We start from the raw sequence: 1,153,433 nt of genomic DNA on the forward strand, positions 1-1,153,433 counted from the left end.
GGAGAGCTCCCCAGCAGGAAGGAAAAGCACCCCCCTGAGCATCAAGTTTGATAGAGATCCCCGGGATTCTTCCTCAGCCACCGTAGGTGTCCTCATAGGTGTCCTCACCTTTCTCATAGGTGTCCTCACCTACATGCAGGAGTATGGCCAAGATTTCCCAACCTAGGGAGCCCAGGTTCAGGTCATCACCCTGGCCCTAGAGGGAGCAGCTGTGAGGTGGATGGTGACCCTCCATAATGCAAACGCTCCGGAGCTCTGGAAATTTGATCATTTCATGATGGCCCTCTGGCTGAGGTTTGAGGACCCTTTAGCTGACCACAAGGCCAGAATATCTGAGCTGAGCTGAGGGATTGGGAGGGGGGATTAGAGATAGCTGGGGTTTTGTAGCCAAAATAAAATACTTTCTCTTGGGAACCAAGGACATTTTCACAACTGTCCCGAGGAAGGAGGAGTGATGTCACTAGGCAACCAGACAGCATCTTGATTGGACCATGTGACTCAGAGATCACATTAAGAACATGAGACAAGGCCGCCAGCCAGTGGCTGAATACACCGAAGAGTTCCGAGACCTGACCTGTTGCATGGACTGGCCGGAGGACATCCTGATGAGCTGCTTCAAGGATGGGCTAAATGCCAACCTCTACCACACCTGCATTGCCCATGGGGCACCGAATGGTCTTCATGACTGGTACGTCCTGGGGGAAGAGGCCAAAATCAACCAAGCGAGGAATCAGTACTGGTCCAGCAGTGTCTGGAAAAGATCACCACCTGAGAGGAAGCAAGAGCCCTACAAACCACAAGCAGAACTCCACACTCAACCACCTGTTTCAAGTGTGGAAAAGAAGGCCACCGGGCTGCCGAATGACAATAAAAGACACTGATCAAGAAAAGTGATCACTTGCTTGCAGGAAACTCGGCCAAGTCTACCCCATGCATCAAAGACACTGCCCTGAAAAGCAGCAAGGTCAGAGAATTCTGCCCATTCCCAAAATCCAGAGAGGGAACTCCAACCCCATCCAAGGAAGGCCCCAGCCAATCTGACAGTGATCTGGTGGATGACCCCTTGGTAAGTGGGCCGATCAAACCCCTAGAACCCTGGTGACGAACCTATGGCACGCATGGCAGGGGTGGCACACAGAGCCCTCTCTGTGGGCAAGCGCACTGTTGCCCCGCACAGTCTGCCATGGGGTGGGTGTCGGCAAGCCACAAGCTTTTTCATCCCTTCGCTGCAGTTCCCTATTGGGTGATCCCACTACTGGATGGCCCCACCCCTTCCCCCCTCCCAGTCACCCCAAAGGAGTCTTTGAGGGCTGAACGCCAAGAGGCACGGATTTCCTCCACCTTCTGCATTCCCACCCCGTGCTGAAGTGAACCAAATGGGCCAGTGTCTCCCTCCCTGCTAAGTGGACCCGCCGAACTCACTTGCAAACTCCGCCAAGCCCAGCTCTAAATGTTCAGTTCGCACGTTCCTCCCAGCCAGCGCCAGCACCATGGCAGCAATGGGGAAGGTGAACCCCCTGCCTGCTCCGCTCTCACCAGCCAGAGGTGGGGCTCTGCACCGCTGCCTCCCAGTCAGAGCACCACATTTGTTCGCTTGCTGGTTGCCTCCAAGGAGGGAGTTGTCCTCAGGCTGCCTGGGACCCTGCTGTGGGGGGAGAGGGGAAGAGGGATGTGTGTCTCCGCAACAGGATCCAGGTTGGAGATGCCTTATTTTGTGTGGATCTCTAACACTTGGCTTTGCCTGCCAGCCTTCACTCCCCCTCTACAGCCCAAGTGGTTGGATTCACATGACACATGAAGCTGGGCAGGAGAGCACGGATAGATGGAGGGAGGGAGGGAGTGTTGCATGTTGAAAATACCTAACTATATGTACATATTTAAAGTCATGTAAGGGTTAATCATCTATACATCAATTGTCCCACCCACTGACTCCTTACCATTTGACTCCTCCTACTGTGTATATATTCTGATGTCCTGCACAGTTCCCTTGCCTTGCCTGATGATCTCCTGCAATAGAAACAAAGAAATAAATACTGTTTATGTTCTCATGACTTGCATCCTGATTATTGGGCTTATATAAAAGAAATAAAAGAATCAGGGAGGGAGGGAGGGGGATACAAAGAGAGAGACACACCCAGAGAGAGACAGAGAGGGAGGAAAAGAGAGAGGGAGGGAGGGAAAGAGAAAGAGAAAGACAGATAGATGGGGAAAGAGAGAGATAGAGACAAGAGAGAAAGAGAGGGAGGGAGGGAAAGAGAGAGGGAGGGAGGGAAAGAGAGGGGGAGGGAAAGAGCGGGGAGGGAAAGAGAGAGAGAGAGAAAGAGAGGGGGGAAAGAGAGAGAGGAAGGGAAAGAGAAATTATATTACAAAAGTTTTTCTTTTTTATTGTTGCTAAATGTAATATTTCAAAAGCAGAAAAGTGTGTTTATCACTTTTTTTAAAGAACAATTAGCTAAACTCTGCCTTGTTTATTATTATTTTAGGTAGTAAAACCTCATTATTCAGATTAAATTGCCCTGTTGGCACTTTGCGATAAATAAGTGGGTTTTGGATTACAGTTTGGGCACTCGGTCTGTAAAAGGTTCGCTATCACTGCCCTAGAACTTGCTTTCCCTTAGGAGCCCCTTGCCCCTAGAACTGCTAATCCCCAGTTTGGGGAGAAGAGTAAAATTAAGAGCCCTGCTAGACTCTGGGTGCACCAGGTGCTTGGTCAGCCCAACTCTAGTGGGGAAACTGGGTGTCCGCTTGAAAAAATTAAAGAACCCGATCACATTTTGCCAACTTGATGGGTTGGTCGCAGGCAGAGTCCCAGCTACATTTGCCACTGAGCCACTAGAACTCACCATGGGGAGCCACAGTGAGACTCTAATCTTTATAGTGGCAGCCAGCAGCAGGGTGGTGGCAAAAGGAGGAAGCAACTGCCCCTCTGAAAGACGAGCTGTCAGGTGTGCCTCCTTTTAGTACTCAAGAAAGAAAAACCCTGACTCCATTTTCATAGAGAAAGGTATTTTTACTGAGTATGAACTGAATGCAACCAAAAAAAAGCAAGGTCTGAGGCAATAGGCGCGAAAATCACATATAGAAAGCATTCTTAAAACCATCCCCCCAATCATCCAGTCAGGATTATCCAATCCACATCCCCTCTAGGGGTCATGTGGGGTGCAGCTTCCGATGGTGCCATCCTCCTGGTATGCCATGACGGTGACCTTGAGTGGTTATCAGCGCTCTTCCCAGCTTCAGAAAAAACACTGAGGAATACTTTCTCCCCTGTTCTCCACTTGCTCACTTCCCCCCTCCCAGACATTCAAACAGCTCCCCCCTTTCCCCATTACAATGGCAGCCGAGCAAGCAAGCAATAAAAAGGCAGAAGCTGAAATTTGGCCCTCCTGCAGAAGAGACATTATTCCTACAAGAAAAACAGAATAAGGGAAAATAGATAATTACATAACCAGGAACATGAGTACAGCTCCAAGATTAAGGTTTATCAGGATATTTGGAATAAAATAATTGCAGCTGCTTCGGAGCACTAACATCTCTCTTATTTACCCATTTAGACTGAGCTAAAGGGAAATGTTTCCAGGCCACCAAGTACTGCACCTTACCGCGATTTTTCCTCAAATCCAATATTTCTTTGACCTCAAAATGCTGTTCCCCTTCAATGAGTATAGGGACAGGAGGAGGTTCTTCATCAGGACGCAAAGGGGACAAACGCTCTGGTTTCAGCAAACTGACATGAAACAACGGATGAATCCTTCGCAAGGTTTTAGGCAACTCTAATGTACCGTAACTGGGTTAATTATGCGTACGATAGGGAAAGGACCCACGTATTTGGGCCCAGGTTTTTTCAACTTTTGGGTAGTTTGCAAGTATTTGGTGGAAAGGAAAACCTTATCTCCTACTTTATAATCCCTACCCTGAAGTCTTTTCTTATCAGCTTGGACTTTATGAGTTTGGTGAGCCTCGTCCAGGGTCTTACGTGTTACCGACCAAGTACCACGTAGCTGTTCAATCCTTTCAGCCAAAGAAAGTATCTGTGGGTTTTCCTGAGGTAACTCCGGGATGGGCACAAAGTCTTGGCTGGAGGCTACCTTAAAGGGGGTAAACACAGTACTGCTGTGTATAGAGTTATTATAGGCAACCTGTGCAAGTGGCAACAAGTCCGCCCAGTTATCTTGCTGATAATTTATGCAACATCTAAGGTATTGTTCCAACACCGAGTTAGTTCTTTCACAAGCCCCATTGGTTTGAGGGTGGTGGGCGGAGCTTAATCCCTGGGCAGAGCCTAACAACGCCAGGAACTCCTTCCAAAAATGGGAGGTGAACTGGACCCCTCTGTCTGAGATTATTCACTCTGGAGCCCTGTGTAGTCTGTACACACGGTGGACAAAAATTTAGCCAGAGTTTTACCCAAAGGGACATGGGATAAAATACACTTGTTTAGAAAACAAATCAGTAGCCACCCAAATGACTGTATTCCCTCCACTTTTGGGCAACTCAACAATAAAATCCATGGAGATTTCCTTCCATGGGACTCCCAGCCCGGCTACACTCTGAAGCAGCCCAGGTGGTTTCCCAGGAGGTCTCTTTGCTGAAGCACATACAGTATGAGGCAGCTTGCCACATAGGCTTCTATGTCTTTCTTCAGCGCTGGCCACCAGAATTGCCGTTTAACTAAATGTAATGTCTTCACAAAGCCAAAATGCCCAGTGATTTTAGTATCATGGGCGTATTGCAATACTGTCCCCCTCAGGCTGGTGGGGACATACAGTTTGGCTCCCACCCAGGCGAGACCTTCCCGAAGTGTACACTCATTGGAGTGGGCTAAAAATCACTTGCCAGTTTTTAGTGCTTCTTTCAACTGCTTGCTCAAGTCTCCGGACAAGGTTAGATCTACTTTTGCCTGGGCTCTGGTAACCACTGGTGCCCCCAGCTGTTTTGAGGGTATAACCAGACGGATTATTTCCTCTTGAACACTATTGTATTGAGGCAGTCTCGAGAGGGCATCTGCCATAAAGTTCTTCCCTCCAGGGAGCACAGGGAGAAATTAAATTGGTTAAAGTGTTGGGCCCAACAGACTTGCTTAGGTGACAGTTTTCATGGTGTTTTTAAAGCCTCTAAGTTTTTGTGATCAGTCCACACTTCAAAGGGGTGTTTCGCCCCTTCCAGGAAAAGACTCCACGTTAACAGTGCCCAATGAACAGCAAAAGCCTCCTTCTCCCATATGGCCCATCTCTTCTCGGTCTCAGATAATTTCCGAGAGGTATAGGTGCAGGGTTGCAAATTCCCCTTGGCATTTGCTTGGAGTAACACCGCCCCAATGGCCACATTGCTGGTATCAGCCTGAACAACAAATGGGGCTTTCATGTTTAAGGACCAGTTCAGCAGCAAACAGTCATTTCAGTTTCTCAAAAGCCACCTGACAGTCCATAGTCCACTCAAGAGGCCGGGAGGGTTTCGGCCTCGCCTCTCCTTTTGTTTTCAGAAGGTTAGTAATCGGTAAGGCAATTTTTGCAAATGAGGGGATGAACTGTCGATAGAAATTAGCAAAACCCAGGAAACTTTGTAGTTGTTTGCGGGTGCGTGGGGGAGCCACCAGGCTGACACGAGCGGTCGTGAGGCATCCCCCGAGAATACAGGGACCAAGCTGAAGTGTTCAGTGAAGAGGGCTAGGATGAACTTCCACCCATCAACCCACAGACTGCACCACTGAAATCCTCTCCAGGGCTAAATTGCCAAAATCGAAACTGTATTCCATGACCACTAGGGAGCTGGAGGGACTAGGCACTTTTATAGACAAAAACTTGGCTTGGGGTTTCGTCCAGCTGACCAGACCCAAAGTGGCTGCCCCAGTTCTGTTCCAGGAGAAGAAAGATGGGTCTCTTCTCTTATGTGGTCTGAATGCAATGTGCGTGGACAATCAATATTCCCTCCCACTCATTAAGGACATGCTGATCCGTTTAGCTAAAGGGAATTTAAAAAAAAAAAATTGGACTTGCGCAAAGCCTGTTACAGGGTAAGGATTAAAGAAGGGGATGAGTGGAAACCATGTTCAACTGCCTATTTGGATGCTTCCAATTTAACATGCTCCCTTTTGAACTGCAAGGGGCCCCTGCTGTGTTCATGCAACTAATAAATGAGGTACTTCTTGAGCATCTTTACAAGGGGTTTTTGGTGTACTTGGTGACACAGAGACAAAAGTAGAGAATGTGAAACTTGTCCATGTGGTCCTAAACAAACTCCGAGCCGCAAAGCTCTACACCAAATTGTCCAAATCCAAATTTCACAAAGAGAAAATAGACTATTTAGGCTACCGCATCTCCAACAAGGGAGTAGAAATGGAACCAGATAAGGTTTGGGCAGTAACTGAGTGGCCCCGCCATGCACAAGAAGACAACTACAAATCTTCCTTGGCTTTGCTAATTTCTATAGGCAATTCATCCCAGCTTTTGCCCAAATCATGCTCCCCATCATTAACCTACTAAAAACCAGAGGAGGAGACAAATCAAAACCAAACTAGCCCTTGAACTGGACCATGGAATGCCAGGTGGCATTCAAGAAATTAAAGAGGCTTTTTTCCCACTGAGCTGGTGCTAAAACACCCGGACCCGGAAAAACTTTTTGTCATCCAAGCAGATGCTACGATGTGGTTGACAGGGCTGTCCTACTCCAGGAAAATGAACAGGGCCAATTACAGCCCTGTGCACATATCTCAAAAAAATTGACAGAGCAGTGATGGGCAGTGTGGGAAAAAGAGGCCTATGCAGTCTCTTGGGCTCTCCTGTCATAGCCCTGTTGGAGACTGAGTCTTCTGAGGAGGATGAGACAGAGTTAGGGCCAGTGGTGAAATCCTCTGTGGATTGCCACCGGTTCGTTGCCCGCGCATGCGCAGTGCACACCAAACATGCATTTTGCATGGAAAAATGAGGCTTAACAAGGTAAATAGAACAGCGAGGGGGAACAGCTGTGCCGCACGATTTAGATTAGCTAGAAAGTAGGATTTCCTGCTTTCTGGCAAATATAAATCATGCAGCACAGCTGATCATAGGAAATACCGGTTCAAACTGGTAGCTTTTTTTACTACCGGTTCACCCGAACCGGTAGCACTTCACCACTGGCTAGGGCCAAATGGAGGAACAACCAGAGGAGGAGGAGGAGGCAGTCCTGGGTCCCTTGTGCCCTTTCCGTGATGTCCCACTGCCTGGAAGCGGTGCGGGTTTGGATGGGGAGGAACAGGCTTAGACTCAACCCTTCCAAGACTGAGTGGCTGTGGATGCCGGCATCCCGGGATCTGGAGGTTCCATCCTTAATGATCGGAGGTGAAATCCTTGCTCCCTCCGACAGGGTCCGCAACTTGGGTGTCCTCCTGGATTCTCGGCTGTCTTTAGATGACCATCTGACGGCCGTAACCAGGGGGGCCTTCGCACAGGTCCGTCTTGTGCGCCAGTTGCGTCCGTTCCTAGACCGGGATGCCCTCGCCACGGTCACTCACGCCCTTGTTACCTCTAGGTTGGACTACTGTAACACCCTCTACATGGGGCTGCCCTTGGGATGTGTCCGGAGGCTTCAGCTAGTCCAAAATGCAGCCGCGCGGGTAGTTACGGGGGTGTCTAGTTACTCCCGTGTAACACCTCTCCTGCATGAGCTGCACTGGCTACCGGTGGCACTCCGGATACGTTTCAAGGTGCTGGTGCTCACCTATAAAGCCCTTCATGGCTTAGGCCCGGGGTACTTGCAGGACCATTTCCAGCCGTTCTCCCATCGTCCTGTGCGCTCTCACAGAGTCGGCCTCCTCAGGGTGCCGTCGGCCAAACAATGTCGGCTGACGACCCCCAGGGGGAGGGCGTTCTCTGTGGGAGCCCCGACCCTCTGGAATGGATTGCCCACTGAGCTCAGGACAGCCCCCGACCTTCTTTCCTTCCGTCGCGAGCTGAAGACGTGGCTCTTCCGCCAATTAAACTGATCCGTTTGGGGGTACACTGGTATAATTTTAAATCGTTTTTAATTGGGTTACTGATTTTAATTTGATATTGTATTGTGATTTGTATTGAAGTTGTCATTTTGTAAGCCGCCTTGAGTCCCTAGGGAGAAAGGCGGCATATAAATCGCAATAAATAAATAAATAAAATAAATAAATAAAGGGTTGCCAGCAAAGGAGAGGGGGTGCAGGAGGACCAAGTGAGGGGGGAGGACAGGGCAGGTAGTGGAGTAGAGGAGCTATGGAGCTCCAGCAATGAGCACTTGCCTCCCCCCAATCCCCGAGGACAAAGAATGGAGAGGAGGCAGGATCAGCACAGGGCAATCCAACAATTCAGAAGGAGGGCACCCCACCCCTCTTCACAAGGCTCACCTGGGTAATGAGATTTAAAGAGACACTATTGGGAACGGCATTCGTCAGAAACAAGCATTGTTTTTTCTAGTCTCATGTGATGTTACTGACGTCTGGATATTTGATGTGTTTTGTCTTGTTTGCCTTGTTTGCTGGCCTGGCTATGTGCGAGGTCACAGTGACACAATTATACTCCGGGTGCTGCTGCAGTCCCAGGGAACTCTTCCTGTGACAAGGACTCTCTGAAACCAAACTCTCAGAACTGTGCTGCTCCTCTGGACTAATAGCAGCCAGGAACTATTGGAGGTGTATGTTTAGAGGTTGGCTCCTGGTCTTTCAGGAAATGGTGGGACTTTTGGGGGAAAGTTGGAACAATAAAGGGGAGTTAAGTCTTCATTCTGGCTGTGTTGTTTCCGTGCCTAGCCCTGGGTTATCACATTTCCTCATTTGGCGTCACTTCCTAGAGGGGAGTAGAATTCTATTCCAGGTGTGGACTGACCATAAAAATCTGGAAGCCCTAAAAACCCTGAGGAAATTATCTCCCAAGCAAGTGCAATGGGTTCAATACTTTCAATGATTGAATTTCACCATCCAATACATACCAGGAGGGAAAAAAATCCTGCCAGATGCTTTGTCAAGGCTGCCACAATACAATAGCAGCAAACCATTAATAGTTAAACCTTTGCTCTCAACAACCCAACTAGCCTCAAGGGTGATCACTAGAACACAAGTGAAAGGGGATGATCCTCCAGACAATGCCACTACCTAGGCTTTTAAGCAGGCATTAGTTGACGATGAGTGGTTCTTGAACCACAAGGATTCCTGCTCCATGAAAGGTGGCTTACTCTGGATGGTGGGTAAACTGTATGTTCCTGAGAACAGAGACTTAAAGTTATACAGACCTGCCATGACTCAAAAACGGCAGGACACTTTGGGTTCATAAAAACACTACACTTAGTAAAAAGGCAGTTCTGGTAGCCATCCCTAAAAATGGACATTGAAAGCTATGTTGCCAGCTGCCGTATTTGTGCAACAGCAGAAAGACAACAAGGAAAAATACCTGGAGAGAGATTTCCATGGATTTTATCATAGAATTGCCCAAAAGCATGGGAAATACTCTCATTTGGATAGTGATGGACCTGTTCTCAAAAGAGGTCCATTTCATCCCATGTCAGAAAATTCCTATGGTCAAAACCTTAGCCAAAATGTTTCTGCACCATATCTACCATTTGCATGGTGCCCCACAGAGGATAATTTCAGACTGTGGGGTCCAATTCACCTCAACATTCTGGAGGCCATTCTTAACCCTCCTGGGGACTGATCAGAGGCTGAGTTCTAGTCATCATCCCCAAATGAATGGTGGATTGGAATGAGCAAACTCATTCTGGAACAATACCTAAGATGCTTCATAAACTATCAGCAAGGTGACTAGACCAATCTCCTGTCCTTTTCAGAGGTTGCTTACAACAATGCAATCCACTCCAGCACAGGTTTCACCCTTTTCTGTGTGGCTACTGGTCAAGACTTTAACCCCATGCTAGAACTAGCAGCCGAAGAACCCACCATAGCATCCCTAAAAGAGTGGATAGAACAATTACAAAACACATGGCCAGTAGTAAGAAAAGCATTAGTGGAGGTGAGAGCAGCTTACAAAGTGCAGGCAAACAAAAAGCAGATAGAGCCAAAACTTTTTAAATTTGGAGATAGGGTTTATTTGTCTACTCAGTTTTTACAGTCCTTACAGCCTCAAAAAAACTAGAACCAAAATTTATAGGTCCGTTCACAATCACACGCATTATAAACCCAGTTACAGTAGAGCTCCAGCTACCAAAAACACTAAAACAAGTACACCTGGTGTTCCATTGTAGCCTTTTGAAACCAGAAATAACCTCCCCTGTTAGACCTAAGATGGCTACACCATCACAGCCCATTATGGTTGAGGGTGAACAACATTTTGAAATTAAAGAGATACTTGACTCAAGGAAATATCATGGGACAACCCAGTACCTACTGATCTGGAAAAACCTTCCCTCGTCTGAAAACGAGTGGGTGCATAAAAAGCACATTAAAGCTCCTAAATTGCTAAAATGTTTCCATACCCAATACCCTGATAAACCTAACTAATCATTTGTATTTTCTTCCTTCCCCTCCTTTCTTGTCTCTTCCAGGTGGAGTTCTCTTTCTCCTAAGTGGGCAGCATGTCAGGTCCCCATAGATCCCTATTAGAATGCTGCCATTCTTGCGGGGAGGGCCTGATGTCAGTTTACAACCTTTCCTTGTATCTGGACTTTCTTTTACTTTGATGTATCTTCCTGGGAATGGGAGGGGGGAAGGAATAGCCTGGGGCCATCTGTTTTGTCTCAGCTCTGAGGGAATGAGCAAATAACAGCTTCTTATCACCTTCTCACAACAACCTTGCACCTGTGGATTGGCTCTCCTTTGGACTGGATGGAGGGGAGGGGTTTCTACAACTTTTAACCTAATGGTTTTGAGTGGGAATTTCAGATCCTGTCTTGCTTTTCTTGCTATCATTATCTCCCAATAAAAGTTTCTTTTGAAATGATGCTAGTTTCAAGAGTTCTGCTTTCTTGAAGAGAAAGGAGAGGCAAGTCCTTACACATACAGTGCAACCTATAACTAGAAAATATTGCTGACTCTTCAACAAGGATGTTTACTTCTATCGAGAGTTTATTGTTAATATATTTATATGACTATTTAAAATATTAACATTTCTGTCATTAAATTGGCAACCACAAAAAAATATCTTTTAGAGTCATTTTAAGCAGAGTTAAGGCAAGTAACTTTAATTACTTTAATTACATTAAAAGAGAAATCACCAGTTAATGAAATTTGGAAAGAGAGAAAAATAAAAAATTCAATTCCAAATAGCAAACTGTTAACATATATACCACAAGTAATTTTAATTGTTATTGACTGAATCTATCTATACAGTCCATGTGTCAGGGTTCCAAGTAATAGACCCATAGCAAGCAAAACTCGGAGGCAGATGGATTCCTCAAAGAATAGCTTTATTGGATATATCATATTGGCAAAGATCTGGTGAAAACTGACTCTGAAGGTTCCTGTGATTTTCACCTAATTAAAAGTAAAAGTTTTCCTTCAACCCCAAACAATCAGTCACATGGTCCAATCAAGACTCTGTCTGGATGTCTGGTGACCTCACTCCTCTTTCCTTGGGCCATGTGTGAGAATGTCCTTGGTTCCCAAAGAGAAAGTATTTTATTTTGGCTATAAAACCACAGCTATCTCTAATCCCCCCTCCCTATCCCTCAGTTCCAGGGTAGCAACACTGAAGCTTCAAGCTGGCTTCAGTCAGGTCAGCTTCAGGGTTGACAGGCTGCCCCCCCCCCCAGTTGAAGAGAATTTCCTGCAAGACAAAAATATACAGGGAGAAGTTAGTCAAGGCTCAGCCCACACACCCTCTTCCTCCCCCAGGAGGTCTCTTAGGTTTCTGGGGGAACTTGTCATTAAACTGTTTGACTAACCTATCTGCCTTCACATCCCAGCTCTTGACTCATGTGGCCTCAGAAAGTGGGCACCCCTTCCACTGCACAAGGTACTGCAATCTGCCTCTATGCAATTTTGAATACAGAATCTTCTTTACATCATAATGCATCTTCCCCTGCATCACTCTTGGTTTTGGGGCTGCTCGGTCTGATCAGGGAGCCTACCACCAGCTTTAGCAAACTTCTGTGAAAGACCAGATGCACTTTCCTTAGCAGGCGAGGGAAGCTAAGCTGATGTCAGCATTCCAGAAAAACCTCCAACCCCAAGTAAAAACTCTGAAGCAAGCATTTTTCAAAGTTCTGTTTACTAGAATAGGTAAACTGACACATCTGGGAAAACCCGGATCTGAAAGGTCCAGATTTTCCCTCAGTAAATCAAAACTCCCCAAACCACCCCCTCACTCCTCAGTCGATCACATGCACCAATCACCATCCATCCCATCTCAAGACAGCACTCTGACCATTCCTTCTCCAGATTCAGGATCGGCCTGACCTTGACCAACAGGAAGAATGCTATTATGTCTAAAGACAACCCCTCTACTAAATCCTACTTTTCCACACATGAGAAGGTGGCAGCATGGAAGTTTCTGGTCTAATATGACATCCAAAGCTGACAGGCATCCCCCCCCCCCGCAGAAAAAAAACACACCCTGAAAAATAAAGCAGACAAAACACAAAAGATGGGGTTAATGCCTTGTACATAACCTTTTAACCCCCTCTCCCCCCTCCAGGAGTTCCCTTTGGCTTCTCAGGGAATTGATAATGAAATTGCTTTACTAGAGTATCAGCATTCACATTCCAACTTTTCACTCAAGTAGCTTCAGACAACGGGTACCCTTTCTATTATACCAAATACTGTAACTGACCCCTGTATAGTCTAGAGCCGTGATGGCGAATCTATGGCAAGCGTGTTACAGGTGGCATGCGTAGCCATATAGGTGGACACATGAGCTCAGCTCCAGCGTGCATGTGTGCGCTGGTCAGCTGATTTTTGGGTCTTCTGGGCCCACCAAAAGTAGGGAAGGCCCGTTTTTTTCTCTCCCCAGGCTCCAGAGACTTTCTAAGAGTCTGGGGAGGGCGAAAACGGCCTCCCCCACCCCCCGGAGGCCCTCTGGAGGCCGAAAATGGCCTGTTTGCCAATTTCCAGTAGGCGCATAGAATTATGGGTGTGGGCACGCGCGCACACCCCCTCCCCCCGTTCCTGGCACGCGATGGCAAAAAGGTTAGCCATCACTGGTCTAGAGTCAAGGATCTTCTTAATTTCATAATGAGTCTCCCCTTGTACTACCAAAGGGGGGAGAGCAGCTGGTGAGGGCCTTAAGTTAGATCTTATTGCTGGTTTCAATAAGCTACTGTGAAAAACTGGGTGCACTTTCCCTAATATGCGAGGGAGGCTAAATTGGATAGTCACTGGTTAATCACTTTCACTATAGGGAAGGGACCTATGAATTTGGGTCCAAATTGCTTGTTAGGTAACCTCAATCTTAGATATTTGGTCAACAAATACACCTTATCTCCTATTCGGAAAGGTGGTTGGAGGGATCAGCATTTGTCTGCCTGGGCCTTATATTTCTCCACTGCTTCAGCTAAAGCTTTCTTAGTATTCTCCCAACCCTTTTGCAATGAGGTTATCCCAGGGGTGAAATGCTCCTGGTTCGGACCGACTCGGGCAAGTAGGTAGCGATGGCGGTGGGCAGTTTGGAGAACCGGTAGCAAAAATCCCTGCCCCTGCCCCCCATGCCCAGCTGAGCCGCGCAATCATCAGAGCCTTTTTTTTCTTTTAAATGGCTCTGACAAGCTTTGAGGATCCCAGCTGAGTTGCCTGCTAATCAGGCAACTCAGCTTGGATTACCAGAGGCATGTAAAAGAAAAAAACTTTTTTCCTTTTAAATGGCTCTGACGATCCAAGCTCTGATGACCCCAGATGAGTTGCCTGCTAATTGGTAGCAAAAATCCCTCCCCTCCCCCCCTCAGCTTGCTTACCTTAGCTGCTGGTTGCAACCCCTTGCTGTAATCCCTGCAATCCATTGCATCAGCAAGCAACTGAATTTCCCTGCCTGCAATCAAGCAGGCAGGGAGTTATGGACTTCAATTCCCAGAATTCCTCAGCCAGCAAAGCAAAGCTGGCTGAGAAATTCTGGGAGTTGAAGTCTACAAGTCTTAAAGTTGCCAAGGTTGGAAACCCCTGTTCTATTGGGTAAGTTTTTTTCCCCTTTGGGAGCTTTAAAAAAATAGTTAATTGCGGGCTTTTTTAGTTGTTCTTTTTTTAGACCTAGCCATTTAAAGTTTAGGAAGTTTTAAATTTAGCTGCTTTTATATAAAAATAAAAATAAATTAAAATAAAATAATATTTGTGCAGCTTTCTGAGTTTTAGTGTGTTTCCGTAGTGTTTCACTCTAACTACACAAACACACAAAATCTCACAAAGCTGTATGTGGAATTTTGTGTGTGTAAAGTGTGAAAGTTGGTTTTTTGGGCTTTTTGTGGCTGTGTGAGGTTCCTGCTTGTTGCAGGGGCCATTTTGGGTCTAGCACGGCTGCTTTTATATTGTGGGTGAGCCAGTTGTGTTGTGCTGTGTTTTGTAGGTTAAAAAAGGGCAAATAAGTGACATTAACTTGGCCATGCCCACCCAGGCACTTTACCACCAAACCCCACCCACTAATTAAGCCACGCCTACAGAACCGGTAGCAAAAATATTTAGATTTCACCCCTGGGTTATCCATTCCATTAAGGACATGAATGTGGATGGCTCTCTAGGCAACTCAGGCATTGGCACAAAATTAATGCCTGTAGTTATTTGAAAAGGAGTCAACCCTGTACTACTGTGTATTGCATTATTATAAGCAACTTCTGCGAATGGTAATAACTCTGCCCAGTTCTCTTGTTGATAATTTACATAACATCTAATGTATTGTTCCACTATTGCGTTCAATTTTTCAGCAGATCCGTTAGTAGATGGGTGGAAAGCTGAGCTAAGCCCCTGGGACGACAGCTCTGCTGTCAACTTGTCTTCAGGGAGGTTGGAACCATGGCACGTTTGCGCTCTAGTGCATGCTTAGACTGCTGGTTGGGTTTCAGAGATCATGGCGTGAACTACCTCTTCCCGTCAGCTGTCAAACTGGGGCTTCCTTGATAGAGCATCAGCTAATAGGTCCCCCCCCCCCGGAATGTATTTCAGGTTGAAGTTAAAGCATTTGAAATACTGAGCCCAGCAAACCTGCTTGGGGGAAAGCTTCCAAGGGGTCTTCAGTGCCTCAAGGTTTCTGTGGTCAGTCCACACTTCGAAAGGCTCCTTAACCCCCTCTAGGAAGTGTCTCCAGGATAGGAGAGCCATCGCACTGCAAAAGCCTCCTTCTCCCATACCGCTCATCTGTATTCAGTGTCTGTTAATTTTTTCAATACATAAGCATATGACATTAGTTCATTTTGAGTGTTTCTTTGCAGTAGAATAGCTGCTACTGCCACGTCACTAGCGTCAGCTTGGACTGTAAATGGTTTATTAGGGTCAGGGTGCTGGAGGATTGGCTCAACCGCGAAGAGGTGTTTTAATTGTTCAAAGGATTTTTGACAATCCATTGTCCAAGCTAGGGGTTGGCTACGTTTTGGCTTGGTCGGAGACAGACTGGTTTTTAGTAGTTCTGTCAAGGGAGTGCAACTTCCACATAGGAAGGGATGAATTGTCGGTAAAAATTTGCAAATCCCAGGAAGCTTTGAAGTTGCTTATGTGTTCATGGGGGTTGCCAATCTAGCACCGCCTTCACCTTCCCCGGGTCCATTTCAATTCCCTGATTCAACACCCGGTAGCCCAGGTAGTCCAAGGACTCCTTATGGAACTCGCATTTTGACAGCTTTGCATAAAGTTTGGCTGCTAGGAATTTTTTCAGCACTTGCCTGACTAGTTTGACATGCTCTTCCATATTTTCACTGAATATAAGAATGTCGTTCAGGTAAACAAGGACCCCCTTATACAGATGCTCATGCAGAACTTCATTGATCAGTTGCATGAAGACCGTGGGGGGCCCTTGAAGTCCGAAAGGCATGATCCGGAATTGGAAACTGCCCAGGGGGCAGTTAAAAGCAGTCTTCCATTTGTCTCCATTCTTTATGCAAACCCAGTAAGTAGGCTTCCCTTAGATCTAGTTTGGTGAAAATCTTGCCTTTTGACAAGTGGTTCAGCAAGTCTTTCATTAGTGGTAGGGGGTAGGTATTTTGTATGCAAATGTAGTTAATGCCCCTTAAGTCAACACATAATCTCAAGCCCCATCTTTCTTCTCTTTAAACAATACAGAGGTGGCCACCCTGGATTTCACTGGCTCGATGAACCCTCTGTCTAAGGTGGGGTCAATTTACTTCCTCAGCTTGGTCATTTCAGCAGGTGTCCTGGAGTACATCCTTGGCTTTGGTAACTTGGCTCCTGGTTCTAGTTCAATGGCACAATCTGTGGGTCGTTGAAGAGGGAGGATGTTACACTCCTCCTTGCTAAATGCTTCTGTATATACCTTAGGAATCTGGAGTTTGCCTGAGGCCTGTCTGAAACAGTGGCTGCTGTTTCTGGTGGCTGGGCCTTATGGGTTGGCAGTTTCTTGGGGGAAGGGACAGGAGGCAGTGTCCCAAGGCCAATTATGATTTTACGGTATCCATCTTCCCATGTAATGGTGGGGACCCATTTGTCCAGCCAAGTAAGGCCCAATATGACCAATTCTGACATCTTTGGCATTATTATGAAACATATACGTTCATGGTGTCTTCCAATTTCTAATCTAACCAATTCAGTGATTTGGGTGGCTGGGATTCCTCCAATTAATGTTCCATCCACCTGTTTAAACTTAATTGGGCGCTTTAAGGCTCGTGTTTTTATCCCTAATTGTTCAACAATTGGAAGTCCAATTAAACATCTGGTGCAGCTGTATCTATTATTGCTGGCACTTCTCCTTGCTCTCCCATTTCTGGCACCACCAGTCTCACTTTAATTGAAAAGTGGGGGATGGGTGAACTCACCATCGGGTCGTCTTCTCTGTTAGCCTCATCGGGAGGGGCTTCTTTGGCCGGAGGTTTCTAGCTCTCTTCGGTGGGGAGGGGAACATCTATGGCTTGTTTGGCAAATCGACTGGTATCTGGGGTCTTCCTTGGAGCCCTTTTGCCTCAGGCAGCTGTGGCCAGGTGTTGTTGTGGAACTGGTGCAGGGGCCAGGCGCTCAGAAGCTCAATGTCCTGTTTGTCCTCACTGATAGCATTTAATCACTCCTGCCAGTTGACAGGGGGGGGAGACTTCAGCAGGCTTTGAAAGTTTCTAGATGGTCCCTTCTAGAGGAGGCTTCTCTGCTGGGGCTTTGCGGTGGGGGTGAATTTTGCTGTCCAGTGCTATGGACATAGTATACCAGTCGTGCAGTCGCTCAGGCACCCATTGGACTCCACAAGCTGTCCTGACTTCCTGATCCATAGCTTCTTTAAAATAGTGTAGGAGTATGCACTCCAGCCAATGCCCCAGGTTCCCTGCAACCTGTCTAAAATCCCATACAAAGTCTTTTATGCATTGATTACCTTGCTTCATCACCTTTATTATGGCTTCATTTTCATTGATTCAGTCTGGGTCTTCAAATCTGGCCTGGTGCAGCGCAACAAACCCATCAGTATCATTCAGTTCAGCAGCTCCCTCATTGTGTAGCTGGGCTATCCATTCAGAAGCCTCCCCTTCATTATTTCCATCAGAAATAGCTGATACTAAGTCTCAATCTGCTTCATATTGGTCTCCATACTGATATATATGAGCCCAGACCCTGATGAGGAAGTAAGCCAGTTTGGCAGGTGTACCATCAAATGATGCTCTGAAGCGGGGTGGTGTTTGCCTCATGGATGGATTGGGCCCGGAGGCAGGTGGCTGAGTTGGAACCAGAGCTGCTGCTGGTTGCTGGATGGCAGCCTGCTGAGGGAGAGGGGCTGGCGGCTGAACTGCTTGTTGGGCTGCGGGGGGGGGGGGACTCCAGCCGGTTGCTGGATTAGACCCCCTGTGGTGCTGGTATTGTTGGGGCATATTGGGGGCATGGGGAATCCTGGAAAATTGGAGCAGATGTTGCTGGAGGCCACTGGCACTGGATACACCCCTGGCCGGGATAAAATCCCCAGCCTGGGTGGGATACATTCAGCAGGAGATAGCACAAAGGTAGGCTGGCGAGGGGAGCCAGCAAAGGGGTTTGGCATTCCCAATGCTGGCTGCATCTGATGTCTCCCAGCTACTGGATGGCCATGCTGCACTGAGCCGCTTCTCCTGTCATCTCTGGCTGGGGAGAATGGTGCCTGCGCCCCGCTAATTCTTCCGCCATTTTCTGGAGTGGGGAAGGTGAACGTAGGTTGTGCTAAGCTCCAGCTCACTTGAGGAGTTTGAGAGGGGAGTGCATAACTTCCCACTTCCATACATTCAAACCAGAGCCCGGTTAACGATTGGCTTCGAGACGGAGGCCACAGGTTCCAGTCCCGGGAATCTCCGGATCTCAAAGCTGTCTCCCCTCTGCACTCTGGCTCATGGGGTGACTTCATTGGGCTGGGAGCAGCATGATATCCAGGTGGTCTCTCCACTGGTCCTCTTTCTGGAGTTGGATCAGACTGGCAACTTTTCCAGGAATCAGTCTCCTTGGGTCGAGCGTCCAGCCTTTGCGTTGCCTCTGCAGCTTCAATGGCTCACACCATTCCTCAGAGGGAGCGTATAGGGTCTCACAGAATCCTTCAGTATTCGTCCCAATGGCCCCCTCTGCAATCTCCTCTTTCCCCTCCATCTTCACTGAGTCTTCGCACCATCCGAGGTTTAGGTCAATGCTGGGGCTCAATACCCCAGACAGCATCCTTTCAGGGTGCCATTAGGTTTTTTAGGGGATTCAGGTTAATGTCAGCATTCCAGAAACAATCCCTCTCCAATTAAAAACTCTGAAGCAAGCATTTCTCAAAATTCTTTTTAATTGAGTAGGTATACTGGCACATCTGGGAAAACCCAAATCTGAGAATTCCGGGTTTTCCCTCAGTAAATCAAAACCCCCAAAACCATCCCCTCAATCATCAGTCAATCACATGCTCCAATCACCATTCGTCCTATCTTGAGACAGCACTCCAACTACTTCTTCTCCAGATGCAGGATTGTCCTGACCTTGACCAAAAGGAAGAATGCTATTTTGTCTAAAACCAATCCCTCTATGAAAATCCCTCCTCCTACTTTCCCACCCAGGAGAAGGTGGCAGCATGGAAGCTTCTGGCCTAATATGACTTCCAAAGCTGACAATACTGAGAGGCAGTGGGCCATCTGCAAAAGCAGGCTTGCGTGGTTTGATGGGCTCTTCTCACCTGGAGGCAATTCGTAGACGGCAGTAAGATTCCATTTGAAGTGTGGACAGACCACAAGAACCTGGAGGTGTTAAAGACCCCGAGGAAGCTATCTCCTACGCAGGTCCAAAGGGTTCAGTATTTTAACCACTTCAATTTCACTCTTCGCTACTTGCCAGGTTGGAAGAATTTGTCAGCCAATGCCCTCTCTCACATGTCCCAGTACAGAACTACCCAAGAGGAGGTAATTAACTTCATTATCCCATCCAGGCAGCTCGCAACACCAATATTTGTGAGCAGGGTGGATAAAAATCAATGATTTTTTTAAAAAAAATCAAAAAAATCAGATTTTTTAAAATTTAAATCGGATTTTTTTGATTTTTATTGAATTTATTTTAATAAAAAACTTTTGGGGTAAAAATCTATCGTAAGATAGTTTTCTATTTAAGATACATAAATAATTTAGTTTATTCAGCATGAAATGGAGCTTAGTTATGTAGCATGAGGCTGTATATTCTGCAACACTGGGACTATCGGTGAGTCAACAGTAGGTCAAAGGAGTAGCAGAGAGGACAGTTGCTCTTTAAAAATTATGATTTAAATCGAGTTGATTTAAATCAAGCCTTTTTACTAGTGATTTAAATCATGATTTAAATTGTGATTTAAATCAACTCGATTTAAATCAAATCCACCCTGTTTGTGAGGCAGCAGAAAACAGTCTCCCCACAGCCAACTGGGGACTCGGTGATGCAACCGCTCAAAGATGCCTTGGGGATGGATGAGTGGTTCCAGAGACATTAAAGATGATTTGTTGATAAAGGAGGGCTTGACATGGAAGGGAGTAAAGTGTAAGTCCCAGCCAGCCAGAGAACCTTGGTCCTGCAGGGGAGCCACAATGCAAAATCTGCAGGGCATTTTGGCTTTGTGAAGACCCTTCACCTGGTAAAGAAACAGTTCTGGTGGCCAAAGATGAAAAAGGACATAGAAGCTTATGTGGCCAGTTATCCTGTGTATGCCTCCATGAAACACCTACCTTGGAAGCTTCCCGGCTTGCTACAGTCAGTAGCCAACCAGCTAACCTGTGGTAGAAGATATCGTGGAGTTGCTTGAGAGTGCTGAGAACACAGTAAATTGGACTGTCATCGACCTGTTCTTGAAGTAAGCACACTTTGTGACATGTCCAAATATTTCTTCCACCCAGGCCCTAGCCAAGATGTTTGTGCAGCATATATACAGACTACATGGGGTCCCAAAGAATAGTATCTCAGAGAGGGGGGTGCAATTCACTGCAAAATTTTGGCGGGAATTTTAAAAAAATGATAGGATTCTCCCAGGACTTCACTGCCTATCATCCGAATACCAGTGGAACTTCTGAATGCAGCAACTCATTAGTAAAGCAATACATGTGCTGTTATGTAAACTATCAGCAGACTAATTGGGCCAAGCTCCTGCCTTTCTCAGAGGTGGCATACAGTATAACATAGCAGCACAGGTTTTACCCCTTTCAAAGTGGCCACAGGGACTGAGTTCATGCCCATACCAGAGCTCCCACAGAAAGCTCCATCTTCAGTGTCATTAGCCGACTGGATAGCTTTAAAAGCTATGTGGCCCACCATGTGCAAAGCGTTAAATAAAGCTAGGCAAAGCCAAAAAGGCAAGCAGATTAGAAAAGCCCCCCCCCCCAAAGGGAATTTAGAATGGGGTATAAAATGTATTTGTCCACCAAGTATCTAAGCCTGAGGCAGCCCTGTAAAAACTTAATTCCCAAATACATAGGGCCTTTCCAAATCATACAGATCGTGAATCCAGTGATGGTGGAGCTGAAATTGCCAAGAAGCCTCAGGTGAGTTCATCTGGTATTTCATTGCAGTCTTTTAAAACCCTTTCAGGGCTCTAGCTTAAGAACAATCAAAGAACCACCTATTCCTCCCATCCTAGTTAAGGGAGAGGAGCACTATGAGATCAAAAAGATTCTCAACTCCAGATATCACAAGGGAAAATTACAATATGTAGTACTGTGGAAAGGCTACCCGTTAGCAAATGCTGAATGGGTGGCTGCTCCAGATGTTAGGGTAGTGAGGTTAGTTAAGAAGTTTCACACTAGATACCCTCAATGGCCCAATAAGGAATGTGGCAGTAGTTGGGTTGTAAGTAATAATGTGTAGGTATGTTTATTATTGTTTCAGGTCTACCCTTCTTCCGGGGGTGGGGGCAGCATGTCAAGACTTATTCGCACTTTCACCTACATTCTGCTTCGCTCGCAGCTTGAGAAAGGGAGCGGGTGGAAGGGAGTGCAAGGGTGGGGGCAATGGCATCAAAATATCGTTGGTTCCCATGAGACATTGCTCCCACCTCAAGGACAGCCCAAGCAGATGTCCAGTATTACCAGCTGGTTCCCATAACAAAATGAACAGAAGTCATTAGTGGACATAATGGAATGTGGGTGGCCCATGGGGAAAGGGGGAATGAATTATGCTCACTTTTGTGTGGGAAGCCCAGAGCTGGTTTCACTTCTTCTCTGCCAATGTGGTTTATTCAGTAAAGTTTTATACTCTTGGTAACTTTTTCCGGATTCGCCAATTAGACAGTTGACGCCAGGGCTGATACATTCTGACTAATGGTGGAGATCGACCTAGCAGGTTCTGCAATAGCCCCAACCATGGATAGTGGAGACCCCTCCTTGAAAAAAGAAGAGAAGCCTCGAAGCAAGAGGGACAGGACCTTAGCCCATGGCACCGCTCAACTGGTTGCTTCAAATGTGGGAAAGAAGGGCACAGAGTAGCCAACTGGTTTTTTTTGAAAAAAAATATTTTTATTTTTAAATAAACATACATAAAAACATCTTCAATTACACACAGTGTGTCGGTTGGTTACAAGTCTTTTGTGCGTCTTTACCATATTCATAGCTTACAGTTTACCTAAATTCTTATATTATCAATCTAATATATATCTATGTATTATTGTTCTCATTAATCATTTATTTGACTATAGCTATTCTTCCCTCATTTTGTACAAAATATTCTAAGATTTAAGTTAATTTATATTATAACATTCATCTCATCATCCTAAATCAATCCAATAATAATACATCTTTATATTATATTTTATATAGTTTTACAATTCTTATATTATAAAAATTTCTATCATATTTCATTTCCATATTTTTTTATCTAACCATTGATAAAATAAATCCCATATAATATTGTTGATCTTCTTGTTCTCTAATTTCAAATGTCAATTTACTCATTTCAGCACATTCCATTATTTTCTTAATAATTTCATCTTGCATTAGTATTTTCTCATTTTTCCAATTTTTAGCAAATACAATTCTAGCCGCTGTTAATACATTCACAAACAGATATCTCAATTCTCTATTATATATTTCAGGTACAATCCCCAATAAAAAAATCTCTGGTTTAAAATCTATGTGTTTTTTTTATCATTTTTTCCAACCATGTGTGGATTTTAGTCCAGTATCTTTTGGCTTCTGTACACATCCACCACATATGGTAATATGAACCCGGTATCTGATGACATTTCCAACATTTTTCAGATTTATTCTTGAACTTTCTGGCTATTCTCGTCAGGGGTAAATGCCACCTGTAAAACATCGCATACAAATTTTCTTTATATGCAGTTGACATTGTCATTTTATAATTTTTGCCATTTCTCTAAGTCAATCCCGCGTCCAAAATTTTCCCCCCAAGCAATCATTGTTTCTTTAACTTGTTCTTCTTCCAATTTAACCTCCAATAAATATCCATATAATTTTTTAATTAAGTTTTCATCAGTACCTGTTAAAATTTTATCTAAATTAGTCAAATTACCATAAAAACCTTCTGTCTTAAAATCTTTATCATATCTAGAATGTATTTGCAGGTAGGAAAACCAATTCATCTTTATACCTTGTTCTTCTAATTCTTGCATAGATTTAAGTTTACCCTTTTCTTTCAATAATTCACTATATCTAACAATTTGTTCCTTTCTAAATGTTATAGTATTTCTTAACATTATCCATTCCTTGATCCATATCAAATTTGTCGCTTAATAGTATAATTCCCAATTAGGCAAGCCAAATCCTCCTCTTATTCTAGCATCTTGTAACAATTTTAATTTTATCCTCGCTTTTTTTTCCTACCAAATATATTTCAACACTATTTTATTTAAATCTTCAAAATAATCTTTCCCCAATCTAATTGGAATTGTCTGGAAAAATATAGAATTCTAGATAGTATATTCATCTTTGAATGTACTACATCTTGCTGTCCATATACAAGTGTACATATACTTGCTGTCAAGTATATCCCCAAGTACTTAACCTTATTTGTGACCTGTATCTTCAATACTTCCGCCAGTTCTTCTTTTTGTTTTATTAACATATTTTTTGTCAAAATCTTCGTTTTGTCTTTATTTATTTTCAAACCTGCTACTTTTCCATATTCTCTTCTTTTTTCTTTTTTTTTTTTTTTTTTTTTTTTTTTTTAAAACTGCAGGTCATTGTTAAAATCAAATTAAATATCAACGATAATAGTAAGTGCACAATAAATCACGAAGAATTATACTACAGTAATTTATATTCAAACATTGAAGAATAAATTCTTATTTAAGAGATCGTTAAAAATTAGAATACTATGGTTTTATTTTAAGATAAATCCAAATTTTGGATGTGGTTCAAGCTGATACATAGAATTATAATTTTAAAAATGATTTTCCATTTGAATTAACTTCTGTGTCAGATTTATGAAGGGGATACTCTTAACAAGCCTTCCCAAAATGGTTTGATCAAATAGCAGATTTAATTCTGGCAAGATAGTGCCTGATATAAACCAGATTTAGACCAACAAACTGCGTTGTGTATGATTTTTGGAAGCAACTGATTTCTAATTTTTCTATTCTGGGCCAATAACCCTGTACTTAACCCTGTATAACCCTCCCACTATATTTTTTTTTTATATTGTCATCTTAGTATTTCATTAATGTACCAGATGAAATCAGTAGTGGAAAATGGAGTAAGTGAGGAGTATACAGTATATGCTTCTGGTTTACTTGCATTTCTGGAAGAATATGGTTCAGAAAAAGGAAGCGGATTAGTTCATATCCAAAATTATATAATGTTCAAATACATTTTAATTACAGTGGCAATTCAACTTTGTTGGATTCTCTGTAGAAGAAAATACTAATTACTTCATTGATGCTTACAACCTTCCACCAGCAAATATAGATGAAGATCATTCAAAAATACAGAAACAGCTAACTTCTCCAGGTAACTGGATTAAATAGTATTGATTTACAAATCTTCACCTTTAAATGGCTTCTGTAATTTTAAGGTGATATATATATATAAATTTATAAAACTGTTATACATATAATTAAAAGTAATGAGTCCAGCTGAGCTTTGCTTGATAAATAGAACAAGCATGATATTTAATCTGTTGATTTAGAATGTGTTCATTTGCTCTTCAATGGCTTATACTTTCATACAGTTTTCCTAATCTTTATTTTAATGTTCATAATTTCTAATGCAAAAACTCTTATTTAAATTCAGACTGTGAAGATAATAGCTTGAAATATTGCCAAAACTGTATAGAAAAAGGTAAGCAGTTATTTTCATTAATTCGTTACATTAAGGCTCATTAAAATTTATTATAAAGCATATTTCAAGATATTAAGTGCAATGGGGACCATAAACTATAACTCATAAATCAAATGCAAGGGAATCCAGGGGCACCGAGAGGTCAAAGATACTTGCTATTTTTGGTTAACCACAGAAGAACTTTTGACTACGTTGCTTTCCCTGCCCGTTTTAATTAACAGCCCTTAATGCATTTTTTTGCATTTATGTAGTTTTGTAACCTTTTAGATCTGGAATCTATCTGAGGAAATTGTGTGTTCCACTAGTATACAGATGGCTTTTCTTTTTTTTTTTTTTTTTTTTATTGAAAAAGTTTTCAAATACAAATTTTTCCCCCTTTTTCCCCCCCCCTCCCCCCCCCTCCCTAACCCCCCCCTCCCCACCCTTCCCCCCCTGTGACTTCTTCGTAACAAAAAAAAAAACCCTAATTCATAACAGATTACTTACTCCCTCCTCAAAATACTGACCTTTACTTACTAAAAGTATTATAAATCCCCCTTTATCCATACATCTCAGAAAAGAAGAAGAGAAAAAAACAAAACAAAAAACAAACACATTATACTATAACTATTATAAAATAACTTCTAATTTAGCATAATAGTGTTTTATATCTATACATTATTGCAACAATTCAAAACCACCTTCCACTTTAAAACTATACGATAAGTCCTACTTTAATAACATTTCAAAGCGGGCTCCCCATAAAATCTAATTTAACATTTATTCCACTCTATCCATTTCCTCCACTCCCCTAAATGTATCACTTAAAAATCCCTTTTCTTAAACTAATCAATCTGTAGCTAGCTTATTCACCCACTGTCTTACAAATTTACCATACACAACAATTCTTGATATCTTTAATTCACTGCCCACACTACTTAAAAATATATATATATATATATTCCATTATATCTAAATAAAAAAAGAAAAGACAATAACTTTAAATTTATAGTCCATATAATATCTTCTTGAAGTCTTTCCACTGGATTGTTAGAACCAACATCCATAATAGGGTAACATAGCTTGCTGATGCAACAGTTTATTCAAGGTCTCCAATCATTTCTGCCCCCATCAGTAGTAAACATCTTCTTATATATATAAAAGTAAAAACAACCACCCGAGTGACATTATAATTATATTCCATATAATAATAATTGTGGGTTTCATCAGGATTATTAATTTCCATCATCGTATTGGGTAACAACCCGATCTTCTGCATGTCCCAATGTGATTCTCTTGCCTTATAATTCAAAATAATTATAATATATTTATCAACACAAAAAGAAGTTTCAAAGTAGATAATTCAAAACCATCAATTTGAGGCTCTTTCCATGTCCCAAAATTACGGCAATGCAGAGATCTGCCACTATCCTCAGGATGATATTGACCAATGTGTCGCCTCCTCTATGTTTTCACATAATCATTCATATTTTAAAATCACTGGCTTCACTGTTGCTTGGGTTAGAAATTTCTATTTTTGCACAACCTATTTCTTTTTTGTTTTCTTTTTGTGGGTTTGACTTCCATCCTAATTTTTTGTGTCTCGCGTTTCTTTTTTATCCCTTGTATATCCTCTAATTGGTTTCCATGCTTGTCCTTGCCTTGATAAGTCATCACATTAAAATCAGATGGCACTTCTCTCGAATTTGTAGATAATCCAGCTGGATTATCCATATTCTCTTATCTTGTCTCTCAATTTAATTGCTGTTTCTAATGGATCTTCAAGAATAAAAACCAGGTCATCTGCAAATGCTTGCAATTTGTATTCTTCCTTTTGAATTTTCATTCCTTTTATATCTTTTTCTTCTCTAATATTTCTGTTTAGCACTTCTAATGTTAACACAAACAACAGAGGTGACAGTGGACAACCTTGTCTCGTTCCTTTTTTTTATTTCAATAGACTCTGTCAATTCTCCATTTATCATTACTTTTGCTGTTTGTTTGTGACTTCTATGGCTTCTATGGCTTGAATAAATTTTCTACCAAAGCCCATCTGCTCCAGCTCTAATAACATAAATCGCCAATTCACATTATCGAAGGCTTTCTGTGCATCTAGAAATATCAAAGCCATTGAAGTCTCCCATCATGCAAATATTATCATAGTCCAATTCAATTATTTTCGTATGTAATTTTCTATAAAATTCTTCTTGATTATCATTTGGAGCGTATATTGCTATTAGAAGTATTTTCATATTATTGTCTGTTATTTCCACTATCAAAATTCTTCCATCATCATCTGAATAAATTTGCTCCGCTGGGGTTGTGTCTCTAATATATAAAACAACACCTCTTTTCTTACATTGTGGCAATGAAGTAAATGTTTTCCCTAATTTTGGCTATATCAATATTTGTTCATGCTGCTTTTTAATGTGTACTTCTTGTAAACAGATTATATCAAACTTTAATTTCTCTAATTTATGAAATGTCTTTCTTCTTTTAATAGCTAAGTTAAGTCCATTTATGTTTATTGTAATCAATTTTTTCTCTTCCATATTTATATTTTATAAGAAGGATTTATTGCTCTAGTAGATCTCGGTTCACGTTGTTCTCTATATTCCATGTTGCCACCCACTGCGCCGCCTTCTTTTTCAGTTGTTGCAAGGCATTCCTTGTATAGTTCAATCAATGTATCTTCTCTTGGTCTCCTCTTCTTTCTCTCTAAAGTATTCTGCACAGAATAATTCTGCTTTGTCAATTGAATCTATTCTATATTTTTGTTGTTGCCAGGTAAACGCAAGGCCTTTTGGTATCAGCCATCTGTAATTCACATCTTTCTTAAGTAATATTTTGGTCAGAAAATGATATTCTCTTCTCATCTCCCTCACTCTTCTCGGTATTTGTTTCAGAACCACAATTTCCTTGTCTTTATATTTCAATGTTTTCTGTCTTGTAATCTGCAGTATTTGTGTTTTAATTGATTTCTTAGTAAATCTTATGTGGACTTCTCTTGGTAGCTTGTTTCTCATTGCATATCTTGTAAAAATACCTTGTCTATGTCATCTATCATTTTTTCTTTAGTAGTTTCTAGTGCTTCTGCTAAAATTTCTATCATTTTTTTCTGCCAAGTTTTCTCCCTTTTCTTCTCCTATATTTTGAAATCTGAGGTAAAATAGAGCCTTGGTGGTGCAGCGGACGAAGTGCTGTTATGTAGCAGTTAGCTGCCAGCTGCCTGCAATTACTGCAAGTTCAATTCTCACCAGGCTCAAGGTTGACTCATCCTTCCATCCTTCCGAGGTAGGTAAATTGAGGACCTGGATTGTGGGGGCAATAAGCTGACTTTGTAGAAACACCGCTTATGGGGGGCCAAAAGCCCTAATAAGCAGGTATATACAAAAGAATGAAGGCTATTGCTATAAGTGCATTGTAAGCCGCCCTGAGTCTTCGGAGGAAGGCGGTATATAAATTGAACTAATAAATAAAAAAAATTCTGATCTGTCCATCTTCCTTCCCAATATTCCACTCTTATCTCGTTCAACCTCATCCAATCCACTGTCAATATCTCTGATTTTTTTTGTCCCTTTGTTCTTCCTTTTCTTCAATTTTTTGGAGTCTATCCTCATATTTCTCCATCATTTGATGTATGTTCTCCACTTTTTCATCTGTTTTTTCTGTTCTTTGTTCAATTTTTTCTGTTCTTTGTTCAATTTTTTCTGTTCTTTGTTCAATATTTTCTGTTCTCTGTTCAATATTATTTACTCTTGATTGCATTTTTTGAATTCCTTGCCAAATCATCTGCAACTTCACTTCCTTTTCCTTCTCTCATTCCTTCTCCTTTTCCTGTTGCAACATTGTCTGTATTGATCGTTGTCCTCCAGATGGTGAAGAGGAAGGAATCGATGTAAAAGAACCTATAGCTGTTGCCTTTCTACTCATTTCTGTGTAGTGGTTGAAAAAAAATTCAAACAAATAAAAAAACCTTCAGGTTCTTCTATACCTTAATCCACTTATATGGAGGACAGATATTGTCCCAAGTAACAAGCAGAAAAAGGAAAAGGAAAAGGAAAAGGAAAAGGAAAAGGAAAAGGAAAAGGAAAGAAAAGGAAAAGAAAAGAAAAGAAAAGAAAAGAAAAGAAAAGAAAAGAAAAGAAAAGAAAAAAGTTCTTCAGGCTCTTGTATGCCTTAATCCAATTAAGTAGAGAGATATTGACCAAATTAACAATCTCCAATCAAAAAAAGAAAAAAGCCAAGAATTAAACTGAAAATTATGCAAGATGTTCGTGAAAGGGGTGGTCTTAAACTTCCAAACCTGAGATTATATTATGAAGCTGCAGTGTTTACACAAGCAAGTGATTGGTTTGGAAGGACAAAGACTGGAATATTGAATATAGAAAGCCACAATCTTGAATTTGGTTGGCATGCATATTTATTTTATGAAAACAAGGTGGACAAAGTATTTAATAGCCATATACTTAGAAGCTCCTTGATGAGAGTATGGAAGAAGCACCGATTCAAATGGGATTACAAAATACCGTTGTGGTTGGATCTTGGTCACATTATACAGAATATAAATATAAAGTCACTCGGGGGGGGGTTATATAAAGAAGTACTTTTTAATGATGGGGGCAGATGGCAACTAAAGACATTGAACACAGTTGGAAGAAAGGATTAATTTAACTTGGTTACAGTATAATCAACTTCAATTGAGATGGAGAGAAGATCAAAAAACCGGTTTAATGTTGCATGAAGAAGAATTGGTTAGACAGATAAAAGAGAAAGGCTCAATGCATATTAAGAGGATTTATAATGTTTTGTTAGAAAGAGATTCAGAAAATGAATTGGTTAAAGATTGTACGATAAAATGGATGCAAAATTTTGGAGAACCAGTTATGATGGAAACATGGGAAAAAATATGGGTTCAGAATGTTAAGTTTACACAGTCGCAGAATTTAAGGGAAAATTTTTATAAAATGTTTTATAGGTGGCATTTAGATCCTAAGAAATTGTCATGTATGTATCCTAATGTTCAACCAAAATGTTGGAGATGTGACTGCTTAGATGCTACATATTATCATATATGGTGGACCTACAAGAAAGTAAAGGCTTTTTGGATAAAAATTTGGTGGGTTATGTAAAATGTTTTAAAGAAAAAAAATCAATTTTCTCCTCATTTGTTTTTACTGGGTATAGTTAAGGGTTTTTCAGTGGGTGAAACAAAATTGATATTGTATATGGTGACAGCAGCCAGGTTACTGATTGGTCAATATTGGAAAAGGGTTGATATGCCTACAATTCAAGAATGGACTTTGAAGATGGCCAGTTTTGCAGAAATGGCAAAGATATCAGCATACTTAAAAGACCGGACTCAAGAGACTTATGCATGGGAGTGGAAGAATTGGATAGATTATGTGCAGAATAAATACCAAACCAGGAAGTACCAGATAGCTTTTAGCTAAATGTTGTGTAGAAATGTATAGTATATGGGGGCAAAATAGTTTATTGTTATGTAGAAATTTATAGTGCACAGGGAGGAGAATAGAGGGGTGGTAAAGTATGATATAATACAATGTGGATGGATTTCACCTTGGGGAAGTCATGGGGAGGGAGGGTTTTGGGGGGGGTTAGGGAGGGATGGGGGGGAAATGGGGGAAAAATTGATGTTTGTAAAACTTTTTCAATAAAAAAAAAGAAAGAAAGAAAAAAGCCAAAAAAGAAAAGGGGAAAAAGACAATAGGAAAATATCTATGTGTGTATAAAAAGTTAAAAATCCTCTAAAAGGCCACAGTCCAGCTAAGAATAAGAATAATTGAATAATGGGGAGGTGGAGAAGTAACACCAATAAAAGTAAAAACAAAACAAACAAACAAAAAAAAACGAACTTTCTGTCTGGAAGGAAGATCCACCACTGTATAATAACCAAAACTCTTTTGTTAAATTTCAAATAATTATTTACAGCTCTCTTTCCAGAGTCACTGCAATCTTCTTCTTTTCAATCTCAGATTCTTGCCACTGATAGTTTCTCAGAAGAGCACCTGAATAAACAATCATGTAAACAGTCTTTGATGCTCTTCCCACTATCTTATCTATAAATAGGCTCAGAGTCCTTGGAATGTAACACAGTAACACAGTAGTTACTTTCTTAAACCAGAGGGGGGGGGGGGGAGAAACAATATTTCCAGTCCACTAGATGGCAGTGTTACTTATTACCTCCACTTTCCCTTCCCTTCTTATATTCAATACACCATAAAACAAAAAGAGATAGAAAAAAGTAAACAAAAAGTAGAACAAAAGAACATTTGTACAAAAAGACACCAAGAATTTAGTAGTTAAGTAGATAAAATGGAAATCTCCAGTCCAATCCAAATTAAAAAATAAAAGCATCCATAAACATCCACAAGTAAAAATATGTTAAAAAATAGGGAGAGCTACCTTAGACTCAGGCTTAATTCCACCACTTAACCTCTTCTGTCTTCAATTTTAATTTTCTTTTAACCTCAGTGTGTTCTCTCAGATAATATATTTAAAAATTATCTCACCAAGCCGACACACTTTCTTCCGACTTCCGTTTTGGAGCTGTCCCAACTTCAGCAGCTTCAATGGCTGCCTCTTCACTGCCGGAAAAAAGGGCTTCTCCTGGACTTTGTGGTGTCCCTGGGATCAGCAGGGTGTGCCCTCCACTATCACCGTCTCTACAGGACGGTGAGGTCCAAAACAGACCGTCCAGTGGTGAAGATATCAATGGCGATCTTGGAGCTTCAAGATTGCCCGCCGTACCATCGCGATGCCAGCAACTCCCCTCCCAGAGCAGCCAACTGTTGAACACTATGTCTGACACAAAAACCAGCCTCTGGTCCCACAAAGAAGGTGGGGAAAGTGCCGGCAAGAACTCAGGAAGCAGCCTTAAAAGGAGTAGAGGTTATTGAGTTCACCCCACTTCAGCTGACTTGTGCATGCTAATGTGGGCACCTGTTCTTCCTTCCAGTGTCATTTCTTCTTGGGCTGTAGGTCTGCCCACCCTTTCAAAAAGAACCTTCCCAGTGGTGGGTTGCCTCCGGTTCGGACCGGTTTGCAAGAACCGGTAGTAAAACTGGTGGGAGGCCCTGCCCACTGACCCGGATGTTGTCATCAGCAATCTGCGCATGTGCAGAAGCTTCTGTGCATGCGCAGAAGCAAGGCGCGCGCATTCGCTTTGCTCATGCACGCAATCTACTTACCTTTACCGGTAGTAACGGTAAGTAGAACCCACCCCTGAATCTTCTCCCATATAGTTTCACCTTTTTTATTTTTCAAGGAATTTCTTAGGCCTCACTTGAATTCCTGAATACACTGGTGTTTTGTCAAGGAAGGCACCAACGTGTAATTGAATAATTCAAGAATTTAACCTGGTCTGAGGATGTAATGATAACTTCTTTCATGTACTTGTCCCTGCTTGTCCTACAGAAGAATATCCCATGCAAATAACATGACACAGTACATCTTGCCTACTTGGACACCATTTTATGTACTCCATGAGCTATTTCTAAGTGTTGTAGCTGCTAGGCAAGCATTTTCTTGCAATGCTTACAAATTCCAAATATTAAAAAGGTTGTGTAAAATTTTCAATAATTCAGTTTCCCCTTCTAATGTAAGTGAAGAAAAGAACTATAGAACTATCCAGCTGTCTTCTGCAAGACTAGTAAATCTCTGTTCAAAAGTAGCCCATCTGACAGGCCACTGATTGAAAGAAGAAATAAAGAGACTACTGAGTCCTTTTGAAATTAATATACTGAAATAAGCACTGATATCTCTTCTTGTAATGCCTCTTTATTATAAATATGTAATATTTCAATTTAATTTGAGCAGCATATATTGACGTTTTTAAAAAGGTGAGTTTTATTTCCAATAAGTTAAAATGTAACTTATTTCATTCAAGTGGTAGCATATCATGAAGCTCCATATAAAATACTTCGAAACAGCAATCCTATACTCATCAGTAAATTTCATAGGGATTATTTCTGAAAGGACACGGATAGGATTGTACAGCATTCCGATTTGGCTCCATCTATTTACCGTAATACTTCATGAGGAACGTAGTTTTTTGAGTCTCAAAATGTAATCGACCCGTTTTCATAGACGCTAGGAAAAACAGAGATCGCTCAAGCTACCGTATATACCCCAGGACGAACTATTTCTTTTCGACTTCTTTCTGCCTTCCGTTCGGAAAACAGGAAAGCCTGCAAGTTCATTGGCGGAGAATACTGCCAATCTGAATTAATTATCCGTTGGAATAATATTAAGAGGCGGGGAGAAAGGAGTTTGAACGCTAACGGTTTCATTTTCTTCTTAATTGGCTCTTTACTGGGATAAGGGGGTGGGACGTGGTCTGAGAATGGTAGTTCTCAGTAAATGACAAATAGAGGAAAGCTGGGCGTTTGTTTATTGGCAGAAGCTTGAGTAGAGTTGGGGGAAAGTCCTTCTTTCTTGGAAGGACTGTTTAGAACACCAAACGTCCATCTCGACTCTCATTTGGTGAGACTCTGGCAACGCATGTGCAAATGGAGGCCAGCCTGACGTGTGCGGTATGTCTGTCGCTCTTCGAGGATCCGGTCACGCTGCCCGTCTGCTCTCACAACTTCTGCCGCCATTGCGTCGTCGAGTATCTCAGTCAAGCTGCAAGCGTCGCATTGCCCTCTTCCTCTTCCTCGAGGCCCTCTTCTCGAAGCCGTGACTCGCTCCAGCAGAGCCCTCGGGCTCCCGGCCGCCCATCACGGGACGGAGGCTCGATTATTCTGTCATGCCCGCTGTGCCGCAAACTCTGCTCGCTTCCTTCCGATCGCGGGGCCTCTGCATTACCTGTCAACACCACGCTAGCCGAGGTGGTGAAACTGTTCAGGGCTGCTAGCCCGGCGACGAAACCTAGCCTGGAAGCGATAGCGGAGGTGGACTCGTCAGCTCTCGTCCCTCAACTGGCTGCCCTGGGCGGGATCTGCAAGAAACACCCGGGGCGACTTTTGCAGCTTTACTGCCGGATGTGCCGCTCTGGAGGCTGCGGGCAATGCGTATCAGAAGACCATCGCGGCGTCTTCCATTCAGTCAACCTCATCGACACGGTGTATCAGGAGGAAAAAGTACGCGCTTATCTGTGGAGTGGAGGGAAGGGAAGGGAGCGACCCTGGAAAAGTGACGTGGGCCTCCCAAGAGAGACTAACATATACGCAGTTGTAGGAGTGTCTATGATGCTTTCCAGAAGTGTTAAAAAGGCCTCTCTTAAGGCCCAACCCATTTGAAGACAATCAGATACAAGGAAAACTAATAAAAGAGAATAGAGTTCTCTGTGATCCTAGGACACACTTCACACATAAATCAATACAAGCTGTTGAGAAGTAGATGAAACTTTTACAAACACAAATCCAATACTATAAGAAAACATTCTAGAATAAGAAGATAGGGTTTTGTAGCAAATTTTTTTAGTACTACAGGTATCCTCCACTTAGAACCATTTGTTTAACAACTGTTCAAAGTTACAGTGGCACTGAAATAAATGATTTATGACTGATCCTTGCCCTTAACCATTGCAGTGGTCACATGATCAAAATTAGGACACTGGCAACGGGCATGTATGTATGATGGTTGCAGTATCCTGTGATTGTGTTATCAACCTCTGCTGGCTTCCAAAAAATCTGGGGAGGAAGCTAGATTCACTTAACTACTGCAATGATTTGCTTAATAACTATGGCAAAAGAGGTCATAAAATGAGGCACAATTCACTTAACTGCCTTAGCAGCAGAAATTTTGGTCCCAATTGTGGTCGTAAGTCAAAGACTATATGTAATCTGTTCACAGTTTGATTTAGTGTATTAGAATGTAATATGTACATAATTACATAAATGGTGTATATAAAATATATACAGCAAAATGCTTGTGCAAATATAGCAGTAACTTAATTTGAGATAATCCAGCTATTCAATCATCATAGTTAAATTTTATACAAAGATAGGAATACCTAAAAGGTATGGACCAGCAGATCTTAAGCATGGATGGATGGGTAGGTAGATGGGTAGATAGATAACATTGAGAGCATGATAGATCCATATATTTATTTTATTTATTGGAATTTGTCAAATAAATGAGAAGAATAAGAATAAAAATATAATGACAGGGACGATAGGCATGTTAGTGCACTTATGCACGCCCCCTCTACTGACCGCTTAATATAAGGATATTACTTTTCAGGTAAATTGTTTAGTTGCTCCTAGAAGTGTGTGACATTTATCACTGCTGATGAATTACTGGTGTGCAGTGGAAGAGCAAAAACTAAGCAGCAAACTATCAAACTGGGAAGTGTAAAATTTAAACAAAATTCTCTGCATATATCATTTACTAATGTAAATACTAATAAGTCTTGTTTGATTGCCATCTTGGCCATTGTTTTTGTTATGTATTTTAGCCCATCTTTCTATTATACTAAATAGAAAGATACTACTAATAATGATACTATACTACGTATCATTTGCAGCACTAAAAATGCATAGTATAAGAAAAGCGCTGGTTTGGTGAAGTGGTTAAGGTATGGTATACATACTAGCTCTGCCTTAGGCTCGAAGCTAGCTGCATGGCCTTGAGCAAGTTACTCTTTCTCAGCCTTAGCAATCGAGCAATGGCAAACCACATTTGAACCACATTTCCAAGAAAGCTTCATGGACTTACTGACTGAAAGGCACCAAATAAATAAGCAAAAGAAAATTGGAATAAAATGTAAATAACGAGTTTATTAATTTGCGCTCTCCCCTTTTTCTTATTAGTTTTTCTTATTAGAACTTATTAGTTCTTATTTACTTTTACCAAACCTGTTGATCTCAGTGGAATATAAATCTGATTGAGGACCTTAATTAAAATTGTAACTTGTAAGCCAAATTCTAAGAAAAAAACAGTAAAATTAATAAAATTAGGAAATGGACTCCTATTTCTGAATATATTTTTGGAAATCTAAACCAGGCATCTTTCTATATGAATCTTTCTATATTAGCTAAACAACATAATACTAACATTAAAACTGGAAAACATTTTTGCTGATATTTTTTTAGTTTAAGCAAAATTATTCAAAATGTTTGAAAATTAGAAATGATGTTTAAATAAAGTATTGTGCATCTCAAATTTGTTTAACTTTTTAAACTACTTTTTTTACAGCTAGCCTTCTTTAGTAACCTGAAGAAAATAAGAGAATTGCAATTGAAAATGATGAATGAAATCTCAGTATCTCCAAAGGATGAAAAGGTAAACTGAATTAACAAGTTGAGAATCAACTGAGAAAAATATTTTACTAAATGAATTATGTTTGTACATATATACAGTGAAAATACTATTTTTTCTCAATTCTGTTCTAAGCATAAATGGTATACAGATAGTCCTCGACTTACAATGGTTCATTTAGTGACCTTTCAGAGTTACAATGTCACTGAAAAAAGTGACTTATGACCATTTTTCACATGATACTGATAAACTTTTTGATCCTTTTGTTTCTGTTGGAATTGAAAACAGTCAGAAGCTTTTCTGAATATATGTGTTTTTCCTTTCCTTTTAAAAAAATATGACATAGATTGGGAGGTTTTCTTTTAAAAGAAATAAAAGCTGCTTCCCATGTTAGTTTTTTTCTAATATAGCCAATAATAATCTAATACTGAAACATAACTAATTAACTATTGTTAATTAATTAAATGCACTAAGCAATAGTTAAAACTATTGCTTAGCACATTGTAAGCCGCCCTGAGTCTCCGGAGAAGGGCGGCATATAAATCAAATTAAAAAATTTAAAAAAATTACTTTTTTTTTCAAGTATGCAAACACTTTTTGGTTGGGATTAAAATTCCAGGAAAAGTAACCCAAACTAACTTTTCCAGACTTTGAATTGAAATAACTGGAAAACCTCTATCAGTGATCTTATTTATTGGTAATTCAGAAAGGTGGGCACAGTAATGTTTGAACAAACTAAAATGGGTGTAAAAACATAGTAACTTCAATAGAGTGCTTACAGCATTTAATTTTGGTCATAGTTGCAACCTAGTGACAGAATAAAGTAGGAAAACCTCTCAAAACCTCTGAAGGATCTGAAATGTTCCAGCTTTTGGCACATTTTGCATATTTTAGTTAGGTAGAGGTGAGTGCTGAGAGCCTTGCATAGAATTAAAGCACATGATTTACCTTTTAAAAATCTGGCATAGCCCTTTTGAATAGTGATAGTGGAGTAGGGGATAATGTTCAAATTAAAACATCTTAAATATCTGCAAATTTATGTTTATAGTTTATAAACTATAGTTTATCAGTTGGTCTCTTGTGATCCTCTTCTCCTAGGCTGGTTTCAAAAAGAAATTGCAATCCCAAAGTCAAAATAGATTGCCCACCTCAGACATGCAGACTTAACATTTTTGGGGTTTGTTTTTTTTAAGTCAGTTGCCAGAAGTCAGCACTGACTTAAAAGCATCACATGCATATATGTGCGCGCGTAAACTCACACACACACAATTCTAGTGCTTTGAACTGCTTTCTGGTATTTTGACTTCTGCATGGATAGGAGCATTTCAGTGCTCATACATTTTGTTTTTGTCACTGTTACTGTAGGCCCTAATGCAGAATGAAGAGGAATTGATTAAAATTGAATTTGAAAAACTCTATAATGCTTTGGAAACCAGAAAGAAGGAGTTGCTTAAAAACCTTGAAAGCCAGAAGAAAAGAAAAGAGAAAGAGCATCTTATATGGAAGAATATGAAAGAAGCTCACCGAAAAACAATTGAAAATATTCTGATTGACTGTGAAAACCTTTTAGATGAATGTGATCCACAGCATTTCTTAGAGGTAAACACAGTTAGTTTTGGATTTGCTATAAAGTGATTTGTTTTTTGTCCATATTGTTTAAAACAGTAATTAATGTATTTTAAATATGATTTTGGGTGTGTGCTAAACAGTAGCTAAATTATTTTATATTTTCTACTTGGATGTACACGGGGGCAATCCCAATAAAAGTGTCTTTTATTTTCTGCATGCATGCTCAGACAATTTCAGTAGATTATCTAAGCAGTTGAGCCATAATCTTTCAAGATGCCAACTCAGTGTTTAGTGGATTCAGAGGTGTCTTCATAAAGCACAACTAAATATGTATTCTGAGAGAAATGGGGGGCATTCAGAAGGATGTGTTCTATATGTACATGACTTCTACTACTGCAAGACAGACTGACATTGATTATTCATCTTGAAACATCTCCTTTCCTTTCAAGATGCACCAAGACAAATTCCTTGTGTGTCCAATCACACTTGGCCAATAAAAAATTCTGTTCTATTCTATTCTAAGATATCCAAACAGACTAATTTTATTAAAATCGGTGTAGAAAACAATGCATAGAATATTAGACTTATCAAACAATAAAATATAGCTAATAAAACAAAGCAAAACTAAATATCAAAAAATTGATTCCAAATAAATCTTAATGGAAAGTAAGAAATGAGTTAAACTGAAAAGCAACATAAAATGACACAGAATGAAAATAATTTTCCATGATTTAAAAGGTCCAAACTAATTTTTTAGCTCTGAATCAAATGTGCAACATAGTTTCTGTTAGTTGGAGGAGTGATTGGGCATTGAATACTCAGACATGCAGACTTACATGACAGTATACAGACTTTTGGATGGTAGAATTACCATATTTTCCGGTGTATAAAACGACTGGGCGTATAAGACGACCCCCGAATTTTCCTGTTAAAATATAGGGTTTGGGCTATACTCGCTGTATAAGACTACCCCTCTTCCAACGCACACCAAATAAAAATTAAAAAACATCAACTGGCTCACCCACAATGTAAAAGCAGCTGTGCTAGACCCAAAATGGCCCCTGCAACAAGCAGGAACCTCACACAGCCACAAAAAGCTCAAAAAAAAAAAACAACTTTCACACTTTACACACACACAACACAACACAACTGGCTCACCCACAATGTAAAAGCAGCTGTGCTAGACCCAAAATGGCCCCTGCAACAAGCAGGAACCTCACACAGCCACAAAAAGCCCAAAAAAACAACTTTCACACTTTACACACACAGCACAACACAACTGGCTCATCCACAATGTAAAAGCAGCTGTGCTAGACCCAAAATGGCTCCTGCAACAAGCAGGAACCTCACACAGCCACAAAAAGCCCCAAAAAACAACTTTCACACTTTACACACACACACAACACAACACAACTGGCTCACCCACAATGTAAAAGCAGCTGTGCTAGACCCAAAATGGCCCCTGCAACAAGCAGGAACCTCACACAGCCACAAAAAGCCCCAAAAAACAACTTTCACACTTTACACAAACAAAATTCCATATACAGCTTTGTGAGATTTTGTGTGTTTGTGTAGTTAGAGTGAAACACTACAAAAACACACTAAATCTCAGAAAGCTGCACAAATATTATATTATTTATTTTTATTTTTATTTTTATATGAAAGCTAAATTTAAAACTTCCTAAACTTTAAATGGCTAGGTCTAAAAAAGAACAACTAAAAAAAACCCCAATTAACTATTTTTTTTAAAGATCCCAAAGGGGAAAAAAACTTACCTAATAGAACAGGGGTCTCCAATCTTGGCAACTTTAAGACTTGTAGACTTCAACTCCCAGAATAACTCAGCCAGCTTTGTTTTTCTGGCTGAGGAATTCTGGGAGTTGAAGTCCACAACTCCCTGCCTGCTTGATTGCAGGCAGGGAGTTGCTTGCTGATGGAATGGATTCAGGCAAGCAAAGCAAGGCAAGCGTTGCGACTAGCAGCTAAGGTAAGCAAGCTGGAGGGGGAAAACTCTTTTCCTTCTACATGGCTCTGGCGATCCCAGCTGAGTTGCCTGATTAGCAGATCATCAGAGCTTGGATCACCACAGCCATGTGAAAGGAAAAAAGTTTTTCCTTCTACATGGCTCTGGCGATCCCAGCTGAGTTGCCTGATTAGCAGGCAACTCAACTGGGATCGTCAGAGCTTGGATCGCAAGAGCCATTTAAGGCTCGTCAGAGTCTTTTGGGCTGGTCTGCCTGGTTACAGGAGAACGACACCCGGCGTATAAGATGACCCCCGACTTTTGAGAAGATTTTCATGTGTTAAAAAGTTGTCTTATACGCCGGAAAATACGGTAGAAACAAAATATTTGAGATTTCATTGAATAGATTCCCAAAATGCCTTCATTTCAAGCAGTATATCAGATGTTCAGTTTTTTTCTTGATTTTACATGTTGAAACAATCAGTATAGTCTATACTATTGGTTAATTATCTAATTTCTGAAAAATATTGTGATAATATGGTGGGTTGTAATGAACTTAATTTTCATTTTTCTTAATTCACAGGTTGCATGCAATTTGAACCAAAGGTAAGTTAAAGTTGATTAAGCTCGTTAGTTAATTGTAAAATCTTGAAAATATTTTTAAGTGTGAAAGGTACTTTATGCATAAAGCTAATTGTATGTAATTACTTTCAATAGAAGAAAATGATTTTGTTGCTTTTTTAAAAAATCACCAGATACTTTACTATTTAATTTTCCTTATCAGATTTTTATGTGCTGATTTGTGTAAAAATTTCTGACTATATTAAGTGAAACATCTAAGGAAAATTATGCTTATCGAGTTCAAGTAGAACAGTGATAAGTTCAATATTGGAACTTACTGTTTTGAGGCAAGTAAAAGTGTAACCTTTTGTCTTAAGTATATTTTCATAGACAAATATTAAGGGATTTTGAATTTTTATTCTGAAAAAAGTCACATAATAAGCTTCCTTAACTGGTCAAATTCTGATTATGATTTATGTTCTTAAGTCAAGAAATCTTTCTTACGGGAAATGTTAATATTAGCTACATAGTTAATCAATATGGTTTAAAATTAGATTGGTACAGTTACCAATCAGGTAGACAAATCCCTGTTCACAATGTAAAAAATAAGTAATTTTATGAATTTTTTTTGATGATCACAAACCTACTTAGTTCTTATCTTCTTTCAATAATTTCTCCTCATTTGGTTGTCTGGGTTTTATTTTTCCTATTCCTTGAGCTATTTGTAAATTCCAGGATTTTTTTATTAGTTTTCGACCAATGTTTTTTTCTGACAGTAACTCCATAAAAATCAAGTTGTTTTTCACTTAGTTATTTTATTTCATTTAGATCAGTTGTGCTTGACACAAATAAGTTTCTTTAATTAAATGTTTCATTTGTATTGTGTTCTACATTTATAGATGTTTTTTATATACTACTGCTCATTTTTTTTAAAAAATCAGCAAGAGGGAATCCCATATAATTATATTTTTATTATTGTACAGAATGAAGACTCAACTTGAGCTGATGCAGATGGCATCTGGTCATGAAGATCAGACAGAATGCAAACAAATACAGCTAGATATCAAATCTATAGTTAAGGATATTTCAGCCTTGACTATCACTGAAGTTAGTTTGGATATTCCAAAAGGTAGGATGATACAGCTGTTGAAATGATTCATACTTATTTTAAAAGCTTTTCTTTATATAAATAGGGAACTTTTTCCTTTGTAGTTATGTTTCATTTGCTCCACTAATTGTAAACATGGAAGTTATGGCTAAAACTATTTCACTGTATTTAATATAGTCTATATAAAATACATTTAATATAGTCATCAGTATATAAGACAATGCACTTTTCTCTCTTACCTTTCATCTTAAAAGCTGACATTCCTTCAGGAAATAGTGAACTTTCTACATCTGCAAGTCCTGAAAATAAATGGGAAGATAAAATTGAACAAGATAAGTTCCATGTAAGTTACCATATGTAGTAGATGGTAATAGATGTTTCAGTTGGACTATCAAAACATTTTTTAATTTAAATATCTTTTTTTAGCCAGTGCCAGGAAAAGATGTTTTGGAAAATGGTAAGAATATTCCAACTCAGTATATGTCATTGTCAGCAACTACTAAATTTCAAAACATGAGTCATGAGGTAAGATTACATGTTTAGTCTTAATGCCTTTAGCACATTTGTTTATTTGTGTCAGAAGCATCACAATTAAAATAAGCATACTATACAACATAACATTTAAAATATAAAAGATTAAAATATGTACAAATTAAACAAATCTCACCTAGAAACTAGCAATACTAATTATGTTCTGTCGTGCTGCCATGAACTTCTCAAGTGTACACTGATCAGGACAAAAAGGGCAGGTATACATATGTGTTATTCTCTACATGTCACCCAGAGTTGCAAAAGTCAGAAAGCACCCGATAGCCCCATTTATTCAGCGGGTCTCTGGATCTTGTTCCCATGGACATTCTATTCAACAATTTCCATACTTTCCAGCTTTCATCAGACCCAGCTCCTCCATTGGTTCCATCCAGATTGGTTTTTTGTTGCTTTCCATAAGTCCATTCCGCTTTCAAATTCTTCGAAGTCTTTTGTTGACCTAAGAAAGTTTTTTCTGGATTTTACTCTCTCATGAACTGGTTGTAGGACATAGAGAGGGTGTTGTCTAGATATAGAAGATTTAAGCCTCTCTCTGTATGCTGCTGCTTCTCTGCAAACAGTAGGCGGGTCAGTGTTGGCTAGATCTTATCTAGAGGGTAGTTTTCAGGCATCAGGTAATAATTCTGCTAGCTTTATTCAGAGCAACATCTACTTTCCCAATGTGTGCTGATTTATACCAAGTAACAAAGAACCAGAGGTATTGTCTTAAGGAACCTTGGTAGATAGAGCTCATTAATTTCCTAAGGATGTTGTTTCATCCACTGACCTTCAGTTTAGTATTGGTTCAGTGCTGCTTATATGATAGGGCCCTATCTAGAGTGACCCCTAAATATACAGGGCTGTAGCAATTCTCCAATAACTTCCTATTCCATATAATATGCAGCTTCCTAGCAGCCTACTTATTTCCAAGATGGAAGGCACATATCTGAGTTTTTGCTGGATTTGGTCTTAACTGGTTATCACAATAGTATTGATCCAGCTCTACCAGGGTTTCAGTTAAACGGTGTTCAATCCCCTCAAATGTTTCTCCCTGTACAGCCATTGCCTGATCATTAGCATATAATTGTTAGTACTTTCAGGGAGTGGTTGATCATTTGTATAAATATTAAAAAGAATTGGAGCCAATACACTATCTTATGGTAAGCTGTTTCTTTGGTTCCTCCATCTACTTCGCCTTTCCCCTGGAACTCCACAAAAAATATACAGTTGTCAAGCAGATTCCTGATGATATTTATATTTAAAATCTTTAGTCATATCATGAACTTTTTCCTTCAGCTTCCTAAGATTGATGGTATCATATGTAGCTGTGAGATCTATGAATGTAACATTGCCTTTTTGGAATCCATCTTTGATATAGCGGGTTAAATTCAGGATATGAGTGATGCAACTTTTTTTAGGGCAAAATCCAGCCTGCTGTGGTATGAGAAAGTATTCTACAGCTACAGTAAGGCGATTTTGTATCATTCTTTCAAAGATTTTGTAGGTATGGCACGAGAGAAGTTGGACTGTAGTTCTTAGGGTTATTGGCCTCTTTCCCTAGTTTTAAAACTGCTACAACTGTAACCTTTTGCCAGACACTAGGAATCTTATATTGTTCCAAGCATTCAATTAAACATTTCTAGTAGCCACTGTTTTGCTTTTGGCCCCAATTGCTCTATCTGTTCAATAAGGATGTCATCCAAACTAGCAGCTTTCTCTTAGTTCTTCCATAATAAAGGGGGACAATAAGTTAGTCGTTTCATCTTCTTCATTTCTATTGATCTTGATCTTCTGTTTTGGTGGCCTTTAATCTGGGTTGCCGTTCTTAAGAAGCCGACTGGCTATTCTGTCTGCAATCATGTTGGCATAATCTCTAGAGCAATTTGGGTCATTATTCAGGCGGCTCAACAATCTCCAAACTTTATGGCTACTTATGTGTATGTCCAGTTCCTCTATTGTTTTAATCCAGCTTCAGCTATAGAAGTAATTAACTGTTGGCCTGCATTCACTGTGTCCTCTGCCATAGAATCCACTTCAAAAAGAGAGAGATACTTCTGTGGTTTTTCGTTTGGAAACGAAAGGATGTTTGGAAGGATGGAAGGCTGCCTCAACCTTGATGGGACTTGAACTGTTGGCAGTCGGCTGTCAGCAGAATTAGCCTGCAATACTGCATTCTAACCACTGCACCACCATGGCTCTTTGGTTTGGTTTAGGTATTAATTGAATAACAGCACTGTCCAACAGTCTTTGAAATTTAGGCCAGTTGGCTTTTTTAAAGTTAAAGTTATACCTACATCTAAAGGGGATACTGTGAAGTTGAACTACAGCAGTAAACTGACACATAATTTGGCCAGTGCTGAGGATTTGGAATAGGTGGGCAAACTACTTTAACACATTGTTGGATTATACGATCACTCACAAATATCAAATCTGGGTTATATCTTCTGTGCCACTGTTAAATGAAGCTGGTAATTAGTTGTCAGGTAAAAGAGTCAGGTTATTCAAATCCACCCAGTGTATTACAGCCTCCCTGTTTCTTTCATCTTTTATACGAAGTACGTATACTGCCAATATTACTTGGATCGCATTTTTGGGGGAAAAAATTATGATTCACCCTATAATATAACCTTATTTTTCCTACTGTGCTATTTCTGGATATTTATTTAGTAATATCTAACTAAATTTAAGTACCGTAACATGTAACTTACTTAGTAATATAAAGAATCCATCAAGTCAGTTTTGACTCCTGTTGACTATGTGGGTACTCCATGTAGTTTTGGGGGGCAATAACACAAAATTGGTTTGGCATTGTTACCTTTCAGAATATTTTTTTCAACTTAGGATATAACCTACAGTAGAGATTTGGGATTTCCTGGTTTATTAACAATGTTCAGCATTGTTCATCTTTTTTAAGATCACCCAAAGTTGGTTCAGTCAGGTCTGCTACATTTTAGATAAATCTAAAATGCTGGTAGGAAATAATTATAAAACCAGCTAATCATTTTGGGAAATTTGCAATAAGTATGGTATCCTCTTCTATTTTAGGAGCTGCGTTATATACATTACATGAAACGTGAAGTACATTCAGATGAATTACATGCAGAGAATTTACATGAAAGAAATACATTGCCAAAATTTTGGTTTTCAAAAAAGGTAATTTCAGGAAATGGCTTGTTTTGCCTAGATGTTGAAACACATAATCAGAAGAAACAAAATTCGCAAATACTACGACGACAAAGCACCGATAAATGTAGTTTATCTAATTCCCTTGGTTTTACATTCAAAACACAACCCCCAAACTTCAATTTTTATAGCTCAAATACTAGTTGTAATGTATTAGACCCAAAAGGCACTCAAAATGACACCAAGAAAACTAACTTGTTGGAAAATACCAATAGATATCTTAAGACAGAAAAACCTTTGCCAACTCCTGTAGAAATGTATCCTTCTAAAACCCTGTTCTCATTTACTGCATGCCCAAATGTATCTGAGACAGCTATACAACCAAAAAAGACTTTAAAACCAGTCTCAACAGAAGTTATGGAGTATTTTTCAAATTTTGGTGCCAACTTGAAAGTGTCATCTACTTCATCTTTACAAAAACAAAAGTTAGTGTTGTCCACTTCCTTTCTGGAAAATCCTAAAAGCAAAGTTTGCAACCTGAGAAATATAAATGGGAAAATCTCTTCATCCTTCTCTACAAAAATTGCTGCTACTACTACTATTAGTACTAACACAGCCATCAATTTTAATCCAAATGTTACTGGAAAACATTTTTCCTCAGATTTATCTTCTGAAAGTAATTATTTTGAGACATCTAAACAGAACATTTCAAAGCAGTCACCAATACCTAGAAGTTTATTTTCAAATAATTGTACTTGGACAGGAAATACTCCATATATATATTGTGTCAAAAAAGCTTCCAGAAATAATTATGAGACTTTGATTTCTCCAGCAATGTCTTTCAATAAAACTCAATATGCTTATAATAAATCAGAAGTTAACTCAAAAGCTAAAATTTTATTTGAAAAAAAACCTGTTTCATCCAGAAAAAATGGACCTGTGTATCAAAAACAAAAGGCAATATGTCATTCGTCATTATTCTGCATGGGCACATGTCTAAAATCTCAAAATGATAATATTGTTTCTCAGCAAAATTTAGTCTGTGATTTATATGCAAGCAGCACTTCAGTTTCCACTGATCATAATGAAAATAATTTTTTAGAAAGTCATCCATTAGCTGTCCAAGAATATAGATCTCCTTCAATACTTAATGAAACAAATTGCACAGCAAATTCAGATCCTGATGTTGAAGATGTAAATTAAGTGTCCACTGCTAGTGACCAAAGCACTCTATCAGAATATTTTTCTGTTTCTGAAGATATAACAACCCAGCTGGAAACTGAACATGTGTAAACAGAATGAAGCAGTTTACCAAGTATAAAAATACATATTAATTATAAAATTATAAAAATATATTAATTATAAAAATTAACATATTAATTTTCCTTCAGAGGAACATGATCAAATTAAATTTCTTTCCTGATGTTTTAGTAGAATCAGATACAATATTTTGAAGCATAGTGCCAGCATTTTTTTCTTATTACATGTAGAATATTAGCATTCTCATTCATAATAATCATTTGGGCAAATAGTTACAAGAATTTTTACTTATATATTTTGTAAAACTTATATAAAACACTAGGTCTGGTTTTGAATATGAATTCATCTTCAAAAAATCAATTATTTATAAAAGCAATAATGAACATTTTTCTTGTGAGTTGGCTTGAGTCATTTTTTTGTTTCTAGAGCTTGTGGCGTAATGTTACTTTCCTTGTGATTAAAGTCCAAGGTAAATCAACATTAAACCTCATGTCCATTTCCAGTACAGGAAATCATGTTTCATAGTAATGGATTGAACTTTCAAAGCCACTTACAATAGCATTTACATTTGTTTCCCATTCCAAGAAACCATGGTCTCTAAAGCTGGAATATATGCATATAATGTAAAACAATATAACACTTTAATTTTTATTTTGTATCTGTTTCTACCATAGAAAGATCTTCCTTTAATAATTATTTAATAATTCTCTATTTAATAATTATGTATTTAGATTTTTTATTTATCTGCAAATATAGCTTCCTAATACAATATGGGAACTTTTTTTTTTTTTAATATATGCCGCCCTTCTCCGGAGACTCAGGGCGGCTTACAATGCGTTAAGCAATAGCCTTCATACTTTTGTATATTTTATACAAAGTCAGCTTATTGCCCCCACAACCCGGGTCCTCATTTTACCCACCTTAGAAAGGATGGAAGGCTGAGTCGACCTTGAGCCTGGTGAGAATTGAACTCGCAGTAATTGCAGGCAGCTGGATGTTAAATGCTACTTAGTAGAAGGCATTAGCCTCCTACACTACTCAGGCTCCTTGTTAATAGAATTCTGCTAAAATCTGTTGTAATTAATAATCTATCTTGGACAGCTGCAGAAATAATATACCCAGAACATGAGATAATAGTTCAATTAATTTAGAAGATAAGGTACTAAAATAAATTGCTTTATATACAGTATCCCATAATGTATTCCCTATGTCATGTTGACCACATTAATACCATATGGAAAAAGTACTTAATTTTACAAAATAAATTCTAAAACTTGAATATCACTAGTATATTCTATAATTTTTAAAAAATGCATGTCTTTCAGGAACAAATGTACCCTTTTATCAAGGCATTAATTGTAAACAATAAGATTGTAAATTCTGTTTTCTCCCTCCATGTTTTTGTATCTTTGGCACTGATCTCCCAAATTGGTTACAGGGCAACATTCTGAAATTTTCTTTTCAATCAGCTAATTTTGATACAATTGGCTACATTACAGTATTTAAAACATCCCAAACATACAAACCATTCCTCGTTTTGAGGCCCTTGCTTATTTTGATTCTGTTACGTGTGATCTTTTATGTATTAATTTGCACTGAAGAGAGTTAAGAATTGCTTCCAAATAAACCTGTTTTAAGACTGTACTGCTAAGAGACATAGCTGGTATTCCACTTGTCTCTCTTGTGTATTCATTCTAGCTCAGAGGCCGTTCTTTGAAAATTACACTGCTTAATCATATTTAATTCTTTTGTAAGGGTCAATGAATACATTACCTGCTCTTTTCCTCAAACTGCATCCTTAGAAGTCATATTCTGGAGTAATCGGCGTGTCATAAGAAACAGTTAGTAGGTAGTAATAATGGGTAGAGCAGGATGATGCTAAATAAAGCTGACATTCTTATGTGCCCATAATTTTGTTTGTTGTTTGCTATAGCACCAAACTGACATTGGTTGATCTTTAAAAAAGTAACGTAATTTGGATCTGTTTGGTATTAAGATGGAAGACAGCCAAAATATTCCAGAGCTGTATACTGGGAAGGAAAAGCATACTTATTTTCATATAAGTGCTAAGAGAGAAGGAAAAACGTATATGTCCATGTAGTCACAAGGAGTCAAACTTGACTTGAAGGACTAAAAATCCTTCTGAGACTGCATTTTTTCTTTTATGTGTTACAATGATTAAGCAAGTATTTTAAGGAATAATGTTCCAGCCTGTTATGCAATTGAACCCAGTATTTTTCAGCGTGATGTTTTTTCAGATATTTTTGCACTGTATAGTATTTAGTAAATTTAGTATTCCACGTTGTTCTCTAAAATTGAAAATCAAAAACATATTTTCAAAACTCAGTTGATTCCACAGGATTTAGAAATCCAGTGTACTATGGTAACTTTAAAACTAAAAAGAGCCAAAAATGGGAAGAGGGGACAATATAGATTATCCAAAAATCAATTACTAAGCTTATTCCTTCCTATAGATTCATTGAAGTACAGTGCAACATGATTTTGTATTTGGAAACGAAGCGGCTGGACAAAAGACAGAAGCATTTTTATTTTCAAACCATTTCACAGTTGACATCCAGAAGAACAAAGTAAGCAGAATGCAAAAGCAACAGAAATGGGTGGGAACTTTGCTGTTGGTCCTCCTCACGCAAGAAGGTGGGCAGCACTTAACTGAATGAATAATAAAATGTACAGATACAGTTGGCTAGATCTTATATTCCTTTCTGTCACAATACTCTTATTCAATGATGTACAGTTTATTTTTATGCTACCTTTTAGTTCCTTCAACAGTTAATTAGATTTACAAAAACAACAGTTACAAATAAAAATCAGTAAATAAACACTGGTAGATGATCAAAAAGTCACATTTACTACACTCTTCCAAGCAAAAATTTTAGTCATCCTGATCCCAATGCCCAAAAAACAACCCAAGTTTTTAAGTGCCTTTCTAAAAAGCCAAAAGGTTTGGGGCAACCATTCATTGAGGGGGGGGGGAGGAGATCATTCCAAAGGGCAGGCACCACAACTAAAGGTACACCTCGTAGGTCCCTTCAGATTATTGTGTTTCCTTGTAGGACATGTGGGCAGGCAGATAATATTGAAGAAAGGCAATCCTGTTAATAGCCTATCCACGGTAGACCTTTACAGGTAATAACATTCTGAATTGTATCTGGAAGTTTGTAAGAAGGCAGTGTAGGTGGTTAGTGGGGTTTATAGGTGTACTGAAGTATGCTAAACATATCCATGCCACTGCATCATGGACTATTTAAGACTTCAAGGTAGTCTTCAAGAGTAACCTCACATGAAGTATATTTCAATAGTGTAACTGAGAGGTAATAAGACGTGTGACAGAAAGCTGGGATTCCTGGTCTAAGAATGGACATAATTGGGCAAGATGAAATTGGGCAAAGATCATCTGGTTGTAGGTGCTATCTGCTCTTTGAAAAGAAACTGAATCCAGGAGAAGACACCACATTGCACACTGGATTTGAGCAGGATAATGTAACACCATTCATATCCAAAAATATTCACCAATCCCTGCTATCCTGATATACACGTGAAATAATTTTTGCCTACTACGGGTGATGTCCACTGATAATCCCAATTGAAAACAACCAGCTTTATTTTTGTTAAAGTTCTTTCATCCTTATTCATCAGTACAAAATCCATCAATTTATGCCTCAAAGGCAAACAAATACCTTTATACATTATAGTTTCATTTGAAATCTATAAATGAATAAATTACATTTGGCTTACCACTTGTGAGACTGACAGAATACCCTGTAATTATTTGTTGCCTTGTCATTCCTGATAAGAATTCAGATGATGTTATGAGGCACCACTGTAGTATGCTGCTTTTAAATTCCTGAACATATATTACACACTACGTCAAAAACAATTTCTATATAACCAATTTTTTTTGCAAGTACAGTCCAAAGTCTGTCCCTTCTAATTGTGGAAATGGGAATGTAGAAAAGATTTTGTATCCAAAATATACTTTCAAATCAACTATAAAGTACGGTACTTGAAAGAAAGATGGAAAGATTAAAAACATTTAAGTGGTCTTTATGGTGTATAGAAGGAAACCTATGAATGTTTCTGAGGTACAAGAATTTAGCAAGGAAAGAAAGAATAGGATAGAGAGACTTTTACCTGCCTATAGAAAACATTTGGAAGCTGTTGTTTTCACGGTAACAGAATGAAGATGCTGAAAGATAATAGTTAATAGTTCACTTTCTTAATTAAACAACTGTATACAAATATCCTCCATTTAGATTTGCAGAAATATATTTGTTTACCTTTGTATTGTGCACAACGTGTCAATTTTATTGAATCATACAGCTGGATCAGGATATCTAAACTTTCGCATGCCTATATCAATAATGCCTACGGTATATTGTTTTAAAATGATTAGCATATTGGAATTTACCAGATTGTCTCGAACTAGATAAATCTAAGTGTGGGTCCAGTAAATGTGGATCCACACCAGGGGTGAAATGCTCCCGGTTCGGACCGGATCGCCTGATCCGGTAGTGATGGTGGGTGGTTCAGAGAACCGGTAGCAAAAATCCCTGCCCCCACCACCACCATGCCCAGCTGAGCTGCACAATCATCAGAGGCTTTTTTTTTTAACTTTTAAAAGCATTTTTTCTACAACCTCTTCCGACAAAAAAAATGCTTTAAAAGTAAAAAAAAAAAAAGCCTCTGATGATTGCGGCTCAGCTGGGATCGTCAGAGGCTTTTCAAAGTATTTTTTTTCTGCAACCTCTTGGTCGAAGAGGTGGTAAAAAAAATGCTTTGAAAAGTCTCTGACGATCCCAGCTGAGTTGCCTGATCGGCAGAGGCTTTTCAAAGCATTAGAAAAAATGCTTTAAAAAGTTAAAAAAAAAAAAGTTGGCCATGCCCACCCAGTCACATTACCCCCCACCAAGCCACGTCCACAGTACCGGTAGTAACAAATGTTACATTTCACCCCTGATCCACACTATTTTAAAGACCAAAGAGACAAAGTGCTGTTTTAAATCCAGTGATATATTATTTTTCATACCTGATTGCAAAGTCTCTCAGCAGTGTAAAAATTTCTTTTTCATTAAAAAAAAAATATCCTCACAATGTTAAATTCTCATGTACTTTTAAACTCAGCAATTACATTCATTATAGAATTAGGAACATGAGATCTCCCTGTTTAATTTGAGCTCCAAATGGAAAATTTCTGAAGGCAAAGAAATGGCACCATCATGAGTATTAATAAATTGACTGGCATACACGTGGGGCTTACATCAGTGGTGGGTTCCTCCTGGTTCAGCCGGGCCGGTAGCGGTGATGATATGACGTCACCAAACCGGTTCTGCCCCCCCGCCCCCTTCTTACCTTTTCTTTGGCCCCACCCCCAATCTATTGCTGCCTCCTGAGTCCCAGATGATGGCTAGAGGGAAAAAAAACTTTCAAAGGGCCGCCCTACAGCTGATCAATGTTAAAAGAAAACAAATGAGTAGACCGGTGCCTGCAAAAATAAATGGGTAGACCCAGTGGTGGGATTCTACTTAGGTAGAACTGGTTGTTAAGTAGTTAAGCAGTTCGGAGAACCAGTTGTTAAAAGAAATCTTTTGTTTTTTTCCACTTTACAGGGTTAATCCTGTAAGGATTAATTACAACATTTGGTGTTGTTTCCTAGCCTAATCTTTATTACAGAAACTGCCTCTCCAGCAGTATGCCTAGACTTACTGTCACTTCCGGTTCCGGAGGCTATTTTTTTGCTTGACTTTCTTAAAGGGGAAGGGTTGTTTTAAGCTTTTTACACCGCTGTTGGGAGGAAATACTTCCCTGTTGGAGTTCTTCCAGCCAGGGTGCAATCTTCAGCACTTTGAAGAAATAATTGAATCCTTTTATGAATATGGACTACTCAGAGGGCTGAAAAAGTTATTTTTGACTGGTCCTCGCACTTTTGACCAGTCCTTGAACTTACGACTGTCCTCACATTTTACATTTTTTGCCCTATTTTATACCATGTTGAAGAGAAGCAGTAGTGAAATGAGTGACATGGTTGTTAAGAATGCTGCACAGGCATAAATGTGAGGATGGTCATAAGTGTGAGGACCAGTCAAAAGTGCGAGGGCCTGTCAGAAATGACTTTTTTCAGCCCTCTGAGTAGTCCCTATACACATAGCCATGGCCACCTGGTCACATGACCAGCTAGCCACGCCCACCCAGTCACATGACCTCCAAGCCACGTCCACAAAATAAGCCATGCCCACAGAACCGGTAATAAAAAATTTTAGAACCCACCCCTGGCTTACATGTTGTTATAATTAGTCATAATCAAAAAGAAAATTAACTATAAACTATAACTATAACTAACTACAACTATATCATATACTGAAATGATGAAAAATTAGGGTTATGCCACATTCTTAGCTCCAAAAATAAATCTCACTATATCTGTCTGTCCATCCATCCATCTCTAGATTAAAATTTTACTACTCTTTTTCCTAATGTTTTGAATGTCCCAAAAGTGCTTTTTCAGGAGGCAACTGGACTTGCTTGTTTTTTCTTTGAAGACATTTCACTTCTCAACCAAGAAGCTCTGACTGGATGGTGGGGAATGGAAGGATTTATATTCCTTGCAGAGTTGGTCATCTGCATCCTTTTAGAAGGTCTTTGAAGCACTTGGAGGCTTATCTGTGCTAATGATTCCTGTAGTCTGCAATTTTTTTCTGGAAATCTGTTCATTCTTCCACACCAGGGTGTTCATCCCAAATTGCATAGCTAAAAGCAATGGTGGGATTCAAATAATTTAACAACCAGTTCTCTGCCCTAATGACCATTTTGTATTTGTGTGTGTGTATGTTTGTGTTCCCCCACCCCGCACAACATGCATTGCAAATCCAGGAGCTCAGAAAAAGTTCCCAGAGAATATACAGTGCAGCAGACCCTCATGGGGGTCCCAGGAGACCCTGCATGGATGCCCTCCAAGTGCCCCGCTCACCCAGCATGCCCAGGTCCTCCTCGCTTGGCCTCATCTTGACTCTCTGGCTGATACCCACCACTGGCTGCACCACGTCAATGCAGGTAGCTGACTGGCGCGGACCTCAGCTCCTGTCTTCCATAGCTGGCCAGGGCCAGCCCATCTGGAAGGGCGCCACAGGTGGGGCATGGGGGAACGCTCCGGAGAACATGAGCTTGACCACCCAGTACACGGTGTGCATCTTCCACAAGTACCTGAGTGAGAAAGCCCAAAGCCACTACCTTGAGACCATGGACAAGGGGGCGCTGTGCTCCATGTTACACTCTTTGTACACCAAGGCGCGCTCCAAGAGCAGGCAGCACTACTCGAGTCATCGCTCATCAATATCCACAGCTCGCTCAACTGTTACCTCAACAAACCTCCTTATTGCCACACCCGCGACTTCACCAAGGATCCAGAACTGTGCACCGCTAACCTGACTGGCCGCCATCATCCAGAAGCTGGAGGAGCAGGGCGCTGAGTTGGTGGTGCAAAAGCAAGCCATTACGTGCACTGATCTTCAGAAGCTCTACACCTGCAAAGTGTTCAGCACGCAAAGCTCCTTCGGGCTCCTGAACAATGTTTGCTTTGAGACGTGCATGTACTCTTGCACACGGGGCTGTGAGAACCAGCATGAGCTGGAGGAGGACTCCTTCAGATTGGCCATGGACAAGGACAGGTGCAAGTTTGTCTACTTTAAGGCCCTGGGGCCATATCATAAGTCACACTCATCATCTTGGAGCAAAAAGCGTGCCAAGAGCAGCAACGAGGAGAATTTGCCACACATGTACGAAACCAGCATGGAGTTCTGCCCTTACGCCAGTTTTGTGTAATATGTGGGGAAGCGTAACTCGTTCTGTAAGGCCTTTTTTGTGAATGCATGGGATGGGGGATTAGTAATAGCAAAAATAGAACTGCTTGATTATCCTTTTGGAATTACAGTCTAGTATTATGTAGATCAGTTCAGGAGTTTTCGGAGGGTGGAAAATGCTGGCCCCTGAGAATGGTTTCATTATTGCTCCATAAGAACATTATATTCTATCTTTATTATATATATATAAAGTAGGAAGCCTCCATCATGGTAAATACTATTAGTGTCTTCCCCAACAAAAAATAACATGGTGGCATAGTTGTTAGAATGCAGTTTTGCAGGCTAACTCTGCATTCCCACTGCCAGGGGTTCTATCCTGACTGACTCAAGGTGACTCAGCCTTCCATCCTGCCAAGGTCCGTAAAATGAGAACTCAGATTGTTGGGGGCAATATGCTGACATTTGTAAACCATTTAGAATGGGCTGTGAGGCACTGTGAAACTGTATATAAGTCTAAGTGCTATTGCTATTCAAGGCATTAACATGCTTCCTTGAAAATGTGAAAACGAGGGGATTGAGGGGTTTTCTAACAAAATTTTTAGTCAAATTTTTAAGGGGTCCTAGGGAGGGGGAGGGTCAGATTGGAATTCAGGCTGTGGGTATGGGGGATAACCCACAAGGGGGAGGGTCGGGTCTGGCAGTGAAGCGTGGCATGGGGGATGGGGGACCCGGGATCGAGGGGGGGGGTTAGAGCTTGTCCGGATAGTTTTTTGAACATCAGTACTGTAGGTGGGAGGGGTAGATATGGCGGGAGCAGGGGGCCATATCGTGTTAGGGGAGTGCGCACTCGCTGTCTACGAGCGGTGGCGTGCTCCGGCCCCCAAGGCTCTACTCGCTCCTCAGGTTGCATAGACCCTCAGGACCCAGGCCTTCGGCTGATGCTGTGCAATGCCAGGTCCGTAGTAAATAAAGCCCCCCTCATCTGTGATCTTGTGCAGGAGGGGGGTGCGGACCTGGCAGGTATTACGGAGACCTGGTTGGGCCAGGAGGGGGGGTTCCCCTCGTTGAAATGTGCCCGCCAGGTTTCCAAGCATTCCATCAGCCGAGGTCACAGGGGAGGGGCGGGGGGGGTAGCGGTTATCATTAAAGAAGGTCTGAGACCGAGGGAGGCCACTGTTCCTCAGACGGCCGGCTGTGAATCCCTTTTTGTGAAATGGGGTCATGGGGTTCAGATGGGTTTGCTGATCACGTACCTGGCTCCCTGCCACGTGGCAACAGCCCTGCCCGAGCTACTCAACATCATCACCGCGGTGGCGGTTGATACCCCTAAGCTTATGGTCATGGGGGATTTCAACCTGCCGTCCATGGGTGAGACGTCAGAGATGGCTCGGGAGTTCATGGCTTCCATGACAGCTATGGACCTGACCCAGTTAATTCATGGCCCTAGCCACACAGGGGGAAACACGCTGGATCTGGTTTTTGTCTCTGGACAGTGGTTGAGGGATCTTGATATAGGGGATATAGTTACTGAACCCTTGTCATGGTCAGATCACTCTCTCCTTCGTCTCGACTTTCGAACCGCTGCACCCCGCCGCAGGGAGGCGGAGCCGGTCAGATGGTTCCGCCCCAGGCGCCTGATGGAACCTGACAGATTCCAGACGGAGCTTGGGCCATTTCCTGAGGTTCTGGCACACGCCTCGACTGGAGACCTGGTGGCCGCCTGGGATAGGGCGGGTGCTGGTGCTCTGGATCGGGTCGTGCCTTTGCGGCCTCTGACCCGGCGCCGATCTCAATTGGCTCCTTGGTTTACCGAGGAGCTGAGGGAGTTGAAGCGCCGGAAAAGACGCCTAGAGAGTAGTTGGAGGGCCAGTCTTCTTGAATCTGACCGGACACTAGTAAGATCCCACATTAGGAATTACTTAGTGGCGATAAAAGCAGCGAAATGTAGTTATTTTGCTGCTCTTATTGCGTCATCAGATAATCGCCCGGCCGCCCTCTTTAGGGTGACCCACTCCCTGCTCCACCAGGAAGCGCGGGAGGACCCCTTGGAGGGTAGAGCCGAGGATTTTGTTCAGTATCTGTATGACAAAATCACTCAGATTTGGGAAGATTTGGACTCCGACTGGGTAGTCTCAGGGGGAGAGACAGGGGCAGGTCTTGAGAATGTTATCTGGGATGAGTTTGATCCTGTGACCCCTGAGGACGTGGACAGGATTCTGGGTAGACTGAACGCGACCACTTGTTTATTGGACCCGTGTCCTTCCTGGTTAGTACTGCTTCCCGGGAAGTGACACGAGGCTGGCTCCAGGGGATTATAAATGCTTCGCTGAGTGAGGGTGACTTTCCCGCCGCCTTGAAAGAGGCGGTGGTGAGGCCTCTCCTCAAGAAGCCTTCCCTGGACCCGGCAATGTTGGTAAATTATCGTCCGGTCTCCAATCTTCGCTTTGTTGCGAAGGTTGTTGAGAGTGTGGTCGCGCAACAGCTCCCCCAGCACCTGGATGAAACGACGTATCTGGATCCGTTCCAGTCGGGCTTCAGGCCCGGGTACAGCACGGAAACGGCATTGGTCGCGTTGGTTGATGATCTCTGGAGGGCTCGGGACAGGGGGTGCTCCTCTGTCCTGGTCCTGTTAGATCTCTCAGCGGCTTTTGATACCATCGACCATGGTATCATGCTGCACCGGTTGGAAGAGTTGGGGGTGGGAGGCACTGTGTTGCGGTGGTTCTCCTCCTTTCTCTCTGACCGGTCGCAGTCTGTGTTGACAGGGGGACAGAGGTCGACCCCGAGGCCCCTCATATGTGGGGTGCCGCAAGGGTCGGTCCTCTCGCCTCTCCTGTTCAACATTTATGTGAAGCCGCTGGGCGAGATCATCCGTGGTTTCGGGGTGGAGTACCATCAGTACGCTGACGACACTCAGCTGTACATCTCCACCCCGGATCACCCCAACGATGCCCTTGAAGTGATGTCCCAGTGCCTGGAGGCCGTACAGATCTGGATGGGGAGGAACAGGCTCAGGCTCAACCCATCCAAGACTGAGTGGCTGTGGTTTCCGATGTCCCGATATAGTCAGTTGACGCCATCACTGACTATTGGGGGCGAATCATTGGCCCCCACGGAGAGGGCTCGCAACTTGGGCGTCCTCCTGGATTCACGGCTGTCTTTAGAAGAGCACTTGACGGCCGTGACCGGGAGGATTTTTCATCAGGTTCGCCTGATACGCCAGTTGCGTCCCTTTCTGGATCGGGACTCTTTACGCACGGTCACTCATGCCCTTGTCACCTCCCGCCTGGACTATTGCAACGCTCTCTACATGGGGCTCCCCTTGAGGAGCACCCAGAGGCTCCAACTGGCGCAGAGTGCGGCCGCGCGGGTGGTAATGGGAGCGACATGGCGTTCCCATGTAACACCTCTCCTGCGCGAGCTGCACTGGCTCCCGGTGGTCTTCCGGGTGCGCTTCAAGGTTTTGGTTACCACCTTTAAAGTGCTCCATGGCTTAGGACCCGGGTACTTGCGGGACCGCCTACTACCACCAATAGCCTCCCACCGGCCGGTACGCTCCCATAGAGAGGGGCTCCTCCGGGTGCCGTCAGCCAAACAATGCCGACTGGCGGCCCCCAGGGGGAGAGCCTTCTCTGTGGGGGCACCTACTATCTGGAACGAGCTCCCCCCAGAGATACGGAGGATCCCGGATCTGCGCACCTTCCGCCGCGCCTTAAAGACCTTACTATTTCACCAGGTCGGCCTGGCCTAATTTTCCCCCTCTTTTATAAAAGATTTTTAAAATTTTAAATATCTTTTAGTATTTATATATTCAATTTTAAATTGGTTTTAAAAGTTTGGGGTTTTAAATTTGTCAGGGCCAAAATTATTTAATTTGATTTTATTCTATTTTTTAAATTTTGTATTGCATGTGTTTTTATTGTTTGGCTGTGCACCGCCCTGAGTCCTTCGGGAGTAGGGCGGTATAAAAATCTAATAAATAAATAAAATAAATAAATAAAAAATAAAAAAAAATCTAAACTACATGAAGATGCATTTTTGCTAGAAGCCAAAAGATATTGGGATAAAATGTAAGCAATATAACGAGAGTCTGGAAGGAAGAGCTTATAAAGAAAAGTTAGAGATACTATGTCAAGACTGATCCGCTTTTGAAACTTTTATCGCTATTCAACTTGCTAAAGAACTGTGGGGAGGGAAGGGTAAGAAAGAATGCAGATGCTCCAGGGATAGACCATGAGACCCAAGAACCCACCAAGGTCACTGATGCAGGTGTCTGACAAGTGAACTGTTCTCAAAATAAAAGGACAATTCATAATTGGACATTATGACCCGATCCAAAGGGTGAGCGGAGAAAACAGAGCAGCCACTGGTGTGAGAGGAAGGAGCTGCAGCCAGGATCTCCCTCCTTGAAGGAGCTGTGGCAGGATAAAATGGGAAAGGCTGTGAAGGCATTCGTTCTGATCCCACTGGGGGTTGCTGTGACCCAAGGATCAAAGTTGGAAGCCAAAAAACGTGGATTAGGAAGAGCTGGTAGATGAAGTACCTGACCGTATCCTGCAGCTGAGGGAGAGGTTTGTTAGGATGGAGGTGCAAGGTGTGGTGTACCTGGTAGCCCTGGGACCAGGAGCGGGAGCTGGCCAAGCCCAAGCCTCCACAAAACCCTCACTGTCACAGCCCCAACTCACAACATTGGGGTTTGTGGCTCAGACTGCGAGTCCCCCCAAAAAACCATCCCTCCCCAGATAGCCCTGAGAAAACCCCAAGTGCCTCAGGGTATCACAGGACTCCAGGCACAAGTGATCCTATAGGTGGTGAGGTGCCGCTGGGTTACATGCTGGTTACAACCAAAACCCCCATCTCTTGAAAGCCACATTCGACAGGAGGCCAGAGAAGTTAGTCTACTTCCTGAGCCAAGTGTGGAGCCACATGGACTGGTAAAGGACTGCCTATCCAGATGATGTCACATGCATGAATGCCATCACTGCGAGCCTGAAGTGGAAGGCTGCAGACTGGGTGGTGTTCCTCCACAATGAAGGAGCTCTTGAGTTGGGGAATGTTGATGTCTTCATGGAGGTGCTTTGGACCCAATTCAGGGACCACTCACAGACCCACTGAGCAGAAGCAGAGATTTGGACCATAAGACAGGGAACCAGGTCAGTGGCTGAATACATTTGAAAGTTCTGAGGCCTGGTGGGGAACCTGAGAGGCTAGCCAGAGCAATTGCTGGTCTACCAATTTCAAAGTAGGCTGAATCAGGAGCTGTACCAAAACTGCCTGCCCCAAGGAATCCTGGATGAGCTCCACGCATCGTACCAACTGGTGACTACAAGTAGAGTTAGACCTGATGGAGTACAAGCATCATGCTGGGCTCGAGAACTGACTAAGGAGGAGCCAAGGGGATGCTCACTGAGACGGAGAATCCCGGTAACCCTGCCTTGACTTCGAGGGAGACCCACGGCGCCCAGCAGGAGCCAGTTTCCAGTGTGGGAAGGAGGGCCATCGGGCCGTGACTTGCCTAGTGCCACAGACGGTGGCAGCCCAGAAAGCCGCTAGCCAACCAAAGGCCAAGAAAGTGCCAAAGAAGGTGAAGGAGAAGATGCAGATGGCACATCAGATCATGGAGGTCTCTCCCCAGTCCAGCAAATGGGAGGAAACTCTGATCCCCAGCAAATCCAGCCTGGTCTTCTAATGAAAGAGACCCAATAGTAAGTAGAGCCATCACCCCTTTCACTGACTAAGTGGAGATTGTCGTGCCCCACTCAGGAACCCAGGGAGGTTTCACTGCCCTAATAGAGTTGGGCTGCACCCACTGTTTGATCAGCTTACAGACAGTTAAAATGTTGGGAATAATAGTAAGGAGATTGAGACAGCCTATGAAGTTTGAGCAAACTGATGGCTCAATCACAGGGGGGAGGTGATGCCTGCCACATGCCTGACAGAGCCAGTGAGCATGAGAGCAGGAAGCCACAAAGAGACTATCTGATTCAAAGTGGCCCCATAAAGGCAGAGACCATAATACTGGGATTCTCATGGTTGAAGAAATAAAACTCAGTGATGGATTGGGGAAGGGACCAGTGGCACTTAAAGGAGGGAATGAAAAAACTAAAGCTAGTAGGAAAGATGCACAGAACAGGCCAGGCGTGGCTGAGAAAGGAAAAGAGGACTGAGCCAATGAACACCCTAGCAGAACCTGAACCAGGAAAGCTATCCATCCCAAGACAGTACAGGGACCACACAGAAGTGTTCAGTGAGAAGGAGTCCGATATACTCCCTCCCCATCATCCCATGGACTGTGCGATTGAGATATTACTGGGGGCAAAGCTGCCTAAGCCAAAGATGTACTAATAATAGCCTTTATTATCATTGTACATCATGTATACAAAGAAATTGATTTAGCCTCTACTGGTGCAATCCATAACAGAAAATACAAGACAATACAATTCCCAATTTATACAAGTAATTGGGGAAAGAAAAAAACTAGTCATACATTTCCATATGTACGTGGAATGATTGTGATTGTATTTAGGAGTCTGACAGCCCATGGGTAGAAGCTGTTTTTAAACTGTTTGTCCGGCTGGCTATATGTCAATGTCTTCTGCCTGATGGTAAAAGTGAAAAAAGACACTGGCCAGAGTGTGAATCATCCCTAAGTATCTTCCTTACTCTGCTGAAACAGCGAGACCTGGTGATGTCATCCAGTGGTGTTAGAGGGCAACCAATGGTTTTTTGTGCCAAATTGATTACTCTCTGTAGTGTCTTCTGTCCACAGCTGTTAAACCAGTGTACTATACTGTTATACAGTATGGGAGGACACTTTCTATTGTGGACCGATAGAAAGAAGTAATCAGCTGTTATTCCACCTGATTTTTCTGCAGGACTCTAAGGAAATGAAGTTTCTGTTGAGCCTTACTATCCACCAGGGATGTGTTGTTTTTCCAGGTGAGATCTTGACTAATGAGCACTCCCAAGAATTTAAAAGAGGAAACCCTCTCCAGATGGCCCCCGTGATATACAATGGGGCAGGTTCCTCTCTGTGCTTCCAGGAATCCAGTACCATCGCCTTTGTCTTGCTAGTATATAGATGTAAATACTAAAGATGTACATGATGACCCTGAGGGAGATGGAGGAGCTGTGGAGTTTCATGGATAAGAATCTGGCTATAGGATTCATTTAGCTGGTGAAATCTTGAATAACAGCCCCCATACTTTTCAAAGAGAAGAAGGATGGGTCCATGAGACCGTACATGGATTTCTGTGGGATTAATGATGTTTGCATCAAGAATATGTACCCTTATGAAGGACATGTTGGGGTACCTGTCCAAAGGGAAGGAATTTATCAAACAATTTGAGGGAAGCATATTACCGAATAAGAATTAAAGAAGGAGATGAGTGGAAAACAGCGTTCAATTGCCCCTTGGGATGCTACCAATTCCAAGTGTTGTCTTTTGGACTGCAGGGGGGCCCATCCATGTTCATGAAACTGATAAACGAGGTGCTGCACAAGCATTTGTACCTGGAGGACATCCTTATCCCGAAACAATGAAGGAGCATGTGAAGTTAGTGCGTGAGGTGCTCCTAGACTCTAAACTCTATGCTAAGCTATCAAAATGTGATTTTCATAAGACTACCCTGGACTATTTGGGGTACTGAATATTAAGCAAGGTGGTAGAGATGGACCCTGGGAAGGTGAAAGCAATATTGGAGTGGGAGGTTCCCCCGGATTAGAAAACAGCTGCAAAGTTCCTTGGGCTTTGCCAATTTCTATAGACAGTTCATTCCATCATTCGCCCAGATCGCTCTACCAATCACAGAGCTGCTAAAGACCGGAGGAGAGGGAATGAAGCCTAAGCCTCTGAACTAGACTATGGAATACCAAATGGCTTTTGAGAAACTCAAGTGGTTGTTTGTGGCAGAGCCAGTGCTTAAACATCTGAACCCAGATGAACCATTTGTCATCCAAGCCGATGCCAGTGATGTGGCAGTGGAGACTATCCTACTTCAAAGGAACACTGAAGGGAAGCTGCAGCCCTGTCCCTACACATCCCGTAAGATCACCAATACAGAATGGTGGCAGTGTGGGAAAGGAAACTTGTGCTGTTCAATGGGCACTATTAACAGTGAGGCAGTTTTTGCAAGGTAGTAAGAGCCAGTTTGAAATATGGACAGACCACAAGAATGTGGAGTCCTTGAGGACACTGAGAAAGCTGTCTCCAAAACAAGTACGATCAGCTTAGTACTTCAACTGATTCAATTTCATGCTTAAGTACTTGCTGGGGAGGGGGATTTCTTGGCAGATGCACTCTCCCAGACGCCCCAGTACAAGAACACCCAGGAAGAGGTAGTCAACTCTATCATCCCCTCCAAGTAATTAGTATCCCAAACCTCTGAGTAGTATTGATCACAAACCGCTCCCCCATGACCCTACGAAGGGTTGGCGTGACAAGTAAGGGAAGCCCTACAGGAATATGAGTGGTTCAAAGCCTGTTTGAGAACTCAAGTCTTATAGTGGAGTCATGATGTGAAACCGGTTGGTCACTTCAACTTTGTACAAACCTGGCTAGGAGGCAGTTCTGGTGGCCCAAGATGTGAAAGGACATAGAGAGCTATGTGGTGAGCTACCCGGTGTGTGCGTCCATGAAGCAAATGCCAGGAAAGATCCCTGATTTACTGCAGTCGATGGCTAACCTTAGCAGGCTTTGGGAAGAGATCACCATGGATTTCATCATGGAGTTGCCAGAGAGTCGAGGGGCACTGTGATTTGGATAGTAGTCTACTTGTTCTCGAAGTAGGCTCATTTCATCGTGTGCTCTAAACTCCCCTCAGCCCAGAGACTAGCCAAGTTCATGCAACATATCTACTGGCTGTGTGGAGTCCCGAGGCAGATCATTTCAGATCAGGGGGCACAATTCACAAAAGTCTGGCAGGAGTTTTTGAAGCTGATAGGTTCCTCCCAGGGGCTTTGTTCAGTGTTCCATCCAAGCATTAATGGATGGCAGAACAGGCCAATGTGATGGTGGAGCAATATTTATGTTGTATGTAAACTATCAGCAAAAGAACTGGGTGGAACTTTTGCTGTATGCAGAGGTGGCCTGCAACAACTCAGTTCATAGCAGCACTGGATTTACCCCATTCAAAGTGAATACATGGATGGAGTTTGTACCCGTGCCTGAATTCCCAAGCAAGCCCCCCTCCTCAGTAAAACCGACAGTAGATGAACACCCTAAGAGAAGCCTGGGGAAATGTGCTGAAAGCTTTAGGGAAAGCAGGGGAATCGCAAAAGAAACAGGCAGATCGGAGGAGGGCTCCACAAAAGGAGTTTAGGATTGGGGATAAAGTATATTTATCCACAAAGTACTGAAATTTAGCAACTCTGAAGGAAACTGGGCCCTAAGTACATAGTTTTCCCAGTGGTGCGCATCATAAACCCAGTCACAATGGAGGTAAAATTGCCAAAAATGCTTGGGAAAGTCTACCTGGTGTTCCACTGAACTTTGGAACCCACAGCTCCAATTTAAGACAAGCAGAAAGCAAGCCTCCAGCCCCCATTTCTGTGAAAGGGAAGGAACTCCAGAATGAAGAACTACCATGTTTCCCTGAAAATAAGACCTGGTCTTATTTTCTTTTGGGCCTCAAAGTAAGCACCAGGTCTTATTTTGGGGGGATGTCTTAACCGCTTACCTTAGGACCACCGCAGCCAGGCTTCCTACGCCCTGACATCTGTCACGCCGCTGCTTGACTTCTGCGGCCACTTGTGGCCAGACACTGTATGGCTCATCATGCCAATGCCCTCACACACAGCAGGAGGCACAATTGCACCATTGTGCACATGAGCAGCAGCACTGTTGCGATGTGCCATGTGGGGTCCTGCCACAATCAGCAGGACCAGTGCAACGTACTATGTGGGGTCCTGCTGTAAGCAGCGGCATTGGCGTGACCAGCCTTGCAGCATCCTGCCATGAGTGATGGCACCAGTGTAATACAGCCTCCTGCTGTGAGCAGTGGTACCAGCGTGATGAGCCATACAGCCTGCCATGAGCAATAGAACCAGCACGATGGCATCCATCCACAAGAGACTGCAGAAGAAGTCAGGAAGTGGCGCAACAGATGTCGGGATGTGAGAGGCCAGGATCTGGCAGTCCTAAGGTAAGCAGGTGCAGAGCGCATGGGGCAGCTCCATCCCCCCACCCCTACCCTAGCTTGGTTTTTATGCACGCACCTCGCCCCACCTTGTACAACCAGATGGTGGGTGGGGCTTAACTAGGGCTTATTTTGGGGGATAGGGCTTATATTTAGTGCAGGCATGAAAATCAGGCTAGGACTTGTTTTTTGGGTAGGTTGTATTTTCGGGGAAACATGGTATGAAAAAGGGAATATCTTTCAGAATTTAGGCACCATTTTTTAACTGGTTGTTTACATTGCTTTTTAACAGCTATCTACCAGCATACATTATAAAAATGTTTGTCCATAATTCCAATGCCTGTAATACTGTAAGGACCAGTTTCTCCCCCTCTTCCAAGAAAGTACAAACTCTTGAGAACTTTGTATTTCAAAAGGAACCTTTTATTGAAAGGGATGAGAGCAAGTCAAAACTCAAAGCAGGCTCTGGGGTCCCTCAGGGCATGCAGTTCAGGATAAAGGAAATTAGGAACCCTGTCCCCACCTTCCCATGTGGATTCTGACCAATCCGCCGGTGTAAAGATGAATTGTACCATCCTCTCTGAGAAACAGCTACAAAGAGCTTCTCAGAGTCATTTTTACAATCCACTCGTTTTCCCCTTCCCCTTTCATTTCCCAAGGTGTGAGAATTCTCCAGGCATTCCTGGCGCCAGGCAACGGTTATAAATCAGGTTAACATTTATACAAAGAGGACCAGGCAAGAAATTGGATACTTAGGACACATAGGAAAAGAACTAAATGTGACAACTCCAAATCCCCCACCTTCTTCCACGAAGAATGGCAGATACACGGATCTGATAAATACAGCAATTCCATACCATAACATTTCCCCCATCCTATGAGGGAAAGAAAAAATGTGGAGGAGGAAAATGTGTTCCTTAGATAGTATATGAACAAGAAAATAATTTGTTTTGCCAGGAAGCCAGGAAAAGTAATAGAGTGAGAATTTATAGAGGACAAAGTCAGTCCCTTAAAAAAAAGCAAACTACATTGTGGCTGATTAGCATAAAATCAGACTATTTCTAACTTCACTGGCCAGATTAGACATAACCAGTTTTTTAAAAATAAAAGGAATCTATTTTTAATAATGTCTTGAGTCATATCATACTCTAAGACAAAAAACAAATCAATTGTAGCTTAGCATGCTATAAACCCAAAAGTTACTTAATGGTTACTTGTCTCATAAGAACTCCTGTAACTGAATTGATTGAACAAGCTTACCGTGGTAAGTATGCAGGCAACACAGATGTAATATAGTTTATTAAATAACATACTAGGAAGCCTGGAATACTCCTGCCATCACCTTCTGGAGCACCTGTCTCTTGGCCAATCAAAGGGGACGATGAAGAAAAAAAGATTGAAGACTTTCCAGCTCTGGAAATTCTGTTCCCAAAATAGTCTCAAGCTAAGTGCCTCTTTGCTTCACACATACTTTCCTGTTCACTTCCCTGGGTTGTGCCAATTTCCCTTTCTTCATTTGATTTAACAGTCCATTAAATATTACACACTTTTGGGGAATCCCTATTGCACTTGCTCTTTTGTTTTATCTTGGATTGAAACTTCCTTTCATTTAGCAGCAATGTTTCTGTCATCAAGGTACAGCTATTGAATGGCTTTTATTCCTTCAAAGTAGAGGTAGTCCTCGACTTACAACAATTCATTTAGTGACTGTTCAAAGTTACAACGGCTTTGCAAAAAGTGACTTATGACCATTTTTCACATGATCATTGCATCATCCCCATGGTCATGTGATCAAAGTTCAGACGCTTGGCAATTGATTCATATTTAGGATGGTTGCAGTGTCCCAGGGCCATGTGACTACCTTTTGTAACTTTCTGACAAGCAAAGTTAATGGGAAAGCCAAATTCACTTAACAACCATGTTACTAGACAACAGCAGTGGTTCACTTAACAACTGGTTGTAAAAAGGGACAAAATTCATTTAACAAATGTCTCACATAACAATAGAAATTTTGGGCTCAATTGTGGTCGTAAATCGAGGATTACCTGTTAATAACCTGAAATAGTTTGTTGGTCCTTTGATGAAAACTCATGATTTAATGAAGTAGGAAAAAATATAACTTTTATCATTGTCAGCACATTTAATGGCATTAGATTCATTGAACTATATTTTAAAAAATAACTAGATTGTACACACATACTGTTTTTAAATTTTAACAAGATGCAAAAGAGTAGGAGTAAAACACAATAGAATGAAAATATATATATACACTGTTGATTGTGTTAATATATTAAAATTGCTCTCAGACCCATGCTTAACTTATTTTTGAATGCAAACAATACATAGATATCAAAATCTCTAAAACAATAGATTACAAAGTTACCCAGCAATGTTTATATTTCTGCTTAATATATCTGCTAAAAATGGAAAAACAAAAACATAGAAATAATATGTGCAAGTAATTGTTTCATAGGAGATGTGGGCATGTAATTAATCTATAATCTACCTTGTGCATTATGTACATTACATGCATATTTTCTTCTGTGACAAACTTGTGCACTCTTTTATAACTCAGTAGTTCTCCACCAACTGTCAAATAAAAAAGTTTAAAAAGATGTTACAGATGGAGGAGATGGGCTTTGGGAAAATATTTCTTCAGGCAATTGAAGCTATATACACAAAACAAAAGGCTAAGGTAATGATAAATGGAGAATTGTCTGAATATATTGAAATAGAGAAAGGCATTAGACAAGGATGCCCAATGTCCCCATTATTGTTTATATTAACATTGGAAGTGCTAAACAGAAATATTAGAGAAGAAAAGGAGATAAAAGGTATGAAAATTTGGAAAGAGGAATATAAACTACAAGCTTTTGCAGATGATTTGGTTTTTATCATGGAAGAACCCTTAACATCTATAAATAAATTGCTAGAAAAAATTGGAGAGTTCGGAGAAGTGGCTGGTCTAAAAATTAATAAAGAAAAGACAAAGATAATGAGGGATAATGATAATTGAGGGAGATTTCAAATATACAGGTTACGAATAAGGTAAAATATTTGGGGATACAGCTGACAGCAAGGTGTAGTTCTCTTAAGGAAAATAATTATAATAAGGTTAAATGACAGATAGGACAAGATTTGGAAAAATGGCGAAACTTGCAACTATCTTTAATTGGGAGAATTGCAACTATTAAGATGAACATTTTGCCTAGAATGTTGTATTTGTTTCAGACAATTCCGATAAAGTTGGATAAGGATTCTTTTACAAATTTGAATAAAATGATATTGAAATACATTTGGCAAGGAAAAAGGCAAGAATAAAAATTAAGTTGTTACAAGATGCTAAAGTGAGAGGTGGCTTTGGTTCACCTAACTTTGAATTATGTTATCAAGCAGCTAGTTTAATGTGGATCAAAGAATGGGTAACACTGAAAATTACTAGACTTTTGAATTTGGAGGGACATGATTTGTTGATGGGGTGGCATGCCTTTTTATGGTACAAATGAACTAAAATACAGGGGTATTTTAGAAGACATCAGATACGTGAAGCATTGCTTTTGAATTGGGAGAGGATTAAAAAATATCATTATTTGAAGATTCCAGTCTGGGTATCTACAATTGAAGCTTTTTCATATCCAGTGATATTCAAAAGGGAACAAATTTATTTATTTATTTTATTATATTTCTATACCGCCCTTCTCCTGCGGGACTCAGGGCAGTGTACAGCCAGAATAAAACATAGCATATAAAATTTAAAAACATTTAAAAAAACAATTAAATAATTGTGGCCCGAATTTAAAACAACCCAATTAAAACCGAATTCGATTAAAAAACTGAGAGGATGGGATCAAGCCAGCCCAGCTAGATGGAACAAGTGTGTCTTCAGGGCCCAACGAAAAGTCCGGAGGTCTGATATCGTGCGTATCTCAGGGGGCAGGTCATTCCAGAGGGCAGGTGCTACCACAGAGAAGGCTCTCTCCCTGGGGGTCGCCAGCCGGCACTGCCTGGCCAATGGCACCCTGAGGAGGCCTTCTCTGTGCGAGCGAACCGGTCGGTGGGAGGCAATTGGCGGCAGAAGGCGGTCTCGCAAATACCCCGGCCCTAAGCCATGGAGCGCTTTAAAGGTGGTCACCAACACCTTGAAGCGCACCCGGAAGACCACAGGAAGCCAGTGCAGCTCGCGCAGGAGAGGTGTTATATGTGAGCGCCCCGTCGCTCCCATAATCCCCCGTGCGGCCGCATTCTGGACCAACTGCAGCCTCCGGGTGCACCCCAAGGGGAGCCCCATGTAGAGAGCATTGCAGTAGTCCAGGCGGGAAGTGACGAGTGCTTGAGTGACCGTGCGTAGGGAGTCCCGATCCAGAAAGGGACGCAACTGGTGTATCAGGCGAACCTGATAAAAAGCCCCCCTGGCCACGGCCGTCATATGCTCTTCTAAAGACAGCCGTGTGTCCAGAAGGACGCCTAAATTGTGAGCCCTCTCCGTGGGGGCCAGTGATTCGCCCCCAATAGCCAGCGATGGCACCAGCTGGCTATATTGGGATGCCGGAAGCCACAGCCACTCGGTCTTGGAAGGGTTGAGTCGGAGTCTGTTTCTCCCCATCCAGGCCCGCACGGCCTCCAGGCACTGGGACATCACTTCAAGGGCATCGTTGGGATGGCCTGGGGTGGAGATGTACAGCTGGGTGTCGTCAGCGTACTGATGGAACTCCACCCCAAAGCCACGGATGATCTCACCCAGCGGCTTTACATAAATGTTGAACAGAAGGGGCGAGAGGACCGACCCTTGTGGCACCCCACAAGCAAGGTGCCTTGGGGTCGACCGCTGCCCCCCTGTCAACACAGATTGTGACTGGTTGGAGAGGTAGGAGGAGAACCACCACAGAACGGTGTCCCCCACCCCCAGCCCCTTCAACCGGTGCAACATGATACCATGGTCGATGGTATCAAAAGCCACTGAGAGATCTAAAGGACCAGGATAGAGGAGCAACCCGTATCCCGAGCCCTCCAGAAATCATCCACCAACGCGACCAATGCCGTTTCCGTGCTGTGCCCAGGCCGGAAGCCGGACTGGAGCGGGTCAAGATAGACAGCTTCATCCAGATACTGAGGAAGCTGCCGCGCCACCACACTCTCAACAACCTTCACAACGAAGCGAAGGTTGGAGACTGGACGATAGTTAGCCAAAACAGCCGGATCCAGAGAGGGCTTCTTGAGGAGGGGCCTCACCACCGCTTCTTTCAAAGCGGCCAGCAGGGCACCCTCACTCAGAGAGGCGTTAACAATCCTCTGGAGCCAGCCTCGTGTAACCTCCCGGGAAGCCAGTACCAACCAGGAGGGACACGGGTGCAATAAACATGTGGTCGCGTTCAGCCGTCCCAGGATCCTGTCCACGTCCTCGGGAACCACAGGATCAAACTCCTCCCAGATAACATTCTCAAGACCTGCCTCAGTCATCCCGTCTGGACTGACCCAGTCAGAGGCCAGGCCTTCCCGAATCTGAGCGATCTTGTCATGCAGATACTGCATAAAGTCCTCAGCTCGACCCTGCAAGGGATCATCCCATGCTTCCAGATGGAGGAGGGAGCGGGTCACCCTAAACAGGGCGGCTGGGTGATTATCTGATGACGCGATAAGAGCAGCAAAATAGCTAGATTTCGCCGCTTTTATTGCCACTAGGTAGGTCTTAATATGAGACCTCACCAGTGTTCGGTCGGATTCAGAGCAGCTGGTCCTCCAACTACTCTCCAGGTGTCTTTTCCGGTGCTTCATCTCCCTCAGCTCCTCGGAGAACCAAGGAGCTATGTGAGTTCGGTGCCGGATCAGAGGCCGCAAAGCGTAACCACTTTTCCGCTCATTACATCGGCAGATAACCGCCCAGCCGCCTTGTTTAGGGTGACCCGCTCCCTCCTATATCAGGGAGCGCGGGAAGACCCCTTGCAAGGGCAGGCTGAGGATTTTGCACAGTATCTGCACGATAAAATTGCTCAGATTCGGGAAGGCTTGGACTCTGACTGGGTAGATCCCGGCGGGGTGACTGAGGCTGGTCTTGAGAATGTTACCTGGGATGAGTTCGACCCTGTGACTCCTGAGGACGTGGACAGGATCCTGGGGAGGTTAAACGCAACCACATGTTTATTGGACCCGTGCCCCTCCTGGCTGGTACTGGCCACCCAGGAGGTAACACGAGGCTGGCTCCAGAGGATCATAAATGCTTCTCTGAGAGAGGGTTTCTTGCCTCCCGCCTTGAAAGAGGCGGTGGTGAGGCCCCTCCTCAAGAAGCCTTCTCTGGACCCGGCCGTTTTGGCAAACTATCGTCCGGTCTCCAACCTTCGCTTTGTTGCGAAGGTTGTGGAGAGTGTGGTTGCGCGACAGCTCCCACAGTTCCTGGATGAAACCGTCTATCTAGATCCGTGCCAGTCCGGCTTCAGGCCTGGGTACAGCACGGAGACGGCATTGGTCGCATTGGTGGATGATCTCTGGAGGGCTCGGGACAGGGGTTGTTCCTCTGTTCTGGTCCTGTTAGACCTCTCAGCGGCTTTTGATACCATCGACCATGGTATCATGCTGCACCGGCTGGAGGGACTGGGGGTGGGAGGCACCGTGTTGCGGTGGTTCTCCTCCTATCTCTCTGACCGGTTGCAGTCTGTGTTGGCAGGGGGGCAGAGGTCGACCTCGAGGCGCCTTGCTTGCGGGGTGCCGCAAGGGTCGGTCCTCTCGCTGCTCCTGTTCAACATTTATGTGAAGCCGCTGGGTGAGATCATCCGTGGTTTTGGGGTGCGATGCCATCTGTACGCTGATGACACTCAGCTGTACATTTCCACCCCAGACCACCCCAATGATGCCCTCGAAGTGATGTCCCAGTGTCTGGAGGCCGTGCGGGTCTGGATGGGGAGGAACAGGCTTCGGCTCAACCCTTCCAAGACCGAGTGGCTGTGGATGCCGGCGTCCCGGTATAGCCAGCTGGTGCCATCACTGGCTATTGGGGGCGAGTCTTTGACCCCCACAGAGGGGGCTCGCAACTTGGGCGTCCTCCTGGACACACGGCTGTCTTTAGAAGAGCATATGACGGCCGTGGCCAAGGGGGCTTTTTATCAGGTTCGCCTGATACGCCAGTTGCGCCCCTTTCTGGATCGGGACTCCTTGTGCACAGTCACTCATGCCTTGGTTACGTCACGCCTGGACTACTGTAACGCTCTCTACATGGGGCTCCCCCTGAGGAGCACCCGGAGGCTCCAGCTGGTGCAGAATGCGGCCGCGCGGGTGATTATGGGAGCGACGTGGCGCTCCCACGTAACACCTCTCCTGCGCGAGCTGCATTGGCTCCCGGTGGTCTTCCGGGTGCGCTTTAAGGTGTTGGTTCTCATCTTTAAAGCGCTCCATGGCTTAGGGCCAGGGTATTTGCGAGACCGCCTGCTGCTACCGATAACCTCCCACCGGCCAATACGCTCTCACAGACAGGGCCTCCTTGGGGTGCCGTCGGTCAGGGAATGTCGGCTGGCGGCCCCCAGGGGGCGAGCCTTCTCTGTGGGGGCACCCGCCCTGTGGAATGAGCTGCCTCCTGGAATACGATTGATCCCGGACCTCCGGACCTTCCGTAAAGCCCTGAAGACGTTTTTATTCCATCAAGCCGGCCTAGCCTAAATGGTTTTTAATTGGGATTTTAAATTTTATGGATTTGGGGTTTTAAATTTGGGTAGCCAATGATTTAATTCTTTTAATTATCTTAACTTTTGCATTTGTATGTTTTTTAATTTTGGCTGTTCACCGCCCTGAGTCCCTTCTGGGAGAAGGGCGGTATACAAATTAAATTAATAAATAATAATAATAAAAATAAAAAGGCACGACACGGTCCAAAGCCCCGGCAGCCGCACTGTCCCAGGCGGCCACTAGGTCTTCAGCCGAGTCATGAGCCAGAGTCTCAGGAAATGGCCCAAGCTCCATCTGGAACCTATCAGGATCCATCAGGCGCCTGGGGCAGAACCACCTGGTCGGTTCCGCCTCCCTGCAGTGGGGTGCAGCTGTTAGAAAGTCTAGTCGAAGGAGCGAGTGGTCAGACCATGACAAGGGTTCAATGACTATATCCCCTGTATCAAAACCACTCGACCACTGACCAGAGACAAAAACTAAGTCCAGAGTGTGTCCACCCGTGTGAGTAGGGTCATGAATTAACTGAGTAAGGTCCATGGCCATCATGGAAGCCATGAACTCTCGAGCTACCTCAGACGTTTCACCGATAGATGGCAGGTTAAAATCTCCCATGACTAAAAGTCTGGGGGTATCAACCGCCACCTCGGCTATGACGTTGAGCAGCTCGGGCAGGGCCGTTGCCACGTGGCAGGGAGCCAGGTACGTGATCAACAAGCCCATCTGTACTCCACGGCCCCACTTCACAAAAAGGGACTCACATCCGGCTATCTGTGGAACAGTGGTCTCCCTCGGATCAAGACCTTCCTTTATAATAACCGCCACCCCCCCCGCCCCTGCCCTGAGCTCTCGGCTGATGGAATGCACAGAAGCCTGATGGGCACATATCTACGAGGGGGACACCCCCCTCCTGGCCCAGCCAGGTCTCCGTGATACCTGCCAGGTCCACTCCCCCCTCCTGAATAAGATCACAGATAGATATATTGTTAGATATAGTGAATTATTGGATGAAAAGGGTGAACTTAAATTAAAGCAAGATTTAGAAGATCAGGGATTTAAGATGGATTGGTTTTCATATATGCAAATATTTTCTAGATATCGAGAAGATCTCAAACAAGAAGGTTTTTGTAATGCTTTGACTACCTTAGATAAGATACTGATGGGCTCTGATTACCATGTAATTAAAAAGTTATATGGACACTTGCTAGAGGCAAAATTGGAAGAAGAACAAGTTAAAGAGACAATGATAGCATGGGGGAAAAATTTTGCTTATAGAATTGATTTAGAGAAATGGCAAAAATTGTGGTCACATAATTATAAAATGACAAAGTCTACAGCATATAAAGAGAATTTGTATAAGATGTTTTACAGGTGGCATTTACCCCCGACGAGGATAGACAGATTGTTCAAGAACAAATTGGAGAAGTTCTGGAAGTGCCATCAGACCCCAGGATCCTATTACCATATGTGGTGGACATGCGTAGAAGCAAGGAGATTTTGGATTAAGATACATACATGGTTGGAAAAAATGACAAAGAGACATATTGACCTTAAACCAGAGATATTTTTATTAGGGATCTTACCAGAGACATTTAATAAAGAACTACAATATTTGATTGTGAATATATTAACAGCGGCTAGAATTGTATTTGCAAAAAACTGGAAAGGAGAGAAGATGATTACTGATGAAGAAATTATTAGGAAAATGTTGGACTGTGCTGAAATGAGTAGATTGACATTTGAAATAAGAGAACAGGAAGATAAACAATATTATTTGATATGGGAACTATTTTATCAATGGATAGATAATAAAGCATGGAGATGAAATATATATGAAATGAAATTTGGATAAAATTGTTAAGCACTTGTTTTTTTTTCTGATAGAGGTAAGAATATCTGTCATATAATGAGAGTTTGAAAATTTTGAGAGCACAAAATGATTTTCACCGATCGAAATACTGTCTGTAAGCGTTTGGAAAGTTGATGTTTTTATGTTGTTTTTGTTTAAAAAATAAAAAACTTTTTGGAAAAAAAAGTTTAAAAAGTCATCTGCTTGAATTTTGTTTTTTTAATTTTAACCTTTGCTATCCTATCCTTCAGCCAAAGAATACCTTATATCTATTCAATAAAAAAGTCAATCCCTGCTTTACGTGCTTAGAGTCTAAAATGCATATCAACAAATAAGAACAGAATGAAGAGGAAGATGAAAAATTAAAGAAGCCTAATTAAATTTAAAAATTAATTTTACATAATAACCATTGCAAGAAAAAGATAAGGACCTTGCCTTTCAATAGCCTTATGGAATAATCTTGCTTCCCATGTCATCTCCCTTGGCTGCAGGCTGATTAAATGATCTATTTTTAACACATTTTTCACAGCAACCCATCTAGCTGGAACCAGGTGACTTTGGTAATACAAGTTTAGAATTATTAAAAGCAACTCATCTAATTCAAGAATATAGTAATGTTCTCTCAGATCCTCCTGTCTGTTACAAATTCAGTTTGTTCTTTGAAGACCAAGGTTCTATTAAAGTAGGTAGGATAAGAAATATTTTATTTTTTCTTTACAATGTGTTCTGTTTGATTGTTAATGTATCTCATTATATTTTCCTTGCTCCCCTTTATTAAGGAAAATCTGCCTTAATAAATCTGCCAGTCTAACTAACAAATTTGCTACTGCACATGTGTAAGATGGCAGTCCTCCGGAGTATCGGCTGAGGGAGGATGGTGAGGGTTTTTCGACTATTAGGGGTGGGAGGCCGATTTTCATCTTCTGCCCCCCCCCATTCCGGTCTGCTGAGACCGTGGCAAGTTGGATGAGCCACCCCTGATAGGGGACAGGCTCCTGGATGGCCCTGAGACACCGCTGAGGGATTGCATCACCTGGGCGCCACTGGGAGGGCGGCGGCAGTCTCTGCGATGGCGCTCAGGCCGCAGAGAGTTTGCGGCCGGGTTAGCGCTCCCCTGTCAGCGTGGATTCCGCTCCTGGCCATTTTGGAACTCCTCAGCACGCTGTCGGCTTGTAGAAACGTCAGGCACCTTGAGGGGACAAAGGTGGCAGATGGCGGCAATACCGGCGGCGGGCGAGGGTGGAGCTCCGTATCGTTTGGCAGCTGGCTCTAGCTGAAGGCTGAAGGGGATGCTTTCCTGGATGGGACTGTATTGGGTTTCTGTAACCCCCCAAGCAACTTGTGGCCTTGGAAGATCTGGGCAAAATTGCCCTGAGAGGACAGGACATGACTGCAGGGTGAGTGGGCCCAGAGAAGAACTGGGGGTGATGAAAATGGGCCAGAGGGGGATTGGCAATTTTCCATTCCTGTCTCCTCCTTGGAATCCCTCCTCACCCCTTTTTTATGGCCTCCCTTGACTGCTGCCCTGACCTGCTTTGGCCAGACCATTCTTGCCAGCCTCAGCTGTTTTGGGACCTTATTATCACCCTCCCTATTTGTGTTGCCACCTGATCTACTTCCCTCTGGTACTGTGTCTGTTACATCTTGGCCTCCTTCCATCGCCTTTTATCAGCCTCAGCATTGCGGAGAGGATCAGTGGGCTATGGGCTTTGGTGTTGAAAGTCTTGGACAATTTCTGCTGCCTTATTCCGGAAGGATGAACCATGACTCCGCTGGCGGCTCTTCTGCCACCTAGTCGCCGTGAGAGGGCGGTTGCGGCTAATTTCCTCCGGACTAAATCATTGCAGCCGCTTGTTGACTTTCCATCGTGGTGAGAGAGCGGTGGATTTCCCAGTTGCCCTGTGCTCAGCTGTATTACATCTACTCCTCCCGGCATTACCAGCTCCGGCACCCATAGTCGCCCTTAACCACCTCCCATGTTTGTGAACTGGCCTATACCTCGGCAGACCTCCTCTCTCTGCGAGACTCCCCCCTCTCACAGGTGTGGCCCTCTACTCTATCGAGGGCCTACCTTTATGATAGGCTTTGGAACCCCGAGAGGTGGCATGTCGCAAAAAGGGGATTGAGGGGTTTTTTGGGGAAATTTTTAGACAGATTTTTAAGGGGTTCGGGGGGGTTGTGTGGGTTTGGGGGATAACCCACGAGGGGAAGGGTCTGGCCCGGCTGCTAATTGGGCCACGGGGGGTGCGGATTCTGGGGGTAAGGGGGGTATCAGAGTTCACTCTACTGAGGGCTTTTCTATCAATACGCTGAGTGGGAGGGGCAGATACGGCGGGAGCAGGGGGCCATATCACGTGATAGGGGTGCGCACTCGCTATCTTCAAGCGGTGGCACGCACCGGTCCCCATAGCCCTTCTCGTTCCCCAGGTTGCACAGACTCTCAGGGTGCGAGCCTTCGGCTGTTGTTGTGCAATGCCAGGTCTGTGGTAAATAAAGCCCCCCTCATTTGCGATCTTATTCAGGAGGGGGGAGCGGACCTGGCAGGTATTACAGAGACCTGGTTGGGCCAGGAGGGGGGAGTTCCCCTCGTATATATGTGCGCACCAGGCTTCCGGGCATTCCACCAGCCGAGAGCTCAGGGCTGGGGCGGGGTGGTGGTGGTGGCGGTTATTATAAAGGAAGGTCTTGAACCGAGGGAGACCACTGTTCCACAGATAGCCGGATGCGAGTCCCTTCTTGTGAAGTCGGGCCGTGGAGTGCAGATGGGTCTGTTGATCACATACCTGGCTCCCTGCCACGTGGCAACAACCCTGCCTGAGCTGCTTAACATCATAGCCGAGGTGGCGGTTGATACCCCCAGACTTTTGGTCATGGGGGATTTCAACCTGCCATCCATCGGTGAAACGTCTGAGGTGGCTCGGGAGTTCATGGCTTCCATGACGGCCATGGACCTGACTCAGTTAATTCAGGGCCCTACTCACACGGGCGGGCACACTCTGGACTTAGTTTTTATCTCTGGTCAGTGGTTGAGTGGCCTTGATATATGGGATATAGTCATCGAATCCTTGTCATGGTCTGACCACTCGCTCCTTCGACTTGACTTTCTAACTGCTACACCCCGCTGCAGGGAGGCGGGACCGACTAGGTGGTTCCTTCCCAGGCGCCTGATGGATCCTGATAGGTTCCAGATGGAGCTTGGGCCATTTCCTGAGACTCTGGCTCATGACTCAGCTGAAGACCTGGTGGCCGCCTGGGACAGTGCGGCCGCTGGGGCTTTGGACCACATCGTGCCTTTGCAGCCTCTGACCCGGCACCAAACTCACCTAGCTCCTTGGTTCTCCGAGGAGCTGAGGGAGATGAAGCGCCGGAAAAGACGCCTGGAGAGCAGTTGGGGGACCAGCCGTTCCGAATCTGACCGAACACTGATGAAATCTCATATTGAGGGGTCCTCTATTACATCATGACTCTTGTCTGTGGGAGAACTTTTTCAATCTACGGCCCCGTGGGGTTCCGCCGTGAGAGGGCGGGCTGGAGGTCGCCCCCATTGGAGGAGATAATTTAGGACCCTCCTGCTGTTGTGGGAGGACAGTTGAGATACCAACAGCACATCGATGAACAATTGGCTGTGTTACATCTTTTGTGAAATCCCCTGTCTGAGCTTTGGGCCTCCATCGCTGCATTTTGGAGATGTATACGACTGCAGATCTTCTTGCGCTGCGAGATTCCCCCTTCTCGCAGATGTGGCCCTCCTCACTATCGAGGGGCGGGGGGGTATCATTAAAGAAGGTCTGAGACCGAGGGAGGCCACTGTTCCTCAGACGGTCGGCTGTGAATCCCTTTTTGTGAAATGGGGTCCTGGGGTTCAGATGGGTTTGCTGATCACGTACCTGGCTCCCTGCCACGTGGCAACAGCCCTGCCCGAGCTACTCAACGTCATCGCCGCAGTGGTGGTTGATACCCCTAAGCTTATGGTCATGGGGGATTTCAACCTGCCGTCCGTGGGTGAGACGTCAGAGATGGCTCGGGAGTTCACGGCTTCCATGACAGCTATGGACCTGACCCAGTTAATTCATGGCCCTACCCACACAGGGGGAAACACGCTGGATCTGGTTTTTGTCTCTGGACAGTGGTTGAGGGATCTTGATATAGGGGATATAGTTACTGAACCCTTGTCATGGTCAGATCACTCTCTCTTTCGTCTCGATTTTCGAACCGCTGCACCCCGCCGCAGGGAGGCGGAGCCGGTCAGATGGTTCCGCCCCAGGCGCCTGATGGAACCTGACAGATTCCAGACGGAGCTTGGGCCATTTCCTGAGGTTCTGGCACACACCTCGACTGGAGACCTGGTGGCCGCCTGGGATAGGGCGGCTGCTGGTGCTCTGGATCGGGTCGTGCCTTTGCGGCCTCTGACCCGGCGCCAATCTCAATTGGCTCCTTGGTTTACCGAGGAGCTGAGGGAGTTGAAGCACCGGAAAAGACGCCTAGACAGTAGTTGGAGGGCCAGTCTTCTTGAATCTGACCGGACACTAGTAAGATCCCACATTAGGAATTACTTAGTGGCGATAAAAGCAGCAAAATGTAGTTATTTTGCTGCTCTTATTGCGTCATCAGATAATCGCCCGGCCGCCCTCTTTAGGGTGACCCACTCCCTGCTCCACCAGGAAGCGCGGGAGGACCCCTTGGAGGGTAGAGCCGAGGATTTTGTTCAGTATCTGTATGACAAAATCACTCAGATTCGGGAAGATTTGGACTCCGATTGGGTAGTCTCAGGGGGAGAGACAGGGGCAGGTCTTGAGAATGTTATCTGGGATGAGTTTGATCCTGTGACCCCTGGGGACGTGGACAGGATTCTGGGTAGACTGAACGTGACCACTTGTTTATTGGACCCGTGTCCTTCCTGGTTAGTACTGGCTTCCCGGGAAGTGACACGAGGCTGGCTCCAGGGGATTATAAACGCTTCGCTGAGTGAGGGTGACTTTCCGCCGCCTTGAAAGAGGCGGTGGTGAGGCCTCTCCTCAAGAAGCCTTCCCTGGACCCGGCAATGTTGGTAAATTATCGTCCGGTCTCCAACCTTCGCTTTGTTGCGAAGGTTGTTGAGAGTGTGGTCGCGCAACAGCTCCCCCAGCACCTGGATGAAACGATGTATCTGGATCCGTTCCAGTCGGGCTTCAGGCCCGGGTACAGCATGGAAACGGCATTGGTCGCGTTGGTTGATGATCTCTGGAGGGCTCGGGACAGGGGGTGCTCCTCTGTCCTGGTCCTGTTAGATCTCTCAGCGGCTTTTGATACCATCGACCATGGTATCATGCTGCACCGGTTGGAAGAGTTGGGGGTGGGAGGCACTGTGTTGCGGTGGTTCTCCTCCTTTCTCTCTGACCGGTCGCAGTCTGTGTTGACAGGGGGACAGAGGTCGACCCCGAGGCCCCTCATATGTGGGGTGCCGCAAGGGTCGGTCCTCTCGCCTCTCCTGTTCAACATTTATGTGAAGCCGCTGGGTGAGATCATCCGTGGTTTCGGGGTGGAGTACCATCAGTACGCTGACGACACCCAGCTGTACATCTCCACCCCGGATCACCCCAACGATGCCCTTGAAGTGATGTCCCGGTGCCTGGAGGCCGTACGGATCTGGATGGGGAGGAACAGGCTCAGGCTCAACCCATCCAAGACCGAGTGGCTGTGGTTTCCGACGTCCCGATATAGTCAGTTGATGCCATCACTGACTATTGGGGGCGAATCATTGGCCCCCATGGAGAGGGCTCGCAACTTGGGCGTCCTCCTGGATTCACGGCTGTCTTTAGAAGAGCACTTGACGGCCGTGACCGGGAGGATTTTTCATCAGGTTCGCCTGATTCGCCAGTTGCGTCCCTTTCTGGATCGGGACTCGTTACGCACAGTCACTCATGCCCTTGTCACCTCCCGCCTGGACTATTGCAACGCTCTCTACATGGGGCTCCCCTTGAGGAGCACCCGGAGGCTCCAGCTGGCGCAGAGTGCGGCCGCGCGGGTGGTTATGGGAGCGACATGGCATTCCCATGTAACACCTCTCCTGCGCGAGCTGCACTGGCTCCCGGTGGTCTTCTGGGTGCACTTCAAGGTTTTGGTTACCACCTTTAAAGCGCTCCATGGCTTAGGACCCGGGTACTTGCGGGACCGCCTACTACCACCAATAGCCTCCCACTGGCCGGTACGCTCCCATAGAGAGGGGCTCCTCCGGGTGCCGTCAGCCAAACAATGCCGACTGGCGGCCCCCAGGGGGAGAACCTTCTCTGTGGGGGCACCTACTATCTGGAACGAGCTCCCCCCAGAGATACGGAGGATCCCGAATCTGCGCACCTTCCGCCGCGCCTTAAAGACCTTACTATTTCACCAGGCCGGCCTGGCCTAAATTTCCCCCTCTTTTATAAAAGGTTTTTAAAATTTTAAATATCTTTTAGTATTTATATATTCAATTTTAAATTGGTTTTAAAAGTTTGGGGTTTTAAATTTGTCAGGGCCAAAATTATTTAATTTGATTTTATTCTATTTTTAAATTTTGTATTGTATGTGTTTTTATTGTTTGGCTGTGCACCGCCCTGAGTCCTTCGGGAGTAGGGCGGTATAGAAATCTAATAAAATGAAATGAAATGAAAATGATCTATATATTTTTTTGACACCCAAGGATGGCTGCATAGCACTGCAGGAAAGCAGAGAGAAATGGGCCAGAGATAAGCTCAGTGGTAAAGGTCCCCTTATAGGAATAGAAGGGAATGATGAGATTCACCCCATAACATGGCTTTTTGGCAAATGGACATTTTGAAATTGATCATGTCCATCAAAGTAGCAATTTTATAAGAATATCCATGACTTGTTTTTGAAATTCCAAATGTGCTCCCCAGCTTGTAAAGTTTAAGATTTTTGACTATCCCTGAGGGTCATATATAAGCAGTTTGAATAATATGGAGTGGGAAAAGACAACTTGTCAGGTATGCCTCCTTTCAACACTCAAGAAAGAAAAACCCCAACTCCATTTTCATAGAGAAAGGTATGAACTGAATGCAACAAAGAAAAGCAAGGTCTGAGGCAATAGGTGCGAAAATCACATATAGAAAGCATCCTTAAAACCCTCCCCCCAATTGTCCAGTCAGGATTATCCAATCCACATCCTCCCAAGGGGTCATATGGAGTGCAGCTTCCGATGGCTCCATCCTTCTGGTATGCCACGACAGTTGACCTTGAGTGGTTATCAGCGCACCTCCCAGCTGCAGAGAAACACTGAGGAAAACTTTCTCCCATTTACTCCACCAGCTCACTTCCCCGCCCCCCAGACATCCAGATAGCTCTCCCCTCCCCCCGTTACAATGGCAGCCGAGCAAGCAAGCAAGCAATATAAAGGTGGAGGCTGACACAACTGTTGTTTTTAAGTTCATCCTGATATGGAAATTGTCATATGTTAAAGCATTCCATATAATGCATTCCTGGGTACTACTGGAAAAAGTAGACAATATACAGTAATTGCTCTACACCAGGAGTGTCAAACTCAATTTCATTGAGGGCTGCATCAGGGTTGTGTTTGACCCTAGGGGGTGGGGAGGCGTGGCCATGGTGGGTGCAGCCAGCTCAACGTCACTCATGCCAGGGGTGCCTGTGGTGGCCCGAGCGCTCTGCCAGCTAAAACCTAGCTTGGGAGGGCCACATGCCACCCTCCCGAGCTCTGTTTTTGCTGGCATAGGATTGCAGGAGGCTATCGTAGCTGAAAAGGAGGTCAGGAGAGCATGCAGCTGACCTCCGTTTTTGCTGGAAGAGGCACTGCAGGCCAGTCCTTTGCTGTTTCCAGGGTGGCCCCTTGGGCCAGATCTAAGCAACTTGCAGGCCGAATCCAGCCTGCGGGCTTTGAGTTTGACACCCCTGCTTGACTCCTATCCTTAACAAAACAGCAATGTGCTACACACATTTACCCTTGCCAGATGTCCACTATTTGAGCGGACAGTCCGCTTTTTTCACATTATGTTCACTATTTTTTTTCACAAAATAGTGGACATTTTTTTTATTCAAAAGCTTTATGATGAAATGGTACGTAATCTAAAGCTGTACAGTCTAAGAGAATAAGGATAGGAGAATCACATTTTGTTTTGTTTTTTCATAAGTTAGAATGAGACAAAGATCGAATATCCATTGAACTCGATTCTCCGAAAAAAATAATGATGAGATTAAAATAAAAATATATTATAAAATTATGTACAGTTCACATTTTTAAAATGTATTGTAGCTTGTGTCGACTGACCTAAAATGGCGTCGAGTGATGAGAGTGACAGCAGCAAGATTTCGAATTCTTTAAAACAAAAGAGAGGAGTGTGCAAATACACCAAAGACTGGGAAGCTACTTTTGCATGGATTACCAACAACGAAACTGACAGAACAAATACAACAGCCTACTGTAAATTGTGTCAGAAATCGTTCACAATTGAATATAATGGTATAAAAGCTGTCACACAGCATGCAAGCACAAAAAATCATTTAGATAAGGAGAAAATAGCTTCCAGCAACAAGCGAATCAATTAGTTTTTCATTGTTAAAAACTCCTCTTTCAGTGAGAAAGTGACTGTAGCTGAAATGGCTGAAACTTACCATGGGATCAAACACCATATTTCTTTCCTGGCTCAAGATTGCAGTATTAAGTTAATGAAGCAAATTTTTGATGATTCAGAAATTGTAAAAAAGATGTCTTGTCGAAGAACCAAATCATCAGGTATTGTCAATGAGGTTTTGTATCCTTTTTCTATTGAGTTGGTTCTCAATGATCTTAAAACTGTAATTCCATTTTCTCTCTCCACTGATGCATCAAACAAGGGAAATCGCAAAATGTATCCCGTTGTTGCACAATATTTTACTTGTGAAGAAGGACTGTGTGTGAAAATTTTAGACTTTTATGAGGATTCTTTCGAAGATTCTACATCAATAAAAAATCAGCTGTGTCGAATTCTTAGTGATAGCGAATTGGAAATAAATAATGTTTCAGCTTACTCAGCAGATAATGCATTGGTCAATTATGGAGTAAACAAATCTGTTTACCAAAAATTATTGCTGGAAAATGACAATATTGTAGCTGCTCATTGCAATAATCACATTTTACACAACAGCACAAAAAATGCATTAAAGCAGTTATCTTTTGATATCGAAAATGTAGTGCTGAAGGTTTTTGCCGAATTTTTGAATTCTGCGAAGAAACGAGAAGAGTTGAAATCATTTTTTGAGTTTTGCGAATCAGAATTCCATGAAGTTTTGTGCCATGTTCCAACACGTTGGTTAAGTTTGTTTAAAGCGGTCGAAAGACTTCTTTTAAACTGGATACCTCTAAAATCGTATTTTATTTCTCTTGGATCTGATGAGTGCCATAAGGTTATCTGGAACCTTATTTCGGATCAGGAAAATGAACTCACAAAGGACGATGAACCAACAATTTCAGAATTGTATTTATATTTCATGCACTTCTTCATGTCAATAATGCAAGACGCCCTACTGAAGCTGGAAAGCAAGAAAATTCTTGCATGTGATCTTCACATTATCATGTGTAAGCTGCGTGATTCTTTGCAAAAAACATACAATGAGCAGTTTTTTGGAATGAAAGTTTTATTTGCCTTACGTAAAAAACATTTGCCTGAGAATGCCGTGCAAAAGTTCAAGAAAGAAGCCATCAATGTGTATCAAAGAGCCATTGCGTACCTAGAAAAGTGGTATAATTTCACAGATTCAGTATATGAGACGCTGTTTCAATCTAATTGATCGCAATAATCCTCCAACTTTAGAAGAAATGACGAACATCTGGTTATTATCACCATGGCGAGAAGAACTTCCACCCAACACTCTCTTCGATGAAATTTCTGCCTTAGAAGAAGTTTATGTTCATCTGCAGGGCGATTCATCCCTTGATAAGTGGATGTACTTTTTCAAGAAAGAGCCAGCTCCGAGTTTACTGAAACTGTTCCAGTATTGTGCATCAATTCCAGTATCAAATGCAAAAGTTGAACGAATTTTCAGTGTCATGGGAAATTTGTGGACTGACGAACGTAACCGACTGCTTGTACCATCAGTTCGAAGTAAACTTTGTATATTTTTTAATATTTCTCAACGTTGTACTGAAATTAAAGAATTATTCCTTAAACACAAAGAATTGATCAAAGCTGCGCAGTCAAATAAAAAATACACACGACAGCAAAGTAAAATGTAATTTAATATTTTACATATTATTATATTTGATGTTTTGAATTTTAAATAAAGTTTTGAAGTGATTATTTTAATACGTGTTAAAATGTTTGTAAGAAAATATATAATTTAATTGTAATTTTTTTTTATTTTTTTACTACTTAAACCCCCCCCCCGCTTGTCCGCTATTTTTTGGAAGCAGACCTGGCAACCCTAAACACATTTCCTTTTGCTATGTTCATTTTACAGACATTGGGTAGGTTGCAAGGAGGAGAACTAGCAACTTAATCACTTCAAAGGAAAATCTAATATGGAATGTTTTTATGCAACATGCTATAGTATATATGATTCAGTAAGGTGTTTCAGTAAAGTGTCTTCATGGACCCAAGTATAAAGTTAGATTTTCTGATCTGGTTATATTGTTTAAAAACTCTTGAAGATGAGATCTCATTGAAATGCTAGAATGTATGGTATTTACTTACAAAAAGCTGTGATCAACAAAAAATCCAAAAGAGTCACCCTATGATCTTAACACTATTTAGCTATGACAGATTTCCATAGTATCACTTTCACCCCTTGGCCAGGACATTCTTTGGATTTAAAAAAATCTCATTTCTCAAATTAGTTTGTGCTTTTGAACCTAATATCTAAGTCCTGCTGCATTTTGCTTTTTAAGTATCAGGGATATGGGATCATTAAAGAAATACATTCTGATTCCATACATCTTCAGATTTTCATTGAAATCCACTAATGTTACCTTCCACATAATGTACATCCCATATAAAACATTGTCTAACATCATAAATTGCTCATTGCCCAGCTCGTTGTGAAGTCTTCAATGAAACCCATTCAGAAGAATGAAATTTATCTCATAAAAAGACAGATAAACAGATTAGTTAAGTGGGTTCTGCACTTTATAAATATATTTTCCTTTTTAAATGTATTTTTGTATTAGATTTTGTATTAATGTAATTTGATTTACTTGTTTAATATTGTATAATTCTTAATAAAAAGAGATATTATTTGTAGATAGTGCAAGCTTGATGTGCTACAATTGTATTATTTCTTAATATTAAGGCCTCAAATCTGCATCCACATATTAATGGATTTGTAAACCCTTTTGAACTGAATAGAAATTTCTTCTGAATATAAAATGCCATTAGTCACTTAAGTGATGTTAAAGCATTCTGTATATTTACTTTTGATTATCTTCTTCTCTTTTGGAAGCAATTTCAATTTCAAATTCAAATAGCTCAAATTAATTAAGAATATATAGCAATCTGGAGGAAGTGGATTATCTGGACTCTTGCAGTCAGGTTTCAGACCAGATTATAGTACAAAGGCAGCACTAATTACATTTGTCAGTGACTTTTGGTGGCCTCAGGCTTGGGGTGGTACATTCATTCTGGTCATTCTGGATCTCTCAGTAGCTTTTGATACCATCAAATGTAATATCCTTCTGGACTAGTTTAGGGGATTAGGAGTGGAGGGTGTGATTTTACAATGGTTTTCCACTTTCCTTTGATGCCAGTTCCATTAGTGTTGTCTTTTGTAATATATTGGCATATTTTAAAGTAATGTTAGCTGCCCCAGTCATTATGTTGAGATGGGCAGCAGTGTAAATCTTTTAAATAAATAGAATGAAATAAATATATGTTATATTTCAATTTCTCCAAACTGGGCATCTCCAAATATTCAGATGTAAACTTTCAAATAGGTGATTTCTCTAATTAAAATCCAATAGAAAAAGGGGGACAACTTCCTGCTAATATAATTTGTTTTCCTATTTCCAATCCCCTTTTAGCATTACTTTTCAATAGCATTCTCAACTGAAATAATATTTTTTTGAGTGCATATTTACTATCAACACAAATTATGGAGCTGAAATCCTCTGGCAGTTCTGCACGAAGCTGAAATTCTTTGATAGGCAGATCTCTTGGTCAACCAAGAAGTTTGCATAACAACTGCAACTGGCAGTAATAGGATTGTGGTTACTGAGTGAAGCAATCATGTGGGCATCTTGTTTAACAATCAGTTTGCTCAGTGACTGAGATTTCAATCCCAATTGTGGTCATAACTCGCTTCCACCCTAAAGGACGAATTAGTTTATCAGTTATTTTTATTACCTTTTTTTGCATCTTTGCTGATTAATAAAAAGAACTGAAGATTTAGAAATCATAGAAAATGGGGTGAGGTATAGAATGAAGAGGTGTTTGGTTGCATTTTAAGAGATAGTGATAAATTGTTAGTATTGAATATACTTTTTGGGTATGAAGGGGAAAGTTTATTTTTTTCCCTTTTTTCCCTTTTATGGGGGGCGGGGTTGTTCTGCACTTTATAAATATATTTTCTTTTTAAAAATATATTTTTGTATTAGGTTTTATATTTGTTTTAGTTGTTTATTGTAATTTGTTTACTTGTTTAATATAATCTTTAATTAAAAAATATGCTAAAAAGAGAGGAAAATGCAAAAGGAATAAATACGTTAAAAATGCATTTTTCTAAAATAAATTCCAATATGGGATTTTTTTCTCAGGTATATAAGACTAGAGATTCAGAAATTAAAATGAAGTCATATGGTGTACATTAGTGTTAAAGAAGAGATACAGCCAGGGGTGAAATTCAAAATGTTTCCCTACCGGTTCTGTGGTCATGGCTTGGTGGGCGTGGCAGGTGAAGGATACTGCAAAATCTCCATTCCCACCCCACTCTGGGGCCAGCCAGAGGTGGTATTTGTCGGTTCTCTGAACTACTCAAAATTTCCGCTACCGGTTCTCCAAAACCTGTCAGAACCTGCTGGATTTCACCCCTACATACATGTCAGGGTAAATGTCTAATCCTCCCAGGCAGGGGCTGGCACCTCCCCATATCCCATCATACCCCCTTACCTCAGACTCCTCCCCTGGTGTATAAAAGAGTCCTACACGTGGGCATCCAGTTGTTCCAGAAGTGTACCTGCAAAGGCAAGACAGAGGTCAGTGACCTTTTATCCTGAATGGGCCTAGGACCACTCCAGGCCTAAAATAAAGAATTGATGAAGAGATTCCACTGTCTCCTGTGAGTTATTGGGTTAGATCCATCCATCATTAACAAGTTGGTAGCAGAGGATGGTTACCCATAACTCTAAATAATGACCGAACAAGCTGCTTACTCTGATAAGAAGAGCAGAGTAAACACCAGGGCATTTACCAAGAGGATGGCTGCTCAACTGACACCCAAAGGTGCTATGCCAAGAGCCACCCCAGCTGAAAGTGGACAGGACATCGAGCCGGACCCACTCATCCGCAATGAGATACCACAAGAGGAAGCAGATGACCACGACAGAGAAGAGCCAGAAGAGGAAAACGAACTAAGAATTGCCCTACTGAAAGTGATGGAAGCGACCATCAGCAATGGAGAGCTCATCGCGAAACTCCAAGGCCTCCTAGAAAACCATGGAGCAGCGATGAGCACCCAGGAACGAATCCAAGAAGCCGCCAGTCCGGTAAGGGAAAGGGATTCCCTCGCAGAGGTACCGGACATAGATGGGCTCAGTTTCACGCCAATTTCCCAGTGGCCATCTTGGAATGGCCAGCAACCAATAGAAGGCCAGGGTTTGAATTTAATGGCGGGAACCAGCCAAGGCCCTGAAACGAACGAGGGGCACCCCGAAAACAGCTATGGGGAACAGACCCAATGCAACAGGAGCTCGCCTACCAAGCTCGAAATAGAAAAAGCCATGGAGACCCTAGCGGCAGTGTTCGGCCCCGCATTCAGGCCTCCCACACCAGCCGCAGGCTGCAGGAAGGCCTCCAGCGACCAGGGAGATCCCAGGCTGCCACTGAAGCCACAACACTGGCCCTGCCAACCACCAGAAGAGGGACACACCTACATGACGGACACGGGGCATCGACTGCCTACGGACAGACCTCGCGGCAGGATTCAAACCCGCCACCCTTTCTACTGCCGGAACGGGACCTGAGGGAAGAAAATCAACCCAGCTACTTACCAACGCTGCGACATCCGCCAGGCCTTCCTGCACCTCCAAGGACCAGCGCTCACCGATCCGGACCAGCCGTCCCTGCCGCCGTCGCCGCCAAGCCGCCGATCTTCGGGAGTCCTCGGTTAACGACCGCGAAGCCTCCGTAGCCCCCATCGATGTCCGCCGGGGATCCAGCCACCCAGCAGCAATCCACGATGCCCAGCGAGGAACCCAGGCAAGCCAGGGGTGAGTCCAGCACCCACCTGGCCGGCCTAGGCCTGGGCCTAGGAGCCACGACTGCAAGCTCCTCACCCAATGACTTCCAGAGACAAATGAGCCTCGCGCATGCCCAGTTTTCACCTACAGAGAGAGAGAGGAAAGAAACAAAGAGACACATCAGTACAGAGTGGGAAGAAACATAGATACACATCAGTACAGAATAACAGCATGCATACCCGTGCCTTATTGTGAGTTCCCTCACTTACAAAACCATGGACAGCTACCCTCAGTAAGTAACCATTCTAACAATTCTGGGGCTTTACCTGTTAACTTTCCCAAACTACAAATAGACGAAAAAATCTAGAGTGGAGTCAGCAGCTGCAGATAATATTTATGAAAAAAAACTTACTTTTCCTAATCTCAGACCCACCCCAGAAACCTTGGACTTTTGAAATTGACTGTAACCACCACAGGGTTTTTTGTATTCTGTTAACCAGTATTTCTCCCACTATGTACCCAAGCATAGGGAATCACATGATGGTGCATGAAGTGATGCAAAAACTTTATAACCTTTTTTACAGCAGAAGTAGAGCAACCACAACCAGAATTTCCAGAGAATTCCATTCTGCCAGACTTAGACCAGGGGTCCCCATGAGTGAACACCTGTTAAAACTTAACGCAACCAGGGCTGAATTAATGCATAGGGGTGAAGCAATCACTGAGGAGAGTATGATGAGTATAGTCATAAACTCTTTAGACAATAGCTGGGACAACTTTGTGATGCAGCTGGACAGCCTCAATCTGGAACAGTTAACATTAAACACACTCACTAACCGCCTCATTGCAGAGGATAATCTAAGGAGGGACTGCCATATATCAAGAAGGGACCCCAGGCCTACCAAAAGAGTTGAGTTCCACGACAGGGGAAAGATTACCCCAGAATGTTTTTCCTGTGGGTCCAGGAACCACTTAAGGAGAGATTGCCCCAGAGGCGATAGGGACAGGGGGTATAGAGAGAGACGGTCACCAGACTGCAGACATTTCAGGGAACAGGGACGTGGGTGGTCACCCAACCCTAGAAAAAACAATGAACGCAGGGATGCTTCCAGGGATAGCAACCCAGGGGCCATGTACGGCTTCAGGCATGGTAAAGCGGGCCCCAAGTAAGGGACAAATGAGAACATGTGGCTTCTGGACTCAGGAGCCACCAACCACACAACACACAACCCCAATCTATTCACCTCCCTCGTAGAGACAGACTTCAAGATCAGAATGGCTAACCAGAGCACAGCCAAGGTCATAGGGAGAGGGAATGTACATATACCAGGGATTGGAAAAATAGAGGGGGTACTGTACGTACCAGAGATACCCCACAATGTCTTAGCCATTGCAAAGCTCACAACAGACACAGACACAGAGGTAAGGAAGGCAGGGTACAATTACTCAACCAAGGAAAAAGGGTTGGCAAGGTAAACCACACATGATGGACTACCATACTTTACACCCAGTGAGAGCAGCAAGGGAAGTATAAACTCAAGCATCACTCATGAGCAGGAGGGAAACACCAAAACAAGAGGGGGACTCCAGAGGGAAACAAACACTGTGTCACCAGGCAAAAACAAGGTATCCATGGGAAAACCCATCCACGACAATTGTGCCCACCTCCTTCACAGAAGACTAGGACATATCAGCTTCCCGGTTGTAGAAAAAATGCTTGAATGTACCGAGGGTTTGAAAGTAAAAAAACTGCAAAAATTATTTGGAGTGTTCAGTGTGTAAATCTTCGAAAATTAAGGTCAAAGCGAAGCCCAAAAGGTCAGAGCGCACAACTGACTCCCCATTTCAGCTAGTACACATGGATTTAGTGGGACCACTGAGGCCTTCCATTGGACATAGAAAAAGGTTTTTCCTAACCATAGTAGACGACTACAGCAGGTATGGCTATGTATACTCACTCAAACATAAGAATGAGACATTCCAAAGGTTCAAAGACTTTTATAAAAGGGTGGAACTGCAACATGGGGCGAAAATCAAACAGATAATGACTGACCGGGGTACTGAATTCATGGCCAAGAACTTTGCAAAATGGTTAAGGGAGAGGGGCATATTACATTTTAGCTCCAGCCCTTTTTCCCCATTTTAGAATGGGGTCTTAAAACGAAAGAACGGCGTACTCCAAACGATGATGAGGTGTGTACTGGAGGACGCTGGAATGAACCAATCATTCTGGTCAGAGGCATTGCACTATTCTAACATTCTCACTATTCTATTACACGCTGAACAGGTTGTGGTCAAGCTCAATCAATAAAACCCCATATGAACTAATGTACAAAAGAAAACCCAACCTAGCCCACCTACACATATTTGGTGTCCCAGCTGACGTCCACATTCCCCAACAGCTAAGGAAGAAAGGAGAAAAGGTGTCAAAAAGGCTAAGGTTCGTGGGCTATGAGCCTGGGACAAAGGGTTTCAGATTTGTGGACAGCAATAACAAATTCATTGTATCCAGGTCTGCGGAATTCCATGAGCATTCGAATTGGTCAAGGCTCCATTGCAATGACATTTTCCTTGGCAGAGATATGCGCCCACATAACCAAAGCGACAAAGAACTGACCACCGGAGGACCAGAGGAAACTGAACCAAACAGGCCCAAACACCAAGAACTGAGAGCCGAGGAATGGAAAGAAGGACACCCCACACTGAACCTAGATAGCCTCACCGAAAAGGAAGCTGAATGCCTGCATGAAGCAGATACGCCTCCTGACAGACCAACTAGATCCAGTAGGAACAAATTACCAAAGAGACTAGAGGACTATGTCATGTCCATACACACAGAGCATCTCACACCCAGTTCCTACGAAGAGATACTCGGCTTCCCCCAGGAAGAGAGAAAAAAGTGGAGACAAGCCATGGGAAAGGAGATGGAGAGCCTCCGGAACCTAAAGGTATACTCACCAGCTCAAGTTCCTGAGAACAAAAAGCCAATTGGGACCAAGTGGGTGTTCAAGGTCAAGACACTCGAAGACAACAAAGCACTCTACAAAGCAAGGTTGGTCGCACAAGGCTTCGCCCAAAGGTACCCGGAAGACTACACGGACACCTACTCCCCCACAATCAGGGCTGAGAGTGTCAAGAGCACCCTAGTAATTGCCACCATCCTGGGGCTGGAAGTATTCCAATTCGACGTGCAAACCGCATATCTACACGCAGAATTGGATAAGGAAATCTATGTTAAGGCCCCACCAGGATACAACGAAGGGAAGGACAACACATGGCTTCTGAACAAAAGTTTATATGGACTCAAACAGTCTGGCAAGAGGTGGTACAACTGTCTAGCCAAAGCTCTCAACACCATGGGCTTCAAAGCCACCTCTGCAGACAAATGTTTTTTCACAAAGAGAGAGGGAGGAGCATTCGAAGTTGTCCTTGTGTATGTGGACGATATATTGTACATAGGGAAGCAAAGGACCAAATGCGATAAATTTGCCACCAAATTAGGAAATCACTTCTCTCTGAAATTGCTAGGGAAGATAGACAAGTACCTAGGTGGCAAGTAATTAAGACTGATAAAGGCTTCCGGATCTCACAAAGAGAGAAAATCATGGAAATGTTATCCAAATGCAACATGTCAGAGGCAAAACCCTGCGAGACACCCATGCAACCGGACTTCATAAGGAGCATGTACAATGAAGCTGAACCCTTCGTTGACAACAATGTTGTTGTCTTGGTAGTGCAGTGGTTTAAAGCACCCTGTTATTAACACAGCTGCCTGCAATTACTGCAGGCATATAAATCAAATTTAAAAAAAATGTTGAAAGACATTTACAGGCATAGCCAGTTTCATGCATTAATTCACTTATGTAGTGTCTGATATCATAAATTAAGATTTTATTAAGTCATTTTTATGGCAAGAGTGTTAACACAATTTAAACTACAGATGTAAAAGGTTGTTTAGAATAATAATGCATACAAGGCTAATATTATTTCCTTCTTTTGTTTTCCAAAAAGACATGTTGGTAAAGAAGCATAAAGGATTAATTATTTTCTAATACCAGAACTATAGATAGTTCTAATTGTGTCACATTTTAAAATTCTTTAATAGTAAATAAAAATATGGTTATCAGCAAGAATATGGTAATACATTGTAATCAGCAGCAATTCAAGTTTTCTTGAATGTTTAAATTTGAAACATATAGAAGTTGTTCGTTCTTCTAGGCTCAAGTCTATTATGCTGAAATCCCAGATAGTGGCAGTTCACTGAAACATGAGTTCAGTTGCCAAATATAGATGAGAAGGACAGGAATTACATAGTCAGAGAAGACAGATGTAACTCCAGGGCCATGATTATCTCAACACTTACCATGGACCAAGCTTTCTTGAATGAATAGTTAAAGCAGCTCAAACTTCCTATTTTCTTAGAAAAAAGGCTGAAGAGTTCTTATTATCCTATATGAAATTCTTCACTATTTGTCCTGAAGATTTGAAGGGTTTGTATGATCTATTTTGATTCTTCATTGAATATATTTCTTTATATTTATTTAATATTAAGCATTGAGAAATATTATTTCATATTTTGCATTTTTAAAAGCTCCTACTGATTAGTATCATTCTTTTTAATAAATTTATTTTATTGTTAAAGACTTTTATTAATGGAATACTTATACTTTTATCTATTTCATTCCTCTTTCTTAATTATCCCCAAAAATAGTTTACCCAAGTATTTACTTGTGCTCAGAATATTTATTTTCCGCCTTATTTTCATGGGATATCAAATATTCTCTTAACATATCTGAAGTTATGTAGAATTCATGGTTTCTCTCAGGATATTGTCTGAGGTTTCTTTGACAGATAAGTATTTCTGCCAAAATATTGGTTGCAGATTTACTAATATTAGAAAAATTGAGAAAAAAAAGTCTGTAGTGTCTCTCTCTCTCTCTCTCTCTCTCTCTCTCTCTCTCTGTGTGTGTGTGTGTGTGTGTGTGTGTGTGTGAGAGAGAGAGAGAGAGAGAGAGAGAGATGGTAAAACAATATATTGAACAGCTTGTGTGTATATTCAATACATTGTTTTACCATCATTATTAAATTTCTTTGTAATATGAGAAAAGCATTGATAAATATGCTGGTGTCTAATCAGAGAGGTCTAGAAATAACTCATAGACTAGTTCTAATTATGATCATGTCTGCTATTTGAGAGGGTTCAAGTGTTATTTTAAGTAGATTAGCTATCATTTAAATAAGCAGAGTTCTGGCAAAAGAAATCTAGATTCCCTGTATTGCAGTTCTCTGTATCCTGGCTCCTCCCCAGTTCAGCAAAAATACAGTGGATAGACAGAGGGTTTTGAATTCAAAACAGATTTAAAGGTATTGGATTGATACTAAATTACTAAATTATAACACAAAAACTGCTAGCCAGACCTTAAAAGTAATGGAACAATTGTAGCCTTTGAATGGTAAATACCCCTCCATTCCTTCATTATTAAAAATTATCTAGTTTCTATTTACGGATTTCAATGGTTGCAAGATGTGCAACTATTGAAGCACCTGTGAATAAATTGACAAGGGTGACTTTGAACTCAGCCTCTTTCACTGGAATTATTGAATGAACTATTTAAAAATAGCTTAAGAGATACTTTTGCCTGTTACCTTTTACTAAGCAATAGATTTCTACAGAGATGCAAAGGGATTTCTGTGAGATTGAAGCACACTTAACGCATACACACTTCCCCTCCCCTCCTGTATTTTCTGCTTTGTTGGAAGGAACAGATATTCATAAAGAGAATGTTCATTGATTACATACAGTAGACTTTCTCAGATTTAAGTTATTTGTCACAGTGATGACAAAATAATGTTTGCAAAATATTAACCAAGGGGTATCATAAAGTCTAAAAAATGCACAAAATTAGTAAGGAAAAAAATTATAATCTATATACTACTAAAATACTAGTGTCTGTTTGATACTTTGTAAACTTCAATTGGGCAAAATGCTGAATCCTAGGACAAAACTTTGTCAACAAAGGTACCTCAAACAGATTATCTTTCAGAATGCCAGGACCCATTAGTCCCAAGTTGCTTCAGCCCCGCTACACTACTGCTGTTCAACATTGCCATAGTCAGGCATAATCATGTGATCTGTATTTTCTAACATTCCCTGACAGCTTTCCACAACTCAACAGGGAACCTGGAAGGAACTGATATGATTGCCAAAATTCCTTACCACTTTCCCACTAGCAAAGTCTTTGATTGTGAAAAACTTGGAAGGACAAAGTAAATGAAAAAATGATGCACTCTCTGCCAGTCCCTCGGTTTCAATGTTCAATGTGAAACAGACAAAGCTTTTGCTTTCTTCCACAGTTAATAATTGCAATAATTGGAGAGCTAGTTCTTTGCTTTCACTTCTAGCGGAAAAAGTCTCGCACTGCCCAAAAGGGAGGGAAAAAGGGAACATGCTCACATTTTCATTCTAATCAAAACTTGCTAACTTGCTTTTTGATTTTCAAAATTGCTTTTTGATTTTCATTTCAGGGTTGCCCCACACAGTTTTCTTTTCTGACATGATTTGGTCCCTTTACAGACCATCTCACATTTCTCTTGGACTCCTCAACTGTCTCCTGCAGACATTTCCTGATCCTCTTCAACCCTATCACCATAGATATTCTTGGTCCACTGCTCATTGGCTACCACTCCATCTTGTTCTCTCCTGCTTGTTCAATCACTCCTCTCTTTATCAGTATCTCATGTAGCCCATTTCTCTTGTCTATTTTCTTTACTATTATAAATATATGTACCAGATTACAGGTGCTCAAAAGAATCAGGATTTTTCCAACTGTCTATATGCCTTGAGCCTTGCATTTGATTCCTACACCACCCAAAAAAATATCCTTGGTCCTTACAATGTTGAGAAGAACAGATTAATTTTTTTGCAACATACAGTAGCAACTCATCCTTCTATTTATTCTCTTTTATTAGTGAAACCTGGGAGAAATAGCCTTTGTATAGATCAAAATATTTTAATTTTCCCAGCATACAACTTTAACCGTCCTTTCAGTATCTATACAAAAAATCTGCCACCTGATGACATTTGTCAAATTGATGTTGTATTTTAAACCTGTAAGATTGAACAGTTAAGTACCATCTAGTTATCTCCAATTGGTATTTTTCAATTTTTATAACCATACAAGAAATTTTCTCTAGCAATATAAGGCAGAGATGTCAAACTCAAGGACCCTGGAAAAAACGAGGGCCCGCCCTGGGCATTCCCCCTGGATGCATGCACAGGAGGCAGCGAGTGCGGGAGGGCTGGCGGTGGCTGGCAGGAGCTTCAGCTCATTGACCCTTTGGCCAGTCATTGGCCGGCAATGAAGGCCAACTGGATGTGAGCCAGGGTGTCTAATAAGCCACGCTTGGCCAGCCCTGCCTGCACCGCACTTGTGTACTTCGGTGCTCCGCAGCCAGGCGACACACATCATCACCTGCCTCGCCTCACCTTGCAGCAGCAGCAGCCCTGTCCAGCAGGAGCCCCACCAGCCCTCCACTCTCCTCCAGCCCGGGAAGCCCATGAGCTCGGAGGGGAAGGGGGCCAGGGCTGGGCTGGGCTGCAGGGTCCCAGTGCCCTGGGAACTCAAGGACTAGGAGGCAATGGCATTTTCTATGAGAAAAGGGGCAGGAGAAGGAAGGAGGAGAAGGAGAAAAAGGCACTGGCCAGATACAACAGTTGCAGGGAGCTGCCACTGTTCACACAATGGAGGCATCGCAGCAGGATATAGTGGCAACTATATCATATTTGTCCTAGTACTTCAATATTTGCCCTCGTGTACTAGTACTTGTTTGTTCCCCAAACTTTGAGTATATATAGGCATTTAAGCTCTTTATGGCTGACCCTGGGTATGCTTCCTATATCTCCTACTTTATACCTGAGTTTTTCTTCCTTTCCATCACACCCTACCTCATTGTATGATTGGTTGTCTTGGGTTTATGCTTGGGATTAGGTCCTAAAGATCCTAAGGATTGGTCACCTTCCCCCCTCAATTTTAATTTAAAGTCCTTCTGATAAATTGAGCCAGTCATTTTCCAAATACATTCTTCCCAGTTCTTGTAAGCTGCAGCCCATCCCCTGTCAGAAGCCCTTCATGTAGGTAATGCAGACTCTTAAACCAGTGGTTCATTTCTAAAATTCTTTGTTCCCTCATTGGATTATTGATCTTTCATTGGAAGTACAGATGAAAACACCACTTGTGCTCCTAACTCGTTAACTTCTTGCCTAGCTGCTCGTAATTTCTCAATATTGTTTTCAGGTTTATTGTCATCATTTATCCCTATGTGAAGGAGAAGAAAGGGCTAGTAATCTGTGGGCTTGATTATTTTGGTAAAGTTCTCAGCCACATCTTTGATTTTTTTCTCCAAGAAGACAACGTATCTCCCTATATTTAATGTCCAGTCTATGGATGGATGGTTCTTTCCCCCTAAAATTGAATCCCCTATCACCAATACTTGCCTTTTTTTCCTAGGGAAATCTGAGCTAATTTTTTTCTTTCACGGGAGAACTTGATGATGCCTCTTTTCTAGGGACACTTGATGATGCTTCTTTTCTAGATGTCTGCATCCTTTTTTGCAGGGGAAGGCTATGAAAGTGAAGGCTCAAAAGGGGCTGGACTAGACAGCAGGGGCATTGTTCTTGGTTGCTGTTTTCTTCTATGAGTGACATGTTTCCATCAGCCTTCCTCTAAATGTCAGCATTCCGAGTAATGCATCCAAAGAAATCAGAATCCCAAGGCAGGAATGTTCCTCAGAGAACATGTTTATTGGATACATCATATCAGCACAGCCAGTGAAAACCAACCCTAAAAGTTTCCCATGGTTATCATATAATTAAAAGAGAAAAAGTTTTCCTCCCCAGGTGTCACAGGTCACATTGTCCAATCAAAGCAGGTGGCAGACTCCCTTGATCACTTCAGCTCCTTCTCCAACTGTCACCTGTTGGGATGACCTTGGTTCCCATGGAAGAGCTCTTTGTTTTGTCTACGAGATGGTCTAGCTATTGTGTGGCAACTATGAAGTATTACAAGATGGTTTCAGCCAGGTTCAATTCAGAGTCAGATCTCCCCTCTTAATAATAATAATAACTTTATTGTCATTGTACGTGTATACACAATATACCCATACAACGGAATTCACTTAACACCCAGAGACCAGGTCCAACACACATAACAATCCCCAAACACACTCCCACTCACCACAATTCTCCACCCCTAAACCACCCAAACATCCACACAACAGACCAAGTAATACTGTCCAACAACTCACCGATGGTGGCCCTTTAGTTCATTGTTGAGTGCAATTATAGTTCTGGGATAAAAACTATTCAGAAAATGTGTGGTCCACGTTTTAATTGTTCTGTATCTTCTGCCAGAAGGCAACAGTCCAAAAAGATTGTAAGCAGGATGGGAAGATGTTATGCAACTTTCTCAAACAGTGAGATTCGAAGATGTCATCCAGGGCTGGTAACTGGAGTCCAATGATATTCTGGGCAGTTTTAATGATTCTCTGTAGAGCTTTTTTGTCCACTACAGAGCTGCTCCCATACCATGCAAGAATGCTGTATGTCAGGACCAGGGGTGGGTTCTAAATTTTTTTACTACCGGTTCTGTGGGCGTGGCTTATTTTGTGGGCATGGCTTGGAGGTCATGTGACTGGGTGGGCATGGCTATGTGTATAGGGACTACTCAGAGGGCTGAAAAAAGTTATTTCTGACAGGTCCTCGCACTTTTGACTGGTCCTCACACTTATGACCATCCTCACATTTATGCCCATGCAGCATTCTTAACAACCATGTCACTCATTTCACAACTGCTTCTCTTCACCATGGTGACAAGATAGGGCAAAAAACGTAAAATGTGAGGACTGGTCAAAAGTGCGAGGACCAGTCAAAACTAACTTTTTCAGCCCTCTGAGTAGTCCATATGCATAAAAGGATACAGCAATAGAGAGGGATGAAGGAAGGAGAAGAGAGATGGAAGAAGGAAGGAGAGAGAGGGAAGGAAAAGAAGGGAGGAAGGAAGGGAAGGGAAATTAGAGTAGGAGTGAGGGTAAGAGAGAGAGGAAGAGAGGAGGAGAAGGAGAAAGGAAGAGGAAGTAGGGAGGAAAAGAAGAGGAGGGGAAGAGAAAGTAAGAAGGAAAGAAAAGAGAGGTGGTAGGTTTGAGAAGAAAGATTGCTGTACAATAAAAAAGATGAAAGGGAAGAAAGGCAACCCCAAACAAATATAAAGATATTAAGATAAAGAATGAATTGTTAAACTTTAAAGAATAAAAGAGAACAAATGAATAAATAGCAATAATTAGAAACACACATACAAACATACAATGTATTTTCTTTGAACAGAGTATTTGACCGGTTCACAAATTTAAACAGTGTTTAGTCATTTCAATTAAATTTACGATTTCTATATTTCCTTTTTGCCGGATTTATTCCTCATCTATTTTTTTATAAAACCAAGATTACCCTTCATCCTCATCTCTAATCTTAATCAAATTCAATTTTTCCCTTCTATTCTATATTATACCCCTTCTCATTGTCATCTATTTTTATATCCATCCTCACATTGGTTAATTATGTATTTATGTAATACAGTTGTTTAATACAAATTCAACATTTTAATATAAATCAATTAGTTATATAACTATCTTTTTTGTATATTAATCAATATGAACATGAATATTCCAATTATTTCAATGCAATCCAATTTCTTACAAATCAATTAATTATATTTACCAATAATAATAAACCAAATAATTTCCCCCATATATTCCTCCAAACCACAACTTAACCATTTCTGCTTTCAACACAGTATACAATTAATAGTATCTCAATTATTACAATTCCCTAGTTAAATAGAGCTTTTTTTCTTTTGTGTTTTAAAATCTTGAACTCTCCTCTTTTGCCCTAAATTTCCCATTGTTTGCACCTACCTTTTTTGGTGAAGAAAAAGAAATCTCATTCTGCCTCATTTTGTCACATTGCAGCAAAGAGCCTGCTTTACTTTCAGTTTCATTTTTTCAGCATAGCTAGGAGGAAAAAAATCTGCTCCAGCACTCTTTGCAGCTAGCAACAGAGCCCTGCGCAAAACAGCTGAGAGCAAATCAGCCGAGAGTCGGGAGGCTGATCTAATCAACTTGTGCTAATTAACCTATGCTGAAGCTGAAAGGGGCTGTTTTTTCTTGCTGTTTGCTTGCAAGGAGATAACTGCTGCGAGGCACAGGCCAAAGGGTGGGGGCCACCCTCCTTGCCACTTAGCCCCCCTGTTGCCCCCTTTTGCCTCTAGTGCCCCCTGCCACCCCTCTTACTGCCCCCTAAGGCATCCCACCGCCCCCTGAGTGGTACTGCCCCTGGGGGGGCGATATCACCCACTTTGGCAACCACTGGCTCAACTACTTAACTACTTAACAACCAGTTCTACCAAAGTAGAATCCCACCACTGGGACCCATTTATTTTTGCAGGCACCAGTCTACTCATTTGTGTTTTTTTTTACACTGATCAGCTGTAGACCGGCCCTTTGAAGCCCCGCGGCAAGAGTTTAAATAGTTTTGAATAGAGGCTCGGCTTCCGGTTGGTGCCGTCATCGCCGCCAGACGGTCTTTGAAGACCGCCAGCCCCGCCGCCCGTAAAGAGCCGCCTCCACAGCTGAGAGGTGGCTCAAAAAACTCTGTTTCTTTGAGGAAACGTGAGGAGAGCCGGCGAGAGCAGGTAGAGCCCCTGTGAAGTCCCCAGAGTGTCTTTTTTGCCTCTGGGGAGGAAGCAGGATGAGGCTCCCTATTCAGCTCGCCGAGGCTCCGGACGCCAGGGGAACTCTGCATGTAGCAGAGCCAGACAATGTGACCAACGTAATCAGCGAAAGTCAAAAGATTTATTAAAAATAAACAGGGTGAAATCTGGATCCGGAACTCAAAACTGCAAGTATTATTTATGTGATGGAATTTGAGAATGGAGAAAGAGAAGAGTGAAAGTTTAAAATGGTGTCTGGCTTTAGCGGCTTGAAAAAAGCTGAAAGCGAAAGTGGATTTGCCTGGCTGTCTTAGTACGCTACAAAGTATCGAAAGTAACAGTACTGTCTAGAAGAGAAGCGAAAAGTTTTTTTTCCCAAAGTGTCTTTATCCTTCTCCCTTAGGGACTTGCTTAATTCTGAGAGGATTTTGTGGTAAAGGGAGAGAAGACTTCCTTTTTAAAAAGAGTTTGTCTACGTGGCAGAATGGCTTCAAAGCCAGACAACAAAGCTGTAGGGGGGGGATTCCCCCACTCAGTCACAAGAGCAGTTTTTAAGTTTGCAGATTCAGAGCCAGAGACAGGAGATTGATTTTAAAGACTTGAAGGAATTTATTATTCTGGCTCTGATGAAACAAGATGCGGTTATGGACCAGAAATTTGAAAAATTTCAACAGGAAATTAAGGAGGTGGTTCAAGAAAAGTATGATAAGATGAAGCGAGATATTTTGACAGTTTTGACTGGCTTCTCAGAAGTAATTGTCCAGATTGATAAAAAAGTGGAAGAAATTAGTTTAGAAGTAGAGTCTAAAATGAAGGAAGCTGATTATAAGATTTACAGTGTGGATAATAAAATGCAAAGGATTGAAAATGAAGTGACAATGATGCAATTTAAATTTATGGAGTTTGCTGTAAGACTGAGGGGGATAAAGGAAAACAATAGAGATTTGAGAAGGATTTGTGCTGATGCTTTGGCTGTGATGCTAAAGGTTAGCCCTGAAGAGGTTTTGTCCAAAATTGACAAGATTTACAGAATGAATTCTTGGGTGGCAAGGCAAAGGCAATTGCCCAGAGATGTGGTGATATTCTTCATAGATAGAAGAATAAAAAATGACATCTTGCAAAAGTCTTTTGTTTCTACTCTACAAGTGGATGGAAGGGAGATTGCGATTTATAAAGAGCTGCCGCCCAAGATGCTAAAAGACAGAAAGGATTTTGGATTTTTGGTGACTGAACTAAAGAAACATCAAATTCCATTTAGATGGGATGCTCCAATTGGCATAATATTGAGATATCAAGGAGAAAAATATTGATTAAATATTGTTGAAAAAGCGGAAGAATTTTATCTTAACGTTTTTAAAATTAGCCTAACATCTCCATGTACATCTTCAGTGTTAGGAATACAGGAGGGTGATAAAGAAAAACAAATTGAGCAAGAGATTGAAGTCCAGTGGAAGCAGATGGAGATGGAGCCAATGGAAATACAAGGAACCACTAGGGGCTTTTTGGATGAGCCGTTCCCGGATCTTCCTTTAAAGGTTATAGGTGGACCACCTAAAAATACAAGAGAAGTGGCTTTGGATCTTGATCTGATGTCCTACAAAGTTAAAGACCAGCGCATAACTCGATCAGCCTATAAACAAATTCCAGAAAAACAACAACAGCAGAGGTCTAAGCCAGCACAAGGCAAGAAAAGAAGCAGGTTCCACAAAACTAGAAAATTTTAGATCAATATCTCTCTTGAATATGGATTATAAAATTTTTGCAAAATTACTAGCCAACAGATTAATGCCAGTTATTCAAGAACTGATTCATGATTAAGCAGGACTTATAGAAGACAGATATATAAAGACAATGTGAGGCAAATTATAGATTTATTGGACTATCTTGAGAAGAATAAACAGATCCCTGCAGTGCTGGTGTTTTAGGACGTGGAGAAGGCCTGTAATTGAGTGAATTGGAGCTTTCTATTATAGATTTTAAAAAAGATGGATTATCTGTACGTTGAAGGGAATAGCCATGAGGCAAGAGGATTATGGAACAAGGGCATTTGCAGTTGATCTGGTTGTTACCCTAACATTGTTGATGGAATTAATAATCTAGATGAAAGACTTTATAGAAGATATCATACGAAATATAAATATAAAGTCACTCGGGGGGTTTTTATATACAGAAGTATTCTTCAATGATGGGGGCAGATGGCAACTAAAGACACTAAATACGCTGTTGGAAGAAGGATTTGATGTGACTGTTTAGATGCTATAAATTATTATATATGGTGGACCTGCGGGAAAGTGGGTGAAACAAAATTGATATGGTATATGGTGATAGGCTAGGTTACTGATTGTTTAATACTGGAAAAGGGATGTTATGTTTATTATTGAAGAATGGATTTTGAAGGTGGCCAGTGTCGCAGAAATGGTGAAGATGTCAGCATACATAAAAGACCGGACCCAAGAGATCTATGTATGAGAGTGGAAGAAATGGATAGATTATGTGCAGAATAAATATTAAACTAGGAAGTACCAGATAACTTTTAGTTGAATGTTGTGTAGAAATGTATAGCACAGGGGATAGAATATTAGAATGTCAGGAAGAAATGTATACTACACAAGGGGTAGAGTAGATGGGTGGTAAAGTATTATATAATATGATTTGGATTTGGATTTCATCCTGGGGAAGCCATGGGGGGAGGGGAGGGTAAGGGAGGGCTAGGGAGGGAAAGGGGGGGGAGGGGGAAAATCTGTATTTGTAAAACTTTTTCAATAATAAAAAAAAGAGTTTAAACAGTTTTTTTCCCTCTAGCCATCAGCTGGGACTCAGGAGGCAGCAATAGATTGGGGGTGGGCTGGGTAAGTGAACAGCAACCGGGCCGGGAACTGGTTTGGGGGCGTGGGCAGCCAATCTTATTACCGGTTCTCCAAACTATTAAAATTTTTTACTACTGGTTCTTGCAAACCAGTGCGAACTGGGAGCAACCCACCACTGGTCAGGACACTCTCAATGGTGCTGCGATAAGAGGACAGAAGTAGATGCTGAGATAGATTTATCTTCTTGAGCATTCTCAGGAAGTACAGCCTCTTCTGTGCCTTCTTCACAAGCATGTTAGCATTCATAGTTCATGAGAGGTCCTCCGAGATATAAATGTCCAGAAATTTAAAACTACTCACCCTCTCCACCTCCTCACCATTTATATACAATGGTAGATGTACATCTCTCTTCCTCCTGAAGTCAATTATAATTTTTTTAGTTTTTGTGGTGTTAAGTGTGATTATTTTCATTACACCACAATGTCTACCCCTGGAGATACGGAGGATCCCGGATCTATGCACCTTCCGCCACGCTCTTAAAACCTTTTTATTCTATCAGGCTGGCCTGGCCTAATTTTTCCCTTTTTTCCTTTTAAAATACAAATTTTAAATTGGTTTTAATTTATTGGGGTGTTTTAAATCGGTCTTCAGCCAAATTATTTAATTCGGTTTTATTCTGTTTTAATTTTTGTACTAATGTGTTTTTATCTTGTGGCTGTTCACCGCCCTGAGTCCTTCGGGAGTAGGGTGGTATATAAATCAAATAAAACAAACAAACAAACAAAACAAACAAACAATGTCAGCCCTTGTACTTCCTTCCTGTAAGCAGACTCATTGTTCTTATTAATGAGCCCCACCACTGTTGTGTAATCCGCAAATTTAATAATTGTGTTGGTGTTATATAATGGGGTGCAGTCATGTGTGTACAAGAAATAAAGGAAAGGGCTTAGCACACAACCCTGGGGGGCTCCTGTGCTTAGTATCAGAGTAGAGGAATGGTGAGATCCCATCCTTACTGACTGCGGCCTACCTGTCAGAAAATCCCTTATCCACAAACAAATCCTCTTATACCCAAATTGGACATTTTAAAAAACAACCTGTTGGGTAAAATGGTGTTAAAGGCAGAGCTATAATCCACAAATAACAGCCTCACATATGTTCCCTGTTGTTCCAAGTGATTCAATACAATATGGACAACAAGAGACATAGCATTGTCAGTTGATCTATTACCCCTATATGCAAATTGGTATGGGTCCAAAGTATTATTATTACATGTATTTATATGCCGCCATTCTCCCAAAGGACTCAGGGTGGCGAACACAAGTTAAGAAACAAGTACAATAAAATCATAATTTAATCCAAATAATTAATTAGTAGTAAATAATAAAGCCCAGAATCAGTCTCAGCCTATTTGTTTGAAAAGCCAAGTCTTCAAGTCCCGACGGAAGGAGCGGAGATCAGGAGCCGTCCGGAGCTCAGTAGGTAATTCATTCCAGAGGGTGGGAGCACCCACAGAGAACGCCCTACCCCTGGGCACAGCAAGGTGACATTAGCTCGCCGTTGGAACCCTGAGGAGAGAGGCCCTATGTGAGCGAACAGGACGGTGAGATGCAGGCAGGAGAAGGTCATGCAAATATCCCAGACCTAAGTCATGAAGGGCCTTATAGGTGAGGACTAGCACCTTGAAGCGGACCCAGAGAACCACTGGTAACCAGTGCAGCTCATGCAGGAGGGGTGTTATATGGGAGTAACGAGGGGCTCCCATAACAACCCGTGCAGCTGCATTCTGGATCAGCTGGAGTCTCCGGGTGCATCTCAGGGGCAGGCCCATGTAGAGGGAATTGCAGTAATCCAAGCGGGAAGTAACCAGGGCATGAGTGACTGTGCGAAGGTCATCTCGGTCCAGGAAAGGGCGCAACTGGCACACCAGGTGAACCTGTGCAAAGGCCCCCCTGGTCATGGCCATTAGATGGTCTTCTAGGGATAGCGGAGCATCCAGGAGGACACCCAAGTTGCGAACCCTATCAACGGGTGCAGGTTTTTCCCCATCTATCAAAAGTGATGGAGCCTCTGAAACCCGAGATGTCGGCATCCACAGCCACTCAGTCTTAGAGGGATTGAGTTTGAGTCTGTTTCTGCCCATCCAGGCTTGTACCTCCTCCAGGCAACGGGACATCATGGAAAGGGCATCTCTGGGGTGGTCTGGGGTGGTCTGGGGTGGAGATGTATAATTGGGTATCATCAGCATATTGATGATATCTCACCCCAAAGCCATGAATGATCTCACCCAGTGGCTTCATATAGATGTTAAAGAGCAGAGGGGAGAGAACCGACCCCTGAGGCACCCCACAATTAAGGGGCCTCGGGGTGGATTTCTGCCCTCCCACCCATACAAACTGAAAGCGACCCAAGAGGTAGGAGGAAAACCACCATAAGACAGTGCCTCCCACCCCTAACCCCATAAGTCGCTGCAGTAGGATACCATGGTTGATGGTATCAAAAACCGCTGAGAGGTCAAGTAGGACCAGGATGGAGGAACAACCCCCATCCCAAGCCAGAGCCAGAGATCCCCCATCCCGAGCCAGAGCCAGAGATCAGAGCCAGAGCCAGAGCCAGAGATTCACCAGAGCAACCAATGCCGTTTCCATGCTATGACCGTGTCGGAAGCCTGATTGGTACAGGTCAAGGTATTCCGTTTCCTCCAGGAATTGTGGGAGCTGTTGAGCCACTACAGTCTCAACAACCTTCGCGATGAAACAAAGGTTGGAGATGGGACGATAGTTATTAAGTGAGTCTGGATCCAGGGAAGGCTTCTTGAGGAGAGGTCGAACCACCGGCTCCTTAAGAGAGGTGGGGAAGTTCCCCTCTCTCAACGAAGCATTGACAATTGCCTGGATCCAGTCTCTAGTCACCTCTCTGGCAGCCAAAACCAACCAGGAGGGATAAGGGTCCAATAAGCAAGTGGAGGAACTAAGTTTGCCCACAATCCTGTCCACTTACTTGACAGAAACAGGGTCAAACTCAATCCAGATATTATTCTCAAGACCCACCCTAGTCTCCCGATTGGATTCTGCCCAGTCAGAGTCCAATCCGATCCAGAACTGAGCGATTTTATCATGCAGAAACTGTACAAAATCCTCAGCTCTGCCCTGCAAAGGGTCTTCCCTCGCTCCCTGATTGAGGAGGGAACGGGTCACACGAAACAGGGCCGCTGGGCGGTTTTCTGCAGATGCAATGAGGGCGGCAAAGTAGTGACTTTTCGCCACTTCCATCGCCACTAGATAAGACCTAATATGGGTTCTTAACTGTGTTCAGTCAGATTCAGATCGGGAGGACCTCCAACTCTCCTCTAAGCGTCTTTTCCGACGTTTCATTTCCCGGAGCTCCATGGAAAACCAAGGAGCAATCCGGGATCTGCGTCGGGTTAGAGGCCGCAAAGGTGCGATTCTGTCCAAGGCGTTGGTAGCCACCCATTCCCAGGATGCCACCAGAGCCTCAGCTGAATCGCAGGATTAAAAGGTGGGGAATGTCCCAAGCTCCTTCAAGAACCTTTCTGGGTCCATCAGGCGCCTAGGGCAGAACTATTTTATGGGTCCCATCTCCCAGCGGCAGGGGTTGGCAGATTGAAAGTCTAGTCTAAGGAGGGAATGGTCAGTCCATGACAGGGGAGTGATGGAAAGTTCCCCCTTACTATGACAATTTATCCACTGCCCAGAAAGAAAAACCAGGTCGAGTGTGTGTCCTCCCCTATGAGTTGGGCCCTGAATAACCTGAGTCAGGTCCATGGCTGCCATGAGGCCATGAACTCCCGGACTGTCTCAGATGACTCACCAATCGAAGGCAGATTAAAATCTCCCACAACTAAAAGGCTGGGGAGTTCAAGTGCCACCTCAGACAAGACATCGAGCAGTGCGGGCAGGGCTGTAGCAACACAGCTGGGAGATAGACATGTGACCAACAAGCCCGACTGAACTCCAGGGTCCCACTTCAATAGAAGAGACTCACACCCACCTATCTGAGGGACAGTGACCTCCCTAGGACTCAGACTTTCTCTAACAACTACTGCCACCCCCCCGCCCCTTCCCTGGTGTCGCGGCTGGTGCAGGACACGAAAGCCTGAGGGGCATAAATCAGAGAGAGGGATTCCCCCCTCTTGCCCCAATCAGGTCTCCGTGATACAGGCCAGGTCCGCACCCTCCTCATCAATAAGATCTCGTATGAGGAGAGCCTTATTCATCACGGACCTGGCATTCACATATATCAGACTGAAACCAGGGTCCTTCACTCTCATATCCCCAGGAAAGCAGGGTGAGCAGGAGGTATGGGAGCAAGTCACCATCCGAATGCATCTGGTGTGATGCTCCCCACCCCTACTTCGATTTCTTCTGCCCCTTCCCACCATCACAGGTATAGCTTGTCCCACCCTCCTCTGAGCATCTCCTACGACTCCCAACCTCCCCAACCCGCTGGGACTGTCAAAATGGCATGGCTGCTGATCCTTAAGAGACCCCCCCAGTCTCATTTTTATTATTAAAAACCACCCTCCTCCCGGATCCCCTTAAAATTGGATCTAAAAATCTATTTAAAAAACCCCAGAGTTTCCGTTTTTTAGTGTACCACCTCTTGGGGTTCCAAAACCCATCATCAAGGGCAGCCTTCAATAGTTGAGAGGGCCAAATCTGCGAGAGGGGGGAGTCTCGCAGTGCAAGGAGCTCCGCAGTTGAATACATTAAAGAATAGTAATGAGCTAAGAGTGATGAAGGATCATTTTCTATTAAAGGGTGTTAGAGATGGTAAAAACAGGTAGATTAAATAAGGGAGGAAAAGATGTTAAAGAGAAGACAATATGCTAAAAACATCAGGACATCATTGTCCTATCATGACAATGGTAAGTCTTGTGATTATAATAAGTCTATTCAATGGTGGGGAAAAAAGTCTCAAAGGCCGTCCTTTCAAGGTGACCCAAACCAGAGTCATAAGGTCAAATGAGAGATGGTCCATCCCACCATAGTCCAAGACTCTCGGTGTCTGTGCCTCCTCCTGTTCTCACACCAGCGATAGCCGAGGCTTAGTTCAGAAAAAAGCAAGGTGTAGTCATAGGATGGAATAAATGATTGAATAGTTGAATAATCCGGGTAACCCAGGGAGGACAAGATGGTCAAATAATGGTCAAATAAGGCTGCAGATCAATCAAAAGTTGTAAATTTATGCTAAGTGGCCCTATTAGGCCTAAGCCTAATAAGGGGGGGGGAGCAGTTAAGAGAGAGACCAACCGTCATCCCCAACTGACAATTCTCAGTTCCTTCCCCATAAGCTTGATCTTCAGGCCATTCAGCCTATTAAGCCCCTTCCATGCTTCAGAAAAAAGGGGGGGAGTGTCCAGATCCCTCAAAACTGAGGGATCCTAATGTTTGTAATGCTGCCCTCTTCTCCACCAACAACGGGGGCGTCTTTGCAGCCAAGCCTCCAGGTACTGCCACCATCCTCTAACCTCCTCCCCGAAAGTCAGCTGTTTCTCGGGCTCCATCCATGGCTCTATCGAGCCGGCAACACCTCGGCTCGCTGGGAGGGGGTCAAAGATGGTTAACTGACCCCTGACACCCCTGAAAATGTCGAACATCGCCTCCCTAAGCTCGGGGTTCACTGCGGAGCCGCCATTTTGGTTTGCTGCCCAAGTAGATGGAAGACTAGCCTTAATATACAGTAGTTCAACACCAGCCTCTCAAAACATTTCATGACAACAGATGTTAAAGCTACTGGTCTATAATCATTAAGAGATACCACTACTGTCTGCTTAGGGACTAGCACTATAATAGATGTCTTCAGGCAGGTAGGGATAGAGCACTGCGACAGGGATAGATTGAAAATATCCGTGAACACTCCAGCTAGCTCTGTAGCGCAGACCCTGACAACTCGTCCTAGAATTCCATCAGGCCCAGCAGACTTCCGGATAGTAACATTCTGAAAAGTGCGTCTTACATCAGAGATCTGCAGTAGAAGTGGTTGTCTATTGATGGTAGATGTTAATGGTGCACTATCAGTGGTAAATGTTGGAATGATGGTCGTTCTTGTGTCCACCTCAAAGTGGCTGAATAATTGATTTAGCTGCTCAGCCAAAGAGTCACTACTGCTAGACAAACTATTTTTATTGCTTTGTCCTGTGATTTGTCACAGACCTTGCCATATCCAACCAGAGTCTGAGTTCCCAAAAAGATGTTCAATCCTCCGTCTGTATGTAGCTTTAGCATCCTTGATTTAGCTCTTGCCTCGCTATACTGTAGCACATCACCAGAATGGAAAGCAGCATTTCTTGCTCTTAATAAAAGACACACTTCTCTATTTATCCAGGGCTTGTTGTTAGAGAACACCCGTACTTGTCTGGTGGTAGTGACAACATCAATGCAGCTTTTAATATAAAACAGTACCGTAGAAGTGTACGTGTCAATATTGTCTTCCTCAAATAGTGCCCAATCAGTGCTCCCAAAGCAATCTTGAAGTTGCTCCAATGCACTGCTGGCCACGCTTGTATTAACTCAGGAGAAGTTTATTATTTATTTATTTATTTATTTATTTATTTATTTATTTATTTATTTATTTATTAGTTCAATTTATATGCCGCCCTTCTCCGAAGACTCAGGCCGGCTTACAATGCACTTATAGCAATAGCCTTCATTCTTTTGTATATACCTGCTTATTAGGGCTTTTGGCCCCCCATAAGCGGTGTTTCTACAAAGTCAGCTTATTGCCCCCACAATCCAGGTCCTCAATTTACCTACCTCGGAAGGATGGAAGGCTGAGTCAACCTTGAGCCTGGTGAGATTTGAACTTGCAGTAATTGCAGGCAGCTGGCAGCTAAGTGCTACATAACAGCACTTAGTCCGCTGCACCACCAAGGCCCTTATTTCCAAGTTCCTGGAAAGACAAACATAAACATTATTAGTTCTCGCTTAACCACCCCTCCCTTCCTCCAGCGGTTCATTGGTTTTTTGTGGATATGTCATGGAATTTGTTAACCACTCTGCTCTCACACCTGTGCTCTTCACCCAGGTAGCTTCTGAGAGTGGGTAGCCTTTCCACTGCACTAAATACTGTAGTTTCCCTTTATATAATCTAGAGTCTAAAATTATTTTTACCTTGTAATGGGTCTCTCCCTGCACCATGATGGGTATCAGGGCTGCACAGCCTACAATCTCAGCTGGGATCAGTTTCAACAGACTGCTATGAAAGACTGGATGCACTTTCCTTAATAGGCAGGAAAGTTTCAGCTCCACTGTAACCGGATTAATGATTTTTACAATGGGAAATGGCCCTAGCAATTTTGGTCCTAGCTTCTTACAGGGTAGTTTCAATCATAATTATTTGGTGGACAAGTAAACCTTGTCCCCTACTTGGAACAGAAGTTGTGGGGACTAATGCTTATTGGCCTGGGCTTTCGGGGATTCTGCGGTTTTGTGAAGGGCCTGTTTCATGTTCTCCCCGGCTTTCCTCAAGGAGTCCATCCATTCGGTTAGAGTAACTGAGGAGGGTGGCTCCCAGGGAAACTCAGGCATGGAGACAAACTCCATCCCTGTGGTGATTTGGAACAGGGTGAATCCTATGCTGTTGGGCACTGAATTATTGTATGCCACCACAGTGAAAGTTAGTAGGTCTGCCCAATTAGTTTGCTGGTAGTTGACATAACACCTTAAGTATTGTTCTATCATCGCGTTAGTTTGTTCTGCCACTCCATTGGTACTTGGATGAAAAGTTGAACTGAGCCCCTGGGAGGATCCAATTGACTCAATGAACTCCCTCCAGAATTTGGCAGTAAATTGAACCCCGTGACCTGAGATGATACTCCAGGGCACCCCATGCAGCCAGTAAATGTATTTTAGGAATAACTTGGCTAGCTTATGGGCTGACAAGAGACCAGAACAGGCTATGAAATGGACTTGCTTAGAGAAAAGGTCAATCACAGTCCAAATGACTGTGTTTCCCCCACTCTTCAGAAGCTCTATTATGAAATCCATGGCAATTTCTTCCCATGGACAGGATGGGTCAACAACTTGTTGGAGGAACCCAGGAGGCTTTCTGGGTCATTTTTTAATTGCAGCATAAGTTGCACAACTTAGTTTTCAATGTCCCTTTTCATCCTCGGCCACCAGAATTGCATCCTTGCCAGATGCAGAGTTTTCAGAAACCCAAAATGTCCCACTTGCTTCACATTGTTTATTTTCTCGAGCACTAGAATGTGGAGGGTGTTAGGACATACAGTTTTGAACCCTTCCATGCTAGCCCCTCCCCAGAGGTTTGTATCCCCTGTTGTCCCTGTACCAAGGGTTGGATGGCAGTTCAGCTTTGAGTTTCTGAATTAGATCCCCCCCTTCTATGGCTTGCCGCCTTTGCACCTGCTGCCCGCTTGTGTCTCTCTCTGGGGTGGAGGAATCATGGCATGGACTACCTCCTCACATTTGCTGTTGTATTGTGGCATCTGTGATCCTGAGTGCATTGGCCAAAAGGTTTTTTCCTCCTGGGATGTACTTCAATGTGAAGTTAGAATGGTTGAAGTATTGGACCCACTGGACTTCCTTAGGCAACAGTTTCCATGGAGTCCCAAGCGCCTCCAGATTTTTATGGTCAGTATATATTTCAAATGGCATTTTGGCTCCTTTAAGGAAATGGCGCTATGTAAGCAGTGCCTACTGGGCTGAGTATGCTTCCTTCTCCCACACTGCCCACCTTCTTTCAGTCTCAGTGAGCTTGTGGGAGGTGTATGCATAGAGCTGCAAGTCCCCCTCCACATTTTTTTAGGAGGACCGCAGGCACTGCCATGTTGCTGGCATCTGCCTGGATGATGAATAGCCGCTTTGGGTCCTGGTACTTGAGAATCGGCTCTTCAGCAAAGGGTCTTTTGAGGGTCTCAAAAGCTGCTTGGCATTTGAGTGTCCATTGTAGGGGCTGGCTTGGTTGGGGTTTCACCCCTCCCCCTCCTGTTTTTAGTAGTTTGATGTTTGGGAGGGTGATCTCAGCAAAAAAGGGAAGAAACTGCCAGTAGAAGTTTGCAAACCCAAGAAAGCTTTGGAGTTGCTTGTGGGTTTGAGGAGGTTGCCACTCCAGGACAGGCCTGACTTTCCCTGGGTCCATATCAACACCCTCACTGGACACTTGGTATCCTAGATAGTCTAGGCTGGTCTTGTGGAATTTGCATTTGGACAGTTTGGCATACAGGTTTGCCGCTAGCAGCTTCTTGAGCACCTGGCAAACCAATTTAATATGCTCTTCCATGGTCTTTGTTAAGGAATTTGCAGAGCAACCCTTGAGTAGCAGGGGTGTGCACATGAAAGTGATTGAGAGTAGTTACGAAATAACACAGCCAATACACAGATACACTGAGTTGTGTTTACTTTCAGGAAATAGTAATAAGGCACAGTCCAATAAAAAGTCCAGGTCATACATGTATAAAGCAGTAGATAGTAAAACAATAGTCCAGGGATAATCCAATAACGAAGTCTTCTTACCAGTCGTTGTAGTCATACACAATAATCAGTCCTCTGTATTTGCAAACAGTAGCAAAACACAGCAGAGCAGTAACGATCAGCAAAGAGAAACAAACCATGTTTCTAGCTCCCTCTTAAGAACATTGGCTACAGAGCTAACCAATCAGGACACGGTATGATGCAATACAGCAATACAGCAGTATCTTAAAGCTATAATGATGGTTTATATATTGCCAACCCAACAAGTTAGGTAAAATCATTTCCTAACAGTCTCAGTAAAGATGAGAATGTCATCTAAGTATACAAGGACTCCCTTGTACAGGTGCTCATGTAGTACTTCATTGATCAATTGCATGAACATGGCAGTGGCTCCCTGGAGGCCAAAAGATATCACCTTGAATTGAAAGCTTCCTAGCAGACAGTTGAATGTGATTTTCCAGTCACCCCCCCCCCTTTAATCTGCACCTGGTAGTATGCCTCATGCAGATCTAATTTGGTAAAAAATTTTCTTTTTGCTAGGTGGGCCAGCATGCCCTTTATTCGGAGGAGTTGGTACATATTTTCCATGCATATGGCATTAATCTCTCTAAAGTCTATGGACAATCTCATCATTCCATCTTTCTTTTCTTTAAACTATACTAGCATGGCTACTTATGACTTCGTTGGCTGTATGAACCTTCTTGCCAGGTTCTTATCAATGTATTCCCTTAGTTCCTTCATTTCTCTAGGGGTCATAGAGTATAGTTTTGGGTTGGATAGTTTGGCACCGGGCAGGATCTCAATTGCGCAGTCAATAGGGTAGTGCATTGCATTCTGACTTGCTGAAAACCTCCTTTAGGTCCCAGTATTGGGATTTGGGATATAGCCTTATTGGTTCAATAAGGAGTGTGGTGGGGACTCCCTCTATCAATGATCTGTCAATCTGCTCAAACCTCATGGGTTGGGGTAACTTTTTAGCTCTGATGCCCAGTTTCAGAACTGTCTGCAAACTGGTTAGGCAGTGGGTGCAGCCTGAATCTATTAAGGCATCCACAGCCCCTGGGCCCTGGATTTTGGCACTATGGGTCTCATGGAGAGGGTGAAGGGGTGGATGGCCTCACTTACCATCAGGTCATCCTCAGCCTCCTTTTTGCTGTTGTAGGGAGCAGACTGCTGGATGTCTTGGGCCAAAGTTCTCCCTCCCTCAGGAGGGGGAGGAGAGACTTCAATGGCTTGGAGAGCAAGCTTCCCCTTCTCTCTCACCTTTCATTGGAGCTTCTTCAACTTGGTGGCATCTGGTGGTTTTCCCCTCAGCTGGGGGGCTGAGGCTACACACTCGAGTGCTCGATGCCCTTGCTAGCCACAATGGAAGCACTTGATGGGCAGTCCCGAGGCTCCACTGGAGGGGTCTGTGGCTTGTCCAGAAGTTGATTGCTTGCCAAGTTGGCACTTCTCCTGGCTGGCCTTCGGTTTTTGCTCTGCGGCACCACACTTCTTGTACCGCTTAAGTTCGAGGTCCATTGCCGCCGTCATCCAATGCCACTCATGGATCTGATCAGGGACTCCTCTGTAGATGCACACATGAAGTAGCTCATGATCCAGGCCCTCCTTAAAGAAGTAGACCAGTAGTCTCTCCGGCCACTGCCACAGCTTGCTAAACACTCTCCAAAATTCCTGGACATACTCCTTGGTGGGTCTGTCCTCTGCTTGAGCTCTCAGATTTCTATTTTGGCCTGTAGGGCCTGGGAATCATCTTCAAACCTAGCCCTCAATTCTTGAAGGAAGATTCTGATGTTTCCCAGCTCTGGTGCACCCTCGACATAGAGCTGGGCACCCACTCTGTTGCCTCCCCCTCCAGATTTGCAGTCACTGTCTGAACCATCACCTGGTTGCTTGGGTAGTCTGGTGCGTGGTCATCCAGGTGAGCCTGCACTTGATTTAGAAAGAATGCAAGCTTCTCTGGGTCTCTGTTGAACATTGCCTTCATTGGGGGAGGGGCTGCTAGCCAAGGAGAAGGAGGTTGTGGTGATACCCAAACTGGAGGCCATTGCCCCAGGAACCAGCCAGCTCTGGGGTAGTACGGCCATGGTGGGGGTCCCTGCCACCCCAGAGGGTTGTGTGGGTGGCCAGGTAAGCTTACCACCTGTCAGTGGCTCAGAAGATTTCATTGCAGGGTCTGGTGGCTCAGCAGACTGATAGCATTGTGATTAACACCAGCTGTCTGCAATTACTGTAAGTTCGAATCTCACCAGGCTCAAGGTTGACTCAGCCTTCCATCCTTTCTAAGGTAGGTTAAATGAGGACCCAGTTTGTGGGGGCAATAAGCTGACTTTGTATAAATATACAAAAGTATGAAGGGTATTGCTTAAAGCATTGTAAGCCGCCCTGAGTCTCTGGAGAAGGGCGGCATATAAATCAAATTAAAAAAAAAATTGCAGCCCCGGGCTTGACCTTGCTGACAGCACCAGAGGCGGGCTAGCCGACCAGGCTGCCGCAGCTGGACTTCAGCCATGGCAGGGTGGAAATGATAGGGTGGGCCAGCTAAGGATCACTCTGGGCGGTTAGAACTGACACACCTGTCTCATTCCCTTGATGCTCATCTGGTTGAACCTCTCCCACAGGTTCTCTACCGTCTGGCCAGGGAGGGCCATCAGGTATCACCATTCCCCTGATTCATCCAACTCGATGGGTCTCCTTGCCCTCCAGCATGGAGTGAGAGCAATCAAGTCCTGTGTGGATGTCAACAGGAATCCCACTCCAAATCCCTAGGCTGAGGCCTTGTGTCTGAGGTCCTCCTCGGCTCAGTACAGGTCTCTGGTGCCTCCTTCTGGACCTTCAGCTGGATCCCCTCTGAGAGTGCAGCCTCCTCAAGCGGGATCGTGGTTTGTTGGCTCTCAGTAGAGACCGGACTGGCACTGTTGGGCCCCTCTCGCTCCTTCACCATCTTCTTGGTCTTCCCTGATTCTTCTCTGCCCCCTTGAAAGCTGGGCAGCTGGGGCTCAGGACCCTGGAGAGTGGCTCCAGATTGAGCTATTTCCCCCTCATCCTCCCCCTCATATTATGTGGCAATTATAAAGCAGTACAAGATGGCTTCAGCCAGGTTCAATTCAGAGTTGACACTAAGGTTTATGTACAGGGTCATTTTTTTTAGAAGTTGTTTGTTTCATTATTATATTCAATTTGGATATAGTCTTCTTGTTTAAATTGGAGTTTCTCATTTTGTAGGTTGAGTTTTAGAATTGCTAGAGTTTCCTCTAGACCAGGGCTGTCAAACTCCTGGCCTGCAGGCCGGATGCATTACATGCTGACCACACCCACACTCAGTTTAGTGAAAGGGAAAAAAGTCCTGATATGTCATGTGACAATGCCATGACATGAGTTTGACACCCTTGCTCTAGACCCTTTACTTTCTCTTCCAGTACAGATAGTCCTTGACTAATGACCACAATTGAGCCCAAAATTTATGTTGTTAAGTGAGACATTTGTTAAGTGAGTTTTGCCCCATTTTACGACCTTTCTAGCCACAGTTGTTAAGTGTACCATTGTGGTTGTTAAGTTAGTAACACAGTTGTTAAGTGAATCTGGCTTCCCCATTGATTTTGCTGATCAAAAATTTGCAAAAGCTGTTCACATGACCCCAGGACATTGCAACCATCATAAATAATGAATGCCAAGATCCAAATTTTGATCACATGACCATAGGGGTACTGCAATGGTCCTAAGTGTTAAAAATGGTCATAAGTCACTTTTATTCAGTCCTGTTGTAACTTTGGTCACTTAATGAACTGTTGTAAGTCGAGGACTACCTGCAATTCATTTAGTTTACATTTGGTACATGTGTAATTTGGGTCTTGTATGGATATAAGTATATACATGACAACAGTGTAGTCTCTTTTTTCATGACTATGTTTCTTTTTGCTAGCTCATTTAAGGATTAAAATTTGTAAAGGTTATAAATGTTCAAAATGTAAAAGATTTAATCACAGATTTAGAAGAAAATCTAATTTAAAAATTTTAAATTCTAAAAGTTCATTAAAAAAATATAACAATATGTAAAATATGCATTTTGTTATACACTTCTTTTTGCAGGAAGTCTCTGGCTGCTTTCTAGGATACAAAGATAAAATTCCAGTTCTTTCTGAGAAAAATTTTCATTTTTTGTTCCAGCATGCAGGACAGAAGTTGTGAGCAGCCTATCCCTCTCTCTGTAATTATGAAAGAGCCTCATCCTTTTGAGAAAAGCACTTATGTTGGAAACTATGAAAACAATTCTGAGGATTCATCATGTTATGAACTCTTTTATGATTCCCTGTCAGATATACAAGATGGGGACTTTTCACATGAACTATCTGCCTTTCTCAGTGAAGATGAGATAAACAAAAGCCTTGAACTTGCTCATCAATCCATTAATTCTGTTGAAGAAGAAGCTAAGCAAGAGTATACTTACTTTAACACTTCTCCAGACTCACCAGAAAATGCCTCTTCTGGGCAAGCCAAAGCACATGACAGTTATCCTTCCAAGAGAAATTGCTCAAGGCCTTCATCTCAAACTCCCATAGAGCAGCAGGATCAGAATGCATATCCTCAAGGAAAAAATGGTATTTTAGATGTTACTGGTAAACAAGCAAGTGCTTTTCCCCTACTGCCTGCAAGACCCAGCTTTATCCGAACTCTCAAAAATGCTGAAAGGTTTAGTTTAAATGGTCAAAAGGTGAGCCCTAAATCTAAATCAGTTTTGACCAATAATGTCCCCTTCAAGAATAAGCTATGTGATAAAGCTGCCACTTTGATTGAAGAACTGTCTGCTATTTTTCATGAAGCAGCCAATATGAGAGTTGAGAGTCCAAATAGAAACTCTTCGTCTCCAGATAGTGGATATCTTTCTCCTAAGAGCAAGCAATTAGCTTTGTTAAATTCTTTAAAGAATTCAGTACTTGAAACAAGTTTAGAAATCACACCAAAAAATGAGATCCCAGAAGTCACTCAGGTTAAAGAATGTGTGCGCCAAAGAAAAGAAGACTCTCAAATTGGTGAGACTGTCTCTCAAAATGAAGTTGCAAAAGAAAGTCTGAATCAATTATCTCCCCCTCGATTTATCCAGAAACTCAGAAGTCAAGAAATTCTTGAAGGAAGCAAGGTTCTACTTCAGTGCAGGGTGGCTGGAAACCCAGTACCTCAGATCAGGTAAGTTTTGAGTATTCATCTTAGAGTAAGTATTCATTGATATACCTTTTGTATGATCTTCTACTTCCTTTCACTTGACACTTTCCATCTGGCACATCTATCAGTGGATCAGTAAGAAAAAAAGCACATACACTCAACAGTTTCATATTCCATTCTGTCAGTTAGCTTAAATTCAGTTTTGCCTCCTGGGAGAAAGGAAAAAGTATCCACCTGTGTTGTTGTTGTTGTTGTTGTTGTTGTTGTTGTTGTTGTTGTTGTTGTTGTTAAAGTGGTTTCCTAGTGAACTAATTAAAAAAAAGATTCAGCATTTCAACAACCCATGATAGGAAAACAGACAACCTAGTAATTCAGGATGAAATGGCTGTGGAGTATTGTGACTATTGCCTGGAGGAGATGGGGTGTTTCTACCACAGCACCCAATAGCCAATTGGAGCAGATTCATTTGCATATGATGAATATGTTGAGCAGACAGACCACAGGGTACTGTTTATTTTGGCAGAGCGAAGAACCTATTTTGGATATGGAGCAAGACAGTATAAACTTTGCAATGGATGGGTGACAGTTTGAGAGTGCCATTGTTATTCCAGTTTTCATGAAATGGTGAAAAGACTGTGCTTGTAATGAGGCAAGCAGGATGGCAGATGAGCTTACCTGAACCTTAATGCAATTACAGTATACTGTTGTTGGAAGAAATCAGGCTTGCTTACCCAGCTAGGGGAGCAAAAGTTGTCACAATCAAATGAAGCTGCAAAGCCAGTTGCTGAAAGGGAGGTCTTTATTTGGGGTTCAGACAGATTAACAGAGTTGGAAGGGACCTTATAGGTCATCTAGTCCAACCCTCCCCCCCCTGCCCTGCTCAAGCAGGAGACCTACACTATTTCTCACAAATGGCAGTCCAGTCTTTTCTTGAAAGTCTCAAGTGATGAAGCTCCCACAACTTCCGAAAGCAAGCTGTTCCATGGGTTGATTGTTCTCTCTGTCAGAAAGTTCCTCCTCATTTCTAGGTTGAATCTTTCCTTGATCAGTTTCCATCCATTATTCCTTGTCTGGCCTTCAGGTGCTTTGGAAAACAGCTTGACCCCTCCTCTCTGTGGCAGCCCCTCAAGTATTGGAAGATGGTTATCATGTCTTCCCTGGTCCTTTTCTTCACTAGATTAGCCATGCCCAGTTCGTGCAACCATTCTTCATATGTTTTAGCCTCCAGGACTTTATAAAGTGGTATTAACACCTCACTTGAACTTGATTGCATCCCTCTGTTAATGCAGTTTAAGATTGCATTGGCTTTTTTGTCTGCCACTGCACACTGCTGGCTCATATTTAACTGGTTGTCCACTAAGACTCCAAGCTCCCTCTCACAGTCACTGCTATTAAGCCTGGTTTCCCCCAGTTTATATGTGTGCTTTTGGTTTTTCTTACCTAAGTGTAGGACTTTACTTTTCTCTACACTGAATTTCATTTTGTTATAGGGCCCAGTGTTCAAGTCTGTCAAGATCCATCTGGATTTTGAGCCTATCTTCTAGGGTGTTAGCCAGGGGTGAAATCCAGCAGGTTCTGGAGCAGAAATTTTGAGCAGTTTGGAGAACCGATAGCATAAATTTTGAGTAGTTCGGAGAACCAGCAAATACCACCACTGGCTAGCCCCAGAGTGGGGAGGGAATATGTTAGATCAGGTGCAGGGGAAGAAGATGCGACCAGCGTTGCTCCATTCAGCACTTTATTTCATACAGAATAAGACTGGCGGCTGCGCTGCCGGAGCTCTCCTTTTAAGTGCTCCGGCAAGTCGCACCGCCCAGAGACAGCATTTCGAATTTCCCGCTGGTGGATTAGCCAATCCCCAGCGAATGTCCTTATAAGGACATAACACCCCTCCCCTCCTAGCTTGTAGTCTGTCCATCACAGTTAATGAATGTTACGTAGTCGCGCAGGTACGCGGGATGTCTGATGGCTCTATTTGACCTGCGCAGTCCCATTTGAGCTTCGCCGCCTACCAGAGCAGGCGGAGCTCCTGTTTCCTCCAGTTCCCGCCTTGGAACCAACCGGGGGTCGGCCGTCGAGTGTGCGGGCCCTGTCCCAGCATCTCTGGATGGGTCTCACACTTCATCTTGCTGGTGACGCTGGTCTTCTCCCTGTCCTGGGTGTCGGGTGCCTCGTGGCTGGCCATTGCCACTGGTCGGTGGGGAGTGGCTGAAACCCGATAAGACCCTGGTTTTTCCTCTTGGCTTGGTGGCTTGCGAGGTGGAGGGGTCTGGTTGGGTTCCCGGCTCCCGTTGCTGTTGTTGTTGTTGTGTTTGTTGTTGTTGTTGTTGTTGCTGTTGTTGTTGCTGTTGTTGTTGCTGGTCATCTCCACCGGGGGGTCATCCTTCCCCCTTGCAGGGCTGTCACAGGCCCCCTCGCCGGGGTGGTGGAGGCCTCCCTCGCCTGGGTGATGGTGACTGCCTTCGCCGAGGTGTTGTTGGTCTGCCTCAACCCAGTGGCAGAGGTCTCCCTCGCCGGGGTGGCGCAGGTCAACCTCGCTGGAGCGTTTCAAGCCTCCCCTCTCCTGATGTCCCCGGTCTACTGCCGTGTGGTGGTGGAGGTCTCCCTCGCCAGGGTGGCATAGGCTGGTCTCGCCGGGGGGTTGCAGGTCTCCCTTCTGTGGTCGTCCCCAGTCTACTCCCTTGTAGCGGAGAAGGTCTCCCTTCCCGGGCGGGTGAATGCTGGCCTCGCTGGGGTGTTGCGGTTCTTCCCCCTCAGGATGTCGCTGGTCTACCCAGTGGAATGCCGATGGCCCGCTTCGCCAGGGTGGTGTAGGCCTACCTCGTCAGGGTGTTGTAGGCCTACCTCGTCGGGGTGTTGCAGGTCTATCTCGACAGGGTGTTGCAGGCCTACCTCGTCGGGGTGTTGCAGGCCTACCTCGTCGGGGTGTTGCAGGCCTACCTCGTCGGGTTGGTTCCGTCCTACTTCCCTCCACCTTTTCTGGAGCTGGTCGATGTGACGTCTACAGACCTTTCTGTCTTCCAGCTCCACTCTGTAGGACTTCGGGCCAGTTATGCTCTCTAACTTCCCCTTCAGCCATTTCGGAGACCATGGAAATTCAATGCAAATACCAGGTCTCCTATGGTGAAGGCGCAAAGCAGGCGGCTGGCGTTTGGTGGCACCTCTGAGTTGTACTGGGGGTGCAGTCGATCCAGAAGTGAACTCAGCCTTCTGCCCATCAACAGCTCCGCTGGGCTCTTGTGAGTGGTGGCATGTGGCATGATGTGCTGGGTGAGGAGGAACTGGTCTATTCTCTCTTGCCAGTCAGCCGTGCCCATCTTGGTGAGTGCTTCCTTGGTGAGCTTCACCATTCTTTCCGCCTGCCCATTACCAGCCAGTCTGTAGGGTGCTGTCAGGGCATGACGCATGCTCAGGCCTGCCAGGAATGTTTCCATGGGCTTGGACGTAAGCTGGGGCCCATTGTTGGAAACTAGCACATCCAGTAGCCCATGGGTTGCGAAAAGCCTCCGGAGCGCCCTGGTTTTTGCTTCCGTTGTGGTTGTTGCCATGGGAACTACCTCCAGACATTGAGAATGCATCCACAACTATCAGGAGATACTTTCCTTGCATCGGACCCGCGAAGTCAATATGGATTCTTGACCAGGGGTTGCTGGGCATCTCCCACTCCGACGGCTGGGCATGGGGAGGCGCAGGTCATACCTCCTGGCACGGGTTGCATCTGGAGACCCATTCTTCGATGTCTTTATCCAGGGTTGGCCACCAGACGTAACTTCGTGCCAGCCCCTTCATCCTTACTATGCCCGGGTGCCCGTTGTGGAGGGTTTCCAGTGTCTTCCATTGCAGGGCACTGGGTATCACCACTCTGTCAACCCAGAGGAGGCAGCCCTTCATAGTGGATAGCTCTTGCTGCTTCCTGGTGAATGGGCTGAAGATTTCTGCTGTCTTTCCCATGGGCCAGCCCTGCAGAACCCATGATGTCACTTATTTGAGGGTTTTGTCCTTCTGGGTATGGGCTGCCATGTCCGCGGAGGTTATTGGGCAGGCTTGGTCGTGGTCTATGTGGAAGAGCCCGAGTGTGGGGGCTGGGTCTTCCACCGGCTCTTTGGAAGGGCATCTGCTCAGGGCATCCGCGTTTCCTATGGTTTTGCTGGGTCTATGGATCAGTCTGTATGAGTACCCGGCTAGGAAAATAGCCCATCGCGTCATCCTGGGGGACATGTAAGTTGGTGTCGGTTTATCCCCCACAAGTAGACCTAGCAGCGGCTTGTGATCTGTGATGATGATGAACCTCCTGCCATATAGATATTCGTGGAAGGGTTTGATGCCCGTGACGAAGGCCAAGGCTTCCTTGTCCAGCTGGCTGTAATTGCGTTCAGCGCTGGACATTGTTTTAGAAAAATAAGCGATGGGTGCTTCTGTGCCATTTGGAAGTTCGTGGCTGAGCATCGCACCGACTCCGTAGGGTGAGGTGTCGCAAGTCAACATCAGGGGAAGCGTCTCGTGGTATTGGATGAGCACGCTGTCTGAAGAGAGCAGTCCTTTGATGGCTTTGAATGCTGCTTCCTCTTCCTCCTCCCATTTCCAGGGCGCTGCTTTCCCCAATAGGCGATGGAGTGGCTCAGCAGTCGTGGTTTTCTGCTTTAGGAAAACACTATAAAAATTCAGTAATCCTAAGAAAGCCTGAAGCTCTGCTTTGTTTTTGGGGCTTGGAACTTCATGAATGGCTTTGACCTTGTTTTTGGTGGGGTGGATGCCCGTGCCATCAATGAGATAGCCCAGGAACTCGACCTCCTGGACTTCAATGATGCACTTATCTCTCCTGACTCTTAAACCCTTTGCCTTGAACCGCTGCAGGACAAGCCTGAGTCACTCAATTAGTTGGGTTTTAGAGTGCCCGGAGATTAAGACATCATCAAAGTAGGTCACCACCCTTGGAATGCCTTGGAGAAGGCGTTCCATCATAGATTGGAAGATGCCTGGGGCTGCGCTGACTCCGAATTGGAGGCGGTTGCATTTAAATGCGCCCCTATGGGTGACAATTGTTTGAGCCTCTGCTGTTTTTTCATCCACTGGCAGTTGCTGGTAAGCCTGGGCCAGGTCCAGTTTCGTGAATATTGACCCACTCCCAAGTGAATGCAGCAGATGTTGCACCACTGGAACTGGGTATGCGCTCTGCTGTAATGCCTTATTAATTGAACATTTATAGTCAGTGTAGATGCGCACAGATCCATCATGCTTCATTGGGGTCACAATGGGGGTCTCCCATGTTGCATGATCAATTGGTTCCAAAATGCCCTGGGCAATTAATTTGTCCAGTTGGGCATCTACTTTGGAACGTAAGACGAATGGAACCCTGCGAGGCTTGAGCCTAATTGGTGTAATTGACTTATCTAAATTGAAGGAAATGGGTTTCCCCAAATATTTACCCAGCTTACCATCGAAGACTTCCTTGAACTCTTCGATGAGTTTATCGAGTTCGTCCTGATGGATTTGGTGAATCCCTCCAATTGAGAGCCCTAATAGCTTGAACCACTCCACTCCCAAAAAGTTCGGGCGGCTGTGCTCGATGATGGTGATGGGGAGGTTGCCATGGAAGTTGTGATAGGTGACCAGGAGTGAGGTTCTTCCAAGGACTCCAATTGGGTTTCCCCCGAAATCAATCAGTCTTGACTGTAGGGGTTTCAGGTCCTTTTTACTGAAGCCCGGTTTTAAACGCTTCAGCTGATGCCAGTCCATGATGGAGTAGATTGATCCCAAATCTACTTCCATGGAGCATTGTGTCCCTTCCACGTGCACCGTCACGTGGTACTTGGTGGCGCTGTTGTCGTCGGTATAGGCAATGATGGTCTGACTGTCCCGCTCCTGGGAAACTCTTCTTCCCCGCGTCTGGGTTGAAAAGAGGACAGTCTAGATGACCTCTGGTTATCTTTGTGATTTTTGCGATTCCGGTGCTTGGGTGGTTCTGGGGCTGGATCTGCAGCTCTGCAGGGTTCAGCGATGTGACCCCTTTTCAGGCAACGTCTGCAGGTCACATCTCTCCACTGGCAATTGGCCCTCGCGTGGTCTCCTCTGCAGCTGCCACAGCGCTCCCCCAGTTGCCATTTTGAACGGTTTCCCGCCTTGGGGGCCTGGAGACCTTGTAGATGGCCATTTCCTCTTTGGACTCAGATCCAGTGGTGGAGTCGTCGGTGGAGCTTTGGGAAGCTTTTTGGATTTTATGGACTGCTTTGGCTTTCATCATTGCGGCCGCCGCTTTCTCTGAGGTTTCCGCAGCCGTGGCTTCTTCAACAACGTTCTTGAGTGTAATTCTTTTTCTGCTCAAGAACTTCTTCTGGAGTGCCATGTCCCTCATTCCAAACACGATGCGGTCTCTGAGGGCATTCTCCACATTGTTGAATTCGCAGTTGGCTGCGATTTGGCACAGGGCTGCCACAAACTCCTTGATGGACTCTCCTTCCAGCTGGTTCCTCTGCTGGAAGGTGAAGCGGTTGGCGATCAGGGTTCCAGTCGGGGCATAGTGCTCTTGTAGCACCTCTTGGAGGTCAATCCACGACATCTCCTCGATGTCTCTTGTGGCCACGAGGTCGATGGCCATTTCCAGGACTTCAGAGCCGCAGTGGGCCAGGAAAAGGGCTCACTTGCGGTCATCTGTGAGACCTTGAAAGTTATTACCCCTCAGGAATTGTCGGAACCGGATCATGTACGATCTCCATTTCTCCTTTCCGGGGTTGAAGGCGGCAAGTGAGACTAGCGGGGCTTGCGGCATTGCCATGCTTCTCGGTGGCTTCTGTTCAGTGACTTCAGCTCAGATGTTTCTTGTTGGTGTGCCATGAGGTTCGTCGCTGTGGTTCTTTGTGTCCTTCGTCGCCAGTGTTAGATCAGGCGCAGGGAAAGAAGACGCGACCAGAGTTGGTCCATTCAGCACTTTATTTCGTACAGAATAAGACTGGCGGCTGCTCTCCTTTTAAGCGCTCCGGCAAGTTGCACCACCCAGAGACAGCATTTCAAATTTCCCACCGGTGGATTAGCCAATCCCCAGCGGATGTCCTTATAAGGACATAACAGAATGAAGATTTTGCAATATCCTTCCCCTGCCATGCCCACCAAGCCACACCATGCCCACCAAGCCACACCCACAGAACCGGTAGTAAAAAAAAAAAAATGGATTTCACCACTGGTGTTAGCTATTCCTGCCAGCTTAGTATCATGTGCAAATTTGGTGAGTTCCCCTTCTATTTCCTCATCTAAGTCATTTATGAAGATATTGAAGAGTACTGGGCCTAATATGGAACCTTGTGGCACCTCACTGCTTACTTCCCTCTATGTAAATGTAGACCCATTAAAGACTACTCATTGAGTACGATTTGTCAGCCAGTTGCGAATCCATTTGATGGTGAAGCTATCTATCCCACTTTTTCTAGCTTACGAAGAAGTAGGTTGTGGTCTACTTTATCGAATGCCTTGCTGAAGTCTAAGTATATTATATTGACAGTATTTCATTGGTCCACTAATTTAGTCACTATGTTGAAGAATGAAATAAGATTGGTTTGGCATGATCTGTTTTTAACAGATAACTGCAAGTTATTACTTTACTCATTTCTAGGTGTTGGCAGATCTGCTTTTTTATTATCTTTTCCAGTATCTTCCCCGGTATTGATGTCAGGCTGATTGGTCTGTAGTTTCCTGGGTCTGTTTTTTCTTCCTTTTTTGAAGATGGGAACCACATCAGCTCTTTTCCAGTCCTCTGGTAGTTCCCTGGTGTTTCAGGATTTTTGAAAGATGTGGTGCAGTGGTTCTGAGATGACATCTGCCAGCTCCTTTAGAATTCTGGGATGTAATCCATCAGGTCCTAGTGATTTGTATTCATCAAGATCAGACAGGTGTTCTCTTACTATTTTTTTTGCTTATTTTAACTTTTATTTCCAGTCTGTTTTTTACAGTTATGTTTCTGGTAGGTTAGGCTATAGTTTCTTTTTGCATGAAGACAGATGAAAAGAATGAGTTAAGCAGCTCTGCTTTCTCTCTGTTGCCTGTTACTTCCTTGCCATCTTCTCTCTTTAGTGGACTGACTGTTTCCTTGATTTTTTTCTTGTTATTTATATGTTGGAAGAAACTTTTTTGTTATCTTTGACTTTTGTTGCAAGTCTTTGTTCATTCTGAGCCTTTGCTTTCCTGACTTCGTCTTTACAGATTCTGGCTGTATGCTGATATCCTGCCTTAGTTATGTGTCCTGCTTTCCATTTTTTGTACTTGTCCTTTTTGTCTTTCAATTTGTCAAATAGATCTTTGTGCAGCCATGCTGGTTCCTTCTTGGATTTCTTGTTTTTCTTTCTCATTGGTATTGTGCTGGTCTGGGCTTTTATGATCATATTTTTCAGAGTTTCCCAAGATTCTTGAGTTGTTTTCCCCTTTAGGATTTTCATCCAAGGAATCTTTCCCAAGTTCTCTCTGAGCTTATTAAAATCAGCTCTTTTAAAATCTAAGACTCTGGTATCATTTTGTTCTACTCTTTGTGTTATGTTGAATTCTAGTATGACATGGTCACTCTCACCCAAGGTTCCTGCAGTTTAAACTCCCTCTATCACTTCTTCTCTGTTTGTAAGTATTAAGTCCAGTATGGCTGTCCCTCTAGTTCCCTCCTCTACCTTTTTGGACAACAAAGTTGTCAGCTAGGTTGGTCAGGAACCTATTTGATTTTTCACTTAGTGCAGAATTAGTTTTCCAATTGATATCAGGGTAATTTAAGTCCCCCATTACTATTGTAGTGTGTTTCCTACATATGTTTGTTATTTGGTTGGCAAAAAGAATATCTATTTTTTCCTGCTTGATTGGATGGCCTATAGTATACACCTATGGCCATGTCATTCTTTTTGTCTTTTATGTTGACCCATATGCATTCTAGGAGGTTTTCGTCTTTGGTTTCATGCAATTCTATAGCAATATAGTGGTCCTTTTCATACAGTGCAACTCCACCTCCTCTTTTATGGGGTCTGGGTTTTTTGAAGAGTTTGTATCCTTCTATCAGTATGTTCCAGTTGTGGATTTCGTCCCACCAAGTTTCTGTTATTCCAACTATATCATATCTACCTTCATGTATTAATAGTTCAAGTTCACCCTGTTTTTTCCCCAGACTTTGTGCATTTGTATATAGGCACTTGAGGTCTTTATGCCTGGGTATGCTTTCTATTTCTCCTATTTGGTATTTGAGTTTGTCTTTCTTCCCATCCCTCCTTACTTCATTATTTGCCTTGCTTTCTAGGGGTTTTTGCTTGGAATTAGGTCCTGAAGATCCTAAAGACTGGTCACCCTTCCCCCTTAATTTTAGTTTAAAGCCCACCTGATAAGTTGAGCCAGTCATTTTCCAAAAACATTCTTCCCAGTCTGTGAAGTGCAACCAATCCCTTGCCAAAAGCCCATCTTGGAGGTAGTACAGACCATGATCCAGGAATCCAAAAAATTTTTTGGCAACACCAACCCTTTAGCTAGTGGTTCACTTCTAGAATTCTTGCCAGATGCTGTCCTTTCGTTGGCAGTACAGATGAAAAAACTACTTGTGCACCTAAGTCCTTGACTTTCTTCCCTAGCTGCTCATAATCATTCAGTATTGTTTTCAAGTCCTTTTTTGTGTCATTCGTCCCTACATGTAGTAGTAGAAAGGGGTAATAGTCTTTTGGTTTTATTATTTTGGTTAGGTTCTCAAGCCACATATTTGATTTTAGCTCCAGAGAGACAACATACCTCTCTGGATTGACTGTCTGGTCTACAGACAGCAGGTTCTCTTCCCTTGAGAATTGAATCTCCTATCACCAACACTCGCCTTTTTTTCCTAAGGAGGTTTGTGCTGTTTTTCTATCTATCACATTTGGTGGTGCTACTTTTTTAGGGACATTTGATGGTGCTTCTTCTCTATGTGTCTGCATGTTTTCTTCTAGTGAGAGTCCATGATATCGATTGCTTAGCACCAGTGGGGCTGCTTCAGAGTGGGTTGGTTTGGACAGGGGTTTTATACTAGGTTTGTGTTTTTTTTCTATGAGTGACATGTTTCCATCTGTCTTTATTGTCTAAGGGGTCAACTCTTTTAGAAGTTGTTTGGTCATTATTATGTTCAATTTGGGCATATTCTTTTTGCAAGATTTGGGGTTTCTCATTTTGTAGGTCGAGCTTCAGAGTGGTTAGAGTTTCCTCTAGACCCTTTACTTTTTCTTCTAGTAACTTGATTAAATTACGTTTGGTACATATGTAGTTTGTGTATTCTATGGTTCAGAAATGATACAGGCAGCAATGCTCGTTACTTGGACAGCTGACAAAGTAACCTGATGAGTCCATGGATTTTTATATAATTATAGAGCTTTGAAATATTTTGGGTTGTAAAATGTTTCTTGAATGTGTGTGTGAAAATGTGTCAGATTGTTGCTATCTTTTGTATTGTGGCTAAGGTATTATTCCCTGTCTTTGAAGGCAGATGGGAATATAAATTTAAAAGAGTCTTTTATCTTTCTGTTTTAATCTGCTTTGTAAAAGACTGTGGCTATCAGAAGTTTGTTTGTGGATTTGGATAGTCAGTTTCCTGAATGAAAACAAAGTATTCATTGCCGCTAGAGGTATGAATAATGTCTGCGGCTGTTTAGTCCTACTGCTGATAGAGAGGGACCAGACATGAATTGTTTCTTATTTTAGGAAAGTTTTCCTCTTTGATAAAGACATCTTTCTATTGTTAATTTTTTGAAGGGTAAATTCTTTGGGGAGGGAGTGCCTTCTTACACTGTATTTACCAGACAGGAAGAAAATCCGGACACTTGGCTACATTACCATATTTTAAGTTGGGTTGTCAAACTCAAGGCCCACAGGCTGAATCCAGCCTGCGGGATACTTAGATCTGGCCTTGGAAACACGAAGGACCAGCCTGTGGTGCCTCTGCCAGAAAAAACAGAGTTCAGGAGGGCTGCCTGTGGCTCCGTTTTTGCTGGCAGAGGGTTGCAGGAGGCCGTTGCAGCCAAAAACGGAGCTCAGGAGCCTGTTATCACTGGCAGAGCGCCCGGGCCACCTGCCCACCTCTCACTGCCTGCCTGAGGCCAAACACAACTCTGATGCAGCCATCAATAAAATCGAGTTTGACACCCCTGTTTTAAGAGAATCTAAAATAACCCTTTCATTTTAAATCTAAATTTGATAAATAAAGAGGATTCTTTTCAGATGCATCTAGTGTTGTTATAGGATATTTGATATAGTCCATTTATCTGAATTATCTGTGTTAACAGGAATACAATGCCAAAATCATCTTCTCCTCTGATTGTGTGTGTATACACACACACACACACACACACACACACACATACACACACAGGCTGACAGAGAGAAAGTGTGTGTGAGTGATAGGGTCAGTATCTCATTTATTCTGAATATTTCTTAAACACTGGCACAAAATAAATCAATGGTTTGTTACCCATCACCCTTTCTAGCTAATCTCTTTTACCATTTCAGGTCTTTCTTGATGTTTGGTTTTAATTAACTTTAAGCTAGAAGTTCTGATTCAAGAAGCATTGCTTTATTGAAAGGATCCACAGGCATTGATGCATTGCCAAATATTATTAGGTGTAATGCCATTTCTTCTGCAACAATAAGCAACAAGTGGCACTGCTTGGGTGACTGTGAACCTTTTTCTCTTGTCACTAATTTTATCTGACTTACTATTTTACCCTAGAATGTCTTTTGTTACGATGGACAGCTTTTAAAATCGCAGAAAATTGCACAAAGAAAATCTTCCCATATAATAACACCGATTGTTTTTTTTAAAAAAGTTTTTTATTATTTTTTTAAAACATAAACGTAAAACACATTTTTTCAAAACAAAGCTTTTGATCCGGTCACAAATTAATACAAATCACTAACAAATCTTAATTTTCAATTAACACAACTTAATATTTTACTCAGTTATTTCCCTCAATTTTATCTATTTAACTATGCCATTATCCCCAAAAACCCATTACTTAAATCTTAAATCCTAATCAATTATAATTCCATTTTTCTCTTTCATTTGCTTAGATGGATATATTTTAACAATATAAATCATCACAATTATTATAAACATTCATAAAGTAATTAGTTCCAACATAATCATTTTATTTTTACTAATGAACTCAACATTTATAGTCTTTATTTCTGTTATTAAACCTAACTTATTCATTTCATTTTAACTATTAATCTCAACGTAGTCCTCCTTATTTGGCTATCCCACCTCATTTTATTTTGCTATAAAACCCAAAATCTTTATCTTCATCTTTATTGTTAAACCAATCATTTTTATTTCTTGGCTGTTAAACACAGCATAACCATTTTATTTTTGGCTGTTAAACACAGCATACTCATTTTTGTTTTATGGCCGTTACACAGCATAACCATTTTTGTTTGGCTGTTGAGACACAGCATGCTCATTTTGTTTTTTGGCCGTAACACAGCATATCCTTTTATGTTTTGGCTGTTACACAGCATATCCATTTTGTTTGGCTGTTAAACACAGCATAGTCATTTTTGTTTTCTGGCTGTTATACAGCTTATCTATTTTTATTTTTTGGCTGTTAAACACAGCATAATCATAGTTGGTTTAACTATCCCTACTTAATCCTTTCTTTGTTGTTTCCATCCATCTATACATTGCTTATTTTCAGTTAATCATATTTATCCTTATCCTTTTTCATAACAATTTAACATTGAGACATGGTTCTTGCTTAAAATATACCTTTAAATATATTTATAAATTCCTTTTAACATTTTAAATTAACCATATTTATCTTTATCCTTTTTCATACCAATTTAACATTAACACATAATTCTTGCTTCAAACATACCTTTAGATATGTTTATAAATTCCTTTTAACATTCTTAATTTCTGTAAAAACCTCCTTTTTATTACTACAATCCACCTGTACATTGTTTTATTTTTAATCACATTGTTTCAATCTTCTTTTTTCTTTTTCCAGTTGTGTTTATCTTATTTCTTCATCTCCTCACCTGCAAACATATATTTCCTTCCATTTTCAAAGTTTTCAATTTTGTCCTCCATAAATCATATTATATCTTTTTGTTATTTTTATTCCGGATATAATATATCAAATTTTCTCTTGGGCCTGCGCTTATTCCTTCTTTTATTCCTGCGCCAATTTTTTAAGTTATTATTGTTTCAACTATAGGAGTTCCATTATAATTTCCTTTTCTTTTCACAATAATCAAGCTGCCTGCAGACAGGGAAAAAAAACCTCCTCCACAAGATCCCACGACTTTTATCTGTAGGACTCAAAATTTCCCATAGCAGAAAAGAGTTACAAAGTTCCTTTTTGAACCAGATGGTGTCCCTCTACAATCCACATTTTCCATTAGCCATATGAGTATCCATTTTGTGCTATTATGTAACAATCCAATTTATTTCTTCTTTTTTTAATTTTAAAAGTATCCAATCTTCTTTTTTTAAAATCCAATTCAAATTTTAAAATATCCAGTCTTTGTCCCATATCTCAATATTTAATTCCTTTAGTTCTATTCAAAGCTTAGTTGTTTATTGGGTCTTTGTTTCTTTAAGGTAACATTTTAAACTTTCAGCCCCTTTGTTATTCAGCCGCTATTTTATAGCTAGGGGTCTTATTTATTTATTTATTTATTTAAATTTCTATACCGCCCTACTCCCGAAGAATTCAGGGCAGTGAACAGCCACAGGATAAAACACATAAATACAAAATTTAAAATAGAATAAAAACGAATTAAATAATTTGGCTGAACAAATTTAAAATACCCCATAATTTAAAAACAAATTAAAATTTACATTTAAAAAGGGGAGAAGATTTAGGCTAGGCCAGCTTGATGAAATAAAAAAGTCTTAAGCGCACGACGGAAGGTGCGCAGATCCGGGATCCTCTGTATCTCCGGGTGGAGCTCGTTCCATATCGTAGGTGCCCCCACAGAGAAGGCTCTCCCCCTAGGGGCCGCCAGTCGACATTGTTTGACCGACGGCACCCGGAGGATCCCCTCTCTATGGGAGCGTACTGGCCGGTGGGAGGCTATTGGTGGTAGCAGGCAGGCCCATAGATAACCAGGTCCTAAGCCATGGAGCGCTTTAAAGGTGATAACCAGAACCTTGAAGCGCACTCAGAAGACCACCGGGAGCCAGTGCAGCTCGCGCAGGAGAGGTGTTACATGGGAACTCCACGTTGCTCCCATAACCACCCGCGCGGCCGCACTCTGTGCCAGTTGGAGCCTCTGAGTGCACCTCAAGGGGAGCCCCATGTAGAGAGTGTTACAATAGTCCAGACGAGAGGTGACGAGGGCATCAGTGACTGTGTGTAGAGAGTCCCGATCTAGAAAGGGACGCAACTGGTGGATCAGGCGAACCTGATGAAAAATCCTCCTGGTCACGGCCGTCAAGTGCTCTTCTAAAGACAGCCGTGAATCCAGGAGGACGCCCAAGTTGCGAGCCCTTTCCGTGGGGGCCAATGATTCGCCCACAATAGTCAGCGATGGCACCAGTTGACTATATCGGGATGTCAGAAACCACAGCCACTCGGTCTTGGATGGGTTGAGCCTGAACCTGTTTCTCCCCATCTAGATCCGTACGGCCTCCAGGCACCGGGACATCACTTCAAGGGCATCGTTGAGGTGGTCCGGGGTAGAGATGTACAGCTGGGTGTCGTCAGCGTACTGATGGTACTTCACCCCGAAACCACGGATGATCTCGCCCAGCGGCTTTACATAAATGTTGAACAAAAGGGGCAAGAGGACCGATTCCTGCAGCACCCCACATATGAGCGGCCTCGGGGTCGACTTCTGCCCCCCTGTCAACACAGACTGTGACCAGTCAGAGAGAAAGGAGGAGAACCACCGTAGTACGGTGCCTCCCACCTCCAACTCTTCCAACCGGTGCAGCATGATACCATGGTTGATGGTATCAAAAGCTGCTGAGAGATCTAACAGGACCAGGACAGAGGAGCAACCCTGTCCCGAGCCCTCCAGAGATCATCAACCAACGCGACCAATGCCATTTTCGTGCTGTACCCAGGCCTGAAACCCGACTGGAACGGATCCAGATACAACGTTTCATCCAGGTACTGGGGAAGCTGTCGTGCAATCACACTCTCAACAATCTTCGCCACAAAGCGAAGGTTGGAGACTGCACGATAATTAGCCAACACTCCCGGGTCCAGGGAGAGGTTCTTGAGAAGAGGCCTCACCACCGCCTCCTTCAAGGCGGCGGGGAAGGCACCCTCACCCAATGAAGCATTTATAATCCCCTGGAGCCAGCCTCGCGTCACCTCCTGGGAAGCCAGCACTAACCAGGAGGGACACGGGTCCAACAAACATGTGGTCGTGTTCAATCTACCCAGAATCCTGTCCACGTCATCTGGGGTCACAGAATCAAACTCATCCCAGATAACATTCTCAAGACCTGCCTCTGTCACCCTCGCTGGACCTACCCAGTCGGAGTCCAGACCTTCCTGAATCTGAGTGATTTTGTCATGCAGATACTGAACAAAATCCTCAGCTCTTCCCTCCAAGGGGTCCTCCCGCACTTCCTGGTGGAGCAGGGAGCAGATCACCCTAAACAGGGTGGCCGGGCAATTATCTGATGATACAATAAGAGCAGCAAAATGAGTACATTTTGCTGCTTTTATCGCCACTAGGTAATTCTTAATATGCGATCTTACCAGTGTCCGGTCCGATTCAGAAAGACTAGCCCTCCAACTACAATCTAGGCATCTTTTCTGGCACTTCATCTCCCTCAGCTCCTCAGTGAACCGAGGAGCCAGGTGAGATTGGCGCCGGATCAGAGGCTGCAAAGGCATGACTCGATCCAGAGCTCCAGCGGCTGTCAGGCGGCCACTAGGTCTCCAGTCGAGGCGTGAGGCCAGATCCTCGGGGATTGGCCTAAGCTCCATCTGGAACCTATCAGGTTCCATCAGGCGCCTGGGGCGGTACCATCTTATCAGTTCCACCTCCCTGCGGCGGGGTACCGTGATTCGAAGGTCAAGGCAAAGGAGAGAGTGATCCGACCATGACAAGGGCTCGATGACTATGTCCCCTAACTCGAGATCACTCAACCACTGTCCAGAGACAAAAACCAAGTCCAGTGTGTTTCCCCCTGTGTGCGTAGGGCCATGAATTAGCTGGGTCAGGTCCATGGCCGTCATGGAAGCCATGAATTCCTGAGCCACCTCAGATGCCTCACCTATGGATGGCAGGTTAAAATCCCCCATGACCATAAGTCTGGGGGTATCAACCGCCACCATGGGGATAACGTTGAGTAGCTTGGGCAGGGCTGCAGCCATGTGGCAGGGAGCCAAGTACGTGATCAGCAAACCCATCTGAACCCCATGGCCCCACTTCACAAGGAGGGACTCACAGCCATCCGTCTGAGGGACAGTGGTCTCCCTCAGCCTAAGGCCTTCTCTAATAATAACCGCTACTCCCCCACCCCTCCCCTGTGGCCTTGGCTGATGGAATGCGTGGAAGCCTGGTGGGCACATTTCTACCAGAGGGACCCTTCCCTCCGGGCCCAACCAGGTCTCCGTAATACCCGCCAGGTCCGCTCCCCCCTCCTGAACAAGATCACAAATGAGTGGGGCTTTATTTACTACAGACCTGGCGTTGCAGAACATCAGTCGAAGGCCCAGGCCCTGAGGGTCTGTGCAACCTGGAAAACGAGTGGAGCTTTGGGGGCCGGAGTGCCTTACTGCTCAAAGACAGTGGGTGCGTGCTCCCTTAACATGATATAGCCCCCTGCTCCCACCATATCTACCCCTCCCACTCACAGTCCCAATGGTGAAAACACAGTCTGGACAAGCTCGACCCCCCCCCCATTACCCCCAGATCCCCCCCACCCCCCACCACGCATCATGGCCAGGCCCAACCCCAAACCCACAACCCTAGTTCCCATCCAACCCCCCTCTCCCTTCCCCAGACCCCTTAAAAAATTAAACAAAGACAATTTTAAAAAACCCCACAACCCCCTCTTTGCGGCATGCCACCTCTCGGGGTTCCAAAGCCCGTCATCGAGGTAGGCCCGCGATAGAGTGGAGGGCCAAGCCTGCGAGAGGGGGGAGTCTCGCAGACCAAGAAGCTCCGCTGCTGAGTACATCTTGACCATAACGGGTAAACACGACCATATCCTAAGGGTCCATAGAAAAGGGACCAGGGGAGAAGACAAAGAAATGGGGGGTCTCAAAGACATGTTCACAGGACCAAGTCCACTGTCCCCTCACAACAGGGGACAAAGTCTGGATCCAAGATGACCACAATCCAAGGGGGGGGCAATAGATCCCACCGCCCTCTCACAGTGGTTAGGTCAGCTGGTCAGCCCCCTCTTGTGGTGAGATGGCAGCAATGAACCGATGCAAACAGACAGATAGATGTTAATTTTGCTCTAGGCATTGTTCTAGCCTGGGTTGATTGTCACTCATCTGGCTTCAAAGAGCTCCGTTTCTATTCATTTTCCTCCAGCACATTTCTTGCCTGGTTGTCCCAGCTTCGTGGCAACCGCCATGGCTGCCGCCCCCCACCGCCGACTCACAGAGGGCTCCCTTTGATCTCCAAGGAACTTGCCTGTTACTCTTGGTCGTCCGAGGTGCCTCTCCTTTTCCCTCGTCCCTGCAGGATGGTTCCGTTCTGAAGACCCATTGGCGACAGTTCGACAGCTGGGGTTTTCGCGGGGCTCATCAGAGCCCGCTATTTCCTCAACTGTCTTACCGCAATGCCAAACCGGAAGTCTCAATAACACTGATTGTTGAATTACATTGCAACTTGTAATTCTATTTGAAAAAAGGAAATTCACTGTTATCGTATGAGGTGGCAAAACAGCCAACTTTAGTTAATCTGTGGGGGTGGGAGGACTAAATGGAATCAAACCTGGTTAGTATTTGAAAGTCCACCAAGAAATCCCACAGCTATAGGCTGAATTGGGAAATTGAGAAAATATTCTGGATAAAACCATTTCTCCCTGTTGTCATCCAAATCAGGCTTAAATCCAGGGATACTTTACATAAATTGGTGCCAATAATTAGTAATTCATATAAAAACATCAGGTTCTTATCCAATGAAGTTAATCCTCTATAATATCTAGTATATTATAGAGGATTAACTTCATTGGATAAGAATCTGATGTTGAGAAAGATTGAAGATAAAAGGACAAGGACATGGCAGAGGACGAGATGATTAGATAGTGTCATTGACACAATGAACATGAATTAGAGCAAACTCCAGGGGATAGTGGAGGACAGAGGGGACTGTTGTGCTAGGGTCCATGGGGTTGTGAAGATTCAGACACAACTTAGTAACTGAACAACAAGGGGGTTAACTGGATATAACATTTAATTTATTCTTTTATATTTTTCCTTTTACAGCTCACTCCATTTTGAAGTAAAAAACTTTTAAAAAATGAATAAAAAATGGTTACTTATTCATCTTCAGTCATAGAGCATTTATAAAACAGTATATTACTCTGCCAAGTTTTTAAAAGTTCTCTTTCACTTTAAGGAGTGCTCATTTATTCCCATTCTCTATTTGAATCTATAAGAGGACTAATGTACTCTATTTCTCCAGTTGTTTAGAGGAAAATTATATATGCTATGCCTATTTGCCCCATTCTAATTTGTTAAAATTCTTCAAATATAGCAAACTGCTGACAAAAATAATTTCCTCTCGTTCGTGTGTCTATGTGTGTACATACACTTATATACAGGTAGTCCTCAACTTACAACAGTTCATTTAGTGATCATTCAAAGTTGCAACGGCCCTGAAAAAAGTGACTTATGACCATTTTTCACATTTACAACCATTGTGGCATCCCCATAGTCACGTAATCTAAATTCAGGTGCTTGGCAACAGACTCATATTTATGACAGTTGCAGTGATGCAGGGTCAGGTACTGACAAGCAAAGTTAATGGGGAAACCTGATTCACTTAACATGTTACTAACTTAACAACTGAAATGATTAATTTAACAACTGTGGCAAGGAAGGTCGTAAAATGGGGCAAAACTCACTTAACAAATGTTTCACTTAGTAACAGAAATATTATTTATTTATTTATTTATTTTTGCGATTTATATGCCGCCATTCTCCCGAAGGACTTAGGGCAGCTTACAACAACAATTAATAATACAAATCACAAAATAATAAAAGTTAAAAAAGTTTAAAAAAGTTAAAAAACCCTTAAAAACCATATTTAAAATTATTACAGTTTGTGCAACCCCTAGCAGATCAAGTTATTTGACAGAAGAGCCACATCTTCAGTTCGCGGCGAAAGGAGAGGAGGTCCGGGGCTATCCTGAGCTCGGTGGGCAAATCATTCCAGAGGGTTGGCGCTCCGACAGAGAATGCTCTCCCCCTGGGGGCCGCCAGTCAACATTGTTTGGCCGACGGCACCCTGAGGAGGCCTGCTCTGTGGGAGCGCACGGGACGGTGGGAGAAAGGCAGAAGATGGTCCTGCAAGTACCCCAGGCCTAAGCCATGAAGGACCCGGAGAGCAACCGGCAGCCAGTGCAGCTCGCGCAGGAGAGGTGTTGTATGGGAGTAACAAGGAACTCCCATAACTACCAGCGCGGCCTCATTCTGGACCAGCTGGAGCCTCCGGATGCATCCCAAGGGCAGCCCCATGTAGAGGGCGTTGCAGTAATCCAACCGAGAAGTAACAAGGGCATGACCATGGCGAGGGCATCTCGGTCTAGGAAAGGGCGCAACTGGCGCACAAGATGTACTTGTGCGAAGGCCCCCCTAGTTATGGCCATCAGATGGTCATCCATGGACAGCCGAGAATCCAGGAGGACACCCAGATTGCGAACCCTAGCGGAGGGGGGGTAAGAGTCTCCCCCCCATCACTTGTTCTGTCCCCGTACCATGCACACACTCAACCAGCCAGCCGAGGGTTAAATAAACTCTTCAAACACTCAACGTCAGTGATAAGGAACTTGGCAGCAACTCCGTGGCTGCCTGCCAAGAACTTTTACTCCGATAACACAGACAAAAATACACACAGTTTGAATAGTCCAGTTTGTAATTAAATCCACAGCAAATAGGTGTTGTGTCCGAAGGTGCAAAGTGCCTCGCCAGAGATTAGCTTTGTCCGTCACAGAGTCCGAATGGCCACCACACTCCCTTTTATAGCCTGTGGGGTGTGGTCCAGTGACTCAGATTAATCTATGGCATGCCTCCTTTTCTGCTGTGCCCGCTTGTCTCTCTGACGCTGGCGTGGGTCCAACCACAATGTTTCTTCGTCACTATCTGACGGCTCGGAAACACTTGGCTCCTGGCCAATCCCTTCTCCTTCGGGAGACACCTGAGGCATTGCCAGAGAGGAGGGTCCTGGAGAGGGAGGCCTAGCCGTCTCCTCTCCTTCATGTTCGGAGCCTTCTTCCTCCGATAAGATAGGTTCGGAGGACGGAGCCACAACATCACTAAAGAAGGTACCTCTAGATCCTGAGATGCTGGCATCCACAGCCACTCAGTCTTGGATGGGTTGAGTTTGAATCTGTTCCTACCCATCCAAGCCCGCACCGCCTCCAGGCAATGGGACATCATGGAAAGGGCATCCCTAGGGTGATCCGCGGTGGAGATATAAAGCTGGGTATCATCTGCATATTGGTGATACCTCACCCCAAAACCACAAATGATCTCACCCAGTGGCTTCATATAGATATTAAAGAGCAGGGGGGAGAGAACCGATCCCTGAGGCACTCCACAAGTGAGGGATCTCTGGGAGGATCTCTGTCCCCCCCACCGATACAAACTGCAAGCGGCCCGAGAGATAGGAGGAGAACCACTGCAGAACAGTGCCTCCTATCCCCAACCTCCCGAGTCGCTGCAGTAGGATACCATGGTCGATGGTATCAAAAGCCGCTGAGAGGTCAAGAAGGACCAGGATGGAGGAAGAACCCCCATCACGGGCCTGCCAGAGATCATTCACTAGGGCGACCAATGCCGTTTCCGTGCTGTGACCGCGCCTGAAACCAGATTGGTAAGGATCCAGGTAGTCAGTTTCCTCCAGGAATTGAGGGAATTGCTGTGCCACCACAGACTCGACAACCTTCGCTAAAAAGCGGAGGTTGGAGACTGGATGGTAGTTATTAAGGGAGCCAGGGTCCAGGTTGGGCTTCTTGAGGAGGAGGCGAACCACCGCCTCTTTGAATGCAGCAGGGAAGACCCCCTCCCTCAGCGAAGTGTTGACAACAGCCTGGATCCAGTCTCCGGTCACCTCCCTGGCTGCTGAAACAAGCCAGGAGGGACACGGGTCCAATAAACACGTGGAGGTCCCCAGCTGACCCAAAATCCTGTCCACTTCATCCAACGAAACAGATGTCCCCGCCAAGACAAGCCCCAGTCTCCTCAGTGGATTCTGCCCAGTCAGAGTCCAGCCCGGTTCAGATCTGAGCGATTTTATCTTGCAGAAACTGTGCAAAATCCTCAGCTCAGCCCTGCAAGGGGTCCTCCCTCGCTCCAAGATTAAGGACGGAGTGGGTCACCCTAAACAGGGCAGCTGGGCGGTTTTCTGCAGATGCAATGAGAGCGGCGAAGTACTGCCGTTTCGCTGCTTCCATTGTCACAAGATAAGACCTAATATGGGTTCTTAGCTGTGTCCAGTCAGATTCCGATTGGGAGGACCTCCAACCACCCTCCAGGCATCTTTTCCGATTTTGGGCAATTTTGGGCTCAGTTGAGGACTACCTGTATCTACGCATAGAAATTGTTACAAATATAATACCAATATTTTAGTTTGTTTATGCCTCTATTTTTGTAAGGATTTCCGTCAATTTAACTGTAAAAAGTTGAGTTTCTACAATATGGTAGCCTATAATGTAATTGTGTTGTACAAACCCACAAAATTGGCTAATTTAGGAAAACATGGTTAAGCATGCTTAAGTATAAACATTTGGGTTTTTTGCAATTTCTTAGTTTCTCTCATTGGTTGTGAGAAAAAACATTTGTAGTTAAAATTATTCCATAGATATTAACTATTAATCTACTAGAGCCGTGATGGTGAACCTATGGCACGCGTACCAGAGGTGGCACGCAGTGCCCTCTCTGTGGGCACGTGAGCCGTCGCCCAGTTCAGCTCTGCTGCACATGTGTGTCCGCCTCCCACCAGCCAGCTGGTCTTCGGGTCTCTGCTGCGCACGCGTGGGGGGCGGGGCATGTGCGGGGGGTGCACACATGCGTGGGGGGCACGCCGCATGTGGGGAGTACGCACACATTTGCGGGGGGATGGGGCACATGCACAGGGGCCACAGGGGCATTGTATTTTGGGGGTTTTGGGCACTCGGTCCAGAAAAGGTTAGCCCATCACTGCACTAGAGATTATACTTTATCTCTTCCTCACAAACAATTGTAATGGAAATAGTGTTTAAACATGCATCCCATATATGAACCTACACAATATATAATTAATGTATTGGTCCTTGCCAAGCATGGGAAGTTGAAAAAAAAAAGAATCTAAATGTCTTGGTACTAAAAGTGTCCTAACTCTTTAATTCAGCAAAATAGGTTTGAATTGGTTATTGTGAGCGTAAACATAGGTACCATGTGTGACTTAGTAACAATGAAGATAATGCCTTCTGAAGCTAAACATTTTGGTTTCATTTTCATATCAAATGTATTCCTTAAATGAGTGTGAAGTCAACAGAGCTGTCAATCATCCTTTGGTAGACTTTATTTTTAAATTTATAGTATTTAGTTTCACATACAGGCATTCTTACCATTCTTATTCTCCTCCTTTTTACCTTAATTATATATAAGTCATCATTTTCAATCATGCCTTCCCAATGTGTTTTTTCAGAGCTATAAAAATTCAGGCAGCCACTAGTGGACATAAGAAGAGATACACCCCCCCTCCCTTTGGTACCACTTCTTCATCCCAACTTGTACTTCTGCTTCACCTTCTGACTTGCTTCTTGACAATACCCCATGGTTTATCCATTGGTTCTGATTTGCTGTTTGACTTTACCACTCTTTTTCCCATGGCTCCTGCTTCACTAAAATCTGCTAAACATAGTTCAGACCTGATTTACATCAACCAGGGTTGCCATATTGTGTTAAGTCATAATATGATTTGTTTGGGTTTTGTTTAGCAAACTGTGCAAATGAGGTGTAGGGTTTTTTTGAGGATTCCTAACATATTTTGTGATGTATATTCAAGCCTATATCCCATTACAACATGGACTTTACAAAAAAGAGTAAAAACAAACCAGTAATTTGTGAAAAAACTTAATCTCTGAATTAGAATAGAATAGAACTAGAAGGGACCTTGGAGGTCTTCTAGTCCAGCCCTCTGCTCAAAAGCAGGAGAACCTATACTATTTCAGATAAGTGACTGTCTAGTCTCTTCTTAAAAACCTCTTATGATGGAGCGCCCACGATTTCTGAAGGCAAATTGTTCCACTGGTTAATTGTCCTCACTGTTAGGAAGTTTCTCCTTAATTCCAGGTTGCTTCTCTCTTTGATTAATTATCAACCTTTGTTTCTTGTCCTGTCCTCTGGTGCTTTGGAGAATAATTTGACCCCCTCTTCTTTGTGGCATTTCCTCAAATACTGGAATACTGCTATCACGTCACCATTAATTCTTCTTTTCTTTAGACTAGCCTGGGTGTCAGCAACCCACAGTTCCAGAGCTGCATGTGGCTCTTTGACCCCTCTGCTGTGGCTCCCTGCTGACTTGGTCGCACAACCTTCTCTCCGCCCCAAGAAGGCACGAGCCTCTCTGCAGAACCGTGTGGCTGAAGCACACCTAACATTTTCTCCACACTGCCCGTGACTGGCTGCTTTTTGTGATTCTGTGTCCTTCACGAGCAGCTCAGCACCACTTGTGATCCCCTTCATGTCAATTCAGGAAGGAGGGGAATGGGGAGGAGTAGCCGCCACCGCCAGATGCAGGGAAGGAAGAGCTCTGGCTCTCTTGTACAGAGCAGACAGCTACACACCTGAGCGCACAGTGGCGGTTGCGGGAGGAGGAGTCGTGGTCACTGCCACCGCCATGATCCCGACCCAGGAGAATATCCCGCTTGTGCGTGTGCGCACAGAGAGAGAGGGGAGAGAGAGAAAAGGAGAGAAAGAGAGAGAAAGAGAGAGAAAGAGAGAGAGAATGAGGAAACGATGGAGGGAGAGAATGAAAAAAGAGGAAAGAAATAAACAAATGACAGAGGGGGAGAGGGAGAGAGAAATGAGAGAGAGCTGGAGGGAGAGAATGAGAGAGGGAAAGAGAGGGAAACAAATGAGAGAAGGGGGAAAGAAAGAAAGAGAGAGAAAAACAGAAATGAGAGGGAGAGAAAGAGAAAGAGAGAGGGAGAGGGAGGGAGGGAGATGGAGAGGGACCTATTTCCCTACCCAGGTGTGGCTGGGGGGGGTCATGTGACTGGGTGGGAGTGACAGTGAGTTGACCATGCCTACTCAGTGTTTTCTTTTCTGTGGGAAACGGGTCCAAATGGCTCTTTGAGTGTTTAAGGTTGCAGACCCCTGGACTAGCCAAACCCAAAACCTGCAGCCGTTCTTCATATGTTTTGGTCTCCAGGCCTTTGATCATCTTAATTGCTCTTCTCTGAACTTTTTCCAAGGTCTCAACATCTTTTTTGTATTATTGTGACCAAAATTTGTTGCAGTTTTACAGGTGTGGTCTTACTAGGGTTTTATAAAGTGGCACTAATATTTCACGTGATCTTGATTCTATGCCTCTGTTTATACAGCCCAGGATTGCATTAGCTTTTTTGGCTGCTGCTGCACACTGCTGGCTCATATTCAAGTGATCATCTACTAGGACTCCAAAGTTCCTCTCACTGTTACTATGAGGTCTCACCTAATCTGTACTTATACCGTTGATTTTTCCTGTCTAAATGTAAAACTTTGCTTTTCTCCACATTAAAATTCATGTTGTTGGATAGGGCCCATTGTTCAAGTTTGTCAAGATCTTTTTGGATCCTGAGCTTGTCTTCTGGGGTGTTGGCTATTTCTGCCAGTTTAGTGTCATCTGCAAATCTGATGAGTTCCCCTTCTATTCCTTCATCTCATTCATTAACGAAGATATTGAAGCATACTGGGCCTAAAACAGAACCTTGTGGTACCCCACTGCTTACTTCCCTCTATATAGACGTAGACCCATTAAGGACTATTCATTGAGTACGGTTTGTCAGTCAGTTACAAATCCATCTGATGGTGACACTATCTATCCCACTTTTTTCTAGCTTATCAAGAAGTAGGTTGTGGTCTACTTTTTTTTTTTTAATTTTTATTGAAAATTATTTTAAAAATACAAAAGAAAAATATAGCAATATGGATAGAATTGCAGAGAGTAACATAATACATATAGAGTTTAGAACATCAGCTTTCACCTGATAATAGCACAAACCTCCATTAAGACAAAATCATCAAAATAGAAGGATATCTCCTGGATATCAGGAGAGAGAATTCCCAACTACCATACAATATTCCTATAAATATTTACCCACAATCGTATTGAGATTATTATTTTACATTCTTCTTAAGGTTTCTTTCTTGCAGCCAAGCATACCACTGGTCCCAACTCATATACATCCCCGATTCTTGTCTATCTCATAAGAGACCGGTAAGTTTGTCTGCCTCTGCACAGCCCATGATCTTTGCAATTAACATAGCCGCCGATGGTATATTTTTGGATTTCCATTCTTAAGCGAACACGATCCTGGCTGCAATGATGATGTGGAGAACAAGATACCAATTAAATTTATTTAAATTATCTGGTTTCATGCCTAATAAAAACGTTTCCGGGTTCAATTTTATCCTACACCCTATGATTTCAAAAATCAATTTTTGGATTCTATCCCAATATTCTCTTGCTCGGGGACAGGTCCACCAAGTATGAAAATAAGTTCCCATAGCAGCCTTGCATTTCCAACAAACTGGGGAGGTTCCCGGGAACATCTTCGATAATCTAGCCGGAGGGAGGTGCCATCTATACAGCATTTTATATGTATTTTCCTTATAGGGAATTGACATTGTTAATTTTAGAGTTCCTTTGGGATTAATGTAATATACGCTTCGGACCAGGAGGGTGGCATTTGACCAAAGGCCAGAACCTCATTGAACAATTTGGTCAAAAATTCCCCCAAGGTCTCAAGGCGGGCCATATATATTTCTACTGGGAGACCATCCTTACCTGGGGTCTTCCCCCCCTTTTGTTCCCCTAATACTAACTCTACTTCCTTCAAGGTAATCTCTACATTCAATATTTCTTTCATTGGGAGTGGGACTTTTCGGGGGTCAGCTCTAGCCAAATACTCTCTAATCTCCTGGTCTTGTTCATCTCCAGCAGTATATAAGGCGGCAAAATATTATTTTCCCTCTCCCTTCCTTATCCGAGACACATCTTCCAGTTTGGTCCCTCAAACAAACTATCCTATTTCTCTCCTGTTGCTTCTTCAGTCTATAGGTAAGCCATTTTCCCACTTTATTTGCATGTTCAAAGTGCCTTTGTTTTGCCCATCTAATTTTAGTAGCCAATTCTTCCTGATCTAATAAATTTAACTGGTGCTGCGCTATTTTCTTCTCCTCTGCTAATTTTAGGTCCCCTGGGTCAGCCTGCAATTTAGCTTCCACTTTCTCCAATTCACACACCAATTTACTCCATTTCAATCTCTGACCCTTCTCTTTTTCAATTATATGGGATGCTACTAATCCCCTGATCACTGCCTTCGCCGTGCCCCAGATAATCTGGGAACTAGTATTTTCCTTCCTATTGACTCTAAAGAAAAAATCCATCTCCTTCTTTAGCTTTTGAAGTAAATCTTTATCTTTTAATACCCCTGCATCCATCTTCCATCTCTTTATTCTGCGAGTTCCCCTCCATAATATCTTCAACGGGCTATGGTCCGCCCAGTCATTGACATCTATTTCCACATCCAACACCTGATCACATAACCCTGCAATCATCCAGGCCATATCCAATCTGGACCAGGAATGATGTCTGGAGAGAAATAAGTACCCTGCTTCTTACCCGGGTTTCTGTCCCTCCATACGTCTCTCAACCCAATTATCTCTCTAATTTGTTTACAAATTTTTGGCAAGAGCTTCCTCCTCTTTTTCCCGGCTTTGCCTCTCTCTGGTATATAATCCCAATTTGAATCTACTACCTCATTAAAGTCCCTGAGCAGACAGATATTGGCATAGTTTAACTCTAATAACTTATGATATAATTCCCCATAAAAGTTTACTTGGTTTCCATTTGGGGCATAGATTCCAACCAACAAACATTTCCTTTGGTCCATTGTTACCTCTACCATCAGGACCCTACCCTTTTTTCCTGCATAAATTAATTTCGATTCTAAGTGTCCTTTTACATATATCACCACTCCCTTCTTTTTCTGATCTGCCAAGGTAACATACAGATTTCCCAATCTTTTATTCTCCAGTATCGCTTTCTGGTTTTCCTTTACATGAACCTCCTGTAAGCATATCACATCATAGTTTGCTTTGGCCAACCCGTTGAACACTCTCTTTCTCTTACATGGGTTATTTAAACCATTAATATTGGCTGAAAATAAAGATATCCCCACTTCTCCCTTTACCATCTTCCTTACTACTTCCTTATTACTTGCCCTCTGTTTTCTTTCTAGTCTGTCGGGTTTCCCTTGGGGCAAGGGAAACCTTCCTCCAGCTCCTCCTCTCTCTATCTTTCTCCCCTTCACATCTGCTCGTTCCTTGGATTCTTCATCCTCCTGTGGGTCTTCTGGACTTTCACTCTCTGATTCCCCCTCGGCTTCCAAGTCATTCACCTTAAAATTAAGCTCATAAAAGTCTCGTGCATCTCTCAAGTTCTCAATTTTGATCCTCTTATCTCGCCAGGTTATCAATAATCCTTCCGGTATCAGCCATCTATATAGAATTGCATTTTTCCTTAATTGCATTGTCAGAAATTGGTATCTACGCTGCTGTTCTCTAATTTTCCTAGGGATTTGCTTTAGGATCCTAATTTGTTGTCCTTTATATGATATCAGCTGATCCCTTACTTTCCTATAAACCTCCTCCTGTATGTCCTTCTTACAAAATCAAATGTGAATTTCTTGTGGTAAGTTATGGCGTTTTACATATCCCATAAATAGCCTATAAGCCTCATCAATATCTTTCATTATTAACTCCTTATCTTTTTCCAAGATTTCAGTTAAAATATCTCCAACTACTTCTCTCACACATTCTTCTTTATCTTGTACCACGTTCTGCATTCTTAGAAAAGAGGAGGAGCGTTCCATCTGTAAGAAAATTATTACTTCTTCCATAGCCCTCGTGATTGCGGCTTGCTCATGCTCCAAACCCGCCAAGCGTCTTTCATATCCTTTGATACGAACTTCCACTTCATGGAGTCTCCCCTCTTGTTTAACCATTGCCTCTCGCACTTCTATCAGTTGCTCTTTTAGTACTTTAATGTCTCCCTGCACCGCTCCCATTTCACTTCTCAAGTTCATCGTTAAATCCTCAAAATTCTTCATCATTACCTCTTGCATTATCTGCATCATTCCCTGTAGATTCTGTAGCAAGGGGGACTTTCCCAATATATTTGCATCTTCTGTAGATTTAGATGACATTGAGAGCGATAGCACCGGCGATGATGCCGAAGGGGGCAACAATACTTTCTTGCCCCCTTTAGTAGCAGTTGTAGTTGGAGCAATGGACAGTGCTCTAAAAGTAGCAGTGGTCTACTTTGTTGAATGCCTTGCTGAAGTCTAAGTTCACAGTAAAGTCTATGTTCACAGTATTTTGCTGGTCTACTAATTTAGTCACTATGTTGAAGAATGAAATAAGATTGGTTTGGCATGATTTGTTTTTAACAAACCTGTGCTGACTGCTAGTTATTACTTTATTCATTTCTAGGTGTTGGCAGATCTGTTTTTTTATTATCTTTTCAAGTATCTTCCCCAGTATTGACGTTAAACTGATTGGTTTATAGTTTCCTGGGTATGTTTTTTTCCTTTCTTGAAGATGGGATTTTCCAGGGCTTTTCTTCTCCTATAATCTTATCCAATAATTGTTAAATATTTGACCTATCAAGTGACAAAATTGGGAAATTTTCTGGTTTTGAATTTACAACTTCTTAAAGTATGTTAAGGCATTCATAGGAGAAAATTCTTATTTTTTATAACTTCATCATCCTACAATAACTCCTCAAACTTTACATACAGATTTATGAACAATATTTGTTGAAGATATACAACATTGCATCTGTCAGGGTTCCAAGTAACATACCCATAGCAAAGAAAACTCTGAGGCAGGTAGACTCCTCAAAGAATAAGTTTATTGGATATGTCATAGTGGCACAGGCTGGTGAAAACCGACTCTAACCATTGCCATGGTTTTCACCTAATTAAAAGTAGAAGTTTGTCACTTTCCCAAAACAACCAGTCACATGGTCCAATCAGGATACAGTCCAGTTGCTAGATGACCTCAGTCCCCTCCTTTCAAACACCTGCAGGAATGTCCTTGGTTCCCAAGAGAAAGTATTTTGTTTTGACTATAATACCCCAACTATCTCTACTCCCCCTTCCCTATCCCTCAGCTCCAGTGTGTCAGCACTGAAGTCTAAAACTGGCCTCACTCAGGCCAGCTTCAGGGCTGACAGCATCTGGGATTAGTAATTTATTTCTAAATATATAATTTCTCAGTTTTAGTTAGTTGCCTTTCCCTTTGGTCATCTTCTCAGGGTTTCATCATATGATGCAAAAGAAAAGAAACAAGAAAAGAAAAGAAAAAACTGTTTATACCTACATTATAGCCATATCTAAAATATATCTGCTAATTATTGCTTTTATTCTATTGTATAAAAAATATGTGTGCTAATATTCCCCCTATTTCTTATTTCTACCTCTATTCTGGCTTCTAGTCAGGCCATCATTGCTGATCCTAGTGTTGATACACATGTTTATATTAAGATATAGTCCTTTATTATTTAATTATTCAATGTTTCAATGCATCATTCTAGTGCCAATTACCATATTATTTAAACATACTTAATAATATCATCTTTCGACCTCTAATCTAGCTATTGGAAAATCTAGCTATTACTTCATATAAGAGTGTGTATTCTTATTTCTACCTCTATTCTAGTTTTTAATCAGGCCATCATTATACTAAAAAAAAAAAAAGGTGGAAAAAATATTTTCTTTCTATCCATCATCTCTTGCCCATTTTGATACTTCAATTCTTATTCACTATTTGACGTGCCTGCCATACTCCTCTCTTGGATCCTTATTTCTATCTACATCTGTGTCTTCACTATTCAGTCTAAACATTTCATCTCAATCCTCCTATGTTGCCCGGTCTCCAGAGTATCCACCCAGGCCCCTATCTCCCATTTATGCCATGCAATAGGTTCTTTATCTCCCTGTAATTCTTTGTCATAGTGTCCTTAATGCTTTGGAACATCAACCCCATTTCTTTTGAGATTTCACTTATTTCCACCTGCTGGAGCATCTTGTCTTATTTTAGTAAGTCCCACTTTTACTCAATAGCCCAGATACAATATATTCAAGCCTAATGTTGCTCCTCAGGAGGTACAATACTCATAATTCTTTATATTCCAAGCTTATTCAATCAGTTCCATTTAAATAGTCCAGGAAGTTTTCCAAACATCAAAAGTCACTTTGCTTTACTTAAGAGTCTTCTTTATTCCCACAGTTGAGTCTCCAGTAATCATAAAGTAGATAATTATAGAACAGTAAGTATCACCACAGTCCTTCAGATGGGTCTTGTTTATTTCTCTTATCACAAACTTTCCCAGGCTTGTAGGGGTATGGTTCCATTCATCAATAGATGGTGCCCTCAGCTTAGGTTTCAGCATTGCTTCCAATGTAACAAGTTATTTAATCCAATTTTAATTCAATTTGTAGAAGCAAAGTCAGTTATTCAAGTAGATAGTTCCAGCATTTTAAAATGCCTTTCCAAAACAATGCCTACCCAGTTTGAAAGTCCAATTTTCTATGTTTTAAAAGTCTTTAGTTTTTCTCCCCTTAGTTCCTTTCTTTTGGGTCTAGAGTTTTTCTCTGTATAATTGTTCACAGCTTCAACAAACATTCAAAGAATCTCTTTTCCTGGATTTTCTTTTCTTTTTTTCTTTTCAAAGTTAGGGTCTAAATAAAAAAAGGAATCTTCTAACCCAGCTCCAGTCACTATGCATCTACACCACTCGTGCACTTTCTTTGTTGCCTCGGCTGTCCCAGCTTCATGGCAGCCATGATGGCTGCCTCTTCTCCTCATCGTGGATAAGAGGGAAGAAGTCCTGAGTCAAGCAGAAGAGTTGCAGGGCCCAGCAACCTACAGAACAGCCCTGTTTTCTTACCATCCCTACAGGGTGGCTTTAGCTCCTTTTGGAGCCCTCCAATGGGGAGAATTCAGCGCAGGAGCGCAGAGACCCACTCCTAAAAGCAATAACTAGTGGAAAGATTAGAGGTTGAAAGATGGCATTACTATGTAAGCTTAAATAATATTGTGATTGGCATTAACATGGAACATCGAAATATTGAATAACTACTTCAAAATAAACATGTGTATTAACATTAGGATTTCATAAATTTGATTAATGTAACAAATAATATTAATATTATTATTGCTACTTTTCCCAAATGAATGTTATCCAGATGCCAATAAAATAAAATAAAATAAGATATATCTGCTGTTTTCCTTTCACTAAGAAGGGATTGATGAAAATATCAGCTGTGTCTCGATGTTGTTCACTTTGCCTTAAAGAGCTTAATTGGGACCCATTATGAATAAACAACAGCAGCTTTACTATATGACTACCATATTTCCCTGAAAATAACACTTTTCTTTTGAACCCCGAAATAAGGGCTTGGCCTGCACACTCACAGCCGAGAGTCTGGCAGAGAGAAGCTACCTTCACATGCCGCCATCAAGCCCCTCCCCTCCTGTGGTGTGTGTGTATAGAACGTGAGCAGCTCGAAGGCACCAAGCCTATCCCCACCCCCCACTCACATGTCACCCAGGCCTCACCACATTGATGTGTGGGTGAAGCTGGTGAGTACCAAGTCCTTGAGGAGCTTGTAGCCATGCCGCTGGCACCCACCACCAGCATCCGCATGGAAGCCACAGCCTGGGCCAGCTCTCCCTGCAGAGTCCAGCTCCAGCCATCATCATAGAGTGGGAAGCACATTCCCAGAGTGGCCACTGCCCTGGCTGAGGTTTGGAAGCTGCAGAGGCAGAGTTTGGGGGAGAGAAAGAAAGACTTCTGTTGCTTCTGCTTTTGGCTGCATGCAAGGAAAGCAGCAGAAGCAGCAGAAGTCTTTCTTTCTCTCCCCCAAACTCTGCGTCTGCGGCTTCCAAACCCCAGTGGCCACTCTGGGAGTGTGCTTCCCACTCTATGGTGATGTTGCCAGAGACCTCCCCTTCCCCCCTGCTCCTCTCCATTCCAATCGCCCCATGATCCCCCCACCTGAGCACTGACTGACCGGAGCACAATGTGACCAGTGGTGCAATGTGAGTGCCCCAGGTCTGGTCCTCTTTTATGCTAACACCCAGAAACTTAAAACTGGCCACTTGCTCCACTCTGTCTCCATTGATAAGCAAGGGCTGGATGTCTGATCTGTTCCTTCTATAGTCCACTATAAGCTCTTGGTCTTATTGGTGTTAAGGACCAAATTATTATCTCCACATCACAAAAGCAACAGGTCCACCTCATCTCGATAGGCAGACTCCTCCTCCCCACCCCCCAGAGATGAGTCCCACCACTGTTGTATCATCTGCAAATTTAGTAATAGTATTACTAGTGTGAGTGGGAATGCAGTCATGCACATAAAGAGTAGAGAGTAAGGGACTCAACATGCAACTCTGTGGTGTACCAGTGTTAAGAATAAGGGCTGAAGAGATATGATTACTTAATCTGACCCTCTGAGAGTGACCAGACAGGAAATCCATAATCCAAAGGCAGATTGAATAAGAAAGTCCAAGATCCAGAAGTTTAGACTCTAGTCTATGTGGAAGTATTGTGTTAAATGCAGAGCTAAAATCTACAGAAAGTATCCTCACATAGCCCCCCACCCCACCCCCACTGTTCCAAATGAGTCAGAGCAGTGTAAAGAGTGATGGCTATCTGGAGATCTATTTCTTCTGTATGCAAACTGGTGTTTACCAAATGTATGCAGAAGACCAGAAATGATGTGCCGGCAGACCAATTTCTCAAAGCACTTCATGATGATAGGAGTTAGTGCCACTGGTCTGTAATCATTGAGGTTATTAATAGGGAACTTCTTTGGCAGTGGAACAATGGTGGAAGCCTTCAAACAAGAGGGAGTAGTAGACTGGGATAAAGACGGATTGAAGATCCTGGTAAAGACTCCAGCCAACTGATCAACACAGTCTTTAAGCACTTGGCCAGAGATACTGTCAAGACTGGCAGCCTTTCTAGGGTTCACAGCCCTCAGAATCAGAGGTGGGATTCACTTACCTTCCCTACCGGTTCGCAAATGTGACCACCTCTGTGCATGTGTACAGCCTTCCATGCATGATCTTTGCTTGCGCATTACACCCAGGCGGGTGGGCAGAACCTCCCAAAGTCGCCACTACTGGTTCACCCAAACCAGACAGAACTGGCTGAATCCCACCTCTGCTCAGATTGCTCCTCACCTCCTGTTCCTCCAGGATGAGGTGGGGGCTACAATGGGCTGGTGGCTGTATTTTAGCTGTCTCTGATGTCTCCACTTCAAAGTGAGCAAAGAAATGATTCAGTTCCTCTGCCAACAAAGCATTCCTCTCAGCAGGGATGACATTGGTCAGTTGATGGTTGGTAATTTGTTGAATCCCTCACCACACCTGTCATGTTATTACTATAAAAATTATCCTCAACCTTCCTCTTATAATCAGTCTTGGCCTTTCAAATACCTTTCTTCAGACTAGCTCTGGCAACACTGTATCTTGCCCCATCACCACACCTAAAGACCTTGGTGTTGCAACAATAGTAACTTTGGGACTGGGTCATAAGTACTTTGGGGGAGATCGTAACTTTGAATCGTTGCTAAAGTGAACTGTCATGCAGGACTACCTACATGCATATAAAGTGCTAGTTCAGGTTTCTGTTGTGACATTGAAATATGCAAAAGTTGGAATTCTGTAGATATTTCATACATTCTAGCATTTTCAGCCAGTGTATCCAGTTATGAAAGATGCTGGGAGTTTTAGTGCAGTAGCATTAGGAAAACTATATGTTCTCTGTCCCTAACATTACTCTGGCAGAGAGTAGAAATTTAGTGGTAGGGATATGAAGAAAATAATCTTACTTTTCTTTAGAAATAAATATCAGTTGTTGGTAACAGAATATTTCAACTGCATCATTACACAGACTTGAAATAAAATGTAGTTTATGCTGATTATAATATAATAAATACTATTATAATTTTTAAAGTGACTTGAAAATGCTACTGATAAGAATTTTCTACAGTAAACAAAAACTGTTCAGTCTCACCAGATTCTTGTTTTGACATAGGGTCCTCCTAATACAATAATATAATATGTAAATCATATCTATGCAGTATATAATAGTCTTCTAGGTCAGGTTGGATAAGTATTCTGGGATATCTGAGACACTACCCAGGGGGAGGCAAATAGGGCAATGATATTACTGCTGATGAAAAGTAAAGTATTGAAATATTAATACCCTGGAAAAAGAAGTTAAAATGTGTAACACAGGAATTGTCTGACAGTGAATAGAGTATCTGAGCAACAACAAAAAATCATTATCTGTTCATAAGTGGCACTTTGAAGTTTATTCTGACAGCTGAGCTGGTCACACCATCACCAAACTGTCCCTGAAATTTGAAACAATTTTATAAGCAGCATTCTCCAATTTAGGATGAAAAGCTGCTGTTGTTAGCAATCTGTTTACAAATCACTTTGGTTACTAGCCAATTAAATCAGGCCATCATTTAGAATACTTTTTAAAACTGATTTCATTGCATTCTGATTGGAATATGCTGGGAATATAATAACCTGTTCAATTCAATGTCATTTCTGGAAATTTCAGAAAGTAAAAATTAGGATCTAAAAATTTCTAACTAGGATGTTCCTTAGGGAGAACTATTATTGCAAACAAACTTGCTTTATCTATGTTTGTGGGTCAGACTAGCATAAAATCTCTTAGGTTCTCCTGCTTGAGCAGAGGGCTGGACTAGAAGACCTCCAAGGTCCCTTCCAGCTCTATTCAAAAGATGTTGGTGATCATCTTTAAAGTCCTTCGTGGCCTTTATGGTGTTAGAAGAAATATCCTTCTGGGTTCAGCTCCAAGTGTGGAAAAAGACACTGGAAACATGGAGACTGCTTGGAAAGATGGTTTAATGGTGGACAGGATCACATGGTTTGGGTTCCTGAACAGAAAAGGGCCGAGATGCAGCGAGTCCCTGGGTTTTATGCCCTCTCTGGCTTTGAACTTCCTGGGCCACGAAAGACTATCCTGATTGGTTGTCGGACTCCCAGGGGGTGGGGGTCTTAGCTAGCCTTGCTGGCTGATGTAATCTTCCCAGGTGCCATGTGGTGAGTTTTTGTTGCTAGATGGGTCCTATTGTATTGCAGATGATGGTCCATTGACAAAGGGTAGGGGGGCAGGAAGATGGGAGCTGCTTTGTCTTTAAAACATGCTTCTCCATTTCTCATACAGGGAAACATAATATTCTGCCTTTTTAATATTTCCTAAAATATTTCATTCTTCTAGGAAAGGGGTGGGTGCTAACTTCCTACAATCCCTAATTTTATTTTATTTTTCAAAACGTGAGTTTTAAAACATGTTCTTGGCAAAAGATTAAAATTGATCAGGTCAGGGAGGCTTGATGGGTGCTTTTAATTGTTCTGATGCAAAGGGGAAGGCATTGATAGAGGCAACAGAAAAGGATTCCTTCTGTGGCTCCCAAAAGGAGAGCTTTCAACCATGAAGGTCTAGCAGCCAGGGCAAAAATTCTGAAAAGAAATTTACAATATCCAATTTCTATACCAATTAATTTCAGATGTCAGATATCACTTTCTGTGAGCTTCCAGTCAGGTTTCAAGTAAGCACATGTCCCAAAATTTTTTACAGCCATGGTTTTTCTTTAAATTATAAATTCCTTTAAATTATAAATTATAGGCTGCCCATTTCATGGGTTGGTTACTGAACCTGCCCTAGCTCTTACTTTAGTGCATCCAGGATTTGTGAGTCCAAATTGAGGTTAGCCAGTGTACAATCCAGGCTTTTTTTTTCTTTTTTAGTATTTTAGTATTTTTTTTTTTTAATTACACACAATGAGCCCTGGGACTTTTACTCTTGAGACCACCACTGCAACATATCTTTCTTTTTTAAAATAAAGTTTATTTTATTTATTTATTTATTATTAATTTTACTTCTATACCGCCCTTCTCCCAAAGGACTCAGGGCAGTGTACAGCCTGATTAAAAGCACAAAGACAGACAAAATTTAAAATAATTAAAATTATTAAATGATAGGCTCAATTTAAAACCCCAAATTTAAAATCCCATTTTTAAAAACCCAATTAAAATCTTTACCTTGATAGCCCAGCCTGGTGGAACAACAAGGTTTTGAGGGCACAGCGAAATATACAGAGATCAGAGATTTTACGAATTTCTGGGGGCAGCTCATTCCAAATACAATACTTTACATATATACATACAAGGTTATTGCAATTAACGTACACAAATCTGCGCCTATACCACTAATACAATCCATTTCATTTCCCTCTCTTTTCTTTCACCCAATTATACCATAAATTCCAACATTTGTAATAATCAGAATCTTTTTGGTTCCTAAGTAGTTTCATTAACTGGTCTGCCTCTGCACATTCTGTAATTTTCCAAATCAATTTATTTTCTGTGGGTATTAATTCATTTTTCCATTCTTGCGCGTATAGTATCCTAGCTGCAGTAGTGATGTGGAGGATCAAATACCATTTTTCCTTAGTTATTTTGTCTGGTTTCATTCCTAATAAAAAAATCTCTGGTTTCAGCTCTATATTATATCCTGTAATTTCCACCATCCAGTTCCGAACCTTAGACCAATATTTGCCTGCTTTGGGGCATGTCCACCATTGGTGGTAGCACATCCCACAACCATTCCCACACTTCCAGCATGCCAGAGAAACTCCCGGGAACATTTTTGCGATTCTTGCCGGGGGGATATGCCAGCGATAGACCATTTTATAAATATTTTCCTTGTAGGGGGTTGACAAAGTAAGTTTCATATTCCTATTCCATATCTCATCCCATTTATCCAGATTTGGAGAAAATCTGAGGTTCTTCCCCCAGGCAATCATAGTGTCCTTGATCACCTCCTCGCCAATCCATTGTGATACTAAAAACTGGTAGCACCTTGAAAGTAATTTCTTTTCAATTCCCAATAAGATTTTATCTAACTCCTGTAGTGATCTATATATTCCCTCCTTTCTTTGGTCCCTTCTGACTCTCAATTGTATTTGGGCATACGCCCACCAGTCTACCTTTTTGCCCTGTTTTGTAAGCTCCTCTTGGGTCTTCAATTCCCCTTGAGGGTCAAGCAAATCCTGATAAGTCAATGATATTTCCTTATTATATAGTGTCACATGTGTTACTGCCTCTAATGGGGCAAAGCAAATCGGAATCATTGAATAACGCCTGTTCCTAACTCTTTCTCAAGATTCTAATAATATTCTCCGAAGGTAGTGTCTCTTAAACTGTCCACATTTCTTGCCCCTCTCCCTCCATAGAAAATGGTGCCAACCTTGACACAAATCATAACCCTCCAATGTAAGAGTCCCTTCCTATTTAAAAGCATCCAGTCTCTGATCCAAGTTAAATTAGCCGCTTGGTAGTAAAACTCCCATTTTGGTAGACCAAATCCCCCTCTACATGGAGCCTCTTGGAGCATTTTAAGTTTTATCCAGGGCTACTTCTTCTGCCACACAAATTTCCTCACATAACTATCTAGCAGTTTAAAAAAAACACTATCCAGTTTTGGGGGGGCAGTCTGAAATAAGTAGTTCCATTTTGGAAGTATGTGGGTTTTAATCGTAGCTATCCTACCAAGTCAGGAGAGTTGCAGGTGTTCCCACTTTTCTAGGTCTGTCTTTGTTTGGGATAACAACTTTGTGTAATTATCTGCCATAATGGACGTATTTTTAGAAGACATCCAAATACCCAAATATTTTATTCTTTTAGTCACTTGAAGGCCCAATTCTCTCTCCAATTCATTCCAACGATTTCATGTCATATTCTTTATTATAATCTTCGTCTTGTCTTTGTTGATTCAGAGACCTGCAACTCTACCATACTTCTCTATCTCCTGAAGCAACATATCTTTCTTTACTGGGCAACTGGGAAGCATCGTTTGTGAGTCATGGTCAGGGCTTGGGTTTTGGATATCACTTTTCTGCTATCTCTTCAAGTAAGGGGATTGCCTAAGGGGGATTGCCCCCTCCCCCATGGAATTAGCAAGGAGATATGACTCTTTGGGCTTTTAGTGCCGCAGAGCAAAAATCAACCTAGGAGAAGCTTTGTGTGGAGGTAAGTGAAGGGAATAGTTTAAGTCTAATTCTGAATGGTGTGTCTCTCTGTGTGTGCATGTGTATGCAGCTACTTTTACAATACAGGCAATACAGACATTTTGGACATATTTCTCCTCCCCACCAGACAGGTGTACATAACTTGCTTGTGCCAGCCACTCTCAAATACAAACCTTACATGAATACATTAGACTGATTACTATATAAATGAGACAAGAAAAAAAACCTTACAATGAATTTCCACCGTTCCCCCCCCCCAGTCCTTCCAGCTGCCTTCTGGGGATTGAAAAGAGTCTTTTGGTCTTTACTTGTCCATCTCAGGGTCATTTCTTTCATGTCTCCTGGGTGGCGTGCTTGGTGGTAAGGTTGGTCAGTCAGGCTTGGGAAGGGCTGCTCCACTCTGGTTGCTGTGATGACTTTCAGTGAAGACTGGATTCAAACCCAATTCCTGGCTCAAACAGATGGAAGGTCTCCTCTGGAGGCAGCATCTGGATCCATGTGCTCTGCTTCCACAGGTTGCAGAGTCCTTTGTGCAGAGCTGAAAGACATTAGAACAGAGTCCCCTCCCCCCTTTTGTGGGTAATCTTCCCAGGAAAGGCATTGTAACAGGATTAGAGATGGGAGGGGGGGTAGATAGCTTGCAGGCAGAGTTTGAAAAGAAACAACACAACAGTATTGCAGTTACTAAACAGATAATGCAGTTTCAACAAAATGGAGACACAACAGATAAAAAAAAACTGGATTCACATGCTTCAGGAAAGAGATGAACAGGTAAACCCATTTAAACACATACAGTAAATGCAAGACTGATTTTTTTTCTTGTAAATGAACTTAAAACGTTTCCTTATAAACTTGAGTTGTTACTTTAAGATACAGAGAGGGAAGGAGAAAAAAAATAGAAATAAAATGAAAAGTTCTCTTTACTCTGTTCTTGTTGGCCAGACAAACACAGGGCAAAGGCTCTTTCTTTTCTCTCTCTCTCTCTCTCCCCCATTTTTCATTGCTTCAACCTTTTTTTTTTCTAACAATTTCAAATTCTTGTCTCTAGGGATCAGATACATTTTACAGTTACAATTACCTCGAGGACGCACAAAGACTTAGACATACACACATAAAAACAAGGAGGACAAAGAGAGTGTTAGGGAATGGGGTTGAGGGGTACCCCGGACCATGAACCAGCTCATGAGTAAACACACTGAGACTGAAATAATTCTGACAGAGGCGTCTTCTGTAAAAATATAATTTACTGACTTCCGGTTTGCTTTGCCTCTGGTGAAAGACGGTCCCTTTTTAAGGACCGCCAGCCCCGCCGTTTGTACAGCCGCTTCGATCCTGAGAAGCGGCTTGAAAACTCCAGAATCTGAAGGATTTGAAGGAGAGAGTGAGCAAGGCGCAGGTCAAGCCCCTGTGAGCCCCCAGAAGTTTGCTACTGGGGAGGAAACAGGCGCGGCTCCCTTTCAACTTGCGGAGACTCCGGACGGCGTGGGATGACTCTGCATGCTGCAGAGCAAGCCGGCTGCAGCAAACATCCAAATTGATTGAAATTAACTCTATTAATCAGTGGAAAAAACAACCTGAACCTTTAAACCAAGAAACTGCAAATATTATTTTTTTCTGTGACTTTCTGATCTAAGCAAAAATTAGAGCGAGTGAAGCGGCTTGAAAATGGTGCCCGGCTCCAGCGTTAACAAGCTGAGAGTGAGAGTGGTCTAGCTATTCTAACAAGTTACAAAGTTGTAACAAGCAAACAGGAGAAGAGGGAGAAAAAAAATCCTTTTTTAAAATAAGCCTGAGCTTGCTTCAGTTCAATTCTATTTCCAATTTGACTAAAACTGGGGGACTTTTTTAGAGGACTTTGTGGTGCTGGAAAAGGAAAAAGGATTTCCTTTTTCAGAAAATCTAATCTACGTGGCAGAATGGCTTCTAAAAAACAGGAAGGCAAGGCAGCAGGGGGGGATCCCCCCCCCACAAGTCTGAACAGCAGTTTCCTTCTGCTCAGCAGAGTCAGAAAAAAGATTTTGATTTTGAAAGTTTAAAAGAATTTATTACTCAGGCTTTGGATGATAATTTTCAAAAATCTCAACAGGAAATGGATGATAAATTCCAAAAATCTCAACAGGAAATCAAGCAGGAAATTATTGAAATGAAAAAGTTGGTGAAAGAGAATTATGGCAAGGTGACTGATAAATTATCAAATGTGGTGTCTGGCTTGTCAGAAATTATTATTAAAGTGGACTCTAAATTGGAAGAATTTAAATCAGAAGTGAATGTCAAAATAAAGGATATTGATTTCAAAATTTCTGATGTGGATAATAAAATGCAGAGAGTTGAAAACGAAATTACGATGATGCAATTCTGGTCTATGGAATTTGCTATAAGACTTAGAGGTATTAAGGAGAATGACCGACAAGACTTGAGACAGGTTTGTGCTAATGCTTTGGCTGTGTTGTTAAAAATTAATTCTGAAGAGATTTTTTACAAAATAGACAAAATTTACAGAGTGAACTCGTGGGTGGCCAGACAAAGACAACTGCCTAGAGATGTGGTGATATATTTCACAGATAGAAGAATGAGAAATGACATCTTGCAAAAATCTTTTCTTTCTTCTGTGCAAGTGGAGGGAACTCAAATTGGAATTTATAAAGAACTGCCGCCAAAGATGCTGAAAGATAGAAAAGATTTTGGTTTCTTAGTAAATGAATTAAAAAAATCAGAGGTTCCATTTCGGTGGGATGCCCCAACTGATATAATTTTGAAGTACAAAGGAGAAAGATATCGATTGAATACTGTTGAAAAGGCGGAACATTTTTATTACACTGTTTTTAATGAGAGATCACTATCCCCACGTACATCTACTGTGTTGGAGATAAAGGAGAGTGATAAGGAGAAGCAACCTCAGCCAGAGTTGGAAGGGCAGCCTAAGCAGGTTGAATCAGAGCTAGTGGAAGTGCAGGGCGCTGTAGGAGGTTTTCTGGAGGAGCCCCTGTTAGAATCTTCTCCAATTTTGACTACAAGAGATGTGGCCTTGGACCTAGCTCGTATGGCTGAAGCCAAAGACCAGCGCATAACTCGCACAGTTTCTAAACAACTCAAAGAAAAACAATTACAAGAAAGAGCTAAGGTACAACAATACAAAAAAGGAGTCAAGAGTACTACACAACAAAGTGAAGCCATGGGGGAAGCAAAGCCGAAGGTCTCGGAAGATATCTGGCAATTCTGCTCGTCGCTTCAAAAAGGCATACATAACGGTTAAGTTTTTATCTTGGAATGTGAATGGATTGAACTCACCACAGAAAAGGAAGAAGATATTTACATATTTGAGACAATTTAATAATGATATAATTTGTCTACAAGAAACTCATGTCAGAACACAAGATCAAAAATATTTGATAAATTCAAAATTAGGTACACATTTTACAGCTTCCAACTTGGAAAAAAAGAATGGTGTGGTTATTTATATAAATAAAAGACTATCAGCTAAAATTATAGAAGCAGATGAAGCTGGTAGGTTTGTAGCAATTGAACTGTACACTGTATATGGCCAAATTCTTGTGATTGGAATTTATGCTCCTAACCAACAACAGGATCATTTTTATAAAATTTTGCATACTAAAATATTGCACTGGGATTATAGATCTATTTTGATTATGGGAGACTGGAATGGAGTGATTGATTCCAAATTAGATAAAAAGAGTCTGGCGAAGTCAAGGATTAGACTACCACAAACTTTTTTTGATATGAAAGAAGATTTGGAATTAAAAGATGTGTGGAGAATACATAACTCAAAAGACTTGGACTATACTTTTTTCTCTGATAGACATAGATCTTTTTCTAGGATTGATTTTATTTTATTATCAAATGATTTACTTGTTAAAACAAAAAGAACTAAGATCTTTACAAGAACTCTATCTGATCATAGTCCAGTATGGATAGAAATCGAGACTGAAAAGACTGAGAGAAGATCGTGGAGATTAAATGAAAATTTGTTCAGATATGAAAAAAATATAATAGAACTTAAAAAGCAGATGAAAGAATTTTTTGAAATGAATTTGAATAAGGGTACCCCTATTGAAATTGTGTGGGATGCGAGTAAAGCGTATATGAGAGGGGTACTCATTCATATGAACTCTAAACACAAATTGAACAGACAAAAGAAAAGATCTGAAATCGAAGTAGAAATAAAGAAAAAAGAACAGTTACTTATTAAAAATCCAACAGATGAAAGAATACGTAGTGCTATAAAACTTTTGAAAGATCAATTCCAAATGCTTATGGCGGAACAAGCTGCAACAAATTTACAATATGCAAAGCATAATACATTTTGTAATGCCAATAAACCGGGCAGATGGTTGGCCTATACATTAAGGAAGAAGCAGAGTATGCGGACTATTGATAGTATTGATATTGGAGGGAAAGAAATTTCTCAACAAAAATTAATTAAAGAAGTTTTTGTAGATTATTATACTAAATTATACGCTAAAGATGATATACAGAATGGACTTATAGAAAAATATTTAGAAAATAAAAGAGTTACAAAAATTATTAACCAACAAAAGGAAAGAATGAACCATCCTATAACAGTTGAGGAGATAATTGCAGCAATTAAACAACTGAAAACAGCTAAAGCTCCTGGAACGGATGGCTTGGCTGCAGTGTATTATAAAACTTTGCAAGCAGAAATGGTGGAACAACTCAGAGACTTATTTTGTAACATACAACAAGGGGGTAAAATAACCCCATCATGGAAAACAGCTTATATTTCTTTGATACCAAAAGAGCAAGCAGGTCCTAAAAAAACGGAGAACTATAGACCAATATCTCTTCTGAATAATGACTATAAAATTTATGCAAAAGTACTAGCCAACAGGTTGATGCCAGTAATTCAAGAGGTGATTCATGATGATCAAGCGGGATTTATAGAGGGCAGATATATGAAGGACAATGTGAGGCAAGTTATAGATTTATTGGAATATCTTGAGAAGAATCAACAGATCCCTGCAGTGCTGGTCTTCTTGGATGCGGAGAAGGCCTTTGATAGAGTGGATTGGAATTTTCTATTAAAGACTTTAAAAAAGATGGATTTTGGGGATCAATTTATACAGGCGGTTTCAGCAATTTACCAAGAGCAAAAGGCACAGATCATTATTAATGGAAGTTTGACAACAGACTTTAATATTGAAAAAGGAACAAGACAAGGTTGTCCGTTATCCCCATTGTTATTTATTTTAACACTAGAAGTCTTATTGAATACAATACGGGATTCGAATATCTTGAAAGGTATAGTGATAAGGCAAGAGGATTACAGAATAAGGGCATTTGCAGATGATCTGGTTGTTACCCTAACACAGCCGATGGAATCAATAATCCAGATGAAAGACATTATAAAAGACTATGGTATAGTATCAGGATTTAGATTGAACCAGAAAAAAACTAAGATGATAGTTAAAAATATGACACAAGATCGAAAACACGAACTTGAAAGGAGGGCAGGTTTTGAGATTGTACCGAAGGTTAAATATCTAGGAGTTCAAGTTGCAGAATCAAATATGAAACTGTTTCAAAATAATTATGAGGTGTTGTGGTGAGATGTATAGAAAGATATGGAGACTTGGAAAAAACTGCAGCTGTCTTTACTTGGAAGAATAGCAGCAGTTAAGATGAACATTTTGCCAAGATTTCTTTTTTTGTTTCAAATGATTCCGGTGCTTAAAAGTGATAAACAACTGAAAGAATGGCAAAGCGGAGTGAATAAGTTTGTCTGGAACGAGAAAAAACCGAGAGTGAAATTGAAAATTATGCAAGATGTTCCAGAAAGGGGAGGTCTTAAACTTCCAAACCTACAATTATATTATGAAGCAGCAGCTTTGACTCAAGCAAGCGATTGGTTTGGAAGGAAAAAGACTGGAATGTTCAATATAGAAAGTTTTGATCTTGAATTTGGATGGCATGCTTACTTATTTTATGAAAACAAAGTGGATAAAGTATTCAAAAGCCATATACTTAGAGATTCTTTGATGAGAGTTTGGAAGAAGCACCGATCCAAATGGGATTACAAAATACCGCTATGGCTGGATCTTGGTCATATTATGTGGAATACAAATATAATGTCACTCAGGGGGGGGGTTTATATAAAGAGGTTCTTTTTACAGATGCGGGCAGATGGCAACTGAAGACATTAGAGACACTGTTGGACAAAGGGATTAATCTAACTTGGTTACAGTATAATCAACTTCAATTGAGATGGAAAGAGGACCAAAAAATTGGTATTATGTTGCATGAGGAAGAATTGGTTAGACATATAAAAGAGAAAGGTCCGATGCATATTAAAAGATTATATAATGTTTTGTTGGAAAGGGACTCAGAAACTGAATTGGTTAAAGATTGTATGATTAAGTGGGCACAAAATTTTGCAGAACCAGTGATGCTGGAAACATGGGAAAAAATATGGGTTCAGAATGTTAAATTTACACAATCGCAGAATTTGAGGGAAAATTTTTATAAAATGTTTTATAGATGGCATTTAGATCCCAAGAAATTGTCGTGTATGTACCCTAATGTTCAGCCAAAATGTTGGAGGTGTGATTGTTTAGATGCTACATATTACCATGTTTGGTGGACTTGTAAGAAAGTTAAGGTTTTTTGGATAAAAATTTGGTGGGTCATGCAGAATGTTTTGAAGAAAAAAATTCAATTTTCTCCACAATTGTTTTTACTGGGTATAGTTAAGGGTTTTACATTGGGTGAAACAAAGTTGATATTGTATATGATAACAGCAGCGAGATTATTGATAGGTAAATACTGGGAAAATGAAGCTTTGCCCACTATCGAGGAATGAACTTTGAAGATGGCCAGCTTTGCAGAGATGGCAAAGATTTCAGCATATCTAAAAGATCGCTCACAAGAGACTTATGAATGGGAGTGGAAAAAGTGGATAGATTATGTGCAGAACAAATATCAAATTAGGAAGTATCAAATAGCTTTTCATTGAAAGTATTATATAAAAATAGAAATGTATGAAATTTGGTGAAGATGAAAAATTATAAGGGGGTTTGAAGGGTTCAGGTTTTATAAAAGGGGATTTTGATGGGATTATATTCTGTGGAAGTCGGGGGGAGGGCTACGGGGGGTTTGGGAGGGTTAGGGTGGGGAGTATGGGGTGGGTTGGGGGGAAAAATGGGGTGAAAATGTAATTGTAAAACTTTTGCAATAAAAAAAATATATAATTTACTTTAAAACATTTAAAAAGCATTATGTCTTTAAGAAAGCACATTAAAAACAAAGTCTTATCTGGGTATGTGAAGCAAGGCTATCTCCCTAGATCCCTCTCCACAATACCAAAACAGTTCACAAGAGAATAAAGCTAGCATGAAGGTAAGCAGCTTCGGCATTGATACATCATCAAGGCAATCCAAGTGGGGGCAGCACAAACTTCACAGCTAAAAGTCACCTGAAGTAAAAACAGTTCAAAAAGCAAACATTGCTTGAAGCTTGTGGGAGGAAAAAGGTCCAGCAACAGCAGTCCCGATGATAGCTTGCGTGCTACAAAACAGCAAAAGGCAAGCATCCATGGGAGTTTCTCTGCAATGGCATCTGGAGTCCTTATCTGCATTCTTCTCCCATCTGCAGCGTTGCACTAAGCTTCCTGCAGGAGCTGTGCATTTAGGCCTAAACCAGGAGTCTAGGCTGGAATAGCAAGCGAAAAGGTCCTTGCTTATATGGGGAGTTAACCTGCAATTAACTAGGGCGGGGAAGGCTTGCAGGTAATTACAAACAGGAGATGGCTTGATTGAAACCATACTGTTTGTGAGTAGGCAAGTAGCCACAGCAATCCTGGAAACACTCGTGACAATCCCCTTCTCTGCAGCTATTTGACTCGTTAACAAACATACATTCTACATTGGGTACATGTACACATCAATGGTAAGTACATTCACATAGCCATCAACATTTTACCCAGAAGATAGAGGTGTTGGTCACGGGGCAGCGGTTTGGTAAACACGTCCGCTACCTGTTCCTTGGTTTCACAATACACAGTCTTAATGAAACCTGTTTTCACCAATTGCCTCACATGTTTGTTTTGTATATCAATATGGTGCGATCTCTGGCCTACAGCATCGGCTTCCGATATGTTAATGGCAGCCATGTTGTCCTCATAGACTTTTATAGGTTGCATGGGCTGCCTCCATAAACTTACCAGAAGATCGTCAAACCAAACTAGGTTATTGGAAGCTTTGGACAAACTCACATACTCAGCTTCCGCTGTGGAGGTTGCAATTAGCTCCTGCTTCCCAGAGTACCAATACACGGGGCTACTATTTAGGTATACAATGTACCCCGAGGTACTTTTTCTAGATCTAACATCCCCTGCCCAATCGGCATCCGAAAAACAACTCAATCTTAATTCTCTAGTTGCTTCTGGTTCCAATAAAAACGAATAGTTCACAGTACCCTTTAAGTATCTCAGGAGTCGTTTAATTCCGCTCCAATGGTACTGTGTGGGATGTTCAGAATGTCTAGAAAACACATTTACACTTAGACTGATGTCCGGTCTAGTCCAACTTGCAATGTACAACAACGACCCAATCACGGACTTGTAAAGGGTCTTATCCTCAAACTCCGTGCTCTCAGTGTACATATTCTTAAGGAAGTCTGTTGCCATAGGGGTATTGCATGGCTTCGCCTCTACCATGCTACACTTTTTAAGCAATTTCTGAATCTTATCTTCCTGAGAGAGCTGAAACCCCTTCTCGGTTTTTAGGAATTGCACCCCTAAAAATTTGCTAATGTGACCTAATGGTTTTAAGGTGAAACTCTTACTTAGGTCCTCAGAGAACTTCTTATGCCTGTTCTCTGATCTGCAAATATATAGGATGTCATCAACGCACAACAGTACCATTTCCCTAATGCCCTGATCTTCCTTGACAAAAACACACTCGTCAGCCGACGATGGTAAAAAGCCCATCTCTCTCAGGCTTTTAGTGAGACACTCGTACCATCGCTTACCAGATTGTTTTAAGCCATATAGGCTCTTGTTCAACAACCACACATCATCTTCCTGATGGCTTACTCCCTGAGGAATCCTCACGTACAGCTCTTTGTCGAACTGGGCATGCAGGTACGCGGTCTGAATGTCGAACTGATAGACATGTTCGCCTCACATGGTAGCGATAGAGAGAACTGTTCTCACGCTCTCAGGGCGCACCATGGGCGAGAAGGTGTCCTCATAATCATCAGGGAATCTCTGCGAGAATCCCTGCACTACTAGTCTCGCTTTATAGACAAAGCCCCCACCTTCAATGGGCTTTTGCTTGAAAAGCCACCTGGTGCCGATCACCCTCTTGTCCTTAAGCAATCTTGTTGGCATGAATACATCCAGCCTTTTCAGGCTGTCTAGTTCTGTATCCATGGCGGCCAGCCACTTCTGTCGTTCATGGTCAGGTAAGGCCAACACATCCTCATATCTCTGAGGGGTGGCCAAAACCTGGTCGACTGAGGTAACAAAGTCGTCGTACCTCTTAGGCCTATTGCCTCTAGTAACCCTAACTGATCTGCGTTTAGGAGTGTCACTCACATCAGAGTCATCTGATGAGTCATCTACCTCGTGACTATCACTATGCGCCTCAGAAGCTGGGTGCCTATCCTTCCTGGCTACCCCCATCTTACGCTTCAATACCCCTTTCAAGGGTGCCTGGGATACACGCTTCCAGAACCAGTTGTATCCCTATCCTTGGGTAGGTTTTCCGATACATCCTCCGCTCGTCTATGACAACTACGGGAAGGGTTCTGAGTAAGAATCTCATTGGCATGGATCTTACTCCAGTTGGCTCCTTCGTGAAAGGTGGCAGACCTTGATATCATCAGTTTTCCGTTAGGGTAGGCAAACCTAAATGCCTTGGAACCCTGCTCGTAACCAACGAATCTCAGTTTAACAGAGATCCGGTCTCCCTTTCTCCTGAGCTCCTTCGGGACATGAACATCGGCCATCACTCCGAAAACGTGGAGGTGTGCCAAGCTAGGCTTATGGCCGTATAGCACCTCGTATGGAGTCTTCTGCACCATGCTAGACCACACCTGGTTCAAGGTGTAATTCGCGTATCTAACTGCTTCTACCCAATATGCGAAGTTTAATCCGGAATCCTTTAGGGCGCACCGCATCATAGTTTGTAACATGCCATTGCGTCGTTCTACGATGCCATTTTGAAACGCAGAGTAAGGCGCGGTGCGTAAGTGGACTATGCCCTTACTCCTCAACCAGCTAGAGAATTGCCTGGAATTAAATTCAGTCCCCCTGTCAGTTAAGATCTTCTTAACTCTGACCTGGTGCTGGTTCTGGACTAAGTTACAAAATTCCTTAAACTTAGTCAACGTTTCACTCTTGGACATTAGGGGAAAAACGAATCCAAATCTGCTATGGTCATCTACTATGGTAAGAAAGTACCATCTCTTACCCACGGAAGGTGCGAATGGACCCACCAAATCCATGTGGACAAGCTGAAACGGGTGTTCAGAGTACCTCTGAGACCTCTTGGGCGCAGATTTCACCTTCAACTTTGCACTCCTACAAATTGAACAGTCTAGAAATGTGTTACAATCATTGATCTTGGTTCCCCTTGAGTGTTTGGTTACCTTTTTCACTATAGGAAAACTCACATGACCTAACCTGCGATGCATCAAGTGAGCACATTCATTGTGCAACGGCTCTCCTATAGAAATTGCATTAGCATTTTCAGGTTCCCTACTATCTGACTCTAAATTAAAATTTAAAAACTTTTTATTAACTTTACATTTGTCTTTACAAGGCTTCCTCTGGTGAAAGTCTTGATCCTCATCACCTAGTTCTAACTGTGATTCATTGTTACTACCAAATGAGATAGTATAATTGCTATCACTGCAGGTCTCAGCATTCGTATTGGGGGAATAATAAGGCAAGCCACCTATCTTCAAAACCTCCCCAATCACACATTTGTTGTTTTTGATCACAGCTGTTCCTCCTGAGAACAGAATCTCCATTCTAGGGTTCTCACATATCCTCATTAGGCTTAGCAAATTATGGTCTATCTCAGGTACGTACAATGCTCCATGAATCTCTCCTATCCCAGGAATATGAACATCTCCAATGCCAACAACATTCACCTTTTTACCGTTTGCAACTTTGACCATGGATTGATGCCTTCTCATATTAACAAACAACCTTCGGTCACTGACAACATGGTTACTGGCTCCACTGTCCATTAACCATAGTTGCTCTCACTGTTCCCTTGTAAGCTCTGACTCAGTAGTTTCCACTATACCTACAGAGCTATCATTAAACCTGGGATTGTTCCCTTTGTTGCCTTCATTCGGCTTTTTACCCCTTCTGTGGTTAGGAACATCTACACTTGGCTTTCTACCAGGAGGTAAGGTACCTTTGAGCATGCCCTAGCATTCACATTATGTGGGCAATCCCTTCTATAATGTTCTCTTGAACCACAATTGAAGCATTCTCCGATAGTATATGCTCTATCTGAACTATTGGACCTTCTTAAAGGTTTTTCCTTTTTGTGAAAAGCCGCCCTGCATTTTCGCAGGTTATCTTCTGCAATCAATCTGCCAGATAACACTTCTAAAGATAAGTTATTACAACTAACATTATCCAGTTGCGATATAAAATTATCCCAGCTAGGGTCAAGGGAATTGAGTATAACAGTAATGAGGGTTTGTTCAGACACTGTTTCCCCCCTCAACATCAATTCATGCCTTAACCTGTTTAACTCACATAAGTGTTCATTAATATCTACTCCCACCTTCAACCTTGCGGAATAGAACTCCCTATAAACTCTGTTTGTAACATGGGAGCTTTTTGAATAAAATAGCTTATGCAGTTTCACCCAAACTTCTGTTACGGTCAGGTTACTAGGTATACTGGGATATAGTGCAGGGTCAATGGACATCAATAAAATGCAAAAGGCCTTATGATGTAAAAGATCAACTTCTAAGGACCATGGTCTAGGTGGGGGTTTTAACAACAACGATAAAACATTCTCTTTCATTAAAATTACTTGAATACTCTTAACCCATTCCTTAAAATTTCCTCCACCCACACTTAAACTTTTAAAATTAGGAGGAAGGACCTGTACATTATTAAACATGGAAACAGACATTAGTTGATGTTCAAAATGTGGTCCGTCCTGGAACGGGCAATAAGGCATTGGAATGGAAGCACACAGCACAGTGTCTTCCATCAGGCATTCTGACAATCGTTCCTCCCCAATGGGAGGGATTAAAACTTCAGGTTGTGCGGATGTAAAGCTCATCCTGGTTTGATCACAAAAGCTCGAGGGTCCTCTCTGGTGCATATCTCTAGGAATTTTTGGACGCGCTCCCAAATTCCTATCTTCAGTTGAGGCAGCTTCCGGAACTGTCCTGGATGTCGATGTCATCACAGATGGATATATTCCACTCGTGGCGTGCGCTGAATTAGTCGCAGACATCAGGGGTACTTTGGTACGTGTAGCTACTATTTGTTGAGCCGATGGCACCTGCAAACCATCGCCTAAAATGGTTGCCAAAGTTTCTATCACACTTGCAACCTTACGCTCAACATGAGAGTCTCTTAAATTTTTAGCAGAAGTCATTGATGTCATCAAGGGAGCTAAAGTCTTTATGGCCTGATCTATGATGGCTTCAACAGCAGGTGGCGCAATATCAACTTGGCCATGCTGGTTTAACAAAGAAGCAGGAACATTCGAATCAGGCAGTCTGTTATCCCCCATTCCCCACTTATGGTCTGAGATAGGGGTTTTAGGAAAAGATTGAAAGTCTCTTACCGATCCGGTGTTTTCTAGGACTTCGATCTTCTTTCCTTTGATGGCTGGATTCTTTAATAATCCGCTAGAATCAGCAGTCGGGTTCTGACTTACTGTGGGCAAACCTAAAAACTGGAGGATTGCCTTCCTAAACTCATCATCCACCTCTGTATTTGTTTTCAAGACCTGAAGTGGCGTTCTTCCAGTCTCTACGTCTTTAGGTGATGATGGTTTACTCACTATCTTAGGCCCTTCAGAAGTTAAGGCCTCTGCTCCAAAACTTACAGCTCCACTATTCTCTAAATCAATTAGAGTTTGGGGTTTTTCAGCCAAAACATTTTTGGCCTGAGCCCCAGACAGTCCAGTTTGTGACTTCATACTTTTTGCTGCTGCTGCTGCCCCAATCAACATCTGTTCAACTGCAGACATTCCAGTCTAGTGCGTTACCGCATGAGCGTAGGTTCGTTAAACCATCCTCTGCTACCAACTGTTATGAAATGGGGTTGAGGGGTACCCCGGACCGTGAACCAGCTCATGAGTAAACACACTGAGACTGAAATAATTCTGACAGAGGCGTCTTGGGTAAAAATATAATTTACTTTAAAACATTTAAAAAGCACTATGTCTTTAAGAAAGCACATTAAAAACAAAGTCTTATCTGGGTATGTGAAGCAAGGCTATCTCCCTAGATCCCTCTCCACAATACCAAAACAGTTCACAAGAGAATAAAGCTAGCATGAAGGTAAGCAGCTTCGGCGTTGATACATCATCAAGGCAATCCAAGTGGGGGCAGCACAAACTTCACAGCTAAAAGTCACCTGAAGTAAAAACAGTTCAAAAAGCAAACATTGCTTGAAGCTTGTGGGAGGAAAAAGGTCCAGCAACAGCAGTCCCGATGATAGCTTGCGTGCTACAAAACAGCAAAAGGCAAGCATCCATGGGAGTTTCTCTGCAACGGCGTCTGGAGTCCTTATCTGCATTCTTCTCCCATCTGCAGCGTTGCACTAAGCTTCCTGCAGGAGCTGTGCATTTAGGCCTAAACCAGGAGTCTAGCCCCGAGTAGCAAGCGAAAAGATCCTTGCTTATATGGGGAGTTAACCTGCAATTAACTAGGGCGGGGAAGGCTTGCAGGTAATTACAAACAGGAGATGGCTTGATTGAAACCATACTGTTTGTGAGTAGGCAAATAGCCACAGCAATCCTGGAAACACTCGTGACAGAGAGAAAAACAGAACTCTGAGATTTACACACACATTGATCATTCCCACCATAAATCTCAGTTGAATTAGGGAAGGCACAAATCTTAACAAAAATACCATGTGATTGCATAGAAGACAGAAAAAGAGACAAACAAACAAAACAAACAAAACCCCCAACATTTCTATTTATATATTTCCCTTTTCTTTTAAGTACCTTTATGTAGCCAAATTTGTCTCTCGGTGTTATCTCTTAGCATAGCCCATTTCCTGCACAATTTCTGAGCTTTCCTTTTGCTCATGCCAGGTAACACTGGCATCCACCTGGTGTCCCAGGCCACAATCAACATTTCCAGGGGATTTTCCCTCACCTTCGAGCTACAGCTTCCCATGATCCTTGAAATATAAGATTCACTTTGGCTCAGCCAGGTCAACCTCCTTTGTTTCAGAAAAAAAAGTTCTGAGAAGGACACAGATTCCCTTTTATGGAATCTGCCTGGGTTTGCAGATCAAAAAGGGATCCCGGAGGGCCTCACTGCCCCTACAGCTAGTACCAGTACCTCCCCATGCAATACACATACACTGGGCTGCTTTCCTTGGAATACTGTGGACTCCCTTTACTACTTTTAATACCCCTTTCACTTTTGCTTGGCTTTTGCTCGGCTTCCGTTCCTTTTAAACACAAAGTTCCACATTTGGCGACCCCCCCTTGCTTTCTCTATCCTACCAGTCACAGCTCGGTGGAGCTAGCAGTAGGCAGAGGTGCGGCTAGAGGTCACTCAAAGAGGTGAAATCAGACTGTTTTCCAGATGGAATCCCACACACACACTTTGTCCTTCCCTAACAGAAGGTCCTGGCAAAAACCCCATGCTCTCCAGATTGTTGGTCTTTCTGCGGTCAGGAAATGCACAGAGGAAGCAAGATCCAGCTGTGATTGGGAAAAGGGCCCTTACACACATACATGCAGGCATTCACACATTTCCCATGTTTTTCCATGCTTTAAAATTTAAATTTAGAGGTACTCACATTCTTTCCGAGCAGCCTTTGAGCTCAACACTCAAAACCCCTTTAAAACCTAGTTCCGAATGGCCAAGGTCCATGAAAACATGCCCACAGACTCAATGGGTCTGCTGCTAGCAAGGGAGGCTTACCTGGGCCAGGTCCATTGGTTAGGTTAGCTTGGAGTCCCATCTGTGGGGGCCAAATTGTTAGAAGAAATATCCTTCTGGGTTCAGCTCCTGGAAACATGGAGACTGCTTGGAAAGATGGTTTAATGGTGGATAGGATCACATGGTTTGAGTTCCTGAACAGAGAAGGGCCAAGATGCATCGAGTCCCTGGGTTTTATGTCCTCTCTGGCTTTGAACTTCCTGGGGCTCCGAAAAAGTATCCTGATTGGTTGTCAGACTCCCAGGGGGTGGGGGTCTTAGCTAGCCTTGCTGGCTGATGTAATCTTCCCAGGTGCCATGTGGTGAGTTTTTGTTGCTAGATGGGTCCTATTGTGTTGCAGATGATGATCCATTGACAAAGAGTGTGGGGGCAGGAAGGTGGGAGCTGCTTTGTCTTTAAAACATGCTTTTTCATTTCTCATACAGGGAAACATAATATTCTGCCTTTTTAATATTTCCTAAAATGTTTCATTTTTCTAGGAAAGGGGTGGGTGCTAACTTCCTACAATGGCATGGGTCCAAGTTACTTGAGAGACCATCTCACCCCACTGGGATTGGCCCATACTACTCTTGCCAGCAGAGGAGGCATGCTGCAGGTCCCAGCAGCCAGAGTATTTTGACTGGCAGGATCTAGGAGGAGGACCTTCTCTGCTCTTGCTCTTGTCGTCTGGAATATCTTGGCCCCCGATGTGAGGTTGGGCCCCTCCTATCTTTTCATAAAGGCCTAAAGATGTGGCTGTGCCAGTCATCTTGGGGGCCCAGTGGAGGAACTACATAATGGAGCTGGTTGATAAAAAACAGATCCCATCTCCCACACGTACATATACACTCCATCTGCACCCTCCCCATGAGTTTTTGGTTTTAAGGTTTGATTTTAACATTTTATGTTTTAACTAAGACGTAACTGTAAGCCGCCCAGAGTTACCCTATGGTAAGATGGACAGCCAAAAATTTAAATCAATCAATCAATAAATCTGCAGCATGCTCCTTCTGCCAGAGTGAGTGGGGCAAGAATGTTTATTTATTTATTTATATCTCACCCTTATTATTTTTAGAAATGACTCAAGGCAGGGAATGTATCCAATATACTTTCCTCTTCCTATTTGCCCCACAACAATAATCCTGTGAAGTGGGTTGGGCTGAGAGTGATTGGCCCGAAGCTGAATTTCAGGGCTTGAATTCAGACCTCCACTTTCTAGCCTGGTGTCTCAACTACTAGTCCAAATTGATTTTTAGGTAGCCATTAAGCACTTTAAAGCTGATAACCAGCACCTTAAATTGGACCCAGAAACAAACCACCAGCCAGTATAGCTTGAATTGGTAGCAAGATTTTATGCTTTGGTTTTGATTTACCTTCCTCACATCCAGTCCCAATAGCTCAAGAAATGCAAATGATAACAGAAAGAAATGACTTTTATAACATTTGTGACAATCTTTGTGTTCATAATTTATCCATTAAAATCCTCTCATGGTAATCTCCTTGACTGAGAAATAATCAAAGGGATGTGCCCTTTTATCAATCCTTTTTAAAAATAGGGAAAACACTTAAGAACATTAGATGTATCATTAATACAGTCTGTCACAATAGCAGATGTGAAATGTTTCTTTTTATTTTCCCCCTCAAGAAGTAACATTAATTGGATATATATTTTTAGGAAAAACTGCTGTACTCTGTAGTGCAGGGAATAGATAGCAATCCCCATTTGTTCTTACGTGCTTTTATTTCACATGTACTTAAAATGTGAGCACTTTTTCTGACTGCAACTGATTATTTTGTTATATCAGAAAAGGTAAGATTTCTCCCTTTTAAAATGTACAGTATAGCATATGTGTTTTTTACAAAGTTATTCTAGAATTTATTTCTATTAAAAATTCTGGAACTATAAAATAAATTATATTTAATGAGATCAGATTCTACTGAATACAGATTATATATAACGATTTGTAATACACTGTCAAAAAAGAGAGGAAGCAGAGAACAGGAGAAGTGAGCAGAGTAGCCAACAGGAGGATGTTCTGATAAACATAAAACTATAATAAAATATCAATTTTTGCTAAAAAATAAAAATAAGAGAAATTAAAAAATCTCACACCCCTCCTTTTAAATTTTAACGATCACCATGTGTCAAAATTTGATTTTTCTCCATCTTCTGCAAAAAGTCCACAAAGGGTTTCCAATTATAAATGGTTTCTTCAGTTGTTTTTCTCTCATAAGAGCTGTTTATTTGGCCATAGTTGCCAGTTCTGTCATCTTTATTATCCATTCCTCGATTGTGGGTATTGTAGAATCTTTCTAATGCTGTGTGTATAAAGTCATGCTGCTGATAATCATATGTAACAATAAGACACCATGTGATTTTTCCATAAATCCATACAAAAAAGGTTCATCTAAATTTTAAACAATTTTTTAAATTTTTTAAAAATTACATTACTAATTTCAGGAGGGGAAAACCATCCTGATATACATCAGATTTTTAAAAACTGTAAACTGAAAATAGGTAGATTTTGTATGCAAGGAGCAATTTAAGGTCAGAAATCAAAAGCATAAGAACGGGGGTCCCTTCACTGCGGCCCATTCGTCGCAGTACAGTTCACATTGGGCTTTTGGGTGTAGAGGACAGTTCGAAGCCAGACAATTGGTGCAGGGGCTCGGGGGCTTTGGGAGTAGAACGGGGGCTGAACTGTAATGCGAACTGTACTGTGACAAATAGGCTGTGGCGAAGGGACTGGGACGGAGGGGCCATTGCCCAAAGTGCCAAGGCGTAATAACACAGAGGCGAAACCCTGGTGGAGAAACAGGCAGCACCAAGAGTTCGAGCCGAAAAGTCCCATTCCGTAAGAATGGTGGGTGATTAGTGCTAAGGGATTGTGTAGTCAGTCACAATCTGACATCAGCCCCCCCCTTTTTTCTTGTATAATAGTCAATGAAACCCGCTTCCCAAAAGTAAGGAGAAAGCTCCCTCTTGCTAAGAGCCGACTCACATCCTCCCACTAATAGGAAATCGACCAGAGCAGTTTTTGCAATAAGCCAAAGCACCTGTGAATGGAAAACCTGTATCCATTCATAAAAGCAGAACACTTTGTGAATGGAAACTAGGTAGCTGGACAGTTCCATTCATTTATTTATTTATTTATTTATTTATTTATTTATTTATTTATTTATTTATTTTATTCAATTTGTATATCGCCCTTCTCCTAGTGGACTCAGGGTGGTGCACAGCCAGAACTAAAACACATACCAATACAAAATTTAAAATTATTAAAAGAATTACATAACTTTGGCCCAAATTTAAAACAATTCAAATTAAAACCCATTGACAATTTAAAAGCTAAAAATCTAAAAAAGACTAAAGACAAACAAGTGCTACAGCCAGCATAGAGTGATGAAACCTAGTAGATTAAGCATATAAAGACAACGCCACTCAAATTTGCATCGCCCCACCCAACCTCAAGGATAGGGCATGACCTCCCAGCCACAATGGAAACCAAGCCACCACAATAATATAATAATCAAAGACACACACTTGAAATGTATTGCCCAACAAGCCCTGAAATCACAATCACAGCCCCAAAACAATATAACATCCACTCACCAGACCAGGTTTTCAGTTGTCCCAGAACCAATTGCTATGTCATTTCACTTTTGATTCCTAAATAAATGGAGACCACCTTTCCAATTGCGGCTTGCCTTCAAATTCATTGCCTCCTGCATCTTTCTCCCAGCTTGGAACCAGACCAAATTTTACTTCCAACAATTTGGCACCCCAGATTGGACTCCAATCTAACGTGACCAATGACCTGGCCCGGGTAAGCCTCCACCTTGTCGGCAGCAGACTCCTTGTGTCTGTGGGTGGATTTCCCAGATCTTGCCTGTTTGGAGCAAGGGTAATAAAGGAAGTTTTGAGTCTTGTGCTCAACAGCTGCTTGGAAAGGAGATGAGTACCTCTAATTTTTTCATTTTAAAGCCCAGGAGAGCAAGGGAAATGCGTGAGAGTGAACGAGAGGATCCTTCTTCCAGCCACAGCTGGATCATGCTCCCCCATGCCTTTTGTAGCTGCCCCCAGGCAGTTCACTAGTCCCAAAGGACTGTGACCAACAGACTCTGGAAAGCAAGGGGATTTGGATCTGGATCAAATCATTCACTGGATAATCACTACTACAGCCCAAGTGGAAAGGACCCTTCCAGATCCTCTTGACAACCAAGGCAACTGTAAAGATAGCTGAGAGGGACACTTGGATCCATTGAACTCATGTCAAGCCAGCCGTCCTCAATCACAGCGCTGAGCTAACCCTGACACTGAAAGTCCCACCCATAAGATTGAAGAAAGACCCATAACAGACAAGTGGACACTAAAGGGTCTTTTTAATGACCAAGATGATGGGGAAGACTGTGGGGGGAGGCTGGAAATTTGTTCCGACATCTGACTTGCCTTGTGTTTCACCTAACTGATGGGTTTATTGAAACAAATTTATTCCCTGACAAGGAAAATATTGGAGAATACCTAGTGTGGGAGGTACTGAACTACAGATTTTTCTCTGAAGGGAGGAAGGTGTCAGGGTTCCAAGTAACACCCCCAATCAAGTAAGACTCTGAGGCAGGCATTCCCTCAAAGTTCCATTTTATTAGAGATGTCATATTGGCACATCTGGGAAAACCTGAATCTGAAAGCTCCCGGGTTTTCCCCACCCAAAGGAAAGTCAAAGACCCTTCCCCTGCACCCACATGTCCATCACATGGTCCAATCAATCCACCGTCCCAACTGGAGATGTTTTCTAGTCATGCCTCTCCAGCTTCAAGCTGAACATCCTCGACTCCCAGAGAAAAGAATGTTGTTGTGACTATATCTCTCTACCCACTCCATGGAACCCCCCTCCCATTTTTCCACAGCAGGTCTGTGCACTAAAACTGGCAGCCCTGAAGATCCAAAGGGAAAGATGGCCTCAAGGGCTGACAGACTGCCCCTCCCTTCAACTGAAGAGCATGTCCTGAAATGAGAGGAGCATAGGAGGTTAATTCAGTCAGTCCCTTACCACCTCTTCCCACCCCCCAGGGGACCCCTTGGCTTATTAGGGAATTTATCATGGAATTGCTTTACTAGTCTATCTTCTTTCACATCCCAACTCTTAACCCAGGTAGCTTCGGACAAAGGGTATCCTTTCCAATGGACCAAATATTGTAATTGACCCCTATGTAATCTAGAATCTAAAATCCTCTTAAATTCATAATGGGTTTCCCCTTGCACCACTATCGGCTTGGGTGCTAGTCAGGGCTGTGGTCTCAATCTTGAACTAAATGCAGACTTTAGCAAGCTGCTATGAAAGACTGGATGCACTTTCCCTAATACGCATGGGAGGTTAAGATGAACTGTTACGGGGTTAATTACTTTCACTATCGGAAAGGGTCCTAAGTACTTAGGTCCTAGCTTTTTGCTGGGCAATTTCAATTTTATGTATTTGGTTGACAAGTAAACTCGATCTCCCATACAAAAGGGGGGCTGGAGAGATCAGTGTTTGTCGGCTTTTTATTTTAATGCTTCTAATGCTTCTGCTAGTGCTTTCTTGGTGTTTTCCTATTTTTAATGACTCCATCCATTCAGCTAGAATCATGGAGGAGGGCGGCTCTCTCAGCAGCTTGGGCATGGGAACGAAATCCATGTCACTGGTGACCTGAAAGGGGGTCAATCCGGTGCTGCTATGCATGGCGTTATTGTAAGCCACTTCTGCAAAAGGCAGCAGGTCTGCCCAGCTTTCTTGCTGGTAATCCACATAACATCTTATGTAATGCTCTACCATGACGTTTGTTTGTTCTGCGGCTCCATTCGTACTCAGATAAAAAGCCGAGCTAAGCCCCTGAATCGATCTGATGGATTTTAGGAATTCTCTCCAGAATTTAGCGGTGAATTGGACGCCTCTGTCTGAGATCACCTGGCAGGGCACTCTGTGCAGCCGGTAGATCTGTTTGATGAACATCTTAGCCAATTTCTTGGCTGAGAGTAACCCCGAGAAGGCAGTGAAGTAGGTTTGTTTGGAAAATAAGTCAATCACAGTCCAGATGACTGTATTTCCCCCACTCTCTGGGAGTTTGACTATAAAGTCCATAGTGATCTCCTCCCAGGGTTGGCTCGGGTTAGCCACTTGTTGGAGAAGTCCAGGAGGTTTTCCTGGCCTCATCTTCATAGTGGCACAAGTGGCACAACTCTTTACATAGTCCTCCACATCGGCTTTCATCTTCGGCCACCAGAACTGCTTTCCAGCCAGGTGGAGGGTTTTTAAGAATCCGAAGTCTTCCGGTTGGTGCCACCGTCATCGTTAGATGGTCACTTCAAGACCGCCAGCCCCACTGCCTGTAAAGAGCCGCCTCTACAGCTGAGAGGCGGCTTGAAAAACTCCACGATCCAGAGGAATCGGGAGGAGAGCCGGCGAGACAAGGTAGAGCCCCCTACGAAGTCCCCAGACTGCCTTTTTTGCTTCTGGGGAGGAAGCAGGGTGAGGCTCCCTATCCAGCTCGCCGAGGCTCCGGACTCCGGGGACAACTCTGCTTTTAGCAGAGCCAGACGTCGCGACCAACATAACGAGCGAAAGCCAAGAGAATCTCCAAAAATAAACAGGGTGGAATCTGGACTTGAAATTCAAACTGCAAGTATTTTTATTAGCCCTGTGAATGAATTTAACAACTGAGAAAAAGTAAAAGTTTGTTAAAATGGCGTCCGGCTTTAGCAATAAGGAAAGCTGAAAGTGAAAGTGGATTTGCCTGAGTGTTTAATGCGTTACAAAGTAACAAAAAATAACAGCGCTGGCCAGAAGAAAAGGGAAAAGTTTTTTTAAAGTGATTTGATCCGTTCCCTCTCCCTTGAGACTTGACTAAAGCTGGGGAAATTTCTGAAAGGATTCTGTGGTGAAAAGGGAGGGAGGACCTCCTTCTTAGAAAGAGTTAGACTGCATGGAAGAATGGCTTCAAAGCAGACAAAGCCAGCCAAAGCTGTAGGGGGGGGGGGTTTCCCCCACTCATAAGCCACAAGAGCAGCCTTTAAGTTTGCAGACACAGAGCCAAGCACAGGAGATTGGTTTTAAAGATTTGAAGGAATTTATTGCTATGGCTCTGAGGGATCAAAATGAAGTTTTGGACCAGAAATTTGAAAAATCTCAACAGGAATTTAAGGAGGTGGTTCAAGAAAAGTATGACAAGATGAAACGGGACATACTGACAGTTGTGATTGGCTTGTCAGAAGTAGTTGTCCAGATTGATAAAAAAGTGGAAGAACTTAGTTCAGAAGTAGAATCAAAAATGAAGGATGCTGATCATAAAATTTCTAATCTTGATAATAAAACGCAAAGGATTGAAAATGAAGTGACAATGATGCAATTCAGATTTATGGAGTTTGCTGTAAGACTTAGAGGAATAAAATAAAACAATAGAGAGGACTTGAGAAGGGTTTGTGCTGATGCCCTTGCTGTGATGTTAAAGGTTGACCCTGAGGAGATTTTGTGCAAGATTGGCAAGGTCTATAGAGTGAATTCTTGGGTGGCAAGGCAAAGGCAATTGCCCAGAGATGTGGTGATCTACTTTACAGATAGAAGAATAAGAAATGATATCTTACAAAAGTCTTTTGTTTCTACTATTCAAGTGGATGGAAGGGAGATTGGGATCTACAAAGAGTTGCTGCCTAAGATGCTAAGAGATAGAAAAGATTTTGGATTTTTGGTGACTGAATTAAAGAAACAACAAATTCCATTTAGATGGGATGCTCCAGTTGGCATAATATTGAGGTATCAAGGAGAGAGATATCAATTAAATACTGTGGAAAAAGCAGAAGAATTTTACTTTAATGTTTTTAAAGCTGGCACAACATCTCCACGCACATCCTCAGTGTTACATATAGAGGAGGGTGAGAAAGAGAAGCAATTTGAACAAGAGCTTGAAGAGCAGCGGAAACAGATGGAGGTGGAGGCAATGGAAACTCAAGGAGCAACAGGGGTTTTTTTAGATGAACAGCTGCTGGATCTTCCCTTAGAGCCTATAGGTGAACCACCTAAAAATACAAGAGAAGTGGCAGTGAAGCTTGACCTGATGTTGCACAATGCTAAAGATCAGCGTATAACTCGAGCAACTTACAAACAAATTCTAGAGAAACAACAACAGCAGAGATCTAAGCCACCACAAGACAAACAGGGAGTCAATGGTAAAGCACAAAAATCCGAAGCCATGGGGGGAGCTAAGCCGAAGACTACTAGTTTGGAACAGAAACTTCAGCAAATGCTCTTAACGCTTCAGGAGACCACAAATGACAATTAAGTTTTTATCTTGGAATGTGAACGGACTGAACTCACCACAGAAAAGAAGGAAGATATTTCACTATTTGAGACAATTTAATAATGATGTTATTTGTTTACAAGAAACTCATATTAGAACATAAAATCAAAAATATTTGATAAATCCTAGATTAGGAGCACAGTTTATAGCCTCAAATATGGAGAAAAAGAATGGTGTAGTGATTTATATAAATAAAAGATTGCCAGCAAAAATTTTAGAAGCAGATGACTGTGGAAAATATATAGCAATAGAACTTTTTACAGATAATGGTCCAATTTGGTGATTGGATTTTTTGCTCCTAATCAGCAACAAGAAAATTTTTATAAAATATTGTATTCTAAAATATTACAATGGGACTATAGATCTATCCTACTTATGGGAGATTGGAATAGAGTAATAGATTCTAAAAAAGATAAAAAGAGCTTGGCAAAGTCATGTGTTAAATTACCACAGATTTTTTTTGATATGAAAGAAGATTTGGAACTGAAAGATATATGGAGAGTGCATAACCCAAAAGAATTGGACTTTACTTTTTTTTCAGATAGACATAGATCCTTCTCTAGGATCGATTTTATTTTACTTACGGCTGACTTACTTTTAAAAACAAAGAAAACAAAGATATTTCCGAGGACTTTATCTGACCATTGCCCGGTATGGGTAGAAATAGAAACGGGAAAGAATAAGAGAAGATCATGGAGAGTAAATGAAAACTTGTTTAGATATGAAAAGAATGTAAATGAACTTAAAAAACAAATGAAGGAATTTTTTGAAATGAACTTGAACAAGGGTACCCCTATTGAAATTGTTTGGGATGCGAGCAAGGCGTATATGTGGGGGGTACTGATTTATATGAATTCTAAACATAAATCAAATCGACAAAGAAAAAGATTAGAACTGGAAGGGGAGATAAAGAAAAAAGAGCAGTTGCTTATAAAAAACCCAACAGATGAAAAATTACAAGGTATTATAAAACTTTTGAAAGATCAATTTCAAATGCTTACAGCGGAACAAGCAGCAACTAATTTACAATTTGCGAAACATAATACATTTTGCAACGCCAATAAACCAGGCAGGTGGTTGGCTTACATACTGAGGAAGCAGCAGAGTACTCGGACTATTGGTAGTATTGAGTATGGAGGGAAGGAAGTGTTGCAACAAAGATTAATTAAAGAAGCCTTCTTAGATTATTATACTAAACTATATGCTAAAGATGATATACAGAATGAACTTATAAATAAATATCTAGAAGAAAAGAGAGTTATAAAAATTTCTAGTGATCAAAAGGAAAGAACGAGTCTACCAATAACAGCTGAGGAGATTATTGTTGCTATTAAACAACTGAAAACAGCTAAAGCTCCAGGAACGATTGAACATCTTAAAGACTTATTTTGTAGCATACAACAAGGGGGTAAAATACCCCCTTCATGGAGAGCAGCTTTTGTTTCTTTGATACCGAAAGAGGAAGCAGGTTCTACAAAACTGGAAAATTTTAGACCAATATCTCTCCTGAATACGGATTATAAAATTTTTGCAAAAGTATTAGCCAACAGATTAATGCCAGTTATTCAAGAGGTGATTCATCATGATCAAGCAGGATTTATGGAAGGCAGATATATGAAGGATAATGTGAGGCAAATTATAGATTTATTGGAATATCTTGAGAAGAATAAGCAGATCTCTGCAGTGCTGGTGTTTCTGGATGCGGAAAAGGCCTTTGATCGAGTGAATTGGAACTTTCTATTAAAGACTTTAAGAAAGATGGACTTTGGGGATCAGTTCATGCAGGCGGTTTCAGCAATTTATCAAGAGCAAACAGCACAAATTATCATTAATGGAAGTTTAACTACAAATTTCAGTATAGAAAAAGGCACAAGACAAGGTTGTCCATTATCCCCGTTGTTGTTTATTCTAACTCTAGAAGTCTTGTTGAACACAATACGAGACTTGAGCACGTTGAAGGGAATAGTTATAAGGCAAGAGGATTACAGAACAAGGGCATTTGCAGATGACCTGGTTGTTACCCTAACATGGCCGATGGAATCAATAATTCAGATGAAAGACATTATAGAAGAATATGGTATGGTATCAGGACTCAGACTGAATCAGAAAAAAACCAAGATGATAGTTAAAAATATGACAGTTGATCAAAAGAAGGAACTGGAAAGGAAGGCAGGCTTTGAAATAGTACCAAAGGTGAAATATCTAGAAGTTCAAGTTGCAGATTCAAATATAAAACTGTTCCAAAATAATTATGAGGTGCTGTGGCAAAAGGTACAAAAGGATATGGAAACCTGGAAAAAACTGCAGCTGTCTCTACTTGGAAGAATAGCAGCAGTTAAAATGAATGTTCTACCTAGATTTTTATTTTTGTTTCAAATGATTCCGGTGCTTAAAAGTGATAAACAGTTGACAGAATGGCAAAAAGGAGTGAATAAGTTTGTCTGGAATGAGAAAAAGCCAAGAGTGAAACTGAAAATTATGCAAGATGTTCGTGAAAGGGGTGGTCTTAAACTTCCAAACCTGCGACTGTATTATGAAGCAGCAGCGTTGACACAAGCAAGTGACTGGTTTGGAAGGACAAAGACTGGAATATTGAATATAGAGAGTTATGACCTTGAATTTGGTTGGCATGCATATTTATTCTATGAAAACAAGGTGGATAAAGTATTCAACAGCCATATGCTTAGAAACTCCTTGATGAGAGTATGGAAGAAGCACCGGCTCAAATGGGATTATAAAATAGCGTTGTGGTTGGATCTTGGTCACATTATATGGAATATAAATATAAAACTCGGGGGGGGGGGTTATATAAAGAAGTACTTTTTTGTGATGGGGGCAGATGGCAACTAAAGACATTAAACACACTGTTGGAAGAAGGGATTAATTTAAGTTGGTTACAGTATAATCAACTTCAACTGAGATGGAGAGAAGATCAAAAAATTGGATTAATGTTGCATGAAGAAGAATTGGTTAGACAGATAAAAGAGAAAGCCCCAATGCATATTAAGAGGGTTTATAATGTTTTGTTAGAAAGAGACTCAGAAAATGAATTGGTTAAAGATTGTATGATAAAATGGGCGCAAAATTTTGCAGAACCAGTTATGATGGAAACGTGGGAAAAAATATGGGTTCAGAATGTTAAATTTACACAGTCACAGAATTTGAGGGAAAATTTCTATAAAATGTTTTATAGGTGGCATCTAGATCCTAAGAAATTGTTGTGTATGTATCCTAATGTTCAACCAAAATGTTGGAGATGTGACTGCTTAGATGCTACATATTATCATATATGGTGGACCTGCAAGAAAGTAAAGGCTTTCTGGATAAAAATTTGGTGGGTTATGCAAAATGTTTTGAAGAAAAAAATCCAATTTTCTCCTCAATTGTTTTTACTGGGTATAGTTAAGGGCTTTTCAGTGGGTGAAACAAAATTGATATTGTATATGGTGACAGCAGCTAGGTTACTGATTGGTCAATATTGGAAAAGGGATGTTGTGCCTACAATTCAAGAATGGACTTTGAAAGTGGCCAGTTTTGCAGAAATGGCGAAGATATCAGCATACTTAAAAGACCGGACTCAAGAGACTTATGCATGGGAGTGGAAGAAATGGATAGATTATGTGCAGAATAAATACCGAACTAGGAAGTACCAGATAGCTTTTAGCTGAATGTTGTGTAGAAATGTATAGTATATAGGAGGTAAAATAGCTTAATGTTATGTAGAAATGTATAGTACACAGGGGGGAGAATAGAAGGGTGGTCAAGTATGATGTAATATAATGTGGACGGATTTCTTCACCTTGGGGAAGTCATGGGAGGAGGGGAGGGTTAGGGAGGGCTAGGGAGGGAAAGGGGGGGGGGAAATGGGAAAATTTGTATCTGTAAAACTTTTTCAATAAAAAAAAAAGAATCCGAAGTGACCGCCCAGTCAGAAGTCGTGGCTGCTTTGCAAAATTTGCAGCCTCAAAATGGTGGGGAGATATAATTTGGATCCCTTCCAAGCTACCCCCTCTCTCATAGTGTCCCAGTTCTCATTAAGTGTCCCATAGTTCTTATAGTGTCCCAGTTCTCATTAAGCCATTAGTCGGCTGGCAGTGCAGTCTTTAATGCCGCTGTCAGTCCACCCCCCCCCCCGGTGGGGTCATTTTGGTGTTTGGCTTGGTCCCCTGGTGGTGACTTGCACTGCTTGTTGTGAGGGGAAGATGATAGCATGGACTACTTGTTCTCTCCAACTATTGAATTGTGATTTTCTTGATAGTGTGCCAGCTAGTAGGTTTTTCCCTCCAGGGATGTATTTTAGCTCAGTTAAACCACCAGAAATACTGTGCCCAGTGGACTTGTTTGGGGGAGAGTCACACAAATTTCCTCACATAACTATCTAGCAGTTTAAAAAAACCACTATCCAGTCTCGCGGGGGCAGTCTGAAATAAATAATTCCATTTCGGAAGTACGTGAGTTTTAATCGTAGCTATCCTACCAAGTAAGGAGAGTTGCAGGTGCTCCCACTTTTCTAGGTCTGTCTTTGTTTGGGATAACAACTTTGTGTAATTATCTGCCATAATAGATGTGTTTTTGGAAGACATCCAAATACCCAAATATTTTATTCTTTTAGTCACTTGAAGGCCCAATTCTCTCTCCAATTCATTCCAATGGTTTCATGTCATATTCTTTATTATAATATTCATCTTGTCTTTGTTGATTCGGAGACCTGCAACTCTACCATACTTCTCTATCTCCTGAAGCAAGTTTTTACCTGATTCTAATGGATCCTCTACAATAAAAACCAAATCATCCGCGAATGCCTGAGTTTTATATTCTTCAGATCTCACCTTCAGCCCCTTTATTCCCTGATTCTTCCTAATTTCCCGTAGAAGAGGTTCTAGTGTGAATATAAATAGAAGTGGGGACAGTGGTCATCCTTGTCTTGTGCCTTTTCCAATTTCAATCCTACCCGTTTCTTCCCCATTAATTAAAGCTCTAGCTATTTGAGTTGAGTAAATCGATCTTATCGCCCGTATATAATTGTCTCCAAATTCCATCTTATCTAACAAGGCAAACATAAATTTCCACCTAACCCTATCGAAGGCCTTCTGAGCATCTAAAAAAATAAATGCTACTTCCTTATCCGAAAACGTCTCATAGTACTCCATTGCATCTATTATTGTCCTCACATTATCCCTTATTTGTCTATGTGGCAAGAAGCCATTCCAGTCTCTATGTATGTAGTGGTTTAAAAAAATTTTCATTCTCCCTGCTAAAATTGAAGTGAAGATCTTATAATCAGTATTCAAAAGGGATATAGGCCTGTAATTGTGGATCAGTGATGAATCTGTTTCTGCCTTGGGAATCAAGGAAATATATGCCTCTGTCCAGGAATTTGGGATCCGACCCTCCACGATGATTCCATTAAAGACTTCGGTCATATATTGTCCCACTATATCAAGAGTTTCCTTATAGAATTCCATAGGAATCCCATCTGTCCCCGGAGTTTTCCCTAATTTCTGCCTCCCAATTGCCTCTTCCACCTCCTTCTCTGAAATTTCCCTGTTAAGTATTTGTCTTACCTCTTCCGGCACTTTTGGAAGATCCAGCCCCTCTATATATTTCTCCATCTCTTGTTCTGACCCTTCCTCTCTCTTGTATAAATCCATAAAGAACTTCTGTATGATTCCCTTCATACCTTCCCCGTCAGTTACCCATCTTCCATTCACATCCTTCAAACCACCTACTTTACTTCTTTCCCTTAACCAAGCTGTGGTATTTAGGGGAAAACAGATTTCAATGCTAAGGCAAGTTCCAAGATGGGTTAGGGAAATCAGGAGGAATTACCAGCCTTTAACACTACAACTGAGGAAGAATGGGATTATGTATAGGTGGTTATTGCCGGAAGGTCTCATGTTTACGTGGAACGATAGGAAAGTGAAAATAGAAAACCACCGGGATGCTCAGGATTTTTATGAACACAATTTTAAATCTACACAACTAGAGCTGGAACTAGAAAGGGAGAAGGGGAGTAGAAGTTCAGAGGAATTACAGGAAGAAAATAGTGTGGGAAACCAAGAAGAAAGGAAGAAGGAGGGGAAATTAGAGGAAAAAGGAGAGGGAGGCAGAGAGATGGTGTTACGAGAAACCCGGCAAACCAAGAAAAAAGTATTAGGAAAATAGGACTAATAGGAGGAGGGGAAGAAAGGTGGTGGTGGGGGAAGAGGTGCGACTCATTTCTTTGAACGTTAATGGTTTAAATATTCCCTCTAAAAGAAGGAAAATACTAAATAACTTAGCGAAATTTAATTATGATATTACTTGCCTTCAAGAAACTCATATTAAAAAAAATCATGAGAAACTTCTGTTGTGTTCAAGACTTGGGAAGATGTATCATTAATTGGCAGATAAGAGGAAACGGGGGGGTATATGTGAAGGATCACTTAAATTCTAAAGAAATTTTTAAAGATGAAGAGGGAAGACTATTGTTAATAGAACTAGAAATAAGACAACTGAAATGTCTATTGGTTACCATTTATGCTCCAAATGGAAATCAGAAGTCTTTTTATGAACGTATATATAAAAAACTGATTGAATTAAAATATGACCATGTTTGCCTGATTGGGGACTTTAATGTTATATTGGACAGTAATTTGGACTATTCACCGGGTACTAAACTGCCGGGGGGGAGAGAAAAAATATACAGGAGGGGGTTGCCAAAGGAAGGAATCATGATGGGAGAAGAATTAGGCCTTTGGGACATATGGAGAGAGCGACACCCAGAGATAAGACAATATACATTTTACTCTTACAGGCATAAGTCATGGTCGTGGATCAACATGGCCTGGATGACACTACAATTAGAGGAATATGTTTCCGAGATAGAGATTGGGGTTAATGATTGGGCTGATCACAGCCCCTTGCTTGTAACATGGAGAGGCCAACAGAAAAGGAAAAGATGGAAGATGGATGTGAGGGTGCTGAAGGATGAGGAAGTTGTGACCTGGATTAAGAGAGAAACAGAATATTTCTTTAAAGAGAATAAGAAAGAGGACTTCCGGTTGGCGCCACAGGGACACAGATGGGAAATGGTGAGCTCCGCAGAGCTTCGCCAAAACCCCATCTGCTAAGCTGCTGCCGACAGGTCTGCGGACCTCCCCTGTCTTGAAGGGACAGGGTGACAAGAAGGGACCCCTTGGGTGGCCGAGAGGAACGGGCAGGTTCCTCGGGGCCGGAGGCTTTCCCTTCATGTTGGCGGCAGTGGAACGACAGCCATGGCGGCTGTCCTGATCCTGTGGCAGCTGGGAACAAGGATCATGCTGGAGGAGAGGAGGAGAAGTGGAGAAGAATAGAGAGCAAACGTCTCGAAGCCAGGTGAGTGACACCAACCCAGGCAAAACAACACACATATTTGGACTTTAAAAAATAAGACCCCAAACTTCAAATAGCGGCTACAGAGCTGTGGGGCTTGAAGATTTAAAAAAAAAAGAAAAAAAATGGAATGAGGACCCAAAATAGTCTTTGTTTTATTAAATTTGACTTAGAAGAATTGACTTTTAACAACCCAGTAAATTGACTTTGCTTTTATTTGGAACGGTTTGGAGAAATGTCTCTTTGGGAATTTATACCTTTGAAAGTTAACGAAGCTAATGAAGATAGACAGACGGATGGCTACAAAATTGCCATGGAGTCTGCAGTGACTAAGCAGGAAAGTGGATTGAAGATACTTTTCTTTCTGTTTGAAAAAGGAACATTTTAAATGGCTTTTTACTTTGGATTGCCTTGAAATTTACATTAGATTTATGGACTTTGGAGGTTTCTATTCTGTCCCAGATGATTTTAAGAAGAAAGAAGGAATATTTTGGACATTAGACAATGGAAATTAACAAGCCTTGGGAAAAAAAATTAGGTGTGGCGCAGGAAAAAAAGACAGGAAGTTGATGCACTACACATGGAACAGACATTATAAAAGCATTAAAGGAACATACAAAATTTTTTAATTTGAATGGATGAACTTTGAAATGGAACAATTATGGACAGATAGAAAAAGGAAGAAAAGGAGGAAATAAAATAATAAATTTTAAATGTAACTGAATTGAAATGTAAAGATTAAAAGCCTAAAAGTATATATGATTTTTGGTTAAAAACAGAAAAGCTTTTTGAGTAATAAAAATAGAAAATAAGAGATGGCAATTAAAATAGAGGATGATATACAGGTGGTTAAAAACAATAAAGAAGAGTATATATTATTGTGAGACAATTTTAAGGAAAATTTACTGCTTGATGTAATATGCTTTAATTTTAACTGGTAAACAAATGTTAATTTGATGAGTATGATGGACTAAGGTTTTATTGAACAAACTATCAAAAACACAGATATTAGCAATAAATTGTGATTTAATTTAATATATACTGGAAATGATGATTATTATGAAATATATTGAGAATTAATTTGAAAGATTGTGTTGGAAGCTGACATAAAATAGATAATTATATGTTAAGGGGAAGTTAAAATAAGAGGGATGGATACCAACTAGATAAGAGTTTGAGACTCGGAGGAGGAGATTATATTGAAATTAGCCAAAAAAAGTTGGTGTTCTGGAGAAAAATATGTTGGGAACTAGCCAAACAGAATATGTTGAATAATAGCCAAATAACAGAGGGAGGTATGGAAGAAAATATGCTGGAAATTAGACTAAACAAAACATATTTTTGTGATAAATCTGTGTAACATGAAAAGAGTAATAGATGACAAGGGAGATAAAATCAAAGATAAATTGATAAAGTTTAAGATATTAAGAATTAAGGAAAAGGTCAAGAGACTAAGAATTAGATAGAACTTTGCTTTATAAAGTGTAATAAGAATGGAGTGGTATAGAATTTGAAATCAAGATTTGTGGTGATAAAATTGCAAGGTAAATAATTAGAACAAGAGGTTAGAATATTGTTAAAAAAATTCTTTTTTGATACTGATGGAAAAAGATATAAGGTGAAGAAGAACAAGATATGATTAAGATTGATTAATAGAAATAAAAATGAGTGAATTAATTTGAAATTAAAATTGTATTGATATAATAGATTTGTTTAGATGATGATGTTAGAATTTATATTAAAACTTGTTCTTATAGGTTTCGAACTTTTACTGTAGAGCTTTGACTAAAATTTTTTTCTATTGATTTTGAATTTTAAAGGATATAATGGGAAATTGTGAATGGAGCCTTTTTAAAATGTAAGCAATTGTACCTATTCATGACCGGATCGAGACTTCACTCTCGAAAGAGATGTATTTTAAGTGTTATGTTGGAAAAAAATATATATATTTTGGGAAAAAAAAAAAAGAAAGAGGATATGAGCCTGCAAAATAATTGGGATACTTATAAGGCGTTAATTAGGGGATGGGTAATAAAATATACAATAAGGAAGCGAAGACTGGAAAGGAAGGAACGATCAAATTTAATGGATGGTTTAGGACAGGTGGAAAAGGGATTACGAAACAAACCAATGGATCAGGCATTATTAGAGGAAAAAAATTCAATTCACCATAAAATAAATTTAATGGACCAAGAAGAAGTAGCTGAAAAAAGCAGGTGGGCCAAACAAGGTTATTTTGAAAACGCTAACAAGCCAGGAAGATGGCTATCCTATAGAATTAAAAAGTGATCAGTCCAAACCTTGAAAGGCACATTGCTTCCTTCCAGGAAGTGTCTCCAGGAGAAGAGAGCCCAGCGGACTGTGTAAACCTCCCTCGCCCATATTGCCCACCGTCTCTCAGTGTTGGTGACTTTTTTGGATACATATGTGCAAGGCAAGAACCAACCCTGTGGGTCCTTTTGCAGAAGCACTGCTGCCACTGCCACATCACTGGCATTGGCTTGGACAATGAACTGTCTTTCAGGGTCGATGTGCTGGAGAATTGGCTCCTTGGCAAAGAGCTGCCTCAATTTCTTGAATAACTTTTGACAATCCAGCGACCAGGCCAGCAGCTGAGTCGGGCGCAGTCTTGTAGGAGGCAGCCCTGTTTTCAGCAGCTCTGTTAGGGGCAGGGCCACTTCTGTGAATGCTAGAATGAATTGCCTGTAGAAGTTTGCAAACCCCAGGAAGCTCTGGAGTTGCTTGCAGGTGCGTGGGGGTTGCCAGTCTAGCATCACTTTCACTTTCCCTGGATCCATCTTGATTCCCACACTTGACACTTGGTAGCCCAGGTAGTCTAGGGAGGTCTCATGGAATTCACATTTAGAAAACTTCGCATAGAGTTTTTTCAGTACTTGCCACACTAATTTAATGTGTTCTTCCAGTATCTCACTGAATATGAGAATGTCGTCCAGATAAACTTCGTTAATTAGTTGCATGAAGACTGCGGGGGCTCCCTGGAGCCCAAATGGCATGACCTTAAATTGGAAACTGCCAAGTGGGCAGTTGAAGGCTGTTTTCCATTTGTCCCCCTTTTTAATCTGTATCCGATAGTAGGCTTCTCGTAGGTCCAGCTTGGTGAACACCTTGCCCTTTGCTAGATGGCTTATCATGTCCTTCATTAAGGGGAGGGGGAGGGGTTCTCCATGCAAATGGCATTAATTCTGTGACAATCAATGCAAAGTCTCATCCCCCCAATCTTTTTTTCTCCTTGAACAGCACAGGGGCCACCACTTTGGATTTGGCGGGCTGAATGAAACCCCTAGCTAAATTGGCATCGATGTATTCCCTCAATTCAGCATTTTTGGCTTTGGCAACTTGGCTCCCAGTACAAACTCAATAGCACCCACTCCATGGAACCCCCCTCCCATTTTTCCACAGCAGGCCTGTGCACTAAATGTGGTAGCCCTGAAGATCCAAAGGGAAAGATGGCCTCAAGGGCTGAGAGGCTGCCCCCCACTCAACTGAAGAGCATGTCCTGAAATGAGAGGAGCATAGAAGGTTAATTCAGTCAGTCCCTAACCACCTTCCCCCTGCCTCATAGGGGTGGCTGCACCCCTATCCAGAATTCCACTAAGCTCAGGGACTTCCACTTAACAACCATCATTCCACCATTTTTGAAGATGATTTTACCACTGATTTTCCACCACTGATTTTAAAGATTTTCCACCACTGATTTTAAAGATTTTCCACCACTGATTTTAAAGATGAAACTGATTTTAAAGATGAAACTATGTTTGTGGTACACACACCAATTGTAACCAGTACAGCCATGTGTTTCAAGATAGAGGGCTATATTGTCCCTAGGGTACTAGATTGCTAGAACTAACATGGCTTTATCCTGCAATCACACAGATACCATTCCCTTTGCCTATAACTATGTTAAACTCCCTCTAGGCTGGTTCATACTCTGCAGTGCGAAAGCTTATTGTTACCTCCCTGCTAACTCCACCGGAGGTCCTTGCACCCCAATGTGACTAACAATCCTCATGCCCTCCTTACAGAGATGACAGAGAAGAGATATCTAATTTCTGACATCTGATTGCAACTCCCAAACTGTCCTGCTTACTAAGATAGAATGGTCACCATGGCATTGACAGTGTCATTAGTTGGCATTCCAGCACTTTCTGTGTGCAATTCTAGGAACATCAACAATTTGGCATGTGCTCTTGCCAAAAGTCTCAATTTGATCTCCCAAGCCCAGCCTAGATGCTCTGAACAGACAACTGAGACAAGTCAGGGAAGCTGCACTTGAAAGGGCAGCCATTGATTACCTATTGCTGAGGCTCAAACATGGCTGTGAAAAATTATGTAACGTGCTGTTTTAACCTAACCAAAAACTCACAACTCGTAGAGAGTGACATTAGTCACCAAAAACATTGCCGGTTGCAGCCTATTCATAGGCAAAGCACTGCTGGCTACAGCCAGCACAGAGAGATTAAGCCTAGTAGATTAAGCATATAAAATCAATGCCACTCAAATTTGCATCCCACTCCTGACTTCAAGGACACAGCCACAATGGAAACCGCAATTAGAATAACCAAAGATGCACACTTGAAACCTATTGCACAACAAGCCCAGAAATCTCAATCACACAGCCCCCAAAACAATATAAAGGTCCATCCATTCACCAGACCAGGTTGTCAGCAGTCCCAGAACCAACTGCTATGTCACTTCGTTTCGAATTCCTAAATAAATGGAGACTTCCTTTCCAATTGCAACTTACCTCCAAATTCATTGCTTCCTGTGTTTTTCTCCCCGCTTGGAATCGGCTTGGATTTTACTTCCAACAATTGCTTTGTTAAATACTTTTTCTCATTTGGAAATGCAAAATCAAGAGTGAAATTCTGATTGTCAGCCTAATGTTATAAAATTTATCATGCATTTGTTATATCTGGGAGCCATGCAGATTTAATAAGAAGACTTTAAAGAGAAAGTTCTCTGTTAAGCTGCCTGTAAATTCTTTATCTCAAAATGGTCCCTTCTTCCAGACCATTCTTTCTCTGTACCAATCCAAAACACATTTTAAAACCAAGTTGTGGGCAATATTATTTAAAATGGCCTGCTGAGGGTTAGCAAGTAGAATGGAATATGAAACAGCTTGATTTTTATTCTTAATAATTATATATTACCAACAAAAGCCAAATCTATTTTGATTATCAAGGACTTTTGTGTGTCACTTTTATGTAGTATTTAGTTCTCTTTTAACCATTCAGCATGCTTTTATCTCTTAAGGCAAACTGCTTTTATGATGGTTTTGTTAAAGTGAAAAAGTGCTTTCTTGTTTCTTTCAAATTCCATTTTATTAATAACATACTTTAACTAGAAATTGTGCTTTGCATCCACAAATAGTCTGATAGGTCATAATGCTTAGGTCAATTTTACTTTTCATGGTGTACAGATTTCTCTGCTGTTTGAGAAACTATATCCTGAACTGGGAACATATTTTTGAAATTGAACTAAAAGCTCTGAAAAATGAATATCAGAGACAACATTTGCATTTGAATATTCCTTGCCTTCAGGGAACTTGCTCTTTTCCCATCCATGCCAGCCTGCATCTTCTTTCTTCACTGTCCCTAGAAGACAGCTATGATCCCTAGGGATCCCCAAAATTGGCTGGGATATCGGTGCTCTTCTGGAGCTCCAGAATCCACACCGTATTGCCCAATGCCAGCCACGCTCTCTCCCTGCCACAAGCATCGCCTTCCCAACGGTAGTTGGAAGAGTGGCTGTGGCTGACTTGGGATGGAAACGCGGAAAAACGCACAGCAAAGCAACTGGGTTTTCCTCTCTGACTTCTGCTAGCAGAGAGAAGGAAGAGGCAGAGGTGGCAGTGGCATCAGCAGCAGAAGGCAAGGGGCTGATTGCAGCCGGTGTGGTTACCCGGTGGGCTCCCTTCGTGTGGCCCACTTCAGCGCCGCCAAACACACACACAAGGAGGCCTCCCTGGAGAGGCTTCAGAAGCTGAGGCTTTTTTTTCCCCCTCCTGCAGCCACCTCGATGGCTTTGCAACGCGGAGGACGCCACCTCCCGAGGTTTGGGGAGGGAAGTGGGGTGCATTAAAGAAAGGTAAAAGAGAAGCGGGGTGGGGGTGGGTGGCAAGCTGGCCATGGGGATACTGGGAAGGCAGCATGGAAAGCAGGCAAGCATGGCAGGGCTATGGGCTGCAGGGAAGGGAGTAGGGGAGGCAGGCTGGGACGGGGGGGCAGGGGCAGTTAGGTAGGCTGCAACTCACAGGCTTACCTGGCAGGCAGATCAGGGCCGCTCAGTTGAGGCACTCTCAGCCTCCCTTGGACCGGATCACTAACTCACAAGGAATACACTCGACCAGAAATCGGAGTATCTTGGTTTAATCAGTGACAACAGCTCTTGACAGAGACCGGAATGCAAAGCAAACAAAGACGCGGCTGCTGGGAACCGAATGTAGGGTTCTTTTATAGGGCCATTTCTAAGTGCTGACAGCTGTGAAGATTCAAACTTCCCGCAGCCTCAATCCAGGCGCGCAGTGGTGACGACATCCACGCTGACCCTTGGTGGAGCTGTGTGCTTGCCGATCATTCCACTATTCCCACGCGACCCCTGTAAACACCCATGCACCATAAACTCCTAGCCGTTAGACCTAACCCCATCACCACCACCCAGTGAACCACATCCTCCCCCCGGCAGGTATGTTATCCATGGCTCAGCGTTCGAGGTCATGGTGTCGAGTGCTTCTTGACGCTCGACAGGTGCAGTGCTTCAAGTATAAGTGAGGAGTCACTGGGTGGAGGGGGGTGGGGCGAGTGAGCATCGGGCGGCCAGGGCAAGCGAGCGGGGACCGGTTCAGGGGCGTGGCCAGCCAGCGATTACTAGCAGTTCGGCGAACCAGCCCAAATTACCACTACCGGGCCTCCCGAACTGGTGCGAACTGGTAGCAACCACCACTGATCTTATTTCTTCAGGGACTTTAGGCAATCTGGCCTCTTCTAGATATTGTTCTCTGATAGTTCCTCTTGGTCATACAGATTTTCATAGTACTTCTGGATTATTATTTTTTTGCTGTCATTTTGATGTTGTAGAATATCTTTCTTGTCTATCAAGCTTTGTATCTGTTTTTTTTTTCTTTTTTTAGTTTATTTGCCAACCATCTTCCTGGTTTATTAGCATTTTCGAAAAAGTTTTGTTTTATACTCTTAATTTTATGTGCTAGTTCTTTTTTTTCTGAGTAGGCTCAGTTTGTGTTTTATTATTTCCATTTGATTTTTGAGCTTCTTTTCTTGTGATTTTTTCTGCAATTCCAGTTCTAATCTGTTGTACTCTCCCTCCAGTATTTTTTGATGTTGCTTCCTTTTTTTTATTTTTTCTTCCTATGTAAGAAATAACTAGTCCTCGGAAGTATGCCTTTGCTGTCCCGTACATTTTGTAATGAGGTCTCTTCCTTTCTATTTTCTTTGAAGAAGAATGTCATTTCTTTTCTATTGTTTGTATGAATTTCTTGTCTTTTAATATGGATTGATTCAACATCCATCTCACTTTTTTCTTATATCCTTTCCATTTAATCCTGACTGAGTTGTGGTCTGTCCATATATTTGGTTCTATTTCTATTTCCTGTACATTTGTACTGGTGTCATCCATGCCATATCTATCCTTGACCAGGATTGATGGCTATTTGAGTAGTATGTATATTGGTTTTTTGCTGGATTTCTTTCTCTTCATATATCTTGAATGTTCATTTCCTCCATCAGTTTAAAGAAAGACTTTGGTAGGGTTTTCCTTGCCTTTTTATTTATTTTACTGCTTCTGTAATCTAGCTTTACATTTGTGATTGCATTAAAGTCTCCTATTAGAAAAATGTTTTCATAGTCCAGTTCTGCAATTTTCTCCTGGAGTTTCCCATAAAAATCTTCTTGTTTGTTGTTTGGTGCATATATTACTGTCAAGAGTACCTATTTGTGGTTTATTGTTACTTCCACCATTAATATTCTCCTATTCTTTTCTTATTAAGTATTTTCTGGAAGCTATTACATCCATTCTGACTGGCCTTTAACTGATTTCAGATGCTTTGAATTCTCCATAAAAAGAGATTATCCATATTTTACATTGACTTCTACACACATACTTTTATAAGATTCCCACTCCTTCTATCTATATATTAAATATTTGATGAAGATGTGTGTAATGGTTAATAATAATACTGTAATGGTTAATAATAATAATAATAATAATACCATTTGCCTGCAAGCAAAAACTTGTGGGACCATAAAATAGATAAAGTAATAGAAAATGAAATAAAGTGCTCTAAGACTTTAGAATTCAAACAGACAGGCACCTGCTGCATAACACGTCAGACTTGTCAATTAGAAAGGCAAACTGTGATGTGCAGTACCTGGAATCAGCAGAATAGAAGAAAAAGAATTGGAGAGGTTAACAATGTCAGGGCATTTATTAATCCCATGTTTGGCTCTGGGACTAATTACCCTGGTTTAATTAGAGGAGATGAATCGAGGCTTCTCCTTGTTTGCAATATTCCGAAAAAGAAATGCGAAGAAAGGTTTCTAATAAAACTCATTTATTTGTTATAAAGAAAATAAAACACCTCACTAACTAAGAAAAGTTAATTGTTACATTTTGGCAAGCGAGATCTCCTGCCGGTCCAGCCGGACCTCTGGCAAGAGAACAAAGGAAAGAGTGTGTGAAGGAATGTGGGTGGATACGGAAACACGTAGCTTACTGATAAGAAGTTGGCAAGCTACGGAGAGTCTGACAGTCCAGAAATGATGAGCTCAGCTGGTAAATAAAATAACGCAGTGACATTCCCCTTCTTTGCCAGTTGAGCGAATATCAGTACATCATCAAATAAGGCACATCTTCTCACGCAGATACTCGTGTTGAGCTGCTGGAAGTGGTTTGTTGAGCATATCAGCAATTTGATCATGTGTAGATACATATTGCATTTTGACAAAACCTTTTTTCACTAAATGCTTTACGTTTTGATAACGAATGTCAATGTGTCTGGACCTAGAACCTGTGAAATGTGATTCAGAAATATAAACCACCGATTCATTGTCTTCCATCACGGTGATCGGTCGGATCGGGTGTGTCCAGATATCTGTGACTAAAGCATCAATTACATGCATCTGAAACACAAGCATATTCAGCTTCAGTAGATGAACAAGAAACAAAATTCTGTTTACGTACTTGCCAATAAACAGGACATCCATTTAAGAACATCATATAACCTGAAGTACTTTTACGTGATTTCTTATCACTTGCCCAATCAGAATCTGCATAACAACATAATTCTGCATAATCAGTATGTGTTGGTTCTAACAATAACTTCAAATGTTTAGTGTATTTTAGGTATCTCTATAATTTCTTAATACATGTCCAATGAAACTGTTTTGCCTTACCTACGTGTCGTGATAAGAGATTAACACTAAGTGCAATGTCGGGTCTGGTCCAACTACTAATGTACAATAGTGACCCAATGACTGAACGATAAAGTGTTTGATCCTCGAACTCAGGACTTGCTTCTTGTGTCAAGTTGTGAAAATCTGTTTGCATGGGTGTCTTTGTTGTGTTAGCATCCTTCATGTTGCAATGATGCAAAACTTGTTCAATTTTATCTTCTTGTGAAAAACTAAACCCCTTCTGTGTTTTTTCAATCTGAACACCTAAATAAGTGCTAATGTGACCTAATGATTTCAATGTGAAGTATCTCTGCAAAGCTTTGGCAAAAATTTCACTCATTTGCTTATTTGGACCAATATAAACAATATCATCAACATAAACAAGAACTATCTCATATGCATTGTTAGATCTTTTTGTGAACACGCACTCATCAGTTTCAGACTTAATAAAGCCCATTGAATTTAGTTTGTCAGTAAGACATAAATACCACATAAAAACCAGACTGTTTCAGACCATAAAGACTTTTGTTTAGGAACCAGGTATCCCCTTCTTGCTGTCAGAATCCTGGAGGACTTCTCACGTAGATCTCTTCATCTAGGTCTGCATGTACATAAGCTGTGTCAACATCAAACTGGAAAACTTCTAAACCAAGGCTATTTGCAGTTGCTAAAGCAATTTTTAGACTCTCAGTTCGGACTGTCGGTGAGTAGGTATTTGTGTAGTCCTCAGGATAACGTTGAGCGAAACCCTGAGCTACAAGTTTGGCTTTGTACAATGACTCACCATTTGGTTTCTTTTTGATTCTGTAGACCCATCGAGTGCCAATGACCTTTTTGTTTGCTGGAGGTTTTGCAGGTGTAAATACTTTAAGTTTCTTTAGACTGTCCATTTCAACCTGCATTGCTTCATACCATTTGTCTTGCTCTGAATCAGGGAGCTGCTTGATTTGTGTGAAATTATCAGGTGGAAGTGTAACATTGCAAATCAAAGGCAAGGTGCTTTTATCAGTTGCCAAGAATATTGTTATGGAGGGATTCCTTTTGTGGCTCTCTTGGAACGTCTCGGAACAACTGTCCTGTCTTCTTCTGCTTCGTCCTCATCCTCACTTTCGTTGCTAGCGTCAGCATCCGCGGCTTGCAAAGATGGAACATTGGGTTGAGAAGAATCAGTGGAATCTTGGTCATCAATCTGCGTGGCATCAGCAGTATCATCTCTGGGAAAATAAACTCCAGGATCATTGGAATGAATCCTGGACCAGTCAATATGTTCTTCAAAATTAGCAGATTGGGAAATCACAATTGCATGTTTAGAGTCAATAAATTTGCTCCATTTTGAATTATCATCAATACCCATAAATCTCAGTCTCTTTGCTGTTGGACCTCCTTTTCTTCTTTGAGCTAAGGGAATGTTCACCATAGCATATGAACCAAAAATATGGATGTTTTTAAGATCAGGCTTGTAGCCATACAACATGAAGAGAGGAGTCTGATTTGTTACACTGCTCCAAGTACGGTTTACAATGTAATTTGCATACTTGATAGCTTCACCCCAGTATATCTTACCAAGGTTGGTGTCTTCTAGGAGACAACGCATCATGGTTTGCAGGACCCCTTGTCTTCGTTCTACGACTCCATTGTGAGCCAGTGTGTAAGGGGCCGAAGTCTGATGAATAATTCCATTCTTACGCATCCAGTCCTGGAAACGCTGAGACATGAACTCGGCACCACGATCACTCTGGATTCTGGCGATGCGAACTTGGTGTTGGGTAGAAACAAGGGTTGCAAAGTCTTTAAAGATCTGAAAAGTCTCTGATTTTTCTTTCATAGGATATACATACCCATATCTAGAGTAATTATCAACAATTGTTAGAAAATATTTTCTACCACCAAATGATGGCGGGAATGGACCAACTATGTCAATGTGAACCAAATCAAAAATGCGTGTTGACAGGTGTGTAGCGCGTTTGGGAATGGCTGCTGCTTTGGATTTGGCCTTTTTGCAGACAGCACAATCCAAAAACACCTTACACCCCTTTAGATCCAAACCTTTTGCGAACTCCGGCATCTTCCTAAGAACACGGAAACTGGCATGCCCCAATCTTCTATGCCATTTGTGGATACACCTGGAATGCAAAGGTTTACCTGTTAGTGAATTCTCAACATTAACATTTTTATGCGGAACCTCAGGCTTGCTCTGAGCAACCTGTTTACCAATTCTATTTTTGTTGGCTTTAGGAGCCTTAGGAATAGCAACAGGATCTCTCACTGGAGCATCTCTCTCTGGGCCTGTGCCTTCCCTTTTTGGAGTTTGTATACTTGCCTGTGTTTGCGGTTTAGGCTTTGGCTTTAAGTAATAAACACCACCAATTAATATGGTTTCAGCAACAATATCTCCATCTTCAACTATGTAATTTGCTTTTTCAAGGTGGTGAACTTGGAACTTTAACATTCTAGACAAGTGACACTGACTAAGCAAATTACTGGTTGCTGTTGGTATGTAATAAACATCAGGAATTAATGCATCGAGCTCTTCAACATAAACAGTTCCTTTTCCTTTGACCTGACAAGGATGATTTGAAAAAGAATAAAGTTCACATAGTTCTGGTTCAGGCTCGTGCATCTCTGTAAAAAGTTCCTTTCTGTAGGTAACATACAATGCTGCACCACTGTCCAAAGTCCACAGGAGTCGTCTGTCGTACTCTGGTTGAGGTTGTGGATCGTTGGTTAAAGCCAATGTGGCAAGTGGAGTTTGTGGATCACGCCGGGGACCACGACGACCTTGTCTACCGCCTCTGCCTCTGCCTCTGGAATCTGTTCCTCTGGGCTGGTATGTGACGGGAGCTGGAACTCGTTGGGGACAATCCCGGGTGGCATGTCCCACACGATTGCAGGTGTTGCATCTTGGCATCCTTGGAGCGTAGGTCCTTCCTCGGAAGGGGCGCCTAGCTGGAGCTCTTGATGCGGGTGGTCCTCTCAAATGTGGTGTGGCCAACATGAATGCTTCTTCTTCAATTAAAAGCCTACAGACATTGTCCACTGTGCATTGAGCAATTGGGACTTGGTTAATTTTTGTAACAGCATCTTTCCATTCATAGTTCAAAGAGTTAATAATGATGCTGATCATTTGAATATCTTCAATGTTATGGCCTCTTTCTCTCAATTCTGTTCTCAGTCCTTTCAGTTTGGTCAAATGTCCTCCAATTTGTTCACCGGGTTTCAATCTCGAACCGTGGAGTTCAGACATTTTTAGTTTTGACTCACCAGTTAGTGGAGAGACAGAAAATGCCTGGTAAGGAGCCTGCACTTGGTATGCTGGCTGTGCTGGCAGAAATGCCTGTGGTATTTGCTGTGCCTGTTGTGGACCTAAAAATGGTCTTGGTTGTGCCATTGGAGGTGGGCCAGGAGGTGGCCCTCTTTGCACTTGTGGCTGGGGCACATATGCAGGCATTTGTAGCTGCTGTGGCTGATGCACTGGAATCTGCTGTATTCCAGTTGCCATTTGTGCTTGATCTGCAATATTGGCATGACCTGCTGGAGATGCAGTCATTTGCCTTTGCTTCATTAAGTTTAATTGTGTTCCATCTAAAAGGACACCAACACCACCAGGGGGTGTTTGATTCGGGCCTGTGGAAACACTTGTGGCATTTCAGCTTCCTGTAGTAAATTACTTTCACCAGCAGATGGTGCTGCACCTTTAGCTTCGGGCAGCCCAGTTACAAGAAATGATTGCGTGGCAGGTTTATATGTAACTTGATCAGGGAGACTTTCATGTGACGTATGCAGTGCTCTTTGCCTTAATTGGCCTGACACAGAATCCACCAGGGGGAGTGTCTTTGGCTCCAGAGAAGAAGGCAATATGGCGCTTTTTGAAAATCTTAAGTTATCTCCCTTATCTTGCTCGAGCATAGATATAGCCATTTTTGCCTGGGATAGCTGCCGTTCATAGAGTTTTATACGGTCACGATAGGCTTTCATAGCCAGCTCATCCAGGGTGAGCTTAGAGCTTCGAGGAGAATAATGAATTGTTTCTCTCTCTGCGTGGGAGTAATTTTTCTCAGCAGTTTGCTTTGGCCTTGCATCGAGCGTTACAAATTCAGAAGGTTCTGGGGAGACAGGTTGAGAGCTGGCATAATCAGAAGGGGGAGTTACTGACCTCAGTCGTAGTGCTTCTCCTTCAAAAACAGCTTCTGTCTTATCTCCCTCCATTTCTGTTCCCACGGCTTTTTCTTGTTCCAGGCGTGTGGCTGTAGTAAGGGGCTGGAAATCTGAAAATCTCCTGTCTGCCACCTCTTCGTTGGAAAGATCAATCAAATCATTTACGAAGAGTGGTCTTAGTTTCATTTTGCCTTTTTTCTTCTGTTTCGGCATCTCAGCAATATAATTAGCGTACCTCAGTAGCTAAAAACTAACTGTCTATGCGCTCTTATCAGAAATAACAAAACAAGGAAAAAGCCATAAATCAAACCGTCCGAGAGCTACCAGATGTCAGGGCATTTATTAATCCCATGTTTGGCTCTGGGACTAATTACCCTGGTTTAATTAGAGGAGATGAATCGAGGCTTATTCCTTGTTGCAATATTCTGAAAAAGAAACGCGAAGGAAAGTTTGTAATAAAACTCATTTATTTGTTATAAAGAAAATAAAACACCTCACTAACTAAGAAAAGTTAATTGTTACATTTTGGCAAGCGAGATCTCCTGCCGGTCCAGCTGGACCTCTGGCAAGAGAACAAAGGAAAGAGTGTGTGAAGGAATGTGGGTGGATACGGAAACACGTAGCTTACTGATAAGAAGTTGGCAAGCTACGGAGAGTCTGACAGTCCAGAAATGATGAGCTCAGCTGGTAAATAAAATAACGCAGTGACAAACAAAACACAAAGTGCTGCAAATAGAAGTAGAAGATGTGGCTAAAGAAAGCAAAGAAAGCACTTAGGGAAGAAGTGATTTTGAAGTCCAGAGACAAAACGGTAACATATAAAGACAAATAATTGATAATTCTGAAACAACTACCCAGACGGCTATGGGAACTACGGCAAAATTATCATTTCTTAACTGCTCAACTAAGAAAACACAAAGTGCTATACAGGTGGGTATTACCGGAAGGGTTACAATTTACGTGGGCAGATAAAAAAGTGAGAATTGACAACCTGAGAGATGCCAGAAATTTTCTTATCAGATATATGAACCCCTTAGAATCGGATGTGGGAGAAGAGTCAGAGAGCAAGAGCGGGGAAGAATTATTAGAGGAAGAAGAGAGAGGGGAACCAGAATAGCTAGGCAGGAGAAAGGAAGGAAGAGGACAGACGCAAACACAGGCAGAGATAGGAGTTGAGGTACTGAGCCAGAGAGAAACAAGACAAACAAAAAAGAAACTCCAAGTAGAAGGCAAATAAGGGCAACAGAAGGGAGAAGGAATGGGAGAGGAAATTCGTCTATTGTCAGTTAACATCAATGGGCTGAATAGCCCAAATAAGAGAAAAAAGATTTTTAATAAATTAATAAAAGCACGTCTGAATATAATATGCCTTCAAGAAGTACATGTGAAAAGGGATCATCTTTATTTATTGAATTATACCAAATTGGGTCAATTATATATATCTTTAGCGGAAACTAAAAAAAAGAGGAGTAGCAATTTATGTCCAAAGGCATATAAACTCGAAATTAATTTTTGCAGATGAAGAAGGGAGACTTCTAATGATTGAAGTAGAAATTTGCTCTAAAAAATGCTTACTGGTTTGTATTTATGCACCCAATGGGAATCAGAAAGACTTTTTCCAGAATCTCTATAGTAAATTGGTAGAATATGACTATTCGCACATTTGTGTAGTGGGGGACTTTAACGCCATAGATGATAAAGGTAAAGATTATATATCTGGAAACAGGAAACAGGAGGGGAAAAGAGCTCTGTAATGAAAAGATTGACTACTATTTGCCATCAAATACAAGAGGAATTTGAACTCAAAGACATTTGGAGGGAAAAACATCCAGAAGATAGACAGTACACATACTTCTCCACCAGGCACTCATCTTGGTCGCGGATAGATGCGGCTTGGATGTCAGGGGAATTGCGGCAGGGAACACAGAAAGCAGAGATAGGTGTCAATGAGTGGGCAGACCATAATCCACTCTGGATATCATGGGGAGGGTTGAAAACAAGGCCTAGGTGGAGAATGGACATGAGGGTCCTCAAAGATGAACAATTTTTAATTTATGTAAAGAAGGAGATGGGTTTTTTCTTCCAGGAAAATAATAATGAAGATGCAAATTTCTTAAATGTATGGGAAACAGCTAAAGCAGTTTTTCAGGGTTTAGTGATAAATTATACAGCTGGGAAACGGAAGAAGGAGAAGGCTAAACGAGACAAATTATTAGAAGACCTGACAAGAAGTGAGGCTGCGTTGCAACAGGACCCAAACAATAGAGAACTTAATATGAATTTGAAATTAGTGCGACACCAAATTAACTTACTAGATCAAGAGATTTAGAAAAAAAAATTAGGTGGATGAAACAACGACAATTTGAAAATGCAAATAAACAGGGAAGGTGGCTCACATACCAATTAAAAAAAGAAAAGGAAAGGAGTAGAATTCACAACTTGAGAGATAGAAATGGTGATTGGATCACAGGGGAAGAAGGGAAGAAAAGAATAGCGCAGGAATTTTATACCGACTTATATAGAAAAGAAGAGAAACCTGAGCAGGAAATAAGGAAATACCTAGAAGAATCTGACTTACCCAAAATATCGGATATGTCTAGGGAAATACTGGACAGGGAGATAACGGAAGGAGAAATTGAAAGGGTTATGGGAAAACAAAAAACAGGAAAGACTCCCGGTATGGATGGTTTCCTGATAGAATATTATAAGGCACTTTGGGAAGTCTTAAGCCCTTATATGACAGATCTATTTAATGGGGTAATCCGGGAGGGAAAGATCCCGAATTCCTGGTCAGAAGCATTAATAACTCTCTTGCTGAAGGATAGTAGTGATTTATCCCTAATCCAGAATTATAGACCTATTTCGCTCCTTAACACAGACTACAAACTGTTTGCAGCAGTATTAGCAGAGAGGCTAAAAGGTTTCCTAAGTCAATTTATACATGAAGATCAAAATGGTTTCTTACCCTATAGGCAGATTAGAGACAATGTGAGAATAATCATGAATGTTTTGGAACATTATGAAACCCACATTGATAAACAATTGGCTTTGGTTTTTGTGGATGCGCAAAAAGCCTTTGACCGAGTGAGCTGGAGTTTTTTAGTGGGCTTATTACAACATATACAATTTGGGGAAAGGTTTATCCGGGCAATTTGAACAATTTATTTGAAGCAGTCTGCCAAAATCTTAATTAATGGAGATGTATCTGAACAAATCTGCATCAAGAAAGGAACTAGACAGGGGTGCCTGCTTTCTCCGTTGTTATTCATCTTAACATTAGAATCTTTATTGAGGGAAATTAGGCACAACTCGGGGATAAAAAGATTGCATAGTAAGAACCAACAATATAAGGTACAAGCATATGCCGATGACCTAGTACCGTGATGGCGAACCTATGGCACGCAGAGCCATATTAGTGGGCACGCGAGCTCAGCTCTGGGGCGCATGCGCATGCCGGACAGCTGATTTTTGGGTCTTCTGGGCCCACCAGAAGTAGGGAAACAAGCTGTTTCCTGCCTCTGGAGGGCCTGGTGGGGGGTGGGGAAGGCCCGTTTTTCTTTCTTACCTGATTCCAGATCCTTTCTATGGATCTGAGAAGGGCAAAAACAGCCTTTCCCACTCCCTCGGAGGCCCTACGGAGGCTGAAAGGGCCCATTTCCCAACTCCCGGTGGGACAGGAAGTGACGTTTTTTCCTATCCCCAGCCTCCAGAGACTCCTAGAGAGGCTCCTAGAGATTCCTAGAGAGGGTCCTAGAGACTCCTAGAGAGGTTCTGGAGGCTGGGGACAGCAAAAAAATCACTTCCTGTCCCACCGAGAGTTGGGAAATGGGCCCTTTCAGCCTCCGTAGGGCCTCCAAGGGAGTGGGAAAGGCTGTTTTCGACCTTCCCAAATGCATAGAAAGGATCTAGAATCAGTTAAGAAAGAAAAATGGGCCTATCAGGCCATTATGTGCCAGGAGCGGGGGTGGGTGGGGTTGCGTGCGCATGCACGTGGCCATGTGCATGCACGACCCTCCCTCCTCCCCCCCTCTCCTGGCACGAGATGGCAAAAAGGTTAGCCATCACTGACCTAGTATTTATATTGGAAGATCCTATCCTATCGGGCCTGAATTTGATCTATGAGTTAGAAAAATATGGAAATGTAGCAGGCTTAAAAATAAAGAAGGAAAAAACTAAGGTCATCATTAAAAATTTGACAACAAAGCAGGGGAAGGAATTAGTAGCAAATTTGGGATTTCAAATTGTCAATAAATTACGATATCTAGGTATTATATTAACAGCCAAATACTCAACAATCAAAGAAGATAATTACTTGAAATTATTTCAACGAACAGAACAGGACTTAGAGAAATGGAAGAACCTTCAGACGTCTCTATTAGGTAGGATCACAATTATAAAATCCTATATCCTCCCAAAATGGACATATTTATTTTATACAGCACCAGCTAGATTAGACAACAATTTCTTTAAAAAGCTAAATCAATGTATCCTTAAATTTATCTGGCAAAATAAAAAGCACAGAATTAAACTTAAAATGCTTCAAGAGATGAAAGAAAGAGGGGGATTCGGTTTACCAAAATGGGAATATTATTATCAGGCTGCAAATTTAGTTTGGATAAGGGAATGGATCCTGCTGAGAAGAAGACGGTTGTTGATTCTGGAAGGTACGGGATTACAACAGGGTTGGCACTATTTTCTTTGGCAAGATAAAGTTAAAAAATATATGAGCTTTGCAGGTCATTATGTAAGGAACATCTTAATTGAAACATGGAGAAAAATCAAGGGTAAATTCTATTCCTTGACTCCATCTTGGTTGGTCCCACTAGAAGCTATAACATATAGCTCGCTTTACAATAAAGAAAAACACCTATTTTACCGGGAGCTGTTGGATGCCCAAGGCCGTTTAAAAACAAGAACTGAGTTAGACCTTCAGGGAATAGAATTGGACTGGTGGTCTTATGCCCAGATCAGCTCTAAACATAAGAAAGACAAGGAACAAGGTGGCATAGATATGACCCAGCAAGAAATAGACAATATTATATTAGGAAAGGAGGAAAGAATGTTATTCAAGATTTATAAACTCTTAATAAATTACTGGATAGGGGATGAGATTGTTAAAGATTCAATGATTGCCTGGGGGAGAAATATTGGTTACTCAATTGAGTTGGCAAAATGGGAAGAAATATGGATGAAACAATTGAAACTCCTGATGGCAACCACTTACAAAGAAAACTTGTATAAGATGGTGTGTAGATGGCATCTCCCTCCTGCCTGACTATCCAAAATGTTTCCAGGACTCTCCACAAACTGTTGGAAATGTGGGGAGATAGGTACTTATTTTCATGTATGGTGGACCTGCCCCAAGGTAATTGAGTTTTGGAGAGTTATACAGGGATGGATATTAGAAATTACTGGATATAAATTACAATTGAAACCAGAATACTATCTATTAAATATCAGGCCAGATAAGATAGGCACGAATAAATGGTGTTTGATTGTATAAATCACAACTGCAGCAAGAATATGTTTTGCTCAATATTGGAAGGGGAAAGACCTACCAACTGAAGATTTGATTTTGGAAAAAAATATTGAATATGCGGAAGCTGACAGGTTAACAAAAATTTTGAGAGATCAAAAGGATTCCGCATATTTTCAATGCTGGGACCAATGGTATACTTGGTTGAATAATAGAATAAAAAGAAGATAAGATTAGTGTAGATTTTATATCTTATTTGTATATTTTGACTGAAGTTAATATATTGTGTAAAGCTCCCGTCGCGATCTGTATGTGAATAAATACTTTGTTTGTAAAGAAATAAATAAAAAGAAAAAGAAAAGAAAGCAAAGATAGTACCTCAGTGGTGGGTTGCCCCCGGTTCGCACCGGTTCTATAGAACTGGTAGTAAAACCAGCAGGAGGCCCTGCCCACTGACCCCGATGTCACCAAAATGCTTCAGCGCATGCTTCTGCTTCGCTCACGCATGCTCACGGCCCCGTTGTGAACCGGTAGTAAAGGTAAGTAGAACCCACCCCTGTACTACCCATAGTACATACAATAATAGTAATACTACCTTGGGTACAACATTTGAACATCATTGGCACTGACAAGTTCATCATCAGTCAATTGCAAAAGGCAGCTTTACTTGGAACAACTTACATCCTTTGACAATACCTCTAATACCATATTATATATCAACAGCTGCCTATCCCAAATCCTTGGGAAGGACTTGATAGAAATAGCAATAGTACTTACATTATGCTAACCCATGATGAAAACTGGCTGCAATCTTACAGTGTACTGATCCTTAAACTATTATTTAGGTCCTTTCTATCTATTAATCAAAAACCAAATAAACCTCACTGTAGTTCAGAGTGATGTATTCCATACTTGGAACAAAAATAGCTATCTTCTTCAACCTAAGAAGCAAATTAATTCTATGTAAGCTTCTCAAATCATTACAATCATAATATTTAAAATTAATTTCCTATTCAGTTTTAATATGCAGCTGTTTCTTTTTTAAGTCCCTTATTTGGTTTAAATGGGTATTAAACAATAAAGTACCAAGAGAAATAAAATTAAAGCAGAAAACAAATATGCAAATGAATTTCCTAGGAAAAGCAGCATTTGTGGGACCGGATGAAGTGTAAGGACATGCCTCTCCTCAAGATAGCAGGACTCTTGAAACAATCAGCATTTGAAAAGAAACTTGTCAACTTCTAACTGAACCTGGGCGCAACCATCTCTCTGTTCCTCAGTTGCCACACAGGGGAAGGGGGGAGGAGTGGGAAGGAGGTTGGAATGCATTACTAGACACAACAAAGAGCTTTCTCATGAGAACCGAGGTCATCTCCACTGGCAACAGATAAGGTTGGGAAAGGAGTGCCTGAAGAGCCCGCCAAGTAACTTAATTGGCCAACATGACCTGTGACACTTGGGGATGGGGTTATTTCCTAGTTTAATTATACTGAAATCACAGGAAAGATTTAGATTTGGCTTTCCATTGAAGCTGTGCTGATATGATGTACTCATTAAAGAAGACCTTTCAGAAGGAGCCAAGTCTCAGGGTTCTGATATGCTTGAGTTCATTAATTGGAGCCAGAAGTTGACAGAACTTTTATTGGGAGATAGTGAGAGCAAGAAGAATGGGCAGGATCTGAAGTTCCCACTCAAAACCACTAGGTTAAAAGTTGTAGAAACATTTCCCCTCTGTCCAGTCCACAGAATTAGAAGGAGCCATTATGCTACTGAGTCCAATCTCCTATTCAGCACAGGAATCCTTACATATGCCATCCAGCCTCCGATGAATCAGTTCAGTGAAAAACTCACCCATTTCTTTAGTGATAGGTTTTATTGTCAAGCTCTTTATACCTACTGTATATGAAATTTGTCATAACCTTCTGTTAAAATGTTTTCCTGTAAATTAATTCCATTGTTCCTTATTTTATGTTATCCCCTTTAGGTAATTGAAAAGTGCTGTCATATGTATTTTCCTTCCTCTCTCTAAACATACATGCCATACATATGGCAGTGAAAATTAATTGAAATTGGGAAAGGCATGTCTAACATTGTGAACAAGACAAACCTGCAAATATTTATTCAGTGGTGTCAGTCTATGTTCAGCTGAGCTTATTTCCTAGCCTAGTTTTCTCAAGGACCCTCAAGACAGCTGGGACTACAAATACTAAATTGATAGAATTATAAATCACAAAATTGTTGTTCTAATATATCTGGAGAGCATCAGGTTGAAAAGGGCTGTTCTAAGCCAATGCTTTTATGTTGCAGACTTAGATCTACTGGACTTGTTTTAAAGAAGTAATCCTTTAGATACAACTTAAAATATTTTTTACAAAACAAGTTACCTCAATTGATTTTTCATTAAGATTGCTGGTCAGGTAATTATTCTCAACTTTACCCTTCCTCTTTTGATCTTATCACCAAGTCTATATTGACTATATTGTCAACCATTGCTACTGGCATCATTCTTACTGAAACTAAGGAGCCTTCCTATCATGTCAAGCTGGAAATCCCTAGGAGAGATTAAAGCAGTAAAATCAAGGGTGAAATACTACCGGTTCGCTCTGATTTGGGCGAACCAGTAGTGATAAAAACTACCAGTTCGGGTGAACTGGTAGTAAAAAATACTTTAAAAAGGTTTTTAAAAGGTTCCGACGATTGTGCAGCACAGCTACGCTGCACAATTGTCAGAACCTTTTTTTTTTACTTTTTTAAAGCATTTTTTACTACCTATTCGCCGGAACCGGTAGTAAAAAAAATGTTTTAAAAAAGGAAAAAAGGTTCCGACAATTGCACGGCACAGCTGATTGTCAATCAGCTGTGCCTTGCGATCCTCGGAACCTTTTTTTTAAAAAAAGCATTTTTTTACTACTGGTTCTGGCGAATAGGTAGTAAAAATATGCTTTAAAAAAGGTTTCAACAATCACAGCTGGGCAACGTGATCATCGAAACCTTTTTTTTTCTTTTTTAAAGCATTTTTTTACTACCGGTTCTGGCAAATAGGTAGTAAAAAAATGCTTTAAAGAAGTAAAAAAAAAGGTTCTGATGATCGTGTGGCACAGTTGTGATCATCGGAACCTTTTTTTAACTTTTTTTTATTTTAAAAAACATTTTATTTCATAGTCAGCATACATCATATACACTTAAAGAAAAAATCAATCATATATATATATATAATTTCCCTCCCTCCCTTCCCCCCTCCTATCCCAACCCCCACCCCCCTCCCCGGACTTCCCAGAACAAATACAGGATAAAAACATTTAACAAACCTTAATAAAAGACCCTACAAACTAACTACCTATAGATTTATCTATCACTTGTACTTTAACTCTCCTTGTTCAAAACAAAATATAACTTTTCTTGCTTAAAGGTAGTTAATCCCAACTTGTTCCTCCACAGAATAACATTAATGTAAAACAAAATATACAATTTAAAGCCCTTGAAAATATATTGAGGAATCTATAACCTTAAATTTAACATCCAAAAGAAAGTTTCTTTTTTAATCCATTACTTGAAGTAATTTTAGATATAATCCATCCAATCATAACCATACAATCATAAATACATTTTTTTTCAAAACCAAACAAATAATATCCTTAATAAAAAATTAATCATGTCTTGAATACCAATACAATCACCTCCACAGAATAACATTAATGTATATAACCTTAAATTTAACATAATCCATCTAATCATAAGTAAAAAAATTTCAAAACCATACAGATCATATCCTTAATAAAAATTAATCATGTCTTGAATACCAATACAATTATAAAAAATCACATTTATATAACAGTTGAAACATCCAGTCATAAGTAAAAAAATTTTTTTCAAAACCAAACAAATCATATCCTTAATTAAAAAAAACTTAAATACCAATACAATCATTCACCATGTTATCCTGCCTAACAAAGAGGAATAAAATTCTTCCACTTCCATTTCCCCCTGGTTTTTTTCCGAGCCTTCTTCTTCCGCTTTATTCCACCATCTTTTATTTTTACAAGCTTTTGTGTATTCAACTGTAATTTTATCTTCCAATCCAGTGCAGCTCGCAACATAATTCCTTTTAAGAAACACACCTCTTTAATTAGGATTAAAAGTCCATTTTTATAAAGAAATTGTAATGTTCCATTTCTAATCCTTCTTGATATCTTGAAAATCCAAGCTTCTCCTGGCACTTTTCCTCTCATCTGCATCAAAACCTCTGGATAGATCTCTCTCCATATCTCCGGATTAACCTCCTTCAAGCCCATCAGCTTATTCATAATTTGGGAAACATCCTTTCCATGTTCCTCAGGCACTTTTACTTGAATTACTTCTTCTTCCCCCTTTTTCAGCATTGCAACTTTATTATCAATTTGAGTAATAAACTTCTCAAAGATCTCATCCAGTCTTTCCGTAAATGATTTTTGCCATGCTTCCAAAAAATCCACTGTCAGTGTTTGTACACTTGCTGAATTATGTGCTGAGAAACCTCCATTCTCTTCAAAAAATCTTTGCCTCTGCCATCTTTTCTTATGCTGCAAACTTAAATTCCCACTTCATTCAGCAAAGCTTCAAAGTACTGACAGCTATAACGACCTTAACAAGCACAAACAAGCTTTAACAATCAACTTTCTTCTTAGACTTCCGTTCTCTATCAGCGCCATTTTGGATCTCTTTAAAACTTTCACTCAAATCTGAAAGTACTCATTATTCATCAGAGTTAAAGGAAAGAAAAATACTTGCGAGAAGCTCTCCTGTTTTGTTCTGCCTGCGTAAAAATCGATCCTTGAAATCACTTGTTTCGCAGGGATGGTCACGGCGCCTTGTTCCGTCAGAGATGGAATCCCGAGTCTGGAGCTGCTTTCCAGGTGTTTGGGGAGCCCTCACCCTCTGCACCTCCAAGATTAATCCTGGAGGTTTTGGGGGGCTATACCCTATACACCTGAGCACTCACCTCCCCCTCTTTGCCCGAGGGGGAAGTTCCAGCTGCCAAAATGGCTGATTTACGCTGTTTTGGTGGTTTTACAGATCCTGGGGTTAGGAGCTCACAAAGGAGCTGCAGCGGCGCCGGCAGTGCCAGCAGAAGTCCCCCTTTTTTTTTAACTTTTTTAAAGCATTTTTTTACTACCTATTCACCTGAACCGGTAGTAAAAACAATGCTTTTAAAAAGTAAAAAAAAAAGTTGGCCATGCCCACACAGTCATATGAACCCCCCCCCACCAAGCCATGCCCACCAAGCCATGCCCACAGAACCGGTAGCAACAAATTTTACATTTCACCACTGAGTAAAATCAATATTGGCATCTGATGAAATGTGCTGTTCCCATTTTATGAGAAAAAAAACAGAATTATAACTGTTATCAAAATCTGGTATGTTACAAAAGATTTCCAAGTGTAAACCTAATATTTATTTGAATAATTTAAACATATATATTGACAAAAAAGGAATATTCAAGTTTATTTTGGCAGTATGATCAACAGAAATGGATTTTTCCCCAGAATGGAATTGGCATTATATCTGGGCTTTTAAAGTTAGTTGCTTTTCAGTTCTTAAAAGTTACAGGCTCCTTAAGACAGTTTGGAATGTTTATGTACATCATGAAATTTATGAAATGTAAATCTAACAGAATTTGTACTGGAAAGTGGTTCTCTATCCTTGAATCCCTCTGAGTTTTTTTTATAATTCTGACAGTGTTGTCCCCATCCACTCCCAATCAGAAACACACTGGTTTTTTTCAGGACGTTACTGTCTAATTTCTGATTAAAACCACCCAATTACTTATTTTGATTACTTTGATATTAAAGAAAAATTTATCACACTGCCCATTTTCAACATGCCAAGAATTATTTTATGGTTCATGATACTTTTTAAAAATGTAGGTTTAATGTGTCATGTATCACTTGTAGTTTACTATTCAAGTATGTAATATGGAAGACACTATACATACAGGATGTACAAAATAGCCAATATGCAAAACATTATTATAAGTTGAAATTAGTCAATATTTCAAGAAGCAATTTATTACCTTCCAACCAACTTATTAAATTATTTGGGGGTACTTTAGATGCTTATGTGTAATAAATAGGAATAAATACAATTTTGCAGGTGAGTAAAATAGAATTTGAAATAAATGATAAATAAATAAATAAATAAATAAATTTTAAAAATGAACACTAAGACAACATACATATAAAACTATTTATCCCCTCCAATTATAAAATATTTTTAAAAAAATAAACGAGAAATGATCTTATGATAGTGTCCACCTTGAGTATCGGTATTTCTAAGACAACCAGAAAGTTTCCTTGCACTAACCAAATCATATAGCATTATCAGTGGTCGTTTGTGGAATTTTTAGACTAGGAGAAGCAAAGAGAAGCAAGCATTAAATTTAAATTCTCCCTGCAGGCAATCAATTCAGACATTGGCTAAAATCTGGCTATCCCTCCCCTTCAGTCTGGTGTTTGTAATTCAGAAAAGAGATTGTTAAAAAGTAGAATTAGAATTTAAAAAGAGAGAGAAAAAGGAGTTCCAAAAAACAGTATGGTATGATAATGGTTTTTGAATGGAAATCAATATGGCAGGTGTGAAAATGGGATGCCCCGTTTGCTGCCATCTCCCCACCGCCCACCCCACCCTCCACCACCACCACTACCATCCCCAGCCTTTTCAATCTGGAGCTCAGCAACAGCAACAATGGGGGGTATGAAAATGAGAAGCCCCAATCACCGCCGGAGCTCTGTGCCCACCCCTCACTTGCCTGCCCACCCTATTCTCCCTGCCATCCACTGTGAGTTGTCCCCATGGCAAGTTGGCCATATGGAGTTGTCGGCTGCAACTCAGCAGTGATGAGTCGGCAAAAGCAACTTGGCAGTAGCTGGCTGTGCCAAGTTGTCTCATTCTGTATTGGGAGACTAGTGAACTTCCTCGTGCAGTTTGTTAGCCACTATAAGAACAGACTGCTGGACTAGATGGACCAGGGACTGATCCAGCAGGACACTACATATATTCTTGTTGTTCACATAAAAACAAGCTCAAATCCACCCTTTAGATATTATTATGAACATTTTCCCTCCAAAATTTCTGCACCAAAATCCTATGGTTAATTTCAATTGCCCTTGCAATGTTGCCTAACTGGCATTTTAAAAACTGGAAATACCAGAAGCAAATATAAAAAGGAAAGATGATTTATCCCAAAAATGGTGAAAGAAGCAATTGGTGAAATCCTTCACAACTATTTAAACACCAATATGAACTTGTTATATATAGAACATGATTCATGAATGCAGGAGGCCCATTTTAGTTGAAGCATGAATTGAAATCTCTGTGCACACCCAGTACCCTCCACCAGGTAATCTATAGGGAAGATTTCCCTTTGCTAACCTATTTTGCAGGATCTCTGCTACACATAGATTATCTTTTTAAAAATATATATTTTCACTAAACTCATCAAAATTTAAAATACAAATGAAAATATAAATCGTGGGAAAATAGAGGAGGGAAAGTAGGAAAGAAAGTGTACAGTAAAAGAGAAAAAAGGGGGGGAAATGACTTCCGACTCATTTAGCACAGTAGAATAAATAATTTACAGGCTTAACTTTTTACTTTTACATACTTAATATGCACTAGCCATTTCTATAGCAACAAACTTATCTAATCAGCAAAACCCAAAGTCAACTTTTCATATTTTTTTCCATCTCAAGTACAAAATCTAGAAGTAGCTTCCAAGTAGAAACAAAGTTGGATGTGTTCTTTTCTTTGATTAAATCAATTAATTTGGCCATCTCTACTAGTTCCATAAATTTTTCCAGCCATTTACCCATTGTGGGAATTAAAGTATCTTTCCATGTTTGTGCATAAAGCATTCTTGTTTCTGTCAACACATATAACAGCAAAGTTCTAGTTATTTTTCAAGTTCTTTAATCATTAAGCCTAAAACGAAAATCTCTAGTTTAATTTTTATTAATCATTTTAAGAATCTCCTGTACTAAAATACGAATCTTACCCAGGTATTCCTTTGCTTTAGTACAAGTAAACCAAAGATGGTAAAAAGTTTCTTATTTACATTTACATTTCTAACTTATATTCGAAATATTTTTGTATATCTTTGACAATTTATTGAGTGTTAAATACCAATGAGACATCATTTTATAAACATTTTCTGTTAGATTATAATTTAATATAAATTTTAAACCCTTCATTCACATGTTTTCCATTTCCCAAGCATTATATTATACCTGAGGGCAGTGGTGGGATTCAGCCAGTTTGCACCTATTCAGGAGAACTGTTTGTTAACTTTCTGAGCAGTTCGGAGAATCGGTTGTTGGAAGAAATCTTCCAACAGCCTTTTGTTTTTTTCCACTTTACAAGGCTACTGTCAGGAAGGCAGGCAGGAAACATTCTGGTGTTGTTTCTAGCCTAATCCTTATCTTTATTGCCCTGCTTACTCTTATTACATTGGAGTACATTATTACAGTGGTCCCCAACCTTTTTATCGCCGCGGACCAATCAGCCTTTGATAATTTTACCGTGGCCCGCTGAGCGCGCGCAGGGGTGGGGGCTTTGGGCCACACGTGCGTACCTGCGCGGGGCTCTCTTCCCTGGAGCCTTTGCGCACGGCCCAGGAGCTTTTGCGCACGGCCCAGGAGCTTTTGCGCACGGCCCAGGAGCCTTTGCGCTGCAGCGTTCATGTCCCCCGGCCGCTGTGCGGCCCGGTGCCAGGTACTCCACGGCCCGGCACCGGTCCGCGGACCGGGGGTTGGGGACCACTGCATTATTACACTGCCTTATTACATTGTAACAGCTAATGGTTCTTGGCAGTAGCCCAGACTTTCTGTCACTTCTCCTGAGTTTTTTTTTTCCTTTGCTGGTATTAGGGGCTTGCCTTTCTTAAAGAGGAAGGGGTGTTTTAAGCTTTTTACACTGCTTTAGCGGTTCCTGGCACTGTCCTTTTGGGGTGTACTTCCAAGAGGAAGGATGCAAGCTTGGCACTCTGATTTTTTTACTGCCTTTCTGGGGGCATGTGATCTTTCCTTAAATCTGGATGATTTCCTTAGGATATCTTGTGAGGTGAGTGAGACCAGCTGGTATCTTTAAGGGGTGCAAATGGATCTAAGGATTGCTTCTCCTGGTGGGAAAGGGTGCTTTGTCAGTTCACTGAGCACAGCAGTCTCTTGTCTAGGGTATTCTTCAGTCATCCAGGTCATGGTTGTCCCAAAGGTGCTTTTTTCAAGAGACATTTAGACTTTCTTGGTTTCCAGAAAGTCCAGGTGCCTCTTGAAAAAGCACCTTTGGGACAGGAGTCTCTTGCATTGCTTCAGAATGGGCAAAGGACATGATTGCTCACTGATAGTAAGTGGATCCTCCTTCCAATTTGGTTTAGTTTTCTCTCATGATAGTAAGGCTTAGTAACGTGACATCAATTGAAGTTAGCACCCACCTCTCTCCTAGAAGAATGAAATATTTTGAGAAATATTTAAAAGAAAGAATATATTTCTATGGATGAGAAATGGAGAAACAAGTTTTCTTAGACGGAAAAAGCAGCCACCACCTTCCTTACTAACCCACAGCAGATGTCAGCACTTAAGAGATAAAGAGATAGATAGCTCTATTCATAGGCAAAAATTCCCTGCAGCAAGGTCTGAACAAAGGCAGAATGGGATTAGCCCTCACTCAAAATTCAAAACAGGAGGAAGGACATTAAGACACAATAGGAATTTCCCAAAACCCTTTCAGGACATAAACCTCTTCATTACATCATCTTAGAGAGTCCATGTGGTTCTGCTTCATCAATAAACCATCTTTCCAATTAGCCTCCATGTTTCCAGTGTCTTTCTCCCAGCTTGGAACTGAACCAAATGGATATTTCTTCCAACACATGCTTGAAGTTTATTTAGATATCTGTGGCATGTACTAATCTTATTGTGATCCTGACAAGCTTGGGAGGGCAGAGACTTGAACCTGGGTCCCCTATATACTTTAATTTGTCTCTTTAGCTTGGCATTTTGTAGCCCAAGTATGCCCACCCACTTTCTGCAGAGCTTAAATGACCTCTCTGCTAAAGGGTTTCACTTTATGAGCAAGAGTTGGCTGCTGATAGTTATTGTTGCATTTTAGCTATTTTAATTCCTCAAGGTGCTCTGGCACCCTGCCTGATTTGTAACTCTGGGTTGCAGGTATTGCTGATGAAAAGGAAGGTATTCAGACAGAATGGTTTAGGTTTCCATGATGGCTATGACTGTCATTGATCTTCAGTGTGTATTACCCCATTTCTAATCTAATGATTGGTATTTAGGGCAGCTTTTTGTAAGGAAAGAAGCTTTTTGTATTTTTGTACAGGTAATCCTTGACTTACAATACAATGACTTCCAGAAAGTCCAGTTGCCTCTTGAAAAAGCACCTTTGGGACAGGAGTCTCTTGCATTGCTTTGGAGTGGCCAAGGCACATGATAGTAAGATTTAAAAAATAGGAGGTAGGGGTGTGGATCCTCCAATTAGTTTTAGTTTTCTCTCATGATGATAATAAGTTTCTGAAAGATGCCCTAATTAATTCATGAGCCATGATCCAAACTTCAAAGGAAATATAGTCATTTATTAGGAGCAACATTCCGGCAATACTCGGATGCAGTTAGGACTGATCCTACGTAGATTTACGTTCCCCTATGACCCTGTCTCTCCCCTCCTCTCTGGCCATGTCATAAATCACATTCTCCAATTAACCACTTTGGCTGGCTGTGAAACCTAACACCCTCCTTCTGATTGCAGTCAGAAAGAATGTATGGAATTCACTTCAGTTCTCCCTCCCTCCTGCTCATGGCAACTTGAAAGCTTTGCAAGTTGATATTAGTAACATGACACCAGATTTGAAGTTTATCTGTGTCATGTACTAATTTTATTGTGATCCTGACAAGCTTGGGAGGCTTGAACCTGGGTCCCCTATATAATTTGTTAATTTGTTTCTTTAGCTTGGCATTTTGTAATCCAAATATGCCCACCCATTTTCTGGAGAGCTTAAATGACCTATCTGCTAAAGGGTTTCACTTTATGAGCAAGAGTTGATTGCTGATAGTTACCATTGCATTTTAACTATTTTAATTCCTCAAGGTGCTCTGGCACCCTGCCTGATTTGTAACTCCAGCTTGCAGATATTTCTAATCTAATGATTGGTATTTAGGGCAGCTTTTTGTAAGCAAAGAAGCTTTTTGTATTTTTGTACAGGTAATCCTTGATTTACAACAGTTCATTTAGTGACCATTCAAAGTTACAATGGCACCGAAAAAAGTGACCTATGACTATTTTTCACACTTATGATCATCCCCACAATCATGAGAAGCTGGGCGAGGCGAAGCACCCCTCGACGTGAGTGACATCGAGTTGGCCACGCCCATGCAGTCACATGACCACCCAGCCACGTCTACCCAGCCGGTCATTAGGGCAGAGAACCGGTTGTTAACTTATTTGAATCCCACCACTGCCTGAGGGACGCAATGGTTCAGCAGTTAAAGACGTTGAGCTTGTCAGCTGGAAAGCTGACAGCCCGGGTTCAAGACCCAAGTGCTGGGTCTTGATGGGGTGAGCTCTCATTATTTGCCCCAGTTCCTGCCTACCTAGAGTTTGAAAGCATACAAATGTGAGTAGACAAATAGGTGCTACTTTGGTGGGAAGGTAACAGAGTTCTGTGTGCCTTGGTGTACACTGGCTGGCTTCCTCAGCTAAGAAATGGTGATGATCACCACCCCCTAGAGTAGACATGACTGGACAGGGGAAACCTTTCTATTACACCCAAAATTCTTTGCCCGTTGAATCATGCAATGCTTCACATTCTCCAAATTCAATTTCAATAACAATTTATAAACTTTACCAATAATATATTCATGATTACCACCAGATATAGATTATCTTGTACTTCTACTTTTATTAGAATTCCTACATAATTGTTCAGTTTTCCTTACCAACCTTTTATCTAGATACCCACAACAAACACATTACCAATGAAATTTGCCATTAAGAAGGTGAAACTATATCTGATTTGTGGGAAGAAAAATAATATGTAAGTAGAGACATAATACCATATAGCAATTTCAAACATCCATGCATTCTCTCAATATGAATATGAGTATTCTATACAATTCCCTTCAAAACACTAAGAAACCATTGTGTACATATCCTATATAATTGGAAGCTCCAATCTGCTACTATGTAAATGTATTTGATTCATTGGAGATAGCTCCTTTGTGGTACTTATATACTACCATTATCAGATCATATTCTACATTATTCCTAAAATATTACATTTCTCCTAAAATCCATCATTTTTCATCTCAAGACAAAAAGTTAAGATTAGGTTTTGAAAAATATTGTAGAATCGGTGAGTTAAATCATGTAAATTCTAAAGAGGAAATTATTTAAAACTATATTTACTTTTCCTTGTAGCAGAAAACAAAACTGTGCTTATGAAACCCATCATTCCAGATGAAAAAAATTGTCAACAAAACACCACATTTTTGCCTTTTTAGCCCTGATCCTTTTTAAGGAAAGAAAAATGAGACAAAGTTTATTTCTGATTTAGAAATACTCGTTAATTCAGTACTTAAATATATTAAACATGAAGACAAAAGGCAGCAATTTTAACAACATTTTGCATATCTGTATAATGATTAAATATTCCATGGACATTCCCAAGCAGAAATTTAAAAACTGTATAGCTTCCATTGGACTTCAAACTTTCAGAAATCAAAGAACTGAAACAAGCTGTCTCTGCATATTTAATATAATAACCACCAACAACAACAAAACCCCAAAGTTGTTATCTATGGAGTCCTTGGTGCTCTTTGAGCTTGACTGGTTGTCTGCAGACATTTCGTTACTATTTGGGTAATGAAACATCTGCAAGAAAACAACCAGGCTCAGAGAGCAACAAGGACTCCATAATTCAACTCCAAACTACATATATTTTGCATCTCTATTCATCTCTACTGAAAAGAAACTCCCAGAAGATTAAGTTGAGTTATACTTCCAGAAGAGCTATATCAGTGATGGCTAACCTCTTCCGGACCGAGTGCCCAAAGCGCGGACATGTGCATGTGAATGCGCATGTGCGCGCCTGAACCCCCCAAATGCAATGCGTGTGCAGGCCCCCACATGCACCCTGCCCCCCGCACATGTGCAGCAGAGACCGAAAGACCAGCTGGCCGGCAGGAGGTGTGTGTGCATGCACAGCAGAGCTGAACTGGGGCAACAGCTCATGTGCCATCAGAGAGGGCACTGCGTGCCACCTCTGGCATGCATGCCATTGGTTCGCCATCATGGTGCTATATAATTGGAGCTTGCATTCATTGTAAAATCACTCATCAGATTTTTATGAGTAAACTGTAAGATTTTTTGTTTGTTTGTTTGTTTCAGAAATGCAGATTTCAATTGTTTGACATATATGGGCACTCTTAGGTCTGTGTATAAGTCAAAAAAGGGAAAGAGAAATACCACTTTTCATTAGAAACATGTGGAATAGTTAACAAAACCAACAACATTCTTCCATTCATTTACGGGCACCATAGCCTTCAGGGAGATGTAGGTAGAATAATCAAGAGTAATATTGAACAAGAACCTTCATTACATTGATGCTTTGAAACATCATAATGACATGTAAATAAATTCATACTTGCTTAATTAAGGGAGATTTTCATAAAGCTATGATAGCATTCCCCGATTATCCATGGTTATCTTAAACCTAAGCAAAATTAACCTCTAAATTGGGGGATACAATGCATTAAACCTTCAAATACGCATAGAGTCTGTGTCACGAGTGTTTTCAGGATTGCTGTGGCTACTTGATCAGTCACAAACAGTATGGTTTCAATCAAGCCATCTCCTGTTTGCAATTACCTGCAAGCCTTCCCTGCCCTAGTTAATTGCAGGTTAACTCCCCATATAAGCAAGGACCTTTTCGCTTGCTACTCGGGCCTAAACACTATTTAGGCCTAGATTCAGAGCTCCTGCTGGAAGCTGGATGCAGAGCTCAGTGCAACGTTACAGAAGGGAGGAGAACACAGATAAGGACTCCAGATGCTGTTGCAGAGATACTCCTACGGATGCTTGCCTTTTGCTGTTTTGAAGCACGCAAGCCATCATCAGAACTGCTGCTGCTGGACATTCTTCCTCCCACAAGCTTCAAGCTACGTTTGCTGATTGAAATTGTTTTTTCTTCAGGTGACTTTTTTAGCTGTGAAGTTTATGCTGCCGCCCTTCTACTACCTCAATGATGTATCGACACCGAAGCTGCTTATTGTCATGTTAACCTTTTTCTCTTGTGAACTGTTTTGGTATTGTGGAGAGGAATCTAGGGAGATAGCCTGGCTTCACATAACCAAGATAAGACTTTGTTACTAATGTGCTTTTTTAAAGACATAGTGCTTTTTAAATGTTTTAAAGTAAATTATATTTTTACACAAGATGCCTCTGTCAGATTTATTTCAGTCCTAGTGTGTTTGCTCATGAGCTGGTTCACGGTCCGGGGTACCCCTCAACCCCACTTCCTTACAGTCTGTGCTAGCAGAGTTAACTGGGTAAAGGGGTCCTGGTCAACCTTCTGCAGAAGTTCATCTAATAACATGTTGACGTCACTGATGGGGCATGACTGGGCCTTTCATTAAATATTTCATTAAATATTGGGGGTTCAGTGGGAGGTTAAGAATTAAAAGCAGAACACAAGACCTCTAGTGTTAAATTTTTCTAATCCTTACTCTTAATTATTTCAACTTCCTGAAGAAAGCCTGGAAATAAATCAGAATCTTTAACTACAAAACATGTGCTCTAATGTTGAGAGAGTTTGCAGAATATTATATGCTTGAATTAAAAAAAGAAATTTAGTGTAAACTTAAGCATATTTATTAAGAACTTTATGGTTTCATGACAATCCCAGTAACTTCCTGTCAGATTATGCAGCACCCGATATGTCATGGTTTCTTGCTGATTTCTTGGGAAACAAAAGAAATCAGAAACATCAACATTTCAGGCAGGTTTAACATATTGCAATGATAAATATAAAAAAAAAAATATCCCGACTCTTTGTATTATGTTAATTGCTGCATCTAACAAAAAATACAGTTTTAAAGAAAAGTGTAATGATTCTTGGATTTAACAACTTTGCCTGCCTATCCCAGCCATAGTGAGAGATTGTAGCCATGTTTTCTTGTTTGTTTGTTTGTTTGTTTTGTTTGGATTGTTTTCTTAATAATGTAGACAAATATAAAGCATTAATTTGTGATAAAATTTATTTTAACACTCTTTTTGTTATTTTAGATACAATTTTGATGGTTGTTTCTCATGCTTGGTTTTTTCCTATTCTAACATTTTAATTTAAGAGAATCTGGAAACATTCTTTTAAAACTTTGGACTCTCTAGCCATACTGTATTGGTAGTGCAATAGGCATTATCCCTTTTATTTTAAACATATATCTCAGGTTAGACTGCTTTGGTTTTAGTCTGCAAGTTTTCCTAATCTACAATACACAAGGGAGGATGTGGTGAAATGAGCACTTCTCCCAACCCCCTTTAATCTAATGGATCAGATCAGTGGTGGGTTGTTCCTGGTTCACACCAGTTCGCAAGAACCGGTAGTAAAAATTTGTAGCAGTTCGGAGAACTGGTAATAACATGGGCTGGCCACGCCCCCAAACCGGTCCCTGGCCCGGTTGCCGCTCACTTACCCTGCCCACCTCATCAGAGGCTTTTTTTTTTTTTTTACTTTTAAAAGCATTTTTTCTACAACCTATTCGGCCGAAAAAATGCTTTTAAAAATAATTTTAAAAAAAGCCTCTGATGATCACGTGGCTCAGCTGGGATCGTCAGAGGCTTTTAAAAGCATTTTTTCTACAACCTCTTCAGCCGAAGAGGTTGTAGGAAAAAAAATGCCTTTAAAATCCTCTGACGATCAGGCGGCCGAAGAGGTTGCAGGAAAAAAAATGCCTTTAAAAGCCTCTGGTGATCCCAGCTGAGCCGCGTGATCATCAGAACGCACATATTTATTATAGACTTGTAGCAGATACAAAGTTGCTGCAAGTTCTTCTGAGGGAACAGATAAAACAGAGGTCAATCCGGTAGAGGTAGGAAGACAGAAAAGTCAATGAAAAACACAACAAATGACCAAAAGATTTAGTAGCCTGGCAAACACAACTTGTGAGCCAGTCTGTACATTGCTGTGTTTCTTGCCCATATCCTTGGAGTTTGAGTTTCCATAAGGGCTTTGCTCATAAGGGAAACCCACTGTAAGAAACTGCCTCAGCTGGTCCCTCAGAAAAGCAAGACTCTCAATCCATTTAGTTGGACCAAAAGAACTTTTACTGAGAGAGAAGTGAGTGCAGGAGAACAAGACAAAATCTGAAAAATCCACACAAGCAAACAGCATTTTTCCTGAAGCCCAACCCCCCTAGCCAGTCCACTGGCAGCTAATGTGATACTGAAAGGTTGTTTTAAGAATCTCTGAGCTGCGAGAAGTTAACAGTTCACCGTCAGGGCATGATGTCCTTGGAATCAGGCTGAAACCAGCTGGGAGAGAGCTCACTCTGTCTCTGAAGATGCTCTCCCTCCCTAATTCCCCAAGCAGTTACAACAAAAACAAAAAGCAAGCTAAAAATGCCAGCAAGCCTCCTCCCCCCCCCAACTTCCAACAGAATGGCAGGACACAATGGTGAATCTGACACCCACTCCCACATTTGCCAATTCCATAGCCAGGTACTACTCTATGATTCTGAAATTAATAACCATCACACTTGCCTTGAATAGATGGAAAAAGAGTTTGCTCAACCAGTTCAGAACATGAACTGCTTGAGCGGGGGGTTAGACTAGATGACCTATAAAGTCCCTTCCAACTCTGTTAATCTGTAAGTATCTGTAAGTAATGATTTTAAAAGATCTGGCCTCTGATAGCTAGACCAATCCATAACTACAAAATATATCACAAAATCAGTGACATACCTGACATATTAAATAAAACTAATTTAATTCAATGGATGTCTGTCCTTGTAAGTTACAACAAATGGTTAAATGAAGGTCACACCAAGAATCAACTGAATTTTGAAAAAGGAATTCACTCCAGCAAAATGAGTGAAATGAATAGTAAAAGTAATGAAAATGAAAGGAAACTGAAATGAAGGAATGATCGAGGAAGTATTTTAGAGATTTACTATATATAGGAATGGTATGCTATATTGAAGAGTGGACTTGAAATGAATGCTACAAATGTTAGGATCCAAGAAAAAATGATGAAATTATAAATATTGTAAACATGTTTTTAAAAATTAAGTTTGCTGATATAGATAGTCTAACTGGAAAAATATTAAAATATCATTATAGTATGCTTGTGGTAAGGTTTGCTCATCAAATTTAAAGTAGGTCGAAATGGACAGAGCAGAGTACTATTTAAGATTTCAAAATATAGAAGAAGAGAAGGGAAAGAACTTGGCAGAAGTGATGGTAGAAATACTGGCGGAAGTGGTGGAGGAACCCAAGGAAAAGATATTAAATGTGATTGATGAGATATACAGAGTGCATACTCGATATGCAATGAGAAATAAACTGCCAAGAGAGATGCATGTAAGATTTACCAGAAAAGCAATAAAAACAGAAATATTACAGGTAGCAAGAAGTACTCCAATAAAATATAAAGACAAAGAGATTGTGGTGCTGAAACAGATACCCAGAAGAGTGCGAGATCTGAGGAAAGAATATCAATTTCTGACAAAACTCTTAATCCAAAACAGAGTAAATTTCAGATGATAATACCAAAAGGAATATTGGTTTATTGGCAAGCCCAAAGACATAGACTGGACTTGATAGAGAAAGCAGAATTATTTTATGACCAATATTTGGGGTCCCAAGAAGAACGAAGATTGGGAGAGGAAAAAGAAACTAAAGTCCAAGATGAAGTGGTGAAAGAAAAAAAAGATCAAAAAAGAGAGATGACAAAAGAACAAGAAGAAAAGACAATAGGAGAGGGGGCAAGGTCAAAAGAGTCCAAGGATCAAAGAGAAATAAGAACGACAAGATCAGCAAAAACTAGTAACAAGTAAAATATGGAAGATGAAACCAAAGCAATATCAATAAATGTTAATGGTTTGAATTCAGTGATAAAAAGGAAAAGAACTTTTAATAAATTGGGGAAATTAAAAATGGACATTGTATGCCTACAAGTAACAATGAACTATAAACAAATATTGTTGGTGGCGATATATGCACCAAATGATAAACAAGAAGAATTCTATGGAAAATTGAACAGGAAAATAACAGAATTTGAATTTGACAATATTTGCATAATGGGAGACTTTAACGCGATAAGGGAAGTAGATTGGGACTATAAGATGACAAAAGCTAATAAGTGTCAGGTTAAATGTCTAACCCATTCATATCACATCCCCTCATAGTACTGCAAGGGTTAACACAACCACATATCCCACCACCCCACCTTACATCTGATTCCTCACCCTGGGTATAAGAGGTCCCACCATGAGGCCATCCAGCAGTTCCAGATGTGTATCTGCAAGAGAAGGACAAAAGGCCAGTTACTATTAGAGGAATGGGCCTAGGAACAATCCAGGCCTGCAATAAAAGAATTCCTTGAAGACATTATTCTGTCTCGTGAGTTATTGGGTTAGATCCATTACTTTATCAAATGGTAACAGAGAATGGTTACCCATAACTCTGAATAATGACTGAATCTACCATTTATTCTGAAAAGAAGAACAGAATAAACACAAGGACTCTCACTAGACAAATGGCTGCGCAACTATCTCCCTCTGGAGCCATTCCGAAGACCACCTCAGCTGGGAGAGAGCAGATGGATGATCCATGCACCCCATCCAGGGCTGAGCCACGCAGCGGAGATGAAGAGAATAGTACCAGAACCACCCCACTCAGAAACAATGACCTCAAGGCGGCTGTATTGAAAATCATGGAGCTACCCATCACAGACGAAGACCTCATCGCGAACCTCCAGAGACTGCTAAAGAACCATGGAGCAGCGAATGAAGAGAAGGAACTGACCTGCGAGGGCACAGATCCGGTAAGGGAAACACCACCCCAACTGGACAAGCTAGAGATAACAGAATCTGTTTTTGCTCCTTTTTCCCGGTGGCCATCTTGGAATGGCCAGCAACCAATGGGAAGCCTGGATTCAAATCCGTTGGCGCGAACCTGCCCAAGCCCTAAAATAAATAAAGACTTATCCAAAAACAATGATAGAAATGAAAATCAAAAATCCAGGAGCTCACCTACTGAGCTTGAGATTGAAGCAGCCTTCAGCTCCGCTTTTAAACCTCCCATGGCAAGCACAAACCACGAGGAAGCCCCTGGAACCTGAAGGGACATCAGAGTGACCACCGAAACACCGACCCTGCCACTTCCCAGAAAAGTGACACACTTCCGCGATGAACACAGAACATCAACCGCCTACGGACTGACCCCACGGCAGGACTCGAACTCACCACCCCTCCAACTATCGGCATGAGACCCGAGGGAAGAAAACCAAGCCAGCTACTTACCTGCTCTACGACCTCCTCCGGGCTCCTCTGTTCACCCAGGAACCAGCATCCGTGGATCAGGAGCTGCCGCTGCCGCCGCCGCTGCCGCCGCCGCTGCCACCGCTGCTGAGCTGCCGGACTTTGGAAGTCCTGGACCAATGACCGCAATGCCCCCACGCCTTCCACCGATGTTCACTGGGGATCCAGCCGTCCAGCAACAGATTCCAATGCCCAGCGTGGAGTCCAGATATGCCAGGGGTGAGTCCAACCTCCCCCTGGCAGGCCTAGGCCTAGGCCTAGGAGCCGCGGCCACGAACTTCTCACCCGACGACTTCCAGTGCAAAATGAGCTTCGCGCATGCCCAGTCTTCACCTGCAGGGAGAGAAGAAAAAAAGTGACTAGCAGTTTTTTTTAAAATAAGCTCAAGCATCCCATTACCTTGTTGTGAATTCACATCCAGGACCATGGACAGCTGCCTCCAGTAAGTAATGACTCAAATAATTCTGGAATATTACCTGTTAACTTTCCTAAACTACAAGTAGATGGGAGAAATCTTTTAGAATGGAGTCAGCAACTGCAAATAATATTTATGAAAGAAAACATACTTTTTCTAATTTCAAAACCACCCCAGAAACCTTGGACATTTAAAATTGACTGTATCCACCACAGAGCTTTTTGTATATTGTTAACCAGCATCTCACCCACTATGTACCCAAGTATAGGTGATCACATGACGGTACACAAGGTCATGCAAAAACTTTATAGCCTATTTTACAGTAGAAGTAGAGCCACCACTGCAAAGATATCCAGGGATTTTCACTCTGCCAGGCTCAGGCCAAGGGTTCTCATGAGCGAGCACCTGTGGAAGCTAAATGCTACCAGGGCTGAATTGATGCAGAGAGGGGAAGCAATCACCGAGGAGAGTATGATGAGCATAGTCATAAACTCATTAGACAATAGCTGGGACAACTTTGTGACACAACTGGACAGTCTCAGTCTAGAACACTTATCTTTAGACATACTCACCAACCGCTTAATTGCAGAAGATAACCTAAGAAGGGACCGTCATCTATCTAGGAGAGATCCTAGGCCCACCAAGAGGATTGAATTCCAGGATAGGGCAAAAGGTACTCCAGAATGTTTTTCTTGCGGTTCCAAGAACCATTTAAAAAGGGATTGCCCCAGAAACAATAGGGACAGGGGATACAATGATCACAGAGGGAGGCAATCACCAGACCGCAGGCCCTTTAGGGAACGAGGGTGTGGGTGGTCTCCCAACCCCAAGCGAAACAGTGAGCGTAGGGACAGTTCCAGGGACAGTAAACCAGGGTCCATGTATGGGTTCAGATATGGGAAGCCAAACTCCAAACAGAAAATAAGCGAGAACATGTGGCTCTTAGATTCAGGGGCCACTAACCACACCACACATAACTCAAATTTATTCATTTCCCTCATAGAGACAGATTTTGAGATCAGAGTGGCCAACCAGAGCATTGCCAAGGTAATAGGAAAGGGAAGTGTGCATATCCCAGGAATAGGGGAAATAGAGGGGGTGTTATATGTACCAGAAATACCCTATAACGTGCTAGCTACCACAAAACTCACAACAGACACAAACACTGAAATAATGTTCAAAGAAGGCAGAGTATACTTATCCAATCAAGGGAAAAAGGTTGGGAAGGTAACCATACATGACAGTCTACTTTATTTTACACCTAACGAGAATAACGAAGGGAGTGTAAACATAAGCACTGTCAATGAGAAAAGGGGAAACACAGAAACAGGAGGGATACACCAGGGGGAAACCAATTGCATGTCACCAGGTAAAAACACGGTATCTATGGGAAAGCCCATCCATGATAATTGTGCCCACCTTCTCCATAGAAGGCTAGGGCATATCAGTTTCCCAGTTGTTAAGAAAATGTTGGAATGTACCGAGGGTTTAAAAGTAAAAGATTGTGAGAATTATTTAGAGTGTTCCGTTTGTAAATGTTCAAAAATTAAGGTCAAAGCGAGGCCTAAGAAATCAGAGCGAACTACTGACTCTACCTTTCAACTAGTACACATGGACCTAGTGGTACCATTGAGCCATCCATTAGGCATAGAAAAAGATTTTTCCTAACCATTGTGGATGATTAAAGTAGAAATGGTTATATATATTCACTCAGACATAAAAATGAAACATTCCAAAAATTCAAAGAATTCTATAAAAGAACGGAACTACAACATGGCACCAAAATTAAGCAGATAATGACTGACCGAGGTATAGAATTCATGGCCAGAGACTTTACAAAATGGTTAAGGGAAAGGGGAATATTGCACTTCACTTCTTCACCTTTTCCCCCCTTTCAAAATGGAGTCGTAGAACATAAAAACGGCATGCTCCAAACAATAGTGAGATGTGTCCTAAAAGACGCAGGGATGAGCCAATCATTCTGGTCAGAGGCACTGCATTACTCCAACTATACACTGAACAGATTGTGGTCAAGTTCAATTAATAAAACCCCATATGAGATAATGTATAAGAGAAAACCTAACCTAGCTCACCTGCATATATTTGGTGTCCCAGCAGACGTTCATATCCCCAGACAATTAAGAAAGAAAGGAGAAAAGATATCCAAAAGACTAAGATTCATGGGGTATGAATCAGGAACAAAGGGTTTCAGGTTCGTGGATTGCAACAACAAGTTCATTGTGTCCAGATCTGCAGACTTTCATGAACATTCAAATTGGTCAAGGCTTCATTCCAACGACATTTTTCTTGGCCAGGATACACACTCACATAAACAAAGGGATGAGGAACCAATCACTGAAAAAGCAAAATAAACCATAACACACAGGTCAAAAAACCACAAACTAAGGGCCAAGGAATGGAAGGAAGGACACCCCACTTTGAACTTAGATAGCCTCACTAACAAAGAAGCCGAGCACCTGCATGAAACAGACACACCTCCTGACAGACCAGTCAGAGTGAATAGAAACAAAATACCAAAGAGACTTGAGGATTATGTCATGTCTATACATACAGGCAATATCACACCCAGTTCCTATGAAGAGATACTCGACCTTCCCCAGAAAGAGAAAGAAAAATGGAAACAAGCCATGGAAAGGGAAATGGAGAGTCTTAGGGACCTGTGAGTATACTCACCAGCCCAAGCACCAGAGAACAAAAAACCAATAGGGACCAAGTGGGTGTTCAAGGTCAAGACACTAGAAAACAATAAAGTATTGTACAAAGCGAGGCTAGTCACACAAGGCTTCACCCAGAAGTACCCAGAGGACTACACAGACACCTACTCTCCCATGGTCAGGGCTGAGAGTGTCAAGAGTGCCCTAGTAATAGCCACCATCCTGGGACTAGAAGTATTTCAATTCGATGTGCAAACTGCATATCTTCATGCAGAATTGGATAAGGAAATTTACATCAAGGCCCCACCAGGATACAACGAAGGAAAAAACAACAAGTGGCTTCTAAATAAACGTTTATTTGGAATTAAGCAGTCAGGCAAAAGGTGGTACAATTGTTTAGCCAAAGCCCTCAACTCTATAGGCTTCACCGCCACTTCAGCGGATAAATGCTTCTTCATAAAGCGAGAAAAAGAATCATTTGAAGGCATCCTTGTCTATGTGGACGATATATTATACATAGGGAAACAAAAAACCAAATGTGACAGGTTTGCCGCTGAATTAGGGAGTCATTTCTCATTAAAATCACTAGGGAAAATAGACAAATACTTAGGGGTCCAAGTAACCAAAACTGGCAAAGGCTTCCGACTCTCGCAAAAAGAAAAAAATCACAGAGCTATTATCAAAATGTAATATGTCAGAGGCAAAACCCAGCGAGACCCCCATGCAACCAGATTTTCTAAAAAATATGTATAAGGAAGCTGAACCCTTCATCGACAACAAACTGTACAGGTCTACCATAGGGTCACTACTGTACATAGTTAATTGGACAAGGCCAGACATTGCTTTAGCTGTCAACCTACTATGTAGACATGTGAGTAAGCCAACAATTCTACACTGGGATGCCATCAAAAGGTTACTCAGGTACCTAAAATACAGTATTGATGCCCACTTATGCCTTGAACCAGACCTGTCCATGAAACCAAAGTTAACCTGTTATGCAGACACTGACTGGGCGGGAGATATCAAAAGTAGGAAAAGCATTTCTGGGTACATACTTTTCCTCAACAATAGCCCTATACATTGGTACACAGGGAAACAAAAACTAGTAGCCACCTCTACCACCGAGACAGAATTCGTCTGTTTATCCAAAGCTGCAAATAACCTAATATGGTTTGATGACATACCCAATAATTATCCATGAAGATAATAAAGCAGCCATAGAAATATCAAAGGCCGATGCCATGGGACAGAGATCAAGGCACATCGACATTAAGTGTAAACATGTTAGACAATTCTTGGAGATTGGTTTTATTAAGGCCATACACTGTGACACTGAGGAGCAAACTGCAGATATACTTACCAAACCTTTACCTCACAAACAACATGCGTACCTCACATCAAAAATATGTGTCTATATGTAAATCATGTAATCTTGTGCATGTAATGTGTGTATGTAAATATCATGTACCGGCCATCAGTTAGACATTTAGAGGGGTTTTTGTCAGGTTAAATGTCTAACCCATTTATATCACATCCCTCATAGTACTGCAAGGGTTAACACAACCACATATCCCATCACCCCACCTTACCTCTGACTCCTCCCCCTCAGTATAAGAGGTCCCACCACGAGGCCATCCAGCAGTTCCAGATGTGTATCTGCAAGAGAAGGACAAAAGGTCAGTTACTATTAGAGGAATGGGCCTAGGAACAATCCAGGCCTGCAATAAAAGAATTCCTTGAAGACATTACTCTGTCTCGTGAGTCATTGGGTTAGATCCATCACTATATCAATAAGAAACCTAGAAAAACACTCCCAAAGTCCTTTCTCACAATGGTAGATGAAATAGGCGTTAAAGATGTTTGGAGAGAAAGACATTTGAAAGAAAAGCAGTATACTTTTTATTCAAATAGGCACAAGTCATGATCCAGAATAGATATAATGTGGATGTCAATTGATTTATTAGCAAATGTACAAGATATAAGCATTGAAACAAGTATTTGGGCGGACCATAATCCGATTATAATTATATGGAAGGGACAAAGAAAGAGATTAAGATGGACATTGGATCAAACAATATTAAATGAAAAAGAGTTTCAACAATCTGTAGAGAAAGAATTGGGTTTCTTTTTTAAGGAAAACAGAAAGGAAGACACCTCATTTGCAAAATGTGTGGGATACAGTTAAAGCATATATTCAAGGGTTGGCAATGACCTATTTGGGAAAAAGAAATAAAAAGAAAAGACAGAAAAAATTGGAAGAAGAATACAAAGAACTGGAGATGGAATTACAAAAAAATATGCAAAGCAAGAGGACTAAAAACCAAATGGATTTGAAAAAACATGAAATGAACTTAATTGAAAAAGAAGACTTGGCTTATCAAATAAAGATGTCTAAACAAAACTTTTTTGAAAATGCTAATAAGACAGGTAGATGGCTGACATATAAAATGAGAAAGGAGAAGGAGAAAAAACTAATTAATCTACTAATAGATGAGGGAGGACAGATATGTTACCGAAATGAGGGGGGGGGAAGTGGTACAGAAATATTATAAGAGACTTTATGAACAAGAGACAGTATCAGAAGAGAAGATTATACAATATTTAGAAAAGTCTAATTTACCAAAAATACCAGAAGAATATAAAGAGGCTTTAGAGGGAAGAATAACGATGATGGAATTGATAGAAAGCATCAAAAGACAGAAGAATGGTAAAACACCAGGTCCAGATGGATTACCAGCAGAATTGTATAAAACTTTCTAGGATGTGCTTAGTAATATGATGCTAGAAGTGTTGATCTTTTAGTAAATGCAAAAATACCTGATTCGTGGATGGAGGCATGTATTACTCTTATACCGAAGGAGGATGCAGATTTACAACAAACTAAAAACTATAGACCGATCTCTTTGCTAAATGCGGATTATAAAATATTTGCATCAATAATGGTGAATAGACTGAAGAGATTGTTAAATGATTTTGTACATGTAGATCAAAATGGCTTTCTACCAAAAAGACAAATTAGAGATAACATGAGAATGATTCTGAATATACTATGAAGCACACCCAGAAAAACAAATGACATTGATGTTTTTAGATGTGCAAAAAGCTTTTGATAATGTGAATTGGAAATTTATGACAAAACAATTACAGATTATGGAATTTGGGGAGATATTTATAAAGATGATTGAGACAATCTATAACAAACAATTTGCAAAAATAATAATAAATGGAGATATGACGGAGAAAGTAAATATTATGAAAGGAACAAGGCAAGGATGTCCTCTATCACCATTGTTATTTGTGCTGACATTAGAGGTGTTAAATAGAAATATAAGACAAAATGAGGAGATAAAAGGGACAAAAATAAAAAAAATAGTATAAATTACAAGCATTTGCTGATGATTTAGTGTTTATTCTAGAGGAGCCGTTAGAAGTAGCATCCAAACTGATAGAACAAATAGAGGAGTATGGAGAAGTGGTAGGATTGAAAATTAATAAAGATAAAACAAAGATATTGGTGAAAAACATCACAGAGAAACAGAAAAGATAATTAATGGAGAAATTAGACATTCAGATTACTAAAAAAGTAAGATATTTGGGAATGCAATTAACAGCAAACTGTGCAATGATCAAAGAAGATAATTATTATAAATTGAAAGGCCAAATCGAAACAGATTTGGGAAAATGGGGAAAATTGCAACTTTCATTAATGGGAAGAATAGCAGTAATTAAAATGAACATATTACCTAGACTGCTGTTCTTATTTCAGACAATACCAATGAAATTGGAAAAGAAATATTTTGAAAATTTGAATAAAATAACATTGAAATTTATATGGCAGGGGGAAAAAGCAAGAATTAATATGAAAATGTTACAAGATGCAAGACTAAGAGGAGGATTTGGATTACCAAACTGGGAACTATATTATCAAGCAGCAGCATTATCTTGGATAAAAGAATGGATTGTGTTGAGAAATACAAGACTATTAACTTTAGAGGGGCATGATCTATAACTAGGTTGGCACACTTTTTTATGGTATGGGAAGAACAAGATGCATAGCTATTTTCAAAGGCACTATGTAAGAAATGCATTATTACTAGTATGGGAAAAAATTAGAGAGAAACATTATTTGAAAATACCAACATGGCTTTCAACAATGGAAGCATTTGTACATCCAAATCTTATTAAGATGAGAAATATTATAAGATATAAAGACATGTTATCAGCAACAGGGGAATTGAAAACGAAACAAGAATTAGATGAACAAGGGATTTAAATGGAGTGGTATACTCAGCTGCAAATACAATCGAGATATGAAAAAGATATAAAGCTATATGGTTTTTACTTGGAAATGACAGTATTGGATGAGATACTGACAGAAACTGAGGAAAAAATGATTAGTAAATTGTATAGTTATTTACTTGAAGTGAAGTTAGAAGAAGAACAAGTCAAAGAAACAATGATAGTATGGGCAAAATATTTTGGATATACGATTGAGTTAGATAAATGGCAGCAATTATGGGAAAGAAATTATAAATTAACAATGGCCACACCATATAAAGAGAACCTATATAAAATGTTTTATAGATGGCACATGCCACCAGAAAGGTTGGCAAAAATATTTAAAGATAAATCAGCTAAATGTTGGAAATGTCATCAGATGCCAGGATCATATTATCATATATGATGGACATGTCCAGAAGCGAGAATCTATTGGGCAAAGATTAGAATATGGCTAGAGAAAATGACAGAGCAACATATTGACTTAAAAATAGAATTGTTCCTGTTGGGTATTCTTTCAGAGAAGTATAGTAAAGAACACATATATTTGATAATACATGTAATAATGGCAGCGAGAATTGTATTTGCACAAAATTGGAAAGCAGAAAAAATTCCTACAAAGGGAGAGGTAATTAAGAAAATATTGGAATGTGCAGAAATGAATAGGTTGACATTGGCAATTAAAGGGAAAGAAGAGTCGGAGTATTATAACATATGGGGAAAATTTTATCAATGGATAGAAAATGAGTATAGACAATAAACATGGTAAAGATAAGAACTTTGGGATGATTAAGTTGTAGTATATTAAAATTAAATGAAAAAGGAAAGACAAATGTATATATTAAGAAATGATAAATTATGAAGAATGAGGGCACAAAAATGTTATATCCAGATGACACATGGATTGATTAATAAAGTACAGGAATGTAAGAAGAGATAATTATAAAGTAAAAAAGGAATTTGAAATGAAGATGTACATGAATAGAAATCGGGGCTGCTCGAATATCATCTCAGATTGAATTGAAAAAGGAAACAACAAGGGAGGGGAGAGGAGTAAAGAGGGGGAGGGAGGAGAGTTGGGAGGTGAGAAGAGAAGAGAAGAAAAAAGAACGGGAAAAGGAGGGGAAGAAAGAAGGGGAAAAGAGGAGGAGAGAGGGTAAGAAAGGGAGGAAGAAGAGAGGAGAGGGGAAAGAGAAGAGGAAGGAGAAAAGGGAAGGAGAGGAGGAATGAGGAAAGTAGAAAGAAACAGAAGAGGAGAGAGAAGGGAAGAAAAGGAAAGGTTGAATTAAAATAATGGAAGGAGATGGTAGAAGAGCAGACCCGAACAACTAATTAGCAAATGGAAGTTAAAGAATAAGATGAATGAATAATGATTAATGATGGACAAAAGACTGTACATTTGAATATGTTGATAAAAAATAAAAATAAAAAACTTTTATACAATTTTTTTTTAAAGTAGGTAAAAATTTTTTAAAGTTGATGAGGTCCATATTCTGGGTATTTCAATCTTAGCTTTGGGAGATAGAGGAATAGCTATCATGGTAAACCACAGTCAGCACCTTTAAAAGAACATTAACTTCATATACTTACTTTTCTAATCACTTTTGTAATTTTTTGTTAATTGCTTTCCAACTATTAGGAAGTTTTAGCCCTACAGGTTTTACAGATTTGATGTTTCCTTTAATCCTTAGTGAAAAAAATAATAATTATAAGTTGAAGAATTAAAAAAAGTTTTTTAAAAAACAGCAAAAGAGTGATTTTAGAAATTACAAATGGACAAAGACTTTACACTACCTGACTGTGGTTTCATCCCAAAACCCCCAAAATTTTAACCTAAGACTGTCTACTATTGACTTCACCCCATTCCTAAGAGGTCTGTAAGGGGCATGCATAAGAGCACTAGCATGCCTACCATCCCTGTCCTAATGTTTCCTCTATTTGTATCTATTTTATGTGTCCAATTTTATTTATACTTATTACCTAATACGTTCTTGATAAATAAAATGAAATAAAATAAAATAAGAGTCCAGATAAATTGAAATAAGATTTTTGAATTAATTATAAAGCTCCTTCCTGTAAGAAAATGCTTTTGTTTTGAATTTTTAAAACAAAAAACAAAAGATTTTTTTTAAATGGACACTAGAGGAAACCAAATATTATAATTAAAAGAATACTCAATTTACAATTACAAAATGAAGCAAAAAATCTTTTAACATTTGACATGTTGAAAATTTTTAGAATGATGGATCCAGGAATTAATTTAAAGAGTCTAAAACAAGTTAAAGAAGAGCACATTTTCTCTGACAAGACTGAGATTGAGTTGAAAGTGGATCTAAAAATGTCAGGCTACAAGAATTACAGGGAAAAAGATGTTATACTGAACATATAAAAGAAACAAGCTGATGCATTAATAATTAAAAGAGATATACAAATAACAAATCAAGACAGTGCCGTGGATAATCTTCTTAATTAGATTTACAAAAGAGATGTTAAAATTTTGAACAATTTTGTGAGAGAGATCCAAGAAAAAATAAAAATAAATCTAGTTCTAATACATTATTTGATGGAATTAAAAATTAAGATAATTAGAAGTAAAAGGAAAGAATATAAAGCATTTAATCAAGGTTAAAACTCCTTAATAGAATTTTGTTGATCAGAACTGAAATGATCAGGCTTTATGGATTTGTTTACCCATAAGAGATGGTATATGAGAAGAGCTCATTTGTTTGTACTTTGTATTTTATATACTTTATATTTGTACTATATATTTGTATTTTATTTTTTTCTGTGTCTATTTTTCCTTTTTTCTTTCTGCATTTTTTTTCTTTTTATTCTATTTTTCCTCAGTTTGTATTAGTGTTTTTTATTCTAATTCTAATTTCACCTCTGAATTACCTGGATTTACTAGCTTAGTTAGTAGCACTTCTTCTAATCAGGCAACTTGCACAGTCTATCCTGATGAACTTCATTTTCTCAGTTTTCTTTTGCTTTCTATTCTTTGCTTTAACATAAAAATGAGGAGAAATTTTAAGTGGAAGGAACACATTAGAAAAACATGTGAGTTGCTTAATTTGTGGTTCAGTAGACGTATTTCAACAAGTTGGCCATAAACACTAGCTGTGTATTAGAAACTGTGTGAATCTTGTAGTTCAGGGCTGTCAAATTCCTGGCCCATGGGCCGGATGCGTCATGCGCTGGCCACGCCCACACCCAGTTTAGCAAAGGGAGAAAAAATCCTGATACATCACGTGATGCTGCCGTGACGATCTGAGTTTGACACCCCTGTTGTAGTTGATTAGGATTTTTTGAACCCAGAAAAAAAAACATATAAAATGCATATATGAAAGGTAAACACAGCCATTGTGGTTAGTTTCTGTTACAGATCATTGGAACAAATCAAATATATGCATTGAGTAAACCATGAATTAACTTGTTGTAGAAAACATAGTCACTAATTTTATAAAACACTATCACATATATCAATATTAAATGTTTGCCTAAACTAAAAGGAACATATTCCAATCCCCTAATTATTTTAGATGCACTATATAGTCTTTTATACTTAAAATACTACATTTTTAACCTCAATTTTTAAATGTCTGATTTGAGAAGTAAATCTTAACAACTAACAATTATATATGTAGTCATCAAAGGATAAAGGTGTGAATAACTCTTGATATTTTGGGTCAACTTTCAACAGTGTAGTTTTGGATTAAATTCTAAAGACTCCAACAGGTAAGGTCAGTGATAAGGGTTGAGAGAGAGAATGATATCTTTAAAATGACTGGTTGTCTACTATGATAGTTTACCCCTAATCCCTGATACTGATTGAGGTTATGACTCTTCAAATTAAGTTTAATTGCTAGACAAAATATAAAGAAAATATCATTTATTCCAGCAGGCTGCAGCCCACATGTATCGCTTTAAACTTTGAAGTACTCCCAAACAATGCTCTTGAAATTCAGCAACAAAATGGCTTAATTTGGAGGATGCCATTTCATGTTGGAAAAACAATTAAAGAAAGGTGCAGAAATTTGTACATGGGCCTGTAGGAAGTGAATCATTGCCATTTTCATCTTTAAGGAAAACCTTTGTCTTAAACAATGTAAGAAATGAATCAATATTTCTTAGACTGTTCTGTTCTTTTTGTTTTTGGAGGACCTCTTACAGATTATCGACAGCTTGTTGGAAACAAGTCAGAACCCCCAGTCCAAAAAATGTTGCTCACACCTGGTTTATAGTTTAACTACTATAATATCAGCATTACTTACAGAATTATACTTTAGACATAAAAACTTTTTAGTAAGAATTTCTTAATATATACCATATATACCATATTTTTCGCACTATGAGATGCTCTGGACTATAAGATGCACATTAGCTTTAGAGGAGGAAAACAAGAAAAAAAATTGTGCCTCTGTCTCCCAGCATCCATCTGGTATTCATCTGGCTAGTGTCCTTGCAGCAAACAGCAAACAGCCTGGTCAGCTTCAACACGTTATCGCAGTCCCAGAATGTGGCTTGTCAGGGCTCCACTCCGTTGTACCCACCACCGCTCAACTGAGCTGAGCTGCTGCCGCTGGCAGGCAATACTGGAGCCTTTCCTGCTTAGCAGCTGATTGGCGGTTGGATCTGCCTCCCAGAATACCACTGATCTGCTGTTCTAGGCAGCAGGGATCACCACCACTGCCACTGCCTATCACCACCGCCATTCACCACCATGTGTTTGCTGCCACCCATTCGCAGCTGCCTGTTCACCGCTGATTGCTGCCGCCCGTTCACTACTGCTGTTCGCCACTGCTGCCCATTCGCTGCTGCCAATTGGTGGCGATAGGCAGCGGTGAACGGGTGACATCAATCAGTGGCAGTGATAGGTGGCAGCAGTGAACAGGTGGCGGTGGTGAATGGGCAGCAGCAAATGGGCAGCAATAAGCGCTGGTGATCCCCACTGCCTAGAACAGCTGATTGGAAGTATTCTGGGAGGCCGATCCAACTGCCAATCAGCTGCTTGGCAGTGAAGGCTCTAGCGTTCTCCAGCAGGGTGGCAACCGCCACTGCCGTACCAACCCCCCTCCCCCCTCCGCAATATTCGTTCTATAAGACGTACAGACATTTCCACCCACTTTTTTGGGGGGGGGAGGAAGTGTGTCTTATAGTGCGAAAAATACGGTACATAGATTTGCAAAGGTGTCTTTGTATCTTTTTCACTGTAGCTATATTTGTAGAAGCAATCTGAAAAAAAATTCAAGCACCACTTATATTTGGCTGGTATATATGATTAGCCAATCTGAAAGAACAGTACTTCAGATATTAGTTTAGACTTTCTTAATGCTTTTGTGTTACAGAAGTTAATTCATTTTTTAAAAAAGGCAAGGTAAATTACTCAGTTCAAGTAATTTCACATGACATTAAAGTTTGTTCTTCAACAAATGTTTCTGACATTTTTATAGCGTTGCCAAGTAGATCCGTTTCTGATTTATTTAGGTCTAAAAGAATTGTCATATAAGAAATTGGCATTGGGTTACATAGTACAACAAAGGTTATATTATATAAAAAAAGGTTATATTATATAAAAATCTTGAGGAATTCACATTTCATTCATTAGGAACTACCTAGCTGATGCAAAAGCTTTTCAGTCCTCTCCAAAAACAACTAACCTCATAAACTGGTTGGTAGGTTTCCAAGTTAAAGGAAACAGTGCAGATCAAACAATCTGATGTAGCAGGATACCTTCAGTTGGACACAGGCAATTTGATGCTCTCTAGATGTTTGAGATTTCAGTTTCAATCAATCCCATCCAGTTTAACCAATGGAAAGAGAATGTCAGACTGTACTCTGAAGTGTATGAAGGTACTAGGCCATCTGCTCCTATTTTAGTTTGTGCATATGAACACCAGTATCCTCCTGAAGTTTAGCTTAAGAAAATATCTGAGTAATATTGTCTCACTGCTTTAAATTTGCGCTAACTTATATTTCTTTAATTAGGATTTTTTTTTTGCCAAAAGTTTTTTTATTTTTTAAACAAAAACAACATAAAAATATCAACCTTCTAAATACTTAGACAGTATTTTGATTGGTGAAAACCATTTCATGCTCTCAAAATTTTCAAACTCTCATTATATGACAGATATTCTTACCTCTAACAAAAAACAAGTGCTTAAACATTTTATCCAAATTTCATTTCATTTTATATATAATATTTCATTTCCATGCTTTATTATCTATCCATTGATAAAATAGCTCCCATATCAAATAATATTGTTTATCTTCCTGTTCTCTTATTTCAAATGTCTATCTACTCATTTCGGCACAGTCCAACATTTTCTTGATAATATCTTCATCAGTAATCATCTTCTCTCCTTTCCAGTTGTTTGCAAATACAATTCTAGCCGCTGTTAAAATATTCACAATTAAATATTGTAATTCTTTGTTAAATGTTTCTGGTAAGATCCCTAATAAAAATATCTCTGGTTTAAGATCAATATGTCTCTTTGTCATTTTTTCCAACCATGTGTGTATCTTAGTCCAAAATCTCCTTGCTTCTATGCATGTCCACCACATATGGTAATAAGATCCTGGGGTCTGATGGCACTTCCAGCACTTCTCCGATTTGTTCTTGAACATTCTGGCTATCCTCGTCAGGGGTAAATGCCACCTGTAAAACATCTTATACAAATTCTCCTTATATGCCGTAGACATTGTCATTTTATAATTATATGACCACAATTTTTGCCATTTCTCTAAATCAATACCATAATCAAAATTTTGCCCCCATGCTATCATTGATTCTTTAACTTGTTCTTCTTCCAGTTTTGCCTCTAGCAAGTGTCCATACAACTTTTTAATTACATGGTCATCAGAACCCATCAATATCTTATCTAAGGTAGTCAAAACATTATAAAAACCTTCTTGTTTGAGGATAGAAAGTATTTGCATATATGAAAACCAATCCATCTTAAATCCCTGATCTTCTAAGTCTTGCTTTAATTTAAGTTCACCCTTTTAATCCAATAATTCACTATATCTAACAATTTGTTCCCTTTTAAATATCACTGGATATGAAAAAGCTTCAATTGTAGATACCCAGACTGGAATCTTCAAATAATGATATTTTTTAATCCTCTCCTAATTCAAAAGCAAAGCTTCACATATCTGATGTCTTCTAAAGTATCCCTGTATTTTAGTTCCTTTGTACCATAAAAAGGCATGCCACCCCACCAACAAATCATGTCCCTCCAAATTCAATAATCTAGTATTCTTTAATTAGGATTTTTGTTCTAGTTTTTAAAGAAGCCTATAAGAAGTTAGAGTGATATTTATGAGTAGTGGAGAAATGTAAGAGGTGTATTGGACTTATTCTGAATACTTTTTGAAACATGCACAGCCCTATTCTGGGAATAGAAATTACTCCTGAAAATGAATGGGCATTCCAGGCCTGGAGGAACTTCCATAGCCGGATAACCAGCTTTAAATTTTTAGAAGTAGCTACCCGGCCTTTTAGATGCAAAGATATGAAGCATTTATTTCTGCTTTTCAGTAATCCCCCCATAGTCTTTCCAGTTGTCTTCTGAGGCTTCAAAGAGAGTCTTTAGTCTTCATTTGCCCATCTCATGGTCCTCTCTTTTAAGTCTAATTGGTGGTGCTGGGCTTGGTTTGGTGCTAAGGCTGGTCAGTCAGGCTTGGGAAGGTCTGTTCCATCTGATACAGATTAACAGTGTTGGACGGGACCTTGTAGGTCATCTAGTCCAACCCCTCACCCAAGCAGGAGACCCTACACCATTTCTGACAAATGGCAGTCCAATCTCTTCTTGAAAGACACCAGTGATGAAACTCCCCGGACTTCTGAAGGCAAGCTGTTCCATTGGTTGATTGTTCTGTCTGAAAATTTCTCTGTCAGCATTCCAGAAAACCCCCCACTCCAAGTAAAGATGCGGAAGCAAGCATTTTCCAAAGTCCTCTTTACTAAATTAGGTAAACTGGCACATCTCGGAAAACCCGAATCTGAAAAGCCCGGGTTTTCCTTCAGTAAGTCAAAGCTCCCCAAACCATCCCCTTTTCCACTCAGTCGGTCGCATGCTCCAATCAACGTCCGTTCCATCCCGATCCAGCTCCCTGACCACTCCTTCTCCAGATGCGGGTTCACCCTGACCTTGACTGACAGGAAGAATGCTATTATGTCTACTAACCCCCTCTCCTACTTTCCCACACATGAAAAGGTGGCAGCATTGGACCTTCCGGCCTAATATGGCTTCCAAAGCTGACAGGCGTCCCCCCCCTGCAAAAAGAACCACCTCCTCCAGACAAAACACAAAAGAAGGGGTTAACGCCTAGCACCAAGCCCTTTAACCCCCTCTCCCCCCCCCAGGAGAACCTTTCGGTTTGTCAGGAAATTTGTCATGAAACTGTTTCAAGAGCGCATCAGCATTTACATCCCAACTCTTAACCCAAGTAGCTTCAGCCAAAGGGTAGCCTTTCCAATGCACCAAATATTGTAAACGACCTCTGTAGAGTCTAGAGTCCAGGATTTTCTCTTTTTTTCATTTTTTTTTTATTTTTCAAAACACAAAACATAAAATACATCTTTTTAGAACAGGGACTTGTTCCGTCATATAGTAAGTACAATTATTAAGATTCCCACAATCAATTTTGTTCCCATTTTTATCCAATTACATCTTTTTTTTTACAAAAAAGAAAAAAGAAAGAAAAAAAATCTTATTCTAAACATTTATCATTCAATTATTTCGCCCAACATTCTAGACTATAAACACCATTCCAAATCTCTATCATTTTAACGATCAATATTTCATGTACATTTCTCAATTTAAGACCCATTACACCAAATCTATATTTCACTACTTCTTGATCACGACTAATATCCAAATCTTATCAAAAATTTATTTCCCTTTTTTCTTAGAATTTTTACAAAATCAATCAACATTTCGCTCTGTAGTTTATTACCTCCAAAGTATTTTATTTTGATTTAGTTACTCCATAGTTATTCTCTTATACTATTAAAATTATTTTGGCTAATTCATAGTTTATATAACTCCAATCTGATTATTTAACTGGTTCACAGTTATATTATTATTCTCCTGTAAAATTTCTTCCACTTCCTCCTAATTTTATTTTTTAGCTGGTTCACATCTTGATCTGCTGCTTTCCAGCAAGGCTTACCTCCACTCCTGACCTTAAATTATTTTGGCTGGTTCACAGTATGATTTTAACTACACACCAACCTTATCTCCTTTACTCCTCCTATATTTATTTTATAACTGGTTTGCAACTTAAATAGTTGCTTTCCAGCAGTGCTTTCCTCTGCTCCCACTTTTATTTTTAACTGGTTCACAACTATATTTCAATTGTTCCCCAAGTATAGTCTCCTCCACTCCTAACTTTATATTTTTTGGCTAGTTCACAGTTTAGCTTTAGCTGTTACCCAGTATATGCTTTGCTCCACTCCTATCTATATATTAACTGGTTCGCAGCTTTACTTTAACTGTCTTCTAGTGCATATTTTCCTCCGCTCCTACCCCTATTTTTAACTGGTTCACAATTATATTTCAATTGATCCCCAGGTATAGTCTCCTCCACTCCTACCTTTTTATTTTTAACTGGTTCACAGTTCATATAAACTGTTATCCAGTGTATGCTTTCCTCCATTCCTAACTCTGTTTATTGGCTGGTCCACAGCATTGCTTTAACTGTTCTCCAGCTCATGCTTTCCTTCACTCCTAACTTTTATTTTAATGTTTAACTAGTCCAGGATTTTCTTCACCTCATAATGAGTCTTCCCTTGCACCAGCAAAGGAGGGGGTGGAGCAGCTGGCAAAGGTCTTAGGGTAGATTCTCTGACCAGTCTCAATAAGCTACTGTGGAAAATGGGGTGTACTTTCCCTAAGATGCAAGGGAGTCTATGTTGGACAGTCACTGGGTTAATCACTTTCACTATAGGGAAGGGACCTATAAATTTGGGTCCAAACTTCTTGCTGGGTACCCTCAATCTTAGGTACTTGGTTGACAAATACACCTTATCTCCTATTCGGAACGGTGGTTGGAGAGACTGGCGTTTGTCAGTCTGGGCCTTATATCGTTCCGCTGACTCCACTAAAGCTTTTTTAGTATTGTCCCAACCCTTTCTCAACGAGGTCATCCACTCCGTTAGGGACATAGAAGTAGGTGGCTCTCTAGGCAACTCAGGCATCAGCACAAAATCCATGCCCGAAGTTATCTGAAAAGGAGTCAACCCAGTACTGGTGTGTACTGCATTATTATAAGCCACTTCTGCGAACGGTAGCAAGTCCGCCCAGTTCTCCTGTTGATAGTTAACATAACACCTAATGTATTGCTCCACCATTGAGTTCAACTTTTCAGCCAATCCATTAGTCGACGGGTGAAAAGCTGAGCTAAGTCCCTGGGACGACCCAATGGATCGCAGAAACTCCCTCCAGAATTTAGCGGTAAACTGGACCCCGCGGTCCAATATTATTCTCTTAGGGACTCCATGTAGCCTGTAGATGTGTTTCACAAACAACTTCACCAGTTTCTTGGCCGATAGTAGTCCGCTGCAGGCAGTGAAGTGTGTTTGCTTGGAGAATAAATCAATGACAGTCCAAATAACCCGGTTACCCCCACTGTCAGGGAGCTCAACTATGAAGTCCATCGCAATCTCCTCCCAGGACTTGGTGGGTTCGGCCACAGCCTGGTGAAGTCCAGGGGGCTTCCCTGGTCGGGATTTCATGGTGGCGCAGGTGGCGCAGCTCCTCACATAATCTTCCACATCAGATTTCATCTTTGGCCACTAGAATTGTCTCCTAGTCAAATGGAGGGTTTTTAAAAACCCTAAGTGGCCCCCTAGTCAAGAATCATGACTTCTCTTTAGCACCAGGAGCCGCAGGCTGAGGGGCACGTAAAGTTTACTCCCCTTCCATGCCAACCCATCCCTTAGGGTTAGGTCTGCCTGGTTTTCTTTGAACCAGGAATCAGTGGAGAGCGCAGCTTTTAGTTCCGCTGTCAACTTGTCTTCTGGGAGATTGGAACCCTGGCGCGTTTGCGTACTGGTGCGGGCTTGGGCGGCTGGCTGGGTCTCTGAGATCATGGCATGAACTATCTCTTTCTGTCGGCTGTCAAACTGGGGTTTACGGGAGAGAGCGTCATCCAGAAGGTTTTTACCCCCTGGGATGTATTTCAGGTTAAAGTTAAAGCAAATATTGAGCCCAATGAACCTCCTTGGGAGAAAGTTTCCTCGGGGTCTTCAGTACCTGGAGATTCTTGTGGTCAGTCCAAACCTCAAAAGGCTCATCCACCCCCTCCAGGAAGTGTCTCCAGGACAGGAGAGCCCATCGCACCGCAAATGCCTTTCTCCCACACCACCCATCTGTGCTCAGTGTCCGTTAACTTCCTTGATACATAAGCACACGGCATTAGATTGTTTTGGGAGTCCCTTTGCAGTAGAACAGCAGCCACCGCCACGTCATTTGCATCCGGATGTACCACGAAGGGCTTATTCAGGTCAGGATGCTGTGGGATTGGCTCCACCGCAAATAGGCATTTTAATCATTCAAAGGATTTTTGGCAGTCCATTGTCCAAGCTAAGGTTTTGACTTGGTGGGAAACAGGCTGGTTTTTAGCAATTCTGTCAAAGGGAGTGTGACCTCAGCGAAGGAAGGGATGAATTTTCTGTAAAAGTTTGCAAATCCCAGAAAACTCTGGAGTTGCTTACGGGTGCGTGGGGGCTGCCAGTCCAACACTGCCCTCACTTTCCCTGGGTCCATCTTGATCCCCTTATTCGACACCCTGTATCCCAAGTAGTCCAGGGCCTCCTTATGGAACTCGCATTTGGACAATTTTGCATAAAGTTTGGCTGCTAGGAGCTTTCTCAGCACTTGTCTGACCAATTTGACATGCTTCCATATTTTTGCTGAATATAAGAATGTCATTGAGATAAAGAACCCCCTGATATAAATGCTCATACAAAATTTTGTTGATCAGTTGCATGAAGACCCCTGGGACCCCCTGGAGTCCAAAAGGCATGACCTGGAATTAGAAGCTACCCAAGGGGCAGTTAAAAGCAGTCTTCCATTCGTCTCCCTCCTTTATGCGAACTTGGTAGTAGGCTTCTCTTAGATCTAGCTTGGTGAAAATTTTTCCTTTCGATAGGTCATTCAGTAAGTCCTTCATCAGTGGGAGGGCATACAATGCCATTGTATGCAAATGGCATTGACAGAACAAAAATCAATACATAATCTTAAGGTATCATCTTTTTTTTCTTTAAACAGTACTGGGGCGGCCATGGATTTTGCAGACTCGATGAAACCTCTGGCTAGGTTGATGTCAATGTATTTCCTCAACTTGGTCATTTCAGCAGGTGTCATGGAGTACATTCTAGGTTTTGGCAATTTTGCCCCCTGTTGTAGTTCGATGGCGCAGTCTGTGGGCCGATGAGGTGGGAGGAGGTTACACTCTTCCTCACTGAAAGCTTCGGCTAAGTCTGTATAAACTTTAGGGATTTGGTGTTCGCCTGGAGGCCCATCTGAACAAGCTGCAGCTGTCTCTGCCCCCTGGCTGTTATGGGTGGGTTGCTGTTTGGGGGGAGGGGAGGGGGCAATGGGCCAACCGCTATCCTGATTTTTCAGTATCCATCGTCCCATATGATGGTGGCGCCTCATTTGTCCAGCCAAGCCAGGCCCAGTATGATAGATTCTGACATTTTTGGGGTTACTATAAGTTCATGATGTTTCCCCATCTCTAATTTAATCAGTTCAGTAATATGGGTGGCAGGGACTCCCCCAATTAACATTCCATCCACCTGGTGAAATTTAATCGGGTGCTTTAAGGGTGTTGTCTTGATTCCCAATTGTTCCACCACTTTAAGCCCAATTAAACATCTGGTGCAGCCGGTATCTATTATTGCTGGCAGTTCTGCTTGTTTCCCTGTGTCTGGCAGCACCAGTTTTACTTTAATTGAGAAGGGGAGGATGGGTGCACTCACCATCAGATCTTCATCCCAGTTAGCCATGCCGGGAGGGGCTTCTTTAACTGGAGGGTCATCCTTCTCTTCAGTGGGGAGGGGAATTTCCTCAGCTTGTCTGGCAAATCGACTGGTGTCTGGGGCTTTCCTTGGAGCCCTCCTGCCTCATGCTGTGGAACTGGGACAGGGGCCAGGCACTCAGAAGCTCAATGTCCTGTTTGTCCACATCGATAGCAATTAATCGCCCCCTCCGGTTGAGGGGGGGGTGAAATTTGTAGCCTTTGAAATGGGCCTTCTAGATAACGATCTCTGAGGCGGCTGCTTTGCTGGGATTTGGCCGTGGAGGTGGACTTCTCTGTCTAGAGCAATGGACATGGTATACCAGTCGTGGAGACGGCCAGGCACCCCCCAGATCCCACAGGCTTTTCTGACTTCTGGGTCAATAGCTTCTTTAAAGTAGTGTAGGAGTATGCGGTCAGGCCAATGGCCTAGATTTCCTGCGACTCGTCTAAAGTCCCATACAAAGTCTTTTATAGGTCGATTACCTTGCTTCATGACTTTTAGCATGGCTTCACTTTCAGTTATGTGGTCAGGGTCCTCAAATTGGGACTGGAGCAGTATGATAAACCCATCAGCATCATCCAGTTCTGCAGCGCCCTCATTGTGCAGCTAGGCTATCCATTCAGAAGCCTCCTTCTCATTCATCCCATCTGAAATTGCCGACACTAAGTCCTGTTCTGATTCGTATTGGTCCCCATACTGATCCACGTGAGCTCAGACCCTGCTGAGGAAATAAGCTAACTTGCCTGGCGTCCCATCAAAGGTTGCTCTGAAATGAGGGGTGGGGGGTGTTACATATGTAAATGCCTAATATATATTTGCCTGTGTATATAATTATGGTTACCTCCCATTCTGTCTACATCACACCTGTAACCACTCCTACTTACCTCTAACCACTCCTCCTCTGTATATATATACCGACTCCTCCCTGATTCTTGGTTCTTCTGCTATATCTCCTGTAAGAGAATAGATGTAAATAAATGATAATTAATATCATAACAGACTCTGAGTAATTATTGGGCAAGATCCTCGAATTCTGACAACTATGGTAGCAGAGGATGGTTGGCAGCCCAATTAAATCCAGATATGTCTGAAAACAACGAAATCCAAAAATCCAAAAGAAAAAGAACCAATACCCAGGCTTGTACTCAAAAGATGGCAGCCCAACTTTCACCAGAGATCAACACATCAAAGGAAACTTCATCAAAAGGAGATGAAAAAGAAACCCTCGTTGAAGTCTCACCAAGCAAGGAAGACAATCTTAAAAGAAATCTGCTAGAGATGATTAACAACACACCAGGTGATGGGGACTTAATCGCGAAACTCCAAGATCTAATAAAAGACTGTGGAGCAGCGACTAAGAATAACAAACCTGACCCTGAAACAGAACATGAAGGCCTCAATCCGGTAAGGGAACCTTCCATTTACCTCACACCCACCAATGGGCAGAAACAACTTTCGCGCCTTTTTCGTGGCAGCCATCTTGCCCAGAAATAATAACTAAAATGGCCGACCAATCAGGGAGGGAATGCCCAGATTTAAACACTAAAGTGGGAACAAGGGCCTACTCACTAGAAAACTTATCAGACAGTGATGATAAAAGCGAAGAAGATAATCACAACCCTCCTGAAAACCTACCCAGCAGAGAAGAAATAGAGAAGGCAATGCAAGTCTTAACAGCTGCCTTCGGTAAAAATATAAAAATCGCAAATAAAAACCCAAACATCCTTAAAAGTACAACAAACAGCTACCACACTGAAATAAATCCTAACAGAGCCTACCCAAGAGACTACCACAATCCTATCGATACTACCATGCCAAAGCTACACCGCTGGGACGCACCCGAACAACTAGAAACCACTGCGCCAATCCCCAAAAAGCAAGAAAAATACTTACCAACCCTGCTGACACCGAAAAAGCATCCCGATTCAGCAGCTGGTGACGTCTTCAATGCACCCCCCAAGGATGCACGCGATGCGGAGCCGAGCTTCATTGATGGCAGGCACTTCGCTGCAGACCTTCTGCATCAAGCAATGATCCGGAGAGACATCCAGGAGGACCGCGCGGCGATTCGGGACCCTTTCGACCACCCAGAGGCCTCCGGACCAGATCTGACCATCTACCCAGGCTGGTGGGGCCTACAGGCAGGAGCTCCGGTGGAGAGATCCTTCCCCGATGACTGCAGAGCTCAAATGAGAGCTGAGCATGCGCAGAAGCTGCCTCCTGTGAAACAAGAGAGAGACATAGAAGCAAGTCACTTCAGACTGCCTAACTCTATTCCAATGCCATATTGTGAGTTTCCTCATATTGTAAACCATGGACAGCGCCTGCCTGTAAGTAGTACACCATATAACACAGGAACTCTACCATCTGACTTTCCCAAACTTAAAATTGATGGAACTAATTTATTAGAATGGAACCAACAATTGCAAATTATTTTTTAAAAGGAAAACATTTTATTTCTAATCAACAATCCACCCAAAAAACCCTGGTCTTTTGAGTTAGATTGTTTACATCACAGGGCTTTCTATTTGTTAATTGCTAGCATATCTCCTTGTATTTACCCCAGTCTGTGTGATCACCTAACTGTAACTGAAATGATACAAAAACTGTTTAATTTGTTTTACAGCAGAAGTAGGGCAACAACTACCAGAATTTCCAGAGAATTTTATTCCTCAAAACTGAAAATAGGTATGTCTATGAGTGAACACTTGCTTGCACTTAATGCTACTAGAGCAGAATTAATTCAAAGAGGTGAGAACATAACAGATGAAAGTATGAAGAGTATAATCATTAATTCCTTAGATCAAAGCTGGGATAATTTCATTTCTTAATTAGATAGTCTTAACATAGAATACTTGTCAATAGAAAACCTATCTAGCAAACTGATTGCAGAAGATAACTTGAGAAAGGATAGAAATATGTCACGTAAAGAGCACAAAATAGACAAAAGGCCAATTGCTATAGACAAATACAACTATCATCCAGAATGCTATTTGTGTGGATCTAAGAGTCACTATAGAAGGGATTGTCCTAAAGCTACCCGAAGTAAAGATCATAATTATCACAGAGACAAAATAGAACATAGATACAAACATTCTCCAGAATGCAGATTTAGACGTAGAGACTCCCCAAACCCCAACAACAGAAAGGAACATAGAGATACATCTAAAGAGAGATACTCAGGGTCACTGTACGGACTCACAAAACAAGGATGCAATAGCAAATACATAAAAAGGGAAAACCTCTGGTTGATCGATTCGGGTGCAACCAACCATACCACATATGATGCTAGTCTATTATCTTCATTATTCAATGAAGATTCCACAATCAAGGTAGCCAATCAAACCAGTGTCAAGGTAATTGGGAAGGGAGATATAATCTTACCAGAAATTGGCAAAGTAGAGGGGGTCCTGGTCACACCCGATATCCCATACAATATACTGGCTGCCATAAGACTCAGCCAAGATCTAAATGTAGAAATTGAAAACAAAGCAGGTCAAACCTACATGAGCAAAAATGGAATGCGTATTAGAAAAACCACTATTATTGATGGTTTGCCATATCTCAACACAACATACACTAATCAACATCACACCAATACACTCACAGTACCAAATCAAACAACCAATTATAATGCAAACAATGATAACAAATCAGTGACTCAAGAAGATAAGCCCTCAATAGGAAAACTGTTGCATGATAATTGTGCACATCTCCTGCACAGAAAATTGGGTCATATAAGTTTCCCCACAGTACAAAAAATGAAAGAATATACCGATGGTTTAAAATTAAAAAATTGTGACAATTATCTCGAGTGCTCAATTTGTAAATCCGCCAAACTAAAAACAAAGCCTAGGCCTAAAAAATCAGTATGTACCACTGATTCCGTCTTCCAATTAATTCATATGGACCTAGTGGGGCCATTCAAACCCTCCATAAAGTATAAAAAAAGTTTTTTTCTGACCATAGTCGACAATTACAGTCGCTATGGATTTGTTTACACAATTAAACACAAAAGTGAAGTCTTTCACAAATTCAAAGAATTCTACAAAAGAGTTGAGGTCCAACATAATACAAAAATAAGGCAAATTATGACCGACAGAGGGTCGGAGTTTATGTCTAAGGATTTTTCTAGATGGCTTAGAGAACAGGGAATACTTCATTACACATCCTGTCCATTTTCGGCCTTCCAGAACCGTATTGTAGAAAGAAAGAATGGAGCTCTACAGGTAATGATGAGATGCATACTAGAGGATGCTGGACTAGGAAAAGCGTTCTGGTCAGAGGCCCTCCTATATTCTAATTATACAATCAACAGGTTATGGTCCAGCACAATAAACTCAACTCCTTATGAGTTAATGTATAAAAGAAAACCCAATATATCTCACTTACATATTTTTGGAGTCACAGCTGATGTCCTCATCCCCAAACAAATTAGAAGAAAAGGAGACAAAGTATCCAAAAGACTCAGATTTATGGGGTACGAATCTGGCACCAAAGGGTATAGATTTATTGACAATCAAAACAACTTCATAATCTCCAGATCAGCCACATTCCATGAACACACTAATTGGTCTAAGATTCACCTAAATGAAATAACCCACACAGCTTACAACACAAATAATCAAGCAGATTCAGATAATGTGAATCATAACGCACAACCAGTGACCAAACCCAATCATAAAGAGATAAACATTAAAGATTGGAAAGAAAATCACCCATCATTGAAATTGGACACTCTCTCTGATAAAGAAGCAAGATACTTACATGAGTCTACCACTCCGGAAAACAGACCCATTAGAGAGAATAGAAACAAAAAACCCAGTAAATATAATGATTTTGTCATGTCACTACACACTGAAGAACATACCCCCACTTCATATGAAGAAGTAACAAAGCTACCTCTTGAGGAAAGGAATAAATGGGAAATAGCTATGAAAAAAGAACTAAATAGCTTGAAGGAATTAGACATATACACCCCTTCTGTAGTACCTGATGATAAGTCTCCAATTGGAACAAAATGGATATATAAAATAAAGACCTTAGATAATAACGAAACTATCTATAAAGCCAGATTAGTGGCCCAAGGATTTGCCCAAAAATATCCTGAAGATTATACAGAAACTCCCCTACAGTAAGAATAGAAAGCATAAAATGTGCATTGGTAATTGCCTCAATTTTGAAATTAGATGTATATCAATTCGACGTTCAAACTGCTTATCTGCATGCCAAATTAGACAAGAAAATATATGTTAAATCTCCACCTGGGATACACCCACAGGAAGGTAACACATGGCTGTTAAATAAGAGCCTATATGGACTGAAACAGTCCGGAAAACAATGGTACGATTGTTTATCAACCATACTAAAATCAATAGGGTTCTTCCCTACCCCTGCTGATATGTGTTTCTTCTATAAGAAAAACAAAGATTCTATAGAATATGTTCTCATCTATGCAGACAATATTTTATATATAGGAAATCAGAAACACAAATGTGAGATCTTCGTTCATGAATTAAACAAGCATTTCTCTTTAAAATCTCTAGGAAAAATAAACAAATACTTAGGGGTTCATAACAAACACAAAAGGGGTTTCAACTGTGTCAAGAAGAAAAAATATTAGAATTAGCCAAAAAATGTAACCTGAGTGAAGCTAAGTACTGCGAAACTCCGATGCATTCTGATTTTGTTAAAAATATGCATAATGAAGATGAACCCTTCAATAACAACAAATTATATAGATCAACAATAGGATCTTTGCTGTATATAGCTAATTGGACCAGGCCTGACATAGCATTGCCTGTTAACTTATTGTCTAGATATGTAAGCAGACCCACTACTTATCACTGGGAGGCTGTTAAAAGAATCATTAAGTACTTGAAACATAGTTCAGATGCATCTCTAAGGCTAGAACCTGATGGCACACAAATACCCACTCTCTCTTGTTATACTGATGCTGATTGGGCAGGTGATGTAAATACTAGAAAAAGCACTTTGGGTTATATTTTCTTTCTCAATGGCTGTCCCATCCATTGGTATACAGGAAAACAAAATCTGGTTGCAACATCTACTACTGAAGCTGAGTTTGTATGTCTATCAAAAGCAGCAAATAATCTCATATGGTTTGACGATTTGTTAACCACCATATGGAATGAACCCAATTATCCTATCATCATTTGTGAAGATAACAAAGCTGCCATAGAAATCTCCAAATCAGATGCAGTTGGTCAAAGATCCAGGCACATCGATATTAAGTATAAGCATGTAAGGCAGTTGTCTAATATTGGATTTCTAAAGACAATACATTGTGAAACAAGTGAGCAAATAGCTGACATACTTATGAAACCATTACCTAACAAACATCTATATCTGAGGTCAAAGCTTAACATACAATTATCTTAGGCATTTAGAGGGGGTTCTGTTACATATGTAAATGCCTAATATATATTTGCCTGTGTATATAATTATGGTTACCTCCCATTTTATCTACATCACCCCTGTAACCACTCCTATTTACCTCTAACCACTCCTCCTCTGTATGTATATACCGACTCCTCCCTGATTCTTGGTTCTTCTGCTATATCTCCTGTAAGAGAATAGATGTAAATAAATGATAATTAATATCATAACAGACTCTGAGTAATTATTGGGCAAGATCCTCGAATTCTGACAGGGGGTGCGTTGGCCTTGCAGGTGGTTGGGATAGAACTTGCTGTGGGGCTACTCTTGGTTGCTGCATTCCAACAGGCTGCTGTGAGAGTTGCTGGGCTGGAAAGGATTGGGGCAACGTCGTCGGCTGCTGGGGGAGGGGCCCTGGCTGCTGAGCTGTTTGCTGCATTGGAGAGGGTGGGGCACTCTAGCCGGCTGCTGAATTAGTCCCCCCTGCAGTGCCTGGATCATTTTTTTATTTTTTTTTTAATTTGATTTATATGCCGCCCTTCTCCGGAGACTCAGGGCGGCTTACAATGCGTTAAGCAATAGCCTTCATTCTTTTGTATATTTTATACAAAGTCAGCTTATTGCCCCCACAAACTGGGTCCTCATTTCACCTACCTTAGAAAGGATGGAAGGCTGAGCCAACCTTGAGCCTTGGAGAGATTCGAACCAGCAGAAATTGCAGGCAGCTGTGTTAATAACAGGGTGCACTAAACCCCTGTACTATCAAGGCTCCTATCTGGCCATAGGAGCCTGGTAGCGCAGTGGACTAAGTGCTAACTGCTGTTAAAGTAGCACTTAAATTGCCAGCTGCCTGCAATTACTGCAAGTTCAAATCTCACCAGGCTCAAGGTTGACTCAGCCTTTCATCCTTTCGAAGGTAGGTAAAATGAGGACCCGGATTGTGGGGGCAATAAGATGACTTTGTATAAAAAAAGAACACTGCTTGGTGGGGGGGCAAAAGCCCTACTAAACAGGTATATACAAAAGTATGAAGGCTATTGCTTAATGCATTGTAAGCCGCCTTGAGTCTCCAGAGAAGGGCGGCATATAAATCTAATAAATCTAATAAATAAATAAATAAATAAATAAATAAATAAATAAATAAATAAATAGGAGGGGGGGGGCCAGAGGGATCCCTGGAAGCTTGTTATAGACACCGCGGGATACCACTGGCACTGGATCCATCCCTGGCCGGGACAGAAACCCCATCTGGGCTGTATATTCTCAGCAGGAGGTAACGCAAAGGCAGGCTGGTGAGGGGCCCCAAAGGGGGGTTTTGCATTCCATAAGCCGGCTGAGCCTGATGCCCCACTGCTGCAGGATTGGAATGCTGCACTAATCCTGTTGTTTGGCCTCTGGGTGAGTAAGGCGGGGTCTGCGTCCTACTAATCCCGCCTCCATGTCCCGGATCAGGAAGGGTGAATGTTGGTTTCACTAGCCTCCAGCTCATCTCCAGGGGTTGGGAAGGGAGGGGGGTGAAGTTCCCCACTTCCATCAGATCAAAACTCTCAGGGAGCCCAGTTAAGGACTGGCTCTGCATCGGGTGCAGCTGGTCCCAGCCCCGGGAGTTCCTGGATTCCACAGCAGTCCCCATCCTCCAGTCTGGCTCACGAGGTGACTTCATTTCCCTCCTGGAGCTGGGTCGGACTGGCAACTCTTCCAGGAATCTGATGCCTCAGCCCAAGCCCCAAGTCGAGGGACTTCCTCTGCAGCCTCCATGGCTCGTCCCATCTCTTCAGAAAGAGCAAGCAAGGGATAGGCAATTCCTTGAGCATCTGGGGCCCTGGCGGGCCTCCCCCCCAATTTCTCCTTTCTCCTCCATCTTCACTGAGTCTTTGCATCACCTGGGGTTTAGGTAGATGCTGGGGCTCAGTATCCCTGACAGCCCCCTTACGGGGTGCTGCTAGGTTTTAGAGAGATTTGGGTTAATGTCAGTGTTCCAGAAAAACCCTCATTCCAAGTAAACATGTGGAAGCAAGCATTTTCCAAAGTCCTCTTTACTAAATTAGGCAAACTGGCACATGTGGGAAAAGCCGAATCTGAAAAGCCCAGGTTTTCCTTCAGTAGTCAAAACTCCCCAAACCATCCCCTTTTCCACCCAGTTGGTCACATGCTCCAATCAACGTCCGTTCCATCCCGATCCAGCTCCCTGACCACTCCTTCTCCAGATGCGGGTTCACCCTGACCTTGACTGACAGGAAGAATGCTATTATGTCTACTAATCCCCTCTCCTACTTTCCCACACATGAGAAGGTGGCAGCATTGGACCTTCCTGCCTAATATGGCTTCCAAAGCTGACATTCTCCTTATTTCTAGGTTGAATCTTTCCTTGATCAGTTTCCATCTATTATTCCTTGTCTGGCCTTCGGGTGCCTTGGAAAATAGCTTGACCTCTTCTTCTCTGTGGCAGCCCCTCAAATACTGGAACACTGCTATCATGTCTCCCCTGGTCCTTCTCTTCACTAGACTAGCCATGCCCAGTTCCTGTAACCGTTTTTCATATGTTTTAGTCTCCAGTCCCCTAATCATCCTGATTGCTCTTCTCTGCACTTTTTCTAGAGTCTCAACATCTTTTTTATAGTGTGGTGACCAAAACTGGATGCAGTATTCTAGGTGTGGTCTTACTAAGACTTTATAGAATGGTATTAGTACCTCACTTGATTTTGATTGTATACCTCTGTTAATGCAAGTTAAGATTGCATTGGCTTTTTTAGCTGTCGCTGCACACTGCTGATTCATATTTAGCTGATTGTCCACTAAGACTCCAAGATCCCTCTCACAGTCATTGCTATTAAGCCTGGTTTCCCCCAGTATATATGTGTGCTTTTGGTTTTTTTTACCTAAATATAAGACTACATTGAATTTCATTTTGTTAGATAGGGCCCAGTGTTCAAGTTTGTCAAAATCCATCTGGATCTTGAGCCTATCTTCTAGCATGTTAGCTATTTCTGCCAGCTTAGTATCATCTGCAAATTTGGTAAGTTCCCCTTCTATTCCCTCATCTAAGTCGTTTATGAAGATATTGAAGAGTATTGGGCCTAAAACAGAACCTTGTGGTACCCCACTGCTTACTTCCCTCTATATAGACGTAGACCCTTAAGGACTACTCATTGAGTATGGTTTGTGTTATGTATGTATCTATTTTGTGCGGACAATTCAAATGCCCTGTGAATTGTGATTGGTTAACGGTTGCCCCGTTATATAAAGAGGGCTGTTGCCTGTATTCCTTTGCTGAAGTCTCACCCTGAATTAAAGAGCTGTTGTCACTAGCCTGTTTGTGCCTCTCGTTATTCCCGCGCTACAACATTGGCGACGAATGTGGGATTGAGGCCACAAGAGGCAACCCAGGAAGAGCTCTGAGTTTCAGCCAGGGTGACTAGCGAACACGGAGACACGGCAATGTCTGCCTATGTTCCGCCAAAACCCTTCGATCTGACCCGAGAAAAGTGGGGATCGTATCTGACCAGGTTCAGGTGTTCCCTGGAAGCAAGCGAGATGCAAGGGCTCTCAGCAAATCGAAAAAGAGCCCTGTTCTTAAGCCACTGCGGGCCAGACGTATTCGAGATGGCCGAGTCCCTCTGCGAGCCAACCCCAGTCCAGACGGTTTCCTGGGACGTCCTTCAAGCAAACCTGAGACCCCACTACGCTCCAGTTCCTTCGAAATTTGTACAGCGCTACAAGCTCCGGCAACGTGTACAAAGGGAAGGAGAACCGGTCAACGCATATGTGGCTGCCCTTCGAAAAGCTGCAATGTATTGTGACTACAGAGATCTAGATGACGCGCTACTCGAGCAATTGATTTGCGGCATTAGAGACACTCGTTTACAGAGGCGCCTTCTGGTAAAGCCAGACCTAACGTTAGCTGGCGTGCTCGACGAAGCCAGAGCACACGAAGCATCCACGAAGGCTTCTGAAGCACTACAACAGCCACTGCCAAGCAAAGATGGCCCAAAAACAGCCCCCGTTCACAGAGAGGAGGCACGAACCAGCACGGAGGAAGAGTCAGACAAGGACGTCTTTCACACGGAAAAGAAAAAAAGCGAGCAAAGCCACCGCCACGAGAACTGTTCTAGCTGTGGCGGGGATCACAAGAGACAAGACTGCAAATAGAGAGACGCCATTTGCAGGTGCTGTGAGAAGAAAGGCCACCTAGCACGAGTTTGTAGAGCTCAATTTCCGTGTAGTCGCAAGCCACGTGACTACCGTGACCAACCAGAACCGGCTCGTTCAAAACAGCCAATCAAAGATGACGGCGCGAGAAAACGGCATGAGATTCAAAAGCGGGAGACCTACAGCACGAGAATCGGCCAAGCTAGCACGACCGACGATGAGAAAGTCTACATGAAAGTAGAAATCGAAGCCAGACCATGTGAAATGGAAATCGACACCAGGTCTACCCTGTCTATCATGTCCTGGACTACTCTCAAAGCGCTCCTGCCTAAGATCCAGAAAACCCAGCTGTTACGACAAAGAGTTCACCTCCTCGACTACCAAGGAAACCGAGTTCCTGTGGAAGGCATGGGCACATTCCGGGTCACCTATGGCGAGTTCCAGAAAGAACTGCCCCTGACCATTGTTAGCAAGCCGCTACCAAGTCTCCTGGGCATGGCGTGGTTCCGAGCCCTCGGCATGGGCTTCACGGGCGTCTACAGCATCGGCGGGCCATCACTCAAAGAAAACCTCCTTCACGAGTTTCGGGACGTTTTTGAGGAGACTCTAGACAAGTACGTGGGGACCCCTATCTCCTTTAATTTAGACCCCAACGTGGCCCAAATCAGACTAAAAGCGAGACGGGTTCCATTCGCTTTAAAGCCCAAAATTGACATGGAGCTCGACAAGCTAATCAGACAAGGGGTATTGGTTCCCGTAGATCACGCCAAGTGGGAAACCCCAATAGTCACGCCAGTTAAATTGGACGGATCAATCAGAATCTGCGCTGACTATAAATGTACGATCAATAAGGTGTTGCAGCAGAGCGCCTATCCTGTTCCGATCGTCCACCATCTACTACACTCCCTGGGGCCTGGCAAGCTATTCGCAAAATTAGACCTTGCACAGGCGTACCAGCAGCTGCCAGTAGATGATGCTACTGCAGAATCGCAGACCATAGTAACTCACAGAGGTGCCTTTAAATGCACCAGACTACAGTTCGGGGTTAGCATCGCCCCAGGGCTCTTTCAGAGTACCATGGAGCGCCTTCTACAAGGCCTCCCTGGAGTCGTCCCGTATTTCGATGACGTCTTAATTAGTGGCCAGGATGAAACACAGCTTGGGAATAGGGTTAGACAAGTCCTAACCAGATTCAGAGAAGCGGGACTGAAACTTAAGAAGTCCAAATGCAAAATAGAGGTCCCCTCCGTGGAATTTTTGAGTTACAGAATCGACGGCACAGGCATTCACCCAACGGAAAGCAAAGTCAGGGCCATTCAGAATGCGCCCACCCCCAAATTGAAGCCCGAATTGCAGGCTTTCTTGGGCCTACTTAACTTCTATACGATGTTTCTAAGAGACAAGGCCACCATTGCGGAGCCACTGCACAGGCTCCTTGGAAAAAACGTGCCCTGGGTGTGAGGCAAATCAGAAGCGGCTGCATTTAGAGCAGTTAAAAAACTTCTGTCCGAAGACAGTTTCCTCATCCAATACAACTCAGAACTACCTCTAGTACTTGTTTGTGACGCTTCCCCCTTTGGCATGGGCGCTGTGTTGAGCCATAGACTGCCGAATGGGTTAGAGGTGCCCATTGCCTATTACTCTCGCACTTTATCTAGTGCTGAAAGAAATTACAGCCAGCTGGACAGGGAGGCTTTAGCAGCTGTAGCTGGGGTCAAAAAATTTCACGAGTATTTGTTTGGCCGGACCTTTGAACTTGTTACGGACCATCAGCCTCTTTTGGGACTTTTGGCTGGCGACAAACCGACCCCGGCTGCCCTCTTCCCCTGGATGACCAGATGGTCCATCTTCCTGGCTGCCTATTCCTACAGACTGCTCCACCGACCGGGCCGAACCCTGGGCCATGCTGATGCCCTCAGCCGATGCCCCTTGCCCGAATTGTTAGAAAACCCGACTCCGGAGGCCCCTGTCTTGCTCATTGACGCTGTATCCCTGGGCCCCATTTCTTCTAGCGAAGTGGCGAAGGCCTCTGCCAGGGACTCTGTGTTGTGCACCGTAATGGGTTGGGTGATGCGGGGTTGGCCTACTAAGGTGGACAGTGGGGACTTTCAATTGTATTTCAACAAAAAGAATGAACTGTCAATGTTGGGGGGTTGTTTGTTGTGGGGAGACAGGGTGGTCATTCCTTCTCGGTTAAGGCATAGAGTTTTGGAACTCCTGCACGAGGGACACCCTGGTATTGTTCGTATGAAAGGCTTAGCTCAAAGCTATGTGTGGTGGCCAAGACGTCACTGAGTCGGTGGGGAAGTGCAGGCCCTGCCAGGAGTCCCGCCCAGATCCCCCTATAGCTCCCGTTAGGGAATGGGAAAAACTGAAGGGACCGTAGGGGAGAATTCACATCAATTTCGCAGGCCCGTTCCACGACCAGAATTTCCTTATTATTGTAGACGTTTTTTCTAAATGGCTAGAAATTGCTTTGATGCCCTCAACAACTTCTGAGGCCGTAATTAAAGTCCTCAGAAAACTCTTTGTAGCTCACGGCCTGCCAGACACCCTGGTATCGGATAATGGGCCCCAATTCACCGCGACCCAATTCGAGGGCTACCTGGCCAAGTTAGGCATACGACATGCATTATCTGCTCCTTTTCATCCGGCTTTGAATGGTCTTGTAGAGAGATTTGTAAGAACGGCCAAGGAAGCACTATCCCGGCTAGATGCAGGTGATTGGCAAGCTAGGATAGACCAATTCTTAGCAATTCAACATGCAACCCCGTGCCCGACCTCAGGGCGCAGCCCAGCAGAGCTCTTAATGGGCCGTAAGCTAAGATGCATTCTCGATCGTCTACACCCCAATTACTCCTCCGAAACTTACAAGGGGGAAGGGGGAGGGTTAAGACAATTCCAAATTGGAACCCTGGTTTTCGCCAGAAATTATGCAAATGGGCCACTATGGGTTGAGGGAAATATCGTAGGAATCACCGGTCCAAAATCATACACCGTAGATATAGGGTATGGTAAAATTTGGAGAAGACACATAGACCAATTACGTAGACGCTTGCAACAAGAGAACTCCAACACAGAAAAGCCTAACTTCCAAAGTTTTCCTGACACAGCTATCTCAAGCCCGAGTAACCCGGAATACTTATCTGGCAAGCCAGAGTTCCAGCACTGCCCCAGCGAGTCGACACTCCCAGCCGGGGATAACCACGCCTCTGGAGAAATCCAGGAGGTTCCATTGGCGGAGCCAGGAGAGACGGGAGGTCCCTCCGACTGGCTCGATGCCTCTCCAGCAACTGAACTGCGCAGGTCAACCAGAGTAAAGACACGCCCTGGTCACCTGAGTGATTTTGTATGTAAATATGTAAATAGATAGGATAAGTGCCTTCTGGGAGTGGAGGGGTGTTATGTATGTATCTATTTTGTGCGGGAAATTCAAATGCCCTGTGAATTGTGATTGGTTAACGGTTGCCCCTGAAAAGTATATAAAGAGGGCTGTTGCCTGTGTTCCTTTGCTGAAGTCTCACCCTGAATTAAAGAGCTGTTGTCACTAGCCTGTTTGTGCCTCTCGTTATTCCCGCGCTACAACAGTTTGTCAGTCAGTTACAAATCCATCTGATGGTGACACTATCTATCCCACTTTTTTCTACCTTATCAAGAAGTAGGTTGTGGTCTACTTTGTCGAATGCCTTGCTGAAGTCTAAGTATATTATGTTCACAGTATTTTGCTGGTCTACTAATTTAGTCACTATGTTGAAGAATGAAATAAGATTGGTTTGACATGATCTGTTTTTAATAAACCCGTGCTGACTGCTAGTTATTAATTCATATCTAGGTGTTGGTAGATCTATTTTTTTATTATCTTTTCCAGTATCTTCCCCAGTATTGATGTTAGGCTGATTGGTCTGTAGTTTCCTGGGTCTGGTTTTTTTCCTTTTTTGAAGATGGGAACTACATCAGCTCTTTTCTAGTCCTCTGGTAGTTCCCTGGTGCTCCAGGATTTTTGAAAGATGTGGTACAGTGGTTCTGAGATGACATTTGCAAGCTCCTTTAGAACTCTGGGGTGTAATCCATCAGATCCCAGTGATTTTTATTCACCAAGATCAGACAGGTGTTCTCTTACTATTTTTTTTCTATTTTTACTATTTCTCTTACTTATTTTTTTTACTTATTTTAACTTTTGTTTCTAGTCTGTTTTTTACAGTTATGTTTTCGGTAGGTTGGGCTATAGTTTCTTTTTGTGTGAAGACCAATGCAAAGAATGAGTTGAGCAGCTCTGCTCTCTCTGTTGCCTGTTACTTCCTTGCCATTTTCTCTCTTTAGTGGACCGATTGTTTCCTTGATTTTTTTCTTGTTATTTATATGTTGGAAGAAACTTTTTTTATTATCTTTGATTTTCTTACAAGTCTTGTTCATTCCGAGCCTTTGCTTTCCTGACTTCGTCTTTGCAGATTCTGGCTATCTGCTGATATTCTGCCTTAGTTGTGTGTCCTTCTTTCCATTTTTTGTACTTGTCCTTTTTGTCTTTCAATTTGTCACAGAGATCTTTGCACAGCCATGCTGGTTTCTTCTTGGATTTCTTGTTTTTCTTTCTCAGGGGTATTATGCTGGTCTGGGCTTTTATGATCATATTTTTCAGAGTTTCCCAAGATTCTTGAGTTGTTTTCCTCTTTAGGATTTTCATCCAAGGAATCTTTCATCTCTCTGAATTTATTAAAATCAACTATTTTGAAATCTAATACTCTGGTATCATTATGTTCTATTGCTTGTGTTTGCATTATGTTGCATTATGTTGAATTCTAGTATGACATGGTCACGCTCACCCAACGCTCTTGTAGTTTCAACTCCCTCTATCACTTGTTCTCTGTTTGTAAGTATTAAGTCTAGTATGGCTGTCCCTCTAGTTCCCTCCTCTACCTTTTGGACAACAAAGTTGTCAGCTAGGTTGGTTAGGAACCTGTTCAATTTTTCACTTGATGCAGAATTAGTCTTCCAATTGATGTCAGGGAAATTGAAGTCCCCCATTACAATTGTAGTGTGTTTCCTACATATGTTTGATAGTTGGTTAGCAAAAAGGACATATGTTTTTTCTGCTTGATTGGGTGGCCTATAGTATATGCCTATGGCCATGTCATTCTTTTTTTCTTTTATATTGACCCATATGCATTCTAGGAGGTTTTCGTCTTTGGTTTCATGCATTTCTGTAGCAATATAGTGGTCCTTTACATACAGTGCAATTCCACCTCTTTTATGGGGTCTAGTTTTTTTCGAAGAGTTTGTATCCTTCTATCAGTATGTTCCAGTCATGGGTTACATAGATAGATAGATAGATAGATAGATAGATAGATAGATAGATAGATAGATAATTTTATTTCTATACCGCCCCTCTCCCAAAGGACTCGGGGCGGTGCACAGCCAAGTAAAAAACATAATACAAATCCCAATTAAATTTAAAAATTATTAAAATTATTACATTTACGGCCAGGTTTCGTTAAAAACCCAAAAATTTAAAACTCCGAATTTAAAACTACTTTACAAAGATAGCCCTGCCTGTCGGAAGAGCAGGGTCTTGAGGGCACAGCGAAAAACTCGGAGGTCAGAGATTGTGCTTATTTCCGGGGGCAGTTCATTCCAAAGGGCAGGAGCTCCCACACAGAAGGCTCTCCCCCCTGGGTGTCGCCAGCCGACATAGTTTGGCCGACGGCACCCTGAGGAGTCCGTCTCTGTGGGAGCGAACTGGTCGGTGGGAGGCTATCGGTGGCAGAAGGCGGTCTCGTAAGTACCCAGGTCCTGAGCCATGGAGCGCTTTAAAGGTGGTAACCAACACCTTGAATCGCACCTGGAAGACCACTGGGAGCCAGTGCAGCTCACGCAGGAGAGGTGTTACATGAGCGCAATGGGTTGCACCCATAATCACCCACACGGCCGCATTCTGGACCAGTTGGAGCCTCCGAGTGCTCTTCAAGGGGAGCCCCATGTAGAGAGCATTACAATAGTCCAGCCGAGAGGTAACAAGGGCATGAGTGACTGTGCGCAAGGCCTCCCGATCCAGAAAGGGACGCAACTGGCGGATCAGGCGAACCTGATAGAAGGCCCCCCTGGACACAGCCATCATATGCTCTTCTAAATACAGCCATGTGTCCAGGAGGACACCCAGATTGCGAGCCCTCTCTGTGGGGGTTAAAGATTCCCCCCCCCCCTATAGACAGGGATGGCTACAGCTGACTATACCAGGACGCCGGAAGCCACAGCCACTCGGTCTTGGAAGGGTTGAGTTTGAGCCTATTTCTCCCCATCCAGTCCTGCACGGCCTCCAGGCAGTGGGACATCACATCAAGGGCATCATTGGGGTGGTCTGGGGTGGAGATATACAGCTGCGTATCATCAGGGTACTGATGTACCCTCACCTCAAAACCATGGATGATCTTGCCCAGTGGCTTCACATAAATGTTGAACAGAAGAGGTGAGAGGACCGACCCTTGCGGCACCCCCCAAGCAAGGCGCCTCAAGGTTGACCTCTGCCCCCCTGCCAACACAAACTGCGAGCAGTCAGAGAGGAAGGAGAAGAATCACCGCAACACGGTGCCCCCTATTCCTAACCTCCTCAACTGCTGCAGCATGATACCATGGTCGATGGTATCAAAAGCCGCTGAGAGATCTAATAGGACCAGGACAGAGGAACAACCCCTGTCCCGAGCCCTCCAGAGATCATCAACCAATGCGACCAATGCCATTTCTGTGCTGTACCCCTGCCTGAAGCCTGACTGGTATGGGTGTAGATAGACAGCTTCATCCAGGTACCGGAGGAGCTGTCATGCCACTACACTCTCAACAACCTTCGCCACAAAACGAAGGTTGGAGACCGGACGATAATTAGCTAATACAGCCGGGTCCAGGGAAGGCTTCTTGAGGAGAGGCCTCACCACCATCTCTTTCAAGGTGGCAGGAAAGGCACCCTCACTCAAAGAAGCATTTATAATCCCCTGGAGCCAGCCTCGTGTAACCTCCCGAGGGGTCAGTACCAACCAGGAGGGACACGGGTCCAGTAAACATGTGGCAGCACTAAGCCTACCCAGAATCCTGTCCACGTCCTTGGGAGCCACATGGTCAAACTCTTCCCAGATAATATTCCCAAGACCTAGCCCCGTCTCCCCCCCCCTGGATTCATCCAGTCGGAGTCCAAGCCTTCCCGAATCTGAGCGACTTTATCATGCAGGAATTGCGCAAAATCCTCAGCTCGACCCTGCAAGGGATCTTCCCGTGCTCCCACCCGAAGTAGGGAGCAGGTCACCCTAAACAGAGCGGCTCAGCGATTCTCTGCAGATGCAATAAGAGCGGAAAAATAGTTGAATTTTGCCGCTTTTATCGCCACTAGGTAGGTCTTGATATAAGACCTCACCTGTGTTCGGTCAGAATCAGATTGACTAGTCCTCCAGGTGCTCTCTAGGCATCTTTTCCAATGCTTCATCTCTCTCAGCTCCTCGGAGAACCAAGGAGCCAATTGAGATCGGCATCGGGTCAGAGGCCGCAAAGGCACGACGCGATCCAAAGCTCTGGCGGCCGCCCTATCCCAGGCGGCCACCAGGTCTTCAGACGAGTCATGTGCCAGGGTTTCAGGAAATGGCCCAAGCTCTGTCAAGAACCTGTCAGGGTCCATCAGGCGCCTGGGACGGAACCACCTAGTCGGTTCCGTCTCCCTGCAGTGGGGGGTAGTGGCTCGAAAGTCTAAGTGAAGGAGAGAATGATCTGTCCAGGACAAGAGCTTGATGTCTAGATCCCCTATTCCTAGATCATTCAGCCACTGACCAGAGATGAAAATCAAGTCCAGAGTGTGTCCCCCCGTTTGAGTGGGGCCTTGAACTAATTGGGTCAGGTCCATAGCCATCATGGAAGCCATGAACTCTTGAGCCACCTCTGACATCCCACCAAGTTTCTGTTATTCCAACTATATCATATCTACCTTCATGTATTAATAGTTCAAGTTCATCCTGTTTCTTCCCCAGACTTTATGCATGTGTATATAGGCACTTGAGATCCTTATGTCTGACTCTGGGTATGCTTCCTATGTCTCCTAATTGGCGTTTGAGTTTGTCTTCTCAACTCAACTGGTTGCAATGATGTCTTTCTACCAATTTCCTGGTTCAAATGGATGGATGGTCTCCTCTGGGGGCAGAGTCTGGGTCAGTGTGCTCTGCTTCCATAGGTTATGGAGTCATCTCTGCAGGGCTAAAAGATATGAGAACAAGACCATTTTAGGGATTTCCAGTGACATCACTTTTGTAGCAGGTCAGGATCAGAGAGGACTCTTGGTTAGATCTGCTTCTCCCCAGCTGGTGAATGGCTTTTATTGCTGGCGCTGACCGTGAGGAGGTCAGTGAAGGTGTGGTGAGCTGAGATACGTGAGGAGGTGGCGATCCCACGTGTCGTTTAGCAGATACCTCAACCCTAGCGACTGGGGAGAGGGAGCCATTAATGGCTGCCCCTGGACTGTGACTAAGCCGTTTTGGAAGGGAAGTCCACGTTGCAACGAGCGGCAGGAGGGATTTGAAATAGTGGAATACTTGGAACAATTGTCATCGTGATTAGAGAAGCAAGAGGAAGAACTGGAAACTTTTCTTATATTAGATCTGCCAGCGAGTGTGGTTTTAACCATGTGTAGAGTTGCTACAGCGAGAGAGGCAAACTTTCTTTCTGGTGTTGATTGGAGGGATTAAACAGATTGAATTGCTGATAATTTAAAGGAAATCTGAAGCTCCTCTTTGAAGTTTTTTTTCCCGCATCTGTAATTAGCCCACCTGTGGTGAGAAGTGCTGAGAAGATGAATGACTGAACACTCAATCTCTGTCTCCCCCCCACCCCCGTCTGATGGTGAATCCCTGTGGAGGAGAGAACTGAGTATTGTAATCCATGTTCTAGGAAATTTATTATTGTTGGTTTGTTTAAACCTTAAGGGAGATTTGGACTTGATGTTGGAGGAGTGAACTCTTAAATCCCGGTATTATATAGATTTAAATAACAACCATGTCAACTGCAACGACAACTACAACGACCAAAACAGGGAAAAAAGTTGTTATGCTCCCAGCTGTGTCTTCTCCGATTTCATCAACCTCGACGATGGTGAAGAATACAAATGATCAGACCTCTGTGGGAAAGGCTCCCACCCTGCAAAGTCTTCAGGGGATGCTCCAAGCTATGCAGGAGGTTATGATAAAGAACCAGGAGTCTATCTCCAAAAAACTTGAAAAACTTGAGGATCTTACTTCAGATATAAAAGATAAAATGGGAGCAGTAAGGGGGGATATTAAGGAATTTAATGAGAAGTTAGAAGAAATACGAGGTGATATGGTGAAGCAGGAGGGAAGAATACAGGAAGTGGAAACAAGGTTAGGTAGATGTGAAGGCCGTCTGGATGGCTATGAATGTGAACAGATTTCAGTAAATAGGGCTGTAGAAGAGGAGATAATTTTCTTGGAACTTGAAAGATCTTTCTTTATTCTAAGATTCCAAGATGTAATAGAGGAAAAAGGAGAAGATTTAAAAGGGATTGCAGGGGACAGTATTTCTGAAATACTGGAAAAAGATAAAGCAGTGGTCCTTAGCGATATTGATGAGGTGTTCCGAGTTTTTACTAATTATGCAAAGAGATATAACCACCCACAAGAAGTACATATCAGGTTTAGTAAAAAATCAGTGCGGGAGGAGATCTATAAGAAATCTCGGGACCAAGCTGTAGTATTTAGGGGAAAACAGATTTCAGTGTTGAGACAAGTTCCAAGACAGGTTAGAGAAACTACCAGCCTTTAACGCTACAGCTGAGGAAGAATGGGATTATGTATAAGTGGTTATTGCCAGAGGGTCTCATGTTCACGTGGAATGATAGGAGAGTGAAAATAGAAAATCGCCGGGATGCCCAGGATTTTTATGAACACAATTTTAAATCTACACAACTGGAGCTGGAATTGGAAAGGGAGGAGAAGAGTAGAAGCTCAGAGGAATTGCAGGAAGAAAATAGTGTGGGAAATCAAGAAGAAAGGAAGAAGGAGGGGAAATTAGAGGGAAAAGGAGGGGGAGGCAGAGAGATGGTGTTACGGGAAACCCGGCAAACTAAGAAAAAAGTACTAGGAAAATAGGATTAATAGAAGGAGGGGAAGAAAGTGGTGATGGGGGAAGAGGTGCGACTCATTTCTTTGAACGTTAATGGTTTAAATATTCCCTCTAAAAGAAGGAAAATACTAAATAATTTAGCGAAACTTAATTATGATATTACTTGCCTTCAAGAAACTCATATTAAAAAAATTCATGAGAAACTTCTGTTGTGTTCAAGACTTGGGAAGATGTATCAATCATCGACAGATAAGAGGAAATGGGGGTGGTGGTATATGTGAAGGATCACTTAAATTCTAAAGAAATTTTTAAAGATGAAGAGGGAAGACTATTGTTAATAGAACTAGAAATAAGACAACTGAAATGTCTATTGGTTACCATTTATGCTCCAAATGGAAATCAGAAGTCTTTTTATGAACGTATATATAAAAAACTGATTGAATTAAAATAGGACCATGTTTGCCTGATTGGGGACTTTAATGTTATATTGGACAGCAATTTGGACTATTCACCGGGTACTAAACTGCCGGGGGGAGAGAAAAAATATATAGGAGGGGGTTGCCAAAGGAAGGAATCATGATGAGAGAAGAATTAGGCCTTCGGGACATATGGAGAGAGCGACACCCAGAGACGAGACAATATACATTTTACTCTTCCAGGCATAAGTCATGGTCACGGATCGACATGGCCTGGATGACACTACAATTAGGGGAATATGTTTCCGAGATAGAGATTGGTGTTAATGATTGGACTGATCACAGCCCCTTGTTTGTAACATGGAGAGGCCAACAGAAAAGGAAAAGATGGAAGATGGATGTGAAGGTGCTGAAGGATGAGGAAGTTGTGACCTGGATTAAGAGAGAAACAGATTATTTCTTTAAAGAGAATAAGAAAGAGGATATGAGCCTGCAAAATAATTGGGATACTTATAAGGCATTAATTAGGGGATGGGTAATAAAATATACAATAAGGAAGCAAAGTCTGGAAAGGAAGGAACGATCAAATCTAATGGATGGTTTAGGACAGGTGGAAATAGGACTACGAAACAAACTGATGGACCAGGCATTATTAGAAGAAAAAAACTCAATTCACCACAAAATAAATTTAATTGACCAAAAAGAAGTAGCTGAAAAAATTAGGTGGGTTAAACAAGGCTATTTCAAAAATGCCAACAAGCCGGGAAGATGGCTAACCTATAGAATCAAAAAGTTAAGGGAAAGAAATAAAGTAGGTGGTTTGAAGGATGTGAATGGAAGATGGGTAACAGACAGGGAAGGTATGAAGGGAATTGTACAGAAGTTTTTCACGGATTTATATCTGAGAGAGGAAGGGTCAGATCAAGAGATGGAAAAATATATAGAGGGGCTGGATCTTCCAAAAGTGCCGGAAGAGGTAAGACAAATATTTAATAGGGAAATTTCAGAGAAGGAGGTAGAAAACTCCGGGGACAGATGGGATACCTATGGAATTCTATAAGGAAATTTCTGATGCAGTGGGACAATACATGACTGAAGTTTTTAATGGAATCATTGTGGAGGGCCGAATTCCAAATTCCTGGACTGAGGCGTATATTTCCCTGATTCCCAAGGCAGAACAGATCCATCGTTGATCCATAATTATAGGCCTATATCCCTCTTGAATACTAATTATAAGATCTTTGCCTCAATTTTAGCAGGGAGAATGAAATTTTTTTAAAATCATTATATAGATAGTGACCAGAATGGGTTCTTGCCACATAGACAGATAAGGGACAATGTGAGGACGATAATAGATGCAATGGAGTATTATGAGACGTTTTCGGATAAGGAAGTAGCATTTATTTTTATAGATGCTCAGAAGGCCTTTGATAGGGTTAGCTGGAAATTTATGTTTGCCTTGCTAGATAAGATGGAATTTGGAGACAATTATATACGGGCGATAAGATTGATTGATTTATTCAACTCAAATAGCTAGAGCTTTAATTAATGGGGAAGAAACGGGTAAGATTGAAATCGGAAAAGGCACAAGACAAGGATGCCCACTGTCCCCACTTCTATTTATATTTGTATTAGAACCTCTTCTACGGGAAATTAGGAAGAATCAGGGAATAAAGAGGTTGAAGGTGAAATCTGAAGAATATAAAACCCAGGCTTTTGCAGATGATTTGGTTTTTATTGTAGAGGATCCATTAGAATCAGGTAAAAACTTGCTCCAGGAGATAGAGAAGTATGGCAGAGTTGCAGGTCTCCAAATTAACAGAGATAAGGCGAAGATTATAACAAAGAATATGACATGGAATCGTTGGAGTGAATTGGAGAGAGAATTGGGCTTTCAAGTGATGAAAAGAATTAAATATCTGGGTGTTTGGATGTCTTCCAAAAACACGTCTATTATACTAGACAATTACACAAAGCTGTTAGCCCAAACAAAGATAGACCTAGAGAATTGGGAGCACCTGCAACTCTCCTTACCGGGAAGGATAGCTATGATTAAAACCCACGTGCTTCCGAAATGGAGTTACTTATTCCAGACTGCCCCCCCAAAACTGGATAGTGGTTTCTTTAAACTGCTAGATAGTTATGTGAGGAAATTTGTTTGGCAGAAAAAGAAGCCCCGGATTAAACTTAAAATGCTCCAAGAGATTCCATGTAGAGGGGGATTTGGTCTACCAAAATGGGAGTTTTACTACCAAGCGGCCAATTTAATCTGGATTAGAGATTGGATGCTTCTAAAAAGGAAGAGGACTCTTACATTGGAGGGTTATGATTTGTGTCAAGGTTGGCACCACTTCCTATGGAGAGAGAGGGGCAAGAAATGTAGGCACTTTAAGAGACACTACCTTTGGAGAATCCTATTAGAATCTTGGGAAGGGGTTAGGAACAAGCACTACACAATGATTCCGATTTGGTTCGCCCCATTAGAGGCGGTAACACACTCAACACTATATAACAAGGAAACATCTTGGACTTATCAGGACTTGCTTGACCCTCAAGGGGACTTGAAGACCCGTGAAGAGCTTATGAATCAGGGCAAGAAAGTAGATTGGTGGGCGTATGCCCAAATACAATCGAGAGTCAGAAGGGATAAAGGAAAGGAGGGAATTTATAGGTCACTACAGGAGCTAGATAAAATCTTATTGGGAATTGAAAAGAAATTACTTTCAAGGTGCTACCAGTTCTTGGTATCACGATGGATTGGTGAGGAGGTGATTAAGGACACCATGATTGCCTGGGGGAGTAATCTTGGATTTTCCCCAAATCTGGATAAATGGGATGCGATATGGAATAGGAATATGAAACTTACTTTGTCAACCCCCTACAAGGAAAACATTTATAAAATGGTCTATCGTTGGCATACTCCCACAGCAAGAATAGCAAGAATGTTTCCGGGAGCCTCCCCAGCATGTTGGAAGTGCGGGAATGGTAGCAGGACATACTATCACCAATGGTGGATGTGTCCCAAAGCAGGCAAATATTGGTCCAAGATTCGGAATTGGATAGTGGAAATTACAGGATATAATATAGAGCTGAAACCAGGGACTTTTTTATTGGGAATGAAACCAGATAAAATATCTAAGGAAAAATGGTACTTGATCCTCCACATTATTACCGCAGCTAGGATATTATACGCGCAAGAATGGAAAAAGGAATGAATACCCACAGAGAATAAATTGATTCGGAAAATTATAGAATGCACAGAGACAGATCGGTTAACGAAATTACTTAGGAACCAAAAAGATTCTGATTATTATGAATGTTGGAATTTATGGTATATTTGGATGAAAGGAAAGGGAGGGAAATGAAACGGATTTCATTAGTGGTATAGGCGCATATTTGTATACATTAGTTGCAATAATTTTGTATGTATATATGTAAAGCATTGTTTTTAAAAATGGAAATAAACTTTGTAAAAAAAAAAAAAGAAGAACAAGACCACATTCCCCGTTTCTGGATGACCCTCCCAGAAGAAACATTGTTAGTCTGACATGAGAAATGGAGAACAGAGGATAAGAGATGGAGTGGTGGAGTGGGATTGATAGCTTGCAGGCAGGGTTTGAAAAGACATCTGTTAACATTACAGTTGTTAAAGGAGAGATAAACCAGTCACAACTAAATGGGGGTACCACAGATGAGGAAAAAAGCTGGATTCTGGTAAGAAGGCAAAAAATGTTTGGTGTCAGCCGCTTTCCCTCTTTCCTCTCCCCACTCCTCCTCCTCCTTCAGACAAAAGCTGCGCTTTTCATCTGTCCATTGCAGTGCTCTGCCCGGGATTTACTTTGACAGCGACTGGGCTTTATGGATGGTCAATCCCCGTTCATGGTACGGTGGAGAAGGTGGAAGGCAATCCCCCCCCACCAGACCAGACCAGACCAGACCACTTGGTGTGGGAGGGGTGGGAAGCTGAGCAGTGCCGAAAGCAAATCCCCCCCTCTCTAACAGACACAGGTTTGATAAGATTGTTCTCTCACTCTTTGACACCATCTCATGGCGGCAGTACCACTCATGTTCTCCTTGGTGGCCTGTGGCTGATCCGCCCTCCCCCCATCACTTTGCTTCATTCGTCTTCATTCTTCACCACTTCTTCTCCTTGCTCACCACTGTAATGGAGCAGGAGGCTGGGGTCCTGGATGGGGCTGCTGGAGCAGCCGCAAGATGAGGCAGTTGTCAGGATGTTGATGGCCTGGCTGCGGGGTACTCAAGTAAGCCAGTGTGGGGCATGGGGGCAGCTCTGCAACCCCCACCTTGCTTCATCCTCCAACCCCCACCACTTCGCTTTGTGGCTGCCACACCAGTGCATTGCTCAGCCTCCTGCTCCATTACAGTGATGAGCAAGAAGAAGTGGTGAACAACGAAGAAGAACGAAGGCAGTGGAGGCTTGGAAGATGAATGGCCTTACCTGATGGCCCTTCAGCCAAGCACCCATGCCAAACCCTCACCCCCATCCCCCCAGGACAACCACATCCCTTCACTAACCTGCTTTCCAGTCCTGTTCACTGCTATAGTGTGCAGGGCAACAAAAGTAATCTGTGAGACTATGGTAAAAAAAAATAGTTCAGACCTTCCAACTTCTCACACAAAAAAAAAGATCTCGCGAAGTTGGAAGGTCTGAACTATTTTTTTTACCATAATCCCACAGACTACTTTTGTTGCCCTGCATACAGTAGCGGTGAAATGGACCTGTGCGTGCATGCACCTGCTGCCTCCTGTGCACACACTCCCCTGTTGGGATGGTTGGGCCAGGCCAAAGCGATGCAGGCCAGCCCCTTACCATTTCCAGGATGGCCGAGCGGATTGGATCTGACCGAGTGGTGGGATTCAATTTTTTTAACAACTGGTTCTGTGGGCGTGGCTTAGTTGGGGGTGTGGCTTGGTGGTCATGTGACTGGGTAGGCGTGGCTAGCTGGTCGTGTGACTGGGTGGGCGTGGCTAGCTGGTCATGTGACTGGGTGGGCGTGGCTATGCGCATAGGGACTACTCAGAGGGCTGAAAAAAGTCATTTCTGACTGGTCCTCGCACTTATGACCATCCTCACATTTATGCCTGTTGCGGCATTCTTAACAACCGTGTCAGTCATTTCACCACTACTTCTCTTCACCACGGTGACAAGATAGGGCGCAAAATGTAAACTGTGAGGACAGTCGTAAGTTCAAGGACTAGTCAAAAGTGTGAGGACCGGTCAAAAATAACTTTTTCAGCCTTCTGACTAGTCCATATGCACAAAAGGATACAGCAATAGAGAGGGATGAAGCAAGGAGAAGAGAGATGGATGAAAGAAGGAAAGAGAGGGAAGGAAGAGAAGGGAGAAAGGAAGGGAAGGGAAATTAGAGTAGGAGTGAGGGTAAGAGAGGGAGGAAGAGAAGAGGAGAAGGAGAAAAGAAGAGGAAGTAGGGAGGAGAAGAAGCAGGGGGGGAAAGAAAATAAGAAGGAAAGAAAAGAGAGAGGTGGTAGGTTTGAGGAGAAAGATTGCTGCACAGTAAAAAAGATGAAATGGAAGAAAGGCAACCCCAAACAAATATAAAGATATTAAGATAAAGAATGAATTGTTAAACTTTAAAGAATAAAAGAGAATAAATATGAATAAATAGCAATAATTAGAAACACACATACTGTACAAACATACAATGTATTTTTTTTGAACAGAGTATTTGGCCAGTTCACAAATTTAAACAGTGTTTAGTCATTTCAATTAAATTTACAATTTCTATATTTCCTTTTTGCCATATTTATTCCTTATCTATTTTTTAAAAAAAACAATATTACCTTTCATCCTCATCTTTAATCTTAATCAAATTCAATTTTTCCCTTCTATTCTATATTATACCCCTTCGCATTGTCATCTATTTTTATATCCATCCTCACATTGGTTAATTATGTAATATTACAGTTGTTTAATACAAATTCAACATTTTAATATAAATCAATTAGTTATCTAACTATCTTTTTTGTATATTAATCAATATGAACATGAATATTCCAATTATTTCCATGCAATCCAATTTCTTACAAATCAATTAATTATATTTACCAATAATAATAAACCAAATAATTTCCCCCATATATTCCTCCAAACCACAACTTAACCATTTCTGCTTTCAACACAATATACAATTAATAGTATCTCAATTTTTACAATTCCCTAGTTAAACAGAGCTTTTTTTCTTTTGTGTTTTAAAATCTTGAACTCTCCTCTTTTTCCCTAAATTTCCCATTGTTTGCACCTACCTTTTTTGGTGAGGAAAAATAAAAGAAATCTGCCTCTGCCTAATTTTCCAAGTTGCAGCAAACAGCAAAGCCAACAGCCTGCTTTACTTTCAGTTTCATTTTTCAGCATAGCTAGGGGAAAAAAAATCTGCTCCAGCACTCTTTGCAAGCAAGCAGCAGAGCCCTGAGCAAAACAGCTGAGAGCAAATCAGCTGAGAGTCGGGAGGCCGATCTAATCAATGGGCTAATTAACCTATGCTGAAGCTCCGCGGGCCAATAAAATTACAAAAAAACACTGAACCGTTTGTTAAATTGCTGGCTCGCCCACCCCTCGCCCACCACTATTTATTGGCAATAAATTGGCGGGGTAAGGGGCGGGGCGAGCCAGCAATTTAATAAAAGATTCGGCCGAACTGCCTAGAACCAGCAGAATCCCACCACTGATCTGACCTTATCACGGCCTGGATCTGGCCTGTGGGCCTTGAGTTTGACACCCCTGCTCCAGGGGGATGTGCAATGTAGTGAGCCTTCTGTCTTTTGCTATTCTAGTGATGGTGGGTAAATCCTATTATGTCCTAAAGATCATGTCCTGTCCTTAGAGCTGGGTGGGGAATGCAGATTTTAGGAGCCTTTGTTTTTCTATTTTAATCCCTTCTGGGAGAGCTGGCATGTAGACGTTTTGTTTATGAATAGGCTGGCTTGGATTTCTTAATGGGCACAAAATATCCATCACTAAAGACTTCAGGCATCTGTTGGAGGTTGCTTCCTATAGCAGGAAGACTGGGGCTGCTTTCTGCCTTTAAGAACATGTTTCTCCATTTCTCCTTTGGGGAAATATAATATTCTGCCTCTTTTAATATTAAGAATACAAAATATTTTAATCTAGGGAGTGGGGGCCTTCCTACATCAGCCTTACCAGTGGTGGGTTCCTCCCGGTTCGGTCCGGTTCGGCCGAGCCGGTAGCGGTGACAATATGACGTCACCGAACCGGTTCTCACCCCCCCACCCCACCCACGTTATTCTTACCTTTTATTTGGTCCCACCCCCAATCTATTGCTGCCTCCTGAGTCCCAGCTGATGACTAGAGGGAAAAAAACTGTTTAAACTCTTGCCGCGGGACTTTAAAGGGCCGTCCTACGGCTGATCAGTGTTAAAAGCAAACAAATGAGTCGGGTCGTAAGTGCGAGGACTGGTCGTATGTGCGAGGACTGGTCATAAGTGTGATGACCTTCCAGAAATGACTCTGACCAGCTAGCCACGCCCACCTAGTCACATGACCTCCAAGCCACACCCACAAAATAAGCCACGCCCACAGAACCAGTAGTAAAAAAATTTAGAACCCACCCCTGAGCCTTATCCAATATTGCCAGTGGTGACAGATCATAGTGGTTATAATCCTTAAGCATTTGGGGGATCCACATGTTTTACAGTTTTACAGAGCTATGCTTTGACATGCTAACTGCCACTGGCAGCTAAACCTGCTCAGGAATGTAGGAAGATTAATATATGAGTAAAACACATAATAGGCTTTTCAAGTTCATCTAGGAAGAAATGCTTAGGGAAACATTACTTACACAATTGCTATCACATAATGGGGATCATAAGTATAAAAAACTTCAGTAGATGTCAATCCTCTACTCCAGGGGTCTCATACTCAAGTCATCACGGTGGTGTCACATGACGTATCGGGACATTTTTCCCCTTTGCTAAACCGGGCATGGGTGTGCCCACGTGTGATGCAGGTCGAGAGTTTGACAGCCCTGCTCTACTCAGATCTGAAAGAAAGTCTTGCCTAGTATTACATTAGGTGGTGGTTTCTGAATAGATTTAAAAGCACAGCTAGGAGGCAGTACACATTTAAAATTTTCTGAGGGAGAAAGTATACCTCTAAACTAAGCACTGGTGAATAAAATTACCTATCCCTCACATCTTTCTTGAATATGGAGATTTTATATGGCAGTGATGGCTAACCTTTTTGCTGTCACGTGCCAAAAGTGGGAGCGTGGGGGGGGAAGGGGGTCACGCGTGCGCGTGCCCATACCCATAATTCAATGTGCCCCACCCCCCTGCGCATGTGTGTGCAACCCCCCACGATCCCCTCACTTTTGGCATGGAGGGCCCGGTAGGCCCATTTTTTTTGCCCTCCCCAGGCTCCAGAGGCTTTCTAGGAACCTGGGGAGGGCAAAAACGGCCTTCCCCACCGCCCTGGAGGCCCTTCGTAGGCCAGAAACATCCCGTTTCCCAACATCTGGTGGGCCCGGAAGGCTGGAAAATCAGGTGGCCAGCACGCACATGGATGCTGGAGCTGAACTAGGGCAACGCTTGCGTGCTCACAGACATGGCTCTGCGTGCCACATGTGGCACGCGTGCCATAGATTCGCCATCATGTTTATATGGCATCAATCCTGGCTGGCTGGTGTTAGACAATGCTAATAAGTGACAATGGGGAAATAGCATAAATGCAGATTGCAAGCAATATTAAGAATGGGAAAAATGTCACCAGGCCTGGAGATCTGCGGAAACTAGAAATCTGTCTCAATGATTCCACTATTGGAGTGGACACAGAACCACTGATTGGTTCAAAATTGGGAAAGGAATCCGGCAAGGCTGTATACTGTCACCCTGCCTGTTTAACTTATATGCAGAACACATCATGAGAAAGGCGGGGCTAGATGAATCAAAAGTTGGAATTAAGATTGCCGGGAGAAATATTAACAACCTCAGATGTACAGATGATACCACTCTAATGGCAGAAAGTGAAGAGGAACTAAAGAGCCTCTTTTTTTAAAAAAAATAGATCTTTATTAATTATTTACAGATAAAAAAACATTGTGTAATTTTTGAACAAATATAAGTTATATATGGGTATACAACACAACACATAAAGACAACCACAGAGAAGGACTAACCAGGGGTCGTATCAAACCCCCAAATACTTATTCATAGTTACATCCCGGTAAATCCTTTTGTTCAATTAGCGTTGACTATTTTAAATACTAAACGCTATCTCATTATAATTAAATATATATTTAATACTATGTTATTTATTCTATATTTGTCCTCTTCCTTAACTATAAATACCAGTGTTCCCAATTGCTGTAATAGATGGATTCTTTTTTGTCTCTTAGGATATACGTTAATTTGTCCAGTTCGGCACAATTCAATATCTTGTTTATTGTAAATTGATCTGATGGTGTATTTACATTTTTCCAATGTTGGGCAAGTGCCATTTTCGTAGCTGTTGTAATATGGATGAATAAATGCCAGTCTTGTTTGCCCACGTCTTTTAGTTTGATTCCAAGTAAGTAAGAATCTGGAGTTAGGGGGAAACTTGCACCTATTATCTCGTTCAACCATTTTTGAATCTTTTCCCAAAATTTCCTCATCTGAGGGCAGGTCCACCACTGGTGAAAAAAAGTACCCCTGGCAGAATTGCACTTCCAACATTTATCCGAAGATCCAGGGAACATTTTAGCTATCCTATCTGGTGGGAGGTACCACCTATAGATCATTTTATAAAAGTTCTCCTTAAATGCCACTGATAATGTCAATTTCATTGAACTATTCCATATTCCCTGCCATTCTTCAAGTTGCATCGGTCTTCCTAAGTTTCTTCCCCAGGCAATCATCGTATCTTTTACTATCTCCTCAGCTGTATAACTTGATAACAAAAGATTATAGGTCTTAGATATAAATTTTGTTTCAACACCCAGAAGGAGTCTATCTAACGGTTGTGTCATTTGGTAAATACTATAGTCTTGTTTGTCTTTTCTGAATCTAGCTTGAATTTGGGCATATGAACACCAATCTATATCTATTCCTTTTACTTGGAGTTCCTTTCTTGATATTAAGTTCCCTCCTCCATCCATCAGGATATTGTAGGTCCAATTTCTTTTTATATTATAAAACCGTTGGGTAGGTTGTCATCTCCAGTGGGACCACCCATTTAGGAACTTGGGTATAAGTTTGTTCCTTCACTTTTTCCCATATTTTTATTAAAATTCTTCTAATATAGTGGTTAGTAAAATATTTAGATTGTTTTCCTTGTTGTGCCCACAAAGCTGAGTGCCAGCCTTGGTGAAGATCAAATCCCTCAATCGTTAATATGCGTTTTCTCGAAAGGGATACCCAGTCTCTTATCCAAAGAAGGGACGAGGCTTGGTAATATAACTCCCAATTTGGGAGCCCCAAGCCCCCCCTCGTTTTGTGTTCCTGTAACATTTTTCTCTTAATTCGTGGTTTTTTCCCTTGCCAGATAAATTTGCTTATTGCCTGTTCCAATTTCCTAAAGAAATTTTTATCCAAATTTACAGGAGCCGTTTGAAATAGAAAAATCCACTGTGGGAGGATATGGGCTTTGATTGCAGCAACCTTGCCCAAAAGTGAAAGCTGTATATTCTTCCATCGAACTAAAGAGTCTCTTTTTTTTTTAATTGAAAAAGTTTTTCAAATACAGATTTTCCCCCCTTTTTTCTCCCCCTCCTCCCTAACCCCCCCTCACCACCCGTCCCCCTGTGACTTCTACAAAGTAAGATCCAAATTCATAACAGATTATATAATATTTTACCATCCCCTTACTCCATCCCCCAAATACTGACCCTTTCTTTCTAATAATATTATTACATCCCCCTTTTACCATACATTTCAAAATAACATTCTACTATAACATTGTATAATAACTTCTGATTTAGCATAGTAATATTATTATAACTCCCAATTTAGCAATAATCTGCCCTTTTTCTCCTCCCCCATACATATATCTGTATATTAATATAACATTTCAAAACAACCTTCCACTTTAAGACTATATAATAAATCCTAATTTAACATTTAATCTTTTGTGTATATTAATATAACATTTCGAAGCAGCCTTCCCCTATAAAACTATATAATAAATCCTAATTTGACATTTATTCAACTCTATCCATTTCCTCCACTCCAATATATCTCTTAAACATCCCTTTTCTTAAACTAAACAATCAATAAACTAGCCTGTCTCCACCCACTTTCCTACAAAATTACCATACATAACAATTCTTAATATCTTTATTCTTCTGCCCACCCTACTAAAAAAAATATTCCCTTATATAAATAAAATCAATGACTTTAAACTTATGGTCCATATAATGTCTTCTTTGATGTCTTTCCACTGGATTGTTAACTCCATCACCCATATTAGGGTAACATAACATCCTGATTGCAACAAAATGTTCAAAATCCTCAGTTATCATCTGCCCCCATCAGTAATGAATATCTTCATATATATAAAAAAAGAAAACAACCACCCGAGTGACATTGTAATTGTATTCCATATAATATCTGTAGTAGTGGCTTTCTTCAGGATTATTAATTCCCACCGTCATAATGGGGTAACAACCAGATCTTCTGCATGCCCCAGCATAGCTCTCTTGCCATATAGCTCAGCATAAACATAATACATTTATCAAAAAAATCCAAAATAGATAATTCCAATCCAACAATTTAAGGCCCTTTTCACATCCCAAAATTACGGCATTGCAGAGGTCTGTCACTCTCCTCAGGATAATATTAACCAATACTTCGCCTCAACTATCTTTTCATGTATTCAGTCATCTTTTAAATAACTGGCTTCACTGTTGCCTAATTTAGAAATTTTTATTTTTGTGAGATCTATTTCTTTTTTTCTTGAATTTTTGTGGGTTTGATCTCCATCCTAATTTCCTTTCTACGAGTTGTATATCAACTGGTCGATTTTCATTCTGATTTATGACTTGGTCTTGTTGGTTTTGCTTTTGTGGCTCATATTTCTTTTCTATAAGTTGTGTATCAACTAATTGATTTCCATGCTTGTCTGTGACTTGATGAGTCATCACGTTAGAGTCCGATGCCACGTCTCTCTTATTTATAGATGATCCAACTGAGGCATCTAAAGAATCCAAAGGCGATTCATCTACAGAGGCCTCTGTAGCTCGATATTTTTTCTTTATTTCCAACTCCTTCTGCTTATCTTGTGTTGTGCATAAAAATGTTGAGCTCATTTTCAAAAAATTTTGGTGAAATTCTTCCACTTTTTCAACAGTATTTAATTGGTATCTTTCTCCTTGATATCTCAATATTATACCAACTGGAACATCCCATCTAAATAAAATATTTTGTTTTTTAAGCTCAGTCACCAGAAATCCAAATTTCTTTCTTTCCAATAACATCTTAGGCGGTAATTCTTTATATATCCAAATCTTTCTTCCAAACAATTGCAAAGTAGAATTAAAAGATTTTTGCACAATATTATTTCTTATTTCTTTATCTGTAAAATAAATCACCACATCTCTAGGCAGTTGCCTTTGCTTTGCAATCCAGGAATTTATTCTATAGACTCTGTCAATCCTACAAAATACTTCCTCAGGATGAACCTTTAAGATCCCAGCCAGAATTTCAGAAGACATTTTCCTTAAGTCATCTCTATTGTTTTCCTGTATTCCTCTCAGTCTAATCGCATATTCTGTGAGATTATGTTGCATCATTAAAACTTCTTTTTCAATCCGTTGTTTTATATTTTCAGCATTACAAGTCTCATGATCAGCTTCCATTTTAGGTTTTTCTTCTAAGCTATTGTCTTGAGTGTTTATCAAATCATTTTCAATTCTTTGTATTTTATTGTCCAAATTATCCTCAATTTCCTCCATTTTAGACTCTAATAAATTAATATTTGCATCCAACTTCATAGCAATTTCTGAAAAACCATTAGTCACTTTTACAATATTTCGTTGCAAAGTATCAAACTTTAATTGCACCAATTCTTTAATTTCCTGCTTAAATTTTTCAAAGTTCTGGTTCATAATCTCATCCCTTCTTACAATCTCCTCCAAGAGAAATTCAATTATATTAAAACCAGTTTTCTGAGTCTGTAGGTTTAGAACTTGTTCATATAGTTTGTAAATGGGGGAATCCCCCCCACTGCTTGTTTGTCTGGCTTTGTTAGTCTAAACGCCATATTTCCACACAGACAAACTTTAGAAAAGAAAAGAAAAGAAAAGAAAAAAAAAGCTTCTTTCCAAACAAGATCAATATCAAATCTCCAGGAAAGAGAAAACACAAAAGTGGAGCTTTTTCTTCAATTGTAGCCAGGAGTATTTATTCCGCTACTTTGTGGCTTAATAAGAAACGGAAGGACTTTCCCTTTTCAGCTTTTCAGCTTTCCCTGCTCAAGCCTCGGCAGTCGCCATTTTAAAAATTCTTTTTTGCTTTCTTCAATCTTTTACAAAGTAAAAGTAAAAATAAAAGTAAAAGTAAAAATACTTGCGATTTAGGGTCACAGGTCCAGATCTCATCCTCTTTACTTAATCTGTTAATTTTCTTTAAAAGGCTTGTTCTCGTCGCCTGGCTCTGCAAAAAGGCAGAGGTCTCCCAAAGCCCGGAGCAGCGGCGAGGGAAATAGGGAGCCTCATCTGCTTTGCCCCCAAGAGTAAAAAAAAACTCTCGGGGCTTCGCAGAGAGCTCTACCTGCCCTCACCTGCTCTGTCTCACATTTCCTTATGGAAATGGAGTTTTTCAAGCCGCCTTTCAGATGTAAAGGCGGCTCTTTACAGGCGACGGGGCTGGCAGTCCCAAGGGACCGTCTGGCAGCGACAGAGAGCAAACAGGAAGTTGAACTAAAGAGCCTCTTGATGCTGGTAAAGAAGGAGAGTGCAAAAGTTGGCTTGAAGCTCAATATTAAGAAAACTAAGATCATGGCATCCGGCCAGGGTGAAATGCTATTGGTTCAGACCGGTTTGGCCAAACTGGTAGCAATGGTGGTGCGTGGTTTGGAGAACCGGTAGTGGCGGCAGCACGAGGCTCTGCCCACCTGCCCGGACATGGTTACTTCCTGGTTTTAACCAGGAAGTAACCTGTTTTTGACGTTCTGCGCATGGGGATGCTCAGCCGGAAAGGGGGGGAGGGGGCACCCAACGGAGGCGGTGGTGGTGGGGTGAGGTGCCTTTAAGATGAGAGGAACTGCAGCGGAGCTCCAGGTTGGGCGTCCCCTCCCCCCTTCCAGGCTGAGCAGCCCCTGCAAGAGAAAAGAAATGCACGCTTGCTCCTGGCATTTTTCCATTTGGAGGAAGCTTTTGTACCTGTGAAGGCAAGTCTGGCTTCCTGCACTGCTCGCTAAAAACCTCACCAGTACTGCTAATGTGAATAAGGTAAATAAAATAGGAATCATACAGAGTCAGCTACATGGACTCTAAAGGACCCTCTCTATTCACATTATTATAAGGGAAAAACATGCTTAGCCCCATGAACTCTAAAAGACCCTCTCTATCGTAAGAAAGAAATGTGCTGGTTTGGAAGAACAATATTTGTTTGGAAGATTACAGTAAGTCAGATAAATTACATCCTGGATAATATATATATCTTCTGAAGGGATTTAGTTGTCAAGGACATCCTAGGTAATATATATATATCTTCTGAAGGGACCTAGTTGTCAAGGATGTAAGGACATCCATATGGAACCAAGGAAGACATAAATCTATGCATCAGCAATCACAGAACTAATAAAGGATGTTTAGCTACGATAATCTTATGAACTAGAAAATAATATAGGAATTTAGTAATTAGGAAATGTCAATTATCTTATAATGGATGTATGTTAACCATATATGGAAAACTGCTGTGCCAGCAAAGTCCTTTGTCTTGGATATGTATAAAAGCAGTCCTACCAGGGCTCTTTCTTTGTTCAGATAGCAAGAACCAATCTGCCTCTGAACCTTGCGCAATAAAAACTGTCTCTGGCTGACCCAGGAATGTTGTTTGGTCCTATCATTCCATATCACTGCTGTGTGCATGGGTTGTCTTTGTGTGTGTGTGTGTGTGTGTATTTTTATATTTCTATTTCTGTAGTTTTTAAAATCTTTATACAATCTTATTTTAATAAAATTATTCAAACAAAATAGAGAAAGAGAAAAGATGAGAAAGCTGGGTCTGTCCAGAATTATTCATTTGCCTCACTGAGGTCCCAGACAACAGCCAATTGTTAAAAGATGAATGAATTGTAAAAAGGATCCAATTCAACCCATAAAACAGAATCCTTACGGATTAACAAACACCGGTGTAGAATAATTCTCAAAATCTACTGCCCTTTAATGATTTTCAAAATTACCGGGAACCCTGTTTAGCAGAAGACAGCAGAACCTGGGAGAAATGTACATCGGAGCAAACAGGTTCTTCCTAAACACCAGACAGAAATCAGGAAAAGGAAAACCCGGTTAGGGAGCATGCATCAGACTCTCTGATGAAGAGAGGTGAAAACAGTTGGAGATGCCTATTTCGCCCTTCGCTTCATGTAAGAAGGAAGTGTCTGCCTCTGGACACAGAGCGTGTTTTTGGTGTGCAAGGCATTTTGTCTGATAGGTATTCACCTGGTGCAGAGAAATTGAGCTTTGTTCCTATCCACGAAAGCCTCTGTTTTGCTTAGTTCACTAGGAAATCAGTTGACTTAGTGCCGGTTCTCTAGACAACAGGTTTCTCTTCTGTTCTATTTTGACTGAGAAAATATGGATATTTCTACATAGTGGTGAAATCTAAATTTTTTTGCCACCTTTGAAGGCAAGTCTGGCTTCCTGCACTGTTCACTAAAAACCTCACCAGTACCGCTGTCCACACGGATTTTGTCCGTGTGTTTGTGAGACTTTGCTCCTGGTCTTTCGCAGCAGCCCATCCCCAACCGCTCATCTTAAAGGTGCCTCACCCCACCCCTGCTGCCCCAGGGAGAGGGCACCTCAGCTGCTCCGGCTACCCCGGAGACCCCCGATCAGCCTTCCCGGGAGGCGCAACAGGTGAGGCGGTCATTGCCCCCAGCAGGCTCAGAATGGCAGTGCCTGGATCTGCTCCAGGGCCTTTAAGAGCAGTGGAAATTGGCCATCACGCCGCATGACCCACAGCCCAAGGAGTGGAATCTGGGGGTGGCTTCCGCCAGCCTGGCCCACGCAAGGCCAGAAGGGGTGAATTCCCCAACTCCTGTTCAGCTGGCTGGGGACAGGACGTCGAGCACAGGCTGCTGCGAAAGACCAGGAGCAAAGTCACACACACACACACACACACACACACACACACACACACACACTTCCTTCAAATGGAAAAATGACAGGAGCAAGCGCGTGCTTCTTTTTGTGCTTTCTCCTGGCGTTTTTCCATTTGGAAGACGGAGAGGAGGAGGAGGAGGAAGACAAAGGTGACGATCCCAGGCGCGTGAAGCAAAGCATGAAAATCCACAGCAGGAAGCTTGGGGTGAATGAAAAGAGGGAGCAGCCGAGCACTTTGTTTCTCTCTCTCCCCCCCCTCCTCCATCATCTCCCGGACTGGGTGGCCGAGGTGGAAAGGCAGGCAATCTTCAGGTCTAGGAGGCGTTGGGTCTGGCTGGGCAAGGAGGGTCAGGCTGGTCAGGTGCTGATCATCAGAACTTATTTTTTTTTACTTTTTAAAGCATTTTTACTAGTTAAAAATGTTTTAAAAAGTAAAAAAAAAGTTGGCCATGCCCACCCAGTCACATGACCACTACCAAGCCATGCCCACCAAGCCACGCCCACAGAACCAGTGGCAAAAAATGTAGATTTCACCACTATATCCAGTCCTCTCAATTCCTGGCAAATAGATGGGGAAGAAACGAAGGTAGTGAAAGATTTTATTTTCCTGGGCTCCAAGGTCACCACAGATGGGGACTGCAGCCAAGAAATTAAAAGACACTTGCTCCTAGGGAGGAAAGCTATGGCAAATCTAGACAGCATACTAAAAAGCAGAGACATCACCCTGCCAACAAAAGTGTGTATAGTCAAGGCTATGGTATTCCCAGTTGCAATATATGGCTGTGAAAGTTGGACCATAAAAAAGGCTGAGTGCCAAAGAATTGAGGCCTTTGAACTATGGTGCTGGAAAAGTCTCCTGCAAGTCCCTTGGACTTCAAGGCGATCAAACTGGTCAGTCCTAGAGGAGATCCACTCTGACTGCTCTTTAGAAGGCCAGATCCTGAAGATGAAACTGAAATACTTTGGCCACTTAATGAGAAGGAAGGACTCACTGGAGTAGAGCCTAAAGCTGGGAAAGATTGAGGACAAAAAAAGAAGGGGACGACAGAGAATGAGGTTGCTGGATGGAGTCACTGAAGCAGTAGGCATGAGCTTAAATGGACTCCAGAGGATGGTAGAGGACGGGAAGGCCTGGAGGAACATTGTCCATGGGGTCACAATGGGTCGGACATGACCTTGCAACTAACAACAACAATTGGAGTGGATATATTCATTTTCTCTCTGCCTGGGGTTTGCAGATTTTTTGCAATCTACATTTAGGCCATACTTATTAGTATGTTCCAGAAAACATCTACTTCTGCTTCATTGACTATGCTAAAGCCTTTGATTGTGTGGATCACAACAAATTGTGGCAAGTTCTTAAAGAGATGGGAGTACCAGACCATCTCATTTGTCTGTTGAGAAACCTATATGTGGGTCAAGAAACAACAGTGAGAACTGGACACGGAACCACTGATTGGTTCAAAATTGGGAAAGGAGTCTGGCAAGGCTGTATATTGTCACCCTGCCTATTTAACTTATATGCAGAGCACATCATGAGAAAGGTGGGGCTAGATGAATCAAAAATTGGAATTAAAATTGCCAGGAGAAATATCAACAACCTCAGATATGCAGATGATACCACTTTAATGGCAGAAAGTGAAGAGGAACTAAAGAGCCTCTTGATGTGGGTGAAGGAGGAGAGTACAAAAGTTGGCTTGAAACTCAACATTAAGAAAACTAAGATCATGGCATCCGGCCCTCTCAATTCCTGTCAAATAGATGGGGGGGAAATGGAGGTAGTGATAGATTTCTGGACTCCAAGATCACCGCAAATGGGGTCTGCAGCCAAGAAATTAAAAGACGCGTGCTCCTGGGGAGGAGAGCTATGGCAAATCTAGACAGCATACTAAAAAGCAGAGACATTGCCCTGCCAACAAAAGTGCGTATAGTCAAGGCTATGGTTTTTCCAGTTGCAATGTATGGCTGTGAAAGTTGGACCATAAGAAAAGCCTTTACGGTGCTGGAGAAGACTTCTGCGAGTTCCTTGGACTGCAAGGTGATCCAACCGGTCAGTCCTAGAGGAGATCAAACCTAACTGCTCTTTAGAAGGCCAGATCCTGAAGATGAAACTCAAATACTTTGGCCACCTAATGAGAAGGAAGGACCAGGGGTGAAATCTAAAACTTTTCCGTACCGGTTTTGTGGACGTGGCTTATCTGGTGGGTATGGATTAGTGGTCATATGACTGGGTGGGCATGACTTGGTGGTCATGTGACCGGGTAGCGTGGCTTGGTGGTCATGTGACCGGGTGGGCGTGACCAAGTCAACGACACTTCTTTGCCCTTTTTTGACCTAAGAAAAGAAAATATACCAATTATTTCATGCAATTAATACTTAAATAAGAATAAATGAAGTACACAAACCAATAAGAGGTATACAAATACTTACCCTGTTTCCCCCAAAATAAGATATCTCCTGATAATAAGCCCAATCAGGCTTTTAATAATAACTTTATTGTCATTGTACGTGTATACACAGTATACCCATACAACGAAATTCACTTAACACCCAAAGACCAGGTCCAACATACATAACAATCCCCAAACACACTCCCACCCACCACAATTCCCCACCCCTAAACCACCCAACATCCACACAACAGACCAAGTAATACTGTCCAACAGCTCACTGATGGTGGCCCTTTAGTTCATTGTTGAGTGCAATTATTGCTCTGGGATAAAAACTATTCAGAAAATGTGTGGTCCAAGTTTTAGTTGTTCTGTATCTTCTGCCAGAAGGCAACAGTCCAAAAAGATTGTAAGCAGGATGGGAAGAGTCTCTGCGAATGTTATGCAACTTTCTCAAACAGCGAGATTCGAACATGTCGTCCAAGGCTGGTAGCTGGAGTCCGATGATATTCTGGGCAGTTTTAATGATTCTCTGTAGAGGTTTTTTGTCCGCTACAGAGCTGCTCCCATACCATGCAAGAATGCCGTATGTCAGGACACTCTCAATGGTGCTGCGATAGTAGGACAGAAGTAGATGCTGAGATAGATTTATTTTCCTGAGCATTCTCAAGAAGTACAGCCTCTTCTGTGCCTTCTTCACAAACATGTTAGCATTCATAGTCCATGAGAGGTCCTTCGAGATATAAATGCCCAGAAATGTAAAACTACGCACCCTCTCCACCTCCTCACCATTTATGTACAATGGTAAATGTACATCTCTCTTCCTCCTGAGGTCAATTATAAATTCTTTAGTTTTTTTGGTGTTAAGTGTAAAATTATTTTCTTTACACTACAATGTCAGCCCTTGTACTTCCTTCCTATAAGCAGACTCATTGTTCTTATTAATGAGCCCCACCACTGTTGTGTCATTTGCAAATTTAATAATTGTGTTGGTGTTATACAATGGGGTGCAGTCATGTGTGTATAAACGCTTATTTCAGGGTTCAAAAAAATATAAGACAGGGTCTTATTTTCGGGGAAACACGGTACATAAGAGCAATAAAAGTGTTGTCTTCGACATCGCTTCTTGCACCAATGATAATAATGACTTACAAAAAGAAGATATATCATGATATACAAATTTAACTATTTAATATGTATATAAGAATAAAAGAAGTACACAAAACAATAAAAAAACAATAAAAGAGGTACACAAATACCTACATAAAACTGTTAGTCATCTTTAGCTATAAGATGTTTCCACATAGCTATTTCAGTGGCACTCTCCTCACTTCCACTTTTTCTGAACTTGATGCCCGGATCATTGGCTGAATGATGGTGTTCTCTGAACCACTTTTTCACTGCAGGAATAGGGTCCCATTTTGGAAGAGTTAGGCCAGTAACGCTGATGGTCATGAGGTTGGTTAAATTGGAAACGGTTAGGCGACTTCTGCTCTCTGAACATATGAAGTTCATTTTCGAAAAACCCCTTTCTGTTTTGCAGAACTTACTGAAATTGTTCTGACAATATCTTTTGCTTTTTTTAATACCGTCAGAAATTGCATACCCCTTCGAATCTTTTAACGCATTCTCCACAAAATATCTATATTCGTTGATGTTAATGTTGTAATTGAAAATGTCTCCAAATATGTGCAGTTGTTCTTCAGCTGCTGTCCATGGAACGACTATTTTCTCAAAATCCCAGTACTCTGGCACTAAAAAATGTAGAAACTGTAGTTTATTTGTGGTGTCTTGCAATTGGCTACCAGTTTTTAAATGTTCACAGTCCATAAGTCATTTCTGCAAATGTTTTATGCTTCCTAAAAGTCTTTCCTGATGGTCCAACAAATTGATGATTTTCTATGAAGTTTATATTTCTGAAGGTTTCTGAAGTAATTAGTCCATCAACTTTTCTTTCGTATGGGCCCTTTCCCTTTGTAAGCAGTTTAAATGCTTTTATTGATCTTCTTACCAGTTTTTCAGCCTTTATTATGTCCAAATTGCGTGCTTGCAGTGCAGTTGAAAGAAGTGAGATTTCTTCAAGAATATCAGTCATCAACGCCAAATCATTTAAGAAATATTTATTTTCCAGCCCATCTTGGCCCAAAAACTCTACCAATCCTTATGATGTTAGTGTCAAGTTCTTTCAGATATTTCGTCAAGTTCAATTCGTTTCTTTTTGGATTGCTGAAAAATGGAGCATATCTTATCAATAAATATTTTTAAATGATTTACTTGCTTTATTTCCTTTATGGCATCATCTAAAACAAGTTGGAGGCAATGGTTCAAGCAGTGTCATATGATGATGTTTGGAAACTCTTTTGCTAATCTGAGGCTCACTCCAGATTTTCTCCCAAGCATAACGCTGGCACCATCAGAGCAGAACGCTATTAAATTTTTTTGTAGATAGTCCTGGGTAAATCCAACCTTACATAAACTTTCAAAAACTGCAGAACATATTGTCTCTGCATCTTGTTTCTTCAATTCAACAAGCTCAACAAAAATTGTTGGTAGGTCCTCTGAGTCCTCAACTTTTACGAACACTATCAAAACTGGTTTGCAGGATACTGTTGAGGCTTCATTAATGATCAGACATATTTTCAAATTCTGTTCAATGGTGCTGGTAAACATTTGGGTTTTAATTTTGTTTGCAATGTACTCAACTGTTTTCACAACTGTTGGCCTTGAATGCAATCCTACTCCCAGATCTACTCCATTTTCAGTTTGTAATTCTATCAATTCCTCTATGCTTGAAATTGGTCTGCATGCTTTTGCCAGGCTTTGAACATTTTAGAAGTGGTGCCATATTTCTTTTTAGAAATCTTGTCCATTGCTTTTGTTATGGCTTCCTGCTCTGCTTGCTTTATGTTGTCTCTACAAATGGTGTGTGATTTTGATATGAAATGTTCTCTCATTTTCTTCCTTAGAGATGCCTGCTGCACATCCTTGTTTTTCCCAGCCGCCTCAATCTTGAAAAGCTTCCACTCTTTGGACACATGAATACTGCGCTCTATTGCAAAGTCATGTTTCACACAGTACTTGCAACCTTGTTTCTTGTTTGAAACTTCCAACTCATCATACTTCTCTTGGAAGTTGATGTACTGTTGCATAGTCCAGCAGTCTGGAAGAATGCTTTCAATTTCAGATGTGGTGGATGACTCAATACTTGACTTGCTTTCTCTGGTTTCAAGTGGTGAAGTTTGTGGTGCTTGGGATAGTTTTGGATCATCCAAGGCCACTTCTGATAGTTGTTGTACAAGTTTTGGTTTCTTGGCCAAGAAACCGATCAAAGTCTGTTGCCTTTTCATCCGTTAAAGGCAGCTGCTACTGCAAAAGGAAAAAAAAGGAGCTTTGTTAGCTGAGGACACACAATGTAAAAGCACACAAAAAGCTCAAAAATCAACTTTCACACTTTACACACACACAACACAAAAGAACACAACTGACTTACACACAATGAAAAAGCAGCTGCACTTCACCCAAAATGGCCCCTGCAAGAAGCAGGAACCTCACAGAGCCACAAAAAGCTCAAAAACCAACTTTCACACTTTTTCACACAAAATGTCACATACAGCTTTGTGAGATTTTCTGTGTTTGTGTAGTGAGAGTGAAACACTACAGAAACAAACAAAATGTCAAAAAGCTGCAGAAATATTTTATTGTATTATTTTATTTTATTTATATTTTTAGATAAAAGCAGCTAAATTTAAAACTTCCTAAATTTAAATGGCTATGTCTAAAAAAAAAATTCCTAAAAAAACCCCTCCCCTACTCTGACCTGGTGGGCGTTATTACGGCCCATTTAGCACCTAAACCAACGTTGGTGTCTCGGCGGGTAGAGATTTTTAATCGTAGGTGTTTGGTTGCCGAGCCAGCCACAACATTTTTGGCAGAGTTGCACAAATTGGCTCGCTGGTGTGAATTTAATGACTTGAACAAGGCTTTATTTAACCAGTTTATATGTGGACAGACGGACAAGAAGTTGTTGAGGAAATTTTGTTCAAAAAAAGATCTTAAGTTGGAAGATGCCCTGGCCATCGCTATCGCGGCTGAGGAGATGGCCCCAGAGGCCCGGAAGGGGGGAACCACGCCGACACCCAGTTGGGTGGGGTTTCATCAGGAGAGCCCCGCAGAGGATTCTGACTCGGGAAGGGAGGACGTGCGATTGATGAGGCGTGGGAGTGCCCCTTGGGCCAGCGAAGGAACGGTTCAGAACAACGCGTCGGAGGCCATTGGACATCAGTGTGGCAGCTGTGGTGGGGATCATCTACAGAGGACTTGCCGGTTCCGGGACGCTAAGTGTTGGCGATGCAGGAAGTTGGGACACATCACCCGCACATGTCGAGCTAAGAGGGGTCGAGAGCAGAGCAATGGAGACAGACGGCGAACGGCGAAGTGGACGTGGCCCGGCCTCAGTATGATCTCTTGCAAGTATACAGCCTTAGCTCAGAAGCCCCGAGTTCCATCAGGGTAGTAGTTAACATTGAGGGCACAGCGTGTCCCATGTTCTTGGACACGGGATCCCCCCGTGTCCATTATTTCGGCTAAAACATTCCGGAGTATCTGCCCCGGAAAGTTGTCCTCACTTGAAGCCCCCCCATTCAAGTTAAGAGACTTCCAGAAAAATCCCATAGCGTTGAAGGGGGTTGGAACATTCGAGGTTGGATTCAAGGGGGTCCGACAGAACCTTGAATTGTTTATAACTGAAGGGCCGTATACAAGCTTATTAGGCAGGAATTGGATGGGCCCTCTAGGCATTGAGGTGACCGGGGTGAACATGATTAGAACCGCAGACCCAGACTTGGTAAAGGTCTGCACGGAGTTCTCAACTGTATTTGATGGCTTGTTGGGGTTATATAATGGGCCTCCAATCTCCCTTCGGTTGGACCCGGCCGTGAGGCCCATCAAACTTAAGGCACGCCGGGTCCCCTTTGCCTTGAAGCCTAAGATCGACGCTGAGTTGGATCGGTTAGTTGCCCAAGGGGTCTTGGAAGCGGTTCCTCACGGGTCTTGGGAAACTCCAATTGTGACCCCAGTGAGGTCGGGTGGGGCAGTCCGCCTCTGTGGGGATTATAAATGCACCCTCAACAAGGCATTGCCCGACCACGCCTATCCAGTTCTGGTCGTACAACACGTCCTGGCCACATTAGCGGGGGCTAAAGTCTTTGGCAAGCTGGACTTGGCCCAGGCATATCAACAGCTGCAAGTCGATGAGGCAACGGCCGACGCACAGACAATCGTTACACACAGGGGTGCTTTTAGGGTGAAAAGACTACAATTTGGGGTTAGTGTCGCACCCGGGATTTTTCAGAACTTAATGGACTCACTTTTGAAAGGGTTGCCGGGAGTAACGCCCTTTTTCGACGATGTGCTAATCTCCGCTCCAACGTCGTCAGAATTCGTCGCCCGACTATGAGCAGTGTTGCAAAGGTTTCAGGCGGCAGGGCTGAAAGTTAAACGAGAAAAATGCCTTTTGGGGGTGGAGCGAGTGGACTTTCTGGGGTTTACGGTTGACGCCAGTGGTATCCACCCGGCACCGGAGAAGGTACGGGCAATCTGCGACGCACCTGCCCCCACGAGTAAGGCAGAATTGCAAGCATTCCTTGGCCTTTTAAACTTTTATCATGCTTTTCTACCTCACAAGGCGGCGGTCGCGGAACCCCTTCATAGACTCCTGGACAAACAGGCCAAGTGGACTTGGGGCCCGCAGCAGGAAGCAGCGTTCTGGGCGGCCAAGAACTTATTGATTTCTAACAACGTGTTGGCCCATTTTGATGAGTCGCTCCCGGTGGTTTTAGCGTGTGATGCATCCCCTTATGGGGTAGGGGCCGTTTTGGGCCATGTGTTGCCGAATGGGAAGGAGGTTCCAGTAGTGTATTTTTCACAGACCCTCTCGGCAGCTGAACGGAACTATGCCCAAATAGATAAGGAGGGCCTAGCGATAGTAAAGGGGGTAAAAAAGTTCCATGATTTCCTTTACGGCAGGCCCTTCATCATCTTAACTGATCATAAGCCGTTGTTGGGACTTTTCGCACCCGATCACCAGACACCACAGGTACTTTCACCCCGGGTTCTTAGGTGGTCCATATTTCTGGCTGGGTATCAGTACTCTCTGGTATATCGGAAGGGCAAAGCCATGGGGCATGCTAATGCACTGAGTTGCCTTCCATTACCAGAGGGTGGGCCTGACCCCGCCTCGGCTCATGACGTAATGCTCCTGGAGGACCTCCCAGATGCACCCCTCCACGCCAAGGACATTGCAAAATACTCATCTAGGGATCGAGTCATCTCCCGGGTCCTGGACTGGGTGGGGAGGGGGTGGCCGGAGGCCAAGCCGGGCCCAGAGTTTACGGCATATGTTGAGAAGCAAGGGGAGTTATCAGTGCACAAGGGGTGTCTGTTGTGGGGGTGCAGGGTGGTGGTTCCACCCCCGCTACGCAAACGGGTCATGGAAGCGCTGCATGAAGCACACCCCGGGGTAGTGCGAATGAAAGCCCTTGCCCGAAGTTATATGTGGTGGCCCAAGATCGATAAAGAAATTGAGACGTGGGTTCGGGGTTGTGGGCCCTGTCAGGAGTCACATCCTGTTCCGCCCCGTGCTCCAGGGCAGACATGGGAGGACACCCGGAAACCATGGTCCCGTCTCCATGTAGATTTTGCTGGGCCAGTACGGGGACAAATGTTCTTTATAGTGGTGGATTCCCACTCGAAATGGTTAGAAGTTGTCTCCGTTTCCACCACATCTATGGCCATTACGGTCAGAGCTTTGAGAAAGCTGTTTGCCACTTTTGGGCTGCCTGATACACTTGTGTCAGACAATGGTACAGCTTTCACGTCAAGGGAGTTCTTAAGAGTTTATTCGGAAGTACGGTATCCGACACATACGGTCAGCACTGTTCCATCCTGCCACGAATGGTCAGGCTGAATGTATGGTGCGTACGACCAAGGAGAGGCTCAGGCGATTGGGGGATGGGGACTTACATCGTTTAGCCCAATTTCTAATTGCACAGCATACCACCCCCTGTACAGCGACGGGTTATAGTCCTGCCGAGCTGCTTATGGGGCGAAGGCTCACCACCTTATTAGCTAGGCTCCATCCCAATAGGGCACCCATTCTAAGGCCCAATACGGAGAATAGGGGAGCACGCAGGGCATTCTTCCCCGGGGACCCAGTATATATTCAGAACTATGGAATTGGCCCGGTTTGGTTGCCTGGCTATGTGGTACGGGTCAAGGGGGGTCATATGAGGTTTCCACAGAGCAAGGGGCCATCTGGGGATGTCATATTGATCAGTTGAGGCAGAGGGTAATCCTTCCAGAGGAGGAGACGGAAGTATTGGAGCATCCGCACCTCCCAGAGCCACAGCGGGAACTTGCCCTACCCAGCCCTGTAGGGCTGGAGCAAGAACCGGCAAGGTTGGAGATCCCCGCTAATTTGGAGGCCAGTCGATCTCAGCTGGAGACGGGGCCGGTGGATGTGATCGTGGAACCCCTAGTGGCTAAAACTCCAACTATTACTGGGGAGGGGGCCACCTCCCCAGAAAAGATCTTGCCACGCAGGTCGTGCCGAGAATGGCGGTTGCCCACATACCTTATTATTATTATTATTATTTATTCAATTTATATACCGCCCTTCTCCTAGTGGACTCAGGGCGGTGCACAGCCAAAACTAAAATACATAACAATACAAAATTTAAAATTAATTAAAAGAATTATATACTTTGGCCCGAATTAAAACAGTGTGAATTAAAACCCATTAACAAATTAAAACTAAACAATTAATAACCATTAAAAACTAAAAAAGGGGGGCGGGGTTCACGCCAGCCCTGCTTGCTGGAAAAGAAGAGTTTTCAGGGCTCGGCGAAAGACCCGAAGATCCGATATCCTTCTTATCTCCGGGGGCAAATTGTTCCAGAGGGCGGGGGCTGCCACAGAGAAGGCCCTCCCCCTGGGGGTCGCCAGCCGACATTGCCTGGCCGACGGCACCCTGAGGAGTCCCTCTCTGTGGGAGCGTACTGGACGGTGGGAGGCTATCGGCGGCAGAAGGCGGTCCCGCGAGTACCCAGGTCCTATGCCATGGAGCGCTTTAAAGGTGGTAACCAACACCTTGAAGCGCACCCGGAAGACCACTGGAAGCCAATGCAGCTCACGCAGGAGAGGTGTCACATGGGAGCGACCCCTCGCTCCCATAATCCCCCGCGCGGCCGCATTCTGCACCAGTTGGAGCCTCCGGGTACTCCTCAAGGGGAGCCCCATGTAGAGAGCATTACAGTAGTCCAGGCGGGAAGTGACGAGTGCCTGAGTGACTGTGCGTAAGGAATCCCGATCCAGAAAGGGACGCAACTGGCGAATCAGGCGGACCTGATAAAAAGCCCCCCTGGCCACGGCCGTCATATGCTCTTCTAAAGACAGCCGTGCATCCAGGAGGACGCCCAAGTTGCGAGCCCTATCCGTGGGGGCCAATAACTCACCCCCAATAGCCAGCGATGGTACCAGCTGGCTATATCGGGACGCCGGAAGCCACAGCCACTCGGTCTTGGAAGGGTTGAGTCGGAGCCTGTTACTCCCCATCCAGATCCGCACGGCCTCCAGGCACTGGGACATCACCTTAAAGACTATGTCTGCGGGGCAATTCGCACTTAGAGGGGAGGAGTGTTGTGTCTTGGGATCGGCTTGCCTGTGCTTCCGGGTTGCAACGGCCCCGCCCTGTGGTTATTTGTTCTACTAACAGCTGGCCGGGGTTTTAGGCCCAATCAGCTTTGCTGGTCAATTACTCCACCCAGTGGCCAGCCTGTAGCAGCAGCCTTAACAGTATATATTCTTGGTCTGTTTCTGGTTAAGTAAGCTTGTTTTAGCCTTTTACTACTTGCTTTTATCATGTAATAAAGAGATGCTGAAGTCACTTGGAGTTGCCTGGCTCATTGGAACCACTACATTTCAGTCCCCCTCAGAACGGGCTCACAATTTGGGTGTCCTCCTAGACTCACAGCTAAGATTAGAGCAACATCTGAGCTGTAGCTAGGGGGACCTTTGCACAGGTTCGCCTGGTGCACCAATTGTGACCCTACTTGGATTGGGAGGCTCTCCTCACAGTCACTCATGCCCTTGTCACCTCATGGTTAGATTACTGCAACGTGCTCTACATGGGATTACCCTTGAAAGGTGTAATTGTGAGACTACAGTTGGTCCAGAATGCAGCCGCGCGAGCTATCGTGGGTGCACCTAGATACACCCACATTACACCAATACTCCGCGAGCTGCACTGGCTCCCTATTGGTCTCCGGGCACAATTCAAGGTGTTATTACCTTTAAAGGCTCAGGGCCAGGTTATCTTTGAGACCGCCTTCTACCACATAGCTTCCAGTGACCAGTAAGATCCCACAGAGTTGGTCTCCTCCGGGTTTCATCAGCTAAACAATGCCGGCTGGCGGCATTGCTACCAGTTCAGTGAACCAATGGCAATCATTGCTACCGGTTCAGCCGAACTGGTCCAAACCGGTAGCAATTAACCCCTGGAGAAGAGCCTAATGCTGGGAAAGATTGAGGGCAAAAGAAGAATGGGACGACAGAGAATGAGGTGGCTGGATGGAGTCACTGAAGCAGTAGGTGTGAGCTTAAATAGACTCCAGATTATGGTAGATGACAGGAAGGCCTGGAAGAACGTTGTCCATGGGGTTGCAATAGGTCGGACATGACTTCGTAACTAACAACACCATCACCCAGCCAGGGCTGATGGCATATAACCGTGATGGCGAACCTATGGTATGTGTGCCATAGGTGGCACGCGTAGCCATATCAGTGGGCACACCAGACTCCTAGAGAGACTCTGGAGGCTAGGGATAGCAAAAAACATCACTTCCTGTCCAACCAGAAGTTGGGAAATGGGCCATTTTTGGCCTCCGGAGAGCCTCAGAGGTGAGAAAGAAAGAAAGAAGAAAAGAAAGAAAGAAGAGAAAGAAAAACGGGCCTACCGGGCCATCACGTGCCAGGAGTTGGGGGGGAGGGGGGTTGTGCACACATGTGCAGGATGGGGCGCATAGAAGTATGAGTGTGGGCATGCGCAAACCTCCCCCGCCCCCCCTCCTGACACAATGGCAAAAAGGTTAGCCATCACTGGCATATAACATTTGCCCTGTCCCCGTTCATGTTATATTGATATACAACTTAGTACAGCCAGTGGTATTCATGCAACTAACTTGGGAGCTGGAGGTAGGTGACTGGTGGCCAAGTCGCATGAGTAAAACCCATCTGATCAAATGATCAGAACCAGCCTTATTCAGCCATTTGTTCAAATGTCATCTTTTGAACCACCTGCCTTTAAAACAAGCCAGTTTTCTTCATGAGGGAATTGAGGTGAAAAAGACTAGGTTGATATGTATTCATTTAATACAGTTGTAAGAAATCCCAAGCGGCGGGAAAAGGTAATAGTTGGGAGAGTATCACCGTCAGGTGACAAAGGAACTCTACTGCGCTGGGGAGAAGGGGCGGGAGGGATAGACGGCTGGGTCAAAATAAAGCCTGGTAATTGAGTGTTAATTGACCCTGAACACTCCCTTTTCCCAACTTCCCCTGTAAAATAATCCTCCGATTAGAATAAAGCAGGTTGGGGGTCCTGCCCCCGTGGCGGGTGGAATAGAGTTAGCGGAATTTTCCCCGTTCCGGTAAGCATCTGTGGTATTTCCCACTCTCCCCCCCCCCCCCGCCGATCTTCCCTAAAAGTTCCCAAAGCCCCCGAGGAAAGAGACAAAGCACGTTGTTCTGCACCGCCGCCGAGGAGAGGACGGGCCGAAGGGAGGCAGAGCGCGCGGGTGGTTTACTCCGGTGTGGTTTTTTGGGACAACCTCCACATTCCGCTTACGGACACCCTCGCTTTCCCACCCTCAGCTCCTGCCTGCTTTACGAGTGCGCACACGCAAACGTCCGCTGCTTCTGGGGAGCAATAACGGGAGCGACAAGCTGACCGTCCACCAGAGGACTTCAGTTCGCTTTCCTCGCTGCAAGCAGCCTTTGTTCTCGGGCCGGATTCCTTGCCGGTGAGCGGTTGCCTTCGTTTGCTGCTGCTCCGTGGAAGTAGCTTCTCTGCTGTAGGTAGTTCCCCGCTTCCTCAGTCTGCAAAGTAGTCTGAATTTAGTGGAACGCGACTAGCCGAGAGATAGAGAGCTGTAGATAGATAGCCGCCGAAGAAAGACCCGAAGGGGCATTTTCTCATCACAACGTAAGTTTGTACATCCAAAGTCTGAGCGAAGTGATGCAGGGGGTAGAGAACTCACGCGAGGTATTTACTCGGCATTTACTTAAAGGGATAGCAGACTTGTACTACCAAGTAAGAAAAGTCTAGCTGTGCTGTCCTATTTTTAAATTTCCACTTATTTTAATGAGAGACAGTTTCACCTCTGCTTGATTTTTTTTTCTTGAAATTGCTAAGTTTTAACTATCTGCCTTATAAAATGTAAAGGCAAAATCAGGGTGTGTGTGTAGGAGAAACTAAATCTGCGAACTATATCTCTAAGATTTGAACTGGTGTCATTTAAATGGTCTTCCAGTCAATAAAACTGTTGTTCATACACTGCTTTCAATTATGCAAGAAAACCACTAACAGTTGTGTTTATAGAATGTTTCTGTCATATGAAATGAGCATTAGGAGCTGCCTTTAGCAACAAAATTGGCTCTTGGGTTAATAATTAAGCTACATCTGTGAAAAAAGAATTTTCCTTAAGATAGTTTTCTTCATAATAAATTTAATCAATATTTTCTTAATAAATGAAGAAATCTTCTGATTTCTGTTAAGGCACATGCTGAATTTCCATTAATCTAAACAGCTGTTTGCTAACCAGGATTATAAATTTTCTTCAGATGTGCCTAAGCTTAAAGTTTCATTTTGTTTTTTTGTACAATGCTTACTTTGTATCATCTTTGTATTAAAAAAGCCTCTCATTGTGCATGCTGTTTAGTCTATTTATAAAAGAGAATTTGCTTAGATGGAACTGAAGACTAGGACCAAAGATTCTTCAGATCTAAAATTGGAATGGTGCTTTGTGGAATTGTGCTCCTAGTATAATGTTCAATGTTATTTTAGGGTATTTTCATATCAAGAGCTGTTTGGAGCTAGAAATATACTTCTGTTCTTCAGGTTCTAATGACAATTGTTTGTGATTACAGAGCATCTAGGTTGTATGAATGCTTAATTCCAAGTAAGGACACATATTGCTATAAATGTACTTAGAATTCCAGAAGTAGCTTAATTAGAAAGGACCAGTGTGACACATTACCTGAATAATCTTGGCACCATGCAAGATCTCTCATAAATTGATTCCTTACAGACTGTCAAATGTATATGTGATATTGAATCATTGAACAGCATGTAACAAATTGAAAATGAACCAATGTGCAAAATTCAGCCCAGTTCAACCAGAAAACCCTCTTCTGACCCAAGTTATAGGAAAAATGTAATAAACTAAAATCTAAAGCTGAACCATTTACAGAGGTGAGACATCATGCAAGTGCCTTCTTGTCTATGGAATTCATGGGATGTCTTGGATAACACATATCAGTTGTCCTTGTGAGTTCCTGAAATCAAACAAGGTAAAATATATATTAAATGATAAAATAGTCTCTTGAGAAACTTTAGTAAGAACTCAAGATCTTACTTTCTTGCCATATGCCCTAGTTAAAAGAAACCAAACAGATAAAGTACATAGTTGGAAAACCTTTTAAATAAAAAAAAAATATTGTTTTCTCTCTTAGTATACATTGAACTGTTGGAGAAATTTCCCCTATATCAGAGTATATTAACATTGCATTTCATACTTTATCAATAATATGCCTTACTCATCTGGGAGCAGGTGCTAACCACTTAAGTAGAATTCAATTGTATAAATGATGGGCTTAATTATATACTAGTAAAAGTTACTCTATCTCAGATTAAAAGTATGTGTGCATATATTGGGACTAATATGTAAAGTTTTAGATTAATTTTTGACAACTAAAACAACTATTCATATATCTTGAGAGAGCATTAGCAATCTGGCTGTAAGAGTGAGAGTTTTTTGGGTTTTGGTCCAAGTTGATAGTGCAGTTCAATGTTCATTAAAAAACAGAAAGAGCTTGCAAAATTAGGAAGGTATGCCACATATATCTGATTTGTAACTAAATGAATTCTAAAACTCCAAGGATTGTTGGGTAAATCACCTGTCTTTGTCATCTTTGATCCAAATATTTACAGATAGTCCTCAAGTTACGACCACAATTGAGCCCAAAATTTATGTTGCTAAGTGAAACATTTGTTAAGTGAGTATGCCCAATTTTATGACTTTTCTTGCCAGAGTTGTTAAGTGAATCATTGTGTTTGTTAAGTAAGTTAACATAGTTGTTAAGTGAATCTGTCTTCCCATTGATTTGGCTTGCCAGAAGGTTGCAGAAGTTGATTGCATGACCACGGAACACTGCAACCATCATAACTATGAACCAGTTGCCAAGCGTCTGAATTTTGATCATATGACCATGGGGATGCTGCAATGGTTATAAGTGTGAAAAACTGTCATAAGTCACTTATTTCAGTGCAACTTTGAACAGTCACTAAATGAACTGTTGTAAGTGGAGGACTACTTGTACTTGTTATTGTCAAGGAAGTTCAAAATGGTTTGGCAGTATCATTGTCTAAATCAGGGGTGTCAAACTCAAGGCCCATGGGCCAGATCCCGCGGGGTACTTAGATCTGGCCAATGCGGCCACCCTAGAAACAGTGAAGGATCGGCCCTCGATGCCTCTGGCAGTGAAAACAGAGCTCCATTTTCACTGGCAGAGGGTTGCAGGAGGCTGTTGCAGCCAAAAACGTAGCTCGCAAGGGCCGCTCATGACCCTCCAAGTTCCGTTTTCACTGACAGAGGGTTACAAGAGGCCATCGGAGCTGAAAATGGAGCTTGGGGGCCTGTTTTCACTGGTGGAGTGATTGGGCCTCCACAGGCGACCCTGACATGAGTGATGTTGAGCTGGCCATGCCCACCTGGCCTTGCCTACCCCGGCCCCCCAAGGTCAAACACAACCATGATGCGGCCCTCAATGAAATCGAGTTTGACACCCTTGATCTGAAGTATTTCTGTTGTGCCTCTGTCCTCTGAGCCTATTTTATCGGAGGGAGAAGGCTCCGAACATGAAAGAGAGGAGTTGGCCAGGCCTCCCTCTCCAGGCCCCTCCTCTCTGGCACTGCCTCAGGTGCCGGCCGAGGAAGAGGAGATTAGCCAGGAGCCAGGTGTCTCCGATGATAGCGATGGAGGCAATCTGTCGTTCCTGGATCCACGCCAACAAAGGCGTGATAAACGGTTGCAGCAGTTGAGGAGGCGTGCCAGGGATTAGGCTGAGTCACTGGACCACACCCCAGAGACTATATAAGAGAGTGTGGTGGCCATTTAAGTCTCTGTGACGGTCAAAAACTAACTCTGGCTAGTCACTTTGAACAACGCTTAAATCTGCCGAAGGTTTCTTGTTTAGAACTGGACTATTTGCAAACTCTGCCGAAGGTTTCTTGTTTTGAACTGGACTATTTGCAAAATGTGTGTATTTCTGTTTATCTGGTGAAGGGATATTAAGTAAAAAGCACTTGGCAGTCAGTGCTCGTATTGCTGCCAAGTTTTTGATAACAAACTGTGCGTGCCAAGTGCTTCCTTTAACCCTCGGCTGGTTGTGTGTGTGTGTGTGTGTGTGGAGACGGGGACAGAATAATTTCATACTTGAAAGTATGTATATATGTTACATATGCAGGACATAATTTGAAGAGCACAACATTTTAAAAAAGCATCTATGTAATAAGACTTTATCTCATCTTTTTTTAATGAAGTCACTAGGGCCCATGTTCTTCATCAATTGGCTGTTTTATATATAGCTGGGTTTAGAAATATAAAACCATCTTTGGTTAATGACATCGTTCAGTGTATTTGCCAAATGTGGTATCTATGTATTTCAGTTTAAAAAATTGTTCTGTCTGAGCAGTATTGAACAACTGTGGTTTGTGGTATCTTGTGATGACTTTACAACAGTTCAGATTCTTTCCATTCTGGGGTGAATGAACAATGATGTCATTTTCTGCCTTCAAAGCTTTAACCTTTAAGGTATTCTTAACCCTGGGGAAGTGGAAGTTTCCCCAAAAGTCCATTCTAGCATGGAACTGTTGATTCAAGCACATTCCAGTGTTTAAAAGACTTAGCCACCAAATGTCTTTTTGTGGTCAGAACTAGCTAGAAATGATATTTTAAGGAATAGGGAACAGACATTTTACAGAATATTATTTTTTGTGTTAATTTCTTTTCCTTATTGAGACCACATGTCTCTGATATGGCATATTTTAATACATACTGTATTTGGCTAGAAAGCTTAAAATGCATTGTTTTTAATTCTTGGATAGGGCTTTTTCAGAAGGTATGGGTCAGGTTTATATACATTATAATAGTCCTTTTGAACCAACAATGATTTCTTACGATGGACATGTATATGAACCAGAAGAGCTATTGGTCTTTGTTCTGATAAGGCAGCCTGAGATTTAGGGTACAGTGTGCATAGACACACATACATGTTGGAATTGTGGCTGCTTAAGGGAAAGAGAACAATAGTCTCTTTATTTCTCACAAAAACTGATTAGCCTTTGCCTGGAGGAATATATGTACTGAATTATATTTTTTAAAAAAAAGATTTGAACTACCATTCTTTATTGTAATTGATCTTTCTTTTGGACTTGGATTTTCATTTCTTTGCATATGTGTGTGCAGTAGAAAGCAGGGAAATGAAATAGCACATTGCTGATTTGGTCAAGGCAAAAGACAGATTTGTATTCTTTCCCACTATATGATATTGAAAAGCAGAACATGTATATGACTTCTGGGGAGAAATGGTGAACTGAAGATAGCTCTGCTAAAAGCATGTAAATTGGCTCTTTCTGACAAAGGGGATTTGAGATTGCCTCCAAGTGCTTTAGATGGTTACTCTTCACAAGGAGAGCACAAGACTGAGGTCTCTATTGGCTTTAGAGGTCTGGGCAAGCCATCTTGCTCAAACCAAGGTTGGCACCTTTACACTAGCTTGGCATATTTACTTTTATAATTACTTTCAGAAATTGTTAATTGCTTTTTAGCTATTTTTCAGGAAGAAACTGGACTTTGTTTTTTCTTTGAAGACATTTTGCTTCTCATCCAAGAAGCTTCTTCAGCTCTGACAGGATAGTGGGGAATGGAAGGATTTATATTCCTTGCAGACATTGCAGTCATTTGCATCATTTTTGAGGGTTGCTGAAGCACTTGGAGGTTTATCTGTGTCCTCAGGGTCACCTGAGTAGTGCTCCTGGTTCCTGTAGCCTGAAATTTTTCCTCTGGAAATCCATTCCATTCAAAGGGTGTTCATCCCAAATTGCTAAAAGTCTGTAGAGATTCTCAGTCATCCAGGTCATGGTTGTCCCAAAAGTGCTTTCTTGTTTTTTTTTTTCTTTGACGATGTTTCGCTTCTCATCCAATAAGCTTCTTCAGCTCTGACAGGATAGTGGGGAATGGAAGGATTTATATTCCTTGCAGACAGCTGGTAAGAAAAAAACAAAGTCCAGTTGCCTCCTGAAAAAGCACCTTTGGGACAACCATGACCTGGATGACTAAGAATCTCTACAGACTTTGGATGGACAAGCTTGAATGCTGTGAGTTTGCTTCACTGTGAAGCAAAAGAAGTTTTAAATACAAATTTAAGGGTTTAATATTTTTTTTTGAACTGCAAAAGTGTGATTAGAACTTTAAAGTTACAAAGTTACAAACGGGCTAAGGGTCCAGATGGATTTGATGGGTCCAGATGGATTTGAAATAAGATTTTGGAATTAATTCTAGAATCTTTTCCTAAGGGAAAACTTATTTTGTTTTGAATTCTTTCAAAACATATTAGGATGACTTTATGAAGGTTGGATTCTAGAGGAAGCCATAAAGAACTAAAGATTACAAATAAAGGAGAACAGTTAATTCTCTGAGTGTGTTGAGGAGAATCCAAGGAATGGGTTAACTCTGCCTTCCTGCTTGTTAGACTGAGTCAATCTTGTCTTTGTAGCCGTGTCTCATGTCTACTTCCCCCAATTTTCGACTCAGTCTTCAGCTCGACAGACGCCTTTTTCCTTAACTCTGATCATTCAAACTCAGAACCGAGAATTTAAGACCCCTCCCCCACTTCTACAAGAAGGAGGTCAAGCACAGCAGGAGCAACATGACAGGCAGGCTTCCCGGTCTGACTGGCAAGGCCGCCCTTATCCGGCTCATTCCCTATAAAGCCGAGGTCCCTTTTGAACATCCCACAGTCCTGTGGAGGGGATTCGAGTCACTGCCCGGGGCTCCGGAGCATACTCATCTTGTGGCAATGCAACAGCTGCAGCAGCCATGTTTCCAACTGAGACCTGTCTGCCTCTCCAAGGGACCCGATCCCGGAAATGGAGCCTTCTGTGGTGGGAGAGAGCCGCGAAGAAAACATGAGTGGGGAAAGGGTTGAATTTACCAGCCCCCAAGCCCAAGGTTTCAAAAAAACGCTCCTCCATGCCCAATTCGACTATTACAGGAGCAGTGGCCAGAATCAGGGCAAAGACACTATCCTCCAGAAAGACCACTAAGGCTGAGGATGCACGAAGGTGTCAAAAGGCCTTAGACAGAGAAGTTGCAAAGGCAGAAAGGGAGGCAGAGCAATGCAGGCAAGAGAGTCTCCCCGTGGAAGAACCTACCATTTCCCGCACTTTTCAACCACAGCTGTTACAACCTCTAACTGAGGTTGGTCAGATGGCTAGCCCGACTACCCAATCTTGGTCACCAGATGGCGCCAGAGAACAACTTTCTCAGCCATAGCTTCCAATGATAGAACACAATGAGCTGTTCCTTCCTTCTGTTTCAAATCTACTCCCACCAGGAAAGACCTTGGGAGTCGGCTCCTAAGAGGGCAAAGCCTACCCTAGAGGCTACCTTCACTCCTACAGCAGCGAGACTCCACCCAAGGGAGACACAGGAACCAGAAATTTCCCCACGAATGTGACTAATAATCTCAGACGCTAATGTCCAGGCCATTGCCACAGGAATGAGCTTCGTCTCAACCCTTCCAAGACCGAGTGGCTGTGGCTTCCGGCGTCCCGATATAGCCAGCTGGTGCCATCGCTGGCTATTGGGGGCAAGTTATTGGCCCCCACGGATAGGGCTCGCAACTTGGGCGTCCTCCTGGATGCACGGCTGTCTTTAGAAGAACATATGACGGCCATGGCCAGGGGGGCTTTTCATCAGGTTCGCCTGATTCGCCAGTTGCGTCCCTTTCTGGATCGGGACTCCTTACGGACAGTCACTCAGGCACTCGTCACTTCCTGCCTGGACTACTGCAATGCTCTCTACATGGGGCTCCCCTTGAGGAGCACCCGGAAGCTCCAACTGGTGCAGAATGCGGCCGCGTGGGGGATTATGGGAGCCAGGGGGCGCTCCCATGTGACACCTCTCCTGCGTGAGCTGCATTGGCTTCCAGTTGTCTTCTGGGTGCGCTTCAAGGTGTTGGTTATCACCTTTAAAGCGCTCCATGGCATAGGACCTGGGTATTTGTAGGACCGCCTTCTGCCGCCGAAAGCCTCCCACTGACCAGTACGCGCCCACAGAGAGGGACTCCTCAGGGTGCCGTCAGCCAGGCAATGTCGGCTGGCGACCCCCAGGGGGAGGGCCTTCTCTGTGGCAGCTCCTGCCCTCTGGAACAATTTGCCCCCGGAGATACGAAGGATATCGGATCTCTGGGTCTTTTGCCATGCCCTGAAAACTTTTCTTTTCCATCAAGCAGGGCTGGCGTGAACCCCCTCCCCCTTTTTTAGTCTTTTTAGTTTTTTAGTTTTAAATTGTCATGGGGTTTTAAATTGAACTGTTTTAAATTGGGCCAGTTATATAATTCTTTTAACAATTTAAAATTTTGTATCTGCATGTGTTTTAGCTCTGGCTGTTCACCGCCCTGAGTCCACTAGGAGAAGAGCGGTATACAAATTGAAATAAATAAATAAATAAATAAATAAATAAATAAATAATAAATAAATAAATAAATAAATAAATAAATAAATAAATAAATAAATAAATAAATAATAAATAAATAAATAAATAAATAAATAAATAAATAAATACAACAAAACTGATTAGCAGCCTCTCCAGCCTCTGACAACTCCTTACACCAGGGGCAGTCTACTGCACCTGATAATCCAAGGGATTTACGTGTTCTTCACAGGCCTCATTCCCTACCTCTTCCATACACAGCCGAGAATCCCTCTTAGACGATGAGGAACATAAAGAGTTAATGCTATCTGAGGACGAAGGGGTGACTCCAGACCCCCCAGCCTTCACAGGACTCTTCCACCCTGCCTTGTTTAAGACACTTCTCTACAAAGGCAAGACCACAGCTCTGATAGGAGCGGACCCAGCCGCGTCAGATCTGGCCTTGGGTTTATCTGACCCCAATAATTTTTTGTTCTCAGAACCTGCCAGAGATAATGAGATTCCCCTCCCCGATATTATTCCTGGATTGTTGTCCAGTGATGATGGGCCCTACCAGGGGCATACCCATCCCTGAGCGTGAGTGACAAGCAGTTCTACAATGTGGCCCGGAATCTCAATGCGACATTACAAATGCCAATAATTGATGGGCCCATGGTGGCCTTCACCTTCTCCACCATTATGTCCAATGACAAGGAGGATGCCTTAAAAACAGAAGACAGGAGAGCAGAACTAACGCTCCGCAAAGCCTATCAGGTGGCTGCCTGGGCGGTTAAGTTGGCTATGGCTGCCTCCTTCTTCAATAGAACTTCCTTGCTCTGGCTCAAACAGATTCAAGCAAGAATCCCAGCCACCGACCTCCACACTCATCAGGACATCAACAAGCTGGTAGTGGCGGCAGAATTGTCTGCAGATGCCACACTGAATTTGCCAAATTCGCTTCCAGGCCCATCGCCTCAATCTTTGACAGCCTGATGACTGCTGTGGCTCCGTCACTGGCAGGCAGATATGAAGTACAAGTGGAAGTTGGCTTCTGCCGCCTTCAGAGGTGACAAGCTATTCGGAGAGGCCTTAGAACCTATACTCATAGAGATCAAAGACAAAAAGAAAGTCCTACCCTCTATGTCCAGACACGCTGACTGGTGATCCTTGCCCTACTTTTGGAAGCCTTCCTTCAGAGCAGCGGACACCGCACACACCAAACAGCCGTTTTGAGGCAACCCTTCGCGTAGTTTTTTCGCTGCTCAATGGGAAGAAATGACCACAGATGTATGGGTCCTAAATACCATCTGACTAGGCTTTGCTCTCAACTTTCTCTCTACACCCCCAAGGTTCTTTATTCGCTGCCCCATGTTAAGAAACGAAACAAGAAAATTCCTCATGGAAGCTGCAATCCAACACCTGTTGGACATTTGAGCCATCCAGCTAGTTCCAGAAGCAGTGACTGGGATTCTACTCCATCCTGTTTGTAGTCCCAAAGGCTTCGGGTGGTGCTGGTGGAGAGCAATTCTTGACCTAAAAAGTATATAAGAGATTCAAAATGCAGTCCGTCCAGTCTATACTGGAGAGCATCTGAGAGGGCAACTGCCTGACATCAATAGATCTAACAGAAGCATACCTACACATCCTTATATTGCAGGCTCACCAACGATTCCTACAGTTTTGCTACGCAAACCAACACTACCAGTACAGGGCCCTCCCATTTGGCCAATCTTCAGAACCCAGAACTTGCACAATTCTAGTGACTCTCTCAGCTCACCTCAGAACCATCCCTATTCATGTCCAATGCTATCTGGATGACATATTGATCCAATCCTCTCATCTCTAGGCCACAGAGGACCTCCGCTTCACGATCCAGGTCCTTCAGGATCACGGATTCTCAGTAAACTGTGACAAGAGCCACTTCTTTCCTACCAACAGGATATTCCACCTAGGAGCATATTTAGACACAACATCATGCATAGTCGACCTGTCCCAGGACCTCCAGGATAGCATCAGAGCTTTGGCGAACCGAATCTGATCGGGCCAAACAGTGCCCTTGGTCCTCCTCTCACAACTCTTAGGCAAGATGGTGTCCTGCCTCTCCATCGTTCCCTGGGCACATTTGCATGCCAGGGCCTTGCAGTGGTTCTTCCTGCCTTACTAGAAACCTGGCAGGAGCAATTCAGTCCAGGTCCACCGGAAGTTCTCCAGCCCTTCCGGTGATGGATGTCCCCGGCCACAGCCAAGGGATGCACATTCAAGGAGCCGAATTGTCTCACCATCACCACGGACACCAGTTTGTTCGGCTGGGGAGCCTACATGGAGACCAAGATGGCACAAGGCCAGTGGTCACAGGAGGACTTAAGAAACAACATCAACTGGCTAGAGCTCAAAGCAGCCCACTTAGCCCTCCGACAGTTCCAGGCCCTCATCTCCGGCCACCATGTACTTATCCTAACAGACAATGTAACCATCAAGGTTCATATCAACCGCCAAGGAGGCACCCACTCCAGGTCCCTCATGCGAGAAACTGGGCACTTGGGGCACTGGGTGGAATGGCATCTTCTATCTCTGCGAGCAGAACATAGCTCGGGAATATCCAATATACAGGTGGACTGGCTAAGCCGAGCCACAGTTGACCATGCAGAGTGGCACCTGCAACCCAGCTTGTTCAAGACACTGTCCGAAAGGTTCGGCTTTCCAATCTGGACCTGTTTGCCACCCCATCAAAGAGCCAGCTACCCAGGTTTTATGCCCGGTTGGCAATACCGGGGACAGAAGGGGTCAATGCACTCTGCATTCCATGACCCCGGGGGCTGCTATACGCCTTTCCTCCGCTTCCCCTCATCCCTGGGGTAATCAGGAAAGTACTGGTGGAGACAGCATAGTTCCTACTATTGGTTCGCCAATCTAGTCAACCTATCAGTGTCCAGACCCTGGAGGATCCCACCAGACAAAATATCTCTGTCAGGGAGTTCTCCACCCAGACCCACAATGGCTCCAACTAACTGTTTGGCATTTGAATGGAGGGCTCTTGAGGCTGGATAACTTCTCTGTCTGGGTGATACAGACCATTCAAGTCTCTAGGAGGCCATCTACCAACAGGATTTACGATTACACCTGGAGAATCTTCTGTGGTGCTCCAAAGCCTCTATTGATCCCCTCTCAGTATTGGTGGCTCAAATCCTGGACTTCCTACAGGCTGGGCTAGACAAGGGCTTAATGCCCAATACAATATGCAGACAAGTGACTGCCTTGTCATCTGTGCTATCTCGTGGGGAACTGGAGTTCCTCACACAGCACCCTATTGTGCTCAGCTTTATCAGAGGTGCGACTAACTTAAAGCTTCTGATGGTACTCTGATATCCCACCTGGGAACTACCTGCAGTCCTCTAGTTTCTATCTTCTATACCCTTCAAACTTTTGCATTCCATCAGGTTTCGCTTCCTCACCTGCAAGGTCTCCTTTCTTGTGGCTATCACCTCAGCAAGACGAATCTTCAAGTTAGCAGCCCTATCAATAAGGAAGGATCTATGCATTTTCCATTCCAACAGTGTTATTCTGCGCTTGGACCCTTCGTTCCTTCCCAAGGTCAATTCCTTATTTCACAGGATACAAGAACTGTTTTTACCAGACTTCTGCCCTGGTCCAACCCATGCCCTAGAGAGGAAATGGCACACCTTGGACGTCAGGAGGGCTCTCTGCATCTATATCGATAGGACAGCTTCCTTTCGGAGATCGGAGTCCCTGTTCGTGTCGTTTCAACCCTCCACGTTGGGTAATAAAGTCACAACATCAACAATAGGCTGGTGGATACGGGCATGCATCACCAAATCATATGAACTTTAGGCTCTTCTGTTGCCTAGGCGAGTGTCAGCTCACTCCACTAGAAGCATGGCCACTACAGCAGTGTGGGCCAAACAGGCCTCCATTGAGATATGTAAAGCAGCAATGTGGTCTTCCCCATCTCCATTTATACGGCATTATAAGCTGGATGCCTTCGCTTCCGCTGAAGTGGCTTTCAGCAGATGAGTGGTGTACGCAGACTTGGGGACTCTGGACCAGACTGCTGCCTACCCTTAGGACGTGTTGGCTTTGGTATATCCCATTCCTTGGATTCTCCTCAGCACACTCGGAGAAGGGGTGTTGGTCTTACCTGACATGCTCCTTCTCGGTGTGCTGAGAGAGAATCTAGCCTCACCCTGATGGCTGTCTGGACCAGAGTCCAGGGGTGATCAAGTCAAGTCAAGCATCACGATCAAGTCAATCATCACACCTTTGTTGAAAACTGGGGAAGTAGACATGAGAGGCGTGGCTACAAAGACTTGATTGACTCAGTCTAACGAACAGGAAGGCAGAGTTAACCCATTCCTTGGATTTTCTCTCAGCACACCGAGAAGGAGCATGTCAGGTAAGACCAATGCCCCATTTAATTTATTAAAACAGAATGGAAGAAAATATTTTAATATTGGACATTTTGAATGATATTTTTGAACAATGGACCCAGAAATTAAGATTGCCTACCTCTATAGATGGATTATATTTAAAATGTTATTGAAGAGGAACAAGTTTTACTGGACAAGATATCTTAGTTTATTCCAAATATGTGTTCTTGCATGTCAGCCATATAAAAAAAAAAAAAGTATTGCAAAAATTATAAGAGCGCAAACTTTTTGTCAAGCTAGAAAAATGTCAATTTGATCTGCCTCAATTAGACTATTTGGTGTACAGAATTGCAACATATAAGGCATAGATGGATCCAGAATGTCAGGGCATTTATTAATCCCATGTTTGGCTCTGGGACTAATTACCCTGGTTTAGAGGAGATGAATCGAGGCTTATTCCAAGTTGCAATATTCTGAAAAGAAACGCGAGAAAGGTTTCTAATAAAACTCATTTATTTGTTATAAAGAAAATAAAACACCTCACTAACTAAGAAAAGTTAATTGTTACATTTTTGAAAGTAATTCTTGCCGGCTATGTCAGCCGGACCTTGCTGGAAAGAGAACAAAGGAAAAAGTGAAGGAATGTGGGTGGATGGACATGCGTAGTAGCTTTTGATAACAATTCTTGGCAAAGTACGGAGAGTCAGATAGTCCAGAAATAATGAGCTCAGCTGGTAACTAAAATAACGCAGTGACATTCCCCTTCTTTGCCAGTTGAGCGAATATCAGTTCATCATCAAATAAGGCACATCTCCTCGCGCAGATACTCGTGTTGAGCTGCTGGAAGTGGTTTGTTGAGCATATCAGCAATTTGATCATGTGTAGATACATACTGCATTTTGACAAAACCTTTTTTCACTAAATGTTTTATGTTTTGGTAACGAATGTCAATGTGTCTGGACCTAGAACCTGTAAAATGTGATTCAGAAATATAAACCACCGATTCATTGTCTTCCATCACGGTGATCGGTCGGATCGGGTGTGTCCAGATATCTGTGACTAAAGCATCAAACCAAGTTAGAGAATTACATGCATCTGAAACACAAGCATATTCAGCTTCAGTAGATGAACAAGAAACAAAATTCTGTTTACGTACTTGCCAATAAACAGGACATCCATTTAAGAACATCATATAACCTGAAGTACTTTTACGTGATTTCTTATCACTTGCCCAATCAGAATCTGCATAACAACATAATTCTGCATAATCAGTATGTGTTGGTTCTAACAATAACTTCATGTGTTTGGTGTATTTTAGGTATCTCAATAATTTCTTAATACATGTCCAATGAAACTGTTTTGCCTTACCTACGTGTCGTGATAAGAGATTAACACTAAGTGCAATGTCGGGTCTGGTCCAACTACTAATGTACAATAGTGACCCAATAACTGAACGATAAAGTGTTTGATCCTCGAACTCAGGACTTTCTTCTTGTGTCAAGTTGTGAAAATCTGTTTGCATGGGTGTCTTTGTTGTGTTAGCATCTTTCATGTTGCAATGATGCAAAACTTGTTCAATTTTATCTTCTTGTGAAAGACTAAACCCCTTCTGTGTTTTTTCAATCTGAACACCTAAATAAGTGCTAATATGACCTAATGATTTCAATGTGAAGTATTTCTGCAAAGCTTTGGCAAAAATTTCACTCATTTGCTTATTTGGACCAATATAAACAATATCATCAACATAAACAAGAACTATCTCATATGCATTGTTAGATCTTCTTGTGAACACGCACTCATCAGTTTCGGACTTAATAAAGCCCATTGAATTTAGTTTGTCAGTAAGACATAAGTACCACATTAAACCAGATTGTTTCAGACCATAAAGACTTTTGTTTAGGAACCAGGTATCCCCTTCTTGCTGTCGGAATCCTGGAGGACTTCTCACGTAAATCTCTTCGTCTAGGTCTGCATGTAGATAAGCCGTGTCAACATCAAACTGGAAAACTTCTAGACCAAGGATAGTTGCAGTTGCTAAAGCAATTTTTACACTCTCAGTTCTGACTGTCGGTGAGTAAGTATTTGTGTAGTCCTCAGGATAACGTTGAGCGAAACCCTGAGCTACAAGTCTGGCCTTGTACAGTGACTCACCATTTGGTTTCTTTTTGATTCTGTAGACCCATCGAGTGCCAATGATCTTTTTGTTTGCTGGAGGTTTTGCAGGTGTAAATACTTTGAGTTTCTTTAGACTGTCCATTTCAACCTGCATTGCTTCATACCATTTGTCTTGCTCTGAATCAGGGAGCTGCTTGATTTGTGTGAAATTATCAGGTGGAAGTGTAACATTGCAAATCAAAGGCAAGGGTGCTTTTGTCAGTTGCCAAGAATATCGTTGTGGAGGGATCCCTTTTGTGACCCTCTTGGAACGTCTCGGAACAACTGTCCAGTCTTCTTCTGCTTTGTCCTCGTCCTCACTTTCGTCGCTAGCATCAGCATCCGCGGCTTGCAAAGACGGAACATCGGGTTGAGAAGAACCAGTGGAATCTTGATCATCAATCTGCGTAGCATCAGTAGTATCATCTCTAGGAAAATAAACTCCAGGATCATTGGAATGAATCCTGGACCAGTCAATATCTTCTTCAAAATTAGCAGATTGGGAAATCACAATTGCATGTTTAGAGTCAATAAATCTGCTCCATTTTGAGTTATCATCAATACCCATAAATCTCAGTCTCTTTGCTGCTGGACTTCCTTTTCTTCTTTGAGCTAAGGGAATGTTCACCAAAGCATATGAACCAAAAATATGGATGTTTTTAAGATCAGGCTTGTAGCCATACAACATGAAGAAAGGAGTCTGATTTATTACACTGCTCCAAGTACGGTTGACAATGTAATTTGCATACTTGATAGCTTCACCCCAGTATATCATATCAAGATTGGCGTCTTCTAGGAGACAACGCATCATGGTTTGCAGTACCTCTCCGTTGTGAGCCGGTGTGTCAGGGGCCGACGTCTGATGAATAATTCCATTCTTACGCATCCAGTCCTGGAAACGCTGAGACATGAACTCGGCACCACAATCACTCTGGATTCTGGCGATGCGAACTTGGTGTTGGGTAGAAACAAGGGTTGCAAAGTCTTTAAAGATCTGAAAGGTCTCTGATTTTTCTTTCATAGGATATACATATCCATATCTAGAGTAATTATCAACAATTGTTAGAAAATATTTTCTACCACCAAATGATGGCGGGAATGGACCAACTATGTCAATGTGAACCAAATCAAAAATGCGTGTTGACAGGCGTGTAGCGTGTTTGGGAATGGCTGCTGCTTTGGATTTGGCCTTCTTGCATACAGCACAATCCAAAAACACCTTACACCCCTTTAGATCCAAACCTTTTGCGAACTCCGGCATCTTCCTAAGAACACGGAAACTGGCATGCCCCAATCTTCTATGCCATTTGTGGATACACCTGGAATGCAAAGGTTTACCAGTTAGTGAATTCTCAACATTAACATTTTTATGTGGAACCTCAGGCTTGCTCTGAGCAACCTGTTTACCAATTCTATTTTTGTTGGCTTTAGGAGCCTTAGGAATAGCAACAGGATCTCTCTCTGGAGCATCTCTCTCTGGGCCTGTGCGTTCCCTTTTTGGAGTTTGCATACTTGCTTGTGTTTGTTTTTTAGGCTTTGGCTTTAAGTAATAAACACCACCAATTAATATGGTTTCAGCAACAATATCTCCATCTTTAACTATGTAACTTGCTTTTTCAAGGTGGTGAACTTGGAACTTTAACATTCTAGACAAGTGACACTGACTAAGCAAATTACTGGTTGCTGTTGGTATGTGATAAACATCAGGAATGAATGCATCGAGCTCTTCAACATAAACAGTTCCTTTTCCTTTGATCTGACAAGGATGATTTGAAAAAGAATAAAGTTCACGTAGTTCTGGTTCAGGCTCGTGCATCTCTGTGAAAAGTTCCTTTCTGTAGGTAACATGCAATGCTGCACCACTGTCCAAAGTCCACAGGAGTCGTCTGTCGTACTCTGGTTGAAGTTGTGGATCATTGGTTAAAGCCAATGTGGCGAGTGGAGTTTGTGGATCACGCCGGGGACCACGACGACCTTGTCTTCCGCCTCTGCCTCTGGAATCTGTTCCTCTGGGCTGGTACGTGACGGGAGCTGGAACTCGTTGGGGACAATCCCGGGTGGCATGTCCCACACGATTGCAGGTGTAGCATCTTGGCGTCCTTGGAGCGTAGGTCCTTCCTCGGAAGGGGCATCTAGCTGGAGCTCTTGATGCGGGTGGTCCTCTCGTGTGGCGTGGCCAACATGAATGCCTCTTCTTCAATTAAAAGTCTACAGACATTGTCCACTGTGCATTGAGCAATAGGGACTTGGTTAATTTTTGTAACAGCATCTTTCCATTCATAGTTCAAAGAGTTAATAATGATGCTGATCATTTGAATATCTTCAATGTTATTGCCTCTTTCTCTCAATTCTGTTCTCAGACCTTTCAGTTTGGTCAAATGTCCTCCAATTTGTTCACCAGGTTTCAATCTCGAACCATGGAGTTCAGACATGAGTAAACACGAAGATTCAATTGAGATAGGCCTGTAGCAATTTTCCAATTCAGCCCAAATTTGTCGGGCTGTTGTATTTGGTGGAAAAGTGACCTGCAGTTCAGTATCCATGGACATCAATAATGTTGTGCGAGCCCTTATCTCTAAATCTCTTATTGCATAAGTCCAAGGTGGAGCAGGTGGGTTAAATACCATACAGTGCGTGCCTTCTCTAAGAAGCAATAGTGTAATCTCACTGACCCAGGCTTTGTAATTGTGTCCTGACATTTTTAGTTTTGACTCACCAGTTAATGGAGAGACAGAAAATGCCTGGTAAGGAGCCTGCACTTGGTATGCTGGCTGTGCTGGCAGAAATGCCTGTGGTATTTGCTGTGCCTGTTGTGGACCTAAAAATGGTCTTGGTTGTGCCATTGGAGGTGGGCCAGGAGGTGGCCCTATTTGCACTTGTGGCTGTGGCACATATGCAGGCATTTGTAGCTGCTGTGGCTGATGCACTGGAATCTGCTGTATTCCAGTTGCCATTTGTGCTTGATCTGCAATATTGGCATGACCTGCTGGAGATGCAGTCATTTGCCTTTGCTGTGTTCCATCTAAAAGGACACCAACACCGCCAGGGGGTGTTTGAGTTTGGGCCTGTGGAAACACTTGTGGCATTTCAGCTTCCTGTAGTAAATTACTTTTGCCAGCAGATGGTGCTGCACCTTTAGCTTCGGGCAGCTTTGCATACGGGGCATTGTATGCTTTTGAGTAGGAGTGGTTATGTAAGACATGTGTAACTTGATCAGGGAGATTTTCATGTGACGTATGCAGTGCTCTTTGCCTTAATTGGCCTGACACAGAATCCACCAGGGGGAGTGTCTTTGGCTCTGAGCAAGAAGACAATATGGCGCTTTTTGAAAAATTTAAGTTATCTCCCTTATCTTGCTCAAGCATAGATATAGCCATTTTTGCCTGGGATAGCTGCTGTTCATAGAGTTTTATACGGTCACGATAGGCTTTCATAGCCAGCTCATCCAGGGTGAGCTTAGAGCTTCGAGGAGAATAATGAATTGTTTCTCTCTCTGCGTGGGAGGAATTTTGCTCAGCAGTGTGCTTTAGCCTTGCATCGAGCATTACAAATTCAGAAGGTTCTGGGAAGACTTTTTCAGAGCTTGGAAGATCAGAAGAAAATGTTACTGACCTCAGTCGTAAATCATCATCTTCAAAAACAGCTTCTGTCTTATCTGTCTCCATTTCTGTTCCCACGGCTTTTTCTTGTTCCAGGTGTGTGGCTGTAGTAAGGAGCTGGAAATCTGGAAACCTCCTTTCTGCCACCTTCTCAGCAAAATACATTTTGTATTTGTTTTACTTCTGTTTCGGCATCTCAGCAATATAATTAGCATACCTCAGTAGCTAAAAACTAATTGCCTATGCGCTCTTATCAGAAATAACAAAACAAGGAAAAAGCCATAAATCAAACCATCCGATCTGCTACCAGATGTCAGGGCATTTATTAATCCCATGTTTGGCTCTGGGACTAATTACCCTGGTTTAGAGGAGATGAATCGAGGCTTATTCCAAGTTGCAATATTCTGAAAAGAAACGCGAGAAAGGTTTCTAATAAAACTCATTTATTTGTTATAAAAAAAAATAAAACACCTCACTAACTAAGAAAAGTTAATTGTTACATTTTTGAAAGTAATTCTTGCCGGCTATGTCAGCCGGACCTTGCTGGAAAGAGAACAAAGGAAAAAGTGAAGGAATGTGGGTGGATGGACATGCGTAGTAGCTTTTGATAACAATTCTTGGCAAGGTACGGAGAGTCAGATAGTCCAGAAATAATGAGCTCAGCTGGTAACTAAAATAACGCAGTGACACAGAAGAGGTACAATCTGTTCTATTTCAATAGAGGCACACCCCTCTCCTGACATGAAAGAGATGCAGCTTTTTATGGGCTTTGCTAACTTCTACTGGAAATTCATCCCTAATTTTGCTGATCATGTAAAACTATTGTCTTAACTTTTAAGAAAAAGTGGATGGTTCTCTTTATTGACTCAATAGGAAGCAGCATTTCAAGAACAACCTTGGGAGATAGGGGAATGAAATACAATCAAGGACAAAGAGTTAGATATAAGATTACAGCAGAATATGGATACAACAGGAGGCTCAGAGGAAGATCTTAGTATTTTTGGGCTGTAAAAGGAACGGCAGGAGAGAATTTATTTTCAGACTTGCAAGATTCTGTAATAGTGATGTGGAATTAACCATTTCCTCTGTGGTCCACCTTGATAGTCTGTCACTGTTCAGGAATAGGGTAGAAAGAGATGGGAAAAGAAAATGTGGAGAGGATTGGAATTGATGGTCTGATACACTTGTTTGAGAACCCATTAAACAATTGTGTTCATCTTGAAAGGTGGTGAGTGGCCTCTGGCTATGTTTTGAACTGCTATTGTAGATTCTATTTGTCAGCAGTTTTAACTATCCTCTAAGAGCTTAAATTGCATTGCCCAGACAATACAAAATAAAACTTGACAGAATCCTAGTTATCCTGTCTTTACATATTTTATGTACTATGTATAATATGTCAGTTATAAAACAGAGAGTAAAAGGCATTTGTCTTATCTTCCAAGAAGATTATAACCATTAATAATTCTAGAGTCACATTACCATAGTCACCACAAAACAGTTGGAGTCATCATTATTTATAAAATGTTATTGGATGTCCAGATGGAAAATTTATAACTTAACTGGAGAATGAATTATTAATTTTATCCATTATTTTTACATTTGTGACTTTTAAAATATGTGTATTAATCATGGTTCCTCTAAACCTTTGCCCTAAGTTTGATTAATATATTTATGTTGTTTCTAGTTCTCAAATCAGGATAAACTTTGTTTTTATTCTGTAGAGTAAAAATTAAATTTCTAATTTAAGTTTTACAAGACTGACAAGAACATAGTTTAGCCAAGCCTATTAATGTCCATTTGGAGTATTGGCACTGGAAGCTGTTCAAAAACATATCAGCTTCTGTGGGGTAAGTTGAGATACAATGACCTTCTACCAAATGGATAACTGGATAAAACTGAACACATGAAGGCTGTGTGAGCTTATTAAGCTTCTTACCTTGTATTTACTACTGATATAGAAATTTGACAAGCATTCTGATTTAAGTTTTAGTAAAAGTATGCTTAATGTTACTTAATAATGAATCAGTACTTATGAAAGGGCATGAGGTTTCAGATTTGGCATCAACAATGAGACTACAACAGGATAACTGCTGTGACAGTTATTTCAGCTCAAGACCCAAATTGACAATGCTACTGTTACTAAGTTCCCTGCTTGAGGTCTTAACTTCATCACAGAGTTAAGGAGGGGGGGGGTTCCCACAGGCTGATGGTGCTGGGCAATTTCAACCTAACTTCCTGGGATAGGTGAGGGTTTAGGAATTTGTCCACCATGACAACCAGAGATGTGACTCAGGTTTTTCTGGGGACAATTTATATTGGAGACAGCATACTAGATCTGGTTTTCATCTTGGGGCTGATTTTAACTGGTCTTCTCAGTTAAATCTTTATTTAAAATAATGTTGTGGCAGCAGGGCTGAGCATTTAAGGTATAACTTTGAAAGTTCTAAACCTTCTGTTCCAGAAACTATTGCATACTTTCCTCAGTATGTAAAGGGGGAGATAAAGGAGGAGATACGAAAGTTAGACGATAAAATTTGTACAATGCAGGAGACAATAATTAAAAATGAACAAAAGATAAAGTCGGTTGAGGCTAAAATGGAACATATGGAAAAAAAGATGGACGTAGTAACAAATAAAATGATGGCGGAACATAGGGAATTGGAAGGGAGCCATAATAAATTTGGAGATGGAGAAATTGATGGTATATCTCCACTTTCAAATATCCCGTAAAACAAGGAAGAAAATCTCCCTGCACTGATGGCTGAGCTACTAGCTGAAATATTGCAAAAAGGTAAACAAGAATTGGAAAACGAAATCGAAGAGGCATATAGGATCCACACGAATTATGCACGGAGGAATAGACTCCTGAGAGAAGTCCACATCAAATTTGTCAGGAAAAAAACGAGATGAAATATATAGTAAAACACGAAGACCCACTGATGTTCAAAGGAAAGGAGATTACTGTACTGAAACAAATTCCCAAAATAGTAAGAGAGCAAAGACCAAGTTATCATTTTCTCTCTACACAGTTACTAAAATATAGAGTGATGTTTCGATGGCTCATCCCGGAGGGGATGTTGATAAGGCGGCAGGAGAGAAAAAATCAGATTGACACATTAGAAAAGGCTCAGGAGTTCTATGATCATTATATAAGCAGGGAAGATGAACAAGACAGGAGGGAAGAAGAAGGAGAAAGTAAAAAGCCAGGGAGATCAGATTTCGGAAGAAAAAAATTGTAGAACAAGACACAAGAGACCGTAAGGAAGTAGAGTGTCAAGTGAGGTAAGGAGCCAGAACCAGAGCACAGACCGAGAACAAAGCGAGGATAGGACTGAGATCAATGATAAGTAAGAAGATGGAAAATGAAATAAAGATGCTGTCACTAAATATAAACGGCATCAACTCAGCTACTAAACGTAAACAAATACTATCAAGATTACAGAAAGAGAAAATGGATATCATCTGCCTCCAAGAGGTACATATTAAGGAAAAACATAGTGCTCATAAAATGTCCTAAATTAGGGGAAGTATTTTTGGCATTGGCACAGAATAAAAAAAGAGGGATTGCTGTATATATAAAAGATTGGTTAAATCCTAGGAAAATATTTAGTGATAAAGACAGAAGAATTTTAATAATGGAAATAAGTACAAATTATAGGAAAATTCTGCTAGTAACAATTTATGCACCAAGCATAAAACAAGAAAAATTTTATAATAAATTACACAGGAAATTAATTAGAGGGCAAAAATATTTGTATAATAGGGGACTTCAATGGAGTGGTAGACAATAAATTGGATTATAAAACAGTGAAAGAAACCAAAATAAAAGACAAAAATTACCAAATGCATTTTTTGAATTGGCAAAAGAGTTTAAATGATGCATGGAGACAATTAAATATACAGAAAAGACAATACACCTTCTTCTCTCATCCACATAACTCATGGTCCCGCATAGACATGGCTTGGATGAATCCAGAATTGATCAGTAATCTAGAAGAGATGGATATCATGCCGAACACCTGGGTGGATCATAGTCCCTTAATATTAAAATGGAAAGGTAAGGGCAAAAAGAAGAGATGGACATTAGATCAAAGAATTGTAAAAGAGAAACGTTATTCACAAATAATAGAGAAGGAATTAAAGATGTTTTTCAAACAGAATAGGAATGAAGATACTACAATACAAAACCTATGGGACACTGCCAAAGCTTATATGAGTGGGGGATAACTATTGTGTATATGGAGAGGAGAAACAAAGAGAAGAAGGAGCAACGAATGTCAGCATTGGAGAAGGTGAAAAAATTAGAACTATCACTTCAGAAAGATACCCAAAGCAGGGAAATCAGAAAGGAAATAGAGTTAATTTTATTTATTTTATTTTATTTTTATTTATTAGATTTCTATACCGCCCTACTCCCGAAGGACTCAGGGCGGTGCACAGCCAAACAGTAAAAACACATACAATACAAAATTTAAAAAATAGAATAAAATCAAATTAAATAATTTTGGCCCTGACAAATTTAAAACCCCAAACTTTTAAAACCAATTTAAAATTGAATATATAAATACTAAAAGATATTTAAAATTTTAAAAATCTTTTATAAAAGAGGGGGAAAATTAGGCCAGGCCGGCCTGGTGAAATAGTAAGGTCTTTAAGGCGCGGCGGAAGGTGCGCAGATCCGGGATGAAACATAAAATTAATGTACTACAACAGGAAGAAATGATAAGGAATATAAAATTGGCAAAACAAAACTATTTTGAATTGGCAAATAAACCAGAAAGATGGCTCGCCCACAAATTGGAAAAAAAAAAAAAGCTAAAAAATTGATACAATATTTAGGAGACGAGCAAGGAAATTTACACTATAGAATTGAGGGGGGAAAATATTATTCAAAATTATTTTCAAATACTGTATAGTCAAGAAAACATTAAAGAAGAAAATATCATAAATTACCTACAGGAGAGGAACTTGCCAAATATAACAGATGAAGATAGGGAAATGTTGAAAGGGGAAATTACATTAACAGAGTTAAGAGAGGCAATTAAAAAACAGAAAAATAACAAAACACCATTCCGGTGGAAGTATATAAAAAATTTCAGGAAGTTTTGGAAGAAATTATGTTGGATATATATAACGAGATATTAGAGAAAGCCAAAATGCCAAATTCATGGATGAAGGCGTATGTAGCATTAATTCCAAAGGAAAGTACAGACAATCAATTCATTCAAAACTGTAGGCCAATCTCGCTGTTAAATGCCGTCTATAAAATCCTGGCAGAAAGATTAAAAAAGATATTAAATAAAATAATTCACTTGGATCAAAACGGGTTTTTACCCAAATGACAAATTAAGAACAATACAAGGATTATCATGAAAATTTTAGAATACTATGAGGCTCATCCAGAAAAACAATTGGCAGTAATAATGATAGATGCACAAAAGGCGTTCGACAACTTGAATTGGCAGGTTTTAATTAATTAATCGGGATGAAATTTGGCAAAAAATTTATAGAAATGATTAAGACAATTTATTCTAAGCAAACAGCAAAAGTTATGGTCAATGGAGATCTTACAGAAAAGGTCAATATAAACAAAGGGATTAGACAAAGCTGTCCATTGTCCCACCCTCTTATTCATCCTTTCATTGGAAATATTATTGGCACAGGTAAGGGGAAATAAGGAAATAAAAGGGTTAAAAATTAGAAGAGAAGAATATAAAACACAGGCCTTTGCAGATGACATGGCATTTATATTAGAGGACCCTTTGGAAACAGGAGAAAAACTCCTACTACAAATAGAGAAATTTGGAATAGTAGCAGGCCTGAAAATAAATAAAAACAAAACAAAGATAATTACCAAGAATTTCACGCAAGGCCAAAACAAGAAATTAGAGGAAAATTAGAAGAATTCAAATTGTCAAAAAAGCAAAGTACCTGGGCATTTGGCTCACGGCAAGAACATCTTCAATAAAGGAAGACCACTACTTATAATTATTGCAATAAATTCAAAAAGATTTAGAAAATTGGGCAAAACTACAAATTTCTTTGATTGGGAGAATCGCCACAATAAAGATGAATATCTTACCTAAAATTTTATATTTGTTCCAAACAGTACCTATAAAATTGGGAAAAACCTTTTTTGACAAATTGAATAAAATTATTAGTAAATTTATATGGCTAGGGGAAAAACCAAGAATCAAAATTAAAATGTTACAAGATGCCAGAAGTAAGGGGGGCTTTGGCCTTCCAGACTGGGAACTGTACCATCAGTAATGTCATGGCTCAGGGAATGGATAAATCTAAAGAATGGAAAAATTTTAACAATTGAGGGCCATGACTTGCAGAAAGATTGGCATGCCTTTATTTGGGATGGAAAAGACAAAGCCCACAAGTATTTCCAGAGGTATCAAGTGAGGGAAGTACTATTGGAAACTTGGATGAAAATTAAAAGGAACTTTTATCCAAAAATCCCAAAATGGGTGTCAACAATGGAAGCCTTGGTCTACCCTAATTTAATTGATCTTAACAAAATAGTAACATATAAGAAATTGTTTGATGGATTAGGGAATTTGAAATCTAGACAAAAATTATTGGATGAAGGAATTAAAATTGATTGGTGGCCCTATTTACAAATACAAACAAAATATAAAAAAGATTTAGAAGTATATGGATTCCAAACTGACCAACAAGAAATGGACAAAATATTAACTGGGACCGATGAGAAAATAATTACCAAAATATATAAATGCCTCCTTCAATTCAAAATGGAGGAGGAAACAGTAAAGAAAATGATGATAATTTGGGCGAAAAACTTTGGGTATAATATTGAATTAGAGTATTGGGAAAAATTATGGGGAACAAATTATAAGATGACGTCAGCCACCTATAAAGAAAATACTTACAAAATGTTTTATAGATGGCATTTACCCCCAGCAAGATTGGCCAAGACATCCCAAAAAAATGCACCAAATTGCTGGAAATGCATGGGACATATTTCCACATGTGGTGGACATGCCCCAAAGCAAAGGCATATTGGTTAAAAATCCAAAAATGGTTAGAGGAAATGACAGGAGAAAAAATTGCTATGAAACCTGAACTATTTTTATTGGGAATTATAAAAGAGAAGATTAGGAAAGAAATTTATTACCTTATACTTCACATAATTACAGCCGCCAGAATTTCATTTGCACAAAATTGGAAACAAAGATTTGCTCCATCAAATACGATGATCATATAAAAGGTGCTAGAATGTGCAGAAGCAGATAAATTAACAATGGAATTAAAGGACCGAGAGGAAACTATTTATTACGAGGCATGGAATAGATAGTATAACTGGTTGGAGAAACAATCCAAAATTAATGTATAAATGTATAAACATAAGAGAAGATATGATAGAGGAATGAAATAGTTATTGTGTAATAGATAGGTATAAATTGTAGTGAATATAGAAATTAGTAAGTAATATATAAAATGTATGTATATACATTTTATATATTACTTTCTAATTTCTCTCTATATATGTATATACACTGCTCAAAAAAATAAAGGGAACACAAGCAGAAGACATCCGAGATCTGAATGAATGAAATAGCCTTATTAAATACTTTGTTCATTACATACAGTAGTTGTGTGTTCCCTTTAGTTGTTTGAGCAGTGTATAAACTACTATATGTAAAGAACAAAGTATTTAATAAGGCTATTTCATTCATTCAGATCTCCGATGTCTTCTGCTTGTGTTCCCTTTATTTTTTTGAGATGTATGTATGTATGTATGTATGTATGTATGTATGTATATAGAGACTTCTGGGGTACTGTCATGCTGGTGCGGTGCAGGGAATTGGAATCTTCACTTTGCCTGCCCGATTTTACATGTCTGGAGGCCGATAACAGCAAGGCAGAACCTTGAAGAGGACAGCAAACGAAAGGGGCTAGCCCAGAGTTGGTGGAGTGAAAGGCGATCCTCCACCAAGGAGGGTGGAAGAGACCGAAGAGACCCCCTGAATTCAGCATTGTCAGAGCCAGGTCCAGAGATATGGCGACCCGAATGGAAAATGAGGAAGCAGAATAGTGAGAAGCAGCAAGAAGCATCGGCAAGAAGAGTTTTATAAGAGGCAAAATATCCGAAGTGTCTCAGTGAAACTGTAGAGGTGGCAGACGAGGGAAAAAAGTGAGTCTCCAAAAGAAGAAAAGTGGCGCCTTAGCGGTGGGAGTGGAAGGAGGAGCAGCGGAGAGTGAAAGTGCTTTGTGAGCAGTGCTGAAAGAGATAGGATTGTGGATTGGATTGGATTGATGAGAAAATCACAAAGAAAGCTGGAACTGGGATTATGGCTGCGAGGAGGTACTGAAGGTGTGTGTAGGTGGTGAACAGATCGGAAAAAAAAAGAAAGTAAAGAATAGCCTTTGGGAGATAGAGACGGAGGAAGTGACAGTGACTAGGCAAATTGAAAGCTGCCATCTTTAAGTTTGGAGAACAGGAGGCAAAAAAAAGTGGGAACTGTGAAAGTGATTGGAGGAAGACTTATTGACTGGAGATATCAAATAAACCAATATACTGACTGGTAAAGGATTCTTAATATATCTGTATGAAATTTATAGTTAATCCATTTTTTTTATGTAACTGGAACTTGTTAGCTAAGATGTAATATAGATAATACTAAATATTGTTATATAATTTTCACTATATGTGTTTCCCCTCCCTTCTTTAACATTTGATGATCCTATTGCTTTATTGTTTTAACTTTTCTTTCCTTTTCTTCTAGATATTGTTCAATAAATTAACTAATTTAATAATAGGAATTATATTTACTTTTTTATTGTATAGATCTGAAATTAATTGTGAAGTGATATTATTGATAATTGCTATTGCTATTGATATTGAAAATTCTGTATTCTATATTGATTTAAGATTAAGAAGAAAGATTAGAAATAGAAAGAAATATAGATACGGCTTGGGGTAAAATTTTAGATATATATGGTGTTGTGGAATACCCTTCTACAAAAAATTAAAATGTCAAACACAGCTACAATTACAAAAACAGTAAAAAAGACAACCCCTGTGACAGCTTCACCTGCAGGGCAGAAATTAATAACAGATATGCCATCTACTGAAAAATTAGGAACAGCAGCATGCAGACCTCTTTGAATATGATTCAAGAGGACATGATGAAAATGCAGGAAACAGTGCAAAACAATCATGAAGAAATGCAAAACAATCATGAAGAAATGAAAAGGGATATGGGTGAGGTGAAGGGAGACATAAGAAAATTGGATGACGACTTCTGCTTGGCACCGCAGGCGTTGTGGAGGGTCTCCATAGACCGCCAGCCCCGCGATCTCGTGAAAGCCGCTTTGACAGCGCTAATTGGCTGTCTGGAGGCTGAAAAACCTCTCCATCAGGAGAAGAAGGAGAGGAGAGCTGGTGGGTGCGGGTAGAGCTCCCCGAAAGTCCTCTGGAATGATTCTGGTGACACAGAAAGCACAACTTCCGGCTGATTCACAGAGTCAGGAGGCTGCTCTCAATGATTTCAAAGAGTTTATGAAAGAAGCCATGAATAATCAAGCAACAGCAATGAAAGAAGCTATGAATAATCAAGCCACAGCAATGAATAATTTAACAGTACTTGTGGAAGGAAAATTAAAGAAAGTTGAGGAGGATATAAAATCAATTAAAGAAGTGGTTGCAGAAAAACACGATGAAATAAGAGATGATATTGTTTTTGCAGTATCAGGATTGTCAAAACTTGTTATTCAGTTGGATGAGAAAGTGGAAGAAATTAATGAAGCCAATTTAAATTTGGAAAGCAAAATGGGAGATGTCATGACCAGAACAGAGAAACTTAATGAATTGGTAATGTTACAATACAGGTCCATGGAATTTGCTTTGAGATTGAGAGGCCTGAAAGAAAACAGCAAAGAAAATTTAAAGGATATTTGTGCTGATGCTATTGCAGAGATAATTAAAGAAAGACCAGAAGAGGTGGCAAGCTGAATTGATAAAATCTACAGGGTTAACTCCTGGTTGGCAAGACAAAGACAGCTGCCAAGAGATGTGGTGATTTATTTTACAACCAGGAGGATCAGAAATGATATTTTACAAGCTTCCTACAAGAATAAGGTTCAGGTGGCTGGGCAAGAAGTGGTGGTTTTGAAAGAGATCCCTCCAAAGATGTTGAGAAGTAGAAAGGACTTTGGCTTTTTGGTAAATGAGCTGAGAAATCAACGTGGCATACAGATGGGACGTTCCAACTGGTCTAATAGTGACTTATAATGGAGAAAGATACCGGTTAAACACAGTCTGGAAGGCAAAAGATTTCTATGTTAATGTTTTAAAGGCTGGATACCCACCCTCACCAGGGGGGAGCAGAAAGAAAATGGAGATGATACAACAAGAAAAAGATGGAAAGCAGATACAAACTTATGCTGAAGTTGCAGCTGGAGGAATCATCACGGAAGAAGATCTGGATCTTGGGGGTTTACCCCCAACTCTGGAACCACTCAAGAAGGGAGAACCGAAAGCACAATGACTGACCCGATCAATTTATAAACTTCAACAACAACAGTCAAAAATGCAACAATCTCAAGATCTATCTCAAGAAGTTCAGAAAATAGAAGCAGTGGGGGGGGGCTAGGCCGAAGAGTAAGGTGGAGGAGGATCTTCAGCTGATAATAATAATAATAATAATAATAATAATAATAATAATAATAATAATAATAATAATAATAATAATTTTATTTCTATACCGCCCTTCTCCCGAAGGACTCAGGGCGGTGTACAGCCTATTTAAAAACACAAGACAAACATCAATTTAAAATTTAAAATTATTAAATAAATTTGGCTCCATTTAAAACCCCAGAAATTTAAAATACCCCAATTTAAAATTATCATGTCGATAGCCCGGCCTGGCGGAACAACAGGGTCTTCAGTGCACAGCGAAATACCCGGAGGTCGGGGGCATTTTATTTCCAGGGGCAGTTCATTCCACAGGGCTGGAAATGGTTTGGGATGCTAGTAAGGCTTATATGAGGGGTATGTTAATACACATGAATAATAAACATAGACTAAAACAACAAAAGAAGCGGAAAGAGATAGAGGAAGAAATAAAAAAGAAAGAACAATTACTTATACTTAATCCAGGAGATAAGAAGGTCAAAGAAACAATAAATATATTATGAGGATAATTTAATATGTTAATGGCTGATCAGGTGGCAACTAGCTTACAATATGCTAAACATAATACATTTTGTAATGCCAATAAACCAGGTAGGTGGTTGGCCTACATGCTGAGGAAAAAACAGAAATCACGAGTCATTGGTAAGATAGAATATAGAGATAAGGAAGTTTACCAACAGAATATGATTAAAAAGGCTTTTTTAGAATTTTATACAAAATTATATGCTAGTGACTCAATACAAGATATAGATATAGATAGATACTTAAAGGAAGGGAATATTCTGGAATTAACATTGGAACAGAGGGAAGGATTGAATCAACCAATAACTTCTGAGGAGATCATTGCTGCAATTAAACAGTTAAAAACAGGGAAAGCTCCGGGAACAGATGGATTAACAGCTGTTTATTATAAGAATTTACAGCTTGAAATGGTAGAACCGCTTAGAGCTTTATTTTGTAAAATCCAATTAGGGGGAGGAGTTCCACCCCCTTGGAGAACAGCTTTTGTTTCATTGATTCCGAAGGAAGATCAAAACTGTATCAAACCTGAAAATTTTAGGCCAATTTCACTTTTGAACACTGATTATAAAATTTTTGCTAAGATATTAGCGAACAGATTAATGCCAGTTATGCAACAAACAATTCATAATGATCAATCAGGTTTTATAAAAGGGAGGCAAATGAAATATAATGTTAGACAAATTATTAACTTATTGGAATATTTGGAAAAAAATAACCAGGTCCCTGCAGCGTTCATATTTTTGGATGCAGAGAAAGCATTTCATCGATTGAATTGGCAATTTTTGTTTAAGAAAATAGAAAAAATGCATTTTGGGGAGTATTTTATACATTCAATTAGAGCAATATATCAGGAACAAACAGCACAAATAATAGTTAATGGAGACCTAACAGAAATCTTTAAAATTGAGAAAGGTACAAGGCAGGGTTGTCCCTTGTCGCCATTGTTGTTTATCTTAACTTTAGAAGTTTTGTTGAATAAATTACGTGAATCTGATAAAATAAAAGGAATTGTAATTAGACAGCAGGATTATAGATTAAGAGCGTTTGCAGATGACCTGGTTGTTACTTTATCTCAATTTATAGAAGTGGTTCCATATATGTTGGACATAATAGGTCAATACGATAAGGTACCTGGATTTAAAGTAAATCAACATAAGACAAAGATGATAATTAAAAATATGTCCATATCTCAAAGAGAAGATTTAGGGAGAATAACGGGGTTTGAAATAGTTAAAAAGGTTAAGTATTTAGGAGTATATATTGCAGCCTCAAACACGAAACTGTTTAAAAACAATTATGAAGTTCTTTGGCAAAAAGTACAGAAAGAAATGGAAAATTGGAAAAAGTTACAACTATCATTACTGGGAAGGATAGCAGCAATTAAAATGAATGTTTTACCTAGGTTCTTATTTTTGTTTCAAATGATACCAGTGCTTAAGAAAGACGGAAATTTGTTGGAATGGCAGAAAGGGGTTAATACTTTTATTTGGGTGGGAAGAAACCAAGAGTGAAACTGAAAATTATACAGGATGTACGTGAGAGAGGAGGTCTTAAAATGCCTAATTTAAGATTGTATTATGAAGCGGCTGTTTTATCACAAATTAGTGACTGGTTTAACTTAACTGAAGAAAGAATGTTAAACATAGAAGGCTATGATTTGTTATATGGATGGCATGCTTATCTGTTATATGAAAAAAAAGTGGATAAAGTGTTTAAGGGTCATATACTTAGAAATGCATTGTTGAGGGTTTGGAAAAAGTATCAATATAAGTTAAACTATAAGATACCCATATGGGCAAATCCTAGACATGCAATAGAAAATATAAGTATAGAGCAAAAAACAGAGGTGATTACTTATAAAAAGCTTCTTCTTTTGGAAAGGGGTAACTTGCAACTGAAATCTTTAGATGTACTAAAAGAAGAAGGGATAATCTATACATGGTTTCAGTATGGTCAGCTTCAAGCTAGATGGAGGGAAGATCAAAAAATTGGTGTTATGCAAAATGAGGAAAATTTGGTGAAACAGATTAGAGATCAAAGTCAGATGCATATTAAAAGGTTGTATAATGCTTTATTGGAAATAGATTCAGAAACGGAATTGGTTAAGGATTGTATGATAAAATGGGCACAAAACTTTCAGGAACCAGTGATGATGGAAACATGGGAAAAGATTTGGGTCAGAAATGTTAAATTTACGCAAGCACAAAATTTGAGAGAGAACTTTTATAAAATGTTTTATAGATGGCACTTAGATCCTAAAAAATTATCATGTATGTACCCAAATTTGCAAGCTAAATGTTGGAGATGTGAATGTGATGATGCAACCTATTATCATATATGGTGGACCTGTAAGAAAATCAAGGCATTTTGGATAAAAATTTGGTGGGTGATGCAGAACATTCTGAAAAAAAGGTTGAAATTTACTCCTCAATTGTTTTTATTGGGTATAACGACGGATTGTACAGTATTAGAGACTAAATTGATCTTGAACTTAATATCAGCAGCAAGGCTGTTGGTAGCGCAATACTGGAAGAAGGACTTTGCCTACTATTGAAGAGTGGATACTGAAAGTAACGAATTTAGCAGAAATGGCGAAAATCTCAGCGTATTTGAAGGACTATACACAAGAAAGATATGTATCGGAATGGAGAAGATGAATTGATTATATTCAAAATAAGTATCAGACAAGAAAATATCAAATAGCTTATCAATGAACGTTAAGTATTAGAAGTATTATGTTATCTATAGTGGAGTTAAGGTTTCAGGGGGGGATTTAGTAGTCTGAGGATAGATAGGTTAATTTAGCTTATGATTGTTAATTGAAGTACCCTGTATTTTGCTCTGGGAAGTCTTGGGTGGGGGAGGGGAGGGAAAGGGTGGGGGGAATATGGGGGGGGGATTCTTTTTTTTTGTAAAACTTTTCAATTAAAAAAAAAGAAAATTGGATGACAAAATGGAAAAGATTCAGGAATCAATAGCAAACAATGAACAAAAAATAAACGTAATAGAGGCTAAGGTAGAGAGAACCAAAAAGAAACTGGAAGCTGCAGAAGAGAGATGGAAAATGGAGAAAAAGGAGTTGGAGGAGACAATGACCCATCGAGTTAGAGAGATCCTCCTATTACTTAAGATTTCAAAATGTGGTAGAAAACAAAGAAGAGGATCTATGTAAACTCATAGTGGAATTACTAGCAGAACCCCTACATATAGATAGACAGGAATTAAGGAACAGTATTGATGAGGCTTACCGAATTTATACAAATTATGCGAAATGACATAGACTATCACGTGAAATCCATGTCAGATTTACAAAGAAATCATTTCGTGATGAAATGTATAGATAGACAAGGGAAGATAAACTGATGTTTAAAGGGAAGGAGATCATAATATTAAAACAATTACCCAAAAGAATCCATGAGCAACGGAGGAATTATCAATTCCTCTCTGCTAAATTGACCAGCCATAGAATCATGTTCCGATGGTTGATACCAGAAGGCATGTTAATAACCTGGGAAGACAAAAAAATTAGAATAGATACAGTAGAAAAGGCTCAGGAATTTAGTGAACAAAACTTTGGAGAAGAATTAGAAAGTAGAGAGGAATTAGAATCCAAAAGTCAAGAAGAAAACAAGTCAAATCGAGGATCGGAAGAGCAGATAGAGACTGGAAACCAATACAGAGAGGGTGTAAGAACAAGATAGCAGAGGGGAGTAACACAAAAGAGGGAAGTAGGAAGGACAAATAAATAATTTAATGGAGGAGGAGGTGAAATTGATATCAATCAACATAAATGGATTGAATGCACCAATAAAATGAAGACAGACAATTACTAAACTCCAAAAATTGAACATGGAAATAGTATGCCTACAAGAAGTGCATATTCCAAAAGGGAAAAGTGGTTTTTTGGAAGCCCTCAAACTAGGAAAATTATTTGTAGCATTGGCCGAAACAAAACAAAAGAGGGATAGCAGTTTATATAAAGGAAAGGTTAAATCCCAAACAAATGTATGCAGATAATGAGGGAAGGACACAAATGATTGAAATCTCAATAAAACATAAAAGAATATTATTAGTAGTCATTTATGCACCCAACATACATCAGAGAGAATACTATAAATTACACAAAAAACTAATAGAATTAGAAGTAGATAACTTATGCATATTAAGTAACTTATGCAGTGGCAGACCCTAAAAAAGACTACAAAACTGGGGGAAAGAAAAATCATGAAAGGAAAATATTACCACCTACATTTTTTGAATTGGCCCAGGAATTTAATTTAAAAGATACAAGGAGAGAAATTAACCCACAAAAAAAGCAACCCCCAAAAATCATGGTCAAGGATAGATATGGTGTGGATGGACCCAGAAACAGGGAAAGACATTGCGGAAATAGAAATTGAAGCCAATTCCTGGGCAGACCACAATCCATTAAAAATTAGTTGGAAAGGAGAAGTCAGGAGGAGAGTGAGATGGACCATGAACCAAAGGACAGTGAAAGAGAAGAATTTTATTCAATACTCAAAAAAAAAAAAAAGAATTAGACCTGTTTTTAAAAGAAAATTGGAATGAAGAAACTACAACTCAAAACTTATGGGATACAACAAAAGCTTATATAAGAGGTTTATCGATAGCATATACAATAAGGAAAAATAAAAATAAAAAGAATCAACTTGCAGAGTTCCAAGGAAAATTAGAAAAAGCAGAATCTAAATTACAGAAAGAACCCCAAAACCAAGAAATCAAAGTAGAAAAAGAGTTAATTAAACACAAATTACAATTAATAACCCAAGAAGAAGTAGCCCAAAAAATTAGAGCAACTAAACAAAATTACTTTGAAAATGCCAATAAGTCCGGAAGATGGTTGGCTTATAAATTAAAAAAAGAAAAGGAAAAGAAATTAATAAAGCAGTTAGAGGATGAGGATGGAATGGTGCATCTACAGCAGGGGTCCTCAAACTACGGCCCGCGGGCTAGGTACGGCCTGCTGACACAATTTATCCGGCCCACGCAGTGGTGGGATTCAGCACCGCCCCCTGCCCTGCCCCCCACCTCTCCATTCCCACCCACTCCTCGCATGGCTGGCTTTTCGGCCGAAGAGGTTGTAGGGAAAAAAATGCCTTTAAAAGCCTCTGGTGATCCCAGCTGAGTTGCCTAATTGTCAGAGGCTTCTAAAAGCATTTTTTTCTGCAACCTTTTTTTTATTTAATTAATTTAATTAAGTGCTGAAATTGCCATAAATGATGACCGGTCAAAAGTGCGAGGACCTCTCAGAAATCACTTTTTTCAGCCCTCTAGGTAGTCCCTATGTGCATAGGGACTACTAAGAGGGCTGAAAAAGTTATTTTTGACTTTTGACCGGTCCTCGCACTTACGACTGTCCTCACATTTTACGTTTTGTGCCCTATCTTTTCACCGTGAAGAGAAGTAGTTATGAAATGAGTGACATGGTGGTTAAAAATGCTGCAACGGGCATAAATGTGAGAATGGTCATAAGTGTGAGGACTGGTCAAAAGTGCGAGGACCAGTCAGAAATGGCTTTTTTCAGCCCTCTGGGTAGTCCCTATGCACATAGCCATGCCCACCCGTCACATGACCAGCTAGCCCAACCAGTCACATGGCCACCAAGCCACGCCCACCCAGTCACATAGGGGCCCAGCCACACCCACCTAGCCAGTCCGGCCCCCCAACAATCTGAGGGACCCTGTAGTGGCCCCCTGTTCAAAAATTTTGAGGACCCCTGATCTACAGGAAGAAAAAAAGAAAAGTATAGCAGTAAACTATTTTCAAAAACTATACAGTTCAGAAAAAATTGAAGAGGAAAATATTCAAAAAAAGAATCTTCCCAAAATACCAGATATAACAAAAGAAATATTAAATGAGGAAATAACAAAACTGGAGATACAAAGAGCAATTCAAAAGCAAAAAAATAATAAGACTCCAGGCCCAGATGGAATTCCTGCTGAATTTTATAAAACATTTCAAGAGTCGCTAGAACAGCTGCTATTAGAAACATTTAATGAAGTACTGAAAAAGGCCAGGATACCAGAATTCTGGAGGGAATCATTAACTCATCCCCAAAAACAATAGTGAACAACAGAAGATACAGAATTATCAGCCAGTCTCGTTGCTAAATGCTGACTATAAAATATTTATGGCCATAATAGTGGATAGAATTAAAAATATACTGAACGAAATTATACATTCAGACCAAAATGGATTCCTATCCAACAGATATATAAAAAACAATATAAGAATTATCATCAATGCATTAGAATATTACGAAGCTCACCCCGAAAAACAGGTAGCTGTGGTCTTCTTGGATGCACAAAAAGCTTTTGACAACTTAAACTGGGACTTTATGATAAACCAATTAATAAGAATGAATTTTGGAGAAAAATTTATAGACACAATTAGAGCCATAAATACTATACAGAGGGCAAAGATAATTAATGGGGAAGAAACAGAAAGTTTTGAAATAACTAAAGGAGTAAGGCAGGATTGCCCACTGTCTCCTCTGTTGTTCATTCTGTCTGTGGAGACATTAATGTCCCAAATTAGAGATAATTCGGAAATAAAGGGATTAAAAATTAAGTCACAAGAATATAAGATTGGATACAACTTAAAAATAAGAGGATATTAACGATAGAAGGCCATGACCTTCAACTCGGTTGGCATGGCTTTTTATGAGATGGGAAAACTAAATCACATACTTATTTTCAACGTCATAAAGTAAGGGATGTACTACTGAGAGTATGGGAAAAGATTAAAAAGAATCATTATATGAAAGTCCCAGTTTGGGACTTCTGGTTGGCACCACAGAGAACTAGACGGGGAAATAGCGGGCTCTTCAGAGCCCCGCAAAAACCCCGTCTGCCAAGCCCCCGCCAGCAGGTCTTTGGACCTCCCCTGTCCTGTAGGGACAGGGGGCATGGAGAGGGACCCCTCGGTCAGTCGAGAGGAATGGGCAGGTTCCTCGGGGCCGGAGGCTTGCCCTCTGCGCTGGCAGCAGCAAAGCGGCAGCCATGGCGGCTGCCCTGAAACTGCGGCAACCGGGACACAAGAATGCGCAGGAGGAGAGGAGGAGAAGCGGAGAACAGAGCTGAGAGTTTGTTTGCCGGGTGAGTGACCATCAGCCCAGGCAGGAACTGCCCATGGACTCTGGATTAAGATGAGTTTTTGCCCCAGCCTTAATAGCGGCTGTGAACTATTGGGGTATAAAGGCAAAAGACCTGTTGGAGAATAACATGAAATAATTATTTTTTGGAAATGGCTGCATTACAGTGTTGGATATCTTTTTTTTTCTTCTTTGTATGGAAAAATGAGATTGGACTATGTTAGAGAGAGAGGAAGGAGAAGAGGAAACAATATGCTTTCAAAAATAAAAAAAAAAGACACGGAGGCAGAGAAAATGGCTGCTAATTGGCAAGTGAAAGTGTGAACTTCAGACTGCCTACTTGTTACATAAAGGGAGAAACTTGTTTCTTTAAACTTGACTAATGGGGGGGGGAAGAGAAAGACTCAGATTAAGAGAGCCTGATTCTGGATAGACAAATTTGTTTATTGGAGGATTTATTGAAGATCAGAAGGAAGAAATTAAATGGAACAATGGAAACTGAACTAACAGACGTGGTAATAAGAGAAGGGTGTGGCAACATAAGAACATAAGAAGAACATGATTATACCATATATGGAATAGCCCAAAACTAATTTTTTTTTAAAAAAAGTTGGAACTTTGATGGTATTAAAATGGAGAAGAAATATATTTGTACAGATTGGAAAAAGGAATATTGGAACATATTATGTAACAAGACAACAAATTATTATATTTTGACTTAAATAGATATAATAGTTTTTGGGTGAATGAATAGAGTTAGGAGACATTTCTTTTTTTCTTATTATACCATCTCTATTTCCTTTTTCTATCTTTTTATTTGTTTTTGTTTTTCCTCTAAATTTTTTTTTATCTACTTGATTTTTTTCTTTCTTTTTTCTTTTGTTTTGATATATTTCTATCCTCTTCCCTTTTCTTAGTTTTTTTCACTATTATTATTGCTGTATCATGATTATTGTCACCATTTTAAGGTAATTACATTATTGTCACTACTTCCTGTTTTCTATAATTATTACTTTTATATAAACATATAAATAACTTGATTAAGAAATGTTTGAAGGAAGAAGCATGAGTTTTGGATGTTCTAATGCCTTTTTGAATTTTAAATCTTTAACAAGTAATATTTATAGATTTAATAATTTAGAAGAAAATGGTTTTTTTTTAAGGTGTTGGATGTTAAAAGAATTATTCATAGATTTAATAAACATAGAAAAATGAATTTAAAATGGTTTAAAATGATGTTTGTATTGAAATATGAAATAAACAAATAATGGGAGAAAATTTAGGAGAAAATAAGAGAAGATATTTGTTGAATTTTTTTTTTTTAATTAGCAAAAGATACGGAGGAGAATAGATTGAAAATACCATTGGTGATACACTTTGAAGTAATTTGAAGCTAAATAATTGAATAAGAGATCTTGGAGTGGAGGAAAATATAAAGCAAGATTCTGGTGATCAGTGAAAGAAAAACTGAGACCCAGTCTTACAAATAGGGTAGGACTGGAGGAAAGCATCATACTGGAGAACAGTTAATGCAAACTGGGAACCAGTTAAAAATAAAAATAGGAGTTAGGAGCGGAGGAAATATTCGCTGGAAAGCAGTTAAAGCAAAGCTGTGAACTGGCCAAAATACAGTTAGGAGTGGAGGAAAGCAGTGGGATTCTGCCGGTTCTAGGTGGTTTGGCTGAACCGTTTGTTAAATTGCTGGTTCGCCCCGTCCCTTGCCAATAAATAGTGGGGGTGGGGCGAGGGGCGGGCGAGCTAGTAATTTAACAATTGGTTCAGTGTTTTTTTTGCAATTTATTGGCCTCGCAGCACACCGAACCGTTTGTTAAATTGCTGGCTCGCCCGCCCCTCACTCTGCCCCGCCTCCCACCCACACGGCGTCAGGGCTGGGCAATTGTGGCTCTTCTACAACCTGTGGACTTCAACTTCCGTCTAGCCCATTCTGGGAAATTGTGGAGAATACTGGGAGTTGAAGTCCACAAGTCTTAAAGCTGCCAAGGTGGGAGACATCTGCTGTTACACTGTAGAATCCTTTCAAGCATAAAGATGGCCAAGTATCCTCCTTGAGAGACAACAGTTGAACATCAGGAGGGCTAATAGAGGGCAGGGCTACATTTGGAAATTTTTGCATTTTTGCAGGTGGTGCAATACTATCTGGTGTCTGCAATGGAGAGCAAAATCCGGCTTCTTCTCTCTGCTGTAAGTGCGGCATCAGGAGAGATATAAATCTCTCATAAATATGAGAGGATGGGGGAAGAAAAGACATGGTAGCTGCATGTTTTAACTGAAGCATGCAAAAAATCCAGATCTAATAAAAGACTATAACTGTTGGGGGAAGAATAGAAGTGATAGTTGTGTATATAAACAGATGTTAATTTTGCTGAATAGCTGCATGATAAATTTACTTAACATTGGAATTCAGAAGTAAAATACTAAGAATGTGATACTTTAACGACAAATGTTGAAGTATAAAATAACTAAGAGACAAATAAATTAAAAGTTGCTTTTAAAACAAACAGCTCTGCTTTTAATTAGCAAAAATTATGCATTTTATTACTTCCAAAATATTTTACCTTAATACTTCAAATTTATTCTCAAATTCTGATTAAGATGTGAACCAGCTTAAAAATAAACCTAGGAGGAAGTGGAAGAGACATTATTGGAGAATAGTAATTGAACTATGAACCAGTTAAATAAATGGAGAAAGGAATATTGGAAATTATAACTGGGAAATAGATATTTAAACCATGAATCAGTTAAACAGCTGGTCTAATAGAATTTGAGAATAAATTTGAAGTATTAAGGTAAAATATTTTGGAAGTAATAAAATATAGAAAGAAACATTGATTTATTTTAAAATGATTTTAAGAGAGGAGGAAAATATTTTTTGTCAAGAATTGGATATCTGTTGTCATTAAGAGAGATAAAATATAGTTTTGAGGCAATGGGTTTTAGGATTGAGGAATATATATGAAATATTAATTGTTAAAATGATAAAGATTTAGAATGGTGTTTATTGTTTAGAATTTTGGGTGTTATAGTAGAATGATAAATGTTTAGAATAAGAATTTTGTCCTTTTTTTTTTTGTTCTTTTTAAAGATTTTAAAATTTGGAACAAAATTGATTGAGGGAATGTGAATAATTGTACTTATTTTAAGCCGAACCAAACCCCTGCTCTAAAAAGATGTGTTTTATGTTAAAAAAAAAGATGGAAAAAAAAAAAAGAAAGTCCCAGTTTGGTTGTCTACAATGGAAGCAATGATACATCCAAATACCACAGACCTAGATAAAATGGTGAGATACGCAGATTTATTAGACACAAAAGGAGAATTAAAATCAATACAAGATTTGAAAAAACAAGGAATAAATTTGGAATGGTGGCCATATTTACAAATCAAAACTAGATTTAAAAAAGATAAGGAACAATTTGGCATAAACAAGAAACAATTGGAATTAGATAAATTAATGTAAGATTGGGAAGAAAAATGATTACAAATATCTATAATTACCTATTAGGATATAAATTGGAAGAAGAAACAGTAAAGGAAACGATAAATTGGGCTAGGAATTTCAGACATACCATAGAATTGGATAAATGGGAAAAATTGTGGGAGAAAAATTATAAATTGAATATGGCAGTATCATACAAAGAAAACAGCTATAAAATGTTTTATAGGTGGCATTTAGCACCAGCGAGACTGGCAAAAATATACCCCAATTTATCACCCCAATGTTTGGAGATGTGGTCACAAACTAGGGTCATACTACCACATGTGGTGGATGTACCCTAAGGTGAGGAAATTTTGGTATAAAATTAAAGGGTGGTTGGAAGAGATTACGCTCGAAAAGATAGATTTTAAACCAGATATGTTCTTCCTGGGAATGATTAATAGAAAAATGGAAAAAAGTTTCTATTACATTATATTGCATAGTCTAATGGCGGCCAGAATTACTCTAGCGCAAATGTGGAAGTCGACCAATACCCCATCGGAAGAAACAGTAATAAGGAAAATCCTTGAATGCGCTGAAATGAATAAATTAACGATGGAGAGTAAAGAAAGACTCGGATTATTATAAAGTGTGGAATAGGTTTTATACATGGTTGGAAAACAGAAATTAAATTAAGAAATAAGAATATAAAATTAAACTGGATATTAACATACATGGATATAAATGTAAATAATGATCCTGATAACAAAAGTTAATTATGAATATTTAAAAATAAAGAGAAGGAGCGGGAGGATAAAAACTAAGAGTAAAGACAAAGTCGATGCAGAAAGTTGTAAAATTGTATATATCTGTTGTTAGTAGTATATTTTAACGTCTGATGTGCGTGTGTTTTTGTTTTTTGTTTTTGTCTCTTGACTTCTATTGCTATTGTGTGTTTGGTTTTAAAAAGTGAAATACTCAATAAAAATTATTTTTTAAAAAATAAAAAAATAAAATATATGTATATATAGTTGGTTATAGATATTATCAAAGATGCTGGTATCGGAAAGCTGTAAAAATGTAACAAGGATGTTAAAGATGTAAATGTTGAATAAAAATTATTTTTTTAAAAAAAATGCATAATTTTTGCTAATTAAAAGCAGAGCTGTTTGTTTTGAAAGCAACTTTTAATTTATTTGTCTCTTAGTTATTTTATACTTCAACATTTGTCGTTAAAGTATCACATTCTTAGTATTTTACTTCCGAATTCCAATGTTAAGTAAATTTATCATGCAGCTATTCAGCAAAATTAACATCTGTTTATATACACAACTATCACTTCTATTCTTCCCCCAACAGTTATAGTCTTTTATTAGATCTGGATTTTTTGCATGCTTCAGTTAAAACATGCAGCTACCATGTTTTTTCTTCCCCCATCCTCTCATATTTATGAGAGATTTATATCTGTGGGATTTGTTTTAGCAGTAACGAGAATATGCTATCCTGCTTAAACTTGTTTTTTAAAAATATATAACTGGCTATGATTCACGGTCTGATCAGAAAACCTGAGATATATTCAGATTTTCATTCTTCTTCTTGGGCTGGGTGCAAGGAAGGAATAGTAGCCACAATTAAATATTGTTAAAATATCAGCAATTCTACATATACAACACTAAATCTAATTCTGTAGAATATAATAATGCAAAGAGTGGTCTTGTAGTTAAATGCAGAACTTTGAGTCAACTTCAAAGGTCTCTATATTCTCCAAGCTGTCAGAATGGAAGCAGAGGGCTTAGCCTTACTTTTTCATGGGAACAATGTAACAGGGAAACTTACCTTGTCTTTTTTGCAAAGATAATAAGATACCCTGAAAGAAAATGGTATAGTGTGTCTTTCTCAAGTCTAATGGCACTAGCAGGCAAATACAATTAGGATTCATTGGGTAGAAAACCTTAAACCTTTTCCAGAACTGCCTGCTTAAGAAATTTTTTAGTATTCTATTTCATTATTTGTCTTAGTATTGAACTTAAATAATAGTAGCAGCAACTATAACAAAGTTGATAATGTGTGTTCAGTGCAAATGCACTCTTTGTTGTCTCGTTAATTTTAATTTTGTATTCATAACTGAGGCTTCCCAATCAAATTCCTCTTATTGTGTTGGACTATTTTCCCTTCTTCTCAAAACTATTTAGGAATGATGGGAACTCCATCAGCCTAAGAATACCAGATTGACGTAGCCTGTTTTCCAAAATCAAAATAAAGGTGAAGTTTTCCAGGAAAGAGAAATAATTGATCAGTCTTTAAGAATATGTTGGTAACTATTTTGGTGAGATAGGAATAGAAAAAAAAAAGCTTGGTATTTGTCTATCCAGTTGCTGTTTTTATTCACAATTTAGGAATGTTCTTGTTTAAAATAATGTATTGCACACAGGCTGCATTTCCACAGCCTGCTTTATTGATATGATAGCAGTACATTTTGCACCACTTACAGCTCACTATTACTGTTATTGTTTTAGGGATCCTCATGGACCATGATAGCCCAATCTTCAGGGCTATCTCAGGGTGTAACACTAGCAATGCATCTCCCAGTTATACAAATTATGAAGCTCTCTCAATTGCTACTGAGAACTGATACACAGACATTACTTATTTAAATGCTTCCAATATATAAACAAAGTTTCTCCAATATTATGGTATAAGTTCTTGGATCTATATCCACATCTGAAGAGCAGTAATTGTACTGTGAACATGATTTGGAGAGGGATTCATACTGCTGGATACATGTTTACTTTCCTCCATAGTTTTCTGTAAGATTTATAATATTCCATTTGTATTGTGACTAACTAGTTAGTTCTTACAAAGTCTAGCCATAAAAATAGGTTTTAAACAATTCTACCATATAGGTCATATCACATTACTTTCCCAGTTCTTTTCCCAACAATTTAATTTCTAATCATCATATCCTAATGGTGAGCAAATGATGGTAAATTACTCCATGTGATGATACTAATTATAGGAATATTTAAATTGTGCAGAGCTTGTACACATGAGTTGGGGCATATGTCTATAGGAATCCATTGTAAATTACCATAATCAGTATATTGATATAGAATGTCAGGAAAGATATTGGAAGCTATACTCAAACATGGCCTTGCTTTTGCTGAAATATTCTAGGAATATGTAAGTAGAATGACAAAGAAAATTAAGAAACACTTAGAAGTTTTATACTTCAGTCTGTCTGCCCCTCTTTTCCTTTTTTTGGCATGACAACAGAGGCAAATAGGAAGAACTCTGAAAAGAATTAGTGAAATGACTTGAAAATATAAATAAGCTTTGTCTTCAGGGAAAAACATTCCATCCAGAAGGAGAAAACTGTCTGGAGATCATTACAGATAAATAATGATCACACAGATAAATAATGATAGCAGCCTGCAAGAAAAATCACTTTATGTGGACATTGCTTTACATTTCCTTTAACATGAATATCACACAATAAATGTAAATACAGTTTAATTCTTAGGGTGCTCATCTTATCATGCATCCTTCCCCAACCTGGTGCCTCCAGAGTGTTGTTTAATGTATTTATACTGCTCAATATGCCAAGCATCCTGAGTTAAAAACAAAGCACAATACTTAAAAAAAAAATCTTTCTTAGAGATGAAGATTTGTAATCTTGCGATAATATAGATACTGTATACTGTATATCATCTATATTATATATAATACAGATAGTCATCCACTAAACAGAATGCGGCCGTGCTGGTGGTTACGGGAGCTCCCCGTAAGCCTGGCCAGATGTGAGGCAACATAACATGAGGCAAGGAGAGGGGAGACCGGCAGAGGAGCCTGGAAGAGCCAGCAACATGAGCATCAACCAGCTTGTGTGAGCTAGTTCATCCCCTGCGATGCATAGGCATGCAAGTGCCAAACAGAATAAACTAGCAATTTAGGCTATCAGGACTGCATTGTGTCTAGAATTTGTAGATTTTCCTGACATTGTATGCCATATGCTAAATAAATAAACTATGGAAATATTTTTGAGGTTGTGCATATTGAAAAGGCTATGTTTGTCTATGACCATAATAAATTTTTGATTTGATACAGAAAAACAGATAACTAGTATCCTTGTCTAATGGAATTAATGGAACTACTTTATTTTGAACTTATTCCCTTATTAATTAAAAAAAAAGATAGTGGCATTTCACAAGATATGAATAATTTTTTAAAACAATATACACAGTAAATAAAAATCTGATTTTTTTAAAACATGTTCAGTTTATTCTATAATGGAACATGAGCTGGTTCATGTAAAGTTAATGTGACAAAACTGAAACTCAGCATATTTAATAAAAAGTAAACTTTTTTAAAAATTTATTTCAAACCCTGGGAAGTAGAAACCTAACTGAAGTAAAAATACTTCAGTGTCTGTTATAGTGCAATCTGTAAAAAGGAGACTGTTTGGATTAATAGCATAATAAGCTATATTTTGTTCCAGGCTGTAATATTTAGGTCAATAAGCACCATTTGAATAACTACACCATTTGATACAACCCTTTTGTATCCTTTTAATTTTTCTTCCTCTACTTCTCACCCCTCTTTTATGGATTAGCATATTATTTGTTTGTTTTTATTTGTTAACCAAATTTATGTAGTCATTCATCTCACCTGGGGCAGGTGAGAAATCGGAAAACACAACAAATAAAGGCAAAAAGATAAAATATTACATGATCCCGGCTAATGTATCCGTCGTTTATGGCTTCATGTTGCATATAAAATAAGCCATTGTTGTAGTAAATCCTAGTTAAAATCAATCATAGTACAGCATACTGTGTGAACCTAGACCTTAAGGCAGCTTTCTGTATACAAAAAACTTAATGTATAAATCTTTTCTATTCCAAGTCAGATCATCAACCAACCCTATACAGTACTGTTACATTGCTGTTTTCCATAACTTAATGCCACAGTATCCTTTCCAGTCTTCCCTAAAAATGCTTGGTATGTTTTGTATGCTATGTATGTGTTCTGCTTTTTTGGGAAGGAGGAGAGAAGGTTGCTTTGTATGCAAAAGATTTCAAGTTTCATTTTCAGTTTGTCTGGTATGACTGTCAGTAACTCCTCATGAGCCTCTCTGGAAAACTGCTGTCAATGGGTATACTCAGCAATGAGCTTGAAGTTTGACTTCGTATAAGGCAGCTTCCTATGTTTCTATATTCTTCTGACCATCACAGTTCCAAAAACTATTATAGTCATATTTTATGTTGGAAGTAACCCAATCTTTCCAAAAGTTTTAGCTTAATACATTCTTGATAAAACATTTGCTTCTCCTATCCTGCTGCAGAGTGGGTCATTAATGGGTTAATGGAATCTGATCTGTCAGGAGACTGAGTCAGAATTTTGTGGCCATGCTCCATGCCTCTGCTTCCTGTCCCAGTTTTTGACTCAGTCCGTCTGAGAGAGACATCTTTGGCAGTTGCTCTCCATTCAACTCATTTTTGAACCAACTACACTACAGGTTTTTATTATTTATTTATAATTTACTCTGGGGGTTAGTGTGCTGGCCACATCAGTCTAGGCTGATAAAGCCGCCACTACTAAGAAAAAGGGGGTGGCTGCCTCTTGGGGCCCAGGCCTAATAGGGCTTGCCAGTTTTGCTTGGCATTCCCCCCCTTCCCCCCAAAGAAGCCCTCCCTCACCCCTCCACAGCCACTATCACCAACACAGCTTCTAGCCACCACCGCTGCCACTACCACCAACGATATTAGTACCATATTGCTTCGCCGCTGCCTCCATATTAGCGGCAAAGTAATCAGCCGCAAGGCAGTCTTTTGCTGCTGAAACCATTTGAATTGAACAGCTGGGAGGCGGCTTGAAATTCGCTGCCGATTCCGCCACTGCCACCGCAATAGGCTTGGTTCGGAGCCTTCTCAGAGGAGAAGTGCTCCACTGCGGTTGGCTCCGCTGCCATTTTTGGGGTGCCCTGGTGCCTTGGGAGCCTTCTCCCTTACCTTTGAGAGGTGGCGGCCATTTTGGGCAGGCCACGAGGCTTGATTCAGCTTTGGTGGCCATTTTGGATTCTGGCGGTGGCCATTATGGGAGGCTATTCTATGTCTCTATAGAAGTGCCTAGTCAGGGGGCGGCCATTACAAGCATTGCCAGTGGACATGTCAAGGGCTGCGGTGGCTATTTTGTTTCACAAGAACAGATATTCCTCCGGACTTCTGCAATTCCTAGTGGTACCAGTTTAAAGCCTGTTTTTCTTCTGCTGCACTTTGGCAAGTATTGTCACAAAAGGGCCTGGCACAATGTGGGGGGGGGGCAGGCGCAAGCAGCACTCAGATTCGCCCTGAGTAAGCCGCCCTTTAGCAGCCTCTCCTTGTCGGTCTGCTTGAATTTGCTGGTTAACTATTTCATTACACCGGCTTGTTGATCTGCCTTGTATTTCAATCATGGCAGATAGGTCACAGGACAATATTGTGATTACCACCCACAAGAAAGCTACCTGAAAATCTAAACATGGACGCAGGGCCTCTCAACAGTCCAGTGCTGAATTAAAGAATATGGAGCGCAGAAAAAAAGCCTTGGAGAAACAGTTCTCTATGGCAGAGAAGAAGCTATCCCAATTAGAAACTATGTCCAGGTCTAGTGATCAGCCTGTTGTTTAGCCATCTCCTCAGATCCTTCAGCAGCCTCTCCCCAGCCTTCCCTTCAGGATGAAGTTGGAAGGCTTTCTCCAAGCCCCACTATTTCTGAAGCACAAGAGCTGCTTGTTGCCAGGGAACAACCTAAACTGCCCAATCCATTTATTTGTGATTCTCACTCTGAGACCCCTAAGTCCAGCAAGGCTCCAGATCCTGTTGAGCTTCAGCTGGACAATTTACCAGACAATGTTCAATTATTAATGTCTAGAGCCATTTCCTCAGGCATTGCTGCAGGCATCCGCAGCCATAGGTCCTCATCTGTGGTTTCTGAATATCTCAGTAAGCAGGCTCATTCCTCTCCCCAAGGCAGTCTTACTGAACGTTCCCATCACTCTCCTTCTCCTTCAGAGGGCAGTGGGGAACTAACTAGTTTTTGGAGATGAGATTATCAGAGATCCTGACTTGTCTGAGGATGAAGATTCAGCCTTACCAGATACACCGGCCTTCACTGGGCTTTTTCCAGCTGGCCTTTTTAAGTCCTTACTACACAAGGCTATAGTCACAGCGGGGCTTCAAGAAGAAGTTCCTACTGACCAAGTTCCTGCTCCTAGGAAAGGCCATGACATTTTTTCAGAACCTGTTTTAAAACAGTTGTTCATACCAGCACCCAAGCTTTTTGGGGACGTGGTACAAAATCAGTGGAATAGCCCTTCCATCCTCCCCACTCCCAGTACTTCGGATAAAAATTTTTATAACATGGCTCCTTCCTTCAGTCAACTACTACAGGTTCCTACAGTAGATGCTCCAGTGGCGGCCCTACTATCTCCAGCGCCTTATGCAACCGGAGATCCCTCTGAGGCTCTCAAGCTAGAGGATAAAAAATTTGAGGCCTCATTCAAAAAGACCCATCAAGCTGCCGCATGTGCCATCAAAGCTGCTACTGTAGCATCATTTTTAATCGCTCAACCATGCTCTGGATAGCAGTTGCAGGCCAAATTACCTCCTTCAGAGGTTCGGGTCCATCAGGACCTTAATAAGATCCTAGCCACCACTCAGTTCTCTGCTGACGCCACACTCAATGCAGCGAAATACTGTTCTAGAGCCCTAGCCTCCTCCATTACCTCCAGAAGGTTTCTGTGGCTTAAATCTTGGTCAGCTGAGCTTAGGGCAAAGTGGCACCTGGCTTCAGCACCGTATAGGGGAACCAATTTATTTGGGTCAGCCCTGGATCCTCTCCTCATAGAGGACAAGAATAAGTGCAAGATCTTGCCTTCCATTACCAGAAGGGCAGATAGGAGGGCCACTCCTTATTCACGCAGGCAATCGTTTGTTTAACTATCCAGAGAACCAATTGCCACAACGTTCCTACCAGCAAGGTCAGTTTAGGCAACAGGACAGGCAGTCCTTTTGTTACAGGGGCGGACAGGGCGGAAATCAGAAACGCTCCCTCCATGGAACTGGTGGACGCCAATTCCGTAAACAAAAATGTTGCCTCCCCCCCATAGGAGGTTACTTGAGCCTCTTCACAAACTAGTGGGCACAGACAACAACAGACCCATGGGTCCTCCAGTCCAGCAGATTCGGTCTTCATCTGGAGTTCCTGAGCAGCCCGCCGAACCACTTCGTGCCATGCCATGTTCTCCAGAGACCTTGCCAAGCAAGCTCGCATGGAGGAGGCCATCCAGCACCTCCTGCACATCAGAGCCATAGAACCTGTTCCTCCAAATCAAAGGAAACAGGGTTATTATTCCATCATCTTCATGGTGCCGAAGCGTTCGGGGGGCTGGAGGGCTGGAGGGCTATCCTCGATCTAAAAAACCTAAACTCCCACTTGGTTTACAAGAGGTTCAAGATGTGTTCCCTCAAATCCATCCTAGAGGGAATTCGCAAGGGGGATTATCTGGCCTCGATCAATCTCACTGAGGCCTATCTTCACATTCTGATTGCCCAGGCACATTGGAAATACCTAAGATTCAGTTATCGGCTCCCCGCTGTTTCACAAAGATTCTAGCTGTCTTGATTGCCCATTTAAGATCAAAACCAGTAAGGCTTCAGGCATACTTAGACGACATTCTAGTACAGGCCCCCTCCCTTCAAAGGGCCCAAGAGGACATTCAATTGACACTAAATACTTTGAAAAGCCACGGCTTTCTGACCAACTTTCCAAAAAGGCAACTAGAGCCAGTTACGAGCCTGATACACCTAGGCCCTCTCATAAACACCACCATGGGGGAAGTCTCCTTGTCTCACGACAGGAAGATAGCCATCATGGTGCAGGTAGCCCAGGTTCTGCAAGATCCCACGGTCCCTCTGGCGACACTGTCATCATTACTAGGGAAGATGGTTTCGTGCATCCAAATAGTGCCCTGGGCCCATCTACACCATCGCAAGCTCCAGTGGTTCCTCCTTCCCTTCCAATGAGTCAAGGTTTCCAACTCCCGGACTCCGGTGCGGGTTTCTCCCGCAGTTCAGCACTCATTTCAGTGGTGGGCCTCCCCCAGCCTAGACAAGGGGACGATCTTCCGAGAGCCCCGAAGACTCACCATCACTTCAGACACCAGCCTCTACAGATGGGGAGCTCACCTCAACCACCAGGTGGCTCAAGGTCATTGGTCTCCACAGGACCTTCGACACAACATCAAATGGTTGGAGCTACGGGCAATTCACCTCGCCCTGCGCCACTTCCATCGATTAGTTCAGGGTCAACACATCCTCATGCTGACAGACAACACCACGGCAAAAGCTCACATCAACCGCCAAGGGGGCACTTGGTCAAAGCAGCTGATGCAGGAAGCCCTCCGCCTCGGGAGATGGGTGGAGGCTCATCTTCTATCGCTAAAGGCGGACCACATCGCTGGTGATTCCAACACGCAGGCGGACTTCCTCAGCAGGACCACAATCGACGACTCCAAATGGCGTCTCCATCCAGACCTCTTCCGGGACATCTGCAGTCGCTTCGGTCAACCACAAGTAGACCTCTTTGCATCTCATCTCAACACGCACCTCCCTCGCTTCTTCACGAGGTTTCCAACTCGGGGTGGAAGGAACCAACTCACTTCGCTGCAAATGGCCTCCTGGTCTCCTGTACGCCTTTCCGCCCCTGCCTCTGATACCAGCAGTCATACGCAAGATCATCGAGGAGGAGGCAGAGGTGATCCTGGTGGCGCCGCATTGGCCTCGAAGACTGTGGTTTGCGGACCTCGTCGCTCTCTCCATTTCCCTACCATGGAGGATCCCCCTTGGAGGATGTCCCTCAGCCAGGGGGTTCTTCTTCATCCAGAGCCGCAGTTGCTCCATCTGACCCCCTCAAGTGGCACTTGAGGGCGTCATCTTAAGGCGACATGCTTACTCCGACAGGGTCATCTGGACCATGCAGGCAGACCGCAAGAAGTCTACGATCCGGATTTACAATCACACCTGGCAGGTATTTTCTCGCTGGTGCTCGGCGCATGGGACTAATTCTTTTTCAGCTTTTGTTCCACAGGTAATGGAGTTCCTGCAACATGGTCTGGATAAGGGACTGGCCTACAGCACCATCAGGTGTCATGTAGCTGCCCTTGCCACAGTCCTGACGGGCAGGGAAGGGGAGTCCCTGGCCCTACATCCCGATATCCGTAGGTTTCTACGGGGAGCCAGTAACCTTCGCCCCCCTGTCATTCATCGTTGCCCCACATGGGACTTACCTAAGGTCCTGAGGGCGCTCACGGGACCTCCCTTCAAGCCTCTGAGAACGGCTAGCCTTCGCCATCTCTCCCTTAAGGTCATCTTCCTGGTAGCTATTACTTCTGCAAGGTGTATCTCAGAACTTGCGGCCCTTTCTGTTAGGTCAGACCTCTGCATTTTCCATCCAAAGTAATCTTATGTCTGGATCCAACCTTTGTTCCCAAGGTTAACTCCTGGTTCCATAGGGTACAGGAGGTCATCCTGCCTAATTTTTGTCCTCGGCCTTCCCATGCCTTGGAAAGAAAATGGCATACCTTGGATGTGCGGAGAGCCCTAAAAATATATATCTCCCGCACTGCGCCTTCCAGGAAGACAGAGGCTCTGTTTGTTTCTTTTCAACCTACTTCCCTTGGGACCAAGGTAACTTCTTCCACTATTGGCCACTGGATCAGGGCGTGCATCGCTCACGCCTACGAGAGCAGCACTCTGCCACCACCTAACGAATCACAGCACACTCCACTCGCAGTGCAGCAACCACAGTTGCTTGGGCCACGCAAGCCTCCCTTGAGGAGATTTGTCAGACGGCCACCTGGGGCTCTCCTTTGCCCTTCATCAGACACTAGAAGCTGGATGTCTTTGCATCAGCAGAGGCGTCCTTTGGGAGGTGAGTTCTACAACAGGTGGTCATTGCCGGAGGTGATCCAGGCCCTTCAGCTTCCTGCCCGTGACTCTGCTGGCTTGGGTATGTCCCATTAATGACCCACTCTGCAGCAGGATAGGAGAAGGGGCGTTTGTCCTACCTTAAATGCCGATTCTCTCCTGGCTGCAGAGTGGGTCAGCCCCACCCTTTCCATCGGGGACTGGATCAGGAATTCCTGATATTCTGGTCCAGATTCTCTTCCAGGTCTTTCTTCGCTGAAAACGGGGACAGGAAGCAGAGACTTCCTGTCTTGTGGAGGCGTGGCCACAAAATTCTGACTCAGTCTCCTGACAGATCGGACTCCATTAACCCATTAATGACCCACTCTGCAGCCAGGAGAGAATCAGCGTTTAAGGTAGGACAAACGCCCCTTCTTACTAATCTTCTCTTGCTTTATTTTAACCATGTCCAATTGAGGAAAGATACAGGATGCTCCTCATTAAATTCAGGTGCTTGTGTAAGTCAGCACTGTTGCACAATATTTATGTCTATTAAAATACTTCTGTATCATAAGGTCCTTGGTACTCTCTTGAGTTTGCTGGTTTTCTTGCAGACATTTCATACCAGACATCAGCGCTAGAAGGTAGTGGAGTTTGCTCTCATTTTTATATACAAGTGGCTTGCTGGTATGATACTTCTGTATCATTTCTCAGTAAAGAGTTGTGTACAATGTGCACATACTTATCCATTTCATTCAATACATTTCACCACATATGAATCAATGTAAAACATGACCAAAAATTGCAAATGATGATTAGTTAGTCAGCAAGTATCTGATAGTAATTTATTTAATAAATGTATAGGATCACTCATCTTATATTCATGACTCTGGGTGGCTAACAATAGTTAATACAACCAATGATTAAAAATATGGATTTTATACTAATATAAAATACTTATACTTATGTACTAATATTAATTAATTAATTAATTAAGCATACAAATAAGAAATATCTGTCAATTCCAACTAATATAGAGAGATTCTTAATTTCTCCCATGCAAATAAACCATGTGTAGGATGTTTCATGGAACTAATCCATATGGAATATTAAGACCCATTGAATCTAGTATGTTTTAGCAGTCCCAGCTCTGCATAGTACAAGGTCATTGATGCTTCTACAATGGCTTAGTTAAGGTCCAGATTAAGCCAGAATTTGGAGTAAGTGCTAAATATTGGCAGAGATACCTTTCCAATACTACATTGGCAATTTACAAAGCAATACATTGGGGAAAATATATATCACAGCATCTTCATGTGGCAAAGATTGTGAGATATAGTAGCTTCCTTGTTAGTTTCTAATGGAATCAATACTGAGAAGGGAAAAAAGAGAAACACACATAACTTTATTTGAAATGTATTTTATGGCCCAACAATGCATGAAAGCTGCTAGGATGTTGAGGGAAGGAACAAAAGGAAAAAACAACAAGCCTTTTTTTTTTTGTAAATATTTTTTATTTATTTTTTCCAAATTTAAACATAAAACATAACTTTCAAGAGCAAAAATCTCGATCCGGTCATAGATGGTTACCACGCTTACATTCCTTTCACAAGCTCAATTCACAATTTCCATTACATCTTTTATAAGTAAACAAATAAGAAAAGAAAAGAAGATAAAAGAGAAATTCAAAACTTAAAAAAACCAATTTTAACTCAAATTTAACTTTTTCATCTATATAAATCCAATATATCTATCCAAAATTAATTTCAAATTCACTTTCACTCATTTTTACATCTGCATAACAATTCTAAACATATCTTAATTCTTCTTTACCTTATATCTTATACAAGTCATATCAAAATATTTTTTACAATATTCTAACCTCTTGTTAAGTGTTTACCTTACAATTTTATCACCATTTATTCTTAATTTCAATTCAATACCACTCCATTTTTATTATATTTTATAAAACAACATTTTGTCTAATTTTAATCCTTTGACCCTTATCCTCAAATCAGTTTACCTTAGTTTTTTTTCTCCCAGTTTACATATTACACAGATTTCTCACAAAGACATATTTTATTTAATCCAATTTCTAATATATTTTCCACTATATCTCCCTCTAATATTTAACTATCTTCCAGCTTATTCTATTTGATTAATTCTCAGCTTGATCTCCTCCAAAACACCAACTATTTAGTTAATTTCAGAATAGTTCCTCAATCTCCTCCAACTCTCCTCCTATTTGTTTGGCTGTTTCCAGCATTTTATTTATTTATTTTATTAATTTGATTTATATGCCGCCCTTCTCCGGAGACTCAGGGCAGCTTACAATGCGTTAAGCCAGGAGCTATGTATGGTGGCCCAACATGGATGTAGACATTACCGAGTGGGTGGGGAGATGCCAGCCCTGCCAAGAGTCTAGGCCAGATCCACCGACAGCACCGGTGAGGGAGTGGGAAAGACCCAAGGGGCCCTGGTCCAGGGTCCACATAGATTTTGCTGGACTGTTTCACGAACAGACATTTATGGTCATAGTAGATGCCTTTTCGAAGTGGCTAGAGATTAAGCTCATGAGGGCCACTACTACCGATGCGGTTATCAGGAAACTGAGACAGTTGTTCGCCACCCATGGGTTACCAGACGTCCTAATGTCAGACAACGGGCCGCAATACACGGCCACACAATTCGAGGGGTATTTAGCGGATTTGGGGATCAGACACGTCCTCTCGGCCCCGTTCCATCCGGCTAGTAATGGTCAGGCTGAGAGATTTGTAAGAACGGCCAAGGAGGCCCTCTCACGCCTAGGCCCCGGGGACTGGCAGGAAAGAATAGATCGATTTCTAACAGCCCAGCACTCCATACCTTGTACAGCCACAGGCCGAAGACCAGCAGAGCTATTAATGGGAAGGAAGCTCCGAGGGGTACTGGATAGGCTAAATCCCAACTATTCCCCCGAGGTTTTCAAAGGGGGGGAGAGGAAGCTCAGGGAATTCACCATAGGGACTCCAGTCCACGCCAGGAACTACGGGAAGGGCCCACTCTGGGAAGCAGGAACAATCACAGAAATCACGGGGCCCAAATCATATAGAGTAGACATGGGGGACGGGAGAGTTTGGCGCAGGCACATAGATCAACTGAGAATCACGACAGACGCTGAGGAAAACTTCAATGAACCGCTCCCTGACTACCAGCCAGAACCACAAACTACGTCAAGCCCAAGTGCAGCGGAGGACTTAGCTGACGATCCTGGCATCCAGAGCCGCCCCAGCGAAGAGAATCCATCGGCCGGAGAAGTCGCCGCCCACAAAGAGATCTCGGAGGTTCCATTGGCGGAGCAGGGAGAGACAGGGAGTCCCTCTGACCTGCTCGACGCCACCCCTCCAACTGAACTGCACAGGTCGACCAGGATACGTACACGCCTTGGTCACCTGAGTGACTTTGTATGTAAATAACACCCAAAGTGACTTCTGGGAGGGGAGGAGTGTTATGTAAATAGGTTTTCTTGGCGGGAAGTTTGAACTAACTGACCGTCAGCTGATTGGCTGACCACCACAGCTGCAAGGTATATAAAGGGAGCTGTTTCCCTAGGTCAGTTGCTGGGTTCTCACCCTACAATAAAGAGCTGTTGTCACTCACTGCCTGGCTTGCTGCATCCTCATTCACCCAACTTAACAATAATTATCTGTTTTATATCATTTTTCCATCCTACTCTTTCAATTTAAATCTCAGTATATTTCATAATAGTCATCATTTCCAACATGTATTACCTTAATTCAAGACTAATCACTAGCATCTGTGTATCTTGTATTTTATTCAATCAATCCTTATTCATCAGTTTAACATTTGTTTGCAAATTAAAATTAAAACATATTACATCAAACAGTACATTTTCTTAAAATTTTCCTGCCTCAAAATATATTCTTCTTTATTATTTTTATCCCCTTGATATATCCACTATTTTAATAGCTCTTATTTTCTATTTTTATTATTTCACAAACCTTCCTGTTTTTTATCCAAAAATCATATATACCTAGGCTTTTAAACTTTATCATATATACATAGGCTTTTAAACTTTACATTTCAGTTAGTCACATTTAAATTTATCCACTTTAATTCTTCCTTTTCTTCCTTTTCCTCTCTGTCCAAAGTGCTCTGTTTCAAGGTTCATCAGTTCAAAGTAAAGAATTTTTGTATGTCCCTTTAAAACTTTTAAAATGTCTGTTCCAAGCGTAGTGTATCAGCTTCCTGTCTTTGTTAACTACGCCACGCCTAGCTTTTGTTTACAGTTTTGTCAGTCTCCATTGTTAAAATCCAAAATGTTCTTTCTTTCTTCTTTCTTAAAATCATCTGGGACAGAGTAGGAATCTCCAAAATCCTTATATCCAATATTAATTTCAAGTAATCCAAGGTAAAAAGCCAATTAACATGTTTCTTTTCCACCCAGAAAGGGAAATCTCTTCAATCCACTTCCCTGCAGACTCCATGGCTATTTTGTAGCCATCCATCTGTCTATCTTCATTAGCTTCATTTTCTTTTAGAGGCATTAATTCTCAGGAATATCCATTTCTCCTATCCACTCCAGTTAAAGGCACAGTCAAATTTCAGAAATTTATTAATGCCAAATCATCCAATTTAAGTTTACTGCAACAAAATTCAATTTGGGTCTTTTACCCATTTTTTTTTCTTTTCAATCTTTAAGCCCCACAGTCCAGCAGCCGCTTTTAATTTTGGGGTCTTATTTTCCAATAATTCCAAATAGGTACGTTATATTGCCTGGGTTGGTGTCACTCACCCGGCCTCTTGATCTTTGCTCTTTCTTCATCTTCTTCCTCCAGCACAATCCTTGTTCCCGGTTGCCGCGGTTTCAGGGCAGCCGCCATGGCTGCCGTTCCACTGCCGCCGACGTGAAGGAGGAGCCTCCGGCCCCGAGGAACCTGCCCGTTCCTCTCAGCTTCCCAAGGTGTTCCTTCTTGTCCCCCTGTCCCTACAAAACAGGGGAGGTCTGCAGATCTATCGGCGGCAGTTTAGCAGAGGGGATTTGGCAGGGCTCCGCAGAACTCGCCATTTCCCCGTCTGTTTCCCTGCGGCGCCAACCAGAAGTTCCCCCAACAACAAGCCTTTGATGCCATATTCTGGATTCCAGAATATATTCAGTGGAAATCTACAAGCTTATTATATTGTGAACCCAGTTGTTCTGACCCAGCTCTGAAACATGACAAATACACAACATGTATTTAACAAAACGTTCTCTTTATTAGGAGCACTAGCAGCCCCTCTCTCACAGCAGACTACAAGTCTCTTAAATCCTGTGGAAAGTGACGCTCGCTCCCTTTCCCCCTGAAATGGCCCCAACACATTAGGAGTCTCTCTCTTCCCACACTTGCAAAGGAAGTCCTGGAAGGTGCACTCGCTTTCTTCCAGCAGCAGAGACACACACACACACTCAGAAGGTGCTGCAGATTGAAAGAAGAATTCTGATAATTTCCAAACACGATTCGGAAGTGCAGGCTATCAGTGGCTTACCACCAGGGAGATGAATAGTTATCTGTCACACCTATTCATCTCCGCCCCCTGCCTTTTATCCCCACAGCTAGGGTGGGGCTTCACTAGCAGCAGTGGCTCTTCCGTTCCAAGGACCATTCCATAGATTTCCCTCATCAGCCACCTCCAGACCTGGGAACTGTTGACTTTCCATCTGAGGGCTGATGGACGGCCCAAGCTCCGCCTCTGTCTCTATCTCTGACAGCTCCATTCCCTCTTCCCCCTCAGAGCTCTCAGATTGCCTTGATGCTGGCCCTAACTCCCACACTGCTTCATCTTGTTCAGTTGTTGGAGGGGCCGATGGGCCACAACACTAGTGTTTTCATATTGGGAGGATATATCCCTTCCAAACGGCTAGAAAATTCTTATCTGTGTAATTATGAACAGAATTTTTAATATAGGTTCACATGTTACTAGGAAAAGGATATATAATTTTATAAGAAATTGTGTTGCAAAAAGATTTTTGTTATGAGTGTACTTTCAAAGAACTTCAGGTGATCCTCAATAATACTATTCACCTCCAAACAGAGCTTGGGAAGATTTCCATGGATGAAAACCTTAGAGGAAAACAATTCAAGAAGCTTGGGAAACTGAAAAATTTGATTATAAAAGCCCAGTCCAGTTTGATACCACTGAAAAAGAAAAATAAGAAATCCAAGAAGAAAATAGCATGGTTACACAAAGAACTTTCTGATAAACTGAAAGACAAAAAGGATACATTCAAAAAATGGAAAGAGGGACATAAATCTAAGGTAGAGTACCTAAGCTTGCAAAGATGAAGTCAGGAAAGCTAAAGCTCAGAACAAAATAAGACTTGTAACGAATGTCAAATATAATTTTTTAAAAAAATTTCAACATACAAAAAATAAGAAAAAAGTCAAGGAAACAATTGGCAGTAGAGAGAAAGCAGAGCTGCTTAATTCATTCTTTGCATCTGTCTTCACGCAAAAAGATAATACAGATAGTATTATCTTACGACCATAATGGAACCCAACATTTCTGTTGTTAAGTGAGACATTTGTTAAGTTAGTTTTGCCCCATTTTACAACCTTTCTTGCCACAGTTGTTAAGTGAATCAATGCAGTTAATAAGTTAGTGGTTGTTAAGTGAATCTGATTTCCTCATTGACTTTGCTTGTCAGAAGATCACAAAAGGTGATCACATGAGCCTGAGACACAGCAATGGTCATAAATATGAATCAATTGCCAAGCATCTGAATTTTGATCACATGATAATGGAGATGCTGCAAAAGTTGTACCTGTGAAAAACAGCCATAAGTCACTTTTTTCGGTGCTATTGTAACTTTGAATGGTTCACTAAATGAATGTTGTAAGTTGAGGACTACCTGTACAGCCCAACCTACCAAAAACAACTGTAAAAGACAGACTAGGAATATGAATTAAAATAAGCAAGAAAATGGTAAGAGAACACCTGCCCACTCTAGACAAATTCAAATCACTGGGAGCCTGACGTATTATATCCCAGAATTCTGAAGGAGCTGGCAGACATGATCTTGGAACCATTGAACCATATCTTTCAAAGATCTTGGAGCATTGGGGAATAACCAGAGGACTAGAAAAGAGCTGATGTGGCTCCCATCCTCAAAAAAGAAAAAAAAAACAGACCCAGAAAACTACAGACCAATCAGCCTGACATAAATACTTGGGAAGATCCTGGAAAAGATGATTAAGCCAACTGATCTGTAAACATCAAGAAGCAAGCAAAGTTGTAACCAGAAGCCAAAACCATGGCTTTGTCAAAAACAGATAATGCCAAACACTTTTAAAAAGTGACTAAATTAGTGGACTAGCAAAATGCTGTGGACATAATATATTTGGATTTCAGTAAGGCATTTGACAAGTAGACCACAATCTACTTCTTGGTAAGCTAAAAAAATGTGGGATAGACAGCATCATAATCAGATGGATTGCTGACAAATTGCATTCAACATGTAGTCCTTAATGAAACTACATCTACATGGAGAGAAGTAAGCAGTGGGGTTCCCCAAGGTTTTGTTTTAGGCCCAGTACTCTTCAACATCATCATAAATGATTTAGATGAGGGAATAGATGGGGAACTCATCAAATTTGCAGATGACACCAAACTGGCAGGAATAGTCAACACTCCAGAATATAGGCTCAAGATCCAGCTGGACCTCAACAGACTTCAACATTGGGCCCAATCTAATAAAATGAATTCAATGTAGAGAAAAGTAAATGTTTACTTTACTTTCATATTTAGGAATGTTTTTCTTGCAAGTTGATATAGTTGTGCAGAAATAGTTTTCCTTTAAGTGAACACCATTGGAAATTAGACATGTTTCTGCTGGGCTTATATACTCCTCAGTTTTAGGAACAACCCTGGTGGAAAGGAAACAGTTCCTGGTATTTGTTGGTAAATAATTATTGGAATGTTTGCTGTCCTAAATTGCACTGACAAATATTTTGTTTTAGTTTCTGGAAATGATTCTACTGCAATAATAAGAAATTAGTCACTAAATAAGAAACCTCCTTCTGCTACACTATACTTCCTGACAAAGTACTCAACCCAAGAGAATCTGGTCCTTTATTGCAAGGGGATTCGTCCATGTTTTTGATAATTTTGAAATACTTGAAACTTAGCCATTTGATTTTTCCAGAGGCATTCTGTGAACTCAACCCGCCTTCTCTGAACCTTTATAACATGCACCATTAAATACTGTATTTCTGATCCTTTGGTTGGTATGAAATTGTTATCTTCTATGGCAATTGAATAATCAAATGCCATAATAGATAGTAAAAAATATTATATTAGCAAGAAGAAAAATAAAAAAAAGAAGGAAATATTACCTAAAGAATTCTTTAATATGATAACAGAATTAAAGTTAAGAGATACATGGAGAGGAATAAATAAAGAAGAGAAACAATATACGTTCTATTCCCACCTGCATCAGTCATGGTCTAGGATCAACATGGCCTGGATGATAGCACAACTACAACTAGGTTTAGAAAAAATAGAAATAGGAATAAATGAATTGCCAGACCATAACCCAATAATCATACCTTGGAAAGGACAAAAAAAATACAAAAGATGGACTGTAAATCAAAACATATGTAAAGAGAAAGAGTATAAGCAATTGCTGGAAAATGAGTTGAAGACTTTTTTAAGCATAAATAAAAAAGAAGATACGTCGATTCAAAACCTTTGGGACACGTTAAAGGCATATATTAGAGGAGTGACAATAGCCTATATGGCAAGAAAAAAGTAAGAAAAAAAGTCCCAACAAGGAAAATTTCAGGAAGAACTTAAAAAATTAGAAGAAAATTTACAGAAAGACCCCCCAAATAAAAAAAAAGAGGAATGGAGAATAATTAAACATAAATTAAATCTAATAACCCAAAAAGAAGTAGCATTGAAAATAAAGATGTCAAAGCAAAATTATTTCAAACATGCAAATAAAGTGAGCAGATAATTAGCTTATAAATTGAAAAAGGAGAGAGACAAACGAATGATATATCAATTGAAAGATGATAAAGGAACAATCCAACATTAAAAAAAAGATAAGAAGCAAATTATACATACGTTCTTTTCTAAATTATATACACAGGAAAAAATACCAGAAGCAAAGTTTAAAAATTATTTAGAGAAAATAAATATATGTAAAATTACGGAGGAACAACAGGAAATATTAAATCGACCAATATCAGAAACAGAATTTGGAACTGCAATGAAAAGACAAAAAAATAACAAAATGCCACACCCAGATGGAATACCAGTGGAGCTGTATAGGATTATGCAAGAACAGATAGGAGGATTAATGCTGGAAATATTCAACGAAGCATTAGAACAAACAAATATGCCGAAAACCTGGACAGAAGCTCTAATTACGCTCATACAAAGGAAGATTCAGATCAGCAATTAATACAGAATTACAGGCCAATTTCTTTGTTAAACACTGATTACAAAATATTCATGTCAATTATAGCTGAGAGGACAAAAACAGTTTTAAATAAACATATACATTCAGATCAAAATGGTTTCCTACCAGGCCGACAAATTAAAAATAATACACAGATGATAATAAATATATTAGAGTTTTACGAAGTGCGCCCAGAAAAACAAGCCTTGATGGCCAAAAAGCTTTTGATAATTTGGATTGGAAATTTATCATACAACAATTTAAAAGTATGGAATTCGGGACTAAATTTGAAAAAATGATCGAGAAAATATATACAAAGCAAACTGCAAGAGTAATTATGAACCAAGATATGACCGATAAATTTGAGATAATAAAAGGTGTGAGATAAGGATGCCCACTTTCCCCACTTCTCTTCATACTGTCATTGGAACCGCTTTTAAACAAAATTAGAGAAGACCAAGTGATAAAAGGATTGAAGATAAAAATGAAGAATATAAATTGCAAGCCTTTGCTGATGACTTGGTCTTCATTGTGGAGGAACCCTTAAAATCAGGTCCAAAATTAATTTAAAAAATAGAAGAATTTGGCTCAGTGGCTGGACTAAAAATAAATAACAGTAAATCTAAATTATTAACTAAAAAAGCAAGAGGAAGAATTAGAAGATAATATGAAGATCCAAACAACTAAAAGAATAAAGTATCTAGGGATCTGGCTCACTGCAAGAGGTTTCTCAATTAAATAAGAAAATTACAATAAATTAATACAGCAAATTAATAAAGATTTGGATAATTGGAAGAACTTACAAATTTCATTCATGGGAAGAGTTGCAGCAATTAAAATGAATATCTTGCCTAGAATTTTATTCCTCTTCCAGATTATACCAATAAAATTAGACAAAATATTTCGATTCACTAAATAAATTGATCTCAAAATTTATATGGCAAGGGAAAAAGCCCAGAATTAGATTAAAAGTTCTGCAAGATACCAGAGAAAGAGGAGGAGTAGCACTCCCGGAATGGGAGATATATTATCAAGCAGCATGCCTAACATGGTTGAAAGAATGGACGGAGCTGAGAAGTAAAAGAATATTAATAATTGAAGGGCATGATCTACTGGTAGGATGGCATGCATTTCTGTGGGATGAGAAATATAAAACGCACGATATTTCAGAAGGCACATTCTCAGGAATGCACTGCTATGAATTTGGATTAAAATAAAAAAGCAACATTATACGAAGATATCTATCTGGATCTCTCCTACTGAAACATTAAAACATCCAAATTTAATAGATTGGACCAAGATAATCAGATATAAGGATATTCTAAATGATTTGAGAAAACTAAAAGCAAAGCAAGAATTGGAACAGGATTTGAATAAGGAAATTGAATGGTGGACATATTCACAAATTTGGTCAAAATATAAAGAAGATACAAAGACGAATGAGGTACAATTGGAGCAAAATGAATCGGATAAAATTATACAAGGGACGGAACAGAAATTAATGAGCAAAATATACAAATTCTTATTACGGTATAAAATGGAAGAGGAAATAGTTAAAGAAACCATGATCAAGTGGGCAAGGAACTTTAATCATACAGTAGAATTAGAGAAGTGGGAAAAGATGTGGCAAATAAATATGAAATTAACATTGTCTACAGCATACAAGGAAAACCAGTTGAAGATGTTCCATAGATGGCATTTACCATCGGCCAGAATAGCCAAGACATTTCCGAGCAAATCCCCAATATGCTGGAAATGCAACAGCTGCCCGCATAGCTTATGCCCAAAATTGGAAAAAAAGAAAATACACCAACAGAGGAGGAGTTAATAAAAAATTTTTTGAAATGCGCAGAGATGGATAAATTGACAAAAGAACTCAAAGAAAAAGAGGACACAGAATACTATAAAATTTGGTATACAGGTGAAACTCAAAAAATTAGAATATCGTGCAAAAGTTCATTTATTTCAGTAATGCAACTTAAAAGGTGAAACTAATATATGAGATAGACTCATTACATGCAAAGTGAGATAGTTCAAGCCTTGATTTGTCATACTTTTGATGATTATGGCTTACAGCTCATGAAAACCCCAAATTCACAAGCTCAGAAAATTGGAATATTGTGAAAAGGTTCAATATTCTAGGCTCAAAATGTCCCACTCTAATCAGCTAATTAAGCCATAACACCTGCAAAGGGTTCGTGAGCTTTTAAATGGTCTCTCAGTCTGGCTCAGTAGGAATCACAATCATGGGAAAGACTGCTGACCTGACAGTTGTGCAGAAAACCATCATTGACACCCTCCATAAGGAGGGAAAGCCTCAAAAGGTAATTGCAAAAGAAGTTGGATGTTCCCAAAGTGCTGTATCAAAGCACATTAATAGAAAGTTATGTGGAAGGGAAAAGTGTGGAAGAAAAAGGTGCACAAGCAGCAGGGATGACTGCAGCCTGAAGAGGATTGTCAGGAAAAGGCCATTCAAAAGTGTTGGGGACTTTCACAAGGAGTGGACAGAGGCTGGAATCAGTGCATCAAGAGCCACCACACACAGGACTTCCGGTGGCACCGCAGGCGCTGACAGACACTCCTTTCGGACCGTCAGCCCCGTGATTTCGTTAAAACCGCCAAGACAGCGCAAATCAGCTGTCTGGCGGCTTGGAAACCTTCCCCTCGGGAGAAGAGAGGAAGGCGAGCAGACGGACTAAGGTAGAGCTCCCCAAAAACCCTAGGAGCAATTCTGGGGCTTGAAGGGTGAGAGCTCCCTGGTAGTCTGGCTGAGCTCCGAATCCGAGGCTTTTCTGCTTTAAGCAGAACAAGACGCCGTGACCACCCTGCAATCTGTCAGACTTCAATGCTATCTCAAAATAAATGAATTTCCAAACTGCCAATCTCTTTATTTGAACCGGAACATGACTCGATGCGGACAAGACTGACCTTTTGCCCCCCAATCCCTCCCTTTCCGATCCCCAATTATCTGCTTCTCATTGGCTATCTTCCAAATCACTCTACTGACTTCTTGTCTCGTCATTTCACAGGAATGTCCCCCCTCCCTTCATTTCCATGACGACCCAGCTTCAAAGGGATTTAGCAGGCAAAAGTTCAGGGCTTAACTCTCTCCTCTCTATGCCAGCAGTGAGACGCTGACACAATCAACATTCAGATTCGAAATAAGCTCAAAGCAGGCAGAACAAAAACAGGAGTCCTAGCAACTGCAAGTACTGAACTTTAACTCTGTGTCTATACTTCTTCCTTCTAAGACTTTTAAAACGAAGCAAAAATGGTGCCTGAACTGTAACAGAGCGTGAAAGTGAAAGTTATAGTGAAAGTGATAGTTAACATCATTAGCGCTTCCAAGGCTTCTAAGGCTATTTAAGATTATTGGATTCTACACCAAAGAAAGAAAGATTTAAAGTGGAAAGACTACAGTTTGGATTTTAAATAAACTATAATACTTACAAAAGATTTAAAAACATTTGGACTTACTGATTTGGTTGCTGTAGGAAGTATAAATTGAAAGCTAAAAATGGCTTCTAAGCAAATAAAATCTGGTTTCAAAAGTGCTGGATCGCCAGCACAACCATCAAAATTACAATCTTTGTCTACTTCAAACCCACAAATATTGACTTCAGAGGTTCTACAGGAATCTCTGCAGGATGCTTTGAAGCAACAAACTTCTTTTTTAGAGGGGAAAATTAAGGGAGTGTCTGAAGAAATGGCTGAAATTAAAGAAGTTATACAAACTCGGAATAAAGAAATAAGAGAAGACATAGTAATGGCATTTCAGGGTCTGGCAAAACACATTGAGTTGTTGGATGAAAGAGTAGAAGAAATTAATCAGTCCAATTTAAATTTGGAAAATAAAATGGATGAAGTTCAGACCAAGGTGGATAGGGCAGACGATGAAGTCGTGATGTTACAGTATAGAGCGATGGAATTTGCCCTGAGAGTAAGAGGTTTGAGAGAACACAATCGAGAGAATTTGAGAGAGATCTTTGCAGAGGCTTTTGCAAAGGTAACTGAGGAGCAACAAGCAGATCTCTCATTGCAAATTGACAAAATATATCGTGTTAATTCCTGGTTTGCCAGACAGAATCAACTGCCAAGAGACATTGTGATTTACTTTACAGTGAAGAGGACCCGAAATGAAATTTTACAAGCTTTCTATAAAAATAAACTTCAAATTGCAGGACAAGAGGTTTTCAGTTGCAAGCTAGATGGAAAGAAGATCAGAGAATTGATATCATGCAGAACGAGGAAAATTTGGTAAAACAAATTAGAGATTAAGGTCAAATGCATATAAAAAGATTATACAATGTATTGATAAAAATAAATTCAGAAACAAAATTAGTTAAGGATTGTATGATAAAATGGGCACAAAATATTCAGGAACCAATAATGATGAAAACTTGGGAAAAATATGGGTTAGAAACGTAAAATTTACGCAAGCACAAAATTTAAGAGAAAATTTTTATAAAATGTTTTATAGATGGCATTTAGATCCTAAAAAGTTGGCTTGTATGTATCTGAATTTACAATCTAAGTGTTGGAGATGTGATTGTGATGATGCCACTTACTATCATATATGGTGGACTTGTAAAAAGGTTAAAGCATTTTGGATTAAAATATGGTGGGTTATCCAAAATATTCTTAAAAAGAAGATAAAGTTTACTCCACAATTGTTTTTGCTGGGTATAATCACAGATTGTATGGTTATAGAGATTAAATTGATTTTAAATTTAATAACTGCAGCTAGACTTTTGGTGGCGCAATATTGGAAGAAGGAAGATGTCAGGGCATTTATTAATCCCATGTTTGGCTCTGGGACAAATTACCCTGGTTTAATTAGAGGAGATGGATCGTGGCTCCTCCTTGTTTTGCAATATTCTGAAAAAGAAATGCGAAGAAAAGTTTCTAATAAAACTCATTTATTTGTTATAAAGAAAATAAAACACCTCACTAACTAAGAAAAGTTAATTGCTACATTTTGAAAGTAATTCGGGTCGGCTGCTTTTCAGCAGTCGACACCCCCGTGGCATGAAAACAAAGGAAAGAGTGTGTGAAGCAAGTGAAAGAATGCGAACATGCATAGTAAAATACTGATAAGGAACTTGGCAAACTACAGTAAGTCTATTAGTCCAAAAATAATGAAGCTCAGCTGGGAAATAAAAAACACAGTGACAGAAGATTTGCCTACTATTGAAGAATGGACATTAAAAGTAGCAAATTTGGCAGAAATGGCGAAGATTTTGGCATATTTGAAAGATCACTCACAAGAAAGATATATATCGGAATGGAGAAGATGGATTGATTATATTCAAAACAAATATTGGACTAAAAAGTATCAAATAGCTTATGAATGAATAGAAAAATTCTATGCACCCATAGAAGTTTTAGTTTGAGTAGTCCCTGAATTGAAAAGGAGAAAGAAAGAAAGAAATACAGGCAGCCTAACTTGGAAGGTGTATTTATTTGCAATGTAAATCTAAATCACACGAGTAAGTAATAAAAGTGGTTTTGTGCAAAAGTGTTATGTTTTGTTTTTTGACATAATAGAATAACAATTGATTAGATTTTAATTACAAGAAAATAACTTGTAGTGCCAAAATGATTTCCTAGCCTCAAGGATTATATTTTTTTTCGTGTCTTACATATGTAGTTTTCACAAGTATCAATGGGAATCACTTGGTATCCATAAGCTCTACTGTGATTCATTAGACAAAGCAATGTTCTACAGTTTAAAATATAAATAAATATGATTTCACTGTACATTTTTTGTCTGAGTGTATATTGCTATTTTATCTCTTGCAAAGAAAAGATGGCATGCCAGATGGCATTTTCTTTGTAGAGATTCTTGTTTTGGGGACTTGTCAATGACTTGCATAGTTAACATTAGTTAATAGTGAGATGATTTCATAAAATATATAATCACTAAAGCATAAGACAGTGTGTTCATGGACAAGTAACTTTGATATTTGAAGGATGGATCAAAGCTGATATATAAAATATATAACAAATATATAATTTCATAAACAAAATTGGGTACTGTGAAACTCTTAATTTATTTGCTCAGCCTTCCCAGGTGTTCCCAAACATCTGATAACCTCGAGATGTTAGTAATTTTCAGAATTTCTAGCCAATATTTCTAAGAATTATAAGCCAAATGTATTTAAATGAACACTGTTAAGCCTGCCAAGTTTTCCTAACCATGTCAGATATATATAGAGAGGGACACGGTTTGGGATATCGGTTTCAAGCTCTCCTCTGAAATGTATAAGTATGCCTATTTCTATCTAAATTGTCTCACACCTTCTTACACAAGTATGTTCTATGTAATAGAATTACTGGAAGGACTATTTTGTAGTAGAATTAATTGCCATGTCTATTAATAAGGTTACATTAAAAAAAGTTTAAAGGTTTCCCCTGTCCAGTCATGACCGACTTAAGGGCGCAATACCCCTCCCTGATTCTCAGTCAAGTGAATCTGCATAGTCTGCAAATGTTTCTGTCATCATGGCCAGCATGAAAATACAGAACACAATAACCTCCCCACCAAAGTGGCATCTATTTATTTACTCAAATTTACATGCTTTCAATTCATTAGGTTGGCAGGAATGAGAGCTCAACCCATCGTATGGCATTCAGGTCTCTTGATGTCATATCTTATAATGGTTCCAGAAACAATCTGGTATTTGGGCAGAACTGAAATTGCCTTACGTTGTTTGTGCCGTTTATTATACCTGTTGTCTTGTGATCACAAAGTAAATTTTCATGTTGAAAAATGGGTCATTGATTAAATATCACTACAGATCATTTTCTGCATGCAAACTAACAGCCTGTTTGGGTCTTATTTAAATAGATTAACTTCATGTAGTTATCTAATCTTGGAGCTGGTTTTTATTTGCAAAGGGTTATTCAAAATGGTTTGCTATACGGCACATTGTATGCTAAAAAGGTTGTTTAATATATGCTTTCTTTTGATCTTTGATTAATCTTTAAATGATTGAAGCTATAATATATATTAAATTTACATTTACATGGTCTTACTCAATTTATATTCACTGAAATATTTCCCTACAAAATCAAAATTGGCAAGCCACTCAAATAAATAAATTAGTATTTATGGTTACACTCAGTGGTGAAATCCTCCGTGGGTTTCCACTGGTTTGCTGCCCGCGCATGTGCGCTGTGCACCAAATGTGTGCTATGCGTGTGCGCCAAACACATGCTGTGCATGCACACATGAGCAGTGCGTGCCAAATGCACGTGTGGGCATGCACAATGTATGCCAAATGCATGCTGCATGTGCGTGTATGCACAGTGTGCACCAAATGTGCGCTTTGCACAGAAAAAGGAACCGTTCGAAGGTAAGTAGAATGGGGGGAGAATAGCTGTACCGTGCGATTTAGATTTGCTAGAAAGCAGGATTTGCTGGTTTCTAGCTAATATAAATCGCATGGCACAGCTGATCCTTGGAAATACCTGTTCGGTATTTTTTTACTACCGGTTCACTGAACCGGTAGCTTTTATTACTACCGGTTCACCCGAACAGGTGCGAACTGATAGCATTTCACCCCCGTTACATTGCTACAATACCGAGCAACAAATTAAAAGAAAATTTGTTTCAGGCACTCTAAAACATCCCACCAATGTCTTCATGCCCAGTTTAGGGAAACATTTTGGAGTTCTTTCTCCAAATTAATATATTGTATTAATTGTTTGAATGCCTTCGGGAATTGCTGTAATAGTAATTTTATTTAAAATGTTAATTACAAAAACTAAATTAATACAAACTAAAATAATAAAGTAAATAAAGTAATAAAAATAAAATAATAAAAAAAACAAAGAGCAGAAAAAATAGAAAAATGTCTATTACTTTTAACAATCTTAATCTTTCGTCCCTTCAGATAATGTCTTAAAACTTGATTCCTTTTCATTTCACAAATTGAAGGCAAATATATGTGTCTGAGGATAATATTGCAGGATCCAGTCTGGGTCGGTCATTAGGATTAGAGATTTAGTCTTCCAAGCTTTCAGACTCGTGCTGGAGCCCATCCTCAAGGAACCTCTCTCTGTGGTAGAAGCACATTCTGGTAGAGAGAAGTTCCCTGAGGATGGGCTCCAGCACCAGTCCGAAAGCTTGGAAGACTAAACCTCTAATCCCAGTGACCAACCCAGACTGGATCCTTTTCATTTTTTTCTTTTTGTATTTTTACAAAATTCTTCAAAGTTTTAAGCTTTTTTTTCTAAACCTAATGTAGGAAAATTATCCAGGTCATTATCTTGTTTTTGCTATTTGTTTTTACTTTTAATTACTAACACATCAGCCAATTTCATATGTGCGTCCAGTGTAGCATCTTTTTCCATATTTTTGTAGCCTGTCAGTTTTAAACCCATTTTCAGATCTTGTCCTGTAAAATTTGTTCCTTTTCTATAACATCTTTTAAATGCAGTCTATCTGACTGCCTATGAAGGCAGATATTCTTAAAATTAATTTCTTCATCCATTGTTCAAAAATATCCTTCAATATTTTCAGTTAAAATATTTTCTCCATTCTGTTTTTAGTAAGTCAAATTTAAGTTTTCTTCTCCTTTCATTGTAATATTTAGTTCTGTCTAGTTACTGCTAGTTTTCAACCCTTAAGATCTCATTCTATATTTTTTAAAAGAGCATTCAAGACAAAATAATTTTTCCACAGGAAGGATTGTTATAATTAATTCCAAAAATCTTATTTCAAATCCATCTGGACTTTAGTCTGCCATTTTGCAAAATCAAAGGTCAAAATACCATTTTGCTATTTATTTCCCCACATTAAGTCTTTCAATTTGTATTTAAACTTCTTTTGCTAAGGATTGAAGGAAACTCATCTGGTGCTGGGCAACCTGTTGATCTAAAGGTTCCTAATAGCTCAGAAGTGTCAAACCCAATTTCACTGAGGATCGCATTAGGGTTGTGTTTGATCTTGGAGAGGCGGAGTGGGCGTGGCTAGGGTGACCAGGGCCAGCTTGACATCACTCATGCCGGGGGCGCCTGTGGTGGCTTGAGCACTCTGCCAGTGAAAACGGGCTCCCGAGCTCCATTTTCACTGGCAGAGGCACCACGGACTGGTCCTTTGCTGTTTCCAGGATGGTCCCAGGGGCTTGATCTAAACACCCCGCAGGCCGAATCCGGCCCCCAGGCCGTTTTTTTAAAAAATTGTTTTTATTCAACATTTACATCTTTAAAATCTTAGTTATGCTTTTGCAGCTTTCCAATACCGGCATCTTTAGTAATATCCATTTTATCTTTCAGCCAACTACGGTATATACATACAGATTTTGTTTGTTACATACTTATTCATATAATCAATACATTATATATACATACCTACTACACATTAAATATTACATTCCATTATAATATCTTCTCTTATACTGTTCACTATCCATTAATTTTAGATTTTTTTTCCAGCCAATCATACCATCTGTTCCATGTTTCATAGTAAATTTTTCCAATACTCTAATTCTATGTTGTATCTAAAATTTTTCATCCAAATTATCATTGTTTCCTTCACTGTTTCCTCCTCTATTTTGAATTTGAGGAGACAGTTATATGTTTTGGTAATTATCTTTTCATCTGTCCCTGTTAATATTTTATCCATTTCTTGTTGTCCATTTTGAAATCCATATAATTCTAAATCTTTTTTAATATTTTGTTTAGGTCTGTAAATAGCAATAGCACTTAGATTTAGGCCATCAATCTATTTTAATTCCTTCTTCTAATAATTCTTGTTTGGATTTCAAATTTCCTTATCCATCTAACAAGGTTACTATTTTGTTTAAGTCAATTAAATTGGGGTAGACCAAGGCTTCCATCGTTGATATCCATTTTGGAATTTTTGTGTAAAAATTTATTTTAATCTTCATCCAAATTTCTAGTAATACTTCTCTCACCTGATTTCTTTGGAAATGTGTGTGGGCTTTGTTCTTTCCCTCCCAAATAAAGGCATGCCAACCCCTCTGTATGTCGTGCCCCTCAATCATTAGTATTTTTCCATTTTTTAAATTTATCCATTCTTTGGGCCATGATATTACTGCCGCCTGATGGTAAAGTTCCCAATCTGGGAGGCCAAAGCCACCCTTAGTTCTAGAATCTTGTAAGAGTTTTAATTTAATTCTGGGCTTTTCCCCCAACCATATAAATTTACTAATCATTTTATTCAATTTTTTGAAAAAGTTTTTCCCCAATTTTATAGGTACTGTTTGAAATAAATATAACATTTTTGGTAGGATATTCATCTTTATAGTAGCAATTCTTCCAGTCAATGATATTTGTAATTTCACCCAACTCTCTAAATCTTTTTGAATTTGCTGCAGTAGTTTTAAATAATTATCTTCCTTTATTGAAGATATTCTTGGCGTTATTCAAATACCCAGATACTTTACTTTTTTTACAATTTGATTTCCTAATTTCTCCTCTAATTTCTTATTTTGGCCTTTCATAAGATTTTTGGTGAGTATCTTTGTTTTTTTATTATTATTATTTTTAAGCCCACAACTATGCCAAATTTCTCTATTTCCTGTAATGGCAATTCTCCCGTTTCCAAAGGGTCCTCTATTATGAATACCATATCGTCCGCAAAGGCCTGTGTTTTGTATTCCTATTTTTTTAATTTTTAACCCTTTTATTTCCTTATTTCCCCTTATCTGAGTCAATAAAACTTCTAATGAAAGAATGAATAAGAGCGAAGATAATGGACATCCTTGCCTAACTTCTTTATTTATATTGACTTGTTCCTTTAGGTCTCCATTTACCATAATTCTTACGGTTTGATTTGAAAAAATTGCCCTAATCATTTCTATAAATTTTTCGCAAAATTTCATCCCAATTAATTGAATAGTTAGAAATTGCCAATTCAAGTTGTGGAACGCCTTCTGTGCATCTACCAATATTAATGCCAATTGTCTTTCAGGGTGGGCCTCATAATACTCTAATATATTCATTACAATTCTTGTATTGTTTTTTATTTGTCGTTTGGGTAAAAACCCATTTTGGTCCAAATGAATAATTTTGTTTAATTTTTTTTTAGTCTTTCTGCCATTATTGTCTCCAGGATTTTATAGTCGGCAGCGAGATTGGCCTATAATTTGGGATATGTTGATTATCTGTATTTTCTTTTGGGATTAATGTTATGTATGCCTCCGACCACGAGTTTGACATTTTAGATCTCTCCAATACCTCATTGCATATTTTCAACATAATTTCTTCTAAAGATTCCTGAAATGTTTTATATAATTTCGCTGGAACCCCATCTGGCCCTGGGGTTTTATTAATTTTTTCCTTTTTGATTGCCTCTTTCAACTCTGTTAAGGTAATGTTGTCATTCAACATTTCCCTATCTTCCTCTAATACATTTCACAGATTTCTCTCCCGTAAATATTTCGTAATGTTTTTTTCTGCAATATTTTCTTGGAAATATAGTGTTTGAAAGTACTTTTGAATAATGTTTTTTTTTTCTCATCCATCTTATAATGCAAATTTCCTTGTTCATCTTGTAAATGTTGTATCAATTTTTTGGCTTTTTCTTTTTTCAATTTGTGGGCTAACCATCTTTCTGGTTTATTTCAAAGTAATTTTGTTTCGCCAATTTTATATTCCGTATAATTGCCTCCTGTTGTAATATATTAATTTTATGTTTCATTAAATCTCTTTCCTCTATAATTTTCCCATTCTGGGGTTCTTTCTGAGGGCTAATTCTAATTTTTTGAGTTTCTCCAATATTGACACTTGTTCCCTTTTCTCTTTATTTCTCCTCACCACATACGCTATAGATATTCCCCTCATATATGCTTTGGTGGTGTCCTATAAATTCTGTGGAGTTGTACATTCATTCCTATTCTCCTTAAAGAAATGATTTAATTCCCTTTCCATTGTTTGCATGTAAGATTTTTCTTTTATAATTCTTTGATCTAAAGTCCATCTCCTTTTTTTCTCCCTACCTTTCCATTTTAATATTAAGGGACTATGATCCACCCAGGTGTTTGGCATTATATCTATTCTCTTCTAAATTGTAATCAATTCTGGGTTCATCCAGGTCATATCTGTGCGTGACCATGAGTTATGTGGGTGGGAGAAGAAGGTATATTGTTTTTTCTCTAGGTTCAGTTGTCTCCACACATTTAGCTCTTTTATCATCTTGAAGAACGTACTTGATAATTTTCATCTTTTATATTTTTCTTTGTAGTCCTATAATCAAGTTTGTTATCTACTACTCCATTAAAATATCCTATTATACAAAAATTTTCACTGTCTAATTCCGTTAATTTCCTATGTAGTTTGTTATAGAACAAACTACTTGTTTTCTTGTTTTGTGTTTGGTGCATAAATTATCACTAAAAGAATTTTCTTGTAATTTGTAGTTATTTCCTTTATTAAAAGTCTTCCAATTTTATCATTAAAGCTATGTTACCCTATTATGGATGTTGGTTCTAACAATCCAGTAGAAAGACTTCAAAGAAGATATTATATGGACGATAAATTTAAAGTCATTGTCTTTTCTTTTTTTATTTAGATATAATGGAATATATATACATATATTTTTAAGTAGTGTGGGCAGTGAATCAAAGATATTAAGAATTGTTGTGTATGGTAATTTTGCAGGACAGTGGGTGAATAAGTTAGTTAGCAGACTGATTAGTTTAAGAAAAGGGATTTTAAGTGATATACTTAGGGGAGTGGAGGAAATGGATAGAGTGGAATAAATGTTAAACTAGATTTTATGGGGAAGGCCGCTTTGAAATGTTATAGTAATATATATAGAAGATTAAATGTTAAAGTAGGACTTATCGTATAGTCTTAAAGTGGAAGGTGGTTTTGAATTGTTGTAATAATATATAGATATAAGTTTGGGAGAGGAGAAAAAAGGGCAGATTATTGCCAAATTGGGAGTTATAATACTATTATGCTAAATTAGAAGTTATTCTACAATGTTATAGTATAATGTCTTTTTTTTTTTTTCTCTTTTCTGAAATGTATGGATAAAGGGGGATGTTATAATATTAATAATATTTTTAGTAAGTAAAGGTCAGTATTTAGAGGAGGGAGTAAGTAATCTGTTATGAATTAGGTTTTTTGTTACGAAGAAGTCACGGGGGGGATGGGTGGGGAGGGGGGGTTAGGGAGGGGGAGGGAAAAAAAAGGGGGGGGAAATTTGTATTTGAAAACTTTTTCAATTAAAAAAAAATATATTTTTCTAGAGTTTAGCCAATCTTTTATATATACAGCAATCCCTCTTTTTTTGTTTCGTGCCAGCGCCACATATAATTCCGCTAATTTAAGGTATTTTATAAGATCACTATGCTTTTCTCTAATGTGTACCTCCTGGAGGCAAATGATATCCATCTTTTCTTTTTGTAGTCTTGTTAGTATCTGTTAACATTTAATGGGTGAATTGATGCCGTTTATGTTTAATGACAGCATCTTTATTTCATTTTCCAACTTGTTATTTATCTATTGGTCTTGGTCCTCTCCTTGTTCTGTTCTCAGTCTGTGCTCTAGTTCTGTCTCCTTCTCTCACCTGATGCTCTGTTTCCTTCTGGTTTCTTATATCTTGTTCCGTGATTTTTTCCTCAGATGTCTGATCTTCCTGGCTTTTACTTTCTCCTTCCTCCCTATTATCTTGTTCATCCTCCCCACATATATAGTGGTCATAAAATTCCTGTGCCTCTTCCAAGGTGTCAATCCGGAGTTTCTTCTCCTGCCATGTTATTAGCATCCCCTCCCGGATGAGCCATCAAAACATCACTCTGTATTTGAACACCTCTGTGGAGAGAAAGTGGTAGCTTTGTCTTTGCTCCCTTATTCTTTTTGGGATCTGTTTTAACACTACGATCTCCTTTCCGTTATACGTTAGGTGGTCTTCTCTTGTTTCGCTATATTCTTCATCCCTGGTTTTTTTCCTCACAAATTTAACATGAATTTCTCTCGGAAGTTTATTTCTTCATGCATAGTTTGTATGAATCCTTTATGCTTCGTCAATTTCATTTTCCAGCTCCTGTTTACTTTTTTGTAATGGTTCCTCTAGGAGTTCAGCCATTAGTTTGGGGAGTTATTCTTCTTTGCGTTCCACAATATTTTGAAAGCAGAGGTAAAACATCGATTTTTCCATTTCCAAATGTATTATAGCTGCTTCCAATTCCCTAGGTTTTGCCACCATTTTATTTATTGCTATGTCTAATTATTTTTCCATATGATCCATTTTAACTTCTACCAACTTTATCTTTTGTTTGTTTTTGGTTATCATCTCCTGCATTGTACCTATTTTGTTGTCTAGCTTACGTATCTCCCCCTTTACTTCTCCCATATCATTCTTAATATCTTCATGATTATTTATCATAACCTCCTGCATTTTTAACATTGTGTCCTGTATTGCTAGTAGGGTTGACTGCATACTCTGTAAGTTAATGGTAGAACCAGATTTTTCACCTCCCAACACAGCTTCCAAGGATCTTGATCCTGAGGGGGAAGCTGCTATTGAAGTTATTTTTTCCCCCATATTTTGGTGACTGTGGTCGTCGTGCTTGTCATTTTGATATGTTTAAAAAAGTTTTTCCACAGTACCATATAATCAACTGTATTCTTCTATTTCTCTCTTTCAGTCACTATCCTTCCTCAATTCCTCTAAATTCTTTCCATACAATTGTTATAATAACTCCCACTTGTCTCTTAATATAAACCTTAATTAATTCAACGATTGATTAATAATTAAAAATTAACTAATGATTAATAATAAATAAGTAGATAAATAGATAATAATAAGTAATTCTTAAATATTCTCCCTTAAGATTCAATTAGTTATCAGTCTTAAATATATTTAGATAGATAGATAGATAGATATAGATATGTTGATATATAGATATATATAATATATAGATATAGATATACTACAATGATATATAAATATAAAATATTATAAATTGTAAATGTTATAAAAAGGTAACTTATAATTATATTCACTTGTTGTATTTCTGACTTAACGTCCCAATACTCTCCAACATTGTGTATTTATCTTACAATTAAATCTAACTATATATCACAATAAGAACAGACAAAAGTTAATATGGGTTCATATAGGTTATAAATGTTTCAATAAATATATATGAATATCTGATTATAAATATTTCAGCGGGTATATAAATATGTTGATATGTAAGTCTTTAATCTTTTCCTCAATTTTTTACTAACACCAAAGTTTCTTAAAAGTTTCTTGTAGACTGGTAGATTTGTAGACTGGTGTTATATGTCCATGTCTAAATTCATAATATCTTCTATTTTACTTCTTTCTCTCTGAGTCTTGTGTCTGGGGTTGTTTTTTTTCACCTCTTCCTCCAAAATGTCTTCTCTATTTTTTTTTAATTAATTTTTTTATTCATTTTATATTTTAAATTACTAACATTACAAACAACATATACAATATTTCACCCTGTGCTATACATAAGAAAGGAAGATTTGGTTCTTCGGATATATCCTCATGATCGCCAAAATCCACGTTCTCGGGGTACAGGTACTGAAGCATCCAATTTTCCCAGCGCATAGTCCACAAATGGTTTCCAAATTTTCCAGAAAATATCTTCTTTATAGTCACCATTTCTAATTTTAATATCACATGTCATTTTATCACTTAAAGCTAATTTCCACATTTCACAATACCATTCTTCTATTCTAAAATTCACATCTAATTTCCAATATCTGGCTATTATAATTCTACCCATTATAATCATAATTCTAATCAATTCTTTCTCATATTTTGTTGGTTCTATTTCCTTAATTATCAACAGTAATATAGTTTCTGGTCTCAATATTATTGCTTTCCCCATCATTTCAAATATCATTTCCTCCAATTGTTGCCAAAACTTTTTAACTTTATCACATTTGTACCACATATGTTCATAAGTCCCTAATTCCATGTCACATCTCCAACATTGTTTACTAATTTTTTTATCTATCAATGACAATCTTAATGGAGTCAAGTACCATTTCCAAACAACCTTATAATTATGCTCTTTACTCCTCACAGATAAAGTCTTCATAATTCTACTCTTCCAATTCACGTTCCAATCTAAATCTGATATTTTAATATTAAGTTCTTTTTCCCAATTCATCTTCATCACCCTTTGTGGTTTTCCATCAAAATTTATAATCTTATATATCTTACTAACGAGTCCCTTTAGCCCAATTTCATCTTTCATAATTTGGAATACTAAATATTCAAATTCAGTTTTACTTCTACTTATCGAACAATTGTCCCTTACCTTCTTAGTCCATTTTTCTATCTGTATTTTTTCAAACCAGCCTAAACCCAATTTTTCAATGATTTCTTTTTTCCTCCTTTCATTTTCTGAAGTTTTTAACCAATCTATTATAGTTTGTATATTTTCATCTTCCATTACCCTGTCACGACTTATATTAGTTTTAATCAGCCAATTTTCAATTGTCTTCCCTAAGAAAATTATATCTGGAATTAAAATTTTAACAAATTTGTTCCAAATTTTACTCAGTCCCTTTAACCAATAGCTATTAATTACACATTTTGATTTTGCTTTATCTAAAAACCATGTTGAGCCAAATCTCTTGATGTCCTTTAATTCTAAATCTCTCCAATGACTATCTTCACCTTTAAATATTTTTACCACAGTCCGAATAGCATAAACCCAATAATAATTGAGTAGTTTGGGGATTCCTAATCCACCTTCCTTTTGATTTTGATACCACATTTTCTTCACTAATCTAGGTCTTTTCCCACCATTGCAAAATTTATCCAATTTCTTCTGATATCCTTCAATATCTTTCTCTGTCAAGTTTAACGGTAACATCTCAAATAAAAAATTAAACTTTGGCAACAACATCATCTTACACATTGCAATTCTACCAAACCAAGACAACTTTATCATTTTATATTTATCTATCTTTTTCTCAATTTCATTCATCACCACATCATAATTTAATTTTTTCATTTCTTTAACTTTGAGTGAAAGTGTTATGCCCAAATATTTCAATGTTTTTTTAATCCTTATCCCAAGTTGTTCTTGCATATTCTCCCACTCCTTACCATTATTATTCATTAATAATTCAGATTTTGACCAATTTATTTTCAAACCTGTCATTTCCTCAAATTCTTCCAAATGCTTATGTATCTTTTTCAAATCTTTCTCTATATTTTCAAAATAATCAAAGTATCATCCGCATACAGATTTATCTTATATCCCTTATACCCTTCCAATTCTTCATCTTTTTCTATCATTTTAGTCAAAATTTCCATAACCAATAAAAATAATGTTGGAGACAGGGGACATCCTTGTCTTGTACCCGCTTCCAATCTTATCTCTTCTGTCAGCCTTCCATTCACCTTCACTCTTGCACTACTTTTTTGATACAGTTTTGAAATAACATGTATAAACTTATTACCAAAACCTAGTACCTCAACAATTGTTTTAATAGTTTCCCATTGTACAGAGTCAAAAGCTTTAAAAATATCTAATGATATTATACCTATTTTATCAGCATTATATTCAGCAACATCTATAATATTTAATACTCTTCTGACAATATCACTCATGTATCTACCCTTCACAAAACCTACTTGGTTATAACTTATATATCTAGCTATAAATCTACTTAATCTATTACTTATAATGGCAGTAAATATCTTTGCATCTTGATTAATCAAAGAGATGGGCCGATAGGACTCAATCCTTTCTAAGTCTTTATCTGGTTTAGGGATTATAGATATCACCATTCTGTTCCATGACAACGGAACTTCTCCACCATGTAAAATTCCGTTAAATAGTTTTTGCAATTTTGGTATTATTATTTTCTTAAATTCTTTATAAAACTCAGCAGGTAATCCATCTTCACCTGGAGCTTTCCCTAATTTTATTTTTTGTATTACTCCATTAATCTCATCTTGTGTTATATCTTCTTCCATTAAATCTTTATATGTTTGGTCAATTTTCACAACATGTTTTTCTAAATAGCTTCTCAGTTTTCCCCGATCAATTAATTTTTTCGAATATAAATTTTGAAAAAAGTTCTTGACCACTTCACATTTTTCTAATTTTTTATAGCGTCTTATACCCTTATCATCTATCAAGGCTCCAATTTCTCTCTTCTCTCTTTTATTTTTCGCCATCCTTGCCAATAACTTAGAGTTTTTATTGCTAAATTCAAAAAAAATCCTATTTAAATATCTCATATTCTTTTTTACCAATTCTATATCTTCTTCTATCAATTTATTTCTTAGCAAATTTAATTCCTCCAAAAAAAATTTTTCTTTAGTAAGCAAAAATTGATTTTCCAATTCCTTAATCTGGCTTTTATCTTTTTCAATTTTATTTTTATAATTTTTATATTTTCTGCTTGATAACTTGATACTTTCCCCTCTAAACACTGCTTTCATCGCATCCCAAACAATTTCAAATTTAACCTCTCCATTATCATTCAATCTCCAACATTCTTCCCATTTTTTAAATATCCATTTTTTATCTTCCTCATTTTTATACAGTTTTTCATCATATCTCCAACAACTTCCTTTTTTCTCAAAATTAAAATCTATTTCCTTTTTTTTTTTAAATATACTTTATTGAGTTTTAAAAAAGGTTTTTTTAAAAAATAAAATATCAAATCTCAGGTAACATCTGAGGTATCGTGCGATTACATATATACAGTATATACACAGCAAGTATCTTCAAATCAATCATTATTATTAATCATTGTTAGAAGTAGGTATATCCTTATAGTCATATTCTATTATTCCACCATATGTACCACCTTTGCCATACTGCCTTAAATTTTGAATTTTCCTCATCTTTAAGCATACTGGTTAATTTCGCCATTTCTGCACATTCCAAAATTTTATTTATTATTATCACCTCTGGAGGGACTTGTTTATCCTTCCAATATTTTGCGAAGGTTAATCTGGCCGCTGTTATGATATGTATTATTAGTTGTGTCTTGTCCTTAGAGAACCCGTCTCCCGTCATTCCCAATAGGAAAATTTCTGGAGAAAATTCTATATCTTCTTCTACTATTTCCTGCAGCCAGGTTCGTATTTTTGTCCAGAACTTCTTTGTCTCTGAGCAGGACCACCACATATGAAAGAAGGTGCCAATCTCCTTTCCACACTTCCAACAAATTCCTGAGGCATTAGGAAATATTTTTGCTAATCTAGCTGGGGCTAGATACCATCTGTGAAATATTTTGTAGTGGTTCTCCCTATAAGTAGCAGATTTAGTAAAATTATAATTTCTATTCCAAGCCTCCTCCCAATCATTAAAATTTAGTCTGTGGCCAATATTTTTTTTCCCAAATGCTTAGTTGGTTCCTCGCTATCCCTTCTGCTCTGTCTTCGCCTAATAAGAGGTTATAGAATCTGGCTAGCATTTTCTTTTCCATCCCCAGCATAATTTTATCTAAATTGTTGTACTTCATCTCTATCCCAAATTGATCCCTATCTTTTTGATATCTAGAGCTTATCTGCATGTAACTTCACCAGTCCAAATTAAAGCCTTGATTGTTTAAAGTTTCTCGAGGTCTAAGGGTACCATTTCCATCTAGTATGTCTTTGTACGTGCCAAATTTTCCAATATCCCTTTTATTAGCAGCAAGCAACGCCTCTGTAATTGAGAGCCAAATTGGAATTTTGGTATAAAATCTTTGTCTAATTTCTTCCCATGTTTGGATCAGAGTCTCTCTTAATTTGTGTCTGTGAAAATGTAGTTTCTTTTTATTCTTTGGACCCCATAAATAAGCATGCCAGCCTGCCTGTAGATCATGGCCTTCTAATGTCAGAATTCTCTTATTTTGTAATGTGACCCAATCTTTGATCCATACTAATTTGGCCGCGTTCTGATATAATTGCCAATCCGGTAATCCGAAGCCGCCCATGTTTCTTTTCCCTTGCAGCGTTTTATATGCAATTCTTGCCTTCTTCCCTTCCCACAAAAAATCTCGCACCTTCCTTTCCAAATCTAAAAAATATTTTTTATCCAGGTTCACCGGAATGGTTTGAAACAGAAATATGACTTTGGGAAGAATATTCATTTTAATTGCTGAGATCTTACCTGTAAAGGATAATTTTAGTTTCTTCCATCTATCTATATCCTGTTTTATTTTTTGTAGTAATGGATTATAATTGTCCTCTTTTAAGGAGGGATACCTTACAGTGATCCAGATTCCCAGATATTTTATCTTCTTTGCTATTTGCAGTTCCAGGGACTTTTCTAACCGCTTCTTGTTCATCTCCTCCATATTTCTTACTAAGATTTTGGTTTTAGTTTTGTTAAGTTTAAAACCAGCGACTTCACCATACTGTTGTATTTCCTGGAGTACCTTGGGACCAGATTTTAAGGGATCTTCCATTATTAAGGCCACGTCATCCGCAAAGGCTTGTATTTTAAAAATTTCTTTCTTAATTTGTAATCCTTTAATTTCTTTGTTGTCTCTAATCTTTCTTAATAGAATTTCCAGCGCCATTATAAAGAGTAAGGGGGACAGGGGGCATCCCTGTCTGACTCCCTTTTGTATCCAGAATGTCCGTGTCTTATCCCCATTTATTAATATACTTGCTCTCTGTTTATTATATATATTTTTAATCATCTTTCTAAAATTTGTGCCGAATCCCATCAAATCAATTTGGTTAATCATGAATTTCCAATTTAAATTGTCGAACGCCTTTTGGGCGTCCAAAAACGCTAACGCCAGCTGTTTTTCTGGGCGTTGTTCATAGTATTCTATAACATCTATTATTGTCCTCACGTTATCCCTCATTTGCCTCCCTGGGAGGAATCCTTTCTGATCGCTATGAATCCAGCCATTTAAAATTTTGTTTAGTCTCTCCGCAATTATACTAGTGAATAATTTATAATCTGAGTTTAACAGAGAAATCGGCCTATAATTTGCTATCTGTTTTGGGTCAGCACCTTCTTTCAAAATGAGAGTAATATAGGTTTCCTTCCAGGAGTCTGGGATTCTTGTACCCACTAGTACCTCATTGAATATGTCCAACAATTCTAATAGTAGTTCTTCCTCAAATTTTACGTAAATTTCCCCCGGGAGTCCGTCTGGACCTGGTGTTTTATTTTTCTTTATTTTGGCAAGCGCAGATTTAAGTTCTTCCATTGTAATTTTATTATTTAACATTTCTCTCTCTTCTTCTGCTATCTGTGGCAAGTTAGCTTCCATCAAGTATTGTACAATTTTGTCTGGGTCAATCACTTCCTCTTTATATAAGTCTTCATAAAATTTTCTCGCTCTTTCTAACTTATCCATTTCTTTTGTCAGAATGTCCCCATTGAAGTCTTCTAATATAAGAATCTGATTTTTTTTCCTGTTCTTTTTTTAATCTATATGCTAGCCATCTTCCCGACTTGTTGGCATTTTCAAAGTGATAGTGTTTTATCCTCTTGATTTTTTGTGCCAGCTCTTTCTGATCCAGGACGTTAAGGTTGTGTCTTGCCATCATCCATTTTTGTTTGGCCATCTCGTCTCCCGGGTTTTGTTGTAATTTGCTATCTGCTTCTTCCAAGTTCTTATTATATTCGTCTCTAACTTTTCTTTCTTCCTTATTCTTAAATGCCGTATATGAAATCGCTACTCCTCTCAAATACGCCTTCATAGTATCCCATACAATTTCCTTCGCCGTATCTTGCCTGCCGTTCTCAATGAAAAAGCGCTTGATTTCTTCATTTAATTTTATTATAAAATCTTTTTCATTCAAGAGGTTAGATCTTAGACTCCATCTTTGTTGTCTCCTCTTGTTAATGTAGTGCCAATGTATTTCCAGAAGTTTATGGTCTGTCCAAGAATTTATGCTTATATCTGCTTTCTTAATTTCTAAACCTAATTTTCTAGTAGTCCATACCATGTCAATTCTAGACCAAGAATTCTGTGGGTTTGAGAAAAAGGTATATTGAGAGTCGTGAGGATGTAAAGTACGCCATATATCAATTAAGTTGAGTTCATCAACAAGATTTTTGGCAGCGGTAATCTTTTATTCCTTTTTCTCTCACCACTTTTATAGTCTTTCAATGGATTAACAATTCCATTAAAATCACCTAGCATACATATTTCCAGATGGGCCCAGTTCCCTAATTGTTCATGTATTTTTTTATAAAATTGTCCCTGTTTCTCATTTGGAGCGTATACTCCCACTAACAACATTTTTGCATTAGCTCTCCTAATTTCTACCATTAAAATTCTCCCTTTAGTATCTTTATGTTTTAATTCTGCCTCGATTCCCTTTTTCACATAAATCGCCACACCCCTTTTCCTTTTCTCTGGTTTCTCTTCAGATCGTATAAATCTTTCGCCTTTTATTAAAATCTATTTCCATCGTAACTTCTGCATGATCAGAATCCTTAAAAATTCCCACATCTATCTTATCCACATTATTCAACAAATCTTTAGAAACTAAGATATAGTCAATTCTTGAATATGTATTATGTATCTTAGAATAAAAAGTGTACACTCTTTCAGTTCCTTTCACTTCTCTCCAGACATCCACCACACCGTTTTGAAACATCCATTTATTTAAGGTCCCCATTTTATTTGCTCCTCCACAACGAGTGGGGTTAGTACTATCTATTTTATCTCTAATTAAATTAAAATCCCCAGCCAAAATTACTTTCCCTACACTTTCGATTTCCAAAATTTTAGTTATTTTTTCAAGAAATTCTTTTTGCTTCTCATTTGGTAAATATAAATTAACCAGTGTCACTTTTTCCTCGTTAATATTTCCCACAATTATTACATATCTTCCTTCTTCATCCACAATTACTTGTTCTTTTTCAAAATATACCCTATCTGATATCAATGAAGCAACTCCTCTAGCTTTTGAAGTTCCAAAAGATTTTTCATAAACTTGCATACCCTTTATATACATTTTATTTGAGTCTTCAGATTTCTGATGGGTTTCTTGCAAAAATAATATATCTGGTATATTTTAAGTTCCAATCGTCTTCTCTTGATCTGATTCCCTGTACCCTTCACATTCCATGTCATTATTTTTATTAAACCCATTTAAACTGTAACTTTTTTAATCCTTTCCCCTCCTCTTCCTTTCTGTGCCCAGATCCCAACACCAATCTCCCACATTCCAAACAACATTCAACATAGAAGAAAAAAAACAATAAAAAAAAACAAAAAAGGACAAAAAACACATCAAACATTGAATAACAATCTTCGTCCCCCACATCCTCAATTGGTTTCCGCCTCTATAAAGAGAGTGGGGGAGAGGAGACGTGCCAATGGTCGGGTCACTTCTTTCGGGTAGTCTACTTAAATTCATCTCTCAGAGAAAAGGGTGGTAACTTCTCCCCGCACTCAGCTTCCTGCAATTCTTTTTCAAGATCCTTGAATTTCTTATCCGCTCCATCTCCCATTATATCATCACGACTTTTCTTTTGTTCAACCATCGCAGGTGAGATTTCCTTCCGCTTTAGTCCTTTAGGATCTTGTCCTCCAGCAGCCCCTTTTTCTTCTGGTGTTGATGTTTTTGTATATGTTCCACCCATCTTGAGCATTTGATCTTTTATCTCTGTTACGTCCTCATACTTTACAATCAATCCAAGTTCATGTAAGTATAACACTGCATCTGTTTCCAAAGTAATTATTTGCATTCTTCCTTTATAAAAAAATTTTAGTTGCTGTGGCGGTCTCCAGTTATATTTAATTCCATTGTCTCTCAGAACCTTTGTGATTGGTTTAAAAAAAAAATCTCCACGCCCTTTCTTCTCTTGATATATCCGGAAAGACTTGAATAATTTTCTCCTCAAATTTCAAAGCTTCACCCATCTCTCTCACTTTCACCATCACTTCCAATTTGTCACTAAGATTTGCAAATCTGACAAGTACATTTCTATTTAAGCCATTTTGTCTTTTAAACCCAATTCTAAAAACACTTGCCAGATTTGTTGCTGTAAATGTGATTTGTGTATCCAGGTCATTGAGCCATTTTAAAACTCGTTGTTTCAAATTGTCCACTTTTTCTTCTTGAATTCCACGAATAACCAGATTATATTTCCTTGCTTCTTCTTCCAAAAGACAATTTTTTTTACTTGTTGTTCATTTTTAAAAAAGATTTCTCCAATTTGCCGATCTATCTTTGCATCATGTGTATGAATCTGCTCAATTTCATCTTTAATTATTGTCATTTCTACTGTTTGCTTTGCAAAATTTTCATTCATTTCTTGCTTCATTCTTTTAATTTCCAATGTCATATTATCCATACTATCTGACAGTCCTGATATCTTTTCACTAATTTTGGTTAAGGCCACAGCAACTTGTTGCATTTCTAAAGATTGTTGGGTCGCCATTTTTTAATAAGTTTTAATTATCCACTTTTGCCAAGAGGGTCTGTAATGAAGATTAAGGGACAGCAATCCAATATTGAAGCTGAGACAGCTTATTATTGCACTCAAAAGGACCAGCAATAAAAGTTTATAGTTCTCAATTCAGCTTACGTAATTTCCCTAAAAAAAAAAAGCTAACATCCGTTGGAAGGCACTGCCCAGAAATGCGTTTTGCTGCTTCAACTCAGGCACTTTCACAAACAAAAGATCAACTTAAAGTTCACATATTCTTCCAAAAAAAAAAAAAAAACCCCTTCCACCAGTCTTTTGATGTTCCGTGCCTTTATCCCACAGCAAAAACAAACACAGATCGCGGTAATAATGAGAACAAAGGCAGCTATTTACTCCAAATATGCAATCGTGATTGCCTATCTGGTCACCCCTCACTCCTTCCACTTTCCCACGCTATGAAAAGCTTCAAAATTTGAGTCGTTCAGGGTGACCTACCGATTCCAAAGTCAGTCTGCTGGGCCAGTATCTCTTCCGATACAATTTATAAAATTTTGGTCCTTATCGGTGCATTTCAAACACTTTAATCCACATTTATCTTCCGTAAAATGCCCTGCGAAGTGGAGAAAACGTCCTCACACCACCACGGCCATAACCACGCCCCCCAAAATGTCTTCTCTAATCAGGTCACCTCCATTGTCTGTAACATAGTTTCTAATCTGTCACCTCCAATGCATCCAGCATGACCAACACTTTCTCTTCCCCCCGCCCCCCGGAAACAGTCCCAAAAGATAGAAATTTCTTACTAGTACTAGTAATACAACAATCAAAACCCAATCCACTTGTTAGCTCCCACTTGCACAATCACTTTTTTCCCACTTTTTTTTTATTGAAAAGTTTTACAAAAAAAGAATTTTCCCCCCAATATTTCCCCCACCCTTTTTCCCTTCCCCCCACCACCCCCACACCCCTTCCCCCCATCCCACCCTCCCCCCCAGACTTCCCAGAGCAAAATACAGGGTATTTCAATTAACAATCATAAGCTAAATTAACCTATCTATCCTTAAACTACCAAATCCCCCCCTGAAACCTTAACTCCACTATAGATAACATAATACTTCTAAAATTTAACATTCATTCATAAGCTATTTGATATTTTCTTGTCTGATACTTATTTTGAATATAATCAATCCATCTTCTCCATTCCGATACGTATCTTTCTTGTGTATAGTCCTTCAAGTACGCTGAAATTTTCGCCATTTCCGCTAGGTTTGTTACTTTCAATGTCCACTCTTCAATAGTAGGCAAAGAGTCCTTCTTCCAGTATTGCGCTACCAACAGCCTAGCTGCTGATATCAAATTTAAGATCAATTTAGTCTCTAATGCTGTACAATCCGTAGTTATACCCAATAAAAACAATTGCGGAGTAAATTTCCACCTTTTTTTCAGAATGTTCTGCATCACCCACCAAATTTTTATCCAAAATGCTTTGATTTTCTTACAAGTCCACCATATATGATAATAAGTTGCATCATCACAGTCACATCTCCAACATTTAGCTTGCAAATTTGGATACATACATGATAATTTTTTAGGATCTAAATGCCATCTATAAAACATTTTATAAAAGTTTTCTCTTAAGTTTTGTGCTTGCGTAAATTTAACATTTCTAACCCAAATCTTTTCCCATGTTTCTATCATCACTGGTTCCTGAAAGTTTTGTGCCCATTTTATCATACAATCCTTAACCAATTCCGTTTCTGAGTCTTTTTTCCCCACTTTTTTGACAGCTCACAATCTCTGCTCCCACTGCCGACTCGCCACTCAATTCCCTTCTTGGAGACTCACTTTACCGTTCTGTCTTGAGTCCTTTTATAATCCTTGAGATTTTCCCCTTTCTGTCTCTTTTATTTCTCTTTTCACTGGTTCTTCAAGTCGTTTTCCACTGTTCTCTCCCTGTACCTATCATCACTCCGTCACACCTCTGGATCTGCCATTATCAAGCAGATTTCTTCCGTGTATATCCAGAGGGCTCCTCTTGCCGAACAGGAGCTCGCACTACTCCTCGTTTGAACTCCAATGGAACCCCTCCACCTCGTCGATCTCTCCAAGATCCGACCTGCCAAAAAAGCCTCAAAAACACAAAAATCGGGTACAAACAAGCGTAGCCCCACTCGTTCGTCCCGCTACAGCATGATGTCACCACCGGAAGTCCCGGGCCTTGAGTTTGGGGACCACGCACAAAGGAACTAGCACCCCCGGCCCCGTGTTGTCCAGAAAGGCCGGTGGGCACAACCTCCACATCCAACAAAGGGACCGGGTACAGGGCTTCCTCTGCTCCCTCTTTTGGGGAGATTTACAAGGAAAGGGCTGGAAACTTCAAGCCAGGCACACCCTGCAGCCCCTACCCCTTCCACCCCTGCTGGAAGCTCTGGGCTGGGCAGTGGTTTGGCTTTCCCAGCTGGCCATGACCATGACCCCCAATCGCCGTCTGCCCTTCCCCTCCTCCCATGGCTGGTGGCAGAGAGGAAGGTGAACCAGGGCTGAGGCACTGCCGCTCGCCCCCCCCAGCCCACATCTCGCTCCCACCTCTCTGCAGCTGCTGGGCCTCGCCTTCCAGCAAGCGGGAGGTGGCAAGGGAGCACAAGCCTGCGCCAACCGCATTGCCCCTCTGCCAGCCGGCCCTCCCTCGTATACTCGCCAGCCCTCACCCTTTGGCCAAGCATAGGTCTTATCTTCGTGGGAAAGCTGAACCGCTGCCCTGCCCAGAGAAGCACTCTAAAGCCAGTTGAGCCTCGCCGTGTTCCCCCGAGTTGGCCCTTCGGCCAAGCGCAGGCGGCCTGGAGCGGATTTCCCTCCACGCCATCATCCTTACCTTCTCAGACTAGTTGAGGAGGGGAGGGGTGGGGCAGGCCCAGGCAGTGGTGGGATCAGCCAAACTGCAGAAAATTTTAGCTACCATTTGGGTGAACTGGTGAAAACCAGCTGAATTCCACCACTGGATATATTAGTCTAAGTATTTAGATAATGTCAATTGTGTCCAAATATCTTATGCTGATATATGTGAAATTCCTGAAATGTACTTTTCAAAATGTATTGTATTATTTCAGACATATATTTTTCAAATCTTTGTCCTTATTTTTCACTCACGTTTCAACTATCAAAGAGTGGGGGATAATTTTGCAGATTTAAATTTATATCTTTTTATAATTTTTTATAAATTCTTTGGTTAGAATAAACCTTAAATGTATATTTTCTGATTTTATCCTTATAAATATTTAAGTATAAATAATTTGTATAATATTGTATGTCAGGGCTCCCCAAACTTTTTAAACAGGGGGCTGATTCATGGTCCCTCTGATTATTGGGGGGGCGGGGGTGGACTGGCTGGGTGGGTGTGGCTAAGTGATCCTGTGACTGGGTGGTTGTGGCTAGGTGATCATGTGACTGGGTGGGCGTGGCAAATTTAGAAATCCACTTTTTTGCCTTTGTCCTTCCTAAACTGTACAACCCAAGGAATCTATTTACTTAATAAGACCCCCCCAAAAAAAGGAAAAAAGAGTGCAAACTTTCTTGCCACTTGCCTAACTTCATTACAACAGCAGCTTCAGGTTCCTTAAAATAGGCCATTAAAAAAAGAATAAAACAAACAGGATTTCCTTCAAAATAACTCCTGATCATATGTTTCAGATGACCACACAATAAACCAGACTGGGGAATTTGCAATTTTGAATTTCCTAGGGATGCAAAATTGCTATTAGTAAGGTACCAATAAATACAGTGCTCCAAAAAATAGGGATCCCTATAGCACAGAAGTAATGGCAGGCTGAGAGAAGCTATCAGTGAACGCCCCTCCCCTCCCTTCTCCTCTCTATGGGCCCATGTGGTTCCTTCCCCTTTGGTTCCAGCCAAAGGCTTCAGGGCTCTGCTGAGGGTCTCTTTGGAAGCAGCAGCAGCAGCAGCAGGACCTGTGAGTGCCTGCCAGCAAGGGCTGGTGGGGGGGGGGGCATAGGAGACCAGACTACTTTTTTGAATTATTTGGGAGTACAGGGCTAAAGGTCTTTTAAACCTGAAGGAGAATTCTGATTTGTTTTTTGCCACACTTGTGCATGTATACACACACACATGAATATATCTACCAAAATTGTTCAGCAACCAATTTGGTGGATGTACTTTATGGCAAGAATCAAAGCAGTGGGTGAATTCTCCTTCAGGCATTATATCGCGGTTGCTTTCATTTGAATTAGTGTTAGCCAACTTCAGATGATTTTGAAAAAGCTAGGAGACATGGATCAGGAGCTGGAAAACTTCCTGAAAGGCTGAACAGCACAGGCGCAGAAAAAGGGAGCAAATGAACCTGTCTGCTCTCTCCTTCCTCCTCTCAGATGGCATCATGGCAAGTGGTTCCAGCAATGTCGGGTGAGCGCAGAAACTAGGAGAGAGAGGCGAATCCCACCACTTTAGTCGGCCCTTCCCCCACTCACTTTTAAAGTGCTACTTTACAAGCTGGCAGCAGCACTGCTTTTCAAACCAGCAGAGCTGCTTTTCAAGCCTGCAGCAGCCCCTCCCCTACTCACCCACCGACCCTGGATCACGTGGCTGCACTGGCATCATCACCCCTCAGTCAGCTTGCCCTCCCCTGCACCCTTCGGCCTTACCTTCGGCAGCAGTGGTGTGATCAGAAGTGCAGTTCAACCTGTGAAATAACTAACCAGAAATGTGGCTGGAGTGGATGCTCACTGGAAGATAAGGCTGGTGGCAAGGGGTGGGGCGGGGCGAGGGGTGGGGCTGAATCCCACCATTCCACGGGATGGATACTTTGCATTGGCGGGCCGTATCCATCCCACGGGCCGTTGTTTGAGGATCAGTGATATATGTGATGGTTAGAGTTGATTAATATAAAGTATATATTTTTTCTTTAAATGCACACATACACATATACATATATACATATGCACACATACGCACAATAATAAAGAGTGTAATATGTAAGATGATTTTATAAATATATACATTATATAAATAAGAAAACTGCAGGCATACCAAACAAGAGAACAGAAAATTTGTATGATTGGTAATAGCTTTAGTCTTTGTAACATCTTCATTTTTTTAATCTCACTATATTAAAGAAATAATGGATTAGCATTCATAATTAATGCTTCAAATCCATATGTATGCATATTTCTGTGAGAGAATTTTAAAATATTCTTTCCAAATCTACAATTTTCAATCACATGTTTCTAAACTTGCTTATGATTTGGGCATCTTTAGAGCTAAATCTACTGTTGTGGCTCTGTTACTGGAGCCTGTGTCATCGTCAGGAGAGGACTCCGAGAGTGAAGGGGAGGAGTTGGCAAGGCCTCCCTCTCCAGGACCCTCCTCTCTGGCAATGCCTTCAGTGTCCGCCGAAGGGCAAGAGATAGGGCCAGGGCCAAGCACGTCCACGCAGCCACAGATGGACAGTGATGAGGGTAATGAGTCTTGGCTGGACCCACGCCAGCGTCACAGAGATAAGCGCATGCAACAGAAGAAAGGGCGTGCCCGAGATTAGGCTGAGTCACTGGACCACACCCCACAGGATATAAAAGGGAGCGTGGTGGCCAGTCAAACCTTGTGACGAACAAAGCTGAAAGCTTCCACGCCATTCTGCATTGCCGGACTTTTGTTTTAAGACTTTGCTGGAGTATCTCTGGACTTGATTAATTCCGTAATTATTGAGCTGCTTTCCTTTGATGTATCAGAAGTGGGGAGAAGTTATCTCTCCTCTTTGTAAATAATAAACTCTTGGCAGGCAGCCACTAGGTTGTTGCCAAGTTCTGTTATCATAAGGAAAAGGATTTTGCCGGCTGGTTTGGTCTTTAACTCCTGAATGTCTGTTGGTGTGTGTGCATGGGGTTGGGGACAGAACATCTACTGTCTGAAAGTCATTCTTGCTCTTTGAAATTAAAAAAAATGGCTATTGAATGGGAGCCATCAAATTCATGGAATTTGAAACATTCCCCCCTTTTTTCAATATAAGAAATTTGGGGTGAGGGAAGATACCTGTATTCCACTATGAAATTCTCTAAAAAATGTGGATTCCTCTGCCAAAACTAAGCCCTGATTAAAAAATACTGTTTTTTATTCTTGCGAAAGACACTTTACTGCTTTTCTTTTATGGCAGTGCTGTTTCTTTGATTGAGCTCATTAATATACACCAAACTCTTTTGCTTTCTAGGTATGATTGGCGACCATTAATATCACCCAGTCATCACATCCCAAGGGTTATAGGGTTATAGCCCCACATATTTGAATGGCTGTATAAATTATTGTTTTGATTTTGATACAGTCCTTGCAACTTTCCTTAAACTTTTTACACTAATAAATTCAGTGTGTTGTAAGATGCCAAGCAAAAACATGAAAATGCTGAAAATGATATAAGCCAACAGTTTTAAAAAGTATCTAGCCATGGAAACTTTATTTACCTTTTGTCTCCCAAATGTCAAAAATATGTGACATTTGGGGACAGGAAGGTAAATTCTATGAGTTACTTTTATTTTCAATGCATGCATTTAGGAATCTTATTTCTTTACCAAGAGCCTTGTTTTGCAGGGTTCCTAAATACATAGCTAGATACCGTATTTCCCTGAAAATAAGACCTGGTATTATTTTCTTTTAGGCTTGAAAATAAAGCACTTGGGCTTATTTTCAGGCAAGTCTTATTTATTTATTTATTTATTTGAGGTGCAGGAGGTGGCGAGCCCGGTCACCTCATGGCTGCTCGGCCCCTTAACCACGGCCTGCGGATCAGCTGAGCCAGTGAGGGCCGGGAGTTCTGTCTCTCTGGGTGCTAGCCATGGGCAGGGTGCCAGGCAACCTTGCAGCCCAGGGCCCCTCTCTTCCACAGCTCACCTTGTGGCTCTGGAGCAGGTGGTGAGCACGGTTTGCACTCCACCAGGCCTGGAGCTCAGGTGTTGCTCAGGCTGTTGCTATGATGAGATAGAAAGCCATGCCGCCCATCGGAATCAGCTCCCCCCTGCCTTTACCCAGCTGCTGCTGCTTGAGAAAAGGACGAAAAGGCAGGCAATTCTGGAAGATTGTGGGAAGTGCATGCTTATGGTAGAAGCAAAGCCCAACCTGTCCCTTTCAAGCAATCAAATGTCTCTGTGTGAGAGAGAATGAGAGAGGGGGGATGGAGGGGAGTAACAAGAATTGCAGGCAATGCTGTTTGAAAGGGTTTTCTCTCCATCATTTCAACTGCAAGGCTTGTTGCGTGTACGAGAGGTGGCACCGCTGTGAGGTTTGACATACCAGCGCAGCCACTTAGGGCAGGATGCCAGCTGCTGTGAGGATTTGGGGATTTTGGTGGCCTTTATGTGGCTGGGATGCCTGAAGGATACCTGGGTTCCAAGGCAGGCAAGGCTCAGCGTTTGTGCTCTGGTGTGCTCTTCTCCCGGGCAGCAGCCCTGCGTCTGCGCCACATCCAGCTCACCGAATCTGGCCTGCTGATCGCGGGTGGAGGTGGCAGCTCTGACCCAATCTTCGCCGCCAATGCTTCAGGCAAGAACAAACCTTGCAGCATCCAGCTCCAAGAGACTGCACCTGTCAGGGCTGCCTCTGTTCAATTCCTAGGAAAGAAAAATCCTTGGCTCCATAGATTTAGAGAAAAGTACTTTTACTAGAAACAAACCGAATGCAAACAGTTTCAAGCAAGCTCTGAAGCACAGAGCGGGATCAACACAGATGCAGATACAGTATACAGCCCAGCCCCCTTGTAGCTAGGCAACTGGAAGCCACTGCATACCAGAACAAACTGACATGGCCTTGAAAGTAACCGCAGTTGCAAAGCTGCAATTTAAACTGCTCCACAGTTCTCCCCCCCACACACACACACACACATTTTATGGCAGCAAACATCCAACTAGCTGACAGAGCTGGTATGACAAACCTCGCAAAGACCCATTTCTGGCAGAGTTTGGGAGAGAGAAACAAGCCAGGGACTCTGTTGCTTCTGCTTTCCTTGCATGCAGCCAAAAGTTCACAAAAGGCAAGAAGGTCCCCCTACCCCCAGTCCCAGGTCAACAGGTTGCTATACCTGGGACTCATGTTGCGGGAGAGGAAGTGATGTGAGGGAGCCCATTTCTTATGTTGGCCGGGCGGGGGGTGCCCATGTATAGGCCGGACCTAGGGGTGCCATCCTGAGCAGGTGCCGAGCTGGAGGCAGGGTTACCTGCCTTCTACTGTTTCTCATCAAGTGTGTGATTATGTGTGTGTGTGTGTGTGTGTGTGTGTGTGTGTGTGTGTGTGTGTGACATACAGAGAAATGGCAGAGAGGAAACCCTTTCAAACAGCATTGCCTGCAATTGTTGTAACTCCCCTCCCTCATTTCTCTTTCTTTCTCTCTCTGTCTCATTCTCTCTCTCTCTCACACACACACACACACATTTGATTGCTTGAAAGGGACAGGCTGGGCTTTGCTTCTACTGTAAGCATGTACTTCCCATAATCTTCCAAAATTGCCTGCCCTTTTGTCCTTTTCTCAAGTAGCAGCAGCCTGGTAGAGGCGGGGGGGAGGAGGAGCCGATTCCGATGGGCCGCATAACTTTCTGCCTCACCGTAGCAGCAGCCTGAGCAACACCTGAGCTCCAGGCCTGGTCGCTGTCTGCTCCAGAACCACAAGGTGAGCTGCAGAAAGAGGGTTCCTTGGCTGCAAGGTTGGCTGGCACCATCGGCAGGGCTGGGGCTAGCAAGAGTGCACTGGAAACATCTCCAGGCACCCAGAGAGACAGAACTCCTGTCCCTCACCGGATCAGCTGATCCACGGGCTGCGGTTAAGGGGCCAAGCAGCCATGAAGTGACCAGGGAAGGGAAGGGCTGCCTCCTGTGCTGATCACACCCACCCCAAAAAATCAGGCTAGGACTTATTTTTGGAGTAGGTTGTATTTTTGGGAAAACATGGGTAGCTCTCTTCAGTTGTTTCATTGAATGCATGTAGGCTACTGGAACAGCAAGCAATGTGTCTTGAAGATGTTTTGAATGTCCATTCATTCCCAGCCAGCAAGACCAGTGGCAAATAATTTATGGAAACTATGCTGAAAATCATCTGGAGGATCCCTACATGCTATTTCTGGATTAGAAAGGCTTCCTTCATGTTAATTTACCAAAGCAAAGCTAATGAACAATTCTTAACAACACGCTAACTACTATGCCTGCCATCTAGCAAGTAATGCTCCAAATGCATATAAATATCTGTTTCCAGAGAAGTCTGCAAGATGTTTCTAACTTTGTAACAATTCAAATGCCAGTATCTAATGGTTAAACAATAGGTTCTCATGTAAAGGTTTGTTGCTGTTTTGTAGTGTTTTTATTATCAATATTAGTAGTGACTCTTTTCTTTGTCTCTCACTGTGCAATTGAATGTTGATCAAAGCTGGTTCTGTGAAGGTAAAGAACTACAAAATTCTCCTGATATTCAGATCTGTTCTGAAAGTGGAGGACTCCAGACACTCATTATAGCAGAAGCTTTTGAAGACGACACAGGGCGCTACTATTGCCTGGCCTCCAATTCTCTTGGCTCTAGTTCTTCTTCAGCAGAATTATTTGTTGAAGGTAAGAAGACATGGCAATAAAAATGTCATGCATTGGGTTCTGTTTCTACTACCGGGTTTCTCCAAAAAGAAGACCAGGTCTTATTTTCTTTTGACCCCTGAAAAAACAGCTAGGCATTCTTTTTGGAGGGTTCTAATTATTGATTCACCTCGTGGCAGTGGCACAGATAGCCCCGCACAGCAGGAGCCTGCTGCTCGCCCACTTCTTATGCGGCCGCTTGCCAACACTTGTACGCATCACCCTGGCCTCCATTTCGCCTGAAGATGCCTGCCGGAAGGCATCTGCAGCCGATAACAGAATTCTGGATTGATCCGGAGCTCTGTTATTGGCTGCAGATGCCTTCCAGCAGGCATCTGAAAGCAAAACAGAGGCCAGGACAATGCGAGCGATTGGCGGCAAGCAGCTGCAGAAGAAGTGGCTGCAGAAGAAGGTGAGGCAGGTGTCGGGTTGTGGGAGGCTGGTAAATAGGGCAGCTCCACCCTCCCATCCTCACCCTAACTTATTTTTTACTTGTGTGTCTCACCCCATCCTCTGCACCCCTGGGTGGGTGGAGTCTTAATTAGGGCTAATTTTGTGGGTGGGGCTTAATTTGATTGCATGCGCTCAAAAACATGATAGGGCTTCTTTTCAAGGTGGCTCGTCTTTTTGTAAAAAACACAGTACCATATTTATAGCAACAGCTCTAGCTTTCACAAGTTTATGGGTCTGCACTCTGCAAACTGACTCTGCATGTCTAAATTGTCAGTGTCTACAATGATTAAAAAGTCTAATGTTAATTGTTACAATTCTGTATATATAGCAGTTCTTCTATTTTTAATTATACCTTTTCAACAAGTTAGACTTTTGAAAACTGTTTTTAAACAAAAACTGAAATGCTGTAAAACAGGGTAGACAGCCTTTTTTTCCACAGGAAGGTACCCTGTTTATTTTTGAAGTCCAAGAACTGCTGGGGAATGATTATGGCACGGTGTGGTCGTGTCTATAGTGCAGTGAGTTGTATTGATATTTTCAAAGTGTATTATAAGCAGTATAGTTTTCATGAAGGCTTTCCCATTCATAACATGGCCTGACACAAAGCAACATTTTCTGGCAAAATGGTTTCACCCCACCACCACCCATATCTATGTCAGTTACCAATCTGTCATCTTCCCATCTGTGGACATACATACAAAGCACTATGACAGGGGTGTCAAACTCAATTTCATTTTGAGGGCTGCATCAGCATTATGGTTGCCCTCAAAGGGCCAGTTGTATGTAAGACTAAGATAACTCATAGTGGCCAGGTGGACATAGCTGGGTGGTCATAGCCAGGTCACCGCGACTAGGTGGACGTGGCAGGGTGGGCATGGCTGGCGTACACCACTCACTGGGCACAATTGACTTGAGACGGGGCAGAATAAGTAACATTGGCTAACTCGACATGGGGACAGTTCAGTGCCCCACAAGCTCCTCGCCTCCTTGAACAGCTAGTAGCGAAGTACATGCACACACATCCATACCCACACCCACATCCACACACTGCATTCTAAGTTTGGGGACTTTTATCCACAGAGGAAGAAGAGACCCTTCTCCTCAAGCCTAGGCATAATTAGCAGTTTGCAAGCTCAGATGTGGATAAAAGTCTCCAAACTTGGAATGGTGTGTGTGTTTGTGTGCATGCACGCACGCACGCATGCACAGCACACCAAAGGAGACATTCTTCTCCCAATCCAATGGTGAAATCTTTCCCGGTTTGCCACTGGTTCACTGTCCATGCATGTGCAGTGTGTGCCAAATATACGCTGTGTATGCGCATGCACAGTGCGCACCAAATGTATGCTGTGCGCACATGCAGTACACACCAAATGCCCGCTGCGTGTGGAAAAAGGCTTGGGAAAGTAAGTAGAACAGTGGGGGGGGGAAACAGCTGTGCCACGCGATTTAAATTCACTAGAAAGTAGAATTTCATGTTTTCTAGTGATTTTAAATCATGCAGCACAGCTGATCGTTAGAAATACCGGTTCAGAGGAACCGGTAGCTTTTTTTTACTATCGGTTCGCCTGAACCGGTAGTTTTTATCACTACCGGTTCACTTGAACCGATGCGAACCGGTAGCATTTCACCACTGTCCCAATCCCAAACATTGTTGGTGTTTCCCTGTCCAATGCCCCCTCCCAGAAAAGCAGGAGGAGGAGGAGGATGCATGTGGAAGCATAGAGGAGAAAGTTTGCAGGAAGCAGTTTCCTCCAAGTCCAACTTCTGCTTGACAGATTTCTGGAGAGCAAGAGAAGGCGGCAGGGGAACAGTACTCCCCGGTCCTGCATGAGGGAGGCTGGCCCTTCTCAAAAGGGAATCCCCGTTTACAATCATGTATGGTAAGGATTCTGGCTTGTTGGGGCAGCCGTCCCTCATGCAGCTCCCCCACCACCCTCTTCTCCTCTCCAGAGATCTGTCAAGGCAGAAGTTGGACTTGGAGGAAACTACTTCCTGCAGACTTTCTCCTCTGTGCTGCCACATGCAACAGTCTCAACCTCTGCCTCCTGTGGAGGTCCAGGCAATGCTGGGAGGGGGGATCCAGAGGTCTCCAGCAGGGGAAGGTGAGACTAGGGCGAGCACCAAAGCCTTGTCCACCAGAGGAGCCTTGCCATCCCTCTCAGGCCATACGGAGGACCCCCAGATGGCAGCAGAGGCCATGCTGCTACCCTGGGCAGCAGAGGGTAAGCACCCAGCCTCAAGCTCCTGGGGCAGCGGGACCCCTCAGCCCAGGCCAGCTCCACTTCTCCAAGGAGGCACCTGGCCATGCTTACCTCCTCCTTGAGGCTGCTGCTGCTTTGCTCATTCTCCTTGGTTAGGTTGCTCATGGTGGGTGTGGGAGGACAAAGTGCATGGGTCAGAGGGAGGCCCACTGCCTCTCCATGCAAGGAGACCCGGCTTTGTAAGTAAATCATTCTTAGCGATTGGATGGGAGACTACCAGGAGAGGCCAGGAGGAGGTGGCAAGGAGATGTCAAAAGGGCAGCAGGGATGCTGGTTGGCCAAGTGCTAAGGCAGGACTTGCTCCCTCCCTTTCATTATAATCTCCTTCCTTCCTTCCTTCCTTCCTTCCTTCCTTCCTTCCTTCCTTCCTTCCTTCCTTCCTTCCTTCCTTTCTTCCTTCCTCCCTCCCTCCTCCTTCTCATTCACATCCCTTCCTCCCTCCCTCCTTCCCTGCCTCTCTCCTTCCTTCCTTCTTCCTTCCTCCCTCCCTCCCTCCTTCCATGCCCAGAAAGGGACAATGGGAGGGGGAGATGGTAGCAGCATGGCCAGTGGTAGTGCCTGTCCCATGCGGGTGCAGGAGGCAGAGTGGTGGCTGCCCTAGTGAAAGGGATGTGCTAGTGGGCTGCAGACCCAGCGGGTGAGGCCGGACAGGCAAGAGACAGCGTGAAGATGGAGACAGCAGAAGCTGTGAGGCTGCTACTGGGGCTCTACTACGTGCTGATCTACAACTTGATGGTGGGCACCAGGGTTGGAACACAGTCAGCCTTAGACTGCCCCCTAGGGCTACCCTGGAGACAGTGAGGGGCCAGCCCCCGCTGCCTTGCCCCCAGCCCACCCTGGCTGGGGCATTCCCCCTGGGCGTGTGCATAGGAGCAGGTGTGTGTGTCTTGGGGCTGGCATCCCCAGTGTCCATCTTGCCCCCAGATCTAACCACATTGTGGGCTGGATCTTGCCCACGGGCCTTGAGTGTCACATGTCTGCACTAAGATAAGAACACTATAATTTTTCTTTTCTAAGAAAGTAAATGGATTTTGTATAGAATTCAATAATTTTATGAGAACCAGATATAAATTGTAGCTGTGCAGAATGCTAATTTCTTTTTGTGTGTCTTAATATTAAAAACTTTAAATAAATTACAATAATTGGATGGGAGAAGACTGGTGAACACCAAAGTATCATGGAAATTTCAGCAATACTGAAATCATAGAGATTGTCTTAAATCAGTGGTGTCAAACTCAAGGTCCGCGGGCCGGATTTGGCCCATGGGTGCTTAAATCTGGCCCCTGGGGCCAGCCTGGAAATAACAAAGGACTGGCCCGTGGTGCCTCTGGCAGCCAAAACAAGGAGCGGGGCCTGGATGGCCTCCTGCAGCACTCTGCCTGCCAAAATGGGGCGCAGGGCCCCTACCACCCTGTTTTAGCTGGCAAAATGCTGCAAGAGGCTGTCCACGCTGAAAATGGGGCACGGGGGGGGGGGGCTTCACGCACCCAGTTTTGCCCGGCAGGGTATTGCAGGAGGCGTCTGTCCCGTCACACATACATCCCCATCAACCTGCAGAGAAGAACTACAATGCTGATCTGGACCTTGAAGAAATCCAGTTTGACACCCCTGTCTTAAATATTCTGTTTATAAACATGCAGCTGTGTTACACCTGATGTTATCACTAATGAGTCTGTTTCTTACTTTTCTGCAGGTGCCAGTTCCTCTGATTCTGATAGTGAACATTTCAAAACAAAATCTGGAGCCATGCCCCAGTGAGTTTACAAAACAAAACCAACTATGTTGTGTTAATGTTTCTATGACCATCTGAAAGGATAATTGCTAAGCTGTTCTGCTTCACATCTTCCTCCTGTAATCACTTTATGCAGGAAAAGAATTAACTACTGTTAATCAATAATTAAGTGCTGTTGATGTATTGGATTGAATCTTGACCATAGGATGACTATGAAGACTAATTATTTCATATTCTGAAGATGGATTCCAAGCATATCAGTAAAATTATCTTTGTTGTAATGTATAACTAGTAAGAAATATTTCCTAAAATACAAAGAATTTGATGAGGAAATATTAGCATTAGAGTTTCATTGCCGCACTGGAAACATATTAAGCTGCAGTTTTCTACTTACTGAAGACATAGACAATGGAAAATGTAGCTAATTGGTTACAGGTCCCTAATCAGAATGTAAGTAATCCATCTGATTTAAGCAGCTTGGCATACAAATGTTATCACTTTTATCCACAAGAACAGTGTGAACACTACTTCTGAATTGGATGGCATAGAAATAGGATACTGCAATGATGAGAATGTCTTCTTTAATTCGAACTTTTGACAGCAAATTTGCTAAGGAAAAGATCTACATCCACAATCTTTGTATGACTGTTAGAACAAAAATATATCTTATCAATCCAAATGTGTAATGCCTGTTTTTTAAAAAAAATTAACAAAAAAGATAAAAAATTTAAGAAATCAGCTTGAAAGAAAAAACCCCTTGTTTTACTTTAAGATGTATATAATTATAGCTTGGAGCAATTTTTAATATTAAAATGTTAACTGATTAAAGAATAAGGGTTCAAAGTATATGTTTTTCCCCCTTAAAATGCTAAGAGCAAGAAGAATAGAATAAACAAGATTGGGTGTGTGCTCAGAAAAAACAAGTTGTTAGAACCCTGAGGATGTTCCCCAAAGTTTCCTGATGTTAGTAATTACTTAATTAAATTTAAGTTAATGTATGTAAATTCCTATTCCCTATCACTTAACTACCAAATAAGTAACAGGGTGAAAAGATAGTGTGGAATTTAGTGTTTGAGTAAGCATGAGAAAAGGCTCTACAGTGTTCCATTTCATGAAATGGAAAGCATTTTATGAGCACACCAAGTGAATTTCTGTCTGCGTTTTGATTTGTCCAATTATCCAGGGCTCAGAAGAAAAGTACTTCTGTTTCATTGACAATTGGATTGACAGCTCCAAAGTCTGGAATTACTACGGCAGTAATCCAGCCTATCTCTGTGCCTAATCAGCAGGTAGATATTTATGTACTACTATAGAACATTAAATGTTTGTTACATTACTTATTATTTATTTATTATTATTTAGCATATGATGAGAACATGACAGAAGAGAAGTAAACATATATACACAGTCCACGTAATTATAAATATAACATCTATGGGGGTGTGGCAGTGACCTCATAACTGGATGTCCAGCTATCCAGGCGATCACCTCTGGCATTGCTTCATGCATATCTTCTACAGAACTGGAGAATTATCATATTTTTTGGACAAAATGGGTGGAAATGTCTGTGCTTCTTATAGAATGAATGTTGCTGAAGCCCTGCCCACCCTCCGGCCCCCTTCGGCCTCTGCCTCCCAGCAATTTGCCTCCTTGCAGCAAACAGCAAACACCCTGATCAGCTTCAGCACAGCCTGATTTAGCATGAGCAGCTGATTGGTGGTTGGATCAGCTGTTCCAGGCTGTGGAGATCGCCGGTGCCCATCAGCACCAGCGCTCCCTATCGTCACTGATACCTATCACTGTCTCCAAGTGCCCATTTTTGGCCTCCACGCATCCCATTGCCTGGAACAGGCTGAAAATGGGATACGCAGAGGCCGAAAATGGGACACACGGAGCCCAAAAACAGGATGCGCGGAGGCTGAAAATGGGGCGCTTGGAGGCAGCGATAGGTGGCAGCGCCAATGGGTGGCGGCAGCGCTGATGGGTGGCAGCGATCCCTGCAGCCTGGAGCAGCTGATTGGTGGTATTCTGGGAGGCAGATCCAACTCCCAATCAGCTGCTCATGCTAAATCAGGCTGTGCTGAAGCTGGCCAGGCTGTTTGCTGCTTGCTGCAAGGAGGCAAATTGCTGGGAGGCATAGGCAGAGGCGGATTTTTTTCTTGTTTTACTCCCCAAAACCTAGGTGCATTTTATAGTCCGGGGCATCTTATAGTCCGAAAAATACGGTAATTAAATTATTATTAAATTAATAATAACATGTAGATATATCCTGCAATAATAATAATAATAATAATAATAATTATTATTATTATTATTATTATTATTATTATTATTATTATTATTATTATTATTATTATTATTATTATTATTAATTGAATTGAGTCCTACTCCCGAAGGACTCAGGGCGGTGAACAACTATAAGAGCTTTCCTTCTTTTCTGCTTTGGATTCTTCTATTCTTGGTGCATTTATTTAATGAAGTGTCCTTGCTCACTTTTCTGTACAAGTTTTAGGTATGATAGCATTAAGGTATAAATAATTTTTTAAGGGAATATGGCAGACTACAATATCCTCAATTTACAGCACTTCAAATTACAACACTGAAAAAGTGACTTATGACCAGTTTTCACACTTGCAACTATTGCAGCATCCCCATGGTCACATGACCAAAATTCAGATGTTTGGCAGCTGACTCATATTTATGACACTTCCAGTATCCTGGGGTCATGTGATCATCTTTTATGATCTTCTGACATGCAAAATCAATGGGGAAGAGAGATTTATTTAACAACCATATTAATAATTTAACAACCGCAGTGATTCACTTAACAACTGTGATAAAAAAAGGTTATAGAATGGGGCAAAACTCACAAAATTTGGGCTCATTTGTAGTCATACAATTGAGGACTACCTGTAGTTGCATTTGGGTATTTGTATTCATTGATTGATTCTATAAAACTAAAAATTTATTTATTTATTTATTTATTTGTTTAAATTTCTATACCGCCCTTCTCCAATGTAGGACTCAGGGCGGTGAACAGCCAAAGTAAAAACAAGACATACATACAAAGCATACAAAATCTAAAACTGTTTAAAATAATTAAATAATTTTGGCCGTAATTAAAACATTCCAATTTAAGCCTGTTGTAAATTTATTATAGAGGCACTGATTTGGTGTATAGAATTAGGTATGCAAGTATATCCATGAATCAGTGCTTCTCATTTCCTGACATTTCCTGAAGAGCTTGAAATGATGAATACATAGAGTTCCCCAAAGATTGTGGACCATAAATTTAAAATAATCACTTTTGTACATTCTCTTCATTTTCTTAATATGCAGTGTCTTCTTCAAGCACATATTTTTATATACGTTCTTTTTTATGTTCATTGCTTTCTTCACAATTCAATGTACATTCAGTTCTCATCACCATACTCATACTCATCACTCATAATATTTGAGCAGCCAGAGACCTACTGTGTTCATACTTCACAATTCCAGATCATAGCTGAGAAAAACTGCAACATAGCACCTGTTCATACTAGCTGTTCTGAACATCAATGCTAATGTAGCTGGGGCTTCAAAGAAGCAAATAATGCAGCTGTTTAAAGTAATATCAGAAGCTGTTCTGAGACCCTGCGTGTGACATTTATATTTCTCATCTTTATTTTTTCAGGGATCATGATTTCAGTATTTGTTCAGACTTTCCCAAACTATGGTGTTTAATGTTGTAAAAGTTGCAGTCAGTATTATTGTTAATGGTCTTAAAGTATGTAAATCAGGAGCCACAAGAGATTTCATGGAATTATATTCTTAGTGACATTTATATAAATTAGGATTGGTTATTATATTTATCAAAGTATTAAAAGCTAGAACATTTTTGAAAGTTATCAGCTGATAATTCAGTGTCATTGCTTAGTTACATAAATATATATTGATGAGTTCTGTCTGAAATACTAATTTTAATATGTTTATGCTATATTCAAGGGAAAAAAGAGAAAATGATAATAGAAATATACTTTATATTATTGTTTAAATTGCTCTTTATATTATTAATGGTGCAGTTATATTTTAACAATATCTGCATATGATATTTTTACAGGTTCAAAGTCCTACTTTACATCTCTGCAAATTAGATGGATCAAAGCCTAGTCATGCTACACCTATTTTTACAAAGGTCTGTTTTCTCAACCAATATTCCAGCCTGAAACCATGTGATTATGGATAATTTAAAGCCTATAAGAGTGGTACAAATAGTGATTTTTTTTTTGATCTGCCAATTTCCTCAAAGAGGTACTAAGAGCATACTTAGGAATTATGGGGATTGACAGATGGCACTTCTGGAAGGCAACTGGTTTAGAAGGATGATTTATATTATGGAAAGAAATATTGGGATTTTTTTCAGAAATACTTTTTTCTGTAATCTTAGCTACCACTACTTGCACTTTATAAGGTGGAATGGGCTAGTCATGGACTGCGTGCAGCTTTCTAGCATCTCAAGCTTTGGAAACTGAATATGGTAAAATTTGGTACACTTTAGTGCAATTTTAATACATGGTACATTTTTTGGTTTTTTTTCACAAAATTAAGAGCTGGAACAAAAGTGGAAGACAAAATGCCCTAAACGACACCCTTAAATATTACACAAATCCTGAAAAAAAAATCCCTAAATTAGGCTGCAAAATGGTTTCTGGACCTTAAGAGATTGAGGTGAAAATGTGAAGATTTTAGGATTCAAGCCACTCCATAACCGCCTCTCGCCACCGTAAGAGCCCACTCTTCATCTTTTTAACTAATTTTAACAGTATTTAATCTTCCTTGCCTCCTTCTAAATTTTTAATTTTTACATGATGTTTTATTAACATTTTATTGTATAGTTCCTCTCTGAGGGAGATGGGTGATTCAAAAATGTAAAAATAAAAATAAAACAGAGCCACAATATTTAAAATGATTGCAACTTTTTCCATTTACTTTTTATTTTCCAAATTACCATTTTTGCCTGTTTTTTAAAAATATTTGGATAGTGCATAAATACTTATACATAAAATAATTGCTACCAGTGGAGAAGGTGCTGTACAGATAACATGTTTTTTTCATAATTTTTTTTTTTTTGCTTGATAAAGTCAAAGGTGGAAAATATGTTATAAAACACATGTTGGTTAGGGTAGAGTATAGAGATGGACTTGAAGATGGAATTGAGCTACCATTCATCAGCTTTAGGCTGGAGAGAATGTGAAAAAACTTCAACATTGCCTTCCCTTAATTCTCTCAGTATCAGAGCAATTGGGAAAGGAAAGAATTTCCATGAGACTTAAGATTCTTTAAAGTTATATATTATAACTTTATAATATACTGTATAGTGTAACTGTGTTTCCTGATCTGATATCCCTCAAAGCCCTATAGGTCCATATGGTAGATGTCAGTTGTTTTGGATCTCCTATAAAGTTTCATAAAGGAACTACATCAATTCCATAATAAAAAGCATTGTCTAGAAGTAGACATTGTTATAAAGTAATGCTTGCTTCTGCACATTAAAATGTCATTTCCTCGATATTAACTGTGTTTGATAGATGCCGATTAGATAGATAGATAGATAGATAGATAGATAGATAGATAGATAGACAGACAGACAGACAGACAGACAGACAAAGTTGCATTCTCACGATGGCGTCATGTGACATATTGGGACTTTTTCCCACTTTGCTAAACCGGCATGTGACACATCTGGCCCGCAAGCCACGAGTTTGACAGCTCTGATATAGATAGATATAGATAGGCAGGCAGACAGGTTGACAGGTTGATAGGTAGATGAAATTTCCACAACAGTAAACATCTGATCACAACATAACGTGATCATCACAAGGTTTATGCCAATACTGGGACTGACTCTTTGTTTAGAAAAAGTATTCCTCTTTTCAAAGCCAAAGAGCAAGGTTTCTCAACCTCAGCAACTTTAAGATGTATAAACTTCAACTGGCTGGGAAATCTGTTCAAGACAAGATGCAAGAGAAGAGATATATGTTGACCTAGACTTCAGCAGCCCTCAAATTTTTGGGCATCAGGGACCAGTTCTGTGGAGTGAGATTTTCCGTGGACCGGAGAGGGTGTGGTTTTGTGTACTGCCCTGTTGTGGCCCTGCCCTCTGAGCCTGTCCCATCGGAGGAAGAAAGCTCCGAGCATGAGGAAGAGGAGTCAGCCAGGCCTCCCTCTCCAGGCCCCTCCCCTCTGGCATTGTCTCAGGTGCCGGCCGAGGGAGAGGAGATCAGTAGGAAGACAGCTGGCTCGGATCAGAGTGACGAAGAAACATCATTCCTGGACGCACGCCTCCGAAGGCGTGATAAACGTTTGCAGCAGCTTAGGAGGCGTGCTAGGGATTAGAACTGAGTCACTGGACCACACCCCAGAGACTATATAATAGAGGGTAGTGGTCAGTGATCCTTGTGACGAACAAAAGTAAACCTTGGATAGTCACTAAAGCCTCGTCCGGAACTGCGGAGAGAAATATTATTTCTGCTTGGACTTTTTGCACGTTAAGTACCTTATCTTTCTGTTTGTGAAAATAAAGGCATTTGGCAGACGGTGTGTCTATTGCTGCCAAGTGGGAGATAAGACCTGGGTGCATTCCAAAGTGTTTCCTTAACCCTCGGCTGGCTGTGTTTGTGTGTGTGTGGGTACGGGGACAGATCATCTTGTTCGTCACCCCACATACTCCATCGTTAACCCACGATGGACCAACAGCTGCAGCAGCAGTTACAGCAGATGCTGGAGGCCAATCAGCTTCTGCAACAGCAAATAGCACAGCTAACTGCCCAACTTGCTTTGGGAAATGCTCCTGCAGCTCCCCCTCCTCCCCCTCCCCGTCCGAGATGCCCAGTGAACGTGCCAGATAGGTTTTCTGGGCAGCAGGAGATGTTTCCGGCCTTCTTGGGACAATGCCAACTGTTCATGGCGATGAGGCCGGAGGATTTTCCGGATGACCGGGCTCGGGTGGCATTTGTTATCAGCTCCCTCTCTGGCACTGCCGCCCGATGGGCCACGCCCCTGTTGTTGCAAGATAGCCCCTTGCTCCTGGACTTTCAGGGTTTTTTACAACACCTGCGCACCATGTTTGAGGACCCCCTCCGGGTGCAGACAGCAGCGAGGCGCATCAAGGACCTCCGCCAAGGCAAGCGCCCCCTGCAGGACTATATTGCAGAGTTCCGACTGTTAGGCCAGGATTCGGCTTGGAATGAGGTGGCGCTGATGGACGCCTTCCAGGACGGTCTTTCTGACGAGATGCAGGACGAGCTGGTTCGTGTGGAGGCACCACCGACCCTCGACGCGCTGGTGACCCAATGCCTGCGCATCAACGCCCGCCTGCAACGGCGACGGCCCTGTCAGGCTCTTCCGGAACCACCGACAGCGTCGGCACCCCCGTGTTTCACACCGACAGTGCTTCGGACCGCACAGCGTTTTGTGGCGACGGCTGAGGAGCCCATGGAGCTCGGAGCAGCCAGACCTCAACTGACGGCCCAGGAGCGGATGCGGAGACGTCAAGGGGGGTTGTGCCTCTATTGCGGCGAGGTGGGACATTTTGCCGCCTCGTGTCCCCAGAAGCTGAGTGGACCACTCAAGCCTGTTCCGGAGTCTCGGCGTGACCAGCCGGGAAACGGGCCAGGCCTGGCCTAGGGGAAACTCTGGGTCAGGCACGTGACCATGCCCTGTCGGAGTCGGCGGCTGTGGACTGTGAGCCCCCTCGGCACCTGATTTTGAACACCCGGGTGTTGTTGGCTAACCGGTCGGAGGGGCTCCAGGCGCACGCACTGGTGGACTCGGGGGCTACCATGAACTTTATGGACCAGGCCTTTGTGGCCCATTACAAAGTCCCCTTGGTTCCAGTGGACCCTCCGTTGAGGGTCGAAACTATAGATGGGCGGGAACTCGTGGCGGGGCCCATCAAAACCGCTACCCAGCCCTTGCGCCTTGCCATTGGGAACCACGAGGAGGCGATCCAGTTTTACGTAACGGCGGATCTGCACTTTCCCTTGGTCCTGGGGATGGCCTGGCTTCGGGCGCACGACCCTGAGGTGGCATGGTCGAGAAATGCCATCTCGTTCCCGAGCCTGCAGTGTGTCGACCACCTTTGCCACACCTGCGCCGGCCAGGACATCTCTGCCCCAAACGTCTCCTTGCCTCCGGAGCTGACGCCCTTCGCCGACGTGTTCAGCGAGAAGGAGGCGGACCGCTTGCCCCCGCACCGACCCTACGACTGTGCGGTGGACCTAATGCCCAACGCGCCCCTGCCCTCGGGACGCCTGTACTCCATGTCGGAGCCCGAGATGGCCGCCTTACGGGACTTTCTGGAAAAGAACCTGGCCCGTGGGTTCATCCGGCCTTCGACCTCCCCGCTCTCGGCCCCGGTCCTCTTCGTTAAAAAGAAGACGGGGGACTTGCGCCTGTGTTGCGACTACCGGCGCTTGAATGCCATCACAGTGCGAAATCGCTACCCCCTGCCGCTGATCCCGGAGCTGATGGAGAGGTTGCGGGAGGCCTCGATCTTCACTAAGCTCGATCTCCGAGGGGCCTACAACCTGGTGCGCGTGAGAGAGGGGGACGAGTGGAAGATGGCGTTCGGCACTCGGTACGGACACTTCGAGTATACCGTCATGCCGTTCGGGTTGACCAACGCCCCCGCGGTCTTCCAGCACTTGATGAACGATGTGTTCTGGGACATGCTGGATCGGTTCGTGGTGATCTACTTGGATGACATTTTGATCTATTCCCGGACCCCGGAAAGTCACCTCCAGCATGTCCGCCAGGTCCTGCAGCGCCTGCGGGAGCACCAGCTCTATGCAAAGTTGGAGAAATGCTACTTCTTCCAGACTTTCATAGAGTTCCTCGGGCACATCATCACCCCCGAGGGCATCGCGATGGACCCGCGCAAGGTGGAGGCCTTGCGCAGTTGGGAACCCCCGCGTCGGGTGAAGGACGTCCAGGGTCTGTTGGGATTCGCCAACTACTATTGGACCTTCATCCCGGGCTTCGCCACCCTGACCTTGCCGTTGACCCAGCTCCTTCGGAAGAAGGTCCCGTTCCAGTGGGGGCCCCCACAGCAGCAGGCCTTCGAGGTCCTCAAGCAGGCCTTCCTCACGGAGCCAGTCCTGAGGCACCCCAATCCACACCGTCCGTTCGTGGTGGAGACGGACGCGTCCAACGTGGCGATTGGGGCGGTGCTGCTACCGGCTCCGGTGGATGGCGGCACTCTTTTTCCCTGCACATACTACTCCCGGAAACTCAACCCTTCCGAGCGCAACTACACCATCTGGGAAAAGGAGTTGCTGGCCATCAAGGCCGCGTTCGAGGCTTGGCGACATCACCTCGAGGGGGCCCGACACCAGGTGGAGGTGCGGACGGACCATTGGAACCTGGAGCACCTCACCACGGCCAGGAAGTTGAACCAGCGGCAGATCCAGTGGTCGTTGTTTTTCGCCCGGTTCAACTTCCACGTCACATACATTCCGAGCAACCTCAACCAGAGGGCGGACGCGCTATCCCGTAAGCCGGAATACTTTTGCCCCAAGGACTCCCTTCCCCCCCGGACGGTGCTGCCAGCGGACTCCTTGGCCGCGGTCCAGGAACCGGTGGACCTGCGGGCTCAGGTGCTGGAAGTGCAGCGACGGGACGACTGGTCGCAGCAGCGGAGAGCGGACGTCGGCCCCGCGTCCCCATGGACCGTGGAGGAGGGCTTGCTCAGACACCGGGGTCGGCTGTATGTGCCCACAAGTCCGCTCCGAGCCCTCGTCATGAACCAGTGCCATGACAACCCCGCAGCGGGGCACTTCAGCTTCTTTAAGACTTTGAACTTGGTGACACGGACTTTTTGGTGGCCTCGGGTACGGCACGATGTGCACGCCTACGTGACGTCCTGTGTGACGTGCCGACAGGCCAAAGCCGCATCCGGCCCCCCTCCTGGACTCCTCCAGCCGCTGCCGACACCGGAGAGACCGTGGGGAGCCATCTCCATGGACTTCCTGACAGACCTGCCCCTGTCCGCTACGTACATGACCGTCCTCATGGTGGTGGATGCGCTCACAAAGATGGCACATTTCATCCCGTGCCGCGGCCTGCCCTCGGCCCGCACCACGGCTCGCCTGTTCCTGCAACATATCTTCCACCTCCACGGCCTGCCGGACCGGGTGGTTTCGGACCGTGGGGCCCAGTTCACGGCCCGCTTCTGGAAAAGCCTGATGGCCACGCTGGAGGTGCAGGTGTGCCTGTCGTCATCGCACCATCCGGAGACTGACGGGGGCATGGAGAAGGTCACCGGCATACTGGAGCAGTACCTCCGCTGTTTTGTCAACCAGCAGCAGGACAACTGGGCCGAGTACCTTCCCCTGGTGGAGTTCGCTTTTAATAACTCCCAACACACCTCCACCCAGATGACCCCGTTCCATGCCAACGTCGGATACCATCCACGGCTTTTCCCGTTGACCATCATGGACTCCCCTGTTCCCGAGACCCGGGACTTCCTCTTGGAGCTGCAGGCGGTGCAGCAACTGGTGCGGTGGCAGCTGATCCGGGCGAAAGAGGATTATAAACGGTTCGCCGATCGCGCCTGCCGGGCGACGCCACCGCTGGAAGTAGGAGATCGGGTGTGGTTGTCCACGAAACACCTCCCCACGGACCGGCCGGTGAGGAAACTGGCCCACCGCTTTATCGGTCCCTTCCCTATCGAGGCGGTCATCAATCCGGTGGCCTACCGATTGACTCTACCCCGCTCCATGCGGCTCCACCCTGTTTTTCATTGGTCCCTCCTGGTCCCTGAGGCCCCCGCGAGCCATCGCCGCCCACCAACGCCTGCCCCCCCCCAGCCACAGCCGACGAGGACGACGCCTCGACGTATGAGGTGGACAGTATCCGGGACTCCCGTTGGCTGAAGGGGCGCTTCCAATACCTCATCGCCTGGAAGGGGTACGGGCCCGAGGATTTCACCTGGGTGGACGCGTCTGCCGTTCAGGCCCCTGACCTGGTGCGGGCTTTCCACAAACAGTTCCCGTCCCGACCCCATCCCGACCATCAGACCCGGGGGAAGGGCCCTGCGGTGGAGGATAGTGTTGTGGCCCCGCCCTCTGAGCCTGTCCCATCGGAGGAAGAAAGCTCTGAGCCTGAGGAAGAGGAGTCAGCCAGGCCTCCCTCTCCAGGCCCCTCCCCTCTGGCATTGTCTCAGGTGCCGGCCGAGGGAGAGGAGATCAGTAGGAAGACAGCTGGCTTGGATCAGAGTGACGAAGAAACATCATTCCTGGACGCACGCCTCCGAAGGTGTGATAAACGTTTGCAGCAGCTTAGGAGGTGTGCTAGGGATTAGAACTGAGTCACTGGACCACACCCCAGAGACTATATAATAGAGGGTAGTGGTCAGTGATCCTTGTGACGAACAAAAGTAAACCTTGGATAGTCACTAAAGCCTCGTCCGGAACTGCGGAGAGAAATATTATTTCTGCTTGGACTTTTTGCACATTAAGTACCTTATCTTTCTGTTTGTGAAAATAAAGGCATTTGGCAGATGGTGTGTCTATCGCTGCCAAGTGGGAGATAAGACCTGGGTGCGTTCCAAAGTGTTTCCTTAACCCTCGGCTGGCTGTGTTTGTGTGTGTGTGGGTACGGGGACAGATCATGCCCAGGGGTGAAATCCAGCAGGTTCTGACAGGTTCTGGAGAACCGGTAGCAGAACTTTTGAGCAGTTCGGAGAATTGGCAAATATCGCATCTGGCTGGCCCCAGAGCGGGGTGGGAATGGAGATTTTGCAATACCCTTCCCCCAGGAGTGGGTGGGAATGGAGATTTTGCAGTATCCTTCCCCTGCCACACCCACCAAGTCATGCCCACAGAACCGGTAGCAAAAAAAAATTGGATTTCACCACTGGTACTGCCTGTATCCTGCAGATGGAGCTTCACTTTTTTGCACGGTCTGGTTTCTGGCATGCCATGGACTGGTGCTGGTTCACGGACCAGGGGTTGGGGATGGGGACCCCTGGTCTAGTTTACTTGGAAATAAAAGCTGCACTATTCAAATAAATAATTGAAAAAATAATAACATAATAAATAATAAGTAAAAGATTTCAACAGCTGCTCTTAATTGCCCATGTTGGTGTTATAGCTTGCCAATGTTAGTGTTACTTTTCCTGATAGACAGGTTTTTCTGTATTTTCATTAGCTTATTTATATATCAAACTTTCAGGAACTTCAAAATTCAACAGCAAATGAAGGACAAGTAGTTGTACTTGAGTGTAGAGTAAGAGGAGCACCTCCCTTACATGTTCTCTGGTTTCGTCAAGGGGTTGAAATTCATGATTCTCCAGACTTCCGAATTCTTCAGAAAAGTAAGTGCCGATTATTTTGCCATTGAAGTAGACATGCAGTAAAAAAAATATACAAATGTGAAGTTATTATTGTTTTTAACTGTATTCTGAATTTGAAGTTCTAATTTTATAAAGCTTGTTACCTTTTGCATAGTAGCATTTCTAATGCACTTTATTCTTCCTGCTTTTCTTCCTTATCCTGTGCTTTGGATGATGTCATAAACAGAACCACGTTCTACAGCAGAACCTGGTAAGCATCATATTTTTAAAAGTATTGATTTCTTGAGTTGTAGTTAAAATATTTTGTATAGGGCTAGTAATAGGCAACTCTTTTGGAGGCAGTATTTTCTTCATATGATCTTATAAATATTAGTTTCTTTGGGGGAATGAGGGTTAAACTGGCACAGCTCTGGAGCTCATTCTTTCAAATAATAACTTTATAAGAATTACAGAAAACTAAAATACATAGTACAGCAATATTACAATTCATAGGGTTTGTTGAATTGTCTGTTCCAATCCCCAATGTGGGTCTAGAACAACTCACTGTGGCCAACTTGCCGCTGCCAATTTGCCACAACCAACTTCCCATGGCCAACTTGCTGCAATACAACTTGTCACAGCCAACTCGCCGTGGGACAACTCGCCACTGGTCAAGAGTTACATTAGTATTGAAGAAATGGTGGAATAAAATCATTAAAGAAAGGATGCAAAAGGAGGGATAAAATGAAACGTGAATGTCAAAAATTGAATTTCTGACCTGTCCTGTGGTGAGATGGTGGTGTTGAGTTGGCAGTGGGGAGTTGCCCTATTCTGCCCCAAAGGGTTTTTTTTTTTTTTTTTACTGATGGTATGTATGTTTTAAAAACCTAAAGTAATAAATAGGAAACAAGGTAATTGTTATTTATACCTCTCTGATACATGACATTTGTAACCTATCTCCCTAAAATCTCAGTTGACTACATGTTAGTCAGTATTGAATTAAAAGCAGAAGAAGGTGGGGGGAGGGAAGAAACTTTGGAGATTCAGGCAATTGAAAATCTATGAAACGGATTTTTCTTGTCATTATTAAGTTCTGTCGGCTTAATGTGTTTTACACTCCTTTTTTTGTCTGGACAGAAATCGGCCTGCAACCCAAATCTCTTCAGACTGTTTGAAAAATTAATAGCTAGACAAATTACTTAAAGCCAACACCACAGTCCAATGACCTGTTCAGTACTATGTTATTTTGACATTTTGACTTTATGTTGATTGACTCCTTCAAAATAAAGTTCCTTTAAGAAAGGAGAAAAAGAAACCGACAGAATCATTTGCCAGCTGCTGATGCTTTGGCCATTATTCAGCTGTCTGGAAGCAGCCACAAAAATATAAAATTTCTTTAACACAATTGTATTTTGATACGTTAAAAAAATATTTGATATCTCTTTCTTTTTTTGGTCAGTGATCAGGGACTTGTTAAATATGAAAAGTTTTCAGAATACTTTATTTCATTGGATTTTGAACATTCACACAGAGAAACCCACTTCAACTTTTTATCAAACTCTGACTCTCTTCTGTTTACATGGATCTAGAAAAGGCTTCTTAGCAAACAAAATCTATATATTAATTGCAAAAGGTGTTTAACCAGCTCTCTATAATTTTTATTGCCATACTAATATCACAGTATTTACTGAGAATTCTGTAGTTGCTGATCAATATATTTTGGGAAATTAGTTGGGGAAAACCAGAGAAAGTCTTCTCATGCAGTTCTTTCCCAGTCTAAAGAGCAAGTCAAGTTCCTATTATGTTGGCCAACAATCCATATTGGAGGAGGGAGACATGCTTACAGTCGAAGTCATTAAACTGCAGGATACTTGTGGAGGTAGATAACCAAAAAAAAAGGTGGGGGACACTGCAGAATAGGATAAATACAATTGGCTAGCAATCTTGTAGGATTCTTGAGAAAGAAATGTTCTACTTCTGTATTTGGTTCAAAAAGGAACTAAATCCTGAGCCTGGTAGATGATCATTTCAGACTCATTTCATATATTGTACAGTGTTCCTTCGTCAAAATTCCTCCTTGGCTGTGGAGGCTACATTGCCAACAATAGTGTGTAGGTGTAAATCAAAATGGTTTCATTCATTTTCTGATTAAGGATAATTCATGAAATTACTCTCCAGCATACAAATAAGTATACATATTTTGTTATGCTTATACCATATTAAAAACTTGGCACTTTTAAAACAGTCTGTGGATATTTCAGAACCTATTAAAAGTACTACAGTAATCCCGATTCCTTTACTGCAGCATTTTCCATTGTGATATGCTTTTAAGCATATCTATGACTTATGTGAGTTGAATCCATTATATCTATTAAAAAAAAAAAAGCCACCAGGTTGGGAAAGGAGACTTATACTGCTAAAACTGTAATGCCATAATATGGGGCATTTGATATTTGCATAGTATGTTTTATATATTCAGACAATTTGATTTGTTCAGTGAATCAGGCTTAATAAAAATATGTGGTAACATAGTAAAATTTTATAAAAAGCTAACAAATGTGATCAGTGCAAATAAGTTGTTGCTGCTGTGTTCAAACAAAGTGGGAATTTTCACTTACTGTTTAATTCAGATTTTCTGCACTTATAGTAGAGTTAAAGAAGCTGTATTGTTTAGGTATGCAGTAATCATACCAATTCTACTTTATCAGCAAAGATGAATCACAAGAAGTAAGAGAATTGTGGCGTGTTTAGCAGATTTAGGTAATACATATTTTATTATTATTATTAATCAAATTTGTATAGCCACCTAGGAGATACAATGGCTCAGTGGTTGAAGATACTGAGTTTGTCAACTAGAAAGTTGATAGCATGACAGGATGCTTGTCCGGGCCCCTAGCTCCTGCCTACCTAGCAGTTTGAAAGCATGCACATGCGAGTAAATAAGTGGATACTACTTCTGTGGGAAACTAATAGTGTTTTATGTGCCTTGGCATATAGTCATGCTGGCCACATGATCACAGAAATGTCTGCGGACAATGTTGATTCTGTCAGCTAAGAAATGAGCACTGTCCCTATAGTCAGACATGATTGGACAGGGGAAACCTTTATCTTTATCTAACTTTACCTTTAGCTACCAAAAGCAATTCTGCCTGGCACACAACAATTGGATGAAAACCATAAATATAAAAATGACACATAAAAAAATGTAAAAATCTACATTAAAAAATAAATAGTATAAAAATCTTATATTTCTATACTTTCTTTTTTTGTAGCATCAACTAAAGTTGCATTGGAATACAATTTATAGAATTGTTCTTTTCTTTTCTCAATTACCTATTACACTGGCTGCCTCCAACTGATTTGATTCTATTCTTTGTCTATCTTTTCAAACAGTTGAATTTTAGTTCTTTCCTCTAGGAAGGGGAATAGTTCATGAAATCAGTGGGGCTGAAGAATTAATATGTTGCCTGATAAAGACCTCAGAAGTACAAAATAGCTTGGCAAGGTGAAGAAGCATTTTCAAGATAACAAAAGAGAGCTTGAATGATAGCAAATAGAAGGCTAAAGAATAAGAATAGAAATAATTCCCTAAACAGAAGAATTTATTTTTACCTGATTTTTTTTTTTCAAATAATGTATTTTGCTCTTTCCTTACTTTTGCACATCAGCTGATTTATTTAGAATCTCTTGCTTCCTTCTTTTTCCAGAAAAAATGAATTGACAAAAATGACAACTCTTTGGTTATTGCTCCAAGGACTCCTGTTACTATTGGTACATTGATTTCTCCCTACATAGTCACTCAACTTCAATTTGCAAATCAAGTTACTTTGTAATTTTTTATAGCTGTTTCTCTTCAATTCATAAATCATCTGGTATTGCAATATCAATGAACCAGACTTTTTTCTTTTCCACAATAGTGATGTCAGGCATGTTGTGGGTCAGATGTCTATCTGTTTGGATCTGAAAGTCCCATAGGATTTTGACTTGCTCATTTTCAAGAACTTTGTCAATTTTGTGTTCCCAGTAACTTTTGCTGCATTCAAACCCAAACTTCTGGCAAAGCTTCCAATGTATTTGGCAACGCGATCATGACATAATAGAATAGAATAGAATAGAATAGAATAGAATAGAATAGAATAGAATAGAATAGAATAGAATAGAATAGAATAGAATAGAATAGAATAACAGAGTTGGAAGGGACCTTAGAGGTCTTCTAGTCCAACCCCCTGCCCAGGCAGGAAACCCTACACCACTTCAGACAAATGGTTATGCAACATCTTCTTAAAAATTTCCAGTGTTGGGGCATTCACAACTTCTGCAAGCAAGTTGTTCCACTTATTAATTAATTATAGAGTAAATAATCAGTCTGTGAGATTTTGCTGCAGCCACTGAGAAGATGATCCACTATTTCATCTTTGTCATTGACATGTTGAATTTTTGCTTTCATGGAATTGGTCTGCAAGGTTTGTTCTTGGGCAGCCAAAATGAAGCCTTCAGTTTCTTTTTTCAGCATTCCTGATCTCAACCAGCTTCATGTTAGCTTTGTATCTGCCTTTCCTTCAGTGTCATTCAGGTATTGACTGTGCGATAGTCAATTTCTCCAGTTAGAAACTCGATATTTAATTGTTTCTTTTCAATATTCTGTTTTCAATCTTATTTGTTTTCAAGAGGTTTCCCTTGTTCACCTCCTTCAGCAGAGGCTTTTTTACTTTTTTTAATGCAGTCACTTAAGCCATGTTTTTCCTCTTCCACAGTTTGTTTCACTGGTAAGAGATCTTGCCCTGAGATCTTGGCAAGTACAATCGATCAATATCACTTTTGGGGTGCAGAATGCATTGTCATTAGTTTTCTTGTCTTTCGATCCACGTTATCAAGTTCTAGCTGATCCAATCAATTGTTCCAGCTGAGTATTGTATTACAGGCACTGCCCAGCGGTTAATTGTCTTTATGATATTTCCTCCACTCAGCTTCGATCTCAAGATTTTCTGAACTTGTTTTATGTATTTTGTTGAAGTAGCTTCCTTGACTTGGTTGTACAATAAGTCAGAAGCTTCCAAAACTCCTAAGTACTTGTACCCCTCTTCTGGTGTTACTACTTTTATCAGCTCTTCATTATCAGGTTTAAATTCATCATCTTCAACAATTTTTACTGTCTTAACAGCAATTGTTTTTTTATTGACTTTTGTTGCAAGTCTTTGTTCATTCTGAGCTTTTGCTTTCCTGACTTTATCTTTGCAGAGTCGGGCTATCTGCTGATACTCTCTTAGTTTTGTGTCCCTTTTTTCATTTTTTTTTTTTTGTACTTGTCTTTTTTGTCTTTCAGTTTATCAGAGAGATCTTTGTGCAACCATGCTGGTTTATTCTTGGATTTCTTATTTTTCTTTTTCAGTGACATTGTGCTGGATTTTATGATCATATTTTTCAGAGTTTCCCATGCTTTTTGAATTGCTTTCCCCTTTAGGATTTTCATCCATGGAATTTTTCTTAGTTTCTCTCTGAATTTGTTAAAATAGCTCTTTTGAAATTTAAGACACCGGCTACATTATGTTCTATTGCTTGTGCTTGCATTATATTGAAATCCAATATGATATGGTCACTCTTCCTGGCAACTTCAACTTCCTCTATTACTTCTCTATTAGTAAGAATTAGGTCCAGTTTATCTTTTCCTCTAGTTACCTCCTCTACCTTTTGGATGACAATGTTGTCAGCTAGGTTGGTTAGAAATCTGTTTGATCTCCTACTTGCTACAGAGTTCATCTCCCAGTTTATATCAGGGTAATTGTCAGGTCTGCCTCCATTCAAATCCTAGGAAAGAAAATCCCTGACTCCATGGATTTAGAGAAGAGGTACTTTTACTAAGAATGAACTGATAGCAAAAACAAGGCAAGATCTGGGAAAAATCCACATGAAAGTTACAATTGAAAGTTACCCCGAATGCCTCCCCTCAGGGTCCAGCCCAGAAAGACCAATCAGTGTCCAATGTGATGTTATGAGAAAACCTCTTCAGCAGATGTTCTGTGCATCTGGAGGCCCAGGAGGATTGGCCTTGGAAAAGTCCAAGCAACTCCACTCAGTTGATGGGTGCAAATCTCCCAGTTTTCACAGGAACACTTCACACCAGTTCACTTCCCCACCCCAAATGTCAAAACCCTCCTCCCTGTTTCTATGGCAGCTGAGGGCAAGCAAGCTGCAAACTACACTCTGGAGATCTGGCTGACATTCGCCCCCCCCCCCCTTCGACAGAGGTGCTAGCCCTAAAAAAGAATAAAAGCATAATGCAAAACTGAACTAAGAGGCAAAAAATGAAATAAGTCAATTAAGGAACCCTATTTAACCCAGGTTTATCAGGATATTTCCTGTGAAATACCTGAAGGAATTTAGGGGCCTGGATATTTCAAGCATTCAAAAATGCTGTTCCCCCTCTATAAGAATGGGCACCGAATTCAGGCTTGAGCAGACTACAATGAACCACAGGGTGGATTCGTTTAAGATACTTTAGCAGGTCCAACAGCACAGTAACTGGGCTTATTACTTTCACAACTGGGAATGGTCCTACATATTCAGTTCCCAATTTCTTTGATTTTTGGGTAGTCTGTAAGTACAGATATACTTTATTACCCATTTGGAACTGTTTTGGTTTCACCCTCTTTTTATCAGCCTGTTTCTTATGGGTTTGATGTACATCTTCCAACACCTTATGCATTACTGGCCAGGTATTGTTGAACTGTCCAATCCACTCCACCAATGAAGGGGTCAAAGGCTTCTCTTGGGGCATCTTCTGGCCAGAAGCTACCTTGAAAGGGATAAAACCAGTACTACTATGCACTGAGATATTATAAGCGACTTCTGGAAAAGGCAGTAGGTCAGCCCAATTATCTTGCTGATAATTTACATAGCATCTAAGCAGTGGTGAAATGTAAAATTTGTTACTACCGGTTCTGTGGGCGTGGCTTGGTGTGTGTGGGGGTAATGTGACTGAGTGGGTGTGACCAACTTTTTATTTTTAACTTTTAAAAGCATTTTTTCTGCAACCTCTTCGGCTAAAGAGGTTGTAAAAAAAATGCTTTTAAAAGCCTCTGACGATCCCAGCTGAGCCGCACGATCATCAGAGGCCTTTTTTTTTAACTTTTAAAAGCATTTTTTCAGCCAAAGAGGTTGTAGAAAAAATGCTTTAAATTTTTTTTAAAAAAGCCTCTGATGATTGCGCGGCTCAGTTGGGCAGGGGGGCGGGCAGGGATTTTTGCTACCGGTTCTCCGAACCACCTGCCGCCATCGCTACCGGATTGAGTGATCTGGTCTGAACCGGGAGCATTTCACCCCTGCATCTAAGTTACTGTTCCAGAACTAAATTAACATACTCACACGCTCTGTTAGTTTGTGGATAATGGGCGGAGCTTAGCCCCTGGGCAGAGCCTACCAAATTCCTGTCAAAACTGGGAGTTAAACTGCACCCTCCTATCCGAGATGATACAATCAGGAACTCCATGTAACCTATACATGTGTTGAATAAAAAGTTTAGCAAGTGTTTTAGCCAATGATATGTTGGAGAAGGGAACAAAATGCACTTGTTTGGAAAAAAGTTCTGTAACAACCCAAATGACCGTGTTCCCTCCACTCTCAGGCAGCTCCACTACAATGTCCATGGAGATTTCCTTCCATGAGGCTCTAAGGCTAGCCACATTCTGTAAAAGTCCAGCGAGCTTCCCTGGGGGCCATTTATCAGCTGTACAGATGGGACAGCTAGCGACATAAGCCTCAATGTCTTTTTTCAATGAAGGCTATCAAAACTGCCGCTTGATCAAGTGCAAAGTTTTTACAAAACCAAAGTGACCAGCAGTTTTGGAATCATGAGCCTGCTGTAGGATGGGCCCCCTTAGGCTGGCAGGCACATACAATTTGGCTCCAATCCATGTCAAGCCACCACACATGGTTCAGTCTATTGTGTGGGACCGAAACCACTCATCGCTTTTCAATGCCCCCTTCAACTCCATGCACAACTCATTGGGAAGCTCAGACTCTGACTTTCTCTGAGCCTTAGTAGACACCTGGGCAGCTTAGAAGAGATAATTGGCTGGATTACTTCAGGTCTAACACTATTATATTGAGGCAGTCTGGACAAAGCATCAGCCATGAAGTTTTTCCCCCAGGGATATAACACAGCACAAAATTAAAACGATTAAAGTACTGTGCCCAATGGACTTGCTTAGGTGACAATTTCCTTGGGGTTTTCAAGGCTTCCAGGTTTTTGTGATCAGTCCACACCTGAAAGGGTTGTTTCACTCCTAGGAAATGCCTCCCAAATTAGCAGTGCCTATCACACAGCAAAAGCTTTCTTCTCCCAGACTGCCCACCTCCTTTTGTTATCAATTAACTTTTTGTAGGTATAAGCACAGAGTTATAAAAACCCCTTAGCATTCACCTACAATAGCACAGCTCCCACAGCCACATCACTAGCATCAGCTTGGATCACAAATGGGGTATCTGTGTCGGGGGGTTTAAGCATGGGCTCGGCAGCAAACAGCCACTTGAGTTTTTCAAACACTGTCTGGCATTCCATCGACCATTCAAGTGGGTGGCTGGGCTTAGGCTTACTTTTCCCCTTTGTTTTTAAAAGGGTGGTAATGTGCAACACAATCTTAGCAAAGGAAGGGATGAATTGCTGGTAAAAGTTTACAAAACCAAGGAAGCTCTGTAGTTGTTTAGGGGGGGTGCCCACTCCAAAACCGCCTAGGATTTGGGATAGGATATGTCATAGCAAGTTTGTCCTGGTAGAATTCACACTTGGATAATTTAGCATAAAGTTTGGCGACTGAATTTTTTCAGGACCACACAAACTAACTTCACATACTCCTCCATGGTCTCCGTGTAAATGAGGATATCATCTAAGTACACCAGGACCCCTTTGTACAGATGTTCATGCAGCACCTCATTGTATGCACCTTCAATTGCATGAAAATAGCAGGTGCCCCTCGTAACCCAAATGGGAGCATACAGAACTGGAAACAGCCCAATGGGCGGTTGAAGGCCACTTTCCATTCATCTGCCTCCTTAATGCAAACCCTGTAGTAAGCTTCTCTCAAGTCCAACTTAGTAAAAATTCTTCCTTTGGCTAAACATGCCAGCATGTCCTTCATCAGAAGCAACGGATAAACATTCTACACACACATCACATTTAACCTCTTATAATCAACGCAGGGATGAAGTGTTCTTTTTTCTCCCAGATTAACATTGGAGCTGCCACTTCTGGTCTGGCTGGCTGGATGAATCCCTGTTTCAAGTTCTTGTCAATATAGGAGCACAGCTCAGTTAACTCATGTGGAGTCATCGAATAGATTTTTGGCTTAGGGAGTTTTGCTCTGGGGAAGATTTCTATGCTGCAGTCTGTCAGGGCATTTATTAATCCCATGTTTGGCTCTGGGACTAATTACCCTGGTTTAATTAGAGGAGATGAATCGAGGCTTATTCCTTGTTGCAATATTCTGAAAAAGAAACGCGAAGGAAAGTTTCTAATAAAACTCATTTATTTGTTATAAAGAAAATAAAACACCTCACTAACTAAGAAAAGTTAATTGCTACATTTTTGAAAGTAATTCTTGCCGGCTATCTCAGCCGGACCTTGCTGGAAAGAGAACAAAAGAAAAGTGTGAAGCGTGTGAAGGAATGTGGGTGGATACGGAAACACGTAGCTTACTGATAAGAAGTTGGCAAGCTACGGAGAGTCTGACAGACCAGAAAAGATGAGCTCAGCTGGTAAATAAAATAACGCAGTGACATTCCCCTTCTTTGCCAGTTGAGCGGATATCAGTACATCATCAAATAAGGCACATCTTCTTACGCAGATACTCGTGTTGAGCTGCTGGAAGTGGTTTGTTGAGCATATCAGCAATTTGATCATGTGTAGATACATATTGCATTTTGACAAAACCTTTTTTCACTAAATGTTTTATGTTTTGATAACGAATGTCAATGTGTCTGGACCTAGAACCTGTGAAATGAGATTCAGAAATATAAACCACCGATTCATTGTCTTCCATCATGGTGATCGGTCGGATCGGGTGTGTCCAGATATCTGTGACTAAAGCATCAAACCAAGTTAGAGAATTACATGCATCTGAAACACAAGCATATTCAGCTTCAGTAGATGAACAAGAAACAAAATTCTGTTTACGTACTTGCCAATAAACAGGACATCCATTTAAGAACATCATATAACCTGAAGTACTTTTACGTGATTTCTTATCACTTGCCCAATCAGAATCTGCATAACAACATAATTCTGCATAATCAGTATGTGTTGGTTCTAACAATAATTTCATGTGTTTGGTGTATTTTAGGTATCTCAATAATTTCTTAATACATGTCCAATGAAACTGTTTTGCCTTACCTACGTGTCGAGATAAAAGATTAACACTAAGTGCAATGTCGGGTCTGGTCCAACTACTAATGTATAATAGTGACCCAATAACTGAACGATAAAGTGTTTGATCCTCGAACTCAGGACTTGCTTCATGTGTCAAGTTGTGAAAATCTGTTTGCATGGGTGTCTTTGTTGTGTTAGCATCTTTCATGTTGCAATGATGCAAAATTTGTTCAATTTTATCTTCTTGTGAAAGACTAAACCCCTTCTGTGTTTTTTCAATCTGAACACCTAAATAAGTGCTAATGTGACCTAATGATTTCAGTGTGAAGTATCTCTGCAAAGCTTTGGCAAAAATTTCACTCATTTGCTTATTTGGACCAATATAAACAATATCATCAACATAAACAAAAACTATCTCATATGCATTGTTAGATCTTTTTGTGAACACGCACTCATCAGTTTCGGACTTAATAAAGCCCATTGAATTTAGTTTGTCAGTAAGACATAAATACCACATTAAACCAGATTGTTTCAGACCATAAAGACTTTTGTTTAGGAACCAGGTATCCCCTTCTTGCTGTCGGAATCCTGGAGGACCTTTTACGTAGATCTCTTCATCTAGGTCTGCATGTAGATAAGCCGTGTCAACATCAAACTGGAAAACTTCTAAACCAAGGATAGTTGCAGTTGCTAAAGCAATTTTTACACTCTCAGTTCTGACTGTCGGTGAGTAAGTATTTGTGCAGTCCTCAGGATAACGTTGAGCGAAACCCTGAGCTACAAGTCTGGCCTTGTACAGTGACTCACCATTTGGTTTCTTTTTGATTCTGTAGACCCATCGAGTGCCAATGACCTTTTTGTTTGCTGGAGGTTTTGCAGGTGTAAATACTTTGAGTTTCTTTAGACTGTCCATTTCAATCTGCATTGCTTCATACCATTTGTCTTGCTCTGAATCAGGGAGCTGCTTGATTTGCGTGAAATTATCAGGTGGAAGTGTAACATTGCAAATCAAAGGCAAGGGTGCTTTTGTCAGTTGCCAAGAATATCGTTGTGGAGGGACTCCTTTTGTGACCCTCTTGGAACGTCTTGGAACAACTGTCCAGTCTTCTTCTGCTTCGTCCTCGTCCTCACTTTCATCGCTAGCGTCAGCATCCGCGGCTTGCGAAGACGGAACATCAGTTGAGAAGAACCAGTGAAATCTTGATCATCAATCTGCGTGGTATCAGCAGTATCATCTCTGGGAAAATAAACTCCAGGATCATTGGAATGAATCCTGGACCAGTCAATATCTTCCTCAAAATTAACAGATTGGGAAATCACAATTACATGTTTAGATTCAATAAATTTGCTCCATTTTGAGTTATCATCAATACCCATAAATCTCAGTCTCTTTGTTGTTGGACCTCCTTTTCTTCTTTGAGCTAAGGGAATGTTCACCATAGCGTATGAACCAAAAATATGAATGTTTTTAAGATCAGGCTTGTAGCCATACAACATGAAGAAAGGAGTCTGATTTATTACACTGCTCCAAGTACGGTTGACAATGTAATTTGCGTACTTGATAGCTTCACCCCAGTATATCATATCAAGGTTGGCATCTTCTAGGAGACAACGCATCATGGTTTGCAGTACCTCTCCGTTGTGAGCCGGTATGTCGGGGGGTGAAGTCTGATGAATAATTCTATTCTTACGCATCCAGTCCTGGAAACGCTGAGACATGAATTCGGCACCACGATCACTCTGGATTCTGGCGATGCGAACTTGGTGTTGGGTAGAAACAAGGGTTGCAAAGTCTTTAAAGATCTGAAAAGTCTCTGATTTTTCTTTCATAGGATACACATATCCATATCTAGAGTAATTATCAACAATTGTTAGAAAATATTTTCTACCACCAAATGATGGCGGGAAAGGACCAACTATGTCAATGTGAACCAAATCAAAAATGTGTGTTGACAGGCATGTAGCACGTTTGGGAATGGCTGCTGCTTTGGATTTGGCCTTCTTGCATACAGCACAATCCAAAAACACCTTACACCCCTTTAGATCCAAACCTTTTGCAAATTCCGGCATCTTCCTAAGAACACGGAAACTGGCATGCCCCAATCTTCTATGCCATTTGTGGATACACCTGGAATGCAAAGGTTTACCAGTTAGTGAATTCTCAACATTAACAGTTTTATGAGGAACCTCAGGCTTGCTCTGAGCAACCTGTTTACCAATTCTATTTTTGTTGGCTTTAGGAGCCTTAGGGGTAGCAACAGGATCTCTCTCTGGAGCATCTCTCTCTGGGCCTGTGCTCTCCCTTTTTGGAGTTTGCATACTTGCCTGTGTTTGCGGTTTAGGCTTTGGCTTTAAGTAATAAACACCACCAATTAATATGGTTCCAGCAACAATATCTCCATCTTTAACTATGTAACTTGCATTTTCAAGGTGGTGAACCTGGAACTTTAACATTCTAGACAAGTGACTCTGACTAAGCAAGTTACTGGTTGCTGTTGGTATGTAATAAACATCAGGAATGAATGCATTGAGCTCTTCAACATAAACAGTTCCTTTTCCTTTGACCTGACAAGGATGATTTGAAAAAGAATAAAGTTCACGTAGTTCAGGTTCAGGCTCGTGCATCTCTGTAAAAAGTTCCTTTCTGTAGGTAACATGCAATGCTGCACCACTGTCCAAGGTCCTCAGGAGTCGTCTGTCATACTCTGGTTGAGGTTGTGGATCATTGGTTAAAGCCAATGTGGCGAGTGGAGTTTGTGGATCACGCCGAGGACCACGACGACCTTGTCTTCCGCCTCTGCCTCTGCCTCTGGAATCTGTTCCTCTGGGCTGGTATGAGACGGGAGCTGAAACTCGTTGGGGACAATCCCGGGTGGCATGTCCCACACGATTGCAGGTGTAGCACCTTGGCATCCTTGGAGCGTAGGTCCTTCCTCGGAAGGGGCGCCTAGCTGTAGCTCTTGATGCGGGTGGTCCTCTCAAATGTGGCATGGCCAACATGAATGCCTCTTCTTCAATTAAAAGTCTACAGACATTGTCCACTGTGCGTTGAGCAATTGGGACTTGGTTAATTTTTGTAACAGCATCTTTCCATTCATAATTCAAAGAGTTAATAATAATGCTGATCATTTGAATATCTTCAATGTTATGGCCTCTTTCTCTCAATTCTGTTCTCAGTCCTTTCAGTTTGGTCAAATGCCCTCCAATTTGTTCACCAGGTTTCAATCTCGAACCGTGGAATTCAGACATGAGTAAACACGAAGATTCAATTGAGACAGGCCTGTAGCAATTTTCCAATTCAGCCCAAATTTGTCGGGCTGTTGTATTTGGTGGAAAAATGACCTGCAGTTCAGTATCCATGGACATAAATAATGTTGTGCGAGCCCTTATCTCTAAATCTCTTATTGCATAAATCCAAGGTTGAGCAGGAGGATTAAAAACCATGCAGTGAGTGCCTTCTCTAAGAAGCAATAGTGTAATCTCACTGACCCAGGCTTTGTAATTGTGTCCTGACATTTTTAGTTTTGACTCATCAGTTAGTGGAGAGACAGAAAATGCCTGGTAAGGAGCCTGCATTTGATATGCTGGCTGTGCTGGCAGAAATGCCTCTGGTATTTGCTGTGCCTGTTGTGGACCTAAAAATGGTCTTGGTTGTGCCATTGGAGGTGGGCCAGGAGCTGGCCCTATTTGCATTTGTGGCTGTGGCATATATGCAGGCATTTGTTGCTGGTGTGGCTGATGCACTGGAATCTGCTGTATTCCAGTTGCCATTTGTGCTTGATCTGCAATATTGGCATGACCTGCTGGAGATGCAGTCATTTGCCTTTGCTGCACTAAGCGTGATTGTGTTCCATCTAAAAGGACACCAGCACCACCAGGGGGTGTTGGAGTTTGGGCCTGTGGAGACACTTGTGGCATTTCAGCTTCCTGTAGTAAATTACTTTCGCCAGCAGATGGTGCTGCACCTTTAGTTTCTGGCAGCTTTGCACTTACAAGAAATGACTGCGTGGCAGGTTTATGTGTAACTTGATCAGGGAGACTTTCATGTGACGTTTGCAGTGCTCTTTGCCTTAATTGGCCTGACACAGAATCCACCAGGGGGAGTGTCTTTGGCTCTGAGGAAGAAGACAAGATGGCCCCTTTTGAAAATCTTAAGTCACGGGACTCTCCCTTATCTTGCTCAAGCATAGATATAGCCATTTTTGCCTGGGATAGCTCCTGTTCATAGAATTTTATACGGTCATGATAGGCTTTCATAGCCAGCTCATCCAGGGTGAGCTTAGAGTTTCGAGGAGAATAATGAATTGTTTCTCTCTCTGCGTGGGAGTAATTTTGCTCGGCAGTTTGCTTTGGCCTTGCACCAAGCGTTACAAATTCAGATGGTTCTGGGAGGACTTTTTGAGAGCATGCATATTCAGAAGAAGACGTCACTGACCTCAGTTCCAGTACGTTATCTTCAAAAGCAATTTGTCTGTTATCTCCCTTCGTTCCTTCTCTCACGGCTTCTTCTTGTTCCAGGCGTGTGGCTGTAGTAAGGGGCTGGAAATCTGAAAAACTCCTTTCTGCCACCTTCTCAGCAAAATACATTTTGTATTTGTTTTTCTTCTGTTTTGGCATCTTAGCAAAATAATTAGCGTACCTCAGTAGCTAAAAACTAATTGCCTATGCGCTCTTATCAGAAATAACAAAACAAGGAAAAAAGCCATAAATCAACCGTCCGAGGCTACCAGATGTCAGGGCATTGATTAATCCCATGTTTGGCTCTGGGGCAAATCACCCTGATTTAATTAGAGGAGATGGATCGTGGCCTCTCCAAGTTGCAATATTCTGAAAAGAAACGCGAAGAAAAGTTCTCTAATAAAACTCATTTATTTGTTATAAAGAAAATAAAACACCTCACTAACTAAGAAAAGTAATTGTTACATTTTGGCAAGCGAGGTCTCCTGCCGGTCCAGCCGGACCTCTCTGGCAAGAGAACAAAGGAAAGAGTGTGTGAAGGAATGTGAAAGAATGTGGAAGCACATAGCTTTCTGATAAGAAGTTGGCAAGCTACGGAAAGTCAGACAGTCCAGAAATGATTAACTCAGGTGGTAAATAAAATAACGCAGTGACACTGTCTGTTAGGAAGCTTATGATCCATTTACAAGTGGGTTCAGGTTGAGCCCATCTTTGAAGCACTCAACCAGAATCTTCTCAAGCCATGTGGCCAACCGACATGCCAGCTCACAGAATTCCCGGGTATATTCTGCCACTGACTGCCACCCCTGGGTGATGGTTTTCATCCAGGTTCTGGCTTTGCCCTCTGCTAGAGGGTCCTCAAAACTGCCTGCTGAGGGTTCCCATAAACTGGTTCTAGTTTCATAGTTGGGAGGCATTGTTGTGAAGTGAAACCATCCTCTGCAGGTTCTTCCAGGCTCATGGTGACAAATCTCACTTTGGCTGTTTCTGATCCCAATTTGCCCCCATACTCTTGCATATAATTCTGGACTTGAGATAGAATGAATGCCAGTGATTTGTGATCCCCCCTCCAAACTTCACTCCCAGCAGTGGCACTTCAAAAGCACATCATCTTCAGAAGGTAGCTCCCCCTGCCAGAGGGGACAGAGCAGCTGCAACTGCTGTGTGATTGCAGCCTATGCCACCCCCTGTGGGGCAACAGAGGCTGATGTGGCTATTGCAGAGGTGGCTGCTTCTGCTACCTGGCTGACCTCTCTGCTGGGCTGCTGGGTAAACATCTAGGCAAGTGTTTCTTTGCCTCTACATTTTTTGATTGCCTCTTGCAGCAAATACGATGCATTGCTCAGCATGAGGTCCTCATGGTCAGGATTGGGGAGGGAATCTCACCATGATTTCCTTCACACCCCTCCATTCTGTAGGATCCTCAATGGTCCCTGGAAAAAGTCACCCATGGTGGATGGTCCTCAGGGTTCTCCAGTCCTACACCCAGTGACTATCTGGCTCGAACTGGCTCTTCATCAAACTCCAGCTCCTCCAGCTATTTTGCCTCATCTTGAGTGCAGCATGGCCGGGGGGGGGTTGCTCTGGGGGCTCTGGATTCTCCCCAGTCTCTCCCATGGGTTGACATCAAGTGCTCAGCTTCCACAATAGACTATGATCTCCAGGTTGGCTGATAAAGCAGATCTTGCCTAATTGTCAGGTCTTCCTCTGTTCAAATCCTAAGAAAGAAAACCCCTGCCTCCATGGATTTAGAGAAGAGGTACTTTTACTAAGAATGAACTGATAGCAGCAAAAACAAGGCAAGATCTGGGAAAAATCCACATGAAAGTTACAATTGAAAGTTACCCCGAATCCCTCCCCTAAGGGTCCAGCCCAAAAAGACCAATCAGTATCCAATGTGATGTTATGAGAAAACCTCTTCATCAGATGATGTGTGCCTCTGGAGGCCCAGGAGGGTTGGTCTTGGAAAAGGCCAAACAATTCCACTCACTTGATGGGTCAAACCAGTGGTGGGTTCCTCCCAGTTCGGCCCGGTTCTCCCGAACCGGTAGCGGTGATGATATGACATCACTGAACCAGTTCTGCCCCCCCGCACCCACCCACCCACCACCTGCGCCCCCCCGTGTTATTCTTACCTTTTATTTGGCCCCACCCCCAATCTATTGCTGCCTCCTGAGTCCCAGCTGATGGCTAGAGGGAAAAAAACTGTTTAAACTCTTGTTTTTAAAAACAGGGGTGTTTTAATTAGTATGGGCCAAATTTATTTAATATGTTTTTAAATTGTTTTTTAAATTTTATATTGTATCTATTTTATCTTTGGCTGTTCACCGCCCTGAGTCCTTCAGGAGTAGGGCGGTATATAAATCTAAATAAACTCAAATTCAAACTCTTGCCGCGGGGCTTCAAAGGGCCGCCCTACAGCTGATCAGTGTTAAAAGAAAACAAATGAATAGACCAGTGCTTGCAAAAATACATGAGTAGATCAGTGCCTGCAAAAAATAAATGGGTAGACCAGTGCCTGCAAAAATACATGAGTAGATCAGTGCCTGCAAAAAATAAATGGGTAGACCGGTACAGCTCTGCAAGCAGTTAAAAGCCTGGTAGACCAGTATCTCTGCTAAATCCTAAATAATTGTCACATGACCATCAAGCCACGCCCACAAAATAAGCCTCTTCATTGACAATCCCCCGTGCCTTGAGGTTCAGGGATGGTAGTATGAACATACGCAAGAGCGGACTTGGTTGCTCTGAGGGATGCCCCCCTTTCCTTGGAATGGCCTGCTGGCTTGGCGAAGATCTTCCTTAATGATGGGTCCTGGGACCCCGAGAGATGGCATGAGGGTTTTAAGGGTTTTAGTAAGAGGTCGTTATATTGTTTTTTAGCTAGATTTTTAAGGGGTTTGGGGAGGGGGGTGGGTTTTGATATCCGGTCGGTGGTTGGGGGGGCCCTGCCGGGTCGTGGCCAGACCAGGTTATGGAGAGTCGGCGGGGGTTCCGATGTGGTGCAGGGTCATTTAGGTGCACCAAGGGCGAGGGTGGGATTTCAGATACCGGTTGTGATGGGAAATGGCTGTAGGTGGAGGAACGGAAGGCCGTATCGGACTTTGGGAGCCCGCCCCCGCTATCTTCGGGTTTTAATGGGTTAATTTTAATTTTTTTAGATTTTAGTCTTTATTTTTATTGTGGCTTGTGTTTTATTGTTGTGAGCCTCCCTGAGTCCATTGTGAGATAGGGTGGCATATAAGCCGAATAAAATAAATAAATAAATAAAAATAAATGACTTAGATGAGGGAATAGAAGGGGAATTTACCAAAATTGTGAATGATACTAAGCTGACAGGAATGGCCAACAACATAGAAGATAGGCTCAAGATCCAGATGGATCTTGACAGATCTGAATACTGGGTCCTATCTAACAAAATGAAATTCAATGTAGAGAAAAGTAAAGTCTTACACTTAGGCAAGAAAAACAAAAAGTACACATATAGAGTGGATGAAACCTGACTTAATAGCAGTAATTGTGAGAGGGATCTTGGAGTCCTAGTGGACAACCAATTAAATATGAACCAACAGTGTGCTGCAGCTGCCAAAAAAGCCAATGCAATCCTAAATTGCATTAACAGAGGGATTCAATCAAAATCAAGTGAAGTAGTAATACCACTCTATAAAGCCTTAGTAAAACCACACCTAAAATACTGCATCCAGTCACCACACTATAAAAAAGATGTTGAGACTCTAGAAAGAGTGCAGAGAAGAGCGACAAACATGATTAGGGGACTGGAGGCTAAAACATATGAAGAACATTGCAGTTTCAGGATCTGGGCATGGCTAGTCTAGTGAAGAGAAGGACCATGGGAGACATGATAGCAGTATTTGAGGGGCTATCACAATGAATTCATGTGATATTTAACATTTTGTTTCCTGCACACTTAAATTCTGCAAGAATTCTATGAAATCGAAATGTGGTTAACATATGCACTTACATTCAGCAAATGGGTAAATTAACTGAAATATAATTTTAGTTGCAAACCTGTATCATCTCAGCTTAGAAAGGTTTCCTTGGAACTGATATGAATTCATTCATTGTTGTGCATATGTAGGTTTCCGGCATGCAGCTCTTCACCAGCTGCTCTTCACACGTGCCGGAGTGCCGGAAACCCGAAGACCAGCTGGCTGGTGTACATGCACGCACCAGCCAGCTTGTCTTTGGGTTTCCAGCACATGCATGCACCCTGGCCAGCTGGTCTTTGGGTTTCCGGCGCACAGGCATGCGTGTGCACACATGTGTTCCGGTTTGGGCACTTGGTGCTGAAAAGGTTCGTCATCACTGTCCTAGTTGAATAAGAATGAAGTGTGGTTTTTGAAATAATTTTCCTGTAACTTTATTTAAGCCACTTTTTTGCAGGGCAGTCAGTCTAGCTGTGTGTTAAGCATTCATAAATCTGTAGCTCTGGCCATGCCTAAAGAATTTCAGAATAAATTGGATATTTTGAATTGTGCATTTGGTATAATTTTCGCTATGCAGTGGCTATTAAGGCCTACATGTGAGGCTGCTACTTTTCATGATAGAGCAAATTCTTGATTGCATAGTTATTTCTAGGAAATAGGATTATCTGCCTTACATGCTAATAGAAATTGGCTATTTTGGGATAATACAGCTTGCCCATTTTCAACCATGAAGTTTATAAACAATGTGTATTGGACTAAGGTGAGTTGGAGATCACCTCAACTGTTTGATTACTGCTGTTTACTGTTTTTTAAAAAAATATTTATTTTATTTTATTTTAATGCAAACACTTCATCTTTCATTAAACAGTGTGTCGTCTGGGTACAAATATTTTGAGCAATAACAATTACAATTTACAGCCATATTTAATATTTTGTCTATTCATAACTTAATACCAATACCTAACATATCTACTACTGTGTTTCCCTGAAAATAAGACTGGGTCTTATGTTAATTTTAGGGTTTTTTTTAATTTTATTTATTGTTATTGTTATTGTTTTTACTCTACGTGATGGTTGTGAGCTGCCCCGAGTCCTCCGGGAGAAGGGTGGCATATAAATTTTAATAAATAAATAAATAAATAAATAAATAACTAAATAAATAAATAAATAAATAATTTTTGCTCCAAAAGATGCATTAGGGCTTATTTTCTGGTTAGGTCTTACGGTACTAAATTCACCATCTGTCTGACAATCTTAACTGGGGCTTATTTTGGAGGTAGGCTTTATATTACAAGCATCCTGAAAAATCATGCTAGGACTTATTTTCCAGTTGGGTCTTATTTTCGGGAAAACAGTATTATAACAATCCTCTTCTTATCTTATTTAACTTTGTTAAAACATTTTCCATATTTCACTTCTCTGCTTTTCTTTGTAATGTTCATATTTGTTCTCTAACCATTGATAGAATAACTCCCATATACTATAATAATCAGATTCTTCCTTTTCTTTAATAGCTAGTGTTAATCTATTCATTTCTGCACATTCTAATATTTTCTTAATAACATTCTCATCCGTAGGGATCACTTTTCCAATTTTGTGCAAATACAATTCTAGCTGCAGTTATTACATGAATAATCAGATATACATTTTCTTTACTATAAGTTTCTGGTAAAATCCCCAACAAGAATAATTCAGGTTTTAAATCAATATGTTGTATTATTTTCTCCAACCACATATGAATTTTTGTCCAGTATTTCGTAGCTTCTACGCATGTCCACCACATATGATAGTATAACCCCACTAGCTGATGACATTTTCAACATTTAGCTGATTTATCTTTAAACATTTTTGCCAATCTTTCTGGTGGAAGATGCCATCTATAAAACATTATTACTGCTGTTTACTGTTTTATTGTCTTTGTATTCACTTTTGTTTCTTCATTTCTTTTTTATTTGAAAATTTTCACCTGCCTATGAGCATAATAAAATGTACTGTACATATAATTTCTCCTTCGCTTCCATAAAACTATCTCTTAACATCAAATTCTCTCCAATCAGCTGGAACAAATTGTTCAAGAAATTAATATTAATTTTGCTAAATACACAGCAGAAGTAACAGTGAGAAAAGATAATGTAGATCAACTACAAGTGCAAACAAAAAAATTGATAAGCAAATAACTGAAATCTTTTTTAAAAATGAAAAACAGGATAGAAGAATATGTATTCTGGAAGAAGAAGTTAGGAAGTCCAACATTGTTATATGAGGCATAGTGGAAGAAAAAGTGGACAATGTTAAACAACGTGTTTTGAAATGGCTTAATGTACTTGGATTGGATAAAAATTTTACAACTACAGATTTGATAAGTGTCTATCGAATTGGATTTAGAAGACAACGTGAAATAATAAGAAATGTTTTGGTGAGATTTGCAAGTGTTAATGATAAATTACAAGTAATGGCAAAAATTAGAGAAAATGCATATATTTACAATAAAAACGGATGTGGTTCAATACTTCCATGAGCTTGGCTTTTTGGAAAAAGAGGAAGAACAAAGTGAATTAAGATCACAATTACTCAAAATGGGTGGAATTGAAGTATATGCATCAATACCAGAGGAAGAAGGAGGGGCGGTCGGAGGTTTAGGTCCAAAACCAAAAAGGAAAAGAAAACCAACGAAAGATATTTCTCCATCCTTGGCGGAGGTACAGAAGAAAAGTTGAGATCTTACTGGTGAAGGAGTGGAAAGGATGATTACATTGGACTCTGAACATAAAAGGGAAGATGAGCCCGAGTGCGGGGACGAAGAACCTTTAGTTGTTCAATTGAAACCAGAATTATGCCAATGAAGAGACGACCCAGCTGATGGACGGGGTCCCCTCTCCCCCACTCTTGGAAGTGAGGCGTGTCTTAATGAAGACGGTGGGAGATGAAGATTTTATGTGGTTGTGTGTTATGTTAGTTTTTGTTTTATGTTGTTTGCATGTTTTATATTATTATTATTTTTATTATTTTTTTATGTTAATGTGTTGTCTATATATATTTGTTTGGGTTTTGGGTCACAGAAAGGAAAAAGAGGGAATAGTTAAAATTAAAAATATTAATGGGTTAATTAAGGTAATGACTTGGAATGTTAAAGGTACTGGGAATCAGATTAAGAGAAGACGTTTAGAATTTAAAATTAAAAGAGATTCTCCTGACATACTTTTTATGCAAGAAACTCATCAGAAATCTGAGGATATAAACAGGATGTATTTAAAAGGGATGCAGGTTTATGAAAAAGCTTTTGGGTCCTCAAAATCTAGAGGTGTTGCAATCACCTCTATTAATATCAAATAGAGTCCAATTTGAAAAAAACAAAGTAATAGTGGATATCGATGGACGATATTTGATAATAACAGGATGTATTAATGAGGAAAAAATAACATTAGTTAATTTATATGTACCAAATGTGAATCAAAAAGATTTTTTGAATAAGATTACCGATTTGTTGCAAACTGAAAGGGTAGGGAAGGTAATTATTGCTGGTGATTTTAATTTAATTAGAAACCAGATGGATAGTACCAATCCTACCCGATATGGTGGAATAAGAAAAATGGGGATACTTGATTATTGGATGTTGCAAAATGGTGTAGTAGATGTTTGGAGGGAGATTAAAGGTAATGAAAGAATGTATACTTTTTACTCAAAGGTATTTAATTCATATTCAAGAATAGACTATATTTTTGTATCCAAGAATCTGATGGATAATGTGGATAATATGGATGTTGGAATATTTAAAGACTCTGACCACGCAGAATTGTTACTAGAATTAGATATGTTTTTGGAGAAAAAAGAAAATTGTTGGAGATGTGATGAAAAATTGTATAAAAACGAGGAAGATAAGATCGTATTCTTAAGAAATGGGAAGAAAATTGGGATTGGAATGATAATGGGGAAGTCAATTATGGAACAGTTTGGGACACAATGAAAGCAATTTTTAGAGGAGAAAGTATTAAATTATCAAGTAGGAAGTATAAGAATTATAAAGTAAAAATAGAGGAAAAGAAGAAATTGATAAAAGAACTGGAAAATAGATTTCTAGTGACTAAGGATAGGAAATTATGGGAGGAACTTAAAAAATTGAAAAATAAACAAATAGCGGAAGATACAGAAATAGTTAAAAAAAATTTAAACTATTTAAAAAGAGAATTTTTTGAATATGGTAATAAAAATTCAAAATTATTAGCAAGAATGGCGAAAGATAAAAAAGAAAAAGAAAAATAGGTGTCCTAATAGATGAAAAAGGTAAGAAATGTTATAAAGATTTAGAGAAATGTGAAATTGTTAAAAAGTTTTTTCAAGAATTATATCTTAAAAAAGAAATTGATAATTGTAAATTAAAAAATTTCTTAGAAAAATATGGTCAGAAGAAAATTGATAATAAATATAAAGAAAAAATGGAAAAGGATATTACCTCTGAGGAAATTAAAGATGTGATTCAGAAGCTAAAACTTGGAAAATCTCCAGGTGAGGATGGGTTACCAGCAGAATTTTATAAAGAGTTTAAAGAAACTTTGATCCCAAAACTACAGAAATTGTATAATAAGATATTACATGGAGGTGATATTCCCATGTCCTGGAATAGAACAATTATATCCTTAATCCCGAAACCAGGTAAAGATTTAGAAAAGATTGAATCCTATCAGCCCATTTCCTTGATTAACCAAGATGCTAAGATATTTACTGCAATTGTAGCAAATAGATTGAATAATTTTATAGATAAATATATAAACCATAATCAAGTAGGTTTTGTTAAAGGGCGTTATATGTGTGATTTAGTTAGAAGAGTATTAAATGTTATTGATATTGCTGAGAATAATGGTGATAAGATAGGTATTCTTGCCTTGGATATTTTTAAAGCCTTTGATTCTATACAATGGGATACTATAAAAGAAATGATTTCTGCTTTAGGATTTGGTAATAAATTTATTCATATTATTTCCAAATTGTACCAGAGGGGTACGGCAAGAGTGAAGGTAAATGGTATATTTACACAAGATATAAATTTGGAAGCAGGGACAAGACAGGGTTGTTTCCTGTCTCCGACCCTATTTTTATTAGCAATGGAAATTTTAACAACTTTGATTGAAGAGGATTCAGAATTAATAGGTTATAAAGGCATCAACGTTAATTTATATGCAGATGACACTCTTGTCATTTTAAATAATATTACAAATGATATAAAAAGAGTTCAAATACATTTGGAAGAATTTGAAGATATGACTGGTTTGAAAGTAAATTGGGAAATATAAAAAACTAAAGTTATCTTGGTTTGGTAGAGTAGCTTTATGTAAAATGATGTTACTTCCTAAATTTAACTTTTTATTCGAGATGCTTCCAATTTTTTTAACCGAGAAGGACATTGAAGTATATAAAAAAAAAATAGATAAATTTTGTAATGGGGATAAAAAACCAAGATTGATTAAGAAAATGTGGTATCAGAACCAAAAACAAGGTGGTTTAGGAATTCCAAAATTATTAAACTATTATAGAGCATTTAATATAAAAACAGTAGTAAAAATTTTAAAAGGAGATGTTAAACTTTGGGGTAGTTTGGAAATGAAGGAAATAAAGAAGTTTGGTTACAAATGGTTTTTGGAAAATTTTAAAGATAAGGTTAAAATTTGTAATTATTGGTTAAATAGTTTGACTAAAAATTGGGACAGAGTAGCAAAAAAATTAATACCAGACGCATTGTATTTAGGTAAACTGAAAGAGAATTGCCCAATGAAATTAAATAGTGACAGAGAGAGGATTATAATAGAAGAGAAAGTGGAAACAATTAGTGAATGGTTGAAATTTATAGAAAATGAAATGAGGAAAGAGGAAATTTATGGAAAATTAAACATTAATTGGTTTGAAAGAATTCAAATGAATAAATGGAATAGAAAATGCAAAGAAAGGAATGATGAGAGTAGAAAGGAAACGGAATTTGAAAATTTGACATCTCGAATAATAAAAGATGAAATTGGGCCAAAGGGATTAGTTAGTAAAATTTATAAAATTATTAACTTTGATAATAATTCACAAAGGGTAATGAAAAAGAATTGGGTAAAAGAACTGGGTATTGAAATTTCTGATCAAAATTGGAATACGAACTGGGTTAGTAGAATAATGAGGACATTATCAATAAGGATTAAAGAACATAACTATAAAGTTATTTGGAAGTGATATTTGACCCCAATAAGACTTTTTCAAATGGATAATAAAGTGGATAAAATGTGTTGGAGATGTAAAGTGGAACTCGGGACATATGCTCATATGTGGTGTAAATGTAATGGGGTTGAACTTTTTTGGTCTAGGATAGAAAATGAAATATTTGAAATGATTAAGAAAAGGGTCAAATTGAAATTGGAAACCATATTATTATTAATATTGAATGAAACAACATTAACAACTGGAGAAAGAGAATTGGTGAGGATTTTGGTTATAATGGGGAGAATTATAATTGCTAGATATTGGAAATTAAATGTTGACTTAAAATTAGAAGAATGGTACAATGAAACATGGAAATTTGCATTAAATGATAAATTGACTTGTGATATTAAAATTAGAAGTGGTATATATAAAGAAAATGTTTTTTGGAACACTTGGCAACCATTTGTGGACTTTGCACTTGGGAGATTGGATGAATCGGCACCAGTACCTTATCAAAGAGACTTCTGGAAGAATTGAAGACTTCAATTTCCTAAAACTTCCTTTCCATTTGTATAGCACATTGGGGGAAAAAAATTTTTTCTTTCCTTACTATTGATTTTTGTATTGATTTTTTTTTCCTTTCTGTTATTCTTAACAATAAATATATATATATATATATATATAAATTCTCTCTGTGGTTGAGTAATTGATAAAATGCAACCTGTCAGGGTTCCAACCGATGCCCTAATTAAATCATGAGCCTCAGGCCAAGCTTCAAAGGAAATCCAGTTATTTATTAGGAACTTCATGTTGGCACAGACCAAATGGAGCCAACTCTGATCTCAATTTGTGCTTTGGCTCTGACCCTGTTTCCCCCTTCCCCCAAGATGCGTCATCAGTCACATTCCCCAACGAAGCAATTTCCCGTGTTGTAGAAGTCACTCCCTCCGGCCACTGTGGGTTCCCATGGAGATGACTTTGAGGTTGCCAGCTGGAATGTGCTTTGTTTTGATTGAAATGCAAGTTCCTTGATGCAGCTGCAAGGTTCAGTTCCCCATCCCCCTTGCCTATGGCAACTCGAGAGCAGGTCAGGATGCTTTGCGAGTTGACACAACCATAATTAGCTACATTAATTTGCTATATTAAGTTACATTCTATCATTGAACCTTAAAGTATGTGAACATTTTCATTAACATGAATCTACAATGCATTGTTTCAAGTTGGGATTATTTGTGGAGTTGTGCATGGAAAACAAAATATGCTTTGCCCCATGTTCAGTGCAAACATACTGTTCCATGTTCAATGTGGCTTCTTCACATTTCACTAGTTCAAAATCTAGAACAGATCCAGAAGTTTTGGACATAGTGAACAACAGAGTTTTTAAATTATTGAAGTCTGAGTTAGATGACCACATGGCAAAGAAGTGGTTTTAAAAAAACCTCTGACCTTACTGCCATTAAGAAATTGCTGGGGAAGAAAGAGTCTGATTCTTTAAACATCTACCACAATATTTAAATAAATATGTTTTAGGAGTGGGGTGGGGAGAGTCTGGCACTAGTTGTCTGCCCAAAAGAGAAGCACTTTGAAGTTCTTACGGGGGATGGAGAGTTGTCCAACCTGGAAAACATTTTTTGTTTAAAAACAATCATCCTTGCCTAGCTAGGAGCCGTAGTGGCCCAATTGTTAGAATGTAGTACTGCAGGCTATTTCTGCTGATTGCCCGCTGCCACCAGTTTGGCAGTTTGAGTCTCATCGGCTCAAGTTGACTCAGCCTTCCATCCTTCCAAGGTCAGTAAAATGAGGATCCAGATTGTTGGGGGCAATATGCTGACTATGTAAACTGCTTAGAGAGGGCTGTAAAGCACTGTGAAGCAGTATATGAGTGCTATTGCTATTGCGATTATCTATCCTAAAGATAAATTGGATTTATAGCTAATCTAAAATGAAGTCATGCATCCAAATACTTTTTTCTGTCAGGACTACCAGAGTTTTAGCTAGTATCCAAGCCATTCCCACAGCATATGAAAGCATATGGATTTCACTCTGTGAAATCAATACAAATTGTTCAAAGGAGGCTCCATGCACAGAGTAGTTGGTTTATCCCTATTGTTTTGCTCTAGATAAAGTAAACCTTTGATCACCAACCAGGGTTATTTTAAGTAATCCTTGATTTATGACCACAATTGAGCCCAAAATTTATGTTGATAAGTAAGACATTTGTTAAATGAGTTTTGCCCCATTTTACTACCTTTCTTTTTTTTTTTTTTTTTTTAATTTGATTTATATGCCGCCCTTCTCCGGAGATTCAGGGCGGCTTACAATGCGTTAAGCAATAGCCTTCATTCTTTTGTATATTTTATACAAAGTCAGCTTATTGCCCCCACAAACTGGGTCCTCATAAAGTCCTCAACTTCTTACAAAAGTTGTTAAATGAATCATTGCAGTTCTTAAGTTAGGAACAGGATTGTTAAGTGAATATGGTTTACCCATTCAGAAGCTCACAAAAGGTAATCACATGATACTGGGACACTGTAACCTTCATAAATGTGAGTTAGTTGCCAATTGTCTGAATTTTGTTCATATGACCACGGGGGTGCAACAATGGCCACAAGTGTAAAAAATGGTCATAAGTCACATTTTCAGTGAAGTTGTAATTTTGAACAGTCAATAAATGAACTGTTGTAAGTTGAGAACTATCTGTACATTCTGGTTTGTTTCCTTGTTTTTTTTAAAGTTGTTTATTTTTAAAACTATTTTTTATCTTGTACTATGAGTTCATGTGTTTTTTTTAAAAAAAAAACAATAAAAAGTACACTAATTTTTGACAATCATTATTATTAGAAGCTTAGAGGGGTCACATAAGACCTGAGGTTTATGAGATCAAGGATATACTAAATAAGTTTGATAGACCTTGAATCAGCAGTGAAATCTGGCCGGATCTATCTGGCTTGCGCGAACCGGTACGGCCAGCAGTGGGAGGCTCCACCCACCTGCCGGGAAGTCATTATGTCCCGTTTTTTACCTGTCTTTTGCATGTGCAGAAAAGGCGCTCGCACTCACATTTCTGAACTGGTAGCGATGGTAAGTGCATTTCACCGCTGTCTTGGATGGGGTAGAATGATTATGGAAGTGGAATATACCATATTTCCCCCAAAATAAGACCTGATCTTATTTTCTTTTGACCAAAATAAATGCCAAGACTTATTTTCAGGGATGTCTTAATTTTTTTTGCCCTACCCTTCAGGGCATCAGCATCCCAGAGGGCCTAGTGATGGAATAGTCCAACTGTTTCAGACCACCCGAGCCTCCCCCAACCCACTGACATATCTTATCTCCCCCCCCCGGAGTCCCCACAATTTCTCCCCCCTCATCCTACCATGCCAGGTCACTTACCTTGTGAAGATCTGTCTCCTCTCCAGCCTCTCTGCCGTGGTTTCTTTTTCTGCTGGCAGTCTCAGTGCAAAAGGTATTTGCAAGATGATGAGACTTTGGGACAGCGAAACAGTATTGCTTCAAGCCTCCCATCAGCGTGCAAACACTTTTTGTGCCATTCCAGTCTGGGCGCGAAGAGAGCTTTAAGCTGGTGGGAAGCTTGAAGTGATGCGATTTCGCTGCCCCAAAGTCTCATTGGCTTGCAAGTGTTTTTCGCACTGAGACTGGGGATGGCACAAAAAACCAGTTTGCAAGCCAACGAGACTGGAATAGCACAAAAAGCATTTGCAAGCTGATGGGAGGCTTGAAGCAATATTGTTTTGTTGTTTTGCTGCCCCAAAGTCTCATCAGCTTGCAAGTGCTCCTCAGCCGGATCTGGCACAGGCCTCAGTTCACAGAGAACAGAGGCCTGAAGTACTGTAGTACAAGATCTTGTGCTACTGATCTTGCATGATCTCTCACTACTTTAAGTCTCTGTTTTCTGCAAATGCACTGAAGTAGACAAAGAAACTGATGGCTCACTATATCATCACAAGATAAGTGAGTCGCCACAGGCCTTATGGCCTTATGGTGTGGGATAGGCAAGGTGAATGCTGCAATGCCTCTGCTGTCATTTTTAAGTGTGAACAACGGCAGTGGTACTGCAACATTTGTAACTGGGTCGGAAGTACTTTGGGGGGCTAAGCAGTGGTGGGATTCTACCGGTTCTAGGGGGTTCGGCCGAACCGTTTGTTAAATTGCTGGCTCGTCCCGCCCCTTGCCCCACCCTTCCGCACCACTATTTATTGCCAATAAATAGTGGTGGGCGAGAGGTGGACGAGCCAACAATTTAACAAACGGTTCGGTGTTTTTTTGTAATTATATTGGCCCGCGGAGCTTCAGCATAGGCTAATTAGCCCTTGATTAGATTGGCTCCCGACTCTCAGCTGATTTGCTCTCAGCTGTTTTGCTCAGGGCTCTGCTGCTTCTTTGCTGAACCGGCCAAATACTCTGTTCAAAGAAAATACATTGTATGTTTGTATGTGTGTTTCTAATTATTGTTATTTATTCATATTTGTTCTCTTTTATTCTTTAAAGTTTAACAATTCATTCTTTATCTTAATATCTTTATATTTGTTTGGGGTTGGCTTTCTTCCCTTTCATCTTTTTTATTGTACAACAATCTTTCTCCTCAAACCTACCACCTCTCTCTTTTCTTTCCTTCTTACTTTCTCTTCCTCCCCATCTTCTTTTCCTCCCTACTTCCTCTTCCTTTCTCCTTCTCCTCCTCTCTTCCTCCCTCTCTTACCCTCCTCCTCTAATTTCCCTTCCCTTCCTTCATCCCTCTCTATTGCTGTATCCTTTTATGCATATGGACTACTCAGAGGGCTGAAAAAGTTATTTTTGACTGGTCCTCGCACTTTTGACCAGTCCTCGAACTTACGACTGTCCTCACATTTTGCGTTTTTGCCCTATCTTGTCACCATGGTGAAGAGAAGCAGTTATGAAATGAGTGACACGGTTGTTAAGAATGCTACAATGGGCATAAATGATGACCAGTCATAAGTGCAAAGACCGGTCAAAAGTGCAAGGACCTATCAGAAATCACTTTTTTCAGCCCTCTGGGTAGTCCTTTTGTGCATATGGACTACTTAGAGGGCTGAAAAAGTTATTTTTGACTGGTCCTCACACTTTTGACCAGTCCTTGAACTTACGACTGTCCTCACATTTTACGTTTTTGCCCTATCTTGTCACCATGGTGAAGAGAAGCAGTTGTGAAATGAGTAACACGGTTGTTAAGAATGCCGCAACGGGCATAAATGTGAGGATGGTCATAAGTGCGAGGACCGGTCAAAAGTGCGAGGACTGATCCAAATGGGATTACAAAATACCGCTATGGCTGGATCTTGGTCATATTATGTGGAATACAAATATAATGTCACTCGGGGGGGTTTTATATAAAGAGGTTCTTTTTACAGATGCGGGTAGATGGCAGTTGAAGACATTAGAGACACTGTTGGACGAAGGGATTAACTTAACTTGGTTACAATATAATCAACTAACACTGAGATGGAAAGAGGACCAAAAAATTGGTATTATGCTGCACGAGGAAGAATTGGTTAGACATATAAAAGAGAAAGGTCCAATGCATATTAAAAGGCTTTATAATGTTTTGTTAGAAAGGGATTCAGAAACTGAATTGGTTAAAGATTGTATGATTAAGTGGGCACAAAATTTTGAAGAACCAGTGATGTTGGAAACATGGGAAAAAATCTGAATCCAGAACGTTAAATTTACACAGTCCCAGAATTTGAGGGAAAATTTCTATAAAATGTTTTATAGATGGCATTTAGACCCCAAAAAATTGTCGTGTATGTACCCTAATGTTCAGCCAAAATGTTGGAGATGTGATTGTTTAGATGCTACATATTATCATGTTTGGTGGACTTGTAGGAAAGTTAAGGCTTTTTGGATAAAAATTTGGTGGGTCATGCAGAATGTTTTGAAGAAAAAAATTCAATTTTCTCCACAATTGTTTTTATTGGGTATAGTTAAGGGTTTTACATTGGGTGAAACAAAATTGATATTACATGATAACAGCAGCGAGATTATTGATAGGTAAATACTGGAAAAATGAAGCTTTGCCCACTATCGAGGAATGGACTTTGAAGATGGCCAGTTTTGTAGAGATGGCGAAGATTTCAGCATATTTAAAAGATTGTTCACAAGAGACTTATGAATGGGAATGGAAAAAGTGGATAGATTATGTTCAGAACAAATATCAAACTAGGAAGTATCAAATAGCTTTTATTTGAATATGTTGTATTAAGATAGAAATATTTTAATGTAATGAAGTTGAAAAATTATACGGGGGAGGGAGGGGTTCAAGTTTTATACAAAGGGGGGTTTTTTACTTGATATTGTGTGGAAGTCCGGGGGGAGGGGAGGGCTAGGGAGGGTTAGGGAGGTTGGGAAGTTTGGGGTGGGTTGAGGGGGGGGGAAAGGGGTGAAAATGTAATTGTAAAACTTTTGCAATAAAAAAAAAAAAAGTGCGAGGACCAGTCAGAAATGACTTTTTTCAGCCCTCTGTAGTCCCTATGCAGATAGCCACGCTCACGGGTCACATGACCAGCTAGCCACGCCCACTCAGTCACATGACCACCAAGCCACATCCCCAGCTAAGCCACGCCCACAGAACCGGTTGTTAAAAAAATTGAATCCCACCACTGGGGCTAAGTCGTAACTTCGAACAGTCACTAAGTGAACTGTCATAGCTGAGGGATTACCTGTAATTTTATGGTGCACTATAGCTATTAGTTGCTTTGTCATGCGCATCAGTACCTTTTTGTATCTATAGTCAATCTTCTTGGGTTAGATGGCATTATGTGGTATAAAGTTGTTGTCACCTCTTAGTGACCACATAGATTTTTTCCATGATGATCTATCTGCAAGCTAGTCTTTCTGATATAACCCTTCTTCTCTTTTCTTCTACCATTCCCACTATTGGAGCCATCACTAGGGAGCTAGATCTTCATATAATGTATCCTAAATAGGAGAATCTGAGCTTGGTCATTTGTATCTTGAGAACTCTGGGTTGATTAGATGATACTAGATTTCAAATAAGTCTGATTTAGACTGCTTTTAACATCTAGTAAATCGTTTAGGATGCTTCTACATGGAAAGAACAAAGTGTTTGCTTATCTACTTATAGCAATTTAAAAGAGTGGAGGACTAATATGCTTGTCAAGAAAGGCAGCCCCCGCCCCAATAAAGCAAATCATTGTTGTGCATTTTATTTTTGTCCTAGAGCCATGGTGGCAAACCTATGGCACACGTGCCAGAGGTGGCACGCAGAGCCCTCTCTGGGGGCACATGTGATGTCGCCCCAGCCCAGCACCATCACGTTTCTCCATCACGTTTCTCGCCATTGTTTGCAGGACTAAAAAAATGCAGAAAACAGCATTCCGCCTTTGTGGCGGTGCTGCCTCCATGGCCTGCCCCTTGCGCAGCACAGTGAAATTTAGAGCGCTTCACAATGGGGGAGACAGGGTCCCCTCCTCCTCCTGGAGTCCATTACCATACAGAGCCACAATGCAATGGCATCGGCTCACTCTCGCCTCCCAGTTGCTTTTTCTGCAGAGCTGCCTGTGTTGGGATGCCCCGCCTCCCTGCCAGCCAGCCAGGCTTCGGCTCTTAGCCGACCAGCTGAATGTGGGTGTTCTGCTCCTGGACTCGTCAGCCTCCCACCACCCAGTACCAGTTCAGGGGTTCCTTCCCCCTCTCCAAGGGGCAGAGGAGAAGAGAGAGAAAGGGAGGGAAAGAGAGAGAAAGAGAGAAACAGAGGGAGGCAGAGAGAGAGAGGGAGAGGGAAAGAGGGAGGAAAAGAGAAGGGGAGGGGGAACGAGGGAGAGAGAGGGAGGGAAAGGGAGGGAAAGAGAAGGGAAGAGAGAGAGAGGGGAAAGGGAGGGAAAGAGAAACAGGCAGAGATGTGGAAAGAGAAAAGGGGAGGGAAAGGGGGAAGGAAAGGGAGAGGAGGAAAGAGGGAAAGAGGGAGGGAGAGAAAGAGAAAGGGAGAGAAAGGGGAAAGGGAAAGAGACAGAGGGGAAAGAGAGGGAGGGAAAGAGAAATGATATGAAAGTTTTTCTTTTTTATTATTGCTAAACGCAATATTTAAAAAGCAGGGGGGGAAATGAAGGGGCATAAAAGTTCATTTATCACATTTTTCTTAGAACAGTTAGCTGAACTCTGCCTTGTTTATCATTATTTTAAGTATTAAAACCTCAGTATTCAGGTTAAATTACCATGTTGGCACTTTGCGATAAGTAAGTGGGTTTTGGTTTGCAGTTTGGGCACTCAGTCTCTAAAAGGTTTACCATCACTGTCCTAGAGCCAAGATTGGGGCTAAATATTGTGAATTCCAAAGCTAATTATGTGAAGCCTAATGCAAAATTGTTATTTTTCTTTTGATTACCTTTTAGAGGAGATATGTACTTTGGTGATTGCAGAGACTTTTCCCGAAGATGCAGGGATCTTTGCATGCACAGCAAGCAATGATTATGGATCAGTCACAAGCACTGCCAAACTGACTGTGCTGTCAGGTATTCAGCAGTTTTTGGGTGGGTTGTGTTGTCTACAATATAAGTGAAACAAAGTGATATTTGGACCCAGCTGCACTAGATACATTTGGAGTACATTGTATGTTGTATTTCCACATTTTTTACTGATGACGTATTACTTTATATCAGGGTAAAAAGAATGTATAAAGTTGACATATCTAAGAATATTCTACATAATCCTCTAAAACAGGGGTTCCCAATCTTGACAACTTTAAGATGCGTGGCTAGGGAATTCTGGGAGCTGAATTCTGGGAGTTGAAGTCCACGTCTTAAAAGTTGCCAAAACTGGGAATCCCTGCTCTAAATCTTACTCACTTACTTATTTGATTTCTATTCCACCCATCTCGCCTAGAGGTGGCATTAGGAAATACAGTAAAATAAACTGACAGTGGATCCAACTAACAGAAATGCAGCTGCTAATTATAAAGGAAGAAATTTGGCCTCTGTTTCAATTGGACCACAAACTACAAAAATAAAACTATGGAAGAAATGTACTGATATAATAAAAACCTAAATTATGCACTAAAATATCTTGCCATTATGAGTGTACAATTATATTGAAAAATGGTTCAAGATGAAACCATTTCTTTTCCTCATTCAGGTGTATTGAAGTAAAACCCCCATGGTTTCTAGCTAGCACAAAATGATTCTGATTTTTTAAAAATCTAGTTCAGTTCATATCTTTTAAATTATGAAGAAATTAATAAGAATAAGAATTTTATGTATTAACGATAAAGTATGTAGTCAGCAGTATATTTCATTATGATAATTAGTTAAGAATATATTCCTATAAATGCTGGTTTCTGTAACTGCCAGTAAGCAATGTGCAATGTGGATATTTTGGCACCGTGTAAATTCCTTAATAATTATCCATATCCTCCCCTTTATTTGTTTTGTTTTCTACTATATAGAGGGAGAAGTTAATTATAAGTTCAAATTTTAACATTAAGATTTTGAGGCTAGGTGGCAGCAGAGGCAACATGGAAAAAATGAGTAACTCATATTAAAAACAAAAGCCAAAACCCCCCAGTAATTTTCCTGTGAGTATTAAATATAAACCAGAAATGCATGCAGAAGTCTTGGAATAAGTTGGTGTTTTTCATGCACAGTGGTGTTATAGATCTGTGATTAATTCAAATAAGTTTGATACACACAATTTCTTCATTTAGCCAATGCTGAGCTTAGATCAGTTACTGTTCTCAACTCAATTTCCACTTGTAACATGAACAATAGCAGTAAATAAATATTTATTTATGATCCTTAAGTTCAAATGCTCATGAGAATTTGAAAATAACTGTCTTTTCTGGCATAACAGTTCAATGTAACTGACTAAAGTAATGATCTCATTTTCAATGAACTAAAATGTTCAATGAACTAAAATAATTCAAATAATGTGTTACGATGATGTACTATTTTTTCCTTTCTATTTTAGCCAGTTGCGAAAGCTCCAGCCATGATTTGTCAATGCGAGTACAGAATAAGGATAACTTTCAACATTTCCCACCTCCATCTTCACGTCTTGAGATTAATTCTGTGGAGCTTCCTCCAAAGCATTCAGAGCACTCCAAGATCAGTCATCCCAGCTCAAATGTAGCAGCTTTTGAATTACAGTTTAACTCTGTGGAGAAGAAAACCAATGGAATTCATCCTACCCATGGAGTCAATGGGATCACTAATGGCAACACCAAAACTGACAAATCCCACACTGGTGAATTGCTTTCACCCACAAAAACACCACCACCTGTGCTTGCTAAGCCAAAGCTGTGAGTAATTCTTTGTCATTATATATTTATGACAAATTTATATAATTCTTTGCCAGGGGCCAGAAGTTTAGCAGATAAAATTTCAAGACTTCTAGAAGACAGCAAGTTAGACAAGTTATATTAGCTAACTAACAGCATACATATGAAAAATTATAATGCTTCTGAAGAATTGCATCACATATGACATTTTCTTCCATATGGCGCTACATTGATGTAGTGGGAATGAAAATTCATCTTCAAATCATTACTTGGCCACGAAGCTTAGTAGGTGGCTTTTGGTCAGTTGTTATCTCTCATCCAAACATGAAATGCTTGGGGTGGAGGACAAAAGCACTCTTGCTCACATCGTTCAGTACCTTATTGCATAGTATAAATCTAATATCTGTAAGCAATGAGCTTACATCACAAGTCTAAGGTTTTTGTTAAAATGGATACATAAATACATGTACATCTACCCTTTGGATCTTCCAGAATGATTTGTTTTTTTTAAGTTTTTTATTTTTATTTTTAAACAAACAATTCATCATTAATCAATCATTGTAACATCTGGGTACAATTTTTTTTTTGTGTCATCATATTCAACATTTATCATTTTCTTAATACATATTTATCTTTCCTCTTACATTTAAATTTAATGTATTACAACATATTTTCCCCATATTTCTTACTTTTACATTGCCTATTGTCTATATTCAGTCTCTATCCATTGATAAAATTGTCCCCATATGTTGTAATTCTCCGATTCTTCCTTCCCTTTAATTGCTAATGTTAATCTACTCATTTCTGCACATTCTAATATTTTCTTAATTACCTCTCCCTTTGTAGGAATTTTTTCTGCTTTCCAATTTTGTGCAAATACCATTCTTGCTGCCGTTATTACATGTATGATCAAATATATATTTTCTTTACTAAATTTCTCCAGTGAGATACCCAGCAGGAACAGCTCCAGTTTAAGATCAATATCTTGCTGTATCATTTTCTCTAACCATATTCGAATTTTTGCCCAATAATTTCTCATTTCTGGACATGTCCACCACATGTGATAATACGATCCTGGTGTCTGGTGGCATTTCCAACATTTAGTTGATTTATCTTTAAACATTTTTGCCAATCTTTCTGGTGACATGTGCCATCTATAAAATATTTTATACAAGTTCTCTTTATATGCTGTAGCCATTGTTAATTTATCATTTCTTTCCCATAATTGCTGCCATTTATCTAACTCTATTGTGTATCCAAAATTTTTTGCCCATGCTATCATTGTTTCTTTTACTTGTTCTTCTTCTAATTTAACACCAAGTAAATAACTATAGAATTTTTTAATCATTTTGTCATCTGTTCCTGGGAGTATATCATCCAATTCTGTCATCTCCAAATAAAAACCATATAACTTTGCATCTTTTTCATATCTTGATTGTATTTGCAGTTGTGTATATCACTCCATATCAATCCCTTGTTCTACTAGTACTTGTTTCATTTTCAATTCCCCCTTTTCTGATAAAATATCTTTATATCTGATAATATTTTCCATATTAATAATATTTGGATGTACTAATGCTTCCATTGTTGAAAGCCATGTTGGTATTTTCAAATAATGTTTTTCTTTAACTTTCTCCCATACTAATAATAAAGCATTCCTTCATTTCAACTCAATTCAATTTCATTTAGTAAGAATCAAAAGTTTAAAAATACTCCTTCAGGCTTTCTGCTCTTATTCCCTTGTTTCCCAAATCAATTCTAATTCATTCAATTTTCTTCTTCCATTTGGGCCAATCCACTTTCTTTGCTGCTAAGCTACCGGAGGCAGAGAGCTGACACAGGCCCACTCTCCTCTCCTCTCCTTGTCCCGTTTTCTTCTCTTCAAACTATTTCCAGGTTTATGAAAAGAAACATATATTTAACATATATTTAAAAAACAAGCTTCTCACCCAGATGATTCCACTTCCTGTGTTTCTCTGCTTCAGATGTGACCACCCCAGCTTCATAGCAGCACATTCAATGGCCACTTTCTCAATCGTCTGGTTGAGGGGCTTCTTCTGACTAGCCAGGGAATTTGCAGCTTCCCTGTGCTCGCCAGTCTGTGCCTCTCTCATTCACCATCTTTACAGGATAGCTTTGGTCAATAAAGACCCCCAAACGGCTGCGACATCAATGATTTTTCGGGAGACCCCGAAAAAAGTGTTGTCTCGCCGCAACACTGGCTATGCCCCCTTGGCCTTCCAGAAGGATATTAAAGACTAGTTTTGCTGGTTGGTTTGGGAACCCAAGGGGAACACTCACCATTGGTCATGGTTAACGGGGTAAGATCTCATCCTCATGGCATCCATATCCGTGGTTCTAATTTTCATATAGTTTTTTTATTATAATTATTTTATATTTATCTGCTGACTGTTTGTAAGTAGGCCAAAGTCTCCTTATTGTTGAGAGGCATGGCATATAAATGTAATAAATAAATATTTAGGACAGTGGTTTCTATTTTAACTTCTTTAATTTAGGCACCACCTAACTTCAGACTGAATGAGTATGATCTACAATAAAACCAACCAAATTCTAGTACAAGCATTTGTATGCCTCCCCACTGTTCATGCAATTCTGGTGGTTAACATTAATCATACAACTGGGTTTTTTTCTGTGCAGTCTCAACTGATAATATAATTCAGACTTCATCCAATATCCTTCAGGTGTGGGAAAGATTATAAGAATTCATTAGGATAATTACTGGAATTGAAATACAATCCATTTAAAGGATAATAATTTGGGAATATGTGTGGATAAAGATATATATGAAAAAAATAACATACATACTAAGCAAAATTACATACATATATTTCATTTTTAAAATTTTTCTACATTTCTTCCTTCTTATTATGTGCTAGTCCTGTTACATGTAATGAATTATTTTAATACCATTTTCTTATTCTGATCAGCTATACTTTTTATCTAAATAAGTGTGATGACCTATGGCAGTGATGGCTAACCTTTTTGCCATCGCGTGCCAGGAGAGGAGGGGCGGGGGAGGGTCACACGCGCACGTGCCCACGTGCATGTGTGCGCAACCCCTCCCCCTCCCCCCCGCTCCTGGCACATGATGGCCTGGTAGGCCCGTTTTTCTTTCTTACCTGGTTCCAGATCCTCTCTGTGTATCTGGGAATGGCGAAAACAGCCTTTCCCACTCCCTTGGAGGCCCTACGGAGGCTCAAAGGGCCCATTTCCTCACTCTCAGTGGGACAGGAAGTGACGTTTTTTCCTGTCCCCAGCCTCCAGAACCTCTCTAGGAGCCTCTCTAGGAGTCTCTAGGAGTCTCTCTAGGAGTCTCTGGAAGCTGGGGACAGGAAAAAACTTCACTTCCTGTCCCACCGGGAGTGGGGAAATGGGCCCTTTGAGCCTCCGTAGGGCCTCCAAGGAAGTGGGAAAGGCTGTTTTCGCCGTTCCCAGATACACAGAGAGGATCTGGAGCCAGGTAAGAAAAAAAAATGGGCCTTCCCCCCCCGCCCCCCAGGCCCTCAGAGGCAGGAAACAGCCTGTTTCCCTACTTCTGGTGGGCCCAGAAGGCCCGAAAATCAGCTGGCCGGCGCGCACATGCGCCCCAGAGCTGAGCTGGCATGCCCACTAATATGGTTCCGCGTGCCACCTGTGGCACGCGTGCCATAGGTTCGCCATCACGGACCTATGGAATAGTATAGGCATTCCTGAACCTTAAAACAAAGACAAAAAAAATCAATTTGAATAGAAATTTAAATATAATACTCCTGTTGATTAATAACTCCCACGTTTTGCATTGAGACTTCATTCTAAATCATAGGCATTGTGGATCATATTTTTTCTTGCTTAGATATGTATCATGCTATTGATCAGAGCATTTTAAATTTATATAAGTCTTGTAAAATGCCACTGTTTCTTTGTAGTGAATTTGGAGCAATAGATTCTGTTGGGCAAATGCTAGGTACCACTATTGTCTTCAGATTTTGATACAACATATTGGTTTCTTGTTTGAGAAACATATGTTATAGCTCAATCATGAAATCATAATCTGTTGCTTATGTAATAGAATTACTACCTTGAAAATGAGAAATGTGTTAAAACTTGGGGAAAGAACATGTAATATAGCCACTGTATAGCCAGCCAGTATAACCATATTCAGTGCTGAACGTGGGAATTGTAATTCACTGTGCTCTAGACTCAGTTTAATATGTAGGTTTTTTGAGGCAATGATGGTTTGGGCTGGGTGAGTAGGGGAACCAGATTTTTGAAAAGTGCTAAGTAAAGTACTTTTTTCCTGGATCCTGGTTTCCAGTAAATGGAAACTCACCAGGGTGAAAAATAGAGGTGGGTTTCAGCAGGTTCTGACCAGCTCTGGAGAACTGGTAGCGGAAATTTTGAGTGGTTTGGAGAACCGGTAGTAAAAATTCTGACTGGCCCCGCCCCCATCTATTCTTTGCCTCCCAAGTCCCAGCTGATCAGGAGGAAATGGGGATTTTGCAGTAACCTTCCCCTGGAGTAGGGAGAGAATGGAGATTTTACACTATCCTTCCCCTGCCATGCCCACCAAGCCATGCCCACCAAGCCACACCCACAGAACCGGTAGTAAAAAAATTTGAAACCCACCACTGATGAAAAAGATAACTGTTGCTCAGTATTTTATCTGGAAATTTGAGTTTTTCACTCTCTTAATAGAGTTGAAGCCAGGATTTGAAGTTATCCTCTAAAATTCCTGATATTTGAGAACAGCAAAGCTAGGAGTTGGATTCAAATCCTGTTATAACATTTTTAATGCTATTAAGTTGTTGGCCATTGAAATGTGCTTATAAATAATACACCATAAACTCTAGAATATTTGATTATTGTTTTGTGTGAAATGTCCAATTAACATCTGATGTCAAGCCATACTAAAAGATATAATTGGAAATGACAAGGGAAAGTTGACAAATATATTTCTGGTCCACTTCACTTCATTATTCGATTTTTTTTAAGAAGTTATTATTTTTACATTCATTGTATTGGGTTTAGTACTGCATTACAAAATTCAATTCTAGATTGTGTGGGACAACATGCAATAAGATATAATAGTTCGTGACCTTCCAGAATTTCAATAAACTGATGTTTGTTTTACATATGTTACATCTATAAGCAGTATAGTTTTACTGTATATATTAATAAAATTTTGAATGTAAAAGTTTGGTCCTGGAATTTTAAACATTTGAAGATCATATAAGTGATGAAATTAAAGCTGTTGTTTTTTTAATATGTTTTATTTACAGTTTTTCTTTAACAACCAACATTTTTTTGTGGACAGTGTAATGACTGGGTTGACATATTGTTCACACAGTGCTCACAGTAATAATACAATTACATATATGGAATTTTTGTCTTCCAACTTCTAGCCTTAATGTGCTCATTATTCTTTTTTGTATCAATCAATATTCTACTATTTTCCCAATTTATCACTCAGTGTTCCACCACATTTTCAATATCTCAACTTTCTATAAATACCAATAGAACCAGTTATCAATAAGATTTAATCAGTCCCAAGATTGTATCTCTAAGTCCCCTGAATTTATAGTCCTTAAAAACTATATTTTCCAGTATATTTTTTACATCCTGTTGATCATAATACCTTTAAATATACCTAATTCTAGTCTTCCATCTCCTAATCTTAATGTTTCTGTGTTTATAATAAATTCCATTATATGTCTAAATATATAATACTATTTTCCCAGTTTAAACTTTCCACTTATTTCTATTGTTACTATATTGCAAAAAAGTATGTAGACTCTATCCATCATCTCTCAGCCTTTTTAGGATTTCATCATTTATTGATTTTTTAAGGGATACTTTTATGTTTCTCTTTTAGAATCCTACATGTCTTTCTAGCATTTTTATGCAAACTCATTGTTCCCTCTGTCTACCCTTTATCTCCTTCTGCTGCATCTTTTGAATATCCATCCATGACCCTTTCATTATTTTTGAAAGATCTTCCTTTCCCCCCCCTCTCTATTCTGTTATAAGTTCTTAGGGTATTGTCTATTTAATTTTTAGTATTTATTATTGCTGTCTTTTCAGTATTTTTATCTGTTTTAACTTATTTTTATCTTTTTGTATTTTATTTTGCTTTGTCCCTTCCACCACTCCTTCTAATTTCTCAGCTGACTTCTGTATATTATATTCATCTTTTCCTCCCATTTCTTGAGAGCCTTGTACTTTCACATCTTTATCTTTAAATATTCCCATCAACTTCTTATAATTCTTTGTTGATATTTCTAGCATTTCTTCATAGAACTTTATTGTCTCCTGCTGGGTCATTTTGTAACAAGTTAATATACCTCTAATGTTCCAATATCTGAAAACTCCAGAAAAAATCACATTCATAAGATTTGGTCAATCCCAAAGTTATTCCTCCAAGTCCCCAAATTTTTGATTAGTTTGTGCTTTTCAGTTTTTATAATTTCCAATTTACACCTTCCCAATTGTCCAGATTTTAACATCTTATTTATCTTTTCTTCTTTTGTTCCTTCAAGTCTTTCAAATCCACTTTTCAGTGTACAATTCCAATAAAGTTTTAGTGTTTAATTTTTTTTTAAATTTGATTTATATACCGCCCTTCTCCGGAGACTCAGGGTGGCTTACAATGCGCTAAGCAATAGCCTTCATTCTTTTGTATATTTATACAAAGTCAGCTTATTGCCCCCACAACTGGGTCCTCAATTTAATTTGCCTTCTGGCTCTTCAAAAAGTTCAGTAAATATTTCCCAGCATCCACACCTACTAAGATAAAGTCAAGATCAAGCAGCTTCCAAGTGTTATTTACTTCTTTCACTACTTTTTTCTAAATTATACATGTTGCAGTAATCTTCTTCCTCCAGTAGATGGCTCCCCTGCTCCTACTTCCAGCATTCCATAGAATGTAAAAATCAGAAACAGCTGATTGTCATCTAGTCAAGGGAGTGAGAAATAGAGTTTAAAAAAACAATTTCTCCCAAAAGTCACTTTTCACAACGTTGTTTCCAGGCTTTCTATGTTTTAAATCATCCTTTAGGGTTTTTTATCTTTTACTTCTGAATCTTTACTCTTTAATCTTCCTCTTTAGTTTTTAGTCTTTAATCTTTCTCCATAAATCCAATCGCCGCTTTTTTAACAATTGGAGATCTTTTTTTTTTTTTTTTGGAGCTTTTAACTTAGGTTAACTCTCTAAAATAGCAGTTGGAAATTTTCTCACCCAGTTTCACTGCTCTGTCCACACACCGCTCCAGTGCAAGATTATAATGTCCTGGTTGTGCCAGCTTGTGACTGACCTAAAATGGCCGTTGTCCCTGCTGCCATTCAGGAGAGCTTTCTTTGGATCAGTGAGGAAATTGCAGTTTCCTCGTGATTGACCTTTCTTCACCTCCCCTCCAGGGAGGCTTAACCCCATAGGGTCTCCCAGCAAGTAGTTGCTGGCTGCATTTCATGGAGCCCAGTGGAGCTCCGCTATTTTGCAACCATTCTCACCGCGACGTGAACCGGAAGTCCTGAAGTATGTAAAAAGCTTCGTCCTGAAATTTTAAAAATTTGAAGATCTTTTATGTAACTATGAATGGTTTTAAGAAATTTTATTCCATAGTTACATTCAATTGTAATAACAAGAACTACATTGGTACAGATTTAAAATGTTAATTAAGGCTTAATTTATACTGGAGGAAGACTTCATAAGAAATCATTTAATATGTCTAAACTTTCTATCTTTCACTGCTCTCATGTAAATGCATTCAAAATTTATGTGCAGTGTAATACACCAAAAGCGTGCACTTGCTGGTACATTGCTAAATTAACACATGCATGGATCAAGGCACTTAGAAGAAAAGTGCAAAAAATCTGCTTAGAAGCTCTCAATTGATTTGCTAATGATTCCTGTTCATTTAAATTTATTTCATTCTTTTTCAATTCCATCAATTTCTTGATTTTTTTATTTTAAATATCTTTCTGGAATTCTTTTTCCAAGTTTTTATATTCTTCTTCCAATCTTACTTGTTTCTGCCATTTCTTTTTATTCTTTTTTCCCAAATATGTTATTGCCAAACCTCTAATATATTTTTCTTTAATATACAATACCATGCCTCTTTTACTTTGTTGTATCAGTTTTCTGTGCCATGCGATCAACGGAGCCTTTTTTTACTTTTTTAAAGCATTTTTTTACTTTTACTTTACTTTTACTTTACTTTTACTTTTATTTGATTTGTATACCACCGTACTCCCGAAGGACTCAGGGCGGTGAACAGCCAACAATAAAATACATACATACAAAACTTAAAAAGCAGAAATAAAATCGAATTAAATAGTTTGGCCCAGACAGATTAAAACCCCAATCAATTTAAAACAAATTTAAACTTTGAGGATTAAAAATATTAAAATTGTTTAAAAAGAGGGAGAAAGTTAGGCCAGGCCTGCCTGGTGAAATAAAAAGGTCTTTAGAGCATGGCAGAAGGTGCACAGATCCGGGATCCTCCGTATCTCCCGGGGGAGCTCGTTCCAGATAGTAGGTGCCCCCATAGAGAAGGCTGTCCCCCTGGGGGCTGCCAGTCGACATTGTTTGGCCGACGGCACCCGGAGGAGCCCCTCTCTATGAGAGCTTACTGGCCGGTGGGAGGCTATTGGTGGTAGTAGGCGGTCCCGCAGGTACCCAGGTCCTGAGCCATGGAGTGCTTTAAAGGTGGTAACCAAAACCTTGAAGCGCACCTGGAAGACCACCGGGAGCCAGTGCAGCTCGCGCAGGAGGGGTGTTACATGGGAGCGCCATGTCGCTCCCATTTCCACCCGCACGGCCGCACTCTGCACCAGTTGGAGCCTCCGGGTGCTCCTCAAGGGGAGCCCAAAGTAGACAGTGTTACAATAGTCCAGGCGGGAGGTGATGAGGGCATGAGTGACCGTGCGTAAGGAGTCCCGATCCAGAAAGGAATGGCGAATCAGGCGGACCTGATGAAAAATCCTCCCGGTCACGGCCGTCAAGTGCTCTTCTAAAGACAGCCGTGAATCCAGGAGGACGCCCAAGTTGCGTGCCCTCTCCGTGGGGGCCAATGATTCGCCCCCAATAGTCAGTGATGGCACCAACTGACTGTATCGAGACGTTGGAAACCACAGCCACTCGGTCTTGGATGGATTGAGCCTGAGCCTATTCCTCCCCATCCAGATCCGCATGGCCTCCAGGCACCGGGACATCACTTCAAGGGCATCGTTGGGGTGGTCTGGGGTGGAGATGTACAGCTGGGTGTCATCAGCGTACTGGTGGTACTTCACCCTGAAACCACGGATGATCTTGCCCAGTGGCTTCACATAAATGTTGAACAGGAAGGGCGAGAGGACCGACCCTTGCGGCACCCCACATATGAGGGGCCTCGGGATCAACCTCTGCCCTCCTGTCAACACAGACTGCGACCGGTCAGAGAGAAAGGAGGAGAACCACTGCAATACAGTGCCTCCCACCCCTAACTCTTCCAACCGGTGCAGCATGATACCATGGTCGATGGTATCAAAAGCCACTGAGAAATCTAACAGGACCAGGACAGAGGAGCACCCCCTGTCCCTAGCCCTCCAGAGATCATCTACCAACGCGACCAATGCTGTTTCCGTGCTATACCCGGGCCTGAATCCCGACTGGAACGGATCCAGATAGACAGTTTCATCCAGGTACTGGAGGAGCTGTCGCGCATCCACGCTCTCAACAACTTTCACAACAAAGCGAAGGTTGGAGACCGGACGATAGTTTACCAACATTGCCGGGTCCAGGGAAGGCTTCTTGAGGAGAGGCCTCACCACCGCCTCTTTCAAGGTGGCGGGAAAGTCACCCTCACCCAACGAAGCATTTATAATACCCTGGAGCCAGCCTCGTGTCACTTCCCAGGAAGCCAGCACTAACCAGGAAGAACACGGGTCCAATAAACAAGTGGTCGCGTTCAGTCTTCCCAGAATCCTGTCCACGTCCTCAGGGGTCACAGGATCAAACTCATCCCAGATAACATTCTCAAGACCTGCCCCAGTCCCTCCCCCTGAGATTACCCAGTCGGAGTCCAGATCTTCCCGAATCTGAGTGATTTTGTCTTACAGATACTGAGCAAAATCCTTGGCTCTACCCTCCAAGGGGTCCTCCCGCGCTTCCTGGTGGAGCAGGGAGCAGGTCACCCTAAAGAGGATGGCCGGGCGGTTATCTGATGATGCAATAAGAGCAGCAATATAACTACATTTCGCTGCTTTTATCGCCACTAGGTAATTCCTAATATGGGATCTTACTAGTGTCCGGTCGGATTCAAAAAGACTGGCCCTCCAACTAATCTCTAGGCATCTTCCGGCGTTTCAACTCCCTCAGCTCCTCGGTGAACCAAGGAGCCAATTGAGATTGGCGCCGGGTCAGAGACCGCAGAGGCATGACCCGATCCAGAGCTCCAGCGGCTGCCTTATCTCAGGTGGCCACTAGGTCTCCAGTCAAGGCGTGTGCCAGAGCCTCAGGAAATGGCCCAAGCTCCATCTGGAACCTATCAGGTTCCATCAGGCACCTGGGGCGGAACCATCTTACCGGCTCCACCTCCCTGTGGCGGGGTGCAGCGGTTCGAAGGTCGAGACGAAGGAGAGACTGATCTGACCATGAAAAAGGCTCGGTGACTATATCCCCTATCTCAAGATCACTCAACCACTGTCCAGAGACAAAAACCAGATCCAGCGTGTTTCCCCCCGTGTGGGTAGGGCCATGAATTAACTGGGTCAGGTCCATAGCTGTCATGGAAGCCATGAACTCCTGAGCCACCTCAGACGTCTCACCCACGGACAGCAGGTTGAAATCCCCCATGACCATAAGCCTGGAGGTGTCAACCACCACCGCGGCGATGACGTTGAATAGCTCGGGCAGGGCTGTTGCCATGTGGCAGGGAGCCAGGTACGTGATCAGCAAACCCATCTGAACCCCATGACCCCATTTCACAAGGAGGAATTCACAGCCGGCCGTCTGAGGAACAGTGGCCTCCCTCGGTCTCAGACCTTCTTTAATGATAACTGCTACCCCCCCGCCCCTCCCCTGTGACCTCGGCTGATGGAATGCTTGGAAACCTGGCGGGCACATTTCAACAAGGGGAACCCCCCCTCCTGGCCCAACCAGGTCTCCGTAACACCTGCCAGGTCCGCACCCCCCTCCTGAACAAGATCACAAATGAGGGGGGTTTTGTTTACTATGGACCTGGCATTGCACAGCATCAGCCGAAGACCCGGGTCCTGAGGGTCTATGCAACCTGGAGGGCGAGTGGAGCCTTGGGGGCTGGAGCACGCCACCACTCATAGACAGCGAGTGCACACTCCCCTAACACAATATGGCTGCCTGCTCCCACCATATCTACCCCTAGGTAGTAATCAGGTGATTACTACCTATTCACCTGAACCAGTAGTAAAAAAATAATTTTAAAAAAGGTTCCGATGATCGCGTGGCACAGCTGTGATCTTGGGAACTTTTTTTAAAACTTTTTAAAAGCATTTTTTTACTACCGGTTCAGGCAAATAAGTAGGAAAAAATGCTTTAAAAAAGTAAAAAAAAAAGGCTCAGACGATCAAAGCTGTGCCGCGCGATCTTCTGAGCCTTTTCTCTTTATTTTATTTTATTTATTTATTTATTTGATTTGATTTCTATACTGCCCTACTCCCGAAGGACTCAGGGCGGTGCACAGCCAAACAATAAAACACATACATACAAAATTTAAAAGTAGAATAAAATCAAATTAAATAATTTTGGCTCCGACAAATTTAAAACCCCAAACTATTTAAAACCAATTTTAAAATTGAATGTATAAAATACTAAAAGATATTTAAAAATTAAAAATCTTTCATGAAAGAGGGAGAAAATTAGGCCAGGCCCGCCTGGTGAAATAATAAGGTCTTTAAAGCGTGGCGGAAGGTGCGCAGATCCGGGATCCTCTGAATCTCTAGGGGGAGCTCGTTCCAGATAGTAGGTGCCCCCACAGAGAAGGCTCTCCCCCTGGGGGCCGGCAGTCGGCATTGTTTGGCCGACGGCACCCAGAGGAGCCCCTCTCTATGGGAGCGTACCGGCCGGTGGGAGGCTATTGGTGGTAGTAGGCAGTCCCGCAAGTACCCAGGTCCTAAGCCATGGAGCGCTTTAAAGGTGGTAACCAAAACCTTGAAGCGCACCCGGAAGACCACCGGGAGCCAGTGCAGCTCATGCAGGAGAGGTGTTACATGGGAACGCCATGTCGCTCCCATTACCACCCGCGCGGCCGCACTCTGCGCCAGTTGGAGCCTCCGGGTGCTCCTCAAGGGGAGCCCCATGTAGAGAGCATTGCAATAGTCCAGGCAGGAGGTGACGAGGGCATGAGTGACCGTGCGTAACGAGTCCCGATCCAGAAAGGGACGCAACTGGTGAATCAGGTGAACCTGATGAAAAATCCTCCCAGTCATGGCCGTCAAGTGCTCTTCTAAAGACAGCCATGAATCCAGGAGGACGCCCAAGTTGCGCCCTCTCCGTGGGGGCCAATGATTTGTCCCCAATAGTCAGTGATGGCACCAACTGACTATATCGGGACGTCGGAAACCACAGCCACTCGGTCTTGGATGGGTTGAGCCTGAGCCTATTCCTCCCCATCCAGATCCGCACCGGGACATCACTTCAAGGGCATCGTTGGGGTGGTCTGGGGTGGAGATGTACAGCTGGGTGTCGTCAGCATACTGGTGGTACTTCACCCCAAAACCACGGATGATCTCACCCAGTGGCTTCACATAAATGTTGAACAGGAAGGGCGAGAGGACCGACCCTTGCGGCACCCCACATATGAGGGGCCTCGGGGTTGACCTTTGCCCCCTTGTCAACACAGACTGTGACCGATGGATGCAGCGATGGAGGCTCGGAGCTCAGACAGGGGACTTCACAAAAGATGTAACACAGCCATTCATTCATCGATGTGCTGTTGGTATCTCTACTGTCCTCCCACAACAGCAGGAGGGTCCTAATTATCTCCTCCAATGGGGGTGACTTTTTACTGTTTTAAAGCATGTTTTTTACTATCTATTTGCCCGAACCAGTAGTAAAAAAATGCTTAAAAAGTAAAAAAAATAAAAAAGTTCCGACAATCGTGTGTTGCTCAGCTGATAATTGGAATTTATTTTTTACATTTTTTTACTACCAGTTCAGCGAACCAGTAGTATTTTTTACTACTGATTCGGGTGAACCGGCCCAAACCGGTAGCATTTCACCCCTGCTTATAATTATATAACCAAGCTGGCTACCATCTGGATGTATCAGGATTGCAACTTCCGTAAATTAGAGTTTGACTGGGCATCGAGTTGGGATAACCCCCTGCTTAAGCAGGAGAACCTATACTATTTCAGATAAGTGGCTGTCTAGTTTTTTCTTAAAAACCTCCAGTGATGGAGCGCCCATGATTTCTGAAGGCAAGCTATTCCACAGTTAAAGAAGTGGAAGAAGTAATAGAAGGAGTTGAAACTTGCCGGAACCTTGAGAGTGACCATGTCATAATAGAATTCAACATAATGCAAACACAAGCAATAGAACATAATGATACCAAAATCTTAGATCTTAAAAGAGTTGATTTAAACAAACTTAGAGAGAACTTGGGAAAGATTCCTTGGATGAAAATCCTAAAGGGGAAAACAAGTCAGGAAGCTTGGGAAACTCTGAAAAATATGATCATAAAAGCCCAGTCCAGCACAGTACCAGTGAAAAAGAAAACAAGAAATCCAAGAAGAAACTAGCATGGTTGCAGAAAGATCTCTCTGATAAATTATAAGACAAAAAGGATAAGTACAAAAAATGGAAAGGAACACATAACTAAAGCAGAATATCAGCAGATAGCCAGAATCAGGAAAGCATAGGCTCAGAATGAACAAAAAACCTGCAACAAAAATCAAAGATAATTTTAAAAAGTTTGTTCCAACTTATAAATAACATGAAAAAATCAAGGACACAGTCCACTAAAGAGAGAAGACAGCAAGGAAGTAACAGGCAACAGAGAAAGCAGATCTGCTTAACTCATTCTTTGCATTTCTCTTCACTCTAGTCCAGCCCACCAAAAACATAACTGTAAAAGGTAGACTAGAAATAAAAGTTAAAATAATTAAAAATGGTAAGAGAACACCTGTCTGATCTTGATGAATACAAATCACCGGGACCTGACGGATTACATCTCAAGAGTTCTAAAGGAGCTGGCAGATGTCATCTCAGGACCATTATACCAAATCTTTAAACAATCATGGAGCACCGGGAATTTTATTCTTCAACATAGTGACTAAATTAATGGACCAGCAAAGTACTGTGGAGATAGTATATTTAGACTTCAGCAAGGCATTCGACAAAGTAGACCACAACCTACTTCTTGGTAAGCTAGAAAAAAGTGGGATAGATAACATCATCATCAGATGGATTTGTATCTGGCTGACAAACCGTACTCAACAAGTAGTCCATAACAGTACTACACCTACATTGAGGGAAGTAAGCAGTGAGGTACCATAAGGTTCCGTCTTAGGCCCAGTACTCTTCAATATCTTTATAAATGATTTAGATGAGGGAATAGAAAGGGAATTTACCAGATTTGTGGATGATACTAAGCTGGCAGGAATGGCCAACACCCTAGAAGATAGACTCAAGATCCAGATGGATCTTGACAGATCTGAACACTGGGCCCTATCTAACAAAATGAAATTCAATGTAGAGAAAAGAAAAGTCTTGCACTTAGGCAAGAAAAACCAAAAGTACACATATAGACTGGGTGAAACCAGGCTTAATAGCAGTAACTGTGAGAGGGATCTTCAAGTCTTAGTGAACAACCAATTAAATATGAGCCAACAATGTGCTGCAGCTGCCAAAAAATCCAATACAATCCTAAATTGCATTAACAGAGGGATTCAATCAAGTTCAAGTGAGGTAGTAATACCACTCTATAAAGCCTTAGTAAGACCACACCTAGAATACTGCATCCAGTTTTGGTGACCTCAGTATAAAAAAGATATTGAGACTAGAAAGAGTGCAGCGGAGAGCGACAAAGATGATTAGGGGACTGGAGGCTAAAACATATAAAGAACATATTAGAGTTGCAGGAACTGGGCATGACTAGTCTAGTGAAGAGAAGGACTATGGGATACATGATAGCAGACTTCCAATATTTGAGGGGCTATCATAGAGAGGAGGGAGATCAACCTGTTTTCCAAAGCACCTGAAGGCCAGACAAGGAATAATGGATGGAAACTGATGAAGGACAGATTCAACCTAGAAATAAGGAGGAATTTTCTCACAGTGAGAACAATCAATCAGTGGAGTAGCTTGCCTTCAGAAGTAGTGAGTTTCATCACTGGAAGCTTTCAAGAAGGGACTGGACTGCTATCTGCCAGAAATGGTGTAGGACAGGGGTCCTCAAACTTTTTAAACGGGGCCAATTAACAGTCCCTCAGACTGTTGGGGGGCCGGACCAGGTGGGCAAGCATGGCTAGGTGGTCATGTGACTGGGTAGACGTGGCCAATTTAGCAGTCCATTTTGCCAATTTAGCAGTCCATTAAACAATACACACAAATTAAACTTTAATTTGCTTTGCTCCTTGGAGTGTTTTATTTGCTTTTGTTTGCATGTTGCTCTTTTGGTTGACTTTTCTTTTTACTAGATTGTTTTTAAGTCATTTAGGAGTCTAGTGGTCCACTTCAGGAAACTCAGTTTTGCAGCAATTCTTCTCAGCCCCAAGGAGCTTACAAATCAATAAGTAGAACAAACCAGGGAAGGCATTGCCTCTCCTTGTTTTGGGTGGGTAGGAGGCAAGGGATTCAGCCCAAGAGCTGGGCCTCCTTAGAGAGGCAAAGGAGCAGATTATGTCTACTCCAGAACCTGGAAACAGGCACCCCTCAGAAGCAACTTCCCACATACTTGGGACTGTTTCCCGGCCAAGTCCCCCAACCATCACGGGCTCCTTTTATTTATTTTTTTATTTATTTTTCATATTTGTATACCGCCCTACTCCCGAAGAACTCAGGGCGGTGAACAGCCATAATAAATACAAAAACATATAGAAGTTAAAAACTATTAAAAAACAGATTAAGTAATTTAGGCTCAAAGATTAAAACATCCAAATTTATCTAAAAGAGATCTAAAACCCGATTTAAAAGCCAATTTAAAAGCCAATTTAAAAGGGAGAGTTAGGCCAGACCAGCCTGTTGGAATAGAAACGTTTTCAGGGCACGGCGGAAGATGCGTAAGTCTTGGATCTTTCGTAACTCCGGGGAAAGCCCGTTCCAGATGGTAGGTGCCCCCACAGAGAAGGCTCTCCCCCTGGGGGCCGTCAGTTGACATTGTTTGGCCGACGGCACCCTGAGGAGTCCCTCTCTATGGGAGCGAACTGGTCGGTGAGAGGCTATTGGTGGCAGGAGGCGGTCTCGTAGGTACCCTGGTCCTGAGCCATGGAGCGCTCTAAAGATAGTAACCAAAACCTTGAAGCGCACCCGGAAGACCACCGGGAGCCAGTGTAGCTCGCGCAGGAGGGGGGTCACATGAGAGCGCCACATTGCTCCCATCACCACCCGCACGGCCGCATTCTGGACCAGTTGGAGCCTCCGGGTGCTTCTCAAGGGGAGCCCCATGTAGAGAGCATTACAATAATCCAGGCGTGAGGTGACAAGGGCGTGAGTGACCTTTTGCTGTCCTTCCTCTGCTACTCAGTGCCACATCATGCCTCAGAACAGACAAGAAGGAAAAGGGGTGCTTCTCCTCTGGGCTTGATTTCTCTGTCTCTTCCCCAATAGCTCCCTTGCCAAGATAATGTGTTTCATTGCGGCTGAAGCAGCAGCCATGAGACCCAGGCAAGCCCCTTCTGGCACAAGGGCCTTCTCTGCCTTTCTGGGCTGAGCTAGACTACCAAGTATAGTAGCCTGGCCTGCCTTCCCAGAAAGTGCTGCCTCTTTCTCTCCATCCCCATTCCCATCCCCACCCCCAATTTGGCTATTGAAATTAAGGTTGGTTTCCCCTCAGCCCCACTCTTGATTGGGGAGCCCATAGCCTCAAGCTGAAACCTACGAAGAAGGATAGGGGAGCACAGGAAACACGCTCACATTTTCTAATTAAGAAAACTTAAAATCTACAATGCTGCTTTTTCAGAATGCTGCGCCAAATCCCTTTTCTTGAGTGGGTAGGAGGAAAACCACCCTTAGTGCAGGGCTCCTGCTCCCACCACCACCATGCAAGTCCATCCACAGCAGAGGCACCATCCACTGGGCCAGAGGTGGGCGGGGGGGGGGTTCCTGCCTTGCTTCCACTTGACAGGAGAAGTAGAGGTGACAGGCCCTCTTTATTGTGAGGGCCTCCTGGAACGGATTTTGCCACTCCAGCTCCCCCTTGACACTCTCCCAGGGGGCAGCGAAGAGTGAGTGTCCCGAGCAAGGCGGGGAGCGGTGGTAGCATTGGGGATAGGAGATTCAGCTGGTGTGAGTCACTTCAGGGGAAGCTCCCCTCCCTCCCTGCTCCGCTCCCCCTTGCGCAAGCCTCACTAGCCCCACCTACCACCGCCATCCTGTCTGAAGTGCCGCCATAAGCACCCCAAGCACAACAGGGAGTGGCGGTCGCATTCAGGGCAGGGGATTCAGCTGGTGCAAGGCGCTTTGGGGAAGAGCCAGGTAGGGTTCTGATACCACCCACATGCCCCTCTCCCTCCCTGTGTTCATCCACCCCCCACTGGCATCACCCCTCCATCAGCCAGCCCTCCGTCGCCCACCTGCTCACCCACGCCCTTTGGTCTTACCTTTGTAGGCAGCCACAGTGCAGTTGAAATGAGCAGAAGTGCGGCTGGATTCTGGAAGATAAGGCCAATGGCTGGAGGAGGGGTGATGGGGGTGGCGCAGCCTTGTGGTCTGTGGGGCACCTCCTCCACAGGCCACTGTCAGCTGGGAAAAGCCAGCCACACGAGGAGTGGCTGGGAGTGGGGGGTGGGGTAAGGGGCGGGACAGGGCAAGGCTGAATCCCACCACTGTGTGAGCCGGATACATTGAGTCGGTGGGCCGTATCCAGCCCCCAGGGTGTAGTTTGAGGACCTCTGGTGTAGGGTCTCCTGCTTGGAAGGGGGTTTGACTAGATGACCTACAAGGTCCCTTCCAACTCTGTTAATCTTTTAATATATTTTGTTTCTTTCTAAAGTAATAGGGATCAAATTCCATAGCACAGCATATTTCCTTCTCTTCCCAAATAATATAATAAATAGCACTGCAATTTCTTGAAATGTCACCATAATACAGGTAGTTGATTTACAACCACAAGTGGGATCAGAATTTCCATTGCTAAGTAAGGTGGTTGTTAAGTGTGTCAAACCTAATTTTATGTATATATGGCTAGATCTAACTGCTGGTGCCTTTGGCACTAATAATTTATTCTCAGGGTTTGTATTCCCTATTTTATGTTATAGAAAAACTATATTACATTTCATTCTTCAGAAAGGTTCAGAAAGGTTACTGTGAACATTTATATTAAAATCACAAAATCTGATTGACCAAATTTCAAGCTTATTTTCTGTCAAAGAAGCTCTAAGACAAAATTGTAGAATATGCTAGAAGGAAAGAAAGTAATTTTAAAAGCAAAAGTTTCTTTAAATATTAAGTCTTTCCTGGGGGTTGAGGGCTTTTTCAGTTTATTAAGGATGTTGAGGAGCAGGATAAACCATTCACCCCTAACTGAGAAGAAATTTTAAAATCTTGATGAATGATTGATAAAAATGCTTTTTTCCTGTACAGTATTATGGCATGTTTTGTTTTAACTTTGGTTTTTCATGAACAAGCTACTGTATACCAGCCTGTTTCATAGAATGCTTATGCCATAAAACTTGAGTTAACAAACCAGAATGGGAGGTTACTTATTAAGCCAAACCAAACCCCATTATTCCTTAATATAGTGTGAATTCAGCCAGAGAGAAGGGCTATTGATGGTAATGGTATCTTTATCAAGTACTCATAATGGTATGACTATAGTCATGTTCAAATATTTATCAGACTATGTAGAGATCTTAAATGAGGAGAAAACAGACTGAGCATGCAGAACTGCATCCACTTCTACTAGTCTTCACATGTCTAAAGTATCGTGTTTCCCTGAAAATAAGACTGGGTCTTATAAAAAAGATTTTGAACACAAAAAAACCCCCCAAAACAAAAAAAACCCAACCCATTAGGTCTTATTTTCGGGGCATGTCTTATTTTGTGACAGCCCGCCCGCTTCCTCCTACCATCTGCTTGCCTGCAGCCACAACAGCTTACAGGGCTTCCCAGGGCAGATGCACTTTTCACCTGGTCAGAGAAATGACAGAGACTGGAAGCTTTGTCTGCCTGCAAATGGGGTGCTTTAAAATGGAGTGTTTCAAATGCCACATTTGCAAGCAGACAAAGCTTTGTCTCCCTCTAGGCAAAAAGTGTGCAGCAGAGCCAGAAGCAGAGGGGCTAGGCAGGTGATTCCAATGCACCACCCACTCCATCCCACTGTCTTTTGGCCTGCCCACAGCCGCACCAGGGCAGGCATTCATGAGGGGCATCAGGATCACCTGCCTCCCCCCCATGCCTCTGCCTCCGCCTGCTGCCAGTGCTGCTGCACAAGCCTCCTGGAAGCCTCCCATGAGTCAGGCAGCCAGGCAGCATGTGCAGATCACCTGCCTCTCCCCTGTGCCTCTGCCTTCGCCTGCTGCCTGTGCTGCCATGCAAGCATCCTGTGAGCCTAGCAGTCACGTAGCACATCTGGATCGCTTGTCTCCCCCCCAACTCTGCCTCTGCGCTCGGACGTATCTGTGTTGCGCCAAGGGGCAGCGGGCTGCCAGACACTGTCAGCCCCTGCACACTTACTGCCTCTTGTGCTGTCCACACCCATCACCCCGTGCTTATTTTTGGGGTAGGGCTTATATTAGGCCCACCCAAAAAAATTCAGGCTAGGGCTTATTTTCGGGGTGGGTCTTATTTTCGGGGAAACGCGATATTACTGTACACATGTTCATATGAAAGTCAGTGCAGTTGTTTGAATAATCCAAGACCCAAATAAAGCTGGGTTCACCAAAAGCTATGTTTGGAGCACCACCCTTTATAGCTGTCTTGCACTTCTCTTGCCTGAATGCATGGAAGTTGGAGCAACAGGAGTAAGACCACATGCATGTCTCCATTTTCTCCCCACTTTAAACATTCCATTCTCAGAGGCCCGTTTATGACTTTAATTTCACTCTGTCATATATTTGAGTATCTCAAAGATTAATCTCTGATTGGAATAATAGATCTGATTTATAATGGTACCATGTAGTTCTCATCTGGTAATAAATATAGTCTTTGCATTGATAAACTAACCAAACTTCCTGCTTACATAGAAGCTAATCTAGTCTGACAGAAAATGTAAAATTGGCCATAAATGATCTATCTGCGATGTATTCGATATAGGGTTTTATAGTTGTATTGTTGTAAAGCATAATATAAGTTTGAAATTGAAAGGGGAGAACTGTTTTCCTAGATAAGAGTAATCTTTCAAAAGTACTCCTTTCTCTTTTTGATACTAGGTCTCGTAATATAGCTCAGATTGCAAACGATTAAATTTGAAAAGTAATTATGAAATTAAACATTAACATGTTTCCTGGCTGACACTGCTTTAACAATACTACAAACCTTTGACATTTTATTGGATTTCAATCATAATTTAATGAATTAAAATATGTATAGGCATCCAGAAATTTGCTTGTCAAAATCAGTTGTCTGATGAGCCAGCATCCAGAACCACATAGTTCCCTATCATAACCTTACTTCCACTGCATTTTTTGAGAGACTAAGCAATATCTCTACTTCTTTCCCAAAAACACACAAGAGATAATAGCTGGGGTTTTTTTTAGTCTTCTTTCATTCAACAATGTTCATTTCTCTTAAGGAGTTTTAATACAAAGGGGATTGGTGTTCCTCAGTTTCCAAATACACTGAACTGTTAGTTTTAGACAAGTTTTAGAGCTTTTCCTAGTGCAGTGATGGCTAACCTTTTTGCCATCACGTGCCAGGAAGGGATTGGGGTTGGGGGTGCCCACACCCATAATTCTATACGCCCTGCCCTGCGCATGTGTGCGTGATCCCCCTCTCCCCCCAGCTGCTGGCACATGATGGCCCGGTAGGCCCGTTTTTCTTTCTCACCTGGCTCCAGAGCTTCTCTATGCATCTGGGGAGGGCAAAAACAGCCTTCCCCACCCCCTCAGAGGCCCTCCAGAGGCAGGAAACAGCCTGTTTCCCTACTTCTGGTGGGCCCGGAAGGCCTGAAAATCAGCTGGCTGGAGCTGAGCTGGCATGCCAGGCGACATGGCTCCGCCTGCCGCCTGTGGCACGCATGCCATAGGTTCGCCATCACAGTCCTAGTGGATGACATTTTTTTGAAAAATCACAATTTCATTTTAATATCACCAATTAGTATATTGTTCCTGTTACCATCATAATGCTTGTAAACTGTAAACATAACTGCTTGTAAAAAGAATGTAAATATTTTAGTTTTTTGGAAAACATTTGTAAACATTTTGTTTGTTTAATAAATAAGGTTAAACGAGTAAGAATTCATCTTAACTTGATAAACAAATTCCTTTTATGCATTGTATGCATGTAAAGCATTTAAAAATAGCTTAGATACCTTATTTTATATTTCTGACTTTTTCTATTCTTTGAGTATGAGTTTAAGAGTTTATTAGATTTCTATACCGCCCTTTCCCCGAAGGACTCAGGGCGGTATACAGCCATATTAAAACACATAGATTTATAAAATTTAAAACCAATTAAAATCGAATATAAAAATTTGGCCGCGAATTAAAACATACATACATTTTAAAAATTCATACTAGGCCAGTCCGGCTTGCTGAAACAGGAGGGTCTTAAGGGCGCGGCGAAAAGTACGCAGGTCGGGGCTAAGACGAAGCTCTAGGGGCAGCTCATTCCAGAGGGCTGGTGCCCCCACAGAGAAGGCTCTCCCCCTGGGTGTCGCCAGTCAGCATTGTTTGGCCGACGGCACCCTGAGGAGTCCCTCTCTGTGGGAGCATATTGGCCAGTGGGAAGTTGTTGCTGGCAGAAGGCGGTCTCGTATATACCCCGGTCCTAAGCCATGGAGCGCTTTAAAGGTGGTAACCAACACCTTGAATCGCACCTGGAAGACCACCGGGAGCCAGTGCAGCTCACGCAGGAGGGGTGTTACGTGGGTGTGCCGAGTCGCACCCATAACCACCCGCACAGTCGCATTCTGGACCAGTTGGAGCCTCCGAGTGCTCTTCAAGGGGAGCCCCATGTAGAGAGCGTTGCAGTAGTCCAGACGGGACGTGATGAGGGCATGAGTGACCGTGCGCAGGGCATCCCGGTCCAGAAAGGGATGCAACTGGTGCATCAGGCGAACCCGATAAAAAGCTCCCCTGGCCACAGCCGTCATGTGATCTTCCAAAGACAGCCATGCATCCAGGAGAACGCCCAAGTTGCGAGCCCTCTCTGAGGGGGCCAAGGTCTTGCCCCCAATAGTCAGCGATGGAACCAGCTGACTATACTGGGACGCCGGGAACCACAGCCACTCGGTCTTGGAGGGGTTGAGTTTGAGCTTGTTTCTCCCCATCCAGATCCGTACGGCCTCCAGGCACTGGGACATCATGTCAAGGGCATCATTGGAGTGGTCCGGGGTGGAGATGTACAGCTGAGTATCGTCAGCATACTGGTGGAATCTCACCCCCAAACCACGGATGATCTTGCCCAGCGGCTTCACATAAATGTTGAACAGGAGGGGCGAGAGGACCGGCCCTTGCGGCACCCCACATACAAGCCACCTTGAGGTCGACCTCTGCCCCCCTGTCAACACAAACTGCACACGGTCGGAGAGGAAGGAGGAGAACCACCGCAACACAGTGCCCCCCACTCCCAACCCCTCCAATCGTCGCAGCATGATACCATGGTGGATGGTATCAAAAGCCGCTGAGAGATCTAATAGGACCAGGACAGAGGAGCAACCCATGTCCCGAGCCCTCCAGAGATCGTCAACCAATGCGACCAATGCCGTTTCCGTGCTGTGCCCTGGCCTGAAGCCCGACTGGAATGGATCTAGATAATCAGCTTCATCCAGGTACTGGGGAAGTTGTCGCGCCACCACACTCTCAACAACCTTCGCCACAAAGCAAAGATTGGAGACTGGGCGATAATTCGCTAATACAGCCGGGTACAGGGAGGGCTTCTTGAGGAGGGGCCTCACCACCACCTATTTCAAAGAGGGGGGGAAGTAACCCTCGCTCAAAGAAGCATTAATAATCCCCTGGAGCCAGCCTCGTGTAACCTCCCGGGAGGCCAGCACCAACCAGGAGGGACACGGATCCAATAAACATGTGGCAGCGCTAAGCCTCCCCAGAATCCTGTCCACGTCCTCGGGAGTCACAAAGTCAAACCCCTCCCAGATAACATTCTCAAGACCCCCCTCCGTCATCCCATCCAGATCTACCCAATCAGAGTCCAGACCTTCCCGAATCTGAGTGACTTTGTCATGCAGGAATTGCACAAAATCCTCAGCCCTGCCCTGCAAGGGGTCGTCCCTCGCTCCCAGAGTATGGATGTTTGAGGAACATCTCTATATGTGAGCTTTGTTTACATGTTGAAGAGTGTCTTCTTTAAGGCACTTCTCCAGTTGCCTTCAGAATATAAACAATGCCTTGCTGAATTGGATTTCTGGCCCATCCAGTCCAACTATTTATTCTTGGAGTGGCTAGCCAGCTACACAAAGAAGTCTATTAATTTTCCATGTAATAGCCTTCAGAGGCAGTAACCCTGCTAATAGCCACTGAGCCATTCATTGTAGGTGCTTGCAGATGGTGGGTCAGAGATTGATGGTTAATTCATTTGCCCTTTCTTAGAGTGAGAGACTTTAGTTTCCTTTTATTGTGTGTTATTTTTTTCCAGAGATGTGTGCATAAGATCAGTCTTGGAATAATTTGCCTATTGTTTGGTTTTCTGAATGATTTGGCTAAAGGTTTATATAAAACTATATGAACTTTTGCGTTCTGCTGTACTTTCATTCATTTGACTTTAACAAGACAAACGTGTTATGCAGAAGTAATAGCACTTAGGCTTATTTACCACTTCATAGTGCTTTACGGCCTTCTCTAAGCAGTTTACAGAGTTAGCATATTGCTCCCAACAATCTGGGTCCTCATTTGACCAACCTCAGAAGGATGGATGGCTGAATCAACCTTGAGCCATTCAGAATCAAACTCCTGGAGTGAGGAGTGAGTTAGTATTAGATAGGGCAAGTGAGGAGACAGGAGCCAGGTCGAAGTGAACAACAACTCTTTAATGTACAGTGAGAATCCAACAGCTTTACAATCTAACAGCTCTCCTTATATAGCTACTTGCCAAGTGTGTTAGCCAATGATCATCGAGCTTTTTCCTGCTCTAATTTTCCCTCCAAAATTAGATACATAACACTCCTCCCCTCCCAGAAGGCATTTTACCAACTATTTACATACGTAATCGAGCAAATGACTAGGGTGTTCCCTAATTCTAGTTGACCTGTGCAATTCAGTTTGAGGTGGAGATTTGGGCTCGTCGGAGGGACCCTTTGTCTCTCCCAGCCCAGCCAATGGAACCTCCTGGAATTTCTTATGGGCGTCACATATTTCGGATGGCCTGGCTTCTTGTGGAGGTGGCGCTGGACACTGAAGTCATCAGGTAAGGCTTCCGGCCCCTTCGGGTTTGAGTTAGCTGTTGGATTAATGATTGGTGAGTCAGGGACTGGATTGTATTTGTTGTACTCTGGTTCGTTGAGCTCTGCCTGAGCAATACGCTTTCTTAGCTGATCAATATGCCTTCGCCATACCTTCCCATTACTAACTTCAACAATATATGACCGGGGCCCGGTGATTTCGTGAATATGCCCAGCGGACCCTATGGGGAAACTCCTGGTCCTATTTTTGGCTTCCATATACTCCTCAGGGGAGTAATTGGGATGGAGCTTATCTAGGGTGCAGCGGAGTCATTGACCCATTAGGAGCTCCGCCGGGCTTCTTTATTTATTTTATTTATTTATGTAATTTATATGCTGCCCTTCTCCCGTAGGACTCAGGGCGGCTTACAAAATGACAGAGAATTACATAAACAGTTAAAATCAATTTAAAATTAATTAAAATCAAATTAAAATTATGAAATATTTAGAATCCCCCTACGGATTCAGCCCATATGGCGAAAAAGCCACGTCTTTAATTCGCAGCGGAAGGAGAGGAGGTCCAGGGCTGTCCTAAGGCTGGTGGGCAGCTCATTCCAGAGGGTCAGAGCTCCAACAGAGAATGCCCTCCCCCTGGGGGCCGCCAGCCAACACTGTCTGGCTGACGGCACCCTGAGGAGGCCCGCTCTGTGCGAGTGCACTGGATGGTGGGAGGAAGGCAGTAGATGATCCTGCAGATTCCCCGGGCCTAAGCCATGTAGGGCTTTGTAGGTTAGCACCAGCACCTTGAAACAAACCCGGAGAGCCACAGGCAGCCAGTGCAGCTTGCGCAGGAGTGGTGTCACACGGGAGTATCGAGAAGTAACAACCCGCGCGGCCGCATTCTGTACTAACTGTAGTCTCCGGGTGCATCTCAAGGGCAGCCCCATGTAGAGGGCATTGCAGTAGTCTAGCCGAGACGTGACAAGGGCATGAGTGACCATGGCAAGGGCATCCCGGTCTAGGAAAGGGCGCAACTAGTGCACAAGACGTACCTGTGCGTACCTCTGGTCACGGCCGTCAGATGATCTTCTAAGGATAGCCGTGAGTCCAGGAGGACCTCCAGATTGTGGACCTTTTCTGAGGGAGTAAGGACCTCCCCTCCCATCATGAGTGACGGGGCCAAATTAATGAGAGGGACACCTCCCTCCGGCCCTAACCAGGTCTCCATGATACATGCCAGGTCCACATCCTCCTCCTCAATTAGATCTCGGACGAGGAGGGCCTTATTTACCACAGACCTGGCATTCAGATACACCAGCCGGAGTCCAGGGCTCTGCACTCCTATGCCCCCGGGGGAGCAGGATAAAGCCAGGGGGCCGGAGTGCGCCACCGACTGGATACAGTGGGGGCGCTCCCCAGATCCCCTTCTCACACATCCCCTACCCCTCCCAACCATCACCAGGATCGGAAGACCCTCACTCCACCGAGCCACTTCTTTCCCCTCCTCCCCTCAACCCTCCAACTCCAGTCGTGTTGGATGGCTGAACCATGAGAGCCGCCCCTGGCTCATTTTTCACCCCCTGCCTCCCGGGTCCCCTTAAAATTTGATTAAAAACCCTAATTAAAAAAACCCTCAAGCCCCGCTTTGAAGCATGCCACCACTCGGGGTTCCAAAACCCGTCCTTGAGGTAGGCCTTCGATAGATAGGAAGACCATAACCGTGAGAGGGGGGCATCTCGCAGTGAGTGGAGGTCTGCCAAGGTATAAGCCAGTTAAAATATAGGTAAACAGGTGAAAGATGACTATGGGCGTTGGAGATGGTAAAAACAGGAAACAGTAAGTGCAGAATAAATTGGGCTTAAAAACCAGAAAAAAGCATCACTCTCTCACAGCAATGGAACAAGTCAAAGAGTAGCTGCAATGAATTATCCAGGGGAGTCTGCCACAGCCGCCCTCTCACAGCGTACAAGATGGCAAAAGCCACCGGCAAAGACCATAACACATTCCTCTGGCATAAGGCAGCAGTAGTTGTCCAAAGACTCTCAATTTCATCGCCCAATTTCCTGCTATCTTCTCCGACATGAAGAGATCCATGGAAGGAGGTGGAAAAGGAGGCAGAATCAAAACCCCTCAGCAATAGGGAGAAAAGGAAATCGAATGACAGTATAATCAGAGAAGGGAGATGCTAAAGTCAATTGGCCACTAAAGCTGGTAAAAATAAACTGGCCAAAGTCGGAATAGGGCAATAATCAGGAGGGGCCGCTACAAGGGGTGGGGAGGGGTTCCAAGGGGGAGACAAAGATGAAAAATTGCCAATCCCCCTCTAGCCACCTCACCAACAACCCCAGATCTTCCATGGCACACTCACCCACATGAGAAGCCCCATCCTCTCAGAATAGAATTGTCCAGTTCTTCCAGTGTCCAGAAAAAAACAAGGGAGGTTGTAAAAACCCAGCTGAATCAGCTGGGTGATAAGTCCCCTCAGTCTGTGGTTAGTTGGATCGGCTGCCATCAATGCGGTCCCGGCCATTGCCAATTTAACCGTCATCCGCTTCCTCCGGCTCCCCACGGTGCCTGGCAATCCTCCTTCACCGCCACAGCACCGCAGGGTCCCGGATTCACTGTATGCGGTTACACACGACTTCCCGAACAATCCAGCCATGCAAAAACGGGCCGCCAGATCTCCGCAGCCTTGCACGATCATGGAGGAGGACGCCCTCCTCTCAGCGTCCCGGCACAACATGTTACCCCATTGCCATGCATGGGGTAACGTTGTGCCACTAGAAAAATGTCAATCCTGGTCTGCCAATCCCCCGGACCAAGTCTGCTGCTTTATTTGATGATTGATGTCCCTGGCTTCATCTAGGGCAATGTGGAGGGTGAGGTTTGTCTTGGCCAGCAGTCGCCTCTGGAGGTGAATGTCCTTGACCCCACAGATTAGTTGATCTAGGAGAATATCATCTAGATCATGGTACCTGCAATGCGTGGCGGCCTTGCGTAGCGCCGCCATGTATGTATTTTTCGACTTGCCGTCCCTCTGGAGTCTTTGCCGGAACTTGTAGCGCTGAACAAATTTGGATGGCACAGGGGCATAGTGTGTCCTCAACGTGGTCTGCAGGACCTGCCAGGATACAGACTGCACCGGTGTTGGCTCTGACAGCAATTCGGCTGTGTCAAACACTTCGTGGCCACAGTGGCTCAAGAAGAGGGCTTGCTTCCGATTGTCGGACAGCCCTTAGAGGTCATTTGCTTTGAGGAAGCATTCAAACCACATCATATACGATCTCCATTTTTCTTTCATAGGATCAAATGGCATTGGCGGTGCGAAAGCGGACATTGCTATGCTGTGTTCAGCTCGTGCAGATTTTCCCGCCTGGCTGGATTCAGTTGTCAGCTCTTATTTGCACAACCTGTCTACCTCGATCCCACCTTTGTCGCCAATGTTAGATAGGGCAAGTGAAGAGCCAGGAGCCAGGTCGAAGTGAACAACAACTCTTTAATGTACAGTGAGAATCCAGCAGCTTTACAGTCTAACAGCTCTCCATATATAGCTGCTTGCCAAGTATGTCAGCCAATGATCATCGAGTTTTTGCCCGCTCTAATTTTCCCCCCAAAATTAGATACATAACAGTTAGCTTGCAGGTCTGCATTTTAATCACTGTGCCACCACAGCTCTTCCTATTTAATAATAGAAAGGCAGAAAATATATATGTGATGCAATTTGGATCTTTTTGCATGCTTTTAAATGTCTCATGCCCAAGTAAACATTTCTATTCTTCGAGCATTTTCTCAGTTTCCTTATAAAGAATATGCACAGTGTCAAAATGTTAACTAAATACATGTGTAAAGCCTAAGCCTAGTGTCCCAAAGGTGCTTTTTCAAAAGGCACTGGACTTTCTTGTTTTTCTATGAAGATGTTTCATTTCTCATCCAAGAAGCTTCTCCAGCTCTGGCTGGATGGTGGGGAATGGAAGGATTTATACTCCTTGCAGACAGCTGGTTATTTGCATTCTTTTAGAGAGTCATTGAGTTCACTTGGAGCTTTATATCTGTCTTCAGGGTCACCTGAGTAGTGCAAATGGGTGTGAAGCCTTCTTGGAACTGCTGAAAGGACTATGTTGTAAACAGGAGATAGATTATGTCATATCCCTCCCCCTCAGAAAGCTCAAACTGCCCAAGGAGCTGCTGATACAGTTCTACAGAGGAATTATTGAGTCTGTCATCTGCACCTCTATAATTGTCTGGTTTGGTTCAGCAACCCAACCAGACAGACACAGTCTTCAGAGGATAATTAGAACTGCAGAAAAAACAATTACTACCAACCTGCCTTCCATTGAGGACCTTTATACTGCACGAGTCAAAAAGAGGGCTGTGAAAATATTTACAGACCCCTCGCATCCTGGACATAAACTGTTTCAACTCCTACCCTCAAAACGATGCTATAGAGCACTGCATACTAGAACAACTATACACGAACAGTTTTTTCCTGAACACCATCACTCTGCTAAACAAATAATTCCCTCAACACTGTCAAACTAGTTATTAAGTCTGCATTACTATTAATCTTCTCGTTGTTCCTATCACCCATCTCCTCCCACTTACGACTCTATGACTGTAACTTTGTTGCTGGTATCCTTACGAGTTATATTGACTGTTTCCTAATATGATTTGACTGCTTATTTGTTCCCTATGACTATCATTAAGTGTTGTACCTTATGATTCTTGACAAATATATCTTTTCTTTTATGTACACTGAGAGCGTATGCACCAAGACAAATTCCTTGTGTGTCCAATCACACTTGGCCAATAAAGAATTGAATTCTATTCTATTCTATTCTATTCTATTCTATTCTATTCTATTCTATTCTCTGTTGAGAGAGGGCTGTTCAATTTTGACATACATGGCCTCTTTGATCCCTCTTTCAAGCCAGCATCTTCTCTGTCCAAAATGTGGACTTTGCTGTCTTCAAAAGACTTCTTTGTCTTAAATGCAGATGGAGTGCTGAATCTTGTCCTGATGGGTTTGTTCTCCTACATTGTGCCATGCATTTATGAAGTGATTGTTTTGTTTCCCCCAATGTACAGATCTGCACATCTCACTGCATTGCACTGCATATACCACATTGCTCAGTTTGTGTCCAGGGTGGACAAACTTCTGCCTTAGTGTATTCTTGGGTTTAAAGTGTGCACGTATGCTGTGTTGACTGAAGATCCTCCTGAGTTTTTCAGATATTCCTGGAATGACAAGATTGCTTCGTTTATTGTTCTCTTCTTTGTCTGTTATGGAGGAACTCCTGCTGGGTCTCTTTTGGGATTTGCTGAAGGCCCACTTGGGATAGCCACACGTTCTCAGGGCTTCCTTGATGTGTTTTAGGTTTTTTTTTTCTTTCCTATCTTTCCTGGCAGGCAGGCCTTCATCTCGGTGGTGTAGGGTTCTGATAACTCTCATTTTGTGCTCCAGTGGGTGGTGAGAATCAAAATGTAAATATTGATGTCTGGGTGGGGGTTTTCTGTAAACTTCAATGTTAAGGCTTCTGTCTTCCTTAATGTATACTGCACAGTCCAGGAAAGCTAGACTATTTTCCTTAACTGAAGAAGATTCTTGGATGAAAAGTGAACTGTCTTCAAAGAAAAACAAGGAAATCCAGTTGCCTCTTAGTGAAACTAAGCTTAAAAATAAAACTGAGTAATATGACCTTGTCAATTGTTGCAAGCAATTGGTCAGGAAAACGATTTTTTAAAAAAACTTACTTAAACAGGAAGTTAAGGAACATTGCTAATTCCTCCTCTTGAGAACAGGCTAAAGTATGATGAAGCATTTTTTGCAGAAAAGAGAGCTTTTTAGATTCTGTCAAGGTGAAAGCTGTTGAAATCTATGGATAAAGTATGTAAAATGTGTAGAGCCATGCTATAGGATAAAATATCACTACAATAATATGAGATTTTACTATTGCAGGTAAGCTGTTTTACAATTAAATGTTAGTTCTTTGAAATGGAAGAAGAAAGATGGGCCAGCTTGGCAAGAAACAGCAAAGATACTTTATATCTTTATAGAGGATCTATACATGTAGTGTTTATGTGGTTCTGTGTCCACTTGTTTTTGGGGTTTGGCCTTTCTTCAGCAGCTGAGCACATAAAATTCCATAACTTTATGAGAGTTCTGCAGCATTAATAGTGGAGCAGCCACCTGGGCATTTTTCTAGTGACAAAAATTCCCACCTCATAGCTCTTCACCTTTCTTCCTTTACTGGAGCCAAGGTGCTTTGCTGAAGCCAAGGTGCTTTGATGCCTAACTGCCGTATCTCTTATGCTTTTTAAACAGCTCTTCCTCCACTAAAGCCAAAGGTTGATAGTCCCTAGCCATCATTTCAGTATAGTACTTAATGGCAACTTTATTTACTTCCTTATGATGACAAATACAGAGAGACAAAGCAGAGACCAAAGCTGGATGCTGGCTGGAGTATCAATTTTGCAACTTCCCATTAATCAGTGGAGGCAGCATTTGTCAATTTCTGGGGAATACTGAATGTGTCAGAAGGTTTTGTAAGATCCCAGAAGTTTCCCTGATCCACTGAGATGCCAAAGAGAGTAAGACTCTAGACGAGGCTTGCAAAAAATAACAGCTTTTATTTTTGGCCAAAGCTAAAAGAATTGGGTGAATACAATATCCAAAACATACAGACAAAATGCATGTAAGGAATAGCCATACCTCTCCGAGAGTGGCTCATTTTACCTGTTAGAGACAAAGTTTACCCAGAGACAAAGGTTTGTTACCAACGTGGGTCTTTATCTTCAAATGTTTCTTTGTTTAGGCCCCTGTCTCTACCCTCCTTGTCTATGGAGCATCCCTGTAGCCCTGTGTCGGGGAGGGGTTTCTCTCCTTGGCCAAGTTGTTCATTCAGCAGAATGCTTTCTGGTAACTCCCTGCTGTGATACTATCTATGAGGCAGGAAACTCCCTACTCTGGTTCCTCCATTCATGGGGCCTGATATTCCTGGGTAACAGTTTCTTTTATATTTTCAAGGATGTGCCTAGCTTTGAAGCAAAGAACAGAAGTGAGACACAGAAGCGAGATAACAAGCTTTGCACTAATGCCAACCAGTATCAAGGTTACAATTTACTAAGCTAGAATTAGTTCCTAACAACTACCGTAATTTCTGACAGTATACAATAATAGGAGCAGAAGCTAATAACAAAGTTTAATTCCTAATAAATTATTTCTAGCAGTATATCATATCAGAAGCAAACAACAAATATTGGTTTGATCACTATGCTCCTTCAGTTTGAAGTAAGAAAGTGAAGATGGTTGCTGTGTGGAAGTGTCTGTAATCTCACATGTTGGAACATGACAATGCTGGCAACACTGAGGACATACAGCAATTTCAGATAAAGAGAAATTGTTTCTTAAATCTGTAGTTGTAAGTGTTCCTGTTAAGAATAAGCTATGTTGCACATAAAGGTTAAATAAGGAATGTAAGCTCCCTTATTCAAATAGCTTCCCTGGTATGTTTCCAAGTGCAATTCCAAGTATCTATTTTCAGAAAGACAGACTATATTTTCTCTTAGGAGACTATCAGGCTTTTTTAGCACCCATTTGCTCTAGTTTACAACATCAGTTTGGGCTGCTTGTTTTAATATGTTCTTTTTTATTTCAAATTATTGTGATCTTGAGTAAAATATTAATTTCTGGATTAGATTAATAAATAGAGATAGGATTTTGGCCGTGTCATAGTTTCACAAGCAACTTGTACTTCTTGTCCTGGACCTCAACATCAATAATCAGAATATGATAGCTATTCCTAATTCCATATTTCTGTATGGATTTCATGAAGAAGCAACCAACAGAAATTAAATAAAACTTTTGAAAAGTCAGTTGAGAAAAGAAGTAAGCATCTGCAGCAGTATTTATTACATTATTACTGGCTGAGGGAGAACTTTTTGCATGAACTATTTCGGTGCAATTCCTTGTTAATTCTGTCCCTGTTTGTCAGAATGTTCATATCATCTTGCAATAAAACCATTTCTTATTTAAGTCACACGCCGTTAGTAAGTTTCTTGCTGGAAACAACTTGTAATTATCATACAGAGCTGCTGTATAGCATCTGTTTCTGACTAGGGACTATTACAGTAAATTAAAGCCCCAAATTTGTAATTTGCTCACCCTTATCCATCATCTCTAGAAATAGCAAATTGAATTATAATTCAATTTTTGAACAATACAATAACTAAAATCAATTTAAACAGGATAAGCTAAATACTTTGTGCTGAATGACAGGTTTCTGTATGATAGCCATTTTTATCAACTTAGTTTTATCTGACTGCCACAATCTCTCTGGCCTTTTGTTTTCAGATGAAATAACAAAATCTCAGTGGCATGTTTCTTTCCTTTGTATAATGTGCAATCCTAAATCAACAGGGAATCATGAAAAAATATGTTGTGATTCTCAGAGACATATGATTCATGTATCATATGATTTCATTTTCAAAGTTATTACAATGTGTGGAGCAGATTCTTCAATGCTGGCTTTTAATGTACCAGTACTTGAAAATTTCTTAAAAATTCAGGAAGATATTCAGGGTTTAACTACTTTGGAGGTAGCCCATTGTGAACTATATAGCATAGTCAAATATCAGAAATTGACCACAGGTAATGTTTTATGGCATTTTGTGTTATGTCATAAAAGAATTTATAATAATTTTTATGTCTCAATATTTTCTTATAAAATTTGCCAAATTTCAATTCAATGGGAATCATGGACAAATTTTGGACACATTGTTTAAGTTAGCTCTATTGAGGTACCTTTGTTTAAAAGTTTTGCTGTATGATGCCTGTTTTTCCCAGTTAAAGATTACAGACACAAGAATTTTAGTAGTATACTACTAGAGAAGCCATGAGCTATTGGGTCATTTTTCTTCCCATATATAATAAATGATTGGTGCAATTTCCCCTTCCCTCAAAACCCCCAGGAAAGCCCAATTGGCGCCACCTCCCCCTTGTCCTCCTCCTTCCCTGGCTGATATATGGAACTGCCTGCCACTTTGTTGGGGAAGGGATAATTTCCTATCCAGATTCCTCAGTGCTTTCGACAGTGTCATAGCTTCTAATGTACTGCCTTTGCTGGAAAAGTTCTTAAAATATTGGGCTGACATTCAGGGATGCATCTGTCTTGAAAATAGTTCATGTTGAACGGTAAAGCATAGTCAATCAGGAGTTGACCACAGGAAATGTTTTATAACATTTTAAGTTATATCATAAATTGCTTTATGATAATTTCTATGTCATAAAATGTTTTATGAAATTTCAATTCCATGGATGGAATTAGATCATTTGTTGTACCTTAGCTGAAAAGGTTTTGTCCTACAGCGCACAGTTTCACACAGTTAAAGGTTACAGCCATCAGAGTTTTAGTAACATATAGATAGAAAAATGTAACAGTGTAGTAAGGAGGTAGTCATTAAACCTGTTTATTTTAAAAACCTATAAATACATCAAGAGAACAGACTATTTTGCCTATTTTTAATGGACCAAGACACTATTTTTGTAGGAAGAAAAATCCTTCGTTTACATGGTACTATAGAAAATACAAACTCCTGCAAACTAAATGCAGAGTATCTTTTAGAAAAACATTCATGCCTAGACAAAGTTTTGATGCCTAGACAATGCTTGCTGCACATAAACAAAATGTTGAAGTAGGCCTACATTATGCAGAATTTACCAGTGAATTATTGTTGGTTAATATGGTGGTTTGGTAGTAACACCTGTATCAAAGATCCTGATGCAGGATACTTCTTTCCCATTCATATTCTGTGGAGATGAAGGAATCTAGGAGAGGTTTGGGAATTATAAGTAGAAGACAAATCCTAACCCTCAGAGAATTTCCACCTGTCCAAGTTGATAAGTTTATGAATATAAACTTAGTGCCAAAGAAGGCAAGGATTGATAGCCTATAGAAACTGGTTTAGATTCATTTTAAATTATTTGACTTGCTTTTTTATTTAAGCTTTAACAAATGGCTGAACTGTTCTTTATCTTCCCCAAGGCCTGTTATTTCCAAGTAAAAGAGGGAAGAATTATTTAATTAAAGAAGTATTTTTTTTTGTTTGTTTAAATAATTACTAAATTCAGAGAGGGTTGAGAGTAGCTGGAAACTACTCCATAACTGAGGGATAGGTTTTTTTTTCTTTTGAGGCATGAGGGAGGGGGGGGCATCTGAGAATTTTGAGGCAGGATTCTAGGATTCCCAGTGAATCAAGTTAGTTTACTCCAGCTGAAGAACTAGGTACTCCATCCATTAAAATCACAAGATCCATTCTAAAGTGATCCAATTGATCCATGCTTCCAGGTATCCTTCAGTTTTTCAACTCATATGTAGCCTTTAATTATTTTTTTTTAAAAAAATGATAAATTTTCATTCTGGAATTTTTTAAGATTAAGATTAATCTCTTCCTTCAACCAGGCAAAAGAGATTTTTTTATTTTTGCTATATAATACTACTTTGATAGAAATCCTTTTTTTAAAAAAAAAACATGTTTATATTTGTGTGTAGCTTTAGCTGCTCTTGTTCATAGTTATTATGTCTGCTTGAAACTGGAAGAGCGTCAAAAAATAAATTGTCCCACTCTGATATGTTGGGCAAAGAATAATGGTAAACACAATTGTGACCATTTATGCTTATGTTTTGGGATTTTTTTGAAGAGATAAAATGTCTTAGCTTTTTTCCCTTCTTTAATCATTTTCTTAATCAAAATAGCTTTGAATGCAAAAAAGGATGAATTAATAAGAAAATATTTAGCATTCCTTTCCTACACATTCTTGGCGATTATCTAGCATATTTGCTCTAGTAGGTAGGTATTTTGTTCATTACAAAAAGAAAAAGACACAAAAACCACAGTGCTTTAGCTATCTCTTGGGAGACCACCAAGAAGTATAAACTACAATGAAAAAATTTGGAGGGAAAATAGAAGAAAACAATGGAAAAATTTCTACTGATACTATGAAAAGAACATGGATATGTCCATGCAGTTGCTAAAAGTTGAGGCATAATTTATCTGAATCTTGTACAACAGAAAATCAAATGGGGGAGCTGCTACTCTTACAACTTCTGTAAACCACCATTGGGCCTTTCCTTTTCTTCTATAATTCAAGCATATTGTAGATAATAATGCTTTACATTAATCTATGATCATCCAGAAATTAGTGAACATTATGGATTGGGTCAGTGGTGAAATGTAAAATTTGTTACTACCAGTTCTGTGGGCGTGGCTTGGTGGGGGGGTTAATATGATTGAATGGGCGTGGCCAACTTTTTTTTTTTACTTTTAAAACCATTTTTTTCTACAACCTCTTTAGCTGAAGAGGTTGTAGAAAAAATGCTTTTAAAAGCCTCTGATGATCCTAGCTGAGCACGATCATCAGAGGCTTTTTTTTTTTTACTTTTAAAAGCATTTTTTCGGCCAAAGAGAAAAAATGCTTTTAAAAATAATTTTAAAAAAGCCTCTGGTGATTGCGTGGCTCAGCTGGGCAATGGGGGAGCAGGGATTTTTGGTACTGGTTCTCCGAACCACCTGCCTCCATCGCTACCGGATCAGGTGATCCGATTCAAACCGGGAGCATTTCACCCCTGGATTGGGTAGAATTACACTTCGTATTAAGTAAGTGCCTTATTTATCATTTAGCATGATTGGAGAAACCAGCTATTGTCCTTTCTGCCCTTTAATTCTTAGCATAGTTGCTAAGAATTGCAAAATTGCAGAATTGCAAAAAGAATAGCCTAGCAATATTCCAACAGAACCCATTTTATATTCCCAGAGGCACCAAGTATGGCTATTGGCAAAAACTTGACTTACACCTTGTAAATTATTAAGCCACAGATCCATGGAATCCCCTAACATAGGGGTCTAGACCCATGGTCCTCAGCATGCTGCACAAATAATAATGCAGCCTGCAAGCCAATACAATTTTTAATTGGAAGATCGACTTTGTTGTACTTCCGGGACCTTCAGAAGCCTGGACCGCGAGCTCTGCGGCCGGCTCCAATCTCTCCTTGTCGGAGGGTCCAAATCAGGACCATAGCCACCCTGGAGGGGTGGTGAAGTAAAGGGGGACCACCTAGCAGGTAGAGGGGAGCCACATCTCCCTTCCCTGACTTGGAAAGCCCCCTCTGCCAACGACAAGGAGCAGCGACAGCAAAAATGGCTGACATGAAACTGAAGTCAGCCTGAATACATAAGACTGTGCAGGAGTGGAGAAAGTGAGTGGCGTGTGATCTGGGTAAAAGAATATTTGCTATTGAAAATTGACCCCAAGAAAGTCAAGGGGGAAGCATATTTGAACTATTTGCTAGCAGCGAAATAAGCACATTAAAAAAACCCAGAATATTTAAGAAGAGAATTCTTTTAAAGAAAACTAAGGAAAAGAAAATTGAACTCTCAAAGAGAAGACATGCGATTGAAAAGGTATTTTTAAAAAAATACTGGAATTCGATCTGGAGCTTGTTTTTCATTATTGTTAATTCTACCCACATCTTGGATTTATAATTTAAAACAATTAAAAATGGATTATCAGCATTACGCAGAGCCAGCAGCAACTTGAAGTTTGACTGCCATCTGTTGCTAAAAGGAGAACTGTGCAACTTTGGGATCTTCCACATTTGCTGGACTATAAGTATTTACTTTAAAATTATTGGAGATTTATACAATAAACAAGATCTTTAGCCAAGTGACCCCTGAATATTTTTTTAATATTTTTTATTTTTTCAAACATAAACATAAAATATATCTTTGAAGAACGAAGTCTCGATCCGGTCATAGATAGGTACGATCACTTACATTTCTTTCAAGCTCCATTCACAATTTCCCATTACATTTTTTAAAATTAAAAATCAGAACATAAAATTTTTTAACATGAATTCTAGCATCTTAATCTAAACCATTCTATTATATCACCACAAATTTAATTTCCAGATAAACTTAACTCATTTTTATATCCATTTATAAATCCAAATTATATCTGGTTCTTTCCCAAGCTCCCTTCATTACATCTTTTAACATCAATATCAAAACATATATTTTAAAAAATATTCTAACCTCTTAATCTAATTATTTACCTTACAATTTTATCACCACAAATCTTAGTTTCAAATTAAATACAACTCTTATTTTTATTTCAATTTATATGACAAAATTCTATCCATATTTCTTAATCTCCATATTTCATCAAATCTTTAAATCTTAAACTTTATCAATTTACCTTTAATTTTCTCACACTTATCATCTATTACACATTTCATTTTACACAGATTTATCTCAAAATCCATATCCTCCTCCATATCTCCTACTATTATTTGGCTGATTTCCAGCATATTTTATTTTGGCTGATTTTCAGCATATTATCCTCCAGATCTCCAACTCTTGTTTCGCTGGTACCCAGAATGTCTTATTTTAACTTTTCCCTTGCAGTATATTTGTCTATTATTTAGCTATTTCCCAGTTTACTTTTCCAGATTAATTCTCAACATATTTTATAATATTAATCATTTCCAGAATACATTGAGTTCAATCACAATTTGTTACTTAAGTCTGTGTGTCTTATGTTTTCATCCAATAATGCATTAATCAATCATATTTACCATTCTCAAATTTGTTTACAGATTAGAATTAAAACATGTTACATCAAACAATAAATTTTCTTAGGTTTATCTCATATTAATATATACTCTTTATGTTTTTATAAAAATATCATTTTTAACCACCTATACATCAATCCTCTATTTTAGTTACCTTCTTTTATTTTCCATCTTTGTTACTTCAGGAGTTCTCCTGTTTTTATCTAAAAATCATTTATACATTTAAGCTTTTAAATATCATTTTAATTTTATCTGCTTTATTTCTTCATTTTCCTATCTATCCATAAATGTTCCACTTCAAAATCCATATTTCCATATTAGAAACTCTATATATCACTTTAATTCTTTTGTAACATCTGCTCCGTGTAAAATCCATCACCTTCCTTTCTTTTGTTCCTGCGCCACATCTTTTGTTGCTAAGCCAGTTAGTTTCGATTTTAATAAATCCAGTGTATTTCTTCTTTCTTTGTAAAATCACCTAAAGATAGAATAGGAATCTCCAAAATCCAAAAGTCTATAGTTAATTTCAAAGTAATCCAAGATAGATAGCAATTCAAAGTATTTCTTTTCCAAACAGAAGGAGGATCTCTACAATCCACATTTCCGCTTAGTCATAGCAATCTCCATTTTATAACTATTATATAACCATCCGTTTGTCTCTCTTCTATAACTTTCCAAAGATGTTAAATCCTGAAATAACGTTTCTCAAATCCATTCCAATTAAAAGAAAAACCCATTTTTCTAATTTGTTAAAAGCCAATTCTTCCAACTCAGTTTATACTAAAGCAAAATCTTTAATGGATTTTTGTTTCCAATTGTTGCTTTACCAAATCCTCAAGCCCCAAAATCTACAGCCGCTATTTAAAATTTGGGGTCTTATTTGTAAGAATCCATGCTGTTACGTTGTTTCTCGCCTGGGTTGGTATCACTCACCCGGCTTCGAAGCACATCTTCCTTTCTTCTTCCCTCCTGCACGAATCTTTTCCCGATTTGCCGAGGCTTTGTGGCAGCCACCATGGCTGCCTTCCGCCCCCCCCCCCCCCCACCGACTCAGAGGATTCCCTCTGGCCTCCAAGGAACTTGCCTGTTCCTCTCGGCCACCCAAGGTGCTCCTCTTCTTCCCCCATCCCTGCAGGACACGTTTGGTCCGAAGACCCATCGATCGGTGGTTCGTCAGTCAGGGTTTTCACGGGGCTCATCAGAGCCCACTATTTCCCTGACTGTAACACCGCGGCGCCAAACTGGAATATTGTTGAGCAAATAAAAGTGACTGGAAGAGGAGTGGATAACCCCCTGGTTTCTTTTCTTAAATTGGACTGACTGTAAAATGGAAGCAAGTGGAGATAATGAAATGGACCTGATGTACTAAGACATTAAAGATTTCGTAAAAGAACAATGTAAGGAGATGATGGAAATATTTGGATATATAGATCGTATAGATCAAAAATTGGAAAAAATATAATGCAAGGAATGACCATGACAAAGAAGAAAGAATGGAACTACTAGAAGGAACGGAGGAGACAGCAGAGTTGGGAAGGCAACAAGAAGAAGACAACAACAAGAAGATATCATTAAAATTGATAGTGAATAAGGGATCAGAACAGAAAGAAAATATTTTAAAAGATGTGAAAAGGAAATGGGAGAAACAGGGAGACAGCTGGGGAGAAGAAAAGTGGGTTGGGACAGATAGCTGTAGAATTAGACGGTGGGGAAAAATGGTGAGGGGAGAGAAAGCTACAGGATATAATCAAAATATAGATTTAAGAGTAGATGAAATAAAAGAATTAAAAGAAGGGTATGGGAGACCCCCCCCCCCCAAAAAAAAAGGGAGATTAAAAATCTGGATGTGGGTGAAAGATGTGGGATAAAGGAAAAAGAAAAGGAATGTAAAGCAAAATATTTTATGAAAATATTTTAATAATGTATGAATATTAGAACTGCATTGTATGTAGCCTAAGAGATGAAAATTATCCAAATTTATATTTCGCTGATTTTTTAATATATATCAATAATGTAGTAAAGTAATATATACTATTATTAGAATTATATAGATTGGAAAATTATTTTGTAAATTAGACAAAGAATTTGTACAAGGGTATTATTAAATATGTATAAAAATGTGAGTAATAGTGAAAAGCTAGAATTAAGCAATTTGAGATTAGACAAAGGCAGATTATTTTTTAATGAGAATTAGAAGGATTGAAGGATTGGAAAAAACAACAATATGAATGAATATACATTAAATAATTGAAAGGAATTATGATTGATGCTAGAAATGCATACTGAAATATGAAATAAAAAAGGGGGGAAGGACCACGGCTTTGATTACTAGAGTGATAGTTGAAGGGGAGAAAAAAGGCTAAGAGAGAAGTAGAAATAAGAGGGGGGAAATAGTAAAAATAGATACTAAGATGATATAACGTAGGGAAGAACTATGAGAAGGTTTAGAATTGAAAGATGATAGTAGAAATTATGTGTTAGTATAATTAGAAATGAAAATGAAATGTAATTATTAGGAATAATATTGTTATGTTTATTTGTATTGAAATGTATGACACCCAGGTATTCACGCAATGAGATGTATAAAAATAAAAAATAAAAAACTTTATTTAAAAAATATATTAATGTTGTTATATACCACAAAGTGGGAACATTTTCTGTCTCGTTCAATAAATTAACTTATTCATGAATGAGAAAACTCTTATCATATTATTACAGATCCGGTACTGAAAGTTACGATTAAGGACAGAAGAATTTGCCCATTTCACTTACTCTCATATTAAACAGGCTTTTGATTTTGTTTTTTGTTTTCTTTACATTTAAAGGGTTTATTGACTAATATCAAATAACAAAAGATCTAGTACTGAATACACACTTTCTTGGTTTATAATTGATAATACAGATCAACAGTGGACTGTCAGCTGATGTAGATTGAATTGGAGCTTGAGAGTGGATGGCAGATTCAGAAAGAAATTTACTGATAATCATAGAAATAATCTGTCATAAATTCTGGGTTTAGATTATTATTATTCATGGCCTTTGTTTTCCTCCATTGCCTGTCACTGCTTTTGAGGAAATCCTCTAACCTGGAAAATGTTACTTATAGTGAAAATATGTTTCACAATTGGTTTCAAATTAAGTTAATCCAGTTTCTACATATCTACACAATCTAAATACCTTAAATTGAAACCCTTTTTAAAGTTAAAATGCTATATTCTTTATCACATATATTTTAATTAATTAATGCTATATAGTGAGTTACAGATATTTGATGTAAACATTAAACAACAAACTTCAAAGAATAATTCAAGTTATATTCTCAAACTGTTATAAGGGAGAGTCACACTATTTTAGGCCTTCTGACTATTTTAGTTATGGTTGTGTTTACTTACTTTGCCAGAATATTACCTGAAATAAATTTCTTTGAATGCTTTCTGACCTTGAAATAAATAAGTATATCACGGTTTAAGTGAGAATTAGCAGAATAACATAATAAAAACTAAAAAAGAATGCTGCAAGTATTGGCCAAGAATATTTTTCCAAATATGCATGCATTTGAGAATAGCAAATTCATACTTTGTAAATTGCACAAAATGAAGTATTTGATACATCTTTCATACAGTTTAAATTCAAGATTCAAGATTCAAACACATGAATCTTGAATCAAGAATCATGAGTTACACACTTGTGTCTGATATACAAATATTAAGTTAAGTTTATGCAATGATGTCATGTTGACATAATCATAACTTGTTATTGGCACTGCTGACAATTTTAAAGTTATTCTTATATAATAATTCTGTATTCAACAAAGGCTTTTTAAAGACTTCTAAAAATGTGGATAATGCTAAAGTATCTGTAAACAAAAATGCCTATGAATATTGATAATATGAACAGCTTCTGTTACTTAGAGAAAAATATTAATAATTTGGAATACTTTAGAACACCACATTGGCATTTAATTGGCATAACAAAATGCAGCTCTTCAAAAAGTGGAAAAAAGCAGAACAAAGTCCAAAGACAATGTCTCTTAATAAAATTTGGAGTAACTATTTGTCAGAGTTTGGATTTAACTTAGTATTTATATATCAGATACAAGTATGTAACTATGATTCTTGCTTCAAGATTCATGTGTGATCATTACATGCTCTAGAGAAAAAATTACATACTACTTGCAAATGTTTGTTTTCTGTTATGAGCATCTGTACAATATAATAGAAATTTTATGTGGATTACAGAAACTATATTGTTTTAAGAACATTTATTTTTATGATGTTTGTAAACAATGTTACCCAAACTATCTACCAAGATCTCTTTCCCTGACTAAAGTTATACATTATGAATAGGATTTTGTGTACAAAAGAATATCAGAATCCCAAACATAACATCAGAATACCACGGAGCCTTCCTTCTCAGGCTGTCTTCCCCAAGTGACTTTTTCCATTTTTCAAAAACTTCCTTTTAAATAAACATCATGAAGCTAGCATGTTGCAAATCAAACTATCAGCCTCTAGCATTGTATTTTGCCCAAATGCCCTATAACGTATTTTCTGGGGCAGAAATAATAGGTGCAGTGACTGGTTTTACCAGAATATGGTTGTTTAATAGATATGTATTCTTTGACCAATAATACATGGATCATTCCTTACTTCATAACAATACTTGCTTCTACATGTATTTATTAAAAGTAGAATAAAACATTTGGGGTTTCTGAGCTTTTATAACAATGATAAATATTACTAAACATATTCTGATTTCTAACTTCTTGTCTCAGTAGTATCATTACCATAGATTTCAGTGTAACATTGAATTAAACGCAAGGGTTACATTCCAGAGGTGGGTTTCAGCAGATTCTAACCAGTTCTGGCGAACTGCTAGCGGAAATTTTGAGTAGTTCGGAGAACCGGTAGTAAAAATTCTGACTGGCCCCACCCCCATCTATTCTCTGCCTCCCAAGTCCCAGCTGATTGGGAGGAAATGGGGATTTTGCAGTAACCTTCCCCTGGAGTGGGGTGGGAATGGAGGTTTTACAGTATCCTTCCTCTGCAATGCCCACCAAGCCACGCCCACCAAGCCACACCCGCAGAACCAGTAGTAAAAAAATTTGAAAACCACCACTGATATATTCCACCAGGATCATTTTCCATGAAAATTCTATTCTTTAATTAATTGAATTTGTGTAGCTGATTTATTTAGTGGAGCTTATTTGGAAGTCAAATTTCCTGCATTATGCTTTAATGATTTCTGAGGATTAATGGAGACTTCTGTTGCACTAAAACTGAAGACGTATTGCTTTGTGAATTTTGGCTTGATAACAAGCGGAGAATTATGATTGACAGACAACTAAGAAATCCTAATATTTCAGCAGACAAAGTAAACATATATTTGCACCCTTTGCTTAGGCACCACGGTGGTGAGCTTTTTGTCTGTCTGCAAGTCCTGCTAATGAAAAACACATCTTTGGGAATGAACCTGAAGTTGGGAATGGGTGTGGGTTTTTTTATGCCAAGATGGTTTATAGTAAATTAACTCATAAGCTGTGAATTGGAATGCAGAAGGACTCATGCAGGACTGCATATAATACTGTACAAATACAATCACTTTAGCCAATAGAGAATTGTCAAAATGTTAGAAATGTTATTTTTTATAAGGAAAAAAGGCAGATAGTTTATGAATGATATGGCATAACTAAAAATAACTGGAAGGATATAGCATTACATTTTTTGATGTAGCTGGAAACTTTTCATATTAAGTTTTCTTTTGCCAGTTCCCATAAAAAGAATGTATCATATCAGGTCAGTTTCCAAACAGGTCTCACTGATTCTGTCAGGAAAGGTTTGCTCATTGGAGGAGCCAGTAGTCTTATTATTTTATTTTATAGCAACTTTATTTAAACCATATATTGTTTTGAATATTTGAGACTTGCTAAAATGCTATACATACAGTATATGTCGATTAAATGTACTGGGTTGTGCTAGGAACTGTACCAGCTTTAATTTTTTTCTTCTTTCTAGAGAGAGAGCAGGGTTATATTTATTACTATTTGGTATTAATTGCTAAAATTTCATTAATTGAAAATTGCTGCCCCACACTCCCTTTGGTTATTCTCCCTATAATACATCTGTTAGTACTAGTAAATAACACCTTAACACTGCTGTACATTTACACCTAGAATCATTATGTTACTATGCAACCATTTTTAAAACACATTGTAGGAAAGAGGCTGGCTGAGCCAAGGGGAGGGATCAAATGGAGACTTAGTCTAGAATCTTTATATGGGCACAAGAGGGCAAAGTTCAACTCACTTAAATGCCATTGAACTCAATGTATTCAACCCGTGCAATGGTGGGATTCAGCCCCATCCCTTGTTCCAGCCACTCCTCATGTGGCTGGCTTTTCCCAGCTGACAAGGGCCTGGGGAGGAAGTGCCTCACCGACCACAAGTCTGCACCATCCCCATCACCCCTCCTCCAGCCGTCAGCCTTATCTTCCAGAATCCAGCCGCACTTCTGCTCATTTCAACCGGAGGGTGGACTGATGCTTGCAGGGAGGGATGGGACCACATGGGAGAGGGTAGTATCAGAAACCTACCTGGCTCTTCCCTGAAGCGCCTCACATCAGCCAAATCCCCTGCCCTGAATGCCACCACCGCCACTCCCCGCCTTGCTTGGGACATGCGGTGGCACTTCAGACAGGATGGTGGTGGCGGGGGAGGGCTATTGAGGCTTCCCGGAACACCACTGGGCCTAAGCAGCCAGGGCAGCAGCGGTGGGTGGACTGACATGCTCAAGAAGGGAGGAGCTTCCCCCAAAGCACCTCACATCAGCCGAATCCCCTGTCCTGAATGCCGCCACCATTTCTCACCTTGCTTGGGATACTCACACTTTGGTGCCCAGTTCCGGTGGGACAGGCAGAGTTTAATATCTGCCCCTGGTGAGCACGTCGAGGGGAGCTGGAGTGGCAAGATCCTTTCCAGGAGGCCCTTACAATAAAGAGGGCCGTCGCCCCTACTTCGCCTGTCAGGTGGCAGTAAGGCAACAAACATGGCAGCAAGGCAACGAGGCAGGAATCCCGCACAACCTCTGGCCCTGTGGATGGTGCCTCTGCTCTGGATGGACTTGAATGGCGGCGACGGGAGCAGGAGCCCTGCACTAAGGGTGGTTTTCCTCCTCCCCACTCAAGAAAAAGGTTTTGGCGCAGCATTCTGAAAAAGCGGCATTGTAGATTTTACGTTTTCTTAATTAGAAAATGTGAGCACATTTCCCGTGCTCCCCTATCCCTCTTCGTAGGTTTCAGATTAAGGCTAAGGGCTCCCTGATCAAGAGTGGAAGCCAGCCTTAATTTCAATAGCCAAATTGGGGGCAGGGATGGGGATGGGGAGAGAGACAGTGCTTTCTGGGAAGGCAGGCCAGTCTAGTAATTTCTCATTTTCCCTTCCCCCCACCAATTAAGGAGGCAGGCAGACTACTATACTTGGTAGTCTAGCTCAGCCCAGAAAGGCAGAGAAGGCCCTTGTGCCAGAAGGGGCTTGCCTGGGTCTCATGGCTGCTGCTTCAGCCGCAATGAAACACATTATCTTGGCAAGGGAGCTATTGGGGAAGAGGCAGAGAAATCAAGCCCAGAGGAGAAGCACCCCTTTTCCTTCTTGTTTTTTCTGAGACACGAGGTGGCACTGAGCAGCAGTGTAACAGTGGAGGGAGAGCAAAAGGAGCCCAAGATGGTTGGGGGACTTGGCCGGGGAACAGTCCCAAGTATGCGGGAGGTTGCTTCTGAGTGGTACCTGTTTCCAGGTTCTGGAGTAGGCATAATCTGCTCCTTTGCCTCTCTAAGGAGGCCCAGCTCTTGGGCTGAATCCCTTGCCTCCTACCCACCCAAAACAAGGAGAGGCAATGCCTTCCCTGGTTTGTTGATTGTAAGCTCTTTGGGGCTGAGAAGAATTGCTGCAAAACTGAGTTTCCTGAAGTGGACCACTAGACTCCTAAATGACTTAAAAAAACTATCTAGTAAAAAGAAAAGTCAACCAAAAGAGCAACATTCAAACAAAAGCAAACAAAAGCAAATAAAACACTCCGAGGAGCAAAACAAATTAGTTTAATTTGTGTGTATTGTTTAATGGACTGCTAAATTGGCCATGACCACCCAGTCACATAACCACCTAGCCATGCCCACCCAGCCGGTCCGGTCCCCCAACAGTCTGAGGGACTGCGAATTGGCCCCATTTAACAAGTTTGAGGACCCCTGGTGTATGGGCTTGAACAGTAAAATATCTAATTGAATTCTTCAAATATGTATCTAATTGTTTGCACCTGACAGACATAGCCCTAACATCAAATATAATAGACAACATTAAAAAACTTGGAACTAGAGTTTTCTAAATGGTGTGCTGTCAGAGAAGGCTAATGGCTATAATTATCAGAAAATTGGAAGCCTTTAGAGCAATTTGGGAAGTAGTGGGTTGGCGAGTTGGAAATGCTGTCGTGCTCCCGCGTGCTGGTATCCATAATGCAATGTGCGCCCCCATTTGCGCATTCATGCAGAACACACCCCCATGCTACCCTGTGCATACACCCCGCACTGCGCATGCGTGTCCCCGAACATTGCCCCCCTCACTTTATCCAAGAGGACCAATGTTCCTCTTACTGGAGGACAACTAGTTACCTGCCCATTCCGTGGCGAGACAGTTGTTCCCCAGCCAAGAGCGCTGCCGGGGAAGCTCTGAATGTGCGGCTTCTCTGGGCTCCTTTCCACTGGGAGCTGCAAGCTGAGCAGGTGCAGCTGGTGGGGCTTTGGCGGACCATCAGCCAGTGAGCTCTGAACACACGGCTTGCCTGGGCTCCTTCCCCCTGGAAGCTGCTGTTCCCTGGCTCAGCACAGCACCCCCACCCAACACCCAACATTGTGCTGCCTGTGGTTGGGCCCGTCACCCGACCCCCATCACACCTGCTGCGCCGCCAGCTGAGCCAATGCCGGAGAAGGAGCAGTGGATGGGGCAGCCAGCCGCCCAGCCAGCAAATGCTGCCCCATGCACCTGAGCCAGCCGGTTGCTCTTGCCCTTCCCCCTGCAGCCTGTGGCTCCCAGCAGGGAGGAGTCCAAGCAAGGTGCGCATTTGGAGCTTCCCTATTGGGGACAAGAGCACTTCTGCTGTATGCCACCATCCCTTCTCTGGGGAAGAAGCGAGCTGCCAGAGGAGCAGGGAGCTGGTCGGGCGGCCTCCTCTGACCCAGCTTCTCCAGTTCTTTCTCTTCCATTCTGCTATATCCAGGCATCATCATTGTTACTATCATTATCATCATCATTATTAAAAAAACATTAAACTTTAACTCAGTAAAAAAAGGAAAAATAAACAGAAAATCTAGGCTTAATCCTACTTAAGTGAAGTTTAGTGAAACTAACAGTAATAATTTCCAATTAGTCACTATTTTTAGCCATCTGATTCTATTTTTAGCAAAAAAAATAGGTAATAATATCACATAAAAATAATAGTTCGGATATTATACTTTCTCAATTTTATTCTTATATTTTATATTCTTATAAAATTGAGTTAGTTAAAATAAAACTAAGCCATATAATAAATTTTGACTCTGGCTGCTAAATAATTGACTGAATAGTGTCTGATCTGCATAATGTGGCTTCATGTGATTTTAGATTTCTGCTTAATATGTGAAAAAGAATCATACTGAAATCATTGAGGGATACTTTGGAGTAGAGACTAAAATACTTTTGTTACAGATTTCTAAAGGTGACTTTGGAAGTCTTTGGTTAGCTTGCATATTGCAGTCTGTTGGAAATCTCTATCACTGTTTTTGTTGGCTCAGTTTTCTAGAACATCATATGTGGGAATTTTTCTGAACTGCCTGGATGGATGGTTGGTTTATTATATTCAAGCTGTGATGGAATTTAAGAAGAATTGGGATTGTCTTTTTGAGATGATAAAATATTCAGCTCCAGATGATAAATATACTGCTTAGCATTCCTTATTCAACAAAGAATGTTTTGAACAATTTTAGCTATGCAACATCTTGTGCTGTCAAAAGGTTGTCAGACTGAAGGGAATATTAAAAGGTTTTGGTTTCTGTCATGTCCTTGGGAGTCAAATTGGAGTGGCACACATCCATCACAAAACAGAGATTAGCTCTGAGAAATTGATCACCCCATTAATTTATTCCTAGCTTTTAACAAGCCCCTTATTACAGATTTGTAGATATTTTGTTGTTGATTTTATAGCTGCCTAACCAATTCAGATCATTTTGTGATATGTTTTTGGTGGCATGTTTTCCATCCAATTGCAACATAGTTGTATGACTATGGCTGACTTTGGATCAGCCACTCTCTGTCAGCTCGGGTGACAAGTCAGTTGGTTGATCTGAAAAAAGTGGATGGACCCTGCACTTGCAGGACAATGCTAGGAAGAAGAGAAATGTACTGTATAAAGGAAATAATGTGTTTTAGTAAACCTAGCATGAGTGCTATCGCTATTGATTCATAATGAGCCTTTGATTGTGGACATCAGTTATAAATTGAGGCCTATGAAGTTTCTGCTCTAAACAAAAGGTTAGCATTAGGATAGTTTTCCCAAATAACTCTGCAACTGGGTTCATACTACACCTAGAGCTCTACTGAATTCTTGCTTTCTAATTTGGGCTCTGCTTTGCTGGATGGAGCAGCATCATTTCTCCTGAATCTACCATTTTTTCTCTTTTTCTTTGGACTGAATCACCTGGCCTTTGTACATGTTGTGAGATGCTCTACATCTCCCAGTTTCTTGGCATCATCAACTTTAGTACTACTGTGCTATGTAGTATCTGGAGCTTGTCAGTTTGGGATTAAAAAATATATTTTCCTTCTGTGGGCATCTATGTTTTTGTTTGTTTATATGTTGGCTTAGAAACAGCAAAAACTACAGCATTTCTGTTTTAAAGGAATGTTGGAACTCTTGCTTTTCAATTTACGGAAGGCTATATCTGTGTTTTAAAGTGGAAAGAGGCCTTACGTATATAAATTACAAACTTCTTTTTTTTTTTTTTACAAAAATTCTTTTTTTTTTGCCTAGATGAAATCCAGACATCTTTTTACTGACAATTCTTAAACTATAACTCGGATCTGAATTCTCTAATGAGAAGAAATAAAGGAAAGCTACAATCTATGGCACCTTTGCATAACCTTTGTGATCGTGTATTCCATGGGTACCCCACATATGAGGGGCCTCAGGGTCGACCTCTGCCCCCCTGCCAATACAGACTGCAACCAGTCAGAGAGAAAGGAGGAGAACCACCATAATACAGTGCCCCCCACCCCTAACTCTTCCAACCGGTGCAGCATGATACCATGGTCGATGGTATCAAAAGCCGCTGAGAGGTATAATAGGACCAGGACAGAGGAGCGGCCCCTGTCCCGAGCCCTCTAGAGATCATCAACCAACACGACCAATACCGTTTCCATGCTGTACACAGGCCTGAATCCCGACTGGAACGGATCCAGATAGACAGTTTCATCCAGGTACTGGAGGAGCTGTCGCGCATCCACGCTCTCAACAACTTTCACAACAAAGCGAAGGTTGGAGACCGGACGATAGTTAGCCAACACTGCCGGGTCCAGGGAAGGCTTCTTGAGGAGAGGCCTCACCACTGCCTCTTTCAAGGCGGCAGGGAAGTCACCCTCACCCAACAAAGCATTTATAATCCCCTGGGACCAGCCTCGCGTCACCTCCCGGGAAGCCAGCACTAACCAGGAGGGGCACGGGTCCAATAAACATGTGGTCGCGTTCAGTCCACCCAGAATCCTGTCCACGTCGTCGGGTCACAGGATCAAACTCATCCCAGATAACATTCTCAAGACCTGCCTCAGTCAACCCCCCTGGAACTACCCAGTCGGAGTCCAGATCTTCCCGAATCTGAGTGATTTTGTCATACAGATATTGAACAAAATCCTCGGCTCTACCCTCCAAGGGGTCCTTCCGCGCTTTCTGGTGGAGCAGGGAGCGGGTCACCCTAAACAGAGCGGCCGGGCAATTATCTGATGACGCTATAAGAGCAGCAAAATATGTACATTTTGCTGCTTTTATTGCCACTAGGTAATTCTTAATATGAGATCTTACCAGTGTCCGGTTGGATTCAGAAAGACTGGCCCTCCAACTACTCTCTAGGCGTCTTTTCCGGCGCTTCATCTCCCTCAGCTCCTCAGTGAACCAAAGAGCTAGGTGAGATCGGCGCCGGGTCAGAGACCACAAAGGCACGACCCGATCCAGAGCTCCAGCGGCCGTGTTTGTTTTTTTTGTTGACCTCAAACAAGTTAGTTTGTCATAAAATAACAAAGCATCAATATTTGTAAGTCTTAAAAGATGTTAAGTTTGTTTCTTTGGATTGGAGGTTTAAATTAAGTTATCTAGGGCTGATTCCAAGAAGGCATCAGAAAACATCTTTAGTACAGATTTTCTTTGTTGGCAATAAATCCAGTATAACCCTTACTTATTACTGGGGTTTTTTGGGGTGGTGGTGGAAATAATGGAACATAAGTTTGTTATAAACTTATAAGTTTATAAATTTGTATAAGATTTATAGGTAAATGTTTTCATGTTAAAATGTTAATGCTTTTTTGAATTATATTCCAAAATTCTGGAATTTGACCATTTTTAAGGATCTTTACATCAGGCATTGAGAATAACCCAAATAATTATATTGAGAGAAAACTGCTACTACTTTGGACATTGAGGATTGGACATCGAGGACCCCCCACTGTGCCCCATTTTGGGCCTAGTAGGCATCCCTGCAGTCTCCTGGGAGGAAAAACGGGCTGCAGAGGGGCCGCATCACACACACCCATGCCCCATTTTGGGCCTAGTAGGACTCCCTGCACTTACCTGGGAGCCAAAAGAGGGTGTGTGGGGATTCCTGGAAGGGGCAGTGAGGGGAGGGGTGGAGCCAGCCAGCCAGCCAGCAATTTAACAACTGGTTCGCCTGAATCGGCCCGAACCGGCTGAATCCTACCAAGTTCGATACATTCTTATTTACTCTATATGTCATTTTTATGTGATAAAAATGACTTTAGTCATAAAGTGAAGGATTCTTATCATTTTGTATTGCAATCTAAATCTAATCTAATCTGATTTCATATTGCAAGTAATAACATCATGTATTTGATTCTGTTTTATAGAGCATTATTGAAACAAAATCTCCATGAGATATCTGCACTCATTATCAAAACAAATAGTTGTAAACAGTAATTGAATTCATTGAGTATTACCTCTGACTCTAATTATTCTTGAAATAGGCATCTTGGTAATAATAAAAATCTTTTTCAAAATATTACATTGAATATACTAAATAAATAACTTCTGATTTTTGCTGATAATATTTAGAGAAGCTGATGTTATAACAGTCTTTTCCCAGTAATTTACCTAGTTGTTGTAAAATGTATTTTAAAAATACAAACACTCAACACTAATCTTGGGAAATATTTTATCTTATTTTTATGCTATATTTATGTTGTCAGAAATAATCTTGATTACTTTCTTATCTGGTTTCCAAATTTTATAAATTCATCCATCCATCTAATTTTTCTATTTCTTTTGCATTATTTTCCAAGTAAACCTAGTGTACATGTCTGTATTTTAGTAGAACTATCAGTGAAAACAATAAATGAATAAACTTGCCTTCAGAAGTTGTGGGTGTTGCATCACTTTTTTCTCCTTGTGCTAATCTTTTAAGAAGAGACTGGATATCCACTTGGTATAGAGTCTCCTGCTTGAGCAGGGGATTGGATTAGAACAGAGTTCCCCAACCTTTCCAGGTTGGCGGCGACGTTTGTGGTGACCAGAATGGGGCCGCAAGCACCCACAATGAGGCTAGTGCAAGTGGGCACCCACTCAGGTAGCTGCAAACATTGCCGCCAACCCGTAAAGGTGTGAGCACCCATGACGACACTTCCGCTAGTGGGCTTCTGTACACATGGAGGCGCGCACACCAGCTGGCTGCTCACACGGCCCAGTGGCAATTAGCCCATGGCCCAGCAGTGGCTCACAGCCCACAGGTTGGGGACCCCTGGATTAGAAGACCTCCAAAGTTCTTTCCAACTCTGTGATTCTATTATTTATTCAAAAAAGCCCTTAAAACCTTTATCTAGAGCAGTGGTTCCCAAAGTGGGCGGTACCGCCCCCTGGGGGATGGTGGGATGCCTTAGGGAGGCGGTAAGAGGCAAGGGGGACGGCAGGGGGGGTGCTAGAGGCAAAAGGGGGCAGCAGGGGGACGCTAAGTGGCAAGGAGGGTGGCCCCCACCCTTTGGCCTGTGCCATGCAGCAGTTACCTCCTTGCAAGCAAACAGCAAGAAAAAACTCCTTTCAGCTTCAGCATAGGCTAATTAGCCCGTTGATTAGATCGGCCTCCCAACTCTCAGCTGATTTGCTCTCAGCTGTTTTGCGCAGGGCTCTGCTGCTTGCTGCAAAGAGCTAAATTGCTGGAGCAGATTTTTTTTTTCTCCTTGTGCTAATCAAGCTGAAAACGAAACTGAAAGTAAAGCAGGCTGTTGGCTGTTTCTGCAACATTGGAAAATTAGGCAGAGGCAGATTTCTTTTTCTTCTTTTTCCTCACTAAAAAAGGTAGGTGCAAACAATGGGAAATTTAGGGCAAAAGAGGAGAGTTCAAGATTTTTTTTTTTAATTTTTTAAATTTTTTATTGTAAACAAACATACACATACAGACGTAAACGTTTAAACAAACTAAACATAACTAAACATAAACTAACTATACAATAAAATCAAGTCATAAAACTTGAACTTTGAAAATAGAGTTACTTCGGTAATTATATATCAATATATCTATATATATTATCTTTCATCTTATGTCAATGTTTATATAACGATATTTCATTTTATTTCCTTATTTTTGTATCATTGGGTGGTATTCTCTTATTTCGTGTCTTTTTTATCTAACCATTTGTACCATTCTTGCCAAATTAAGTAAAAGTCTGTGTCTTCTTTTCCCTGTATTTCTTTGGTCAGTTTATCCATTTCTGCACATTCCATTGTTTTTTGTATTATTTTTTCTTCTGGTGGCGTGTTTTCCAATTTCCACATTTGTGCGAAAACAATTCTAGCTGCAGTTAGGATGTGTGTTATCAAGTATTGTGTCTCTTTTTTATAGTCCTTTGTCAATATACCTAATAGGTAAGTTTCTGGTCTGAGGGGTACTTTTTGGGCGGTAATTTCTTCCAATTGACTTTGAATTGTTTTCCAAAATTTTTTAACTTTGGGTCATGACCACCACATGTGATAATAGGTCCCCTTCTGTATTTTACACTTCCAACAGTTCTGATTAGTATTGGGAAACATCCTTGCCAATCGTGCAGGGGGGAGATGCCACCTATAAAACATCTTATATGTATTTTCTTTGTAGGGCACGGACATTGTCAGCTTAGTATTTACTTTCCATATTTTTTCCCAATTCTCTAGTTTAATATTGTATCCAAAGTTTTTAGCCCAAATAATCATATTTCCTTCACCACTTCTTCTTCCAATTTATATTTTAATAGATAATTATATATTTTAGTTATTAATTTGTCATCTGATTGCATTATAATTTTATCTAATTCATTCCTTTCTTTTTGGATTCCAAATTTTTCCATATCGCTTTTATATCTTGATTTTATCTGTAAATACGGCCACCAATCAATATCCGTGCCCTGTTGTCTCAGTTCCTCTCTTGTTTTCATATCTCCCTCTGTGTTCAACAATTCGTCGTAGGTTTTCATCTTGTCTGTGTCCATTGTGTTCGGGTAGATTTGGGCCTCCATGGTTGATAGCCATCTGGGGATCTTGTCGTAGTGTTTTCTCCTTATTTCAGTCCAAATTTTTGCCAATGCTCCTCTGATATAATGTCTCCTGAAGTGTTCATGTTGTCTGGGCTTTTCCTCCCATAAAAATGCGTGCCAGCCTTTTGACAAGTCAAATCCTTCTAGTGCTAGTGTTCGTTTATCGTTTATTTAGTGTCATCCAATCCTTAATCCAAGTTAAAGCTGTTGCAGTGTAATAAGTTTGCCAATCTGGTAGTCCCAGGCCACCCCTTTCTTTGGTGTCCTGCAGGTGTTTCAGTTTAATTCTGGCTCTTTTTCCTTGCCATATATACTTTAATGTCATTTTGTCAAGGTCTTTGAAATATGATTTTCCTGGGTTTATCGGTATTGTTCTAAATAAATATAATATTTTTGGTAGAATTGTCATTTTAATTGAAGCAATTTTGCCTAGTAGTGATAATTTCAATTTACTCCATACCTCTAAGTCCTTCTGGATTTGTTTGGCCAATTTGATGTAATTATCTTCTTTGAGGGATGATACCTTATTGGTGAGCCAGATTCCTAAATATTTTATTTTTGTTGTTATTTGTATTCCTAATGTCTCTTCTAATTCTTTCTCCTGGGTTTTTGTCAAATTTTTGGTTAGTAGTTTTGTTTTTTGTCTATTGATTTTCAATCCTGCCACTTCGCCATATTGATCTATCTTCCTTAATAAATTCAGTCCTGATTGTTTTGGTCGTTCTAAAATGAATACTACATCATCCGCGAATGCTTGTAATTTATACTCCTGGTTTTTTGTTCTTAATCCTTTTATTTCATTGTCATTCCTAATTCCATTCAATAATGGTTCCAATGCTAATATATATAATATAGGAGAGAGAGGACATCCTTGTCTCACTCCCTTGGATATTTTGAATTGGTCTGTTGTCTCTCCATTTATCCATATTTTTGCAATTTGGTCTGAGTATATTGTTTTAATCATATTTAAAAATTTGTCGCCGGTTCCCATTTTTTCTAATTGCAATATTAAGAATCCCCAATTAAGATTGTCGAACGCCTTCTGTGCGTCAAGGAAGAGTAAGGCCATCTTTTTGTTCGATTTTTGCTCATAATATTCCAGTATATTGATTATTGTTCTTGTGTTCTTGTTAATTTGCCTATTTGGAATGAATCCATTTTGATCTGGATGGATATAATTCACGATAATTCTCTTCATTCTCTGGGCCATAATTGATGTAAATAATTTATAATCTGCGTTTAGGAGTGATATAGGTCTGTAATTTTTAATTTGGGTGAGATCTGAGTCTTCTTTGGGTATCAGTGTAATGATTGTTTCAATCCATGATTTAGGAATTTTGGCTTCTAAGATTGCTTCATTCAGGACTTGCAATAAAATATCATCTATTGGCTGGTATTCGATTTTGTAAAATTCCGCTGGGATGCCGTCTGGACCTGGTGTTTTATTGTTGTTCAGCTTCTTCTTTGCTTCAATTAATTCTGACATCGATATTGGTCTGTTCAAGAGTTCTCTTTGAGTTTCCTTTATTTCTTGAATGTTGGCTTTATTTATATACTCTTTCACTTTTTCCAATTGGATTTCTTCCTGTGCATATAGTTCCTGGTAGAAATTTCTTACGATTCGCTTTTTTTCTTCATCCATGTGCTGCAATTGCCCTTGTTCATCTTGTAGTTGGTATATTAATTTTTTTTCCTTTTCTTTCTTTAGTTTATAGGCCAGCCAACGTCCTGTTTTATTTGCAAATTCGAAATGGTTTTGTTTTGCCATTTTGATTTTCCTAGCTATTTCTGTTGTTGTGATTAGGTTTATTTCATGTTTAATGAGATTTATTTTTCCCTTGATCTCTTTCTTGTCGGGTCTGTTCTGTAATTCTGCTTCCTGTTTTTTGAGCTCGATCAATAGATTGTTCCTTCTTTGCTGTTTCTCTCTGTTTTTCTTCGCCTTAAATGAGATTGTTAATCCTCTTATGTATGCTTTTGTAGTGTCCCATAGGACTTGCAATGATGTTTGTTCCCTATTGTTTACTTGGAAGAATATCTCCATCTCTTTCTTTATCATCTCTATATATTCTTTATCTTTAATGATCTCTCTATCCATCATCCATCGTCCTCTTTTTGGCTGGCCTTTCCAGACTATTGTTATAGGACTGTGATCCGCCCATACATTCGGTGTGATTTCAATTTCTTTTATGTTTTCTCTTAATTCTGCAGTCATCCAGGCCATGTCTAGTCTGGACCAGGACTGATGAGGATTTGAGTAATAAGTATACTGTTTTTTAGTTTTATTCAGTTCTCTCCAGGCATCTTTCAATTGTAACTCTTGAATCATGTCCTTAAAGGTATCAGGTAGTGTCTTTTTCCTAGATTTATTTTTTTTGTTACTTTGGTAATCGTAATCCATATCAACGATTGCATTGTAGTCCCCTATTATACATATATGTTCATAATCTAATTCTTTAGTTTTATTATGTATCTTTTTGAAGTATTCTTTTTGGCTCCCGTTCGGGGCATACATTGATATCAATAACATATTTCGGGTCTCCATCTTAATGTCTATCATTAGTATCCTGCCATCTTCATCTGTGTAAATTTGTTTTGCCTGGATATGGCTTTTAATGTATATTGCAATACCTCTTTTTTTTTGATCTGATAGCGAGGTGAATAATGTTCCAAGTTTCCTGTTTTCTAGTAACTGTTGATGTTGTTTTTTGATATGTACTTCTTGTAGGTTGATAATATCTATGTCTAATTTTTGAAGTTTTCTGAAAGTGTGTGTTCTTTTGGTTGGTAGATTAAGGCCGTTTATATTGATTGAAATTAATTTCAACTCTCATCCCATTTCCTTTACTTTTTCTTTGTTAGTCTAAGTTTACTTGTGTTTCTTGTCACCATTTGTGTTTTCCCCCTAGCCCCTTCTCTCTCCATCTTCTCCCTTTCCCTAGACTCCTTCTCATCCTTTCCTTTTTTTGTTTCCCCCATGGAGTATTCCTGGTTTGCATTTTCTGAGTCACATCTGGTTTCCTGTTCCTCTTCTATTATAAAGTGAGTGTCAAAAAATTCTTGTGCCTTCTCTATCGTATCGATTTTATATTTTTTGTCGTCCCAAGATATTAGGATTCCCTCCGGCACCAGCCAGCGGAACATTATTTTGTGTTGGTTCAATAGGGTTGTCAAGAAATTATATTTTTTTCTGTATTCTCAATCAAGAAAATTGGAACTTCGGGGACAGAGCTTCGTTCCCCTCGTTCCTTACACGCTGACGTCACCGCCGGAAGTTGAGAGTTCAAGATTTTAAAACACAAAAGGAAAAAAGGAAAAAGAAGAAGGCAAAAATGGGAAGGGAGTAAAAGAAAAAGAAATGAAAGAGAAAGATGTTATACATATTTAGAATTGAAATACATAGTAGTAAGAAATAAAAGGGAAATCATGATTGTAAAAATGAAATGAATAATAATTGGAATATTTGTCTTTGTATTTTTGAAATCTAGACAATGATAAGTTTTTATTTTTTTATTTTTTTTTAGAAATATGAATAAGTATAAACTGTAACAATTGAAATATCTTTAATGGTATATGGTGGTGAAAGTAAAAAGGATAAAGTTGTAGCTTGGATAACAGCTAGAACATTTTTAAATTTAATCAGGGAAATTGTAACGATTGAAATATTTTTAATTATATATTGTGATGAAAGTAGAAATGGTTAAGTTGTGATTTGGAGGATTATATGGCAAAACTATTTGGGTTATTGGGAGAGTTTAAGATGTGAAAATGAGTAACATAAGGGGAAAGCTCTATTTAACTAGGGAATTGTAATAATTGAGATACTATTGTGTTGAAAGCAGAAATGGTTAAGTTGTGATTTGGAGGAATATATGGGGATTTGTATTAAACAACTGTAATATCACATAATTAACCAATGTGAGGATGGATATAAAAATAGATGACAATGGGAAGGGGTATAATATAGAATAGAAGGGTAAAATTGAATTTGATTAAGATTAGAGATGAGGATAAACGGTAATATTGGTTTTTTTTTTAAAAAAATAGATGAGGAATAAATATGGCAAAAAGGAAATATAGGAATTGTAAATTTAATTGAAATGACTAAACACTGTTTTAATTTGTGAACCGGCCAAATACTCTGTTCAAAGAAAATACATTGTATGTTTGTATGTGTGTTTCTAATTATTGCTATTTATTCATATTTATTCTCTTTTATTCTTTAAAGTTTAACAATTCATTCTTTATCTTAATATCTTTATATTTGTTTGGGGTTGCCTTTCTTCCCTTTCATCTTTTTTATTGTACAGCAATCTTTCTCCTCAAACCTACCACCTCTCTCTTTTCTTTCCTTCTTACTTTCTCTTCCCCCCCTTCTCCTCCTCCCTACTTCCCCTTCCTTTCTCCTTCTCCTCCTCTCTTCCTCCCTCTCTTACCCTCACTCCGACTCTAAGTTCCCTTCCCTTCCTTCCTCCCTTCTCTTCCTTCCCTCTCTCTCTCTCCTTCCTTCTTCCATCTCTCTTCTCCTTCCTTCATCCCTCTCTATTGCTGTATTCATTTTCAATTTTACATTTTCCAATATGGAGTTCAGGCAACTGGTCTTTCTTTCATTTATCAAGTATATTTCTCAAAATTTCCCCTCATCTTTTTAATTATTAGCAGTATATTTCGTCTTATTCCATTTTTTCTTTTAAATCTTTACTCAAACAATCTTCCAATCCTTAGACTTTTTACTTTTAACAATATATTTTTACTTTACTTCTTACAAGTATATAATTTGAATCATTTTTTGCATTTCAATTTCATTCAGTTTTAATTTCATTTAATTTCCATATTCCATCTTATTCAATTAATTCTTATATTATAATTTATTCTCTCCTTTTAGTGCTTCTTCCAATATCATTCTTTCTTTCACAATACATTGTTCTATTTTTCATTTAACAGCATTTTCACATATAATTTCTACAACTAGCATCTTTCTCTTTATTAACAAATTAACGTTTAATGAAGTTAAAAGAATATTAGATTCTAGAATTTATAGAGGACAGTTGCAATATTTAATTCATTGGAAGAGGTATCCCATTTCAGAAGCCACCTGGGTAAAAAGCTGGAAAGTCAATGCTAACAGATTGGTTCAGAAGTTCCATGAAAAGTATTCACACAAACCCACAGGGGATCTTGTGGGTGGCAGGGGAGGTTAGTTTTATATGTGTATGTGTTGTTATATTTAATCTAATTGCAATCTTTATGCATTCTATGTCGTTGGAGGAGTTTCTTTTCAATTGAGGGGGGGCAGCCTGTCAAGCCCGAATTTGACATATGTGTAGCCATTTTATTTAGTTCTCTATTATAATCATTTGTTCCTTTTCTTTCTCTTTACTTGGTAAGGGGGGTTTTCTGCCACATTCTTAAGGTGGGGGGAAGAGCGAATAGATAGTGATGATTGTTTTGGCTAGGTGACTCTCTTTCCTGTAGAAACAGAGGCTGCTCCTGGTGAGAATGGAAGGTGGAGTTTGAAGACACCGGGAAATGTGGATTGAGTGTTTATTGGAGAATGTGACTTTTGAGGGATGTTTCTAATTTACAATATTATGTGGTGTAATTCTGGTTTGTGTCAGATCCAGAATTACAACAGACTTTGCCAATTTGATGCCTACCTAAATAAAAGAAGTTTGTTTGGTAAGATGGACATTGCCTATTTCTTTTTTTGAATGGGTTTCATCACTTGGAAACCTGACAACCGCTGCTAGCCAAGCCTCACCCTAGCTCTGGGGATAAAAGGTAGGGGGCAGAGATGAATAGGTATGGCAGACAACTATTCATCTCTCTGCCAGTCCACCACTGATAACCTGCACTTCCGAAACCTGTCTGGAAATTATCAGAATTCGACTCTGCAGTGCCTTCTGAGTGTGTGTGTGTGTGTGTGTATCTGTTGCTGGAAGAAAGCAAGCACACCTTCCAGGACTTCCTTTGCAAGTGTGGGAAGAGAGAGAGAGAGAAAGAGACTCCTGGTGTATTTAGGGAAAGGGAGCGAGCGTCACTTTCCACAGGACTTAGAGACTTTGTAGTCTGCTGTGAGAGAGCAGCTGCTGGTGCTCCTAATAAAGGATGTTTCATTAACTACAAAGGGCTTGTCGTGTTTGGGAGCTGGGTCAGAACACCTCTCTGGTAGCAACCACCCCCTTCTCCCTCTCCCTTCCTGCTGCCAGGCAATCCTGTGTTCCCTGCTGCTGCCAGACACGGTTGCAGAGGCCAGTGTGCCAGATGGCATTGCCACTGGGCTCAGGAGAGGCCAAAAAGAGGGAATTGGGGATGGTCAGAGACCTACCAGGAGCACGAGCCCTGCCCAAACTTCCTGGGGTGGCTCGAGTACAGCTGCTGGTGGCCCATGGCAGTAGTCGCATGGCTCGGATACCGAAAAGGAAAAGGAAAGGCCGAATGGCTCAGGCACAGAGAAAGGGAGTGAGTGAGCCTCCCTGTTCCTGCTCCCCTCCCCCCGGGTGACATCACGGCACGAAGCAGCTCTAGTAAGCGGCCGGGCAGCAAGGAGAGCCGCTCGGCAAGGAGAGCCCGGGCAAGGTGAGGAGTGGCTGGGAGGGGAGGGGTGAAGCTTCAGCAGTTTCACCAAACTGAACAAAAAGTTAGTTACCAGTTCTACTGAAACAGTGTGAACTGGCTGAATCCCACCACTGGCTATAATCACAACAAAACATGATAACAGAATATTTAGAATACCTTCCCCAATACTGAATGGTGGTGTAATAGTTTATGAGAATGTCCTTGAAAAATAGAAGTTGAAAGAGGAGCAGCAATCTAGGCAACAATTAGCCTGTAGAAGCAATTGGGATATGGCAAATGTCCCAGAAGGGACATTCCCTAATTTCTTGGCCTGTAAATGGGATGTGAGAGAGATGTACTTTCAGATTTGCAAAATCTTGTTACTGTAATCTTACAATAAAGATAGTGTTTTGTTGAAAGAAAATGTACCATGGTTAAACTCATATTTGAAGCTTCTTGTCTGGACTTCTAAGAACTGACAGATGCTTTACAGATATGTTGGGAGTATCATTCCCTAAAATCCAAGTCTATACAATTATCATACTAATTAGAAACCTGGGAGTTTGTAGTTTCAACAATCTTGAAGGCAGCAGATTGGGAAGGCAGATCATATATTTAAATTTGGAGGCAAAAGGGTAATAGATTTCAGATCAGCTATAGATACTGCTTGTTCTGAAACACAGAACCTGGAACAGTCTTGTCCAGCTTGATCTCTTTCAATTACAATTCCAACCAGCATGTCCAGTGACATTCCATCTCATTTCAAATATACCAATTTGAGAACAACTCTGTATCTTAAAGTTTGGTTTGGTCTTTTAAGTAGACTCATTTGTTTTGTTTCATTTATATTATGAGGTTTATACTTGCCATTTATCTTCATGAGATATAGGTAAATATTTGTAGTTTGCTTGGAGGTACTTCCATGGAGCTTTAATCTGGCAAAGATGTTACTTAATTGATACATTTTCTCTCGTCAAAAGATTGTTAAATCAGGTTACGAAATTTGTTTTGCTTGAACTAAGAAAATATTTGTAATATTCTATAATATTCTGATTAAGGGTGGATCTTCAGGCAGTCATTCATGCCCTAGTCATCTCATAGCCCAACTATTGCAACACTTACATGAGTCTGTTATTAATTACCACTCAGAATCTTCCACTGGTCAAGCATAGAGTGGTGCAGACATGAAAGTTGCATTGGTTACTAGTCTGCTTCCAAGTGTAATTTGAAGTGCTGGCTATTACCTATAAAGCTCTACATGGCATAGGATCTGATTATTTGAGGAGCTGTCTATCTCCCATAGTATCTACCAATTGATTTGAGGTTACTGGGTTGGTGCATTATAGGTTCCTTTGATTAAACAATACTACCTGTCAGAGCCCAGAAAGCATATCTTCTCTGTCGAACACCTGCCCTTTAGAATGAGATTCCTATCCAGATCAAGGTGGATCCTATCCTATTCGTTCTGATGACTGTCTATTCTCCTAGGCCTTGGATAGTGTGGTTGGTAGCCCCTTTATTAGATATTGTTGGTAGAATGTTTTGGGATTTTCCAGGTTTTACTGAAAGACTTTGACAGTTGCTATATTGTCTATGTTTATAAATCACACTAAACTAGAAGCAACTTGTATGGTTTTGTTCAGTTTAGTATGATAAGTGACTTTAGAAATAGTTGTGAAGAATAATGTCTTTTCCTGTTTAAGATTGCCATTGGTATTCTAATATTTAAGGTCAAACAGGGACATCCCAGTTAGTTCACAAATGAATTTAAAATGTATAAATAAGGAAAGAAAGCAGGCAAGGAGCCAAATATTTTCATAAAGTCTGTTCTGCAGTCGTAGCTAAAAATGCAGTTAGAGAGCCACTCATAATTAACATCACTGATTGTGTAACACTGATGAAAGTCTGTGTAAAGCTGTTTTACCATTTTCCGGAGCCATTAGCTCTGGTAATGAAACACTCCTTGTGAGAATATGTCTTATAAATAGGCAATATATGAAAGGTGATGTCTTTCTAAATATCATTGTGTTTTTTGTTTTTTTTTTTAAAAATTGATTTATATGCTGCCCTTCTCCGGAGATTCAGGGCGGCTTACAATGTGCTAAGCAATAGCCTTCATCCTTTTGTATATTTATACAAAGTCAGCTTATTGCCCCCACAACTGGGTCCTCAATTTACCTACCTTAGAAAGGATGGAAAGCTGAGTCAACCTTGAGCCTGGCGAGATTCGAACCTGCAGTAATTGCAGGCAGCTGGACTTAATAACAGGGTGCTTTAGACCACTGTACTACCAAGGCTCTTGGTAGTGTGACTGAATTGGAGATTTGCTTCAATCCAGTGGAGCCTGATCGCAATACATCCCCTTGTTTTGCTACTTGATTAAAGTGAGCTCCCTCCCCTCCCCTCCCTACTACTAATGCTGTGTTGATTAAGAAGCAGTCTCTTTGCGATTGCATGTTAATGGATGGATGGGATTGAAATAAATAGGAGGAGTCCAGAGGCAAATGTAAATGGGCCCTCTTTTCTGCCACTTGTTCCATGAATAATCTGGAAACAGGGTATACTGTTTTAGATGAGCATAGATTGATCAATCACTTATAGAAATTAGATCAAAGCTACTTAAAATTAGATTATGGAACTCATCTAACCAATTAGCACACAAGAGAGTAAGGATCCAAAATCAGTCATACTTTGAATTCATTGAGGCTTAAATAATCAGGGCTAACTGAAGTTCCATTGATTCCAGGGGTTCTACTATGACCACCTCTGGATTTGGACAGGTTTTGTAATTGCATGCCACTATTTTGGAATGGTTACTATCGTATACCGTGTTTTCTCGAAAATAAGATTTGGTCTTATATATTTTTTGCTCCAAAAGACACATTAGGGCTTATTTTCAGGGAAACACAATATCAGGGTGATCAGCCCAGCTGGGCACCCCACCCCCAGGCACATGCACAAGAGGTGCTGAGCGCACGGGAACCAATGGTGTCTGACAGCAACTGCAGCCCTCTAGCCCCTCTGGGACTGCACAGCCCACACAGCACAGGTGAATTGATTACCTGTCCACGCAACAGATGGAGGCAGAGGCATAGGGGAGGCACACGATCTGGATGTGCCACATGGGCCATGGGAAACCCAAGAGTCAGTGGGCCGGAACGGGCAAGCAGCTGTGGGAGGTTCGTTTTTGTGCAGCGGCAGCAGATAGAGGCAAATATGTGGTGGGAAGGCAGCCTATCCTGAAATACAATACGGGCTGTAGGCAAGCCAAGAGACACGAAGATGAGCCTCCTGTGACCACCCACCCATTTCATCCCATCATGGCTTGCCTGCGGCTCACATGGCACATTGGGATCGCCTGCCATCCCCCAACACCTCTGCCTCTGTCTGCTGTTGATGTTGCCATGCGAAGATGAGCCTCCCGTGGTCAGCTGGTCATTCCAGCCCATCGACTCTCGGCTTTGCCACCTCACGTGAGGCATGTCTGGATTGCGTGCCTCCCCTCCCCCTCCCTCTGCCTCCACCTGCTGCTTGGACAGGTAATCAACTCACTTGCACTGCACGGGCTGCAACTACTGCTGGACACTGTTGGCCCCCCCATGCTCTCGCTGCCTCCAGTGCTGGCCATGCCCCCCCCAGCTGCTGACGACCTTAACTGGGGTTTATTTTGGTGGGAGGGCTTATATTAGGAGCATATAAATCAGGCTAGGGCTTATTTTCTGGTTAGGTATTATTTTCAGGGAAACATAATGTTATCAAGTATATCCCTCTAAATAGCATGTATATAAATAATGACTTCTCCAAAATAAGAAATGAGCAGAGGGAGAGGCTTGAAGAAATTCTTTGGTTGCCAATCAGGGATCATAATGTCAGTAGTGTTAAGTAGCATGTTTATTTCTTAGCAACAGTTTAACTGTATTTTCACAATACAACTGATTTAGTCATCCCTTGCCTTTCATTACTTGACTTTTTTTTTCTTTCTGCAGTATTGGTTGCATCACACCTTTCTCATTTCTCCTCTCAAAGGAGGCTGCAATTTGTTCTAATTATTTCTGTTTTTACAAAGAGAACCAGTTTGGTGTAATGGTTAAGATACTGTTTTAATCCAGCCTTGGATGCTTGGCAACTGACTCACATTTGTAATGGTTGCAGTGTCCTGGGGTGATGCAATCTCTTTTTGTGATCTTTTGAGAAGCAAAGTCAACGGGGAAACCAGATTCACTTAACCGTGTTACTAATTTAGCAACTGCAGTGATTCATTTAACAACTGTGGAAAGAGAGACTTCCGGTTGGCTCCGCTAGCTTCGCTGACGCTCCTCTGTGGGCGCCCGATCCCCGGCACCGTAAAAGCCCCAGAACAGCCGAAAAACAGCTGTCTGGGGCTTGGAAACCCTCTGCCCGGGCAAAGGGGAGAGAGAAGAGCAGACAGGCGGAGGTAGAGCCCCCCAAGCACCCTAGGAGAAATCTTGGGGCGCGAAGGGTGAGAGCTCCCTAGAAGCCTGTCAATCTGCTCCGGACCTGGGACGACTCCACTGATTAGCAGAGCTAGAAGTCATGTCCAATTCTGCTGACAACAAGTGAGGGGATTCTTAATATCTTCAATTGCTGCAGGCAGAACAAGCCAGGAGAAGTCAGACTGCAAGTATTTACACTTAACGCCAAGGTTTATAGCCTCCTTCGGAAGTAACAATTTAGCAATTTGCAACAAAATGGCGATTGAAGCTTGAAAGGGAAGGGCAGAGAAAGTGAAAGTTATAGAAAGTTTCGTTTCACTGGTAGCCTCTTGCCTGGAAAGAACTTTCGTGTTGAGAGAAGGAGGATTTTAAACGTTAATTTATGATTGGGAAATCCTTTGATTTTGGAACTTTTCCTTTTGGCTTCTGATTAAAATACAACAATCAATTTAAACTGAAAATGGCCTCAAAATCTGTAAAGACCATTCCTATTAAAGGACCTGGGAGCGCTGGAAGCTCCCCAGCTCATACTCCTAGATTGCAAGCCTCTGCCCCCCCAACAGACCCACAGACTTGAACGTTTGAGATGATATAAGAAGCCCTACAAGCTACACAAAATAAAATTGCTACTGTGATTAATGAAAAAATTAATGAAACTAATGAAAAAATACAGGCTGTTTCAGAGGAGATTTTAATTCGGAATCGGCAAATTAGAGAAGACATATTATTGGCTTTTAAATGTTTGGCAGGTGATATTTAAATCGTGGATGATAAAGTTGAAGAAATTAAGCAATCTACGGAAATTTTGGATAATAAATTAGCAGACTCAGAATAGACTTGAAAGGGCTGAAGTTGATGTAACGATGTTACAATACAGAGATATGGAATTTGCTTTAAGATTCAGAGGGGTGAAGGAGAATAAACAAGAGAACTTGAAAGAAATGATGTCAGAGGCATTGGCACAGTTGTTGGGGGAGACGAAAACTGAGCTGGGCTGGCAGATTGACAAGGCATATCGTGTCAACTCTTGGGTTGCCAGACAGAAACACTTACCAAGAGACATTGTAATATATTTTACTACAAGGAGATTACGTAACAAAATTTTACAGGCTACTTTTAAAAACAAGCTTCAGGTTGAAGCCCAGGAGGTGATGACAATGAAAGAAATCCCCCCTAAGATGTTGAGAGCCAGAAGGGAGTATGCTTTTCTGGTGGATGAGTTGAAAAAACGTCAATTACAGTATAGATGGGAGGTGCCAGCCGGCCTTGTCGTGACTGATTCAGGAGAGAGATATCAGCTTAACACAATATGGAAAGCAAGAGATTTTTACATTAACATATTAAAGGCTGGGACACCCAAATCACCAGAAGGAAAAAGAAAGAAGGGAGTAATGGGAGGAGAGAGAGAAGAGCTACTGACAGTAGTTCAGGGGGGAGTTTTGACTGGTCAAGAAGAACAGCTACAAATTCAGATGGCTGTTCAAGATGTGGATTTAATTGATATATTTGAAGAACCAAAGGATCAAAGACAGACTAGAGCAGCAACAGCCAAGCGCAAGGAAGAATTAAGACAACAACAACAACAACAACGACAACAATTTCAGATGGCAACCCAAGAAACTACCAAAACAGAAGCTGTGGCAGGAGCAAGACCTAAAGGTCAGATGAGGCAAGATCATCAGAAATTGCTCCAGATGCTTCAGAGGCCCAGAGATGGGAACTAGATTTTTGACTTGGAATGTCAATAGTTTGAATTCTCTACAGAAGAGAAGGAAAATATTTCACTATCTTAAACAATTTAAGAATGAAGTAATTTGTTTACAAGAGACTCATATTAGGATACAAGATCAAAAATATTTGACAAATGCAAGATTAGATACACATTATGTAGCAGCAGCATCAGAGAAGAAAAACGGTATAGTTATATATTTGAAAAGAGACTTAATTGCAAAATTAGTTGAAGCGGATGATCAAGGAAGATTTTTAGCTATTGAACTTTTAATAAAAGGAGAAAAACCACTTCTAATTGGAGTATATGCCCCGAATCAACAACAAGAAAAATTTTATAATTTACTACATTCAAAGTTGACACAATGGGGGTATAAGACTTGTATCCTATTGGGGGATTGGAATGGTGTTTTGGATGAGTTTGTGTGGGAAGGGAAGAAACCACGAGTTAATCAAAAGATAATGCAAGACACCCGAGAAAGAGGTGGTCTTAAAATGCCTAACTTAAGATTGTATTATGAAGCCGCTGCCCTCTCATCAATTACAGATTGGATAAATTTAACGGAGGAAAAGATATTGAATATTGAAGGATATGGTCTGGTCTACGGCTGGCATGCTTATTTATTGTATGATAAGAAAGTAGATAAGACTTTTAAAAGTCATATATTAAGAAATGGTCTATTGCGTGTCTGGAAAAAGTATAAATATAAATTAAATGATAAGTTACCAATATGGACAGTACCCAGACATGCGATAGAGAATATAAATTTGGAGCAAAAGCAAAATAAGATTACATATAAGGAACTCCTTTATAAGGAAGGAGTCAGATTACAATTAAAATCTATGGAGCAATTAAGAGAAGAAGGAATTATTAGGACTTGGTTTCAGTATGGTCAGCTGCAGGCCAGATGGAGAGAAGATCAAAAAACTGGTATTTTGCAGCAGGATGAGAATTTGATAAAGCAAATAAGAGATAAAAGTCAAATGCATATAAAAAAGTTGTATAATGTATTAGTGGAAATAGATTCAGAAACAGAGCTAGTCAAGGATTGTATGATAAAATGGGCACAAAACATAGGTGAACCAATAATGATGGAAACATGGGAAAAGATATGGGTTAAAAATGTAAGATTCACACAAGCTCAAAATTTAAGAGAGAACTTTTATAAAATGTTTTATAGATGGCATTTAGACCCAAAAAAACTAGCCTGTATGTACCCAAATTTACAACCTAAGTGTTGGCAATGTGAGTGTGAAGATGCTACATATTTTCATATATGGTGGACATGTAAAAAAATTAAAGCTTTTTGGATAAAAATATGGTGGATTATTCAAAATATTTTAAGGAAAAAAATTAAATTTACACCACAGTTTTTTCTGCTGGGAATAGTTACGGATTGTACTGTAGTAGAGACTAAGTTGGTTTTGAACTTAATAACAGCTGCCAGGTTACTGGTGGCACAGTACTGGAAGAAGGAAGATCCACTCACCATTGAGGAATAGACATTAAAAGTTGTGCATTTGGCAGAGATGGCAAAAATTTCATCATACCTTAAAGACCATTCAAATGAAAGATACATATCGGAATGGAGAAGATGGATTGACTATATACAAAAAAAGTATCCGAACAAGAAGATACATATAGCCTATGAATGAAATATTTTTAAGTAGTTCATATTTATAGTTTTTTGAGTTATAAGGAGTTAAAGACTTAGGGAGAATATGAATGCAATAATTTGTTAGCATATTTTAGCTTTATGTTTGTGAATGCTATACGCTGTGCTTGTTCTGGGAAGTCTAGGGAGGGGGGTGGGGGGAAAGGAGGGGAAGGGGGGGTGGGAGGCAGGGGGGTGGGAGGGGTTGAGAGGGGAAGGGTGGGGGGGAGAAAATGTTTGTATTTCCTATAAAACTTTTCAATTAAAAAAAAACAACTGTGGAAAGAAAGGAAGTAAAATGGGGTAAAATTCACTTAACAACCATTTTGCTTAACAACAGAAATCTTAAGCTCAATTATGATTGTAAGTCGAGGACTACCTGTACATGTTTTTTGCCTTATTTTTGCTTCCTGCAATCTATATATTGAATTTGTTATCAGTTGTGCATATTGCACAAATGGTTGAGTTGCATCTTCAGGAGATAAAACTTCCACAGTATTCTTTAGCTTCCTGCAATTTAATCTATAGTGCCAGTGTAAGAATCTGCCTCTCCTCCTTTCCCAAGAAAGTATAGACTCTTGAAACATGGTATTTCAAACGGAACCTTTTATTGAGAAGAAGGGATAGCAGAACAGGCAAAGCAGACTCTAAATTCCCTCCCAAACTGCATAGTTAGAAATAGGGCTCTAGAATCCATCCCTCCAGTTCGAATATGGATTTCAGCCAATCCACAGGTATGAAGATGTTTATTGTAACAGCCACCTTGAGAGCCAGATAAGGATCCGTTCCCATGGTCTTCTTCCGCTTTCAACCATCTGACACAATCCACATGGCCCTCCCTCCTTATTTCATTTCCAAAAGGTAAGAATATTGCAGTGTACTTAGGCGCCAGGAAAAAGGTTATAAAATACAGCTTATCCCCATGCTTCCTCCTCCCTCCATATGAATGGCAGTATCACGTCAGGGATCTGACAGCCAGCTGGAGGACTTTGGGCCACCCACTCTCTTACAGGCTATCCACCTCACGGGGTTATTGTTATGGGGAAAATAGGAGGAGCGTTAGACATGTTTGCCACCTTGAATTACTTATAAAGTAATAAAGGTGGGATTAAAAATAACAAGAAACAAGAAAAAAAAGGAAGCAAAAGGCATGCAAAAAAATAATTGAGGCCAGTGCCTCTTCAGAATCAGGAAGGGGAAGTTTTTTTGCTTAGGGGTGGATGGAAAAGGAGAGAGGGCAGAGTTCTTAAACCCCATTTTATGGGTCCTGTCTAGTTTTTCTTTAATTTAGAACTGAAGAGATACAAAGTCTAGTAAATAGTACATAAAACATGGATGATTGTATGGGTTAACATAATTGTCTGGCAGCCATGAGAATGAATTGCTTGTAACTGGATTAGGTTGTTTGCACAACAAATTAGCCTCCTCACCACTAAATCAGGGATGTTATGCAAACAAAACCTATGTGTCAGGGAAAGTGTAATAGCAATATTGTTATTTTGGCTGGTTCTGTCATCAGAGAAGAACTAACCATTATTTTTCCCTTAAAAGTGTTAATAGTAAAATATTGATTTAAAGGGAAAACTGTTCAGTTTATATAAAAGTAAAATAATTCTCCTTTTGTGACTTCTGAGAAACAAAGTCAATGGGGAAGCCAGATTCACTTAATAACCATGTAACTAATTTAAATTGCAGCGATTCACTTAACAACTGTGAGAAGAAAGGTCGTAAAACGGGATAAAATTCACTTAACAACTGTTTTGCTTAATCACAGAAATTTTGGACTCAATTGTGGTTGTAAGTCAAAGATTACCTGTACATGTTTTTTGCCTTATTTTTGTTTCCTGCACCCTGTACACTGAATGTGTTATCAGTTGTGCATATTGCACAAGTGGTTGAGTTGCATCCTCAGGAGATAAAATTTCCACAGTATTCTTTAACTTCTTGCAATCTAATCTATAGTTATGCTCATAAGCAAGGTGCAGCACCTCTAGGGGAATGACTGGAATGCCAGATGCACTGCTTCTGCTTTCAATCATCCCCACCTAACATCACAAATTCCATTTGGGACCTGCAATCCACCCCCTACTATATTGGATTAATACTGTATTGGCTGTCTGGTAAAAATAACTGGATAAAAAGGAAGGAAAAGAAAGCACACCATAGTACAAACATATTCAAATAAGAAATAAAAGTGCCTATATTTCTGAAAAAAATAATTAAAAATGGATGGTTATAATATTATTCACCAGCATTCCAAGAAAATGTCATGCTTCTGAACTCTATAGAATCTTTTTATGAAGCTGAGACTCTCAAGATTCTTTGAACTATGCCTTCCAAAATTGTTAGCCAGTAATTTAGAATAGTTGAATGCAATATTACAGTGCTATTAATTCTAGACATAGAAATGTGTCTATACTACCCCATGAAAAAAATCCTGACCTGATTGTCTTGCATTTTTCCGTTTGTTCTCCTTACTAACTGCCTCTTCCATCTAGAAAACAAACCACTCAGTACAGTGGTGGGTTCCGCCCGGTTCCGCCGAGCCAGTAGCGGTGACGATATGATGTCACCAAACCGGTTCTGCCCACCCCCCTACCCCCTGCATTATTCTTACCTTTTATTTGGCCCCACCCTCAATCTATTGCTGCCTCCTGAATCCCAGCTGATGGCTAGAGGGAAAAAAACTGTTTAAACTCTTGACGCGGGGCTTCAAAGGGCCGCCCTACAGCTGATCAGTGTTAAAAGAAAACAAATGAGTAGATCAGTGCCTGCAAAAATAAATGGGTAGACCAGTGCCTGCAAAAATAAATGTGTAGATCAGTACAGCTTTGCAAGCAGTTAAAAGCCTGGTAGACCAGTACCTCTGCTAAAACCTAAATAATTGTCACATGACCATCAAGCCACACCCACAAAATAAGCCACGCCCACAGAACCGGTAGTAAAAAAATTTAGAACCCCTGACTCAGTAGATGTGTATCTGAAATGTAAGGAGAATGTGTCCTCTCCATTATGTACAAAATCTGGGGTCCTTTATTTACCAACTGGTGGAAGGAAAGAGATGGTAAAATAATAGCTGAGGAGAGGTGAATTAGTAGGGATTAACAAGAATGTTGTGTTCATGAATTTTTAGCCTAAATGCCTATATGAGGGTCACTCCATCCCCTTATTATGCCCTTTGTGTATTAAACATATGAAGAAAGATTAAAGATAAAGCACATGTCTACACCATTATCAGTAAAATATAGCTCCTTTATTGCAGTCCTAATTTCTACCTGTTAAAGCAGGGGTATCAGGTAAAGGGGGTGGGTGGGAGTGTTGACTTCAACATGTAAAGAATTTTCAAGAGTTAAAACTTTAAGTGACCAGGGCTCAAGGTCCTCAATAAGCTCATTTGCATAGGTAATTTCTTGTCAGCTGAATGAATGAATGTCAGAAATAGGATTGGAGAAGCTGTGCAGCCTCCATTTACTATATCTGCAAATCTTTATAACTGTCCTACCTCACTGAGATCTCTAGAGATTTCTTTCCAAAGAATGTGTGATGATATGTACACTTATGCCCTACAGCACATATACACTTCCACTCACCATACATGTAGATAGAAAATATTACTATACATTTGACTTACAGCTATTCTATACTGTAATAAGTACAATCAGCAATTGCATGATAACCATTCACTTATAATAGTAAGTACGTAGGAATGGTTTATGCACTATAGTTTCTGGCTTCCTTTGGCATGCTAAGCCATGAAAATAGAATGCATTATAACTTAACGTATATGTAAACCAAACAATATATAAGAGTAGGGCCATTAACTATTCCACAAGTGGCCTAGTTGTCATCTGTGATACATAGGAAGGTTCTTTGCCCAGAATTGTGATCATATTAACATATTAAATATTTAAAACCATGTGAGATGAATAATTAGGTTTATATTTAACTCAATCTCTTAAGCTTCTTTCTGTGTCTGTTGTTGCTCTATTCTGCAGTTAAGCATCTTCCGGTTGCTTCTTGCAAATATAAAATCTGAATATCCAAGATGGGAATACTGGGATTTTAGGGATGAGATTAGTTATTATAGTTCCATTCATCCTGGATGCCATATGGCTCCGTATGTGTCCACAAGTATAGATAGAAAGAAGAAACTAGTTTGTCTTTTGTAACTCCAAGAAAGATGCTAGCAAGGCACATTTCAACTATTTGCTCAGCGGTTGTCTAATCCTAAATTATTAGAATTAAATAATATGTCATACCAGCATCATCAGTACATTCCCCTGAAAAAATGTAGAAAGATTATGAGATTTATACATTGCCGAGAAAAGTTGATAAATCATTAAAATACTTGCTAGTGCCTGCTTTGGTGGTGATGGTTGATGGGAAGGTAGTTTTAAACTATACACTAAGTAAAATTGCATTCCTTCATCTTAGCCATTGGTATCAGTTCTGCAATATATTGAACTGCACAGAGAAAAAAATCTGAAGAATGTTTGTGCACCTCTTATTCTTTGAAAGTTGAAGGCATTTTCAATATATTTACTGGATAGTAAGCCTAAGAGAGTTCAGAATATTTATTTTGAGCAAATGTGCTAGAGATCATACCATAAACATGGGCACAGATATGGCTAAACTACAAAGAAATAAATAAAACATGAGCCCAAGTTAGTATGTGTTTAATCTCTGCTCCCCATTCTTACACAGATACATATTGCCCTGGTTTCTCAGCAAAAAGACAGCAATGTGTAAAATAGAAATCTGTGGTTTATGCTCACTTCAGATTTTGCAGCAGAGTGAACACTTTTCCAAACAACTGAAAAATCCCTTTTGCCTTGCTGATTTCCAAAAGGAAAGGTACTCCATAAATGGGCATAACCAGCGTGTGATTGGTTTGTAAGCTACAAAGGAGGCTGAGTCAGAGTGACCTGCTTGAAGCCAGACTGAAAGGGGGGTGGGGGTGGAAAGGCTGTGGACAGAGAGAAAGCAAGCAGCTTCATCAGAATGTTTGAACAAGACAAAGAACAGCTTCAGCAACCAAATAAGGAAGTTGGAACACTGGTATTTCAAAGTACAGGCAACTTGAGAATTTGAGGGAAGTTCTGGAAGAGATAAATAAATGTATTGGAAAGAACAGTAAATGTTTCCATTCTTATCCTGATTAATAAACTCTGACAACCTTAAGAGGGTGTTACTTTTTATCACATTAATTGAAAGATTTTGTATAAAACATCAACTAAGAATTTTTATTGAAGACTGATTGAATCATGTTTTTCTTTACATCTGCAGAATAATGGGCATATTCACAATGCATTTATTTTTCTCAATATAACTTACTTTCAAGTGTGAAGTGCTTGGAAAAGATGAACATTTAAGAAATCCGGAATCCCAACAATATTTTAAGAAATGAATTTTCAGATAATTATCTCTGTGTGAGAGAGAGAGGGGGGGGGAAGGGGGGCAGTCCCATGGCTTTTGCTTCGTTTGTCAGTGTAGCCCATTATGCTCTGTACAGTAATGTTTGGGGAAATTATTTTAATTATTCTGTAGATACTGTACCCATGAGATCTGCATTTAGAGTATACCAAAAGATGGAAATATATATTGAATATGTTAGTCCTCCATGGGAGTTAATTGTTTATTCCTATATGAAGAAATAATTGGTGGGTTTTTTTTATTTCTGAAAATACAAAAGCTGATTGAATATAAGATTTATCTCCTGTCTGGCAGAGATGACTGTTTATTTCTCTAGAGCTGAAAATTATTTTGGGTGGCATACTACTGGTTTTAAAAACATTATCTTTTAAGTTTGATATATTAAGCATATGTATTTCACTGCATATTAATATGTTTAAGGAAAATTATTTAAATGAATGTGCAAAAAGACTGGTTTAAGGGGAAAATGTTTTCATGGGAGTGGACCATGATGTTAGTTCCCTCACATCTTTCTTTGAAACTTTCAGAATAGCACATCAGATAAGTACGTAACTTATGACTGAAATAATCATACATTCTTTTCAAATTTATTTAATTCTTTTTTCTTTTGTTTACATTTTGTCAGTTTCTTGGACAAGAGCTTATCATTTGTGTCTTGTAATACACCCTGGGCACTGATTATATTAAACTATGAATAACAGTAGCTTTTCTCAACTTGATAGTCTTCAGATGTGTGTAGAAGCAACACAAAGATTATCCTAGCTTTCTACTTGCAGGATGAATAATAGAAGAATTTCTACGGCCTCTGAAAAACAAATAAATGTGCAGCCCCTGCAGTAAGTTTTTTTTTTTAATTATCACCAAGTTGTTCTGGTCTTCTTTAGTTCTTTTAGTGTAAATCAGAACAATGAGATAAAGATATGCCATTAATTGTCAAAGTTCTGTTGGGATATTTCTGAATTAATTATGTATCTACCTATATAAGTTAAATTTAAGTGAAGCTAGCACTGATGATTTGAATCCTGTTTAAGTAATATATACCGTGTTTCCCTGAAAATATGACCTACCCCGAAAACATGCCATAGCCCGATTTTCACACCTGCAAGAAATATAAGCCCTATCCCCAAAATAAGCCCTAGTTAAACCCGCCCACTGTCTGGTTATATGAGGTGGCATGAGGCGCATGCATAAAAATCAAGCTAGGGTTGGGGGGTGGAGCTGCCCCACGTGCCACACACCCGCTTACCTTAGGACAGCCATTTCCAGGCCTCCCACACCCCGATACCTGTTGCGCTGCTGCCCGACTTCTTCTGTGGCTGGATGCCATGTGGCACATCATGCCGGTGTCACTGCTCGTAGGAAGATGCCATGAGGCTCACTCTGCTGATGCCGCCACTCGCTGCAAGATGCCGTGTCACTCATTGTGCCAGCGCCACCACTCACAGCAGGATGCCTGCATGGCACGTCATGCCAGTGCTGCCACTCACACAACAGCGCAATGCACCACACAGCCTCCTGTTGCAAGCGGTGGCACCAGCATGATGAGTCATGCAGCATCTGGCTGCATGTAGGAAAATAAGACCTGGTGCTTATTTTGGGGCCCAAAACAATATAAGACCGGATCTTATATTGGCATAAGGACCCGGGTACCTTCGAGACCGACTTCTGCCACCAATAGCCTCCCACCAACCAGTCCGCTCCCACAGAGAGGGTCTCCTCCGGGTGCCATCAGCCAAGTTATGTCGGCTGGCGACACCCAGGGGGAGGGCCTTCTCTGTGGGAGCTCCAGCCCTGTGGAATGAACTGCCCCCCGAAATACGAAAGATTTCCGACCTCCGGGTGTTTCGCTGCGCTCTGAAGACCCTGTTGTTCCGCCAGGCAGGGCTATTAACATAACGTTTTAAATTGGGGTATTTTAAATTTCTGGGATTTTAATTGGAGCCTAATTATTTAATGATTTTAAATTTTAAATTGTTGTTGTGTTTTTTGTGTTTTTAAATAGGCTGTACACCGCCCTGAGTCCTTCGGGAGAAGGGCGGTATAGAAATAAAATTATTATTATTATTATTATTTATTATTATTTTCGAGGAAACACGATATTTTCAACACTGCCTACTCTGAACTTTGATTAGCATTTCCAGGTGAAGTAAATTGATTCAGACTGGCAGCCACTTTGCTCCTGCAGAAATAAAATTAAAAAGTACTTGTGCAGAACCTCCTTTTAGCATTTTGACTGAATCAGTGTGGCTGCTCCTAATCTAACATTTTAAAGAAAACCATTGTTTTGAACAGGTGCTTCAGTTAATTATTTGCTGAATTAAAGCATCCCTTTAAAGTTCAGCACAATTCTTGAAAATGCTCTCTTTCTGCAAAGAATCCAGAACACTATAGTTCTGCACGATCCTGGCTCAGATATTTTAATAATAATTGTTTTCCTGTAGTGTAATATGAATGAAGAAATAAAATACTTGTTCATGTTGTAATTCTAGAAAATCATTCAAATATCATTCCTATGTTCTTATTTCTCCAGACAATAAGAGAACTATGAGAATAAAACTGTGGGCATATAGCAGGCAATTCAGTTCAAGTTTTTGCTTCAAATTCTTTATGAAAATTTTGAAGCTTGGCTCTTATGTAATGTTGTTCTAGTACCAGTAGTTTCAGGTTTCAAACCATGTGTTTGGTGTATATCTGCAGGCAGAAAGTACAAGTAGTCCTCAAGTTATGACCATAATGGAACTTGTCCATCACAGCTGTCACCTGTGATCGACCTGAGTTTATTACCTTTTTTTGTGGCTCACCATAGGCATGGCTTTGTCAAAAACCAGAAGCAAATGCTAGTTTTCAGAAAACCTTATAAAATGCAGTTACATGACCCCAACATGCTGCAAATAACTATAAAATGCAGCCAGGTTGACAAATACCACAAGTGCAGTCACATGGGGGGGGGGGGGGTTAGAATTTCTAATTTGGATTGTAAGTACCCCCCAGAGAGGTCCATCTAAATTGCTAAGCTATCAGTTGAGGACTACCTGTATTGCTTGCTTAAATTTTCATACAGAAATTAGAAAATTAAATTGTTTTATTATTACATTAGATTTTTATCTCAACTTTATTATTTTATAAGTAGCTTAACTGGTGAACATACATAATACTCCCTCCTTCTACTTGCCCTACACAAACAACCCTGTGAGGTAGGTTAAGATGAAAGAAAGTGAGTGGCCCAAGTTACCCAATTGGCTTCTATGCCTGAAGCAAGACTAGAACTCACAGTCTCCTGATTTCTCAGCCAGCATTTTCACCACTACATCAAACTGGCTCTCCTTTAGTCAAGTTGTGCAAGTTTCATTAAGTATTCAAAAGGCTTTATGTGGCAGGTCGGAAGGTAAGTAGAAGTAAAACAAAAATTGTTTTTTGGTCTTGAGTATTGTTGGTTATGTCACTTTTATTATATGGCTGCTAGGTATATACATTACAATGAAATAGCAGGTTTTGTGCATATTGTATTTTATTAAAATTATCACTTCTTTTGAATTGCATTTTTTAAACAATGATCTGTGGCTTATCTTTAATTTTTTTTACTTTTCTTCTTCATATTGTAAGATTCACAAAGTAGCTCCAAAGGCCCTGGCATCAAATCAATCAGAGTAGAGATGGAAGGGACCTTAGAAGTCTTCTAGTCCAACCCCTGCTCAAGCAGGAGACCCTATACCAGTGATGGTTAACCTTTTTGGTGCCGAGTTCCCAAAGTGTGTGCATGCACGCATGCTCCGTAAAATGCAATGTGAGTATCCCCCCGGGCATGCACCCCACCCCACACATGTGCATGTGTTCCCCATGCATGCGCATTCCGGTGCATGTTCATGCATCCCAGCCCCCTGCGTATGCACCCCCACCCCCTGTGCCCATTTTGGCTTCCAGGTTGGTGCAGGAGGCTTCCCAGGCCCAAAATGGGCTGTGGGGGAGGCTCATGTGGCCCCCCGTGCCCCATTTTGGCTTCCAGATTGGTGCAGGAGGCTTTCCAGACCCAAAACGGGGTACGGGGGGCCTCTTGTGATGCCCCCGTGCCCCATTTTGGCTTCCAGGTTGGTGCAGAAGGCCTTCCAGGCCCAAAATGGAGTGCAGGGAGGCGCATGCAAACCCCCAAAATGCAATGCGAGCGCCCCCCATACAGCCATCAACCAAGACATCAACCTTAGATATCGGAAGTTTCCATTCCTTCATTTCAATTCTGTATATCATTTTTTTCTGTAATGTGTTTCACGCTAAGTCAGAGTGTGTTTGGAAAATTATAGGAACTGAAATTCAACATATTTTATGAATAAAAAAGCTTGCTTTAAACTTCTATGATTTATACCAGGGAAAGTGGTGTAACAACTGTTGTTCCATCTTAGAAACTTTTTGGATGCTTAAAGTTGTTGTCATGCTGGAAATAGACTCCAGTAGAGTCAGATTTTATATTTTTAAAATATGGATCAGTTATTAGTCTATTCCAGGGAAACCTAAAGTGAATATCTATGTCGCATTTTGTTTAAATTCTACTCAGAAGATTTTGTGACTTCGATATTGGTAGCTTCCCCTAGTAAACTAATTTTTGTTTGATGAAGTAATATGGTTTCTATATTTAACAAGTTTCTGACTTGGCCTAATAATGTAATATTACTGAGATTGATTTTGAATTATTTTGTATTCTGATCTACCTAGTTTACTTTGCTTTTCCTAAGACTTTTCCTCCTATACTCCTAAGACTATACTCTAATGAGATTTCTGAGTTAATTTAGGTAAATTGTATTTTGTTTTTTAACTATAGCATATTTCTTTAATCTCTTTATAATAAAGAGCGCAATGTCTTTCTGAAATCTTTGTCCCTCAGGAAAGTAAATTCACAAATGTATCCTATTATATCTTGATCTCTTAATTATTTATGCTATGTGCTGTGAAGATTATCCAAGACATTCATGGCAAATTCTTAATCTGTTGCCATTTTAAAACAAACGCTAAATCTAGAGTTTAAATTATTTATTTTTCAAGGTTCATTTATTAGAGATCCCTCCATAATAACTTATTGAAATGTAAACAATTTTACAGAAAAGAATACTCAAACAAGCTGCTAATGTAGAATCTTGAGCCCCTCATGAAAATATACACACACACACACACACACACAAAAACATCTTGCTCTTGGGAGACAGTGAAAAAAATAGGATATATTTTTTTAAGAAAAGAAGACTAGAAGAAATAAAACAAGACAGCATATACCTCCATCCCCACTTCAAATATTTTGCTTTTAGCAACTGGGTGCTTGAATTCCCAGGAACTTTAAGGGACTTTTATTGTGAAAGCATTAGAGCTAGAAAGCTTTAGTGAAGAACCACTGAGTCATGAAGTACAGCTCTCTCTCTGACTAATCTGTATATATTATTGAGTACCTGCACAGCTCCACTTCAGTTCCCAAAGTGCTGCAGCTATTGTGCTTACTTCTGCATGTAGAAAAGTTGTCCACTGGTGTGAACGAGATACAAAAAAGGTAAGGACAGGGTTATGTGCCCTATTTTCTATGTTCAAAGTATGCTTTTTGTGTATATTAAGTAAGCCTAAATGTGGGTGGAGGATGGCAGACAAAAGCAATTATATAGAAGCAGAAATTGTGTGATGTGGTCACACATGTAGCTAGTAACATGTTACTGATTCTTAAATCTTTCAATAATTGGAGCTATGCTTTCCAACTCATGTTATTTGCATTTTCTCGCCTCTTATTTTCTTTTGAATTCATTCAGGATGCCAGCGTGACAATAGTTGTTTTGGTCTGAGGTACATATGTGATTTTTTTTCACATATAATCTAGGTTTTGGCAATTTAAAAAGAACTGTTCGTTGTATTGTATTTAGAAGAAATAGCATGCAGGCTATTTTTCCTGTGTCGAAATACAAATACTGTGAGATTGGGGAAGAAGATGATTAGGGAAAATATACCTAGGTTTTTCTGAGAGGGAAAGAGAAAGAAAGACTTCCAAACAACTAGATAGTTAACTAATAATACAGAAAAATTTTGGATATTTTATCAGGGTTATTTCTTAAGATACTAGGGCTCATTAACCTGGACATTATGATAATTTTGAAATAAAGCTTCCAGAATGCTTTGGGGGAAATATTGTTTGTATACTCTTATATTATTGATTTATTTTTGTCCAGCTGAGTGTTGGGAGAAATTTATGTAAGTGGTCTTCCTATAAGTTTTATGAATTACAGAGTATTTATACTCAGTTTTTCTGGCTGCCCATTTCACTAGCTGTAGTAGACATTTTTTTTAAAAATGCCAGAATTAGATACAAAGTATGAAAACATTTTCTCACAGCTAGAACACTTCATTAGAAAAATGCTGAGAAAAATAGTGTTCATCTTTGCCTTATTGTCTTTCTTTTTTCCTCCTACTTTTTCTTTTATACATGATGCATTTACAAAAGTTTACAGAAAAATGCATGGGCTTTCACAAATATACAGTCTGTTTTTGAAGCATTTAAATCCACGTTAAATGAAGAAACACAAAGAGCCATAGTCTAAAAATAGGAATGGGCGGGTTTTGTATTTTGGAAGGCATCTGGATGAAGAAAGAAATCACTTTCCTGAATACTTCATGCTTTGTGTTACCAAAAAAAAAAAAAAAAATTGCAAACTTAAAACACTTAAAAAACAACAGTGTTTTTTTCTCCATTACAAATATTACAGGAGTGAATCAGAATGTCTAGGAGTGCATTTATCTGCATGCTTTATGGATGTGGAAAGGGCTTATGATGCATGTCTCACTTGTGTTTGGTCTTTTCTGATGGTCTATGAGAAGATGAAAGCAGCCTGTGAGTAACTATACAGATGCTAAGCATGAGATAGCTAGGATGAGTAAGTGATAATGTCTGTAATGGGCAATTCATGAGGAAATGTTTATCTTTTGCCAGATCTGTTGACCTCAAGAAATTTGACTAAAAGGTTGGGCCCAGGATATTGTGTGAGTCATAGGCTTTTGCTTCAGAGCAACAAATGGCAAAAAGTATGAACTAAAAAAAGACTTACATGAAATATCTCATATTTTCATACCCCAGATTTTTCACACAAGGATTGAATTAAGGTGAAAGATATAGAACAGGGCTGTCAAACTCACGGCCTGCGGGCTGGATGCCCACGCCCAGTTTAGGGAAGGGGGGCGAAATCCCGATACGTCACGTGACAATGCTGTGACGCCCCTGACATAGAAGGTTTACATTGACCATTGACAGTGATTTTACTATGGGGAAGTTTGTTAGATAAAGATATAAACAAACTGAATTATATCTAGACTAAGTTATGCAAGATTTAGATTCATTGGAGTTGGTACTACTTAGCCATGATTCATTTACTTTATAATGCTCTCTAAAACAGAGTTGTCTGTATGATACAGATAATTATTCAGAAGTATAGGAGATATTGGTGACCAGTACTCATATAGTAGCCATTCTCAGATGTGTTAGAAATAATAAAAAATGCACCTGTTGTATGCTGTACAATCCTCACTTAGCAATCATTTAGTGCCTCATTTAGTGACCAAAGTTACAACCATGGTACAAAAAAAATGACCAGTCCTTCCAATTATGATCTTCACAGGGTCTCGCTGCTCTTATTTTCACTTGCTTATTTACCCCATATCAAGATCCACAAAGAGAGAAAGAACCTCAGTTCAGCTAAAAAGTATCAAGAAGCAAAGGAAAACTGAGATAGAACTGTAAGCATAGTTGTGGTCTCATTTATTTTACAAATTTATATAGCCCCACCCATCTCACAAAACAAGTGATGCTGGGCAGTGAACAACAAAGTTAAAAAAAGTATAGCTCAGAAATAATTATAATAATTTAAAACATTAAAAACTATAGAACATAGAATATATTAATAAAAATTATAAAAAAAACATTAAAAACTATAAAATGCAAGTAAAAATAATGGGCAAAGGGATGTTAATAATAATGGAAAATTATTAATTTATTTTGCCAATTCCATAGGATCTCTAGACCTGATGGCATAACCACCAGGTCTTGAGGGATCTTCAGAAAGTCAAGATTTTCACTTAGTAATTGCTTTATTTAACAACCAACTTGCTGGTTCAAGTTGCAGTTGCTAAACAAGAACTACCTGTATGATTTTTCTGTTGCAGTTGTTTAATTGTTGGGTGGTGATCTGATATTTTTATTACATTGTGTACTGCCACAGGCTTTCTCTGGAGAGAAGAGCAATATGTAGATAGTGGTCTGTATACACTAACTTAAAATGTTTAGTAAATGCATTACTCTGTTGAATTATGAGATGAATATAATGAATAGTTGCTACACTATATTAGTAGAAAATGTGAATAGTATCATGAAATTGAATAAGATGTCTGTGAATTATAGAGTTACCTGTGAACCACATAGAGTTACTTTCTATAATTCAGAGTTTTTAAAATTATTTGTGGAATGTACCAATCACAAATTATGGGGGTATAAATTAAGGCTGTGTAAAAATATAAATCAATTTTGGGGCAAATTTTTTAAGAAAAAATTAAATGTAAATTCATTCTTGCCCAAATGTCCCTAGCTCCTTAGATCTCTCCTCTTCATTTGACCACCTAACTCCTCCTGCTGTGATACATAAAACAAGAAACAGCTGTTTACCAGAAGGTAAACTAAGTTGAGATGTGAGTGCAACCAAATAGCATATTGCCATGATATGCTGTGATACTAAAGGTGTGGATACTATGTGCCAAATTAGTTTTTCTTTTTAAAAAATATTTTTAAAAGATCAAACATGTTAGTAAGTCTGATCATCAAGAGAGATACCCGAGAGAAGATTAATGTCTACAAGCGTTATGTTGTCATTTCTGGCATTTCTCCAAATAAGACAAATTAGATATGTATAATCTTAACTGAGAAAACTGTAACTAATAGGAAGGATTTTGCACAGGTGAGGTGGAAGATGAGAGGGATTATCCATCCAGGACAGTCAGTGTTTTTCGGAAATAGTGATTGATTCCAAGGTTGATCAGGGGAAGCAACTGAATAAAGTTCAAAGGAGCTGTCTTAGGAACTATTAGGAAGGGATTAAAAAATAAACTTGTCAATATCATATTGTAATTATAAAAGCAACAGTATAGCAACTCTTCTGTTAAGAAAATACTGTTTTTGAGATTTCCTAATTAAGAAAAAATGTGTAGATACATAAATTATGTAAGATATAACGAATTCTCAGTCATAACACTTGAATCAAGGATCATTTAATTTAGTGTTTCTCAAACTTGGCAACTTTTAAGATGTGTGACTTCAACTCCTAGAATTCTGGGAACTAAAGTGCACACATGCTGAAATTGCTAGGTCTGAGAAACATTGATATAATTAAAGCCTAGTGGCGGGAGGTTCAGAACTGTCAAAAAGGAATACTGTTGTATTTTATGATACAGTTAACCAATGACATTCATTACAACAAGATACTCTAGTTTGTATGTGTGCAACCACATATGTGGCTGAAAGAATAACAGATACTTGTAGTGGGCAAGATATACAAGAGTGTCCCAGCCCCTCAAATGCATGTCTCTAGGTCTCATTAGCTTGCTATCAAAGATAAAGATTTTCATCTTTGTATACTAAATAATATTGTGTAAACTGAAGTTAAATATTAAAAAAAATAATTAAAGCAGGATATAAATCAAATATATGATCCTTATCCAAGGAGTATGATTTCTTCTGTCAGTGAAATTTTACACATCTATTGAGAATGGGATGCATTAAGACTGCTAACAATTTCAGAACATTCTACAAACATTTGTTCTCAGGATTCATTGGGGCAAATATGTTAAACAGATACAATTTTTATATATGCTAGGGATACACTTTAAGACTTCTGCTTTTAAGCTGTTATATGTTTTTGAAAAAAGGTATCTGAGTGTGTGCACTCTGTGTGTGTGTGTGTGTATCCTTTGTTCAGTCATTCACTCAATGGAGCTTACCTTAAAACCATCAAATTCTTGGAATACTATTTACTAGGCTGAATAGCAACAGTTCCAAACTACAGGCTATGTAGCTATTGCTTTGGAGTTCCTCTATTTGATGTTGGCTTTAAAATGGATTGTTAAATAATTGTTTAAGTGTATTTTGTATTAAGTTTATTAAGTTTATTTTTATAAAAATAATATTGAAAGGATTGTTTAAAAACAGTAAACTTGTCCACTGAGCATTATCTTCTTTAGTGACTTCATTGCTTATCAGTCAAGAAAACCTTTTGAAAGTAATGTAGTATGTGTAGAAAAGCTACTCAGCCATGCTGTAAAACTGGAGAAATGAGTGTGTGTGTGTGTGTGTGTGTGTGTGTGTGTGTGTGTGTGTGTGCGCGCCATACATTCTGTCTTGCATGCCAGAAAGCAGCAATATGTACTTGTTTTATATAGATCTGTGCCCTTTTGTTTTTTTAGGTTGTGTTGAAAATCTTGTAGTCTGACAAGCTATTAAGGAAACATCTGATCAGAGAATGAGTTTGACATGGCTTCCAAATAGGAAATACAAACCATTTATTGAGGAAGCCAATTAATTATAGGAAATAACTATAGTATAAGTATTGTTCCTTCTTTTGAGAAATATATGAAAATGTTTGTTCCAGGAAGTCTCCCCAACTTGGAAAGCTTTCAGAATTATTGTTTGTGTTTTTGGCATCTTAATCTTAAATGCATTTTCTTGGAAATAAATCAGGTTCATGAGATTTTAATTTAATTTAAGGTTTGAGGCGATTTTAATTTAATTTGATGCAATGCTAAATTGTAAGGATCCCTCAAAGTCACTGACAAATGTACGTATTAAGAAATGATGATAAATTATGAAGAATGAGGGCACAAAAATGTTATACCCAGATGACACATGGATTGATTAATAATGTACAGGAATATAAGAAGAGATATAATTATAAAGTAAAAAAGGAATTTGAAATGAAGATGTATGTGAATAGAAATCGGGGCTGCTCGAATATCATCTCAGATTGAATTGAAAAAGGAAACAACAAGGGAGGGGAGAGGAGTAAAGAGGGGGAGGGAGGAGAGCTGGGAGGTGAGAAGAGAAGAAAAAAGAACGGGAAAAGGAAGGGGAAAAGAGGAGGAGAGAGGGTAAGAAAGGGAGGAAGAAGAGAGGAGAGGGGAAAGAGGAAAGGAAGTAGAAAAGGGAAGGAGAGGAGGAATGAGGAAAGTAGAAAGAAACAGAAGAGGAGAGAGAAGGGAAGAAAAGGAAAGGTTGTATTAAAATAAAGGAAGGAGATGGTAGAAGAGCAGATCCAAACAACTATTTAGCAAATGGAAGTTAAAGAATAAGATGAATGAATAATGATTAATGATGGACAAAAGACTGTACATTTGAATATGTTAATAAAAAATAAAAATAAAAAACTTTTTTAAAAAGTCACTGACTTACTTCATCGATGTTCCAGCCTCATCGATGTTCCAGATTATTTATCTAGGCTTTGCTCAATAAGCATATTTATTTAAAAAATATTTCATTATGCATAGTATTTGATCTCTGTTTGTTAAAGAGGTTCAAGCTTCAGTTTTTCTAAAAAAAATTGTATATTCTTATACAATGAGCCAATACCTTTTTGGCTCAGGGAGTTGCATGTGTGTTTAAATATTATTGCTATGCTGTGAATTATCAAAATAAGTTCTTATATGGCCCATCAGTTTTAATGATAGGGAAACATTGATGTGATCTGAATACAACATTAACTGGATTATGTTTTACTTGCTTTATAAAAGCCATTTTTGCTTTCAAATAATAATTTGAAAATTTGAAAAATAATCAAAAATCCCTGATCTTGAGCTACGTCAACAATGAACAATATCAATTTGATTGGGTTAGAACAAAAATCATCAGCCATGTCAATACTCACCACATATGAATTTATTGAAGCCTGGTATTCTACAAAATGTTCAATTAACCAGCATATTGATTTAGATCCAGCAAATGAACACATAAGAAACTGGACCATTCAAAACCAATCAACAACAGAACCAACCAGCTCCTCAGCAGTTAATTATAACACCAAACGAATGGTCCAAAAAGCTAACTGAAAAACTGAAGAACCTTCTTGGATGACAACCAAAATGTTTTCAAAGAAAAAAACCAAGAAAGTCCAGTTGCTTTTTGGGAAAAGCACTTTTGGATCAACCATGACTTGGATGATTGAGAATCTCTGTAGACACTCATTACCTTTTATCTCCAAGTTTTTCCAATTTCAGACTTGAGCTATGCTTTTTAAAGATGGTTTTATTATGATTTGTATCAGGATTCTGAAAGCAACCCTGAATTTTCACATGCTTGGCTGTTTCTGGAAAGGAGACCTTTAGAGGCATGCAAACAAATTATTTTGAAATTAAGGAGTGACTGATGTTACTCTTGTAATTTCTTGTATATTTTTGAAAGGCAAAAAAAGATTAATTATCCTATTGCTATTACATAGTATCAGATAAAATCGAGTTCTATGTGCATATAGAAATTTCATATTTAAAGCTCATATATTTAAAATAAAATAAAATAATTATACCACCAGACCTTCACCCATAAATGCATACAGCAACAATAAATATAATATTTAAATAAATTCATCCCATTTACAGTTCATTCCTTAACTATTGTAGTTTCGGCATTGATCATTCTTGCTGAAATTGGGGAAAAACTTGGGAGATAAAAAGTTGACACTTGTTGGATTATTTTATAATCTAAACGTGAAACAAATAGCAGATTATTTTACTACAGGAATCCAGTAAGCTCTGTGAGTCATCAATAGATAAAGAAAAGATAAGGATTTAGTCTTCAACCTGAGACTCTCCACAGAGATGTATCAGATTTAGCATCCCTCGGTGCCCTCTATCCAAATGCACTGAAAGCTTTGATTGAAAGCAGATCTTAATAAAAAATTCAGAGATGAATCTGTCAGAGCCTTTAAATATGTTAATATTTTTATACAACTTAACTATGTTGAAAATTATATCCCAATTTTGAAAGAAATCACAAATAGCCATTAATTTTGCAGTTTGAACTGTACACTTGCTCCAATGAAGGGGAATGTCATTCAGAACATTATAAGCAATCCCAGACCTAGCCATCATCTTTAAGATCTTTTAAGCATTATTTAGCTAAGCAAAAATCAGGTATTCATATTTGAAAGAAACAAATTGCCTTGGCAGGAGAGAAGATCCGACTTCATTTTCAGCAAAGCAGTGAGAATACATGATGGAAGAGTGAAGAGATTTATTCTGAATCTTCCAATTTATCACTCCTCACTTTTCTACACAATATAGTAATACAACAGACAAAGACATTTTTAAAAAGCTTGCAGTAAAGTGAAGAGAACAGGAGCCTTGGATGATTTGTAATTTGTTCCCAATTTGTTTTAATTATTTACCTAGACTGATGCTGGACTTGAACTATCTCAGTTATTTTCCTCTTTTTTGGAGGAGGAGATTATTTTCCATTTTTTGAGGGGCTGCTGCTACTGCTGCTGCTGGCCATGCTGAGTTTATCCATGGTTGTGTTTTTTATGTCAACAGACCTGTGCTGGCAGGAAGTGTGGGTCAGAAAACGAGCCAGAGGTCTGGTAGGACAAGCTGCAGCAGAATGCCTATGCATCCACAACTTCTTTGATGCTGGGGTTTCTATCCCTTTGAATAATAATGAGCTTTTCAACTGATGCTAGGAACTTTAAAGAGCCACATTCTGGCAGATTTGTATCTTGGAGGGATAGCAATAGAGTGGCAGAATACCATGGACCCTCTCTCTTAAAGAATCCATTCACATTTTCTTCTAGTTTCAGAGGCGGGAAGATGACCACTTCATCTTAATTCTGTCTGCCAGTTAGGTGCTTGATTGCGAACTGTGAGAGCCGGGGGGAGGGGGGAGGTTGGTTAGTTGGTGCATGGAAGAGAACTCCTAACAATGGTGATAGCAGCAGGAGGGATTCCTGTGAGTTGGTATGTGTCTGTGTTTGTGGATGGAGTGTGTGTGTGGCGGGTGGTGGTGGTGCTGGACTCCCTAATGCTGTTGAGAGCCAATGAATCTGAAGTGCCTTGGGTTACCTGGGTCCCCCTCCCTGGAATAAATGAATTTGTGTGCTATGGAAGATTCCTGGCCTTGAGAGGTCTGGGTTGAGGGATGTTGCAACCTTTGCAGCGTGGTCCAAAATATGGGATTGACAGGCATGGGAAAATATAATGGAAGACAGAGAACCTAGACAGATATCTTATATTAATTTTGCATTCCATTTCCTTGATCTCAGCTTAGTTAGCAGAACTTCAGAAATCCTGGATTTTACCTGCTGCTTCTAAATGCCAGGTCAGTCTGCATAAAGCCTTTAATGATAATCATTGATGAGGGGCTAACCTGAAATGTATCCACAAAACTAGTCTAAGATGGGGGGGGGAGGTTGTCCCTTTTCTGAGATATTTCCAGATGGATGTCAAGTATTATATCAACCAACACCCCAGGCAGAGATAAAGTTGTGGCTATTCTTAACTAGGCATTGTTTATGGCTTTCAGGGGCACCGCACCACAGATCACTGGATGTGAAACCCTATTCAGATTGGGCTCTGGGGATCAGTTGGGATTGTTGCTATTGCACCCCCCACCCCGCTGCTGCATACTTCCATATCCAAGCTCCTTGACTCTATCTCCAGTTAGCAGAAAAGTTACCAAGACTTATGGTCTTGGTGGACTTCAGTCTTCCTTCTTTCAGAGTGAGGTCTGAGGCCGCTCAGAAGTTCATGGCCAGAGACCTATCCTGGATCATCCAGAGCCTGACACAAGGACTGTGATCAAAGACTGGATCTGATGTTCCTGTCAAAGCAGTGGCTATGTGATCTGAAATTGGAGGACATTTTGGTGTTTCCCCTTGTCATGATCAGATCATATTCGAATTACCACGGGATTCTTTGACACCACCATCCATTGCAAGGAACCTGGACTTATTAGATCAGTCCATCCTTGTGACTGATGGACCCTGATGGGTTTCAAAGGAAGCTGAGGGTTGTTTTTGCTTTTCTGCTGCATGATCTTTCTGAAGCCTTGGACACTGCTTGAAATAAGAAGGCAGCTGAGGCTTTGTATCAGAACACACCCATGTGACTATTTCCTTCTCATGGATCTAAGTACTCCCTAGGAGCTGATATGAGGAAAAAGACATTTAGAGTGCTGCTGACATTCGAAGGGGGCAAACTCAAACCGACATAGCAGCTATTAAGGCCTACCTAGTGGCAATAAAGGCAGGAAAGTGTCAGTAATTTTCCACCCTTCTTGTGTCTTTGAATAGTCATCCTGTGATACATGCCCCCTTGAAAAAAGTGGGCTCAGAAAACCCACTTTTTGTCAAAGAATTTGTTCAGCAAATTGGATTGGAACTATACACTGGCAAAGAAGATAACTTAATCTCTCTTCCTGTGTAATTTTCCCCAATATATTTTCTGAAATGCAGCTGCAATTTGTTCATGAATATCATACTATTTCCCCAATGAATGTTCCAGTCATGGGTTTCTGGTATATCATCTGGTTTGGCCATAAAATAGACTTCAAAGGTATCTTTAGCATAAGAATAGTAATTATGCAAATATTTTACTTAAATAATGAGCCCTAAGTGCTAATTTAGTTCCAGAACCTCATATGAAGTGTGACAAATATTTGTTTTTGTTTAACTATTTACATCCCAGAAAACACCACTTCCAAAATGTTGGACACAATCCTAGCTAAGCCCTTTTATCCTACCTATCTATAATCTTGCTTTCAGCTGATTTGGGAGTTGCATATCAGTTTATCACAGACTCCTATTCTGTGAAGTCTGCAAAAGCCAAGTCCATAGTTCTTTATATTTCTCAGAGTGAGAAAGTTTCTGAGCTTTGCTAGAAATTTTCATGGTGATATTATTTAAACAGTTGTAGTGCTAGGGAAAATACAAAGCATTTCTCCTTATAAATGCTTGAAGTAGAATTTAGTTGCTCTACTGGATGATGCATCTTAAATTGCATATCTATTTGCCATACGGTAGTTTAATTAAATAATGAATTATAGGATGTGACTATTTCTTGTATTTACTACTACAGTCTTCAGTTTTGTTGCAAAATACTAAAGGCCTGGAGCACTTTTTCTATTATTATTATTATTGTAAGAGCTGCAGTAATTTGGATAGTTCTATTTATAAGTCAAATTACTGATATTCTTTGAAGTGCTGTTCTTGATTAAAACATCAGCCTTATAAGATGATTCTGTCAAGCATGGGAATCAGGGAACTCAGGCAGTTCAAATGAATATAAGGATTTATTGCAAGCTTAAGCTCTCTACTCGAATCTGAACTACTAATGGTCAAAGCAAATTGGCAGTAGATAAGAGTCAATGGAATTCAAGGTGGGCTGGACTTAGATCTCTTGTGAGTGTGAAGAGATTGGAGACCGATGATGCGTTTGACTCCTCCCTCTGGCTCAGTCTGGTCATCTCTTTCAGATCCTCTCTGAGAACTTACATGGACACACTGAAGCAAATTGTTAAACTGGAGAGAGGTTTCCTATTAAAGAAGAGTGATGTAATGCCAATGGAATACAACCAGTTTCATTCTACTAATTTTATTTATATTAGCTGCATACCAAAGAAAAGTTATCCCCAATAGCATGAGTTCTTTTCATTATATTTAGTCAGGGTAATTTAGTAATTCCAAGAGAATATATTTATTTATAATTAAAATAATTATTAAAAGATATTTTGAGTTTTCTAATCAAATAGTTTTTTAGAAGAATTTTTAAGGGAAATGTTTTGATATTAATAATATATATCTTGAATTGTCTAAAAATTACAACTTTTATGACTTCTGTTATTTTTCTTTCTGTTGGGCGTGTGCTTAAACTATTAGCATTACTTGTTAAGGGCTTTGACTATAGCCTTTAACAGCTGTAGAAAAGACCAGTATCACTTAACACACACATACACACTGACAGACAGACAGACACATGCACATACCCACATATACATATATTTCCTTCACTTGAAACTATTTTTAAGTGAAAATCAAAACTATTGTATACACATTTCAGTGAATCACAGTGGAATTAATAAAAGTTTATTGTGTATGTTAAGAGAACATTTGATGTTATGATGAATCATTTAAGACTTGAGAAACAAAATGTTTATTTGGGCTCAACCTCCATATCATGTTATTTGTGCGTTCTCTATGACCTACCTTCCCTTTGTTAAGGAGAAGGAGAACTGCAAATACTGAAATAATCTGCAAGATTGTATTTAGAATACTGAACCATAGTATGATGCACCCACTCCAGCTTTTACACATGAAGCCCATGTTAGCTGTTTTCATCACAAGATCCTAGGAAGCTTTACATAATCTTACCTTTTTAGAGAAGGATGAAAAGCATGCATACCAATGGTAGGTCATCTATAATGCTATGACACGATTTAGGAATACTAAATTAGGATTCTGTATGATATTGATTTGGTATTATCTAACTCCCAAGGCCTAAATAGATGTGTGTGACACTGGACGGATACAAGCATTTGCATCAAGGAGAGGAGCTCTCCTGCTGTCAATGTCTTTTTTTTTATATGAGTGAGATTATTGTTTATCCTTGGATACCAGAGTTTGTAGGTTATGGGTTTCTTTGTTTTTCATCCTTGTAAGCCGCCCAAAGTCACTTGTGTGACATGAGTTGCTATATCAATCATATAAATAATCTAGTACTGCTTGGTGACTGGAAAAAGTATCTCAAAAATGTTTTCTGGAACTATAGATGCAATTTGTGATGCAGTCCATGCAGAACTCCGAGCACAGATGCTGTCCTCATTGCTCTAGTTCTTACTGAAATAAAACAAGTACTTCATATTATAGCGGTGTAAGTAGAATAGATTATCTATGACCCTTTTTTTGTTTTAGATTTTAATTTGACAAACATAAAAATCTTAATATAATACTTCCTCTATGATTTTAAATTTTAGATTGATTTCATATTTGTCTATAAATTTCTCCAATGCAGAACTCTAGGCAACTTTTCAAACCCATAACAAGATAAAGGGAAACAATTCTGTTGCTATACTGGGGACACATTTAATTTGCTTAGTTACATGATGAATATATGTAGTTTGTTTTGTTTTTACTCTACTCAAAGTAATTGAAATTGTTTTAGAAACTTATATAGTATATGTAATGCCTCTGCGCATGTCCAAGATGGCGGTGTCTGCCTGAATCGCAGTTTGAGGATGGTGGCCTATTCGCCTTGTTGGTCTTTTGTGGGGTCGATTTGACAGCTTACGACCCCGGGCCCAGCTAGGGGAGCTCTTTGCCAGCCGGGTGGGGGCTTTCTCCCCCCCCAGGACAGGGTTGCGGCGTCATCATCAGTGAGGGCTAGAAAGGCGGCCGGCGGATCACTTCGTTTGCATCAGCTGGGTGGTGGCGGCGGCATTTCTGAGTCGGAGGCTTCGGAGGCTGGAGTGGCAGCAGCGAACGGGTCCGCTGGGGCCGTTTGCAACTTGGTGATGCCCCTAGCCCGGGGGTTTCCCTGGTTGTCTTGGGGATTGCCGGATTCCCTGGTGAGCTCTGGGACGCTGCCAGAACTTTTCGTCTGGCAGTGGGAGTGGCAACGGCAACGGCGGTTTCGGTTGCAGCTGCAATGGCTGAAATGGTGGCCGTCCAATGATGGCGAGGAGGAGAGCGCCCGCGGTCAGCCCTACTGATGTGGTTGATGGGATCAATGTGGCAGACAAACATCTACTGCCCAGGATTGACTGGGATCTGCATGAGGGCTGCCCAGTTGATGGGTCAGTCCCTTGCAGACTTTGGGAGGCCCCCGCTTGTATTTTGGAGGCTGGGGGTTGGAGAACATCTTTCCCCCCCCCTTATTTTCCATTGTTTCCCCTTGTACTATGTCTATTCCGGACTGGCTGCCGCTTTTACTGACTTTCTGACACCGAGACCTGGGTTATTTTCATCTGAGCCTTTCCCCTAGCTGTTCGGGGGGATTGTCAAATACGTTGGGATGCCATGTGAGCCAGTGTAATTCTTCCATCTCATCAGCAGAGGGGACTGACCATCAGACCAACCACCATGAGAGGGTGGTTTGGCTTGAGCCCCTCGGGCTGAGTCGTTATGGTTTTGCTCACTATTTGCAATTTGCCAGCAGAGGGGATTGACCAGCAGAGGGGATTGACCATCAGACCAATCCACCATGAGAGGGTGGTTTTGGACCTTAACCCCTTGGGCTGTGTTTGATACTTTGCATTGGTTCACTACTTCCATCTCACCAGTAGAGGGGACTGTCCATCAGACCAATCACTGTGAGAGAGTGGTTGGATTGTATCCCCCTTGAACTGTGTTGACTTGGCAAGAGACTTTGTCCACTGTTGTGAGAGGACAGTGGCCTTGGACCTTAGACTCTGGATGCCCCCATCTTATTTGCTCCCCACTGGACTTTTTATTCACCATCTGGACCCTTGGGACCCTTGGGACTTGGTCACTTCATCCTCTTGTGGCAAGATGTATTCGGCAGCTGAGCTTCTTGTTCTGCGAGACTCCCCCCTCTTGCAGGATTGGCCCTCCACTCTATCAAGAGCCTACCTTGATGACGGGTTTTGGAACCCCGAGAGGTGGCATGCAGCGAAGAGGGGGCTGAGGGGTTTTTTAAAATTGTCATTAGAAAATTTTTAAGGGGTTTTGGGGGGGAGGGTTGTTTGGCGAAGGAGAGGGAGGGTGATTTGTTAGGGGGGGCCAGGCCCGGCACAGCGTCGTGTTAGGGGAGGTGCAGAGCAGGGAGTGGAGGGGGGTAGTGTTGGTATGGAGGAGGGCAATTCCATCAGGACTGTTGGTGGGAGGGGCAGATATGGTGGGAGCAGGGGGCCACATCGTGTTGTGGGAGTACATGCTCGCTGTCTCCAAACGGTGATGTGCTCCAGCCCCCAATGCTCACCTCGTTCCCTGGGGTGTCTAGAGTCTCAGAGCCCCGGTCTTAGGCTGATGTTGTGGGCTTGCTGATTGCGTACCTGGCTCCGTGCTGCGTGGCAGCGGCCCTGCCCGAGCTCCTCAATGTCATAGCCGGGGTGGCGGTTGATACCCCCAGGCTTTCGGTCATGGGGGATTTCAACCTGCCGTCCATCAGTGAAACGTCAGAGGTGGCTTGGGAGTTCATGGCTTCCATGACAGCCATGGACCTGACTCAGTTAATTCATGGCCTACTCACATAGGAGGACACACTCTGGACTTGGTTTTTATCTCTGGTCAGTGGTTGAATGGTCTAGATACAGGGGACATAGTCATTGAACCCTTGTCATGGTCAGACCATTCTCTCCTTAGACTTGACTTCCTGACCACTGCACCCCACCGCAGGGAGGTGGAACCGACTAGGTGGTTCCGCCCCAGGCGCCTGATGGATCTGATAGGTTCCAAATGGAGCTTGGGCCATTTCCTGAGACTCTGGCTCACGACTCGACAGAAGACCTGGTGGCCACCTGGGATAGGGTGGACGCTGGTGCTTTAGATCGGGTCGTGCCTTTGCGGCCTCTGACCCGGCGCCGAATCGGCCCAGCTCCTTGGTTCTCCGAGGAGCTGAGGGAGATGAAGCACCGGAAAAGACGCCTAGAGAGTAGTTGGAGGGCTAGTCGTTCTGGATCTGACTGAGCACTAGTGAGGTCTTATATCAAGACCTACTTAGTGGCGATAAAGGCGACGAAGTGTAGCTACTTCTCCACTCTTATCACGTCGGCAGATAATCGCCCAGCTGCCCTGTTTAGGGTGACCCGCTCCCTTCTCCACCTGGGAGCGCGAGAAGACCCCTTGCAAGGACGTGCTGAGGATTTTGCACATTATCTGCACGATAAAATCACTCAAATTTGGGACGGCCTGGACTCTGACTGGGTAGGTTCAGGCGAGGTGTTCGAGGTGGGTCTTGAGAATGTTATCTGGGAGGAGTTTCACCCTGTGACTCCCGAGGACGTGGATAGGATGCTGGGGAGGTTGAACGCAACCACATGTTTACTGGACCCGTGTCCCTCCTGGCCACCCGGGAGGTTACACGAGGCTGGCTCCAGAGGATTATAAATGCTTCTTTGAGTGAGGGTTTCTTACCTCCAGCCTTGAAAGAGGCGGTGGTGAGGCCCCTCCTCAAGAAGCCCTCTCTGGATCTGGCTGTTTTGGCAAATTACCGTCCTGTCTCCAACCTTCGCTTTGTTGCAAAGTTTGTTGAGAGTGTGGTTGTGCGGCAGCTCCCACAGTACCTGTATGAAACTGTTTATCTGGATCCATTCCAGTCCGGCTTCAGGCCTGGGTACAGCACGGAAACGGCATTGGTCGTGTTGATCGATGATCTCTGGAGGGCTCGGGACAGAGGATGTTCCTCTGTTCTGGTCCTATTAGATCTCTCAGTGGCTTTTGATACCATCGACCATGGTATCATGCTGCGCCGGCTGGAGGGGTTGGGAGTGGGAGGCACCGTCTTACGGTGGTTCTCCTCCTATCTCTCCGACCGTGTGCAGTTTGTGTTGACAGGGGGGCAGAGGTCGACCTCGAGGCACCTTGTTTGTGGGGTGCCGCAAGGGTAGGTCCTCTCGCCTCTCCTGTTCAACATTTATGTGAAGCCGCTGGGAGAGATCATCCGTGGATTTGGGGTGCAGTGCCATCTGTACGCTGATGACACTCAGCTGTACATCTCCACCCCAGACCACCCAACGATGCCCTTGAAGTGATGTCCCAGTGCCTGGAGGCCGTGCGGGTCTGGATGGGGAGGAACAGGCTCCGACTCAACCTCTCCAAGACCGAGTAGCTGTGGTTGCCGGCATCCCGATATAGCCAGCTAGTGCCATCGCTGGCTATTGGGGGCGAGTCATCGGCCCCCACGGAGAGGGCTCGTAACTTGGGCGTCCTCCTGGATGCATGGCTGTCTTTACAAGAGCATATGACGGCCGTGGCCAGGGGGGCTTTTTATCAGGTTCGCCTGATATGCCATTTGCGGCCCTTTCTGGATCGGGACTCCTTATGCACGGTCACTCACGCCCTCGTCACTTCTCGCCTGGACTACTGCAATGCTCTCTACATGGGGCTCCCCCTGAAGAGCACCCGGAGGCTCCAGCTGGTCCAGAATGCAGCTGCACGGGTAATTATGGGGGCGACATGGCGCTCCCATGTAACACCTCTCCTGCGCGAGCTGCACTGGCTCCTGATGGTCTTCCGGGTGCGCTTCAAGATATTGGTTCTCATCTTTAAAGCGCTCCATGGCTTAGGGCCCGGGTACTTACAAGACCACCTTCTGCCACCGATAACCTCCCACCAGCCAATTCGCTCCCACAGAGAGGGTCTCCTCAGGGTGCCGTTGGTCAAGCAATGTCGACTGACGACCCCCAGGGGGAGAGCCTTCTCTGTGGGGGCACCCGCCCTCTGGAACGAGCTACCCCCAGGAATACGACTGATCCCAGACCTCCGTACTTTCCGCCGACTGTTAAAGACCTTCTTATTCCGGCAAGCCGGGCTGGCTTAAAATTTTAATGGGTTATTTTATGGGGAAAGGGTTTTAAAATTTAGGGAAGCCAAACTGATTTAATTCTCTTTTAATTCTTTTTAATTTTTATACTGTATGTGTTTTAGATTTTGGCTGTTCACCGCCCTGAGTCCTTCGGGAGAAGGACAGTATACAAATTTAAATAATTAATAAAGATAGATAGATAGATAGATAGATAGATAGATAGATAGATAGATAGATAGATAGATATCATATTGAAGCAATTATTTGATGATTGTAGTATCTGCTTAGAGGGAATTACTACATAGTACCCTGAAAAGAATAAAATGTGGAGCAGAGTCCTGATTCAGTTCTTGAAATGTGATATTTATACCCAAGCCAGTCATAGTTATTTGTGTTCAAGTTAGTACATCAAGTGACTTCACCAACTGCCTCCAGATATGAAGCAAGCTCACCATCATAACTTCCCAGTAGGAGGAAATATGAAGAACTGCAGGACAAAGTAGATTCCATTATAGTATCCCAATACTTTTGCACTTCACCATTGTTTGTGTAGATGGTGTTGGAGAAAAACAAAGCAGGACAGTTTCCTATGTGATAAATGCATTATAGTTTTGCTTCCTTGTTCCTATGTTTTTTCACTGTGGGTAGACAAAAGCATGTCCCCCGGGAATACAATCATGTCTGACTCATACTTGCAAATATTTGATGAAATTAAATTACTATTTCACTCAGAAGGAGAACAACAGGTAAATGCCATTAGGAAACTAGGATGCATGAGTATTCCAGAATTTTTTTAACCAAGATCTTAAAGCTCTTGAATGCTTGTTTTCTTTTTTCCCCAGCCCCTTGATTTATCTGCTTTTTAAAAATGTTTCTGAGACAACCAAAAAGCAAGCTGCTTTCGCAAAGAAAATAACTGTATTCTCCCTAGAGCTGGATCGAGAGCATCCAGAGTGGGTAGTACCTCTATGTTCTGCATGTAGACAGAGCACGTGATAGGTCACTCCCTCCTTGTCTGGTGGTTTCCCAATTCAGCTCAGTCTTCAGCATAGAGAGAAGTGTGAATGAGTGGCTCCGCCTTCAATTCTACTGATCAGCTAATCGTGAGCTATTGCAAGAAGTTTAATTATTTGATTCTTGGAGATCGCTTCTGCAATCTGGTCAGCTAACTGGCCCGCCGGTTAGCGACCTTTTACCGGCTTCCTACAGCTGAGGTCCCCGCCAGCCATGTGGAGTGGCAGGGTTCTACACTGGCTGCTAATTGAGCCGGGCCCAGGCAATCCTGCTGAATGGGCAGAGGGGGATTCAGTCCCTGCCCAGTCACATCTGGGCATACTGTGAGCAGCAGGAGCGCACAGAAGCACATTTAAGACTGTGGCAGAATCAGCCCTTTGCAGGCTGGCTTGCCTCCAGGTGGGGAAAAAAATGGCATCGCACACGCCTTCCTCCAGCCAGCGGGCCCAGACAGGGAATAGAAGGGCTTTCCCTTCAGCCTCCCTGAGTCAGAGTTACAAGCCTTCCAGTCAGAGAGCTGCTGCAAAGGGAGCAATAACAAGGAGCCAGGCAGTCACCCAGAGTGGTAAGAGAGGCTCCAAATCGGCCAAGAAAGATGCAGTAAGGTGTCAAAAGGCCCTGGAAAAAGAGCTGACTAAACTGCAGAAGGCTACTCAGAACCAGGAGCATATAGGTTGCACCAGTTTAGGAGCGGAACTTTCCCGCCCTCAAGAAGTTGAGGCATTGGATCCTATTCATGACCCGGATCCTTTGCAGCCTGTTTCTTACAGTGCCTGGTTTCCAGATGGCGCCAGGGAATCATCCTATCCTACCTTGGGAGAGGTTTTGGATAGGGCTGAAGCTTTTGCATTTGCAAACCCCTGTTTGCTTGCAGTGAGCTCTGAGGAGCCACACCCTCATACCAGCTCCAGGCCTGCTACAGAAAGGATCTGCCCAAAGGAGAAATCTGGGTCAGAGGTGCCTGATCATCTGAAGCAACTGATTTCCCAAACTATTACACAGGGAATTTCTGCAGGCTTGCAGCAGAGGAACCAGCCTTCGCAAGGGGTTCCCTTTTCTCAACGTCCCGTTTTACAGCCTATTTCTCAAGAGGCATGGATGGATCCTCAGTGTCTTCCTTCTTTGGCACATTCAGCCAAGAGCGATGACTCCTCGCCTGAGGAAGGGGAATTTATGGATCTTTCTGAGGATGAGGGGCTAGATCAAGAGACCTCCCCATTTACAGGTCTTTTCAAGCCTGATCTCTTTAAATCCTTACTTCGTAGGACTAAGACCGCTACGAATCTGCAACTTGATTCTGCTCCAGATCCAGCCCCAATTCCAGGGGTTCTGGTCATGTGCTCTTCTTAGGGCCAGCAGTCAAAGCTGAGGTCGTGCCATCACCCAAATTATTTTTGGATATTGTCCAAAGACAATGGAACAACCCTGGTGCAGGGCTTCATCCAGATCAGAAAAAAAGCTTTATAATGTGGCTTCAGACCTTGCTGAAATTTTGCAGGTGCCCACGGTGGATAAACCCATGGCTGCACTGACATCTGTGGCTCTTCTTCTCACGGACGCAATAGATTGCTTGAGACCAGATGACAAAAAAGCTGAATTGTCTTTGTGTAAGGCACATCAAGCAGCGGCCTGGGGGGTTAAAGCAGCCACTTCATCTTCATTCTTTAATCGTGCTTCACTGCTCTGGCTTCGCCAAATGCAGGAACGAATTTCACCAGAGGATGTCAGGGTACATCAGGACATTAATAAATTAGTAGCTGCAGCTGAATTTTCGGCAGATGCGACCTTGAACGCGGCTAAGTTTGCGTCATGGTCCATAGCATCCTCAATCATTATCCGTTGCCTGCTCTGGCTTAAATACTGGCAGGCTGATAATAAAAATAAATGGAAATTGGCTTCAGCCGCTTTTATGGGCAACAAATTATTTGGAGAAGCTCTGGAACCTATCCTGGTCGAAATCAGGGGTAGGGGCAAGGCCATGCCCTCCCTTTACAGACGGGGTGATCACTGTTCCTCACCATATTATAGGAGGCAGTCCTTTTGAACCCCGGATCCGAGCATCAACTATCACCAGTTCCAATGTCCGTTCCCTAGCCGGCAGGACAGACAACATGAGAGGTCGGACTTCAGGAGCCGTCATCAGCCTCAGGGCAAGTGGCCCTTTCAAGGAGCAGGAAGTCACCCTTACCGTTGTTCAAAGTGACTGCAGGGCCATTCCACCAATTGGTGGGTGGCTCGGCCTCCATTTCCATCAGTGGGAGGTCACAACTTCGGACATATGGGTACTCACTACGGTGAGCTCAGCTTTGGCATTGGAATTTCTCACACATACACACCCAAAATTCTTTATCAGTTGCCCCATTTCCAGGGATGCTTCCAAAAGGAGCCTGATGGAGACAGGGATCCAGCATCTGCTGGATATCTAGGCCAGTGGTCCCCAACCTTTTTATTGCCGCGGCCCGCTGAGCGCGCGCAGGGGTGGGGCCGCGGCCCGCTGAGCGCGCGCAGGGGTGAGGCCACGGCCCAGGAGCCTTTGCGCAGGCCCATTGCGCACGGCCCAGGAGCCTGAGCCTTTGCGCAGGCCCATTGCGCACGGCCCAGGAGCCTGAGCCTTTGCGCAGGCCCATTGCGCACGGCCCAGGAGCCTTTGCGCTGAAGCGTTCCTGTCCCCCGGCCACTGCGCGGCCCGGTGCCAGGTACTTCACGGCCCGGCACCGGTCCGCGGACCGGGGGTTGGGGACCACTGATCTAGGCTGTCGAACCTGTCCCTCAGGAACAACAGGGACAAGGGTTCTATTCAATTCTATTTGTGATCCAAAAGAGTTCTGGGGAGTGGAGGACAACTTTGAATTTAAAATGTCTGAACCTGTGTCTGGAGTTCAAAAGATTCAAGATGCAGTCACTCAAATCAATATTGGACAGTGCACACGAGGGTGACTTCCTCACCTCAATAGACTTAACAGAAGCATACCTTCATATCAGTGGTGGATTTCAAAAAATTTACTACTGGTTCTGTGGGCATAGCTTGGTGGGCGTGGCATGGCATGGTGGGCATGGCATGGGAAGGATACTGTAAAATCTCTATTCCCACTCCACTCCAGGGGAAGGATATTGTAAAATCTCCATTCCTTCCCCAATCCAGGGGAAGGTTACTGCAAAATCCCCATTTCCTCCCTATCAGCTGGAACTCAGGAGGCAGAGAATAGATGGGGGCGGGGCCAGTCAGAATTTTTACTACCGGTTCTCCGAACTATTCAGAATTTCCGCTACCGGTTCTCCAGAACTGGTCAGAACCTGCTGAAGCCCACCTCTGCTTCATATCCGATCAGGCTTGCACACAGGCAATTCCTTCGCTTCACCTATTCGGGCAAACATTATCAATACAGAACCATGCCATTTGGCCTTTCATCAGCACCTTCACAAAGATATTGGTGGCCCATCTGCGTTTGATCCCAATCAGAGTCCAGTGCTATCTGGATGGCATTCTGATTCAGTCCGCATCAGCCACTCGGGCAGAGAGGGATCTACAGGCCATAATACGGGTGCTGCAAGATCATGGCTTCTCCTTAAACCACAAGAAAAGTCACTTTTGTCCAACTACCAAATTGCTCCATCTGGGAGCTTTAATATACACAGTAACCTTCCAAGTCTCCCTCTCTCTAGAGACGCTAGACAGCCTTATACAACTAGCCAAGCTCATCAGGGTTATGAGAGTAGTTCCTCTATCACTCCTGTCACAGCTCCTTGGCAAAATGATGTTGTGCATCTCCATAGTTCCATGGGCATGACTGCATGCCAGGAAGCTACAGTGGTTCCTCCTGCCTTACCAAAGATTGGGCAGGAGCAACTCACAGGACAAGGTACGGCTCCCCTTTCAGGTACGGCAATCCTTTCAGTGGTGGACATCTCCAGCTCTCCACAAGGGATGCCTGTTCAAGGAACCTTCCTGCATCACCATCACAACAGATGCTAGCCTCTTCTTTTGGGGAGCACACAGTCAAAATCTGATTGCCCAGGGCAGGGGGACCCAGGGGGACCTGGCCCATGGGATCAATTGGCTGGAGCTCAGAGCGGTCCATCTGGCTCTCAAGAACTTCAAGAGTTCCATAGCCGGGCATCACATGTTGGTCTTAACAGACAACGCGACTGCCAAAGCATACATCAACTGCCAAGGGGGAACACATTTCAGGTTCCTCATGGCAGACGCAGATCTTCTGGGTCACTGGGCAGAGTGGCACCTCCTGTCATTAAAGGCAGAGCACATCTCAAGGTCTCTGAATGTGCAGGCATACAGCCTCAGCAGGGCAACGGTGGACCATGCAGAATGGCTCCTACATCCCTCTTTATTTCAACAACTGTCAGATCAATACGGGACCCTGGTCCTGGATCTGTTTGCATCCCCAGAGAATTCTCAACTGCCATGGTTTTTCAGTAGGTACCATACATGGGGAGTGGTGGGAACAGATGCCCTCTGCAGTCCATGGCCTCCAGGTCTGCTGAATGCATTTCCTCCCCTTCCTCTAATTCCAGCATTAATCAAGAAGGTGTTGGAGGAAAAAGCGGAGGTGTTATTGATAGCCCCACATTGGCCTAGGAGACCATGGTTTGCCAACCTGGTAACCCTGTTAGTGGTGCAACCCTGGAAGATTCCAAAGGACAGGATCCATCTCAGCCAGGGGGCCTTGATCCACCTGGAGCCCCAGTGGCTCCAACTGACTGCCTGATGGTTGAGTGGCAGGCCCTGAGGCGCAAACATCTCTCTCCCAGGGTTATTCAAACTATTCAGGCCTCCAGATGGCAGTCCACTTCTTGAATTTACAATGCGACTTCGAGGTCCTTCTGCACCTGGGGCTCCAGGTTACAGGCTGATCCATCTATGGCCTCGGTGGCTCAGGTCCTGGAGTTCCTCCAGGACGGTTAGATAAGGGATTGACACCTAGTACCATCAAGCGACAGGTAGCAGCACTGTCTTCTGTTCTATCTCTTGGGAAGCTGGAATCTCTTTCCAGGTATCCCACAATACACCAGTTCCTTAGGGGTGCTACTAACTTGTGTCCCCCAGTCGTCCATAAGTATCTCACTTGGGACCTGTCAAAGGTTTTTCAGGCTCTCACAGGCAGTCCCTTTGAGCCTTTAAGGTCAGCCACACTACGTTTCCTGACACTTAAAATGGCATTCCTCATACCTATTACTTCGGCTAGGAGGATTTCAGAACTGGCAGCCCTATCAGTCAGACAGAACTTGTGCATCTTTCATCAGGACAGGGTGGTCCTAAGGCTGGACCCTTCTTTCATACCCAAGGTCAATACCTGGTTTCATAGGGCACAGGAGTTGGTTCTGCCCAACTTCTGCCCAGAGCCAAGACATGCCCTTGAACACAGGTGGCATATCTTGAATGTCAGAAGGGCGTATTTACATCAAATATACACTTGCCTTCCAGAAGACGAAATCTTTGTTTGTTTCATTCCAACCATCAACATTGGGCAACAGAGTCACTCCTTCAACAGTGGGATGGTGGATTACAGCCTGCATAACCAAGACATATGAGGCTCAGGCCCTTCCAGCACCTGGCCGAATAACAGCTCATTCTACCAGGAGTGCGGCCACCATGGCGGCATGGGCGATACAGGCCTCCATTGAGGAAATGTGTCGAGCAGTCACCTGGTCTTCCCCTTCACAGTTTATTAGGCATTATAAGTTGGACACTTTCGCTTTGGCTGAGGCGGCCTTTGGGAGGCGTGTCTTCCAGAGGATCCATAATGCTGGGGGGACTTAGGACCAGACTGCACCCACCTGTTGGGGACAGGGCGGCTTTGGTATGTCCCACTCTGGATTCTCTCGATCCAGCTCTAGGGAGAATGGGCGTTGGTCCACCTGAACACCATTTCTAGTAGAGCTGGAAGAGAACATCCAGCCCCACCCTTACTGATGTCTGGTCCACAGTCCGGAAGGGGCTAATATTTCGCAGGTCACACGTGTATTCATTGCTATGCCTTCACCGAACTGGGAAATCACCAGACAAGGAGCGAGTGACCAAATATGGAAATAAAAATCATGTGCTCAGTCTACATGCAGAACATAGAGCTACTACCCACTCTGGATGCTCTCTTCCAGCTCTACTAGAAATGGCATTCAGGTAGGATCAATGCCCAATCTGTGTTTTGAAGTAGCTCTCCCCAGGCTGATGGATTGACTGTTACACAACTTTTTCGCCACTGCATCTGTTTGAAGGGAGGAGAGCACAAAACACTACATTTCCCCTAATGGTTTCTTTGTAAGGAGAATAGAATAGAATAGAATAGAATAGAATAGAATAGAATAGAATAGAATAGAATAGAATAGAATAGAATAGAATAGAATAGAATAGAATAGAATAGAATAGAATAGAACAGAACAGAACAGAACAGAACAGAACAGAACAGAACAGAACAGAACAGAACAGAACAGAACAGAACAGAACTCTATTATACTGCTAATACTGTTCTTTTAGCTAGGAGGCAGTGCTTAAGATTTCTTCTTCCTTTTTTTTAATAAAAGTTTTTTTTTATTTTTTAAAACACACAAACAAACATACAATGCATCTTTTCTGAACAGAATATTGGCCTGGTCATAGATTTATACAAATTTTTGTTCATCTTTGACACAATTTTATATATTCATTTTTACCATAGTATTTATTCTAATTTTAATAAACCAATATTACCCTTCATCCTAACCTCTAATCCTGGTATAATTCAATTTTGCTTTTTCCTCCCTAAATTTGAACCCCTAAATTTAAATTCTCACAACATAATACAAGTCCCAATTATTTGCTTAAATTCCCTTATTCTGATCACAAAACCAATTAAGTATAGATCTTAACTCAGATGTTCCAACTATTACAATCTTATATATTAAGCTTATTTATATTTCTGAATCTTGTTTCAATCCTTAAACATCCATACATGTTACCATTACTTCATATTAACTTAATTAATTCATTATTACCATTCAATACCTTCCAAATATCACAATTTTTTTATCAGTTCATTTTTTAATTTACATTTTCATAGATCTTAAATTCAATTTTCAATTACTTCATCAAATATTTATATTCTTATTTTAAAAGTATTCCAATTGTTATACTTTCCCTAATAGATTTCTTCCTCCTTCTTGAAGGAAAGTTTCTCCCCCCAACCCCCACCCACTCTTTAGCTCTGCTTTCTAGATGCAGCAGTGGTTTTTCTATTTTGAGATTTAGAACACAGAAAATAATTAAATTGCACTGCAATCAGATGCTGCAAGCAAATGAGCTCTCAACCATAAGCACCATGTAATTTGGTAAAGGCAAGGCCTTAACTAGTAGACCTGTGGGAGGGAACAGAGATCTGGGGTGTTATAAAAGAACACACATACCCGTTCCCACCCTCAGTTTGCAAACAATTGCAATTGATAACAAATGGAAACTCTATTTTAACCATTCTTTTGGGAAACTAACCCAGTACAGTTTTATGTATCCAAGATAAGAATTTAATAAGGACATTTTCTACTGACACAGAACCATTTGAAAACACTCTTGATTTTCCTCCCATCTAGAAAACAGCCAATAGGCCAGATTTTATTTTTAAACCATACATATTTTTAGACTTAATAGTAATGTGGTTCTATGACTACTTAATGTAAACTGCTAGTTTTTTAAAGTAAATGTAATGTTTTGAAGTGCAGCGTAACTTCAGATCCAAGAAGTCCAATTGATAGCTAGAGGCTACAGTACTGCCAAATTGTAGATAATTTCCCACTTGTTTGTTTGGAGCAGTTCACTTTGGACACAACCTATGTTGTTGTGCACTGATGAAAAAAATTAGGTCAGCCAGGAGTCAAAATAATACTTTAACAGTAAATTGTACTAAATAAACTATTTTCCTTCTTGTAGAAGAATTTCCAATCCAAAATTAACACTAGTAGATTTAATAATATTTTAAGACTATTCCTGACACCAGCTTCCAAAGGACTAAACTTTAGTGGCAGATATAATGTGTGAGGTTTGCCTGGATTGCATGTATTATCGATGTAGTACAATCCTTTTCTTTACAAAAAACCCCCATCAATTTGAACTAAGAAACAAATAACCTACAGTTCTTTTAAATTGCTTCAAATTTAGTCAAAATACAGTTCAGCACTTTGATTGTATTTCAGTGTGAGAACTAAGCATATGATAAGCAATAAAACTTCAGAATACCTGGAACTTCCGGTTTGGCGTTGCAGCGATGCAGACGGGGAAATAGCGGGCTCTCATGAGCCCCATGAAAACCCCGGCTGACGAACCGCCGCCGATGGGTCTTCGGACCAAACCCGTCTTGCAGGGATGGGGGAAGAAGAGGGGCGCCTCGGTCGGCCGAGAGGAACAGGCAAGTTCCTCGGAGGCCAGAGGGAACCCTCTGAGTTGGTGGGGGGGCGGTAGCCATGGCGGCTGCCACGAAGCCTCAACAAACCGGGAAAAGAATTGTGCAGGAGGAAAAAAGAAAGAATGAGGTACTTCGAAGCTGGATAAGTTACACCAACCCTGGCGGGAAACAACACTTTTACCAATAAGACCCCCAGCTTTAAATAGCGGCTGTAGATTTGTGGGGCATGAAGATCTGGCAAAGTAATAAGAGGAGACAAAGACCCATTAAGGAATCTGCCTTGGTACAGGCTGACTTGGTAGAATTGATTATTAATATACTAGAAAATTGGGTTTTACTTTAAATTGGAATTGATTTGATCCTTGGAAAAAGAAAAAAGCGATAACTATGGATTTAACACCTTTAAAAGTTAAAAGAAGAGAGACAAATGGATGGTTATATAATGGATACAAAATGGAGATTAAATATGCTGGAAATCAGCCAAACAATAGCTGGAGGTATGGAGGAGAATATGCTGGAAATCAGCCAAAACAAAATATGCTGGAAATCAGCCAAAAAATAGGTGGAGATATGGAGGAGATTATGCTGGATATCAGCTAAAATAAAATATGCTGGAAGTCAGCCAAATAAATAGTTGGAGATATAGAGGAGAATATGTTGGATAATACCTAAAATAATACGGGGTGGAAAAGAATATGTTGGAAGACAACTAAAATGAAGCAAAATGAATATGAGATGAATCTGTGTAAATTGAAATGTGTATTAGATGACAAATTTAAGAAAATTAAGTGTAATTGTTAAAGTTTAAGATTTAAAGATTTGATGAAATGGGTCTACAGATTAAGGAATATAGATAAAATTTTGATTTATAAATTGAAATAAAAATAGAGTTGTACATATTTGGGAACTAAGATTTGTGGTGATAAAATAGTAAGGTAAACATTTAGATCAAGATGTTAGAATATTTTTTAAAATTTGTGCTTTTGATTTTAATGTTAAAAGATGTAAGGGAGGGAATTAAGCTAGATAGAATTATGATTTATAATTGGATATAAAAAATGAGTAGAGCTTATTTGGAAATTAAGATTTTGGTGATATAATAGACTGGTTTAGATTGAGATGTTAGAATTTGTGTTAAAAACGTTTGTTTTGATTTTTAATTTTAAAAGATGTAATGGGGAAATTGGGAATAGAGCTTGTTAAAGGAATGTAAGCGATTGTACCTATCTATGACCGGATCAAGACTTTGTTCTTAAAAGATACATTTTATGTTTGAAAAAAAATAAAAAACTATTTTTCAAAAAACAACAACTTCAGAATAGCTAATTATATTACACTGTCCTGTGCACGGCAATTTTTGAAGGCACAGAAATAAGATAATGTCCTATGTGTATAAAAATAGCAACTATCTTTGTACATCATGCTGACTTGGGGATCAGCATCCCTTCTGGCCACCTGGTGCTACAGTATATAACACATTCAATTGTTGATGGTTTAACCTCCTCCCCATTAAAAGCTGAAATCTTGCAAAAATTTGTGTGACTGCCAAACTGTTAGGAGTTTTTGGCATTCCTATGAGAAATTTAGTAATTTTTATTATGCATTTTTATGTATCATGTTAAGTGGAAAACAAATTAAGGACATTAGCATGATGTGATCCAGATATTAAGAATGTGGTGCCTGATCATTTAGACAGGATATATGTTGTTATTATTGGAGCTCTAATAAATATATACAGTGTGTCATCTTTGAAAATGGATATTATCAACATCAAAAAAATAGTCATATCCTTGTGAATCTCTGTTTGGCATTCACTAATTATTATGTTGAGAATTGTTAAATAATCTCCATTTGTGCAACAAGACCATAGGATTCTGAAAGAACTCTTTTCTTCATCAACTTAATAGATTTATTGTCATTTCTGTTAAAGGTAGTCTGCTCGAGTAACCATTAGCTACTAGACTCTTGCTGCAGAGCAGAGTCTTAATTTTGTTTTAAATTCTTTAGTAGAACATTCCACTGTTCCTTTTCCTGTCCAAGAGAGGCTGGGATATACTTGTGACTACAATATTTACTCTGAAATGACTAACAAGAATTAGCCACATCAACCCAATCTCACATATTCCTCCTCCCTTCATCTCCTCCATCATGGCCCATCTCATAGATTGGGTCCACATTAAATGACAAGCTATATTTTAGTGTGATGTTCCATACTCGAAAAATCAGGTATAGGCTCCTAACAGATAGCCTGAAATAATGGTATCAAAACCTGTCTCTCTAGCTTTTCCCATTGCTATTAATGATATTGCTTCTGTCTGGTTTCTTTTCTAAATATTTTTACAGAAACGTGGATACATAGCATGCAGAAGAGCAAAATGTCAGAAGTCATCTTTATTTCTAAGAATGCTTTGTCAGGGGAGGGGGGGCATACAAATGGGATTAGTACCATTCTTAGAACATAAAAATGGTGGGTAGCTGCATCCTAATGCTGTTTTGAAGTGTTCCTGCTAGCCCAGAAGAAAAAATAAGCTAGAGCTTGTAGAAAGTTTGCCAGAGAAGATGACAAAGCACATGATCATCCATTATGCTTTCTGGTAAACTGTAATTTATACCTGCTTCACATCCACCATGTGAAGGCAGCTAAAATACTTTTAAAATCATTAATATGCCCATTGACTTATCAAAGTCAAGAACCTCTGTGCCAACATCCAACTTGCGTACACTCTGCCCCATAAATTACGCTTCATAAATGCTCATGTTTTATATTCCTATCTCATTTCCAAACCTTGCTTTAAAAAAAATACCAAGTTTAGGAATAAATTTCCTGGTTGGTTTTAAGAAAGTAAATTGGTGCAGTCTTCTAATTTATTTTTCTGAGAGCAGCATTTTTAGATTACTGCATAAATCAGTGAAGCTCTAGGTGATAATGAAGTGATTAAAACAACAGCCTGTCTTCTGCTCATTTTTTTACAATGTTTTAATGGATGATCTTGCCCAGCTACAATTTTATCTACCAGTTGAAGTCATAGTGTATGATGTTGTTTATTGCTGTGGTCCACAGTGAAACTATGATGATGGCAGCTGTCACATCAGAGAAAACTTGAGTCTAGATGCCTGAACTGGATTGGAGCATTAAGCAAGGGAAGAGTTGGCTCCTGATATTAGCAAAGAGACAATCAAGCAATTTGCACTGAAGCATCTATCTCAGAGTGGTACCCATCAGTTGTTTCCTAGGTATCTTATTAGCTCCTGAAGCATATCTTGCCTGCTGTAACTCTTCAGAGACAATTCACCATTTTGCTTATTTGAAATATCAGACAGGTTGGGCAGCACATAAGAAAACTTGCATTTACTGGGTAACACTTGACTTCTGTTCTGGAAATTATTGGGTTTTTTTAATTAATTTTAAGCATTGCTTCCAGAATGGATTAAACCCAGTTGTTTTCTATTAAATGTTCTTATAGAAGAAATATTTTCTTTAGCCCTGCCAAGATTTGTGATGAACAATTGTAACTGCTGCTTGCCATCTATCACTATATTAGAACCATTGATTGCCTCCAGCCATGAGCTGGTTCAACGTCATCACAGATTATACCAACTGGTCAATAAATTGTGAGCTTATTTGATCCATATTGTCATACATCCCATGTTCCATTAGTCTGTTTTTAATAAGGCCTTTTCCCTCCTGAGCCTGATTTATAAAGTGGGGCCTGCTTATAAGACCGGTATGCATCATTGGAACCATCATCCAGATTTGAAGCAGCATCACGCAAAAAATTTTGGATGAATGACAAAAGGATACCTGATATACTTGTCCTTGGTGGTTCATTCAAGAGAGGTTCTTGTATCCCACTGGTTCCTGGAGTGCACTTGGCACTTTGGCTTCCTGTAGCCCAATCATAATTAGCTGGATCTTTGTGAGTGTAGTTAGGTGTCCTGGCATTTATCTTACAAGAAGCTTCCCTTGTTTTTTCTAGTATGTGCTGCTGCATCATTTTCAGAGCCATTCCAAAAATGTCTTTTGCATGCAGGTCTAGAAACCGGGGCTTTTCTGAACCACTATCAGACCCTGAAGTTGCAGTCTTGTTCTCACCACTCATGGGAGTGTGTACATTGCTGTTGCTGCCTTCCAATTTGTCCTTGATCTCCTGGCATGCCTTTTGAACAAGTAGGGAGCAAAGTTTATTGACATAAGAAGGATCTTTTGAGTTTCCTTTGTGGCTGGTGGTCAGCCTATCAGCTGATATGGTATAAGCCTGATTTTTACAAGTTCCACTTGCTGGTGTCAATCCGTACTGAAATCCAGTTGCATATTTTTGAAGATCATTGCTTATCCAGCTCACAACATTGAGTTGTTCAGAAGAACCTTGCTTGAAAAGGCAAACTGCACCTTCTACATTGTTGGGATTACTCTTGTCATTATTTTTTATTACAATAACTTCTCTTTCCTCCAGACTACCCAAATCAAGTTGGTTGTATCCTCTTTCATTTTTATCCTTTATATTTAAACTGGGCACATCTATAAAACTGACCATTTTACAGTGTAGCTCTTTGTGTCCTTTAGGGCTGTAGTGACTTACTTTACAGACCTCTGCCTTACTGTGTAACCAGTCGATGTTTTGAGCCATCTTTGATGTGTTAAGATGGAGCTGCACTCAGGGCCATAGAGTGGTAGTGTCCTAGTTAAGCAGCTTTGATCTTGCCAGACTCAAGGTGTTGCCTCCTCTCTTAGCTTCCCATGCTTTTGTACTGGCAGATGAGATGTTCAATTGTGTAGACAAAAGGGTTTCTATGGGAGCAATGACATCATAAAGTGTAAGTTATCAGCAAGCAAATGTACATTTGTATGGTACTTTTAAGTTCTTGAAAAAGGAAAGGCATATTTTTTCTCATAGACAAATATTAAATTGCTTTGGGAGGATTATTTATCATTCCACATTTCAGAACCACAACCATTATAGAACCATATATTTGGGGAATTCAAAAGACTTTTAATTCTGCCATAGGTTTATTCTGCAGAAAAGCCTGTTCAAAACTGTACTGGGATGGAGGTGATCTCCAATATAAAGCTGAAAATTACATGCTTCTATTCTGAATTCATTATTTAGCCAGACCTGTCATCACTGATTCTTTATTGGGAAAACTGGATTACATGTAAATATGGTGGATAATTAAGTTTGACTGATCCTGTTTTAGATCCCAGGGTAGCAATTCTTTGGAAAGCAAATAGAAAGGTCCTGTTTATTTATAATGATTGCAGCATGTTATGAAATTTAAATTATCATCATTAATGTCTGTAAACATTGTTATACAAAACTGACGAAAGAATATTATTAAATATCTTTGCTAAGTAAACTAGAATATTTCCTAAAACATTGATTTCTTAAACTAAATTTTTGCTTAAAAGTGAACATTTGTTAGGTGTGGCTTCTTCCATCTCATGAAAATTGCTGTTTCTCCCCGTTCTCCTTTCTTCCAATTTTTTACAGCAGCATAAATCTATTAATCTTTCTCATTAATTTGACCATTTCTGTAGTAATCTTAATTAACTGGATGTCCTTCCGATATATTAAGACTACAATTTCTAAATTTGATCTTTGGCTGTAATGATAGAAAATAGGGAAATAGGGAATTTGTAGCCCAAGCCATCTGAAATTGCCTAAAAATATTAAAACCTAGCCCTATGATTTAAAATTGTCCTAATTTATGTGTTTTAAACAGCAGTCTCCAACCTTTGCAGCTTGGCAGCCCAGCTGGTGGGGGAGAGGGGAACCAGGTCACACAAGCAGCAGGCCGGCACGCATGTATATAGCTCAACTTGCACCAGTCAAGCTGCACGCATATGCATACCAACCCACCAGTCATGTGGCCAGTTCTGAATAGACCATGGCCCCGTAGTGGACCACAGTCCAGGGGTTGGGGACCCCTGTTTTAACATATATTTATAGTCCTTTATTTTAGAAAGCTCTTCTTTGGGGGGGGGGGTTGTTTGAAAAACTCACTTTGTTCTTTATTTTGGTCATTTAAGTTTATCATACAAATGATACCACTAAATGCACAATATTTTGCATTCACATCAAAAATATGGAAATTGAATTGTCCTTTTAAAATTTATATGTACTGTTTAATTAGATTTTCATTATAATATACATTTTTGTACAGTTTTTCTTGGTTTTGCTGTTTAATTTCCTTTTGTAAAGCAAGTTATAAACAACTTTTTTTATCTTTATGAACCACTTTCAGACTTCACCCTTTTTGAAATTTGTCCTTTCCCCCCCCCCCAAGAAAATATGGTAACCGTAGTTACATTATTATGAAATATAGATGACAGGAAGTATAGAGTTAGAGTTAAAAAGGAGTTTAAAGATCACAGTCCAATCTCTTTTGGTTCCACTAGACTAGAGATTCTCTGTCAGATGATTATCCAGATTCTGTTGCAAAACAATTTTGGTCAAAAAGAGCTCATTGCTTCATGTAGTAGCTTGTCAGACTGTCTGACAGCTCATATCATCGAAGTTTCTCTATGTATCTAGTCTGAATCTGTTTCCTTGTAGTTTTAATCTGTTGGTTCTAGTCCTATCGTCTGAATATAGATCCTTTCCCTCTTTGTGAGAGAAAGGTATTTGAAGACGGCTTTCTTCTCTCTCCTCTAGGCAAATTATGAGTGGATTCTGTCAGCATTTCTCAAAGGTGTTGTTTTTTAAACCTCTTAACAATTCTCATAGCTCTCCTAAACACTCTCCAATTTGTCATTTCCAGACTGTTTTTGTATTTCAAGCAAGGTCTGACCAAAGATCTAACAAAGTAGAACAGCTATTGCTCACCCACCCGCCCTTTTTTTGGACTTTGTGTCCTTGTTAATACAGTCAAAAATAACATTTGCCTTTTGAGCAACTGCATCATACTGCCGGATCATGTTTAGCATGGTTGATAGACATCTGGGTAGATATAACACTTGCATGTCTGCTACTGCCAACCCCGCATCCTCAAATTATGCAGATGTATAACCTCTACATTTCTCTCTGTTAAATTCCACCCACATTCTTTTCAATTTATAGTTCATCCTTTCTCTTTCTCTTCACAAAAATATTTTGTCTTTTTTCTTTTTTTTCTCCCTCTCCTATTTTCTTATCCACCCCCCCACTACCTCCCATAGCTTTCTTCCTGTTATCTGAATGGCACATGTTTTGAAAAAAATATCCTCAGCATTATTGCAATATGAAAAATACTTCCTGTAAGTGGAAAAATTCTCGGAGATACCAATGCATTCTTACAAGTTCCTGGCTTATCGCTGCTTCTGGTTTCCTTAGTATAAACATTAATTAGAAGCCTCATTGGCAGATAGCAAAAAAAATGTAAAGCAGACATGAATACAGTTGTGGGTTTCATTATGATAAGGCAGGAAAATTGGTAACAGAAATAGCATTGGAGCAGAATATTCTTACAATGGCTGTTCACTGGCTGAAGTGCCATTTTGACTTGATTAAAAATATAGCTCACTTTCAAAACACTATAATAAATTCTTCCCTATGGTCACAGCCTATCACAGAACAAAATGAACCTAGACCAGTGATGGCTAACCTTTTCAGCACTGAATGCTGAAAGCACGTGTGCGCGAAAGTGCGTGTGCACATGCACACTCATAATGTAATGCTCACATGGCCCCCGTGCGCCCCGCATATGCACGCATAACCCCCCTGGCATGCACCCTGCCACCACGCATGCATGTGTGACCCCCGTGTGCATCCTGCCACCATGCATGCACACACACATCCCTGTGCCCCCTGTGCATGCATGTGCAACCCCCGCGCATACATGGCAGAGACCCAAAACCAGCTGGCCATCGGGAGGCACTTGCACATGCGCGGCGGAGCTGAGCTGAGGCAACGAGTCACATGCCTGCAGAGGGGGCTCTGCATGCCACCTGTGGCACGTGTGCCATAGGTTTGCCATCACGGACCTAGACCATTGAGATTGATGGTTGGTGGCACTAACTTAAGGTGACCAGATTTTAACATTGGTAAAGAGGGACACCATTGACCGGGGGGGGGCGCTAGTCAAAAATAACTTTTTCAGCCCTCTGAGTAGTCCATGTGCACAAAAGGACTACCTAGAGGGCTGAAAAAAGTGATTTCTGACAGGTCCTCGCACTTTTGACCGGTCTTCGCACTTATGACTGGTCATCATTTATGCCCATTGTAGCATTCTTAACAACCGTGTCACTCATTTCACAACTGCTTCTCTTCACTATGGTGACAAGATAGGGCAAAAACGTAAAATGTGAGGACAGTCGTAAGTTCGAGGACTGGTCAAAAGTGCGAGGACCAGCCAAAAATAACTTTTTCAGCCCTCTGAGTAGTCCATATGAATAAAGGATACAGCAATAAAGAGGGATGAAGGAAGGGAAGGGAAATTAGAGTAGGAGTGAGGGTAAGAGAGGGAGGAAGAAAGGAGGAGAAGGAGAAAGGAAGTAGGGAGGAGAAGAAGGGGGGGAAGAGAAAGTAAGAAGGAAAGAAAAGAGAGAGGTGGTAGGTTTGAGGAGAAAGATTGCTGTACAATAAAAAAGATGAAAGGGAAGAAAGCCAACCCCAAACAAATATAAAGATATTAAGATAAAGAATGAATTGTTAAACTTTAAAGAATAAAAGAGAACAAATATGAATAGCAATAATTAGAAACACACATACAAACATACAATGTATTTTCTTTGAACAGAGTATTTGGCCAGTTCACAAATTTAAACAGTGTTTAGTCATTTCAATTAAATTTAAAATTTCTATATTTCCTTTTTGCCATATTTATTCCTCATCTATTTTTTAAAAAAACCAATATTACCCTTCATCCTCATCTCTAATCTTAATCAAATTCAATTTTTCCCTTCCATTCTATATTATACCCCTTCCCATTGTCATCTATTTTTATATCCATCCTCACATTGGTTAATTATGTAATATTACAGTTGTTTAATATAAATTCAACATTTTAATATAAATCAATTAGTTATATAACTATCTTTTTTGTATATTAATCAATATGAACATGAATATTCCAATTATTTCCATGCAATCCAATTTCTTACAAATTAATTAATTATATTTACCATTAATAATAAACCAAATAATTTCCCCCATATATTCCTCCAAACCACAACTTAACCATTTCTGCTTTCAACACAATATACAATTAATAGTATCTCAATTATTACAATTCCCTAGTTAAATAGAGCTTTTTTCCTTTTGTGTTTTAAAATCTTGAACCTCCTCTTTTGGCCCTAAATTTCCCATTGTTTGCAGTTTTGCACCTACCTTTTTTGGTGAGGAAAAAGAAAAAGAAAAAGAAATCTCTCTCTGCCTCATTTTGTCACATTGCAGCAAAGACCCTGCTTTACTTTCAGTTTCGCTTTTTCAGCATAGCTAGGGGAAAAAAACATTTGCTCCAGCAATTTACCTCTTTGCAGCTAGCTAGCAACAGAGCCCTCCGCAAAACAGCTGAGAGCAAATCAGCTGACAGTCGGGAGGCTGATCAAATCAACTTATGGTAATTAACCTATGCTGAAGCTGAAAGGGGCTGTTTTTTCTATTTTTGCAGGCACCAGTCTACTCATTTGTTTTCTTTTAACACTGATCAGCTGTAGGGCGGCCCTTTGAAGCCCCGCGGCAAGAATTTAAACAATTTTTCCCTCTAGCCATCAGCTGGGACTCAGCAATAGATTGGGAATGGGCGGGGTAAGCGAACGGGGACCAGTGATCCAACAGAGGCAGAGGGTGAGGGTGAGTGAAAACCATATATTCCCTTCCCGTTCTCCCGCCGTTCCCTAGCTTGTTGTGCATTCTTTCCAAAAATCGGGACTTTTTTAAAACGCCGCGGGACGCGGGACAAATTGTTAAAAATCGGGACTGTCCTGCCAAAAGTGGGACATCTGGTCACCTTACCTAACTTGGTTTTAGATTGTAGCCATATATCTATATAGTAATAGTCATTATTTAGAATAAGCAAAAAATCCCCCACTCATATATTGTTTTCTTTCACTTCAGATTGTTTTCAAGAGATATGGCCTGGAAAGGATGATAATATGGATACATGAGGTTTTATGGAAAGTTTGTTAATTAAATGATCCCCACATAACTCTACTATATTGCTTTTAATCTGTGATCCTTACACAATTTATTATCAAAGACTCTGTTTTGGGGGGACCAACAGACATTTAATTATTATTTTTAAAATACAGGGAACATAGTAACACAACTATAGTATTTAGTCTAATATTGCTTTATGGATGTCTCTAGTAATAAAATTTAGCTTGTGAAATCTGGTCAAATTCTTTATATTAAGCCCACTTCACATAAAATTGCCTTCCTCTTCAAAAAGCTGTTTTTTAAGTAGGACCAACTCTGGCTTTGAGGAAGCCCTTATTTAAATATCTTGTGGTGGGCCTCTCTTCCACTGATGAGTCTTGTTGGGCTTGTTTAATGGTAATGGGCAACAATTCATTTAGCAGCACTAGGTTTCTTGGTTTTAGCAACCGTTAACTTCTTGGGACTCTTCTTAACTGTCAAATGGTAAATTTTTGTGGCCTGTTGCAGCAATTTCTCAATATCTTAGCTGGGTTATGGGGTGAGAGCAAATAACCAGAATGGTCCTAAAGCAAGTTCCATACAGCATTCTTTATGACAATTTGTTTATTTGTCATATTTATACTTACCATAACCATAAGACACTCCCTTTGTTTAATTATTTGAATCAGTGGTGGGCTCCAAATTTTTTAACAACCAGTTCTCTACCCTAATAACTGGCTGGGTGGGGTCATGTGACAGTGGGCGTGGCCAACTCTACATCACTAGTGTGGGTGGTCTATATGGGACAGGCAGGGTTGGGGAGGAAATCCAGGGGTCTCTGGTGGGGAAGCAGGAGGAAAGAAAGATCTAATCTGTTTGTTTGTGTGTGTGTGCGTGCGTGCGCGCGCGCATGTGTGTGTGTATGTGAGAGAGAGAGAGAGATACTGCGTCAAGCTAGACTGGGAAAGCTGGCTGCGAGAGGAAGAGAAGCCAGGTAAGCCTGACCCAGACGCTTCCGGGTCCCCTCATCCCAGAAGCAGCAACCTCGCACTGTCCCCTCTCTGCTAGCCCCCTTCTTTGCACGGGATCGCCCAACAGCAGAGAGGGAGAGGGAGAAGGGAGCAGTGGTGGCAGCTAGCATTGAGGGGAGAGTGCCACACAGAAACGGGAGCACCCAGAAACGCCACCCCCTTCTCCCTCTCCCTCTCCCTCTCTACTGCTGGGCGATCTCATGCAAAGAAGGGTGCTAGCAAAGTGGGGAAGAGTGCAAGGTTGCTGCTTCTGGGACAAGGGGACCCAGAACACTCTGGGTCCAACTCACCCAGCTTCTCTTCCTCTCACAGCCAACTTTTTCAGGCCATTTTCAGGCTGTTTTTTGGGTCAATTTCCAGGCTGTTTTTCAGGCCAATTTCAGGCCTTTTTTGGGCCGTTTTCAGGGCCAATTTTGGCTGAGAAAATGGCCTTTTGGGGGGCGTTTTCAGGCCTTTTTTCAGGCCACTTTTGGCTGGAAAAACGGTCTGAACAAAGGCCTGTTTTGGGACATTTTTGGGCCATTTTCTGGGTGTTTTTCGGGCTGTTTTCAGCTGGGAAAAATGGCCGGAAAATGTCATGTTTTTTGGGCATTGTTGGACCGATTTTGGCTGGAAAAACAGCCTGAAAAAAGGCCTGTTTTGGGGGCATTTTTCAGGCCAATTTTCGGGCAGATTTTGGCAGGAAAAACAGCTTGAAAACAGCCCGAAAAATGGGTAGGGACAGGGTCAGCCAGTGGTCCGATTTGCTGCTTCTCCAAACCGCACAGAATTGGAACAACATGTTCAGGTGAACCGGTCCGAACCGGCAGCAACCCACCTCTGGTTTGAATCCTTGCTCCTTTCCTGGGGTTAAGATTCTCTTCTTCTTTTGCTGGACTGCTGTGTTGGGGTAACAATTATTTTTTGTTGTGTACATGTTGGAATGACTTGATTGCCATCTCTTGGTCTTTTCCCCACTCCAGATGCTAGAAATCATCTGAGTGGAATCTTCATAGGCCAGATCCTGGCATCAGTTTCTGGGTCATGCATTCCCACTGTACGTTCTCTGCTTTGAATTCTTTAATTTTCTTTGCATGTTCTTTTTTACTGTGGTTTAGCATGACATTCACCCTAAAGCTGACTTGTGTCTCATTTAATGACATGAGGTAGTCAGCAATAGAATTGTAACATCAATTTAGTTTATTTCAGATCTAAGTTATACTTTCTAGAAGGCTGATTAACTCAGATATCAAACCATAGTTGCGAAGCTGACTTGCAAAAACCTAGTGGTAAAATAGTTGCTTGCTATTAAATTTGTATTCACATAAAGCACATGAAGGATTTTGGGTTAATTTCAAGAGTTTGTTATATTATGAACACAGATTGAATAAACAAAGTTGTGAAACTAAGTAAAACGGAAATAAAAATGAAGAGTCATCATGATCTATAAAGGTAGTCCCCAACTTATGACCATTCATTCAGTGACTGTTCAAAGTTACCGTGGCACTGAACAGTCTTATAATCGGTCTTCAAAGTTACAATCATTGTAGTAGTCACATGAACAAAATTTGGGCCTGTAGCAGCCCACCCTCACTTACAATCACATGGTCACTTCAACTCCCCCCTCTTTTTTCTCATCTGTATGTCCTTTTGATCTCCCTACTTCACCTTCGCTTTTTCCCAACACCTGCTCACAAGACCTGCGGAAGATGGCTTTCATGTGTCCAGCAGCTTCCTAGCAAAAGGACAGGGCAAGCCCGCCACTTCAGCAGTGAGAGCAAGAAGACAGCAAAGGTCAGCTCGGGTGGCAGAGCACAGGGAAACAGGGGCCTTAGAGTTTAGAGTGATGAGGGTGGCTGGGACTGGGACTTAATGCCCACACCTGCAAAGTATGAATAGAAGTCAAAGCTTCTGTTCTCTAAACAACGCACCAGAGAAGATACAAGAAAAGATTTGTTGATCTAGTATTTATAGTTTAGCATTCTATTAGCGGCCACTGTGCATAGAAAACACTTAAATAGGCTATGCTCATTTAGTAAAAACTAAAATTATAAATACGTTATTTCATTATAGAAACAAATATCAGAAAAACCCAAGCAGCCTTAGAATATTTGCTTAATCTAAACAGCCACAAAGAAGTAAACCAAAAGTAAGGGACACATGTTTTCTTTTTTTAAAAAAAATCCACATTTCTGTGTTTGTTAAAACTAAATCGACCATTAAAGCAACCTAATTATGTTCAAGTATATGGAAGCATCCTTTTAGTATTTTATTTCATTTTTAATATGGAAAGTCATTTAAGATATTGTATATCAGTAAAACACCATTACTGTTGTGAAAAGTACTACTTGATGCTTGTTTTTCAATCTTTGATGGTTTTACTCAAAATCCAATCCCTTGTTTAAATGGCAGTTATAAAACTTCTTTAAAGAAAAAATAAATAAAACATTCTATCTCTAGTACATTCTATGGATAGGTTGACATTTACTTTTGACATGTAATTTTTCAGAGTCTGCTGGGACAAATGTGGAAAAGCTTATGAAGAAGCAGCCCAAATCTATGTTCTACTTCCAGTATACTAATTATGCTTATGTATTGGATAAATTATGTTTTTAATATCTGTGTAAGACAAAAATAGCATATCTATTCCTTAACCTCCTGTCAGAATCTTTTTTCTCAATGTACTCTCTGTCTTTTTCTTTTATTAATATAGGGATCCTTTAAGAATTCAGCAGTTACAGAACCAAATCCGGCTGGAAAAAGAAGCAGACCAGTGGTGTCATCAGAAGCAAGCTAGTTCCCTCCAGAATCTTCCCTTGTCCCCAACTTTTCTCCCTCCATCTTCATTCCAAGAACTTGAGTCCAGCCACTGTCCTTCGCCTGTGCAAATGAATGTTCTCAATTCTCATTCTGCTCCTGCCATGCAGACATCCAGTTCTTTCAACTATGCCCGTCCTAAACAATTTATTGCTGCACAAAATATTAGCCCTGCTTCAAGCTACGTAACACAGCCATCTGGCTCTTCCACATCTAATCTTCCATCCCCAATGTCTCCAACTGCTTCTCAGAAGCAGTTTGGTAAAACATCTGCCCCTCCTTTTTCTCAGACATTTGCTCCTGAGGAAGAGTATCCATGGTCTCCTTCCCCACCTCCTCCCCCTCCCCCTGTTTTTAGTCCTTCATCTACTTTTTCAGTGGCAGATTCCTTTCCACTGCCACCACCTCCACCTCCTCTCCCAGCTTCTGTCCCCTCACCTTCCCACAGTTTTTCTCCAACATCCAGATTGTCCAGCTCTAGTCAGTCTCCATCAGCCTTTCTCAGCTCCATGCTACCATCTCAGCCACCTTCAATGTCAGTTAATGCACTAGGACTTCCCAAAAGTGTTACACCATCGTAAGTATGAACATTTGGTGAACTTCTCAAAAATAGTTTTTCTTATTTATTCTTAATTTTGAAAGGCATGAATTTATTGTATGTATAAAACCTAAATAATTGTATATTTTACAGAAGAAGAGTAGGAAATGTTTTTCATAATTTTTCATTAGGAAAATTCTACCTTTCTTTCTTTCTTTCTTTCTTTCTTTCTTTCTTTCTTTCTTTCTTTCTTTCTTTCTTTCTTTCTTCATTTACTCATTCAATTTATATGTCGGCCCTCTCCAAAGACCCAGGGCAGCTCATAATACACTCAAAAAATCACTATAAAAACACTTAAAAATTAAAAACATTAAAGACATTAAAACCCATTCACACCATTCATGGCCGGATGTCGTCAGATCGCAAAGCGAGATCAACGGCCCCAGGCCTGCCGGAAAAGCCAGGTCTTCACCGCTTTTCGGAAGGCCAATAGGGTGGGGATGGTCCGGACCTCAGGAGGTAACTGGTTCCAGAGAGCTGGGGCAGCCACAGAGAAGGCCCTCCCCCACGGGCCCGCCAGAATTTGATTTACAAGATTGATAATTCATATTTTTCTTATACAGGTCTGATTTTATCTCATTCTCAATTATCCAAAATATAATAGTCAAGATTTCTAATAATTTAATATTCTGTATCTTGTGCATCAGGTATATGAAAGTTTCATTTGAAGAGACAGAAACGTTTGTTATTGTGAACTGAGCTCTTTGATGATGATTAGTTCAGCTTCATTGCTTGAAACCCCCTTTTTCAAAAAGTCTTTACCTCTATGATAATCTAACTGGAATACTATACCATATATAACTTATTTTCAGTGCAAATCCTTTGGCAGAATAGATCTACATGGAAACATTTGCTTTAGTTTGTTGTATTTCTCTACTGCTAAATTTATTCCTAAATCTGTCTATCACCTTAAAGATCCTCATGTCAGTACTGACTAACATTTTATGATTTATTCATTTTAAGACGACTTTGGTTCTTAGGTTACCTCATTTTAATTATTTGACATTTGTTTAAATTTTTGGTTCCTGCTCCTTTTTTTTTTAATGAAAGGGGAGCAAGAAAAGTGATCCCTTGTAGCATGATCAAAAGGTTTCTTCTCTTTGATAGTCCTCAAAGTTTTTTTTAAAAAAACTCTGTTTAGTCCCATTAATTCTATGATCTTCTCCATACTACTAAGATAAGATAAGGGGGTATGAGAAAAGGATTACATTTTATGCAATTTTTGAACAAGATATTTTTATGCCTAATATGCTCTTGTTTGTGTGTGTGTGCACGCGCACCTGTGTGTGTACCTGCAAGTCAGTGTTTACTTCTAGCAACTCCTGGTCTCTGAACTTTTCTTGGAAAGATTTCAGAAGTGCTTTGTCACTGCTTTCTTCCTAGTGTTGAGAGAGAAAGCTACTGGCCCAAGATCACCCAGTAGGCTTTATGTCTATGGCAGAACTAGAACTCATGATCTGCTGTTTTCTAGTGCTTTAATCACTGTACCAAACTGAGTCTCCTTCTATATGCCTTAAATTTCCTTTTAAAAGTCCACTTTTATTAAACATACTGTACAAAACTGTTTTTCACTATATGGTCCATTTCCATATTACGTTTTGTAAGAACAGTTTCTTATAATAGATTTTATTCTTATATTATTTTCCAAGTTTTTTTTCCATTTGTCTTGAGATATAGTCATATGACTATGATTTAATAAAGAAGACAGCACGTTACAAAGTATAAGCTTTGAAAAATGCATCATTTTTCACCACTTCTATTCTGCTATTGTACTTCAATACAATATAAGGGTTTTTTTACCATTTGGCAGTCCTGTACAATAACATTCCAAACTGGAAAGTAATTAGTTTGAAACAATTTAATCAGGTTCTTCGTAATTATATTTTTATTTCATTTTAATTCATATTGTTTTAGATTTTGAATGACCCTCTAGTTTATACGATGTATACAAAGCATCCGAATGTAAATCACATGACCATGAGGATGCTGCAACGGTCGTAAGTGTGAAAAATGGTCATAAGTCACTTTTTTCAGTGCTGTTGTAATGGTCAAACGGTCACTAAATGAACTGTTATAAGTCGAGGACTATCTGTACTTTCATTTTATTGAGGTAATTTTTCAAGAAAAATGTCTCTCTTCTGCCATCCATTCATAATAAGCTATTATTGTTATAAATTGTTATAGTCAATTTGTCCTTTGAGTAAACAGGTGACTTTTATAGTAACTTTCAAATTATGTCTAAATCTACCACCAAGGGGGAAAAAAAACAGATATGAAAGGCAACATTATCAGTGTAAAATCAAGTTGGAGTATGGAGTTTAACTTGATACAGTTTGGAATGATAGTTGCAACCATTTAAAAAAATATACTGAAAATAAACTTTCATTAAATTATTCCATATCTGTCTAAATATTTATTTACTTATTTATTAGATTTTTATCCTGCATTTATTACTATATAACTAACTCAAAGCTGCAAACATACCTAATATTTCTTCCTCTTCTTCTTTTCCGCACAACAATCTTGTGAGGTGGGTTGAGCAGAGAAAGAGTGCCTGGCCCGAGGTCACCCAGCTAGCTTTCATGCTGAAACTGAGATTAGAACTCACAGTTTCCTGGTTTCTTGGCCAGCATCTTAACCACTACACAAGACTGGTTCTTGAATATAATATTAATACAATCAAATATTGATTTCCATATATTCCAAATCCTGCCTTGAAGATGTTATTGTTCCTTTCCTCCCTTTTTTCTAATATATGAGAGTATGCACTGAGGGATGAGAAATGTTATCCTATAGGCAATTGCTACTGAAACTCAACAGCTGCCAAGTCATAACAATAACAAGAAGAACAACAACAACAATATGCTGATTCCTACAGACTCTGGGTGGCTTACCATACAAATATAAAACAATAAAAGCAGTTAAGAACATACAATCCCACAGGCAGTCTGGGTTAAAATAATCATAACAATAACAAACTAAACAGGTCCCACAAACTCATCAACCCCAAGCCTTGGGACCAAAGCCTTAAATCCTTTTTGGAACCCCAAGAGAGAGGCTGTTTTCTGTATCTCTTGTGGTCAGGATAGGGGTGGTGGATGCTGTTCCAGAGGGCAGAAGCTACAGTAGAGAAGGCATAACCCCTCAGTTCCATAAGATGACAACATTTAATGAAAGGAATCTGGAACATACCCACTTTGCCAGAGTCGCACAGTTGATGAGCACTCAGGCCTTGGCACACAACTGCATTGTCTGGGCAGGGGGCAGACTTGACAGGCTGTAGTAGATCTGTGACAAGCTATCCAGACAGGCAAGCGGGCAACTTTTCTCCAGGAAGGCTCCCATACCTTTTTAAAAATCCAGAAACAGCCTGCACAGAATTTGAGTAATTTAAAAGCACTAGTAATCAATTGCTTTGAGTACTTTTTAAAAGAGATAGGATTTGGATTATTTCTTCTGTTTCAGGTTATTCTTCTTATAGCCAGGATATTCTTAATTACTTCTGGATTTTTTTCTTTCCTTCAAGCTAATAATTAGCTAATAATTTAGTTTGCATTGAAGTTCTGATTTTTTGTTCCACAGTTAACCCGCTCAGTGAATCTGGATATACCTCATTAGAAAATATAATATGCTTTTTTAAAGATTACCTCCAAACACAAAATGTTTATTATCAGCCTATAATTTTGCCGGATTTCAAGATTTCATAATTACCCTTTCCCTTTTAAGTTATGTCTATTTTCATTTTAGCTATTACCTAGTCAAATTCAGATAATTAAAAACCTTGCATGCAAAATTACAACTAGCAGATTTTAGCTGCAAAAATTCAGATGACTACAGGATAGGAGTAAAGAATTAGAAATGTTCACCTTAAAACTAAAACTGATTTCAATTTTATTATTATATATACAGTATATTTCATTGTTTATAATCAGTTTGTGTATACACAAGGTAATATGATCTACTGTTTCTTCTGATTCTTTACAGAATCTCACTTTTTTTTTCAATTCTGACCTTGATTGCATTAGTTTGACTAGCTTAGTCTTAAGCAGCCAAAATATAATACTCATTAAAATAAAACGTTAGCACTCATTAAACTTAGAATTTCTCTGTACAGACCTGCCTATTTGTAAACTATTAGTGATTTATTTACAGGGGATTTCCAAAGAAATCAGGCAGAACTGCCAGAATTGCATCTGATGAAGAAATTCAGGGCACAAAAGATGCTGTTATCCAGGACCTGGAAAGAAAACTTCGTTTCAAGGAAGATCTCTTGAACAATGGCCAACCAGTATGTAGCTTGCTGTAATACTCTAAATAGTTTTCTTACTTTATGTACATTTGGAGAGAATTTAACTTTGAATTCATTTGGATTTCAATTTTATATGATACTGTATTCTTTTAAGAGCCTGGTGGTGCAGTGGACTAAACTACTGTTAAAGTAGTATTTAGCTGCCAGCTGCCTGCAATTACTGCGAGTTCAATTCTCACCAGGCTCAAGGTTGACTCAGCCTTCCATCCTTCCAAGGTAGGTAAAATGAGGACCTGGTTTGTGGGGGCAATAAGCTGACTTTGTATAAAATAGAACACCACTTAGGGGAGGCCGAAAGCCCTACTAAGCAGGTATATACAAAAGTATGAAGGCTATTGCTTAAAAGCATTGTAAGCCGCCCTGAGTTTCTGGAGAAGAGCGGCATATAAATCTAACTAATAAATAAATAAATAAATAAATAAATAAATAAATAAATAAATAAATAAATAAATAAATAAATAAATAAATAAATAAATAAATAAATAAATAAATAAATAAATATTATAGCTAATCTTGCATAGTAGTAGGAGACAGATTTTCAAATACAGAACTGAGTTGCAAGATCCAAACCGAAATATTCTCTATTGTGGTTTTCCATCATGCACCGAGATTCAGTGTAGAAGATATATGGGGCCCCAATCCTTATTTTGCACTCGGAAGTTTCCTCCACTTATGTGATGGAATCTTTCCTTCCAACTTATAATTACTAGATCCTGTAAATGTTGCCTCTGATTGGTCTATTTATGAATACGGTATGGATCTGATATATCTTTTTATATTACCACAGAATACTTACATTATATTTATCATTTTTTATTTAATCAATTTATTATTATTATTATTTTATTATTATTATTACTTTTTTATACATTATAATTATTTTATACATTATATTTTATACATTATAATTATAATTATACATTATACATTATTATAATTATTATATAATATAATATAATTATTATAATATAATATATATAATATAATTATATTATAATATAATATAATTATTAATAAAATAAATAATATAATTATAATATATTATAATTATAATAATTATACATTATTACTTTTCAGCGTAAAGATATAGACTAATAAGGAAATTTACTTTTGCTATTTAGCAGGATAAGGTGGGAAAAATATAAATGAGTACCAAGGAACACTTAGTTCTCAGGTCCATTCCTACTTTCTTAAAAGTGAAAGATTACTACATGGGCTTTCAACAAAAAGACAATAAATATGTTTAACACCTATGGAGGCTACAGGAATCAGGCATGTCTGTTGTATAAGGGGGAAAAAACAGTAAATTATATAGCCAGGAGATAGCTGGTATCCTTGTATGGTTCACAGGTAAGTACCGTTGAGTGAGTTTCTAGGGTCACTGCCAGCAATTAGAATTTCATGTTCTAAATTATAGCTGTAAATTTTGACAGTAGTTAATTGATCACCTGAAAAATTCATCTGAAATACTCATACTTGTTTTACTTTATATATTATAGTTTCAAAGTTCTATAAAGGGGAAATAAGACTTACAGTATGCTCCTTCCTGTCCTGCATTCCTCTTTTGGTGTCAATGCTTTTGCAAAATTTAGACTTTGTCAGTAAAAGTCACTAAGCAAGGGAATTGTTTTTATGGTATACATGTATTATTGCAAATACTATATAAAGCAATATAGAATTATTATACTAGAGTTTTGTATTTTTATCTTGAACAATAGCAATAGCAATAAGACTTATATACCCCTTCACAGTGCTTTACAGCCCTCTCTAAGCAGTTTACAGAGTCAGCATATTGCACCAACAATCTGGGTCCTCATTCTACCGACCTTGGAAGGATGGAAGGCTGAGTCAACTTTGAGCCAATGAGGCTCAAACTGCCGAATTGCTGGCAGTTGACAGTCAGCAGAATTAGCCTGCATTCTAATCACTATGCCACCACGGCTCTTTACTTTGTAGTAAGGAGGCAGAATACAAATCTCTTCAATATATGTGTAAAATATAAATATATAAAGCAAATATAAACCAACAAATGAGACTTCATTGCAGGATCTGGAACAATATGCGTTGTTCAGATCTGCAGATTACAACTGTCATGATTCTAAACCAGCATAGACAAAGCCTGCAATACAGCCTGCCTCAACTTGTAATCCTCTAGATGTGTTGAATTTCCAGCCAATATGGCCAAAGGCAAACCTGGATATGGCCAGGTTAAGGAAGGTTGTAACGAATCAGCTTCTTTGTCTAAGCTTAGAACAAGTTTGATCCAGAGGTTTCATTCCTCAGATAGAGACCTCTTCTCTAGCAAAAGAGCCTTGTGGATTCAGTGAATTGCCAACATGGGTTTTAGTTGTACAGTTAGCTTGGGAGTCATTGAATGTGCGCTGATTTGATGTAAATGGGTTTTCCTATTTGCTCTTGGCTGTAAGAATAAACTCTACCTCCTATCTTTATTCCAGAAAGAAAGCTACCATTTCCAAAAAACATTATTTTAAAACTGGTGTCTCTAGAATCTCCTTTTTGTCCCCAGATCTCTCTCTACTGTTAGTTAGTTTTTAGTTTAGTTTATTTGATTTGTATACCGCCCTACTCCCGAAGGACTCAGGGCGGTGAACAGCCAACAATAAAATACATAAATACACAAAATTTAAAAACCCGATAAAATCAAATTAAATTATTTGGCCCAGACAAATTAAAATACCCCAATAATTTAAAAACAGATTAAAATTTACATATTTAAAAAGGGAAGAGATTAGGCCAAGCCCGTTTGATGGAATAAAAAGGTCTTCACAGCATGGCGGAAGGAGCGCAGATCCGGGATCCTCCGTATCTCCGGGGGGAGCTCATTCCAGATGGTAGGTGCCCCCACAGAGAAGGCTCTCCCCCTAGGGGCCGCCAGTCGACACTGTTTGGCTGACGGCACCTGGAGGAGTCCCTCTCTATGAGAGCGTACTGGCCGGTGGGAGGCTATTGGTGGAAGTAGGTGGTCCCGTAAATAACCAGGCCCTAAGCCATGGAGCGCTTTAAAGGTGGTAACCAAAACCTTGAAGCGCACCCGGAAGACCACCGGGAGCCAGTGCAGCTCGCGCAGGAGAGGTGTTACATGGGAGCACCATGTCGCTCCCATTACCACCCGCGCGGCCGCACTCTGCGCCAGTTGGAGCCTCCGGGTGCTCCTCAAGGGGAGCCCCATGTAGAGAGCATTACAATAGTCCAGGCGGGAGGTGACGAGGGCATGAGTGACCGTGCGTAACGAGTCCCGATCCAGAAAGGGACGCAACTGGCGAATCAGGCGAACCTGATAAAAAATCCTCCCGGTCACGGCCGTCAAGTGCTCTTCTAAAGACAGCCGTGAATCCAGAAGGACGCCCAAGTTCCGAGCCCTCTCCGTGGGGGCCAATGATTCGCCCCCAATAGTCAGTGATGGTGTCAGCTGACTATATCGGGACGTCGGAAACCACAGCCACTCGGTCTTGGATGGGTTGAGCCTGAGCCTGTTCCTCCCCATCCAGATCCATACGGCCTCCAGGCACTGGGACATCACTTCAAGGGCATCGTTGGGGTGATCCGGGGTGGAGATGTATAGCTGGGTGTCATCAGCGTACTGATGGTACTCCACCCCGAAACCACGGATGATTTCGCCCAGCGGCTTCACATAAATGTTGAACAGGAGAGGCGAGAGGACCGACCCTTGCGGCACCCCACATATGAGGGGCCTCGGGGTCGACCTCTGTCCCCCTGTCAACACAGACTGCGACCGGTCAGAGAGAAAGGAGGAGAACCACCGCAACACAGTGCCTCCCACCCCTAACTCTTCCAACCGGTGCAGCATGATACCATGGTCGATGGTATCAAAAGCCGCTGAGAGATCTAACAGGACCAGGACAGAGGAGCACCCCCTGTCCCGAGCCCTCCAGAGATCATCAACCAACACGACCAATGCCGTTTCCATGCTGTACCCGGGCCTGAAGCCCGACTGGAACGGATCCAGATACGTCGTTTCATCCAGGTGCTGGGGGAGCTGTTGCGCAACCACACTCTCAACAACCTTCGCCACAAAACGAAGGTTGGAGACCGGACGATAATTTACCAACATTGCCGGGTCCAGGGAAGGCTTCTTGAGGAGAGGCCTCACCACCGCCTCTTTCAAGGCGGCAGGAAAGACACCCTCACCTAGCGAAGCATTTATAATCCCCTGGAACCAGCCTCGTGTCACCTCCCGAGAAGCCAGCACTAACCAGGAGGGACACGGGTCCAATAAACAAGTGGTCGTGTTCAGTCTACCCAGAATCCTGTCCACGTCCTCAGGGGTCACAGGATCAAACTCATCCCAGATAACATTCTCAAGACCTGCCCCAGTCCCTCCCCCTGAGACTATCCAGTCGGAGTCCAGATCTTCCCGAATCTGAGCGATTTTGTCATACAGATATTGAACAAAATCCTCGGCTCTACCCTCCAAGGGGTCCTCCCGCGCTTCCTGGTGGAGCAGGGAGCGGGTCACCCTAAACAGGGCGGCCGGGCAATTATCTGATGATGCAATAAGAGCAGCAAAATAGCTACATTTCGCTGCTTTTATCGCCACTAGGTAATTCCTAATATGAGCTCTTACCAGTGTCCAGTCAGATTCAGAAAGACTGGCCCTCCAACTACTCTCTAGGTGTCTTTTCCGGCGCTTCAACTCCCTCAGCTCCTCAGTGAACCAAGGAGCTAAATGAGATCGGCGCCGGGTCAGAGGCCGCAAAGGCACGACCCGATCCAGAGCTCCAGCGGCCGCCCTATCCCAGGTGGCCACTAGGTCTCCAGTCGAGGCGTGTGCCAGAGCCTCAGGGAATGGCCCAAGCTCCATCTGGAACCTATCAGGTTCCATCAGGCGCCTGGGGCGGAACCTCCCTGCGGCGGGGTGTAGCAGTTCGAAGGTCGAGACGAAGGAGAGAGTGATCAGACCATGACAAGGGCTCGGTGACTATATCCCCTATCTCGAGATCACTCAACCACTGTCCAGAGACAAAAACCAGATCCAGCGTGTTTCCCCCCGTGTGGGTAGGGCCATGAATTAACTGGGTCAGGTCCATGGCTGTCATGGAAGCCATGAACTCCCGAGCCACCTCAGATGCCTCACCAACGGACGGCAAGTTGAAATCCCCCATGACCAGTAACCATGGGGGTTACTGTAACTGGTAAAAATTGATGACACTATTTCCAGCTATTTTAAGCTCACAAAACTCATGAAATTCACAAAAAACTGTATTAGAAGTTCTAAAATAACAACAGATAGAGATACTAGTCCCATGCCATTTATGATTTTACCCCTCCCACTTTATATCATCATTGTGACTTTTTTTTTTGGCAACGTACAAAAATGTTGACTGACTTATGACTAATAAAATTTTGTCTACCTCTGACAGAAATGTATTAGTTATGCTGAATTATGTGTTGAAATATGGAGAACATTATTCATGTATTTATTGGTAGGTGATGCAAATGTCTCATTCTTCTGATTTAGAAGTTAACATATGAGGAAAAGATGGCTCGTCGATTGCTAGGGGCTGACAATGCTGCAACAGTCTTCAATATTCAAGAACCAGAAGAGGAACTTGCAGAGCAGGTACTGCAATTTAGCAGAATTAATTGTACTGCAATTAATAAAATAGCAATTTTCTTGTTAAAATAGGTTGGGTTGTTCTTTTTTTTGAGAAGCGATGACAACATTGCTTGCTTTTAGACTTAATTTTTAATCCAGATAGGTTGAGAAGCTTTTTTTACGGTCATTGACCAGCATGTAATCTGGTATTCTTAAACAATGATCCAAACAAGCTAATCTAGGGTTAGCTTAACCCTAAACCATAATGGCTAGGTTCACACATCAATTAACATACTCTTTACATTATTGCTTAATTATGCAGGCCAAAGTTTGTTTTCATAAAGAGATTCATACTATTGTACATTGCATATTTATAGGCCAGCTTCATATTTCTTTTCCACCAAGCCTGTGTATCTACAGTTGCAAGAAAAAGTATATGAACCCCTTGGGATTACATGGAGTTTTGCATGAATTGGTCATAAAATGTGCTCTGAATTTCATCTAAGTCACAACAATAGAAAAACACAGTCTGCTTAAAATAATACTACACAAACATTAGATGTTGCCATGGTTTAATTGAACATAACATGTAAACATTCACAGTTTCCTGTAGTTGCAGATCAGACCTGCACAACGATCTGGAGTAATTTTGGACCACTCCTCTTCACAAAACTGTTTCAGTGTAGCAATATTCTTGGGGTGTCTGGTGTGAATCACTCTCTTAAGGTCATGCCACAGCATTTCAGTCGGGTTGAGGTCAGGACTCTGACTGGGCCACTCCAGAAGGCGTATTCTGTACTGTTGAAGCCATTTTTTTGTTGAATTACTTGTATGCTTTGGGTCATTGTCCTGTTGCATCACCCATCCTCTGCGGAGCTTCAGTTGGCGGACAGATGGTCGTACGTTTTCCTGCAAAATGTCTTGATAAACTTTGGAATTCATTTTCCCATTAATGACAACAATCCGTCCAGGCCCTGAGGCAGCAAAGCAGCCCCAAACCATGATGCTCCCTCCGCCATGTTTTACAGTGGGGATGAGGTTATGATGTTGGTGTGCTGTGCCTTTTTTTCTCCACACATAGTGTTGTGCGTTCTTCCCAAACAACTCAATTTTGGTTTTATCTGTCCACAGTATATTTTGCTAGTAGTGCTGTGGAACATCCAGGTGCTCTTTTGCAAACTTCAAACGTGCTGCAATATTTTTTTGGACAGCTTCCTCCATGGTGTCCTCCCATGTACTCCATTCTTGTTTAATGTTTTACTTATTATAGATGTGTCAACAAAAATGTTAGCATGTGCCAGAGATTTCTGTAGGTCTTTAGCTGACACTCTAGGATTCTTCTTTACCTCATGAAGCATTCTGCGCTGTGCTCTTGCAGTCATTTTTACAGGACGATCATGCCTAGGGAGAGTAGCAACAGTGCTAAACTTTCTCCATTTGTAGACAGTCTGTCTTACCGTGGACACATGAACATCAAGGCTTTTGGAGATACTTTTGTAACCCTTTCCAGCTTCATGCAAGTCAACAATTCTTGATTGTAGGTCTTCTGAGAGCTCTTTTCTGTGAGGCATGGTTCACATCAGACAGTGCTTCTTGAAACCAGTAAACCCAAAACAGGTGTGTGTTTTTAAAGGGCAGGACAGCTGTCAGCAACACATCCAATATCATCATACTGATTGGAGTCAAGGTTGGCTCACTCTTGGCTCCAATTAGCTCTTGGAGAAGTCATTAGGCTAGGGGCTCACATACTTTTTCCTCCCTGCACTGTGAATGTTTACATGTTATGTTCAATTACACCATGGCAACATCTAATGTTTGTGTAGTATTATTTTAAGCAGACTGTGTTTTTCTATTGTTGTGACTTAGATGAAGTTCAGAGCACATTTTATGACCAATTCATGCAAAACTCCACATAATCCCAAGGGGTTCACATATTTTTTCTTGCAACTGTATATGGAGTTAAATTGCAAGAAATTTTGGATTCAGTCTAAAATGTATTCAGTCTTCAGGATTTAATCTTTTGATCAGTTATTCAATGTACTAGTTATAGGTAAATTTCACAGTATCATGATATATCTACATACAATTTTTGTGTGTGTGTGGGATAGGCTTTGTTAGACATGTTTATTTTGATTCTGCTTTTTAATAAGACTCCATCCTTAGAGAGGGAAACATTAGCCTGGTTACACTTATAGCTAAATGTTGAATGCCCAATAGCTCTTCAGTAAGTGATGTATTAGTGACCCACCCAAACTGAGTTTGTATAGACTGAAATATGTTGCCCAAATGCAGGAACAATCTCTTTTTGCTGAAAACTATCCTAAGAACATAGTTGTGTCTTCTTTTATATTTGCTTATGCCTATGTTCTGCATCTTGTTCTGATCAAATAAAGAGTGCATCCTGAATTTGGAAAACATATTTAATGAAACATGGTAGCTACACTTGTAGCTGTACCAAGTCACAAAATAGTCAACATTAAACCATAAATTTGATTAAAATGCTACATTACATTGCCCTGTGTGTTTATCACGACAGCCTAAATGGTATATTAATGTAAGACTTTTCAAATAAAGAATTGCTAGTAATCATCATGTTTTTAGTACTGTATGATGCTTTTCACCTCTGCAGATTCTCCTTTTTACCATTAGCCTGAAAATGAACTGCCTATATGTCAGAGACTAGGGAATGAACAAGGGATACCATTTTTATTAGATGTGAATTGTCCTTCTTCAGTTACTAATGACCTGCTTTATGGGTAGACAATCAACATTCATTTTGCTGGATTCAGGTTTGCAAAGTGCACTGAAAGATTCCACACTTGCTCTGAGGCATTTTTTTTTAAAAAAGACAGCGTTTTAGTTGTATAATAGATTGATGTAAACAGCCATAAAATATGAAGCAATGGAGGAAATGTGGATGAAGGTTAATTTGAAGCAGAAATGAAAGGTTTTATGGGAAAGCCAGATAGTTTGCTGGCAGAATTGTTGCAGGCCAAAGCATTTATAACTGCATAGCCAAATATTTGATTATTTTTATAACTAGAAAAAGATGAAATCTGAATTGGCTTGAACAGAGAACAGAATCCTATAAAATCAAAATGATTTTGTTCAAACTCTTGCAGGCAATTGTAATGCAGGATATAGTGCTTCTTCCTTAGCTGATCACATGAAATAATAATTTTAAGATTTCTTTCAATTCTCATGTCTTCTATCCTGCTTTTTTATTCCATTTTATTTTAACATCAAATATAGTTTGCATATTGAGACCACTTTTTTTAGTGCAGAAGAACAAGAAATTTCTACACTTTAATGAAATGACTGGTCATCATCATTTATAATCAATCCCGAGAAACAATTTGTCTGAGATTATTCTCCTTCAGTTCTCCTACAGTTCTTTTAGTGTCCATATTTTTTTTCTGCTTTTACAGGGAACTGGTTCTGTTGATGCTTCTATAGTGACTCATGAGGCTGTGCAAAAGGTTCTACTTTCCTTTTTTCTTGGTTTCCTGTCTGTTGACCTCTTGCTACTTCCTCTTTTGGAATGCTGTTTGCAGAATTTAACCTTTGCTTCCTTTTCTTTGCATAATTCACTAATACTAAGATTTAAAGCTATTCTTTACTATGTAGTAAACAGCTCCAGATTTTTAGGGAATACAGTTCCATTCAAAATACGTTCAATATTTAAAATGATCAAATGGATCGTTTTGCATTCTACATTATAATCTAATCCATATATCCTATTACGTATGCTCATTGCTCAACTAATGTATTCATTTATGTTTTGTTTCATACAATACTATTTAAAATGTGCAGACCTGTATATCTACATTTTTAATTAAAATCTGGAAAATTAAAATAATTATAATCTCATCAAATAACCTGCCTGATAAAGTGACCTTAATGATCTAACTAACTTGAGTTTTCTATTATTTATAGGAATATAAAGTTTCCAGTTTTGAGCAGAGACTGATCAGTGAGATTGAATTTAGATTGGAAAGAACTCCAGTAGAAGAGTCTGATGATGAAGTGGAGCATGGGAAAGATGTTCTTGATAGCAGCCTGACCCCATATTTTGAGACAAAACTTAAACACTACAAAATATTTGAAGGAATGCCGGTCACTTTTATATGCAGAGTGTCTGGAAATCCAAACCCAAAGGTGAGGGGGGGGGAACGCTTTGGACAATTCACACAAAACATCAAAGGAATCTTTCATAGAGATTCAGAAAAATATGCTCTTTGGGCTTTTCTTAAAATGTGACCAATTCACACAAGTGTTGAATAAATGGAGTTTTTCAACTCATATCAAAATTGTTATATAGTATAGACACCATGAATGATGAGAATGTTGAATTCTAGTCTATATGCTTTCAGGTTTTTCTTAAGTGTTCAGTGAACTGGAAGGTCAATTAGATCTTTATGGATGATCTTTGGAGCTTTCCCAGCATGTAGATTCTCAGTTCTGTTGGTTGGAACTAATAACCTAAAGGCTATTTTTCTTAATAATAAACATGTAAACAATGCAGTGCTCCTGTTTTAATCTATAACAGACTTGACATGCCATCAGCCATGACTTGTAAGCCATGTAGCAGAAGCAAACAAGTTTAGTATTTTCCAGATTTCAATCCATAATCTCATTGGCTGAGAACAGGAATTAGAAATGATGCTTTCCTGAAATATTAATGCCAAGAGCCCAAAGCCAGCACAACCAATAAAGAAGCATGCCAGAGCTATACATGTTTTCACTAATATGTTTGTTGGTGGCAGTCCCAAAGAGTAGCAAATTCTCCTCTATGTATGTATAATCTTGATATTTTTTAGATAAGTGGGTTTTATAAATTCTAGCAATCTTTTTGAGGTGACATTTTGTTGGACTTAATGGAGCTAGAGTGGAGGGTAAACAGAGCCACCCATTCTAATAGCTGTTTTGCCTCAATGTGCCATTATTCGCTGCCACCTTTTCTCTCTCTGCCAAGCATCAGGATGCCAGTATAGGTCCCACAACTCTGAACTGCATTGTACTGAACGCTTGGAAAAAGCTGTTGAAATTACAGGTTGTGCTACACCTTGCCATAGGGATGTTGTGAGATCACAAGACATTGCAATTTTATATAGGATATGCATCTCAGAATGTGTAACCGAACATCATTATATTTGAAATGCATGTTAAGCAACCCCACTGTGCTTAATTTAACTTTTTTCCTGTAATTGCTTTATTTTATTAGAAGCCTGGGGTTATATTGCAACATAATGTTTTGGTACAGTAGTGATCTAGTGCAGTGTTTCTCAACTTTGGCAACTTTAAGTCATGTGGACTTCAGTTCCCAGAATTCCCCAGCCAACTTTGCAGTGAGAAACACTGATCTAGTGAACAGCATTTTTGCTTCTTGTTGCATTTTCCTTCCAGGTTCTGTTTGTGAATAACCAGTACAAAACTTATTTCTTGTAAATATGCATTCATGAAAGAACATGTTTTTTGTGTTCTGAATTCTAAGGGACTTTGGGGTCTTCTTTAGGAATTTAAAAAGAGGAGAAATGTTTCAATACTGTTATATTTGAAATTATGTTGTCTTTGTCATTATTGTTAAATTCCTAGGTATAAAATGGAACATAAATGTATGTGTGCATGTGTGTATACGTTGATGCTTTTACTATGTATCAGTGAACAAAAGGATCCTTTCCATTAAGTCTGGTAGTAAAATATATCTGAGGGTAATATAGGCAGAAGGAAACTGCCTTAAAGGTGAACTTCAAAATTTCGAGATTCTGACATTTATATGATTCTGCATTTATATTGATAATCTTTTCACTCTCCCCCCCCCCCCAAATTTACTTCAGCTCAGTTAAACTGCATGTGGTTGATTAAAAAAAAGATGTTATTTAACTTGACAAAGGCAACATGAAAACAGTAATATGAAATAATTGTAATTTCCTAAAGGAAAAGTGTTTGACTACATATAGAATATTGCTATGGGGCAAGAGGAAGGAATTATACATCAATTATTATAAAATTGAATTAACAGTAAAATGCCACACTCAGTCATGTTAATCTAGGATACCAGGCATAAACTCCTTTATGTATGTTTTATTTGTATATTCTTGGCAAATTTCCAGATTCTGTAATGAAAGAAATGTATGATAAAATAATTACTGGCTCTTACAAGACCAACATTTATGAAGTAATACTAGAAATTTGTGTAGTGTGCAAGTTCGAACTTATTTTTGCAGCTAAACCTTTGCTAAGATTTAGGCTTTACAAACTAGCACAAGGGGGTTTTTTTGAAACATAAAAACTGTGCCATCACATTGCTCTGTTAAGTTGTTTGTTGGCAGTGTCATTATTTTGCAATCCAGCACATAAGATTAGTAAGAGACAGACCAGAAAAAAAAAAATTCTCTTTGCAGTAACTCAGTTCTTGTCAGTATCTGGTAACCTTATATGGAAGTGTGAAACTCAATCTGTATTCCTCCTTTAAAAGCAATTGTTAAAATTTAATGATAGCTTTATCTCATACATTGAAATAAATAGATGGTGGTCAACCATCAAAAAAACGAAGAACTTGGCTGAATTAATTGTTGTAGCATATAACAATTTAGGATCATTCTGCTTTTTATTTTTCCTTGGAAATGAAAATGATACAATGATGCTGCTTTCGGGGGATTGACTGTTTGCGGTAGTCATGAAAACTGGCACAGTCTCTTAATCATTCCTCCTGTGCTAGTTCTTCAAAAGCCTTTATCCACCAACATCTGACACAGCCAGTGATACAGATACCCTCATTTATTCACTCAGAGAAAGAATTAATGGTCTAGGTTTATTTATTTATTTACTTTATTTTGTCAAGTACGTATTAGATAATATATATACGTATAACCATGAATTGAATACATAAAATGAATACAATTAAAGGGAACATTAGGACAGGGACGGTAGGCACGCTTGTGCTCTTATGCACCGCCCTTACAGACCTCTTAGGAAAGGGGTAAGGTCAACAGTAGCCAGTCTAAGGTTAAAATTTTGGGGGTTTGGGGATGAAACCACAGTCAAGTAGTGCATTCCAGACATTGACCACTCTGTTGCTGAAGTCATATTTTCTGCAATCGAGTTTGGAGTGGTTCACTTTAAGTTTGTATCTATTGTGTGCTTGTGTATTGTGGTTGAAGCTGAAGTAGTTGTTGACAGGTAGGACATTGTAGCAGATGATTTTATCAGCTATGCTTAGGTCATATGGAAAGCGGTGTAGTTCTAAATTTTCTAAGCCCAAAATTTCAAGTCTGGTGCCATAAGGTATTTTGTTGCGAGTGGAGGAGTGGAGGACACTTCTTGTGAAATATTTCTGGACACATTCAGTTGTATTAATGTCCAATATGCAGTGCGGTTTCCAGACAGATGAGCTGTAGTCGAGAATTGGTCTAGCAAATGTTTTGTATGCTCTGGTTAATAGTGTAATATTACCAGAGAAGAAGCTATGCAAGATTAAGTTTACAACCCTTAATGTCTTTTTGGCAATGTTGTTACAGTGGGCTTTGGCACTTAGATCATTTGATATGAGTACTCCAAGGTCCTTGACAGAGTGAGGGTCATCTACAAGGTCGTGTCCACTCAGCTTGTATTTTATGTTCTGATTCTTTTTGCCAATGTGCAAGACAGAGCATTTGTTGGTTGAGATTTGGAGTTGCCAATTTTTTTACCATTCCAACACAAAGCCAGAAACACAAAAGGTAGCAATGCTACTACCTTTTTGAAAGGTAGCAGCATTGCTGGTGGCGTTAAATAGTTTAACATCATCGGCAAAGAGAACCCAGTTACTTATAATATGATCACCAAGGTCATATATGTATAGTATGAAGAGTGTTGATCTTAGAACGCTGCCTTGGGGGACACCACTATTAACAGGTGCGGGATTTGATAGGGCGCTCCCTATTTTAACCACTTGTTGTCTGTTTGACAGGAACGCAGTTATCCAATTATGGAGGGGTCCAGAGATGCCATAGGATTTTAGTTTTAGAAGTAGTTTGTCATGTACCATTGAATCAAAGGCTTTACAGAAGTCTATGTAAATTGCATCTATTGCTTTGCCCTGATCAAGATTTGTAGTCCATATGTTTTTGCAGGGTAGAAGTTGTAGATTACAGGATAATTTTTTTCTGAAACCAAATTGTTTACTAGTGAGTAGGTTGTCTGTTTCTAGGTGGAGGGTAATGGATTGGTTGATGATTGATTCCATGACTTTGCAGGTAACACAGCATAAAGAGATTGGTCTATAATTTTCAACTAGGGTGGGGTCTCCCTTTTTGAAGATAGGGATGACCGTGGTTAGTGACCATAGGTTGGGTAGGGAGCTGGTCCTGAAAGATTATGCTTAGGGGTTCTGCTGTAGCAGTGGAAAGCTTTTTTAAGAAGTATGCACATAGTCCATCGGGTCCAATAGATAGAGATGGTTTTAGTCTATATAGTGCCTTTTCAATGTTATCTTCTGTGAAATCTATTTGTGTTAGATGTTTGTAGTTATTAGTGGTACGACTAGGGAATGTTGGGCATGAGCCATTGCTGTTTACAAAGACTGAGCCAAAGAATGTGTTAAAGAGGTTTTCTTTAACTGCTTCATCATTGCATTCTTTACCGTTAGGTCCTTTTAGGGGTGGGATGGATCTTGAGTCTTTAAGTTTGTTGTTTACAAAATTATAGAAGGCACGGTTGGATTTCATGCGCAGAAGGTTTTCTTCTTGTTTGATATGGTAATTGGTGCATTCAGTCCTTATTTGGTGGCATATATTTTTGTAGCGGCTTTTAAAGTTAGCTACATAGCCAGTTTTGTTTTTTCAACAGAGGGATTTTTTGTTTTTATTGGAACTTTCTCATTGATATGGGTAATTTGTTTTTCCTGGTTTTGGTGGTGATTAGTGGTACATATAGTTTAATAACTCTATTGACTTTGAGCAAGAAAATGTTATAATGGTCTTCGGCAGTGTTACAGTCAGAGAATAGAATTTGCCAATCAAGAGATGAGAGATCGGTATCTATGAGATCATAGTTGGCTTTTTGAAGTTCTGGTTGGGTATCCCATTATTATGGGATTTTTGTAAGGGTGTATATTGAGACAAAAGACAATCATGATATGGTCACTGTTGGAAAAGGGTTCTTTTATTTGTAGTCCATAAATTGAGTTTAAGATGTTGCAGAAGATGAGGTCGAGGCAGTTGTTGAGTCTAGTGTTGCTAGTTACTAGTTGATCTAGATTTAGATTGGTAACAGCATTATGTAGGGTTGTATGGATGGGTTCAGTTGTACATTCATTTATTGTCCAATTAATAAGAGGTAGGTTGAGGTCACCCAGAAAGATGAGAGGGTATGGGCAAGAGGCTACCCATGTTAGTAGTGTGGTTAACTTGTTTGCATGTGCGATGTCCTAGTCGGGGGCTCTGTAACATAGTAAAAAGTGAAGTGTGATGTTTGACAGTTTGTAGTTTCTGGAAGATTGAGTTCATATGCAACTTGAATATTTTTTAGGTTTAGTGTCTTTGTAGAAGATAGCTACTCCACCACCTCTGCAGGTTTCGTGATCAGACTGGTAAACGTGATATTCTCTTACTGTGATGTAGAGGATCACCAGGTCAGGTCAGTTTGTACAACTGGGGGCCACATATATCTGAAATAATAGGAAATTTTCTTTTGGTTCCTAATACCTATGATAAACAACCCCAGTACTGAACATACAGGTAGTCCTCAATTTATAATGTTTAGTGACTGTTCAAAGTTTCAATGGCATTGGAAAAAAGTGATTTATGACAGTTTTTCACACTTACAACCCTTACAGCAACCCCATGGTCACATGATCAAAATTCAAATGCTTAGCAATCAATTCATGCTTATGATACTTACAATGTCCCGGGGTCATGTGATCACTATTTGCGACCTTTTGACAAGCAAAATCAATGAGGAAGCCAAATTCACATAACAACCATGTTACTAACTTAACTGCAGTGGTTCACTTAAAAATCTATGGCAAGAAAGGTCGTAAAATGGAGCAAAACTCACTTAACACCTGTCTCGCTTAGCAACAGAAATTTTAGACTCAGTTGTGGCTATAAGTCAATGACTAAGTGTACATGGTACTGCTGCTATTTTTGTATACAGTATCACATCCCAAAATACCAAGCCAAATCTTTTTGATGAACTAGTAGAATTGATTTAGTAACTTAGTACACATTAGAAAGCAGTAAAAAATAATTAACTTTCACAGTTGGATAATACTTTTATTAGACCCAATGAAAATGATGCACAAGTGAATGCATGTTTGGGGGGTTCTCCAAAATCGTTCATCAGATGAGTTCTACTGAATGCAGGAAGGAAGAAAAAACATGCAGACTAAAAAAATTAAACCAGAAGTTCAGATTAAAACTAATGAACACTTTGTGGTTTGCATAAGTGTGGGGGAAGTGTTATGTAAATAGGTTTGTTTGGCGGAAAGTTCGAATTAATTGACCCTCAACTGATTGGCTGACCACTACAGCTGCAAGGTATATAAAGGGAGCTGGCTCCCTGGGTTAGTTGCTGGAGTCTCACTATACAATAAAGAGCTGTTGTCACTAACTACTCTGGCTTGCTGCGTCCTCATTCACCCAACTTAACCTTGGCGACGAAGGTGGGATTTTGAGGCCAGAAGCAGAGGAGAGCTGAAGCCACACTCGAGAAAAAGAGCTGGAGCCACATTCAGAGAGGGGACCAGAGACCGCATCCGAATCCAGCCAGGCGAGCGAGTGGAGCACAGGAGAATCCCGAAACGATGTCTGCCTACACCCCGCCAGTGCCTTTCGACCCCAAGGAAGAGAAGTGGGGATCCTACATGTCCCGGTTCGAGTGCTTTTTGGTGGCAAACGACATGCAAGGGCTACCAGACATTCAAAAGAAAGCCCTGTTCCTGAGCCATTGCGGGCCAAGGGTCTTCGACACAGCCGAAGCATTGTCGGAGCCGAATTTGGTCCACAACATTTCCTGGTCGACGCTACAGACCCTGCTAAAAGACCACTATGCACCAACGCCATCGAAGTACGTCCAGCGCTATGATTTCCGGCAACGGCTCCAGTAGGAGGGCGAATCGATCAGCGAGTACATCGCTGCCCTGCGTAAGGCCGCAACCCAGTGTGAGTACCGAGACCTGGATGAGATGCTCCTAGAGCAACTAATTTGTGGAGTGAGAGATAGCCGGCTCCAGAGAAGACTGCTCGCGAGGTCAAACCTGACCCTACACATCGCCCTGGACGAGGCAAGAGCGCAGGAATCGTCAGTAAAGGCTGCAGAGAAACTAAAGAGCTCCCACCTAACCAGAACAACGCAGAAGACGGCGCCAGTGCACCGAGAGGCCGTCAGCACCGCGAGCGAGGGGGAGTCTGAAGAAGAGGTCTACTGCACCAAGCAGTCCCACACAGCCCGGAGGGAACCCAGAAACGGATGCGCCAGCTGCGGAGGGTCCCACTCACGACAAAACTATAACTTCAGGGATGCCGTTTGCCGTTCCTGTGAGAAAAGGGGCCACGTCGCTCGGGTCTGCAGATCCAAGACACACCAGAGCTACAAACCACGTGGCCAAACCTTCCAATCCGAGCTAGCGCCACACCGTAGGCCCAACAAAGATGGCAGCAGCCGGAAGGGCGCAAAATTTGAAGACGCTGGGGCCTACACCATACGCCTCACACAGACCTGCACCTCGCCCGGAGAAAAAACCTACACAACGGTTGAAATCGAGGGACGGGAGTGCCAGATGGAGATCGACACGGGATCGCCGATATCCATCATGTCTTGGGAGAACCTAAAGAAAGTCATCCCCAGTGTTCACAAGCGACAGCTCCAGCCACAGCAACGCAGACTGAAAGACTACCAAGGGAACCGCATACCCGTCGAAGGAAGAGGCAAGTTCCAAGTACAATACGGGGAGTTTACCGAGAAACTGCCCCTCACCATCATCAGCGACAACCTCCCAAGCCTCCTGGGCATGGACTGGTTCAGAGCCCTAGGCATGGGATTCACCGCAGTAAGGAACGTTCGAAGCACCCTGAAAGAGGACCTGATGCAGGAGTTCCAGGACGTGTTCGACGAAAGGCTTGGCAAGTATGTGGGGACCCCGATTTTGTTTAACCTCAACCCCAATATTGCACCCATCCGTTTAAAGCCTAGGCAGGTACCGTTCGCCCTGAAGCCCAAAATTGACATTGAACTGGACAAATTAATCAAACAAGGGGTGCTCGTTCCAGTCGACCACGCCAATTGAGAGACCCCAATTGTTACACCGGTAAAGCCGGATGGATCAGTGCGCATATGCGCTGATTATAAATGCACAATTAATAAGGGCCTGCAGCAGAGCGCCTATCCAGTGCCCATCGTTCACCATTTATTGCATTCCCTGGGCCCCGGCAAGATCTTCGCAAAACTCGATCTTGCGCAGGCGTACCAGCAACTGCCGGTAGATGGTGCTACTGCAGAGGCACAGACTATCGTAACCCACAGAGGGGCCTTCAAGTGCACCCGCCTGCAATTCAGAGTAAGCGTAGCCCCCGGACTGTTCCAGAGTACCATGTAGCGGCTACTACAGGGAATCCCCGGGGTGGTGCCCTATTTTCACGACGTGCTCATTACCGCCGACAATGAGCATCAGCTGAGGGAAAGGCTGAGGGAGGTCCTAAGAAAATTCAGGGACGCGGGACTCAGAGTAAAAAGAAACAAATGCATGATTGCAGTCCCCTCAGTCGAATTCCTAGGGTATAGGGTAGATGGCACCGGCATTCACCCCACAGAGAGCAAGATCAGAGCAATTAAAGAAGCACCCACGCCCAAAGACAAGGCAGAATTACAGGCCTTCCTGGGACTATTAAACTTTTACGCCATTTTCCTTAAAGACAAGGCATCAGTGGCAGAACCCTTACATAGACTGTTAACCAAGAAAGCCATTTGGAAATGGGGGAAGGCTGAAGACAGGGCATTCGCCGGCATTAAAAAACTGCTATCAGCTGAGAGTTTTCTAATCCAGTACAACGCAACACTTCCCCTTGTTCTAGCATGTGACGCGTCCCCGTTCGGGGTGGGAGCCGTCCTGAGCCATAGACTCCCGAATGGCCTAGAAGCGCCCATCGCATACTACTCCCGAACTCTGTCAAGCGCCGAGCGAAATTATAGTCAGCTCGACAAGGAGGCCCTCGCCGCCGTCTCGGGAGTAAAGAAATTCCACGAATACTTGTTCGGAAGAGACTTTGAGCTGATCACCGACCATCGACCGCTCCTGGGTCTCCTCGCGGGAGATCGGCCAACACCGGCAGCACTATCAACCAGGATGACACGCTGGGCCATTTTCCTTGCAGCATACTCCTATCGCCTGGTACATCGACCAGGGGGGGGGACATGGGCAACGTGGACGCACTCAGCCGATGCCCACTACCCGACAGCCTAGAAGACCCCACACCCGGCTTCCCCATCTTGCTGATAGACGTTGTGGACTCCGGGCCCATAACATCAGCCGAGGTTGCGAGAGCCTCAACCAAAGACTACGTGATCCGGACAGTCGCAAGTTGGGTCATGAGGGGGTGGCCAGAAAAGATTGGGAGCGGGGAATTTAAACCGTTCGTGGGAAAATGGGATGAATTGACAATGCAAGGGGGTTGTTTACTATGGGGCGATCGGGTTGTTATTCCCTTGCGCCTACGGGAAAAAGTTTTAACATTGTTGCATGAGGGGCACCCTGGGATTATAAGAATGAAGGGGCTAGCCAGGAGCTACGTCTGGTGGCCCAGCATGGATACAGACATTACCGAGTGGGTGGGGAGATGCCAGCCCTGCCAAGAGTCCAGATCAGATCCACCAACGGCACCAGTGAGGGAGTGGGAAAGACCCAGGGACCCTGGTCCAGAATACACATTGACTTTGCTGGCCCATTTCATGGACAGACCTTCATGGTCGTTGTAGATGCATTCTCCATATGGTTGGAGATCAAGCTAATGAAGGCCACTACCACCGATGCAACAATCAGGGAGCTAAGACAGTTATTCGCCACACATGGGTTACCGGGTATCCTAGTGTCAGATAACGGGCCACAATTCACCGTGACACAATTTGAGGGTTACTTAGCGGGACTAGGGATCAGACATGTCCTTTCGGCCCCGTTTCATCCGGCTAGTAACGGGCAGGCTGAGAGATTTGTGAGGTCAGCAAAGGAGGCCCTGTCACGTTTAAGCCCCGGAGACTGGCAGGAAAGGGTGGACAAGTTTTTATTAGCTCAGCACTCCACACCCTGTACAGCCACAGGCCGAAGCCCGGCAGAACTATTAATGGGGCGGAAACTCCGAGGAATACTAGATAGGCTTAATCCCAATTACTCCCCAGAGGTTTTCAAGTGGGGGGAGAGGAAGCTTAGAGAGTTCACCATAGGAACACCGGTACACACTAGAAACTACGGACAGGGCCCACTCTGGGAGGCCGGGACAATCACAGAAATCACGGGGCCCAAATCATACAGGGTAGACATGGGGGACGGGAGAGTTTGGCGCAGACATATTGACCAACTAAGAAAACGAGTAACCGCAGACACCAACGACATATTCGATGACCCAACCTCTGACCATGACTACCAACCAGAAACACAAACTACAAGCCCGAGTAGAGCGGAGGACTTAGCTAAGGATTCTGGTATCCAGCGCCGCCCCATCGAGGTAGTCCAAACCGCCGGAGAAGTCGCCGCCCACGAGGAAGTCCCGGAGGCCTCATTGGCGGAGCAGGGAGAAACAGAAAGTCCCTCCGACCTGCTCGACACCGCCCCTCCGACTGAACTGCGCAAGTCAACTAGGACTCGCACACGCCCTAATCACCTGTATGTAAATAACACCCCAAGTGACTTCTGGGAGGGGAGGAGTGTTATGTAAATAGGTTTGTTTGGCGGGAAGTTTGAATTAACTGACCCTCAGCTGATTGGCTGACCACTACAGCTGCAAGGTATATAAAGGGAACTGGCTCCCTGGGTTAGTTGCTGGAGTCTCACTATACAATAAAGAGCTGTTGTCACTAACTACTCTGGCTTGCTGCGTCCTCATTCACCCAACTTAACAGGAAGGGACAACATTTTCCTGTCTAATGAAAAGTTCTAGACAGTTCAAAGGTTTCTGCATATTTTGTGTTATTTTGCTTGGTCCAAATAAAAATATAATACTATTGATTGGGGTGGGGGAGGATAAAGAATTCAAGCCCTTTGTTGTGTTGTATAATTGAAATTGGCTTTTTTCATTTAACAATGATCAATATGAACCAATTCCAGTAATTATAAACAGCATTAATAAATTCGACACATATATTACTCTTTAAAAAAACATGGGTGGCAATATCTGGTAGAGAAACCATGGCAGAGTAGGATAATAAAAAACTTCCATTAATTGTTCAAGCCTAAATATTTACTGACTTGTTTGGTATGGTTTCTGATTGAATCTAGGGAGCCTAATTGGACATTATGTTGCTGGCATGACTAGCAGTATAATGTTACGAGAAACAATGTACATAGAAAAGTATCACTATTTACTGTATTTTTCGTAGTCTAAGACTCACCAGAGTATAAAACGCACCTTAGTTTTTGGGGAAGAAAATAAGAAAAGAGCTGATTGGTGAGTGGATCGGCCTCCCAGAATACCCCCAATCAGCTGTTCCCAGAGGTGAATTTTAGCAACAGGTTTGTTGGTTGTGAGCTCTGTGCCTTGCTTTTTTTTATGCCTCTGAAAGCCTCCGAAACAGAGCTTCAGAAAAAAAAGGCTTTGTTTGGAGGCTCTGTTTGGAGGCTTTTTTTTCTGAAGCTTCTTTCAGAGGCTTTTATTCTGAAGGACTATCTGTACTCTGTTCAATCTCCTTTCTTTGGTATTGGTATATAGATTAACCTCTTCTGAAATGTTGGTTATTGTGTCATTCTCCAGATTTGTTAGCATAGTTTGGTTAGAACCTTTACTGATTCTTTTGTTACTTGCTATATTATTTTAGATAAAAGCCTTTTAGAGGCTTTTTTTCTGAAGCTTCTTTCAGAGGCTTCTTTCAGCCTCTGAAATCTCCGTTTGCGAGGCTGGGCAGGGCTACATTCGGAGTATAAGACGCACCCAGATTTTCACCCTCTTTTTTGTGGGAAAAGGGTACGCCTTATACTCTGAAAAATACGGTACTTTGGGGGCAAAGATGAGAGAAAGTGGAAATTGTAATGCAACAGCAACAGGAGAACTAATTTCTCCACCATCTTACACCATCTCAATCTGGAATTTTGCTTCAAAAACAAATACATGCATTACTCGCTATTAAGCCAATGAAGTGAACTAGCTGTTTATTTTTCAAGTATTTGTTCCAAATAACAGAAGGAAAGGTAGGAATTTCTTCTAGATCCTTTTTATTTATTTATTTTTTTCAGAAATCAGCACTTGGATTCATTCTTCATTCACAGATTATAACTATGTTTTCCTTTCATTGTTTTGGTTTTGATTTCTCTGAATATAGATCTATTGGTTCAAAGATGGAAAGCAAATTTCTAAAAGGAATGAGCATTACTGGATGCAAAGAGAACCTGATGGGACCTGCTCTCTCCGTACTACTGCCTCCACCCTTGATGATGATGGGAATTATACTGTCATGGCTACCAATCCACAGGTAGATCAAATCTTAGCTATAGAATCAGTATGCTCCTGGGCACAGATTGTTTACATTCACAGTCTGAGTTAAAGATTTAATCGAGAAATGATGTCATTCTAGGGTAAGTAATATTTAAGCCTTCTCAAATCATATCATACTCATGATGCCAAGTTGAGAATACAGAGCCGTTGGGGAATGATTCAAAACTGTTTCTTTAAGCAACTGTCCTTATATAGATGTTACTAGGTAAACATTCTGCATTTGCAGTCTGATGTGCTTTTCTGGGACGGCCGGCTGTGGGAGGCTCATCTTGCATGGTGGCACCAGCAGCAGGCAGAGGCAGGGGAGGGGAGGCAGGCAATCTGGATGTGTTGCGCAGGCCACAGGAAAGCCAAGAGACGTTGGGATGGAGTAGGTGGGCGGCTGCTGGAGGGTCATCTTCATATCTCTCAGCTTGCCTGTGACCTGCACAACACATCAGAATTGCCTGCCTTCCCCTATGCATCTGCCTTCCATCTGCCAGTGCCGCCACGTGAAGACAAGACTCCTGCGGTCCCTCACCCGCTTCTGCCCACTGACTCTTGGCTTTCCCGTGGCCTGTGTGGCATGTCCGGATGTGTTTTTCCTGAGCTAGGGCTGCAGAAAAACCTTGGTTAAGTAGGAAAACCTGGCTAGAGGAAAAACACACATAAATCCTACGAAGAAGTAAGAAAATAGATACTGTACCTTTACAGGGAGGATACATGAGATGTGGGTGTGGCTTACTGATGATGGCTAATGAGCCAGAAATAGATCTATATAAGTCTCTCACCTGGCACCAGAACTTGCTGGCTGCCAGAAAGAAAAAAAGCCCAGAATCGAGTGGATGTGATTCTACTGAGCTAGGGCTGCAGAAAAACCTTGGTTACGTAGGAAAACCTGGCTAGAGGAAAAACACACATAAATCCTACAAAGAAGTAAGAATATATATATATTGTCTTTATTTTCTTATTTTCCGTGTTTCCCCGGTCTTGTTTTCAGGGAAACACAGTAATATGTTTTAGCATTGTAGAACAGATTACATGTAGTCCTTGAGCCCAAAATTTCTGTTGCTAAGTGAGATATTTGTTAAGTGAATTTTGTCTCATTTTACAACCTTTCTTGCAACAGTTTAAGTGAACCTCTGCACCCAATTGACTTTGCTTATCAGAAGGTCACAAAAAGTATTACATGACGCCAGGACACTGCAACCATCATAAATATGAACCAATTGCCAAGTGTCTGAATTTTCATCACATGACCATGAGGATGCTGCAGTGGTTGTAAATGTGAAAAGTGGTTATAAGTCACTTTTCAGTGCTGTTGTAAGTTCAAACAGTCGCTAAATGAACTCTTATAAGTCAAGGGACTACATACCTGTATTTTCAGATACTTCAAAATACCTATGCTGCATCCCCATTAGTTTGCATCATTTCTTCAGCAGAAATTATTGTAAGGCGCCTAGAGTTGCTTAAGATGGGCAGCCACATAAAGCTTATAACTAAATAAAATAAAAATTAATAGATATGCCGTTTCCTTCTGTGAAGAAAATTCGCAGTTATGTTTATTTAAATTACACAGTAGAAATAGAACAGAGTTGGAAGGGACCTTGAAGGTCTTCTAGTCCAACCCCCTGCTTAGGCCGGAAACCCTACACCACTTCAGACAAATGATTATCCAACATCATCTTAAAAACTTCCAGTGTTGGAGCATTCACAACTTCTGGAGGCAAGTTGTTCCACTGATTAATTATTCTAACTGTCAGGAAATTTCTCCTTAGTTCTAAGTTGCTTCTCTCCTTGATTAGTTTCCATCCATTGCTTCTTGTCCTACCCTCAGGTGCTTTGGAGAATAGCTTGACTCCCTCTTCTTTGTGGCAGCCCCTGAGATATTGGAACACTGCTATCATGTCTCCCGTAGTCCTTCTTTTCATTAAACTAGACATACCCAGTTCCTGCAACCGTTCTTCATATGTTTTAGCCTCCAGTCCCCTAACCATCTTGGTTGCTCTTCTCTGCACTCTTTCTAGAGTCTCAACATCTTTTTTACATCGTGGCAACCAAAACTGAATGCAGTATTCCAAGTGTGGCCTTACCAAGGCATAGAGTGGTATTAACACTTCATGTGATCTTGATTCCATCCCTCTGTTTATACAACCTAGAACTGTGTTGGCTTTTTGGCAGCTGCTGCACACTGCTGGCTCATATTTAAATAGTTGTCCACTAGGACTCTAAGATCCCTCTCACAGTTGCTAATATTGAGCAAGATACCCCATATTCTGTACCTGTGCATTTTGTTTTTCTTGCCTAAATGTAGAACCTTACTTTTTTCACCATTGAATTTCATTTTGTTAGATAGCGCCCAATGTTCAAGTCTGCCAAGATCCTTCTGTATCTTAAGCCTATCTTCTGGAGCGTTGGCTATTCCTGCCAGCTTGGTGTCATCCGCAAATTTGATGAGGTCCCCATCTATCCCCTCGTCAAAGTCATTGATGAAGATGTTGAAGAGTACTGGGCCTAAAACAGAGCCTTAGGGTACTCCACTGCATACTTCCCTCCATGTAGATGCAGTTCCATTGAGGATTACACGTTGAGTGTGGTTGGTCAGCCGGTTACAAATCCATCTGGTGGTGATGCTGTCTAACCCACATGTTTCTACTTTATCTAATAGTAGGTTATGATCTACAAAAGTGAACTACAAAATATAAATCAAGCATGATATCTATCAGTACTGTTAAAATGAAGATAAAAATATTTCTCTGTTGAACTACATTGAAAAAGTTTTTAAAAATGCAATGGGGTGTAGTTACTTTTTCATTTTTTTATTGAGTGGTTAAGCAGCAGTTCAGTTAAAATGTCAGATTCTCAGCATATAGCAGTTGTCCACACCTTATTTAGGGCTATTTAGTTGAAGTTGTTGGGCAGTCTTTAAATACAATCACTCCTCTTAACTATGAAACTCATCCTGTTAAGAAATACTTTCAGAACCATGGGTGACAACAGCTAAGAAACTGAGCTATACATCCAGAAAACTCTGCCCTGATTGCAATGGTGGCATTCTATTTTGATTTAGTCCTAATTTCCCCAGCCCAGACTGTATTTCAGTCCACTTATTTTACAAGCCTTTAAACACCCTGGGAAATGTTTTAAATTCTTGAAAAATCTAAAGACTATTTAAGTGTATGTAATTGTTGTAATTATAATTTTCCTTTCTCTTTGCATAAAAAAGGTGTTTACTTCCTGTGTTTGTGATTATGCTGTTGCAATTACATTCAGCTTTTATACATATTTTTGTGGATAATTTCTTTAAATATTTGTGCAAAATCACAAATGTTAGTGATTGTACATTTTTCTGTGTTCAAAAAGGATTTTTTAATGCTTCAGGCCCAGTTCTGGTATCCAGTGTGAATTAATGGTTGTTTTAATAACATACATAATTTTCCCGCATCTACTGTGTTCCCCGGAAAATATGACCTTCCCCGAAGATGGAAGGAAGGAAGGAAGTATAGATCTAACTATGAATGTTAGAATTATTTGTGTGGTGCCATCTAGTGGTTATTTAGCTAAATTATGGTAAAGTAACTGCAAAAAATCTAATAGTGAGAAAAGGAACAATAGTTGCTATTCAGTAAATTTGGTCTGTGAGCTAAAAATGAGGGAACAGATTAATTAGGTAACAGTTAAGGTAGGGAAGAAAAATAATTTAATTGAGACTGTCATATTTAAAGGTCAGCCAAAACTAGGAGTTGTCATAGGTCATTGCTGCATATCCTGTGTTCTGTTTTATATAGCTGTTTGTATTTCTAAGTTCCTTTTTTTTAATAAAAGTTTTTTTTTTTACCAAACATACCCAAACAAACAAACAATGCATTTTTTCTGAACAGAGTATTGGCCAAGTCACAAATTTGTACAGCTTTTAGTTATCTCCAACACAATTTATATATTTCACTTTTTGCCATAATACTCTTTCTCTGTAATTTTTATTTTCTTTTCCTTGTTCCTTCTGATATATAACCATTTGCCCTAATCCCTAATCTTAGTCAAATTTTCTTTTTTCTCCTCCTCTCGTTGCTTTCTCCAAGTTCAAACCCTTTAATTTAAAATCAATCATTTTTCTAATACCTAACCCTAACTCTAAATCATCCTGTTCAAATATTTCCCATTTCTCCCTTTTCACCACATAATACAATTTCAAGTGTTTTCCCTAAATTCCATTATTCTAATCACAGATATTAATATTCATACAATTTTACATATATAACCCATTTCCTTCCCTCTTTTCCATTAAAGACTTTATCAATTAATCCAAATACTACAATCAAATATCTTACTACAATTCACTTAAATATATAACATTAAAATCATTCGTTTCTATTTCTTAATTACCATTGTTTTTTAAAGTAAACCCAATTTTCCATTTCTTTTTCAAGTATATATATTATCTACATCTCTTCATAGTAAACCATAATCATAATTAGTAATATTTCCCCCTCTTAAAAGTTAATTTCAATTATTGCCAACAGTAACTTAATCTCTTCTTATTAAACATTAAACAAACTTAATTTTCACAATACAATATAATTTCAAATGCTTTAGCTGAATTCCATAATTACAATTAAAGACATTCCACGTATTACAATCTCTTGTATTGAATTTACTGCAATTCATTTAAAAGCATTCCAAGTATTACAATCTCATATATTGAACTTACTAAAATTCATTTATAATTCTAAATATCTAAAACATATTTTCCTTTTTCCTTTCCAACAGCTACTCCTTTCTCCCTTCATCCCATTTTCTTATTTTTTTCTTTTTCCCTTCCCCCCCCCCCCCCAATTTTAAAGTCCTTTACTCTCCTAATTTGCCCTGTATTTCCAACTGGTCTCCTCCTTCCCCTTTTCATCTTTCTTATTTTCCCACTGTTAATCTCAGTGTAATCATTTGAATTTTTTATATTTTTTCTCTTCTCCCCTTCTTTCTCTCCTTGTCTCTTTCCACCTTCTCTATTTTTGTCATTGTTAATCCCAATGTAATCTTTAAAATTCACCTTTATTCCTAATGTTATCCCTTTTCTCCCAGTTCTCTTTTTTTCCTTGTTACTCCCCACATAATCATTTGATTTTTCATAGTCAGTGTCTTTGTCTTTCTCTTCAGTGTCACTTTCTTGCTTCTCATTCATAGTTTCTTTCTCCACTTGGGTATGTTCTAACGCAATTTCTAGTTTATCAGGTTTAGGTTTTCCATGCATCATTGTAAACATTTCATTTAATTCCACTTTCAGTGGTATATGCATCCTTTTAATTATTTCAATTAGTTCCTGCACCATCTTGTTATTTCTGAGTTGTCGTTATTCCAATTTTAAATTTTATTATACTCCACCTTCTTTCGTTATCGAGGTCAAACAGTTTGCAAGCAAACAAATCCTCCTCAAAAGTTCCCACCGCTCTTATCATTTTAAAATGTTTTTTTCCAAAATACAAGTTAAGTGTTGTAATGTTTTTTTTCACCTGTAGATGCCTCTCTTGATTAGCATTTCCAGGTGAAGTAAATTGATTCTGACTGGCAGCCACTTTGCTCCTGCAGAAATAAAATTAAAAAGCACTTGTGCAGAACCTCCTTTTAACATTTTGAGTTTTCCTTTATTCTTCCTTCAATGGTCAATTTTTTTTTAAAGTTCTTTCCAATCCTCTTCACAGCTATTATGGATTTTTTCTTCTAATATTTTAATTATCTCCACCCATTCTAGTCCAAAAGTTTCGTTTCAGGCTTTGACACTTTAAACTTCTGCTTTGTTCTTCTTTCTTCATTCAAATTCCCCCACGCCCATTAGCTGCTGTTTCTTCGCAGGGACACCTTTTAACAATTTCAAAATATTTCTTTTTAACCTGTGAGCTGGCAATCACTCACCCGGCATCAGTACTCCGTCCAAATCATCGCTCCTGCTCAGAACTTGGTCCGGTTGCCCCAGCTTTATGACGGCTGCAATGGCCACCATTACCACCGCCGAGTTGAAGAGTTTCGTCCGACCTCCGAGGAACTTGCCTGTTCCTCTTGGTTGTCCAAGGTGCTTCTCCTTCTTCTCCATCCCTACAGGACAGATCTGGTCCGAAGACCCCTCAACAGCGGTTTGTCAGCCCGGGATTTCACAAGGCTCATCAGAGCCCGCTATTCCCCGACTGTCTCGCCGCAACGCTTCCAGTCAAATCATATTTCTAAGTTTCTGAGTATTCACTGACCACCTCATTCCTTGTTGGGCTTGCAATAGTTCATGTGAAATATGTAATTACCCTACAATGGAAATAACTTCAAAATATATATATATATTTAATCTTTAAAAACAAAACACTTTGTAGAAGTATGTAATTAACAATTTAAAGGACAGTTAGAAGACTTAATTGTTAAAAGAAGGCTATTCAGTAAAACTGTTTTTCATCTATATTATTTTTCTCTTTTTTAATTTCAAATGCTAGGGGAGAATAAGCTGTACAGGACGATTGATGGTCCAAGCTGTCAATCAGAGAGGACGCAGCCCCAGGACACCACCTAGCCAGCCTCATATCAGAAGGTATTATTAATTATGAACTTAGAAAAAATTTATGGCTCTAATAAAGGTAGTCCTTGACTTACGACCACAACTGAGCCCAAAATTTCTGTTGCTAAGTAAGACATTTGTTAAGTGCATTTTGCCCCACTTTACGATCTTCCTTCCTTACCAAATTTGTTAAGTAAATCACTGCAGTTGTTAAGTTAGTAACACGGTTGTTAAGTGAATCTGGCTTCCCCATTGACTTTGCTTGTCAGAAGGTCACAAAATGTGATCACATGACCCCAGGACATTTCAAGTGTCCTAGAATATGAGTCAGTTGCCAAGCATCTGAATTTTGATCATGTGACCATGGGGATGGTACAATGGTTGTAAGTGTGAAAAATGGTCATAAGTCACTTTTTTCAGTGTCATTGAAACTTTGAACAGTCACTAAATGAACTGTTTTATGTTAAGGACTACCTGTATAAATATTTTTTTATTTTTTATCATTATTACTTTATTTATTGATATTACTGACTGGATCTCTCCTCTGTATTTATCTGATGCTTTAAAACAGGGGTGAAATGTAAAATTTGTTACTACCGGTTCTGTGGGCATGGCTTGGTTGGGGGGGGGGGGGGTAATGTGAATGGCCAACTTTTTTTTTTAACTTTTCAAAGCATTTTTTTCTGGCAAATGCAGATGATCAGGCAACTCAGCTGGGATCGTCAGAGAGACTTTTAAAGCATTTTTTTCTGCAACCTCTTCAGCGGAAGAGGTGGTTAAAAAATGCTTTGAAAAGGCTCTGACAATCCCAGCTGTGTTGCCTGATCCATAGAGGCTTTTCAAAGCATTTTTTTAACCATCTCTCCGGCGGAAGAGGTTGCAGAAAAAAATGCTTTGAAAAGCCTCTGACGATCCCAGCTGAGCCGCACGATCATCAGAGGCTTTTTTTTTTACTTTTAAAAGCATTTTTTCAGCGGAAGAAGTTACAGAAAAAATTCTTTTAAAAGTTTTTTAAAAAAAGTCTCTGATGATCGTGCGGCTCAGCTGGGCATGGTGGTGGGGGGCGCAGGGATTTTTGCTACCGGTTCTCCAAACCACCCGCCGCCATCGCTACTGGATCAGGTGATCCGGTCCAAACCGGGAGCATTTCACCCCTGCTTTAAAAGTTGACTTTTCAAACTGAACCCATTTTCAGAGATGAAACATACAAATTTTAGATTGCAGAAAAATTAAGTGACAAATATTGCATTACATAACTGAAAATTTGTTGAATCTGAACTGAGCTAAATAATGTTTTAGTTCTTATGATATTTTTAGTATTTATATGAGATTGTTACTTTTAATAATTAAGCTTTTAATTGTACCCTTCAATAAAAATAATAAGCAAAACAATTATTTAGGACTTTTTAGTTAACAATTTCATTTTTTGGTCTGTCTCCTGGACTACTGTAATGCATTTTGTTATTCTGTTATTGATGTGACAAATGCTTATTGTACAGACCCAAAAAAGTTGAAAAATCTCAACAAGGAATATACTGATAGTTGATGTGTAAATTATGAAACAGCTCTTGGCAGATTGCAATTCATTAGGAAAGTATTATAGTTCTGCTTGTCTGTCGATGAAGTAAATTAAATTGGAGTGGAAAAAAGAAAATCTTTTTCATCATATGCTTGAACCTAGAAAGCAATTTGTGTTTTCTTTGCATCCCTGTTTATAATGAGATGGGAATGAAATGCAGAGGTGATTATTTGAGAAGGACAAATGGAGAAGACTTGGAGATAAGTAGCAGTAACCATGAATAATTTTCATTGAAAGAGTTAACAATCTGCAATAATATCTGTTTGAGCTATATCAATGTGAATAAATTTGGAAATATACTATATTTATGGGGTGACTTACATATTATCTATAGACCACGGTCTCGATCAAGGGATAGTGGAGATGAAAATGAACCAATCCAGGAACGCTTCTTCCGACCACATTTCCTGCAGGCTCCAGGAGATCTGATAGTTCAAGAAGGAAAACTTTGTAGAATGGATTGCAAGGTACATTTAAATTTTTATTTTTAATATTGACCATATACTGTATTTTTCTGACTATAAGACACACTGGAGTTTAAGACGCACCAAGATTTCGAAAAGGTAAACAAGAAAAATAAGTTTTTGCCTTCCCCGGCCCCCAGGAGCTCTCTGCAGGCCTCCCAAACCCTCTGTGCATCCTGTTTTTGCAAAAAACGGGCCTGTTTTTGGCAAAAACGGGGCGCATGGGGCAGGGTTTCAGGAGGCCAATAATGGCTGTATTCAGTGTATAGGACGCACCAACATTTCCACCCTCTTTTTTTGAGAGGGTGGGGGGAGAATGCGTCTTATACTCCGAAAAGTATGGTAGGTTACAGGTACATTGATTTATGACCACAATTATTATCAGAATTTCTGTTGCTAAGAAAGGTGTTTATTAAGGGAGTTGTGCCTGATTTTATTACCTTGTTGCCACATTTGCTGTTAAGCAAATCACTGCAGTTGTTCAGTTAATTACATAATCATTAAGTGACTCTGGCTTCTTATTTATTTATTATTTATTTATTTATTATTCCAATTTCTATACCGCCCTTCTCCTTTCGGACTCAGGGCGGTGAACAGCCAAAATAAAACATTTATACATAAAGTACGATTAAAAATAGATTTAAAATAATTAAATTTGGCCCATAGTTTAAAATTTATCAATTTAAATCCATATCAAAATTTAAAATCAACCATAAAATCATAAAATCAAGAGAGACCGGCTAACTGAAAGAGATGAGTTTTTTGGGCCCGACGAAAAGTCCGGAGGTCGGAGATCACTCGTATCTCTGGGAGTAGATTGTTCCAAAGGGTAGGTGACACCACAGAGAAGGCTCTCCTCCTGGGGGTCACCAGCCGGCATTGTCTAGCCGATGGCACCCTGAGGAGGCCCTCTCTGTGGGAGCGAACTGGCCAGTGGGAGGCTATTGGTGGCAGAAGGCGGTCCCGTAAGTACCCTGGCCCTAAGCCATGGAGCGCTTTAAAGGTGATCACCAACACCTTGAAGCATACCCGGAAGTCCACCGGAAGCCAATGCAGCTCACGCAGGAGAGGAGTCACATGGGAGCGCCCCATCGCTCCCATAATCCCCCGCGCAGCCGCATTCTGCACCAGTTGGAGCCTCCGGGTGTACCCCAAGGGGAGCCCCATGTAGAGAGTGTTACAATAGTCCAGACGAGAGGTGACGAGTGCTTGAGTGACTGTGCGTAGGGAGTCCCAATCCAGAAAGGGGCGCAACTGGTGTATCAGGCGAACCTGATAAAACGCCCCCCTGGCCACGACCGTCATATGCCCTTCTAAAGACAGCCATGCGTCCAGGAGGACGCCCAAGTTGTGGGCCCTTTCCGTGGGGGCCAGTGATTCACCCCCAATAACCAGCGATGGCGTCAGCTGGCTATACCGGGACGCCGGCAGCCACAGCCACTCGGTCTTGGAAGGGTTGAGACGAAGCCTGTTTCTTCCCATCCAGGCCCGCACAGCCTCCAGGCACTGGGACATCACTTCAAGGGCATCGTTGGGGTGGCCTGGGGTGGAGATGTACAGCTGAGTGTCGTCAGCGTACTGATGGAACTCCACCCCAAAGCCACGGATGATCTCACTCAGTAAATGTTGAACAGGAGGGGCGAGAGGACCGACCCTTGTGGCACCCCACAAACAAGGCGCCTCGGGGTCAACCGCTGCCCCCCTGTCAACACGGATTGCGACCGGTCGGAGAGATAGGAGGAGAACCACCGCAAAACGGTGCCCCCCACTCCCAGTCCCTCCAGCCGGCGCAACATGATACCATGGTCGATGGTATCAAAAGCCGCTGAGAGGTCTAACAGGACCAGGATAGAGGAGTAACCCCTATCCCGAGCCCATTGGCTTCTTCCAGAAGCCATCTAGGATGGTTGCAAATGGCAACCATGTGGCTCCAGGATTCTGTGTCCAATCTAAATACATGCTGGTTAGCAAACACACAAATTTTGGTCACATAACCATGAGACTGCTGCAATGTAAGTGTAAGTGTGAGGACTAGTGATAAGTCACTTTTTCCAATACTGTTGTAACTTTAAACAATTGCTAAATGAATGGTCGTAGGACAAGGACTACTTGTATATTGACTGAATTTTATATGTGTATTATATTTATATTTTTACAAATACATGAGAATATTTTAGATATTAAGGGATTGAGTTATACTTAAGTAAACATTATGTATTTACATTATCCTAAAAATCATTGTTGGAGTAACATGTCATATTATTATCCCACCCAAGGTCTATATGAGGAAGTTGTCTGGTAGGAAAGTGATCTATATAGTGGAATATACTGTATCTGTACATTAACATTTGTAAATATTAAACAAAATTGTTTTGCCCTGTATATTCCTTTTAAAAACTTTTTTAAATCTTCCAAAGTTAAATACTAGTGAATTTCAATTGTATTTAGGTAAGTCAGAATGTTATTGGAGTGCTTTGAAAATCTTTCTCATAACATGGCTGCTAAAGCAACTTTATAGGAATTGTTATTTATTTATATTTATCATTCAACAAGCTGAAATTTGATTTATAGGATTCTGAATATGGAGTTTAATTTCCTGAATAGTGTACAGTTGAAAAGAAATTTTGTTCAATGAAACCTTTTCAACACATTCCTCTTTGAAGGTAACAATCAAGATATTATTAAATGTAAAAAATTTCACAAGGCATAAAATCTTTTCATTCTGTGAATTGTGGTATTTAATTTTGTTAATAGAAATTAACAATTAATTTAATTTCCATTCAAATAGAACTGCTTGCCTCAATGAAATCTATGAATACTAAAAAGTTTGCTCATATATGCAGAAAGAGTTGATGAATTTTTATCCATTGGTCCTCTGGGATAACAGAATACGGTGCACTGAAACAAATTGTCACAGCTTTTCTACAGTCTTTGTATACTTTTGCTTTCCTGAGGACTGTGGTGTATTTTATTTAAGGTCAGTGGCTTGCCAACTCCCGACATCAACTGGCAACTTAATGGAAGAGTAATACGTTCTGATAATTCCCACAAAATGCTTGTACGGGAAAATGGTATACACTCCTTAATCATAGAGCCAGTCACAGCAAGGGATGCTGGCATCTATACATGTATTGCCACTAATCGAGCTGGCCAGAACACTTTCAGCCTGGAACTGATTGTGACAGGTAGGACATTTGCATAATTTGAAAAAATGGATTTGAGTGCCTGAACATAAAGATCAACTGTGGCTCCTTTCTCTATAATTCTTTTTAGCACACATTTTGCCATTTGACAAAAGTTTCCTGGTTATTTTTAAGCCTATTATTATGCTATCCATTCTCTTTATACTTTGTAACAGTCCTGTAACAGGCTAGTATTAAAAACCCATATTACAGAAAATGGTAGATGACTATCTTGAAGGTGCCTAAGATGTATATTGGGATGTGGTGACAGTTTATGAATGAATTGTAGTCTGGCACATTGGAGCTGCCAGCTAAGACCTCTTTTTATAAAGCAGTGTCATACAGGAAGCAAGAAGCAAGAAAATTAGCCTCACTCTTAATAACTGAATGAATGTAGATCACCAAAAGGGATGAATATAATCTATGCTGCCATCACTGTTTTGGAACTACATAACAGATGTTTAGGAGATCTGGGTGGATTGTGTTGTAGCTGATGATTTGAATTCATTACTGTATTATTCCAGTTGTAAGCAGCAAATGACTTGTCTGAAATGCAAATGCATTTATTTATGGGGATCTTTAAAACTAGCTTTTATGTGAGTAGCATCCATATTGCTATGTGATTATGTAAATGAACCAATAGGAAGCATCTGAGTCATGCCCATCAAGCTGGCACTTGGAGATAGTTGATCTCACTTTTATAGATAAAAGAGCCTTGAAGCCAGCCATTGTCCATTGTCAGCAGTGGTTAGAATATTTATTATGTGGCAGCCATTCATATAAAACTAGCTCCAAAATTAGAATATTTTAAAAGGCCTTATGTGAAAGAAATACATCAATAGCTCTATATCCTGCAGAAGGTATGAAAAACTTTTCTTGGCCTGTTTGCTTCTCTGTCAGTTTCTATTAGAAAGTATTCATAAATAAATTTTGATAAGAGAAAAGAATCTGCTTTGTTTTTTTGATGAAATCCTGGCCATATTCAGGCATAACAGAAAGCTCAAATTGCTAAGAAGTCTAGCTCCTTGTTCCGTGATCAGTGCAAACTGAATGAACCTCCGCTTGCTTTCTTATTAATAGAAGTGCCATTTTTTTCCAGAAATTAACAAGGAAGCTATAGCAGTCTGTTATATCCACACTGAGAGATCTTATTGCCTCCCCCGAAAGAATCAGAAAGCAAAGTGTGAAGTTGAGCGGGAAGTGAGAAATTGCGTCTGTCTGCGGATATAATTAAAAGTTCTGACTTCTACATCAGCTTTTGTTTAATCACTTCCAATGGGAAAACAGAACTAAGCTGAAATATTTGGATGATGTGCTTCATTATAGGAGAATCATAGCAATTCTGGCAAAATATTACATTTCATCATAGCCATTTGGCTAGACCACCACAGGCCTTCATTTTTTTCCCTAATACAAGTGGGAACATTGCATCCTCCTCAGTCGATTAGGTAGCAGCAAATAAAGTGACATTTTCATTTTCCAAATACTTCTCTCTGTCAGGTACCCCCTAGTGCTAAGAAATGTTAAGAGAACACACTACAAAATATATACTGATATAAAGGGGGGGGGGATCTCTGTCTTTTCAGCTAAGGAAGCACACAAGCCACCTGTATTTATAGAGAAACTACAAAATACAGGAGTGGCTGAGAGGTTTCCTGTGCGACTGGAATGCCGGGTTTCGGGTGTGCCTCCACCTCAGATTTTCTGGAAGAAGGAAAATGAGTCACTCATATACAACACTGACAGAGTGAGGTTAGTGTCATATTCTGTTTATTAACTGTGTCACTTGTCTATGTTGAACATTTAAAGGCTTGAGCAACAGTATACATAACTAATACATGAACAGTTTGAGCCAATGATGCATTTACTGGCCATTGCCTGGAGAAGGTCATCTTATTGACAAATCAAGCCAGATCTAAAGGTATTATGCATGTCTATTAATTTTCAAATAACATTCAGACTCAGAGAAAGGTTTTGTACAAAGGAATTCATGTAGATAGGGATTATATGATAATAACCCCATAGATTACATTTCCGCACCAAATGAATGGTATAAAGCAGGAATACACATTGTCCCTGCTGCAGTTGAAGTTTTACTTTAGTTCTATAATTGAAACCTTTTCAATGATCCACATTTCTATCTTCTAAACATAACCAAAAATCTCTTATTTACTCCTAAATACAGATTATCTAATAGTACTTTCAATTACCATAATTGGTTTAAGAAGAATTTATACATGCTTAATATTTATTGCAAAATGAAGCTTCTTCTTATCATAAATTGAAAGTTCTAGTCTTTGTGAACAGATCACATTCAAATTGACCTGGTGAAGTCAGTGTGGTTTAGCGATGAAATGCTGGACTAGACCTAAAAGTTACTGTACTTTTGTACTTACTGTACTGTACAGAACAAAAGTCACACTCCATCAGCTCAATCTGTATTATAGGATTCTGGTGGTAAAAAAAAGAAATTGGAGGAAGAGGTACTATATATATCAATTAGACCTTCTAAAGGAAAAGTGGAATATACTGTAATTCTCATGAATATTTGTATAAGTATCCCTCAAATGCTTATGAACTCTTGAAAGTGTTACAATGGGAATGAGCACCTCACTATGCTTTGGATGCTTCTGGATTGAAAGGATTAGCCAGCTGTAAACTGTTGCCCGGGGGACATCCAAATGTGTTAACAGCACACATTCTTCAGGGAGCCTCGTTCTTCAGAGAGGCTCCTTTCATGAGCATAGTGGGGTACTCATTCCCATCTGTTAATATGTGTGTCCCACAAAGGATCTTTTCAGGTCCATAGATGACTATTTATTTCAGTAATTATTGAGAGTCTATCTGAATGTAAGGAAGAATTGTTGCGGGTCTTGTGCCAAAAATATAGCTGTGTTGTCCTGTGTAGGACAGGAGACGCACAGAGACAGTAATCAGAAAAGATCTAAAATACAGAGCATGTAGCTTGTAGCAGAGTGGTCCCACCAACAGTACAGCAGCACAGTCTTTGTGAAGCCTGGTATCCAGGTTTGGTCCAAAACATCAGAAATAAATAACATAAAAGTAATATCTATAGAGCTGAGCAACCTCAGTGTATAAATAGCCACTAACTGAGATCAAGGATGATAAATTTAATATATTTAATAAGAATAAATGCTGGATGCATGCTGCACATGCGCAGTGCACATCAGATGCACATTGCGCACGTATGCGCAATCCACACCAAATGCACGCTTTTGGATTTCCTGCTCTTTTTTTTTTTTTTTTTTACAGATTTGAATAACCTGGCTCTTTTTCTTCAAAAAAAAAGTTTTTTATTAGTTTATAATATAGCATACAAAGAAAATACAAAAGTAAATAATAAGAAAAATAGGGAAGGGGAAAGGGAAGAGAAGAGTGAGGGAAAGAAAAGGGGAAAAAGAAAAAAAAGACATTGACTTCCCCCTTTGGTGTAGTAGAATAAGGCATTAACATCAAAACCTCAACTTTTTATTTTTACACAGTCGTATTAATTAGCCATTTCTACAGCAATAAATCTATATAATCGGTAAAACCCAAAAACAGTGTTTCATTTATTTCCACCTCAAGCACAAAGTCCAGAAACGGTTTCCAAGTAGAAACAAAAGTATTTGTGTTTTTTTCTTTGATCAAAGCAGTCAATTTAGCCATCTCTGCTAACTGCATCAATTTTTGCAGCCATTCGTCCATTGTTGGGATTGAGGTGATCTTCCATTTCTGTGCATAGAGTAGTCTTGCTGCCGTCAACATATACAACATCGATGTTCCAATTTTTTTTCCCAAGTCTTTTTCCATTAAACCCAAAAGAAAAGTCTCTGGTTTTCTCTTTATATTCACTTTAAGAATTTTCTGTGTTAAGTTATGAATCCTACTCCAATATTTTTTTGCTTTATCACACATCCACCATAAATGGTAAAAAGTCCCTTCATTACATTTATATTTCCAACATTCATTTGAAATGACTTTATACATTCTTGACAACTTGTCTGGAGTTAAATACATCATCTTATAGAAATATTCTTTTAAGTTATAGTTTAATGTAAATTTTAAGCCTTTCTTCCACGTATTCTCTCATTGTTCAAGCATTACATTATACCCAAAGTTCCTTGCCCACTAAATCATACAATGCTTTACTTGTTCATTTTCCAAATTTACATTCAATAACATTTTATAAACTTTAGCAACAATATATGCATTACTACCACACAATAGGATTTCCAATTCATTTTTGGCAAAGTTAAACCCGTGATTCTTTTTATCTAATTTAAATATTTCTTTCAACTGTAAATAAACCAATGGCAGACATGACCTCCTGATTCTAGTTCCTCCTTAGACTTGAGGGTAGGGTCACCCAAGTTGAAAGATGATATTTGATCATAAGTCTACCAGTTCGGCCTCGTCACCATTTCTTTTCTTTAAAAAGCTTCCTGTGGGGAAACCCAAAGAGGCACCTTCGTGGAAAACCTTGTTTTATATTTATTCCAAACTCTGGCATGTCTGACAAAATGGTTGTTGAAATCAGTATTAACTTTATCCTACCATAGTTAACAGTGCCATCCAAATTGACCTTCTAAATCCAGTAGCCTCTCATTCTGAAAGTCCACCCATTCTTCTAATCTGGCTCTTTTACATGACAACAAATTATGAGCTTCATTCAACAGTGGAAGGTGATGCAGGGGATATAACCCAGATTTAATATTTGTGAACATTCGTATAATCCAACAATGTATTAAAGTAGTTTTCCCACCTTTTCCAAATTCTCAGCATTGGCCAATTATGTGCCAGGTTACCACTGTAGTTTGACCTCACAGTATCCCTTTTAGCCATAGGTATAACTTTAAAAAAGCTGACTGACCTACATTTCAGAGATTATTGAACAGTGCTGTTACTCAATCAATAGCTAAACTAAGGTATTATGACAGATTTGTGGTGGTCGTAAAAATGTTCCCAGCTACCAATCCCATGGGGCTGTAAAACCAACTATATCCAAGGCCTTACAGCAGAAACAAAGGATAAACTGCAGAGGTATCTCACTCTTTTTGAGGTTGATCCTATAGTACAGGATACAGTGAATGCAGGCCAGCAGTTAATTATTTCTATAGTTGAAGCTAAGAGAGAAAGCTGGATTAGAACAATAGAAGAATTGGACATACGCATAAATAGCCATAAAGCTTGGAGATTGTTGAGCACTTGACAACTCACTCTAAAAATTATGCCAATGAGACTGCAGACCAAATAGCCAGTCAACTTCTTAAGAATGACAACCCAGATCAAAGGCCACCAAAACACAAGATTAAGATCTATCGGTGAAACGTCTGAGGTGGCTCGAGAGTTCATGGCTTCCATGACGGCCATGGACCTTACTCAGTTAATTCATGACCCTACTCACATATGTGGACACACTCTGGACTTGATTTTTGTCTCTGGTCAGTGGTTGAGTGGCCTTGATATAGGGGATATAGTCATCGAACCCTTGTCATGATCTGACCACTCGCTCCTTCGACTGGACTTTCTAACCGCTGCACCTCGCTGCAGGGAGGCGGGACCGACCAGGTGGTTCCGCCCCAGGCGCCTGATGGATCCTGATAGGTTCCAGACGGAGCTTGGGCCATTTCCTGAGACTCTGGCTCATGACTTGGCTGAAGACCTGGTGGCCGCCTGGGATAGTGCGGCCGCCGGGGCTTTGGACCGTGTCGTGCCTTTGCGGCCTCTGACCCGGCACCGAACTCACCTAGCTCCTTGGTTCTCTGAGGAGCTGAGGGAGATGAAGTGCTCGAAAAGACGCCTAGAGAGTAGTTGGAGGACCAGCCGCTCCGAATCTGACCGAACACTGGTGAGGTCTCATATTAAGACCTACCTAGTGGCGATAAAAGCGGCGAAATCTAGCTATTTTGCCGCTCTTATCGCGTCATCAGATAATCGCCCAGCCGCCCTGTTTAGGGTGACCCGCTCCCTCCTCCATCTGGAAGCGCAGGATGATCCCTTGCAGGGTCGAGCTGAGGACTTTGTGCAGTATCTGTATGACAAGATCGCTCAGATTCGGGAAGGCCTGGCCTCTGACTGGGTAAGTCCAGACAGGATGACTGAGGCAGGTCTTGAGAGTGTTATCTGGGAGAAGTTTGATCCTGTTGCTCCCGAGGATGTGGACAGGATCCTGGGACGGCTGAACGCGACCACATGTTTATTGGACCCGTGTCCCTCCTGGTTGGTACTGGCTTCCCGGGAGGATACACAAGGCTGGCTCCAGGGATTGTTAACGCTTCTCTGAGTGAGGGGATCCTGCCGACCGCTTTGAAAGAAGCGGTGGTGAGGCCCCTCCTCAAGAAGCCCTCCCTGGATCCGGCTATTTTGGCTAACTATCGTCCAGTCTCCAACCTTCGTTTCGTTGCGAAGGTTGTTGAGAGTGTGGTAGCGCGGCAGCTTCCCCGGTATCTGGATGAAGCTGTCTATCTGGACCCGCTCCAGTCTGGTTTCCGGCCTGGGCACAGCACGGAAACGGCATTGGTCACGTTGGTGGATGATCTCTGGAGGGCTCGGGATAGGGGTTGTTCCTCTATCCTGGTCCTGTTAGACCTCTCAGCAGCTTTTGATACCATCGACCATGGTATCATGTTGCACTGGTTGAAGGGGCTGGGGGTGGGGGGCACCGTCCTGCGGTGGTTCTCCTCCTACCTCTCGGACCAGTCGCAATCCGTGTTGACGGGGGCAGCGGTCGACCCCGAGGCGCCTTGTTTGTGGGGTGCCACAAGGGTCGGTCCTCTCGCCCCTCCTGTTCAACATTTACTGAGTGAGATCATCCGTGGCTTTGGGGTGGAGTTCCATCAGTACGCTGACGACACTCAGCTGTACATCTCCACCCCAGGCCACCCCAACGATGCCCTTGAAGTGATGTCCCAGTGCCTGGAGGCCGTGCGGGCCTGGATGGGGAGAAACAGGCTCCGACTCAACCCTTCCAAGACCGAGTGGCTGTGGCTTCCGGCGTCCCGATATAGCCAGCTGGTGCCATCGCTGGCTATTGGGGGTGAATCACTGGCCCCCACGGAGAGGGCTTGCAACTTAGGCGTCCTCCTGGACGCACAGCTGTCTTTAGAAGAGCATATGACGGCCGTGGCCAGGGGGGCTTTTTATCAGGTTGGTGACCACCTTTAAAGCGCTCCATGGCTTAGGGCCGGGGTATTTGCGAGACCGCCTTCTGCCACCAATTGCCTCCCACCGACCGGTTCGCTCACACAGAGAGGGCCTCCTCAGGGTGCCGTCGGCCAGGCAGGGCCGGCTGGTGACCCCCAGGGGGAGAGCCTTCTCTGTGGCAGCGCCTGCCCTCTGGAATGACCTGCCCCCTGAGATACGCACGATATCAGACCTCCGGTCTTTTCGTCAGGCCCTGAAGACACACTTGTTCCATCTAGCTGGGCTGGCTTGATCCCATCCTCTCAGTTTTAATTGAATTTGGTTTTAATTGGGTTATTTTAATTACTGGGCCGAAATTATTTAATTGTTTTTAAACTGTTTTTAAATTTTATATGTTATGTTTTATCTCGGCTGTGCACCGCCCTGAGGAGAAGGGCGGTATAGAAATATAATAAAATAAATAAATAAATAAGATCAACAGAAATGAGGAAGATAAAACAACTAACTTACCATCCCCCTTTACTGTGGAAGAACTGAGAGAGTCTATAAGGAAGAGTAGGCCGTGGAAAGCTGCTTATTAAACAGATAAAGCAATTGGGGGTCAAAGGTAAGACAGTGGCTACTAGAAATGTTTAATTGAATGCTTGGAACAGTGTAAGATTCCTGCTATCTAGCAAAAGGCTAAGGTTGCAGCAGTTTTAAAACCAGGTAAAGAGGCTAATAACCCTAAGAAGTGCCAACTAATTTCTCTCTTGTGCCATACCTACAAAATCTTTGAAAGAATGATCAAAATTGCCTCACTGTAGCTGTAGAACATTTTCTCATACTGCAGCAGGCTGGATTTCTCTCCCAAAAAAATTGCAACACACAGATTTTCAATATAGCCCAGTTTATCGAATGTAACATAACAGGAACTGTACTCATAGATCTCATGGCTGCATATGATACCATCAATCTTAGAAGACTGAAGCAGAAAGTTTATGATATGATTACAGATCTTAAAACTTACAAATATCATTAGGAATCTGCTTCAGCACCACATATTTTATGTGGAGTTCCAGGGAAGGCAAAGTAGATGGAAGAATCAAAGGGATATTTACCTTAGGGTAAATTGGCTCCAATTATTTTTAATATTTATACCAATGTATGGGTACTAATAACTATATGTATACTGATGACTGAGCAGTGGCTGTACATGGTGAAACATTTGAGGAGGTTGAACAACATTTAATTGAAACCCTGGCAGAGTTGGATTGATACCATTGTGATAACCAGCAAAAACTCAGGTATGTGCTTTACATCTTCACAATAAGCAGGCTGCTAGGAAGCTGCATATTATATGGAAAAGGACGGTATTGGAGCATTGCTACAGCCATAAATGTTTAAGGCTCACTCTAGATATGACCCTGACATACAAACAGAACTGCACCAACACTGAACTGAAGATCAGTGAATGAAAAAACATCCTCTATAAATAAATAAATATAACCTGAGCTCTACCTGGAATGCCAAACCAAGAATTCTTATAACAGCTTTAGCATTTTGCTACTTGGCAGGCAAATACGTCTGCCCAGTCTGGTATAAATCAACACAGGTTGGGAAAGTAGATGTTGCTCTGAATGAAGCTAGCAGAATTATTACCAGATGCCTTAAAACTACCCCTCTAGATAAGATCTACCACCTAGCTGCATTGCACCCCACCTTCTGTTTGCAAAGAAGCATCAGCATACAGAGACAGGCTTAAATCATCTAGGTTTCTAGACAACACCCTCTCTATGCCTACATCAGAGATTAAAATCTAGGAAAAGCTTCCTTATATCAATGGAAGACTTCAAAAAATTTAAAAGCAGAGAGGATCTATGGAAAGCTACAAAGAATCAACACTGGAAGAAACCAATGGAGGAGCCAAGTCTGGTGAAAGTTGGGAAGTTTGATAATTGTTGAATAGATTGCACACAGGCACAACTAGACCCAGAGATACTCTGAACAAATGAGATTATCCAGGGATTTTGCCCTTTGCAATTGTGGTAACATGCAGACAACAACACATATGTATACTATCCTTTGTGCACACTTGAGGACCTCAAGGCAGTACAACACAACGCAATTAATGTTGCTGAGCAACATTTTACCTGGGCAAAATCTGTTTAACCTGTACATATTTTAATCTTGCATTTTATCTTCTAAATCTTATGTCATATAGTATGCCTTATTTTAATTGTGATGCTTCTGATACAAATAAACAAAGAAAAGTTGAAAGTGTTGAAATGCATGGAGCTAAAATGTTTTGAGGTTTTTGATTGCAATCTAAAAAATGTGTGAGGGAAATTAAATTTGAAGCCATGGTAGCAATACAACTTAATATGCTACTTCATTTTATAGCCTTGATAATTAAGTTGCATAGGAGATCATTCAATTTGTGATTTCTGTAATCCCAGATATAAGCTTAATGTCTCTTTCCATTTAAGAACTACTTCTTCTTTTCCTCCTCCTCCTCCTCCTCCTCCTCCTCCTCCTCCTCCTCCTTCTCCTTCTCCTGCTCCTTCCTCCTGCTCCTCTTTTACCGTACCAAATGTCGAGGGAGATGCAAAGTTCTAGCTGTTACTCTTCTAGTGACCTCAACCATTGTTAATTTATGTTGTTGTAGTATGTCTTTGATGTTGTCTTTCCATCTTCTTTTGGGTATCCCTCGTCTTCTTTGAACTTCTCTTTTTTTATATGCTTTGTATGATATGGAATCTCATGACATCCTCTCCAGGTGAGCAAACCACTTTGCTGTTTTTGTATGTAGTTTAGGATTGATTCTATGCCAATTTTTCCTCTTTTGGTCTCATTTCTGATTTTATCTCTTCTGGTCCAGCAGCTTTCCTCAAAATTTCATTTCCATGGTGACTAAACTTTGTTTTATCCATTTAAGAACTTGAGTTTTAAAATACTTCACCTGACTGGGTTTTAAAGAGAAGCTGTTTGTCATATAGCATCATACCAAAGGATTGTGAGCTTTTTATCTGATCACACTTAAAATGCTATTGCAACTGCCAAGTTTAGCAAGTAGATTCAAAAATCCCATGTAAGCACATTTTCCCTTATGGCTGGGAAAAAATCCATGTGTCTATATAGTCTATGCTGCACTGCTCATTTTATAGAAAAATTGTCATGTCTAATATTACAGATATGCTAAACTGAAATGAATAATTCATTATTTTACTTTATTATTTTATTCATTATTTATTCATTATTTTATTTTAATAATAATTCATTATTATTTCTGAGTGAAGGTACTTATAAAGTAGTCCAATATTATATGGCTACAATATTTAGCCAAACTCTTGAAGATCTGTTTGTCCACTAAACCTTCTGGGAACTGAAGTGTGGTAACTTTAATGGGGCAGATTTTATGTTTTGAGTTATGGAAACATAAACATGCATCTGAAATACACTATTGTGATTCTGTAATCAAAAGTCTTATAAAATCAGTATTATCTTATTATGACATTTAACATGATCGATTTTAAAATATATAAAATATATTTAAAAAAACATGAAACCAGTCATAATTTAGTTAATATGTATTAACTTCAAAGCAAGCTAGAGAAACATCAGTTGAGAAAACATGTTGTTTCTTTATATATTGAACAGGGAGTCCTCAACATATAAACTAGTGGGTCATCATATGACTGGAACCTGGTTTACAAACTTTTTTGTAACAGTCGTTAAGCAAATATGTTAATCATAAAATGGTGGTTGTGAAGTGAACCCATTGTTTGTTGTAAGGTGGGTTTTACCAGAAGTAAATACTGGTTTCAGGCAAAAAGTATAATAAACCACAATCACATGACTGCAAATCTTTGCAAATGGCTGTAAATGTGGGCTGTTGCTAAATGCCCAAAATGACCAGGGGACAGATGTTGGAACTTTGAAACTGGGTCATAAGTTCCAATTTTGGAGTCTGTTGTAACTTCTAGTAGTTGCTAAGCGATCAGTTATAAGTCAAGGACTACATGTGTTCACTTGATCTACTGCTGATCCATCCTTATTTATCATTCAGAGTTATTTAAAATAATTTATACATTTATGCCAGTTATTTAGTTATATGTTTACATGTGTCTCTTTATTCTTTTAAGCATGCACCAAGATAATCATGGATACATCTGCCTGCTTATTCAGGGAGCTACAAAAGAAGATGCTGGTTGGTACACTGCATCAGCAAAAAATGAAGCTGGGATTGTTTCCTGCACAGCAAGACTGGATGTTTATAGTAAGATGCTGTATGGATGTTGACAGTATTTGGAAAAATTATCCCAAACCTATAGCTATTCCTTATATAATAACAATATTAGAGTAACGTTTGTTGACCTTTAGATCAAGCCTGTCTATAAAGCATAACCGTTCTTTTTTTTTTTAATAAAATAAATTTTATTAGTTTTTCCAGATTAAAATCAACACAAGACAAAGACATTATTTATACATAAAAACAACAATCATACATTCCCCTCCCTCCCTCCCCCACTCATTCATAGCACTAAACATACAAACACATCTATCCTGGCAGATATTGTCCCTGCCCTCATTGGTAAATAATTATGCCCACAACACAGAGTAGGGTAAGTAATCCCTAGATATTATTTTCATACAATTACCTTTCAATCTAAATAAATATATCTCTCCTCATGATTGCCTAGACTCTCACTTCGTCTCAATTCTTTTATTCAACCACCGGTACCAACTGTCCCAACTTTGAAAAAATTCAGAATCTTCTTTTTCTTTCAGCATAAATGTCATTCTGTCCGCCTCAGTGCACTCTAATACTTTATTTATAATTTGGGTACTAGCTGGTATCTCTTTTCCTTTCCACTGTTGGGCGAACACTATTCTAGCTGCAACTAAAATATGTAGAGCAAGATACCATTTTTTCTTATTCAGCCCCTCTGGGCAAATATCTGGTAAATATATCTCAGGTTTCCATTGGAGATCCACATTAGTAATTTCCTTAATCCAATTCTTAATCCTTCTCCAATACTTCTTCGCCATTATACAAGTGGAAATACGTGGAATTTGGTGTAAATACGTACCTCTGGTTTTCCCACATTTCCAACATAACTGATGCACCCGGAAACATTTTAGCAATTCTTGCTGGTGGGAGATGCCACCTACACAACATTTTATATGCATTTTCCTTAAAAGACGTTGCCGTAATCATTTTAATATTTTCCCCCTACATTTGTTGCCATTTTTCTAAGGGAATCGAGTACCCAAAATTCCTCCCCCAGTATCTTTTACAATCTCCTCAAGCAATTATGCATACATTTTGATTATGTATTTATGGTCCTCTCCCATTAATATTTTATCAAAACTCTGTTCCATCACATGTATCCTATAATTATCTCTATCCTTCCTGTAACAAGATTGAACTGTAGCATAGGTCCACCAATCTAGCCTAATTCCTTTATCAGCCAAATCTTCCCTAGATTTTAATATTCCTTGGGCATCCACAAGCTCTTTATATCTATAAATATTATCCTGTTTAAGAGTTATTGGATATGTCGATCTTAATATTCCTTGGGCATCCACAAGCTCTTTATATCTATAAATATTATCCTGTTTAAGAGTTATTGGATATGTCGTCGCTTCTGTTGCTGAGAACCAGATTGGGATCTTGGTATAAAATTTTCCTCTAATTATGTTCCAGGTTTCCAGCAATATTCGCCTTAAATAATGTCTCTTAAAATACTTATACTGTTGAACTTTCTCTCTCCATAACAGCGCGTGCCAACCGTGCTATAGGTCATGTCCTCCTAAATCTAATAAAGACCTCTTCTTCAATAACACCCATTCTTTCATCCAGGCTAGCAGTGAAGCTCGGTAGTATAATTCCCAGCAGGGGAGACCAAAGCCCCCCCTCTGTCTATGCTCTTGTAACATTTTGAGCTTTACCCTAGGCTTCTTCCCCTGCCATATAAATTTCAGCACAACTTGATCCAAATCTTTAAAAAACTTTTTATCTAGCCTCACCGGAGCTGATTGAAACAAAAATAGCCATTTGGGTAAAACATGTGTCTTAATTGCTGCTATCCATCCCATCAAAGACAACTGTAAATTTTTCCACTTCTCCAGGTCTCTTACAGTCTGATCATATAATTTAACAAAATTGTCTTCCTTAATTGTAGAGCATCAGGCTGTTAACCAAATTCCTAGATATTTAATTTTATTTACAATTTGAACGTCCAATCTAGATTCTAATATGTCCTTCTGCATTTTTGGAATATTTTTGACCAATATCTTAGTTTTATCCTTATTCATTTTTAATCCCGCCTCTCTACCATATTCTTCTATCATCTCTATCAACTCTGGGCCCGACTTCTGAGGATCTTCTAGAATGAAGACGAGGTCGTCCGTGAATGCCTGTATTTTTATTTATTTATGTATTTATTTATTTATTTTGCTTTAATTTAAATGCCGCCCTTCTCTGGAGACTCAGGGCGGCTATATATAAAATATTGCTAAAATAAAATATTGCGTTAAGCAATATTTTAAATTCCTGCCTTCGTACTTTTAGTCCTTTAATTACCGGGTTATTCCTAATTTCCCTGAGAAGGGGCTCCAGAGTCAGAATAAATAAAAGCGGGGAGAGCGGACAACCCTGTCTCGTTCCCCTACTAATTGTAACCTCCTTTGTTTTTTCCCCATTAACTAAAACCCATGCCACCTGGGAAGAATAAATTGTTTGTATCGCCTGTATAAATTTTTCGCCAAATTCTATTTTACGAAGCTGGGTTAACATAAATTCCCAACTCACGCTGTCAAATGCTTTGTAAGCATCTAAAAAGAGAAGTGCCATCTGTTTGTCCGAGTGATGTTCATAAAACTCAAGAGCATTTATTATTACTCTCATATTATCTCTCAGCAATCTATGCGGTAAGAAACCATTCTGGTCTCTATGTACAAACTGATTTTTAAAAACCTGTAGTCTTTTTGCTAGGATGGATGCAAACAATTTATAATCGGCATTGAGCAGGGCTATTGGTCTATAATTCTTAATATAGGTTGTATCAACCCCCTCCTTAGGAAGGAGAGAGATATACATCTCTTCCCAGGATTTTGGCATTCGTCCATCATTCAACACTTCATTAAAGACACCGCACAACTGGGTCCCAATCGCTTCCCAAATTGCCTTATACACCTGTACAGGCAGTCCGTCTGTTCCAGGGGTTTTACCACTCTTCTGTTTTTTCAGACTTTCCTCTATTTCCCCCTCTGAGATATTTCTATTTAGTATATCTCTTATCTGATCTGGTACCCCTGGCAAATTCTCTAGGAAACTAAATTGCTTTCGACTGGTATCTTCTCTTTGATATAACCTCCTGAAAAAATTCATACACCACTTCTTTTTTTTCCCCATTACTGGCCACTAAATGACCCATGTTCAGGGATGATCAGTAGAATTGATACCAATTGTTCTGTAATAACAAGCCATACATGGTTCAAGCCTCTGAAAACCACCTTCCTCACGTTCTGGTGCATATATTGAAAGGATATTCTAAATGTAGATTTGAAGAGTCCATGCCATGTCTGTTAAGTCCGGACACAAACAGAAGGCAGGACGATCGTAGTGAAGTAAAAAACTGTTTATTTCAGGCAACAGGAACAACAACAAAATAACTACAAACTGAGGGCTGCCCGAGGCTGCAGCTCCTTTTACCAGGAGTTATCCAGCCTGTCAGCCACTGACACTTGTTCATTTTCCCGCTGGGAAAATGATCCATCCCTGGCCACCACATATAGCTCCTAGCCAATGCTTTCATCCTCACAATTCCTGGATGCCCCACATGCAATGCTTCCAACACAGCTTTCCTTAAGGTTTGTAGTATAACAACTCTATCCCCCCATAACAAACACTCCTTCATTGCAGACATTTCCACCTGCCGGATTTTAAATGGTTTAAGTTCATCCCCCAATGTTCCATTTCACCACCCCCTCCATGCCCAGTTTAAAATTTGCGCCAAAGTTCTGTCTTTTGCCATTTGCCTTGCTATTTCGGCCGCTGTGATGGGGCCCTTCGTGATTTCTTCTATTTGAAGGATTGATGATGCCGGTGCACGGTCCTCCACCAGGTCTGGGAGTGGGCATTGGCTGAGGGCGTCTGCATGGTCGATGGTCTTTCCAGGTTGGTGTATCAGACGGTATTTGTATGCAGCCAAAAAAACTTTCCATCTTGTCATCCTGGATGACAATATGTTTGGGGTTGGTTGGTCTCCTGCAAGAATACCTAGAAGTGGCTTATGGTCTGTGATGAGTTCAAATTCCCTTCTGTATAGGTATTTGTGAAACCTTTTCACCCTGGCGACTGCAGCCAACACTTCTTTATCTATTTGACTGTAATTCTGTTCAGCTTTTGCAAGTGTCTTGGAATAAAATGCAGTCAGAGCTCCCTTGCCGTTTGGTAGTCGGTGGCTGAGGACAGCGCCAATGCCAAAGGGGAGAGGCGTCGCAGGTCAGGATGAGTGGCAAAATGTCATTGTATTGTGCTAATACGCGGTTTGACATTAAAACTCCTTTTATTTCTGTGATGGCAGAAGCTTCTTTATGTCCCCAATGCCAAGCTGCCTTCTTAACCAATAGCCTGTGGAGTGGTTCAGCAACAGTTGTCTTCTGCGGCAAGAAGATACTATAAAAATTCAATAGTCCTAAGAATGCCTGCAGTTCTGTCTTATTTTTTGGTGTAGGGGCTTCCTTAATTGCCTTCAGCTTGCTGTTGGTGGGGTGAATGCCCGATTCGTCTATGAGATAACCCAGAACCTCGACCTGGCATATGGCTATCTGGCATTTTTCCCTCTTTATTTTAAGCCCTGCTTCCTGGAAATGGCTCAGGGCTATTCTTAATTGGTGGCTGAGTTGTTCCATATTATCTGCTGCCACAAGGATGTCATCGAAATACGGAACTACTCCTGGGATGCCCTGCAGGAGGCAGTCCATTAAACTCTGGAACAAACCTGGTGCCACACTAACTCCGAATTGCAATCTGTTACATTTGAATGTCCCCCTGTGTTTCACTATGGTTTGGGTATCTGCGGTGGCAGCATCTACTGGTAACTGTTGGTACGCCTGGGCCAGGTTGAGTTTGGCGAAAATTTTGCCTTTGAAAAGATACGAAAAAGGAAAAGAAAAGTAGAAACAAAGGGAAAACTGTAATAAATGTCACATGCTCAATAATATTGGAGGTTTATAGAATGATAAGTCTTAATAATATGAATAAACCAGTTGGGGGAAATGTAATATTTGGAATATTTCAAACTATATATTTGAAATATAATTAAAAAGAGAAAAGAAGACAAATTAATAATATTTTAAGAACTAATCAGATTGGGTAAAATGAGAAAGGATTAAGAGGCGCTTTATAAATATATATTTGAATAAGTGGAAATTTATTGTTAAGATGTTTTGAGAAATATATTTAATGATTGAAATTGAATGTAAAACTGAATGAAATTGAAATGATAATGATTTAAATGTTATACTTGCAAGAAGTAAAGCAGAAAAAAGATATTGGTAAAAGTAAAAAAGATAAGAGATTAGAAAATTGTTTGAGTAAAGATTTGAAGGAAAAAAGAGAACAAGATGAAATATATTGTTAATAATTAAAAAGATAAGGGATTGGGGTTGCCTGAATTCCACAATGGAAAACATTAAATTGAAAATGAATACAGCAATAGAGAGAGATGAAGGAATTGGAAGGGAGGAGGAAGGAGAGAGAGGGACAGAAGAGTAGGGAAGAAGGAAGGGAAGGGAAAGTAGAGTAGGAGAGAAGGTAAAATGGGGGGAAGAGAGGAGGAGAAGGGAAGGGGAAGTAGAGAAGAGAAGAAGTAGGTGGGGAAAGAAAGTTGGAAGGAGAAGAGGGAGCGGAAAAGATGAAGTGGAAGAAACGCAGCTCTGAACAAACAAATATATTAAGAAAAAAAATGAATTGTTTAAGAATAAAAGAGGACAAATATGTACAAATAGTAAAGTTAGAATTTAGGGATAAATGAAGAAGGTGTTTATGTATGCAAGTATAGAAATACTGAGATATATTCAAAAAAAAAGGAAAGGGGGGAAAACGATATTGACAAAAATTGTAATTGAGTAAAATGTATTTGAATTTGACTAATTGTATAAGATAAGAAATGACCAACACTGTTCAAAAAAAAAAAAAGATGTGGGTGAGGGTGGGAGAGGAGAAAAGAAAAAAAAACAATAAAACTTGTTTTTAAAAAAAGAAGAAAATTTTGCCTTTGCCCAATGAATGCAACAGATGCTGAACCACTGGCACGGGATATGTACTCTGTTGCAATGCTTTGTTAATTGTACATTTATAATCAGCGCAGATGCACACAGACCCATCTGGCTTAATTGGCGTGACAATAGGGGTCTCCCACCTGGCGTGGTCGATTGGCTCCAAAATTTCCTGTGCAATTAGATTGTCTAATTGTTCATCTATTTTGGGCCTGAGAGCAAAAGGGACTCGCTGCAGCTTTAGTCGGACAGGGGCAATATGGGGGTCTAGCTAAATGATATAGGGGTCCCCTCGTACTTGTCTAGAGTCCCGTCGATGCTGTCTTGATGGAGATGATGGATGCCTGGTATACCCAAGCCTAGGGCATCGAACCATTCTACCCCAAGTAGGCTGGGTAGGTCTTTGTCCACTATTGTGACAAAGGGGGTCCCTTGAATTTCTTGAAGTTTATTTCAAAGAGTCCGCTCCTGATCACTGGTAGTCCTTCAGCAGTGTCTTTTGTGGTTTTAATTTCTGCCTGGTGATTCCTGGGATCGCTTTCTTGATCGTAATCCAGGACACAATGGACATATAGGAACCTGTGTCCACCTCCAAGTTGCATGGGGTTTCCTCTATTTCCACCGTGATGTGAAATTTCCTGGACTTTTTTGCATCAGAGTGCCCTACTATTGTCTGATTTATTTTTCTCGCTTTTGCCTGCCAGTCTTCATGCTGCTTGTATTTTGAAAATGGCACCTTCAAGAATCCCGGTTGTTGGCCATGTGGTGGTGGCTGCGTTGTGTTTTGCCTCTGTTGGCAGTTTGCTGGCTGGGCAGGCTTCGGCTATGTGTCCCTTGTGATCACATTGGCGGCAAATAGTTTCTTTGAATCTGCAAGCCGCCCTGGGATGGTTCCCTCCACATCCAGCACAGTTCTGGAATCTTTGCCCTGCTTCTGCCATGCCAGCCTTCCATTCCGATCTTATTCGGTGGATATTCTCGTCCTCTTCGGAACTCTCACCCCCTTCTGTAGCCTCTTGATAGCCCAGCATTTCCCCCCTCGAGGAATGGATGCTACCTGCCTTCCAAATGGAGGTGGCAGATTTGTTTATTTCAGGCAACAGGAACAACAAAATAACTGAGGGTTGCCCAAGGCTGCAGTTCCTTTTATCAGGAGCTGTCCAGCCTGTCAGCCACTGACACTTGTTCATTTTCCCACCGGGGAAAATGAACCAATGAATGAAGACTGATGTAAGACTCACTCCTACTTGCATATTCAACAATGTCAGTGAGGTAATCATTATCATCCCCATCTAATTGTATTACTTCCCAGGGATTTGCAGTCTGTCCACTTTAAATTCCACATAGCTGTCATGTTGTGTGTGAAAAGACCTTTTGGTCTCTAAACTGCTGAGAGAGAAAAAAAGTAATTTATACTGTTACCAAGCAGTATAAGGACAAAAAGGGCAAGGAAATGACATAGAAACAAGGCAGGGAATATAGATGAAAATTGGAGATTTAAGAGTGGTACAGGGGGAGAAAAAAAGAATGGGGATATAGTGCTGCTACTGCGTGATTATCAGAGAACAAAACGACATTTGTACATTTTTTTCTGTCTATAAAAATGTTTTAGAAAAGGCTGGTATAGAATAAGTCATGTTTTAGGTGAAATAATCCTTTGTCATTATCGTAATGTTAAAAAGTTTTAGTTGTATGTTCTTATTCTTATCTGAATTTGTTAAGATCACGTTCCTCTTCTTTTATTTAGAAGTTCCACTGAAACTTGGTAGTCTTCTAGCATTTGTATAGAAGTCAATGGCATAGGAGAGTGCTGGGTCATACTTGTTCTTAACTTTTCTGTGTGTGTCTGTGTGTACAGTGTGATAGCTTATTTTAAACACTTTGCCAGTTAGGAATGAATTTGTATAAAGCCAAAGTCAGTTCCATATACTTTCAGGAGTTTATATTGTTTTTTACATCCATTATCTTTAGAAATTAGCAGAAAATAACCAAGTGAATATGAGGCAAAGAAGAGAAACAGATCTCACCGTAAAAGAGGACAAAAGAACAATTTATGATAGTGACTATATGTAAGGTAGCACATCTCCCTACATTTCTTGTACTAACAAACATCTCCAGTGGATTTGGTAACTTGACTTCCTGGTTGATAATTGCGATATGAATACATCTTCAGCAATTTGATTTTAGATAGCTTTGTGATAATTCTTTAATTAAATTGAATGATTGGTCCTTTTCCCCTCAAAGAAGATAAAATGGCTCAGTAATTTTCCCCATTTTTGTGTTTTGAGGCATTGGTAAACTGTTTCCCCTTTTCTCTTTTTTCCAGCTCAGTGGCAACAACAGTCCCAAACCACTAAACCAAAGAAGGTGCGTCCCTCATCCAGTCGGTATGCAGCACTTTCTGACCAAGGACTAGACATCAAAGCTGCATTTCAGCCAGAAGCAAACCCAGGACATCTGACATTGCAATCTGTATTGGTAGAAAGTGATGATCTTTAAGTATTAGCTACCAGATATACCATTTCCTTTCAAATTGAAAACACTGAATGCCATTGTATGGTTCAATGATAATCTACACCACTGTACACAAGACAGACACCTCTGTATGCAAAAGAATCCAGCCACATCTTTCTTGTTCAGTATAACAAATTAGGAGTTAGTAGAGAAAAATGCAGTCTGCATATACAAATCACCTTCACTATAACCATTTCTTATTACATTGTAGATAATACTGTTTTGAATCATCCTATTCACAAGTGTTAAATTGAGTGAAATTTTGCAAAAATAAATATGCTGCACACATATCGCTAAGTGCCTTTGCAGTTTGTAGGTGCTATTAATTGTAATGAATAGAAGTGCACTGAAAAAATATATTAGGAGTGCATTATAATAATAGTTCAGATGAGCAATGAATGAGTAAAGCAAGATGGAAAAGGGAAGAGAAATAAGTGACATTTTTGTGTTTAAAATTGACTTTCTAGTCTCAAAGGAAATAGGACGTGTTAGTTTTGCTTTAATTGCATTAGGGTAGGTAAAGTAACCTTAGAAGGCTTTTGACTTTTGCCTGTGGATGTGATGCTTAGATTCATGTTACTTTTATAACAGTGAGATAAGAGAAAAGGCAAAAGAGAGACCTTTCTCAAAAAATGATATATGAGCAAAACCTCGGTGCTTTTTAAAACAATATTGGAGATCTGATTGAGTAGAATATGTGATAGAAAGGAAGATAAGTAGGAGTATAGAGGAAGTGGAAAATGGGTTGAGTTTGCAATAAAGGTTTAAATAATTTGCATACCATAGAGAATAGATAAGTAAATGTTGGGGAATACAAGGAAATGTTACATTTTAAGCACTGCTTGCATGTATACTCGAGGTTATATTTTTGTGTTCTTGATTACTGCAGGATGAATAGGAACCCTGCCTATGGCTGAGAACTTGTGAAGAACTGAAAATAGTTAACCAGCCAGAAACCTAGCTGGTTTTTTTCCAGTTAATAGATTTCACTTAGATTATATTAAGCAATTTTGATTCAAAATGAACTCAGCTGAGAGGGAGTAGAAGGCTATTTCAGTTAGATCTGCTGAAAATAATGTAGTCCGATGGTACAATAGTATTCTACTACAAAAGGAAAACACTGTATTCCTTATATGAAGCATGTTTATAGTACTTTATTTATAATTAAAAATCTGAATCTTTTTCTCAACTCAGTTATTCAAATACATACTTTTTCGTAAAAATAGAAAAAAAAGTTTTGTAATATGCAGTGCCATTTATTTTGCATTAACTGCTATTCCTGTATTGCTTTTGCCCTTTGTTATTAAGTACACTATTCAGATTTTTAGTGACTAATAAAAATTTCTATCACAAAAGATAATTACTTTTCTATGGAATCTTGTGCAGATGATAACAATTCAGCAATAGGAATTTGGCTTATTTGTATTGTCATATATAACTGTCCTAATACTCTGGATCTAGGAAATTGAATCCTTGCCCAATTGTCAATGTGACTTTTTTAGCTTAATTACTATTTTTTTAGTTTAACTAGTGGTGATTTGCTGCTTCTTTTTATTTGTATTTATAAATCTGTACAATCATACTATTTTGGATTGTTGAGCTAGTATCATAAGGGTTTGACATCAATAAATATTACACAAATTTCAGAAAAAAATGTATTTTCTTGGTTAAAATGCTAATAATTCTTAATGAGACTTCAAAGAATAAAATAGCCTACTAGAGGGTGGTTTCATGGAACTTTGTGAGGTTTACTTCTAAGTTGTAGTTTAAGATCGTACTTCAGGTAGTCCTTGTTTAATGACTACATTGGGATCAGCAACTCAATCATTAAGTGAAGTACTCATTCAGCGAAACAACATTATTTTATTATTTTATTTCAGGTTTCTTTTGCTTCACAGATCTGCAAAAAATAGTAAATGTGAGAAGAGCTTATAAAGTTATTTTTTAAATCATTGCCATAACTGCAACTAGTCACTGAGCGATCAGTCTCTAAACAAAGACTACCTGTATATAATTCTTAATCAATTCTGTTGAAGATCATTTCTTCTGATGTTTCCTTTAATAAGTTATAAGAACAAGTGGGAGTTCCAATTTAAAAATACATTTGCAATTACAAGACTTCAGTATCACATTTTATATTTGTGCATGTTGGAAAAGAGGGCTGTTTCTATTCTAGACAAAAATAAAGCAAAGAACTAATATAGAAGTTTGTAAGTTGTAATAAGTTACAAAAGACCTTTTTCATATTAGTATGCCATTTTCTACCTTGACTGACACCTGAAGCTGTTTTATATTGATTCAGAGCCTTGGCCTATTTATGAAGGCTGTTCTGACTTGTGGGTACTCTAGACTCCCAGATGAAGAAGTATTTTCCAATATTTAATGTTTGGACCCATTACTGGCTAAACAGTTCTACCACTGACCTGATATTTGTGATAACTTAAGGCAGTGATAGCTAACCTTTTTGCCATCATGTGCCAAGAGCGGGGGGAGCGCAGGGGGTCACAAACGGCCCACACCCATAATTCTATGCACCCTGCACCCCCGCGCAGGCGTGCACAACCCCTCTCCCTGCTTTTGGCACACAATGGCATAGTAGGCCCATTTTTTGCCCTCCCCAGGCTCCAGAGCCTTTCTAGGAGCTTGGGTAGGGTGAAAATGGCCTTCCCCACCCCCCTGGAGGCCCTCAAGAGGCTAGACATGGCCCATTCGCCAACTTCATTTATTTTCCATATAGTAGGAATTTAGTTTAGAATTTAGAATTTATTTAGTTTATGAAAATCATGCAAAAGAGAAGAGAAAAAAATCATTTGAGAATAAAATCTTATATGAATTGACTGAATGATGTCCAATAGTATTTTTGCATTGTCTGTATGAAGGTTCTAACAGCAGGACCAATTCCTGTATTTTAAATCACTTTCATATTTAAAAGCTTTCAAAATGGTATTGAAGGTTATTAATGCTGTTCCTTTGATGTGACAATAGGATGCTGTGTATCTTGGATTCAGTGTTGCAGCAACATCTGTAAGCCGTAATTAGACTTTACCTTTTAGATTTTAAAATATCTTCAAACATTCCAAACTCTTTCAACCTGGACATTATAATCTCTTTAGGTAGCTTGGAGAATAAATAGATAAACTACAGGGCCTCAGCTGGACATTATCTTTCCACTGCTCATTTCATTGTTTCATTTTATCCAATTCTACCTAGAGGCCTCTCCCTACATGTATGACAAAACCCTGCCCCAAAAAACAGCTGAAGTGTGCTTCAAAATAAATACTGTAGACAAAAATTATCTTGTAGGTTGAGTTAAAAGTATACAATTTCACTTAGGTCATACACAATACTACTTAACTGCTAATTCCAAAAAGAAGTAAGTTGGAACCAATGGGCATTGTTTTCCCCAAAATTTTCATAATAAAAATAAACTGTTTGTTAATTAAATGATGAAGAGCCTCTCTTTAGGCTGATGACAACTTTCACGATTTTGAAGGACTTTGTAAGCACTCTTTATAAAATCTATCTTGGAGACATTCAGCTAGTTACAAAGGGAATTCACTAAAGATGTGCCTAGTCAGAAATTCTAAAAAATAATATTTTGGGTTTCTTCCCGTGTAATTGTGGATATATCCCTAAAAGGGTAGAAGCGACGTTTCGACATATACAGTATTATGCTGATGGTTTATAGCATGGCAGTATTCCGTTATTTTTTCAGTTTGATGAGTCTAGTTGATACAGGCAAACATGCACAAGAATGTATCTGTGGCCTAGATAATCCATTACTGTCTACAGAGAGAGTTGGACTATTATGGCCATCTGATCAGTGATTCCTTTTCCTAAGAAACTAGAATTGGATTGGATTCTGGGTTTTATTTTATTTTTTTAATCCTTTTAATTTTGATGATTTCAAGGTGGCATTTGTGACTAAGGTTGCTGCTCTTATTTAGTACCCAACAACAATCCTTAAGGGTGGATTGGGCTGAGAGAATGTGACTGGCCAAAAGTCACCCAGCTGGCTCAGTTGCCTCTGAAGATGCCAGTCATAGTTTCCAATAAAACATCAGAAAATCTGTTGTTTAGAGTTCCTAAATCTTGAAGCCTAGTGCTATCCAAATTGAATTATGTTATTTCAGAATGATTAAACCATTCCTAGTTTGCCACTGTTAGTTTAGTTTATCTAAAACTAAAAATAATTGGAGAATTAGAGCTTTCAAATTAAAATTCATTTTTTTAAAAAAACTTTAAAAAATTAAAAATCCCACAAATCCCACATATGTACTTTATATCCTGGTCCATTCAAGCTACATGAAATAAAAATCAACTGTTAGAAATCTGCTTCCTTTACACTTGCATATAATAACTCAACTTGAATTAATTTTAGATATGTAGCATTTTCATTTTACACTTATTGGTTTTTACACATTTTAATGTTACATCATAAAATCCAGTCAATTTGTAGAAGTCATTATCAAACATTGAAAAGTCAATGTGGGCTAAATAGATTAAAATAGTAAAGCTGGAAAAAGCTGGAAAAAATTGATAGTTACACTGCTTATTAATCTCTCTTTTGCTAAATAATAGAATAAATTCAATAAATGCATATCACAACTTATTCAGAGATCTATCCAATGGTGGCATGCCCGCCCAGTTCGGACTGGTTCTATAGAACAGGTAGTAAAACCGGTAGGAGGCTCCACCCACCGACCCCGACATCATCAGGAAGCTTCTGCGCAGAAGCGCGTGCATGGCCCCATTCCAAACCAGTAGTAAAGGTAAGTAGAACCCACCCCTGGATCTATCAATATTTACAATTTTTAGCAAAGCCATAACTTCAGTTGAAACTACAGTGACACAATGGTACAGTTAAAAGGACAGAGATTTACCATTATAGCACTAGAGTGCTAAATGACAAATATTTAAAGTTTGCAAAATACTATTAAAATACTGTATTTTTCGGACTATAAGATGCACTGGAATATAAGACACACCAAGATTTCGAAGACGTAAACAAGAAAAAAAAGTTTTTGCCCACCCCGGCCCTGCAGGCCTCCCAAACCCCCTGTGCGTCCCGTTTTTTGCAAAAATGGCATGCACAGAGAGTTTAGGAGGTCTGCAGAGTGCTCCTGGGGGCTGGGGAGGGCAATAACACAACACGTTGGAGGTTTGGGAGGCCAAAAACGGGGCCTGCAAAGCATTTGGGAAGCCTGCAGAGTGCTCCTGGGGGCTTGGGAGGGCAAAAACACGATGCATGGGGCAGGGAAGGGTTCTAAAAAATTGTACTACCGATTCTGTGGGCGTGGCTTATTTGGTGGGCATGGCTTGATGGTCATGTGACAATTATTTAGGATTTAGCAGAGCTGTACCAGTCTACTCATTTGTTTTTGGAGGCACTAGTCTACCCATTTATTTTTGCAGGCACCGGTCTACTCATTTGTTTTTGGAGGCACTGGTCTACCCATTTATTTTTGCAGGCACCGGTCTACTCATTTGTTTTTGGAAGCACCGGTCTACCACCACACTGCCTTTTAACACTGATCAGCTGTAGGCCAGCCCTTAGAAGCCCCACGGCAAGAGTTTAAACAGTTTTTTTCCTTCTAGCCGATCAGCTGGGACTCAGGAGGCAGCAATAGATTGGGGGTGGGGCCAAATAAAAGGTAAGAATAATGCGGGAGGGGCAGAACTGGTTCAGTGATGTCATATCGTCACCGCTACCGGCTCAGCAGAACCAGGCCGAACCGGAAGGAACCCACCACTGGCATGGGGGGCTTGGGAGGCCAAAAAAGGCCCCATTTTTTGCAAAATGGGCTCATTTTTTGCAAAAACATGGTGCACAGAGTGTTTTGCAAAAACAGGGCGCACGCTTATGATCGTTGTGTTCTGCCCCAGCCTTTGCAGAAGCAAGAAACAGACGCCCTGCAAAGAAAAACCCCTCTTTATTTACACATTAGGAATTAACTGCATTCACCAACAGAAAGTCCAGGCAAGAGTCCTGCAAGAACTGAAACAATAGTCCTTATCAACTCGTTATGATAAATGCAAGGATGTGAGGTCCCAGACAGAAGGCTGCAAATTAAGTCAGTTCAAACAGAGAAATAGAACTTCACTTCTGACAAGGCAGCCTTTGTCACACAAAACACACAAGGAGCAAACTTTCCAGAAATGCAAACGGTTGTCTGTGACAACCAAACCACTCCCTTTTCGTCCTATTTATTCCCCAGCCAGGGAGGGGCCAGTCAGAGTCCATGTTTGTTTTGCTTTCCGAGCCGGTTCATTGTCCTCTGTTGTTCACCCTTCCTATCTGCTCTGTGCATACGTGCATCTGGAACAGACCCCAGCTGTTTCTCCTCACTCATCTCTGACTCCAAAGGCAGCTGTGCTTCGGCTGGGAAATGCCAGACAGTCCTGTCTCTATCTCTGTGTCCAATGCATCCATCAGAGCCTTCCCCAGGCTCCAGAACTGGCTCAAGTTCTTCCCCAACCTCCTTATTGTCTGAGTCTGTGGGCCACAACACGTTTGCAGCAGCCCCAGAGTCATGTGATTTACATTTGGATGCTTGACAACCAAATCACATTTATAATAGTTGCAGGGTCTCGTGATCTCGTTTTGCGACCTGACAATCAAAGTCAATGGGAAAACCAGATTCACTTAACAATTTTGTTATTAATTTAAGAATTGCAGTGATTCACTTAACAAATGTTGCAAGAAAAGTTGTAAAATGGATCAAAACTCAACAAATTTCTCACTTAGCAACAAATTTTGGGCTCAATCATGGTCATAAGTTGTGCACTACCTTTACTATTCCAATTTGTTTTGAATAAATATTTTCTCATGTTTCCAGTAAACAAATATTTGCTCTGCCAATACATTATAATTTACCTTTGGTTTTGATGGTCTGTAAATCTTTGTTTGGGCAGTTTGGCCCCAGGCAGTATTTCAATTGCACGGTCCATGGGGCGGGATGGGGAGTACATCTGACTCCCACTTGCTAAATACTTCTGCTAAATCATGGTATTCCTTTGAGATGCCTGACTCCGCTTTCACTTCCCCTGCCAACGACGCTCACCCAACTTTGTGCACCTTCTCCATCCCCTGAAACTTTGCCACTTTATTTTTCAGGCACTACATTGCTCTCCCAGTCAACTGATGGATTCCACTTTTTCAGCCCCAATACCATAGTCTCTGCCATATTTGGGGTCACTATGAACTGAATAGTCTCTTCATGGCTCCCTGCTTTCAGGCTCACTGGCTCCATTAGATAAGTCACAGGCACCTCCCCCATGAGGGAGCCATCAACTTGCTTGAACTTCATGGGCTACCTCAGTTTTTTAAATCACTAAAATCTCCACCTGGGTGGTCAAAGGGGCAATGGCTCCACTTATCATTGGGTCATCCTCCTCCTTGCTGTTGTTCTTGTAGAAAGCCAAGGTAGATTTGTCGGTGGGGTTAGAGTTCCCTTCCTCTCGCTGTATAGGGGAAGGGACCTCTATGACCTGCTGTGCCATTCACATCTTCTCCTTTGCTTTCCTCAGTGTTTTCTTGGCCTTTGGTTGGCTAAGGGTTCTCTGTGCTGGCACAGACTGTGGGGCTGGGCAGTTGGCAACCCAATGGCCCTCCTCCGCACATTGGAATCAGGCTCCAGCAGGGTGCCATGGGGTTGTGGGAGAAGCAGACCCTCCCCTACATGCCAGCAGTCATTTCTCCTGACTCCAACAGGGGCCGCTTTCATGTGCTGCATGTTGCCAATATTCCCAACAGATCTAGCTCCACTGTGGTCACCAGCTGATACCATGCTTGAAGTTCGTCTGAGATCCCCCTGGGGTGGGCAGTTTTGGTACAGTTCCTTATTTAGCCCATCTCAGAAGTGATAGACCAGTAAGCATTCCGACCATACTCTCAGCTTCCCAGCCAGGCTGCATAACTCCCGAATGTACTCAGCCACTGGTCAGTTTCCCTGCCTTATGGAGCGGAAACCAGATTCCGTCCAATGGGCTTGAGCGGGCTCCCCAAATCTAGTTCAAAGCTCCTCCATGAAGGCGTCAACCTTTCCCAACTCTGGAGCCCCTTTGTCATGGAGAAACACCACCCATTCTATGGCCTTTCCTTCCAGGTTCAAAGTAATATCATTTACATAGGCAACCTCATCAGAATAGGCTGCCCAATGTCTCTCCAATTGACCACATTGGTGGGTTGTGAAACCCAAAGCCCTCCTACTGACTCCGGTAACCTAGGACACAATCTATAGAAAGGCATTTGTGGAATGTAGTTTCAGTTAGGGAAATCAATCAGCTCTGTTAGTTCTCCCCTCCTGCTTATGACAACTTGAAAGCTTTGCAAGTTGACACAAAACTCAACAAATTTCTCATTTAGCAACATAAATTTTGGGCTCAATTGTGGTCATAAATTGTGGACTATTCCAATCTGTTTTGAATAAATATTCTCACATGTTTCCGGTAAACAAATATTTGCTCTGCCCATACATTTTAATTTACCTTTGGTCTTAGTGGAGTTTGACATCCGTGCTTTCAAGATAAAATATCCTGCTAGGCTGAAACTGTAGGAACAGACGTGAGAACATGTGAGAACACGTGTTTCTCCATTGTCACTCAGAGTAGAATCTTGGCAAATTGTTTTGATTCATCTCAATAGCTATCCTATGTTTTTCCATATGTTAGGGACATCAAGTAAGGCTAGGAAGGATTTGATCTTTCAAATTCATCTTGTCCATTTTTTTTATTTTTTCCAACACTAGTGCTTCCATAGTCTGAAAAAAACAAGCCAGTTGTCCAGTTGTGTTGTCCAGGGACACGTGCCAGAAGGATTTCATTTGCAAAACAGCAAATAGCTACTGTATCAAATGAAACCAGATCATGAGTTCTAGTCCTGCCTTGGACACAAAGCCATGTAGGTGAACTTGGACTAGCCACTTTTCTCAGGCCTTGGAAGGAGATGTCAGTGGTCCGACTAGCGAACCCAAAAGAAGCAGACACACTTGGGATCTTTGAATTCCCAAAAATATAACTTTATTCCATCTTGGAACTGCAGAAGCAAAATCAGTTCTGGTTTTCCTGCGCAAATCAGTGGTGGGTTCCTCCCAGTTTTCCTGAGCTGGTAGCGGTGACGATATGACGTCACCGAACCGGTTCTGCCCCCCCCGCCCCGTGTCCCTGCCCCCCCACCCCCTGCACCCCCCCAAGACCCCCCGTGTTCTTACCTTTTATTTGGCCCCACCCCCAATCTATTGCTGCCTCCTGAGTCCCAGCTGATGGCTAGAGGGAAAAAAACTGTTTAAACTCTTGCCGCGGGGCTTCAAAGGGCCGCCCTACAGCTGATCAGTGTTAAAAGAAAATAAATGAGTAGACCAGTGCCTGCAAAAATACATGAGTAGATTAGTGCCTGCAAAAAAAAATGGGTAGACCAGTGCCTGCAAAAAATAAATGGGTAGACCAGTACAGCTCTGCAAGCAGTTAAAAGCCTGGTAGACCAGTACCTCTGCTAAATCCTAAATAATTGTCACATGACCATCAAGCCATGCCCACAAAATAAGCCACGCCCACAGAACCAGTAGTAAAAAAATTTAGAACCCACCCCTGGTGCAAATGCTTACTTAGTTAAACAATAGATTCCCTTTCTCCCCACCCCTGGGTCCAAATTGTCCATTTATAAATCTTCCTTTTGTTATGGGAACAGTCCATTTCTCTGTCTAACACCAGATACAGATACAGATACAGATACAGATACAGATACAGATACAGATACAGATAAACAGAATTGGAAGGGACCTTGTAGAACATCTAGTCCAACCCCCCGCCCAAGCAGGAGACCCTACACCATTTCTGACAATGGCAGTCCAACCTCTTCTTGAAAGCTTCCAGTGATGAAGCCCCCACAACTTCAGAAGGCAAGCTGTTCCATTGGTTGATTGTTCTCACTCACCAGAGTAGTGATCTTGGCAAGGTTCAGGGCCTCACAGTCTGTAAATCAGTGGTTCTCAACCTTCCTAATGCCGCGACCCTTTAATACAGTTCCTCATGTTGTGGTGACCCCCAACCAGGGATGGGTTCTAAATTTTTTTACTACCAGTTCTGTGGGTGTGGCTTATTTTGTGGGCGTGACTTGGAGGTCATGTCACTGGGTGGGCGTGGCTAGCTGGTCATGTGACCGGGTGGCCATGGCTATGTGTATAGGGACTACTCAGAGGGCTGAAAAAAGTCATTTCTGACAGGTCCTTGCATTTTTGACTGGTCCTCACACTTATGACCATCCTCACATTTATGCCCATGCAGCTTTCTTAACAACCATGTCACTCATTTCACAACTGTTTCTTTTCACCATGGTGATAAGATAGGGCAAAAAACGTAAAATGTGAGGATAGTCGTAAATTCGAGATCTGGTCAAAAGTGCGAGGACCAGTCAAAAATAACTTTTTCAGCCTTCTGAGTAGTCCATATGCACAAAAGGACTACCCAGAGGGCTGAAAAAAGTGATTTCTGACAGGTCCTCACACTTTTGACCGGTCTTCGTACTTATGACTGGTCATCATTTATGCCCATTGTAGCATTCTTAACAACCATGTCACTCATTTCACAACTGCTTCTCTTCACCATGGTGACAAGATAGAGCAAAAACGTAAAATGTGAGGACAGTCGTAAGTTCGAGGACTGGTCAAAAGTGCGAGGACCAGTCAGAAATAATTTTTTCAGCCCTCTGAGTAGTCCATATGCATAAAAGGATACAGCAATAAAGAGGAATGAAGGAAGGGAAGGGAAATTAGAGTAGGAGTGAGGGTAAGAGAGGGAGGAAGAGAGGAGGAGAAGGAGAAAGGAAGAGGAAGTAGGAAGGAGAAGAAGAGGGGGAGGAAGAGAAAGTAAGAAGGAAAGAAAAGAGAGAGGTGGTGGGTTTGAGGAGAAAGATTGTTGTACAATAAAAAAGATGAAAGGGAAGAAAGCCAACCCCAAACAAATATAAAGATATTAAGATAAAGAATGAATTGTTAAACTTTAAGGAATAAAAGAGAATAAATATGAATAAATAACAATAATTAGAAACACACATACAAACATACAATGTATTTTCTTTGAACAGAGTATTTGGCCGGTTCACAAATTTAAACAGTGTTTAGTCATTTCAATTAAATTTACAATTTCTATATTTCCTTTTTGCCATATTTATTCCTCATCTATTTTTGTAAAAAACCAATATTACCCTTCATCCTCATCTCTAATCTTAATCAAATTCAATTTTTCCCTTCTATTCTATATTATGTCCCTTCCCATTGTCATCTATTTTTATATCCATCCTCACATTGGTTAATTATGTAATATTACAGTTGTTTAATATAAATTCAACATTTTAATATAAATCAATTAGTTATATAACTACCTTTTTTGTATATTAATCAATATGAACATGAATATTCCAATTATTTCCATGCAATCCAATTTCTTACAAATCAATTAATTATATTTCCCAATAATAATAAACCAAATAATTTCCCCCATATATTCCTCCAAACCACAACTTAACCATTTCTGCTTTCAACACAATATACAATTAATAGTATCTCAATTATTACAATTCCCTAGTTAAATCTTGAACTCTCCTCTTTTTCCCTAAATTTCCCATTGTTTGCACCTACCTTTTTTGGTTAGGAAAAAGAAATCTGCCTGCCTAATTTTCCAACTTGCAGCAACAGCAAAGCCAACAGCCTCTTTACTTTCAGTTTTGTTTTTCAAAAAAGCTAGGGGAAAAAAAATCTGCTCGAGCAAGCAGCAGAGCCCTGAGCAAAACAGCTGAGAGCAACTCAGCTGAGAGTCAGGAGCCAATCTAATCAAGGGCTAATTAGCCTATGCTGAAGCTCCGTGGGCCAATAAAATTACAAAAAAACACCGAACCATTTGTTAAATTGCTGGCTCGCCTGCCCCTCTCCCACCACTATTTATTGGCAATAAATAGTGGTGCGGAGGGGCGGGGCAAGCCAGCAATTTAACAAATGGTTTGGCTACACCACTGGCTATAGGGCAGCCCTTTGAAGCCCCGCGGCAAGAATTTAAACAGTTTTTTTTCCTTGGGAAAAAAAATTGGGAGTGGGCGGGGTAAGCGAACGGCCAGCGATCCAACAGAGCAGAGAGTGAGGGTGAGTGAAGGCGTGGGGGGGGGCGAGAGAGGGCTTTGGCGACCCCTGTGAAATGGCCGTTCGACCCTCAAAGGGGTCACGACCCCCAGGTTGAGAACCGCTGCTGTAGATGAAATCTTAGCATTCTATTTTCCCCCTCCCTCCTCCCATTTGAATAGCAAGTTGAAGAGCGATAGAAGCTCAGAAGAAGTAAAGCATTTCAATCTTGACAGGAGATAGGAGGACCCTTCTGAAAAATCTTCCTAAGAAAAATACAGGGACTTGTACAGGCAGAATTGGACATGATTCAATTGAACAAAACCAAAAATGGGTTTAAACTTAATTTTAGTTGAACTTTCCTCAAAGATCATATTATAGCATCTGTATGTTCTAGAAAAATTGGTCATACTTCAAGATAAAATTAAAAACACTTATTACAGCAATAGGAAAATTATGAGACATAGAATATGAATGAGTTAATATCTTAGGTAGCTTTGTACTTAAGATAATGAAAATCATGAAATGGGACCAAGGAGATTCATTCTCAAATCCTCAGTGAACCAAAAACTCATTGGATGACTTTTGGTCCAACCTCCTTCACCAAGTTATTCTTCTGAAATAAAATACAAGCCACTTAGCAAGTACTGTCAAGTTCCTGCAAGAGAAGCAATATGTCATAATAAATACATAATACAAAATGATATGCCAATAAAATTAAATCTTTATCAAATGTATGCAACTTCTAACTACTGAAATGTAAGATAATAACCTTTATTAGATTGAAAATTACTGTCCAGGTTATACTGAATGCAAACAGAAAATCTGATGCGGGAGCAAATAAACATGCACATTGTTTATATTCCTTAAGTTATTAATATAAAGTTATTTATATTCCTTAAGTTATTAATTATTCCTTAAGGAGTCCTGGTGGCATAGTGGTTAAAGTGCAGTATTGCAGGTGAACTCTGCTCACAGCAGGAGTTCAATCCTGATGGGACTCAAGGTTGACTCTGCTTTCCATCTTTCCAAGGTAAAACGAGGTCCCAGATTGTTGGGGGCAATATGTTGAAATTGTAAACCACCCAGAGTGCTGTAAAACACTATGGTATAGTATATAAGTCTTAAGTGCTATTGCTATTAAGTTGTACTGGCCTCTAGAGATAAAAAAGACTCTACTCTTGTTAGAAGTGAACATTTTATAATTCCAAATATAATTGCATGTATACTATACATGTACATTTCAGATATAAAAACAGATTTGTTTCCAACTTACTCCTTTGAGGAGACCCATTCTATTCCTATCTACCATTCTTTTACAATACTAAACTGATAGAAACGTCTCTGATGCAGCTCATGGTTTAATTTAAAATTGGGTACGTAGCCACTAAACCAGTAAGAGAGTAAACAGCTGGAGAATTTAAAATATCAGTATCTGTACATTTGGCACATATATGATCTAATTCTGAGTATCTTCTGTTATCTAAGATACTGGGATAGACAAGAAGTATTTATTTTCATTAAAAGTAGGTGTGTAGGCCGACTTCCGGTTTGTTCGCCGCCAGCGAAGACGGTCTCCTTTTAAGGACCGCCAGCCCCGCTGTCTGTAGAGCTTCGATACCCAGAAGCGGCTTGAAAACTCCAAAAATCCGAAGGATTGCAGGAGGAGAGAAGGCAAGGCACTGGTTGAGCCCCTGTGAGCCTCCAGAGAATCGCTGCTGGGGAGGAAACAGGCGCGGCTCCCTTTCAACTTGCCAGACTCCGGATGGCGTGGGACGACTCTGCTCTCCGCAGAACAAGCTGGCTGCTGCAAACGTCTTATCTGAATGAAACCAACCTTAATAATCAGCGGAAGTATCAACTTGAACCCCCAAACTTGAAAACTGCAAGTATTGATGCTTTGGTGACTTTTTAAATTAAGAGAAAGTACGATCGCGTGAAATTGATTTGAAAAAAAATGGCGCCCAGCAGCTGAGCTAACGAGCTAATGAAAGTGATTCTGTGAAGTTACTTTGATCAGTTACAAAGTTACTCTGCCTGTAATACAGAGGAATAGGAGAAGAGGAAAAAAATTTTCTTTAAAATCTGAGTTTGCTTAGTTTAGCTTCTATCTGATTAAACCTGGGGGACTTTTTTAGAAGCCTTTGTGGAGGTGGAAAAGGAAAAAGGATTTCCCTTTTCAGAAAAACTAACCTACGTGGCAGGATGGCTTCAAAGAAGCAGGAAGGAAAGGCAGCAGGGGGGGATCCCCCACACACAAACATGAATCACAGCCTCCCTCTGTCCAACAAACTCAGAAAAAAGACTTTGACTTTGAAAATTTAAAAGAATTTATATCTCAGGTTTTGGATGATAAATTTCAAAAATCTCAACAGGAAATAGATGATAAACTTCAAAAATCTCAACAGGAAATTATGCAGGAAATTAATGAAATCAAAGATATGGTGAAACAGGATTATGGCAAGGTGACTAAAAAAATATCAGATGTGGCGTCTGGCCTTGCAGAATTTATTATTAAAGTGGACTCTAAAGTGGAAGAATTTAAATCAGAAGTCAATGTTAAGATGAAAGACAATGATTATAAAATTTCTGATGTTGATGATAAAATGCAGAGAGTTGAAAACGAAATTGTAATGATGCAATTCAGGGCAATGGAATTTGCTATAAAGCTTCGAGGAATCAGAGAGGATGACAGACAGGATTTGAGACAGACTTGTGCTGAGGCTTTGGCAGTGATATTAAAAATTAATCCTGATGTGGTTTTTTACAAAATAGACAAAATTTATAGAGTGAATTCCTGGGTGGCCAGACAAAGACAATTGCCTAGAGATGTGGTGATATATTTTACAGACAGAGCAATAAGAAATGACATCCTGCAAAAATCTTTTCTCACCTCTGTGCAAGTGGGGGGCACACAAATTGGAGTTTACAAAGAACTACCACCTAAAATGCTGAAAGCCAGAAAAGATTTTGGCTTTCTAGTAAACGAACTGAAAAAACAAGAGATACCATTCCGGTAGGATGCCCCAACTGGCATAATTTTGAAGTATAAGGGAGAAAGACATCGTTTGAATACTGTGGAGAAGGCGGAGCATTTTTATACTACTATTTTTAAAGAAAGAACACCATCTCCACATACATCTACAGTGCTGGAGATTAAGGAGAGTGATAAGAAGCAACTCCACCAAGAATTGCAAGAACAGTCTAAGCAGGTGGAGTTAGAGGAAACGCAGGGTGCTGTAGGAGGTTTCTTGGAGGAGCCCCTGTTAGAATCTTCTCCAATCTTGGACCCGGCTCGGATGGTTGAAGTTAAAGATCAGCGTATAACTCGTGCAAAATCTAAGCAACTTAAAGAAAAGCAACAACAGGAAAGACAATATAAAAAGGGAGCTAAGAGTACTACACAAGAGACTGAAGCCATGGGGGGAGCAAGACCGAAGATTCCGGAAGATATTCGGTTATTCTGCTCGTTGCTTCAGAAAGATAAAGATGACAATTAAGTGTTTATCTTGGAATGTGAATGGGTTGAACTCAGTACAGAAAAGGAAGAAGTTATTTGCATACTTGAGACAATTTAATAATGATATAATTTGTTTACAAGAAACTCATATCACAACTCAAGATCAAAAATACTTGATAAACTCTAAATTAGGAACACATTTTATATCTTCAACTTTGCAAAAAAAGAATGGTGTGGTTTATGTAAACAAAAGACTAACAGCTAAAATTATAGAAGCAGATGAAGATGGTAGGTTTATAGCAATTGAATTGCTTACAGTAAATGGCCAAATTCTTTTGATTGGAATTTATGCTCCCAACCAACAACAGGATCATTTCTATAAAATGTTACATATTAAAATACTGCAATGGGACTATAGATCTATTTTAATTATGGGAGATTGGAATGGAGTAATTGATTCTAAACTAGATAAAAAGAGTTTGGCGAAATCCAGGATCAGATTACCACAGACTTTTTTTGATATGAAAGAAGACTTGGAATTAAAAGATATTTGGAGAATACATAATCCAAAAGAATTGGACTATACTTTTTTTTCAGACAGACATAGATCCTTCTCTAGGATTGACTTTATTTTGTTGTCAGATGATTTACTTGTTAAGACAAAAAGAACAAAGATTTTCCCAAGAACTTTGACCGACCATAGCCCAGTATGGATAGAAATCGAGATGGGTAAGACTGAGCAACGCTCTTGGAGAATAAATGAAAACTTGTTCAGATATGAAAAAAATATAATAGAACTTAAAAAGCACTTGAAAGAATTTTTTGAAATAAATTTGAATAAAGGTACCTCAACTGAAATTGTGTGGGATGCGAGCAAAGCTTATATGAGAGGGGTGCTCATTTATATGAACTCTAAACACAGATTGATTCGACAAAAGAAAAGATCTGAATTGGAAGTAGAAATAAAGAACAAAGAACAGCTACTTATTAAAAACCCAACAGATGAAAGAATACGTGGTGTTATAAAACTTTTGAAAGACCAATTTCAAATGCTTATGGCGGAACAAGTTGCAACAAACTTACAATATGCGAAGCATAATACATTTTGTAATGCCAATAAACCGGGCAGATGGTTGGCCTACACATTAAGGAAAAAGCAGAGTATACGGACTATTGATAGTATTGATATTGGAGGGAAAGAAATCTTTCAACAAAAATTAATTAAAGAAGCTTTTGTGGACTATTATACTAAACTATATGCTAAAGATGATGTGCAGAATGGACTTATAGAAAAATACTTAGATAATAAAAGAGTTACAAAAATTACTGACCAACAAAAGGAAAGAATGAATTATCCTATAACAGAGGAGGAGATAATAGTAGCAATTAAACAATTAAAAACAGCTAAAGCTCCTGGAACGGATGGTTTGACGGCAGTGTATTATAAAACTTTGCAAGCAGAAATGGTGGAACAACTTAGAGATCTATTTTGTAATATTCAACAAGGGGGTAAAATACCCCCATCATGGACAACAGCTTATATTTCTTTGATACCAAAAGAGCAAGCAGGTCCTAAAAAACCGGAGAATTATAGACCAATATCTCTTTTGAATACTGATTATAAAATTTATGCAAAAGTACTAGCCAACAGGTTGATGCCAGTAATCCAAAAGGTGATTCATGATGATCAAGCGGGATTTATCGAGGGTAGATATATGAAGGATAATGTAAGGCAAGTAATAGACTTATTGGAATATCTTGAGAGGAATAAACAGGTACCTGCAGTGCTGGTCTTTTTGGATGCGGAAAAGGCCTTTGATAGAGTGGATTGGAATTTTCTATTAAAGACTTTAAAAAAGATGGACTTTGGGGACCAATTTATACAGGTGGTTTCAGCAATTTACCAAGAGCAAAAGGCACAGATTATTATTAATGGAAGTTTGACAACAGAGTTTAAAATTGAAAAAGGAACAAGACAGGGATGTCCGTTATCCCCACTGTTATTTATTCTAACACTAGAAGTCTTGTTAAATACAATACGGGACTCTAATATCTTGAAAGGTATAATGATAAGGCAAGAGGATTACAGAATAAAGGCATTTGCAGATGATCTGGTCGTTACCCTAACACAGCCAATGGAATCAATAATCCAGATGAAGGACATTATACAAGACTATGGTAAAGTTTCAGGTTTTAGACTGAACCAGAAAAAAACTAAGATGATAGTTAAAAATATGACACAAGATCGTAAACACGAGCTTGAAAGGAGGGCAGGTTTTGAGATTGTACCAAAGGTAAAATATCTAGGAGTTCAGGTTGCAGAATCAAATATGAAACTGTTTCAAAATAATTATGAGGTGTTGTGGCGAGAGGTGCAGAAAGATATGGAGACTTGGAAAAAACTGCAGCTGTCTTTACTTGGAAGAATAGCAGCAGTTAAGATGAACATTTTGCCAAGATTTCTTTTTCTGTTTCAAATGATTCCAGTGCTTAAAACTGATAAACAACTGAAAGTGTGGCAAACTGGAGTGAATAAGTTTGTCTGGAACGAGAAAAAACCGAGAGTGAAATTGAAAATTATGCAAGATGTTCCAGAAAGGGGAGGCCTTAAACTTCCAAACCTACAGTTATATTATGAAGCAGCAGCTTTGACTCTAGCAAGTGATTGGTTTGGAAGGAAAAAGACTGGAATACTGAATATAGAAAGTTTTGATCTTGAATTTGGATGGCATGCTTACTTATTTTATGACAACAAAGTGGATAAAGTATTTAAAAGCCATATACTTAGAGACTCTTTGATGAGAGTTTGGAAGAAGCACCGATTCAAATGGGATTATAAAATACCGCTATGGCTGGATCTTGGTCATATTATGTGGAATACAAATATAATGTCACTCGGGGGGGGGGGTTTATACAAAGAGGTTCTTTTTACAGATGCGGGCAGATGGCAGTTGAAGACATTACAGACACTGTTGGACGAAGGGATTAACTTAACTTGGTTACAATATAATCAACTACAATTGAGATGGAAAGAGGACCAGAAAACTGGTATTATGTTGCATGAGGAAGAATTGGTTAGACACATAAAAGAGAAAGGTCCAATGCATATTAAAAGGCTTTATAATGTTTTGTTAGAAAGGGATTCAGAAACTGAATTGGTTAAAGATTGTATGATTAAGTGGGCACAAAATTTTGAGGAACCAGTGATGTTGGAAACATGGGAAAAAATTTGGGTTCAGAATGTTAAATTCACAGTTGCAGAATTTGAGGGAAAATTTCTATAAAATGTTTTATAGATGGCATTTAGACCCCCAAAAATTGTCGTGTATGTACCCTAATGTTCAGCCAAAATGTTGGAGATGTGATTGTTTAGATGCTACATATTATCATGTTTGGTGGACTTGTAGGAAAGTTAAGGCTTTTTGGATAAAAATTTGGTGGGTCATGCAGAATGTTTTGAAGAAAAAAATTCAATTTTCTCCACAATTGTTTTTTTTGGGTATAGTTAAGGGTTTTACATTGGGTGAAACAAAACTGATATTGTACATGATAACAGCAGCGAGATTGTTGATAGGTAAATACTGGAAGAATGAAGCTTTGCCCACTATCGAAGAATGGATTTTGAAGATGGCCAATTTTGCAGAGATGGCGAAGATTTCAGCATATTTAAAAGACTGTTCACAAGAGACTTATGAATGGGAATGGAAAAAGTGGATAGATTATGTTCAGAACAAATATCAAACTAGGAAGTATCAAATAGCTTTTATTTGAAAATGTTATATTAAGATAGAAATATTTTAATGTAATGAAGATGAAAAATTATAAGGGGGAGGGAGGGGTTCAAGTTTTATACAAGTTTTATACAAAGGAGGGTTTTTTTTTTTTTTACCTGATATGAGTATATTGTGCGGAAGTCCGGGGGGAGGGGAGGGTTAGGGTGGGTTAGGGAGGTTGGGAAGTTTGGGGTGGGTTGAGGGGGGGGGGGGAAAGGGGTGAAAATGTAATTGTAAAACTTTTGCAATAAAAAAAAAAAGTAGGTGTGTAGGACCAAAATAACAGCAGGTGGGTGTCAGGTCCAAGCCAAGACAGCAATATCCAATCAAGTCCAATCCTTTATTTGTTTACATAGACAGAATCTTGCCAGTAACAATAGCACTTACATACTGCTTCACAGTGCTTTACAGTCCTCTCTAAGTGGTTTACAGGGTCAACATATTACTCCCAACAATCTGGATCCCTCATTTTACCGCCTTCGGAAGGATGGAAGACTGAGTCAACCAAAGCTATAACATTCTAAGCTATTAGATATAGCCTGAGAGATTCTCGGGTACCCTGAACCTCTTCCTGTCTCCACTTTCCAGCCCAGGACTGCACTAATTTTGATGTAGATCTTTTTCTGGGAAAGTTGGCCAAAGTGTCCTCCTCTGCTGCCACAGATGCACATTCTATCACAGGAGAATAATTTCCAATCTGGAAAGCATCTTTCTTTTCATTTCCCCCAATCACATAATTTATGCTATTCTATAACAGTACATACAAGTAATTTTCTTTTATAAAAGTCATTTTGAGACAAATTATGAAACATTTGCAAAGATAAATATACTTCAGTTAGAGGAGATCATGAAATGTCATTTTTAATTAATAATGTATTATTCCCTCAAATTCTTGGAATGAAACAGTATATTAAAATTATACTTTAAAATAAGTTTTAAATATAACTTTTACTAATATTTTTATTACAATAGTAAAAACTTAAACTTAGAGAAAAAAAGAAAAAAAAGAAAAGAAAGAAAAAAGAGCACACCAGACACACTAAGACTGAACTGTAATCAAGCTGAGAGACTGCCTGTGTTAAAAAAAAGTAAAAGGAACAAGGCAGAGAAAGCTTGCAGGATGGCTGTTGAATTCAAGGAGAGCTCTCTGCCTTGATTGGGACAGAAGAATTATATTATTTGGGCTGCAAAAATGGAATGGTTCCTGAAGGCTAAGGAGCTCTGGGATATTGTTATTAATCCATCCCAGGCACCATTAGCAGCAGCAGATCAAAGTCAGCATGATAAGGTACTGGCCTACATCATCTTACATTTAGAAGATGAACAATTCCTGAATGTAGCTAATTTTAAAACTGCTAAAGAGGTTTGGCTGAAATTAAGAAGTGTGCATGTGAGTGCGTCAGCATGCAATATTGTGCAATTATCGAAACAATTATATAGAGCCCGGTTGCAACCACAAGAGAATGTGGAAAGGCATTTGCTGCATATGGAAACTTTATTCATTGAGTTGGAACAGTGTGGCATGCAGATCCCTGAATCTCAGAAGGTACTATTGGTGTTAAATAGTCTTGATGAAATGTGGGACATTGTTTCAGCCGTTTTTGAGTGCAAACCAGAACAGGATTTAAGAATGGAAGCCATTAAAGCCTGTTCGCTTTCTGAAGAAAACAAACACCATTTTAGAAAAAGCCATGAGAAGAAATTCCTGAGGTGGGGGCCCAAGGAACAGAGAGAGAACAGCATGTCTGCAGAGACCATGTCTGCGGAGACCAGAGTAACAGAAGAAGCCAGATTATAGCCCAGCAAAGATTTTCTACAAAGAAAGCAACAGAACAGCAGTGTCTCATCTGTGGTAATAAGATTCATTTGAAGAAAGACTGTGTTATGTAGGATGAATGAGGACACAGAAGCCAGGTCGTGACTAACAACAGCTCTTTACATCATGGTGTGAATCCAGCAACTGATACGGTGAAACAGCTCCCTTTATATACCTTACAATCCTGGCAGTTAGCCAATCAGCTGAGAGCAATTAACATTCAAACTTTCCCGCCAAAACTATATACATTACAGACTGTTTACAAAGAAAAGATACAACAGATGGACAGGCTGCTGTTCCAAAAGTTAGCTATTGTAATAGCAGAGACAAATGGTTAATAGACAGTGGGGCTAGTCAAACAATTGTTAATAATTCTAAATTGTTTTTCAGAATGGATCAGCTGGAGGAGATGCAGTAGCCTGAGCACATGGCCAGAAGGCTAAAGTCATTGGAAATGGCAGTGTGGTGATTCCATATCTGGAGGAAAAAATTAGTAACATATTGTGTGTGCCTGAAATGGAGCATAATTTACTGAGAATACTAGAATAGTCTAGACCAGCAAGGATTTGAGACCACATTTGTAAATGGGAAGTGTCTCATAAAGAGAAATGGACGTGTACGTGCACAGGGCATAAAACAGGATAATCTTTATGTGTTGCAGGGACAAAAGGTTCAATGTCAGTATGTAAGGGTTCATGAATTAGAATAGACATGGCAACAGGTCAGCCAATGGGGACTGTTTGGTGACCCAGATGGCCCAGATTATATAAATGAATCCTGCTGAATTGTTTACTTGTGTGCTGGTTGGATTGCTGCCAACTCTAAAAAAAAATAACTTTTTATTCTTTTATTTTTAACAGTTAATCTTTAATTCAATCAACTATCATATGATCTATCTTCAATTATTATCCCATCACACAGAATTCTTTAAGGTTTTAATAAATCTCTTTCATAAATCCAGTAGGAAAACATTTTCCAGGTCATTCTCATGGTTTGTCATTTGTATTTTTGGCTCCATTCTTGAAAGATTTCCTTTAATGTTTCCAGTATTTTAAAGTTTTGCATCATTTCATAAGTCCCAGAACTAATTGTCATCAAGAATAGGTTTGTATTTTCCCCATCTTAGAATCTCTAGTACCCTCTGGTGTTCATTTTTAAAATTATAAAGCAATTTATTTTTGTTATGGCTTACAATAGCCAAAATAGCCAAAATGTACCTTTTTCTATTACAATCTATTCATTTTTTATAATTAATTTCAAAATCTTAGGGTAAGTATTCCGAATTTATATGGACCCTAATCTGTTTATAACTTTCTTCAATCAAAATCTTATTTAGCTTTATCCCATTTATTTCAAATGTTTTAAAGTTCTTAAACTTATTTTTCTTTTGTTCAAAGTGGAAGTTAAAACTCAACGGTTAACTTTTCAGACTTCTCATTTTGAGGGTCTCTCCTAGTTTTAAAATTAAGTTAATATGTAATTTCTGAAGTGATTAGAAAGTGAGGTTTTCAAACCTAATATCCTTTAAAATGTTCCACAATTGTGAGCATGATAGCTAATCCCATTCCTCCACCTCTCAAATTCACTGAAAACTGCTGTCCCGCAGCCTCCTTACAACAAACAACTGTCTGCAGTACGTGTGGTGTATGATTTCCAATTCTCTCATCTAGAAAAATACCAAGGAACCAGTTCACTCACCAGTTTCTTGATCTTTGCTGCAGTTGTTAGTTTTGCTTTTGCCGTCTTCAGTTTGCTATCCCTCCCCCAAAGTCCACTCTAATTACAAAGTTAATATACAGTACTTGTAAACTTTATTGGAAACTACTTAATAGGAGATCCATATTACATTTGTGCAGTATCCATTGTTTCCTACAGAGTGGCATTATTGACTTGTCAACATTACTAAGTTTCATCAGTTTGTTTTGCCCCTTTGATTGGAAAAGTAAAATAAAAAGGACCAGGACTAGGACTAGGACTAGGACTAGGACTAGGACTAGAATAGAATAGAATAGAATAGAATAGAATAGAATAGAATAGAATAGAATAGAATAGAATAGAATAGAACTTAACTTCTGGATCTGGTATCAACCAAGAGAAATCTGACAGGAGCAGGAAAGGATTATTGCTTAAGCACCAGAGCTCAAACAGCAGCAGGAGTTCACAAAAGATTGGATCAGGAGAAACCAGCCTTAATTAGAAAAATAATAGAATAGAATAGAATAGAATAGAATAGAATAGAATAGAATAGAATAGAATAGAATAGAATAGAATAGAAATCTGGAAGGGACCTTGGAGCCTCTTGCTCAAGCAGGAGAACCTATACAGTCTCAGACAAGTGACTGTTTAGTCTCCTCTTTTTCTTTTTGTATTTTATTCTATAATCCAACAAAATCTTTACATTTTTAAAAAATGGTGTTAAAAAGGTTTAGCAAAAGGTTTAGGCGAGCAGAGGTATCTTTTTTTTTTTTTGAAGTACCCCTGTGTTTTTGTTCCCTTATGCCATAGAAAAGCATGCCATCCCAACAACAAGTCATGTCCTTCTAAAGTCAATAATCTAATGTTTCATAATGTTATCCATTCTTTAATCCACATAAAACTTGTCGCTTGATAATAAAGTTCCCAATTAGGCAAACCAAAACCTCCTCTTATTCTAGCATCTTGCAACAATTTCAATTTTATCCTCACCTTTTTACCCTGCCAAATATATTTTAACATTATTTTATTCAAATCTTCAAAATAAACTTTACCCAATCTAATTGGAATTGTCTGGAACAAATATAGAATTCTAGGTAATATATTCATTTTAATTGTCGATATTCTTCCAATCAATGATAATAGTAAATTTTCCCATTTTGCCAAGTCTGTCCCAATCTGTTGTTTGAGTTTATTATAATTGTTCTCTTTAAGTGTGCTACATCTTGCTGTCAAATAAAACCCCAAATATTTAACCTTTTTTACAACCTGCATCTTTGATATTTCCGCCAATTCCTCTTTTTGTTTTATTAACATATTTTTTGTCAAGATCTTCATTTTGTCTTTATTAATTTTCAAACCTGCTACTTTCCCAAATTCTCCTATTTTGTCTATCAATGCAATTATTGAATCAAAAGGATCTTCAAGAATAAAAACCAGATCATCTGCAAATGCTTGCAATTTATATTCTTCCTTTTGAATTTTCATTCCTTTTATCTCTTTTTCTTCTCTAATATTTCTATTTAGCACTTCTAATGTTAATACAAACAACAGAGGAGACAGTGGGCAGCCTTGTCTCGTTCCTTTTTTTTATCTCGATAAACTCTGTCAGTTCTCCATTTATCATTACTTTTGCTATTTGTTTATACTATATGGCTTCTATTGCTTGAATAAATTTTCTACCAAAACCCATCTGCTCCATTTGAAGTAACATAAATTGCCAGTTGACATTGTCAAAAGCTTTCTGAGCATCTAGAAATATCAAAGCCATTTTCTTTTCAGGATGAGCCTCATAATATTCCAAAGTGTCCAGAATTATCCTCATATTGTCTCTAATCTGTCTTTTTGGCAGAAACCCGTTTTGATCAGTGTATAAAATTGTTTAAATATCTTTTAAGTCTTTCTGCCAATATTGAAGCAAAAATTTTGTAATCAAAATTTAGCAGGGAAATAGGCCTATAATTTTTGATTTGTTGTGGATTCTTGCCCAATCAGAATCTGCATAACAACTTAATTCTGCATAATCAGTATGTGTTGGTTCTAACAATAACTTCATGTGTTTAATGTATTTTAGGTATCTCAATAATTTCTTAATGCATGTCCACCCACATTCCTTCACACACATACTTTCCTTTGTTCTCTTGCCAGAAAAGTCCGGCTGAGAGATAGCCGGCATGAACTTTTTTAAAAATGTAACTAATTAGATCAGTGAGATGTTTTATTTTTTTTATAATAAATAAATGAGCTTTCTTAGAAGAAATATTTTCGGGTTTTGTTTTCTTAAAGTATGCTTGCAAGGAAAGGTCTCGATCCACCCCGCATAATCAAGGTGCGATTATCCCAAAAGCAGAATGGGATTAATCAGCGCCCTTACATCTGGTACAGAGGATGGTTGATTTATGGCTTTTTCCTTGCTCGCTACTTTGATAAGACCTCTAGGCTAATTAGACAGATTATTATTTATTTTGCGACCGAGGAACGCTAACTAATTATCTGCTAAGATGCTGAGACAGAAGAAAAAAGGCAAAATGAAACTCAGAGCATTCCCTATTAATGATTTCAACCTCTCCTACGAAGAAGAGGCAAAAAAGAGGATTTCAAACTTCCAGCCCCTTGCTACAGCCACACGCCTGGAACTAGAAGCCGTGGGAGCCATGGGAGAAGAAGAAACAGATGAAATACTCTTAAAAAGCATCAGGAGAGAGATAAGAGAGAAACTGCTTTTGAAGATAACGTGCTACAACTGAGGTCAGTAGCGTCTCCTTCTGAATATGCATGCTCTCAAACAGTCCTCCCAGAGCCTTCTGTTTTTGTAATGCTTGGTGCAAGGCCAAAACATTCACAAACTGCCCAGCATTTTCCTTCCTACACAGAAAGAGAAATAATTCATTATTCTCCTCAAAGCTCTGAGCTCGCCCTGGATGAGCTGGCTATAAAAGCCTTTCGTGACCATATAAAATTTTATGAACAGGAGCTATCCCAGGCAAAAATGGATTTATTTATGCTTGAGCAAGATAAGGGAGAATCTCGTGACTTCAAAATCACTAAAAGCGCCATTTTGGCTCCTTCTTCTTTGGAGCCAAAGACACTCCCCCTGGTGGATTTTGTGTCAGGCCAATCAGAACAGAGAGCTGTGCACACATCACATGTCTTACATAATCACTCCTATTCTAAGATTAAAAGTGCCACGTATGCAGAGAGATTAGCTGAACTGCCCGAAACTAAAGGTGCAGCACCATCTGCTGGCGAAAGTAATTTACTAGAGAAAGCTGAAAGGCATCGCAGCCTACATTTATTTATTTATTTATTTATTTATTTATTTATTTATTTATTTATTTATCATATTTGTATACCGCCCTACTCCCGAAGGACTCAGGGCGGTAAACAGCCAAAATAAAATACAGAGACATACAAAAGTTAAAAAACTATTAAAAACAGATTAAATAATTTAGGCTCAAGAAACAAATTAAAAACATCCAATTTATCTAAAACATTTAAAACCCAATTTAAAAGCCAATTTAAAAGGGAGAGTTAGGCCAGACCAGCCTGTTGGAATAAAAACATTTTTAGGGCGCGGCGGAAGATGCGTAAGTCTTGGATCCTCCGTATCTCGGGGGGAACTCGTTCCAGATGGCAGGTGCCCCCACAGAGAAGGCTCTCCCCCTGGGGGCTGCCAGTCGACATTGTTTGGCCGACGGCACCCTGAGGAGCCCCTCTCTATGGGAGCGAACTGGTCGGTGAGAGGCTACTGGTGGCAGAAGGCGGTCTTGTAGTACCGTGGTCCTGAGCCATGGAGCGCTCTAAAGGTGGTAACCAAAACCTTGAAGCGCACCTGGAAGACCACTGGGAGCCAGTGCAGCTCGCGCAGGAGGGGGGTCACATGGGAGCGCCACATCGCTCCCGTCACCACCCGCGCGGCCGCATTCTGGACCAATTGGAGCCTCCGGGTGCTCCTCAAGGGGAGCCCCATGTAGAGAGCATTGCAATAATCCAGGCGTGAGGTGACAAGGGCATGAGTGACCGTGCGTAACGAGTCCCGATCCAGAAAGGGACGCAACTGGCGAATCAGGCGAACCTGATAAAAAGTCCTCCTGGCCACGGCCGCCATATGCTCTTCTAAAGACAGCCGCGAGTCCAGGAGGACGCCCAAGTTCCGAACCCCATCTGTGGGGGCCAACGACTCGCCCCCAATAGTCAGAGATGGCACCAACTGACTATATTGGGACGTCGAAAACCACAGCCACTCAGTCTTGGATGGGTTGAGCCTGAGTCTGTTCCTCCCCATCCAGATCCGTACGGCCTCCAGGCACCGTGACATCACCTCGAGGGCATCATTGGGGTGGTCTGGGGTGGAGATGTACAGCTGGGTGTCATCAGCGTACTGATGGTACTTCACCCCAAAACCACGGATGATCTCACCCAGCGGCTTCACATAAATGTTGAACAGAAGGGGCGAGAGGACCGATCCTTGCGGCACCCCACATACAAGGGGCCTCGGGGTCGACCTCTGTCCCCCTGTCAACACAGACTGCGACCGGTCGGAGAGAAAGGAGGAGAACCACTGTAAAACAGTTCCCCCCACCACCAACCCTTCCAACCGGTGCAGCATGATACCATGATCGATGATATCAAAAGCCGCTGAGTGGTCTAATAGGACCAGGACAGAGGAGCAACCCCTGTCCCGAGCCCTCCAGAGATCATCAACCAATGCGACCAATGCCGTCTCTGTGCTGTACCCGGGCCTGAAACCCAACTGGAACGGATCTAGATAAGTCGATTCATCCAGGTACTGAGGCAGCTGTCGTGCAACCACACTCTCAACAACCTTTGCAACAAAGCGGAGGTTGGAGACAGGACGATAATTTGCTAACACAGCCGGGTCCAGGGAGGGCTTCTTGAGGAGGGGCCTCATCACCGCCTCTTTCAAGGTGGCGGGAAAGATACCCTCACTCAAAGAAGCATTTATAATCCCCTGGAGCCAGCCTCCAACCAGGAGGGACACGGGTCTAATAAACATGTGGCCGCACTCAGTCTGCTCAGTATCCTGTCCACGCTTTCGGGAGTCACAGGATCAAACTCTTCCCATATAATATTCTCAGGACTTGCCCCTGTCATCTCCCCTGGATCTACCCAGTCAGAGTCCAGCTGTTCCCGAATCTGAGCGATTTTGTCATACAGATATTGTACAAAAACCTCAGCTCTACCCTCCAAGGGGTCCTCCCGCGCCCCCTGGTGGAGCAGGGAGCGGGTCACCCTAAACAGGGCGGCTGGGCGATTATCTGATGACGCAATAAGAGCAGAAAAGTAGTTACTCTTCTCTACTTTTATCGCCACTAGGTAATTCTTAATATGAGATCTTACCAGTGTCTGGTCGGATTCAGAACGACTAGCCCTCCAACTGCTCTCTAGGCGTCTTTTCCGGTGCTTCATCTTCCTCAGCTCCTCAGTATACCAAGGAGCCAGGTGAGACCGGCACCGGGTCAGAGGCCGCAAAGGCACAACTCGGTCCAAAGCCCCAGCAGCCGCCCTATCCCAGGCGGCTACTAAGTCCTCAGCCGAGTCGTGTGCCAGAACCTCAGGAAATGGCCCAAGCTCCATCTGGAACCTATCAGGATCCATCAGGTGCCTGGGGCGGAACCACCTGGTCGGTTCCGCCTCCCTGCGCCGGGGTGTGGCGGTTCGAAGGTCCAGGCGAAGGAGGGAGTGATCTGACCATGACAAGGGTTCAATCGCTATATCCCCTATCTCGAGATCACTCAACCACTGTCCAGAGACAAAAACCAGGTTCAGTGTGTGTCCCCCCCCCCTGTGAGTAGGGCCATAAATTAACTGGGTCAGGTCCATAGCCGTCATGGAAGCCATGAACTCCCGAGCCATCTCAGACGTCTCGCCGACTGATGGCAGGTTAAAATCCCCCATGACCATAAGCCTGGGGGTGTCAACCGCCACTGCAGCTATAACATCGAGCAGCTCGGGCAGGGCTGCTGCCACGTGGCAGGGAGCCAGGTACGTGACTAGCAAGCCCAACTGCACCCTATGACCCCACTTCACAAGGAGGGACTCACATCCAGCCGTCTGAGGAACAGTGGCCTCCCTCAGTCCAAGACCCTCGTTAATGATAACCGCCACCCTTCCGCCCCTCCCCTGTGACCTTGGCTGATGGAATGCACGGAAACCGGGTGGGCACATATCAACAAGGGGGGCTCCCCCCTCCTGGCCCAACCAGGTCTCCGTAATACCCGCCAGGTCCACACACCCCTCCTGAATAAGGTCACAAATGAGGGTGGCTTTATTTACCATGGACCTGGCATTGCACAGCATCAGCCGAAGGCCTGGGGCCCGAGGTTCTGTACAACCTGGGGAACGAGAAGAGCTTTGGGGGCCGGAGTGTGCCACCGCTTGCAACCAGCGAGGACACACTCCCGCAAGATGATGTGGTCCCTTGTTCCCGCCATATCTGCCCCTCCCACCTACAGTATCGATGTCATGGCCATCTGTATCATAAGCTCTAACCCCCTCCTTGACCCCTAAGTCCGCACCTCCCATGCCACGTCCCTCGGCTGGCCCAGATACCCTCCCCCGCGGGTCTTCCCCCAAACCCACGTAACCTACCCCCCCTCCCAGAATCCCTTAAAATCCTATTAAAAAATTTCCCTAAAAAAACCCATAACCCTCTTTTTGCTGTATGCCATCTCTCCGGACTCCAAAGTCCGTCATCGAGATAGGCCCTCGATAAAGCAGAATTTTCTTTTTTGAAGAAAAAAATTCAATTCTCTCCACAATTGTTTTTATTGGGTATAGTTAAGGGTTTTACATCGGGTGAAACAAAATTGATATTGTATATGATAACAGCAGCAAGATTGTTGATAGGTAAATATTGGAAAAATGAAGCCTTGCCCACTATTGAGGAATGGACTTTGAAGATGGCCAGTTTTGCAGAGATGGCGAAGATTTCAGCATATTTAAAAGATTGTTCACAAGAGACTTATGAATGGGAATGGAAAAGGTGGATAGAATATGTTCAGAACAAATATCAAACTAGAAAGTATCAAATAGCTTTTATTTGAAAATAATGTATTAGAAATATTTTAATGTAATGAGGTAAAAAGAAAAACTATACAGGGGAGGGAGGGGTTCAAGTTTTTACATAAGTGTCATATTAAGGTTTTTTTTTTGTGTGTTTTTCTTATCTTTCTTTACCAGTTATGAGTATATTATAGGGAAGTCTGGGGGGAGGGGAGGGTTAGGGAGGGTTAGGGAGGTTGGGAAGTTTGGGGGGGTGGTGGGGGGGGGAAAAAGGGGTGAAAATGTAATTGTAAAACTTTTGCAATAAAAAAAAAAAAAAAAGCAGAGGGCCAGACCTGCGAGAGGGGGGAATCTCGCAGTTTGAGGAGTTCTCCCAATGAGTACATTTTGTAGCTGGATAGTCCATAGCTGGTAGGCATGTCCTAGCTATCCAGGGTCCCGTGGAGAGAGTATCAATCAGAGGTACAAGTCATTTTAGTCCCACTGACCTCTCACATCAGCGGTAGAAAACTAAGCCATTTTGAACTCAGATGTAAACATCGGTCACCCTCTCACAGCAACCAGACATAAGGGAGAAAAACAGAAGCTTTAGTCCGGTTCTTTCAATGTTGTACCTAGGCACAGATGGAATAGCCAATCCTTGAGTTCAGAGACACGGATAGTCTGTGGGAAATATGTAGTAGGTGAATCCAGGGAGACTCAGATGACATAAAAGTAGGGAAACTCTCATCCTGACATACAGGAAACAACAAACCTGAATAGCAAATGATCACAAAAGGCCGAATATCCGGCCACAAAAGGGGCACGGGAGATGAAAATACAGGAGGTGGGGGTGGAGATGGAATAAGGCAGTCACTTTGCAGAAGCAAAGCCCCCATGGTAGACACTACCATCCCCTTCCCATCTCCTTAGCCACCTTCAGGTCTTCCATGCATAAAGGTTTAACCCCCACACACACAGAAAAAGAGGGGGGAGGCCTCTGGGAGGCGGTCCAGGGCTGGCCCGACAATGAATGGGTCAGCATCCCTCCGTTGCCCAGGAGTTTCCACTGAAAATGGTCAGGCAGGTCCCTGCTCTCCCGCTTGTGGCCTCTTTGGTCTCCGCTGCTCCCACTACCGCCGCCGGTAACCGCCATTTCGGGCGCTGTCATTACTGCTGCCATCACCATCGGCCTCCTCCGCGCCGACTCTGCCCACCGCTGGCCTCCGCAGGTAACTCCTGCCATCGCCAGGGTCCAACGGAGTCTCGCCCAGGGTGCCAGATGGCCACCACAGCCACGCACCGCCATCCCTCCGGCAGCCTCCGACGGATGCAGGGTCGGCTGTCATGGAGCTCCAGGCCTATCTCACCATCTTACACCCCGCCAGCACCACCCATCTCACTTCAAGCTGTTCTGGAGAGCCAAGCCTTAAACTGCTCTCCCAAAAGGTCTTCCAGAGCCGAAAATACTCCCAACGGATCGGCGAATCAGCCCTCTCACCGCGCCATGGGCCATAGGTGGACAGTTGGCCCTAAGGACCCCCTAATCGCCAGGACATCACCAGCACAAAACCGGAGCTCCATCGGGAGTTGCCATCTTGGGCATGCGCAAAGGAGGACTTTTCCATGAACATTTCATTTTACATGAACATTTTGAACTATTACAGCAGACTTTGGCAAACATGTCTTTAACTCATTCAGATATTCAGGCTGCAATGCCACAAGTGTCTCCACAGGCTCAATCTCCAGCACCCCCTGGTGGTGCTGGTGTCCTTTTAGATGGAACACAACAAAGCTTAATGCAGCAAAGGCAAATGACTGCATCTCCAGCAGGTCATGCTAATATTGCAGCTCAAGCACAAATGGCAGCTGAAACACAGCAGATTCCAGTGCAACAGCCTCAACCACAAATGCATGCACACGTGCCTCCAGCTGTACAACCACAGCCAGCTCCTGGTCCACCTCTAGCGCAACAAGTGCCTTTACTTCCACAGCCAGCACCTCAAATGCACATTCCTCAACAGGCATCTTCTGTTGCTCCACTGGCTGGTGAGTCCAAATTAAAGATGTCAGGACAGAATTATAAAGCCTGGGTCAGTGAGATTGGATTGTTACTTCGCAAAGAAGGTACTCACTGTATGATTTTTAATCCGCCTGCTCAGCCATGGTCTCCTGCAATAAGAGATTTAGAAATTAAAGCTTGCACAACATTATTGATGTCCATGGATACTGAACTGCAGGTTACATTTTCGCCTGATGCAACAGCCCAACAAATGTGGGCCCAATTGGAAAATTGCTACAGGCCTGTTTCAATTGAGTCTTCATGTTTGCTCATGTCTGAATTCCATGGTTCGAGATTGAAACCTGGTGAACAAATTGGAGGACATTTGACCAAACTGAAAGGACTGAGAAAAGAATTGAGAGAAAGAGGCTATAATATTGATGATATTCAAATGATCAGCATTATTATTAACTCTTTGAACTATGAATGGAAAGATGCCATTACAAAGATTAACCAAGTCCCTATTGCTCAATGCACAGTGGACAATGTATGCAGACTTTTAATTGAAGAAGAAGCACTCATGCTAGCTACTCCACACTTGAGAGGACCACTTGCATCAAGAGCTCCAGCTAGGCGCCCCTTCCGAGGAAGGACCTATGCTCCCAGGATGCCAAGATGCTACATCTGTGATCGTGTGGGACATGCCACCCGGGATTGTCCCCAATGAGTTCCAGCTCCCATCACGTACCAGCCCAGAGGAACAGACTCCAGAGGCAGAGGCAGAGGCGAAAGACAAGGTCATCGTGGTCCCCGGTGTGATCCACAAACTCCACTCGCCACATTGGCTTTAACAATGATCCACAACCTCAACCAGAGTATGACAGACGACTCCTGTGGACTTTGGACAGTGGTGCAGCATTGCATGTTACCTACAGAAAGGAACTTTTCACAGATATGCACGAGCCTGAACCTGAACTACGTGAACTTTATTCTTTTTCAAATCATCCTTGTCAGGTCAAAGGAAAAGGAACTGTTTATGTTGAAGAGCTCGATGAATTCATTCCGGATGTTTATTATATACCAACAGCAACCAGTAATTTGCTTAATCAGTGTCACTTTTCTAGAGCATTAAAGTTCCAGGTTCACCACCTTGAAAATGCAAGTTACATAGTTAAAGATGGAGATATTGTTGCTGGAACCATATTAATTGGTGGTGTTTATTACTTAAAGCCAAAGCCTAAAACACAAACACAGGCAAGTATACAAACTCCAAAAAGAGAGAGCACAGAAAGAGATGCTCTAGAGAGAGATCCTGTTGCTGCTCCAAAGGCTCCTAAAGCCAACAAAAGGAAAATTGGGAAACAGGTTGCTCAGAGCAAGCCTGAGGTTCCTCATAAAACTGTTAATGTTGAGAATTCACTAACTGGTAAACCTTTGCATTCTAGGTGTATCCATAAGTGGCATAGAAGATTGGGGCATGCCAGTTTCCGTGTTCTTAGGAAGATGCCGGATTTCGCAAAAGGTTTGGATCTAAAGGGGTGTAAGGTGTTTTTGGATTGTGCTGTCTCCAAAAAGGCCAAGTCCAAAGCAGCAGCCATTCCCAAACGCGCTACACGCCTGTCAACACGCATTTTTGATTTGGTTCACACTGACATAGTTGCTCCTTTTCCGCCATCATTTGGTGGTAGAAAATATTTTCTAACAATTGTTGATAATTACTCTAAATATGGATATGTATATCCTATGAAAGAAAAATCAGAGACTTTTCAGATCTTTAAAGACTTTGCAGCCCTTGTTTCTACCCAACACCAAGTTCGCATCGCCAGAATCCAGAGTGATCTGGAGCATCTCTCTCTGGGCCTGTGCTCTCTCTTTTTGGAGTTTGTATACTTGCCTGTGTTTGTGTTTTAGGCTTTGGCTTTAAGTAATAAACACCACCAATTAATATGGTTCCAGCAACAATATCTCCATCTTTAACTATGTAACTTGCATTTTCAAGGTGGTGAACCTGGAACTTTAACATTCTAGACAAGTGACTCTGACTAAGCAAATTGCTGGTTGCTGTTGGTATGTAATAAACATCAGGAATGAATGCATCGAGCTCTTCAACATAAACAGTTCCTTTTCCTTTGACCTGACAAGGATGATTGGTAAAAGAATAAAGTTCACGTAGTTCAGGTTCAGGCTCGTGCATCTCTGTAAAAAGTTCCTTTCTGTAGGTAACATGCAAAGCTGCACCACTGTCCGAAGTCCACAGAAGTCGTCTGTCGTACTCTGGTTGAGGTTGTGGATCATTGGTTAAAGCCAATGTGGCGAGTGGAGCTTGTGCATCACGCCGGGGACCACGACGACCTTGTCTTCCGCCTCTGCCTCTGCCTCTGGAGTCTGTTCCTCTGGGCTGGTACGTGATGGGAGCTGGAACTCGTTGGGGACAATCCCAGGTGGCATGTCCCACACAATCACAGATGTAGCATCTTGGCATCCTTGGAGCATAGGTCCTTCCTCGGAAGGGGCGCCTAGCTGGAGCTCTTGATGCAAGTGGTCCTCTCAAGTGTGGAGTAGCTAGCATGAGTGCTTCTTCTTCAATTAAAAGTCTGCATACATTGTCCACTGTGCATTGAGCAATAGGGACTTGGTTAATCTTTGTAATGGCATCTTTCCATTCATAGTTCAAAGAGTTAATAATAATGCTGATCATTTGAATATCATCAATATTATAGCCTCTTTCTCTCAATTCTTTTCTCAGTCCTTTCAGTTTGGTCAAATGTCCTCCAATTTGTTCACCAGGTTTCAATCTCGAACCATGGAACTCAGACATGAGCAAACATGAAGATTCAATTGAGACAGGCCTGTAGCAATTTTCCAATTGGGCCCAAATTTGTTGGGCTGTTGCATCAGGCGAAAATGTAACCTGCAGTTCAATATCCATGGACATCAATAATGTTGTGCAAGCTTTAATTTCTAAATCTCTTATTGCAGGAGACCAAGGCTGAGCAGGGAGGTTAAAAATCATACAGTGAGTGCCTTCTCTACGAAGTAGCAATCCAATCTCACTGACCCAGGCCTTATAATTCTGTCCTGACATCTTTAATTTGGACTCACCAGCTAGTGGAGCAACAGAAAATGCCTGGTGAGGAACATGCATTTGAGGTGCTGGCTGTGGAAGTAAAGGCACTTGTTGCGCTGGAGGTGGACCAGGAGCTGGCCCTGGTTGTACAGCTGGAGGCATGTGTGCATGCTTTTGTGGTTGAGGCTGTTGCACTGGAATCTGCTGTGTTCCAGCTGCCATTTGTGCTTGAGCTGCAATATTAGCATGACCTGCTGGAGACCCAGTCATTTGCCTTTGCTGCATTAAGCTTTGTTGTGTTCCATCTAAAAGGACACCAGCACCACAAGGGGGTGCTTGAGTTTCGGCCTGTGGAGACACTTGTTGCATTGCAGCTTTCTCTAGTAAATTACTTTCGCCAGCAGTTGGTGCTGCACCTTTAGTTTCGGGCAGCTCAGATAATCTCTCTGCATACGTGGCATTGTGTGTAATTTGAGAAGGCAAATGTGACATGTGCACAGCTCTCTGTTCTGATTGGCCTGACACAAAATCCACCAGGGGGAGTGTCTTTGGCTCCGAAGAAGAAGGAGCCAAAATGGCGCTTTCAGAGATTTTGAAGTCACGAGACTCTCTCTTATCTTGCTCAAGCATAAACAAATCCATTTTTGCCTGGGATAGCTTCTGTTCAAAAATTTCTATCTGGTTACGATAGTTTCTTATAGCTTGCTCTTTAGAAGTGACCCTGAAGGTTTGAGAGGGATAATAAAATGTTTCTCTCTCTGCGTAGGAGTAAAAAGACTTTGCCATTTGTGGAGAATCTGGCTCTGCACCAAGCGTTACAAAATCAGAAGGCTCTGGGGCAACTGCATAATTGGAAGGGGGCGTTACTGACGTCGTAATGTTTCGCCTTTATCTTCCTTCTGAATCCTTTGTAAGAGCATTTCATCTGTTTCTCCTCCTCCCACGGCTCTCATGGCTCTGAGTTTCATTTTGCTCTTTTTCTTCTTTCTCGGCATCTTAGCAGATAATTAATTAGCGTTCCTTGGTCGCAAAATAAATCATCTGTCTAATTAGCCTAGAGGTCTTATCAAAGTAACGAGCAAGGAAAAAACCATAATTTCAACTGCCCTCTGCTACCAGGTGTGAGGGCGCTGATTAATCCCATTCTGCTTTTGGGATAATCGCACCTTGATTACGAGGGGTGGATTGAGACCTTTCCTTGCAAGCATACTTTAAGAAAACAAAACCCGAAGATATTTCTTCTAAGAAAACTCATTTATTTGTTATAAAGAAAATAAAACATCTAACTGATCTAATTAGTTACATTTTGAAAAAATTCGTGCCGGCTATTTCTCAGCCGGACCTTTCTGGCAAGAGAACAAAGGAAAGTGTGTGAAAGACTGTGGGTGGACATGCGCAGTTTAGCTTACTGATAAGGATTCTTGGCAAGCTACAGAAAGTCTGATAGTCCAGAAATAATGAGCTCAGATGGTAAATAAAAAAATGCAGTGACAGTGTCTTCTTTTGGAACAAGTGTAATATATGCTTCTGTCCATGACTTGGGTATTTTCCTCTTTAACATAACTTCATTCATAACTTCTAACAATGGGAAACTCAACGATTTCTGTAATGTCTTATAATATTCCGCTGGCAGTCCATCCGGGCTGGTGCCTTCCCAATCTTTTGTTTTTTAAGTGCTTCAGTTAATTCCATCATTGTTATATTTCCTTCTAACATCATTTCCACATCTTTAGGAATCTGAGGTAAATTCGCCTTTTGCAAGTATTGGTTGACATTTCCTCCTGTATATTTTCTTGTTCATACAATTTTCTATAGTAATCTTATATAATCTCTTTCTTCTCTTTATTCCCAAATCTAATTTGTCCTTGATCGTCCATTAGTTGTGTTATTTTTCTTGATTCTCTCTCTTTTTTCAGTTTGTATGCTAACCATCTACCTGGTTTATTGGCATCTTCAAAATAGTTCTGTTTGGCACTTCTAATTTTTTGTGCTAAATCTTCTTTTTCTATTAATCCCATTTTATGCATAATTGTATCCATTTTTATTTTAATATCCTTCTTTTGTGGAAATTTCTGAAACTCCTTTTCAAGTTTCTTATAGTCATCATCTAGTGTTTTATAGACTTGTCTTTTCTTAATATTTCTTTTCCTTGTATAGTCTATTATCAGGCCTCTTGTATAAACTTTCATTGTGTTCCAAAGATTTTGCATCGATGTGTCCTCTTTTCTGTTTTCTTTTAAAAAGAAAGCCAATTCTTTCTCCATTTTCTGCACAAATTCTTTTTCTTTTAATATTGTATTATTTAGAATCCATCTAGATCTTATCCTTTGTCCTGTCCACTTCACAGTCACTGGATTATGGTCTGCCCAGGTATTTGCTTCTATTTCAATTTCTTCTATTGTCATCCATATCATGTCTAATCTAGACCATGATGAATGTCTGTCAGAATAAAAGGTATATTGCCTACTTTTTGCATTTCTTTCTCTCCATGCATCTTTTAAATTTGCTTCCTCTATCATTTTAAAAAAGAGTTCGGAAGTATCTTTCTAGTATGCTTTATTGCCTTATGTGTATTATAATCTAGTTTCTCATCTACTATACCATTAAAGTCCCACATCATACAAATATCGTCATAGTCCAGTTCAATTATTTTCTTATGTAGCTTTCTATAGAAGTCGTCTTGATTGTTATTTGGAGCATATATTGCTATTAAGAATATTTTCCTATTATTATCTATTATTTCCACCATCAAAATTCTTCCCTCATCATCTGCATATATTTGCTCTGCTGGAATTGTGTTTCTAATGTATAAGACAACTCCCCTTTTCTTACATTGTGGTAGTGAAGTAAAAATTTTCCCTAGTTTTGGCTGTACCAGTTCCTGTTCCTATTGCTTTTTAATGTGCACTTCCTGTAAGCAGATTGTAAAATTGCAAAGCTTTCAAGTTGCCATGAGCAGGAGGGAGGGAGAACTGAAGTGAATTCCATACATTTTTTCTGACCACAATCAGGAGGGTGTTAGATTTCACAGCCAGCCAAAGTGGGTAATTGGAGAATGTGATTTATGACATGGCCAAGGAGGAGGGGAGAGACAGGGTCATAGGGGACGTAAATCTGCGTGGGGTCAGTCCTGGCTACATCCCAGTATTGCCAGAATGTTGCTCCAAATAAATGAATATATTTACTTTGAAGTTTGGATCATGGCTCATGAATTAATTAGGGCATTAATGACACAGATTATATCAAACTTTAATTTCTCTAATTTATGGAATACCTTTCTTTTTTTAATGGCTGAATTCAGTCCATTTATATTTATTGTAATCATTTTTTTTTCTTCCATGTTCATACTTTATATGAGGGGTTTGCTGCTCTAGTTGATCTCGGTTCACATTGTTCTTTGTGTTCCACAATACCCCCTACTGCTCCTTCTGCTTTTTCAATCATAGCTATGTCTTCTTCTTGGATTTGAATCAGTGGTTCTGTCGTTCTAATTTCCATTTCTTTCTCTCTGAGAAATTCTGCGTAAAATGCTTTAGCTTTATCCATTGAATCTATTCTATATCTTTGCTGCTGCCACATAAACACTAATCCTTCTGGTATCAGCCATCTGTAATTCACACTTTTTTGAAGTAGTATTTTAGTCAAAAATTGATATTCTCTCCTCATCTCCCTCACTCTTCTCGGTATTTGCTTCAGGACCACAATTTCCTTCTCCTTATACTTCAGTGTTTTTTCTCTTGCAATCTGCAAAATCTGAGCTTTAATCGATTTCTTGGTAAACCTTATATGGACTTCTCGTGGTAATTTATTTCACATTGCATACCTTGTGTAGACTCGAAATATCTCATCTATGCCATCCATCATCTTTTCCTTGGTAATTTCTAATGCTTCTGCTAGAATTTCTATCATTACTTCTGCCAGAATTTCTCCTTTTTCTTCTTCTATATTTTGAAATCTGAGATAAAATTCTGCTCTATCCATTTCCCATCCAACTAATCCACTCTTGTCTTGTTCAACTTCATTCAGTCTAGTATCAATATCTCTGATTTTTTTCTCTCTTTGCTCCTTTTCCTCAATTTTTTGGAGTATCTTCTTATTTCAACATCATTTGTTGTATGCTTTCCACTTTCTCATCTGTTTTCTCTGTTCTTTGTTCAATCTTCTGAACTACTTGCAATATCATCTGTAATGTCGTCTCCTTTTCCTTCTTTTCCCTCTCTTTTTCCCTCTCCTTCTCCTGCTGTAGCATTGTCTGTATGGATCGCTGTCCTCCAGATGGAGATGAAGAAAGCGTAGTTGTGGAAGAGCCAACAGCCATTACTTTTCTACTCATTCTGTGAAGTAGTCACAGATGCTTTATACAAATGGGAGAGAAGGAAAAAAAGAAAAATAGAAAAAGAAAAAAGAAAAAGAAAAAAACAAAACACCAATAAAAAGCAGTAAAACAATCTTCAGGCACTTGTATACCTTAATCCAATTCAGTTCGATAAAAAATATCAGTCTTCTTGACAATCTATGTTAAAAATCCTCCATCAACTCATAGTCCAATTAAAAACAATTACATAGGGGAACAGTACAGAGAGCTATCTCTTGAAAAATGAAAAAAGAAAATAAAAAAGGAAAAGATGTTCAAATAAAAATAGCTTCTATATAAAATTCAAATATTTTTTAATTTGGGTTCCAAATATTATTTACTGTTCTCTTTCAAAGTCACTGGAAATTCCTTCTCGTTCAACGGACTCCTGCCTCTGATAGTTCCCCGAAGAACACCTGAATAAACAATTCTACAGATAATTTTTACAGATAAGAGCCTTGGTGGCGCAGCAGACTAAAGCACAGTTAAGTAATACCAGCTACCTGCAATTACTGCAAGTTCAAATCTCACCAGGCTCAAGGTTAACTCAGCCTTCCATCTTTTCGAGGTACATAAAATGAGGACCCGGTTTGTGGGGGCAATAGACTTTCTATAAAAAAAGAACACCACTTGGGGCGGGGCCGAAAGTCCTATTAAGCAGGTATATACAAAAGTATGAAGGCTATTGCTTAACGCATTGTAAGCCACCCTGAGTCTCCGGAAAAGGGTGGCATATAAATCGAACCAATAAATAAATAAATAAATAAATAAATTTTAAGTGTTCTTTTGATGTTCTTCCAACTATCTTATCTATAAGAGGGCTCCAAGTCCTTGAAATGCAACAAAATATAGCACAGTTGTTACTTCTTAAACCAACAAAGAGATACAAAATTTCCAATCCACTAGATGGCAGTGTTACATACTCTCTCCTTCCCCTGCTGTGTTCAATGAACTTTAAAAATCAAATTAGCCAAAAAGGAGAAAAAAAACAATAAGGCAAAGTGAAAATAAAACAAAATCAAAGTGAAATTATGATAAAAAGGCACTAAAAATTTAAAAATGAAATAAACAAGTCTCTGATCCAATCCAATCTAGTCCAGGTTAAAAATCCACAAATGCAACAAGTATATAAAACAAAAAACAAAAAAACCTCCCTATCACTCAAGTTTAATTCCGCTGCTTAATTTTCTTCTGTCTTCAATTTAATCTTTCTCTCTTTCTTTCAGTCTCAGGGTGCTCTCATTATATAGATTATGATTAAAAGTTTCTCACCGAGTGGACACACTTCTTTCCAATCTTCTTCCATTTTGGAGCTGTCCCAACTTCAGCAGCTACAATGGCTGCCACCCCACTGCCGGGAAAAGGGCTGCTCCTGGATCAACCAGGGACTTTGCGATGTCCCTGGAATCGACAGGATGTGCCCTCCACTATCACAGTCTCAACGGGACCGTCCAGCAATGGAGATATAGGCGGTAATCCTGGAGCCCCAGGATCTTCCATCCGTGCCATAGCGACATCAGCTCCTCCCCCCGTTTAGTCTCTTCTTAAAAACCTCCAGTGATGGAGCGCCCACGATTTCTGAAGGCAAGCTGTTCCACTGGTTAATTGTCCTCACTGTTAGGAAGTTTCTTCTTAATTCCAGGTTGCTTCTCTCTTTCATTAGTGTCCAACCATTATTTCTTGTCCTGCCCTCTGGTGCTTTAGAGAATAATTTGATCCCTTCCTCTTTGTGGCATCCCCTCAAATACTGGAATACTACTATCATGTTGTCCCTAATTCTTCTTTTCTTTAGACTAGCCAAACCCAAATCCTACAGCCGTTCCTCATATGTTTTAGTCTCCAGGCCTTTGATCATCTTAATTGTTCTTCTCTGAATTTTGTCCAAGGTCTCAACATCTTTTTGTAGTATGGTGACCAAAATTGGTTGCAGTATTCTAGATGTGGTCTTACTATAGTTTTATAAAGCAGTACTAATACTTTTTTTTTTTTTGTAAACAAGTTTTATTAGAATTTTTCTTTCATCAGACATATTTTATGAACAGAGTGTTGACCGGGTCACATCTTATACATCCTATATATATTAATCTTTATAATCTATTCCAATTTCCCATTTTTTCCATATTCATCTCTTTTATATAATTCTTTATCACAAATTAATCATTTTTCACCATATCTTGTTATTTCAGCTTCTGCCATATTATTCTTTTTTTTCCAAGTCCATTTGTTTCCAATTTCAACCATAATATTCTTTTTCCATGAATATTTTCTTGTCTTAATTTCTTCTTAGTACATAATACATAAACAGTATCACTATCCGCCCTTAATTCCTAATCTCTTACAATAAAATCAGTTATCTTATTTCTCCATTACAAAATATGTCTCAAAATCCCCATCCCACTTTTTTAACATTTCAACTTTATCTCTTAAATTGTCTTCAAAATTAAACCAAATTGCCATTTCACATTTCATCTGCTATTCTGTTTTACTATAAACAATATACATCATCATATTCAAATCTTACATTAAAACCTTTTAACTTAGTTGACCATCCACAATTAATAATATTAATACAGTTCTCTTAAATCTATTAGTATGTACCTTATTTCCCTTCCTCCTTTGCACTAATCTTCCCTTCTTTTCTCATGGTGTCTCCAAAATTCCACTTCTTGTTAAATTTTCTCCTTTTATCCCATTCTCTTAACTTTTATATATATACATATATACATATATACATATATACGTATGTATGTATGTATGTATGTATGTATGTATGTATGTATATATATAATATCTTTTCTTCTGAATCCTTTTTCTCACTTTTAGATATATTATTCGAGTAGTTCTCCTAATCTCTTTCCACTATTTCCCTCTTTACCCTTTGATTGATTCTTTTTTGGGGGATGTTCCCCCCTATCCACTCTTTTTTTGCCACTGTAAATCCCAGTGAAATCATTTAACTGCTTTTTGCATTCAATTCCTTTTCCTTCAATATTATTTTTTTGCTCCTCATTTATGCTCTCTTTTACCACCCTCTCCCCCAGTGGTGGGTTTCAAATTTTTTACTACCAGGTCTGGGGTGTGGCTTGGTGGGCATTGTTAGGATATGGTGTAAACCTAACAAGTTGTCCAGGCAATATATGTGTTCTATCACTTTAAATGTATTCTGTAACTTCGGACTGATTTGAATGGCTAAAGACTTGGATTGACTAAAGACTATGCAATTGTTTTTCACTACAAAGTAAAAGCTTTGTTAAACCAGTTTGTATGTATTGTATTCATTGCTCTCAGTACCGTTTCTCTGTGCACTTACTCTGCTGGTTGGTAACACAACAATATCCTTAACATTGGTTATGGGCCCAGAGCCAACCAGAACTAACTAGGATTGTTCAGAGCTAAACTGAGAGTTAATGTGAATAATACAGAAAACTGTGTTTGTGAAATATAATCCAAGTGAAGATGGCACAAGAACAGTTATCGAATATTTCCATGATAACCCGACTGGATGGAACAAACTATGTATCCTGGTCTACAAAATGTAATCTACTTTTGCGTAGAGAAGGACTTTGGGACGTAGTAAATAATCCACCAGATGTAACAACATGGAATCCTGATGACGATGAAGATGCGAAGAAATTAGCCAAATTTGCCAGAGACAACGAACGAGCTCTTTGCATAATTGGACTGACACTGAGTGACCAGCAATTTGTCCATATTCGTGGCAAAGAGTCTGCTGCTAGGTGTTGGACCAAGTTGAAGAGACTATATGTTCGTGACACTGTGGGTGCTCATATAAATCTCACACGGAAAATATTTAAGCAACATCTTCTTAAAGGAGGAGATATGATGGCTCATTTGGAATCCATGACCAGAATTTTCCAGGAGCTGCATGAAAAGGAACTTGTTTTCTCGGAACTACAGCAAGTTTATATAATTCTTTCTTCTTTGGACGACAGTTATGACGACTATGTTACTTCACTGGAGGTTTTGACCAGAGATGACCTCACATTGGCTGGCGTAACCGGTAGGTTATTGGAAGAATCCAGAAGAAGACAAGAAAGGGATCAGTTGAGAGTAAACCAACCAAAAGAAGACAAAATGTATTCAACTGCCTATGTTGTAAAACGATGTTTTGCTTGTGGGGCTAAAGGGCATATAGCTAAGTATTGTAAGAATAAGAAAATGTCTGCTAGGGATAAGAATAGACCCAAGAAACCCAGTATTGGAGGTGCCTGCTATATTCTAAGCATAGTAGACCATTACTCTAGGTATGGATTGTGTTATCTTATGAAAACGAAAAGTGAAACATTCCAGCATATAACTAACTGGCTGAAGTTTGTTGAAAGGAAACAGAAGTATAAAGTAATGTGCTTAGTAACACATAATGGTACAGAATTCACTAACCAAAGGTTAGAGAAGTTTTTGCAAGAGGCAGGAATACAGCATAAACATAGACCACAACGCAACACTTATGTTGAGAGAAGGGGTCAAACATTACAAGCCATGACTAGAACAATGTTGGCAGATGCTGGTTTGCCTGAAACTTTATGGGGTGAGGCTGTTATGTGTGCTAACCATGTGTTAAACAACATGGTACATTCATCTACTGGTGAAATACCATTTACATTATGGCATGGGAGGAAACCAAATCTTAGTTACTTACACACATTTGGAGCCCCAGCTTGGGTGCATATTCCATCTACTGTGAGAAGGAAGGAACAACAAAGAGCCAGAAAAATGTTTTTCGTAGGCTATGATTCAAACCATAGGTCTTTTAGATTTTGGGCAGAGGGAACTACTAGTGTTTACTGTAGTGCAAATGCAAAATTTCTAGAGCACAAAGGATGGGAGAAACTTGAGCGTGCAGGTTATAGACAGGATGACAATACTGTTAGCATTGAGCATCAAATGAGTAACGATACTCCTGATGAGGATATAGAGAATATAGATTCTTCTATTAAGGTTGAAGAAGAGGAGGTAGTTTTAGGGGAGGATGAAATTGAATCACGTGCAATGAGTCCTGTATTGCCTAGGAGATCCAGTAGAGAAAGACATCCACCTGATAGGTATAAAGCAACGGTAGTTTGTTAGGTTAGGTTAGGTTAGGTTAGGTTAGGTTAGGTTAGGTTAGGTTAGGTTAATATAGAACCTTCAAGTTATGAGGATATTAGGATGTATCCTGAAAAAGAACAGAATGCTTGGAAGGAGGCAATGAGTAGAGAAATCAACTCATTAACTAAATTGGGTGTTTATGAGGATGTTAAATTACCACCTGGAGAAAAATTGATTGGTTGTCGATGGGTGTTTAGAGTAAAGAAAGGAATAGATGGGCAGTAACCCATAAAGCTCGCCTTGTAGCTCAAGGTTTCGCTCAAAGGAGAAAGATTTTGATGAGGTGTTTGCTCCGAGTTTAAGAGCTAGCACGTTAAGAAGTATGCTAGTGTGGGCGGCAAAGAATAAGTATATTATTAATCATATAGATGTGGAGACGGCGTACTTGCATGCTCCATTAAGACATACTATTTATATGAGGAAGCCGTTAGGAGTGAAAACAAATGATCAAACTGATTGTTGGAAATTAAATAAAAGCCTTTATGGTTTAAAACAATCAGGGTTTGAATGGAACCAGTGAATAGTGAAAGAGCTGAATAATATTGGTTTTCAGGAAGGTGTAGCAGACAAATGTCTCTTTAAGAGAGAGAATAATGGTGTAGTATCATTTTTGCTATTGTTCACGGACGATATAGCAATTGTAACTAAAACTGACAAGGAAGCAATGGATATTGTTAGACAGTTACAAGAGAAATTCAAAATTAGAAATTTAGGACATATTAGACATTATTTAGGTCTTGATATTGTTCAAACAGCTAGAGGGTATAAACTGTCACAAGCTAGCAAGATTAGTCAGATGTTGAAACGCTATAGCATGGAGCTATGTAAGCCAGCTAAAACGCCTATGGCACAGGATTTTCAACATGAAGAAATCCAAAGTCCTGATCTAGTAAGGAGATCTATCAATCGCTGATAGGGAGTCTATCGTATCTTAGCAATTGGTTGAGACCTGATATTTCATATAGCGTAAACCAATTAGCAAGGTATAATGCAGAACCAACAGATAGGCATTGGCAGGCCGCAAAGCGGATATTGAGATACTTAAAGATGACAATGCATTATGCATTATATTTAGAACCTAACCGTGATCTTACACTGAGCGCATATGCTGATGCTAATTTCGCTACTGATTTGACCACCAGAAAGTTTACATCAGGTATTGCGATAATGTTAGGTAATTGTTTAATAGGATGGAAGTCAATAAGGCAGAAGCATATTAGTTTATCCACTATGGAAGCAGAATTTTCATGCTTGTCACTAGTATGTACTGATTTAATTTACTACAAACAATTAATGATTGATGTAGGATTAAAGGTAGATTATCCTATTGTAATTTATGAGGATAACCAAGTTGCTATAAAAATGGCAACAAATTTAGAAGTTAAGACAAGATAGAAATATACTGATATTCGTTATTTGAACGTTCGTCAGAGTATTCAAAGTAATATGGTTCAGTTAGAATATTGAAAACAATGTTGCTGATAATTTCACCAAAGCGTAGGGTGCAATTAAACATAAAATATGTTGCGAAAGCTATGGCTTGAGAATTTGAACAGGTATATATTAGCCTGTCCAAAGGGGAGAATGTTAGGATATGATGTAAACCTAACAAGTTGTCCAGGCAATATATGTGTTCTATCACTTTAAATGTATTCTGTAACTTCGGACTGATTTGAATGGCTAAAGACTTGGATTGACTAAAGACTATGCAATTGTTTTTCACTACAAAGTAAAAGCTTTGTTAAACCAGTTTGTATGTATTGTATTCATTGCTCTCAGTACCGTTTCTCTGTGCACTTACTCTGCTGGTTGGTAACACAACAATATCCTTAACAGGCATGGCATGGTTTGGTAGGTGTGGCAGAGGAAGGATACTGTAAAATCTCCATTCCCTCCCCAGTTCAGAGGAAAGTTACTGCAAAATCCCCATTTCCTCCCGATCAGCTGGGACTCGAGAGGCAGAGAATAGATGAGGCAGGGCCAGTCAGAGGTGGTATTTACCAGTTCTCCGAACTACTCAAAATTTCCACTACTGGTTCTCCAGAACTGGTCAGAACCTGCTGAAACCCACCTCTGATCTCCCCTATTTCCTGTTCTGTGTGTTCCAGCAAAATTTCTGACTTTTTATTACCCTTTAGTGACTTAACACATATTTTTAAACATCTCAATTAATTCCTCACACATCCAAGACTCCATATTGCCAATTTAAGAAATTAACACTTTTGAATTATATCACATTTAATTAAAATTTACAATTTAATTAAAATTTACAGTCCATATAGTCTCTTTTTGTTTTCAAATAATGTCCAATTCAAGTATTTATCCAGTCCATTCTAAGTTAAAGATTTGTTATCTTCCACAGTTGTTGAGAATTGAAACCAAGCAATGTAGAAAGACGAATACTCCTTAAAAGTTCCCCGTTTCCAAATTATCTTTTAATAGTCAAGGTCACAGCTGTACTTTCTATTCTATCTTCCAACAAATATTGCAGTACTCTCTTTCTGCCAGCAGATGTCTCTCTCAAATCCACAATATTCTCGAACCAACTAAATGTCAAAGCTGTCAAAAATATTTTAAATCCACATAAAAAATACTTTTCCTTGGATTTTCTTTTATTATTTTTAGTTTCTCCAAATCCAATTATAGATACGAAAACTTTCTTGGGCTTTAATATTCTAGCTTCCTCTTTGTTCTTCTCCCTCCATAGAATTTCCCAAGTGCCAATTAGCCGCTCATTTCAGCTCTGGGACACCTTTTAATGTTCCAATTCAAAATTTTCTTTTACCTGTGAGTTGGCCAATCACTCACCCGGTACCAGCACTCCGTTCAAACACTGCTCCTGCACAAAAATTTAGTCCAGTTGCCCCAGCTTCAGAGTGGTCATTTTACAATGGCTGCCACCCCTGCTGCCAGTCCGAAGAGCTGCCTCTGACCTTTCGAGGAACTTGCCTGTTCCTCTTCGTCGTCCGAGACACCTCTCCTTTCAAACCATCCCTACAGGACAGTTCCGGTCCGAAGACCCCCCCGACAATGGTTTGTCCGGCTGGATTTTCATGGAGCTTGTCAGAGCCCGCTATTTTTTCAGCCAGTGTTGCCGCGACGCTTCCAGTTTCAGCAGTACTAATACTTCAGATGTATTCATATATTCATATTCATATCCAGGATTGTATTAGCTTTTTTGCCTGCTGCTGGCTCATATTCAAGCGATCATCCACTAGGACTCCAAGGTTCCTCTCACAGTTACTGTTTTGAGTCAGGTCTTGCCTAATCTGTACCTTTGATTTCTCCTGCCTAAATGTAAAGCTTTGCTTTTCTCCACATTGAAATTCATTTTGTTGGATAGGGCCCATTGTTCAAGTTTGTCAAGATCTTTTTAGATCCTGAGTTTGTCCTCTGGTGTACTGGCTATTCCTGCCAGTGTCATCTGCAAATTTGATGAGTTCCCCTTCTATTCCTTCATCTAAGTCATTGATAAAGATATTGAAGAGTACTGGGCCTAAGACGGAGCTTTGTGGTACCCCACTGCTTACTTCTCTCCATGTGGATGTAGTACCATTAAGGATTATTCATTGAGTACGGTTTGTTAGTCAGCTACAAATTGATCTGGTGGTGATGTTGTCTATTCCACATTTTTCTAGCTTATCAAAAAGTAGATTGTGGTCCACTTTGTCAAATACCTTACTGAAATCCAAGTATACTATGTCCACAGCATTTCGCTGGTCTACTAATTTAGTGACTTTATCAAAGAATGAAATAAGATTGGTTTGCATTATCTGTTTTTAACAAACCTGTGCTGGCTACTGGTTATAATTTTATTTGCTTCTAGTTGTTCGCAGATCTGTTTTTTGATTATCTTTTCCAGGATCTTCCCAGATATTGATGTTAGACTAATTAGTCTGTGGTTTCCTGGGTCTGTTCCTCCCCCACCTTTTTTTGGGGGGGGGAGATGGGAACCACATCAGCACTTTTCCAATCCTCAGGTACTTCCCCTGTGCTCCAGGATTTTTGAAAGACATGGTACAGTGGTTCTGAGATAACATCTGCCAGCTCCTTTAGAAATCTGGGATGTAATCTGTCAGGTCCCAGTGATTTATATTCATCAAGGTCTTGCCATTTTTTGCCTATTTTAATTTTTATTTCTAGTTGTCTTTTACAGTAGTTTTTTCGGTACGTTGGGCTATAATTTCTTTTTATATGAAGACTGATGCAAAGAATGAGTTAAGCAGCTGTTTTCTCCCTACTGCCAGTTACTTCCTTGCCATCTTCTCTCTTTAGTGGACCTACTGTTTGTTTCCTTAACTTTTTTCTTGTTATAAATATGTTGAAACTTTTTCAATTATCTTTGACTTTTGTAGCAAGCCTTAGTTCACTCTTTGCTTTCCTGACTTCCTCTTTGCATGTTCTGGCTATCTGCTGATAATCAGCCCTAGTTACGTGTCCCTCTTTCCATTTTCTGTGCTTGTCCTTTTTGTCTTTCAGTTTGTCAGAGAGATCTTTGTGCAGCCATGCTGGTTTCTTATTGAATTTCTTGTTTTTCTTTTTCAGTGGTATTGTGCTGGAATTGGCTTTTATGATCACATTTTTCAGTTTCCCAGCTTCTTGAGGTTTTTTTTTCCCTTTAGGATTTTCATCCATGGAATCTTTCCTAGGGTCTCTCCGAGTTTGTTAAAATCAGCTCTTTTAAAGTTTAAAACACTGGTTTGATTATTTTCTATTGCTTGTGTTATATTGAATTCCAGTATGATGTGGTCACTTTCACTCAAAGTTCCAGCAATTTCAACTCCATCACTTCTTAGTAAGAATTAGGTCCAGTATAGCTTTACTTCTAGTTCCCTTCTCTACCTTTTGGATGATAAAGGTGTCAGTTAGATTGGTTAGAAATGTTTGATCTCCCACTTGCTGCAGAGTTGGTCTCCCAGTTGATATCTGGATAGTTAAAGTCTCCCATTACTACTGTGGTATACTTCCTACATACATTTGTTAACTGGTTGGCAAAGAGTTCATCTATTTCTTCTGATTGGGCCATCAAAAGAAATAGATGAACCCCTCACTGGGCCATCTCACAAAAATGTCAACATATCCAATGTTCCATTTGCCAATTTTGCAGGAAAAATACAATAGTCTATTAATAGATTTTAGAATATATTTATTTTAATCCTCTCTTATATTTTCAAACACAACTAAAATAGAACCTTGTTATGTTTTCTTTCTTTTAATTTGAGTTAAAATGTAATAAGAAGGATACTGCTTAGATCTCTTTGGGAATTTTTAAAGTTGCTGAATAACTTTTCATGTAGAATTTATAGTGTTTAAATCAGAAGCTGCAAGCCTCCATCTACAACCAAAACAAGGCCTGTTACATAAGGAGTTTCTAAAAGGAATGCAATACTTTGGGCAACTTCCTGTGGCTGACCAAATCTTCCAAGAGGAATTGTTTTTTTCAACTCTTCTTCTTTCAAATGGGCTGTCATATCTGTATGAATGAAGCCTAAAAAAAGAAGAGGGAGGAGTTTATGAAATAAAATTCTCCTGGCATTAGTGTCATATGACTTCAAAATGCATATATCACAGCTGGACAACTAGGAGTCATTTCAAGAAAAATAATTGCATTGAAGTGAAAAAGGCAGTTGTACACAGATCTGACGGAGGTTTACATACTTCCTACTTTACTACATACTGCAAACACACTCTTAAAACTAATTGAAATATTTTATACATGGTATAGACACAAAAACACACATACATTATCATAGAAGGATAATTCATATTCATAGTCTTAATGTTTATTTGCATGCCCATTCAGCAGTCTGACAGTTCTTAGTAGGACTTGCTCCAAATAAAGTATATGTAGAATTGCAATTTTAGCGAAGTATAATGAAGAGACATGCACATTTAATAAAATCAGCAGAGATTATGATTGAGAAATATATTTTTCTCTTGGGATGTAAACCTGGAAGTTTCACTCAGAATCTGTACACTGTGTGCACAATTATTAGGCAAGTGAGTATTTTGACTCACTATGCATAATTTTATGCATATTTTCCACCTCCATTCTATATAAACTTGAATCCTCAGGTAATGTGTATTTGTGTAATGAGGGAGGGTGTGGCCCAAGATCAACACCCAATATCAAGGTGTGCATAATTATTAGGCAGTTTCTTTTCCTCAGGCAAAATGGGCTTAAAAAGAGATTTAACTGACTCTGAAAAGTTAAAAATTGTAGAAAGTCTTTCAGAGGGATGCAGCACTCTTGAAATTGCTAAGATATTGGGGCGTGATCACAGAACCATCACACATTTTGTTGCAAATAGTCAACAGGGTCACAAGAAATGTGTTGAGAAAAAAAGACACAAATTAACTGTCAAAGATTTGAGAAGAATCAAGTATGAAGCTACCAGGAACCCATTATCCTCAAGTGCTGTCATATTCCAGAACTGCAACTATCTGGAGTGCCCAGAAGTACAAGGTATTCAGTGCTCAGAGACATGGCCCAGGTAAGGAAGGCTGAAACTCGACCATCACTGAACAAGACACATAAGTTGAAACGGCAAGACTGGGCCAAGAAATATCTGAAGACAGATTTTTCAAAGATTTTATGGACTGATGAGATGAGAGTAACTCTTGATAGACGAGATGATTGGGCCCGTAGCTACATCAGTAATGGTCACAGAGCTCTACTTCGACACTGATGCCAGCAAGATAGGGTAATAGTATGAGCTGGTATTATGAAATATGAGCTAGTTGGACCTTTTGGGGTTGAAGATGGGACTCAAAATCAACCTACTGCCAGTTTTTAGAAGACACTGTGGTACAGGAAAAAGTCTGCATCTTTTAAGAAGACCATGATTTTTATGCAGGACAATGCTCCATCGCATACATCAAAGTATTCCACTGTATGACTAGCCAGTTTTTCATTTTCAATTTTTTTTAAATACACATGGAAAAAGAAACTGATACTATTGTGATCTGTAGAACACGTTCCATGTATACACTTATGTCCATAGAATACCCAAACTATATATGTACCAAATGTAAATTAATCAAGTTACTAGAAGAAAAAGTAAAGAGTCTAGAGGAAACTCTAACCACTCTGAAATTCAACCTACAAAATGAGAAACCTCAAATCTTGCAAGATGAATATGCCCAAATTGAACATAATAATGAGCAAACAACTTCTAAAAGAATTGATCCTTAGTGGAAGAAGACCTATTGGAAACATGTCACTCATAGAAAAAAACACAAACCTTGTATACAATCCCTGTCCAACCCAACCCACTTTGATGCAGCCCCACTGGTGCTAAGCAATCAATTTCATGGACTCTCCCTAAAAGAAAACATGCAGACACATTGAGAATAAGTATCATTAAGTGTTCCTAAAAAAGTAGCACCATCAAATGCTTCTGTGATAGATAGAAAAATACCCCAAACCTCCCTAAGAAAAAAAGGGCGAGTGTTGGTGATAGGAGATTCAATTCTCAACCTAACCATAATGAGAGAACTAGTTGGTGCCACAGCGGGAATGGCTGAAAATAGTGGAGCTCCGCCGAGCTCCATGAAAATCAGCTGGTATCTGCTTGCCGGGAGACCCTACGGGGTCAAAGCCGCCCTGGAGGGCTGGGGAAGGAAGGAGAGGTGCTTTGTCAACCATGAGGAAACTGCAATTTCCTTGTTAGGTCCGAAGAAAGCTCTACCAAACAGCTTTTTGACGATGGACATTTTTGGCAAGTTACAAACTGTGACAACTGGGACAATAATTGTGCTGAAGTGGTTTGTGGACAGAGCATTGAAACTGGGTGAGACAACTTCCAACTTTTATTCTAGAGATCTAACTCAATGGTGAAATGTAAAATCTGTTACTACCGGTGGGCGTGGCTTGGTGGGGGGTAATGTGACTGGATGGGCATGGCCAGCTTTCTTTTTTCTTTTTACTTTTAAAAGCATTTTTTCTACATCATCTTTGGCCAAAGAGGTTGTAGAAAACATGCTTTTAAAAGGCTCTGACGATCCCAACTGAGCCGCGTAATCATCAGAGGCTTTTTTTTTTACTTTTAAAAACATTTTTTCGGCAAAAATGCTTTTAAAAGTAAAAACAAGCCTCTGATGATTGCGTGGCTCAGCTTGGGGGGGGGCAGGGATTTTTGCTACTGGTTCTGCAAACCACCCGCCGCTATTGCTACCGGATCGGGAAATCCGGTCCGAACCGGGAGCATTTCACCCCTGATCTAACCTAAGTAAAAGAATTTTAAAAAATAATCTCCAAACATTAAGAAAGCAGCGACTGGATACATAGACAAAGATTAAAGACTCAGAAGTGAAGCTTTAAAACATAAAAAGCCTGGAAAAGCTTTTTTCTGGGGGGGGGGAGGAATGAGTACAAATTGGGAAATAGTATTATATACACTGAGGTATAAAAGAATCTATTATAGCTACAATGTGTATATTAAGATTAGTCGGAAGACAAAGATTATGTATATTTGATTGTATTATTAATATTAGCATTGAGTAAAAAATATATTGACCCAGTCAGTACACTGTTCACAAAATATGTATGGTTGTTAAAGGAAAATTACAAATAAAACATATATTAAACAAAAAGAACCTAACCAAAATAATACAACCCACAGATTATTAACCTTTTCTACTACTACACATAGGGACAAATGACACAAAAACCAATATTGAGTGATTACGAGCAGCTAGGCAAGAAAGTCAAGGATTTAGGTGCACAAGTAGTTTTTTCATCTGTACTGCCAATGAAAGGACAACATCCGGTAAGAGTACAAAGAATTTAGAAGTGAACCACTGGTTAAAGGGTTGGTGTTGCCAAAAAAACTTTGGATTCCTGGATCATGGTCTGTACTATCTCCATGATGGGCTTTTGGCAAGGGATGGGCCGCACCTCACAAGGACTGGGAAGAATGTTTTCGGAAAACGACTGGCTCAACTTATCAGGAAGGCTTTAAACTAAAATTGAGGGGGGAGAGTGGCAAATCTTTAGGATCTCCAGGACCTAATTCCAAGCAAAAACCCCCAGAAAGGAAGTCAAATAATGAAGTAAAGAGAGATGGGAAGGAAGACAAACTCAAACACCAAATAGGAGACATAGGAAGCATATCCAGAGTCAAACATAAAGATCTCAAGTGCCTATATACAAATGCACAAAGTCTGGGGAACAAACAGGGTGAACTTGAACTATTAATACATGTGATATAGTTGATATAGTTGGAATAACAGAAATTTGGTGGGATGAAACCTGTGACTGGAACATACTGATAGAAGGCTATAAACTGTTCAAAAAAACCCAGACCCCATAAAAGGTGGAGTTGCACTGTATGTAAAGGACCACTATATTGCTACAGAAATGCATGAAACCAAAGACGAAAACCTACTAGAATGCATATGGATCATTATAAAAGAAAAAAAGAATGACATTGCCATAGGTGTATACTATAGGCCACCCAATCAAGCAGAAAAAAAAATGTCCTTTTTGCTAACCAACTAACAAATATATGTAGGAAACACACTACAATAGTAATGGGGGACTTCAATTACCCTGACATCAATTGGAAGACTAATTCTGCACCAGGTGAGAAATCAAATAGGTTCCTAACCAACCTAGCTAACAACTTTCTTGTCCAAAAGGTAGAGGAGGCAACTAGAGGGATAGCCATACTGGACTTAATACTTACAAACAGAGAAGACGTGATAGAGGGAGTTGAAACTGCAGGAACCGTAGGTGAGAGTGACCATGTCATAACAGAATTCAACATAACACAAACACAAGCAATAGAACATAATGATACCAGAGTCTTAGATTTTAAAAGAGCTGATTTTAATAAACTCAGAGAGAACTTGGGAAAGATTCCTTGGTTGAAAATCCTAAAGGGGAAAACAACTCAAGTATCTTGGGAAACTCTGAAAAAATATCATAAAAGCCCAGACCAGCACAATACCAATGAGAAAGAAAAACAAGAAATCCAAGAAGAAACCAGCATAGCTGCATAAAGATCTCTCTGACAAATTGAAAGACAAAAAGGACAAGTACAAAAAATGGAAAGAGGGACACACAACTAAGACAGAATATCAGCAGATAGCCAGAATCTGCAAAGACAAAGTCAGGAAAGCAAAGGCTCAGAATAAACAAAGACTTGCAACAAAAATCAAAGATAATAAAAAAGTTTCTTCCAACATATAAATAACAAGAAAAAAAATTCAAGGAAACAGTTGGTCCACTAAAGAGAGAAGACAGCAAGGAAGTAATAGGCAACAGAGAGAAAGCACAGCTGCTTAACTCATTCTTTGCATCGTTTTCATGCAAAAAGAAACTATAGCCCAACCTACCAAAAACATAACTGTAAAAGACAGACTGGAAATAAAAGTTAAAATAAGCAAAAAAAATAGTAAGAGAACACATGTCTGATCTTGACGAATACAAATCACCGGGACCTGACAGACTACATCGCAGAGTTCTAAAGGAGCTGACAGATGTCATCTCAGAACCACCGTACCACATCTTTCAAAAATCCTGGAGCCCCAGGGAACTACCCTGTTTCCCCAAAAATAAGACATCCTTGATAATAAGCCCAATCAGGCTTTTAAGTGCATGCGCTAAAATAAGCCTCCCCCTGAATATAAGCCCTCCCCGAAAATATTTAAACGCAGAGCTGGAAATCAGGTAAGATGGCAAGAGGAGCCCCATCTTGCTCCACACGCCCCAAAATAATAAGACCTCCCTGAAAATAAGGCCAAGCGCTTATTTCAGGGTTCAAAAAAAATATAAGACAGGGTCTTATTTTCGGGAAACAGTACCAGAGGACTCAATCAATCATTTATTATTATTACAGTCTTAGATGGGAAACAAATAAAAGCACTCCGTATATATTTACTTAAGACTTCTAGTTTAAAATAATAAATGACAACTAAATCTATAATAAAATCCAGTGTCTATTATACATGGTCTGACTATACAATAGTTGCAAACTGTGTAGCCGGTTGTGGGTTCAACGCTAAAAAGGAAATGGTAAGCAGTGCAAAGGTTAGCCACAGTTGTTATATACATCGCTATGGTGAAGAAGACACGTATTTGTGACAAATCCCCAGTGCTGCTGCGCAGAATCTGGCCACCTGTGCTGTAGTTATGGCCTGTCATCCTTAAGCAGCCACTGAACACAGGTAGTGTCAAAGCGGCCAGGATACCTTGCAGTTATTGGCAGAATGTTTTTTCCTAATCTCCATAAAATCTAAGGAGCATGTGTCCCACAGTCTCCACCTCTCCTGAGCTGCAGGGACAGAGTCTTTCCATGAATGGTATTCTTTTATACTTGCCATACAGAACAGCCAATGGAAGTGCATGGCACCGTGTAAGTGCAAATACTTTTTGGTGGTTTGCTGATTCCAACTGACTAAGTTGGCAGGAGCAACAAACATCTAGTGGCATCTGGAGCCAGGAACAGCGGAGCTTTCCCTAAATCCACCTGCCTCTCGATGTCCTCCACCCTTTGTTGCAAGGTTTGTCTTGCTAGATCATAGTCCATCTTGAGTATTAAAGCTGGGGAGAAACCTAATTTGGCAAGGTTGGATTTGACAGCCTTGATCCATGATGAAGATAATTTGTCTTGGAGAATTAATGGAGCAAGACCTTGCAGAAAGAAGTTAAGCTTTAGCCAGAGATTTAAAGACGCTATATAGATTCTTGCTTTGACTTTTATCAATCCTGTCTCCAGGCACAGAAGAAAACTTGAAGCTGACGGTCCGAGCAAGGTCCCATAAAGGAGCTGAGCTAGCGACTTGCCTACAAAAAACTTAATAGCAGCAGGGACATAGTATCCTCCCTTTGTGCAGAAAAAATTAAGAATGGTGCTCACTGATCTTTGACCCAAGGCAGCTGCATATTCTCCATGTGCTTTTTTTGAACCATTGGCCTGAATGACTACCCCCAGGTATTTGAAGGTGGTTACCTGCTCTATTTTGTGGCCATTAGATACCATGAATAAAGTTTTGGCCTTTTTGCAAAGGCCATGATCTTTGTTTTCTCATAATTTATGTCCAGTTTATTATTATTACAGTACTGGAGAAGGGCTTGCAAGGCTCTTTTAAGGCCTACTGGTGTCCTGGAGAAGATCACAGTGTTGTCTGCATAGAGCAGGAGGGCAATGCTTCGGTCACTTATTTTTGTGGGTTGGTGATTTGATTTGTTTAGCTATTTTACCATGTCATTTATGTAAAAGTTGAAAAGCGGGGGGGCCACAATGCACCCGTTCAACCCCCTTTTGAGTTTTAACTCACTTTGAGAGGGATATTACATATTACATATTATTATATTACACCTCATATTACACCTCACCTTGAGGGATGTTTTAGTATGTAGGGCACGTAATAGATGAAGAAGCCTGTGGTCAACTGAGGCAGCTTCCAGCTTCTCTCATAGCTTACTCCTAGTAACTGTATCAAAGGCTGCCTTGAGATCTATAAAACCGGCGTATAATGATACGGGTCTATTTGAGATGCATTTTTCAATCAGGTGATGAAGAACTAAGCACTGATCGGTGGTGCCTCTCCCCTCTCTAAACCCGGCTTTCTTTTCAGCAATCAAATTCTCAAAATCCTTTAGTTTATCTTGGAGGTGTTTGTCGTAAAGTTTGCTGATTATGTTTAGCAGACTTATTGGTCTATAATTGGCAGGGTCATCTCTTTTTCCCTTTTTAAAAATTGGGACAATTGCCAAGCCCCAATCTTCTGGGACATAGCCAGTGGAATCAATATAAGTGAATAACGCCGCCAGAACTGGTATCCATCACTCCAAATTGTTCTTCAGTAATTCAGCAGTAACCGAGTCAGCTCCTGGAGCCTTCCCAGTCCTGAGTTGGCCAATGAGCGGTTTGATTTCATATTCTGAGACTGGGGGCCATTTAGGTAAGTCCTTCATTGTAGACCTTATATTCTCACCGGACGGATCTTCGTACATTCTCCAAAAGTGAAGTTCCCAGGTTGTAGGAGGTATGTGGATGTCTAATGGGGTATGAATTCTGTCAGGGTGTCTAGCTATTAGACACCAGAATAGAGAGGAGTTCTTTTGCTTTGCAGCCATAATAAGCTGTTCCCAGGAGGACCTTGTGTCTTGTCTCTTCTTAAGAGCAATCAATTGCTTATATTGTTTTTTGAGGGTAATAAGATGTTTAAGACTTGTTTTATTACCATTCCCAGTCTTGCTTTTATACATCTTATAAGCCAAAGTGACAGCTTTCTTGGCTTCTACATAATCCTTGTCAAACCATGGTTTGAAGGCGATACAGGGCCTCTTAGCTGAAAAGTTCCAGTCATGTACTAGTATTGATTGTAGCTTATGAACCATATTTTTATATGGTTCTAGTAAATCTTGGGAAGGATTGGTTGCAATAAAGGCTGAGCGAAGTTTTTGAAGATTGTCCTCTGATAGAGCTCTTCTCACCTTCTGGTCAAGTTGTTGGACCATTTGACCCTACATCTTGTTGGGCCTGCTGGAGAAATTGCAGGAATAAATTGGTCCCCGAAGAGCATCTGCTGGATGGGGGGCTTCATGTATATACATAAAGGTAGATTATCGCTTTCCAGGTAAGGTAGGACTTCAAAATTTTCTACACAATGTAATCAGTCCATAGAAGTTAGGATATAATCAATGGTGCTGGTTTTGGACTCTGCCATAAATGTAATCTCGCCAGGGTAGTCGCCAGCCCAAGAGCCATTGGATATATAAAGGTTGAGTTTATTCACCATCTTTGCAAGACAGAGGCCAGCGAAATTGCTCTCTTGTCTTTAGAGAGACGTGTGAGGGAGGAGCTGGTTCTTATGGGAACCTCCGATGGTAGATAATGATGATAGTATATAGTGTATCATCATCTGGTCCCAATCTAGCATTGAAGTCTCCCCCCAGTAAGACCCTGGCTTTTGGATGGTCAGGTGGAGTTTACTAATATAATATTCCAATTCCATCCATATTGCAGTGATTTCAGCTTTTCTTACCGATGGTGGAAGATAAACATTAATTATTAAGAGCAGGACTGAGTCCATCTTGAGGAGAAGGGCCATAGCCATATGTTTTACTGGGGCAATAAGAATGGGCTCTGCTCTCAAAATGGTAGAAATGAAAATACCCAGCCCTCCCTTCAGTCTTCCTGGCCTTGCTTCTAGCTTATGTGAGTGATAACCATTTAACAGAAGGTCATTGGTCCAGGTCTCTTGCACCAAAATGATATCCTTATCTATCAGAGGATCAGGATAATTTAGGTCTCTAAAAGCTGGGTACCACCCAGCTACATTCCATGACATAATACTTAAGGTGTTTTTCTTGCACTGGTCCTCATCTTTTGCAGCTCATCAGGAAATTTGATTTATACAAACGGAAATTGTAGGGTTGTTGCAATGGATTGAGGTGTCATCACACATGAAATTGGCCTTCTCTAAAAGGAGGGAAGTCCCATCTAAATCCTGTATAGACTCCTGAGAAAAGTATTCAAAGTAACAGGTTTTAACACCAGCTAACAAGGCTTGCCACTCCGGTGCCTCTTCTCTAGGTGTAGAGCAGGGGGTTATTAGGTCATGCTCCATTCGGCTTTGAAATAATGACACTGACGTCGGGCTTCTCTCGATCTCTTGATGTGGTGCTAAAGATATCATAGGATAATCACGTAAGGATGCTAGTATCTCCTTCTCTACTGGGTTCTCTAATGGCTCCTGTATATCTTGGCTTCTGTTTTCCATGATCTCATATTCATGCAAACCCTTTCTTCTTGGGGAAGAAGTAAGAGGCTCAATTATTGGGGAAACCAGATCTATAAGCAGTTCAGCTGTATTGATTATGATCAATAAGGATTTCTTTAAATTTTCTAACTTGAATAATATGTTATCTTGTTCTTTCTTTGGAAGAGCACCAAAAGCATTAATGAGACCAGTTTCTCTGCTGTTAAGTACATCTTCACTGAACAAGGCTGGCTTACTCCCACTTTCTTCCTCTCTCTTTCCCAAGGTTGAGAATGCGGAAGACGCAGCAACCTTGGGAGCTTGCATGTTGACAATTAAGGGTTTAACCCTTTCCTCACAGAAAACTCTGATGGGAAAGATTTGAAAGGAGGCTAGATGTGCCTTCATCTTAAATAGCATCAGCGGGATGGTGGGCTGCTTGAAAGACAGAAGTATTCACTTCCAATTTGGGGCCTCTGGAAGCCACTCCGCACCATGGAGATCAATCTGCCCCCAGTGACAGTGAAGAAGCTGGCTTAAGGAATTTAATATAACACTCTTGGTATTCCAGCATCCATAATTAAGTCTGTTCATATGGATTCTGAGAGCAACCTGATGTGTTTGTAGTGAGCGATGTGATTGGTGTGATTGTAGGGGAGATGCTTTATTGTCTTCCAATGAAACTTCTCTGTTAATACGTCCTCCTCTTGTTGCCTTGTCTGGAAAAGGGCTGTTTTTCTGAGTGGGCTGCCACTTTTTAGCAGGCTCTTTAACTGTTTCCCTGGGTCTTTGCTCTTTTTCCTCTTCCTTATCCTGAGTATGGGATTTACCCAAGTCTGCTGTGAGGACGTTAGTGGGAGTGCCTGTAGCCCATTGTTGAGCTTGCAGAAAAACAGCTATATCTTTTTTCATTGTTATATCTTTCTACATCATGTTGGATGGTTATTAGTTGCTCAAATATTGAAATTGTTTGCGCTGTGAGAAGACATTGCTTTGCCACAAACTCTATTGTAGTAAGCTCTCCACACTGAATTAGTTTGTTGTTTGCCTTTTTTTTTTAGTCTTTATCTCAGCCTCCATATCGGTTGTAGCTGGACTCGTTATTTGTGAAAACAGCTGGCTGTCATTTTGCTCACCTCCCCCCGGATCGGGAAAATCTAGTATCTGCTGTTTTGTCAGATCTCTTTGCAGGTCCTGTTCTAACTTCTCAAGATTGTTGGAAGTGGAGGGGGGATAGTTTTACTTACTTGCCAGCAAAATACTCCTCAATTTTTGGTTGTTTTGCATTCTTCCCTGGTGGAAGAAATCCCGGGCTGGTGCCATGGTGCTTCTTTCTTTTCCCCATGCTTTATTAGTCCACAGCAACCAAAACTTTGTCTGTGTTGTGGTCTACACTGTTATCATCTCCAAGAAGTATTATTTAAATAAAAAGTATCCAATGGGGGTACTAAAAATTGATAAAATAAAATAAAACCAAGAGGAGCTGCTGCAAGCATGCTCTGGCAACAGCAGCAGCCCCCTTTGCAGGTATTTAAGAAACAGACTGGAAATAAAAGTTAAAATAAGCAAAAAAACCAGTAAGAGAACACCTGTCTGATCTTGATGAATACAAATCACCAGGACCTGATGGATTACACCCCAGAGTTCTAAAGGAGCTGGCAAATGTCATCTCAGAACCATTGTACCACACCTTTCAAAAGTCCTGAAACACTGGGGAACTACCAGAGGACTGGAAAAGAGCTGATGTGGTTCCCATTTTCAAAAAAGAGGGAAAAAAACAGAACCAGGAAACTACAGACCGATCAGCCTAACATCAATACCTGGGAAGATACTGGAAAAGATAATAATAATAATAAAAAAAACAGATCTGCCAACATCTAGAAACAAGTAAAGTAATAACTAGCAGTCAGCATGGGTTTGTTAAAAACAGATCATGTCAAACCAATCTTATTTCATTCTTTGATAAAGTCACTAAATTAGTAGACCAGTGAAATACTGTGAACATAATATACTTAGACTTCAGCAAGGCATTTGACAAAGTAGACCACAACCTACTTCTTGGTAAGCTAGAAAAAAGTGGGATAGATAGCATTACTACCAGATGGATTCATAACTGGATGACAAACCGTATTCAACGAGTAGTCCTTAATGGGTCTACATCTACATGGAGGGAAGTAAGCAGTGGGGTACCACAAGGTTCTGCCTTAGGCCCAGTACTCTTCAATATCTTCATAAACGACTTAGATGAGGGAATAGATGAAGGGGAACTTACCAAATTTGCAGATGATACTAAGCTAGCAGGAATAGCTAACACCCTAGAAGATAGGCTCAAGATCCAAATGGATCTTGACAGATTTGAAAATTGGGCCCTATCTAACAAAATGAAATTCAATGTAGAGAAAAGTAAAGTCTTACACTTAGGCAAGAAAAAGCAAAAATACACATATATATTGGGTGAAACCAGGCTTAATAGCAGTAACTGTGAAAGGCATCAACTGCGCATGGTGAGTCTAGTGAAGAGAAGAACCGGGAAGACATGATAGCAGTGTTCCAATATTTGAGGGGCTGCCACAGAGAGGAAGGAGTCAAGCTATTTTCCAAGGGCCTGAAGGCCAGACAAGGAATAATGGATGGAAACTGATCAAGGAGAGATTCAACCTAGAAATAAGGAGAAATTTTCTGACAGTGAGAACAATCAACCAATGGAACAGCTTGCCTTCGAAAGTTGTGGGAGCTTCATCACTAGAGGCTTTCAAGAAGAGATTGGACTGCCATTTGTCAGAAATAGTGTAGGGTCTCCTGCTTAGGCAGGGGTTGGACTAGATGACCTACAAGGTCCCTTCCAACTCTGTTGATCTGTTAAATATCTGTTAAAATAAATGAGTGAGATTGGCAAATTTTCATTTTTCATTTAGTTGCATAATAATTATGCACACTAATAGTTACCCAATAATTGTGCACAAATAGATATTCTCCTAAGAAAGCCAAAACCTCACTTTTACTTTCTTAAATATTCAGGTTTGAGGTTTATTAACATTTTGGATTGACAGAGAGCACTGTAGTTGTTCAATAATAAAATTAATCCTCAAAAATACAACTTGCCTAATAATTGTGCACACAGCATAGTTTGAAAATGGTATTAGTATGAAAACAGTACATCAAGAGAAGAGGAATATTTATATGTACCAATATGTACATTGACGCTCAAGCACAGTACTACAGTATCTTCACTTTTTCTTTAAAATGTCCATATGCATTTATATTATATATGGACATACTTTCAGGTATCCAGTATTTCTTTATTCCTGCTATCTAACACCATTTGGCAGGATCTCAAAAAAAAAAAAAACCACCTTGTGTGGCCACTTCAAGTGCCTCCCATATGTGTATGCATCAGGACTATCACTGACGTAAATTCACCATTATCTGGAAAAAAATTGTATACAAGTACCCCTACCAACCATTTTAATTTTCTTTAACTACTAAATATGAAGCTGATACAATTGTGCAATAGAAATTTTGGAGAAATACCCACTGAATCTTTTATATAGCTATGTGCCCATGTTTTGAGACTTTCATGTTCAAAAAATATGAATCTTATGTGACAAAGAATAGGTAACTGAACCCAAAACTCACCTGGAGCAACCATGTTGACTTGAATGTTCTTTCGTGCTACTTCTTTAGCAAAAGAGCGTGAAAATCCAACTAATCCTGCTTTGCTAGCACTATATGCACTTTGACCTGCATTGCCTTTTAATCCAACAATACTTCCTAAAATAAACATAAAAGTAATAAAGCTTTTCAAAAGTTCAAAATTTGTAATTGTACACATTCAATTTACAATAACAGTATTGAATATTGATAACTTTTAATTTAAAAAGTTGCCCATTTTTTTCAATTTGTTTGAAGGACTTACAATGAAGATTCAAGCTGTCATTTGTTTAAAATAACTTACATATACCCAATGTATACTCAAAGATTTTAATCAATATACCAACAGTAACTGTGGTGAATTAACAGGATATATATATATATGTGTGTGTGTGTGTGTGTGTGTGTGTGTGTGTGTGTGTGTGTGTGTGTGATATTTTTGCAATCAGGGTTTTTTCCTATGTTGAGAAAAAAGATGTTAAATGGCCATGGTGGGATGAAATCTCTATTCATCGCTTTCAGGCCTGTCAAACATTTTATGTTGTTTCTTCTGACAGGCCTGAAAGCGATGAATAGAGATTTCATCCCACCATGGCCATTTAACATCTTTTTTCTCAACATAGGAAAAAACCCTGATTGCAAAAATATCACACATTTATACCTATGAATTAAAAGATATATATATATATATATATATATGCATATTCTTTCTAGCCAGGTTTTACCTACGTAAACTAAGTTGTTCTACAGCCCTGGTTCTGTGAAATCTCATTCACAAGTTTCTGGGCCTTTTTTCTGCTGACAAACTGCAACTCTGTGTTGCTCTCTGGGAGACTCAGATAGCTATTTCTGCCTTTTAAGGCGTCATCAGTGAGCCACACCCACTTCTCAGATATCCTCCCTGTAAAGGTACAATGTGTCTTTTTCTTTTTCGTAGGCTTTTATGTGCATATTCTTTCTAGCCAGGTTTTACCTACGTAAACTAAGTTGTTCTACAGCCCTGGTTCTGTGAAATCTCATTCACAAGTTTCTGGGCCTTTTTTCTGCTGACAAACTGCAACTCTGTGTTGCTCTCTGAGAGACTCAGATAGCTATTTCTGCCTTTGAATCATTTGAAAAACACCAGTATATCCAATGCCTACAATCTACAATTATGAGCCTAACTCCAGATGCTACAGAAGCTTCCTTCCCTCATTTTCTAAAACCAGAAAGAGTTTAAAAGGCTTATTAATGTAATTGTTTATTAGAGCTGATATGCCCCTCCAGCTAAAAAAATCTTCTCTTAGTAAGATATGTAGTACAAAAATAAATAATAAAAGGAAACTTATATGAGAATCTCTCCATAGAGTTGATACAATAATGTAAAATAAATTGTAACTGAAATATTAGTCTGGATCTGAAGGCTTGTGAATGCCAAAAGTTTTTTTTTTTTCCCCATATATGTGCCGAGGTACGGATCTGCAATTGCAGTGGAAAATGTAATTTGGAGCATGCATAACCAGGTATCTTTCACTTGATGGCACCTCTTAAAATAAAAATGCCTTTATAGGTTTGCATATAACTACATGCTTCCTGCACACTACAAATCCTCTTTCCCCTATTAATGCTTAGCTACAATAGGCATTATTAGCAAAAGAGTTCATACAGAGCTGTAACTTCTAAAGTAGAGGTGTCTAACTCAAGGGCCATGGGCCAGATCTGGCCCGCGAGGTGGTTAGATCTGGTCCATGGGGCCCCCCTGGAAACAGCAAAGGACCGGCCTGTGGTGCCTCGGCCTGGCCGAGGCCAACCCAGGCACTGATCTGCAATCTGGTTGCAGCTATCCTTGGCAGACCGTGGCCGACCGTGGCCAACTGTAGATCTGCAGTGCTGCGTCAGCCCCACCCCTGGGCATGCACACAGGAGGCGGCAAGCGCGCAGGGCCTGGCATCCATGGAGACTGTGTTCTGAGCATTTCCCTTTCACACAGGATGCCATCCCTTGTGTGCTTGCCGCCTCCTATGCGCATGTCCAGGGGGTGATGCCAAGGCAGTGCCATGGATCTAAGGCTGTCCACGGTCTGGCCCGGATTGTTGCCACCAGGTTGCAGATCAGCACCACACCCTGGAACTGCCCCACCTCATCATGTTAAAGCCACCCTGTCAATGTCTCCCCCTCCCCTCATCCCTTTCTGACCGTGGAGGAAGGAATGAGATAGGAAGGAGAGAGAATGGGACTTTTAGGCCATGGGGCTTCTGCCTGCCAGTGTGCGATGGGCAATAGGTGATCGCAGGGGCTGGGGGAGGGATGTGGCAGATCAGTGGCGGTGGCGTGCGGCTTCTGGCATTGCGGGGAGGGGGGGAAGCAGAACTGTCCTCTTGGCATCAGGCGTAGTCAGTCCAGGCGTGAAGGCAACAGAGGGGAGGGTAGACAAAAAGGAAAGCCCCTGCTCTGCAGGTTGTTTTTTTAACCTGCCAGAGGCTCCAGACAGGCTTCCCATTTTGATCCCTCCCCCATCATTGCCTCTCTGCTCACTTCTCCCAGATCCATGCATGTTTCTCTTTGTGTGTGTGTGTGTGTGCATTGGGGGGGAAGTGTCCAGCAGCAGGTGCTTGGCAGCCAACTGTGATCACCATGCTGACCCTCCAAGAAGCAGGCATGGCAATGGCAACAGCACTGGCAGCAGGCAGTCGGGGGGAAGCACATGATGCAGACCAACGGATGCACCTGCTTCATCCCATGTGGCTGGGAAGGGCAGGTGGCTGCCTGGAACATCCAGCAGGCCAGACAAAGTACCTCACCCATGCGCCTCTGGCTACTGCCTCTGGCTGCTGCTGCTGCAGGCCAAGACAAGGTGAGGCAGGGGGTGGGCCGGCTGCTGCCGGATACCATCCTTCTGTCTACTCCGTCCCATCTGTTTTTGCTTGCGGTTGGAAAGCAGGTTGCCGCTGGTCATCTCCTCAGCCACCTCGCAAGTCTTGCCTTTGGCCTGCACGTGGAGTGTGTTCCCCTCGCGCACCTGGGCACCGCTGTGGGTCACACAACAGAGGGGAGGAAACGGATTATCTAGACCCGTACCAATCGGGTTTCAGGCGCGGACACAGCATGGAAACGGCATTGGTCACCCTGGTGAATGATCTCTGGCGGGCCCGGGATGGGGGTTATTCCTCCATCCTGGTCCTACTTGACCTCTCAGCGGCTTTTGATACCATCAACCATGGTATCCTTCTGCGGCGACTTGGGGTGGGGTGGGGGTAGGGGGCACTGTTTTACAGTGGTTCTCCTCCTACCCCTCAAGTTGCACGCAGTTTGTCTGCGTGGGGGGGACAGAGATCCTCCCCGAGGCCCCTCACTTGCGTGGTGCCTTAGGGGTCGGTTCTCTCCTCCTTGCTCTTTAACATCTATATGAAGCCGCTGGGTGAGATCATTCGTAGTTTCGGGGTGAGGTATCATCAGTATGCCGATGATACCCAGCTTTACAACTCCACCCTGGACCAACCTAGGGATGCCCTTTCCGTGATGTCTAAATGCCTGGAGGCGGTGCAGATCTGGATGGGTAGGAACAGGCTCAGACTCAACCCCTCTAAGATGGAATGGCTGTGGATACCGGCATCTCATGGTCTAGCGCCCCCATCATTTCGGATGGGGGAGAGTTACTCCTTCCCTCTGAAAAGGCTCGCAATCTAGGCGTCCTCCTGGATTCGCGGCTGTCCTTGGTCGACCATCTGACAGCCGTGACAAGGGGGGCTTTTGCACAGGTTCACCTGGTGCGCCAGTTGCGCCCTTTCCTAGACAGGGATGCCCTCCGTATAGTCACCCATGCTCTCGTCATCTCTCGTTTGGATTACTACAATGCCCTCTACATGGGGCTGCCCTTGTGGTGCACCCGGAGGCTCCAACTGGTCCAGAATGTGGCCGCGCGGGTTGTTACGGGGGCTTCCCGTTACTCCCGTATTACACCTCTCCTACGTGAGCTGCACTGGTTACCGGTGGTCCTTCGGATCCGCTTCAAGGTGCTGGTACTTACCTATAAAGCCCTTCATGGCATGGGCCGGGGTACTTGCAGGATCACCTTCAGCCTGTCTCCAACTGCCCAGTGCGCTCACATAGGATTGCCTTCCTCCTGGTGCCATCGGCCAGACAATGTCGGCTGATGGCGCCCAGGATGAGGGCGTTCTCTGTGGGCAAACTGACCCTCTGGAATGGTTTACCCACTGGGCTCCATATGGCCCCCGACCTCCGGTCTTTCTGCAGTGACCTGAAGACATGGCTTTTCCAACAAATTTGCTGATCTGATGGGAGTTTTTAACTTTAATCCTTTGGGAATTTTAATTGAGTATTTTAGTCGTAATTTTACTGTTTTATTGTTTTATCTTTGTGAGCCGCCCCGAGTCCTTCAGGAGAAGGGCGGCATATAAGTATAAATAAATTAAACTAAACTAAACTAAACTAAACTAAACTAAACTAAACTAAACTAAACTAAACTAAACTAAACTAAACTAACTAAACTACTACCACTGAGGCCACCAGTAGCTCACAGAGGTCCATTAGGCCATTGCAATCGCCACCTGGAGTACCAGCACAAAGGAAGTGAAGCAGCCAGCTAGAAAGCCCAAGTACAGGTGATAAAGCACGCCCAGACCCAGCAGGTAAGAGGAAGCCACTCCGAGCAGGAAAAGCTGGATCCCCATCAGTGCCATGTTCACCCAGGCCCAGCCAGGATCTCATGCCTCTCCCCATCTCTGCTGGGTGTGGGTGTGGCACCTCTGCATGGTGCTGATAGGGATCTGGCTTTCCCTGCTCGCAGTGCTGTCTTTTGCCTGCTGGGCCTGGGCATGCTCTACCACCTCTATTCAGCCTTTCTAGCTGGCTGCTTCACCTCCTTCTGACTGGGCGGATCTGCTGAGTGGTGGCGGCGGCAGTCCATAGCGGGACCAAGGTGCATCTGGTGCATGAGGGGAATACATTCCATGCGCAGGCCAATGGTAAGACCTGCAAGGGGTCCGAGGAGATGACCAGCAGTGGCTTGTTCTCCAACCGCAAGCAAAAAAAAATGGGACGGAGTAAGCACATCCAGTAATCCACATCATGTGCCTCCCCATCTGCTGCTTCCATTGCTGCACTTGCTGCTTGGATGGCCAGCCCGGTGGTGGCAGCAGGCTCCAGAGCCGCAGAGTGTGCCAGCTAAGGGAAAGAGCGGTGAGCGTGAAAAAGCACCTTTGGGACAACCATGACTTGGATGACTGAGAATCTCTACAGACTCCTGTTAAGTATCAGTTTATCCTGAAATGGAAAGTACTTTTTGTAGGTAAAAGATACCACATACAAAGGAGCATTTTAGACCCAAAGTATTAGGGATAACTTTTATAATAACTTTCATATATATTAACTTATGCAAGGGTATTTTTAAACACTGGTTATATTATTTCCAGAAAAATAATGTATTAAATATAGTACTAAAATAATGAATCCAAGTTTGCTTAGGTAGACATACCAACATTAACAATAGCGCCACCCTGCTGTTGAATCATACTCTTTACAGCAGCTTTACATGTCAACATGGTTCCCAAAAGATTGGTCTGAAGTTGGGATATCATATCTTCAGACTTGGTTCGCAATAGTAGTCCATCCCTGGAATCAAGAAAAAAACTCAGTTGTATTTAATTGATTATAGTTGGTCAATTCTGAATTTATTCTAATAATTTCATTATGAAATTGTGTAGCTAAACTCAACTTACTATATTTATTAAAAGAATGTTGCTGATTAAGAATTAACTATCACTTTGTATGTTTCCATATTTTACCTACATATTTTTGCTTAAACTATCATACGGTAACTGCAATATATTTGAAGTTCTGAAGACTTACAGAAGTTTAGATATCTTTTAATATGAAACTGATCAACAGAAAACTCTATATAATTCTATTTAGCATGTTAACAGTTTATAGATTCAAGGAAATTAAAAGGATATATCAAGATTATGTTTTGATCTTCCTGCATTCAGTTAAGTCAGGTGTGCTGTGAAACAATACAGTCATGTGGCTAATTCTGGATCTATGGATGTGAACAGGGCTATGACTCAGTGGTGGGTTTCAAAATTTTTTACTATTGGTTCTGTGGGTGTGGCTTGTTTGTGGGTGTGGCTTGGTGGCCATGTGACTGTGGGCATGGCTTGGTGGCCATGTGACTGTGTGGGCGTGGCTTGGTGGCCATGTGACTGGGGGCGTGGCCAACTTGATGTCACTCACATCAAGGGTTAGGTTAGGGTGCCTGGCCTTTCCTCGCCTCAAAGGTTTCAAGACCTTTGGCTGGAAGTTTGGCTGGAACTGGAGTATGGAAAAGGGCCTAGGACAGTGATGGCTAACCTTTTTGCCATCGCGTGCCAGGAGCGGGGGGAGTGCAGGGGGAGGGTGTCGCACGCGTGCCCATACCCATAATTCTATGCACCCCGCCCTGTGCATGTGCACGCAACCCCCCTGCTCCTGGCACGTGATGGCCCAGTGGGCCCATTTTTCTCTCTCCCCAGGCTCCAGAGCCTTTCTAGGAGTCTGGGGAGGGCATAAACAGCCTTCCGCCCCCCCAAGGAGCCTTCCGGAGGCTGAAAACAGCCTGTTTGCCAACTTCCGGTGGGATCAGAAGGCCTGTTTTTTGCTCTCCCCAGGCTCCAGAACCTTTCTGGGGAGGGCGAAAACAGCCTTCCCCACACCCCCAGAGTCTCTCTGGAGGCCGAAAACAGCCCTTTTGCCAACTTCCAGTCCCACTGGAGCTGAGCTCGCGTGCCCACCAATATGGCTACACATGCCACCTGTGGCACGCGTGCCATAGGTTCCCCATCATGGACCTAGGAGGTCCTGGAGGTTAAATGATAATTTGTTTAGATATGAAGAAAATGTAAAAGAGTGTAAAAAATTTATGAAAGAATTTTTTGTTATGAATATGCAAAAGGGTACATCTATGGAAATGGTATGGGATGCAAGTAAAGCATATATGCGAGGCATTTTGATATATTTGAATAATAAATATAGAAAGAAACGGGGGGGAAAAGAAAAGAATTAGAAAAAGAAATTAGAAAACAGGAACGAGCTTTGATAACTAAACCAACAGATAAGAAAATTAAAGAGGCAATTAATTTACTGAAAGGTCAATTTAATATGTTAATAGCAGATCAAGTGGCAACTAACTTACAATATGCTAAACATAATACTTTCTGTAACGCTAATAAACCAGGTAGGTGGTTAGCATATATGTTAAGGAAAAACCAGAAATCAAGGACTATAGAGAAAATAAAATACAAGGGTAAAGAGGTTTATGAGCAAGAATTGATTAAAAAATCTTTTTTAGAGTTTTATTCAAGGCTGTATGTCGGTGATAAAATTCAAGATATAGATATAGATAGACAGAAAGAAAACATTTACATAACTTCAAAAGAGCAGAGGGATAGTTTAAATCAATTGATAACTTGCAAGGAAATTTTGTTTGCAATTAAGCAGTTGAAAGTGGGTAAAGCTCCTGGGATGGATGGTTTGACAGCTGTTTATTGTAAAAGCTTACAGGAGGAAATGGTGGAACCACTGAAGGAATTATTCAATAATATACAACAGGGAGGAGAGGTACCTCCAACTTGGAAGACAGCTTTTATTTCTTTGATCCCAAAAGAAGGTCAAGATCATGCAGATCCAAAAAACTATAGGCCGATTTCACTTCTAAATACAGATTATAAGATGTTTGCTAAAATCTTAGCAAATAGATTAATGACAGTTATGCAGCAAATGATTCATCACGATCAAACTGGTTTTATAAATGGTAGACAAATGAAAAGTAATGTATGGCAAATTGTTAACTTACTAGAGTATTTGGGAAGGAACAACTAGGTCCCCGCAGTGCTAATATTTCTGGATGCTGAGAAAGCCTTTGATAGATTGAATTGGCATTTTTTATTAAAATTAATACAAAGGATGCAACTTGGAGAACATTTTATACAATCTATTAAGGCAATATATCAAAAACAAACAGCGCAAATAATAATCAATGGTGGTTTAACAGATATTTTTAGTATAGAAAAAGGAACAAGGCAGGGTTGTCCCCTGTCTCCATTATTGTTTATTTTGACGCTGGAAATCCTACTGAGTAAAATACGTGGGATGGATACAATAAAGGGAATTAAAATTAGACATGAGTATGAGTATAAGCTATGGGCATTTGCGGATGACCTGGTTGTTACCTTAGCCCAACCAGTACAATCGATTACAGCCTTGATGGATATAATTAACTTGTATGGACAAGTATCTGGTTTTCAAATAAATACAGCTAAAACAAAGATAATAGCTAAAAATATGACTAGAAGCCAAAAAGAAGAGATAGAAAGGGTAACAGGATTTGAGATAGTTAAGAAGGTTAAATATTTAGGGGTTTATATTATGACCACAAATATGAAATTATATCAGCACAACTATGAACCGTTATGGCAAAAAATACAGAAAGAGATGGAAAATTGGAAAAAACTACAACTGTCTTTGCTGGGAAGGATAGCCGCAGTAAAAATTAATGTTTTACCAAGGTTTTTATTTCTTTTTCAAATGATACCTATACTTAAAAAAGATTAAAATTTGAAGGAATGGCAGAAGGGCATAAATAAATTTGTTTGGGCAGGGAAAAAACCGAGAGTAAATCAAAAGATAATGCAAGATACACGAGAAAGAGGGGGTCTTAAAATGCCCAATTTAAGATTGTACTACGAAGCCGCTGCCCTCTCAGCAATTACTGATTGGATAAACTTAACGGAGGAAAGGATATTAAATATTGAAGGATATGGTCTGGTCTACGGCTGGCATGCTTATTTATTGTATGATAAGAAAGTAGATAAGACTTTTAAAAGTCATATATTAAGAAATGCTCTATTGCATGTCTGGAAAAAGTATCAATATAAATTAAATGATAAGTTACCAATATGGACAGTACCCAGACACGCGATAGAGAATATAAATTTGGAGCAAAAGCAAGATAAGACTACATACAAGGAACTCCTTTATAAAGAAGGAGTTAGATTACAATTAAAACCTATGGAGCAATTAAGAGAAGAAGGAATAATTAGAACTTGGTTTCAGTATGGGCAGCTGCTGGCCAGATGGAGAGAAGATCAAAAAATTGGTATTTTGCAACAGGATGAGAATTTGATAAAACAAATAAGAGACAAAAGTCAAATGCATATAAAAAGGTTGTATAATGTGTTAGTGGAAGTAGATTCAGAAACAGAGCTAATTAAGGACTGTATGATAAAATGGGCACAAAATATAGGTGAACCAATAATGATGGAAACATGGGAAAAGATTTGGGTTTGAAATGTAAGATTTACACAAGTCCAAAACTTAAGAGAGGACTTTTATAAAATATTTTATAGATGGCATTTAGATCCAAAAAAAACTAGCCTGTATGTACCCAAACTTACAACCTAAGTGTTGGCGATGTGAATGTGAAGATGCTACATATTTTCATATATGGTGGACATGTAAAAAAATTAAGGCTTTTTGGATAAAAATATGGTGGATTATTCAAAATATTTTAAAGAAAAAGATTAAATTTACACCACAGTTTTTTTTGTTGGGAATAGTTACGGACTGTACTGTAATAGAAACTAAGTTGGTTTTGAATTTAATAACAGCTGCCAGGTTACTGGTGGCACAGTATTGGAAGAAGGAAGATCCACCTACTATTGAGGAATGGACACTAAAAGTCGTGCATTTGGCAGAGATGGCAAAAATTTCATCTTATCTTAAAGACCATTCAAACGAAAGTTACATATCAGAATGGAGAAGATGGATCGACTATATTCAAAACAAATATCAGACTAAGAAGATTCATATAGCTTATGAGTGAAACATTTTCAATTTTTAGCTTATGTTTATAGTGTTTTGAGCTATAAGGAGTTAAAGACCTAGAAAGAATTTGAAGTCAACAATCTGTTAGCATATTTTAGTTTTATGTTTGTGTATGCTATACCCTGTGCTTGTTCTGGGAAGTCTAGGGAGGGGGGTGGGGGGATGGGTGGGAGGGCAAGGAGGGAGGGATGGGGTGAGGGGGGAAGGGCGGGGGGGGAGAAAATGTTTGTATTTCCTATAAAACTTTTCAATAAAAAAAAAGGTTTCAAAGAGATACAATTTCCCTGTCTATTTATTTACTACTACTGAACATCCAAAATATACTATTTAATCCTATGTATATATACATATTACATAGTATAGAGTATGTATAGGCACACAAAAAGATACATTATCTAGTATATATACTGTATGTATATGTACAAACACACACACACCTCTACTAAAACTATACACATTCAACCTCACTTACTACATTTGGAAAAACACACCCAGAGTCCACTTTCTGTCACACATTTAACTATAACTTCTGTACATTAGAACATTACACACGCCTTCAGATGTTCTTCCCTAGTTTGCACATGACTGTTAGAGCCATGGACTGTTAGAGCCATGGACAGGAGAGGTCATGGATTGAGTAAAATGTGTTGAAACTCACTTAACAACGCTCTTGCTTAGGAACCAAAATTTTGGGCTCAATTGTGGTCATCAGTCAAGGACCATCTTTGCCTTCCTCTGCATGGCAGCCTTGTCCTAGTAAACTCCTCCTCCTTTCTGGCAATTTTCCTCTCTGTTATAGGCACCAAAATAATCCAGACGATATAAGGTTTCCTGCTGGAGCAGAGGGTTGGACTAGATGGCCTCCAAGATCCCTTCCAGCCCTAGATTGCTGTCCTGTTTCAAAGCGTCTTCTGAAGCCACATCTAGTGTCAGGGTTTGTGATCCTTCCTTCCTCTTCTTTCTCTCTCTCTCTCCCCCTTCCTTCCTCTTTCTTCTTTCTTTCTTTTTCTCTCTCTCTCTCTTTTCTCTCTCACTCTTCTTTCTCTTCCTCTTTCTTTCTTTCTTTTTCTTGTCTCTTTTTCTCTTTCTTTCTTTGTCTTTCTTTTTCTCTCTCTTTTCACTCTCTCTCTCCCTTCCTCTTTCCTTCTTTCTTTCTCTTTTTCTTTCTTTCTGTCTCTTTCTCTTTTCTGTCTCTCTCTCTCCCTTTCTTTCTTTCTTTCTTTTTCTTTGTCTCTTTTTCTCTTTTTCTTTCTTTTTCTCTCTCTCTTTTCACTCTCTCTCTCCCTTCCTTTCCTTCTTCTTTTCTATTTCTTTCTTTGTCTCTCCCTTCTTTTCTTTTTCTCTTTCTTTCTCTTTCTTTCTTTGTCTCTTTTTCTTTCTTTCTTTCTGTCTCTCTGTCTCTCTCTTTTCTGTCTCTCTCTCTCTCTCTCTCCCTTCCTTCTGTCAGCGTTCCAGAAAAACCCCAACTCCAAGTAAAGACGCGGAAACAAGCATTTTCCAAAGTCCTCTTTACTAGAATAGGCAAACTGGCACATCTGGGGAAACCCGAATCTGAGAAGTCCGTGTTTTCATTCAGTAAATCAAAGCTCCCAAAACCATCTCCTTTTCCACCCATTCAGTCACATGCTCCAATCAACATCCGTTCCATCCCGATCCAACCCTCTGACCACTCCTTCTCCAGATGCTGGAGCACCCTGACCTTGACTGACAGGAAGAATGCTATTATGTCTACTAACCCCCACTCCTACTTTCCCACACATGAGAAGGTGGCAGCATTGGAGCTTCTGGCCTAATATGGCTTCCAAAGCTGATGGCATTCCCCCCTGCAAAAAGAACCACCTCCTCCAGACAAAACACAAAAGAAGGGGTTAACCCCTAGCACCAATTCCTTTAACCCCCTCTCCCCCCCCCCCCCCAGGAGGACCTTTCAGTTTGTCAGGAAATTTGTTGTGAAACTGTTTCACGAGCGCATCAGCATTTACATGCCAACTCTTAACCCAAGTAGCTTCAGCCAAAGGGTAGCTTTTCCAATGCACCAAATATTGTAAGCAACCTCTGTAGAGTCTAGAGTCCAGGATTTTCTTCACCTCATAATGAGTCTCCCCTTGCACTAGCAAAAGGAGGGGGTGGAGCAACTGGCAAGGGTCTTAGGATAGATTCACTGACCGGTCTCAACAAGCTACTGTGGAAAACGGGGTGTACTTTCCCTAAGATGCGAGGGAGTCTAAGTTGGACAGTCACTGGGTTAATAACTTTCACTATAGGGAAGAGACCTATGAATTTGGGTCCAAACTTCTTGCTGGGTACCCTCAATCTTAGGTACTTGGTTGACAAATACACCTTATCGCTTATTCGAAACAGTGGTTGGAAGGACTGGCGTTTGTCGGCCTGGGCCTTATATCGTTCCGCTGACTCCGCTAAAGCTTTTTTTGTATTCTCCCAACCCTTTTTCAACGAGGTCATCCGCTTCATTAGGGACATAGAAGTAGGTGCCTCTCTAGGCAACTCAGGCATCGGCACAAAATCCATGCCCGTAGTTATCTGAAAAGGAGTCAACCCAGTACTGGTGTGTATTGCATTATTATAAGCCACTTCTGCGAATGGTAGTAAGTCCGCCCAGTTCTCCTGTTGATAATTTACATAACACCTAATGTATTGCTCCACCATTGAGTTCAATTTTTCAGCCGATCCGTTAGTCGATAGGTGAAAAGCTGAGCTAAGTCCCTGGGACAACCCAATGGATCGCAGAAACTCCCTCCAGAACTTAGCGGTAAACTGGACCCCGCGGTCCGATATTATTCTCCTTGGGATTCCATGTAGCCTGTAGATGTGTTTCACAAACAGTTTCGCCAGTTTCTTGGCCGAGGGTAGTCCGCTGCAGGCAATGAAGTGTGCTTGCTTGGAGAATAAATCAATGATAGTCCAAATAACCCTGTTACCCCCACTGTCATGGAGCTCAACTATGAAGTCCATCACAATCTCCTCTCAGGACTTGGTGGGTTCAGCCACAGCCTAGAGAAGTCCAGGGGGCTTCCCTGGTCGGGATTTCATGGTGGCGCAGGTGGCACAGCTCCTCACATAGTCTTCCACATCAGATTTCATCTTTGGCAGAATTGTCTCCTAGTCAAATGGAGGGTTTTTAAAAACCCAAAGTCGAGAATCATGACTTCTCTTTAGCACCAGGAGCCATAGGCTGCGGGGCATGTAAAGTTTACTCCCCTTCCATGCCAACCCGTCCCTTAGGGTTAGCTCCGCCTGGTTTACTTTGAACCAGGAATCAGTGGAGAGCGCAGCTTTTAGCTCTGCTGTCAACTTGTCTTCGGGAAGATTGGAACCTTGGCGCGTTTGCGCTCTGGTGCCGGCTTGGGCGGCTGGCTGAATCTCTGAGATCATGGCATGAACTATCTCTTCCCGTCATCTGTCAAACTGCTTACAGGAGAGAGCGTCATCCAGAAGGTTTTTACCCCTGGGATGTATTTCAGGTTAAAGTTAAAGCCTTTGAAATATTGAGCCAAATGAACCTGCTTGGGAGAAAGTTTCCTCGGGGTCTTCAGCACTTCGAGATTCTTGTGGTCAGTCCAAACCTCAAAAGTCTCATCCATCCCCTCCAGGAAGTGTCTCCAGGACAGGAGAGCCCATTGCACTGCAAATGCCTCTTTCTCCCATACTGCCCATCTACGCTCAGTGTCCATTAACTTCCTTGATACATAAGCACACGACATTAGATTGTTTTGGGAATCCCTTTGTAGTAGAACAGCAGCCACTGCAATGTCACTTGCATCTGCCTGAACCACGAAGGGCTTATTTGGGTCAGGATGCTGTAGGATTGGCTCCACCACAAATAGGCGTTTTAACTGTTCAAAGGATTTTTGGCAGTCCATTGTCCAAACTAGGGGCTGGCTAGGTTTTGGCTTGGTGGGAGACGGGCCGGTTTTTAGGAATTCTATCAAAGGGAGTGTGACCTTCTGTCCTAATATGACTTCCAAAGCTGACACCTTCCTCTTTCTTTCTCTTTCTTTGTCTCTTTCTTTCTTTCTTGTCTCTCCCTTCCTCTTTCCTTCTCTTTCTTTCTCTTTTTCTGTCTTTGTCTTTCTCTCTCTCTTTCTCTCTCTCTCTCTCTCTCTCCCTCCCTTCCTTCCCTTCCTCCTAAAATGCCAGCAAAACCCACCACTTTGCTCCTAAAGTGGCCTAGGGCAGGGGTCTCCAACCGTGGCACCTTTAAGACTTGTAGACTTCAACTCCCAGAATTCTTCAGCTTTGCTGGCTGAAGAACTCTGGGAGTTGAAGTCCACAAGTCTTAAAGTTGCCACGGTTGGAGACCCCTGACCTAGAGGAACAATCCACCTCGCTTAAAAAACCAAAAAAATCATATCTGTTTTAGGGGAGGAGGTTCAACTCATCGCCCAGTTAAAGACTGAAATGAAATGCTCCAGGCTGACAGCATTGCTTCCAATGACATTCCACTTCAGATCAGATCGGGCTTTTTTTTTTTTTTTTTTTTTTGCATGAAGGAGGAACACGGAGCGAACGGGGAAAAAAAGCCTCCAGCCTCCGATGCGAAGCAAATTAAAGGCATCCTGTCTCTCTCTCTCCAACCTCACCCCCCCCTTCCCTTTTATCTTTCTTTAATGTGCTCGAGGCAGTGCCAGGAGGGAGGAAAGAAAAAAAAACAGCTCGGCTTCTGAAGCCTCTCGAGGGAGACCTCCGTGTGTGTGTGTGTGTGCGTGTGCGCGCGCGTGTGTCCGCGCGTGCTGTGAGGCAAGCCAGGCGAAGGGAGCATGCCGGCTGCGAAGAAATCAGCCCCTTCCACTGCCGCTGCCTCTGCCTCTTCCTTCTCTCAGCTAACAGAAGTCAGAGAGGAAAAGGCAGTTGTTTCGCTGGGTGTTTTTCTGTGTTTCCAACTTTCCATCCCAAGTCAGCCGTAGCCGCCACCTCCTATCTGCTACAAGCATCGCCTTCCCAACAGCTCCAGGCGGCGGCAGGCATGGGGGGGGCAGCCCTCGGGGCCCTGGGAAAGCAGAGGCTTTCTGGATGGGACTTACAGGAGTCCAACTAAACCGCAGTGCTCTGAAATACTCTGAAATACTCTCAGGCAAAAAGCAGCAGGGGACAGAAGCAGCAGCCACTGACTTGGAGACCACATGGAACCCTCCACGTGTTCTCCAGTGCTCTGTTTTTTCTCCCCTGCTCTCTTGCTGGGAGGGAGAGTTTTTTGCAGCACTGCGCTTTGGAGGCCCATCCAGAAAGCCAGCACAGAAAAACAGCCAGGTTGAAGGCCGGTACTTTCAACGCTCATGAGGAACCACTCCATGGCCCCAGCCATGCGTTTTCAAGCCTGGGATGCTTGGAATGAAAAGCTATTGCAATAGCCTGAGCTTAAAAATGCATGGCTGGAGCCAAGGAGCGGTTCCTTGTGGGTGTTGGATTGCCTTCCCTTCTACCACCAGCTATGGGAGGAAGAAGGTAAGGTCGTGAGCCCGGCAGGGACAGTAGGGGGGCCGCTGCAAGGTAGGCCGCAGGCAGTACAGCCTGGAATGGAGCCAGGTGGGACTGTGGCAGCTTAGCCAGCCATGTGAGCCCGGCGAGGATGATAGGGGGGCCACGGCAAGCGAAGGGGAGGGGGGCTAGCGCGACTCACATGCTTACCTGTAGGTAGGAGGAGGCAGGTCAGTTAGGGTGCACAGCAGACACCACATGGGAAGGCAGCTTAGACAGGCAAGCTGCAGAGCAGACTGCACATGCACGAGTGCCACACCGTGTGCCCTGCTGCCCGGGAGGTGAGAAATGACTGGGCGGGGCGAGCGAGTAGCAACCAGTTCGGGGGCGTGGCCAGCCAGCCATCGCCAGCAGTTCGGCAACCGACAACAAATTATCACTACCAGTTCTCCCGAACCGGTGCGAACCTGTAACAACCCACCACTGCTGTGACATCAAATGAGGCCATGATTTGTCCTCATCTATAGTCACATCCCTAATTGTTTGAAGGCACTGTAATGGAGTGTTAATGGAGTGTTTGCTTCCTCTTGTGAGGTGCCCAAGCCTTTTTGCTATTTCTTTTTCAATGTTGTATGTAGGGGTCCCTGGTAGTGATATGTTTGGAGGGAGGGGTATGTCTGTTTCTGTAATTTGGGGTGTCCATAGAAGCATAGGAGGATGGGTCCGCTGCTTCTCATCCGTTCCACCGCACACCTGACTTAACAATACATGAAGATTGAAACACTGAGGATTATGGATCTCATAAACCTCTGCTTAATTACATATTTCCAATTTGATGCACAAATTTACCAACAAATTAAAAGTACATCTATGGGATCACCACTTGCAGGACTTATAGTGGAGATTGTCATGCAATGTTTAGAAGCCATAGCACTTCCACAAATACAACCAAAAATATGGATCAGATATGTAGATAACACTTTCACCATAATAAAAAAGGACCAATTAGAGAATACCCAATACATTTTTTTAAAGGAATCCAATTTACTAGAGAAGAAGAAAACAGCAACTGACTACCCTTCCTGGGCATCCTGATCAGTCAAAACCACAATGAAAACTAGAAACACAAGTATACAGAAAAACCATCCATACTAACCAGGTGCTCCACTACCAAAGCAACAACCCAACCTCCCACAAGAGAAGCTGTATAAGGACTTTATTTAGATGAGTTCAAATTTATTTATTTATTTTATTTTATTTTGAATTTATATACCGCACCTTCTCCTGAGGGACTCAGGGCAGTGTACAGCCAGATAAAAACATACAATACAAACATTAAAAACAATTAAAAGGATATATATTAATTTGGCCCCAATTTAAAATAACAAACCAATTAAAAATATTTTAAAAATATATTAAAAAATATGTTAAGGCAGCCTGGCTTGCTGAAAAAAGAAAGTTTTAAGGGCACGGCGGAAGGCACCGAGGTCTTGGATTCTCCTTATCTCTGAGGATAGGTGCCCCCACAGAGAAGGACCTCCCCCTGGGGGTCACCAGCCTACATTGTTTGGCTGATGGCACCCCGAGGAGGCCCTCTCTGTGGGAGCACACAGGTCGGTGGGAGGTCATCGGTAGCAGCAGGCGGTCTCGAAGATAACTAGGTCCTATGCCATGGAGCGCTTTAAAGGTGGTAACCAACACCTTGAAGCGCACCCGGAAGACCACTGGGAGCCAGTGCAGCTCACGCAGGAGCGGTGTTATGTGGGAGCGCCAGGTGGCTCCCGTAATTACCCGCGCAGCCGCATTCTGGACCAGTTGGAGACTCCGGGTGCTCCTCAAGGGGAGCCCCATGTAGAGAGCGTTGCAGTAGTCCAGGCGCGAGGTGACGAGGGCATGGGTGACTGTGCACAGGAAATCCCGATCAAGAAAGGGCCGCAACTGGCGGATCAGGCGAACCTGACAGAAGGTCCCCCTGGCTACAGCCATCAGATGTTCCTCCAAGGACAGCTGCGTATCCAGGAGGACTCCCAGATTGCGCGCCCTCTCCGCGGGGGCCAAAGACTCGCCCCCGATAGTCAGTGATGGAGTCAACTGACTATATCGGGATGCCAGGAACCACAGCCACTCAGTCTTGGAAGGGTTGAGCTTGAGCCTGTTCCTCCCCATCCAGATCCGCACAGCCTCCAGGCACTGGGACATCACTTCAAGGGCATCGTTGGGGTGGCCTGGGGTGGAGATGTACAGCTGGGTGTCATCAGCGTACTGATGGTACTTCACCCCAAAGCCACGGATGATCTCATCCAGCGGCTTCACATAAATGTTGAACAGAAGGGGCGAGAGGACCGACCCCTGAGACACTCCACATATGAGAGGCCTCGAGGTCGACCTCTGCCCCACTGCCAACACGAACTGCGACCGGTCTGAGAGAAAGGAGGAGAACCACCATAATACAGTGCCCCCCATCCCCAACTCCTCCAACCGGTGCAGATGATACCATGGTCGATGGTATCAAAAACCGCTGAGAGATCTAACAGGGCTAGGACAGAGGAGCAACCTTTATCCCGTGCCCTCCAGAGATCATCTACCAACGCGACCAATGCCGTTTCTGTGCTGTGCCCAGGCCTGAAACCCGACTGGAACGGATCTAGATAAGACATTTCCTCCAGGAATTGTGGAAACTGTCGCGCGACCACACTCTCAACAACCTTCGCCACAAAGCGAAGGTTGGAGACAGGACGGTAGTTGGCTAATACTGCCAGGTCCAGGGAAGGCTTCTTGAGGAGACGCCTCACCACTGCCTCTTTCAAGGCAGTGGGAAAGTAACCCTCACTCAATGAAGCGTTGATAATTCCCTGGAGCCAGCCTCGTGTAACCTCCTGGGAAGCCAGTACTAACCAGGAGGGACACAGGTCTAGTAAACATGTGGCTGCACTAAGTCTCCCCAAAATCCTGTCCACGTCATCAGGAGTCACAGAGTCAAACTCTTCCCAGATAACGTTCTCAGGACTGTTCCTCGTCACCCTGCCCGAATCTACCCAGTCAGAGTCCAATTCCCCCAGATCTGAGCAATTTTGTCATACAGGTATCATCCGAAATCCTCAGCCCTGCCCTCCAGGGGGTCCTCCCGCACTCCCAGGTGGAGGAGGGAGTGGGTCACCTGAACAGGACGGCCAGACGATTCTCTGATGACGCAATAAGAGCGGAAAAGTAATTAAACTTTGCCGCTTTTATCGCCACTAGGTAGGTCTTAATATGCGACCTTACCAGTGTTCAATCAGATTCAGCGAGACTGGCCCTCCAACCGCTCTCTAGGCGTCTTTTCTGGCGTTTCATCTCCCTCAACTCCTCGGTGAACCAAGGAGCCGCAAGGGATCGGCACTGGGTCAAAGGCCGCAAAGGCACAACTCGATCCAAGGCCCCACCAGCTGCCCGGTCCCAGGCGGCCACCAGGTCCTCAGCCGAGTCATGCGCCAGATCCTCAGGAAGTGGCCCAAGCTCCATCTGGAACCTATCAGGATCTATCAGGTGCCTGGGGCGGACCCATCTTATTGGCTCTGCCTCCCTGCAGTGGGGTATGGCGGTTCAAAGGTCCAGGCGAAGGAGCGAGTGATCTGACCGTGACAAGGGTTCCATGTCTATATCCCCTATAACAAGACCACTCAACCACTGGCCAGAGACAAAAATCAAGTCCAGAGTGTGACCCCCCCCCGTGGGTGGGGCCATGAACTAACTGGGTCAGGTCCATGGCCGTCATGGAAGCCATGAACTCCCGAGCCAACTCAGACGTTTCACCAACAGACGGCAAGTTGAAATCACCCATGAGCATAAGCCTGGCAGGGCCAGGGCCATTGCCACGTGGCAGGGAGCCAGGTACATAAGCAACAGGCCCATCTGAACTCCATGACCCCATCTCACAAAGAGGGATTCACATCCGGCAATCTGAGGCACAGTGATCTCCCTCGGACCGAGACCTTCTTTAATAACGACCGCCACCACCCCGCCCCTCCCCTCGGCCCTCGGCTGGTGGAACGCTCTGAAACCTGGTGGGAACATCTCAACCAGGGGGACCCCTCCCTCCGGGCCCAACCAGGTCTCGGTAATACCCGCCAGGTCCTCTCCCCTCTCATGTATGAGATCATGGATGAGGGGGGCCTTATTTACCACGGACCTGGCATTGCATAGCATCAGCCGAAGGCCCAGATCCTGAGTATCTGTGCCACCTAGCATCCGAGAGGAGCCTTGGGGACTGGGGCGCGCAATAGCTCTCAAACAGCAAATGTGCACCCCCGACACATGATATGCCCCCCTGCTCACGCCATATCTGCCCCTCCCATTGACCGTGCTGATGGTACATCCGTCATTAGGATAGCCCTCCATCCCCTCCCCAATCCCTCGTCCTGCACCCTCCAAACCATTACCCCATGCCGGGCTCGGCTCCGACCTTAGTGGATTCCCCCCCATCCCCTTTGGTCACCACCCGCCTCCCGGGTCCCCTTAAAATTTGGTTAAAAGCCTTAATTAAAAAACCCCTCAGACCACGCTTCGAAGCATGCCACCACTCGGGGTTCCAAAACCTGTCCTTGAGGTAGGCCTTCGATAAATTTGAAGGCCATGTCTGCGAGAGGGGGGCATCTCACAGAGCGAGGAGGGTCGCCGAAGTGTACACCAGAATAAACATAAGGGATGGATGTAAGACAGCGACAGGGAACGAAGATGGTAAAAAGAGGGGCAGATATAATGCCAAGGTAGGAGTAAACCAGGCCGGTATAACCACCACTCTCTCACAGCCGTGGAGGAGTCTAAAAAGCTGCAATGAATAGGTCCAACGGAACCAACCACAACCATCCTCTCACGGCGGCTAGGCAGAGAACTACCACCAGCGGAGTCATAGAACAGTTCTTAGGAACATAATGCAGCATAATGCACTGCAGCAACCCAGAACAACAGAAAAAGGAAATGGAGCATCTATACAACATATTCCAACAAAATGAATGCAACTTTATCAAAAAGTCCCTCAACGCAATACAGCACAACCAACACAACCCCTAAAAAGAATGACACTGCCATACATCAAGAATATCTCAGAAACCACCAAGAGACTACTACAACCAAATGGAATCAGCATAGCAAACAAACCAACAAAAGCCCTTCAAAACATCCAAAGCAAACCAGGGAATTTCTAGAAGTCTGACACTATGATAAATTAGCCATCAATAGACACACAGACATTAACATCTATGGACTATGCAAAAGCGACAATCAACCAGCCCAAAAGGGAACAAAAAGACTCAAGCACCTCTCCGCCAGCAATCAGCAATTCAGATGAGCATAGATTAACTCCAAAGTTAACATCAGGCCAATCAAATAAACAATACCCAAATCAAGAAACTACCAAAGAGCCAACAGCCCAGCCAAAGAATCTCTATGACTACCCACACCAACACTGACAGGCAAGCCACTAGAATATAAACTAACAGCAAACAGCACTCCTTACTAGCACTGATGATGTTACCTAGTTTGGGTAATGAAATGTCTGCAAGAAAACGAGCAAGCTCAGAGACCCCTCAGTGTTAACTATTGTAAAGAAGGTATAACTATTCTCTCTCTGTGTCTCTCTATGTCTCTATCTATATTTTTTTATAATTTTTGTATTTTATTCTCTAAAACAAAATTAACTGCATGCTGCTTTTTATACAAGGTATTTTCATATGTTACAATATGTGAAACTAACCTGTTGATACCTGCAGCATTAACCAGATAGCGTATATGACCTAATTTGTTCTCTATTTCTTTAAAAGTTTTTTGGATGGCTTCTTCTTTGGTGATATCACAACTCAGTGCAAGATGACCTGCTGTGTTGAAATGAAATTCATGATGACATGTAAATTACTCAAAATCAGGTTTGCAATTCTTAAAGTGGAACTATTGTAAAAAGTAGTAGTAATATTTAGATAACTGAAAACATCAAACAGTAAGGATGCAATTTTTTTCTGAACAGTATTCATTAGTGAAAAATATTATTTTGTAAAATATATCCAGGCCCTCAGCTCCTGATCAAACAGTAGGATATTAATCCAACATAACACTTTTTTCCCATAAAAAAATAAAGTGACTTTCCAAGTGTCTCCAATTTAAAACAATTTAGCCAATTTCCATTAAAAAATTGGCTGTTTTAGCAGTTCCATATGCTAAAGTACTGTATATGTGAAAAACAAATATCAACATTTACTTACCTCCTAATCTATCCACAGTAGCTTGAGCCCTGTCCAGATTTCTTGCTATAACAGCCAGGCAATATCCTTTCCGTGCTAGGAGCTGTGCAACAGCCTGACCAATTCCTCTAGAACCTCCAAAAATGGCACAAACCTTTGACATCTCCAAAATATAATTGACAAATAATTACTATTATTGATCGTTAATAGACATATATTGCTCTTGCATATGAAATAAAATCTTCCTATTTCTACTTCTGTAATTATTTAGCATATATACCCCGTTTCCCCCAAAATAAAACATCTCCTGATAATAAGCCCAATTGGGATTTTGAGCGCATGGCAAAAAGGCCAAGCGCTTATTTCAGGGTTAAAAAAAATATAAGACAGAGTCTTATTTTCAGGGAAACACGGTATTATAAAATCTGTTCCAAAAATGGAGTAAAAGGGACTATCATCAACATGCAGATAGCTGACAATTTACAGATTAACAGAGTTGGAAGGGACCTTGTAGGTCATTTCTCTGACCATTGAGTCTAATGGATTCTGATTCCATTCAGATTTGGAAATATCGCCACATTTAATTTCCAATGTACCAAAGGTTTGAGTCTTTGAGATAACATTTAAGTGAAATATTCCTGTTAACCCATACTTTGAGATTATGTCCAAGCCTTTTTATATTCTGCATAAATTCTTCTTGACACTGCCAGCTGACTTGAAAAGTTAGTTTTCATCTGCACTGTGAAGATAATAGCCACAATCAAATATTATCCATTTTAATATAGGTAGTCCTCAACTTATGACCACAATTGAGCCCAAAATTTCTGTTGCTAAGTGAGACATTTGTTAAGTGAGTTTTGCCCCATTTTACGACCTTTCTTGCCATAGTGATTAAGTGAATTACTGCAGTTGTTAAATTAGTAATACCATTATTAATCTGAGTTCTCAATTGATTTTGCTTGCCAGAAGAATGGAAAAGATGATCACATGACCACAGGACACTGCAACCATCATAAATAGGAGTCAGTTGCCAAGCATCTGAATACTGATCATGTGACCATGGAGATGTTGCAACAGTCATAAGTAAGAAAAAAGTCATAAGTCACTTTTTTCAGTGCCATTGTAACTTTGAATGTTCACTAAACAAACTATTGTAAATTGAGGGCTACCTGTATTTAGCGCTTTAAAGAGTTAAAACTGCAAAAGGACATCAAAGATTATCCATTAAATTCATGGCAGAGATCAGATACAAATCAGGGATTTTTTATTTAGCTGTGCTTAATTACATTTTTTATTATAGCTGTGCTATACTATTACATTTCTAATACAGATTTTTTTTCTTCCTAGCATTTTCCCACAAGTGCAGGATTCACTTTTTTTCAGATCAACCAAATGTTGCTCTATTTAGTTGTAACAGGGACAGACTGGTTGGCTTGTCAAGACCAAGCCTGATGTCATAGGCTGAGAAAGAATGACTGGCCCAAAGTCACCAAGCCAGCTTTCATGGCTAAAGTAGTCACTAGTGAGAACTTGCTAGAAACTAGAACTCCTAGTTTCTAGACTGGTGCCTTAACCACTAGATCAGACTAGCTCTCTTACATGCCTAACACAGTACTGTACTGTAATAGTAGTCAATGGAAATATTCCATGTTATTCCAGTCTCTGAAGTATGTGAATAAGGAAGAATGTACAGTCACTTGACTCATCAGTGCCAACCTCAGGATTTTCCACCATTCTATTTTCTGTGCATTGCCTTACATTTCTTTGGAAATGCTAGCCACTGTTGTATCTTATGCAGAAAAGAGCAACAAAGATGATTGGGGGGCTGGAAGCTAAAACATATAAAAATGGTTGCAGGAATTGGGTATGTCTAGTCTAGTGAAAAAAAGAACTGGGGTGACATGATAGCAATGTTCCAATATTTGAGGGGCTGCCACAAAGAAGGGGTCAACCTATTTTCCAAAGCGCCAGAAGGCAAGACAAGAAGCAATGGATGGAAACTGAAAGAGAGAAGCAACCTAGGAGAAATTTCCTGACAGTAAGAACAATCAATTAGTGGAAGACCTTGCTTTCAGAAGTTGTGGATGCTCCAACACTGGATGTTTTTAAGAAAAGACTAGGCTGTTTGTCTAAAATGGTATAAGGCACAGGTGTCAAACTCACGACGTCATTGGGGCATCATGTGACGTATCCAGACTTTTCCTCCCTTCGCTAAACCTGATGTGGGCGTGGCCAACACCTGACGCATCGTGGGCCGGGAGTTTGACAGCCCTGGTATAGGGTCTCTTCCTCGAATTGGACTAGAAGACCTCCAAAGTCCCTTCCAACTCTATTATTCTGTATCTGTGTGGTTAACTGTCTTACAATTCATATCTTTCAACCCTTGAAGACTGAATCATTAGGCTACCTAAAACAGACTACATGTTGCATATTTATACAGTCCTCCTAAATGTAAACATTGGGTAACCAAAACCCACATTCTCCTTGTAATGGTTATGAATTACATCTGTTTGGAATGAAATCTGAAATTATAAATGCTGCAAAGTTATGGATGACAAAGCCACTCATTGTCATGCCATTGTCAATATTTGCCATCAACTTCCGGCGTGTCCCAAGATGGCAGCGGTCGGCTGAGCTCCGCTGAGGAGATGGAGAGGTCGCTGGTGTCAGGGGTCTTCGGGAGCCGTTTTAATTATCTCCGGCTCCAGTCCCAATGAGGGGAATGCCCGCCCTGCCTGCTGAGGGCTTTTTCGCCCTCCGGAATATTCAGGGCAGGGCGGGACGCGCTGTTTGAAGCCGCTGCGGGAGATGGGGCGGCGGCCTGCTAAAAACAGCTGTTTCCGGCTTGTCAGCGCCAGGAGGACTGGAGGCCGGAGCGTTCGGCGGCAGTCGGCGTTGCTATGCAGCGGCGGCAGCTTGGAGGTGCCCTTCATCCCCCTCGCCCCTCAGGGATCTCTGGGACGCTCTCCGGATGTTTTTCGGGGGTCCTGGAGGCGCCATGGGGAGCCCAGGGTGCCGGTTGTGAGCCGGCAACGGCGGTGGTGGCGGCAGCGGCGGAAGGCAATGGCAGCCACGGATCATCCGGCTGAGGAAAGAGCTTGCAGCAGGTGGATGGGGGAATACGGACAGCCTTGCCCTCAGGATTACCATCTGCTCTTTTTTGAGCCTTGACCCCTGTTATCCGGGGTTTGTTTGTCATCAGAGCTGAGACTGGGGATTTGGAGAGTTTTGGGACAGGAGAGGCGGGAGGCTGACCAGGGCTCTATTGGTCGCCTCGGGTGGCTTCTCCTCCCCCCCTTCTTCCTCCAGGTATGGGTGGGTGTTGGCCTTTGATGGCCACCCACCCTTGGACTTGGACTGGGTTTTTTGTCTGCTATCCCTACTCTCGCCCCAGGGAAGAACTTGTGCCTGTGGGATTATCATCATTGTCTTTAATAACTTTACAAATTGCTGGGTTCTTGTGCGACCCCAAACTGGAGGAGAACTGGGCAAAATGGTGTGCAGGTACTGAGGGGGCTGTTTGTCATCCGCCAGATGAAAGGATGGACTATTGTGACTTTATTGTTGGTGTCATCTGCCCAAGTCACTGTGAGAGGGTGACTGGGATAATTATCCTCCAGACGTGGGGGGATGTCACTGGCCCCTTTCACTGTCGTGAGAGGGCAGTGAACCAGCTCCTGATATGAAGATCTATTTTGACCCAGTATTATTGGACGATCTGGTGAAGCCCTGACCAGTTGACTCTCCATCTCTGTTTTGTGCGATGTTTACGGCTGCTGACCTGCTTGCGCTGCGAGAGACCCCCCTCTCGCAGGTTTGGCCCTCCTCACTATCGAGGGCCTACCTTGATGACGGATTTTGGAATCCTGAGAGGTGGCATGCGGTGAGGAGGGGGTTGTGGGGTTTTGGGGGGAAATTTTTAGATAAGGTTTTAAAGGTTTCTGGGAGGGGGGTGGGTTCGGTGGGTTTGGGGGAGAACCTGTCGGGGAGGAGGCCAGAGCCGGCTGAAGAGCACAGCACTAGAGATGCGGGAACCGGGGTCAAGGAGGGGGTTAGAGCTTGTGTTGTGGATGGACGTTACATCAGTACTGTGGGTGGGAGGGGCAGATATGGCGGGAGCAGGGGGCCACATCAGGTTGTGGGAGCGCGCGCCCGCTGGCTCCAATCGGTGGCGCGCTCTGGCCTCCAATGCTCCTCTCGTTCCCCAGGTTGCACAGACCCTCAGGCCCTGGGCCTTCAGCTGATGCTATGCAACGCCCGGTCCGTGGTAAATAAAGCCCCCCTCATTTGTGATCTTGTTCAGGAGGGGGGAGCGGACCTGGTGGGTATTACGGAGACCTGGTTGGGCCAGGAGGGGGGGGTCCCCCTCGTTGAGATGTGCCCACCCGGTTTCCGCGCATTCCATCAGCCGAGGACACAGGGGAGGGGCGGGGGGTGGCGGTTGTCATTAGAGAAGGTCTTGGTCCGAGGGAGGTCACTGTTCCTCAGACGGCTGGTTGTGAGTCCCTCCTTGTGAAGTGGGGTCATGGGGTGCAGATGGATGTGCTGGTTACGTACCTGGCTCCCTGCCACGTGACAGCAGCCCTGCCCGAGCTGCTCAACGTTATAGCCGCGGTGGCGGTTGACACCCCCAGGCTTATGGTCATGGGGGATTTTAACCTGCCATCCGTCGGTGAGGCGTCTGAGGTGGCTCGGGAGTTCATGGCTTCCATGACGGCCATGGACCTGACCCAGTTAGTTCATGGCCCTACTCACACGGGGGGAAACACGCTAGACCTGGTTTTTGTCTCTGGTCAGTGGTTGAGTGATCTTGAGATAGGGGATATAGTGATCGAGCCCTTGTCATGGTCAGATCACTCCCTCCTTCGCTTTGACCTTCGAACAGCCGCACCCCGCCGCAGGGAGGCGGAACCATTGAGGTGGTACCGCCCCAGGCGCCTGATGGATCCTGATAGGTTCCAGACGGAGCTTGGGCCATTTCCTGAGGCTCTGGCACACGGCTCGACTGAGGAGCTGGTGGCCGCCTGGGATAGGGCGGCCGCTGGAGCTTTGGATCGGGTCGTGCCTTTGCAGCCTCTGACCCGGCGTCGATCTCGCCTGGCTCCTTGGTTTACCGAGGAGCTGAGGGAGATGAAGCGCCAGAAAAGACGCCTGGAGAGTGGTTGGAGGGCCAGCCATTCTGAATCTGACCGAACACTGGTAAGGTCTCATATTAAGACCTACCTGGTGGCGATAAAAGTGGCAAAGTATAACTATTTTGCCACTCTTATTGCGTCATCAGATAATCGCCCGGCCGCCCTGTTTAGGGTGACCCGCTCCCTGCTCCACCAGGAAGCGCGGGAGGACCCCTTGGAGGGTAGAGCCGAGAATTTTGTACAGTATCTGTATGACAAAATCGCTCAGATTCGGGAACACCTGGACTCTGACTGGGTAGATTCAGCGGGGAGGACAGAGGCAGGTCTTGTGAGTATTATCTGGGAAGAGTTTGATTCTGTGACGCCCGAAGACGTGGACAGGATACTGGGCAGACTGAGCGCAGCCACATGTTTACTGGACCCGTGTCCCTCCTGGTTGGTGCTGGCCTCTCGGGAGGTTACACGAGGCTGGCTCCAGGGGATTATAAATGCTTCCTTGAGTGAGGGTGTCTTCCCTGCCGCCTTGAAAGAGGCGGTGGTGAGGCCTCTCCTCAAGAAGCCTTCCCTGGACCCGGCAGTGTTGGCAAATTATCGTCCAGTCTCCAACCTTTGCTTCGTTGCGAAGGTTGTTGAGAGTGTGGTAGCGCGACAGCTCCCCCAGTACCTGGATGAATCGTCGTATCTGGATCCGTTCCAGTCGGGCTTCAGGCCTGGGTACAGCACGGAAACGGCATTGGTCGCGTTGGTTGATGATCTCTGGAGGGCTCGGGACAGGGGTTGTTCCTCTGTCCTGGTCCTATTGGACCTCTCAGCGGCTTTTGATACCATCGACCATGGTATCATGCTGCACCGGCTAGAGGAGTTAGGGGTGGGGGACACCATCCTACGGTGGTTCTCCTCCTTTCTCTCTGACCGGTCGCAGTCTGTGTTGACAGGGGGGCAGAGGTCGACCCCGAGGCCCCTTGTATGTGGGGTGCCACAAGGGTCGGTCCTCTCGCCCCTTCTGTTCAACATTTATGTGAAGCCGCTAGGTGAGATCATCCGTGGTTTCGAGGTGAAGTACCATCAGTATGCTGATGATACTCAGCTGTACATCTCCACCCCGGACCACCCCAATGATGCCCTTGAAGTGATGTCCCGGTGCCTGGAGGCCGTACGGATCTGGATGGGGAGAAACAGACTCAGGCTCAACCCATCCAAGACCGAGTGGCTGTGGTTTCCGCAATCCCGATATAGTCAGTTGGTGCCATCACTGACTATTGGGGGCGAGTCATTGGCCCCCACGGAGAGAGTTCGCAACTTGGGTGTCCTCCTGGACTCACGGCTGTCTTTAGAAGAGCACATGACGGCCGTGGCCAGGGGGACTTTTTATCAGGTCCGCCTGATTCGCCAGTTGCATCCCTTTCTGGATTGGGACTCGTTAAATACGGTCACTCATGCTCTCGTTACTTCCCGCTTGGACTACTGCAATGCTCTCTACATGGGGCTCCCCTTGAGGAGCACCTGGAGGCTCCAGCTGGTCCAGAATGCGGCCGCGCGGGTGGTTATGGGAGCGACGTGGCGCTCCCATGTGACCCCCCTCCTGCGCGAGCTGCACTGGCTCCCGGTGGTCTTCCAGGTGCGCTTCAAGGTTTTGGTTACCACCTTTAAAGCGCTCCATGGCATCGGACCGGGGTATCTACGAGACCGCCTTCTGCTACCAATAGCCTCTCACCGACCAGTACGCTCCCATAGAGAGGGGCTCCTCAGGGTGCCGTCAGCCAAACAGTGTCGACTGGCGGCCCCCAGGGGGAGAGCCTTCTCTGTGGGGGCACCTATCATCTGGAACGAGCTCCCCCCAGAGATACGGAAGATCCCGGACCTGCGCACGTTTCGCCGTGCTCTCAAAACTTTTCTATTTCAGCAAGCTGGCCTGGCCTAACTCCCCTCTTTTAAATTTTTTAAATTTTTTAATTCATGATTTTATAAATTGGGTGTTTTAATCTGTGTTTTCGGCCAAAATATTTAATAATTTTAAGGGATTTTTAATATTTTTATTATCTGTATTTTATCTTGGCTGTTCACCGCCCTGAGTCCTTCGGGAGTAGGGCGGTATAGAAATTTGATTAAATAAATAAATAAATAAATAAATAAATAAATAAATAAATAAATAAATAAATAAATTTTTACTGAACTGTAAACAACTGAATAATTAGTGAACTTAATATTCAACTATGCTTGTTCTCTACCAGAGGCATTCTTTTCTTCAAACATCAGAAAGCAGAATAAACAACAACACCAAAACCTGAACTGGTTGAAATAACAAACCAGTTTTTTATTGATTTGGAACAAGATCACAAAAGGTCTTGAAAGCCAAAGATACAGCTAACTAAACTTCTTGTTTTCCACAAAGCCCAGCAATATATACAGATAATCCTTGAGATGGAGCCTGCCCACTATGGCTGCCATTAAGTGAAGTGACTCACTTAACAACCCCCCCATCCCTGCTCTCCCCATTGGATTACTAATTATCATGCAGGTTATTAAGTGGAGCAGATTGCCGGAGGTGGGGGAGGGCCTTGGCGGCCTAGCATAGGCCCAGGCCCAGGCCCAGGCCCACCTGCCTTCCCAAGGCCTTCCCCACTCCCCAAGATACGCCATGTTCCTTTTTCCAGGGCTGTCTTAATGCATGGGCCTGATGGGCACTTGCCTGTGGGCCTGAGCATAGGGGCCCCATACTAATCTGTGTATGTTAACCCTTCAATGCACTTGTATCATATAAATACAGCAACATATTTATTACATTTTACTGCATTTTTAGTTAATACTAACATGCAAATACATGTTTAATTTTATTGACTATTTACATTTTTATTCCTGTGAGTAGTTGTCGTAGGGGCCCCAGTACACTGCTTTGCCTGGGGCCCATAATGCTGTTAAGACAGCCCTGTCCTTTTCATGCCTTTTGGGTCCCCACAGCCTTTTCCGACTCCCACCATATCCTCCCAAGCTTTTGGCCTTATTCCACTCCACATGGCTAAATACTCTCCTCATTTACCCTTTGAAGAGCTCCGAAGCCTTGCATAGCACTAGGTCACCTGGTTGCTCAATCAGTGGTGCAATTCCAGAATCTTGCTGCAGCACAGTGCAACTTTATTAAATCAGCAAAATGGAATGAGTTGTCCCTGGGCTGGGTGGTGGTGACCCAAAAATATCTGCCATTTTGCCCATGCCCACTTGTGGATGGGTACAGCTATGAGACAAACTGCTTTGTTTTCTTAATGAGGTTTCACAACATTGCAGAAGATTGCACAATCGAATCATGCGGCCGAGGAACAAGACTTGTTTCATGTTAGGGAATGGGGTTGAGGGATACCCCGGACCGTGAACCAGCTCATGAGCAAACACACTGAGACTGAAATAAATCTGACAGAGGCATCTTGTGTAAAAATATAATTTACTGTAAAACATTTAAAAAGCACTATGTCTTTAAGAAAGCACATTAAAAACAAAGTCTTATCTTGGTTATGTGAAGCAAGGCTATCTCCCTAGATTCCTCTCCACAATACCGAAACAGTTCACAAGAGAATAAAGCTAATATGAAGATAAGCAGCTTCGGCATCGATACATCATCGAGGTAATAGAAGGGGCAGCACAAACTTCACAGCTAAAAGTCACCTGAAATAAAAATAGTTCAAACAGCAAACATTGCTTGAAGCTTGTGGGAGGAAGAAGGTCCAGCAACAGCAGAGCCATTGGTCAGAGGAAAATGCTTGCAGGGCAGGGAGGAGGAGGAAGATAGATAGGGAGGCACTGCAGTATTTCTGTGGTCAGTTGTATTGGCAAATGAATGTGTGTCCTGCAGCAGCGATAACTTCAGGTTCGGTCATAAATAGCAGACTCCAGACACATATAATAGTGGCAATGTTCAGAAATTATAGGATTTGTATTTCAAAATATTACCCATGTATTTCTTGGAAGTGTTTAGTAAGAAATACACAGCACAGCAATGTTTTAAATAGTTGATTTCTGGCTGAGGGTATTTAGATCAAGGAAGCTACTTTTCTTTGCACTAAAAGTAAGAAGCAGTTTGGTGTTAATTTTATGAACTAGTTATTTTGTTACCTATTTAGCTGAATGCTATCATATTTCTAAATCATAGAGCAGTGGTCCTAAATCCGTTAGGATTCAACATTATTTAATCTGCGACCATCTTCCCCAGTCTGGCACCCTCCAGCTGTCTTGAAGAACTACCTGACCTGTGCTGGTTGCAGCGATGGAACCGAGATCCACCAGATGGAACCGAGAGGACTCCCGTTTGGAAGCAGCTGGTTTGGAGAGGGACTGAATACGGGAGTTAGGACTTAAATAGTTAAGCGGTTCCTGCAGCGCCGCAAAACTACTTCCAGTAAAAGTACCACCTTCTTTGTTGTCAGTCATGGAATGAAAGTTAAGGCGAGCTTTTCGAGCCCAGATGTGCTTTTCGCCCATGTGATGGCCAATTTTTACATCTTCCTAACCTATAATGTAACACTCAAACTCGTTACTCTCACAGCCCGAGAATCGCGTTCTCCAAACGCAGCATTCCACTCAAGCTGCAATGACATGAAGCCGAAGCTTCGGAAGCCGCAGGGATGCAACCCGGCAGCAAAGCCACAATCCTGGGCCACGCATCCCAACACGAACAGCACGTGACCACCGACCGCGGAAATTGTACCTACCGCCTAAAGCGCGCAGGGCTGAACAGCGGACGGAGGAAAAGGCCGGGAGGCAATGGGCTCGGCGAGTGGGCGGGGTGATCACGTGACCGAGACGCGGCCAATGCTGGCTGGAGCTCGGGTCGTTTAGTCGCCCTTAACCAGCGACCGGGTTTCTAATCTGCTTCCTGGAAAGCGAAGAGAGTCGATTGGAAGCCGCCTTGAAGTCCCTCTTCTCTTTGAAAAAAGTCCCTAGGCCGTGAGTTCTTTCACCCAGAATGGGCGGTCCTTAGCCTGCAAGAGGCGTGGCCATCATTCGAGAGACTTCCCTGACTGACATCTCTTCAGCACCGCCTTCTTTTTAGCTGCGTTTAGCGACGCCCACACTATTAGTTTTTTTTAAAATGCATTTTTGTGGAATTAGCAATTATTTTATTTATTGACAGTGTTCAAGCGCTTCTCACGTTGTTAAATGCTGTTATTTATGGTTATAAGGTTAATGTATGATAGACGATTTTAATGATTTATTTATTAGATTCATATTACACCTTTCCTTCTGGAGCTCAGGTCAGCACACATAGTATTTCTCCATCTTATTTTCCACACTACAAAAACCCAAAGGCATCTACTGAGTTTTTAGGTCTAAGGATGGAGTAGAACTTGAATCTCCTTCATGCAATCCAGTGGCCTGACCATTACATCCCAACCTTTGTGGGTGGGGGGGGTGGGGGTTAGGACTTTTTAAAAAATCTGATCTATAATCCTAATCCCATCCACTTTTAGAAAATGGTCTTGGCATGCTTTGCAAGCGTGCTGCAAAATATAGGTGCAGACAAAATATAGGTGCTCACATAGGTGGGCACACTCTGGACTTAGTTTTTATCTCTGGTCAGTGGTCGAGTAGCCTTGATATAGGGGATATAGTCATCGAACCCTTGTCATGATCTGACCACTCACTCCTTCGACTAGACTTTCTAACCGCTACACCCCGCCGCAGGGAGGCGGGACCGACTAGGTGGTTCCTGATAGGTTCCAGATGGAGCTTGGGCCATTTCCTGAGACTCTGGCTCATGACTCGGCTGAAGACCTAGTAGCCGCCTGGGACAGTGCGGCCGCTGGGGCTTTGGACATCGTGCCTTTGCGACCTCTGACTCGGCACCGAACTCACCTAGCTCCTTGGTTCTCCGAGGAGCTGAGGGAGATGAAGCGCCGGAAAAGACGCCTGGAGAGCGGTTGGAGGACCAGCCGTTTCGAATCCGACCGAACACTGGTGAGGTCTCATATTAAGACCTACTTAGCGGCGATAAAAGCGGCAAAATCTAGGTATTTTGCCGCCCTTATTGCGTCATCAGATAATCGCCCAGCCGCCCTGTTTAGGGTGACCCGCTCCCTCCTCCATCTGGGAGCGTGGGATGATCCCTTGCAGGGTCAAGCTGAGGATTATGTGCAGTATCTGCATGACAAGATCGCTCAGATTCGGGAAGGCCTGGCCTCTGACTGGGTAAGTCCAGACGAGATGACTGAGGCAGGTCTTGAGAGTGTTATCTGGGAGGAGTTCGATCCTGTGGCTCCCGAGGACGTGGACAGGATTCTGGGACGGCTGAACGCGACCACATGTTTATTGGACCCGTGTCCCTCCTGGTTGGTGCTGGCTTCCCGGGAGGTTACACAAGGCTGGCTCCAGAGGATTATTAACGCTTCCTTGAGTGAGGGTGTCCTACCGGCCGCCTTGAAAGAAGCGGTGGTGAGGCCCCTCCTCAAGAAGCCCTCTCTGGATCCGGCTGTTTTGGCTAACTATCGTCCAGTCTCCAACCTTTGTTTTATTGTGAAGATTGTTGAGAGAGTGGTGGCGCGGCAGCTTCCACAGTACCTGGATGAAGTTGTCTATCTAGATCCGCTCCAGTCTGGCTTCAGGCCTGGGTACAGCACGGAAACGGCATTGGTCGCGTTGGTGGATGATCTCTGGAGGGCTCGGGATAGGGGTTGCTCCTCTATCCTGGTCCTGTTAGATCTCTCAGCAGCTTTTGATACCATCAACCATGGTATCATGTTGCACCGGTTGGAGGGGTTGGGGGTGGGGGGGGGCACCGTTTTGCGGTGGTTCTTCTCCTACCTCTCTGACCGGTCGCAATCTGTGTTGGCAGGGGGGCAGCAGTCGACCCCGAGGCACCTTGTTTGTGGGGTGCCGCAAGGGTCGGTCCTCTCGCCCCTTCTGTTCAACATTTATGTAAAGCCGCTGGGTGAGATCATCCTTGGCTTTGGAGTGGATTTCCATCAGTACGCTGATGACACCCAGCTGTACATCTCCACCCCAGGCCACCCCAATGATGCCCTTGAAGTGATGTCCTGGTGCCTGGAGGCCATGCGGGCCTGGATGGGGAGAAACAGGCTCCGACTCAACCCTTCCAAGACCGAGTGGCTGTGGCTTCCGGCGTCCCAATATAGCCAGCTGGTGCCATCGCTGGTTATTGGGGGCGAATCATTGGCCCCCACGGAAAGGGCTCACAAGTTGGGCATCCTCCTGGATACACGGCTGTCTTTAGAAGAGCATATGACGGCCCCAGGGGGGCTTTTTATCAGGTCCGCCTGATATGCCAGTTGCGTCCCTTTCTAGATTGGGACTCCCTACGCACGGTCACTCAGGCACTCATCACTTCCCGCCTGGACTACTCCAATGCTCTCTACATGGGGCTCCCCTTGGGGTGCACTCGGAGGCTCCAGTTGGTCCAGAATGCGGCCGCGCGGGGAATTATGGGAGCGACGGGGCGCTCCCATGTGACACCTCTCCTGCGCGAACTGGACTGGCTTCCTGTGGTCTTCCGGGTGCGCTTCAAGGTGTTGGTGACCACCTTTAAAGTGCTCCATGGCTTAGGGCTGGGGTATCTATGAGACCGCCTTCTGCCGCCAATAGCCTCCCACCGGCCAGTTCGCTCGCACAGAGAGGGCCTCCTCAGGGTGCCGTTGGCCAGACAATGTCGGCTGGCGACCCCCAGGGGGAGAGCCTTCTCTGTGGCGGCACCTGCCCTCTGGAACGACCTACCCCCAGAGATATGCATGATACCAGACCTCCGGACTTTTCGTCGGGCCCTGAAAACACATCTATTTCATCTAGCCCGGCTGGCTTGATCCCATCCTTGCGGTTTTAATTTGTAATTGGTTTTAATTGGGTTGTTTTAAATTGATGGTCAAAATTATTTAATGTTTTTTAAACTGCTTTTAAATTTTATCTGTTGTGTTTTACTGTGGCTGTTCACCGCCCTGAGTCCTGTTGGAGAAGGGCGGTATACAAATTAAATAAATAAATAATAATAATAATAAAAAGTTCCATTTGCCAACATCTGTAAATCAAGCCTTATTAAAATGTGTATTTGCATCATAGTGCATCAAGCTAGCCATTAAAATAAAGGGATAGGTTTCTTTTTAAAATGTATATATAGTTTTCTCATTATTAGGGGAAATTAATATAATACCAGTTATATTAAATTCTCTTGTAAGATTTTGTTCTAACAATTCTGTTAAAAATATATGATAAAGCATTTTCATTTGATTCAGACAAGATTTTTAAACCATTGTTTATCAAATAAGTAATAATGGCCTGTTAAATTTTTAGAGTTGTTAGATGCAAACACTAATCCCTAAAGTTTAAAATATACACTAAGGTGACCAGACGTCCCGCTTTTGGCGGGACAGTCCCGCTTTTGAGCAATTTGTCCTGCGTCCCGCGGCGTTTCAAAAAAGTCCCGATTTTTCTTGAGCCCCAGCTGATGGCTAGAAGAAAAAAAAACTGTTTAAACTCTTGCCCGGGGCTTCAAAGGGCCGCCCTACAGGCAATCAGTGTAAAGCAGTTTTTTTTTCCCCTAGCTAAGCTTCAGAAACGAAACCGAAACCAGGGTCTTTGGTGCAGCGTGACAAAATGAGGCAGAGAGAGATTTATTTTTATTTTTATTTTTCCTCCTCAAAAAAGGTAGGTGAAAAACTGCAAACAATGGGAAATTTAGGAGGAGAGTTCAAGATTTTAAAACACAAAGGAAAAAAAGCTGTATTTAACTAGGGAATTGTAATAATTGAGATACTATTAATTGTATATTGTGTTGAAAGCAGAAATGGTTAAGTTGTGGTTCGGAGGAATATATGGGAGAAATTATTTGGTTTATTATTATTGGTAAATATAATTAATTGATTTGTAAGAAATTGGATTGCATGGAAATAATTGGAATATTCATGTTCATATTGATTAATATACAAAAAAGATAGTTTTATAACTAATTGATTTATATTAAAATGTTGAATTTGTATTAAACAACTGTATTACATAATTACATAATTAAACAATGTGAGGATGGATATAAAAATAGATGACAATGGGAAGGGGTATAATATAGAATAGAAGGGAAAAATTGAATTTGATTAAGATTAGAGATGAGGATGAAGGGTAATATTGGTTTTTTTAAAAAATAGATGAGGAATAAATATGGCAAAAAGGAAATATAGAAATTGTAAATTTAATTGAAATGACTAAACGCTGTTTAAATTTGTGAACCAGCCAAATATTCTGTTCAAAGAAAATACATTGTATGTTTGTATGTGTGTTTCTAATTATTGCTATTTATTCATATTTGTTCTCTTTTATTCTTTAAAGTTTAACAATTCATTCTTTATCTTAATATCTTTATATTTGCTTGGGGTTGGCTTTCTTCCCTTTCATCTTTTTTATTGTACAGCAATCTTTCTCCTCAAACCTACCACCTCTCTCTTTTCTTTCCTTCTTACTTTCTCTTCCCCCCACCCTCTTTTTCTCCTCCCTACTTCCTCTTTCTTTCTCCTTCTCCTCCTCTCTTCCTCCCTCTCTTACCCTCACTCCTACTCTAATTTCCATTCCTTCATCCCTCTCTATTGCTGTAATCCTTTAATGCATATGGACTACTCAGAGGGCTGAAAAAGTTATTTTTGACTGGTCCTCACACTTTTGACCAGTCCTCGAACTTATGACTGTCCTCACATTTTACATTTTTGCCCTATCTTGTCATCATGGTGAAGAGAAGCAGTTGTGAAATGAGTGACATGGTTGTTAAGAATGCTGCACGGGCATAAATGTGAGGATGGTCATAAGTGTGAGGACCAGTCAAAAGTGCGAGGACCTGTCAGAAATGACTTTTTTCAGCCCTCTGGTTAGTCCTTTTGTGCATATGGACTACTCAGAGGGCTGAAAAAGTTATTTTTGACTGGTCCTCACACTTTTGACCAGTCCTCGAACTTACGACTGTCCTCACATTTTACATTTTTGCCCTATCTTGTCACCTTGTTGAAGAGAAGCAGTTGTGAAATGAGTGACATGGTTGTTAAGAATGCTGCACGGGCATAAATGTGAGGATGGTCATAAGTGTGAGGACCAGTCAAAAGTGTGAGGACCTGTCAGAAATGACTTTTCAGCCCTCTGAGTAGTCCCTATACACATAGCCATGGCCACCCGGTCACATGACCAGGTAGCCACGCCCACCCAGTCACATGGCCTCCAAGCCACGCCCACACAATAAGCCACGCCCACAATGGTGTCCTTCTTACCAATGTTAAAATCTGTTCACCTTACCCTATAGACATAGCCATGGCCACCCGGTCACATGACCAGCTAGCCACACCCACAAAATAAGCCACGCCCACAATGTCCCTCTTTACCAATGTTAAAATCTGGTCACCTTAATATACACATGACTTAGTATTCATTGTGACCTTAGCAAGATAGCAATGCAATAATTGCTTGAGGTCCTAAAACTATTTAAAAATACATGCATGCATGTGTGTATGTATATATGTACATTTCTAATTACTGATAATTGCATAGCCATTAAATGATATGACTGCTCATATTTCATGAAAAATATCTCTTCAGATTTCAGAAAGCTTAAACAACTTGCTGACCTTTTCCAAACACAGACTATAGAAATTGGAGTCATACAGTTAAAGAATTGTAACTAGTTTTCAGAATATGTCAAAAATGTATTCTGTTAACTAATTAGGTGGTGCTGTGAATTAATAAGCTACTATATAAGAAATTCTGTCAACTTCATAGGGGGTCTTTGTCATTAATTTGTTAATATGGATGTAAAAAGAAATTTTCATCAAAGAAAAGAAACAGAACCAAGATAACTTCAGGGCATGGATTCATTTGTGCTGGAAAGGGACATTGTTAATTTATTAATGCTTCGGGAATAACAATAGAACCCAGGATTTTTCCTATGTAACAGGCAAAATTACTTACTGGTAATTACACTTTAATTATACTCCACCATGCTTTGTGAAAACCTTACATACAAAATTAACATTTTAGAACATCTGTAAAATAATGTACGGTATGTTGCCATTCAAATGAAACAACTACAGAATCAAAAGGAACATTTCATCTGATTTTAAGAATTCCCTATTAAACACAAGGCAGCAAGGAAAATATTTTAAACTGCATTCATAAGATAGCAAGAATATAATGCCAATTTGTATAATAAATGTATTTTTAGGAATATTCAAACACATTTTGCCACAGATTTGCAGCAGCTGTTGCAATTTATACATTCCTTTACAATTATTCCATGTTACTATGTTTGCAATGTTTGAGTGTAGTGTAGAGGAATTTTGTGCATTTATCAATTGATCCTAAGTGTATTTACTTTGAAATAAGTGTTCTTTAGAATTTTTTAGATTAGATTAGATTATTAGATTAGATTAGATTAGATTAGATTAGATTAGATTAGATTAGATTAGATTAGATTAGATTAGATTAGATTAGATTAGATTAGATTAGATTAGATTTCTTTATTGGCCAAGTGTTTGTCACAAGGAATTTGTCTCTGGTGCATAAGCTCACAGTGTACATATAAACAAGTAACAGGTCATAGATGACTTGATGTCGCTAGCTCGACGCAGCCAGCTGGGAGCAGCCTTTTCATCACCACTGAGTCCCCACTGCCAAGTTGCTGCCACCATCTCTTTGCAGGACATCTCAACACTGGAAATTTGCTGCAGGGACAACAAACTGCAAGCGCTGGATGGAAAGCCGTGTGTGTGTGTGTGTGTGTGTGTGTGTGTGTGTGTGTGTGTGTGTGAGTGAGTGAGTGAGCTGTCAGAGGTGGGTGGTAATGGGTGGGGTGGATGATTTCATGGTGTTTCTGGTCATGTGAGGCGTGCATTTGGATGGAGAGTCACAGCAATGTTCCCCCCAAAGCCGATATAGATGTTGTGCAAAGAGTAATGCTGAGACGAGGTTTTTCCCAGTTTGGACTCCAAATTTTCCTGTCTACACAGCCCCATTTCCGTGGTGCATCAGACCCACACCTAAATGCAGCTGCAAACTGCAATCTGCTTGATGGGCAAGGATTTGAATGCAACTCAAAACAAGTCTTTTTAATTTAAAAAAAAAGCTGGCATCCCACCCCATTGCTTTCCAAAGCTGCCCTTATTTTCAGAGCAAGAAACCCTCAAACATTAAGCAATGTGGCTAAAAAAAATAAACACTTGCAGAGCAGCAGCATGGGCTTCCCATTTTGACACACACACTGTCATTGCCTTCGCGCCATTGCCTTCCACTCCACTCACAAAATGGGATGCCCTTTTCACAACCACAGCCAAACTGCCCATTCAGTTTTTGGGTCAGAACCAACTCCCACTCATTGCCCATCCAGTGCCTGCCCACCCATCACCATCCCCCTGTGACAGCCCACTTGCTCACCTGCCCCTCCCAGCTCTCCAGTGCCCCTAGCAAGTTGTTCCTACAGCAAATTTCTGGTGTTGAGATGTCCTGCAAAGAAATGGCAGTGATTTGGCAGAGGGGACTTGGTAGTGGTGAGAAGCTGCCCCCAGCTGGCCATGTCAAGCTAGCAGTCGAGTCATCTCATTCTGCCGAGGGAGTAATAGACCAACCGCTGAGTGAGGGGGAGGAACACATGTTCATCCCAGATGTGCGTATGCGCAGAGAGGAAAAGAGGAAAACAAAGGAAAACAGTAAGCTGACTCTCAGGGAGAGGCAGAGGCAGACAATAGCCAGCCCCTCCCTGGCTTGGAAATAAATAGGAGGGTTTTGGGAGTGGCCCGTTGTCACAGACAACTGTTCTTTTCTAGTATAGAGCAAGCAATTTGGATTTCTTGGCTAAACCCAAGTAAGTTGGAACTAACTACATTTGATTTTTTGTTTATCCATGTAAATAAAAGACTGTTACTGACCTGTTATAAAAAGGGATTGTTTTACTCATGAGTAAACATCTGCCATCTGCCTATCTCTCCCCCCATCTCAGAAGAATTTGGAATGCAACAGTCCTTTTTTTTCTACCTTCTGTAAATGGGTATACTGTAGTTTTGTGTCAGATCCCTAAAAGTTATACTGCCATTTAATTGGAAGAAGGGGGAGACTTGGATTCGATTTACTAGCATTGCCTGTGTCAACAGATATTTTACAACCTATATTCTGGTGCCAAAGAGCCCTGAGATCCTCTTTATGTGGAGGAATGTTTATGATAGCCATGTGGGTTGTTTCACTTTAAAGGATAACGGTGTGAATGCATGTTTGTTCAGGTTTCAGAGAAACTAGTAAAGAAAACATCTTCACACTTGTGTATTGGCTAAAATCTGCATTCTGACTTAAAGGGAGGGATCTCTACTGTTTTAACCCTACTTGTTTTGCCTAAGGGTATTCAGATCTTGCTTTAACTGGATTGTTATCACTTCTGCTTAATAAAAGGTTCCTTTTGAACAACCACATTTCAAGAGTTTTTACTTTCTTAAATTGGAAGGAGAGGCAATCATTACAGAAAGCAAGATCTGCAAAATGGTCAACCAGAGACGCAGTCTTCACTCTACTGAGGGGACCCTGCAAACCATGTCTGAACGAAGCAGAGAACTGGGAGAAGCCGATTGCTGGGGGGAGACAGTAACTGCCACCCAGTCAGATGCCTGTGTCGTACACCCCATTGGAGAGGATGAGGTAACCCTGGAGAATCCTGAAAAGCCCCGCTGGTCAATTGGCATCGGGAAGAAAGATAGCTGGGATGAGAGAGCCAGAGGAGTCACCCTCAGCCATGGCAACCGAAAACCGGGGTGGAAACAGGAACTAGAAGCCCTTGCTGACCAGGGGGAATTAACTGAAGCACCACTGAGGAGGATTGTCTCAAGAGGCATATAACCCAATTGGTGATGGAAACTTTGGAAAATCTCAACATCCAAGGGGAGCCAGGACAACAACCAAAGGGCGCAGAAAGGGCAGCAGTTGCAGATGATGCCACCCCCCTTCTGGAGCCTGCCTATAGAGCAGATGGCGCAGCAGCAGTGGAAGAAGACCCAGCAAACCCTCCCCCCAGGCAGCACGCACACTGGCGCCCATTCCCAACCAGCTCCGAGTCCCGCAACTGGAAAGAGAAACTCCCTCCCTTGGAGTGAAGTTTGATGGGAATCTGCAGCAATTAGGATTCTTTGTGGCACACGTGCTCACTTACATGCAAGAGTACGGGCGTGATTTCCAAACCCAAGGATCCCGAGTGCGAGTTGTGACCCTAACCCTAGAGGGTGACACTGCCGGATGGATGGTGACCCTGCATAACACCAATGCACCAGAACTGTGGGATTTCGACTGTTTCATGATGGCCCTGCAACGACGGTTTGAGGACCCACTAGCAGATCGCAAAGCACACAACCTCATTAAGGTGGTGAGGCAGGGGCGATGGCCAGTAGCAGAGTATACTGAAGAATTCTGGGATCTTGTGTGTCGTGTGAACTGGCCGGAAGATATTTTGGTGAGTTGTTTCAAGGACGGGCTGAGTGATGATCTATACAATGCCTGCGTGGCCCAAGGTGCACCGAATCACCTACATGAATGGTACGTCACCGCCGAAGAAGTGAGATCGATGTGGCCAGAAACCAGTATCGAGTGGGGAGAGCATGGAAGAAATCCCCACCCCCAATGGAAGCAACAGCCCCTCAAACCACAAACTGCATTCTCTCTGAGATCCTCAGCCTGTTTCAAGTGTGGAAAAGAGTGGCACCGAGCTGCAGAGTGTTGTTCACAAACACCCACCGGGGGAGAACCCTGCAAAACTGGGTTTTGCAACTTCCCTGTTTTTCTGGAAGTTGTTTCTACTGTACTAAAACAGCTTTTTCCAATGGATTCATATTGTTGCATCATATCGGGTGAAATTAGACCGGTTCAGAGGTCCCTTCCAGCTCTATTCTGATTGATATACAGATCGCGCGTACCAGTAGCAGCAATTTTAAATGGTTCGCTGAACCGGTAAAAATCATCCCTGGTTGGCCCCGCCCGCCACTCGCCCATACGCTTGCCTGCCTTTGCAAGCTGGCCATGGGGACCGCTGGGAAAGCCACATGGAAGGCAGGCAAGCAAACATGTTGGTGTCGCCCGGCCATGGGGAAGGGAGCTAGCAGTCTATTCCCTTCCCCACGGCCCTGCCATGCTTGCCTGCCTTCCACATGGCCTTCCTGGCAGTCCCCCATGCCCACTTGCCTTCCGAGGTCTGGTCTCACATCCAACCCTTGATGGGAGACGTGCTGCTTCCAGACCAGGCTGGCCAGTGGGTGGGTGGGCGGCCCTTGGGGGAGACGCAGCTGCTGCACTGGGGCCAAGAAGTACAGCAGTGGCACCGCATGTGCAGCCCCGGGACATCCACCGTCCCAGAGCGCCGCTGCCGCCCTGGAGCTCACCTTCGCCTCTGCAGCCAACTGGCCCCTTGGGGCAGCACAAATACCGCTTTTGCCCTTCTCTTTCTGGGTGCAGTGCTTCTGCTTGTTGGGCCACTTCCTGTGGCCAGCTGCTTTGCTTTTTCCCTCTTTTTTGGGAGACTCGCAGGAGGCTTGTACACTGGCACCGACATGGGTGAGGCAGGCAATCCAGATGCCCCATGCTGGTGCTTGTTTGGTGCAGCTGAAGGCAAGCCAAGAGACAGTGGGATGAAGGGGCTGGTGCTGCCTCCCTCATGCCTTTGCCTCCACCTTGCAGAGCTCAGGTCTTGCAGTTTGTGCATTCTGCTTAAAGAAACTGCAAATCCAGGAAATGGTCAGATTCAGCATTGCAACACTTCAATCCTGCTTTAAGAGGTTGATGTCAAAAGAAGGATTTCCAGTGAAGGGCTCCAATTCCTGATCATTTGAAGGATGGTGTTACATACAGACATACAGAGCACCCATTTGCATGCCTGCCGCTGATTGGCTAATCTAGCAACGGGGAAAAATAAACCACTGTCAGTGGCCAAAAGGAGAAGAAAAGGGGACAAAGGGCATTGACCTTCCCCTCGTGGCATCCGCAGCCATCTTCTAGGAAGGAACAATCTTGTCCGGCAAACAAAAAAAATGATGACCAGCTGCACTGGCTATCTACAACCCACAGACAGAGGAATGGCACACCTATATGGGATGATTCCGAATGTTCCCAGAAGCCAACAACTACCAAGACTTTCCAGAAAACAGAAAAAGAGCTCTCTTCCTCACCTACTGCAGCCCAAAAATTTACAAGATGGCTCAGACCAGTGGTGAAATCTGAACCGGTTTACTACCAGTTCGCTGGTTGCGCATGCGCAGTGCGTACCACGCACCAAATGCGAGGAGCGCATGCGCAGTGCATGCCAAAAGGAGGCATTCGGTAAGTAGAACAGCGAAGGGGGATGATCAGCTGTGGTGTACAATCTTTTTTTTTACTTTTAAAAGTAAAAAAAAAAAAACTCTGATGATCGTGCTGCTCAGAGGCTTTTTTTTACCTTTTAAAAGCTTTTTTTTTTACAACCTCTTCGTCAGATGCTTTTAAAAGGCTCTGACGATCCCAGCTAAGTTGCCTGATCGTCAGAGGCTTTTTTTTTTCTTTTAAAAGCATTTTAAAAGTAGAGGTTGTAGAAAAAATGCTTTTAAAAGTAAAAAAAAAAAAAGCCTCTGATGATCGCACAGCTCAGCTGGGCATGGGATAGGGCAGGGATTTTTGCTACCGGTTCTCCGAACCACCCGCCACCATTGCTACTGGATTGGACGATCCGGTCTGAACCGGAATCATTTCACCCCTGGTTCAGACCCTTGCATCACTGGCAGACATAGAATCAATGACCTGGTCCACGCTGCAGAATATCCTAAGGGACCATTATGCCCCAACAGCAACGCCAATGGTGAGCCGAAATGAATTTTACCACCGGCGGCAAAGAGAGGGTGAGACCATCAGCGATTTTGTGGCCAAATTGCGAGAAATTGCAACCAAGTGCGAATTCGTCAATCCGGAGGAGATGATGAAAGATAGACTCATCTTGGGGATGAGGGACCTGACCCTACAGAAGAAGCTGCTGATTCAGAGGGGAGCCACCTTCAAAGATGTGGTTGAGGAAGCCAGAGCCGCAGAAGCGTCTGATAATTCCGCCACCGACATCCGAAAGACCAGAGGAGTACATCGCACCCAACGGGAGACTGATTGGCCACTGAGGTCCCCAAGCATGACGAAGGCTCGGGAGAGGAAGAGGCAGTGAATTGAATATACCCGGAAAGAAGGGTCAGCCAAAGAGACAATGATTTTAAACAACCCCGTTGCCTGGGGTGCATGGGTTTCTATGCTAGATCAGCTTGCTGGTTCAAAGATGCCATATGCCGCTGGTGCCAGCAAAAGGGCCACATAGCCGAGGCCTGCAGGGCCACCCAGCCTATACCATACCAACCCAGACCCCAGGCTGGTCCAGGGAGACAAAGACACGCGAGACCGGGGCCCCAAAGAAACAAGCACAGGGAAGAACCCTACCCAGAAGCAAGAGGAATAAATTAAACAACTGTGGGCCACTCAGACGCATGTGATGCTGATAAATATCACGTCACCATCCCTATAGAGGGGACCCCTTGCAGCAATTAGACATGGGGTCCTTCTTCACCATTGTGTCATGGCAGACACTGAAGAACCTCATCCCAACAATGAAGAAAAAACAACTCAAACTGCAAAACATCACTTTAAATGATTTCCAGGGAAATCACATTCCCGTGCTAGGAAGAGCATCAGTGCAAGTCAAGTACAATTACTTCAGTGGACAGCTGCCCCTAACCGTCATCGACAACGACAGACCAACTCTACTGGGCCTGGAGTGGTCAAAACCCTAGGATTAGGGGTCACCGGCATCAACAAAATCAGTGGGAGTGAACTAGATCAACTGGTGGCAAAGTTTGGGGATGTTTTTGATGGGAGCCTAGGCAAGTATACAGGAAAACCTATATCTTTTAACCTAGACCCTAGTGTTACCCCAATCAGGCTAAAACCCTGCAGGGTTCCATTTGCTCTTCGGCCCAAGGTAAATGAGCAATTAGATAAGCTAATTGCCCAGGGGATGCTGGAGCCAATCGACCATGCCACATGGGAGACCCCAAAAATCATCCCGATTAAATCAGACAGGTCAGTGCGCATCTGTGGGCATTATAAATGCACATTAAATAAAGTATTACAACTGAGCGCGTACCTCATGCCAGTAGTGCAACATCTGCTACATTCGGTGGGAAATGGAAAAATATTTGCCAAATTAGATTTAGTCCAAGCGTATCGACAGTTGCCAGTAGATGATGCAACCACAGAAGCCCAAACCATTGTGACACACCGTGGGGCATTTAAATGCAACCGATTGCAGTTTGGAGTAAACGTGGCCCCGGGACTATTCCAGAGCATGATGGAGTGCCTTCTACAGGGCATCCCAGGAATAGTCCCCTATTTTGATGATATCCTTGTGTCAGTGGAGAACAAAGAACAATTGATCAACAGGTTGGAAGAGACATTGGGCAGATTTCAAAAGAAGGGACTGAAAGTCAAAAAGGAAAAATGCCAAATTGGGGTGAAGAAAGTCGAATTCCTGAGATATTTATCTGATGGTTCAGGGATCCATCCCACAGATAGTAAAATCAAGGCAATTAAAGAAGCCCCAACCCCAAAGAACAAAACTGAACTCCAGGCGTTTTTTGGGCTGCTAAAGTTTTATAGTATTTTCTTAAAACAGAAAGCCACCGTTGCTGAGCCATTACACAGACTACTAGGGGAGACCTTGTTAAGGCAATCGAAAAAATCCACCAACCAAAAAGACCAGAATCCCGGGAGGCCACTAAGTAAGCCTCCGCCCCAAGGAACATACAAAACAACAAGCGGAAACCCATACAATAAAAAACTGTCCCTAGCGCCAAACAACACAGAGACTGTAGACTCAAACCAGAGGGAGGACTGTGAATACTTATCTGAGGAACCAGGAGTCCATTGACGAGATCCAGGAACCAAAGGAGAGGCTGGGGTGGAGTCCTCTACACCCATAGGAGTGTTCCAGGAGGTTCATCTGAGGATTCAGGAGCGGCAGCAGGCCTGACTGCACAGGCTGCAGAACAAGTGAACCGCACAGGTCCTGTTGCTCCCTAAAGCACCCCGCCTACCTACATGACTACACTGATTGGTTGTGCTCTAACAGGAGGGGAGAGGTGTTACGTACGGATGTACAGAGCTCCCATTTGCATGCCCACCGCTGATTGGCTAATCTAGCGGCGGGAAAAAATAAACCTCTGTCAGTGGTTGGCAAGACTGCCGTAACTCTTTAAAAAGAGAGCTCCGGCAGCCTGTCTCTCTCTTGCTCCTGATAGCGGCTGGAAATGGTGCTGAATGGACTATGGCGTTCCGCCTCTTCTATTTCCACCTCCTATCTAACAGATGGGTCCAGCCTTGCTTGCCAGCATGTTTTCTCTTCTGGCCATTAGTCAGAAGAAAAATCCAGATGGCTGGATGGATCTGGCAATTCTGAGCAAGTGGTGCTCTCTCCACCTACCTCCTATGACCCCACATCCTGCCTTCCATCAAGAAAGTCCACTGCTCCATCTATAAGCTATTTACGCACCCAGGACAGCTCGGCTCCATCTCCTTCTGGTAGCAGGACAGTTGGACTTGCCTGGGGCCCTCTCCTGGCTGGCCACTTGACCTCTCAGGCAACCGGGACTTGGGGTGAGTAAGATCTGCCTCCTTCGCTCAGGACTCACCAATCAGAACAAGCAAGAGAAACTTTTTCAGTTCAAAACTGGTGCTTGCCATAGAGCTTAGCCTGTGAAGGCTGCTTCCAAGTCTGTTCCAAGCAACCTGGCTTGCTGAAGGTCAAACCCACAGGAAGCCCAGCTGCTGGCATGTTTGGGAAGGGTTGAGCAAAAGAGTTTCTTCCAGAAAGGTTCATGGGGAGGGTAACACATACCAGGCAAGGGTCCTGGGTAGGCACAGCCTGGATTGCAGTAATGACAACAGAAAAGGAAAGAGAACTAGTCCAAAGGCCAGTCAGGATGGCAGGAAAATAGAGCCCTGGTGGTGGGAGAGTTCTCCTGCTCTGCCCTGCCCTCCTGACTGATGCACAAAGGGCATGGGAGGGTGACAGGGAGACTCTTGGGTGGCAGGCTAGTGTTGGGGCTGAAGATGGGCTACTGCTAAGCTATTCTTGCAGGAGAGGCTTCTACTTGCTGCCAGTTTCCCAGCTAGGCTGGAAGAGGGAGTTGGGCACATCCAGAGAGGCTTCCTGACCCTGCTAGTCCCACACTCATTTTGAAACACCTCCTTTGCCCAAAGGAGCCATGGGCTTCGGGGTAGTGGGGGGTATATGTTTCCCTGTGACCACTTTACCCTTTTCAAAAGTAACCCTGTTGTGGGTGGAATGAAGGCCCCACACTGCCTGTTGCTCACCAATGCCAAAGAGGCTTTCATGCTTTCTTTTCATGGCTGTGCCAGCTTTCCTCTCCTGGACTGTGGCTGCAGAGCCTCCCAAGTAACCAAAACGGACTAATCTCAAGAGGAAGAGTAAGGGATGCGATCATCCAGCATATTTCCTGGCAGAATTCAGCCCTCCATTCTCTGAAATGAAATGAACAGATTGGTGCTCGTTTTAGCTGGGATTGAGGGAAGCCACTCTGGGGAAGTGCCAGAACTCTCTCTCCAGTGGCCAGTAAAATAAAACAAGTCTCAGGAAAAAGGGTTCCTGGAATCAATGCACAGAGTGCCCATTGGGACAGGTGCCTCTGGCATTTGGCAAGTTATCCCGTGCAGCTAGTTGCCCTGCACAGTGCCCCATCTGGCACCTTGTTGCAGGTTACATCCAATGGGAAGATAGAGGTCCTTCCCTTGCCGCATGGATTGGCCGCTGGGACAGATGGCTCTGGTATTTGGTAAATTCTCCCATGTGGCCATGGCAACTTGTCCCACAGCAAATTGCCCAGTGCAAGGCAGCTTGGGAGGGGCATGTTTTATAAGTAGAAGAGCTAAAGAAATCTATTGTCTTGCATTGTTCTCCTCTACTAAAAATTGTTTTGTTGATATCTAAACTTTTTCAACTAAAAATATATAACTCCTAGTGACTTTATGGGACCATCCTTATAGCAGTTTGTCACTGCCTTCTAGATTTTTAATCTTTTTATTTTTATTTCCCAGGCTGAATAAGAGAGCAAAACAAAGATTTCTTTAATAATAAAATCAGTAGGTGATAACATAGCATAGTATTTGTTACAGTATTGTAATTTCAAGAGATACATTCATGAAAAAAAAATAGCTATATGCGTCTGTAAATTAATTTTAATTGTAACAAAAAAACAAGCCTATTTTGTTCTAGGTAGTATTAAAAATCTGAAGGGACTAGTGAGAACATTCAGTGATCTGTGCTTCCAAAATGACAATAAACTTCTCTGACATCACTGCCTGGTATGAAGCCTTTATAATTAATTTAAAGGGGGCATCTATATATTGATAATACTCCCACCGTGAGATGGAAACTTGCCTGAACAGGATCTCAACATCACTTAAAAGGTCTTAAGTCCAACATCACATGGCTTAAATCCAACTGATAGCAGGGTGGTAGAGAATGAACCTTAAAAAACACCAACAAGGGAAGACAATCCAATGATAAATTTATTTCCAAATTTAACTGATTAGTGATCCAGATTATCCAAGAATGAGAGCTTCAAAATTACATAGATATTGAGCAAAGAATATTTGAGTGTATATACACACTAATAAGAACCCCAATATAGAGAATAGGTTTATAAGGAATCAATATAAGGATAGGGTAGGGTAGGGTAGGGTAGGGTAGGGTAGGGTAGGGTAGGGTAGAATAGAATAGAATAGAATAGAATAGAATAGAATAGAATAGAATAGAATAGAATAGAATAGAATCTGGAAGGGACCTTGGAGGTCTTCTAGTCCAGCCTCCTGCTCAAGCAGGAGAACCTAGACTAGACAGTGGCTGTCTAGTCTCTTCTTAAAAACCTCCAGTGATGGAGCGCCCACAATTTCTGAAGGCAAACTATTCCACTGGTTAATAGTCCTCACTATTAGGAAGTTTCTCCTTAATTCCAGGTTGCTTCTCTCTTTGGTTAGTTTTCAACCATTGTTTCTTGTCCTGCCCTCTGGTGCTTTGGAGAATAATTTGACCCCCTCTTCTTTGTGACAGCCCCTCAAATACTGGAATACCTCTATCATGTTACCCCTAATTCTTCTTTTCTTTAGACTAGTCAAACCCAAATTGTTGAGTGACCACACACACAAAGGTTGAGAATATATGTGGTAACTTTATTGCCTTACATAGTGACATTATATAGTTTGTTACTTTCAAGTTACAGTGTACTTGGCAGCATATCATTGGCTCACAGAATCTTTCAGGTAATTTAAATCATAGGTTAATCATTACTGCTTGCTTAAGCACTTCTAATATTTAGCTATAATTAAAATCTAACACACATCCCACGTCCTCTCCTCCTGTTCCTCTTGTTTACAGAGTTAGGGTCTTATCTTCTAATGTCATTTCCTGACGCTTACATGCAAGTAACCTTCCTTATCTGAGGTTTGCCATCCAAGATAGGAAAATCCCTGCACATATGCAGACTGCAGATTTCTACATGCCCCTCTTTTTATTTAATTTTGAGGGAACAAAGATTTTTGAATATAATGCATTTGAGGAGGAGACAGAGAAAGAGGAGCAGGACGAAACATAGCAATTAATGAGGGAATACACTGAATGAAACAACAGCAAGCAACTAACATGACAATAATAATCACAGCATAAAAAAACAACTGCTTAAGCCAGGACCAATCAGGAAGCCAATTGGTCAACCAGTCAAAAGGAGAGGAAATAGCATGAACATTATTCTGAAAATATGATTGGAGTTTAGCAAGTTCATCTTCAATGGTTTTGTTCAAAGAGTGAAAATGAACAGCACATCCATGACGGCCAACAAGTTTACAAAAACCTCCTTGTCATGCTAACAAATAGTCAATAGCAAAACATTGCTGGAGCACATCCTGATTCAGGTCCTCAATTTCATGTTGGAGATCACAAACAATAGCAGCAGTGGCATTAATTGATTTCTCCAGGTGACATGTTAAGCCCAGGATAGAATGTCCATTTTCGTGAGCTATTATTCCAGGGTAAGTCCCTAAGGTGATCACTCCAGTAATAGCTCCAGCCAGAGCACGGCCAAAGGTATTTAGAGAGGACAGTTGTGTATCAATGATAACTTCATCATTACATGTAGGACCTAATGGAGCACGTCATTGTCGTGAAGAAGATGATGAAATGCCAATTTGTACAGGTAGGGAAAAGTAGCCAATAGCAGCACACTGATATTTCTGAAGGTGTACGTTGGTTGCATATTTGTCAAAAAAGAACCACATATTAGGGTCCTTTAGTTAGCCAGCCAGCACAAATGGATCCAGTATCAGTCATATCAGAAGCGTTAAAAATAGGAAAATTATCAGGATACATTTCAGGCACAATATTAGGTCCATATAAAGAAGAATTAAAGGTTCCCCAGAGGTAATAATAGTCAGTACAATAACTATAATTCCCTACTTTCGATAAAATGTGTTGAACCTTAGCATAATCATTCCAATTGTTAAGCCAAGTATGGCGAGCATAACAGCAAAAACATAAGCCTCTAGTATATTGATTAGTATGAAGATAACGCCAACAAACAGAATTAAGTTGCGTTGGGGCTTAGAAAACAACCAAGAATAATGAATGATTTGCAATTGTGAAACAATAAAGGAAGATGAAGATATTAAATCAAGTATGAAAGCAACTTGACCAAAAGCCATAGGAGGCTCATAATACAGGGTGACATTAGTACCGTGAACCAAAAACATATATTGAGCATGACGAACCCAGAGATTAGGATTAAGTTGTATAGGCTGAATGTCATTTAAAGCAGTAACAGAACCAAAAGAAGATGAGAATATAAAAAAGAATTGTGACAGAATTAGCTGTAATAATAGCAAAAACAGCAGCAACTAGATTTTCAGGAGTCTGAGGTAGATCAGCTTGAACCAATTGCTGTTGAGCTTGGTATGTTGTGGCCTTCACTTGCCCCCATGTGATTGGCGAGGGTCGCTGATGTTTTGGAAGACGGACCTCCGTTTTGAGATTCAGATTGAAGTTGGGAATTGGGTTGTGCAGACCCTGATGCCAAGCCATAATAGGGTTGAATGTGCCAAGCAGGGATCCACAAAGGTTGGCGAGTCTGGGGGAGTTCAACTGCCACGTAACCACATCCCCAAGTAATTAGATGAGCAGGTCCCTGCCACTCAGGATTAGGAGCAAGGCGATACTTTACTAGCAGTCTTGTCAGTGGTTCTATTGCACGAAAATGAACATTAACAGGAATATCTGAAAAGGAATCTACAAGAGTTAAATAATTCCAAGTAAACAAAGCAACAGATAGTAAATGTTGAATTTTTCGCAAATGGTATGGACCAGACTCATGCTGCAGCTGTCTCTGCAAAAAGGACTTAAAGGGCTTATACCTCGGCAGACCTGCTTGCGCTGCGAGATGCCCCCCTCTTGCGGTGATGGCCTTCCACGTTATCAAAGGCCTACCTTAAGGACGGGCTTTGGAGCCCCGAGAGGTGGCATGTTTCAAAGCGGGGATTAAGGGGTTTTTTAATTAGGGTTTTTAATAATTTTTTAAGGGGAACTGGGAGGACGACCAAAGGGGATGGGGGGGAGGGTAATCCACCAAGGTCAGAGCCGAGCCCGGCACGGGGTAACGGTTTGGAGGGTACAGGACGAGGGGAGGGGGCGGAGGGCTATCCCAATGAGGGAAGTACCATCAGCACGGTGGTTGGGAGGGGCAGATATGGCGGAAGCAGGGGACCACATCATGTGTTGGGGGCGCGCACTCACTGTTTGAGAGCAATTGCATGCCCCGGTCCCCAAGGCTCCTCTTGGATACTAGGTGGCTCAGATACTCAGGACCTGGGCCTGCGGCTGATGCTGTGCAACGCCAGGTCTGTGGTAAATAAGTCCCCCCTCATTCACGATCTTATTCAGGAGGGGGGAGCGGACCTGGCAGGAATCACGGAGACCTGGTTGGGACCGGAGGGAGGGGTCCCTCTGGTCGAGATGTGCCTACCAGGTTTCAGAGCATTCCATCAGCCGAGAGCCCAGAGGAGGGGAGAGGGGGGTGGCGGTCATTATTAAAGAAGGTCTCGGTCCGAGGGAGACCACTGTGCCTCAGATTGCTGGATGTGAATCCCTCTTTGTGAGATGGGGTCATGGGGTTCAGATGGGCCTGTTGCTTATGTACCTGGCTCCCTGCCGCGTGGCAGCGGCCCTGCCTGAGCTACTCGACGTGATAGCCACGGTGGCAGTTGATACACCCAGGCTTATGGTCATGGGTGATTTCAACTTGCCATCCGTTGGTGAAACATCTGGGATGGCTTGGGAGTTCATGGCTTCCATGATGGCCATGGACCTGACCCAGTTAGTTCATGGCCCCACTCACGGGGGGGACACACTCTGGACTTGATTTTTGTCTCTGGCCAGTGGTTGAGTGGTCTTGTTATAGGGGATATAGACATGGAACCCTTGTCATGGTCAGATCACTCGCTCCTCCGCCTGGACCTTTGAACCGCTACACTCTGCCACAGGGAGGCAGAGCCAATAAGATGGCTCCGCCCCAGGCGCCTGATGGATCCTGATAGGTTCCAGATGGAGCTTGGGCCATTTCCTGAGGATCTGGCACATGACTCGGCCAAGGACCTGGTGGCTGCCTGGGATCGGGCGGCTGGTGGGGCCTTGGATCGAGTCGTGCCTTTGCGGCCTCTGACCCGGTGCCGATTCCTTGCGGCTCCTTGGTTTACCGAGGAGTTGAGGGAGATGAAGCGCCAGAAAAGACACCTGGAGAGCGGTTGGAGGGCCAGTCTCGCTGAATCTGACCGAACACTGGTAAGGTTGCATATTAAGACCTACCTAGTGGCGATAAAAGCGGCAAAGTTTAACCACTTTTCCGCTCTTATTGTAACATCATAGAATCGTCCGGCTGCCCTGTTCAGGGTGACCCACTCCCTGCTTCACCCAGGAGCACGGGAGGACCCCCTGGAAGGCAGGGTAGATGATCTCTGGAGGGCTCGGGACAGAGGTTCCTCCTCTGTTCTGGCCCTGTTAGACCTCTCAGTGGCTTTTGATACCATCAACCATGGTATCATGCTGCACCGGTTGGAAGAGTTGGGGATGGGGGGCACCGTGCTTCAGTGGTTCTCCTCCTTTCTCTCCGACCGGTCGCAGTTCATGTTGGCAGGGGGCAGAGGTCGACCTCGAGGCCTCTCATATGTGGAGTGCCTCAGGGGTCGGTTCTCTCGCCCCTTCTGTTCAACATTTATGTGAAGCCACTGGGCGAGATCATCCGTGGTTTTGGGGTGAAGTACCACCAGTATGCTGATGACACCCAGCTGTACATCTCCACCCCTGACCACCCCAACGATGCCCTTGAAGTAATGTCCCGGTGCCTGGAGGCTGTGCGGATCTGGATGGGGAGAAACCGGCTCAAACTCAACCCTTCCAAGACTGAGTGGCTGTGGTTCCCGGCATCCCGATATAGTCAGATGACTCCATCTCTGACTATTGGGAGCGAGTCTTTGGCCCCCTCGGAGAGGGCCCGCAATCTGGGTTTCCTTCTGGATACGCAGCTGTCCTTGGAGGAACATCTGACAGCTGTGGCCAGGGGGACTTTTTTCAGGTCCGCCTGATACGCCAGTTGCGGCCCTTTCTTGATCGGGATGCCCTGCGCACAGTCACTCATGCCCTCGTCACCTCTCGCCTGAACTACTGCAATGCTCTCTACATGGGGCTTCCCTTGAGAGGCACCCGGAGGCTCCAACTGGTCCAGAATGCGGCCGCGCGGGTAGTTACGGGAGCTGCATGGCGCTCCCATACAACACCTCTCCTGCGTGAGCTGCACTGGCTCCCAGTGGTCTTCCGGGTGCGCTTCAAGGTGTTGGTTATCACCTTTAAAGCGCTCCATGGCATAGGACCTAGATATCTTCGAGACCGCCTGCTGCTACCGATGGCCTCCCATCGACCTGTGCGCTCCCACAGAGAGGGCCTCCTCGGGGTGCCATAAGCCAAACAATGTAGGCTGGTGACCCCCAGGGGGAGGTCCTTCTCTGTGGGGGCACCCATCCTCTGGAACCAACTGCCCCCAGAGATTAGGAGAATCCAAGACCTCGGTGCCTTCCGCCGTGCCCTTAAAACCCTCTTTTTTCAGCAAGCCGGCTGGTTTAACTTTTTTCTTAATTTTTTAAATGTTTTAAATGGGTTTGTTATTGTTCTTAAATTATGGGGCCAAATTTATATATATTCTTTCAATACTATTTTAATGTTTGTAATTTATGTTTTTATTTGGCTGTACACCGCCCTGAGTCCTCAGGGAGAAGGGCGGTATATAAATTGGATATATATAAAAAAAAGGTTAATAATAGCAAAAACAGGAGTATTCCAGGGGCTAGTAGAGGGTTCAATATGACCAGCAGCTAATTGTTCCTGAACAAGTTGCTGTAAAGCAGATAATTTTTCCATTGAAAGAGGCCATTGCTCCACCCACATGGGGGTGGTAGAGAGCCACTTAAGGGGAAGAGCCATCATCCAAAATCAATTGAGCATTTAAAAAATAAAGTAAATCATGACCCCAAATATTAGTATGAATATCCAAAATATAAGGTTGCAGGGCAAAGGACTTACCAGCTGTGGTAGAGAATTGGATATCCCCATAAAGAAGAAACTGCTTTCTTAGGCCATTGCACAGGCCACTGTAAAGATGAAATAACAGTAACATCGGCTCCTGTATCAAGCAACACTTGAAAAGGTTGCTTATTCAAATAGAGAGTTAACAAAGGACGAAAGGAAGTAACAAACTGAAGTAAAGCCACAGAAGGAGAGGTAGAACCAAAACAGCATCCCCACCTGCCCCTGTGCCAGAACACGGGACTTGATAGGGGAGCAAAAGTAATTGAGCAATAGAGGTTTCAGCAGGAAGAGTTTTAGGAAAATTCACCCAAGCCTGAATAAAAAGAGTTCCAGTGTAATCAGAATCAATAACACCAGGGACTACAAAGCATCCCTTTTTATGAGCTGAAGATCGAGGCAAGATAAGACCAACTAAACCAGAGGGAAGAGGGCCTTTAAATTGAGAAGGAATCAATTTAACCAATTTAAATTTCACAGAACCTCTAGTAAAATTACCACTGATGCCATACTCTGTAACAGCCTTTTTTAGTTCTCTCAAAATTTGATAAGGTAACCCTTCGCATTCTGCTATCTGCTGTCCTGCCAATTGGCCTTGGCCCTGATGATATTGTACAGGACATACAGACAATAATTCAGCAAGTTCTGCTCCAGGCATGGAGGAATCCTATTTACAGGATTTCACCATTTTTTGAAAAGAGGACTGAAGAGCAGAGTTAGAAGGTTTAGTAATCTGACCTGTGTCAGTAGGAGCTGAAGGAGGCAGAGTCAGATAGTCCGGAGAGGAAGGAGGACAGACAACAGCATTGGAGTAACATGGAGGTGGAGAAGTTAAAAGAGACAGTTCAGTATTTCCAAATTTTTCCACTGCATAGCGACATAAATGCCATACCTGCAAAATCTCTACCTCAGCTCATGGTTCAGTATGTAAAACTTTCCCAATTTTTTCCCAATCAGACAACCTTAAAGACCCCTTTTCAGGATACCATAAACACTTATTTGTAATCTCCTGGACCAGCCTTAAGAGACTACGTTGTGACACATCAGTGTGATTTTTCTTAAGTAAATAGCTTAATTCTTCAGCATGCTTTCTCTGTTCCTCAGAAAGCGAGGATCCCATACTTACAGAAACTTTTAAAAGGTTAAAGAAACCACGAGTACTTACAGAAACCTTTAAAACAGCGGTTCTCAACCTGGGGGTCGCGACCCCTTTGGGGGTCGAACGGCCATTTCACAGGGGTCGCCAAAGCCCTCTCTCGCCCCCACCCCATGCCTTCACTCACTCTCACTCTCTGCTCTGTTGGATCGCCGGCCGTTTGCTTACCCCGCCCACTCCCAATCTATTGCTGCCTCCGGAGTCCCTCTGATGGCTAGAGGGAAAAAAACTGTTTAAATTCTTGCCGCGGGGCTTCAAAGGGCCGTCCTACAGCTGATCAGTGTTAAAAGAAAACAAATGAGTAGATCGGTGCCTGCAAATATAAATGGGTAGACCCAGTGGTGGGATTCTACTTTGGTAGAACCGGTTGTTAAGTAGTTAAGCCAGTGGTTGCCAAAGTGGGTGGTACCGCCCCCTGGGGGGTAGTGGGATGCCTTAGGGGGGCGGTAAGCGGCAAGGGGGGGGGCGGCAGAGGTACGCTAGAGGCAAAGGGGGGCGACAGGGGGGCTAAGTGGCAAGGAGGGTGGCGCCCCCTTTGACTTGGGCCTCGCAGCACTTACCTCCTTGCAAGCAAACAGCAAGAAAAAAACAGCCTCTTTCAGCTTCAGCATAGGTTAATTAGCATGATTAGATCGGCCTCCGGCTCTCAGCTGATTCGCTCTCAGCTGTTTTGCAGGCTCGTTTGCAAGCTCTTGTTTTGCAAGCTCTTTGCTTGCTGCAAAGAGTGCTGGAGCAGATTTTTTTTTTCCCTAGCTAAAAGGAAACTGAAAGTAAAGCAGGCTCTGCTGCAACGTGACAAAATGAGGCAGGGAGAGAGATTTCTTTTTCTTTTTCTTTCTCCTCACCAAAAAAGGTAGATGCAAACAATGGGAAATTTAGGGCAAAAGAGGAGAGTTCAGGATTTTAAAACACAAAAGAAAAAAAGCTCTATTTAACTAGGGAATTGTAATAATTGAGATACTATTAATTGTATATTGTGTTGAAAGCAGAAATGGTTAAGTTGTGGTTTGGAGGAATATATGGGGGAAATTATTTGGTTTATTATTATTGGTAAATATAATTAATTGATTTGTAAGAAATTGGATTGCATGGAAATAATTGGAATATTCATGTTCATATTGATTAATATACAAAAAAGATAGTTATGTAACTAATTGATCTATATTAAAATGTTGAATTTGTATTAAACAACTGTATTACATAATTACATAATTAACCAATGTGAGGATGGATATAAAAATAGATGACAATGGGAAGGGGTATAATATAGAATAAAAGGGAAAAATTGAATTTGATTAAGATTAGAGATGAGGATGAAGGGTAATATTGTTTTTTTTTTTAAAAATAGATGAGGAATAAATATGGCAAAAAGGAAATATAGAAATTGTAAATTTAATTGAAATGACTAAACACTATTTAAATTTGTGAACCGGCCAAATACTCTGTTCAAAGAAAATACATTGTATGTTTGTATGTGTGTTTCTAACTATTGCTATTTATTCATATTTGTTCTTTTTTATTCTTTAAAGTTTAACAATTCATTCTTTATCTTAATATCTTTATATTTGTTTGGGGTTGGCTTTCTTCCCATTCATCTTTTTTATTGTACAACAATCTTTCTCCTCAAACCTACCACCTCTCTCTTTTCTTTCCTTTCCCCCCTCTTCTTCTCCTCCCTACTTCCTCTTCTTTTCTCCTTCTCCTCCTCTTTTCCTCCCTCTCTTACCCTCACTCCTACTCTAATTTCCCTTCCCTTCCTTCATCCCTCTCTATTGCTGTATCCTTTTATGCATATGGACTACTCAGAGGGCTGAAAAGTTATTTTTGACTGGTCCTCGCACTTTTGACCAGTCCTCGAACTTACAACTGTCCTCACATTTTATGTTTTTGCCCTATCTTGTCACCATGGTGAAGAGAAGCAGTTGTGAAATGAGTGACATGGTTGTTAAGAATGCTACAATGGGCATAAATGATGACCAGTCATAAGTGCGAAGACCGGTCAAAAGTGCGAGGACCTGTCAGAAATCACTTTTTTCAGCCCTCTAGGTAGTCCTTTTGTGCACATGGACTACTCAGATTTTATGTTTTTGCCCTATCTTATCACCATGGTGAAAAGAAGCAGTTGTGAAATGAGTAACATGGTTGTTAAGAATGCTGCACGGGCATAAATGTGAGGATGGTCATAAGTGTGAGGACCAGTCAAAAGTGCGAGGACCTGTCAGAAATGACTTTTTTCAGCCCTCTGAGTAGTCCCTATACACATAGCCACGCCCACCCGGTCACATGACCAGCTAGCCACGCCCACCCGGTCACATGACCTCCAAGCCACGCCCACAAAACAAGCCGCGCCCACAGAACCGGTAGTAAAAAAATTTAGAACCCACTCCTGGTTGGGGATCACCACAACATGAGGAACTGTATTAAAGGGTCGCGGCATTAGGAAGGTTGAGAACCACTGCTTTAAAAGGTTGAAGATATCACATGGGTTGACGGTGCACCAAATCCTTGCCAGACGAAGTAAGGGTCTCTGTTCGGGTGCCACTTGTTGAGTGACCACACACACAAAGGTTGAGAATATATGTGGTAACTTTATTGCCTTACATAGTGACATTATATAGTTTGTTACTTTCAAGTTACAGTTTACTTGGCAGCATATCATTGGCTCACAGAATCTTCCAGGTAACTTAAATCATAGGTTAATAATTACTGCTTGCTTAAGCACTTCTAATATTTAGCTATAATTAAAATCTAACACACATCCCACTTCCTCTCCTCCTGTTCCTCTTGTTTACAGAGTTAGGGTCTTATCTTCTAATGTCATTTCCTGATGCTTACGTGCAAGTAACCTTCCTTATCTGAGGTTTGCCATTCAAGATAGGAAAATCCCTGCACATATGCAGACTGCAGATTCCTACACCAAATCCTACAGCCGTTCTTCATATGTTTTAGACTCCAGGCCTTTGATCATCTTAATTGCTCTTCATTAAACTTTTTCTACTAAGGTCTCAACATCTTTTTTGTAGTATGGTTTTGTAGTATTGGTTGCAATATTCCAGGTGTGGTCTTACTAGAGTTTTATAAAGCGGTACTAATACTTCACGTGATCTTGATTCTATGCCTCTGTTTATACAACCCAGAATTGCATTAGCTTTTTGGCTGCTGCTGCACACTGCTGGCTCATATTCAAGTGATCATCCACTAGGATACCAAGTTCCTTCTCACAGTTACCATTTTTGAGCCAAGTCTCACCTAATCTGTACTTATACCTTTGATGTTCTGACTATCTGCAGATAATCAGCCTTAGTTATGTATCCCTCTTTCCAGTGGTGGGATTCAAATAATTTAACAACTGGTTCTCTGCTCTAATGACTGGATGGGTAGGTGTGGCTGTGTGGTCATGTGACTGGGTGGGCGGGGCCAACTTGACATCACTCGCAGTGTTTTAATATTTAGAACAATTAAGAGCAGAAAAAAATTCTCCTTGAAAAAAATATTAGCTCAGAATTCGAAATCGATTGGGAAACATAGTCGAAGGGAGTTCCTGATAACCCTGATTCAACAGTTGATATCAGTGGTTTTATAACTTTGGACTTTTCACTTCTAACAAGATTGAAGTCCAGGAAAGAAAATGGAATTCTGTAATTGGTTTTTCGAGTTCTCTTTCTGTTCTTTAACAACAGATTGATCTAAGTTCTGCCTGCAGTGGCTTTGTAAGATAAAAGAATTTGATTCTTAATTCAATTATGGATTGAGTTAATGAATAATTGATTCACAACTCAATTATGGAGAAAACCTATTTATGTCGTCGTTAAGAGTGGATGGTGTCTTGATGGTCCATAACCAAACTTTCACTCAATCATTTCCACCCCTAGGGCTAAAACTCAGGGGCAAATGGTCTTTTATGGTCCATCCTAGAGTCTAGAGTCTACGAGATCAGAGGTGCAACACGTCAAAAAGTGGTAGTAGGTCTTTGATTGCACGTTTGTGGCTACCATCTTAGTGGCTAATTAGGTGGCTTAGTGGCTAAGACACTGAGCTTGTCGATCAGAAAGGTTGGCAGTTCGGTGGTTCGAATATAGGTCTCCTGCGTGAGCAGGGGGTTGGACTAGATGACCTCCAAGGTCCCTTCCAACTCTGTTACTGTTACCCTGTTACATGGAAGATGCTAGACTGGAAATTGATGCATAACTTCAATTCTGCCCATTAAAATTTGATTGAATCAGATAATTAAGCTGCCACATCTTGAAATATGGTCTGTCTTGCTAACTGTGTTGTAAAGTAAAAAGAAATTATTTCATGGTATTGCATGGCAGCAGTTAATCACATATTGTGCATAATTCTTTAAATCTTCCTAATCATTGGAAAAATGACACTCTGAGCGGTGCTTTCAGATTCAAAAGTAGATATGTGCTGCCCACACTTACATACACATATACATTTCCAATATTTTGTTAGGTTCCAGGTGTTTTGCAAAGTAGTGATTATAGTTCTTTCACTTAAGCTTTCAAATTATTTGATGTTTGCATGGTTTTGCAGAATGGCAGCCACACATTTTCAAACAGTCTCAGGGTATCCATATTTTATAGTTCCTATGAAAAGAATTGCAAATATGTTCTTACATTTTCTAAAAGAAAACAGTCCTACATATTTACTAGGTGAGCTATGGGATGGAAATCATGGCACTAAACAATTAAACATATTTCACACAGATTATAATTTTAAGGGAACTAGCAAATATACAGAGACAAAAATACTTCTAATACTTCTATTAGAAGGTGAATTTGTTTAGATAAACTCCTACTATACAGCCTGTGTGTCAGATCTGCCCCAATCTGATCCCTTAGGAAAGAAAGACCCTTGACTCCATTTGGATAAAGCAAAGGACTTTTTTTTTACTAAAGGTGTTGGCTGCAGTAAAATCAGGTTAGTTCTAAATTTTCATGTACTCAAAAGATATAGAAAGATTCACTTGCAGCCCATTCCATCTCCGGTGGCTAGTCCGTTTCCAGCAAATCAGAGCTCACCAAAATGTTTTGAGAATGCTAAGATGTTTGTGGCTAATCTGCATATTTTCTCAGGTTACCTGGCCTTGGAATGTTGGTACAAACTGGATCCGGGCTGCTCTGGTCTTTATCACCTGTCATTCCCCCTCCCTATTTCCCATCATGTACACAAACAGCTTTATTGCCCTTACATCCCCACCCCCTTCTAGCCTTTGATGGCAGGATGCCTGTGAAGTGCCAAGCCAAATCAGACAGAGCTGAACTGTGGAAATTGGAAGCGTCGTGGCAAGACTGGCTGGAAAAATAGCGGGCTCCAACAAGCTCCACGAAAATCTAGCCGGACAAACAGCTGTTGTGGGGGGGGTCTTCGGACCGTAACCATCCTGTAGGGACAGTGAAGAAGGAGAGATGCCTCGGATGACCAAGAGGAAAAGGCAAGTTCCTCAAAAGGTCGGAGGCTGCTCTTCGAACTGGCAGTGGGGGTGGCGGCCATTAAAAAATGACCGCCCTGAAGCTGGGGCAACCGGGATAAGATTTTTGTGCAGGAGCGGTGTTTGAACGGAGTGCTGGTACCAGGTGAGTGATTGGCCAACTCACAGGTAAAAAACGAATTTAAAAAAAAAAACTTCGAAGGTGTCCCAGAGCGGAAATGTGTGGCTAATCGGCACTTGGAGGTACAAAGGGGAGGTTAAAGTACCAAAGTCCATGAAAGAAAACTTTATAACTAGATTTAAAATTGGATTTGGAGAAATTAAAATTAATACAAGAAAAAGAAACCCGAAGGAAAGTACTTTATATGAGGATTTGAAATATCTTTGACAGCTTTGACACTTGAAGAAAGAACAAAGAGGAGGTTAAAATATTAAAGCCCAAGAAAGGAAATTTTATAACTGGACTTAAAACTGAATTTGGAGAAACTAAAAATACTAAAAGGAAAAGAAATCCGAGGGAAAGTATTTTCTATGTGGATTTAAAATACTTTTGTAAGCTTGATACTTTGTTGTTCTGTTTTGTCAACTCTGAAGTGAACCTGGCTGCCTCACAGTTGCCACGAAGCCTGAGAAAGAAAGAGAGGGGGGAAGTAGTTTACAATCAAAATAAAAAGTTTTTCCTTGGGAACCAAGGTCATTGTAAGAGGTGGCTGGTGAAGGAGGGTAGGAGCCTGTCAACTATATTCATTGGACAATGTGACTGATAACATTGGGGAGGAGGGGAGTTTTATTCTTTTAATTAGCTGAAAACCGTGAGAACTTTCAGAGTTGGTTTTCACCAACTGTGCCAATATGATGTATCTGATAAATAATGTCCTTTGAGGAATCTACCTGCCTCAGAGTTCTGATTTCAATAGGTGCATTACTCGGAACGCTGACACTGTTGTAAAGTTGAAAAAAATTGCATTCTTTTGGAATAATTGCAACTTATCCCCATCAATGTTAGCAGTCCTATGCTTTTTTCCTATGGAAATCTTAATAAATTTAATAGGATCCCCTTCTGAAAAGACAGGGCCTTTTGTTGTGGGAGATACTTGTTAAGTTCTAGGGAGGCTGGGGTAGTTGAATCATTGGATAAATTAGTCCATTAAAATAGATTGGCCTATATTAGATAGTAAAATAAATTCTGATAGTAGGTTAAGCATTTTGAAACTAGGCAAATGAAATGCCAATTTGTAATTTTCTTCTTTCTTAGAAAAAGGTTTAAAATTATATCCTTAGAATCCCAACTTTTTAATTAATCCAACTCTTCATTAAAAGTCTATCAGCTGTTTCAAACCAGCCAAATGAAATAAGCAGGGTGACCCAGACTACATGCCTCACTGAATACAGTAGATGATCACAACTTTAAAGAGACTTAGTTGCTGACATGCCTTCTCTTACATGTGTGCCCAGATAGGACCTGAGAAAATGATGCAGTTAACCACATGAGCCTCAAAAGTAAATTTTCAGCCTGCAATTTTGAACCAGGCAAATACATGGTTTTATCTAAAATGTGACCATTTCTCACGAGTTATTTCAGGACAAGCATGCTTTTTTAAGAGTTAAAAATATGCATGTTGTCATACTTTCTCCCCAGCTCTGATCCATTATTCTGATCCATTATTCATATTTTTAGGAAGGAGTAGACTGAATCTGGAGATTTTTTTTCTAAATTAAATTCAATGAATCTGCTACCAATAGCATATCTTTTAAGAGCAATACTTAAGGATTTTTATGGTTTAACCAGTCTTATGATTCATGGACTCCAATTTCTCTCAAAGCTGAAAAAAAGTATTATAAAATCTGTCAAAAAATAGCGAATGCCCGTTAACAATTTTATTGCTTAAATTTAATTTTATTTCTTTGATTAAGGGTCAGGACAATGTTTACATACTGCATATTGAATAAGACTTTATTAAATAAGACAATTTAGATAAGTTGATCTTTGATTTATACTGGGAGAATAGAAACCAATCAGAGATGTTCATATATTATGTTCAGTTTATATTGATTTGTACATGCTTATATATGTCTTTTTGTGTGTGCATGGCCATGTATATGAGCACACATATACACAACAATGTGGAAGAATCACAATACTTTTACCTGAGTGCTTTAGTTGACTTCTTTGTATGCAGACAAAGAAAATGAGAGAGAGGGAGGGAGGGAGGGAGGAGAGTGAAAAGAAAGAAAGAAAGAAAGAAAGAAAGAAAGAAAGAAAGAAAGAAAGAAAGAGAGAGAGAGAAAGAGGGAGGAAGGGAGAAAGGAAGGAAGGAAGGAAGGAAGGAAGGAAGGAAGGAAGGAAGGAAGGAAGGAAGGAAGGAAGGAGAAAGAGATAATGGCAATTTACTTCCATGTCAGAGACATAGATTAACAGAGTTGGAAAGGACATTGTAGGTCATCTGGTTCAACCACCCCCCTGCCCAAGCAGGACACCCTACACCAGTGATGGCGAACCTTTTTCTCGTTGCGTGCCGGAAGTGTGTGTGTGTGTGCGCGTGATAACGCCCACGTGTGCCAGCACCCATAATGCAATGCGACCCCCCACGCATGTGCATGCACACTGACACCCCACGCATGCGCCCCACATTGCGCGCACACCCCCATGCATACGTTCTGCATTGAGTATGCGCAGTCCCCCACATGCGCTTTGTGCCCCCCCTACCGCGACTTGTTTTGGGCTTTCGGGAGTAGGGATTGAAGCCCCACTTGCTGCTTCTGGCAGCCCAATGACTGGCTCCCTTGGGGAAAAGAAGAGCCTTGGTAGTACAGGGGTTTAAGGCACCCTGTTATTAAGCTGGTTATTATTAAGACCAGCTGCCTGCAATTACTGCAGGGTTCGAATCTCGCCAAGGCTCAAGGTTGACTCAGCCGTCCATCCTTTCTAAGGTAGGTGAAATGAGGACCCAGTTTGTGGGGGCAATAAGATGACTTTGTATAAATATACAAAAAGATGAAGGCTATTGCTGAGCACATTGTAAGCCGCCCTGAGTCTTCGGAGAAGGGCGGCATATAAATCAAATTAAAAAAAAAGGGGGGGGGTGGGGGAAAGATCTGCTTTCGGGGCTTCCCTTCTCCCCAGCCGAGCAGACTGTCCAGGGGCAGGGATTGAAGCCCCACTTGCTGCTTCTGGCAGCCCAATGACCGGCTCCCTTGGGGAAAAGGGGGTGGGGAAAAGATCTGCTTTCGGGGCTTCCCTTCTCCCCAGCCGAGCAGACTGTCCAGGGGCAGGGACTGAAGCCCCACTTGCTGCTTCTGGCAGCGCAATGACCGGCTCCCTTGGGGAAAAGGGGGTGGGGGAAAGATCTGCTTTCGGGGCTTCCCTTCTCTCCAGCCGAGCAGACTGTCCAGGGGCAGGGATTGAAGCCCCACTTGCTGCTTCTGGCAGCGCAATGACCGGCTCCGTTGGGGAAAAGGGGGTGGGGGAAAGATCTGTTTTCAGGGCTTCCCTTCTCCCCAGCCGAGCTCCAGACCTGTCCAGGCTGTCCAGGGGCAGGAAAAAGCTGCTGCCGGTTCCAGACCTGGCAGCCCACAGGCTCAGCCCGAGCTTTACAAGCCTCTGCTTTACGACAAGAATCGGCTGGCCCAAACAGCCCTGCCTCGGAATAACGAAGACAACGCCATCCCCACCCCCCTTTCCACCTCCTCCAGAAAAGGGCTAAGCGGGTCGCTCCCACCGCCATCCCCCCCCATTCTTCATTTGTTGCGGTGCAAAGGGGGAAAAAACCCACAGGAAGTCCTGCTCCTGGTGCTGCCAGGGAAGAGGCACTGCAAGAGCCGCTGTTGCCGGGGTTGAGGGGGTGCCAGCACCAGAAGCAGCGGGCTGGGCTTCAATCCCTTTCCCTGGACAGCCTGCTTGGGTGTGGAGACAGGGAAGCCCCAGACCGCAGATCCTTCCCACCACCCCCTTGCACCCGGTGGCGGCGGTTCTTGCGCTCCTTTTCCCCAGCAGTGGCAGGAGTAGCTGGCGGAGAAGAGGGTGGTGGCAAGCTGTAGCAGCAGGCTGGTCGCACTGGCTACAAGGCAGCAGCGGCTCCTCCTCCTGCCACCCTCGCGCTCCAGGCAGCGTCCAGGCAGCCATATTGTCCTCCCCCTGCGCCAGCCCACATGGATTCCAGGCAGCGCAGGCGCACCAGTAACCCACACACTAGCTGGCTGGTGCGTATGCGTACCCTGGAAACCCGGAAGAGGAATGGGCGACACGCGTGCCATGCAACATGGCTCTGCATGCCACTTCTGGCACGCGTGCCATAGGTTCACCAACATGGCCCTACACCATTTCTGACAAATAGCAGTCCAATCTCTTCTTGAAAGTCCCAAGTGGTGAAGCTCCCACAACTTCCGAATGCAAGCTGTTCCATTGGTTGATTGTTCTCACTGTCAGAAAAGTTCTCCTTATTTCCAGGTTAAATTTCTCCTTGTTCAGCTTCCATCCATTACTCCTTGACTGGTCTATAGGTGCCTTGGAAAATAGCTTGACCCCTTCCTCTCTGTGGCAGCCCCTCAAATATTGGAACACTGCTATCATGTCTCCCCTGGTCCTTCTCTTCACTAGACTAGCCATGCCCAGTTCCTGTAACCATTCTTCATATGTTTTCGTCTCCAGTCCCCTAATCATCCTGGTTGCTCTTTTCTGCACTTTTTCTAGAGTCTCAACATCTTTTTTATAGCGTGGTGACCAAAACTGGATGCAATACTCTAGGTGTGGTCTTACTAAGCATAACCGTTACTGAATTATCACCTAGAACCGTGATGGCGAACCTATGGCATGCATGCCACAGGTGGCAGGCAGAGCCATATTAGTAGGCACGCCAGTTCAGCTCTGGGACGCATGCATGCGCCAGCCAGCTGATTTTCGGGCCTTCTGGGCCCACCAGAAGTAGGGAAACAGGCTGTTTCCTGCCCCTGGAGGGCCTGGGGGCAGGGTGGGGAAGGCCCGTTTTTCTTTCTTACCTGGCTCCAGATCCTCTCTGTGTATCTGGGAAGGGCGAAAACAGCCTTTCCCACTCCCTTGGAGGCCCTACGGAGGCTGAAAGGGCCCATTTCCCGACTCCTGGTGGGATGGGAAATGACGTTTTTTCCTGTCCCCAGCCTACAGAGACTCCTAGAGAGGCTCCTACAGACTCCTAGAGAGGCTCCTACAGACTCCTAGAGAGGTTCTGGAGGCTGGAAACAGCAAAAAAATGTCACTTCCTGTCCCACCGAGAGTTGGGAAATGGGCCCTTTCAGCCTCCGTAGGGCCTCCAAGGGAGTGGGAAAGGCTGTTTTTGCCCTTCCCAGATACACAGAGAGGATCTGGAACCAGGTAAGAAAGAAAAACGGGCCTACCAGGCCATCATGTGCCAGGAGCGGGGGGGAGGGGGGAGGGGTTGCACACACATGCGCATGGGCACATGCACACATGACCCTCCCCGCCCCCCCCTCTCCTGGCACGCAATGGCAAAAAGGTTAGCCATCACTGACCTAGAAAATGGAAGTCAGGCCCACTTTGTCAGACTGCGGTGCTATCTCAAATTTAAATGAATTTCCAAACTGCCAATCTTTAAGGAAATCTTTCTTTAATTGAGCTCCGCCACCGGATCATGACTCTGCGCGGACAAGACTGATCTTTTGCCTCCCAATCCCTCCCTTTCCGATCCCCAAATCTCTGCTTCTCATTGGCTGTCTTCCAAGTCATTCTTCAGACTTCTTTTCCTCGTCATTTCCCAGGTATGTGCCCCCTCCCCTCATTTCCACGACAACCAGGCTTCAAAGGGATTTAGCAGGCAAAAGTCTCAGAGTTTATCTTTCACTCTCCTCGCTCCCTCTATGCCAGCGTTGCAACGCTGACATCCGGCCCCTCTCCCTTCACTCTCCCAGCGGGGCCTGCGTGAAATAAATAACAAGTTTAGTACCTCACCCCCTCCGAGGGGTTACCCCACCCCCTCCTGGCTTGTTCAGATGATCTGCATGGAATTTAGCTATGAGGCCGTCAGCTTGGATGTTTGTGCTCTTCACCCAGGAAGCTTCTGACAAGGGATAGCCCTTCCACTTAATTAAGTACTGGAGGCGCCCCCTGTGCCACCTCGAATCGAGAACCCGCTGTACTTCATAGTGGGTCTGGCCTCCAACAATTAAGGGCCCTGGGGGATCACGTGGCACCGGCCTTAAAGTTGACCCTACTACAGGCTTCAGGAGGCTACTGTGAAAAACGGGGTGTATCCTCCCTAGTAACCGGGGCAACTGCAATTGTAGTGTAACCGGGTTGATTACTTTTACTATTGGAAATGGCCCTATGAATTTCAGCCCCAGTTTTCTGGTCAGGAGTCAACATCAAGAGATGTTGATTGTCTCAGAACCAGGGGTCCGCCAATGTTTCTGCCTTGAGCCTCGTTGTTAGGTCACTCGCGGGCTGGCCCTGCTGGTCTCGATGCTGCCGTCTGGTGGTTACTTAGCCCACTCCTTGGGCAGAAGGGATGATGGGATTCACTATCTGCTCACGTTCACTGTTGTATTGAGGCATTCGGGAGAGGGCATTGGCCAGAAAGTTCTTCCCTCCTGGGATGTGCTTCAGCTCGAAGTTGAAATGATTGAAGTTTTGGGCCCACCGGACTTGCCTGGGCGATAACTTCCGTGGGGTCTTGAGGGCCTGTAGGTTTTTGTGGTCGGTGTAGACCTTGAACGGTGTCTGGCCTCCTTCTAGCAGGTGTCGCCAGGTTAATAGCACCCATCTCACCACGAACGCTTCCTTCTCCCATGCCGCCCATCGTCTTTCTGTGTCGGTGAGTTTGAGGGATGTGTAGGCACAAGGTTGCAGGTCCCCCTGGCTGTTCTTTTGGAGTAGGACTGCCCCTACTGCTACATCGCTGGCATCTGCTTGGATGACGAAGGGTTGTTCGGGGTCAGGATGTTTCAAGACCGGTTCTTTTGCAAACATTTGTTTTAGTGTCTCGAATGCCTGTTGGCAGGCCGAGTCCCATTGTAGAGGTTGCCCTGGGCGGGGTTTCGTTGTCGGACTTCCTGTCTTTAGGAGGTCCATCAGAGGTTTGGCAATTCTTGCAAAGGAGGGGATGAATTGCCTGTAGAAGTTCGCGAATCCCAGGAAGCTTTGTAGTTGCCTGCGGGTGCGTGGGGGTGCGGGTGCGTGGGGGTCGCCAGTCTAGAACTGATTGTACTTTAGCCGGGTCCATCTCAATCCCCTCGTTTGACACTCGGTAACCTAAATAGTCCAGACGCGATCGGTGGAACTCGCATTTTGACAGTTTGACATAGAGGTTCGCTTTCAGCAATTTTTCCAGCACTTTGCGTACGAGGGGTATGTGTTCGTCCATGGTCTCCATGTAAATGAGAATGTCATCTAGGTAGATGAGGACCCCTTTGTACAGGTGGTCATGCAGAACTTCGTTTATCAGTTGCATGAACACGGCTGGGGCTCCCTGTAGCCCAAACAGCATCACCTTGAATTGGTAACTTCCCAGGGGGCAGTTGAACGCTGTCTTCAACTCGTCTCCTTCCCTGATGCGCACTCGGTAGTAGGCTTCGCAGAGGTCTAGTTTGGTGAAAATCTTCCCCTTGGCCAGGTGGGCTAGCATGTCCTTCATGAGGGGGAGGGGGTATAGGTTGTGTATGCAGACAGCATTGATTCCCCAAAAGTCAACTACCAGACGCATAGAGTCGTCTTTCTTCTCTTTGAAGAGGACCGGTGCTGCGACCCGCGGTTTGACTGGCTCGATGAAACCCCTTTGTAGGTTTTTGTCTATGTAGTTCCGCATTTCTTGCATTTCACAGGGCGTCATGGCATACAATTTTGGTTTAGGAAGTTTCGCCCCAGGGATGATTTCGATGGCACAATCGGAATTGCGGTGGGGAGGTAGGACGTCACACTCGGTCTCGCTAAATACCTGTGCTAGGTCTTGGTAGTCTTTTGGGATCTGCTCTGTGTCATGGGTGCTGTTGGATGTGGGCCCCAGCTGCTTTGCGGTGCCCTTCGGGAGGGGCCCTTGTGTCAGTGCCATTTTCTTTTGTTCAGGTGGGAGACATTGGGGTCCAAGTGTGGGGGGTGTTTGTTCTGGTTGGAATGGCAGAGGTTGGGGCCCTTTGGCTATCCTCAATCTGCGGGTCCCCTCTTGCCACCAGATAATTGGACCTGACTTGTCTAGCCAGGAAAGTCCCAGTATGACTGGATCGGCCATCTTGGGGGCTATTATGAACTGTATCGTCTCCCAGTGATCTCCTAGTTCTAGCTTCACTGGTTCGATCAGGTGTGTGGCACACGTTCCACCTACTAGGGTCCCATCAACTTGCTCAAATCGAATTTGGTGGTTGAGCTTCAAAGCTCGGATTCCCAACTTGGGAAAAATGGTGGTCCACTCACCATTGGGTCGTCTTCACCCTCGTCCTCGCTGTCATACGAGTCGGGGAATTGGTCTCCATCATCCGGGACCCCCTTTGTCTTGGTCAGGTGGGTGAAGACCTCTGTGCTGGGGAGGAGACTTCATGGTGCATCAGTGGCTTGCTTGGGGCCCCGTTCTCGTCGTGCCTTTGGCTGAGGGTTTGGCCCCGGGCCCGGGGTTCCACAGGCTGCTGCTAGATGGCCCATTCCTCCACATCTGTAGCATCTCATTGGGTTCCGTGGAACGAAAGGCCTTTGGGTAGGCTGTGGTGCCATGGTTCCTCGTCTGGTTTGTGGCCTCGGGTCCGATTGGTATCTCTCCCTGGCCTCTGGTTACTTTAGCATGTCGTTGGCGCGCAGTCCCCTTTCAACTTGCATCGCCACGTGGAATCATTCAGAGAGTCGGTTCGGGATGTCCCGATAAGCGGTCACTTGAGTGATCCGCTTATCTAGGCTCATTCTGAAAAAATACACTAGCAGTCGCTCAGATAGGGGAGGCAAGGTGCCCACGACTCTTTGGAATTCACGAATGTGTTCCTTGATGGGCTTCCCTCTCTGGACTAGGCTTCTGAGTTCGTCTTCCACATATGGGTCCTCCCCTACTTCCTCGTACCTCGCCCGCAATAGTTGCAAGAAATCATCTGAGTCTTGCAGTTGGGGGGCTCTATTCTTGTGGAGGGCTGATGACCAAGTCTTTGCTTCTCCCTCCAGCCCTTCTGAAATGGCATTGACCAGGGCTCTGGGGAATGGGTAAAGGTGCCCACAGCTCTCGATATAGACCTCAGCTGCGTTGAGGAACTGCGCCACCTGGTCTGGATCCCCATCAAATTTCCCTCTGAACCGGGGTGGCTCTGCACTCGGTGGCCCGTCCTCCCATGGCCGGGCTCTGTGTGCCTGTCTGGGGTATCATTGGGCTTCTTCCTCATCTCTCATTCAGGGGCGGGGGGGGGGGGTGATGCCTTGCATAGGCTGGTATGTTTGCTGGGTAGAGGAGGAACCCATGGATGCAAAGTGGGACTTTCCTTCCTTCTGGTGTGGAAGGGGGAAGGGCTGGGCCCCCTTCTATGGTGGCTTGGTTCAACAGGGTCAGCTGGCCTCCTTCTATCTTTGGGCCTGCAGAATGGACCATCTTCCAGGCTGACAGCACGTTCAAAATTTTGCTTTAACTCCTCCATGGGGCTTTCGAGTGGCAGGGTTGAAATTTCTTTCTGTCTGGCCTTCTGCCAATCCCATAACCAATCCGCCCTTCCCAGTTCACTGAGGGGCTTCCCCTTACCTTTAGCGTCTGGAAAGGGGAATTCAGCTTCTACAGATTTTGGCAAAGTCCACCAAGGTTCATCATTTTTTCTTCTCTTGGGCTGGAGCACGATCATCTGTCCTTGGTAATCCTGTGGCAGTGTGTGGGGGGGGAAGGGGAGGTTGCAGCTTTGCTGGGGGAGGTGGTGGCCCCGTTGCATCCAAGCTGGCTGGAGTAGGGAGGGGTGGCTGGTTCACAGCCGTTTGAAGCAGACTTTCAGTAGAGAGCTGGCTTGCTGCCATGGCTTCAGACCCCTCCCTCCAGTTCGTCCAAACATCTGGGAAGGACCTGGAGGGCTGGAGGTTTACCAGTTTGGCTTGGAAAGTTGAGTCTTGTCCGTCTGTCAGACTGTGGTGCTATCTCAAAATTAAATGAATTTCCAAACTGCCAATCTTTAAGGAAATCTTTCTTTAATTGAGCTCAGCCACCGGATCATGACTCCACGCGGACAAGACTGACCTTTTGCCTCCCAATCCCTCCCTTTCCGATCCCCAAATCTCTGCTTCTCATTGGCTGTCTTCCAAGTCATTCTTCAAACTGCTTTTCCTCGTCATTTCCCAGGTATGTGCCCCCTCCCCTCATTTCCACGACAACCAGGCTTCAAAGGGATTTAGCAGGCAAAAGTCTCAGAGTTTATCTTTCGCTCTCCTCCGCTCCCTCTATGCCAGTGTTGCAACGCTGACACACTTCGCTCCACACGATATGGTGAAGAAAACAAATACTATGACAATGCAGTTCCCCCCTTCCTATTCATAGTCAGAAGACAATTTTCTACTGGCTTAGATTGGAAATAGATTGCTACCTCAACAAAGCGCATGCTCCAAAATGGCGACGCCTGCCTGACCCGCTTCCAGGATGGGCAGCGCTTTTGGTGATTAGGGGTCTTCTGGGCTGCCATGACCATCGGCACGCCCATCCCCACTTGGGAGAGTCCCTTTCCCAACTCAATGAGGGCTTTCTCGCCCTCCGGAACATCGGAGTGGGGGAGAAGTGAGGAGAAACGCCGCGGGAGGAGAAACGCTGCGGGAAACCGCGGAAGGCCGTGGGACGCCGCGGGACACTGCGAGATGCTTCAAGACACTATGGGAGGTGGATTGTGAATGCCGGCCTGCAGCTATGCTGGCTTCTCCCTTGAAAACCCCATGGTGCTCAGGGTTGAAGGATGCATGGCTGACATGACGATGGGGGATGTGTGGAAAGACCTGGGGTTGGAGTGGCCAGTGGATGGCTCAGGTATTGGGTCGCCATGGGTGGCCTCTCCTCCCCCTCTCCCCCCTATTACCGGCTCGGGTGTTAGCCTCCTCTCTTGATCGATACCCGGCTGGAATCTCCCCCCCCCCTCTCCACCTCCTCCCCTCTTTATGTGCATTTATCCTCCTGTGGGACTGCGTTACTATTTCCATCTGTATTATATCTCTATTGAACTTATTCCATCGGAACTCCCTGGCAGATGGGGACTTGGACAGCGTTGTGTGGACCCTGAGGGAGTTGGCTGTTATGAACCACCTATCACCAGAGGAGATTAAATCGTCAAATTTCTTGCCTGTGGACATTTGGCCGGCCACTGTCAGAGGGTGGCCTGGAAATTTTCCCTCTGAGTGACTGAACTAACTAACTCCTCCCACTACTGTGAGAGGGCAGTGGAGCCTGGGGTGCTACCTACCTACATGGAGACTCTTTCTGTCCCAGGACTTTTTGGACCCTACCAAGCTGCTTTCCCCATCCTGGTTTCACTGGATGTATTCAACGGTAGAGCTGTTTGCACTGCAAGATTCCCCTGTCTCGCAGGCCTGGCCCTCCACGTTATCGAGGGCCTACCTTGATGACAGGTTTTGGAACCCCGAGAGGTGGCATGTGGCAAAGAGGGGGTTGAGGGGTTTTTTATGTAAATTGTTAGCGAAATTTTTAAGGGGTTCCAGGGGGGAGGGTTGGATTAGAACTAGGGCTGTGGGTGGGGGGGGATAAGCCATTGAGGAGGGGGCCTGGTCCGGCTGAGGGGTGCGGCATGGGGAGTGTGGGACTCGGGGTCAAGGAGGGGGTTAGAGCTTGTTCCGATGATGGATTTTCCATCAGTACTGTGGGTGGGAGGGGCAGATATGGCAGGAGCAGGGGGCCATATCATGTTGTGGGAGCGCGCGCTCGCTGTCTTCGAGCGGTGGCACACTCCGGCCCTCAATGCTCTGCCCATTCCCCAGGTTGCACAGATCCTCAGGGCCTGGGCCTTCGGCTGATGTTATGCAACGCCAAGTCCGTGGTAAATAAAGCCCCCCTCATTTGTGATCTTGTTCAGGAGGGGGGAGCGGACCTGGTGGGTATTACGGAGACCTGGTTGGGCCAGGAGGGGGGTCCCCCTCGTCGAAAGGTGCCCACCCAGTTTTTGCACATTTCATCAGCCGAGGTCACAGGGGAGGGGAGGGGGGTGGCGGTTGTTATCAAAGAAGGTCTTAGGTCGAGGGAGGCCACTGTTCCTCAGACTGCCAGATGTGAGTCCCTCCTTGTGAAGTGGGGTCATAGGGTACAGATGGGCTTGCTGATCACGTACCTGGCTCCCTGCCACGTGGCAGCAGCCCTGCCCAAGCTGCTCAACATTATAGCCATGGTGGCAGTTGATACCCCCAGGCTCATGGTCATGGGGGATTTTAACCTGCCATCCGTCGGTGAGATGTCTGAGGTGGCTCGGGAGTTCATGGCTTCCATGATGGCTATGGATCTGACCCAGTTAGTTCATGGCCCTACTCACACGGGGGGAAACACACTGGACCTGGTTTTTGACTCTGGTCAATGGATGAGTGATCTTGAGATAGGGGATATAACTATTGAGCCCTTGTCATGGTCGGATCACTCCCTCCTTCGCTTTGACCTTCAAACTGCCATACCCCACTGCAGGGAGGCGACCCAATGAGATGGTTCCGCCCCAGGTGCCTGATGGAAACTGATAGGTTCCAGACGGAGCTTGGGACATTCCCTGAGACTCTGGCTCATGCCTCGACTGAAGACCTAGTGGCCACCTGGGATAGGGCAGCCGCTGGAGCTTTGGATTGGGTCGTGCCTTTGCGGCCTCTGACCCGGTGCCGGTCTCACCTGGCTCCTTGGTTTACCGAGGAGCTGAGGGAGATGAAGCGCCAGAAAAGATGCCTGGAGAGCAATTGGAGGGCTAGCGTTTCTGAATCCGACCGAACACTGGTAAGGTCTCATATTAAGACTTATGTAACTATTTCGCCACTCTTATTGCATCATCAGATAATCGCCCAGCCGCCCTGTTTAGGGTGACCGGCTCCCTGCTCCACCAGGGAGCACGGGAGGACCCCTTGGAGGGTAGAGCCGAGGACTTTGTGCAGTATCTGTATGATAAAATCACTCAGATTCGGGAAGACTTGGACTCTGACTAGGTAGACTCAGGAGGGATGATTGGGGCAGGTCTTGAGAATGTTATCTGGGAAGAGTTTGACCCTGTGACTCCCAAAGACGTGGACAGGATTCTGGGTAGACTGAGCACAGCTACATGTTTATTGGACCCGTGTCCCTCCTGGTTGGTGCTGGCTTCTCGGGAGGTGACACGAGGCTGGCTCCAGAGGATTATAAATGCTTCATTGAGTGAGGGTGACTTTCCCGCTGCCTTGAAAGAGGCGGTGATGAGGCCTCTCCTCAAGAAGCCTTCCCTGGACCCGGCAGTTAGCAAACTATCGTCCAGTCTCCAACCTTTGCTTTGTGGTAAAGGTTGTTGAGAGTGTGGTGGCGCGACAGCTTCCCCAGTACCTGGATGAAACATTTATCTGGATCCGTTCCAGTCGGGCTTCAGGCCTGGGTACAGCATGGAAACGGCATTGGTCGCGTTGATTGATGATCTCTGGAGGGCTCGGGACAGGGGTTGTTTCTCTGTCCTGGTCCTATTTGATCTCTCAGCGGCTTTTTTTTTTAAATAATCTTTATTTACATTTTTCATTAAAAAAGAAAGACAACACACCATATAAATAACATACAGAACAACACAACAAATAACAAGCATACCTATAAGTAGTACCTTAATAACCTAGTATTCGGTACAATATATCTATATTATATTCCGGGGGAGACAGAACAACTTATATACCTTTGTAGATCAATTAGGTCTATCCGACCTCACTTTACTTGTATAGTATAAGTTTCTCAATAGATACAATTCCTCATCTAGTATGGGTTATAATTTTCTCTTCTCTAGCCAAATATATAATTTTTCCCAGGATAAACATGTTTGTGTTTGGTCTCTATCTTTTAGTTTTTTAGTCAATTTATCTGCTTCAGCACATTCTAAAATCTTCTTTACAATTGCCTCCTCTGATGGGATATTTTTCTTTTTCCAAAGTTGAGCGTACATCAATCTCTCAACATAGTAAACCCAGGCCTCCTCTTTCTTTTATCTCCTGCATCCTCTTTTTTTTTAATCCGTGGCTTTTTCCCCTGCCAGATAAATTTAGTTATTATTTGGTTTAACTCCATAAAAAAATGTTTGGATAAATTCACTGGGGCGGTTTGAAACAAAAAGTTGAACTTCGGTAGAACATAGGATTTTACTGTTATTACTCGTCCTAGAAGTGAGAGTTGTATTTTACCCCATTTGTCTAAATCTTTTCTTGTTTGGATTAATAATTTATTATAGTTGTCTTCTTGTATACTCGAACATCTGCCAGTTAGCCAGATTCCCAAATATTTAATTTTTTAAACTAATTTTAATCCAGTCGCTTCTTGTAAGCTCTTCTTAGCTTCCTCTAAGATGTTCTTAGTTAATATATTTGTTTTCTTTTTGTTGATTAATAAACCTGCTACCTCCCCAAATTCCTCAATTGTCTCTAATAAATATAAACAGGATTTTATGGGCTCTTCTAAAATAAAGACCATATTGTCTGCGAAGGCCTGGGTTTTATATACCTGTTGTCCAATTCTAAGGCCTTTTATTCTTTCTTCATTCCTTATTTTACGCAATAATGTTTCTAGTGATAAGATAAAAAGTAAGGGGGATAGACTTCCGGTTTGCTCTCCGTCGCTGCCAGACGGTCCCTCGGGACCGCCAGCCCCATCGCCTGTAAAGAGCCACCTTTACAACAGAAAGGCGGCTCGAAAAACTCCATTTCCACAAGGAAATGTGAGATAGAGCAGGTGAGGGCAGGTAGAGCTCTCTGCGAAGCCCCCAGAGTTTTTTCTTTACTCTTGGGGGTAAAGCAGATGAGGCTCCCTATTTCCCTCACCGCCACTCCGGGCTTTGGGAGACCTCTGCCTTTTTGCAGAGCCAGGCAACGAGAACAAGCCTTTTAAAGAAAATTAACAGATTGTTTAATTAAAGAGGATGAGATCTGGACCTGTGACCCTAAATCGCAAGTATTTTCATTTACTTTATAAAAGATATTGAAGAAAGGAAAAAAGAATTTTAAAATGGCGACTGCCGAGGCTTGAGAAGGGAAAGCTGAAAGGGAAAGTCCTTCCGTTTCTTAATAAGCCACAAAGTAGCGGAATAAATACTGCTGGCTACAATTGAGAAGAAAAAGTTCTACTTTTATGTTTTCTTTTTCCTGGAGATCTGATACTGATCTTGTTTGGAAAGAAGCTTTCTTTTCTTAAAAAAGAGTTTGTCTGTGTGGAAGTATGGCGTTTAAATTAACAAAGCCAGACAAACAAGCAGCGGGGGGGGGAGTCCCCCATCTACAAACTATATGAACAAGTTTTAAACCTACAGACTCAGAAAAATGATTTTAATTTAATTGAATTTCTTTTGGAGGAGATTGTAAGAAGGGATGAGATTGTGAACCAGAATCTTGAAAAATTCAAGCAGGAAATTAAAGAATTGATACAATTAAAGTATGATAATTTGCAATGAAAGATTGTAACAGTGACTAACGGTTTTTCAGAAATTGCTATAAAGTTGGATACAAATATTAAGTTATTAGAATCTAAAATGGAGGAAATTGATGACAAGATTTACAATTTGGACAATAAAATACAAAGAATTGAAAATGATTTGATAAATACTCAAGACAATAGTTCAGAAGAAAAACCTAAAATGGAAGCTGATCATAAGACTTGCAATGTAGAAAATATAAAACAACGGATTGAAAAAGAAGTTTTAATGATGCAACACAGCTTCACAGAATTTGCGATTAGATTGAGAGGATTACAGGAAAATAACAGAGATGATTTAAGGAAAATATCTGCTGAAATTCTGGCTGGGATTTTAAAGGTTCATCCTGAGGAAGTATTTTGCAGGATTGACAGAGTCTACAGAGTAAATTCTTGGATTGCAAAGCAAAGGCAACTGCCTAGAGATGTGGTGATTTACTTTACAAACAAAGAAATAAGAAATAATATTGTGCAAAAATCTTTTAATTCTACTTTACAACTGTATGGAAGAAAGATTTGGATATATAAAGAGCTACCGCCCAAGATGTTATTGGATAGAAAGAAATTTGGATTCCTGATGACTGAGCTTAAAAAACAAAATATTTTATTTAGGTGGGATGTTCCAGTTGGTATAATATTGAGATATCAAGGAGAAAGATATCAACTAAATACTGTTGAAAAAGTGGAAGAATTTTATTATAAGATTTTGAAAATGAGTTCAACATCTTCATGCATAAAACAGGATAAACAGAAGGAGCTGGAAATAATGGAAAAACATCGAGCTACAGAGGTCTTTGTAGATGAATTGCCTTTGGATCTTTTAGATGTCTCAGACAGATTACTTATAAATACGGGAGAACCGGTGTTGGACTCTAATGTGAAGATTCATCAACTCACAGACAAGCATGAAAATCAATCAGTTGATATACAACTTATAGAAAAGAAACTTGAATGGCGATCTAAGTTACAAAAGCAAAACCAACAAGATCAAGTTATAGATCAGAACGAAAACTGAATAGTTGATACACAACTCATAGAAAGGAAATTAGACCGGAGATCAAACCCACAAGAAATCAAGAAAAAAAAAAGAAATAGGTCTCACAAAAATAAAAATTTTTAAATTAGGCAACAGTGAAGCCAGTTATCTAAAAGATGACTGAATGTATGAAAAGACAGTCGAGGCGAAATATTGGTTAATATTATCCTGAGGAGAGTGACAGACCTCTGCAATGCCGCATTTTTGGGATGTGAAAAGGGCCTTAAACTGTTGGATTGGAATTATCTATTTTGGATTCTTTGATAAATGTATTACGTTTATGCTGAATTATATGGCAAGAGAGCCACGTTGGGGCATGCAGAAAATCTGATTGTTACCCCATTATGATGGTTGGAATTAATAATCTTGAAGAAAGCCACCACTACAGATACTATATGGAATACAATTATAATGTCACTCGGGTGGTTGTTTTTTTTTTTTTTCTTATATACATACATGAAGATATTTATTATTGATGGGGGCAGATGACAACTGAGGATTCCGAACATTTTGCTGGAACTAGGATGTGATGTTACCCTAATATGGGTGAAGGAGTTAACAATCCAGTTTAAAGACACTACAGAAGATATTATATGGATTACAAGTTTAAAGTTATTGATTTTATCTATACAAAGGAAAAAAAATTTTTAGCAGGGTGGGCAGAAGAATAAAGATACTAAGATTTGTTATTTTGTAGGAAAGTGGGTGGAGATAGGCTAGTTTATTGATGGTTTAGTTTAAGAAAAGAGATGTTTAAGAGATATATTTATGGAGTGGAGGAAATGGACAGACAGACTATGAGTTGAATAAATGTCAAATTAGGATTTATTATATAGTTTTATAGTGGAAGGCTGCTTTGAATTATATAGCTTTAAAGTGGAAGGTTGTTTTGAGATGTTATATTAATATACATAAGAGGTTTGATTTAAGAGATATATGTATGGGGCAGGAGAAAAAGGGCAGATTATTGCTAAATTGGGAGTTATAATAATACTATTATGTTAAATCAGAAGTCATTACATAATGTTACAGTAGAATGTTATTTTGAAATGTATAGTAAAAGGGGGATATAATAATATTATTAGAAAGAAAGGGTCAGTATTTGGGGGATGGAATAAGGGAATGGTAAAGTATTATATAATCTGTTATGAATTTAGATTTTACTTTGAAGAAGTCACAGGGGGAGGGGTGGTGAGGGGGGGTTAGGGAGGAGGGGGGGAGAAAAAAGGGGGAAAAACCTGTATTTGAAAAAACTTTTTCAATAAAAAAAGAACTGAAAATAACAAAAAAGTAAGGGGGATAAGGGACAGCCCTGTCTTGTGCCTTTGCCAATAGAGAATTCTTCTATCAGGTCCCCATTTATCAGTAATCTGGCCGTTTGTTTGGAATAGATAGTTTTAATTGCGTTTATAAATCTCTGTCCAAAGCCCATGTGTTCTAACTGTAATAATATAAACTCCCAGTTGACTCTGTCGAATGCCTTCTGGGCGTCTGTAAAAACTAGTGCGACCTGTTTGCCTGGGTGATCTTCGTAATATTCCAATATATTTAGCATGACTCTCAAATTATCTCGTAGTTGTCATGATGGTAGAAATCCATTTTGGTCAATATGTATAAATTCATTCAGGAAACCTTTTAATCTGTTTGCTAGAATTGTGGTGAAAATTTTGTAATCTGAATTCAGAAGGGATAGTGGTCTATAATTTTTTATATCTGTCGGGGGGGGTCTTCTTTAGGAATTAAACTGATATTGGCCTCCCTCCATGAGTGGGGGATTTCTGCTTTTCCCAGGACTTCATTAAATATGTCTTTCATCTCTCCCATTACCTCAAACATTGTTTTATATAACTCAGCTGGAAGTCCGTCTGTGCCAGGCATTTTCAAATTTCCCTGTTTCTTCACTGCTTTTTCAATCTCGGCTAAGGTAATTTCCTCTTCTAATATTTCTTTCGTTAAGTTGGGTATCTTAGGTAAGTCCGAATTCTCTATATAATTTTTTATCGCACCTGCTAAGATCTCCTCTCTTTTATATAATTCTTTGTAAAAATCCACTGCAATTTTTTCTTTCCCTCTTTTATCTTTTATTAAATTTCCCTCCTTGTCTTCTAATTGGTCAATTCGTCTATTCTGTTTTTCCTTTTTTAATCTAAATGTGAGCCATCTTCCTAATTTATTTGCTGATTCAAAATGTTTTTGCTTTGCTGCCTTTATCTTATCTTTCAGTTTATCCAGCTCCAAGAGATTAAGCTGGTGTTTTAGCAGTGCTATCTGTTCTTTTGCTCCTATAGATAGTGGGTTATCCTGTAGTTGTTTCTCGGCCTTTATTAATTTACTTATTAACTCGCCCCTTTCTTGTTCTTCTTTTTTGTGTTTAATGGCCGTGTGTTTAATAATAAGACCTCTTATAAAAGCTTTGGCAGGATCCCGAATTATTTGAAGTGGCATTCCTGGTGTCTTGTTTTCTTGAAAGAAAAGGCATATTTCTGTCTTGAGCTTTTGTGTAAATTCGGTTTCTTTTAAAATCTCTGATCTCATCATCCATCTCTTTCTATTTTTCCCCTCTTTCTTTAGTACGGCTAGTACTGGATTATGATCCGCCCAGTCGTTCGGCATAATTCTGACCTCTGCCACTTGAGAGTTAAGTTCTTTTTTTTTTTTTATTGCAAAAGTTTTACAATTACATTTTCACCCCCTTTTTCACCCCCCCACCTCCCTCCCCAAACTTCCCATCCTCCCTAACCCTCCCTAACCCTCCCCCCCCCAGACTTCCCTATTACATACTCATAACTAATAACACTAATATATAAACCTGAACCCATCCCTCCCCCTATATAATTTTTCCTCTTTGTCTCTTTACATTAAAATATTTCTAATACATTATTTTCAAATAAAAGCTAATTGATACTTTCTAGTTTGGTATTTGTTCTGAACATATTCTATCCACCTTTTCCATTCCCATTCATAAGTCTCTTGTGAACAATCTTTTAAATACGCTGAAATCTTCGCCATCTCTGCAAAACTAGCCATCTTCAAAGTCCATTCCTCGATAGTAGGCAAAGCTTCATTCTTCCAATATTTACCTATCAACAATCTTGCTGCTGTTATCATATACAATATTAGTTTTATTTCACCCCGTGTAAAACCCTTAACTATACCCAATAAAAACAATTGTGGAGAAAATTGAATTTTTTTCTTCAAAACATTCTGCATGACCCACCAAATTTTTATCCAAAAAGCCTTAACTTTCCTACAGGTCCACCAAACATGATAATACGTAGCATCCAAACATTCGCATCTCCAACATTTTGGCTGAACATTAGGGTACATACATGACAACTTTTTGGGATCTAAATGCCATCTATAAAACATTTTGTAGAAATTTTCCCTCAGGTTCTGGGACTGTGTAAATTTAACATTCTGAACCCAAATATTTTCCCATGTTTCCAACATCACTGGTTCTTCAAAATTTTGTGCCCACTTAATCATACAATCTTTAACTAATTCAGTTTCTGAATCCCTTTCTAGCAAAACATTATAAAGCCTTTTAATATGCATTGGACCTTTCTCTCTTATATGTCTAACCAATTCTTCCTCATGCAACATAATACCAGTTTTTTGGTCCTCTTTCCATCTCAATTGTAGTTGATTATATTGTAACCAAGTTAAATTAATCCCTTCGTCCAACAGTGTCTGCGATGTCTTCAGCTGCCATCTGCCCGCATCTGTAAAAAGAACCTCTTTATAAGAAAACCCCCCGAGTGACATTATATTTGTATTCCATAAAGTATGACCAAGATCCAGCCATAGCGGTATTTTATAATCCCATTTGAGTCGGTGCTTCTTCCAAACTCTCATCAAAGAGTCTCTAAGTATATGACTTTTAAATACTTTATCTACTTTGTCGTCATAAAATAAATAAGCATGCCATCCAAATTCAAGATCAAAACTTTCTGCATTCAGTATTCCAGTCTTTTTACTTCCAAACCAATCACTTGTTAAAGTTAAAGCTGCAGCATCATAATATAACTGTAGGTTTGGCAGTTTAAGGCCTCCTCTTTCTGGAACATCTTGCATAATTTTCAGTTTCACTCTCGGCTTCTTCTCGTTCCAGACGAACTTATTCACACCAGACTGCCAAACTTTCAGTTGTTTATCACTTTTAAGCACCGGAATCATTTGAAACAAAAACAGAAATCTTGGCAAAACGTTCATCTTAACTGCTGCTATTCTTCCAAGTAAAGACAGTTGCAGCTTTTTCCAAGTCTCCATATCTTTCTGGACCTCTCGCCACAACACCTCATAATTATTTTGAAACAATTTCATATTTGATTCTGCAACCTGAACTCCAAGATATTTTACCTTAGGTACAATTTCAAAACCTGCCCTCCTTTCAAGCTCATGTTTACGATCTTGTGTCATATTTTTAACTATCATTTTAGTCTTTTTTGAATTCAATCTAAAGCCTGAAACTCTACCATAGTCTTGTATAATGTCGTTCATCAAGATTATTGATTCCATTGGTTGTGATAGGGTAACAACCAGATCATCTGCAAATGCCTTTATTCTGTAATCCTCTTGCCTTATCATTATGCCTTTCAAAATTTTAGAGTCCCGTATTGTGTTTAACAAGACTTCCAATGTTAAAATAAATAAAAGTGGGGACAACGGACATCCCTGTCTTGTTCCTTTTTCAATTTTAAACTCTGTCGTCAAACTTCCATTAATAATAATCTGTGCCTTTTGCTCTTGATAAATTGCTGAGATCGCCTGTATAAATTGGTCCCCAAAGTCCATCTTTTTTAAAGTCTTTAGTAGAAAATTCCAATCCACTCTATCAAAGGCCTTCTCTGCATCCAAAAAAGCCAGCACTGCAGGAATCTGTTTATTCTTATCAAGATATTCCAATAAGTCTATTACTTGCCTTACATTGTCCTTCATATATCTGCCTTCAATAAATCCCGCTTGGTCCTCATGAATCACCTTTTGGATTACTGGCATCAACCTGTTGGCTAATACCTTCGCATAAATTTTATAGTCTGTATTCAAAAGAGATATTGGTCTATAATTCTCTGGTTTTTTAGGACCAACTTGTTCTTTTGGTATCAAAGATATATAAGCAGTTGTCCAAGATGGGGGTATTTTACCCCCTTGTTGAATGTTACAAAATAAATCTCTAAGTTGTCCCACCATTTCAGCTTGTAAAGTTTTGTAATACACTGCAGTCAAACCATCCGTGCCAGGAGCTTTGGCTGTTTTTAACTGTTTAATTGCTGCTGTTATCTCCTCCTCTGTTATAGGATAATTCATTCTTTCCTTTTGTTGATCAGTAATTTTTGTAACTCTCTTATCATTTAAATATTTTTCTATAAGTCCATTCTGCACCTCTTCTTTAGCATATAGTTTAGTATAATAGTCCACAAAAGCTTCTTTAATTAATTTTTGTTGAAAAATTTCTTTCCCGCCAATATCAATACTATCGATAGTCCGTATACTTTGTTTTTTCCTCAATGTGTAAGCCAACCATCTGCCCGGTTTGTTAGCGTTGCAAAATGTATTATGCTTCGCATATTGTAGGCTTGTTGCAACTTGTTCCGCCATAAGCATTTGAAATTGGTCTTTCAAAAGTTTTATAGCACTTCGAATTCTTTCATCTGTTGGGTTTTTAATAAGTAGCTGTTCTTTATTCTTTATTTCCATTTCCAACTCAAATCTTTTCTTTTGTCGGAACAGTCTATGTTTAGAGTTCATATAAATAAGTACCCCTCTCATATAAGCTTTACTTGCGTCCCAAACAATTTCAATTGGAGTACCTTTATTCAAATTTATTTCAAAAAATTCTTTCAAATGCTTTTTAAGTTCTATTGTATTTTTTTCATATCTAAACAGGTTCTCGTTTAATCTCCAAGAACGTCTCTCAACCTTATCCATCTCAATTTCTATCCATACAGGGCTATGGTCAGTCAAAGTTCTTGGAAAAATCTTTGTTCTTTTTGTCTTAACAAGTAGATCATTTGACAACAGGATAAAATCAATCCTAGAAAAGGATCTATGTCTATCAGAGAAAAAAGTGTAATCCAATTCATTTGAATTATGTATTCTCCAAACATCTTTTAGTTCCATATCTTCTTTCATATCAAAAAAAGTCTGTGGTAGTCTAATTCTAGACTTTGCCAAGCTCTTTTTATCTAGTTTAGAATCAATTACTCCATTCCAGTCTCCCATAATTAAAATAGATCTATAGTCCCATTGCAATATTTTAGTATGTAACATCTTATAAAAATAGTCCTGTTGTTGGTTGGGAGCATAAATTCCAATCAGAAGAATTGGTCCATTTGCTATAAACAATTCAATTGCTACAAACCTACCATCTTGATCTGCTTCTATAACTTTCGCTGTTAATTTTTTATTTACATAAATAACCACACCATTCTTTTTCTGCGAAGTTGAAGATATAAAATGTGCTCCTAGTTTTGAGTTTATCAAATATTTTTGATCTTGAGTTGTTATATGCGTTTCTTGTAAACATATTATATCATTATTAAATTGTTTCAAATATGTAAATAATTTCTTCCTTTTCTGTGCTGAATTCAACCCATTGACATTCCAAGATAGACACTTAAAGGTCATCAGCCTCTTTCTGGAGCGCAGAGCAAAATATTTGAAGTTCATCCGAAAGCTTCGATCTCGCTCCTCCCATAGTGCCACTCTCTTGTACGGTACTCTTAACTGCCTTCTTGTCTTGTCTTTCCTGTTGTTGTTGTTGCTTTTGTTTAAGTAGCTTGGATTGAGCTCTAGTTATACGTTGATCTTTAACTTCAGCCAACTGAATCAAATCCAAAATTGGAGAAGAATCCAGCAAGGGCTCACTCAGAAAACCTCCTTCTGCACCTTGCACTGTTTCTAATTCCTGCTTAGACTGTTCTTTCAATTGCCTCTCTTCACTCTCCTTAATCTCCAAAACTGTAGATGTATGTGGAGATGGTGTTCTTTCTTTAAGAATAGTACTATAAAAATGTTGTGCCTTCTCCACGGTATTCAAACCGATATCCTTCTCCCTTATATCTAAAAATTATCCCAGCTGGTGCGTCCCACCGGAAGGGTATCTGTAAATTTTTTAATTCCTTAACAAGAAAACCAAATTCTTTTCTAGCTTTCAGCATTTTAGGAGGTAATTCTTTAAAAATTTCAAGTCGTGAACCCCCCACTTGTACAGAAGTGTGAAAAGATTTTTGCAGGATATCATTTCTAATTTCTCTATCAGTAAAATATATCACCACATCTCTGGGCAGTTGTCTTTGTCTGGCCACCCAAGAGTTCACTCTGTAAATTTTATCTATTTTATGAAATACCAGATCAGGATTAGCTTGTAAAATCTTAGCCAAGGCTTCAGAGCAAACTTGTCTCAAATCCTGTCTCTCCTCCTCTCGAATTCCCCGAAGCCGTATGGCAAATTCCATCGCCATAGTTAAGTTCTTGTGACATCCAAATCATGTCCAACCTGGACCACGATTTGTGCCTTGGAGAATAATAAGTGAATTGTTCATCTATCGGATTGTGCTCACACCAGGTATCTTTCAATCCTAATTCATCTCTCATTTCATCACAAATGGCTGGTAAGATCCTCTTATCTTGTCCTCTATTCCCTTTTTTTTGAGTTTTCCCCTATTTTGGGGGAAAATTACAAATTATTTTGTAATCCCGTGTCCTATTAATAACTGCATTAAAGTCGCCCAGAAGACATACCTGCTCATATTCCAAGTCTCGGATTTCTCTTCGTATTCTTCGGAAGAATGATTTGTGTTTAGTATTTGGGCCATAAATTCCTATCAATAATACTTTGCTCTGTAGTAATTCCACCTCTAATAGTATTCTTCCCTCTTCGTCTGCGAATAGTTGTTTCGGCGAGAGATGTTCCTTTATATACATTGCTACTCCTCTCTTTCTCTCCTCTGAAGCCGCTACAAACAATTTCCCTGCTTTAGGGCATTTCAATAAATTAGCTTGTGATAGTTTCATATGCGTTTCTTGTAAACATATTATATCCACTTTGGCTTAGAGATCTCTGAGATCTCTCAGCGGCTTTTGATACCATCGACCATGGTATCATGCTGCACCGGTTAGAAGAGTTGGGGGTGGGGGGCACCGTGCTGCAGTGGTTCTCCTCCTTTCTCTCCGACCGGTCGCAGTCTGTTGGCAGGGGGGCAGAGGTCGACCCCAAGGCGCCTTATATGTGGGGTGCCACAGGGGTTGGTCCTCTCGTCCCTTCTGTTTAACATTTATGTGAAGCCACTGGGCGAGATCATCCGTGGTTTCGGGGTGAAGTACCATCAGTACGCTGATGATACTCAGCTGTACATCTCCACCTCGGACCACCCCAATGATGCCCTTAAAGTGATGTCCCGGTGCCTGGAGGCCGTGCGGATCTGGATGGGGAGAAACAGACTCAGGCTCAACCTATCCAAGACCGAGAGGCTGTGGTTTCCGACATCCCAATATTGTCAGTTGGTGCCATCACTGACTATTGGGGGTGAGTCATTGGCCCCCATGGAGAGGGCTCGCAACTTGGGCGTCCTCCTGGATTCACGGATGTCTTTAGAAGAGCACTTGACGGCTGTGGCTGGGAGGACTTTCTATCAGGTCCGCCTGATACGCCAGTTGTGTCCCTTTCTGGATCGGGACTCCTTAAGCACAGTCACTCATGCCCTCGTCACTTCCCGCCTGGACTACTGTAATGCTCTCTATATGGGGCTCCCCTTGAGGAGCACCCAGAGGCTCCAGCCGGTTCAGAGTGTGACCGCGCAGGTGGTTATGCGAGCGATGTGGCATTCCCATGTGACACTTCTCCTGCGCGAGCTGCACTGGCTCCCGGTGGTCTTCCGGGTGCACTTCAAGGTTTTGGTTACCATCTTTAGAGCGCTCCATGGCTTAGGACCAGGGTACTTACGGGACCGCCGTCTGCCACCAGTAACCTCTCACCAGCCAGTACGCTCACATAGAGAGGGGCTCCTCAGGGTGCCGTCGGCCAAACAGTGTCAATTGGCAGCCCCCCAGGGGGAGAGCCTTCTCTGTGGGGGCACCTGCTATCTGGAATGAGCTCCCTCCGGAGATACGGAGGATCCCGGATTTACGCACCTTCCGCCGTGCCCTCAAGACCTATTTATTTCAACAGGCTGGCCTGGCCTAACTTCCCTTTTAATTGTAACTTTTAAAATTGGTTTTAAAACATTAGGGGTGTTTTAAATTGTTTTGGGCCAAATTATTTAATGGGTTTTTATATTGTCTTTTAAATTTTGTAGTTTGTGTGTTTTATCTTTCTGGCTGTTCATCGCCCTGAGTTGTTCGGGAGTAGGGCAGTATATAAATCTAATAAAATGAAAATGAAATGAAATGAAAATGAAAGCAACTTGTCTTGTGCAGCCCTGTTGCGAACTGGTAGTAAAGGTAAGTAGAACCCACCCCTGATGTGAACCAATGACAAATGTAACCTTCCTATTGTAGCTCAGGGGTATCAAACTCAAGGCCCGCGGGCCGGATCCAGCCCGAGATGTGGTTTGATCCAATTAAAGGGGCTGGCCCATGGTGGGTGCGTGAATGTGCGTGTGCACGAAAACAAAGCATTAGGCCTAAATGTCTTCCACCCAGCCTATCTCATCCTGGCAGGTGCATATGCGAAAACAAAGCATCGGGCAAGGCAGAGCACTGAGGTGAGAGGCCCGGTCAAGAGGTTGTGCATGCCAGGGGTGGGTTCAAAATTTTTTTGCTACCGGTTCTGTGGGCGTGGCTTATTTTGTGGACATGGCTTGGAAGTCATGTGACTGGGTGGGTGTGACTAGCTGGTCATGGGTGGCCATGGCTATGTGTATAGGGACTACTCAGAGGGCTGAAAAAAGTCATTTCTGACAGGTCCTCGCACTTTTGATTGGTCCTCACACTTATGACCATCCTCACATTTGTGCAGCATTCTTAACAACCATGTCACTCATTTCACAACTGCTTCTCTTCACCATGGTGACAAGATAGGGCGAAAAACATAAAATGTGAGGACAGTCATAAATTCGAGGACTGGTCAAAAGTGCAAGGACCAGTCAAAAATAACTTTTTCAGCCCTCTGAGTAATCCATATGCACAAAAGGATACAGCAATAGAGAGGGATGAAGGAAGGAGAAGAGAGATGGAAGAAGGAAGGAGAGAGAGGGAAGGAAGAAAGAGAAGGGAGGAAGGAAGGGAAGGGAAATTAGAGTAGGAATGAGGGTAAGAGAGGGAGGAAGAGAGGAGGAGAAGGAGAAAGAAAGAGGAAATAGGGAGGAGAAGAAGAGGGGGAGAAGAGAAAGTAAGAAGGAAAGAAAAGAGAGAGGTGGTAGGTTTGAGGAGAAAGATTGCTGTACAATAAAAAAGATGAAAGGGAAGAAAGGCAACCCCAAACAAATATAAAGATATTAAGATAAAGAATGAATTGTTAAACTTTAAAGAATAAAAGAGAACAAATATGAATAGCAATAATTAGAAACACACATACAAACATACAATGTATTTTCTTTGAACAGAGTATTTGGCCGGTTCACAGATTTAAACAGTGTTTAGTCATTTCAATTAAATTTACAATTTCTATATTATTTATTTATTTATTTATTTATTTATTTATTTATTTATTTATTTATTATTTATTTATTTATTTATTTATTTATTTATTTATTTATTTATTATATTTCTATACCGCCTTTCTCCCGTAGGACTCAAGGCGGTGTACAGTCAAGAAAAATATAGACACACAAACATCATATAATTGCTAATTAAAAATGTTACTTAGTTTGGTCAATTAAATAAAACCCAGAATTAGATAACATTTAAAAAATCATTCGCATGTTCATATGTTTAGCCCTGCCTGTTGGAACATCAGGGTCTTGAGGGCACGGCGGAAAGCACGGAGATCAGGGATATTCTGTATCTCCGGGGGCAGTTCATTCCAAAGGGTTGGAGCCCCCACAGAGAAGGCCCTCCCCCTGGGAGTCGCCAGTCGACATAATTTGACTGACGGTACCCTGAGTAGTCCCTCCCTGTGAGAACGAACTGGTCGGTGGGAGGCTATTGGTGGCAAAAGACGGTCTCGTAGGTACCCAGGTCCTAAGCCATGGAGCGCTTTAAAGGTGATAACTAACACCTTGAATCGCACCCGGAAGACCACCGGGAGCCAGTGCAGCTCGCGTAGGAGAGGTGTTACATGGGCGTAACGAGCTGCGCCCATAATCACCCGCGCGGCTATGTTCTGGACCAGTTGGAGCCTCCGGGTGCTTTTCAAGGGGAGCCCCATGTAGAGAGCATTACAGTAGTCCATACGGGAGGTAACTAGGGCATGAGTGACCGTGCGCAAGGCGTCCCGATCCAGAAAGGGACGCAACTGGCGGATCAGGCGAACCTGATAAAAGGCACCCCTGGCCACGGCCGTCAAATGATCTTCTAAAGATAACCGTGAATCCAGGAGGACACCCAAGTTGCGGGCCCTCTCTGTGGGGAGCAAGATCTCATCCCCTATTGTCAGTGATGGTACCAGCTGACTATACCGGGACGCCGGAAGCCACAGCCACTCGGTCTTGGAGGGGTTGAGTCTGAGCTTGTTTCTCCCCATCCAGATCTGCACGGCCTCCAGGCAACGGGACATCACAGCAAGGGCATCATTGGGGTGGTCTGGGGTGGAGATGTATAGTTGTGTGTCATCAGCATACTGATGAACACTCACCCCAAAACCACGGATGATCTCACCTAGCGGTTTTACATAAATGTTGAACAGAAGGGGTGAGAGGACTGACCCTTGCGGCACCCCACAAATAAGGTGCCTCGAGGTCGACCTCTGCCCCCCTGCCAACACAAACTGCGAACGGTCAGAGAGGAAGGAGGAGAACCACCGAAGTACGGTGCCCCCTATTCCTAACCTCTCCAGCCGGTGCAGTAAGATACCATGGTCGATGGTATCAAAAGCCGCTGAGAGATCTAATAGGACCAGGATAGAGGAGCAACCTCTGTCCCGAGCCTTCCAGAGATCATCCACCAATGCGACCAATGCCGTTTCTGTGCTGTATCGTGACCTGAAGCCCGACTGGAACGGATCCAGATAGACAACTTCATCCAGGTATCGGGGTAGTTGTCGCGCCACCACACTCTCAACAACCTTCGCAACAAAGCGAAGATTGGAGACTGGACGATAATTTGATAATATAGCCGGGTCCAGGGAAGGCTTCTTGAGGAGGGGCTTCACAACCGCCTCTTTCAAGGCGGCGGGAAAGACACCCTCACTCAGAGAAGCATTTATAATCCCCTGGAGCCAGCCTCGTGTAACCTCCCGGGAGGCCAGTACCAACCAGGAGGGACACGGGTCCAATAAACATGTGGCAGCGTTAAGCTTGCCCAGAATCCTGTCCACGTCCTCAGGAGCCACAGAGTCAAACTCTTCCCAGATAACGCTCTCAAGACCTGCCCCCGTCTCCTCCCCTGGATCTACCCAATCGGAGTCCAGGCCTTCCCGAATCTGAGCGACTTTATCATGCAGGAATTGTACAAAATCCTCAGCTCGACCCTTTAAGGGATCTTCCCGTACCCCCACCTGAAGTAGGGAGCGGGTCACCCTAAACAGCGCAGCTGGGCGGTTCTCTGCAGATGCAATAAGAGCAGAGAAGTAGCTAGACTTCGCCGCTCTTATCGCCACTAGGTAGGTCTTAATATAAGATCTCACCTGTGTTCGGTCAGATTCAGATCGGCTTGTCCTCCAATCACTCTCCAGGCGTCTTTTCCGACGCTTCATCTCTCTCAGCTCCTCGGAAAACCAAGGAGCTAGACGAGATCGGCATCGGGTCAGAGGCCGCAAAGGCACGACGCGGTCCAAGGCCCCAGTAGCCGCCCTGTCCCAGGCGACCACCAGGTCCTCAGTCGAGTCGTGAGCCAGAGTCTCAGGAAATGGCCCAAGCTCCATCAGGAACCTTTTGGGGTCCATCAGGCGCCTGGGACAGAACCATTTGGCTGGTTCCGTCTCCCTGCGGTGGGTGGAAGTGACTTGAAAGTCCATGTGAAGGAGAGAATGATCAGACCATGACAAGGGCTTGATGTCTATATCCCCTATTCTTAGATCATTCAGCCACTGATCAGAGACAAAAATCAAGTCCAGAGTGTGATTCCCCAAGTGGGTGGGGCCTTGAACTACCTGGGTCAGGCCCATGGCCGTCATGGAAGCCATGAACTCCCGAGCCGTCTCCGACATCTCACCAGCAGATGGCAGGTTAAAATCCCCCATAACAATAAGTCTGGGGGTTTCCACCGCCACCCCGGCTATAATGTCGAGCAGCTCAGGCAGGACCGCTGTTACGTGGCAGGGAGCCAGGTACGCAATCAGTAGGTCCATCTGAATCCCCTGACCCCACTTCACAAGGAGGGACTCACATCCGGCTATCTGAGGAACAGTGGCCTCCCTCGGGCAAAGACTTTCTCTAATGATTGCTGCCACTCCCCCACCCCTTCCCTGAGCCCTTGGCTGATGGAATGCACGGAAACCTGGCGGGCACATTTCCACAAGGGGAACTCCTCCCTCCTGGCCTAACCAGGTCTCCGTAATCCCTGCCAGGTCAGCACCCCCCTCTGAAATAAGATCATGAATGAGGGGGGCTTTATTTACCACTGACCTGGCATTACATAACATCAGCCGTAGACCCAGGGTCTGAGACTCTGAACAACCCGGGAAACGAGCAGTGCTTTGGGGGTCGGAGTGGGCAATCGCTCGTAAACATCGAGTGTGCACTCCCGAAACATAATATGGCCCCCTGCAGCCGTCATATCTGCCCCTCCCACTTACTATACTAATGCCCATCGCTTCATCCCCCTGCATCCTTGACAGAATTCTGTCCCCATCCTCCCCACCATGATTATCAGACCCATTACCCCTTTCAGTGGATTTATGGATCCCCCCAGATCCATTCCCACAATCCCTCCCAGAACCCCTTAAAATAGAACTTAAAGATTTATCTAAAAAACCCCAAAGCCGTCGGTTTTTTGCAAACCACCTCTCAGGGTTCCAAAACCCGTCCTCAAGGGCGGCCCTTGATAACTGAGAGGGCCAGACATGCGAGAGGGGGGAATCTCGCAGTGCAAGGAGCTCCGCAGTTGAATACATCAAAGATAGGAGCGAGTTGAAGGAGATGAAGGATCATTTTCTTCTAAGAGTGTTAGAGATGGTTAAGACAGGTAATTTAAAATAAGGGAGGAAATAGATGTAAAAGGGAGACCAGTATGTTACAAATGTCAATACATCGGAACATCATCGCCCTCTCACGACGATGGGAAGTCTTGTGGTTGTAGTAAGTCCATCCAAAGGAGGTGGGGGTAGAGGTCTCAAAGGGTCGTCCTCTCACAGCGACCAAACCATTTGAAACAAACAAAGAGAAGGTGGTCTATCTCCCCATAATCCAAGACTCTCGATGTCTGTATCTCCTCCAGTCCTGATACCAGCGATGGCCGAGGATTAGATCAAAAAATAAGGCAGAGCCACTGGACAAAGTATTTAGGGTTAAATAATCAGGGTAATCTTGGGGGAATAGGTGGTAAATAAAGCTGCAGATCAATCTAAGATTGTAAGTTAACGCTGAGTGGTCGTAATAGACCTAGATCTGATAAAGGAGAGAGGGACAGTTGAGGGGGAGAGTAAGTCATCATCTCCAGTTTGTAATCCTCAGTCCCTATCCATCACCTTGCTCAGGCTACTTAGTTCAATTAGTTTAATAAGTCCTCAGAGTTTCAAGAAAGAGGAGTGCAACAGATCCCTAGAGGTTGAAGGGATCCTAACATTTATAGCCTTTGCAGCATTGCCCTCTCCTCTATTAACAACGAGGGCTTCCTTGCAGCCTCCTGGTGTTGCCGTCGCCGTCGCTGCCATTAGCGCCATTCCCCTCGCCATTGTGGTAACCCCCCTTGCCATAGACATCATCGCCGCCGTGTTGCTACATGCAGCGCCTATTAGCCCAGGCATCATTATCAACACCCTATCCGGAGTTGCTGTTGCCACCGTCTCGCCAACCATTTCATCACCTGTATTAGACTCAGTGGTTGACCCGGTCATGACAGCCAGGTTTTGATGTTGACATCCTCCCCACCGCCCTCAGTCTTTTTACTGACAAACAGCTGATCTTCGGGCTCGGCTCGGGTTTTATCCTTTTTCCTTTTTGCCATATTTATTCCTCATCTATTTTTTTAAAAAACCAATATTACCCTTCATCCTCATCTCTAATCTTAATCAAATTCAATTTTTCCCTTCTATTCTATATTATACCCCTTCCCATTGTCATCTATTTTTATATCCATCCTCACATTGGTTAATTATGTAATATTACAGTTGTTTAATACAAATTCAATATTTTAATATAAATCAATTAGTTATATATCTTTTTTGTATATTAATCAATATAAACATGTATATTCCAATTATTTCCATATAATCCAATTTCTTACAAATCAATTAATTATATTTACCAATAAGAATAAACCAAATAATTTCCCCCATATATTCCTCCAAATCACAACTTAACCATCTCTGCTTTCAACAAAACATACAATTAATAGTATCTCAATTATTACAATTCCCTAGTTAAATAGAGCTTTTTTTCTTTTATGTTTTAAAATCTTGAACTCTCCTCTTTTGCCCCAAATTTCCCATTGTTTGCACCTACTTTTTTTGGTGAGGAAAAAGAAAAGAAATCTGCCTCTGCCTAATTTTCCAACGTAACAGCCAACACCCTGCTTTACTTTCAGTTTTGTTTTCAGCTTGATTTGCATAAGGAGAAAAAAAAATCTGCTCCAGCAATTTAGCTCTTTGCAGCAAGCAGCTGAGCCCTAAGCAAAACAGCTGAGAGCAAATCAGCTGAGAGTCGGGAGGCAGATCTAATCAACGGGCTAATTAGCCTATGCTGAAGCTGAAAAAAGTTGTTTTTTCTTGCTGTTTGCTTGCAAGGAGGTAACTGCTGTGAGGCACAGGCCAAAGGGTGGGGGCCACCCTCTGTTGTGTATGTATCTATTTTGTGCGGGAAATTCAAATGCATAGTGAATCCTGATTGGTTCTTGGTTACCTCTGGAAAGTATATAAAGAGGGCGGTTGCCTGTGAGTTTTTGCTGAAGTCTCACCCTGAATTAAAGAGCTGTTGTTACTAGCCTGCTGTGCCTCTCGTTATTCCCGCGCTACAACATTGGCGACGAAGGATGGGATAGAGGCCACAAGAGGCAAATCGAAAAGAGCTTGGAGTTTCAGCCAGGGTGACTGGCGAACACGGAGACGCGGCATGTCTGCCTACGTTCTGCCAAAACCCTTCGACCCGACCTGAGAGAAGTGGGGATCATATCTGACAAGGTTCGAGTGCTCCTTGGAAGCGAGCGAAATGCAAGGGCTCTCCGCAAACAGAAAACGGGCTCTGTTCTTAAGCCACTGTGGGCCAGACGTATTTGAGATGGCAGAATCCCTCTGCGAGCCAACCCCAGTCCAGACGGTCCCCTGGGATGTCCTTCAAGCCAACCTGAAGGCTCACTATGCTCCAGTTCCGTCCAAATTCATTCAGCGCTACGAACTCCGGCAAAGAGTTCAAAAAGAAGGGGAGCCGGTCAGTGTTTATGTGGCCGCGCTTCGAAAAGCCGCTACGCATTGTGACTACAGAGACTTAGATGATGCATTGCTTGAACAACTGATTTGCAGGGTTCGTGATACCCGGTTACAAAGGCGTCGTCTAGCCAAGCCAGACCTAACGCTAGCTGGCGCGCTAGACGAAGCCCGAGCACACGAGGCATCAACGAAGGCGTCGGAAGCGCTGCAGTGTCCCAATTCAAGCAAGGACGGGCCGAAAACAGCCCCCGTCCACAGAGAAGAGGTACGAACCAGCACAGAGGAAGAGTCGGACGAGGACGTCTTCCATACAGAAAAGAGATCGAGTGAACAAAGGCACCGCCACAAGAACTGCCTCAGGTGTGGCGGGGATCATGAGAGACAGTCATGTAAATACAGAGAAGCCATCTGCAGGCGTTGCGATAGAAAAGGCCATCTAGCACGAGTTTGCAGAGCTCAACTTCCGTGTAGTCGAAAACCACGTGACTACCGTGACCAACCAGAATCGGCTCGTTCAAAACAGCCAATCAAAGATGACGGCGCAAGAAAATGGCGCGAACCTCAAAAGCGGGAAACCTACAGCATGACAATCGGCCAAGCCAGCACACCCGACGACGAGAAAGTCTACACGAAAGTAGAAATCAATGGCAAATCGTGCGAAATGGAGATCGACACCGGACCTATGCTATCGATCATGTCCTGGTCAACACTCAAGGCACTCCTGCCCAAGCTTCAGAAAAGCCAGCTATCTCAACAGAAAATCCGCCTACTTGATTACCAGGGAAACCGAGTTCCCGTTGAAGGAGTGGGCACGTTCCGGGTCACCAACGGCGAGTTTCAGAAAGAGCTACCTCTGACTGTCGTCAGCAAGCCCCTTCTGAGTCTACTGGGCATGAAATGGTTCCGAGCCCTTGGCATGAGCTTCACGGGCGTCCACAACATCAACGGATCATCACTGAAAGAAACACTGCTTCACGAGTTTCGGGACATTTTCGAAGAGACTCTAGGCAAGTACGTGGGGACCCCTATTTCTTTCAATTTAGACCCCAACGTAGCGCCAATTAGACTGAAGGCGAGGCGAGTTCCCTTTGCCTTAAAACCCAAAATCGATGCGGAGCTCAACAAGCTCATTAAACAAGGGGTGCTAGTGCCTGTAGATCACGCTAAGTGGGAAACCCCAATAGTTACTCCAGTTAAAGCAGATGGCTCAATTAGAATTTGCGCCGACTATAAGTGTTCGATTAACAAGGGGTTGCAGCAGAGCGCCTATCCAGTTCCTATAGTCCACCATCTACTAAACTCCCTGGGCCCTGGCAAGCTATTCGCGAAGCTAGACCTTGCGCAGGCATACCAGCAACTGTCAGCAGATGACGCTACGGCAGAATCACAGACTATAGTAACCCACAGAGGTGCTTTCAAATGCACCAGGCTTCAGTTTGGGGTCAGCATCGCCCCAGGACTTTTTCAAAGTACCATGGAGCGCCTTTTACAAGGCCTTCCAGGCGTCGTCCCGTATTTCGACAACGTTTTGATTAGTGGCCAGGACGAAGTGCAGTTGGGCCAAAGGTTAGACAAGTCCTAACCAGATTCAGAGAAGCGGGACTTAAACTCAAATGGAATAAATGCAGGATAGCAGTGCCATCAGTGGAATTCTTAGGCTACAGAATTGACGGCTCAGGCATTCACCCCACAGAGAGCAAAGTGAGGGCCATCCAAGGCACGCCAACCCTCAAGTCGAAAGCTGAGCTGCAGGCCTTCTTGGGCCTACTCAATTTCTATACGATGTTTTTGAAACAAAAAGCCACCGTTGCGGAGCCTATGCACAGGCTCCTTGGAAAAAACGTTCCGTGGGTTTGGGGCAAGCGAGAAGCGACCGCTTTCAACGCAGTAAAGAGACTTTTATCTGAGGACAGTTTCCTCATTCAGTACAATGCTGAACTACCTCTGGTGTTAGTCTGTGACGCTTCCCCCTTTGGCGTTGATGCAGTTTTAGGTCATAGACTGCCGAATGGGTTAGAGGCGCCCATCGCCTATTACTCTCGCACTCTGTCTAGTGCTGAATGGAACTATAGCCAGCTAGATAGGGAGGCACTAGCGGCTGTAGCAGGGGTCAAAAAATTTCACGAGTACTTGTTTGGCCGCACTTTTGAGCTCATTACAGACCACCAGCCTCTTTTGGGACTTTTGGCTGGAGATAAACCGACCCTGGCGGCCCTCTCCCCCCGGATGACCAGATGGTCCATATTTTTAGCCACATACTCGTACAAACTGCTCCACCGACCAGGCAAAACCTTAGGACATGCTGACGCCCTCAGCCGATGTCCTCTACCGGAACTATTGGACAACCCGACCCCGGAAGCCCCGGTTTTACTGCTAGACATTGTTTCCCCGGGCCCCATTTCTTCAAACGAGGTGGCAAGGGCTTCTGCCAGAGACTCTGTTTTGCACACAGTAATGGGCTGGGTAACAAGGGGTTGGCCTACCAAGGTGGATGGTGGTGACTTCCAGTTGTATTTCAACAAGAAAAATGAACTGTCAATGTTGGGGGGTTGCTTGTTGTGGGGTGACAGGGTGGTCATTCCTTCGCGATTAAGGCACAGGGTCCTAGAAATGTTGCACGAGGGTCACCCTGGGGTTGTTCACATGAAAGGCCTAGCTCGTAGCTATGTTTGGTGGCCGCATCTCGACCAAGATGTCACTGAGTGGGTAGGGAAGTGTAGGCCCTGCCAGGAGTCCCGCCCGGATCCCCCCATTGCGCCCGTGCGGGAGTGGGAGAAACCAAAAGGACCATGGGGGAGGATTCACATAGATTTCGCTGGCCCGTTCCATGGCCAAAACTTTCTAATAATCGTAGATGCATATTCTAAGTGGCTCGAAATTGCCCTAATGCCATCGACCACTTCTGAGGCCGTAATCAAAGTATTCAGAAAACTTTTCGCAACACACAGGTTGCCGGACACACTGGTGTCCGACAATGGGCCCCAATTCACGGCAACTCAATTCGAAGGCTGCCTAGCCGAACTAGGCATTAGACATGCACTATCTGCTCCTTTTCATCCGGCTTCTAATGGCCTTGCTGAACAATTTGTAAGAACGGCCAAAGAAGCCCTCTCCCGACTCGATGCTGGGGACTGGCAGGCTAGGATAGACGAGTTCCTAGCAGTACAGCATGCCACCCCGTGCCCCACTTCGGGCCGCAGCCCGGCCGAACTTTTAATGGGCTGAAAGCTACGATGCGTTCTAGACAGACTGCATCCTAACTACTCCTCTGATAGTTTCACCGGGGAAGGGGGAGGACTAAGACACTTCGAAGTAGGTTCACTAGTCTTTGCTAGAAGCTACACTAATGGACCACTATGGGTAGAAGGAACCATCGTAGGAATTACTGGTCCAAAGTCATACACAGTAGATATTGGGCATGGTAAAATCTGGAGGAGGTCAATTACGAAAACGTTTACCTAATGAAACACCATGTCCTAACTACCCAAGTCTCTCCAACACAGCTACCTCAAGCCCGAGTAAGCCGGAATACTTATCTGGCAACCCTGAGTTCCAGCACCACCCCAGCGAGCCGACACTCCCAGCCGGAGATCGCCACACCTCCGGAGAAATCCAGGAGGTTCCATTGGCAGAGCCGGGAGAGACGGGAGGTCTCTCCGACCGTCTCGAAGCCTCGCCAACAACTGAACTGCGCAGGTCAACCAGGATTAAGACACGCCCTGGTCACCTGCGTGATTTTGTATGTAAATATGTAAATAGATAGAATAAGTGCCTTCTGGGAAGGGAGGGGTGTTGTGTATGTATCTATTTTGTGCGGGAAATTCAAATGTATAGTGAATCCTGATTGGTTCTTGGTTACCTCTGGAAAGTATATAAAGAGGGCGGTTGCCTGTGAGTTTTTGCTGAAGTCTCACCCTGAATTAAAGAGCTGTTGTTACTAGCCTGCTTGTGCCTCTCGTTATTCCCGCGCTACAACACCTTCCTTGCCACTTAGCACTCCTGTTGCCCCCTTTTGCCTTTAGTGCCCCCCTGCCACCCCCCTTGCCTCTTACTGCCCCCCTAAGGCATGGTACCGCCCACTTTGGGAACCACTGGCTTAACTACTTAACTACTTAACAACCGGTTCTACCGAAGTAGAATCACACCACTGGGTCTACCCATTTATTTTTGCAGACACCGGTCTACTCTTTTGTTTTTTTTTAACACTGATCAGCTGTACGGCGGCCCTTTGAAGCCCCGCGGCAAGAATTTAAACAGTTTTTTTCCCTTAGCCATCAGCTGGGACTCAGGAGGCAGCAATAGATTGGGAGTGGGGCCAAATAAAGGTAAGAATAATGCGGGGGGTGGGGTTGGGGGGTGGGCGTCCGGGGTGGGGGCAGAACCATTTCAGTGATGTCATACCATCACCACTACTGGCTCATGGGAACCGGGCCGAACCGGGAGGAACCCACCACTGGTGCATGCGCAGGCTAGGCAGAGGCTTGGCAGGCCAAGGCCAACAAACTGCAGCTGTTGCCGGGCAGACTTGTTCAGCCTTGCCCAGCCACTTTTCCTAGCCTGCACACAGACATCCTCTTCAACGAGTCTCTCACCTCAGTGCTCAGCCTTGTGTCTTTGCTGTCCAGCCTGGTCTCTGTGATGTCCAGCGTCATCTCTTCACCCAGACTCTTCACCAGGCCTCACCCCCTGGTGGCACCAGCAGCACTCTTGAGGTAAATGAACACCCTCTTGGGGAAGCAGGCCTGGGCTGGGCTGTGGGATCCCAATGCTTGAGGGCTGGACTGGGTGCTGGCCTATTGCTGCCCAGGGCTCTGGAGTGAAAATACAAAGTGGAAGGCTCAAAGACTTCCACTTTGTACTTTCACTTCAGAGCCCTGGGCAGCGAAGGCATTCAGCCAGCTTGCACCAGTTTGGGAGAACTGGTAACTAATCTTTTGAGCAGTTTGGCGAACCATCTGAAACTCACCATGCCTGGCCCTGCCCCTTCCCTCCCAGCCCCTCCTCGCCTTGTGCGCACACGAGTGGCTAATTCATGGCTTGGACAGTCCTCCCCAAGCCAAACCTCCACCTTCTCTGGGACACGATTACCTCACCATCCTTTCTTGCTCTGTCCTCCCAATATCATAAACCGCCTTGTCAGCTCCGAGGTGAAGATTCAACTGACTCCAGATTGAATTCTTGGCAAGTCGCAACATCAGGAGGAGAAGGAGGGATGTTGGTGGTAGTGGTGGTGGCGTGGTTTTAGGGAAGCAATGGAAGCAGCCAGGTAGGCGATGGCACTACCTCCTCCATCGACAGCAGCATTCCCCCCACCATCGTCCACCACCAGCCCACCATACCTGAGAGTCTGAATGATCCATTCCAGTTTTGGAGGGAAAGCGAATGTACCCTCTGAGGAGCAGTGCTATGCTCCTTGTCCTTCAACTCCAGCCTCAGAGCTTGCAATGCAGGGCTGCGTGGTACAGCTTCCGCAAGAGAAGAAACCATGCACTTGGGCTTTCCGCCTTTCTTTTCCTCCCTGCTTCCTCCAAGGGATGCGCTTCAGTGGTGGGTTTCAAAATTTTTTACTACCAGTTTTGTGGGCGTAGCTTGTTTGGTGGCCGTGGCTTGGTGGTCATGTGACTGGGTGGCCGTGGCTTGGTGGTTATGTGACTGGGTGAGTAGGGCCAAGTCGGCATCACTGACTTCTTTTTCCTAATGCAGGGGTCAGCAATCTTAAATACTCAAAGAGCCATTTGGACCCATTTCCCACAGAAAAGAAAATACTGGGAGCCACAAAACCCTTTTGATATCTAAAATGAAGCTAACACTGCATATATTATTATTATTCAGAGTGCAAAAAATAAGGGAGAATTTCACTACACCCTTAAAAGTGGGGGTACCTCCCCACGGATTTTGCCTCTTCCTCCAAACGGATTTCTCACAACTATCTTGTGTAAGGTGACCAGATTTTAACATTGGTAAAGAGGGACATTGTGGGCGTGGCTTATTTTGTGGGCGTGGCTAGCTGGTCATGTGACTGGGTGGGCGTGGCTAGCTGGTCATGTGACCGGGTGGCCATGGCTATGTCTATAGGGTAAGGTGAACAGATTTTAACATTGGTAAGAAGGACACCATTGTGGGCGTGGCTTATTGTGTGGGCGTGGCTTGGAGGCCATGTGACTGGGTGGGCGTGGCTACCTGGTCATGTGACCGGGTGGCCATGGCTATGTGTATAGGGACTACTCAGAGGGCTGAAAAGTCATTTCTGACAGGTCCTCACACTTTTGACTGGTCCTCACACTTATGACCATCCTCACATTTATGCCCGTGCAGCATTCTTAACAACCATGTCACTCATTTCACAACTGCTTCTCTTCAACAAGGTGACAAGATAGGGCAAAAATGTAAAATGTGAGGACAGTCATAAGTTCGAGGACTGGTCAAAAGTGTGAGGACCAGTCAAAAATAACTTTTTCAGCCCTCTGAGTAGTCCATATGCATTAAAGGATTACAGCAATAGAGAGGGATGAAGGAATGGAAATTAGAGTAGGAGTGAGGGTAAGAGAGGGAGGAAGAGAGGAGGAGAAGGAGAAAGAAAGAGGAAGTAGGGAGGAGAAAAAGAGGGTGGGGGGAAGAGAAAGTAAGAAGGAAAGAAAAGAGAGAGGTGGTAGGTTTGAGGAGAAAGATTGCTGTACAATAAAAAAGATGAAAGGGAAGAAAGCCAACCCCAAGCAAATATAAAGATATTAAGATAAAGAATGAATTGTTAAACTTTAAAGAATAAAAGAGAACAAATATGAATAAATAGCAATAATTAGAAACACACATACAAACATACAATGTATTTTCTTTGAACAGAATATTTGGCTGGTTCACAAATTTAAACAGCGTTTAGTCATTTCAATTAAATTTACAATTTCTATATTTCCTTTTTGCCATATTTATTCCTCATCTATTTTTTAAAAAAACCAATATTACCCTTCATCCTCATCTCTAATCTTAATCAAATTCAATTTTTCCCTTCTATTCTATATTATACCCCTTCCCATTGTCATCTATATTTATATGCATCCTCACATTGTTTAATTATGTAATTATGTAATACAGTTGTTTAATACAAATTCAACATTTTAATATAAATCAATTAGTTATAAAACTATCTTTTTTGTATATTAATCAATATGAACATGAATATTCCAATTATTTCCATGCAATCCAATTTCTTACAAATCAATTAATTATATTTACCAATAATAATAAACCAAATAATTTCTCCCATATATTCCTCCGAACCACAACTTAACCATTTCTGCTTTCAACACAATATACAATTAATAGTATCTCAATTATTACAATTCCCTAGTTAAATACAGCTTTTTTTCCTTTGTGTTTTAAAATCTTGAACTCTCCTCCTAAATTTCCCATTGTTTGCAGTTTTTCACCTACCTTTTTTGGGGAGGAAAAATAAAAATAAAAATAAATCTCTCTCTGCCTCATTTTGTCACACTGCAGCAAAGACCCTGGTTTCGGTTTCGTTTCTGAAGCTTAGCTAGGGGAAAAAAAAACTGCTTTACACTGATTGCCTGTAGGGCGGCCCTTTGAAGCCCCGGGCAAGAGTTTAAACAGTTTTTTTTTCTTCTAGCCATCAGCTGGGGCTCAAGAAAAATCGGGACTTTTTTGAAACGCCGCAGGACGCGGGACAAATTGCTCAAAAGCGGGACTGTCCCGCCAAAAGCGGGACGTCTGGTCACCTTAATCTTGTGTGCTATGTTATACTGAGGCATCATGATGGAATCAAACTCATTCATTTACTAGATGATTGGTGTCATACAGTAATCAGAAGTGGACACCTTTCAATGGCCAGAATGGGGTCAGCTGAGTAGAGATGCAATGGGGGTAAGATTATGATTTTCTGGTTTTAGGGGGACATGGGAGGTATTCTTAAAAACAACATTGTTAGGCCTTACATTACAGTTTCTGAGTCCAATCAGAGAGGAGGAGGAAGGAGCCCTGTGAGGAGACGCTGCCGATGCTGCCGCCTGCAGAGACACAGACAAACAGAGCGAAGTTCATTGAAGACACTCCTCCTCCGACCAGCCCACAAGACGCTCACCCCAGGGATAAATCGACGCTTCGCTGGAGAAACTGCCCCACGCCAGCCCAGGCTTTCTAAATCTCTTGCTCCCCAGATTGTCGCCCTCACAAAGAAAGCCCAACCCGACACAAATGCTGCCTCCAGCCAACTCTTCGTTCTGGTAAAACTCCTCTTTGAAAGGACGATCTGCAGGTGGGGGGTGGGGAGATTTCCTGCACATCGGCAGTAGTGTCTCCTCGCAGGGCTTCTTCTGATGTCCCAGGTGTATACCTTCCTTTACGGGAGGTCGCTTCGCACTTGCATATTCACATTGAAGGCTTGGAATGGGGCGTTTTTGCGAACGGCTTGAAAATGGGGAGGGGGAATTTTGCCTCTTATCCTGTTCTCAGTCTGTGCTGAGTTTCAGAACAGGGTGAGAGGCAGGAAAATTCCCCTTCCCCCTTTTCAAGCCGTTTGCAAAAACACCCCATTCTGAGCCTTCAGTATATTCCAGGATTGCAAATTGAAGGCTCCAAATGGGGCATTTTTGCAAACGGCTTGAAAATGGGGAGGGGGGATTTTCCTGCCTCTCACCCTGTTCTGAAACTCAGCACAGACTGAGAACAGGATAAGAGGCAAAATCCCCCCTCCCCATTTTCAAGCCGTTTTTGCGAACGGCTTGAAAAGGGGGAGGGGGATTTTCCTGCCTCTCACCCTGTTCTGAAGGAAAGGACGGTGTGTGTGTGTGTGTGTGTGTGTGTGTGTGAGAGAGAGAGAGAGAGAGAGAGAGAGACGCAGGCAGCCGGTTTGGGGGCATGGCCAGCCAGTGGTCGCTACTGGTTTGGTGACCTAGGCCAAGTTACCGCTACTGGTTTGCGCGAACCGGTGCGAACCGGTACAAACCCACCATTAATGGGCTTCTCCCAGGATTCTCTCCCTGCAGCTGGCATTCACCCGAGCCCACTGCCACTCTTGAGGGCACCCACATTGCAGTAATGCCAGAGCGTGCCTGCACAGGGAGCCCTCCTGAGTTGGCTTAAAATAGCTTAACTAGAGAGGCTAAGTAGCCCTTGTGGCTGCTAGACCAGCTTTGGAGTGATGGTGGAGTGCTGATTTTTTCCTCCATCCAGGAACTCTCCTGTATAAAATATATAATTTTAATTGTATCAAAGAGGGCTGCAGTCACTTGCTTTCCCTCCATAGATGCTGTGATGTTCCTAAACCTGCTCAAAACATCTGGACTCACAGCATCCTACTGAGACTCCAGAGTGGATACCTAGAGCATTCACAACTGCTCACCTCAAGCAGCACCTGGGACTTTGAGCTTTCTGTACAGTCTCATACTGTATATATACATCTGCTGTGAATACCTGGGTGCTGATATTTAAATCCCCCAAAATGGCCAAATGGAAAGTAGACTTTGAAAACAGGAGCTTTCAAAACAGGTGGGAGGCAGAGTACCTGTTTCTTAACATTGACGATAAGGCCATGTGTCTTGTTGCAGAGCTACTGTGGCTGCACTTACAGAATATAATCTGAGATGACACTATGAGAGAAAACATCAGGACAAGTACACCAGAAGCTACAGAAGGTGGAAGAGTTGAAAAAGAGTCTGATGGCACAGCAGCACATGTTCACAAAAGCAAAGTCACAAAGTGAAGCTGCTGTGAAAGCTAATTTTATAGTGGCAGAAGAGGTAGCTAAATCACCCTGGCCATTTACAGAGGGGGAGTTTTTGAAGCACTGCATGTTTAAAGTGTGCAAAGTCTTGTGTCCAGACGAAAAGCAAGCATTTTTTAATGTAATCCTAAGAAATACTGTTGCTGATTGAATATGTGAGCTTGCCACTAATTTACAAGGACAGCTGATTGAAAAAGGAAAAAAATCATTGCCTATTCCTTTGCTGTGGATGAGAGCACTGATATCAGTGACAAGGCACAGCTGACAATCTTCATCTGTGAAGATGCACGTTTTTGTGTGACAGAGGAACTTTTGACTGTACAATCAATGCATGGCACTACCACAGGAAAAGACATATTTGAAGCAATATGTAAAGGTGTAAATGACATGAAACTGCCCTGGGACAAACTTATGGGACTGACAACAGATAGAGCACCTTCTATGTGTGGGGAAAAGTGTAGATTAGTGGAAAGGATGCGAGAGAAGGTGAAGAGCGAGAATTGCACAGGTGAGCTGACAGCATATCACTGCATCATACACCAGGAAACACTATGCGGCAAAGCCCTGAAGATGGAACATGTAATGTGCACTGTAACAAAGACAGTTAACTTTATAAGAGCCAAAGGTTTAAATCACCATCAGTTTAAATCTTTTCTTGAAGAAATAAATTCTGAACTTGGTGATCTGCCCTATCGCACAGAGATGCAATGGCTAAGTAGAGAAAAAATGCTCAATAGATTTTTTGAGTTACGCATGGAAATCTGTGAGTTCATTGAAAGCAAAGGAAAAGACTCCACAATACTGCAGAATGACAAGTGGTTGTGGAATTAGCTTTTCTGTGTGACATTACAAAGCACCTCACTGTGCTAAAACTTCAGCTTCAGGGATGGGACCATGTGATCACGGACATGGTACAATGCAGTGAAAGTCTTTCAGATAAAGCTGCGACTGTGGAAGACTCAGATGCAGCAAGGAAACTTGAGTCACTTTCCCTGTTGCCAAACATTCATCAACCAAGTCACCACCGCTGTGTTCTCAGATTTTGTTGATAAAACTGAGCACACTTCAAATGGAGTTTACATACCACTTTGTGGATTTTGAAGCACAGACATTCAATTTTAGACTGCTCAGCAATCCATTTGCAGTTGATGTGGAGAAAGCACCTGTAAACATATAGATGGAGCTGATAGAACTCCAATGTAATAGCACACTTAGGGCAAAATATGATTCTGTAGGGCCCACACAATTCACCAGGTTCATCCCTGAAATGATGCCCCAACTCCATCTACAAGCTGTGCATGTTTGGAAGTACATACCTGTGTGAGCAACTTTTTTCAGTGATGAGGTGAACAAAAGTGCACACAGAACTGTTCTCACTGATGCACATGACCACGCTATCCTGATAGTTTCCACAGCTCAGAACCTAACTCCAAACATTGATGAACTTGTAACCAGTAAAAGATGCCAAGCATCTGGCTCAGACAAAACGGGTGGGTTGTGGCCGGGGTGGCATCACATGGCCAGCTTGACATTGCTCATGTTGGGGGGCACCTGTGGTGACCCAGGCAAGTCTGGGGGGATCCATTGTCTCCAGCAGAGGAAGGCGAGACCAGGATGAGTGCCAAACCCTTGTCCTCCTGAGAAGCCTTGCCGTCCCTCTCAGGCCATGCAGAGGACCCCCGGACAGCAGCGCAGGCTGCCCAGAGCCCTGGCCAGCAGAGGGCAAGTGCCCAGCCTGGCCCTCAAGCTCCTAGGACACTGGGACTCCACCACCCAGCCCTGCTTCCCCAAGGGGGTTGCCCGGCTGCGCTTACCTCAAAGCTGCTGCTGCTGTGCTTGCTCTCTTTGGGCATGTTGCTCATTGTGTATGCAGGAGGGCAAAGTGTGTAGGTCAGAGGAAGGCCCACTCCCTCAACATGCGGGGAGACCCGGCTTTGTAACCAAAGTATCCTCACCAATAGGATGGGAGACCACCAGGAGAAGTCAGGAGGAGGGGACAAGGGGATGGCGAAAGGGCAGCAGGGCTGCTGGTAGCCAAGTGCTAAGGCAAGACTTCCCTCAGAATCTGACTCCCTCTCATTATAATCTTCCTTCCTTCCTTTCCTTCTTTTTTCCCTTTTCTTTCTTGCTTCTTTCTTCATTTTCCTTTCTTTCTTCTTTTCCCCCCTCTTTCCTTGTTTTCCCTTCCTTGCTCTCTTCCCCTCTTCCCTTCTTTTTCTGTCTTTCCTGTCCCTTCTTGGATGCTCAAATGCAAAACGGGGAACATTTCTTGATGCCTCTTTGCCTTGTGATCAAATGCCACTTTTGCTGGTAGTTTGTGGCCAAAGACTAGAACAAACCTGGCTCAATTTATTCTGTGCTTGCATTTAGTGGGAGAGTCCACAGGCAACAGCAAAACTGTCAAAATGTTGGCTGTGATAGTTGATCAGGGCTCCTCTGTTTTTCATGTGCAACAGCTTTAGCGTTTAGGAACAGAGGTAGTTCCTAAACTAGTTGTTTTTCTATTAATACATAATCCTTAAAAGGGCTCTCCTGTAGGGAGCCTGCCATGGTGTAATTCAGACTGGAAATATAGCAAAGGAAAATATTTTCCCCACTCGGCTTTGTCGTTTCCCCCCCAGGAAATGGCTGTTTGCAACACACAAAGAGGGGATACTTTCCTAAGAGCTCACAATTCAAGAATACCAATGTTAACTTGGATTGCTAACAAAATTCTGTCTGACAAAACAGAACACAAAATTGCTTTCTTCTTTGAACAGGGGCATCTCCAACCAAGTTGATTGTCCTTCCTTCCTTCCTCTTTCCTTCCCCCTTTCCTTTCCTTTCTTTCTTTTTTTAAGCTGCCAGAGGCTCCAGGCAGAGGCTTCCATTTTGACCCCTCCCCCATCGTAGTCTCAGTGTAGTTTTCAGCTCACTTCTCCCAGACTTGTGCACGTGTATGTTTGTGTGTGTGTGTCCCTTGCTGTGCTATGACATTGGAGAGGACAAGATTGAGAGAAATAAACTGGGATGAGAGCTTCTTGCAGCCTTCCATGGAGCTGGGGGCTAAGAAAAAAAAAAGCATTGCAAAAAAACAGCTTTTGTTAGCTTGCACCCTACTATCAACAGAAGTTGAAGGCATGGGGCTGCAAGGAGTGAGACAGCTCCCTCTACCCCCTCCTGCATGTACACACACACACACACACACACACACACTCACACACACTCACACTCAAACAAACTCGGCAGCAGAGACAACGGCCATTTTTGGCAAGACCAAAGCTGTGACAACTGGGACATGAAGAATATGTACTGGAGAGAGTTGTGGGCAGTGGATTGAAACTGGGTGAGATAACTTTCAATTTCTATATTAGAGACTTAAACCCCAATAAAAGAACTCTCAAACTTACAAACAACATCTGGCACAACAGCCTCAAGGTTTAACCCAACAAGTCCAAAAAACACAAGCAGTGGGAGGAGCTAGGCCGAAGTCTAAAATGGCGGAGGAGATTCAGCTGATGCTCTCAAAGCTTGGAGCACCCAGAGATGGCAAATAAATTCTTATCTTGGAATGTCAACGGTTTAAATTCTCCACAAAAAAGAAAGAAAATATTTCACTATTTGAAGCAATTTCAGAATGATGTTATTTGTTTGCAAGAAACGCATATTAAATCTTCAGATCAAAAGTATTTGATAAATTCGAAATTAGGTACACATTTTGTGGCATCAGCACCAGAGAAGAAAAATGGCCTAGTTATATACGTTAAAAGAGGCTTAGTTGCCAATTTAATTGAGGCTGATACTCAAGGTAGATATATTGCAATTGAATTAACAACACAGAATGGGAAGCTGCTTGTAATTGGAGTATATGCACCTAATCAACAACAAGATAAATTTTATAAACTTTTACATACTAAAATATTACAATGGGATTATAGATCTTTACTTCTAATGGGTGATTGGAATGGGGTAATAAATACCCAGAAAGATAAAAAAAGTCTTTCCAAGATATCTATGCGTGCTAAGTTGCCTAAATCCTTTTTTGATATTTTGGAGGATATGGAGCTCAGAGACATTTGGAGAGAAAGGAACGTATTGGAAAGTGGTTTTACTTTTTTTTCAGATAGGCATCAATCTTTTTCTAGGATTGATTTTATATTAACTACAAATGATCTTTTTTCTAGGGTGAAGAATTCGAAGATATGTCCAAGAACTTTAACTGATCATAGCCCGGTTTGGGTGGAACTAGAGCAGGAAAGAGGGGAAAGGAGGTCTTGGAGGTTAAATGAGAATTTATTTAGATATGAAGATAACTTGTGTGAGCTTAAAAAACAAATGAAAGAATTTTTTGTTAACAATATGAATAAAGGAACCTCGATGGAGATGGTATGGGATGTGAGTAAGGCATATATGAGAGGAACATTAATTTTCTTGAACAATAAATATAGACTAAAACAACAAAACAGACGGAAAGAGATAGAGGAGGAAATTAAAAAGAAAGAACAATTGCTTATAACTAACCCGGGAGATAAAAAGGCAAAAGATATGATTAATATTTTAAGAGAGCAATTTAATATGTTAATGGCTGGGCAAGTAGCAACCAGCATACAATATGCCAGACATAACACATTTTGTAATGCTAATAAACCTGGGAGATGGCTGGCTTACACGTTGAGGAAAAAACAAAAATCACGTGTTATAGACAAGATAGAATTTAGAGGTAAAGAGATTTATCAACAGAATTTAATAAAAAAGGCTTTTTTGGAGTTTTATACAAAGTTATATGCTAAAGATGTAATTCAAGATGTTGATATTGATAGATATTTAAAGATGGAGATTCCTGAATTAACGCTGGAACAGAGAGAGAGATTGAATCAGCCAATAACTTCCGAGGAAATTGTTGGGGCAATTAAACAATTAAAAATAGGTAAGGCTCCGGAAACAGATGGACTAACAGCTGTCTATTATAAACATTTACAATCTGAAATGTTAGAACCACTCAAAATTTTATTTAATAAAATACAAGTAGGAGGAGGAGTACCACCTTCCTGGAAAACAGCCTTTGTCTCATTAATTCCAAAGGAGGACCAAAATTCCATTAAACCTGAGAATTTCAGGCCAATTTCACTTCTGAATACTGATTATAAGATTTTTGCTAAGATATTAGCTAATAGATTAATGTCAGTTATGCAACAAATAATTCATAATGATCAATCAGGGTTTATAAAAGGGAGACCAATGAGATATAATGTGAGACAAATTGTAAACTTACTGGAATATTTGGAAAAAAATAATCAAGTCCCTGCAGCGTTTATATTTTTGGATGCAGAGAAGGCATTTGATCGTTTGAACTGGCAATTTTTGTTTAAAATAATAGAGAAAATGCACTTTGGGGAATATTTCACACAATCAATTAGAGCGATATATCAGCAGCAAACAGCACAAATTATAGTTAATGGAGGTTTAACAGAGGTTTTTAAAATTGAGAAAGGAACAAGGCAGGGGTGTCCTCTGTCCCCACTACTTTTTATTTTGACTTTGGAGGTACTATTGAACAAGATACGTGACTCAGAAAAATTGAAGGGTATTGTAATTAGACAACAAGATTATAGATTAAGAGCATTTGCAGATGACTTGGTTATTACCTTATCCCAACCTATAGAGTCGGCTCCATACATATTGGATATAATTGATCAATATGGGAAGGTATCAGGATTTAAAGTTAATTCACATAAGACAAAGATGATAGTTAAAAATATGACTATACTTGAAAGAGATAAACTAGCAAGATTAACAGATTTTGAAATAGTTAAAAAGGTTAAATATCTAGGGGTATACATAGCAGCTTCAAATACCAAATTATACAAAAACAATTATGAGGTTCTTTGGCAGAAGGTACAGAAGGATATGGAAAATTGGAAAAAATTGTCCTTATTGGGAAGAATTGCAGCAATTAAAATGAATGTCTTACCTAGATTTTTATTTTTGTTCCAAATAATACCTGTGCTTAAGAAAGATGAAAATCTGAGAGAATGGCAGAAAGGTGTTAATACTTTCATTTGGGCTGGGAAAAAACCCAGAATAAAAATGAAAATTATACAAGATACACGTGAAAGAGGGGGTCTCAAAATGCCTAATTTAAGATTATATTATGAAGCAGCGGTTTTATCACAAATTAGTGATTGGTTTAATTTAACTGAGGGGAGAATTTTGAAGTTAGAAGGTTATGATTTGTTATATGGATGGCATGCCTATTTGTTATATGACAAAAAAGTGGATAAAGTATTTAAGGCTCATATATTAAGAAATGCTTTGTTGAGGGTTTGGAAAAAATATCAATATAAGTTAAATTATAAGGTACCTGTATGGGCAAATCCTAGACATGCAATAGAAAATATAAGTATAGAACAAAAACAGGAGGTGATTACCTATAAAGAGCTTATTATGGAAAGGGGGGTAATGTATTTGAAATCTTTAGATACACTGAGAGAAGAAGGTATAATTTATACATGGTTTCAGTACAGTCAACTTCAAGCTAGATGGAAGGAAGATCAAAAAACTGGTTTTGTGCAAAATGAGGAGAATTTGGTAAAACAAATTAGAGATCAAAAACAAATGCATATTAAAAGGTTGTATAATGTCTTATTGGAAATAGATTCTGAGACAGAATTGGTTAAAGACTGTATGATTAAATGGGCACAAAATTTTCAAGAGCCAGTAATGATGGAGATTTGGGAAAAGATTTGGATTAGAAATGTGAAATTTACACAAGCACAAAATTTAAGAGAAAATTTTTATAAAATGTTTTATAGATGGCACTTAGATCCCAAAAAATTATCATGTATGTATCCTAATGTGCAAGCTAAATGCTGGAGATGTGACTGTGATGATGCAACTTATTATCATATATGGTGGACTTGTAGAAAAATCAAAGCATTTTGGATAAAGATTTGGTGGGTGATGCAGAATATTCTTAAAAAGAGACTGAAATTTACTCCACAGTTGTTCCTACTGGGTATAACTACGGACTGTACAGTTGCAGAGACTAAATTGATTTTGAACTTGATAACAGCAGCAAGATTGTTGGTAGCACAACACTGGAAGAAGGACTTTTTGCCTACTATTGATGATTGGATATTGAAAGTAACTAATTTAGCTGAAATGGCTAAAATTTCAGCATATCTGAAGGATCACACACAAGAAAGGTATATACAGGACTGGAGAAGATGGATTGATTATATACAAAATAAGTATCAGACCAAAAAATATCAAATAGCTTATGAATGATCTCTGTTATTGATATAAGCGCTATATAAGTGATATTAGAAGTAATATGTTTAAGAAATAGGATTTTATATATGGGGGGTTAAGAATTTTTTTTTTTTAGGGGGTGTTAGTTTAATGATTGGTTATGCAATTTAGTTTTATTGTTAAAGGTCAATAGAAATACCTTGTGTTCTGCTCTGGGAAGTCGGGGAGGGGGAGGGGGGTTGGGAGGGAGGGTTGTGGGGAAACTGTGTTTGTTTTAAAACTTTTTCAATTAAAAAAAAAAAAAGAACTCTCAAAAAAAGATTCTCCAAAATGTTAAGAAAGCAGCGATTTATTACATGGAGAAAGATCACAGACTTAAAAGTGAAACAAACTATCAAGGGAAGATTGTGAAGGTGTAAAATGAAGAAGGACTGGACTGGAACTGTTAGCAGTGTGAAAAGGGATTTAATTTGTGGCTAATATTGTTTGATTATTGGAAGAATTCATCCAAAGAAAGGAATTTCGCTTTTTATCTCTCCTATCCCCCCCCCCCCCGCCCCCCGTTTATGGTGTATAAAGCTAGATTTTAGAGCGGGGGTGCCATCTACTGTTCAAAGAAGATATTATATTAGTGCTTTGTGGGAATAATCTTGAACTAAGAATTACTTGATATACTACAAGAATAACAAAGAGGAGTAGTGAAAGACAAACAACACCTGGAAGGCCTTTTTATTTTGGTTCCATATCAACTGGAGTTTTGGCTGCCTGGAAGTATTAGGGAGCCGTTTGAAGATTTTTAAGGCAAGGTGGATTACAATGAACAAGAAACATTTTTGAAACTGCTTATCTGATTTTGTGGATTAAAGGCATTTGGGGAAATTTGGTGGGCCAATTTGGAATTCTAAGAAGAAAGAAGAAAAATTGAATAAGACTTAAAATTTGGAAAATTCAGAAGATACAAATTGGGAAATTTTAAGGACTATAAATTTAGGGCAGTTTAAGGCACAGTTCCAGAACAGTGTAAATTTTATTAATACTGGTGTGTTTGGTGATTTTGGACAATTGGAATATTGAAACTCTGGTGGAATATTGAGCAAGGATTAGTGTAATATATCAGCACAAAATGGTTCAGCAGGAGAAAACAAATGCAGTCTATAAAGACATAATGTTGATGTTTCAATGTATTAAGGAAGATATAACAAGGAATCATAAGGAGATGATGGAATTGATGCAAGTTATGGTGAGATTAGGAAAACCCTAGCAAATGACAATAAAAAATGAACAAAAAATTCAGAAAATAGAGGAAAAACCAGAAAGTGTTGATGAAAAAAGCAGAGGAGATAATTTCAAAAATGATACAACTAGACAAAAAGATGGAAGAGATAGCAATAATTTCAAACACGGAACAAATAGAATATTTTTTAAGAATTCAAAATAATAAAGAGAAAGATCCTTTAAAAATGATGGGGGAATGAGGATGAGCATTCTAAAGATTCAACAGCAAGAGACAGGTGCTGTGGAAGCAGAAATATTTAGATTAAATAAAAATGACAAAAAGAGTTACAAGATACCAGAGGAGAAGCAGGACAGATTCACCAAAAAGCTAATAAGAGTTGAGATCCTAAAAAGGGCAAGAGATGATAGATAAGACATAGAATACTTTTCAACATGGTGGTTATTCTAATATGTGTTAGAAAAGAAGTAGAAAGTAGAAATTGGGAAAATAATATTAGGAATACTGAAATATAATAGAACATATTATGATTACTATGTATACACAAATGTTAGAAGTTGAAAAAGTATGATTATGTATATTTAAATCGTAATATCATTATCGGAATTGTATGCAAAATATATTGACCCAGATAATACACTATTCACTAAGGGCTTATGGATGTTAAAGAAAAAATTAGAAAGAAAGAAAGAAAGAAAGAAAGAAAGAAAGAAAGAAAGAAAGAAAGAAAGAAAGAAAGAAAGAAAGAAAGAAAGAAAGAAAGAAAGAAAGAAAGAAAGAAAGAAAACTGGAGGTTTTTAAGAAGAGACTAGGCAGTCTGTCAGATCCTTATCGTGATACTGCCATTCAAGTGGGGAGGGGACCCCGCATCCTTTTACTCACTTATTGCTCTCATCCTATTTTCCTATATAGCCTGTAATTCCCTAATTTATAACTTTTACCCTGTCACCTATTCTGCCCTGTGCTTTGATTTACCTTTGGGGATGTACAAGGGAGGAGGACCATCTATTTTCTCTCAATTTGGAAGCCATACAGAAGAAGCGTATGGGAACTAATCCTTATCTCTTTCTCAGGACGACTGTTTCCACAACATCTTCACACCTGTGGATTGGCTCATTCCACATCAAACTGAGAGGAGGAGTTTCTAACCATTTTATCCTAACGGAATTGCCTGGGCGGAACTCAGACTCTGCTTTGCTTTTGACTTGCAATCACTCCCTTTCAATGAAAGGTTCCTTTTGAAATGGTGCTGTCTCAAGAGTCTGTACTTTCTTGATTGGGGAGTAGAGGCAGGACCTTACACAGTCACTTATCTGAAATAGTATAGGTTCTCCTGCTTGAGCAGGGGGCTGGACTAGAAGACCTCCAAGGTTCCTTCCAACTCTATTCTATTCTAACTATATTCTATTCTAAGATTGAGCAAGTCCAGAGATGGGCAACAAAAATGGTGCAAGATCAGAAGAACAAAACATATTTTGTTGCACTATATATGAGAAATAAATACATCTCTACAGAAATAGAGCACAACAATGATGAAAACTGTCTCGAATGCATTTGGGTCAATATAAAAGGGGGGAAATGACATTGCAATGGATGTGTTCTATAGGCCACCCAACTAAACAGAGGAAATAGATGGACTTTTTGCTAGTCAGTTAACTAAGGTATGTAGGAAGCACATCACAATAGTAATGGGGGACTTTAACTACCCTGACATCAACTGGGAGACAAACTGCACCAAGTGGAAGATCAAACAGGTTCCTGACAAACCTAGTAGACAACTTTGTCTTCCAAAAGGTAGAGACGGGAACAAGGGGATTAGCCATACTGGGCTTAATTCTCACTAGCAGAGATAAAATGATAGAAGGTGTTGAAGCCAGAGGAATCTTGGGGGTGGGGGGGGGGGGAAGATCATGCAATATTGTAATTCAACATTATACAAGCACAAGCAATAGAACAAAGTCAAACTAGAATCTTGGAGTTTAAGAGAGCTAATTTCAATAAACTTAGCGACAGCTTGGGAAGGATTCCATGGATGAGAATCCTCAAGGGAAAAAGAACTCAAGAAGCTTGGGAAATTTTGAAAAGTGAGATTATAAAAACCCAGTCTAGCACAAACCAATGAAGAAGAAAAATAACAGTTCTCAAAAGAAACTAGCATAGCTGCATAAAGAACTGATAAACTGAAAGACAAAAAGGGTAAGTATAAAAAGTGGAAAGAGGGGCACATAACTAAGGCAGAATATCAGCAAATAGTCAGAGGCTGCAAAGATGAAGTGAGGAAAGCTAAGGCTGAAAATGAACTAAGGTTTGCGACAAAAGTAAAAAATAACAAAAAAGCTTCTTTCAATATGTTAAAAACAACATAAAAAGTCAAGGAAATGGTTGGTCCATTAGTGGGAGAAAGTGGCAAGAAGGTGACAAGCATCATAGAGAAAAAAAACAGGCCTACCTATCAAAAATAGCACTGTAAAAAACAGGAACACAACTTAAAATAAGGAAGAAAATTGTGAGTACCTGACCACTGTAACGAGTTCAAATCCCCAGACCAGATGGATTACATCCCAAGATTCTGAAGGAACTGGCAGACATGATCTCAAGACCACTGAACTATATCTTTCAAAAGATCCTGGAGCACCGGGGAAGTATCAGAGGACTGGAAAAGAGCTGATGTAGTTCCCATCTTCAAAAAAGAAAAAATACAGATCCGGGAAACTATAGACCTATCAGCCTGACCTCAATATCTGGGAAAATTCTGGAAAAGATAATCAAGCATCAAATCAGCAAACATCTAGAGAAAAACAAAGTAACAACCAAAAGTCAACATGGGTTTGTCAAAACCAGATCATGCCAGACAAATCTTATTGCATTCTTTGACAAAGTGACAAAATTAGTGGACCAGAGGAATGCTGTGGATATAATTTACTTGGACTTCAGTAAGGAATTTGATAAAGTAGACCATAACCTACTATTTGATAAGACAGAAAAATGTGAGTTAGACAGCAGCACTACCAGATGGATTCATAACTGTCTGACCAGACACAATGTTTAGTCCTCAATGGAATTGTATCTACATGGAGGGATGTATGCAGTGGGGTATCCCAAGGCTCTGTTTTAGACCCAGTACTCTTCAACGTCTTAATCAATGATTTGGACGAGAGGTTAGATGGGGAACTCATTGAATTTGCAGATGACACCAAGCTGGCAGGATTAGCCAGAAGATAGGTTTAAAGTACAGAAGGATCTTGACAGACTTGAATATTGGGCGCTATCTAACAATATGAAATTCAATGGTAAAAAAGTAAGGTTCAACATTTAGGCAAGAAAAACAAAATGCACAGGTACAGTATAGGTGGTACCTCGCTCAATAGTACTAACTATGAGAGGGATCTTGAAGTCCTAGTGGACTATCATTTAAGTATGAGCCAGCAGTGTGCTGCAGCTGCCAAAAAAGCCAACACAGTTCTTGGTCCCAGCCTTGGCAGTGCCATGGGTGTCCAGTGCACTGCTGGGAGGCTGGTTCAAATGAACCATTTTGGGGATTGTGGTGTGAAGGCAGCAGTGACTAGCAATCAATGTGGGTCATTTTTTCTGCTGGTTTTGGCTGGAGGTGGGACCACAGGGTGGTTGGGTGGCCGGTCAGGGCAGCAGTTGAGTGCTGAGCTGGAGCAGTGGCACCATTGCTGGGGATGCCCAAACCCCTTTCAGCAAGCCAGGGCAGTGCAACCACCAAACCTGGGAGCTCCATGACACTCACGGTCACTCACCTCCTATGGTGCTTTGAGTGCCGGAGCCTGGGGTGTGCTCTCTGGCAGCAACAGGTACACACAGCTGCCTACATCTCTGGGAATCATTTCCCTCAGTGACCCCCGCAGCCCACAGGCACCTCCCTGCAAACCCAATCTTCCCCAAGGTGCACCCAAGGAAGGGGCACAGAGTGGTTGGTGCACTAAACTCTTCATCTCTCCATCTGTCTCCGCAGCAGTGTAATTGGCAAAGTCTGGGCAGGTTTGGTGGTCTTGTGGGTAGTGGCAGGACCATCCAGTGGAACCTGCCTGGACTTTGCTAATTGTGCCGCTACAGAGACAGCTGGAGAGATGGAGAGCTTGGGGCACTGGCCACCCCACAGGAATTTGGGTAGGCAGGGTTGTATGTGTGGGCCATGAGGGTCACCCCAAGGAAGAGGAGTTGGGGTGCCTGCCCACCAACAGGGAGTGCACCCGAGGCTCCAGATCTCACATTCTTACAGACAATTCCGTCCTCTGCATAAAAATGAGTGCCTGTAAAAATGTGAAATCTAAGGAAAACAGCTTCACCAGCGTCTGAGAAAAAGATGACCGCTTTTCTGCCACATGGCCTAGGCTTTTCTGGAGCTCTGCAGATCTTCAAGAGGTAAGTGAACAATGACAGGGAATTGGTGCAAAGGAAGCCCAAGCAGCTGTAGAGACCCCAAGGGGTGGGAAACGAAGCATGAGATATCTTAGTGGGTGGGAGGATGCCTTGAGTGGCCGGAGGTAGGTGGTCTTGTTTCTGCACCAGGACCTCCTATAGTCTTTCCCATCCCTAGATACTGTACCCCATGTACTGTATATTTAATGACACATGGATTCAATTAATGATTGCATTGGGGGGATCAGGGAGGGGGCTCATTCATTTAACGTGATTCACTTAACACTGCAACCATAATGGCCAGGCGCCATTATGGTCGTAAGTTAAGGACTACCTGCATTGTTTCACAGAAAGAACAGTGGAAGCTTGAAATTAATTTCTAGCAGAGGGAGTGAATCAATCATGAGCAACTGAATTTAAACATGCTTGGGATAAATTCATGTCTATCACCTGACAAGAATTTAAAAATAAATAAATAAATAAAATAAAATAAAATATCAATAAAATAAATAAAAATTAAAAGTTAATAAAATAATAAATTAAAAAGAAAATAAAAGCAAGCAAAAAATAAAAAACAGACTCAGTAGACTACTGGGACTTTTTCTGCCATCAGTTTTCTGTTTCTAGGATCTACATCAGCTGCACATTTCATCTACTGAAAAATAAGTTACAGCTGTTTGAATTTTATCTGTGCTAGATAAGAGTACAGGAGAATGGAGTTTCTATAGATCTGAGGAAGAACACATAAAAAAATTGGAACTAAGCCACTTTCCAGAACCCTGGTTCTGTACCTGAACCCTGGATTTGTGTGTTCTTTATATTCCTCTACTGTTCATCCCCCTAATAACTACAATTCCCAAAATACAACACAGTGCATTTAAGTGCTTTGCTAAGAAAATATTTATTAGGAATGAAATTTAACAGATAAAAACATAAAACATTCCCTAGACCTCAAATATAGACATTAAAATTTTCCACAGAATTTCTTTAAGAAAGTACTCCAAAATGAGTGTAAAGGCTTTTTTTGTTCATAAACTCAATTACAAGCAACCCTAAAAACCAATCCAAGTCCCACAAATTTTATAAAGGTCATGTGACGTGATAACTGCATTTTTAAAAATTGTTGTACAGTGTATAACAAGCCCTTAAAATAATATGATTCATTTTCTTAAAAAGTTATTAGAAAATGTATTATACTGTAAGAACACTATCATATTAATTTATATTTTTGATAGACATTATATAATAAAATCTTGAAATAGAGGTACCTATGTCACACAAGTATGCTACCATATGGAGAAGATTCTTTGTAGTAGTCTCTCACATATAAATCTACTAATACATGAAAATAAGATCGACACATAAGTGTCAATAGGTGCTGATGAAAGTTGATGCCAGCATTTCCTTATTAAAGTTCATTTCAAATAGTTTGTACATCATATAAACATTCAAGTAAACCAAGCTTTTTAAATTAAAAACCAAGCTTTTAAAGAATTGAATTGTTCAGTGTATCATTTAAGGAATGTTTTCAATATATTAAAATAATAATGAAACTACTTGATATGGGAAGAAACCAGTTCAGCTACCAATTATTTTCTCCCATTTATATATTTTAAAAAATCATGTGTGTTTTACATGAAAATCATTAATCATCAACTAATTTGAATTCTTCACCTTAATACAGCATGCATTTCCTTTAAGTTAAACTTAAAGTTTCATTCCTGTCAGGAAACAAAGACTTTTAAATTCGTATTACCTGGTTATTAAAGAAAAGGCATTGAGTTTAAGGTTACCCACTATTTTGGTAACTGAACTCTTAATCTTGAGCAGCTGCATAATAGGCAGAAATTTACAGGTCAATCTTTCCCATGGGCAGGATCTAGTTCAAGGTAATTGCCTATAGAATTTCTTCCTATCATATACTTAAAGAAGAGATCTGCCAAAGTAATCTAAATGTTATACAGAAATTAGATGAGCTAAATGTAATAAATTAGCTCGATAGCTAATTGCTATCAATCTTGATAAGCAAGACTGTTGCTATCAAGCAATGGCATGAAGACAATCTTGTGCATAGGGTCCCCTGTGACAATAATAATAGTAATAATAGCTTGAATATGCAATAATCTTGAAATGCTGTAATTGTATTTTCCTGAAAGAATCATGTACAGAATAAATGACAGTTTCAGGTCTACTAAAAGGTCCAGGGTAACTATAATAAACCCACTCCCTTCCCAGCAACTAAATCCATGTGATTTGACATTTTTTTGTGGGATAGAATTCAATTTGGGAAGGGATCAAAAGACTTCACAAGATTATTTTTTAATCTTGCTAATATGCTCCTCTCTTTTAGGACTAATTAGCTTGAAGAGGGAAAGGCAGAGTAATTTCCAGATGTTAGCTGATCACTGGAGAATAAGAGATTTCTATTAACCCACCTCAACAGATTCTAAATTTAAAGAAGGTTATAATTTTTAAACATTTTATCAGAAAAGAGAGATGTAATAAAAGTCTTAAATAATCAGAAAATCATCATCACTCCCCCCCCCACACACACACTTTAGGTCTTGAATATGTGAGACAATATCCTAAGGCCGATGTCCTGGAACATTACCAATGTATATTGTTTAGGAGAAAACAGCTTCTGAGCAGAGGATATTCAGCAGAGGATAAAAAAAGAGTTAAATGGCAGCTTGCTTTCCTTAGAAAATTTATTTCCAAACTAAGAATGCAAAAATAGTAAGAGAGGGGAAACTGAATATAATCTTCTTCAAGGCCTGAAATTAAGTAGAGGATATGTTCCACAAAACTCTTGTGCTTTAAAATATCCATGGCTGGAATTATACTGAATAGTGAGAATATTCTTTATACAGCAGTATCCAATCACTCACTAGTTTTTGGTCAGTGGCTTTCATACTAGCAGGTAACTGGTTATTTAACATCCAGTTCATTATAACATCCAGTACAGTATAATAAACTCTATAGTCAGTCATGCACTGTTTTGTATACCTGTATTTATGTGATAATGCACGCAAGAAACTGACGACTCAAGACATATAAAAATAGCAAGTTTTAAAATTAGCAAAAATGTCACAGTGTTCTTACAGCCTTACGTTAAAAACACAAGTATATCATTTACCACCACTTTTGCTCAAACAATGTAATTTGTCTCAGCCATGCAAATCAGTTTGAAAATATAAAGAAACAAACATTTCTTGGCATATTTAGACAATGAGTGCAATTTGAATTGAAATTTTGATCCTATCAATTATCACAATTATTTTCCATGCTTCCAGTTGTTTTACATTAAATCTATCTTAACTCATTTATATTCTGTAATGTTGTGCACAGGTAATCCCCAAGTTACAAGTATTCCCTTAGGGAATGTTCGAAGTTACACGATCAATGCCCCCTAGCGTTTCCGAACAAGGCCCAAAACTAAGAATCTTGCAGCACCAGGGCAGTTGTTGGCCCTTATGAACAACCAGAGGCTCTGCAACATTTGTCCTGCATGTTGCCAGCCAAAATGGAGCTTCTGAGGGGCAGATCCGCGCCTCAGAAGCCCTGTTTGGTCATCCAGAGGCCACGCCCAGCACCTTACCGGCTGAAATGGAGCTTCTGTGGGGCCCCCGGAGGTTCCATTTCAGTTTGCAATGGGCCAGGGGAGGCCTCCGGAGGGCTGAACGGAACCTCAGAGGACTTTCCAGGCCAAACGGAGCTCGGAGGGCCAAATCCACCTCCCGAAGGCTTGGACCCAGCCCCCAGAGGCTCCATTTCAGCCTGCAATGGGCCAGGGGAGGCCTGCAGAGGGCTGAACGTAGCGTCAGAGGACTGGATCCGACCCCCGGAGGCTCGGATCTGGCCCCTGGAGGCTCCATTTTGGTTTGCAACTGGCCGTGGGAGGCCCACAGAGGGCTGAAAAGAGCGTCAGATGGCTGAATCCGGCCCCCAGAAGCATGGATCCAGCCCCCGAAGCTCGGATCTAGACCCTGGGGATTCAGGTCCAGCCCCCAGAGACTCCATTTCCATTCGCAACAGGCTGGGGGAAGCCTGCGGAGGGTTGAACGGAGCCTTGGAGGACTGGATCTGGCCCCGGAGGCTCCATTTCAGCCTGCAACTGGCTGTGGGAGGCCCGTAGAGGCAACCTGCTGGGCGAGATCTGTGGAGGCCCGAATGGAACTGCAGAGGGGCGTGTGAGGCTGGAGAGGAGACTGCTTGCTAGATCTTCAGAAGGTAAGTGACCCAGCGAGCCAGCAATTGTGGGGAGCATTAGGTATTTCAGTCGGTCGGGGAGGCCTTGGGTGGTCTTAGGCAGGTGGCCTGTTCCATTGTAGGTCCCCCATGGCCTTCCCCACCCTGAAATACCTTATGTGCACTTAACAAGCCTCGCATTTGACTAGCGAATGCGTGGGCGAAGGGAGGGAGTGATCCCATTCAAGGTATGAGATCCACTCCCACAAATCCTCCAGTTACGGATGGAATGAGCAGGCTCCATTCCATTCTTAACTCAAGGACTACCTGTATTCAAAGAAGTAATTAAATCTACAAAGGGAAATCTCAACATATATCCAAAAATGCTGAACAAATAGATGCTAGCAGAAGTTGATATTCTCCATTTCTGGTATATTTTATATATTCTATTCTCTGTTTGAAAAATGTTAACAATGCTGCACAGCTGTTTCATTGCCTTTTAGAAATGTTTCATCAGAAATGTTTCTATCTGAGACATTAAGACTTGCTATTGACAGATAGTTTCTCACCCTAAGTAAAACAAATCCACAATGTCATCTTACCCCAGTGTGCATGGTTCAATCTGATACCACATCATCGTTATTATAGCCAACATTAACCCATTAAAAAACTTACTTCACTGTCACACAGTTGTAAAAAGCCATCTGACATTATATCTTCTTGTAAGAAAAGAATCCAGCTTCTCCTTAACTTATAAATAACTTGTTAATCATAATCACCAAACTTTAGCTATTAAACAGAATTCAGGTTTAGAAAAATGAATAAATTAGTTACATCTTTGTAAACAATAAGCTTTTATGGTATGTATGTATGTGTATACACATACACAAACATAAACACTCTCTTTTAAAATCCTCTGAAGAATAAATCAAACATTACAAGGCACACGTTACAGTCAAAATGATAAAAATGCAACTATTTTAATCTTTGCTGCCAGAATTGTGTTGTAGGATACTGAAAAACATAAATATAAATTTGTTTATGTTACAGCCTTCCATGGCTGCAATCTCTCTCTTTGTTCTATAGTGCTGCGAGAGTTGAAATATTTTAAATTAGTTTTCTTAGATACTCTCCACAAAGCTTCCAGGGAAAAGGCCAGTTTTTCCATTTCGCTGCAATGTGCCTTTGAACCAGCCATCTTCATGTTTTTTATGAACAAAAACAACATCTCCTTCTTTAAGTTCAAGTTCAGCTTCACTCTGAGGAGGATAGGGTACCACTACTCTGTATCTGCAGAATAAGTTTTTTAAAAAACATTTAGACTTCCATTGTTTAGGAAAAAAGGCAAAAGAATCAGAAAGCTTATTTGAACTATTTATAATTATAAATAAATTATAAACTATAAATTCAGAATTAATAATAACAGACAACGTGTATATTGTATCTCTTCTGGCAATTACCATTTTCATTTCATATATTTTATAAATTTCATTATTCATTTTTATTCTGTAAATAAATTTTCACCATATCAGTTTAGATTGCAATAGGAATTTGTTGCAAATTCCATCAGGAATTTGGGATAAAAGAAATAATACTTGCTATGCCTGATATTTTGTCCTTGAAAGTATGCAATGTAACCAAATCTTTCTTTCTTTAATGAAGGGAATTATTCTTCCTTTTATGCCAGCCATAAAAAAACACACAATAGTTTCATAGAATAACAGAGTTGGAAGAAATCTTGGGAGTCTTGTAGTCCAACCCCCTGCTCAAGCAGGAAACCTTATGCCATTTCAGGCACATGGTTGTCCAATCTCTTCTTAAAAACTTCCAGTGATGGAGCATCCACAACTTCTGAAGGTAACCCATTCCATTGCTGAATTGTTCTAAGTACCAAGAAACTTCTCCTTATTTCTAGGTTGGTTTTTTCCTTGATTATTTACACACACTGCTTCTTGTTCTCGCCTCAGGTACTTTAGAGAATAAGTTAACCCCCTCTTCTTTGTAGCAACCCATTAGATATTGAAACACTGCTATCATATCACTCCTAGTCCTTTTCATTAAACTAAACATACCCAATTCTTGCAACCATTCTTCATACTGTATACTTTAGCCTCTAGTCCCCTAATCATGTATGGCCTTCTAATCACTGTCCAACAAGCAATATATTAGAAACAACTGCCTGTTTATTAGAAATAAATATACATTTCAAACAGAATACAATTCAAGGAGAATAGAAAATTTCTTCCATATTTTTTTAATAATCAGCATTTCTTGATGAAATGTAAGAAATAACACATTTTTATCCAGGAAAATGACTTACCGTTCATAGATTACAGATCTGGATTCATTCGATGCTAGAGCCAATGATGAGCATGGTTGCCTTGGAGGAGGAACTACAGGTATATTAGAATCCAAATAACTTGTTTTGCTGTGAATACTGTCTAGCACAATTGTAGGTGATTCACTGTCCATGGGGCAAGTGTCTGTTCTTCCCTGACCAGAAATTGATGGAATTTCTGGCCCTACAGCACCCTGAAGGGGGAGTTCTGTAGTTGCCAGCTCAACTTCAAGAGTTGGGGATGGTGGTGGTGATGCTCTAAGTTTACGTTTAGTAGATGCTCCTGAAAGTAACTTTAGTAACCCCTTTTTTTCTTTCTATAAGAGATTTAAAAAAAGAAAAAAGAAATATGAAGGTGGAATTCTACATTTGGTAATCAAGTAATTAGCACTGTATTTAAAGCGACTGAGGGTATCTTCAACAGTAAGATTGGTAGCATATAAATTTAATAAATAAATAAATAAAATATAAATTTATAATGCTTCACAACAAAGCATGTGGAGTGGTAGTGTGATACAGTGGAACCATTTGGGCATGTTTTTTCCCCACAGAATTAATCTCAGTGTACTACTAACAGCTATAAACCATATAAATTACCTGCAATCCTTAGGATTATCCTGCAAGGGAAATGAGGTTATAATTTCTACAAATTATTTTACATTTATTGAAGACTTTTATAATTTATTATTTCTAAGAGGATAATTTTTACTTAAAAACAAATAGCATTTGTGCAACCCAGAGTTGCACAAGTTCAAAAACATACATTAATACTAAATGTTACTGAAAAAAAAATAAAAATCTATAATACAGATTAAAAATGAAATAAAAGCCACCAAGATATGGAAGCTTAAATTTGGGGAATATGTAGCAACGTAAAAATTAACATTATATATTAACATCATAATTTTAATCAAATTTAAGCAAGAATGGTTCCCATATATACAATATATCACATAGTACAGCAAATTCTTGGCTGATAGGATCAAGAATTTATACCTTGGTTTCTAAGAGGACCTAAATTTGCTTACACATGGCTCTGTGACCTTTCATCTGGACTACTGCAATGTGCTCTACATGGGGTTGCCCTTGAAGAAAATTTAGAAGCTTCAACTGGTGCAGAATATGTCTGCATGGGTAGTAAAGTGTTGGATATTAGACAAATGTAACGTCACTGCTTCATGAGCTGTATTGGTTGCCAGTATGTTTCTGGGTGCAATTCATGGCATCAGTTATCACCTTTAAAGCCCTACATGGCTTGGGGCAGGGTTATCTAAGTCAGTGGTCCCCAACCTTTTTATCGCCGCGGACCAATCAGCCTTTGATAATTTTACCGTGGCCCGCTGAGCGCGCGCAGGGGTAGGGGCTTTGGGCCACACGTGCGTACCTGCGCGGGGCTCTCTTCCCTGGAGCCTTTGCGCACGGCCCAGGAGCTTTTGCGCACGGCCCAGGAGCTTTTGCGCACGGCCCAGGAGCCTTTGCGCTGCAGCGTTCATGTCCCCCGACCGCTGCGCGGCCCGGTGCCAGGTACTCCACGGCCCGGCACCGGTCCGTGGACCGGGGGTTGGGGACCACTGATCTAAGTGACCATTTTCTTCCAGTTGTTTCTAGCCATCCAATTCAGTCAGGCAGTTTGGACATACTGTGGGTCCTGTCAGCCAAGAATGCTGGTTGGTAGGAGCCAGGAGATGTGCCTTCTCTGCTGTAGCCCCTGCCTCCCCCTTTAGCTATCAGGATGACCCCAACCCTGTTGGCCTTTTGCAAGGCCATGAAGACTTGTCCAGGCCTCCATGTGAGTTAAAGGCCCCATTTTCTTTGAATTCCAGGAGAGTTAGCAGTTTGGAGCCTTCAAAGCAGGGGTGGGTTCCAAATTTTTTAGTACCAGTTCTGTGGGCGTGGCTTGTTTAGTGGCCATGGCTTGGTGGTCATGTGACTGGGTGGCCATGGCTTGGTGGTCAGATGACTGGGCGTGGCTTGGTGGTCATGTGACTGGGTAGGCGTGGCTTGGGGGGGGTCATGTGACTGGGTGGGCATAGCTGGGTGATCATGTGACTGGGTGGGCGTAGCCAACTTGACGTCATTCACATCAAGGGTTAGGGTGCCTGGCTTCTCCTCACCTCAGAGGTCTCAACGAGATACAATTTCCCTATTTATTTACTACTACTGAACATCCAAAATATACTATTTAATTCTATGTATATATGCCATATGTGTACATACATATTACATAGTATAGTGTGTACAGGCACATAAAAGGATACATTATCTACTACATATACTGTATGTGTATGTACACACACACACACACACACACACACACACACACACAGCTCTTCTAAAACTATACACATTCAACCACATTTACTACATTTGGAAAAACACACCCAGAGTCCACTTTCTGTCACACTATAACTTCTGTACATTTAGAACATTACACATGCCTTCAGATGTTCTTTCCCAGCTTGCACATGACTGTTAGAGCCAGGAGAGGTCATGGATTGAGTAAAATGTGGTGAAACTCACTTAACAACGCTCTTGCTTAGCAACCACAATTTTGGGCTCAATTGTGGTCGTACGTCAAGAACTATCTCTACCTTCCTCTGCATGGCAGCCTTGTCTTAGTAAACTCCTTCTCCTTTCTGCCAATTTTCCTCTGTTAGAGGCATCAAAATAATCCAGACAATATAAAGTTTCCTGCTGGAGCAGGGATTGGCTTAGATGGCCTCCAAGGTTCCTTCCAGCCCTAGATTGCTGTCCTGTTTCAAAGCGTCTTCTTAAGCCATGTCTAGTGCCAGAGTTTGTGGTCCTTCCTTACTCTTTCTCTCTCTCTCTCTCTCTCCCCCTTCCTCTTTCTCTTCCTTTCTCTCTCTGTCTCTTTCTTTCTTTCTTTCTTTCTCTCTTTCTTTCTCTTTCTTTCTTTCTTCTCTCTCTCTCTCTCTCTTTCTTTCCTCTCTCTCTCTCTCACGTTTTAGGAATCACATCTAAAGGACCTCTAGAAGTCTTGTTCAAAACTTATTGTACTCCATGACAAAAGCTTTAGCTCAGATTCGTTAACTTGACTATAAAAGATCCCATTTAGAGAATTTAGGGTTTTTTTTAAGAATGTGGAAATGAGCAAAACAATATGGTAGAGAAAGAAAGGTGTTCAGTTCTTAATATTTGAATGTATCTTCTTAATAAACATATTACTAATAATGTATTAGAATATTTCCTTTCTCCCTCCCTCCCTCTCTTCCTTCCTAAAAGTTATTTGGGGCCACATGCAATTCTTCCTTCCACCCTCCCCTCTCATTCCCATCTCCTTCCATCCATTTCATTTCCAGCTCCTTCCTTCCTTCCTCCCTCCCCTCTCATTCCCATCTCCTTTCTTCCATCCATCCTTCTATCTCATTCCCAGCTTCCTTCCTTCCTCCCTCCCTCCCTCCCTCTCCTCCCCTCTCATTCCCTATTGCAGTATATTATGTGCCGTTCAGCAAAAGTCTGAATACTTTGGCTTTGAATAATCTTATTGTTACGGTTAGGATTTTATGTTATAAATATTACAAGTAGTATTAAATGCTTGCCATCACCTTGGGGGTGGGGGCGGGGAAACAGGGACATGCTAGACGGCCGCCATCTCCTCCGGACCTGCAGGCTGGACTCTCAACAGCTGACCGGCGCTGATGCAAAGGGGGAGATGCCAAACTGAAGCAGAGACTGCTGCTCTGCTGCGGCAGAAGGAAGAAAGCGGGGCCGGTGCTCCGGATCAGAGGTCGGGCAGATGTCCCAGGCATACTCCAAGCGGCAGGGGTGGGCGAGCTCCAAATGGCGGGGGGCGTGGTTGTAACCCCAGGGGTTTCAGGAGACACTAGCCCAGTGGGGAAGGAGGCGGCGGCCTGGCAAGCTTTGCAGCTACGCCCCCCTCTGCTGCTTGAAACTCGCCGCCGCTGCCCGGAACTCCAAGCAGTGGGGTATCCTGGCAGCACCGGTGGGAGCAGTGGGGAGGGGAGGCACGGCTGCAACCCTGGCGGCTTTGGGAAACGCTAGTTCAGAGGGGAAGGGGGCTGCAGCCTGGCAAGCTTTCTAGCCACACAGCTGCTGCGCTTACCGGGCTGCCCCCTCCCCCGTTGCTGCAAAGGCAGCAGGCGACTTCGGGAGCTGCTAGCCAGTGGGAAGGGGACTGGCCAGCCCAGCAAGCTTTGTAGCCACATGGCGTTCCCCCAGGCCAAGCACGCCAAGCCCAAAAGGTGAGTGAGCCTTGTCATGTCACCCCCAGGCGGCTCTTCGGCTGAGTGCAGCAGGTCTCCCTCTCCCACCGCCAGCGTTGGCCTTACCTTCTAGATCTTCCATGTGCCTCTGAAGGAAAGGTGGTGGTGGTGACAGGAGATGTAGTGGCAGCCTTGGCAGGAGAGGGCAGTGGTGGTGGGGAGGGCGAAGCCGCGGTCTGGCAAGATGACCCTTCCTAGTCCCCACCACAGCTGCAACGGCGGCGGATTCAGGAGCTGCTGGCAGGCGGGGAGGGGGCTGCCTGGCCTGGCAAGCTTCGCAGCCATGCAAAAAGCTGCTGCTGTCACCGCCATGTTCTTCACGCATGCACATCCCATTGGACTTGCAAGGCAATGGGATGCGCGCGTGTGAAGAACATGGCGGTGACAAACATGGTGGCCAGGGCGAGCGACAGGCAACCGGGGGACCGGTTCGAGGGCGTGGCCAGCCAGCCATTATTAGCTGTTCTGCGACCAATGACAAATTTCTACTACTGGTTCTCCTGAATCGGTGCGAACCGGGAGCAACCCATCACTGCTTCAAAGAGACACTTTCTTAATCAATTTCACTGTAAATAGCTTGTCAATGGCTTTTTTGGATAAGAACCTTCAGATAACAAGTTTTATTACATGGCGAAATTTTCAATGAAAGAAGCTTCTTGTAAATTTAAGATTTAAAGAAAAACTTTGTTATTTGGAAATAAGGGTATTTAGAACATTAATTTAACTGACTGAGAATTGAGATTGATTGGAAATGATTATGAAATAATTTTTATAAGTGCTTTATAAATAATTATAAGAAATTTCCTGCAGTTTAAAATTCTATTAAAATATATGAAGATTTTGAATTTAAGTATAAGAAATATTTCCCTGGATTAGAAAAAAACATGATAAGAGGAGACCTTGAAAGCTGGTTACAAGACACAACCAGAAAGAATTAAAAATTATAATTAGAAGAGCCCCTAATAGAGAATGGAGAAAAATATTTTAACTCTGGAAGAATTCAAGGATATTTGGCAACAATGAACTCAGAACTTTTTTTCTAGATTACTATAAAAATTAGTTCACAAAAGAAGGATAAAACTGAGAATCAGGCTGTTTTGGATATGGATTTAAAATTTACAAGATACAAGAATAATTTTTACAAAGATGTTATACTGGATTTCCAACTGAAACTGGTTGATGTTTTGTCTAAAAGGGACACACAAATAATAAATCAGAACAGTTACTTGGATGGGTTTGGACAACTTTCTTATTTTTGATTTATAAATGAGATGTATTATACCAATGAAAAAATTTCTGAAAAAAGATAAAGAGAGAATGAAAAGAAATCTGAGTCTGGGACACTACTTAAAAGAAATAAACTTCAAGAATTTTAAAAATGAAAAGAATTTTTATAGAGTTTATTCAACCAAGATTAAAATGTATATGATTTTTTTTCTAGCAGCTTTTACTGGATTTTTTCCGACCAAAACTGAATGATGAGGCCTTAAAGATTTGTTTATAAAAAAGATATGTGAAGATTTTTTGTACTTTTAGAGAAAGTGATAAGCTATGGTTTTGAAATTGAAAAAAGTATTAAATTTGCAAAGTCGTTTCTAAGGAAGATGTAGAGAATATGATAAATTAATTTGTGATACCTTATTTGATAGGATTAAATTCTAATGTTATTGTTTCTGACAGCTTTTCATGGAAACTTTTCTGATTGAATGAGACTTTAAAGATTTAAGATATGAGAACTTTTTGTATTTTTAGACAAAATGATGTTACTGTGTAAAGTAAATGAACAGCATATGACATTGATTCACTTATTTAAGATTAAAATACATAGTTATTTTTGGTAGCTCTTAACTGCTTTTTTCGGATTAAGATTTAATGATGAGGTTTTATTATTTGCTAATAGATATGAGATATATGACGAAGAGATCTTAGATTGAAATGTTGGAGAAAGTAACAAGTTACTAAAATTGTTTTTACATTTCTTGATGAAGAGGGAGGTCATTTATTTATATATTTTTCCTTTTACATATTTTTCTCTCTACCTTCTTTTCTTTTTTGGTATTTTTCTTAATTTGTATTAGTTTTTCTTTCTATTTTAAAACTTCAATGAAATTATTAAAACATTATCCTGAATTTTTCTGGTTTTTTCTTCAACTGATGTTATATTTGAGTGTCACTTTATTATTGAAAAAGCATTGCTAGTGCACTTATAAATATAAAAGTTCTCCAAAAACAGGATGTCAAATTCGATTTCATTGAGGGCTGTATCAGCATTGTGGTTGTCCTCTGGGGGCTGGGAGGGAGGAGGGGCGTGGTGCCTGTGAGGACCGGGCAGGGTTGGGAAGGAAATCCAGGGGTCTCCATTGGGGGGGTGGAGGAAAGAAAGAAAGAGGGAAAGCGGCTGAGTGAGACGTGCTGCCTGTCGAGCGTCAAGAAGCACTCGACATCATGTCCATGCACCGGCAGAACATGGATACCCGGCTGGAAGGGGGGGGGGTTGAGCCACATGGGTGATGGTGGTGGAATAGGCTTCCGAGTAGGCGTTTATGTGCACGGGTGCCTTATGGGGTCGCGTGGGGTTAGCTTACTACTCTGAGAACACTCTAGAAAAGTGACGGCATCCCAGTACGTCCAAAGGAAATGAGGAAGTACGAGACCTTCCAGCTGAATGTAATCTGGAAGGAACTATATAAGGACTCGCTTGCAAGGGCGTGACAGCTGCGTCTTTGTTTTGCTAGCTTTGCATTCCGGTTTCTGTAAGCGCTGATTGCCACGATTAAATGAAGATACACCAGCTTGGCTTTAAGCGTGTTCTTTGAGCGTGGACACGGTCCTAGGGGAGCCGAGACTGCCACTGCCACCACAGTAAGACAGAGAGCAAGAGAGTGATCCGATCCAACCTGTGTGTGTGTGTGTGTGTGTGTGTGAGAGAGAGAGAGAGAGAGAGAGAGAGAGAGAGAGGTGGGGAGGGAAGGAAGGGGCGGGAGGCAAAGTTGCGATGAGAGGAACGGGGGGCGCAGGCAGGAGCCCCAAGGAAGAGGAGGAGGTGATGGTGGATGAGAAAGAGGTGGAGGTTGAGGATTGGGATGCTGCAGGATTTACAATATGCCTTGCAAGAAAAGATCGGGGAGTTCCTGCAGCGAGATGTGCTTATCGATGAGCTGGAGCTAGAGCTGGATCACAAGGATGAGCTGATCCAGAAGCTGCAGAACAAGCTGGACAAGTACTCTGCATGTGTTGCCCTGCATGCGGAGGCGGACTGGGCCTGTGTACGTGTGCGCTTGCTTCCTCCTGTGCACATGCACACAGGCTAAGATGGCGTGGTCTGGGCCAAAGTGATGCGGGCCAGCCCCTTACAGTTTCCAGGATGGCCGTGCGGGCCAAATGCAGCCCGCAGGCCTTGAGTTTGACATCTCTGTCCTAAAATGTTTAAAACAGCATAACGAAGTTAGTGGCATCATTGCTTCAGGGAACAAAATTGCTATCTGTTAAGACATATATTGCATACAGAAATGGGAAAAAATATTAAAGCATGTAGTATCTTCTTTGTTTACAACTTATGTCAACTACAAAACCCTGAAATATATATTCCAATAATGATCAATCAACAGCCATCTTACATCTGCAATACTTTGAAAATAAAATGTAATTTTATTTTAAATGTAATTAAAAGAAGCTACTATAATCTATAAAGCAGATTATTAGAAAACTTAACGAAATGACTTCCGGTGGTGCTGTCGGGGCGACGCAGGGGGAAAAGGACGAGCTCTGTCCTTTATCTCTGATTTTTTCGTATTCAGAGACCCTTCGAAGGTGTGCTGTGCTTGGAGAGCCGCACGAAACAGAGGGGAAGCCTGGAGGTCAGTGAGGCGGTTCGCAACTGCCCCCTGGAACGGGGGATCCCTCTTTAATCTGACACAAATGTGTCTTGTCATTTCACTTTGTGTTGTGGCCCCGCCCTCTGAGCCTGTCCCATCGGAGGAAGAAAGCTCCGAGCATGAGGAAGAGGAGTCAGCCAGGCCTCCCTCTCCAGGCCCCTCCCCTCTGGCACTGTCTCAGGTGCCGGCCGAGGGAGAGGAGATTAGCAGGGAGACAGGTGGCTCGGATGAGAGCGGAGGAGAAACATCATTCCTGGACGCACGCCTCTGAAGGCGTGATAAACGATTGCAGCAGCTCAGGAGGCATGCTAGGGATTAGAACTGAGTCACTGGACCACACCCCAGAGACTATATAATAGAGGGTGGTGGCCAGTGATCCCTGTGACGAACAAAACTAACCTTGGATAGTCACTAAAGCCTCGTCCAGAACTGCTGAGAGAAATATTATTCTGATTGGACTTTTTGTACGCTAAGTATCTTATCTTTCTGTTTTGTGGAAATAAACGCACTTGGCAGACGGTGTGTAAATCGCTGCCAAGTTGGAGATAAGACCTGGGTGTGTGCCAAAGTGTTTCCTTAACCCTTGGCTGGCTGTGTTTGTGTGTGTGTGTGGACGGGGACAGATCACTTTGACATGGCGGACTTGAGACCATGACAGCTCACAAAAGGATTGGAAGAGAAAAGATTCGAGCAGACTGTGACCATTCATGCTTGCGAGGAACTTCCTTACTTGTAGAGATCGGAACTGTCAAGGTGAGTAATTCTAAACTATTTTTTTTCCCAGCAAAACTGAAAGAAGCTCTGATAGAAAACTAGCAGAGACTAAAAGAGCCAAGCCGTGACTCATTAAAATCAATTGCCGAGTGAGGGGAGTTAAAAAAGAAAGAAAGACTGATATAAGACTATAAATGGAAGAGTGGAAGCGGGAGAGTGCATGACAAAGGAGGAAGAAAAGAACTAAGAAAAGGTGAAAAGAGGAATCTACATTTTAATCCACACTTTGACAATTGATATGATCACTGGAGGCTCGAAGGAGAGGATTTAAGAAAGGAAACAAACAAGTGAAAAGGGAGAATTCAAGAGGCAAGAAGAAATCCTGGAGAGGAGAATAAGACCATATGGAGCCTTGAAAGATTGATTCAGGAAGATCAGCGTCTGGGTAAGGCGAACAACGATGCATAACTAGAAAGAGAAAGCAGAGAGACATCAGCAGAAGTAAAGACGTTGGAGAAAGATAGTGAGTGAGCGGCGAGAAGAAGGAGGAGGATTTGTAGTGACAAAGAGACTTGGACATAATATTAAGTGACTAAGCGGAAAAGAGGACAGAGGTGGTGTTGGAATTGAAGACATAAATATTAAGAACAGTGTAAGACTTTGGAAATCCTAAAAGTTACAGTAGAGACTTTGTTCTGGATGGAATATGAAGTAGATTGTCACATTATATTTATTATATGTGGTGACTATTAGGTTAGTAACGGTTTTCTTCTTTTTCGGAACATTCTTATGATATCACTTTTGCACTAAGATTGTATTCATAAATATATAGATTGGTATTAATAGAAGTTATTGGCTAGCTAGACCATACTGGGGATATTATATTTAATAGTGACTTATTTACAAATACTACTTATTAAATCAGAGATGTTTATTATAAATCAAAGATATTTAATATAGTTAATTTAGTTAAATCTATTTTAATTAAATTTATTTGATTGAATATAGAGGAATATAGAGGAAGTATACTGAGTTATCTCTAAGTATATTGTATTATATTATATATTTGTATATTGATATATAGTTATATAGTTTTTCTTTGTTGAGTAAGCAACTAAAGTTAATAGAAATAGAAAACTAGAGTTTAAAATAATTATAGAACTATAAGTAACATATAGATAACTGAACTAAATTTTGATAAAAGAAAGAAACATAAATTTTTGATTGGGGAAAAAAGCAGTGGATAGTAATTTGGGAAAAAGTCTATAAAATTTTGGGAGAACAAAGTAGAATCTTAAAAGAAATGACTAGTATCACTACCACAACATTGAGAACAGGGAAAAAGGTGGCATCAAACCTGACAGTGGTGACAGCTTCTCCATCAACTCAAAGAACTATAGAAGGGATGCTGCCTGCTGAAAAATTGAGTTCTAATTTAATTGCTCAATCGATGCAGTCTATCCTGGTAATGATACAGGAAACCATGATGAAGCTTCAGGAGACAATGATAAAAAATCATGGGGACCTGAAAATTGATGTACAAACTTTGGATAATAAATGGACTCAATTCAAGAGACAATACAAAGAAACGAAGAAAAAATCAAGGCGGTTGAAATGAAAATCGAACAAACTGAAAAAAAAGTAGAACAAATAGATCAAAAATTGATGGCGACACATAAAGATCTGGAAAGTTCACTGATACATCTTGAAATGGACCGAGCCTCTTTTTACTTGAGGTTTCAAAACATCCAAGAAACAAAAGAAGACAATCTAGGAGAAGTAATGGCAGGACTGATCGCAGAAGTTCTTCAAAGGGATAAGAGGGAGATTATAAATGAATTGGATGAGGTATACAGAGTCCAAACCAATTACACGAGGCATCATTATCTGCCTAGAGAGGTAATATTAGATTTGCGCGTAAAAAGGTTCACGACATCATATACAAAATTACAAGAGAAGAACCTATGTTCTACCACGGAAAAGAGATCATAACACTGAAACAGATTCCCAAACAAATTCGAGAACAGAGAAAGGACTATTGATTTTTAGCATCTCTATTGAATACAAGGAAAATACTATTTAGGTGGATTACTCCAGAGGGAATGCTGATAAATTGGCAGGGTAAAAGAATTAAAGTGGATGACCTAGACAAAGCTCAAGAATTGTATGACCAATTGATGGAAATGAAGAAGGATTCAACCAGTAAAGAGAAGTTAGAGGTCACTAGCCTAGAAGAGCAGAGGCAAGAATCGGGAGGTGAAGAAACAGAAGGAAGTTCAAAGGCGATAAAAGAAAATTGAGATGAAGAAAGGGGTACCAGGACTAGACAACAAAGAATCACCAGAACAGCTAGAAATCAGAGATCAGCAAATAATTAGGAAAATGGAAAAAGAAACCCAATTATTATCAATAAATGTGAACGGATTAAATGACCAGGTGAACAGGAAAAAAATATTCAAGATATTAGCTAAACAGAATGTAGATATTATATGTCTCCAGGAGGTACATATTAAAAAGCAAGATCAGAAGTATTTGGAATACAATAAATTGGGAAATTTGTTTGCAGCACTAGCAGAGAAAAAAAAAGAGGGGTAGTGGTATATATTAGGAAAGAAATAAAAGCCAAGGTAATTTATGAGGATCCAAAGGGAAGAGCATTATTGATTGAATTGATACTGGGGGATACCAAAATGTTATTAGTTAATATACCATATTTTTCGGAGTATAAGACGCACCGGAGTATAAGACACACCTACCTTTTTTGGTGAGGAAAAGAAGAAAAATAAAACTCCCTCTGCCTCTGAGCAATTTTGCCTGGTTGGAGCAAACAACAATAAGCCTGCTTTACTTTCATTTTCGTTTTCAGCATAGCCTGATTAGCACAAGGAAAAAAGAAATCTGCTCCAGCAATTTACCTCTTTGCAGCAAGCTGCAGAGCCGTGAGCAAAACAGCAGAGAGGAAATCAGCTGAGAGTCGGGAGGCCATCCAATCAACTTGTGCTAATTAGGCTGTGCTGAAGCTGAAAGGAGCTGTTTTTTCTTGCTGTTTGCTTGCAAGGAGGTAACTGCTGCGAGGCATAGGCCAAAGGGTGGGGGACAGTGGGTGGACGGGGCTACATTCGGTGCACCTAAATTTTCACCTTTTGGGGGGAAAAGGGTGCGTCTTATACTCCAAAAAATACAGTATATGCCCCCAATAAAAAACAAAGGGAATTTTATAAGAAAACACATGAAAAGATTATCGAGGTAGATTATAAAAATATATGCATAGTGGATGATTACAATGGAATAGTGGACGGAAAAAATGATTATGTTTGTAATAAACAAAAAAAAGGGGGGGGGATGTATTACCAAAAACTTTCTTTGACATGGTTGAAGAACTAAATTTGATAGATTCATGGAGATTATTAAATCCCAAAGGAAAAAAAATTACTTTCTACTCTAACCCACACAAATCCTTTTTGAGAATTGATATGATGTGGGCAAATAGAGAAATAACTAAAGAGATTGAAAATATAGAGATACTCCCGAATGTTTGGGCAGATCATAATCCCTTGAGAATAATTTGGAAAGGTAATAAAAGAAAAAATAGGAGATGGACTCTGAACCCACAAATACTTCTGTCAGGTTTCGGTTCTGTCTTAAATAAGTTCCATTATCAAGCGCAGAGTCTCTAATAAATCACTTTTTATTAAGAACAGAAATAGCCGACATTCCTGATTCTAATTGCAGCCAAACTGGCCCCTCCTTCCAACCCCCTCCTCTTCCGCTCTCCAACCCCAATGTCCCATTGGCCATCATGCAGATCCATCTCTACCTCCCGGCACGTTCTTTTCACAGGAATGTAGCCCCCATCCTCGTCTCCCAGGAAACACTATCTGTACATACAAAACTAGGTAAAAGTTCATCTTGTTATGTCAGCGCTGGAAGAGAGCCTAATTTGGAACGCTGACATCCGGCCCCTCTCCCTTCACTTCTGCGACATCACTTATCCCATAGGGAAAACACAACAAGATTAGTCTCATCAGCCCCTCCCCGGCTGTGCACCCCCCCTCCCGGCTTTCCCGGGTGGTCTGCATGGAATTTTGCTATAAGGCGATCAGCTTGGATGTTTGCGCTCTTCACCCAGGAAGCCTCTGACAATGGGTAACCCTTCCATTTAATTAAGTACTGAAGGCGCCCCCTGTGCCATCTTGAATCAAGAATCCGCTGCACCTCGTAGTGCGTTTGGCCCCCAACAACCAGGGGCCGAGGGGGTTCACGTGGAGTTGGCCTTAAAGTAGACCCCACTACAGGTTTTAGAAGGCTACTGTGAAAAACGGGGTGAATTTTCCCCAAAAGCCATGGCAACTGCAATTGCACTGTAACGGGGTTGATTATTTTTATTATAGGAAATGGTCCTATAAATTTTGGGGCCAATTTCCTGCTCGGGAGTCTAAGTCTCAAGTACTTGGTAGAGAGGTAAACTTTCTCTCCCAGCTGAAATGGTCTTTGGGGAGTTCGGTGCTTGTCTGCTTGGTCCTTATAAGATTGAGCCGCCTTTGCCAGCGCCCTTTTAACATTTTCCCAAGTTTGTCTCAACATTGCCATCCAGTCGGTCAAACTGACTGAGGAAGGGGGCTCCCTCGGGTATTCTGGCATGGGAACAAAATCCATGCCACTCACTATTTTGAACGGGGTTAGCCCCGTGCTGCTGTGGACAGCATTATTATATGCAACCTCCGCAAAAGATAGGAGGTCTGCCCAATTGGACTGCTGGTAGTCGACGTAGCATCTTAAATACTGTTCTATCATAGCGTTCAGTCTTTCTGCCCCCCCATTGGTGCTCAGGTAAAATGCTGAGCTGAGCCCTTGGGATGAACCTATGGATCGTAGAAACTCCCTCCAGAACTTTGCTGTGAACTGGACCCCTCTGTCGGAAATGATTCTCCTGGGGACTCCATGTAGGCGGTAAATGTGTTTCAGGAACAGTTTGGATAACTGACGGGCTGAAGGCAGTCCACTACAAGGAATGAAGTGTGCCTGTTTGGAGAATAAGTCTATTACAGTCCAGATCACTGTATTTCCACTGCTCCTCGGTAGGTCTACTATAAAGTCCATTGCAATCTCCTCCCATGGTCTTGTTGGCTCAGCTACTGGTTGCAACAATCCAGGCGGGCACCCTGGCCTTGTCTTCATCGTGGCACAAATGGTGCAGCTTTTTACATAACTGTCTACGTCCTTTCTCATGTGTGGCCACCAGAACTGCCTTCGTACTAGGTGCAGAGTCTTTAGGAACCCGAAGTGTCCTGCTGGTTTAACGTCGTGGCTCCTCTTGAGAATCAGGATGCGTAAACTCTGTGGGACATAGAGCTTTGTCCCCCTCCATGCTAGTTCATCTCTTTTTGTCAAGAGATGTTGATTGTCCCGATACCAGGGGTCGGTCAGCGTTTCATTTTTTAATTTTGCAGTTAAGTCACTTGCAAGTTGGCCTTGCTGGTCACGTCGTTGCCGTCTGGTGATCACTTGGGCCGCAGCTTGGGTGGAGGGGATGATGGCATTCACTACCTGCTCCCGCTCACTGTTGTATTGGGGCATCCGGGAGAGGGCATCAGCCAGGAAATTTCTCCCTCCTGGGATGTGCTTAAGCTCGAAATTGAAACGATTGAAGTATTGTGCCCACCGCACTTGCCTGGGCGACAGTTTTCGTGGGGTTTTTAGAGCCTCTAGGTTTTTATGATCAGTCCAGACTTCAAATGGTTTCTGGCCTCCCTCTAGAAGGTGCCGCCAGGTCAACAAGGCCCACCTTACTGCAAACGCTTCCTTCTCCCACGCCGCCCATCGCCTCTCCGTATCAGTGAGTTTGCGGGAGGTGTAGGCGCAGGGTTGTAGATCACCTTGGTTGTTCTTTTGGAGTAACACGGCTCCTACTGCCACATCACTTGCGTCTGCTTGGATGACAAAAGGCTGTTCCGGATCCGGGTGTTTTAAGACAGGTTCTTTCGCGAACAGTCCTTTTAGCATCTCAAATGCCTGTTGGCAGGTCAGGTCCCACTGTAGGGGTTGTCCCGGGCGAGGTTTCATCGCTGGGCTTCCTGTCTTTAGGAGGTCCGTCAAAGGTTTGGCAATCTTTGCGAACGAGGGGATGAATTGTCTGTAGAAATTCGCAAAGCCTAGAAAACTTTGCAGTTGTCTGCGGGTGCGAGGGGGCTGCCATTGTAGAACTGATTGGACCTTGGCTGGGTCCATCTCTATCCCCTCATTTGATATTCGGTAGCCCAGGTAGTCTAGCCGTGATTGGTGGAAATCGCATTTTGGCAGTTTGACATATAGGTTTGCCCGTAGCAGTTTTTTCAGTACTTGGCGGACGAGGGGTATGTGTTCGTCTATGGTCTCCGTGTAGATAAGAATATCATCCAGGTAGACGAGGACCCCTTTGTAAAGGTGTTCGTGTAAGACTTCGTTTATTAACTGCATGAATACTGCCGGGGCTCCTTGCAATCCAAAAGGCATTACTTTAAACTGGAAACTACCCAGGGGGCAGTTGAATGCTGTTTTCCATTCATTTCCTGCCTTTATGCGTACTCGGTAATAAGCTTCTCGAAGGTCTAGTTTGGTGAAAATCTTCCCTTTAGCTAGGTGGGCTAGCATGTCTTTCATGAGGGGGAGGGGGTACAAGTTGTGTACGCAAACAGCGTTGAAACTTCGAAAGTCGACCACCAGTCTCATGGAGCCGTCCTTTTTCTCTTTAAACATGACCGGCGCCGCTACCCTTGGTTTCACTGGCTCAATAAATCCCCTTTGTAAGTTTTTGTCTATGTAGTCCCGCATTTCCTGCATTTCTCGGGGCGTCATGGCATACATTTTAGGTTTGGGTAGTTTCGCTCCTGGGATAATCTCGATGGCACAATCGGTCTCGCGGTGGGGGAGCAGAATGTCACACTCGGCCTCGCTGAATACCCCCGCAAGGTCTTGGTACTCCCTTGGGATCTTGTTTGCGTTACAAGCGGTGGTGGGTGCGGCTGCCAATTGCTTTGCTGCACCTTCTGGGAGGGACCCTTGTGTTGGTGGTGTTTTCTTCTGTAGTGGAGGGCTGCTTTGGGGTTTCAGCGTGGGAGGGAATTCTTCTGGTCGGGGCGGCAGGGGTTAGGGCCCCTTTGCTATTCTCAGCCTGCGGGTTCCCTCTTGCCACCAAATGATTGGGCCCCACTTGTCGAGCCATGAGAGTCCCAATATGACTGGTTCTGTCATCTTGGGCGCTATTATGAAGCGGATCGTCTCCCAGTGATCTGCGAGTTCTAGTCTCACGGGTTCAGTCAAGTGTGTGGCGTACGTTCCTCCCACTAGGGACCCATCAACTTGCTCGAAGCGAATTGGTTGTTTGAGCTGTTTAGCTCGGATTCCCAATTTTAGAACTGTGGGTAGGTTGATTAGGCACCGTGTGCTACCCGAGTCTATTAGGGCTTGGAAAGTCTCTTGGGCCCCTGTTTTGGGGGCTGTTAGGCGTATGGGGAAAAGAAAAGGATGGACAGGTCCACTCACCATCGGGTCATCCTCGCCTTCGTCTTCCGTGTCATAGGGTTCGGGGGACTGATCTCCCTCCTCTGGGATTCCTCTGGTTTCGGTCGGATGAGCGAAAAACTCAGGGATTTGGGGAGCTTCCCGCGGTACGTGGGTGACGCGCTTGGGCCCTCGTTCCGGTCGTGCTTTGGGCGGTGGAGCTGGTCCCGGTCTAGGCGTTCCACATCTTGCTGCTATGTGGCCGCTTCCTCCACATCTGTAGCATTTCAGTGGGCTCCGTGGGCAGTTGGTCTGTAGGAGGGCTGTGATGTTGGGGTTTCTCGTCTGTTGAGTGGCCCCTGGTCTGGTCGGCCTCTCTCCTTTTCCTCTGGTGGTTTTGACGTGTCACTCGCCCGCAGCCCTCTGTCGACTTTTATCGCTACCCGGAACCATTCAGCGAGTCGGTTTGGGATGTCACGATAGGCAGTCACTTGGGAAATTCTTTTATCTAGGCTTGTTCTAAAAAAATACACCAGCAATCGCTCTGGTAGGGGAGGCAGTGTCCCAATGACTCTCCTGAATTCACGGATATGCTCTCTGATAGGCTTCCCCCTCTGCATTAGGTTTCTGAGCTCGTCTTCCACATAGGGGTCCTCCTCCTCCTCCTCATAACGGGCTCTCAATAGTTGCAAGAACCCATCCGCATCTTGTAGCTGGGGGGCCCTGTATTTGTAGAGTGATGCTGACCACCTCTTTGCTTCTCCCTCCAGCCCTTCCGAGATAGCATGCACTAGGGCTCTGGGGAAAGGGTAGAGGTGTCCGAACCGCTCTATGTATATCTCAGCTGAATCGAGGAATTGGGCGAGGTTGTCTGGGTCACCATCGAACTTCCCTCTGAACTGGGGTGGTTCCTCCCTCTCTGCCCTCTCCTCTCTGTGCTGAGCTCTGGAGGGCCGGCCTTGGTGTTGGTTGTCCTCTGCCTCGTCTCTCATCCTGGGGTGGGGAGGTGCTGCCTTGTCTGGGCTTCGCTGCCATTCCCATCCCCAGCTCGCCCTTCCCAATTCACTTAGGGGTTTTTCTTTATCTTTTACCTTTGTATTTTCCAAGTTGGCTGGAATCACGACCGCTTCTGCTCCTCCCGTTTCTTGAAGCAGGCTTTCCTCCGAGAGCTTGGCTTCAGCCATAGTCCGTCCGACCAGATGTCTGGGAGGGAACGGGATGATTTAAACTCAGCCAGCCTGGCTTTGAGAGAGTTTGGCTGTCTGTCAGGTTTCGGTTCTGTCTTAAATAAGTTCCATTATCAAGCGCAGTCTCTCTAATAAATCACTTTTTATTAAGAACAGAAATAGCCGACATTCCTGATTCTAATTGCAGCCAAACTGGCCCCTCCTTCCAACCCCCTCCTCTTCCGCTCGCCAACCCCAATGTCCCATTGGCCATCATGCAGATCCATCTCTACCTCCCGGCACGTTCTTTTCACAGGAATGTAGCCCCCACCCTCGTCTCCCAGGAAACACTATCTGTACATACAAAACTAGGTAAAAGTTCATCTTGTTATGTCAGCGCTGGAAGAGAGCCTAATTTGGAACGCTGACAACTTCAAGAAGACGAGTATATGCAGAAGATGAAGAAAGAATTGACTTTATTCCTTGACATTAATAAAAAACAACATACCTTGTTGCAGAATTTATGGGACACAATAAAAGCATTTACAAGAGGGATAACAATAGCATATACGTCAATGAGGAATAAGAGAAGATGGAAACAACAGGATGTACTATTGAAAAAAGTAGAATATTTAGAAAAAAAAATTCAGTTAAGGCCAGATGATGTACAATTTAAGGAAGAGCTAACATCAGTTAAACATAAATTAAATTTAATAGAATAAACAGATCATGTTAAAAATGTCAAATACGCGAGGCAATATCAATTCGAAAATGCAAACAAACCTGGAAGATGGTTGGCATATAAACTAAAAAAAGAAAAAGAAAGTAGGATAATACACCAACTACAGGATGAGACAGGGAATTTACAAAACAATGAGGAAGAAATAAAAAAGATTACATTAGAATGTTTTAAGAACCTGTATAATCAAGAGGAAGTGGATATGGGAAAAAATAAATGACTATTTAAAAGAGGAAGGTATGCCCATATTGGGGGAAGAGATGAGGATGATGTTAAATAGAGAGATTACATTGGTAGAGTTAAAAGAGGCGATCCAAAGACAAAAAAACAATATGACACCAGGACCAGACGGTTTGCCAGGAGAATTCTACAAAAATATGGGGGAAATATTAGAACTGATTCTTTTAGAATTGTACAATGAGGTGTTACTGGAAGCAGAACTGCCTGTCTCGTGGAGAGAGACATCACAATGATCATGAAGGAAGGTACTGATGCAAACAAAATTCAAAATTATAGACCAATTTCTCTTTTGAATGTAGATTACAAGATAATTATGACCGTCATAGCAGGAAGGATGAAAAAAATATTAAATGAAATTATCCACTCTGATCAAAATGGCTTTCTCCCACTGAGACAAATCCGAGACAATACAAGAACAGTTATGAACATACTACAGTATTACGAGGCCCATCCAGAGAAACAAGTGGCTCTTGTCTTTCTGGATGCGCAGAAAGCTTTCGACAATTTAAATTGGAAGTATATGATAAAACAAATTTAAAAAATGAAATTTGGAGAAAAATTTGAACAGATGATTGAAACAATTTACTCTTCTCAAAAAGTAAATATAATAATAAATGGGGAAATTACAAGACCATTCAAAATAAAAAAAAGAGTTCACCAAGGATGCCCTCTGTCACCTCTGCTTTTTATTTTGACTTTAAAGTCATTATTGAAGAAAATTAGGGCAAACTCAGAAATTAAGGGAACTAAAATTAGAAAGGAAGAATATAATTAAAAGCGTCTGCAGACGACTTGGTGTTTTTTATTGAAGACCCAAAAGAGACAGGACATACTTTAATAAGGGAGACAGAAAAATTTGGAGAAGTGTCAGGTCTTAAAATTAACAAAACAAAACCAAAAATGATAGTCAAAAATATGATACCACAACAAGAAAAAGAATTAGAGAAAGAATTGGGACTACAGAGCACGAAAAAAATTAAATATCTGGATTATGGTTGACAGCAAGGTGTTCCCCAATTAAAGACGATAATTATGTAAAATTAGTGCAACAAATAAAATTGAATTTGGAAAGATGGGGTACATTACAATTATCTATATTAGGCCAAATTGCTACTATTAAAATGAATATTCTCCCGAAATTGCTTTACCTCTTTCAAACCATACCCATAAAACTAGATAAGAAATTTTTCACAGATTTGAACCAAATTACAACAAAATTTTTATGGACAGGCAAAAAAGAGAGAATAAAACTAACAGACCTCCAGGATAGCAGAAGCAGAGGTGGCCTTGGGCTTCCAGATTGGCGACTCTATTATAAAGCAGCAATCTTAGCCTGGGTTAAGGAGTGGATTAATTTGAGAAATAAAAGATTACTCACATCGGAAGGACATGATTTACAAAAAGGGTGGCATGCCTTCCTATGGGATAATGAAAATAAAACACATTCATTTTTTTTTCATCATAAGATACGAGAAGCAATAATGCAAATATGGCAAGAAATCAAGAAAAAACATTATATGAAAATGCCTGGATGGGTGTCGACAATGGAGGCGATGATTCATCCCAACACTATGGATATAAATAAAATGGCCAAATACAAAGAAATTTTAGATTGTTAAGGAAATTTAAAAAGTAGACAAGATTTAGAAAAACAGGGAATAAATATAGATTGGTGGCCTTATTTGCAATTAAAGTCACAATACTTAAAAGATAAAGAAGAATATGGAATTGAATTGGTCCCACAACAATTAGAAAAATTATTGATTGACCCGGATGAAAAATTGATAACTAAATTTTTTAATTATTTATTAGAATTTGACAGAGCCGAGGACATAGTTAAGGGAGCGATGATAGCTTGGGAAAAAATGTAGGATATAACATCAAATTAGAGAGTTGGGAAATGATTTGGAACAGAAATTATAAAATAACAAAATCAGCAAAATACAAAGAAAATCAATACAAAATGTTTTATCGCTGGTATTTGGCACCTTCAAGACTGGCAAAGATATATCCAAATTTAACCCCAAATTGTTGGAAATGTGGACAAAAGCAGAGTACCTTCTTTCATGCATGGTGGTTATGCCTGTTGTGGCCCCGCCCTCTGAGCCTGTCCCATCGGAGGAAGAAAGCTCCGAGCATGAGGAAGAGGAGTCAGCCAGGCCTCCCTCTCCAGGCCCCTCCCCTCAGGATTCGGCTTGGAATGAGGTGGCGCTGATGGACGCCTTCCAGGACGGCCTTTCCGACGAGATGCAGGACGAGCTGGTTCGTGTGGAGGCGCCACCGACCCTCGACGCACTGGTGACCCAATGCCTGCGTATCGACGCCCGCTTGCAACGGCGACGGCCCCGTCGGGCTCTTCCGGAACCATCGACAGCGTCGGCACCCACGCGTTTCGCACCGACAGCGCTCCGGACCGCACAGCGTTTTGTGGCGACGGCTGAGGAGCCTATGGAGCTCGGAGCAGCCAGACCTCAACTGACGGCCCAGGAGCGGATGCGGAGACGTCAAGGGGGGTTGTGCCTCTATTGCGGCGAGGCGGGACATTTTGCTGCCTCGTGTCCCCGGAAGCGGAGTGGACCGCTCAGGCCTGTTCCGGAGTCTCGGCGTGACCTGCTGGGAAACGGGCCAGGCCTGGCCTAGGGGAAACTCTGGGTCAGGCACGTGACCATGCCCCGCCGGAGTCGGCGGCTGTGGACTGTGAGCCCCCTCGGCACCTGATTTTGAACACCCGGGTGTTGTTGGCTAACCGGTCGGAGGGGTTCCAAGCGCACGCGCTGGTGGACTCGGGGGCCACCACGAACTTTATGGACCAGGCCTTTGTGGCCCATTACAAAGTCCCCTTGGTTCCAGTGGACCCTCCGTTGAGGGTTGAAACTATAGATGGGCGGGAACTCGTGGCGGGGCCCATCAAAACCGCTACCCAGCCCTTGCGCCTCGCCATTGGAAACCACAAGGAGGCGATCCAGTTTTACGTAACGGCGGATCTGCACTTTCCCTTGGTCCTGGGGATGGCCTGGCTTCGGGCGCACGACCCTCAGGTGGCGTGGTCGAGAAACGCCATCTCGTTCCCAAGCCTGCAGTGTGTCGACCACCTTCGCCACACCTGCGCCGGCCAGGACGTCTCTGCCCCAAACGTCTCCTTGCCTCCGGAGCTGACGCCCTTCGCCGACGTGTTCAGCGAGAAGGAGGCGGACCGCTTGCCCCCGCACCGACCCTACGACTGTGCGGTGGACCTAATGCCCAACGCGCCCCTGCCATCGGGACGCCTGTACTCCATGTCGGAGCCCGAGCTGGCCGCCTTGCGGGACTTCCTGGAAAAGAACCTGGCCCGTGGGTTCATCCGGCCTTCGACCTCCCCGCTCTCGGCCCCGGTCCTCTTCGTTAAAAAGAAGACGGGGGACTTGCGCCTGTGTTGCGACTACCGGCGCTTGAATGCCATCACAGTGCGAAATCGCTACCCCCTGCCGCTGATCCCGGAGCTGATGGAGAGGTTGCGGGAGGCCTCGATCTTCACTAAGCTCGATCTCCGAGGGGCTTACAACCTGGTGCGCGTGAGAGAGGGGGACGAGTGGAAGACGGCGTTCGGCACGCGGTACGGACACTTCGAGTATACCGTCATGCCGTTCGGGTTGACCAACGCCCCCGCAGTCTTCCAGCACTTGATGAACGATGTGTTCCGGGACATGCTGGATCGGTTCGTGGTGATCTACTTGGATGACATTTTGATCTATTCCCGGACCCCGGAAAGTCACCTCCAGCATGTCCGCCAGGTCCTGCAGCGCCTGCGGGAGCACCAGCTCTATGCGAAGTTGGAGAAATGCTACTTCTTCCAGACTTCCATAGAGTTCCTTGGGCACATCATCACCCCCGAGGGCATCGCGATGGACCCGCACAAGGTGGAGGCCTTGCGCAGTTGGGAACCCCCGCGTCGGGTGAAGGACGTCCAGCGTCTGTTGGGATTCGCCAACTACTATCGGACCTTCATCCCGGCCTTCGCCACCCTGACCTTGCCGTTGACCCAGCTCCTTCGAAAGAAGGTCCCGTTCCAGTGGGGGCCCCCGCAGCAGCAGGCCTTCGAGGTCCTCAAGCAGGCCTTCCTCACGGAGCCAGTCCTGAGGCACCCCAATCCACACCGTCCGTTCGTGGTGGAGACAGACGCGTCCAACGTGGCGATTGGGGCGGTGCTGCTACAGGCTCCGGTGGATGGCGGCACTCTTTTTCCCTGCGCATACTACTCCCGGAAACTCAACCCTTCCGAGCGCAACTACACCATCTGGGAAAAGGAGTTGCTGGCCATCAAGGCCGCGTTCGAGGCTTGGCGACATCACCTCAAGGGGGCCCGACACCAGGTGGAGGTGCGGACGGACCATCGGAACCTGGAGCACCTCACCACGGCACGGAAGTTGAACCAGCGGCAGATCCGGTGGTCGTTGTTTTTCGCCCGGTTCAACTTCCACGTCACCTACATTCCGAGCAACCTCAACCAGAGGGCGGACGCGCTATCCCGTAAGCCGGAATACTTTTGCCCCAAGGACTCCCTTCCCCCCCGGACGGTGCTGCCAGCGGACTCCTTGGCCGCGGTCCAGGAACCGGTGGACCTGCGGGCTCAGGTGCTGGAAGCGCAGCGACGGGACGACTGGTCGCAGCAGCGGAGAGCGGACGTCGGCCCCGCGTCCCCATGGACTGTGGAGGAGGGCTTGCTCAGACATAGGGGTCGGCTGTACGTGCCCACGAGTCCGCTCCGAGCCCTCGTCATGAACCAGTGTCATGACAACCCCGCGGCGGGGCACTTCGGCTTCTTTAAGACTTTGAACCTGGTGACACGGACTTTTTGGTGGCCTCGGGTACGGCACGACGTGCACGCCTACGTGACGTCCTGTGTGATGTGCCGACAGGCCAAAGCCGCGTCCGGCCCCCCTCCTGGACTCCTCCAGCCGCTGCCGACACCGGAGAGACCGTGGGGAGCCATCTCCATGGACTTCCTGACAGACCTGCCCCTGTCCGCTACGTACACGACCGTCCTCGTGGTGGTAGATGCACTCACGAAGATGGCACATTTCATCCCGTGCCGCGGCCTGCCCTCGGCCCGCACCACGGCTCGCCTGTTCCTGCAACATATCTTCCGCCTCCACGGCCTGCCGGACCGGGTGGTTTCGGACCGCGGGGCCCAGTTCACGGCCCGCTTCTGGAAAAGCCTGATGGCCGCGCTGGAGGTGCAGGTGTGCCTGTCGTCGTCGCACCATCCGGAGACTGACGGGGGCACGGAGAAGGTCATCGGCATACTGGAGCAGTACCTCCGCTGTTTTGTCAACCAGCAGCAGGACAACTGGGCCGAGTACCTTCCCCTGGCGGAGTTCGCCTTTAATAACTCCCAACACACCTCCACCCAGATGACCCCGTTCCATGCCAACGTCGGATACCATCCACGGCTTTTCCCGTTGATCATCATGGACTCCCCTGTTCCCGAGACCTGGGACTTCCTCTCAGAGCTGCAGGCGGTGCAGCAACTGGTGCGGCGGCAGCTGATCCGGGCGAAAGAGGATTATAAACGGTTCGCCGATCGCGCCCGCCGGGCGACGCCACCGCTGGAAGTAGGAGATCGGGTGTGGTTGTCCACGAAACACCTCCCCACGGACCGGCCGGTACGGAAACTGGCCCAACGCTTTATCGGGCCCTTCCCTATCGAGGCGGTCATCAATCCGGTGGCCTACCGGTTGACTCTACCCCGCTCCATGCGGCTCCACCCTGTTTTTCATCGGTCCCTCCTGGTCCCTGAGGCCCCCGCGAGCCATCTCCGCCGCCCGCCGACGCCTGCCCCCCCAGCCGCAGCCGACGAGGACGACGCCTCGACGTACGAGGTGGACAGTATCCGGGACTCCCGTTGGCTGAAGGGGCGCTTCCAATACCTCATCGCCTGGAAGGGGTACGGGCCCGAGGATTTCACCTGGGTGGACGCGTCTGCCGTTCAGGCCCCTGACCTGGTGTGGGCTTTCCACGAACAGTTCCCGTCCCGACCCCATCCCGACCGTCAGACCCGGGGGAAGGGCCCTGCGGTGGGGGATAGTGTTGTGGCCCCGCCCTCTGAGCCTGTCCCATCGGAGGAAGAAAGCTCCGAGCATGAGGAAGAGGAGTCAGCCAGGCCTCCCTCTCCAGGCCCCTCCCCTCTGGCATTGTCTCAAGTGCCGGCCGAGGGAGAGGAGATAGCTGATTCGAGTCAAAGTGATAATGACACATCATTCCTGGACGCACGCCTCCGAAGGCGTGATAAACGTTTGCAGCAGCTTGGGAGGCGTGCTAGGGATTAGAACTGAGTCACTGGACCACACCCCAGAGACCACACCCCAGAGACTATATAATAGAGAGTGGTGGTCAAGGATCTTTTGTGACGAACAAAGCAAAACCTTGGACAGTCACTAAAGCCTCGTCCGGAACTGCTGGGAGGAATATTATTTCTGTTTGGACTTTCTTGAACGTTCGTATCTTATCTGTCTGTTTGTGAAAATAAAGTAACTTGGCAGACGGTGTGTCTATCGCTGCCAAGTCGGAGATAAGAACTGGGTGCGTTCCAAAGTGTTTCCTTAACCCTCGACTGGCTGTGTGTGTGTGTGTGGGGACGGGGACAGATCAATGCCCAGAATCGAAAAAATATTGGAAAAAAATACAAAACTGGTTAAGGAATTGACTGGCGTCCAAATATGGGCCTTCCCCATCCCCCCAGGCCCTCCTGAGACAGGAAACAGCCTGTTTCCCTACTTCTGGTGGGCCCAGAAGGCCTGAAAATCAGCTGGCTGGTGCACACATGCGCGCCAGAGCTGAGCTGGCATGCCCACTGATATGGCTACAGGTGCCATAGGTTCGCCATCACGGGTATAGAGTATAAGTGAAATATAGTAATATGTCGTGTAAATGGTCACAGTTATGCACAAACTTTCTTCTTTTTGTATTTTAATTGTTGAAAATCAATAAAATATTTATTTTTTAAAAAAAGAAAACTTAACATATTTTAGCAAATTTAGAAATTACAACTGACTAGGGAACATATACCTGATTATCATATAGGTTTACTATTAATAAATGTTGAATGTGCCATTATGTGATATCAAAGACATGGTTTCAAATGGTAATATTACACCTAATCAAAATAGTTAAAAATAATGGCAATTATGTTTTCTAAGATTAATAGATAAGTAATTAACAGGATTCTCCTGTGAGAAGACTGAAGGATTCTGCAGAGGACATAAGTACCTGCACTGAGCTTGATTCCTAATGATTTCGTAGATGTCCATGACATTTTTGGTAAAAATATGGAAGTATTACCATGAAGTAATTTCTCATGGTTTCCCATTCAAACATTAACTAGATTTAGACCTGTTTCGGTTTTCAAGGTCAACAAAGAGATCATAAAGAACAAAAATATTATGCCTACCTTTCCATCTCTCTCTGTTTTACTCATAGTAGGAGTACCTCCAGCAGTCAATGTATTTTCTGGGGAAGCTGGAGCTCCCGTATGAACAGTCACAATTTTTCCACTTGAATCTCCATCTACTGATACAGAAGAGCTAGGAGAATTTAATGAAGAAGTTGTGCAAGCCAATGGGACATTTGCTCGGTTGATATTTACAGCTGTAATATAAGCAGCAGCATTTGAAAATTGAGGTTGTAGCTGTTGGGAGGCAACAGAATGGTGTGGAATAATTACAGCAGCAGGAATAAGGCATGCTGAATTCTGAGTCTGAATTGGTGTTACAGTGGCTGTCGGTCTTTCTTGGCTATGAATTGCAACTGTAATGACAAGGGGAAATGGTTCAGATAATGAAAAAGAATATATTTTAAGATTGATATATATATATTTTCATATATATATATATGAAAAAAGCAATGTTACCCTTGAAATATAACTGAGCCAAGGTCACCAAGTAAATCTGTACAGTATCTCCACAAATACTAGATACAGGTAGCCCTCAACAATTGAGTCCAAAATTCATGTTGTTAAGTGAGTTTTGCCCCATTTTACAGCTTTTCTTTCCACATTTGTTAAATGTTAATGTTAATGTTATTTATATACCGCCCTTCTCCCGAAGGACTCAGGGTGGTGTACAGCCAATTTAAAAACATAAATATACAGACATCATCATTAAAAGTAATTAATGAATCACTCCAGTTGTTAAATTAGCAATATGGTTGTTAAATGAATCTGGTTTCCCCATTAATTTTGTTTGTCAGAAGTTCACAAAAAAAGATCATGACTTTGGGATATTGCAACAAACTGTGATAAATAAAGGACTACCTGTACACTATATTTGCTGCACCCTCCTTCCTATATAAATTTTAAGATTTATCAAGCTGCAGGGCATTCTTCATATGTATATTGCCTATGTCAAGAAACAAATTATTTTACCTGTTCTAACTGCATTGCGAGCTTGATTCACTGTCATTTGACTGGACATATGCATAATGATCTTGGATTGTGGACTCTTTTGTATGTGTGCAGCAGAGACCACAGCTGTCGGTATTGTATCAGAAGTCACTGTCACACCATTTCCCTGAAGTTTTTGCACTGTTCCTCCAGCAGTGGAAGCACTGACCATGGTCATTATTCGCCCTGTCTGGCCAGCAGTAGATACAGGTATTTTTGCTTGGGAAGCACTTGTCATTGGCCTATTAAAATTAATGTAAACATTATCCACCTCTTGTTAAATAGATCATTCAGTCCCATTATATACAAATTTTCAAAACATTTTATTTCTGAAATTTGTTGAAGTACAACTTATTGAATATCATACCTTGTAACTGGTGCTACATAATTTCCAGGGAATACACCAATTTTGCTGGTATGCATGGAAGTTCCTTTAAACCAGCCATCCTGACAACGTTCAAACACCAAAAACATTTCACCTTTTCTCAATTCCAGTTCATCTTCTTTTCTAGGAGTGTATGGATAAATAGCAATATACCTGGGAAAGGAATCATTCTTAATGAACCGCAGGATAAGGAATAAAATGTCAAAGTATCTGTTTGTTTTATGTCTTTATTTTAATTTCAAATGTTGCAATTTGTATATTTTATAGAATCGTTTCTGCTTGAAAATAAAATGTGTTGGTTTAGTTCAGGTTGAAAAGTTTCTCCTCTATATAGTTAGAGATATTTCAATCACATAAATTATAATCAACAAGAGATATCTAAAATGTTCTGTCCAAAACTGCTTATCCCTCTCAAGGAACTTCCTAAGATTTTACTATTTCAAATGTCCAATAAATAGTGACAGTTAGTAACTTTAATCACAACTGTTATACCTTTTCCTAATTACATCTCAAAAACTTGTTTGAACAGCTACTTACCGCTGGTTAACTAAGTTGCAAGCAAAAAGAAGTGCTGCCTTCATTTCAGGAGCTATCGGAGTACTTTTTGGGGTTTTTTTAAGAGAGGCTTTTATGTATAAATAGTCTTAGATAAAACCATCTATTAATGCAGGCATGTAGAATAATTTGCAAATTTTGAGTTTGGTAATCAAGCCAAAGTGTATTATAATAAAAAAAATCTGCTCTTCATTGAAATTTTATATAAATTTACTAAGAATATGCCAAAATGTTTAGCATCATTTCTAATACTAACCAGGAATTTGCTGTTGCTTATACCACTTCACAATTTAGTGTTCTTATAGACTTCTTTAACTCTTCTCTTTTTATAGAATACAATTTACAAAACAATGGGATACTGTTGCCTGATTAGATGGCAGCACTTAAGTGACCTTGCCTGATCTTAAAAAGCTAAACATAGTTGGAGCTGATTAGTGCTTAAAAAGAGGCCACAACAAAATATATCTAGGTAATCAGAAAGCATATTGGAAAAAATTAATGGGAAACCACTCCCATGTTTTTATTAAGAAAATTATACCAAGTTTTCATGAAATCACCAAATTATGTTAATGTGAAGGAAACTTTACTTAAATACTACCAGTAATAAGTCTGAGAAGGTAATAAAAATTGCAATATATCAAAATCAAGCATGTCTTGTGGCTTTTTCCTAATTAAAGACACCAAATGAGAAGTCAAACAATTTCAAGATTGTTTTTAAAAAACACTTCAACTCATTAGTTTGGCAATATTTAATTATTCTTTCCATTAATTGCCAATAAGTTTTAGTTTCACTTACACACTTGGTCTTGTCTGAGCTCTCAAATGTGATATTTGCTCGGTCAATGCAGATGTTGACTTCTGAACTGACCCCGAAGACAGGCATGTAGAATTAGGGGCAATTATTGTAGCAGATAAGACAGGTGATGGTGGTGGTGGGAGAGGTGGATTAATACTCTAAAAATAAAATATTTTAAAAGTGAAATTAAATTTTAGCAGCAATATTCAGATATAATATTCACTGGCATAACATGTATACTCCAGAACTGACTTGCACCCAACAATAACCTTACTTTGCCGCATCCTGACAGATCATACTTGGAAAAGAGTTGCATTTTTTTACCCTGAGAACAACATATATGTTATTTTGAGACAAATGAACAAATTCAAAAGGCTAGAATGACTCTAAAGTATAAAAACTGTCATTGCCCATATCCAGGAATCCAGTTGAACCTATCAAATGTCAATCTCAGGAGATACCAAGCTAAAAATCACATGAAGCTGATCAAAAATAGGCACCATCTTGATAGCTGAAGCAGCAGCTGAGGATAATGTAAGCATCCCAGCCCCTCCACCTATCAGGTACTGAAAACAGCAGAGCAGAGACATTTTATGAGGCTCCTAGCCAAGTAAGGGAGTAAATCTCTCAAATAGCGACAACTGGCTGCATCTTAATTTAACAGTCAGCTCTGACCCATCTTCTTTTGCTCTTGCATGACAGTTGTATGAAATTTGTGTGAATCCTGCCCCTTAAATTCTGCCCTCTTGACTGGCTGACAACTTTGACCTGGCTCTTAGATTGATTTTGAAATATTCTTCTGGGTGGTCGTATTAAAAGCAAACCATTCAGACAAGCATATATCAAAGTCTTTGTTTTGCCTTGCATGCTTTGACTGTTATCTCTTGATCTTGAGTAAACTGTGAACTACCATAGCAACTACTATGTGTAAGCAAATAAGTATTTGAAATCATAATCAGAACAAAAACTCAAAACAAGCTCTTGGCAGAAATTCAAAAAACATTCAACATATGATTGCCTTTTTCAAAATATATCTAGAAGCCATGGTTGATTTTGAAACCTTTCAACTTTTGAAAGTTGAGGTATATAAGAAATTTCAGTCTAATTTGCCCCAATTTTATTTTACTTTTAATTTTTTAAAGATGTTTCCTACGAGGTTCACCACTGTGTCTGAGAATGTAGTCTTTACTTTCTTTTCCTTCCTTCCTTTCTTTCCCTTGAGATATTTGAAAGTGCTGTGTAAGACACTGGATTACAGGGTTTGGAGATGAAGGTTTCAGGATGAGTAGTAGTTAAGGGCAAATAATTAGTAAATGATGCTAAATGAGTGGTGATGAGAAGAAAAAGAAAAGAGGATGAAAGATATATAGGAAAAGATGGAGAAAGGGTGAAAGACTGACCTGGAGATACAAAGGGATGTTGGACAGTTGTTGCCAAGTAGTAGTAGAAACGGTGGAGCAAAAGTAGTGGTGGAAACTGCTGCTTCCTGGGTTGCTGTAGCTGCTGGGAACAAACCACCAATGTGAGGGTTGCCATCAAACATTGTGCGGTTGGGTAATAGAAAATATGTGGACACTGCTTGGCCAGAAAGTAGAAGACCAGAAGATATGCTAGGAAAGGGCACTAAGTAATGGCAGCAGTAAGAAGAACCTTGTGGAGCTAGTACTGGAGGAGTTCAGGATTTCAGACCCAGATCAGATCAGAAAATCAATTCCATGAAAGACCAAAACAACACCTTATTGAGATAGGCTATAATAATAGAAACTTGAACAATTCATTGTGCTGCACTTCCTTCTCCTCTGGTTTACAATAGACATTTGTGAAAGTTGTCTTGTTTCCTAGGGCTTAAAGAATGCTTCAACCTCCTTTACCTAGGTAAAGATGCTTGCATATTTCTTTCAAGGTCATATATCTTAATTTCTATAAGAAGAGAGTACTTAAAAACCCATAAGGCCAGTCAGAAGCTGAGTGGCATGTGAGAAGTACTCCTAGCCAGGTCAATCACACTGCAGTCTCAAGGTAGTATGAGTGGCAGTTGAAATCAAATAGAAAAAAATATGATAAACACATCATTGCAAGACTGAAAGGGAAGAGCTATGATGAAAGGCAGGAACTAAGAAACACTGCTCAATCACAGTGAGAGTACAGAAAAAGACCCCGTTCAAGTAGGGCCCTGATGGGAAAGATCTGAATGGGTGAATGTATTGGTGACAGGAGGAGTACAATTCTAGACTTTTGTCCCACTGGAGTAAAGATAGTCCTCAACTTACAACAGTTATTTTAGTGACCCTCTGAAGTTACAAAGGCACTGAAAAAAGTGACATGACCATTTTTCACACTTATGCAGCATCCCCATGCTCACGTGATTTACATTCAGATGCTTGTCAAGTGACTCACATTTATGATGGTTGCAATGTCCAGGAATCATGTGATCCCCTTTTGCAACCTTCTGACAAGCAAAGTCAATGGGGAAGCCAGATTCACTTACAGTAACAACCGTGTTATTAATTTAATAACTGCAGTGATTCACTTAACAAATGTGGCCAGAAAAGTTATAAAATGGTGCAAAACTCACTTAAGAAATTTTTCACTTAGCAACATAAATTTTGGTCTCAACTGTGATTGTAAATTGCAGACTACCTGTATATGATGTGAAGTGATCAACAGCTGCTCAATTGGGGAAATGGGGTACATGGGGAAATGCAGTTGGGATGTGGAGGATCATATAGCCACAACTGCAAGTTGAAGAAATTGCAGTAGGAGGCATTGAGCAGACCATTCCAGGAAAAGGAGAATTGCAAATCAGTACTGTTTTCTGGTTCTGGCCAATCTGGCTATTTCCTGAATTCAGGTGGCTAGATTGCCGAGTCCTTCGGTTTCAAATGTTGTTGCTAACGCTAGCTCATATATAAGGCTTAGATTTGGTGATAAATGAATGTGCAGGCCTGATCTGATGCAGAATTTGGGAAGATCTTTAGATGTCTTACGAATGCGATACTTAAGAGTGATAGTGGCAGAAAACAAAGAGTGAATGTTAGTCAATAGAGCAGCATATCCACATTTGAGAGTACAGTATATGGTAACAATATAAGCAATAAAACATGATTTTATTTATTTAAAACATTTGTATGTACAAGTAGTCCTCAAGTTATGAATGTAATGGAGCTTGCCCATTCCATTCATAACCCGAGGATTCGTAGGACTGAATTTCGTACCTTGAACGCGATCACTCCCTCCTTTTGTCCACACATTCGCTAATCGAAAGCGTGACTCACTAAGTGCACATGAGGTATTTCAGGCTGGGGAAGGTCAGGCGGGGCCTAGTGATGGAACAGGCCACCTGTTTAAGACCACCCAAGGCCTCACCGGCCCACTGAAATACCGCATGCTCTGCACAATTGCTTCCCCCTCCCCAACTTGCTACACCGGGTCACTTACCATGTGAAAATCTAGCAAGCTGTCTCTTCTGCAGCCTCTCAGCTGTGCGCGCCCCTCCGACGTTCTGTTTAGGCCTGCACAGGCCTTGCCCAGCAGTTTGCTGCAAAAATTGCAATGTGCCAGGCAAGGCCTGTGCAGCCTAAATGGAACATCGGAGGGGTGGGCTCACACCTCTGCACCTCCATTTTGGCCAGCAAAGTGCAGGATGAATGTTGCAGAGCCTCTGTGGTTGTTTGTAAGGATGAACAACTTCCGTGGTGCTGCAAGATTTGTACTTTCGGAACTTGTTCGTAAAGACTAGGGGGCGTTGATCGTGTAACTTTGAACGTTCGCTAAGAGAACGCTCATAACCCAGGGATTACATGTAGTTGCCCATCTTAAAGCAAATGTTGGGCAGCTTACAATTGAAAAGTAAAAAATATATACAGCAATAAAAAAAACAAAAGAAACAATAGTATAGTTTATTGAATAGCCCGAAGGCCTTTTCAAACAAAACAGAAAAGAAAAAGGGAAAAAGATAAAACAGTTACAAAAATAGCAATCTAAAAATATATGATAGATGACATTAAAATTTTACAATATCAAATTTCAATAGCTAAGTTGCCAAGACTAGATAACCCAAATAGGACAGCTCCTCTCTAACTGAGCTCATCTTCCTTACAATCAATATTTTTTTTTTTTGATATAACTGGCTCGTATTGCCGTCATTCTTTTAAGGTATCGAGTGATCGCTCTTACCAGGGGAGGAGAGTCAGCCCTCAACAGAAATGCTAATTTTTGGCTTATATTCCAGTGGGGAAATTTATTTATAATTGGGGACAGATATTGTTTTCTTACTTCTTGATAGAGACTACATTCGAATATTATATGCGCTGTGTCCTCCACAACGTTTACCCCACATATGCATATTTTTTTGTCATACGGGATTTTCCGATAACGGCCGAATCTAACGTTGGTATCTAGAAGTTCAAATCTAAACTTAACAAATAACTGTCTCTCCACTGATGGCATTTCTAAATGTAAATACTTTTCCAGAGTGAAAGTTGTTTTAACTGCTGTCAGCAGTTTAAGGGAATGATTAGTTGAAAGGGTTGCCATGTCCATTTGCCCATGTATATCTTTAATCCGTTGTTTAACTTGGTTCAGTGTGTCACACAACGGGAACCCTACGCCATATTGGTTCAATATTTCTGACAGCCGGGTTAGCCACGAATACCTTTGAGGATTTGAAATCTGCTGTTCCTCTAGACATATTTTAGGGAGTCTGCTGGCATCCATCTGGGTCATTTTTAGCCAGTAAGCTACCGCCCTAGTGATTGTATAGGTGTACAGTGAGAAATGTCCCAATTCAGCTCTGACGGCTGCAGCTGAAGTGGAATTGTTTACCTCAAGCATCCTCCTTAACAAATTATTTTGAGTTTTCTCTAATATGGGGGCCTCTGTAAGACCCCAAATTTCAGCACCATAGAGCATGATCGGAACAAGTTTAGCCTGAAAGACTTTACAAAGAGGTAAAATGGAGGTTGGTTGGATTCGTTTACTTAATTTGGATACAAGGCTTGCTCCTGCTCTGACCTTTTGAGAAAGGTATTGATGGTGCGGAGTCCAACCTCCTGCACTGGAAAAAACAATTCCGAGATAAGTATATTGGGTAACTTGCTCAATTTTTGTGTCATTAATCTGCCAATTGTGCTTTTTATTCTTATTGCCAAAGACTAAAACTTTTGATTTAGCTACATTTATAGTCAAGTGGTTTGCAGTACAGTAACGTGTGAGCTTGTCAAGAAGTCTCCTCATTCCTATTTGGGTTCTAGAAAACAACACTAAGTCATCGGCATACATTAATACGTTAATAAATCTAGAGCCTATTTGGGGGCTGTGCATCAGAAGATCATCCAGCTGCACTGGGATATCATTTATATAAAGGTTAAAAAGAGTAGGGCCCAGCAGGTAGCCCTGCCTCACTCCTCTAGTTGTCGGTATGCTGTTTGTTGAGGCCCCATTTGCTGAATATCTGACTCTAATTGCCGTATTAGTATAGAGAATCCTGATCAACAAAATAAGTCTGGGGTCCATTCCCATAACTTGTAGTTTCCTTCACAAGTGGTTCCTATCTATAGAATCAAAAGCAGCAGTAAGGTCAATAAAGGCGGTATACAGCTTTTTCCCCTGGGTCTTGTATTTATTAATTAAGTGGGAAAGGACAAAACAATTGTCTATGGTAGACCTACCTGATCTAAAACCTGCCTGCTCATTTGCCAGAATTTCCTTATCCAAGCACCAGTCCTCTATTTTATTTAGGAGATGTTTCGTATACATTTTTGAAATTATATTAAGAAAACTGATGGGTCGGTAGTTGGATGGGGCAGCTCTGTCACCTTTCTTAAAAATTGGAAAAACTATAGCTAACCTCCACCCTTCAGGGATTATCCCTACTTTATCGATATAAGTAAACAGTGCTACCAGCACCGGTACCCAAAAGTCAATGTTGGACCTAAAGAGTTCAGGAGGCAACAAGTCCTCTCCAGGGGCCTTCCCGGCCTTTAATGATTGAATTATATGCTTAACTTAGGTAGGGGTAACTGGTGTCCATTCCGGACATTTCCTTAATTCTTGCTGGAGGATATCCAATTGCAAGACATTTGTTGTATTGTTACCATCAAATAAAGCAAGATAGTGCTTCTCCCATTTTACTGCTGATATATCAGTCCATAAATGGGGAACGTTGTTTTAATATACCAGCTATCTTATGCCAAAAGATCATAGGGAATTGGGATTTCGCTGCCATTTCTACCTCTTTCCACATCCTGGTGTTATAGCTACTTTTCTTGTTTTTTAGTAGGGATTTGTATGCTCTCCTGAGTTGAACCATATTTGAATAATCACCATCCTGTCTGGATTGGTTAACTTTCTTAACTGCGGCTCTTAGATTTGACCTCAAGTTATGGCAATCATCATCAAATCACTTTCTAGAGATCCCATCTACTTTTCTATCGTTCTGGATCATTAAGTTCCTAAGAGTAGAAGTTAGCTCTGTATAAGCTGGCATTGGGGTGTTGTCTCCGGGCTTAGATTGGGAGATTTCCCTTGCTAGGTGTCTGGCTTCGTCTGAGCCCAAATAAGTGGTGACAGATTTGACATCAAGTCTGTGCCAATATAACCTTTTATAGTTATAAACCTGGGCGTTTGCTAAGGTGTCAATTTCCTCTCTTGAATGAGGCCTAACTTCTGAAGAGAGTGAAACCAGAGCCGTGATGGGAAAGTGGTCACTTTCCTCTCTAAATATAGCTCTTACTTCTGAAAAATGGTGTACTAAACTAGAGGAAGTGCAGATATAATCGATAGAGGTTGAGGTTTTGTTGGACGAGAAAGTATAGGGATATATATACCCATCACTCGAGCCACTAAGTACTTGCATATCATTCATAAACAGCAGGGAAATTAACCTCTGGGCATATTTATTGGTCCTCTTGTCCATTGAGGACCAAGTGAACTCATTATAAAAGTAACCAGTTGGTACCAGGCCTCGGTTAGCATAGCTCTTCATTGAGGGACCTAGTCTTGCATTAGTATCTCCAGCTAATATAATTTTTGTTTGAGGAAAGCGTCCCTTTAAGGTAGCTAATACTGAATCTAATTCATCCCACAAATCCCTTCCTAGAAGGTGGAATGAAAATGGAGCGATATATACATTAATTAAGATTAAGTCCATCCCCCTGAACGTACATCTAATAGGCAGAATATATTGGATTTGAGGATCTAAAGAAATTTCTTCACCCTTCCATCCCGTATCCCTTTTGACCAACGTGGTTAAGCCCCCAATTGCCCTCCCTCTTAAATTGACTTTGCCTGCCGATTTATGCCATGAGGCAAAACCCAGTAAGCTGATCTGTGGATCATTAGTAGTCAGCCAGGTTTCTTGAAGGAGGATGAGATGATGTGTTGAAATCAATTTTATAAAATCCATCCGGTTTGCAATGCCTTTCCAGCCCGCTATATTCCAGGACAGGAGGGAAAGGCTAGGGATATAAGATACCCTAGTTGTTGGCCATTTGTTGTCTAGTCAGTCACCCCGAGGCACTACTCCTTGTGTCTCTTCCTCCACCCTTCTGGTGGAGGGGTCCGGAATTACTACCACCGCCTTCTCTGGAGTGCCAAAGGAGTCAAAATTGGCCTCTGTTTGTTGCGGAAGTGCCTCCTCCGTTCTTAAGGAAGATGAGACAGGTGAGGGCAGTTGCACTGTTGGGGGAGGGTGAACTTCTGCCGCTACGTTCATGGTCTTTGTTTCTTTGAAAAGACTTTTGCCTTCCCTTCTATCCCGCTGGACAGACTTAATGACTTTAGGCCTTGTCTGCACATGCTTTCCCCGTTCTTCCGACTTAGATAGCCTTCTCGTTGAACTACAGGCTTCTGCTAGCGAAGATCTTAATAAATCAAATTCAATTAACATCGACCTTTGCTCCTTTGGAGACAAGGAGACAAATTCGCTGATTGTAACATCCTCTGGTTTGTCGGTGCTTGCCTTCATATGTGGGACCTCCCTGATCTGGCCTGCCTCCATAGTTTCTCCGGATTCTGGAGGAAAGACCCTGGAGGTAGCAGAGTGGTTCCTAGGTACCATTTTTGATGTTTGGTTAAGTCCTTGTAAAAGCGGTTTAATAGGCCCACTCGAGAAGACTCTTGTAGGAATGACTTCAAATCTGAGCAGGGATCCTTTTCTTTTCATTACAGCGTTCGGTATAGTATTGCTGTCAAAATGCAGTATTAGTCGAACACAATTGCTATGCTGGGGAAGTTTTTCATATCTGAGTAGATCTATTAATAAAGGATCAGATTTCAATAGCTGTGCAAGTGAGAGGGTTATCCTTTCCTTTGAAGTCCATCGTCCTCTATTGCATGGGATTTTCCTTATCCTTAAAGCGATTTGTTTCTTTAACAACCTTCTTCCTTGATGAGGGTTAGCATCAGTACTTGCAATGCTTTGTTGTTTGGGTTGAGGTCTTAAACCCTCCCACTCTCTCCGCGCGTCAGGACGGTGTGCAATCTCACCCTCCTTAGCTGCAGAGTGAGGGCCATTTAAGAATTGGAAGATCCTCTCGATGTCTCTTTTGATCGATGTCAGTAAGTCATATATTGAATCTACTGTGTGCGCAGTTAACATACTCTGAGTACAGACCATCTCTCTGAGGTCTGAATAGGTCGGAACTTCTTTTAAGCAGCTAGAAGTAGGAGAGGGGATAGAGCTTGAAAAATCACCCATTCTAGCAGGCGAGTTTGAATCTGAAATCCGGGAAGAAAACTCCCCTTCTGTATCTTCCTCTCCCAATGATACAGTCGACAGAGACAAAGTTCGAAGTTCAGATTGGGGTTCTGGATTACACCTCTCCATAAAGTCATCCAATTTAAGCTGTTTAAGAGGCTTGGAGTAATTAAGTTCTGTCATAGATTTTGGGGAGAGAGAGCAAGCTCTCTGCCTCTTACTTTTCTTTCCCATTCTGGTAGATAGTTGATCCAGTATCTCCCAGCGAAATTAAATATCGCAATAATTTATCCTCCCTCGGCAATCGTAGTTAAGGTAGGCCTTAATGATGGTCTCAGCCGAGGCACCACAGAGGTAAAAACCAATCTCCTTTCCAAACAACGGCTTGTCTTTTACTCCTACTTCTTTGCTATCATCTATTTTCAGAAATGTTTAACTTGTTTAAATTATTTCACAGGGAAATATGTGGGGGAAGGAGACTAAAAAGCTGATAAAGTTTCATTAAAGGCAGGCCTACCGGGAGCGTCTGCAGCCAGTTCCTTACTGTACTCGTTCCAAAAACAAACAGCTCAAAATCCCCTCCGAAGTTAGGGGCCTCCAGTGAGGTTTGTCAACAAGTCCGGTAATCCGAATTTCAGGCCTTGCAAGGAGGAGTCACAGGAGTAGCCTAGGCCAGGAATGCAGGTTGTAGTGTTGTTAAAATATGTCTAAAACAAACAGTAGCCACACTATATGTGCTTTGTAAGAGTCCGGTATAGATTAAAAATAGATTAAAAGTGAGTTAAAAATATAAAAATACTTTAAAATGTTAAAAAGAAAAACCTAATTTGCTTTTGGGAGAGCTCCTTACAGCCGTTCTCCGCCAGACTTGTTTCCCCACACTCAAGGGAAACCCATGTTCCTGATATAAATACACCACACTTTGATAATTAACACCAAGAAACAATATAATCCAAACCAGAAAAATCTGATGCCATAACTATATTTTCCAGATGCAATTATATCATTATATTCATTATCATTATAAAATGAGAATATCGTTATAGTCTTATCTTTTCGGATTTCACCCTAACATGATACTTGGGGGAAGAACCATGACTTTAAAGTTATTTTGACGATTAAAAGGGTGGGGCTTGTCAGATCTCTGAGGGGAAGATGTTTTATGCAGCAGGACTACAATGGAGAAATGATACTTCCAACGAGCACAAGATAGCAATCTTATGGGAAGGGATCTGGAGCATGGCCATACTATCTGCTCTGGTGGACAGGCAGATGCCACTAGAGAAAGATAGTCCTGTAGGTAAAGTAGGGTTTTCAAGATGATAACCAGTAACTTGAATTGCACCTGGGAATTAATGCAGCCCATTCAACAAGGTTATAATATGGCAGATACACCATGCCTCCAAAGACAACTTCCAACTCATTTTCTTTGTTTGGTGGTGGTGGGGATGTTTGGAGATGTTAGGCTTTAGCAACAGAGGATGACAAATGAATTAGATAATCCAAATCCCTTCTAGATGAGATCCAGATCTTGGCATCAGAGTGAAATTGCACAATATTATAGTGGGATCTGGATGGAAGTTCTTTCTGGCCATATTAAGCCTCTGCAGTGTTTAGTAACTATGATGGCATCCTTCTGGGCCACCTGTGACAATTTGAAGTATAAGTTCACAGTAGTTCTGAAACAGGAAGTTCTCCTCAGTGATTACTGAGGAGGGACGTTGAATCTTATTGTACATTTTCATAAAACTACTGGGGGAAGTTATTCAGTTTGAGATGAAGTATCATTAATGTTCTGGTGATAGTCAATGTTTATTGCCACTCAAAGCAGGAAATGTTGTGGATGTACTTATTTGCCATTAGAAACAGATGAATTAGATGCCATAAAAAAAGGTTTAATATGAATTCCAGGAAGATGGGCATGTTGTTCATAGGAGGAGAGTCACCTCTGGCTTTACTCCAATTCCAAGGTTAATTCTGGACAGGGTCACTGTCCCCTGAAGGAGCAGGTCTATTAGGACCTACTTGGGAGTTATCTTGGATTCCTAGCTCCTGTTCAAGCAGTAGGTGAGGTCAGTATTGTTACCATAGAAATTTGTATCCTTATCATATGCTGCCCAGAGTCACCTTATTAATGAGAGGGATGGCATATAAAACAAACAACCAGACTATTGTAACACATTTTACATGGAGTTGGAGATTCTCATGTAGAGATTCTCAGTCATCGATGTCATGGTTGTCCCAAAGGTGCTTTTTTCAGGAGGCAACTGGACTTTCTTTTCTTTTGAAGACGTTTCACTTCTCATCCAAGACGCTTCTTCAGCTCAACTGAGTCTCTACAAACTTTTAGCTATACAATTTGTGATGGGGTGGGAGTAGGAATGGATTTCCAGAAAAATTGCAGACTACAGGAACCAGGAGCACTACTCAGGTGACCCTGAGGACAGGATAAACCTCCAAGTGCTTCAACGATCCTCTAAAATTACCAGCTGTCTGCAAGGAATATAAATATAAATCCTTCTATTCCCCACTATCCTGTCAGAGCTGAAGAAGCTTCTTGGATGAGAAGCAAAACATCTTCAAAAGAAAAAATAAGAAAGTCCAGTTGCCTCCTGAAAAAAGCACCTTTGGGATTCTACCTGGAGCTATTTTTGAAAATGGCTTAAAAAGTACATTTGATATAAAATTCAGCAGGTCATCTCCTAATAGGGATGAAGATATTGAGCAGCACAGCACTGATGCTTTATTTGCTTCACTGGCCATCAATTCATTCATATTATTTTTAAGATTGATGGTATGGCCTGCCTTTCTGATATTGCCTATTTTATTATATTATGCTTTATGTATTATATTTTTCTTGGGATATTTTTAAAAAGTGATTGGAGGAAATATATTCCTGTTTTATTGTATATAGAATATAGTTAGAGATAGTCCTCAACTTACAACCACAATTGAGGCCAAGATTTCTGTTGCTAAGCAAATACTGTTGTTAATTGAATTTTGCCCCATTTTATTATCTTTCTTGCCAGTTGTTAAATGAATTGCTGCAGATGTTAAGTTAATAATAGGGTTGCTAAGAGAATCTGGCTTCCCCTTTGCTTGTCAGAAAGTGGGAAAAAGTGATCATATGATCCCAGGACACTACAATTGTCATAAATTTGAGTCAGTTGCTGAGTGTCTGAATTTTCATCATAGGAATGCTGCAACAATTGCAAGTGTGAAAAACAGCCATAAGTCACTTGTTTCAGTGCCACTGTAACTTTGAATGGTCACTAAATAAATGAATGAATGTTTGTTGTAAGTCAAGGACTACCTGTATTTAAACTGCCTAGAATCACTAGATTGGGCAATATTTCTATTTTTACATTCATACATAAATCTAAAAATTCCTTCCTGATTACAACAATTAAAAAGAAAATTGGCAAATTATCATCATTGCATTGTTACATTTAAATTACAAAGGCTTACTACTGTCTGTAATTACTTATCACTGTAGTATTTTTTTTTTTTTGCTTTAATTTATATGCCGCCCTTCTCCGGAGACTCAGGGCAGCTTACAATGCGTTAAGCAATAGCCTTCATACTTTTGTATATTTATACAAAGTCAGTTTATTGCCCCCACAATCTGGGTCCTCATTTTACCTACCTTTGAAAGGATGGAAGGCTGAGTCAACCTTGAGCCTGGTGAGATTTGACTTTGCAGTAACTGCAAGCAGCAGATGTTAATAACAGTGCTTTAGTCCACTGTGCTACCAAGGCTCATATGTATGTATGTATTCAGGATTAATAAAAGTAGTAATTTTTACAAAGTTGTACAACAGAACATGAAAACTTTTTAAAAAGGTAGGTCCTTACTGCGGTCAGTTGTACTACACAATTCCATTTAAAAAAAATCACTCTGAAAAGAGTTATTTTTAGTGTTTCTAAAGGCAGAAATGTGAAGCATTTACTGTATTTTTCGCACTATAAGATGCTCCGGACTATAAGACGCATATGAGTTTTAGAGGAGGAAAACAAGAAAAAAAAAATCTGCCTCTGCCTCCTAGCATCCATCCGGTATTCATCTGGCTAGCGTCCTTGCAGCAAACACCAAACAGCCGGGTCAGCTTCAGCACATTATCGCAGCCCCAGCATGTGGCTCAACAGAGCTCCGCTCTGTTGCACCCACCACTGGTCAACTGAGCTGAGCTGCTGCCGCCATCAAAGAACGCCGTCGGAGAACAGTGGGGATTGCTGTCGCAGATCAGCACCATTTGCTGCCGATGCCAATCGCCACTGCCAAATGACAATTGGCGGCAAATGGCGGCGACAAATGGCGGCGATTGGTGCCGCCTAGAATAGTTGATCAGCGGTATTCCGGGAGGCCGATCCAACTGCCAATCAGCTGCTCAGCAGCAAAAGCATTCCCCGGCGGCGGGAAACTAACCCCCTTCCCCTGCTACAATATTCGCTCTGTAAGATGCACAGATATTTCCACCCATTGGGGGAGGAGTGCATCTTATAGTGCGAAAAATATGGTACTTAGTCAGAAGGAAAAACATTTAACCAGAAAATACCTACATAGATAAAATAGATCATCCTACAATGTTCTGAAGAGTAAATGCTTCCTTGAATAGCATCTGCTGATTGAAAGGGAGAATAGATATCTATTTTTAACAGAAATTATAAAACAGTTCTCTAATCTGGGACTATGATGGCGCTTGTATACAATAGACTTGGGGGCATCATCTTATCCTCTGATTTGTAACTAAAAACAAAAACAAAACAGTGCAAGACAGAGCTACAGGAATAGCTAGGAAAGTAATGCAGAATATTCTGTTGAACAGAGAAAAATATACTTGTGAAACTGCTGGCTTGAATCTTGAATCTTTCTACTGATATAGTACAGTTTTTCACATACTCTACTAAATTCTCACCCCTTGGAGGGCAGAGCCGAGGATTTTGTTCAATATCTGTATGACAAAATCACTCAGATTCGGGAAGATCTGGACTCTGACTGGGTAGTCTCAGGGGGAGAGACTGGGGCAGGTCTTGAGAATGTTATCTGGGATGAGTTTGAGCCTGTGACCCCTGAGGACATGGACAGGATTCTGGGTAGACTGAACGCGACCACTTGTTTATTGGACCCGTGTCCTTCCTGGTTAGTGCTGGCTTCTCGGGAGGTGACACGAGGCTGGTTCCAGGGGATTATAAATGCTTCGTTGGGTGAGGGTGTCTTTTCTGCCGCCTTGAAAGAGGCGGTGGTGAGGCCTCTCCTCAAGAAGCCTTCCATGGACCCGGCAATGTTGGTAAATTATTGTCCGGTCTCCAACCTTCGTTTTGTGGCGAAGGTTGTTGAGAGTGTGGTTGCGCAACAGCTCCCCCAGCACCTGGATGAAACGACGTATCTGGATCCGTTCCAGTCGGGCTTCAGGCCCGGGTACAGTACAGAAACGGCATTGGTCGCGTTGATGATCTCTGGAGGGCTCGGGACAGGGGGTGCTCCTCTGTCCTGGTCCTGTTAGATCTCTCAGCGGCTTTTGATACCATCGACCATGGTATCATGCTGCACCGGTTGGAAGAGTTAGGGGTGGGAGGCACCGTGTTGCGGTGGTTCTCCTCCTTTCTCTCTGACCGGTCGCAGTCTGTGTTGACAGGGGGACAGAGGTCGACCCCGAGGCCCCTCATATGTGGGGTGCGGCAAGGGTCGGTCCTCTCGCCTCTCCTGTTCAACATTTATGTGAAGCCGCTGGGCGAGATCATCCATGGTTTCGGGATGGAGTACCATCAGTACACTGACGACACCCAACTGTACATCTCCACCCCGGATCACCCCAACGATGCCCTTGAAGTGATGTCCCGGTGCCTGGAGGCCGTACGGATCTGGATGGGGAGGAACAGGCTCAGGCTCAACCCATCCAAGACCGAGTAGCTGTGGTTTCCGACGTCCCGATATAGTCAGTTGGCGCCATCACTGACTTTTGGGGGCGAATCATTGGCCCCCACGGAGAGGGCTCGCAATTTGGGCGTCCTACTGGATTCACGGCTGTCTTTAGAAGAGCACTTGACAGCCGTGACTGGGAGGATTTTTCATCAGGTTCGCCTGATTCGCCAGTTGCGTCCCTTTCTGGATCCGGACTCGTTACGCATGGTCACTCATGCCCTCGTCACCTCCCGCCTGGACTATTGCAATGCTCTCTACATGGGGTTCCCCTTGAGGAGCACCCGGAGGCTCCAACTGGCGCAGAGTGCGGCCGCGCGGGTGGTAATGGGAGCGACATGGCGCTCCCATGTAACACCCCTCCTGCGCGAGCTGCACTCGCTCCCGGTGGTCTTCCAGGTGCGCTTCAAGGTTTTGGTTACCATCTTTAAAGCGCTCCATGGCTTAGGACCTGGTTATCTATGGGACCGCCTACTACCACCAATAGCCTCCCACCGGCCAGTACGCTCTCATAGAGAGGGACTCCTCCGGGTGCCGTCAGCCAAACAGTGTTGACTGGCGGCCCCTAGGGGGAGAGCCTTCTCTGTGGGGGCACCTACCGTCTGGAATGAGCTCCCCCCGGAGATACGGAGGATCCCGGATCTGCGCACCTTCCGCCGCGCTGTGAAGACCTTTTTATTCCACCAGGCGGGCTTGGCCTAATCTCTTCCCTCTTTTTAATATGTAAATTTTAATCTGTTTTTAAATTATTGGGGTGTTTTAATCTGTCTGGGCCAAAATGATTTAATTTGATTTTATCTGGTTTTTAAATTTTTTGTATCTATGTATTTTATTGTTTGGCTGTTCACCGCCCTGAGTCCTTCGGGAGTAGGGCGGTATACAAATCAAATAAACTAAACTAAACTAAAGATCCCAAAGGTGTCTACCCAAGAATGAAACAAAACATAAATCTACATGAATATAAAATATCCATATCAACTATATATTTCAATCCACCATTTTTACATGTATTTCCCATGATACTAATCTCACTATTTATAGTTTTAGATGAACATGTGGCAAGCTGAAAACTGTGCACTGTATAGTACAATGAGGAGTGGCAGAAATGTGAGGCAAACTGATTTTTATCTACACGAGGACTGTCACAATCAAATACTCAGACTCAAATTTTGGAACCTGCCATGGAAACTTTGACAGCAATTAGTTAAAGAAGACTTTGATATTGAGACAGCATGGTGCCAAGAACAGGCAGCTTCTAACCCAGATCTGTTTAATTTGGTGTCTGATTGAGTACCACGCCCCAATGGCTTTGATCTTTCAAGGAAAAACTGGAAAGTATTCAATTGGATCTGAACCAACCATGACAGATTCCAATATTGGACATACAATGGAGCTGGTTGATAATACTAACTATGACTGTGGGAATGTCCTGCAAACTTTACATCATATTGTGATGGAATGTCCTCTCAGAAGGTTCCCTGGATCCCTGCAAGAACTACATAATCTCAAGGGCAGTTCTATCCAACGGCTAAACAATCTAGCTATCAGGCCATAGGCTAAGCCACTCTAGTAAATGCTCATGAATAATTTAATTTTATTCATAATTTTGTTCTTTGTATTGTGCTTTTTAAAAAATAACTTTCTGTTCTGGTGTTTTGCATTTTGATACATTTTATATGCTGTTTTTGTGAATTTTATTCATTAATGCTGTTTCTGTTATGCCATACAATATATCTATATATATCTATCCATAGATGTATAGTTAATATTTTGGGTTTCTTCCCGTGTAATTGTGGATATATCCCTAAAAGGGTAGAAGCGACGTTTCGACAGAATCCCATCTGCCATCATCAGGCTTATGTCAGCAGTCATTTTGCACTAACTGCCGTTGGTATTTCAAATCTGGTGCTGGTATTCTGGGATGGCTCCACCTTTTCATTCTGATTGGTTGGGAGTCCCAGTATGTGTCTATTGGCTTGGCTTCGGGTGTATGGTCGGTTTTTCTCCACTAGGTGGCAGGGCTTCATCTTTGTGGCTGGTTTGAATATGATTTGGTTGGGATTTTTTTGATTGTTTGGTCTATGTTTTATATATGGTGTTAAGATTCGTCTATCTATGAGAGCAGGTTTCCAAATAGTAGGCAGACGTGAAGTGTCATCCCGTTTATTCATGCAATATGGTCTTTTTTCTATTTCTATTGCTTCTCTGATTATCCTGCCATTGAGATGTTCTATTTTTGCAACTGTTTTTGTTTTATTAAAATTAATGTTGTGTCCTGTTGTATTTATATGTTGAACTAATGATGATGTGTGTTCTTGCTTTTGTATTGAGTGTTTGTGTTCCTCGATGCGCACACTCATTCTTCTGTTGGTCTGTCCAATGTATGTTGATGGGCAGGAAGCACACGGGATTTCGTATATGCCTTGATCTTCTAATTCTATTTTGTCTTTGGGGTTTCTCAGAATGGACGATATCTTTCTATCTGTGCAAAATATGGTTTTGATGTTGTGTTTATGTAGTACTTTGCTAATTTTATCTGTTGTTCCCCTTATATAGGGCAAGATGGCTTTCCCATTGTTTTGTTCCTCTTGTTGTTTTTTATTCTGTTTTGGTGTTGTATATTTGATCATATTGATGACTTTATTTCTACAGAACCCATTTGATGTCAGTACATTAGTTAGTGTATATAATTCTGTTTGTAAATGTGCTTCATCAGCCAGACGTTTAGTTCTTGTGGTTAATGTTTTGGCAACAGAGTTTATTTGTGCTGGATGGTGGTGTGATTTGGCGTTGAGATAGTGGTTCGTATGTGTCTTCTTTTGATAGATAGTATGTCCTAAGGTGCCATCAGATTTTTTATAAATTAATACATCGAGGAAAGGTAACTGGTTTTCTGATTCTATCTCCATGGTGAACTTTTATTTTGGGATGGAGGCTGTTCAAATATACTAAGAAGTTTTCCAATTTATCTCTTCCATGTGGCCAGATCACAAAGGTGTCATCAACGTATCTGTGCCATAATTTTGGTTTGTTAACAGTTTTTTCTAAGGCATTGGATTCGAATTCTTCCATGAAAAGATTAGCGATGACTGGTGATAATGGTGATCCCATTGGTGCACCTTCTACTTGTTTATATCTCTGTCCTCTGTGTATGAAATATGTGTTGGATAAACAATGTTCTGTTAAGTTTGTGATATGTTTTGGTAGTTGGTATTTGTTTTTAATTGATGACAGGGCTTCTTTGACAGGTATTTGTGTGAATATCTATAGATGTAGATATATAATTTATATTTCGCTGATAAAGAAAAAAATAAAGGGAGACTAGTATAGATCTATTTCAAGCTATTTAGCTCTCATCAACTAGCCATACCCTTACTTGGATTCGAACTTGGGCTGCCTGCATTTTAGGCAGTTGTATTAACCTCTGAGCCACAAGTTCTCCTCCCTTCATCAGCTTGAGCCAAGGGAGAGATTAAGTGTTTTTCTATCGAAATACACACACACACACACACACACAAACACACACACACACACACACACACACGGGGGGGGAGAAAGAGAGAGAGAGAGAGAGAGAGAGAGGGAGAGAGAGATATGGGAATGCATTTATCTCTAGTTTAGGTTTTCTGTTATCATATGGTAACATTCTTCAGTTGTATTTAACATCATTTATGTCTTATTTCCAACCTGCACTGAAATATCTACTGTATTTATGAAAAAGAGATTATTAGTAGGGTCACATACTAATTCAGAAAAATATGCACCTGGAGCAGTTTAATAACAATCAATTTTATTGTCAGAACTGCCACCTCACACTTGCACTTTGCATTTGCTTGATGCCAGTCTGCCATGAGTTTGGGGGGAGGGATGGGAGGGGGAAAGTTCACTACTCACCTTACTTCTAGAGACACAACTTCAAGATCAGATAGCTGGGAACAGCATGAAGCTGCATACCAGCTATCCCACAGTTGAAGAGACTGTTCCCAAAACACGTCATTTCAATAAGATTGAACAATGGGAGACCAGTGGTGGGAACTTACTTGGGGGGAGATAAACTTAGGGATTTTGGTGCACTAATTTCAGTTCTGGTTTTGCTTTACTGCATTCTGCTTGACCTTTAGTAAATAGGCATTGGTCTTACCTTGAAGGCCAAATTTCTTGATAATTGTGTCATCGTCCAGATGTGGGCTGCTTCAATCAGATCTGTTGCTGGCTGAGCCATAGTTTTTTTACCACGCCCCTTGCTCCTCCCTTTGAGGCCCAGTTTGGCGAAGGAGGCCACAGGAAAGATCTCCAACAGGAACCACCACCGTCAGAAATAGAAACTGGTCCAATGGGACAACTGGAAAATAAACTCCTTTAACATTAACAAACAAACTGTCCTGGCCCTGAGACAGAGGGAGGGGCTGGACGATGACACAACTATCAAGAAATTTTGCCTTCAAGGTAAGACCAATGCCTAATTTCCTTGATCCAGTTGTGTCATCGTCCAGATGTGCGACATACCAAAGTTTTGGCAGTCCTAAGGGCGGGATGACGAAGGGCCTGGGGAGACCCCTGTCCGGTGCACCTGTTGCAAAACCCTCCTGCCAAATGCCACTTCCGCAGAAGCAAAGATATCTAACTTGTAATGTCTAATAAATGGCGAGGGGGTGGACCAGGTGGCCGCCCTGCAGACCTCCTCGAGGGAAGCCTGAGTTGCCCAGGTCGCCGATGTAGCCGCACTCCAGGTGGAGTGAGCAGTAATTCGACTGGGAATAGGGACTGCCTCGGCCTGATACACCGAGGCAATGCATGCTCTGATCCAACAACCAACAGTTGCAGAGGAAACCTTATACCCTAAGGAACTGGGCAAAAAGGATACAAACAAGGCCTCGGATTTTCAGAAAGGGGCAGTTCGTGTAATGTATATTTTTAGAGCCCTCCGCACATCTAAGGTGTGCCACCTCTGCTCCAAGCTATGGGAAGGTCTAGGACAAAAATTGGGGAGAACAATGTCCTGAGTCCTATGAAAGAGTGAATTAACTTTGGGAATAAAAGAGGGATCCAGTCTTAAGATGACAGTGTCAGGTCTGAAGATATAGAGATCTTCTCTAAAAAGAGAGAGCTGCCAGCTCTGAAATACGGCGAGCTAAAGTTATGGCCACTAGGAAAGCTACTTTAAGGGTGAGGAAACGAACGTGGACCGTGCGGAGAGGCTCAAAGGGAGATGCAGTTAAGGCATCAAGGACTTTGGGTAAATCCCAAGTGGGATACTTATGAATTGAGGAAGGCCGTAAGAGCCTGACTCCTCTTAGGAATTTTTTAATAACAGGGTGGTGAGTGAGTGGCTGTTCAGAGGGACTGAATAAGGCCGTAGACAGTGCCGCCACATGCCTTCTAAGGGTGCTGTGGGCCAGACCGCGGTCCAAGCTATCCTGCAGGAATTCTAGGACCTGGGGAGGGGAGGCTGAAAGAGGATTGACCTGGTGGGACCTACACCATCTTACAAAAGCTACCGAGGTGATATTGTAAAGTGGAACTGCGTCTACAAGCCTGTACAGTAGGAATCACCCTATCTGAATACATGTCCCGCTTTAGGAGGGTCCTTTCAAGTGCCAAGCAGTCAGTTGGAGCCACTGAGGTTCCGGACGGATCAAGACTCCTTGCCGCAGGACGATCTGGTCTGATGGAATCCTCCAATGTTGTGATATGGAGAGATTGACCAGATCCGCAAACCACAGGCGCCGTGGCCAGTGCGGAGCTACGAGGATTATTTCTGCTCTGTCGGTGACCACCTTCTGAAGCAGAGCTTGGATCAGAGGCAGAGGTGGGAAGGCATAGTGAAGACCATGTGAGTCGGAGAGCATTGATCCCTTCCGCTCCTGGAGTCGGGAACCTCGAGAAGAAGTGAGGAAGTTGAGTGTTCAGATTCGTTGCAAAGAGGTCTATGTACGGAAACCCGAACCTGTTGCATATCGCTTGGAAAATGTCCGGATGGAGCTGCCACTCGGCATTGTCTATCTGGGTCCTGCTGAGGAAATCTGCTTGGGTGTTCTCCTTCCCTGCTATGTGATCTGCTCGGATGGAGAGGAGATGTTGCTCGGCCCACTTGCCTAGACGAAAGGCTTCCTTCATAAGATGTCTTGAGCGAGTCCCCCCTTGACGATTGACGTGTGCTTTTTTTTTTTTTTATTTGATTTATATGCTGCCCTTCTCCGGAGACTCACAGCGGCTTAAAATGCGCTAAGCAATAGCCTTCATCCTTTTGTATATTTATACAAAGTCAGCTTATTGCCCTCACAACTGGGTCCTCAATTTACCTACCTTAGAAAGGATGGAAGGCTAAGTGAACCTTGAGCCTGGCGAGATTTAAATAACAGGGTGCTTTAGACCACTGTACTACCAAGGCTCTATAGCTTTTGCAGCTATGTTGTCTGTCAGCACCAGAACATGATGGTTTTGAACAAACTGTTGAAACTGTGTGAGAGCCAGGCGGATGGCCTTCAGTTCTAGCCAATTTATGGGTTGGTCAGGTCTGATGGAGACCAACGACCCTGAGCCACATGCGATTCGAGATGCGCTCCCCAGCCATGGAGACTGGCGTCTGTCGTGAGGGTCCATGAAAAGGCATCCCTTGTCTAGAGAAAGCAATGTCCACCAGTGTAGTGATCGCCTGACTGATAGTGGGACTCTGACAGCGGCCATGGTGTGAGCTTGTCGCTTCCACTGGAAAGGCAGTAGAAACCACTGCAAGTGTCGAGCGTGAAGGCGTGCCCAGGGGACGATCTGAATGCAGGAGATCATTTTGCCTAGAAGTTTTGACAAGGTGGCCAACAGAATAGAAGAGTTTTTGTGAATGTGAGCTATCATGTCTTTGATGTCGGCTCGTCGTTCCAAACACAGGTAGACTGCGCCTTGATGTGTATCTATAATGGCACCGAGGTGAACAAGTCTGTGGACTGGTACTAATTGGCTCTTTTTGTAGTTGACCAGGAACCCGTGTTCGTTCAAGGTTCGAATTGTGATGTTTAGATCGTGTAAGGCTTGGTCGTGAGAGTGAGCTAGAATCAAAATATCGTCCAGGTAAGCCTGGAGCCTTACCGGTTGTTGTCTCAGGTGAGCTGCTACTACCGCCAGTACCTTTGTGAATACCCTTGGGGCCGATGCCAGTCCGAAGGGAAGGGCTCGGTACTGTAGATGTTTTCCTGCTTAGCTGAAGCGGATATACTGTCGATGCTTTGGCAGAATGGGAATGTGAATGTAAGCCTCCGTGAGATCTATGGAAACTAGAAAGTCGTTGGGACGAATCCCCTGAAGAATAGAGGTTAGTGAACACATTTTGAATCTGCGAAACACTATGTAAGAATTGAGAGACTTTAAATCTAGTATTGCCCTCCACCCCCCCGACCGTTTCGGAACCACAAACAGCATAGAGTAAAATCCTTGCTTCCATTCGCTTTGGGGAACCTCCTATATGCAGGAGGTGCTGAACAGCTTGGTCCATCAGTTGGCGTCTGGACTTGCTGCTATAAGGTGGGCATTGAATGAAACAGGTTGGAGGTGTGGAGAGAAATTCCAGAGGGAGGCCAAATGTTACTATAGAGAGGACGCAGAGGTCTGGGATTGAGGTTTTCCACCTGTCTGCGAAGAGAGCCAGGCGGCCTCCAATGGGAGGATTTGGCGATGAATCACTTATGGCCATGGGACTGGCGGTAGCCGGAGCCGCGAAAGGACCGCTTAGACTATGTGAATTGTCTGCCCTTATCCCGAAAGGACTGACGGTCCGAGGACCAGCTTGATCCCTGAGGGTAACCCTGCTGGGAGGTGCTTCCTTGGTAATAGGGACAAAAGGATGCCCTCCTCTAATAAGGAGAGGATCGTCTGTCAACACGCGTAGATGTTGAAGGCAGAACCTTACGCTTGTCCCGTGTTTCAATAAGGAGAGGATCGAGTGACTCACCAAATAATTTCTCTGCAGAATATGGAGCTGCAGCCAAACGCCATTTGGCCCGAAGATCTGCTGGCCACTGACGAAGCCAGATCATCCTGCGGGCTGATACAGTAGAGGCTAGGGCTCTAGAGGCGAATTTGACCGAATTTAGAGTGGCATCAGCTGAGAATTGAGTAGCAGCTATGATTTTATTAATATCCTGATGGAGGCAAACCTCACTAGGGGGCACTCTTGCTTGCAATTGCTGAAGCCAAAGGATGGTTGATCGGTTGAAAAAGGAGGCTGAGGCAGCCGACTGAATTGCCCATGCTGCAGCCTGGTGGTTCTTTTTGCACAGGAAGTCTAATTTTTTATCCTCTGGTCATAGACCTTCAGAAGTATCCCCTGTCCCATATGAGGAGGGAGATGAGAGAGCTGCTACAGGGCTGTCCACTGGGGGGACTTGAAACAGTTGAGCAAATTTGGGTGCAACTGTGTAATATTTCTTATCTGAGGCAAGGGCAGAGGCCATGGTTGCAGGGCTAGACCATTGTTTCTTAACCATGTCTGTGAATAATTGAGGGATTGGAACAAAGGATTGTTCAGGAGTAGGTTCAGAAAAAAGTCCTTTTTTATGACCCTGGTGAGCTTCTTGCATTTCCTTAATGTAATCATCATTGTCTAGAGCTGCAGTAATGTGTGCCTTATGTAACAGAGATTTAAATTTGTTTGGGGGAAATAAACCTGTAAAGGCAGGTTGATCCTGAATTATGCCCTCATCATCTGATAAATCAGAATGGTGATCCACCTCCAATGCAAAGGATTCACTTGCTCTAGAAGCTGCAGGGGAATGAGAGCCAGTGAGGCTAACTGCAGGAGAGACTCTAGCATGAGTGGAATGCTCAGAAATTATTGAGCCAGAACAATGGCTTTTACAGGCATCCGCCACTTGAGAGGAGATTGCCCGATCAATTAAGACCTTTAAGCTTTCAGGCAGATTTTTAAAAGGGTCCTCTGGGATCTGATCTTGCAAGGGCAACTCCCTTGCAGCATGAGCTGGTGTCACATTTCTGCCAGAATCAGGAGTAACAGGAGTAATTAACTGATTGCAAATGGATTTTGCAGAGTGCCTTGTTCTTCCTGTATAAGAACCCCCCCTCACCTTCTGAAGACGAAGCCTGGGGAACTTCAACAACAGGGAGTGGGGGAGTAGCAGGGGAAGGAGAAGTTTCCTTGCTGGGCACATGAACAATAGCCTTTGTAATGTGCTTCTCTAAAGCCTTATGTCTCCGTTCCAAGTCTTTTTCTTCTGCTTTAGAAGGGTGCTTGCATTTGCAAGCTGATTTTTTTCCTGGAGACATGTTATTTCCCTCCCCTTGGGAAGAACGCTCTGCCATTGCAATAGTATACTCACTGTGACCAAGATGTTGACTGGAAAGATTTAGTTTCACTTTCGCCACGTGGTAAGATAAACAAAAGGCAGAGGTTCTGGCATTTGCTCAATGGCTACCAGTTAACACGTGAGCAGGATATACGCTGCTCTAGAGGTGATTGTCCAGGAGAACCTAGAAACAGCCCGTTAAGCGCCTTCACAGCCACAAAAATTCCAGGCTGTAATATTGCCACGTGGAGAGTGCAAGGAAACCTTACAACTCTTCTCCTGTAGAAGCTCCGTTGGTGGTATAGAAGAATTGAGGCCAAAAACGTTGAAAAAACCTCCTATGGGCTAGTTGGTGGCAAAGCGGCAATTAGTTGCTTCCTGAAGTGCCGCGGCGCTTCAAAGGACCGCCCTATAGCTGATTTGCGGTCCGGGAGCTGAGGGCGGCGGCGGCCAATTTTAGCGATTCTGGGGTTTTCCCCAGAAATTTGCTATAAACGTTGGTGGCAAAATGGTTTAAACCCCCTGCGCTTTCGTTGGTGGTATAGGGCTAAAAAGCCCCACCAAAGGAAAAAAGTTTTAAAAAGGCGCACGAAAAAGGCTTCCAAAATGGCCGCTGCCTGGAGCAAGTGAAGCCTGATATAACAGGCTGCTCCAATACAGGGTATACCGGTAGGCTACAAAAATACAAAAAAAAATTTAAACTAGCCTAGTAGACCAGTACCCTCAGAAAAAATACAAGTTAAATTTAAAAATTAAAATGAAATGAAGAAATAAGAAATTAAAAGGTCAAAAAGCTTACAATTTAAATGCAATCAAACAGACCTGGGCTGAGAGCCAGATCTGTAGGAAATGTTACTCTCAGACCGACTGAGCCTAAACTGGGCCTCAAAGGGAGGAGCAAGGGGCGTGGTCAAAAAACTATGGCTCAGCCAGCAACAGATCTGACTGAAGCAGCCCACATCTGGACGATGACACAACTGGATCAAGAAAATCTATACCTTTCTTTCTCACTAAATGGAATCAAGAATCGTTCTTACTTAAAGGCTCAAGATGAGGCAGGACTGACATTTATTTTAAGTCAATGGCTATCATGTGGACAAGCCTGATTTTTATCAGCCCAGATTGGCAATAGACAGCTTTTTGCTCTCCTACACTACATGTACATTATGTGATGGTTCTGTCTGTTAAGTCAATAGGAAGTTAAAGAAATTTCAAGGTTGCCACATACATTCTTCTGGGCTTGACATGACTAATCTAACATATATGAATAGAAATGTTTGTTCCATTTCATTTCTGTGTATTTCTTTTAACTTTTACATGAAATTACATAGTTTTTTATGCTTACTTTGCTTAATGTATATGTATTTCTTAATATGTACATTTTAGCAAATGACTTTTCCTAAAATATTTTCTGCATGTTTTATTATTTTATATTTTCCTTATGGGAAAAAATTGTTTAATACTCATAGTTTTTGGTACTCATCGTGCCTCCAGGAACCAATTATAAGTATTGCAGTACCACTGTAAATACAGAAGATATAGCTTCTAGAATTCAAACAGAAAGTGCCAAGTGAGATAAAATTCCACAACTACTATTCTAACTTCTGTGAAATGATACTTACACTTACAGCAAAAGCAGCTTGGTAAGTGACTTCAGGTGGAAAGGTAAATGAATGTCCCGTTGTTACTGGACTGCTGGGTGGTGGGGTTACAATTAGTCCAGTGGTACTAATGTGAACCTATTAACAGCAGATACATTAAACATAATTAATGTCCCATCCAGAATATCCATTCATTCCATAAGTGAACGAAGTGAAATACTTTTACAACAAAATATTACTTTTATATTTAATATAAATTATTTATAATCTTAAATTTATATGCATTTCATTTTAAGTACAAATATGTAATACAAATAAAAGTTATTGTTAATATTTTTGAGGTTTCTTTGAGATTTATTAATATAGTAACAATGGTCCTTTCATCCATTTTTGTTAATTTTAATGATTGCATTTTTAATGCTTAATTTTTTTAACACTCTAATTGTTTTATATTGTACCATATAATATTGTAAACTGCCCAGAATCACTTGATAGTGAGATGGGTGGAATATAAATTAAATGAATAAATGTACTTTTATCAACTTAATCAAAGATTTTTTCTCTAATGCATTCCTATACTGAATAAACAAACTCTGTCTACTAGATTGCAATGTTAATTGTGGTATCACTTTCAAATAGCATTTTTAGCCAGCTTCAACCCAGCTTGAAAAACTGGGTTGGTGCCCGCTTTATAACTGTTGTGACTTATGACTCTGATGGGCTTCATTACAGTCCTAAGTCAAGGACTATCTGTACCCAAATTTTTCTCCAATTCTCAATTTGGGAAGGGTGAACAATCATTCCAATCTGTTTATATCTGGAAGATATAAATTTATTTAACGTTAGCTAGAAAACATTTAAAAGAAAACATTTAAAAGATAACCTATTTACACTAAGGAAAAAACCTTATGTAAAAAGCAAGAACAGCTGTGCCAAAGGTGCTTTTTGAAGAGGCAACTGGACTTTCCTGTTTTTCTTTGAAGACATTACCCTTCTCATCCAAGAAGCTTCTTCAGTTCTGACAGGATGGTAGGGAATGGAAGTATTTATATTCCTTGCAGACAATTGGTCATTTGCATTCTTTTAGACTCCTTGAGGTCACCTAGAGGTTTATCTGTGTCATCAGGGTCACCTGAGTAGTGCAAATGGGTGTTGAGCCTTCTTGGAACTGTTGAAAGGACTGTGTTGTAGACTAGAGATAGATGATATCATATCCCTCCCCCTTTGTTGAGAGAGGGCTGTTCAATTTTGACATAGATGGCCTCTTTGACCCCTCTTTCAAACCAGCGGTCCACTCTGTCCAAAATGTGGATTTTGCTGTCTTCAAAAGAGTGGCTTTTGTCTTTTAAATGCAGATGGACTGCTGAATCTTCTCTTGATAGGTTTGTTCTCCTATGTTGTACGTTAGGAAAACAAAGCAACCACTTCATAAACGCATAGCACAACATAGGAGAATAAACCCAACAGGACAAGATTCAGCAGTCCATCTGCATTCACAAAGGGGGAAGGATATGACATCATCTATCTCTAGTCTACAACACAGTCTTTTCAACAATTCCAAGAAGGCTCCATACCCATTTGCACTACTCAGGTGACCCTGACTACACACTTACACCTCAACGACTCTCTAAAAGAATGCAAATGACCAGCTGTCTGCAAGTAATATAAATCCTTCAATTCCCACCATCCAGTCAGAGCTGAAGAAGCTTCTTGGATGAGAAGTGAAACGTTTTCAAAGAAAAACAAGGAAGTCCAGTTGCCTCTTGAAAAAGCACCTTTGGGACAACTATGACCTAGATGTCTGAGAATCTCCATAGACAAGAACAGCTGTCTTCAGATAACAATGCTTAATAATTCAAGATTATCCTTTAATAAATAAGATTTCCTTATTTTAATACAATTATAAAAATATTTAGATCAATAATTATACCCCATTTATTTTGACAATATTTTAAACTGTCATTTAAAAAGCCATGATATACCTTGATTTCTATTTAGAATTACCTGAGAAGGTGCACTACAAGAAAGGCCTGAAAGCTCAGTTATCCGTGCTGCAGCAGTTGGATTACTGGAGCTGATGAGAACAGGAGGGCTGATTTCCATTGAATGACGATTCTGAGACAACTGTGAAGCCTTATTGGACATGGTAAGGGAAGTAAAAGAATGGCGTTTTTTGGTATTCTTTTTCACATCAGTATGCTTTTGAACTGAATTGCAATGGGATGTACCAGAGGTGCCTTCTCCAGAATCTACTGTAGAAACTGATGGTTTGTCTAGTTCAATAAGTTGTTTTGCTGTTGAGTTAAACTGCAAGACAATAACCATAAATATTAACCCTATCATTTGATTAAAAGAAAATTTGTTAGCTCCATTGTAATTACATATTGTGCATTAAGTTTTATTTTTGTATCAATCCTAAATGTTTTATAATTCATTACATTTGGCTGCTCTATGTATGTAAATGTGAGAAGAGAAGAAATAGAATCTTTATTCTCTTCTTCACTGATTGTTTAATAATATTGAAAAAAATCTGTGAATTACTGCAATCATACTTATACCTCTTTGGGATCACAGCTAAAGTAATCTTTATGTTTAATTATTTCACAAAGTACAGCCACATATTGCTTGATTTCTAAATCATAGAAAACAGGATTCAAGTTGGTATGGGGTCTGCTTAAGTATATGTGCCTCTAAATTTATGGGGTGTAGATGCAGAAAAAGGCAATTTTATCTGCAATTAAATCTGTTTAAATTATCAGGAATTTACTTATTAAACAGACTTTTAAAGAGAAAAAATTAGTGATAAGACTTCCAGGAAAAAATCACACATAAATATATATACACACCACATACATAAAGACAAAGGCGCCGGTTATCTGTAAACTTTAACCTCTTTATTGCCAGTTATAAATTTAGAGGAGTAAATAGCTATATAATTTTTTAATCATTTTCTCATCTGTTCCTGTGAGTATCTCATCCATTATATTACATTACAACTCCCCAGGGCTGTGTGCTCTCTCCGCTTCTCTTCTCTCTATATATCAATGACTGCATCTCAAAAGATCCCCCTGTTAAAGTACTGAAATTTGCAGGTGATACAACAGTGATTGGTCTCATTTGAGGCAACAATGAATCTGCATACAGATGGGAGGTTGAACAACTAGCCTTGTGGTGTGACCGGAACAATCTTGAACTAAACACACTCAAAACCATAGAAATGATGGTAGATTTTAGGTGAAACCCTCCTATACTACCACCTCTTACAATACTAGACAACACAGTATCAACAGTAGAGACCTTCAAGTTTCTAGGTTCTATCATATCTCAAGACTTAAAATGGACACCTAACATCAAAAACGTCATCAAAAAAGCACAATAAAGAATGTTCTTTCTGTGCCAACTCAGGAAGTTCAAACTGCCCAAGGAGCTGTTGATACAGTTCTACAGGGGAATCATTGAGTCTATCATCTGCACCTCTATAACTGACTGGTTTGGCTCTGCAACCAAACAAGACAGACACAGACTTCAACGGATAATTAGAACTGCAGAAAAAACAATTGTTACCAATCTGCTTTCCACTGAGGACCTGTATACTGCAGGAGTCAAAAAGCGGGCTGTGAAAATATCTACAGACCTCTCACACTCTGGACATAAATTGTTTCAACTTCTACCCTCAAAATGACATTATAGAGCATTGCACACCCGAACAACTAGACACAAGGACAATTTTTTTCTGCATGCCATCACTCTGCTAAACAACTAATTCCCACAACACTCTCAAACTATTTACTAGGACTGTATTACTATTATTTTTCTCATCCTTTCTATTATCTCCTTTCTAAAAGGTAACGGTAAAGGTTCCCCTCACACATATGTGCTAGTCGTTCCCGACTATAGGGGGCAGTGCTCATCTCCATTTCAAAGCCAAAGAACCAGCACTGTCCAAAGATGTCTCCGTGGCCGGCATGACTAAACACCAAAGGCGCACAGAACGCTGTCACCTTTCCACCAAAAGTGGTGCCTATTTTTCTACTTGCATTTTTTACATGCTTATAAACTGCTAGGTTGGCAGAAGCTGGGACAAGTAACAGGAGTTCACCCCATTATGCGGCACTAGGGATTCGAACCGCTGAACTGCTGACCTTTCGATCGACAAGCTCAGCGTCTTAGCAACTGAGCCACTATAAACGTGTTGCTTGTATCTTTACGATTTATATTGTATTATAGTTTCCTAATATGATTTTGATTGCTTATTTAATATCCTATGACTATCACTAAGTGTTGTATCTTATGATTCATGAATTTATTTATGATTACTATGATCATGATTTATCACTTATATCTTTTATGTACATTGAGAGCTTATGCACCGAAGACAAATTCCTAATACGAGTTTGCATAAATTTACAATCCTTCGTCATTACTTAATATATTATATAATTTATGTATTGAAAATTTCTTAAACAATAAAATGCACAAGCAGCATTTATAAATTAAAATGTAAGGTTGCATTGGGCATAATATTTTCTGTCTATTTTTCAAGCTTGATTTTATAAAACTTGCCTATTCACAGTCACTACCTAACAAGCTTTCCTTTTTATTAAAATTTCTTTCTTTCCAGTACTGTATAATCACATTTAATCACAATCTAAACTATATATACCCATTTCCCCAAAAATAATACCGGGTTTTATTTTCTTTCGGGCCCCAAAATAAGCACTAGGGCTTATTTTCAGGGATGTCTTATTTTTTCCCCCATGTACAGGAGGCCCACTTCTTGTGCTTGCTCGCAGGGGGCGGGGCAGGAAGCCGCATGATGCACTAGTGCTGTTGCCACAAGGCAGGGGGGTGTAGCTGCCTCACGCATCCTTCACCAGCTTACCTCAGGGCCCCTGCAGCCAGGCCACCCATGCCCCAACACCTGCCTCGCCTTGCAGAGGAGGCTCGAGCAGCCCCATCGAGCAAGACCCTGCATGGCCACTGGCCCACTTCTTCTGCTTGCTTGTGGCCACAACAAAGCAGGAGGCTGAGCAACACACTGGTGCCGTGACCACAAGGTGAGGCGCGGGTGGACTGCTCTACGCGCCATGCACTGGCTTACCTTAGGGCCCCCGCAGCCAGGCCAACCACACCCCGACACATTCCTCACCTCGCAGTTGTGGCACCAACACCAGCATACCACTCAGCCTCCTGCTCCGTTGCAGCTGTGAGTAAGCAGAAGTGGGCCTGCGGCCAAGTGGGCTCCTGCTGCACATGGCTGTGGGTGCTGCCGCCATGCGGCAGGTGTTGGGGCATGGATGGCCTGAGGTAAGCCAGTGCAAGGTACGTGAGGCAGCTCTACCCCCCCCCCCCCGGCCTTGTGGCCACAACACTGCAAGCAAGCAGATGGAATGGGCGGCCGGCCAGTTGCGCAGGCTCTTAAGTAGGGCTTATTTTGGAGGATAGGTCTTATTTTCAGGAAAACAGGGTAGAAATTATTATAATGCTGTGCTCAGTGTAAGATTGGATAATAAACTGCATTAGTCCCCTATAATATCCCAAATTTCTTCCTTGAGAGTGCATCTGCTATAGCAGTTTTCATTTCAGCAATAACTATTAAAATCAAACCTCTGAAAAACCAGAACTGCACAGAGCAATAATGTCTCATTTTGTTTTCATTTGTGACTGGGCAAACTACTCCACAAAAAGATAAAGGTAAGCTTTTTTAACCCATAATTTGGTTGGAAATTTTGCTAAGGGTGTGAGTACTATAATTTGAACTAAGGCTAAAACAATAAGTCTCATTTAAAGAGCACTATTATGAACTATTCCTTATAGCAGGGATAATACTGGCCAGATTATATATGTTAGAACTGAATATAATTCTAAACAACTCATTTCCTAAGAATTTTAGCCAACTTCATAAGTATTCAGTATTTATTATGACATGTGATTAAAAGTTTAAAATATTCTGAATACTGAAAATTACTGTGCATATTTGTTAATATTTAAATGTTACTAATAATCAATTTTATAGTATTTTATTATTTCCTGATATAGAGGTGAGCATATATGTCTGTCATACAGATGACTGAGATTTGATTTCTTGACGAGAAGCTAAGGGCAGTTCAGTGATAATGCCTAGGGCAGTTCATTGATAGAGCCTAGGTTTGATCTGTTTCTTCAGCAAGATGCTGTTTACTTTTAATACATAATCAACTCATATGAACTTTAGTAATCAACCTATAATCATAATGAAGCCTGCCCATTATGGTTGCAAGTGGTAATGGCCTTTAAGCGAGATGGCCTTGTTTTATGACTTCTACCCTGTTCTCCCTGAAGGTGTTCAATGAATATGTGGGTCATTAAACAAAGCACAGGATTCTTCAGAGGTGGGAAAAGATGTGGGAGGCCTAGGCTTTCCTGCCCTGTGACTCCCAAGGCCTCCTCCATCCCGCCATACCCATTCTCCACTTCCTGCTCCTTGGGATACCCGTAGTGCTTGGGTTTCCTCCCCAACCACTCACCCATTGCGCAGTTACTTTTTGAAGATCTCCAGAGCTTTCCTCAGTGCTGTGCAGACCACTTTAGGGAAGCAAAATAGAGTGGTTCATCTCTAGGTCACATGACATCCTCCCGGAAGCAGCTGCCATTCCAGTGTGATGCGAGGAAATGTGGGCATGCTGAAAATGGTGACCTCTTCCGGGAGACAGCCATAAAGCCCAAATACAAGTGGCCTGCCCTCCTTCTCCAACATAGCTTTATAAGGCCTTGGTAAGACGACACCTGGAATACTGCAAGTTTTGGTGACCACAATAAAAAAAAAAGATGAGGCTTTGGAAAGAATGCTATCTGGTTTTGACCTGCCTCACTCAGTCTGAACAAAACTGAACAGAATTAGATGTGATACTGGAAGAAGTGCCTCTGCCCTGTATGGATGGAAAGAGGATGGAAGGATTCTCCTTAACTATTAAATATATTGTGAAAGATTGCTCACAACATGCGTTCTCTGGTTCCCTAAAAGAATTGCATGAAGCAATGTCAAAGTTGATCACCTGGATAGCTGAATTAGACATCCAGTTATGAGTCCACTGCCATATTCCTGTAGAAGTTTTGTACATAATTATATGGATTGCATATATATGTTTACTTCTCTTCTGTCATATTCTCATCATGCGCTAAATAAATAATAATAAATAATTCAATTTGCTAAAAAATGTGTTGTTTGATTAACATCTAACATTTTTCTATTCATCTATTCAGCAGTCCAAAGTAAAAGAATTTTAGGATAAAGCGTGTTTGTGTGTGTATTCACATTAATTCAACATTAAAGAAACTTAAGATTCTTTCACCTCAACATATGAAATAGGAAATATTCCAATCCTGTCAGCCAACATTCCTTCAGCCCAATTTTCATCTACTCGGCGAATCACAGTAAGAATATCATCCTGGATGTAAAAGAAGAAAATAAAAGGTAGGAAAGTTTCCAAGTTCTAATTAAACATTTTCTCCCCTGGCATTCAGACTATTGAGATTTTTAAAAAGTCAACTTGCATATTCTCAGATGAAAAATTCTTTCAATAGTATATTCCTATTATTAAGAATTTGAAAAGCATTCCAAGAACTAACCAATCATCAAATGAAATAATTGCTGAGAAACAGCAACTCAACTACTTTTTTTTCAGCATTAGAATACAGATCTCAATATATCTAAATTCTACGTTATATATTCTTAGTTGTTGTTATGAGTATCTACAATACTTAGATACCAACTGTTCAATGTATGTACATGCAATATTCTTAGGGATTAATGAACTAGGAAATGTCCATGATAAAGAATATTATCTGGGAGGAGTTTGATCCTGTGGCTCCCAAGGATGTGGACAGGGTTCTGGGTAAGATTAGTGCTGCCACGTGTTTATTGGACCCGTGTCCCTCCTGGTTGGTACTGGCCTCCCGGGAGGTCACACGAGGCTGGCTCCAGGGGATTATAAATGCTTCTCTGAGTGAGGGTGCTACCGCCTTGAAAGAGGCAGTGGTGAGGCCCCTCCTCAAGAAGCCATCCCTGGACCCGGCTGAATTAGCTAACTATCGTCTGGTCTCCAACCTTTGTTTTGTGGCAAAGGTTGTTGAGAGCGTGGTGGCACGACAGCTTCCCCGGTACCTGGATGAAGCTATCTAGACCCGTACCAGTCGGGCTTCAGGCAGGGGTACAGCACTGAAACGGCATTGGTCACATTGGTGGATGATCTCTGGAGGGCTTGGGACAGGGGTTGTTCCTCTGTCCTGGTCCTATTAGATCTCTCAGCGGCTTTTGATACCATCGACCATGGTATCATGCTGCAGCAGTTGAGGGGGTTAGGAATAGGGGGAACCATGCTGCGGTGGTTCTCCTCCTTCCTCTCCGACTGCTCGCAGTTTGTGTTGGCAGGGGGGCAGAGTTCGACCTTGCGGCACCTCGCTTGGGGAGTGACGCCTCGCTTGGGGAGTGACGCAAGGGTCGGTCCTCTCGCTCCTTCTGTTCAACATTTATGTGAAGCCGCTGGGCGAGATCATCCGTGGTTTCGGGGTGAGAGTCCATCAGTACACTGATGATACTCAGCTGTACATCTCCACCCCAGACCACCCCAATGATGCCCTTGATGTGATGTCTTGCTGCCTGGAGGCCGTGCGGGTCTGGATGGGGAGAAATAGGCTCAGACTCAACCCTGCCAAGACCGAGTGGCTGTGGCTCCCGGCGTCCCAATATAGTCAGCTGGTGCCATTGCTAACTATTGGAACTGAATCTTTGCCCCCCACAGACAGGGCTCGTAATCTGGGTGTCCTCCTGGATGCACGGCTGTCTTTAGAAGAGCATATGACGGCCGTGGCCAGGGGGGCTTTTTATCAGGTTCGCCTGATTCGCCAGTTGCGACCCTTTCTGGACTGGGACGCCTTGCGCACGGTCACTCACGCCCTGGTCACCTCCCGGCTGGACTATTGTAATGCTCTCTACATGGGGCTCCCCTTGAAGAGCACTCGGAGGCTCCAACTGGTCCAGAATGTGGCCGCGCGGGTGGTTATGGGCGCGACTTGTTGTGCCCACGTGACACCTCTCCTGCGCGAGCTGCACTGGCTCCCAGTGGTCTTCCGGGTGCGATTCAAAGTGTTGGTTACCACCTTTAAAGCGCTCCATGGCGTAGGACCCGGGTACCTTCGAGACCGACTTCTGCCACCAGTAGCCTCCCACCGGCCAGCCCGCTCCCACAGAGAGGGGCTCCTCAGGGTGCCATCGGCCAAGGTATGTCGGCTGGCAACACCCAGGGGGAGGGCCTTCTCTGTGGGAGCTCCTGCCCTATGGAATGAACTGCCCCCGGAATTGCGCAAGATCTCCGACCTCTGTGTATTTCGCTGTGCCCTCAAGACCCTGCTGTTCCGCCAGGCCGGGCTATCAAAGTAAATGATTTTAAACTGGGTGTTTTAAATTTCTAGGTTTTAATTTAGGCCGAAATTATTTAATAATTTTAATTATTTTTTAATTGATATCCATATATTTTTGTGTTTTAATAGGCTGTACACCGCCCTGAGTCCTTTGGGAGAAGGGCAATATAGAAATAAAATTATGATTATTATTATTATTATTATTATTATCATTATTACTAAAACTTCAAGCACAGAACAGGATAAGATATTTTGGCTTTTAAGACATTGTTAGCTTTCATATCTCTCACCATCCTTTATCATTGGTTTTACTGTATGGGGCTCCTGAGAGTATTTTGTTTAAATTATATTTGGAGGATCACAAAATAAATAAATCAGAAGTCTATCTGGCCCAACACAATATTGATTCTAAAAGGCTCCTGGTATAACTATGCCTGGACAATGAAAAAATTCTATCAAGTAAACTAACAGTTTACCTAAACAAAATATAATGTACACAGCAAAGGACATATTATAAGTATTTATTTACATATTTCACAAAAAACATATCACAAATTCTAATTTATCTCAAATTATCAATATGTACAATAGAGTGTTAATCTTGGAAATGGAAAATGAGGCTCAAATATTATTTCTCCAAGATAATTTAAAGTTATATTTTTAATTTAAAATAAATATAACTTTGATTTTCTTCAGAAAAAAGTTAAAAGATGAAAAAATATAATAACATTTGATACATGGTAATTTTGTAGGCTACAAGTATTTCAACATTGCTGAGACTATGAAAACATAACGATAATTTTTTTACCTTTGAAAAGGGTAAACAATCCTTGTCAGCTTCCTTGTCCTTAATTTCAAAGTCATAAAGTGCTTTGCACTGAGGTGGAGGTTGAGGTAATGGTTTAATTATCTGGACAAAATTGGTAGGAAAAAATCCATGGATACCATTAACTTCTCCATGATACCAATTTTCATCAACTTGCCTACGTAATATGATGATGTCACCTTTGTTGAATTTAAGATCTCCAGGCTCTTTTCCCTCATAGTTATATAATGCTTTGGCACAAGGTAACTGAGGTACACCCTACAGAAATAAATCAGGTAAATTTTAATCAGGTAAAAATGTAAATAACCTACCCACATCTAAACAGAGGCAAATCAATTCATAAGGCTAAACCATAGGTGATGTATAGGAAGGTCTGAACAATATATATCGTAGTAACTTTAGTTTTAATTTACCTATCAATAGTTGTAATTTTTCCACCAACTATTTTTTAAAAAAATATTAATACATGAGCATATTATCTAAACCAGTGGTTCTCAACCTTCCTAATGCCGTGACCCTTTAATACAGTTCCTCATGTTGTGGTGACCCCCAACCACGGGTGGGTTCTAATTTTTTTTACTACCGGTTCTGTGGGCGTGGCTTATTTTGTGGGCGTGGTTTGGAGGTCATGTGACTGGGTGGGCGTGGCTAGCTGGTCATGTGAACGGGTGGCCATGGCTATGTGTATAGGGACTACTCAGAGGGCTGAAAAAAGTCATTTCTGACAGGTCCTCGCACTTTTGACTGGTCCTCACACTTATGACCATCCTCACATTTATGCCCGTGCAGCATTCTTAACAACCATGTCACTCATTTCACAACTGCTTCTTTTCACTATGGTAATAAGATAGGGAAAAAAGCATAAAATGTGAGGATAGTCATAAATTCGAGATCTGGTCAAAAGTGCGAGGACCAATTAAAAATAACTTTTTCAGCCCTCTGAGTAGTCCATGTGCACAAAAGGACTACCCAGAGGGCTGAAAAAAGTGATTTCTGACAGGTCCTCGCACTTTTGACCAGTCTTCGCACTTATGACTGGTCATCATTTATGCCCATTGTAGCATTCTTAACAACCATGTCACTCATTTCACAACTGCTTCTCTTCACCATGGTGACAAGATAGGGCAAAAACGTAAAATGTAAGGACAGTCGTAAGTTCGAGGACTGGTCAAAAGTGCGAGGACCAGTCAGAAATAACTTTTTCAGCCCTCTGAGTAGTCCATATGCATATGCATTGTTACTTCCCGGTTGGACTATTGTAATGCTCTCTACATGGGGCTCCCCCTGAAGAGCACTCGGAGGCTCCAACTGGTCCAGAATGCGGCCGCGCGGGTGGTTATGGGCGCAACCCGTTGTGCCCATGTGACACCCCTCCTGCGCGAGCTGCACTGGCTCCCAGTGGTCTTCCGGGTGCGATTCAAGATGTTGGTTACCACCTTTAAAGCGCTCCATGGCATAGGACCCGGGTACCTCCGAGACTGTCTTCTCCCACCAATAGCCTCCCACCGACCAGTCCGTTCCCACAGAGAGGGTCTCCTCAGGGTGCCATCAGCCAAGTTATGTCGGCTGGCGACACCCAGGGGGAGGGCCTTCTCTGTGGGAGCCCCAGCCCTGTGGAACGAACTGCCCCGGAAATTCGTAAGATCTCCGACCTCCGGGTGTTTCACTGCGCATTGAAGACCCTGTTGTTCCGCCAGGCCGGACTATCAACACAACAGTTTTAAATTGGGGTATTTAAATTTTTTGGGGTTTTAAATTTGAGCCAATTTATTTAATTATTTTAAATTTTACATTGTTGTTTTGTCTGTGTTTTTAAATAGGTTGTACACCGCCCTGAGTCCTTCGGGAGAAGGGCGGTATAGAAATAAAATTATTATTATTATTATTATTATTATTATTATTATTATTATTATTATTATTATTATTATTATTATTATAAAAGGATACAGCAATAGAGAGGGATGAAGGAAGGGAAGGGAAATTAGAGTAGGAGTGAGGGTAAGAGAGGGAGGAAGAGAGGAGGAGAAGGAGAAAGAAAGAGGAAGTAGGGAGGAGAAGAAGAGGGGGAGGAAGAGAAAGTAAGAAGGAAAAAAAAGAGAGAGGTGGTAGGTTTGAGGAGAAAGATTGCTGTACAATAAAAAAGATGAAAGGGAAGAAAGCCAACCCCAAACAAATATAAAGATATTAAGATAAAGAATGAATTGTTAAACTTTAAAGAATAAAAGAGAACAAATATGAATAAATAACAATAATTAGAAACACACATACAAACATACAATGTATTTTCTTTGAACAGAGTATTTGACCGGTTCACAAATTTAAACAGTGTTTAGTCATTTCAATTAAATTTACAATTTCTATATTTCCTTTTTGCCATATTTATTCCTCATCTATTTTTGTAAAAAACCAATATTACCCTTCATCCTCATCTCTAATCTTAATCAAATTCAATTTTTCCCTTCTATTCTATATTATACCCCTTCCCATTGTCATCTATTTTTATATCCATCCTCACATTGGTTAATTATGTAATATTACAGTTGTTTAATATAAATTCAACATTTTAATATAAATCAATTAGTTATATAACTACCTTTTTTGTATATTAATCAATATGAACATGAATATTCCAATTATTTCCATGCAATCCAATTTCTTACAAATCAATTAATTATATTTACCAATAATAATAAACCAAATAATTTCCCCCATATATTCCTCCAAACCACAACTTAACCATTTCTGCTTTCAACACAATATACAATTAATAGTATCTCAATTATTACAATTCCCTAGTTAAATAGAGCTTTTTTTCTTTTGTGTTTTAAAATCTTGAACTCTCCTCTTTTTCCCTAAATTTCCCATTGTTTGCACCTACCTTTTTTGGTGAGGAAAAAGAAAAGAAATCTGCCTGCCTTAATTTTCCAACATTGCAGCAACAGCAAAGCAGTTCCAGTTTCGTTTTTCAGCATAGCTAGGGGAAAAAAAATCTGCTCCAGCAAGCAGCAAGCCCTGAGCAAAACAGCTAAGAGCAAATCAGCTGAGGGTCGGGAGCCGATCTAATCAAGGGCTAATTAGCCTATGCTGAAGCTCCGTGGGCAATAAAATTACAAAAAAAACACCGAACTGTTTGTTAAATTGCTGGCTTGCCCGCCCCTCGCCCACTATTTGTTGGCAATAAATAGTGGTGCAGAGGGACGGGGCGAGCCAGCAATTTAACAAAGCCCGGCGGCAAGAATTTAAACAGTTTTTTTTTCCCTCTAGCCATCAGCTGGGACTCAGGAGGCAGCAACAGATTGGGGGTGGGCGGGGTAAGCTATTGGCCAGCGATCCAACAGAGCAGAGAGGAGGGTGAGTGGAGGCGGGGGGGCGAGAGAGGGCTTTGGCGACCCCTGTGAAATGGCCGTTCGACTCCCAAAGGGGTCGCGACCCCAGATTGAGAACCGCTGATCTAAACCAATGATTTTAAAACTGAAGATGATTACCCCCAAGGGTATGTGTGTGAGTCTAATCTGTGCATATCCCATGGGTACAGAACAATCGTACTGGTAATTCTCAATTTACAACCAAAATTCAGATTGGAATCATGTTCATTGTTAACTGAGATATCATGTGATTGCTTCAGTCAACAAGCACAATCTCTGCACTCCCACTTGTGGTTAAGTGATCTCACAGGTCATTAAATGAAAACTAAGATAAAGAGTGAAGATTGCCTCAGGTGGGTGGGGAAATACCTGGGAGGTCTGGTGCAGTTCATCTCCATTCAGGAGCTAAAAAATCCTTCCTGCCAAAATCTCCCCTCAGTGGAGAGACACTCGTTTGCAGCCTGTTATGGGCCTTCCAACTCCCCTGAGGTGCCCTGTGACGGAATGGGACTTTTCGCCTCCTACCCTTGGCCACGCCTGCTTCTCTACCAGGCTTCCGCCTCGGGGGATTCTCCTCTAGCTTTTCTCCTCGGCTGACACGCCCCCCGCCCATTCACCATGGCCAGTCGGCCCTGGCCCCTCTGACCCACATACTTCAGCATGGCCCATTTGACGCCACACTGTTAGTCCCGAGCTTTTAGCCTCCTGGGACAGTTAGCCGCCAGCCATTCAGCTAGTTGCCAATGCTGGGAGCCAGAAGCCAGCTTCATCCAAAGGAGTTTTTATTTCGGGTGGGTATCCTAGTCTTAGAAAAAGAGAGGGAAGGAGGAAGGGAAGGGAGCAGGGGTGAAATGCTCCCAGTTCGGACTGGATTGCCCAATCTGGTAGCGATGGCGGCGGGTGGTTCGGAGAATCGGTAGCAAAAATCCCTGCACCCACCCCCATGCCCAGCTGAGCTGTGCAATCATCAGAGGCTTTTTTTTTTTTTACTATTAAAAGCATTTTTTCTACCTCTTCAGCCGAAAAAATGCTTTTAAAAGTAAAAAAACAAGCCTCTGATGATCACGCGGCTCAGCTGGGATCGTCAGAGGCTTTTAAAGCACTTTTTTTCTACAACCTCTTGGAAGAGGTTGTAGAAAAAATGCTTTTAAAAGCCTCTGATGATCCCAGCTGAATTGCCTGATCGTCAGAGGCTTTTAAGAGCATTTTTTTTCTGCAACGTCTTTGGCCGAAGAGGTTGTAGAAAAATTGCTTTTAAAAGATAAAAAAAAAAAGTTGGCATGCCCAGTCACATTACCCCCCCCATCAAGCCACGCCCACATAACCAGTAGTAACAAATTTTACATTTCACCACTGGAAGGGGGAGAGAGAGAGAGAGAGAGAGAGAAGGGAGACGAAAAGAAAAGAAAAGAAAAGAAAAGAAAAGAAAAGAAAAGAAAAGAAAAGAAAAGAAAAGAAAAGAAAAGAAAAGAAAAGAGGAAGGAAGAGGGTGGGAACGGAGGAGGGAAAAAGGAGACGAAGGAAGGACCACAAACCCTAGCACTAGACGCAGCTTCAGTGGATGCTTTGAAACAGCACAGCAATCCAGGGCTGGAAGGCACCTGGGAGGTCATCCAGTCCAACCCCCTGCTCCAGCAGGAGGCCTTATATCATCTTAATATAATTAGATGTGCCTCTAACACGGAGGAGAAATTCCCAGAAAAGGGAAGTAGTTTACTAGGCAAGGCCGCCATGCAGAGGAAGGCAGAGATAGTCCTTGACTTACGACAACAATTGAACCCAAAATTTTGGTTGCTAAGCAAGAGCATTGTTAAAGTGAGTTTCGACGCATCTTACTCAATCCATCTTTGACTTACGACCATCATGGCCAGCCATCACCGATGTCGTATGTCTGTATGTAAGATTCTGCTCTCTCTCCCCCCCTCACCCGATCCTGCTGCTGTTCCCCCCCCCCCACTGCCCGCCATATTAAGTATGGACATACGACATTGGTGATGGCTGGCTATGATGGTCGTAAGTGAAAGATTGCCATCAAATTGGAAAACAGTACAGGTAGTCCTCAACTTACGACCGTATCATATAGTGACTGTTCAAAGTTGCAACGCCACTGTTGTCACACATCTTTCACACTTATGACCATTGCAGTATCCCAATGGTAACGTGATTTAGTTGGATGCATAGTAACTGACTCGCATTTATGACGGTCGCAGCATCCTGGGGTCATGTGACGTGATATCATGTGACGTGATATCCCTTTTGCAACCATCTGAAAAGCAAAGTCACTGGGGGAGCCAGCTTCGTTTAACCATCGTCTGACTGACTCAAACAACGATCCACTTAACAACAATGGCAAGATGGGTTGTAAAGTGGGAGAAAGCTCACTGAACAGCTGTCTCCCTTAGCAACATAGATTTGGGGAAGCCAGATTCACTTAGCGACTGTGTGACTGACTTAGTGACCGTTCAAGTTACAACAACACTGGAAAAAGGGACAGTGTTTTTCACACTTAATGACCGTTGCAGCATCCCCATGGCCAGGTAATCCAAATTCAGATGTTTGGCAACTGACTCTTACTTATGGTGGTCTCAGTGTCCCAGAGTCATGTGATCCCCTTTTGCGACCTGACCAACGAAGTCCATGGGGAAGCCAGATTCACGAGCTGCAACCACTCACCTAACAATGGTGGCAAAATGGGCTGTAAAGTGGGAGAAAGCTAGAAAAGCTAGAAGAGAATCACCCGAGGCGGAAGCCTGGCAGAGAAGCAGGCGCGGCCAAAGGTAGGAGGCGAAAAGTCCCATTCCGTCACAGGGTGCCTCAGGGGAGTTGGCCAACTGGCCGTGGCAAATGGGCGGGTGCCTGTCCTCAGGCAGAAGGAATCGACGCGCTCACCTCTCCCTGGCCCAGAGGTCTCCTCTATGCCTTTCCCCCTCTGCCTCTCCTTCCTCGTCTGATTCGCAGGATAATAGCAGACAGGGCCGACGTCATTCTTGTCGCACCCCATTGGCCACGGAGGTCCTGGTTTGCGGATTTGATGGACCTGTCGGTGGCACGGCCATGGCGGATACCAGGGGACAGGATCGTTCTCAGCCAGGGGGTCATGCTGCACCCAGAACCCCAGTGGTTGCAGTTGACCGCCTGGCGCTTGAGAGGATCTTGCTAAGGAGAGTCAATGTACCCAGCAATGCGATCCCCACTATTCAAGCGTCCAGGCAGCCGTCTACGTGCCGCATTTACAATGCAACTTGGACTTCCTTTTGTTCCTGGTGTGCCAAGTCTCACCTGGGCTCTACCTCTGAGTAGAAGCCGGTCCCCCGATGTTGGGGGGGGACCGGTTCTATGGCCCGTATTTGGAGCAGGTGGTGGATTTCTGCCTCCATTAATTGACGCTTGGCTAAATTGGACGAGAGGACGTTGTACAAAATGGGAGGGGGGACGAGAGTGGAACTCCAGGGTAAGACCCAGGCGGATCGTCTGGAGCACCCAGGCGTCCATCGTTGAAAACTCCCACTGAGAGAGAAAATGTCCCAGATGGCCGCCGATGGGAAGGTGTGTGTAGTCATTTTCCTCTTCTGAAGGCACGTGCGCCCGTACCTCGGAAGGGCTGTTTGGTGGCTGGGGGCTTCCGTCCGCAGTCTCTGAAGGAAGGTCTATCGAATGAGCGATCGAACCCATGCGAGTAGGGCCTGGAGGAGAAGGACCCGGAAGGTCCGGCGTCAGTCCGAAAGGGCTGCCTGGTGGAATAGGACGAAGGTTTACATTCTGCTCTTCTATAAGAGGACGGCATGACCTTCCGTTTATCCTTGTCCTCTACAAGGATGGGGTCTAGGGCGTCCCCAAAGAGGCGGGAATCTTTATAAGGCATCGAAGCCAGACGCCATCTGGACTTCGCATCAGCCCTCCAGTTTTTGAGCCACAGCAAACGGCGAGAAGTGACTGAGGACACTAAGGCCCGCGATGCAAATTTCGCGGCATTAAGTGAGGCGTCCGCCGTATACTCTGTCGCCGCCACCAGCTTGTTTACATCTTGGTGGAGACGTGTATCTTCAGGAGGGAGCCAGATCAAGGATGCTCGACTGAAGCATGAAGCTGAAGTAGCCGCTCTGACCGCCCATGCTGCAGCATTATGTGTCCGACAGAAAGTAAATTCTGGTCCGGTCCTCCGAATGTAGACCATCCGCCACATCGTTGGAGATCACTGATGAGGAAGTCAGATTGGCAACTGGAGCATCCACCGTTGGCAGCTGCAGTAGTTCCTGAAGACAAGGAGCCGAACAATATAGTTTTTTGTCCAGGCCTGTTGGGGCAGGCAATGAGGAAGGCGAGGCCCAGGAACGTTGAACCACTTCCGAGAACAGCTGTGGACACGGGATGAAATCAGCTTCATGTTTAGGTGCCGTGAACAATGCCTCATGCGGTTGAGAAGGCCCTGGTTGATCTGACTGCGGGACCGGATCAGTCATCTTCGTAGTCAACTTGGCCTTATGCAGAAGAGACTTAAATAGTGATGGTCTGAAAAGGCCAGAAAAGGTAGGTTTCTCCGGAGGCATGTCCTCATCGTCGGAGAACTCCAAATCTTGGAGCTCAGCGTCACTATCCTCCGAAGATGACTCCCCGCAACGACCGTACTCACGACGTGATATATCCGGGTGTACCATGGAAGGATACTGGTATGTAGTCGGCTGGGACGGGCAGGGGATAGGAGGAGGAGGAAGGTATTGCGCCTGAGGCCAGGTAGCATATTGTACTGGCTGCTGTACGTTCGCCGCCAGAGTGCGGGAAACAGTCTCAGATATCAGGTGAGGGATATCATAATGGACAGGTGGAGGCGCCAAATCCACAACGCGCAAGCCAGCAGCTGTGGGAGTAAAGGTTGCCTCAGGCTGAGCCCTCTGAAGACGGGAGGCACCACAAGACAAGTCCATAGGGCCACCAAGCTGGACCTGGCTTTGGAAAACGGAAGGCTGAGGTGGCCCAGACTGGAGAGACGGTTGCAGCAGCTGATGGTATTGCTAATGGGCCTGAACCCGTCTCCGCCACAGGTGAAAGTGGAGGCGGCTGACGGGAAGACGAGGCCTTGTCCGATAACTGGCGTGCTTTTTCAAACTGTCGTTCCAGGGCCTTGTGTCTCCTGGAAGCGTCCTTGGCTGCAGCAGATGAGGACTTTGACCTTTTAGAGGGTGGAGCCGCAGATGAAGAAGATGCGTGGGAGGAGCGTTTCCTAGACTTCCTGTTTGGCCTGTCCAGCTGAGGTTCTGGAGAACTTGGACTATCCTCAAGCTCTGAAGAAAGCTCACGCTCGGCCATATTCAGGGGAAAATGGCAATGAACAAGGTCAGATGATCTGGTTGTTACCCTATCACAACCAATGGAATCAATAATCCTGATGAACGACATTATACAAGACTATGGTAGAGTTTCAGGTTTTAAACTGAACTCAAAAAAGACTAAAATGATAGTTAAGAATATGACACAAGATCGTAAACACGAGCTTGAAAGGAGGGCAGGTTTTGAAATTGTACCTAAGGTAAAATATCTTGGAATTCAGGTTGCAGAATCAAATATGAAATTGTTTCAAAATAATTATGAGGTGTTGTGGCGAGAGGTTCAGAAAGACATGGAGACTTGGAAAAAGCTGCAACTGTCTTTACTTGGAAGAATAGCAGCAGTTAAGATGAATATTTTGCCAAGATTTCTGTTTTTGTTCCAAATGATTCCGGTGCTTAAAAGTGATAAACAACTGAAAGTCTGGCAGTCTGGTGTGAATAAGTTTGTCTGGAACGAGAAAAAGCCGAGAGTGAAATTGAAAATTATGCAAGATGTTCCAGAAAGAGGAGGCCTTAAACTCCCAAACCTACAGTTATATTATGATGCAGCAGCTTTAACTTTAACAAGTGACTGGTTTGGAAATAAAAAGGCTGGAATATTGAATGCAGAAAGTTTTGATCTTGAATTTGGATGGCATGCTTACTTATTCTATGAAAATAAAGTGGATAAAGTATTTAAAAGTCATATACTTAGAGACTCCCTGATGAAAGTTTGGAAGAAGCACCGACTCAAATGGGATTATAAAATACCGCTATGGCTGGATCTTGGTCATACCTTGTGGAATACAAATATAATGTCACTCGGGGGGTTTTTATATAAAGAGGTTCTTTTTACAGATGCGGGCAGATGGCAGCTGAAGACATTGCAGACACTGTTGGACGAAGGGATTAATTTAACCTGGTTACAATATAATCAATTACAAATGAGATGGAAAGAGGACCAAAAAACTGGTATTATGTTGCATGAGGAAGAATTGGTTAGACATATAAGAGAGAAAGGTCCAATGCATATTAAAAGGCTTTATAATGTTTTGTTAGAAAGAGATTCAGAAACGGAATTAGTTAAAGATTGTATGATTAAGTGGGCACAGAATTTTGAAGAACCAGTGATGCTGGAAACTTGGGAAAAAATTTGGGTTCAGAATGTTAAATTTACACAGTCGCAAAACCTGAGAGAAAATTTTTATAAAATGTTTTATAGATGGCATTTAGATCCTAAAAAGTTGTCATGTATGTACCCTAATGTTCAGCCAAAATGTTGGAGATGCGAATGTTTGGATGCTACGTATTATCATGTATGGTGGACCTGTAGGAAAGTTAAGGCTTTTTGGATAAAAATTTGGTGGGTCATGCAGAATGTTTTGAAGAAAAAAATTCAATTTTCTCCACAATTGTTTTTATTGGGTATAGTTAAGGGTTTTACACGGGGTGAAATAAAACTAATATTGTATATGATAACAGCAGCAAGATTGTTGATAGGTAAATACTGGAAGAATGAAGCTTTGCCTACTATCGAGGAATGGACTTTGAAGATGGCCAGTTTTGCAGAGATGGCGAAGATTTCAGCGTATTTAAAAGATTGTTCACAAGAGACTTATGAATGGGAATGGAAAAGGTGGATAGAATATGTTCAGAACAAATACCAAACTAGAAAGTATCAAATAGCTTTTATTTGAAAATAATGTATTAGAAATATTTTAATGTAAAGAGACAAAGAGGAAAAATTATATAGGGGGAGGGATGGGTTCAGGTTTATTTATTAGTGTTATTAGTTATGAGTATGTAATAGGGAAGTCTGGGGGGGGAGGGTTAGGGAGGGTTAGGGAGGATGGGAAGTTTGGGGAGGGTGGTGGGGGGGTGAAAAAAGGGGTGAAAATGTAATTGTAAAACTTTTGCAATAAAAAAAAAAAAAAAAAAACAAGGTAATTGTAAGAAAATATTTATTATTATTTTCTTCTTCTTCTTTTTAAATATTATATATATATATATATATATATATATATATATATATATATATATTATTATTATTATTATTATTATTATTTTAAAGGAAGGGGGGAGCAAGGCGAGGATCAATCAACTGGAATGAAGAAAAAAAAGGGACAGGTAAGTCAATTCCAAGGGTACATCCAGGAGCCAAGTCACGTTGGAATAAGGGGCTGAGAAGAGATATTTGACAGGGCAGTTGCCTGTCGGCCTCCAGCAGACTATCGCGCATGCGCGGAGTTGTTGCCAGGCAGATGGAGGCAGCCGTTAGCCTGTCTTGAAATGTAGACAGTAAAAAAAAAAATGGAGCGAGGTTGTCAAGGGGAAGGGAAAAACCCCCGAACTAGAACCGCAGCCAGGAAGCATCAGAAATAGGGCTGGATTTCGTTGCTTGTTTCGAGCTGGGCAGTCCCTGCTGAGAAGGGCGATCAGCCGGCAACTGAAGAGGGACGCGCAAACACCAATCGCTGACAGAATGAGGGAAATAAGGCGCGAGCTGTCAAAGTTAAGCTCCCAGCGCCTGAGGCAATAGAAATGGCGCGCAAGTCCGAAAGGTACTCCCAGCGCTTCCCGCAAGTCAAAGGGTCCAAGAAATTGCCGAGCCGAGACTTTTCGCCAGACGAAGCCAAAGCTTGGCGAAGAAGGCGGCAGCGCGAAATCCCTCTGCGGCTGGGAGCGTGCGATCACTCAAAAGCGATCCCGACGCCGAAATCAATCCCCAAGGTCTTTAGAGCGTGCCGCTGAGAGCAGGGCCGCAACTCTAAAACCGCCCAGAAGATGAAAGTCAATGGCGGGGGCGGTATTACCGGCAAGCCGGGGAGCCTACCCACACGCCGGGCGGCAATTAAGATGGTTGGAAGCGTTGGATGTGTATTGGAAGCTCCCCGGAATGAAGAAGGAAACAGCGGGCAAGCAGCCTGGAGCCCCAGGCAACTCACCCCTGCCATAGAGTCCAAATTAATGAAGAACTTCTAATCCAAGGAAATTCCAAAGCTTCGGAAGGAACAATATTCAAGTAGAATAACTGGAGAAATATTCAGACAGTGTCACAGGCTTGACTGAGTGAACTAAACTGAGGCTCTGTCGAGCAAGTGGGCATGTCTGAAGAGGAAAAAATTTAAAGGAACACACTCAGTGTAGACTACTCGACTATTGAACTACCCGAAGCTTTGGATTCTCCAAGCTGCGCATTGGAGAATTATTATGCAACTAATGGATCATGGAGAAAGCTAGGGAGTTCAGAAAAACATCTACTTCTGCTTCATTGACTATGCTAAACTAAAGTTGAATTCCTAAATATTTAACTTTCTTGACTATCTGTATACCTATTTTCCTCATTAGTTTTTTTCTGTGTCTAATATTTTTAACTATTGTTTTTGTTTTTTCTTTATTTATTTTCAGTCCTGCAACTTCACCATATTCTTCTATTTTCCTAATTAGTTTAAGTCCATTTTCTAGTGGGTCTTCCAAGATAAAGACCAAATCATCCACAATGCCTGTAGCTTATATTGTTCCTTTTTTTATTTCCATGCCTTTTCTAATATTTCTATTTAGCACTTCCAATGTCAATATAAATAGTAAAGGAGATAGTGGACATCCTTGTGTCTTTTTTTATATTAAAATTCTTTGCCTTTCACCTTTTTACCTTTGCCGTTTGTTTATGGTATATTGCCTTTATCATGTTAATAAATCTCTCACTAAAGTCCACAGATTTTACTTGTGACAACATAAATTGCTAATTTACGTTATCAAATACTTTCTGTACATCTAAGACGGTCAACGCCATTTATTTTCCAGGATGTGCTTCATAATATTCCAATGTATTTAAAATCATTCTCATATTGTTTGTAATCTGTCTTTTAGGCAAGAAGCCATTTTGGTCTGCATGTATAAATTCATTTAGAAACCTTTTTAGTCTCTCTGCCATTATTGAAGCATATACCATGTTTCCCCAAAAATAAGGCCTCCCCGAAAGTATTTAAACGCATGCACAGCCAGTCTGGTTAGGGAGACAGAGCTGGAAATCAGGTAAGACAGCAAGAAGAGCCCCGTCTTGCTCCACGCGCCCCAAAATAATAAGACCTCCCCGAAAATAAGGCCAAGCGCTTATTTCGGGGTTCAAAAAAATATAAGGCAGGGTCTTATTTTCGGGGAAACACAATATTTTATAGTCAGCATTCAGTAAAGATATGGGCCTGTAGTTTTTTATCTGCATTATATCTGAATCTTCTTTCTGAATCAAAGTAATATTTGCTTCCATCCACGAATTTGGTATCTTTGCATCCATCAATACTTCCAACATTGATGGGCCTAGAGCAGTGATGGCGAAAAGGTCAGTGCCGAAAAGGTTGCATGGAAACGTCACATGCGGGTTTGCTTATTGGGGCTGTGCTCCAGAAAAGCTGAACTTCCGGGTTATAGCGCGCAGGCGTGCCCCACGGTCAGCTGGCCGGCGCGCATACGCAAGCCGGTTTTCAGAACTGCTGCCCGCGCAGACCACTGATCGTCGCACATGCATGCATGCTGGAAACCTGGAAGACAAACAGGCAAGGCCTTGCGTGCCAGCTGACATGGCTTTGTGTGCCACTTTGGGCATGCATGCCATAGGTTCGCCATCACGGGCCTAGAGTATCTTGTAAACATTTGTAAAATTCTGCCGGCAGCCCATCTCGTCCTGGTGTTTTATTGCTCTTTTGTCTTTTAATCACTTCTGACAATTCCATCATTGATATTCGTTCATTTAACATAGCTTTTACTTTTTCTGGTACTTTAGGTACTTCCACTAAAACTAATTCAAGATTATGATGAAAAGTTGTATGAGCAAGAAAACGTTTCAGAAGAGAAAATTAAAGAATATTTGGATATTATGCACAAATTCTTAAATTTTAGTTTAAAGGACAGAAATTATAATTAGCAGATATGAAATGAATCTATTTTTATTGAACAGTTTATTTCTGATTGTACGCGTGCATTTGTGAAAGCAAAATATTATAATCTTATGAATTCTATTCTAATGCATTCTCATTAAATCTCATTGCATTTTTATTAAATCTATTTTAATTAATTTATTAAATTTTATTAAATTCCCCCTTAATGGATATGGATCTTTAAATGTCTTCAATGACACTGCGAAATCTCTCAGAATTCAGCTTTTAAACTAGGTAAAAACTAATTAAAAATCCATGTTAATAATTTATACATAGTAAATCAAATGAATACCTCTTACATAAGGGAACATTCCTGAATTAAGTTTAAAAATACCAATGTAATACTGAATACAGCACAGCATTATATGTTAGTCTACATTTTCTTTAACTTAGCTGCCCATACAAAAAAAGACCCACTCCAAATAATTCATTCCAATAGAAATCAATAGAAATACTTTTTTTTACTTTTTAGAAAATAAATTCAGCAGTATGACAAAACATTATCAGTTAACAACTAACAATATTATTTAAAAATATATGAAATGTTTTTCCCTGTTGGTGTTCAGAAAACTTGTGAAAAAATTATTTCATGTATCATTTTGAGACTGAGGTTGATCGTACTGAATCAAATATAATTATGACATATCACAACATTCTTTGCCTTTACAGAGCCGGGGTGGGTGTGACCTGTGTGTGACGCATCTGGCCTGTGGGCCGCTAGTTTGACACCCCTGCCTTAAAGAAAAAAAACCTGTTTGATTCATTCAAAATTGTACCTGTTGTTAGATTCCTCAGTAGCTGAATTCCATAAATAACAGTGCATGGTTAAATAAATCTGCTGAAATCCTATCTTCAATATAAAACTATTAGTATGTTTGACACCTTTAGTTTCTATTTTGAAAACTGCCATTTCCATTCTTTTCACTGAAATCTGAGTTTCAACCTACATGGGAAGGAGAAACAGATTTCCTCTAAATCTAGCATATAGAAAGAGAAGAGAAGAAGGAAGACTGCTATCAATGGAATTCTGACCATAAATATTACCACTAAAATGTCCCAAAACTTCTAAATTAAATATGAGATGGATGAACAATTTGTACATGCTTAAGAATTTGCTCGCTTTGTATAATCTTGAGGTATTTTGAGACAATAATTCTCAGCATTATTTCAATTTATGAGACTAAATCTGAACAATTCCTTTAGATATTTATATAAATGACATCATAGCAATCATGTGTTACTGGTGCTGTTTGTACAAGGAAACAGTGAGAAAAGTGTTAATCGCTTTCAAGCATATACATCCTTCCTACCTATGAGGAGAAGGCAACCATAATAGCACAACCAATCCTTTTTTACATCTATATGATATCAAAGCACTAGAAAAAGGATGAGGCTTCAACTGTGATATTGCTGCTGTTATTTTACTTGTTTTAACACTTACATGGATACTGGTATGAGGAATCCCTACAGATATTCAGAATATCTGAGCTAATTCACAAATCAAGATATTTTCTAGGAAATCAAGCATAATTCCTAACATGGTCAACACTAAAAAATAATCACTCTTTTTTATTTACAAAACATTATTGATGCATAAAATACTGTATGATAGATCGGATAGAAATTAAAATTTAAAATACAATAATAAATGAAAGATATCAGATATCTCTAATTGAACTAAAGAGAAAAGACAAGCTGTAAAAAAGGAGAAGAAAAAGCATGAATTACATTTCTCAATTTCAAAGAAACTTGTCTGAACCTACCCAATGAAGACATATAACAATTAACCTCTATAAAAGATTCTTATTGCTTATATACTATTTGAGAAGTTAGACTTTATAAGACTATACATTGTTTTTTTCTGAAAGAAGTTTAATTTAAGCAGAACAGTGTGGTATGTGATGTGAACATTGTCCCATTTTATACATTTACTATGAACAATAATTTAATATTGGCTAAATATATCCTTTGTTTATATCACTTAATCACAATATAATAAAAATGAAATAGGATTGCACTTCCTTTTCTGCAAAGCATATAGGAATAAATGATTAGTGTTCCAGAACAGATTCCAAATAGCGAAATAGTCAGCACTATTTATTTTTCTCTAAAAATTTTGAAAAAGTTGGACCCTGTAATTATTTGCACAGAATACTAAAATTCTTTAAAACACTGGGGTTTTTTAAAAATACGCAGCATTTGTATAAGCAGCATACAGGTAAATGGAGGTTCCTTGGGCTTCTCCAGTATACTGGCTGGAGAATTCTGGAAGTTGAAGACTAAGTTGAATATTAAAGTTGCCAAAGGTGAGAAACATTGGTTAAATCAACTACTTTTGATTCTTAGAACTGCTTTTTTAAAGCTTATTTTTCATATAAATTTTTAGAAAAAAGAAAAATAATCTCTGTCCTTTGTGGGCAATCCTGAATACTTGTAGAAGGCTCAAGAGCATAAATAAATGTCTTTGACATGATCTATCATGGAACTGTTTCTGAAAGACTCACAACTTAGATACAAGGCAGGTAAATAGTAAAATACATCCCAATATAATATTCAAAATAAATAATATTTATTTTTGAATAAAACATATTTATCAGGTTTGGCCTGGCACTAGAATTACATTGTTTAGACAAATTACAAAGAAATAAAAGGCAGACAAATTACATGTCAGGTGTTTATTTATATTACATTAGAATACAGTTCCCATACCCCTGATCCAACTCATGCTAGTGGGAATTTAAGGGAGTTGTAATCCAACACTTCACATTGCTTACCTCTGCACTATAATATAAAAAGGATCTTACAGCTTTTGAATCTTTTCCTTTTCTTAGCAACCAGTTGCATCTCTGTGGGGAGCCAATCTCTACAAGGATATAACAGTCTATGTTCTAAGTATGGGAAAGTCAAGAAACTAAACAAAACATACTTTAAATACTTGAGTGTTTTTAAGTCTTTGTTCACTCCTTATATTATTTGAACTATTTCTCATCTAACTACAATGCATTCTTCAAAACTGATGAAGCACTTAATCACTGCACAGCAAATTTAAACTATACCCAGAGGCAGTGCACATGCAAATATTACTGGATGAGAGCAAACCTTTTTAAGGAATCTAATCTGACCTGCTACTAAGCATAAATAAATTTATATAAATCATCTTATGAAATTATCTTTTCAATTAATTTCTGAATAAAGTTGAAATAAATAACTACTCTGATACATTCAGGGATATGAATTGCCATGAAATTAAGTCAAGCCGCAGTATAAGAATATAAGAATATACTGAATGGAACTGAAAACATTTAAGTCCTTAAATTGAACTATACAATTTTAATGGAATGGTTCAGATGTTTTTTTCTAAATTAAAAGAATAAGTAGATATACATGAAAAACTAACTAGCATCCTTTGTTATCTAAACAAGAAACAGGCAGAAATTTTGTTGCTCTTGCATTCTAAGTATCTTTGTTGTGTGACAGTAAATTTAAAGACTTTGTTGGCTGACTATTTCCTCAACTGTTCTAGAGAAACATCTGAAACGTCTTTAGCCCCAGAAACTGAAAAGCAGGAATCTAATGAATATAGTTTTTAGCTTAAACAATTAAAGCCAAGGAAAAAACTGCAGTTGGCAGTTTGGCTAGTTGGCAAGGTATAATATTAAGAACTGAAGTTTTGCACAAATACCATTTGAAAACATACATTTTAATTTTAACTTTATTTATATGAAAAACATTAGGGTTAGGAAAAAAGTAAAGTCTCCTGTCTGTCAAGCTTAACTCCTAGCAGCTTCCCATAAAGTGGCAAAATGTTTTGAATTTCCAGTTCTTCCTATAACCTTGATATTTCTTAGAGGTCTTCATTTCAGGCCTAAACCTGTTGTTTCCAAAATTTAACATATATTTTAGAATGGTAGTCTAAAAAAAATAAGTGTGTGCTCTCTCTCTCACCCATACATAAAAAAGAATCATAGGTTCTTACCAAAGCATTCTAACATTCTTTTCATTACTAAGCTTAACTATAGCAGTTCAAATATAACACTGAGGTCAAAAATTGAAATTCAGAATGTAGAAGAACAGCTGTCCATAACATCCTCAGTTCAGGGAGAGAAAACAGGCAGAAAAAACAATGCATTCCTAAGCTAAAGAAACACAGGATTTTTTTTTAATCAACTACCAGTAAATGTTATTTAGGAAGGAATATATTGGTGATAATGTAATCCAGAGATATTAATCTAATACAGGCAATTGCTTTTCTATAGAGGCAAATGACAAAGAATAAACATCATGCAAATGTCACAACTTAAATATTTGTGTCTGACTTTGGATTGCAAGTACCTAATGGCAGTATTTGCATGATGATATTGTGCATGAATTGTCATTTTGGTATCATATTGCTGCAGATGCTACTACCTATAAGTATTTTGGATTACAGCTTCCAACAGTCGCTGTAGCATTGAGTGCAAGATCTACAATGCAAGATGAAATTACAACATTGCTAGGAGATAGTCATCCATTTTTTCCCTACTCCTTTCAACAATGTAGTCAAGGAAATCAATTCCATCAATAAATAACTAATTCCATTATAAATATTTTCTAAAGTTTAACCAAATTGTGTTTCCTTCAATTTTTATTTTTAGATTCTGCCATTGCTTTCAGAAGCAACGAAGAACTAGTGCAGTCAATGCTCCATGTGATCCCCATATATTTAAAATTACGTTTAATTTTCTTTTCATTAAGTTAAAATGTTGAATTTTCTAGATGAGCCCTCTGAATGAATCACATCATAATTCTACTTTCCTTGGATTGTCAAACATCCCCAACATATATATTTTTAGCATACTGGTCACTTACCCTAACAGGTGGACTTCGTGCTTGTACTCTCTGTTGCTGGCCACTTTGAGAACTATGTAAGTCTTTTTGAATGCAATTAATAACAGTGCTAGTTTGGGCCCTTAATAAATTTGAGCATGTCATTAAATTAGTCAATTTCTGAGGCCTTTGTTTGATGCCATCTAGTAGTCGAACAAGCAAAATATTATTAGGAAGGTCATCAACATTGCAGTCTACTAATGTCCTACATTCAGGACAACGAAGTTCATTCCGTGAGCTCACAATGCCCAAGAGACATCTTTTACAAAATGTATGTTGACAAGGCAAAACTTTTGCAGAAGCATCCAGACGTTCTAAACAGACAGGGCACTCCAACAGATCCAATAAGACTGACTCATCCATTTTATTTAGTTAACTGAGAAATAATTCCTATTTTTTCTGAACGCGTTAAGTAATTCATGTTATATCCATGCCTTTTCACTCTTCTTTCTGAAAATTGAGAAAGGAAAAAAAAACATTAATACAAAAGAAAATGGAGAACGGCATTCCAACACAGCAAAAAATGTGTTTCTTTTGAGACAGCCTAACAAATCAATAACTTTAAAAACAAAAGTTTTTACAAAAAAAAATCTTTAAGTATTCTTTTCTAAAGTCCAGGCTTCATTGCTTTAATATTTATCTGGAGACATGATATATTTTGGGAATACATTTTCATAATAGTTTTTATATATCAACTCTCTCTACAGCTTCTATAATGACAAAATCTTGGGATGTAAAAGGACAAATCTTATTAGTGCCTCCTTAACTGAAATAGCATCATTAGAAGGTATTGTTATGCCTTTCAACAGAGGAAGTCGGTATAATGGCCAAGATCACAGAATCATTAACTTTCAAACTCATTCAAAATCATTAACTTTCAAAAAGTTTACACAGTCCACATTAATTACTGCTGCTAGCAATCTTCATTTCTATTCATATTTTCAAATATGGAATTTAAGTCAGTTTCCTTTCTATAACAAAAAGTAATGTAATAAGCAGATATTTTAAAATCTGTATATAATATCTGAAAATTCAATGTAAATAGGAAAGCAATTATGAAAAAGAAACAGCTTGATCATCAAAATTTGGTATTAGAACAAAAAGACATTCTATTATTAGAAGCAACATACATAGTTAACAACTATCTCTTAAAATTCACATTGAAAAATTAGGGAAGCTAATCAAACTTTCACCCAAGAGAAAAAGATAGTTACGCTATTGGAGACATTATATATGGTACTCCAATAAGGTATCAACATGGGTTCTGGTGAGAATTCCAAAGCAGTATTTAACAGAAATCTACACTCAGCAAATGATTACCTTTTCAGCAGTCTGATAAAAATTAAATTATTCTCATTGGCAAGGCTACTTTAAATACATCCATTGTATAGATAGATAAGATAGATGTTACTTAAATTATTTCGACTTGTTCATTCTAATTTATATATATAGATATATAGATATATAGATATATACACATACATACATACATACACACACACACACATATATATACATACATACATACCCACACATGAGTCAATAACAGAAGGTTCCTAGCACAGGACAGCAGCTAACAGAGCAAGATGATGATGCCTTAAGATTTGATGAGAAACATTAAATAGATGCTTCACTAAGAGTTCACTCCAAGGCCAAGGACAATCCTTGAACTGCTTCCAATGCATATAGGAAAGATGTTAGTATTTGATTTTGGGTGAAAACGAAACAACAACAGCAATAATGGAACCAAATGTAACAATATAAAAAGCCGTGCTTCTGAAAACTGGACAGTGTAAATTAAACATTATGGCTTCCCGTACGTACCTAGCTTGCGTTATAGTGATGTGCTGCTCAGCATACGACAGAGACCAAATCTATCTCCATAAGCAAGAGGCGAGATAAGACCTTGCCTTTTCTCAGGAAATACACGCCTTGCCAGGAGACCGCTGGAGGGCTAATGCGGTTTAGTGGCTGTGCCTCGTTACCAAAGGTGGACGATCCAAGGTTGGAGTGGCTAATACCGACCTAGCCGCTGTAGAAAGAACTATCCCAGGGGAGTGTCCCCACGGCCACCGCAGAGCCTTACTGCGGCCCGGCGCGAAGCACCGCTTCCAGGTGATAAGAGCCGGGAGAGGCTATTCGCGATCAACATGCCCTCCACTTCCCTTTCCCAGAACTCACCATCTCTGCGGCCGCTGGAGCGAGAAGAAGAATAGCCCCTTTCCCCTCAGCCTTCGCGTTTTCGCGCCTCTTTGTTCCCGCGAGGAGCCGCCGTCGCGCTCGCTCTCTCCACCCAGTATAGAGGAGGCTCCTCTTTGCTTCTGTTCTTTCCGCCCCTCCCTATTTCCTTCCTTCCTCCCTAAAAGGGGGCTGAGGCGGGAGACCGCCCCGCCTCAAGGAAGGAGCTTCGCTCCGAGATGGAGGAAATCGACCGCCACAGGGCTCTCGGCGCTGAAGCCGTCCTGCCCGCCTATCTACTACTTCCTGGAACTCCCGCTTCCCTCGGCGGGAGGAGCACGGAGCGCCTCTCGCACACGATTCCCGAGAGGGAGTCGACTGGAGGAGAAGAGAGGAGAGGAGAGAGCAAGAGTTCTTCCGAAGGAGTGCTGCTCCCTTTTGTAGACCAGCTGGCTCTCCCTTCCCTTAAAACATCTCGGCTCCCGTCCCTTCAGTCGCCCCAGGCTAGTGCCTGGATCCGGCCCATCTACTCGCCCACTCATGTCTCTCAGGCCCTCGACTCTCCCTTCCTCCCTCCCTCCTCGGTATAAGGTCTCTTTAGTTGAACCTTTCATCACTGTTTTCTTGGAAAGGTTTCCCTATCATTTCTGGCTCAGCGTGGATCGGGCAAGCTGACAGCGTCTGGACCCAGGAAAAAAAAACCTATCCTATTTGCTTTGCTTTGCTATGCTATGCTATGCGGAGCAGGTTCGGGAGATGAGGTGAAAAAACAGACGGATACACCGGTGCAAAGAAAGCTTCATATTACCACCAATACTGTAAAAAAAAGGGACCCTTAGTTAAAAAACAGTAGAGATTCAAATGTAATAGCTTATTAAGAAAAGGATTGAGCTGCTTTGGTTAAGGGACGAAAAGATGTGAAAGATACATGAATGGCCATGTCAATACAGTATGTTATAATACTGTTCAGTAGATTGCAAGAGAGACAGCAATCTAAATTTTGGGGGGTTATGTGTGGCACAATGCTGTGAGGCTTCTAGCAAACTCCCTTGATTTACGTATTTGCTATGCCTTCCATTGTGGTTGTGGAATGGTAATTCCACGTTGGGAGGCAGTAATACAACAAATCAGCCCCTAGGCTTCCCCCCTCCCCCCCCCCCAACAAAGGCTGCTGTGTTTTGTTTTCCCCATGTTGTTTTCCCCCTCCCCCCCCCCCCCAACAAAGGCTGCTGTGTTTTGTTTTCCCCATGTTGTTTTCTGTGGCTTGATACCACCTTTGCCATATTCCCACAATTGTTTGTTTTTAAATAATTAAAGGAAGAATAAGGAAATGGTGCTGGCTAGTGACATTTTAGTGCTCCTCTTGGCCAGCTGGTGGGAGTGCTGGGCAGCTTAAGGAAGCAAAACTGAAAACATTTGCAGTATCACACACTGATACAAAGGGACTGAGAAATTGTATAGAAGTAACATTTGTTCAATGATAGGTATAAAATAATCGGTTATTATTCCCTCCCCGTAAAAAACTTCAAGGTAATTACCAGTTCTTTTCTTGAATTAAACATAGGGGATTAGAACAAGTGTTCAATAATTCATGTTGCAATCTATTTATTTAGGGGATGGGTTGCTAAAATTGATATAAGCAAAGTTATTTAGAACATTTATGTCGATCAATCATTACTGCATCATTTCCATTTGCATGTGTGTCTCAATTCAGAACTATACATAACTGTCATAAATGCCCATTATGAATTTTTTTTAGAAAAAGCAATCAATTCACTTGAAAGAATTGAATAATGATAGATAAGTACTAGGTTGGTAGAGAATGCTAAAATGTCATTATATCTATGTCTCGTAAGCTATTTGAGTGCAGAAAGGAACCAAATTCACTTCAGCTGAAATTTAGTTTGTGGACTAATATTTGAGATTAAGAGTGAAGACGCCAAATGCAAAATGAGCTTCAAAACCATTTTGAAATATACAGTGTACAAAATCTACAATATGGTCAAAAGCTGCTTTGAATATAATTCATTTTGAATTTACCTGCATTTCATATCATACAAATTTCTGTCCCTAGAAAATCAAATATAAATAGGGATTTCTATCCCTAGAAAATCAGTGAACGTTCCTAAAAATAATGAGTTACAATTACATATTCCATATCACATTTCCCTAATGTTAATTAAAGCAGAAATTAAATGAAAATCTAGGGATAAATTGAAACAATTTATAGTAAAATGGATTCAACCACTAATTTGCAGGCCAAGGATAGAAAATAAAACAGTAATTAAATATGATTTATTTCTATAGTTCAGGGGTCTGCATCCTTAAACACTCAAAACCATTTGGACCCGTTTCCCACAGAAAAGAAAACACCAGGAGCCACAAAACGTGGGTGGGCGTGGCCAACTCGATGCCACTCACTCACACCCAATCACATGACACCCCCCCCAGCTACTGCTACCCAGGTTTTGTGGCTCCCAGTGTTTTCTGTGGGAAACGGGTCTCTCTCTGTCTCTCTCTGTCTCTTTCTCCCTATCTCTTTCTCTCTCTCATCTCTCTGTCTCTCTTCCTTTCATCTCTCTCATCTCCCTCTCTATCTCTCTCATCTGTCTCTCTCTCCCCCTCTTCCACTCTCTCTCCCCCGCATCTCTCATCTCTCTTTCTCCCTGACTCTCTCTTTCTCATCTCTCTTCTCTCTCTCATGTCCCTCTCCCTCTCATCTCTCTCTCTCTCTCTCTCTCTCTCTCAGGTGTGTGTGTTCCCTCTTGGACCATTTCCAAAAACAGGCAAGGTTTGGTTTTTTGTTTTGTTTTGTTTTTTGTGCTGATATTGTTCTTTCTTCTTCATTGGGTGCTTTTTACCATATGATTTAAATCAAGAGTCATTTCAGGTTTCCAGATAAATGAAGCTCTTTAGTCCCCCTGCTGTAGTTCCTGCTGGCTGAACCCACGACTGGCCCCTCCCCTCCCCCTCCCAGTCACTCCTCGCCCGAGAAGGTAAGGGCAACGGCAGCGGATTGAGACTTGCTCTATATTCCAGAGCAGGAGCAAAGCAGCCCTGTGCTTGCCTCTTCCAGTCCTTGTTGGTGCTGAGTAGTGGTGCTGGGAGGGGAGGGCGAGGGGCGGGGCCAGCCAGTGGTGGGATCTGGTTCGGCAGGGAGCCACAGCAAGGGGCCCAAAGAGCTGCATGCGGCTCCACAGCCATGGGTTGCCAACACCTGCTATAGCTGAATTATTGAAAAACAAGGATAACATATAATAAAACTGGTGTATGTTGGAAAAGGTTTTTTTGGCCCATAATGCACAATATTTAACTGTGGTTGAGAAGAAAAAAGTTGATGTGGCAATGCCAGGAGATAGTAGAATAGATCACAGAATTGGAGAATATCTAGATCCGAAAGTCAAAGTGTCAATTGTCCAACTAGCGAACCCAAAACAAGGAAACACTCTCAGGAGATTTGAATTCCCAAAAGTAAAACTTTATTGGATACACCATTTTGGTACTGAAGAAACAAACCCAGCTCTGGTTTTCCCGCGCAAATGCTTGCCTAGTTAAGCAATAGCTTTCCCTTCTCCCCACCCCTGGGGGATCATATTGTCCAATTATGATATGACCTTTTGTTATGTGAACAGTTCCTCTCTTTCTCAAGCACCTTGATGGTTTCCATGCTCTCATGATCTCTGCATTCTATTTCCCCCTTCCCTCCCCCCAGTTCATAGGCAAGTTGAAAAGCATGAAGGTTTTGAAAGAAGCAAAGTGGTTCAAACTTGACACAAAATTGAAAGATTATGGAATAAACCAGCCATAGTGTTCCCAGCAGCTATTGCCATACTGAGTGCAATACCAAAAAATATTGGATGGCACTTAGAAAATTTGAGTATTGACAAAATTTCTATTTGCCAATTTCAAAAGGCCACATTGCTTGGATCCACACATATACTACAGTGATACATTAGGACAGTGATGGCGAACTTTTTTGGCATTGCGTGCCAAAAGTCTGAGCCCAGGAGCACTGTTGTGCTCCCGCATGCTGGCACCGATAGTGCAGTGTGCGCCTCCATTTGTGCATGCACACAGGAAAGAGTCCCATGCTCCCCTGCGCATGAGCCCCGCACTGCGCATGCGTGTCCCCGAACATTGCCCCCCCACTTTTTCCAAGAGGGCCGGCATTCCTCTTACCAGAGGACAACTAGGTACCGGCCCGTTCAGTGGCAAGACAGCCGTTCCCCAGCCAGCGCATAGCGGAGCCAAGAGCGCTGCTGGGGAAGCTCTGAACGTGTGGCTTGCCTGGGCTCCTTTCCACTGGGAGCCACCGTTCCCTGGCTGACGGCCGCTTTCTCGGCCCCGCTGGGGAAGCTTTGAATGCCGGCTTGCCTGGGGTTGTCCCTACTGGGAGCTGCAGGCTGAGCAGGTGCGGCTGGCGGGGCTTTGGTGGACCAGTAGCTAGTGAGCTCTGAATGCATGGCTTCCTTCCCTGGGCTCCTTCCCCCTGAAAGCCGCTGTTCCCTGGCTCAGCGGGGCACCCCCACCCAACACCCACCACTGCATTGCCTGTGGTTGGGCCTGTCACCCAACCCCCATCACACCTGCTGCTGTGCCACCAGCCAACGCTGGAGAAGGAGCAGCGGACGGGGCAGCCAGCCGCCCAGCTAGCAAATGCAGCCCTGTGCACCTGAGCTGGCCGATCACTCTTGCCCTTCCCCCTGCAGCTTGCGGCTCCCAGCAGGGAGGAGTCCAAGCAAGCCGTGCGTTCGGAGCTTCCCTGTTAGGGCCGAGAGCACTTCTGCTGTACGCCGCCATCCCTTCTCCAGGGAAGAAGCGAGCTGCCAGAGGAGCAGAGAGCTGATCTCCGACCCAGCTGGCCTGCTCGCCATGATGCTGGCGACAGCAGTGGCTTGCTATCCTGCCCCAAGCACAGTGCACAAACTTTCCCCGATGCTTCCGAAACTTCGCTGCGGGGCTGAGGACAGGCGGCAGGCAGAGAGGGAGGAGCAGGCAGCTGCTATGCCTTGTGGCTCTGGGGAAAGGCGGCCAAAAGCTCCATGTGGAGGCCGCCAATCACAAGCCCCGGGGGCGCCTGCTTCAAAGGGACCGGCTTGGCTACTTCCTCACCGAGAGAGCGGCAGATGGACACTGCGTTTATAGGGGGAATGGCACCACATACGTCCCTTTCCACCTGGCTGACTCCGATCCTGGCCCTTCCTCTCCTCAGCCTCTTTCAACTCTGGAGTTTGCCGCTCTCTGCAGCTTAGCGCTGTTTTCAATTGGTGAGTGAGGCAAGAGTGCGTACAGCATCTGTCTGCCTGTCTCTCAGCTTCCCGGCCGCTCACTTTGAAATAGCCGAGCCATTCCCTTGGAAGCAGGCACCCCCAGGACTTCTGATTGGCAGCTTCCACAGGGAGCTTTCGGCCACTTCTCTGGGAAGCTTCCTTGCCGAGAGACAGGCAGACGGAGGCATGAAATCCTGAAATCTTTTGAGACTAAATTAAAACTGATACCTGAAGAATCTGAATATCTCTCTCTCCCCCCCTCCCCCACCCCCTCCTTCTTTTCCTTCTGAAAATTTGATTCGGCAAATAAGCACCCCGGTCCCAATCTCTCCTTAGAGATTTAAGATTCTTCTTAGTCTCAAAAGATTTCAGGGCATGGAAAAGGAAAAACTATGGCTGCCTTTCTGCTCCTTCCCCGGCGTTGACTCAGGGACACAACTGCGAAACCCATCTGGAGTCGAGAGAGTTCTTCGAGACAGAGACATGATCATTGCCCCGCATCCTCCTTGGCTTGCAACAGATGGCTCTGGTAGAGCGCAAGAAGGTGAAGCCGGTCGAAGTGGCTGCTGAGCGCAGGGGTGTGTGTGTCTCCTTGGGACGTGGAGAAGCCAGTTGGGTTTGGATTGCGGGATGCTGAAAAGTTAACCCTCGACTCTCTGCAGATCCACCCTACCCACCCACCAGCGCCTGGATTGGGTTGCTGAAAGTAGAGGCTGTCATGTATAAACGCCTGACCCACATGCTCTCATCACGAGGCTATGACCTGTAAGGGTTAAAACCCACAGACCCCTTCACCCCTTGACCCCTCCTTACCTCAGCTCCGCCCCCAAGGTATAGAAGCCGAATTCATATGTTTGTCCAAGGCCACCAACAACTTAGTTTGGTTTGATGACTTGCTCTCCAACATATGGGCTGAACCTACGTATCCAATCGTCATCCATGAAGATAACAGAGCTGCCATCGAAATATCTAAGGCAGACGCAATAGGCCAGAGATCGAGGCATATAGACATTAAACACAAGCATGTCAGACAGCTTTCAAGCATTGGGTTCATCGAAACCGTACATTGCGAAACCGAGGAACACACAGCAGGCATACTCACCAAGCCGCTACAAAACAACACGCTCACTTAACGTCAAAGCTAGGTGTTCACATGTAGCACCTTCCTCACATAACCAACTCACCCAAACATCTCGGTCAGGCATTTAGAGGGGGTTTTGTCATGTATAAACGCCTGACCCACATGCTCTCATCATGAGGCTATGACCTGTAAGGGTTAACACCCACAGACCCCTTCACCCCTTGACCCCTCCTTACCTCAACTCCACCTGCCCCCAAGGTATATAAGCTCCATCCATGTGGTCCGGAGCCCAGTTCCAGCTGACCATCTGTAAGAGATAGATATGCTGTAAATAAATATTGTTGATTCAACTAATGTATCGTGTGCTGGAGTTATTGGGCAAGATCCTCGAAAATAAGTAACATTATGGTAGCAGAGGATGGTTGGCTAGCCCAATTACTCTAAGACATGTCAGGAACCCTAAAGCGACCTGAAGCAAAGGGAAGAGCGAACACCCGAGCCTTCACAAAGAAAATGGCAGCACAGCTATCGCCTGTGGGAGCCATGCCAAGAGAGGAGACGGACGCGAACGAGCAGGTCTCCAGCCCTGGCACCCCAGCCAAAATCGAAGAAGAATGAACTGAAAAAGAAAAAGACCCCGAAACCACCGCAAGTAAGGAAGGCGACTTAAGGGGAAAACTACTGGAACTACTAGAGTCAGCTTCAACCAACCAGGACCTCATCGCGAACCTCGGAGGCTAATCGAGGACTGCGGAGCAGCGACCGGAGAGGACGAGGACGAATCGAACCACACGACCACAGACATGGTAGGAAATGTGCACTCTTACCATAGTCCCATTGAAAGAGCCAAAACCGAATTCGTGCCCTTTCTGCGGTGGCCATCTTGGACTGTGATGTCACCAAAGATGGCCGACCAGCAACCAATGGGCTCCCGCGATTTAAACTGCTTGGCGGGAACCGAGGCCTACTCACGAACAATTTAAAAAATTAAAATTAAAAGATGGGGATGAGCAAGAACCCAACCCAGCGAGCTCGCCTACCAAGCTCAACATCGATAAGGCCATATGGATATTAACCGCAGCCTTCGGCACTAAAATAAAACTACTGGGCCCGCACCCAGACGCGGAGGGACCCGAAGAGGCAGCCGACGAGCAAGGGGTCACCACCAAGAACCACCTAGGGGACGCAATCACCGGGACCTAGGTGCCTCTACAACCGCAACCCACCAGGGACCTCTCCTTGCCCCCACCGAGACCCACACCAGAACCTGGGTGGCAAGTCAGTCACTCACCGGTCCGACGACCCCCACCGAGCCTCCTGGAGCATCTGACGGGCATGGATTTTGGCCCGGCTCCAGCCTGCAGCCATCATCCCGGAACAGGCCACCCGGACCTCCACCCAGCTACCGTGGGCCATCCGAGTCTTCAGGGTGACCCAAGAAGCACCCCGGCGATCCAGACGGCGTCTCGAATGCCCATCAACCATCTGAGGCCACCCGGGACCGAGCAGAGGACTCATCCAGTCGAGTGGGGCCTCCATCCAGGAGCCACGACCACAAGCTCCTTCCCCGGCGATTCCTGGACAAAAATGAATCTGGAGCATGCTCAGAATCCGCCTGTTAAAAGAGAAGGGAAGAACATAGAAGCAAGTCAGTACAGACTAACAGCAAACATCCCCGTGACATATTGCGAGTTCCCTTACATCAAAAACCATGGATAGCGACAGCCTGTAAGTAGCTTTACACACAGCACAGGGACATTGCCAATTGACTTTCCTAAGTTAAAATTAGATGGGACAAACCTCCTAGAGTGGAACCAGCAACTACAGGTTATCTTCTTGAGGGAAAACTTGCTATTTCTGATCACTGACCCCCTTGAAAGGCCATGGACTTTTGAATTAAACTGCCTGCACCAGAAAGCGTTTTACATGTTGATAGCTAGCATTTCACCCAGTATATACCCTAGTCTCAGTCTTCACTTGACTGTTTCAGAACTAATACAAAAAATGTTCGGTTTGTTCTACAGCAAGAGCATGGCCACCACCACCAGAATTTCTATAGACTTTCACTCAGCCAGACACAAGGCAGGGACATCCATGAGTGAGCACCTACTGACCCTAAATGCCACCAAGGCCGAGCTAATACAGAGGGGGGAAGTCATAACTGAGGGGAGCATGGAAAGCATTATTATTAACTCCCTAGACTCCAGTTGGGACAACTTCATCACTCAGCTAGACAGCTTTATCTTAGAACAACTCACTTTAGAGACACTAACCAACAAATTGATAGCTGAGGACAACCTAAGGAAGGACCGCTCCTCATGTCGCAGAGAGCACAAACCAGCCAAAAGAGTAGAGTTCCTAGGTAGAAACGACAATGCGCCCGAGTGCTTCATATGCGGTTCCAGAAACCACTATAAGAGGGACTGCCCCAGAAACACAAGGGATAGGGGCCGCACCTATCACAGGGACAGTCTAGACCACAGGCCAAGGTTCACAGACAGGCACTCCCCAGACAACAGACACAGACACAGAGACTCCCCCAACACAAGAGATAGAAGGGGTTACAGGGACAGCTCTAGAGAAAGCCAGACAGGCTCACTATATGGCCTAGGGGACCAGAGGCACGCCATCAACCAAGCCAAGAAAGAAAATATTTGGCTCATAGACTCAGGGCCACTAACCACACCACATACAACCCAAAATTACTCTCATCATTCACGAAGGAGAACTTTATAATCAAGGTGGCAAACCAAGACAATGTTTTGGTGACTGGAAAAGGGAACATGCACATACCGGGAGTAGGGGAGATAGAGGGGGTATTATTCGTGCCGGAAATACCCTATAATATACTCGCCACATTGAAACTGAGCAGGGACACAGGCATTGAGGTCACATTCAAGGAAGGGAAGGTACACATGACTAGGGGCGGTAAGAACATAGGGAGAACCATAGTCAGTGGAGGCCTACCATACTTCCAACCAGACTGTAACGACCACCCAAGGGTAAATGCCAACCTAAGCACCAAGGTGTGCCCTGTACCCACAAAAGACGAAAGGGGTGACAATGAGAAAATAGAGGGGGTCAATTGCGAACTTGCCCCTGATGATACACACGCTCGTGAATCATCTGATAGGGAGAAGCCTTCGATAGGCAAGCCCATCCATGACGACTGTGCACATCTATTGCATAGAAAATTGGGACACATTAGCTTCCCTGACATACAAAAAATGGTTAACTGTTCTGAAGGTCTGAAAGTAAAAAATTGTGAGAACTATTTTGAGTGTTCCGTGTATAAATGTTCCAAACTCAAGGTCAAACCCAGACCAAAAAAATCGATACGCACTACTGACTCCGTTTTCCAATTAGTACACATGGATTTGGTAGGGCCCTTGAGGCCATCCATTAAATACAAAAAGAGGTTCTTTTTGACTATCGTAGATGACTTTAGTCGCTACGGATTTGTATACACTCTCAAACATAAAAACGAGGTATACCAGAAATTCAAGGAATTCTACAAGAGGGTAGAGGTTCAGCACAACACCAAAATCAAACAGATAATGACAGACCGGGGGTCTGAGTTTCTATCGGGATTTTTCACATTGGCTAAAGGCACGTGGGATATTACACTACACTTCCTCGCAATTTTCTGTCTTTCAAAATGGGATGGTAGAATGCAAGAATGGCACCCTACAAACCATGATGAGGTGTGCCCTAGAGGATGCGGGGTTAGGACAATCCTTTTGGTCAGAGGCACTTATTTACTCAAACTACACATTGAACAGATTGTGGTCTAGTGTGATAGATAAAACCCCATACGAGTTAATGTATAGGAGGAAACCACAAATAGCACACTTACATATATTCGGGGTCACAGCAGACGTACACATTCCCAAGCAGTTAAGGTGCAAGGGGGACAAAGTATCGAGAAGGTTGAGGTTCATGGGATACGAACCGGGGACCAAAGGGTTTAGGTTCATAGATAGCCACAATAAATTCATAGTGTCCCGGACAGCAGTTTTCCATGAGCATTCCAACTGGTCAAAGATACATCTAAACGAGGTATTCCCCAAAAAGGAACAACCCAATAGCATGCAGAACGGGGCAGGTCAAGTTATAATGGAGAACAGGGAACAGGGAAAAACCAAACCAAAACGGCAGGAAGTAGAAATCAGGGAGTGGAAAGAAAATCACCCAAGCATAAAGCTAGACGCACTCACAGAGAAGGAAGCCAGATACTTACACGAAACAGAAACCCCGCCAAACAAGCCAGTTAGATCTAACAGGAACAAGGCACCCAAAAGACTAGAGGATTATGTTTTATCCCTTCAAACTAACAACGTAACCCCAAACACCTATGAAGAAGTACTAGACCTACCCCAGGAGGAAAGGGTCAAATGGGAGCAAGCCATGGAGAGTGAGATGAGTAGCCTCTGAGAGTTAAATCCAGCCGCCCTTCTGCGCCTTCCTCAGCATTGTGCAGGTTGGGCAGGGGTGCCACGCCACCTGCGGTTGGGCCCCTTGCCCGACCTCCACCATGTCTGCCGCTGCGCTGCCAGCTGAACCAACAATCTCTCTTGAGTAGCCTTCAGACATGAACTGAACCCGCACTGCAGCCGCACATTAATTTACAGGCGCCTCTACTTTCAGCAACCCTACCAAGGCGCTGGTGAGTGGGTAGGGGGAATCTGCAGAAAGTCGAGGATTAACTTTTCAGCACCCCTCATCCTGTGATCCAAACCCAACTGGCTTCTCTGCATCCCAAGGACACACACACACACCCTGCACTCAGCAACCACTTCTACTGGCTTTGCCTTATTGCGCCCACCCGAGCCATCTCTTGCAAGCCAAGGAGGACGCGGGGCGATGATCACGTCCCTGTCTTGAAGTCCCTTCTCGACTCTGGACGGGTTTCGCAGTTGTGTCCCTGAGTCAACGCCGGGGAAGGAGCAGAAGGGCGGGCGGCTGCCCCGCCTGCTGGTCCTTCTCTGGCGTTGGCTTGGCCAGCAGCGCAACAGCAGGCATGGTGGAGATCGGGTGACGGGTCCAACCACAGGCGGCACTGCACCCCCGCCCAGCCGCCGCCACCGAGTCAGGCTCTCTGGCCACCACAGGGGGAGGTGGTGATGCCCACAGTCCAGGGGACACGTGCGACTGGTGGAGCGAGCCAAGAGAGTTTCTCAGCCCTGCTTTGATGGCGGCCATGTGGTCACCTGCGCAGGCAGTCCATCTCCCCCGCCCTCACCGGCTGCTGGTCCGCCAAAGCCCTGCCACCCACACCTGCTTGTCCAGCGGCTCCCAGCAGGAGGAGCCCAGGCAGGGTGGTGGAGGCCACGCATTCGGAAGCCAAAGTGGCCCAGTCAAGACGCTGCCGCACAACCCGCATATACACCCCCCGTGCTCCGTTTTGGGCCTGGAAACTTCACCAGCACGAACAGTCTGCCACCACTGTTCCTCCTCTTCCTACCAGCCTCGAGCTCCGGGCAGCATCCAGCATGGCCATTCATGCCGGCAAAGTTGGTGCAACCCTTTCCAGCCACTTCTTCCAAGGGAGCATGACCGCTTCCCAGCCGGCACGCCTCTTACCACCTAGCACATTCTAGTCTTGTCCTCCTGGGGGCAGCTCGCTTCTCCTTCTCCTGGCTGCAAGGGGTGAGGAGGCACGCCGGAACCCAAAAGTGGAAAAGGAGCAGAGCTGCCGGCTAGGCCGGGGCTTTCCTGTCTCCCCGCCCGAGCGGCCCAAAGCCTCCGGCGGGGAGGGAGGTAGGACCCAGGCTGCTATTCCTTTTTTTTTTTATTGTAAAAGTTTTACCATTACATTTTCACCCCATTTTCACCCCCCTAACCCACCCCAAACTCCCCAACCCCCCCTCCCTAACCCCCCCTAACCCTCCCCTCCCCCCCGGACTTCCATAGAATGTACCCCATCATTATCCCCTTTATATAAAAAAAAACCTTGAGCTCTAAACCCCCCCAACCCCCATATCATGTTTCATCTTCACATAGTTCAAATATTTCTATCTTAATATAATATAATATAATACTATCAATAAAAAGCTATTTGATACTTCCTAGTTTGATATTTGTTCTGCACATAATCTATCCACTTTTTCCATTCACATTCATAAGTCTCTTGCGAGCGGTCTTTTAAATATGCTGAAATCTTCGCCATCTCAGCGAAACTGGCCATCTTCAAAGTCCATTCTTGAACAGTAGGCAAAGCTTCATTTTTCCAATATTTACCTATCAACAATCTCGCTGCTGTAATCATATACAAAATCAATTTTGTTTCATCCACTGTAAAACCCTTAACTATACCCAAAAGAAACAATTGTGGAGAAAATTGAATTTTTTTCTTCAAAACATTCTGCATGACCCACCAAATTTTTATCCAAAAAGCCTTAACTTTCTTACAGGTCCACCAAATATGAAAATATGTAGCATCTGTACAATCACACCTCCAAATTTTGGCTGAACATTAGGGTACATACACGACAATTTCTTAGGGTCTAGATGCCATCTATAAAACATTTTGTAAAAATTTTCCCTCAAATTCTGCGACTGTGTAAATTTAACATTCTGAACCCAAATTTTTTCCCATGTTTCCAACATCACTGGTTCTTCAAAATTTTGTGCCCACTTAATCATACAGTCTTTAACTAGTTCAGTTTCTGAGTCCCTTTCTAACAAAACATTATAAAGTCTTTTAATATGCATTGGACCTTTCTCTTTTATGTGTCTAACCAGTTCTTCCTCATGCAGCATAATACCAATTTTTTGGTCCTCTTTCCATCTCAATTGTAGTTGATTATATTGAAACCAAGTTAAATTAATCCCTTCGTCCAACAGTGTCTGTAAAGTCTTCAACTGCCATCTGCCCGCACCTGTAAAAAGAACCTCTTTGTATAAAAACCCCCCGAGTGACATTATATTTGTATTCCACATAATATGACCAAGATCCAGCCATAGCGGTATTTTATAATCCCATTTGGATCGGTGCTTCTTCCAAACTCTCATCAAAGAATCTCTAAGTATATGGCTTTTGAAAACTTTATCCACTTTGTTATCATAGAATAAATAAGCATGCCATCCAAATTCAAGGTCAAAACTTTCTATATTCAGTATTCCAGTCTTTTTCCTTCCAAACCAATCACTTGCTGAAGTTAAAGCTGCTGCTTCATAATATAACTGTAGGTTTGGAAGTTTAAGACCTCCCCTTTCTGGAACATCTTGCATAATTTTCAATTTCACTCTCGGTTTTTTCTCGTTCCAGACAAACTTATTCACTCCAGTTTGCCAAACTTTCAATTGTTTATCACTTTTAAGCACCGGAATCATTTGAAACAAAAAAAGAAATCTTGGCAAAATGTTCATCTTAACTGCTGCTATTCTCCCAAGTAAAGACAGCTGCAGTTTTTTCCACATCTCCATATCTTTCTGTACAACTCGCCACAGTACTTCATAGTTATTTTGAAACAATTTAATGTTTGATTCTGCAACCTGAACTCCTAGATATTTAACCTTTGGTACAATCTCAAAACCTGCCTTGTTTTGAAATTCATGTCGTCGATCTTGTGTCATATTTTTAACTATCATCTTAGTTTTTTTCTGATTCAATCTAAAACCTGATACTATACCATAATCTTGTATAATGTCTTTCATCTGGATTATTGATTCCATCGGATGTGTTAGGGTAACAACCAGATCATCTGCAAATGCCCTTATTCTATAATCCTCTTGCCTTATCACTATACCTTTCAAGTTATTCGAATCCCGTATTGTGTTCAGCAAGACTTCTAGTGTTAAAATAAATAACAATGGGGATAACGGACAGCCTTGTCTGGTCCCTTTTTCAATATTAAACTCTGATGTCAAACTTCCATTAATAATAATCTGTGCCTTTTGTTCTTGGTAAATTGCTGAGACCGCCTGTATAAATTGGTCTCCAAATCCCATTTTTCTTAAAGTCTTTAGTAGAAAATTCCAGTCCACTCTATCAAAGGCCTTCTCCGCATCCAAGAAAACCAGCACTGCAGAGATCTGTTTATTCTTCTCAAGATATTCCAATAGATCTATAACTTGCCTTACATTGTCCTTCATGTATCTGCCCTCTATAAATCCCGCTTGGTCATCATGAATCACCTCTTGAATTACTGGCATCAGTCTGTTGGCTAATACTTTTGCATAAATTTTATAGTCATTATTTAAAAGAGATATTGGTCTATAATTTTCCGGTTTTTTAGGACCTACTTGTTCTTTTGGTATCAAAGTAATATATGCTGATTTCCATGATGGGGGTATTTTACCCCCTTGTTGTATATTGCAAAATAAATCTCTAAGTTGTTCCACCATTTCTGCTTGTAAAGTTTTATAATACACTGCAGTCAGTCCATCTGTTCCAGGAGCTTTAGCTGTTTTCAATTGCTTAATTGCTGCGATTATTTCCTCAACTGTTATAGGATAGTTCATTCTTTCTTTTTGTTGGCTAGTAATTTTTGAGACTCTTTTCTCTTCTAGATATTTTTCTATAAGTCCATTCTGTATATCATCTTTAGCATATAATTTAGTATAGTAGTCTACGAAAACTTCTTTAATCAGTTTTTGTTGAGAAATTTCTTTCCCTCCAATATCAATACTCTCAATAGTCCGTAAACTCTGCTTCTTCCTTAAAGTGTAGGCCAACCATCTTCCCGGTTTATTAGCATTACAAAACGTATTATGTTTCGCATATTGTAAATTTGTTGCAGCTTGCTCCGCCAAGAGCATTTGAAATTGATCTTTCAAAAGTTTTATAGCACCAGATATTCTTTCATCTGTTGGGTTTTTAATGAGTAGCTGTTCCTTATTCTTTATTTCTACTTCCAATTCGAATCTTTTCTTTTGTCGATTCTGTTTGTGTTTAGAGTTCATATAAATGAGTACCCCTCTCATATACGCTTTACTCGCATCCCATACAATTTCAATTGGGGTGCCCTTATTCAAGTTCATCTCAAAAAATTCTTTCATCTGTTTTTTAAGTTCTGTTATATTTTTTTCATATCTAAACAAATTTTCATTTAATCTCCATGACCTTCTCTCAGTCTTTCCCATCTCAATTTCTATCCATACAGAACTATGATCAGTTAAAGTTCTTGGAAATATCTTTGTTCTTTTTGTTTTAACAAGTAGATCGTCTGATAACAAGATAAAATCAATCCTGGAAAAAGATCTATGTCTATCAGAGAAAAAAGTATAGTCCAATTCTTTTGGGTTATAAATTCTCCAAATATCTTTTAATTCCAGATCTTCTTTCATATCAAAAAAAGTCTGTGGTAGTCTGATCCTTACTTTCGCCAAACTCTTTTTATCTAGTTTAGAATCAATTACTCCATTCCAGTCTCCCATTATTAAAATAGATCTGTAATCCCATTGCAATATTTTATTATGTAGAGTCTTATAAAAATGGTCCTGTTGTTGGTTCGGAGCATAAATTCCAATCAAAAGAATTTGACCGTTTGCCGTATGCAATTCAATTGTGATAAACCTACCACCTTCATCTGCTTCTATAATTTTAGCAGACAATCTTTTATTTACATAAATAACCACACCATTCTTTTTTTCCGAAGTTGAAGCTATAAAATGTGTTCCTAATTTAGAGTTTATCAAGTATTTATGATCTTGAGTTCGAATATGAGTTTCTTGTAGACAAATTATATCATTATTAAATTGTCTCAGATATGTAAATAACTTCTTCCTTTTTTGTGGTGAATTTAATCCGTTAACATTCCAAGATAAAAGCCTAATTGTCATCTTGACCTTTCTGAAGCGATGAGCTGCCTTGCCTCGCTTCTTCTGAGGTCTTTGGCCTTGCTCCCCCCATAGCTTCACTTTGTGTGGTGCTTTTAGCTCCCCTTTTATGTTGACTTTCTTGTTGTTGTTTTTCTTTTATTTGCTTGGAAATTGCACGAGTTATGCGCTGGTCCTTAACTTCAGGGATCCGAGCTAGATCCAAAGCAGCATCTCTTGTTGACAAAATTGGTGAAGATTCTAACAGGGATTCCTCCATAAAACCTCCTCCTCCAACAGCTCCCTGCATTTCCACTAATTCCATCCGCTTGGACTGTTGTTCCCTCTCATGCTGAGGTTGCTTTTCCTTATCACTTTTTGTCTCCAACATTGTAGATGTACGTGGGGATGATGATCTTTCTTTAAGAACATTATAATAAAAATATTCCGCCTTCTGAAAAGTATTCAATCGATGGCTCTCTCCATTATATTTCAAAATTATACCAGTTGGGGCATCCCACCGGAATGGTATTTCTTGCTTTTGCAATTCATTCACTAGAAACCTATATTCTTTTCGATCTTTTAACATCTTAGGTGGTAATTCCTTGTAGATTCCAATTTGAGCTCCCTCCACTTGCACAGAGGAAAGAAAGGATCTTTGCAAAATATCATTTCTTATTCTTCTGTCAGTAAAATATATCACCACATCTCTGGGCAATTTTCTTTGTCTAGCCACCCATGAATTCACTCTGTAAATTTTGTCTATTTTATAGACCACATCTGCTGGATCAATTTTTAACAATACAGCCAGGGCATCAGAACAAATCTGTCTCAAATCTTGCCTATCATTCTCTTTTATTCCTCGAAGCCTTATAGCAAATTCCATGGATCGAAACTGTATCATTGTAATTTCATTTTCAACTCTCTGCACTTTATTATCCACATCAACAATTTTAGAATCAGTATCCTTCATTTTGACATTAACTTCTGATTTGAATTCTTCCAGTTTGGAATCCACTTTGGTAATGGTTTCTGCCAAATCAGAAACCACATTTGACAATTTGTCAGACACCTTGTCATAATTCTCTTTCATTGCCTCTTTAAATTCATTAATTTCTTTCTTCATTTCCTGTTGTGATTTTTGAAATTTATCATCCAGAGCCTGGGTAATAAAGTCTTTCAAACTTTGAACATCAAAATCCTTTCCCTCACTCTGCTGACTGGGAGGGGGCTGCTGTTCCAGTTTGTGGGTGGGAGATCCCTCCCCTGCAGCCTTTCCTTCCTGTTTCTTTGAAGCCATTCTGCCAAGTAAATTAACTTTTCTGAAAAAAGGAAGTCTTTTTTTCCCCCCCCCCTTTGCACCTCCACAAAGTCCTTTAAAAAAGTCCCCCAGATTTGATCAATTTAGAAATTAAGTAAGCTGGAACAAGCTCAGGTTTATTTTAAAAAGGAATTTTTCTTCCACTCTTCTCTGTTCGCTTGCTACAAGCAGTGCTACAATGTAGCTTGTTGAAATAGCTTTGCGAGATCACTCTCCCTTTCAGCTCGTTAACACTGGAGCGGCGCCATTTTTTCAAGCCGTTTCCGCTCGCTCTAACTTTTCCCAAATCAGAAGTTCAAAAACAAAGAAATACTTGCAGTTTCTTGGTTTAGGGGTTGAGGTTGTGTTATAGCAAGATTATTTTCCAATCAATTTAAGTGTTTGCTGCAGCCGGCTTGCTCTGACAGGCAGAGTCGTCCCACGCCGTCCGGAGTCTCCGCAAGTTGAAAGGGAGCCGCGCCCGTTTCCTCCCCAGTAGCAGACTTCTGGGGGTTCACGGGGGCTCAACCTGCCTCTTGCTTCCCTCTTCTCCTCAAATCCTCAGGATTTTGGAGTTTTCAAGCCGCTCCCCTCACTCGGAGCGGCTCTACAGGCGGCGGGGGCTGGCGGTCCTTCAAAAGCGACCGTCTTCGCCGGTGGCAGACAAACCCGGAAGTCCGACCCAGGCTGCTATTCCTATTGCCACTGGGGAAGCACAGTGAGGGAACCCCCGTTGCCAGGGGTGAGGAGGTGGTGGTGGCAAGGCCGGGCAGGCCGGGGCTTCCCTTCCTCCCTGTGGCAGCCCATGTGGATCCCAGACAGTGAAGCTTCGGGGCCTTTCCTCGCGGTGTCGATGACAAGGTAGGCAGGCAGGTGAGCGGGTGCAGGGGAGCAATTGGGGGAGTGCTCCTGGCTGGCAAGGGGCCAGCCTTGCCAGGGGCATGCATGTGCACCGGCCAGCTAGTCTTCTGTTTACTGGCATGCATGCATGCGCGACAATCAGCTGCCCAGCTGATCTTTCGGTTTCTGGCACTGCCGCACATGTGAAGGTCAGCTGATTGTCGCGCCCGCATGTGCACCAGTAACCAGAAGACTAGCTGGCTGATGCGCATGCTTGTGCCAGAAACCCGGAAGAGGAATGGGCGATGCCTCATGTTCCAGGTGAAATGGCTCTGTGTGCCATTTCTGGCACGCGTGCCATAGGTTCGCCAACACGGCATTAGGATATCATAGGTTTTTAGGATGACCTTCATGTGTATGAAGGTCAGCACCACCTAAAGAACTGGCAGTTGTAATATACACTTTGTTATGTGTATAAACATATTACAACTTATATGCCGCATGCTCCCATCTTCAATCACAGTGGCATTGACAATCAAAAATCTGAAAATAAGGGAACAGGTCTGTGAGGACAAAGATATTTGGTTGGTAAGGCACAATAGACACAGGATAGACTACAATCTGAAAATCTAGTTTATAGTCATGTAAAGGAAATTTTTATTTATTTATTTATTTTAATTTTAATTTGATTTATATGCTGCCCTTCTCCGGAGACTCAGGGCGGCTTACAATGTGTTAAGCAATAGCCTTCATACTTTTGTATATTTATACAAAGTCAGCTTATTGCCCCCACAAACTGGGTCCTCAATTTACCCACCTTAGAAAGGATGGAAGGCTGAGTCGACCTTGGGCCTGGTGAGAATTGAACTCAGAGTAATTGCAGGCAGCTGGATGTTAAATGCTGCCTTAGGAGGCATTAACCTCCTATGCCACTCAGGCTCCTATACACTATGGTTTTATATATCAGGACATAGTAAAAATCATCTGGTTCTTAGTAGTTCTTAAATATAACATCAGATGAATAATGCATGATATATTACACCATGTCATCAGTTATTTTACAAAAAGAAAAACAAAATGGAGAAGCCATGTGTGAAAAACTAAGTATATCCTTATTGCTTCCATAGGTATGAAGAAGCTAAGTAGCAGCCCTGTGCTACTAATCAAGTGCCGTTGATCAATTGATCATCAGTGAGTGTGACTACCTCTATAAAAGCCAAAGTTTTAGGAGTTTGCTGGTCTCCAGCATTGTGTTAATTATTAATGTTATTATTAATTATTAATTATTAATTGTTAATTGTTAATAATTAACACATTATTTGTGTTAATACAATGCCAAAGAATCAATGATCTTACAGAAGCAATTGTTGCCGCCCATCCAGGGGTGGGTTCTAAATTTTTTTACTACCGGTTCTGTGGGCGTGGCTTATTTTGTGGGTGTGGCTTGGAGGTCATGTGACTAGGTGGGCATGGCTAGCTGGTCAGAGTCGTTTCTGGAAGATCTTCGCACTTACGACCAGTCCTCGCACTTACGACCCGACTCATTTGTTTGCTTTTAACACTGATCAGCTGTAGGACGGCCCTTTGAAGCCCCACAGCAAGAGTTTAAACAGTTTTTTTTCCCTCTAGTCATCAGCTGGGACTCAGGAGGCAGCAATAGATTGGGGGTGGGACCAAATAAAAAGTAAGAATAACGTGGGGGGAGTGGGGGGGTGGAAGGGTGGGAGGGCGGGGGGGAGAACCGGTTCGGTGACGTCATATCGTCACTGCTACCAGCTCGGCCGAACCAGACCGAACCGGGAGGAACCCACCACTGCACCCATCAATCTGGAAAAGGTTATAATGACATTTCCAAACAATTTTATGTATATATTTCCACAGTGAGGAAGATTATTACAAGTGGAAAACATTAAAGACAGTTGCCAATCTTCCAGGAATGAACATCTCAGTAAATTCACCCCAAGGGCAGACCATGCAATGCTCAAGAGAAATTGCAAAAAATAATAAAAATAAATAAATCCAAGAGTTACATCTCAGACACTACAAGCCTCAGTTAGCATGTTAAATGTTAAAGTTTATGATGGTACAATTAGAAAAAAACTGAACAAGTATGGTTTGTTTGGAAGGATTGCCAGGAGAAAACCTTCTCTAAAAAGAACATGGAAGCATGGCTTAGGTTTGCAAAGTTACATCTGAATAAATCAGAAGACTTTTGGAACAATGTTCTTTAGACAGATGAGACCAAAATGGAGATATTTGGCTATAATGTACAGTGCATAAAATCATAGAACTCAGAAGGTGTAATTTTTTTTTCACATGATTACATGTGGCATATTTTTTTAACCTGAAGCAATCAAATCGGGGTCATCTATAGAGGCTTCAACAGTGTCATATGAAAAGCATAACCAGGTGGTTGAAGTCTTGCCCTTTGCATACATGCAAAAAGGGGCAAGTTTTCAATTGTCCCAGTTATGCCTATCATTTGGCACTGTTGATTCCCTTGTCCTCTAGAGCAAATGCTACGCTTATTTATTCTGCTCGTCAAAGACTAGGGCAGTGGATAGTTGCTGCCAGAAAGAATGCCAAGAGATTGAATTACAAGCAGAGATACTGCAGAATCAGAGTGATATTAGTTAAATTTATGAACCATCTGATATTGTAAGTAAGGAAATAAAAAGGGTCTAAGAATCCCATTTGATACTAAATTGGTAACTGCCATACTAACTACTGCTTGGGAGGAGCTCATTGGTTTTATATCATGGGGATTTCACACAGATTCTATTAAAATTGGGGGAGGGGAATCACCAACTGTGAGAACTCCTGATTTATCTAGTTATAATTATGTAAGAATTTTGAATACCTAAACAAAGCTAATCTCAAATAGGAGGGTACTAGAGGAAGTGGAGTAATGTTACCAAAATATGCCTATGTTTTCCTAGTAATTTAAATTCTTTGAACCAAAGTCTCCAGTCTTTTTCAACCCTGGCAACTTTCAGATATGTGGACTCCCAGAATATGCTTATCGATAAAATTACAAAATATAATTCTAGGAAATCATATTCATAATTAACTGTTTTTTATTTGTGAGTCTCTGCTCAACATTCAAATTTCAACATTCCTTAATTCTATTCTCTCAAATTCAATGTTTTCCCTCATTTTTTAGTTTGAAATTTCTAGAAACCCTTTTGGATGTCAACTTGTGTTTCCTTTTCCTTTTTTTCCTTTTGTTAAATATTTTTTCTGAATGTTCACTCTATTAGTATTAAGCATTAGTTATGACCAATTATATTTTCTTCATTGTGGCAGACTTCTTGTCAACTCTGGAAGCCATCTTTTTCTTTGGATCTTCAGGGCTGCCACACTTAGTGCTGTGGGAAACTAGGAGGGGGAATTGCATGGAGTGGTGGAGATATCTAGCCATAATAGCATTCTTTTCTTTGAGAGTCGAGGACACTCTGCCTGCACCTGGAGTGGCATGACTGGGAGGCATCTCCAGTTGGGACGGTGCATTGATTGGACCATGTGATGGACATGTGGGTGCAGGGGAAGGGACTTGGACTCTCTTTTGGGTGGGGTAAACCTGGAAGCTTTCATATTTGGGTTTTCCCAGATGTGCCAATATCTCTAATAAAATGGAACTTTGAGGAATTTATGGCCTTGGAGTCTTCTTTCGTTGGGGGTGTTATTTGGACTCCTGACATTAACCCGAATCTCCATTAAAACTTCAACCAGCTTCCTGATCTCAGGAGTACTGTCTGAGGTCCTGAGCCCCGAACGCCGAACCAACACCGGGTGGCATGAAGACTCAGGGAAGATGGAGGAGAGAACGGAGACCACAGAGTCCGATGATCCATGTCGAGACCCTCTACTCCCCTTCTGAATTTGTGGTGAAGGCAGTGGAGGCCGCTGAAGTGGAACGCCAACAGGGTGCCCAGCCCAAAGAGCAGGTGCCCTGGCAAGCCGTTAAACTGGATCCCTCTCTGCGGGGCGAGACTATGGGAGCCGCACATCCCCAAGAGTTGCTGACCAGGGCGATGCTGCAGGAACAGCAGATGGGGTGAGCAGAGCGGAGCAGACCCAATCCCTTGAATGGAGAGCACCAAGACCGGCTGATCTCAGCGATTCCCGAGAATCGGGCTTTCCACTGCCGACGTGAAGCCAGTCACTGGTGGGTCTACTGGAGTGGTTCGACCAGCTCAGCATGGGCAGCATCGCACAACCTCCTAGTACTGGCCCACCTGACTGGATTCTGGCTCAACCCACATTCACCTTTCCGGGTCAAGGGACCACAGTGGCACCGAGTGGATCGTTGGCCTCATTTCACTCAGCATGAAGCAGATCGCACCATAGCCTTCCCCATTGGTCCCGGTCTACTGGGATAACAGCTCCTGCTGGAGTCAGAGCGGCGCAGGAAGACCCGCCAGGCCAATCCAGTCCAGCACTACAAGGACCACCATTGGGACTGCCGAGACCCAACAGCCCTCTCAGCCGTTGGTCCTCAGATTGCCTCCTGCTGACCAGATCCCCCTGGCTGGGCCTTTTACCCCGGCCAGGGATGGGTTCAATACCAATGGATGCCAGCTCTGGTCCTGCCGCCGGCACTGGCCCCACAGCCAACCCTGGCCCCACAACCAGCCTTGGCAGCTGTTCCTATTCCATGGTTTAGAGCGATGTTTGACGGGACTCTAGGGAAGCTGGCCTACTTCCTCAATTGGGTTTGGTGCCACATGATCGCTATGAGGACCAATATCAGACCGATCAGGACATGATTTCAGCAATCGCGGTTGGCATGAATGAAGGAGAAGCAGCGGAGTGGATAGCTGAACTGCATGACAAGGGAGCCCTGGAGCTGGAAGATGCAGATGAGTTCATCCAACTGCTCCAAGGCCAGTTCGAGGACATGGCCACCGGATAGAAGCTGAGGCCCAGATCAAAGTGTTGAATCAAGTGGGCTGACCCCTCAAAGAATTAGTGTGGGAATTCTGGAGGCTGGCTGGGAAACTGAGAGACTGGCCTGAACGCCTCCTCGTCTACCATTTCAAAGAAGCCCTTGACCCAGACTTCAGACAAGCCTGTGGCATCAGGGGAGTTGCAGAACATATACAAGCCTGGTACAACACCACAGTGGCCATGGATCTGGAAATCCACCCCCATCAGAAGCTGACCAAAGAGAAACCCCATCGGAAGCCAACCGCAAGAAGACCTCTGGGCTGCCTAACTCCAGTCAAGCTAACTGATGTGCCGCAACTCACGCCATCCAGGATGATCAAGTGCTACCAATGCAGTCAGCATGGGCACAGGGCATCTGAGTGCCTGGCCACTGCCCCAGTCCCTCAGGCCCGGACCCACTCCGCAACCCAGGGGAAAGGAACCCTAAGGAAGCCACCGGACAAGGAGAGAATCGCCAAACAGGCTGTTGAGGTTCCTCTCCTTCCAGCTGGGAATGAGGAAACTCCAGCAAGAGAAACCCCTCTGGGCTCCGCCAAAGGGAGCAGTGGTGAGGACAACCCAATGGTAAATGAAGCTATCCACCCCTTCACCATCAAAACTCAGATTGTAGTGCTGGAAACGGGAGCCCAAGGGGAAGTAGAGGTCGTCATAGATACTGGCTGTATCAGGTGCCTGATCAGCCTCCCCATAGTCCAACAGCTAGGGATAGGCATGCCCCATCCATTTTGAACAGGTCAGTGAGAGGCTGATAGGCAGGGGCATTGCCACCTTGGTCACAGAACTTGTTAGATGGGGCATCACTGAGAGCTCATCCAATTCGTCATAGCTCCCAAAATGACTGAGTCAATCATATTGGGCCTCGCTTGGCTAGACAAATGGGGATGTCACCATTCCAGAAAAACCTCTGGAATGTGGGAAGACGGCTACTGAAAGCTAAGAATAGGCATCGGCCCACTGCCGCCCATCAAACCAGATAGATGCCAAAAGGCCATGAACCCCAGCAAGCCCCAGCAAGTGGGAAACCGCAGCTCCAGCTGCAGAAAAACTTCCCGGCAGGGTGGCAACAGGACTTCTTCAGGCCTTTTTCAGCCTGTAGTTTTTGGCACAAAAAGCCTGCAGCCACTTCTTTTTCAGCACAAGAAGCCTCTAGCCGCTGCCTCTTTGCCAACCAGAACCCAGCGGGCAGCGAAAGAGGCCTGAAGAAGTCCTATCGCCGTCGTTGCCACCCTGTTCTTCATGCCGCACCCCATTGCCTGTCAGTGCCGCTTGCAGCCAGACCCAGCCAGGAGAACGGCCTGAGGGACGGAGGGATGGCATCGTAGCAGAGCTGCTTGGAAGGCAGCCAAAAACTACAGGTGGCTGGCCCTTGCTGGCTCCAAGGTGCAGATGAAGGTGAGTGAGGTGGAGGCCGAGCGGGCGGCATGCGAGGTGGAGGTGCCGTGGAAGGCCAGAGCCAGGGAATGGCGAGTTCCCCGACCTGGCCAAGGCAAACGGCAAGTTGGTGGATGTTCTGGGGCCTCACGCAATAGCGCATCCCTAGGCCCCAACCTGAAGTGAAGGGCGAGCAGGCGGCATGCTTACTTTTGGTGAGCAGAGTGGGTGAGGCAATTAGCTGGGCCGCATGGCGAAGGCAACATATATAGGGCGTGGTGGAGCATGGTGGGTGGAGCGGGTGGGTGGGGCCAGGGCCAGCCAAAGGTAGTATTTATCAGTTTAGTGGAGCAGTTAAAATTATCGCTACAGATTCGCATGAACTGGTCCAAACCAGCTGAATACCACTTCTGAACCACATCCAATGTGATGTTCTCCCAATAGGGCCCCAAGCCATCTGGCAGAGCCAGGTCCTCAGGCTCCTGAAGAAGAGTGAGAGCCAATTTCACCTCACGAAGTAAGATGTTCTAAAGAACAGGAACCACAGCAAATTGGCTGCCTTGCTTCCTTTGCATGCCTTGCAGTACGAGGATAGGAAGTTTCCTTAACCAGCCCAGTGTCTCACATATGAAATATTTGGGATTGAGATATTTGCAGCATAACCATCAAATAATTTTGTTATCACTTTTCAAGAATGCCCAGCAAGAATTTATGTTTCAAACTATAAGGATTTTAGGTTTCTTTAATTCTTTCTATATGCTTCCACCACCAGTGATTGCTACTGCTCTGTAAATTTTACTACAGTGTTTCCCCAAAAATAAAACAGGGTCTTATTTTCTTTTGACCCCCGAAATAAGTGCTTGGCCTTATTTTCTGGGTGCCTTATTTTTTTTGAGGTGCAGGAGGAGCGAGCTCGCCATATCTGGGGAGGAGGAGGCACAGAGCTGCAACCATCGGAGCTGGCGAGTCCAACAACGACCAAGGCTGTGGTGGCGGGAGATGTTAGGAGAGCACTGGCCAGCTGCTCGTCAGCAGGCTGCTCTCTTGGCCAGGTCTGACTGCCAATGGCACCGGCAGGCAACAAAGTGCGCAGCTGGCGTGAAGAACAGAGAGGTGACAGGACTTCTAGCAATAGCACAACACAGCCGCTCACAAGCTATTCGCCCCTGCGGCTGTGCACACACTTCCAGCCATGTTTCCCAGGACTCTGCACCATGCCATCGGCTCTGCCACGCCGCTGGGTTTGCTAGGGTTTGCGGGGGTGGCCTCCAAGAGGCTGTTCCGCATGGATGGCAGGTGCGTGTGGGGCACGTGGGGCACGTTCCTTCCTCCCCCTGAGGAAATGGCAGGGACCAGCTGCACAGGTGCTTCAAAGGCCTTATTTTCGGGGGAGGGCTTATTTTAGTGCATGCGCTCAAAAGCCTGATTGGGCTTATTATCCGGAGAGGTCTTCATTTTGGGGAAACACGGTATAATGCAATACTAATTATGGCTAAGTGGGATCTCTTTATCTGTGTATAATTCCAAGGGAATCTGGATAGTCCTATCCTGCAAAGGGAGATTATGTAGTATGAATTTTACAGAGAATGGCCGGCAGTAGTTCTAAAATAGCTGTGATACATTAACACAATTTGGACAAGGCAAAACTATGTACAAAGAGGATTTCCTCCAGGCTTACTAAGACCAAATTATTATGTGCAGAAATTCTATATTTTCTTCCCCTTTGAAATATTTAAAATACAATTTTATGATCAGGGAAAATTAGGCAGCAAAAAGATACATCTATTCATAATGTTCATTTGCAATCTAGACACATATCATTCCCTGCTCAAGGATTCAACAATTGACAATAAAGATTGTATGAGTTGTTAAGATGCATGTAAATTGTTCAATGTTTTCTTTCCTTGTAAGTGTCAAGTATCAAACAAATTACCTCGGAGACAGTATAAATTTTTTAAAAATGTACATCTGTTTATGTAGTCAGTTAATTAGAAAGTCAATCTGTTTATAAACCTTTGTAGAATCCATAGAAGACTAATAACATTTTAGTTTCGGGGTTCAATGTCAAGTATACTTAGTCCTCTATTTAAGTGAATGAGAATTTGCTTACATTTCTTTCAAATGCAAAATAAGCTATTTATCTATTTTGTGAGCCTCTTAAAACTGCAGGGAGGGAATATTCAACAGATCAAGAGAAAACAATATAAAATGCCTTTTAAATTTTATTTTCTATCATTTAGTTTAGAACGTTAGTTTAAATCCAGCCAATTGTCTATTCTTGTAGATTTTGTTCATTGTCTATGGAGTGAACATTCCATGGAAAGCAGTTTCTACCTCAACTAATGATTATATAGTCAGCAAGGAAGTGTCTTGCCTTTTGCCATCTGTGTCACTGCGTTTTTTTATTTCCCAGCTGAGCTTCATTATTTTTGGACTAATAGACTTACTGTAGTTTGCCAAGTTCCTTATCAGTATTTTACTACGCATGTCCGCATTCTTTCACATTCCTTCACACTCTCTTTCCTTTGTTCTCTTGCCAGAAAGGTCCGGCTGAGAAATACCCGGCAAGAACTATTTCAAAATGTAGCAATTACTTTTCTTAGTTAATGAGGTGTTTTATTTTCTTTATAACAAATAAATGAGTTATTAGAGAACTTTTCTTCGCGTTTCTTTTCAGAATATTGCAACTTGGAGAGGCCTCAATCCATCCTCTAATTAAACCAGGGTGATTTGTCCCAGAGCCAAATATGGGATTAATCAATGCCCTGACAATCTAGAACCTACATTTATTTTCATAAAAGATATGTATATATTTCTCTATAATTGCCTGAAGTGTACACTAAATGTTAGTTTAAAATACAAAATATAAATACGTTTTAATTTTGTTTCTTTTTCCTGCAATATAAACTTGGAAATTCATTAGCTGCATAAATCAAGAAAATCCAAATCCAAATAAACAACATCTCCAATATTTATTTCATATAGTTATAATTACTTTAAAAATTTAATTATACTTTATATACATTCCACTTTCCATTGTTAGCCAGGAAATACAGAATTATATATTCAACATAAACCACTGTTATACAGCTGATTCAGCTGGTCAATACTATGTTACATACTATAAATGCTTTGATTCATCATCTTGCAGAAATTCTCTCTCTCCCTACTAAAGAATTACTTTTCAGTGAGAAGCGGAGGAAATAAAATCCAGCTTTTTCCTTTTAAACAACCCAGCTGTAGAATATGCATCTAACTTTCAAAACAACAGCAATACTGCATTTGTTTTTGCTAGGATGGCCTTGTTACAGGTGAACGAAAAAAGCAGCAGACTTTGCTGTGTACATAGTACTCTAACAAGAAACTTTCATTCTGAAAGCTCTTTTTACAGTGGAAAATCACTTAATGCTGCAAGCTGATAAAAATTGTATTGAAACTGAATTGAGGGGTTTCAAGCAGAAAAATGATAAACTGATCATGTCACAAATTCTGAGATTTGTAAATAATTTTACAATCACATTCTACAGAAAAAATCAAAACTAAAGTTTATATTAAATGCATGTAAAATGTTCCACTAATTTCAGGGAAATGTATGCATTTCCATGTTGTATGCACTTAAAATCAAGTAGTATTACTGAAAAATGGTCATCCTACGCAGAAAACAAAGTCATCTTTAAAAATTCCACCAATAGCAGTCAAGGTTTTTAAGAAAGTTGTTAGGAGCACAAAAATATATTATTTTGTTTGTTCCTTCTTACTGTTTAGATAAAAAGAAAAAAACAATAATAGCGATTGGTTCATGTGCTTGTTCACACATGATACTTTTAAACGGTAAATTATTTCTGAGTCAGTCTTTCTATTCCTTGTCATTCATTATAAATAGAACACAGTCTTCAATGTGTTACTGAAGGATTGAAGCTATATATCAACATATATTTATAAAATGGTGAAGAGTCATTTTTTTTCCCATTTTCTTCTTGCAACCAACAGGATTTTAAGTCTGTTCCAATAAGGTGTTATTTTTGTTGTACAGTTTGTTATTACAGAATAAAATCCATACACCTGCTTTTGCTTAGAATGTCACCAAAGCATGTTATTCATCATTGTCTGCAAAGAAAGATTTTAAAATATTTAATTATGGGAAAAACAATTTTTAGCAAGCAGACTTTCAAAACTGCTAATCTAGTAAAAGACAACAAACACTACCCTCTAAGAAATAATGAAAAAGTACTAAGTAAATAAGAAATCTTCTATTTTTATACTTAAATATTTTTTACTTAAACTTTTATAGTTAAAGTCTTCTCAATTTAATTTTTAATTTTACCATGATTCATGTTGTTTTATATATTAAAGTTTTAGAGACATATACTTCACTTATGTAACAAAAGCTAGTTTTAATAAATAGCATGGTACAAATATAACGTTTAAGTATCTATCAGAAAACTAGTATTTAACTTGTAGGAGCATCATATACCTTTTCCCCTTTACTTCTGCAACCTTCCATCTCTGTTTTGGAAGCTATATTAGATCTGCATCAATTTAATTTATTTATTTAGCATAATAAAACAGAACCTTGGGGTACCCCACTGCATACTTCCCTCCGTGTAGATGCAGTTCCATTGAGGACTACACGTTGAATGCGGTTACAAATCCATCTGGTGGTGATGCTGTCTAACCCACATTTTTCTATCTTATCAAGTAATAGGTTATGGTCTACTTTATCAAATGCTTTACTGAAGTCCAAGTAAATTATATAGACAGCATTCTTCTGGTCCACTAATTGTGTCACTTCGTCAAAGAATGCAGTAAGATTTGTCTGGCATGATCTGGTTTTGACAAACCCATGTTGGCTTTTGGTTGTTTTGTTTGCCTCTAGGTGTTCGCTAATTCGTTGCTTGGTTATCTTTTCCAGAATCTTCCCTGGCATTGAGGTCAGGCTGATAGGTTTGTAGTTTCCTGGATCTATTTCCCCCACCTTTTTTGAAGATGGGAACTACATCAGCTCTTTTCTAAACTTCTGGCAGTTCCCTAGTGCTCCAGATCTTTGAAAGATATAGTTCAGTGAACCCTTAGAGTGTAATCAATCTGGTCCTGGTGATTTGAACTCGTCTAGGGTGGACAGGTGCTCACTTACCATTTTCTTCCCTATTTTAACTTGTGTTCCTAATCTGTTTTTTGTGGTGCTGTTTTTGATAGGTTGGACTGTTTTTTCCCTTTGTGTAAAGACAGATGCAAAAAAACGAATTAAGTAGTTCTGCTTTCTCCCTGTTGCTTGTCACCTTCTTGCCACTGTCTCCCACCAATGGACCAATCGTTTCCTCGACTTTTTTCTTGTTTTTAACATGTTGGAAGAAGCCAGGGGTGAAATCTAATTTTTTTTGCTACCAGTTCTGTGGGTGTGGCTTAATTAGTGGGCGGGGCTTGGTGGTAAGGTGACTGGGTGGGCGTGGCGAAGTCAATGTCACTTCTTTGCCCTTTTTTAACCTACAAAACACAACACAACACAACTGGCTCACCCACAATGTAAAAGCAGCTATGCTAGACCCAAAATGGCCCCCCAACAAGCAGGAACCTCACACAGCCACAAAGAGCCCAAAAAAAGAACTTTCACACTTTACACACACAAAACTCCACTTACAGCTTTGAGAGATTTTGTGTGTTTGTGTAGTTAGAGTGAAACACTACAGAAACACACTAAATCTCAGAAAGCTGCACAAATATTTTATTTTAATTTATTTTTATATAAAAGCAGCTAAATTTAAAACTTCCTAAACTTTAAATGGCTAGGTCTAAAAAAAGAACAACTTAAAAAAAACCCCAATTAACTATTTTTTTTAAAGCTCCCAAAGGGGGAAAAAACTTACCCAATAAAACAGGGGTCTCCAACCTTGGCAACTTTAAGACTTGTGGACTTCAACTCCCAGAATTCCTCAGCCAGCTTTGCTGGGAGATGAAGTCCACAAGTCTTAAAGTTGCAGATAGAGCTCTCACCGATGAGCTTGATTGCAAGCAGGGATATTCAGTTGCTTGCTGATGCAATGGATTGCAGGTATTAGAGCAAGCGAAGCAAGGCAGGCATTGCGACCAGCAAGCTGGAGGCTGGGGGGGGGGGGGGAAGAAAGAAAAAAAGAAACTTTTTTTCTTTTAAATGGGTCTGACAATCCAAGCTGAGTTGCCTGATTAGCAGGAAACTCAGTTGGGATCTTCAGAACTTGGCTCGTCAGAGCCATTTAAAAGGAAAAAAAGGCTCTGATGATCACACGGCTCAGCTGGGCATGGGGGGCGGGGGCAGGGATTTTTGCTACCGGTTCTCCGAACTACCCACCGCCATCGCTATCTACTAAGGCCGAGCCGGTCCGAACCGGGAGCATTTCACCCCCGGAAGAAGCTTTTTTTTGTTATGCTTTACTTTTGTCGCAAGCCTTTGTTCATTATGAGCCTTAGCTTTCCTCACTTCATCTTTGCAGCCTTGGGCTATTTGCTGATATTCTGCCTTAGCTGTGTGCCCCTCTTTCCACTTTTTATACTTGTCCTTTTTGTCTTTCAATTTATCAGAGAGTTCTTTATGCAGCCAGGCTGGTTTCTTTTGAAAGCTGTTATTTTTCTTCTTCATTGGTATTGTGCTAGATTGGGCTGCTGTAATCTCACTTTTCAAAATTTCCTAAGCTTCTTGAGTTGTTTTCCTCTTGAGGATTCTCATCCATGGAATCTTTCCCAAGATCTCTTTAAGTTTATTTTAATTAGCTCTCTTAAAGTCCAAGACTCTAGTTTGACTTTGTTCTACTGCTTGTGCTTGCATAATGTTGAATTCCAATATTGCATGATCACTCTTCCCCAAGGTTCCTGTAGCTCTCCCCCAAGGTTCTTCTATCATTGTTAGTGAGAATTAAGTCCAGTATGGCTAATCCATACTGCTTTTTTAATCTGCTTTTGGGGAGACAGTTGTCTGCTAGGTTTCTCAGGAACCTGTTTGATCTTCCACTTGGTGCAGAGTTTGGCTTCCCAGTTGATGTCAAGGTAGTTAAAGTCCCTCATTACTATTGTGATGTGCTTCCTACATACCTTAGTTAACTGACTAGCAAAAAGTTCATCTATTCCTTGTTTGGTTGAGTGGCCTATACTATAGTATAAACTATGGCAATGTCATTTTCTCCCTTTTATATTGACCCAAATGCATTCAAGGCAGTTTTCATCATTGTTGTGCTGTATTTCTATAGAGATGTAGTTATTTCTTATATATAGTGCAATTCCACCTCCTCTTTTATTTGGTCTATTTCTTTTAAATAATTTAAATCCCTCTAGCTGCATGTTCCATGTGTGGGATTAGGAACAATACAACTCAATTTATATTAAATATTAGGCATCTGTAAAATTGTTTCATATTAGTTATGAAAAAATCTCAGGAACTAGCAAAATCCTGTTTTTGCCTCTTTTAATAACAGGGAAAAGGATCAAGATTAACATTGTACCAAGTCAATACACATAATACACAAAATGCTGTGTATTTTAGCATATATACTTTCTGCAGTATGAACACATCTAATATAATTTCCATTAAAAACATTAAATAGAAAAATGTACAATTACAAATTGCAGTATGACAAATTGGACTATGTTCTATCCAAGAATGGGCAAACCCAAGCTGAAGTTATTACTACTGGATAGAATCCTATTAACTAGTAGAATTTTGGCAACTTTTAAAAGGTTAAAGTAGTAGTTCTATATTTAATATTTACTAGTTAAAAATATATAACTTTCTAGTATATATAGAAACAACTGTTGTACAACAAAAAATGGCATTTTACACAATAACTAGCTAACCATGAATAGGCAGTCAGCAGAAAAATAACACTGAACACGTGCTTGTCAGATACTTACCTTCCTGGTATGCTCCATCTGCCATTACTAAATGGAGAATTTTAGCATACTGATGTTTATGTTCATTTCCTAAAATATTTTGAACTATTGTTGAACAAATATCAATGCTTTCATCTTCATCTTCATGTATAGCCTAGAAAATAAGGCGTAGATATGTATTACTTAACGTAATAAAATATTATAAGATCACAAACTTTCCTCATCCAGATCCAACAAGGAACCAAAACTGCTAATATTTTTTTTTGCTAAAATCTAAATAGAAACTATCATTATTAAGCTACCTTTTCAGTGGAAATCTGGGAAGGGGAGTAGACGTTAGCAGTTATGGAGGACTGTCTCTAAATCATATTATTCAGAAAATGATATACTACCAGCCAGAAGTTATCAAGGCATAAATGGGCCTCCAGCTCCTGAACACAATAAATTACTTAGAGCATCCCTAAGAAATTGTATGTTAAAACTCATTTGAAAAATAACTATATTAGCTTAATTTCATTAAAAAAGTTCTCATATTATAAAGGAGATCATTATTACTAGATAATAATTTTGCTCCATTTTCTTCATATTAAACATTCTACAAACCTTTATTTCTTCATAAATTTTGATGAATTTTTCAAAGCCTATTTCTTTTTCCAGGTTACATCTCAGCTCTTCTAGATGACTGAACACACTATTATATTCCTCACATTCGTTGGCATTATCACCATCACTATTGTCTATGAAGAAATATGAGAAAACATTTTAGCATTCCATTTTTTATTGTAGCAATACTTATTTTATCCTTTTTCCAGTTCCTGTCTAAATTTTGAAGTTGTCATATGCACACTCAAGACTTATTATGAATATTCTATAGCTTCGTATGACCATATGCAAATATAACAGTAAAATAATATGGTTGCATATCTAAGTGTCAAAGTAGCAATAGTAATAGCACTTAGACTTATATACCACTTTATAGTACTTTACAGCAGTCTCTGTTCAGTTTCCAGCGTCAGCATATTGTCCCCAACAATCTGGGTCCTCATTATACCGACCTCGGAAGGATGGAAGGCTGAGTCAACCTTGAGCCAGTCAGGATCGAAATCTTGGCAGTGAGCATAGTCACTCTGTGATTCTGCATTCTAACCACTGCGCCACTATGGCTGCTGTAGTAGATAATTGGAAGATTGCGATCTGAAGATTTATCATGTTATTTAAATTAGTATAAATTGGTTTAAATTCAACTACTTTTAAGAACTAATTACAATGTACATTCATTTCTACTACATTTACTGTTATTATTTCAAAAGTATCAATTTTAGAGTACAATGTACTACAGGGTAAAAAAAATTAACCACAGGGATATTGTCTAGGCCAAGGGTCGGCAAACTTAAACACTCAAAGAGCCACTTGGACTCGTTTCCCACAGAAAAAACACACACCGGACCCACAAAACCTGGCTGGGCGTGGCCAACTCGATGTCACTCACTCACCCAGTCACATGACCCCCTAGCCACGCCTACCCAGCCACAAAACCATTCTGTCTCTCTCCCCCTCTTCCTATCTCCTCCTCTCTCCCCCCATGTCTCTCTCCCTCTGTATCTCTCCCTCTCTTCCCATCTCTCACCCCTCTCTATGTATCACTCTGTATCTGTCTCTATGTCTCTCTCTCCCCCCATCTCTCTCTCTGTGTGTCTCTCCCCCTCCCTTCGGGTAACTGTTCTCCTCGGTCAGGAGGTGAGCGGCTGCTCGATTAGGAGGGTCTTAACAGGATGGGACAGGAAGTTCCTCCTGCGCCATCATTCTAATCCGCTTCGCTAAACTTCCAGTTTCACAGTTCGGCTTCTTGGCGGAGGAGGTAGCTGTAGTAGACGCTTTCTTGGTAGCCTTATTCCGTCTCTTCTTTCTCCACCTCCATACCTGGGCAAGAACCCAGCGTTTGGCTGAGCGGGAGGGGTCTCGTTACCCCGTGCCGCTTCTCACAGGAACTCTTCAGAGCACATACTCCCAGCTGTGGCTGAACTGGGAGCATGCGCACACGTGGGGAGACCCTCCTTAAGCAAGCCGGTGCCCACCCTGCACGCACCTTTTCTGAGCTTCAGTGCTCGCTTGAGGAGGGTCTCCCTGCGCATGCGCATGCTCCCGGCTCAGCCACAGCCGGCCAGGGCATCACGAGTGTGAAAGAGCCACACTCAAGGGGCCAAAGAGCCGCATGTGGCTCACGAGCCGTGGTTTGCCGACCACTGGTCTCGGCATCTGCAAGCACAGAACATTCCTGGTGGGGGAGGGGGAGGAGGAATCTGACATTCATAAACCCCCAGTTTAAAAAAAAAAAAGGTACACAAACTCAAGCAGCATTTAACATTAAAAAACAAAACAAAACCAATTCACATTTACACCTATTAGTTAATTCACATCAAGATCTTGTATCTATGTAATGAACATTGATTGCAACCAATCATTAATAACCATATACACTGGAATTTTTAGTCTGCAAGGTGGTAACTATGCATTGAAAACAATGTTCTTCAAACTATGCTGCCTTTAACAGTAACAAGAGTTGGAAGGGACCTTGGAGGCCATCTAGTCCAACCTCCTGCTCACGCAGGAGACCTGTACTAGGGATTTGAATCGCCGACCTTTCTGATTGACAAGATCAGTGTCTTAGCCACTGAGCCACCTAGTCAGGCCTTGAATTTCATCAGTTATTTTTCAGTTGGTTATATCAAGTAATTCCCACAACAATGGAATTCTGCTGACACAGCAACAAAGGCAGGTTATCCTCATGGCAATGGCAAAATAATATTTATTAAAGGCTTGCTCAGTATAAAATAGCACTAATGAAATTAAGAAATGTTACAATATTAAAATCATAGATCAGAAAAGGACTCTGAAGGGCACTGAATTCAACCTTCCACTCAGAACAGGAATCCAAATTAAAGCATCCAGGCAACTGTCTACTTTCTTCTGAAACTCATCCAATTAAGAGCTACCCACCAGTTTTGGATAATTTGAATAATCTGTTAATAAATTTTTGCTAACAGTCAATCAAAATCTAACTTCTTGTAACTTAAATCTATTATTCCATGTCCTGTACTTGGAATGCGAAAGAACAAGTCTTGAATTACTTGCAACATCTTTTCAGGTATCTGAAGGATGAATTTCCACCCTTGTATCTAAATAAAGAGCCGAGGTGGCACAGTGGTTAGAGTGCAGTACTGCAGCTACTTCAGCTGACTGCTAGTTCAGTAGATCAGCAGATCAAATCTCAACGGCTCAAGGTTGATTCAGCCTTCCATCCTTCCTTGGTAGGTAAAATGAGGACCCAGATTGTTGGGGGCAATATGTTGTTCATGTTGTCTTTGTTGTAAGCCGCCCAGAGTCCTTGGAGAGTGGGCAGCATAGAAATACGAATAATAAATAAATAAATAAATAAATAAATATCCTTTCTCTTTTCATAAATTTTAACTTTTAATCTTGAGTCTTTAGCAATTTTTCTGAATTGTTCAGAACTGGACATAATATTTGAGGTTGGTTCTAACCAATGGAAAATAAATAATTGTTCCCATTATCTTAGTGAAAAAGTTTCAAAAAGTTGCCATATGTCTTAATTATTTTGTGCATCCAATTAAATAATTTAAGACTGTACACACCTTCAACAATTTCCACACTTTGCACAAATCTCAAAGTCAAATGTGATAAGACATTCTCTACCTGTAAACTGTTGCTCAGTAAAATTAGAAATAGTTTTGAAGGATGCTGACACATTAGTCCTAAATATGCAGTGGCAGACTGGACAGAGCTTCAGTATGATCTATTTTAAGAAAATTCCTGTTCACACCTGTAGTAATGGGCAATTGATAATAGAGCACAACACTATTCTCTTTTTAATGGCCATTTTGCAATTATTTACATGGACATGGACATGGACATGGACAACAATAGTTCAATCTCAAGCTACTGTGTTTCTCCAAAAAGAAGGCACTGGATCGATCCGGAGCTGTGTTATCGGCTGAAGATGCCTTCTGGCAGGCATCTGAAGGCAAAATGGAGGCCAGGGTGATGTGTGCGAGTGGCAGCAAGCGGCCACAGAAGAAGGCTGGCAGGTGTTGGGGTGTGCAAGGCCTGGTAAGTAGGGCAGCTCCACCCCCCCTCCCCACCCTAGCTTATTTTTTACCTGTGTGCCTCGCCCCACCCCCTGCACCCCGGGGTGGGTGGGGTCTTAATTAGGGCTAATTTTGTGGGTGGGGCTTAATTTGATCGCATGTGCTCCTCCAGTGATAGGGCTTCTTTTCAAGGTGGGTCATCTTTTTTGAGAAACACAGTACCCATTACTTCAATTAATGCTAAATAAAATGCTTGCTTAGTAGATTTGATAAATGGATATATATGTAACATAGTCCTAATGATTTGTCCCTGAGGTTAACTTTGTTTAAACATCATACAAGATGAAGACTGACTCACCAATTTCAGACTTACCTTTCTATAAAACAAATACAGAACCGAAGCATACCTGAATGCCATTCTTCATTAAAAGCACTTTCACTACTGAAATTGTTGCCATCCTCTTCCACCTCTGTATCATTTCCTAGGCATTTGGCTTTTAATGTTGTTTCTTCCTCTTCACTAAATTCATCACTGGGTTGCTCTAGAAGTAACTGCTCCATCGATGCCTGAAGCTCTTGCAAATCTGTATCTGTCTCCCCAAAGATTCTGTAAACACATTTTTTTTGGCTATTACTTTAATCAAGAGTGAATTCTTCAGAAATGTTGAAGCTAAAACTGCAAAACATGTTTTTATCCACAATAATAGCTAATACTGATCATAGACAACAAAGACTGTGCCATGTGGTTATTCTGTCATGTACTTGCTGTGCTAAAATCACTCCTCTGTGGATTTTTTATATGATCTACAATGACACCCTTATCTGATCATGTGGATAATTATCAGAAAAGTATTATTTTGCATTAGAAATATCAAACAGATATGGGAAATGTAAGTGATCAACTCAATCATAAATTTAATTTTGGATCTTGGTTAAGTGAACAGCTTTATAGAATATACTATAGATTGAAATATATCACATGAATTGGACCTTGTTTTATGCTGATATGAATACTGAACATTTTACAGATAATTTCTGTTTCATTTATTCAATTTAACTCCAGTCTTGTGAATTCAAAACAGTTGAGGTTCTTTGCTTAAGAAGTAAAACCATTTTAACACTGAAATCAATAATAGGAAGTACAAATCAGACAGACTGGCAAAGAGAAGCCAATACAATCTTAATTATCTTCGCTTTCTCAGTTTATAAGGAGTCATAATTGAAAACTTCATTCTCTGTCTCATTGTCATGCAGATAGATCTTAACAAAGAGGCCTGCTTAACAGAAAGAGAATTTTTCTTAAGTATGATATATCTGAGCAAACAAGTCACTATTTCAGGACAGTGTGTGTGGTTACAACAAATAAATGGAAAATCTCAAATTCTAAACTTGAATTCCTCAACCATTTTGCAAGAGGAGCATAAGAAAGTAAGATTCTAATTAAGAGTGGGTGATTATATCTCTCCATGAATAAAACAATTAGCTTTTACAAAATGAAAATGATATGCAACCACTGAGACAAAGCAGAAGCGATATTAGCTGTTACAAGACATAGGTTTTGAATATTTAAGAACTACTTTATAAATCAAGAAATTCACAAATAACTGTGCAATTGGATGTACTACTTCGGTGAGAAAGTGGGTTGCAAACCTTCAGCTTACATGCTAACTAGTATCTTAGTTTAAATATACAGTACATCTCCTGAATGAAGGTAGCTTCCAACCTACACAGAAAGATATACCACTCTGTCTTTGAGAAGGAAAAATCTGAATTATTTTACACACTTGAGCAGAAATTGATGAAGAAATTAAGAAATTGTTGCTAGACTGAAACTGAGAAAAGACATTAACACTGTTTCTGAAGACTTCAGATTAAAAATTGGAATTTCCAGGGGAAAAAAGTAAAGCCCAGTTAAAAGGAAGCACTGGAATTCAAGAAAAACTTCTATTTCTATAGAAATAAGTCAATATGTTTTAACTAGCTGTTCGATTAAGTTCAGATGATTGTTTTGCTTTTGTATGTTGTTTTGAATCCTCATTTTATATCTTTTATCTTTGCCAGCTCAATAATTTTCTGTACTTTTATGTATATTCCAGATTGTGCCAGAGGAAATAATTTCTCTTAAGATTTTTTTTGTGGTTTAGAATAAACTGAAATATCCTTCCAATTTCTCTATAGTATTTTTTTTAGATGAAAACATGTAACAGACCATTACCATCTTAGGTTCTCCCTAAAGTAGTGGGGGTTCTTTTGTTAATTCTCTTTTAAAGTTGCTGTTTTGATTGGAATAGGTCTTAATTTATCTGCTACAAAAAGTATTTTAATATATAAGTTTACCTGATAATTACCAGAAAGACAGCACAAGTTCTGAAACCCCTCTCACATCATTGTTAGGGGATAGATGCCATGGGAGGAGACCCTTGGCAAGAATGACCAAGCCAGGATATCAAAGAACAAGTGGATCAAGTATATAAAGACCCAAAAGGCTGAGGTGGGGATGGGGGGCAGGCAGGGAAGTCCTCCAGCCTGCTAACCTGTAAAATCAGCAAGCCCAGCTATCATTGCTAATGAAGGTAACAAAGTGCATAAATGAAAACTTTTTTCGTTTGTCTCAATGTCTAAGTCTGTAGACATTTTGCCTGTTTCTCAAAACCTTTTGTGCTCACTCCCAGAATGTATTTTGCAGCAACAGACATTCAGTTTCCTTTCCAAGCCATTCTATTGGTGATCAACCTTCTGTAATTACTACATTCCAATTTCGCCAATAAAACACTTCAAAGTATTCTACAACTGAATTAATGAATGATTTCCATCAGGTGCATTAATAGTTAATGTACTGTAAAGAAATAAAAAATGGTTACGTATTTGGTTTTTTTGCATTTTTATTACTGTTCAAAGTATGTTCTGAACTGTTTTCCCTTCCTGATTAAAGACACCAACATGCCCCAGCATAACCTAGACTTCTCCAAGCTGCGCACCTCAAATGTACTGGGGACCAAACACCCAACCAAAAGAGGCACTGAGAATACTAGTTGGGACCTCTGAAAACTGCAGCCCCGATCTTTTGAAGAGTACCAGACTGGGATAGCAAACAACCCCTTTTTTAAAATTTACCTTTTATTAATACTATCATTTATTTTAATTCTCATGAAAATCATGCCAAACACATTCTCTAAATACTTTTAGTGAAGTAGGATAGCTCACATTTCTTCAGAATCTGAATGTTCTTTAATTGGTACATCTTCAACATCATCAATTTCAAGATTCTCTTGATTTTGGACATCTGCAACACTAGGAACATCAACTAATGTTCTATATAATTTTGAAAGATCTGGAAGGGAACATGTTCTCAGCAACTGAAATGAAATAGTGCATTACATGAATAGATTAAATCAAAAAGCAATATCAAAATAACATAGTATCTAAATCAAGATATGAATATAAAATATTGTAACAAAGTAAATTTATCTTTATTTTTATCTCTAAGAATGAAGCAACTATATTGTTTGGCAATGGGAAGAAGTTACAGGTTGTTAATAGAACAGATTAAACTGTTAGTTTTCCTGACAAAACTGAATTTTTCTCATTATGTAATAGAGGTTTATAACAATATATAATGTGATAAACTGTTTATCGTATAACAAACATTATAACTTTTTCACAACTTTTAAATTCTTAAATAAAATTTCTATTTCAAACATAATTTCCCAGAATGCCATCTGTTTCCAACATTACAAAATGTCTCTTTTATATGAAAACTGTTGTATGTAATTCTTGTACTGTACAGCAGTGGCCCCCAACCTTTTGGCATCAGCGACTGGTTTCGTGGAAGACAATTTTTCTACAGACTGGGGGCGGGAGAAATGGTTTCGATTTTGTCCCTCACCGGTAACTCACTTCCAGCTATGCACCTTGGTTCCTAATAGGCCACACACCGGTACCTATCTGTGTCTCAGGAGTTGGGAACCCCTGCTGTACAGGTCAAATATCATAATTTTATAATCATTTAGAAGAAATGCTGTATCTACTAACAAATAAATCCATACATGTGCATGCAAAACCCAACATTTTATATTAATTTATGTGGCTTAATCAGTTCATAAAAAATATGTGTTTGCTTTCAATTACAGGATTTAGATTGTGAAAGATATAAAAGACTTTTAACACTTGCCTTTGGGTTGTTTGCATCAAACAGACCTGTAGAAAGCCCTACCAACACTGAATTTTTGCCTTTTGTTTTCTCTGGCGATACAGAGCGTGACCTTGTTGGAAGAGAATCTTCAAAGGAAGACTGTGTTGAAAGAACTGGAAAAGCTACTAGTCTTGCTTGGTGTTCCTGGACCTTCTGAAAAAAGGGTTCAGGCAGTGCAGGGCTGTTGGTCTCTGGTATAATAAAGACCAAACTATTTTAAAAATACATATACAATAGTAACAATTCAAGGGCTCCAATTAAGTAAAAGAATGATTCAGACATCTGAAGGAATTTTATATTTAGCAAGCATTTTAGAATTAAAATATGAATACTGTACATTGTTATTAAAACAATGCATCAGCATTCCCTCCTATCTGAAATAAACAGTTTTTTTCAAGTTGTCAGTTAAATTCAGTAATTTTATGTTCAAGTCATTAAATTTTATCTACCTAATGAATGTTAAGAAGTCCTGTCAATCAAATTTGGTTCTTTTCAATTCTTGACTGTTTCTACTGCAACACTATTGAAAAAAGCATTGCTGCTCAGCTCAAGAGAAATAATTATCAGTCCCAGGTTTGGGGCTTATTACATCTGACAGTCGTACAAAAAGAACAAAAGCAGATAAACTTGATTCTAGAAGACTGTTCAACTGGATTCTTCCTCTCCTTGTTCTCAGGATTATTATTATCAACTATCCTGTGTAAAATATTCCAGACTTAGTTTATATAACATTTATTGCATTTTTCTTTATAATTTCTAATAGTGCTTCCAGTGCTTAAGACAGACTTCTTACAAACATCTCTTTTATTAGTTTAAAGATATCTTATCAAAGTCTTAATACAATGTTTTCATTATTAACTACAATAGTTAGCTTTTCTATAATTATTTTTTAAAATTTGTGCTTAATTCATAATTCATTTGAATTAAACAGTAAATAACTGTCCTCCACATCGCCATAGACTATGAAAGCCTATGTGTGAGAAAAGTGGAGATTTTTCAGCAGGATAAATGGCAAAAGGAAAAGAGTTCTTTCATTCATCACATGATCTCTTTTCTGTGTCATCTGCATTTTTTTCTTCCTACATCCTTGTACTGATCAGAAAGAATCAGATATAAAGACAAAATTCTGCTGACAGTTCTGTTCCTTAAGAATATTGGGATCACAAGAGGTTTATTTTCAGGTAAGTAGATTTTGTTACACAGGTTTCCTATTTAAACTGAACAACATAGAAAAAAATAATGTGGGTGAGGCTGGCTCCAATTAGCATTGTGAAAAGCCTTTAAACATGGTTATTATCTAGGCATGCGGGTCAGGAGATGATTGTTAAGGATGCAAATGTTTTCTCATTTGCCACTGTATTATTATGATTGTTTTATTATGTTACTAATATTGTTAGCTGCCTAGATTTGTTGTAAATGGGTTGCCGTACATGTGTTGTAAATGTACTTAAATAAATAAATATCCAGACACATCCAATCCAGTCCCATTTTACCATTTAAAGACCTAAGGATGTTAATTATGTAAGGATGTGTTATGGCCCACCATATTCCATTCCAGAAGGAACACTTTAAATGTGAGAGGTCTTTGGTGCTCTCTGAGCTTGGTTGTTTTATTGCAGATGTTTCATCATCAGTGCTATACTCCCTCATTTCAATCCTGAACTACAAATATTCTCTTTTATTGGTATTTTAAATGTGACTTGTGTGCATGCAGGTGTGTTATGTATGTGCATACATAGCAATCTATCAGTCAGCAGGAAGCTCACAAGCTGCAAAATACATTATTATTATTTATTAAATTTATTTGTGGGGACTCTGGCAGCTTACAATATAAAACAATATTATAAAACAGTAAACAATAGATATAGCATTAGAATTAACAGAGAATTCGTTAAATTATCTAAGATGAGAGAGTCTTCAAATGTCTTCATTTATAGGAATGCACTTGTGCATTAAATAAATCCAAAAATGTTCCTAAAGATAGAAATGTTAGATGACTACTGCCCAATGTTCACCAGCTCTCTAATAAGATATAGATAAATAGGAATAATCAATATATTCTCAGTGGTTTTGTGACTATCTCTGTCCCTACATGCCAGCTATTTTGGGAAAATTCTCTAATAGCATTCATTTTGTGACTATACCCACAAATGTTCTGAAATTTCCAAATGTACCAATCAGTACAAAAATGTGGAGGAGTTTTGCTTTAAACAATTGCAGGTGCTGACCTATTGATGGTTCATCATGGATTGGTATTTTTTTATGAATTCCATCTTCTATAGCAAGATCTTTGTTGTCGTCATAGTGACAATTATCAGTATGAACTTCTGACCTGTGGGAGTATCACAACCAGGAAAAAAAGCAAATAGTTTATTATTAGTTTGTCAAAAATTGATTTTCAAATGGAGGCAGTGTAAAATATGGGGACTTACATTGTTTCCTTTTCTTTTCCTTCATTAACCCACACTTCAGCAACAGGAAATATATTTGTTTGACATTTGTTTCTTTGGGTTTCTTCTAGCAATTCTGCTTCCAAATCATCTGATTCTATAGAGAAAAGTTTTAGCTTTTCTGGAGACATTTACACACAGTAAATTCAGCAGCAAGGCATAAACTCTTTTGAAATATTATGCATGAATATCATTTAAAAATCTTTAACAGAACTCAAAAATAGCAATAGCAAGATATAACCAGTCAAGTCATATTTTAAAATGCCACATGAAATGTTATTAAATATTTCTCTGTATTATCTTTACATGTTTGTTATGTCTGATTGAATATTTAACTACATATAGTCCTGAATTTATGACTAGTTGCTTAGCAACCATTCAAATTCACAACAGATCTCTAAACACACACACACACACACACACACACACACACACACACACACACGTCAAATGATTGTATTTTGGGTGCTTAGCACATTTACAGCTGTTTGCAGTGTCATGGAATCACATGATGGTGATTTACAATGTTTTTGCCAGTTAGTTCCTATTTTTGGCGAAAATGCCGCACAGCAAATGATTGTCACATTCTCTTGGCAGCCGCCACAAAAAAGATAGTGAAATTGTGTTGGTTACTGGGTGATCCACTTTATGACCATCACAGGGAATGCTCTGTTACAGTCATAAGTTGAGACCTATCTGTAACAGCATTTGTCAACTATCCCAATGCACTGACACCCTGAGCAGTTTACAATACGAATAGAAACAAGACAGAATTAAAGAATAAAGATATAAGAAATAAGTATCATTATAATGATATAATGCTCTTGTACAATCAATCAGGACCAAAAGTATGCTGGAATAAAACAGATGGATTGCAGGGTTTCATATAGGTAACAAATTCTTGTCAAGTTTCTTTAATATATTTTTCCTGCTTTATTAGAATAATACATTTAAATATACTTGAATTTAGAATTGGCAAGACATACCTTCCGTCAGAGTAGGTTCAGATGATAATTGGACTAACTCAGATCCATGAAGCCTTGCTGTTGCCATATTTTTACTATTATCAGCTTCAAATGATGATTTTCCTTCAACAGAAGTTACTGCTCTAGCATTATCACTCTTTCCTACTGTTAAAGTTGTCTTTGACACTTCTACAGAAAAAACAACGTTATCATTTGAAACATACTTCTTACTGAATTCCTTTCAGCAAACATGAAATGTAGCATTCAGCACTCAGAAACTGCATTTTTAATCCATGTTATTTTAAAACTGTACTGCAATTGTTTAGAAATGCAGAGATTGGGACTTCCAGCTGACATCGTGGTGATATCAGACTTGAGGAGTGGATCTCCGTACTCGCATGCAGAGTTCTCCATGTTAAAAGGCTCCAAAAGGAGCTAAAAACACCCTGGAGGGGTGGTGAAGAAAAGAAGGGCATCCTGCAGGTCGTGGAGAGTTGCAATCTCTCCTGCTTGTTCCAGGATTTTTTTCCTTCTCTCCTTCACGACGAGGAGAAGAGGTAGCCAAAAATGGCTGCTGTGAAGCTAAGACAGCCAAGGCAACAAAGAAAGCGCAGGAGTGGTGTAAATGAACAGCGAAGGGAACTGGGTGAGATGATTCCTCTTTTACTCAAAACATAACCTTAAAAAGAAAAGAAGGAGAAAATCCAAAAGAGACTCTATTTATTAAAGCGGTGAATAATCACACAGAGAAAAACTACAGACTCGAAAGAAAAGAACTAAGAGAGGGAAAAGTTAAAAATTTCAAAGTATAGAAAATTGGATGATTAAATTGGGTAGGTGTTTTTTGGAAAGGCATTTCATAATGCTAGATCTACTTTAATAATTGACTTTGCTCTTATAAATCAAATTTAAATTGGATTTAATAGCTGTTAGAACTGAGACAATGCTGAAACCTAAGCTAAGACTGCCATCTACTGATGAAGGAAAATATACCATACTCTACAACCCTGGGAAAATTTTTGATTAGAAAAGGAAACATTTATCTGGAGAACTGTGGTAATATTTACTGTTCTATACTTATCTATCTTATGACTATGGGAGGTTCAATGGTGAGAACAAGAAAGATACCTAAGTAAAGCAGTTTTTTAATGCTATTAAACTTATAGAGCAGACATAAGGAGATATTTGGAGAGTTTCCTGGACTACCTGAACATCTGATTGAATAACCCTGGGATATAAAAGAACTGTGACTATAGTATTTTTTGAGGAGCAACATTAGACCTGAACATATAGTTGTTGAATTATTGAGTAAAAGTGGACCTTATTAAAATAATAAGATGATGAGATGCTCCATATGGGGGAAATGAGTGGAAGTGCAAAATAAATATTATTGATGTTCAAAAGCATTAAGGACTCTATGACAAAGAACTTTAGGGAGGTAAACAATTTAATGCAAAGCATAGATGGGAAAATAGAAAATATTCTACAAGGGACAATGAATAAAGACCAAGATGCCCAGGAGAGGGAGGAGACAATGGAAAGAATGGAAGAAAAGACAGAACAGATAAATCAACAAGCAAAACAAGAAGAGAAGATAATAAAGACCATAATGATTAATGAAACAAATCAGGGGATAAGTATTTTAAGAGATTTAAAAATGGAATGGGAAGATACAATTGAAAAAGAGATAGGGGTTTGGGCAGATACCCTGGAGGCTTGGCAGTATAAGAGAATTGAGATGAGAAGAATACTTAGACTAAACAGTAAAAATGCAGAGGTAGATAGAGACAAAGATCCAAGAGAGGAGTATGGGAGGTATGCCAAAAAACAAATAAGAATTGAAATATTAAAATGGGCAAAAGAAGATGGATAGAAAGGAAATGTTATTTCAATCACCATATTATATTAAATAATATGGTGATTGTTGTCAGAATGGAGTAAGGAAATTAGATTTTAATACAATATATATATTATACTAGGATTAGTAAGGATGGCCTGATTAAATAGAAGAAATTAAAAAATTAAATGGAAAGATTAGAGGTTGAAAGATTATTATGCATGCTTAAACAATGTTGTAATTGGCATTAGAATGATACATTGAAATATTGAATAATTAAATAATGAAGGTTTATATATTATTATTATTATTATTATTATTATTATTATTATTATTAATACAAATAGTAATATTAATACTAGGACTATGTAAAATTAATTAACGTAACAAATATTGGTGATATTAGTATTGTTATTTGATAAAAGAAGACAACTACGGAAAACTTTTACAGCAAATAAAATTGGATTTAGAAAGATGGAGTGCATTACAATTATTTATATTGAGCCGAATTGCAACCATTAAAATGAATGTATTGCCAAAATTGTTATATCTCTTTCAGACTATACCTATAAAATTGGATAAGATTCTTTTTGTAGAATTGAACCAAATCACCACAAAATTTATATGGGCAGGTAGAAAAGCACGAATAAAATTAACAGACCTTCAAGATAGTAAAAGCAGAGAAGGTCTAGGGCTTCCAGATTGGTGACTCTACTACAAAGCAGCAATTTTAACCTGGGTTAAGGAGTGGATAAACTTAAGAAATAGAAGATTACTTATATTGGAAGGGCATGATCTACAAAAGGGGTGGCATGCCTTTCTATGGGACAAAGAAAATAAATCCCATTCATATTTTTTTATCACAAAATACGAGAGGCCTTAATGTTAATATTTCAAGAAACTAAGAAAAAAATACTATATGAAAATGCCTGGGTGGGTGTCAACAATGGAGGCAAGATACACCCAAACATTATGGATATAAATAAAATGGTTAAATATTGTGAAATTTTAGATGATCAAGGAAATTTAAAAAGTAGGCAAGATCTGGAGAAACAAGGAATTAACATTGATTGGTGGCCTTATCTACAAATAATATCGTGGTATTTAAAAGATAAAGAGGAATATGGAATTGAACTGGTTACACAACACTTAGATAAATTACTGATTGGAACAGATGAAAAGTTAATAATCAAATTGTATACGTATTTTTTGGAATTTGAAAAAGCAGAATAATTAGTGAAGGGAGTGATTATAGTGTGGGCAAAGAATGTAGGGCACAATATTGAATTAGAGGAATGGGAAACCATTTGGAACAGAAATTATAAAATAACAAGATTGGCAATATATAAAGAAAACCAATACAAAATGTTCTACCGTTGGCATTTGTTATCCCTCAAGATTAGCAAAAATATATCCAAATTTAACTCCAAATTGTTGGAAATGTGGACAAAAGCAGGGTACCTTCTATCACTCATGGCGGCTGGGTTCAGAATCGAAAAAATATTGGAAAAAAATAAAAAATTGGTTGCAGGAAATAACCGGAGCGCAACTAGAATATACATTGGAACTGTTCCTTCTGGGGATAATGAAAAAAGCTTGGAATTCCGGTTGGTGAGCTGCGGCGATATGGTGCTGAGTGAGTGACCGCTACTCCTCAACACCATCTGTCACCGTGTTTTGGGGATCCCTTCGGGGGCACGGGACCTGGAGAGCCCCGCGGACAATAGAGAGAACCAGGCAAGCGAGAAAGCGAATTGCAAATGCTTCTTGCTAGACCCGGCGGCTCTGTCAATCTAACGTGTGTGAGTCTGCCTTAATGGCGGACCCGAAGCTGTAGCAGCCAGCAACGAGACGGGAGCTAGGAGATTCGGAGGCTGCAGTGTCAAAATCGGAGCCCACCTTTCCTGCCTAAAGAGGGTATCAAAGAAGGGGCCGGCGGAGTCGGGCAATAAGGGCTCAGCGAGGGAAAGAGCGGCGACTGAAATTAAAGGAGGAGATCTAAAGAAGTTGGAGCCTGACAAGCCGGCGCGGTGAACTGAGAGACTGGCGTGAGACTGGCGTGTGATTTTCTGCGCAAGAGAGAGAGTTGGTGGGTTTAGCGAGCAAGAAGAGAAAGGAACCCAGAAAAATCTTCCTTTTTTCGGTTGTCTACAGCACTGATCCAGCGGAAAACAAGGCAGTGGAGATTTGTTTATACTTGACTGTGGAGAAGAACAGGAAACGCTGCCATCTCAGTGACTGGACAGAGTAACAATCTGAAGGACTGGCTTGAGACAATCTAGCACTGAGACCAACCATAGAGTGCAGACTCAGACCTCCGAACTTGGAAAGAAGAAAGACCGGGAGAAATTGGGAGGCTGTGCAGTAAAGAAACTTACTCTGCTCCATCCCAGATACGCTTTATGCAGTAATCTGTATTTTATATATTATTATTAACTATTACAACAAATATTGTAAATTTTTATAACCACCAAACTTTGAACTTTCTTCACCTTTAATAGTTATAAGTTATAATATAATATTTATAATATAATATAGTAATAGATATCTTTCTACCTCTTTATATCTACTATATATCTGACTAATTATATATTTAATCTGTTAAGCATCTAACTGTATTTATTTATATTGGTAGAATTTATTTGTAGTAACTTATTTTTTATAGTAATTTATTGCACTTAGAGTTATATACTATTTTGTACTTGAAATCTTAATAAACAAACTTATTGTTATGGGGGATTTTAACCTGCCATCCGCTGGTGAGATGTCGGAGATGACTCGGCAGTTCATGGCTTCCATGACGGCCATGGACCTGACCCAGGTAGTTCAAGGCTCCACCCACTTGGGGAATCACACTCTGGACTTGATTTTTGTCTCTGATCAGTGGCTGAATGATCTAAGAATAGGGGATATAGACATCAAGCCCTTGTCATGGTCTGATCATTCTCTCCTTCACATGGACTTTCAAGTCACTTCCACCCACCGCAGGGAGACAGAACCAACCAAATGGTTCTGTCCCAGGCGCCTGATGGACCCCGAAAGATTCCTGATGGAGCTTGGGCCATTTCCTGAGACTGGCTCACAACTCGACTGAGGACCTGGTGGTCGCCTGGGACAGGGCGGCTACTGGGGCCTTGGACTGTGTTGTGCCTTTGCGGCCTCTGACCCAATGCCGATCTCGTCTAGCTCCTTGGTTTTCTGAGGAGCTGAGAGAGATGAAGCGTCGGAAAAGATGCCTGGAGAGCGATTGGAGGACAAGCCGATCTGAATCTGACCGAACACAGGTGAGATCTTATATTAAGACCTACCTAGTGGCGATAAGAGCGGCAAAGTCTAGCTACTTCTCCGCTCTTACTGCATCTGCAGAGAACCGCCCAGCTGCGCTGTTTAGGGTGACCCGCTCCCTACTTCAGGTGGGGGTACGGGAAGATCCCTTAAAGGGTCGAGCTGAGGATTTTGTACAATTCCTGCATGATAAAGTCGCTCAGATTCGGGAAGGCCTGGACTCCGATTGGGTAGATCCAGGGGAGGAGACGGGGGCAGGTCTTGAGAGCGTTATCTGGGAAGAGTTTGACTCTGTGGCTCCTGAGGACGTGGACAGGATTCTGGGCAAGCTTAACGCTGCCACATGTTTATTGGACCCGTGTCCCTCCTGGTTGGTACTGGCCTCCCGGGAGGTTACACGAGGCTGGCTCCAGGGGATTATAAATGCTTCTCTGAGTGAGGGTGTCTTTCCCGCCGCCTTGAAAGAGGCGGTTGTGAAGACCCTCCTCAAGAAGCCTTCCCTGGACCCGGCTATACTATCAAATTATTGTCCAATCTCTAATCTTCGCTTTGTTGCGAAGGTTGTTGAGAGTGTGGTGGCGCGACAACTACCCCGATACCTGGATGAAGTTGTCTATCTGGATCCGTTCCAGTCGGGCTTCAGGTCACGATACAGCACGGAAACGGCATTGGTCGCATTGGTGGATGATCTCTGGAGGGCTCGGGACAGAGGTTGCTCCTCTATCCTGGTCCTATTAGATCTCTCAGCGGCTTTTGATACCATCGACCATGGTATCTTACTGCATCGGCTGGAGGGGTTAGGAATAGGGGGCACCGTGCTTCGGTGGTTCTCCTCCTTCCTCTCTGACCGTTCGCAGTTTGTGTTGGCAGGGGGGCAGAGGTCGACCTCGAGGCACCTTATTTGTGGGGTGCCGCAAGGGTCAGTCCTCTCACCCCTTCTGTTCAACATTTATGTAAAACCGCTAGGCGAGATCCGTGGTTTTGGGGTGAGTGTTCATCAGTATGCTGATGACACACAGCTATACATCTCCACCCCAGACCACCCCAATGATGCCCTTGCTGTGATGTCCCGTTGCCTGGAGGCCGTGCGGATCTGGATGGGGAGAAACAAGCTCAGACTCAACCCCTCCAAGACCGAGTGGCTGTGGCTTCCGGCGTCCCGGTATAGTCAGCTAGTACCATCACTGACAATAGGGGATGAGATCTTGCTCCCCACAGAGAGGGCCCGCAACTTGGGTGTCCTCCTGGATTCACGGTTATCTTTAGAAGATCATTTGACGGCCGTGGCCAGGGGTGCCTTTTATCAGGTTCGCCTGATCCGCCAGTTGCGTCCCTTTCTGGATCAGGACGCCTTGCGCACGGTCACTCATGCCCTAGTTACCTCCCGTATGGACTACTGTAATGCTCTCTACATGGGGCTCTCCTTGAAAAGCACCCAGAGGCTCCAACTGGTCCAGAACGTAGCCGCGCGGGTGATTATGGGTGCAGCTCATTACGCCCATGTAACACCTCTCCTACGCAAGCTGCACTGGCTCCCGGTGGTCTTCCGGGTGTGATTCAAGGTGTTAGTTATCATCTTTAAAGCGCTCCATGGCTTAGGACCTGAGTACCTACGAGACAGTCTTTTGCTCCCTGTGAGTTCGTTCTCACAGGGAGGGACTACTCAGGGTACCGTCAGTCAAATTATGTTGACTGGCGACTCCCAGGGGGAGGGCCTTCTCTGTGGGGGCTCCAACCCTTTGGAATGAACTGCCCCCGGAGATACGGAATATCCCTGATCTCCGTACTTTCCACCATGCCCTCAAGACCCTGATGTTCCAACAGGCGGGGCTAAACATACGAACATGTGAATGATTTTTTAAATGTTATCTAATTCTGGGTTTTATTTGATTGACCAAACTAAGTAATAATTTTAATTAGCAATTTTATGATGTTTGTGTGTCTATATTTTTCTTGACTGTACACCGCCTTGAGTCCTATGGGAGAAAGGCGGTATAGAAATATAATAAATAAATAAATAAAATAAATCAATTTAAAAAAAAATAATTAGGTAAGATATAGGAACTTAAGAGATAGAGGATATCTGTATATTCTAGGAAGTAGAGTGATTTAAGACACCAGAAAACGATAGATATTGTTTGTATTTAAGGGACCTGAACTAATCCCCCACAAAGAAAATTAATTCTTAACAATTATTCAATTATTTACTAGCTGTTAAATTAATTAAGTATAAATAAGTAATTAGTATTTAATCAATTACAATCAAGCATTTGATAGTATTAATATTGTGATTCAAGCGCTATCTACCTGAGAGTCCGACTGAAAGTGATATTGCTGGTCAAAGTCAATGGGATTAAGAAGGTTAAGGATAGGAATTTAAGGAAGAGTCTTTAAATAAATAGACCTCTCAAACCTAACAAAGCAAGTAACTTAATTAGGATTCCAAGAAATAACTAATAGTGGAAAACAGTGGCAAGTGCCACTGAATGATTATTTGGAGAAATATTGAGAAAATAATAAAAGAACAAAAGTCAATTTTGAAAGAAATGGCAAGTATGACTTCAACAATCTTGAAAACCGGTAAAAAATCCTACCAATCCTACCTTAGCAATGTCGTCCCCAGCTACTCAGAAGTCATTAGAAGGCTTGCAGAAAATAGATAAACCTCCAACAACCCCAACTTTACAAACTGTACAGTCCTCTCTGTCACTTATCCAAAAAACTATGTTAGTGATGCAAGAGAAACTGCTAAATAACCACTCAGAATTAAAGTTGGATATCCATGTGCTAGACTCAAAGATGAATGAGATCCAAGCTTCAATCGCTAATAATGAGAAAAGAATTCAAAAAGCAGAACAAAAGATTGAATAAAACGAAAAGAAACTGGACATGGTAGATCAAACTTTTTCGACGCAGAATAAGGAAATTAAAGACTCATTGATACATCTTGAAATGGACAAGGCCTCATTCTACCTCCGTTTTCAAAATACTTGTGAAGAAAAAGAAGAAGATCTGGGTGATAAGATGGCTGAGTTGATTGTGGATGCTCTCCAGCAAAACAAACAGGAAATCATTAGAGAGCTTGACGAAGTCTATAGAGTCCAAACAAATTATGCGAGAAGGAACAGGCTCCCTAGGGAGGTCCATGTAAGATTCGCCAGAAAAAAAGTGAGGGACATCTTATACAACATAGCGCGAGAGGAACAAATTACATTCAGAGGGAAAGAGGTGATTATTTTAAAACAAGTACCAAAAAGAGTGAGGGAAGGGAGGAAGAATTATAGATTTCTGACGAGTCAATTGAATAGAAGAAACATAATATTTAGATGGCTCCTGCCAGAGCGGATGTTAATCTCATGGCAGGGAAGGAAAATTAAAATTGACAGCTTAAGTGCAGCACAGGACTTTCTAGATCAGCTAAGGGGGGGGGAGAGGAGCAAAATAGCAAGGAGGAAATCGAAACGGCAAACACAGAAGAAGAAACTTCCCAAGAACAAAGTACAAAGGAAGATATAGAAGAGGAGAAGAAAAGAGAAGAAGAAAAAGGAAAAAAAACTAGACCGGTAAGAGCAGTAACTCTAAAAACAAACAAGAACTAGGAATTAGATACAAACATTAGGAATGAATGATATAAAAATTCTATCTCTAAATGTCAATGGCTTAAATGATTATAAGAAGAGGAAGTTAATACTGTCAAAACTGGTTAAACAAAATCCGGATATACTATGCATACAGGAGGTCCACATAAAAAAAGAAGAGGCCAATTTTCTAGAATATACTAAATTCGGCAAAGTATTCGTGTCCTTAGCAGAGAAAAGAAAAAGGGGGGTTGCTATGTATGTCAGAAGAGGAATAGAGGCAGAACTAAAATATAAAGATGCCAAAGGGAGAATCCTAATGATAGAGGTAACGCGTGGTAACTCTAAAATGATATTGGTGGGGGTACATGCCCCGAATAAAAAACAGGGACAATTTTATCGGAAATTACATGAACAATTAGGAAAATGGGCGCATAATGAAATATGTATGTTAGGCGACTTTAATGGTATTGTAGACCCAGACAGAAACTATAAAAGTGGAAAAATTAAAAAAAATAAAAGGATACCTTTGCCAAAAAGTTTTTTTGATTTGGTGGATGAATTAAACCTAATTGACATGTGGCGAACATTGCATCCTTCCGACAGACAATACACCTTCTACTCGAATCCGCAGAATTCCTGGTCTAGAATAGACATTGTTTGGGCCACCAGGAAACTAGGATTGGAAATTAAGAAGGTCGATATGAGCACAAACGCCTGGGCAGATCACAAGCTCCTCGAAATAAATTGGCATTATAGGAATAAGAGGAAACAATAGAGATGGAGATTACAAACGAACTTACTGAATGAAAAAGAGTTTATATTTAAACTGAATGAAGAAGTAAAGCGCTTTTTTACAGAAAATGGTAATCAAGGTACGGCCAGAGAAATTGTTTGGGATACTATGAAGCCTTATGTGAGAGGAGTAGCTATATCGTATATGGCGTTTAAAAATAAAGAAAAAAGGAACGCTAGGGAGGCCCACACCAAAAGGTTAGAAGAAGCGGAAAATAATTTACTGCAAAACCCAGGAGATGAGGTGGCTGAACAAAAGTGGATGATGGCGAGGCATAGGCTGAATATTTTGGATCAGGACGAGTTAGCGCAAAAAATAAAAAGAACAAAGCATTACTTCTTCCAGAACGCGAATAAGTCCGGAAGATGGCTTGCATACAAATTAAAAAAAGAAAATGAAAAAAGTCAAATTCTTGCATTAGAAGATTCTAAGAGTAACCTCCTGACGAAGGAAGAGGATAAATTAGAAAGAACAAGAGAATTCTACGAAGCTCTATACAAAGAGGAAGAGATTGAGCCAGATAAGGTGGAACAATATCTGATGGAAGCTAGCCTACCTCACATAACAGAAGAAGAGAGGGAAATGTTGAATAACAAAATTACAATAGAGGAACTTAAAATTGCTCTTACTAAAATTAAAAAGAATAAAACCCCAGATCCAGATGGACTCCCAGGGGAAATCTATATAAAATTTGACGAAGCATTGCAATTAGAATTATTAGAAATCTTTAATGAGGTCTTGGTTGGTACAAGAATCCCGAATACTTGGAGGGAAGCGTATCTCACACTCATATTGAAAGAAGGTGCTGATCCAAAACAAATTGCAAATTATAGACCCATCTCCTTACTAAATTCAGATTATAAATTGTTTATGAGTATAATAGCGGAGAGGGTAAAAATTTTTTTAAACGTTTGGATCCATAAGGACCAGAACGGATTCCTTCCAGGAAGACAAATGAGGGACAATCTGAGAACGGTATTAAATGTTATAGAATATTATGAGCAACATCCCGAAAAGCAGTTGGCGCTAGTGTTTGTGGACGCCCAAAAGGCGTTCGACAACCTGAATTGGAGCTTTATGGTCAATCAAATTAATTTAATGGGATTTGGGGCAAATTTTAGGAAAATGATTGAGAATATTTACCATAAACAGAGGGCGAGTATTCTAATAAATGGGGACAAGACTCGAACATTTCAGATCCAAAAGGGAGTAAGGCAGGGATGCCCCCATCCCCCCTACTTTTCATCTTGGCGTTAGAAGTGCTACTTAGGAAGATTAGATCTAATAAAGAAATCAAAGGACTAAAGATGAGGAAAGAAATTTTCAAAACACAAGCCTTCGCAGATGACGTGGCACTAATAACAGAAGACCCATTAAAAACTGGCCCAAAATTACTACAGGAAATACAGAAGTATGGAGAAGTTGCTGGCTTTAAACTTAACAAAACAAAAACCAAAATAATAGTGAAAAATGTAACAGAAGCATATAAGAAAGAGTTGGAAAAATCCTTAGGTCTCCAGGTAGTGAAGAAAACAAAATACCTAGGAATATGGATAACTTCGAGGTATTCATCATTAAAAGAAGATAATTATACCCCACTATTACAAAAAATACATCAAGATTTAGATAGATGGAAAAAGCTAAATTTGTCTTTCATGTAAAATAGCAGCAATTAAGATGAATATCCTCCCCAAAATTATATTTCTATACCAAAGCATACCGGTGAGTTTAGATAAAAAATTCTTTTTAGATTTGAATAAAAGTGTTAGGAATTTTCTATGGGAGGGAAAGAAGGCCAGGATCTCATATAAGATATTACAAGGGAAAAGAAATATGGGTGGCTTTGGACTCCCTGATTGGGAAGCTTATCAAAAGGCAGCTAAATTAGTTTGGATTAAGGAGTGGGTCACATTGCAAAATAGGAGGATTCTGACCTTAGAAGACCACGATTTACAAGAAGGATGGCACGCCCATTTGTGGGACCCAAGAAATAAGAAAAAATCCTATTTTCACAAACACAAAGTAAGGGAGTCCCTTATACAAACGTGGGAGGAAATTAGGCAGCGGTTCTATGCCAAAGTACCAAATTGGCTTTCTATTATGGAGGCCCTGACCTCTCCAAATAGAAGAGACATTTTAAAATTTGGCACATATAAGGATATATTAGATGAAAACGGGAATCTTAAATCCCTGGACACGCTGAGAGACCAAGGCTTTAACTGAGACTGGTGGAATTATTTACAGATAAATTCAAGGTACCAGATGGATAGGGATCAATATGGCATAGAAGCAAAGTATAGAAATTTAGACAAAATTATGCTGGGGGTGGAAAAGAAAATGTTAGCAAAAATATACAATCTTCTATTAGACGAGGACAGGGCAGAGGATATAGCCAGAAACCAGTTAAGTACCTGGGAAAAAAACATCGGATATAGTTTAAATTTTAATGATTGGGAAGAGGCCTGGAACAGAAATTATAAAATGACTAAAGTAGCAACATACAGGGAAAATCATTATAAGAAGCTCCACAGGTGGCACCTAGTGCCAGCCAGATTAGCGAAAATGTTCTCTAATGCTTCAGCAACTTGCTGGAAGTGCAGTAAGGATGTCAGCACCTTCTATCATATGTGGTGGACCTGCTCAAAGACAAAAAGGTTTTGGTCTAGAATTCGAAATTGGTTACGGGAAATAATTGAAGAGGAAATAGATTTATCTCCTGAAATATTTCTTTTGGGAATAATCAGGGATGGGTTTACCAAAGATAAAATTCAACTTATAATTCATATAACAACAGCGGCCAGATTAGTGTATGCGAAATTTTGGAAAGATAAAACCATACCATCAGAGGAAATATTAATAAATAAAATTTTAGAATGCGCAGAAATGTCAAAACTAACAAATGAGCTAAATAACGATGAGAAATCAAAACACCATGTAGTATGGGGAAAGTGGTATGAATGGTTAAATAATAGGATAAAATCATGATGTCAGGGTATGCTTATTTCTTGCAATTTAAGTGTGAAGTATACCTGATGCATATTTTGTAAATATGTTCAAACACTGCACTTCTGATTTTAGTAGAGATTTGATGTTTTTAACAATAAAACTAATAAAGTATATTTAAAAAAAAAAGAAAGAAAAAAAAAAGAAAAAAGCTTATGATAAGAAAACAAGACATATGATCCTACATATAACAACCGCGGCAAGATTGGCCTTTGTGCAATGTTGGAAGAATGCAAAGACGCTCTCCGAGAACTTAATAATCAAAAAATCTTTGATTGCGCTGAAATGGACAAACTAACATTGGAATTGAAAGGAATGACAGACTTGGAGTATTAAGTATCATGGGAGAAATGGTATAAATGGATTGAAAACAGAAAAATAAAATAGATTCAGATATAATAGAATTTGATAAAATAAAGTGCATAGAGTATAAGAACTTAGTAGCAATATGTCATGTAAAAGGTCACAGTTCTGCACAAAAAAATTATTCTTTGTATTTTTGTACTTATGTTTTTGTTTTTTCTTTGTTTAAAAAATTAATAAATTTATGTTTTTTTTAAAAAAAACAAATAGGAATATTAATACTAGGACTATGTAAGCTTAATTAATGCAATAAATATTATTGATATTAGTATTGTTATTTGTATCAAAATGAATGATATCCAGATGCCACACTGTTCATGTATTGATGTTGATGTATATATATATAAAAATAAAATAAAATAAAAAAGAAATCCAGAGATTATCCCATCTTGGAATTTAAAAGAAATTATTAAGTAAAAATGAATATCTGTAATTAACTAAGGTATAACTTTAACTTTGATCTAGGTACTATTGTTTAAGAATAAATTTAACAGCAAATATTTTTTCCATTCATTTAGAATCCAGAAATTAAAATCAGTTTACCAGTTAACACTTTGGACAAAAGAAGCAGTTTTGCTTTTTTCATAAATTCTGACAGGTGTGTGCTACACTATTTCTTGGGGAAAATATTCATCCCTGGATCTACACAAGAAAGTACCTCCCCCCAAACAGACACACATGTTAAAATAGCTAACCTTCCGGCAATGAGACCATCTTCCAATGGGCCTCTCCTGCAATCTAAGAATCCAGGCAGGTTCAAGGTTGAAAAGGTGGTTGCTCAAGTAGGCTTTAAGCCATTTAAGGTTTTAAAGGTCAACATCAATCTCTTAAACTACACTGGTGGTCGATTTACAACAATTTTTTCACATTTACAACTATTGCAGCAACCTCATGGTCACATGATCAAATTTGAATGCTTGACAACTGGCATGTATTTATTGCAGTTGCAGTGACCAAGGTCATGTGATCAACTTTTGTGACCTTCTGACAAGCAAAGTTAATGGGGATGTTAGATTCACTTAACAATCGTGTTACTAATTTAACAACTGCAGTGGTTCACTTAACTGTGGCAAGAAAGTCGTAAAACGAGGCAAAACATTACTTAACTGTTTTGCTTAGCAACAGAAATTTTGGGCTCAATTTTTTTTTTTTTTTAATTTGATTTATATGCCGCCCTTCTCCGAAGACTCAGGGCAGCTTACAATGTGCTCAGCAATTGCAGTGACAAGTCAAGGACTATTTTTATGTCAACTAGACACCCAAAAATCTTTACACGTATTTATGAATTTTGTGTCATGCTGCTTAGCACAGGGGTCCCCAATCTCTGGGCTGTGAGATTTTTGCAACTGGGCTGCAGGAATGGCGGGTGAGCGCATGCACGCCCAAACGTGAGCAGTGGGCAAGCACGTGGATGCATGCTCCATTTGTGTGAGCGGAAGGTGCACATGCATGCCACTTGCGCAAATGGAGCTCCTGTACGCAGGCTTACCAGCTTCTTGAGTGGAACCCTCCCCACTCCCCTGCCTCTCCCTGCCGGTCTGCAAGGCCAGAAAGGTTGGGGAACTGGCTTAGTAAATGCAATTTGTTTATTTGTATGCTGTCCATCCAGACTTGCAGGAATTTACACAAGGATAGTAATAAAACCATCCACAATAAGAAACATAACAAAAACATTGATAGTATACAATTTAATGGGGTACTTTGCAAACATTTTGTTGCTAAGTGTCAGGTTTCGGTTCTATCTTAAAATAAGTTTCATTTTCAAGCGCAGTCTCTAATGAATCATTTTTTATTAAGAACAGAAATAAGCCGACATCCCTGATTCTAATTGCAGCCAAACTGGCCCCTCCTTCCAACCCCCTCCTCTTCCGCTCTCCAACCCCAATGTCCCATTGGCCAACATGCATATCCATCTCTACATCCTGGCACGTTCTTTTCACAGGAATGTAGCCCCCCCTCCTCGTCTCCCAGGAAACCCTATCTGTACACACACAAAACTAGGTAAAAGTTCATCTCAGCAATAAATCAAGCTCCTGCTTCATCTTGTTATGTCAGCGCTGGAAGAGAGCCTAATTTGGAACGCTGACATCCGGCCCCTCTCCCTTCACTTCTGCGACATCACCTATCCCATAGGGAAAACACATTAAGATTAGTCTCATCAGTCCCTCCCTGACTGTGCACCCCCCGCTCCCGGCTTTCCAGGGTGGTCTGCATGGAATCTTGCTATAAGGCGATCAGCTTGGATGTTTGCGCTCTTCACCCAGGAAGCCTCTGACAATGGGTAACCCTTCCATTTAATTAAGTACTGAAGGCGCCCCCTGTGCCATCTTGAATCAAGAATCCGCTGCACTTCGTAGTGCGTTTGGCCCCCAACAACCAGGGGCCCAGGGGGTTCACGTGGTATCAGCCTTAAAGTAGACCCCACTACAGGTTTTAGAAGGCTACTGTGAAAAACGGGGTGAATTTTCCCCAAAAGCCGTGGCAACTGCAATTGCACTGTAACGGGGTTGATTATTTTTATTATAGGAAATGGTCCTATAAATTTTGGGCCCAATTTCCTGCTCGGGAGTCTAAGTCTCAAGTACTTGGTGGAGAGGTAAACTTTCTCTCCCAGCTGAAATGGTCTTTGGGAAGTTCGGTGCTTGTCTGCTTGGTCCTTATAAGATTGAGCCGCCTTTGCCAGCGCCCTCTTAACATTTTCCCAAGTTTGTCTCAACATTGCCATCCAGTCGGTCAAACTGACTGAGGAAGGGGGCTCCCTCGGTGTTTGGCTGTCTGTCAGGTTTCGGTTCTATCTTAAAATAAGTTTCATTTTCAAGCGCAGTCTCTAATGAATCATTTTTTATTAAGAACAGAAATAAGCCGACATCCCTGATTCTAATTGCAGCCAAACTGGCCCCTCCTTCCAACCCCCTCCTCTTCCGCTCTCCAACCCCAATGTCCCATTGGCCAACATGCATATCCATCTCTACATCCCGGCACGTTCTTTTCACAGGAATGTAGCCCCCCCTCCTCGTCTCCCAGGAAACCCTATCTGTACACACACAAAACTAGGTAAAAGTTCATCTCAGCAATAAATCAAGCTCCTGCTTCATCTTGTTATGTCAGCGCTGGAAGGGAGCCTAATTTGGAACGCTGACACTAAGCTTCTAACAGGCAATAGTTGTGAAAGTTGGCCAGAACAGAAGGTCTAAGGATAGAACAGTAGGCCTGAAGCAAAGGACTGACATCTCCCAGATCCAGGTAGTCACTCTTCCACTATCTTCAAAGGTCTGACACAGATTCAGCCCAGAAATATGAGCACAAGTTAAATAACACCTAATCCACATTAATCATGATTAATGAGACCCAGAAAACTTTGCAACATCACCTGACCCAGAAATAAAATATAAGGTGGGATTTTTTTAATTAGGTTCCATGGAACCCAAATATTTTAATGGGAGCTGCAGGACTAAAATAATGGGGGAAAATACTCTCAGCAAAAAACTAAGCCTCCCCTCACCAAGGTTTTTCTTTCCCTTAGCCACTAAGTTATACTGTAGTCGAAGGATGGGACTTGCATTTAGAAGTTACATCACTCTTGATCAGATTCCAAGAATTTTTAAATAACAGATAGGTTCTGTGGCTTGAAAATGCTTGAAAACCCGTCTTAGCTAATGGCTTTTAGCTTTAAAAAAGGACCCTACAATGCGTTGCCATTTTCAGGGCCAAAGCAAAGAGATTTTGTGCAAGATGTTTTACTCTCTTAATAATCAAGAAAAACCGTACCTTAGTTTAATGTTCTGACTACAATTCATAAAAAATTAAAAAATGTAAGCCTTGTATGGATTTCAAAACTTCAGATGATAGCTATAATTTATCCTTACCACTGGTAATGTTTAAGTTATCCATCAGATCAGTTTGAAGCTGTAATTCAACTTCCCCAAGTTTCTTCAATACAGAATCAATAGAGCTATTATCCCAAACTTTTCGCTGGGGTTCAGCAATATCTAATTTAATAACTTCTCCAAATGTTTGTGCTGTAGGAAAAATTAACGTTAGCCAAAATGTATCTTTAAAAAACAATATATAGGAAAATATTTTGTTTGTACATTCAATGAAAGCTGAGAGAGCCATCTCTGAATAACTCCACATTGTTTTTAAATGTTAAATGATCCTTAAAATGAATAAAGTGAAAATGTGGTGGCCTGTAAATATACTTCTAATATAACAATTTTATCAAACCAATTTCATATGGTATAAATTAATATGAGATATCTATGGAAACAAATTTTGTTTAAAAAATATTGATTAGCATTAGCTGGCAAATATTCTATAGAACTTAAGAATAACTATTATTCCATCTTTTAAGGTAAATGAGAAAGAAAAAGTTTTAATAACATAACAGATGTTATTTTTCACACATACTAATAAAGTGAACAGATGTTATATGGGAGGAAAAAAACAACCTCCAACAATAAAAATGAAAAGTATTAATATTTATATGTTCAGCATTAGTCTATGTGTAATAGTGAGACTCTGAACAAAATTTAAACAGTAAACAAAATACTGACGATGTATTATAAAGATGCTTTCTAGCTTGATGCAACAAGGCATTCAACCTTATTTTCAGGCAGAAAGCATGTGATCCAGATTCTTTGCCTTAAGACATGACATTGAACTCCTCTCTTAGCTCCATTATAGTTAAGCACAGAGAAAGATTGAACAGCTGGTTCTACAGATAGAGTAATAGAAAAAACTGCCAAGTCTCAAGTGAAGAAACAGGTGATTTAATTAGTAAGTTATATTTAAAGTTTATTACAATCATAGATCACTATCGGATGGTTTGATTCATGAGTATGCACAGGTTTTTTTGAATGCTCTAACAACAAACAGTATTGACCTGTTCTTACTTTTTTGTTTTGAAAACTAGGTTACAGTATGTTCTTAATAATTCCATACAGCAAGCTAGAAAATGAGTGAAAGTCAGAACAGAGTTCTGCAAAAAATAGGAATCTAGGATAAAGAAACAAATAATTATGAGATTAGGTTAACAGAACCATCAATAGTCTAACTTAAAAAATATAAATAATACTTACTTAATTGTACAAAGTTTTTAAAAAATGAACAGGAGGAAAAGAACCCTAGACTAAGGCAAAAAATCTGGATCATGTCTTTGCCTTTCTTGGGTGGTAGTAGTTCATTGTTGAATACTGCCTCACATCTGATCTATTATGCATTGCAATTTGCATAATACAAGTGGTGAAGTAGACACAATCTCTGTTAAGTATCATTAGGTTACGTGGTAAGATAAATATCTACATGTTACTGCAAAAGCAATTTGAAAACGAAGGCAATTTACCTTCTGTTTGAGAGAAGGATTCTTCCATTGTTAATTGTGCTAATGGAACTACAAGCTGTGCTCCTGTTTCCCATTTCTTGCGATCAGCTGAAACTGGACATATTACTACTTGTTGGTGATGATTCTCGCCAGCCACAGGGATTTCAGAGGTGTCTTCGGGCTCCCTGTTCTCTTTCACATCTTCATGTGCTTTAAGATTTTGATTCAGCCTTCGAAGTATTTCTCGCTTGTTCTAAAAAGCAGAAAAATGTTTACAAAAAAATAAACTTTGCCCCAAAAGAAGACAAGATATTGTTAATCTCTCCATAAATCATTTATAAAACAAGTTTCTTCCTGAAAATTGGTGTTTGATGGGGGATTGGAATGGAGTGATATCCCCAGAACTGACAGATTCTCTGAGAAAAATATTAAAATAGCTCAAGCCAAATTACCAATTTCTTTGATTTCATAGACAATGCAGGGCTAATTGATATATGAAGACAGAAAAATGATAATTCAAATTAGAGAGTATACCTACTTTTCTGAAAGACATGGATTCTTTTCAAAAATAGACATGATTTGGATTTCAAAGAACTTGGTTGCTCAGGATTCTAAAGCAGTGATACTATGAAAGACTTTTTCATATCATAATCCTGTAAGATTGGTATATAAAATAACATCTAATTCCTTAGATGAAGACTAAATAAAATGTTGCTACAGAAAAAGCAATAGAGGATGTTTGTAAAAAGAAAAAACAATTTAGAATTTTAAGAATGTTAGATTTAAGAATGGTTTGGGATATAAGCAAACCTTTTATTAGAGTTTTTATATAACATAATAGTGATTTTTTTTTAAAAAATGTTGAAGTGTAAGAACAAAACAAAGCACAAAAATAAAACAGACTGTGTACTGTTGACCTCATCCATTCCTAAGACATCTGTAAGGGGTATGCATAAGCGCACCAATGTGCCTACCGTCCCTGTCCTACTGTCCCCATTTATTCGTATCCATTTCCTGTATTCATAATAATGTCTATACTTATATCTGTTATCTTATACATGCTTGACAAATAAATAATAAATAAAATAAATAATAATTAAACTTACATGTATAGAAAGATCAGGTTTAATATCCTCTTCCTGGGCAAGTACTGCATTTTCATCCTACAAATCCAAATTGAAAATATATGTCAAATACATTAAGTGATAGCCATGAGACTGGAAAAGATAATGTTTGTCATTTCATTCTATCAATATGTTGACATAAAGTTACTTATTCCTTATAATCCAAATTTCAGATATGATAATTTGAATTTATATAACAAGACGACTAATTTTGTGCTGCTTATTTGACAGAGTTATGAATTCTAAAAAGCATGTAAACTGTGACAGAACATCAGTCTTCATGGACATGCAAATATATATGTGTTTATTTCATGCGTGATATCAGTGTTACTTATTTGTAGAATGAATAATATGTATAAGTTCAATTGTTTTAATCCATTTTTATCATAATTTTCCAACAATATTCTGCAGTTTAAAATATTGGGAAAAGGTGAATTTGAAGTGACAATAAGAAATTGTGACATAGTAGAATAATTTTTTATCCTAAACTCTAATCTTACTATTTGCAAATGATGATATTACTTACTGCCCCCACTTCCTTCAAAGCTGAGGTCATTGTGATGATTTGTGGTGAATTGAGCTTTAATCTAGTAGAACTTTCCTCCCCCTTAATATGTGTAGGACTTAATTCTGAAGCTCCCAGTGGAGTTTTTATCCCTTTGGACACCAGCTGTAATTATAATTCATACACACACACACACAAATCAAATATTAATCACAAATATTAACACAAAAATGTAAAGATAGAAACATTTTCATTTCTTCTTCAATGAATAGCTTCATATTTTTTTCCCAAATATTACTGATTTTCATTTTTATAATTAAACTACTAAAATACTCAGTTTTTAAATTCTACCTCATTTCTATCATTAGGTAAGTGTGATAATTAAAATCACTCTCCTACTGAAAACTGAGTTATGAAGGTAAAACATTTTGTTGTAGTTAGACCACATAGAAATTAGGAGTTTATTGTTGCCTAGAAACAACTTTTTTCATGCCTCTTTATTAGTAGAAAAAAACCCCTCTTCAGTTTCCTCTACATTTTCTGAACATTCAAGTACTTGGGAAGAAGACAGGTGATGATTACAGAAATTAAATCAAACATTTATGGGTCCTGGGAATTCTTTACCCTGTCATCTAAACACAATCAATTTAATGATCTGAATAGCACCTGAAGTGTCTCAGAGAGGGCAAATCACAGAAATTATGAAATAAGTCAAGAGAGAAATAAAGGCAATAAAATTAGTAGTGCTTAGGAGGAATGTTTAATGTTGCTCAAGGACAGGACACTGCCTAAGACAATTTTCTGTCCAAGAAGATCCAGTGGTCAGATTCTCAAAATACAAAAGAAAAAAAAATCAAAATGTCTAAGTTTTAAGAGCATCGTACTATTTACACATACTTAGTGCACTACAAGGCAATACTTAGTTTAAAGCTTCAAAGAAAAATTGCAAGCACATAGAAAACATCCAATAGGTTAACATTTCTTACATGCTCTTCCCAAGCTTTCCTCTCTCTTTCATATGCGTCTTTTCTCTTTCGTTCTAACTGCTCTTTCAGGACTGCAGCCCGGGCATTTGCTTGTGCCTTGAATGTGATCAAAAAAGTATTTTTTTAAACTAAGAAACCCTATTCTAATTCTATGGAAATTAATTACCAACTTCATTTCCATGAATATGATTTTCTATATTTGACATTTATAATAGTTTTTTAAAATATTTTTGTACTGAATTTTAACAGATTAGATTCCCAAATCATATAATTATATCTCACTTTCATGCATTTTAAGAGTTGTTGCTCTCAAGGTGTCTCTCTTGTTTTAACTATTCACCCATTGAGTTTGGGCCTCATGAAATCTATTTCTGCTGTATATTTGCTTTACTATTATTGCAGACAGCATCTCTGATATAGGCACCACACTTTTAACAACGAAGTATTATATGTACAGGCTAGAGAATGTGCAAATGTGTAAATACAGTTGTTGACAAACAAGGAACTAGAGAAGCTGTTGGCTTTGTGCCTTGCTGGTTAATACTATAGATGCATCTTCCTTTATTAGAAATTAATGCTGAATGAAAAAACTAAACACTTACATCTGGCACATTTCAAATCTAAATGAATACAGGCTATTTTCTTTCTTCATAATAAACCCTTTTTGTGCCAGTCACTTTACAAAATTTCATTATTACAATGGATGATAGAGAGATTGTAAGAGTAGACAATAAAGTTAGATTGGTTAGAAGATTAATTTCCCAGCTCTATTACTTGACAGCATTTCTAACATTTCCATAGTCTTATGAGTAAAGGCTCTCCACTGAGAAAACCAAAGAACTTTCTTAAGTTATGTTTTTAAAGCAATCCTTAAGGACCAAAGAAACCAAAACTACAGGGAAGGAAATTAATTTTAATGAAAAATTGATGAATAAGAGCCAAACTGATATTCAAATGTAACATGGCATTTTAATAGATTTTTGGGCTCCAAGAATGGCACAAAGAAACTTAGTTCTAACAAGTTCAAGAACCTGGCAAGAAAGCAGATTTGAGTACAGGTAGTTCTTGACTTATGACCACAATTGGGACCAGAATTTCCATTGCTAAGTTAGGCAATCATTAAGTGAGTCATGCCTGATTTTACAACCTTTTTGCCACAATCATTAAGCAAATCCAATTTCTTCTATGGACTTCTTTGTTCAAAGCTGACTCCGAAGGTTCTAAATGGTGATCATGTGACCCCAGGATGCTGTAACCATGTAAATACATACCAGTTCCCAAGAGCCCAAATATTATCACGACTGCAACTTTGGCAATCTTAAGTGTGAAGACCGACTGAAACTCACTTTTTTTCAGGGCCATTAGAAATTTGAACAGTCACTAAATGAATGATTGTTAAGTTGAGGACTACTGACAACATAAAGAAGCTGAGGTATAGGCTAAGTTAAGAAAATGTTACAGACTGCAGGAATATAATGAGATCCCTTTGAATAAAAAAGGGAATGTGAAGCTATACTGAGCAACACTACCCCAGTAGGAAAGATATGCACTCCATGATAAAGTATCCTGTTTACCCTAAAATAAGACATCCCCTGATAATAAGCCCAATCAGGCTTTTGAGCACATGCACTAAAATAAGCCCCCTGAAAATAAGCCCTCCCTGAAAATATTTAAATGCATGCGCAGCCAGTCCCCACCATTTCCTCTGGTTTCCTACATGCGACCCAAAATAATAAGACCTCCCCAAAAATAAAGCCAAATGCTTATTTAAAAAAATATAAAACAGGGTCTTATTTTCGGAGAAACACGGTATATGGGTATACTGTGTATATATGTACAATGACAATAAACTTTTTATATATATAAAGAGGCATGGAACAATAGACTAAGGTATTGTTAACATTCTCAATTGGAGTCTCTTTAATTTCCCCATGTATAGATTTTGACAGTGCTGAGCAATATTTTTCTCTGATATAATAGTTTTTACCTAGCAACCATTTAATGTTATCATGGATCTCCCTAAAACTACTTAAGATCCAGTTCTGGAGTTCTGATGGCCACGCACACTCCCAAGATCATGCAACTGAATTTTGGGTGCTTGGTAACAAGTTCACATTTATGCTGGTTGGCAGCGTCCCATTTTATTTATTTGTCGCCCATCTCATATCCAATGACTCTGGATGACTTACAGCATAAAACATTAAAGAAGAAAAGACTTTAAAATAGACAGGGCATACAGCAGATAAAATAATTCACAATTACAAACCATTAAAACCAGATGGGAAAGGCGGGGACTGGACACACAGGGGGTGGAGAGGTGGGATTAGGTTTTAATTAATCAATCACCTCCAGTATGAAGCTCCCCTATCGGATACCCAAGCCATCAGACAGAGCCAAGTCTTGAGGCTCTTTCAAAATGATAGGAGGATGGGAGCCAACCACACCTCAGTGGGCAGAGTGTTCCAGAGGGCAAGAGCCACAGCAGAGAAGGAGCCTGACAGCTGAAATTCCTTGGCTGATAGGATCTGCACTATGCCCCCTATGCCAGTGTCAATGGGCCAGTCCCATTGGCGTGAGACAGTTCTTCAAGCAGCCTGGACCCATGCCATGCAAGGATTTAAAGATGATTACCAATACCTTGAGCTGTACCCGGAAGCAGACCAGCAACCAGGGCAGCTTGTAAAGCAATAGTGTTACATGGGCCACTATAGGGGCCCTAAAAACTGCCCGCGCCACTACACTCTGCATCAGCTATATCTTCTGAATGCTTTTCAAGGATAGCCCCATATAAACCTCATTGCAACAGTCCAAACATGAGATGATAGAGGTTGAGCAACTGAGCGCAGGGACTCCTGACTCAAGAAAGGCTGCAACTGGCACACAAAATGAAGATATGCAAAGGCTCTCCTAGCTGTGATTACCACTGCTCTTTGAACAGGAGTCATGAGTTCAGGAAAAGTTGTGGACAGGTTCTGTCTAGGGTAGTGCAACTCATCTAGAACTAAAGATATTAAAAGTCATGGATCTTGGAGCTCCATGGACCGAAGCCACTCAGTCTTACAAGGGTCCAGCCAAAGCCTGTTGTCTACCATCCAGGCCCCCACAGCCTCCAGGCAATGCAAGAGAGCAGTCATAGCATCATCTGGGTCACCAGAGGTGGAGATATCTTGTTAGTGCTAGTGCTAATGCTATATACTGGTATGCTGCCTTAGCTATGTGTCCCTTTCCACTTTTTACACTTGTCCTTTTTATCTTTCAGGTTATCAGACAGTTCTTTGTATAACCATGCTGGTTTCTTCTTGGATTTCTTATTTTTCTTTTTCAGTGCTATTATGGTAGACTGGGCTTTAATAATCATATTTTTCAAAGTTTCCCAAGGTTCTTGAGTTATTTTCCCCTTTTCATCCATGGTATCCTTCCCAAGCTCTTCGTTTGTTGAAATCAGCTCTTTTCAAGTCTAAGACACTGGTTTGATTATCTTCTATTACTTGTGTTTGCATTATGTTAAATTCTAATATGACATGGTCACTCTCCCACCAAATTCCTGCAATTTCAAACCCTCTAGCATTTCTTTGTTAGTAATAATAAAGTCCAGCATAGCTGTCGCTTTAGTTTCATCCTCTGCCATTTAGATGACAATGTTGTCAATTACGCTGGTCAACATCCTGTTCGATCTCCCACTTGACACAGAGTTTGTCTCCCACTTAATGTTAGGGTGGTTAAAGTCCCCCATTATTACTGTTGTGTGTTTCCTATATACAGTTGTTAACTGATTAGCAAAAAGTTCATCTATTTCTTCTGCTTGGTTGGGTGGACTGTAGTATACACAGTAATGGCATTCTTTTTTAAAAAAAATTATATTAACCCATAGGCATTCTAGGCGGCTTTCATCCTTGGTTTTATAGAAAACTTTGCATTTCTATAGGAATGTAGTGATCTCCTATGTGTAATGCAATTCCACCTCCTCTTTTGTTAGGTCTGTTTATAGACCTAACAGTTTATGTCCTTCTATCAGCGGTGAGTTTCATCCCACCAAGTTTCAGTAATGGCAACTATATCATACTTGCCCTCATGTACTAGTCCTTCAGGTTCACCCTGTTTGTTCCCCAAACCTTGAACATTAGTTATAGTCATCTGAGTCCTTTATGGCTGATAGATCTCTTAGTTTGTATCTGAGTTTTCCTTCCATCATGCTCTACCTCGTTTGATTGTTTTGGGATTTATGCTTGAGATTGGGTCCTAAAGATTGGTCACCATCCCCCCATAGTTATAGTTTAAAGCCCTTCAGTAAAGCTGAGCCAGTTGTTTTCCAAGTACATTCTTCCTGGTTCTTGCGAGGTGCAGTCCATCCCTTGCCCGAAGCCCTTCTTGTAGATAATGCAAACCATGGTCTAGGAATCCAAAGTACTCTTGAAATTTGTCATGATCACACGGTGGCTTATAGTACTTAATGACCATCATCACTTATGATGATAATTCTGGGCTAAATTATAGTCATAAATTGAGAACTACCTGTAGTTCTAATAATCTAAGGCAGTGATGGCTAACCTTTTTGCCATCGCGTGCCAGGAGATAAGGGGGCAGGGGGTGGGTGGGTGGGGTGTCACGCGTGCGTGTGCCCACACCCATAATTCTATGCGTCCTGCCCACATGCATGCGCACACGACCCCCCCCGCTCCCCCCACTTCTGGCATGCGATGGCCCGGTAGGCCCATTTTTCTTTCTCACCTGGCTCCAGGGCCTCTCTAGGAGTCTGGGAAGAGCAAAAACGGCCTGCCCCACCGCCCCGGAGGTCCTCTGGAGGCTGAAAACAGCCCATTTGACAACGTCCGGTGGAACCGGAAGGCCCGTTTTTTGCTGTCCCCAGCCTCCAGGGTCTATCTATGAGTCTGGGGAAGGGCAAAAACGGCCTCCCCCCCCCCCAGAGGTCCTCCGGAGGCCAAAAACGTCCTGTTTGACAATTTCCAGGCCCCACCGGAAGTTGTCAAACGGGCTGTTTTCGGCCTCCGGAGGACCTCCCGGGGGGGAGAGGCTGTTTTCGCCCTCCCCAGATTCCTAGAGAGGCCCTGGAGCCAGATGAGAAAGAAAAACAGGCCTTCCCCACCCCCAGGCCCTCTGGAGGCAGGAAACAGCCTGCTTCCCTACTTCTGGTGGGCCCAGAAGACACGAAAATCAGTTGGCTGGGGAGCCATGCGCGCCAGAGCTGAGCTCACGTGCCCACTGATATGGCTACACGTGCCATCTGTGGCACGCATGCCATAGGTTCACCATCACGGATCTAAGGGCTCTGGCCCTTTTCTTTTTTGGAAATTATTAATATGCATTGGTCATTCCTACATGTAAAATCCATATGATAACTGCATCCTACCATTTCAACTTAGTTATTTTTCTCCTTTATTTTTCACTATTACCTTTAGTGCTTCAATTTTTTTACGCCTTAATTCTGTTTCTTCATTTATTTCATGGACAGGAGAACCACTGTTTTCATTCTAAAAAATTGTTTTAAAAAAAAATCAGTTTTTTTAATGCCGATTGTAACTAGAGAAAAGCAACAATATAACTGAACTACATTTCAAACTCAAAGTAAGGTTTGTTCTATTTTAATAAAGAAAGAAATGACTTTATTTAAAGAGATCACAACTCTTTTGGTTATATTACAACATATCTTATATGACATGGAACCACTGTGGATAGATATGTCTAAAAACAAAAATATCCCCAAACTAGATTATATAGACAAGTTAAATGGCAGGTTAAATATTAACATCCTACTCACAGATTTCCAAACCACAGCATAATAATTGCAATAGTAACCACTCTGTAAGATAATTCAGGGATACAGTATTTGGACTATATTTCCACTTCTCAATGAAGAAATAGAACATAGCTAATGTAGCAGGCCAGCAATATAAAAGTATTGTTATTGCACTGATTGATACTCATCTTACTATCAGCTTCTACTGATTACCAAATTAGTAATTTAGCTCATATGCATGTTGAGGATGATATTTTTTCACTTAGCTGCTGGAATCACCCAACTGCTGGATTCACTCAACCCTAAAATAATGTATTTTTGATTAAAGTTAATTGTCCAGATATGAAATCTTGCCTATGTACAATATATGCACAGTGAACCAATATAAAACTATTCTTGAATCAGAAAGCAACTAAAAATGTTTTTATAATATCACTAAAAGCTCTTGACAGTGTGGAGAGAGTTTATATGTAGTCATAGATCAAGGGTGTCAAACTGGCGGCCCGTGGGCTAGATGCGTCACGTGCTGGCCATGCCCACCCCCATTTTAGCAAAGGGGGAAAAAGTTGTGATACTTCATGTGACCACATGACAATGTAGGTTTGACACCCCTGCCATAGATCCTCCTACATAGCCGGAGATATTTTTCTCTGTATTCCCCAAGCTTATGAAAATTGCTTTATTTGCCGACATGGAAGGTTAAAATTCACACTGCCTGAAAATTGCAGTTATTTTAAGATACAACCATGAAATTCTAGTTCACATGTGTTTTTGTTACTCTATGAGACAAAGCTGATCTCATCAGAATTAAGCAGGGTTAGGCTTGACTAGTACTTGAATGCAGATCACTAGGTAATTCCCAGGCTATAGATTAGACTGGGAGAAGACAATACTACATGAAGATATCAGTGAAATCAAAAGGAGTTATGCTCAGCTTGAAGCAGATTTCACTTTTTTTTTGGTTTCAACTCCAAGTAAGATAGTTTGCTATGTAGATTACTACATTCAATAATGAGCATGTTCCATAAAACAGTTGATTGATATCACTAATAATCTAAATCAGAAGTGGGCCACTGTTTTTCAAGTGTTGCATTCTCTCAGAGATAACCCAGGGCTACACAGTGAATGGGGACATCTCTTTTCCCTTCCTGATACCCTCTTTTTTCTGAATCAACAGACTTCACAGAATAAGCAGAAGCACAACACACAGAGGTCCAGGGGTTTGAATTAATTTCTTATGCAGAGGTTTTTAAATTAACCCAAAACAGCATAAAAGATCATGAGTCACTGCAAATGCTTCCACTTACTCTAAATAAAAAGAAAATAACTTGCCTTTTCTCCACGAAGTTTTGCTTTTATTTGTTGACGTTCATTAAAGTTTTGAAGTCTAATTTGCCTCAGTCTTGCCAAGTATTCCTGAAAGAAAATAAAAAGAGACCTTTCTGCTTGAGGAAAGTTTCAGCAATGCTGATTCTTTCAAATTCCACAAACTAGTAATGTGTCAAGTCCCTTTTGGAAGAGAAGTAAATTCAGCAGACACATCACTGATGTATCATGAAATGTGGTTAATAACTATCAAAGGAGATTAAATCTGATTGTGTTTTAAGAGAAAACGAATTACTTTTTTCTGGTGATAGAATTTAGGTAACAAATACAATAATTTGCCAAAGGGCCATCTCTAAGAGTTGTCTGTTTATACTAAATAAAACTCTAAAGAAGTCTTTTTTTATTATACGTCCATGCAGAAAAAATGTGGCAGAGAATGGGATTCTATGTATGCAATGAAGACAGAAAACATGCAGGAAGCGTACCTCTTCCTCCTTGTTTCTGGCTTTCCTTCCTCTTGAAGAAATGGACCTGCCTCCATAGATAGCTGTCAGGTTTTGCAGTGTGTCCTGTTCACCATTTAATGTATTAAATTCAATAATAGCTAGGGCCATCATATTATCTAGTCTTACATCAATCAACATTTGATCATTATCAATGAATAAAAAGGTTAAAGAAAAAAATGTGTTCTTAATCACCAAATTTCTTCCATTTTTTTCTTGCTGTATATCTTCCAGTTATTTCTTTTAAAATTGTAAAATCAATGGATATATTTGCTGAATGCTAATATTTGCTTATCTCAAAAAAAATCTCACCATAACTTCTTGAAAATATTTCAATGACAATTTCAAAATATTTTCAGAATTCTTATTCATAACATACATATCATAGTAATAGCATATTATAGATAATACAGTGGTAAAATTTGGAAATATTTTGAATAAAATGTACATATAATTTAATTTAGTAAATTATCATTTTTTTTCTGAATTGCTCATTCAATCAGATTATTGCTTTCTATATTATATTCATTATTCTGATCCATGTGGTGAACCCCATTTCCTATTGTAAAAAGCAATAAAATTTTAATCTTTTGACAGCTTGATCAGGACTCAAATCTTAACAAATATTTCTTCACTCATAGATGAAATAGTATAAAAGGAATCTTTACTTCCTATCAGTAGTCAAGGTAATTAGATCATTATTTTTAAATATAAATATTATAAAGATAAAGTTAATAAAATTGAGCTTTTCATACCCCATTTTAGCCCTAATACTGCATGTTTCAAAAGTATTTTTAAGAGAGTTTTATGCAGTGCAGAGCAAAAATATTGTTTACATATGTTGGTACTAAGTTAAAGGTAAAGGTTCCCCTCATAAATATGTGCTAGTCGTTCCCAACTCTAGGGGGCGGTGTTCATCTCCGTTTCAAAGCCGAAGAGCCAGCGCTGTCCAAAGATGTCTCCGTGGTCATTTAGCCGGCATGACTCAATGCCAAAGGCACACAGAACGCTGTTACCTTCCCACCAAAGTTGGTCCCTATTTTTCTACTTGCATTTTTTACGTGCTTTCAAACTGCTAGGTTGGCAGAAGCTGGGACAAGTAACGGGAGCTAACCCTGTTACGGGGCACTAGGGATTTGAACCGCTGAACTGCCGACCTTTCGATCAACAAGCTCAGTGCTTAGCCACTGAGCCACCGCGTACTAAGTTACAGTGCAACAATTACACTGTCAGACTATTCCTGTTCTCTTATATTAAGGGGAAAAAAAACATAATTTACTGCAAGGGATATGAATGAGAAAAAAAGGTACAATGTTACCCAATGCAAAATTGTAGCCTTATTACACGGAGGACTATGTTCACATAAATACTAGCAAAAGGCGCCTATGCAAATGTTTTTTTTTTTCTTTTCTCTGTACCACCCTAAAATGTTTTATATGTTCTTCCACTAATACAAAATATCTGATTTTGAAATTTTTAGAGCAGATTGCCGATCTCATTGCACTCCACAGACAGCAGATACACAACTTTAAGGTAAGCCTTAGTAAAATTGATGGTAATTCATTCCATTCCATTCCCGGCTAATAATGCAAGAATTTTCATTGTGTTGGGTTGAAGGTATAAAAAGTTACCTTAAAGTAAGATAAATTATGGAAATTCAGATAATTGTGGCTATATTATTAAAGCTGATCAGTTCATTTTTTCCACTGTACACTAAATACATTTGTGCATACGTAAGAGTATATATGATTGCCAGCAAGTGTTTCTAATATATTTATAGTCATTTATAACAGCTATTGAAATTGGCTAAAAAGAGAAAATGATATTCTTTTTTGGTTTATTACTTCCCCCCTGAAAGCTAGACCTGACCTTCAGAGTCTGTATAAAACTGCTAGCAATTATTATAAAGGATGAATATATGTCTACAAAGTATAATGGATGTATTGCAGAGGAATTGTGGTATTATATAAAATGCCCTTAACGAAAGAGAAACTAGAAGGAAAGGGTTTTGAAGTTTTTCATTTAAATACTGAACTGTAACATATTACATTAAAAACTGTGAACCATCTAACCCACTGTCCTGTTTTGTCTATTTCCATATTGGGCATTATACAGAACAACAATAAATTCAGAATAGAAAGTTTGTTCATGAAGGAATCAGGAGAGAAAGGTAAAATTAAAATACAGTGTAGTGTAATGAAGTTTCAAATAAGTTAAACAAGCTGCAGATATCAGTGCTTATTTTTACTTCTTTTAAATACAAAGAATGGTATTAAGATTTTGCATGTAATTCCAGGCAAATCATAGTTGTCCATGACTGATTTAAAAATAGAAACCTCTGGCCTCCATTTTCATATCCCAAAGAAGGAAAATGATTTGTTCAAACACAATGTGCACAATTATTATGCAAGTGAGTATTTTGACCATATCATCATTTTTATGCATATTTCCCACCTCCAAACTGTATAAACTTGAATGTTTAGTGGATATAAGCTGATCAGGTGATGTGTATTTGAGTAATGGAGGAGGAAATCAACATCCTATATCCATGATGGCGAACCTAGGGCATGCGTGCCACAGGTGGCACGCGGAGCCATATGGATGGGCACGCGAGCATTGCCCCAGCTCAGCTCCAGCGCGCGCCACCTGATTTTTGGGCTTCCGGGCCCACCGGAAGTTGGCAAACGAGCTGTTTCTGGCCTCCAGAGGGCCTCCAGAAGGGTGCAGAAGGCCATTTTTGCCCTCCCCAGGCTCCAAGAAATGCTCTGAAGCCTGGGGTGATCGAAAAGGGCCTACCAGGCCCACCGTGCCATCGTGTGCCAAAAGCGGGGGGGAACACATGTGCATGCACGGGGTGGGGCGCACTGAATTATGGGCGCGGGCACGCGTGCTCGCAAACCCCTTGCTTTTGGCACACAACAGCTGCCCTATATCAAGGTGTGCATAATTAGTAGGCAGCTTCTTTTCCTCAGGCAAAATGGGCTAAAAAAGAGATTTAACTGACTCTGAAAAGTCAAAAATTGTAAAAAGTCTTTCAGAGGGATGCAGCACTCTTGAAATTGCTCAGATATTGGGGCATGATCACAGAACCATCAAATGTTTTGTTGCAAATAGTCAACAGGGCTGATTTCTTTTGTTGAGAAAAAAAGACGCAAATTAACTGTCAAATATTTGAGAAGAATCAAATGTGAAACTACCAGGAACCCATTATCCTCCAGTGCTGTCATATATTCCAGAACTGCAACCTACCTGGAATGCGGAGAAGTACAAGGTTTTCAGTGCTCAGAGACATGGCCAAGGTAAGGAAGGCTGAAATCCGACCACCACTGAACAAGACACATAAGTTGAAATGGCAAGACTGGGCCAAGAAATATCTGAAGACAGATTTTTTTATGGCTGATGAGAGTGACTCTTGACAGACAAGATGAATGGGCCCGTGGCTGGATCAGTAATGGGCACAGAGCTCCACTTCGACTCAGACGTCAGTAAGGTGAAGGTGGGTACTGGTATGGGCTGGTATTATGAAATATGAGCTAGTTGGACCTTTTAGGATTGAAGATGGACCAGTGGTGAAATGTAAAATTTGTTACTACCGGTTCTGTGGGCATGGCTTGGTGGTGGTGGTGGTAATGTGACTGGGTGGGCGTGGCCAACTTTTTTTTTTTTTTTTTTTTTTTACTTTTAAAGGCATTTTTTCTACAACCTTAAGAGGTTGCAGAAAAAAATGCTTTTAAAAGTCTCTGACAATCCCAGCTGAGCCGCGGGATCATGAGAGGCTTATTTTTTTTTACTTTTAAAAGCATTTTTTCGGCTGAAGAGGTTGTAGAAAAAATGCTTTTAAAAGTAAAAAAAAAGCCTCTGATGATCGTGCAGCTCAGCTGGGCAGGGGTGGGGGGGCAAGGATTTTTGCTACCAGTTCTCCGAACTGCCTGCCGCCATCGCTACCAGATTGGGCGATCCGGTCTGAACCAGGAGCATTTCACCCCTGCTAGTTTTTAGAAGACACTTTCTTCAAGCAGTGGTACAGGAAACAGTCTACATCTTTCAAGACCACCATGATTTTTATGCAGGACAATGTTCCATCGCATGCCTCGAAGTACTCCACTGCATGGCTAGCCAGTAAAGGCTTCAAAGATGAAAGAATAATGACATGGCCCCCTTCCTCACCTGACTTAAATCCTATTGAGAATTTGTGGGCCCTTCTTAAACGGGAGATTTATGGTGAAGGAAAACAGTATATCTCTCTGAACAGTGTCTGGGAGGCTGTGGTTGGGTCTGCACAAAAAAGTTGATCATCAACAGATCAAGAAACTGACAGACTCCATGAAGGCTTATGACTGTTATTGAAAAGAAGGGTGGCTATATTGGTCACTCATTTTTTTTTTGAACTGTCAGAAATGTTTATTTGTAAATTTTGAGTTGTTTGTTCATTATTCTGACTTTAACAGATGAAACTAAATGAGATGGGAATTTTTTCATTTTTCATTTAGTTGCATAATAATTCTGCACACTAACAGTTGCTCAATAATTGTGCACACATAGATATTTTCCTTAGAAAGCCAAACCCCCACTTTTACTTTCTTAAATATTCAGGTTTGAGGTTTATTAACATTTTGGATTGACTGAGAGCACTGTAGTTGTTTAATAATAAAATTAATCCTCCAAAATACAGCTTGCCTAATAATTGTGCACACAGTGTATAGTAGGAAGCTATGGTTCTCATATGAACAGCCCAATAATTATATAATTATGTATAAAACCTATATCATAAAATAGTAAAGTATGTGAATTAGAACAAGGCTTTACTTTGGTATAATTTGTTTTAGGTGTATTAAAGAAAGCAAAGATCCATATATATTGAAGGAATTTTTTTTTCTACTTTAATTCTCCATTGCTCCCTTAAGTCTTAGAATATAATTTAAAAAGTGATTTAATTAAAAGGAACTTATTAGGAAAAGCAAGAATGCTTGTTTGCCCAAATTTTAAAATTAATTCACAATGCAGTTGGATTAATCAGAAGTTAGGAAATTATTATCAAGAAAATATACGCAGACATACATGACTGCATTTTAAAATACATGTTAGGATTTATAACTATTATTGTCATATGAACTGCAAACTATAATCACTGTGTATTAAAGAAAATAAAAAGAAAGATGCAAAAGATATAATAGAAATAAAATAGTTTCTGACAATAAGTAATAATAAAAAATATTTTATTTATATTTCAAGGACTGTTTAACCAAGATTCTAAGATATACAAATTATATTAGTCTTGTCATAAAAGTTATTAGATTTTAATAGATAATAGAAGATTAAGTAGATAACAGAGTTAACAATAAAAAAGATACTTCAAATGCCTGCACAGTAGAATGCCAAAGTTTCATACCATATGTCCTTCAGCGCGGGCTTTGTTTTGCATGGCTTCTCGCTTCCGTTGCCAGAATTCTTCAACTTGTTTGGCTCTTTCTGCAGCTATCCATCCTTTTTGCCTGAGTATAATATGAAAGTTGAATGTATTAATACATCTTAATATATCTAAAATAATCGCAAACAGAAGAGAGTTTTATAGATGTGTATGTATATATTTTGTTTGTATGTATAAAATGTATATATTTTTATATACATGTAGGTCTTTGGTTATTCGGGTCTTCTCCCACGTAAAATTGGAAGTGTCTTGGTGACGTTTTTATATACATTTGTATATATATTCGAGACCGCCTTCTACCACATAGCTCCCAGCGACCGGTAAGATCCCACAGAGTCGGTCTCCTCCGGGTCCCATCAGCTAAACAATGTCGGCTGGTGGGCCCACAGCCTTCTCTGTGGCTGCCCCGGCTCTCTGGAACCAATTACCTGGGTCTGGACCGCCCCCACTCTATTGGCCTTCCACAAAGCGGTGAAGACCTGGCTCTTCCGGCAGGCCTGAGGCTGTTGATCTCGTTATGATCTTGCGAGATCCGGCCACGAATTGGAGTGCATGTGTTTTAACGTTTTTAAAGTTTTTAATGTTTTACTTTTTAACATTTTTTATAGGATTGTTCGCATTGTTTTATTCTTTGTTGTAAGCCGCCCAGAGTCCCTTGGGAGTTGGGCGGCATAGAAATGTGACAAAATAAATAAATAAAATAAATAAAATAATTGCAAACAGGAGAAGAGTTTTTTATATATGTGCATTGCCTTGAGTTACTTATAAAAATAACAAGAGACAGAATATTAGAATTCAAATAAACTATTTTAACATGAAATATGAAATTTAATATTAAATTCTATTTATATGAGGAAAAGTTACAAATATATTGAAGGAAGTCACTGTGATTGTTAACTGGTTCCATTCAAGTTGGGCTGCTACTTGATAAATGCTGATCCTCTATTTTAATTCAGCCTTCTCTGATTAGTGGTGCTCATTGTTGTTGTTCTTGCATTTGATATGTTACCTTGCTCATTAACCTGCAGAATTTTCAGCACAAGATATAGCATATCTGTTTAAAAAATTATTTAGTAGTCAATGCAATACAATTCAGATATAAGTACTAATTTAAGAATATTCAATCAATCAATCAATCAAAATAGAGCTGGAAGAGACTTTCTAGGTCTTCAAGTCCAACCCCCTACTCAAGCAGGAGACCTTATATCATTTCAGACAAGTGACTGTCTACTGGTAGGACATGTCAAATTTTTCATCTTTCAATTTCCAAACATAAGGGGTGCTCAAAAGTTGTAACATGCCTAGGGATTGTCAATATTTTTTTTAGATTTTATTTTTATTATTTACAAATAAAAAAACATATAATTTTCAAACAGATATGAGTTATATATAGGTACATAACACAAGACATAAAGACAACCATAAAGAAGGACTAACCGGGGGTCGTATCGAACCCCCAGATACTTATTCATAAATTACATCCCGGTAAATCCTTTTGTTCAATTAGCGTTGGCTATTTTAAACACCAAATGCTATCTCATTATAATTAATGAGATAGCTAAACATCGTGCAATTGCAAAAATAACCGCAAATTTGAATTCTTGGTGTAAAAACACATTTTTAGAACCCCTCAGTGAAAAAAAATTGGAAATTAATTTTCATTCCATTAAATGACATGTACTTCTTGCCAGTCTCTTCTTAAAAATCTCCAGTGAGGAAGCACCCACAACTTCTGAAAGCAGACTGTTCCACTGGTTAATTGTTCTCACTGTTAGGAAGTTTCTTCTAAATTCCAGGTTGCTTCTCTCCTTGATTAGTTTCCATCCATTGTTTCTTGTCTTGCCCTCTGGTGCTTTGGAAAATAAGTTGACCCCCTCCTCTTTGTGGCAACCTCTCAAATACTGGAATATTGCTGTCATGTTCCTCCTAATCGTTCTTTTCTTTTCTAGCCAAACACAAATCCTGCAACCATTCTTTGTATGTTTTTGTCTCCAGGCCTTTAATCATGTTAGTTGCTCTTCTTTGCATTTTTTTCCAAACTCTCAACAGCTTTTTTGTAATGTAGTGACCAAAACTGTATTCTAGGTGTGGCCTTACTAAACGGTACTAATATTTCATGTGATTTTGATTCTATGCCTCTGTTTATACAACCAAGGATTGTATTAGCTTGTTAGGCTACTGCTGCACTGTTGTTTCATATTTAAGCCTAGGACTCCCAGGTCCCTCTCAGAGTTACTGTTTTGGAGCCAGATTTCATCTAATTTGTACTTATACCTTTGGTTTATCCTGCCTACGTGTAAAACCTTGCTTTTCTCCACATTTTGTGTTTCATTCGCATTTCATTCACAGTTCATTTTGTAGGACGGAGCCCATTGCTCAAGTCTATCAAGATCTTTTTGGATCCTGAGCTTGTCTTCTGGGGGGTTGGTTATTCCTGCTAAATTAGTGTCATCTTCAAATTTGATGAGTTCCCCTTGTATTCCCTCATCTAAGCCACTTATGAAGATATTGAAGAGTACTGGGCCTAAGACAGAACCTTGTGATACCCCACTACTTACTTCCCTGCATGTACTGTTTCCCCGAAAATAAGACCCTGTCTTATATTTTTTTGAACCCTGAAATAAGCGCTTGGCCTTATTGCCATGTGCTCAAAAGCCCGATTGGGCTTATTATCAGGGGATGTCTTATTTTGGGGAAAACAGGGTAGATGTAGTACCATTAAGGACTACTCGTTGTGTACGGTTTGTCAGTCAGTTACAAATCCATCTGGTGATGATGCTGTCTTTCCCACATTTTTCTAGCTTACCAAGGAGTAGGGTGTGATATACTTTGTTGAATGCCTTACTGAAGTCTAAGTATACTCTGTCCACAACGTTTTGCTGATCAACTAATTTAGTCACTTTGTCAAAGAATGAAATAAGATTGGTTTGGCATGATTTTTAACAAACCCACGCTGGCTTTTAGTTATATCTTTTATTTATTTCTAGATGTGTGCAGATCTATTTTTTGATTAGGGTGTGTATATGCGTATATTCCTAGGTGTTGATGTTAGGCTGATTGGTCTGTAATTTCCTGGGTCTGTTTTTTTTTTCTTCCTTTTTTGAGATGGGAAACACATCAGCTCTTTTCCAATCCTCAGGTAATTCCCCAATGTTCCAGGATTTTTGAAAGATATAGTACAATGGTTCTGAGATAACATTTGCCAACTCCTTCAGAACTCTGGGATGTAATCCGTCAGGTCCCAGTGATTTATATTCATCAAGCTCAAATAGGTGTTCTCTAACCATTTTCTTGCTTATTTTTATTTCTAGTCTGTCTTTTACAGTTATGTTTTTGGTAGGTTGGGCTATAGGATTTTTGTGTGTGCATGAAAACTGATGCAAAGAATGAGTTATGCAGTTCTGCTTTATCTCTGCGGTTATTTCCTTGCCATCTTCTCTCTTAAGTGGACCTGTTTCCTTGACCTTTTTCTTAAAATTATTTTTTTAAAATTATCTTTGACTTTTGTTGCAAATCTTTGCTCATTCTCAGTCTTTGCTTTCCTGATTTTGCAGATTCAGGCTGTCTGCTAATACCATCTTACCACGTTTCCAAGAAAATAAGTCCTATCCCCAAAATAAGCCCTAGTATGTTTTCTGCATGTGCATCCAATATAACCTCTACCCCCAAAATAAACCCTATTTAAGCACCTGGCAGCCACCCACCTACCCATTCTATCTGGTTGCTCGCAGTGCCGACACAAGGTGAGGTGGGGGGGTGGAGCTGCTACACACACACCGGCTTATCTCAGAGCCCCCACAGCCAGGCCATCCACGTCCTGACAACTGCCTCGCAGCAGCAGCAGCCATGTGCAGCAGGAGCCCATGTGGCCACCAGTCCATTTCTTCTGGCACCAGCACAGCATTGGAGCAGAAGGCTGAGTGACAGGGAGTTGTCCCGCACAGCCTTACCTCGAGGCCCCTGTAGCAAGGCTGTCCGTGCTGTGACAACTGCCTCGCCTCATGGTGCTGGCTCCAACAGCCACATCCTTAAAGACCCTGTATGGCCGGGCCACTTCTGCTTGCTGGCGGCCACAACAGAGCAGGAGGCTCAGCAATGCACCAGTGCCGCAGCCATGAGATGAGGGCATGTGGGCAGCTCCACCCTCCCGCCTCATGGCTGCGGCATTGGCATGTCACCCGGCCTCCTGCTCCAGGGCCATGCTGGTGCTGGAAGAAGTGAGCAGGTGGCCACGCAAGGTCTTACTGGACAGGGCTGTTGGAGCCACTGTCACGAGGCAAGGCAAGTGTCGGGGTGTGGATGGCCTGGCTGTGGGGGTCCTGAGGTAAGCCAGTGCGGAGCATGTGGGACAGCTCCACTCCCCTGCCTTGTGGCAGCAGCACTGAAAAGGAACAAGACATCTCCCAAAAATAAGCCCTAGTGCTTATTTTGGAGCCGAAAGAAAATAAGACCGGGTCTTATTTTCGAGGAAACATAGTAGTTATATGTCCTTCTTTTCATTTTTTGTATTTGTCCTTTTTGTCTTTTAGTTTATCAGAGAGATCTTTATGCAACCATGCTGATTTCTTCTTGGATTTCTTGTTTTTCTTTTTCAGTGGTATTGTGGTAGACTGCTTTTCCCATGCTTCTTGAGTTGTTTTCTTCTTTAGGAAATTTTATCAATGGAATTTTTCTTAGGCTCTGAGTTCGTTAAAATCACCTCTTTTGAAGTTTAAAACACTGGCTGGATTATGTTCTATTCCTTTTGTTTGCATTATATTGAATTCCAATATGACGTGGTCACTCTCACCCAAAGTTCTGGCAACTTCAACTCCCTCTATCATTTAGTAAGAATTAGGTCCAGTATAGCTTTTCCTCTAGTTCCCTCTTACCTTTTGGATGAAAACGTTATCAGCTAGGTTGGTTTAATCTCCCACTTGCTGCAGAGTTTGTCTCCCAGTTGGTATCAGGGTAGTTAAAGTCTTCCATTACTACTGCAGTATTAATAAATTAATTATTAATTATTTAGCAAAAAGTTCATCTATTTCTTCTACTTGGTTGGATGGCCTGTAGTATATGCCTATAGCAATGTCATTCTTTTTTTTTTTTTTATAATGACCCATATGGATTCTAGGTGGTTTTCATCCTTGGTTTTGTGGTTATCTATAGAGATGTAGGATATCTGTAGAGATTTTATATATAATGCAATTTCACCTCCTCTTTTGTTCCGCCTGTTTCTTTTGAATAGTTTGTATCCTTTCATCAGTACATTCCAGTCATGAATTTCATCTCAACAACTTTTCAGTAATGGTAACTATATTTTATCTACCTTCATGTACTAATACTTCAACTTCACACTGTTTGTTCCCTAAACTTTGAGCGTTAGTGTATAGCCATTTCAGTCCTTTATGGGTCTTGGGTATGTTTCTTATATCTCCTACTTTGTATCTGGATTTTCCATCCTCTCCATCATTTTCTACTTCACTGTTTTTCCTTTCTTCATCTTCTTCCTCTTTACATCCTACCTCCTTATATGATTGGTTATCTAGTGGTTTTTGTTTGGAATTAGGTTCTAAAGGTCTTGAAGATTTCCCCCCTCCTCAATTTTAGTCTGAGCCAGTCATTTTCTGAATATATTCTTTCCAGTTCTTGTAAGGTTGACTCCATTCCTTGCCAGTAGTCCTTCATGTAGGTAATGCAGACCATGGTTTAGGAAACTAAAGTTTTCTTGATAACACCAGTTTTTAAGACAGTAGTTCATTTTTCAAATCCTTTGCTCCCGTGTTGGATGTTGGCCTTTTGTTCACTGTATAGATGAAAACACCACTTGAGCTTTAATTTTCTTCCCTAGCTGTTCATAATCTCGTTATTGTTTTTAGATTCATTGTTGTGTCATTGGTCCCCACGTATAGTAGAAGAGAGGGGTAGTAATCTGTGGGGTTGATTATTTTAATAAGATTCTCAAGTTACATCTTTAATTTTTGCTCCAGGGAGACAACATACCTCCCTAAATTGACTGTTTGGTCTGCAGACTATTGTTTCTGTTCCCCAAAGAACTGAATCTCCAATCACCAATATTTGCCTTTTTCTCTAAGAAAGTCTGGGATACTTTTCTTCCTGTCATAAGAATGCTGGGAATGTCTCCTTTTTAGAAACTATTGATGATGATATATATGTGTGCATATTTTCTTCCAGGGGGAGGCTATGAAAGCGATTGTTCAGTTTCAGAGGGGCTTTTCTGCAGTGGGCTAGGGTAGATAGTAGGGGCTTTGCCTAAACTATTTTCAGTCTATCATTGAAACACTTGAAGTATGGATTTACTATTATAAGCAGGAGGGGGAGGGGAAGAAAAATTAAAAAAGAAAAATGCCCAATGTTATCATGGCCTTCAAAACTAAGAAAACACGGAATAATTGAATATTTCCTAATCTTTTATTTTAAAATGATATATAAACTACAGGTAGTCCTCAATTTACAACAGTTTGCTTAGTGACCAAAGTTACAACGGCATTGAAAAAAATGACTTACGACAATTTTTCATGCTTATGACAGTTGCAGCATTCCCAGGATCATGTGATTTACATTCAGATGTTTGACAACTAACTCACATTTATGACAGTTGAGTGTCCCAGGGTTATATGGTCACCTTTTTCAACTTTCTGACAAGCAAAGTTAATGGGGAAACCATTAACCATTCACTTAACAACCATATTACTGATTTAACAACTGCAGTGATTCACTTAACAAATGTGGCAAGAAAAGTTGTAAAATGGGGCTAAACTCACATAACAAATTTCTCATTTAGTAACATAAATTTTGGGCTCAAATGTGGTTGTAAGTTGAGGACTACCTGTAGTTAAGAAAGTATATGATGATACTTAGGTTTTAGTTCCCAGAATAATTTCTAATGCAATATACAGTAATGCAGGACAATTTAAACTTATCAGATCATTGCATTTTGTATACCCAGAGAACAAGTTAAAACAAGGCTGTCAAACTCGTGGCCTGCGGGCAGATTCCGTCACGCGCTGGCCACCCCTGGTTTAGCGAAGAGGAAAAAAATCCAGATATGTCACGTGACGACTCCGTGACATGAATTTGACACCCCTGAGTTAAAAGGTCTCAAATGGAAGAACAAAAATGCAGATCATCTTGCAAGGGACCCTGACTCAAAAAAGAAGTAATCAATCCTTTTTTCAGGAGCTTGCTTTCACTTTTTACTTTGAAGTTGCTGGATGACTTCCTGTCCTCTATTAGGCCTCAAAACACAGGGAGTAGGGTAGACATTGGTAGCAGCATACATTATTTATAAGTTTTATTTTCTTCTAATATTTCCATGTTTTTTATTCTAGGAAAAACAGGTTCCCATTGTTTTAATATTTCTGGATATTTTAAAATCTCTTTACTTCTGATACTGATGGATTTCAACTCCCAGTAGACTAACCAGCATGCCAAACAACAGGAATATGAAGATTTAGAGCTACTCTTTGCATGCGTGCGCATGCACACGCACAAACACATGCCAACTCTGTATGAAGAGACATATCTACTACACAGAACTATTATTCATTAAAGGTTTTGGACTGTAATGAATACTGAATTTTTACACTTGTGAAACTGCTTAGGAGAAATTTAAGTGATGACATGGTGTTTATTATTAACATATTAAAAACTAGTTAGAAATATATGTAGGACATTAAGATATAATGAAAATTTCAAAATTAAACCCAGCAACATTCCATGTATGTAAATAAAAAAATATGCTCCTCAGAATCTCATCCTAATAACATCTCCCTCTGTCACACAACGCAATGTGGAGCCAGAGGGGAAAAAGGATCTATCCTGACTTTCCAAGACAATTATATGAGTTCTATAGTCTAGTATATAAATACTAGACTATAAGAAAAGAGCTCTCTCCATTAGATGCATTTTGAATAATTTAAAATGGAATATATTAAACGTACATTATTGGAAGTTAGCAATTGAGCATAGCATTACTTATAAACATGTGTTTTATCTTTTAATCATATCACATACTACACATTTTGACATTTTAAAATGGTTAGCAGCATTGTAAAAGATAAAAGGGAGGTGAGACAGTTCTACCAATAATATTCATTTCATTGATGAATTCACCAGACTGAATTTAATCCAGTGAAATTTAGTTTTTAAAAATTTATTTTTAATGGTTAATTATCCATTTTACATCTTTTGTGAAGTCCCCTGTCTGAGCTTTGGGCCTCCATCGCTGCATTTTGGAGATGTATACGACTGCAGATCTTCTTGCGCTGCGAGATTCCCCCTTCTCGCAGATGTGGCCCTCCTCACTATCGAGGGCCCACCTCAAGGAAGGGTTTTGGGACCCAGAGAGGTGGCATGTGAAAACGAGGGGATTGAGGGGTTTTCTAACAAAATTTTTAGTCAAATTTTTAAGGGGTCCTAGGGAGGGGGAGGGTCAGATTGGAATTCAGGCTGTGGGTATGGGGGATAACCCACAAGGGGGAGGGTCGGGTCTGGCAGTGAAGCGTGGCATGGGGGATGGGGGACCCGGGATCGAGGGGGGGGTTAGAGCTTGTCCGGATAGTTTTTTGAACATCAGTACTGTAGGTGGGAGGGGTAGATATGGCGGGAGCAGGGGGCCATATCGTGTTAGGGGAGTGCGCACTCGCTGTCTACGAGCGGTGGCGTGCTCCGGCCCCCAAGGCTCTACTCGCTCCTCAGGTTGCATAGACCCTCAGGACCCAGGCCTTCGGCTGATGCTGTGCAATGCCAGGTCCGTAGTAAATAAAGCCCCCCTCATCTGTGATCTTGTGCAGGAGGGGGGTGCGGACCTGGCAGGTATTACGGAGACCTGGTTGGGCCAGGAGGGGGGGGTTCCCCTCGTTGAAATGTGCCCGCCAGGTTTCCAAGCATTCCATCAGCCGAGGTCACAGGGGAGGGGCGGGGGGGGTAGCGGTTATCATTAAAGAAGGTCTGAGACCGAGGGAGGCCACTGTTCCTCAGATGGCCGGCTGTGAATCCCTTTTTGTGAAATGGGGTCATGGGGTTCAGATGGGTTTGCTGATCACGTACCTGGCTCCCTGCCACGTGGCAACAGCCCTGCCCGAGCTACTCAACGTCATCGCCGCGGTGGCAGTTGATACCCCTAAGCTTATGGTCATGGGGGATTTCAACCTGCCGTCCGTGGGTGAGACGTCAGAGATGGCTCGGGAGTTCATGGCTTCCATGACAGCTATGGACCTGACCCAGTTAATTCATGGCCCTACCCACACAGGGGGAAACACGCTGGATCTGGTTTTTGTCTCTGGACAGTGGTTGAGGGATCTTGATATAGGGGATATAGTTACTGAACCCTTGTCATGGTCAGATCACTCTCTCCTTCGTCTCGACTTTCGAACCGCTGCATCCCGCCGCAGGGAGGCGGAGCCGGTCAGATGGTTCTGCCCCAGGCGCCTGATGGAACCTGACAGATTCCAGACGGAGCTTGGGCCATTTCCTGAGGTTCTGGCACACGCCTCGACTGGAGACCTGGTGGCCGCCTGGGATAGGGCGGCTGCTGGTGCTCTGGATCGGGTCGTGCCTTTGCGGCCTCTGACCCGGCGCCAATCTCAATTGGCTCCTTGGTTTACCGAGGAGCTGAGGGAGTTGAAGCGCCGGAAAAGACGCCTAGAGAGTAGTTGGAGGGCCAGTCTTCTTGAATCTGACCGGACACTAGTAAGATCCCACATTAGGAATTACTTAGTGGTGATAAAAGCAGCGAAATGTAGTTATTTTGCTGCTCTTATTGCGTCATCAGATAATCGCCCGGCCGCCCTCTTTAGGGTGACCCGCTCCCTGCTCCACCAGGAAGCGCGGGAGGACCCCTTGGAGGGTAGAGCCGAGGATTTTGTTCAGTATCTGTATGACAAAATCACTCAGATTCGGGAAGATTTGGACTCCGACTGGGTAGTCTCAGGGGGAGAGACAGGGGCAGGTCTTGAGAATGTTATCTGGGATGAGTTTGATCCTGTGACCCCTGAGGACGTGGACAGGATTCTGGGTAGACTGAACGCGACCACTTGTTTATTGGACCCGTGTCCTTCCTGGTTAGTACTGGCTTCCCGGGAAGTGACACGAGGCTGGCTCCAGGGGATTATAAATGCTTCGCTGAGTGAGGGTGACTTTCCCGCCGCCTTGAAAGAGGCGGTGGTGAGGCCTCTCCTCAAGAAGCCTTCCCTGGACCCGGCAATGTTGGTAAATTATCGTCCGGTCTCCAATCTTCGCTTTGTTGCGAAGGTTGTTGAGAGTGTGGTCGCGCAACAGCTCCCCCAGCACCTGGATGAAATGACGTATCTGGATCCGTTCCAGTCGGGCTTCAGGCCCGGGTACAGCACGGAAACGGCATTGGTCGCGTTGGTTGATGATCTCTGGAGGGCTCGGGACAGGGGGTGCTCCTCTGTCCTGGTCCTGTTAGATCTCTCAGCGGCTTTTGATACCATCGACCATGGTATCATGCTGCACCGGTTGGAAGAGTTGGGGGTGGGAGGCACTGTGTTGCGGTGGTTCTCCTCCTTTCTCTCTGACCGGTCGCAGTCTGTGTTGACAGGGGGACAGAGGTCGACCCCGAGGCCCCTCATATGTGGGGTGCCGCAAGGGTCGGTCCTCTCGCCTCTCCTGTTCAACATTTATGTGAAGCCGCTGGGCGAGATCATCTGTGGTTTCGGGGTGGAGTACCATCAGTACGTTGACGACACTCAGCTGTACATCTCCACCCCGGATCACCCCAACGATGCCCTTTAAGTGATGTCCCGGTGCCTGGAGGCCGTACGGATCTGGATGGGGAGGAACAGGCTCAGGCTCAACCCATCCAAGACTGAGTGGCTGTGGTTTCCGACGTCCCGATATAGTCAGTTGACGCCATCACTGACTATTGGGGGCGAATCATTGGCCCCCACGGAGAGGGCTCGCAACTTGGGCGTCCTCCTGGATTCACGGCTGTCTTTAGAAGAGCACTTGACGGCCGTGACCGGGAGGATTTTTCATCAGGTTTGCCTGATTCGCCAGTTGCGTCCCTTTCTGGATCGGGACTCTTTACGCACGGTCACTCATGCCCTTGTCACCTCCCGCCTGGACTATTGCAACGCTCTCTACATGGGGCTCCCCTTGAGGAGCACCCGGAGGCTCCAACTGGCGCAGAGTGCGGCCGCGCGGGTGGTAATGGGAGCGACATGGCGTTCCCATGTAACACCTCTCCTGCGCGAGCTGCACTGGCTCCCGGTGGTCTTCCGGGTGCGCTTCAAGGTTTTGGTTACCACCTTTAAAGCGCTCCATGGCTTAGGACCCGGGTACTTGCGGGACCGCCTACTACCACCAATAGCCTCCCACCGGCCGGTACGCTCCCATAGAGAGGGGCTCCTCCGGGTGCCGTCAGCCAAACAATGCCGACTGGCGGCCCCCAGGGGGAGAGCCTTCTCTGTGGGGGCACCTACTATCTGGAACGAGCTCCCCCCAGAGATACGGAGGATCCCGGATCTGCGCACCTTCCGCCGCGCCTTAAAGACCTTACTATTTCACCAGGCCGGCCTGGCCTAATTTTCCCCCTCTTTTATAAAAGATTTTTAAAATTTTAAATATCTTTTAGTATTTATATATTCAATTTTAAATTGGTTTTAAAAGTTTGGGGTTTTAAATCTGTCAGGGCCAAAATTATTTAATTTGATTTTATTCTATTTTTTAAATTTTGTATTGTATGGGTTTTTATTGTTTGGCTGTGCACCGCCCTGAGTCCTTCGGGAGTAGGGCGGTATAGAAATCTAATAAATAAATAAATAAATAAATAAATAAATAAATAAATAAATAATCAGCACTGTAATACCGCCGCCTTCATAATGACTTAAATTTTAAACACTAAGTGCACTAAATGGAAACAATACTGTTAACTAATAAGTGGGTAATATTGGGTAAGGTTTAAAAATTCCTATACAAGCTGCTTGGGAAAAAAATCTTCCCACGATTCCTTCACAAGTGCCTTTCTATATTGGACTGTTCTTGTATTATGCTTATAGTACTAAAACTCTTGTGTTTGAAACCTTTAACTGGGTGAAACAATACATCATAGTGCAATAGCTTTTGAACCAATGTACCTCAAAAGGGCTAATTTACAGAATGTGTCAAAAATCTGGGACCCATGTCTCCCATGGGATTGAAACTTGGCAAATTTGTGGTTGTTTCATTGCTGCCCCAGGGCCACCCAGAGGTTTAGTGGACCACTACCAGTCTAGCCCTTTGAAGGCTGAGAGGACTTGCTCTTCCTTTGGTTTCTGGAGATCAGGGAGACTGGTCCTGCCCCAGCCTTCTGGAGGCTATGTAGACCAATCCCACAATAACTATCGAAGTGAAGTCACAGTCAAGCTGGAAGGAAGTTGGAAGCTGTTCCATCTCCCACTTCTACTCTTTCCCCTTAGTCATTCTGTTTCTGTTTAAGTAAATATCTCTGAAACAATAACCCAGTGGTTCATGGGTTGTCTAGTAGTCTTTTAAAGAAACGTTTTTTGAATCCTTTCATATCTGAGATGAGGCCCATGGTCACCAAAATTTGGATGAAGGTGATTTACTGCCATTTCTAAAATACATACCTTAGTAGACTAGTAAGTCTACTAGTAAGCACATAAACAAATTTAAGATGAAGTGAGATTCTTTGTATTTTTTGATATTTTCAATGTTTTATATAATGTTTTAATGTAGGGGTGTCTCTGTATTATTTTACTTTAGGTATTATTGTTTTATTAATGCTATTTTATTATTTTTGTTTCTATTATTATCTAATAAATATTTTGAAATACTTTTATTTAGTGGGTTGCCCCATTGCTGTATAAATATCCAGGGTACATAAGATAATTTTACGTTACCCTGCCGCTTTCAGATACCAACCTTGCTACAACATCCAATGTTGCCATTCAATTTTGCCAATATTGAGCAGCACTCAAAATTCGTCACATAATCACCAGTCTTATAAACTATGTTTAATGAACACCTCCTTTGTCATATTAGAGAAACTGGTAACTTGATATAGTCTTCCACATACTAATCTTTTATGTTCCCCTATACATACCGTATTTTTCGGAGTATAAGACGCACTTCCCTCCCCAAAAGTGGGTGGAATGTTTGGGCGTCTTATAGAGCAAATGTTGCCTCTGCCTATCACCGCCTCCGCGCACCCCATTTTCAGCCTCCATGTGCCCATTTTTGACCACCTATCCCTGCTGCCTGGAATGGGCTGAAAATGGGGTGTGCGGAGGCCGAAAATGGGGAGCACGGAGGTGGCAATAGGTGGCAGCGGCGATGGGCAACAAAGGGCAGTGGCGATCCTTGCAGCCTGGAACAGCTGATAGGCGGTATTCCGGGAGGCAGATCCAACCACCAATCAGCTGCTTGTGCTAAATCAGGCTGTGCTGAAGCTGACCAGGCTGTTTGCTGTTAGGAGGCAAATTGCTGGGAGGCAGAGACAGAATTTTTTTTCTTGTTTGCCTCCCGAAAAGCTAGGTGTGTCTTATAGTCTGGAGTGTCTTATAGTCTGAAAAATATGGTACCTATCCATTCTTTTAGATTGTTTTTCTATATTCTCTGTTTTTAATTTATATATCTTTTATATCTTCTAGCTTTTTATAATTTTTTATATTTTTATTTTTAGTCTGATCTATCCTCTGTGATTTTTGAATGACTGTACTCCACCTGTTTATGCTGTTTTATGGTTGTAATAAAGATTTGATAGTAGGCTGCCCAGCTGAATTCTGTGTGGCTTCACAAAATTAAAAGAATAATAATGTTGAAATGTAATGTAAAAATTTTAGTTTAATGTGTGAAATAGAGCATGGTATCTTTAGAAGCAATGTGTGAAGCATGAATAATTAATGTACTTCTTTCAGGTATCTCTTTGAGCACCCATGTCTGTGATTCTCAGTACACTGTTTCTTCATCTACACACACAGGATATGTATCATTACTCAACCTGTTTGCATTGGCTTGTCTAGAGACCTTCTCCAATCTTTTCATTCCTTTTCTAATAGCATCTGCATCAGATGAATGATGGTAAGCTGCAGACCCATTATGAATTCCTGCATGAATTCCAGGTGGAGATCCTCTGTAGATAAATATGCACAGTAATTTTCAGTGCCTCAGGCCAAAATTACATGTTATGATTTTTTTTTTTTTTTAATGAAGGTAGACATACCTTTGACTAGGCTCTAGACCAGGCTTTTCATTCAACTTTACATCTTTTCCTTCTATTTTAAGATTTTCTTTTTGTTGCTGTATCTGATCAAAAATAGCATGGTAGTGTTCATATGGTCCTCGACCAGGAACAGGTAAAGGCACAATAGCTCCTCCCCCACCAAAATACTGAGCCTATGAATGTAAAAAGAAGTTCTTGTTTGCTCCTCTTCACATTTGTAGTAACTATAAAAAGTAATTTCATATAGAAAGATAGGAGCTCCCAACCTTGAGTTCATTACTTCCACCTATGCTAAGAACATTTCTCCATCCTTGCTCTCTGGCTCTGTTTATTCGTTCCATCTAGAGAAGAGGAGGAAAAATTAAAACTAGACTTTAGAATCCAATGAAAGTTCTGAAAACCGAACTTCCTGATTAATGTTTAAAGTCCAACATTTTACCCTTTCTTTTCCAAGTCTTCTCATTTGCTCAACCTTCATATCACTGATCTAAAAATTAAGGATGAAAATATTTTTAATTGGCAGCAATCTAAGTTATTTAACATCCACAATTAATCATAAGAATGTTGCAGATTCCTATAATCTGTCAAAAAATCAAAACAAAAATAGCAAAGCCTTAAATTTACCTGCTCACGCTGTTGTTTTTCCTCTAGCCTTTTCTTTTTAACTGCTTCCTGAAAAATGGAAACTGATTTAAAGTATGAATTATTATCATATTCTGATTAGGATAGTAATGACTCAATGGCACAAAGGTGTATTCTCATTTAGAAAATGGAAATATTCTATTGTAAGGAAATGAGGAAAGATTTCAAGATTTTTATTTATTGTTTTTAAAAGCTTCTAGCCTAATTTCTTATTTCCTTGTCTATATACCTCAAACATTTTCCTCCTTTCGTCTAGTAGTTTCCCTTTCTTCAATGGAGGTGGAGGGCCCTAAATAAAAAGTGAAACTGCAAATTAGCAAGAACTTACATATTACATATTGAGAATGTGAAATCAATAGTTTAAAACTAAACTTTACAATTATTGTTGTGGGCCCAGAGCATTTTTACTAATAAATAGATTAACTTTTCACAGATATATTAGTAAAAGCTTATAGTTTACAAAGTCATCTTTATGTTTAGTTCTTAATGCTTTATTATTTTAATGTTATTTTAAATAATGACTTGTTTTATTCCTCAATTATCTGTTAAATGTAACCAAAAAAGATGGAAAGGAGTATTTTCAAATTAAATATTAGCAATTACTCTCTCGGACGATATGTAGGAATACAGGTAGTCCTTGACCTACAACCAATTGCTTAGAAACTATTCAAAGTTATGACGGACCTCTGCAGAGCTATTTACAACCTGGATCTGAAGTTTCAATAGCCGGGCTCCCCCCAGTCACATACCACATTTTGTGGCTTGGCAAGCAGACTGTATTTATGGCCATTTTCAGCACCCTGCAGTCACACAATTTGTTTCCTCTGTAGAAAACTTGTGCTAACTTCCAGTTTCTGGCAAAAACAGCCATGTGGACAAAGGATTTGCTTAACAACCATAGCATTCTCTTAACAACCACCACATGTGCTTAAATTGGGCATGGTAATGTTGTGACCCTCTGAACAACCGGCATGACTTACTACTGAAATTCCGGGCTTAAGTTTAGTCCATAAGTCAAGGACTACCCATACTATCCAATAAATCTTGTGAAATGAGTACCTTGCTTTGCTAAGCAGTATTTGTTTAAGACCATATTTTACAGTTTACAGATTAAAAAAATTAACAAATGAATAGTTCTATCTTTTTTTTTTTTAAAAAAAATGCTTATAAGAGCCATGACATTTTTCTAAAACGAACATTGCCTTACCTGAATGTTCCTTTTCAGAGTACTGCGACTGCAGTCCATAGCTGGGATCTCTTCCTCTTGCTTCACTTTGACTGGGTGATATTTTAATTAGAGTCTCTCTCCGTGCTGTGGCCACGCCTCCCATTCCCATAATGCACCAGTCTTTGAAGGAAGGCGCGACCAGAAAAAGGGTAACAATCAGAAAAAATGTAAAAAAAAATCACATAGAAGCCAGCAAATGGAACGGCCCCCAAAAGGAAAAAACATAGGGAGGGGATGGACTGCAGTCGCAGTACTCTGAAAAGGAACATTCAGGTAAGGCAATGTTCGTTTTCCAGAGTACTGCTCCTGCAGTCCATAGCTGGGATATACCCAAGCTCAAAATACAAGGGCGGGACATTAACAGCCTCCAGAGTCCTGTGCCGCAATGACACTCTGCAGGACTCGACGGCCAAAAGAAGCCTCAGCGGAGGCAAAAGAGTCCACCTTGTAATGCCTTATGAAAGGCGTCACCGAGGACCAAGTGGCGGCCCGCCATATATCTGACACTGATGCCTGAGTGGCCCAGGCAGCAGTAGTAGCCGCGCTACGAGTCGAATGAGGCAAAATTCCAGATGGAACCGGCTTAGATTGATGAGAGTAAGCCGTGGAGATGCACGCCTTGATCCATCTACCCACGGTCGACGAAGACACCTTTTGACCCAAAGACCTCGGATGGAATGAGACCAAGAGGGCTTCCGTTTTCCGAAAGGACTCAGTCCTACGAATGTAGCGACGGAGAGCCCTCCGGACATCGAGAGTGTGCCACTCCTGTTCACAATGGTGCCTGGGCGACGGGCAGAAGTCCGGGAGAACTAGTTCCTGGGCACGATGAAAATAGGAGTTAACCTTTGGTAAAAAGGTGGGGTCCAAACGAAGGACAACAGTGTTGGCGTGGAAAATACACAAGTCTTTCCTAATTGACAAGGCCGAAAGTTCAGAAATTCTCCTGGCGGAGGTAATCGCCAAAAGAAAAGCCAGTTTGAGCGACAAGTACTTGAGGGATACAGAACCCAGCGGTTCAAAAGGTGAAACCATAAGAGCCCGAAGAACAAGGGAAAGGTCCCAGGTCGGGTAACGATGAACCGGTGGGGGACGTAAATTCAGAGCCCCATGCAGAAAATCTTTGAGCAATGGATGCTGAGACAACGAAGAATAAGGTGGACATTTAATAACTGTAGACAAAGCGGCGGTCTGCCGACGAAGGGTGGAGGGAGACAGACCCTTATCCAGACCAGATTGCAGGAAACAGAGAATGTCAACCATCTGGGCCGACGTAGGGTCCACCAGGTTGTCAGCACACCAGGAACAAAAGGTTCGCCAAGATGACTCATATATATGTGACATAGAAGGTCTCCGAGAAGCCTGTATGGTATCTATGACGGAATCGGGGAGGCGGTCCTTCCGCAAAATGACCCGCTCAAACACCATACGGCCAATTGGAGCCATCCTGGATCTGGGTGGCAAACAGCCCCTTGGCGCAGAGACAGACGGTCCGGTGGAATCACCCATGGAGGACGTATGGACAGAGACACGAGGTCTGCGTACCAAGGCCGACGAGGCCAGTTGGGAGCCACCAGCAGGAGCTCTGCTTGTTCCTCCAACAACTTCCGAATCACCTGAGGGATCAGGGGAACCGGAGGGAACGCGTACAAAAGGCCGGGCGGCCAGCTGCATCTGAGCGCGTTGTGGGCCTCCGCCCTCGGGCACGGATAACGAGTCACAAACCTCGGGAGTTGGTTGTTCGTCGGGCTGGAGAACAGATCGACAGTGGGAAGACCGAAGATGGTGGTAGCCTCTTGAAAGATGTCTGGATCCAGTTGCCACTCTGACTGGTCTATCAGCTGTCTGCTGAGCCAATCGGCTCGGACGTTGTCTACGCCCGAGATGTGATCGGCCCTCAGAGATAGAACGTGACTCTCGGCCCAATTCAGAAGCTTCTCGGCCTCCAGCATCAGTTCTCTTGATCTTGTGCCCCCTTCCCTGTTTATATGGGCCTTGGCCGTAATATTGTCCGTGAGGACAAGGACATGACGGCCCAGCAACTGGGATTGAAAATGGCAGAGAGCCAGTCGGATCACCCTCAGTTCTAGTAGGTTGATACTCCGGTTTTGCTCCGAAGCTGACCAGCGGCCCTGCACCATCTGATCGCGAAGATGGGCCCCCCAGCCTGAGAGGCTGGCGTCTGATGTCAGGGTCAGCCGATTCGAGAGTAGAAAGTGTGACCCCAGGAGAATCTTGGGGCCTGTCCACCAGTTGAGGGACAGAACAATTTGAGGTGGCAGAGATACCTTGTGGAGAGAGTCGCTGCGGCCCGTGCGTTGAAAGGGGAGCAGGAACCATTGCAACGGTCTCGTGTGCCGGCGAGCCCACGGCAAGATGGAAAAACAGGAGACCATTTTCCCCAACAGTTGGGACAGTTGAAGGAGAGGAACCGAACGTTTGGACCGAATGAGATGAATCAAGTCACGAATGCTCCGAACTCTGTCTGGGGAAAGAAAAACCTGGCCTCGAACCGAATCGATCATCGCTCCCAGATGCTGGAGAGAAGTGGATGGAGAGAGGTGACTTTTCGGAAAGTTGATCGAAAAACCGTGATCCTGAAAGGCTTCGATGACCAGCTCCAAATCCCGAGACGCTTGACTTCTGGAAGATGACAGGACCAGAATGTCGTCCAGGTAGCACAACAGTCTTACAGGTACCTTCCGGAGGACAGCCGCCACGACCGCTACCAGCTTCGTGAATGTCCTTGGGGCAGAAGACAAGCCGAAGGGCATCGCACAGTACTGATAGTGGTCCTCCCCAATCTGGAACCGAAGAAACTGACGGTGGGCCGGAAGGACCGGGACGTGCAAGTAAGCTTCCCTGAGATCTACTGATTGAAGGAAGTCGCCCCGACGAATCCCCATAAGAATAGACCCCAGGGAGTGCATCTTGAATCTGCGGTAGAGGACCGACAGATTCAACTGCTTTAAGTTCAGGATGGCCCTCCATCCCCCCAAATGTTTTGGAACCAAAAAGAGCGTGGAGTAGAACCCCTTGCCACGTTGATCCAACGGCACCGGCTCTATTGCATGAATGAGGAGAAGATGAAGAACCTCTTTCCGCAGCAACCGGTCCATGTCGGGGGACAGGTGAGTTGGACACCGGACGTAACGAGATGGAGGGTGACCCACGAACTCTATGGAAAGACCGGAAGAAACTGTCCGTAGAATCCAAGGCTCCTTGGTTGACTGCTCCCATCGGTGGCTGAAGAGTTGTAGACGACCGCCAATGGGATCCTGCAACTCGTAGTCATTTTCCGCAACGAGCTTGTCTGAAGCCGGAACCTCTGAAGGGGCGTTTGGCATTGTTGGATCTGGGCCTGTCCCGAAAACGCTGTCTATCCGAGGAGCGATCGTTTCCAGGGAAGAAGGCACGTTGGGAATAGGGGCCCCCGGGCCCCGACGCAGAACGAAAGGGCTGGCGCTGGAAATAAGGTGTGTAGCGCCGTTCTGATCTGCGGTAGGAGGATGCTGGCATAACCTTCCTTTTATCCTTGTCCTCGACCAGGACAGGATCGAGCGCAGAGCCAAAGAGGTTCGGAGCAGCATAAGGAGCTGCTGCCAACTTCCACTTCGCTTTCGCGTCCGCCCTCCAATTCCTGAGCCAAAACAACCTGCGAGATGTTATAGAGGAAGCTAAGGCCCGAGAAACAAACTTCACCGAGTTTAACGAGGCATCCGCCGAATATTCCGTGGCGGCCACTATCTTATTAATATCTTGGTGAAGGCGTGTGTCCTCAGGGGGAAGTCTCTCCTGGAGTTGCCTCAACCAGAGTATTGACGCTCTATTAAAAAAAGAAGTAGCAGTCGCGGTCTTAACAGCCCAGGAAAGGGACTGATGCTCTTGCGAAAGGAGAGTTCAGATTTCCTATCCTCTGATTTAAGGGCATCCAATGAATCTGAAGACAAAAGCGAAGTGGAGGAGAGATTCGCGATCGGGGGATCGACCACAGGAAGTGCCAGCAAGGTGTCCAGCTCCGGAGCTCCACAATACAGCTTCTTATCCAGAGAAGTTGGCCCCATCAAGGAGCCTGGCTGCGACCAGGGGGACTTCAGAACATCAGAGAAAAGTTGAGGACAGGGAATATAGTCATTCCCCGGCTTTGACGATGAAAACAACGTGTCCTGAGGAGCCGACGCGGAAGATGGATCAGCGGCTGGAACCCCCATATTGGTCGTCTGGCGAGCCTTGTGGAGCAGTGATCTAAAAAGCGAAGGTCTGAACAAACCAGAGAAGGCGGGAGCATCAGGAGGGAGGTCCTCATCCTCCGAAAATTCCATGTCTTCCAACATCTCCTCCTCCCGGTCAGACTCGTCCGACGAAACTAGGGCCCGCCGAGACGGAGACTTGGAACGCGCCGGGGCCGCCGGACGGGTAGCAGACATAGGCGCCAATTGAGGCTGCTGCAAAGAAGTCTGTTGTATCCCGGCAGCCAGCAGGGATGACAGCGCATTGGATAGGATGGCCTGGAAGTCCGGCGGAGCAAACAAGAGTTGACCATCTGGACCCCGAAGACCGGCGGCAGTCAGAGTAAAGGTCGCTTCCGCCCGACGTGGAGGTGGGGGAGGGCTTTCGCTGAGGCCCACCGCAGAAACATCAGGTAATGACAAAGAGGTCCTCTTGGAGAGGGCGCGATGAGTACCTGAAGACTCCTTGGGAGCGGAACAAGGGTCATCCAAGGCAGGATCTATATGGGAAACTGCAGCCCCATGAACTGCGGAAGCCTGCTCACGTGGGGCCAAAGGTTGGTCGGTTTGAAAAACAGAAGCCAACCTGGCCTGCCTGGCTCTGTCATACTGCCGCTCAAGCGCCCTGTGGCGACGCTGGGCGTCCTTATCCGCTGCCAAGGAAGGCCTGTGGCGAGAATCAGTAGATGTAGAAGCAGAACGGCCACGAGAGGTTGACCGGTGTTTGGCCTGTGCTCTGGGAGGACTAGGTTCCAGTTCCGGGTCGGAGGACAAATACGAATCTGCCATTGCAAAAAGCAATAAAAGCTCCCTCAGGCCTCAATCCAATTAACCCTTTGTCTTCCTCCCTTTTTTTTATTTATATTTTTATTATTTTAATTTTTTTTTATTAAAGATATATATATATGTATATATTGAATGTTTTTTTTTTTAATAAAGGGAAACTAAGAAGACAACTATGTACAAAATTAACCAGCAATGGCACCCATTGAGGGTGATGGTCAATCCCTGGTTAAGCAATGGCCAGCAGTCAATGTCCAGTGACAAGAGTCTAGGATTTATCACAAGGATGCCAGGCAAGCCCTCAGACCCAGCTTCGCAGGGCAGCAAGGGGCAGAACGAGGCAAGGGTTCCAAAGGGAGGCTCCAAGGAGAATGTGCGATCGCCACAGAGTAGAAAGCCTCAGCGCCGACCAGATAACAAGGGGCGCACAAAATGGCCGCCAACACGCTGACAAAATGGTGGCCGCAACTCAACTAATCGCCCCAGCAACAGCGGCAGCAGCGAAAGGCGGGAAACAGGCCAGAGGTAAAGAGCAGGGAAGAAATGCCGCTCATAGCGCTGGCGTCGAGACCGCTCACCACCTGCAGCGCGCAGAAAACGTCTCCGCAATCCCGCTGACGAATAAGGGCCAGGCGAGAGGCAGCCGATCCCAGGGGAGACAGTCAGCTGGTCGATCCTCAGAGCCTGCAGGGCGAACCGTGCAACAACTCCGGAGCCGCCCCTGAGAGAGCCGATGATTTCAAAGGCGTGGGGGGGCAAAACGGCAGTCCGCTAGCCTCGCGCCCACGCCGGCGGCTGAAGATAATTAAGGGAACCGCCCCGAAGGGTCGGAATCCCTAGCTGCTGTCTGACAGCTGTCAGACACTTCAGGGGAAGGCGGGCTGGCGCCCTAGAGCCGCCACTCACCCCAGGCAGCTTTCGCAAAGGCTCTCACTAACCGAAAAAATTTAATCAAAAGAAAAAAAGAAAAGCCTAAAAGGAAAAACCCTAAGAAGGAATCCAAGGCAAGGCACGGAGAGAAAAGGGAACACACCAGTCCACAGTGACTGAGTGAAAAGACTGGTGCATTATGGGAATGGGAGGCGTGGCCACAGCACGGAGAGAGACTCTAATTAAAATATCACCCAGTCAAAGTGAAGCAAGAGGAAGAGATCCCAGCTATGGACTGCAGGAGCAGTACTCTGGAAAAACCACCTGTTAAATAGATTACCAAAGGATTACAAAAGTCAGCACTGAAACTATGTTACAAGTTAACACAAAAGAAAATACAGTATGTCTGAATATATAGAACGTGTTGTTAATATAATATTCTATTTCCATATGAATGGAAACAGAATTTTAAAAATCCTAGTGATAATTAGGAAATATAATAAGCTCTCATTTCAGAATAATCATGGTATATATTCACTATTGAAAGCCTTAAGCACAGATCTTTTCTAAAAAACATTTATACCACATAACAGCCAAAGCATCTAAAAACATCTAAAACACCCAATCAAAAGTAATAACTGATCTGTTCAAAAGATGGGGTATTAAAACATGTATCTATGAGCAGATTAGACAAAAATATAACTTTGATGATATCTAAAGGCCATTAAAGAAAATGCCAACTCAGACAGGCTGTGGAGTTAATTCATTTGCATTTTTGCTGGTAGTACAATATAGACCAGATTTAACCTAGAAATTTAAACATGGTAATGTGTAATACAATGACTTTATTTCAAACGTTGCCTCTCCTCCTAGGAGATTCATCAACCTGCACACTCTTTTATCCACACATTTTCAACCTTTTATCAATCAGATGGGTTACACTACTCTGAAAATAAATGATTTATCCAAACTTATAACTAAGTGGCAATTGAACTTTATTCTTTTCAACCTTAATTTGATATAGTTAACTGTTAGTCGATTAAGTATTCATGTCCTACTTTGAATAGAGATATGAGGTCCAATAGTGAACATTTAACATAATATATTCCATATATTCCCATAATGTCACAATATATTCAGAAAGACCCACTTAAAACTGCATTATTTTGCACTTTTTGAAGTTAAACACTTGGTTTCAATTAACCAGAACCTATTGGTTTTAGATATTATGTATTTTAGATTTCTCAGGAATATTTACTGGTAGGATTCTGAATTACTGCTGTTTTAAATAAGACAACTTATTTGAAAATGACACTAAGATGAAATTTCAGTATTGCTCTACTTCGCAGCTGTTTTAACCATTAATCTACAAATACCATGTTTCCTTGAAAATAAGACCGAACTGGAAAATAAGTCCTAGCATGATTTTTCCGGATGTTTGTAATATAAGCCCTATCCCAAAAATAAGCCCCAGTTAAGATAATCAGCCAGAGAGATGCATTTTAACCAAAAAATAAGTCCCAATGTGTCTTTTGGAGCAAAAATTAATATAAGACCTGGTCTTATTTTTGGGGAAACACAGTAGCTACATGTATTCATATACATTTAGTCAAATATGATGCATATTTCATCTACAATAAAAGACAAGTAAAAGTCAGTGGAAATATATATTACATATTTTGAATCAGCATTCAATATCAAACTAGGTGCAAAAACTAGTTATATACTATGTTTCAATTCCTGTTAGAGAATTTGCGGGTGAAATTATGACACTGAAAAGTGCAATGTAAAACACTTTCAGTAATAAATGTACCCTTTTTCTATCCCAAAGATTGAAAATACTTTTATTATTAAATAGGCTCTCACCTGTCTACATTTAGTTATAGGCTTCTCACAGAACTTCTTAGTCGAATCCCCAGATTTCTTAAGTATTAAAGGCACTCCATATTTAGCAGCAGGTCTGGTAATTTTGTGAGCAGGTGCAGCAGAGGCTAAGTTTTGCCCTTGGGCTGGTCTCTTTGCTATGCAAGAGAAAATAACAATGTCAACTCTTTGCACAAAATTGGATAGATAAAATATTGCTCATAGTAAAACAATATTGAGAGGAATATTCAGAAAATATTCATTAGCCTAACCTTATACAATTAATCCCACTGATTTTCATATGCTTTAGAGTATGCATAAGACTGAAATGTTTAAATGCATGGCTGTAATCATGTAGAAACTATACAATTCTCTTACTTTGACAAATAATGGAAAATTATTTATAATTTGAAGCTCCATAATGTACAAAAAGCAAAGATTAATATTTGCCTTACAAAAAGAATAACTGAACAAATCTAGCAGGAAATGTTGAATTGCAATTATTTGAATAACATACTATATTAAGACATTTTCAATTAACCAACTAAAGCAATAGTTTTATTAAGGTCATAAAGTAGCTTGACAATGAAAGTTACTAAATCATCTCAAGATCAAAACTGTGGCCAATAATAGCTTCTCTTATACAGAGATTATCCAGAATCATAAATAAGGTTTTAAATTAAAGTTCTTAATTATGTAAGATAAATAAAATATTTCATGTACACAAAGCCATTGTTATGGTAATTGCTCAGATATCAGCTCAACAAAGATTTGTTTATTAATTGGTTATATATTTAGTTAGAATTACCTAGTTTATATATTACCTGGCCCAGCATGAGGTCCAAACTTCTGAAAAATTTTATGGCTGAATTCCTCTGCAATAAGCTAAAAGAACATGATTTTGAATAAAATATATGCAGTTAAAGTTAATTACAAAAATAAAACATTTAAAGTGATATCTATACTTGCATTTATGATAGAAAAAAAATGCTGATATGACTTTGAAGATAAATTATTAAGAATACTAATATTAGTAAGCATTTATAACCTAATATCACATTCTGACAGCCATCATTTAGTTGTTTAATTGGGGAGACCCAGATTCAGGTCTACCTTCAGTTTACTTAAACACACTGAATAATTCTGGGTAGTCATTAACTCTCAATTCACTCTACCTCTTGAACCTGTATCTGTGAAGAAAAATGGGCAGTATGAAATGCTATTCTATGCCACTTTATAATCTTGACAAAATATAAACCTAATATATGAACAAATTATAAAGTCTCTTATTAAAGAGCCCACAGCCTGATTCAAAGACGATTATGTCTCTAAAAACTGGAATATTTAGGCAGAAATTCTACACATGCAAACTTGCCATACTGATAATAAGAACTCCATGTGTTTTTTGAAGATATTGAGTTTTGAACTGGACTTAAAATATTCCAAAATTTGCCACATCAGCTGTAACCAGTCAATGACTACTTCAGCTTCAACCACAACATTACAATAGATACAATAGCACACAATAGATACAAACTTAAAGTGAACCGCTCCAAACTCGATTGCAGAAAATATGACTTCAGCAACAGAGTGGTCAATGCCTGGAATGAACTACCTGACTGTGGTTTCATCCCAAACCCCACAAAATTTTAACCTGTCTACTGTTGACCTCACCCCATTCCTAAAAGGTCTGTAAGGGGTGTGCATAAGAGCATCAGCATGCCTACCGTCCCTATCCTAATGTTTCCTCTATTTGTATCTATTTTATGTATCCAATCTATGTTTATACTTATTACCTAATACATTCTTGACAAATAAATAAATAATAAAATAAATAATAAAATAAACTCTCAGGATGCCACTAGCTAATGGTTATTCAAACTGTAATTCAATAACCTAGAAGGCAACTAGTCTGGAAATAGTTGGCTTCAAGTAAATATTTGGTTCTAGTAGAAGAGTATATAAGAGTAAACTCAGGCTTGAACTGTGAAGGTATTACCTAGTTGAGTAATAAAACAAGCAAGCAATCAAGCTCAGAGAACACCAAGGACTCCATAAATATTTGAGTCAAAATTAAGAATCAAGGTTACTTCCACATATGACATGACTACATGACTACATAGTAGCAATTGTAACAGCTTTTCAAAACCTTAGGCAAAATGTTGAAATAAAATTTAAATTTGAAATTATTAAACTCAATAGTAATTCAGCATATTCTGTAATTAGTTGGTATTAGCAGGGAAGCGGAGCCGGTAAGATGGCTCCGCCCCAGGCACCTCATGGAACCTGACAGGTTCCAGATGGAGCTTGGGCCATTTCCTGAGGCTCTGGCACATGCCTCGACTGAGACCTAGTGGCCGCCTGTGATAGGGCGGCTGCTGGAGCTCTGGATCGGGTCGTGCCTTTGCGGCCTCTGACCCAACGCCAATCTCAATTGGCTCCTTGGTTCACCAAGGAGCTGAGGGAGTTGAAGCGCCTGAAGACGCCTAGACAGTAGTTGGAGGGCCAGTCTTTCTGAATCCGACTGAACACTAGTAAGATCCCATATTAGGAATTACCTAGTGGCGATAAAAGCAGTGAAATGTAGTTATTTTGCTGCTCTTATTGCGTCATCAGATAACCGCCCGGCCGCCCTCTTTAGGGTGACCCGCTCCCTGCTCCACCAGGAAGCGCGGGAGGACCCCTTGGAGGGTAGAGCCGAGGATTTTGCTCAGTATCTGTATGACAAAATCACTCAGATTTGGGAAGATCTGGACTCCGACTGGGTAGTCTCAGGGGGAGGGACTGAGGCAGGTCTTGAGAATGTTATCTGGGATGAGTTTGATCCTGAGACCCCTGAGGACGTGGACAGGATTCTGGGAAGACTGAACGCGACCACTTGTTTATTGGACCCGTGTCCTTCCTGGTTAGTGCTGGCTTCCCGGGAAGTGACACGAGGCTGGCTCCAGGGGATTATAAATGCTTCATTGGGTGAGGGTGACTTTCCCGCCGCCTTGAAAGAGGCGGTGGTGAGGCCCCTCCTCAAGAAGCCTTCCCTGGATCCGGCAATGTTGGTAAACTATCGTCCGGTCTCCAACCTTCGCTTTGTGGCGAAGGTTGTTGAGAGCGTGGTTGCACAACAATTCCCCCAGCACCTGGATGAAACAACGTATCTGGATCTGTTCCAGTCGGGCTTCAGGCCCGGGTACGGCACGGAAATGGCATTGGTCGTTGGTAGATGATCTCTGGAGGGCTCGGGACAGGGGGTGCTCCTCTGTCCTGGTCCTGTTAGATCTCTCAGCGGCTTTTGATACCATCGACCATGATATCATGCTGCACCGGTTGGAAGAGTTAGGGGTGGGAGGCACTGTGTTGCAGTGGTTCTCCTCCTTTCTCTCTGACCGGTCGCAGTCTGTGTTGACAGGGGGGCAGAGGTCGACCCCGAGGCTCCTCATATGCAGGGTGCCGCAAGGGTCGGTCCTCTCGCCCCTCCTGTTCAACATTTATGTGAAGCCGCTGGGCGAGATCATCCGTGGTTTTGGGGTGAAGTACCATCAGTACGCTGATGACACCCAGCTGTACATCTCCACTCCAGACCACCCCAAGGATGCCCTTGAAGTGATGTCCCGGTGCCTGGAGGCCGTGTGGATCTGGATGGGGAGAAATAGGCTCAGGCTCAACCCATCCAAGACCAAGTGGCTGTGGTTTCCGACGTCCCGATATAGTCAGTTGGTGCCATCACTGACTATTGGGGGCGAATCATTGGCCCCCACGGAGAGGGTACGCAACTTGGGCGTCCTCCTGGATTCACGGCTGTCTTTAGAAAAGCACTTGATGGTCATGACTGGGAGGATTTTTCATCAGGTTCGCCTGATCCGCCAGTTGCATCCCTTTCTGGATCGGGATTCCTTACGCACAGTCACTCATGCCCTCGTCACCTCCCGCCTGGACTATTGTAACGGTCTCTACATGGGGCTCCCCTTGAGGAGCACCCGGAGGCTCAAACTGGCGCAGAGTGCGGCCGCGCGGGTGGTAATGGGAGCGACATGGCGTTCCCATGTAACACCCCTCCTGCGCGAGCTGCACTGGCTCCCGGTGGTCTTCCGGGTGCGCTTCAAGGTTTTGGTCACCACCTTTAAAGTGCTCCATGGCTTAGGACCTGGGTACTTGCGGGACCACCTACTACCACCAATAGCCTCCCACTGGCCGGTACGCTCTCATAGAGAGGGGCTCCTCTGGGTGCCATTGGCCAAGCAATGTCGACTGGCGGCCCCCAGGGGGAGAGCCTTCTCTGTGGGGGCATCTACTATCTGGAACGAGAACCCCTCGGAGATACGGAGGATCCCGTATCTGCGCACCTTTCGCCGCACTCTTAAGACCTTTTTATTCCACCAGGCGGGCCTGGCCTAACTTTCTCCCTCTTTTAAAATAATTTTTTAATATTTTTAATATTCAAAGTTTAATTTGTTAAAAATTGATTGGGGTTTTTTAATCTGTCTGGGCCAAACTATTTAATTCGATTTTATTTCTGCTTTTAAATTTTGTATGTATGTATTTTATTGTTGGCTGTTCACCGCCCTGAGTCCTTCGGGAGTAGGGCGGTATATAAATCAAATAAAAGTAAAGTAAAAGTAAAGTATTATTAAATCAAGTTCGATTTTCAGTGATTGTACGGCTAATGTTTTGCAGCTTGATTTCTAATGGTCATAGCTGAGGAAATTCTAATCTTAAAAATTCCATTTATTCATTGTATTAGTTTTTTTCCCCTTTTTCTACTTTCCTCCATTTGCCAGGCATAGGCTTTTCTAATCCCACACCTGCTGATCTCATTTGCCCAAAATATGCAAGCTTCTGCTTGCTGATCATTACCTCAAGGTAACAGATTTTATTTAGTCCAAGACTAGCTGATTCTTCTACCAGTCCACAGTTCTCTCAGTATGTCCTTCTCTCACTCCTTCTCAATATCTAGTTTTCTTAGTTGTACATCACCACTAGAAAAAAACTATTACTTTAACTGTATTAATGTCATTGAAATACTCATCATTCCTTTCCCATCTAGAATTATTCTTCTACCTTTCCATCATCTTTCTGGGTTCTCTTCTACTTTTCCATTCATCCTTATTGTTTCTTAGGCAATAATCAAATCTACCTACTACCTTCACTTCTTCATCTTTAATTGAAGAGGCCAACTATAGGCTGTGTCTAGACCTGGCCAAAAATTTGATTTCCCTGCTTCTAGTCCTCTACCTTAAACACTAACCAAACTGGCTTTCATAAGGATTTTACAAAGTGCTCATGCAGTTTTCTATTTGCTATAAAGCCAAACTGGCTTTCATAAGGCCAAACTTGCTTTCATAAGGATTTTACAAAGTTCTCATGCAGTTTTCTATAAAACTTTCCTTTCAACTTTTCTCCCTTTTTTCCTTCTATTTGTTGACATTATTGGTTGACATATCTTTCCTTGCCCTTTCTTCCTTGTTGATGAAATTCTCTATTTAGTTTATTTCTGTTTGCCTGAGGCTTTAACATTTTCCATTTTTCCCCTGGCTATCATAAATGGAGGCTTTTCCTCTTGGTCTGGAGGGAAAAAATGCCTGTTTTCACTATATCTTTAAACATTTTATGAAATAGAATAATAATTGATATAATCACTGATAAAGGAATTTTTAATGGTTCTTGGAAGCAAAAAATTTAAAATGGACTTTTGAACTTACTGCCTAGACCTAAAGGTTCAAATACGTACCTGTGGTGTAAGAAATTTTTCAATGCGTTTAACTATAAACATTTTCTCCAATATGGAGTTGACAGATGGTCGATCTCTTGGATTTCTTTTAAATAATTGTGAAATCAGACTCCGAAGATCATGGGAATAACGTGTAGAAACAGGAGGAAATGATCCAGAGATTATTTTGAGAACTAAATTTTTCATATTACCAGCTTCAAACTAGAGAGAAAAGTAGAATTTATTGGATAATAGCAATGCTGTTAAGTATACTTAGTGATATCCTTAAGTTACTTTAAAATATATTTCAAGATATTAACTTTTTTCACCCAACAGGAAACTTTCACAAATATTTTTTTCAATATTTGCATATTATGTGTATAAACTGGGAATTTTTAGAAGAACTAATCTAGATTAGATTAAATAAAAAAACCTGATCAGTCATTTTGTTCTGTAGTTTTCATCATATTCTGTATTTTTTCACAAATATGGAGGTGATTCACCTCTCACAGTGATTCAGAAATATAAAGAATGCAGTTTGCAAATATAAACTAGTAAAACAGGCTCCACACAATTATTTCAAGGTTATATTTATACAAAAAATTGACACACTGAAACTAGGATTTATCTCAGTAAACATACTTAAGTAGTGCAAATTACTGTAAGGAAGAAGGAACTTGACATATTAATAAATGTTAAACATGTTAATTTATGCTGAAAAGTTGATGAAGGATTAATGAGTATAAATGGTTAACTTAAATCTTAACATTGCTAACTATAATCTCACATTTTGTGACCTTTTCTTTACAGTATTATTCAAAGCATCTAAACGTGGGATCTGAACCCTCAAATAGTACCAGCTGTGTTTGGATATTCAAGTGATCCAATATATGTATAAAGTACAATAGCATTTTATGTAAGAATGTAAGATTATATAAAAACACATTATTTATATTGTTAAAGCAAAATATTATTTGTCATGACAACTGAGAACATAGATAAAATAACTAAGGCAATTATTTATTTCTTCTCCAATACCCAATTACCAAAAATATTATCAACAAGGGATACAAATGCTCAGAATAGGTGATTAAGAATATTAAACTTTAACTTACTGCATGTTTCAATGTACACATTTCATAAAGAACACAGCCAAGGGCCCACATGTCACTAAGAAACAAAACAAATAGTACATTTACAATAGCAGCTAAAAATTCAATTTTTTTGGTCCCTTCCATAAAAAAAGCTGTGCAGGAATATATTATACTCATCAGTTGTAGGAATATCATCTGATTGTTTTATGAGTTTGAGAACATGGAAAAACGCCACAGTTGAAATATACTGTTTTGGTTCACTTAGGTAAACAGGAAGAAATTATTAGATTCCTTATACTATACTAAGACAGAACATGGATTTATCAGTGAATCCAACCTGTAGTGTGTAAACCATGCTTATGATATAGCATTTTATGTGATCCAAGCCACTGTGACTTACTGATTGACTTTCAATGGTTAAATAAAGAAATTGTGACTCAGTGTACAATGGATTCAGATTGTAATCTAAGTACTATCTGCCTGCTTACTGCTTCTGTTCCACTTTCTCCTAGGCCAGGTGTCGGCAACACACGGCTCCAGAGCTGCATGCGGCTCTTTGGGCTCTCTGCTGTGGCTCCCTGTCCCATCACTGGTTGGCCCCACCTCTCGCCCCTTTTATTTTTTTAGATATTTTTGGAAATCCAGGCTGGCTGAGGAACAATCGCCAGCCGCAGCGGAGACTTCTCTTCGGGCGACCCTACTCCCCCTCCTCCTCTTGACCCCCTGGTGGGCTGTAGCTGAGCCAGGAGCATGCACATGCATGGGTAGACCCTCCTCAAGCAAGCACCAAAGTGCAGGAAAGATGCACGTGGGGCAGGCGGCCGCTCACTTAAGGAGGGTCTCCTCACACATGCACACACTCCTGACTCAGCCACAGCCCACCAGGGGCTCACAAGAGGAGGAGGGGGAGGAGGGTCACTGGAGAGTGCAGGAGCGAAGCGGCCCTGTACCTGCCTTCGCGCCACATTTGCACGTAAAGCAGCCTTCACTTCCTGCCGCTTTGGACTGGAGTTCGCGCCCTCTGCGCTCAGCCAAAGAGCTGCAGGGGGGACGACGACATGGCACGGCGATGGCCGGAGCCTCAGTGAAGGAGAGAAGCTGCATCCTGTTAAGACCCTCCTTAACCGCATGCGTCTTTGCTGCGCTTTGGCACTCGGTTGCGGAGGGTCTCCCCACACATGCACATGCTCCTGGCTTAGCCACAGCTGGCCAGGGGGTCGCGAGAGGAGATGGAGTAGGGGAAGGAGGACGGTTGCCCGAAGGGAAGCCTCCACCGCTGCTGGCGATCTTTCCTTAGCCAGCCCGGATTTCGAAAAAGAAGAAATAAAAGGAGTAGCAAAGTGCTCCAAGAAGAGCTTGCTGGCTTGGCCCAGCCACGGCTTTCCGAGAGAGAGAGAGAGAGAGAGAGAGAGAGAGACAGACAGACAGACAGACACACAAACACACACGGGGGGGGGAAGAGAGAGACATAGAGAGAGACATACAGAGTGATATACAGAGGGGGAGAGATAGGGGAAGATAGGGAGAGAGATACAGAGAGATACAGAAGGGGGGAGAGATAGAGGGGGAGAGAGAGGGGAAGATAGGGAGAGGGGGAGAGACAGACAGAGGGAATGGTTTTGTGGCTGGGTAGGCGTGGCTAGGCGGGTCATGTGATTGGGTGGGAGTGAGTGACATCAAGTTGGCCACGCCCACCCAGATTTTGTGGCTCCCGGTGTGTGTTTTTTTCTGCGGGAAAGGGTCCAAATGGCTCTTTGAGTATTTAATGGCTTTTTGTGATTGGACACATGATGAACTTGTCTTAGAGAGCATATACACCAAGACAAATTCCTTGTGTGTCCAATCACACTTGGCCAATAAAAAATTCTATTCTATTCTATTCTATTAAGGTTGCAGACCCCTGTCCTAGGCCATTTATTTCAGGCTCTAGAAAAAAATAAAATTCTATATTACTGAAGCAATACCAATCCGTTAGTGCCGTAGTAAACTACACAGAATGAGATGGCTACTTGTGGAGACATTTTGATTGTCAAATATATATAACGGTATTTTAAAATATTTACTATATACTTAGGTTTTCTAATTGTAGAACGTATACTGCTTTATAGAGTCAGAACTACATATTACAGCTTTTTAGTAATCAAAAATTAGTTTTATTCCTTTATCTAAAAACTATTATATTAAGACTAAATAAAAGCACACTGATTTCTCTACAAAACTAAAATAAATCAAAGTTAAATGAGAACAAGCAAGTTGAAAAAAACAATAGCACAATAAAAAGTCATGGTATCTATCCAGATTACAATGGAAAATAGTTAAATGCTACCTTTTATTATTGTAAGGTTTATTCTCACAGATTTCTGGTGACAAGTAATATGGTGTTCCTATACAAGTTCGAGCAAGTTCCACTGTACTAAAATAAAAAAATAAAATATTAATCAAATAATCATCTTAATAATATTATTAGAATTGAGGCAATGGGGATTGTTTTAAGATTACCTATTCAGAACTCTAGCTATTCCAAAGTCTCCCAACTGTATTGTTCCATCTTTGGTTAAAAATATATTCTGGAGTAGAAGAAAAAACATAATACTATTTTTTTTTAAAAAAAAAATATACACAATAATTTGATTTTAACTCAGAATTTACAATTCTTTACAATTTACAATAGTTAGAAACTACTCTTGGCTGAATGTCCATTATATTATTCAGAGATAACATAGAGTTTATAATGTTTAGTTTTGGCTTGTATTCTGTTAATCCAATCACTGTGGTTTAAAGATCCATTGTTTATAACATATGTTGTAGAAAATGAAACAATTTTGCTGTATTCAAACATGGCTACATAATGTGAAGTGCAAATCCAACAATTGTCCCAAACTTCTACAAGTGAAGCACGCTTGCATTTTTCCTATGCTATTTTCCAACCTTTTATTTTGAAGCAAATTAATGCACAGAATCAAGTCTTATGACTTAAAATGCATATCAGTCTCTAAGCAGAAAAAAGATGCTTGATTAAACTTCAGAAGTCATCGAACTGTTTAACTACGATCATATAACAGTTAATATACAAATAGCATATTTTAAAAAAAAAGTTGTAGTCCTTCTGAGAGATGCAGTTAGACTTCACAGTGCTTTACAGCTCTCTCTAACTGGTTTAAGAGTCAGCATATTGCCCCCAACAATCTGGGTCTTCATTTTACCAACCTCAGAAGGATGGAAGGCTGAGTTAACCTTGAGTGGGTGAAAAAATCTAAGATAAGATGAAATAAATACTAAATGTTTTAAATTAATAAAACTTTTAAATTCATGATAGAACTAGGCTGCAATCCACTATGTCCAGCTGGGTGACTTTGGACCAGTCACTTTCTCTCAGCCCAATGCACCTCACAGATTTGCTGTTAGGGAAAAATAGGAGGAGAAACTGTTGGAAGTTATTTGTAAAAATAATAACGGTGGGAGATGGGATATAAATAAATAACAGTTGCTTCAAGACACCCCAGGCTGTCTCTGCATAGACCTTCATGCATAGCTGCTTTACTAATAGAGGAATTGTGTGCATGTACACAAACAGGAACAGAATTGAAGCCAACTGACAAGCTCTCCAAAGGATCTGTTTTAACAATTTGTTTTGTTTATGTTAAAATATTTAGTAAAGCTCCTCTTTTGAATACTTAGCAAAACTATAGTCTGTACATTGTTAACCTAACTAAACATCAGCTACATTATTTAACACTCATTTAACTTTCATTTATTGGACAACTTGTTCTTGAGAAGGCATTCTAGCCTAGAATTTTGGTTTCATATTATGAGCTAAAAGTAGCTTAAGGCTCCTGCACTTCTGTTCATGGAAGTGGGCGAAACTGAAAGTATGAACTTGGAAAACTTGCTGAAAACCTGCAGTTGAAGACAGGTTTGTTTGTAACCTTATTTAAATAAATTTGCTAATGCAAATAGGCATAGGGAATAGGAATAGGGGGCACCGTTTTGCAGTGGTTCTCCTCCTTCCTCTCCGACCGCTCGCAGTTTGTGTTGGCAGGGGGACAGAGGTCGACCTCGAGGCATCTCGCATGGGGAGTGCCGCAAGGGTCGGTCCTCTCGCCTCTCCTGTTCAACATTTATGTGAAGCCGCTGGGTGAGATCATCCGTGGTTTCGGGGTGAAGTGTCATCTGTACGCTGACGATACTCAGCTGTACATCTCCACCCCAGACCACCCCAACGATGCCCTTGATGTGATGTCCCGCTGCCTGGAGGCCGTGCGGGCCTGGATGGGGAGGAACAGGCTCAGACTCAACCCCTCCAAGACCGAGTGGCTGTGGCTTCCGGCGCCCCGATATAGTCAGCAGGTGCCATCGCTGACTATTGGGGGTGAATCCTTGCCCCCCCCCAGAGAGGGCTCGCAATCTGGGTGTCCTCCTGGACGCACGGCTGTCTTTAGAAGAGCACATGACAGCCGTGGCCAGGGGGGCCTTTTATCAGGTTCGCCTGATTCGCCAGTTGCAGCCCTTTCTGGATCGGGACGCCTTGCGCACGGTCACTCACGCCCTTGTCACCTCCCGGTTGGACTATTGTAATGCTCTCTACATGGGGCTCCCCTTGAAGAGCACTCGGAGGCTCCAACTGGTCCAGAATGCGGCCGCGCGGGTGGTTATGGGTGCAACCCGTTGCGCCCACGTGACACCCCTCCTGCGCGAGCTGCACTGGCTCCCAGTGGTCTTCCGGGTGCGATTCAAGGTGTTGGTTACCACCTTTAAAGCGCTCCATGGCATAGGACCCGGGTACCTTCGAGACCGACTTCTGCCACCAATAGCCTCCCACCGACCAGTCCGCTCCCACAGAGAGGGTCTCCTCCGGGTGCCATCAGCCAAGTTATGTCGGCTGGCGACACCCAGGGGGAGGGCCTTCTCTGTGGGAGCCCCAGCCCTGTGGAATGAACTGCCCCCCGAAATACGAAAGATTTCCGACCTCCGGGTGTTTCGCTGCGCTCTGAAGATCCTGTTGTTCCGCCAGGCAGGGCTATTAACGTTTTAAATTGGGGTATTTTAAATTTCTGGGATTTTAATTGGAGCCTAATTATTTAATGATTTTAAATTTTAAATTGTTGTCGTGTTTTTTGTGTTTTTAAATAGGCTGTACACCGCCCTGAGTCCTTCGGGAGAAGGGCGGTATAGAAAGAAAATTATTTATTTATTTATTTATAAGAGGAAACAATAATTTATTTAAAATCTAGAACTTTAAAATCTCATAGCTACACATATAAAAAGAAGTTGGAAGAAAAACCATGAACTTGATATTTAGTACATCTCATTTTTGAAATACTATATTTCAACAATATAACTATTGCTTTGAACAAGCCATCTCTCCAGTTTGAAGAATTGTTCAGATCTGATTTATTTCATCAATAATTGTAAGCACAAGGTTTCAGCATACTTATTAAAATTCCACATAAAAATGGTTATATGTAATTTACCTGTGATTTTATATCTCGATGCAGAATTTTTCTATCATGTACGTGCTTCAGTGCTAAACATATTTGTACAAACCAATCCATGATCTATAGTTACAAAGAAATTACTTTTTGTTAGAAAATTCTATTTTTAGTATGAGATTAAAATTAATATTTATCTCAGGGAGATGCTATTTTACTACTCTCAAAATTACTTTAATTTTTTTACAAAAAGAAAAAAATTCACAGATAGTATATTTCAGAGTACTGTATAAGTGAGGAATGGGAGCCTTTTTATAAACCTCCGAAAACTTACCATTCCAAAATGCTGCCAGTGCTCATAACATAATGAGTCCTTGTCTCTTCAAAGATAAAGAAAAGTAATAGAGAATGAAATTCCCATAGATGGGAATGTCAGCTTCATTAGCTCCTTTTCTTTCCTTTTGAAAAGAAGTGTCAAGCTAACATTCAGGCAGAAGCATCTTCAAATGGCTTATTTCCCTAAAACTGTATGTTGCTCATTGACAGAGCTTCAGGAGAGTGGAGGCTTTATAATAGTATCAGACCCACAAATATGGTAGCTCAGTAAAGTATTTTTTCCCTAGATTCAGTCACCACCATCAATCACCATTGTCCTTCTTTCTCCATCTCTATTTCCTTGTGCAGTCTTTTTGACTGCGAATCTGAAGCCAAGAACTATCCTAAAGACAGCTCAGTATCTACAGTTCCTAGCCATTGGAATGCACAACGTACATAGGCAAGATCACATGGTTTCCAGTTTTTTTTTCTTTTACAGTTATCAGCAGCAATTGGGTCTAGAATGTCTGATGCTAAGCAACATGGTCCTAAAGTGTAATATCACATGATTGTGCTGCTTAGTAACAGCAATTTCAGTACTTCTAGTTGCCACTGTTAAGCAAATCTCATGCTGTATGACATCACATGAACTGCTGGCTTTGACTTTGCTTGTCAGAAGCTGGCCGTGAAGGTTGCAAATGATGATCATGTGACAGTGGGGACACTGAGAAAGTCGGAATTACTTTGAGAACTAGTCATAAGTACCATTCATTCAGAACTATCATGTTTGAATGGTTGTTCAACAAGTGGTTGTTAAATGTGGCCTACCTGTATTCAAATTTACCAAGACTGAAAGAATCAATTTGAGTATCAGCAACCCATCATATATATGTTTTTTAAATTTGATTTATATGCCGCCCTTCTCCAAAGACACAGGGCGGCTTACAATGCGTTAAGCAATAGCTTTCATACTTTTGTATATTTTACACAAAGTCAGCTTATTGCCCCCACAATCTGGGTCCTCATTTTACCTACCTTAGAAAGGATGGAAAGCTGAGTCAACCTTGAGCCTGGTGAGATTTGAACTTGCAGTAATTGCAGGCAGCTGATGTTAATAACAGTGCTTTAGTCTGCTGCGCTACCAGGGCTCTTGATTGATGCCTTACTTAGAGGTTAAAGATGCTGAACTTGTCAGCTGGAGAACTGACAGCCTGGGTTGGAGCCCCAAGCTCCACACAACAAGATGTTATTTGCCCCAACTCTTGCCCATCTAGCAGTTTGAAAGCATGCAAATGCAAGTAGATTAATAGATACTACTTCAGTGGGAAGTATAGCATCCTGTGCACCTTTGGCATATAGCCATACTGGCCACATGACCATGGAAAATGTTTTCGGACAATGCTGGTTCCCTCAGCCAAGAAACGGAGAGGAGCATTGTGCCTTAGCCTTGGACACAACTGACAGGTAAACTTTAACCTTTTTTATTGTTCTTTCAAGATCGTGTTTATGCTTTCTTTTCTATGTTGTGACTTTTCATACTTTGTCCATTTTTAATGAAGTCATTAAAAATATGGTCAGTGACTAAAGTGCTGTTAAATAGCACCAGCTGCTGCAATTACTGCAAGTTCGAATCTCACCAGGCTCAAGGTTGACTCAGCCTTCCATCCTTTAGAGGTAGGTAAAATGAGGACCCGGATTGTGGGGGCAATAAACTGACTTTGTATAAAAAAGAACACCGCTTAGGGGGCCCCGAAAGCCCTACTAAGCAGGTATATACTAAAGTATGAAGGCTATTGCTTAACGCAGTATAAGCCACCCTGAGTCTCCAGAGAAGGGCGGCATATAAATCGAACCAATAAATAAATAAATAAATAAATAAATAAATAAATAAATAAATAAATAAATAAATAAATAAATAAATAAATAAATATTAAGTATCTTTTCAACATTATTTTGCATATTCATGAATCAATCTCTTCTCTTTTCTAAGCAAGCAAAGCACACAAATTTTGTATTTAACACAAATTTTTCTAGACTTGTCAAAGCGACCTAGAAGCCACATGGTATCAGCTTCTTTGAAGGAATGTGCAGTTTTTCAGCTTTTGATGAGGTGATGGTAACCAGCTCAAGCAAACATAGCTAGATCTAACAATCTTAGACAAATATAATCCACTCTCCACATTTCCATTTCTTGGAAAGACGTTGGAGAGCGCAGCCAGGATTTAATTCCAGAGGATTCTGAGGAAGATTATTTGGACCTTTTCCAGTCAGGGTTCAGGCCAGGGTTCAGGTAATGGCATTAATTGTGCTTGTTGATGACCTATGGCGAAGCAGGGATAGGAAGGATGTGACCATACTTGTACTTCTTGATCACGCACCAGTTTTCGACACAATTGACCTTAATATCCTTTTGGACCAGCTTTCAGGACTGGGAGTAAGAAGCACCATTTTATGCGTTTGTCTCATTTCTCTATGGCTGGTTTCAATCAGTATTGGCAGGTAGGGAGAAATTACACACAGAGTTCTTCCAATTTAGCCCAACAGGATGGCTGTACTCCCACCAATAAAAGAATGTCATCTTCAGAATCAGGAAGCACAAGCTTTCTGGAATGATCTTACCCCAGAGATTTGTGTGATTTCCCACCTTTATATCATTCAGGAAATCACTGAAGATCAAGTTGTTCTCCAGAGATTTTGGAATAGGATGATTGTAGAGCTCTTTTTTGTTTTTCTTTGTTTTATTTTGGTCTGAACTATTTTGTTGTTGTTTTGCTCTTCCGAGTGACTTTATTTGTTCTATGTTTTTTTAGTTGTGAGTCGCACCAAGAATTATTTAGAAGAAAGACAGCCTATAAAATAAATAAATATCCCAATTTCTATTACCTGGTCTTCTGAAAAAAAGACTCCTTTTTGTGCATTGATTTTTTTAAACAGATCTCCTCCTTCACAATAATCCATTACTATATAAAGGCAGCCGGCTTCTGTAACAAAGAAAAGAAAATAGTTGGTGTTTATTTATATTATATACTGTTAATAAAGTAATTTCTTAGTTTCTAATTTCTAATAATTACATATTTTCAAGGTAATGAAACAGATATGGTTACCTTATAATCATAACTCAATAACATTCTTTTAGAAATCTACTGATCAGCATTACAGGTAGTCCTTGAGTTACAAATGGAATGGAGCCTGCCCATTTCATTCATACCTCGAGTGATCTTGAATGGGATCACTCCCCGCTTTCACCCACGCATTTGCTAATGGTTTGTTAAGGGCACATGAGGTATCTCAGGTGGTGAAGGCCATGGGAGGTAGGGGAGATAGTGATGGAACAAGCCAAAGCCTCCTCAACCCACTAAGATACCTCATGCTTCCCACTCCCTGCCGCGTTCGAGTCACGTTGCAAAGATCTGTCTCCTCTCCGCAGAAGAGTCAATGGAAGCTCCTGGGTGCAAAGAGTGTTTGCGGTGCCTGTCTTCTACTCCTCCCCACTCCCCCAACTCCTTTCTGCCATCACCTGGATACTGTTCGACCAGATAGAGACTGAACGCTTCATCTGCGTGCAAATGGGGCCTTTGAAAACGGAGGGATTCGCTCCATTTTGAAATGCTCCATAGGCATCTATGAGACTTTTGAAAATGGAGGGAGTTGCTCCGTTTTGAAATGCCCCATAGAGGCCTATGAGGCCTTTGATAATGGAGGGATTCGCACTCTTTTGAAGCACCCCATAGACGCCTATGAGGCCTTTGAAAACAGAACAAATACCTTCATTTTGAAACACTCCATAGGCAGCTTTGACGCCTTTGAAAATGGAGGGCAGGATGGGAGGGGGAAGTTTTGGGGAGCAGGGGCGGGGGGAATAGGGTGAATGTTGCAGACCTGCAATTGTTCATAAGGGCGAACAACTTGTGGTGCTGCAACATTCGTAATATTGGGACTTGCTTGTAAACACTAGGGGGCACTTATCTCATAACTTCAAACAGGTGCTAAATGAACACTCGTAACTGTACTTATTCCTCGTCAGGAATTAGCTGTACTTATTCCTCGTCAGCAGACATGGAATTGTAACATAGACAAGAAATTCAGCTAGAAAACCTGGGTAGTAAAATTACTATTTAAGCAAATTCTGACAATTTCATATTTTTAATCGAGTTTATGTTTTAAGACTTCTATGCCCGACTTCAAAGTATCAGCTTATCATTACGACTTACCTTCAAATGATTCTCTGTACAAAACAATATTCGGATGTTTCATATTTGCCAAAACAGCTACTTCTCTTCTTGATTCTTCTCTTTCTTTATTTGACATCTTAAAAAAAGAAGCACTACTTCTTAAAATGTATTTGTAAATAGAATAATGAAAAGGAAACATAATTTGAGAGACATACCTTGGATATGTTAATTTCCTTAATAACATACTGTTTGCCATTTTCCTTTGCTTTAACCAGAATCGCTTTTCCAAAAGATCCTTCACCAATCTTTTGCACCTTAATATATTTGTCCATGGTAGCTTTTTAAGGCATCCTTATTCATAAGCTACGGAGAAAATCAGTTTATTCTTTTAGCATTTGTTAGATCAAAATTACATTCTAAACTGGTCTCTGAATCACTTAGTTTAATACTATCAAGATTTAAATATACTACAACCTGAATCCTTTTTTTTTTTTTCAGTTAAGCTATACTTAGCTTGTGTTCATTTGTTTGCTTTGTTTTATTGTTGTTTTTCAAAGAATGGGAAACGGAGAAATAGTTGGCTTATTAATAATTTACAAAATATACAAACACTAGTAACAATTAGAGAATCCATATTATCTTCAAAGTAGCACTCACTAAAAAGAATTAGTTTTTATTTACAGCAAATTGCCAATAGAAAAGGGGTAATTCTGCATTATAAATCTCAAAATTTTCTGTTTTGGAAAAATTGAATGCCTCCATAAACCACTTGGTAAGATCTGCAACTATCCAAACTTCGAAGGGATTCAACTGTTATAAGCATAATAAGACAAATAATACAGTAATGAGAAATTTTAGAGCAGTGCAAAGCATTCAAATGGAGCTTCATAGAGTATATTGGTCCTCTTCAAATTAAGATTTCTATGTCTTCAGGAATCAGAACCAGTTTGGTGTAGTGCAACAACAAATGTTAAGGCACCAGGCTAGAAACTGGAAGCCAATTGGGGGACCTTGGTCCAGTGAACTCGGGGTGTCACATTGCCGTCATGTGATGTTTCAAGGCGTTTTTCCTTTCACTGAGCTGGGGTAGGTATGGCCTGTGCATGATGCATCTGGCCTGCGGACCGCCAGTTTGACACTCCTGTGGTCTAAACCTTAGAAAGAAGGCAGTGAAAAACTATTTCTGAAAAACTTTGCCAAGAGCACTTCAGGGACTTTTCTAGGCAATTGCTAAGGTCAATGTAGCTATTTGAAGGTTTTCCACAATTTGCATATCTATGTATACATTCATTTTTGCTTCACTGCAATGGCATTTTCTGTACAAGCATACACAGAGAGAGCATATAACCATATTGACCCTTACAAAAGATACACTAGCATAATGCTTCAAAGAGGATGCTTCACCTGCATTAATAAACTTTATGAAGCATCTGTTCTGACCTAGGCTTCCTTAGAAAGTATAAAGCACAATCTTAATCCCGCAAAACCTCTTTTATTTATACAACCGTAAATTACTTTCATTTACAGTTCGCAAGGCTTGATAAACAGTCTTTCAGAGGAAGGTTATCAATACCCACCTATCTCATGTGGAATGCTGCCAGAGAGCTAATTTCCAGACACAGGGCAAGGCCAAACTTGGCACAGTTACAAACAGAACTTTCAAATCTTGAATCGGCCAGATGAACTAATTGCTTCCTGCAAAAGCTCACAACCCGTTCAGTCTTCTTTTATGTCTTATGGGAGGGGCCAATCATCTCCAAGCCTTACTTCAAATCGACTGTTTTCATAATTGTTCTTGTTGTCTGGCAGCTCTGCACATGTGCACACTGGGAACAGGCTCCTGCTATTCTTTTGCCTCGCTGCTGTCAAGACTCCAGAGGCTGCACATAACTATCAGATGGCCTTGGCCCCCTCTCTGCCTCCGATGCAGAGCCCTCATCCCCCAGCCCCCAGGACTAGCCCAAATTCCTCCCCAACCGCCTCAGTGTCCGACTCTGCTGCCAGAGGCCCTACGCCGGCAGGCCACAACAGTATCCTGATAGCTTTCACAATTTTGAGTTTTTAAAAAATGGAAATTCAGTGTAACAATTTTGCTTTTAAAATCCAGAATTAAGGTTACTTTATGTTGCCACAAACCACCTAAAACAGAGAATTTAGAAACTGATCATGTACCAACATTTTTCTTTTGTGTTATCAGTTAAATGTGTAAACTCAGGGTAACTGGGATAGAAAAATTGCTCAGTTTGTCCTGATCCAGTATAACTTATACAGTATATAAACTTTTTAGATGACATTGCATAATGTCATTTCTCAGGATAAGGCACCTCACCAAAGCAATAACTTTTTAATTTTCTGCACTAGTATAGCTTGAATTAACCAAAGATAGTTTAGATGCTTTGTTTGAACTATTTCATTAAGTCTGAATCTGAATCTCAGTTATGTAAATTAGTCCTATGCATGTTTACCTAAATTAGGTTTATGCTAAATCAGTTATTTCCAACATTCAAGTCTTTGGGAATAGCTCCCAAATAAAGTTTTGGGTTATCAATGAATATGTCTATAATTAATAGATTTAAATATTATTTTATATAAACTATGGGTAAAATAAGATATATAACTGCCTTAAATTAAGCTATTAGGAATTAATCATATTTAGGGAATGAAAGTGCCTTGATATACTAGAATATTACCTATTGATTTTTGTGAATCTGGAGTTCTCTGTTTTCTCAGCTTATCCTCTTCCAATGTCTAACTATAGTGAAAGGTGGAACTGCTTTGCAGAAACTCAACCTTTACTAACTGATGAGTAGCAGAATGTATTAGTAGCAGTTTTATTCTACCTCAGAGGAATTAGTTTATAGGGAACCAAAATTTTATTCTAATTACCAATAAGCATTTATTGTATACCTGAAACTAATAATTAGGGTCATTGGGTAGAAAATTAGGATTTGGTAAATCTAATTCCCACAGCACCTACTAAGTGGGGAAAAAGAACGACCCAATGTCTGTTGATTTGAAAAAGTGAGAGGGCAAGGACCAGAATCCAAGTATGCTGACTACTGAAGCAGGCCGAGGCACATGGCTTGATTTTCTGTTCTGCTAATTTTCTGCATATCTCAGTTGTGTGGAATAAGGCAACATTTAGCTGTATCATGTCTATGAAACTGCTGGCATAAGTAAGCTCCTGAATATAGGGTTGAGTATCTTGTATAGTCAATATACCTGATAACTAGTAGATAAAAGGTAGCAAATAGAAGTCCCAATAAGAGAAGCAGGCTTATCCAATCTGTTATACATTACAGCTATCCCTGTTCAAAACAAGCTACATTACTGTTTTAAGATAAAGGTTTGCTACTTGGATGCTTCTAGGTAGATCTTCCCCAACCCATCATATAAGACTGAGGGAGAAATTCCTCATGAGTTTGTTTATAACATGCAAGTCGTTTCTCTTTGATTTCAAAGAAAAAAAAACCCATTGCATTATACTAAACTGCAGTAAAAACATTTTCAAGGATGTAACGAGTTTTTACATTCATCCTTGAATTCAACGTAACAGCAATTGATAGCACAAAGCGAGATTTTAACTTTTTCAGCAGACTTTCACGTTACGGTAGTTTCTGAATACTAATGACCGTTTAATAAGTTGTGGATAAGAATTCTTTAAATAATAATTTATATTACAATATCTTCCGAAATTGCGCTACCCGACTCTGTGACTGGTAACCAGAGGCCTTCTCACTTCAGAATGATCACTGCAGTTCTGGCTTTGACACACCCATCCCGGAGAAAGAACTAAGACACAAAATTGAGGTAACTTACAAGGCAACAGCCGTGAGCGCTCCGTCCACCACGGAACAAATATCAAATCTGTTGTAAGTAATATGAGAAAAGCCATCCGAGACCCGCTACAAGAAGCTGCCCATGTCTCTGCACAACCTCATTAGAGAGCCCATCTCGTTCTTCAACTACTTCAACCGAGCCTCAACCTTTGGTCCCACCTCTTTCGGTTTGCTATAGGAAGGCGATCTAAACCTTTCTCTCTCATTGGACGAAACGGGACCTATGAGTTTGGATGTACCAGATAGGGAGCGCCACATTAATTGCTTACAGCTTCACCGTAGCAACGGCGATTGAAAGACCACGTGACGACGTGGAAGCCTTAGAAAGGAGGGGGTCTCCAGCGCAGGCTGGATTAACGTAAAAGTCGTGTCTATTGCATATAGTATTTTACATTGCACGCGTTTCATACTTTGCTAGCACTATGTGTACTAATTCAGAACCTTAATTCTTCCTATTATACTATTTCTTTTGCATATAAATTAACCGTTGATGAAATAGTTGACTAAATAAGATTATTTCTGAACCAGTTGTTTATACTTTATATGGCTTCATTGTTTTTTCTAATGAAAAATACTTGATTCTACTGTAAGGTCCCAAAATACACTTGAGTCACCAGAATGCCAAAGAGAGAGACTCAAGACGAGGCTTGCAAAAAAACAGATTTTATTTATGGCCAAAAACAAAATACTGGGTGGAACTATATCCAGAACATACAGATACTGTTGCAATATTTTCAGGATCAGACTCAATAAATCAAGTAAGAGTTAAGAGTTCAAATATATCTCCTTTTATTTACATTAGGCATTCTATATTCACTGAATATTCACAGATAGAAGCAAGGAAGTGGGTGAATACAGCTCCTTATATATACAATGGGTGGAGCTAGATATGGGAGTGGTGAATTATGAATACATTAAGAAGTGAAGAATAAATTAACCCCTGATACCCCGTTCATATACTATTTACACATTAGAGAATAAGGCATTTACATCTGACAAATCCCTCTCTAAATGCCGATTCGTTATGCAACACCAATTACATTCAGATTCAGGACAGTACAAAACATACAACTTAGAAGTTAAGTATTTATGCTGCTTAGAAGGTAAAGGTTTTGTCAATATGTCAGCTAATTGTTCTGAAGTTTCACAATGCACTGCTTTAATAAATCCATCCTGAGATAATTGTCTCACATGTTTAAATTTTATATCTATGTGTCTGGACCTTTGTCCAATGGCGTCAGATCTAGATATTTCAATAGCTGCTTTATTGTCTTCATGCATAACAAAAGGCAAAGCAGGTTTTTTCCAAACATCTGAAATCAAATCATTAAACCATACAAGGTTATTTGCAGCTTTGGATAAACAAACATATTCTGCTTCTGTCGTTGAAGTGGCCACTAATTCTTGTTTACCCGTGTACCAGTAAACTGGACAGTCATTTAAGAGGAATATATAACCAGATGTACTTTTTCTACATGAGGTGTCTCCGGCCCAGTCCGCATCTGCGTAACATGTAAGCTTTGGTTCTTTATTATCGTTAGGTTCCAACATTAAACAAAAGTCTAGTGTATTTTTCAGATATCTTAATATTCTTTTAACAGCTTCCCAGTGGTACATTGTTGGCTTGCTGACATGTCTGGATAATAAATTGAGGGGTAAAGCGATATCTGGTCTTGTCCAATTAGATATATAAAGAAGTGAACCTATGACTGATCTATAAAATGTGTTATCTTTGAATTCAGGGGATGATTCATCAGCATTTCTTAGAAAGTCAGTCTGCATAGGAGTATCACAAGGTTTGGCATCACTTAGATTGCATTTGTTTAAGAGCTCTATGATCTTATCTCTCTGAGTAAGTTTGAATCCTCTTTTAGTCTTATTAATTTGAACACCAAGATATTTGTTTACTTTGCCTAAAGATTTCAATGAGAAATGTTCATTTAGCTTAGTTACAAAAGTTTCTCTTCTCTCTTTATGTTTTCCTATGTATAAAATGTCATCCACATAGATCAATACAAATTCTATGTAATCATCACCCTTTTTGACAAAGAAACAGTTATCAGCAGTGGTGGCATTGAAGTCCATGGTTTTAAGTACTTTTACTAAACAATCATACCATCGTTTACCAGATTGTTTTAACCCGTATAAACTCTTGTTTAACAACCAAGTCTCATTCTTGTTTGTGTATTGACTGTGAGGTGCTCTTACATATATTTCCTTATCTAGTTTTGCGTGTAGATATGCAGTCTGTATGTCATATTGGAATACATCGAGATTGAGTGCTGATGCTACCACTAGAGCTGTTTTGACACTCTCAGTTCTTACTGTGGGGGAATACGTGTCAGTATAGTCCTCCGGATATTTCTGTGCATAACCTTGTGCAACTAGTCTAGCTTTGTATAGGGTATTGCCTCCCTCTAAGTTCTTAATTTTATATATCCACCTGGTACCAATAATTGTTTTATCTTTTGGTGCAACTGCAGGTGTAAATACATTTAACCCTTGTAAGCTTTCCATCTCTTTTTTCATTGCTAATTCCCATTTTTCTTTTTCTTTACGAGGGAGCTTTAACACTTCCTCATATGTATTAGGTGTCGTTGACTCACCATCCATATGCATTATATAATCCTTGTATTTATTAGGCATCTGATTTCTGGTGTTTCTAATTGTTTTTTCAGGTTTACTATTGTTATCATGCAAATATCTTGCTTCCTTTTTTGTTAGTGTGTCTGTCTTTATTTTGTGTTGGCTATTTGTCCATGTTTTGGTTTTGTATTTATATTTGTTGATATTTTGCTTTTCTATAGTCCCTTTCTCTTGAGATTTTGTATCTTTGTTGTTACTTGGAAATATTTCATTAAGATGTATTTTAGACCAGTTGGCCTGTTCATGGAACACAGCTGTTCTGGAGACTATAAATTTGTTATTATTATCAATGAATCTGTACCCTTTAGTGCCTGTCTCATATCCCATAAATCTGAGTCTTCTGGACACGTTTTCTCCCTTTCTTCTTAATTGCTTAGGTATGTGTACGTCTGCAGTGACTCCAAATATGTGCATGTGTGCCAATTTTGGTTTCCTATTATACATCACTTCATATGGTGTCTTATTTACAATGCTGGACCAGGTTCTATTCTGTGTGTAATTGGAATAATGTAGGGCTTCTGACCAGAATTGTTTGCTTAAGCCAGCATCTTCCAATGTGCATCTAATCATGGTTTGTAATGTTGAGTTCTTCCTCTCTACAATCCCGTTCTGGAACGCAGAAAATGGACTAGATGTGTAATGTAACATTCCTTTGTCCTTTAACCATTGGGAGAATTCTTTAGACATGAATTCACATCCCCTATCTGTCATGATTTGTTTTATTTTGATATTGTGTTGTGTTTCTATGCGTTTATAAAATTCTTTAAATTTTTGAAAGGTTTCATCTTTGTGTTTTAATGTATAAACAAATCCATAGCGGCTATAATCGTCTACTATGGTCAAGAAGTAACGTTTTCTATAAGTGATTGATGGAGTTAGTGGACCAACTAAGTCCATGTGTACTAAATCAAAAATTTTGTTGGTTGATCTAGTAGATTTTCTTGGCCTGGGGCTAGTTTTTAGTTTTGTAGATTTACATACTGAGCATTCCAAATAGTTTTCACAATTTTTTATTTTAACACCTTCTGCATGTTCAGTCATTTTTTGTACTACAGGAAAACTGGCATGTCCTAACTTCCTATGTAAGATGTGAGCACACTCATCATGAATTGGCTTACCTATTTTTGGTTTTTTTTCATTGTGTGCATCTTTGTGATCATGAGATATTTTACATTCATCATTGTCACTGTTGCTAATGTTTCCATCATCTACTTCAATACAATCTTCCATATTTGAATCAATGTTGTGTAACCATTTTTCCTTTGTTATTAGATAAGGTAGGCCTCCTTTAATCATCACAGTGCCTATATCTATTTTATTTTTCTCCAAAGTCGCTTTTCCTTTAGAAAAAACAATGTTAATATCAAAATCTCTACTTAGTTTTATGGCACTTAGTATGTTATGAGGTATTTCAGGTATTAGCAATACCCCCTCTATTTTTCCTAGACCAGGCAAGGTTACATTCCCTCTACCTAATACTTGAACCTTTTCTTGGTTAGCTACCTTTATTACAAATTTATCTTCTACAAATGAAGACAATATATTTTTGTTATTAGTGGTGTGATTAGTTGCTCCAGAATCAATAAGCCAATTATTGTTCTCATTCTGCTGTATGTTAGTGTTGTCTTGTTTATTTAATCCATTCAGTGAACCAGATTTTCTATCCTTTGAATTATCTCTGCCCCCTCTATTCTCTTTGTAATTTGGTGGGCTTCTATATCTATGTCTATCCATGGAAGACTGTCTATAATTGTATTTGTTTCTATATTCAGACCTATGTCTTTCTTTTGAAATTTTGGGGCAATCTCTTCTATTGTGTTCCCTGGATCCACAGTTATGACATTTAAATGTTTCATTATATTTTTCTTGGAAAGCTACTTTCCTATATGGTTTGTGTTCTATGTGATTGTTAGAACGATTCCTTCTTGAATTGTCTTCTGCTATTAATTTATTGGATAGACTTTCTATGGATAAGTATCCTAGATTGATTGTGTCTAAATGTGACATATAATTGTCCCATGATGGATCAAGTGAGTTGATAATAACACTTTTCATTGTTTGGTCTGAGATCACCTCCCCCCTTAAATGCAGTTCAGCTCTTATTTTGTTTAAAGATATTAAGTGCTCACTTATGGAAACCCCTGGTTTTATCCTAGATGAAAAGAAATCTTTAGACATCCTTGTGGTGGTAGCTACACTGTCACTGTGAAACAAATTGAACATGCATTGAATAATTTCTGAAACAGTCAGATTTTGCTTAATGCTGTGATACATTGCAGGAGATACACTAGATATTAATAAGAAAAATGCTCTATGGTGTAAACAGTCTATTTTTAGAGTCCAAGGTCTTTTTGGGGGACTAGTGATAAAAAACAGTAAGTTTTCCTTCATAAAGACAACCTGGAGCTGCTGATACCATTCTTGTAAATTAATGCCATCTATCCTTAGCTTTGGGAAGTCACTGGGTAAATTTCCGACATTATTAAGTCCATTACTTACAACCTGAGGTAGTCCGTGGTCTCGTAAATGCAGAAAGTTACAAAACGGCGTGGGGATGCTCGCAACGAGCCTGCATGATCTTCTCGTCAATTCATGTCTTCCCGGACCGTCTGCGTAGTCTTGCGCATGCGCGTTGTCCATTTCTTCCCTGGAGTCGTCGTGAGAGGTTCTCGTTGCGGCTCGCTCGTTCTGCTCCTCCTCAGACGAATCGGTCTCTGGCTCGATCTTGGGAGTCCTGACGATGGCGGCTGCTCTTCCTCTTCTTTTGAGGGCGTTGGTGCTTGCTTCGGTCTGTGGCGTGGGGCGGTATCGGCAGGGCTCTCTGGGTTCGGGCGTCGGCGCTCTTGTAGTCAGGATGGGAGCGGGCAGGTCTTGAGGCATCGGCTTGCTCGTTCGCTTCTTCGTTAGCTTTTTTGTAATTCTTAGTTTTGGCCCAAATGCAGCAAAAAGCGTTTTCATTGCTGATTTTATTTGATTGTTTGTTGAATCATCTTCACTTTCTGATTCTGATTCTTCTGAGGTGTTTGAATCTTCTTTTTCGTTTTCGTTGTCTGATAATGTTTTTCGCGCCAGAAATTTTGAATTGAGTTTTCTGATTGGCTCTGCTTCGCTCACCCTGGAGGTCTGTTGAAACCAAGATGGCTGCCATTCAAAATTTCGCGCGGGATCACCGTTTTTCTTCTTCACAATAATTTTTTCTGCAGTCATATCACTCACTATTTTTGGGTCTTTTGATTTTTCATTAGTGATGTGCTTCTCTCTCGCTGCTCCGCTGTTCTTCAGCATATCTTGGAGGTTCGCGATGAGGCTTTCATCATTCTTTTGGCTCTTCAATAGTTTTAATATCTCTGACCTGAGTTCGTTATTCTCTATTTCGATTTCCTCCTGGTCATCATTTTCATCTATTATTTCTTCGTCTTCAGTGGTGTATTCTTCGGATTCTCTCGAAATCGCGTTTGTGGATTCGTTGATTATTTCTTGTTCTGTTTCCATTTCTTTGCTGTATGCCCTGGTGTTGGGCCTATCTTTCTTAGACATTTTTAAGTATTTATTGAGTCAATTAACCATCCTCTGCTACCAGCTTGTTGCAATATTTTCAGGATCAGACTCAATAAATCAAGTAAGAGTTAAGAGTTCAAATATATCTCCTTTTATTTACATTAGGCATTCTATATTCACTGAATATTCACAGATAGAAGCAAGGAAGTGGGTGAATACAGCTCCTTATATATACAATGGGTGGAGCTAGATATGGGAGTGGTGAATTATGAATACATTAAGAAGTGAAGAATAAATTAACCCCTGATACCCCGTTCATATACTATTTACACATTAGAGAATAAGGCATTTACATCTGACAGATACAATGCATGCAAGGAGATAGCCACACCTTGGGGAAGGTATGGCGTCCTTTTATACCCTCAGAGACGTCAGCTTAGTACCCAACTCTGGCCTCCCAATCCAGGCCCGTGCATTCCTTGTTGCCCTTCCCAATTAGTCATCTTGAGCATTTCTTTGTTTACTCAATTGGCCACTTAGGCCCCCTGGCCCTGGAAAGTAGGAGTCTATCCAGATCAACATAAATTAAGACTGAGATAGTACCATGCTCTTAGATGGCACAAGAAAGAAACAGGGAGAAGATTAATATGGGTTCAGGTCAAATGGCAGGGACATATGTTTGACAAATACCAGATACATTACAGGCCTAATAACAGAATATGTTTGTTACAGGAGATACAAATATAAAGGCATAATATATGTGATACAAATACAAAGGCATATGTGTATTACAAGAACCTAATGGTTACAGAATCTAGTATACCAGTATATCATATCCTAGCATTATTTATTATATCCTTATTATTGTTTCCCTTCACTACAAATGTAGAATTTAAGTATTAACTCCGTGGAAAACAAATAATCTTGTAATGTATTGAAGATAAGTAGCCCTAATGGGCATATTTAAAATAAGCACTCATTATAAATGAGCACAGTAGAGAATTCTAATTCTTTCACTATTAAGAATGATTAACTTTGTAGGAAGTTAGCACCGACCCCTCCCCTAGAAGAATGAAATATTCTAGGAAATATTAAAAAGGCAGAATATTATAGCTCCCTGGATGAGAAAAGGAGATACATGCTCTTGGAAAGCAGCCCTCCACCTTTGTTAATAGCCCCAGAAAGATTGGGCCATCCTATTGTAGGAAGTTAGCATCCACCCCTCTCCTAGAAGAATGAAATATTTTAGGAAATATTAAAAAGGTAGAATATATTTCCCTGGATGAGAAATGGAGAAACATGTTTTAAAGAGAAAGCAGCTTCCTGCCTCCCCTCATCTTTGTCAACGGACCATCATCTGCAACATAATAGGGCCAATCTAGCAACAGAAACTCCCCACATGGCACCTGGGAAGATTACATCAGCCAGCAAGGCTAGCTAAGACCCCCACCCACTGAGAGTCTGATAACCAATCAGGATACCCTTCCTGGGCCCCAGGAAGTTCAGAGCCCAGAGAGGGCATAAAACCAAAGCACACTCAGCATCTCGGGCACCCCTTTTCTGTTCAGGAACTCAAACCATGTGATCCTGTCCACCATTAAACCATCTTTCCAAGCAGTCTCCATGTTTCCAGTGTCTTTTTTCCCACTTGGAGCTGAATCCAGAAGGATATTTCTTCCAACAATTTGGCTCCCACAGATGGGACTCCAAGCTAACCTAACCAATGGACCTGGCCCAGGTAAGCCTCCCTTGCTAGCAGCAGAGCCATTGAGTCTGTGGGTAAGTTTTCGTGGACCTTGGCCATTTGGAACTAGGTTTTAAGGGGGTTTTGAGTGCTGAGCTCAAAGGCTGCTTGGAAAGAAGGTGAGTCCTTCTAAATTTTAATTTTAAAGCATGGAAAAGCATGGGAAATGTGTGTATGCCTGCATGTGTGTGAGAGCCCTCCTCCCAATCACAGCTGGATCTTGCTTCCTCTGTGCATTTCCTAACCGCAGAAAGACCAACAGTCTGGCGAGCATGGGGTTTTGCCAGAGCACAGGACCTTCTGTTAGGGAAGGACGAAGTGTGCGTGTGTGGGATTCCATCTGGACAACAATCTGATTCCACTTCTTTGAGCGACCTCTAGCTGCACCTCTGCCTACTGCTAGTTCCACTGAGCCGTGACTAGTAGGATAGAGAAAGCAAGCGGGGGTCGCCGAATGTGGGACATTGTGTTTAAAGGGAACGGAAGCCGAGCGAACATTGAGCAAAAGTGAAAAAGGCAATAAAAGGGAGTCCCCGGTGTATTCCAAGAAAGCAGCCCCAGTGTATGCGTATTGAGTAGGGAGGTGCTAGCACTAGCTGTAGGGGCAGCAAAGTCCTCCTGGATCCTTTTTTGATCCGCAAATCTAGACTAATTCCCTAACTAAGAAGGGGGCCCGTACTTTGTGAGGGAATTGAAGTTCTTCCCAGAACCTTTTTTCTGAAAACCAAAGGAGAGTCGCCGGCTACAGCCACAGCGAACCTTACATTTCAACGATCATGGGAAGCAGTAGCTCGCGGGTGATGGAAAATCCCCTGGAAGAGTTGATTGTGGCTTAGGATGCCAGGCAGATGCCAGTCTTAACTGGCATGAGCAAAAAGCAAGCCAGGAAATTGTGTAAAAAATGGGCTCTGCTAAGAGATAACACTGGGAGACAAATTTGGCTAAATAAAGGTACTTAAAAGTAAAGGGAAATTTATAAATAGGAATGTTGGGGTTTTTATTTGTTTTGTTTGTCTCTTTCTCTGTCTTCTATGCAACCATGTGGTATGTTTGTTAAGATTTGTGCCTTTCCTAATTTAACTGAGATTTATGGCGGGAATGATCAGTATGTGTGTAAATCTCAGAGTTCTGTTTTCCTCTCTTTGTCCTCCTTGTTTTTTTATGTGTATATCTAAGTCTTTGTGTGCCCTCGAGGTAGTTGTAACTGTAAAATGTATCTGATCACTAGAGACAAGAATTTTAAACTTTTAGGGAAAAAAAAGGTTGAAACAATTCAAAATGGGGGAGAGAGAGAAAAAAGAAAGAACCTTTGCCCTGGGTTTGTCTGGCCAACTAGAACAGAGTAAAGAGAACTTTTCGTTTTATTTCTATTTTTCCCCCTCCTTCCATCTCTGTATCTTAAAGTAACAACTCAAGTTTATGAGGAAACGTTTTTAGTTCATTTACAAGAAAAAAAATTCAGTCTTGTACTCACTGTGTTTAAATGGTTTTACCTGCTCATCTCTTCCCGAAGTATGTGAATCCAGTTTTTCTTTCTCATCTGTTGTGTCTCCATTTTGTTGAAACCGCATTATCTGTTTAGTAACTGCAATACTGATGTGTTGTTTCTTTTCAAACTCTGCCTGCAAGCTATCTACTCCCCTCCCCCATCTCTAATCCTGTTACAATGCCCTTCCTGGGAAGTTTACCCACAAAGTGGGGGAGGGGACCCTATTCTCAGGTCTTTCAGCCCTGCACAAATGACTCTGCAACCTGTGTAAGCAGAACCCATGGATCCAGTTATTGCCTCCAGAGGAGACCTTACATCTGTTTGAGCCAGGAATTGGGTTTGAATCCAGCCTCCACTGAAAGACATCACAGCAACCAGAGTGGAGCAGACCTTCCCAAGCCTGACTGACCAGCCTTACCACCAAGCACGTCACCCAGCAGACGTGAAAGAAAAGACCCTGAGATGTACAAGTAAAGACCAGAAGACTCTTTTTAATCCCCAGAAGACAGCTGGAAAGACTATGGGGGAGGGTGGAAGTTCATTGTAAGGTTTTCTTTCTTGTCTCATTTATATTGTAATCAGTTTATTGTAAGAATTGTATTTGGGAATGGTTGCCACAGCAAGTTTTGTACACCTTAGATTTCTGTCTGGTGGGGAGGAGAAATATGTCCAAAATCTTTGCATTGCCTGTATTGTAAAAGTAGCTGCATACACATGTACATACAGACACACCATTCAGAATTAGACTGAAACGATTCCCTTCACTTACCTCCATGCAAAGTTTCTCCTAGGTTGATTTTTGCTCTGTGGCACTAAAAGCCCAAGTAGTCATATCTCCCTGCTAATTCCATGGGGGAGGGGGCAATCCCCCTCAGGCAATTCCCTCACTTGAAGAGATAGCAAAAAAAGTGATATCCAAAACCCAAGCCCTGACTGTGACTCACAAATGATGCTGCCCAGTTGCCCAGTAAAGAAAGATATGTTGCACTGGTGGTCTCATGAGTAGAAGTCCCAGGGCTCAGTGTGTGTAATAAATATATATATATATATATATATATATATAAAAGCCTGGATTGCACACTGACTAACCTCAATTTGGACTCACAAATCCTGGATGCACTAAAGTAAGAACTAGGGCAGGTTCACTAACCAACCCTTGGAAATGGGCAGCCTGCAATTTAAAGGAAAACCATGGCTGTGAAAAATTTTGGGACATGTGCTTGCTTGAAACCTGACTGGAAGCTCACAGAAGGTGATATCTGACATCTGAAATTAATTGGCATAGAAATTGGATAATGTAAAATTTCTTACCAGAAGTTTCCCCCTGGCTGCTAGACCTTCATGGTTGAAAGCTTTTGGGAGCCACTGAAGAAATCCTTTTCTGTTGCCTCCATCAATGCCTTCCCCTTTGCATCAGAACAATTAAAAGCACTCATCAAGTCTCCCTGATCTGATCAATTTTAATCTTTTGCCAAGAACATGTGTGTCCCACTCACATCAAAAAAAAAAAAAAAAAAAAGGAGGGATTGTAGGAAGTCAGCACCCACCCTTCTCCTAGAAGAATGAAATATTTTAGGAAATATTACAGGACAAAAGGCAAAAAAAAAAAAAAAAAAAAAAAGAAAAACCCTTCTCTGCTCTTAACCAGTGTCAGGTCTGGTTGTTCTCTGCTTACCTGCTAAGGGGTGTGTGTGTGTGTGTGTGTGTGTGTGTGTGTGCCAATTCAACCATCTAATGTGCAGTTATCCAATTTTGACCAGTGCTTAGAGAAAAAGTCAAGGGAAGGCCAGGAGGATGGAGGCCTGCCGAATTTCAGGGGGCAGAATGTTCCATAGGGCAGGATCTAGTAGTTTGGCTACCGTGTCTGATAGGACTGGTAGATGATCTCAGGGAAAGGTGGTCCTATAGATAACTTGGCCCTGTGCCTTATAGGGCTTTAAAGATGATGATTGGCATCTTGAATTGCACCCAAACTGGAAGCCAGTGCAGCTCACACAACAAAAACATTGCATGGGTAAATCAAGGGGCTTTCATCACCGTATATGCAGTTGCATTCTGTACAGTTGAAGTTTCCAGATAGTAAAGAGTATTGCACTAAACCCAAAGCAACAGGCTGATCTTATTTTCCATTTAATGTTTCATTTTGGTGATGCACCATTTTTCTTTCTTGTTTCTGATTTTGTATCCCAGTTATTCAGTTATAATTGCACATGTTCTGTACAGTTGTTGATTTGATTCTTACAGTGAGCTGGTGCTTATATTTGTTATTATAGTATTGACATCTTTTAATACTTGTGCTAGCTCTTTGGAACAAGCTTCAATGCAGGAAATCTTATTCTATTGTTTTGGTGCTGTTGTAGATACTCAATTATTCTTTCTTTCAATTCATCTTCTTTTTAATTAGAGGGCTTTGTTCATTCTGAGGAGGAGGAAGAGTGGAGAGTGCCTGATCTGGGAAGGAAAAACAATTCAACAGCTATGTTAGTTTGCAGAGGATTCAAGGCCTACAACATTGGTGGGTTTCAAAAATTTTCACTACCAGTTCGATGGATGTAGCTAGGTTGGGTGAGGCATGTGACTGAGTGGGAGTGGCCAACTTGATGTCACATGACCCTAGCCACACCCACAGGAAAAGGTAGGAAAATTTTTGGAATCTACCCCCACCCTCCCTTCACTAGTCCCCCACCCCATTTCCCCTCCTTTAGCAATCTCCCTAGCCCTGCCTCTTTGTTCAGGCTGCTTACCTTCTGCAGCAGCTGATCCAGAGTCCGGAAGACAAGCTGACCAGAGTTTTCGGTGGCCCCCAGCCAGCCACTGCTGCTGGAAAGCGGCTGGCAAAGAAGCCTCCCAGCCGCCTCCTCTTTGAGAGCTGCTTTGTGGCTGTGGCGGCTGGCCACAGGCTGCTGAAAAGTACCGAAGATCACAGAAAAAGCTGCTGCCGCTGCCATGTTCTTTGCATGTGCGCATCCCGTTGGACTTGCAAGGCAATGGGATGCATGTGTGTGAAGAACATGGCAATGAACATGGCGGTTGGGGTGTGTGAGCGGCGACCGGGGGAACTGGCTGAATACCACCTCTGGCCTACAACCACATTAAAGTTTGTGCCTCACTGTGTGACTAGTATTTTGTGGTGCCTTCAAGTCATTGTTGAGTCCTGGCAACTGCTTGGACAATGTTCCTACAGTTTTCTTGACAAGATATCAGAAGAAACTTGCCATTGCCTTCATCCTACAGCTGAGAAAGAGTTACAGGCCCAAGGTCACACAGCTGGCTTTGTAGAACTCACAGTATTTCCAGGCAGCAACCCCTCCCCTCCCCCTCAAAAAAACCCTCCAGAAAACTAGTTTATTATTCTTTTTCCTAGAATGAGAGAAAAATATATTTTACCTATCTATACTTGTATACATATTTAATTTGGTTGATTGGGGTTTTGCTGCTCAAAGCATTTTCCGAAATATGGAATTTTGCTTGGAATGAATAGGGAACATTGTTTCCATAGGACATTAGCATCTTTTCTAATACTGCAATCCTATTAAGCAGGTCCATTAAGTTATGTTGGTTTGGCAAGTTGGGAGGTAGAAATTCTAGATTATTTTCAAAAATAATTTTGAATCTCTGCTAGTGATTGTTGATTTTCATTTAGTTGGTCTACACACCTTTGTCAATGGGCCATTAAGGCCTCAGCAAAGCTCACTCATTCCCCCCACCTTTGTCAATGGACCATCATCTGCAACACAATAGGACCTATCTAACAATAGAAACTCCCCACATGGGACCTGGGAAGATTACATCAGGCAGCAAGGCTAGCTAAGACCCCCACCCCCTGTGAGTCTGACAACCAATCAGGATACCCTTCCTGTGCCCCAGGAAATTCAAAGCTCAGAGAGGGCATAAAACTCAGGGACTCACAGCATCTCTGCCCTTTTCCAAGTTGAGTTACTTGGGTTCAGTAACTCAAACCATGTGATCCTGTCCACCATTAAACCATCTTTCCAAGCAGTCTCCATGTTTCCAGTGTTTTTTCCCCCACTTGGAACTGAACCCAGAAGGATATTTCTTCCAACAATGGGAAACATGAGAAAGAGAAAGGAGAGAAAGAGAGGGGGGGAGAAGAAAAAGAAAAAGAGAAATGAAAGGGAGAGAAAGAGAAATGAGAGAGGGAAAGGGGGAGAGAAAGAAATGAGAAAATGATGGAGAGAATGAGAGGAAAAAGAAATGAGAGGAGGAGGAGAGGGAGAGATAAATGAGAGAGAGCTGGAGGGAGAGAATGAGAGAGTGAAAAGAGGGAAACATGAGAGAGAAGGGGGAGAGAAAGAAAGAAAAAGAAAGGAAGAGGGAGAGGGAAAAGAGAGAAAAACAGAAATGAGAGAGAGGGAGAGAGAGAGAGAGAGAAAGAGACCCATTTCCCACAGAAGACATTGGAGCCACAAAATCTGGGTAGGCGTGACGGGGGGGGGGGGGTTCATGTGATTGGCTGGGGTGACTGAGTTGGCCACACCCATCCAGGTTTTTCTATGGGAAAAGGGTCCAAATGGCTCTTTTGAGTGTTTAAGGTTGCAGACCCCTGGGCTAGTCCATCCTCTCAACCCTGGAAGGCGGTTATGGCAAATCACTTCCACAATCTTGCGGAGAAAATTTCAGGAACTAAACCTAGGCAATTTCCAAGAATCAACATTGATTCTAAGGCAAACAAAAGTAAAACTGAGTTAAAAGAAGTGGTTTGCAATAATATTTAGGAAACTAATTGACATACATTTTGGGGAACGACAAACTGAATTTATTAAACTAAATGGGTGTGTGTGTTAAAATGCAAGCTATATATTTTTATATCTTCTTCAAATTCGTGTCCTCCAGTTATGTAGTTCAGGCTGTTGGCTCCTACCTGGAGGTTCAAATTTTAAAACATCTGGCGGAAATGGGACTGAGAAACCCCTCGTTACTACAATATTCCTGGGTCAGCTGGGTCTTTGACAAAACTGTTTAGGCGGATGCGCAAAGTCGCAAACCAATTGGAACGAGGCTTCTAGAGTCAGGCGCATTATAGAGTCCTTCTCTGCGCTTGCGCAGCACAGAAAGCTTACCTCTCCGTCAAAAAAAGCTTCTTTTATGTGAACGGCGTCGGAAATTGATTGGTTGGTAGGATTTGATCTCGAGAAGTTCGTTCTGCCTCTACAAAGTCCCGCCCCCTTTCTCGCAGAGTCCTGGTTTTTCTTCCCAGCTCAGGAGCAGGAGGATGTGCGAGATCCTCTCCGGGAATCACCAGGCGGCGCCACGCGGCCAGGTAGGGCGGATTTTAGCCTAGGCGCTAGATCGGGGAGAGAGAGAGGAATCATTTTCAGAGACGCAATCGCAGAACTAGAGTGTGACAAACATTACAGTAGATGTGCGTGACTGAAAGAGAAGTGATCTAACTAGAGATGTTGCCGGCATCCTTCACCAGACACACCAGACACTCCTCCCTCCCCCTCCCGCCGCCATTTAACTGCAAGGGAGATGGTGATGGCAAGTCTGCCTTTCTATATATGTTACATCTAAAGCGGGAATGAATAGACAAGATGAGGCATCTTGAGATGAGCCTCAAAGGCTCTGGCTGTTCTACCCTTGACTATAGTAGCAGGAGGTTAACTAATAAAGTTTTTCTCTGCGAAATGCTGAAGCAAGCGTTCCTCATCCTGGTGCTTTCTGTATGTGTTAGAACAAGTAGTTACTGAAAATTCTGGGAGTTACAGTCTTAGCACATTGGAAGTCATAGGTTGTGCTGTGATTCGTTTTTTTTTAAAAAAGGCAGTATTTTACAAGGATTTTAAACTGTTGACTTTGATGCCGCTTTACTTTTTATTGTTCTCCTTTTCTCCTTTTTGGAAAAATGAGAGGAACTTTATATGGTATCTTACTGGACAAAATATCCCTACTGTATGGATGAAAAAGAAAAACAGTGGGCAATCTTTCTGGTATTCAGTAATTTCTTCCATGTGCCATGAATATTCTTTTGGAATCTGTCCTGTGAGAGATGTCCTCATTAAGTTGCTGTTTGTATCTTGTGAATTGAATAATACATGTGGAAGATTAATTTTAACTGAATTAAAGAAGACATGCATAGGTAAATGTTTCTGTAGGATGCTTCCTACAATATTTCTTTTAACATGTACTTGAAGCAGTGGTAATGCCTTTCCCGAGAAGGCAAAAGGAGGAGGAGGTTGTGATTTTTAGGCTATGCTTAATGATGCTGTCTGTTTTAATCAAAATCATTGCCTTGGTGTGACTTTGGAGACAGGTTAAGCCTAGCCACATATAGAATATATATGAAACTACTTCTGTAAGGCCAACTTTCACTAGAAAAGTTTTAATCCAATTGACTATGTGCTTGATCTTCTTTTGTTCCAAATTTTGAACCTAATTTTTAAGTTGCATAATCATTGTCCTCATACTTTCCTGCCAAGATATTTTTCTTTAGATTGCAGGATGTGGGACAGACCTATGCAGCTCAGCAAGGCACTATAGCTATTATTAGAAGAATATAAACAATAGAGGGTTCTCCTTTTATTATGTCCCTTAACATACCAAAGATTTGGTATGTTAACTTTTTGATTAAAAAGTTTGATTAAGGAGTTCGATCCTGACCTGCTCAAGGTTGACTCAGCCTTCCATCCTTCCAAGGGTCAGTAAAATGAGGACCCAGATTGTTGGGAGCAATATGCTAACTCTGTAAACTACTAAGAGGGAGCTGTAAAGCACTATGAAGTGGTATATAAGACTACTATTGCTACTAACAATCTGGAACTTTCTTTTTATTGTGCTTATGGAGTTGAATAGCTTTTAAATTTGATAGTTTTTATTCAGTTTCTTATGGAGAAAAAATATCTTCTTATCAGAGGTAATCAAAGTGTTAGGGTTAATAATACAAATAATCCAACCCTGCAGTAGTATGGATACATAGTGTTGCTGTTAGGAATGCTAGACATATGAGTTCTCAATAAGATTTTAATATAGTTTTTTAAAGTCATATGACACTCATGAGTTGTGATTATATATGCATAATATAGCTGATGGTTATTCAAGAAGAATGAAATATATTGTAAAATACAGGAATTGAATATGGAATATTGTACTAATTGGTTTGGCAACAACTTTGCTACTTTTCAGTTTTCTGGATTTCTTTAAATATAATTCAAGTTTTTTTCATTCTAGTTTTCAAAAGAACTTAATGAGGTTGGTTATGTGGGAGTCTAAGGCCAAAAAAATGAACCCAATTTTTTTACCCATGTTCTGAGAACTTTTTAAAACTATCATTTTCTCTGTCCTGAAAAGATTTGGAAACCTCTGGTCTGATTTGTACTTAACTGAAATATTAAAATTAAGTACGCCATAATATTCAGGTCCATCTATGTCTGAACCACTTAAGTGATACTGTTGATGTGCTTTCTCATGTCCTGGAGGGTGTGTAGGTCTGGATGAGAAGGAATTGGCTTCAGCTCAACCTTAATAAGACTGAGTGACTGTGAGGTTTAAGGCCCCTCAAATCCAATGATTTTCTTAATTGATTCTGGATAGGTAACAATCAAGCAGATGGCAGCGTGGTCAGGAGAACCTTTGCACAATTATGTTTTATGCACAGTTGTACCAATTCCTAGATCGTATTACTTATGGTCACTCATGCCTTAGTTCCCTTCTACTTGTATTATTGCAATGTGCTATATGTCCTTGAAGAGCATTCTGAAGCTTCAACGGGTCCATCATGCAGCAATATGTTCAGTATTAGACTTCCAAGGTATACCCACATAACACCTGTATAGTACAGGAAGTCCTTGAGTTGAAACAGTTCATTTAGTGACTGTTCAAAGTTACAATGGCATTGAAAAAAGTGACTTATAACAGTTTTTCATACTTACGACCGTTGTAGCATCCCCATGGTCATGTGATTAAAATTCTATATTTATGACAGTTGCAGTGTCCCAAGGTCATATGATCACCTTTTGCAACCTTCTGACAAGCAAAGTCAATGGGAAAGCAGATTCACTTAACAACCATGTTAGTAATTTAACAACTGCAGTGATTCACTTAACAACTGTGACAAGAGAGGTTGTAAAATGGCAAAATTCACTTAACAACTGTCTTGCTTAGAAACAGAAATTTTGGGCTCAGTTGTGCTCATAAGTCAAGGACTACTTTTTGGAGTCAGATAAAAAAGAGTAAACATGTTGATTCCAAGATTGCATGAATTCCACTTTTATGTATTATACATCAGTATAGCATGTTAAATTTAAAAACAATAGACACGATTTTTGAAAAATAAATAGTATTTAATATTGGCTGAGATTCAGGGAACATTTTCCATGTTCTGAGCATAAAGATTTCACCAATTTCCCTCACTGCAAATTGACAAACAGCTTGCCAATGAGATATAAAGTTGCAAGGAAAACTTTCTACTTGCTGAAGGTTGAATGTCTTATGCTTATTAGGCTTTAGTGAATTAGGGCAGTGGTGCAGTAAACTACAGATAACCATGACCACAATGGAGCCCAAAATTTCTTTTGTAAGCAAGACCATTGTTAAGAGAATTGTGCCCCATTTTATGATCTTTTTTTTGCCACAGTTGTTAAGCAAATCACTGCAGTTAAGTGAATCATGTAATTGTTAAATGAATCTGGCTTCCCCTATTGACTTCGCTTGTCATTAGCCAGCTGGGAAGGTTGCAAATGGTGATTACATGATCCTGGGACACTGCAACTGTCATAAATATATGCCAGTTGTCAAGTGTCTGAATTTTGATCGTGTGACCATGGGGATGCTGCAACATTCATAAGTGTGAAAAACAGTCACAGGTCACTTTTTGCAGTGCCGTTGTAACTTTGAATGGTCATTAAATGAATGACTGTAAGTCAAGGACTACTTGTATTGAAACTCAGGTGCTATAATTATGAAGATTTTCTGATAGGAAATTATGAATTAGTCAAATCACCATTAGATAAAATATGCCCTCAGGAAATGTAGTATTTTCTTAAGCACACATTTAATAATTTCTGTAGATTTCAAAAAATGCTTTTGGCAATGAAAATTATTTTTTGAAGTTCTGTAGTTTTTGTAGTATAAATAATACATTAGTGCCGGAAGCATTCAAAATATTAAAGTCAAAATTTAATTAAAAAACTTAAATCTGCCTTTAAATAATTTTCAGCATCTGCTCTTGTGTGAATAATATTCTCTGTTAAAATAAGGGAGAATATTTGTAGCTCAGGGTTGACATGAGGGGGTCCTCTAAGCGTGGTTGTTTTCTTTCATACGTTTCATTGCCCGGACTAGATAACATTATCAGTGCTAGTGGACTAGCACAGGACTAGCATTGATGATGTTACCTAGTTTGGCTAATGAAATGTCTGCAAGAAAACAACCAAGTTCAAAGAGTCTCAAGGACCCCTCACTCTCTGTTAATTATAGCTTCACTGAAATATTCCATGTATAACATGTATATTACTTAAAAAATCCTTTTTGTTTTTCCTCTTTAAAAAGTTACATCTAATTATTTCTGTCTTCTTTTTTTTTAGCTTACAAAGGGAAGCTAAATGGAGTCTGAACAACTGTTCCATAGAGGTTACTATAGAAATAGTTACAACAGCATAACTAGTGCTAGTAGTGATGAAGAATTGCTAGATGGAGCTGGTGTTATCATGGATTTCCAGACCTCTGAGGATGACAATTTATTAGATGGTGACATATGTATTGGTGAGTCTGTATATTACTGCTATATTGTTTAATTAATTAATTTCATTTATATCTTCTAACACAGCAGTCCCTAACCTTTCTAATTTCCTGGACCTGCAGCAGCAGCAGTGGTGGCAGAGGTGGGGAGGGGATGGTTTCATGAACGCGACCAAGCTCCTGCACATGCACAAATGAAGCTTCGTGCACTCGCCCGCCACTTGCGCACCCCATTTCCCAATATGCAGCCCCTGCTCTAGCATTACTAATCTGGCATTGTGGTATAGCTTTTTTTAGAGAGAGTGATGCATTAAGAATAGAAATTGACTTTTTTTTATATAAATGTAATATAAAATGAAACAAATAACTGTACTGATACGTCATTTGACTTTCTTGTGTTTGGAGCTACAGCTTGAGCCCATAAATCCTAATGCCCCTTTCATTTCCTGGTTCTGATTTCTATAGTTTTATTTTTTATTTTTATTTTTTTGAATATATATAATTGTTTTATTGTATAATGTACTTTTTTTGTTGTGCTTTGTTATATATGTTTTGTGCGTGTTTTATTTATTTGTTAATAAAGTTTATAATTTTTTTATTTTTTTTATTTTTTTATTTTTTTTAATTTTTTTTATTTTTTATTAACATAGACAAACGTAAAAACACAAATACATACAAACACGTATACATTAACACAGTGCAAAAACAAAAAAGAAACAAGAAGTCTATAGACTAGCTCTTAAGAAATTCTCGCATCAGTGGTTGATTTCTATTTCACTTATTTTTTTCCTTATCTTGCAGTTTACGAATTTGCTTGCTTTCACTTTGATGCATTTATACATTTTCAGCCGTATCTTTCTACAGTCATATTAACCATTTATTTATATCATTATACAACTCTTCTCTTGTGCCTAGTTCTGTGTTTCTTAATTTAAATTCTCCAAGTATTCTATGTTGTTGGCCCTATCTTTCCCTCTGATTTCTATAGTTTTAGATATAACCTTTAAATTGGGAAAACTATGATTAGTGCAAATCAGTTTGACTCCAATTAGAATTGAAACCATGAACTGAATTAGGTCTTTGATTTAGATTTAGAGGCAAATTATGAGCTGTGATAGCTATAATTGCTAAATTCAGATATCACAACTGTAGATAATAAAAAACCCAGAAGAATCTGGAAATGGAATGGAAGTATTTATTTATTTATTTATTTATTTATTTATTTATTTATTTATTTAGCTTGCTTATATGCTGCCCTCTCTCCGGAAAGGACTCAGGGTGGCTCACAGCAATAAAAACAGATAAAATCAATATTAAGTGTTAAAAACCATTAAAACTCCCCTTAAAAACCCCTTCAGTCCAATCCGGCCTGGCGAAATAAGTAACACAAAGCAGGAACTTAAGCTTCATTTTGAGAGTATAACTTACTGATGCTGCAATCTGAGATAAAATGACTAGTTAATTGGGGAATGTTTACCAATTTCCCATGTGTATTTGTTTTCTGAGCAACCAGAAATATGATTTTAAACAATTTGCTTGTGACTGATAATAAAGAGAGAAGTTGTCTGTTTTGAATTAAACCAATTTACTGGAAATAGCTTTCTTTTACTGTCAGAATAAATATCTAATAATTGCCATACTTAGCTACCATATTTTTTGCACTATAAGACGCTCCGGATCATAAGACGCACTTAGGTTTTCGGGAGGAAAACAATAAAAAAAATCTGCCTCTGCCTCCCAGCATCCATCGGTATTCATCTGGCTAGCGTCCTTGCAGCAAACAGCCCGGTCAGCTTCAGCACGTTATCATAGCCTGATTTAGCACGAGCAGCTGATTGGTGGTTGGATCGGACTCCTAGAATACTGGCGATCAGCTGTGCCAGGCTTCGGGGATCGACGCCTCCGTGCGCCCCGTTTTCGGCCCATTCTAAGTGGCGGCAATCCCCACTGCCTGGAATGGGTTGAAAACAGGACGCAGGGAGGCCGAAAATGGCCGAAGGGTGGGGGCCAGTGAGTGGGTGGGGCTTCGGCAACATTTGTTCAATAAGACGCACAGACATTTTCACCCACTTTTTTGAGGGTGGGGTGCGTATTTAAATACGGTATTTTAAATCCAACCTATCTTATCACTAGTGGTATATTATCACAATGCATTCTGTGCTTCACAGTGTTATTGTTAACTGAAACTAGACAACCTGTGACCCATTGGGACATCATCTCAGAAATATTTCCTTACAGATTCCTCAGCGCCTTCAAATCTTGATAAAACTATGCAGTAAATTCCACCAAGTAGTCAGCATTATATCATAGATTTATGAAGACAATAATCACCTTGGCAAAAAGACATATTCGTTGAGGATTTAGTACATCCCAGGTTGGGAAAAAAAGATATTGAAGGACTCTACCAGGTATTCCCACAGAGCTGTGATCCGGAGATTGCTGATGATCTCTTACACAGCTTGGATGCAGCTTGACGTAAGAAATGGAAACAATATACAGAATCATGAAATTTCAGCAAATCCAGCAGGAAAGCTTGGAGCCTATTAAGGAAACTGGGAGAAGTTAGACAACCTACAGAACAAATACTCTATGTAACTCCTTACCAAGTAGCCTCTTGAGTTGTATCTCTCTCCAAAGCTCCAAGGGTGAAAGGACACTCCAATCTCATCAAGAAAGTGCTTTCAGCTTTTTGGCGGACAGGCTGAACGCTTTCTGAGTACTCTTGTCCCTTCTCTGTAAAGGAAATTGATACTGCCATTGGTACTCTGGAATCCAGGAAACCCCCACTAACACTTGCACAACATTTGCCCAACAGCTTTAACATCGATTCCCAATGGAAAGCCAAATGGGCTGCTGAACATCCATACATAGGAAGACATTTAAATAACCCCACATGAACTGCCAGGCTTTGAACTACTATATCAGCAATGGACAACCCTGAATATGATTCGAACCTCACATGGCATCTGCATAGTATGCTCCCCTCGGTGTAACTGTGGGGTCACACATCAAACTGTAGATCACATCTTGACTGGCTGTAAGTTGAGGGCATATACCAGTCCAGTATCTGATTTTTTAAATATAAACTGTGTGCATCAATGGTTAAATGGCCTAGATATTGGTACCTGAATTTATATCTTTTGAATATTTATATTTTATTGTGTTTTACTAATCTAGGTGAAATGTTAATATATATTGTTAGTTTATGTATGATATGCCATATACTAAATAAATAAATAAATAAATGCCTTCAACTATGTCAGAGCTTCTGAAGGTATTGGAAATATCTTTAAAAATTCAGGGAGATATTCAGAAATGTATCTGGCTTGAAAGTAGACCATGCTATTGCAAAGTCAAACAACGGAGTTGACCCCTGGAAGTGTTTTATGACCTTTTGTATTAAATCATAAACTATTTTATGGTAATTTTTTATATCATAAAATATTTGCAAAATTTGCAAAATTTCAATTCCACAAGAGTCATGGGTCCTGGGTTTTGGACACATTCTGTAAATTAGCCCATTTGAGATACTTCAGGTCAAAAATTGTTGCCCTATCAAGCAACTATTTCACCTAGTTAAAGGTTATAGGAAGTAGAGTTTTTATATATAGATAGATTTACTAAGATTTACTAAATGGTAAGTAAAGGAAATAAACTGGATATCCTGAGTAAGTTGAGCAATAATGCATGCTCCCTGAAATAATATTTAAAGTGGGATTGGCATTTTGTTTAACAATTAGAAGTAATTGACTTAAATAATTTAAATTCTAATTATTAAAGTTGTATATTTTGAGTCCTGTATTGAAGCTTTTATTTATATCATCAATCTTATACGTTAATTTTATATTTCTTATTGGTAAGAATTATTGATAAGAATCATTAAGATGATTATCTTATTGATAAATCTAATCATGGCTATATTACCATTGCTATATAAAAGTGGATATTAAAAGTGAGTAATAGAAAGCAAAACAGATTGATATAATGGACATTTAGTATCAATATGTAATTAATTCAGTTCTTAACATACTGCTACATCCTCTCATTTTTAAACTTATATTTTACAAGACTTTTAAAAAACAAATAACAGACTCATATCCTGAATCCATCCATATTAAGGAATCCCTTTATTCTCCATAGTGGTGGAGAAAGCAGCCAGGAATGGGTTGTTCTCGTCTGTTTAGCTTGAAGGACTGAGTCTGTAGTTAAGTTAAATCCGCCCCTGTTGCTAGGGATATCCAGCTTTTGTCTCAGTCCTTCAGACTAGACAGATGTCTCGGGCTGGTTCTCTTACCAAGATTTAATTAATTCCATTCCTGATTGCTGTTTTCCTTGACTTGTCTCTGTTTTCTCATTTGACTTGATTCTTCTAACAGTGAGTTACGGACACTTCGTTTCTGTGGAGACTTATTCCTCCTCTGCAGGCTTGCCTGCTCTCAAAGGGAGCCCACCCCCCTGACCTTTTTTTCTGATATCTGCTCCGTTGAACTAGCAGGCGTTCCGGAGCACTGTGGGGCCTTGTGCCTCTCAGGGGGCTTGGATTTGAACAAGAGGAGCTCCATGCTCCCTGCAGCTATATAACTTCGGTGAGGAGCCTTGCGCTCCGTATTGGGCTGGGCGGGCGGCCATTGGTTTTTCGATCTCCCTGGAGGTCGCCTGATGCGCAGATCCTCTGGTGGAGCTTCGCGCTCCCATTATGCCCGCCAGTCTGCAGAAACTGCCCTTCCCGGTTTGGCAGCAGTGATTTCAGAGGGAGCCATTTCCTTTTTCCGCCTCAGGAGCTTCGCGCTCCATTGCTCGCTGTTGGGAACCGTTTGGGACTTCAGGCTGCCATAAGCCATTTTGGAACTTTCAGGAGCTTTGCGCTCCATTTATTCCTGGTGGCTGCCATTTTGAGCTTCACACTCAAATTACTATTTAATTTATCGCATTTCTGTGCCGCCCAACTCCCGAGGGACTATTAGCACATTTGTGCTCTGCAGGTGGCCTCTGTGCTTTGGCCAGAGCCACCTATACTGCCGTCTGGCCTAGAGATTGGAACCTCGCAATTTGACTGCCCAGGAACCCTTATCCTTAAAGGTTTTCTATTGCTCCGCCTGTGGCAGCTATTTACAGCTTACTTTTACCTCGCAGTTGCTTGTGGCCATTTTGGAGGCCTACTTGGCACTGTTATTGGCCTGCCTTTCTCCAAGGGCAGCATCTGTCATCTTGTCCGGAGTCGGTGTCATCAGCTTTTTCACACACGACCCGTCCGGTGACCCTTCAGGAGGTTGACCACCAGGACCCGGACCTGTCTGACGATGAGGGCCTCTTGCCGGAGCAGCCAGCATTTACCGGTCTTTTTCCTCCAGCAGTTTTTAAAACTTTGCTCTTTAAAGCGTCTAAAGTGGCGCAACTTGACCCTCCGGTGGCTGGGGAGGCTCCTCCGCCTCCTCAACGTCCATTTAACCCTCTCTTCTTGGAGCCGGCCAAACCTGTGGACTCTGTCCCAGCACCTCCACTATTCCTGGATGTTATTCAATGCCAGTGGCCATCGCCTGGCTCTGCTCCGGTGCTTTCTTCTGCTGACAGGCGCTATTTTAATGTGGCATCCGATTTGGCAGCTTTGATGCAAGTTCCCATGGTAGATGACCCTATTGCAGCCTTGCTGCCTAACACTGCCACCCGGGCAAATGGGACGAGGGTATCTGTCCTGAGGAATGCTGGTTGAACCAGGCTCTCCAACGAGCTCACCAAGGGGCTGCCTGGGCGATTAGATCTGCCACCACAGCCTCTTTCTTCAACAGAGTGACTTTGTTCTGGTTGAGTCAGCTCCAGGGCAAATTGCCTCCTGATGACTCCAGGCTGCAGCAAGACTTAAATAAAATCATCACTGCAGTCCAGTTCTCAGCAGACATCACCCTCAATTCTGCCCGCTTCTCTTTGAAGTCCATGGCTTCGACGGTGGCGGCATGTGGACTAGTCTGGCTCCGGCATTGGCAGGCGGACACCCGTCACAAGTGGCATCTGGCTTCAGCCCCCTTTATGGGGGGCAAGTTGTTTGGCTCCTCCTTAGATCTTTTCCTCGTGGAGTCGAAAGACAAGCACAAGATCTTACCTTCATCTCAGCATAAAACTGACTCTCAATTTTATCCCTTTTTCCGCAGGCCTCCTGTGAGGGGATCCTATTGGAGTGCTGGAACCTCCCATCCCCAGGGGTCCTTTGTGCCTAGACAGTGGGGAACCCAGGACAGGCTGTACCGAGGTAGAAAATTCCCTGGTAAATGGTCCTTTCGAGGGGGAGGAAGTTGTCCTTTCCGCTGCCAATGCTAACATGCCTGACGTTCCCACCAGAGGCAGGCTAGCTCTATTTGCTGACCAATGGGACGTTCTCACGTCGGACTCTTGGGTCAGGGATATGGTAAGATCTGGTCTATCCCTTGAATTCCTCTCCACCCCCCCACCCCCCGAGGTTCTTTATTTGCTGTCCCGTCTCTAAAGATAGGCACAAAAAGGTCCTCATGGATTTGGCCGTATGACACCTTCTGGACATTCAAGCTATCCAAGAGGTACCAGAGAATCAGATGGGTCAGGGGTTCTATTCTTTACTATTTCTGCTTCCCAAGTCCTCGGGTGGGTGGAGACCGATTCTGGACCTCAAAAGACTGAACCGATACATTATTTATAAACGGTTCAAAATGCAGTCTCTTCAATCTATTTTGGCTGGCATCAGGAAGGGCGACTTCCTCGCTTCTATTGACTTCACTGAGGCTTATTTACACATCCCTATATTTTCCCCGCATTGCAAATATCTAAGGTTTTATTATGCCAGTACGCACTATCAATACCGTGCCTTACCATTTGGACTTTCTTTTGCACCCCGTGCCTTTACTAAGGTACTAGCTGCCTTGGCGGCTCATCTTTGGGCCATCCCTGTCTGTGTCCAATGTTACTTGGAGGATATTTTAATTCAGTCCTCTTCTGAACATCTTTCCCTAGAGGATCTCCAAGTAACTATGCATTGCCTCAGGGAGCACGGTTTCTCTATTAATATAGAGAAAAGCCACTTGGTTCCGTCGACACGTATGCTACATCTTGGGGCGATGATAGATTCTCTAGACGGTAAAGTCTACCTCTCTCAGGAGCGACAGGCCAGCTTTAAAGAACTCGTAGGTATAGTTCAGAGAGAACGTAAGGTTCCCCTGGCACTGCTGTGTACGCTTCTAGGCAAGATGGTTTCGGCCATCCACATTACCCCGTGGGCTCGCCTTCATGCAAGAAACCTTTCAGAAGACAGGCAAAGGCAATTCTCCAGCCGGGGTCCGGGTTCCCCGCAGCATCAGCAGATCCCTCACCTGGTGGAGGTCTACGGCCGATCCAAGGGGCGGCTGTTCCACGAGCCTCACTATCTGGTGCTGACGATGGACGCAGGCCTCACTGGTTGGGGGGCACATCTCCAGACGCAGGTTGCTCAGGACAAATGGTCGGGCTGCAACCTATACTGGAGCATCAATTGGCTGGAGTTGCGTGTAGTCTATTTGGCCCTCCTGCACTTCCGGCAGCTGGTCACGGACCAATGTGTTGGTTCTTAACAAGAATCTGACCACGAAGGCTCATATAAATTGCCAGGCGGGCACCAGATTCACAGGTCTGATGTTGGAGGCCTCCAGGCTGAGCTTATGGGCGGAGCGTCACCTGCGTTCCTTGACAGTGGAGCACATCTCTGGGGCATCCAACGTGCAGGCAGACTGCCTCAGCTGGACAGCCATAGACTATGCAGAGTGGTGTCTGCACCTTCCATCTTCCGGAACCTCTCTTCCGCTCACAACAGTTTGTTTTCTGACCCAACGAGGATAATTATCAACAAACCTCTATCACAATGGTTCAGCTTCATGCCGAGAACATGCAGCTGCAGCAGCAAGTAGCTTTGTTAGCTGCACAGATGGCTCAGCTCCAAGCTACAGCTTCTCCCCGTCCCCGTAGAAAAGGTCATGTTGCCGTGCCAGACAAGTTTGATGGCACTCAAGCCATGTTTCCTGCTTTTATGGGACAATGCCAGCTTTTTATCAGCCTGAGAACGGAGGATTTCCCCACTGACTGGGATAAAGTAGGGTTTGTACTCAGCCTGCTCTGCAGCCTGCTGGTCCAGCCTAGTCCTCTGTAGGATGATTTCAGGGGGTTTTGTGAGCACCTCAGACTTATGTATGAGGACCACATCAAAATGCAGACAGTCACCAGACGACTGAAGACCCTGAAGCAGAGCCGGAAACCACTGCAGGAATATGTCAGTGAGTTTCGGCTCATTCGCCTAGAATGAGGCGGCCCTCATGGATGCGTTCCAGGATGGCTTATCAGAGGAGTTGCAAGACGAGTTGGTCTGGGTTGATATCTCTCCGACCCTCAACATGCTGGTACATCTGTGCCTTAGGATCGACACCCAGTTGCAGATACGCACCAGTCGCCATGCCTGCCAGGAAACCTGTGTGGTTCCAGTCAGGCATGAGACCCCAGCTCCATGGGAGGAGCCCATGGAAATAGGTTCAGCCCGACCCCGTCTGTCAGTGGCCAAAAAAAATAGACGACAATCAGGGGGGTTGTGCTTGTATTGCGGGCACATGGCCGCCTCTTGCCCAAAGAAGCGATGAGAGGAGTCGGCTCCTGGGCCTGCCCCAAAGCCACAGAAAACCCTGTCGGGAAACACCCTAAACCCGATCTAGGAGAGACCCTGGGTCAGGCGCACACCAATACCAAGGCCTACCTGATAGGGTCGTTTCCGACAGAGGGGCTCAATTTACAGCCCAGTTTTGGAAAGGGCTGATGACGGCCTTGAACGTGAAAATCTGCCTGTCATCGGCACATCATCCGGAAATCGACGGTGGGATAACTGAGAAAGTTATCGGCATTCTGGAGCAATACCTGTGCTGCTTTGTGAACCAGCGACAAGATAATTGGTCAAACTATTTGGCAGTAGCAGAGTTTGCATTCAACAACTCACAGAACACCTGTACCCAACAACCCCTTTCCTGGCTAATGTGGGATATCTTCGGTTCTTTCCCCTCACGCAACTCGACTCCCCGATAGCTGATGACTATCTGAGTTGCAGGCCATCCATCAGTTGGTGCGATGGTATCTAGAGAAAGCCAAAGAGGACTATAAGAGAGTCATGGACCAATCTCAGCAGGCGACGCCGCCATTGGCTGTGGGGGAGCGGGTTTGGTTGTCCACCAGGCACCTTCCATCAGACTGGCTGATCAAGAAGCTAGACTGCCGAGGGGACTTCCAGTTGGCGCCACACAGCGAACGGACGGGGAAATAGTGGGGCTTTTTGGAGCCCCGCGAAAACCCCGTCTATTAAGCCACCGCCGGCAGGTCTGCGGACCTACCCTGTCCTGGAGAGACAGGGGATTAAAGAGGGACCCCTTGGATGGCCGAGAGGACAGGGCAGGTTCCTCAGGGCCAGAGGATCGCCCTCTGTGCCGGCGGCGGTGGGAGAGGCAGCCATGGCGGCTGCCCCAAAGCTTCTCCAACCGGGACAAGCAAAGTGCAGGAGGAGACACAGGAGCAAGATGTTTGAATGCCAGGTGAGTAGGACTAGCCCAGGCGGGATCAGTCTTCAAATATTTAATTACTAATAATGCCCTGGCCTTAACAGCGGCTAAGAACTATTTGGGCAAAGAACTCAAAACAATTAACAAGGAGAGGACCCATTAAAGGACAATAGTACTTATTGACTGCTTTTGGAATTTAATGTCCCTTTGGATGGATTTAAAATTTGATATTTTCTTGGTCCTTAATGAGAATGGATTAGCTTTGAAGAGGAAAAAGGAAACAAGAGGAAACAAGCAGAATGTCTTTTTAAAGCTAGGAGAATAATAAGCGGAGGAAGCTAAAATGGTTGCCTGCTGAGAGGGAAAGTGCAAACTGCAGTTGTGGATTTCTTGCTGTTTAAAGAAGAAACTTTGTATCTTGCTACCCGAACTGGATTATCTTGAGGAAAAACTAAAGAGGCTTGATTTTAGATGTACTTAAACTGTTTTTGGACTACTTATGGACAGTTGGAAAGAGGAAATTAATTGGAACAATTAAAATTGCTGATTAATGGCGTTGTAACAAAAAGGAGAAGGGTGTAGCCCCAGAAGAAGACATGATGATACCATATATGGAATACAAAAGAACTAAATCCTTTAGTCTTTATAACTTTATTGATTTTAGAATTGAAAGGAAAAAAAAAGTTTGGACAGATTGGAGAAAGGAAAAAACTGGAATATACTGGGTAGTAAGATGAGAAAATTACCACAGTTTGATTAAAATGGATGTAAATACTTTCTATGTAATTGATGTTTAAATAATGTAAGGAGGAGAGTTCCTCTTGCTTCTTTCTCTCTCTTTTCTACTTTTTCTTTCCTTTTTTAAAATATTTTCTTATCATATTCCTCTCTTTTTGTTTTTCTTTTTTTTCCCTTTCTTTTTTTGAATCTTTCTTTTTGATTTCTTCTGCTATACTTTTATTCCTTTTTTCTTCTCCCTTTCTCTTTCCTACTTTTACTTTTCATTATTACTATTAAGAGAAGTGATTCCCAAGGCGGGGAAAATGTGATTATAGAAAAACTATAAGAAATATGAAGATTATGAATGAATTTTTGATTATTAATAAGAATTGCTGATAGATTTAAGGACTACAGAAATTTTTTTTTTAATGGTCTAAAATATTGTTCTTTATAGAAAATAAGAAAACGTGAATGAAGCTTTGAATATTACCAAGAATTGCTTATAGACTTTATGATTACTTTTAAAGCGAGAAATGTCATTATAGAAAAATTACAAAAAATGTGAATATTTTGAAAGAATGTTTTAAAAATATTAAGTGTTCTAATGGATACAGAAAATTGATTTGAAAGTGGTTTAAAATGTTGTTTTTTCATAGTAAATAAGAGAATGGGAATGAATTTTGAATATTAATAATGACTTGTTTATAGACTTTATAACTATGGTAAATTGGTTTTTAAAATGGTTTAAAATGTTTTACATTTAAAAGCAAGAAACAAATAGGAAATGGGAGAAATTTAAAGAAAATTAATAGTTTAGGAAAGAGTAGGAGAGAAGATATATGTTAAAACGCATTATTATTTTAAATTGCTAAGGAAGTATGATTTTGGGGATTAAATGATTAAAGCTAAATTGTGAATTAGTCAAATATAAGGTTAGGAGTGGAGGAAAGCATTCCTGGAGAACAGCTGATTAGGCTGTGAACCAGACAAAAATAAACCTAGGAGGAGCGGAGGAGGCAGTGCTGGAGAGCAGTTAGAGCCAAACTGCGAACCAGTTAAATATAAAATAAGGAATAGATCGTCCGGTGGCTCCGTGTTCCCCGATTGGACGCTCCTTCAGGAGCTCCAGCCCCGTGATTCTGTTTGCTGCTAGAACAGCGAAAATCAGCTGTTCTAGCGGCTCGAAACTCTCCCCCAGGGAAAAAGGGGGAGAGAAGAGCAGAAGGGTCTGGGTAGAACTCCCCTAGATCCCCAGTCTTTTTTTTTAAGCCTGGGGTTTGCAGGGTGAGAGCTCTCTGAAAGCCCTTCAGTGCTCCGGATCCGGGACGATTCTGCTTTAAGCAGAACAAGGGGTCGCGACCACACCAGCAGCGCAATTTTAAGGATTATGAGAAAATTCGAATCTGGATGCTGGCAGAGCAAATCAGGAGAACAGGAAATGCAAGTATTAAACTTTAACTCCGTTTAAAAGAAAAAGGAAAAAAGATGGCGCTTAAGGGCATTTAAAACGAAAGTTACAAGTGAAAGTGATCGTTAAAACTGCAAGAAAAACGTGGCAAGAAAAAGATTTAAAGTGCTAGTGAAATGAAAAAGACTATGGTATTGATCTTAACTACTTTATACTTCTAAATTGTGTGGAAAATTATTGGATTTATTGACCTGATAGCTGAACAAATTTAAAAATAATTGGACTTTGAAAAAAAAGAAAATGGCTGGCACCTTTGAAAGTGCTAAAGGACTATTATTACACACACCAGCAAATATACAAATAAGAGCTATAATACATGAAAATTTTGAGTCATAAACCACTGCTTTACTGGAAAGTCTTAAAGGTTTTTTTGATGAAAGGTCTCAGGAAGAGGAAACTGTTTTGACTCAAAACATGGAGACAAAGGAGAATATAGTATCATTTCAAGGCTTGTTAGACAGTAGTGAGCTGTTGGAACAAGATGGGGCAGGAATTCAGTTTAATGTGACTTTGGACAAAAAGGATGCTTTCCAGACCAAGAGGGGAAAGCAAAGGAATCTGGAAGAGTTTAATCAGGAGGACTTGAGAGATTTATGGGGGTTTCAAATTAAATGAAATAACTTTAAGAAGACAAAAACTTTCAAAGAGACATCAACCTCAAATCCAAATTTTAAAATTCTCGAAAATAAAAGCAGAAGGAGGAGCAATGCTGAAGAAGAAAGAATTATCGAAGAAAAAGGACTGGAAAAAATACAGAAAGAAGGGAAGAACTGAAGATTAATCTTTTTTGGGGAGGATTTTGGCAATAGGTTGAGAAGTTTAATTAAATTTGTATTTTTAAAGTTTATTCTAAGATAATATAAAGGAAGTGTGTTATTACAATTGGTTCTGGATATAAAAATGATAGCTTCTTAAGAGTTATTGAGGTAAAAATGATAGCTTTTTAAGAGTTATCGAGGTATTAAAATGGTTAATTAAAAATTTGAGGGACACCTTTCTGAAGGGTTTGAAATTTATATTTTGAGAAATGATTTAATGTCCTATTGATGTATTAAGAGATTTTTAAAATGTTTAACATAAGATTATAGTATTTTAAGAAGGTATATGAGATAAAATGTTTAAAGTTTTAAAATGTCTAATTTTATGAAGGATTAAAGAGGATAAATGTCTAATTTAGAACTTTATTAGGGAGCAATGTTGATTGAGGAAGAAGGACTGGAAAAATATAGAAATGGTTAATTAAAAATTTAAGGGATAGTTTCCTGAAGGTTTTGAAATTTATACTTTGAGGAATGAACTAAGAAGGTCTTATTGATGTATTAAGAGGTTTTTTAAAATGTTTAATATAAGATTATATTATTTTAAAAGGTATAGGTGATAAAATGTTTAAAGTTTTAAAATGTTTAATTTAGAATTTTTAATGCTGAATAGTTAGAAATTGATAATTGGTTTATGAAGGAATAAAGAAGATAAATGTTTAATTTAAAATCTTATTAGGGAGCAATGTTGAAAAAGAAAGGTGTTTGAGGGATGAAAATGAAATTTATCAATGTTTGTTAATGCTTGTAATATTGTTAAAGCTATTGGATTATATACCAAGAAAAAGGCTCTTATATTCAGGAAGAAAGAATTTAACTGATTTTGAGAATTTACAAAAGGGAGGTTGATGAATTTGCAAAAGAGGAGTTAAAGAGTGTGAGGGAGTTTTATACTTTGTAATAGGTTAGTATATTTTAGCTTTTGCTTGTTAAATGTTATACCCTGTTTTTGCTCTGGGAAGTCGGGGGGGGGGAGGGTTGGGTTGGGATAAAATTGTTGAATAGATAAAGGTACAAATATAAAAGTAAATGTGGGGAAAATGTTACAACAAATGAAATGATAATATCAAGATATAAATATTGGAGGAGTAAGAGGAAAAAAGATGTATTCAGATGATACACTGATTGATTGATTATATATTGTATGTATGCGTGTTTATAAAATAAAAACTTTTCAAAATATATATATATATAAGGTAAGGAATGGAGGAAAGCATCCCTAGAAAACAGCTAACTAAACTGTGAACCAGCTAAAAATAAACTTAGGAGGAGTGGAGGAGACAATGCTGGAGACCAGTTAAAGCTAAACTGTGAACCAGCTAAAAATAAGGTGAGTGGAGGAAAGCATCCTTGGAAAACAGCTGATTATGCTGTGAATCAGCCAAAAATAAACTTAGGAGACAATACTGGAGAGCAGTTAAAGCTAAACTGTGAACCAGCAAAATATAGGTTAGGAGTGGAGGGAAGCATCCCTGGAAAACAGCTGAAAAGCCGTTATCCAGCTAAAAATAAACCTAGGAGGAGTGAAGGAGAAAATGTTGGAAAGCAGTTAAAACCAAACTGTGATCCAGCCAATAAATAAGGTTAGGAGTGGAAGAAAGCATCCCTGGAAACCAGCTAATTAAGCTGCAGTCCAGCTAAAAATAAACCTAGGAGGAGTGAAGGAGATATTTTTGAAGAACAGTTACTGTTTTTGAAATGTTTTGAGAGGAATAAAATATTTTATGTTGACTATAAGATGTGATTTAAAAGAAACATTGACTTAATTTGGATCTTTGAAGTAAGGAAAATATATGAAATACTGATTGTTAAAATGATAAATGAATATTATGAAGAGCTGTTTAGATTTGAAGTTTAAGATTTAGGGTGATTACATAATAGCTAAATGTTAGAATAAGATGTTAGATTGAATGAGAAAAATTGGATTTAGATTTGTTCTGTTTTCTTTTTTCTTTTTTTTTTCCCTTTAAGATGTTAATTGATGAAATTTGGAATTTATACTTATTTTATATCGGATCAAACCCTTGCTCTAAAAAGATGTTGTTTTATGCCTTATGTCAAAAAATAAATAAATAAAAATTTCAAAAAAAAAAAAAAAGCTAGATCACCGGTACCTTGGTCCATTCCCTGTGGAGGCAGTCATTAACCCGATCCCCTACTGCCTGACCTTGCCACGCTCGATTCGTGTCCACCCAGTCTTTCATAGATCCCTCCTTGTCCCAGAAAGACCAGCCTGTCCGCTCTGCCAACCGGACCGTCCCCAACCAGTGCCATGAGATGGAGATGAACCACCCGAGTATGAGATTGCCAGCATTTGGGACTCATGGTGACTTAAAGGACGTTTCCAGTATCTCAGTGAGTGGAAGGGATATGGGCTGGAGGACTTCACCTGGGAGGATGCAACCTCTGTGCATGACCCTATCTTGGTGAAAGCCTTCCATGGCCAATTCCCGTCACGGCCGCATCCATATCGTCAGACCTGGGGGAAGGGCCCTGCGGTGAGGGATAATGTTGTGGTCCACCAGCAGCCTGCGGAGCTGGCAGCGGAGTCGGACAGCAATGAGGCTGAGGAAGAATAGGGGCCAGTCCTGGAGGCTGGGGAAGACCCGGATGAGGGCTCTGCGTCGGAGGCAGAGATGGGGCCAGGGCCATCGGGGAGGGATGTGTGGACTCCAGAGCCTCTAGAGGCTGACAGTAGAGAGGCAGAGGAACAGGAGGAGCCTGTTCCTAGTGCACATACGAGAAAAGCTGCCAGAAGGCAAGAGCAGCTAAAGCAAAGAGGACGACTCAGGAGTAGGGCCAAGAGATTATTGGCCCCTCCCATAAGGCTTAAAAGACCAGCAATGGCTCTTGGACTCTTTGTCGGAAAACAACGTTGATAGACTTGTTCTTGTCTTGCTGCACTTATCTCTGGTCAGCGTCTTCTGCTTCTGAACTTTTGCCAAGAAAAGTCTTTGGCAGTTTGCCTAATTATACCAAGGTTGGTGATTAGACTGAAGAATTTGTGTTATGAAGAATTTGTTTTAATTTAGTTTGGACTACACTGAGAATGAGTTAATTCTCAGCTGTTCTAATAAAGTCTGTTTTGGAACTGTTTGCATCTAATACAACCTACTTGGGCTTGGGTCACAACACTGTTGGACCAATTTGGCCTTCCGTAGGTGGTCTCTTTGGTACCCCAGAGAATGCGCAGCTCCCTCGCTTTTATGTTCCACAGGCATAGGGAATAGATGCTCTCTGCAGCCATTGGCCGAAGGGGCTCCTTTACACACTTCCTCCCCTGCCACTCATTCCAAGAGTGGTACAGAAGATACTGGAGGAGCAGGCGGAGGTCATTCTTCTTGCACCTCATTGGCCCCGGCAGTCTTGGTTCGCCAACCACAAATCTTTGTTGGTGGCCCCTCCCTGGAGGATACCTCAGGGCGTGGCCTCGCTCAGCCAGGGGGCGTTGGTCCACCTGGACCCACTGTGGCTCCAACTGACCGCCTGGCACTTGAGCAGCGCACTCTGAGTGGAGACAACTTCTCCCCCAGGGTTATCTGAACCATCCAGGTGTCTCAGAGATCATCCACTGACCGCATTTATTTGGCCACTTGGCCAGCATTTTGGGATTGGTGTGACTGTATGGGGATTTCTTCCCTTCAGGCTTCAATTGCCCAGATCCTGGAATTTCTCCAGGACGGGCTTAACAGAGGACTATCGCCCAATACACTTCGGAGGCAGATGTTGGCTATCTCATTGGTCCTGACTTGTGGGTCCCTTACTCTTTATCCCAACATCCTCTTATACGCAGGTTCCTGAGGGGAGCCACTAATTTGTGTCCCCCCGTGGTGCATAGGTATCCCACCTGGGACCTGTCTATTGTACTGAACTCTCTTACGGGAGCCCCAGCCTCCGTCTCCTGTCATGTATAGTCGCCTTTTTGATGGCAATTATTTCCACCAGGTGGATTTTGGAGATTGCTGCCCTCTCCGTACGAAGTGACCTCTGTGTATTTCACACTGATTGCGTGGTCCTTCAATACGACCTTCCATCAGATGCAGGAACTGATCCTCCCCAATTTTTGTCCTAATCCTGCTCACTCCTTGGAACGGCGCTGGCATACATTGGGCATTTGGAGGGCCCACCGTATTTACCTTTTTTTTTCTTTAATTTATATGCCGCCCTTCTCTGGAGACTCAGCGTGGGTTACAATACATTAAGCAATAGCCTTCATACTTTTGTATATTTATACAAAGTCAGCTTATTGCCCCCACAATCTGGGTCCTCATTTCACCTACCTTTGAAAGGATGGAAGGCTAAGTCAACCTTGAGCCTGGTGAGATTTGAACTTGCAGTAATTGCAAGCAGCAGATGTTAATCTGTTAATAACAGTGCTTTAGTCCACTGTACTAAAGTTCTTGTACCTTAAGAGAACTGTTGACTTACGTCGGGCAGAGTCATTTGTCTCTTTTATTCCAGTCTCTTTAGGTTGCAGGGTCTCTCCTTCCACATTGGCAGATGGATTCGTCAGTGTTGTGGCCCGCCAGCGGCCTGCGCGGATCGTGGCTGATCACGATGACAAGGCTGGTGTGGGGTTGCGCCAGCAGCCGGCGCTCGCGTCGGACAGCGAGGAGGCTGAAGAGGATGTGCCAGAGGCAGAGACTCAGCAAGGGCCTTCAGAACCTCCAGAGGCTCCTTCAAGTGAAGAGAGCGAAGTGGAGGAGCCTCTCCTCAATGCTCGAGCACGCAGGGCTGCCAAAAGGCAGGAGTGGCTACTCAGGAGGAGGAGGTCTCCTCGAGAGTAAGTTTTGAGGATAATTGGTCACTCCCTTAGCTTATTTAAGTTGCACGCAGTTAGTAATTTTTTGCTAGAAACAATGTGTAATTATTACAGAGCATTTTGGAGAGTGAGTGTCTTATCGGATCTTGTTTTCTGGGCTGGTTGCCAACCTTTGCTGGACTTTGTTTATTCTTGGTACGTTATAACTTTGATAAAGACTGTTGGTGTGTGTCACAATCCTTGGGAATCCGGAGCTGGGGCAGAACAGTCAGACTATCACCAAGGTGTATGAACTGCGCTCCTTGCCACAACCATCGCATCTGATGGTTGTGGCAAGGTTGTGCCATCAGATGAATGCCATCTGATGGCATTCCACCTGCAGTGCGGCTACTTCTGTGGCCTGGGACATGCAAGCACCTTTGACCAAGATCTGCAGGGCGGCGACTTGGACGTCTCCTTCGCCCTTTGTAAAGTGCTATAGGCTGGACCAGTTTGCCTCTGCTGAGGTGGCATTTGGCCGGAGGGTTTTGCAGCGGGTTCATTCTGTCGGGGAGCCTTCTGACCAGACTGGGGCCCGCCCGTAGTTTGGGACAGTAGGCTTTGGTATGTCCCATTCCTGGCTGCTGTCTCTACCACTGTGGAGAAGGGGCGTTGGTCTCACCTGATAGGCACCTTCTCGTTGGGTGGAGACAGCAGCCAGCCCCACCCTTTGCCTGTCTGGTCTTCCTTGTTGACTTTTCCTTTCTTTCTCCCGACACGTCGAGTCTGTTTATCGTCTTTGCCAAAAGCTGGATATCCCTAGCAACAGGACCGGGACTTAACTTTCTACAGACTCAGTCCTTCAAACTGAACAGACGAGAACAACCCATTCTTGGCTGCTGTCTCCACCCAACGAGAAGGTGCCTATCAGGTGAGATCAATGCCCCATACATGGAGAATAAGTTTAGCAATATTCAACAGTTTCACTTTTTTCCAAAATTTTATTCGTCTGTGAATTGTGAATTGAAACCAAACCACAATTATGGCTGCACAAGATCTAATGAACAAGAAATTGTATTTTCTGATGAATTAACTTCATTCTTATATCAGAAATATGTGTTACGCATCTTAAAACATGAATCCATTGATTTTCTAAAATTGGATATAACGATTCTATGTCCCACACTCTAGCTATATAATGCTAGCCTTCCTTTTTTTTTAAAAAAAAATATTTTTTATTGAGTATTTTACATTTTAAAACCAAGCACACAATAGCAAAAGAAGTTGAGACAAAAACAAAAAACAAAAACACCCACATCAAACGTTAAAATACAATACTAACAACAGATATATACAATTTTACAACTTTCTGCATCAACTTTTGTCTTTACTTTTAGCTTTTATCCTCCTGCTCCTTCTCTTTATTTTTAAATAGTCATAATTAACTGTTTTGTTAGCAGGATCATTATTTACATTATATCCAGTATGTTAATATCAAATTTCACTTTATATTCTTATTTCTTAATTTGATTTCTATTTTCCAACCATGTATAAAACCTATTCCACACTTTATAATAATCCGGGTCTTCTCTTTTTTTGATCTCCTTCCTTCTATTTCATATCAAATAGAGTTGTATTGGTTGGTTTCATTTCAAACATTGGATCTTTTAAAGATCTTAAATTGGTAGGTATCTCTGAGGACGCTAAGGGCTAAGGCAAATCTAAGCAGACCAGTCTCTGTCTATGTGTGTATGTATGTTCAAATTTGGATTATTCCACAACAATCTCTTGGATATGATTTTGGAAATAATAACAGGAACAATAATATGTCTAGCATTTTTCAGGTGTGGAAATAAAGATCCTTACTTAATATATTTGAACTCTAAAACCTGTCAAGCATTTTTAAAGCTTAAAACCACCTAAAGATCAGGCTTCTAGAAATAATGTTCCTTCTTCAGTTGCCAAAAATCCTTATGTTGAGTCTCTTGGTTATTCACTCTTTTTCAAAATATTATATTGCAGAAGTGGAAAGCCACTATCCTGATACACATGAGATACAAAAGTTGAATTCAGTTGTTTATTTCCAGGCTGAAAGAAAATGAAAAGTCATATGCGTACAAATTCTATGTTTGATACCACAATTATAAATTTCAACAGTTTTCATAAGCTCATTAAGCTTTAAAAGAGAAAGTTTTACTTAGATTTTTGCATTGGTTAAGTGATTACAGTGGCATTCTTAAAATGAAATATATTAAATGACTGCAAACTCTTCATTTTTTGAATGTGAATATAAATTCATTATTTTAAGCCATTTTGTGATTTGTGTCTGCTACTTGGTAATAATTTACAGATCTAGATCTAAACAAAAAGTGAGCAATCGATAGAAGAGGTCGTATTTATTCTTCTTTTCTTAGAGAAATGAATCTCTAATATTTGGACTGTATAAAGAAGCTGTAAGGTTAATATGGCTGCCTTTTCAGTGCTTAGACATGAATAGAAGCTGATATTGCTTGATTTAGCTTGGACTTCCTTAAACCAGTTTATTCTGCTTTACTTCAGGCTTAGTCACCTTCAAAAACAGCAGACTTCATAAATTAAGTCTGCTGTTCCACCTTTAAGCACTCCTAGATTGTAGTCAGTAGCAACCAGGCTGCAATAATTTCCCTTTGATGACATCATCGATCGTGGAAGAACGGAGTTGCTGCAATAAGCCGCACACAGTCCAAATCCTGATTGAATATGGCAGCTTCCCAGTCTGCTGTTGTGCTATAAGAAACGCCGTGGCTATTGTGCTCTTAAAACTCCTTTCGTCAAGCTCATGGAAGTATCTTCTGATCCTTATTTACCATACGATGGGGGAGGAGATGGCATTCCATTAAGAGAGTTGCATAAAAGAGGTATAGCAAATTTGTTGTGATTTAGTTTCTTTTATCTTTTTGTCATGTGCCAGTTGCTTTCAGAGTAAGAGAGAAGGTTTTTGTTTTTGTTTCTTTTAAACAGCTGCATTTTTGACAAGCCTCTCTCATTTCTTTTTACACTAGATCTACCTACATGGGTTGTGCTTCCTTGTTGATAAACCATTTTTTTCCTAAGATCATCAGCAAGCGACTCCATCTTCGGTATTTGGTTTTCTTTTTTAAAAAACAGAAGACTTAAGCTTTGATGTAAATTGTGTAATACTATAACCCCATAGTAATGGCTGCCATAACTAGAATGACCAGAATTAATCAAGGAAGCTATTTTGACTCCTTCAGTGAAAGAGAATGCTGTTCGTACTAGGCGTTGAAGTCTCTCTATATGCTGTTTAGTATTAACTCCTTCATGGCATTTTGAATGTTTGGTGAAATATGAATTTACTGTGATTTAAAACAAGTCCTTTATTGTAAAAACAATGGGTTACATTGGTTTTTATTTGCAATCTTGGGAAGTTTTGATTTCAATGCTATTTTTCTACTGCTATGCCATTAAAAAATTTGTATACTGTAAAAATATTTTTATGCTTTTTCCTTTATCAAGTGATTTGAAGCATTGTTAGAAGATCAGCAGTTTTCAGGTTACCGGAGGAGAGGGTGTAATTGGGGGAGCTGACAATTCATAGGGAGTCTGTTGTTCAAATAGTAGCAGACATGTATTTTTCTGGTTAATATGGCTGTTACAGTCTAAATGAGTGATTGTGACATGGAATGATTATGCAAAATAGCACACAAATATGATAGGCAGGTTTTTTTTTAATATAACACTGTTTCTTCTTCCAGTTTCAGCATTTATCGTGGAAGCTGCTGTCTTAGCTTAAATCTATGAGCTAGATGAAAAAGAATTAGTAAAGTAGCACTAGTGAAGCTTTCTATTTTATTTCTATAATATTGGGCTTCCTTGAAAACCCTGTATAAACTAAATTAACTAAAATAAAATAAAATCTTACTGACATTTATTTCAAAGATGTGTGGACTTTTTTCTGATAACTTTATTCATACATATAATGAATAAAGTGTTCAAATAAGATTAGGGTGTGCCTGGACTTTGCTCTAAATGTACTGTTTATGCCTTTCATTTTGTATTTATTTAAAACTGAACAGTAGGTTATCTTTTCTGTGACATATCAGATTGAATTCTTATATAACCCAGACAAAGTAAACTTCTGGTGAGCTACTGCTAAAAAGTTCATATGACTGTCATATGGCATTTAAACTGAAAGAAATGCTTTGTTCTACACATATTTTGATTAGTATATTCTGTGCTTTATTGCAGTGTATAATAGGTGATTTGATTTTGATGTAGTTTTAGACTATATGGGCCTATCAATAGAAAGAATACTGAAAAAAGTGTCATGCAGCATATCCTGGGGATCACCACAAGACTGTATTTTTTTTTTAAATGAATCAGAAATTACCTGTTTTTTCTAAGAGAGGTGACACATAAGCAGGATCAAATTAGGCATTTATTTTTTTCACATGCTGAGCCCAAAAGGTTTACCATTATTGGTCTAACCCTGTTGGAAAACTACAGAGTAGTAGGTCTAGTTTTCTTTTCCAGCCTGTCAAGTTAGTGACTAATACCATGCCTTGCAGTATTGAATTCCACAAGTATGTATTTTGTGAAGAAGCTATTTTGTGTTTGAAATCTCCAAGCATCTTAAATGGATGAGTCTTGGTCCTAATGTTTTGAAAGAGGGAGAAAAACTCCAATTAGTTCAAATAGGGATGTAACTCTCACCAGCTGAACAATATAATTATGAAATCTTAAAACAGTTTTCTTTCCTGTCATGCTAACATTGGAGCTACTGATTCCATTTCACTTTTTTTAATGCAGGTTAAATGTTGCAAAAATACTCTCATCAATTATTAAATATAAATGCTCTGTTGAATGCTTGATACTAGGTTACCTAGGCTTCATTTTGTTCTCTTTCTTTCTTACATTGTAATATATCTCAGAAATTTTTCTTTCTTTTTGACATTCTGCTGTTAATTTTAAAATATAATCACTTGTGCAGAGCACAAAAAATAAAATTAAATTTATTTGTTCATAAAAAACATATGCAGCTTCTTTTTTAAAAAAAGAAACATTTATTTATGGGATTAAGGAATATTCAACCCTGTAATCTTCCCATTCCTGAGTCATTCGAATGTTAAGAATAGTTGATGCAGTCAGGATAATCTATAGGTGGAAGTGTGTATATGTGTGAGTTTTATAATGTCTAGTAGACAACAATGTTTCAAAGAGACTTGATTTAAAACAAGTGAAGGGGGACAGGAAGCCAGTCCTTATCTCTTTCTTGTTGAAACTGTCTTGTTCATCTGTATTGTACTTCATTATCAGATTTCTCATTTCTAATTATAAGTTATTATAACTGTTACTGGGAAATTAATAATTTCAAATATTTTGATCAAATATTACAAAGAATGAGTTTTTGGGTACAGTTAAAAAATTGCAAAACCATTAGGGTTTCATGTTTATACATAAGACAGTTAATATAACTATGGAGATTGTTGCCTTTTATTATACATTATTATATGTTCTGTAGAAATTCAGTTCTGTGATTGATTGATTGATTGATTGATTGATTGTGTGATTGATTTAAGGAACTGATAAGGTACCCCATCATATACACAGTAATACACAGTAAAAGTGATTCACAGTAAAGCCAATCAAAACATAGCAAATACCCATAATTTTATTCCAAGTTTTTCCAATTAAGCAAAAGATCCAGTAAATCTTCCCATTAACTTTTCTAGTTGGTAGAACAAAATAAAATATACTGCTCAAAAAAATAAAGGGAACACAAGCAAAAGACATCCGAGATCTGAATGAATGAAATAGCCTTATTAAATACTTTGTTCTTTACATACAGTAGTTTATACACTGCTCAAACAACTAAAGGGAACACAAAACTACTGTATGTAACGAACAAAGTATTTAATAAGGCTATTTCATTCATTCAGATCTCAGATATCTTCTGCTTGTGTTCCCTTTATTTTTTTGAGCTGTGTATTTTCAGGTCTCATATCTGAGCACTCTATATTATATAAGTTGCTGTATGTTATAGTAGCAAGTGTATCAATAAATATAGAATGAATTCAATTGAAAAACAGAAATATAGTGAAGGAAAAAGTGGTTGTTGAGATATGGGACCACACTTGTGACCATCGCAGCTTCCCCACTGTATGTGATCAGAATTCAGGCACTTCTTGTTGCTTCTTCCTTTTATTTTTCTTCGCTATAAATGTTATAGCAACTCCTCTCATGTATGCTTTCGCTGTGTCCCATAAATTTTGTCTTTTCTATTTTCTTTAAAGAAGAATCCCATTTGTTTTTCCAACATCTGCCTAAATTCTATATCTTTTAATATCAATTGGTTCAGAGTCCATCTACACTTTTCTTTCATCCTTTCCAGGTGATTTTCATTGGATTATGATCTGCCTATAGATTTGTATCTATTTCTACCTCATATACATTAGTATTTAATTCCATCGACAGCCATACCATGTCTATTTTAGACCAGGAATAGAATAGAATAGAATAGAATGTGTATTCGTTTTCCCCCGGGTTCCTCTTTCCATACATCTTGTATGTTTAACTCTTCTGCCATTTTAAAGAAAGTTTTAGGTAGAATCCTTTTTACTCCTTACCTTATTCTGTTACTTTTATAGTCCAATTTTTTATCTATTGTTGCATTGAAGTCTCCTAGGAGACAAAGATTATCATACTCCATATCATATCATGTTTTATTTTTTGGCTGTGCACCACCCTGAGTCCTTCGGGAGAAGGGTGGTATAAAAATTTAATAAATAAATAAAATAAAATGTATAGTATTATGTATGTTTTTTATAAAATTGTTCTTGTCCACTATTTGATGCCTAGATTACAAGTAGGAGTACCCGCTTTTCATTTAATATTACTTCCACAATCAGGATCCTTCCCTTTTCATCATTATATATTTGATTAGCCTGAATTGTTTCTTTAACATATAACACCACTCCTCTCTTCTTTTGGTAATTATTTATGTTTTTCTTTTATCTGGACCTTGTAGTGATATTATGTCTAGCTTCAATCTTTGTAATTTATTGAAGGTTTTCTTCCTTTTCATGGGTGAGTTCAATCCATTGATGTTTAATGATAGTATCTTAAATTCTTCTTGCATTATTCTATCTATATCTGGGTCTTATACTCCTGTTTGCTCTTATTTCTCTCGATTCTTTGGGTCTTGCTCCATTGCTCTCTGTTCGGTTCCTTTTCTCTCTCTCCTTTTGCTGCAGTTTCTTTTTTTCTGTAGCAAGCATTCCTTGATCTCTATCTTCTATTACTTCCCTCTCCTCCAATTCCTCTTCGGTACTGAAATGCTGGTTGTAGACTCCATTGCTTTATGCAGTGAGTCCAATCTATGTCTCCTTGTGTAATTCGTATGTATTCTATAAATTTCATCAATTTCTATCAGCATCTCTTCTTTCTCTGTCCCTAATGCCTTTGCTAGTAACTCTGCCAAAACATCTGGTAAGTCTTCCCCTTTCTCCTCTTCCATATTCTGGAATCTCAGATATTGTGCTGCTTTTTCTGTCTCTAACAATATAACTGCAGTTTCTAACTCTTTACTTTCCTGGATTAGTCTATCGTTTATTTCATCTACTCTTTTTTCTTCTTTCTCCAGCCTCTTCTATTTCCTGTATTTTCAGTTCGTTTTTTGTAATCAATTGCTGGAAATTTTCAAACTTTTCATCCATCTTTTGTATCTTTTTAAAAAATTCTCCCGTATCGTTTCTCATTTCTCCTATTTCCCTCTTCATTTCGTCATGGTTTTTTGTCATGTTCTCCTGCATCGATATTGGAGCATAGCATGCAATTCCTTAAATGGATTTGATCTCTCCATTTATAACATATCTTCTATTGACCTCTGACTAGATGGACTTGAGGTAGCCGATGATGGTGTGGAAGCAGGTTTCCTCCCTAGCCCTATCTTTGTTAGGTTTGTAGTGCTTGTCATGGTCAACAATTTTACCTCAGATTTTTTTAATATCCAACACCTCCAATCACCTTTTAATACGTATATAGTCCTCTAGCACCCCAAATCTCGCTTGACCTATAGGTATAGAAAAAGAAGTAAACATCTTTCAGATCCAATCCCACTTCAATCCTCCCTTTAGACCATTCTTTTTGTAATCCACAATGTCTTAAATGCAATTAGATGAGAAAATAATGATAGTAATAGTAATAATCCATCAAACTGTAGAAGAAGAAAAAGAAAGTTTGAATGATTATGTGAACCAAAGCACAGAAAGATTGCTGCAGGCTGTGAAAATGGAGAACATTATAAAAACAACAGAAAAAGGCAGAATATAAAGAAAACAGATTAAATGGATGGAAAACCAAAGCTCTGCATGGACAGTACTTGAAAAACATTGAAGGAAAATGTGATAACAACTTGACATGGGCATGGCTTAAGAGAGGAACCATCAAGAAAGAAATGGAAGGTTTAATACTTGCTGCTCAAGAGCAAGCATTACAAACTAATGCCATGAAAGCGAAGATACAAAAAATCCACTGACAATCCAAACTATCGACTTTGCAATGACAAAGTTGAAACTGTTTCACACTTAATATGTGTGAAACATTAAGTGCAGTAAAATTGCACAAACTAATTACAAAGCTAGACATGATCGAGTTGCTAAATTAGTCCACTGGTCATTATGTAAAAAATACGACATACCTGCATCAAAAAAGTCATGGCAGCACAAAGTGGGAAATGTGGGACTTTCATATACAGATGGATTGTCATTTGGAACATATCATGCCAGATATCATGGTTGTCGAGGACTGAAGCGTACAGTTTATTGATATCGCTATATCAGGAGATGCCAGAGTTGAGGAAAAGGAGCTGGAAAAAATCATGAAATATCGCGACCTGGCCATCGAAACTACACAGCTATGGATGAAGCATGTAACAGTGATACCCATTGTCATCGGGGCACTTGATACCATATCCAAGAATTTTAAAAACACATCAAGAAATTCCAGCTTGCTGCAGTAACACCAGCGGAAAAAACTATGCTACTTGGAACATCATATATTTTGAGAAGATACTTGGTTGATACCTAGGATGCTGACCGCAACCCGTATCAACCATTAGCACCAGTCAAGGGTATTTGTGACACTTTTTTTTTTTTTTTTGCTTTAATTTATATGCCGCCCTTCTCCGGAGACTCAGAGCGGCTTACAATGCATTAAGCAATAGCCTTCATACTTTTGTATATTTATACAAAGTCAGATTATTGCCCCCACAATCTGGGTCCTTATTTCACCTACCTTTGAGAGGATGGAAGGCTGAGTCAACCTTGAGCCTGGTGGGATTTGAACTTGCAGTAATTGCAAGCAGCAGATGTTAATAACAGTGCATTAGTCCACTGTGCTACCAAGGGTCTTTTAAATGTTCAGTTGACTGAGTTTCATGTTTAATGAATAAAAGAGGTAATAATAATAATAGTAATAATAATCATCCTCATCCTCACCATCCCAGGAAAAGGAATTTGAGTGACCACTATTTTTGTCCTTAACGTTCTACTTTATCTGTCCAATAGTTTTATGAGTTCATCAAGCGTGTTTATAATCCACAAGGCCTCTTAAATCGCCAATCTCCAATACCTCAGTATTCCAAAGAGATGGAGACAGGCAGCACTTAACCTTTAGTCCACATTATTTGTAATCCACCACAGGTCGGCAAAGGTTATAGGTTATAAGATATCTAGGAAAAGAGAAAGGGGGAAAAAGGGGTATTCCTCATTTCCACAATCCTTCAGTTTTATATCCTCTTTGCCCAGTAGATGTCCTCGTTGCTCCTTCTCTTCTTTTCTCATAGTACTTTATATATCAGTGCAAGGAGGGGGAGATACTTTACTTTCCCTATTTAACCCAACATCCAGGAAAGTGACTCAATATAATTGCAAATTGTCTCTGTCCAAAGTTACCTCTGTCCAAATCTTCTTTTATAAAGTTCAGCCCAGTTCAGTCTTTCTGGTTTATTTATTTTTTAACAACAACTCTCCCTTCACTCCTTCCTTATTATTATGGATCTATAACTGCTCTGCGTTTTTCCTCGCTGCTTCAAAGGTGGGGGGAGGGAAAAGAAATCCCCTTCCCTCCTGTCTGGAGTCCCCCTTTCTTCTTAGATCAGCATAGGGAAATTCAGTCACTTTGGCGTAAAGAAACTTCATCCAGGTCCAACCCACTGCTTTCTTCCACTTTCTCAATGCTTGCTCGACCAGTTGTCAACGCTTCGGTTCGGCCATTAATGGCCATCTTCTTCACCGCCTTCTTTCAGGAAGGATTACTTCTGGCCAGCAAAATGGACCGCTGCCTGTTTGCGATCAATAGAGAATTCTTCTGTTGTGACCTAGCACCAGACACAGTCAGTCCTAAACAAGCATATTTTATTACAACAGCTGAGAATTACTTCATTCTCAGCTTAGTCCAAATTAAGTCCAAAACAAATTCTTCATAAACAGTCCTTCGGCCTTATCACCAACCTTTGTCTTCTTTGGCACCCTGCCAAAGGCTTTTCTTGGCAAAAGTTCAGAAGCAAGAGACGCTGACAAGAAACAGATGTAGCAACATTGCTTTCCTACAAAGATCCCAAGTGCCGTTGCTGCTCTTTTAAGTCTTCTGGGAGGTGCCAATCATCTCCTGGCCTTACTCCTGAGTTGTCCTTTTTGCTTTAGCTGCTCTTGCCTTCTGGCAGCTCTTCGCGTGCGTGCACTAGGAACAGGCTTCTTCTGTTCCTCTGCCTCTCTGCTATCTGCCTCTGGAGGCTGCGGAGTCCGCGCATCGCTCCCAGATGGCCCTGGCCCCATCTCTGCCTCCGGCGCAGAGCCCTCCTCCGGGCCTTCCTTTGACTCCAGGACTGGCCCATTATCCTCCCCAGCCTCCTCACTGTCCGACTCTGCTGCCAGCTCCGCAGGCTGCTGGCGGACCACAACACCTTCCTCTCCCATTGCCCCTACAGGGCGACTTCAGCTCCTAGGAGCCCCCTGGATGGACAGAAACCGGCTGTGCTTCACGGAGATCCCGCTCGCACACCCATTCGCGATGACACCAACTGGCTCCTCCCCAATGACTTGTGACCATTGCAGCTTCCCCACTGTATGTGATCAGAATTCAGGCCCTTGGAAACTAGTATGTATTTATAACAGTTGTGGTGTCCTGTGGTGATATAATTGCCATTTGTAACCTTCCCAGCTGGCTTCTGGTAAATGGGGAAAGTAAGTTTGACACCCCTGCTATATATGTTTGTAAACAGAAAATATATTTGTCTCCCCTAAAGTCACTCCGTGAGCTTCAGGACAAATTGTGGGGTTTGAATCTTGGCCTCCATGATCCTAATTTAATGCTGTTAACCACTACATTTTTCTGGTTCTTGTTGTTATCAATAAGCTGTTTAGTTGAGAAATAATGGGTTTGCTATTAATTTGTATTGTATTTATTTGAAAAATTTCTAATTATAAGAAAACAAGGATTCATAGCCATAAGAAGGAGAAATAAAGCCATTCCATATTGGAATTTGATGGCATTAATGCATATTTATTTGAAAGAAATAGATTTGGTTTCTGGGACATTGAAAAGCTTGATTGCATTGCAATTGATCAAACATTGATTTGATGCATTGATTGCATATGTTTAAATGACTATATGATTTATAGCTTTTTTATCAATATTTTTTTCCAAGAAGAAACTAGGTTAGCAGATTAGTTTTGGCATTGAATGGCATTGGAACTGGGTCATAGAGCTAAAATTAGTAATTTTCAGTTGCCTGTTTTTCACTAAACATGTTGGAAAATAGGGAGGCATGTAGTATCATAATATAACCTGTCAGTAAAGTTGCTGTTTCCACTCACTGGGAATTAAGAAAATCGTTAGAAGACACATGTAATTTGAGGGGGGGGGGAGGCTGCTATAAAGTACACAGCTGGTGTTCTGAAAGTTTCTCTGCTCTTGTTTTGAAACATGTTACTTGAAACTTGTTAGCTAATACTCTTGTAGTGTGTGACCTATTTTAATATGCCACTTATTACCAAGGACACCTTCAGAACATTTCTTCAGCCGATTGCTTTCCTGCATTGCTAAAAACATAATTGTGCAAGGAAGGTAATTATGTGAAAATTTTCTTTGATGAAAGTTTGGAAAATAGATAGAATGATATTAGACAAAGTTAATCAATGCTCACAGTTCTGTCTATTGTCTATGTATATTTGCCCACGTAGTATGGCTGCAGTATGCTTAGTATTTGGTCTCTTATTATATTCATTACTACCCCCTTTTATTGGTGGTATTATGGCTATCATTATTCTGTTGCTTAGCATATACCGGACACTGAGAGCTTCTGCACCAGAGATAAATTTCTTATGTGTCTAATTACATGGCCAAATAAAGTATTCAATTCAGATTTTTTTTTCAATTTACGTGATTCAGTTTCTTTTATTTTGGATACAGTAAACTTTATTACAAATGGATAAACTTTGGTGGCTGTTAGGCTGCACTTATGTTTTTGGGGACAGTATTGGCTTCAGTGAGTGAAGCAACAATGTAGAAGGATTGGGACCATGTAGTTCTGAATCTCTCTCCCTCTCCTTCTCACTCTCTCTCCCTCTCCCCCCACCCTTTAGTGATGAAACTATAAACTCCTGTCTCCCTAATTTATTTTATGTTTGTTTTAAAGGATATGCACATTTTTATTTCCTCCCTCAGAGTGTCTTGCCATTTTTGATTACTGTTGTTGGATAGGACTTTGAGTCATGATGATCTCCCAAGTAGATATTAATCATACTGTATATTTGCCTTCTGTTTGCAATGTCAGTATTTTCTATAAGTCCTTCAATTTCATACAGTGCTCTGTTCTTGACTTCGTCTTATTCCTTTTCATACTTTCTAGATACCTTCTATAATACTATTAAAATGCAGTTTAAGAGGATAACTACATTTAAATGATAATTGGATAAAACTTGTATATTTATCTTCTGTATAGATTGCATTTTGGTGTCTAATTTTTTTAAAAAATGAGATTAGCAAATTGTTTATGTCAGCATGACACTTTTACTATTTAAAGTGCACCACCAAGGTGCATCTTGGTGGTGCAGTGGACTAAGTGCTGTTACGTAGCACTCGGCTGCCTGCAATTAGTGTGAGTTCAAATCTCACCAGGCTCAAGGTTGATTCAGCCTTCCATCCTTCCGAGGCAGGTAAATTGAGGACCCGGATTGTGGGGGCAATAAGCTGATTTTGTAGAAACACCGCTTAAGGGGGCCCAAAAGCCCTAATAAGCAGGTATTTACAAAAGAATGAAGGCTATTGCTATAAGTGCATTGTAAGCCACCCTGAGTCTTCGGAGGAGGGCGGCATATAAATTGTACAAACAAACAAACAAATAAATAAATGCTTTTTAGATTGCTAGACTGACCTATCCTAACTAAAGCTGCTTCAAGATATTTTGTTGCTTGATGCAGAACAGGGAAAATGACCTCCTTTCCCCAAGAGAAACTAACTAAAGTGGTGGCTTTCTCTTTGTTCAGCACTGGTAATAAGACAGCAATTGCAACCTCCACTCTACAGTATTTCAGGGTAAAATCCTGACTTACATTTGAAAGGCAAGTCGTTATATGGCACTGCCTTTGCCCTCCAAAATCTTAGTAGTATTTTGTGCCCTATAGCATTTGCCATCTTTGCATTGTCTGTCTTTTATTTTTTGAAAATATTGTTACTGCAAAAAGAAAAGTAAAATAGTAATCTACAGTATTTGATTCTTCATGGCTCATAGATTTTCAATTAACCTTTCAATATATTGAATCATACAATGTATATGGAGAAGTCTTCATTCTTTTGAAGTTATATAAACTAAACTTATATAAACTTCGAAAGAATGAAGATTTCTCCATATAACATCCAAAAGAACTTGCTTATCCTTTTGATATATCCTCACAATGGAGCTTCCTTTTCAATGTAATTGAGGCAGGCTGATGCTGAATCAAAATAATCTGGCAGGAAAGTGGTATTTTGAATTAAAAAATATAATACATCCTCTAATACAGCTATTTTGAGTGCATGGAAGGGAAGCCTGAGGGTGGTTTGTAACCTTGCAGCACCTCTTTTGTTCCATTGCATGACACTGCCACCTATTCAATTCATCAGGTATATTTTCCATTTTTTTCTTTGTACTTTATATGTAATATGTGTGTCTGTCTGTCTGTATGTGTGTATTTACTTTCCCATTTCCTTTTGCTACTGAATTATATATTTTCCTTTTTACAGGACTAAGTCACTGTTTATTCTGTTTCAGCTGCAGGAACTCATTATACAATGACAAATGGAGGCAGTATTAACAGTACAACACATTTATTGGATCTCCTTGAAGAGCCCATTCCTGGAGTTGGAACCTATGATGATTTCCACACGATTGATTGGGTGCGAGAAAAATGCAAAGACAGAGAGAGACACAGAAGGGTATTTAAAATACTTAAATGTACTTTTCTTGATGCTTTTATAAACTGTTTAAGGTTAATAGTTCAACTGTGTGTACTCTTTTTCAATCATAATGATAACAGAAACTACCCAAATGACCCTGATCACAAGTTTACATACTCCAGTTCTTAATACACTGTATTGCCCCCTTTAACATCAATGACAGCTTGAAGTCTTTTGTGGTATGTGTGGATGAGGCTCTTTATCTTCTCAGATGGTAAAGCCCATTCTTCCTGGCAAAAAGCCTCCAGGTCCTGTAAATTCTTGGGCTGTCTTGCATGAACTGCATGTTTGAGATCTCCCCAGAGTGGCTCAATGATATTGAGGTCAGGAGACTGAGATGGCCACTCCAGAACCTTCGCTTTATTCTGCTGTAGCCAATGACAAGTCAACTTGGCCTTGTGTGTAGGATCATTGCCATGTTGGAACGTCCAAGTACATCCCATGCGCAACTTCCGGGCTGATGAATACAAATTGTCCTCCAGTATCTTTTAATAATATACTGCATTCATTGTGCCATCAATTCTGACCAAATTTCCTGTGCCTTTGTAGCTCATACATCCCCAAAATATCAGCGATCCACCTCCGTGTTTCACAGTAGGAATGGTGTACTTTTCATCATAGGCCCTGTTGACTCCTCTCCAAATGTAGCATTTATGGTTGTGGGTGAAAAGCTCATCACTTTTTTGGTCTCATCACTCCAAATGATGAGCCAGAAGGTTTGAGGCTTGTCTCTGTGCTGTTTGGCATATTGTAAGCGGGATGCTTTGTGGCATTTGCGTAGTAATGGCTTTCTTCTGGGGACTTGACCATGCAGCCCATCTTTCTTCAAGTGCCTCCTTATTGTGCATCTTGCAACAGCCACACCACATATTTTCAGAGAGTCCTGTATTTCACTGAAGTTAGTTGTGGGTTTTTCTTTGCATCCCGAACAATTTTCCTGGCAGTTGTGCCTGAAAGTTTACTTGGTCTACCTGACCGTGGTTTGTTCTCAATAGAACACCCCATTTTCCACTTCTTGATTAGAGTTTGAACACTGCTGATTGGCATTCTCAATTCCTTGGATATCTTTTTATAACCCTTTCCTGTTTTATACAGTTCAACTACCTTTTCCCACAGATCCTTTGACAATTCTGTTGCTTTCCCCATGACTCAGAATCCAGAAACGTCAGTGCAGCACTGCACTGGATGAAGGGTGCAAGGGTCTGTCAGGAGGCCAGACACTCATTGACCTTTTATACACACACACTAATTACATGCAAACAGATCACAGGTGAGGATGGTTACCTGTAATAGCCATTCACAACCCTGTGTGTCAACCTGTATGCATGTTATCAGGCCACACAATCACCAGGGTATGTAAACTTTTGATCAGGATCATTTGGGTAGTTTCTGTTGTCATGATTGAAAAAGAGTAAACACAGTTGATTGATAATAAATGGCTTCAGCCAAACACTAACCATGAGTGAAAGAAAGGTTTTCATGTTATCATTTATATTCTCTGAAAAATGGCCAGGAAATCATAAAGTCTTCCAGGGTTTGTAAATTTATGAGCACAACTGTACGTTCATCTGAAAAAATAAGCATTTGCCCGCCTTCTGAAACAAGATATTGGTCATCCATCCATCCATAAGAAGCTCATCATTGCTTTCACTGTTCTCTGCCTCTCTTGAATTTAACAAAACAAATGTAGGTAGTGCTCAACTTACAACCATTCATCATTTAAAGTTACAGTGGCACTGAAAAAAGTGATTTATGACTGTTTTTTGTACTTAACGACCATTGCAGTGTCCCTATGGTCATGTAGTCAAATTTCAGATGCTTGGCAACTAGCATGTATGTCTGACAGTTGAGTGTCCCGAGATCACATGATTATCTTTTGTGACCTTCTGACAAGCAAAATGAATGGGGAAGCTAGATTCACTTAGCAGCTGTGTTGCTAACTTAACAACTGTAGTGATTCACTTAACAACTATGGCAAGAAAAGTCATAAAATGGGGCAAAACGTACTTAACTGTCTTGCTTAGTAACAGAAATTTGGGGCTGAATTGTGGTCATAAGTTGAGGACTACCTGTACTGTATCTTACTTTGTTAAAAAAAATAAGATTTGTGTTAATCTAAACTATATATTGTATCTAGATCAATAGCAAGAAAAAAGAATCAGCATGGGAAATGACAGAGAGTTTGTATGATGCATGGTCAGGATGGCTGGTTGTGACACTAACTGGATTGGCATCAGGTAGGAACTCATTTTTTAAATAATATAATCCTAAATATTTCGATTCAGAAATAAATTATGTTGAATCAAGTAGAAACCTACTCCGAGGGAAAAGCTCAAGATTCCATCTATAGGAAGACCTTGCTTAGCAACTGCCTTGGGCAATGACTGTTCAAAGTTCCAATAATGATAAAAAAGTAACTCTTCTTGTGAATTATCCCAGGGATGGGGAGAACATTTGAAAGGACAGGGGAGTGGAGAAAAGGTGTTATAAGATTTGTCCTTTTCCTCAGCTCCCTCTGAGTTCAGTTCCAGAAATCTTCCCCACCATTTGGGCATATCTAGCTGTTTGTGATGATATTCTTCTGATACTGTAAAGCAGATACGTTAAACATGCGGCCCGCAATAGGCTGCAGCATTGGCCCGTGGGGCCATTCCAGAGATGGCGAGGGACCAGCCCCTGCTTCCCAGGACCCAGCCACGCCCACTCAGTCGGCTGTGATGACCAGGCCATGCCCATCCTGGCCCCCCAACGGCAAACAAACTCTTCATGTGGCCCGCGACAGGATTGAGTTTGACATTCCTGCTCTAGAGCGAAGGAAAGCTGAAGTAAAATTGTAAACACAGGCATGGTCTTGCGACTTTTATCTTGTCACTTAGTGACCAAGGTGCCGATTCTAATTGTGGTTGCTAAAAGAGGACTATGTCAGACTTCTTATAAAGCTTATAAATAAGTTTAGGATAACCAGAGTGCTCAGTGAAAACGGGTCTTGGAGCATAGATAGGATTATCATATTTTTTTGTCTGCTTGGTATTGGAAGCCATGCAGTTAATATAAACAAGAAGTTATGCTTCCCAGTCCTGAATCTCATATAATTATGCTAATTGCACTAGCAGAGTTCCTTTCATAGTACACATTTCATTTCTACTAAAATACTGTGGATCTATGGTAGAACATAAAATATAAAAGTATTGCTGGTTGAGAAAAAATTGTATTCTCTTTCATGTCAAATAAAATATGTGCATTACATACGTTTTTTCTTTTAGGCACAGAACAAGTCAGGCAGCTTCTAAAGTTCCATTTAACTTTTTAGAAGCTGAAGCAATGGTTACAAAATACTTGATAACTGTTGAAGACTTGTACTTTTTAGCTTGTTGAATCATATTACTTCCACAAAAACAAACAAACCCTCAATTCATTGGAGCATGAATGAAGAATGAGTTCAAGTACTTTGTACTTTCTGTTTCTTCCAACTTCTACATATTTGTGACATCCTAACCAGGGAATGCAATGTAACTACTTTTTTTAAACTAAAATTAAAAAAAAGGATTTAGTCCTGAATTTAGTGATAACCTGGAGGAAATGCTGGAATTGCAGTTGAGGCTAAAATTTAAAGTTCCTTTAGAGTTGTGTTTTTATCAGAACCCAGTTTTTGGAATACTAAGTTCCTCATATATCAGCATGCACTATATCAGCATAAATTCATGTTATCAAGAACTGTGTGTCTAATGTCCATTGTCCACTACATTTTTCAGTAATTCACTTGCAATTCACTCTCCCAAAAGTGTTGTTACAATTATTTCTTCAATTTATATGGACATCTATTGGCTTAGTAGTTGTTTACTTGTTTTCCTGTTTCTTGAAACGTAATTACGATTTATAAAAATACAAGAGGTTATATGGCTGCAAGTTAGTCATATAGACCAGTATATATCCCCAAAGGTACAGATAACCCAACATCTTATGGAAATATTAAATTACAGGCTGTTCTCAACTTATGATCGGTCATATAATGACTGTTCGAAGTTACAGTGTACTTTATGAAAAAACTACTTACAACCCGGTCTCATAACTTTTTTGTAAACAAGTTTTATTAAAATATTTCTTTCATTATACATATTTTATGAACAGAGTGTTGACCAGGTCACATCTTATACATTGCTTTTTCCATATTTATCCCTTTTATATAAGTCTTTATCACAAATCCATCATTTTTCACTGTGTCTTGTTATTTCATCTTTTTTTTCCTCCAAATTTTTTTTTACATATTTCCAATTTTAGCCATAATATTCTTTCCATATTTCTTTATCTTATCTCTTCTTAATACATAATACATAAACAGTATCACTATCTATCTGCCCTTGATTCCTAATTTCTTACAATAAACTCAATTAATTATCTTATTTCTTCATTTACAGCATATATTTTGAAAATCCCCATCCCACTTTTTAACTTTTCAATTTTATCTCTTAATTTGTCTTCATAATTAAACCCAATTACCATTTCATATTTCATCTGCTGTTCTGTTTTACTATAAGCAATATACATCATTATACTGACTTCTTACATTAAAATCCTTTAACTTAATTGACCTTCTACAATTAATAAAATTAATTCAATTCCCTTAAATCTACTAACATAGCCATTTTCTCTTGGTCTCTCCAAAATTCCACTTCTTAATAATTTCCTCCTTTTGACTTCTTTTTCTTTTTTTTCTTTTTAAGTTTATTATGTCTTTTCTGAATCCTTTTTCTCACTTTTAAATATATTACTCGAATAATTCTCCCCAAGTTTTCTCCTAGTCTCTTTCCACTATTTCCTTCTTTTCCCTTTGTTTGATTCTTTTTGGGGGAATATTCTCCCCCATCCACTCTTTTTTTTGCCACTGTTAATCCCAGTGAAATCATCTAACTTCTTTTTGCTTTCAATTCCTTTTCTTTCAATATTGTTTTCTTGTTCCTCACTTATACTCTTTTTCCTGCTCTGTATGTTCCAGCAAAATTTCTAACTTTTTATTATCTTTTAGTGATTCACACATATTTTTAAACATCTCAATTAATTCTTTACACATCCAAGACTCCATATTGTCAATTTAAAAAATTGTTAACACTTTTACTTTATATTTAATTGAAATTCCAAAATCCATATAGTTTCTTTTGAATTCCAAACAGTATCCAATTCAAATATTTATCCAATCCACTCCAAATTAAAGCTTTGTTATTTTCCACAATTATTGACAGTCGAAACCAAACAGTTCAGAAAAACAGATACTCCTTAAAAATTCTCACAGTTTCCAGATTAAATCACGGTCACAGCTGCGGTTTTTTCTTTTGTCTTCCCACCAATATTGCAGTACTCACTTTCTACCAGCAGATGTCCCTCTCAAATCCACGATATTCTCAGAGCAACTAAATATTCAAGATGTCAAAAATATTTTTTAATTTTTTTAATTTTCAAAAAACCTTTTATTAAAATTTAAAATATTAAAATACTAATACAAATACACCTATAACAAAAATACATCCATGATACAATTCAACGTTGTTCCAATAGTACACAAATTTTAACTTTATTCATATATTCTCAAATATTCCTTTTTTTTTTATTGGAAAAGTTTTACAATTACATTTTCTCCCCATTTCCCCCCCCCCAACCCTTCCTAACCCTCCCTAACCCCCCCTAACCCACCCCTCCCCCCCGGACTTCCACAGAATATAATCCAAATCAAAATCCCCTTTTTATAAAACTTGAACCCCTCCACCCCCTGTATATTTTTCACATCTTCACAAAATTCAAATATTTCTATCTTTATATAATACTTTCAGTTAAAAGCTATCTGATACTTCATAGTTTGATATTTATTCTGCACATAATCTATCCACTTTTTCCACTCCCATTCATAAGTCTCTTGTGAGCGATCTTTTAGATATGCTGAAATCTTCGCCATCTCTGCAAAGCTGGCCATCTTCAAAGTCCATTCCTCAATAGTGGGCATAGCTTCATTTTTCCAATATTGACCTATCAGTAATCTCGCTGCTGTTATCATATACAATATCAACTTTGTTTCACCCAATGTAAAACCCTTAACTATACCCAATAAAAACAATTGTGGAGAAAACTGAATTTTTTTCTTCAAAACATTCTGCATAACCCACCAAATTTTTATCCAAAAAGCCTTAACTTTCTTACAAGTCCACCACACATGATAATACGTGGCATCTAAGCAATCACATCTCCAGCATTTTGGTTGAACATTAGGGTACATGCACGACAATTTCTTAGGATCTAAATGCCATCTATAAAACATTTTATAAAAATTTTCCCTCAAATTCTGCGACTGTGTAAATTTAACATTCTGAACCCATATTTTTTCCCATGTTTCCAACATCACTGGTTCTGCAAAATTTTGTGCCCACTTAATCATGCAGTCTTTAACCAATTCAGTTTCTGAATCCCTTTCTAACAAAACATTATAAAGCCTTTTAATATGCATTGGACCTTTCTCTTTTATATGTCTAACCAATTCTTCCTCATGCATCATTATACCAATTTTTTGGTCCTCTTTCCATCTCAATTGAAGTTGATTATACTGTAACCAAGTTAAATTAATCCCTTCTGCCAACAGCATTTCGAAAGTCTTCAGTTGCCATCTGCCCGCACTTGCAAAAAGAACTTCTTTATATAAAAACGCCCCGAGTGACATTATATTTGTATTCCACATGATATGACCAAGATCCAGCCATAGCGGTATTTTGTAATCCCATTTGAGTCGGTGCTTCTTCCAAACTCTCATCAAGGAGTCTCTAAGTATGTGGCTTTTAAATACTTTATCCACTTTGTTCCCATAAAATAAGTAAGCATCCCAACCAAATTCAAGATCAAAGCTTTCTATATTCAATATTCCAGTCTTTTTCCTTCCAAACCAATCACTTGCTTGGGTCAAAGCTGCTGCTTCATAATATAATTGTAGGTTTGGAAGTTTAAGACCTCCCCTTTCTGGAACATCTTGCATAATTTTCAGTTTCTCTCTCGGTTTTTTCTCATTCCAGACAAACTTATTCAGTCCACTTTGCCATTCTTTCAATTGTTTATCACTTTTAAGCACCGGAATCATTTGAAACAAAAAAAGAAATCTTGGCAAAATGTTCATCTTAACTGCTGCTATTCTTCCAAGTAAAGACAGCTGCAGTTTTTTCCAAGTCTCCATATCTTTCTGTACATCTCGCCACAACACCTCATAATTGTTTTGAAACAGTTTCATATTTGATTCTGCAACCTGAACTCCTAGATATTTAACCTTTGGTACTATCTCAAAACCTGCCTTGCTTTCAAGTTCGTGTTTTCGATCTTGTGTCATATTTTTAACTATCATCTTAGTTTTTTTCTGGTTCAATCTAAATCCTGAAACTGTACCATAGTCTTTTATAATGTCTTTCATCTGGATTATTGATTCCATCGGCTGTGTTAGGGTAACAACCAGATCATCTGCAAATGCCCTTATTCTGTAATCCTCTTGCCTTATCACTATTCCTTTCAAGATACTCGAGTCCCGTATTGTATTCAACAAGACTTCTAATGTTAAAATAAATAACAATGGGGATAACGGACAACCTTGTCTTGTTCCTTTTTCAATATTAAAGTCTGTTGTCAAATTTCCATTAATAATAATCTGTGCCTTTTGTTCTTGATAAATTGCTGAAACCGCCTGTATAAATTGATCCCCAAAGTCCATCTTTTTTAAAGTCTTTAATAGAAAATTCCAAACCACTCTATCAAAGGCCTTCTCCGCATCCAAGAAGACCAGCACTGCAGGGATCTGTTTATTCTTCTCAAGATATTCCAGTAAATCTATAACTTGCCTTACATTGTCCTTCATATATCTGCCTTCTATAAATCCCGCTTGGTCACAATGAATCACCTCTTGAATAACTGGCATCAACCTGTTGGCTAATACTTTTGCAAATATTTTATAATCATTATTCAGAAGAGATATTGGTCTAAAATTCTCAGGTTTTTTAGGACCTATTTGTTCTTTCGGTATCAATGAAATATAAGCTGTTTTCCATGATGGGGGTATTTTACCCCCTTGTTGTATACTACAAAATAAATCTTTAAGATGCTCAATCATTTCTGCTTGTAAAGTTTTATAGTACACTGCAGTTAAACCATCCATCCCAGGAGCTTTAGCTGTTTTCAGTTGTTTAATTGCGGCAATAATCTCCTCAGCTGTTATAGGATAATTCATTCTCTCCTTTTGTTGATTGGTAATTTTTGTAACTCTTTTGTTTTCTAAATATTTTTCTATAAGTCCATTCTGCGTATCATCTTTAGCATATAATTTAGTGTAATAATCTACAAAAACTTCTTTAATTAATTTTTGTTGAGAAATTTCCTTCCCTCCAATATCAATACTATCAATAGTCCGTGTACTCTGCTTCTTCCTTAATGTGTAAGCCAACCATCTGCCCGGTTTGTTAGCGTTGCAAAATGTATTATGTTTCGCATATTGTAAATTTGTTGCTGTTTGTTCCGCCATAAGCATTTGAAATTGATCTTTCAGAAGTTTTATAGCACCACATATTCTTTCATCTGTTGGGGTTTTTATAAGTAACTGTTCTTTGTTCTTTATTTCTACTTCCATTTCAGATCTTTTCTTTTGTCGATTCAATTTATGTTTAGAGTTCATATGAATGAGTATCCCTCTCATATACCCTTTACTCACATCCCACACGATTTCAATAGGGGTACCCTTATTCAAATTCATTTCAAAAAATTCTTTCATCTGCTTTTTAAGTTCTGTTATATTTTTTTCATATCTAAACAAGTTTTCATTTAATCTCCATGATCTTCTCTCAGTCTTTCCCATCTCAATTTCTATCCATACTGGGCTATGGTCGGTTAAAGTCCTTGGAAAAATCTTTGTTCTTTTTGTTTTAACAAGTAAATCAGCTGATAGTAAAATAAAATCAATCCTAGAAAAGGATCTGTGTCTATCTGAGAAAAAAGTAAAGTCCAATTCTTTTGGATTATGTATTCTCCAAATATCTTTTAATTCCAAATCTTCTTTCATATCAAAAAAAACTCTGTGGTAGTCTAATCCTTGACTTCGCCAAACTCTTTTTATCTATTTTAGAGTCAATTACTCCATTCCAATCTCCCATGATTAAAATAGATCTATAGCCCCATTGCAGTATTTTAGAATGCAAAGTTTTGTAGAAATGATCCTGTTGTTGATTAGGAGCATAAATTCCGGTCACTAGAATTAGGCCACTTACTGTATGCAGTTCAATTGCTATAAACCTACCACCTTCATCTGCTTCTATAATTTTAGCTGACAGTCTTTTATTTATATGAATAACCACACCATTCTTTTTTTCCAAATCTGAGGCTATAAAATGTGTTCCTAATTTTGAATTTATCAAATATTTTTGATCTTGTGTTCTAACATGAGTTTCTTGTAGGCAAATTATATCATTATTAAATTGTCTCAAATATGTAAATAACTTCTTCCTTTTCTGTGGTGAATTTAATCCATTCACATTCCAAGATAAAAACTTAATCATCATGTAGACTTTTTTGAAGCGACGAGCAGAATTGCCGAATATCTTCCGAATCGATAGTCTTCGGCTTTGCTCCCCCCATGGCTTCACATTCTTGTATATTACTCTTGACTCCCTTCTTGTATTGTTGTGGCTTGGGCCTTTCCTGTTGTTGCTTTTCTTTAAGTTGCTTAGAAATTGCTCGAGTTAACGCGCTGGTCTTTAGCTTCAGCCATCCGGGCTAGGTCCAAAGCCACATCTCTTGTAATCTTAGGTGGGTCAATCACAATCGGAGAGGAGTCTAGCAGGGGCTCCTCCAGAAAACCTCCTGTAGCTCCCTGCATTTCCGCTGCCTCTGGTTCCACCTGCTTAAGCTGCTCTTCCATCTCTTGCTGAAGTTGCTTCTCCTTGTCACTCTCCTTTATCTCCAACACAGTAGATGTACGTGGGGATGGTAAACTCTCTTTAAAAACAGTAGAATAAAATTGTTCTGCCTTCTCAACAGTGTTTAATCGATATCTTTCTCCATTATACCTCAAAATTATGCCAGTAGGAGCATCCCACCGAAATGGAATTTGTTGTTTTTTTAATTCATTCACTAAAAATCCAAAATCTTTTCTATCTTTTAACATTTTAGGTGGTAGCTCTTTATAGACTCCAATCTGAGTTCCCTCCACTTGCACAGCAGAGAGAAACGACTTTTGCAAAATATCATTTCTCATTCTTCTGTCTGTGAAATATATCACCACATCTCTAGGCAATTGTCTTTGTCTGGCCACCCATGAATTCACTCTGTAAATTTTATCCATTTTGTAAAAAATCTCTTCAGGGCTAATCTTTAACAACACAGCTAGAGCATCAGCACAAATCTGTCTCAAATCTTGTCTATCGTTCTCTTTTATGCCTCTCAGCCTTATAGCAAATTCCATGGAATTCAAATATTCCTTTTTGATTGAATATATGTAAACACAATTTATGATTTATTTTGATCTATATATTTCCTATTTTTATTTTCTATCCATTGATACCAGTTTTCCCAGGTTGAGTAATATTCCGAGTCTTCCTTGTTATTTAATTCTATAGTAAGTTTGTCCATTTCTGCACACTCAAAAATTTTCTGGATTATTACACAATCTGTTGGTGTAGTGGACATTTTCCAGGTTTGTTCGTGTACAATTCTCGCTGCTGTAATAATATGAATGATCAAATATTTAATCTTTTTAGGATATTTTATCTTAATGATCCCCAGAAGAAACAGTTCAGGCTTCAATTCTATTTGGAATGTGTAATTTATTTTAACCATTTTTGTATTTTAATCCAGTTTTTTTTTTTTTTTAATTTCGGGGCAAAGCCACCATACATGAAAAAAGGTACCTTTTGCTTTTTTACATTTCCAGCAGTTAAGGTTTAGATTGGGATATATTTTTGCAAGTCTTGTTAGGGCTAAGTGCCACCGATAGAACATTTTATACTGATTTTCTTTACATGCGGCGGATTTTGTTAATGTATAGTTTTTCTTCCAAATTTTTTCCCAATCTTCTAACTCAATATTATGTCCCACATTTTTAGCCCATGCTATCATTGGCCCCTTTACGATTTAATCTTCAAAATCAAAATTTAATTAATAATTATATATTTTAGATAGTAATTTCTTTTCCGGGCCTGTTAATAATTTGTCTAGTTGTGTTAAATTTGGTTCAAATCCAAATTCCTCTAAATCTTTTTTGTATCTTGATTGTAGCTGGAGATAGGGCCACCAGTCTATAATTATTACCTGCTCCTTTAATTCTTGGTTGGATTTTAATCTTCCCCTGTTATCCAAAATTTTGTTATATTTTACCAATGTCTAATGTGTTAGGGTGAATCATTGCCTCCATAGTGGATAGCCAGCCCGGTATCTTAAAATAATGCTTCTTCCTAATTCCCTCCCAGGTCTGTATCAGTGAATCTCGCAATGTAGGTCTATAGAAATATAAATGTTTCTTGTTTCTGGCATTCCATATGAAAGAATGCCACCCCATCTGAAGATCGTGTCCTTCCAATGTTAGAATTCTCCTGTACTTTAAATTTATCCATTCCTAACCCAAACCAAACTTGTTGCTTTATAATAAGTCTCCCATGCAGGGAGTCCAAAGCTACCTCTACTTCTACTATCCTGAAGTGAAATTAATTTTATCCTCGCCTTTTTTCCTGCCCATACAAACTTCATAGTCATCTTATTTAATTCTTTAAAAAAATTCTTATCTAGTTTTATGGGGATTGTTTGAAATAGATAGAACAATTTTGGCAAAATATTCATTTTAATCGTTGCGATTTTCCCTAATAATGACAGTTGTAACGTCCCCCATCTTTCCAAATCTTTCCCTATTTGTTGTATTAATTTCGTATAGTTATCCTTTTTCAATGCTGAGCATCTTGCTCTTAGCCAAACACCTAGATATTTCACTTTTTTTACAATTTGAAGCCCCATTCTTTTCTCAAGTTCTCCTTTTTCTCTCTGATAAATTCTTAACTAACATTTTAGTTTTTTCTTTGTTAATTTTGAGGCCTGTGACCTCCCCATATTTCTCTATTTCTTGCAATAATATCGGTCCAGATTCCAATGGATCCTCTATGACAAATACCATATTATCTGCGAATGCCTGCAAATTTGAATTCTTCCTATTTAATTTTAGTTCCTTTTATTTCCACATTTAGCCTAATTCTTTGTAGTAGTGTCTCTAGGATCAGGATAAAGAGCAGAGGTGACATTGGACAGCCCTGCCTAACTCCTTTCGTTATCTTAAACAGGTTTGTGGTCTCCCCATTTATTATTACCCTTGCCTTTTGTGTAAAGTAAATCAACTCAATCATCTTTTCAAATTTATCTCCAAATTTCATGGCTTTAATTTGTTGGACCATAAATTCCCAATTCATGTTATTGAAAGCTTTTTGAGCAGGGAGACAAGGGCCGCTTGTTTCTCTGGGTGCACCTCATTATATTCCAGTATATTGATTATTATTCTCGTATTATTTCTAATTTGTCTCATAGAGAGAAATCCCTTTTGGTCTATGTGTATCTTCTCATTTAGTATTTTTTTTATCCATTCCACCATAATATTCATAAAAATTTTATAATCCGAATTTAACAATGAGATTGGTCTATAATTCTTAATTTGTTTATTGTCAGTGCCTTCTTTAGGGATCAGGGTAATGTATGCCTCTTTCCATGATTCTGGTACCTTTGCTTCCCTCAAGACTTCATTACATATTTCCAATAGTAATAATTCTATCTAATCTCCTAAGTGTTTATAAATTTCCCCTGGCAACCCATCTGGTCCTGGAGTCTTATTCCTTTTTTGCTTCCGAATTGCTTCTTTAAGTTCGAATAATGTTATTTCCTTATTTAGTACTTCCCTTTCTTCTTTTGTCAATGAGAATGAGAAGAAAAAGAATATATCCAAAAAATTTTAAAAGAATTGGAATTATTTTTTAAAGACAACAAGAAACACCACACCTCATTACAAAACCTCTGGGATACCATAAAAACATATTTAAGGGGGATTATAATAGCATATATTGCAAAAAGAAATAAAGATAAGTGGAGAGATTATAACATATTGTCTGAAGAAAATCAATTACAAACAGATCCTGAGGACAAACAAACTAAAAATAAAATGGTCAAAAATATTTTAAATCCACATAAAGAGTTCTTTTCCTCAGGTTTCTTTTTCTTTTGTTGTTTTTAGTTTCTCCAAATTCAATTTTAAATCCAGTTGTAAAATTTTCTTTCTTGGGCTTTAGTATTTTAACCTCCTCTTTGTTCTTCTCCCTCCATTAACTTTCCCACGTACCAATTAGCCACTCATTTCTGCTCCGGGACACGTTTTAAGGTTATTAAAAATTTTCTTTTTACCTGTGAGTTGGCCAATCATTCACCCAGTACCAGCACTCCTTTCAGACACCGCTCCTGCACAAACAACTTAGTCCGGTTGCCCCAGCTTCAGAGCGGTCATTTTTCAATGGCCACAACCCCCACCGCCGGTTTGAAGAGCAGCCTCCAACCTTTTGAGGAACTTGCTTGTTCCTCTTGGTCGTCCGAGGCACCTCTCCTTCACTGTCCCTACAGGATGGTTCTGTCCAAAGACCCCCCGATAGCAGTTTGTCCGGCTGGATTTTCATGGAGCTCATTGGAGCCTGCTATTTCTCCAGCCAGTTCCGCCGCAATGCTTCCGATTTCTCCTCGGTCTCATACCTTTTTATGTCCCCCCTGCCACGGTCCCCTCGCCACGGTCATATGATTGCATTTTCACATTCGGCAAACAGGCTTGCATTTATGACTACAATTTGCAATATTTTTCCCAGTTTCTGGTGTTTTTTGCTAGTTTCCAAGTATGGATTTGTTAAAAACCACATGATTTGCTTAATGACCACATGATTTGTCTAACAACCACAGTGACTCACTTTATGACTGTCATAGTGTCTCAACAACCACAACAACTTATGACTAAAATTCTGGGCTCCATTGTAATTGTAAGGACTACCTGTAGATATTTAAATATGTTAGCTATAATTCGAATTCTGATAGTTATATTGCATGGTACATGGAATTATGCCTATTCTTCTACTGTATCTTTGTTTGTCCTCCAAAATATTGTGAAGTTAACTATTTTCTGGAACAGTATCCCAAGGAGTTGTCAGATGTGTTAGAAAATTAAAAGAAATTAGAAACATATTTAATGATGACTATTCACAAATAGGACATGGTGGCTCAGTGGCTAAGACGCTGAGCTTGTCGATCGAAAGTCGGCAGTTCAGCGGTTCAAATCCCTAGGGCTGCTTAATGGGGTAAGCTCCTGTTATTTGTCCCAGCTCCTGCCAACCTAGCAGTTTGAAAGCTTGTAAAAAATGCAACTAGAAAAATAGTGACCACCTATTCCGTGCGCCTTTGGCGTTTAGTCATGCTGGCCACATGACCACGGAGATGTTTTCAGACAGCACTGGCTCTTCGGCTTTGAAACAGAGATGAGCACCACTCCCTAGAGTCGGGAACGACTAGTGTGAGGGGAACCTTTACCTTTTTATTCACAAATAGAGAAGTGTTACAGAGAAGAGTAACTTGGATAGTATAATTTTGTTTATTTATTAAAAAGAATGTACAGAAATTATATTAATCTACGCATTATTTTCATGCATACAGTACATAGGTCCATTAGAAATAATATGCATTGGTATTGTAATGTTACAATATGCATGCCTTAATCATGCATATTTAATTATGAAATGAGCAATTAAGCATGTAATCCAAGTTAGTAATAGCTGGTTGACTCAGTATCGTTGGTTGCTTTCTTTGCTTATTTATCCCCAAAGCATCAGACTTCTGAATCTATAAACTTACGGATTTTGCTTATGGTTTGCCCCAGCAAAAACTAACATAGGAACTAATAATGAAATGTTAAAATGGGGAATGAAGAAATCAGGATTTTTACATCAATCTCCATTTATGAATGGAAATAGCAGAATCAAATCTATTACTATATTCATTAGAATTCCTTCTTCCAACATGTTTATAATTGTATGGTTATTTATTGCTAATATTATTATGTTTTGTTACAATAATTTTATTTTAATTATAAATACCAGCATGAAACAGCATGATTATAAAGCTTTATACAATATGTTTATTTTTTCCAAAGTCCCACTAGTCTTGATACTATGTAATATTCAATATTTTAACATGAAAAATAAAGACATAGTTATGATGTGTCAGCATTTTTATAAAATCATTTATAGCAATATCAATAGCACTTAGACTTATATACCGCTTCACAGTGCTTTACACAGCCCTCTCTAAGCAGTTTACAGAGTCAGCATCTTGTCCCCAACAATCTGGGTCCTCATTTTACTGACCTCGTAAGGATGGAAGGCTGAGTCAACCTTGAGCCTGGTGAGATTCGATCTGTCAAACTGCTGGCACAGTGATCAGCAGAAGTAGCCTGCGTACTGTGCTCTAACCATTGCACCACTGCGGCTCTAATATTTCATTTTTTTCTTACAAAAAAGCAACCTCAGTAAGACTTGTGTTTTTAATATATTATAATTTTGAGTGTGTTTATTCTCTGAAAGTATAGAACATTCTGTATTTATGTACTAGGTGCTTTGGCTGGATTGATAGATATTGCTGCAGATTGGATGACTGATTTAAAGGAAGGCATTTGTCTTAGTGCCCTGTGGTTCAATCATGAACAGTGTTGCTGGGCATCTAATGAAACAACATTTGAAGAGAGAGATAAATGTCCATTATGGAAAACATGGGCAGAATTAATAATTGGTCAAGCAGAGGTAAGTAAAGTCTTTAAAGAGAAATCAGTGCCTTGATGAGAAAACCCTATCTAACAATAGGAAAGTTTTTCTAGATCAATCAGAATAGAGCTGGAAGGGACCTCTAGTTCAACCCCCTGCTCAAGCAGGAGACCCTATACCATTCCAGACTATTGGCTGTTCAGTCTCTTCTTAAAAACCTCCAGTGATGAAGCCCTCACAACTTCTGAAGGCAAGCTGTTCCACTGGTTAATTGTTCTCACTTTTAGCAAGTTTCTCCTTAATTCCAGGTTGCTTTTCTCTAGTTTCCATCCATTGTTTCTTGTCCTATCCTCTGGTGCTTTGGAAAATAAATAGACCCCCTCTTCATTGTGGCAGACCTCCAAATATTAGAATACTGCTATCATGTCCCCCCTAGTCCTTTTCTGTACACTAGCGAGACCCAATTCCTGCAACTATTCTTCATATGTTTTAGTCTCCAGGCTATTTATTTATTTATTTATTTAAAAGATTTGTATGGCTGTATATCTTAAAACAGCTCTGGGAGGTTCATATTGACAATATAAACCAGAACTATAATATCATAAATTATCAAAAATAAAACCTCGGTGCCTCAGTCATCCCTTTGGGATGCCCCACAATCAATTCCATATATCCTCATTCTTGTCCAACACTGGGATAAAAAGCCAGGTTTTAGTGGCCTTCCAAAAGACAAAATAATACTTTATTAAGCATTGTTTCTGTAATGGATTAGCTATTTATCACAAAATATTAAAGGGCATTTTTATTAATCATATTTGTGGGATGGGATTTTCAGGGCTGCCATGGATCTTGTTGAATTTTTTTTAGTTAGTAATATATATGTTGTCTCCTTACAGCATCACTAAAACTTACCCTATCATTTTTTTCCATTTTTTTTTTCTGCATGCTGTAAACCACTTTTTGGACAATAAACACAGGTAATTTTTTTACTTATGGCAGCCTGGTACCAGAATTTCCTTTGTGAAGGAATGTAATTGTAAACTACAACTGCATTGCTTAGCAATAGCAATCCTGCAGTCCGGGTTGCTATTGTTAAAAACAAATCCCAGAATCATTAAGCAAGGCAATTTCCTGCTGGCTTCCCACAAACAAAAACAGTGTGGAAACTGGTAGGAAGTTGCAAGATCCAGGCCAGTAGACAACTAAGTAGTTGCTCAGGTGGGGAAAAGAGCAAGAGGGTGTGCAAGGAGGCATGATGCAGTGAAGGTCAAGAGCAGGTGTTAGGGTGCTGTGTGAGGCATGGGTTGGCAAGGTTGTGTAAATGTGGAGTGAGAATCAGGGATTCACAAGAATCATGATGTGGTTTGGGGAAGATGTACAAAGCCAGCATGGATCTAGCACCGAAGGGGAGAAGGGTGCACAATGGAGAAGATTTATCCCAGTGATTTGGGACTTTCCTTGCCAGGTTCCCCGTTAACATTTGGGAGAAAGCTGCACAGAAGATGACAAATAGTATTATTGTAATTGTGGGGTACTATAATTGGCTGTAAGTGTGAACCAGTTGCCAAGACCCAGATTGGAATGATGTCACTGTGGAGGTAAAAGGACACAAAACTCTTGAAGACCAGTCATAACCACCATACATTTAACACTGTTGTAACTTTAAATGGTTGATGAGCAAATGGTTATAGGTCAAGATCACAGGTCAAATGGTCATAGGTCATTATTTACATTCTAAATAACATGTTTGATCATAAAGTGTGATGTGTTTGTAAGCTTGCTTTTAAAGCTGGGAGTCTATTTGAAAAATAAAAAGTGATTTACTAAAGTTTACTTTGTTTGGTTTTAGGGACCAGGTTCCTATATAATGAACTACATAATGTACATTTTCTGGGCTTTGAGCTTTGCTTTCTTAGCAGTTTCTTTGGTAAAGGTGTTCGCACCTTATGCTTGTGGATCAGGGATACCAGAGGTAAGAAATGAATTATAGTTATCCCTAACTGTGCTGAAAATAAATTTATGAAAAATATTGCTGTACATAACTAATGGTATATTGTTGTTTTATAGAAGAAATAAGAAACTAGAATTTAATAAAAGAAATCAGGCTGTCATGAAGATTGCAATTTAGGATAGAAATTTTAAATATTCTCAAATATTATTAAGAAATATATTAATATAGCTCTCGGAAAATTAAAAGAGAATTCTTTTGTTTAATTTGAGAAAAAGTTGTTACCTTACTTAGAAATTTGAATGCCTTATTTTAGCATACTATGATTGTAAAAGCAGATTAACCTATAGTATATGTAGATGTATAATACATTTGGAAGAAAGTAGCAGAAATTCCTTACAATAGATTATCTGTGGTTTTTCTTTGCAATCTTAATTTTTATTTCATGTATACTGAATGGAAAATGCTGTTTGATAAAGGAAGGGATTATTACAGCACACATCAATATTCTGAAAATGAGCTCTTAAAATATATATTAATAGATAATGTATTTAAATAATACATATAAATAATATCTACATAATACAGAATAACAGAACAGAATAACAGAGTTGGAAGGGACCTTGGAGGCCTTCGAATCCAACCCCTTGCTTAGGCAGGAAACCCTACACCACTTCAGACAAATGGTTATCCAATATCTTCTTTAAAACTTCCAGTGTTAGAGCATTCACAACTTCTGGAGGCAAGTTGTTCTACTGATTAATTGTTTTAATTGTCAGGAAATTTCTCCTTAGTTCTAGGTTGCTTCTCTACATGTCAACATATATCTAAATAATCATGTTATATAATATTGTATATTATGTTAGAAATTCCACAATAAATATTGTAACATTAATTTATAATTAATTCTGTATGCATAGATTTGGCCAGCCAGATAAGTCAAATAAATAATCCTTCCAAAGACTCAAAAACATTAAGAATTACAAATAACTAAAATAGAGCCATACATTCCGAAAAGGATAAATATTTTGAGAAACATTTCTTCAGAATGTACTTTTCTTTTCTTCTAGATCAAAACAATATTGAGTGGCTTCATCATTAGAGGGTACCTGGGCAAGTGGACATTGATGATTAAAACAGTCACTTTAGTCTTGGCTGTAGCCTCGGGCTTGAGTTTAGGGAAAGAAGGCCCTCTTGTACATGTTGCCTGTTGCTGGGGAAACATCTTTTCGTACCTCTTCCCCAAATACAGCACAAATGAAGCAAAGAAAAGGGAGGTATGACCTTTTTTAACTACAGTTTTTAATTTCAGTAGAACTTGCAAGATATTTCAAATTTTAAAAAATTAAAATTACATATGAACTGTTTTAGTCTTTATTGGTGGTGTTCCAAATATTACATTTTAAATTGGCAAATCTAATTTTTCATGTATAGCAGGACCTTTTTGTTGTAAAAAACATGCTTGTATTAATCCAGTAAATACTGTTTTTGTAACATGGAAGCACTGATATTGACAATAGATTAATTTGATAAGCAGTCAAGACTAAATGTAGAAGTATACACCACAAAGAAACTTTTCTTCTCCCTTACTTCAATAGAAATGTGGTTGCTTTCTGTTGGAAGAAAAGTTTGTATATGGATTTTGCATAATTAAGAAGCATAAGGAGCTTTCATTGATGTGAAGAGGGTTTGTTATTTGAGTACTGTACAGGGCTGTGTACCTATTTGGATCCAAAGTGGAAAAGGTGCTATAGATGGGAATTGAGCTGCTCACTGTCCTTGTCCATTGCTTTCATGAAGAAACACTGCCTTTTCCTGGACTTCTTTGATAGCCATGCAATCCAGAAAAATAAGTGTTTAATAAATGCCACATTATAATATTTAGTATTATATAGGCCAGGTCAAACTCTTTGCACGTAAGTTTAGCATGTTTCATTAATTGGTATTTAGATAATCTAAAACCATCTAATCTGTTCTCTAGGTATTATCTGCTGCTTCAGCAGCTGGAGTATCAGTAGCATTTGGTGCCCCAATTGGAGGAGTTCTTTTCAGCCTAGAAGAAGTATGTATACCCAGTACTGAAAATACCTGGATTTGCTTGTTACTTGTTATAGCCACTTGCAATAGAATGAAAGAAAAATTGTACCATTTTATAAAAAAAAATTCTAGAGACAATTCCTATTTGCCATAGGTTCTTCCCCCCCCCCAAAGTTTTTTATTTTTAAAAAACATATCAATGTGTGGCACCTGAGTGTCATACATTTTGGTACAAATAAAACAATATTTATCACATTTAACAAGCTTATATAGTTCTAATAATAATAATACACATTTTATGTTAAATTATAATCTTTCATTATTTAGTTATTCAAAATTTCAATATGTTATTTTTATGCCAATCACCATATTCTGAATGTCATACCTTTTAATTCAAATAAAGTATTGATCATATTTATTACATTTAGCTAGCTTATGTAATTCTAAAAATAGTACACATATTTAAGTTACGTTATAGTCTTCCATTATTTAGTTATTCAAATTATAATCCTTAATTATTTAGTTATTTAATATTGCGATGTTATTTTTATGCCAAACACTATATCCTGCATGTCCTACATTTTAATGCAGATAAAATATTATCAGATAAAATAGTATTAATTATATTTGTTTCATTTAACACTCTTAAATAATTCTAATAATAATATGCATAGTTATGTTAAATTATAGTCTTTCATTTCAATGTATTATTTTTATGCCAATCAATTCTAATAATACAAACATTTATGTTAAATTATAATCTTCCATTATTTGCTTATTTAATTTATAATCCTTCATTATTTGATTATTCAATATTTCAGTGTTATTTTTATGTCAATCATCATATTCTACATGTCATACATTTTAATACAAATAAAATATTATAATCATTTGACAACCATGCACATATTCATATTGGATTATAATCTTTCATTATTTGGTTATTCAGTAGTTCAATATATTATTTTTATGCCAGTCACCATATTATTTTAACATACTTGATAAAACCATCATTCAAATTCTGATTTCCCCTCTTATTATTACTTCTCCTTATTATATAAAAATGTGTATTTTATTATATAAAAATGTGTATTTTATTAATCCCCTTCCCTCTAGTTTCCATCCCTATTCTAATTTTGGTTATGCCACTACTATATTTAAACATATTCCCTTTCTAGCCCTCATCTCTTACCCGCTTCAAGCCTTAATTGTTCGTTTCTTAGCTTGCCTCCCATATTCCTCTCTTGGATTTTTATTTCTATCTACTTCCACATCTTGACTACTCATTTTAAACATTTCTCCCTTCTCTGCCCTTTTCCATTGTCTAGCTTTTGAAATATTTACTCTTGCTCCTCTCTCTCTTCCAGAAATATCTTCCTGATTCTCCGGTTCCTTTTTAATTCCCTTAGAATACTCTCCCCTTGGCTTATTTCATCAATCCTTATTATTTTTGTTATTATCTCCTTCTTATCATCTTGTTTCATTTGTTTTGTCTGTTCCGTTTTTTCATCTATACTTTCATTTGGCTCCTCCTCTTCATGGGCGTCTTGATCACTCTTTGTCCTTTGTATTATATTTCCCAGCTTTTCATCTATGCTCTCTATTCGGTTCATAATTTCCTTGTGAGTTCTTATCAGTATCTCCCTTGTACTTTGAATTAACGACGCCATATCTTCCCAAATTCCACTCATTTCTTCTTGATGAAGCATCTCGTTAAATTTTATTGTGTCCCTCTTTTGTCCAATAATCCAAAAGCCATATTTTCAAACCTAAAGTCACTCCTCAAAAAATTCAATATTCTTAATTCTTTGTATCCCACAATTGATCAACCTGTTCCTCTGGATAGTCTCATATGTTTTCCAGAACCTCCTTAAATCCCTCTATAGATTCCGTTTTGTGTTGTAATCTTCAGGGGTCATTTTAATGATAGTGTCTTTCTTATTCTCACATTTAAGTCTCCAGTAATCATTTCCAAGATTTTGGGAATGTGTTATACTTCCTTTCGTCAGCAGGTGGCACTTTTAGTTTAAATTTCAATGTTAACCAATTTTTCCAGTTTTCTACAATGTAAAAATCATGTTAATTTTTTAACTAGATAATTCCAGCATTTCAAAATGCCTATCCAAAACAACATCTGTCCAATTTAAAAGTCCAATTTTCTATATTTTTAATGATTTTTTTGCCTTTTCCCCTTTAATTTTTTTTCCTTCAGTTTTAAATTTTTCCTCAGAGTGTTAAGTCGCTGCTGCTTTAAAAATAGTTATGAGCCTCTCTTTTCCTGGATATTCTTTTGCGGCTAAAATTTGAATAAAAGGATTCTTCTCACCCAGTTCCAGGCCCTGTTCACCAACTCTGCTCCAGCACAATTCTTAGATGTTCCTTGGCTTTGTGGCAGCCATCTTAGACTGCCTCTTCTCCTCGCTGTGGCATAGAGGGAAAAGCCCCGGGGTTCAGCAGGAGAGTTGCGATCTCTCCTGCGACCTCTCAGAGCGCCCCTCCTTAGCTTCGTCACCCCTACAAGGTGGCTTTGGCTCCTTTCAGAGCCCACAAACAGGGAGAAGCAAGCACAGGAACAGAGAGCTTTGTTTCTTGTGACTGGTAGTGCCATGACGTCAGCAGGAAGACCCTATTTGCCATAGGTTCTTAATGCAGGAAAATCTGTACACTATAACATTAATCATGAATTAATTCTTGTTATCAATGATCAATCATAGCTAGCAATAGTTTGTATTCATTGATGTTAAAGGTTTTATTCTGATGATCATTTAAAAACCTAAATTAAATAGCTTTCCACTTAATATGTGAAATAATATCTTGGTTGTTATAGAACAATACCTACAAAATGTAAATAAGCATTCTACCTTATGGCACAAGTCATTCAGTAACGAATTTTAAGTGCTGCAGCATAAAACTTGACAGCGTTGTAGGTTATAGCAAGATTAATATCTGCAAACAGCAGGGAGATGTAAAATTGTCCTTTGCACCCTGGGGATTAAGCAGTAACGCTGAGATCTGGCCAGTATGAATGTCTCTGTAAGGAGCCAGGTTGGTATAGTGGTTAAGGTGTTGCCCTAGAAACCAGGATATTGTAAATTCTAGTCCTTCTTTAAGCATGAAAACCATCTGAGTCGCTTTGGGCCAGTCGGTCTCTCTCAGCTCAGTCCATCTCACAAGGTTTTTGTGGGGAAAATAGGAGGAAGAAGTATTATCTGTGTTTGCTGCCTTGAGTTACTTATAAAATAATAAATATTTTATAATTTAAAAAAAATCAAATAAATAAATAAAGCACTGGAGGAGTACATGCTCTGTTGTTTGTACATGTCCAGAGTCACAGGAGCCCTGTCTATCCAGCTCAAATGGATTCTTTTGCCAGCTCAAAGATTCTTTTGAGTCTAGATACTTGGAGGTTGCTGAAACATCCCAGGAAAGGCACACTACCTGTTTGATTCATTGGCAGTAAAGTTTGGAGATCTGGTTAGGTCCACTTGATGCTCTGTGTCAACAAACTACTTAGAATAAAGTAATCTTGTCCATAGATCCGTTTATATTCTCTTTTTTCTGTCTTTATAGGTTAGTTATTATTTTCCATTGAAGACTTTGTGGAGATCATTTTTTGCTGCTTTGGTGGCTGCGTTTGTTTTGAGATCCATCAATCCTTTTGGAAACAGTCGCCTGGTTCTTTTCTATGTCGAATATCACACTCCATGGTATCTATTTGAATTATTGCCCTTCATCCTTCTGGGTGTATTTGGTGGACTGTGGGGAGCATTTTTCATCCGTGCCAACATTGCTTGGTGCCGTCGACGGAAATCAACCAAATTTGGAAAGTATCCAGTTCTTGAGGTTATTATTGTAGCAGCAATAACAGCTGTCATTGCTTTTCCAAACCCCTATACCAGAGTCAACACCAGTGAACTAATTAAAGAACTTTTCACAGACTGTGGGCCTTTGGAGTCATCCTCCCTTTGTGATTATCGAAATGACATGAATGTCAGTAAAATAGTGGATGACATTCCTGACCGTCCAGCAGGCACTGGAGTATATTCAGCAATATGGCAGCTGTGCTTAGCTCTTATATTTAAGATTATAATGACAGTCTTCACTTTTGGTATTAAGGTAAGATGAAACAAACTTTTCTCCATTGTTTTGGTCTCTCATTTTTCTTTCTGCAGTGCTCTAATTAGTTCTCCATCTCTCTACTGGCAGTTGAACAGAACTAATTTATTTCCATAAGATAAATTGTTTACAGGTAGCCCTTGACTTGTGACCATTATTGAGCCCAAAATTTATGTTGTTAAGTGAAACATTTAAGTGAGTTTTGCCCCATTTTGTAATCTTTTTTTGTCACACTTATTAAGTAAATTAAGTGAACAGTTGATAAATTAGTAACCCGGTTATTAAGTGAATCTGGTTTCCCAATGACTTTGCCTGTCAAAAGGTTGCAAAAGGTGATCATATGACCTTGGGACACAGGATCAGTCATAAATATGAACCAATTGCCAGGCATCTGATTATATGATATGGGGATACTGCAAAGGTGGTAACTCTGGAAAACAGTCATAAGTCAAAATTTTCAGTCCTGTTGTAACTTTGAATGATAACTAAATGTTAACATGCTTGTGAAGAAGACACAGAAGAGGCTGTACTTCCTGAGAATGCTCAGGAAGATAAATCTATCTCAGCATCTACTTCTGTATCGCAGCACCATTGAGAGTGTCCTCACATACGAAATTCTTGCATGGTATGGGAGCAACTCTAGCAGACAAAAAACCTCTACAGAAAATCATTAAAAACTGCCCAGAATATTATCGGACTCCAGCTACCAGCCCTGGATGACATCATTGAATCTCGCTGTTTGAGGAAGTTGCATAACATTCTCAGAGATTCATCCCATCCTGCTTACAATCTTTTTGGACTGTTGCCTTCTGGCAGAAGATACAGAACACTTAAAACTCAGACCACATGTTTTCTGAATTGTTTTTATCCCAGAGCTATAATTGCACTCAACAATGAACTAAAGGGCCACCATCAGTGAGCTGTTGGACAGTATTATTTGGTCTGTTGTGTGATGTTTGGGTGGTTTAGGGGTGGAGAATTGTGGTGGGTGGGAGTGTGTTTGGGGATTGTTATGTGTGTTGGACCTGGTCTTTGGGTGTTAAGTGAATTTCAATGTATGGGTATACTGTGTATAAATGTACAATGACAATAAAGTTGTTGTTGTTGTTGTTGTTGTTATTAAATGAACTGTTGTAAGCCAAGAACTACCTGTATTGCTTTGAAATAATGTATTTTTGGATAAGTTGATGTAAGATTTCAGGGTCTTGTGCACTCTTCACTCATGCTTGTATAGTACTACTACGGTTCAAACCTTTATATTTATTTAGCAGCATATTCCAGCTAGCTGGATGATGAATGAGCACAGTCAAGACTCTAAAAGTCAAATGATAATACTGGATAAAAAGCTTATTCTGATTTTGGTCATATAATTCTAAAATTCTGTCTCTTAACAGAAATGCCAAAGAAACAAGTCTTTGTCATCTTATTTACTGGTTCCCTGATTGTTTCATCACCAAGCCAGTTTTTAATTTCAGACTAACATTATTTTTAATTTCTTAAATTTTTTAAAATTATTGTCAGTCCACGTCATCGTGGCTGTCATTCCGGTGGGAACGAAGGGAGACAGAGTGTGCAGCTCATGTTCCTGCCTGGATATCTTGCCTTGCCGTCACTTGCCTCCTCCTGCATACAGACAGTGGAATCCTCTTCCTTCAGCTGTTCACAGGGCCTCCAGCTGAGGGCGGATAGGACTGCATTTGTGTAGATGAGGTGCCGGCTGCGTTAGCTAGCATTAATGGAGGCTTACCAGACCTATTCCGATCGGAACAGCTCCAACGAACCAGGACTAATTGCACTGAATTACTGGCCAGAGGAAGGCAGCTGGAGCCCTCCAATCAGCACAGGGATTTTGGGTGGAATCTGGGGGAGGAGTAGCACGATAAGGTTAGAGCTGACAATATTTCACTGTAATTGCACCAGGTGATTGTCGGAGCATGCCAAATTTAGGAAGATTAAAACTTTAGAACAACATCCACCCTGTTGTCTGCGATTTATTTTCTTATCCTGATTCGGAACCTGACAATTATTTTGTACTTTGTAGAAAGTCTGCTTCCAGACAGTATGGTGGAAAACATGCTATGTTAATGTGCTAATTCTGTTACGCTGAAAAAGCATATTGCTAGGATGTTCACATACACAATGTCTGAGGCACTGCCACTGAGGTATGTGAGGGAGATAAATATGCATGTATAGGAAACGATGAGTCGATATGGCAAGAATTACTGGTGACAATAGTTTTTACAGGCTATTCAAGTCTTTTATAGGCTATTTGTCTCTGCTTGCATTGCATGTTTCTGATTCTCTTCTTCAGAAATGATTGTTCAAATGTGGCTTGTAGGTGTTCTGTTTCTGAATTCTTTATACAAGCAAATTCTTCCATAGCCTTTTCAAAAATCTGAAAAAGAAGATACTCATTCTTCTAAGTCACAATCTTCCTTGACATTTTGTTGTTTTAGGTTCCATCAGGCTTGTTCATACCCAGTATGGCCATTGGAGCAATAGCTGGTAGAATTGTTGGAATTGCTGTGGAACAATTGGCTTATTATCATCACGACTGGTTTATCTTCAAGCAGTGGTGTGAAGTTGGAGCAGATTGCATAACTCCGGGACTCTACGCTATGGTTGGTGCTGCTGCATGCTTAGGTAATTATTAACAGCCAATGGTCAGCCAATTTTACGTTACAAGTGGATACAAATATTTGACCTGATTGTTGTCATACGAAAACATTTAACTGTAGAAAACTATAATGGTATGATGTGGAAGGATGCCTGTACCAAAAAATAATTGCCATTGTGAGTTGCCCAGTCACAACTACAAGTAGTCCTTGACTTACATTTAGTGACCGGTCGAAGTTACAATGGTACTGAAAAAATTGACTTACGACTATTTTTACACTTATGACTGTTACAGCATCCTCATGGTCATGTGATCAAAATTCAGATGGTTGACAACTGATTCATATTTATGACATTTGCAGTGCCTTGGGAGTCATGTGATCAGCTTCTGTGACCTGATAAGCAAAGTCAATGGGGAAAGTAGATTCACTTAACAACTGTGTTGCTAATGTAACAACTGCAGCGATTTATTTAACAACTATGGCAAGAAAGGACGTGAAATGGGGCAAAACTCACTTAACAAATGTTTTACTTAGCGACAGAAATTTTAGGCTCAATTGTGGTCGTAAGTCAAGAACTACCAGTATTCCTTTACCTTTACACCAGCTGGAGAAGTTGTTACTTGATATACTTTTTAGAGCCTTGGATATTCCTTGCCATTCCATTTCCTTTTTTTTTCTTTTAAAGAAGTGGTATGCTGTACAGTAGTCACTTACCAAGTACAGTCCAGAAGCAGGTTGGAAATAAAGTTGAAGCTTTAAGCTAATGCTTGGCAGCATGCTATCTGCATGCCTAATTCTTTTTGAATATTGGAATCTTGAAAAAAATAAAGCAAATTAATAATTATCCATTAGGAGCAAGAAAGATCCCTATAAACCTCAGAGGTGGTATATTTGGAACCTAGATTTAGCAATTTCCTCAAGTTTTACAGTGCAAATCTAAGCATAATATAAGTAATTCAACAAAACTACTTTGCTCCTTGATACTGTGACCCAGCTGCTTAAAGATTTGTCAGATATGGTTGCTTTGAGCACCTCTTAGGATCTTTTAGAAACGTAAGATTTGGCAGAGTTCTTTATTAAAATATTTGTAGAGCTATACTAAGTGTGTGTATAGAAGTTCAGTGGAATTTTCTCACAAATAAGCACTGGCAGGGTTGCGATTTAATTTTGACCCCACAGTTAAATGGCAGTATAGTACTTAACCATCTTCCTTGCATGTTTCTATTGTTGTTGTTGTTGTTAATTTGTTTAGCTGCTGTCTCTGAGGCATAAGTTGGTAGTTGATACCTAGAAATTTTGATGCATTTCACAGCATGCCGATTAAGCCATTTTTATTTTTATTTTCCCTTCCAGGTGGAGTGACAAGGATGACTGTATCTCTAGTGGTTATTGTGTTTGAGTTAACAGGGGGACTAGAGTATATTGTACCTCTTATGGCTGCGGTAATGACGAGCAAATGGGTTGGAGATGCTTTTGGCAGAGAAGGCATCTATGAAGCACACATACGTCTGAATGGATATCCTTTCTTGGATGCTAAGGAAGAATTTACTCATACAACCCTGGCTGCTGATGTCATGAGACCTCGAAGAAATGATGCTCCATTGGCAGTATTAACACAGGATAATATGACTGTGGATGATATTGAAAATTTGATCAATGAAACCAGCTGTAATGGTTTTCCTGTAATAATGTCAAAAGAATCCCAAAGATTAGTAGGATTTGCACTAAGGAGAGATTTGACTATTGCAATAGGTAATTGCTTTTCATTAGCTGGAGGATATCTGTTATTTTTCCAAAGAGTAACAGGAAGGCAGTCATAGCAGAAGTATAGAAAGTATACATGACCCTGAGGAAGGAAATGGGGACATGGTATTCAAAGAGCAGATAAGCTTGGTCTCGTGTATTTTGGACGTGTCCTGCATTCCTTCTATTTCCTTATCAAATGGAAAAGAACCTTCAATGAATTATTTTTATAGATAATACACATCTAAATCAAATATGCCTATTCTATCATTGCAAAGTTGTTTTAAGGACAGTGCAGGTATGATAGTTCAGATGAAATGCTTGGTAGATCTTTTGCCATACAGAATTCTGAATAGAACATAAGAATTTCAGAATAGACCCTGGTGAAGTTGTCCTTCTGTGGCCTTGTGATAGCCAAAAGAGATTTAATACATTTTAAAGTTAAGATATCTATATAGTAACTAGATAGTTGTAGGCATTTCTTACTTACAAGACCTTCTTTGAAAGATTGGGACTTCCTTTTTATAAAAGATTGTTGCTATGGCCACATTGTCATATGAGTTACTCCTCGCTGGGATTCTGTGTAGAAGCAGCTTTGTTTCCATTGCTTTTCTTGATGTGAACAATGCTGCTATATTAATGTGGCTGGAGAGCTGAAACTGAATCTGTGTAAGGTAAAATTGCATCTGATTGGAATCTCACAAAAATCTCAAAATCTCAGCTTCTCCAGGAAAGTGCTCCTGATGGTTATGAGCATGCACTTCGGCATTTAAATTGCATAAAATGCATTTAAGTTCGCCTGATCCGCCAGTTGCGACCCTTTCCGGACCGCGACGCCTTGCGCACAGTCACTCACGCCCTTGTCACCTCCCGACTGGACTACTGCAATGCTCTCTACATGGGGCTCCCCTTGAAAAGCACCCGGAGGCTCCAGCTGGTCCAGAATGCAGCAGCGCGAGTGGTTATGGGTGCAACTCATGCCCACGTGACACCCCTCCTGCGTGAGCTGCACTGTCGCCCAGTGGTCTTCCGGGTGCGATTCAAGGTGTTGGTTACCACCTTTAAAGCTCTCCATGGCATTGGACCTGGGTACCTTCGAGACCGTCTTCTGCCACCAGTAGCCTCCCACCAGCCAGTCCGCTCCCACAGAGAGGGCCTCCTCAGGGTGCCATCGGCCAAATTATGTCGGCTGGCGACACCCAGGGGGAGGGCCTTCTCTGTGGGAGCCCCTGCCCTTTGGAATGAACTCCCCCCCAGAAATTCGCAAAATCTCTGATCTCCGTGTATTTCGCTGTGCCTTCAAAACCATGTTGTTCCACCAGGCTGGGCTATCAATATAAAGATTTTAATTGGTTTTAATTGGGATTTTAAATTCGGGGTTTTATAAATTGGGCCTATTATTTAATAATTTTAATTATTTTTAAATATTGTCTGTCGTGTTTTTAATTAGGCTGTACACCGCCCTGAGTCCTTTGGGAGAAGGGCGGTATAGAAATAAAATAAATAAATAAATAATAAATAAATACCCAAGACCTGGAAATCCAACAGAACTAGCAGGTCCTAAAATAATCCTTCTCAGCAGCCAAACCCTTTTTATAAACCATTGAGAGACTACAGTTTATAATTATTTCTAAATTACAAAGAGCACTAACTTCATCATGCTTTAACACTCTGCACACAGTAGTTTTGGAGGGCCAATACAAAAAAGTCCCATGTTGGCTAAGATTGTGCTTATAAGGCATTGCTAAGCAAAGCAGTTATTAAATGAGTCATGTCTGATTTTACAACCTTTTTTTTTTGCCAAGGTTCAACAAATCGCCATAGTTGCTAAGTCAATCATATCATTGTTAAGTGAATCTGGCATTCCCCATTGACTTTGCTTGTTGGAAGCCATCCACAAAGGTTACAAATGGCAGCCATGGGTCCCAGGATGCTGCAACCATTGTAAATATATGCTGGTTGCCAAACACCACATTTTGATCACAGGACTGGGGATGCTGGAACAGTTGTATGGGCAAGGACTGGTCTTAGGTCACTTTTTTCAGTGCCATTTTAACTGATTAGTTGCTAAACAGTTAAAGAGTTAATAAGTCAAGAACTATCTGTACAGATACAGGTAAGACCCGCCTTATTACTTCTTACATGGTAAAATATCCTGGAAATTCTTTTGTTGTTGTTGTTTTTTTAATGAAGAATATGATTCATTATTTTGAACATAGATACATTTTATTATCCTGCCAGTAAAATTGGGCACATTTATTATATATTGACAAACCCACCATCAATTGTTTTGTTTATGCTCTATTTTTGTGTTCATTTTTTAAATTCTGGTTAGTGACCATAATAAAATAAAAATATTCATTAATCCATTGGAACTTAGCCAATTAAAACCTCTGGAGACACAGATTTAATCCTGAATTACCTCCTAAATTAGTTGTTCCATCTGTATATGTAGGTGGAGTCATAGTAGGGAGTTAGCTGTGGGGGTATCTGGATCAGAGGCTATTTCATTTTATTAGTGTAAGTGCAATTCGCTTCCCTTAATCTTAGCTTAACTATTCATAATATTTAAAGCCTCAAATCCCCGTTATTTATTAGATCAGATCTGTGAATCTACAAAATATAAAGAATTTCTAGAGCCTTCTTTGGACTGCTGCTGATCTTAGATACTGGTCCAAGTCAGATTTCTTTCAGAAGGCATTCTTCTCTGTTAATGTTTTCCAATTTGGTATTTCTAGTGTTTTAAAATGTTGTGCAATTTAGGATTATTCTTAATTAGGCTGCCTTGGAGATTTAGTTGGAAGGAGGCATTCAGTACATTCTTATTTAACTTGTATTTTTTCCTAATACTTCACAAGTTTTTCATGCCTCTCCTTTATAAAGCCAGTTGCAGTATAACTACTAACCAGAGTAACATATCTCTCTGCCTCTCCTGTAATAGTATTTCTTAGGACAGCTTCACTCTTTGATAATACCAAGACTTTGATCATAACAACATTGCTTTTTAATTTGGGGAAAATATGACTAATTTTTTTAAAAAATCTGAATTTCAGATGGATTTATTTGTGATTATCTATTGTTCAAATTTATCTGCATATCTCTTATAGAAACACTTAAAGCATTCTATTCAGTTTCTCAAAATTGAATTCTCAAAATTGATGTTTTCCAATTTGGTATTTATAATATAATTTAGGATTATTCTTAATTAGGCCACCTTGGAGATTCAGTTGGAAGGAGGCTGAGACCAGATAGATATATAGATACAGTGCAAGTGTCATCAATAGACTAGCAAGAGAAAGGAGCTGCTGAAAAGATAGCAGGAAAAAAAACTCATGAAAAGGGAAAGGAAGGGAAGGATCATTCACTAAAGAAGCAGATTGTTATTGGGGCTACTTTTTATCATATCGTTTAAAGCCCTTGACTTTCCCATGCGTACCCATTTCTTATGGGTACATACAGATAGAATTCCTAGGGAGAGAATCATTGCATGGCCTGATATGCTATCAAATTTTTGATGTTTTTAATCACATCAGTTAGCTACCCAACTATTCCATTTCTTTACGCATATTTACAGTGGGAATATGAAATATATCCATATATGGGTGTTCAGAAGAGAAAATTAATTTGAAATAATAATACACACATGAAGCAATTGGCTGAAATCTAGCAATACTTTGCTTTTTTTTAAAAAAAAAAATCCAATCCTTCATACTGATTTTTCTTTTTTGTTCTTGTTGAAGAAAGTGCCAGAAAGAAACAAGAAGGCATTGTTGGCAGTTCCAGAGTCTGTTTTGCCCAGCATACCTTATCACTTTCAGCAGAAAGTCCTCGACCTTTGAAGCTTAGGAGCATTCTTGATATGAGCCCTTTTACAGTTACGGATCACACACCAATGGAGATTGTGGTGGACATATTCCGCAAACTGGGCCTAAGGCAATGTCTTGTAACACACAATGGGTGAGTTCTTTATTGAAAAAAAATGTCTTGTGTACCCTGCCAAGATTTTGTTTTCCCCAGATTGTTTAATGGTTCTTTCAGACTTTGTTAAAAACGTTAGTCTTGCAGATTGTATTTGCTCCACCCATAACTTTATTTTTCAAGTAAAAATAAAAAACTAGAAGACCTCCAAGTTCCCTTCCAATTCTATTATTCTGTTTCTATGTAAGCGGTCCCCAATCTTTCCATCTTGGTGAACTGGGCCGGCATGGGGGCCGGTGTGAGTAGCAGGCATGGGCAAGCGCCCCTCTGCTCACGCGAATTGTGCTTTATTCATGAGTGGAGAGCTTGCTCACAAAACTCCACTTGCATGCAAAGCTCCACTCACATGAGTGGAGAGTGCTCAAGCATGAAGCTCCACTCACAAGCGGAGAGTGCTTGTACACAAAGCTCCATTTGCGTGAATGGAGCTTCATGCACAAGCACAAGTGCCCGCCACATAAGTGCTGTCCGCTTTTGTGAGCGGAGGTTCGTGTGCAAGCACAAGGGCCCACTGCTTGCGTGAGTCTTCACATCCACGGACTTTCCTGCCGCTTACGCGAGTGGAGCTTCACCCGCACGCTTGCTCATCACTTGTACGGCCTGGTTTCAAACAAGCTGCAACCTGGCAGTGGCCATTCCTGTTCTATATAATTTCTTGGAACTTTCTTGAATCTCTTAGCTTTTAAAAGCAAGTAAGCTACTGTGATGTTTATTGAGTTTTCCTTATAGTTTGGAATATACTAGATTGCATTATCATATTAAGTTCATCGGAAACTTGGTCATTCTTCTAGTGTATATTTAGAGTATTTTAAATAGATAACTGTTTACAATTGTAAAATTACAATACATTTGAAACTATTTTTGTTCTGCATCATTTTATTTAAAAGATACTAAAAAGCCAGTATGGTAAAGTAAAATGTTGGAATATAATCAGTTAAGTCTAGGTTCAAGTTTCTACTCAGTCAGGGAAGTCACTATGTATTTGGAGGTAGCTATTCATATCAATCTCTCTCCCAGGCTGTGGTTGTGAGGATGAACTGTGGAGACAAGTGTGGTTACCAAGGTTGAGCTTCTGCAATCTTTTTTTCTGTCAAAAACCACTTAATTTCTTAGGGTCAGTATGATTGTTATCACTAAGGTGAAATAACTCATCATTGGGGCTAGAGTAAAAATGGTCATTGAGCCGTTTACTATTCTTATTTTGACAAGTGTCTCCCCATTCCCTGCAAACTGCCATTTTTTATTTCTTATTCTCTACTTTTCTACACTGCGTAGTCTACACAGAATATTCTTGAAATTTACCCAAGCATTTCAAATGCGCCTACATCTATAGGTTGGCCTTCCATCCCTTAGAAGATATCCACCTCTCCTGTGTGATTTTTAAAAAGCCATTGTTTCCAGTTTAATACTTCCAGATGTTGGACTACACATTCCAACCAGCTATTGGCCACAATGGGTTGAATTGAGCTTTGGTATAACTTGCAGTCTCTGCAAATCTATTAGAAATATGAAATGTACATGGCTTTTTTTTTTTTTTAAAAAAGTTTGGTTGTCCTTTTACTTTATTTTTTAAACATTGTTTTCTAAAAAGAAAACCTTATTGAGACACGCCCCCCCAAATAGGACTGATTTCAAAACTCCATGGTGAGTTTCCAGTTTTGATACCTGTTCCTGATTTATTTCGCTGCTGAGTATTTCCAGATTTCTGCTTTCTATCCTAAGATTAGTCTTTTACCTAAAGATGCAAGACCATAATCTGCCAGTCATTTCTATCATAAAGCTGTGACAGAGGAGGAAATTTGTTGAACATTGTAAATCATCTTCCATGTCTTTCATATATAGAAATAAAGCATCGGTTAAATGTTGTGTTTATCTATGTAGCTTTTTTTGATATGATTCCATGCAGATAGATACCTAGAAAGCATTTCTATTGACAGGTCTCTCTCTGATCAACAGTGCATCAGATTGTAATTACATTTTTTTGAACAATTTTTTTAATTTTTTTAAGACACATAAATATACAAAATAACATTTCAGAACGAGCCATTGATCCGGTCATAAATAAGTACAATTACTAATTCCTCTTTAACAAAAGCTTTCCCCAAATCCCCACTAATAACCATCTTTTTTTAAAAAAAGAAAAAAAAAAAGAAAAAAATTATCCAATTTATATTATTTTACACAAATCAATTACCTTTCTATTATTTCACCATAAATCTTAATTTTCAAATAACACAACTTAATATTCTCTAACATTATTGCCATAAATTCTATCTAATAAAAAAAATTCTTAAAACCTATTACACTGATCTTAAAATACTTAATTCAATATCATTTCAATTTTTTTTCCTTTTAATATGGATGGATATATCTTAAAAGTATAAATCATCAAAGTATTTACGCAGTATTTTAACTATTAGCATTTATCATCTTCATTTTACTATTTATCTCAGCTTAACCCTTTTAATCACAACATAATCATCTCATTGTTAATATTAATTCCAGTATGGTCATCTTTATTCTAAAAGTTTATCCCAGTATATAATCTTCATCTTAATCATCTTCTTTTGGCTGTTAATCACAGCATAAGCATCTTAAGTTTTACTGTTACACAGTATAATCATCATTTTTACTGTCAATCCCAGCATAATTATTTTTATCTTTACTGTTATGCCCAGTATAATCATCTTATTTTACTGTTATACCCAGTAAAATCATCTTTGTTTTGCTGTCTATCCCAGCCATAATCCCCTTAGTTGCTGCTTATCCCAGCATAATCACCCTTTTTTTTAATTTTACGATCCATCTATACATTACTTATTCATGTTCAATCACATTATCATTATCATCTTTGTAAGAATTTAACATTGAGGCTTAGTTCTTACTCCAAACACATCCTTATGTAAATTAATAGATTTCTGTTAGTATATTCTGTTCCTCTCATATTCTAACTTTCTTCTTTATTTCAATTTTTTATATGCTATATCAAATTCTTCTCATATTCATATTCATTTTTATTCATCTATAAAAACCTCCTTTTTATTATTACTGTCCATCTATACATTGCTTTATTTTTAATTACATTGTTTCTACTTTTTTCCAGCCATGTGTGTATCATTCCTCATTTCCTTGTCTGTTAGCATATATTTCATTTCAACTTCAATGTTCACAATTTAATTCTCCATGTGTCAATTTAGTTCTTTTTCTTACTTCTATTTCAAGCAAATCACATCAATTTTCTTCTTTTGTTCCTGTGCCATTTGACTTCTTTTGTTCCTGCACCAATTAGTCCAATTGTAAGAGTTCCATTATATTTTCTCTTATTTTTTCCCCCAAAGTCAAGCCGCCTGCAGACAAAGAAAAAACAGCTCCACCGCCAAAATCCCACAGTTGTTATCTGTAATATTCACAATGTTCCCAAACAAGGAGCAGGTTACAATGTTTCTTTTTAAACCAGAAGGTGTCACTCTACAATCCACAATTTTCTTTAGTCATGCAAATCGCCATTTTGTTTCAATTATATAACGTTCCAGCTTGATTTTCTCCTTCTGTATTCTAAAGATAATAATTCTTCTTTTTCTTCTTTTCTTTAAAATCCAATAAAAATTTAAAGCTTGTTCAATTTTGAACCAAGTCTCAATGTTTATTTTTCCAATTTAGTCTATTCAAATATCAATTTTCAGTTGGGTCTTTTTCTTTTCTTTTAAAAATTTCATCTTAAAATCTTCTATGCCCCATAGCTCCTCAGCCGCTGTTTTAAGGCTAGGGGTCTAACAAATAAAAAATAACCATTACTCCAAACGTTGTTTCAAGCCTGGGTTGGTTGTCACTCACCCGGCTTCAAAGAGCATCGTTCTTTTCCGCTTTCCTCCTGCACATCACTTGCCCGGCTTGTCCCAGCTTCATGGCAGCTGCTATGGCTTCCGCCCCTCCCCCCGACTTGCAGAGAGATCCCTCTGACCTCCAAGGAACTTGCCAGTTCCTCTTGGTCGTCCGAGGCGCCTCTCTTCCATCCTCGTCCCTGCAGGACGGTTCCGGTCCGAAGACCCATCGGCGGCGGTTCGGCAGTCGGGGTTTTTGTGGGGCTCGTCAGAGCCCACTATTTCCCCGCCTGTCTCGCCGCGGCGTCAAACCGGAAGTCAGATTGTAATTACATTCTTCACATATTAGGCCCAGTGTTACATTGTTTTCCAGTCAATGTGATTGAGCTCCAGTTATGGAGTGAGGATATAAAATATTATAATGAGTCGAAATAGCGTTTTAGAAATTTGAAGTGATCACATAAAGTTAGTATAGTAAGATATATAGACAAAATAAAAGTTCATAATTATTTTGGAAAGTAATAAACTAAGTAAAAAGGCCACCCTAGATAACCAAAATATTATTTTAATGTTTTAGTGAATGAATTTTTATGGACAAAAATAGTTAGCCTGCAGATATAGCATTTATGTTAATTTAATAAGTTTAACTTTGTAGTATTCTTTGCATTTGATAATGTCAACAGTAACCAGATTTCATTCTCTTCAATTTGAGAGGCAAGCTCAGTTGGTAAACTCATTAGAAATACAATACTTGAGTATACCACTATCAATGCAACAGTTCTAGCAGTAGACTTTTCTGTTAGGACACTTCCCTAGAGAAAGAGTTGAAAATGTGGTACAGTAAAATATATACGTGTCCAAAAAAAAATCTAACAAATTTTCTGTTTTAAAAAATTAACAGTAGATTTTGGTTCAGTTCCATGATTTTCAAATATTTCTTACATTATCAAGGAAATAAAATACTGCACTATACTTGAAAGAAAAAATAGTTTCTTTGTGCAGCATTTTACCAATACCACTTCTTCATTAAACAATAATATACAGTATATATATATGTGTGTGTGTGTGTGTGTGCGTGCACACGGATGTGTGTGTACAAACACACACACACTGTTGCCTGGCATCTCTTGGATGACTGAGGCACCTTACAAATTCAACAAATGACTATATCATCTCTGTTTGTCCGTCCGTCCGTCCCTCTCTCTATGTCTTTGAATTAGTTTTTACTCCTAGCAACTCCTTAAGTCCTGTAGTTTTTTTGGCAATGTTTTTCAGAAATGATTAGCTATTGCCTCCTTCCTGTGATTCGCCCAAGATCACCCAATTAGCTTTGTGCCTAAGGTGAGACTAGAATATACGGTCCCTCAGTTTCTATTACACAAAACGTGCTCAGTTTTATTACACATATTATAAAATTACTTTATAGTAGAGAGTTTAAAACTTATTTCTCTCTCTGTATGATTTGTAAGAAAAATTTAGAAGTAACTTAAGCAGGATTTCCAGGAATCAGGATGTGGAACTTTGTAATCATATATCACAAATGAAGGCAAAAAATATATGTGTCCCAGGATAATTTTGCAGGATCCAACCTGGGTCGGTCACAGGGACCAGAATGGTGAGAGAGAAATTCCCTGAGGATGGGCTCCAGCATGAGTCCAAAAGCCTGGAAAACTAAACCTCTGGTCCTGGTGACTGACCCCAGATTAGATATGTAATTCTGCCAACTGTCTTCCTTTGTCATGACTCCCTGATTTTGATCCTAGATGGCACTGATAAAACCTCAACATATTCTTCCCTTCTATTCTCATGTTAAAAATAATTCAAAATAAATGTATTAATATGCAATTCACTATATTCTAAATGCAGAAATCAAGCGAAATGGTTCTGCATTTAAATTTAAATGCATATTTAAAATCTTTCATATGATTTGAATCCAGAAAAAGCTGGATAAAATGCATAGCATCTGATATTTATAAAAAGCTCAGAATTCCTATCTGCAGAAATATCTAAGCTCATTCTTGCATTTCATTCAGCCTTAGGAAACTGGAGGTTTTAGTGACAGCAGTAAATGCCTAACCAGTGTTCATCATGTTTAAATTCATTCTTGTTTTAAGTCCTCACCGTAAATTTTACATCTTGTGAAAGAGATGTTGACCGCAAAGATTTTCATTTCACTGTTTTCATTACTACCAATTCTGCAATCCATGTTTTCATTTCATTTCATTTTTTTTCACACACAGTTATTAGCATAACATGATCTGTTTCAGGATTGTCTTGGGAATCATCACAAAGAAGAACATATTAGAGCATCTCGAGCAACTAAAGCAGCACGTCGAACCCTTGGTGATTAGATATATCAGATCTCATTTGACACTTTAGACATCAGGAAGCATGAAACTTGTGAATTGTTCAGTGTTCTATTATAACATCTGGACAAGAAATCATATACAATTCTAAAAGCTTTTAAATTAAAATATCATGTGAATTTGAAACATAATATTTAACATCCATTTGTTGGAAACATGCTGAATAAAATAGGACCTAAGTAGTATTTTAGCAATCTTGGTGCTAGAAATTCTAGTATTCTCACATAGGTTAGCATACATCTTTTTCTCCCCTTGGTTTTGTGAAATTAGATAAAACCTGCCAAAACTCTTTGATTAGAGTTTTCATTTTTAATTTTAGGTATTACTTAAGCTGCATATGACACTTTAGTCTTGACATCTACAATAGAATATTTTAGATCTTATTTTAGGATTTCCTGTATTTTCTGATCAACACTAATTATATTTATCAGTTATCCCTTTTGCTGTATTCTATGACACTTAGCAATTGCTGCTCTGCAATTAAAAAAGTTAAAAATAAACACTGTATTCCAGGTTAACTGCTTACATTCTTATTTAACTTGTATTTTTTCTAATATTTCACAAGTTTTTCATGCCTCCTTTTATAAAGTCAGTTACAGTACAACTACTAACCAGAGTAACATATCTCTCTGCCTCTCCTGTAATAGTATTTCTTAGGACAGCTTCACTCTTTGATAATATCAAGACTTTGATCATAAAAGCATTGCTTTTTAATTTGGGGAAAATATGACTAACTTTTTTTTAAAAAATCTGAATTTCAGATGATTTGTGATTATTGTTCAAGCTTATCTGCATATCTCTTATAGAAACATCTAAAGCATTTTATTCAGTTTCTCAAAATTGAATTCTCGAAAATGAATTATCAAGCAATTTTGAGCTTGCCTAGATTCAACTATATTTCATTTTTGTAATGAGATCAATTTCATTTACTCAAATCTTTTTCACCTTTGTTACTTTTTTGTTAGCGTATGATAATCAACAACAAATTATCAGTGGGTGGTAGCTTAGTTATTTCTTAGGTGAAAGTAGGTAATAGTTTAGTGACCATCCTCTTTACTTTCACAGTTTTAATAAAATGATGGTTACTTCCTGTCAAAATGCATTCTTTGAAATAATCAGGCTTTGCTCTTCTGTTACTATCAACAAAAAGGATTTTGTTTACAAGAAAAATTGATTGACTTTAAATATTGTAGTTAATTAGCCATACTTTGTGTATCTCTTTCTAGGCGCCTCCTTGGCATTATCACAAAAAAAGATATCCTTCGACACATGGCCCAGATGGCAAACCAAGATCCCGCATCAATAATGTTCAACTGAACTCAATAGCTGAGGAGAGAGAGGAAAGTGAAGAGGAGGTTCATTTGTTGAACAGTACAATACTTTAATATAAGGTGCAGTTTTGTGATACAAAAGAAAGGCTGGATTTTTTTGAAAAGTAAACTGCTGGAATTTAGGAGTTGATTTAGGAAAATGTGGTTTTACGAAGTAAGAAAGATGGAGAAAACAAAATCTGAAAACCTGCACTGGATGCACTCTGAATTGTTAGATCTGCCATGATAGTGCAGTTGGATGTTATATAATTTATAAGAAGTTCATAAACTCCAGTTTGGGCCTTGCTGCTTTAGCATGGAAGAAATTGATGGTTAGTTCCTGTTTCTGAATCATCTTGAATTGAGCTGTCCTTTGAAAACTACGATTTGGCCCATTTTACAACAGATCATTATTGGGTTAATTCATGAAATGTATAGTTATTCCACATTACCTCTTTACATTCCAGAAGAGCATTTCTCTCTCCTGAGCCCCAACTGAGCCTCCTTACAATTGATGCATCTTATTGAAATGGTGGTTTCTCATATTGAGATGTACTGTGACCAGCTAAATTTGTTAACAAGAAGGAAGTATTTCTTGTGCCATTTAAGCTTAAGAGTTTGGATATCATAAAAGTCTTGTGACAGTTTAGATCTTCTGCAAGAAAAACAGATTGAACAGGTTAATAAACGTGGGTGAAGCATGTTAAACCCTGCAGTTTAGTAGTTGCAAGTTAAACAGCCAAATTTGTTTAAACTATGTTTCTGTTGCAAAATAATAACTTAGTCTTATGCAGTTTTTGTACTATTAAAAATCCTGTTATATACCAATTTTGTGAAATGTAAAGAGAATATTACTATTCTACTAAGAATTGGAACAATTCTGTTTAATTTCTGTTCATTCAGTTTAATTGTGTACCTGATAGCAACTGCATGTTCAAGCACTGGAGAATATTTCCCTAAATGAAGGTCTTTTTGTTTTACATACCTATATCAAATAAAGGCAGAAAAATGTTATAATTTGCATGAAATATACATATTATAGTTTTTGTTTCTACAAATTAGGTTATATTAAATATAAATGAGTCACACTATTGATTTTACTTTAATAATGTAATTTTTATATTCAAAAGCCTCCATAAACTTGGCAAGTTTCTAATGAAAGGATTTTTATATTTCTTTGTAACCCATCCTGATACTTGATTACCATAGTTTTAAATTCATTACTGTTTAATTAAGGGACTAGATAATTAATAGGTCCTTATTTGTAAATATTACAGAAATTAAAATGTTTATTTTGAGGAATTTTGAAGTGGTAATAGTTGATTTGAAATAGAATTGAGTTACTTGAAAAATTCTGTAATACAAGCCAATAATTGACGGAACAACTGAATTTTACCATCCCTAATAATTTTTTTTTGCATTTTGAATATTCATTTATTAGGGAGAAGTATTGCAAATATTTGATATGAGGTTTTATTTACCTAATAAAGCTGATATATTGTATAAAGTTCATGAGTGATGGCCAATTGAAAATTCTAAAGGTTGTACCATCTTAATGGTTATTCAAATATGAATTAGTGATAAAAGTATAGTTGTATTATAAGGTTTGTTTGCATGCTATGATTTCTGTTTTTTGTTTGCCCTTCCTATCTCTATTGATAAGCTTGTTTTGAAAGTAAATATCAAAACTATTATCAAAACTGCACAGGAAGTCACTTTAAGGAGGGCAAACAAAATCAGATGCTTTATTCTATGCATGGAAGTCCTTGTAACAAGAGGTTATTTTTATTGCCAAAGTAAAATAGTCTGTATTTTTTTTCTTCTAAATCATATAATCCAAAGATACTGATCCATGTCTTTGGAAAAAAAATATTTCAGAGGATTATCAGAGTAAAAATCCTGAATCAGTACTGCAAACTGCTTTGTTAAACAGCCCAGATAATATTACATGGCTTTTCAGAATGCTTGAGAATGTTTCTCTGCAATAATTAATTTTCATTGTGATTAGGCATTTCAACACCATTTCAGAGAAAATTATACGGGGGGGGGGGGGAGCTAAACAATGAATTTTGCACTTGTATACCTCTTACATTTATAAATTACCATTAACAGAATTTAACTTATGGGTAAAACATTTTAGGAATTTTGGGATGCTTCCTCTAAAATTAAACATTTCTTTGTGCTAATCATGCAGATCTAAAATGATTTTTCCTGTAGCATGTTTTTAAAACTTCTGTTTTAAGTTTCAAACTCTCATCTATACACGTAGTTTGCCATAGGCTCTCTACCAAAGTTGCCTATTGTATTAATTTACAGTGCCCTTTGTGATGTGAAGTGATACCAACTCATATCCCAGATGTATTTTAATTTAGTAATTCATATATATATATATAGTATGATCTAATGCAGTGTTTTATGTTCTTACCCAACTTCTTACAAGCACATAAAATGTGCCTCTGCTCATGTGTCTGAAATTAGCATATCTGAGTATTCAACAAAAAGGATTTACCTGTAATAATACAACTAATTACAGAGCCTTATTTATGTTGGAACAGAATGGGATATCTGAGGGAGATTTTTTTTCTTGCTTGAACAGTTCAGTTGCTGATTATGACAATTGCACCTGTAATATTTCTAGAGATGTATTAAACATTGATCTTATGTTTTAATTTATACTGGTGTGGTAAAACTGCATTTCATTACAGTAAAATAAAGTTATGTTACTGTGATGATTTCATTAGAAAATGCATTAAATATTTCTGTATGACTGTTTAGATCTTATTTTTTTGCTTTATTTAATTACAGTACTAGTAAGCCATGTCTCCTTATCTGAAAATATGAGATCCTAACAAATAAAATTGAAACTGAAGAATGAAATAGCTTTTCCCACATAACTGCACTGGGCAAATGCAATAAACAAGAAAAACTATGGTAATTATTAAAGTATCTAGCTCTATAGTCATCAGTAGATGTCTATAAAAGTAATGAGTGAACCACATTAGATTCAGACTTGTGCCAAGAAAACTGACAGACCCTGAGAAAGTAATAGAATTTGACAATTCACTTTTTCTCATGCTGCTAAATAGTGTTTCCCCAAAAATAAGACGTACCCCAAACACCCATAACACCCAGCCTGATTTTTTTTTCTTGCTCGCATAAGCTCTGCCCCAAAAATAAGCCCTAGTTAAGAGGGTCATCTGGGGGGGGGGTGGACATAGCCAGCTGACTCACTCACATCAGGAGGGTGCCTGTGGGGAGAGGAATATTTCTTCACATACACCCTTAACCTTCTTTTCTCCCTGAGCAATTGCCACTTGACTCTTTTGGTGACTGCAGAAGGGGCTGAAAGGGAAGAAGCTGTCTGTTCTTCCCTGGATCGATTTCAGAAGCCGCCATCGCCAACCCTGAGGCCCAACTGCTGGGCCTGCTGCTGCTGGGGGCCGATGGTGCCTAGGTAGGAGCAGCTCCCTATGTTGTCTGTGCGGCTGCTATGTAACCTGCTGCTGCCCTGCCTGACCTCGGCTCTGGGCACCACCCTGCTGCTGCTGCTCTCAACACCCACAGGCCAAGCTCTCGGCATGCACCAACTACTAGGACACTTCTCTGCCATGGCAGCTGCCATAGTAGCTGCGGAGCAGCTGCCCGTGCTGCTGCTGGCCTTTCAGGGGCTCTTTGCCCTCCTGGCTGCCTTGCTGGGCTGCTTCTGTTCTTGTGGCACCTGCAGGCCAAGCTCTCAATGCACCCTGGCCTCTGCCTGCCATGCCTGCTGGCTCTGCTGCTGCTGGGACACTTCTTGGTCACAGCCAGCGCTGTACTGGCTAACATGCATGCACTGCTTTCGCACTGCCTATTGTGAAGGTTTGTGTCAAGGAAGGTGCGTGCTTTCTCCTTCCCTTCTTTCTCCCCCTCCTGCGGCTGCTCCATCTCAGCTTTTGCAGACAAACATCCACCAGGGGTGGAGGCTCCCTTGCGGGGCACAATCAAACTTCCAACCCAACAGCAGGCCAGGCTGGATGGAAGGCAAGGGGCAGCAGAGCAGCCACAGGTGAGGTAATGCCGAAGGCAGTCAGGGCATATTGGTGTGAATTGTGTTGAAGGTGGGGCTTTTGGGATGGCTCCTGCACTCCCGAAATGGGTGGCACGACCACTGAAGGGGAGAAACTGGCAAAGATGCTTGCGCATCAACCTAACCAGCAGTCCCTCACCGTGCGGGTCTTCCAACTCACGATGAAAGGAGGCAGATGTGCTGAAAGCTTGGCCTGTGGGTGCCACGAGAACAACAGGAGCACGCCAGCAGGGTGGCTGAGAGCAGCATGGCCAGGAGGGCAAAGAGCCCCCGTGAGGCCAGTAGCAACATGGACAGTCACTCTGCAGCCAGTACAGTGCCCACCGCAGCTGAGAAATGTCCCAGGACCAGCAGGCAGGGTGAGCGGAGGCCAGGACGTGCCGAGAGCTTAGCTTGTTGCAGCTGCGGGCAAGCAGATGGTGAGATTGAGAGATCAGGCCGGCAGTAGCAACACTCTGCTGGCCCCACGCTTGCAGCCTCCTGTACGTAAAGAAAAATAAGACATCCCCTGAAAATAAGCCCTGTTTATTTTGCAGCCCCCCAAAATATAAAACCTGATCTTATTTTCGGGGAAACATGGGTAGTGCATATTAAGTAATACACTTGGGTATATTAATTTGGGGAAATTCCTGTCAGGGTTCCAACCAATGCCCTAATTAAATCATGAGCCTCAAGCGTCATGTCAGCATGGACCAAGTGAAGCGAACTCTGATCACACTTAATTCGCGCCTTGGCTCTGACCCTGTTTCCCCCTGCCCCCAAAGTGTGTCATCAGTCACATTTCCCAACAAAGCAATTTTGCGGGTTGTAGAAGTCATTCCCTCCGGCCACTGTGGATATCCGTGGAGATGGCCTTGGTGCTTGCTGGCTGGAATGTGCTTTGTTTTCACTGAACTGCAAGTTCCTTGATGCAGCTGCGAGGCTCAATTCCCCTTCCCCCTGCCTATGGCAACTCGAGAGCAGATCAGAAATGCTTCATGAGTAGACAATTCCATTCAATCTGTTCTAAAGGTTGCATCAATTTTACTAGTCGTCATCTAAATCGTCATCTTTTAAGTTAAACTGCAATTCAGTCTGAATACACAAAGTACACTTGAAGATTTGTTGTATCTTAAAAACTAATGAAATATCCGTTTTGACCATTGGTGTGCAACACATTTCGCCGTGCCCTGAAAACTTTTCTTTTCCATCAAGCAGGGCTGGCGTGAAACCCCCCCCCCCTTTTTTTTTTTAGTTTTTTAGTTGTTTAGCTTTTAATCTGTCAATGGGTTTTAATTTGAATTGTTTTAAATTTGGGCCAAAGTATATAATTCTTTTAATAATTTTAAATTTTGTGGTGTTATGTGTTTTAGTTCTGGCTGTGCACCGCCCTGAGTCCACTAGGAGAAGGGCGGTATACAAATTGAATAAAATAAATAAATAAAATAAAATAAATAAACACATTTCCTTTTTTGCAGTCTCTAAGTTTCATTTTTACCTTTTAATTCATGGGCTTTATGTCATAAAGATTTATTCTAAATCCATAGTTTTCTCTGTAAAACAATATTCTTAATGGAGGACATATAGTATATATACAGTGGATATAATAAGTCTACATATTCCTGTTAAAATGCCAGTCTCAGCCTGTCAGGGCAAGCCTGGCAGTAAAGCACAAAGATGGCTGAAGCTGTGCTTTTATTGTCCTATTAACAGGCTTGCCACAGAATGCAGCTGGAAGGCACCTAAAGCCATGTGAAGTCAGTGCTGGGAGCATCTGCCTTCCAGTGTTGTTTTTGTCCAGTGTACCCCACCCTCCAATTACCCAGCGGCTATCACCCCCCCAGTAGCCAGCATCTGGCGTAACTGGCCAGGTTCCAACCAGGCCAATGTCCATGAAGGCTTCCCTGGTGGTGTCCCAGGCCATTGTTGGTGTTGTAGTCCCAGCTGCGATGGTTCTGGCTGCAAAAGGCTGCCCATCATTGCCCCAGCTGCATCAGTTGTAAGGCAGTGGTTCGGCTTTTCTCCAGGAAGCAGCCGACAGGGGCAGGGGACTTCTATTTCAGCCCAGGCCATCCGCGGATGCCAGAACACCACATCCCCATTGGCCACGCCAGTCGCTGTTCCTGCCGCCCTGGCTGCAGTTACTCTCACCGTGTTGCCCCCCCCCCCCCAGGTATGGCGAGCACGTGGACTGGGCTTGACAGGTAGCTCCCCTCTACCAGGGGACCACCTGGAAGACATAACAGAGAGGTGTTAGCTGTCGTACTATTACAAGTGCCCGATCCCCACTCCCCGGTTTACCTGGATATCATTGGTTGAATTGTCACAGCAGCCGGTTGGTGTTTATGTCCCTTTCAGGTGCCCAGGATGCGTCGGCAGCTGGATATCCCTTCCACCTGACCAAATATTGGGGTCTACCCCTATGTAAACGGGAGTCTAGGATCTTGTCTATCTTGTAGTGGCCTGCTCCTACTGGCCCAGGAGGTCTCAGTAGGGGTCTTATCCTAGTGGTCTGTACATGTTTCAGTAAGCTACTGTGGAACACGGGATGCACCCGGCCCAGTAAGGATGGGAGCTTCAGTTCCACGGTCATCAGGTTGATCATTTGAACGATAGGGAATGGGCCCAGGTATTTCGGGCCAAGCTTTTTGCATGGAACCCTCAGTTTGATGTACTTCGTTGAGTGGTACACTAGATCTCCAACCTTAAAAGGTTTTGGCATTGCCCGTTTCTTGTCGGCTTGTACCTTATATGTCTCAGCTGCTTTTTGCAATGCTTTTTTCACTGCTCCCCAGACATCTGGTATTGTGTCTGCCCATTCCTTCAGAGTTCTGGGGATCTGGGAGTCATTGACCCACTCGGGGATGGCTAGGAACTCTATCCTGTTAACCACCCGTAAGTGGGTGAAACCAGTGCTCCCATTCACCGCATTGTAAGTCACTTCTGCAAAGGGAAGGAGGCTTGCCCAATTTTTCTGCTGGTATCGACATAGCATCTCAGATAGCGTTCAGTCTTGGTGTTGGCTCTCTCGATAGCCCCATTGGTACTGGAGTGGAACACAGAACTCAGTCCCTGGGTGGAGCTGAACAGCTGGACGAAATCACGCCAAAACTTGGCAGTGAATTGAACCCCCCGATCTGAGATGATACGTCGAGATACCCCGTAGAGACAGTAGATATGTCCAATGAACAATCTTGTGAGTTTCCGTGCTGATGGAATCCCCCTGCACGGTATGAAATGGGCCTGTTTTGAAAATAAATCGATTACGGTCCATATGACCGTGTACCCATTGCTCTTGGGCAGGTCTACTATGAAGTTCATGGCGATCTCTCATGGACGAACGGGATCAGCCACGGTCTGCAGTAGGCCTACTGTCAGCCTCCGCTCTTTCATTGCTTTATTACTTGGCTGCCATGAAACGGGGGGAAGGGGGGAGCTATTGGGATTCTGGGAGGAGGGAAGAGAGCTGGAGAAGAAGAAGGGAAAAACTTTGCTTCAGCTTCTTTGAAGTTGATAATGGTTCAATGTCAACGGTCTTGGCATAGCAGGAGGATGGCACCATGAGATGTGGCACCCACATGACCCCTGGGGGAAATTGTGGATTGGATGATGGACGCTGGACAGATGGGGGGGGATGCTTTCTATATGTAATTTTCATACCTTTGCTTCAGACCTTGCTTTTCTTTGACTACATTCAGTTCATACTCAGTAAAAGATACCTTTCTCTATGAAAATGGAGTCGGGGCTTTTCTTTCTTGGGTAATGAAAGGAGGCTGTCTTGACATTAAGGAAGGTCTCTTTTAACAGCCATCCCGGGAAAACTACTGTGGGGGCTGAACAAGCAATGTCTGATCAAGACAGCAACCTGGACCAGATGGGAGCTGCCAGCTCAGCAGGTGCGTTACCCAAGCCCTAGGGGGAGTAGCAGCTGAATGGATGGTGGGACTCCACAACGAAAACTCCCCCTTGCTGAGAAATTATGATCAATTCATGACAGTCCTCAGAACATGGTTTGAGGACCCATTAGCTGAGCGAAGAGCGAGAATCAGAATGAAGGGCAATCACCAGGAACGGAGGTCGGTGGCCGAGTACACCCAAGAGTTCTGCGAGTTGGCACCCTACATGAGAGGGTGGTCAGAAGTGGCTCTGCTAGAGAATTATAAAGATGGACTGAATGAGGACGTCTACAAAGATTGCCATTCGCAGGGGCCTCCTGATGGCCTGCAGAGCTGGTATGTGCTGGCAGCGGGCGTGGAGATTGACCTGGCATGAAGCCATCTCTGTGGGGGGCGCACATGGGATCAGCCACCCTCCTTGATCCACAAGGGGGCGCCTAAGGCCGCAGCAAGCAAGGCAGGGCCCAAGCCAAAATCCTCCGCGTGTTTCAAATGTGGAAAGGAGGGGCACCGAGCTGCTGAGTGTTTCTCCAAGCCAGCGCCCAATGCCACCACTACCAGAGGAAAGAGATCAGATAAACCACCTGTGAAAGGCTGTGAAACCGCCCTGAAGGGAGAAGTCGTTGAGTTCGCTCCCCTGAAACAGGATGAGTTGGGAACTCCGACCATTGCAGACGACAGCGAAACCGAAACCAATTCCAATGACGACTGCCTGGTAAGTCGGAAAGGGGTCCCCCTGACCATCCCAGTAGAGCTAAAGGTACCCGCCACAGGGGCCCACGGCCAGATGCCAGCCCTCCTAGATTCGGGATGCACCAGGTGTGTCATCAGCCCGGACGTGGTAGAACAAATGGGCCTAAGACTAAAAGACATGAAAAGGCCCATCGCATTCTGTCAGCTAGATGGATCAGTGGCTGGAGTGGGCCCAGCCCATTTGTAACCAAGCCAATCGAGATGAAAATGGGGGATCACCTAGAGAGCCTTAGCTTTATCGTGGCCCCGGGTATGGAATGCCCCCTCCTACTTGGACTGCCTTGGCTCCGTAAATGGAACCCCTGCATAAACTGGAAAACGGGAGTTTTGCGCATCCGCTCGAAACACCCAGGGAAGGAAGGGAAGGAACCCCTTTTTGTGGATGGAGTGGAAAGTGTGGGAACAGCAACAGACCACATTGTGGGGAAGGAAAAGATCCCAAAAGAGTACTGGGACCTTCGGGAGGTGTTCAGCAAGAAGGCATTAGACGTGCTGTCCCCCCACCGGCCAACTGACTGTGCCATTGAAATCTTCCCGGGCGTAAAACTCCCTAAGCCAAAAATCTACCCCATGACCCCCCGGGAGCTGGGGGATCTACGAGACTTTATTGACAAGAACTTAAAGCGTGGTTTTATCCAACCGGCTAGACCACGGGTGGCAGCACAGGTACTTTTCCGGGAGAAGGATGGGTCCTTTCGCTTGGTGGTTGACTACAAAAACCTTAACGCCATTTCCGTAGAAAATGTCTACCCCCTGCTGCTCATGAAGGACATGTTAGCCCACCTAGGCAAGGGGAAAATTTTTACAAAACTGGACTTGCGGGAGGTTTATTATAGAGTTCGGATTAAGGAAGGGGATGAATGGAAAATGACTTTTAACTGCCTGCAAGGATATTTCCAGTTCAGGGTGCTCCCTTTCGGACTGCAAGGAGCCCCTGCAGTGTTCATGCAACTAATTAACGAGATGCTGCATGAACACCTATCCATGGGGGTATTGGTCTACTTGGATGACATTCTTATCTACACCGAGACCATGGACGAACACATAAAGTTGGTGAGAACCGTCCAGAGAAAACTTAGGGCCGCTGAACTCTATGCCAAACTATCAAAATGCGAATTCCACCAAACTAAAATTGACTATCTGGGATACCGCATGTCACATAAGGGAATAGAAATGGACCTGGAAAAGGCCCGTGCAGTGTTAGAGTGGGCCCCACCATGCACCCGCAAACAACTACAGAGTTTCCTGGGATTTGCTAACTTCTACAGACAGTTCATCCCCTCGTTCGCCAAAATTGCCTTACCAATTACAAACCTTCTGAAAACAGAAGGAGAGGAGAGAGTCCTCCCGGCCTCTCGAATGGACTATGGACTGTCAGGCGGTTTAGAGAAACTAAAATGGCTGTTTGCTGCCGAACCGGTTCTTAAACATCCTGACATGGAAGCCCCATTTGTAGTACAGGCGGACACCAGCGATGTAGCCGTCGGAGCAGTGCTACTTCAAGCGAATGCAGAGGGAAAACTGCAACCCTGCGCTTATACTTCTCGTAAACTGTCAGAGACCAAGAGGAGATGGGCCATATGGGAGAAGGAGTCTTTTGCTGTTCGTTGGGCACTACTAACATGGAGACATTTCTGTGAAGGAGCTAAGCACCCATTTGAGGTGTGGACTGACCACAAAAATCTAGAAGGGTTGAAAATGCCACGAAAACTGTCCCCAAAGCAAGTCCGCTGGGCTCAACATTTCAAATGATTTAATTTCTCCCTGCGCTATCTTCCTGGAGGAAAGAACTTCATGGCAGATGCTCTGTCGAGACTGCCACAATACGATAGCATTAGAGAGGAGGTGATTCTGCCAATTATCCCCTCAAAATAACTGGTGGCACCAGTAGTTACTAGAGCCCAAGCAAAAGCGGACCAAACCTTATCGGGCGACTTGACTAACCAGCTAAAAGAAGCTCTAAAAACTGACGAGTGGTTTTTAGCCACCCTGAGTCTCCGGAGAGGGGCGGCATATAAATCAAATTTAAAAAAAAATTAAAAAAAATATCTTAGATGTTATATAAAGATAACTGGACAGATTTGCTACCCTTTGCAGAGGTAGCCTATAATAACTCCATACATAGCAGCACGGGGTTCACCCCTTTCAAAGTGGCCTCTGGCCAAGATTTCGTACCCATTCCAGAGTTGCCCCAGGAAAACCCGTAGATTCCCTCCTTGATTGAGTGGATCCAACAGTTACATAGCACTTGGTCTATAACCCGCAAGGCTCTGGATAAAGCCCATCGGGCTCATAAAGCCCAGGCCGACAAGAAAAGGGCTCAGGGGAGAAGTTTTTTTTTTTTTTTAATTTGATTTATATGCCGCCCTTCTCCGAAGACTCAGGGCGGCTTACAATGTGCTCAGCAATAGCCTTCATCCTTTTGTATATTTATACAAAGTCAGCTTATTGCCCCCACAACTGGGTCCTCATTTCACCTACCTTAGAAAGGATGGAAGGCTGAGTCAACCTTGAGCCTTGGCGAGATTCGAACCCTGCAGTAATTGCAGGCAGCTGGTCTTAATAACCAGCTTAATAACAGGGTGCCTTAAACCCTTGTACTACCAAGGCTCTAGTCGGAGATATAGTTTTCCTTTCCACCAAGTATTTGCAAACCACCCAAAAGTCAAAAAAACTTGGACCCAAGAACATGGGCCCTTTTCCAATTGTTCGGATCATCAACCCCATCACAGTACAATTGGAGGTACCAAAAAATTGGTATCAAAAAATTTGGTACATATAGCTTGTCCCCCTTCCACACCACTCCGTCCCGACGAGTGCACAGTGCTTGATTGCCCAATAACCATGGGCCGTTCACTAATGCCGCTTGCAGTTCCTTTGTGAGGCTATCCCCACTGTCGGCATCTGCCACCGGGTCCACAGGTTGATGATGTGGGATGATGGCTTGTACCACGTCCTCCCGGCAACTATGGTACTGGGGCATACGTGACAGCACGTCAGGCAGAAATTCCTCCCAGTGGGGACGTATTTGAGGGTGAAATGAAACCATTGAAAGCACTGTACCCAATGGACCTGCTTTGGTGATAATCGTCGTGGTGTTTGTAGGGCCTCGAGATTTTTGTGGTCCGTCCACACCTCGAATGTCTGTTGGGCCCCTTCCAGCAAGTGCCGCCATGTGAGAATCACCTACCACACCACAAAGGCTTCTTTTTCCCAAATGGCCCAACCCCATTCCGTTGGTGTCAGCTTCCAGGATGTGTAGGCGCAGGGCTGTAAACGGCCATCGGTGTTCTTTTGTAACACTGCCCCCACAGCAACGTCACTGGCGTCTGCCTTGTACGACGAACGGTTGGCCGGGGCTGGGTTAGTATGGGTTCCCTTGTGAAGAGGGCCTTCAAAATCTCGAACACCTGTTAACATTCCACTGTCCAGGAAAGGAGTTGTCCCGGCCAAGGTTTGGTATTGGTGTGCTTTGTTCGTAGCAGGTCGGTTAACGACAAAGTGATCTGTGCGAACGACGGGACAAATTGCCGGTAAAAATTGGCAAACTCCAGGAAGCTTTGTAACTGTTTCCCCGTCTGAGGGGGCCTGCCATTCTAATACCATCTGAACCTTGCGTTGATCCATCTCCACCCCATGGCTGGATATACGATAGTCTAGGTAGTCCAACCGGGTTTGGTGAAACTCACATTTGGAAAGCTTCACGTACAACTTTGCTGCCAAAAGTTTCTGAAACCCCTGCTGCACTAACCGGGTATGTTCAGCCATGGTGGTGGTGTAAATCAAGATGTCTAGGTATACAAGGACCCCCTGGTACAGGTGTTCATGCAGCACCTCATTGATGAGCTGCATGAACACCACCAGGACCCCCCAAACAGCATTACCTGGAACTGATAGCTCCCCAACGGACAGTTGAACGTGGTTTTCCAATCATCACCTGGTCAGATTCTAAGCCGGTAATATGCCTCCTGTAAGTCCAGCCTGGTGAAAAACCGGCCTTTTGCCAAGGTGGCTAACATGTCTTTCATCAGTGGCAAGTGGTAGAGATGTTCCACGCAAACATCATTGAGGCCTTGGAAGTCAACGCAGAGGCGTAAGGTTCCATCGTAAGGCATAAGGATAATAAGCCCCCTCGCCAGGTTCTTATCAATATGCTTCCTTAATTTCGCCATCTCAGTTGGCGTCATCAAATACATCTGGGGCTTAGGTAATTTTGCCCTGGGTATAAGCTCGATGATGCAGTTCGTGGACCGGGGGGAGGGGTGTAGTACCTCGCATTTTGCCTTGCTGAATACCATCGCTAGGTCGGCATAGACCTGAGAGAATGCGGGCCCATCCATAGCCTGACACCTGTTCTTGTCAAGGTCAGCTACCCTCCTGGTCAACCCGTTCGTGTGGTGGTGGACTGGGCCCAGTTGTTATCCTTAGTTTCCGGAAACCCCTTCTCCCACCATATCATGGGCCCCATTTGTCCAGTCACACTAGGCCAAGTGTTGTCACTACTATGAATCTGATGAGCTCCCAATACTCCCCCATCTCAAGTTTCACCGGCTCTGTGATATGGGTAGCCGGTGCCCCCCCAAGTATTGAGCTGTCCACCTGGTCAAATCTAATGGGTTTAGCCATCCTACATACCCCTATACCTAGCTCCCTAACCATCTTTTTATTGATGAGACACTGGGTACAACCAGAGTCGATCAACGCACCATAACAGGCCCCTTTGCCTGTGTGAGGTCTCATCGTGACTGGGATGATAAATGGTTGAATGGAGTCGCTTACCATTGGGTCCTCCACTCCATCATCATCGCTGGTCAGCAGGTTTCCAAGGGCCGGGACCCACTTCCCCCCGGGGCCAGAATTCTCGCAACCTGGTGTCCAACTCTACGGCTGCTTGGAACCAGTCTTGGAGTTGGGGTGGAAGACCCCTGTACAGGCAGGCCTGGCGAATCTCATGACCCGGGCCCCCTCGGAACTGGTGCATCAGCAGGCGCTCCGGCCAGGCCAGCAGCCTACCAGCAAGTTGACGGAATTCACGAACATACACCTTTGCTGGCCAGCCATATTGTTTCATGACCATTAACTCCCCCTCCACTTGTTGTGTACGGGAGCCATCCTCAAAGTGAGTTCAAAAAGTTTGAATTTGCAAGAAGTTTTCTTTTATAACGTGTTTCCCTGGACACAATGGTGAGGAACACGACGGAGCTGGAAAGGTAAGACATGCGTCCCGCTTCTCGCCCACCCCACCTGCCACCCTCAAATTACATCCCTAAAGGGGGTGGGTGGCTAAGCAAGGGGCAGGAGCCCTGCCATGCCCGGCAACTGGGGGGGAGTGATGGCAAGGGGAGCAACATCTTGCTTCTTCCCCACCCCACCTGCCACCCTCTCAATAAAGAGATGGCGGGGAAGGGAAGCAGCAAGGCTGTTGCCATCGAGGTGGGGTGGGACGTGTTGGGCCGTGAGACATGTGTCTTACCTTTCCAGCTCCGTCGCATTCCTCGCCGTTGTGTCCAGGAAACATGTTGTAAAAGAAAACTTCTCACGAGTTTGAGAAATTTGTTTGAACTCACAAGGTTTTTTTTTTTATGTGAAACACATAAAAAAAAAAACCTTGTGAGTTCAAACAAATTTCTCAAACTCGTGAGAAGTTTTCTTTTACAACATGTTTCCTGGACACAACGGCGAGGAATGCGACGGAAAGGTAAGACGCGTGTCCTGCTTCTCCCTCGCCCCACCTGCCATCCCCAAATGGCATCCTTAAAGGGGGCGGATGGCTATCCAAGGGGCAGGAGTGGGACGCGAGGTATGTTGCTGGCCTGCTGCTCTTTTTGGAATGGCCATCAGTGTTACTGGTAACTACTGTAAGGGCATGTGGGGTGCATGTGGCATGTTCCCCCCCATCCCTCCCCTCTGGCCTCATCTCCTCACATCGTGTTGTTTGCACGGCAAGCAACCAGAGGAAATGGCGGGACCAGCTGCGCATGCGTGCAAGTAGTTGGTGGGGGGCTTATTTTTTTGGGGGGGTGTTATTTTATTGAATGCGCTGAAAAGCCTGATTGGGCTTATTATCCGGAGAGGTCATAGTTTTGGGAAAACACAGTAGTCCAAGTCCCTGCTCAGGCAGGAAACCCTATACCATTTCAGACAAATGGTTGTCCAATCTCTTCTTTAAAATTTCCAATATTGGAGCATCCACAACTTTTGAAGACAAGCTTATTCCACTGATTAATTGTTCTGTCAGGAAATTTCTCCTTAGTTCTACCGTGTTTCCCCGAAAAAAAGACCCTGTCTTATATTTTTTTGAACCCTGAAATAAACACTTGGCCTTATTGCCGTGCACTCAAAAGCCCAATTGGGCTTATTATCAGGAGATGTCTTATTTTGGGGAAAACAGGGTAGGTTGCTACTCTCCTTGATTATTTTCCATCCATTGCTTCTTGTCCTGCCTTCAGGTGCTTTGGCGAATAGGTTAACTTCCTCTTCTTTATGGCAACCCCTTATATATTGGAAACTTTTGAAAAAGTTTGTCTTCATAAAGCAACTTATTAAGGAATGTACAGGGTTCTGCATAGAACAGCTTAAAATTATTATTTTATGAATCTTCACTGAAAGTTATACTAGAAACTAAAAAGTTATTAATGATTGATATAATTTAGATTCTATAGCCAAAATAACTCATTTAGAAAAAACATTTATTTATCACACAATAAGTACATGTTAGTAGAAAAAAAATTCATAAATAACAGAAGTATTTTACAGTATTTTAGTGTTTATCATGCTGCAAGTAGATCTACCTTCTCTTTTCTTCTATTAGCTAAGTGAGCTTCAATTATCTCTGCAAACAGATTTCTTTTCAGCAGACTATATGCAAGAGGCAACAACTGGCTGATAATCTTGTGAAAATACTGCAAAAAATTAAAAGACAATGGTAATGGTTTTATTGAAGTTGATAATGAATTTCAGAGCAACATAAAGTGCTTTAATTTGTTTTTCATTTCCACTTTTTTCTTAATTTCTTAAGCACTGAAATTATTATATAGATAGTTATTATTCTCTACTGACCCTTTGTCTATGGAGATTTTCAGTCATCCAGGCCATAGTCCCAAAGGTGCTTTTCCAAAAGGCAGCAACTGGACATTGTTTTTCCTTGAAGACGTTTAGCTTATCATCCAACAAGCTTAAGTTCTGACTAAATTGAAGAAGCTTCTTGGATAAGACGCTAAACGTCTTCAAGGAAAATCTAAGTCCAGCTGCCTTTTGAAAAAGCACCTTTGGGACTACTGAACTTTTGGAGTCATTTGTTTCAGAGCTACATATCATAGAGACAATGATTCATATTTCAAACAATTACTACAGAGAAAAACATGAACTTACATGTGATCCACAGCAGAAGAGGTCTATGCCCAGTTCATATCCCATTCCATAGTCACATTCATCATTAGCAAACTGAACGAAAGTTAACATTTCCTGAATAGGAGCAAAGGCTTTCAATCTCTGGTCATCATTAGGAGCATCTACAATGGTTTTACAAATTCTTTTGAGATTTGCTACGAAGAAAAAGATTCCATGAGAACTATATTACAATATATTCTATACAATTTTTAAAAATTGATTTTGGAGAGATGCGTTTGGGATGCACAGGAGCACAAATTACGAACTGCCTGCAATTCATTAAAGCAGCTGCAATCTATTTCTTGTGCTTTGTGCTTCACACTGTTTTACATTTGGAAGCACCTCTTCCAAATCAAATAAGCACTGCATACCTCTATATATTCTCTTTACATGCAATATACCGTATTTTTTGGAGTATAAGACACACCGGAGTATAAGTTTTTGGGGAGGAAAATAGGGGGAAAAAATCTGTCTACCAGGTATTCATCTGGCTAGCGTCCTTAGTCTGGTCAGCTTCAGCACATTAATTTGCTGGTTTTTATCCCCTGCTTGGGGATAAAAAACAGCTTCTAAAGCACAACTGATCTTTGGAGAGAGAAGCAATGAGAAAAGCAGGCAAAATACAGAGATCACTTCACTTGCTAGCGCCTCGTTAGGGCTGAAAAAAAACTTCACAGCTGAGAGTCGGAGGAAGCAGGCAAAGCAGGGAAGCAGAGATCGCTTTACTCGCTAGCGCTTCGTTAGGGCTAAAAAAAAGCTTCGAAAAAGCTACATATGGAGTATAAGACGCACCCAAATTTTCAGCCTCTTTTAGGAGGGAAAAAAATGTGTCTTATACTCCGAAAAATATGGTATGTATTATTTTAAAAGAAAACCATTTTTAACTGCATAATATATGCTAATCTGTACCATAAATCTTCCAAGATTTTGATAGTATCATATTCCTGGTAATATTAATATAAAATGGAGGTTAATTGGTATTATTTTCCAACATCTGTCTTACAAAATAAGTGCAGAATTACAACCTAAACTCCCACTGAAACCAATGGGACTTAAATCATGACAATGGTCCCACCAATTTAAAATGGAATTAAATGCAACCAATCTAAGTCTAGCCTAATGTTTTCAGGACAGATATTCAGTTGCTGCTATAGCAAAGACTACTACAGTGCTTTTAATGATATGCTCAGCATAAGAACATCCTGCTTTAATAACAATTATTTGTCCGTGCTATGGAATTCTGTTTTTATAAATGACCTTATTAGATAAAAACATGAGGAGAAACCTAATTACTAACTTTATACTAATTTTTTTTAATTATTCCTGTCCACTATGATAGACTCTGGGAAGATATGTTTACTGTTTCCTTTTAAAGGCATTTGGCTATAGTCAAATGTCTAAATGTGGACCATTAACAATGGCTTCATGGAAGTTTTAATTTTGTATTTTGAGAAAAGTTCTTCAATACCTACCATTTGTTTCAGGAAGCTCTCTGTATCCAACATTATTCTTATCTACAGGAACTACTAAACCAGCTCCGTGAAATGTCTTTGTTACTATCTGTTTTGAAAAAAAAAAAAAAGCAAGTACTTTACATACATTAACATTAGATATTGTGTGCAGATACACTAGTCTTCAAATACCAATGTATTTGCATATGTTTTGCTTTTGTTTAATTGATTAATAAGTCAAGTGCACATTTAAGTAAGATATCCTGCTAATTTGAAAGAGAAAACTCCTAGGTAAATTGATGATTGCCTAGGGATTCCACTAATAATTACCCTCTAATGTCATCTCTCCTATATACTGCATTATCAAACAAATGGCAAGCTTATAGACTAGATAGCAGTTGGCAAATTAAGTGGGCCTAAGAGGAATAATGTATCAAGGCTGCATCATATTTCCTGACAAGCAACCAAATGCCCTATTAAAGAAATAGCTTTATTTTTTTAAATAAGCTAACTCTGGTTGCATCTCATAACCACAAGAACAAATTATCAGATGTAAACAAAAGCTTGCACGTATCATGGCATTCAGAACAATAGGACTGTTTTGTTTACTTCTCAATTCATGCAACCAAAATAATGGTGACAAATTCAGTGAGAATGCTGGTGATTTTTCTCGCAAAATGGCCATAAAGAGTTTTAAAGAGCTTTACCATCTCTTGGTAGATTCTTGTGGAAAAGGCAATTCACCACTGGAAAGAATTTAGTTGGCCTTATGCAGATATAAGAGTGACAGTTGTTCATCTTTTTATTATTGGTGAAATATAACAAACAACTAACCTACAGGTAATCCTCATTTGTCAACCACAGTTGGAACCAGCAACTTGGTCATTAAGTGAAGTGGTTGCTAAGTTTTTAATGAGTACTAGTTTTAATGTTTGTAAGCTGCACTGCCCAGAGTTGTGTCTGATGAGATGGGTGGCACATAAATTTAATGAATAAATAAATAATATATGGTGCTTATGATTTTACTTCAGCTTTGCTTTAAAGGACCTACAAAGGTCATAAATGCAGGAACTGGTTGTGAAGTTACGTCACTAAACAGAGACTACTTGTAATAATGTAATAACTATTCAATATAAAAGCCTTTATACACAAGAGTGATTAAGATAAAATAAACAAAAAATCACAAATTCCATATCATGGAAAGATAATTGAATATACATTTATATGTTGGTTACATTTCCTCCCACCCCACCCAAATTTGTATTAACATATGCTACAGCTTGAAACCAAACAGGATGTAAAATGCCAAATCATTAAAGAATCCTTAAATTTGTTACAATGTCAGCCTAAAAAATCTGATATCCAACCGGTTCTGAATATTATCTGGAGTACAATAAAAAAAGGAAGCAGTATTTTCTGATTAATTCAATTCTTAAATCAGTATATTTTACCTTTTTAAGACTGGATGGTAACTGAGAACTAAAGTTTTTCATCCCTTAAAGGTATCTGTAATGTTTACAGCATGCTTGTTACTATTTGCATACTAACAATGAACTCAACCTTTTATTGTGCTGACCCCAAGAATTAAATGTGATTCTCTGGTTTTGGAAGAGACTTAGGAATAAACATATTTTAGCACAAACCAGGAAAAAAAAATGATGTATTAAAGTTTACTGAGTTTGGACAATCAAATTTTACCTTCTTATCTCGCTGTTTCACCTTCAAACTTTTTTGTTCCAATGAGTAACCCAATTGTTTTGCTGTTTTAGTTAGTTTTTCATCTGTGTCTTTTAATAAACCACCTCTCTTTTTATTAGTCAGTTCTTTAAGCTTTTTAGACAAAAATAACCTGAAACAAAAGAGCACAAAATTCTACAGTACATTGATCTTGAAGACTCAAAAATGCCTTTTACTAGCTAACAGAAGCACACTTCAAAAGTTTGATTAGTAGAAATCCCAAAGGTTGCTCCTATATGTACCAGAATAGACTTCTAATGATCAGAAGTGCTCGCAAATTATCAGAAGTACTATGGAAACATTTTTGAAGTAATTCTATGAAAGGAATTTTACCAATGACTAAATAGCTGTTTCTAAACAAATAGGCACCAGATAAAATCTTCATCCTTTCATATCCATATGTAAAACAAGCTGGTACCTAGGCTGATTCAAAAGTTTTCTGTGAAACATTCACTCTTAAGTATCTATGGAGATTCTCTCAGAATATTCATGACTGGGAAGACATGATAACAAGGTCAGCCAATGAATAGGCATAGCAACTAAGTCAGCCAATGGGAGCTGAAACCAGTTGGGAGCCTGGGCATGGTTTAGCAAACAAGTCTGGTCTAATCTGTGTGCTGAGAACTGAAACTGATCTCTCCTCTCTACCACATTGGAGGAACCACTCTTGGTATTGTACATTTATTCATGTGTTATTATGTATATAAATAAGTTAATAAATCCTGCTGAATCAGTTATCTGTGTCTGCTTTCTGGATTTGATATTTGCAACAAACTCTGACAGATTCTCAGTCATCCAAGTCACAGTTGTTCCAAAGGTTTTTTTTTTTTTTGAAGAGACAACTGGACTTTCTGGTTTTTCTTTGAAGACATTTCGCTTCTCATCCAAGAAGCTTCTTCAGCTGAAGAAGTTTCTTGGATGAGAAGCGAAATGTCTTCAAAGAAAAACCAGAAAGTCCAGTTGCCTCTTCAAAAAAGCACCTTTGGGACATTCACTCTTAAGAATCACATTTTACACTAAGACAAGCAAAAGCCAATAACAATAATAAAAAAGCTCTGTTATACATATTTTTCAGTAAGCTACTAAAAATGTGGCTGAATGTATTTTGGAGAAAACAGCTGGAAAATCATTTTCACATCAGTATATTCAGAAAGATTAAATATTGAAAGTTATATATACATCCTCCAATATTCCAGACCTGAATATAAACTATGTGAAAGTTTCTTACAATGCTTTAATGAGCAATGCAATGCATAGAAATGCAACAGAAAAACATACTTTGTAGAAAATATTTTGCAGATTAAAAATATTACATGGTTGTCCAAAATATTCTCAAATTAGTATGTAGCAGCAAATAACATGTAAACTATGCTACTGAACTATTTGAACAAGAAATTTTGAGCAGCAAACTAAGCCATATTCTACCATTAAATTCTGAGCCAAGTACAAATTCCTGTCATAAATAAAAAAGCTCAGCACCTTTTTCTGGATCATGAGACTAGATTTTGACTTTCATAAACAGGGACTATATTGCAACCATTTTTTTACAAGCAAGAGGATTCTGTTAACAGTGACTTATATTCAAACAGTTTTAAAAGAGGAAAAGAAGAATAAGCTTCATCCCAATACTTCACCCACAAAATCATTTTCTCAAAGTAAGAACAGGTAAAATATACTGAAATGGTAAGGGGTGTATTTTCCTAATTCAAATGGCATAGAGCCAGAAGTGGGCTGCTGCCGGTTCAGACAAACCGGTAGTTGCGACTTGCGGGTGGGGGTGGGCCCGCCCACCTGCCCAGGCATTATCCAGTCTTATATCACCATGTTTTTGAAGCCGCGTGCGCATGCTCACATTTTCTGTGCTGGGCGAACCGGTTGTTAAACCGGAAGCAGCCCACCACTGCATAGAGCTACATAGCATTAGCTATATGTGAGTAAAAGAAAAAAAATCCCTTGCAAATTGAGACTGCTTTTCGAATTAACCTCTTTTTACATGATGAAAATGTTAAATTCTTACTTTACAGCAGCAAATATATTGTCACCAACTTGATAAATTGTACAGCCTTTCTGGGTTTCAGTTTCACCAACCCACACTGGCAGTTGATCTGGTATATCTCTATAAAATATACAAGATATTAAAACTGAACACATTTTAAGAATTAGAGCTGAAGCAGCTACGTTACCATAGAGAGAGTTCTCAAACACTATTTTTCCTACCCAAAAAAGATAGGTGCAAACAGTGCTGTGGAGTCGGAGTCGGAGTCGGAGTCGAGGAGTCGGAGTCGGAGGAAATTTTGGGTACCTGGAGTCGGAGTCGGAGTCGGCAAACAATGCACCGACTCCGACTCCGACTCCTACTAAATTTAGATTGGAATTTTAAAAAAAGCAAGTTTAAATGTCCCAATTCACAAAAAGTTATAATTAATGACTTCTCTACTGTAAGAATAAAGACCAATGCATGCAGTGCCTCACGTAACCGCAAAATGAACACGTTAAGTGACCGTGAAGAAGCATGCTTTTCATGTGCTTCACTATAAGGCACGCAACGCACAATTAGGAGTGGCAATACTTATACTTTCCATAGTGTTGTGTTCTGTTACAGGGAACGCAGCGCCCATGGGTAACCTAGCCTCTCACTGATAAGGGATTAAGTAAATATGTTTTTTGCAGGACTAGAGACACTTGCATAAGTGAAGGGAATGGAGGGTCAATAGTTCAAGACTGAAGCTGTAAACCATTTATTGCCAATAAATAGTGGTGGGCGAGGGGCGGGCGACCCAGCAATTTAACAAATGGTTCGGTGGTTTTTTTGTAATTTTATTGGCCCACGGAGCTTCAGCATAGGCTAATTAGCCCTTGATTAGATCGGCTCCCGACCCCCAGCTGATTTGCTCTGAGCTGTTTTGCTCAGTGCTCTTTTGCTTGCTTGGAAAGACTGCAGATTTTTCCCCCCCTAGCTATACTGAAAAACGAAAGAGAAAGTAAAGCAGGCTGTTGGTTTTGCATGTTAGAAAATTAGGCAGGCAGATTTCTTTTCTTTTTCCTCACCAAAAAAGGTAGGTGCAAACAACGGGAAATTTAGGGAAAAAAGGAGATTTTAAAACACAAAAGAAAAAAAGCTCTATTTAACTAGGGAATTGTAATAATTGAGATACTATTAATTGTATATTGTGTTGAAAGCAGAAATGGTTAAGTTGTGGTTTGGAGGAATATATGGGGGAAATTATTTGGTTTATTATTATTGGTAAATATAATTAATTGATTTGTAAGAAATTGGATTGCATGGAAATAATTGGAATATTCATGTTCATATTGATTAATATACAAAAAAGGTAGTTATATAACTAATTGATTTATATTAAAATGTTGAATTCATATTAAACAACTGTAATATTACATAATTAACCAATGTGAGGATGGATATAAAAATAGATGACAATGGGAAGGGGTATAATATAGAATAGAAGGGAAAAATTGAATTTGATTAAGATTAGAGATGAGGATGAAGGGTAACATGTTGAGCACAATTGAGAAGATGAAGGCAGATGAAGAAGGTATCAAACAGATATTAGACTTAGAGGAAGACAGCTCTGCAAGTATTAGAGAAAGTTTAGAAACTGAAGAGAATGCTGACATTTTTTTAGACAACTTTGTTGAAGAAGCATTGAAGCTTGCTACTATTCATCATATGCGATGTGCTGTTCATACACTGCAACTTGCCATAAGAGATGGATTAAAAGATCGCCATGCAGCTACATTAATTGGCAAATTACGGCAAGTAACTGTTGCAGCCAGGGCCCCAAAAACAGATGCAATTTTGAAAAGACGTGCAGGAAAAGGAGCCATTTTGGATCAAACAACTCGCTGGGGAAGCACTTATTTAATGGTGAAGCGTTTGCTTGAACTTAAAGACTTCATAGAAGAAATGGACAATGAAAATCTTGCATTAACTGCAAGCCAGTGGACACAAACAAAAGAGCTGGAGAACCTTCTTTCTCACCCCTTCACTGTCACCAAGAGGTTGCAATGTGATGATCTAACCCCGGGTAAATTCCTCTTGGAATGGAAGAGCCTGTTATATCGCCTGAACAAAAATGGAGGGTTAATAGCTGAGGGCATTGCATCTTCAATGATGAAAAGAGAGAGTCTTTTGCTGGAAAATGAAATCTTGTTAGCGGCTATTTATGTCGACCCAATGAGCCGACTTTTATTGAACAGTAAACAGATTGCTACTGGGAAAAAGGCCCTCTATGATGTAGCAGTTCGCATGAAGGGATTACGACCTGAAATACCTCCACAGGAGGATGGAGTTCTTTTAAGCAATAGTGGTAACTCAGAATCATCTTCTTCAAACGAAGAATTAGACTTTGATTCCTTCTTAGACAAAATGGAAGTTGCTAAAGGAAAGCGACGTCGCATAAGCGTTACAGAACCAGTAAATGTCCAAATAAAAAAATTCCAACAGGAGTTTTATAAAGCACTAAAAGAAGTTGAAAAGTATGATCGCTCATCAAAACTTACTGTTGAAGAAGCCATCCTTGTTTATCCAGAGATCGTTAGTGATGTGGCCAGAATAGTTACTGCAATGCCACCCACCCAAGTCAGTGTCGAAAGATTATTTTCAGCCCTAAAAATAATAAAGTCTGACTTAAGAGCCTCTATGAAAGAGGATCTGGCAGAGGCAATTCTCTTCCTTAGAACTCTACATTGAATTGATTTGCATTTGCTAAGCCTATAACTACATTTCAAGATTAATATAAACCATTTCTAGGTTTTACAGATTTTGTTTTTGGTTCATATAGATAAGCTTTGTTTTTGTTCTAAAACAACCAAATAATGTGGTTTGTATTTTTGAACTGGTAAAGTTCCTGTTCCTGATGTTTATGCCTGCTGCTACTATCCAGCAACTTGATTAATTAAATTAATAAAAAAAAATTAATAAAACTTTGTTGTTTTCATTGTGTTTGTCTTTTGCTTAAACTGTTCAATACAGTAGACTGTTGGCTTCCCAGCCAGTAGTCCTGTGGTAATGACATGTATGTTGCCTTTCTTTCCTTCAAGGAATGTATAAAATACATTCGCATATTAATACAGAGGAGTCGGAGTCGGGGAGTCGGAGTCGGAGTCGGAGTCGGAAGTACAAAAAACTGAGGAGTCGGAGTCGGAGTCGGAACATTTATCTCCCGACTCCACAGCTCTGGGTGCAAAACTGAAAATTTTGAAACAAATCCTTCAAACTGTGAATATTTCATGTTTCAGACATGGGATTCCAATCAGAACAATCCAAATTGCTTCCAGATCAGATGATTACTTTATGAAATCTACTTGATTACCCCTAGCACAAGCTAGATCAATATTAAGATCTCAAATTTTATCAAGAATTATGGCAGTCTTAATTAAAAACACAGATTTTACAAAAATACATCCACAATAGTTTTATACTACTAGTTTTATACTATAATAAACATTTTGTATAATGACAGTCAGTATAATAATGAAAGTAAATTATATTGTATTGAATAATTCTAAATTTTTAAAACAATAAAATGAACTTTGTAAGCTAGGTTGTCTAAGTCAAAACTGGATAATACAATCTAGCACTCATACTATTTTGAAGATACCAACTCTAAATTCACCTGCAAAATAAATCACAACATGCCAGCAAACTTCCCAAAGGCAAAATAATTTTTATTCTATTCCAAAATATTCTTGGCAAGTATATATGAATTAAACATCCTAATGTCACACCAAGAGAGACAACATACCCTTTGACAGGGTGGTTTTGATTTAAATCAAGTCAATTTAAATCACGATTTAAATTATTTAAATCACTAGTAAAAAAGCTTGATTTAAATCAATTCGACTAAAATCATAATTTTTAAAGAGCAACTGTCATGTCTGTCCCGTAGCAGCTCCTCCTCTGACCCGCTGTTGACTAACCAACAGTCCCATTCACTTTAATGGGACGGCTGGTGATGCAGCAGTGATGGAACAAGGTGAGGGATGTGGCAGGCAGCAGGTGAGTGGATGCCCGCTAACAGGCGCTGCCATGATGGATCTGAAATGACAGGTGTTCTTTAGTATTATATTTATAAACTGCTTAGGTTTCACTTTCATTTTAACTGCTTGCTCTGCCTCCTCACACTTAAAGGCTGGTGGTGCAGATACATTTCTCTTCAAACAATCATACAGTTTGTAGTGTACACAGATTTGCAAAACAATGGCATAAAGGAATATTCCTGAACTTTATGATTTATTGCATGGTTACTGTGAAATTGTATGAATGCATCAATGCAGTTCAAGTTATCTCAGCTTACAGAGCTTGGATTCATTGAATGAGTTTACAAAAAATGTAAATATTGCAGAATATACAGCCTCATGCTACATAACTAAGCTCCATTTGATGCTGAATAAACTAAATTATTAATGTATCTTAAATAGAAAACTATCTTTCGCTAGATTTTTACTCCAAAATATTTTATTAAAATAAATTTGATTTTTAAAAATCTGATTTAAATTTTAAAAATCCAATTTTTTTAAAAAAAATCAATTTTTATCCATCCTACACTTTGATTATCTCAAAAATTTTATGTTAGAAATGTTTTTCAACTTTATATGAATGAAAAGATCTTACAAGGCAAAACTCAGTAATGCCTGCTCATTATTTTAAAGCAACAGCAGGAAGAACATCGTTAAAGAATTATTTTTCCCCTTCAGGCCAAGGTATTTCTTACCTGAAATATCCCATATGATATTGTGTTTTGCTGTCTCCAACAATAATTGTCTGAAATTCAGGAGGATCATAAAAAAATCTCCAGTGAAGGTTGAAATTTATTTCTTTTGATTTATTAGTGTTTATGTGTTTTCCAGAAAGAATGTCATATGGTCCAACAAGCTGAAGTCCAATACTTGATTTGAGAGCGTCTATAAATAAAAACACCTATTGTTTCATAATAATAACTGTAAATATATATCAAAATATATATTTAAAATTGTTGTTTTTACTTATTTATCTGCTATCCTTTCTGCTTCTAGGATTAATGGAAAGGTTGCATCTAACACTTTGGATTCACTTTCTCATTGAGCTCACAAAATAAGGTACTTGTCAACTCGCAAAGCATCCCTGGCCTGCTCTTGAGTTGCCATAGGACAGGAGGGATGGGAAACTGGCGAAATGGCATAGCAGCCAAAGACAGATGCATGTTCCACGCTTATCTCCCTCAAGGCTGTATCCCAGGGTTACCTCCTAAAGCAGCCAGAGGGGAGTGACCTCCACAACCCTCCGTTGGCGAATGTGATTGATGACACACCCTGGGGGGAGAGGTGAAATAGGGTCATAATTGGAGCATAAATTACATAGGGTCAGAGCTGGCTCCACTTAGGAACATGCCAACATAAGCTCCTAATAAATAACTGGATTTCTTTTGAAGCTTGGCTCGAGACTCATAATTTAATTAGGGCATCCGTCACCCTGACAGTACTATTTGTTTATTCTATTCAGTTTATATGGCCGCCTATCTCACCACATTAACCCTGGGCAGCTAACAACAGTTACAGTATAAAACACAACCAACAATGAAAATAACATACATAACTAGCAGTCAAGGCAAAAACAAACCAAATTGCAATTAACATAACTATCTCTTGGTCATGTTACACAAAGGTTGGAGAAAATAAAGACTAACTAAAACAAAAATACTGGATCTCTGATCTACATTACATGAAAAGTTCTGGGTTTGATTAGGTTTCCTACAGCCCAGTTTTAAATACATAAAATTAAATACATTAAATATGCAAAACAGTTATTGTTTTCATATAATGTATGCTTTATCTATCTATAATTCTCTTTGTTCTCAAAGATTAGGGTCAAATTCTTATAAAGCCAAAATTGCTTTCTATACAGAGATCTATAGTTCAGCAAACCTGGAAGAATTAAAAGACTGGTAAAATAAAAATAATAATCCAAAATGGCACTTCCCACAAGAACTGAACATGCTGATTGACATAGGATGGTGATTATTAGAAATAAACTAACAAAGTGAAAGATAAATACATTTTATATTACATGTTGAAAGGACTACTAGTGATATTAAATAATATCAAACCATAGTATCAACCATAGCATACTCCTAGCCCACCATATGGGACTGAAAGACATTGCATTATGGTAGTTTCCCTCTGTTCTTTGTGGTCAAGTCTAATCTATTGACAGGAAGAAGTTAAGTGAGCCAATCAGGCACAGTTGGCATGCTCCAGATCCCATCAATTAAGCAATCTCACTTGATGGGACTTAGGAAGTATACCTTCTTGGTCATAACACCTGCCTTCTGGAGAGCTATTCCCTCTTCTCCATCTTATCTCCACCCTGGTTATGTTCAAAAGAGCATTGAAAACCTGGTTCTTTTCCCAGGAATTGGGTTAAAGTGGGTGGCAAATTTGTATTGTAATGTCTGCTTTAATGGAGGCAGTGGGGAGGTGGACTTGTTTATTTTAATTGTATTACTTTTACTGTATGCTACCCAGAGTCATTTTACAATTGGGTAGCCTCATAAATTTCTAAAATAAATATCAAAATGTTGAAGATATTGCTATGCCTAAAATTGTACACACACAACTATATCTATATATGTATACACACACAAACATTCATATAGAGAAGATAAACATTTAAAATCTACCACATGGCTTGTCAGGTTCCAATTCCTCACAGAATTTCCAGAAATGATAGAAGTCTTCAGGCATCTTGAGCCGGTAACAGCTTTCGATTTCTTGGCGAATACAATCAGAGACATCTGCTTTGCCAGCTTGTACATTTTTTACTTCTTTAATGTTTTCATCCTACCAGTAAACAGAAAATCAAGGAAGAAATAAGCTCATACATTTATCATTTTAAGACAAGGAAAATAAACTGAGTTGAATGTAATCTGGGGGCTAACTTCTGATTTGTAGCAGATAAAGCGGTGCACTAAGAAATAAGCAGCAAAGAGAATATATAATTCTCCATATTGTTTATGTGCAACTGTTTACAGATTCAAACTAAGAAAAAAATATGCCAACTTAAAGGAAGTTACACATTCTACCCTCGTAAATCCCTGCTTCTAAGTAACACTTAATGAGACCAAGACACTTTGTATGAATGTATAACGTATTTGTTATTGTATCAAAGATCCCAAGGATGGGAGGTGATATTAGCATGGTATTTTGAACTCTTGTCTGTCCCAGTAGTTGAAGGACACAAAACTTCCAGTTCTTCGATAGAGTGGGAATGGAGATGGGGACATATTACTGATACCTGCTTTTGTGCCTCTGCATGACATCTCTGCTTCCTACCTCCAGCCATTCTGGTACCTGTTGTTGTCATTGCTATATTCTGTCTTTCGTGATTGTAACAGTTTCCAAGTTCTCCTTGCACAAAAGTGTCTATGTCAATCAAGAATAGAAGGGGATAAGACAGGACGTGCACACTGCAATTTACGTAGCTAGTAAATGTTAAAGAGTACTGGTACAAAAACTAATCAAGCAGCAAGCAAAACATTGTAGTATTGCTCATAAACTGTTAAATTCATAATTTGATGTTTACTTTTAAGCAACCACTACGGAACTGAATGGGAACTTCCCAGAAAACATAGGGATATGTTGTGATTTTATACATATTCTTGCTGAGGATATCTTGTATAGGAAAACAGAATTAAACCAATGCTTCTAACTACCGGTACTATTGTAATAACATGCTAGATATTTGTATTGCTAGGTTCAAAATAATTATGTGAACAGCATTTTCCATTTTGATTCATTCCAGATAAATTTATTCTAACTCTCACTATCCTGAGATAGCATAATCATAATGGTTAGAGACAGGTGTTTTGGTTAACATATCTGGAATGAATCAGATTAGCAAACAGACAAAAGTAAACTGACTATGCCCCAGAAGACGTTTTTAATTACACTTTTGTACTTACTTTTCCAAGCACCCCCCCCCCCACTGAACTCTGTAGAATTTATTTCGAAGCAAATACAAATTTCTATCAAAGCAAATACTTTACTACATCATTCATAAACCTCAATAGTAAGAGAGAAAGGCAGAGAGACTTGTTTGTACCACAAAAATTGGAAATGCGAACAAACTCTTGAGAGCTGGCCTTCTGACTGTCATTGCTAACAGAGGCAAGAGGAAAGAACAAGTTCAAAGCGAACGGATTGGGAGTAGGTCTAAAGAGGAGAGCTGTAGCCTGTTGTTGTAGGAAGTTCAGTTGAAAAACTTTGTGGTAACTTAGAGGTTCACCTGAAGACTTAGAGTGTAGTCACAGGTGTGTGTGACCCAGGAAACTGGGTCAATAAAAGAGGACGGGAGGACAGAGGAAATCGGTAGGATACACAGGGTAATCTGAAGGAAGGCAAAACATATCTGGAAACGAATACTACTGAACCCAAGTTTCCTTACATTTTTATTACAACACGCAAAACACCCACCTTCCCTACACTATCTACAGAGGCGGAAAAGGGAGGGAGGGAGGGAGGAGAAAAACAGCAGCATATAAAAAGGAAAAGATTAGAACGAGGGGAAAAAGAGACAGTAGAAGAGGCAGGGAACAAAACAGGCGGCAATTAGAAACAGGAGTGAAAAACAGACAAATTAAAAATAAACAGCCAGGAAACTAACAAGCCTCCTTACGACATCAAAACGAAGTCCGTTCCAGTTCGCGCTTCTCGCTCTTTCTCACGGAAGCGGAACTAAATACTATCACAGCCGAGTGGAAAACGATGAGCAGAATCTCCTGCGCTACTGCCCGGCTTCGCGGGAAAAAGCGCCTCTGCCTGAAGGGCGGGGGAATTGCTGTCGGAGCTTTTGGAATCCTGCTTTTCCCTGAGGAAAAGTACATTGTAGCATAAATTGAAAAAGAATGATCCTTTTGAGAGCCCTGGGCCTGCTTCACTGGACATTATCCCCGTCCAGGCCTCTTGGGGTTAGTCTAGGCAGGGGGACTGAGTTCTGTCAATGATCTATTTTTTGCTGGGGGTGGGGTGAGGATTTATTTTTTTATTTAGTTGCACAAAAACTAAAATCTTCCACTCTGATAAATGCTCATAGCAATCAAGATTTGCTTGAACAAGCTGTCCACCAGCCCCCAATTTCAATCTCCTGAAATGTTCTCACAACCAAACACTGTGGCCCACAGTGTCAATAAGCCATAAAAATCCTTCTCTGATTAAATCTCTAGGAAATAAGCTTTTATGGTAGCATGGGCCTGCATTATCAACCACATGACGCTTATTAATGATAATAGGACGTAAGTAGCTTAAAATTGCATTGTAGGTTAATATTTCCAAAACAGTAATTCCTGTGTATCATATGATCTCCTCAGGCAGTAAAGATTAATACGATTTGTTTGATATTTGTTTGGCATTGTCTGGCAACATTTCTTTTAAAGTTTCTGGTCTTTAAAAATCTTCTCTGAAGCATATTCAATTTGTGTGACAAACTTGTGACATTTGTATGTCAATATAAAAACATTGTTTCTTTGATATATTAATGGACTGATACATCAGAATTAGAATTCTATGAAGAATAGAAAATTGGGCAACATATTTCTTTCAGGATTAAAAAGACTTTGGGCTTAATTTAAGAGTTTAAATGACAAAAATCCTATATAAAAATATTTCTTAGATCCATGATTATTGTTATCTTTACATCTGTGTCACATAAAGAATAGATATGATCTTGTGCTTCTTGCAATACACTATCTACAGTTCCACACTTTTTATATTATTCCTGATTATTAGGGTACTTAGTAGTTAGGATGTCAGCTTTGGAAGCCATATCAGCACCAGGTGCTTCCCCACTGCCAACTTCTTGCACTTGGGAAAGTGGGAGGGGGGATTTAGAGGAGTGATTGTAGTTAGACATAATAGCATTCTTCCCTTCGGTCAAGGTCATGGTGTTTATGCATTTAGAGGAGGACTGGTTGCAGGGATCGCTCTAGTTGGGACACATTGATTGGATCATGTGACAGACTGATGGGTGCAGGGGCTGGATTTGGGGTTTTGATTTACTGAGGGAAAACCAGAACTCTCAGATTCGGGTTTTCCCAGATTGCCAGTACCTTCTCTAAATAAATGGAACTTTGAGAAATGCCTGCCTCAGAGTTTTTTCTTGGAGACTTTCTGGAACACTGACATAAGATTCAATCCAAAGATTGCTTTGGAGTGTGCAAATACCAGATCTATCTACAGCTTTTTAAAGCAGCTATATCATTTTCCACGATTGTGTAAACTGAACTATCTTTTGGGATTCCACTGAAAACTCTGAACACTCTTCAGGACTACTAATTATTATAATTGTATCCAATATTCAAAATACACTATAATTAGGAGACACTAATTTTAGGGTTCATCCATTAAGACTTCTTGACCTAGCTCCAAAATGATGTATTTAACCACTGGTTTTCCCTTGGATCAGAAAAATATTGATCTTATAAGATATATTTCATGAGGTTGCTATTCCCACCGTAATCCCTATGCCCGTGATGGCAAACCTATGGCACGCGTGCCACAGGTGGCACGCGGAGCCATATTAGTGGGCACGCCAGCTCAGCTCTGGGGTGCATGCGTGCGCCGGCCAGCTGATTTTCGGGCCTTCTGGGCCCACCAGAAGTAGGGAAACAGGCTGTTTCCTGCCTCTGCAGGGCCAGGGTGGGGGTGGGGAAGGCCCGTTTTTTTTTCTTACCTGGCTCCAGATCCTCTCTATGTATCTGGGAACGGCGAAAACAGCCTTTCCCACTTCCTTGGAGGCCCTACCGAGGCTCAAAGGGCCCATTGTGATGTTTTTTCCTGTCCCCAGCCTCCAGAGACTCCTAGAGAGGCTCCTACAGATTCCTAGAGAGGCTCCTACAGACTCCTAGAGAGGCTCCTACAGACTCCTAGAGAGGTTCTGGAGGCTGGGGGCAGCAAAAAATGTCACTTCCTGTCCCACCGGGAGTTGGGAAATGGGCCTTTTCAGCCTCCGTAGGGCCTCCAAGGGAGTGGGAAAGGCTGTTTTCGCTGTTCCCAGATACACAGAGAGGATCTGGAACCAGGTAAGAAAGAAAAACGGGCCTACCAGGCCATCATGTGCCAGGAGCGGGGGGGAGGGGGTTGCGCACATGCACGTGGGCACGTGCGCGTGCGACCCTCCCCCGCCCCCACCCTCTCCTGGCACGCGATGGCAAAAAGGTTAGCGATCACTGCCCTATGCAGTTCATTGCCTTCTTCAGCACAATGATCCTTCCAGTTGTAACCTTGTTTGTAACCTCCACCTCATTGTTTTTTTTTTAAAGTATTTTTTATTAAACTTGACTTTTAAAAACAAAATAAAGAAAAATACAACAAAAACAAAATAAAGAAAAATACAACAAAAACAAAAACACATTAAAAGCATAACAAACAACATTACATCATCTCCCTCCCCCTCCCTGCCTCTGGACCGACATTCAGTGCAGCACACACACACACACTCACACAGGTTTTAAAAGATCTTTAGAATGACTTGGGGCTCCTTCAGGTTGGCCTAAAAAGAAAAGAGGAATGAAGGCGGGGGTGGATTGAAGGGGTGAATTCCCCAACTCTGGTTCAGCCGGCCAGGGATGGGATGGCAGGCACAGGCTGCTGCGAAAGACCAGGAGCAAAAAGACACACATGCACACACAAGCTGCATGCACAGCAGTACTGGTGAGGTTTTTAGTGAGCAGCACAGGAAACCAGACTTGGTACGAAAGCTTCCTTACAAATGGAAAAACGTCAGGAGCAAGGAAGCGCTTCTTTTTGTACTTGCTCCTGCTGTTTTTCCACTTGGAAAGGAGGAGGAGGAAGAAGAAGACGGGGACAATCCCGGGCATGTGAAGCAAGGCATGGAAATCCACAGCAGGAAGCTCGGGGTGAGTGAAAAGGGGGAGTAGCCGAGCGCTTTGTTTATCCGGAACCGGTAGAAAAAAATGCTTAAAAAGTAAAAAAAAAAAAGTTCTGACGATCGGGCATAGCTCAGCTTTTTAAGCATTTTTTTTACTACGGGTTCTCTGGAAGTAAAAGCAGGAAGTAATGACGACTGGAAGGGTGGGTGGAGCCTCAAGTTGCCATCGCTACCGGTTCTCCGAACCACCGGCCATCATTGCTACCAGATTAGCCGATCCGGTCTGAACCGGGAGCATTTCACCCCTGCTCTTCTCTCATTCTTCTGTAAATTTCATCTCGTGTTGATTTTTTCGTGAACCTTACATGAACTTCACGGGGAAGTCTGTGTCATCGTGCATAGTTAATGTGTATTTGATATGCTTCATCAATGTTATTTTGAATTTCATGTTTGTAGCGACTCTGCCAGTAATTCTGTCATGAGTTTACAGAGATCATCTTCTTTATTTTCTTTTACATTCTGAAATCTTAAGTAGAAAGAAGATCTTTCTAACTCTAAATGGACTATCGTCTCTTCAAGCTCTCTATTTGCTGCTGTTAATTTCTCCTCCGTTTCTTCCTACTACTTTTCGTTTTGTTCTGTTCTTGCTTCTACTATTTTTATCTTTTGCTCATTTTTTGCTATTGTTTCTTGAATCTTTTCCATTCTGTCATCTAATTTTTTTATATCTCCCTTTACTTCACCCAATTCTCCTTTCTTTTCTTCATTATTATTATTATTCATGGACTCCTGTGTTTTCATCATTACTTCCTGGATCATGTTCAATGTTGTTTGTATGTTCTGTAATGTTGGGACTGCTCCTAGTTTCTCAGTGTTTGGCATGTCCGTTATTAATTAACCCCAGGCTGTCACTGGGGTTGCCTTCTTTACCGTTTTCGTAACTGTGGATGTGTTTGACATTTTAAGTATTTGAAAGAAATTGTTCCACCAAACCATAAAAAATTAATCCTATGTTATAGGAAAGTCTATGAAGATCACTGCCCCAGTTTTATCTCTCCAAAAGTTATACTGAGTAAAATGCAAATTTAGTCTGATCAACTGTAAAATCTATTTTCTATCCACCATTAATATACAAATCAACTTTTATATACAGCAATATTTTTACCTATTAAAATATCTTGAATTAATCTACAGTTGCTTCCAATTTAACATATATAATATGCAAGAAAGTAAAACTATAATCAATATATATAAGAGTAAAAAGCTTTATAAGTAAGTATAGGTATATACACGCGCTCGCTATCTCCGAGCGATTGCGTGCCCCGGTCCCCTTAGCTCTTCCCGTTCCCCAGGCTGCTTAGAGTCTCAGGGCCCGAGTCTCCGGCTGATGTTGTGTAATGACAGGTCCGTAGTAAATAAAGCCCCCCTCATTTGTGATCTTATTCAGGAGGGGGGAGCGGACCTGGCAGGTATCACGGAGACCTGGTTGGGCCATGAGGGGGGAGTTCCCCTCGTGGAGATGTGCCCATCAGGCTGCCGTGCATTTCATCAGCCAAGAGCTCAGGGCAGGGGCGGGGGGGTGGCGGTCATTCTAAGAGAAGGTCTTGATCCGAGGGAGACCACTGTACCTCAGATAGCCGGATGTGAGTCCCTTTTTGTGAAGTGGGGTCGTGGGGTGCAGATGGGTTTGTTGATCACATACCTGGCTCCCTGCCACGTGGCAACGACCCTGCCCAAACTCCTCAATGTTATAGCCGAGGTGGCGGCTGATACCCCCAGACTTGTGGTCATGGGGGATTTCAACCTGCCATCCATCGGTGAAACATCTGAGGTAGGTCGGGAGTTCATGGCTTCCATGACGGCCATGGACCTGACCCAAGTAATTCACAGCCCTACTCATATGGGGGGACACACTCTGGACTTAGTTTTTATCTCTGGTCAGTGGTTGAGTGGCCTTGATATAGGGGATGTAGATATTGAACCCTTGTCATGGTCTGACCACTCGCTCCTTCGACTTGACTTTCTGACCGCCGCACCCCATCGCAGGGAGGCGGAGCCGACCAGGTAGTTCCGCACCAGGCGCTTGATGGACCCTGATAGGTTCCAGATGGAGCTTGGGCCATTTCCTGAGACTCTAGCTCATGACTCGGCTGATGACCTGGTGGCCGCCTGGGATAGTGCAGCTGCCGGGGCTTTGGACCGGGTCGTGCCTTTGTGGCCTCTGACCCGGCACCGAACTCACTTAGCTCCTTGGTTCTCTGAGGAGCTGAGAGAGATGAAGCGCCGGAAAAGACGCCTAGAGAGTGGTTGGAGGGCCAGTCGTTCCGAATCTGACTTGACACTGGTAAGGTCTCATATTAAGACCTACCTAGTGGCGATAAAGCGGCGAAATCTAGCTATTTTGCCGCTCTTATCGCATCATCAGATAACCGCCCAGCCACCCTGTTTAGGGTGACCCGCTCCCTTCTCCATCTGGGAGCGCGGGAGGACCCCTTGCAGGGCCGAGCTGAGGACTTTGTACAGTATCTGTATGATAAAATAACTCAGATTCGGGAAGACTTGGCCGCCGACTGGGTTAGTTCAGATGAGATGACTGAGGCAGGCCTTGAGAGTGTTATCTGGGAGGAGTTCGATCCTGTGGCTCCCGAGGATGTGGACAGGATCTTGGGACGGCTGAACGCGACCACATGTTTATTGGACCCGTGTCCCTCCTGGTTGATGCTGGCTTCCCAGGAAGTTACACGAGGCTGGCTCCAGGGGATTATCAATGCTTCTTTGAGTGAGGGTGTCCTGCCAGCCACCTTGAAAGAGGTGGTGGTAAGGCCTCTCCTCAAGAAGCCATCCCTGGATCCGGCTGTTTTGGCTAACTATCGTCCAGTCTCCAACCTTCGTTTTATTGCGAAGGTTGTTGAGAGTGTGGTAGCGCAACAGCTTCCCCAGTACCTGGATGAAGCTGTCTATTTGGATCCGCTCCAGTCCGGCTTCAGACCTGGGTACAGCATGGAAACGTCATTGGTCGCGTTGGTGGATGATCTCTGGAGGGCCCGGGATAGGGGTTATTCCTCTATCCTGGTCCTATTAGACCTCTCAGCAGTTTTTGATACCATCGACCATGGTATCATGTTGCGCCGGCTGGAGGGACTGGGAGTTGGAGGCATCGTTTTGCGGTGGTTCTCCTCCTATCTCTCCGACTGGTCGCAATCCATGTTGACGGGGGCAGCGGTCGACCCCAAGGTGCCTTGTTTGTGGGGTGCCACAAGGGTCGGTCCTCTTGCCCCTCCTGTTCAACATTTATGTGAAGCCGCTGGGTGAGATCATCCGTGGTTTTGGGGTGGAGTTCCATCAGTACGCTGATGATATTCAGCTGTACATTTCCACCCCAGACCATCCCAACGATGCCTTGGAAGTGATGTCCCAGTGCCTGGAGGCCGTGCGGGTCTGGATGGGGAGAAACAGGCTTCGACTCAACCCTTCCAAGACCGAGTGGCTGTGGCTGCCGGTGTCCTGGTATAGCCAGCTGACGCCATCGCTGGTTATTGGGGGCGAATCATTGGCCCCCACGGAGAGGGCCCGCAACTTGGGTGTCCTCCTGGATGCACAGCTGTCTTTAGAAGGGCACATGATGGCCGTGGCCAGGGGGGCTTTTTATCAGGTTCGCCTGATACGCCAGTTGCGCCCCTTTCTGGACCGAGACTCCCTACGCACAGCCACTCAAGCACTCATCACCTTTCGTCTGGACTATTGTAACGCTCTCTACATGGGGCTCCCCTTGGGGTACACCCGGAGGCTCCAACTGGTGCAGAATGCGGCTGCGCGGGGGATTATGGGAACGACAGGGCGCTCCCATGTGACTCCTCTCCTGCGCGAGCTTCATTGGCTTCCAGTGGACTTCCGGGTGCGCTTCAAGGTGTTGGTGATCACCTTTAAAGCGCTCCATGGCTTAGGGCCGGGGTACTTACGGGACCGCCTTCTGCCACCAATAGCCTCCCACCGGCCAGTTCGCTCCCACAGAGAGGGCCTCCTCAGGGTGCCGTCGGCCAGACAATGCCGGCTGGCGACCCCCAGGAGGAGAGCCTTCTCTGTGGTGGCACCTACCCTTTGGAACAATCTACCCCCAGAGATACGAGTGATCTCCGACCTCTGGACTTTTCGTCGGGCCCTAAAAACTTACTTTTTTCAGTTAGCCGGTCTGTTTTGATTTTAGGGTTGGTTTTAAAATTTTGATACGGATTTTAAATTGACAAGTTTTAAATTACGGGCCAAATTTATTTAATTATTTTAAATCTATTTTTAATTATAATGTTATGTATAAATGTTTTTATTTTGGCTGTTCACCGCCCTGAGTCCGAAAGGAGAAGGGCGGTATAGAAGTTTGAATAATTAATAAATAAATAAATAAATAAATAAATAAATAAATAAATAAATAAATATAGATAAGGGGAGAGGGGAACAATTAATATATTAGAACATATTTGATAGAAAATACATAAATATATAAATATATAAAAGATAGGTAATTATAATTAAGTCCAATTCCAAAGTTATCACCCCGATAGTCAGAATTTTTAATACTTAATCTTTATACTTTCTGAATTCACTGCAGCTTTTCGTTCTTCAAGGTGAAAAATGGCCACTGTCAATAGATTGCACAGTCACTATCCCTTCTCCACAACTTCTTTGTCTCTTTCTTTCTTTCCAAGTGGAATCTATTTTCATCTGCTCTCAGCATGCATCTCACAGTGCTATCTCTGTCGCATCAATTCTTCCAAGGTCCAGCTTTACCATTGCTGGTCTCCAGATGCAAAAAATCAGGTAAAAAGAGCGGAGTCCCGTCTTCCTACGCTGCACCACTGTGATGCCACCCCGGAAGCCTCCTCCTCATTGTTTTTTTACTTGCCTGTCTCTCTATTCCTCAAATGAGGATCCTTTGCCTTGCCTGTTCTTCTCCCCTTTGCTTCTTTTCCTTTATACCTGCACTTTCTAGAAAGCATCATTACTACTCCTGACAGCAGTACTCACAACAATCTCCTTCCCATACTCAGGGAGCTTGACCTGAGTATAGTAATGTTTCAGAAAGACAGCAAGAGAGCTGTTATGAGTGCAGTGAAAAGTATACCTTCCTCCCATCTGAAGGAGCAAACAGTAGATATCTGGGAATGTAGAGAAGTGTCCATTTCAACCTGCAATGGGCCAGGGGAGGCCCACAGAGGGCCGAATGGAGCAGCAGAGGGCCCAATTTGCCCCTCATAAGCTCTATTTCGGCCGGCAACCTGTCAGACGAGGCCTGCGGAGGCCTGAATGGAACTGCAGAGGGGTGCATGTGGCTGAGAGGCTGGAGAGGAGACTGCTAGATCTTCACAAGACAAATGACCTGGTGCAGGTTTGGGGGGACAAGCAATTGTGGGGAGCATGAGTTTTTTCAGTGTGTTGAGTAAACTCCCCACCCCATGGCCTTCCCTACCCTGAAATACCTCATGTGCACTTAACGAGCCTCGCTGTCAGCCTCATGATGCTTGCTTGCTTTCGGCTGCCATTGTACCAGAAGTGGGGAGGTATTGTTAGTATTTGGGAGTGGGGGAAGTGAGCTAGTGGAGATGTCTCAGAAAAGGGAGGAAAACTTTCACTGTCTTCTTAGCAGCTGTGGAGAGAGCTGATAGCTGTCAAGGTCAACCATCCCGGCATACCAGAAGGATGGGGCCGCCTGAAGAAGTATCCCACATGACACGTCAGGGAGATGTAGATTGGACATTCATCCCAGGACTTTGGGAGGGAGGGATTTTGGGATGCTTTCAATATGTAATTTTTGTGCCTATTGCATCAGACTTTGCTTTTCTTTTGCTGCATTCAGTTCATGCTCAGTAAAAGTATCTTTCTCTACAGACAAGGAGTTGGGTTTTTCCTTTCTTGAGTTTTGAACGGCCTGACATTAAGCAAAGTCTGCTTTAACAGCCATCCTGGAGAAAACTCTACTGGCTGAGCCAAGAATGTCTGATCAAGGCAGTGACCAAGAGGACATGGGAGCTGCTGGGTCCACCCCTCCCCTATCCAGGCGCGGTGGAGAAGTCTCGGACTGGATGTCAGAATTACAGCTTGAAGAAAAGCCAGTCAGAGCTAAGTGGTCACTGGGCATGGGGAGGATGGATCCTCCAGAGGAAATCCCTTCAGGGGTGACGAGACACCAGTGGGGAGAGACGGCTTGGCAGGAAGAGGACAGAGAAGATCTCCTGCTGACTCAAGCCATGCAACTCCTGAAAGAGGCTTTTGAGAGTCAAAAAGCCCATGAAAGGTATGTATTACCGGCCTGGAGGGAGACTGAACACTCGGGGGCGGGGGAGAAGCAGAGGCTTCAGTGAGAGCAGAAGAGATTCCCCGGGTTCAGCCAGAGAGAGAGAGGCTCTTCTGAGGCTCAAGCTGGGGCTGCAGCCCAGGGCCCCCCTTTGAGGGGGGCAGGAACCAGGAGGTGTCGAATTCCAAAGGTTCCTCCGCTTAACGTAAAATACGGAGGAGACCCCTAAGGCTTTGGGATTCTTCCTATCCCAAGTGTGGAATCACATGAAGGAATATGGAGAGGATTTCCCATCAGAAGCCGCCCGTGTGAAATGCGTCACTATGGCCCTGGAGGAAATGGCTGCTGGCTTGTGGGTGGGCCTGCATGATGACAATTCTCCCCTGCTGAGGAATTATGACCAGTTTATGGTGGAACTCCAAGGGCATTTTGAGGACCCCCTAGCGGAGCGGAAGGCCAGAATCAGGATGAAGTCTATAAATCAATGGCAGAGATCGGTGGCTGAATACACCCAGGAGTTTCGCGAGCTGGTGCACCATATGAGGGGTTGGTCCCAGGAGGCCTTGATGAAGTGTTATAAGGACGGCCTTAATAAGGACATCTACAAGGGCTGCTGCTCCCGTGGGGCTCCTCGAGACCTGCAACACTGGTATGTGATGGCAGCTGACGTGGAAATTGACCTGACCAGGATTGCTTCTGTGGAGGCTGAGTTTGGAACAAGCCTTCCCTTGCCCCACAGAAAGAAGGTCCTAGAAAGAAGGTCCAAAGGGGAGTCAGCATTGAAGCCAAAATCCACAGCGTGCTACCAATGTGGGAAGGAGGGCCACTGGGCTGCTGATTGTTTCTCCAAACTTGGCTCCAAGTCGACCCCTGCTGGTGGGAAGAAAACTGACAAGCCTCCAGCAAAGAACTGCACGATGGCCCTGAAAGGGGTGGAAGTCATTGAGTTCACTTCCCCAGGCCTGGGGGAGTTGGGAGCACCAACCACCACCAAAGACAGCGAAACCAAAGCCAACACCGATGATGACCCCCTGGTAAGTCAGCATGGAGGCCCCATGACCATCCCAGTAGAACTAAGGGTGCCATCATCTGGTGCCCAGGGGAAGATGCTAGCCCTCTTAGACTCTGGATGTACTAGGTGTGTCATCAGCCCCGAGGTGATGGACAAACGGGTTGAGACTAAAAACAATGAAAGTGCCCATTGCATTCTGCCAATTGGATGCGTCAGTAGCTGGGGGGCCCCAGCCCACTTTGTGACCGAACCGGTTGAGATGTGGATGGGGGACCACCAAGAGGTCTTGAGTTTTATCGTAGCCCCTGGGCATAGAACGTCCCTTCTTGCTTGGACTGCCTTGGCTACGGAAATGGAACCTCCAGGTGAACTGATGGAAGGGATAGTTATGCATTCATTCCGCCCTGCCAGGGAAAGAAGGGGGCAAACCTTTTTGCATGGCCAAAGCTGCGAAGGAGTTGGCAGTAGTGGCAAGTGAACACATTACTAGGAAAGAAAAAAATCCCTAAGGAATATTGGGACCTCATGGAGGCTTTCAGCGAGAAGGCGTCAGATGTACTCTCACCCCATTGACCTACTGGCTGTGGCATAGAGATCCTCCCAGGGGTGAAGCTCCCTTAACTAAAGATCTATTCCATGACCCCCGGCGAGCTGGTGGAGCTGCGGAACTTTATTGATAAAAACTTAAAACAGGGCTTCATCCAACCAGCGAGGCTGTGAGTGGCTGCCCTGGTTTTGTTTTGGGAGAAGAAGGATGGCTCTCTTCATCTATGTGTGGATTGTAAGAACCTCAACGCTATTTGCGTAGAAAATGTCTACCCATTGCCCCTCATGAAAGACATGCTGGCTCACTTGGCAAAGGGGAAGATTTTCACTAAACTGGATTTGAGAGAAGCATACTACAGAGTCTGGATTAAGGAGGGGGATGAATAGAAAACTGCTTTCAATTGCCCCTTGGGTTGCTTTCAATTTAGGGTGCTCCCTTTTGGATTACAAGGGGCCCCGGCAGTGTTCATGCAATTAATTTATGAGGTATTACATGAGCATATTTTCAAGAGGATCCTGGCCTACTTAGATGACATTCTTATTTACATGGAGACCCTGGACAAACACGTGAAACTGATGCGGTCAGTTCTGAAAAAACTCAGAGCGGCTGAATTGTATGCTAAGTTGTCAAAATGTGAATTCCATCAGAGTAAGATTGACTATTTGATCTACTGCATATCTCATGAGGGGATCCGGAGAAAGTCCGGGTAATCCTGAAGTGGGCACACACCCCCCCCGCACCCACAAGCAGCTGCAACGTTTCTTGGGCTTTGCTAACTTTTATCAACAGTTTATTCCAACGTTTGCCCAGATTGCCTTACCCATTACCAACCTCCTGAAAACAAAGGGGGAAGCCAACCCAAAGCCTAGAAGGCCGCTCGAGTAGACCATGGAATATCAGGCTGTGTTTGAGAAACTGAAGCGACTGTTTGCTGCTGAGTCTCTCCTAAAACACCCTGATATGGAAGCCCCTTTCGTCGTCCAAGCTGATGCAGGTGATGTGGCCATCGGAGCGGTGCTCCTTCGAGCTAATGCTGATGGATCTCTGCAACACTGCACCTACACCTCCCGCAAATTGTCTGAGACTGAACGGAGATAGGCAATTTGGGAGAAGGAGGCTTTTGCTGTCCGCTGGGCCTTGTTAACCTGGAGACATTTCCTCGAAGGGGTGAAACACCCTTTGAGGTGTGGACCGACCATAAGAACTTAGAAGAATTAAATGAAACAATTAAGAAGCAAAAAAACAATAAAACCCCAGGGACAGATGGGCTACCAACTGAATTTTATAAAGGATTAGGAGAACCATTAAATTGGATTCTATTGGAAATTTATAACGAGGCATTGAAAGAGGCAAGGCTACCAGACTCATGGAGGGAAGCATATATCTCGCTAATCCTGAAAGAAGGAGCAGATGTAACAAAGATAAAAAACTACAGATCGATCTTTTTATTAAACTCTGACTATAAAATTTTCATGAACATAATGGCAAATAGAGAAAAAAAAATATTGAATAGCAGAATACACCCAGACCAAAATGGATTTCTACCAACAAGACAAATAAAAAATAACATAAGAACTGTAATTAACGTAATAGAATATTATGAGGTACATCCAGAGAAACAAGTATTTCTGGATGCACAAAAGGCTTTCAATCGGGTTAATTGGTGATTTATGATACAACAAATAAATATGAAATTTGGGGAGAAATTTGAAAAAATGATAGCTTCAATATATACAAAACAAAGAGCGAGTATATTAGTTAATGGGGATCTTAAAAATTCTTTTGGAATAAATAGGGGAGTACAGCAAGGATGTCCACTCTCACCATTACTTTTCATCTTAATACTGGAAAACTTACTTATAAGAATTAGATTGAATAAACACATAAAAGGACTAAAGGTAAAAAGAGAAGAATACAAGGTCCAAGCATTTGCGGACGACCTTGTATTCTTTGTAGAGGATCCATTAGAAACAGAATCAATACTAATAAATGAGATAGAGAAATTTGGCAAAGTAGCAGGTTTAAAAATCAACAAAGACAAGACCAAAATGTTAATCAAAAACTTAACAGGAAAACAAATAGAAGAATTAGAAAATCAATCAGGACTCAAAAACATAAGAACATTAATATTGGAAGGTTTTGACTTAACAAGAGGTTGGCATGCATATCTTTGGGGAGAGAAAATTACAAAACAAGAACAATTTCGCAAACATATTGTAAGAGATAATTTGCTTAAAATATGGAATGAAATCAGAAAATATCACTATGATAGGATTCCTAGGTGGACTTCCATAATGGAAGCACATATTTATCCAAATACAATAGATACAAATAAATTAAAAACATATAAGGACATCTTAAATGAAGAAGGAAAACTAAAAACAAGAGAAGAATTGAGAATGCAAAATGTGGAAATAGAGTGGTGGTCATATTTGCAATTAAAATCCAGATATAAATCTGATATGGAAAAAACTGGAATTCAAATGGAACCAAATCAGTTGGATAAAATTTTATTAGGCCCCAATGAGAAATTAATAACCAAAATTTATAATTTTCTATTGGAATATAAACTAGCAGAGGAAGTAGTTAAAGAGAATATGATCACATGGGCGACGAATTTTGGGTATGCAATAGAATTAAATAAGTGGGAAAATTTGTGGAAAAATATTAATAAATTAACATTATCTGTACCATACAAAGAAAATGCTTATAAATTGTTCTATAGGTGGCATCTACCACCGGCGCGAATTTCTAAAATGTTTCCCGGCACATCTCCACTCTGTTGGAAATGTAAAGCGCATAAAGGGACATATTATCATATATGGTGGTCATGTCCCAAAGCTAAAAAATTCTGGAACAATATAAAAATGCAACTGGAACAAATAATAACTCAAAAGGTGCCATTAAAGCCAGAAACTTATTTATTAGGAATACCTACAAGCAAATATGAAAAAGAAATAATATATTTAATAACACACATTTTGACTGCAGCAAGAATTATATACGCACAAAATTGGAAACAAGAAGAGGTCCTGACTCAAGAGAAATTAATATCCAAAATTATGGAATGCGCTGAGATGGATAAACTTACCAAGGAGATCCAAGGAAAAGAAGAATCTGAATATTATCTGGTCTGGCAAAAATGGTATAAATGGTTAGAGGGAAGTGAAAAAAGAAGAGAAGAAGAAAGAAAGAAAAATTGAATAAAAGAAAAGATATCAATAGAGTAAAATAAAGTTTTAAATCAAATGAAATTTAAGAAAGAGACACGAGATATCAATAAAATAATATCATTATATAAGGTGAGAGAAATATTGTATATTGAAGAATATAGGATATTGATATTGTAACAATTCAGATATTATAGGTAGATGTTATAAAGATGATGTTTGTTGTAAATTGTTTTACTTGCATTTATAAATGTATTATGTGGTTTCTTAAATTAATAAAAATTAAAAAAAAAGAAAGAAAATCAATCAGGATTACAGGCAGTAAAAAAGGTGAAATATTTAGGTATTAATTTGACAGCTAGAAATATAGCCATAAAGGACAACAACTATGGAACCTTAGTACAACAAATTAAAAAAGATCTAGAAAAATGGGGGAAATTAAAATTATCACTTTTAGGAAGAATTGCTGTGATAAAAATGAACATACTGCCGAGACTCCTCTATTTATTTCAAACCATTCCGGTAAAATTGGAGAAGAATTTTTTTTACTAATTTGAATAAAATAACTTCAAAATTTATATGGGAGGGGAAAAAGCCAAGGATAAAATTAAGTATTTTACAGGATGACAGAACCAGAGGAGGATTCGGATTACCAGCATGGGAAAAATATTACAAAGTGACGACTCTGACATGGATCAGAGAATGGGTTAATTTGGAAAACCAAAGATTATTAAAATTAGAAGGACATAATTTATTGAAGGGGTGGCATGCCTTCATATGGAACACTGGGAACAAAACATATAAACATTTTAAAAATCATATAATAAGAGATTCATTAATTGGCACTTGGCAAGAAATTAAAAACAAACACTATATGAAAGTTCCCAGTTGGATATCCATAATGGAGGCGACAATGCACCCCAACACAATGACAGTACAGAAAATAATAAGATATAAGGAACTATTAGACTTCCAGGGAATATTAAAAACGCGACAAGAGCTTAGAGATCAACGTATAGAGATGGAATGGTGGCCCTATTTGCAAATACAAACAAGATATAAAAAAGATCAAGAGGAAGGAGGAATTGAATTAAACCCCAACCAATTAGACAAATTATTTGAATCTAAAGAAGAAAAATTAATTTCAAAAATTTATAAATATCTATTAGAATTTGATTTGGCAGAGAATATAGTAAAAGGACAAATGATAGTTTGGGCAAGAAACATTGGAAATAATATTTATTTATTTATTTATTTATTTATTTATTTATTTATTTATTTATTTATTTATTTATTTATTATATTTCTATACCGCCTGTCTCCCGTAGGACTCAAGGCGGTGTACAGTCAAGAAAAATATAGACACACAAACATCACAAAATTGCTAATTAAAATTATTACTTAGTTTGGTCAATTAAATAAAACCCAGAATTAGATAACATTTAAAAAATCATTCACATGTTTGTGAATATACAGTTGGAAGATTGGGAAAGGGTGTGGGAAACCAATCAGATTATGACAAGGTCTGTAGCTTATAAAGAGAATCAATACAAAATGTGGTACGGGTGGTATTTGGCCCCTTTGAGATTGGCGAAGATGTATCCCAACCTTAGTCCAATTTGCTGGAAATGTAAATAGGTACAGGGGACTTTCTTCCACGTCTGGTGGCTTTGCCCAAAAACAAAAAAAGATTGGGAAAAAATAAAAACTTGCTTAATGGAAATAACGGCAGAAGAAATAGAATTTAAGCCAGAAATTTTCTTATTAGGTATGATTAGAGAAAATATTAGGAAAGAAATAAAATATTTAATATTGCATATAATTACGGCAGCCAGACTGGCATTTGCTCAGCTTTGGAAAACGGACCAAATTCCAACAGAACAATTAGTAGTTCAAAAAATCTACAATTGCGTTGAAATGGACAGGTTAACACTGGAATTAAAGGATAAGGTAGACTCAAAGTATTATATGGTATGGAACAAATGGCATGAATGAATAAATAAAAAAAAAAAGAAAAATAAATATGAAAGTTTGTAAGATAACAAAATTAACAAATAGACACCATTAATAACGTATATGTATATATTGTAGTTTGCATGGTTATACTATGTGTATCTTCTTTTTTTTTCTTTTCTTTTTTCTCTTGTTTCTCTTTCTCTTTTTTCTTTTTTACTGTTCTTTTACTTTTCTTTATTTCATATTTTATAATGTATGTAGTTAATGTGATATTTTATCTTTTTATATTTAATAAAGTTTGTGGTTTAAAAAAAAAAAAGAACTTAGAAGCCCTAAAAACCACTCGGAAATTGTCGCCCAAACAAGTCCAGTGGGCACAACACTTCAATCGCTTCAATTTCTCCCTGCGCTACCTACCAGGAGGAAAGAACTTTATGGCCGATGCCTTCTTGAGACTGCCTCAATACAATAGCGCACAGCAGGAGGTGATTCGCCCGGTTATCCTGTCAAAATAGCTGGCAACAAAAGGAAACAAAAAAATAACAAAACCGCAGAGACTGATGGTTTACCAATTGAATTTTATAAAGGATTAGGAGATTCATTGAATTGGATTCTATTGGAAACATATAATGAGGCATTGACAGAGGCAAAGCTACCAGACTCATGGAGGGAAGCATACATTTTGCTAATACCGAAGGAAGGAGCAGATATAACTCAAATAAAAAATTATAGACCCATCTCCTTATTAAACACTGATTACAAAATTTTCATGAGTATAATAGCAAACAGGATGAAAAAATTATTGAACAGCAGAATACACACAGATCAAAATGGGTTCTTACCCACGAGACAAATTAAAAATAATATAAGAATAGTAATCAATGTAATGGAATATTACAAGGTTCATCCAGAAAAGCACTGGTATTTCTGGATGCACAAATCAGGTCAATTGGCAATTTATGATTCAGCAAATAACAAATATAAAATTTGGGGAGAGATTTGAAAAAATGATAGCCTCTATATATACGAGACAAAAAGCAAGGATATTAGTAAATGGAGACTCTACCAATTTTTTTTGAAATAAATAAGGGAGTACAGCAGGGATGTCCACTTTCACCGTTACTTTTTATTTTAACATTGGAAAATTTGCTCATAAGAATTAGGTCAAATAAAGAAATAAAAGGACTAAATGTTAACAGAGAAGAATACAAGGTCCAAGCATTTGCCGATGACCTTGTATTCTTCATAGAGGAGCCATTAAAAACAACACCAATACTAATAAAAGAGATAGAGGAATTTGGAAAAGTGGCAGGCCTAAAAGGTAATAAGGAAAAGACCATAATGATAACGAAAAATATGACAGTAAAACAAGTAGAAGAATTAGTAAACGAATCAGGACTACAGGCAGTAGAAAAGGTGAAGTATTTAGGGATAAATCTGACAGCGAGAAGTGCAACTATAAAAGACAATAATTATGGAACCTTAGTCCAACAAATAAAAGAAGACTTAGAAAAATGGGGAAATTGAAATTATCACCACTAGGGAGGATTGCAGCGATAAAGACAAACATCCTGCCGAGACTCCTTTATTTATTTCAAACAATCCCAGTAAAATTAGATAATTTTTTTTAATAATTCAGATAGAATAACTACAAAATTCGTGTGGGAAGGGAAGAAACCAAGAATCAAATTAAGTATTTTGCAAGATGATAGAATAGAGGTGGATTTGGATTGCCAGCAAGGGAAAAATACTATAAAGCAACAAGTCTAACATGGATTAGAGAGTGGGTGAGCTTGGAAAATCAAAGATTATTAAAATTAGAAGGACACAATCTGATGAAGGGGTGGCACACCTTCTTATGGAACACCGGCAACAAAACATATAAACATTTTAGTAACCATATAATAAGAGACTCATTAATTTGTACGTGGCAAGAAATTAAAAACAAACATTATTTGAAAGTTCCCGGATGGTTATCCACAATGGAAGTGACAATGCACTCCAACACACTAGCAACACAAAAAATGATAAGATATAAGGAAATATTGGATTCTCGGGGAGTATTGAAAACACAGGAAGAACTTAGAGAGCAAGGAATATCAATAGACTGGTGGCCCTATTTACAAATAAAAATAAGATACAAAAAGGATCAAAAGGAAGGAGGAATAGACCCAAAACCAAATTGATTAGATAAATTATTAGAAACCAAGGAAGAAAAATTAATTTCAAAAATTTATAAATACTTATTAGAATTCGACCTAGCAGAGGAATTGGTTAAAGGACAAATGATAGCATGGGCAAGAAACATTGGACACAACATACAGTTAGAAGAATGGGAAAGGGTATGGGAAACCAATTATATCATGACAAAATCAGTAGTTTATTTTATTTTTATTTATTTATTATCAAATTTATATACCGCCCTTCTCCCGGACTCAGGGCAGTGTACAGCCAAAATAAAAAACATAGATACAAACATTAAAATACAGTTAAAAAGATATATATGTGTTTGGCCCCA

The 1,153,433-nt window shown here is 41.1% G+C and overlaps 7 protein-coding genes and 1 long non-coding RNA gene across 27 annotated transcripts; 3 read left to right on the forward strand and 5 right to left on the reverse strand.

Annotated features, from left to right (window-relative positions):
* Window positions 1-11,456: 11,456 nt before the first annotated feature.
* Window positions 11,457-65,301, reverse strand: LOC139320575 (uncharacterized). Of its 3 annotated transcripts, none has more exons than XR_011600702.1 (3): window positions 65,281-65,301; window positions 41,399-41,458; window positions 11,457-11,714 (listed from the first exon to the last, which is right to left on the reverse strand). It is a non-coding gene; the product is annotated as an uncharacterized lncRNA (long non-coding RNA). The 3 variants fall into 3 exon arrangements; XR_011600703.1 differs by lacking the exon at window positions 11,457-11,714 and adding an exon at window positions 11,989-12,037 and having other exon boundaries at window positions 65,281-65,290; XR_011600701.1 differs by lacking the exon at window positions 11,457-11,714 and adding an exon at window positions 22,500-22,760 and having other exon boundaries at window positions 65,281-65,291.
* Window positions 33,073-48,769, forward strand: LOC139320574 (tripartite motif-containing protein 59-like). 9 transcript variants are annotated; one of them, XM_070948945.1, is made up of 9 exons: window positions 33,073-33,836; window positions 35,896-35,982; window positions 37,324-37,557; window positions 40,074-40,096; window positions 41,035-41,180; window positions 41,414-41,502; window positions 41,586-41,684; window positions 44,733-44,840; window positions 48,545-48,769. In XM_070948945.1, the coding sequence occupies exons 1-9, from the start codon at window positions 33,264-33,266 to the stop codon at window positions 48,551-48,553; spliced, it is 1,368 nt and encodes a 455-aa protein (XP_070805046.1). In that variant the 5' UTR covers window positions 33,073-33,263; the 3' UTR covers window positions 48,554-48,769. The 9 variants fall into 9 exon arrangements, 7 of the variants coding, with proteins under 7 accessions (XP_070805046.1, XP_070805047.1, XP_070805049.1 ...); XM_070948946.1 differs by having other exon boundaries at window positions 41,429-41,502; XM_070948948.1 differs by lacking the exon at window positions 44,733-44,840.
* Window positions 65,302-92,295: 26,994 nt separating the features above from the next.
* On the forward strand, window positions 92,296-623,675 carry PALLD (palladin, cytoskeletal associated protein). Of its 6 annotated transcripts, XM_070948121.1 has the most exons (23): window positions 92,296-92,362; window positions 116,061-117,077; window positions 390,176-390,354; window positions 394,783-394,843; window positions 396,005-396,110; window positions 398,921-398,995; window positions 407,035-407,176; window positions 407,382-407,405; window positions 440,464-440,583; window positions 442,034-442,364; window positions 517,043-517,102; window positions 561,958-562,638; window positions 566,812-566,947; window positions 572,469-572,570; window positions 575,975-576,025; window positions 576,483-576,704; window positions 589,050-589,199; window positions 595,669-595,763; window positions 597,644-597,776; window positions 600,751-600,958; window positions 602,542-602,707; window positions 612,226-612,359; window positions 620,697-623,675. In XM_070948121.1, the coding sequence occupies exons 2-23, from the start codon at window positions 116,062-116,064 to the stop codon at window positions 620,867-620,869; spliced, it is 4,365 nt and encodes a 1,454-aa protein (XP_070804222.1). In that variant the 5' UTR covers window positions 92,296-92,362; window position 116,061; the 3' UTR covers window positions 620,870-623,675. The 6 variants fall into 6 exon arrangements, with proteins under 6 accessions (XP_070804222.1, XP_070804216.1, XP_070804217.1 ...); XM_070948115.1 differs by lacking the exon at window positions 517,043-517,102; XM_070948116.1 differs by lacking the exons at window positions 517,043-517,102; window positions 575,975-576,025.
* A 46,824-nt stretch (window positions 623,676-670,499) lies between these two features.
* CBR4 (carbonyl reductase 4) lies at window positions 670,500-715,210 on the reverse strand. Of its 2 annotated transcripts, none has more exons than XM_070948689.1 (6): window positions 714,977-715,210; window positions 705,163-705,304; window positions 704,661-704,781; window positions 689,112-689,248; window positions 683,624-683,758; window positions 670,500-670,760 (listed from the first exon to the last, which is right to left on the reverse strand). In XM_070948689.1, exons 2-6 carry the CDS (start codon window positions 705,302-705,304, stop codon window positions 670,582-670,584), a joined length of 714 nt encoding a protein of 237 aa, XP_070804790.1. In that variant the 5' UTR covers window positions 714,977-715,210; the 3' UTR covers window positions 670,500-670,581. The 2 variants fall into 2 exon arrangements, with proteins under 2 accessions (XP_070804790.1, XP_070804791.1); XM_070948690.1 differs by lacking the exon at window positions 670,500-670,760 and adding an exon at window positions 682,739-682,854.
* Window positions 715,211-805,555: 90,345 nt separating this feature from the next.
* On the reverse strand, window positions 805,556-890,072 carry SH3RF1 (SH3 domain containing ring finger 1). Its single transcript, XM_070948569.1, has 11 exons — window positions 889,692-890,072; window positions 871,224-871,499; window positions 868,348-868,443; window positions 863,021-863,323; window positions 861,044-861,154; window positions 835,505-835,662; window positions 834,136-834,306; window positions 833,751-834,010; window positions 832,779-833,134; window positions 806,878-807,212; window positions 805,556-805,847 (listed from the first exon to the last, which is right to left on the reverse strand). Exons 1-11 carry the CDS (start codon window positions 890,070-890,072, stop codon window positions 805,679-805,681), a joined length of 2,616 nt encoding a protein of 871 aa, XP_070804670.1. The 3' UTR covers window positions 805,556-805,678.
* Window positions 890,073-920,283: 30,211 nt separating this feature from the next.
* NEK1 (NIMA related kinase 1) lies at window positions 920,284-1,014,253 on the reverse strand. The gene is made up of 35 exons (XM_070948562.1): window positions 1,014,174-1,014,253; window positions 1,010,570-1,010,717; window positions 1,010,394-1,010,490; window positions 1,009,066-1,009,163; window positions 1,005,910-1,005,993; window positions 1,002,938-1,003,005; window positions 1,002,765-1,002,851; window positions 1,000,460-1,000,514; window positions 999,366-999,566; window positions 994,468-994,528; window positions 993,647-993,801; window positions 984,900-984,959; window positions 984,653-984,700; window positions 984,468-984,515; window positions 984,295-984,369; window positions 984,029-984,201; window positions 983,807-983,938; window positions 969,802-969,904; window positions 964,395-964,478; window positions 963,916-963,999; window positions 962,240-962,317; window positions 956,829-956,924; window positions 955,864-956,007; window positions 955,320-955,376; window positions 954,235-954,466; window positions 952,760-952,912; window positions 936,053-936,220; window positions 935,049-935,163; window positions 934,845-934,948; window positions 932,596-932,807; window positions 931,629-931,780; window positions 928,832-929,031; window positions 924,922-925,055; window positions 924,340-924,472; window positions 920,284-920,568 (listed from the first exon to the last, which is right to left on the reverse strand). Exons 2-35 carry the CDS (start codon window positions 1,010,684-1,010,686, stop codon window positions 920,555-920,557), a joined length of 3,822 nt encoding a protein of 1,273 aa, XP_070804663.1. The 5' UTR covers window positions 1,010,687-1,010,717; window positions 1,014,174-1,014,253; the 3' UTR covers window positions 920,284-920,554.
* A 14,555-nt stretch (window positions 1,014,254-1,028,808) lies between these two features.
* CLCN3 (chloride voltage-gated channel 3) lies at window positions 1,028,809-1,107,533 on the forward strand. Of its 2 annotated transcripts, XM_070948196.1 has the most exons (14): window positions 1,028,809-1,028,851; window positions 1,033,113-1,033,290; window positions 1,064,852-1,065,015; window positions 1,067,174-1,067,273; window positions 1,080,706-1,080,893; window positions 1,082,704-1,082,826; window positions 1,083,873-1,084,079; window positions 1,084,784-1,084,864; window positions 1,088,410-1,088,955; window positions 1,091,412-1,091,598; window positions 1,092,927-1,093,325; window positions 1,097,057-1,097,273; window positions 1,103,383-1,103,458; window positions 1,104,708-1,107,533. In XM_070948196.1, exons 2-14 carry the CDS (start codon window positions 1,033,131-1,033,133, stop codon window positions 1,104,864-1,104,866), a joined length of 2,607 nt encoding a protein of 868 aa, XP_070804297.1. In that variant the 5' UTR covers window positions 1,028,809-1,028,851; window positions 1,033,113-1,033,130; the 3' UTR covers window positions 1,104,867-1,107,533. The 2 variants fall into 2 exon arrangements, with proteins under 2 accessions (XP_070804297.1, XP_070804296.1); XM_070948195.1 differs by lacking the exons at window positions 1,028,809-1,028,851; window positions 1,033,113-1,033,290; window positions 1,103,383-1,103,458 and adding an exon at window positions 1,053,281-1,053,437.
* Window positions 1,107,534-1,120,188: 12,655 nt separating this feature from the next.
* HPF1 (histone PARylation factor 1) lies at window positions 1,120,189-1,134,807 on the reverse strand. Of its 3 annotated transcripts, none has more exons than XM_070948631.1 (9): window positions 1,134,735-1,134,807; window positions 1,133,355-1,133,482; window positions 1,132,741-1,132,900; window positions 1,130,797-1,130,986; window positions 1,126,080-1,126,178; window positions 1,124,024-1,124,174; window positions 1,122,347-1,122,434; window positions 1,120,857-1,121,029; window positions 1,120,189-1,120,387 (listed from the first exon to the last, which is right to left on the reverse strand). In XM_070948631.1, the coding sequence occupies exons 2-9, from the start codon at window positions 1,133,421-1,133,423 to the stop codon at window positions 1,120,256-1,120,258; spliced, it is 1,062 nt and encodes a 353-aa protein (XP_070804732.1). In that variant the 5' UTR covers window positions 1,133,424-1,133,482; window positions 1,134,735-1,134,807; the 3' UTR covers window positions 1,120,189-1,120,255. The 3 variants fall into 3 exon arrangements, with proteins under 3 accessions (XP_070804732.1, XP_070804733.1, XP_070804734.1); XM_070948632.1 differs by having other exon boundaries at window positions 1,134,723-1,134,759; XM_070948633.1 differs by lacking the exon at window positions 1,134,735-1,134,807 and adding an exon at window positions 1,134,162-1,134,304.
* Window positions 1,134,808-1,153,433: the final 18,626 nt, after the last annotated feature.

This window comes from Pituophis catenifer, unplaced genomic scaffold (genome assembly GCF_029215685.1).
Source record: "Pituophis catenifer annectens isolate HBS135680 unplaced genomic scaffold, rPitCat1.0.hap2 SCAF_8, whole genome shotgun sequence".
Classification (NCBI taxonomy): domain Eukaryota; kingdom Metazoa; phylum Chordata; class Lepidosauria; order Squamata; family Colubridae; genus Pituophis; species Pituophis catenifer.

Coding starts and splice junctions, on each gene's coding strand:
- PALLD (XM_070948121.1), top strand. CDS start 116,062: ATGCAGGACAGAAGTTGTGAGCAGCCTATCCCTCTCTCTGTAATTATG. Junction 442,365..517,042: donor GTGCTTGCTAAGCCAAAGCT/GTGAGTAATTCT, acceptor TTCTACTTGCAG/GATGAATAATAGAAGAATTT. Junction 595,764..597,643: donor AGCCAGCCTCATATCAGAAG/GTATTATTAATT, acceptor TATTATCTATAG/ACCACGGTCTCGATCAAGGG.
- SH3RF1 (XM_070948569.1), bottom strand. CDS start 890,072: ATGGATGAGTCAGTCTTATTGGATCTGTTGGAGTGCCCTGTCTGTTTA. Junction 868,444..871,223: donor ATTGTTTACCCTTTTCAAAG/GTAAAAAAATTA, acceptor TTTTACATCCAG/GATGATATTCTTACTGTGAT. Junction 805,848..806,877: donor AGATCTGTAATCTATGAACG/GTAAGTCATTTT, acceptor CTTATTCTGCAG/ATACAGAGTAGTGGTACCCT.
- NEK1 (XM_070948562.1), bottom strand. CDS start 1,010,686: ATGGACAAATATATTAAGGTGCAAAAGATTGGTGAAGGATCTTTTGGA. Junction 1,000,515..1,002,764: donor AAACCTTACAATAATAAAAG/GTAGCATTTAAC, acceptor TTTGTTTCTTAG/TGACATGTGGGCCCTTGGCT. Junction 993,802..994,467: donor TGGACCTCATGCTGGGCCAG/GTAATATATAAA, acceptor TCTCTTGCATAG/CAAAGAGACCAGCCCAAGGG.
- HPF1 (XM_070948631.1), bottom strand. CDS start 1,133,423: ATGACAACAACAGGTACCAGAATGGCTGGAGGTAGGAAGCAGAGATGT. Junction 1,132,901..1,133,354: donor ATGCAGAGGCACAAAAGCAG/GTATCAGTAATA, acceptor GTTTACTGGTAG/GATGAAAACATTAAAGAAGT. Junction 1,121,030..1,122,346: donor AGAGCTTCCTGAAACAAATG/GTAGGTATTGAA, acceptor TTTTCTTCGTAG/CAAATCTCAAAAGAATTTGT.
- LOC139320574 (XM_070948945.1), top strand. CDS start 33,264: ATGGAGGCCAGCCTGACGTGTGCGGTATGTCTGTCGCTCTTCGAGGAT. Junction 37,558..40,073: donor ATCCACAGCATTTCTTAGAG/GTAAACACAGTT, acceptor CTTAATTCACAG/GTTGCATGCAATTTGAACCA. Junction 41,503..41,585: donor TTGAACAAGATAAGTTCCAT/GTAAGTTACCAT, acceptor ATCTTTTTTTAG/CCAGTGCCAGGAAAAGATGT.
- CLCN3 (XM_070948196.1), top strand. CDS start 1,033,131: ATGGAGTCTGAACAACTGTTCCATAGAGGTTACTATAGAAATAGTTAC. Junction 1,033,291..1,064,851: donor AGATGGTGACATATGTATTG/GTGAGTCTGTAT, acceptor ATTCTGTTTCAG/CTGCAGGAACTCATTATACA. Junction 1,097,274..1,103,382: donor TGTCTTGTAACACACAATGG/GTGAGTTCTTTA, acceptor GATCTGTTTCAG/GATTGTCTTGGGAATCATCA.
- CBR4 (XM_070948689.1), bottom strand. CDS start 705,304: ATGTCAAAGGTTTGTGCCATTTTTGGAGGTTCTAGAGGAATTGGTCAG. Junction 689,249..704,660: donor AATGCTGCAGGTATCAACAG/GTTAGTTTCACA, acceptor TCTTGATTCCAG/GGATGGACTACTATTGCGAA. Junction 683,759..689,111: donor TGGCGCTATTGTTAATGTTG/GTATGTCTACCT, acceptor TGTTTATTTTAG/GAAGTATTGTTGGATTAAAA.